The following is a 1153433-nucleotide window of genomic DNA, read 5'->3' on the forward strand; positions in this document are numbered from 1 at the left end:
AGGCACAATGGAGGAAGCTATCTTCTGTCCGAAGAGAGAATGTCTGATGTGGGTGGGGTAGATTACGCTGGCTGCTTTACTGAGACAGTGACAGAGTTAGTGGAGGTGAGTCTGTTTCATGTGATGTACGGAGCTTCGTCCGCAAAGCACTCTAGTTTCTGGAGGAACTCAGCAGGTCAGGCAGCATCTAAAGAGAGGCATAAGCAAAGTTTTGAGCCCAGATACTTTATCAGCACTCTTGATACTTTTCGATAGATGCTGCCTGACGTGCTGAGTTCCTCCAGCATTTGATCTGTTGCTCTGGATTTGCAGCATCTGCAGAATTTCAAACGAGAAAATACATACACACATGATGGAGGAACTCAGCAGGCAGCATCTATGCAAGCGGCACGTTTCGGGCTTCTTCAAGACTGCAGCACCCACAGAATGCTTGAGGAACTCAGCAGGCCAAGCAGCATCAATGGAAAAATGTACAGTTGATGTTCCGAGATGAGGCCCTTCACAGGAATTCTTGTGTTTATCACTCCACTTTATTTTGGTCACGGACAGGACAAATTACATGCATTGTACATCCAGATAGGATGCCTTTTATGGACATTGGTTAAAAATTGGTGAGGCTTTAAGATATTATTACAAACTCCGTATAAAATATTCCTCAGAAGTACCAACTCACATTCTAAGGACAAATTCGATCCCTCATTCTCCTCAGTACAGAACGAGCGGGAATCCAACTCCAGCGCCGATGAGTAACCCCGCCCTAAAACCATGGCAACCTGCAGGCCCACCAATTCGTAGCGGCACATCAATCACTGTGTTCAGCCTCAACAGTATGATTGGTCGGTAAAATACAGGCAAGCAGACTTCTTTGGCGGTTGGTTCACCCGGACATCAATCACTCTCTAAATCCCGCCCTACGGCTTTTCCTCCCCGCCGGACTCGCGAACGCGCGCGATTGGAATTGGATTAATTATTTATTTATCTCCTTCCGCCTGGTGGAAGGTGGGACCCGGATATAAGCCTCGCACTCAGCGGGAAACAAATTAAAAGAAAAAAAGCTAATATATATTGATGTTAAATAAACACTTCTTGATTTCAAAATATCTCGCGCGCGGTAACGGCAAACCGCAGTCGCAAGGGTCTTGCCAACTGTCGCCGTGCACGTGCGTCGCGGCATCCTTCCAAAGGTCCACGCGTTGTGCGCGGGAACGCGGAGTCCCCGGCGCCGGGAGCGCGCGCGGGCCCAGAGTGCACCTGGCATGGCCAAGATGGAGGACTTGATGGTGGAGGTGCGCGGCTCGAACGGAGCGTTTTACAAGGTAGACGCCGCCGCTTCCCACGGGTCCCTTCCACCCACACCTCCCCTCCTCCTGTCGTTATTCGCCCGGCCCTCTCCCCTTTCCCACCGCCCTCCTTCGCCGCGAGTATGTTTTCTGTGGGCGGTCGGGCCCGGGGCCTCTGCTCCTTCTGTTCCCACCCCCCTCCTTTCACCCCTAAACCCACCTCACCAATAATCTGCCCTGGGTGCCAGAGATCACACTCCCCCTCCCATCCATTTTGCTGACAACGCCTGACAGACCGACCCTCCGTCTGGCTCTCGGGCCCTCAATCTCAAGACCCAAGTCCCCTTTGTGTTTACACTCTGTTCCCAGGCGCCTCCTCATTGTGTGTGTGTGTTAGGGAGAAGTTCACCTGAGAGGGAATGAAATAAAACAATGCTGGGAAATGCTTAACATCTTTTCATCAGCGGATAGATTGGGTGCAGGCACAGTGAATTGGTTCTCATGGGACACGTCTGTGTGTAGTTTACACGGCCTGTTTAAAAAAAAACAGCGCTTCATACTTTACATTGTTGAGCGTAGCCTTGCCTTTTTAATCCCGACCAAATATTAAAGGTTGTGTAGATCGGGTAATATTTTACTGACCACACTGAAACTTACTTTTTTTCTGCGCTTTAAGTTCAATAATGAGGAAATATTGGCTAGACAGAATGGAATGTGGGGAGTTTTTTTCACCGTTTGAGAGATTTGGATTGGAACATGGATGGGAGCGATATAAGGGCTATGGTCCTTGGGACTAGGCAGTATAATAGTTTGGCATGGACTAGATGGGCTGAAGGGCCTGTATAATGCGCTCCATGAGTCTATGGAGTTGTTTCTTTTGAACAAATACCTGAGGGGATTTTTAAGTGTATATAATTTATTTAGGAATTAAATATTGTAAATGATGCATTCCTCACCTAACTACCCATCAGAGGAATCAACTTCAAAGAGACTGTTCACTAAGTAATCAATTTTGGAGCACTTTTATTTTGTTTCTACTGCAATTTTAAGTGTCTTTTGTGGATTCTTGTCTGTAAATACATTTTTTTGGAGGGGAGGCAGGAGAGGGCTGTTGCTGTGCAATTTTTAGGGACTAGGGTGGTTTTGTGTTTATGGAGGTTGATTCTCAGAATCAGGTTTAATATCACTGCATATGCTGTGCAATTTGTCATTTTGCAGCAGTAGTACATAATAAAAACCTAAATTACAATAAGTGTGTGTGTGTGTGTGTCTGTATGTATGTTGAATTAATAGTGTAAAAAGAGCGAGGGAATATACTGAGGAAGTGTTCATGGGTTCAATGTCCCTTCTGATGGTGGAGAGGAAGAAGCTGTTCCTGAATCGTTGAGTATGTGGCTTCAGCTCCTTTGCTTGTTAACATTGATTTAGCCTCTGTTCCAGACAGGTTGTTCAAATTGAAGTGCAGTTTATACTTTAATCAGCATACTGTAATAATAGGGCCCAAATGATGTTGGTGGAATTGACTTGCAAGTTTAGTTGGCTCTCCCTAATGACAATGTGGAGTGTCTCAAATCTACTGTAAATGAACATTTGTAAATTCTCTTTACTGTCATTATCTTTTACTCTATTTCCAAAAATAGTTAAAGAAGAGTCTAGTAACACACCATAGCCACAAGCCCTTTGTTCCACCATGTCCTTGCTGAGCACCCATCACCTATTAATATAAATCCGTTGATCAGCACTTGGCCTGTAGCTCTCCTTACCATGGCAATTCCAGGGCTCATCTCTGTACTTCTTAAGCCTATCACCCCTACTTGGCATAGGCCATAGGCCTTAGGCTGTTGTCATCAGCTCACCAGAATCCTCTGTCCTGGGCCAATAATGGCTCCCTCTTTCACCACATGACTTTTATGTGGAAACCCTTCCTTCCCCGGGCATGAGGTCTTTAGTGCTTCTGTTGCCGTTTCTGTAGTTCTGGGCCTCATGACGATCCCTCCTCTGGCAACCAAGCTTAGGCCTATACATAGCAGAGTTAATGTTCTTCTAACTTCCTGAAAACTTTTTTAATTATTTTACAAAGTAGATGGTTGAAAGCAGCCATTGATTCCTAGCTCATTGTGTTAATGAGGGCTCCATTGGTTGTATAGAAATAAAACAGAAAAATTGAAATTGTGCTGTAGTTTGGATTATACTTTCTTGTATATCAGAATTTGAATTGTTCTTTGGCATTATATTCCTTGGCAAATAATATGAATATGAAAGATGGCAGATGTTGGGAATATGTTTCCAAAACTTTCAATGGATCTAAGGAAGTGCTCCTTTGACATCCACTATGTTATCCAATTTCTTGTGAATGTGCACCCTAATGTGTGAGAGTTTAAGCTTTATAAATTAATATTTTTAGTTTCTTCCATGAGCTAATCAATTCCTGTCACTGATTTCCATTCCTACACCCTCTTGATATTTCTGACCTCTAATCCTGGTCAAATTTAATCATTTTATCTTTGTCTTTTTGACTTAAGCTGCAGAGAGTATAAACTCTGGAAGTGAATATTGTTCCTTTTTCTCTGCTTTTCTCTCCAAACTCTTCTTAACCTGTTATTGATCAAACTTTTGATTATCTAGCTTAGGGATTCCCAACCTGGAGTCCACAGATCCCTTGCTCAATGGTATTGGTCCAATGCATAAAAAAGGTTGGGAACCTCTGATCTAGTCAGGCTTTTCTTTGGACCTGCATCAACTTTTGTTATTTTAAGCACCTGTGATCATTTTTGCCTCTGTTATAAATGAAAGTTGTTTTTTGTCAGCAAACTCTAGAGTAGTGTTGATAGTGCCACATTATTGGATATTTTTCTTTTTGCATACAGTGTTGAATCAAAGCCTATCTATCTGTCAGATTGCTGTAAAAGTTTCCATTGCATTGTTTGAAGAACATGGAATTTGGAACGATATTTGGGCCTCAACATGAGCAAAACAGGTTAATGTCTTTGTCTCCCTTACTGTTTGTGAGACCTTGTTGTGTGCAAATTGCTTGCCACGCTTGGCTGCAAAACAGTAGTGGCTAATCTTTGAAGGTAATTTATTGGCTGTGAAGTATTCTGAGATGTCCTAGGACTTTGAAAGACATCATGTTAATACGAGTGCCTTTTAGCTTCCATAAGCTTCCATAAAAGTATTGCATGTGGAAAAGATTGCATGCCCTGCTTCGTAAATTGGAATAGACATAAAATTACTAACAGCAAAAATAAATGAAAGGCATTTTAGAGTTGGGGAAAGTATAGCATACCAATATCATAGGACATGCAAAGTGTTAGAGCATTGCGTGATCAGTTCCAGATTGCTTAATGTCATTTCCTGTACACAAGTGTAAAAGAAAAGAAAGAAATAATTGTTACTTGGGATCCAATGCGGCACAAGACACATAATAAGATGAAGAACAGAATAATAATAAAAACATAGTAAATATAAATACATAAGATAGCTTATATACATAGATTGTATGTCCACAAAGTGACACTACATACAAGAATGTCTCTGTATGGTGACTGACAGGAAATGAAAAAGTAGTGGTGATTGGGGGTGTGTGGGGGTGGGTTAGTAGTTAGAGGTACAGTACAGTATAGATCAGCTTTACTGCTTGGGAAAAGTAACTTTTTTTTGTGTCTGGTGGTCCTGGGATGGATGATACGTAGCCTCTTCGCTGATGGGAGTGGGGATCCTTTATGATGTTACTGGCCCTTTTCCGGCACCTTTCTGTATATATGTCCATAGTGCAGTACTGAATGAAAGGAGATGCTAAAGTAGTTTTAAGAATTTTCACGGAAAAGCAGCTATGAGTTAACAGAACAATGTTCAATAGAATCGGATACTTTGTTGGAACTTTGATAAGAGAAAAATATGCAGTTCAGAATGAAAGAAAACACAAAAGTATTTAGATATTTTAAGTGTTTATTCCCTACAGTATGATCTTTGTTTTCTGTCAATTTGTAACTTCTCATTAGAGGAAATATTTGGAACAAATTTCAGACAAATTTGTATCAGCCATAGAGCAGCAGTCTATGTTATACTGATGAAATTCCTTCTGAGTCACATGACTTTTAAAATAGAAATTGTTACACCGTTTGATTTTGGATGATCATTTGCTTCTGGCCCTGGACAGCATTGCTCAACATTTCAAGGAACCCTGCAGCACATGAGTGTGTTTAATCTATTATGCCTGTGCCAGCTCTCTAGTAGAGCTACCATCCTGCTTAAATTTTACTGCCCTGCAGTTGTTGTCACTCGGCTATTTATCAAATACATTTTGGAAAGTTATGGTAGAATTTGCTTCCATCATACTCTGGGAAACTGCATTCCAGATAACAACAGTCTGCTACGTAGAAGGAAAAATCTACTGATATCACTTGTTCTTTACTCACTGTAAAATGCTCATTTATAATTTGAGGTTCATTTATTGTCCTAGTTCAATTACCTCTTGTAGTATAGTTAAATTTGAGAACCTGCATTGTGGTCAATCAGAAGAATGAGACTGGTAGGTTTAACACCAGATGACACAAGGAATATTTTAGCTTTTCTGCAGTATCTAACTTAATTTTACTGTTGATTTAACTAAAGTTTGAAATAGACTTTAAAGTGTCAGTGAGTGAGGGAAGTGTCTGCCTCTTCAGGAAGACAATTGTAAAAGTCAATATATATTTGGGATCACAGAGACTAAAAAATGCAAGTTGAAAGTTGTGTTAGCCCGCTGTTTTAGTAAAAGATAAGCTATATATTCAGACACATAAGGCTGATCCCAGCAACAGATCTGAATACTGATAAAGGTTAAGAAATATGGACACTCTGCAGAGAAACATTTTTGCAGATTGTAACAAGGTAGGCAAAAGATGTGCAAAAAAATCTGAGATAAAACTAACATTTTTAATAGTTAAAAAGATCAATGCAGACAAAATGCATTTATGAAAATAAATAAACTGTTAACATTTCAGGCTGAGACCCTTCATTGCTGGAAAGGAAGGGGAAAGATGCCAGAATAAAAAGTTAGGGAAGGAAAAGGAGACCAAGCTAGAAGGTAGTAGGTGGGAAAGGTAAAGTGCTAGAGAAGGAGGAATCTGATACAAGAGGGGCGTATGGTGATAGACAGGTGAGAGGAAGTAGTAAAGAGTCCAAGTGGGGAATAGAAGAGGGAAGTGGGAGAGGAAAGGAAATGAGGGGAAAAAATTATAAGAAATCACTGTTAGATAAAATGCTGTCGGATCAAATTAATTAAAAGGGAAAAGAGTAGAAAAATTAACAATAAATGTATCATATTTTCCTGGGTAGAATATGGGGATAAAAATTACAGAGGATACTTGCCAACCAAAATGCACTACCTGAGAAGGTGGCAGAGGCAGGTTCTAGCAACAGCATTTAAAAAAGAATCTGGATGAGCACTTAAATTGCCAAGGCTGGGAAGGTGGTAGATCAGGTTCTGGTAAATGGAATTAGTTTAGATAGATGTTTTATGGTTGGCCAAAGGGCCTATTTCTATGAAAATCTAGCCAGAATTATTTTAAGATTAAAACAATTAGTTTTTTTTTTAAGGAATAGCTTAAGTTTCTTTGTGAATTAAGATTAACCAAATAACTTAGAAGGATTATTCAGCAAACCTGGAAAATGACTTCTCTTTGTTGTTTATTGCAATGTTTTTATTGTCAGAGTTCTACAAGAAACAAAAACTGGCACAGATGTAAAAAAAATATGTTCTAATGACAAACATTTGCTTGTGACTCTGGACAGATGGCTGGCTCTGATGGTTGCATGCAATTACCATTTTCTGCATCTAATGAAGGGCCTTTTCTATAATTTCCCACAATCATTTGCCACATATAGAAAAAATTGATAGTAATATTTTATCCATCCTTCAGTTAACATACAACTGACATTATTAATATCAAAATTCACTAATCAGTGGCCTTGATATTAGATAGATAGATAGATACTTTATTCATCCCCATGGGGAAATTCAACTTTTTTTCCAATGTCCCATACACTTGTTGTAGCATAACTAATTACATACAATACTTAACTCAGTAAAAAAATATTATATGCATCTAAATCACTATCTCAAAAAGGATTAATAATAGCTTTTAAAAAGTTCTTAAGTCCTGGCGGTAGAATTGTAAAGCCTAATGGCATTGGGGAGTATTGACCTCTTCATCCTGTCTGAGGAGCATTGCATCGATAGTAACCTGTCACTGAAACTGCTTCTCTGTCTCTGAATGGTGCTATGTAGAGGATGTTCAGAGTTATCCATAATTGACCGTAGCCTACTCAGCGCCCTTCGCTCAGCTACCGATGTTAAACTCTCCAGTACTTTGCCCACGACAGAGCCCGCCTTCCTTACCAGCTTATTAAGACGTGAGGCGTCCCTCTTCTTAATGCTTCCTCCCCAACATGCCACCACAAAGAAGAGGGCGCTCTCCACAACTGACCTAATCAGATATTGATTAGATATCAGATATAATGATATCAGAAGCTGAGGGGAGATCTGATTGATGTTTAGTTAGAGTAGACAGACTGCAACACACAAAATGCTGGAGGAACTCTGCAGGCCAGGCAGAATCTATGGAAAAGAGTAACCAATTGTCATTTTGGGCTGAGGTCCTTCTCATCAGGACTGATACGTGGCTGTGGTAGTGAGTCAGGGTAAGCACGTGATAGAATAGTTGGAAGGCAGCAAAGGTCACAGAGGAGGAGCAGTGAGAGCAGATCTCACTGAATTCCCATCAAAGGGAAGATTTAAACTTCTTCAGGATAGGCATCCCTAGAAGAGATCACAGTAGAGTAATAGAATCACAAACACAAGAAGATCTGCAGACGCTGGAAATCCAAGCAACATACACAAAATGCTGGAAGAGCTCAGCAGGCCAGGCAGCATCTATGGAAAAGAGTAAACAATTAACATTTCGGGCTAAGACCCTTCATCAGGGCGGATGGTATTTTTTTCCAGAGTTGAAATATCTAATAGCAGGGGAGGTCATCTGAAAGGAGATGTTAGAGACAGGTGTTTTTTCACAGAGTGATGGATGCCAGGCATGCACTGCCTGGGGAGGTAGAGGCAGATACATTAGGGACTTTTAAGACAGGCATATGAATGTGAGAAAAATGGAAGGATATTGACATTATGTAGGCATAAGGGATTAGTTTATTTGGCCATGTGATAGCTAATTTATTTGGTTCTGCATAGCATTGGCCAAAGGGCCTGTTGCAGTACTGTACTATTCTATGTTTTAAAGTTCAATATCTTAAGACCATAAGACATTTGGCTATTGAGTCTGCTCTGCCATTCAGTCACGGCTGATCCTATTTCCCCCCTTTCCCCCCCCCCCCCCCCCCCCCCCCCCCCCGCCTCACTTCTCGGCCTTCTTCCCGTAACCTTCAATGCTGGGTCCAATCAAGAACTTATCAAGCTCTGTCTTAAATAAATTCAATGACCTGGGCCCAACAGCTGCCTGTGGTAATAAATTCCACAAGTTCACCACCCTCTGGCAAAAGAAATTTCTCCACATCTGTTTTATATGGACGTCCTCTATCCTGAGGCTGTGGCCTCTTGTCCTAGACTCCCCACCATGGGAAACATCCTTTCCACATCTACTATATCTAGGCCTTTCAGCATTCAAAAGGTTTCAATGAGATACCTCCTCGTCCTTCTAAATTCTAACGAGCACAGACTCAGAGCTATCAAACATTCCTCGTATGATAACCCTTTCATTCTCAGAATCATCTCTGTGTACCTTCTCTTAACCCTCTCCAATGCCAGTAAATGTTTTCATAGATGAGGAGCCCAAAACTGTTTACAATACTCAGCTGAGGGATCACCAGTGCCTTATAAAGCATCAACATTACATCCCTGCTCTTGCATTCTAGACCTCTTGAAATAAATGCTAACATTGCATTTTCCTTCCTCACCACCAACTACCTGCAAATTGACCTTTAGGTTGTTCTGTGCAAGGATGCCCAAGACCCTTTGGATCTTAGAATTTTGGATTTTTTCCCCCATTTAGAAAATTTATTTCTTCTACTAAAGTGCATGACCATGCATTTTCCTACATGTATTTCATTTGTCACACTCTTGCCCATTCTTCTAATCTATCTAAGTCCTTCTGCAGCCTACCTGTTTCCTCAACACTACCTATCCCTCCACCAATCTTCATATCATCTGCATACTTGGCCATAAAGCCATCAATTCTGTCATCCAAATTATTGACATACAGCATAAAAAGCAGTCCCAATACCGACCCCTATGGAACAACACTCATCACTGGCAGCCAACCAGAAAAGGATCCTTTTATTTCCATTCATTGCCTCCTACCAATCTGCCAATGTTCGAACCATGGCAATAACTGTCCTGTAATACCAGGGGCTCTTAACTTGGCAAGCAGCCTCATGTATGGCACCTTGTCAAAGGCCTTCTGGAAGTCCAAATGGACAACATCCACTGCATTCTCTTTATCCTACTTTTAATCTCAATGAATTCCAACAGGTTCATCAGGCAAGATTTTCCCTTAAGGAAACCATGCTGATTTTATCCTATCTTGTCCTGTGTCACCAAGTACTCCATAACCTCATCCTTACAAATTGATTGCAACATCTTCCCAACCGCTGTGGTCAGGTTAACTGATCTGTAATTTCCTTTCTGCTGCCTTCTTCCTTTCTTAAAGAGTGGAGTGAATCCATTCCTCTGGCACCATGCCAGTCCAATGATTTTAGAAAGATCATTACTAATGCCTCTCTACCGCTACCACTGCCCCTTTCAGAACCCTAGGATGCAGTTCATCTGGCTGATGTGGCTTATGTACCCTTAGGTCTTCCAGCTTTTTGAGCACCTTCTCCTTTGTAATAGTAACTTTACTCACTTCTCTTCTTTCATACCCTAAAACATTTGGCACATTACTAGTGTCTTCCACAGTGAAGATCTCCTGATGTGATACAGCCTGCAATCTCAATTCAAGTAAACCTGATGTAAAATACAAGCATACCACTATCGTGCATCATGAAGTAAGGGTAAGTCCATTTTGTTAACTTTCGATATGGATGTCTGTCCTATCTTAGCGTTTGAATTTTTTTCCCAATCTGATGCAGATCACCAGCTAATCGTCAGGTATATATTCACTTGTATCAGGGCAACCACTGTGTTATGCCAATTCGGGTAATGGAAATTTGTCCTTACAGAATAGACAAATCACTGCACTGATAAAGAAGCTACAGAAGCAAATTTGCACTTAGGGAAGTTATTCAAAGATAGTAAATAACATCCATTTTTTTTAACCTTGGTCTGTTTTCTGGGAATTCCCACAAATTGGGAGTCATCTGTACTGTTAAAACAAGAGTTAAGATACAATTGCTACGATATCAGTGCTTTCGTATGTGTTTATAGGATTTGTGTGTTGGTGGCAGTGCCAGCATTTGTTGGTCTCTCCTCACCACCCCCCCCCCCCCCAACTATGCCCTCCTCACCTATCCCTGGATTGAGAAAGCACTGAAAAGTTAACCACATAGGTAGTTCCAGATTAAATAGTATGCACACTGATAAGGAGAGTAAATTTCTTTCTCTGATAAGTTTTTGCCAATATTTCAGTAGCTTACCTGATTATATTTTGTTTCCATAATTTGTTTTAATTATTTGAATTTAAATTTTGTAGCTGCTGTGATGAGATTTGAACTCAGTATCTTTTGATCAGTGTTCTCGGACTCTAGCTAGTGGCTCAGTGACTCCTATCCTATTATACAGGTATAGGCCCCTCATCTAAGAAAGGTTGTGCTGGCATTGAAGAGAGCCCAGAAGAGGTTCACAAAACTAATCCCAGGAATGAAAGGGTTAATATATGATGGCTCTTGGCCTGTACTTGCTAGAGGAAGAATTGCTTTAGTCAGAGGGTGGTGAATCTTTGGAATTCATTTCCAGAGACAGCCAAGGGGGCCAAGTCGTAGGGTATATTTGAAGTGCAGATTGTTAGGTTCTTGATTAGTCAGAGCGTCAAAGGTTATGGGGAGAAGGATGAAGAATGAGGATGAGAACAATAATTTTCAGCGACGATAGAATGGTGGAGCAGACTCGAGCTGGTTGGCTGAACTCTGCTGCACCTTTGTTTTATGGTATTGGTGGCGGGATAGGGGTATGTTAACTAAAGATGGACAAAAAAGCTGGATGAACTCAGCAGGTCGGGCAGCATCCGTTGAAAGAAGCAGTCAGCGTTTCGGGTCGAGACCCTTCGTCAGGACTAAAGAAGGAGGGGGCAGGGGCCCTATAAAGAAGGTGGGGGGAGGGTGGAAAACCAATCAGAGGAAAGATCAAGGGGTGGGGGAGGGAAGCAGGGAGGGGATAGGCAGGAGAGGTGAAGAAGGAATCTAAGGGGAAAGCACTGTGGGTAGTAGAAGAAGGCAGAGTCATGAGAGAGGTGATAGGCAGCTAGAAGAGGAGACAGAGTGAAGGTGGGATGGGGGAAGGGAGAGGGAGGGAATTACTGGAAGTTGGAGAATTCGATGTTCATACCAAGGGGCTGGAGACTACCCAGACGGTATATGAGATGTTGTTCCTCCAACCGAAGTTTGGCCTCATCATGGCAGTAGAGGAGGCCATGTATGGACATATCCAAATGGGAATGTGAAGGAGAGTTGAGGTGAGTGGCAACCGGGAGGTCCTGTCTGTTGTGGCGGACGGAGCGTAGGTGCTGGACGAAGCGGTCCCCCAATCTGCGTCGGGTCTCACCGATGTAGAGGAGGCCGCACCGGGAGCACCGGATGCAATAAATTACCCCAACAGACTCTCAAGTGAAGTGTTGCCTCACCTGGAAGGACTGTTTGGGGCCCTGAATGGTGGTAAGAGATGAGGAGTAGGGACAGGTGTAGCACTTACGCTTGCAGGGATAAGTGCCAGGTGGGAGATCTATGGGGAGGAACGTGTGGACCAGGCAGTCGCGGAGGGAACGATCCCTGCGAAAAGTAGAGAGGGAAAGATGTCCTTAGTGGTGGGGTCCTGTTGAAGGTGGCGGAAGTTGCGGAGGATAATATGCTGGATCCGGAGGCTGGTGGGGTGATAGGTGAGGACAAGGGGGACACGGTCCCTGTTGTGGTGACGGGAGGATGGGGTGAGGGCTGAAGTGCGGGAAATGGAGGAGATGCAAGTGATGGCATCATTGATGACGGCAGAAGGAAAACCACGATTCTTAAAGAAAGAGGACATTTGGGATGTCCTGGAACGGAAAGCTTCATCCTTGGAGCAGATGCGGCGGAGACGGAGGAACTGGGAATAGGGAGTAGAATTTTTGCATTTGGCAGGGTGGGAAGAGGTATAATCAAGGTAGTTATGGGAGTCAATGGGTTTATAGAAGATGTCTGTGGACAGTCTATCTCCAGACACAGCATCTGCAGTGTACTTTGTGTTAACCAAAGATGTAAGGTGCCCCTTCCCTTTGCTAGCCTACAGGTCACCCTTGAGCAAGGTGTAGCACCTGCTTAGTCCCCCAATCATGTCACATGAAGCCATGGAAGTAGGTGGTAGATGACCGTATGAGCAGCTGGTGCATATCACAAGTCTTGGCTATGTGACCACTGACACCAGGCAGACAATCTCTGTAGTTTACTTTATTGTCACCAAACAATTGATACTAGAGCGTACAGTCATCACAGCGATATTTGATTCTGTGCTTCGCGCTCCCTGAAGTACAAATCGAAGTAAATATAATAAAAATTTAAATTATAAATCATAATTAGAAAATAGAAAAGGGAAAGTAAGGTAGTGCAAGTCAGGTCCAGATAGTTGGAAGGTGCAGCCCAGATCCAGGTCAGGGTCCGTTCAGCAGTCCTATCACAGTTGAAAAGAAGCTGTTCCCAAATCTGGCCATACAAATCTTCAAGCTCCTGAACCTTCTCCCGGAGGGAAGAGGGACAAAAAGTGTGTTGGCTGGGTAGGTCATGTCCTTGATTATCCTGGCAGCACTGCTCCGACAGCGTGCGGTGTAAAGTGAGTCCAAGGATGGAAGATTGGTTTGTGTGATGTGCTGGGCTGTGTTCACGATCTTCTGCAGCTTCTTCCGGTCCTGGACAGGACAACTTCCATACCAAGTTGTGATACATCCTAGAAGAATGCTTTCTACAGTGCATCTGTAAAAAATAGTGAGGTTCAGGGGACAGGCCAAATTTCTTCAGCTTTCTCACGAAGTAAAGGCGCTGGTGGGCCTTCTTGGCAGTGGACTCTGCTTGGTTAGACCAAGTCAGGTAATTTGTGATATTCACCCCGAGGAACTTAAAGCTTTTGACCTGTTCCACATGCGCACCACCGATGTAGATGAGGTTGTGCGGTCCGCTACTCCTTCTGAAGTCAACAACCAATTCCTTCATCTTGCTGATGTTGAGGAATAGGTTATTGTTTTCACACCATGCCACCAGATTCTTAATTTCCTCTCTACTCAGACTCATCATTACCCAAGATATGGCCTACAATTGTGGTGTCATCAGCAAACTTATATATTGAGTTTGATGGAAACTTGGCTACACAATCATGGCTGTACAGAGTACAGTAGGGGGCTGAATACACAGCCTTTTGGGGCACCGGTGGTCAGAGTGATTGTAGAGGAGAGCTTATCCCCTATTTTTACAGCCTGGGTCCTGTCTGTGAGGGAGTTGAAGATCCAGCTGCAGATCTGAGTGCTCAGACCCAGGTTGCAGTACTGGTATATGGTATACCAGTACTTTACACTAATAATGAGGAAGAATAAGTGATGATCATCTTGTTCGACAAGACCTTTCTGAAATCCTTGTTGCAGTTATTGGAAAATATGTTTACATTACAGCTTGGTAATCAACATAATTAGTTTTATCAGTTTCATCTTGATGTAATAATCTACTGAGTATTACATCCTGGCCCAAGTTTGGATTATCAAGCACTTGATTGAGTGTAGGTTGTATAAATCATATTTTCAATTTTTTTGCCAAATATTAAATTTAAAGGGCCGGCTGGTGGCGTAGTGGTATTAGCGCTGGACTTCGGGGCGGGAGGTCCCAAGTTCAAATCCAGCTGGCTCCCATTAAGAGCAGGTGATCCCTTTAAAAAAAAACTCACTTAGCAGAAGGCAATGGCAAACCACTGCTATAACTTGCCTAGTACGCGATTTCCCAATATGTCAGAGTGGCGTGGAAGGAAATCGTCTGCTACCTGGAAATAATTCAGGATGCGACATACCTATTAAATTTAAAGTATTATATTTTTCTTTAGCTTGGCAGTATGAGCTTTAGGGGGATAAATGGATTTTAGAGTATTATCCGTCCAGATTATTCTTACTTTTGGTTCTAACTTGACCTTCTGGTCAAAGCAGATATTTCAAGGTTTGTGTTGCTTCTCCCCCTGCCTTCCATATCAAAGTGAGGAAATTGTACCTTAAAATCCACTTGAGGTTTGAGTATAGCTATTTATCTAATTTCTGATATCTTTGTGCCATATTTTCATTGAATCATAGAATCATCAAAGTATACAGCACAAAAACCTGCCTTTTTTCCCCACTTCAACCTGACTACGATGCCTGTCTATGTTAATCCATTTGCTTATATTAGGCCTCTTCCTCTCCATGTCTTTCATATCCATATACATGTGTAGGCACCTTTTTAACTTTATAGTTCTGTCCATCTCCATGAGTCCCATCATTCCCTGTATGGAAAAATCTGTTCTTCAGATTTCCTTTAAATTTCTCCCCTTTTACTTTAACCCATGCTTTAAATTCTAACTGCCCTTTCCCTGGCAAAAGATTTTGAATATCTATCCTACTTCTGTCCCTCATTTTTCTTAACCTTGATAAATTAATCCCTTAGTGTCGAAGTTACAGTGAAAATAAACACAGTTCATCCAATCTCTCTAAGTGGCAGCCCTCCAATCAAGGCAACATCTTGATGAATCTCTTCTGCATTCAATCTGTTGCTGCCACATCCTTCCTGTAGTGTAGTGATCAGAAATGTATACAAAAATGTGGTCTGACCAAGGGTTTATGTAATTGCAATGTGACATTCCAATTCTTATGCATATCAAATGCCTTTTTCACTATCTTATCCACCTGTGTCATTACTTACAGTCACCCAGTCTCTGTACGTCAATGCTCATAATATTCCTGCCATTTATATACTGTATATCTTACTAGAATTTGATTTTACTTGCATTATTTTCTGGATTAATTTCCATCTACTGACACTCCACCGAATCTTGTAGCCGATGTGTGTTCCTCTCTGTTGTTAGACAAATATCTTTGCTATCTACATCTCTATCAATTTTTGTCATTTGCAGACTTACTTTTTGTTCCATCTACATTTAGATGGAAGCTAAATGACTGCAGTAATACATTTTACGGTTTTGTGTAATATTCACTTACCCTAGAAAAACTAAAATCATAGAAAAGTACAGCACAGAAAGGCCCTTCAGCCCATTTAGTCCATACCAAGCCATTTAAATTACCTATTCCCATCAACCTGCACTGGGACCACAGCCTACCATCTATGTACCAATCCAAACTTCTCTTAAACATTGAAATTGAGCTTGCGTGCACTATTTGCATTGGCATGCTCTCATGACCATTGAGTGAAGAAGTTTCCCCTCGTGTTCTGCTTAAACTTTTCACCTTTTACCCTTCACCTATAACCTCTCATAGGCCCACCCAACCTCAGTGGGAAAAGCTTACTTACAATTACCCTATCTATACCTCGCATAATTTCTTCACTCTCCACTACACCCCCAATCTGTAAATTTGCTGTCCCAGTTAGCCACATTATCATCATTATCACCTGATCATTGATACAGGTGACAAACAACAACAGACCCAGCACCGATCCCTGAGTCAAGCCACTAGTTACAGGCCTTCAGTCAGACAGGCACCCATCTACTACCACTCTCTGGCTTCTCCCACAATGCCAATGTTCAATCTACCTTATCTTGGATGCAGAGGAATATTCTAAAATACTTTATTCTCAAACCTAACTTAGTGTGTCCTTGCTTTTTTGTCTTTTGAAAATTGGGTAGTTTTCCATCACAGTTTTAGATGAGGCACAGTGCTATGTTCAGCATCTTACTTCTGGGGCATGATTTTGTGGTTGAAGGTGATTTTTTTTTTTCATTTTAGATGTGGATCCCGAGATTGTGTGAAGTCAGTTATCTTTGTATGGGTGGTTTGTTTCACATGTTATGCTATTTGCCCATTACAGGTGCTCACTGCCTTCCTGAATGCTGCTGTTCCATTTTGGGTGGTCTTGGATCAGGGATTGCTATAATATGTTGATAAAATTGCATTTTCATTAGGAAAACTTTGGAAGGATCCTTGAAGCAATTTTCCCTGTCCTTCTAAGCTCATGAAGGAGGGGGAAAATGTGCACTTTTCAGTCTATTATCAGGCATGTGGCATGGCCAGCAAAGTTGATTGAGTGTGATCAGAGCTTTGATGCTGGGGTGCTGACATTGGTTTTGAAGGACTTTGCAAAGACGACAGTGCTGATAAAGACCTGGGTTCAATTCTGATGCTCTCTGTAAGGAGCTTGTACACTTTCCCCATAATCATGTGAGATTCCTTGGGGTGTACTGGTTCCCTCCTACGTTCCAAAGATGTACGGGCTAGTAGTATAATTGGTCAAATAGGTGTACGGGCAGACCCCAGGTTACGGATGAGTTCTGTTGAGTCCGTTTTTAAGTCGGATTTGTACATAAATCGGAACAGGTATATCTAGTATTATTTAGCGTCAGTGAAACGTTTGTCTTAGTATGTAGTATATATTTTACCTTTCCATGCATATAAATCAAGAAAAATATGTATTTCAGTAATTAAATCAGTGTGTTGCTTCGTAATAATTGTAGTTTTCATCAGGGCAGGGCCTTTCACATGCTCCACTATTCTCACTTTATCCTTTAAAATTGTTCTAATCGTTGACCAACTGTAGCTTAACGCTTTTCCAATGACTGATGGCATTTCACCTCTTTCCGATTGCTTTATTATTTCCACTTTATTTTCAATTGTGATCGTTTTCCATCAACAGAACAGAAACACTGCAGATTCAGCAACAGCCGTGGGCGGCGGGTCCTGACCTGAGCTCCCCTGGGTCCTAAAGTCCACCCGCATTGAGACAGGTTAAATGGGACAAGTGGGGCAGTGCTGACTGGAAAAATGGGGGTCAGGGTGAATCTTGCTAAGAAAAATTTAAGCCAAATACAAAGTTACACACTCAACACAGTGTTAACGGAAACGACTTAAAATGGCGGACGGCGTCGTGATCCGACTTAAAATGGCGGACAGCGTTCTTCTTCGATCGTAAGTACGAGATGTTCGTGTTGGACGTTCATAACTCGGACTGCCTGTAATTGAATATGCAGGCTCCTTGGAAGGGCCTGTTATCGTGCCGTATCTCTAAATAAATGAAATAGCTCCAATGTTTTGAAACAATCAACTGTGGGTGTTTACATCTCTGATACATGTGAGAGGATTCACTGATGTTCAGTAGAATAACAGCTTGGTCTCTGTAGTCTTGATCTTTGAGCACTCTTTAATTGTACAAAACCTGTGCTGGCGTGCTGGCATGCAGGAAGCAGCCATTAATTTTGTTAATTTGCTTTGGCTGACAGGTGGCTACTATGATAGGGAAAATGATTGATGTTTTCTAGGTTTTTATCATGGTCTTGGCAATATTTTCTAGATATGTAGGTTAATTGAAGAACCATTGTTTCTTGTATGTTTAGTAAAACCCATCTTCTCGTGCTTCAGCAGTAAACTGGGGCTAGTCTTCTGGAGGGTTCGCATACACAAGTACCATCTGCAAGCTGTGATTTAGGTTGGTTGATTTTGGGTCTGCAGTGGAACTAACAAAGTGTCACTTAGCCCAGCTCCAGCTTAATGTTTCTCCAATTGAGTTACAGTATTGCAATGAGGAATATTACGAAGAGGGCTGATGCGTTTATTTAGCGATACTGCATGGAGTAGGCCCTTCCGGCCCTTTGAGCTGCCCCACCAATCTCTGACAAATCTAATTAACCCTGACCTAATCACAGAACAATTTACAATGACCAACTAACCTAACTGGCATGTTTTTGGACTGTGGGAGGAAACTGGAGCACCTGGGGAAATTCCATAGGGTTGATGTACAAACTCTTTACAGACAGTGCCGGAATTCAACTCTGGACTCCGAATGCACCGAGATGTAATATAGTAGTATCACACTAATCACTCTGCTACTGTGGCACCCATCACTGCAGTCTGCACTGAAATTTAGGTCTGTGGTTGAACCAATTAGTTAGTAGTGTGGCTTGCAAATCATCATGTAGAACTGTAACAAATTTCTGATAGCAACCAAATATCAGGGTTCACTGGAGTAATTCTCATAGCCTCTTTGTTTCTCACGGGAATGGAAAGAACACCATTCTAGTATCTACCATTTCTCAGAGCAGCTCATTGTTCTCTCCCTTATTTCAGCTTAAACATTTTTTCCTTCATCACTGTCAATGACTGATATTTGAGACAATTTACAAAAGCCATTTAACCTCTCTCTGGGGTTCAGGAAGCTTGGTAGAAGGGTGGCCTGGGAACTGAAGAAACCCACACAGTCATAGAGGGGACGAGTAAACTCCAGACAGAGAGCGCCTTGAGATCAGGATCAATATGGGACATTGGACCTGTATTATATCTGTTGCATGATTGTGTTGCTTGCTATTTTGATGGTGTCAATTGGATTTTGGTTGGAAGACCCATAGGGGCCCAATGGCTGGTGCCCCATGTCTGCTAATGTGCATCGATACTTGCAGGCTGCCCCAACACATCCCTGGGTGTTTTGTTGTTAATGAAATGACATATTTCACTATGTTTTGATGTACGTGTAATAAATAATTTCTAAACCTGAAATCTGAATTTGGTGTGAAATCAGGTTCGCATATTTGATGAGTGGGGATAAGAAAGTACTCATTACCAGTATGTAAGTTAACGATTCCTTACGGAACAAGACAGACCCTAAACACTCAGCCTTCAACTCAGTAAACCCTTCAAATTACACCTGGCTGCAAAGTTATCTAAACTGAGCACCTGAAGTAGCAGGACAAAACAGACTCTAAACATGTGCACAGTGTGTAAGTGGCAAATACTTAACTAAAGCGTGTGCCCAGGTCCTCTTTATTGCAGCATACCTCCACTGTTTACTGTTTCCATGGCACCCTCAACTACCTGGTCTACAGTGACCCAGAGAGCAAAAGGGGAGGTGGGTTTCCATGTGCTAAATTTGAGCTCTACCAGCACTGTGGCATCATCAGCTAAATGGCAAGAGGGACTGCAATGCTTTTTAGACAAGCCAATCGCTAGCATGGGGAAGCGGCTTATGATGATCAGCCAAGATGGGCGCTTACTGAAACAGAATCAAAGACTCTTGTTGATCAGCAAAAACCATGATATTGATCCCTATAATTTTCTTGGGTTTATCAACAGGCAAGTTTATTTCCTTGACCCTGTTGACAAACAAAATATTCTTCATAACTCCAGGAGGAGGCAAGGGAGGGTGAATTTTGCAATGATATCACTATAACATACTGTAGGACAGTACTTGTGAAATTACAATAGTCAACCTCATAGCTTCAGTGAGCTGAGCTCAAAACTGACCTCCAGTGCCGTCTGTGTGGAGCTTGCATATTCTCTCTGTGGCTGGCTGTGTGAGTTATTTCAGTTTACTCCTATTTCCCAAAGTTGTGTAGATTTGTATTTAACTGGTGGCCACAGTAAATTGTCCTAGTATGTGGAATGGTGGAATCCATGGTTGGTGGGGGGGAGGCGTGCTGTTTGATGGGAATGTAGAAACAATAGGTTATGGAGAAAATGAATTGTAAATGGAATGACTTGGGCAAAAAAAAGTCATGCTGTGTTGTTAAAGTATTGTGGGTTGCAGCATTGCTGGTATTTTCTCCTTCCCAGTTGAGGAAAATTAGACCATGTATTTGTACCTTCAAGATCATTTCATGTCATTTCCAGTACACAAGTGTAAAAGAAAATGAAATAATTGTTACTCCAGCTCCACTGCAGTACAAAAAAAAACAAAAGATAAAGAACACAATAATAATTTTAAACATGCAATAAATATAAATATGTAAGATAGCTTGTATGCATGCATTGATTGTATGTTTATAAAGTAATGCTAGGCACAGGAATGACTCTAAGGTGATGACAAGAAATGATAAAGTAGTGATGGTTGGAGGTGTGGGATGAGTTATTGACTGGTGGTGTTGATTAGCTTTACTGCTTGGGAAAAGTAACTGTTTTTGAGTCTGATGGTCCTGGTGTGGATGCTACGTAGCCTTCTCCCTAATGGGAATGGGACAAACTGTCCATGTGCAGAGTTAATGGGATCCTTCATAATGTTACTGGCCCTTTTCCTGAACCTTTCTGTATACAGGTGTCCCCTGCTTTACGAATGTTCACTTTACGCCACTTCATTTTTACAAAGACCTACATTAGTAACCTGTTTTCGCATTACAAAGAGGATTTTCGCTTTTATGAAATTTTTTCCCATATAAATTAATGGTTCTTTGCTTTACGCTATTTCAGCTTAAGAAAGGTTTCATAGGAACGTTCTACCTTTGTAAAAAAAAAAAGGGGGGGGGGGACACCTGTATATGTCCTTGATGGCTTACGATGATGATGCATTGGGCAGTTTTCCTGTCCACCAGTGCAGTTTTCCTACCAAGCGTTGATATAGTTTATTTGGATGATCACTTTTGTGCATCTGTTGATTGACGTGACTATCAATGTGCTTCGTCTAGCACTCTTTAGACTCCTCAGAAAGCTCATTGCTGAGCTTTCCTGAACTGTTGAGGCAGCAGCTTGCTTTTCCTGAAGGGTGAAGCAGATCTCAAGTAATGATGTCCAAGGTTTCTTCTTCAGGTGCGTTTTTTTAAAAAAAAATAAAGAATGAATGAATGAATAAATAAATAAAACGAAATAAAATAAATAAATGAAACATGCATGCCAGTGGCAGTTTACTAGCAGCTCCCAGACTTTGTTCTGTTGGCCTCATGATGAGGCCTTCTATCTCCTTGCTGATGATTAAGTGCTCTCTTGCTGCTCTGTTCACCTTAGGACTGAACTCTACATCCTCAATTGTGTTATCACTGGCCAATGGTATCCTGAGATGCCATGATCTAGTCGGTAGTTAACCTCAAATGCGGATTGGCAGAATGCTAACTTTACATGAGGGAAGTTCACAAACATGTACAAGTGTGCAGATGGCAACTTTTGAGTATTGTTGGCCATCCAGATTGTAGTTATGTTTGTAGGACCTCCAAAACACTTTAGTGTTTCTTTATATTTGTTTATCTTGCAAGTTTGTAAACTGTATCACTTCCCATTGATGCTTGGTCATGGTTGTGCATTTGTAAAAGCAAGCTAAGAATGAGAACTGGGACCTGGCTCCTGTGGAAGGTCCATAAAGCTATTGATGGTTACTTGTTTCATTAGATGTGATTGCAGAGGTATGCTTTTCCTATTGATTGATGGTTTCATGCATTGGTGGGTTATGCTGATATCCATGTTTATTTTGGCGCTCATTAATATCAACTCACTGTTTAGCTGCAACCTGACATTTGCCATAGTCTTTGTTGGTGCTTGATCACCTAACAATATTTACTAATCCTGGTGATTACTATCACCCCTATTGCTGACTGGCAACTCCTGCAACACCTCTAGTGCCAAACTGTATCGGTCTTGCTTTTCCTTTGGATTCATCAGCTGCTTGGAAAGGGTGAGCCTGCTGCATAGGCAGCAGCTTATTCTCCATATTATACTGCTTTGTCTTCCATATCGACGTATGGACAGCTAGGGTGCAAACTTCAGTGGTAGACTCCAAACAACGGAGGCCACAGACAGATAACTATCACAGACTTCATTGATGTTATAACCTTTTATGCTTCATATTTTTCTTTGATTTCTTCCAGGCGTTTGTGAAGGATGTGCATGAAGAAGCTTTGACTGTGGCTTTCGAGAACAAGTAAGTCCTTGTCTGGCAACACATTTCCTGTGTATTAGGTCTACCTTTAATGGATTGCAAATTCGATTAAATGTAGTAATGAAAACTGCATGATTGCTTCATTTTTATGCTTTGTTCAGATCACACATAAAGGTAAGTTTCAGGATAAAAATGAATGTTTCCTGCATCATTTTTAAAAATGTTTCATTTTTGAAGCATTGCTAATGTGGAATGTCTTATCCAAGTCTCAATCTTCAGTATATAATTAAGATGTTTAGCAATGGTGATTCACTACTGATCCCATTACTAAGCTGATGTCAGCAAATACTTCTACTTCCTGCTATCTATTCAAAGGTTTGTTTTAAGACTGTAAGATCATAGTGTTTAGGAGCAGAATTAGGCCATTTGGCCCATTGAGTGTAGTCTGCCATTTCATCATGGCTGATTCAGTTTTTCTTTCAGCCCCAATCTCCTGCCTTCTCCCTGTATCCCTTCATGTCCTGACCAGTAAAGAATCTATCAGCCTCTGCCTTAAATATACATAGAGTCTTGGCTTTCACACCTGCCTGTGGCAAAGAATTGCACAGATTCAGCACTCTCTGTCTAAAGAAATTCCTGCTCATCTCTGTTCTTAGATTCTCCCACCATATTCATATTCACTCTATCGAGACTTTTCACCATTTCAGATTCAGATTCAATGAGATCACATCTCATTTTTCTGAATTCCAATGAATACAACCGCAGAGCCATCAAACGCACTGCATGTGACAAGCCATTCAATCCTGGAAATCTTTTTCGTGATTCCTCTTGATCCTTCTCCAGTTTCAGCACATCCTTTCTAAGATAAGGGGCTCTAAACTGCTCACAATACTCCAAGTGAGGTCTCACCAATGCTTTATAAAGTCTCAACATTACATCCTCGCTTTTATATTCTGGTCCTCTTGAAATGAATGCTTATATTACATTTACGCTCTGCACCACAGATTGAACCTGCAAATTAACGTCAAGGGAATCCTGCGGTAAGACTTCCAAGTCCCTTTGCGGCACAGTTTTTTAAAAAATTTTCAAAATAGAAAGAAAATATGTAAACCCTTTCATTATACTTCCCGACACCGTATTCCATCTGCCATTTCATTGTCATTCTCCTAATCTGTCTAAGTCCTTCTGTAGCCTCTCTACTTCAAGACTACTTGCCCTCCACCTACCTTCATATCGTCTGCAAACTTTGCAACAAAGTCATCAATTTCATCATCCAAATTATTGACATGTAACGTCAAAAGAATCAGTCCCAACACAGATCCCTGTGGAACACCACTAGTCACTGGCAGCCAACCAGAAAACGCTCCCTTTATTACTCTCTTTGCCCCCTGCCAAATTAGTCACTGTTTTATCCATGCTAGAATTTTTCCAGTAATACCATGGGCTTGTAGCTTGTTAAGCAGCCTCTTGTGTGGCACCTTGTCAAAGGCCTTCTGAAAATCCAAGTACACAACATCAACTGATTCGCCTTTGTCTATCCTGCTTGTTATTTTTTCAAGAGTTCCAGCAGATTTGTCAGGAAAGATTTTCCATTGAGGAAACCATGCTGACTATGGCCTAATTTATCATGTGCCTCCAAGTACCCTGAGATCTCATCCTTAATAATTGACTCCAACATCTTCCCAACCACTGAGGTCACACTAACTAGCCTATAGTTTCCTTTCTTCCTTCTTGAAGTGTGGAATAACATTTGCAATTTTCCAGTCTTCTGGAAGCATTTCAGAATCTAGTGATTTCTTGAAAGATAATTACTAATACCTCCACAACCTCTTTAGTCATCTCTTTAAGAACCTTCTCTCTAGTTATGGTAACTTCATGTATTTCATGACCCCTGACATCTGGAACATCCTTCATACTGCTAGAGTCTTCCATAGCGAACACAGATGCAAAATACATTTCGTTGTCCCCTCCATCGCTACCTCTCCACCACCATTTTCCAGTGGTCCAATATCCACTCTCGCTTCTCTTTTACACTTCATATATCTGAAGAAACTTTTGGTATCCTCTTTGTTATCAAAGTATATATACAGAAAACAATTCTGAGGTTTGTCTTTGCTAGGGTAGCCATAAAACACAAAACCTTGGAAGATGTTGAAAGAAAGACGTCAATTCTTCCCCCCCCCCAAAAAAAAACAAACACACACACATGCACGCAAAATGCAAATACCTCCAACCACTTCCTTGCACAAAAACTAACAGATTACCCAGACCCCCAGCCCACCAGTCAGCATCAAGAATGGGTGAGAACATGAAAAATAACATAAGACTAAAAGAGGCCAATAAGAACTACAGTCCAATCCATTAATGTCAGTTTCAATAACATCTCCATGAACATTGGGACCCAACGTGAACCACTCGCTCTCCTCAGTATTTCCCTCACTCAGTGGCTACTTTATTCCTACCTCCTGTACCTTATAAATTGAGTGAATGGTTGAGGTCTTCTGCCATTGTAGCCCATCTACTTCAAGGTTTGACGTGGAGTCCATTCAGAGATGCTCTTCTGCACACCACAGTTGTAACACATGGTTCTTTGAGTTACTGTCACCGTCCTGCCAGCTTGAACCAGTCTGGTCATTCTTTGAACTCTCTCATTAAGAATGTGTTTTCCCGTACAGCACCACCCACTCACTTGGGCATTTTTTTTTTGTTTTTTGCACCATTCTCTCTAAACGCAAGACTACTGTGTGTGAAAATCCCTGGAGATCAGTAGTTTCTGAGATACTCAAACCACTCTGTCTGACATTAACAATCATTCCACAGTCAAAGTCACTTAGATCACATTTCTTCCCCATTCTGATGTTTGGTCTAAACAACAACTGAACCTCTTGACTATGTTTGCATTTTTTTTATGCACTGAGTTGCTGCCACATGATTGGCTGATTAAGTAGTTGCATTAACGAGTAGGTGTACCTAATAAATTGTCCAGTAAATGGATGTTTTTCTCAAAATATTTTTCAGAGGGCAAGGGCTGGGTTGGTGGGAGAGGGATGTTCGGTGACTAATTATAATCTTGAGAGAACTTGAAATGGAAAAAAAATGTACGAGTTACTTAGCTACTCATAATGTGTCTGGAGAAGCAGTGAATGGTCAGAGATTATCATTAGAAATAAATAGGTATGTGCTTTGATGAAAGGTCATCTTGAAATGTTAATTCCTTTTTCTCCACAGATGCAGTCAGATTATTTCCAGCATTTACTGTTTCTATTTCAGATATCCAATTGTTGCAGTTATTTTGCTTTCAGACTCTGTATGATCAGGAACTTGTTCTGAAGTTTTTTAGTGTCGCAACTGGATCATTCAGAGTCCCATGGAATGCCTTTAAGATGAACCATCTGTAAACTTGGAAGTCCTCTGTTTATCTAAAGCAAGGGTTCCCAATCTTTTCTATGCCATGCACTCCTACAATTTACCAAGGGGTCTGTGTTCATATTCATGAGTACAGATATCTGATTAGCCAATTATGTGGCAGTAGCTCAATGCATAAAATCATGCAGACATAGTTAAGAGGTTGTTGTTCAAACCAATCATCAAAACGGGAGAAATGTGATCTTAGTGACTTTGACTGTGAAATGATTGTTGGTACCAGATAAGGTGGTTTGAGAATCTCAGAAATTGCTGATCTCCTGGGATTTTCATACACAACAGTCTCTGGAGTTTACAGAAAATGGCAAAAAAAATTCCAGTGAGTGGCAGTTCTGTAAATAAAAACACCTTGTTGATGAGAGAGGTCAGCGGTGAATGGCCAGACTGGTTCAAACTGACAAGAAGGCGATAGTAACTCAAATAACCACATATTGCCACAGTGATGTGCAGAAGAGCATCTCTGAATGCACAACATGTCAAAACTTGAAGTGGATGGGCTACAGCAGCAGAAGACCACAAACATACACATAGTGGCCAGTTTATTAGGTATAGGAGGTTACTAATAATGTGGCCATGACTTTCTCTTCAAGTATCTTTTCTGATGCGATATGAGGCTTAACAAAGTACAGTTTCTTTCAAAGAAAAGCCACCAATAAAAATGTTTATTAGTAACCAGATGTGAAGTTAAGGTCATCACCTGATTTAACAAGGAACAGTCTATATGCAGCATGTAATTGTGTTATGGAAGACCAAGTAATAGAGAAGTATAACATAAATATTTTTATCTGATGTTAGGATGTAAATGACAACGACAATAAAGAAAATTATTGCTCTTCTCTAGTTGCATGTCAGCTGAATAGTGTGGAGCTGTAGCATTATACTTAGAGATGTAATTTTCCCCATACAAGCCTCTGTATGCTGTTGCAGCCTTCTCAACTGCCCACGTCAGTTGTCCATCAAGATGGTCAGAATACACCAAGCAATTCCAAATTCATGGCTCCCAATAGGGAAGTCTGGGGTGAACAAATGTTGACTTATCTAATGATCACTGTATTTAGTTTGAATGAAAGCTAAGTAGGATATGAAGGTGCAATATGATGGATGTCAGTTATTGAATTCAGTTTTTCACCCTGTCTTTGCTAGATTATGGTTTCCTAATAATCTCTGAGTCGCTAGAACCATCCTTTGTTGATTTTGGTATTGCTGCCATATTTCTTGTGCAGTCTATCTGCAGCATGAATTTTCTCTGCAAGGGCCAAGGCGATGATACCCAGACCTGATGAGGGTCTCAGCCTGAAATGTCAGCTGTTGATTTCCCTCCAAAATGTTGCCTGACCTGAGTTCCTCCAGCATTTTGGGTGTGTTCATGGAAAGTACTTTTAATTGTTAGGCCTTTTTCTGGTCCTAGTTTGGAAACCAAGAGTTGAAGTGGGACAAATTGAGTAGAGTCTGATTGTTTTGTCGAGCAGTGGTCCCCAACCACCGAGCCGCGAAGCGTGTGCTACCGGGCCGCGAGGAAACGATAAGATTTGGGGATATGAAATGATACGAGTCAGCTGCACCTTTCTTCATTCTCTGTCATGCCCATTGTTGAACTTGAACGCACGCGAGATCATTATGTATACGAAGTCATTACCCACGCGAGGTCATCAGTCGCCTAAACCCAGTGATACCCTAGCGCCAGGGATCACTGGTTAGCCTCAGGTAACCGGCCGCCTCACGTGTCCAGCGAGAAGTGCCGTTGCTACTGGCCTGGAGCGCGGACAGATGGGCGCCACCTCTAAACCTGTTTAGCACACGGAATGTTTGTGGGGAACCCAGTGCTAAAATATTTGCAGATGACCTAATTCGGGCTCATGGTTTCGTAAGTAGCAGAGCAGCTACCTCACTGTGATCTACTGTAAGTCATCCCTTGAGCCAAACTTTTGTTGGCCAATAGATCCTACCTACCTACAAAGGGGGGGGGGGGGGGGCAGGCACACGCCCTGTCGCACTCCTCGGTCGCTCTCTCCAGACTGTGACCACTGTGGCCCCGGTATGGGGACCTCCGGCCCTTACCTTGTCCTCTCATTGGTCTGGTGCAATTATTTTATATGTTCACATGAGAAAAATATGCGCTGTGTTTAAGAACCAAAGGTTACTTAAAATGTTATGATGTATTTACTTATAAGTGAGTTATAACTGACTTATCACTATATTCATGTGAGGAAAATATGTGCTGTGTGTTTAATATTAAATTTGTTAGGTCAACCCTTTTAGAAACGAAATTGAGTGTATTAGCCACTTATAAGTGACTTATAGTTGACTTATCACTTGTAATATATGTCCTATATTCCAATCATGATTGGCACCCCTCTCCTCATCCCCCCCGCCCCCGTTGGCCGGTCCGCAAGAATATTGTCAATATTAAACAGGTCCATGGTGCAGAAAAGATTGGTGACCCCTGTTGTAGAGAAAATATGATACTGAGTTCTGCATCCAATCTTTCAACAAGAAGCCCTTCTACCAAATGATAAAATAGTACAAGACAGCACTTAAGCATTAAGAATTGTGAGCACTATGCAGCTACATCAGTGAGGTTGATGAGTTACGATTAAATACAGGACTTGGAGAAATATTACAGAAAATTTTGGGGGATGGCAGTGTAACATAGTAGTTAACATAACACTATTGCAGCACCAGCGACCCAGGTCTAATTACACCGCTATCTGTAAGGAGTTTGTACATTCTTCCCTGACCCATGTGTGTTTTCTCTGGGTGTTTCGATTTCCTCTCACATTCCACAGACGTAAGGTTTAATTGGTCACATGGGTGGAATTGGGCAGCGCCATCGTTGGAGCAGAAGGTCCTGTTACCATGCTGAAATCTGAAAGCCTATATGAGACCTTTTGTATAAGTAGCAGTACGTTAATGTGCATTTCAAAATCAAGCAGCAGAGTTCAAAATCTGGTTCTGCCGTGAGGAAAGCATGTTCAAGCAAGAAGCTCACTTGCTTTTATGGATGAGCTTAGATGGAGATACAGGTCTGTTCCCCTACCATGTTTCTGCAGTTCATGATGCCAATCTAACTGATGCCATGTCGCTGCTTGTTCATGTGTCTTGACTAAATGTCTTGCAGATGTTGATAGGTTCTTGATTAGTCAGTGTCAAAGGTTATGGAAGAAGGCAGGAGAATGGAGTTGAGAGGGATAATAAATCAGTCATGCAATGGTAGAGTGGACTCAATGGGTTGAATCGACAAATCATGCTCATACTTCTTATGATCTTGTGTATTTGCTTCTACCATCTCCACTGGCAGCACATTCCAGGCATCTACAACTGTGTAAAAATAAAAACTTGAGTTGTACATTTTGCTTAAATTAGACCTTTCCATCTTGAGAAGAAGACTATTTACTGGACACTTTCCTCTTGCATTTGACCTCTCAAAATGCAGAACCTTGGAGTTAGACTCATAATTCCATCTGCTGTTCTTGATTCAAGTTTCCAACTCTTCTGTATCCTGCACTATCATTTCAAAACCGTTCTTCACTATCCAGTATCTGTATCGTCTGCAGACTTGTTAATCAAACTACTTAGATTTTCCTCTCAATCACACAACAGAGATCTCGGCACTGATCACAGACTTCTGTCAGAACAACTCTACGATCTGGCCAATTTTCTATCCAACTTGTCACCTCACTATGGATCCATGATGATTTAATCTTCTGGACTAGCCTACCACTAGGCCAAGTTATTTACTAATGCCCATGTATACAACATACTCTGCCCTATCCTTGTCAATTATCTCAAAGCATTTAAACAAATTTATGAGGCAAAACCCCACATAAATATGAGTGCTGACATTCCCTAATATGTCCATGTTATGTTTTTTTCCAAATGCAGGCAAATTATATCTAAGGATCTTCTGTAATTTCTGAACCACTGTTGTAAGGCTCACCAGCCTATAATTTATTAGTTTGTCCTTGTCATTCTTAAAGGGTAGCATATTGCTTTTATTAATGTTTAATTCTTTAAATCAACTCTTTCAAATTCTGTTTTCAGCTGGCAGCCTGAAAGACAGATTCCTTTCCATGATGTACGATTTCCACCACCAGCAGATTATCATAAAGATATTAACGAAGGTGATGATGTTGAGGTATGTGATTACCTGTGAAAGTAGTGTGTGATATAGTGTTCTAACTACTGTAAGGTGAATTCACTGAAGTACTTCATTCTAATGAAAGGTGATTGACCTGAAAAGTTACCTGTTTCTTTGTGCAGATACTGACTGACCTAAATATGTCTGGCAATTTCTGTATTTAGTTCACATTTCCAGTTTACACATTTTTAGATGAAGTGTAGTTAATGGATATGAAATCTAATCAAGCACTTCAGACTAAATTAGTTCACATTTTTATTTAAAAACTGCATTTTAATTAATTTTGGGATACTCTTATCAGAGTCAGAGCCACACAATATGGAAGCAGTTCCTTTAGCCCAATTGGTCAGTGCCGACCAAAATGCTACATCTAAGCTCAAACATGAAGAAATCTGCAGATGCTGGAAGTTCAAACAACAACACACACAAAATGCTGGTGGAACACAGCAGGCCAGGCAGCATCTATAGGGAGAAGCGCTGTTGACGTTTCGGGCCGAGACCTAAACTCATCCCATTTGCCAGCACTTGGTCTATATCCTTCTAAAAGGCTAGATTCTAGCTGTCCTGACGAAGGGTCTCAGCCCGAAACGTCGACAGTGTTTCTCCCTTATAGATGCTGCCTGGTCTGCTGTGTTCCACCAACATTTTGTGTGTATTGTTTGAATTTCCAGCATCTGCAGATTTCCTCGTGTTTGTAGATTCTAGTTGTTTCCTTGTAACTGCCCAACTGTCCTTTAAAGGTTGTTATTGTACCGCTCTCTCTGCCACTTAGTCTGGCAGCTCCTTCCACGTACATACCTCCCTAAAAGAAAGTTTCCCCTAAAGTTCCAATTAAATCTTTCCCCTCTCACTTATTGAGCAAAGGCAAAAGATTTACATCAGCAAGGATTAGAAGATTATAGCCAAAACTTCTATTTCAGCATTCTGGTTTGCTGACTCAGAATAAAGAAGATAGCATTTATTCCAGAAGCTGCCATTTCAAACTTGTACTTCATGACAAACATATTGGTATTAAGTTGATCTCTTAAAGAAAAAAATCAGTTTCTTAAAAAATTGCAATAACCTGCATTACATGCTCAATCTGCCTTGCCAAAATTGCATCATATGACGTGGGATGATAGTGATTTGGTTTGTACCTATGTTTTAATGACTGCAAGTGAGAATATTTGTTGCAATACTATTTCCCTTCTCTATGCCCTTTATTCCATTTTTTAAAATGTATCCTTCTCCGCCTCAGTACCCACTTAGCTGAAAGCAGGTTTTAATGGTCTCCATGCACGATGAGAGAAAAAAAATCCTTTGCACTTCTCTTGCAGTTAATCTAAAGTCAAAGCTTCACTGTTAATTAACAAACTTTTCTCACAGTTTTGCAGGGTAGGTGGTGTGGAAATTGTTGAAACTCTTAACAGTTGTATGATTTTTTTTCAATCTTTGCATGATTGTAAAGTTTTTGTGCTTGGAACTCCATCAGAATGATTCTAATTTAGGCACTCCTGAATGGAAGGGCAGCCAGAGATGTTTTATTCCTCTAGTAGCAGAGCTTCTCTGCCTTAAATCAACTCCAAAAAGAATTACCTTTTCTCTCAATATTCCTACCCTCATATTGAACAGTGTGATTAAGGAAAAGTGATTGGGAACAAAAAAAATCAGGAGGTTCAATATAAAAGTTCAGAATGGGGAATAATAGAAGAATGGGTGGAGAAGAGAAAAATGAGGATAAAAGTGAAATATTACAAAATGTACAGTAATTTTGTTTAGTATCTATTAGCACATTAATAGCCTTTTTATGCCATGTGGGAACAGAAAACTTTAATTAAAATCAGCTTTAGTGTTGGCAAAAAAAATTGAAACAAACATTTGAGAAATGCATTTTGTGTTTCTGTCATTTAATTAACTTTTTATTTCTAGTTATTTTTTTTACTTTTTACTGAAACATATTTTCCCCATTTCCCACATTTGATATATTTTGCCCCTGTTTATTTATATACAGTGCCTATAAAAAATAATCACTCCCTTCACCCCCCGCCCCAGAAGTTTTCATGTTTCATTGTTTTACAACATTGAATCGCAGTGGATTTAATTTGACCTTTTTGACGCTGATCAACAGTAAAGACTATTCATGTCAAAGTGAAAACAAATTTCTACACATTGGTCTAAATTTATTATAATTATTAACACAAAATAATTGCATTATTACTCACCCCCTTCAAGTCAGTATTTAGTAGATGCACCTTTAGCAGCAATTACAGCCTTGAGTCTGTGGATAGGTCTGTATCAGCTTTGCACATCTGGACACTTCAATTTTTCCCCATTCTTCTTTACAAACTTGCTCAAACTCTGTCAACTTGTTTGGGGATTGTGAGTGAACAGCCCTTTTCAAGTCCGCGCACAAATTCTCAATTGGATTGAGGTCTGGACTCTTGACTTGGCCATTCCAGGACATTAACTTGGTTTTTAAGCCATTCCTTTGTAACTTTGGCTTTATGCTTGGGGTTCAGTGTCTTGCTGGAAAAGAAATCTCTCAAGTCGCAGTTCTCTTGCAAACTGGATCAGGATTTCCACAAGGACATTCCCATATTTTGCTGTATTCATTCTACCCTCTACCTTCACAAGCCTTCCAGGGCCTGCTGTAGTGAAGCATCCTCACAGCTTGATGAAGCCACCACTATGCTTTATGGTGGGGATGGTGTGTTTTTGATGATGTGCAATGTTTGGTTTACGCTAAACGTAGAGTTTAGTCTGATGGCCAAAAACACAGGACAATTTACAATGACCAATTAATCTACTAACCAATATGTCTTTGGACTCTGGGAAGAAACCAGAGTCCCCAGAGGAAACCCATGTGACTCATAGGAAAGATATACAAACTTACTTACAGATGACGTCGGATTGAACTCTGAACTCAGACACTTGTTGTAATTGTTGTAATAGCAGTGTGCTGAATGCTACATTACTGTTGCTAGAGTTTTACTATATTAAAAAATCTTGACCATCCCAAAGAAGCCTAAATATTGAGTCTTTTCCCTGAATTAATTTCCAGGATTTGTTGGATGTAATTTTCATATGATTGATTAAAAAAAGCAGAGGCAAGAGACTTGAAAGGGATATAATTGACTGATCTCATTCAAATTTTTGCAGTTTAATTTTAATTATGCAGGGTGCAAATGATATCTGAATATCTCCCCCTTCAACTTATCACAATGTGTGATTGATAATTTTAACATTTTTGTTGTTTACATAACCTTTGGAAGTTTTCCTTTCAAATGGATCCAAAGTTGGTTTACTTCTAGTAGCTAACTACAAACCCCCTAATTCTAAGTCAAACCATATCTAAATCTTTGGACAACTGGAATAAAGGTTTTTTTAAAATTTTTCTGGCTAACATCAGCCATTTTATTTATGCATGAAGATATTCTGAGTCACTGGTATTACAGCTCGGAGTTCAATTCCCGCATTCTCAGTAAGAAAGTTTGTACATATGTCTCGTGTGTGTTGGTTTCCTTTGGGTACTCCAGTTTCCTCCCACAGTCCAAAGATGTTCACATTTGTAGATTAATTGCTCATTGTAAGTTGTCCTGTGATTAGGCCAGGGTTAACCAGGTGGGTTGCTGGGTGATCTGGCTCGTTGGGCTTCCACGCTTATTCTCTAAATGAAATAAATAAAATACCTTGCTGCAGTTTTGAAGGGCTGCATGGTGTAAAATTTTTATTAGGGAGATGAACCAGTGTATCATCTAAGGAAGAAAGCAGTAGAATTTCTACTACACAAAAAAGTCTGCAGATGCTGGAAAGCCAAAGTAACACACACACAACACTGGAGGAACTCCGCAGGTCAGACAGCATCAACAGAAAGAGTAAACAGCTAACATTTCGGGCCAAGAGCCTTCTTCAGGATCTTTTACAAATACTGGATAAGATTGTTTGTTTTCTTTGGTAAGGACTTTATATTCAGTATCTTCAGTTTGCAGGTTGGTCTAGGGATAAAGCTCTTGCTATGTGGACAAATGTCTTAACTTCCATAGAATTGCTACCATACCATTGAAAATTTGTTCTACATCAGCTCTATTTGTGATTGTGGAAAACTAGTCCAGTATATCACTTATGGCACATTCTCTTTCTTTGAAGAACTTAGTTAAATCTGTTGAGTTTGTAAAAGAACAAAATAGCTTGTGTTGACATTTTCCCATTGCTAATTCATGGAGTCAGTCAGCACAGAAGGAGATCAGTTGACACATTGTACCTTTTTCAGCTTAGTCTCACCAATCAGTTGTTTTCCCATAGCCGTGTAAATCTTTCTTTTAAAACTACTTGATTTGTAGCTTTTTTTTTAGCTATGTTACACACCTTTGAATTTTAATTTGCAGCTGTTGAGTTACTATTTCAGTACCTAAATTATGCTACCCTGGGTACCTGGATTGCATCCAAATGAATATTTAAACATTCCAGAATCATCTAACAAACTGAAAAATAGATGTGTGCTTAATTACATTAAACTGGTAACTGTAATCATGTAACATTTTATCAGTATTTAAGACTACTTACATGCTTGTAAAAGTCTAATGGTTATATATTTATGGTGTTGGTAGTAAATACCCATTGAATATGCAGAATGTAGATCTATGCAAATGAATAGGGCAGTTGAACTATATTTAAAGAAAGGCATCCATCTGCAGAATGTTTTATTTCCATTCACTACAAAACTGCAAAATAAAATAAATAAATCATACACTCAGTGGTCACTATTCAGTATTTTCTATACCTCATAAATTGACCACTGAGTGTATGTTTGTGATCATTCACTTCAAGATTTGCCATGCTGTGCATTCAGAGTAGCTGTTCTGCACATCACTATTGTAATGCATGGTTATTTTAATTGCTGTCGCCTTTCTATCAGTTCGAACTAGTCTGGCCATTTTCCTCTAACTTCATTTTTGCCCACAGAAGTACCACACTCTGGATGGTTTTTTTTCCCGCACCATTCTCAGTAAACTCCAGAGATCCCAGAAGACTTCTGAGATACTCAAACCATCAACAATTATTCCATGATCAAAGTCACTTAGATTGCATTTCTCCCAATTTTGATGATTGGTCTGAACAACAACAGAACCTCTTGACCATGTCTGCATGCTTTTCTGCATTGAGTTAATGCCTCATAATTGGCTGATTAGGTATTTGCATTCATGAACAGGTGTATCTAATAAAGTGGCCAGTGAGTGTATTTTTTACATTTGTTTGTGTTTTGCTGAACTTTTCTATCTAAAAGTAGTATTTTTTAAATTTTCCTAGGTCTATTCTCGAGCAAATGAGAAAGAACCTTGTGGCTGGTGGTTGGCCAAAGTTAGAATGATGAAGGGTGAGGTAAGCTATTTTGCATATAAAATTCCAAGTTCCATTTTGATGGATAATACATTAATGTTACTGGTCAGTGTTGAGTTTTTTTTTACAGATTGCAGCATTATTTGATGATACTGCATCATAAATTATCTGCAGATTTGCATATTCTAAGTTACTTATTCCTATTTTAAATAAACCTGTTCTCATCCTACACATTTGGCATAGTATCATGTAATGAAATCAAGTGTACAGAATCAGAATCGGGTTTATTATCACTGATATAAGTTGATTCAAATTTGTTTTGTGGCAGCAGTACACTAAATACATAAAGTTACTGTAATTTACATTAAGAAATAGAAAGTTCAATAGTGCAGAAAGAGAGCAAAATAATGGTGGTAATTGTCATGGATTCAAGGACCGTTCAGAAAACTGATGGCAGAGAAGCTGGTCCTAAAATGTTCAGTGTGCATCTTCAAGTTCCCGTACCTCATCTCTGATGATTGTAATAAGAGTGTGGGGGGTTCTTGTGATGGATGCCCCCTTCTTGAGGCCTGGCCTTTTGAAGATATTTTCAATGATGGAGAGATTAGTGCCTGTCATAGAACTGTCTGAATTTACAACACACTCATCTTTTTCCTATTCTATGCAATGGAGCCTCAGTACCAAGCAGCATAAGAAGATGGCACCAGCTGTGATGTTGCAGACAGCTCACAAAACTACTAGATACGCTTCTGCTTCTAGATATGTTTTTTCAGAACTGATTGATTGCAGCCTATAATTTCCCTTTTAAGAGTGGACCTATGAGTTGACTAAATAATCTGGTACTTTTGCAATCTCCTGGTGGATTCAGCAAACTACACTCTCAAGACCAGATATGGTGGGTGAGGTCATTGCTGGGGCTGTATGCTGCGTTGATGCTGGATGGCGGAACACGAACTAATGATCAGCTCTATTTCTCCGCAGCAGTTAAAGCGCAAACAAGATTAAAATCAAAGATGGGAGCGGAGAACAAACAGGTGTCCCTCCTAATCTGCATTCTAAATGGATGTCCCTGTATTTTGAGGCTGCGTTCTCTGGTCTTAGACTCCCCCACCTTCGGAAACATCCTCTCCAAATCTACTCTCGAGGCCTTTCAACATTCAATAGGTTTCTATGTGATTCCCCCCCTTATTCTCTGAATTCCAGTTAGTACAGGCCCAGAGCCATCAAACACTCCTGGTATGATAAGCCTTTCGATCTCAGAATCATTCTCATGAACCTTCTTTGAACCCTCTCCCAATGTCAGCACATCCATCTTAGATAAGAGGCTCAAAACTGCTCACAATACTCCAAATGAAACCTCACCAGTGCTTTATGATGCCTTAACAATACCTGAAAAATACATCCTTGCTTTTATATTCTAATCCTCTTGAGATGAATGCTAAGATTGCATTTGCCGTCCTCAGGACAGACTCAACCTGCAAATTAACCTTTTGTAGCGGCGGGCTACGCGCAGCGCTGAAATTACGACACGGAGTCGGTAAACTGCAACCACGGAATAAGTTTATTTCACAAACACAGTCTTGCTTAAAAGCCTGTCTCCCCCCACTCGATACTTGGAGAGAAACTCCCTGAGGCTATGTATCTTTGTCTCTGGCTCTGGCTAATTGTCAGCCGGTTCGAGTGTGCTAGTAATTGGGTCGCCACATAACCCCCCCCCAGAACCGGCGGTACACCCCCCAATGTCCACAGTCTGGGCCGGGACCTGTTTGGGAGGTCGGCCTCCGCGCCGCGGTGCCGGAAACTCGACCGGTTGCGCCGTCCACGTGGGCCGGTTTGAGTCGGTCCACCGTGAAAACCTCCTCTCTCCCCCCAACGTCCAGCACGAACGTGGACCCGTCGTTTCTGATCACCGTAAACGGCCCCTCGTAGGGCCGTTGCAGCGGTGGCCGATGCCCGCCCCGGCGTACAAACACAAACTTACAGTTCTGCAGATCTTTGGGTACGCAGGTCGGGTGCTGCCCATGCTGCGAAGTGGGCATGGGGGCCAGGGCACCGAGTCTCTCGCGTAGTCTGCCCAGGACCGCTGCGGGTTCTTCCTCTCGCCCCCTTGGGGCTGGTATGAACTCCCCGGGAACGACCAGGGGCGCGCCGTACACCAACTCGGCCGACGAAGCGTGCAGATCGTCTTTGGGCGCCGTGCGGACGCCGAGCAGGACCCAGGGAAGCTCGGCCGCCCAGTTAGCTCCTCGCAGGCGGGCCATGAGAGCCGACTTCAGGTGGCGGTGGAAACGCTCCACCAGTCCGTTCGACTGTGGGTGGTAGGCAGTGGTGTGGTGCAGCTGAGTCCCCAACAGGTTGGCCATCGCTGACCAGAGGCTGGAGGTGAACTGGGCGCCTCTGTCGGAGGTAATGTGGGCCGGGACACCAAAGCGGGACACCCAGGTGGCGATCAGCGCCCGGGCGCAAGATTCGGAGGTGGTGTCGATGAGCGGGACCGCCTCTGGCCATCTTGTGAACCTGTCCACGATAGTCAGGAGGTGCCGCGCCCCGCGTGACACAGGCAGGGGGCCCACGATATCCACATGAATGTGGTCGAAACGCCGGTGGGTGGGGTGGAACCGCTGCGGCGGGGCCTTGGTGTGTCGCTGCACCTTGGCCGTCTGGCAGTGCAGGCACGTTCTGGCCCAGTCACGGACCTGCTTGCGGAGTCCGTGCCAAACGAACCTGCTGGAGACCATCCGGACGGTAGTGCGGATGGAGGGGTGGGCCAAGTTATGAATGGAGTCGAACACGCGTCGTCGCCAAGGTTCCGGGACGACGGGACGGGGCTGGCCGGTGGCGACGTCACAGAGTAGGGTCCTCTCACCTGGGCCTACGGGGAGGTCCTGGAGCTGCAAACCGGAGACTGCGGTTCTGTAACACGGGATCTCCTCATCTGCCAACTGTGCCTCAGCCAGTGCCTCAAAGTCTACCCCTTGGGAAAGGGCGTGAATGTTAGGGCGAGAGAGCGCATCCGCCACGACATTGTCCTTACCCGAGACGTGCCGGACGTCCGTCGTGTATTCAGAGATGTAGGACAGATGGCGCTGCTGGCGGGACGACCAGGGATCGGACACCTTTGTGAATGTAAAGGTAAGCGGTTTGTGGTCCGTGAATGCGGTGAAGGGCCTACCTTCTAAGAAGTACCTGAAATGCCGGATTGCCAGGTATAGCGCCAACAGCTCCTGGTCGAAAGCACTGTACTTGAGCTCGGGTGGCCGCAGGTGTTTGCTGAAAAACGCCAGGGGTTGCCAGCGGCCCGCGATGAGCTGCTCCAGTACCCCACCGACTGCCGTGTTAGAGGCGTCCACCGTGAGGGCGGTAGGGACGTCCATTCTGGGGTGCACTAGCATCGTGGCATTCGCCAAGGCATCCTTCGTTTGAATGAAAGTGGCGGTGGACACCTCGTCCCAGGTAATGTCCTTGCCCGGACCGGACAGCAAGGCGAACAGGGGGCGCATGATCCGGGCAGCTGAAGGGAGGAAGCGGTGGTAGAAATTGACCATACCTACGAATTCCTGGAGGCCTTTGACCGTGGTGGGTCGGGGGAAATGACGGACCGCATCTACCTTAGCGGGCAGAGGGGTTGCCCCGTCTTTAGTAATCCTGTGGCCCAGGAAGTCAATGGTGTCGAGCCCGAACTGGCATTTGGCCAGGTTGATCGTTAGACCGTAGTCACTCAGCCGGGCAAAGAGCTGTCGGAGGTGGGACAGATGCTCCTGACGACTGCTGCTGGCTATGAGGATGTCGTCCAAATAGATGAATGCGAAGTCCAGGTCGCGTCCCACCGCGTCCATCAACCGCTGGAACGTCTGTGCGGCATTCTTCAGGCCGAACGGCATGCGGAGGAACTCGAAAAGGCCGAACGGGGTGATGAGAGCCGTTTTGGGGATGTCGTCTGGATGCATCGGGATTTGATGGTATCCGCGGATTAGGTCTACCTTGGAGAAGATCTGCGCGCCGTGCAGGTTGGCTGCAAAGTCCTGAATGTGCGGCACAGGGTAGCGGTCCGGTGTTGTAGCCTCGTTCAGCCTGCGGTAGTTGCCGCATGGTCTCCAGCCCCCTGTCGCCTTGGGCACCATGTGCAGGGGGGAGGCCCATGGGCTGTCGGACCGCCGAATTATCCCCAATTCCTCCATCCGCGTAAACTCCTCCTTCGCCAGTCGGAGCTTGTCCGGGGGAAGCCGCCGAGCGCGGGCATGGAGGGGTGGTCCCTGGGTCAGGATGTGGTGCTGTACACCGTGTCGGGGCATGACTGCCGTGAACTGTGGTGCCAGAACCGATGGGAAATCTGCCAGGACCCTGGTGAAGTCGTTGCCGGACAGCGTGATGGAACCGAGGTGAGGGGCTGGCAACTGGGCTGCACCCAGGGGGAATGTCTGAAAGGTCTCGGCGTGAACCAGTCTCTTCCTGGGCAGGTCGACCAGTAGGCTGTGAGCCCGCAAGAAATCCGCACCCAGAAGCGGTTGGGCTACGGCGGCCAGTGTGAAGTCCCACGTAAACTTGCTGGAGTCGAGCCGTAGCTGCACCGGACGGGTGCCATAAGTCCTTATGGTGCTGCCGTTCGCGGCCCGTAGGGGGGGACCCGGCGCCCTGCTGCGGGTGTCGTAACTCGTCGGAGGTAAGACGCTGATCTCGGCACCGGTGTCGACCAAAAACTGGCGTCCCGACTGTTTGTCCCAGACATACAGGAGGCTATCCCGAAGGCCAGCCGTCGTAGCCATCAGCGACGGCTGACCCTGGCGTTTCCCGTGGAACTGGCAGGGCGGGCGACAGCGGCGGGCATCTGCGCCCCACCGCTGGTGGTAGAAACACCAGTGTTCGTTTGGCTCCACACCCCGGCCTCTGGGTTTAGCGGGCTCTGCGGCCGGGCCTGGACTGGTTTGCTGCTGGGAGCATGGCCGGGTGATCTGTGCGATGGACGCCCCACTCACCTTCTTGGCGTTCCACAGCGCGTCCGCCCGGGCTGCCACCTTCCGGGGGTCGCTGAAATCCGCTTCGGACAGCAGCAGGCGTATGTCCTCGGGCAGCTGCTCCAGGAATGCCTGCTCAAACATGAGACAGGGTGTGTGTCCGTCGGCCAGAGACAACATCTCATTCATCAAAGCCGATGGAGGCCTGTCTCCCAAGCCATCCAGGTGCAGTAAGCGGGCAGCTTGCTCGCGGCGGGAGAGCCTGAAAGTCCTTATGAGCAGGGCTTTGAATTCTGTGTACTTGCCGTCTGCCGGGGGAGACTGTACGAACTCTGCGACCTGGGCCGTTGTGTCCTGGTCGAGGGAGCTCACCACGTAGTAGTAACGGGTGTCCTCTGAGGTTATTTGCCGAACATGGAATTGGGCTTCTGCTTGCTGAAACCATAGGTGAGGTTGTAGCGTCCAGAAGCTTGGCAGCTTCAAGGAAACCGCGTTAACAAACGCAGCGTCTGCCATCTCCGGTCCAAAAAAACGGTTGGACCGTCGGGGTCACCAATGTAGCGGCGGGCTACGCGCAGCGCTGAAATTACGACACGGAGTCGGTAAACTGCAACCACGGAATAAGTTTATTTCACAAACACAGTCTTGCTTAAAAGCCTGTCTCCCCCCCACTCGATACTTGGAGAGAAACTCCCTGAGGCTATGTATCCTTGTCTCTGGCTCTGGCTAATTGTCAGCCGGTTCGAGTGTGCTAGTAATTGGGTCGCCACACTTTGAGAAATCCTGTGTGAAGACTTACAAGTCCCTTTGCACCTCAGGTTTTTGAATTTTTTCTCCATTCAGAAAATATTCAATGTTTTTATTTTCTCTACCAAAGTGCATGACTGTATACTTACTGACACTGTATTTCATCTGCTACTTCTTTGCCCATTCTCCTAATCTGTCTAAGTCCTTCTGTGGGCTCTCCACTTCCTCAAAACTACCTGGCCCTCCACTTATGTTCATATCACCTGCAAATTTATTGATTCACAAAGCTATCAATTCCTTCATCCAAATCATTGAAGTATAATATATCAAGAAGTGGCCTTTCGCCATTCAATGGGTTTCAATGAGATCACCCCTCATACATCTGAATTTTAATGAATACAGGCCCAGAGCCATCAAACGCTCTTCATATGACAAGCCATTCAATGGCTTTATCATTTTCTGGAATTTCCTTTGAATCCTCTCCAGATTCAGTACAGGTGTCCCCCACTTTACAAGACTTCCGCCTTTACGAAAAATTTTCCCATATAAATTAATGGTTCTTCGCTTTACGCCATTTTTGGCTTAAGAAAGATTTCATAGGAACGCTCTACCTTTGTAAAGGTGGGGGTACATCCTTTCTAAGATAAGGGTCCCAAAACTGCTCACAATACTCGCAATTGAGGCCTCACCTCACAACTTTATAAAGTTTCAACATTGCATCCTTGCTTTTATATTCTAGTCATCTTGAAGTGAATGCTAATGTTGCTTTTACCTTCCTCACCACAGATTCAAACCTGCAATTTATTTTTTAGGGAATCCTGCAAAAGGACTCCCAAGTACCTTTGCATGTCAGTTTTTTAATTAAATTTTCTCTCCATTTAGAAAATTGTTCAGCCTTTCTTTTCTTCTACCAAAGTGTATGATACACTTCCTGACATTGTTTTCCATCTGCCATTTCTTTGCCCATTCTTGGAATCTGTCAAAGTCCTTCTGTAGCCTACTTCCTCAAAACTACCTACCCCTCCACTTTTCTTCATATCACCTGGAAACCTTTCAACAAAGCTATCAATTCCATCATCCAAGTCATTCACGTATAATGTAAAAAATATAATATAGTTATATAAAAATATGATATAGTTGGGATTACAAAGACATGGCTCCAGGGTGACCAAGGAAGGGAGCTCAACATCCAGGGATATTCAATATTCAGGAGGGATAGACAGGAAAGAAAAGGAGGTGGGGTAGCATTGCTGGTTAGAGAGGAGATTAACACAATAGAAAGGAAGGACATTAGCCTGGAGGATGTGGAATAGATATGGGTAGAGCTGCATAAACACTAAGGGGCAGAAAACGCTGGTGGGAGTTGTGTGCAGGCCACCTAACAGTAGTAGTGAGGTTGGGGATGGCATTAAACAGGAAATTAGAAATGCTTGCAATAAAGGAACAGTAGTTATAATGGGTGACTTTATAGATATGTGAAAAGAAAAAGATTGGTCAAGACAAATGTAGGTCCCTTACAGTCAGAAACAGGTGAATTGATCATACTGAACAAAGACATGGCAGATGAATAACTACTTTGGTTCTGTCTTCACTAAGGGGGACATAAATAATCTTCCGGAAGTAGTAAGGGACCGAGGATCTAGTGAGATGGAGGAACTGAGGGAAATGCATGTTAGTAGGGAAGTGGTGTTAGATAAATTGAAGGGATTAAAGGCAGATAAATCCCCAGGGCCAGATGGTCTGCATCCCAGAGTGCTTAAGGAAGTAGCCCAAGAAATAGTGGATGCATTAGTGATAATTTTTCAAAACTCCTTAGATTCTGGATTAGTTCCTGAGGATTGGAGGGTGGCTAATGTAACCCCACTTTTAAAAAAAAAAAGGAGGGAGAGGAAAAACCGGGGAATTATAGACCGGTGAGTCTGACATCGGTGGTGGGGAAAATGCTAGAGTCGGTTATCAAAGATGTGATAACAGCACATTTGGAAAGAGGTGAAATCATCGGACAAAGTCAGCATGGATTTGAGAAAGGAAAATCATGTCTGACGAATCTTATAGAATTTTTTGAAGATGTAACTAGTAGAGTGGATAGGGGAGAGCCAGTGGATGTGGTATATTTAGATTTTCAAAAGGCTTTTGACAAGGTCCCACACAGAAGATCAGTGTACAAACTTAAAGCACATGGTACTGGGGGTATGGTATTGATGTGGATAGAGAATTGGTTGGCAGACAGGAAGCAAAGAGTGGGAGTAAACGGGACCTTTTCAGAATGGCAGGCAGTGACTAGTGGGGTACCGCAAGGCTCAGTGCTGGGACCCCAGTTGTTTACAATATATATTAATTATTTAGACGAGGGAATTAAATGCAGCGTCTCCAAGTTTGCAGATGACACGAAGCTGGGCGGCGGTGTTAGCTGTGAGGAGGATGCTAAGAGGATGCAGGGTGACTTGGATAGGTTAGATGAGTGAGCAAATTCATGGCAGATGCAATTTAATGTGGATAAATGTGAGGTTATCCACTTTGGTTGCAAGAACAGGAAAACAGATTATTATCTGAATGGTAGCCGATTAGGAAAAGGGGAGATGCAACGAGACCTGGGTATCATTGTACACCAGTCATTGAAGGTGGGCATGCAGGTACAGTAGGCGGTGAAAAAGGCAAATAGTATGTTGGCATTCATAGCAAAAGGATTTGAGTATAGGAGCAGGGAGGTTCTACTGCAGTTGTACAAGGCCTTGGTGAGACTGCACCTAGAATATTGTGTGCAGTTTTGGTCCCCTAATCTGAGGAAAGACATTCTTGCCATAGAGGGAGTACAAAAAAGGTTCACCAGATTGATTCCTGGGATGGCAGGACTTTCATATGAAGAAAGACTGGATCGACTAGGCTTATACTCACTAGAATTTAGAAGATTGAGGGGGGATCTTATTGAATCGTATAAAATTCTAAAGGGATTGGACAGGCTAGATGCAGGAAGATTGTTTCCGATGTGGGAGAAGTCCAGAACGAGGGGTCACAGTTTAAGGATAAAGGGGAAGCCTTTTAGGACCGAGATGAGGAAAAACTTCTTCATACAGAGAGTGGTGAATCTGTGGAATTCTCTGCTCAGGAAACAGTTGAGGCTGGTTCATTGGCTATATTTAAGAGGAAGTTAGACATGGCCCTTGTGGCTAAAGGGATCAGGGGATATGGAGAGAAAGCAGGTACAGGGTTCTGAATTGGATGATCAGCCATGATCATACTGAATGGCGGTGCAGGCTCGAAGGGCCGAATGGCCTACTCCTGCTCCTATTTTCTATGTTTCTATGTAAAAAGTACTGGTCCCAACACAGACCCCTGTGGAACACCACTAGTCACTGGTAACCAACCAGAAAAGGCTCCTTTTATTTCACTCTTTGCCTCCTGCCAATCAGCCAATGCTCTCCATGCTAGTATCTTTCCTGTAATACCATGGGCTCGTAGCTTGTTAAGCAGTTTCATGTCTGGCATCTTGTCAAAAACCTTCTAAAAATCCAAGTACACAACATCCACCAATTCTCCTTTGTCTATCCTACTTGCTTTTTCTTCAAAAATTCCAACAGATATGTTAGGCAAGATTTTCCCTTAAGGAAAGTTTGCTGACTGGCCTATTATCATGTGCCTCCAAATACCCTAAAACAACATTTTTAATAATCGACTTCTAACAGCTTCCCAACCACTGAGGTCGGACTTATTGGCTTGTAATTTACTTCCTTCTGCCCCTTTCTGTTCATGCCACCAGAATTTAATGATTCTTGAAAGATCATTACTAATGCCCCAATAATCTCTTCAGCCACCTCATTCAGAACCCTGGAGTGTAGACCAGGTGACTTATCTATCTTTAGACTGTTCGGTGTCTCAACACCTTCTCTCTAGTAATGGCAACTTCACTCACTCCTCCCCCCGCCCCAGATACTCTTGAACCTTCGGCATACTGCAGTGTCTTCTTCCACAGTGAAGACTGATGCAAAATATTTAGTCAGTTTGTCTGCCGTTTCCTTGTCCCTGATTACTACCTCTCCAGCATTATTTTGCCCTGTCTCGCCACCCCCCTTCTAATTACTTTGGGAGGTGCAGGAGTCTTGGACCCCACACCAGCCGGTTTGGGAGAAGTTGTTGCCCTGCAACCATAAGGCTTTACTCACCTCATCGCTGATTGGGCTCTGCATCTGTGAATTGTTTCATAATTTGTTCTTTTTTTCCCACACATTGGGTGTTTGACAATTTTTGTTGTGTGGGTTTCTTTAAAAAGGGTTCTATTGTGTTTCCTTGTTTTGTGGCTGTCTGCAAGAAGGCGAATCTCAAGGTTGTATATAGTATATATTGACAATAAATGTACTTTGAACATTTGAACTTTGATGCAACCAATCAGAATGCTGTCCATGGAACATCTATGAAAATTTGCTGGCCTTTGATATAGCAAATCACCTCAAGCTCCTAATGAAGTATAACCGCTTCCATGCCTTCTCTATGAGAGAGAAAGAAAAGTGACCCCCTGCATTACTTTGCTGTCTTATGATCTTTTTGCAGGAAACATCTTCCTTTAAAATGTCTCAGTTTTCACCAACATACAATCACAGAAACTACTATGCAAGTGGACATATTAGTGATTGTGGCTAATTAGTAATGGCAATTCACTGGAAATTAATTTACAAGCCTGCTGCTTTCCACGTTTGCTAAGGGGACACAGTTAGAAACTGATGTCCAACTTGATCTAATTTTTAATTAGAATTTGGATCAGTTAATTATAATATCTAAAATTTGCTTCTTGAAGAAAGCATGAATGAAATATCCACATTGTTCCAAATTAATTCATATCGAGCATTTTATGAACTGTGAACTGTGGGCATCTGGGTTGGGTGATAAACATCCTAAGTGCATTGAAAGCATAAAATAGTGGTCTTTGCTTAGCACTAAAGAGCTTCCCATTGCAATTGCAGTATTAATGAGAAATTTTGTTTGTAAAATGTGATATTGGTACTTGGTGTAAGCAAAGTGCAAATTTTAAAGATCTCTTTCCTTACAAAAAACATTTTTTCAGTTTTATGTTATAGAGTATGCTGTTTGTGATGCAACGTTCAATGAAATAGTCACTGTGGAACGACTGCGACCTATCAACCCCAATAAGCCTGCAACAAAAAGCACATTTCACAAAATAAAACTTGATGTTCCTGATGACCTGAGGCGTGCGTAAGTAAAAGTAAATTTATCACAAGCTAAACAAGAATTTCATGACTATTCTATTAAATGTTTTCTGTTGCATTGGTTAGAAAATCATTGAAGCATTCTGTAGTCCTTCAGCATTTCTAATTGTGTATTTCTAGATGTGCCAACGAATCTGCACATAAGGATTTTAAAAAAGCTATTGGTGCTTACTGCGTGTACTTTGATTCAGAAAGCAATCAACTAGTTGTTTTGGTATGTGTGTCACTTTCCCTGTTGGTGCTTTTATAATATACTAAATGTTAAGTTTTGTTGTAGCAACCTGATCCTAACACAGCATTCTTTGCAAAACCCCAGTCCACCAATGAAATGACGGCGAAGCGAGCGAGCATGCTGAGTGATATGCATTTCAGAAGTATTCGGACAAAGTTGACTCTGATGTTGAGGAATGAAGAAGCAAGCAAGCAGCTGGAGGTATGTTCAAATGGTTCGGCTTCTCCAAGTGCAACTTTCTTTGGCAATCCAATATGGGAGGGAAATCTTACTGTGAAACATAGCTACATAAGAAACAAAAACTATGCTGTGAATTGGATGGTTTGATTGGTTCATTATTGTGACATGTACTGAGATATTGCAAAAAGTTTGTCTTGCATACTATTTATACAGATCAAATCATTGCACTAGTTAATTGAGGTAGAATAATTTATATCAATAACAAAATGCAGAATGAAGTGTTGTAGCAGCTATAGAGGAAGTGCAGTCCAGGTAAGCAATTAGGTGCAAGATCATAAGGAAGACTGTGAGGTCGAAAGTACATCTTATCATGTGAGGGACCCATTTAATACTTTTACTAGAACAGAGTAGAAGCTGTCCTGGAGTCTGGTGTTACATACTTTCAGTCTTCTGTATCTTCTGCCGATGGAAGAAGGCAAAAGAGAGAACATCCAGGTTGTGTGGGGTTTTAGATTATGTTGGCTGCTTTACTGAGGCAGGTAGATGTGTTGACAGTGTCCATTGAAGGGAGGCTTGTTTCTGTGATGTGCTGAGTTGTGCCTACAAATCTCTGCAGTTTTTCATAAACTACCTATTAGTAAATCGCTTTTGGACAATAGTGTTCTTCAGCCTCGTATTTCAAAACTGTACCAGGCACACACTCGCAGTTCTCAATATTAGGACGTTTGAATGATGAATCTAGAGCTGAGAAAGGAAATCGAGCAAAATGAGTTTTTAATTGCATTATAAATAATGGTGCTGACAGTCCATCGAAATCCAGCACAGGTGTCAATAAAATGACCTTTTTATTATAGTGACCAAAGGAAATGGGTAGATTTCAACTTGTTCTGGTAAGGACATTTTTAAGCTTTTTTAATGTTCACATTAGAAGCAGTTTATATTTCAAGGTATGTTATTTCAGCAACAACTTGTGCTTTTTTAAATCACTTTTCTATTATTTTCTTTTTTTGTATTCAAAATGCCTGTGCATGAAACTGCTTTTTATGTATTCTCTGCAGCTGGTGGAATATTATAGAATCTCACACATAATGTTACCATAAGACAAAGGAGCAGAATTATACCATTCAACCCATCAAATCTGCTCTGTCATTCTTTCATGGCTGATTTATTATCCCTTTCAACCCCATTCACCAGTCTTCTCTCCATAATTGTCTTGACGAAGGGTCTCGGCCCAAAACGTCGACAGTGCTTCTCCTTATAGATGCTGCCTGGCCTGCTGTGTTCCACCAGCATTTTTTGTGTGTGTTGCTCCATAATCTTTGATGGCTTTACGATCAGCATCCACTTTAAATAGACTAAATGACTTGGCCTCTGCAGCCATCCCTGGCAATGAATTCCACTGATTCACCACACTCTGGCTAAAGAAATTCCTTCTCATCTCTTCTAAAGAGACGTCCTACTACTCCAAGGTTGTACCCTCTGGTCCTAAACTCCTCTTGACATCTGATCTATCTAGGATTTTCAATATTTGATCATTTCCAATGAGATCTCTTCTCCCCGCCCCCCCACTTCCTTCTAAACTGCAGCAAATACAGGCCCAGAATCATCAAATGCTCCTCATCCTCTCATCCTTTCATTCTGGACCCTCTCCAATGCCAGCATATCCTTTCTTAGATAAGGTGCCCAAAACTGCTCATACTACTTCTAGTTCCATTTGACCAATTCCTCGTAAACCCTCAGCAATACATCCTTGTGACATAAGCTCTCAACAATACTTAGGTCAACTCCATCTTTTTCTGGATTGTATGATACTGTTTTCTGTGTTCTGCATTAGCAATTATGTGCATATGTGATTTTTCACATAATGCATAGCTCTTTCATTTAGAGCATCAATACTATCAGTTTCATTTTCAAACAATTGAATGGAAGTAGGGCATCTCTCATATTTAGTTGAAGACACACCTAAGTGCTGAAATTTTTTTTTAAATCCAGCTTAAGATAAACCACAGATCTGTTTCCCACACAGAACGCTAGGGGAACTCAGCAGGTCAGGCGGCATCTATGCAGGGGAATAAACAGTTGATGTTTAGGGCCAAGATGTTCCATCAGGACCCAATTCATTCTCCTCCATGGGTGCTGTTCGACTTACTGATTTCCTCTAACATTCTGTGCGTTGCCCTGGATTTCTAGCATCTATAAAATCTCTCGTATCTACTTTCCATATTTTATTTAGATGTGTAAGTCAAGTTAAGTCAAGTCACTTTTATTGTCATTTCAACCATAACTGCTGGTACAGTACATAGTAAAAATGAGACAACGTTTTTCAGGACCATGGTGTTACATGACACAGTACAAAAACTGGACTGAACTACGTAAAAAAACAACACAGAGAAAAAAAACACACAACAGTTACACTAGACTACAGACCTACCCAGGACTGCATAAAGTGCACAAAACAGTGCAGGCATTACAATAAATAATAAACAGGACAATAGGGCAAGATGTCAGTCCAGACTCTGGGTATTGAGGAGTCTGATAGCTTGGGGGAAGAAACTGTTACATAGTTTGGTTGTGAGAGCCAGAATGCTTAGGTGCCTTTTCCCAGACGACAGGAGGGAAAAGAGATTGTATGAGGGGTGCATGGGGTCCTTCATAATGCTGTTTGCTTTGCGGATGCAGCGTGTAGTGTAAATGTCCGTGATGGTGGGAAGAGAGACCCTAACATAATCCTATGGTGTAGTGATGTAAGCTTTCTCAGTGACCCACCTACTTTAGGTATTATAGTATTAAAATTTAGAGAAACAGTATGTGCAGATAGTTTTTTTTAATGAGTTAAATTTAGTTTTAAAAATGTACTAAACTTTGTTTCATTTCAATTTTCTGCTATGCAAAGTGATACTTGGAAGTTGAAAACAGATCATTTGGCAGTCCTGAATCAATAGAATTGTTTGCATAGGTTAAAACAAGTTCCAGTAACATCAAATTTTTGATCTTGACTTTGCTTGCTGTGCTATTGCACTTGAGAAACCTTGCATACCAATAATATCGGGAAAATAATTCCCCTCGTATTATTCTTTCTCAGACAGTCTCGGAGTATCTGGAACTACAGTACAGTACAAAAGTCTTAGGCACCTTAGCTATATATATGTGTTTAAGACTTTTGCACTGTACTATTTGTCAACATAGTGTGGAGAGCGAGTATGTTAATCTGGTGGGGAAAGGGATGTTGGGAATGGCGAGGGTGGGGCGCAGCGGAAGGGGTATGGGACAAGTGGCAGAGTGAGTGCCAAGAGACGAGGGGTGTTACTTGATTCCAAACAATTGGTTTATTGATCATTCCAGAATCTCACCCCCTCACCCCTCCCTTCCACTTTTCCCAACCATGATTACCCTCTCCTGTTCTCCTTCACTACAATAGAGACCCATATCAGAATAATGTTATCAACACTCAATTTTTTTTCTTTTATTGCAGCAGCAGTAAAGTGCAATACGTATATGAGTGTACGTATGACTGCAGACTGTTGCAACAGTCATGGACTTAGGGACTTGGACTAGTTTTTTGTGTGACTGTATTTTACTGCTGTCTTATATATGTTATCTTACCTTGTGCTTTGTAAAACTGTTGGTACTATGGCTCAAGATTCACACTGTTTTGTTTGGCTGTATTCATATAAGGTTGAATGACAATTGAACTTGAGAGTAAGTGAATGAAAGCATTAAATAATAAAAGAAGATTTTTAATCCACTTAAAGCATAACTTTCCAGTATTTGGACTGGCTCCCTGTTGGCTTTCCTCAGAGTCATTGCTGAGAATTCAGAAATGTTGCAGAACTAAACAGTGTTTCTCTTGCGCTTGTCCTGTGAAAATTAACTTGACTCTTTAAGATGATGTGGCGGACAATAAGGAATTTTTATTATGGAGCCTCAGTGCTGATCCAATATCTTGTTACAGAAGCAAACCTAAGTAGCATTGTATTTGTGACACTTCAGTTGAACTGTCAAGTTATATATCAAGCACTACAGCTGGGTTGCTTGCCTCATCAGCAGCTATATTCAAAACACCAATTCACTGTTACTCTGTCTTTAAAGGATGAAAGTATTCAGAAATGAATGGATTGGACGCATTTTCATGTAGCCTTTAACACAACTCTATTACAGTTTCAGTGACCTGGGTTCAATTCTGCTGCAGTCTGTATGGACTTTATGCCCTTGACTTTGTGCGTTTCCTCCTGGTACTGTAGTTTCCTCTCTCATTCCAAAGAAAGCATTAGTAGGTTAATTGGTCACATGAGTGTAATTCAGCGGTGCAGCCTCGTTGTGCCAGAAGAGCAAGTTTATTGTAGTGGGCAAACTTTGTAACTACTTCTGGTTCATTCTTTAAGGCATAGAACAGTATATGGCGGTGCCCTTTTGACTAATACTTCTAGTACTTACCTTCAATATAGCCACATTATGTCTTTGATTCTAATACTGGTCCTCTAAGGTGCCCTATGTAGGCCATATTGTTAACTTATTTGACTGCGCTAAAAAAAGTGCTTAACCTTAGTGTGAAAACTCACTTCTTTTACAACTTTATATCCCTGTACGTCTTCCCGAGCAGTAGAGTTTGTATCCTGTATAAAAGTAAATGATGTACAATACAAGTCTGTTTTGTTAACGGCAGTTCCTTGTGCCTACTTCTGGTGTCATGGATCTTTCCACTGACTGGTGCACTGCAAACAGTAACATCCACTGTGTAGAGAAAGAGAAAAAAAACCCAAATCATTTAAACAATAAAAGCAAGCACAACATTTTGAACCATATTGAGTCCTTAGATCTGAATCCCCAGAGTAGACCCAAAGCCCGGGTGTCAGTTCATCATATTAGCGGAGCAAATCACTGTGAAGCTTGCAGACATGAAGCACAGCTGCTGGGGCAGTTTCACAGCCTCCACTTCATGGAGGGATGAGTGAACATTGCAGGAGAGTGAGTGAAATTGACCCAACTCTTGCCTCCGGACTCGAGAAAGAGTTGCTACCAAAAAGCCATTCCTCCAAAGCGGAAACAAAGCCAAGAGATTCACCTATACACAAGAACACAAGGACTGGTGTGCTGAACAATGTCAGCAAGTGCTGTAGACTGACGAGTCAAAATTTGAACCTTTGGCTCAAACTGCATGTAGTTTGTTTGTAGAAAAGCTGGAGAACTGTACATAAATGAGTGTCTCTAGCCAACAGTGAAGCACTGCGGAGGTTTCCTGCAGGTTTGGGGCTGCATTTCTGCAAATGGATTTGGTGATTTGGTCAGAATTAATGGAATCCCCATTGCTGAGAAGTACAAGCAAATTCTCATCCATTATGCAATACAATCAGGGAGGTGTCTGATAAGTCTTAACTTCATTCTGCAGCGAGACAATGACCCCAAACACCCGGCCATGGTCATAAAGAACTACCTTCAATGAAAAGAAGTACAAGGAGTTCTGCAGCAGATGGTATGGTCTCCTCAGAGCCCTGATCTCAAATCGTCGAAGCTGTCTAGGATTACTGGGAGAGACAGAAACAAGTGAAGCAGTCAGAAGTCTGCAGGAGAACTGTTTACTGCTCTTTATAGTTTTTTTTTGATGCATAGAGATTACTCATTTCATTGTTTTTGAAAGCATCTTCATTTACAGAATTTTTATATGTGCCTAAGACTTTGTACAGTAATATTCCTCACTGTAACCATATTAATTACTGTAGCATAACCATATTCCACAATGTCACATCTTGAAACATTGGATGTCTGGTAATATCTACTGTATATGTAATTTCCATTGTCCTTGGCTGCTTACAGAATAAGAGAAGACTCGATAAAGGCCTACAAACCGATAAGAGGCATAGGTAGAGCTTAAGATTAGCTTTATATAAATGGAAGCCTGCATGGAAAGCCTTGTATCTTCAGTCCTGAAAGTCCCTGACTCAGACTTTTGCACAATACTGTAGTAATTTTATGTATTACACTGTACTGCTGCAAAAAAAAACCACCACCATCCCACAAACCACACCATTCACACCATCCTTTGCTTCTGCCAGATTTACAAACTCACTCTCTGCTACACATTGACAAATACTGTACTGTGCAAAAGTTTTAAGCACCCTAAATATATATACTGTATATATGTGCCTATGACTTGTACACAGTACTGTACATGGAAACCTGCTGTGAAATGCGCCATTTTCATTAACAAACATCACACTTATGGATGTGGGGGGGTGGCCTGCAAGTGTCGCCACACATTCCAATGCCAGCGTAGTGTGCCACAGTGAATCTCGCCAGTATGTTATACTCCACAATAAGCTTTTGTTTTCTGCACCAAGCTTTGATGCAGCACTCTATCAAATATCTTCTGAAAATAGGACATCCATTGGTTCCCACTTTAGCCAAAATTCTTATAAGAACTCTACAAATATGATGAGCATGGTTTCCTTTATATAAAGCATTGTTGATTTTGTATGTGGCCCTGATGAAGAGTCTCGGCCGGAAACGTCCACTGTACTCTCTTCCATAGATGCTGCCTGGCCTGCTGAGTTCCTCCAGCATTTTGTGTGTGTTGTTTGATTTTGTACAGTTACCTTGATTTTTTTTATGAGTCCGAATACATTGCTACATAATTGCTTCTGATCTTTTCCCTCTGAACAGATGTTTAACTATCTAATCCTGTTGTGTCTTGTTTTCTACGTCCTTCTGAATGAAGGGATTTGATGTCCAAATTTCAGTCCAATAAAATATTCCGCAAGTGTAAGGAATTCTGAAAAACTAATATCAGTGCATCATGTACCTCACTATTCTCTTTTGATATCCTAACATGAAGTCCATCAGGAACCAGAGGCTCTCCAGCCGATAGTTCCAATAATTTGCTTACTCTCACTGTCCAGAGGAATGTAATTTTCCTGAGTCCCATCCTCTTTTTCAGTTCCTCATTTCCATCTCCTTAAGTTGTTAGTTGTATCCTCTATAGTGAAGATGATGTTAAATGCCTTTTCAATCCCTCTGTCATCTCTCTGTTTTTATTAATAATTCCCCAGACACACTTTATTAATAAAATTTCTTCAATTACTTTAAGTTTTACTATCTGCTTTTCTATTTTTGGCTGGCTTTATTCTTCTTTTTCTTCTTTATTAATCTTGCTTCCTGACCCACTGAATGTTTCACTAAGAGTGTTACTGATTAATAGAATGTGTGTAATATGTAAAGTGAGTTTGTAGGTGAAAAGCGATTTGTCTTGCAATACCTTCTTTGCCAATAAATGTATTCAAAAGGCAAATTATTATTTCTCCTTTCCATTGTTTCAGTTAAAAAGTTGTGTCCTTTTTTAACTTGCCAAGATGAAGGTCATTAGATAACATGATTGTTGTCTCCATTGGTACTACATCTGCTATGCTTTAATTCTTTTAGAGTTCTCGGCAGCTTGCCTCACGCTTCCACGAGCAGTTCATAGTACGAGAAGATCTCATGGGCCTCGCCATTGGTACGCATGGAGCCAACATTCAACAGGCAAGGAAAGTGCCTGGCGTTACTGCCATTGAGCTGGATGAAGAGACGTGCACTTTCCACATCTACGGTGAGGTGGGTTCTTTTAGAATACATCTCTGAATAAGCATATTTATTGTTAACTGTTAAAGCTTGAATGTTGTGCAGCTGCGTCTAAGCATTTTAGCTTCAATTGAAGAATAATGCCAGTCTTCTTTGATACAAATATATTTTAGTTTTTATGGACTTTGCTGGATTCACATTGTCCAGAGTTCAAACTACTGAAGGGTGATAAAATTCTAAGGGGGCTTAATAAGATAGAAGCTAAAAAGCAGCCTTTTCTGGCTAATCAGTGTAAGCAAGGGGGTCTTAGTTTAAGATTAAGAATTTGGCCCCATAGAACAGAGATGAGTTTTTCTCCAAAGATTATATACTTTAGAATTCTTTGCTGCTTTGAAAGTTCTGGTACTTAGTCACTCAGCTGTGAGACTTGTGAAGTTTTTTGGAATAATTTATCTAAGTCTGACTCTGCCAAGAAGATGTCTCTTATACAACTGACATTTTCAGATGCTTCTCCATTTCACTGTTCTAGACATTAGAGCAGAGTTAGGCCATTCAACTCATTGAGTCTGCTCTGCCATTTTATCGTGGCTGATATATTTCTCTCCCAACCTTTACTCCTGCATTGTCTCCGAAACATTTCAAGCACTGACTAATCAAGACGTTAAATACACCCAATGACATGGCCTCCACAGTCGCCAAATAATGAGCCCAAAACTGCTCACAATACTCCAAGTGAGGCCTCACCAGTGTGTTATAAAGCCTCAGCATTACATCCTTGTTTTTATATTCCAGTAGTCCTCTCGAAGTGAATGTTGACATAGCATTTGACTTCCTCACCAGCAACTCAACTGCAAGTTAATCTTTAGAGAATACTGCATGAGGACTCCAAAGTCTCTTTGCACCTCAAATTTTAGAATTTTCTCTCCATTTAGAAAATAGTCTCCTATGTTTTTATTTTGTTCTACCAAGGTGCATGACCATTCACTTCTAGACACTATATTCCATCTACCACTTATTTGCTCATTCTACTAATCAGTCCACATCCTTCTGCAGCCTCCCTGCCCCTCCACCTATCTTCATATCATCCACAAACTTGGCCACAAAGCCATCAATTCTGTCATCCAAGTTATTGACATACAACATAAAAAGAAGTGGTCCCAGCACCAATCCCTGTGGACCACCACTAGACGCTATTCAGGAAAGGCTTCTGTTATTTCCACTTTGCCTCCTGCCAATCAGCCAATGCTCTATCCATGCCAATATCTTTCCTGTCATACCATGTGCTCTTAACTTGTTTAACAGCTTCATGTGTGGCACCTTGTCAATGGCCTTCTGAAAATCCAAGTAAATAACAGCCACTGATTCTGATTTGTCTTTCCTACTTGTTATTTCTTCAAATAATTCAAACAGATTTGTCTGGTAAGATTTTCCTTTAAGGAAACCATGCTGACTTTGGTCTATTTTATCATTTGCCTCCAACTACCCGAAAGCTTCATCCTTAACATTCGACCCATCATCTTCCCAACCACTGAGGTCAGGCTAACTAGACTATAATTTCCTTTCATCTGCTACCCTCCCTTCTTAAAGAGTGAAGTGGTATTTGTAATTTTACAGTTATAGAACCCTGCCAAAATCTAATGGTTCTTGAAAGATCATTACTAATGCCTCACAATCTCTTCAGCTGCCCAAGCAATTTCACCCTAGTAGTAGCAACTGCAGTCACTTCTCTCCCCTGACACAATTGTTCTACAGTAAAGGCTGGTACCATTTCCTTGTCTCCCATTACTACCTGTCCAGCAACATTTCCAGTGGTCCAATAGCTACTCTTGCCTCCTTTTTACTCTTTATATCTGGAAAATATTTTGAAATTCTCTTTGATATTGTTGTCTAACTTCCCACCAATTATTGCTCTGTTATCAAGTCAAGTCAAATCAAGTTTATTGTCATTTTGACCATAAACTGCTGGTACAGTACATAGTAAAGATAAAACAATGTTCCTCCAGGACCCTGGTGCTACATAAAACAACACAAAACTACACTAGACTACGTGAGACAGCACAAGGCTATGCTAGACTACGCAAAACAGCATAAAAACTGCACTAGACCGCAGACCTGCACAGGAATGCATAAAGTGCACAAAACAGTGCAGGGCAGTACAATAATTAATAAACAAGACAATAGGCACAGTAGAGGACAGATTACAATATAATAATAAATGATGTAGATGTCAGTCTAGACTCCGGGTATTGAGGAGTCTGACTTGGGGGAAGAAACTGTTGCACAGTCTGGTTGTGAGAGGCCGAATCGGTACTTTTTGCCACATGGCAGGAGGGAGAAGAGTTTGTGTAAGGGGTGCGTTGAGTCCTTCACAATACTGTTAGCTTTGCGGGTGCAGCGTGTGGTGTAAATGTCTTGATTTCCCTTCTTAGCCATGGTTGCATCATCCTACCTTTAGAATACTACATTCTTGGAATGTATCTACCCTGCACCTTCTGAATTGCTCCCAGAAACATCAGCAATAGCTGCTCTGCCGTCATCCCTTTTAGTGCCTCCTGCCAAACAACTTTAGCTACCTCTTCTCTCTCATGTCTCTGTGATTTCCTTTACTCCACTGTGATACTTGTACATCTGATTTTAGCTTCTCCCTCTCAAATTGCAGGATAAATTCTATTATATGTTCACTGTCTCATAAGGGTTCCTTTACCTTTAAGCTCCCTCAGCAAATCTGGTTCATTATAGAACACCCAATCCAAAATAGATAGATAGATACTTTATTCATCCCCATGGAGAAATTCAACATTTTTCCAATGTCCCATACACTTATTGTAGCAAAGCTAGTTACATACAATACTTAACTCAGTATAAATATGCATCTAAAATCACCCTCTCAAAAAGCATTAATAAATAGCTTTTAAAAAGTTCTTAAATAGTTTACTAAGAAATACATTGAATGGTAACTTAAGCTCAGTCCTGACCCCGGCACTTTAACATATCCTACCCCTGGCGTTTGAATTGTAAAGCCGAATGGCATTGGGGAGTAATGATCTCTTCATCCTGTCTGAGGAGCATTGCATCGATAGCAACCTGCCGCTGAAGCTGCTTCTCTGTCTCTGGATGGTGCTATGCAGAGGATGTTCAGGGTTTTCCATGATTGACCGTAGCCTACTCAGCACCCTTTGCTCTGCTACCGATGTCATACTCTCCGGTTCTGTGCCCACGACAGAGCCTGCCTTCCTTACCAGCTTATTAAGACATGAGGCGTCCCTCTTCTTAATGCTGCCTCCCCAACACGCCACCACAAAGAAGAGAGCGCTCTCCACAACTGACCTATAGAACATCTTCAGCATCTCACTACAAACATTGAATGACGCCAACCTTCTAAGGAAGTACAGTCGACTCTGTGCCTTCCTGCACAAGGCATCTGTGTTGGCAATCCAGTCTAGCTTCTCGTCTAACTGCACTCCCAGATACTTGTAGGTCTTAACCTGCTCCACACATTCTCCATTAATGATCACTGGCTCCATATGAGGCCTAGATCTCCTAAAGTCCACCACCATCTCCTTGGTCTTGGTGATATTGAGACGCAGGTAATTTGAGTTGCACCATATTCCCTAGTGTGCTCAACCACAATCTGTTCTAAAAAACCCATCTTGTAGGCATTCTACAAATTCTCTCTCTTGGAATCCATCACTACCCTGTTTTTTGCTAATCTACCTGAATATTGAAATCCCCCATGACTATCGTAACAGTTTCCTTTTGATATGCCTTTTAAATCTCCCATCATAAATTGTAGCCCACATACTGGCTATTGTTTGGAGGCCTGTTTATAACTTCTTACAGGGTCTTTTTATCCTTGCAGTTTCTTAACTCTACCCACAAGGATTCTACATCTTCCAATCCTTTGTCATCTCTTTCTAATGATTTGATTTCTTTTTTACCAACAGAGTCATACGACCCCCTCTGCCTACCTACTTGTCCCTCTGTTCCACTGCAACTCATCACACTGACTAGAATTTTGCCCTATCATCTGCCTGTCCTTCCTCACAGTCTCACTACACACCGCCTCTGCTTGTATGCAAACTGCTGCATCCTCAGCACTATCATTCATGTTCCCATCCCACAGTCAAATTAGTTTAAACCCTCCCCAACAGTTGTAGAAAACCTGCCCATAACTATGTTAGTCACCTGCGGGTTCAGGTGTAACCATCCATTTTGTATAGGTCACACCTCCCCCGGAAGATGTGGCCAGTGAATCTGAAATCCTGACCCCTGCACCAGTTCCTCAGCCATGCATTCACCTGCCAAACCATCCCATTCTTGCCCTCATTGGTGTGTGACACAGGCAGAAATTCTAATTTGGCTTTGCTTATTTTACATTAATTTGGCCAGTTGAACAAACAGAGGGGCAATTTGAAAAGTTTATAGATGGGAAGTTATATGCAAAGGAAGTATAAATAATTATTTCTGTCATTAATTGGTCAAACATTTAACATTCTTGCTTGTGCTGCTAATTTCTATTTTTGGGTTAGCAAGGTTGCTTTGACTGTGGCATATTTCTGTAAGAAGATACTGGTGGTTCAGTTTTGGTTATATTTGTGATTGGGGACTTAAAAGATGTTGAATTTGTGGTACACAAGGGAATGTAAAAAGTATCTCCAAGTCCGTATGATATGTGATTTATCAAGGAGTATGGAATTTTGGGTATGATGGCATTTCTACTTGTTACTGCTTCTCTTAGAAGAATAGACTAGGTTGGAAGAGGCCAATTAAATAACCCAAGGCTCTATAGAGCTCTACAGTACGGGAGCAGGCTGTTCAGCCCATCTAGTGTTGTACTGAACTGTTATTCTGTCTTTTTCCCATTGACCCAAACCTAGACCATAGCCTTCCACACCCCTCCCGTCCATGTACTTACCCTCTCTTAAATCAAACCCACTTCCATCACTTCCTTGGCACCTTGTTCCACTCTCACACTGCCCTCTGAGTGAAGTTGTCCCCCCTCAGGTTCCCCTTAAGTATTTCACTCTTTACCTTAACCTATGATCTCGAATTCTATTCTCACTCAAACTCATAGAAAACGCCTTTTAGCATATATCCCATCTGTACCCTTCATAAATTTTATATCTCTATCAAATCTTCCCTTATTCTCTTACGCTCCAGGGAATAAATTCCTAAGCTATTCAGTCTCTCCCTATAACTCAGGTCCTCAAGTCCCGGTAACATTCTTGTAAAGTTTCTACTTTTTCATCTTACTGATATCTTTCTTGTAGGTAGTTGACCAATACTGCAAACATTGAAGGGTGAGCAGAACTACACACACTCCTCTGTTGGGCAATTGAGTTAAAGAGAATAGATTCTCCAGTTCAATAATGAAAAGCTCTGGGGTGAAGTGGTCGGGTACACTTGTCAGACAGCCTTTCATTTCTGCTCCAACCATCTGACCTTTTGACTGAAAGTGCTAGCAAAAGCAAGCAAATTAATTTGGTAGGATTTCCTTTCCTGCATTGCTGGATGTAACTTTACAGTAATACTTGTGGCTGTAATACCAGAAATTGTTTTTTTGCCATTTGTAAATGAAAGTTGAATGTGGTGAAAATAGACAGATCAATCAACACTTTGGGCTTAGAGACAACCTGAATGCTGTGGGCATAATGGGAAATGAGGCATCATAACAGTTGTTGCTGTTTACTTCAGTTATAACTTATTATTTTCCCAGCTAAACCTCTAGTTGTTGTTCTGTTTCTTCTTTGCACATGTTTATTTATTTAGAGATACAGCATGGTAATGGGCCCTTCCAGCCCAAAAAGCCTATGCCACCCAATTATACCCATGTATAATTAGTATACCAATTAATACTGATTATTAATACTAAGACATACAAATACATACAAATACTAACCCATTTGTATGTCTTTGGAATGTGAGAGGAAACCCACGCAGTCAGGGGAAGAATGTATGAACTCCATACAGCGATATGAATTGAACCCAGGTCGCTGGCACTTTACTAGCATTATGTTATTACACTACCATACCACATGTATCATGGGAATATGAGCCAACTTTGGAAAATTCTTCAAACTTTTATGTCATTAGTGCATTGAGTGAAGTTGCCTTTGAATTTCAAGGTGCTTTGCAATAATACAAGATTCAAGATTATTGCCATTCGTCAGTACAGTGTGAAGGAGAACAAAATGATTGTACTACAAGACAAATGTTATCAGCTGAACTTGTAGCACTTTTGCACCTTAGCCAAGACTCTCAGTAGAACAGGTGGAGTTTCATCATAGGGTGAATGCTTTTGTCTTGCCTGTTTAGACAGTTGCTAAAGATTCCAAAGTACCATTTAAAAACAAAAACACACAAGTAGGTGATACTGATATCTAATGAGTTAATATACAGGCAGTGTCAAAAAATGTCTGTTGCATGGAGTAGGTTCTGAGCCACATTGCCCCAGCAATTCCTGACAAATCTGATTAAACCCTTACCTAATCACAGAACTGTGGGAGGAAACCAGAGCACCCAGGGAGGATGTACATACTCCTTACAGAACAGCAGCAGAATTGAACTCCAAATTCAGGAATGTCCCAAGTTGTAATCTGTGGTGCTAACACCTAGGCAACTGTAGCACCCATTTTAGTGGAGTCCACAATGGTAATTGTATTCTGGAGACAGGAGGGACTGCAAACACTAGAATCTGGAACAAGGAATAAACTGCTGGAGGAAATCAATACCTGAGGCAGATCTTTTGGGGGGGGATGAAGTAGACAGCCAACATTTCAGGTCAAGACATCATCTGCCCATTTCCCTCTACAGGTGCTGCCTGACCCACTGAATTCCTCCATCAATTTGTTTTTTTTTTGTCGGTAATAGTGTTCACTGCATCTATCATATGTTTGAGGGATGGAAGTTTGAACTATAATACTGTTTGCCTTTTGTGTACTCTGCAATTATATTTTTGCTTTAAAATACAACTAGATTGCTTGAAGGATATTTTGCTCAAGGTCAGGAGAAATGTTGTTGGGATGAGAAAAAATAACCTGGGAATAAATGTATTTTAATAACACCCAAAGCAAGCATTAATCTCTACAGTGTTCATATGGTGACATCCTCAAGATCTTGTTCTTGAATGCTTTTGACACAATTTTTCAGAGAGCACTTTTGTAATTGAGCATGCAGCCTTCGGGTTTATGAAATGCACTATTTAAGGTTTATTGCCTTGCAATTGTGTAAATGAACCTTTCTTGAAAACAGTTTAGCACCGTTCTGGTATTCACAGTGACCTTCTAACTTTGTTACATGGGAGAATTTTCAGCTTGTAGCATATATTTGTATCTGCTTGAAAATTTAGAATTTTCCAACAGTTTACTTGGAAAGTCTTGTCATTTCTTTAACTATATACATGTCCCGCTTAATGGAAGCTGGCCCTTTTGCTCATCAGTGGAATTGAAGTCCGAGGAATGGGAAGCATGGTAGCAGAATCAAGTGGGCTTTGGGTCAGGAAATAAGATCATTGAATGGTGTAAAAGGAAGATATGTTCATGTTCTCCAAAGAGCAAATTAAGACCATGATTATTTTTCTGCATACGATAATTTGAACCAGTGCCCACTGGGTGCCATTTCAAAACTATTTATGTGGGGGGAAAATATGAAAACATGATAAGGGATAAGAGTATAGTAGTGACAGAACAAACAATATGAGCAGACTGGTTGGTTTGGGCATAATTTTGATCATTTTGCCCAATTCTAAAGAGGTACAATAATAGGGAGACCTGAGTGTATATACTGTATGTACTGATGTTTGATGACAGTGCTAATTGTGAACCAATTTTTTTAAAAGCCAGATGTAATTATACTTTGGGGCATAAGCCACCAACAGCAGCTCACCAGAGTCCTCTGTCCTGGGCCAGTCTTTCAAGCTCTCCCAGGAATAGCCCATCAAAAATCAATTCTCTCCCAGGAATGAGATACTTCTATACCTACTTCCAGGGCATCTCGAGGCAACTCGTGTAGCAGCAGAACTCTCAATGGATACGATTAAATATTCTCATTTCAGTCTGATTATAGCTAACACAAAGTACACTGCAGATGCTGTGGTCAAATCAAGATGTACAAAAAAGCTGGATGAACTCAGCAGGTTTATAGCTAAAAAACAAAACTGCTTCCAAGGTCAGTACAGTCAACAAAGATGTCTTAATGCATTCAAATGAACTATCACTGCTTAAAACTGACAGAAGCAGTACAGATTGTGGACGGACTCCTCGCCAGATTCCACATAGTAAAAGTGGTTGCAGATCAGGGATACCAGGAGCGTTTAAGGAAACGGGGTTTGAAACTCTCAATACTGACTATCCTGTTGGCAAACGTGCAGTCTGGTGAATAAAATCGATGATCTCAGAGCTGAATCATAGGGACATTAGGGCCAGGTGTCCTTTGTTTCATGGAATCCTGGATAACCCCGTCTGTACTGGATGCAACGATTCAGATCGCCGGGTTTACTATACAGTGTCAGGATAGATCTATAGAGTCTCTCAAAAGCAGAGGTGGAGGAGTGTGCCTCATGATCAACTCTTCTTGATGAACAAATGTGTCAGTGCTGTGTCAATTCTGCTCACCAAACCTGGAATATCTAGCAATTAAGTGCCGTCCTTTTTACCTACCACAGGAAGTTTCCGGGATCATTTTGGTAGCGGTATACATTCCACCTCAGGCCAATGTCAGTCAGGCTTTAGATGATCTGAGCATTAGGATCAACATGCGTGAAACAGCGCACCCTAACACCTTCACCATCATTTTGGGGGATTTTAACCAGGCCAGTCTAAAAAATTCCCTAAGCAATTACCATCAGCAGATCACTTGCAATACCAGAGGAAACAACACACTGGACCATTGTTACACCACCATCAAGAATGCCTACTGTGCTATTCCACACCCTCACTTCGGGAAGTCTGATCACCTGGCTGTACTTCTATTCCCTGAGTATAGGCAGAGACTGAAGACTGCAGCACCAGTAGTGAGGACCAAGAAGGTATGGACAAGGCAAGCACAGGAGTATTTACAGGACTGCTTTGAATCGGTAGATTGGACTGTATTCAGGGATTCATCTTCGAATCTGGATGAGTATGCCTTAGTTGTTACCAACTTCATTAAAACTTGTGTGGATGACTGTGTGCTTACAAAGACTTACTGTATATTCCCAAACCAAAAGCGGTGGATGAACCAGGAGATACGTTGTCTGCTGAAGGTTAGTTCTGTGACATTCAAGTCTGGTGACCCAGGTCCATACCAGAAAACCAGGTATGATTCGCAGAGGGTTATCTTAAGGGCGAAGAGACAATTTCGAACGAGGTTGGAGGCAACATCAGATGTATGACAACTCTGGCAGGGTTTCCAAGACATTACTTCCTACAAAGCGGAACCCAATAACATGAATAGCAGCGATGCTTCACTACCAGATGAACTCAATGTCTTATATGCCTGCTTTGAAAGGGAGAATATAACTACAGCTATGAAGATCCCTGTTGCACCTGTTGACCCAGTGATCTCTGTCTCAGAGGCCGATGTTAAGCTTTTTAAAAAGGGTGAACCCTCGCAAGGCAGAAGGTCCTGATGGAGTATCTCATAAGGCTTGGAAAAGCTGTGCCAATCAACTGGCGGGGGTATTCAAGGATATTTTCATACTCTGACAGCAATGGGTAGAAGTTCCCACTTGCTTCAAAAAGGCAACAGGTATACCACTGCCTAAGAAGAATATGAGTTGCCTTAATGACTATTGCCCAGTAGCACCCACATCTACGGTGATGAAATGCTTTGAGAGGTTGGTCATGACTACACTGAACTCCTGCCTCAGCAAGGACCTGGACCCATTGCAATTTGCTTATTGCCACAGTAGGTGAATGGCAGATGCAATCTCAATGGCTCTTGACACGGCCTTAGACCACCTGGACAACACAAACACCCATGTCAGGATGCTGTTCATCAACTATAGCGCAGCATTCAACACCATCATTCCCACAATCCTGATTGAGAAATTACAAAACTTGGGCCTCTGTACCTCCCTCTGCAATTGGATCCTTGACTTCCTAACTGGAACACCACAGTCGGTGCGGATTGGTGATAACATCTCTTCCTTGCTGACCATCAACACTGGTGCACCTCAGGGGTGTGTGCTTAGCCCACTGCTCTACTCTCTCTATATTCACGATCGCGTGGCTAGCCGTAGCTCAAATACCATCTATGAATTTGCTGATGATACAACCATTGTTAGTAGATTCTCAGATGAAGACGAGAGGGCCTGCGGGAGCGAGATATGCCAACTAGTGGAGTGCCGCAGCAACAAACTGGCATTCAACGTCAGTAAGATGAAAGACCTGGTTGTGGACTTCAGGAAGGGTAAAACGAAGGAACACGTACCAATCCTCAGAGGAATCAGAAGTGGAAAGAGTGAGAGTTTCAAGTTCCTGGGTGTCAAAATCTCTGAGGACCTAACCTGGTCTTTATATGCAGTTCTTGTTATGAAACCAGTAACTGGTTTCACTTACCAGCAAAGATAGATATGTCAGTTGAAGTCCAATGGTACTATTTTCAAAAGTTTTATTAATAAAGGGGCACAAAAATTAAGGTTAATACTAACATTCAGATAACATGCATCAATACTCAATCTAAAACGCAGGTACATTAATAATCACTCAGAAATAAGCTCTTTCGTTGTCTAGGGTATAATACTGAGTCCAATTGGAAATATAAAGAGTCACTCTGAAGTCTGCAGGCTTTTCCCTTTTTGGTTTCACGTGTTGGAGAGAGAGAGAGATAAACGGAAAAACTTGCCCAAAACATCCGTGGAATCAGGGGAGCGATCTTCCCCGTTGTTAGTTAAAAGCGATCTTCCGTTGGTTCTAGCCACAAACCCCGCATTCGGAATTTAACGCACGTGGCTTCCTTCAAAATGGCTTCCCGTTCCCACAGGAAGCGGTATCGTGCTTCTTGGTGTCTCCTTGGTGCGTCTGAGGGTCGTCCTCTTTCAGACCCTTCTTTATACTGCCTCACGGGATCTCAGGTGTCAATCAGGTTGCAGGTGATGCAATCTCTCTCTCAACCAGCCCACTTTGCCCGAGGGCTTTACAATGTCCCTGCGAGTGGGCACGTCTGCAGTTCCCAGGTGTCTCCTGAGAACAATGCCACAGTCGCCAGCTTTTGTCCCAGTGGAATGCGGTATCCAGCACGTCGCTGTCTTTCCATTTCCTGTGTCCATTCGGCCTGTCTCTCTCTCTCTCTCTTGCTCTCTCTCTCGGGTCATTGACCCCCCTTTCACTAGGGCTCTTGCAATTCTCACAAAGGAGGGGGCTGGTATCATAACACCTCCCCTCTTAAAGGTTTTTTACCAGCGGTTAAAAACACAGAGTGGTACAGTCTTACAGAAATTCTGAATCTAACACAATACAGAAGCTTTTCTTTTCACTACAGAGTAATACAGTTATACATTCAAGTCAGCATCTAAACAGGTAACAAGTACAGTGCCCCTTTCCTTTAATACCTTAACCTCACGTGCCATGCTAACGCCTGGCAGCATCAGACTTCAGCTCAATAACCAGCTTATTTATTTGCTTTCTTCAGCAACATAACTAAGGAGGTGTGATCTTAGCTTAGGTGCATCTACAAAAGTTTATGCGAATACTAATCGTTTCGGTCGGTTTACTTCGCCGGCAGGTCTCCAAAGGTCTGTCTTTATTATTCACAGGCTTTGGCGCAACCCGTAAAACCTGCTTTGCTGTTTAAAAAAAAATGGCATCCCCCATTAACCGTCACCTCTTTTCTGGCGAGTCCCCCCGTTGGGACTTTGAGTAATTTGGCGTGGTGAACTCCCGCCCGCCTCGTTCATCGGGGCTATTTTTTTCAACACCATGCCCCAAACTGTCAAGACCCTTCAGGCTATTTGTTTTTAATTCCAACTCCTCTTTCAGGTAGCATTTCGAATGCAACCTCTTCACACCCCACCCTGGCGTAACAATAGAGTGGGGGGCCCCGCTATTTCCCGACTCACTCTGTGAGCGATCTGCCAGGTTTAAAATTTCTTCCTTCGACTTGGGAACTACAGACTTTCCGTTTCTTTCAATAACAATCCTCATTCCCCCCTTAAATTCGGCATTAACCTTGGCCCCACTCTCGAATACAAACACCGTGGAACTCACACTTCCCACGGTTACCAAGGTTAACCCTTTTCCTACTGAACCAACCCTATCTGATCCACAAAGACGGCCGCCCCGTTCCCCTGAATCAAACACCTCAGACTTCCCCTGAGCTCTGTTACCAGGTTCAGCACCACGTGCGCCCCCATCTTGGACACACTCAAATGGGACATTGGCCTCTCCCAGGCTTTCAATACCCGTACCTTTTTCAAATTCTAACGTCCCCCGATCCTTCCAGTTACTCTCTAGGCAGCCCCCCGTTGGGGAAGGCGCAACCCTGCGAGCTGAAACAACCTCCTCGGCCATTTCAGCTGACTTCTCCACAGCAAGGATACCCTTCCTCTCTAAGACTGCCCTCATTTCACTCTCGGGACCATCGAGAACACCTTTAGAACTCTGAACTTCTTCAAACAATTCTGCCAAACCAGACAGATTAACCATGTCCAACTCTGGACATTTTAACAACTTTATCCGTTTCTCAACTTTAGTTCCTACCTCTAGGACCTTGCTCTTCACTAAGGGCAGGGCTATTTCCTCTCCCTTACCCCCTTTTACTTTACTGCTTTCTGTTTTACCACCCTCGGAACCCTCATGGTACAGGGTCGGTAAAAACATCTTGGCCAGATTACTGCTGGCCCGATTTAAACTGCTCACTGCTTTTCTGGACAGGCTGCGTGTGACCGCGCATGCGCGATAGCTTTGGGACTCTAGGGGCGGGGCCACCGCACTCGCCAGTCTGCGGGTCGGCATCATAGCTGCCACCGTTTCAAAAAACAAGAAATAACTATCAACATCCGTCTCTTCGAACGGAGGTACTACTCTCAGCTCCCGACTAACATTAAACCGCTCTCTCCTTAGCTCCTCCCTCTCTCTTTCTCTCCCCGCTGCCGCTCTCTCGGCTGCTGCTAACTCTCTGATCCGAATTTCATGCTGTCTTTGCCTCTCAGCTTGATCCTGCTCGTTTTCCACCTCTAACCCCTTCGCCAAATTTAACAAGTCTGATTTGGTGCTCACCTCTAGCGCCGCCACAGTCGCGTTTTTCATAAATTCACACACGTCCATCTTTGCTGGTTTTTCTGTCTGGCTACCTGCGTACCAGATCCAAATTATTTTTTTTTGACTTACAATCCCGATTGACTGACCTCCCCCTTTTTGGTGTCAAATCCCGAGACGAGAACCCCACTTGTTATGAAACCAGTAACCAGTATTGAAACCAGTAACCAGTATGAAACCAGTATTGACCCCCCTTTCACTAGGGCTCTTGCAATTCTCACAAAGGAGGGGGCTGGTATCATAACAATATGCAGTTATAAAGAAGGCAAGACAGTGACTATACTTCATGGGGAGTTTGAAGAGATCTGGTATGTCAACAAATACGCTCAAAAACTTCTATAGATTTACCATGGAGAGCATTCTGACAGGTTGCATAGACTGGTAGTTGCCCAAGCAGCAAGTCTCCCCTCTCCATGCCACCGATGTTCAAGGGAAGGGCAAGGGCTGTTATAGCTTGGCACCAGTGACGTCACAGGAGTTGCCAGAGCGATGTTGAAGGCAACGTCGGACTACCTTATTTTTTCTTAGGGTTTACTCCCGAAGCCTTTCCCATAAGTAGGTATGGCTGCAAGGCAGCGGAGATTTGAAATCGGAGTTTTCCCTCTCTTAGGTGGACTGCCTTCCCAGCCTGACGAGCTCCATCTACCTGAAGCACTGGTTTTAAGGCGCCAGAACCCGCCTTCACCCCTTCTCCTATCAGTAGAAACATTTCCACCGGGCTTAGAGGCACACAAGAAGGCCAGGAGTTGGACTTGGTTGTCAGAGGCTATTTGAGGCACATGCCGTGAGGAGCACTTTTAGATAGTGGGAACTTGTCATCATTACCACTCCTCAGCTTGACAACCTTGGAACCCATCTTGGGTACTAGCCTGCAAAGTACCCAAGACATCTTCAAGGAGCAGTGTCTCAGAAAAACAGCATTCATTATTAAGGACCCAGCACCCAGGGCATGCCCTTTTCTCACTGTTACCATCAAGTAGGAGGTACAGAAGCCTGAAGCCACACACTCAGCGATTCAGGAACAGCTTCTTCCCCTCTGCCATCTGATTCCTAAATGGACATTGAACACTACCTCACTTTTTTAATGTATATTATTTCTGGTTTTTGCACAATTTTTAATCTATTCAATATTCGTAGTTTTTTTTTCTTCTACATTATGTATCACATTGAACTGCTGCTGCAAAATTAACAAATTTCACAACACATGCTGGAGATAATAAACCTGATTCTGATTCCCTTTGCAGCCAGGTTTGGGGCTGTCCAAGGCACAGTTAGATACAATGATAGGCTTTATAAGTCACAGAGAATGCAATAGGAAGGTAATGTGGAATCTTTACAAGATCGGTTGAACTTGAACTGGAGTATTGGTATTCTGGTAAACATGCTGGAGGAATAACAACAAGATATAGTAAAATGGTTCTGGGCATCAGGTAGTTCAGTTACATGGATTAAATGGAGAAGCTAGATCTATTCCTATAGTGAAAAGGGATAAATGATCATTTGATGAAAGTGTTTCAGAATCAAGGGTCTGGATGACTTGTATAATGAGTGATTTCATTTGGAATAAAGGTTGAAAAAAATCGCAGGGAGGTAGAAATATTCATGTAGTGGCTAATTGCAAAGTGCAATTCACACCCTGTGAGGATGCTAAATGCCAATTCATCTGTTGCCTTCAAGTCACAGTTAGATGTTTAAGGAATGGATAAAAGTAATTTGGGGCAATGGGGAATGAGATTGTTAGATTGCTCTCGAGTGGGAATAAAAGGATCCTTTTCTGGTTAGCTGCCAGTGACTCGTGGTGTTCCATGGGGGACGGTGTTGGGAGTGCTTTTTATGTTGTGTATCAATGATTTAGATGATTGAAAAGATGGCTTTGTTGCAGAGTTTGCAGGTGATACGAAGATTGGTGGAGAGGCAAGAATTGTTGAGGAAATGGGAGGGCTACAGAAGAATTTAGATTAGGAGAATGGCAAGAAAGTGGCAAATGAAATACAATGTTTGAAAATGCATGGTCATGCAATTCAGTAGAAGAAATAAATGTACAGACTATTTTCTAAAGGTGGGGGGGGGGGGATCCAAAAATCTGAGATGCAAAGGGATGTGGAGACCTTGTGCAGTACAACTGTAGTGTTCTCACACAGGTGTAAAAACTCTGAACTAAACATGCAGTATAAACCGGAGTCAATGAGGCGCGATCCCAGTAAGATTAATGGTTTACGGTTTACTGTTCACTCTTCCACATTAACGTATGGTGAAAACTGTTGATAAAACAATACAAAATATATACAGTATTTTATTTCCTTCTTGGCATCACATTTACATCATAAATACTTGCAAAAGTAAAACTACAACAAACTATATTACATTAAAGTACAACATACAGTCAGAATCTACTTACGCCATCAACTGCTTTAAATACACTCCAACACAAACTATCCACAACTCTTTAAATAACAAAGAACATAAACTTTATCAAACATCATTACTTTTCTCTAAACCGGTATTTTCCCACAGGACGCAGCGAAACCGGGTGTGACATCATCACATGCCGCAATATATTACAGACAGCGAATTTACTTTCAACAACCTTAACTTTAACTAGAAAACTATTACAAACGAATTACGAAAGCGAAAATATAATAAACTAAACAAATGCCTTATGGGCAACACACTCCCCGCCTGACCTTCGGTCACTGTGAGCATAATGCAAACTTCAGTCTCTAAATCAGTCCTTAGGTAAAAGTAGAATGACTTCTGCAACTGGCCTTTGGTAAGTTTTCACATGACCTTGGTCAGAAGTTTTCAACTCAACCTTCCTGACATGTCCATCCCTACCAGGGAATGTGGCAGTGATTCTGGCCATTGGCCAGCAGTTGCGGGCAATCTGCTTATCCCTGAGCAGGACTAAATCTCCAACTTAAAGATTCCTGCGAGGTTCTGTCCACTTTTGTCTATTTTGCAACAAAGGTAGATATTCATGTCTCTGAGACCAGAACTGATTTGCAAGAGCCTGAACCTGTCTCCATTGCTTTGTGTACAAATCCTTATCTGAGAAGTCCCCAGGTGGAGGGGGAGCTCCTGTCTTCTGCGTAAGGAGCATTAATGGCGAGAGTATGAAGGGGCTTTCCGGGTCAGAAGAGACAGGTAGGAGTGGTCGTTCATTTATAATGGCTGTGATCTCTGCCATTAGTGTGCACAGTACTTTGTGGGTCAGTCGGGTGCGTTGCTGCAGAAACATTGAATCAAGGATCCTTCTGGCAATACCAATCATCCACTCCCATGAGCCTCCCGTGTGAGAGGCATGTGGTGTGTTGAACTCCCAGTTGCATCCCTGCTCGCTGAGGTACCTTTGCACCATCTTGTCCATCCCGAGCTCCTTGGACGCTCCCAACAAAGTTTGTGCCATAATCAGACCTTAACTGTTTTGCAGGGCCTCTTAGTGCAAAGAAACGCCTGAGAGCATTAATGCAGCTGGATGTATCCAAAGATTCGATGACTTCAATGTGTACCGCTCTCGAACTCATGCAGCTGAACATGATGGCCCACCGTTTGCTCTCTGCTTGTCCTCCTCTTGTGCGTCTAGTGGTGATAGTCCACGGACCAAATACATCGAGCCCCACATACGTAAAAGGAGGGCAGGCTTCAAGGCGTTCTGGTGGGAGGTCCGCCATACGTTGAGCTTCCATCTTCCCTCGCAGTTTCCTGCGTGGGATATGAAGCTGTTTTAGATCTTGAAGTGAATCTCTCCAAGCCTCCCATCTGTTTAGCTTGTCTTCTGGTAGATAGATAGATAGATACTTTATTCATCCCCATGGGGAAATTCAACTTTTTTCCAATGTCCCATACACTTGTTGTAGCAAAACTAATTACATACAATACTTAACTCAGTAAAGAATATGATATGGGGAGTATCCCAGTCGGAGAGCTCAGAGGTAAGTTCCCTGAGAAGGGCTCTTCCTTGGATCGTAACTGGCGCCAGTAGACCCAAGGGATCAAAAACACTGTTGACAGTGGAGAGAACTCCACGGCGGGTGAATGGCTTGATCACGGTCGGCACGGAGAACATGAATGTGTCAGTCGTAATCTCCCAAAGGAGGCCCAAACTCCTTTGTGTGGGTATGGTTTCTCCATCTAGATCTAGGTCTTTGATTGCCGGAGCACAGTCATCGTGTGGAAAGGCCTCCATTACTGCCTGACAGTTTGATGCGAACTTGTGCAAGCGGAGGTTTAACTCAGCGAGTGAGGCTTGTGTAAGTCGGAACAGATCGATTGCTTCGTCTTCTTTCTGTAGCGATATCAAGCCGTCATCGACATAGAAGTGCCTTTCTACAAACTTAACGGTGTCATCGCCATGCTCCTGTGCGCCCTCTCTGATGGCTCTTCGCAGCCCATAGATGGCCACGGCGGGTGATCGACTATTGCCGATAACGTGGACTTTCATCCGGTACTCAATGACTTCCTTGTTAATGTCATTGTCCTTGTGCCATAAGAAACGGAGGAAATTGCGATTGTCTTCCTGTACTAAGAAGCAATGGAACATCTGCTGGATGTCTGCTAAGATTGTGACCTTCTCCTTCCGGAAGCGCAGCAGGACCCCGAGAAGGGTATTGTTGATGTTGGGGCCTGTGAGGAGCACGTCATTAAGGGAGATACCAGTGCACTGAGCACTGGAGTCAAAGACCACCTTGATCTGATTGGGCTCTTGTGGGTGGTAAACCCCAAACGTTGGGAGGTACCAGCACTCCTCACCTTCTCTCAGTTGCGGTGCTACTTCAGCATGTCCATTAGCGAAAATCTTCTCTATGAATGCTACGTATTGTTGCTGCATCTCGGGTTTCCTTTTCAGGGTTTTTTGCAAAGACGTGAACTGCTTGACTGCCTGCTCTTTGTTGTTTGGCAAGCGCTGGCGTGGTTCTCTGAAAGGTAGTGGGGCAACCCAGTTATTTGCTTCATCTCTGAAGACCTTGGTGTCCATTATTTTTAAGAAGATGGCGTCTTGTGCCGATGGAGCAAGTTTATTATCATACTCAGTTTGAGCGAAGACCGACTGTCCCAGTGTCTTGTCAGTTACTTTAGTACGCTTGTTAAAGCCCTGTTATGCTTCCTTGATACACATGTAGCTTGTGCAGGGTTGAAAAATTGAATGGCGGCCACTCTCTAGCACCTTGGTCTTGAGTATGTTAACTGTCGGTTTGTGTACATTGCCAAGGCACACCTCTCCTATCACCACCCAGCCCAGATCCAGGCGTTGGGCAAAGGGGGCGTTGTGTGGTCCATTGACCTGCTGCCTGACCTTGTGCACCTGGAGAACATCTCTTCCTAGTAGCAGAAGTATTTCTGCTTTTGGGTCCAGTTCTGGGATGTGCTTGGCAATGTGGTGGAGATGGGCTGGTGTCGCACAGCGCTTGGCGTCGGGATCTCGGTGCTGTTATTCAAAATTTCATTACACTCTTAAGAGCGGAGGGAGACAGATGACAACTTTACCATCCAGCGACTCAAGCTGGAAGCCTTCTGCCTTCCTCCCATATGTTTCTACGCTGCTTGAGCAAGTTCTAAGGTAGTATGGGAACTGATTACTCTCTACGTTGAACAAATCAAAGAACTCTGGTCTGACTAGTGAGCGATTGCTCTGGTCGTCCAGAATTACATAGGCTTTGATGGCCTTGTCTTTGGCTTCCTTAGGGTACACCTTAGTGAAACAGATCTTTGAACAAGAACGGCTTGACTGACCTTGACCGCAAACTTCTGTGCAGCTTGAGCTGACAACAGTTGTCTTGGAGTGATCCTCTTCCTCCCCGCCGTCCTCTTGTGAGGGTGAAGGAGCTTTGTCAGTTTGCGGTAACGTGCCGGAGTGCACAGCCCCATCGTGATTAGTGCTATTACATTCCGAGCAACTCACGGGGATCGTACACTCTCTAGCAAGGTGAGAGGTAGAGGAACAGCATTTAAAACATTTTTTTCTCTTTGAGAAGGGCCATCCTCTCGTCAAAGGGTTTTTTCCTAATCGTTCTGCATTTTTTGCTAGGGTCATTGTTAGTTGTAGAGACTTCAGTTTTATGCACTGAGACAGGTTTATTGATGTTAAAATTATTCGAAGTGGATTTGACTGGCTTGGTGTGAATTGTACTGCTACCTTGACTCATGAAGCTAGGGTCGTTTCAATTCTTCACTTCCTTGCACACAAACCTAGTGAAATACTCAAAGGGAGGAAATTGACCATCGTTCTTTTCCTTGTACTCTGAGCCAACAGACACCCACCTTTCCTGCAGCCCAAATGGAAGTTCGTCCACGATTGGTCTAATTCCGTATGAAGTAACTAAATATGACAGGCCAGTTAAATATCCATTTTCTTTAGCGCCTTCAATCTCCATGAGTAGATCTCCGAGCTCTCTTAGCTTAGTGTGGTCTTTGGCTGACACCTTGGGAAAATTTTCCAGGCGTCGAAATAGTGCCGTTTCAATAATTTCAGGGGCCGCATAGCACTCCCGAAGTCTCCCCCATGCTTTGCATAAGGCTAGCTTGGGGTTGTTGATGTACACTGAACGTATGCGTCTCACCTGTTCGCATGATTCATTTCCCAGCCATTTCGTCATAAGATTCAACTCTTGGGTTGCTCCGAGCTGGACTCCGTGGATAGCGTTGGCGAATGAGGAGTACCATGCACGGTAATTTTCAGGCTTATCGTCAAACTTGTATAGTCCTGAAGTAACGAGATCTCGTCGTGCTAAATACTGTGCCATGGGTTCAACTGCAAGTGGCATGCTGGCTGGGGGAATATGTCGGTGGGTATATGACTGAGGGTGTACATTTGTTATGGGATTTGCTGTTCTGAATTCAGCCTTTGCCTCTCCTCTCGCCAAATCTGGTAAGTTTGGTGTTGAGAAGTATTTGTCATCAGCCCTTTAATTCTTGAATTCGTCGCAAAGTTGCAAGGGTAAATTATCTTCCTCAGATGGATGTGATGCAATTGGACTTCTCTTTGACTCCTCATGAAATGGGATGTTAGCATATAAGTATGGAGAGGAAGAACGACTCTTCAAGTCCATTTGAGATCGGACGTAGTCGCTTGTGCGTTCCAATCTGGTCCTTTCTGAAGTAGATTTTACGTCATCCAGAACGTGCATTTTCTAATATCTCTGCTTCCACCCTGGCAGCTTCAGTTTCTCGGTGTAGCATCAGCACTTCTAACTCTGCTTCTATCCTTACCCTATCCAACTGGTTTTTGGCTTCTCTGGCAGCCGCTTCCTTATGGTTTTTGGCTTCTCTGGCAACTGCTTCCTGTTCAGCATATGATGCTCGCACCTTAGCGGTTTCTGCTTTAGCTCTTGCGTGGGCAGTCTTATTTGTTGATGCCCTACTACTCCTGGCGCTGAATGGCAACGACTTGACGCTGGATCACGATGCCATCGTAGCACTTGAAACACCTGGTAATGCTGCCTTTTCACTGTAGTGTTCTCACACAGGTGTAAAAACTCTGAACTAAACACGCAGTATAAACCGGAGTCAATGAGGCACGATCCCAGTAAGATTAACCGTTTACTGTTCACTCTTCCACATTAACGTATGGTGAAAACTTGATAAAACAATACAAAATATATACAATATTTGTTTCCTTCTTGGCATCACATTTACATCATAAATACTTGCAAAAATAAAACTACAACAAACTATGTTACATTAAAGTACAACATACAATCAGAATCTATCTACACCATCAACTGCTTTAAATACACTCCCAACACAAACTATCCGCAACTCTTTAAATAACAAAGAACATAAACTTTATCAACCGTCATTACTTTTAACAGAATCAGCGCTAACATTTTTACTTCAACATATCGATTATCTTATGAACTTACGGCATCGCTTCTATGATGTTTCTAGTGCGTAGAAAGAAAACTTCTCGCGCTGATCCTGCACACACAAGCCCCCACCGTCCCATTTCTCCAAACCGGTATTTTCCCACAGGACACAGCGAAACCGGGTGTGACATCATCACATGCCGCGATATATCACAGACAACGAATTTACTTTCAACAACCTTAACTTTAACTAGAAAACGATTACAAACAAATTACTAAAGCGAAAATATAATAAACTAAATGAATGCCTTAAGGGCAACACAACAACCTAAAGGTTAACTTGCAGGTAGAGTCAGTGGAGAGGGAGGCAAATGCAATGTTAGCATTCATTTCAACAGGTTTAGAATATAAAAGCAGGGATGTGATGCTGAGGCTTTATAAAGGCACTGGCAAGGCCTCACTTTGAGTATTGTGAACAGTTTTGGGCTCCTCATCGAAGAAAATATGTGCTGGCATTGGAGAAGGTTCAGAGGAGGTTCACAAGGATGATTCCAGGAATGAAAGGTTTATCATGTGAGGAATGTATGATAGCTCTGGGCCTGTACTTGCTGAACTTTAAAGAGGGGGGAGATCCCATTGAAGCCATTCGAATGTTGGAAGGCCTAGACAGAGTAGATGTCGAAAGGATGTTTCCCATGGTGGGTAAGTCTGGGACAAGAGGGCACATATTGATAGGTTCTTAATTGACTATGACATCAAAGGTTACGGGGAGAAGGTCGGGGAATGGGGCTGAATAGGGAAGAAAAAGATCAACCATGATTGAATGGCAGAGATTCAATAGGCCAAATGGCCTGATTCTGCTCCTATGTCTTGGCCTCTCACAGAGACCAGGCATGTTCTCCACAGCAACACACACAAAATGCTGGTGAAACGCAACAGGCCATGCAGCATCAATAGGAAGAAGTACAGTTGACGTTTCAGGCCGAGACCCTTCGTCAGGACTAACTAGCTCTTCTCTTAGTTAGTCCTGACCAAGGGTCTCGGCTCAAAACATCATCTGTATTTCTTCCTATAGATGCTGCCTGGCCTGCTGCATTCCACCAGCATTTTGTGTGTGTTGCTTTAATTTCCAGCATCTGCAGATTTCCTCGTGTTTATGTTCACCACAGGCTGCCATCCATGGTGTGATCATTTTAAAAATCTTTCAATAGAGAAGGAAGAAAAATGCCAAGTAAATTCAAATCAAGTAGAATTGCAGCTTAACTTTATACAGAAATGGTAACATTAATATCATTAATTTAGTTGAAATTAATGTTCTCTCTAGGCGACATTCTTCCTTTAATATCAATCTGATTTATAGGACCAGGAAGCAGTGAAGCAGGCCAGGAATTATCTCGAGTTTACAGAAGATTCCGTGCAAGTTCCAAGGAGCCTTGTAGGTGAGTCTGTCATTTACAACTTGTAATTTATTAAGTTTGTTACATCTGAGTTTGATTGCTATCAATATCAAGGAATTTTTTGTCTAGGAAAAGTAATAGGCAAAAATGGAAAACTCATACAAGAAATTGTGGACAAATCCGGAGTTGTCCGAGTGAGAATTGAAGGAGATGGTGATAAGAAGATTCCAAGGGAAGAGGTATGTGTAGCAATGCTGCAGCTAGTTTTTGCAAAAACTGTAACAGAAGTATGTAAGTGATTTCAAATACATCATCCTGAATTTGTGACTTCCAGCAACAAGGGAGCAGTTATATTTTCCCCATCCCCTTGTCTTCCATACTTCCCATTGCTCTGATCTACCCCCTTTTGTCCCTCAGCTCCTAATATGGGGCCTCCATTGGACGGGATCGACCATGGATGTTGTGTCCTAGCTATGTCTGCAACCCAGGGCAGTGAAGTATGGAGAGTAAACTGTTGTCATTTCAGCAGGCTTCCCCTCTCCACACAGCTGATGAATCTAAAGGAACAGCAGAGACCGATACAATTTGACACCAACAAGTTGCAGAAGTTGTCAGTCAGTGTTGAATTTAGTGTAGGACCATCTTAGGAACTCCCGCTCTGGATTTTTCCTCTGCGTTTACTCCTGAAGCCTCCTCCGTGAGTGGGTATAGCTACAAGACAGCAGAGGTTTGTGACCAGTATTTTCCTTCTCCTAAATTACTTCCTGCTAAATCCCATGAAGTAAACTAAGTCCCATACTCCACTCCTTGCAATTAACAAATTTTGTTAACACTTTTTGCCTACTATCTAATAAAGATTGTTGAAGCAGGTAGCCATTTCTGTTTCCAACCTTGGGGTCATATTTGATCCTGAGAGAAGCTTCACTCACACCTGTGTCATTACCAAGAATAGATTTTTCCTTATTGCCTATCTGCCTTTGTTCACCTTTGCTAGAAGTCTCATTTTGCAATTTTTTTTTCTCTTCTGACTTCACGTTTCTATGTTAAAAGCAAAGAACTTGCATGTCACCATATTCAACCTTAAGATTTATTTTTGCACAGGCATTCACAGTAAATACAAGAAATACAATTGAGTCAGTGAAAGACCACAGCTAACAGGGTGGACAATGAACTGAGCAAATACAAAAGGAAGGAAGGAAAGAAATAAGAATAAATGCATAAGAAATACATATCAAGAACATGAGATGAGTGCTGGAAAGTGACTCCATAGTTTGTGAGAACAGTTCATTGATGGTGAGAGTGAAGTTGAGGGACGTTATTCCCTCTGGTTCAAAAGAGAATAGTTGAAGGATAATAACTGTTCCTGAACCTGGTGGTGTGGGTAATAAGGTTCCTGTACCACCTTCCTGATAGCAGCAATGAGAAGAGAACATGGCCTGGATGATGGGATTCTTGATGATGGATGTTGCTTTCCTGCGACATGGCTCCTTGTAGATATGCTCAGTGGTGGGAAGGGTTTTACCTGTGATGGACTGGGCCATATGCACTACTTTTTTGTAGGCTTTTCCATTCAAGGGCATTGGTGTTTCCATACCTTTCTGATTGAATTATTGTATGCAAACAACACGCAAAATGCTGAAGGAACTCAGCAGGCCAGGCAGCATCTACAGTAAAGAGTACATTCGACATTTTGGGTCGAGACCCTTCAGCAGGACACTTCTGTGCAAAGTTCATCCAGAAATTTCTTCCCGTTGTGATAAATAATCACAGTCCTGAAATGTTAGCTATTTCTTTTTGCTAACTTCAACATTTTCTGATGTTTCAGATTTACAATTCCTGCAACATTTTCAAAACTCATTTGTACATTTGAAAAGACTGAAAAAAGCAGGAAAGAAAAAAATGGTCCTTCAAAGCTGCTTCATCATTGTGATAGATCTTAACTCATCTAATCTTTAATTACTCTGCTTTGATTTGCTGCACTTTACTGCAAGTTCACCATCACCTTCAACTGCCCTACAATTCATCTTCCACAGCTTTCTGGAGTAGATAATTTCAAAGATTCACAACCCCTCCTCCCCCTTCAAGTAGATAACCCTTTATTGTGAAACTGTCCAAAGATTCTGTGTTCTCAAGAGGGGAAGCATCCTGTCAGCATCTTGCCTGTCAAACCCTTCAGAACCCATGTTTCTCATTCTTCCAACTCCAGTAAGTGTAGACTCACTATTTCCTCAAGGTAGCCAGTCAATTGTAGGAATCAGCTTAGTAAATCTTCTTTGAACTGCCTGTAATGGAAGTATATATCTCTTAAGAAAGAGACCAAAACTGTACACAGTACTTGGGTACGGTCTCACTGATATCCTAAATGGTTCTTTCAAGGCTTCCCACTCTTGTACTCCATCTTCCTTTTAATAATGGCCAAACTCATCCAGTTTGCCCATGATCCTTGTGCTTGCTAACATGCATTAAGTCCTAGTTGAAAAAAACACCTATTTCAGTGTCGTTTACAAACCCGTTCATAGCTCCACTCTTTTACTTTTTGTTATCTCCCCAATCCTATAATTCTCTTATTTTTTAAATTCCTTTTTCAGGATTTCGGCATCTCTTTTATTATCCATTTCAAATTATTTGCCCAACTGAAGAATTTTTACATCTTCAATCTCAGCTTCAATCAAAACTATTTAATTCTACGGATGGCAGTGGGTGGAGATGCATCTCTACCAAAGAAGGTGTAAGGTGTTCCTTCCTTCCACAAGCTTGTAGGTCACCCTTAGGTAAGGTGTAGCACCTGCTTAGTACACCCCCCCCCCCCACCCCCCCCATCAGGATCACATGAAACTTTGGGAGCAGGTGGTGAATATCACAGGTCTTGGTTATGTGACCACTGACACATTGCAGACAAACTCTGAAGAGTATTCATGATGGATGGAGTCATCCATATTGTAAGACACTGTTCAGAAGAAGGCAATGGCAAACCACTTCAGTAGAATTTGCTAAGACCAATCTTGGTCATAGATCATGATTGCCCACATCATACGGCACAACACATGATGATGATGATGAGTGGTATTAGCCATAACTTTGCATAAATGACTTTATCAACATCTTAAGGTGAGCTTAGAGTTTTCTTTCCATTGACTACGAAGGATGAAAATGTCTCAGCTTTAACAATAGATCTTAGCTCTATGGATTAGTCTAACCTTTTAAAATAAAAGTTCTTCCAAACTATCCATCTTTTCTAAAAATAGAATGGGATGCTCAAGGACTACTACCAAAATAGCCCACAGCTAGACTTCCTGAGGACAAAGGTTGATGCATGTTTGGTGGAACAGGATAGAATTCTGCAGAACTTGATGAATCTGACTAAATCTCCAGAAATTTCATAAGATAAAGAACTTAATTTCCTGGCTCACCGAATTCACCATTGTGTTCAGATGTTGCCAATACGTTAACCCGTGTTCTCTATGGATTCTTGGCTTCTTGAATACAATTTATATTTGATCTTACAAAATATAAACCAATTATTAATAGGGTAGCATATTGAAATGTTACAAACTGAGTTGTGCCAATGAAAAAGTTTTAATTTGTGAGATTGTTTATATTAAGGGTGTTAATATTTCAATGATCATTTACAGGGCATGGTTCCTTTTGTGTTTGTTGGAACAAAGGAAAGCATAAGCAATGCTCGTGTTCTATTAGACTACCATCTAAATTACTTAAAGGTAAGAGCTGAACTTCCTCTTGTTATACTAGTTAGCTGCTAGTTATTTTCATTTCCTTGTAACTACTTTATGCCTAAAGGCTTTTCTATTTCTTGTATTGATACTTAATGGAGAATGGACTTTCATGATCATAGTGTCCTGAAATGTGAATAGCTCCTTTCCTTAGACAGCTAGGTTTCATTTCAGGACTTAGCAATTGCTCGAGGACTTTTGTATCTTTTCCTTTTTTAATCCTGGTATGCATATGTTAGAACAAACACAAGGAAATCTGCAGATGCTGGAAATTCAAACAACACACACAAAATGCTGGTGGAACACAGCCTTGGTCCTGACGAAGGGTCTCGGCCCGAAATGTCAACAGTGCTTCTCCTTATAGATGCTGACTGGCCTGCTGTGTTCCACCAGCATTTTGTGTGTGTTGTTATGCATATGTTAGAGTTGAATTTGCTTCCCATTCAATCTTGCAGGTTGTGGTCACCGCTAACGGAGGCAGTATTTACAGAATCAGAATCCGATTTACTCTCACAGAAATTTGTTTTTTACGGCAGCAGTACAGTGAAACACATAAAATATACTATAAATTACAATAAATATATATATTTAAAAACTAAGCCATGCCAAAAGGAGAACAAAAATAGTGGGGTGTTCATGGGTTCATTGTCCATTCAGAAATCTGGCAGAGGGTCATAGAGTCATAAAACACCATAGGTCAGAAACAGGCCTTTCAGCCCATCTAGTTAATGCCAAACAATTAAACTGCCTAAGCCCATGAACTTCCATCCAAATCTTAGCCCTCCATACCCCTCCCATCCATGTACTCATCCAAATTACTCTTAAATATTGAAATCTATCCTGCATCCACCACTTGTGCTGGCAGTTCATTCCACACTTTTGAGTAAAGAAAATACCCGTCATGTTCCCCTCAAACATTTCACCTTTTACCCTGAACCCATAACCAGCTGTGCTAGTCTCACCCAGCCACTGTGGGGGGAAAAGCCTGTTTGCACTTACCCTATCTATACCCCTCATAATTTTGTATACCTCTATTAAATCTCCCTTCAATCTAATAACGTTCTAGGCCTGTCAGTATTCAATAGGTTTCAATGATATATCCCCTCATTCTTCTAAATTCCAGTAGGTGCAGGCTCATAGCCGTCAAACGCTCCTCATATGTTACCTCTTTCATTCCTGGTATCGTTCTGATGAGCCTCTTCTGAATCCTCTCCAATGCCTGCACATCCTTTCTTTGATAATGGGCCCAAAACTGCTCACAATACTCCCAAGTGTGGTGTGAGCACTTCAGCATTAAAACCTCAGCATTATATCCACCAAGCCCATCCCCACCTCAAAGCCAACCTTCTAGTGTCTTACTACTTACTGTCCTCTCACTACTGATGTGTGAGATCCTTGTCCTTCTGTGTTGTACCAATTTTGATTTTGTGATTTTTTAAAAAAATCTTGCTAAAGAATCTTACAATTTTTTATAATAAACTTTGTGCTGCCTAAGGTATGAGAAATATGCTGTTACTCCGGATTTTCTTTACTTTTACCCCCTTTGTGAACTACAACTAGAGAGTGCCATTAGAGTGATGCAAAATTGCAAACGTCTAAAATATAAAACTTCTATGCAACAGTGGTGTAGTAGTAAAAGATTTTGGCCAGTGGTTGGATGGTGGAAAATGTAATCTCACATGGCAGTTTCATCATCAATGACTCATCTGCCATGTGTTATTGATGTTTTTTCCTCATCTACTAAACTGAATTGCCTGAAATTAGAACTTTTTTTGCAGTTAGCTGTTGCTTGAAAAGAAAAGCATCAGTGACAATATAATTTGTGTGTGTTACAAATGTTTCTTAATGACATAAACATGGAAAAAGCTCGGAATATTCAACAAGCTGGGAAGTATCTGTGGAGAAAGATTCAGTAAATGTTTCTGATTTCATTTTGTCAGATTTGGAAATGAATGTAGACAAGTCAAGTTTTCAAGTGCAGAAAAATTGCAGTGTTTGCGATGGGTGAGTGAGGAGAGGACAAAAAGGCTTGAAACTAAATTACCAACCAGGTTTTAATGTACTTAACAAAAGTCCAGAGGACTGAAATGAAAAGAAATCTTTTCACTCAAATGGTTGTAAATCTTCGGGATTCTTTTCCCCAAAGGCCTTTGGGGGCTCAAACCTGAGGTTAATCAATTTCACAATACAAAAGAAATCAAGAGATTTAGGGAATGGTGCACAAAAAAGGTATTTGAGACAGGAGATCAACTAAGAACTTGTTGAAGTAATGGAGCAAAATGGCATACTCTTCGATTTATATATTTGTGTAGGAGCTATAAGTACAGAAATGGCAAAAGGAAAGCTGAAAGGTGAAGTAAAATACTGGAAGTGCTTTTTATCTACAATGCTTGGATGGTATGTTGAGTGTGTTGTCTATAATGTAATCAAACGACCATGGTCAGGTAGATGAAAGGGCAAAAGGGTTTTTTTATTGCTTCTGGTGCCCTTTGTGGTGCTTGCTGCATGCACATCAGCTGAAGGAATTTCATTATCTGTCATCTTGAGGACTGTTTCCATGATTGTCAGTCTTTAGGATAGGATTTGTAATGTTCTCAACATAAGCAGCTGCATTTGATGAATGTTGTGTTTTCAGAGAATGGTAGTAAGCATTTGATCAGAGTAACTGGATGTATTTCTCCTTAATTCATACCCACTCACCAAAACAATATCATATGACTTTAATTTTCTTAACAGCTTCATCCCTACTGGGGCATAGGCTGCCCACAGTAGCTCGCCAGCCCTCTGATTAGGGCCAATCAAATCATCTCCTGGTGTCGTCCATCTATATGTTCGACGCAAAGATTTTTCCTCTCCCAGGGATGAGGTCTTTGAAGTTTCTTTTGGTGTTTCTGTAAGCTCTGGCTTTGTACTGTAAAAGGTTGCTAGCCCCATGCCTAACCCTGCTTTTGCAGAAGTGTTGGGACTGTCCATGGTGGAGTTGTTGTAACTATTAGTTGCATTAAATTTTAGGTAAAGGAAGTTTGCAGACTTTCTGCAGATCCTCTTTTATAAATATTGTGGCGAATCTAGCAATTTTGAAAGTCTTTGTGCTTCTTGTGCACAGGAAGTTGACCAGCTCCGGATGGAACGTTTACAAATAGATGAGCAACTTCGGCAGATGGGTGCAGGTTTGAGGACCCCTGCAAACCGCTCTGATAAAGAAAGAGGCTATTCAGCTGACGAGAGCACAAGTTACTTGCGCGGGGGCAGACCTTATGGAAGTCGAGGGCGTGGCAGGCGAGGCCCAGGATATGCATCAGGTATATTCTTAATTTACCCATACCGAGTTACAGAGAAAAATCGCTTTATTCCAACTCTGTTGAAATATTTGTAATTGAGATTTATTGCAATCAAATTTGCTTTTTCAATTTTTAACAGGTTGATTGGAAGTTTTTGAAGTAATTTTTAAAAATTCTCAGGTAAATGGTAATATCTCTTGAATATTTTGAACTACTATTAATAATATCCCCCTCCTTTACTCTCTGTATACCCATAACTGTGTCACCACCCACAGCTCCAATCTGCTGATTAATTTTGCTGACAGTACTACATGGATTGGCCTTATCTCAAATAATAACAAGGCAGCCTACAGAGAAGAAGTCATCACCCTGACACAATGGTGTCAAGAAAACAACCTCTCCCTCAATGTCGCAAAAACGCAGGAGGAATGGAGACAGGCTAATCCCTATTGACATCAATGGATCTGGGGTTGAGAGGGTGGACAGCTTTAAGTTCCTCGGCATACACATTACTGAGGATCTCACGTGGTCTATACATACCTGCTGTTTGGTGAAAAAGGCAGAACAGTGCCTCCTTCACCTCAGATGGTTGAAGAAGTTTGGTGTGGGGCCCCCAGATCCTAAGAACTTTCTACAGGGGCACATTGATCCTGACTGGCTGCATCACTGCCTGGTATGGGAACTATACTTCCCTCAATCGCAGGACTCTGCAGAGAGTGGTGTGGACAGCCCAGCACATCTATAGATGTGAACTTTCCACTATTCAGGACAGTTACAAAGATAGGTGTGTATAAAAGGCCCGAAGAATCATTGGGGACCTGAGTCACCCCAACCACAAACTGTTCCAACTGCTAGCATCTGGGACTCGGTACCGCACTATAAAAGTCAGAATCAACAGGCTCTAGGACAGCTTCTTCCACCAGGCCATCAGACTGATTAATTTATGCTGATACAATTGTATTTCTATGCTATGTTGACTGTCCTTTTGTACATACTATTTATTACAAATTGCTATAAATTGAACAGTTAGACAGATCTAACATAAAGATTTTTACTCATATATGTGAAGGATGTAAGAAATAAAGTTAATTCAATTTGAACAAGGGTGAACTAGTTATCAAAGTTTGTCATTGACACAAAAACATGGGAGTTCAGTTTGTGATGAGGATATTTGGATTGTGCCATAACTTATAGGTAGGTTGGGTTAGAGGGCAAAAGCCTGGCAATGGACTCCGATGTGAGAAATAGGTGTTGCACTTTGGAAAGAAACTAAAGGTAGACTTTTATCTAAATGGAGAGAAACTGCAGTTCAAGTTCAAGTTTAATTATCATTCAGTCCTATATGAATATCCATGAAACTAAACAGCATTGTCCCAGAGCCAAGGTACAAACACAGTACCAAAACTCATACTCAGCACAAGACACATAAGCACATATAAGATAGCAGTAAACATAGTCACACAAAACATATAGCCTGTTCCTGAGTGTCATGTTCTGTAAATTGATGGCAAATTGGTGTTAACAGCAAGAACAAGCAGTTTGCAGACACAGAGGCGCAATCTAGCTTGTCTTCCACTATTTGAACGCGGCACCAATACGAGAGGCCAACCGCCAACCCACTATGAACATCATGCTAACACTGCCTCCGGTGTCTCCTCTCCTGGACTGCTGCAACAGACAAGCCTTCCAATTTTCAATAGGTTTCAATGAGTTTCTCTATCATTCTTCTAAACTCCAGTAGGTTTCTATGTTCTGTGCTGGCAGGTTGTGATGGAAATCAAGTTCTTTTGGGGAAAAAATAGGTGGGAGGAATTTTAAAATGTGGATATATATTGATGTACGTTTTACAGTGTTACATTTGTTTAGGATAAGCTAGAGCAATGTGGGAAGATCTGCCAGCAAGTACATTAAACAATGCCTATTGGCTTCATTATACTTGTTTCATAAGGTTGAGATGTGGCACTTAAAGCTGAGCAGTGATCTGAATCAAATGCTATTTTAGAAATAAGAGTATTGCTTTTTCAATTGCTTATTTTGTTTTCTGTAATATACCTTTTAAATTCCATTGACTGATTTATATTTTCCCCTTCTCGTTGCTAAGGTAACAACTCCGAAGCCTCTAATGCCTCTGAGACAGAATCTGAGCACAGAGATGAGCTAAGTGACTGGTCACTGGCACCAACAGATGAAGAAAGGGAGTCCTATTCACGTCGAGGGGATGGCCGTAGGCGTGGCAATCCTGGGCGTGGCCGTGGGGGAGGTCGCGGTCGTGGGAGTAACAAAAATCTGTCAGCGGTTTCAGGTAAATGGCTACACATGTGTCATTATCCTTTTTGCCCTCCAAGATTTAGAGGCTTTTTGTAGAACAATACTGTTACAGCTCAGGGTGTCGTGGTTTGGAGTTCAGTTCCACTGCCCTCTAAGAAAGCTTGTACATTCCTGCTGTGAGCATATGGGTTTCTCATACAGTCCAAAGACATACCAGTTAGTACGTTAATGCTTATTGTCCTGTTATTTAGCTGGGGTTAAATAGGTGGGTCACTGGGCTGTTCGGCTCATTAGGCCAGAAAGGCCTGCTTCGTGCTGTATCTGTAAATAATAAATAAATAATTCAATAACCATACTGTTTTGTCGTTTTGTAATTTTGCATTATTTAAAACTACATGGATATTGGCATTTTTATGTGCTGATTGCAATATGTGTCATAGTGTGTATAGATTAACAAGTGCTGTTTTTTGACAACTGAAGAGATGAATCATGTTTGTATTGCTGACTAATACTGTCACAATCTACAGATTGAACAGGTTATTGTAATTTTGCTTGTACAGGTGAATAACAGTAATATGTTGAGAACTGAATATTATGTGTGTCTGTGTTCGTACATGTGTTCTTTCAGGCATTCATGCACTGGTCTGCAGTCCCAGTTTAGGATGACTTCAATTTTTTTCGGCTTTTTTGGTGTTTTAGATGAATTCTTGAGGGCAGACATCCGTAAACGCAATTCGTCAAGAGACTCGAAGACTGGGACGACAGACAGCTCGTTGGAGGTAGCCTTTTGGTTATGGTTTTGGCTTGCATTGTTAAGATTTGTCTACGCTGAGGTCTCAATTCAGGAAGATTGTATTTAGCAATTAAATGGGTTTGAAGCTAAGGTTTATCATATTGCCTGACTTCATATACAAAGAAAAAGCTGCACTTTAGCTGATTTGCTACATTAACATTTGTAAATACTAATTAAAATTCTTATCTGGAGTTAATGCATATAGTTCTGGCCACCCATTATTGGAAGAACATTAAATGTGTGGAAACAGTGCAGTAGAGGTTTACCAGGATACTGCCTGGATTAGAGGACGTGTTGTAATGAGAGGTTGAACAAACTTGGGTTGTTTTCTCTGGAGCGCAGAAGTTGCAGGAAGATTTGATAGAGCTTTTATAAAATTATGAGAGGCATAGAGTACACAGACAATCCTTTTTTTCCCCCCAAGGCTGCAGAATCTAATAACAGAAAGTATGCATTTAAGGTGGGGGGCAGAAGGGTAAGTTTCAAGGTGAAGGGCAAATTTTTTTTACACAGAGTGGTAGGTGACTAGAACGCACTGCCTGGGGTGGTGATACTTTTGGTTAGGTGCATGAATGTGAGGGCAATGGAGAGATCTGGATATTGTGTAGGCATAAGGGATTAATTTAATTGGTCATTTGATTACTAATTTACTTGGTTTGGCACAATGTTGTGGGCCGGAGGACCAGTTCCTGTGATGTACTGTTCTATGAAATTCTAAATAAATCCCAGATTTTGGTATTGTAGATCAAAGTGACATAAAGGTATATATCTTTATTACCTAAAGTATAGGTATATTGTCACAAGACCTATTTATAAATCTTAAGATATTGTAAAAGAGGCATTTGAGTTGTCTGCTGCTGATGGTTTGTATTTTAGAATGTGGAACCACTCAGCTGTGCAAGAATAGTTATCTTACAGCATTGTCCATCTACCTGCTTACCAGAATAGAAATTAATGATCAGATCAAATGCATATATGGCTAGAGAAAGACTGCAAATAAGAAAGCTTTAAATTTATGATACTTTGGAATGTTTCTGTGGTACGTGAAACCTGTACAAGTTATAAACACACTCTCAGGTTGGAGAAACAACAAGCCATCTGTCCCCTTCCCTGTGCTTCAATTCCCCACTCTTGGCCTCATGCTTCTTCTCCTCACCTGCCTATCACCTCCCCCAGTGCCCCTCCTTCCCTTTCTCCCATGATCCACTTTCCTCTCCTATCAGATTCTTTTCCTCCTCCAGTCTTACCTTTTCCACCTACCAGTTTCTTACAAACCCCATTTCCAGAAAAGTTGGGATATTTTCCAAAATGCAATAAAAACAAAAATCTGTGATATGTTGATTCATGTGAACCTTTACTTAACTGACAAAAGTACAAAGAAAAGATTTTCAATAGTTTTACTGACCAACTTAATTGTATTTTGTAAATATACACAAATTTAGAATTTGATGGCTGCAACACACTCAACAAAAGTTGGGACAGAGGCATGTTTACTATTGTGTTACATCGCCTTTCCTTTTAATAACACTTTTTAATAGTTTTGGAACTGAGGATATTAATTGCAAATTTGCAATTGGAAATTTTGTCCATTCTTGTTTGATATAAGACTTCAGATGCTCAACAGACCGTGGTCTCCGTTGTCTGATTCTCCTCTTCATGATGCGCCAATTTTTAATTGAAGATGGATCTGGACTGGCAGCAGACCAGTCAAGCACACGCACTCTGTGTCTACAAAGCCACGCTGTTGTAGCCTGTGCATAATGTGGTCTTGCATTGTCCTGCTGAAATAAGCATGGACGTCCCGGGAAGAGACGTTGCCTTGATGGCAACATATGTCTCTCTAAAATCCTAATATACGCCTCAGAGTCAATGGTATCTTCATATACATGCAACTCACCCATGCCATGGGCACTGATGCACCCCCATCCCATCACAGATGCTGGCTTTTGCACCTTTCACAGATAACAATCAGGATTGTCGTTTTCATCTTTGGCACGGAGAACTCGACGCCCGTTTTTTTCCGAAAACTAACTGAAATGTGAACTCATCTGACCACAGCACACGGTTCCACAGTCTTTCGGTCCATCTGAGATGAGCTCGGGCCCAGAGAACTCGCCGGCGTTTCTGCATAGAGTTGATGTATGGCTTCCTCCTTGCGTAATACATTTTCAAGTTGCAATCCAGTTTCTGGATGCAGCGACGGACTGTGTTAAGTGACAATGGTTTTCCAAAGTACTTCCGAGCCCAGGTGGCTATAATTGTCACAGTAGCATGACGGTTTCTTAGGCAGTGCCGCCTGAGGGCCCGAAGATCACGCGCATCCAACAGTGGTTTCCGACCTTGCCCTTTACACACTGAGATGTCTCCGAATTCTCTGAATCTTTTCACAATATTATGTACTGTAGATGTTGAAAGACCTAAATTCTCTGCAATCTTGTGTTGGGAAATGTTCCTTTCGAACTGACTAACAATTCTCTCACAAATTTTGGCACAAAGGGGTGAGCCACGACCCATCCTTGCTTGCAAAGACTGAGCCTTTGATGGATGCTACTTTTATACCCAGTCATGATACCTTACCTGTTACCAATTAGCCTGCTTAATGTGGAGTCTTCCAAACTGGTGTTACTTGAATATTCTGTGCACTTTTCAATCTTATTTTAACTCTGTCCAAACTTTTGTTGAGTGTGTTGCAGCCATCAAATTCTAAATTTGTGTATATTTACAAAATACAATTAAGTTGGTCAGTAAAACTATTGAAAATCTTTTCTTTGTACTTTTGTCAGTTAAATAAAGGTTCACGTTAATTAACGTATCACAGATTTTTGTTTTTATTGCATTTTGGAAAATATCCCAACTTTTCTGGAAATGGGGTTTGTACTTCAACCCTCCTCCCCCACCCACTCAGCTTCACCTACCACCTTCTGGCTGTACTTCTTCCTTTCCCACAACCACCTTATTCTGTTATCTTCCCCCTTCATTTACAGTACTAATATAGGGTCTCAGCCTGAAATGTCGACTGTTTGTTCTTTGCTCTGGAGGCCTCCTGATCTGCTGAGTTCCTCCAGCATTTTGTGTGTGTTGACCTATACACTGCACAAGCACTTGGACGCCATTATCCTCACTGGAGGTTTGATGGTTTTCAACTATATTGAGAGAATAAGAAATAGGAGCAATATTAGGCCATTTGGCCCATTGAGTTTGCTCCACTATTTCATCATGGCTGATCTTTTTTCCTTCCTTTATTATTTTTATTTGCGCAATTTGACGTCTTTTTTACATTGGTAGTTTGTCAGTCCTTGTGTATGTATAGTTTTTTCATAAATTGTATTTTATTTTCCTATAAATGCCCACAAGAAAATGAATCTCAAGGTAGTTTTGGTAACATATATGTACTTTGATAATAAATTTACTTGGACTTTGACGCTGGTGGAAATCATTTGTTCACTTCCAAATAATAATTGTGATGTAGAGCTTGTATGAGTAAGAAAAATGGCCACTGCCGGTAACTAGTGCTGTTCTGCAGGGGTTAGTGTTGGGATTACTTCTTTTCATGTTATATGTTAACGATTTGGATGGCGGAATTGACGGCTTTGTGGCCAAATTACAGAGATAGGTGGAGGGGCAGATAGTGTTAAAGAAGCAGGGAGTCCTGGAGTAGGACGTAGATAGATTGGGAGGCTGGACAAAGGGAATATCGTTTAGAGAGGTGTATGATGATGCATTTTCTTTGAAGGAATAAAGGCATAGATTATTTTCTATGTACCTAGGCTTGATTCTGGCATCCAATGTCACCTGTGTGTTTACAAGGTGGCTCTGTGGATGTATGCTCCAGTTTCCTTTCACATCCCAAACATGCTGGTAGATTAATTGGGAGCAGTGCATTTCTCCTAGTCTAGGCGGTTTTCAGGTGGAATTGATGGACATACAGGAGAAGTGATTTACAAGGGAATAAGTGAATCTGTAGGACTGACGGGATTGCATTCAGAGCTAGCATCGATGCAACAGGTTTAAATTCCTTTGTTAGGACATATTAGTGAAGAAATGCAACATGAAAAGTTTATGAACTGAAGAATGATAGATTCCAAAGACCTGATAATTAACATCCCAGTGTTTTGAGAAACCCGACAATAGAGAGTGTGTGCTCTATATCATTTTCCTAAATCTGTATATTGTAGTATGTTTCCTGTGGATTGAAGAGTAGCAAATATGACTGTACTTTTTAAGAGTGGGAAAGAAAAGGGAATCGCTGATGTATAAACTTGGCATTGGTAGTGAGGAAATCGCAAGAAATAATAAATGATGTGATATCAGAATATTTATAAAATAGAAAAGTGATTGAGCAGAGTAAGAAAAGGAAATTCTGTGATTAACTCCATGGAGGTCTTTAGGATGAAACCTTTATGACAGGGGTTCCCAATCATTTTTATGCCACGTAGAATTGGGAATAATTATAATAAGTTATTTATAGAGTTAATTTTCAAGTTCATTTTCCTTTGTATGCAGATCTAATTACATGAAATCTCTGCTTGAGTAAATTAAAAGAATTATATAATTAATCCTTGATTCTTAGTCAATGACTAGTTCTGCCACCTCCAACCCTTGTTAAGTGTCATAACTAACATTCGGAGGAGGTGAGCAAGTGCCAGCCCATTTCCTGATAGGGTTTGGCTACAGGATTCTGGTTAGTATTCATGACTCATTTATGGATTTTGACTGCCTATAGGAATACTGGTGCCCTGACTGGAATTTGGGAGTATAGTGTGTTGCTTAACTGTTACTGATTAAGGTGTGATGTAATAGGCTTGCATTCAAGAAAGCATCATCTACAGGCCAAAAGTGCTTGAATATGCTGCCAGAGGAAGTGGTAGAGGTGGGTACAATTGCATTATTTAAAAGGCATTTGGATTGGAAAGTTTTAGAAGGATTAGGATTTTATTTCCTGGAGCATAGGAGACTGAGGGGAGACTTGATAGAAATATACAAAATTATGAGATTGGATAAATACAAGCAAGTGGAAAAACACTGAGGTTATGTGGGACTAGAACTAGAAGTCACAGGTTTTGGGTGAAAGGTGAAATATTTAAGGAGAACCTGAGAGGGGACTACTTCACTCAGAGGGTGGTGAGAGTGTAGAATGAGCTACCCAACAGAAATGATAGATCTGGGTTCTTTGCCTCATTTAAGAGAAATTTGACTGTCTATCTGGATGAGAGGGCTGTGGTCTGGGTACAGGTAGATGGGGCTAGGCCTATGGCCGGAGGGTCTGTTTCTGAGTCTGATGCTCTATGGCCATAAGGGAAACTTGCTCATCCTACAACTTAACATTTCCTCTAGTATTCACAAAAACATCTAATGTTGCCAAACACTTGTTCACAACTGTGCAAGCATTTTCCCTAGCTATTTATATGGTAGTTGGTGGAGAGACCGATGGTTTCAATGTTTGATCTGGTTACATCATTTTGTGACAGTATATGGTAAAGATCCATTCTGGTTATGTAGCTTATTTGTTCTAATCTATGGGGGGGAAATGTTTTGCTCCACCGGTTTTCTATTAAAGCTGGTAGGTAATGGAGGGCTAACAACCATTAACAAAATGAATTTGACTTTCTATTGGTCGAGGTTGAAGATGAATGTTGCATCCTAGCTGTCGGTTGATGTATAAGCCATTACTTTAGCCAGGACAGTTAGATATACAGTGCAAGCTGTTGCCTATGTAGCTGGCTCCCCCTCTCCATGCAGCTGATGAATCCAAAGGAACAGCAGAGTCTGGTACAGTTTGGTACCAGTAGCATCACAGCAATTGCCAGCCAGTGTTGAACTCAAGCCCTAAGGAGCCTTAGAGACTGCTGCTCCTGATTTTTGCTTGAGGTTTATTCCTAAATACTTCCCCATGAATGGGTATAGCCAAAAGCCAGCAGAAATTTGAGATCTAGCACTTTCCTTCTAGATGAGCTACCAACCATGGCTGATGAGCCCCATCTGCCCAAAGCATCTGGGTTAAGGCATCAGTAATCCAACTTTGCCCCTGCTCCTGTCAGTTGAAACAGTTCTGCTAGGCTTAGTTGCTTAGCAACACGTGAATGCTAGGAGCTGGACATCATTGTCAGAGGCTACTTGAGACACTTGCCATTGGGAGCATTCAACCTCCCCTAGCTATAACAACATAAAAACATAGAAAACGTACAGCACAATACAGGCCCTTTGGCCCACAAAGTTGTGCCGACCATGTCCCTACCTTAGAAATTACTAGGGTTACCCGTAGCCCTCTATTTTTCTAAGCTCCATGTACCTATCCAAAAGTCTCTCAAAAGACCCTATCATATCTGCCTCCACCACAGTTGCTGGCAGCCCATTCCACGCACTCACCACTCTGCGTAAAAAAAAAACTAACTAACTTACCCCTGACATCTGCTCTGTACCTACTCCCCAGCACCTTAAACCTGTGTCCTCTTGTGGCAACCATTTTAGCCCTGGGGAAAAAGCCTCTGACTATCCACACGATCATCGCGTCTCATCATCTTATACAACTCTATCAATTCACCTCTCATCCTCTGTTGCTCCAAGGAGAAAACCTGTCTACCTGTCTTCATAATCTTTGTCTTCAAAATCTAGTCAGGCGGAAGAAGACAGCATACATGAGGTTTAGGAAGCAAGGATCAGATGGGTCTATTGAGGAATATAGAGTAGCAAGAAAGGAGCTTAAGAAGGGGCTGAGAAGAGCAAGAAGGGGGGCATGAGAAGGCCTTGGCGAGTATGGTAAAGGAAAACCCCAAGGCATTCTTCAATTATGTGAAGAACAAAAGGATGACAGGAGTGAAGGTAGGACCGATTAGAGATAAAAGTGGGAAGATGTGTGGAGGCTGTGGAAGTGAGCGAGGTCCTCAATGAATACTTCTCTTCGGTATTCACCACTGAGAGAGAACTTGATGACGGTGAGGACAATATGAGTGAGGTTGATGTTCTGGAGCATGTTGATATTAAGGGAGAGGAGGTGTTGGAGTTGTTAAAATACATTAGGACGGATAAGTCCCCGGGGCCTGATGGAATATTCCCCAGGCTGCTCCACGAGGCAAGGGAAGAGATTGCTGAACCTCTGGCTAGGATCTTTATGTCCTCGTTGTCCACGGGAATGGTACCGGAGGATTGGAGGAAGGCGAATGTTGTCCCCTTGTTCAAAAAAGGTAGTAGGGATAGTCCAGGTAATTATAGACCAGTGGGCCTTATGTTTGTGGTGGGAAAGCTGTTGGAAAAGATTCTTAGAGATAGGATCTATAGGCATTTAGAGAATCATGGTCTGATCAGGGACAGTCAGCTTGGCTTTGTGAAGGGCAGATCATGCCTAACAAGCCTGATAGAGTTCTTTGAGGAGATGACCAGGCATATAGATGAGGGTAGTGCAGTGGATGTGATCTACATGGATTTTTGTAACGTATTTGACAAGGTTCCACACAGTAGGCTTATTCAGAAAGTCAGAAGGCATGGGATCCAGGGAAGTTTGGCCAGGTGGATTCAGAATTGGCTTGCCTGCAGAAGGCAGAGGGTCGTGGTGGAGGGAGTACATTCAGATTGGAGGGTTGTGACTAGTGGTGTCCCACAAGGATCTGTTCTGGAACCTCTACTTTTTGTGATTTTTATTAACGACCTGGATGTGGGGGTAGAAGGGTGGGTTGGCAAGTTTGCAGACGACACAAAAGTTGGTGGTGTTGTAGATAGTGTAGAGGATTGTCAAAGATTGCAGAGAGACATTGATAGGATGTAGAAGTGGGCTGAGAAGTGGCAGATGGAGTTCAACCCGGAGAAGTGTGAGGTGGTACACTTTGGAAGGACAAACTCCAAAGCAGAGTATAAAGTAAATGGCAGGATACTTGGTAGTGTGGAGGAGCAGAGGGATCTGGGGGTACATGTCCACAGATCCCTGAAAGTTGCCTCACAGGTAGATAGGGTAATTAAGAAAGCTTATGGGGTGTTAGCTTTCATAAGTCGAGGGATAGAGTTTAAGAGACGTGATGTAATGATGCAGCTCTATAAAACTCTAGTTAGGCCATGCTTGGACTATTGTGTCCAGTTCTGGTCACCTCATTATAGGAAAGATGTGGAAGCATTGGAAAGGGTACAGAGGAAATTTACCAGGATGCTGCCTGGTTTAGAGAGTATGGATTATGATCAGAGATTAAGGGAGCTAGGGCTTTACTCTTTGGAGAGAAGGAGGATGAGAGGAGACATGATAGAGGTGTACAAGATATTAAGAGGAATAGACAGAGTGGACAGCCAGCGCCTCTTCCCCCAGGGCACCACTGCTCAGTACAAGAGGACATGGCTTTAAGGTAAGGGGAGGGAAGTTCAAGGGGGATATTCGAGGAAGGTTTTTCACTCAGAGTGGTTGGTGTGTGGAATGCACTGCCTCAGTCAGTGGTGGAGGTAGATACACTAGTGAAGTTTAAGAGACTACTAGACAGGTATATGGAGGAATTTAAGGTGGGGGGTTATATGGGAGGCAGGGTTTGAGGGTCAGCACAACATTGTGGGCCGAAGGGCCTGTACTGTGCTGTATTATTCTATGTTTTATAAGGCATGCTCCCTAATCCAGGCAACATCCTTGTAAATCTCCTCTGCACCTTTTCTATGGTTTCCATGTCATTTCTGTAGTGAGGCGACCAGAACTCAGTAGAATACTCCAAGTGGGGTCTGACCGGGGTCCTATATAGCTGTAACATTACCTCTCAGCTCCTAAGGAACCTTAAGGAACCATCAAGATCAATATGGTTATACAATATAGATTAATGTCTGAAAGGTTATAAATGGGTATATTTCAAACTGAGAATCCTTTACACCAAATGATTATTTCTTTTTACTATATACTTTTTCTTAAAACATTGATTCATAGGATTTTGGAACACTGCCATTTGATTTGCTTTCAAATAAGTTATTTTATTTATTCAAATGTATTTGGATTATATAACATGCTTTCACTGGGCAATAACACTGGTATTTACTTTTTAAGTATCTTTAATCTTATGTTTAGCTTATGCTTGCGAAGAACATTTGACACTTGTTTGAACTTTATTACTGCACACATTTTAAAACATGTTACCTTTCTCCCTTTTTTAGTATTTTACTGGCCCTACTAAGATTAGGCCACAATATGGGGAATCAGAGGTAGGTCTCAAGTCCAAGATCAACTTTAATTGTCATTCAATTATACATAAATGAAACAGCATTGCTACAGGTCCAAGGTACAAAACTCAATACCTGGAGCCACGCACAGCACAAGGCACATATAAGATAGCCATAAAATATGTAGTCATATATGTTTTTTGTATGCCCATTTCCCTGAGTGTCATGTCCTGTAAACTGAAAGTGCGTGGATGTTGTCGGCAAGAACGAACACACAGCAACCACAGACAAAAGCAGTCCGGCTTGTCTTACACTGAGTGAACACTGGAGGGCAGTGCCGACAGGAGGGGTTAGACCCCAACCCAGCATGGACACCCAAACACTGGAGGGCAGTATCAGCAATGTGCCACGTTCTAGTGCTGCACAAGTGTGCTTTTGTAGCACTTTTTGAAATTATTTTGTCAAGATGAGTCATTGCTAGAACGATTAATACACAGGAGCACAGGTTGGAGGGATGATTAAAGACATGAATTTGTGGAGGTTTGTAAGTCTGAGGAAGTAATAATTAACTGATGTAGGAAGCTCTCTTAAAGGCTTCCCTGCTGTTAATGGAGTGAGTAGGAGGCATACAAGGATCTCCTAAAGCAGGCAGCAATTAGAAAAGTAGATTTTGATGGAGACGGGAGAGGGGCCCTGGTGAAGTTTTTGTATTAGGCTACATGTGACCTCAACAAATATGAGGATCGTGGGTTTTGTCAGGTTTTATTTAAAGCAGGGCTTCTTAACCTAGGGTCCACAGACCTTTCGGGGGGGGGGGGGGGGGGTTCTGTGAACGATGGGAAAATATTTTCATCTTTATTTTCACTAACCTCTAACTGAAATGTAGCATTTCCTTCAACTGAATTTCGACGACAAACCACAATAGTATTAGCAGTACCATCCCACAGTTTAATTAATGTTCTATTCAAATTAACAGAACAGTCGTCACACAGATGTCTTTAAAAAATAAAATTTAGTTTTAACTTGCCTGTATTTTAAATGTTTAGTTATTTAATGTGTTAATAAAAAAGTACGTATATTATATTTATATCACAAATTTATAAACGTATGTTCATTGGCTTCACCAGACTGCTAAAGGGGTCCATGGCATAAAAGAAAAGTTAAGAACCCCTGATTTAAATGATCAGGAGCTTTGAGGGGAAAAGCAGAGAAGTTGCGATGAGCCAAAATGGCAAGGCTTTAATAAAATCTTCAACAGAAAGCAAGAAAATATGAGTGACTGCATCATCAGATTTTTCTCATATATCATTAAGGTTGATCAGTTATGTTAAAGTTATGCAGCTAATTTCATTCAGCATAAATGTTTTACTTACAATGTAAACTCCAGTGATCTGATTTTTGGTGAACATTCTGTGTAATGCTTGCAGTATTTAGTCTTTCAACGCTTGCTGATTTGTTTCAGATCAGAACTGACAGCAATAACGAGAGGGGTATCATGATGAAAGCTTCACACAGCCCGAACGTCTTTGGTGAGAGCACTCGGCAACGCGTAGGCAAGGAGCGCGCTCCAAAGAAAGAGAAGCCAGAGACTTCTGCTGACAACCAACAAGTGATGGTGAATGGAGTATCTTAAAGCGCATACCTGTAGAGTGATGTTCTCTCTTAATTTCCTTTCATTAACCATACAAACCAGATGCTTACATGTCACTTAGAGAACCCTATTAGGCCAAAGACATAAAACTCATTGTGCATAACTGATGCACACAGTCCACTTTTGTCTTTAAGTAGGCAAGTGGAAAAGTTTGTGAAGTAACCATCTTCATTTCACTTAGCAAACTCCTTTTTGAAAAAAAAGTATATTGTTTGATCTGTGCCTTCAATATAACTTGCCAGAAGGGGATAACCTTACTATAGTTGCAGAAATCAGGGAAGCTAAATGAGCAGAAGACAGTAACAATGTAAAATACATGTATGTAGATAAAGTGTGGTTAAATACCGGGGAACCTTTACAGAAGAATGCATGCTTTTCATGATTTTCCTTATATATGCATCTAGCTGAACAGTAAAGGATCGGAAATCCTTGCACTGAAGTTTGTATGGCATTGATTGGTCAGTGTGGGAGGGCACTTTTTTTCTTTACACCTTGGCATTTGATGTACAAGGGTAAATGTAAAGAATTAAATAGTGTATTGTTTGAAAGGCATATAATGCCTGGAGATTGTTGCCAAACGGATGATTTGTAGTTATTTATTTTTGGGTATGTACAGTATTGGGGAGGGGAAAAGCTTTGTTTATGTACCTGTCCACTATGGGCTCTTGTGTTAAACTTAGTATAGATTAACAAAGGTAGATTGACCTTACAGTGTATGATCTGCAACGGGGCAATATTTTTCTCTGTACATAGTAGTGAAAACAATTTGGTTTTATGTTGATATTGTTCGGTTGAAGTGCAATATATTTTGTATGCAAGCAGTTTCAATTAATAAAGTTTGATCTTCCTCTGCTGACTGTAGGTTATGTTACTTCTGTCTGATTTACTACCTGACTTACTGTGATTTACTGATTTTCTGACAGGATACGTTGCTTCTGTCTGATATCCTTTAGTCACAGGTTCAGAGTTGGAGATCAGTTTTAATTTTTTTGATTTAGCTAAATTAATCCAACAAAAAATTTAGCTGGTTAATAGCCTTCTTCGTAGAGTTTCCCTAGTAAAATTAATGAAATATTATGTACTGTTATAAAAATTGACAAGGTATGTCAGTGTGCAGCATAAAAAATTTGCCATGTTTTCTATCCCATTTCTTTCCCCGGTGTCTCTTTAATTAATTGTACATGAATCAGCATATGGTACGAGGAGCCTATACTACTATTGAGGTGAGCTGGGAGGTAAATTGTTGTTTGCAACTGAAAACATCTGACTTAATGAAAAGATAATCAACCAGCAACAAACAATCTGCTAGAACAACTCATCGGGTCGAGCAGCAGGTTGTAGCTACAGATTGTAGCACCTGTACTCTCCTGTGCTTTCTTAGATAATCAACCAGGTTTTGTTGACAAAATGAATGGGGTCTGAACGATGTGCAGAATTGCGAATGCTCAGGTTGGTCAATGCTTGGCAGCAAAGAAGAGGTACCTTATAATTGGAATCAATTTTGTGAAAACGGAAAGCAGGAAAAGGGTAATAAACTGGCATCAAGATCGATGTTACATCATGGGTCAAATGGTAACATAGTGGTTAGCCCAACGTTTTATAGTATCAGTGACTTGATTTCCTTCCCACCACTGTCTTAACGAGCTTGTACATTCTCCCCATGACCACAGAGGTTTCCTCCGGGTGCTCCAGTTTCCTGCCCCATTTCAAAGGTTAGTAGGTTAATTGGTCATTGCAAATTGTCCGGTAATTAAGCTATAGTTAAATTGGGGGTTGCTGGGTAGTGTGACTCAAAAGGGCCGGAAGGGCCTATAACCTGCTGTATCTCAATAAATAAATGCCTTGTCTAATGCTGTTTTGTGTGTAGTATTCCTGTGATTTTCACTGCTTCCTTAGCATGATAACATTCCATTAAATGTGCCACAAAATTGTATGATCTTTTCAAAATGTGCTGCCCCTTAGCAGCATCCAGAAATATTTACATGTCTCCAAATTAAATGCAGCGCTACCTCACAGTCACTGTCAGTTCCTCCATTTTTTTGAAAATTGTAAGCTTTTTGTCCAACATTCAGTGTTTGAATAGCAGCAATTTGCTTCAGTAAATAAGAACATTACTATGCTCAGTGTTTTCAATTCCCGTCACAATCTGCTCCTGGTGGGTCTTCCCATACTCTCTCCCAAACATGCTCTCAATGTCCCCTCTAATTTTTTTTAGCTGCATGGACTAACCATTGATTAGAGCTGGAAATTTTTACACAGCCTAAAAACTGCGCTGCATTTTAATTTCTTTTGTAATGTGCATGAATATTTAGAATGAAAACTCAAAACTTGCATACTTTTCATTTTATTTATTAATTGGAAGGTATAATGAAATACATTACAAAGAAAATACTTAATATTTTGTAAATATTTTCTAGTTGCTTCCAACTCCAGTGCACAGCAATGAAAGCTATGTGTATGGGAATGTTTCACTTACTGTGTGACCGCACTCTCGTGCATTTTAAGGGGAACAGTGCCTCTCTGGCATCTGTCTGAAACAAAATCAGAGATGATGTCTCATCTGTAAGATCATTAAGATTATTTACTTCCACTCCATAGCATTGTCTGTGCCTCAGGCCTGTTGCAGAAATCTCTCATCCACAATTTGGGTAAACATAGGGATAATAATAGCCAGTTTCTCTCTTTTTTCTGTTGTAAATGTAAGGTAATCTGTAAGTGCTACCTGACCATTCCATCCTGAACCCCTTGAAAACATCTCAAAAACATTGTCAACATCTCCTATCAAATTATATTTGAAATTCCAATTCTGCAAGTGGCCATAGTTCATCGCAAATAACTAGGCTGCTTTTAATCATTTCTGTGTGCACACTTAGATTTTATGACCCACTGGGCTTTGACGCAAGATCATCATTTCAACCACCTTGGATTAATGAGGAAGTTAGAAATTGGGGTATCAAAAAATTGTTTTTCAATCCACATTCACTTATTTATGTGTCAACGACCGTGGCTTTGCTCAAGCTTTATTCCTGTCAATTCCAAAAAGAAAACAAATCATTGTTATTATCTGCTGTGTTGTATGACCGTTATTGTTCTTGGCTAATTTTTCTACAGAAGTGGTTTGCTATTGCCTTCTGGGCGGTGCCTTTGCAAGGCTGGTGACCCCAGCCATTATCAATAATCTTCAGAGATTGCATGGTGTCAGTGGTGCATAACCAGGACTAGATATGCACCAGCTACTCCAATGGCTTCACATACCCTGTCCAGGGGTTAAGGTGCTACACCTTGCCCAAGGGTGATCTGCAAGTTAGTGAAGGGAAGGTGTGCCTTACAACTCCTTTCGTAGAGATGAATCTCCATCCTGCCACCCAAAACAAGTGATAGGTACTGTGAAACTAGTGTGTCATTGAAATGGTTCACCACCAGTATCAGATGGCTAAATAGACACTGATAATAAATATGGTCCTTCCAACCCCATGAGTGATTTCTTTTAAATATAAATTAAAATAAATTTATCACTTCTTTGCTGATTGTTCTTGGGAAGCACAGTGGGACATTTAAAAGATGCTAAAAATGCGTATTGATTGTTGACAGGGCAATACGTGTCCTATCTCCTAAACACTACAATGAACAGTTGCTGATTGTAAACAGAATTGTTTTCATTGTATATCTCTTGCCCCTTTCATCCAAACCAAAAATGTAAGCTACTTTGAATTGCTTCTACCATAAAATATCAGACAAACAATCTTCCATTTAATCAAAAGAGAAGCAATGGATACTGAGGAATTAATTTTAATGGTTGATATTTTGGAAATTTTAAATCGGTGGGAACCAAAAATCTCTAAAATTTACTTTGCATTGCTGTTAAGCAGAACTGGAGAAAGTAACTTATTAAAAGTAAATACATTTAGTGGCCATTTCTTTAGGTACCTCCTGCTCATGGTCCTCTGCTGCTGTAACCAATCCACTTCAAGGTTAAATGTGTTGTAGGTTCAGAGATGCTCTCCTGCACACCACTATTATAATGCATGGTTATTTGAGTTACAGTTGCTTACCTGTCAGCTTGAATAATCAGCTGGGATGTTATTTATTTAGAACAAGCCCTTCTGGCCCAACAAGCAGCACTGCCCACCAACCCACCTATTTACAATGACCAAGCAACCTACTAACCAGTAGGTTACATCTTTGGAATGTGGGGGGGGGGGGGGGGATACCCACATGTTCACAGGGAGGATATACAGACTCCTTACAGACAGTGCCGGAATTGAACTCCAAACTCCGACACCTCGAGCTATTCACACACAACCTCCAGTGAGCAGCAGTTCTGTGGCAAAAACACCTTGTTAATGAGAGAGATCACAGAAGAATAGACAGACTGGGTCAAGCTGACTGGAAGGCAACAGTAACTCAAATAGTCATGCATTGAATACAGGAGGTACCTATTAAGTGATCACTGTGTAGAATACTAATAGTTCTAATACAGTATGAAGAATTTGTTTATGAAGCACTTAAAAATATCAAAATTTGATTCATAGAGCATAGAACACAGCACAGAACATGCAACTAATCTAGAAACTGCTTAGAATTTTCCTACCACGTAGCCCTCTATTTTTCTAAGCTCCATGTACCTATCTAAGAGTCCCTTAAAAGACCCTATTGTAACCGCCTCTGGTACCATCACTGGCAGTGCATTCCGCACACCCACATTCTCTGTGTGAAAAACTTATCTCTGGTATCTCCCTTGTACCTACTTCCAAGCACCATAAAACTATGCCTCTCATCATCATATACACCTCTATCAGGTCACCTCTCATCCTTCCTCGCTCCAAGGAGAAATGGCCAAGTTCACTTAACCTTATTCTAATAAGGCCTCTCCAGGCAACATCTTTGAAAATCTCCTTTGCACTCTCTCTATAGCATCCACATCCTTCCTGTAATGAGGTGACCAGAACTGAACACAGTACTCCAAGTGGATTCTAACTAAGGTCTTATAACGCCGTAACATTATCTCACGGCTCTTGAACTCAATCCCACAGTTGATGAAGGCCAACATACCATGCACCTTTTTAACGACACTGTCAGCTGTTTGGGGTTCCAATATTTAACTGTCATTCATTCTTTGGGGCACTCCTCTGTTTTCATTGATGTTTGCAAAGAAAAAGGATGTATACATTTGTCTGACATTAAATGTACCTTTGAAACCTGCGCATCTGCTTTGAGTGTCCTATAGACACAGACCCCAAAATCCTACTGATCCTCTGCACTGCCAAGAGTCTTACCATTAATATTATATTCTGTCTTCAAATTTGACCTACTGAAATGAACCACTTCACACTTATTTGGGTTGAACTCCATCTGCCACTTCTCAGTCCAGCTCTGCATCCTATCAGTGCCCTGCTGTAACCTCTGACTACCCACAACACTCCCGACTGTTGTTTCATCAGCAAACTTAATAATCCACCCTTCTACTTCCTCATCCAGGTCATTTATAAAAATCACAAAGAGGAGGGGTTCCCAGAACAGATCCCTGCAGAACACCATCCTCCATGTAGAATACAAACCATCCACAACCACCCTTTGCCTTCTGTGGTCAACCCATATCTGAATCCACAAAGCAAGGTCTCCCTGAATCCCATACCTCATTACTTTCTGAATGAGCTTCACATGGGGAACCTTATCACATGCCTTACTGAAACCCAGATACACAACATCCACTGCTCTACCTTCATCAAGGTGCTTTGTTACATCCTCAAAGACTTCAATCCATTTCATAAGGCTTGACTTTATCAGATTATCCCTAATCAGATTATTTCTCTCCAAATGCTTATAAATCCTACCCCTCAGGATCTTCTCCAACAACTTGCCCACCACTGAAGTAAGACTCACTGGTATATCATTTCCTGGGTTATTTTTACTCTCTTTCTTGAACAAGGGAACAATGTTTGCAGCCTTCCAATCCTCTGGTACTTCTCTCATCCCTAATGATGATGCAAAGATCATCTCCAGAGGCTCAGCAATCTCCTCCCTCGCTTCCCACAGTAGCCTGGGGTATATCTCGTCTTGTCCCAGTGACTTATCTAACTTAATACCTTTCAAATACTCCAGCACATCCTCTTTCTTAATGTCTATACACTCAAGCATTTTGGTCCGCTTTAAGTCATCCCCACAATTGCCGAGGTCCTAATCACTGGTGAATACTGACGCACAGTATTCATTAAATACCTCTGTTACCTCCTCCAGCTCCACGCACATTTCCACTCTCACTCCTGATTGGTCCTGTTCTCACATGGCTCATCCTCTTCCTCTTCACATACTTGTAGAATGCCTTGGGGGTTTTCCTTAATCCTGCTTGCAAGGACTTTTTGTGGCCCCTTCTAGCTCTCCTAATTTCATTGTTGAGTTCCTTTCTGGCACCCTTGTAATTTTCTGGAGCTCGTACACCATAGTTCTTTTACCCTACCATCCTTTTGCTGCTTCAGTGGAACATACCTATGCAAATATTCCCTGAACATTTGTCACATTTCTACCATGCATCTCCCTGACAGCATCTGCTCCCAATTTATGTTCCCAAATTACTACCTAATAGCATCATATTTCCTCCACCCCAATTAAATGTTTTGCCAAATTTTCTGCTCCTATCCCTCTCCACCACTATGGAAAAGGAGTCAGAGTTGTGATCACTACCTCCAAAATGCTCTCCCACCGAGAGATCTGGTATTGGGTTCATTTCCCAATGCCAGATCATGTACAGCCTCTCCTCTAGTTGGCTTATCTACATATTGTGTCAGGAAACCTTCCTGAATGCACCTAACAAACTCCACCCCATCTAAACCCCTTGCTCTAAGGAGAAACAGAAAAATAAATAATAGTTATAAACCACAGTGTGTTTGAACTACTTACTCACCATCTTCAGATTTTAAAATATAAATAAATGATTTCATGTTTGAATATACTCAAACACAGACCCTTCAAAGGGCAATTTTTAAGATTTGTTGCTCTACAGGAAATGATAAACAATATTAAATGCCAACTCCCATCTGGAGACCTGGAGAAACAAATTGTCTGCACTACTGTCAGGTTATCATATTACCTATCATTCAACTCCAGGAAACTGGAAAAGCCTGATGTTGGAGGAAGCAATCTAATGTATTCTAACACACTTCCTCAGAGACAAGGACTGTTCTGGGACCCCTGATCTTTGGATGAAAAAGTGGAAGGGTGACTTAATAAGTTTGCAGATGACATGAAGAATGGTGGCTTTGAGGAGAGTCTAAAAGGTTGTCATAGTTTACAATGGAATATCAGCTGGACTGAAAAGTGTTACATGATTCAGCTTGGATGGTCAAGGAAAGAAGAGTACAGAGTTAATGACAGAATTCTTAGTGATGTGAGGAACAGAAGGAACTTGAGGTCCATGTCCATAGATTCCTCAAAGCTGCCAAACGAGTTGATAGATTTGTTAAGAAGTATGGTGTGTTGGCTTTCATTAGTCATGAGATTGAGTTCATGAGCTGCTAGGTAATGCTGCAGCTCTATAAAACACTTTTAGACCAAACTTTAAGTATGGTATCAGTTCTTCTTTCCTCATTATAAGCAGGGTGTGCAATGCAGAGGACATTTACCAGGATGCTGCCTGGATTAGAAAGCATGTAGGTTAGGTTGAGGGTGGGTTGAGCAAGGTAGGGCTTTTCTCTTTGAAGCGAAGGAGGAGTGGTGACTGGAGAAATGTATAAGATGATAAGAGACATAGGGTGGTCAATGAGATACATGTTTCCCAGTGCAGAAATAGCTAACACAAGGGAGCATAATTTTAAAATGATTGCAGTAATGTATGGGGGGGGGGGGTGTCAGAAGTCGGTCTTTAACATAAGTGGTGTAAAAGCGACGGGTGCATGGATGGTGGTGGGAGAGGCACTTAAGAGACATTTAGATAAACACATGGATGATAGAACAATGGAGGGCTACGAAAGAGGGAAGGGTTAGTAGGATGTCGTAGCTGTCTACGTATGCTATATAGACTCCACACAGATCACCAGAGGTCGGGATTGAAATTGGATAGAGGCAGCGCCTTACCTCCTGCGCCACTACTACACCTAATTTACAGAGCGAGAATAAAATCGAAATTATTTCAAAGCCTTGTCAACAAAGCCATTCTTTGAAATTATTTCAAAGCCTTTCTGTGGTGAACTAGATATACCTGTCTGACTGCTCCTGTGGCTCCTCCCACAGACCCTGCTGACTGCTCCTGTGGCTCCTCCCACAGACCCCTGTATAAAGGCGACTGTGGTCTGCTGCTCTCCCTCATTTTCCCAGGATGTAGTGTTGTTCTTCAGTCAATAAAGCCGATATCTCACTTCCTAAGTCTCAGCGTGAGTTATTGATGGTGCATCACTTTCTTTGGTCAACAAAAAAAGTTTTAACAAACAACTTAATGGAATCAATTGGGAGGGATAAATGTCTAACATTGGTTGTAGAGAGATTTTAGGCGGATGTAAATGCCAGTGGAAAGTTCAATTTTGTTAGGGTTTGGTGCAACTGACTGGTTTGATCAATTGAATCTGGACCCGCAAGGGAAGGAAGAGCGACGGCATATGCAGGAATCTGGAGCAACGGAACATCCGCTGAAGGAAGGAATTCAGCGAGTCGAGAAACATGATGAGGAAGGGAGGGGAGGGGGCGCGTAAATTGCCCTAACTCTTGCCTCATCCCCCCCCCCCCCCCCCTTGTCTGGCCTCTGCAATAACTCCCCGGAAAGCCCTGGAGTCACGCATGGGGACTGGCCCTTGCCGTCACTTTGGGTTATTGTGAAGTCACTTAGTGACCCGGGACGAGAGACGGAATCGCATCGTAACTGGGAGTCGTCTTTTGTGTCGATAGTTCATTGGCTTTACCTCTGATTCCAAGAATCGGATGCACGGTTCTGATGTTTGGAGACCCCTGTTATTTCAAATACAGAGGGCAAAAATTCAGGTGTGTTCTGGATGCCTGAGAACATTTAAACTCCAACGAAGCTTCCAGTAATGAGGTCGTGGCACCGTCTTTCTAAATTCAATGAAGTCTGCTTTCAATTTTCATTCATTGGTATTTAATGTTTGTAAATTTTTATCCTGTTTAATGACGATCATGAAATGGTTTACAAGGGCAGATAATAGAGCACAACAGCACAGAAATAGGTCCTTCGGCCCATCTAGTCCGTGCGGAACTATTATTCTGCCTAGTCCCATCAACCTGCAGAGTATCTCCCCATTTTTATGCCGTGGACACTTACCATTAACTGAGGGGTCTGTGGACACCAAGTTGGGAATCCATTGCCCTCCATCACCCCTGTCACCCACGTACTCATCCAAAACTTATTTTAAACGCTGAAATCAAACTTGCACCCATCTCTTCTGTGGGCAGTATAATGTACCTATCTTATTTCTGACATTAGTATGATCACACGATCAGAGTATGATCCTCTCCCAATGGGATATTCCCTTAATAGAGAATGTCTGTGTGTTATTGTTTAACGTGGGGAGGCTGCTGCGCGGTTCTTGTCAGATGGGGTCAGGGTCTAGTGGCAGGAATACAAGGTGACTGGGGACTCTTTATTGCTGTTGTGTTGTGCCATCATCTTCCACCAGCTCCACCATCAAGATCTTTGTTCTTTCACGTTTCTTGCTCTGTGGCTCCCTGTAAGCAAACAAATCTCAAGGTTATATAATTTATACATTTTTGATTATAAATGTACTTTGAGAAAAGAACAAAAAGTAAGGTAGTGTTGATGGGTTCACGGTCCATTCAGAAATATAATGATAGAGGGAAGAATAAATACAAGCATTTCTGCATGAGTTGACTTTGAGTGTGCACCTTCAGGTGCCTGCACCTCCTCCCTGATGCTAGTAATAAGAAAAGGGTATGTCCTGGATGGCGAGGCTCCATAATGTTGAGACCACCTTCCTGAACCATTGCCTATCAAAGATGTCCTCAATTGTGGGGTTTAGTGCTGAAGCCAGCTGATCTTTCAATCCCCTGCAGCTTTTTCTGAACCTGCATATTAGTGTGTCCATACCAGATGTGGATGCAACCAAATGGAATGCTATCCAAGGTCCATTTGTAGGAATTTGCTAGAGTCTTTGGTGGCATACCAAATCTTCTCAAACTCCTAATGAGATATAGCTTCTTCATAATTGTATCAATATATTGAGCCCAGGGTTGATCTTCAAAAATGTTGACACCCAGGATCGTGAAGTTGTGTCTGTCTCTCCTTCCACTCTGGGCAGTGCATTTCAGACATCACCACTCTCTGTATAACAAACATACCTCTAACACCTCCCCTGAACGTTTGTCTACTCATCTTAAACAGATGTCCTCTGGTGTAGGTGGACTACAGATCATTGCACTGCTATGCACGTTTGTTTTTGCTGTTCCAACGCTGCAGAAGGAGGATATATTTCCAAAATATTTCATAGGCTTTGAGATATATTCAACACAACAAAGTAATTTAATAAACAAGGGTGGCATGGTAGCGTACTGGTTAGCACAACACTTTACAGCACAGATGACCTGGGTTCAATTCCTGCTGCTGTCTGCAAGGAGTTTGAACACTCTCCCTGTGACCACTTAGATTTTCTCCAGGTGCTCTAGTTTCCTCCCACAGTAGGTTAATTGGTCATTGTAAATTATTCCATGATTAGACGAGGATCGGGGGTTGCTGGGCGGTGTGGCTTCAAAGGCTGGCAGGTCCTATTCTGCCCTGTATCTTAATAAAATATAAAGTATTCTTTGGAAAGTTATAAAGATATGATTAGCTCTAATGCAATATATTGATGCAGTGAGGAAGAAGGCACACCAGCAGCTATACTTTGTTAGGAGTTTGAGGAGATTTGCTACGTCACCAAGGACTCTAGCAAATTTTTACAGATGTACAGTAGAGAGCATTCAGACTGGTTGCATCACAACATGGTATGGAGCCTCCAAAGCACAGGATCGCCGAGGTAATAGACATAGCGGGTTCCATCACAGGCACAAAGCTTCCCACCATCCAGGACCCCTTCAAGAGGCAGCACCTCAAGAAGAAAGCATCCCTCACTAAGGACCTTCTCCATCCAGAACCTGTCCTCTTCGCATTACTACCATCAGGAGGGAGGTATAGAAGCCTGAAACTCACACTCAACATATTAAGAACAGCATCTTGCCATCCACCATCAGATTGCTGAATGATCCATGAGCCCATGAACGTTATTTCATTATTCATCATTTGGGCTGTTTGTTCTTTATAACTTTTAATAATTGTTTTTATGTCGTGTACTTTACTGCCTTGTGTTCACTGTATTTTGCTATAAATATAGAATTAATACACTGGAACAATTAAAAAGAAAAACTTTTCATAAAAGTTATGAACTAAATTATTATCGATATTGGATCAGCCTTCAAAATCAAAGGCAGTAGCCCCATACACTCTGTGGCCACTTTATTAGGTAGAGGAGTGGAAGCTGGTGATTTCAGCTGATCTAGCATATCTACTTCAAATGTTGATGTGTTGCGTATTCGGAGATGTTCCTCTGCTCACCACTGTTGTATTGTGTGGTTATTTGTGTTTGCGTCACCCTCCTGTCAGTTTGAGCCAGTCTGGCCATTCTCTAGTCTCTCTTGTCAAGAAGGTGCTTTTGCCCAAAGAACTGCCGCTCACTGGATGGTTTTTTTTTGTTGTTTTTCGCACCATTCTCTGTAAACTCTAGGGACTGTTGTGCATGAAAATCCCAGGAGATCAGCAGTTTCTGAGATATTCAAACCAATGCATCTGGCACCAACAATCATTCCACAGTCAAAGTCACATACGTCACACTTTTTCTCCATTCTGATGTTTGGTCTGAACAACAGCTGAACCCCTTGTCTGCATGATTTTATGTGTTTGATTTGCTGCTACATGATTGGCTGATTAGATATTTTGCAATAGTCTTCACTGTGGAAAACAAGCTGTATGGTAGAGGTTATCGGTGTCGGGGTTATGAAGTGTGTGTATTTACCATTACGAGAGAGAAGGTTCTTGGGAAACTGAAAGGTCTGGAGGTAGCCATCAGATGGTGGATACACCAGGGTTCTGAAAAAGGTGTTCTGAAGAGATTGTGGATTTTTTTCTTTAGATTTTCTGCAGATTCGATCAGTAAAAAAAGAACAATTCACTACAATGTCTCCATCCCTGGTTTAAGTTTTCTTTTATACTCCTCTTTGTGTGTTTTGCATTGTTTAAGAATTCAGATTCTCTGTTCCTTTATTAGGAATGGAGTTTTAATGGGTCGTATTTTGGAGACTACTTTGGCTTTACTACTGACTGCAACGTATATCACAACGAGTAAGTAGATTGGAGTATTTCTTTTTAATGATCTGAAGTTCTTAAAATCTGCCGTTTTGAAAGTTAACCATTAACAACTAACTGCCTTTCTAGTTAGAGAAGGCTTCATGAAAGCAATGACATGAATGGTCAGGTAACCTTTGCAATGCTGATGTTACCCAGGGAGTGCTGGCTGTTAGATCAGGACCTTGAGAGAACAAATGAAGCAAAGTATACCATCCATGTGCATCAAAGAGCAATATAGAGCAGGAACAAGGGCACAGAGATTCTGGAAATCCGGAGTAACACACACACAAAATGCTGGAGGAACGTACCAGGTCAGGCAGAATCTCTGCAGGGGATTAGCACGATATTTCAGGCCATGATTCTTATTCAGGACTGATGAGGTCTCCCACAAGACTAGAGAGGATGTTTTCTATAGTGGGGGAGTCTAGGGCCAGAGGGACAGTTTCAGAATAGAGGGACGTCCTTTTAGAACAGAGATGGGAAAGATTTTCTTTAGCCAGAGGATGGTGAATCTTTGGAATTCATTACCACAGACAGCTGTGGAGACTAAGTTACGGCATAAGTTTAATCTTAAAATTAAAAATTGTTTCTTGATTCATAAGGGTGTCAAAGGTTACAGGGAGAAAGGAGGAGAATGGGGTTGAGAGGGATAATAAGTCAGTCATGATGGAATGGCAGAGCAGACTCGATGGGCCAAATGGCCTAATTCTGCTCCTATGTCTTATCATCTTATGTTCTTTTAAACTTACTGATTAATTGTACCACCACCCTTCCAGGCAATGAATTTCAAACCATTTCCACCTACTATCTTAAAAAAGTTACATTCCTCATGTAACCTTTGCCTGAAGTGATAAATCATTGTCTATAACCCGAACAGAAAGGGTTTCTCACCCAACTAAACCCATCAGAAGAGGCAAAAGAGACTGGGATCTGCAGCAAAGTGCAACATGCTGGAGGAACTCAGTGTTTTCAGGAAATCAATGTTTTGAATTGAGATCTTTAATCTGGACTGGAGGAAGAGTCTCAACCCAAAATATTATCGGCCATCCGTTTACCTCCACAGATGATGCCTGACTTGCTGAATTCCTCCACCATCTTGTGTGTTAAACCTAACTTGCCATAATCTGCATTCTAGAGAAAATAACTCCATATTCTGCAATTAAACCTTATAAATGAAATGCTTCATCCCTTAGAAACATTCCACTAAACAGTTTTGCTCTCTATCTTGCATTTTCACTTGCTAACTAAATTAGTAAATTTGTTTATCATCATTAGTAGTTAGCATAACACTTTACAGTACCAGTTGCTCCTTTCCGCTTCTTGTGGCACATCAAGAGGCAACCTTGCAGTTTCCTTAGCATTTTTGTCTGTATGATATGAGGCCGAGTTGCTAGTTCGATGCTGAACCCAACACAAACGTGAAGCGTGCAAGGAGCCTGCCAGATTCGAACCAGTGACCACTCTTCTGGAAGTCTGGTGCGGATGCCACTACACCACTGGCTGGCTACAGTGCCAGTGACCCGGGTTCAACTCAGGCCGCTGCTATTTGTACACTCTCCCTGTGACCACGCAGGTTTCCTCCCACATTCCAAAGACATACCAGTTAGTAGATGAGTTGGTTGTTGAAACTTGTCTCATCGTTAGGACAGGGTTAAATCGGGAGCCGCTGGGCAGAGTGACACAAAGGGCCTGTTCCACACTGTATTTCTTAATAAATAAATGAAATTAAAGTTTGTTTTACATGCCATGCATACAACGGTGCATTGAGATAGTACAAGGGAAAGCAATAACAGAATGCAGAATAGAGTGTTACACTTATCTGCAGTGCAGGCAGATAATAAATGCAAAGTCATAAGGAGGTGGATAACGAGGTCAAGAGTCTGTTTTATCATTCAAGGGGACTGTTCAATAGTCTTATAAGAGCACAATAGAAGCCTGGTGGTACATGCTTTCAGGCTTTTGTATCTTTCATCCAATAGGAGGGGGTAAAGAGAGGATGTCCAGGTTGGATTTTGGGGTTTATTTCCTAAAGCTAGGTGACCAGAATAATAGGGAATACTCCATATTCCCTTAGTGCATAGTAGGGGGCCATCTGGACCATTGATTCTATGCTGGGCCTCTTCGAACAATCCCACTCTCCCACTAATCTTCACTGTAACCTGTCCTCCCACTTCTCATGCATCTCAACCTCACCCCCCCCCCCCCACACCCCAAGATTCGACCACTTACAAAGAGGCAATTTACAACAACCAAGGGATTTTTAAATTTTCATTTTGGGATACAGCACGGAACAGACCCTTCCAGCCCAATGAGCTGCACCGGCCAGCAACCCACTGATTTAAACACAGGACAATTTACAATGACCAATTAACCTACTAACCGTTATGTCTTTGGTCTGTGAGAGGAAACCATAGCACCTGATGAAACCCATGTGTTCATGGGAAGTACATACAAATTTCTTAGAGATGGCTCTGGAATTGAACTCTGAACTTTGACCCTCTGAGCTGTAATAGCGTCATGGAAGTACCAGGGGGGAAACCCACATGGTTATGGGAGAACATGTAAGTTCTTCACGAGCCGCAAAGAAGGTCAGGATTGTACCCAGGTCACGTATGCATGACGCAGCTGCGCCAACCTTCTAGTTCTCTCAGACTTTGGACTTTCTTTTCTAATTCTAAAATTGAATCCACAGGTTTTGGTACAGCCAGCAAGCTTTGGCAGTCCAACCAGGAGAAGCAGTCACCAGAAAAGAATACATGGAGTGTCAGCCGGTCTCCGAGGGCTGGGAATTCCTTCAACAACGTATTTTATCCACAAAGTAAATAAACAAGCTTGCATTAGATCATAAGTTCATAAGATATAGGAGTAGAATTACCCTATTTGGCCCATTGAGTCTGTTCCACAATTTCATAATGGCTGATCCATTTTCCTATCTGCCCCATTCTCCTGTCTTCTCCCCATCTACCTCATGCACTGACCAATCAAGAACCTTTGCCTTAAATATCTAAAAAGACTTGTGCTTCACTGCTGCCTGTAGCAATGAATTCTACAGATTCACCATTCCCTGGCTAAAGAAATTCCTCTTCATCTCTATTCTAAACGGACATCCTCCTATTATGAGACTGCGTCCTCCAGCCTTAAACTCCCCCACCATAGGAAACACCTATATCAAGGCCTTTCAACATTTAATAGGTTTCACTGAGATCCCTCATCATTCTTCTGAATTCTAGCGAGTACAGGCTCAGAGCCATCAAACACTCCTCATATAAGTCTTTCAATCCCTGAATCATTTTCGTAAACCTCCTCTGAACCATCTCCAATGTCAAGACATCCCTTCTTAGATAAGGGACCCAAAACTGCTCACAATACCCCAAGTGAGGCCTCACCAGTAGCTTATAAAGCCTCAACATTGTATCCCTTTTTTTTTATATACTAGTCCTCTCAAAATGAATGCTAACATCACACTTGCCTTCCTCACCACCAACTCAACTTGAAAATTAACCTTTAGGGAATCCTGCACAAGGACTCCCCAGTCCCTTTGCACCTCAGATTTTTGAATTTTCTCTCCATTTAGAAAATAATCTTCACTTTTATTTCTTCTACCAAAGTGCATGTTTATGCACTTCCCGACAATGTACTCCATCTGCCACTTCTTTGCTCATTCACCTAATCTGTCCAGTCCACCAACAGCCAACCAGAAAAGACCCCCTTTGTTCCCACTCTTTGCCTCCTGCCAAACAGTCAATGGTCTTCAAATATAAAAACTGAAAATACAAAACCTTCTACCAGACAATCTCTTCCATTTTTATTTTAAGCTTAAACAAGACTTTCCTTTCAGGGTATCTCAGGACGTATAGAATTCTGAAGGGGTACAATTATTACCTTTCAACCATCAAGCTCTTAAATCAGAAGTGATAGCTTCATTCAACTTCACTCACCTCATCACTGAACTGTTCTCAGAACCTGTGGACTCATTTTGAAGGGCTTTTCATCTCACTTTCTCAATGTTTATTGCTTATTAATTTAATACTGTTTTTTTTTCTTTTTGTATTTGCACAGTTTGTTGTCTATTGCACACAGGTTGTTTGTCTTGTGTATGGTTCTTCATGGATTCTATTGTGTTTTTCTGTATTTGCTGTAGATGCCTGCAAGAAAAATAATGCCATCATACTATATGGTGACATATTTGGACTTTGATAATAAATTTACTTGGAGCTTTTGAACTTTAAGCTTTGACTGCACAGAAGTTTTCCCCATATCACAGCCAGATGATAACAGGGAGCATAGGTTTTGGATAAGGGGAAGAGACTTATCCTCATAAGGATATAAGGGGGATCTGAGGGGCTCTTCTTTACCTGAAGGGTGGCAAGCACGTGAAACACGCTGGCTGAGGGATTGAACACAGAACACAGAATACTACCACACAGTCTAGACCTTTTGACCCACAATCTTGTGCCAATCTTTTCACCTACACGAAGATAAATCTAACCTTCCCCTCCTACATAGCCCTCCATGTTTTCTATCATCCATGTGCCTCTCTAAGAGCTTCTTAAGTGCCCCTAATGTATCTGCCTCTAACACCATCTCTGTATAAATAAGACCCAAGTTCAATCCTGACATCTGGTACTGTCTGTGTGGAGTTTGCACGTTCCGCCTGCAACCCTGTGGGCTTTGGTTTCCTCCAACATCCCAAACGTGCACATCAATAGGTGAATTCGCCACTGAAAAGTACCCAAGTGTGTAAATGTTGCAGGTGCTGTGGAAGGAATAAAATAGAATTAGTGGACAAATTGTGGAAATGACTGGTCTTATTTATTTTATTTAGTTTACTGTTTTAGAGATACAGCACAGAACAGGCCTACCTGGCACTTTGAGTTATGCTGCCCAGCAACCCACCTATTTACACTAGCCTAATCACAGGACAATTTACAATGGCCATCTAAACTACTAACCAGTATATCTTTAGACTGTGGGAGGAAACTGGAGCTCCCGATGGAAACCCAAGCACACAGGGGAAGGATGTACAAACATCTTATAGAGGATGCCAGAATTGAACTCTGAGCTCTGATGCTCCCAGCTGTAATAGCATCATTCTATCTGCGATACTACCTAGTGAACCTAAAACCCTGTTTTCATGCCGTGTCATTCTGTGTGATCTTAAGATATTGCTTCCCATCTTGGTCGAGTAGGACACTCATCAGGATACTGGGGAGAGTTCCTAGTCTTTTCTGGAGGTGCTTCTCTGGTCTCCTCTAGGCTCAGTTTGAAATCAAAATGCTCTCCCCTGAGATTTTACCATTCACCTGTTACAATTGTGGAAAGCCAGTGGAGTAAGGAGATTTTGATAACTGTAGCTTGAAAAGTTAGGAAGCCATTATTTTCTAGAACCCATTTGTCTACATTACATTCCAAAGAATGGAAAATGTTTATCTTCTCTCCCTCTCACTCTCTGTCTCTCTCTCTCTTTCTCCCTTTCTCTCTCCCTCTGTCCCTCTCTCCTTCCCTCCCTTACTCTCCACCTCACTTGCTCTCTCCCTCATCCTCTCTCTTCCTTCTCTTACTATCTTTCTCTCTCCCTCTTACACACTCTCTTTTTCTCCCTCTCTCTTACTTTTTATCTCACTGTCTCTTTCTCTTCCCCTTTCACACACACACCCATATTTTCTCCCTCTGTCCCTCTTTCTCACCATCTCTTTCAGTCTTTATGGCTCTCCTCTACTGCCCACTCCCCTCCCCCTCTCCCCCCTCTCTCTCTCTTTGCTCCCCATTCATACCTCTCTCCTCCCTTTAAATCAGAGCATTGTGCAGCCAAAAGTTTGATAACCTTTGTTGGATACCTCACCGGCAATGTACCCAAATCAACGACTCATCACTGCTATTCCTCAGCATTACATGACATCTAATTTAAGCTTTATTTCCCTTGAAGAATGTAATCCCAATGACAAGAATCTGAAAGCTTGTGCTCTGGAAGATGAAATGAACAAGACAGCCTGTCTGATGATCGAATGCTGCTTCAAGGATAGGACTGAAAATTCATGCTTCCACAAAACAATAGATCGTAAGTCATTTCACATATGCTGTCTTATTTTAGGAGTGTTTTCAATTCGTTTGGAATTTTCCCTTTTGTTCTCAGTGGGATTATTTGGGTTCTGTCGGTTGGAACTCCATGCTGTGGCTTGCTAATCCTCAATGCGGTACAGTGGGGCCTGTGATTGATGATGGCACTCCCCACTGTAGTATTGCTGTTGCATTTTGAACAGCAACTACTGCTCCTGAAGACCACCTTTCACACAGTAGAGCATTCCAAGGGGCATCACTGGAAATCGTCGGCAGAAGTGACACTAATTTTGTCAGATTAATTTAAGAGAACTTTTTTTAAGGAGAAAACAGAAATAGAGATGTAGAGAGGATGTTGAAAATCAGGGGCTTCCAATATTCCATATTTCTCTATGATATAGAAGGAGGCCTTTTGGCCCATCAAATTGAGGCTGGCTCACTGACCAATCTTGAATTAATTTCAAGTACAACTTCAAGTTTATTGTCATTCATCTGTACATGTGTACAGACAGACATACTTTATTGATCCCGAGGGAAATTGGGTTTCGTTACAGCCGCAGCAACCAAGAATAGTGAAGAAATATAACAATATAAAACCATAAATAATTAAATAATAATAAGTTAATCATTCCAAGTGGAAATAAAGTCCAGGACCAGCCTATTGGCTCAGGGTGTCTGACATTCCGAGGGAGGAGTTGTAAAGTTTGATGGCCACAGGTAGGAATGACTTCCTACGATGGTCAGTGTTACATCTCGGTGGAATGAGTCTCTGGCCAAATGTACTCCTGTGCCTAACCAATACATTATGGAGTGGATGGGAGACATTGTCCAAGATGGCATGCAACTTGGACAGCATCCTCTTTTCAGATACCACCATCAGAGAGTCCAGTTCCACCCCCACAACATCACTGGCCTTATGAATGAGTTTGTTGATTCTTTTGGTGTCTGCTACACCAACCAGTGTATAGAACTAAACAAAACAACGTTCCTCTGGGACCAAGGTTAAAAGCACTCTACATACAGCACATAAAATAATATTGACACAATAATCTTAACAGATAATAAAAAAAATTCTGTAGATGTACAAGTTGACATGAAGTGCTTATTTGACATGTTGTTACATATACAACAGTATAGTTCTACTAGCACTATTATAAATGATATTGTACTGGGTGGTAGCAGGGGTTCAGTAGTCTCATATCCTGGAGGAAGAAGCTGTTCCCCTGTCTAACAGTCCTTGTTCTTATACTGCGGTTCCCTCTGCCTGATCGTAGGAGGTCAAAGAGATTGGGAGGGATCCCTGACAATCCTGATGGCTCTATCAACACAGTGCTTCCAATATGTGTCATAGATGGTGGGAGAGTTGGGTTTATTATCACTGACGTGTGGAGTGAAATTTGTTGTTTTGTAGCAGCAGTACAAGTGCAATATTTTTTAAAAAACTAGAAGTTCTAAATGAATTATAAAAGAAATAAGTAGTGCAAAAAGTGTGGCAGTGTGTGTGGGTGCATGGGCCATTCAGAAACCTGATGGTGGAGCAGGAGCTGGTCCTAAAGTAAGCTAACCTGTGATGACCCCATGGAATACAAATGATTTATTTTGTTTAATTTATTGAGATATGATACGGAATAGGTTCTTCCAGCCCTTCGAGCTGCGCTGTCCAGCAATCTCCAATTTAACCGTAGTCTAATCACGGGACAACTTACAATGACCGATTAGCCCACCAACCGGTACGTCTTTGGATCATAGGAGGAAACTGGAGCACCTGAAGGAAACCCATGCAGTCACGGGGAAAACATACAAGCTCCTTACAGACAGCGACAGGAATTGAACCCGGATCGCTGGTACTGTAAAGCATTGTGCTAACCTCTATGCTACTGTGCTATCCCAAATTATAAGCAAGTGCAATATAAAAACATTTTCCAGAGAATAAGTTCATATAAAAGTGATTCCTAATGTGATTTTTTTTCTGTTTTTTAGGACCGCTGCAAGTATTGACTATTCTGGGAATTGGGATATTGGCAGTGCTTTGTGTTGCAATTTGCCCATACCTGTGTTGCGTGGTACTACAAAAGACGTGAGTAGGTTTATATATTAAATGGACAGTATTGCAGTACTGGTGACATAAAGACACTACAAAGCATGGCGACCACCTGATCTTTCCATTATCAAAATCTACTCCAGGTTTTCCACTTCTTACCTCGAGTTGTGGCTTGGTATGTTTTCTAACTTCAAAACATTAAATGAATTCAAGGAGGACACAAGAGTCTGAATGCAGGTTTAACTTTGCCTTTACTTTAAGCAAGGTGTGCATGTAATGACCTATGCAAATAATGTACTTTTACTTATAACTCATAATTATTTATTTAAACAAACAAAAGTGCTTAATCAACCAATATATATCTACGGGATTACTCAAGTATTATTGAAATATTAAATACACAACATTGCTCATCTGTAGTTTATCTGTAGCTTACTTGGTATTTATTTATCTATCTGTCTATCTATTAATTTGTTTAACACACACAAAACGCTGGTGGAACGCAGCAGGCCAGGCAGCATCCATAGGAAGAAGCACTGTCAACGTTTTGGGCCGAGACCTTTCATCAGGATCCTAACCCTGACGAAGGGTCTTGGCCCAAAACGTCGACAGTACTTCTCCCTATAGATGCTGCCTGGCCTGCTGCGTTCCACCAGCATTTTGTGTGTGTTGCTTGAATTTCCAGTATCTGCAGATTTCCTCGTGTTTGCTTTATTTATTCGTTTGTTTGGATATTTATTTATTTATTTGTTTGTTTGTTTATTTATTGGGATACAACATGGAAAAGGCCCTTCCAAACCTTCGAGTCACACCACCCAGCAACTCCCAATTTAATGCTAGCTTAATCACAGGACAATTCACATTGAACCAATTGACCTGCCAACATCTTTGGACTGGGAGAGGAAACTGGAGCATCCGGAGGAAACCCATGTGGTTACAGACAGAATCTACAACCACCTTACGAGCAACGGCGGGAATTGAACACATAGTGTCACCTGTGCTCTAAAGTGTTGTGCTAACCACTACGCTACTGTGCCGCCCCATCTTTATTACCTGATCATCTGTAGTTTGTCCCTAGCTTACCGGATCTTTGTTCAGGTTTACAATATTCCAGTCTGGACAACATCGGTGTAAGTTTCTTTTGCCCTCCCTGGTTCCTATGAATGGACCCAGATGAGAGGTGAGGGGATTCCCGTTGCCTGGGAGCTTTGGAATTCTTGTATAAATTTACCTGTCTTTCTTGAATTTAGCTAATTTCTAATATATTACTTTCTCAAAGCAAACTACCCTGTATGTATCTGAATAAATCAGTATGAACAGTTTCCAGCCCCTCACTACTCCCTCAGAGTGAAATCTTGGATCCTGAAACATAGAAAACCTACAGCACAGTAAAGGCCCTTCGGCCCACAATGCTGTGCCAAACGTCCTTACTTTAGAAATTACTAGGCTTACCCATAGCCCTTTACTTTTCTATCCAAGGGTCTCTTAAAAGACCCTATCATATCCGCCTCCACCACCATCGCCAGCAGCTCATTCCACGCACTCACCACTCTCTATGTAAAAAACTTACCCCTGACATCTCCTTTGTACCTACTTCCAAGCACCTTAAAACTGTGCATACTCGTATTAGCCACTTCAGCCCTGGGAAAAAGCCTCTGACTATCCACACGATCTTGCAGATGACACCAAGATTGGGGTGTAGTGGACAGTGAATAAGAGAATTGGACCAGCTGGAAAAATGGGTTGAAAGATGGCAGATGGAAATTAATGCAGACGAATGCGAGGTGCTGCACTTTTGGAGGACCACCATGAATGGCAGGGCACTGAGCAGTGTGGCAGAACAGAGAGATCTGTGAATACAGATCCATAATTCCTTGAAAATTGTATCTCAGATAGATAGGGTCATAAAGAAAGCTATTGGTGCATTGTCCTTCATAAATCAAAGTCCTGAGGACCGTAGGTGGAGTATTATGTTGAAGTTATGGCCTCATTTGGAGTATTGTGTACATTTTTGATCACCTATCCACAGAAAGACATCGATAAGATTGAAAGAATACAGAGAAAATATGCAAGGATATTGCCGGGACTAGGGGACCTGAAGTTGAATACATTATGATTTTATTCCCTGAAGCGTAGGAGAATGAGCGGAGATTTGACAGAGGTACACAAAATTAGGAGGGGTATAGATAGGGTGAATAGAGTAGACCTTTTCTACTGAGGTTGAATGAGTCAAGAACTAGAAGTAACTTTTTAACTTCCTGACTTTTTGTGCGAGGACGAACATTTTACTTTGTTGGATATCCGATAAGGCCCCTGGACTTTTTGGTTGGCGTAAATTAATCATGGAATACATTACTTTGGACATTTTGACATGTATGGTACACTCAAAAACAAATAGGTTCCATAAAACATGGCAACCTTTTCTGCAGTATATAGATGTAAACCTGTCTGCTATACTAATAAGGGCTTTTGTATAGGATGTTGTGGTGATGTCTATATTTTGATGGAAGTGTTCTGACAGCTGATAACTGTGAGGGGAAGAAATGTAAATGTATCTGGAATTTGAAAGTTTAGTTATGCTGAGCAAAACAAAAATCTTAAAAAGTAAATATTTAAGGAGAACCTGAGAGGAAATTTCTTCACTCAGAGGGTGGGATGAGTGTTAAAAGAATTGCCAGTGGAAGAAGTTTTGTGGGTTCAGTTGCAGCATTTAAGAGAGGTTCGGATGGGAGGGGTACGGTGGGCTATGGTCCAGGTGCAGATCAATAAGACCAGGCAGAATAACAGGTGCAGATCAATAGGACTAGGCAGCACAGATTAGATGGGCCAAAGGGCCTGTTTCTCTGCTGTAGCTCTCTATGACTCTATGACTTGTGGTGTTCTCTTCTGACAGAAAAGTTAACTCGTTGCTACGCAAAAACAAAGACGTTGAAGATGCTAAACTGAAGGATATGAAAGTTGGGGGTTATGTCTTTTCTTTACTCAAGAAACAGAAGGAAAGACAAAAGCTGACAAAAGGTATTGTACCAGCATATATATCTATAGATTATATAGATGACCAGTTGTGGAGGGTGTGTGTTTCAGAATACTGATATCAATGTTAAAGTCAAAGTCAAGTACAGGAATGACAGGTCCAATGATAATCTTACTTGCTACAGCATCACAGACATATTGAAGTATGAAGTTCAAAGTAAATTTATTATCCAGTACTGTACAGAGGCATATGTCACCATATACTACCCTGAGATGTATGTTCTAGCAGACATTCACAGTAAATACAAAGAAACACCATGGAATCATTGGAAACAGTAGATACAACAGAGTCTTTTATGAGACTCTTAGATAGGTACATGGAACTTAGAAAAATAGAGGGCTATGTGGTAGGGAAATTTTACGCAGTTTTTAGAATAGATTACATGGTCAGCACAACATTGTGGGCGGAAGGGACTGTAATATGCTGTGTTCTATGTTCTATGCTCTTAAAACCTTCACACTACAAAGAGAGACAACCAGTGTGCAAAAGACAAAAAATCGCACAAGTGAATAATTAATTAATTATAGATAGATAAAGGACTGAATGAATAAGCAATAATTATCGCAGACGTGTGTCCTTAAATGTGAGTCCATAGATTGTGGAATCAGTTCAGTGCTGGATTGATGTTATCCTGTCTGGTTCAAGAGTCTGATGGTTGAGAGGTTCTAATTGTTTCTGAACATGGTGTGGTGGTCCTGAGGCTCCTGTACCTCTCTCCTGGTGGCAACAGTGAGAAGAGAGCATGATCTGGATGGTGGGGTCCTTGATAATAGATCTCCTTGTAAATGTGATAGGGAGGGCTTTACCCGTAATGGACTGGGCGGTATCCATTACTTTGTGTGAGCTTTCCATTCAAGGGCTTTGATGTTTCCATACCAAGCTATGATGCAACTAGGCAATACACTCTCCCCCGCATGTCTATAGAAGTTGGTCAGTTTTAGATGACATGTTGAATCTGCACAAATGTCCAAGAAAGCAGAGGCGCTGCTGTGCCGTCTTTGTAATGGCAGTTACATGCTGTTCTAGGACAAACCCTCTGAAATGATGACACCAAGGAATTTAAAGTTGCTAACTCTCTTCACCTCTGATCCCCTGATGAGCACTGACTCATCGCACCATATAAGCAGTATCTACAAAAAAATATATAAGTTATACATAAATACTGCACAATTTTTACAGGAAAACATAATTCAAACAAACAATAATATCCATTTTAGTGCAAAATGGTCAAAGTGGACATAGTATTGCCAAACTGTTTTGATTAGTGTTTTGCCATTTGGTTCATGGACTGAATGGTTGACAGGAAGTAGCTGTTCCTGAGCCTAGTGTTGTGGGTCTTCATGCTTCTGTACTTCCTGCTCAACGGAATCGAGAAGTTAATAAATCATCAGTTAGTAACTCATCAGGGGTGATTGATAAGTTTGTGGCCTAAGTAGAAGGAGATGAGTTATTAACTTCAAACTTTCTGCATAATCACTCAAGGAGTTGACTTGCATGTGCATGTAACGAAAGCTGTATAACTCATCTCCTTCTACCTTAGGCCACGAACTTATCAAGCACCGATCTGTGGACATTTTCTGGAGGTCCAAGATCCGTATGCTCCACGACCGCTGGACTAAGTGTGTAAATGTAGGAGGGGACTATGCTGGAAAATAAATGTGCTAGGATTTCTAAAATTGACTCATTCTATTTTAGGCCACGAACTTATCAATCACTCCTTGTATTATCTTTAGAGAATGTCTCTCTGGTGCTTCCCACTCTCTCCCCTCTTCCCAATCATGATTCCCCTTTTCCTGCCCCCTTCCCACCCTTAGTCCGTAATAGAGACCCATATCAGAATCAGATTTATCATCACTCACATATGTCATTGTGTGTGTGTGTGTGTGTGTGTGTGTGTGTGTGTGTGTGTGTGTGTGTGTGTGGTATTTATGTGGAATGGGTTGCCATAGGAAGTTGTTAGGTCAAAGGGATTGTTTCTATGCTGAATCATTTTGTAATCTGTATTAATAACCTCATAGAATGCACTGAAATCTGACTTTTATATCTAATATTTAAATGCCTGTTTGAAACTAATATTACTATTGTTTATTATCCCTAGGCAAAAAATAATCTTCCTACACTGAAGATCCATAAGCAGATTTTTGTATGGAATGTCCTTTTCCTAAATTGTGGGAAAACTTTTAAATAATTGATAAAATAAGATCAATTGCCATTCTGTTACTGGAAATAGATATTTGTGGGGGAAGATGGGTGAGGGGTATTTGAAAATAAATTAATTCAAGTTTTTGAAGAATATAATTTACCTTGTGAAGATATTGCGAGAATAGGCCATGTGACCCTGAAGGTTTTGTGAAATCAGACTGTCTCGCACATGCTTTCCATGTTACTTTGAATTTCTTGGTGCTGAATAAACGTCAGCCTTTGTCATGAAGTGTCTCTCAAGATCTAGAACATTTACCACATGTTCCAGGGAATCACGCCACTTTTTATTAAACAAGTTAAGTCAAGTCAAGTCAAATCAAGTCACTTTTTATTGTCATTTCAACCATAACTGCTGGTACAGTACACAGTAAAAATGAAACAACGTTTTTTAGGACCATGGTGCTACATGAAACAGTACAAAAACTACACTGAACTATGTGAAAAACAACACAGAAAAAAAACTACACTAGACTACAGACCTACCCAGAACTGCATAAAGTGCACAAAACAGTGCAGGCATTACAATAAATAATAAACAAGACAATTGGCACAGTAGAGGGCAGTAAGTTGGTGTCAGTCCAGGCTCTGGGTATTGAGGAGTCTGATAGCTTGGGGGAAGAAACTGTTACACAGTCCGGTCATGAGAGCCCAAATGCTCCGGTGCCTTTTCCCAGACGGCAGGAGGGAGAAGAGTTTGTATGAGGGGTGCGTGGGGTCCTTCATAATGCTGTTTGCCTTGCAGATGCAGCGTGTAGTGTAAATGTCCGTAAATGTCTGTAATGGCGGGAAGAGAGACCCCGATGATCTTCTCAGCTGATCTCACTATCCGCTGCAGGGTCTTGCGATCTGAGATGATGCAATCTCTGAACCAGACAGTGATGCAGCTGTTCAGGATGCTCTCAATACAGCTCCTGTATAATGTGATGAGGATGGGGGGTGGGAGATGGACTTTCCTCAGCCTTCGCAGAAAGTAGAGACGCTGCTGGGCTTTCTTTGCTATGGAGCTGGTGTTGAGGGACCAGGTGAGATCCTCCACCAGGTGAACACCAAGAAATTTGGTGTTCTGTACCGAGGAGACGTCGATGTTCAGCAGGGAGTGGTTGCTCCATGCCCTCCTGAAGTCAACAACCATCTCTTTTGTTTTGTTCACATTCAGAGACAGGCTGTTGACTCTACACCAGTCCGTTAGCCGCTGCACCTCCTCTCTGTAAGCTGACTCGTTGTTCTTGCTGATGAGACCCACCACGGTTGTGTCATCGGCGAACTTGATGACGTGGTTCGAGCTGTGTGTTGCCGCACAGTCATAGGTCAGCAGAGTGAACAGCAGTGGACTGAGCACGCAGCCCTGGGGGGCCCCCATGCTCAGTGAGATGGCGTTGGAGATACTGCCTCCGATCCGGACTGACTGAGGTCTCCCAGTCAGGAAGTCTAGGATCCAGTTGCAGAGGGAGGTGTTCAGGCCCAGTAGGCTCAGCTTTCCAATCAGTTTCTGAGGGATGCTGAGATATGTTGAACGCTGAAACAGAAAAGAGTGCAGAAAAACAATATAAAGTTGTTGCCAGAGCTCAAGGGACAGTAACAGGGAGCGATTGGTCAGCTGGAGCTTTATTCCATGGAGCTGAAGAGATGGAGGAGTGATCCTCTCAGAGAGAGATCCTGTTCCATCCCCTCAGAGAGAGATCCTGTCCGATCCTCTCAGAGAGAGATCCTGTTCCATCCCCTCAGAGAGAGATCCTGTCCGATCCCCTCAGAGAGAGATCCTCTTCCATCCCCTCAGAGAGAGATCCTGTCCGATCCCCTCAGAGAGAGATCCTGTTCCATCCCCTCAGAGAGAGATCCTGTCCGATCCTCTCAGAGAGAGATCCTGTTCCATCCCCTCAGAGAGAGATCCTGTCCGATCCCCTCAAAGTGAGATCCTGTTCCAGCCCCTCAGAGAGAGATCCTGTCCGATCCCCTCAGAGAGAGATCCTGTTCTATCCCCTCAGAGAGAGATCCTGTTCCATCCCCTCAGAGAGAGATCCTGTCCGATCCCATCAGAGAGAGAGATCCTGTCCGATCCCCTCAGAGAGAGATCCTGTTCCATCCCCTCAGAGAGAGATCCTGTCCAATCCCCTCAGAGAGAGATCCTCTTCCATCCCCTCAGAGAGAGATCCTGTCCGATCCCCTCAGAGAGAGATCCTCTTCCATCCCCTCAGAGAGAGATCCTGTCCGATCCCCTCAGAGAGAGATCCTGTTCTATCCCCTCAGAGAGAGATCCTGTTCCATCCCCTCAGAGAGAGATCCTGTCCGATCCCATCAGAGAGAGAGATCCTGTCCGATCCCCTCAGAGAGAGATCCTGTTCCATCCCCTCAGAGAGAGATCCTGTCCAATCCCCTCAGAGAGAGATCCTCTTCCATCCCCTCAGAGAGAGATCCTGTCCGATCCCCTCAGAGAGAGATCCTCTTCCATCCCCTCAGAGAGAGATCCTGTCCGATCCTCTCAGAGAGAGATCCTGTTCCATCCCCTCAGAGAGAGATCCTGTCCGATCCTCTCAGAGAGAGATCCTGTTCCATCCCCTCAGAGAGAGATCCTGTTCCATCCCCTCAGAGAGAGATCCTGTTCCATCCCCTCAGAGAGAGATCCTGTCCGATCCCCTCAGAGAGAGATCCTGTTCCATCCCCTCAGAGAGAGATCCTGTTCCATCCCCTCAGAGAGAGATCCTGTCCGATCCCTTCAGAGAGAGATCCTGTCCGATCCCCTCAGAGAGAGATCCTGTTCCATCCCCTCAGAGAGAGATCCTGTCTGATCCCCTCAGAGAGAGATCCTGTTCCATCCCCTCAGAGAGAGATCCTGTTCCATCCCCTCAGAGAGAGATCCTGTCCGATCCTCTCAGAGAGAGATCCTGTTCCATCCCCTCAGAGAGAGATCCTGTCCGATCCCCTCAGAGTGAGATCCTGTTCCAGCCCCTCAGAGAGAGATCCTGTTCTATCCCCTCAGAGAGAGATCCTGTTCCATCCCCTCAGAGAGATCCTGTCCGATCCCATCAGAGAGAGAGATCCTGTCCGATCCCCTCAGAGAGATCCTGTTCCATCCCCTCAGAGAGAGATCCTGTCCAATCCCCTCAGAGAGAGATCCTCTTCCATCCCCTCAGAGAGAGATCCTGTCCGATCCCCTCAGAGAGAGATCCTCTTCCATCCCCTCAGAGAGAGATCCTGTCCGATCCTCTCAGAGAGAGATCCTGTTCCATCCCCTCAGAGAGAGATCCTGTCCGATCCTCTCAGAGAGAGATCCTGTTCCATCCCCTCAGAGAGAGATCCTGTTCCATCCCCTCAGAGAGAGATCCTGTTCCATCCCCTCAGAGAGAGATCCTGTCCGATCCCCTCAGAGAGAGATCCTGTTCCATCCTCTCAGAGAGAGATCCTGTTCCATCCCCTCAGAGAGAGATCCTGTTCCATCCCCTCAGAGAGAGATCCTGTCCGATCCCCTCAGAGTGAGATCCTGTTCCAGCCCCTCAGAGAGAGATCCTGTTCCATCCCCTCAGAGAGAGATCCTGTTCCATCCCCTCAGAGAGAGATCCTGTCCGATCCCTTCAGAGAGAGATCCTGTTCCATCCCCTCAGAGAGAGATCCTGTCTGATCCCCTCAGAGAGAGATCCTGTTCCATCCCCTCAGAGAGAGATCCTGTCCGATCCCCTCAGAGAGAGATCCTGTTCCATCCCCTCAGAGAGAGATCCTGTCCGATCCCCTCAGAGAGAGATCCTGTTCCATCCCCTCAGAGAGAGATCCTGTTCCATCCCCTCAGAGAGAGATCCTGTCCGATCCCCTCTCAGAGAGAGATCCTGTTCCATCCCCTCAGAGAGAGATCCTGTCCGATCCCCTCAGAGAGAGATCCTGTTCCATCCCCTCAGAGAGAGATCCTGTCCGATCCTCTCAGAGAGAGATCCTGTTCCATCCCCTCAGAGAGAGATCCTGTCCGATCCCCTCAGAGAGAGATCCTGTCCGATCTCCTCAATGAGAGATCGTGTCCGCTCCCCTCAGAGAGATCTTGTCCAATCTCCTCATTGAGAGATCCTGTCAGATCCCCTCAGAGAGAGATCCTGTCCGATCGCCTCAGAGAGAGATCCTGTCTGATCTCCTCAGAGAATGATCTTGTCCAATCCCCTCAATGAGAGATCGTGTTCAATCTTCTCAGAGATGTATAACATCTTACTGGGCAGAGTTAGGATGAATGCACTCAGTCTTTCTCCTAAAGCTGGGGAATTCAGAGCTTGAGGGTACAGGTTTAAGGTGAGAGGGGAGAGAGTAAATAGGACCTTGAGGGGCAATGTTTTTACACAAAAGGTGGTATGGATGTGGAGTCAGCTACCAGAGGAAGTGGTTAAAGGTGGGACAAAAACAATTTCTAAAAGACAGTGGGGCAGCTACATGGATTACCAAGGTTTAGAAAGTTATGAGGCAAGTTCTCTCGAATGGGACTAGTTTGGATGGGGTATCATGGGCCAGTTGTACTGAAGGGCCTGTTTCCATACTATATGTCTCTATAATCTCTACGACACTGAATATTTACTGCTGAAGGCAGCAACACAACAGTTTGGATTGAGGGCATTAGATGAATAAAACCACAGCTGTTTGGAACTCAGACCCTGAACATGTCAAGACCCAAGCAACATCTACATGCAGAAGTTGGAGTCACTTTAGTTCTGGTCACTATATGTTGAACCCTGTCCGGTTAGTTCTGATGATTGGATCCACTCCCTTGGGGAACAAGACAGATACAGCATGTTATCCAACCTTCAATGTACCAGCACAACCACTGGCCAATTGAAGAAAATGGTTTTTGAAGTTCAAGGCCTTGGTCCTGGCATGACATCCATTTTCCTCAGGCTGTAGTCATCCCTTGCCTACAGAAAGGCATCTGAAAGCACTGGAAAATTACCACTAATGTTCTCCCCTTTAAATCTTCCAATCTCACTGAAAGGAAGGAAATCCCATTGAGATGTCCTGGGGTACCAAAAGTTTTGGATAGAGTGGATGTAGAGACAATGTTTTCATTAAAGATGAAGAGAAATAAAAGATTAGCTTTATTTGGCAAACATGAAGTAGTGTGCAAAAACCTTAGGCACGTATACATATATAGCCAGAGTGCCTAAGACTTTTGCACAGTACTGTACATTATTTCTTTCCAGTTACCAAGTAACACTTAATACTACCGAGCTAATGCAAAGCTAAGTATTCTCATTTGTTTCCCAACCACCCTCCTATTCTAACCAATATATTGTACTTTGCTGCATTATACGAGGGGTGATTGATAAGTTCGTGGCCTAAGGTAGAAGGAGTCGATTTTAGAAAACCTAGCAAATTTATTTTTCAACATAGTCCCCTCCTCCATTTACACATTTAGTCCAGCGGTCGTGGAGCATACGGATCTTGGACCACCAGAAAGTATCCACAGCAGGGGTGATTGATAAGTTCGTGGCCTAAGGTAGAAGGAGATGAGTTATACAGCTCTTGTTACATGTACATGCAGTTCAACTCTCTATGTGATTATGCAGAAAGTTTGAAGTTAATACCTCATCAGGGGTGATTGATACGTTCATGGCCTAAGGTAGAAGATGAGTTATTAGCTTCAAACTTTCTGCATAATCACTCAAAGAGTTGACCTGCATGTCCATGTAATGAGAGCTGTATAACTCATCTCCTTCTACCTTAGGCCACGAACTTATCAATCACCCATCTGTGGACACTTTCTGGATGTCCAAGATCCGTATACTCCACGACTGCTGGACTAAGTGTGTAAATGTAGGAGGGGACTATGTTGGAAAATAAATGTGCTAGGTTTTCTAAAATTGACTCCTTCTACCTTTAGGCCATGAACTTATCAATTACCCCTCGTATATATGGTACCTAATACTTTTGCACACTACTGTATCTCTGCATAGCACTGAGCAGAGAGCAAGTTTGTAAATCTGACGGGAGCAAAGGATGTTGGGTAATGGTGAGCGAGGGGTGCCACGGGAGGGGTGTGGGACAGATGGCAGAGGAGTGCCAGGAGTGGGGAGGCGCGCAGGTGCAGACACACCCAGCCCTGAAACACCAGGTAAGGTCATTTGATTCCAAACAATTGGTTTATTGACCAATACAGAAATTCTCTCTGGTACTTTCTGCTCCCTCCTCTCTCCCTTTATGTTTTCCCAACAGGGATCCATATCAGAAGCAGGTTTATCATCACTCACATATGTTAGGAAATTTTTTTGCAGTAGTATAGTGCAATACATAAAATTACTACAGTACTGTGAAAAGTACTATGTATATGTGCTGAAGACTTCTGCACTGTACTGTACATCGAATCTTCAAAACAAACAGTGAAATGCGCTGTTTCCATTAACCACCAACACAGTCCTCCAGTGCTGCCATACATCCGGTGCCAACATAGCATGCCCACAATTTACTGACCCTAACATATGTCTTTGGGATGCTGGAGGAAACTGGAGCACCTGGAGGAAACCCACAAGGTCACAGAGAAAAACATACAAACTCCTTGCAGACAGCTGCGGGAATTGAACCTGGATTGCAATAACTGCTGCCGTGCCATCCTGCTGAGGCTGCAGTGATGTCACGCCTTTCATGTCAATGTTTTAGAGAAGTCGAGGAGATCTCCCCAGTTCCCTGACCAACAATTATCTCTCGACAATGTCTCCTTAATAAAATGACAGCCCATTTATCATCCTGCTGCTGTTTGTGAAAGCTAACTACACACTAAGTGGGTGCATTTCAAAAGTGATCCTTTAAAAAAGGATTTTATTGGCTGAAGAACACTTTTGGAATTTTATTTCAGTATTTTTAAATATTTGTTTGTTTCTCCACAATCCTATTAATAATTGGGGCTGGAATTACCGTGGCTGCTGCCAGCCAATTCCCAAAATCCGACCACAAACTTTTTAACTGCAGCAACTTTTGTATATGCTAAGGGTGGCACAGTAGCATAATGGTTAGCACACCACTTTACGGCACTGGTGACTCGGGTTCAAATCCTGCCGCTGCCTGTGTGTCCTCATGGGTTTCCTCCAGGTGCTCAGGTTTCCTCCCACAGTCCAATTATGTATCAGTTGTTAGGTTAATCGGTTATTGTCAAAATTGTCACATGATTAGGCAAGGATTAAAAACAGGGTATTTGCTGGGTAGTGTAGCTCGAAGGGCCTAATCCATGCTGCAGCTCAATAAATAAATAAATATTAGTTTAGAACATAGAACATTACAGCATGGGACCAGACCTTTGACCCACTATGTGTGTGCAGACACTAGAAGAGTACAGCAAGATCACAAGACCACATGAATGTGATAATGCTGAAAATACAACATTACAGCACAATAGAGACTCTTTGGCCCTGACCTATAGACCTGTTCGAAGATCAGTCTAACCCTTCCCTCCTACACAGACCTCCATTTTTTATCATCCCTGTGCCCATCCGATAGTCTGTTAAATATCCATAATGCATTTGCCTCTACCACCACCCTTGGCAAAGTGTTCGATGGTCCCACCACTCTCTGTGTAAAAATCTACCCTGACATCCCCCAATCACCTTATAATTATGCCACCTTGTTTAAAAATAGTTTATTGTTAATCGAGCTTAATTTCTATTTTCAACAAAGACATTTAAAAACTATTAGAATCCTTCCCTTTTCTATGTGTGTGAGAGAGGGAGAGGAAAAGTGTGAGTGAGGGGGAGAGAGTGAGAGAGAGAGACTGAGAGAAAGAGTGAGAGGAAGAGTGTGAAGGAGAGGGAGAGAGGGGGTTAGAGAGAGAGAGAGAGGAAGAGAGTGAATGTGAGAGATAGAGAGGGAAAGAGAGTGAGGGAGAGGAAGAGTGAGAGAGTGCAAGAGACAGGGATCACCAGTAGGGTGTAGTCAGAGACTGTACAATGTATTTGCAGTGTTTCATGTAATGCTTCGATGTTCACTGGCCTAGGCAACCCAGAATCACTGCAGTAAACACATTTTTATCTACTTAATCACTTCCCTTTCAAAACTAGGAGATATCCAGCTATTTCACACCTTCACATTTCAGGATACATAAAACTATCTCCTATTTTGCTATCTGTTGCTGGAATAATTATCTGAAACTGATGTCCTCAGTTCCTGATCAGCTTCGTAGTGAAGACCCTGACAGAAGTTTAAATTATAGAATGGTTCTTTTGCACCACTCAATATAAATGCTGGAACTCTCTGCCCAAAAGAACGGAGGAGGTTCCTTTATCACACAGGTCGCACACTGGTTCAATAATGTGATTCACCATCACCTGCTCAAGGGCAACAAGGAAGGGCAAGGAACACTATCACAGCCAGTGGTGCTTTCATTCTGTGAATGAACAAGTAAAGCAAGGAAAACAGGAACCAATGAAGGTGAACAAGGTTAAACAGAGAAATAGGAATGGAGAAGACAGCATACAAACAGGCCCTTTGGCCCATGTGTTCCTTACTAGCTGTACTAGAAATTTCATAGTTCAATGCTGTGCATGTCTGTATATAGTAGTTGTAATATGTAATATACTGTGTATATAGTTGAGCTGTATTCTCTGTTGAGTTGGCGTTTATAGCTAAGCATGGAAGAGTGTTGTGTATTTAATATTTCAGTAATATTTGAGTAATCTTGTGTATATATTGGTTGATTAAACATTCTTGTTTAAATAATTCATTACAGGTTATATGTATAAATACGTGAATTGAGTACATCATCACACGGCCACGTGATACGTGCACACCTCGCTTAAAGTAAACTTGAAGTTAGACCTGCACTTCAGAGTCCTGTGTCTTCCTCGGAATTATTTTAATGTTTTGAAGTTACAAAACATAACACTAACCATTTACACGAATCCTCCATTTTGTTTTCATCACTTTCCCATCTTATCTCTCCGGCTGTTACAGTCAAGCTATAGTAGGGTAAATTTACACAATTCAGTTGACCTATATCTCTGAGATATGGGGAGAAAGTGGGGAAATCCAAGCAGTCACAGGGAGAATGAGAAAAGTCACGCAGAGAGCACCGGAGTTCAGGATTCAACATGGATCATTGGAACTATGAAACAACATCTCTGCTAGCTACGTCACTACCCCATGCTCTTGGAAGAAAGAGCAGAATATCTCTAAGACAGGCACTCGGGGAAAGAAAAAACAGTAAATTAATCAATATCTTCAAAATAAAATGTTACAAATGCTCTGATGAAGTGGTCACTTCCCAGACACAAGGACAGCTTCTATTTTGCCATTTAATGATGAATGGATTGTACGTTTGTAGAATAAAATTAAACTTCCCCTAGGTTTTCTTGATAAGGAGGAGTAGTGGGGTAAGTTCCCACTACCCACTAAATATTCCCAATGACGTGTCTTCAAATTGCCTCTGATAACAAAGTCCAGCTCCCTACCTTCATGTGTGGCTGAGCTACTAAGCCTGGTGGAATCACTTCTATTGACAGGAAAAGGGGAAAGGCAGGTTATTTGGTACCTTAAAACCAGTCTCCTTGAGCAGATGGTGTTCATCTTCTGTGATTGGTCAGAGAGGGAAAACTCTGATCACAAACCTCCACAGCCTTGCAGCTAGACCCACTCATGGGGAAGATTTCGGGAGTAAACCCGGAGGGAAAAATCTGAAGCTGGATTCCCTTAGGCAGTCCTATATTGAGTTCAGAATCAGAACCAGAATCAGGTTTAATTTCACCGGCAGAAGTTCAGACGGACAGACAGACAGACATACTTTATTGATCCTGAGGGAAATTGGGTTTTGTTACAGCCGCACCAACCAAGAATAGTGAAAAAATATAGCAATATAAAACCATAAATAATTAAATAATGAGTTAATCATGCCAAGTGGAAATAAGTCCAGGACCAGCCTATTGGCTCAGGGTGTCTGACACTCCGAGGGATGAGTTGTAAAGTTTGATGGCCACAGGTAGGAATGACTTCCTATGACGCTCAGTGTTACATCTTGGTCGAATGAATCTCTGGCTGAATGTATTCCTGTGCCTAACCAGTACATTATGGAATGGATGGGAGTCATTGTCCAAGATGGCATGCAACCATCTTCACAAAGTTGTGAAATTTGTTAATTTAGCAGCAGCAGTACAATGCAATACATGATAAATATAGAAAAAAAGGAAAATCAATTACAGTAAGTATATATATGTATATTAAATAGTTAAGTTAAAATATAGTACAAAAACAGAAATAATAAATATGAGGTAGTGTTCATGGGTTCAATATCCATTTAGGAATCGGATGGCAGAGTGAAAGCAACTGTTCCTGAATCACTGAGTGTGTGCCTTTAGGCTTCTGTACCTCGTTTCTGACATTAACAATGAGAACAGGGCATATTCTGGGTGATGGGGGTCCTTAATAATGGATGCCATATTTTTGAGGCAGCCCTCCTTGAAGATGTCTTGGATACTACAGAGGCTAGTACCCAAGATGAAGCTGACTAATTTTACAACTTTCTGAAGCTTCTTTCGATCCTGTGCAGTAGCCCCACCACACCCACCCCACCCCTTTACCAGACAGTGATGCAGTCTGTCAGAATGCTCTCCATGGTACATCTGTAGAAGTTTTCGAGTGTTTTAGGTGAAAACCAAATCTCCTCAAACTCCTAATGAAATATAGGCACTGTCTTGACTTCTTTATAGCTGCATTGATATATTGGGACCAGGTTAGGTCCTCAGTTATTGACACCCAGGAACTTGAAATTGCCCACTCTCTCCACTTCTGATCCCTCTATGAGGATTCCCTCATCTTATCATTCCTGAAGTCCACGATCAGCTCTTTGGTCTTACTGACATCGAGTGAAAGGTTGTTGCTACAACACCACTCAACTAGCTGTTATATCTCGTTCCTGTACAGTCTCTCATCTCCATCTGTGATTCTGCCAACAACGATTGTATCATCAGCAAGTTTATGGATAGGATTTGAGATATGCCTAGCTACACAGTCATGAGTATAGAAGGAGCAGAGCAGTGGGCTAAGCACACTCCTCAAAGCTGACTGATAACTCCTGCAATGCCACTGGTGCCAAACTGTATCAGCCTCTGCCATTCCTTTGTATTCATCAGCTGTGTGGAGTATGGGAGCCTACTACATGGGCAACAACTTGCTCTCCATATTGTACTGCCCTAGCTTGCATAGACAGCTAGGACACAATATTCTTGGTCAACTCCAGTCAATACCTTCTAACTGATTACAGGCCTTTACTTTTCTTCTCCTTCTTACTCAATCCCACTGATCTTAATCGTTTCTCCCATCAACTGAAACAGTGGCTGTTTCTCCCTCCAGAGACACTGCCCAACTTGCTGAGTATCTCCAGTGTTTTCCATATTGATTTCAGATTTTCAGCATCTGCAGTATCTGTTTTGTATATGGTGTTTGTTGCAATTTACCCTCCAGTGTTTGCTCGATGGAAGAACAAGCTGGACCAGGACAACATCCTATGCACCATCAGTCTACAGGCCATGACAGCCAAGGACTTGGGCTATATTTTCTTTTGGCACTAAAAGACAGAGTAACAAATGAGGAAGTGTTGTCAACAAGAAAAGAGCTGATAAGGAAACAGCAGATTGAATTTTTGGGATATGTTCTGAGGAAAGAGAAGTTCAAACATGTTGCAGTGACGGGAAAAATTGATGGAAGTAGAAGTCATGGTGGACAGCACATGACGTTCATGAGTTACATCACGGGATGGACAGGCCAAAGTTTTGAAGAGCTTATTGGAACTTCTCAGATTAAAGACAGATAGAAGACCATGAACGCCCACATTATAAGACACAGCACATAATGAAGATGATGATTTTTGCTGCTATCGTTTTTTTATGTTCTGTTGGTACTGTGCTTTGCACCTTGGCCCCAGAGGAATGCTGTTTCATTTTGTTGTATTGATGTGTATGGTTTAATGGCAATTGAACTTGAACTTGATTAAAGATGAACTTAACAAAGCTGTTGCCCCTGTTCAGTAACTTCCCGTTCCAAGCTGACAGAGACACAGTACTTTTCCGATGCAGTGTGAAAAATGTTACAGTTGGGATTCTCCAATATGTTTTTAATGTGTTTTGCATCTGTCAGAATTGCACAATTCTTTCACATTCTGTCGCAAGCTATCCTATTATGATATCAGCAATAACAAGCTAATTAAGAATGTAAGAAATAGAAACATTATTAGGCAATAATACTCCCTTGGGGTTGCTAAACCATTCAGTGTTGTGCAACTATCTTGACTTCATTTTCCTACCCAATCACCTTGTCTCTGTGGCCTCAGGAGATCAAACCAATATTCTGTTTAGTCTTGAATACCTTCAGCAAATAGGTGCCCACAGCATTTGATTCAAAGCATGTTTGAAAGGATGAGTAAGCTTGGGCTTTTCTCTTTGAAATGAAGGAAGATGAGAGAAGGGTAAAGGTAGGGTAAAGGCAAACAGGCTTGTTACCACTGAGGTTGGGTGAGACTGGAACTAGAGGTCATGGGTTAAGGTTGGAAGGTGAAATGCTTAAGGGGAACATGAGGAAGAACTTTTTCACTCAGAGGGTGAGAGTGTGGAATGATCTGCCAGCAGAAGGGGTGGATGCAGGTTCAATGTCAACAATTAAGAGAAATTTGGGTGTGTACATGCATGGGAGGGGTATGGCCTTCTATGTTCCAGATGCAGGTCAATGGGACTAAGCAAAATTATAGTTTGGCATGGATTAGATGGGCTGAAGGCCCTGTATCTGCGCTGTAGTACCTTATGATTCTACGACTATGAGCTTTGATAGGGGTGTACAAGACAGTAAAGGGCATTGAAGGAATGGAGAGCAAGCATTTATTTCCCAGGGCAGAACTTGCTGATATGAGAGCATAATTTTAAGGTGATTGGAGGAAAGTATAGAAGAGATGTCAGAGCTAGTTCTTTTGCACAGTACTGTAGTAATGTTATGTACTACCTACTGCTGCTGCTGCAAAAAGAACAAATTCCATGACATATCTCAGTGATGATAAATCTAATTCTGATATGGGTCACTATCGTGGACTGAGAGTGGGAAGGGGGCAGAGAGAGGGGAGAGAGCAGGAAACATCAGAGCAGCATTCTGTACTGTTCAATAAATTAGTTTCTCGTAATCAAGTGATCTTGCCTGGTGTCTCAGGGCTGGGTGTGTCTGCACCTGCGCCACTCTCCACCCCTGGCACTCCTCTGCCACCTGCTCCACACCCGTCCTGTGGCACTCCACCCTCACCATTCCCAACATCCTTTGTTCCTGCCATATTTACAAACTCACTCACTGCTCCACATTGACAAATACAGTACTGTGCAAATGACTTAGGCACCCTAGACGTTTGCACAGTACTGTACACAGGGAGTGGTGAGTGTGTGGAATGAACGGCCAATGGTGGTGGTAGCGACAGATACATTAGGGACTTCTCAGAAACTCTTGGAAACATGGATGATAGAAAATTGGAGGACTATGTATGAGAGTAGGGTTTGATTTCTCTTAGAGTAAATTAAAAAGTCAATGCAACGTCATGGGCTGAAGGGCCTGTTATGTACTTTGTATATTCTACGTATGTTCAATCGGTCACACTGTTTGACTAATTATAAGTGCACATTCTGGTCTGGTCACTTGCAATAATTTGGTCATTTTCACAAACACTGTGCTGCACAAACATTTCACCTTCTGCCCATGCCTTCCCCCCATCTGTTAAACACCCACTTTCACTGTTTTAGGAACGGCTGTTTATTTTTTTCACCATTTTTTGAGATACAGCATGGAATAGGCCCTTCAATCACCCGATTTAACCCTAGCCTAATCATGGCTCAATTTACAATAACTAGATAACCTACCAACCAGTACAACTTTGGACTGTGGGAGGAAACCGGAGCACTCGGAGGAAACCCAGGCGGTCAAGCAGAGAATGTACAAACTCCTTACAGGCAGCTGTGGGAATTGAACCTGGGTCATTGGTATTATAAAGCATTGTGCTAACCACTACACTACCATGCCACCCCATCACCACTACACGATTCCCTCTGCCATTAGATTTCTGAACAGACAATGAACTCATGTACACTACCACGATATTTTCTTCTCTCTCTCTCTCTCTCTCTCTCTCTCTCTCTCTCTCTCTGCACTCATTATTTAATTGTCTCTTCAGAGAATAATTCCTAAAATTATCCTTGGTGAATCTATCTTCCACAGGCTAACAAGGATTTCATATTGTGTGGTATTGAATGCTGCCCACCTGCTGAGTTCCTCCAGTACTGCCTCCTTCCTTTCCAGCCTGATGAAGGGTGTGGGCCCAAAACATCGACTGCTTATTTCCCTCCATAGATTCTGCCTGACCTGCTGAGTTCCCCCAGTATTTTGTGTGTGATTCTCATATTGCGTAGATAAGGGATATCTCATGGCACACAACTCACTCAAGGACAACCATAATATCAGGAGATACACAAGAACATTGATACACAGAGGAACAGAAACTGGAGTAGGCTACTCAACTGTGCCTTACCATTCAATGGTCCATTTGTCCATGTGGATGGTAGAACCTGGGGTGAGTTATGGGAACAAGGGGAGAATGAAAAACGATTAATGTACACTTAATCTAAATGTGTGGATGATGGTCAGAACAGGCATGTTGTGCAGAAGGGTTTATTTCTTTAGCAGAGGGTGGTAAATCTGTGGAATTCATTGCCACAAGTAGCTATGGAGATCGGCTCATTGGGTATATTTAAAGCGGAAGTTGTTAGGTTCTTGATTAGTCAGGGTGTGAAAGGTTATGGCGAGGAGGCAGGAGAATGGGGTTGAGATGGAAATTGATCAGCTATGATGAAATGGCAGAGCAGACTCAATGGGCTGAATGGCCTGATTCTGTTCCTCTGTCTTATGGTCTAATGGTCTTTCTATGTTGCACATCAATACCAATATTGATCCACCTCTGTTTCAACGGATTCTTCCCTAATTCTTCCAGTTATTGTGTGGGAAGCACATGTGCATTAACTTTGCACATGGCAAAAGTTCAGCACCCCAAACCAAGGTGAAATCTAAATTCTGGGCATAAAATTCCCCCAAGTTCTCCATTCAGATGAATTAAGAACATAGAACATCATACATTACAGCACAGTCCAGAACCTATAGCCCACAAATTTGTACCAACCTTTTAAATGGCTTCATTTAATATTACAGAATGCATACAGTATACAACCTGAGCTGTAGCTGTATTTCACATACTCCGACAGAACCCTATTGTAAAAAACCTACTCTAAAATCAATCTAACCCTTCCCTCCTACATAGCCCTCCATTTTTCTACCATCCATGTACCTATCTAAGGATTTCTTAAATGCCCATAATCAACACCCTTGGTAAGGCATTCTTCACACCCACCACTCCCTGTGTAAAAAAAATACTTACCTCTGACATCCTCCTATTCTTACCTCCAATCACTTTAAAATTATGCCTCCTCCCACCCACTGGTATTTCCGCCATGAGAAAAAGTTACTGGCTATCCATTCGATCTATACCTCTTATCATCTTGTACAGCTCTATCGAGTCGCCTCTCATCCTCCTTCACCTCAAATGGAAAAGCCTTAGAATAAGGTTGAAAGAATACAGAGAAAATTTCCTAAGATGTTGTCTTTATTACCTGGAGCATAGGAGAAGGGAAATTTGATAGAGGTACACTAAGGTATGAGGGGTATTGATAAGGTAAATGCAAGCAGGTTTTTTCCACTGTTAGGTGAGACTAGAATTAGAGGGCATAGGTTAAGGGTGAAAGGTGAAATGTTGAAAGGGAACCTGAGGGGAAACTCAGAGGGTGGTGAGAGTGGAAGAAGCTGCCAGCAGAAGTAATGGATTGGGGTTTGATTGCAATATTTAAGAGAAGTTCAGATAGGTACATGGAGGGGACAGATATGGTCCAGGTGCAGGTCGATAGGGTGAGGCAGAATAACGGTTTGGCACAGACTAGATGGGCCGAAGAGCCTTTTTCTGTGCTGTAGTGCTCTATGACTATATCTATACATCTTAGTTGGGAACAGCTCATGTATGCTGATGGATTTTTCTCACATCACCATCTTCGAGCTGCTAATAGATCGATAATGCAGTCTCCTGCGGGGAGGAAGCATTGTGAAGACTACTCCAATAACATTTAAGCTGTATTTTCTGCGGGAATGCGGTGATCACCCACATTGCTCCATGAATATGAAAATTAATACCGCCACTGCCAAACTGCTGGAAGTGAGTGAATGAGCCCTTGTTTATAGTGTGCATCTTATTAGAATATGTTTTTGGCTCATTCTTGGTTATTCTGTTGCAAGGCTGTCCTGAATTCCTATTAACTCTCAGCTGAGCTTTTAAGCCATTATTTTTCCATTCTCAATCTAATTCATTGGCAGAAATCAGAATTTAGATCACAAGACTATAAAACCATAATACACAGGTGCAGAATCAGGCGATGTGGCCCATCGAGTCTGCTGCATCATTCTATCGTGGTAGATTTATTTTCCCTATCAACCCCATTCTCTTCACTTCTCCCTATAACTTTTGACCCTTGACTAATCAAGAATTTATCAACCTCCACTTCAAATATATCCAATGACTTGGCTTCTAAAGCCATTTGTGGCAATAAATTCCACAGATTCACCACCCTCTGGCTAAGACTGAAGATTGAAGATTCAAGATTGAAGCCTGTTTATTGCTGTTCTTCAGTATGTGAGTGCAAAGGAGAATGAAGCGATTGTTACTCCGGATCTGATGTAATAGAAAAATATAATACAATAAGGAATACAATAAATAACACAATAAAAAACACACACGCACAATAAGTAACATGATTGAAGTCTCCTGTAATTATGAAGAGACCGTTCAGAAGCTTCTTTTGTAGAAAGCTGATGATATTGCAAAGCTCTCCCATTGCGTCCTTGGCGTTCGTGCTCAGGGGGAGGGGGAATGTAGACAGTAGTGATGAACACAGCAGTAAATTCCCTGAACCAACAATGTGGCCAGCATTCAAGTTATTATCGTCTGGCTGTGTGTACATACAACAAAATGAAACAACACCCCTTTGGACCATGGTGCACCCACAAAGCATGTACGTCTCACACACTGCACATAAAACAAAATATTACCACAAATATCTTAATAACATATCATTCAAGTTGCATGTAGCATGCAGCACAGGTAAACAGTAAAGAGTAAAGAGTAAACAGCTCGCTGTCCCAGTGACAAGACCTCGGTGGTGGCAGGGTATTCATTAGTCTCACAGTCTGAAGGAAGAAGCTGTTACCCAGTCTGGCAGTCCTAGTCCTGATGCTTCTGTACCTCCTTCCTGATGATAGTGGGTCAAAGAGATTGTGGGATGGGTGGTAGGGGTGCTCAACAAAGCTTCAGACCCTTGACCTTCAATGCTCCTGGCGAATGTCACAAATAGAGGGGAAGGGAGACAACGGTGGTCCTCTCGGTGGATTTTACTGTAAGTTTCATGATCAAATGCATGATGTTCAATTGTCACAGAATAGTGGCTGCCCACTACAGAAGAATCCGTGCACCAACCCTTGTCGATGTACAGTACACACAGAGTCCTATTGAGCTAGTAACCCCTGTTCTAGCAACCCTCAGCTTTTAATATTCTCATTGCTTTCAGATCCCACCATGACTTGATCTTTCCCCATCATCATTAACTCACTGGCCTCACTTCCCTCTGAGACCGCAGTAATCCTCCGGCTGTGGATTTCTGTCTCTATCTCCCACTACCAGGGACCTGATAGACCGTAAGACATAGGACCACAATTGGGCCCATTGAGCCAGATCCACCATTCCATCGTGCCTGATTTATTATCGCTCTTAACCCTATTCTATAAGACCATAAGAGATAGGAGCAGAATAGGCTATTTGGCCCACCAAGTCTGATCCTTCACTTGAACAGGGTCTGAAATCTGGAGCTAAGTCACTAAATCACCACTTCTTTCTACTCATTAAACACAACTTGAAGCCAACCTCTTCATACGAAGTGATGCAGCAGTTAACACTGCAACCTGTCAGCTCCAGAGTCATGGAAACATAGAAAACCTATAGCACAATACAGGCCCTTCGGCCTACAAAGCTGTGCCGAACATGACCCTACCTTAGAAATTACTAGGGTTGCCCATAGCCCTCTATTTTTCTAATCTCCATGTACCTATCCAGGAGTCTCTTAAAAGACCCTATCATATCCGCCTCCACCACCATTGCTGGCAGCCCATTCCACGCACACACCACTCTCTGCGTAAAATACTTACCCCTGACATCTCCTCTGTATCTACTTTGAAGCACCTTAAAACTGTCTCCTCTCGTGCTCGCCATTTCAGCCCTGGGAAAAAGCCTCTGACTATCAATCCTGACCCCTGCTGCTTTCTGTGTTGAGTTTGCACATTCACAGGGTGAGTTTCTTCCAGAGCTCGGGTTCCTCCTATACCCTCCATTAAACCAGAGTTAGACCATACTCAGAATACTGTGCTTAGTTATGACCGCCTCATTATAGGAAGGATGTAGAAGCTTTAGGAAGGTGCAGAGGAGATTTGCCAGGATGCTTCCTGGATTATAGAGTGTATCCTGTGAGGATAGGTTGAGCAAGCTAGGGCTTTTCTCTTCGGAGTGAAACAGAATGGGTGGTGACTTCTCAGAGGTGTTGTCACCGTCGTCATTATGTTCTGTGTCATATGACGTAGGTGATCATGGTCCCCACGATTGTTCTTGGTAGGTTTTTCTATGTAAGTGCTTTCCCACTGCCTTTTTCTGGGAAGCATCTTTCCAAGAAGGGTGACCCCAGCCATTATCAATACTCTTCAGATTCGCCACTGACTACTCGTCAGTGGTCGCACAACCAGGACTTGTGATCCATCGCCTGCTCCCATGACTTCACACAACTCTGTTTGGGGGGTGGGGGGTGGTAAGCAGGTGCCACACCTTGCCCAAGGGTAACCTGCAGGCTGGTGGAGGGAAGGAGCGCTTTACACCACCTTTGGTACAGACGTATCTCCACCCTGCCACACAGACAGTGGCATAAATCACATAGAGAGCCAGATCCTTTATCCCAGGGTGGAAATGGCTAACGCAAGGGGGTATAGTTTTAAGGTAATTGGAGGAAAGTTTAAGGAGAGAAGTCAAAGTTAAGTTTTTTTTATACAGAGCATGGTGTATGTGTGGAACACACTGCTAGGTATGGCAGTAGAGGCAGATACATTGTAGACATTTAAGAGACTCTTAGGTAGGCACATGGATGATAGAAAAATGAGGGATTATTTAAGAGGGGAGGGTTAGATAGATCCTAGAGTAGATTAAAAGTTCAGCGCAACATCACCCTGTGCTGTAGTGTTCAATGATGGGGTGGTGGTAAAGGCAGATGCATCAGGGATTTTCAAAGTTCAAAGTAAATTTATTATCAAAGTACACATATCATATATGTCACCATTTACAACCCTGAGATTCATTTTCTTGTGGGCATACTCAATAAATTCGTAATCGAATTAAAACTAAAATAGGAACAATGAACAACCACACTAACTGAGTGTTCAACCAGTGTGCAAAAGACAACAAATTGTGTAAATACAAAAGGAAAGAAATAATAATAATAAATAAATAAATATGCAGAAAATATCAAGAACATGAGATGAAGAGACCTTGAAAGTGAGTCCATATTGTTGTGTTCTTTATACATACCATGGGTTACTCAAAAGACACATATTCTGGAAGAACATATCTAGAACTTTTACTTTAACAGCAAACAGCAACCACGTTTTAACCATACAAGCTTCTAGATTATTCTGTCAGTTCTGCACATGCTCATAGCTCCATCCAATCATGTTCTTACACATGACACGTGATATCACCAAATCTTCCTTTCCTTAAAAAGAAAAACAATTAGCAACATTAATCAAAACAAATGCATAATTTAACATGTCTCTATCAGTCTCTCTGGGTGTTTACGAACACGAGTAGACCTTCACACAGTTCACACAGTTCTTGTGTTTCGTTGTTACTTTCATGTTTTGTCCAGTCTGCATCAGTTAATAGAAACTCTGAAGTTGGCTCTTTCTTGAGGTCTTTGAGAAGAAATCACAATTCATTCATTAACTGTGTGATCTCTTTTTTATGCTGAGACTTCATCATTTCAATAAAATTTCTCAATTCCTTCTCTTGTGCTTTCACTTCTTCAATTGGATCCTGATTCTTGTCGCTCTTTGGTTTCAGATCAGTATTGTACTGTACCAGCAAATTTGGTTTTGGTGGCAATGCTTTGTCAGATGCTGGTAACAAAGGGATGGGTCTGGGAGCTTTCTTTATGACTCCTTTTACTTTTGCTGCGTTGGAATCATATTCTGTTATCTCTCTCTCTTTCATCAAATCGCTGTATTCTGAATCTGTGTCACTGCCCAGGACTAAGACTCTTTTCACCAAATTCAGTCTCTCACAGGCAGATAAACCCAATATTGCCTGTACATTCTTAGGCACGACCACAAATGAAAGTGTGTGCACAATATTTTTGTGTGACACTTTTGCCACACATGTTCCTTTAACTGAAATGTCTGCACCTGAACACCCAGTCACTTTTATATTTGTCTGATGTAACTTTGGTCTTGGCTTTAATTCATTAAACTCAGATTCTGCAAGAACATTTACTTGTGCTCCAGTATCCAGTTTAAACAGAATATTGTTTTGGTTCACTTGCAATGGCATGGTCCAGTCATTCTTACTTTGTTTATTTTCACAAAGCACATCAATATAATATCACGTTCATTTTCAAGAACTGCATTTACATGTTTTATTTCCTTTCTACTTCTGTAACAGCACGAAAAATGATTACTCTTACCACAGTGATTGCACATTTTTCTATATGCTGGACACTTTTTGGTCGATGTTGGTGCCCACAGTGATCACAAATTTTTTTTCTTTCAGACGACATCTTGCTCTCTGTCAATTCCATTGCTGTTTTATTGTTTTTTAAATATATTTGCGTTCTTCCACAGCATGTACACAATCGTTCACAATGAAAAACTTTCTAGCCTGTGACATCACGGATTCCAAAACTTTGCAGAGAATTAAAGCTTTTTCCAAATTTATGTCTGGATCTCTCAGGAGTCTTTCTCTCAGAGCATTATCCAGAATGCCGCAAACAATTCTGTCTTTAATGAGAGAGTCTGTCAGCTCTGCAAACTCTCATGCTTTACTGCAGTTTCTCAATTCTGTAACAAAGTGATCAATCATTTGACCAGCTCTCTGCTGACAGGTAAAGAAATTGTACCTCTCATACATCACATTGCGTTTCGGTGTTCAAAATGCTTCAAATTTTCCCGTTATTGCTTTTAGATCCAAATTATCTCCATCTTCAAAAGTAAAATGGGTATATACCTCAACTGTATCATCCCCTATCACGTGGAGTAGGATCGCAGCTTTTGATTTTTCTGTTTCATTTTCTGCTCTGATCGCTGATAAATAAATTTCAAAACACTAACCATATAACCATATAACAATTACAGCACGGAAACAGGCCATCTCAGCCCTTCTAGTCCATGCCGAACACTTACTCTCACCTAGTCCCATCTACCTGCACTCAACCCATAACGGTCCATTCCTTTCCTGTCCATATACCTATCCAATTTTTTTTAAACGACTGCTTAAACTTTTTCCAGTTTTCAGCTACATTTCCAGTCAGCTGAAGTGTCAGTGAGGGTTGCAAAGCTTCCATTCTTAAAGCTGTTAGCAAACAAAAAAAAGTTTGTGCTTTTTTTTCAATTATCTTCGCTTCTCCGTTGTTAGCAAAACAAATTATTCTTCCAGACCAACTTCTGACACCATGTTGTGTTCCTTATACGTACCGTGGTTTACTCATAAAGACACATATTCTGGAAGAACATAACTAGAACTTTTATTTAACAGCAAACAGCAACCACGTTTTAACCATACAAGCCCCTCGATCATTCTGTCAGTTCTGCGCATGCTCATAGCTCCGCCCAATCACGTTCTTACACGTGACATGTGATAACACCACACATACTTTGTGGGAAAATTTCAATGATGGGTTAAGTGAAGTTGAGTGAAGATATCCCCTTTTGTTCAAGTGTTTGATGGCTGAGAGGTAGTAACTGTTCCTGAACCTGATGGTGTAAGTCCTGAGGCTCCTGTACCTTTTTCCAGATGGCAGTAGTGAGAAGAGAGCATGGGCTGAGTGATGGGAGTCACTGATGGCAGATGCTGCTGTTCTGTGACAACACTTTGTGTAGATATTCTCAATGGTGGAGAGGACTTGACCCGAGATGGACCGAGTTATATCCATTATTTTTTGTAGGATTTTCCATTCAAGGCCATTAGTGTTTCCATACCAGGCTGTGATGCAGCCAGTCAATATATTCTCTACTATACGGCTATCGAAGTTTGTCAAAGTTTCAGATATCGTGCTGAAGCTTCACAAACTCCTAAGAAGTGATAGCGTTGCTGTGCTTTCTTCAAAATTGCACTTACAAAGAGAGATGTTTTATAGGCACATGAATGAGGAAACTGGAATGATATGGACATTGTGTAGGCAGAAGAGATTGGTGTAGTTGGCCATTTGGTTACTAAATTAATTGGTTTAGCACAACATTGTGAGCTGAAGGGTCTGTTCCTGTGCTCTACTGTTCTATGTTCTATATGCTGGTAGGTTTATTAGGAATAACAAATGCCTTTAAGTTAGGTAAATATTAAAAGAGTAGAAGAGGGGGTTAATGGATATGTGAGAGGGAATGTATTGCAGGGAAATGATGTCGCTCTGCTGGGATCCAACATCAACCCCATGGGCAGAGTGGCTTCCTTCTGTGCCAAGTAGTCTTAATCTTTTTGTCTCCTATTCTAAAACGGCCCATTATAGCTTAATATCAGCATTCCTTTGACACACCCGCTGATGTTCCATTGTGCTAAAAGTGAAACAGAAATGGTAATGGATGAATTTTAAAATTGTGAACTTTAAGAGGGTTACTGTGTGAAAAAAATGATACTGCATTTGAATCTGTTAAAGCTTACCTTAACATGCCCTCTCATTTAAAAGCAATATAACACTTATACAAAGACTAACCCTTTATCATTCAGTCCATTCAGCTAAATCATGCTGTGATGTATTGATGACTTTTCCATCTGCATTACGAAGAGCTTCCAATGTGACTTTCTGATTCCTCAGTCAAGTTGTTAAATATGGAGGCATAGTCTTGACTCTGGGTGGTGATGTCGGTTAAGGAAGTTCAGATCAACCAGTCACTGTACAAGTCTGAGGCACGAGAACAACTATAGAGGTGTACAAGATGATAAAGGTCATAGATTGAGTGGACAGTCAGAGACTTTTTCCCAGGGCAAAATGACTAAAACAAGGGGGTATTGTTTTAAGATGTTTGGAGGAGTGTCAGAGATAAGATTTTTACACAAAGTATGGGTGCATGAAACGCCCTGCCAGAGGTAGTGGTAGAGGCAGATACAGTACTGTGCATAAGTCTTAGACCTACATATATATAGCTAGCGTGCCTAAGACTTTTGCACAGTACTGTAACTTCAATTTACTGTTTGCAATTTACAACTTACTTTAGGAACTGAAGACGGGTTCTTGCTTGAATTATTATCTGCTGTGTTTACATAATTCCAGAATACTCCCTAACAACAACTATAAATGTATCGAGCTCATCAGGGAGCGAACCTCATTGATATTTACAGTAGAGGAAAAAGTCTTAGGCACTCAAGCTATATACACTATATATGTATCTAAGACTTTTGCACAGTACTGTACATTAGGGGCATTTAAGGAGCTCTTAGATAGGCACATGCATGATAGAAAAATGTAAGACTATGTAGGAGGGAAGTATTCGATTAATCTTTGAATAAGTTTAAAGGTCAGCGTATCATTATGGGGCAAAAGAACTGTACTCTACTGCTTTATGAGCCATGTTCTATATTTTATAATGATGCAATTAGAAAGAATGTATGCCAGGGTTAAAGAGCATGCCTTATCAGTAAAGGTTGAGTGAGCTAGGGTTTTCCTCTTTGTAGAGAAGGAGAATGAGAGGTGACGGTAGAGGTGTACAAGATGATAACATGCATAGTTCAAGAAGACAACCAGAGGCTAGTGAATCTGTGGAATTCATTGCCACAGACAGTTGTGGAGGCCAAGTTATTGGGTACATTTAAAGCAGAGGTTGCTACGTTCTTGATTAGCCAGGGCATCAAAAGTTACAGGGAGAAGGCTGGAGAATGGGATTGAGAGAGAAAATAAATCTGCTATGATCAAATGGTGGAGCAGGTTAAATGGGCCTACTGGTCTAATTTTGCTCCGACGTCTTATGGTTTTATGGCATATTGAATAGAGCTTCATTCAATCATGACCTCTGGCTTTGCTTGTGTGGAGTTTTCATGTTCTCCCTGCGACCTCTTGGCTTTCTCCCAGGTTCTCCCATTCCCTCCCACATCCCACATTTATACAGATTGGGAGGTTAATTCATTTGTCCGTTATGTGCCGTGCTGTTTGACGTAGGTGATCATGGTCATCCCATGACCTTGATTGTTCTTGGCAAATTTTTCTACAGAAGTGAAGTGGTTTGCAATTACATTCTTCTTCTGGACAGTGTCTTTACAAGCCGTGTGACCCCAGCCATTATCAGAGATTGTCTGCTTGGCATCAGTGGTTGCATCACCAGGGCTTGTGATACGCACCAGCTGCTCATATGGCCTTCCACCACCTGCTCCCATGGTTTCACTTGACCCTGATCAGCGTGACCTGCAGGGTAGCAGAGGGAAGAGATGCCTTACACCTTCTTCGATAGAGACAGATCTCCACCCCAGTACCTATGGAGATGAATTGGCTGCTGTAAATTGCCTTTCAGTGTGCGGATGAGTGGTAGAATCTAGTTGGGGTTGATGAGGATAGCAGTGGATTAAAATGGGTTGGATAGAATTTAAATAAAAAGTTGGTGGGTGCTTTGGGTCTGTACAGAACAGGCTGAAGGGCCTGTTCCATGCTGGATCTCTCTTTGATCATGATTCTGTCAACAACTAACAGCAAAACAATGAAAAACAAATACTCAAGTGAGAAACAGCACATAACAGAGCATTATTTAAGCGGCTTTCAGACATTCTGGGAGAACCCTAAAGCAATGGACCTAAAAAAAAAGGCTATCATTAATTTACGTCCTGCAGATGGGCTAAAGTCAGAGAAGGAAAAACAAAATAAAATTCTGTAACACAAGAGTTTCTGCAGATTCTGAAAATCCAGAGTAACACCTACTGGAGCGTCCTGATAAAAGGTCTCGGTCTGAAACATCGACGGCTTATTGCTTTGCACAGATGCAGCCTGACCTGTTGAGTTCCTCCAGCATTTTGCGTGTTATATAAAATTCAGTTTCTAGAGGTCAACAACTGGAAATATCCCATAGGCCCGGCTTTTTTAAATTCAGTGCACATGAGCTGGCAATGTTACCGTTTTGCCTCTCATGATCAGAACCACAGCTACGCAGCATCTGCTAACTGCTGTACTGAGATGTGACTTCTGAATGAGAACTCAAGAACAATTGTGCTTGTAGATAGTTGTTAGGGTCGACAACCAAGCCAAGTGTGATCTTGCACTACATACCAAATAGATTAAAGGTTTGACCAAAGAGGTGGGTCTGAGGTGAAGTTTGAAGGAAATTCACCATGTCTCTGATGACCCTCACCAATCCTTATAGATACACCATGTGAAGTATTCTATCTTGATGCATCGTGGCTTGGTACGGCCACTACTTTGCCCGTGCTCACAAGAAACTGCAGAGACTTGTCGACACAGCTCATTCCACACTCGCCACCGATGAATGTAGAATATGTTGTTGTGGTTACAGAGAAAGCGCAGTGTAGGCAGACGAGTAATGTGCAAAGGCCCTGTCTAAGTAGATTGAGAGGTCAAGAGTCCATCTTTGTCATACAAGATGTCGGTTCAAGAGTGATAACAATGGGGTAGAAGCTGTCCTGCAGCCTGATGGTAGGTGTGTTCGAGCTTTTGTAACTGCTTCTTGATGGGGGAGGCGAGAGAATGTGTGGGGAGGGTGGGGCCTTTGATTATGCCAGCTGTCATACTGAGGTACTGAGAAGGTAGAGAGAGTCCATGGAAGTGAGACTGGTTTCCATGATGTGCTGAGCCGAATGCACAATACTCTGTAGTTCTCACGATCTGCGGCAGAGCCGTTGTCATACCAACCTTGAAGCATCTGGATAGGATGCCTTCTCAAATTTCAAAATTCAAAGTAAATCTATTATCAAAGTACATGTAAGTCATGGTATACAACCCTGAAATTTATTTCCTTTTGGGCATACTCAATAAATCTATAGAATAATTACCATAACGGAAACAATGAAAGACTACCTGACTTGGGCATTCAACCAGCGTGCAGAAGACAACAAACTACGCAAATACAAGAAGAAAGAAATAACAATAATAAATAAGTAAGCAATAAATATTGAGAACACGAGATGAAGAGTCCTTGAAAGTGAGACAATAGAGTGTTTCAATGATTGGGGCAAGTTAAGTTGAGTGAAGTTATCCCCTTTAGTTCAAGATTCTGATAGTTGAGGGTAAATAACTGTTCCTGAATGTGGTGAAGCGAGTCCTGAGGTTCCTCTGCGTTCTTTCTGGTGGCAGCAGTGAGAAGAGAGCATTTCCTGAGTGGAGGGGGTATTGCCTACAGCCCACAGAACCTCACCTGAGGAGCTCTGATTAAAATTGTTGAGGATCAAACACACCAATTTCTTCAGCATCCTGAAAAAGTAGAGATGCCAGCACATTTTCTTGATGTGGCTGAACCGGGACAACCTAATAGTGAAGTTCACTCGTGGGAACGTGAAGCTGTCAATCATCTCGACTGATGCAGAATCAGAATCGGGTTTATTATCACCAGCATGTGTCATGAAATTTGTTAACTTAGCAGCAGCAGTTCAAGGAAAGTTTTAAGGGTGGCCTAGTTCTGTAATAGTTTAGTCAGTATGGCATGGTGGTCTTACCAGCAATCAGTGATACTGGAACATGAGTTCAAAGAGCCAAGATAACCTTAAGTAAATCCCATAGTGAATCCTTATCTTATTACCCAAAGAAGCTATCACTGTGAAAGTGATTGACATGACACAACGATCAGGAAGGATGATGAAGGGACGAGGACTAGTAAGTTAAGGTGATGGTGTGAGGCGATAGCTCACATGAATGAGTGGTCAGGATGGTCTATATACTTAGAAAATAGAATACTGCAGAACAGGAAGAGGCCCTTCAGCTGATGATATTGTGCCAAACCAATTAAATGAATAAAATGTAACCTAATATCTTCCGCCTGCACAATATCCTTTGCCTTCCATTTCTCCCACATTCATGTGCCTATCTAAACAGCTCTTAAAAATCTCTGACGTATCTGCCTCCACCATCACTCTGGGCAGTGCATTTCAGGCACCCACCACTCTCTGTGTAAAAAAACTTGCCCCTCACTTATCCTTTGAAGTCACCCCCTTTCACTTCCACTATCTGGTATTAGCTACTGTATGCCTACTCTCTCTAAGCCTCTCATAATCTTGTAATCAAATCAAATCAAGTTTAATTATCATTCAAACCATATATAGGTACAGCTGAATGAGACAGTGTTCCTCTGGGGTCGAGGTTCAGAAATAGTGAGTAATATAATTCAAAATATCAAGGAAAGAAGCATATTTTCTTGAAAAAAAGTACATAATCCAAGATCCTGAGCAACATGCCCAGCAATCAATGGTACTGTCTTCGGGCAATGTACAGACATATGCAATCTAGCCCTTCATTCCACTGCTTGAACACAGGAGGGCAGCACCAATGGGTGAGGCAAGGCCCAAGCCAAGCTCAAACATACTGCAGTGCTTTCGCATCTCTCACTTGGTCTGCAGCAGCAGACAAGCCCGAGGCTTGAGGCCTAGCTCTCACTACAACTGAGTTCCCATGTCCACTGTCCCTCCACAAGAAAAGGGTAAAAGGTCTGAGGCAACTTACATAAATAGATAGATAGTTTATTGATTCCAAAGGAAATTACAGTGTCACAAATTACAAGTGCACAGATACAAATATATAAATATTAGACGAGTAAGAAAGAATAAAAAGTAAGTTACCTCGAACAGTCTAACCGGAGGGGGTCATCACTTCCCTGGCTATAGGTTAATTCATTATAAGTTGACCCTGGCTAATGGTTGAGGGTAAGAATGACCTCATAGAACACTCTTTGGAACAGTGCTCCTCTGTTCAGCCATAGTGGCATGCAAAGGGTGAGAAACATTGTCCAGAATTGCCGGGATTTTCCTTAGGGTCCTTTGTTCTACCACAGCCTCCAGTGCATCCAGTTTCACTCTTTTTACAGAGTCAGCTTTTCCAATCAGTTTATTGAGCCTTTTGGCATCACCTGTGTGAATGCCATTGCCCCAGCACACCATCACATAGAAGATTGTATGGGTGACGACAGACTAGTAGAACATGTGAAGGAGAGGCCCGCATACTCCAAAGGACCTCAGATTCCTCAGGAAGTAGAGATGACTCTGGCCCTTCTTGTACACAGCCTGCTGTGCTGGTGCTCTACTCAAAACTGTCATCCAGGTGCATCCCAGGTACTTGTAGATCCTCACCACATCCACGTCTTCACCATCAATAGTAACAGGAAGCTGTGCCAGCTTAGTCTTCCTAAGGTCATCACCATCTCCTTTGTTTTACCGATGTTGAGCTGTAGATGATTCAGTTTGCACCATTTGACAAAGTCCTCTACCAGGGTCACATATTCATCCTCCCATCCTCCCTTTATACACCCAACTATTGTTGAGTCATCAGAGAATTTCTGCAGATGACATGACTCAGTGTTGTATCTAAAGTCCGAGGTATACAGAGTAAACAGGAAGGAGCCAATACAGTCCCCTGTGGGGCCCCAGTTCTGTATATTGTCATGTCTGACACAGAGTTCTGAAGCTGCACAAACTGAGGTCTACCAGTCAGGTAGTCCATTAACCAGGATACAATGGAAGAGCCAACCTGTATTGAATGGAGCTTTCCCCCAGCAATGAGGGCTGTATGGCATTGAAGGCACTTGAGAAATCAAAAGTTTGATCCTCACAGTGCTGCCTTGCTTATCCAGATGGGAGTAGGCTCCATTCAGCGGGTAGATGACAGCATTGTCAACTCCAATGTGGTCCTGGTAGGTAAACTGCAGGGGATCTAGGGCTGATCTGACCAGGGATCGGACATAAGCCAAGACCAGCTTCTCTCAAGTCTTCATTATGTGTGAGGACAGGACCACTGGACGGTAATCATTCAAGATTCTCAGTTGGCCTTTCTTGGGTGCTGGAACCACACATGATGTTTTCCACACAGTCAGGACCCTTTCCAGGCTACGACTCCGACTGAAAGTGCACTGGAGAACAGCTGCTCGGTACATTCCATCAGGAGCTTGGGTTTAACACCATCTAGTCCCAATGCATTACCCCTGTCCAACAGAGTCTTGCGTTCGCAAATGAAACGTCCAACACTGTCTCCTATGGTCATACTGCACCAACTCCAGTGCTTCCGAATAGCAGGCAGCAACATGGTCTGCAGCCAGGTCAGCTCCCCCGCACCCAAACCGGCTCCTCGGATATCACAACCAGCTCCTCGGATATCACAACCGGCTCCTCGGATATCACAACCGGCTCCTCAGATATCACAACCAGCTCCTCAGATATCACAACCAGCTCCTCGGATATCACAACCGGCTCCTCGGATATCACAACCAGCTCCTCGGATATCACAACCAGCTCCTCGGATATCACAACCAACTCCTCGGATATCACTACCAGCTCCTCGGATATCACAACCGGCTCCTCGGATATCACAACCGGCTCCTCAGATATCACAACCAGCTCCTCGGATATCACAACCAGCTCCTCGGATATCACAACCAGCTCCTTCAACAATTCGGCCAACCCCTTTGATGCCTCGGCTGGCTCCACCGCTGACACAAGTTCAGCCACTCCAATCAACGAGCAGCTCACTGGTAGAGTAGACCTGCAATAGCTGATGTTTTTGAATTGTCTTTGGGTCATAAAAATCAAATTTTATAGAGAAAGAAAACCTCCATCAGATCTCCCTGTCAACACTACTTCTTGGAGTACTGTGCACCATTGGCCATTCTGTCACAGAAAGGATGTGGTTAAACTGAAAAGGGTGCTGAAAAGTTTTACGAGGATGTTGGCTGGACTGGCGGGCCTGAGTTATGTGGAGAGGTTGACGAAGCTAGGTCTCTTTTCCTTGGATTGTAAGAAAATAGGGCTGATCTTATAGAAGTGTTTAAAATTATGAGAGGTGGAGAGAACGTGGTTGGTAACTATCTTTTCCCCAGGGTAGTGGAGTCCAAAACCCGAGGGCATAGGTTTAGGAGAGAGAGAGAGGAAAGTTTGAAAAGGGATCTTTAGGATAACTTTTTCCAGGCAGAGAGTGGTGGGTAAATGGAATGAACTGACAGAGGAAGTGGTTGATCCTGGTACAATATTATTTCAGAAGCACTTGAGCAGGTACGTGGAAGGGTGGAACTTAGAGAGATATGGGTGAACACAGGAAATTGGGATTACTGGGTGGACACTGAGTTTTGCATGGACCAGAAGGGCCAAAGGGCCTGTACCTGTGCTGCATTGCTCTATAACTATTACTCTCTCAAGTGCAAGTACTTCGGGATTCAACCTGAAACGTCAACTGTCTAATTCCCTCATAAACACTAATATGAAGAGTCCTGATGAAGGGTCTCAGGCTGAAACGTCAACTGTTTATTCTCCTCCATAGATGCTGCCTGACCTGCTGAGTTCTTCCAATATTTTGTGTGTTTCTCCCTCTATGTATAATACTCGAAGTTCTGAGTTCTTCCAGAAGTTTAGTTTTCACTTCAGGTTCCCGCATGTGCGGTCTCTCCTGTCTCTACACTCAGTAGCCAGTTTACTAGGTACCTCCTGTACCTAATCAAGTGGCTGCTGAGTGTACACTCAGTTCATAACATCTGCTGCTGTAGCCCATCCACTTAAAAGTTTGACATGTTGTCTGTTCAGAGAAGCTCTTCTGCATGCCACTGTTGTATTTATGGTTATTTGAATTACAGTCACCTTCCTGTTGTGAACCCAGTCAATTCCGTCATGGGCGGTAGCCCCCGTAGCATCCAGGACATCTTCAAGGAGCCTCAAAAAAGTGACTTCCATCATTAAGGATCCCCATCACTCAGGACATGCTCTCTTCTCATTGCTACCACCAGGAAGGAGGTACGGGAGTCTGAAAGCACACACTCAATCATTCAGGAGCAGCTTCTTCTCCTTCTCCATCAGAATTTTGAATCGCCATTGAACCCATAAACACTACCTCACTACTTTTCTTTTGCACTACTCGTTTTCATGACAAATGCCGGTGATATTAAACCTGATTCTGATTCTGACAGCTTGAACTAGTCTGATCATAGACATACCTGTTAGCTGGTTTATTGGTCAATGTAAACGGGCCTGTAGTGAGGGTATAGAGTTAAATCGGTGGGGTGTTAGGCCGGAAGGGTCTGCTTCAGGCTAAATAAATAAAAGATAAATTAAGTGACCACTGACTGTATATTTGACTTGCTTCTGAACACTGCCTCGTATTTTATATTGTCATTGTATTTCCTATGAAGGTGATAGATACGGGCTCCATCAGCTGATGTACCCATCAGCATCAGGCAGCCGGGCTGATATTACTGCAGAAGGCAGCTGTACAGTGGGACAACTGTAACTGGCAGAAACGTAATGTTCTTGCCGTGAGCTCAGTGAAGGCTTCGTACCTCCTTCTCTCTTTCTCTCCCTCTCTTTGCTGCCAGTCAGGTATTTCACAATGCTAATGATTTTGTCTGAGGTATGGGGCTGTTCGCACAGGTAGAATAAAGCGCTGCTCTTCAAGTGGAAGACATCTATTGATGAATTGCAAGTACATGGACCACTGACAATGGGATACAGCTGCACGGTTTCAAAGGCACACTGGATGTTTTCCATTGAACAGGCATGGCAGTGCTATTTTTGTTCCCAAGTATTCCTTGTCTCAGCCTATTTCAGTTCCTGTCAATCATCCAGCGTCCTGTTTAATTCATTACAGCAACAATTCCAAACTGCTGAAAATCCCAGTACTGTCTCCCATGGGCTACCAAGGGCAGTACAGCACAGGAACAGGCCATTCAGCCCACAATGTTGTGCTGACCAGCAAAAAGCAAATCAAAAACACCCAAACACTAATTCCACTTATCTTCACAATGTTCATATCCCTCCACTTTCCTTACAGCCATGTGCCAATGCAAATGTCTCTTAAAAGCCTCTAAAGTATTTGCCTCAACCACCACACTAGGCAGTGCATTCCAGACATCCCTCTTAAACTTACCTCCTCTCATCTTCAATGTATGCCCTCTGGTATTAGACATTACAACCCTGGGAAACAGATACGGTCTGTCTACTCTGTCTATGCCTCTCATTAATCTGCTAAACCTCAATCAGATCTCCCCTCAGCCTCCGGCGCTCCAGAGAAAACAGCCCAAGTTTATCCAGCCTCTGATGATAGCACATGCCCTCTTTACCAGGCAGCATCCTGGTAAATGTCTTCTGTACCCTCTCCAAAGCCCCAACATCATTCCTGTAGTGGGACGACCAGATTGGTGTGCAATATCCCATATATGGTCTAACCAGAGTTTTATAAGGTTGCAATATAATCTCTTGATTTTTCAGTCAGTGACTTAACTAATAAAAGCAAGCATTCTATTAGCCTTCTTAACCACCTTCTCGACCTGTGCAGCCACTTTCAGGAGGCAATTGGCTCTGCATCGGGCCCATACTCACTGGAGTTTAGAAGAATGAGGGGGACATCTCATTGAAATCTATCAAATATTGAAAGGTCTAGATAGCGTGGACATGGAGAAGATGTTTCCTATAGTAGGGGAGTCTAGTACCAGAGGGCACGGCCTCTGAATAGAAGGACATCCCTTTACAGCAGAGATCACTGGATCATCATAAAGTGGAGGTTGATAGGTTCTTGATTAGGAAGGGAGTCAAAGGTTCCAGGGAGAAGCCAGGAGAATGGGGGTTGAGAGGGACATTAAATCAACTGAGTGTCAGTACCTTCAGTTGAACTCTGTCTTTTTGTGTGTTTCCCCTTAGCTGTCAGTCTGCGGTTTTGTATTGCCATGTGCTCGTTTGTTTTCATGCCCCATGTGCTCCTGTCCCCACTCCTGCTCTACTCCGGCCCTGTATTACTGAGTACTCCATTTCTCACCTGTTTCTCATCACTACCTGTTTTGCTGCCACTTCTGTCTCATTGTGCCCCACCTATCATCTGCCTCTGTTTGTTGCTCAGTGTATTTCAGTCCTGTGTTTTCATCTGTTTGTTGCCAGATTGTGCCAGTGAGTTTTCCTGAGCCTTTCCAGCATGTCTGGCTGTCTGAATAGCGACTCTGCCTGATTCTGTGTTTTGGATTTCTCTGGAATTTTTGATCTCTGCCTGAACTTTGACACTGGCTTTGTTGCCCCTCTGGATTTGCTACTCAGTAAATATCACAGTGTGCACAGTACTTGGTCTGTGATTGGCTGCCTGCTTCACTGCCCTGACACTATGATGGAATAGTGTAGCAGATTTGATGGACTGAATGGCCTAGTTCTGCCCATATGTCTTATAGTCTTATGGCTGGTTGGCAATCTTTGTATGTCCACCGATGGTTTATATCTGGTAATGTTATTGACCTACCTTTAGGCAAGCCACCCTCTTTCAAAAGATCCTACCCATCCTGAGGTAAATTCTGATGTCCTACAGTAGACTATAAGATCACAGATGTAGGAGCACAATTAGGCCTTTCTGCCTATCGAGTCTATTTATCAGTTCCTCTCCATAGATGCTGCCTGACCTGCTGAGTCCCTTCAGCAATTTTTATGTGTTACTCCCCCACCCTGTGTTTTGCTTTTCCCTCTCATTCCCACTTACTCTGCTCATCACTGGTCACCAAGGTTAAGCCCCAGCTTTTAACCCTCTGCCCTCAAACAGTGTACATGGTGAGCTGAAGTGGCTTGGACAAGTCTAACCAGAAGTTTGAAAAGGCAGAGTGTGGTGAGGAGACCAGACTGCTCTATGTCACTGCCTGTGAGGAGTGGGGCCTTGACTGCAAGAATATATACAGCTTCACGGTCTTCATCTGAGCTGCAATGACATAATTCATCATATTGCTGTTGACCTACTTTCGAGGTTAGAAGCGATGCCTGAGTTATAATCCTCCCCCGTCCTTCTGACTGTGTGGATCAAATTATAATATGGAACTTTAAATAGATTCCCATAAATCACGACCAAAAATATGATATGTGCGCCACTGCAACTAAGCCAGCTTCCGGTCTTGTCCCCATTGTATCTCATTTAAAATCTATTTCCATCCTCTGCTGTATTTACATACACGTTTACATCCGTCAGTCCTTGTCAACGAATAGTTATAGCACAGACAAAGTTCACTCTGTCTATTGTGTCTGTGCCAGCTCCCCATCAGAGTAAATTTCCAGTTTCATTCCCCAACCCTTTCCCTGGAGACCTGCAAGGTCACCTTATCAGGTATTTCCTGTAACTAATAAAGTGGCCATTGAGTGTGTGTTCATGGTCTGCTGCTGTAGCCCGTCCAGTTCAAGGTTCAATGTGTTGTGCATTCAGAGATGGTCTTCAGCACACCACTGATGTAGTGTGTGGTAATTTGTGTTATAGTCACCTTCCTGTCAACCTGAACCAGTCTGGCCATTCTCCTCCGATCTCTCTCATTAACCAGGGACGTTTACCCACTGCACTGCCTATCACTGGATGTCTTTTTCTGTTTTCTCGCCATTCTCTGTAAACTCTCTTGTATGTGAAAATCCCAGAAGATCAGCAGTTTCTGAGGTACACAAACCACCCTGCCTGATGTCAACAATCATTCCGGTCAAGGGAAGACTACAGTATGGGGTTCTTCAGCTACTGGACAGGAAGGGCCCAGGTTGCGCAAGGATTATTGTAGCAGCAAACCACCTGGGGGGGGGGGGTGCTACCTGAGTGTAAATAATGCTATTTGGTTATTTATTCATTGATTGAGATGCAGAGTGCAATCGGTCCTACCGGCACTTTAAGCCATGCCATCCTCTGATTCCCCAGTTTAATCCTAGCCTAATTCCGGGGCAATTTACAATGACCAATTAACCTGCTAACCAGTAGACTATGGAAGGAAACTGGACGACCCAGGTGAAAACCATATGGTCATGGGGAGAATGTACAAACTCATTGTAGACAGCGGTGGGAATTGAACCCCGAGTCACTGGACTATAAAGCGTTGTGCTAACTACTACCTGACTGTGCCACTCGAAGAGCCCCCTCCACACCCCCTTTTGGGTGATGTGGGGATAGGAAGAGGGACAGAAGCACAAATGATTAAAATCAGGTTGCTAATTTCAAGAAACACAAAATGGTTGACTTGCCAACACCTCTACTCCCCCACCCATCCCCCAGACTCTCTAAGGATTCTGTATCACACTTCACGCCTGGAATTCTCTGATAATTGTATGGATCTATGGTAGAAAATTGCCTTAAGATAAGAGAGCCAGTGCAGAGAAAAATCTTCCAGATATCAAAAATGCTGTACAATATACTGAATAATTAATATTTTTATCACCCTACTCTGATTAGAATCCTCATTACTGAACAGAGAGTCTGAGAAATTCGTATTTTTTCCTTCTTGTATTACAAAATTTAAGATGTAGCCTTCAAAGATCAACACACAACTTTTTGTCTGCAAACCTTCAGATAAACAGGTGGAAAATTCTAGGTTCATTGAATCCAGCACATGAAAAAAAAAGGATTTTTTTCTCCGTGCCTTCAGGGAGAATCAAATCAAAGATTGCTCAGAACTCTGAAATATTTTATAATTTGGTGTGTTGAAGCAGAGTGCATGAAGCCTGTAGCTGCATGCAATTCCCTGCCCAGAGCACCTCATCAAAAACTGGGTAAACCTCATAAAAACCTTTTAAGCTGGAAGAGATATACAAAAGCTAGTTTTTTTTTGTGCGTGCGGACTGATTTTGCTTTAGGCTGTGGAAGTTACAGTTTGTAGATAATATAAGGTGAGTATGTGTTATCAAACAAGGAATGGTTTCGTAATGATATCCACGTTCAATCAGGGATCCACAAAATCATTTATTAGAAATCAAAGTGTACAGAATAAAACATAATAAAAATAAAATTATATGAAACACACAGCACATCAAGCAGCATTTCTGAACAAAGAAGCAAAGGTGATGTTTAAGGATGAGAACCAGCCGTATTGCTAGTGAAAGATCACCAACTTTCCCATTGGAGGGGGGGAGCAGCAGCAGTGTTGTGATTGGCATAACCATAAGACCTTAAGATATAGGAGCAGAATTAGGACATTTGGTCCATCAAGAATGCTCCACCATTCAATCATGGCTGATTTATTATCTCTCTCAACCCCATTTTCCTGCCTTTTCCCCATAACATTTGACACCCTGACTCACTTCACTATATATTTTACTCTCTTTTTGCACTACTTCTTTAGTCTTTTATATAAAGCAACACACAAAATGCTGGAGGAACTCAGCAGGTCAGGCAGTGTCTATGGAAATGAATTAGTAGTCTATGTTTCAGGCTGAGCCCCTTCTTCAGAACTGAGAAGGTGAGAAGGAAGGGGGAGGTTGCCAGAATAAAAAGATAGGGATGAAGGGAAGGAGGATAGCTAAAAGGTGATGGGTGAAGCCAGGCAAGTGGGAAAGGTAAAGGGCTGGAGAGGAAGTAATCTGAGAGGAGAGGAAAGTGGACCATGGGAGAAAGGGAAGGAGGAAAGGACCAAGAGTGAAGTGATAGGCAGATGAGAAAAGGTAAGAGGCCAGAGTGGAGAATAGCAGAAGAGGTGAGGAGTGGAGAAATTTCTTTTAATCCAAAGGAGAAATCAATATTCATGACATTAGGCTGGAGGCTACCCAAACAGAATATAAGGTTTTGCTTCTCCACCCTGAAGGTGGCCTCATCTTAGCACAAGAGGAGGCTATGGGCTGACATTTCGGAATGGGATGGGAATCAAAATTAAAATGTTTGGCCACCGGGAAGTTCTTCTTATGGCAGATGGATCAGATGTTTCCGACTGAGACCCTTCATCAGGACTGGAAGATTTCCAGTATCTGCAGAACCTCATATGTTGAATTCTCCAATTTCCGGTAATTCCCTCCCCCTCCCCTCCCCCATCCTAGATCCCTCTCTGCCTCTCTCCCCTTTCAACTTTCTGCTCCTTTATCTCTACAGTTCTTTCATGCTTATCCCCTCCCCCCTTTATCTTTCCTCTGATTGGTTCTCCACCTGGCACCCCTAGCCCTTCTCCCTCCCCTATCTCTATTACTGGGCTTCGGCCCTCTCTTCCCCCCCATTTCTGATGAAGGGTCTCGGCCCGAAACGTTGGCTACTCTTTTCTCACAGATGCTGCCTGACCTGCTGAGTTCTTCCAGCGTCGTGTACGTATTCTTTGATCCACAGCATCTGCAGTTGTATTTTTGTGTTTAAATTCTGCTGATGCTGGGAATTTGAGCAACACACACAAAATATTGGAGGAAGTCAGCAGGTCCAGCAGTATATACAGAGGAAAACAAACATTCCTTGTGCCTTTAAAAGGGAATTATATAACTCCGCTCTGTGGCCTCTTTCTTAAGTACACCTGCTTATACAAATATTTAATCTGCCATTCATGTGACAGCAACTCAATGCATAAAAGCATGTAGACATGGTCAAGAGTTTCAGTTGTTGATCAGACCAAACATCAGAATGGGGAAAATATTCTGCAGATGCTGGAAATCCAGAGCAACCCACATGAAATGCTGGAGAAACTCGGCAGGTAAGGCAGCATCTATGGAAATGAATAAACAGGCAATGCTTTGAGCTGAGACCCTTAATCAAAACTGAAAGGAAGGGGGATGATGCCAGAATAAAAATATGGGGGGGGGGAGAGGAAGGAGGGCAACTAGAAGTTGACAGGTGAAGTCAGGTGGGTAGGAAGGTTAAAGGGCTGGAGAGGAAGGAATCTGATAGGAGAGTAGAGTGGACCTTTGGAGAAAAGGAAGGAGGAAGGGACCAGGGAAAGGTGATTGCCAGGTGAAAAGAAGTAAGAGGCCATAGTGTTTTCTCTGGAGCAGTGGGACTAAGGGGAGATCTGATGGAGGTTTATAAGATTATGAGCTATAGATAGAATAGACAGACAGTATCTTTTTCCTGGGATTGAAATGACTAATAACAGAGGGCAAGTATTTAAGGTGAGATGGGGTAATTTTAAAGGAGATATGAGAGGCAAGTTTTTTAACACAGAGAGTGGTGGGTGTCTGGAATGTGCTGTCGGGGTGGTGGTGCAGACAGACACATTAGGACTTATAAGAGACATTTAGTTAGGCACATGAATGCAAGGAAAATGAAGGAATATGGTCCTTGTGTAGGCAGAACGGATTAGTTTAATTGGCCATTTGATTGCTAATTTAATGGGTTCAGCACAATATTGAAGGTGAAAGGGCCTATTCCCGTGCTGTACTGTTCTATGTTCTATATTCTAAACACTCAGCGGCCACTTAATTAGGTATCTCCTGTGACCATTTTCCCTCAGAATATCACAAGCTGAGGGCTGACCCTATTGACGTTTATAGAATCTTGAGGGGCCTAGATGGAAGGAATCACACAGCTCTTTCCCCAGGGTAGGGGAGTCCAGAACAAGGGGGCATGGGTTGAAGGTGAGGGGAAAAAGGTTTAAGTGAACCCATGAATACTATCTCGCTATTTTGCTCTCTTACAGAACATATTACAGACCATAGGACCAAAAGACAAAGGAGCCAAATTAGGCCATTTGGCCCATCCAGCCTGCCCTGCCTGGAATTCCACAATTACTATATGGATCCTTGGTAGAAACCTGCCTTAAGATGAGAGAACCAGGGCTGAGGGAAATCTTCTAGATATAGATAGATAGATAGATAGATAGATAGATAGATAGATAGATAGATACTTTATTCATCCCCATGGGGAAATTCAACTTTTTTCCAATGTCCCATACACTTGTTGTAGCAAAACTAATTACATACAATACTTAACTCAGTAAAAAATATGATATGCATCTAAATCACTATCTCAAAAAGCATTAATAATAGCTTTTAAAAAGTTCTTAAGTCCTGGCGGTAGAATTGTAAAGCCTAATGGCATTGGGGAGTATTGACCTCTTCATCCTGTCTGAGGAGCATTGCATCGATAGTAACCTGTCGCTGAAACTGCTTCTCTGTCTCTGGATGGTGCTATGTAGAGGATGTTCAGAGTTATCCATAATTGACCGTAACCTACTCAGCGCCCTTCGCTCAGCTACCGATGTTAAACCCTCCAGTACTTTGCCCACGACAGAGCCCGCCTTCCTTACCAGCTTATTAAGACGTGAGGCGTCCCTCTTCTTAATACTTCCTCCCCAACACGCCACCACAAGGAAGAGGGCGCTCTCCACAACTGACCTATAGAACATCTTCAGCATCTCACTACAGACATTGAATGACGCCAACCTTCTTAGGAAGTACAGTCGACTCTGTGCCTTCCTGCACAAGGCATCTGTGTTGGCAGTCCAGTCTAGATATCAAATATGCTGTACAATGTACTGAATAATTAATATTTTATCACAATATGACTTTTATATTTATTTAATTCATATTTCTTATTATAACCTACCATTACTTTTATGTATTGCTCTGTACTGGTGTCGCAAAGCAACAAACTTTTCGATATATCCAAGTTCAAAGTAAATATACTGTCAAAGTACTTATATGTTACCATAGGTTTGCGGGCATTTACTGTAAGTACAAGAAACAACAGAATCAATGAAAGACCGCCCCTAACAGGACAGACAAACAATCAAAGTAAACAAAGTATACAAATACAAAAAGAAGCAGATAATGATAATAATAAATAAATAAACAATAAATAACAAGCACAGGAGATAAAAAGTCCTTGAAAGTGAGTCTGTAGCTTTGGGAACAGTTCAGTGATGGGGTAAGTAAAGTTGTCCGCTCTGGTTCAAAAATATGATGATTGAGGGTAATAACTGATCCCGAGCCTGGTGGTGTGGGTGCTGAGGCTCCTGTACCTTCTCCCTGATGGCAGCAGGGAGAAGAGAGCATGGCCTGGATGATGGTATTCCCTGATGATGGATGCTGCTTGTATGACATGTCAGCGATAACAAACTGATTCTGATAGGCAACATTTTCACACAGAGGGTGGTGGATATATGGGAGGAGCTGCCAGAAGCAAGGGCTTGGTGGGGAAGGACCACCGAATGGGGTTCTTCTGCTACTGGACAGGGAGGGGCTGGTTAGATGTGGAAGCCCCTCAATTATTGTAGTATCACCCCAGGAGGACATATGGGTGGCAATAGTGCAATTGATTTTAATTTAACACTAAACACATTGTCCACAAATGGAAGAATGTAAAAGTGTTGCATGGTTTATTCTGTAATTATTTTCTATTACAAATAAAACTTATTTTGGTTAATAATAAAATAGTTGAAGCAGATACAATTGCAATACTGAAAAGACATTTGGACAGGTACATGGATAGGAAATGATTAGAGGGATATGGGCTAATCACAGGCAAATGGAATTTGTCCATTTAGGCAACTTGGTTAGCATGGAGGAGTTGGGCCAAATGGCCTATTTCCATGTTGTCTGACCTATGACTCTATGACACGACCTGCAGCTCACTGAGTAGTTCTGTTGGTTTGCGATAGAACAAGATACCAGAATGAACAGCAGACCAAAGCACCAGTGCAGCACTGACAGCTACCACCCTAATGAAGGTTGTGCCGTTATACTGAATCGAATAGTAAGGTGTTGGGGTGTGTTGAAAACACACATAGTCACGACAGGCTGACAATGCCAAAGCTTTATCCATGAAAAGGGATCCCAATGCACGAAGAGACAGAACATGAAAGATACAACTTGGTCACTGGGCCGTTTGCTGACTGCAGAGGAGCCGAGCCAAGTCCAAGGGGAACCTTGATGGAGTGAGGAAAGAAAGCTACTTTGAGTACATTATGTTCTGGAATCCCTAACCACAGATTTCCATGGAGATGAGGGCATTTTGGTTTCTTTACACAGTAGGTTTTCATGATCAGGAATGTGTTGCTCAATAGGTTAAGTGAGAGAAAATTCAACAGGACCTTGCATCGAAAATTGGATACGGGCTATCACATGAAGTGCTCTGGCTCTGTACTTGTGGGAGTTTAGAAGAATGAGGGGAGATCTCATTAAACTTACAGAATATTGAAAGGCTGAGATAGAGTGAATGCCGCGAGGATACCTCCTATAGTGGAGGAGTCTAGGACTAGAGGGCATTGCCTCAGATTAGAGGGGTGTCCATTTAGAATTTGAGATGAGGGTGAATTTCTTTAGACAGAGGATAGTAAATCTGCTGAATTTATTGACATAGATCGCTGTGCAGGCCAAGTCATTGTTGTGCAGACCAAAGCAGAGGTTGATAGGTTCCTGATTAGTCGGGGCATCAAAGGTTATAGGGAGAAGGCAGGAAAATGGGGCTGAGAGGAATCATAAATCAACCATGATTGAATCATGGATCAGACTTGATGAGCCGAATGGCTTAATTCTTCTCCTATGTTTTGTGGTCTTGTGCTCTATTGGGAAGTATTTATGAGTGAAAAGGTCAGGAGACATAACGCCTTAACAAAATGTAACGAGAAAAAAAATAGGTTGAATTGCCTGCGATGAATCTGATACAATACCCTGAACCCAAGTTGTACCCTTTTGGAAATTTGCATTCGTAAATAATTTTAAACTCTATTTGAACTATGAGATTCTTTTTGTAATTGCTGCAGAAAACAAATAACTAAAGCTGTGCAGGATCTGTGATAAATAAGTAAATGATGCTAGAACGATAAACAAGTACAAATGAATCACATTGAACTGGAAATCATGTGTGCCAGGGACATGAGGTTAACTGGAAATCATGTGTGTCCCAGACATGACTGTAACTGGAAACTCTTGTACGTCATTGTCTTCTGCTGCTGTAGTCCATCCACTTCAAGGTTCGATGAGTTGTGCATTCAGAGATGCTCTTCTATACACAATTGTTGTAAATCGTGATTATTTGTGTTATGTATTTAATATTTCAGGAGTATCTGAGTATGGTTGTAAATATATTGTTTGATTAAGCATGCTTTGTTTGTTGTTTACATATGCATTGTAGGTTATTTGTAAAAGTATGTAAGTAGCATAGGTCATCATGTCGCCATGTGATACATGTGTACCTCGCGAAAAGTAAGCATGGACTCTCATTTCAGACTCCTTTTCCTTTCTATTAGTTTACTGCCTTGGAGTTCCAATACATAACAGTGGCGATAACATTTTTAAAGCAAACCTGAGGTGACTACCTATTTGTTGAAGTGCAGTGAGATAGTCGAGTATAACAAAAAGCATGGCGGGAAATGGTCAAGTTTAAAAAAGTGCAGCAACTTTTTTTTTTGGAGTAGCACCTCTACTTCACAAAAGGAAAGACCATCAAATTTAAAAAAGAAGACAGAAAACAGAAGTATTCACAGGATCATAAAGTGAGTACCAGGTGATAATAATCATAAATAAAAAAAGGAGCAGAAATGGCTGACTACATCAGAAGGATTGACATGTTTGATTACATCACAGATAACTGGATATTGTATACGGAATGAATTGAGCAATACTTTAAAGCAAATGAAATAGCAGTTGAGAAGCAAGTTCCAATTTTGCTGAGTGCTTTGGATTTAAAGACATACAGTCTACTTAGAAGTTTGATTCCTCCAACCAAACCAGCTGAAATGACCTTTGCTAATAACATGAAAATAATGCAGGAGCATTTAGAATTGCAATTTACCTATTGCCACAATAGATCAACGGCAGACACAATCTCAATGGCTCTTCACACGGCTTTAGACGACCTGGATATCAAAAACATCTATAATCAGGATGCTGTTCATTGACTATAGCTCAGCATTTAATACCATCATACCCACAATCCTGATTGAGAATTTGCAGAACCTGGGCCTCTGTATCTCCCTCTGCAATTGGATCCTCGACTTATTAACTGGAGACCGCAATCTGTGTGGATTGATGATAACATTGATGCCTTGCTGACGATCAACACTGGTGCACCTCAGGGGTGTGTGCTTAGCCCACTGCTCTAATCTGTCTATACCCATGACTGTGTGGCTAGACATAGCTCAAATATCATCTATAAATTTGCTGATGATACAACCATTGTTGGTAGAATATCAGATGGGGATGAGAGGGCATACAGGAGCGAGATATGCCAACTAGTGGAGTGGTGTCGCAGCAACAACCTGGTACTCAACGTCAGTAAGACGAAAGAGCTGATTGTGGACTTCAGGAAGGGTAAGATGAAGGAACTCATACCAATCCTCATAGAGGAATCAGAAGTGGAGAGAGTGAGCAGTTTCAAATTCCTGGGTGTCAAGATCTCTGAGGACCTAAACTGGTCCCAACACATTGATGCAGTTATAAAGAAGGCAAGACAGCGACTATACTTCATTAGGAGTTTGAAGAGATTTGGTATGTCAACAGATACACTCAAAAACTTCTATAGATGTACTATGGAAAGCATTCTTATAGGCTGTATCACTGTCTGGTATGTGAGGGGTGCTACTGCGCATGACCGAAAGAAGCTGCAGAGGGTTGCAAATTTAGTTGGCTCCATCTTGGGTACTAGACTACAGAGTACCCAGGACATCTTCAGGGAACCGTATGTCAGAAAGGCAGCGTCCATTATTAAGGACTTCCAGCACCCAGGGCATGCCCTTTTCTCACTGTTCTTCCCCTCTGTCATCCAATTCCTAAATGGACATTGAATGTTTGGCCAGTACCCCACTTTTTTAAAATATACAGTATTTCTGATTTTTGCACGTTTTTAATCTTTTCAATATACATATACTATAATTGATTTACTTTTTTTTTCCTCTTCTATATTATGTATTGCATTGAGCCGCTGCTGCTAAGTTAACAAATTTCACATCACATGCCGATGATGATAAACAGGATTCAGATTCTGATTCTGAATTGAAATCATTGTTGATTGCAGAATGATTTAGTTTTCATAAGCAGAATCAAAAGGAAGAGGGAGTCCATTTCAGCGTACATGACCAAGTTGTCTGGGCACTGTCAGTTTGATAATGGGCTTAGTGATGCACTGAGAGTTCATTTAGTTGTGGAATCTTACAAGAAAGCATTCAAAAATGGCTCCTAATTGAAGCACAGTTTACATTTAAAAGAGCAATTGAAAGAGTTGTATCAATGGAAAGAGTAGACTGAGACACAACTAAGTTGCAGTTAGGAATGAAAGTGAGCATGAACAAAATTGCCACATCTAAACAGTAACTGGACTGGCTGAACAAATTGTGTTACTGTTCTGGCAGGGGCTCATGTAGATCAGACCAATGCAGTTTTAAAGGTGAAACTTGCAGAAAATGTCATAAAGTAGGATGCATTCAAAGAGCATGTTGGGCAGACACGAATAAATGGAGTGCACAGGGAAAAGATGAAAATAAAAAGTCAAGCTGCAGTTCCAGAAAGAGCCCTAACTTGTATGCTGTTGATCAAAAATCTGATAATGGTGACAGTGACATAGCACTGAGTAGCCTTGAGGTTTATAATGTGAAAACTAACAATAGACAAGGAAGATAGCTTACACTAGAATTGAAAAACAAATTAATTAAAATGAAATGCGACACTGGCCTAGCTGTTTCAGTCATTCCACAAAATAAGTTTGAATGATATTTCAAAGATACTAAACTGAAGCCTGAAGATATCCAACTAAGACCTTGCACTGGAGAAAAGGTAACTCCTGTGGGAATGGCATTCGCAACAGTGAGAAACAACAGCCAACAAGCAACACTGGGCTTGTATGTGGTAAAAACAGGAGGGCCAACATTATGGGGTCATAACGGGCTGAGACAGCTTCAACCTGATTGGAGATCTATACACCATTTGCATGCCACATCCCCTGCAATAGAGTCAACTGAAAGCGAATTAAGAAAGTTATTGGATGATGTCAGCAGTGTTTAAGGACGGCATTGGAAAACTCAAACATATCAAAGGTAAAATTGTGGTAAAAGAAAATGCCACACCCAAGTTTTGCAAGGCCCACCCAGTCCCTTAGACCATCTGCAATAAATTAGCCCGTAACATACACAAAATGCTGAAGGAACTCAGCAGGCCAGGCAGCATCTATGGGGTAAAGTACAGTCTTACAAACAAGGGAAAATCTGCAGATGCTGGAAATCTGACTGTACTTTTTCCCGTAGATGCCGCCTGGCCTACTGAGTTCCTTTAGCATTTTGTGTGTGTTGCTCAGATTTCCAGCATCTGCAGATTTTCTCTTTGTAAATTAGCCAGTAAACTAGATTGCATAGAAACTAAAGGAATTCTTTCCAAGGTTGAGTGGAACCCACGAGCAGCAATGGTGCAAGTAGCCAAGAAGAATTGGTCTGTCAGGATCCGTGGTGAACTTAAGGCCACCAACGACCCAATACTGAAAGTAGATCAATATCCTCTGCCAATGATACAGGATATCTTTGCAAACCTTTCTGGAGGTTTCTTCAGTAAAGTGAACTTACTTGAGGGCTACCTACAGAAGGAGATGGAAGAAGAGTCCAAAGTGTTTCTTACCATAGACACTCGCAAAAAGCTTTATGACTATGATAGGCTTATTTTTGGAGTAGTATCTGCACCCTATTTTTACCCATGCTGGAATGAACTTGCCTTTGATGGAGATTGTCTTATATGGGGATTTAGAGTTGTTGTACCATCCAAGCTGAGAGCTCAAATGTTGGAAGAGTTACATCTGGTCACCTAGGCATAGTCACGATGCAAGTGTTGGCTTGAAGTTTTGTCCAGTGTCCTGGGGTAGATCAGCAGATCAAGCAGCTTGCCATGTACTGTCTGTGATGCGAACGTGTCCAGAAGATGGCCTCTCCATCCCTGAGAATGGCCTACGTTGCCCTGGCACAGGATTCATGTGGATTCTGTTGAAACATGCATGGGCACAAATTTATTAGTAGTAGTGGGTGCAGCTACAAGGTGGCCAGAAATGTTCCCAATAGCCTCCACTACAGCCTCGCATTCTGTTGATGTGTTGAGAAGATTCTTCTCAAGGACAGGTGTTCCAGAATACTTAGTGACAATGGACTACAGTTTGTAGCAGAACAGTGTCAGTCATTCCAGAAAATGAATGGAATAAGACATATCGCTTCTGCACCATACCACCCAGCTACAAATGGCTTGCCGGAGAGATTTGTCCAGAGTCTAAAGAATACCCTGCAAGCAATGTCAGCATAACACTCTACACTAACACTGAATCAGAAGATATCATCTCGTAATGCAGCACACTTTGATCTCCTCAAACCCAATGTCAGAGGGCGTATGCAAGACAAGCAGCTAAAACAAACTGAAGGCTCCTCAGACAAGGAGGTTTGAAGTTCCACTCCTGGACAAACAGTCCTGGTCAGGGACTACAGAGGTGATCAAAAGTGGGCATTCGGAAAGATTAAGGACAGATCTGGACCACTCTACTACACAGTGAAGATTGCATCTGATGTCACCTGGGGATGACACATTAATCAGTTGAGGAGAGCAGAGTCAATTGTTAGAGAAGAAAGGTGGCCAGAGCTGTCAGAACCACTTCCTGCAGTGCCACAGCCAACTCCTACAACCACTCTGGATACAGACGAGGCCCCAGAACCTGAGATTGTTTCACAGCTACAAGTCTCACCTGCCAAGCAGATGGATCCCCCTTGTCAGGAAATATGTTATCACACAAGAGTAAGAAATTCTCCACAGCAATTATATCTTTATGCTTGAATGGGACAATTTAAAATTTATTTTGCTGTGGATGTCTGTGCAGTATTTGTGCTATATAGCATATTGTGCATATAGCTGAGAAGCATTTACATATTTATATGGAGTTTATGGCTAAGTAGGGTGGAGTGTTGTATATTTAATATTTCAATAATATTTGAGTAATATTGTAAATATATTGTTTGATTTAGCATTCTTTGTTGTGTACATAATGAATTGCAGGATAACTGTAGAAGTACATAAATGGCATACATTATGTCATCATGCCACCACGTGATATATGTACGCACAAAGTTAGACTCACACTTCAGACTCCTGTCTTTTCCTTTCAATTAGCTGAATGCTTCGGAGTTACAAAACATACCTATTTAAGTAACAGACACAAAATGCTGGGGGAGCTCAGAAGGCCAAGCTGTAGTTACTGTTTAACAACTTAAGTTACCGCAACACGCACAAAATGCTGGGGGAGCTCATGGAAAAGAGTACAGTCAGTGTTTCAGGCTGAAACGTCAAAATGTACTTTTTTCCATAGATGTTGCCTGGCCTGTTGACTTCCTCCGGCATTTTGTGTGTGTTACCTGGATTTCCAGCATCTGCAGATTTTCTCTTGTTTGTGATTGAATTTAGGTTACTGTACTCTTAATAACATATAACCATATAACAATTACAGCATGGAAACAGGCCATCTCGGCCCTTCTAGTCCTCCTCTCAACTTGAACCAGTCTGGCTATTCACTGCTGACCTCTCTCATTAACGCAGCATTTTCACCCACGGAACTGCCTCTCAGTGGATGTAGTTTTTGTTTTTCGCACCATTTTCTGTAAACTCTAGAGAGTAGTGTGAGTGAAAAATCACAGATCAGAAGTTTCTGAGATAGTCAAACCGCCCTGTCTGGCACCAACAATTATTCCACAGTCAAGGTCACTTAGATCACATTTCTTCCCCATTTGGATGTTTGGTTTGAACAACTGAACCTCTTGACCATATCTGCATCCTTTTATGCATTCAGTTGCTGCCACATGACTGGCTGATTACACACTGGCATTAACAAGCAGGTGTGCAGGCATAACTAAGGAAGTGGCCACTCATTGCGTTTGTTACCAATACTTAGTGGTCCGTTTTTTGAATGCATTTACAGTAGGATGGTAAGATTTTGAAAAAAACACATAAAGAAGGACTGATAAACAAGCAGTCTTGTGCAAAAGAAGGCAGATTGCAATTAAATAAATGAATAAAACTGAGAACATGAGTTGTAGAGTCTTGAAAGTGCAGGCTAGCAACCCCATCCCATAAATGCCTAGAGCTGCAGAAACATGAACAGAAGCTCCAAATCCCTCACCTAGAACACGTATGAAATTATGTGATGAAAGCGGAAGCCATGGGGTCGATCGATCTTTGGCCCAGGACGGAGGACTCGAGAGAGCTGCTGTAGGTGGCCTACGTGCCAGCAGTGGTGATGGGCTTGAGAAGGACGAGAAGAATAGCTTCTGTGTCACAAGCATTTGTAAGTGAGTTCTTTTCCTTGAAAGTAATTCAGCTCTGTCTGAAAGAAATCAAGGAGGATTATTGCATGAAATTATTTAGGTCTGGAAATCGAACCTTTCGCCTCCATTGCAGGAACATGAACTGGACATGACAGGAGAGCAATTCTTGTCAGGGAGGAGCGTAAGCATCTCACCATCTATCAGAACAGTAAATTACCCGACAGGATATCAGAAACACAAGTGCATCCATTACTCAATCTCACTTGAAGACTCACTGCAGTAAGCGATTAAATGACTCAAAAATATGACTGGCTTGATTCCACTCTTAAACAGTATGGGTTTTCCTCATGAATTATGGCAGGACAACCATCTGCATTTGAAAATAAAATTGCATTGTTAAGCTGTCAAGATAAAAAATATCCAAGAGATCAAGGTCTAAACCTTGTTGATGGGCAGTTCTGTTAAGCACAGTGCTCCATTGTTCTGTTTAACACTCTAGTTTCACTGACCCTGCAGTTACAAACCTTCACCCAAACTGTTACCATAGGACCAAAATATATAGGAGCAGAATTAGACCACTCGAACCATTGAAATTAATCCGCCATTCCATCATGCCTGATCTATTTTCCCTCCCCGACCCCATTCGCCTATCTTCTCCCTGTAACCTTTGATGCCCTGCCTAATCAAGAACCTATCACCCTCCACTTTAACTCAATGACTTGTCCTCCACAGCTAGCTGTGGCAATGAATTCCACAGATTCATTAACCTTTGACTAAAGAAATTCCTCCTCACCGCTGTTCTAAAGGGATGTTCTGAGGGTGTGCCTTCTGGTCCTTGTCTTTCCCACTATCAGAAACATCCTCTCTAAGTTCACTTTATCTGTGCTTTTCAGTATTTGATAGGTTTCAATGAGATCCCTCTCATTCTTCTAAATTCTAGCAAGTACAGGCCCAGAGCCATCAAAAACTCCTCAATATGTTAATCCTTTTATTCCTAAAATCATTCTTGTGAATCTCTCTGGATCCTTTCCAATGTTAGCCCATCCTTGCTTAGATAAGGGGCCCAAAACTGCTCCAAAGACTCTACCAAAGTTCTCTCATTATTTCTATTGTTCCCACTGCATCCAACCAGAGTCATTCCTTGTAGCCCACTGATTTATTTTACTGTTCTACTTTATTTAGAGATACAGCACGGTAACAGGCCCTCCCAGTCCACAAGTCTGTGCCACCAATTTTCACCCATGTGACCAATAAACTTATTAACCGGCACTCTTTGGATTGTGGGAGGAAACTGGAGCACCTAGAGGAGACACATGTAGTCATAGAGAGAACATGCAAATTCCTTACAGATAGAGATGGAATTGAACCCAGATCTTTGGTGCTGTAACCGTGTTACCCACCACCCAGGCCATGCTCTCCTCTTGTTGCTGCAGTCAGGAAGGAGGTACAGGAGCCTTGGGATTCACACAATCAAGTTCAGGAACAGATGTTAGCCCTCGACCATCAAGCCCTTGAATTAGTGGGGATAACTTCACTCAGTTTCACTGAGTTGTTCCCACAACCTACAGACTTAGTTTCTAGGACTCTTCATCTCATGTGCTCGATATTTTTTGCTTATTTATTATTATTATTATTATTATTATTTCTTTTTTGTTTCTTTTGCATTTATACATTTTGATGCCTTTTGCACATTGGTCGTTTGTCCATCCTGTTAGATGCAGTCTTGCACTGATTCTATCATGTCTCTTAGATTTGCTGTATATTCCTGCAAGAAAACCAATCTTAGGTTTGTATATGGTGACATATACAGCACTGTGCAAAAGTCTTTGGCACATGTAAAAAAATTCTGTAAAGCAAAGATGCTTTCAAAAATGAATTGAAACATTTCTAAATATCAAAACATACTATAAAGAGCAATAAACAGTACAAAAACTATATCAAATCAATACTTGGTGTGACCACCATTTGCTTTTAAAACTACATAAATTCTCTTAGGCACACTGTCGTGCAGTTTTATAAGAAACTCAGCTGGTAGCTTGTTCCAGGCATCTTGGAGAGCTTTCCACAGTTCATCTGCAGACTTTGGCTGTCTCACTTGCTTCTGTCTCTCCAGGTAATCCTAAAGAGCCTTGATGATCTTGAGGTCAGTGCTCTGTGTAGGCCGAACTTTGAAACCATATAAAAATGTGGGGTGCTTAAGACTTTTGCACAGTGCAGTATGTACTTTGATAATAAATTTACTTTGAACTTGGGACATTAGCCGCCATGCTATCCTGCCATCTTGCTTCCATTTACTTATGGAGGAGTTCGCTGCAGAAGACATGGAGTTGTTAGGGAAGAAGCGGAAGACTGGAATATCCTCAGGCCTTCCCACAAAAACACACAACAGAGCAAAGGCTCTGGAATATTGGAACCATAGCAGCCCATCTGAACACAGCAAGATCCCATAAACAAATACATTAATACTAAAGCAAAATAACACAGACATTCAAAACCAGCTTAGAACATAGAATGGCACAGAATGGACCTTTCAGCCTACAATGTTGTGCCAACCTTTAAACCTATTTGCACGATTTGTTTAAAGTTCAAAATAAATTTGTACATGTCACCACATGCTAAATTGAAATTCATGTTCTTACAGGCATTCACAGTAGAAAAAAGATACACTAGAATCAATGAAAAACTACATCCAATCAAAGATGGGCAAGGAACCAATGTGCAAAAGAAGATAAATTGTGCAAATACTAAACAACAAGTAATAATAATACTACTGCTCTCACTGGCAGCTGGACAATCAGCCAAACTCCTTTCAAAAACGACATGAGATTCAGGATTTAGCCACTAGGCTCCTTGGGTTTATGGCAGACTCAGTGGCATGGCATAGTGAACCAGGAATGAAACTGAATACCAACAAACTATAGCGCAGTTACCGCATTGTTCATTCTCACAAGTAAATATACACAGGTAAGTAAAAATTAGTTAAGTTTCCTGTAGGTAAATATTATAAAATTCTGGTGAGTAAAAACTACAGGTAAATAGTATGTGTAAGCCATTAGCATCTAGGTTTGTGTCTAATAAACTCAAAAATAACATTCTATTTCAGCAAAATCTTATTGATACCTTTGGATTAAATTATAAAAAATGTAGCATCAACTTACAAGCAATGCTCCTGCTGGGAAATGTAGCAGCCTGGCTTTAGATGGAAACTGCTTGAGCTCCTAACATAAACCTCTGGCCTTCTGCCAGCCAATGTGCTTTTCTGCTTATTATTTCCTGACTGCATAGAAAGTGACCTAATACAGATTTGAAACTGCTCATTTCAAAATAATGGCTGAATGTGCTTAATCACATAGAAAAAAACAAACATTCATCAATTGCCTGAAGGGCAGAACAATAGTAATAAATAATTAATTCTGAGAACATGAGTTAAAGAGACGCTGAAAGTAAGTCCATAAATTGTGTTTAGATGAGTGAAGTTATCCACACTGGTTCAGGAGTCAGAAGGTTGTAGAGTAATAACTGTTCCTGAACATTGTGGTGTAGAAGTTAAGGCTCCTATACCTTCATCACGACAGTAGCAGCGAGAAGAGAGCAAGGCCTGGATGGTGGGGGTCCTTGCATAAATTACTTACATGGTTTGTCCTCTTTTTTACATTAGATATTTGTTAGTCTCTGATGTGTATAGTTGGATTCCTTTGTTTTTCTGTGGATGCCTGCAAGAAAATAATCTCAAGGTAGTATATGCTGACAAATATATACATTGATAATAAATTTACTTTGAACTTTGAACTAACTCCAAGATCAGTTTAACGCTTCCCTCCTATACAGTCCGATAACCTTTCATTTTATTTTCATCCATATGTCTAACTTAGAGTCTCTTAAATGTCCCTAATGTATCTGGCTCTACTGCCAACCAACTAAAAAAACTGTTAAAATGTGTCTAATGGCACAATGTACATGAGGGACTTTTCTGCACCGTTTCCCCAGGTCAAAAATAGGTAATACATGGGGCATAATTTTAAGGTGATTGGAAGAAGTTATGGTGGGGGGGAATGTCAGAGGTAGATTATTTAATTATTTATAGTGCGTAGAATGTTCTGTCGGGGGGTGTTAGTAAAGGCAAATACAGTATGGGATTTTTTTTTAAAAACTCTTAGATAGCTACATGAATGATAGAAAAATGGAGGGCTATGTTAGAGGGAGGGTTAGAAGGATCTTAGAGTAAGTTAAAAGGTTAGGACAACATCATGGGGCAAAAGGCCTGTACTGTGCTGTGGTGTTCTGTACTCTATGTTCTATGTATGAAATATTGGTTTATATTGCACTGAGCATTTAGTATTTGAAGAAAATCTTGTTGGCTCAAGCTTCATTATATTTGGCATTCAAGGAGTTAACTTTCTTCAGTGGCTGGGCCATTAATCCAGAAGAATTTGAAACATTTCCCTTGTTTACTCGGTACTTTTTTATTTGAATCTGATCCTCTGATGTTCTGTTGGATATAAATCTCTCTGACAACAAGCTTTTAATTCTCAGCGTCTGCTTTCAGTCCTGTTGCAAAATCAATCATTTTTTCTTTGCTACAGAGAATCTCTGAATAATTTTGTAAATAGAATCTAAAAGGGTTTATTTTCATCACTGATCTCCACCAGCAGAGAGGATATCTTTGGGCTGATGGGTCACATAGCCCAGTTCTGCTCCTAAGTGTTATGGTCTTATGATATATATATCTCCCTTAAGGTGTCTGTGCACACATGCACCTGTATTACTTGGAACCGGTCTTCTCATAGAACTGTGTACAGTATCTGTGATGCAGGAGTGGGTCAGTTGCCACGAACTGGTACTTATGCTCCCACAATCCACACCCCATCATTACTTACCTAATTCTATCAATAGTTATTACCACTGTTGGTTAATAGAATCTCAGATGGTGACAAGGAGGCTTACAGAAGTGTGGAAGATTGGCTGGTTGAGTGGTGCCACAATAACAAGCTCACACTCAACATCAACAATACCTAGGAATTGATCATGGACTTCAGGAAGGGGAAATTGGAAGTCCTCATTGAAGGATCAGCAGTGGTAGGGGTGAACAGGGTCAAGATCCTTGGCATCAGCTTCTCAGAGGATCTGTTCTGGGCCCAACTCATTGATGCAAACACAGAGAAGGCATGACAGTAGCTCTCTTTCAATCAGAGTTCAAGAGAGTTGATATGTCATCAAAAAATCTTGCACAATTCCATGCATGTAGGCTGCAGAGCATTCTAAACAAGAGAAATTCTGCTGATGGTGGAAATCCAAACCAAACACACAAATTGCTGGAAGAACTCAGCATGTCAGGCAGCATCTATGGAAATGAATTATCAGATGACATTTAGGCCCAAGACCCTTCATCTGGAGGAAGACACCAGAAGAAAAAGGTCGGGGGAATGTGATGATAGCTAGAAGGGGAGAAGTGAAGCCGGGTGGGCAGGAAAAGGACGGCTGGAGAGGAAGGAAACTGATAGGAGAGGAGAGTGGACCATCGGAGAAAAGGAAGGAGGAGGGGACCCGGGGAGGCAATAGGCAGGTGAGAAGAGATAAGAGGCTAGACAGGGGAATAGAAGAAGAAGGGAGGGAGGGGAAATTTTTACCAGAAAGAGAAATCAACATTCATGCCATGGGGTTGGAAGCTATCCAGATGGAATATAAGGTGTCGCTCCTCAGTCCTGAAGGTGGCCTCATCTTGACACAAGAGGAGGACATGGATTGATATGTTGGAACAGGAATGGGAATCAGAATTAAGATGTTTGGCCATTAGGAGGTTCTGGCCCAAGACTCTTTATCTCTATTGGTAGGTGGAGTGGAGGTGCTCAGCGATGTGGTCCCTCAATTTATCATAGGTCTCACCAATGGTAGGGGAGTCGCATCAGCAGCTTCAGACACAATAGAGGACCCCAGCAGATTTACAGGTGAGGTGTTGCCTCACTGGGAAGGACTGGATGGAGGTGAGTAGGAGGTAGATGGACAGGTGAATACAAAGCATTCTGTCCATTTGCATCAGAACCTGGTATGGATGCCGAACACACAGGATTGAAAGGAGCTGCAGAGGGTTGTAGACTCAGCCATTGCCATCGTGGGCACAACTGTGAGGGGGAACAGGAGCCTGAAGACCCACACTCAATGACTCAGGAACAGCTTCCTCCCCTCTGGCAACAGATTTCTGAACAGTTCATGAACCCATGAACACTACCTCATTACTCCTCTTTTGCATGATTTATTTATTTATAGTAATTAATAGCAATTTTTATGACTTTCACTGTACTGCTGCCATAAATCTAATTTCACATTATATCACAGTGATAATAAATCTGATTCTGACTCTGAATCTAACTGCCTGTTCCTTGAGTATATATTCAGCTTTCTCTTAAGTGTATCAGTTGTTCGTCCCCGTCCTGTCTTAGTAGAACTGAGCTCTATATTGTTCAATTCTTTTCTCTTTTGCTCCTTGTTAGATTTATTAATGACTGGCTTATTATATTCTTTGACACTAGATGTGAATTCTTTATTTTGAAGCTATTTTTCCTGAATCCCTTGTGTTCATGAGGCAATTTATGTTTTATCTCAATGGTCATAACATGCTCACATTATGTCAATCTAACTTGATGTTTCCTTATCAGAATCAGGTTTAATATTACTGGCATATATTGTGAAATTTGTTAACTTTATGGCAGCAGTACAATGTACTACATAATAGACAAAAACTGTGAATTACAGTATGTATACAAATATTAAATGGTTAAATTAAATATGTAGTACAAAAACAGAAATAAAAGAAGTAGTGAGTTAATGTTCATGGGTTTAGTGTCCATTCATAAATCGGATGGCAGAGGGGAAGAAGCTGTTCCTGAATCATTGAGTTTGTGCCTTCAGGCTTCTGTACCTTCTTGATGGTAGCAATGAGAACAAAGCATGACCTGAGTGATGGGAATCGTTAATGACGGATGCTGCCTTTTGAGGCATTACTCCTTGAAGATGTCTTGGATACTATGGAGGCTAGTACCCATAATGGAGCTGATTAAGTTTACATCTCTCTGCACCTTTTTTCAATCCTGTGCAGTCACCATTCCTCCCAAACCACCCCCACCCCACCCCCGCATACCAGACAGTGATGCAGCCAAGCAGAATGCTCTCCACAGTACAACTATAGAAATCTGAGTGTTTTTGGTGACATACCAAATCTCTTTAAACTTCTAATGAAATATAGCTGTAAAATTTATTCTGGAAGCATTGAGCTCATTGCCTCATTTAATTGAGTGCACTTTTTCAATTTATATTTAAAAAAATCTGCTAACACCAGGGCATCAGCTGAAATGTGGAACATTAATTGAAAAATAAAGTTAAATGACATTCCAAGTGTTCCTAAATTGTTTAGGGCTCTGTCGCTCTGTAAAAATACAAACACTGAAATGGTACCATATATAACAATAACTGTCAGTGATAATTAGCAGATATTGTAAATAAAAATGGCACATTTTGTGCATTTGGCAAGATGATAAGGACACAAAGTGCGATTTAATTATTTTTCACAGTGCAATCTTAGATTTTATTCACAATGTGTGGCATGGTGTATTATGAGCTACGGTTATGCACACTATTAATAGTTTGAATATTTTTTAAAGCAGCAAATTTGTTATTTTTCAATTCCAAAGGAAATTTAGAACCATTGGATCTAAGAGGACATTTCTTCCCTTCAACTTGTTCTGACATGTAGCCCCAAATGATTTTGCTTAATAATCTTAAACACAACAAATTACCTGGCAACAACTGCAATCTGTGAAGAGCAAGTATCAATTAACCTCAACTTGCTTCCTCGTTTCCCAGATCATATCGGAACAGATTCAGACTTATCGTATGTGCATCCTGAATGGAAAACATTCCATGCACATATCACATGTACATCGAAGCGTACAGTGAAATCCACATCAGTAGCGTTAACAAGAAGGCCTTTGACAAGGTGCCACACATGAGGCTGCTTAGCAAGATAAGAGCCCATGGAATTACAGGGAAGTTATTAGCGTGGGTGGAGCATTGGCTGATTGGCAGAAAACAGAGAGTGGGAATAAAGGGATCCTTTTCTGGCTGCTTGGCTGCTGGTTACCAATGGAGTTCCACAGAGGTTGGTGTTGGGACTGTTACTTTTTACAATGTATGGTATGTCAATGATTTGGACTACAATATTAAGGGATTTGTGGCTAAATTTGCCGATGATACAAAGATAGGTGGAGGAGCGGGTAGTGTTGAGGAAACAGAGCCTGCAGAGAGATTTAGATAGTTTAGGGGAATAGACAAAGTGGTGGCAAATGAAATACAATGTTGGAAAGTGTACGGTCATGCACTTTGGTGGAAGAAATAAATGGGCAGACTATTATTTAGATGGGGAGAGAATTCAAAATGTAGAGATGCAAAGGGACTTGGCAGTCCTTGAGCAAGATACCCTAAAGGTTAACCTGCAGGTTGAGCTGGTTGTGAAGAAGGCGAATGCAATGTTGCCATTCATTTCTAGAAGTACAAGATATATAAGAGCCGGGATGTGATGTTAAGGCTCTATCAGGCACTCGTGAGACCACACTTGGAGTATTGTGTGCAGTTTTGGGCTCCTTATTTTAGAAAGGATATACTGAAATTGGAGAGAGTTCAGAGAAGATTCACAAGAATGATTCCAGGAATGAAAGGATAATCGTATGAGGAACGTCTGGCAGCTCTTGGGCTGTATTTCCTGGAGTCCAGGAGAATGAGGTGGGATCTCATAGGAACATTCCAAATGTTAAAAGGCCTGAACAGATTAGATATGGCAAAGTTATTTCCCATGGCAGCGGATTCTAGGACAAGAGGGCATGACCAGTATTGAAGGACATCCTTTTAGAACTGGGATGTAGAGAAATTACTTTAACCAGAAGGTGGTAAATCTGTGGAATTTATTGCCACGAGCAGCTGTGGAGGCCAAGTCATTGGGTGTAATTAAGGCAGAGATAGATAGATTCTTGATTAGCCAGGGCATCAAAGGATATGGGGTGAAAGCGGGAGTGGGGATGAATGGATGAAGTGGATCAGCCTATGATTGAATGGTGGAGCAGACTTGATGGGCTGAATGGTCTACTTCTGCTCCTGAATCTTATGGTCTAACAACCAACACAACTTAAGGATGTGCTGTGGCAGCCCGCAAGCGCCACACATTCCAGCGCCTACTGAACATGCCTATCTTGTTCAGCAGAACATCACAAGCAGCAACAACAATAAAGCAGAAGACAATAACAGTAAAACTAGCCCCTTTCCCACTTCCACACATACACTTAGAAAGTCCTCCAAAACAAGTCCTTGCCCACACACCTACTCGTACACATAGAAAGGCCTCAAACACCCAAACACACCACGTGCTGCCTTCAGTCCTTCACCTTAGACTTACAGAATCACAGACATTGGGCCTCTATTCTCCTGACCAGCCAATCCAGGGACTTTGACCTTTAGGCCTCAATCTCCTGACTCGCTGACTTCAGTCTTTGACCATTGGGTCTCTAAGCAGTGGCCCCTCCATATCAGATGGTGATGTAACCAGTTAAAATACTTTCCATGGTACATCTGTAGAAATTTGCTGGAGTCTTTGGTGACAGACCAAATCTTTTCAAACTCTTAATGAAATATAGCTGCTGGCATGCCTTCTTCTGTAGGTTCCCATGTGTTATACTGCAACCTGACGTGGAAAGAAGGTAAGAGAGTTCCGTTGAGACAGATAATAAATTAGCCATGATAGAATGGACTAATTCTGCCTCTATGTCTTATGGTCTTACGGTCTTAAGCTGCAAATAGTTGTGGAATCAGCCGAATACATCACAAACACAACCCTCCCCACCATTGGCCATTGGTAGTATCTATAGGAGGCACTTCCTCAAGAAGGAAACATCCACCATCCAAGATCTCCACCATCTGGACCATGCCACATTCTCACTGCTACCATCAAGCAGAAGATACAGAAGTCCTACATCACCAGGTTCTTGAACCAACCTGCACAACAGCACTGGCAACCCTGGTTCAATTCCTGCTGCTGCCTGTAAGAAGTCTGTATGTTCTCCATGTGACCACATGATTTTCCTCCGGGTGCTCTGGTTTCCACCCATAGTCCAAAGACATACTGATTGATAGGTTAATTGGGGGTCATTGTAAATTGTCCCCTTATTAGACTTGGTTTAGATCATGGGATTGCTGGAGCAGTACAACATAAAGGACCAGAAGGGTCTATTCTGTGCTGTATCTCAATAAAATAAAATAAAGTAAATGCTAATCACTATCTCAGTATCGGAGGTAGTGAATATTGGTAGCTCAGGTTGAGGTGTTTGATGTCAAGGTGACATCCTCAGAGTGCTGTTGTTCCTGTTTCTCTCTGGGAGCACTTGCATTTATATAGGCCCCCATTCGTTTGCCTCAGTCCTGATTGGCCATCCCTTCAGTTGATCTTTGAATTCTATTGGCTCATGTTTCTTTGGCTCTTAGGGGTCCGTAGATGGCATCTACTTTGATATGTTTGTTTATGGAGTTATCAGAAGAGAACCATGCTACTAAAATTTCTTGTGCCTGATTTGTGTTTGCCTACACGAGAAACCCTGTGGTGTCCTAGTTAAAGTGGTGTCCTTCTCAGTCTTTACATACTGGGATCAGCGACAATGGATCATGTCTCCATACTGCCAGCTTTTCTCAACATGTTTACAGAAACACAAACGGGCAGTAAGCATCGAAGGAGATTGAAGATCTATAATCCAGGTGTGGGTCGATGAAACTCGTTAAATACCACACAGAGCAAACACGAGGAAATCTGCAGATGCTGGAAATTCAAACAACAACACACACAAAATGCTGGTGGAACACAGCAGGCCAGGCAGCATCTATAAGGAGAAGCACTGTTGACATTTCGGGCCAAGACCCTTCGTCAGGACTAACCGAAAGGAAAGATAGTAAGAGATTTGAAAGTAGTGGGGGGAGGGGGAAATGCAAAATGATAGGAGAAGACCGGAGGGGGTGGGATGAAGCTAAGAGCTGGAAAGGTGATTGGCGAAAGTGATACAGAGCTGGAGAAGGGAAAGGATCATGGGACAGGAGGCCTCGGGAGAAAGAAAGGAGGTGGGGGGGGGGGGGGGAGAAGCACCAGAGGGAGATGGAGAACAGGCAAAAAACTAAATATGTCAGGGATGGGGTAAGAAGGGGAGGAGGGGCATTAACGGAAGTTAGTGAAGTCAATGTTCATGCCATCAGGTTGGAGGCTACCCAGCCGGTATATAAGGTGCATGCCATCAGGTTGGCATACAGCCCTCATTGCTGAGGAAAAGCTGTATTCAATGCAGATTGGCACTTCCATTGTGCCCTGGATAATAGACAACCTGACTGGCAGACCAGAGTTTGTGCAGCTTCAGAACTGCATGTCAGACATGGATATAAGCAGCACTGGGGCCCCATACAGGACTGTATTGGCTCCCTTTCTATCTACCCTGTATACCTCAAACATCAGATACAACACCAAGTCATGTCATCTGCAGAAATTCTCTGATGACTCAGAAATAGTTGGGTGTATAAAGGGAGGACAGGAGGATGAACATTGGCCATGGTGGAGGACTTTGTCAAATGCTGCAAACTGAATCATCTGCAGCACAACATTAGTAAGACAAAGGAGATGGTGATAGACCTTAGGAAGACTCAGCCTGCATTGCTCCCTGTTACTTTTGATGGTGAGCACATGATGTGATGAGGACCTACAATTACCTGGGAGTGTACCTGGATAACAGACTTGAGTGGAGCTAGTCAACACACCAACACAAAGGCTGTGTACAAGAGGGCCAGAGTCGCCTCTACTTCCTGAGAAGACTGAGGTCCTTGGAAAATGCAGGTCTCTCCTTCATATGTCTACCAGTCTGTTGTCACCAGTATGATCTTCTATGCAATGATATGCTGGGGCAATGGCATCAACATGGGTGATGCCAACAGGCTCAATAAACTGATTAGAAAGGCTGGCTCTGTTACAGGAGTTAAACTGGGCACACTGGAGGCTGCAGTTTAAAAAAAGGACTCAACTGAAAATCCTGGCAATTCTGGACAATGTTTCTTACCCTCTGCATGCCACCTTGGCTGAACAGAGGAGCACTTTTCGTATAGACTAAGACAACTGCGCTGCTCCAAAGAGCGCTGTATGAGGTCACTCTTACCCTTGGCCAATAGGTTCTATAATGAGTCAATGAGACATAGGAGCAGAATTAGGCCATCCTAATGCTGTCATCCCATCATGGCTACTCCCAGACCCCAATTAACCCCATACACCAGCCTTCTCACCATATCCTTTGATGCCCTGACTAATCAGGAATCAATCAATTTCCAACTTAAATATATGCATGGGCTTGGCCTCCACCACAGTCTGTGACAGAGCATTCCACAGATTTACTACACTCTGGCTAAAAAAAAAAATCCTCCTTACCTCTGTTCTAAAAGGTTGTCACTCAATTTTGAGGCTGTGCCTCTAGTTCTGGATTCCCCCACCATAGGAAACATCCTCTCCACATCCACCCTATCTAGTCCTTTCAACATTCGGTAGGTTTCAATGAGATCCCCTTGCATTCTTCTAAATCCCAGTGAGTACAGGCCCAAAGCTGCCAAACACTCCTCATGTGATCAATCACAAACAAGAGAAAATCTTCAGATGCTGGAAATCCGAGCAACCCACACAAAATGCTGGAGGAGTCCAGCAGGCCAAGCAGCATCAAGGAAAAGAGTACGGTCGATGTTTCGGGCCGAAAGTCTACTGTACTCTTTTCCTAGATGCTGCTTGGCCTGCTGAGTTCCTCCAGCATTTTGTGTGTGTTGCTCTTCATATATTAACCCCTTCATTCCCAGACTCATCCTCGTGAACCTCCTCTGGACTCTCTCCAATGACAACTTATACTTTCTGAGTAATGGGGCCTAAAACTGCTGACAGTACTCTTAAGAGCAGCCTGACTAGTGTCTTATAAAGGCTCAGCATTATCTCCTTGCTTTTTTATATCCTTTCTTATATCTAGTAAATCTGTGGAATGCTCTGTCACAGACGGTGGTGGAGGCCGAGTCCATACATATATTTAAGGCGGAAGTTGATAGTTTCCTGATTAGTCAGGGCATCAAAGGATACGGGCAGGAGTCCGTGTCAGGAAAAAAGCAAGCCCTAGCCGGCCGGCTCTCCCGTTCATTCTGCTCTCCAATGGACATTAAATTGGACTACATCTGTGGCAACAAAATACTCGGCGGGAGTACAGAAACGGACGGTATCCTGGGCGCCGCCAGTCAGCTGTTTATTTATGTAACAGATTTTCCCCCAAGCCATCAGACTACCAACCTACTGACCTCTGCTGTGCCTATTATCTTGTTTATTATTTATTGTAATGCCTGCACTGTTCTGGGTACTTTATGCAGTCCTGGGTAGGTCTGTAGTCTAGTGTTGTTTTTGTGTTGGTTTACGTAGTTCAGTGTAGTTTTTGTATTGTTCATGTAACACCATGGTCCTGAAAAACATTGTCTCATTTTTACTGTACCAGCAGTTATGGTTGAAATGACAATAAAAGGTGACTTGACTTGACTTATTCCAGTCCCCTTGAAATAAATGCCAACATTGCATTTGCCTTATTTACCACAGACTCAACCTATAAATTAACCTTCTGGGAGTCTTGTACAAGGACTTTGAAGCCCCTCTGCACCTCTGATGTTTGAAACTTCTCCCCATTTAGATAATAGTCTGCACTATTGTTTCTTTAACCAAAATGCATTATCTGTATTCCATCTGCCACTTTTTTGCCCACTCTTCCAATTTGTTAAGTCCTGCTGCAATTGCATTGCTTCCTCAGCAATACCTACCCCTCCACCTACCTTCGTATCATCTGCAAACTTTGCCACAAAGCCACAAATTCCATTATCCAAATCACTGACAAACAATGTGAACAGCAATGGTCCCAATACTGACCCCTGAGGAACACCACCAGTCACTGGCAGCCAAACAGAAACGGCCCCTGTTATTCCCACTCGCTGCCTCCTGCCTGTCAGCCATTCCATTATGCATGCTAGTATCTTTCCTGTAATGCCATAGGATTTTATCTTATTAAGCGGCCTCATGTGTGACACTTTATCAAATGTCTTCTGAAAAACGTATACCTGGAAAGTGATAACCTCCTCCAGTCAAACTGTTTATGGTAACTTAAGTTTATGGTTTATGGTATGGGACATTGGAAAAAAGTTGAATTTCCCCATGGGGATGAATAAAGTATCTATCTATCTATCTATCTATCTATCTATCTATCTATCTATCTATCTATCTATCTATCTATCTTATATTTTATTCTTTTTACTTCTCTTCTAATATTTATACCTGTGCACTCGTAATGCTACTGTGACACTGTAATTTCATGGAAACATAAAAACATAGAAAACCTACAGAACAATACAGGCCCTACGGCCCACAAAGCTGTGCCAAACACGTCCTTACCTTAGAAATTACCTAGCGTTACCCATAGCCCTCTATTTTTCTAAGCTCCATGTACCTATCCAGGGGTCTCGTAAAAGACCCTATTGTATCTGCCTCCACCACTGTCGCCAGCAGCCCATTCCACGCACTCACCACTCTCTGCATAAAAAACTTACCCCTGACATCTCCCTTGTACCTACTTCCAAACATCTTAAAACTGTGCCCTCTTGTGCTAGCCATTTCAGCCCTAGGAAAAGGCCTCTGACTATCCACACAATCAATGCCTCTCATCATCTCATTTCCTTTGGGATCAATCAAGTATCTATCTATCTATCTATCTATCTATCTATCTATCTATCTATCTATCTATCTATCTATCTATCTATCTATCTAAAATGTCTCCAAGCAACAGATTCTTGTAGATCCTCATGTAACCTCCATTAATCCAAGTTAGAGCTCCTCCTGTGACCTCTGCAGTTTGGCATGGCTAGATAGGCTGAAGGGCCTGTTTGTGTGCTGCTGTACTCTGTGACTCTCTGACTCTATTTTTGCTTTGCATTGTGAAATCACATAGTAAAGTGCACTCCTACAGCTTGAGCTGGCACACATGGAAGTCAGAAGACTAATGCCCAAATGCATTGGTTTCCACAATGCATCAATGTTAGGGGCACATTACAAATGTCAGAAGAATGTGCTGATGAGATACAAATGCAAACGGAAGCATCACAAATGAAAGCAGATGGCCTATTGAAGGGAAACTGATGAGTTGCATGCTGACTGGAAGATAAAAACAAATAGGTTTTAAACCGGTTCTGACCGGTTTTAACCAGTTTAAACCAGTTTAAACCGGTTCTGACAGGTTTTAACCAGTTTAAAACCGGTTCAGGTTTTAACCAGTTTAAACCGGTTCTGACTGGTTTTAACCAGTTTAAACCAGTTTAAACCGGTTTTGACCAGTTCTGACAGGTTTTAACCAGTTTAAACCGGTTCTGACAGGTTTTAACCAGTTTAAACCAGTTTTGACCGGTTCTGACCGGTTTTAACCAGTTTAAATCAGTTTAAAACCGGTTCTGACAGGTTTTAACCAGTTTAAACCAGTTTTGACCGGTTCCGACCGGTTTTTTAACCAGTTTTAAACCAGTTTTGACCGGTTTTAACCAGTTTAAACCGGTTTTGACCGGTTTCTGACCGGTTTTAACCAGTTTAAAAACCAGTTTGAACCGGTTCTGACCGGTTTTAACCAGTTTTAAACCGGTTCTGACAGGTTTTAACCAGTTTAAACCGGTTCTGACCGGTTTTAACGTTTAAACTGTTTCTGACAGGTTTTAACCAGTTTAAACCAGTTTAAACCGGTTCTGACAGGTTTTAACCAGTTTAAACCAGTTTAAACCGGTTCTGACCGGTTTTAACGTTTAAACTGTTTCTGACAGGTTTTAACCAGTTTAAACCAGTTTAAACCGGTTCTGACAGGTTTTAACCAGTTTAAACCAGTTTTGACCGGTTTTAACCAGTTTTAAACCGGTTTAAAACCGGTTCTGACCGGTTTTTAACCAGTTTAAACCGGTTCTGACAGGTTTTTAACCAGTTTAAACCGGTTCTGACGCGTTTTAACCAGTTTAAACCAGTTTAAACCGGTTCTGACAGGTTTTAAACCGGTTTTGACCGGTTTTAACCAGTTTAAAAACCAGTTTGAACCGGTTCTGACCGGTTTTAACCAGTTTAAAACCGGTTCTGACAGGTTTTAACCAGTTTTAAACCAGTTTAAACCGGTTCTGACCGGTTTTAACGTTTAAACTCTGACAGGATTTAACCAGTTTAAAACCAGTTTAAACCGGTTCTGACAGGTTTTAACCAGTTTAAAACCAGTTTTGACCGGTTTCAACCAGTGTAAACCGGTTTAAACCGGTTCTGACAGGTTTTAACCGGTTTTGACCGGTTTTAACCAGTTTAAACCGGTTCTGACCGGTTTTAACCAGTTTTAAACCAGTTTAAACCGGTTCTGACAGGTTTTAAACCGGTTTTTGACCGGTTTTTAACCAGTTTAAACCAGTTTGAACCGGTTCTGACCGGTTTTAACCAGTTTAAACCGGTTCTGACAGGTTTTTACCCAGTAAACCGGTTCTGACCGGTTTTAACGTTTAAACTGGTTCTGACAGGTTTTAACCAGTTTAAACCAGTTTTAAACCGGTTCTGACAGGTTTTAACCGGTTTTGACCGGTTTTAACCAGTTTTAAACCAGTTTTGACCGGTTCTGAGGTTTTAACCAGTTTAAACCATTTTAAACCGGTTTCTGACAGGTTTTAACCAGTTTAAACCGGTTCTGACCGGTTTTAACGTTTAAACTGGTTCTGACAGGTTTTAACCATAAACCAGTTTTAAACCGGTTCTGACAGGTTTTAACCGGTTTTGACCGGTTTTAACCAGTTTAAAACCAGTTTTGACCGGTTCTGAGGTTTTTAACCAGTTTAAACCAGTTTAAAACCGGTTCTGACAGGTTTTAACCGGTTTTGACCGGTTTTAACCAGTTTAAACCAGTTTGAACCGGTTCTGACCGGTTTTAACCAGTTTAAACTGGTTCTGACAGGTTTTAACCCAGTTTAAACCAGTTTTGACCGGTTTTTAACCAGTTTAAACCGGTTTAAAACCGGTTCTGACCGGTTTTAACGTTTAAACTGGTTCTGACAGGTTTTAACCAGGTGAGAGTGGAAAATGTTGCATGTGATGAAGAGGGAAAGGCTAGAAGGCCAGGAAACAGGAGAAGCTGTTAGTTCAAACTCAGATCAGAGTGGGAAGATGTGAGGTAAGTTTTCAACATTAAGGATCTGTTCCTTAAACCTATGGAGATTGCACAAGGAGCTGTATCATGGACCTGTGGAGGACACTCAAAGATATGTTCCTTGGAACTACGGAGGTCACAAAAGATTCATCTCGGACCCATGAAAGTCACATGAGGACCTAACCCTTAAATCAATGGAAGTCATATAGAGAGCAGTTCCTTGGACTTGTGGAAGTCATTCAAGGATCTGTTCCTTGGACCTATGGAGGTCACATGAGGATCTGTTCCTTGAAGTCACAGGGACAGCTCAGATCTATGTTTCTACTGCACGCTTTGATCTCAAGTCTCCAGTGTCAAAACTATGGAGATTTATTACTAATGATCCACTGAGAAAACCACACTATCAATGGCCCATGAAACCACTGAAACTAGATTTCAAAGAGAGCAACTGGTCTATGGAATAGAATATACAGAGATAATGCTCGTGTTAGTAATCTGTATTGATGTCCACTGACACATGAGTGACCTCCAGATTCAGATGTTCCAACTAAACATTTCAGCAACTCCTTCTATCCCCTTTTCTCTCATGAACTCAGCAGATTTCCTTCAGAGAGCACTACCTCCACAGTTCCTGTGATGGTGCATTCCACGCTTTGGCTACTTTCCGATTCAGATTCAGATTTACAGGTGTCCCCCGCTTTACGAACGTTCGCTTTATGCCACTTGGCTTTACAAAAGACCTACATTAGTAACCTGTTTTCACATTACAAAGAGGAGTTTTGCTTTTATGAAATTTTTCCTGTATAAATTAATGGTTCTTCACTTTACGCCATTTCGACTTAAGAAAGGTTTCATACGAACACTCTATCTTTGTAAAGGGGGGGGGGAACACCTGCATTTCTCACACATACAGTACTGTGTGTAAGTCTTAGGCACATATCGGTATATAGCTACAGTTCCTAAGTCTGCACCATATGGTATATTGGTTAACCTAGGAAGGTGATTGGGAAGCAGATATAAGACTACTGAATTTTGCATTAGCTTAGTAGTATTAAGGATTACTTGATAAATTAAAAGACATAATATACAGTACTGGGTAAAACATATTGATGTAGTTATAAAGAAGGCACGATGGCAGGAATGAATGGCAGCTCTTGCGGACTGCACTTAGGACATCCTTGGAGTGTGTTGGTTGTTAACACGTATATGTTACATGTATATTTTGATGTACATGTGATAATTAAATTTGAAACAAAACCTGAACTTGTAATGCTTCAAGTCAGAATGTCATGTGACCCAGAGGGGAACCTGGTCGTGTTCTCTTTTATTTCAGACAACAAGTCGTAAAATCTCATATTCTGCTGCTCGACCTACTCATCACCTGAAAGCGGAGCCAAACAGATGATGGAAATCTGAAACATAGACGGAAAGATACAAAGGATTAAGTTGCATCTCTGGAGAGAGGAACAGTGTGAAAAATTCAGGTGAGAGACCTTTATGTAGTCATGCATTTAGCAGCAGTCAGTAGTGAGGTGGAAGAATTAATCCTGTAGTGTTAGGGCAATGATACTTACTGTAATTCACTGTTTCTTTCTCTATTATCATGTATTGCATTGTACTGCTGCCGCAAAGTTAACAAATTTCACAACATATGCCGATGATATTAAACCTGATTCTGATTCTCACCCCGTGGGTTTTCTCTGGGTGTTCCGATTTCCTCCAACATTTTGAATGCAGACGGTTAGGGTTACTGAGTTGTGGGCATGCTGTGTTGTCATTGGAAGCCAGGCGACACTTGCAGGCTGCCTAACACAATCCTCTATGGTTTGATTTGATGCAAGCAATGCATTTCATTGTACATTACAATGTACACATGACAAATAAAGTTAATTTTTAAAAAAATCTTTAAAATAAAGAATAGGATGCAGGTAAGGAAGATTTTAAGCTTTTACTGCTTTTTCAGTTTTCCAACTGTTGTAATCAGTTAGATCTGGTACCTTCTCAAGTAATGTTTAGCACTTTAGCAAGCAAATGCGAAACATAAGTGCAAAGAGAGCAGTGCTGCTGGGCTTCCTGAGGGAGATCAGCGTGGTCCTGAGACACCATTGTGTTGGTTGCAGATTAGACATCATGACCTCACTGAGAATTACATCAGTCGAAATATACCTGGGAAATATCCACCAATAAATACAATCAATTCTACAGGCCAACATTCCAGTGGGAATGGCAAGAGAGGAGAACCAGCAATCCCCAGTTTTAATTTCACCTTGTGTTGACATATCCTGGAAGAAGAGAATCAGAAGTTCCTTTGGGTGGATTAGTGGCAAATACTTGTATTTTGTAGAATAATGGTGACATTTTTACACAAATGGGAGTTTTATTTTAGATTGAAACAATAAGATCAACCTTAATTAATAACCTCCAGAGGGAAATGCTTGCCACCAGAAAATTTAGAGGCCTCTATTCCTACAATATTTACATGGTTAAGTTGAGAGATCTCAGCAGGCCAGGTAGTATCTATGGAAAAGAGTATTGTTGATTTTCAGGCCAAGACCCTTCATCAGGACTGGGAAAAAAGATGAGGAATCAGAGTTTAGATGTGGGGGGGAGGGAAGGAACGAGCACAAGGTGATAGGTGAAACCAGGAGGTGGGGAAGGGGTGAAGTAACAAGCTGGGAAACTGATTAGTGAAAGAGAAGGGGAATCTGATAGAAGAGGACAGAAGGCCATGGAAGAATGAAAAGAAGGAGGAGCATCAGAGGTAGGTAATGGGCAGCTAAGGAGAGAAGGTGAGAAAGGGAAAAGGGGATGGGGGAAGTTCGAGAAATCGATGTTTATGCCATCAGTTTGGAGGCTACCCAGATGGAATAGGTGGTTTTGCTCCTCCAACCTGAGTGTGGCCTTATCGCAAGAGTAGAGGAGGCCACAAACTGACATGATGGAATGGGAATGGAAATGGAATTCAAATGGGCAGCAACTGGGAGATCCCGCTTTTACTGGCAGATGGAGCATAGTTGCTCGGCGAAATAGACTACTAATCTACATCAGGTCTCACAAATAATCAGGTGGCCACACCAGGATACTGTATATGACCTCAACAGACTCACAGGTGAAGTGTTGCCTCACCTGGAAGGACTATTTGGAGAGGTGAATGGCAGTGAGGGAGGAGGTGTAGGGGCTGATGTCGCACTGTTCTGCTTGCAAGACAAGTGCCAGGAGGGAGATCAGTGGGGAGGGACGAATGGACAAGAGAGCCACATAGGAAGCGATCCCTGCGGAAAGCAGAAAGTGGCGGGAGGTGGGGGGAGAAGGGAAAGATGTACTTGATTGTGGGAGCTTGTTGGAGATGGCAGAAGTTATGGAGAATTCTGTGCTGGACGCGGAGGCTGATGTGGTTGTGGGTGAGAACAAGAGGAAGCCCATCACTTGTGGGGTGGCAGGAGGATGGAATAAGTCAGATATGCACAAAATAAATGAGATGTGGTTGAGGGCAGCATTGATGATGGAGGAAGGGAAATCCCTTTCTATGAAGAAGGAGGACACTTCTTTCATTCTGGAAAGAAAAGCCTCATCCTGAGAACTGATGCAGTGGAAAAGGAGGAATTGAAAGAAGGGGAACCCGCCTCATCTTTCCTTCCCCCTTACTTTCTGCTATCTGCAGGGATCGCTCCCCTTGCGTCCATTCATCCCTCCCCACTGATCTCACTCCTGGCACTTAACCTTGCAAGCAGAACAAATGCTACACCTGCCCCTACACCTCCTCACTCCCTACCATTCAGTCCTTCCAGGTGAGGCAACATTTCACCTGTGAATCTGTTGGGTACCATCTCTGGTGCGGCCTCCTGTATATCGGTGAGACCCGACATAGATTGGGAGACCGCTTCGCTGTGCACCCACCCTCCATCCACCAGTAAAAGCGGGATCTCCCAGTGGTCACTCATTTTAATTCCACTTCCCATTCCCATTCCAACATGTTAGTCCATGGTCCTACTGTTGCGATGAGGCCACACTCAGGTTAGAGGAAGAATACCTTATGTTCCATCTGGATAGTATTCAACCTGATGGTATGGAGGATCCACTGCACAGGATCAGAAAAATTTGGAGAAAGATCCAAACTCAGCCAGCTCAATCATGGGTACTAGCCTCCTCAGCATCGAGGACATCTTCACAAATGCCTCAAAAAGGTGGCATCCATCATTATGGACCCCTGTCATCCAGGACATGCCCTCTTCTCATTGCTATCATCAGGGAGGAGGTACAGGAGCCTGGAGGCACACAGTTAATGTTTTAGGAACAGCTTCTTCCTCTCCACCATCAGATTTCTGAATGGACAATGAAACCATGTACGTTACCTCACTATTTACTTCTTTGCTCTTTTTGCACTACTTATTTAATTTAATTGTAAAATATGTTTCTTATTGTAATTTATAGCTTTTAAAATTATTATGTGTTGTAATGTATTGCTGCCGCAAAACAAATTTCTTTAAGTTATGTCAGTGACATTAAGCTCAATTCCGATTCCGAAATGTGTCATTTGCATCAATGACCAACACCGTCTGAAGATGTGCTGGGGTCAGCCTGCGAGAGTCACCAGCGTAGCATGCCCACAACTCATCAACCCTGACTAACACACACAAAATGCTGGAGGAACTCAGCAGGTCAGGCGGCATCCATGGAAAAAAAATACAGTCAAAGTTTCGGGCTGGAGTAAAAAGAGCAGAGGAATAGATTTGAAAGGTGGGGGGAGGGAAGAGAGAAACAATAGGTAATGGTTGAAACTTGGTGAGGAGGGAAGAAGCAGAGAGCTAGGAAGTTGGTTGGTGAAAGAGACAGAAGGCCATCAAAGAAAGAAATATGGGGGGGGGGGGGGGCGTGGGAGCGGTATGTGGAGGAGCACCAGATGGAGGCGATGGGCAGGCAAGGAGATAACATGAGAGAGGGGCAAGGGTATGGGAAATGTCAAAGGGGAGGGGTGAGATATTACTAGAAGTTTGAGAAATGTGATGTTCATGCCATCAGGTTGGAGGCTACCCAAATGGAATATGAGGCGTTGTTCTTCCAGCCTAAGTGTGGCCTTATCCCGACAGTTGAGGAGGTCATGGGTGGACATATTGGAATGGGAATGGGAAGTGGAGTTAAAATGGGTGGCCACTGGGAGATCCCACTTGTTCTGGCGGATGGAGCATAGTAGTCTCGGCGAAGTGGTCTCCCAATCTACGTCGGATTTCACCGATATACAAGAGGCCACGCCGGGAGCATCAAACACAGTAAATGAGCCCAACAGACTCACAAGTGAAGGGTCGCCTCACCTGGAAGGACTGAATGGTAGTGAGGGAGGAGGTGTAGAGGCAGGTGCAGCACGTGTTCCACTTGCAAGGATAAGTGCCGGGAGGGAGATCAGTGAGGAAGGACGAATGGACAAGGGAGATGCTTAGGGAGTGATCCCTGTGGAAAGCAGAAAGTGGGGGGTAGGGAAAAATACGTGGTGGGATCCAGTTGGAGGTGGTGGAAGTTTCAGAGAATTATGTGCTGGATGTGGAGGCTGGTGGGGTGGTAGTTGAGGACAAGAAGAACACTATCCCTGGTAGCGTGGTGGGAGGATGGGGTAAGAGCAGACATGAGTGTAATGGAAGAGATGCAGTTGAGGGCAGCATTGATGGTGGAGGAAGGGAAGCCCTGACTGTACACTATGTATTTGGATCATGGGAGGAAGTCCACATGATCATGGGGAGAATGTACAAACTCCTTAAAGACAGCAATGTACATTGAACCCTGATCAGTGATCGCTGGCAATAATATGGTTGCACTAACCACGATGATACCACGCCACCCTTCTATGTTACACTGTGCTTCCGCATCAAATGATAGATGACCTGGGCATGCAAATGTGGGCACCAGAATGGCACAGGCATGGAACACAAACTATTGGTTAGGTCGATGTCTCAAAACTCATTGAAGCCCCAGCATTTGGTGGAGGTTGCAGAATAAGGTGGGGGGGGGGGTGTAAGTATGGAAGTGTGAAACAGTCATTTGGGATTCTGTTGGGAAAGTAGACCAATATTTGTGGAAAGGACTGGGAGGCGCACAGTAGTTTGGGAGAGGACTAGGGAGACCAGCTCTAAGAACATTGAAGGATTGGGTTTGAAAGGGAGAGCAAATATGGTAGCAGAAGGGCAAATAGGTCAGCTTAGTCATTGAAAGATTGAAAGAGTGCAGGGAAACTTTACAAGGATGTTGTTTGGATTTGAGGACCTGAGCTTTGGCGGTTGTGAATCTGTGAAATCTGTTGCCACAGAGGGTTGTGGAGGCCACGACATTGGGTAGATTGAAATCGGAGGCTGGTAGTTTTTTGATTAGTAGGAGTGTCAAAGTTACGGAAGAAGGCAGGAGAATGACGATGAGAGAGAAATCAAACCAGTAATGATCGAATGGTGGAGCAGAATCGATGGGCCAAATGGCCTAATTCTGCTCCTATGTCTCATGATCTTGCTGTCTTATAGGGAAAATTTGAATAGATAGTTAGAAATTATGGCGGTATATATAAGGTAAATGCAAGTAGGAGAAGGCTTTTCCACTGAGGTTTGATGAGATTGGGTTTATAGATTAAGGCAGAAAGTGAAATATCAAAGGAGAATGTCTGCACTCAGAGAGTTGTGAGAGGTGTGGAACAAGCTGCCAGTGGAAGTGCTGGATTGGGGTTTGATTGCAACATTTGTTTGTATATGTATATGGATGGGGAGGAATGGAGGGCAACGGTCCAAATGTGGGCTGATGGGATGAGGCAAGATAGCATTTCAGCATAGGGTAGGTGAGCTGAAGGGCCTGTTTTTGTGCTGTAGCACCCTTTGACACTCTATGTGTTTGGGCAGTTCAAATGAGGGGCGGCCATTGATTGATTACACGACTGTGCACCAAACCGAAGGTAAACAATTCACTTACACACCCCTTACTTATTGCAACTGTTGTAAAATGAGGTTGCCCTGGGATGATAATGGGCGTTACCATGACAACATATTCACAGTTCCCCTGAAGAGTTCCAATAGTGTTATTCCACGAGGAATGACATCATCTTGTGTGCCCCACATCACAACACAGAGCTGCAGATTAAAACATAACCATGGGATGTTATAGAAACATAGAAAACTTACAGAACATTACAGGCCATTTGACCCACAATGCTGTGCTGAACAGGTACTTACTTTAGAAATTACCTAGGGTTACCCATAACCCTCTATTTTTCTAAGCTTCATGTACCTATCCAAGAGTCTCTTAAAAGACCCTATTGCATCTGCCTCCACCACCATCACCACAGCCCATTCCACGCACTCACCACACTCTGTATAAAAAACTTACCCCTGACATTTCCTCTGCACACTTTCAATAGTTTCCGTATCCTTCCTGTAGTGAGATGACCAGAACTGAGCACAGTACTCCAAGTGGGGTCTGACCAGGGTTCTATACAGCTGTAACATTACTTCTCGGCTCTTGAACTCAGTCCCGTGGTTGATGAAGGCCAATACACCGTATATCTTCTTAGCTACACAGTCTACCTGCGCAGCAGCTTTGAGTGTCCTATGGACTCAGACCCCAAGATCCCTCTGATCCTCCACACTGCCAAGAGTCTTACCATTAATACTATAGTCTGCCATCATATTTGACCTACCAAAATGAACCACATCACACTTATCTGGGTTGAACTCCATTTGCCTCTTCTCAGCGCAGTTTTGCATCCCATCAATGTCCCACTGTAACCTCTGACAGCCCTCCACACTATCAAATTTGAGTAAGCTTGTAGAGCTGCCTCACACTTCTAGTAACCTGATTTATGTTGAAGTTGTATACTTTGAGATTCCGTAATGTTTTTTGAAAAATAGAATTTTCTGTTTTTAAATCTCTTATTGCAGCTAATTTTTATTAATGTGGTTGGCAGAGTTTGAAAGCTCGATTTTCCAGGTAAAAATTCCAAATTTCAAAATAAACTCTTGGCAGAAGCATTTTCTTTACTAAACGTCTGGTGAACGATGACATGAAATTCCTCCTCACAAGCCCATGTCAGCACCATTAATCTCTGCCATTTTAATGGAATAGATAGCCTCCCCAACATTGAACAGGTCCACTCCACCACACAGCCCAAGGAGAGAAGATTTTTAAAGATGAGACATCATTTACTGCTTCTCTTTCTGGTAACTTGAGTTTTCAAAGCCCAGCATGGAAGTGCATTCTACCAGTGACTAGATAGGGTCATAAAGAGAGCTTTTGGCATACTGGCCTTCATAAATCAAAATACTGAGTACAGGAGTTGAAATGTTATGTTGAACATAGGCTACAGAACAGTACAGCACAGGAACAGGCCCTTCTGCCCACAATGTTGTGCTGTACCAATTAAATTAGTGATCAAGTGGCCAACTAAACTAATCCCTTCTGCCTACACAATGTCCATATCCTTCCATTTTTCTCACATTTATACGTCTACCTAAACATCTCTTATAAGTCTCTAATGGGTCTGCCTCTACCACCACAGAGGCAATGCATTCCAGACTCCCACCACTTACTGTGTAAAAAAACTTGCCCCTCAATCTCCTTTGAAGTTACCTCTTGTAGTTTAATAAGGCATTGCCAAGGCTGAACTTAGAGTATTGTGTGCAGTTCCAGTCACCTGCCTACAGGAAAGATATCAATAAGCTTGAATGAGTGTAGAGAAATTTTTCAAGGATGTTACAAGACTGAGTTAAAGGAAAAAGTTGAATAGGTTAGGACTTTATTTCCTGGAGCATAGAAGAATGAAGGGCGATTTAATTGAGATATACAAAAGTAGCATAGATAAGGAGAACAGAAAGAAATTTTCTTTGACCAAAGGGCTCAGAGACAGGGAATGGGACTTCTGGCTTGAAAGAATGGAGTCAATAGAAATGTCAAATGGATGACCAAGGCTGTAGAACAGAATCCGAGAAGTGGAATTAAAACACAAAAAATTCACATATTTTGGAAATCCAGAGTCCTGATGAAGGGTCTTGGCCCAAAACGTCAATTCTTTATTCATCTCCATAGATGCTGCCCAACCTGCTAGTTCCCTCCAGTGTTTTGTGTGTGGCATTAGGTTGGGTTGCATTTTCCCAGCCAGAAAAAACTTGACAGGCTGAATGGTTTCCTTTCTATGGTGTTCTTTATTTCAAATGAGGGATTTTACTGAAATAATGTGGACTGCAATGACCCTCCTCATCATTACAATATTGCAAACCACTTCACTCCCAATAAATGGCTTATGAACTTGTTGTCTATGGACAGCAGTCCAAATTTAGAAAAATAAGGTACTTCACAGAATACTGAGATCATCAAAATGCTCTGGGGTGTAAATGTTGGCTGTAGCATAGGTAAAATTCCACCTCAGGGGTGTATACTGTGACATATACATACTTTGATAATAAATTTATTTTGAACTTTGAATCTGCTTCCGGGGAACCTGATGTCTGTGTGTCTTCAAGTTGGGTACCTCATGTCTATGAACCTGTGAGTCCAAGCCAGGGTCTGGAGTTTGGAAGCCCAGAAGTGGGAGGTCATGGGTTGGAGACCTGTCTGATGGTGTGAGTGGAAGAGTGGGAGTTAGAAAAGGGAAACACGAGGAAAACTGTAGATGCTGGAAATTCAAACAACAACACACAAAATGCTGGTGGAACACAGCAGGCCAGGCAGCATCTATAGGGAGAAGCACTGTTGATGTTTTGGGCCGAGACCCTTCGTCCTGACAGTGCTTCTTCCTATAGATGCTGCCTGGCCTGCTGTGTTCCACCGGAGTTAGAAAGGGGGCTTGTTTTGCTGTTGTTATTCTGTTTTGTTGTGTTGTTCTACTGAAGACTGTGGACATGCTATGTTGGCACCAGAATGTGTGGTGACACTTGTGGGTTGCCCACAGAACACCCTTGGGTGTGTTGATTATTAATGCAAATGACACATTTCACTTTGATAAGTAAACAACTCTGAATCTGAACCAATGCTAATGCTAGGCTGACTCTCTGCAAGGTTCCAGCTACATCAACAATAACTTCCTACTGCACAGGTAGTGAGATCACTTGAGTCAAGTCTAATGTTCTCCTAAGGGGTTGTCTATTGATGGATTCTCATGTGACTGCTGTGTCCAATCTAGAATCGATACATTCTGGTGCAGATTAGGGTGGACCTGCTTTATGGAGAACACCTGTGTGTGACTTTGTGTAATGTGGGGAGGCTGATGCACGAGCATCCACCACATGATCCTTCACAGATTGGGGTCAGGGTCCAGTGATATGGAATGCAAGACAACTGGGGATCCTTCACAACCATTGCGATGTGTCATCATATTCAGCCAGCTCCACTGATGAGGTCTGGTTGGATTGTTCTATGTCTGGAATCTCTCCCTTGACCTTACACCATGGATTACCCTACCAGGAGCTAAGCACTAGATAAGACCATAAGATATAGGAATAGACAGGCTGTTTTGCCCATCAAATTTGCTCTGCCAATTCATCATAGCTGACCCATTTCCCACTCAGCCCAAATCTCCTGCCTTCTGAGATGGCATCACTCTCAGGATCTCAGGAGCTCACAAGCCTCTTCACCATGACAAGGGTGATGTTCCACAGAGAAGACCATAATGGAATCTCAGGTTGGTATGGTGTTCAAGTTGTGACAAGGCTCTCAGACCTTTACTAAGAGAATACAGTTACAAAACAGGGTAATAGACTCACAAGAGAAGGCTCCTACATGAGCTGCAGCATGATCTCACAAAAGCCTTTGTAGTTTTTTCTCAGGATAGATTCATGACAGAAATGTTGAAGGGTGTTTGGTTATCACGTTGATTCAAGCAGTGAATTGAGGAAGTTGGTCAAGTGCCAGCAAATTTGAAGACCTTTATTTTCAGCTTGGCTGGGGAAGGAAACAACCAGGAGGCAGGAAATAAGCAATGCCCTAAAGTACTTAACGGAAGGGCGTATTAGACATATGATTAACCCTATAAAGAATGCATTTATTCCTGGTTTTGGAAGGTCCTCAAAGAAAGCCAGATGCCTCTCTCCAACAGTTGGGGGAAATCCTTCTCAACTTCACACTTGCAGGCTCAGCTGGCTGATCTTCGCATTTCATTAAAATGTTGGAAGATGATTTGTCATCCAGAACCTTGCAGGAAGCTAAGGACGTGGGAATATTTTCCATGATGTTATTATCTCAAACTTTCGTGGGATTTTAACCCCTCAGCTGCACAAGAAACAATTACAAGGTCACTGGAAACCTATCAGAGGTGTGTGTGTGTGTGGTGTGTGTGTGTGTGTGTGTGTGTGTGTGTGTGTGTGTGTGTGTGTGTGTGTGTGTGTGTGTGTGTGTGTGTGTGTGTGTGTGTGTGTGTGTGTGTGTGTGTGTATGTGTGTGTGTGTGTGTGTGTGTGTGTGTGTGTGTGTGTGTGTGTGTGTAGATAGATTTATCCATTTTCATTGTGAAGCAGTCCAAAGATCTTCAGCTCATGGGTCACCTTGCTTACCTTCAGGTTGGCAAATGACTCCACTGTAGTGAGCTGAATCTCTAATGATGATGAGTTAGAGTAAAGGAAGGAGGCAGAAAAGCTGGTGGCAAGGTGCATGACAACAACCTTTCCCCCAACACGAACAAAGCAAAAGACATATCACTGCATTCAGGAAATGAGGTGGAGGGAGTGGAAGCAGTGCAAACCATTCATTGAGATGTTGTCACAACAACCGTGCACTGAATGTTGTTAAGACCAAGGAATTGATTGTGGACTTCAGGAAAGGGAAGTTAAGGGAAGACACACCACTCCTCATTGAAGGAGCAGCAGTGGAAAGGGTGAGCAGTTTCCAGTTCCTGGATGTCAACATCTCTGAAGATCTGTTCTGGGCCCAACATACTGATGTAATTACAAAGAAGGCATGACAGTGGCTATATTTCATTTGAAGTTTGAGGAGAATTGGTATGTCACTAAATTCTCTAGCAAATTTCTCCCGATGTACTATGGAGAGTATTCTAACTAGTTGCATCACCATCTAGTATGGAGGGGCTACTGCAAGGATTGGAAAAAGCAGCAGAGGAGTGTAAACTCAGCCAGCTCCATCAGGGGTACTAGCCTCCCCAGCATTCAGGACACCTTCAATAGGCGATGCCTCAAAAAAATGGCATCCATCATTAAGGACGCCCATCACCCAGAACATACCCTCTTCTCATTCCTACCATCAAGAAGAAATAGCTACTTCCCCTCCACCATCAGATACCTGAATGGACAATGAACCCATGGACACTACCTCAGCATTTTTTCTCTCTTTTTGCACTACTTATTCAATTTAATTTCCTTTTTTATTTTAGCTTCTTACTGTAATTTAAAGCTTGCAATGTACTATATATATATAAAATAGCTAAATAAGTAGTGAAAAAATTGGAAGTAATAAAGTAGTGAGGTAGTGTTCATGGGTTCAATATCCATTCAGAAATTGAGTGGCAGAGGGGAAAAGCTGTTCCTGAATCATTGAGTGTGTGCTTCTGTACCTACTTCCTGATGGTAGTAATGAGAACAAGGCGTGACCTGGGTGATTGGAGTCCTTAATGATGAACGTTGCTTCTTTGAGGCATTGTTCCTTGAAGATATCCTGGATACTATGGAGGCTAGTAGTCAGAATGGAGCTGACTACGTTTATAACTGTGCAGCTACTTCAATCCTGTGCAGTAACCTCTCCATACCAGACAACAGTGCAGTCAGTCAGAATGCTCTTCACGGTACATTCTTCACTAACTCCTCATGAAAAATGGCTGCTGTCATACTTCTTTGTTACTGCACTGATATGCTGGGTCCAGGTTAGATTCTCAGAGATGTTGACACCCAGGCTGCCAAACAACACATTTCTCGACATATGCCAGTGATATTACACCTGATTCTGATTCTGAACTCGTGGCACTTCTCACTCCATCTACAAGTTTGCAAATGAGTGAGCTGAATCACCCATGACTTTGAATCAGAGTACAGTGGAGAAATGAGAAGCCTTCTTCTGAGTATGAATATGAATCAGAGTACAGTGAGGAGACGGTAAGCCCTCTCTTGGCTATGGTGATGATCCAGAGAACAGTGAGGGGACAGAAAGACTATGATAGAATTGCGGAGCAGATGGTGTGTAGAAGATCACCTCTGAACACACACCACATTGAACCTTGAAGTGGAAGGGCTACAGCAGCAGAAGACCAAGAACATACACTCAGAGACCACTTTGAGGTACAGGAGGTACCAAAACAAGTGGTCACTGAGTGTATGTTGTATGGATCATCAAATCAGCCACTGGGTTGGAGGGTGTCAAGTCTCTATGACTCATCACAACCAGTCCATTGTACAGCATGCAAACTGAACTAACCTTCTGGTAAAAACTGAGCAAATTCTCCAGTAAGTCAGTGGGTGGCAGAAAGTTCCATGCAAATTGTATGCAAAATCACTCATCTCCTGCAGTACGGTCATTATGCTCGTCTGTCTAAGGAAATGGCGGAGCAGACTCGATGGGCCGAATGGCCGACTTTTGCTCCTTTGTCTTATGGTCTTATGGAAACACCTGGTCACCTACCTTCAGGAAAGATAGCAATAAGATTGAAAGAATGCAGAGAAAATTTACAAGGACAGCATATAACAAATGAATGATACAGAATTATGAGGGATATAGATCTTGTAAATGCATGCAAGCTTTTCCCACTAAGTTTGGGTGAGATTAGAACTAATGGTATGGGTTACGAGTGAAAGGTGAAAAGTTGAAGGGGAACAGAACATGAGCACGAACTGCTTCACTCAGAAGGTGGTGAGAGTGTGGAATGAGCTGCCAGTGGAAGTGATGGATGTGGGTGCAATTTCAACATTTAAGAGGAATTGAGATAGGTGCATGGATGGAAGGGGTACAGAGGGCTATGGTCTGGGTGCAGGTCAACGGGACTAGGCAGCATAACAGTTTGGCATGGAGTAGATGGGCTGAAGGTCCTGTTTCTGTGCTGTAGTGCTCCATCATTACTTTGACTGAATATAAACGTTCTCACATCATGCAGCCTTGAAGGTATGACAAGAACGTTCTGAGCAGACCCAACACTCAGAGGGAAGAGATGACAGCAGTGGTGCTAATTGTTGCCAGTTCTTAATAGTTTAATTATTTATGCAGGTGTACGTGATTGCCTTATAACATGTGAAAAGCCCAGATGTTTGCTTAATAATGCAGTAAAAATTGTGCCTGAAACAGTGGGGAAGGTAGATTGATGTAGCATCCAGGGAAACTAGCAGGTAGTGGTGAATTCTCCCTGCAGCTCTGTGGAAACATTACTTTCCTGACAGTTCTCTTTATTAATTGATCGAGCAATCAACAGTACATCTGGGAATTTGGGGGGCTACAGTACATTAGCTTTCATGATAATTCCACGGCAGGTGAGGTACTTATAAATAGAAATAATGTCCAGGGCAGATGATGTCAGAGAAACACGTGAAGTAAAGCACAGCATATAATATGGTTTAGGCTGGTATGAACTGCATGCTACCTATCTGGGTGGCACGGTAGCACAGTATGTAGCACAAGGGTAATAAATGCTCCTGAACCTGGTTTGGTGGGATCTAAGACTCCTTTACCCTCTGCCCAATGGTAGTCTATAGATGTGTGATGGAAAGTATCTTGACTGGCTATATCACGGCCTGGTATGGAAACACCAATGCCCTTGAGCAGTAAGTCCGACAAAAGGTAACGGATTCAGCCCAGTACATCATGGGTAAAGCCCTCCCGACCATTGAACACATCGATGTGAAATGCTGTCGAAGGAAGACAGAATCCATCATAGTCATAGAGAAGTACAGCACAGAAACAAGCACATCGGCTTAAGCTGCCTACTCCCATTGACCTGCACTGAGACCATAGCTCTCCATACTGCTACTATCCATGTACCTATCCAAATTCCTTTTAAACATTGAAATCCAGCTCACATGCACCACTTGTGCTGGCAGCTCATTCCATTCATGATCCTCTGAAGTTTCCCCTCATGTTCCCCGTAAACATCTCACCTTTCACCCTTATACCGTATCTATACCCCTCATAATTTTGAATACTTCTGTGGGGATCCCCACCACCCAGGCCATGCTCTTTTCTCACTGCTGTCATCAGGTAGGAGGTACAAGAATCTCAAGACTCACGCCAGCAGGCTGAAGAAGAGTTTCTACCCCACAGCCATCAGGCTCTTGAACAAAGGGGATAATTATACTCGCTTGCCTATCCATTGAGATGTTCCCACAACCAATTATCTCTCTTTAAGACTCTTTATCTTGTTATTTCATGTTCTCATTACTTATTGCTATATTTTTATATTTGTATTTGTGCAGTTCATTGTCTTCCGCACTCTGGTTGACCTTTTATTCATCCTGTTATAGTTACTATCCTACAGATTTTCTGAATATGCCCACAGGAAAATGAATCTCAAGGTTGTATATGGTGACATATATGTACTTTGATAATAAAAATTACTTTGAAAGTTGAACCTTAGTTGCCAGAAGAGAGTGTGGCCTGGGTGGTGATAATGGAGGCTGCTTTCTTGTGGTAGCTCTCTTTGTCAATATACTTAATGATGGGCTAGTATCCAAATTTCAAAGTAAATTTATTATCAAAGTACATATTTGTTATCATGTACAATGCTGAGATTCATTTTCTTGCAGGCATATTCAATAAATCAGTAGTATATTAAGCATTACAGGATCAATGAAAGACAGCACCAACTTGGGCATTCAACCAGCATGCAAAAGACAACATACTGTGCAAATATAAAAGGAAAGAAATAATAATCATAAATAAATAAACAATAAATATCAAGAGATGGAGAGTTGTTGAAAGTGGGTCAATACATTGTGGGAACATTTCGATGATGGGGCAAGTGAAGCTGAGTGAATTTATCCCATTTGTTCGAAGTTCATAGTACATTTATTGTCAAAGTATGTATACATTATATAAACTTGAGATTCATCTCCTCACAGGCAGCCAGAAAGCAAAGAAACCCAAAAGAACCCATAAAATAAAGAAGACCATCAAACACCCAATGTGCAAAGAGAAAAAAAAATGAATTGTGGAAATAATAAAAGTAAGCAAGTAGCATTCAGAACGAAAATGAGTCCATGGACATGAAGCGTGGAGCAGTCCAAGTTGCTCTTAGCCTCAGCGTCAGTTTAGTGTGGAGCCGAGTAAACATCACCCAGAGCGGCCAGTTCAAAAGCTGATTGAAGGTAACAACTGCTTCTGAACCTGCTGGTGCAAGTCCTGAGTCTCCTGTACCTTCTCCTGATGGCAGCACGAGAAGAGAGAATACCCTGTGTGAGGGGGGTCCCTGATGCCTGAGACAGCATTTCATGTCGAAGTGCTCAATGGTGGGGAGGGCGTTACTTGTGGTGGACTGGGCCATATCCATAACTTTTCATAGGACTTTCTGTTCAAGGATATTTGTGTTTCCATACCAGGCGGTGATGCAGCCAGTCAGTATACTCTCCACTACACATCTATAGAGGTTTGTCAAAGTTTTATATGTCATGTCAAATCTTTGTAAACTCCTAAGGAAGGAGAGGTACTACATGCTTTCTTCGTAACTGCACTTACCTGCTGGGCCCAGAACAGGCCCTCTGAAATAATAGCAGCAAGGAATTTAAAGTTGCTGACCCTCTCTACTTCTTATCCTCCATTGAAGACTGCCTGAATGCCCTCTGGTTTCCTTCTCCTACAACTTTCTGTAGACCATTCCTGCTACTGGTGTTTCAACACCAAGCACTTGAGATATGGCATGATGTTTTCTACAAACAAGAAACAGCCCATCCCGAAGCATTTCAAATCATAGTCTGGGATTTCAACCAGGCTTGTTCGAAGACAATCCTGCCCAATTACCATCAATATATAACCTGTAGCACCAGAGGTCCCAACACACTAGACCACAGTTATACTAAGATAAGGAATACCTACCATTCCATGCCCAGACCACATTTCAGTAAATCTAATCACTTGGCCGTCCTTCTCCTACTTGCATACAGGCAGAGGCTAAAGCTCCAGAGATTAGGACAACAAAGAGGTGGTTGTGGGAGGCAGAGGACCGACTATGGGATTGCTTCAAGTCAGTAGACTGGGTTGTGTTCAAGGACTCATCTGTGGATGTGAGTGAATACACCATGGTTGTTACGGACTTTATTAAAACAGTTGTAGATGAGTGTGCTTCTGCAAAGTCATTTAGAGTCTTCCCCAACTAGAAGCTCTGGATGAACCATGAGTTCTGCAATCTGCTGAGGGCCGGATCAGACCAAAGGCGTCCAAGTCTGGTGACCAAGAAAGTTACAAGAGGTCCAGGTGCAATCTCCAGAAATCTATCTCAAAGATAAAGTGGCAATTCTGGACCAAACTTGAATAAATGAAAGATGCTGAACAATTCTGACAGGGCTTGAGTTCTATCACCACTTATAACATTAAATCAAGCAACTCAGGTGGCAAGAGGGCTTCACTTCCAGATGAGCTCAATGCCTGCCTTCAATGTTTGCTTTGACTGTCAAAACATGGAGGAACCATCTCAAGCTCCCACAGCCCCCGATGATTCTGTGATTTCAGTCCTTGAGGCCAATGTGCGAGCAGCCTTCAGGAAGGTGCACCCATGGAGAGCATCTGGAGCACACGGGATACTGGGCCAAGTACCAAAAACCTGTGCTATCAACTGGCTGCAATGTTCACTGAGATCTTTAACCTCTCACTTTACCAGTCTAAAGTACCCACCTGCTTCAATCGGGCTTCAATAATACCAGAAAAACATATTAACCTGCCCCAATGACTATCATACAGTAGCACTTACATCTTCAGTGATGAAGTATTTTGAGAGGTTGTGGTGATGCATATCAACTCCTACCTGAGAAGCAACTTGGATCCACTCCAATTTGTCTACTGGAACAACAAGCCCACAGTAGAAAGAAACATAGAAACGTAGAAAACCTACAGCACAATCCAGGCACTTGGGCCCACAAAGCTGTGCCAAACATGTCCTTACCTTAGAAATTACCTAGGGTTACCCATAGCCCTCTATTTTTCTGAGCTCCATGTAGCTGTCCAGGAGTCTCTTAAAAGACCCTATCGTATCTGTCTCCACCACCGTTGCAAACAGTCCATTCCACGCACTCACCACTCTCTGAGTAAAAAAACTTACCCCTAACATCTCCTCTGTACCTACTTCCAAGCACCTTAAAACTGTGCCCTCTCATGCTAGCCATTTCAGCCATGGGAAAAAGCCTCTGACTATCCACATGATCAATGCCTCTCATCATCTTATACGCCTCTATCAGGTCACCTCTCATCCTCTGTCGCTCCAAGGAGAAAAGGCCGAGTTCACTCAACCTATTCTCATAAGGCATGCTCCCCAATCCAGGCAACATCCTTGTAAATCTCCTCTGTACCCTTTCTATGGCTTCCACATCCTTCCTGTGGTGAGGCGACCGGAAATGAGTACGGTACTCCAAGTGGGGTCTGACCAGGGTCCTATATAGCTGCAACATTGCCTCTTGGCTCCTAAACTCAATCCCATGGTTGATGAAGGCCTCTGTGCCTTCTTAACCACAGAGTCAACCTACGCAGCAGCTTTGAGTGTCCTATGGACTCAGACCCCAAGATCCCTCTGATCCTCCACACTGCCAAGAGTCTTAACATTAATACTATATTCTGCCATTATATTTGACCTACCAGAATGAACTACCTCAAACTTAACAGGGTTGAACTCCATCTGCCACTTCTCAGCCCAGTTTTGCATCCTATCAATGTCCAGCTGTACTCTCTGACAGCCCTCCATACTATCCACAACATCTCCAACCTTGGTGTCATCAGCAAACTTACTAACCCATCCATCCTCTTCCTCATCCAGGTCATTTATAAAAATCACAAAGAGTAGGGGTCCCAGAACAGATCCCTAAGGCAAACCACTGCTGACCAACCTCTATGCAGAATATGACCCATCTACAACCACTCTTTGCCTTCTGTGGGCAAGCAAGACCTGGATCCACAAGCAATGTCCCTTTGGATCCCATGTCACCTTACTCTCTCAATAAACCTTGCATGGGGTACCTTATCAAGTGCCTTGCTGAAATCCATATACACTACATCGATGGCTCTTCCTTCATCAATGTGTTTAGTCACATTCTCAAAAAATTCAATTTGGCTCCTCAGGCATGGCCTACCTTTCACAAAACCATGCTAATTATTCCTAACCATATTATGCCTCTCCAAATGTTCATAAATCGGGGCATGACTGTCTCAGACAGTGAGAACAGTGAGAAGAGTTTAAAAGCGAGAGGAGTTTAAAGAGTCGGTTATTTCTTCAGCAGTTTGATTGGGGCATGACTGCGCAAGCGCGTGGACATCAGCCAGTGAGAACAGCGAGAAGAGTTTAAAAGGAGACAGCTTTATAGTGTGGGCATCGGAGGAGTAGGCGATGGAGTAGAGGGAAACAGAGTAGGAAGGCTTTGTCTCAATGGGGCTTAGGCAATAACAGGTTGCGAGGTAGGTTATCTGTGTAGACTACAGAGAGGAAGTTTGTGTGTGAGGCCGGTGTTCTGTGCTCGGTATCAGATGTGGGAAATCCAATAGACTCACAGCCTCCTGGACGGCCACATCTGTGCCAGGTGCATTGAGCTACAGTTCCTTAAGGACCGCGCTAGGGAACTGCAGATGCAGCTCGATGACCTTTGTCTGGTCAGGGAGAGTGAAGAGGTGATACAGAGCTATAGGCTGGTAGTCAGACTGGGGCTTGGGGAGACAGATAAGTGGGTAACAGTCAGGAGAGAGAAGGGCAGGAGTCAGAGGCTAGAGAGCACCCCTGTTGCTGTACCCCTTGACAATAAGTGCTCCTGCTTGAGTGCTGTTGAAGGGGATGGCCTACATGGAGGAAGCAACAGTGGTACAGAGTCCAGCCCTGTGGCTCAGAAGGGTAGGGAAAGGAAGAGGATGGCAGCAGTAATAGGGGACTCCATAGTTCAGGGGTCAGACAGGTGATTCTGTGGATGCAGGAAAGAAACTAGGATGGTAGTTTGCCTCCAGGGTGCCAGGGTCTGGGATGTTTCTGATTGCGTCCACGATATCCTGAAGCGGGAAGGAGAACAGCCAGAGGTCGTGGTACATATTGGTACCAATGACATAGGCAGGAAATGGAAGGAGGTCCTGAAAGCAGACTACAGGGAGTTAGGAAGGAAGTTGAGAAGCAGAACCTCAAAGGTAGTAATCTTGGGATTACTGCCTGTGCCACGTGACAGTGAGTATAGGAATAGAGTGAGGTGGAGAATGAACGTGTGGCTGAGAGATTGGAGCGGGGGCAGGGATTCAGATTTCTGGTTGATTGGGACCTCTATTGGGGCAGGAGTGACCTGTACAAAAAGGATGGGTTGCACCTGAATCCCAGTGGGACCAATATTCTGGCGGAAAGGTTTGCTAAAGCTATTGGGGAGAGTTTAAACTAGGATTGCTGGGGGGGGGGGGGGGTGGGAACCAAACTGAAGAGACGGAACAAGAGGCAGTTGGTTCGCAAATAGAGAAAGGTTGGAGACAGTGCGAAAGGGAGGATAGGCAGGTGATAGAAAAGGGACATGCTCAGACCGATGGATTGAGATGTGTCTATTTTAATGCAAAGAGTATTATGAACAAAGCAGATGAGCTTAGAGCATGGATCAGTACTTAGAGATATGATGTTGTGGCCATTACAGAGACTTGGATGGCTCAGGGGCAGGAATGGTTACTTGGAGTACCAGGCTATAGATGTTTCAGAAAGGACAAGGGGGGAGGCAAAAGAGGTGGAGCGTGGCACTACTGATCAGAGATAGTGATCAGGCTGCAGAAAAGGAGGAAGTCATGGAGGGTTTGTCTACTGTGGAAGTTAGAAACAAGAAGAAGCCAATAACTCTACTGGGTGTTTTTTATAGACCACCCAATAGTAACAGGGACATTGAGGAGCAGATAGGGAGACAAGATTCCGGAAAGGTGTAATAATAACAGGGTTGTCATGGTGGGAGATTTTAATTTCCCAAATATTGATTAGCATCTCCCTGGAGCAATGTGTTTAGATGGGGTGAAGTTTGTTAGGTATGTTCAGGAAGGTTTCCTGACACAATATCTAGATAAGCCTACAAAAGAAGAGGCTGTACTTGATCTGATATTGGGAAATGAACCTGGTCAGGTGTCAGATCTATCAGTGGGAGAGCATTTTGGAGTTAATGATCACAATTCTATCTCCTTTACCATGGAATTGGAGAGGAATAGGAACAGACAAGTTAGGAAAGTGTTTAATTGGAGTAAGCAGAAATATGAGGCTATCAGGTAGGAAATTGGCAGCATAAATTGGGAACAGATGTTCTCAGGGAAATGTATGGAAGAAATCTGGCAGAAGGTCAGGGGATATTTGTGTGGAGTTCTGCATAGGTACATTCCAATGAGACAGGGAAATGATGGTAGGATACAGGAACCGTGGTGTACAAAGTCTGTTTTAAATCTAGTCAAGAAGAAAAGAAGAGCTTACAAAAGCTTCAAAAAACTAGGTTACGATAGAGATCTAGAAGATTATAAGGCTAGCAGTAAGGAGCTTAAGAAAGAAATTACAAGAGCCTGAAGGGGCCATAAGAAGGCCTTGGCGGACAGGATTAAGGAAAACTCCAAGGCATTCTACAAGTACGTGAAGAGCAAGAGGATAAGACGTGAAAGAACATGACCAATCAAGTGTGACAGTGGAAAAATGTGTATGGATCCGAAGGAGATAGCAGAGGTACTTAATGAATACTTTGCTGCATTATTCACTATGGAAAAGGATCTTGGTGATTGTAGAGATGACATACAGTGGACTGAAAGGCTTGAGCATGTAGATATTAAGAAAGAGGATGTGCTGGAGCTTTTGGAAAGCATCAAGTTGGATAAATCACCGGGACCAAATGAGATGTACCCCAGGCTACTGTGGGAGGTGAGAGAGGAGATTGCTGCGCCTCTGGCAATTATCTTTGCATCATTAATGGGGACGGGAGAGGTTCTGGAGGATTGGAGGGTTGCCGATGTTGTTCTATTATTCAAGAAAGGGAGTAGAGATAGCCCAGGAAATTATAGACCAGTGAGTCTTACTTCAGTGGTTGGTACGTTGATGGAGAAGATCCTGAGAGGATCCAGGTGCTATCTCATTGGCTCTTCGCTCAACCCTAGAGCAAAGATGCACATATCTGGATTTTCTTTATCGATTACAGCTCAGCATTCAATGCCATTATCCCCTCAAAACTAATCAATAAGCTCCAAGAGCTTGCCCTCAATATTTCCTTGTGCAAGTGGATCCTGGAGTTCCTCACTTGCAGACCCCAGTCTGTTCAAATTGGCAACAACATTCCTCCACAATCAGCCCAGGTACACAACAAGGCTGTGTGCTTAGCCCCCTTATTTATTATTAATAATAAATAAATAAGCAATAAATATTGAGAAGATGCAATGAAGAGCCCTTGAAATTGAGTCTATAGGTTGTAGCAACATTTCAGTGATGGAGCAAGTGAAGTTATCCACACTGGTTCAGGAGCCAGATGGTTGAGAGCTATTAACTGTACCTGAATCTGGTGGTAGGTCCTGAGACTCTTCTACCTTCTTCCTGATGGCAGCAGTGAGAAAAGAGCATGACCTGGGTGGTGGGGATCCTTGATGATGGATGCTGCTTTCCTGCAACAGTGCTCCGTGCAGATGCTCTTCAAGATCAATTAACGCTTTGGTCACCAGATGCTGCTGGGACATCCCTCAGGGCTGAAGAGTACCATTCAAATGAAAGTTCTGGACTCCTGTCCGGTTACAATTGGTTGATGGAGCTGAGGGTATGAGGTGAGTGATTGGAATCTGTCTGTCGCAGTGCAGTAAGGCAAGAATCGATAAATATAGCAAGAGTTATCAATTATAAATCATAGTCAGCCAGATTGAAAAATGAAGCCTATTTTGATGTATGCCCCTGTTAAGAAAAAAATATAGCTCCATACGTTTTAATGGGTTTGCAATCTGCGTCAGGTTTGATGATCATAAATGTCACTCGGAATATTCCGCCAGAACATTGGCAGCTCTGCTGTCCAATTTATCGAAGATTCATCACGATGCTGACAGTTATTACCTGAACGGCTGGGCATTAATAAGCCTGCTGCATAATCTAATGAAACATATTACCTGTATCCACTAAAGAGAGTACGATTCACCTGCTGCAGAATTGGATGCTGCAGTTTTAATGTCTGACCTTAAGGCTGAGAGCAGAGGTTCACAGACTTTATGATAGCCTTCATTCCAGATATTCCAGTTACTCTGACTCTCTACCAGAATGTTTCAAACTTTAACCTCTTCAGTGCCAGTGTTTTTTACAGTCTAGTTGCTTCCTCAAACCTAGTAGCTACTGCTTGTCCAACGCCTCCAACCATCTGTCACCCACCCCCCATCATCTACCAGAAAACCTCCACTGGGGTTGACCATGGATGTTGGGTCCCAGCTGTACAGTATGGAGAACAAGCCAGTGCAGTACAGTATGGAGAGCAAGCTCTTGCACATACTGTAGGCTTGCACTCTCCATGCAGCTGATTAATACAAAGGAATGACAGAGACTGAAACAGTTTGGGACCAATGGCGTCACGAGAGTTGTTTGGCAGTGTTGAACTCAACATAGGACTGACTTAGGGACTGCAGCTCTGGGTTTCTCCTTGCGTTTTATTCCCAAAGCCTCCCTCATGAGTGAGTATAGCCACAATGCGGTGGCGGTTTGAGATCAGAGATTACCTTCTTCTAGATGAGCTGCCAACCACAGCTGACAAGCCCATTCTGCCCAAAACAACAAGTTTTAATGCACCAGTAATTCACTTTTGCCTCTTTTCCTGTCAGTAGAAATGATTCCGCTGGGCTTAGTTGCTAAGCCACATGTGAAGGCCAGGAGCTGGACTTGGTCGTCAGAGGCTATCTGAGTTGTATGCCAATGGGAGCACTTAATAGGTACTGGGAGCGTATCCTCAATCCTCTCCAAACCTTAGGGACTTTCATCTACCATCCTCCCATTATCCCTAACTCAACCATTTGCCCAGCTCTCATGCACCCCAAGATCCACTCTATACCATTGTAATCCTGAATCCTACTATCTGACCATCTGCTCAAAGCTTCTGGTAGAGCTGTAGAGTCGTATACCACAGAAACAGGCCTTTCATCCATTGAGTGTGTATTGACAAATCCAGAATCACAATCAGGTTTGCTATTACTGGCATATTTCATGGACTTGATTGTTTTGTGGCATCAGTACAGCACAAGACATAATAATAAAAAAACTACTAATTAATGTATACCTATTACAATTGAATTTAATAAGTAGTGGAAAAAGAGAGCAAAGAAGAAAAAAATGAAGTAGTTTTCGTGGGTTCATGGACTGTTCAAAAATCTGATGACAGAGGGGAAGAAGCTGTTCCTAAGAGTGTGTGTCTTCAGGCTCCTGTACCTCCTCGTTGATGGTAGCAGTGAGAGGAGGGCATGTCCTCCCTATGGTTCTCCCTAGAGAATCATTTCCCTCCAGATTCTCGCACTCACATACACCATGGGCAATTTATGATTGGCAGCTAACCAGCTGACCACACACGAACATAGAACATGGAACATAGAACGCTCCAGCACAGTACAGGCCCTTGGGCCCTATATACTGTGCCAATCTTTCAGCCTACTCCAAGGGATTTGTCATGTGCACTGAGGTACTTCTTTGGAAGATGGGAGGGAACTGGAGTAGCCTGCATAGTCAAAGGGTGAACATCCATACCCAACACAAGCAGAACCAGAGGCCCAGATCTAATTCATGTCAGTTGTAGTTGTGAGACAGTAGCTCTACTAACTGTACCACAGAAATGCTCTTTTTCTGAAGCCTCCATAATAAACTGTCACAACCTTACAGCCCCCTGCCATAATAAACTGTCACAATCTTACTGCTCAAACACTTGTTCCTCACTACAGACCACATGTACACTCCCAGGTCCTACAACTCCAGAACCTTTCGTTATAGAATCTCAATTTGAATGTATGTAAAGTAACTCTGTTGAGCACACAAAATTATGTGTGGTATTGAGGATGGTAAATACAAGCAAGCTTTTCCCTCTATTGGGTGGGGCTGGAACTACAGGTCATGGGTTAAGGGTGTAAGGTGAAATATTTAAAATGAGGGGCAACCTGTTCACTCAGAGGGTGAGAGTGTGCAACGAGCTGCCAGCAGAAGTGGTAGACACAGATTTGATTTCAACTTTTAAGAGAAGTTTGGATAGGTACATGAATAGGAGGGGTATAGAGGAGTAGGGTCTGGGTGCATGTTGATGGGATGAGGCAGATTAATAGTTTGGCATGGACTAGATGGGCTGTTTCTGTGCTGTAGTGTTCTTTGACTCTACAAAATCTAATTTTAATTTGCATGTCCAGTGCTCAGTACAAAATTGGATATTTTTTCTTTCTGTCCCATCCCCTTTCCGGCAGAATGGAACTAGAAGCACAACACGGTAGCATAGTGAGCAGTGAATTGCCTTACCACACCAGTGATCAGAAGATCAGGGATTACTGTCTGCAAAGCATTTGTATGTTCTCCCCATAAACATGTGGGTTTTATCTGGGTGCTCCAGATTCCCCCCACGTTCCAAAGACATACGGGTTAGATTGGAATTAAGTCCGCAGCTAACATGGCACAGATAAGGATTTCAGTAGAGGATTTATCTCTTTTTGTTCCTCAGGATAGAGATGTCAAATACCAGAAGGTGTAGCTTTAAAGTGAGAAGGGGTAAGTTTAAAGGGGCAGGGGCAGGGGCAGATTTTTTGCACAGAGAGTTATCGGTGCCTGGAACAGGCTACCAGAGGCGGTGGTGTGATGATATTGGGTTTGTAGAACGTGAAGTTTTAAACCTAATCAAAGATCTTAAGCTCTACTGGAGATAAATAGCCATGAGTACCTTCATTAAAGGGAGGTTTTACTGTAACTGCCCAATCTTCAAAGACTAATTTACTTCCTTGTTTATTCTCCACAGTGAGTTTAGCTGCCAATATCCACAATTTGAGTGGTGGGTCACTTCTCCCTACCAAGGAGAAGGTACTTCTAGTTAACACATTAGTTTAGACACTGTTGTGTATTTACTACTTCAGTAATGTTTGAATAATATAGTAAATATATTGTTTAATTGCATATTCTTTATCATTTACATAAATGCACTGAGTTATCTGTAAAAGTACATAAATGACATATGTCACCATGTTACCACGTCATACGTGTGCATCTCGTTTAAATTAAAAATGAAATTACAACTTGCATCTCTTAGCTCCCTTTTTTCCTTTCAATTAGTTTAAAGTTTTGCAGTTACAAAACGTAACAGACACAGTTCATTCCTGACGAAGGGTCTCGGCCCGAAACGTTGACTGCTCATTTCAACGGATGCTGCCCGACCTGCTGAGTTCATCCAGCTTGTTTGTACGTGTTGATTTGACCACAGCAACTGCAGTGTACTTTATGTAGACACTGTTCATTTATTTTTGGTGATGCACATTTAAATCCAAACAACATTCTTAAAACCCATTTAAGACTCACAGAGGATTTTGATCTTAAAAAATTCCAAATCACACACCTTTTCTAAAACACAAGGGATTTCCAAAGTACAAGTACAGTTCCTATAAATGAAAAAATATACCAACAATGCAGAAAAACAAATGACCCGTCAGAGAAATTGAAGCCAGCAGAATGGATTCTAGTTCACCCCATGTTTTTTCCATGCTTCTTGATGTTCCCTATCCCATTGCTAATAAACCTGAACTGCTCTCTACATTTATGCAGTTTCTTTATCACTTGGGTAACTTCACATGCATATGAAATTTTCTCAAATACCTTTTTTACAGAAACAGTCTAAAAGCCTCTTGGATACACAGTTCCCAGCTGCCCACTATTAATGCTCTGAAGCTAACTTCCTTGAGTACATAAAAATCATTAAACTTAATAATAACTCAGTTATTGATACGCTAAATGTTTGTTTCCATCTGTTCTGTGAGCTTCCTTGAATTAAACAACTTAGCCAGTGTTGTCTGTTTTGAAACAAGCCAACTTAAATAATCTGATGTCTGATACTGTACCTCTTCAGCATTAAACCAGAAGCAGTGACCAACACTCTACTTTCTGCAGACAATGCATCTGCTATACCCAGAACTTGTTTGCAAAGCTACTCTATAAACAGTGCTTTGTTTTAACTTCAAACTGATTACTGCTTGCCAAGTACATTTTATGAACTGAAGACTGGTCCCCGTTCATGACCAGAAGCTAAAGTAAAGATATACAGTATTCTGCAAAAGTCTTATATAGTTTGTAAATCTGGCAGGAACAAAGGATGTTGGGAATTATAAGGGTGCAGCACCATGGGAGGGGTGTGGGACAGGTTCTATAGAAGGAGTGCCGGGGCAAGGGTTGGCACGTTGTACAGACACACCCAACCTTGAAATACCAGACAAGATCATTTGATTACAAGAAATTGGTTTATTGATCATTACAGAATATCTCTCTGGTGCTTCCCGCTCCCTCCCCTCTCCCTTCCCATTTTTCCCAGATATGATTCCCCTCTCCCTGCCTGCCTCTCACTCTCAGTCCTCAATAGAGACCCATATCAGAATCAGGTTTATCATCACCCAGATATGTCATGATTTTTTTTTGTGTAGCAGCAGTACAGTACCACATGAAATTACTCCAGTGTTGTGCAAAAGTCTTTGACATCCTAGCTATATATATATGTGCCTAAGACTTTTACACAGTACTGTAGATGGAAGATACTCTTTGATCTCACCAGTGGCAGTTGCTCTGATCAGAATGCTGAGCTTGGCAAATGTAAGGCCCTTTAGCCCAGGAAGTGAATATCTGTCACAGTGGTGGGAAATTATACCATAGTGGTATTGAGGAGACTTGTGGATAGGCTAATGAGTATGCAGGAAATGGAGGGATATGGATCATGTGCAGGCAGAAGAGATTAGTTTAATTTGACATGGTTAGAGCAAACTTGGAATATTGTGTTTAGTTCTGGTTGCCTCACTATGGGAAGGAATGTGGAAGCTTCAGAGAGGGTGCAGAGGAGATTTATAGGATGCTGCCTGGATTAGACAGCATGTCTTATGAAGAAAGCTTGAGTGAGCCCGGGCTTTTCTCTTTGGAGTGAAGGAGGAGAGGTAAACTGATAGAAGTGTAAAGTGATAAGGGATATAAATCGAGTGGACAGCCAGAGACTTTTTCCCAGGGCAGAAATGGCTGAGACAAGGGAGCATCATTTTAAACTGATTAAATGGAAGTATAGAGGGATATCAGAGGTAGTTTTATTGTACACAGAGAGTGTTGGGTGCCTCCATCATCAACCCTACCAACACACTGCCAGAGGCAGATACATGAGGGGCATTTAAGGAACTCTTAGATAGGCAAATGGATGAGAGAAAATGCAGGGCTATGTAGGAGGGAAAGATTAGATTGATCTTAGAGTAAGTTAAAAAGGTTGGAACAACATCATGGACTGATGGGCTGTACTGTCCTGTTCTATGACACCATACTCAACACAGACACGATGGGTTGAAGGGCTGTTCCTGTACTGTACTATTCACTGTTCTAGTTGCATGTGACTGCCATGTTTTAATTGGTGGTTTTATGAACTAGATGGTGCCCTCAGTCTAATGGAAAACAGTGTCTTCAACAGCACTAGAGATCCATGGGATGGTGGCAATCCTTGAACAACTTCAGCCAGAACCAGAATACAATTTATTACCACTGTTTTATTTTGAAAAAGAGTTGCTTAGTTTTTCTAATTAATTTCAATTTATTTTATTGTTATTTTCTTTAGAAGTACAGGACGGTATCAGGCCCTTCCTGCCCAGTGAGTTGCACCACCCAGATACACCTATACTAATCCGTAAACCTTTGGAATCTGGGAGGAAATTGGAGCACGCCATCACGGCGAGAACATACAAACTCCTTTCAGAGAGCAGTGGGAATTGAACCCCAGTTGCTGACTCTGTAACAGCATTATGCTAACAACTTCACTATTGTGGCATCCCAAATGCATGATACTATGTGATATGAAATTTCTTGCAGCAGCTGTACAGTGCAAAATATTAAATTATTGAAAATTACAAATTAATAGTGCAAAAGAAAGGATTAAGGAGGTAGAGTTCATGGGTTCAGAATCATTGAGTGTGTGTCTTCAGGCTCCTGTATCTCCTCCCTAACAGCAATATTGAGAATAGGGCATGTCCCAGATGGTGAGAGTCCTTTGTGATGGATGCTATGCTGTTCAACCTGCAGCATTTTGGAAGCAGCCTGATCTAATTCTGTATGCTGGTGTTCCTCCTGCAGGCTTTATTCTCCCACACACACAGCATTTGTTTCTCTTTACTATTCTTGTTTTGTGGAGCTGTGTCGTGCTTAAGGTTCCTCTAACTCTGAGGCTGGGCAGTTGCTACCCACTCCTTCAAGCTGATGTTCATCGCCTTAGGGCCTCTGTTACCAAAGCGCTTGAAATACCAGAGTGGGTGTTCAATTCTTCTCCTTCCCTGAGGCTAGTTCTCTGTGGAATATGTCTTTGGGAATTCTCCTACTGTTCATTCACTGAAAATGTCCACATCACGAAATGTACTGCTGGCTGACAAAAGTGAACACTCAGTGGCTATTTTATTAGGTACCTCCTATGTTCATGATCTTCTGCAGTTGTAGCCCATCCACTTCAACATTTGATGTGTTGTGCACACAGAGATGCTCTTCTCTACACCACTGCTGTAACATGTGCTTACCTGAGTTACTGTCGCCTTCCTGTCAGCTTGAACCTGTCTGGCCATTCTCCTCTGACCTCCCTCATCAACAAGATGTTTGTATCCACAGAACTGCTGCTCACTGGATTTTTTTTTTTTGTTTTGTACCATGAGACCGCTGTGTGTGAAAATCCTAGTCGATCAACAGTTTCTGAGATAATCAACCATCCGTCTAGCACCAGCAATCATTCCACAGTCAAGGTCACTTAGATCACATTTGGTCCCCATTCTGATGATTGGTCTGAACAACAACTGAACCTCTTGACCATGCCTGTATGCTTTTATGCCTTGAGTTGCTGCCACATGATTGACTGATCGGATATTTGCATTAACGAGCAGGCGTACAGGTGTACCTAATAAAGTGGCCATTGAGTGCACATCTTGGGAAAAGCCTTTCTGTTCTGCAGAAAAGTGAGTGCTAGATTAACAAACAGACTGAGAATAGAAATAAAAAGTGCACACAAAGATTATGTTGTCAACTCATTTATGAAACCTGGACTTTATACTCCTTGCAACAGAAAGGATTAAACAACGTCAGCATGCACAGTCTTCAAATGCAGACCTTTGATGGAAAGAGCAACATATTCTAGCATCGTCAATTTTACACTCATCTCCCGCATGCACATGTAACACTATGGGGACGCCACAGTAGAGTAGTGGGTAGTGCAATTGATATTGTGCATTTGAGCTGGTAAAAACGATGCATCCCACAATGTAGTTACAATCATATTACAAAATAAACAGAAATATTTACCTTAAAAACAGTATACAAACACTATATACACATTTACACATCCTCATTAATAAAAGCATGGAATATTCCACTGTGTGTAGTGGGAATATACTGGGGGAAGACATTGAAGTTCGCACACTCAGCACAACAGCAGAACAACAAGGCTATGTTTGTACGTATGTGTGTGTGTGCAATGTGCACGTGTACAGAATGCGTTTACCAAGCTCTCTCCATCATGGCCACCTAATGTATTCAGCCTGCACATTGTTCCCATCGCTCCAGTCTCAGCACATTCAAAGCAACACACACAAAGAGCTGGATGAACTCAGCAAGTCAGGCAGCATCTGTGCAGGTGAATAAACGATCAACACCCTGTCCCAAAAATTCAACTGTTTGTACCTTTCCATTGATGTTGCCTGACCTGCTGAGTTCCTCCAGCATTTTGTGTATGTTCTTTAAGATTTCTAGCATCTAAAGAATTCTCGTGTTTATGCTCAACACATTCATGTGTCTATCTAAGCCGATGAAATGTCTCTGCTGTAACTGTCTCCACAGTGTCCCTGGCACTGCATTCCAGGCACCAGCCACTCTGTGTAAAAATACTTATTCTGCACTTCTCCTTTGAACTTCCCCCTCTCAATCTTAAATTAATTTCCTCTAGTACTAGATATCTCATTTCTGGCAAAATAAAGATATTGGCTACTTTATCTATGCCTCTCATAATCTTTTAAACCTCTATCAGGTCTCTGCTCAGCTCCCAACCACCCAGGCATTCCTTCTTTACCCCACTCCCATATGGCAGAAGATACAAAGGTCTGAAAGCACATCCCACCAGTCTCAAGGACAGATTTTATACAACTATTGAATGATTCTTTTGTACAATAAGATGGACCCTTGACTTCAAAATCTAACTCGTTATGACATTATAAGCTATTGCCTACTTTCTCTGTAACTGTAACACTTTGCCCGTGGTTATTGTTTTACTTTGTACTACCTCTGTGCACTGTTGTATTGAATTGATCTTTATGAACACTATGCAAGACAAGTGTTTAACAGTACCTTGGCACATGTGTGAAAAATAAGCCAATTTACCTATTCATCTTCAACTGATGAATTGATACTTCTCAATATTGAATAACACGTGGAAGAAACATTGAAAGTAGCAAATCAGAATCACTGGCATATGTCATGAAATTTGTTATTATGCTCCAGCAGTACATTGCAATACATAGTAATAAAATTGTAAATTACAGTAATAAGTACAGTATATATATGTGTGTATTTAAAATGTTAAATTAAATAAGTCATCCAAAAAGAGAAAAAAAAGAAAAAGTAGTGAGGTAGTGTTCATGGGTTCAATGTCCATTCAGAAATCAGATGACAAAGGGAAAGAAGCTGTTCCTGAATTGTTGAGTGTGTGCCTTCAGGCTCCTGTACCTCCTCCTTGATGTTAGCAATGAGAAGAGGGCATGTCCTGGGTGATGGCATCCTTAGTGATAGATGAAGTTTTTTTGAGTCATTGCTCCTTGATGAGGTCTTGGATGTTGGAGAGTCTAGTGCGCATGATGAAGCTGACTGAATTTACAATTTTCTGCTGCTTATTTTGATCTTATGCAGTAGCAACCCCTCCACCCACGTATTAAATGGTGGTGTAGCCAGTTATGCTATCCACAGTACCTCTGAAGAAATTTGCGTGTCTTTGGTGACATACCAAATCTCCTCAAATTCCAAAGGCGCAGAATGCACTCCAAAGTGTTGGGTTTGAATGCCCATTACCTGGCATGGCCAAATTCTGAAGGACATGAATGCTGGACAGAGCCTGTGGCCAGTAGTGAATGAATGAAGGTCTGGGATCATCTATCCTGACCTCATTCTCAACAATTTCTTCAACTTCTCCAACTTTTTCTTCAACTTACAACTTCTCCTATAACTTCTAATAATTTTTCCCCTACCCCTTTCCTCTTCCTCAATTCCCCACTCTTGCCTTTATGTCTTCTTCCTACCTGCCTATCAACTCCCCCTCCACCCCGCTCCCTTCTCCCATGGTCCACTCTTCTCTCCTATCAGACACCTTCTTCTCCAAGCCTTTACCTTTTCCACCCATCACCTCCCAGCTTCTTACTTCATCCCCACTCCCCAATCCACCTGTTCCACCTATCATCTAGTTTATACTCCTTCCCCTTACCCCACCTTCCTATTCTGACATCTTCACCCTTTCTTTCCAGTCCTGATGAAGGGACTTGGTGTGAAACATTGACTGTTTATTCATTTCCACAAATGCTGCTTAATCTGCTGAGATCCTCCAGAATTTTGTGTGTGTTGTTCATCCTCACTAATCTACCTTTTGACAGGTATAGAACATAGAACATAGAATAGTACAGCACATTACAGGCCCTTCAGCCCACAATGTTGTGCCGACCCTCAAACCCTGCCTCCCATATAACCCCCCCCCCCACCTTAAATTCCTCCATATACCTGTCTAGTAGTCTCTTAAATTTCACTAGAGTACCTGCCTCCACCACTGACTCAGGCAGTGCATTCCATGCACCAACCACTCTCTGAGTGAAAAACCTTCCTCTAATATCCCCTTTGAACTTCCCTCCCCTTACCTTAAAGCCATGTCCTCTTGTACTGAGCAGTGGTGCCCTGGGGAAGAGGTGCTGGCTGTCCACTCTGTCTATTCCTCTTAATATCTTGTATACCTCTGTCATGTCTCCTCTCATCTTCCTTCTCTCCAAAGAGTAAAGCCCTAGCTCCCTTAATTCCTGATCATAATCCATACTCTCTAAACCAGGCAGCATCCTGATAAATCTCCTCTGTACCCTTTCCAATGCTTCCACATCCTTCCTATAGTGAGGCGACCAGAACTGGACACAGTACTCCAAGTGTGACCTAACTAGAGTTTTATAGAGCTGCATCATTAATGTATACCTGTGCAGAATCACAATGGAATAGAAATGACCAGAGCACAGTTCTGCTAGAGACAAAGTGCTGTTTTCACACTGGCAACATTCGTCACCACATTATGTGATGCTTCTAAATTGGATAAAACTGATCTGGCAGCTCAAAACTAGGCATCCATTTGGCCCCATGGAATACCAACAGCAATAGAAATGTGCACCAGTGCAATCTGTAACCTCTTGGCCCAAAAGATCCCTCCCACTGCTAGCACTCTCAAATTTGAGGATCAACTCTAGCTCTTAGAGAATTGCAGAACAGCATCTGGGAGGTGCACAAGATACCTCAAAATAAAGCACTAACTGGTGAAATCAAAGTTTGAAGTTCACAGTACATTCAATATCAAAGTTGGTATAACACCATGCAACCTTGAAACTTGTCTTCTTACAGGCTGCCGCAAAACAAAGAAACCCAAAAGGACCTGTTGTAAAAAGAAGACAGTCAAAGATCCAATGTGCAGAGGGCAAAAAAACACAAATTGGCCAACTAATAAAAGTAAGCAAATAGCATTCAGAGCTGTGTGAGTCCACAGACTTGAAGCCAGGCATCACAGCAGCCAGAGCAGGCCACAGCCACGGGTATATGGAGGAATTTAAGGTGGAGGGTTATATGGGGGGCAGGGTTTAAGGGTCGGCACAACATTGTGGGCCAAATGGCCTGTACTGTGCTGTATTGTTCTTTGTTCTTTGTTCAATTCAGTGCAGAGCCGAGTAAACGTTGCAGAGCAGTGAGTGGAATTGGCCCTTCCCTTGCCCGTGGTCCAAACAGCCTGACATTTTCAATCTGGTTCACCACTTAAATTGTCCAAACATCGGGTCATTCCTTGCTCTGGGGTGTGGATCCCAGTGCCACGATTCAGCTCGAACCTGACCTTTCCAATTTAGCTCATGGCTTAAATCAACCAAATCTTTCCTCGCTCTCAGAGCCTCTCCCCTGCTCACCTCGGATCTTCACAAAACTCAGTTTCTGGGACTCTGCAGCTCATGTGCTATTATATGTTTTGTTTTACTATTTGCACAATTTGTCCTCTTCTGCACATTAGATGTTTGCCAGTCTTTGTTGTGTGGGGATTTCCAAGAATTCTATTGTGTTTCCTTGTTTTATGGATGCCTGCAAGAAGATGAATCTCAAGGTTGTATATGCTATACTGTACAAATTTTTATAATAATCAGAATCAGTTTTATTATCACTGGCATGTGATGTGAAATTTGTTAACTTAGCAGCAGCAGTTCAATGCAATACATAAACTAGCAGAGAGAGAGAAAAAAATAATAATAAATAAAATAAAACATAATAAATAAACAAGTAAATCAATTACGTATATCGAATAGATTTTTAAAAATGAGCAAAAACAGAAATACTGTATATATTAAGAAAGTGAGATCGTGTCCAAAGCTTCAAAGTCCATTTAGGAATTGGATGGCAGAGGGATAGAAGCTGTTCCTGAATCACTGAGTGTGTGTCTTCCGGCTTCTGTACCTCCTACCTGATGGTAACAGTGAGAAAAGGGCATGTCCTGGGTGCTGGAGGTCCTTAATAATGGACACTGCCTTTCTGAGACACCACTCTCTGAAGATGTCCTGGGTACATTTATAGGCAAATGTATTTTGAAATTTAAACTTAGAAAACAAGAGTTTATACATGCGAAACAACAGCAGTGAACAGTAGACTGAGCTAAGGAATTCAATAATAAATAGATAAGACTTTGTTTAATCTCGGGAAAGCAGCCAACATAATCAAAGAGCCGTCTCACCCTGATGATTCTCTCTTCCCCCACCTGCCATCAGGAAGAAGATGCAAACGTTTGAGGACATGCATCACAAGGCTCAAGGAAGGGTTGATAGGGAAAGTTGAAGACCATAAGATGTAGCAATAGAACAACGCCATTCAGCCCATTCTGCCATCCCATCATGCTGACTTACTATCCCTCTCAACCCCATTCTCCTGCCTTCTCCCTGGAACCTTTGATGCTCTGTCAAATCAAGAACCGATCAAACCCTGCTCTAAATATTACCTAACGACCTGGCCTCTACAGTCACTTGCGGCAATGAGTTCCACAGATTCACTAGCCTCTGGCTAAATCAATTCCTTCTCATCACCATTCTAAATGGGCATCCCTCTATCCTGAGACTGAGGTCCTAGACTCCCCCACTACAGGAAGCATCCTCTCCTTACCCACTTTATTTAGGCCTTTCAATATTTAATAGATTTCAATGAGATTCCCCCGCCCTCCCCCATTCATATCAAAGATCGAAGGTCAAAGATCCAGAGTCCAGAGGTCGAGTCCCAAAAGTTGAATCCCCTGACTAAGTGTGTCCAGAAGTTGGAGATTCAATGTCTGTTAGTATGTGACTGAGAGACTGGGCTCAATACCTGTAAGTCTGAGAGTCCAGTGCCAAGGACTAGAGGCGGCCTGTCCTGGGATAGGAGGCCTGTCTGGGTGTGTGGATGGAAAGGTGGTTTGCTTTACTGTTGTATAGTTTTGCTGTTTGTGTTGTTGTACTGAACACTATGCCTGCTATGTTGCTGCTGGAATGCGGAGCGAAACGTGAACTTTTATCCGCCATATATTATATGTCTTAAGGATCTGCTGTGATGTGTTGGCACAATATGCAACAAAAAAAAGTTCAAATGAGACAGGGAAATGATGGTAGGGTATAGGAACCATGGTGTACAAAGACTGTTGAAAATCTAATCCAGAAGAAATGAAAAGCTTATGAAAGATTCAAAAAACTAGATAATGATAGAGATCTAGAAAATTATAAGGTTAGTAGGAAGGAGCTTAAGAATGAAATTAGGAGAGCCAGAAGGGGACATGAGAAGGTCTTCGCGAGCAGAATTAAAGAAAACCCCAAGGCATTCTACAAGTATGTGTAGAGCAAGAGGATAAGACGTGAGAGAGTAGGACCAATCAAATGTGACAGTAGAAAAGTGTGTATGAAACTGGAGGAGACAGCGGAAGTACTTAATGAATACTTTGCTTCAGTATTCACTCTGGAAAAGGACCTTGGCAATTGTACGGATGACTTAGAGTGGACTAAAAAGCTTGGCCACATAGACATTAAGAAAGAGGATGTGCTGGAGCTTTTGGAAAGCATCAAGTTGGATAAATCACCGGGACCGGATAAGTTGTACTCCAGGATACTATGGGAGGCAAGTGAGGAGATTGCTGAGCCTCTGGCAATGATCTTTGCATCATCGATGGATCAGGAGAGGTTCTGGAGGATTGGAGGTTTGCAGATGTTGTTTCCTTATTCAAGAAAGGGAGTAGAGATAGCCCAGGAAATTATAGGCCAGTGAGTCTTACTTCAGTGGTTGGTAAGTTGATGGAGAAGATCCTGAGAGGCAAGATTTATGAACATTTGGAGAGGCATAATATGATTAGGAATAGTCAGCATGGCTTTTCCAAAGGCAAGTTGTGCCTTATGAGCCTAACTGAATTTTTTTGAGGATGTGATTAAACACATTGGTGAAGGTAGAGCAGTAGATATGGTGTATATGGATTTCAACAAGGCATTGTATAAGGTACCCCATGCAAGACTTATTGAGAAAGTAAGGCGGCATGGCATCCAAGGGGACCTTGCTTTGTGGATCCGGAATTGGCTTGCCCATCGAAGGCAAAGAGTGGTCGTAGATGGGTCATATTCTGGATGGAGGTTGATGACCAATGGTGTGCCTCAGGGATCTGTTTTGGGACCCCTTCTCCTTGTGATTTTTATAAATGACCTGGATGGGGAAGTGGAGGAATGGGTTAGTAAATTTGCTGATGACCTGGTGGTTGGGGGTGTTGTGGATAGTGTGGAGGGCTGTCAGAATTTACAGCGGGACATTGATAGGAAGCAAAACTGGGCTGAGAAGTGGCAGATGGAGTTCAACCCAGATAAGTGTGAGGTGGTTCATTTTGGTAGGTCAAATATGATAGGTCAAATATTAATGGTAAGACTCTTGGCAGTGTGGAGGATCAGAGGGATCTTGGGGTCCAAGTCCATAGGACACTCAAAGCTGCTGCGCAGGTAGACTGTGTAGCTAAGAAGGTATACGGTGCATTGGCCTTCATCAACCGTGGGATTAAGTTCAAGAGCCAAGAAGTAATGTTACAGCTGTATAAAACCCTGGTCAGACCCCACTTAGAGTACTGTGCTCAGTTCTGGTCACCTCACCATAGGAAAGATGTGGAAACTATAGGAAGGGTGCAGAGGAGATTTACGAGGATGCTGCCTGGATTGGGGAGCATGCCTTATGAGAATAGGCTGAGTGAACTTGGCCTTTTCCCCTTGGAGCAACGGAGAATGGGAGGTGACCTGATAGAGGTGTATAAGATAATGAGAGGCATTGATTGTGTGGATAGTCAGAGGCTTTTTCTCAGGGCTGAAATGGCTAACACGAGAGGGCACAGTTTTAAGGTGCTTGGAAGTAGGTACAGAGGAGATTTCAGTGGTAAGTTTTTTACACAGAGAGTTGTGAGTGTGTGGAATGGGCTGCCGGTGATGGTGGTGGAGTTGGATACTATAAGGTCTTTTAAGAGACTCCTGGATAGGTAGATGGAGCTTAGAAAAATAGAGGGCTATGGGTAACCCTAGGTAGTTTCTAAAGTAAGTACATGTTCGGCACAGCACTGTGGGCCGAAGGGCCTGTATTGTGCTGTAGGTTTTTTATGTTTCTATATTTCTATGTTCCAAAGTTCAAAGTTTATAGTAAATTTTTAATCAATGTTTGTATGGTTGGTGCAGCGCTATTACAACTCGAGGTGCCAGAGCACATGGTTCAATCCGGGTTCCAGAAATCTGAGGCACAAAGAGATTGGGGAGTCCTTGTGCAGAAGTCCCTAAAGTTTAATTTGCAGGTTGAATCTGTGGTGAGGAAGGTAAATGCAATGTTAGCACTCATTTCGAGAGGACTATAATATAAAAGCAAGGATGTAATATTGAGACATTAAAAAGCACTGGAAAGTCCTCAAATAGGGTATTGTGAGCAGTTTTAGGCCTTAGAATCTTAGAAAGGATGTTCTGAAACTGGAGATGCTTCAAAGAAAATTCATGAAAATGATTCCAGGATTGAATGATTTGAAGACGACTTGAAGGCTCTGTACCAGTATTCACTTGAATTCAGAAGAATGAAGGGTGACCTCATTAAATCTATCAAATGGTGAAGAGCCTTGATATAGTGGCTGTGGAGAGGATGTTTCCTATGGCATCTAAGACCAGAGGACACAGCCTCAGAATAATGGGGAGGAATTTCTTTCGCCAGAGAGTAGTGAATTTGAGGAATTTATTGCCATAGGCAGCTGTGGAGGCCAAGTCTTTATGTATATTTAAGGCAGAGGCTGGTAGATTTGTGGTTGGTCAGGGCATGAAGGGATACGAGGGGAAGGCTGGAGGTTAGGGATCAGAGGAAAAATGGATCAGCATGATGAAATAGCAGAGCAGACTCAATGGGCTAAATGACTTGATTCTGCTCCTTTATTTTATAGTCGTATGGTCCTCTGTAAGCAGTTTGTACGTCCTCCCCGTGGAATGCATGGGTTTTCTCCGGATGCTCCAGTTTCCTCCTGAAGTCCAAAGACATGCCAGTTAGTAGGTTAACTGATCATTGAAAATTGTCCTGTGACTAGACTAGCATTAAATTGGGTGTTGCAGGTCAGTGTGGCCCGAAGTGCTGGAATACCCTATTCTGCGCGGTTTCGATAAATAAATAAATACCGCCTTGAGATTCATTTTCTTGTAGGCATTTACAATGGAAGAAATAGTTACAATAGGATCAATAAAAACTACAACAATTCAACAATTAAAAAGAATAAGGGATTATTGTATATAAGAAAATAAAGTTAGAGGTTAATGTAAAGGTATGAAATAAATGTGCATAAATACATCAATACCAGTGTATATTTACAATGTAAACAGTATTATAAAAAGTGGTAGAAAATGTTGTCAGTGCAATGCAGTGTCCGGGTTAAGAAATAGAGGGAGGTGGTTGGCTAACTGGAATGGTTGATTAGACTTGCAGACTGCCTTCTGCAATCCTTAGGCTGTGTTGGCTGTAAATGCAATCGATATATTTTACTGTGTTTTACTATACTTGTGATAAATAAATGAATATGTATCTGAAAACAAAGTTTTACAAGCTATGATGGTACATATAACAGTATGTCCCATCCCCGTTACCATTGATCGAGTCCAACATATAAGCGCTCAAGTCTGAACTACTTACAACCCCGTTCAGTTACGTGGACCAAGTGAATAATCTTTCTTGGCTTCCCACTAGATCCCCAATATCACAGCAGACAGTTTTCAGTCCATTCATCTGATTCACCCTCACTTGAAGTGAAAGATGAAAGCTTTTGAGAGAATGGAGAGGATTTTCACCAGGATGCTGTCTAGATTAGAGAGCAGGTCATATGAGGATAGATTGAGTGAGCTGGGGCTTTGCTCTTTGGAGCAGGTCTGTAAGGATAGGTTGAGTGAGCTACAGTTATTCTCTTTGGAGTGAAGGTGCCTGATAGAGGTGTACAAGGCAATAACAGGCATACAGTGAATGGATAGCCAGAGAGCTTGTTTTCTGGCATGGAAATGGCTAATACGAGGGAACATAATTCTGAGGGGATCAGAGGACAGTTTAGGGAGGGTAGTTCTTTACACAGAGAGTGGAGGCTGCATGGAATGTACTGCCAGGGGTGTTGGTAGAGGCAGATATATTATAGGCATTTAAGAATCTCTTAGAAAGGCATATGGATGAAAGGAAAATGCAAGCTTATCAAGCAGGAAAGGCTTCAGGGCAGATACAGTGCTGAAATGTTCTATTTTCATAGGTAAGAAAAGGAGGAGGTCCTGAAGAGGGAATTTAGGGAGTCAGGTAGAAAGCTGAAAAGCAGGACCTCCAGGGTAGTAATCTCTGGATTGCTGCCTGTGCCGCATGCCACTGAGGATAGGAATAGAATGACTTGGATCTGCTATTCTGCACTGGGTGTTGTATAATGAACTGGATTTGCTTAGGGAGCTTAAGGTAAAGGAAACCATAGGAGGTGCGATCATAATATGATACACCATGCTGTAATTTTAGAGGGAGAAGCTAATGTCAGATGTATCAGAATTACAGTGGAGTAAAGGGAACAGCTTCTTTTAACATTACATATCAATGGATGATAGAATTGATGGCTTTGTGGCTAAGTCTATGGCCGATACAAATATAGATGGAGGGGCAGGTAATGTTGAGGAAGCAGAGAGGCTGCCGAAGAACTTAAACATATTAGTAAATGACCCAAAAATGTGTCAGGAAGTGTATGGTCATGCACCTTGGTAGAAGAAACAAAAGCATAGGCTATTTTCTAAATGTGCAGGAAATTCAAAAATCTAGGTGCAAAGGGACTTGGAAGTCCCCATTCAGGTGCAGGAATTTAAAGAGATTTGGTATGTCAACAAATACACTCAAAAACTTCTATAGATGTAAATGGAGAGTGTTCTGACAGGCTGCATCACTGTCTGGTATGGGGGGGGGGGGGGGGTGGCTACTGCACAGGACCGAAAGAAGCTGCAGAGGGTTGTAAATTTAATCAGCTCCATCTTGGGTACTAGTCTACAAAGTACCCAGGACACCTTTAGGGAGCAGTATCTCAGAAAGGCAGTGTCCATTATTAAGGACCTCCAGTACTCAGGGTATGCCCTTTTCTCACAGTTACCATCAGGCTGGAGGTACAGAAGCCTGAAGGCACACACTCAGAGATTCAAGAACAGCTTCTTCCCCTCTGTCATCTGTGGCTAAATGGACATTGAACCCGTGAACACTACCTCACATTTTTAATACGTATATATTACTTCTGTTTTTTTGCACGATTTTTAATCTATTCAATATGCATATACTGTAATTGATTTGATTATTTATTTATTTATTTAATTATTATTATTTTATTGTTTCTTCTTCTTCTACATTATGTATTGCATTGAACTGCTGCTGCTAAGTTAACAAATTTCACAACACATTCTGATTCTGATTCTGATTCCCTAACTGTTATTGCAAGCTGAGCTGTAGGTGGAGGAGGCCAATGCAATGTTAGTATTCATTTTGAGAGGACGAGAGCATAAAAGAAACATGAGACCTCAGTTGGAGTAGTTAAGAGGAGGTTCACAGGAATGCTTTCAGGAACAGTAGGGTTATCATATATGGAGCATTTGTTGGCTCTGGACCTGTACTGTCTGGAGTTTAGAAGAATGAACAGGGATCTCGTTGAAACCTATTAAATGCTGAAAGGCCCAGTTAAGTGGATGTGAAGAGGATGTTTTCTATATTCAGGGAGTCTAGGACCAGAGGGCACAGACCCAGAATAGAGGGGTGTCCATTTAGAACAGAGATGAGGAGGAACTTCTTTAGCGAGAGGGTGGTGAATCTGTGGAATTCATTGCTACAGACAGCTGTGGAGGCCAAGTCATTGGGTATATTTAAGGTGGAGCTTGATAGGTCCTTCATTAGTCAGGGTGTGAAAGGTTATGGGGAAAAAGCAGGAGAATGGGGTTGAGAGGGAAAATGGATCAGCCATGATGAAATGGGGGAGCAGGCTCGATGGGCAAAATGCCCTAATTCTACTTCTATCTCTTATGGTCTTGAGTCCTATGATACTCAACAGGAGAGAGAATGAGAGTGAATATTTTATTTCAATTGCTTATGAAATTACTGTGACCTCAGGCCATGTATCTTGTTACATGGAGAAAGATTTAATACAGAAAATGACACTGGTTGTAAGAATTACTCATTATCATCAATCACTTTATCTACTCTGGAAACAACTATATCTGCTATTGCCCTATTCTACCTACCCTTGTTATCTTCGTTCATAAAACCTCTGTATTCTTTAATTTTCTTTCTAAAAAGTTGTCTAGTTTTCCCAAATAAGTTCTACTTTATTGGTGTAATACTTTACAGTCTGTAAGGAGTTTGTACATTCTCCCCATGACTGGATGGGTTTTCTGTGGGTGCTCCAGTTTCCTCCCACATTATAAAGATATTCGTATTGGTCACATGGATTCTATTGGGTGTCGTGGGCTCGTGGAGCCAGAAAGACTTGTTTCTGTGATGTATCAGTGGCTTAAAAATTAAATGAAATGTACAAGCTCCTTAGAAACAGAGACAGAAATGAGCCCAAGTTGTTGGCGCTGCTATAGCATTACACTAACAGTTACATTACCATGCCACCCAATGGGTGGACAAACATACAAAATTGCAAATCCAGAAGATGAGCAGGGGGAGCTCACTCGGCCTCTCAAGCCTGCTCCTGTATTTGGCTGCGATGCTGACACCTTGACTTTGTACTTCCTCGTTGCTTTTCCTCTTTGCTTATCCAGAATCTGCCTACCTCTGCCTTAAAAATATTAAATGACACTGCATTCACTGCCTTTTCTAAATATACACAGCTTTCTTAAGGGGACAAAAACTCACCTGCCTCAGTCTCAGTTTCAGTATCCTCTAGTTCTAACTTGCACAGGAGGAAGCATTCTCTCCAACCTTCCTATCAAAACCTGGTGTTATCATTTCAGTGGATCTGTCCTGCCACGTAGGTCCATTATGAAGAAAGCGCAACAGCACCTCTACTTTCTTACAAATTTGTGGAGATGTGCCATGTCATCGAAAACTTTGACAAACTTCTATAGATGTGTGGTGGAGAGTATATTGACTGTCTGCATCATGGCCTGGAATGGGAACACCTATGCTCTCCAATGCAAAAGACTACAAAAAGTAGTGGAAACAGCCCAGTCCATCATGGGTAAAACCCTCCCAACCACTGAGTGCCTCTACATGAAGTGCTGTTGCAGGATCCCTCGCCACACAGGCCATCTTCTCTTCTTGCTGCTGCCATCATGAAGGAGGTACAAGAGCATTAGTTCCCACATCACCAGGTTCAGGAATAGTCATTACCCTCAACCATCAGGCTCTTGAACCAACGTGAATGACTTTTCTCAACTGCATTTACCCCATCACTGAACTGTTCTCACAAGCTATGGACTCATTTTCAAGGATTCTTCATCTCATCTTCTCGAGATTTATTGCCTAATCTTTTTTTTTTGTCTTTTTGTATTTGCACAGTTTGTTGTCTTTTGCATATTCTTCGCTTGTTCATTCTGTTGGATGCAGTCTTTCATTGATTTGATTGTACTTCTTAAATTTACTGAGAATGCCCACTAGAAAATGTATCTTGGGATTGTATATGGTAACATACATGTACTTTGAATAATAAATTTACTTTGAACTTTTACGCCTACAAGGCCTTATACGTTTCAGTCAGATTCAGGTTCCGACTCAGATGTACATCGAAACAAACAGTGAAATGCATTGTTTGCGGTAACAACCAACACCTCCTAAGGATGTGGTGGGGACAGTTCACAAGTGTTACCATGCATTCTGGCACCAAAATAGCATGTCTACCAAGCTTGGCAGAACAATACAGAACACAACAAGCAACAAAATAACAACAGCTATACAAGCTCTGTTTCTCCATTCCATGCGCATGCACTGCCCTCCATCCCCAGAACGGGCTGGATTTGTAGACACTTAACCTTGACTTTCCCAGGAGACTCAAACAGACTCACAACTTCAGCAGACTTCTCTTCTTCTGATCGACCTTTGGGCTTCAGTCTTTGGTATCGACCCCAGGACTCGCCAAATATGATGAATTTGGACCTTGGATGAAGACACCTGACATGGGTCCTCCAACTTCGGTCTCACTGATTCATGTATCTCAGGCCCTTAAGTGACGTTTTGTAGCTTCAAAGCATTAAGCTGATTCAAATTAAGTCACAGAAATCCATAATGCAGGTCTAACTTCAAATTTACTTTAAGCGAGGCGTGCACATATCACGTGGTAGTGTGATGACTTATGCAATTCCCATATTTATACATATAACTTCTAATGAATTATTAAAATGAACAAGAATGCTGAATCAAACAATATATACATAAAAGATTACTCAAATATTACTTAAATATTAAATACACAACACCTCGTGCATTCTGCCTGCACAGAACTCTGATACCAAAATCGGTCTTCAATCATTCATCAATTCTCACTCTCCTATGCTCAACCAGACTCAACCCCAGCTTCTCCAACCCCACCTTTCCAGAAATTAATCCAGGAACATTTCTTGGAACTGAATCCGGTGTTTAGCAGCTTCCTGGCTTAGATACCCTGTGCTGTGATGGGAGGAAAGCTGAGTGCAGATCTGACTATGGGAGGCATAGATAAGGTAAGACAGACAATATATTTTTCCAAAGGTTGAAACATCTAACACCAGAGGACAAGCATTTAAGGTTAGAGGGAGTAATTTCGAAGGAGCTGTGAAGGGCAAATTTTTTACATGGGGAGTGGCAGGTGCCTGGAATGCACTGCCGGGGTGGTGGTGGAGGTTCAGTAGGGACATTTAAGAGACTTTTAAATAGGCACATGAGGGTCTATTATATGGGCACCTATAGACATAAGAGATTTAATAGCCATTTGGTGACTAATCTAAGTGATTTCCCTCAACATTGTGGGGTAAAGGGCCTGTTCTTGTCCTGAACTGTTCTGTGTGCTACATTCTAAGGAGACTAATACTTAGTAGATCTCAAGATAGGGTCTCGCCACTGCCCCATAATTGAGTTCAATCCAGTTCATTGAAGATAACTGCATTAATCTGTCCTGGCACCCATCCCTACGGCACTTGTTAACTGCATTAATCTGTGGTCCAAGCACCGATCCCTATAGCACTCTACTCATAACATCTTTCTGACCAAAAAAAACTTACTTATTCTTTTTTCTGTTTCCTGTTAGTAAGCCAATCTTCTCCCAATATATTACCTCCTACGCCATGAATTTTTATTTATGTAATAATCTTTGATGCACTATCTTATCAAATGCCTTCAGGAAATCAAAGTACTGTAATCCACTGTTGCTTTGTTATCTTCAATTAACTCCAATACATTTGTCAAATTTGATTTTGCTTTCACAGAACCATGTTGACTTTGCCTATTTGTCTTGATTTATTCTTAGTATTTTGCTTTATTATACTGAATAACAGCTTCTAATATTTTCTCTGTGACACGTTAACTTGCCAATGCTTTCCTTCCTCCTATATCCCTTGTTTTTTGAATAAAAGAGTTTCAAGTCTAATTGAATCACCCTCTTATCTAGGGAGATTTGGAAAATTGAAAATCAACTCTTCAGTGACCTTAATAACTGGTTCTTTTAGGTTGTAAGGTTGAAGTCAATCAGGACCTGACTAATTTGCTAAGTTTCACTTCTAAGGTGAATATAATTTTCTTGTTCCTTCATTCTTTCTGATTCCCAATATGCGGCTATTTCTGGAATATTCCTTCCAGGAATATGTGGTATCAGCAAACACAAAGTTCAGAAGACTTATCTACGGCTTCCTGTTCTCTGTTTAAAAACAAAAGCACTAGACTAATAATAAAGTCATTTCTACTAATGATCGAGAGCAGAATTAACAAGAGGCACCTTCACTCATAACCTTGTAAGCATCCATTGCACACATTATTTCCTTAATCTAACATCAATATATGCATCAAAACATAAATATCTAGATAGATAGATAGATAGATAGATAGATAGATACTTTATTCATCCCCATGGGGAAATTCAACTTTTTTTCCAATGTCCCATACACTTGTTGTAGCAAAACTAATTACATACAATACTTAACTCAGTAAAAAATATGATATGCATCTAAATCACTATCTCAAAAAGCATTAATAATAGCTTTTAAAAAGTTCTTAAGTCCTGGCGGTTGAATTGTAAAGCCTAATGGCATTGGGGAGTATTGACCTCTTCATCCTGTCTGAGGAGCATTGCATCGATAGTAACCTGTCGCTGAAACTGCTTCTCTGTCTCTGGATGGTGCTATGCAATCCCTTAAATAGGGTTGTGTAAGCAGCAGCATCTGTAAGTGTCCTTTCTGGATCTGTAGCTATCAAGATCAGAAACAGGATCAGAAACAGAATCAGCATCAGAATCAGAATCAGAATCAAGATCAGAATCAGAATCAAGATCAGAATCAGGATCAGAATCAGAATCAAGATCAGAATCAGGATCAGGATTAGGATCAGAATCAGAATTAAAATCAAAACCAAAATCTGAATCTGAACCAGTTTTAATATCACTGACATGTGCTGTGAAATTTGTTGATTTGCAGCAGCAGTACAGTGCAGTACATACGAGGGGTGATTGATAAGTTCGTGGCCTAAGGTAGAAACAGTCAATTTTAGAAAACCTAGCACATTTATTTTTCAACACAGTCCCCTCCTACATTTACACACTTAGTCCAGCAGTCGTGGAGCATACGGATCTTGGACCTCCAGAAAGTGAAAATAGCAGGGGTGATTGATAAGTTTGTGGTCTAAGGTAGAAGGAGATGAGTTATTAACTTTAAACTTTCTGCATTATCACTCAAAGAGTTGAACAGCATGTCCATGTAACGAGAGCTGTATAAGTCATCTCCTTCTACCTTAGGCTACGAACTTATCAATCACCCATCAGTGGACACTTTCTGGAGGTCCAAGATCAGTATGCTCCACAACCGCTGGACTAAGTGTGTAAATGTAGGAGGGGACTATGTTGAAAAATAAATGTGCTTGGTTTTCTAAAATTGACTCCCTTTACCTTAGGTCACAAACTTATCAATCACCCCTCGTAGTAATAAAAACTATAAGTTACAATAAGAATATAAAATAAGTAGATGCTGCAAAAAGAGAGCAAATAGTAAGAGGAAGAAGCTGTTCTTAGAACATTGACTGTGTGTCTTCAGGCTCCTGTATCTCATCCTTGATAGTAGCAATGCGAAGGGGGTGTGCTGGGTGATGATAGATGTCACCTTTTTTGAGGCATTGCTCTTTGAAGATGTCCTCAATGGTGGGGAGACTACTGCCCATGATGGAGATGGCTGAGTCTGCAACCCTCTTACAGTTTTTCTGATCCTGAGCATTGGCCCCTCCATACCAGACAATGATGCAACCAGTCAAAATGTTCGCCACGATATATCTGTAGAAATTTGCTGGTGTCTTTGATAACATACCAAATCTCCTTAAACTCCAAATGAAATATAGCCACTGGCATGTATTTGTCTTCATTCTCTAAAACTGTTGGCAGAATTTGTTCTGTTTAATATCCATACATATGTAAGCAATAGAAAGCAAAAAGATTAGAAAGTTCTTCCTCTCCAACCAGCCCATGATAATTTCTGACATGAAAACTTGAATTCAACAAGTCATAAAATTATTCTTTTGTGACTAACATGTGTGGTGGTATTTATTCTGAATTGTCTTGCATATTTAGAATATAAAATCTGTATTTTAGTTCATGAGGAGTATTACTTTTGTACATGCACAATTATTAGCACTTGAAGGCAGAGAAGTCATCCAATGCCTCTGGAAAAAAAACACATTCATGTCACATTTTCTATAATCCTTTCATGCAAGCAAGCTATTGTGGTCTAAATTCTGTTGATATGATTCCTATAGCATCTGCATTCATAAGTCTGAAGTAAACCTGTGAATTTAGTCAAATTCAATGTGACAGGCAATGTCTGCGAGCTTTAGAGTAGATAGCTGGAAAATGATCATAATTATTTGCTTATGTAATGTGTGTCTTTAGTAGATCTGTCATTCTGAAAGACTCAGGGAGCTGAAGTGACATCCATCAACCTTAGCAAGAATTATCTCCTTTCATGTCTCAGAATTATTTCCGTTCAGTGGTCTTCTGTCCCATAACAATGCAGAAAAATTAATGTGACTGAAAATAAATCAGTATTTGATCTGATTCTTGACCAAATAGCGGGGTCAAGGGATATGGGGAGAGGGCAGGAACGGGGTACTGATTGTGTATGATCAGCAATGATCACAGTGAGTGGCGGTGCTGGCTAGAAGGGCCAAATGGCCTACGCCTGCACCTATTGTCTATTGTCAAATAACCAGATGAAAGCTAACTGTAAGAGTGCAAGTAAGAGTCACGAGTTGGAACACACTAACAGTAACTTCCATTGTTTTACATGAGTGTAATCAGATTCAGATCTAATTATCACATGTACATTGAAACATACAATGAAATGTATGTTGGTCCATGGCCTCTTGTGCCAAAATGAGGACACCCACTGGGATTAGGAACAAAACCTTATATCTTGTCTAAGTAGCCTCCAACCTGATGGCATGAATATCGATTTCGCCATCCAGTAAATAAAAATTCCCTCTCCCTAGCCTTTTCTTCTATTCTCCACTCTGACCTTTTACCTCTTCTCCCCTCTCTAGCACTTCCCCCGGGTCCCCCTCCTCTTTCCCACTCTCCTCTCCTTCTTCTCTGGCCTTTTACCACCTACCTTCACCTGTCACCTTTGAACTATCCTCCTGCACATGTGTTACGTGCAGTAGATGTGGTGTATATGGATTTCAGCAAGGCATTTGATAAGGTACCCCATGCATGGCTTATTGAGAAAGTAAGGAGGCATGGGATCCAAGGAGACATTGCTTTGTGGATCCACAACTGGCTTGCCCACAGAAGGCAAAGAGTGGTGGCAGATGGGTCATATTCTGCACGGAGGTTGGTCACCAGGGGAGTGCCTCAGGGATCTGTTCTGAGACCCTTACTCTTCGTGATTTTTATAAATGACCTGGATGAGGAAATGGAGGGATGGGTTAGTAAGTTTGCTGATGACACAAGGGTTGGGGGTGTTGTGGATAGTGTGGAGGGCTGTCAGAGGTTACAGCGGGATATTGATAGGATGCAAAACTGGGCTAAGAAGTAGCAGATGGAGTTCAACCCAGATAAGTGTGAAGTGGTTCATTTTGGTAGGTCAAACATGATGGCAGAATATATTATTAATGGTAAGACTCTTGGCAGTGTGGAGGGTCAGAGGGATCTTGGGGTCTGAGTCCATAGGACACTCAAAGCAGCTGCGCAGGTTGACTCTGTGGTTAAGAAAGCATATGGTGTATTGGCCTTCATCAATTGTGGAATTGAATTTAGGAACCAAGAGGTAATGTTGCAGTTTTATAAGACTCTGGTCAGACCCCACTTGGAGTACTGTGCTCAGTTCTGGTCGCCTCACTACAGGAAGGATGTAGAAGCCATAGAAAGGGTGCAGAGGAGGTTTACAAGGATATTACCTGGATTGGGGAGCATGCCTTATGAAAATACATTGAGTGAACTCGGCCTTTTCTCCTTGGAGCGACAGAAGATGAGAGATGACCTGATGGATGTGTATAGGATGATGAGAGGCATTGATCGTGTGGATAGTCAGAGGCTTTTTCCCAGGGCTAAAATGGTTGCCACAAGAGGACGCAGGTTTTTTTTAACTGCTCGGAGAAAAGAGGCTAGACTGCACATGCGCGTGGCATAGTGTGCCAAAGGTTTAAAAAAAGACCCCCACATACAGCGGCCATCGTTGGAATGGACTGAGTCAGAGTGGCACGGCTTTGGCTCAACAGGCTTTGGCGTGAACAGGCAGAGGCAAGGGTAGGTTCCGGTAAGTTTTGCTTTGTTTAGTGTAGAGAGAATGCCAGGCAGGATGTTGGAATGCTCCTCTTGCAGGATGTGGGAAGTCAGGGAGACCTCCGGTGTCCCTGACAATGACATCTGCGAGAAGTGCATCCAGCTACTGTTCCTAACAAACCGTGTTAGGGAACTGGAGCAGGAGCTTGTTGACCTCGGGATCATTCAGGAGACTGAGGAATTTATAGATAGTAGTTTCAGGGAGGTAGTTATGCCAAAGGAGCAGCACACAGGTAATTGGGTTACCGTCAAGTGAGAGAAGGGGAAAGGGCAGGCAGAGCAGGATTCCCCTGTGGCCATTCCCCTCAACAACAGGTATACCGATTTGGATACTGTTGAGGGAGATGACTTACCTGGGACAAGCTGTGGCAGCCGGATCTCTGGCACTGAGTCTGGTTCTGCAGTGCAGAAGGGAGTGTGGAAGAAGAGGAGAGTGGTAGTGATAGGGGACTCGATAGTTAGAGGTACAGACAGGAGGTTCTTTGGTCATGACAGAGGCTCCGGGTGCCAGGGTCAGGGATGTCTCTGATCGCATGCACAACATTCTGAAATGGGAGGGTGAGCAGCCAGATGTCATGGTACACATTGGTACCAATGACGTAGGAAGAAAGAGTGAGGAGGTCCTGAGGAGTGAATATAGAGAGCTTGGTAGGAAGTTATAAAGCAGGACCTCAAGGGTGGTAATCTCACAATTGCTACCTGTGCCACGTACCAGTGAGGGTAAGAATAGGATGCTCTGGAGGATCAACACGTGGCTGAGGAACTGGTATGTGGCAGAGTTTCAGATTTCAGAATCATTGGGACCTCTTCTGGGGCAGGTGGGACCTGTACAAGAGAGACGGGTTACACCTGAACTACAAGGGGACCAATATCCTTGCAGGGAGGTTTGTTAGTGCTATTGGGGTGGGGGGGGGGGGGGGGTTAAACTAGATTTGCTGGGGGATGGGAACCAGAGTGCCAGAGCAGATAGTGGAGCAGGGGTAAAAATAAATGATGTTAACAGTTCATACAAAGTCACAAATAGAAGGGTTGTGTGCGGTGGTAATAATCTTCTGAGGTGTGTCTTTTTCAATGCGAGGAGTATTGTGGGGAAGGCTGACGAGCTGAGGGCATAGATTGACACATGGAATTATGACATTGTTGCCATTACTGAAACTTGGCTACAGGAGGGGCAGGACTGGCAGCTGAATGTTCCAGGGTTCTGATGTTTCAGACGTGATAGAGGCAGAGGAATGAAGGGTGGGGTGATGGGGGGTGTGGTGGCATTGCCAGTCAGGGAAAATGTTACAGCAGTGCTTTGGCAGGACAGATTAGAGAGCTTGTCTACCGAGGCCACATGAGTGGAGCTGAGAAACAGGAAAGGTATGACCACGTTAATGGGGTTGTATTATAGACACCCAATAGTCAGTGAGAATTGGAGGAGCAAATTTGCAGAGAGATAGCAGACAAGTGCAGGAAACGTAAAGTTGTGATAGTAGGGGATTTTAATTTTCCACATATTGGTTGGGACTCCCAAAATGTTAAAGGTCTAGCTCAGGCAGTTGGAGATTGGGTTGAGTTGTTTTCCAATCTTGGCCGTGCACTTGCAACTGAATTGCCGAGACTGGAGAACAACTCAACCCAATTAATAATAAATTGAAATGATAAGTAGTTGTAATGTAACTTCCTGTGCAACTTGATGACTCTGTACAGAAATTACTCATTGTGTTATAGGTCTAGATGGGTTAGAGTTTGTAAAATGTGTTCAGGAAAGTTTTCTAAATCAATATATAGAGGTACCGACTAGAGAGGATGCAATATTAGATCTCCTATTAGGAAACAAGTTAGGACAAGTGATGGAAGTGTGTGTAGGGGAACACTTTTAGTTCTAGTGATCATAACGTTATTAGTTTCAACTTGATCATGGGTAAAGATAGATCTAGTCCTCGGTTGAGGTTCTAAACTGGAAAAAGGCCAAATTTGAAGAAATGAGAAAGGATCTAAAAAGCATGGATTGGGACAGGTTGTTCTCTGGCAAGGATGTCATTGGTAAGTGGGAGGCCTTCAAAGGAGAAATTTTGAGAGTGCAGAGTTTGTATGTTCCTGTCAGGATTAAAGGCAAAGTGAATTAGAATAAGGAACCTTGGTTCTCTAGGGATATTGGAACTCTGATAAAGAAGAAGAGAGAGATGCATAACATGTAAAGGAAACAGGGAGCAAATAAGGTGCTTGAGGAGTATAAAAAGTGCAAAAAAATACTGAAGAAAGAAATCATAAGGGCTAAAAGAAGACATGAGGTAGTTTTGGCAGTCAAGGTGAAGGATAATCCAGAGAGCTTGTACAGGTATAATAAGAGCAAAAGGATAGTAAGGGATAAAATTGGTCCTCTTGAAGATCAGAGTGGTCGGCTATGTATGGAACCAAAAGAAATGGGGGAGATCGTACTCTGTATTTACTAAGGAAACTGGCATGGAGTCAATGGAAATAAGGCAAACAAGTAGTTAAGTCATGGAACTTATACAGATTGAAGAGGAGGAGGTGCTTGCTATCTTGAGGCAAATCAGAGTAGATAAATCCCCAGAACCTGACAGGGTATTCCCTCAGACCTTGAAGGAGACTAGTGTTGAAATTGCAGGAGCCCTAGCAGATATATTTAAAATGTTGGTATCTACAGGTGAGGTGCCGGAGGATTGGAGGATAGCTCATGTAGTTCTGTTGTTTAAAAAAGGCTCTAAAAGTAATCAGGGAAATTATAGGCTGGTAAGTTTGACGTCGGTAGTAGGTAAATTATTGCAAGGAGTACTAAGAGATAGGATCTACAAGTATTTAGATAGACAGGGACTTATTAAGGAGAGTCAACACGGCTTTGTGCATGGTAGGTCATGTTTAACAAATCTATTAAATTTTTTCGAGGAGGTTACTAGGAAAGTGGATGACGGGAAGGCAGTGGATGTTGTCTACATGGACTTCAGTAAGGCCTTTGACAGGGTCCCGCATGGGAGGTTAGTTAGGAAGATTCAGTTGCTAGGTATACATGGAGAGGTAGTAAATTGGATTAGACATTTGCTCAATGGGAGAAGCCAGTGAGTTGTAGTGGAGGATTGCTTCTCTGAGTGGAGGCCTGTGACTAGTGGTGTGCCACAGGGATCAGTGCTGGGTCCATTGTTATTTGTCATCTACATCAATGATCTGGATGATAATGTGGTAAATTGGATCAGCAAATTTGCTGATGATACAAAGATTGGAGGTGTAGTGGACAGTGAGGAAGGTTTTCAAAGCTTGCAGAGGGATTTGGACCAGCTGGAAAAATGGGCTGAAAAATAGCAGATGGAGTTTAATACAGACAAGTGTGAGGTATTGCACTTTAGAAGGAAAAACCAAGGTAGAACATACAAGGTAAATGGTAGGGCACTGAGGAGTGCAGTAGAACAGAGGGATCTGGGAATACAGAAACAAAATTCCCTAAGAGTGGCGTCACAGGTAGATAGGGTAGTAAAGAGAGCTTTTGGTACATTGGCCTTTATAAATCAAAGCATTGAGTATAAAAGTTGGAATGAGTTATGGTGAGGTTGTATAAGACATTGGTGAGGCCGAGCTTGGAGTATTGTGTGCAGTTTTGGTCACCGAATTACAGGAAGGATATTAATAAGGTTGAAAGAGTGCAGAGAAGGTTTACAAGGATGTTGCCTGGACTTGAGAAACTGAGTTACAGAGAAAGGTTGAATAGGTTAGGACTTTATTCCCTGGAGCATAGAAGAATGAGGGGAGATTTGATAGAGGTGTATACAATTATGATGGGTATAGATAGAGTGAATGCAAGCAGGCTTTTTCCACTGAGGCTAGGGGAGAAAAAAACCAGAGGACATGGGTTAAGGGTGAAGGGGGAAAGTTTAAAGGGAACATGGGGGGGGGGCTTCTTCACACAGAGAGTAGTGGGAGTGTGGAATGAGCTGCCAGATGAAGTGGTAAATGCGGGCTCACTTTTAACATTTAAGAAAAGCTTGGACAGGTACATGGATGAGAGGTGTATGGAGGGATATGGTCCAGGTGCAGGTCAGTGGGACTAGGCAGAAAAATGGTTTGGCACAGCCACGAAGGGCCAAAAGGCCTGTTTCTGTGCTGTCATGTTCTATGGTTCTATGGTTTAAGGTGCTGGGATGTAGGTACAGAAGAGATATCGGGGAAAGTTTTGTACTCAGAGAGTAGTGAGTGTGTGGAATGGGCTGCCGGCAACAATGGTGGAGGCAGATATGATAGGGTCTTTTAAGATACATTTGGATAGGTACATAGAGCTTAGAAAAATAGAGTACTATCGATAAGCCTAGTAATTTCTAAGATAGGGATATGTTTGGCACAACTTTGTGGGCCGAAGGGCCTGTATTGTGCTGTAGGTTTTCTATGTTTTCTAAGTTTTTTCTATGCTTAACAATCAACATACCAGAGGATGGATGCAGGCTCATCCAGACCTGCGACACCAGACAAGGCCATTTGATTCCAAACAATTGATCAATACAGGATAGCTCTCTGGTGTCTCCCGCTCCCTTCCCTCTCCCTTTCCACAACCACAATTCCCCTCCTCTGCCTCATCCCTTTCTCAATCCACAACTGAGACCCATATCAGAATCAGATTTATCATCAGGTTATGAAATTTGTTTTTTTTTGTGGCAGCAGTACAGTGCAGTACATAAAATTATTGCAATACAGTGCAAAAATCTTAGGTACCCTAGCTATATACATATATACTGTATATATACCTAAGACTTTCGTACATTACTGTATATACAGAAAGGTGCCAGAAAAAGGCCAGCAATTTTTGAAGGATTCCCCCCCCAACCCTGCTTATGGACAATTTCTCTAACTTCCATCAGGAGAAAGGCTACACAGCATCCACACCAGGGCCACCAGACACAAAAATCATTGCTTCCTTCGAGCTTGATCAACTCCTCTTTCCACTAACCCACCCCACCACCTTCTACCATCGTACATACACATCACCCAATGTCACCTTATGTGCATAGAATCAGTCTATGTGTATAACAGTTACTTGTACACTGTGTTTCATGAGATTACTTTTATAATTTATATTTATTGTGTTTTATGCTTATTGTGTTTTTATAGGCTGCATTGGATTGAGAGTAGCTATGATATCATTCGTCTTTACACTCATATAATGAAAAATAACAATAGGCTATCTTGATTGTTCAATATTGAATCCTGGTTTGCCGGGAACAGCCCACAAGTCTCCAGTCCAAGTCTCTAGTCTCCGGTCTGTCACCAGTCTACAGTACCCAATCTGCCTCTCGACTTATGCCCACCATCTCCACTCTCCAGTCCCTTATCTTCAGTCTCCAGTCTCCACTCTCCAGACCCAGTCTATAAATTTCAAACATACAGTCTCCAGTCTTCAATCTCCAGTCTCCAGTCTTCATTTCCCAGTCTCCAGTCTCAAATGTCTAGTCTTCGGCCTCCAGTCTCCAGTTTTCTGTCTCCAGTCTACATTGCCAGTCTCCAGTCATCAGTGCCTAGTCTACCGTCTCCACTTCCCTGTCTCCAGTCCCTGGTCCCAGTCTGAATCCAGTCTCCTGCTCCCCGTCTCCAGTCTCCGGTCTTAGGTCTCCTATCTGCAATTCATTTCCCATATTCCAGTCTCTAGTTTCGTCTCAAGCTTCCAGCCCTAGTCCCCAGTCAGTCCCCAGTCTCCAGTCTTCAGGCCACAGCCTCCACTTGACAATCTCTTGTATCCACACTTTATTGACGAGTCTCCAATCTTCTCTCTCCTGTCTCTAGTCTCCAAACTCCCCTCTCCAGTCCTCAGATTCCAATCTAGTCTCCAGACTCCACTCCCCATCGTCCAGTCTCTAGCTGTCTCCTGTCTCCAATCCCTGACACCAATCTTCAGTCTCCATTGTCCTGTCTCCAATGTCCAGTCTCCCCTCTTCTGACTCCAGTCCCCAGATTCTAGTCACCAGTCTCCATTGTCCAATCGCCAATCTCTTCTCTCCTGTCTCCAGTCCCCAGTCTCCAGTTTGTCTCCACTCCCAGTGGCAGTCTCTCTCCTATCTTCAGTCTTCAGTTTCCCTTCTCCAATCTCCAGTCTTCAGTCTACAGTCTCCAGATGTAACTCCCCGTCATCCAGTCTCTAGCTGTCTCCTGTCTCCAGTCCCTGACACCAATCTTCAGTCTCCATTGTCCTGTCTTCAATCTCCAGTCTCCCTTCTTCTGTCTCCAGTCCCCAGATTCCAGTTAACAGTCACCAGTCTCCATTGTCCAATCTTTAGCTCCCACTGCAGTCTCTAGTCTGCAGTCCCCAGTCATGAGTCTCCAGTCCATAGTCTTCAATCTCAATATCCATATTCCAGTCTCTATTTCCCAGTCTCAGGTCTCCAGCCTCCAGTCTTCAGTCTTGGGTCTCCTGTCTCTAGACTCAGTCTGTCTCCAGTCACTGGTCTCCTGTCAGTGGATTCCAATCTCCATCCGGTCTCCAGTATCCAGTTTCCAGTCTCAGTCTCCAGTCCGTTCCCAGTCTCCAGTCTCTATTCTCCAGACTCCAGTCTCCATTCTCAAATATTTCCTCTTCAGTACCCAGTGTCCAATTTTCTGTCTCCAGTGCCCAGTCTACCATCTCCAATCCACTATCTTCAGTCTCCGTTATCCATCTTCAGTCTCCTGTCCCTAATCTCCAGTATCCAGTCTCAGTTCTCCATTCTCCAGTGCCAGACTCCAGACTCCAGTCTCTGGTCTACAGTCTCCATTCAGCTGTCACCAGTTTACAATCTCCAATCTCCAGTCCCCAGTCTCCAATATCCAATCTCCAGTCTCCAAACTCAGATCTCTAATCTCCACTCTCCAGTCCCCAGTCTCCAATATCCAATCTCCAATCACCAGTCTGGTTCCAGGCCCCAGGCTCCAGCTGTCTCCAGTCTCCATCGCCCATTCTCCAGTCCCATTTCCTCAGTCCCCAGTATCCAGTATCCTGTGTCTTCAGTCTCCAGTCTTCAATTTCCAGTCTTCATTCTCCACTCTCCACTCTCCAGACTCCAGTCTCAAATCTCTATTCCCCAGTTCCAATTGTTCAGGCTCCTGTCTCCAGTCTCCATTTTCCAGTCCTCAGTACCCAGACTCAGTCTTCTGTCTCTTATTTCTAGTCCTCAGTCTCCAGTCTCGATTCTCCAATCTCCAGTCTCCATTGTCCAGTCCCCAATCTCCAATCTCCAATCTCCACTCCCCAGTCTCCATTCTCCAGTTTGCACTTCTCATTTTCCAGTCTTCAGTTGTCAGTGTCCATTCTCCAATCCCGAGTACCCAGGCTTCAGTCTCCTGTCTTCAGTTTCCAGCCTCTAGTCCATCCCCAGCCTCCGGTTTCCAGTCTTCTGTCTCCATCACCCATTCTCCAGTCCCAGGTCCCTAGCCCACAGTATACAGTCTCCAGTATCTTCAGTCTCCAGTCTCCATTCTCCAACCTCGAGTCTCCAGTCTCAAGTCACCAGCCTCTAGCCTCCACTCTCCTGTCCCAGTATCCAGGTCTCTAGTTCCCTGACTCCCACTTCCAGTCTCTAGTCTCCAGTTGCCAGTCCCCAGTCTTTAGTCTCCAGTGACACACACACAATGCTGGAGGAACTTAGCACACCAGGCAGCATCTATGGAAAAAAGTACAGTGAGGGAAGGGGGAAATGAAGTAAAGAGCTGAGAAGTTGATTGGTGAGATGAGGTGAGAGAGGGAAAAGGGGATGGGAAATGGAAAAGGCGGTTGGGGGGGTTGTTCAGGTCATTACTGGAAGTTTGAGAAATCGATGTTTATCAAGTCAAGTCAAGTCACTTTTATTATCATTTGGACCATAACTGTTGGTACCATGCATAGTAAAAATGAGACAACATTTTTCAGGACCATGGTGTTACATGACACAGTACAAAAACTAGACTGAACTAAGTAAAAAAAAAAAGACACAGAGAAAGCTACACTAGACTACAGACCTACACAGGACTGCATAAAGTGCATAAAAACACTGCAGGCATTACAATAAATAATAAACAGGACAATAGGGCAAGGTGTCAGTCCAGGCTTCGGGTATTGAGGAGTCTGATAGCTTGGGGGAAGAAACTGTTACATAGTCTAGTCGTGAGAGCCCAAATGCTTCAGAGCCTTTTCCCAGACGGCAGGAGGGAGAAGAGATTGTATGAAGGGTGCGTGGGGTCCTTCATAATGCTGTTTCCTTTGCGGATGCAGCGTGTATTGTAAACGTCTGTGATGGCGGGAAGAGAGACCCCGATGATCTTCTCAGCTGACCTCACTATCTGCTGCAGGATCTTGCGATCCGAGATGGTTCAATTTCCAAACCAGGCAGTGATGCAGCTGCTCAGGATGCTCTCAGGATGTCATCAGGTTGAAGGCTACCAAATGGAATATAAGATGTTGTTCCTCCAACCTAAGTGTTGTTTCATCACGACAGTGGATGAGGCCATGGATAGACATTTTGGAATGGGAAAAGGAAGTGGAATTAAAATCAGTGGCCACTGGGAGATCCCACTTGTTCTGGTAGATGAAGCCTAGTTGCTCGGTGAACCAGTCTCCCAATCTACATCAGGTCTCACTGATGTACCAGAGGCCGCACCGCTCTGAACACAGTAAATGACCCCAACAGACTCACCCGAAAGGACTGTTTAGGGCCCTGGATGGCAGTGAGGGAGGAAGTGTAGGGGTAGGTGCAGCACTTGTTTCACTTGCAAGGATAAGTGCCAGGAGGAAGATCAGTGGGGAGGGATGAAGGGATAAGGGAGATGTGTAGGGAGCGATCCCTGTGGGGGGGGGGGGGAGGGAAAGATGTGCTTGGTGATGGGATCCTGTTGGAGGTGGCAGAAGTTTTGGAGAATTCTGTGCTGCACACGGAGGTTGGTGGCGTGGTAGGTGAGGACAAGGGGAACCCTATCCCTGGTAGGGTGGCAGGAAGATGGGGTAAATGCAGACGTGTGTGAAATGGAAGAGATGCAGTTGAGGGCAGCATTGATGGTGGAGGAAAGGAAGCCCCTTTCTTTGAAAAAGGAGGACATCTAGTTTGTTCTGGAATGCAAAGCCTCATCCTGAGAGCAGATATGATGAAGATGGAGAAATTGAGAAAAGGGGATGGCATTTTACAAATAGTAGGGTGGAACGAGGTGTAGTCTATGTAGCTTTGAGAGTCTGTGGATTTGTAATGGACATCAGTAGATAAGCTGTCTCCAGAGACCGAGACAGAGAGATCGAGAAAGGGAAGGGAGGTGTCGGAAATGGACCAGATGCCTTTGAGGGCAGGGTGGAAGTTGGAGGCAAAGTGGATGAGGTCGACTAGTTCAGCATGCGTGCAGTCATTGATGTAGCGTAGGAAAAGTGTGGGATGATCACCAATGTAGGCTTGGAGTATAGACTGTTCTGCGTAGACTAGTCTCAGTCTCCAGTCTCCAGTTTCCAATCTCAAATCTCCAATCTGCAGTCTCAGTCTTCAGTTCCCTATGTCCAGTCTGTCCCCTGTCTCGAGTCCTCTGTCTTCAATCTCCAGTCCTCTACCTCACTTCTCCATTACCCAGTCTCCAGTTGCCAGTCTCCTGTCATCAGTTTCCAGTCGCTAGTCTTCTGTCTTCAGTGTCCCATCTCTATCGTTGTTTTCAGTCTCCAGTCTGTCTCCAGACTCCAGGTCTGTCTCCAGTGTCAGTCCCAATCTCTCTCCTTTCTCCAGTCCCCAGCCTCTAGACTCCAGACTCCATTCTCCAGTCTCCAGTCTCTAGTATCCAGTCTTCAGTTTCCAGTCCCTGACTCCAGTCCCCAATCTCTATTCTCCACTTTTCCTTCAGTCCCCAGGCTCCAGCTCCCATCTGTCTTCAATCTCCATTGCCCATTCTTCAGTCCCAAGTCCTAAATCCCCAGTATTCAGTCACATGTGTCTTCAGTCTTCAGTCTCGATTCTCCAATCCCCAGTCTTCAAACTCCAGTCTCCATTCTCCAGTCTGCATTCACCAGACTACAGTCTCTAGTCTCCAGTTCCCAGTCCCATTGTCTAGGCTCCTGTCTCCAGTCTTCATTTTTCAGTCCTCGGTACCCAGACTCAGTCTCCTATCTCCAGTTTCCAGTCTCCATTCTGCCCTCAGCTTCCGGTCCCCAGGCTCCTGTTTGTCTCGAGTCTCCAGTCTCTATCACTCATTCTCCATTCCCAAGTCCCCAGACCTCAGTGTCCAGTCTCCAGTGTCTTCAGTCTCCAGTCTCCACTCCCCAGTCTCCAGTCTCCATCATCCAGTCTCCATTCTCCAGTCTCCATTCTCCAGTCTCCATTTTCCACTCTCCAGACTCCACTTTTCAGTCTCCCATCTCCAGTCTTCATTCTCCATTTCCAGTCCACAGTCCCCAGACTCCAGTCTCCAGTCTGTCTCTTCTCTCCAGCCCCCAGACCCCAGACTCCAGCATCCAGTCTCCAGTCTCCAGACTCTCATCTCTCATCTGCAGTCTGTCTCCAGTTTCCTGTCTCTTCTGCTCTCTCTCCTGTCTCCAGTCTCCATCATCCAGTCTCCATTCTCTTGTCACCAGTCTGCCTGTGGTCTGCAGTCTCCATTGTCCATTCCCCAGTCTCCAGTCTCCAGGTTCCTCTCCCCAATCCCCAGTCCCCAGTCATCAGTCTTCAGTCTCCAGGCTTCAGCAGTGGGGCTTTGACTTCTGCTCATCCATTCAAGTTTTGGCTTCAATCTTCTGTATCAATCCCGAGACTAGTCAATGAGGGGATCCCCAAACTCCAGGCTCAAACTGCCTGCATGCCTTCATGGATCCTTGTTCCTCCTGGGAGCCATCTGACATCCATGGATGCCCTTCATCTCCCAACTACATCATGGGTCTTTGAGCATAAGCATTGATGCCAAGGTCAATAAGTATTCAGATAACTTAATCAAAGTCTTTAGTTATCACAGTGGATGTAATGCTACTGGACAATATTCAGTGAAGCAGTTTACCACTTCTTCGGCACTGGCATAACTGAAGCCTTTTTGAAGCAGTTAGGTACCTCAGATTGCCAAAACCAGAGTTCAAAGATTTGGCGAGCGTTTCTGCCAGTTAATCAGCACAGGTCTTTAGTACTAGGTGAGGTACCCCACCTGGCCTGCATATTTTCTGTGGTTCACCCTCCTCAAGGATGCTCTCAGCTTCAGAAGCTTCAATCACTTGGCCACTTGGGGCTGTGGGAGTTCGTGAAGCTTCCTTCATGTTTTGACAGCCAAAGTGATCATCGAAGGCTTTGAGTACACCTGGGAGCGAAGCGTTGTTGTCACCTCTGCTGTTTGGTTTCACTTTGTAAGAGGTGATAGCTTCCAAGCCCTGCTACAGCTTTCAAGCATTCTTTAGTGATTCACATTGACAACTTTTCACCTGAGGTATTAAACTGAAGCACTTCAAATCCACAGAAAAAGAACTCAGGGTCAGAATTCAAAATTCAAAATAAATTCTTTATCAAAGTACCATGTACTGCCCTGAGATTAATTTTCTTGCAGGCATTCAGAGTTGAGTTGAGAAATACAATAGAATCAATGAGAATATGCACACAAAGACTGACAAGCAATCTTCCTGTAAAAGAAGTCAATCTGTGCAAACACAAAAAAGTAATTATAAATAAATAATATTGAGAACATGAGCTGTAGAGTCCTTCAGTCAGAGTTGAGGAGAGTGAAGTTATCTATACTGGCTCCAGAGTCTGATGATTGAAGGGTAATAACAATTTCTGAACCTGGTGGTGCAGGACCTTGGGCTTCAGTATCTCCTTCCTAATGGTAGAAGCGAGAAGAGAGCCTGGCCAGAATAGTGGGGATTCCCAATAATGGATGCGATTTCTGATGGCAGTGCTCAAAGGTGGCGAGGACGTGATGGACTGGGCTGTATGCAACACTTCCTGTAGACTTTTCTGTTCTTGGACATTGGTATTTTTCTACCGGGGCAGTGATGCAACCAGTCAATATACTCTCCACTGAAGCGCGTCAAAGTTTTAGATGACATTCCAAATCGGCGCAAACTTCTAAGAAATTGGGGATGCCGTTGTGCCTTCTTTGTATGGCACTTACATGCTCATCCCAGGACAGATCCTCTGGTATGATGATGGCAAGATATTTAAAGTTACTCACCCTCCCCATCCATCAAGTTGCTTATCACTGCCATGAGTCATTAAATTTGTTGATTTTGTGACAGCAGGACAGCGCAGCGCAGGAAAAAAGATCTGTAAATTACTATATAACATAAATAAATAAATGGTGCAACTGAAGAATAGTGAGGTAGTGTTCGTGGGCTGTTCAGAAATCTGATGGTGAAGGGGAGAAAGCTGTTCATCTTAAACAGTATGGTTTTCCTCATGAATTATGACAGGATAACCATCTGCATTTGAAAATAAATTGCATTGTTAAGCCGTCAAGATAAAAAATATCCAAGCGATCTGGGTCTGAACCTTGTTGATGGGTAGCTCCATTAACCCAGAATAAACGCACTGCTTCATTTCTCACATTAACTCTGTCGTTTCACTGGCTCTGCAGTTATAAACTCTCCACCAAACTGTTATCATAAGACCATAAGACATAGGAACAGAATTAGGCATTTCAACATTCAATAGGTTCCAATGTGATCCCTCATTCTTCTAAACTCCAGTGTGTACTGGCCCAGAACCATCAGGAGCTCCTCATATGTTTACCCTTTCATTTCCAGGATCATTCTCGTGAGCCTCTTCTTGACCCTCTCCACTGCCTGACAGGAGGTGGGCAAAACTGTTCACAAAATCCTGCTAAAGTCCACTCCACATTTGTATTGCCCCTATTGTGTCCAGCTGGAATCAGCCCTTGTATCCCACTTATTTTACTTATTTATTTGTTTGTTTATTTATTTATTAGAGATACAGTAATAGGTTGTTCCGGCCCACAACCAGTGGTGCCCAATTACACCATGTGACCAATTAACCTTGTAAACCGTACACCTTTGGAATGTGGGAGGGAACTAAAGCGCCCGAAGCTGACTTGCGCAGTCACGAGAGAACGTACAAAACTCCCTAGAATCAGTGCCAGAATTGAACCTGGGTCACTGCCACTGTAATAACTTTACGCTAACTGCTGGACTTCCATGCTGCCCCATTCATGTTCCCCAACGAATTGCTCTGTGAGCCAGCGTAGATCAGTGAGATGAAATGCCTTCCGTCAGTGTTGCAACATAGTATGAATGAAACCCTTTGCAACATCCTGAAAGAGAGAGTGGGAGGTATGACAGATATTTCAAGTCTTCCTTGGTTAAGTTTACAGAATTTCCAACACCAGAGGGCACTCTGGCTCCCCTACAGGTCACTTCTTTGTATTGCTGGTAAATTTGGGCAATTCATTTTTAAGCTCTTTGAAACTTTGATGTTTGAAATACAAGTTTAAGACTTCACAGGGCACAGTTTGATTATTTTCCAATTGCATATAAGCATTCCATAACTTAATGTTTCATTTTAAGTTATATACCCATCTTATCAATTCCCTATTCAGTATTACCTCTTTACTAAAGTTGGGAACTGCTTGATACAATGAATGAAGTCCTGTACATTCTGTTGACTTCCAGAGGTCAAAAGGATGTCAAAGGGTCTCAATCATTGAGGAGTACAAGTAGGGTAAATACATGGAGCTCTTTCCCCTGAGGTTGAGTGAGTCTAGAACTAGAGGTCATGTCCAGGTGAAATATTTAAGTGGAACCTGAGGGGGTAACTTCTTCACTCAGAGGATGGTGCAATTGTGGGATGAGCTGCCAATGGAAGTGGTGGAAATGGATTCAATTACAATACTTAAGCGAAATTCGGATAGGTACATGGGTGGGAAAGGGATGGAGGGATATGGTCTGGGCAGAATAACAGGTTGGCCCAGATTAGATGGGCTGAAGATTCTGTTTCTGTGCTATAGTTCTCTATGACTCTTTCTTCCTGCTTTTTACATCAGGAATCCCAGTCCAGTGAAAAGAAACTTTTGGAACGGATCTGGTCAGAGAAGGATCTCATAGGAAGATTCCTCAGTGCATCACTGAGGGATTTCGGGTGGTTTTGATTTGATGCATTGTCCAGGGATGGATTGGAGTGACAGGTCTCTTGAAATGAACCATGGAGAGCATCCTAACTGGTTGCATCATTGGTATGGAGGAGCCACTGCACAGGATCGGGAAAAAGCTGCAGAGGGTTGCAAACTCAACCAGCTCCATCATGGGCTCTCGCCTCCCCAGCATCGAGGACACCCTTAAAAGGTGATGCCTCAAAAATGGTGGCATCCAATGTTAAGGACCCCCATCACCCAGGACACATACTCTTCTTTGTGCAGCCATCAGGATGAGGTACAGGAGCCTAAAGACAAACAGTCACCGCTTTAGGAACTGTTCTTCTCCTTCATCATCAGATTTCTGAGCGTAAAACGAACCAACTGATGAACCCTCATCATCACTATGTGCTGTGTCATACGGCATAGGTGAACATTGTCTCATGACCATGATTGCTCTGCTCTTGGCAAATTTTTCTACAGAAGTGGTTTGTCATTGCCTTTTTCTGGGCAGTGACTTTACAAGGCAGGTGACCACAGCCATTATCAATAGTCTTTAGAGATTGCCTGGTGGCATCAGTGGTCCCATAGCCAAGACTTGTGATACGCACCAGCTGCTCATACGACCATCCACTGCCTGCTCCCATGGTTTCATGTGACTCCGATCAGGGAGCTAAGTGGGTGCTACACCTTGCCCAAGGGCGACCTGCAGGCTAGCGGATGGAGGGAGCACCTTACGCCACCTTTGGTAGAGACATATCTCCACCCAGCCACCTACTTCATTATTTTTCATTCTTTTTTTGGCAGAATTAATTTAATTTAATTTACACATGTATTAATATTGTATCAATTACAATAAGAAATATATATAATATACATATTTCTTATTCTAGTTTATAGTGTTTATATATACCACACTGTACTGTTGCTGCACAACAACACTTTTCATGACATACAATATGTCAGTGATATTAAACCTGACACTTTTAAAGTTATGGCAGACCCATATAACTGCAGCACTTGACTGAAAGTGGGCGTGACACTTGAAACCATTTGTTGCAACTCACTTGATTCAGGTCTGTATATCCGCGTTAGAGGATCTCAAAAATCCCAACAAATACAACCAAAGCAAAACAGCGGATTTTTTCCAGTGCACTGGCCAGATTTTAAACATCTTTTATAAAATTTTAGTTAGGCCACATCTGGAGTACTGCATACAGTTCTGGTTGCCCCTCTATAGGAAGGATGTTGAGACTTTGGAGGAGGTGTAGAAGAGGTTTACCAGGATGCTGCCTGGTTTAGAGGGTATGTTTTATCACGAGAGGATGGATAAACTTGGATTGTTTTCTCTGAAGTGCTGCAGGCTGAGGGATGATCTGATAGAGGTTTACAAGATTATGAGAGGCAAAAATAAAGAAGACAGGGTGTATCTGTTTCCAAGGGTTGAAATGTCTAATTCCAGAGGACATGCATTGAATGTGAGAGGGGGTAGGTTCAAGAGGGATGTGAGGGGTAAGTTTTTTACTTAGAGAGTGGTGGGTGCCTGGAATGCACTGCCTGGTATGGTGGTGGAGGCAAATACATTCGAGGCTTTTAAGAGATGTTTGGATAGGCACATAGGATGAAGGAGGGATATGGACATGGTGTAGGTAAGAGGGATTAGTGTTTGGGTGTTTTTGATTTGCGTTCTAGCTGGCTGGGAACAACATTGTGGGCTGAATGGCCTGTTCCTGTGCTGTACTGTACTTTGTTTTATCATCTAACAATATTAATTCTCTCCAGTGTATCAACATGTGGAACCTTATTGTTCCCAGATTAGCTGCTGTACTTTTGAAATTCCAAACAGTGGCTGCACATCAAAAGGAAAGTGTTTCATGGGTATTGAAGTGCTGAAAGACAGTGCAGAAATTCATAACTACACGAACAAGATACCAAAGATTTAATTCTCGCTAAAGTGTTATGCACAGGATTTGCAACAGCTGTAGGCAAATTCTCACAACTTTTATGTGTGTACTTAATGACTGATCTCATTGCAAAAAGAGGAAATGTCATTGCTAGCTAAAGACAGCTCCTTAATGTTTAGCAGTAATCGAGGGTTATTGACTTCTACCTGCTAGGGGTAATGGAGGATTAGAAGATGTCAAAATCTCTGTGCGTACAGATTTTTTCATAAATGACGAATTTCTGGGACTCTCAGGATGGCACTAATTTACAACACTGCGTTTTTTGTTTATGCATAGCTTTTCATAAATTCTATTGTATTTCTTTATTTTCCTGCAAATGCCTGTAAGAGGATGAATCTTGCATTAGAATATGTTGACATACACGTACTTTGATAATAAATTTACTTTGACTTTGATTTGGCTCCCTTAGGCCCCTGCAGCAGTACTTGCCAGCAATTTTAGGCAGTTTGAGAAGAGAAGATTTTCTTTACAGAATTTATTTATTTAATTTGGAGATACAGGGCGGTAGGAAGCCCTTCTGGCCCAATGATCCAGCGCCACCCAATTACACCAATTAACCTACTAACTTGTGCGACTGTGGAATGTGGGAGGAGATCGGAGCATCATCATCATTATGTGCCGCGTCATATGATGTGAGCGATCAGAGTCAACATTTCACGTTGGAAGATTAATGATTAAAGATTAGCTTTACCAGAATCAGGTTTAATATCACTGATAAGTGTCACGAAATTTGTTGTTTTGTGGCAGTAGTACATTGCAATACATAAAGATTAAAAAACTATAAATTACAATGAGAAATATATATAGTATATTTCATTCACTATGTGCTCTATCATATGATGTAGGCGATCATGGTCTTTCCATGACCATGATTGTTCTTATCAAGTTTTTCAACAAAAGTGGTTTGACATTGGCTTCTTCTGGTTAGTATTTTTACAAGACGGGTGACCCCAGCCATTATCAATACTCTTCAGAGATTGTCTGTCTGGCGTCAGTGGTTGCATAACCAGGACTTGTGATATGCAGCAATTGCTCATGCAGCCGTCCACCACCTGCTCCCATGGCTTCACTTTTCTGATCGGGGTGGGAGCAGCCTAAGCAGATGCTACACCTTGCCCAAGGGTGACCTGCAGGCCAGCGGCCTTTGGTAGAGACAGATCTCCACCCCGCCACCCAGAAAACCACACAGTCATGGGGAGGTAGCAAAAACTCCTTACAGACAGTGGGAGGAATGGAACCTGGGGCACTGGTGCTGTAAAGCATTACTCTGTCTGCTACGCTACTGTGTTGTCCCAGGTGAACAATGTAGAGAAACCCAAAGTATGGCATCACTGTAGCATAGCGGTTAGCGTGATGCTATTAAAGCTCAGGGTGTCAGAGTTCAGTTCCTATGTTCTTTGTAAAATGTTTGTACGTCCTTCGCATGATACCATGCTGCCCGGAAGGGTCTTGACTCAATACGTTGACTGTTTATACATTTCCATAGATGCTGTCTGAGTTCCCCCAGCATTGTGTGTGTTGATATGGATTTCCAGCATCTGCAGAACCTCTTGTGTTCACCTATCACCTCCCAGCTTGTATCTTCCTTCCTTTCCCCACACCTTCTCATTCTGGCTTCTTCCCCCATTTTTCCCAGACCTCAGGAAGAGTCTAGGCCTAAAACATTGACAGTCTGTTAATTTCCATAGTTGCTGCCTGACATGCTGAGTTCCTCCAGCATTTTGTGTGTGTCCCTGTGAGTTTCACTGTCTTAGCAACTGAGGTTCTTCAAGCTAAAATGCTGACTCTGGTCTCTTCCCACAGATGCTGCCTGACCTATTGAGTATTTGAAGCACTTTCAGTTTTTGTTTTAGATTTCCAGTATCTGCAGTTTCTTTTAAATTTTCCTCTGGAACGTGAACTGGGTTGATACACTAACAAACTCACTACAATGTAAAGATAAAAGATTTAGGGAATATCAAGGTCTTGTTTCAGTGCAGTAAACTGTAAGAAGAAGGAAATAACAAGCTTCATTTTTACTTTATTTTATTTAGAGGTACAACATGGTAACTGGTCCTTTTTATAAAAACAAGGATGTAATGTTGAGGCTTTATAAAGCACTGGCGAGGCCTCACTTGGAGTATTGTGAGCAGTTCTGGGTCCCTTTATCTTTGAAAGGATGTGCTGAAACCGGAGAGAGTTCAAAAGAGGTTCACAAAAATGATTCCAGGATTGAATGGTTTGTGATATGAAGAGCTTTTGATGGCTCTGGACCTGTATTCACTAGAATTCAGAAAAATGAGAGGAGACCTCATTGAAACCTATTGAATGATTAAAGGCCTTGATAGAGTGGATGTGGAAAGGATGCTTCCTATGATGGGAGAGTCTAAGAACAGAGGACACAGCTGCAGAACGGAGGGGTGTCCTTTAAGAAGGGTGATGAGGAGGAATCTGTTCAGCTACGGAGTGGTGAATTCTTTGCCATAGGTGGCTCTGGAGGCCAAATCTTTATGTATATTTAAGGCAGAGGTTGATAGATTTTTGATTGGTCAGGGCATGATGGGATATGGGGAGAAGGCAGTGGGAATGAGAGGAAAAATGGATCAGCCATGATGAAATGGTGGAGCAGACTCATGGGCAAGATGGCTTAATTCTGCTCCTATATCTTATGGTCTTTTAAATTATTTATTCAGATATACAGCATGGTAACAGGTCTTTCTGGCTGGAGTCAGCACCACCCATTAGACCATAAGATATAGGGACAGAAGTAGGTAATTCGGCCCATTGAGCCTCCTCTGCCATCCAATCATGGCTGATCCAATTCTTCCATTCATCCCCACTGCCTTCTCCCCATACCCTTTGATGCCTTGGCTAATCAAAATCCTATCTATGTCTGCCTTAAATGCACCCATTGATTTGGCCCTCACAGCCACTCATGGCAACAAATTCCACAGATTTACCACCCTCCAACTAAAGTAATTCTCCACACCTCTGCTCTAAATGGATGTCCTTCAATCTTGAAGTCGTGCCCTGACCGCCTGACCTATTCACTTGTTAACCCTTTGGAACATGGGAGGGTACTGGGGCACCTGGAGGAAAACCTCACCCTCACGGGGAAGAACATACAAACTCCTTACAGACAACAGCAGGAATTGGACTTGGGTCGTTGGCACTGTAGTAGTGTTACACTACCTGCTACAAGCCTATACCACTCCCAAATTCTGGAAATCTGAAAAAATCAAAATGAAAGAGAATGATGGAACACTCAAGAGATCAGTCAGCATCTGTGGAAAGAGAAATCAGGGTTCACGGTTCAAATCCAAGGCCCTTTGTCCAGACAGGGAATTGGTATTGGAACTTGTTTATTATTGTTACATGCACTGAGGTTAAGTGAAAAACCTGTCTTGCATGCTGTTCATACAGATCAAATCATTACAATGGTTCATTAAGGAAATTCAAGGGGAAATTAGAACAGAATGTAGAATAAAGTTTTACAATTACTGAGAAACTGGAGTGCAGGTAGACCATAAAATGCAAAGTTATAACAAATTAGATTATGAGGTCAAGACTCCATCTTATCCGACTAAAGAAACATTCAATAGTCTCATAATGATGGGATAGAAACTGTCCTAGAGCCTGGTGGAACATGCTTTCAGGCTTTTGTGTGTTCTACCTGATGGGAGAAGGAAGAAGAGAGAACGTGCATGTGAGCATGGTCTTTGATTATGTTGGCTTATTTACCAAGGCAGTGAGAAGAGTAGACAGTGTCCATGAAGGGAAGGCTGGTTTCTATGATGTGTTGAACTATGCCCGCAAATTTCTACAGGTTTTTGTAGTCACAAGAAGAGCAGGCCATGATGCATCCAAATGGGATGCTCTGCATGGTAGATCTACAAAAAACTGAAAAAAAGGAACAAGGTAATTTTCAGTAGCAAAAACAAAAACAGCTTGTTTTCTCTCTCAGTTCTGACAAAGGGTCTTGACAGGGAATGTTCAAAGTTTAAAGTAAATTTATAATCAAAGTACATATATGTCTCCATATACAACCCTGAAACTCATTTACTTGTGGGCATTCTCAATAAATCCATAATAGAATTATAACCATAATAGATTCACTGAAAGATCGACCAACTTGGATGTTCAACCATTGTGCAAAATACCATAAACTGTGCAAATACAAAAAGAAAGAAATAATAATAATAAATAAATCAGCAACAAATATGGGGAGCATGAGAAGAAGAGTCCTTGAAAGTGAGCAGTGGGTTGTGGGAACAGTTCAGTGATGGAGCAAGTGTGGTTGAGTGAAGTTATCCCCACTAGTTCAAGAGCCTGATGGTTGAGGAGTATTGGATGTTCCTGAACCTGGTGGTGTGAGCCCTGAGGCTCCTTGTACCTTCTTCCTGATGGCAGTAGTGAGAAAAGAGCATGACCTGGGTGGTATGAGACCCTGATGATAGATACTGCTTTCCTGTGACACGCTTTAATTCTGTTTTTCTCTCCACAGGTGCTGCCTAATCTGCTTAGTGCTTTCCAGTATTTCCATTATAATGGGACTAATGGGATTGCTCTACTGGGAGTCAACATGGATCAAGAGAGAAGGAGGTTTATTCTAATAGAGTGAATGATCAACATTCTTATCCGAGAAGCCACCTTTCTCCCATCTCGGGTTGCATCATGGCCTGATGTGGCACATCCAATGTGCAGGAACAGCAGAAGCTGCAGAAGCAGTTGACTCAGCCCGATATATCACAAGCTCATCCCTCCTCATCATCTCAGCTGTCTACGTACGCTGCCTCAAGAAGCTCAAAGAAAACTTATTATCAAAATACATATATCTCACTGCAAACAGCCCTGAGATTCATTTTTTGCAGACTTATTCAAGAAATAAAAAACCATAACAGAATCAGTGAAAGACCTCCCCCCCCCTCCGCCCCCAGAAACCAGGGTTTTCAACCAGAGTGCAAAACACAACAAACTGTGAAAATACAAAAAATAATAAATAAATAATAACAATAAAAAATAAAGAAGCAATGAATATTGAGATCTTGAGATGAAGAGTCCTTGAAAGAGAGTCCATTGGTTGCAGGAATAATTCAATGATGGGGCAAATGAAGTTCAGTGAAGTTATCCCCCTATTTCAAGAGCCTGATGATTGAGGGGTAGTAACATTCCTAAACTTGGTGGTGTGTGTCCTGATTCTCACATACCTTCTTCCTGATGGCAGCAGCAAGAAGAGAGCATGGCCTGAATGGTGGGAGTCTTTGATGATGGATGCTGATTTCCTGTGATAATGCTCCGCATAGATGCGCTCAATGGTTGGGAAGGCTTTACCCGTGATGGACTGAGCCATCTCCACTACTCTTCCATTGAAGGGTATTGGTGTTTCCTTACCAGGCTGTGATGCAGCCAGACTATAAACCTTCCACAACATATCTATAGTTGTTTGTCTAAGTTTTAGATGCCATGCCAAATCTCCGCAGACTCCTAAGACAGCATCCATCAACAAAGAACCCTGCAACCACAGCATCCCATCTTTTCGCATTACCATCAGGGTACAGAAGTCCGAAGTCCCACCCCATCAGTCTCGAGAATAGTTCCTTCCCTTCAACTATTTAATTGCAGAAACAACCAGCAGAACCCTAATCACTACAGTTCAGCAACACTCTGATCATTTTGAACACTTTGCATTAACTTAGTTACTTGGTCTCTTCGCTCCCAGGGGAGCAAAGGTCATCGATGACCTTCTGTCTCTATTGCTCTCTGAAAACAATGGCATGGTTGGAGATTATCAATGTTTCTGCAATCCATTGTATCCACAGCTTTACCAGAGCCCTGTCGGCCAGTCTTACCCATTCCCACCTCTCACAACGGAGATCTAGGGTTGGACTTAGAAAAGCACTAATCATTAAATTAAACTTTTGTTGTTCTAATTGTATAATTTATGTTTCTCTTGTGCTTGTCTGCTCTGTGCCAGTGATGCTGTTGTAATAGGTTTTTCATTGCACTGTGCAGACATTTACTTGTGCAGATGACAATAAATCCAACTTCCACTTTGCTGTAGTTTGGTATTTAAATTCTACACTTGATTCAGGTTCAGGAATAGTTATTGCTCCTCAACCATCAGGCTCTTGAACGAGTGGGGATAACTTCACTCAACTTCACTCACCCCAGCACTGACCTGTTCCCATAACCTATGGACTCACTTTCAAGAATTCTTCATCTCATGTTCTCGATATTTATTGCTTATTTATTATTATTATTATTATTTTGTTTGTTTTACTTTTTGAATTTGCAGTCTTTTGTCTTTTGCACATCAGTTGCTTGTTTGTCTTGTTGGGTGTAGTTTTACATTGATTCTACTGTGTTTCTTTGTATTTACTGTGAATGCCCACAAGAAAATGAACCTCAGGGTTGTACAGGTGACATACATACACTTGGATAAGAAATTTACATTGAACTTTGTTTATCTTGTAGCTTCAGCGCGTCATTATTCTGCATTCCAATCTCCATTCTGTCTTTTCCTAGCCTGTACTTTATCGTCTGCCTGCACTGCACTTTCTCTGGAGCTGTCGACATTTATTCTGCATTCTGTTATTGAATTTTTCAATCCACTGTTCAAATGAAATAATCTGTATGGATGGTATGCAAGATATATTTTTCACAGTGACAATTAAAATAAGCCAGCCAATTCAAGTCCACTTTTGGCCAGAAATTTGACAGCTCCTCTCCCGCGGCAGGTACTGCTTGACTTGCCGAGCTCCTCCAGCTGAGTTTTTCCTCCAGAATCCAGCATCTTCAGTCTCTTGTGCCTCCCCACGTGCCCGTGTTTGGCCCTAAGCCTAAGTTTTAGCGTGCGCATCCAGAAGTGATGGAGTAAAGGGTTACTGCTGTAGCCAGCAAGTCAGTGCAGAAATGACTAATACCAGGGGCATCATTTTAAGATGATAAGAGGAAGGTATAGGAGAAACTCAAAGGTGGGATTTTAACACAGAGAGTGGTGAGTGCATGGAACGCAGGAGATGCTGGTAGAGGCAGATACATTAGGAGCATTTAAGAAACTCTTAGATAGGCACATGAATGATAGTAAAATAGAGAGTTTTGTAAGAGGGAAGGATTAGATTGATTGAGTAGGTTAAAAGATTGCCAGAACATCAGGGGCCGAAGTGCCAAAGGCCCTGACTGTGCTGTAGTGTATGTCTTATGGTCTTGCGGCTCTATTTTCTGTGAAGGGAGGCCTTTATGCTAATGTGCTAATGTTTTTTTTGACAATGAAAAATTCCAAAATACTGATGTTCACAGCTGGTCGTGGAAGACCCAGAGAGTTCCTTCGATAATTTAGGAGAGTGCAGGGAAACATTGCCCCAACGGGACGCAGATAAAAATAAAATTCTTTTCAAAGGGATTCCCCTCTTTAGGATGTTGTTATGTGCTGCTCTTTGTTTGGAGCAGGAATCGAATGAGCCTCCAGGAGGCTCCCTATCCCTCTGTAACCCTCGCTCTATCACCTCAGCATTCTGCAGTTCATCCACCCGTCCACTTGTGGCAGGACCTCCCACAAGCCCGGAGATGTCAAGCATCTCGTTTTACAATCGCGGAAAATCGTAAATGAACTGCCAAAAAAGCCCATTAAACATTAATAATATATAAAAATACATTTAATGTATTACACACAGTCTGGCACATGACATCATAAATATTAAACATATGTAGATTCCTTTATAACTGAGAATGCTGTTACATGATTGCTACAACACTGTTACAGCCTATGTCACTTGTAAATGACATGAAGCATCAAATGCTTCTGTGGAACTTTCCACTTAAACCTTCCTGATGATCGTATTTTGTTTTTTGCTTTGAAAGCCTCCTGCAGGAAAGCCTGTTTAGCCCTTCCTTATACTTCCGCACTCCCTAGCCCTTTCTCACGGCAAATGATGCTCCTTAAGTGCCCCTGGATTATTTTATTTATTTATTTTTATTTATTGAGCTTACGCGTGGAGTAGGCCCTTCCAGCCCTTCTAGTGACAGCCCAGCGAGCCGTGCCTAATCACAGGACAATTTACAATGAACAATTAGTCTATCAATTGGTACACCTTTGGAGGGAAACTCATGCAGTCACAGGGAGAAGGTACAAACTCCCTATAGGCAGCAGTGGGAATTGAACCCGGGTCGTCTTTACTGTAAAGCGTTGCGTTAACCACTACGCTACCGTGCAACCACATTCATCATCAAATCTCGGAATTGCAATGGTGCAGAAGAATGCCTTTTGGCCCATTGACCATGTGTCAGCTCTTTGTGGTGCAGTCTACTTTATTATGTACCTCTGTACATAAGTGGCCACTCAGTGTATGTTTGTGGTCTTCTGCTGCTGGAGCCTGTCCATTTCAAGATTTGACGCGCTGTGCTTTCGGAGATACTCTTCTGCACACCACTGCTGTAACACGGGGTTGTTTGAGTTACTGTCAGCTTGAACCAGTGTGACCATTCTCCTCAGACTTCGCTCATTAACAAGGCATTTTCACACACAGAACTGCTGCTCACTGGATGCTTTTTTGTTTCTCGCACCATTCTCTGAAAAATATAGAACTGTGTTTCCTAACCTTTTCATGGCTTGGATCCCTACCACTAACTGAGATGTCTATGGACCTCAGACTGGGAACTCCTGCTCTGGACTCTGTTATTCATGAAAATATCAGAAGATCAGTAGCTTCTGAGATAATCAAACCACCTCGTCTGGCACCAGCAATCATTCCAGTCCCAAAGTCACTCCGATCACATTTCTTCCCCATTCTGATGTTTGGTCTGAACAACAACTGAACCTCTCGACCGTGTATCCATGCTTGTAACATTGAGCTGCTGCCACATGACTGGCTGATTAGATATTTGCATTAACAAGCCCGTATACAGGTAATAAATTGGCTACTGGGTGTATTTCTTTATGTGATTCAGCACTAAATATTTCCGCAATATCCTGCCTTGGGACTATATACTTAAACATGCATTACAAATACAAATTATTACTGAAGTTGGTGTATAATTTTTTGATTTGTTCACTGACATGTGGCTACTGTTGTTAACTGACTAATAATAAATGTTTCCACATTATATTTATCAACACTCATTAGTTGAAGTGTAGCACCTGGCAACAGAACAGTTTATATTTTTTCTCTCACCATAGAGTAAGTTTTCTTTTTATTGCTGTGGCCGGTTGCTTTTTGTATGATCATATTCCAGATTATTGAGGCAATCCTGTTATTTTAATAACATATTCCATTGCTTTAAGAATCAGGAATATATTAGCCAGCCATTTGCTGTTATGGGACATTTTTAGTCACTGCAATCTGTATCATGAGGAATTAACAGGAAGTATTACAGACAGCTGATCATCTCAATTTCCAACAAAGGGATGGCATGATAGTGTAGCAGTTAGCATAACATATTACTGCACCAGAGCAACACACACAAAATGCTGGAAGAACTCAGCAGGGCGAGCAGCATCGATAGAGTGGAATAAAGAGCTGTCATTTCTGGCTGAGACCCTTCATCAGAACTGGAATGGGCCAGTGAAGTGGGTTCAATTCCCACCATTCTCTATGTGACCATGTAGATTTCCTCCAGGTGCTCTGGTTTCCTCCTATATTCCAAAGATGTATGTTTTAACAGGGTAATGGGTCAAATGGGTGTTATTGGATTACTATAAACTACACTTCTATAGCACAAACTTAGGCAATGAGCTGTGGCCATTGTTGCTTTGTGAGAAGCACTCGAGTCGATTTGTACACAGAATGGTCCTACAACCACCAAAAGAGTTAAATGACCAAATTATTGATTTTTGATGCTCATAGAGTGATTCATATTGACAAGGAGCTGGGGAGAACTACCAGTATTCTATAAAGTAATGCCTTGAGATCTGTTATCTCCTCTCTAGAGCTGATGAGATCTCATTTGCTGCTGTTGTTTTTTGCTTGTGCTGCTCTGCTGAACATTGTGGGCATGCTATTCTGGTGCCGGAAAGTGTGGCAAACATTATGAGCAGCACCCCCTGCACGTCCTTAGGTAGTGTTGGTTGTTAATGCAAATTATGCACTTCGCTGTATGTTTCGATGTAGATGTGATAAGTAAGTCTGAATATGAATCTGAATCTGGATCTGGACCGCAATAATAAAATACTGGGACCTCAGCCGAAGTTTCATACTCAAGTTTATTGAGTGGGATTTGAACCTATGACCTTCAGATGCAATGGCAAGGAAGCTACCATCTGGGCATCCTAGGATTGTGCCTGTGTATAACTCTGTTGGAGGAGGCTGGGAGCACCAAATAACCAAACAGTTCTGACCGAGAGTGGTGGAACCCCGGAAAGTTGTGAAGACTGGATCACTGGGGCTACTTGAAGAGGATGTAGAACTGAGGGCTCAGAGGAACTCAAAATCAAAGTGAAAGTAAATTTATTATCAAAATACGTAGAGCATACATCACTATATACTATCTTGAGATTCATTTTCTTGCAATCATTTACAGGAAAATAGAGACATGCAATTAAATTAAATTTATGAAAAACTATACATAAATTAATTCAGACAATGACAAATGTGCAAAAGAAGACAAATTTTGCAAATAATAAAAAAGAAACAAATAATACTGAGAACATGAGTCGTAGAGACTTTGAAAGTGAGTCAGCAGGTAGTGGCGGTAATTCCCTGTTGAGGTGCGTGAAGTTGTCCACACTGGTTCAGGAACTTTATGGTTGTAGGGTAATAACTATTCCTGAAACTGGTGGTGTGGTACCTCCTGCCCAATGGTAGCAATGAGAAGAGAGCATAACCTCAATGCTGTGATGATGGATGCCGCTTTCTTGTGGCAGTGCTTCTTGTAAATGTGCCCATTGTTGGGGATGGCTTTGTCTAGACATTTTCTGGACTTGTCCATTCCACGATATTGGTGTTTCCATACCAGGCTGTGATGTGCAGTAAAGGGGATTAGGATATTTGAATGGTGAGATAGGCTTTGGGCCAGAATGTTCTACTACTGCTTGCATTTCCTAATGGACTTACGACCCTGCAACGTGAGTGCCAGTGATGAGTATCACCCTCAATGCCTCCATACACGTACTCTATTTATACCATGGATGATTTGCCACATATAGTTATCAAGCAAAATATCAAGACAGGAATTCAGAGCTTAGCACCTTGCTGGGTGATGAGAATGCAGAATGGAATTTCCTACATACACGTGTTCACAGGTACTGCCACTGTGCATTGGGAATTAATTTCACAGGTTGGTTGCTTTTGGATGCTGACAGTCCTGGCAAACAAGGGAAAACAAGTGGAGGATAGGCCTGGGCATTCCCGCTGTTGGCAAAATAAATCTTATTTTCCGCCTCAGTACAACTAGCAGCTCGGAGTTCATAAGCTGCAGCCATGGTCCATATTGGAATGGCTCGGATCCATTTACAAGTACATTTTGGATTAAAAGTCTCTTTACTGTCAAGCAAGGACAGCAGGAGGCAAAATTTGCAAATTGCCAACTATCACTGGGGACCAATACATAGGCAAAAAGAGAGAGAACCTGAAATTTCTACAACCCTCATGACCACAGGACACCCCAATCAATTTTGTGCTTGATGGAGTGCTTTCTGCAGGTAAGGTGATCGGTGTTTTGGGCACAAAAAGATCCCACAAGGGCACAAAGAAAAGGATATCTTCCCTTTTTTGGCCAACGGGGGCAGGGGGATAAATATCAGTTCCGATTCTCTTCAATGTAATGGGACCACTTACACCTCTCTGGAAGAACAGGTATAGCCTAGATTTCATCACCTTTTTGTGGTGGAAGGGCTTGTCACTTCCTGAGACCCCGACAGCTATGCTGCCTGCAGCTTAGCTCCTGGTACGGGTCACCCATGGTGGCTAGGTCAAGGGGGAAGGCTCCAGACAAAGAGCAATCCAACCAAGAGCTCATGAGTAGAGCTGATGGACGTTGATGTCACATCACAAAGGCAGTGAAGACGGAGGAATCTGCATCAGTGAAGGATCCCCAGTCATCTTGCATTCCATGCCACCGTACCCTGACCCCGATTGGTCAAGGACCTGTGTATCAGCCTCCCCACATTAAACAAAGTCACTCCCAGGCACTCTCAGGAGAACATCATAGCTGATTTGAGTGATTGCACTACTATTGCCTTTTGCCTAGACTCAGTGTACAGTCTCACTGGGCAGGATACCACTCTCTCTGAAATAAACTGGGATGCTCAGCCTGAATTTACCGCCACAGGCACCCGGAGCAAGGAGCAGAGCAAATTCAGGGCCGCTCTGTTGACCCTCTAATTATTTCCTGTGTCTTCGTAGATTATTTACTCTTCATTCTACAGTAAATTTGGCCTGCACCAGAATTTAATGCAGCCCTGCCCAAAGAAACTGCTGCAAGTGGACAGTGAGTGCTGGAAATCCTTGCAGCCTGACATGCTAAGCACTCACAGCGTTGGTTAACATTTCAGATCATCAGAACTTCCTATCGAACAAATTGTGCCGTACGTTGTGCATTTGTTTAGGGCAGCTCTGTACCATGACGGTTAGGGAAAACACTGTTACCACGGCAGTGACCCGGGTTCAATTACACTGCTGCCTGTAAGGAGTTTGCACGTTCTCTCCGGGACTGCGTGGGTTTCCTCTGACTGTTCCGGTTTCCTCTCACATTCCAAAGACATGTGGGTAAGTAGGTAAATTGGTCACATGGGTGGAATTGGGCAGCATGGGCTCATTGGGCTAGAAGGGCTTGTTACTGTGCTGTAACTCTAAATTAAAATTAAATACCCTTGATCTCCTAATTTATCTTATCACAGCCCTTGCACTTTATTTGTCTACCTGCACTTCACTTTCTTGCAACAGTTACACTCTATTCTGCATTGTGATTTTCTTTCTACTTCCTTAATGTACTAATATATGGAATGATCTGTCTGTATGGCCTGGAAGCAAAGGCCTTTCACTGTAAATTTTGGTACATTTGAGAATAATTATCTAGTTTCAGAAGACTTGGGGGTAGGTGTGAGGTGAGAAGGGAACTATTACAGGGACATATGTGAGGGAATGACATTAATGGAATGTTCTGAGCTAGAATTGACCTAAGGTCCAAATGCTATCCTATTATGTTGCAAGAACAAATGAGAAATATGAGGTTGTCCATCCCTCTTATTTGCCTCCCTGTCTTGATAACAGTCTGCTTGTGATATACAAGAGATTCTGCAGATGCTGGAAGTTCAGAGCAACACACACACAAAATGATGGAGGAGCTCAGCAGCTCAGGCGGCATCTGTAGAGGGAATAGAGTCAACGTTTTGTGTTGGAGCCCTTCATCAGGACTACCAGTTGTGCTGCTGTGCCTTCCGTACTGATGGAACCCTCTCCGGTTAGCAGAGCTTTGATTTACAAACAGAAGAGATTGTGCAGACGGTGGAAGTCCAGAGTGACACACACAAAATGCTGGAGGAACGCAGAGCTCAGGCAGCACCTATAAACAAGAGAGATTCTGCAGATGCTGGAAATCCAGAGCAAAACGCACAAAATTCTGGAGGAACTCAGCAGACCGAGATCCCTTTTCCTGACAAAAGATCTCGAGCTAAAACATTGACTGTTTATTTCCCTCTATAGAGTCAAAGACCTACAGCACAGAAACAGGCCCTTCGGCCCATCTGGTCTGTGCTGAATTATTACCCTGCCTCATCCCATGGACCTGCACCTGGACCATAGCCCTCCATACCCCTCACATCCATATTCCTATCCAAATGTCTCTTAAGTATTGAAACCAAACCCACGTCCACCGCTTGCGTTGGCAGCTGGCTCCACACTCTCACCACCCTCTAATTGAAGAAGTTCCCCCTCATGTTCTCCTTAAACATTTCATCTTTCAATCTTAACATATGACCTCTAGTTCCAGTCTCACCCAACTTCAGTGGAAAAAAACCTACTTGCATTTACCCTATCTATATCCCTCAGATGCCGCCTGGCCTGCTGAATCTGCTCACGATACCCGATTTCTCCAATGCCCCTTTGAACTGTAGGAGGACGGGAACAGGGGTCCTCTGACAGTTGTGGTCTGCGGTATAACAGGCGGACCACAAGGTGGCTTGCCCTTTCCCAAACCTCGGAAAGGAAAACGTTCCAGCCAGAGCCAAGTTGGAGGAGGTGGCAGCAGACTGGGAGCCCAGGGACCCTGGACACCATCTCAACTGCAGAAATGAAATGAGTTTCAACTGAGTTCCCCGCTTGGGGAGGCAGAGTGAGGGACGAACGAGGGGCGGGGGGGGGGGGAGGTGGTGTTTGGATCGCAAAGGCTGGGAGATGCGGAGTGTTGTTGATGGTCCAGACGTGGAGTGAGGGTATGCACTTGGGGTCTGGCGTCCGCTCCACCCTGCTGTTCATGCCAAAGGTTCAGCCGAATCTGTCAGATCCACAGCAGATAGCGTTTTTTTTTGCAAGCTCCATGTCATGGCTTCTTACTGACTGAAGCTCCACCTCCCTGTGTGTGTGTGTGTGTGAGAGAGAGAGAGAGAGCGAGAGAGAGAGAGAGATGTTGATTCTGCCTCGCACAGCCAAGACAGCCAACATTCTCCCACTGCGAGAGGCAGCCAGCGCGTACAGTACGGTTACAGTTAGCGAACAATCGCCGTATGCAGAACCGGGCCACTCCTGCCAAGGACACTAGTCCCTTAGAGCTTAACGCACTGCTATGGACCTTTTCGAGTTCGACTTCTTCAGAGACTGGGAACTGGAACAATCGTGGTAGGTCTCTCTCTCTTTTGTTTTGAATAAAGCTCCTTCATGCGTTAGTTCAAGCGTTTATCGTCTCCACTGCCCCTGGCGCCTGTTTCGGCGTTGTTCCTGTAAAACGCAGATATATTGCACCCTTTTCTGTGAGCTGTGTAGTGGCCTCTAGGACGGCTGAATTTTGCCACACTGATTCAGCTGGAAAGGTTTCTTTGTGTTGTATTTTATTTTTTTTTTTGCAAAGCTTTGCGTATATAACGCACCAGAGACACCTAGTGACATTCAACACTGACTTAAGTTTTCATCTGAATAACCCTGACTGGTGTTTCTAATTAACAAGAGGGTTACTGCTGGCTTTTTGAGGTCACTACTCTCTCAGACATATGTTTCTTTTTAATACGAGGCAAATTCTAGGTGGCTTAGAGCTGCAACGTATTGTAAATTGTACATCATGATTCAGTATGGGTGTTTGAATGATTATAGTTTGGAGATGCTTGCAAACTTTGAGTTGACAGACAATTTCTTGCTCTCACCTCAAAAATGACACCCTTGCAACTTTGTGATGACCAGACTTGCCTGGATGACTTCTTGGAAGGGCATTTGTTTCTTTTTTTTATAATGCTGTCTGACATGCTCCCAGTGGTAAAGTCCACCAAAGGAAAGTCTGGTGTCTCTAGGAGAACCTCATTGTGAGGGTTCCAAGTAGAGGGTGTGTGGAATGGCCCGCCAAGGGTGGTAGAGGCCGATAGGTTAGAGACATCTAAGAAACTCCGAAATAGATGCATGGATGATAGAAAAGTGAAGGGTTGTGCAGGAGAGAAGGTTGACCTTAGAGTAGGTGAGAAGATTGGCAAAACGTTTTGGGGCCGAACGGCTTGTACTGTGCTGTAGTGTTCAATGCTCAATGTTTTATGTAAAGGTATTGCCCAGTTACTGAGGTGGGTGTGGGCTGGAATCATTGTACAACAATACAGTGGTCTTCGAGGGGTTAACTGAGACATGTGTTTGTTGTTAGTGTTATAGAGTAATGCAGCACTGTAATGGGCCCTTTGGCCTAACTGTTTCATGTCCACTGTCCACCACAGCATCCTCCCGACTTGTCCCAGATCCTCCTGTTTGGCCCATTACCCTCCAAGCCCTTCCCCTCCATGTATCTGTCAAAAAGCCTCTTCAGTGTTTCAATTGTCACTGCCTCAAACAACCTCACCTGGCAGCTCATTCCAGGTACTCATTACCCTCTGGCCAATAAAGTTACCTCTCAGGTAAATCTCTCCCCTCTTGTATCTGTGGGTGTCAGTTGGACTGAGAAATCCTTACAGGATCCACGTGGACCCACTCTGGACTTGTTAAGAAAGTTCTTGTCTTGACCAGATTTGCCGTTGAATTGGCCTTTGGAAAGAATGGCAGTATTGATTGAGCTCATTATGATCTTGCACTTTATCCTTCACCTGAACTGTACTTTCTCAGTAGCTTTATTCTTTATTGTTAAGTGTTTTTTTACCTTATTCTGCCTCAGTGTAATGTCTTGATCTGTATGAACAGTATACAAGCTTTTCACTGTATTTTGGTATTTTTGACCAATACAAATACCAATTATAAATAAAGGAAAACTGTGACTATTAAAAAAAAGTACAATAGAGAGTTTTAAATTCCTTCCTCCAAATTTGAATTATCATTCATAAGTGATAATGTATGAGGAGTGTCTGATGGTCTGGGCCTGTCCTGACCGGAGTTTAGAAGAATGATGGGGGGGATCTCATTGAAACCTATCGAATATTGAAAGGCCTAGGTAGACAAGATGTGGAGAGGATGTTTCCCACAGTGGGGAGTCTGTGACCAGAGTGTACAGCCTCAGAACAGAAGGATGTCCATTTAGAACAGAAATGAGGATGGAATTATTTAGCCAGATGGTGGTGTCTACCAGTGCTATTCTGGCCATTCTCCACCACCTCAGACAGGGATGAAGCATTTATGCCACATTGCCTCACTAGAGCCGAATAGTCCACAGCTGCCTGCCAGAATTTGATGTACAAGTGTATTTCTGCTGCAATATCAGCAAGGTAGCATGGTGGCACAGTTGGCAGAGATGCTGCCTCACAGCCCAGAGACTCGGGTTTGGTCCTGAACTTGGACGCTGCTTGTATTGAGTTTGCATGTTCTTGCTGTGGTTTTGTGGGTTTCTAGGTGTTCCAGATCCCAAAGATGTGTAGTTGGTGGGATTTACACTCAGTGGGCTTTTTATTGGGCATAGGAGTGAAACCTAGTATGATCTTCTCCTTCAAGGTTTAAGGTTCGACGTGTTGTGCATTAGGGGATGCTCTTCTGCACTTTTCTATTGGAATGCATGGTTATTTCAGTTACAGTCACCTTCCTGTCAGCTTGAATCAATCTGGCCGTTCTCCTCTGACCTCTCTCATTAACAACCATTTTTCGCCCACAGAACTGCTGCTCACTTGATGTTTTTTTTTTGCATCTTTCTCTGTAAATTCTAGCGACTGCTGTGTGTTAAAATTCCAGGAAATCTGCAGTTTCTGAGATATTTAAACCACCCCATCTGACACTAACAGTCGTTCCACCATCAAAGTCACTTAGGTCACATTTCTTCCCCATTCTGATGTTTGGTCTGAACAACAACTGAACCTCTTGACCGTGTCTGCATGTTTTTAGGCATTGAGTTGCTGCCACATGATTGGCTGATTAGATATTTGCATTAACAAACAGATATAGAGGTGTGCCTAATAAAGTGGCCCCCAAGGCTGTTAGTGAGTGGCAGGATCTGTGTAGAGTTGACAAGAAAGTCGGGAGAATATACGGAGCAGGATTAATGTCAGTGAGTGCTTAGTGGTCAGCATGCACTAGATGGGCAGAAGGTTGTGTTTCTCTGCTGTTTCTCCTTTTATCTGTGACTCTCTGACTTTTTGTCAGCATTGGTTCAATGCTAATTGTTCTGCTAATGCCCTTAACTTATTATTCACTGGCTTTGCTTTGGTTGGTGGAATCTCTTTAAGGTTGAGAAATGTTATAATTGGCATGTGCCCGTTATCATTGATGTCCCAGCTGTCAAGTGGAGGTCACACGCTCTCCATCAGGAAGATAATGGACATTTCTCTGATCTCTGCTTGTCTCGCAGCAGTATATCAGACTCACTAGATGCTGGAAATCTTGAACAACACGCACAAAACGCCAGAGGAACTCAGCAGGCCAGGATGGGTGATGAAGGGTGTCCTGATGAAGGGCTTGGCCTGATACCACTATTGTTTACTTCCACAACACATAGGAGCAAAATTAGGCCATTCAGCCCATCGACTCTACTCCTCCATTCCATCATGGCTGATATATTATCCCTTTCAAATGCATTCTTCTGTCTTCTCCCCATAACCTCCGATACCCTGACTAATAAAGAATCTATTAACCACTTTAAATACACCCAATAACTTGTCCTCCACAGCCCCATGTGGCAACAAATCCCACAGGTTCACCACCCTCTGGCTAAAGAAATCCCTCCTCATTTCTGTTCTAAATGAATGTCCCTCTTTTCTGAGGCAGTGCCCTTTGGTCCTTGACTTCCCCACTCTATGAAACATGCTCTCCACAGCCATGCTACCTAGGCCTTTCAATATTCAATAAGTTTCAGTGAGAACCCCCCTCATTCTATTAAACTCCAGTCAGTACAAACCAAGAGCCATCATACACTCCTCATGTGTTAACCCTTTCATTCACAGAATCATTCTCGTGAACCTCCTCTGGACCCTCTCCAGTGCCAGCACATCTTTTCTTAGATCAGAATCAGAATCAGGTTTAATATCTCCAGCATATGTCATAAAATCTGTTGTTTTTGCAGCAGATGTCCATTGCAGTACATAATAATAACAACTGTAAATTACAATAAGACATTAAGTATATATAAGTTAAATTAAATAAAAAAGTACAAAAAATTTGTGAGGTAGTGTTCAACGTCCATTCAGAAATATGATAGAAGAGGAGAAGAAGTTGTTCCTGAATCATTGAGTGTGTGCCTTCGGGCTGTGGTGCCTCCTCCCTCATGGTAGCAATGAGAAGAGGGCATGCCCTGAGTGATAATGGGCCCAAAACTGCTCACAATGCTCCAAGTGTGGTCAGAACAATGCCTTATATAGCCTTGTATTTCCCTCCATTGATGCTGCCTGTCCTGCTAAGCTCCTCCAGCACTTCGTGTATGACAGCAGTATATGTTCTGTCCTGGTTGGTATGTTGCGAATGTGTGCTTCTAGAAGCCTACAATGAAGTGTATTAGGGTTGTGTTTTGGCTCTGTGATGACACATTCCATCTCCTGTTGTCTGTTGACTGTGCATCTGATTCTGGCTGGTGCAATGATGGTAAATGTTTGTAGACGTATGTAGCTAATCTCTTTGTTTCCTTTTTAGTTCTGCTTGTCCTCTGCTTGTTGGCCTTGTCTCAGTATCTCTGAACCTTGTTTACCTTACTGTGATGCAGATAAATTTTTGTGTTATAGTGGTAATAAATATCTAATCCTGATAGTATTAGGTATCTAGCCCATGCGGATCTGTCGTATATACTTGATTCTTTCTCAGGTGGGAATAGAATGAGTTTGGGATGAAGCTATCACCAGTATCAATAGGTATGCAATGGGTCTTCTGGGGTGGGGAATGTGTAGCTATGGGTAAACATGGGCTTAATTTTATGTTGGTATAAAATTTACATAATGAGAACTTCAGGGTTCATTTAAGCCTTTGTGCATTCCCAATAATTCGTGTAGCTGAGATTCTGTAGATGCTGCTGGAAGTCTTGAGCAGGGTCACCTAGAAATGCTGGAGGAACGCAGCAGGTCAGAGGTCAGGCAGCATCTACAGCGGGATTTCTCAACCTGAGGTCCACGAATCCCTTGGTAATGGTAGGGGTCCATGGCATAAAAATGGTTGGGAAGCCCTGATATATGGAGAGGAATAATGAGTCAATATTTTAGGTCAAGACCTTTCATTGTTTCCCTCTTACACCTGCAGAGAAATTGTGGGCAGCAGGGTAACGCCTTACAGTGCCAGCGATCAGAGTCCAGTTCCCGCAGCAAACACAAAATACCGGTATAGTTCAGCAGGTCAGGCAGCGGCGTCTGTGGTGAGGAATGAACAGTCAACTTTTTGGGCTGAGACATCAGGTCCTGATGAGGAGTCTCGGCCCGCAACGTCAACTGTTTATTCCTCTGCACAGATGCTGCTACCTGACCTGCTGAGTTCCGCCAGCATTTTGCGTGCTTTGCTCGTGCATCTGAGACCATTTGTCCTTTGGGCAAGATGATTAACAACTATGTATGCAACTGGGCACACATTAGACCAACCCAACATCAGATGAGAAAGCTTTGCATGAGACGGTATTATACGGTTGGGACAACATTCTCTTTGCAACCTGATGATTCACAGAGGACCAGTGTTTTAAACAAAATCAATAACCTTTGACCTGGCACACACGTGATCACTTAATGGTTACCTTATTCTTAAAACAAAATAAAATTTGTTGGAATGTTGCTCAGTTACGCCCTACAGAAATTCACAGCCCTTCAGTGCATCTTGTGAAGATTTTTATAACTGACCAGTGTGGTGTGTGCCTCAGGTTTAATATAAATCCCTTTTTGGCAAATTAGTGTTAAGAGGAAAGATTTACAGAGCTAATAGGCAACTTTAATAAGATTGTATCTGGTACAGCTGTTGCTTCTGAGTTTAGTGCCTGACCTGAAACAATTCGCCATTGTTTTGAATATACGATCCCCTCCAGAATGTCAAATTGTGTTGAAAACTCATTTGATCTGATGTTGTGGCGTGCAGTTAACGCTCAAGAAAAAAGTACAGTGTGGGGTTTTTTTTTGGTACTCTCATGGAGAAGGAACCCTGGCTCAGATGAGACCTGCTCACACTCATTGGCTCCTGCAAGCACAGACCTTTAGAGCTGTCTATTTTTAAAGTGCTCTGGAGTCTTTGACATTTCTTTACAGGGGTGTCTGAGCTGTTCTCGAGCCTTTCTGACGACTGAAGTCGGGCAACGAAACACAAAGCTCAGCAGCGACAACCAGTTTACTACATCATGCCAAGGGATTGTGTTAATGTTCAACTGCACAGATTACTTATGAGATCAATTATTAATCATTGGGTTAATTTCAATGTGCATGTTGCTCCTCATTGCTAACGCTTCTGCTCTCTGTATGCTTAAGTCTAGTATTTTGCTCCATTGATCTTTTTTTCAGTGACATCTGACAGGCAACTCAAATCCACAGCTTGGCATTGGTTCTGTAAACTGCACCAATGTCTTGTGAGTTTCAGTACACTCGGTAGTCACTTTATTAGATACACCTGTCCATTGATGCAAATATCTAATCAGCCACCCACGTGGCAGCAACTCAATGCTTAAAAGCGTACAGACATGGTTAAGAGGTTCAGTTGTTATTCTGATCAGACATCAGAATGGGGAAGAAATGTGATCTCAGTGACTTTGACCCTGAAATGATTGTTGGTGCCAGATGGGGTGGTTTGAGTATCTCAGAAACTGCTGATCTCCCGGGATTTTCCCACACAACAGTCTCTAGAGTTTATAGAGAATGGTGTGAAAAATCAAATAAAAAAACGTTCGGCCTAATTCTGCTCACAAACAAGAGAAAATCTGCAGATGCTGGAAATCTGAGTAACACACATAAAATGCTGGAGGAACTCAGCAGGCCAGGCAGCATCTATGGGGAAAAAGTAAACAGTCAGCGTTCCAGGCTCACTTACATACATACATGCACCTGCACATGTATAAAATCAGTTGCTTTGCCTATTCTTCACTCATTTTAAAATGACAATTTACATTCAGTGGAACTTTATTAGGTACAGGAGGTACCTAAAAGCAGAGGCTACTGAGTGTGACTAGACTGCTGCATCCGAGCACCACAAAAAGATTATCGTGAAATACGGACCTTTTGACTTTTCTGATTTGTTATCCATCTTAACCCCATTTTCCTGCCTTCTCACTATAACCTTTGACAGCCTTACTCATCAAGAACCCATCAACCTCCACTTGAAATATACCCATTGAACTGGCCTCCACAGGAATCTGTGGAATTCCCACAGATTCACCACCTTCTGACTAAAGAAATTCCTCCTCATCTCTGTTCTAAAGGGATATTGTATTGATATTGTATGGACAAACATCGGATGCCATAGGCGCCGGAGTTCAGAGTTAAATTCCATCACTATCTGTAAAGAGGTTATCCATTCTCCCTGGGACCATGTAAGATTCCTCCAGGTGTTCTGGTTTCTTCCCACAGTCCAAGACATACAGGTTAGTAGGTTAAATGTTCACGGTAAATTGTGCTGTGATTAGCGAGTGTTAAAAAGGTGGGTTGCTGGGCATTGCAGCATGCAGTTATCTCTAAATAAAAAATACATAATAAGCATAAACACAGTGAAATTTCCTGGGTTTGATGCACTACCTTGCTATTTCTTTTTTCCTGCACTGTTTGTTTTTTATGTAATAATATTGTTTTTGTATAACTTTGTCTTTGCACTGTACTGCCACCCCACCAAAAAAGAAATTTCATGTCATAAAAGTCAGCGATAATAAATCAAACTCTGATACTGCCTGAATTATATCAGGCCAAGCTTATCCACCTGATGCAAAGTAAACAGGGTGTTTATTTAGAAGTGACTCTGGCTTTTAGCATTTGGGATGTTGAGTCTTTTACTCACTGTAGAGCGTTGTTGTGTTTCTGTGGTCCTTCTGTTTTATGCGATCCCAAGTGTTTCTTCCGAGTGGTACACTTAAACCCGAGTGATGGGGCTATATTGCTTCGGCAATGTGCCACTGGCTGCCTCTTGGAAACAATTTTTAAGACACAAGACAGGAAATGCCTACTGGGGTGGATTTCCCTTAATGGAGAAAGCCTGTGTGTGACCTTGTTTAATGTGGGCAGCCATCGAACGGTCCTTGACAGATTGGATCAGGGTCCAGTGACACAGAGTGCAAGACAACTGGGGATCCTTCACTGCCATTGGGATGTGCTTGGGGCATCATGGTGGCGTAGTGGTTAGCCCGAAGCTGTTGCAGCTCAGGGCATCAGAGTTTGGAGTTCAATCCCGGTGTCCCCTGTAAGGACTCTGTATGTTTCCCCGGTGGAATGCGTGCGTTTTCTCTGGGTTCTCCAGTTTCCACTCAGGAGTCCAAAGACATACTAGTTAGAAGGGTAATCGGTCATGTAAATTCTCTTGGGATTAGGTTAGGGTTAATCAGAGTTTGTCAGGGGTTGCTGGGTGACACAGCTCCGAGGGCCAGAAGGGTGTTTTCCACGCTATATCTTTATAAATAAACAAACAAACAAACAAATAAATAAATAAATACATCTCCCGCCAGCTCTACCTTTGAAGCCTTGGTTGGACCGCTCTTTGGAACCTCCCACTTGACCTTACCGCCATCGCTGACCCTACCAGGAGCTGTAGATGGATTCGCTCTCAGGATTGCAGAAAGTCGCAAGCTTCTCCACCGCGACAAAGTTACAGTCCTCGGAGAAGAAGAACGCCTAGTCGACCCCTTTAAGACAAAGCTCTTTTAAGGAGCATATGTAGATGTGAAGCATTTGAGAACCGGTTTTATTTTGCCAATCGTGCTCTGATTTGTTGATAGTAATTTTAAGATATTGCATTGTATTGTTGCTGCAAAACAAATTTCACGACGTAAGTCAGTGATAATAAACCTGATTCTGATTCTGATATTTAGTGGTTTTACAGTTGGAAAAAAAATGCTCTGCCTTGACAGATCCAAGCACTTCTTTTATTTCTGCTCTTGATGTAGCATGGTAGAAATTATTAATACAGTTGATGTCACCTTCCTTCTCCCTCTGATGTGTGCCTGCACGCCATTGATCATGAGTAGATGTGCTACAATGTGCCTGCCTGTGACGATGATTCATAACTGAACTGTCACTAGCCAGCTTTGGTTCTGTTCGTGTTGCTACACAGGGATTGACAGGGATAACTGCGGCATGAGACTTCTAAAATAACAAAATAACCTAAATTGCATTTCTGAGCAGAGTAATCCCTCAAAATTAGACAACGGTTAATGAACATTTTTTTTAAAAAGCTACAGATGTTGCAAAACTGAAATAAAAGTGGAAAATGCTGGGAACACCTAACATCTGGGGGGGGGGGGTGGTCGGCAAATAGTAAACTCAGTGAGTTACTTCATAGGTACAGCTCTCCCCACCATTTACGATATCTATAAGAGACCACCTCTTAGGACAGTGACATCCGTCATCAGAGTTGCCCACAATTTGGTCGATGTCTTCTTCTCGACGTTGTCATCAGGCAGGATGTATAGGAGCTTGAAGACCCATACCTCACGGTTCAGCAACAGCTTCTTCTCCATCTCCATCAAGTTTTTGAACACACCTGGAAAAACTTGGTCTACCTCAAACTACTCTTTCCCCTTCTCTCTCACAGAATTGGAAAAATCTGCAGAGGGTTGTAGGCTCAGCCAGCTCCATCATGGGCCCAACCCTTCCTACCATCAAGGACAATCTTCAATAGGCAGTGACCAAGAAGGTGGCTTCCATTATTAAGGATGTTCGCCAACCAGAACATGTCCTCTTTTCATTACAACCAAAAGGGAGGAAGTATAGGAGCCTGAAGAGGCAGGCACACTCAATATTCTAGGAACAGATTCTTCCTCTCCACCATCAGATTTCTGAATGGACCGTGAAGCCGTGAACACTGCCTCACAATATTGCTCTCTTTTTGCAGGAGCGGGAGAGCAAGTTTGTAATCTGGTGTGAGTAAAGGATGGTGGGAATGGTGAGGGTGGAGCTCCATGGGAGGGGTGGCAGAGAAGGAGTGCTAGGGTCACAGGTAAGTGCCGGTGCAGACACACCCAGCCCTGAGATACCAGGCAAGGTAATTTAATTCCAAACAATTGGTTAATTTTAGAATATCTCAGGTATTTCACGCTCCCTCCCCTCTCCCTTCCCCTTTTCCCATCCATAATTCCCCTGCCCCCTTCCCACTCTCAGTCCACAACAGAGACCCATATCGGAATCTGGTTTATCATCGCTCACAAATGTCATGAGATTATTTTTTCTTTACAGCAACAGCACAGTGCAAAATTCTTAGGCGCTCTAGCCAAACAGCTGGCCAGTGGTGCAGTGGCATCAGCACCAGACCTCGAAGCAAATGGTCCTGAGTTCAGTTCTCGTCAGTTCCTTGCATGCTTTCCATCTGTGCTGGGCCAAGCGCTAAGCGAGCAATTCGCCTCATAAAAAATCAGTCAAAAATGGCAAAAATGCTTCCCAATCTGCTACAAGATGTGAAAAGGAACAGTTCTAGCTATATATATGTGCTTAAGACTTCTGCCCAGTACTGTTTTTTATATATATATGTTTGTGTATATATATATATATATGTATGTATTTTGTGGCAGCAGTACAATGCAATGCATAATACAGAAAACATAATTTACAATAAAAACTTATATTGAATCTTATTATACGTAATTTATTGTATGCACTGTACAGCTGCTGCAAAACAACAAATTTCATGACACATGTCAGTGGTTATTATGGATAAGACCATGATCGCCCACGTCAATATGACACGGCACACGATGATGATGAGTAAACATGATTCTGATTCTCTCTCAATCTTGCACTAATGTTGTTATGTTTATTTTGGTGTTTATTTTGTGCATGTGAAGATTGGGTATAATTTAGGTTAATTTATGTCAACTTATGTTTGTAACGTACTGTGCTGCTGCAAAAAGCTGGTTTTCATAGTATTTATACCATGAGAATACACGTGTGTATGAAAGCTGTAAACTTGAAGTAAGATCATAAGATATAGGAGCAGAATTAGGCCATTCAGTCTGTCAACTTTGCTCCTCTATTTGATCATGGCTGACTTATTATCCCTCTCCATGCCGTTCTGCTGCCTTCTCCCAGTAACCTTTGATGCCCTGACTAATCAAGAACCTATCAACCTCTGCTTTAAGTATACCCATTCATTTGGCCTCCACAGCCATCTATGGTAATGAATTCCACAGAATCACCACTCTCTGGCTAAAGAAATTCCACATCTCTGAAACATCCTCTCTACATCCACCCTATCTAGGCCTTTCAATATTCAATAGGTTTCAAAGGGATTCTCCCGTCAGTCTTCTGAAATTCAGTGAGTACAGGCCCAGAGTCATCAAACAATTCGCATACGTTAACTCTTTTATTCCCAGGTTCATTACTTGCGACCCTCCCCTGGACCCAGCACATCCTTTCTTAAATATTGTGGCCCAAAGTATGTATGGCCTATGCACCTTTGGTTTTCTTTTCTTGTCCTCTGGAAATGAACGCTAATGTTGCATTTGCCTTCCTTACCACCGGCTCATCCTGCAGGTTACCGTCTCGGGATGAGGGGTTAGGGGGTGGTGCATGCAATTAATTCCTGCTGATTGTAGCCGCGGGAACAAGGAATTTCAGCTGGTGCTGGAAAGCTTGCCTGACATATGCAGACTGGGAAAAAACATGTAGTTGAGGGAAAGGTACAGTAAGAGTGAAACCAAATCTACAGCCGGGAGTGATTCTGTCTCTGTGGAAATGTTGCTGCAATTTATCTTTTGAGCAAAAATTCAGTCTGATGTGTCAGTAAGTGGTGTGGATGGAAGCACTATATTTCATTCCCACTCCATGCCATTACATCACTGATTCAGTTAATACCTGTGCTGTTCTAAATTGGTGGCTTCATGTCTATCTTCGGGCTTGGATCTGGTCTACTGTCTATTTATAAGCTTGACACACTTGTTATTAATACCGCCACTGATGTTAAGCTGCTAAATTCAAGGCGACCAAGACAGGCATTTTCAAAGAGTGTGTGCTGAAGGATTGGTGCATTAACACACCATTAGAAATAAAACTGTTGTACGATGGATATCTCAGGGGTGGAGAGCTGGAGATACGCCTTGCCTTCAGTGCCTTTCAGGGAAACAGCTGAGTGTCTCCTTCATAAACACAAGAGGTTCTCACACACACACACACACACACACACACACACACACACACACACACACACACACACACACACACACACACACACACACACACACACACACACACACACACACACACACACACACACGTACGTGGAGGAACTCAGTGAGTCAGGCAGTATCTATAGAAATGCATAAACAATTGACTTTTCGGGCCAAGACCTGTCATCAGAATCAGGTTTTATATCACCGGCATATATCGTAAAATTTGTTAACTTGACAGCCGCAGTGCACTGCAATACTTGATAAAATGTATAAAAACTTAATTACAGTAAGTATGTATATAAAAAATATAGTATATTAGAAAGTAGTGAGGTAATGTTTATGGGTTCAATGCTCATTCAGAAATCCGATTGCTGAGGGGAAGACACTGTTCCTCAATCACTGAGTGTGTACCTTCAGGCTTCTGTACCTCCGACCTGATGGTAACAGTGAGATCAGGGCATGCCCTGGGTGATGGGGTCCTTAATGATGGACACCGCCTTTTTGAGGCACCGCTCCTTGAAGATGTATTGCGTACGATGAAGGCTAGTGCCCATGATGGAGCTGAGTAATTTTACAACTTACTTTGATCCCGTGCAGTAGCCACTACCTCCTACAACCCCCCCACCCCCATACCAGACGGTGATGCAGCCAATTATAATGCTCTCCACAGTACATCTGTAGAAATTTGTGAGTGTTATATGTGACATAACAAATCCCCTGAAACTCCTAACGAAATATAGCCTCTGTCTTGCCTCCTTTATAGCTGCACTAGAAAGGAAGAGGGCAAAATCCAGAATTGGTAGGTGGAGGGGTGGGGGGGAGTGCTGGAGGTACAACCTTGCAGGTGATACGTGAGAACGGGAAGGTCACCCATTTTGAACTCTTAAACTTAAAACGGTTCTCTTCACCTCCCCGCCTGCGTAACCTCCCGATCATCTCTGTCTGGCTCCTCTCCTCTTTCCCTTTTTGCTACGGTACAGTGAGCTCCCTGTCTTCTTCAGTCCTTTACCTTTTCCACCCTTCACCTCCCAGCCTCTCACTTCATACCCCCCCACCCTCCCTCCCCGTCAGCTGGTCTCACCTATCACCTTCCAGCTTGTACTCCTTCCCATCCCCCCATCTTCTTCTACCCTCTTCCTTTCCAGCGTCTCATCCGAAAATGTTGAGTGCTTCTTCCCCTCTCTAGATGCTGTCTGACCTACTGAGTTTCTCCAGCATTTTGAGCATCTTCCACAGGTAGTGTAATTAGAGCTCTCAGAACATGAATACTTCCCTTGCAGCAACAAGAAGGGATAAAGAGATTGTATCTGCAAAGCTCCTTGCCTTGGATTTCAGTGCCCAGAAAAACATTTGAAGTGCTCTCAATCTCACTGTTGTGGATTGCCATTGAACTCTCCAGCGGGTGTTCGCCCCCCTCAGCCAGCACTCCCAAATGTGTTTCTGGCATCCTTGAACACTGTCCAGCTCCCAAGCCACAACAAGGGGTTCATCCCATGTGGAATCGCAGAGGAGTTTACATCGCCTTGCGGAAACTGGCTGTCAGAACAGGAACAGGCCATTCAGCTAACCCAAGATTCAGCCTGAAACAATCACTTACAGATCAGAGCAAACACAAGGAAATCTGCAGATGCTGGAAATTCAAACAACAACACACACAAAATGCTGGTTGAACACAGCAGGCCAGGCAGCATTGATAGGAAGAAGCACTGTCGACGTTTCGGGCCGAGACCCTTCGTCAGGACTAACCGAAAGGAAAGATAGTAAGAGATTTGAAAGTAGTGGGGGGAGGGGGAAATGTGAAATGATAGGAGAAGACCGGAGTGGGTGGGATGAAGCTAAGAGCTGGAAAGGTGTTTGGCGAAAGTGATACAGAGCTGGAGAAGGGAAAGGATCATGGGACGGGAGGCCTCAGGAGGAAGAAAGGAGGTGGGGGGAAGCACCAGAGGGAGATGGAGAACAGGCAAACAACTAAATATGTCAGGGATGGTGTAAGAAGGGGAGGAGGGGCATTAATGGAAGTTAGAGAAGTCAATGTTCATGCCATCAGGTTGGAGGCTACCCAGCCGGTATATAAGGTGTTCAACCTGAGTTTGGATTCATTTTTACAATAGAGGAGGCCATGGATAGACATGTCAGAATGGGAATGGGACATGGAATTAAAATGTGTAGCCACTGGGAGATCCTGCTTTTTCTGGCGGACCGAGCGTAGGTGTTCAGCGAAACGGTCTCCCAGTCTGCGTTGGGTCTCACCAATATATAAAAGGCCACACCGGGAGCACCGGACGCAGTATACCACACCAGCTGACTCACAGGTGAAGTGTCGCCTCACCTGGAAGGACTGTCTGGGGCCCTGAATGGTGGTGAGGGAGGAAGTGTAAGGGCAGGTGTAGCACTTGTTCCATTTACAAGGATAAGTGCCAGGAGGGAGATTGGTGGGAAGGGATGGGGGGGACGAGTGGACAAGGAAGTCACGTAGGGAGCGATCCCTGCGAAAAGCAGAAAGAGGGGGAGAGGGAAAAATGTGTTTGGTAGTGGGATCCCGTTGGAGGTGGCGCAAGTTACAGAGAATTATACGTTGGACCTGGAGGCTGGTGGGGTGGTAGGTAAGGACAAGGGGAACTCTATCCCGAGTGGGGTGGCGGGTGGATGGGGTGAGGGCAGATGTGCGGGAAATGTGAGAGATGCGTTTGAGAGCAGAGTTGATGGTGGACGAAGGGAAGCCCCTTTGTTTAAAAAAGGAAGACATCTCCTTCGTCCTGGAATGAAAAGCCTCATCCTGAGAGCAGATGCGGCGGAGACGGAGGAATTGTGAGAAGGGGATAGCCTTTTTGCAAGAAACAGGGTAGGAAGAGGAATAGTCCAGGTAGCTGTGAGAGCCTGTAGGCTTATAGTAGATATCAGTAGATAGGCCGTCTCCAGAGATGGAGACAGAAAGATCAAGAAAGGGGAGGGAGGTGTCGGAAATGGACCAGGTAAATTTGAGGGCAGGGTGAAAGTTGGAGGCAAAGTTAATGAAGTCAATGAGCTCAGCATGCGTGCAAGAGGCAGTGCCAATGCAGTCGTCGATGTAGCGAAGGAAAAGAGGGTGATGGAAACCGGTATAGACTTGGAACATGGACTGTTCCACAGAGCCAACAAAAAGGCAGGCATAACTGGGACCCATACGGGTGCCCATGGCTACACCCTTGGTTTGGAGGAAGTGGGAGGAGCCAAAGGAGAAATTATTGAGAGTAAGAACTAATTCCGCTAGACGGAGGAGAGTGGTGGTAGAGGGGAATTGGTTAGGTCTGGAATCCAAAAAGAAAGCGAAGAGCTTCGAGACCATCTCGGTGGGGGATGGAGGTATATAGGGACTGGATGTCCATGGTGAAAATAAGACAGTGGGGCCAGGGAACTTAAAATCATTGAAAAAATTCAAAGCATGAGATGTGTCACGAACATAGGTGGGAAGAGATTGAACAAGGGGGGTTAAGACAGTGTCAAGGTATGCAGAAATGAGTTCAGTGGGGCAGGAGCAAGCTGAGACAATAGGTCTACCTGGACAGGCAGGTTTGTGGATCTTGGGTAGGAGGTAGAAACGGGAAGTGCGGGGTGTGGGAACTATGAGGTTGGTGGCAGTGGATGGGAGATCCCCAGAGCTGATAAGGTTGGTGATGGTATAGGAGACAATGGCCTGGTGCTCCTTAGTGGGGTTATGATCAAGGGGTAAATAGGAGGAGGTATCAGAGAGTTGTCACTGTGCCTTGGCGAGGTAGAGGTCTGTACGCCAGACAACCACAGCTCCCCCTTTATCAGCAGGTTTTATAGTGAGGTTGGGATTGGTGCGGAGGGAGCGGAGAGCAGAGCGTTCGGAAGGAGTGAGGTTGGAATTGGAACAGGGTGTGGTGAAGTCAAGACGGTTGATGTTCCGTCGGTAATTAGCAATAAAGAGATCCAGAGCAGGCAGAAGACCAGAGCGGGGTGTCCATGAAGAGGAGGAGGGTTGAAGACGGGAGAAGGGGTCATCGGTGGGGGTAGGAGAGTCCTTGTCAAAGAATTAAGCTCAGAGACGGAGCCGGCGGAAGAAGAGTTCAGCGTCATGGCGTACGCGGAATTCACTGAGGTGTGGGCGAAGGGGGACAAAGGTGAGGCCCTTAATGAGGACAGAGCGCTCTGCCTCAGAGAGTTGAAGGTCAGAGGGAATGGTAAAGACCCAGCACGGATGACAGATGGGATCAGAGGGGGGAGGGAGGCTGGTAGTGTCAGTGGAGAGGGAAGGGTTGGGGTGAGAGTAAGATGGAGCCTCTGAGGGCCCAGGAACTTACAGATCAGACAATGTTGTTAATTTAATCTATACCCCTCTGCCTGCACGGGCTGTATATATTACTATTCCATGCCTGTTTATTGAACATAGAACACGGAACACAGGACCACACACTTGGTGCCATTAAGCCCACAGTGTTGGGTTGAACTCTTATTTGTAATTTAGAAATAAGGCGTGAAACAGGCCCTTCCAGCCCTTCAAACTACATACCCAGCAGTCCAGCCTAGTCACAGGACAATTTACAATGACCAATTAACCCCCACACACACGGAGGTAGAAACATATAAACTTGCTTACGGAGGACGCCGAACTCCAACGCCCCGAGCTGTAATTGCATCATGCTAAGGTGGTGGCCCATTCTACTCCAGGTAACCTATTCCATGATCAACTGAACCTTTCCCTCCTACATTCAAGATTGTTTATTGTCATTCTTCAATACCCGAGTCTCCTATTATATGTATATATATATATATATATATATATATATAAAAACACACACACATACATACTGCAATTCTGTTTTTTCTTCTTCTATTAAGTATTGCAATGTACTGCTGTTGCAAAATCAATGAATTTCACAACATATGATGGTGCTATTAAACCTGATTCTGACTCTAGTGTAAAGGAGAATGAAATAATTGTTACTCTGGATCCAATGCAGCACAAAAAGACACAGTAATCATAAATAACACAATAAAAAATGAAAAAAATAACGTGATTGAAGTCTCCGGCAATTTTGAAGAGATTGTCCAGATGCTTGCTCCGTAGAGGGCTGATGTTACTGTGAAGCTCCCCCAGTGTGTCCTTGGCATTAGCACTTGGGGTGGGGGGAGGTGGCGGTGATGTAGACCGCGGTGATGAACATGGCAGTAATTCATTGGGTAAGCAATGTGGCCGGCGTTTGAGTTTGCTGTATGATGTTTAATTTTCACAGAGCGTGAACTGCCCTCTGCTGAAGAGTCCATTATTCAGAGCTCTCCGTTTTCCATTTATCGAAGAGTCTCCTGAATGGCCCTACTGTATCTACCCCCGGCAGTGTGTTCTATGCATCTACCATTCCCTGGGTAAAAAAAATCTACCTCTGACACCCTGCAATAGAGAGCATTCCAACAAGCTACTCGCTGCTTGGTATGGGAACTACATTGTAGCAGACAGGAGGGCATCACTGGCACCAGCATACCTGCCATCAAGGACATGTATATAGAAGTGTGCTGGAAAAGGGCCAGTAACATTGAGAAGGATCCTGCCCACTCTGCTCATCGACTGTTTGTTCCACTCCCTTCAGGGAGGAAGCTAGGTAGCATCCATGCCAGGATGCCAGACTCAAAAACAGTTACTTTCCCCAAGCAGTGAGGCTGATCAACAACCACTAGCCCACCCCTCCACACCCTCAACCATCACTACGTTATCATTTCCTGTCAGTCACCTTATGTACAGACCCTCCTGGGCCTGGTGTCATGTTATGGACATACAATCAATCTATGAGTATAAACTATCTTCTGTATTTATATTTTTAGTGCTTTTTATATTATTATTGTGTTCTTTATCTTATTGTGTTTCTTTTTGTGCTGCATCATAGCTGGAGTAACAATTATTTTGTTCTTCCTTACATTAGTGTACTGGAAATGACATTAAACAATCTTGACTCTTGAAACTTGAATGTTGATTCAAACATCTCTCTGTTTAGACAGACATTTATGTGTCTAAATGCTTCTTAAGTGTTGCTATTGTGTTTAATTGTACCACCTCCCCTGGCAGCACATTTCAGCCACCTACCACTCTCTGTGTAAAGTCTTAGCCCACACATTCCCTTCAAACATTCCCCCCTCACCTTAAAGTTATGTCTGCTGGTACTTGATATTTCTGCCCTGGGGAAAAGACACTATCTATCCTCTTAATGAAGTCCTACATTGGTCAGGGTCAAACATGGTTATTGCATCCTAGCTCTCTATGCGATATGCAAGCAAGCACAGGATGATATGGGGAGCAAGCTGTTGCCAAGTAAAGGGTTCCCTTCACCATGTAGCTAATGAATCCAAAGGAACAGCAGAGACTAATACAGTGGCACCTGTGGCATCACTGGAGTTGCCAGTCAGCGTTGAACTCAACACTGGATCGACTTAAGGATTCCAGCTCCAGATTTTTCTCTTGAGGTTTACTCCTAAAACTTTCCCCATGAGTGGGTACAGCAGAGATCAGAGTGTTCCTTCTCCTAGATTAGCTGCCAACCATGGCTGACAAACCCCATCTACCGGAAGTGACTGATTTTAAGGCACCCATAATGCACCTTTGTATTTCCTCCTGTCAGTAGAAACGGTTCCACCGAGCTTAGTAGTAAGCTACACGTGAAGGGCACGAGCTGCCCTTGGTTATCAGAGGCTACTTGAGACACATGGCATTGGGAGGAATTAAAAGAGCTTATCCCCACTCCCTCCCTTGGCTATGACAATCTTAAGAAATCATATCCTCGCTATACTTCTAATAATTTTATAAACTTCCAACAGTCCAGAAAAAGAGTTGGAGTACTGTTGTATCTCCCTACCTCTCTCTGCAGGTATTAGTCCAGTGTATCAGTAACGTCCTTTCACACTATCTGGCTTCCCAAGGGTTGCTATAGCAACCCTCACACATCAACTTATAGAGAGTTTACAGCACAGAAACTGGCCGATCATCCCAATGGTCTCTGCCAATTAATGCTCTCATCAACCCATCTTCAACTCTATTAGTATGTTCTTCTGCTTTTCTCTCTCTGAGTATTCACCTTACCCTTGGCCTCCACCCTAAACACTCCCAGCAGGCGTGGGATCCATATTCTCACCTTTCACTGCGTGAAAGCCATTCACCTCAATTCCTTATCGGACTAGTGGAAGGTGAATCTTCCAGTGTCTCTCAGGTGAAGACATTTCTGTCGAAGACCATTATAGAATTAAAGACCCAGGCAACTTTGAGAACATATTCTTAAGGCAGTGTCTCAAGAAGGTGGCATCAGTGATGAGGAACCCTCGCCATCTGGGACATGCCCACTTCTCAATATTACCACCAGGGAGGAGGCACAGGCGCCTGAAGACATGCGCTCAACATTTTAGGAATGGTTTCTTCCCCTCCACAATTAGATTTCTGAACAGTCCATGAACTCTTGAACACTACCTCACTATTCCTCTTTTGGACTATTAATCTATTTATTTATTTATTGTAACTTACACTAATTACTTTGTCTGCTCTGAACTGCTGCTACAATGATTTAATGGCAGTGTCAATAAATCTGATTCCAATTTTTATATCAAAGGTTCAATGTAAGAAAGGGTTAATTGGGTTTGACTCATAGATATACCCTCCCACAAAGGGTCAGTGGCATACTGGTTAGCATACGCTATTACAATGCCAAAGACCCCAGTTCAATTCCACGGCTGTCTGTGAGGACTTTGTAAGTTTCTCCATGACTATGTGTGTTTCCTCCGCGTGCTCCAGTTTCCTCCCATATGCCAAAGGTGTCTGTGTGAGTAGGCTAATTGGGCTCATAGGTGTACAGTACTGTACAAAGGTGTTTGGCACATATATATACATAGCTAGTGTGTCTAAGATTTATGCATAGTACTGTATTTGTCATCATGGAGCAGAGAGCGCGTTTGTAAATCTATTGGGAGTAAAGGATGTTGGGAGTGGTGAGGGTGGAGTACCATGGGATGGGTGTGGGGCAGGTGGCAGAGAAGGAGTGGCAGGGGTGGGTGAAAGGCAACTGAGAGACACCCGGCAAGAATCATTTGATTCCAAACAATTGATTTATTGATCATTACAGAATGTCTCTCGGGTGCTTTCTGCTCCCTCCCCTCTCCCTTCCCCTTTTCCCAACCATGATTCCTCTCACCCTGCCCCCTCCACACCCCCAGTCCACAATAGAGACCCACATCAGAATCAGGTTTATCATCGCTCACATATGTCATATTTTTTGCTGTGGCAGAAGTACAGTGCAGTACATAAAATTACTACGGCACTGTGCAAAAGTCTTACGCACCCTAGCTGTATGTGGGCTCAATGGACTGAAATGGCTAAGTAAAATTAACTTGCATCTGGTCAAGCTTTCAGATTATTTTCCTTGCTCTATAGAAAGTGCATTGCAGATCTAAAACAACATAGGCTTTCCCAATGTGTGTACTAAAGTTCTAAGTTCAAGGTAAATTTTATTTTCAAAGTACATATATGTCACCTTGTGATTCATTTTGTTGTGGGCATACTTAATAAATCTATAGAATAAGCACCATACCAGAATCAATGAAAGACAGCCCACCTAGGGCATTCAACCAGAGTGCAGAAGATGACAAAGTGTGCAAGTACAAAACAAAGAAATAATAATAAATAAATAAGCAATAAATGTTGAGATCATGAGGTTAAGAGCCCTTGAAAGTGAGTCCATTGGTTGTTTCAATGATGGGGTGAGTGAAGTTGGTTCAAGAGCCTGATGTTTTAGGGGTTGTAACTGTTCCTGAACCTGGTGGTCTGAGTCCTGAGACTCTTGTACCTTCTTCATGATGACAGCGGTGAGAAGAAAGGTGGTGGGGTTCCCGATGATTGGTGCTGCTTTCCTGCAACAGTCCTCCATGTAGATGTGCTCAGTGGTGGGGAGGGCATTTCCTGTGATGGACTGGGCCGTAATCACTATTTTTTGATAGGATTTTCTATTCAAGGGCATTTATAGGCAAGCAAACATATTTGAGGGCAGTTTCTTGCAGTTCTTGGATATTGCTGTCTTCCCCTTTGGAAATCTGTGGCCAATAATCCTTGTGGTTCCGTGCCTTGTGAATTATTTTCCCAGTGAATCACAGATTGATTCAGTAGAAGGCAATGTGTTCTCATGCCTACGTTGTCCCTTTGCCCCTGTAAAAGACAAATGTGGTCCCATCTTGTGTGGAGTGTGAGCGAGTATTCATCGTCGTGTAGTGTACACAGAGAATGTAGCCACTCACAAATCTGCCTGCCGACTCCGTTTCTGGTTTATTTATCACATCGACATCAAAGCATGCAGTGCAATTGGATGTGTTACAACCAACACACCCAAGAGTAGGCCGGGGGCAGCCCGCAAGTGTTGCCACACATCCCTGTGCCAACAGGGCATGCCCGCAGTGTTCAGCAGAACAACACAGAACTCAACAAGCTTAAGGTGGTAAGATTCTGATTCAGATCAGATTCAGAATTATTTATCACACGTACATCGAAACATGCAGTGAAATGCACCGCTTGCATTAACAACCAACACACCCTAAAGAGGCGCTTGGAGCAGCCCACACACTCCGGCGCCAACATAGCAAGCCACGGCATTCAGCAGAACAATGGAAGCAACAACGACAAAACAAAATCAGGACAACAGCAGCGAAACAAACCCCTTTCCCACCCTCTCAGGTGGACAGGCCTCCAACCCTAGGACGGACTGCCTCTGGGCCTGTCAGACACTTACACTGCACACGTGCACCCTTCATGTCCACACATCATGTGGATAATCTCATGTCGTCTCTCTCTGTGATTGAAGTTGTCCGAATGCTCAATCGCTGTGCTGATCTGACATCTGCTGTTACAATGGGACATTTCATAAATCCCGTCACCTTTGATTGAAGTGTCAAGGAAGTTTATCTGGATCTGCTTTGCGCTGACTTGTTGAGACGAGGTGCTGCCACGTTAATGAATGCCAGCACTGATTGCTTCTTGTCACTTTATTCATTTAGATAATTCCTGCTATTAACCCTGTGAGCCCTTCCTCCCAGAGCAAACGCAGAGTTGTCCCTCAGTGAAAGCTTGCCTGTGTACGCTTGACACGGTAAGAACAGCTAACTGTTGACACTGTGTAAACTCTTATCTACGATAAACTCTTATCTACTCTTAATTACAGCAGTAGGTCTGGTATTTATCATCTGATTTACAGTACTGTGCTGAAGTCTTAGGCACATACACATATATAGTTTGGATGCCTAAGACTTTTTCTCCGTTCTGTATTTGTCTATGTGGAGTGGAGAGCAAGTTTGTAAGTTTGGTGGGACAGAGGATTTTGGGAATGCGCCAGTGGCGGTTGGAGGGGGGTGTGGAGGTGGTGTGGGTATATACACACCCAGCCCTGAGACGCTAGGCAAGGCCATTTGATTTATTGATCATTACAGAATGTCTCTCTCGTGCTTCCTGCTTCCTTCCCTCTCTCTTCTCCTTTTCCCAATCATGATTCCCCTCTCCCTGCCCCATTCCCACTCTCAGTCCACAGTAGAGCCCCGTATCAGAATCAGGTTTATCATCACTCACAGGTGTCATGAAATTTGCTTTTTTTAGTGGGAGAAGTACAGTGTAATACATAAAATTGCTACAGTACTGTGCAAAAGTCTTAGGCACACTTGCAATATATATGAGCCTAAGACTTTTGCGCAGTACGTAACACTGTGAGTTATAGCCTGAGCTGGGAGATACTAACCAGATTGATATTTGCTGTGACCTGCCTCATAACTCACTTGCTTTCATCTCCCATCAGCCTCGCTTCAGTGAACATAAAACATACAGCACAGTGTTGCTTTTTGGTCCATGATATCGTGCCGACCTATTACTCTACTCTAAGATCAATCCAATCCTTCCCTCCGACACAGCCCTCCATTTTTCTATCATCCATGTGCCTATCGAAGAGTCTCTTAAATATTTGTAATGTATCAGCTGCTACCACCAACCCTGGCAGCTTGTTCTTTGTAAAGAGCATCTCTGCCATCCTCCAATCACCTTGAAATTATGGCCCCCTTTGTATTAGGCATTTCATCCCTGGGAAAAAGTCTTTGGCTAGTCACTCGATCTACGTACATCTTGAACACTTTACCCCTCTTCCTCCTTTGATCCGAAGAGCTAAGTTCAGCTCGGTCAATTCATTCTCAGGGGACCTTGGCAATAAAATGGTTGGGAAGTACTGCTCTAAGGAGATAAGCCTTGGCTCACTCAGTCTAGCCTTATAATACATGTCCTCTAGTTCAGATAGCATCCTAATACACCTCCTCTGCGCCCTCTCTAAAGCCTCTACATCCCTCCTATAATGAGGTGACCAGAACTGAACACCGTATTCTAAATGTGGTCTAGCCAGGGTTTTATAGAGCTGCAACCATAGTGTAGTGGTTAGCACAACACATTACAGTAAGAGGCGACCCGGGTTCAGTACCTGCTGCTGCCTGTACAGAGTTTGTACGTTCTCCCTGTGACCGTGCGGGTTTCCTCCGGGTGCTCTGGTTTCCTCCCACAGTCCAAAGGCGTACTGGTTAGCAGGTAAATTTGTCATTGTAAATTGTCTCGTGATTAGGCTAGGATTAAATTGGAAGGTAGCTGGGCGGTGCAGCTTGAAGGGCTGGAAGGCCCGTTCTGCACTGTATCTCAATAAATATCAATAAACGAAATAACCTTGCAGCAAGCTGTATACTTTTGCCATGGATAGTATGAAGTCCCAGCCTCCAGAGCATGGTGTAGATTTTCTGAGGCTCAGTGTAACGGGAGTTCATCTGGGATAGCTCCGTACCGGTTTACTGCCACTCATCAGGCCTTACATCTGGTTTCAGTTCCAGCTGTGATCCCAGGCATCTTTACTTTATGGTAAACTCCAAAAAAAGTGTAACCTCACTATTTACATATGCACCTGTAGCAGCAGCCATTATAAATGTGAAAGGATACTCCCCACCTGCCTCGGTGAGTGCATCACCAGCTGTGCTAGTGTCAGAGAGTCATAGAGCACTACTGCTCAGAAAAAGGCCCTTCAGCCCATCTTATCCATGCTGAACTATTATTCTATCTTGTCCCACCTGGGCCCGAGCTGTCCATATCCATTCCGTCCTGTACTTATCCAAACTTCTCTTAAATACTGAAATTGAACCCTCATCCTTCACTTCTGCTGGCAGCTCGTTCCACACTCTCACCACCCTCTGAGTGAAGAAGTTCCCCCTCATGATCCCCTTAAACATTTAACCTTTAATCCTTAACCCTAGTTCCAATCACACCCAACTTAAGTGGATAAAAGCTGATGGCATTAACCCTATCTATCCATCTATTCAAGAAACTTGTGAAAGTGCCAGACAAAGTGTTCCTCTAATTATTGCCCCATTTACAGTCCCACAGAGAATAGTGGACCAGCTTAGCACATCATGGAAACCAGTCTCCTCTCCACTGCCTCAGTAAAGCAGCCAGGACCCCAAACACCCCAGACAGTATCTCCTCCAGCCCCATGTCCAACCACAATGAGGCCATGCTAAGAAATCTCAGAAACACCTCCACTTCCTCAAGAAATTAAATGAATTTGACATATCTCCTTTGACCATCACCAATCATCACAGAAAGCATCCTATCCAGATGTAGCATGGCTCAGCATGGTAGCTGTTCTGCTCATGACTACAGTAAACTGCAGAGAGTTGCAGACACAGCTGAGGACGTCATGGAACGAGCCTCCTCTCCGTGGACTCTGTCTACACTTCTTACTGCCTCAGTAAAGCAGAGACCCCCATCCACCTCTTCCCCCTTCTCCCATCAGGTAGAAAATACAAAACCTTGGAAAACATATAACACCAAGTTCAAGGGCAGCTTCTGGCCTGCAGTTATTAAGCTATTGAATGGTTCCCTAGTATTAAAACAGGCACTCTTGATATCTCAATCTACCTCATTATCGCCTTATACCTTATTGCCTATTTGGACTGCACTTTCCTTGTAACTGTATAACTTCATTCTCAGAATAAGTATAACTTCTCAGAATCGGAAATTTGTTGTCTTTGCAGTAGCAGTACAATGCAATACATAATAATAGAAAAACTGTGACTTACAGTGGGTGTGTATATATTAAGTAGGTAAATTAAATAAGTAGTGCAACAACAGAAAGAAAAAAGTAGTGAGGTAGTGTTCATGGGTTCAATGTCCATTCAGAAATCTGATGTCAGAGGGGAAGAAGCTGTTCCTGAATCATTGAATGTATGTCTTAAGGTTTTTGTTTGGATAGTATTGTTTTATCTTGTACTGCCTCAATGTGGTTAATATTTTGCAATGATCAGTATGATTGACATTCAAAGCTTAATTTGTCATTGGATTGAATAGATTATTGATTAGTCAGGTCTTCAAAGGTTATGGAGAGCAAGCAGGAGAATGGGGTTGAGAGGGAATTGGATCAACCATGATGAAATGGTGGAGCAGGTTCATTGGGCTGAATGGCCTATTTCTGCTCCTATGTCTTATGGTATTATGGTCGAATACTGAATATTTCACTGTATCTCAGTATAAGCGATAATAATAAACCAATTCTATTTCCAATTACAACAAGCGTTCATGGAATCAAGCGGCACAGAAACAGGCCCTTTGGCCCAAGAGGCCCATGCTGACTAAGGAGCTCGTCCAAGCTTGTCCCATTTGCCTGATTGCTTGCAAGAAAATAAATCTCAGGATAGTATATGGCAACATATATTGTATGTACTTTGATAATAAAATACATATTACTTTGATAATAAATTTATTTTGAATGTTGATTCAGATGTAGATTCAGAATCAAATTGGGATTAATTTATTCATTGAAACATACAGTGAAACGTGTCGTTTGCATGAGTAACCAACACAACCTACGGTGTGCCTGGGACAACCCGCAAGTGTTGCCATGCATTCCTGTGCCAACCTACAATATCCACAATGTTCAGCAGAACAGTAACAGCAAAACAAGGCCCTTTCCCCCCCTTGCCACCCACTAACATAGACAGTTCTGCAACTCCAGGACAGGGCACCCCAAGGCCTCCAGCCTCCAGTGGATTTGCAGACTTCAACTTCCCCAGTTCTGAGGTTTCAACCTTCGGGCTTCCACCTCCAGTATCAACCCCAGAACTCATCAATGCTGGGCCCTTGAATTCCAGTCCTCCAATTCTGGACTCACAGACCCACATATTTAAGGGTCATTGGCATGAATTTGGCCATGTCTGTGTAACCCAGGGGTTCTCAACCTTTTTATGCCATGGAACCCGACAACTAACTGAGTAGTGTGTGGAGCCCCAGTCTAAATCTCTCCTATTCACCATTGCTGCCCATTGGCAGCGGACTCTGTGTCCATAAATTGCACTGTAATTAGTACTGAGGACTACATCAATGAGATTTATGGCCTTGACCGATAAGAAGGAGGCAGGTAAAGGGAAATGCAGCTGCCTGTAGATTCTACCACATCTAACACCCACAACCCCATCAAGATTTGGAAATATATTCATCATTATCTGCTGTGTCGTATGACATGTGCGATCATGGTCTACATGACCATGATTATTCTTAGCAGTTCTTTCTAGAGATGTGGTTTGCCTTTCCCTTCTTCTGGGCAGTGTCTTTACAAGATGGATAACCCCAGCTATTATCAATAATCTTCAGAGATTGTCTGCCTGGCATCAGTGGTTGCGTAACCAGGACCTGTGATATGCACCAGCTGCTCATACGACCATCCACCACCAGCTCCCTTGGCTTCATGTGACTCTGATCGGGCAGCTAAGCATGTGCTACACCTTGCCCGGGTGACCTGCAGGCTGGCAGAGTGAAGAAGCATCTTACACCTGCTTTGGTAGAGACATGTCTCCACTATGCCACCCAATAAATATATTACTGATCCAATATTGTCTCTAGATTTAAATCATGGAACTTCCTCCCTGAGTCCATCTTGACACACCCCTCCAAGAGAATCAACATGCAGTGCTTTCTCAAGAAAGCAACATCCATCATCGAAGATCTCCACCATCCAGGTCATGAGATCTTTTTGCAGCTACCATGAGGCAGGAGGTACAGGAGTCTGAAGTCCCACACCAGCAGGTTCAGGAACAGCTACTTCCCTACAACCATCAGGTTCTTGAATTGAATTTCAAATTCTCTTTCTTGTCTCCAAGGCTGTCAATGGTCTGTGACCTGAGTACATCGCAGAATCACTTTTGGTTTATAATCCTGCTTAAGCTCTCATGTCTTCTTCCTCTGGTCTCTTAAATTTAAATAATCTTCCTCAAAAGAAAATAGGTAGGCCAGTTTTTTTTTTAACTACGCTCCTAAACTGTGGAACTCAATACTTAAAATTATAGGGGATGCAGACTCGTTTGGTACTTTTAAATGACAACTCAAAATGACAACTTCTTTTTATTTACCACTGTTTCGTCTAAGCTGTGCGGGTGCGCGGCCATGCAGTAACTGAAATGCTCCTGTGCACGTTGCCTTTGCGGCTGCGCAGCTGGGACTTTCTTTCTGTATGATGCGCCGCGCATTTTTCAGGCCGTGTAAAAATTTCCTGTTCAGAGCAATGTTTGGTCCATGCAGCTATATTAAAAAAATCAGAGGGAATGTTGCTCTTAACTAACCTAATTTTGTCTTTTATTTTTATGCTTGCTCTTTATCCCATTGATGTACACCATCTCTATGAAAAATGCCCTACAAATAAGTTGTTATTATTATTATTATTATTATTGTATTTTTATTTTTTTCTACATTCAAGCTGGTAAAGCCCGAGGTACAGGCATAGCTAAACACACTCATTTCTTAATTGCTAGGAACTTCGGGACTATTCCAGTAGTGTTTAGCATTGTGACTTTCTGGAGATTTAGATAGATATTACTGTGTTGGCCTAATTATTTAATGCTGTTGTGTAGTGACTTTGGGATGAGGTCAGTTGTAGATATTATCATTGGAACACTGTATATCCTGTTTATGTTCCATAGTCTTTCAATTTCCTCCTTTAATTCAGCATATTTCTGGTGTTTTTCACTCATTGATTTCTGTATGTTATGTGTGTTTGGAATGGCAATATAAGTTGATTTTCCTTGTTTATTCTGAAATATTATATATAGATGGTTATTGATTTTCCTATCTGAAATAATGGATTGGTCGTAATATAATTTGTAGGAATCTGACTCTAAAACTGGATCAGGCTTGTATTTATAGTAAGAAACGGTGTTTTTTTAATGAGTTTGTATTTTAAACTGCTGCAGGATCTTGTAATGTGTTGGATTGTTTCTGGCTTCTGTTTGCATTTTCTATATTTATCATTTTGAATTTGTTGGTCTTTTATTATGTATTTTTGATTTTTTTTTGTGTTAACCACCTGGTCCGGTATTGCCAGAAGTAACCCTTATTATTACTATTATTATTCTTCATCCAATCTGCACCTCAGACCCCACCTCAGCATGGATCCCTAGGGACCTCTTGCACCACCATGGATTGTGTTTTGCTCTGCACTAATGACAGAATCAGAAGCAGGTTTATTTTCACTGGTACTTGTCATGAAACTTGCTGTTTTGTGACAGCAGTGCAGTGGAAAACTCGGAATAATGAGGTAGTGTTTGCGGGTTCGTGGGCCGTTCAGAAATTTGGTGAAGAGAAAGATACTGTTTTGAGTGTGTGTCTTTTTGGCTCCTGTACTTCCTCCTTGATAGTAGTAATGAGAAGGGAGCATGTCCCAGACGGTGAGGGTCCTTAATGATGGATACCACATTCTTGAGGCTCCGCCTCTTGAAAATGGCCTCAATCGTTTTGCACAGACTTTTTTCATTCATTGGCTTGGATAATTTATGTACAACTCGCGTGGCCATCTGAATATTCCTCCTGTGACACTCTTATAAGCAACTTTTTCAGTGTAACTGTCCCTCACAATACTTGTGCAACTGACAATATACTCAAATTATCTTGACAGCATTGTAGAACAATCACACGAAGGAATACAGAGGTTCAAAGAGGGAATATTTTTACCCTAAGGGCAATTAGACATGGTTAGTGAATAACACCCACTCAGTAACTCCATTCAGTATTGTTACTGTTTTACCTTATTCTACCTCAGTGCACTGTGTAATGATCTGATCTGTATGAACAGTATACAAGATAAGCTTTTCACTATATCTCGGTACATGTGACAATAATAAACCCATTCCAACACCAATCATAAGCAAAGAAAAAATATGACGATAAAAAAGTACAATAGAGAATTTCAAATTCCTCCCTCCAAACAGGGTTTATCATAAGGCTTTAATGCATGAGGAACGTTTGATGGTTCTGTGCCTGTCCTTGCTGGAGTTCAGAAGAATGAGGTGGGATCTCACTGAAACATATCAAATATTGGAAAACGTAGATAGAAGGGTTGTGGAGAGGATGTTTCTTATAATGGGGAGTGTTGGACCAGAGGGCACAGCCTCATAATAGAAGGTTGTCCATTTGGAATAGAGGTGAGGAGGAATTGCCTTAGCCACAGGGTGTTGAATTTGTGGAAATCATTGCCACAGATGACTGAGGAGCTCAAATCATTGGGTATTTTAAAGTGGAGTTTGATAGGTTTTTGATTATTAACATTATTGGAAGCAAGCAGGAGAATGGGGTTGAGAGGGGTAATAAATCAGCCATGATGGAATGGTGGAGCAGACTTGATGGGTTGAGTAGCTTAATTCTGCTCCTAGGACTTGTGGTCTAACATTGTGGGAGACCCTTCACCAGAAGGACTGCAATGGTTCAAAAAGGAAATATTTTTATCCTAGGGGCAATTAGACATGGACAGTGAACAACACCGCTCAGTAGTTTTTACACTTTAATCTGCATTGTTATTGTTTCACCTTGTTTTACCTCAATGCACTGAGTAATGGTTTGATCTGTATGAATGGTACACAAGACAAGCTTCACACTGTATTTTTTCCATGTGACATAAATAAGTCAATACTAGTAATAAACAAAGAAAATATGTGACTATAGAAAAGCTCAATAGTGTTAATTTCCTTTTTCCCTAAACCCTATTTCTTCCTAATTCAAAGGATATTTCTTCTTAATGAGATCCTCTGTTGGTTGGTTGACCATGGATTTTGTGTCAATGTGATATGGAAACCAGGACAACAAAATACGGAGAGCAAGCTGTTGCCAATGCAGCAAGCACTCCTTCAGCAAACAGTGAGGAGTCCAAAGGAACAGCAGAGACTGATACGATTTGGCACCAATGGCGTCACAGGATTGAACTCAATGTAGGACTGCCTTAGGGGCTCCAGCTCTGGATTTTTCCTTGGGGTTCACTCCCGAAACTTTCCTCGTGTGGAAAGGCAGCAGTGGTTTGAGATCAGAGTTTTCCTTCTCCTCGATGAGCTGCTGGTGAGTCGCATCTGCCTGAAGCAGCTGGTTTTAAGGAACCAGTAACCCACCTTTGCTCCTTCTCCTGTAAGTAGAAATGATTCCGTTGGGCTTAGTAGCTAAACTACACCTGAAGGTCAAAAGCTAGACTTAGACGCAAGCCACTGGGAGCATTTAATAGTAGTGGGAGCTTATCCCCATTACCAACCCCGACAGTAACAACCTCAAGGAACCTAATACAAAGGCAGAACCATTAGGGACTGTTTAGAGAGGCACATGAAGAAAATGGAAAGATGAGGGCATTGTGTAGGCAGAAGAGATTAGTTTAGTTAGCCATGTGATTATTAATTTAATTAGTCTGTTACAACATTGTGGGCCAAAGGGCCTGTTCCAGTGCTTTCTGTGCTGTTATGAATGTTCTATGATGTTATACTGTTGTGGTTAAGTTACTGGAATAGAAGCCTGAATATTAGACCATTGATGCAGAGATATGAGTTAAAATTCCACCACAGCAGCAGGGGAATTTAAATTCTATTAACTAAATAAATCTGGAATTTGTTAAAAAGATTTGGTCTCAGGGATGCTGACCACAAAACAGCTGGATTGACGTTAAAACCCATCTGCTCCGGCAATATTCTTCAGGGAATGAAATGTCCTTATGGGATTTGGCCTATACATGCCACGAGAGCCTTTATTGTGGTTGATCTTTAACCACTTGTGGGCCGCTAGGATGGACGAGTACTGTCATTTCCTCTGATGTTCAGTACCATGAGCAAGGAAACGAAAGAGTTAACAAAACAAGCTGGACTTTCATCACATTCTGTCAGGAGTTTTTGAAGTCCATTTGTAGGGTGTGGGTAACGTAACATCAATTGCTTCTGCCTTCTGTGGAGGTGGTGACGTTGTCCTTAAGCCACAGTAATCTGTAGGGTGATAAACACTCAGTGTTGTGTCCGTTGTTCACATTCTTGACCTTGTAAGATGGAAGAACTGTCAGTACGTTAGTTCGTGACTTGCCTTTGTTTTCCTGACCTTGTGCTCTTCTTTAAACAAAGAATCTGCTGGAGGAACTCAATAGGTCAAGCAGCATCTATGTGAGGAAAGGAATTGACATTTATTTATTATTTTGAGATACAACACGGTAACAGATCCTCTCTGGCTCAACAAGCTGCACGGGCCAATTACACCCATGTGACCAATTAACCTACTACTTGTAGGACTCTGGAATGTGGGAGTAAACCGGAGCACCCAGAGGAAAACTATATGGTCAAGGGGAGTATGTACAAACTCTTTACAAAGAGCAGCAGGATTTGAACCTAGCCCATTAGTGCCCTAAAGCGTTATGCTAATTGCTACACTAGAGTGCCATTTTGGGTTGAAAACTTGCATCAGGATCTTTTCCACTTCCTTTCCAGATTGTTTCTCCAGACTCCAGCATCTGCAGTTTTGTGTCTTCATCTTGTGGCTTTTAGCAGGTTATTATAATAGGACATAGATAGCAGTTGAAATCCAAGTACAATTTCCTGTTGAATGTGCTGATGCCAATCTGTATGGCACCTCTTTCCCCACAATGGAGGACTTCCGAGGTTATGTGCATTGGACACTGTGATTGGTTTTTGTCCACTTGAGCTTCTGAACAAGATCAGGGAAGCTTGCTTCCATAGATAGAGAGATAATGGGATAGAGGTGGAGAACTGTTGGCAAAGTCAAATCCTCAGTCAAATCCAATCATGACAGGTCTAACAGGAAATTCATCAACGGGCAGTGAGAATGGGGAGCTCTTTACTATAATTACCTACAGAGTGAAACAATACAGCAACAAATATTTCAGCCCACTGAGTCCACAGTATCATTAAGCGTCCGTTCACGTGAATCCAAGACTCCTTCCATTTTATTCACCCACAATTCTCCTCAACTCCCCCTGGTCTAAAACAGAAGTTGAAAGGTTCTTGATTCGTCAGGGCATCAAAGATTAAAGGGAGAAGGTAGGAGAATGGTATTGAGAAGGATAATAAATCGACCATAATTGAATGCAGGGACAGATTTGAAGGCCAAATGGCCTCATTCTGCACCTATATCATACTGTCTTATTTTATCACCTACATGCTAGGGGTGACTTTGAGTGGCCAATTAAATAATCAGTCCAGGAAGTGGAAGGAAATAGCACCCTGTGGAAACATATATAATATAATTAAACAAATAAACACACACACACACACACACACACACACACACACACACACACACACACACACACACACACACACACACACACACACACACACACACACACACACACACACACACACACACACACACACACACACACACACAGTCACTCACTCACTCACTCATATTTAAGAGCCGAGAGGTGATGTTGCAGCTATATAGGACCCTGGTCAGACCCCACTTGGAGTACTGTGCTTAGTTCTGGTTGCCTCACTACAGGAAGGATGTGGAAGCCATAGAAAAAGTGCAGAGGAGATTTACAATGATGTTGCCTGGATTGGGGAGCATGCCGTATGAGAATAGGTTGAGTGAACTTGGCCTTTTCTCCTTGAAGCAAAGGAGGATGAGAGGTGACCTGATAGAGGTGTACAAGATAATGAGAGGCATTGATCGTGTGGATAGTCAGAGGCTTTTCCCCAGGGCTGAAATGGCTAGCATGAGAGGGCATAGTTTTAAGGTGCTTGGAAGTAGGTGCGGAGGAGATGTCAGGGGTAAGTTTTTTACTCAGAGTGTGGTGAGTGTGTGGAATGGGCTGCCAGTGGTGGTGGTGGAGGCGGAAACGATAGGGTCTTTTAAGAGACTCCTGGATGGCTACATGGAGCTTAGTAAAATAGAGGGCTGTGGGTAAAGCCTAGGTAGTTTTAAGGTAGGGACATGTTTGGCACAGCTTTGTGGGCCAAAGGGCCTGTATTGTGCTGTAGGTCTTCCATGTTTCTATGTCTGTGTGTGTATGTATATATGCAAACGTGTATATATATATAAAATAAATAAGCAGTGCAAAAAGGGAGCAAAAAATGAAGAAAGGTGTGTGGTAGCATGCATGGGTTCATTGTCCATTCAGAAATCTGACAGAGGAGGGGATGAAGCCATTCCTGAAATGCTGAGCGTGTGCCTTCAGGCTCCTGTAGCTCTTCCTGGATGGTAGCAATGAGAAGAGGGCATGTCCTGGGTGATGGGAGTCCTTAATGGTGGATGCCACCTTTTGGAGGCATCACCTTTTGAAGGTGTTCTCGCTGCTGTGGAGGCTAGTGCCCATGGTGGAGTTGGCTGTGCTTACAACTTTCTGCAGCTTTTCCTGATCACGGAGTGCGCTCGAACTGCATGAATCATTGTCTGGGATTGAGGAGCCTCTGCATGGGATCGGAAAAAGCTGCAGCAAGTTGCAAACTCAGCAGGCTCCATCATGGGCACTGTGGAGGGAAATGGACAGTTGACGTTTCCAGTTTGAGATCCTTCACCTGGACTGCAAGGGCAGGGCAAGTGTGGGGCAAGAGCTCGCAGGTGATAGGTGGATCCAAGTGAGGATGCTCGGTAGGCAGGTGGAGGAGGGGAGAGTGCAAATGTCTTAATGGAGCTAGAAGACAGAAGTGGAGAGAGTTCCAAGGAAGGGCACAGGGCTATGGTAGAGAGTCTGGGCGAGAGGGTTTGAAGAACAGAGGACTAGTAGAGATCACAGAAGGGGAGCAGTGAAAGGGGATCTCACAGAACCCACATTAAAGAGGGTCTTGAAAGAAAGGAGAAAGAAAAATGGAAAGAAAGAAGGAAGGAGGAAAGAAAGAAGAATAGAAGGAAGAAAATGAAGGAAGGAGAAAAGGAAGAAGGAAAGAAAAAATAAAAAAAAGAAGGAAAGGAATAATCAGTGTGAAAGGGGAATGGCAAGGTAGTGTTTATAGGTTGATGGCCATTAAGAAATCCGATGGCAGTGGGAAAGAATCTGTAGATGTCAAAGAAGATGGGGTTGGTGGCCATAAACCCTAACATGGATCAGTCAGGCTGAATGGCCTGTTTCCTTTGTAAATTATGTTAATTAAATGTAAAAATTACACACTGCTTTGCTGCCCTTTCATTCAACTGCTCTATTCTGAGAGGAGGGTTCAGTGCTCTTCAAAATTGCACACTCAGTTGTTTGGAGAACATTTGCGTCGAATTAAGTGTTGTTTACTGCTGTGTAATTGCTCTGAATGTCCTAGATTACTTGAGTTTAGGGAGATTTACTTTGTTAATCTGGCGATATTAAGCCTCACTGCCCCAGTTCTTTTTTTCAACCGCAAAGTAACACATGATGGTTCTAAATAATATAATAACTCATTTTCTATCTCTGTTTTACTTAATAAACCCTTTCCTCCTAGCATAAAATACTGGGGATAATTTTCATCTCATTGGTTGGACTCAAAGATCCTCCTGGAATACAGAATACTGCAGAATGAACATTGTTAGAATCAAATTGATTTTGCTGCTGCGACATCAATTATTGTTCAATCCATGGATACCCATCTTGAAGAAGTTCTGTTCCACTCTCCGATGTGTGGCACAGTAGTGGAACGGTTTACAGTGTCAACGATAGCAATTGAGGTTAAATTCCCACCACTATCTGTAAGGAGTTTGTACATTCTCTCTGTGACAGTGCGGGTATCATCCAGGTGCTCTAGATTCCTCCCACAGTCTAAAGACATACCAGTTGGTAGGTTAATGGGTCATTGCAAATTTTCCTGTGGTTAGGCTAGGGTTAAATCAGGGGTTTTGGGCAGTGTAGGTCAAAGGCAGGAAGGGCCTACTCCACCTTGTGTCTCAATAAAATAAAATAAAAAGGAATATTCCAAAGACAAGAAGGTTAAGGTTAGTAAATTATGGGCATGCTATGTTGGCACAGGTAGCATGGCGACACTGTGGGCTGCTCCCAGCACATCCCTGGACTGCATTGGTCATTGATGCAAATGATGCATTTCGCTGTCACATGTCCATGTGACCAATGAAGTTAATATACCTTGCTCATTCTTTGTCGTTTCCATTTCCCTTTCTAATGAGGCACTGGCCAAGGTTGGCTCTTGTAGTCACACCTCTTTCCCTATCTCCAGCTCCAAGTCACTCCACATGGATCCCACCTTTTGCAGCTCAAGGTCTCTCATGATCCTTCATTTATCAGTTTCAGATTGTTTTATTGCATGTACGTCAAAACACACAGTGAATTTTGTCATGTGTTAGCAATCAACACAACCTAATGATATGATGAGGGCAGCCCATAAGCATCACCACACATTCCAGCGCCAAAACAGCATGCCCACAATGCTTGGCAGAACAACACAGTAGAACTAAACAAAAAGCAACAAAATAAAACAGCAGCAAAATAATGTTTCTCCATCCTACCCACATATGCACAAAGTTCCCCAGTCTCAGGATGGACTGACTCCACCCTCCGTAGATTCACAGACATTGTATCTGTGACTTCCTCAGGCTTCTACAGATGTCTGGACTTCTGTTCGATTTTTGAGCTTTGATCTTGGGTATCAACCCCAGAACTCACTGATGAGGCTCAGTGAGGACCCAGGATGAGGACCTGAACTCCAGACTTTGAACTCTGTGCTTGGCAGTGGTGGGACCCTGAATACTAAGCCTTGACCTCTGTATTTGCCAATGACAGGGCCCCAAACACCAGGCCTTGAACTTTGTACTTGGCAATGACAGGGCCCCAAACTCTAGGTCTTGAACTCTATACTTGGCAATGATGGGACCCTGAATACTAGGGATCAAACTCTGTACCTGACAATAACAGGAATCCAAACGCCAGGCCTCGAAATCTGTACTTGGCAATGATGGGACCCCAAATACCAGCATATCCAAGATGTGTTGATTATTAATGCAAGTGACACATTTCACTGTATATTTTGATGTACATGTGATAAATGAATCTGAACCTGAAATTCCAACATCTTCAGCCCTTTATCATTTCTACTTCTCACCTGCTTGCTTCTGACATCATTCCCATTCGCCCACCTGTCTGCCTAGCACAGACATCCCACCTCTCCCGGAAGTTCTGGGAGTCTCCTGCATATTGATAGCAGCTCCCTGAAGCCCACATATTGTACACAATATCCCAGAAATCGATTTTTTTGAGAGGGAGAGGAAGAGGAAATGCAAGAGTGAGAGGGAGCATCTTGATTGGTCTCTCTTCATGCTAAGTAGACCTATCAGTTTTCTCTGTGGGCGGGCTTTACAGTCAACCTCAAAAATAATGACAGTGTTGTTCGCTGCACTATTTGCAACAGTGACTTTTCTATTGCCCGTGGTGGGTTAAAATGTAAAAGACATGTTGAGGTGAGTTTAACAGGTGTCATTCATTCATTAGCATAGCTAACGTTATTTAAACTAGCTGGCTAGCTGCTAAGGAGCTACTCTATTGATGTCCAACTTGATGAGTCCAAACTTCCTGTAGACTTGCTTAAAGTTGTAATAGAATAAAAAAATGACTCCATGATAAAATAAGTACCGGTACATATTTTAATGTAACATTTTCTGCATATACCCAACTTGGTTTACAGATTAGACAAAATAACTAAACAAAGTATTATATACACCTTTGGAGGTCGACCGGGGGAAGGGGATATGGAGTTTTGGGGGGACGGGGATGCTACCTCCCTGAAAGGAGTTTTTGCAGGGTGGGATGTCTGCTATCACCCCCTCACTTGGATCCACCTATCACCCTCCAGCTCTTTTTCTACCTTTTCCCTTCATCCCTTTCTATTGGCTATCTGTCCTCCATATTTAAGCCTGCATGAAGAATTCGATCCAAAGTGTTGACTGTCTATTTCCTTCCATAAACGCTGCCTGACTGGGCAAGTTTTTCCAGTACTTTATGTGATCATCCTTTCTCTCTCATTCTTCCCACCCCACCCCCCGCACACAAATTTGTGGTCAACTAGTATTGGGCTGAAGCCTTTGGAAACAGCTGTGCTCAAAATTCAAAATAAATTTCTAAGAAGGTGATCTTTAAATGAAAGGGATTTTGATCTGTGTAAGGAGGAGAATTTCCTGGGCAGTGAGGACAGAGCAGTGAAGAGAATTGTTCCAGCTGGTCTTCGAGGAATCAGCTCTTCATGGGCTGAATAAACTTGGTAAAAGATTTTTGTGTATTTCCTTCTGAAAAGTATTACATTTCCACATTAAAAATTTTCCTTCATTTTTGGGATACCACAACTCTGTAAGCTGAGGTGCCTTGTTTATTTTGACCCTAGATGTACAAAGTCATGAGTGGCACAGACAGAACAAGTGTTGCCTGAGGGGCTGATGGAGTCAGTAATCTCACAAGTTAGTTGTGAGTCTTGCACATCCTGCAAAGGAAGTTCAGGTTCAAGTTTAATTATCATTCAACCATATATGAATGCAGCCAAACGAAACAGTGTTACATGCATTTTCCCATAGCTCAGCACCGGAACAGTAGTACATCTGGTGGAGTTGCTGTCTGACAACGCCAGAGAACTGGGTTTTGTTCTGAGCTCGGGTGGTTGTCTGTGGGGAGTTTGCATGTTCTCCCTGTGACCACATGGGTTTCCTCCTGGTGCAATTGTTTTCTTCTCACATCCCAATAATATAGCTTGACAGATCAAATGGGCCCTGTAAGCTACCCCTTGGGTGATGGTTAGTGTTAGATTTTGAGAGGAATTGATTGAGATTTTAACTTTAATTTTATTTATTAAGATACAGCGAAGAGTAGGCTCTTCTGGCCTTCTAAGCCACACCGCCCAACAATCCCATGATTCAATCCTGGCCTAATCACAGGACGATTACAATGACCAATTAACTTACCAACCGGTACGTCTTTGGATCGTGGGAGCATGCACAGACATGGGGAGAACGTACAAACTCCTTACAGATAGCAATGGGAATTGAACTTGGGTCACCTGTACTATAAATCATTGTGCTAACCTCTATGTTACTGTGCTGCCCCAATGTGGGTGAATAAAATGGGTCTTAGGGTAGGGTAAATTGGTACTTGGAAGTCTAAAGGACCTGGTTCTCTGGTGTATGATTCTTAGGAAGTATACAGATGTGCATAGAACTACTGAGCCCTAGAAGACTACAGACCAAGTATTACTAACTGGGGTTAGCCCAGAAGGGTATGGCAGGTCAGTGTAGATATGGAGACATTGCGCACAGCAACAACACAGAAACAGGCCTTTAGCCCATCCAGTGCACGCCAAGCTATTATTCCGCCTAGTCCCATCAACCTGCACGTGGACCATAGCTCTCCACACCCCTCCCATCCATGTACCTATCCAAACTTCCCTTAAGTGTTGAAATCGAAACCACATCCACCACTTCTGATGGCAGCTCAGTCCACACTTGCACCAATAAGCTGAGTGCAGAAGTTCCCTTTACATATTTTGCCTTTCACCCTTAACCAATGACCTCTAGTTCTCAATGGTAGGCTGAATGACCTGTTTGTGTGCTGTAGGACTCTATGATTCAGAGACAAATTTGTCCGTTATTGTTGTGTAACCAGCATTTTGTCAGACTGATGAGTTTGAGGGTATTTCTCTCTGTGTTGGTAAAGGGTGATAAGGAGTTTAGACTCATCATCACTCGCAGTAGCAAAGGTCTATCAGGGCGTGTGCAATGACAGAAACTAACATATCTCTGGTTCCATCAGTCACTGTTTCAGAAGGACAGGAAGACATTTTGTGATATAAGTAAACCCCAAGCTCCGATCTAGATAGAGTGCCTAAGACAGAAGTGCACTTTCCACCACTTCAAGATGCTTCAGAGTGTTTGGAGGCTTATGAAATACTTTTGATGTCAGGTCTCTCTTATGGTCTATGTTTCACACAGCAGAACTACACTCAGATCAACTTGTTACCGACCGAGCAATCACTTCGTATTTGTTGGTTGAGAAATGTATGACACCAGGTCTAATTTCTTTGATCTTTGCAATTGCAACAATGGAATCCTTTAAATCCACCTCAGAGGGTGAAGTGTTTGGTCTTCCATCAGAAAGATAACACTTCATATAACTTAGCAATGCTTCAGTAGAACATGAAATGTTACAGCACAGTACAGGGCCTTTAGCCCACACTACCTATCCCAAGATCAATCTAACTCTTCCCTCCTACATTACATAGCCCTGCAATCTTCTATCATCCACATGCCTATTGAAATGTTTCCTAAATATCTCCAAAGCATCTGCTTCTACCATCACCCCAGGCAGGGAGTTCCACATGTCCATCACTCTCTTTCTAAAAAGGAAACCTACCTCTGACATCCTCCCTACATGTTCCTCCAAGCACAGCTCAAACTTATGCCATCTTGTATTTGCTATTTCTGCCCTGGAAAAAAGTTTCTGGCTATCCACTCTATCTCTGCCTCTTGTCATCTTACATGTCTCTGGCAAGTCTCCTCTCATCCTTTTTTGTTCCAAAGAGAGAAGCCCTAGCTTGCTCAACCTATCTGCATAAAACCTGCTCTCTATCGGGGAGCATCCTGATAAACTTCCTCTGCAACACCTTCTAAAGCGTACATACCCTTCCCATTATGCTGCGACCTGAACTGAACACAATACTCTAAATGTGGTCTAACCAGTACTTTTTAGAGCTGCAACATCACTTCTGGCTCTTGAACTCAATCTCTTAACTAATGAAACTAACACACCATATGCCTTCTTAAGGAGCTTATCAACTTGTGCTGCAATTTTGACTTGAACCCCAAGATCCCTTTATTACTTCACATTTTTAAGAATCCTGACATTAACTCTGTATATTGCCTTCAAGTTCAACCTTCCAAAGATAACCATTTCCTACTTTTCTGAATTGGAGACACAAGAGACTACAGTTGCCGGAATCTGGAACAACAAACCATCTGCTGACGGAACTCAGCAGACTGAGGAGCACCTGTGGGAGGAAAGCAGTTGTCAGTGTCACATGTTCAAGTGTTCAGAGGTTCATTTATTATCAAAGTATGTTTCCAAATACAACTCTGAAATTTGTCGTCTCCAGATAGCCACGAAACAAAGAAAGAACATGAAAGTCATTCAGAGAGAAACTTCAAACTCAACCCCAACAAAAAGAACTACACCACAATTATTAAATCCCCAAAACCCTCTCCCCACCATACAAAATGGAACAGTAATGTTCACCGCTAAAAAACAACTCCTCTCCGCACAAAAAAACCGAATAGAACATCAACCTTCAAACAACTTCTCTCAGTTTGCAGGCTTTAACTGTCCCAGAAACACATGTAAGGTGAAAAACAGACATAAAAGAAGTAAAAAAACATACGTACTTATTGTTTGCTATCTGGAAGATTTTGACTGAGGGAGCATTGTATGCTGGTGCAATCTTGACTAGAAGTGTTGAAACCCCTCTCACGTTGAATGCATGCCCTCTGGTATTAGACATTTTATCTGTGTCTAAAATGGGGAAGAAGATATTAGATATTTATTCCATCTGTGCATCTCATATCTTCTATTACCCATCTCAGTACATGAAAACCAAGAAGGATTCAAGTTAGTCTGGGGAAATCCTGTCAGAAGCACAGAATAAAAAAAATCAAGGGAATTCTCAGAAGCTTGGAGGCAATGGAAGACTCTATTAACAGGTATATTGAACGGGACGCAGTTTGTGAACCTATGCACTGCAGGATCGAGGCTGAGGGGTGAGCTGCAGTCTCCCGAGGAACCAACGCTCCGAATGACCGATAACCATGGATACAGAGATCACTCATCTACCCAGTTGCTTGGACTCAGCGGGGACTAGAGGCCAGCGTGACAGCCAACCAATCAGAATAATGGGTCAGACCAGTATAAACACGAGCACTTGGCAGAAACAACACTCAATTGAGCACTGATGATGTCACCTCGACTGGTGATGAAATGTTTGTGACCTCACCTCTAGGCTCGGTGAACAGCCCTCCAAACGAGCAGCCAACCCGAGCAACCAATTTTCTCTTCCGTTTCAAATGCTCCTCATAATCATATAAACTTGTCAGGTCTCCTCTCAGCCTTTACTGCCCCAGAGAAATTGGAAAATTGATTTATTATTTTCATATGTAGTGAGGTACAGTGAAAAACTTTGTGTTACATGCCATCTATACAGATCATTTCATTGCAACAGTATACTGAGGTAGTAGAAGGTCAAATAATAACAAAATGCACAATGGCGTACTGCAGTTACAGGCGGGCAGTCAATAGATAGATAGATAGATAGATAGATAGATACTTTATTCATCCCCATGGGGAAATTCAACTTTTTTTCCAATGTCCCATAAGGCCCAATAAAGCGCAAGGCCTTAACAAGATAGATTTTGAAGCTAAGAGTCCATTATATCATACTAGGGGACAACTTAGTAGCTTCAGAAGAATGAGATAGATGCTGTCTTTGAGCCTAGTGGTATGTGCTTCCAGGCTTTTATATCTTCTACCCAATAAGAAAGGGAAGAAGAGAGAATGTCTAGGGTGGGCGTTGTCTTTGATTATGTTGGCTGCTTCAGCCAGGCATCGAGAAATGTACACAGAGTGCATAGAGGGTATGCTGGTTTGTATGCTGAGCTGCTCTCTGCAGTTTCTTGTGGTCATGGGTAGAGCATTTGCCATCCCAAGCCATGCTGCACCTTGAAAGGATGGCTTCTGTTGTGCATCGATAAAATTGGTGAGTTACCGAGTATGTGCCAAATTTCTTGAGCCTCCCGAGGAAGCAGAAGCATTGGTAAGCTTTCTTATCAATCATATCTATGTGGTTGCACCAGGACAAACTCTTGGTGATGTTCACACCTAGGAACTTGAAGCTTGCGAACTTCTTGACCTCAGAACCATTATAAACAGTGACGTTTGCAAAGCCCTCCCTTCCTGTAGTCAGCGACCAACTCGTTTGCTTTGCTGACCTTGAGGGAAGAGTTGTTGTCATGACACCATGTCACAAGGACCTCTATTGCCTACCTGTACTCCAACTCATCATTATTTGAAATTTGGCCCACTAGGGTGCTATCATCGGCAAACTTGTAGATGAAGTTAAGGTAGAATCTGGCCACACAGTGTAAAAAGTAGAGAAGAGGGCTGAGGATTCAGTCTTCTGAGGCACCAGTGTTGAGGATTTATTTTAAAATAGAGCACAGAAACAGGCCCTTTGGCCCATCTAGTCCATACTGAGCCATTTAAACTGCCTACTCACATTGACCTGCTCCAGGACCATAGCCTCCATACCCCTCCCGTCCATGTACCTAACCAAACTTCTCTTAAACATTGAAATCAAGCTCACAATTACCACTTATACTGGCAGTTTGTGTGATTGAAACATATAAGATTATTAAGGGATTGGACACGCTAGAGGCAGGAAACATGTTCCCGATGTTGGGGGAATCCAGAACCAGAGGCCACAGTTTAAGAATAAGGGGTAGGCCATTTAGTACAGAGATGAGGAAAAACTTTTTCACCCAGAGAGTTGTGGATCTATGGAATGCTCTGCCTCAGAAGGCAGCAGAGGCCAATTCTCTGGATGCTTGCAAGAAAGAGTTAGATAGAGCTGTTAAAGATAGCGGAGTCAAGGGATATGGGGAGAAGGTAGGAATGGGGTACTGATTGTGGATGATCAGCCATGATCACAGTGAATGGCGGTGCTGGCTTGAAGGGCTGAATGGCCTACTCCTGCACCTATTGTCTATTGTCAGTTCATTCCACACTCTCACGACCCTCTAAGTGAAGAAGTTTCCCCTCCTGTTCCCCTTTAACCTTTCACCTTTTATGCTTAACCCATGACCTCTGGTTGTAGTCCCACCCAACCTCAGTGGAAAAAGCCTGCATGTGCATTTACCCTATCAGTACCACTCAAAATTTACCTCTATCAAATTTCCTCTCAACCTTTTACGTTACAAGGAATAAAGTCCTAAGCTGTTCAATATTTCCAGACCAGCAACATCCTTGTAAATTTTTGCTGTACTGTTTCAACCTTATTTACATCTTTCCTGTAGGAGGTGACCAACACTGCACACAATACTCCAAATTAGGCCTCACCAATGTGTTAAACAACTTCAATGTAATATCCCATCTCCTGTACTCAGTACTTTGATTTATGAAGGCCAACGTGCCAAAAGCTTACTTTATGACCCAATCAACTTGTGATGCCACATTCAATGAATTATGGACCTGCACTCCCAGATCCATTTGTTCTGCTGCATTCCTCAATGCCCTACCATTCACTGTGTCAGACTCAACCTGGTTGGTGCTATCAAAGTGCATCACCTTGCACTCATCTGCATTAACTTCCATCAGCCATTTTTCAGCTCATTTTTCCAGCTGGACCAGATCCCACTGCAAACCATGATAGTGTTCATGGCAGAGGTGATGCTAACCTCCTTACTGATTACAATTTGTCAGTCAGGAAGCCAAAGGTCTAGGTGTAAAGGCAAGTGTTGTGTCTTAGGTCTGGGAATTTGGAGATGAATTTGCTTGGAATTTTATTACTGAAGGTGGAGCTATAGTCAGCAAACATTAGCAACCTTAGATTGTCCAACCTCTCCTTATAGATCCTGCCCTCTAAATCCAGGTAACATCCTGGTAAAGCATCTATGGAGAGAAGTGAACAGTTCCCATTTTGCGTCAAGACCCTTATTAAAGAGATTAAAAACTTGTTACATGTACATTGAAAGATTGAATGGAAAGTGTCATTTGTATCAAATCAAATCAGCAAGATTGCGCTGGGCAGCATTGCAACTGTCAGCAAGCTTCTGGCATCAACATAGCATGCCCCAACACTCTAACCCTGTCTCTGGAATGTGAGATGAAACTGGACACCCAAAATAAACTGTGCAGTCAGGGAAGAATATATAGTCTCCTTCCAGACTGCAGTGGGAATTGAACCCTGATCTTACAGCTGGCACTGTAAAACATTATGCTAACCACTACACTACTTTCAATTCCACTGAAGTCCTGCAGAGTTCCTCCAGCACTTTGATTGTTGCTCAGGGTTCCCAGTATTTGCATGTTCCTGTGCTAGCGTTGTGGTGGACCTACTGTGCAGCCTCCCAGAATCTCTACACCTCTCCAATAAAGGGGCGACCAGAATTAAATTCAGTACTTCAGGTGCAGCCTAACCAGAGTTTTATAAAGTTCCCACGTAACTTTCAAAGTCAAACTAAATTTATTATCAAAGAATGTATACTGTATGTTACCATATACTATCTTGAGATTCATTTTCTTGCAAGTATTTTTTCCAAGAAAATAAAGAAATGCAATAGAATTTATAAAAATCTATACATAAACAAAGACTGACAAATAGCCAATGTGCAAAAGAAGATGAACTGTGTGAAAAAAATGACTGAGAACATGAATTTTACAGTCCTTGAAAGTGAGTCTATAGGTTGTGGAGTCAGTTCAGAGATGAGGTGAGTGAAGTTATCCACAGTGGTTCAGGACCCTGATGTTTCTAGGGTAGTAACTGTTCCTCAACCTGGTGGTGTGGGACCTAAAGCTCCTGTACCTCCTTCCTAATGGCAACAGCAAGAAGAGAGCATGACCCAGATGGTAGGGGTCCTTGACGATGCTTTCTTGTGTTAGCACCCTTGTAAATATGCTCAAAGGTGGAGATGGCTTTGCCTGTTATGGACTGGGCTGTATCCAATACTACTTGTGTCTTTTTCCATTCCTGGGCATTGGTCTTTCTATACCAGGGGATACAACCAGTTGGAATACCATCCACTGTGCATCCACAGAATTTTATTAAAGTTTTTGATGACATGCCGAATCTACGCAAACTTCAAAGAAAGTGGAGGCCCGTGAACTTTGTCTAATAAAGTTCATATACCACATGCCTTTTTTTACCACCCTGTCGACCTGTGCAGTCAGTCAATCAGGTAACTGAGGAGCACCAGAGTTTTTAACCCTTGGCTCAACAGTTTGCAAAGTGCTGAACATTTATCTTGTCCAGTGTGTTTTGATTGTAGTATATCAGGTAATGAATTCCTAGTGGATTCACCCTCTATCAAAAGGCAGCAACTTCAGAGAATTTGTCCAGGTACAGCAAACAATTAGAGAAGATACGAATCATTTATGTTTTCTGTAAGCTCCTGATTACTCTGTGTTATCTTATCGTGCAAACTCTGCGTGCATTTCCATTGTCTGGTGTTTCAATGGTCTTATTAACCCATTTATTTTAAAATACTGTTTCAACAGATCGCAGAGTGTTGTAGGAAGAGCTCATTAAGAGTCTTCCAAAGAACACTGCCAGCAGTAAAGTTAAGGTTTCATCATTGAAGCATGCGGCCCAAGTAATTTCTTGGCTTAGTCCCATCGAAAGGCTCGGAGGTACTGAGAACATTTACAAACAGAGTACTACAGGGATGTTTCTGAATTTTAATTTTATGTATTTAGAGATTACAGTGTGGAACAGGCCCTTCTGGCCCACTGAGCAGGATCATCCAGCAACCATCTGTTTAACCCTAGCCTAAACACAGGGCAAACTACAATGACTAATTAACCTACTAACTGGCATGTCCTTGGATGATGGGAGGAAACCAGAGCACCTGGGAGGAAACCCATGCGCTTATAGGAAGAGCGTACAAACTTCTTAGAGATGTCATTGGAAAATTCAACTCCAAATTCTGATACCCTGAGCTGTAATAGTGTGCTAACTGCTATGCTATCATGGCAACCCGATGTGGAATTGGAATCAGGTCTATAATCACTGAGAAATTTCATAAAATTTGTTGTTTTATGGCAACAGTGCAGTGCAAGACGTAAAAAGTTACAATACGAAATGAAATAAATAAATAAGTATTGTAGAGGAGGAGTAGCAAGGTTGTGAGCCATTTAGACATTTGATAGCAGAGGGGAAGAAGTTTCTGAATCATTGAGTGTGGGTCTTTAAGCTCCTGTACCTCCTCTCTGGTGGTAGTTATGAAAAGAGGGCATGTCCTGGGTGGTGAGGCTCCTTCATGATGGATACTGCCTTCTTGAGTTCTCGAGTACGTTTCTCGGATTGGGTTGTTGAGCTCAGACAGACCACCTGATTGGCACGCATGAGTTGAGCTGAAGCACCTATTTTCCCCCAGCATGAACTTCTGACTCACTTGATACCATCCCAATCATTAAGGGGACCTGCTCTCTCCTTTGGGTGGCGAGGTGGAGATATGTCTCTACCTAAGGAGGTGTAAGAAGCTCCTTCCTTCTGGTAGCCTGCAGGTCACCCTGGGGCAAGGAGTAGCAGCTGCTTAGCCCCTCCCCTCCCCTGATAAGGGTCACATGAAGCCATGGGGAAAGATGATGGATGGCTTTATGAACAGCTGGTACATATCACCAAATTCTGATTATGTGAGTACCGACACCAGGCAGACAATCTCTAAAGAATATTGACAATGGTGAAGGTCAACTGTCTTGTGAAGACACTGGCCAGAAGAAAATAGCAAACCACTTTTGTAGAAAAAATTGCTAAGAACAGTCATGGTCGAGAGTATGATCGCCCACGTGATACAACAAGGCACATGATGATGACGATGACTCCCTCCTTAGTTACCCTTTAGCTATTAATGTGGCTATAGAATTCTCCTTCATCTGGTTCTGCAGCAGATATTTCATGCCCCCCTTTTTGCTCTCCTAGTTTCCTTCTGGAGTGCATATTACATCCTATGGGGTGGTATGGTAGCATAGTGATTAGTGTAATGCTCCACAGTGCCAGAAACCTGGGTTCAATTCCTCCGCTGTCTATAAGCAGTTTGTATGGTCCCCTCAGCACATGGGTTTCCTCTGGGTGCTCCGATTTCCTCCCACATTCTGAAGACTTACTGGTTAGTAAGTTAATTGGTTACATGGGTGTAATTGGGATTTGATTAAGTTAACTGGGTGGCACAGGTTCTATGAACTGGAAAGGCGTGTTATCGTGCTGTATTTTTAAACAAAAAAATACAAATGAATATCCCACCAGATGTGCAATGGAAGAGTTTTCCTGAGGTCTTATAGCACCACCTGAAGCAAGCAGATAACCGAGAGGGTTGTAAACTCAACGAACTCCCACACAGGGGACTAACCTCTTCACCATCGAGGACATCTTAAAAGGGCAATGCCTCAGAAAGTTGGCATCAATCACTGACAACCTCCATCACCCTGGCCATGCTCTCTTCCTAATACTACCATCAGGGAGGAGGCACAGGAGCCTGAAGACAAATGTTCAACATTTTAGCAACAGCTTCTTCCCCACTGCCATCAGATGTGTGAATGGACAATGAATCCATGAACACTACCTCAGTATTTTTATTCTCCTTTTGCACTATATATTTCTCATTATAATTTATAGCATATTATGAATTGCACTTTGCTGCTGCCACAGAACAGCAAATTTCCCAGCATGTGTCAGTGACAATATACCTGATTCAGGTTCTGTTCTGATTCTGCGTTTGAGGCCTACTTTGTGAAGCACTCCTGTGACATCTGTCTGAGCCTAATTTTGCAGAAACAGCGCTCACTACGTACTGCGCTTCGCATAGTGGCAGCAGAGCTGCTGCAGGAAATGGAAAATTTCACAACCCTGAAAGTGTGAGTGTCTTTCTAAGATTAGCCTTTCAGCCACAGAGGTCTTTCTGTGTAGCCTCTGCCCTGTGGTCTGAAGGGCAATGACTTGCCGTATACTTTCCGAAGCAACTGAATGGCTCAATAACCGACGCAGAGATCACTACAGGCAGAAGCTAAGTGCGTTATTTATTTATCTATTTGTTTATTTAAAGATACAACATGGAATAAGCCCTTCCGGCCCTTCAAACTGTGCCGCCCAGCAACCCCTGATTTAGCCCTAAATTCCATACATTTCATGAGGGGGACCTGCAAACCCCCCACAGAGATGGCCAGGTTGAACTGCGAACTCTGATTCCCTGAGCTGTAATAGCATTGCACTAGCCACAGTGCTGCCGGGGCACCTGTGCTGTAGGTAATAGTTGCTTTACGCAAACTTCAATGCAGATATTGGTCAGTCCAATGGGAAGGAAAATAATTTTTTTGATCACGCTCAGGATTGGGGGCAGCACTGTTATGCGGTAAGTGGTGCGGCATGGTTCCAGAGACCCTGGCTCGATCTCAAGTTTGAGTTCTGTCTGTATGGACTTTGTAAGCTTGCAAGTCCCACCCCCACCCCTTCCCCTGGGTACTCTCGTTTCCTCCTGCATCCCAAAGATGTGAGAGTAGATTAACTGCTAGCTGTAAGTTGTCCCTAGGGTGGGTGAGATCAGGAGACTTAGGGACGTAAACACAAGAAATTCTGCAGATGCTGAAAATCCAGAGCAACACTCACTCAAAATGCTGGAAGAACTCAGCAGGTCGGGCAGTATATATGGAGGGGAATGAACAGTTGACATTTCAGGCCAAGACCCTGCATTGGGACATATAGGAGGCAGGGTGGTAAAGAGGACAGTTGGCACTCTTGCCTTTGTCGATTAGAGCATTGAGTTGGCACATCATGTTACAGCTGTAACAGCTCGTTGGACCACTTTGGAGTATTTCTGGTTGCCCAACTATACAACGCATGTCATTCAGCTGGAAGGGGGTTCAGAAAGATGCATGTGGATGGTAAAAGGAGAACTGGAAGAGACTAGAAATCTCGCAGAAGCATTTCTCCGAGACTTTCCAATTCTCCTTCTCATATGTCCTCAGGTTCCATAGAAGAACAAAAGACAGGAACAGAATTGGTCATTTGACTCATCGAATCTGCTCCCCCATTCTATCGTGGCTGATTCATTATCCCTCTCAACCCCGTTCTCCCCGTAACATTTGATGCCCTTACTAAAGGATAGAGGCAGCAGAAAATAAATCATAGGCCAGTTAGCCTGACCTCGGTGGTTGGGAAAATGTTGGAGTCAATGTTTAGGCATGAGGTTATGGAGTACTTGGTGACACAAGATAGGACAAAGTCAACATGGTTTCATTAAAGGAAAATCGTTCCAAACAATCTGTTGGAATTCTTTGAGGAGATTACAAGTGGGATAGATAAAGGGGATGCAGTGGATGTTGTATACTTGGATTTTCAGAAGGCCTTTGATAAGGTGCCACATATGAGGCTGCTTACCAAGTTAAGGGCCCATGGTATTACAGGAAACCCTTTACCTGAGGAATTTACGTAATGAACATTTTCCCATTGTACATTATTGGTAAAAATCTTAATTTTATTTAGACCATGGTTACCAGACCTTCTGGCCCAACAAGCCCACATGTGTCCAATTACCCTACTGGATGTCTTTGGAATTTGGGAGGAAACCAGAGCAACTGGAGGAAACCCACATGGTCATGGGGAGAATGTACAGACTCCTTACAGAGAGTGGTGGGAATTAAACCCGGGTAGCTGGTGGTGTAATCGTAATATGTTAATCACTGCACACTATGTCACCTTCTTTAAACATCAGAGCAGAGCTCCATCTGTGGTCTCACTGATGCCATGTAACATTGTATCAACGTATGCATTCATTAGGTAAATTCCTCAGGTAAAGGGGTTGACTTATGTAGAATGCAGGGAACAATAATCATTGCAGTTTAGGTGATGCAGAAGGGATCTCATTGAAGCAGATAAGATTCTGAGGAGGATTGGCCAGGATGATGTTTCTGGTATGAGGTGGGAAGGGACCGAAAGAAGCTGCAGAGGGTCGTAAATTTAGTCAGCTCCATCTTGGATGATAGCCTACAAAGTACCCAGGACTTCTTCAAGGAGCAGTGTCTCAGAAAGGCAGCATCCATTATTAAGGACCTCCAGCACCCAGGGTATGCCCTTTTCTTACTGTTACCATCAGGTAGGAGGTACAGAAGCCTGAAGGCACACACTCAGCGATTCAGGAACAGCTTCTTCCCCCCTGCCATCTGATTTCTAAATGGACATTGAACCCATGAACACTACCTGACTTTTTTAATATGTATTATTTCTGTTTTTTGCATGATCTTTAATCTATTCAATATACGTACACTGTAATTTATATATTTATTTATGTTACATATTGCATTGAACTGCTGCTGAGTTAACAAATTCAATGACACATTCTAGTGATAATAACCCTGATTCTGATGTAGGGTGGAGGTTCATGCAGAAGATGGGAGGGGTGAGTCCTAGATTCATGAAGTCATAGAGCCATAGTATTACAGTACATGGAAACAAGCCATTCAGCCCATCTAATCCAAGCTGACCAAGATGCCTCACACAAGGTCGTCCAAATTGCCTGTGTTTTGTTCATTTCCCTCTAAACCATTTCTATCCATATTATTGTCCAACTATCCTTTGAAAATACTTTTTGTACCCATCCCTAACACTTTCATTTGAGTAGAGAGTCATAAAGTCATAAAACAATACAGCACAGAAATAGGCCCTTCAGTCCATCTAGTCTGTGCCAAAATATTAATCCACAGAGAAAATTTACAAGGATGTTGCTGGGACTGGAGGAATTAAGTTATAAGAAAAGATTGAATAGGTTGGGTCTTTATTCCTTGGAATGTGGAAGATTGAGAAGAGATTCGTTAGAGGTATACAAAATTATGAAGGGTACAGATAGGGTAAGTGCAAGCAGGCTCTTTGCACTGAGGTTGGGTGAGACTAGAACCAGAGGTCATGGGTTTAGGGTGAAAGGTGAAGTGCTTAAGGGGAACATGAGGGAAAACTTCTGTACTCAGAGGATTGTGAGAATGTGAAATGAACAAGTGGTGGATTTCAACATTTAAGAGAAATTTGGATAGGTGCGTGGACGGAAGGACTATCGTCCGGGTGCAGTTGATGGGACCAGGCATTTTAATTGTTTTGGCACATACTGGATGGATCGAATGGCCTGTTTCTGTGCTGCAGCTTTCTTTGACTCTGAATCTATAGTCCCATCAATCTGCACCTGGACTATCGCCCTTTATTTCCCATCCATCCCCCTTCCATCCATGTACCTCTCATTTTTATCTCATCCAACCTCAGTAGAAAAAGCCGGTGTGTATTTACCCTGTCCATACCCTCTAAATATTGTGTACATCGACCAGATCTCACCTCAATCTCGCGAATGAAGTTCTAACTTACTCAACCTTTCCCTGTGACTCAGGACCTCAGGTCCATGTGAATTTTCTCAGTGCCCTTTCAATCTTATTGATACATCTCTTGTAGGTAAGCGACCAAAATTGCACAGAATACTCCAAATCAGGCCTCAGCAACACTGTGTACAATTTCAATATATTTATATGTTATGTATTGATTGAGATGCACTGCTGAATAGGCCCTACCAGCCCTTTGAGCCACACCGGCCAGCAACCCTTGATTTAACCCTATCCTAATCATAGGACACCATCGCAGTCACAGGGAGAACGTAGAAACTTGTTACAGACTGCAGCAGGAATTGAACCTGGGTCGCTGGCACTGTAAGGTGTTGTGTTAACCACTATGCTGCCGGGCTGCCCTCTGTACCAGCCTCTGGCTGTAAAATAGTTACTCTTCAAGTTGATATTAAATCTTACCCCCGTCACCTTAAACCTATGACCTCTCGTTCTTGATTCCCCAACCCTGGGAAAAAGACTGTGTGGATTCCACCCAATCCTTGCCCTCAAGACTTTGTACAAAATGGTTTGGATGGCATGTTTCTGTGCTTTATGGCTCAGTACACCTCTATTACCTCACCCCTCAGTCTCCGATGCCCTAAGGAATAATTTATGTATTTATTGAGATACAAAGCGGAGTCAGTCCTGGCTTTTCACCACCCAGCCATCCCCTGATTTAATCCTAGTCTCATCACGAGACAATCTACAATGAACAATTCACCTACGATTTAGTACATCTTTGTACCGTGGGAGGAAACCATAGCACCAAGGGGAAACCCATGTGGTCACGGGAAAGTCCAGCCTGTCCAAACTCTCTCTGTAACTCAGTCCCTCAAGTCCTGGCAGCATCTTGTAAATCTTGTGAAAGCCCGGATAAATTTAATAATGATGTAAGTGTGGGCATTGTTATCAAGGAAACTCTGTGGTTGAAATTATAATTTGACGAACGAGGGTAACACAGCTAGAACCGGACTTTTCTGGTTATATTTCTTCGTGAGTACTTCACTTCATGGAATTTCTTTATGTTTACATGTGGAAATCAATAATGATTTCTTCCACTCGTTAATAAACGGTGTTTGTAATCACTTGAAGTATTCATCCATCCTTGGTTGCAAAGTGATCTCCCTGTTTTTTATGGCCTGCAATTTTTCCTTGTCAAATGTGCAGGCATGTCTCTTGGGAGGCACTTTCAATAAAATCTGACTTCATTACCATTGCAAATTTGATCAAATGCTGGCCTATTTTTTTTCTGTAGCCATGAATTTGCCTGCTTTTCAGATTAAAGGCCTTAATGCGTGTTGTCAGTGCTGACCGTCACTCTGGGTTAGTTGCATCTATCAAATGCCATGTGCTGTTCCACACGTTGAGAATTTGCATGCCGAGTCTAGTTTGCAGCTCTGCAGTCCTGCTGGCCTCTCAAGTGCACGTTGACGTATTAGCGTTCCTTCTTGTACCTGGATGTGAGAAAATCAGTGGAGAACTTGTGGGTAGGTTCCCTCGAAGCTACGCCAGTGTGTGGCTGCACAGTAAGTGGAAGTTTACGAAACACGAAAGATTTTCTTTGTTGTGCTGTATTTAATTACACCTTCCAATTAATAAATAAAATCAAAAGTGTGTGACTTTTTGATTTTCATTCTAAATATTCATAATATTCATGTTACGAAAAAAAAATTACCATGCAGTTTTCAGGACTTGTAAAAATTCCCTGCTTAGAACTGCACAGCTGTGGAAAAAAAGTTAGAGAGAATGTTGTTTACAGTGCTGGTGATCAGAGTTTAATTTCTGCCATGCTCTGTAAGAGTAACAGTCACAAAATGCTGGAGGAACTCAGCAGATCGGGCAGCGTCAATGGAGAGGAATGAACAGTTGATGCTTTGAACCAAGACTTTTCATCAGAACATATAGTCTTGGCCCAAAACATCAACTCTTCTTTCCTGTCCATTGGGGCTCCCTGACCTGCTGAGTTCATCCAGAATTTAGTGTGGTTCTCTGGTTTTCCAGCATCTGCAGAATCGCTTGTGCTACTGTGCCTAAAGAGTTCGTACATTTTCCCTGTGACTGTGTGGGCTTTCTCCTGATGCTCCAGTTTCTTCCCGCATTCCAGAGCTGTATGGGATCGGGTTAGTAGGTTGTAGACGTGCTATGTTTGCACCGGAAGCATGGCGACACTTGCGGGCTGCCCCCACACAAGCTCTGTGATGGACTTGGTCATTAACGGCGCATTTCACTGTATGTTTCAATGTACATGTGACAAATAAAGCTAATTTTGTTTGGAATTTATTTGTTATTGAAGTTCATCATGAAACAAACATTTCCATAAGATGTATTTCAGATACTGTACATATATACCATATATTCATATTTGCCACAAATCTCCACATAGTATTTATCTGAGGTATACACTTATAGAAAAGAGAGGAAAGAAAGAACATAAGGAAAGACAAAGAAATACATTGGGCTCACTGAGTCCAACTGACTATTAAACATTCGTTTAGACGAATTCTGAGTACCACACACAAAATGCTTAAGGAACTTAGTAGGTCATTCATCAGGGTCTTGGCTTGAAATGTCAGCTTTTTATTCCTCTCCATAGATGCCACCTGACCTTCTGGGTACCTCCAGCAGTTTGTGTGCTTTACTCTGGATTTCCAGCATCGGCAGAATCTCTCTTCTTTACACTTAGAACGTGTGCCAGTGACATTAAACTTGATGCTGTGGAACATAGAACAATACAGCATGATACAGGCCCTTCAGCCCAAAATGTTGAGCCAATGTTTAACCTACTTTAAAATCAATCCAACCCTTTCATTCTACATAGCTCTCCACTTTTTTATCATCCATGGTGCCTTTCTAAGAGTCTCTAAGATGTCCCTAATGTATCTGCCTCTACCATCACCCCTAGTAGTTGTTCCACACACTCTCTGATATGCCCCCTATACTTTCCTACAATTACCTTAAAATTATGCTCTCCACCCCATTTTATTCTCCACAAATTTCCCTCTACTTTTCATCCACCCTCTCTTACTGATTCCACCGTCCACCTAGACAAGGGGTTAATTTATAGATGTCAACCAACCTCCCATCCTGCCCGTCTTTGAGAAACTGGAGGAAATTAGAAGAACAGTCAAGTAACAGACACAAAATTCTGGAGAAACTCAGTAGTCAGGCAGCATCTATGGAAAAGAGTAAACAGTCACTGTTTCGGGCCGAGACCTTCATCAGGACTGGGAAAAAAGATAAGAAGTCAGGGTAAGAATGTGGGAGGAGGGGAGGAAGCAGTGGTAGGTGATAGGTGATAAGTGAAACCGAGAGAGGGGGATGAGTGAAATAAAGAGCTGGGAAGCTGATTAGTGAAGGAGATGAAGGGCTGGAGGAGGGATAATCTGTTCGGAGAGGAAAGAAGACCATGGAGGAAAGAGAAAGAGGAGGAGCACCTGAGGGGGTGGTGGGCAGGTAAGGAGATAAGGTGAGAGGTGGAAATGGGGATTGGTGAAGGGGAAGGGGGGGGGGTGCAATTACCTGAAGTTGGAGAAATTGATGCTTGGATTTCCAGCATCTGCAGATTTTCTTGTATTTGTAACAGTGGAGTAACTGTTTTCCCTACAGAAATTAGTAGATATGGCCCAGACCATCACGAGTTAAACCCACCCCACCACTGAGTACATCTACACGGAACGTTGTCGCGGAAGGCAGCATCCATCTTCAGAGAACCCCACCATCTACGCCATGCTCTCTTCACACTGCTGCCACCAGGAAGAAAGTATGGGAGGCTCAGGACTCACACCACCAGGCTCAGAAACAGTTATTACACCTCAGCCATCAGGTTCTTGAACCAAAAGGGGGTAGCTTAACACAGTTTCACTTGATTTATCACTGAACTGTTCTCACAACCGGTGGACTCACTTTCAAGGACTCTTCATTTCATGTTCTCAATAGTTATTGCTTATTTACTGTATTTGCTATTAATATTTTTTCTTTTTGTATTTGCACAGTTGTCTTTTGCACATGGGTTGTCTCCCTTGCTGTATGTAGTTTTTCATTGATTCTGTTGTGTTTCATGTAATAGCTGTGAATACCTGCAAGGAAATGAATCACAGGGTGACATATATGTACCTTGATAATAAATTAACTTTGAACTTTAGCTGGAGGAAAGCCGTACCTACAAGAGATGTTGCCTTACGAAGGCAGCATCCATTATCAAAGATCCCCACCTGCCGGGCCACGCCATCTTCTCACACCTACCTTTGGGTAGGAGACACGGTAGCAGAAAGTCCCACGCTTCCATGATTCAAGTACTATGTTCTGTGTTCCATTTTCTACATTGTATGCTCTATGTTGTGATGGTGCTCACTGGGTTTTAACTGACTCTTGGTACTGTGGTCAATGAATTTGACGTCAGGATGATCTAAACAGGCCATAACTGTCCAGTATCTGTTGTAACGGAGACATGATGGTAGAGTTTATAAGATAAGATTAGCTTTATTTGTCGCATGTACATTGAAACATACAGTGAAATGCGTCGTTTGTACCGAATCAATTTAAATCAGTGAGGATTGTGCTGGGCAGTCTGCAAATGTTACTACACTTCTGGCACAAAATGTCATGTGCAGAATTTAGTAATCCTAACCCATACGTCTTTGGAATGTGGGATGAAACTGAGGCATCTGGAGGAAACACACACGGTTGCGGGGAGAATGTACAGACTGCAGTGGGAATTGAATCTTGCATCTGCTACTGTAAAGCTTTGTACTAAACTCTGCACTACTGTACCATCCATTTATCTCTGGACTTTAGCATTTTTCTTCTGTATGAGAATTACCTGGAGGTCCAGGGTCTCAGGACTACACGGAACCAAATCCAGGGTAAGTTCATGTGACAGACAACTGTCACTCTTGGTTTCATATACCACCAAGTGCCCAAAGACAAGATCTATTAGCCTCACAGCATTAGTTGCCCAGTGGAGGGAGAGGAGGAGGTTTGCACCAATTTATGTCAAATGGTCTGATTTTGGTCTCAGTTGAATCAGAAATATTGGGAGGAACAACAATGAAATAGTTGGATGCAACCTTTTTGAAATCACTCAAGTCAAGTATGATGGTCTCCTAAGGGGTATCTATTGCTAGATCCTCAAGTGGTTGGAGAGGCTGATCAGAGATCCACGTATTCTGGTGCAGTATGGACAAGAGTTGCTGTGTTAGTGGTTGGGTTTTTCCTTTCGCAGCTGCTGTTTGTTCTCTGCGGCACATAGGAGGTTTTCCTCATGTAGCACAGCTCCCTCTTGAACAGATTTCCTCCAGGTGTATCTATTGAGTGGAATGTCTTCCCAGTTTTTAGACGCAACGCTGAATTTCTTCAGGCTGATTTTGATGTTACTTTTGAAGTGTTCCTTTTGTTCACCCAGGGTTCGCTGACCATACTCCTTCTTCTTAAACCCATCACCCCTACTGGGTCATAGGCTGCCGACAGCAACTCACCAGGGTCTTCTGTCCTGGGCCGAAAGTCGATCATTCCTGTGGCTTCTACTTTCCCTCTACTTCGAGGCAAAGATCCTTCCTTTCCTAGGGATTGAGGATTTCAGAGCTTCTGCTGGTATTTCTGTAGCTCTGGGTTTTTGCGGGTTGAGGTAGCTAGCCCAACCCTCCTCCTTTTGTAGATGAGTTTGGGACTGTTGATGGCAGAGTTGACCTTCCTTCATCTGGAAGTAAAGGATCTGTTTGGGGAAACGTGAGTGAGGCATGATATGACCTATCCATCGGAGTTGGTGTTGCTTTATTGCGTTGGAGATGCTGTTGATGTTGGCCTTCTCCAATGCACTAGTGTTAGTGCGATTGCCCTTCCAACTAATCCTCAAAATCCTTTGCAAGGATCTTTGGTGGTATTGTTTTAGGACGTTCAGGCGCGACCTGGGAAGGTCAAGCTGAGTTCTCGAAATGGGCACAGCAGCAACACGAGATGGTACCCCTGTGTCTGGAGAAACCCTTTGAACTCATGACCCCCTGTCTCGGAGTCGAGAGAGGGTTATCCACAGTGGTACTGCCGAGAGTGCTTACTACAGCAGTTGTGAATTTTGTTGGGTGTATTCACTTGATAAGGGCAGACTGTACCAACTGCAAGCTTGGGTTTTATGCTTTAATCAGATTTCTTGCAGTTTTGATATATGCTGTAAACCTCAGGCTTCCTGTAATCTTACCCTTCCTACAGGGCTTCTAATGACAATGTTCCACCTCGCCTCTCATATATGAAGTGCAGTTTGAAATTAATATGATAGAATCATCACAGTTTTAAAATCAAAAGAAACCATGAAATTCTATTTGTGTTATACCACATAAAAATATAATCAATCAGCAGTCTGTAGTCTTTTCCAGTGACATCAGTATGCTTTTTCCTGAAATACTGTGGATTAGAAATTATTGAGCGTGGAGTAATATAATTATGCAAATCATCTCGAAATTAAATATTCAGTGTTGATGTAAGAAAGGAAAAAGTGGCTGAATCACCAGAATATTTATCTTTGTATCGTGTATAATGCTATAGTGTAGCGACCTTTATAAGTCTGTGCAGAATATTTCAGAGGAAATATTACTTTGCGATAATTTTCCATTTCCAAATTAATTGCTGTTTTATCTGTCCTATTTGATCAACTAATGCAGTTCCAAAGAGTATTATTTTATTTCACGAATTAATCTTGACTTTCTCCTCCTCTGCTGTGATGTTATGGATTGCTGGGATTAGGATGTACATCACCTGCAGCCAGATGCTCCCTGGCGAGTAAGCTTTAGGTTTACAGTAGCAGCTGGCTGGAGTTCGCTCTGGAGTTTTGCCTCGAAACTCCCACTTTTCTGGATTGTCGTGTGTGCATGCATTCATCCTTTTCACCATGCCCAGTCATGATTAAGCCTCAATGAGACGTCTGGCAATGGACTTGCTTTTCCTAACTTGTATGAACATTGGGAATCCATAATAAGTGTCAGCTATTGTAAAGGAGGCTTGACCTGAAAGCAGGGAAGGGAAGACAATTCAGTGTAAATGATAACTTTAATAATAGGTTACAAAATAACAAGCCAAGAGGGGCCACCAAACAAGAGAGAACAGAAAATGAAGACAAAAGGCCACAAGGTAAACTTTAGTCTGGGAGAGTGAAAGTGAAGAGAACTGGTTGAGGCTGGCTGGATTGATGATTGAACGATAATATGCATGAAAACTGGGGCTAAAGAGGCTGCGGGTGATGAGCCTGGAATGAGCGAGAGGTGAATCCTATTAGCTAGGAGGTGCCTGACAATAAGGTGACAGGATCTTAAAATTAGAACCATTCCATTCACGGCAGCAGTCTGTGAGCATAACTTCACACCAAATATGGTTCGAATGTACTGTATAATGCAGATACCAATCATTGTGTCATAGAACGTAGAACATGGAACATTATCGTACAGTACAGGCCCTTCAGCCCATAATGTTCTGCTGACCTTTTAACCTGCTGTAAGATCAATCTAACCCTTCCCTCATAATTAGCCCTCTATTTTTCTATCATCCATCTGCCTAAGAGTTTCTTAAATGTCCCTTGTATATCTGCCTCTACACCACACCTGGCAGGACATTCCATGCACCACCACTCTGCGTGTAAAGCACTTCCCTCTGACATCTCCTTCTATATTTTCCTTCAATCACCTTAAAATTATGCCCCCTGGTATCAGCCATTTTTGTCTTTGAAAAAGTCTCTGGCTGTCCTTGTATACCTCTGTCAAGTTACCTCTCATCTTCTTTGTTCCAGAGAGAAAAGCCCCAACTCACTCAACCTATCCTCGTTTTGAAACTGTTGGTGAGGGTTAAATTGTACTAAATATTACAGCATTAAAGAGTTACTGATTATATCCAGTGTGGTGCAGTCTCTTGGTGGAACATGTCTGTGGAGATGAATGGTCCCCTTCTGTTCCTATGTTCCCACCTTTTGGTCCATCTGGATTCAGCAATAAAAGCAGGGAAATTTTGGAAACGTTCCAAAAATTAGGCAGCATTGGTGAAGAGGAACAGAATGAAAGATTCAGATCAACACACACAAGAAACGATGGAGAAACACAGCAGGTCAGGCAGCACCTGTGGAGAAGAGTAAAGAGTCGACATTTTGGGCTGAGGCCCTCCATCAGGACTGGAAAAGAAAGGGGAAGAATCAATAAAACAAGATGGAGGTGGGGGGAAGGAGTGCAAGCTGGCAGGTGATAGGTGAAGCCAAGTAAGGGGGAAGGTGGGTGGGGGAGGGAGGATGGAATGAGAAGCTGGGAGGGGATAGGTGGAAAAGGTAAAGGGCTAAAGAAGAAGAAATTTGATAGGAGAGGAAAGTGGGGCATGGGAGAAAGGGAAGGAGGAGGAGAAACAGGAGGAGGGGATGGGTAGTTGAGAAGAGAAGGGGTAAGAAGGGAATTAGATGGGAGGAGGAAGAATTATTTGATGGGAGAGCCCTTGATCTCCTTCACCTAACCCTTCCTACTTCATCCCACCTCTTTCACCACCCTCCTTCCTCCTCACCTGGTCTCACCTTTCTCCTGACAAGTGAAACAAGAGAAAATCTGCAGATGTAGGAGATTCAAACAACACACTCACCCAGAGTGTTGGGTGAACATAGCAGGCCAGGCAGCATCTATGGAAAACAGTATAGTCGACGTTTTGGGCCGAGACCCTGAGGGTTCCCTGGGTGCTGAGTTCTTCCAGCATTGTGTGTGTGTTCCCCATTTTCTTAACCTGTCTCCTGCCCCCTTCCTTTCTCATCCTGATGAAGGGTCTTGGGCACATTGGCCAGGATGCAATGTTCCCTCAAATGTTTTTTTTTACAGCTGCGTGAACTAACCATTGCTCTGAACAGGAAATTTTACATGGCCTGAAATCTACGCAACATTTTAATGTAACATTATATAGAAGAAGAGGTCCTGCTTGGGAGGCTGGACAAGAAAGTTCAGTCGCTCGGCATTCAGGATGAGATAGTAAATTGTATTAGAGGGCCTAAGTTATAAGGAAAGATTGAATAAGTTAAGACTGTATTCTTTAGAAAGTAGATGACTGAGAGGAAATTTGATAGAGGTATAAAAATTATGAGGGGTATAATTTGTGTAAATGCAAGCAGGCTTTTTCCACTGAGGTTGGGAGGGACTATAACCAGAGGTCAAAGGTGAGAAGTTTAAGGGAAAGATAAGGAGAAACTTCTTCACTCAGAGGGTTGTGAGAGTGTGGAATGAGCTGCCAGCACAAATGGTGCTTGCAAGCTAAATTTCAATGTTTATGCGAAATTTGGATAGGTACGTGGATGGCGGGGGTATGGTGGGCTACGGTCCTGGTGCAGCTGGTTGGAAGTAGGGAGTTTAAATGTTTTTCAACATGGACTAGATGGGCCAAAGGACCTGTTTCTGGGCTGCACCTCTATTTCCTCTAATGTATTTGTGATCTTGTGATGTCAGCAAATAGGGAATCATTTCTGAAATTTGTTTCCATTGACTTTGTCAAGAACGCACAGCAGCAAGTTCTTTCCCCTGGAACATATCATCAGAATCAGAATGAGGTTTAATATCATCGGCACACATTATGAAATTAGTTAACTTTGTGGCAGCAGTACAATGCAATAAATGTTATTATAGAAAAAGAATCTATGAAATAGAGTAAGTGTTTATATACAGGTATATATTTAATATGTACTGTTAAATCAAATAAGTAGTGCAAAACAGAAATATATAAAAAATAGAGAGTAATGTTCATGCATTCAATGTCCATTTAGAAATAGGATGGCAGAGGGGAAGAACCAGTTCCTCAATTGCTGAGTGTGTGTCTTCGGGCTTCTGTACCTCCTTCCTGATGTTAACAATGAGAAGAGGGCATGGCCTGGGTGATGGAGGTCATTAATGATGGACGCTGCCTTTTTGAGGCACCACTCCTTGAAGATCGCTTGGATACTACTACCGAGGCTAGGGTCCGTGATGGAGCTGACTAATCCTACCACTCTCTGCAGCTTACTTTGATCCAGTGCAGTTGCCCCTTCCCCCCCCCCCCCGACCATACGAGACGGTGATGCAGCCAGTCAGAGTTTTCTCCACAGTACGGCTGTTGAAATTTGCATGTGTTTTAGGTGAGACACCAAATCTTCTCAAACTCCTAATGAAATATAGCCGATGTCTTGCCTTTGTTGTAGCTGCATCGATATTTATTTATTGACATGGCGTGGAATAGGCCTTCCGGCTATTGGAGCTGCACCACCCAGCAATTTCCCCAATTTAACCTTGGCCTATTCACAGAACAATTTACAATGACCAATGAATCTACCAGCTGGTACCTCTTTAGAATGTGGAGGAAACTGGAGCATCGAGAGGAAACCCATGTGGTCACGGGGAGATCGTGCAAACTCTTTGCAGACAGCAGACAGAATTGAACCTGGGATGCTGTACTGTAAAGCATTGTGCTAACCATTACACTACTGTCCAGCCAGGACCAGGTTAGGTCCAGAGAGACATTAACACCCAGGAACGTGAAATTGCCAGCAGCATGAAATGGGGGCGGTGTTTTGCCTTTTGTTTAATTATCTTGTAATTTATGGATTGAAGAGAGCTCCTCTCCGTTAAATGCAGTACATCAGCAAGTTGTAAACACCAAACATTAGGATGGATGTAAACATGGCTGCAAGCACTGATTTATTCTTGCTATTCTGCCACCAGTGGCTCGGAAGTCATCAGATATCTTTATTAGTTCAGTGATGAACACTAATGCTTGACAGATAATTTTTTGCAATGTGGGCTACATAAAATTGGGCAGTTGAAGTGGCAATATATCGTTCTCAATTCAATTGATAACTACGTGCAGTATATCTCAGACCTGCTTATATAAAACAATTATGTTCCCAAAGGTGATGTCATGCAGAAAGCTGAAATATGAAGCACAATAATTCCCTATCGTGTTTGCAGCCATCAAAACAAAGATCTTTATTAAAAGAGACTTAGACAGTCCCCATCTGAATGATATTTACACTGGGTAAAGCAGAAAATTATGATTTAGTGTCATATTATTTTACCTAATGGTATGCGGAGTGAGTACATGGGGCCAAGTTGTCTTTAACCAATTTTCATGCTGATGTGACAGAGATGGATGGGACGTTGTCTTCGATTACGCACTAGAGAGTGAATGTATTAATAAGGTCATTACCTCAGCCCAGGCAAGTGGAGAGAAAGAGGAAATTGCCGCTAGACAGAGTCCCAACTTAGGCATATTCAGATACTTGGCTTCCGTGAGCCAATCAGGTGATGGGGCTTCGTCACTCCGCAGTGATCCTATCGTAGACCAAAAGACCGTAGACCATGAGCCACAACAGCGTAGCAGTTAGCGCGGCGATATTACAGCTTAGGGCATCAGAGTTCAGAATTCAGTTTCTACTTCATCTTTAAGGAGTCTCCATGCGTTCTCCCTGTAAAATGCCTGGGTTTTCTCTGGGTCCTCCCTCAGGCCAAAGATGTACTGTTTGGTAGGTTGACTGGTGATTGTAAATTATCTTGTGATTAGGCTGGGGTAAAGTTGGGGGTTTCTGGGCAGTGTGCCTCGAAGAGCAGGCAGGTAGGGATACATCCACGATATATATCTCTAAATGAATTACAAAATTAAAAGAGATAGGGGCAGAATTAGATCATTCTGCCCATCCAGTCTGCTGAGCCATTTGATCGTGATTGATCTTTTATTTCTCTCAATCCCATTCTCCTGCCTTCTCCCTGTAAGCTTTCAGGCTTTAAATGTCTTCCCCTCCACAGCCACAAGGAACAATGTATTTCAGAAGGTTGACACCCTCTGGCTAAAGAAGTTCCTCCTCATCTCTGCTCTGATGTGATATCCTTATTTTCTGAGGCCGTGCCCTCTGGGTCTGGACTCCCCCACTACTGGAAACATCCTCTCCATGTCCACTCTATCCAGGCCTTCCAATATTCAATAGGTTTCAATGGATCCCTCTCACTTTTTCTAAACTCTAGTAAATACTGGCCCAGAGCCATCAAACACTCCCCCTACATTAACCCTTTCTTTCCTGGGTTCATTCTCATGAACCTCCTCTGCAACCTGCTCAATGCCAGCTCATCTTTTCTTAGATAAAGTGTCATTAACATCAAACTCCTCTGATTGGATGTTTACTGAGTGGAATCATTAGTATTAAAAAATACTAACTGCCTGTCCCAGTGCCCTTCTGAGACAGTGCTCCCTGAAGATGTCCTGGGTACTTTGTAGACTGGTACCCACGATGGAGCGGACTAAATTTACAACCGTATGCAGCTTCTTTCAGTCTTGTGCAGTAACCCACCCCCATTCCAGGCAGTGATGCAGCTGTCAGAGTGCTCTCCACAGTACATCTATAGAGGTTTTTGAGTGTATTTGTTGATATACAAAATCTCTTTGGACTCCTAATGAAGTGTAGTCGCTGTCTTGCCTTCTGTATAGCTGCATCGATATGTTGGGACCAGGTTAGTTCCTTAGCAGTCTTGACACCCAGGAACTTGAAGCTGCTCACTCTCTCCACTTCTGATCCCTCCATGAGGATTGGTATGTGTTCCTTCGTCTTACCCTTCCTGAAGTCCACAATCAGCTCTTTCATCTTACTGACGTTGAGTGCAAGATTGTAGCTGCTGATTTTGTATCAAGAGATATGAAATCAAATTAATCAAATCAAATATGTAATAAAATTAAGTAAGTAATGCAAAAAGAGAGCAAACTTAGTGAAGTAGTGTTCAATGGTTCACTTTCCATTCTGAAATCTGATGGTGAAAGGGAAGAAGCCATTCCTAGTGTCTTCAGGCTCCAGTGCCTCCCCGCTGATGATAGTAATGACAAGAGGACATGTCCTGGGTGGTGGGGATCCTTAGTCATGAATGCTGCCTTTTGGAGGCATCACCTTTTGAAAACGTCCTCGATGGTGGGGAGGTTAGTGCCCATGATGGAACTGGTTGAGTTTACAACTTTTGCAGCTTTTTCCGATCATGCGCAGTGTTTAGAAGTTTGCAAGAGTGAAAATAATTATATGGGATAATAGGAATGAACATCGTGGTATGATATTGCTTTAAGCACCATCCAATTACTTATTGGCTAGAAGTTAGACATGTCGCTGGTTTGTTGATCTGTTTTTGCAGACAGGATATGGTGGCTTTGAATTCTGTCTGGAGAATTATAGAATTGGCAAATTGTGGGTTAGAAAAGGAAAAACTTTCTTTAAGAAATATTGTTGGATTTTTGTGAAATGTAAGCTGTTTGGTTAAGAGAATAAAAGAGATTAAGTTTATTTGTCACATGTACATTGAATCATCAAAACACACAGTGAAATTTGTTACTTGAGCCAACATCCAACACGGTCTGAGGATGTGCTGGGACCAGCCCTCAAGTGTCACCATGCTTCTGGCTCCAACACAACATGCCTACAAATTTGTTAGCCTCACCCTTGTGTCTTTGGAATGTGAGAGGAAACCGGAGCACTTGGAGGAAATCTACATAATTACAGGGAGAATGTAAGAAGTCCTTGCAGACAGCAGCGGGAATTGAACCCCGATTGCGATAGCAAAATTGCTGGTGCTGTAAAGTGTTATGCTAACCACTCTGCTATTGTGCTACCCTCACTGTTGTTTAGAAAGGTTCTATTTGGAAACCCAACTGTTCTGGCTTTACCCAGAATTCTGTGGTTCACACTTAAAGGTGTCAGAGTGACAGGGAACAACAGATTGCTGGAGATTTGTCATTAAGCATAGGTATGCTGTCTTCCATTTCCTGTCGGATTCAGGAATTGCAAAGCATCTGACCACAAGTCCCTACAAAGGATTGTGAGAACTGCTGAGAAGATCAATAGGGTCTCTCTTCCACGCATCAGACATATTTATCAATTGCGCTGTGTACGCAGGGCCCTCAGGGTCAATGATCCTTCCCATTTGTCCAGTAATCTTTTTGACCCCCCCTCCCCCCACCACCATCAGGCAGGAGGTACTGTAGCATTAGGACAAGGACTGTTAGGATGGGAAAACAGCATCTCCCCACCAGGCCGTAGGACTACTGAACTCCCTGCCACTACCCATGTCCCACCATACATGATGGTAGGGTGATGCTGTTTACTTTTGTGTTGTAAATGCACCTTATTATTTGTTAATTTACTACTGGTAATATTACTTTACGTGTTGTGTGTGTGTGAGTTATATGTACTGTGTTTTGCACCTTGGTCCAGAGGAAAGTTGCTTCTTTTGGCAGTATATATGCGGACGGTTGAATGACAATAAATGGAATTTGAATTTAGTGTCTGTCATTGTGAGTCACTTTAGCATCTCGAGAAGGCAGCTTACCACCAACATCTCATAGTTGATTATAGAGTGACTGCACTACAGCACAGAAACAGCCCCTTTGGCCCATCTAATCTGTGCTGCCCAGGTTTTCTGTGTAGTCCCACCTGACGACGCCTAGGCCTTCCATGCCTCTCTCATCCAAGTATCTATCCAAACTTCTCTTAAACGTTACACTTGAACCTGCATCTACCTCTTCCACAGGCAGCATATTTCACACTTGCACCACCATCTGGGTGTAGAAGTTCACCCTCTGATTTCCCGTAAGTCTTTCACCTTTTACCCTTAACATGTGACCTCTTGTTCTAGTCTCACCCACCCTGCACAGAAAAAGCCTGCAAGCACTCCTATCTCTACCCCTCATAAGTTTGTATAACTCTATGTTGTCCCCTCATTCTCCTGTGCTCTAATGAATCAGGTCCCTACCTATTTAACTTTCCTTATAACTTAGGTCCTCAATTCCTGAGTTGAGGCTGAACAAGTTAGGTCTTTATTCTTCGGAGCGTAGGAGGTTGAGGGGGGGACTTGATAGAGGTATTTAAAATTATGAGGGGGATAGATAGAGTTGATGTGGATAGGCTTTTTCCATTGAGAGTAGGGGAGATTCAAACAAGAGGACATGAGTTGAAATTTAAAGGACAAAAGTTTAGGGGTAACATGAGGGGGAACTTCTTTACTCAGAAGGTGGTAGCTGTGTGGAACGAGCTTCCAGTAGAAGTGGTAGAGGCAGGTTCAGTATTGTCATTTAAAGTAAAACTGGATAGGTATATGGACAGGAAAGGAATGGAGAGTTATGGGCTGAGTGTGGGTCAGTGGGACTAGGTGAGCGTCAGCATTCGGCACGGACTGGAAGGGCCAAGATGGCCTGTTTCCGTGCTGTAATTGTTATATGGTTATAAGTCCCAGCAACATCTATGTACATTTTTTCTTTACTCTTTGAATCTTATTGATGGCTTCCCTGTGGGTAGGTCACCAGAACTGCACACAATATTCCTAATTCAGCCTTATCAATGTTATATAGAATTTCAGCATAGCATCTACTTTCAAGGAACTATACATCTATATTCCCAGCATTTTTTTTAACCACACAGGCTTTGATGGCCTTCCTTACTTTCCATTACACCCCCAGTCTTGATGTCATCTGCTAATTTGCTGATCCTGTTCACCACATCTTCATGTAAATCATTAATAAAGATGATAAACAGAGAGGGGTCGAGCACCAATCCCTCCGGGCTTACACTAGTCACAGGCTGAGAGAGTTGGGGAGGGGGAGGTGTGTGAGAGAGAGAGGGATGAGAGAGCAAGAGGGTGGGTGAGAGAGAGGAGGGGAAGAAAAAGGTAGAGAGAGAAAGGGTGAGTGGGGAGAAGGTGAGAGCAAAAGGGAGAGAGAGAGGGAGCGGAGTGGGGAGGTAGAGAAAAAGGGTGAAAGAGAGGGAAGAGAGAGAGATGGAATTCTTAGGGTCTGACGTGATGTATGGAGTGAAGCAGAGGGAAGGGGAGGCAGTTTCTGAGTACAGTCCATGACGTCGATGACTGTGATTAATGGAAAGAGGTTGAAGCCATTTTCATCTTGATAATTCAAATGGTTGGGCTGTTGACACATGTGAACTACGGCATTCGCTGTTGCTGACTGTGTGTGATTGACAGGACATTATGGAAGCTGATAATGAATTAGTCTGACTGATGACAGGATGTGACTGGGCACTGGGGCAGGTAGTAAGATCACCACTCTTGAAAACCACTAAAATGAAAGTAAGTTAAGTAAGTTTGAATTGCACATTATTAAAGGAAGGCAGGAATTTAACACATTTTTCTTCTTTCTGCATTGTTAGAAGATTGAATGGAATGTGTGATAAAAAAGCACAAAGGTGCACATTTTGACTGAAGCGATGGCTGTACTGTGTACACCTTACCCACACTGAGCTTTCTGGGTCACTGATGAGTCCACACAATCTTCACCTCGATTGTTTTCCTTCAACCTGCCTCACAAAATGATGCTCTCCCCCCCCCCCCCCCCCACCTGCTCTCTTAAGTAAGGTTAAACTGCGGTAGATAGATAACCTTAAATAAACCTGGATGAGAGGAGCCCTAAGCTGGTTAAGGCTCCAGTGCGGATCTGCTTCAGTACTGTAAATTCCTCACTCCACTTTGTAATAATAAGAATATTAATAATTTGATTACCTACACAGGCACAGTTAAGTGACAAACGTCATTCCCCACAACCTTGCCTTAAAATACAAACTCATTAAAAGACACATACCTTACTATAAATACAAGCCTGATCCAGCTTTAGAGTCAGAGTCTCACAAATTATATTATGACCGATTTGTTATTACAGGTATGACAATCCATCATAATTGCCTGGATATAATATTACAGGCAAGAACAACTTACTTAGTAGATATCGCCATTCTAAACACACAACATACAGAAATCAAGAAGTGAAAACTGCCAGAAATATGCTAACTTAAAAAAGGAAGTTGAGAGGCTATGGAACATGAGCCGAGTATATATTGTCCCAATAGTAATATCTACTACTGGTATCATCCCCAAGTTATTATACAATAGCATTAACCAATTAGGCCAACACAGCATTATTAATGTAAACCTCCAGAAAGCCACAACACTAAACACTACTAGAATACAGTAGTCTGAAAGTTTCTACCGAATGAGAAATGAGTGTGCTTGGTGCTGCCTGTACCTCAGGTTTTACCAGCTTGAGCTGAGAAAAAAATATAGATATAACAATAATAATAACAACTTATTTATAGAGCCCTTTTCATACAAGTGTTAGTAATTCAAAGTGCTTTACAATGCGGTAAAGTGCAAACATGCAAATAAAAGACACAAAGATGATAGTTAAAAGGTTTTGCGCTGGTGTTTAAAAGTATCAGTTGAGTCTGCATCCCTTTTCGTTTTAGGTATTGAATTCCACAGTTTAAGAGCTTAGTTCAAAAAAGCTGACCTGCCAATTATCCTTTGGGAGAGGTTGTTTAAGTTTAAATCTTCGTATTATCTGCAAACTTTGCAACAAAGCCATCAATTGCATCATCCAGATCATTGACATATAACGTAAAAAGAATCGGTCCCAACACAGACCGGCGGAAGAAGACCTGAGAGTTTGAGCAGGATTATAAAACGAAAGAGATTCTGTGATGGAATCAGGCCCCAGACCATTGAGAGTTTTAAAAACAAGTAAGAGAATTTTAGAATCAATTCTAAAAGATACAGGAAGCCAATGCAGAGTAAATAGGACAGGAGTGATGTTCTTCATCCTGGGTTTAGTTCAAAGTTCAGCAGCAGTATTCTGAATGAGTTGAAGTTTGTTAATAGATTGTTTTATAAGGCTAGTAAAAAGTGCATTATAGTAATATAATCTATTTGTTATAAAGATGTGAATTAGTTTTTTTAGTCCCCTGTGTGCTGCACAACCTTATTCCTGAAACCAGTATTAAATATAAGATTGTGACAACATTGTGTTTTCTGTAGTCTTTCACCGAAGTGATATCAGACAGGTTTTGAAACCGAAAGGAGGTAGTGGCCCTGCCAACAGAGAATAGTGAATCCGGGGCCCAAAACGTTGATGTGATCATAAAGAAGGCACAGCAGAGGCTCTACTTCATTTGGAGTTTGAGGAGATTCGGTATGTTACTAAAGGCTCTGACAATTTTCTGTATTTATATGTTGTATAGAAGATGTGTCAGGAGACATGTTTTTCACACAGAGAGTGGTGGGTGCATAGAACACCCTGCTAGGGGTGGTGATAGAGTCTATAGGAACATTTAAGAAACCTTTAGATGAAAGAAACATTGAGGGCCATGGAAAAAAGAAGGGTTGAATTGATATTAGAGTAGGTTAAAAGATTGACACAACATTGTGTGCTGAGGGGTCCGTACTGTGCTGCAATGTTCTTTGTTCTGTGTTCTGTAGTCTATGTTGGTGTGGTTGTCTAAATATCTCTTATGGTCTTGTCACATTGCACGCACCAAGAGATAATGAAAACTCAATTCTGCAGTTTCCAAATTTTTAATTAGAGAAGACAACAGTGGAATTTCCTAGTGTGTGGTGGACAAAGAAACGGAAGTTAAGTTAGTTATTGAAAAGATCTGAAGCAAAAAGAACAAGGGAAATCTGTAGATCTAAAATATGTAGATCAGTCTGATTGCCTTGCCTTAGTCTCACTGTCAGGCTATTGGGAAACTTATAAAATGTTACTTATTTTTTGTTTTTACTTAGAGAGACAGCACAGAACAGATCCCTCTGGTCCTTCTAGCCATACTGCCAGCAACCCACTGATGTAACCTTAGCCTCATCATGGGACAGTTTGCAATCAGCAATTAACCTACTAACCGGTACGACTTTGGACTGTGGGAGGAAACCCGCACTTACACGGGAAGGAACATACAAACTGGCTTACAGAGGACGGCAGAATTGAACTCCCAACTCTGATGCCCTGAGCTGTAATAGTGTGGTGCTAATCACGGCCCTACTGTGTGATTCTTTTTAATTCCTCCTACCAATGAGATGGAGGGTCTTCGTTTACATGCGCAAAATCTAACCCCATTTGTACGGAGTTTGTACGTTCTGCCCATGACCACGATGGTTTTCCCCCTGGCTGCTCCTGTTTTGCCCCGAGTTCCAAAGAAGTACAGGTTACACAGGCAGTTAGTCACATGGACGTAACTGGTTGGTGTGGGCTCATTGGGCCAGAAGAGCCTGTTACTGTGCTGTATCTCCAAATAATAACAATAATTACAGCTATTTATAGATGAAAAATGAATGCAAATACAGATGCTGAAAATCTGAAATAAAAACTGAAAATTGTGGAAGCACGCAGCAGACCTGACAGCATCTGAGGAGAGAGAAGCAGAGTTAACATTTTTGGTCAAAGATCGTTCGTCAGAGACGAAGCTATAATTGGATGGAAGTGCATCAAGGGCAAAGGGTTAAGTGTTGAAAATGGAGGCAGTGAGGTAAGGTTAAGGGATGAATTTATACAGATACTCAGGCAAAAAGTATATTGCTGTCGGGACTAGTGGGTGGGGGGGGGGGGGGGGGGGGAGCACGGAAAGAGCTGGAGAAGAAGAATCGTCTTTGCAAGGGCCTGAGCAAACTCGATGAGCCTGATAGAGACTCGAGACTGCAGATGCTGGAATTTGGAGCAACTCATCAGATGCTGGAGGAAATCAGAGGGTCAGGAAAAATTGGTAAACTGCTTGATTGCATACTGCAAGACAGAGAAAAACTTTGTTTTGCACGCTGTTCGCGCAGATCAATATAACATTGGTGTATTGAGGTAGTACAAGGTAAAACAATAACCAAGTGCAGAATGAAGTGTTTCAGCTATAGAAAAAGTGTGGCGCAGGCTGATAATAAGGTGCAAGGCCAAGACAAGGTTGATTGAGAAATCAAAAGCCCATCTTATGGTATTAGGGGACTGTTCAGTCAGCTGATAACAGCAGCATAGAAGCTGGCCTTGAGCCTGGTAGTACATTGCTCCTTCCCGATGGGTGGGGTTAGAAGGTGGATGCTTGGATTGAGGTCGTTCAAGGGGCAGAGAGATATGAAAGGCAATGGTGTAGATGTTGGAGCCCGTGTTCAATCTCCCCCACAGTCCTGATGAAGTTTCTTGGCTGAAACATCGACTGTTTATTTCCCTCAGTAGATGCTGCCTGACGCCGAGTTCCTCCAGCATTTTGTGCGTGTTGCTCAAGGTTTTCAGCGTCTATAGAGTTTCTCGTGTCAACCCCCACAGCTAGAAGCCAAGAGCTTTCTGTCTCAGAATATGTGAAGTTTTGTCCTCTGTTGTCTCCGGATCCTGTCACCACATTATGGAAACGCTGGCATCGTTCTCTCAAGATCATCTTCCTCTTTTGTGATCTAATTACTGGGCTAAACAAGGTGCCTGTTGTACAAGTTGAAGAATGAGACATGCCTTTATCCTGCTTATAACGTTGCTTAAGTCGTGCTGAAGGAAGAGACGAAGGGGAATTATTTTACAGAGTTACCTATAAAACATTAGTGCCATTATTTTGACACAGCTGATTTCACAATTGATAGAATGTCCTGTGCCTTAAGGCTGGTTACATGATAAGGGAGCTAATTACACTGTGCTTATATTCCTACCCACTGCCTGCTGGTTTGATTTAGAATAGGCTCAAGCAATTTAGAGGCATTGAAATTAAGAAAAAAAATATCTTTCAGTTACCTAGGCAGAAAGAATGTTTTTTTCACTATCGGGAAATCATAACTTCAACAAACTTCTATAGGTGAACAGTGGGGAGTATCCTGACTGGTTAATTGGTTATTGTAAATTGTCCCATGATTAGGCTAGGGTTAAATTAGGGGTTGCTGGGTGGCAGGAAGGGCCTAATCTGGGCTCTATCTCAATAACTAAATAATAAGATGAATCTCAGAGTACATATATGGTGACATGTACATACATTGATAATAGATTTACTTTGAATTTGAACTTTGATAATGCTTTTTTTGGTTGCACTGTGAACTACAACACTAGAATACTACAGCATAGTACAGGCCCTTTGGCCCTCGATGTTGTGCTGACCGATATGTTCCTTAAGAAAGAAGTACTAAACCCACACTACGCCGTAATCCTCTATTTTTCTTTCATCCATGTGCCTGTCCAAGAAGCTCTTAAATACCCCTAATGTTTTAGCCTCCACCACCATCCCTGGCAAGTCATTACAGGCACCCACAACCCTCTGTGTAAAAAAACTTGCTCCTGATCTCTCCCCTAAACTTCCCTCCCTTAACTTTGTACATATGCCCTCTGGTGTTTGCTATTGGTGCCCTGGGAAACAGGTACTGACTATCCACCCTATCTATGCCTCTCACTATGCCCACACATTACCTCACAGCCCCTCTGACTAAAATTGAAGCCTGACCTTTGGAGCTGTCTATGTGGAGTTTGTACGCTCTCCCTGTGGCCACTGGAATTTCCCCTGAGTGCTCCAGTTTCCTCCTATAATCAGTCATACAGGCAGACACATGAGGGACATTTAAGAAACTCTTAGACAGGCACATGAATGATAGCAAAATGAAGGACCATGTAGAAGGGAAGAATTCGATTGATCTTAGAGCAGGTTAAAAGGTCAGCACAACATCATGGGCTGAAGGGCCTGTACTGTGCTGTAATGTTCTATGTTCTACGTTCTAATCCAAGATTTGCAGGCAGTTGGGTGAACTGATTGCCGTAAATTGATTCTCACATGTGACGAATGGCAGAATATGGGGGGAGATGATGGCAATATGGAGAGGATAAAATGGATTTGATTAGGATTAGGCGTTTGCTGGTTATTACAGGCCTAATGGGTGGAAGAGCTTGTTTCTCTATTGTATCTCTCTGTGACTCTATAGCTTTCTGATATTGTGTGGTTCAGATCAGATACATTTTGAAGGCCCTCTTTTGGTAGGGTTCACTATGGATGTTGCGTCCTAGCTGTATAAATTTGCAGAAGCCAGTGCAGTTTGGGCATGGTAGCGTAGTGGTTAACACAACGCGTTACAGAGCAGGCTACACAGGTTCAATTCCCACCACAGTACTTACTACTGTCAGTAGTTTGTACACTCTGCCTGTGGGTTTACTCCAAGTGCTCTGGATGCATATTGTAAATTTGTCCATTAATTATTAGGATTAAATTGGGGGGCCTTTCCTTGAAGGACTGGAACAGTCTATTCCATGCTGTAAATCAATAAATGAATGAATAGATATGGAGAGTAAGCTATTTGAGACACATGGCACATGGCAATAGTTAGTGGGAGCTATCACCACTATCACCACCCCTTAATGAACCTTAGGTCCACTTAAGCAAAATCTATATAAACCTAGACAGAAGGCAGAAAAGGAATGATATGTTGATTGTCTGAAATGAAGAAGGGTAGGATTTATAACTCCTGCATTGACCAGTTAGGCTGAATGGTCTTCTTCTGTAGCAAGTTATATAAGAAATACTAATACTTTCTTGTAGTATTTGAAATCCAAATCATTGTAATATAGTTTAATTACACTTACTGGTTGCACTTAACTGTGAAGATCATTTTGTGGGGTCCACATGGGTCACAGAACATACAGTACAGAAACTGGCCATTTGGCCCATCTGGTCCATGACAGCCTGGTCTTCCACCTTGTCTCTTGTGCCTAGTCCCATCTTCCTGTAGCCCATCCTTCTTTAATCCTTGTGCTGTTCTGCTGAGCATATAGGCATACTGTGTTGGGTGGATGGAGTCTTTGGTTATGCCAGCTGCTTTACCATCTTACATTTTTATTTTCAGGACGCAGCTGAGCTGATATTTTTTCATCCAATAGAAAGTGAGTAGGGGTGGTAGTACAGGCAGGTACATCAGAGCCATTTTTGAGATTCTTTGATAGGCACATGGATGATAGAAAAATGAGGACCATGTGGGAGGGAAGGGTTAGGTTGATCTTGGAGTAGGTTAAAAAGTGGACACAACATTGTTGACTGAAGGTTCTGTACAGTGCTGTAGTATTCAGTCTTCTATGATGCTGCTATAGCCTTTCCTTGATTTGCAAAAGAGATGTTTTCCTGGATAATTCTACATTGAGCAAAATTTTGTGAAGCAGAGAGGTTTAGGTGAAATGTATAATGGGTGTTCTGGTACTGTGTAACCCAGAGGGAGGGATGCACCACTTATTCCAATGAAAAAAAAATTCTTAAATCAAAGACAAACACCTCAGAGAGTTAGTGGTGTTGTTGTGAAAAGTCATGAAATTACCTTTTGTAAATCAACCAATATTCTAGGTCAAGAGGCCTGCTTCTGTGCTGGACCGCTCTGTGACTTGTTGACTCTACCTTTGTTCCGACGATTTATACCTTCCTTTTCATTGAAGGGATTGTGCTGTTTTTGCATAAATCTATTGTGACCACAACCCTCTACCTGCATCCACTCATGCCAAGTTAAGCTGCGGCTTTGTAAAGCTCTAGTTAAGCTGCATCTGGAGTTGCGTACGGTTCTAGTTGCCCATTAAAGGAAAGATGTTGAGGCTTTGGAGAGGTTAACAGGATACTGCCTGGATTAGATGACATGTGCTATAACAAGAGGCTGGACAAACTTAGGTTGTTATGTCTGGAGTGGCAGAGGATGAGGCGATATCTGATAGGGCTTTATAAGATTATGAGAGGCATAGATAGAGTAGACAGGCAATGTCTTTTTTTCCCCAGGGCTGAAATGTTTGATAACAGAGGGCATGCATTTAAGGTGAGGGGGGTAATTTCAAAGGAGAGGTGAGGTTCAGGTGAGTGGTGGGTGCCTGGAATGTTCTGATATCGCAAATACATTACGGACTTTAGAAGACGTTTAGAGAGGCACATGAATGTAAGAAAAATGGAAGGATATTGACATTGTGCAGGTGGAAGAGATTAGTATATTTGGTCATTTAATAACTAATTTAATTGCTTTGGCATATTGTGGGCCAAAAGGCCCGTTCTTGTGCTTGTACTGTTCTATGTTCTACGTACGTCCTATTCCATGGTTAAACTATCTACTCCTTGTTTTTATGCTTCTCCTTAAATCACACATCTTTTGTTGAGGATATATCAGTTCCTTCTTTGCCGTGAGGTATTGTGATGATGTGAGGCCTCCACCACTCCGCAGTCTGCTCTGCCTAACCTCCTGTTGACCCGCCAGAAGTTCCCAACTAAAAAAAAGCCTCTTCATTGTCTTTTTATGAACTTGGAAAGATCAGATCTTCAAGATCATAAAAATGTTGCCTCCCAGATAATTTACCCCCTCCAGTGAAAGCAGAATGGATACTGTGAATGGATGCAGGGATCCTTAATGGTTTGAAGCCCACAGGATGTTTAGGAACAAAATCACAGGGGCAGAAGACTCAGTCCTCCGTTTACCCAATGTCTACTAAACTCAAATTTGAAATTTTCAATTGATCTTCAGAATCAGAATCAGGTTTAATCTAAATAGAATATGTCATGGAATTTGTTGGTTAGCAGCAGTAGTACAGAGCCATACATAATTAAAAAAAACTATAAATTACATTAAGTAAGTAGTGCCAAAAGTGAGGTAGTGTATAAATCTGCTGGCAGAGGGGAAGAAGCTGTTCCTGAATCATTGAGTGTGTGTCTTCATGCTCCTGTACCTCCTCCTTGATGTTAGCAATGAGAAGAGGGCATGTCCTAAGAGGTAGGGGTCCTTAAAGATAGATGTTGTCTTGTTTATGCATTGCCTTCCATGAAAAGAATAAACAGTCGGATGTTTTGGGCTGAGATTCTTCAACTGTTCCTGATATAGGCCAGAAACATCAAATCCTGATGAAGTGACCTGCTGAGTTCCTTTAGCATTTGATATGAATTACTCTGGATTTCCAGCAACTGCAGAATATTTTGTGTTTAAAATGTCATGACATATGTCAGTGATATTAAACCAGTCTCTGATTCTGATTCATCTGGATGGAGTTTCAAAGCCAGTGGCTGTTTATCTGAGGTGGAAATGAGGAAAGGTTTCTTATCTCAGAGGGTTGTGTACCTTTGGGATTCTCCACACCCACGTGTATGGAGGATGACTCACTGAATAGATTCAAGGTCGAGATACGGTTTATTAACAGGACATATAACATTCTCCATCGGAAAGGGGCCATTCTATGATGGTAAGGAAAAAGCTGCTTAGTTTCTCCTCAGTGACAAACAGAATGTTGGAGAGTATCAGCTGGTCAGGCAGCATCTGTAGAGAGGAATAACCAGCTGCAGCACTATCTGGTATAGGGGAGGGGGCTTCTTCACAGAATCGAGTTAAACTGCAGTGAGCTATAAACTTTAGCAGCTTTATCATGGCATTGTATCCAGGACATCTTCAAGGAGTGATGCCTCAAAAAGGTGGCATCCTTCATTAAGGACCTTGGTCACCCAGGTTATGCCTTGTTCTCATTGCTACCGTCAAGGAGGAGGTACAGATCCTGAAGGCACACACTAAGGGATTCAGGAACAGCTTTTTTCCCTCTGCCATCTGATTTTTGAATCGACATTGAACCCATGAACACTGCCTCATCACTTTTTTATTTCTATATTTGCATTTCTTATAGTTATATATTAACTATTTAATATATACAGTATATAACACCATAAGATATAGGAGCAGAATTAGGCCACTTGGCCCATCGAGTCTGCTCTGCCCTTTCATCCTGGCTGATCCAATTTTTCTCTCAGCCCCAATCTCTTACCTTCTCTCTGTATCCCTTCATACCAATCAAGACCAATCAAGAACGTATTAATTTGTGCCTTAACTATACATAGATTTGGCTCCACTGCTGCCTTTGGCAAAGAATTCCACTGATTCACCACTCTCTGGCTAAAGAAATTCATCGTCATCTCCGTTCTAAAAGGACACCCTTCTGTTCTGAGGCTGTGTCCTCTGCTCTTAGACTCTCCCATCAGAGGAAACATCCTCTCCACATCCACTCTATCAAGGCCTTTTACCACTCGATAGGTTTCAATGAGGTGACCACTTATTCCTCTGAATTCCAGTGAATACAGGCCAAGAGCCATCAAACGCTCTTTATATGACAAGCCATTTATTCCTGAAATCATTTTCATGAACCTCCTTTGAACCCTCTCCAGTTTCAGCATATCGCTTCTCAGATAATGGTCTCACAGAACTCCAAATGATGCTTCAGCAGCACTTTATAAAGTCTTAATATTACATCCTCGCTTATATAATCTAGTCTTGAAACTAATGTTCACATTGCATTTGCCTTCCTCACCCACAGACTCAACCTGCAAATTAACCCTTATGGAATCCTGCACAAGGACTCCCTCATCCCTTTGCACCTGTTTTGTTGTATTTTCTCTCCTTTTAGAAAATAGTCAACCCTTTTATTTCTTTTACCAAAGTGATTACCATTCACTTCCCGGCACTGTATTCCATCTGCCATTTCATGGCCCATTCTCCTAACCTGCCTGTCTGTCTGTCTGTATCCTCTCTACTTCCTCAAAACTACAGTACCTGCAAACAAACTTTGCAACAAAGCCATCAATTCCTTCATCTAAATCATTGACATATAAAGCAAAAAGAATCGGTCTCAACACAGACCCCTGCAGAACACCACTAGTCTCCAGCAGCCAACCAGAAAAGGCTCCCTTTATCTCTCTCTTTGCCTTCTGCCAATCGGCCAGTGCTTTATCCATGCTAGAATCTTTCTTGTAATACCATGGGATTGTAGTTTGTTAAGCAGCCTCATATGTGGTTCCTTGTCAAAGGCCTAATGAAAATCCAAGTACACAACATCAACTGATTCTCCTTTAGCTATCCTGCTTGTTATTTCTTCAAAGGATTCCTGCAGATTTGTCCAGCAAGACTTTCCCTTGAGGAAACCATGCTGACTACAGCCTGTTTTATCATGTGCCTCCAAGTACCCTGAGACTTCATCCTTAGTCCTTAGAGACTTCCAATATAACTCGGAGTCCTGCCATGTGCAGAAGTTCGCTGATGACACGGCCATAGTGGGGTGTGTCAGGAATGGACAGGAGGAGGAGTATAGGAAACTGATACAGGACTTTGTGATATGGTGCAACTCAAACTACCTGCGTCTCAATATCACCAAGACCAAGGAGATGGTGGTGGACTTTAGGAGATCTAGGCCTCATATGGAGCCAGTGATCATTAATGGAGAATGTGTGGAGCAGGTTAAGACCTACAAGTATCTGGGAGTACAGTTAGACGAGAAGCTAGACTGGACTGCCAACACAGATGCCTTGTGCAGGAAGGCACAGAGTCGACTGTACTTCCTAAGAAGGTTGGCGTCATTCAATGTCTGTAGTGAGATGCTGAAGATGTTCTATAGGTCAGTTGTGGAGAGCGCCCTCTTCTTTGTGGTGGCGTGTTGGGGAGGAAGCATTAAGAAGAGGGACGCCTCACGTCTTAATAAGCTGGTAAAGAAGGCGGGCTCTGTCGTGGGCAAAGTACTGGAGAGTTTAACATCGGTAGCTGAGCGAAGGGCGCTGAGTAGGCTACGGTCAATTATGGATAACTCTGAACATCCTCTACATAGCACCATCCAGAGACAGAGAAGCAGTTTCAGCGACAGGTTACTATCGATGCAATGCTCCTCAGACAGGATGAAGAGGTCAATACTCCCCAATGCCATTAGGCTTTACAATTCTACCGCCAGGACTTAAGAACTTTTTAAAAGCTATTATTAATGCTTTTTGAGATAGTGATTTAGATGCATATCATATTTTTTACTGAGTTAAGTATTGTATGTAATTAGTTTTGCTACAACAAGTGTATGGGACATTGGAAAAAAAGTTGAATTTCCCCATGGGGATGAATAAAGTATCTATCTATCTATCTATCTATCTATCTAGTAATCGACTCCAACATCTTTCCAACTACTGAGGTCAGACTAATTGGCCTATAATTTCCCTTTTTCTTCCTCTCTCCCTTCTTGAAGAATTGAGTGACATTTGCAGTTTCCCGGTCGTCCGGAATCATTCTTCGGAAAGATCAAAGGTTCGAATGTATAATTCAATGTCAGAGAAATGTATACAATATTCATCCGAAATGCTCTTTCTTTGCAACTATCCACAAAAACAGAGTAGTGCCCCAAAGAATGAATGACAGTTAAGTGTTAGAACCCCAAAGTGCGCTCGCAGTTCTCCCCTCCCGTGCGTTAGCGGCAGTGAGCACCAATCCCCTCTCCCCCGTCGGTTAAAAAAAAAGCATTGGCATAGCCACTGAGCACTCAGGTGTGAGCTGTGAGGAAAGCAATAGCAAAGACACGGCGTTTCACCTGGCATTCGACATACCGCAGGTTCTCACTCTCCCTAGTAAGGGAGAAAGCGTTGTCTCCATTTTCCCAGTGCGCGGGGAGACATAACAAACATAAACCAGACATAAATCGCTGGTTTATGATGTTAAAATTCTGTTACATCGCTTGTTTCGAGCTCTGTGTCTGAAGATCGCAAAGATCCCTGGTCTCCAGGCACACGACCGTAGATATTTCATCTCCCCCGACAACACAAGGGACTCCTGTCGGGACACCGACCCTCGATCCACCCATCTCCAGAGCCCTGAGATCCTAGGCTTCCGAATCCGAGCCATACTCTTAGGCCGAGCCTTTGGTGTGCTGAACAACGGCCAGTAAGGAACCCAAGAGCGGGTCCCATTCCCGCAAAGAATCATAGAGCATTACCAATGCCTTCACAAGCGGCTCTAAAAAGTCATCTCATCGGCACAGTAGGAATTCTCCCTCCTGGAATCCAGCACCAACCTGATTTTCCCAGTCTACCTGCACATTGAAATCCCCCACGACTATTGTAACATTGCCCTTTTGGCATGTATTTTCGATCGCCCGTTGTAATTTGTAGACCACATCCTTACTAATGTTTGGGGGTCTGTATAAAACTCCCATAAGGGTCTTTATAGTTTTGCACTTCATTACTTAAACTTACTGTAATTCACAGTTTTTTTCTATTATTATGGATTGGATTGTACTGCTGCCGCAAAGACAACTATTTTCATGACGTATGCCGGTGATATCAAACCTGATTCTGATTCATCAACCCCTCACTTTGCAGTGCTGGACCTGGGATCTTTAGGTTTGTGGCTATTCCAGGTCATGCCCATCTGGGACTTGCCTTCTTCTCATTCCTTCCATTGGAGAGGAGATAGAGGAGCCTGAAGACCTGCACTCAACAATTGAGGAATGGCTTCTTCCCCTCTGCCTCAAATTTTGAACTGTCCATGAAACCATGAACACCACCTTGTCCCTTTTCTTGCTCTATTTATTTATTTTGAAATTTATAACAATTTGGTGTCTTTGCACAGCCCTCCCGCCACAAAACAACCAACTTCACTTCTTGTACACGCAGTGGCCACTTTAGTAAGTATCTCCGGTACCTAAGGAAATTTGCCACAGAATTTGTGGTCTTCTGCTTCTGTAGCCTATCTACTTCAAGGTTTGATATGGTGTGTGTGTTCAGAGATTCTCTTCTGCACACTGCTGCTTTGAACGCTTGGTTACGTGAGTTACTGTTGCCTTAATGTCAGCTTGAACCAGTCTGGCCATTCTTCTTTCTCACTAACAAGGTGCTTTCACCCACAGAACTGCTGCTCACAGGAATTTTTTTTTTGTTTTACGCACCATTCTCTGTAAGCACTGGAGCAGGTTTTATTTTGTGCCATAGACTCCTACCATTAACCCCAGGCTGGGAGGCCCTGCTCTGGAGACTGCTGGGCATGAAAATCCCCAGAGATCAGCAGTTAAGATATCCAAACAACCCGGCCTGACACCAATAATTATCCCACGGTCAAAGTCACATTTCTTTTCCATTCTGATATTTGGTCTGAACAACAACTGAACCTCTTGACCGTGTCTGCATGCTTTTATGCATTGAGTTGCTGCCGCGTGATTGGCTGATTCGATATCTGTGTTAGCGAGAGGGTATATCGATGTACCTAATAAAGTGGCCACTGAGTGTGTGTAAGTGATCATAAACCTGATTCTGATTAAATGTGATAAGGGTTTCTATTTACAATATCCTTACAGGGAGAGAGTTCCAGACCCCTATTACTTTCTAAGTGAAAGTATTTTTTACCTCATGTTCCACTTAGTCCTTATGCTGGTTAATTTAATTCCACGCCTGCTGTTTTTATTTAACCCCCTGCTGAGGGAAGTAACTCTTTCCTATTTGATCCACTTGATTTTATACAGCTCAATTTAGTTTCACCTCAGCGCCTTTTTTTGCAAAGAAAACAACCCCCAGTCCAGGATTTTCTCATGGCTCCAGTTTTCCCATCCTGCGTAATCCTTGTTGATTACCTCGGAATCCTCTCCAATGCAGCCACCTCTTTCCTGTACACCACGCCCAACTGTAGCACATATTGTCTTCGCTTCTTGCGAGACCTACAGTACTGTGCAAAAGTCTTAGGTGACAAGTTCGTCCATCTGGGAGGAGCAAAGGATGCTGGGAATGATGAGTGCGGAGCACTGCAGGAAGGGTGTGGGACAGGTGGCAGAGGAGTGTCAGGAGCAGGAGGTGGTGCATGTGCAGACACACCCAGCCCTGACACACCACCCTTGGGCATTTGATTCCAAACAATTGATTTATTGATCATTACAGAATTTCTCTGGTGCTTCCTGTTCCCGTGTCTCTCCCTTCCCCTTTTCCCAACCATGATTCCCCTCTCCCTGTCTCCTTCCCACTCTAAGTCCACAATAGAGACCCATATCAGAATCAGGTTTATCATCACTCACAAGTCATGAAATTTGTTTTTTTTTTGTGGCAGCAAATTACATAAAATTACTACAGTACTGTGCAAAATCTCAGGCACCCTAGCTAAAACACGTGCCTAGGATTTTGCACAGTTTTATACCTGCTCTTATATCATTGCTGTCGAAATCGTACAACGCACACAAAACGCTGAAGGAACTCTGCGGTTCAGGTGGCATCTGTGGAGGGAATGATGAAGGACCTCGACTTGGAATGTCAGCTGCTCATTTCCCTCCAGAGATGCTGCCTGAACCTTTAGCATTTTGTGTGTGTCACTCATGATTTTTAAGACAATAGGGGTGGCATGGTAGTGTATCAGTTACCGCAATGCTATTTTAGCACCAGTGACCTGGGTTTAATTCTACTGCTCTCTGTCATTCTTTGCATGACCACATGGGCATCCTCTATGTGCTACAGTTCCCTTCCTCCGTCTAAAGACATGCAGGTTAGTATAGTAGGCTAATTGGTCACATAGTGTTCAATGAGCATGTTGGGCCGGGAGGGCCTGTTACCATGCTGTACCTCCAGTTAAAAACTAGATGAAATTAAATATATCAGAGCAGGGATCAGCTCAAAGTGAAGATACCATCGAGTTAGGCCACAACTTTGTGTTTCTGTGGGCAATTCTGGTCACCACATTTCAGGAAAGATGTGATTGTATTGGAGAGGGTGCAGAAGAGCTTACTGAATGAGAATCAGGAACAGGTTTAATATCACGGGCATTCTGTATATCATGAAATGAGTTGTTTCGTGGCAGCAGTATACTGTCATTCATAATAAAACCGGATATTACAATAAAGAAGATATATATCATCATTATTTGCTGTGACATATGACGTGGGCAATCATAGTCTCAGGACCATGATTGTTCTTGGCAAAATTTTTCTACAGAAGTGAGTTGCCATTCATTGTCTTCTGGGCAGTGTCTGTATAAGACGGGTCGCCCCAGCCATTATCAATACTCTTCAGTGATTGTCTGCCTGGCGTCAGTGGTTGCCTGACCAGGACTTGTGATATGTACCAGCTGCTCATACAACCATCCACCACCTGCCCCCTTGGCTTCATGTGACCCCGATCAGGGAACTAAACAGATGCCACACCTTGCCCGAGGTTGACCTGCAGGCTAGTGGAGGGAAGGAGCACCTTACACATCCTTTGGTGAAGACCTATCTCCAGCCCATCGCCCCGTCACTTAATGTATGTACATACATACACAAACGCACGCATATTACACACGCTGTATTTATGTACCTGGGTTTATCATCTGTTCAGAAAATGATGGCTAAGGGAAAGAAGCTGTTCCTAAGTTGTTGAATGTGTGTCTTCAGGCTTCTGTACCTCCTCTTTGATGGTAGCAATGAGAAGATGGCATGATCTGGGTGATGTGAGTCCTGATTGATGGATGCTGCCTTTTTGAGATATTGCAACTTGAAGATGTCCTTGATTGTGAGGAGGGTAGTGCTACTGTATCTCCTCCTTGACGAGGAGGAGCAAGGAGACAGTAGAATGGTTTTGCATGTGTTGCTTCAGATTTCCAGCATCCGCAGTCTCTCCTGTATCTTGCAAATCTTACAGCTACTGATGTTGGTTAGAGATGCAAACAAGCAGATAAATTGTAGAGTTTATCATTTTATATGTTTTGATTAGAAAAAGAAAGATTTGCAGTATTGCACCTGGAACATTATGAGAGAAATGCCCCAAAGATTAGTAGCAAGGGAACTGATCTCTGCTCCTGTTGCAAAACTTGTTCTTGTTTGTGTCATTGAGATGAACAGAAATTTGATCCATTATTGATCTGTAGACCAGTATGTAATATATTAGATTGTGTGGGATCACAGCTGAGTTAAACTTATTAAAATGTCACTGACAATAACTTGCATGGATCTAGCAGTATCAACATAGAAAAGCACTCCAATCAAAATTCAGAATTCAGAATCAGGTTTAATATCACTGGCATATGGCTTGAAATTTTAAACTCCAGAGATTCTGCAGATGCTGGAAATCCAGAGCAACACACACAAGATGCTGGAAGAACCCAGCAGATCAGACAGCATCAATGGAAATGAATAAATAGTTGATGTTTATCTAATATGTATTATATATAAATTAAATAAGTGTATGGGACATTGGAAAAAAAGTTGAATTTCCCCATGGGGATGAATAAAGTATCTATCTATCTATCTATATAAAAAGAGAGCAAACAAAATGGTGAGGAATTGTTCACAGGTTGGTTCATTGTCCTATCAGAAATCTGATGGTGGTGGGGAAGAAGCTGTTCCCAAAATAATGAGTGCTTGCCTTCAGGCTCCTGTGCCTCCTCCCTGATAGTAAAAATGAGAAGAGGGCATGTCTAGGTGATGGGGATCCTTAATGATGGACGTTGCCATTTTGAGACACCATTTTATGAAGGTCAAGTCGAGTCAAGCCAAGTTTATTTATATAGTACATTTAAACACAACCTACGTTGACCAAAGTGCTGTACAGATCAGAGCAGATAGCTAAAATCACAAATACAAGAAAAATAGACATAGCCAACAAGGCAAACAGCTTATAGGCACAAAAGAAACAACACAAGGGCCTAGGCACAAGCCAAAAATCAGCCACATCAGCAGGATTCAAACACTAGTGAATAAAAGTAAGTTTTGAGCCTGGATTTAAAAGAGTCAATGGAGGGGGCAGATCTGATAGGGAGGGGAATGCTGTTCCACAGTCTAGGGGCTACAATAGCAAAGGCATGGTCACCCCTGAGCTTAAGTTTAGGTCGCTGGACAGCCAGGACCTTGATGCCGGGGAGGTTCGTGCCCATGCTAGAACTAGCTGAATTTGCAACCTTCTGCAGCTTTTTCCGATGTCCTGCAGTGACCCCAGTCAAAAACACGGAGATTCTGCAAATGCTGGAAATCAGATCAACGCACACAAAATGCTGGAGGAGTTCAGCGGGTCAGGAACATCTATTGAAAGCAATAAGTAGTCAACATTTCGGGCAGAGACCTTTCATCAGAATCCCAAGGCCCAGCAGTTAAAAACAATATTCAGAGTGGGAACTAATTGCTTGGAGACAACAGGGCTTTAAAATATTTTCAAACAAATGATCCAATAATCTTTTACTAGTTCTTGGCCCGAAACATCAACTGTACTTTTTTCCGTAGATGCTGCCTAGTCTGCTGAGTTCCTCCAGCATTTTGAGTGTGTTGCATCTTGTACAAGAATCTTGAGGATCTGAGTTATGGGGAAATATTGAATAGAAAGGGACTTTATTCCCTGAAACATAGGAGAATGAGCGGAGATTAGATAGAATATCCAAAATTATGAGGGTATTGATAGGGTTAATGCAGGCAGGCTTTTTCCACTGAGGTTGGGTAGGACTACAACCAGAGGTCATGGGTTAAGAGTGAAACGTGAAATGTTTAAAGGGAACTTGAGCGGAATATTCTTCACTCAGAGGGTGGTGAGAATGTGGAACAAGCTGCCAGTGGAAGTGGTGGATGTGGGTTTGATTTCAACATCTAAGGGAAATTTGGATAGTTACATAGATGGGAGGAGTTTGGAGGGCTACAGTTTGGGTGCAGGTTGATGGGACCAGGCAGATTAATAGTTTGGCATGGATTTGATGCTCCAAGGACAGCTGTAGCATTGTATGACTCTGAGAAGAACACAAGAAAATAGGAACAGGTAGAAACCATTCAGCCCCTCTATACTTCCCCACCATGGGGCTGATTTATGCTGCCTGAACTCTTCTTCCGTGTCAGTTCACCATTCCTCAATCTTTCGAATTCTCATCTACCTCCACCTTAGATATATACCATATTCTGGCCTTAGCATGGTTAAGAAGGCAAATGGCATGCTTGCCTTTATTAGCTGAGCCATTGAGTTCAATAGTCAGGAAGCTCTATAAAACTCTAGTTAGTCTGCATCTGGAGTACTGCATACTGTTCTGGTTGTTCCTTTGTAGGAAGGATGTCGAGGCTTTGGAGCGGGTTCGGAAGATGTTTATCGGGATGCTGCCTGAATTAGAGGGTGCGTGCTGTAACAAGAGTTTGGGCAAACCTGGGCTGTTTTCTCTAAAGCTGGGGGGAGATCTGAGAGAGGGTTATAAGATTATGAGAGGCATAGATGGAGTAACAGAAGGTATCTTTTTCCCAGGGTCAAAATGTTTAATACCAGAGGACATTCATTTAAGGTGGTGGTGGGCGGGGGTGGGGGTTTAATTTCAACGGAGATGTGAAAGGTTAAGTTTTTTTACGCAGAGAGTGGTGGGTGCCTGGAATGTGCTGCCTGGGGTGGTTGTAGAGACAGATACATTAGGGGCTTTTAAGAGACATTTAGAGAGGCACATGAATATGAGGAAAATGGAAGGATATAGACATCGTGTAGGCTGAAGAGGTTAGTTGAGTTGGAAATTTGATTACTAATTTTATTGGTCTAGCACAACAGTGTGGGCCGAAGGGTCTGTTCCTGTGCTGTACTGTTCTATGTTCTATGTTTTCTACTAACTTTAGGGGCAGAGAATTCCAGAGTACCACCATGTTTGTGAGAACAGATTTCTATGCACCTCAGTTTCAAGTGACCGGCCTCTGTATTTATACCTGTGCTCTCTTTTTTGTGACTCTCACTGATGTAAACACCTCCACATCTACCATGTCAAGCTCCCTTAAGATCCTGCGTGTCTGAATAAGGTCACCTCTCATCCTTCTAAATTCCAAGGAATACTGACCCAAAATGTCTAGCCTCTGTTGGCATGGCTACTCTGTCATCCCTGGAACCTGTCTGCAGTCCTGCTGAGTTCCTCCAGCATTTTGTGTGTGTTGTTGAATCTCCTCGAAGGAAAAGCAAGAGCTGTTGAGGCAGAGTGGTTTGAGGAGTTTCCAAATATGAACATTTAAAGCAGGCCTTGTGTTAAGCCACACAGACTTTGGAGCCTGCTCTATCCATTCATTAACTATAAACTCTGAAGTAAATTTATTGTCAAAGTACATATATGTCATCATATACTACCTTGAGATTGATTTTCTGCAAAGTTTAAAGTTCAAAGTAAAGTTATTTTCAAAGTACATACAGTATATCCCATTATCTACAAGCTTGAGATTCATTTTCTTGTGGGCATTCTTAGTAAATACTAAGAAACAGAATAGAATCAGTGGAAGACTGCATCCAACAAAACAGTGAAACACCAATGTGCAAAAGGCAACACACTGTGCAAATACACAAAGATAAATAATAATAAACAGGAAGATTAAAGATCATTAGATGAAGAGTCTTTGAAAGTGAGTTCATAGATTGTGGGAATATTTTAGTGATTGGGTGAGTGACGTTACCCCCTCTGGTTGAAGACCCTGTTGGTTGACAGGTGATAACTGTTCTTGAACCTGGTGGTATGGGTCTTGAGGCTCCTGTATCTCCTTCTTGATGGCAGCAGAGAGAAAAGAGGCATTTACAGAAAAATAGAATTTACAAAAAGATAATTTGTTTTATGAAAAACTATACCTAAATAAAGACTGACAAACAGCCTCATGTATACCACAGGGAGCACCTGGGCTGGTGGGATGTTTCATTGATACGATGTAGACTCTCAAGATCTTTTCTCAGAACTCACAACCTTTTGACTCGAAGCCAGAGTGCAATCTACTGAACTGCAGGTGACACTGGGACCCAGCTGCAGCATTCTCTGTCATAAGCTCTGGAAACTCCTGCGTAACCGAGAGTTTTTCTGTAACCAAATAAACGGGGTTTCAAAATGACAGCCGGACTTTGTAGTTGAAGTGTTGTGCAAAGATTGCTTGCAGAAGGCTGGCTTTGATTGATTACTTATAGTAACTGTGGAAGTATTTACCTGACAAATAAATGGTATAGCTGAGAGGGCTGTGTAAACAGTGAGAGGATATCCAACTTTCTGCTTACAGCTCTCTCAAATGCTCTGCAAACATGGTTCCTCTCTTTTGTGAATGAACAAGGTATGGCGTTCAGCGTGTACGCTGTTTACAGGCATCAGTCTTCTCAAGGGACCTCTTATAGTGCAGTTTACTCCATTACAACATTTGCTTCATTGTCGGTGAGGTTTTTCTTCCTTCTTACTGGTCGTTTGTCTCTAATTTTAGATAGATATTTCAGAGGAATGCATATTTCCTGAAGTTGCGAATATGCTGTCCAATCTGCTGTACATCTTTAACTTCATTTTTATTTAATTCTTCATTCTTCACAATTGTTGAGTGTTATTGTGTTTGCCTTTAACATTTGCATGTCTTACACAACAGCAAATTTCTCTACATGTAAATGTACACTCTGTGGCGATTTAAGTAGGTACCTTCTGTACCTAATAAAGTGGCTGTTGAGTGTACGTTCATGATACTTTGCTGCTGTAGCCCATCTGCTTCAAGGTTTGACACATTGTGGGTGCAGAGATGCTTTTCTACACACCACTGTTGTAGTACATGGTAATTTGATTTACTGTCACCTTCCTGTCGACTTGAACCAGTCTGGCCAGTCTCCACTGATATCTCTCATAAACAAGGCAATTTGCCCACATAAATGCCACTCGTTGGATTTTTTTTTTGTCTTCACACCATTCAATGTAAACTCTTAGAGACCGTTGTGCATGAAAATCCCAGGAGATCAGCAGTTTCTGAGACACTCAACCACCCCATCTGGCACCAACAGTCGTTCCATGGTCAAAGTTGGAGTACATTTCTTCCCCATCCTGACGTTTGGTCTGAATAACAACTGAAGCTCTTGACCATGCCTGCTTGTTTTTATGCATTCAGTTGCTGCCACATGATTAACTGCTTAGAGATTTGCATTAACAGTAGGTGCACAGATATGCCTAAAAAAGTGGCCATATGATGAATAAAGTTGATCCTTGATCGGGATACTTGGCGTATGCTCCTCTTGAATTTCTTCAGCAGGCTAGATTTTAGATTGTGCAATTAACTTTGTTTTGAATTGACTCTGTTAAGTTACAAGGCAAAGTACATTATTTTGGCTTCATCCCTCCTTTCTTTCCAGTACTGATGAAGGGTCTTGACCCAAGGTCGAAGTCAAATTCAAAAATGAAGCTTGTTTTCCTGTTGTTGTTTTGCTGCTTGTTGTGTTCTGTGTTGTTCTGCTGAGCATTGCGAGCATGCGATGTTGGCGCCAGAACGTGTGACATGATTTGCTGTCTGTTTCGATACACGTGATAAATGAATCTGAATCTTTCAGATTAAAGACTCCTCTAACAAAGGTCTGTTTTTATCATTCATTTTAGCTGTAAATGTGATCTGAAGTTATTGCAGTTCATTAAAAAACTCTCTCTTGACAGAAGAGCATTGTGGGCAAGATCAGTTTTGATTACCAATGCCTGATTTTAACCCTTGCATTTTACCCGATATTCAAAGTTCAAAGGAAGGTACAAAGTTCAATGTAAACTTTATTATCAAAGTACAAATATGTCACCACATAAACCCTGAGACTCATTTTCTTGTAGGCATACTCAATAAACCAACAGCAAAATAACCATCACAGAATTAATGAAAGACCACTCTTCAAGGAGAGAGAAAGGCTATACGAAGTCTGTCCTCAGTGGCGGGGAAGATGTTGGAGTCGATTATTAAGGATGAGGTCTCAACGTACTTGCAGACACATGATAAATAGGCCGCAGTCAGCATGGTTTCCTGAAGGGAAAATCTTGTCTAACAAAACTGTTGGAATTCTTTGAAGAAACAACAAGCAGGATAGATAAAGGAGAATCGGTTGATGTGTACCTGGACTTTCAGAAGGCCTTTGACAAGGTGCCACACGAGGCTGCTTAATAAGCTATAAGCCCATGGTATTAGAAACATAGAAAACATACAGCAAATACAGGCCCTTCAGCTCACAAAGCTGTGCCAAACACGTCTCTACTTTAGAACTACCTAGCTTTACCCATAGCCGTCTATTTTTCTAAGCTCCATGTAGCCATCCAGGAGTCTCTTAAAAGACCCTATCTTTCCCGCCTCCACTGCCGCTGCCAGCAGCCCATTCCATGCATTCACCTCTCTCTGCATAAAAAAACTTACCCCTGACATCTTCTCTGTCCTCTCTTCTCTTTCCTTACAGGAAAGATTCTAGCATGGATAAAGCAGTGGCTGATTGGCAGGAGGCAAAGAGTGGGAGTAAAGGAAACCTTTACTGACTGGCTGCCAGTGACTACTGGTGTTCCACAGGAGTCTGTGTTAGGTTCAATTCTCTTTATGTTATATGTCATATATGTCAAACTCAAGGCCCGCGGGCCAAATCCGGCCCGTGAGATAATATCTAATTACTATTAAAGCTGGCCCCAGTAATCGAAGCGCCTATGGCGTATGATATGGCTAATGCTGAGTTTATTCAGGTACCAGGTTTTCAGGGTTTTTAGTGTTTATTCGGCAGTCTTGCTCGGCAGTCTTCTTCATAAGAAACGGAATTTGTAAAGTGAAACACTTTGTAGTTATAGCAGAGACTGAGACACATGAGAGCAGGCTGAAAAAACGGAGGCAACGAAAGCTGCGTTCGCACGCGTCCGACTGATCCGGCCCGCATGAAGCTGCATTTTGCTCAATCCGGCCCGTGACCTAAAATGAGTTTGACACCCCTGTAATATATGTCAATGATTTGGATGATGGAATTGATGGCTTTGTTGCAAAGTTTGCAGACAATATAAAGATAGGTGGAAAGGCAGGTAGTTTAGAGGAAGTAGAGAGGCTACAGAAGGACTTAGACAGATTAGGAGAATGGGCCATGAAATGGCAGGTGGAATACAGTGTTGGGAAGGTTATGGTCATTCACTTTAATAGAGGAAATGAAAGGGTTGACTATTTTCTAAATATATAAAACTGAGTTACAAAGAGAACTTGGAAGTCCTTAAATTCCCTAGAGTTTAATTTGCAGGTTGAGTCTGTGGTGAGGAAGGCAAATGCAATGTTAATAATCATTTCAAGAGGACTAGAATATAAAAGCAAGGATGTAATGTTGGAACACTGATGAGGCTTCACTTGGAGTATTGTGAGCAGATTTGGGTACCTTATCTTAGAAACAATGTGCTGAAACTAGAGAGAGTTCAAAGGAGGTTCACAAAAATGATTCCAGGATGAATGAGGGGTGACCTCATTGAAACCTATCAAATGGTGAAAGGCCGTAATAGAGTGGATGCGGAGAGGATGTTTCCTATGGTAGGAGCCTCAGAACAGAGAGGCATCTTTTTAGAATGGAACTGAGGAGGGATTTCTTTAGCTATAGAGTGATGAATCTGTGGAATTATTTGCCACAGGCAGCTGTGGAGGCCAAGTCTTTATGTATAGTTAATGCAGAGATTGATAGGTTTTTGATTGGTCAGGGCTGAAGGGATATGGGAGAAGGAGGAAATTGGGGCTGAGAGGAAAATTGGCTCAGCCATGATGAAATTACAGAGCTGACTCAATGGGCCAATTGGCTTAATTCTGCTCTTATATCTTATGGGCTTATGGTCTAAGAGTCTGATGGTTGAGGGATAATAACAGCTCCTCTACCTTCTTCATGAAGAGAGCATGTCCTGGGTCATAGGAGTCCCTGATGATAGAAGCTGCTTTCCTATGACAGTGTTTCTTGTAAATGCGCTCAGTGGTTGGGAGGGCTTTATCCATGATGGACTGGACCATATCTACTGCATTTTGTAGGATTTTCCATTCAAGGGCATTGCTGTTTCCATATTAGGCTGTGATGTAGTTAATCAATATACTCTCCACTGTAGAAATTTTGTCAAAATTTTAGATGTCATGCCAAATCAGAATCAGAATCAGGTTTATTATCACCGGCAAGTGATGTGAAATTTGTTAACTTATCAGCAGAAGTTCAATGCAATACATAATACATCTCCGCAAACTCCTAATGAAGTCACTTAAAGAGACGTAATTACAGTTATGTGCTTGGCCCAGGGCGGGTCCTCTGAAATATTAGCCCCTAGGAATTTAAAGTTACGAACCCTCTCCACCTCTGATCCTCCAATGAGACTGGCCCATGGACCTCTGGTTTCCCTCTCCTGAAGTCTATAAACACTCCTTTGTCTTGCTGACATTGAAGAAAAGGTTGCTGTTATGACACCATTCAGTCAGATTTTCAATCTCCCTTCTATATGTCACCACCTTTGATTCAGCCTACAACAGTGGTGTCATCAGAGAACTTAAATATGGCATTGGAGCTGTGCTTGGCCACAGTTATAAGTGTAAAGCCAGTAGAGCAGGGGTGTACTTGTGCCGATGGAGATCGTGAAGGGGATGTTGTTGCTGATCTGAACTGACTGAGATCTGCAGTGAGGAAATCCAGGATCCAAATGCTCAAGGAGGTATTGAGGCCAAAGTCTTGGAGCTTATTGATTAGTTCAGTTCTTGTTCAATATTACTGAAATAGGTCCTGATGAAAGGTCTCAGCCTGAAACGTTGACTGCTCGTTTCCACAGATGCTGCTCCACCTGCTGAGTTCCTCCAGCTTGTTGTATGTGTTGCTTTGACCCCAGCATCTGCAGTGTATTTTGTGTTTACTGAAATAGGTTGTTGCCTCTTTATTAAAGTGATGACTTTGAGAGCTTGCTATAACACTGCAGTTCTTGCATTAATTGAAGTACTTCATTGTAATGTGATTATATTGGGTTTGCTGATCTTAGAGTTTTGAACTCAGATGAAGACCTTAAGCGCTAGGGGATATAGATAGATATGGGTACCCTCACTAAAGGGAGGTAATACTGTAACTATCCAATCTTCGAAGGCTCGTTCACTTCCTGTTCATCCTTCATGGCGAGTTTAGCTGCCAATACCAATTATATGAGCAGTGGGTCCCGTCTCCCTACAAAGGAGATAGTTTATAACACAATTAATTTATTTTCAGTGATACACATGTAAATTCCAACAACATTCTTAAGATGCATTTAAAAGTCACAGAGGATTTCGAACTTAAACATTTCCAAATTATAAACCATTTCTAAAACACAAAGGGTTTGCAAAACTCAGGTATAATTTCCATAAGCTAATAAGGCAAAAGAACCAATCATTGTCCCTCACAGAAACTGAAGCCAGAGGGTTGGACGCTAATTCACCCTGTTTTCCTGCCATTCTTCCTGATGTTTATTAACCATTCCTATGAAGCCTGGACTGCTCTCTACATTTATACTGTTTCTTTGCCACTGAGGTGACTTCACACACGCGATATTTTCTCAGACACCTTTTTAGTACAAGCAGTCTAAAAGCTTCTGGAGGCAGAGATTCGCAGCAACCCACAATCGATGCTGTGGAGCTGACTCCCTGAGTACACAAACCTTCCAACTGCTAACAGATCAGCTATTTGATGTGTTAAGTGATAATATCAATGTGCAGGCTTCTTTGAACTAATTAATTTAGCCAGCATTGTCTAGTATGAAACAAGTCAAATTACCGTAACCGCATTTAAACGCCGAATCTCTTGAGCCATAAGCCCAGGTGTTGTGGCACAGCGCATGTTTGCAAAACTGTCCTTTAAACTTTGAACTGATTACTGCTTGTAAATTACATTAAGAACTGAATTCTGGCTCCTTATATATGATAAGAAGCTAAACAAAGAAAATGAGTTGGAAGTTTATATTACTCAAAAACAACTCTTTGATCTTTAGAAGTTTCAGCTGCATGTGTTTAATGTTTAGTGAACTTGACAAAAAAGAGAATCTCCCAGCCATGGTCGGTGAATATCCATCACAGTAAAGCATGTCAGCATCTTGTAAAAGGAAAAGGCAAACACTCTTTAAAATGTTCATGAGTAGTAAAAATAATTCTTTTCATGTGATTCCTCCCTGGATTTTGACATCATGTAGATTAACCCTTAATTGATGGAAATGCCAACAAAATTCAGACTTAGATTCATTTAGTTATCACATATATCTTGAAACATATAGTGAAATGGGTCATTTGCCTTAACGACCAACACAAGCTAAGGATGTGCTGGGGGCAGCCCACAAATGTCAGCACACATCCTTGTACCAGTAGAGCAAGCTTACCATGCATAGTCCAACATAATCAAAAATAACAGCAACAGCAAAACACACACACACACACACACACACACACACACACACACACACACACACACACACACACACACACACACACACACACACACACACACACACACACACACACACACACACACACCTCCCCCCCCCCACCCCCCCCGGGCTCCAGACTTTTCAGATTCAGAACCATTTTTAAATGTAATTGCTGTTTTGTCAATGGAAAATTACTAAGTTGTGCCTCATGCAAACCTGAAACTTACTTGCATGTGGTGATCATTTTGTGGCCAGTGGCTGGAATTTAAATCCCTAAAATATAAGGATATTTGGTTGACCCCTGCTGGTGATTCCCCCATTTCCTGCTTTACAGAAACTCATGAAATCCTTGAAAAACTGCTAAAATTCCTCAGCATTTAATATTGGAAAATCTACTCAATGAAACTGTTGGGGCATGTGGGGAGAGAGAGAAAAAGACAGACAGACAGACATTACTTTATTGGTCCCGAGGGAAATTGGGTTTCGTTACAGTTGCACCAACCAAGAATAGTGCAGACAATATAGCAATATAAAACCATAAATAATTAAATAATAATAAGTATATAATGCCAAGTGGAAATTAGTCCAGGACCAGCCCATTGGCACAGGGTGTCTGACACTCTGAGGGAGGAGTTGTAAAATTTGATGGCCACAGGCAGGAATGACTTCCTAAGATGCTCAGTTTTGCATCTCAGTGGAATGAGTCTCTGAAAGAAAGAGAGATAGATAGAGAGAGAGAGGGAGAGAGGAAGAGAGACAGACAGAAAGAAAAAGAGAGAAAGGGAGAGATACAGACAGAGAGGGAGAGACAGACAGAGAGAAAAAGAAAGGGAGATATTGACAGAGAAAGAGAGGGAAACAGAAAGATGGAGAGAGAGAGAGAGAGAGAGAGAGAAAGAAAGAGAAAGAGACCGACACAAAGTGAGAGAGAAAAAGAGAAAAGGGCAGAGAGTACAAAATGAAACAGAGTGGTGAAGTTTAAAATGAAAGTGATGGAGAAAGGCAAAATTTAAAATAATTTACCCCGTTTGGTTGAGTTTAATATTTTCAGCTGTTTTACAAACTATGAACTCACTTTCAAGGACTCTTCAGCTCATGCTCTTGATAGTTTTGGTTTATTTATTACTATTATTTCTCTCAGCTCAAGCTGGTAAAATGAGGTACGAGCATAGCCAAGCCCACTTCACTTGTCAATTGCTAGGGACTCTCAGCCTATTCTCATGGTGTTTAGTGTTATGGCTTTCTGAAGATTCATATAGATATCACTGTGTAGGCCTAATTGTTTAATGCTATTGTGCAGTGCCTTTGGGATGATACCAGTTGTAGATATTCCTGTTGGGACAATGACTTTCAATTTTAATTCAGCATATTTCTGGTATTTTTCACTTCTTAATTTTTGTAAGTTATGTGTATTTGGAATGGCGATATCTATTCAATAAGTTTATTATTATTATTACTGATCTCTTGTATTTGTACAGTTTGTTGACTTTTGCTCATTGGTGCTTGACTGTCTAGTTAGGTGAAGTTTTACATTGATTCGATTATAGTTATTATTCTATTATGGATTTCTTGAGTATGCCCACAGAAAATGAATATTGTATATGGTGAGATGATCTTTGAGCTTTGAACTTTGAGTGTGTCTTGCAGGGGTGACAAATCTTTCTCAACAGGTTTGTGTGTGGGCTCAAATAGTGTGTGGGGTCCAGCCCAGGGGTTCCCAACCTGGGGTCCACAGACCCCTCCATTAACGGTAGGGTCCACGGCATGATTACGGTTGGGAACCCCTGGTCTACCTCATCAATATATCACAAAACTCTCAGGTGGTCCATGTATTGCATTTGCCAAATCAACTGAATCAGATTCATTATCACTGAGACATATGAAATTTGCTGTTTTGTGACAGTAGTACAGGGCAAGACAAACAAATGACTTGAACTTACAAAGTAAATAAACCGTACAATAGATGAATAATAAGCCAGAGTTCATGAGTTCATTGTTGGTTCTGAAATCTCATGGTCAAAGGTAAGAAGCTGTTCCTAAAACATTACGTATGGGTTTTCATGCTTCTCTGACAAAAAAAAGGCATGTCCTAGATTTTGAGGGAACCCATGGAAACGTCCCACCCATTGGGAATTGTTTCCTGATAATCACTTTCCTGAACAGTTTAAAGTTTTGTGTTCTTTTTTCTATTCACTCCCATAAGAGGAAGAGTGCTTCTCTTCTGTCTGCCCACCCAATTCATTCACCTGAACACCTTGGTCATAGAGTCATACCCAACACTACGGCACAGAACAAGATCCTTCGGCCCATCTAGTCCCTGGTGAGCTGGTATTCTGCCAAATCCCATCTACCCACACTCAGACCTTAGCCCTCCATGTTCATCCCATTGATGTACCTATCCAAGTTTCTCTTAAATGTTGAAGTCGACCCAGGATCCACCACTTACACTGGCAGCCCTTTCTGCAAATGCACTACCCTTTGAGTGAATTAGAATCAGAAATAGGTTTAATATCACTGACAAATGTCATGAAATTTGTTGTCATATGGAAGCAGTACAATACAATACATAATAATAAAAACTATAGACATCGTCCGGTGAGTAAAGTTCCCCCTCAGTTTCCCCTTAAACATTTCACCTTTCACCCTAAACCTTGGACCCCTAATTCTAGTCTTACCCAACCTCAGTAAGCTTGCATTTACCCCTCTAAACCCCTCATAATTTTGTATACCTATATCAAATCTCTCGTCATTCTCCTATGCTCCAGGGAATAAAGTCCTAACCTATTTAAACTTTCCTGCTAACGTTACTCATCAAGTTACAACAACATCCTTCTTAAATTTTTCTGTACTTTCATCAGAATCAGATTTATTATTACCGACATACTTTGTGGCAGCAGAACAGTGCAAAGGCATAAAAATCTAATAATTACTCTACCTTTCACCTTTAAGCCTTAGCCTATGACCTCTAGTTCTACGCTCATTCAACCTCAGAGGCAAAAGCCTGCTTGCCGCTATACCTCTAGTGCTATACCTCGATAAAGCCTGCTATACCTCTTTCAAATTGTCAAATCTCCCTTCATTTTATACACACACACACACACTCACACACACACACACACACACACACACACACACACACACACACACACACACACACACACACACACACACACACACACACACACACACACACACACACACACACACACACACACACAGTTAATTGGGGCTGCCACTTATTTGGACCAACCCTTAAAGAATAAAAATAAAAAATAATCAAAAAAACAGGATTCCTTTTGTTTATTTGGGACACTAGGAGACTGTTATTGAACAGTTTTTAAATAGCTTCAATTGCATAACTCGATGACCAATGTTTGTGTTCAAAAAGCAATTATTTTTGTCACTGATAGTTGGCAGGAAATAAGCAGAAACTCAGTTCACTGTGTTTTCAAGCACTCATGTCTGGAGTTATGAGAAATGACCGGGAGTGAAAATGAAATGATTTCACTACTTCTACAAATTAGGAACTATGAAGAATTTAAAAGGCATCCACAATCATCTCGAATATTACAATGAAAATGAAGGTTTGGAGGATGCATTCCTTGAAAGGATGGAAGGCAGTCCATAATCTGCACTAGGTGTCTGATTTTGTTCATTTACAGTAATGGACAGCCTACATACATTTCTTTTGATGATTGCATCCTCCAAATCATCATTGGTTGTCTTTTAAAAGAACACAGCAATGTACACTGGATTAATTCCTCTGTCAATAACTATTAGGACATAATACACAGTTTTATTGTACTTTAGTAGTATTGATCATGTTCTAAGTCGTTCTGTTTTTCATTTTAATACATAATTTATTACTCAGTTAAGTGAAAGTTCGGCATTTTTTATACATTTTGAACTATTTCCATGAAACATCAGTTAATTGTGGCAGCCACTTAATTGGGCCAAAGTGTACTGGTTGCCATGTGTTCCAACTAACTGGAATCCATTATAGACAGTGGCTATAAAAAGTATTTACTTCCCATTAGAAGTTTTCATGTTTTATTGTTTTACAACAATGAATCACAGTATTTTTAATTCGGCTTTTGTGACACTGATTAACAGAAAAAAGCTCTTTTGTGTCAAAGTGAAAACAGATCGCTACAAAATGATCTAAATCAATTACAAATATAAAGCAAAATAATTGATTGCATAAGTACTCACCCCCTTTAATATGACACACCAAATCATCCCTGGTGCAGCCAATTTGTTTCAGAAGTCACATAATTAATTAAATGGAGATCTGTTTTTGGAGACCTGTGTGCAGTCATGGTGTTTCCATTGATCGTAGTAAAAATACACCTGTATCTGGAAGGTCCAGGTGCTGGTGAGTCAGTATCCTGGCAAAAACTACACCATGAAGACAAAAGAACACTCCAAGCAACAAAGGTTATTGAAAAACACAACAGTTAAGTCAGTCATCAAGAAATAGAAAGAACATGGCACAGCTGTAAATCTGCCTAGAGCAGGCCGTCGTCAAAAACTGAGTGACCGTTCAAGAAGGGGCTAATCAGGGAGGCCACCAAGAGACTGATAACAACTCAGGAGGAGTTACAAAGTTCAGAGGCTGAGACTATCTCAGCTTATGGAAGAGTGGCAAAGAGAACACCACTGTTGAGAAAAGCTCACATGAAATCTCGGCTAGAGTTTGCCAGAAGTCATGTAGGAGACCTTGACGCCAGCTGGAAGATGTTTCGATGGTCTGATGGAACCAAAATTGAGCCTTTGAAACCAAATGCTATGTTTGGCACCACACATCATCAAAAAACACACCGTCCCTTCTGTAACGCGTGGCGGTGGCTGCATCATGCTGTGGGGATGCTTCGCTGCAGCAGGCCCTGGAAGGCTTGTGAAGGTAGAGGTCAAATACTGGGAAATCCTGGACAAAAACCTGACACAGGAGAACTGAGAATTGGGAGAAGATTTGTTTTCCAGCAAGACAATGACCCCAAGCATAAAGCCAGAGCTACACAGGAATGGCTTAAAAACAACAAAGTTACTGTCTTGGAATGACCGAGTCAGAGTCTGGACCTCAATCCAGTTGAGAATTTGTGGCTGGACTTGAAAACAGCTGTTCACTCAAGATCCTCATGCAATCTGACAGAGCTTGAGCAGTTTTGTGAGGAGGAATGGGGAAAAGTTACAGTATCCAGATGTGCAAAGCAGATAGAGACCTATCCACACAGCCTAAAGGCTGCAAATGTTGCCAAAGGTGCATCTACTGAATTCTGACAACACACACAAAATGCTGGTGGAACGCAGGCCAGGCAGCATCTATAGGAACAACACGCTGGAGGAACTCAGCAGGTTGGGCAGCATCCATGGAAGTGAGCAGTCAACGTTTCAGGCCGAGACCCTTCGTTATGACTCACTGAAAGAAAAGATAGTAAGAGATTTGAAAGTGGGAGGGGAAGGGGAAAATCCGAAATGATAGGAGAAGACCGGAGGGGGAGGGGTGAAGCTGAGAGCTGGAAAGATGATTGGCAAAAGGGATACAGAGCTAGAGAAGGGAAAGGATCATGGGACGGGAGGCCTAAGGAGAAGAAGCGGGAGGGGAGCACCAGAGGGAGATGGAGAACAGGTAGAGTGATTGTGAGAGGGGCAGAGAGATAAAAAAAAGGAGGGGGAATAAATAAATAAGGGGTGGAGTAGGAAGGGGAGGAGGGGCATTAACGGAAGTTAGAGAAATCAATGTTCATGCCATCAGGTTGGAGGCTACCCAGACGGAATATAAGGTGTTGTTCCTCCAACCTGAGTGTGGCTTCATCTTGACAGTAGAGGAGGCCATGGATAGACATATCAGAATGGGAATGGGAGGTGGAATTAAAATATGTGGCCACTGGGAGATCCTGCTATCTCTGGTGGACAGAGCTTTGGTGTTCAGCAAAATGGTCTCTCAGTCTGCGTCAGGTCTCACCAATATATAAAAGGCCACACCGGGAGCACCGGACGCAGTATACCACACCAGCCGACTCACAGGTGAAGTGTCGCCTCACCTGGAAGGACTGTCTGGGGCCCTGAATGGTGGTGAGGGAGGAAGTGTAAGGGCAGGTGTAGCACTTGTTCCATTTACAAGGATAAATGCCAGGAGGGAGATCAATGGGAAGGGATGGGGGGGGAATGAATGGACAAGGGAGTCGTGTAGGGAGCGATCCCTGTGGAAAGCAGAAAGAGGGGGGGAGGGAAAGATGTGCTTGGTAGTGGAATCCCGTTGGAGGTGGCGGAATTAACGGAGGATTATATGTTGGACCCAGAAGCTGGTGGAACCCTATCCCGAGTGGGGTGGTGGGCGGATGGGGTGAGGGCAGACGTACGGGAAATGGGAGAGATGTGTTTGAGAGCAGAGTTGATGGTGGAGGAAGGGAAGCCCCTTTGTTTAAAAAAGGAAGACATCTCCTTCATCCTGGAATGAAAAGCCTCATCCTGAGAGTAGATGCGGCGGAGGTGGAGGAATTGTGAGAAGGGGATGGCATTTTTGCAAGAGACAGGGTAGGAAGAGGAATAGTCCAGGTAGCTGTGAGAGTCTGTAGGCTTAAAGTAGATATCAGTAGATAGGCCGTCTCCAGAGATGGAGACAGAAAGATCAAGAAAGGGGAGGGAGATGTTGGAAATGGACCAGGTAGATTTGAGTCTGGGTGAAAGTTGGAGGCAAAGTTAATGAAGTCGAAGAGCTTAGCATGCGTGCAGGAGGCAGCGCCAATGCAGTCGTCGATGTAGCGAAGGAAAAGAGGAGGACGAATAGCCGTACAGGCTTGGAACATGGACTGTTCCACAAAGCCAACAAAAAGGCAGGCATAGCTGGGACCCATGCGGGTGCCCATGGCCACACCTTTGGTTTGGAGGAAGTGACAAGAGCCAAAGGAAAAATTATTGAGAGTAAGAACTAATTCCACTAGACAGAGGAGAGTGGTGGTAGAGGGGAATTGGTTAGGTCTGGAATCCAAAAAGAAGCTGAGAGCTTTGAGATCTTCCTGGTGGGGGATGGAGGTATATAGGACTGGACGTCCATGGTGAAAATAAGGCGGTGGGAGTCAGGGAACTTAAAATCATTGAAAAAATTCTGACTTGACTTTGTAGAGATCTGCTTTCGCTTTGACATGAAAGAGTCTTTTCCTGTTGATCAGTGTCAAAATAAGCCAAATTATACCCACTGTGATTCAAAATAATAGAACATGAAAACTTCTGGGTGGGGGTTGAATACTTTTTATAAGCACTGTACATATACATAAGTCTTAGGCATACACACACACACACACACACACACACACACACACACACACACACACACACACACACACACACACACACACACACACACACACACACACACACACACACACACACACACACACACACACACACACACATATATATATATATGACTGCTCCTTTCAATGGATGCTGCCCGACTTGCTGAGTTCAACCAGCTTGTTTGTACGTGTAGATTTACAAACTCGCTCTCCACTTCACGCTGATAAATATAGTGTGTATACACACACACACACACACACACACGCGCGTACATATATATATATATATATATAAATACACTTTTATATCAATAAAAATTAAATAATGTAAAAAAGAATGATGAGGTAATTGTGAAGGGTTTGTGGATCACTTTGGAATCTGATGTCAGAGGGAAAACAATGTACGAATGGGTTTAAATGAGGAAATGTTGACCGTGTGCCATTTTGCCAATCTGGTGTAGGGCCCAGCAGAGCTGAGGGCAATGTGCTGCCTGTTTGATAGGAAGTGCTAAAAACTTGCCTCCAAAGCTGTGAATTCCCAGTAAAAGTGAACTCACAGTTGGAGATGGTGCAGAGTTGTTGATGCCAAAAATGTCGACGGAAGCAATTGAAAGAAGTGCGGAGATAACTGCTCTGCTCAAAGACAGATTGCAATTCTCTTATCACTGTTCTTCATCTCGTGTTGTGTGGCATGAATGCTGCTTCCATTTGTTTTAAAGTTTCATATCAGAGGAGAAGGTTTAATGCAGCATAATTTACTTATGAAACTGATAATCTCTCAATGCAAATTGTTTTATGGTGCCGGTATACAACGAGGAAATCAGATGGAGAGGAAGTAGAGGTAAACGTCAGTAAGCAAGCGAAGTGTGTGAAGCTAGACTTAACAGGACATGAAGGATCAGTGCACACGTGTGACTGGGGGATGTGTGTATATTTGAGGGTCTGCCTTCCAATACTACAGCTCAATAATTAGACCATAAGACATAGAAGCAGAATTAAGCCATTTGCCGTTCCATCATGTCTGATTTATTATCCCTTACAAACGCATTCTCCTGCCTTCGCCCCGTAACTTTTGATGTCCTTAAGATCGAGAACTGATCAACCTCTGATTGAAATAAACCCCAAAAAAGTAACTTGGCTTCCACTGCTATCTGTGATAATGAATTTCACAGACTCACCACTTTCTGGCTAAAGAAATTCCTCATCATCTCTGTTGAAAAGGGATATCTTTGTATTCTGAGGTTGTGCCCTCTGCTCCTAGACTCATCCTCTAGAGGAAACATTATAATTTATAATCAACTTTAATTTTCTCTCATATCAGTTTGAGTAAATGTAAAAAAGAGCCATTCAATAAGTGGCAAATGTAATTGCTCTGCCCTTCTCGACTGGCAGTGTTGACTTTCAGTGACGATAAAACGTGGTTTGATTTTTATCTTGCACTGTACTTATCACCTTTTTGTAAATCTTCGTGGGTGTAAGTCATTCTGAACTTCCCATTTCCATTCTGATTCTGACGTGTTGTTTTGTGGCCTCCTCTACTGCCATGATGAGGCCTCTCTCAGTTTGGGGGAGTAACACCTCACGTTCTGACTGGGAAGTCTCCAATGTGATGGTGTGAACATTGATTTGTCCAAAATGATCATTTCTCCCCCCCTTTCTCCTTCTCTCTTTTTCCACTTCTCTTTATGTCTGCTCTCTTACCCTTTCTCCTCGTTACCTGCCCATCACCTCCCTCTGGTGTGTCCCCTCCTTCCTTTTCTCCCATTGTCCACCGTCATTTCCTATCTGATTCCTTCTTCTTCAGCCCTTTACCTCCTCCACCTATCCCCTCCCAGCTTCTTATTTTATACCGCCTCTCTCTCCCACCCACCTTCCCTCATGCGTGGTTTCACCTGTCACCTGCCAGCTGTTGCTCCTTTCCCTCCCTTACCTTCTTATTCTGCCACTTTCCCCCTTCCTTTCCTGTCCTGATGTGGCATCTCGGCCTGAAATTCAAATGTTCATCTCCATAGGTGCAACCTGTTCCACTAAGCCCAGTGACAATTTCTGTCATATTGTAATTAGACTAGGAAGTTAAGATGAACTCTTGACCTCATAATCTACTGCTTTATGGCCTTTCACCTTCCTATCTGTCTGTACTGCACTTTCTCAGTAACTCTAAGACTCTATTATGCACTCTATTATTTTTTCCTTGTACTATCTGAATGCACTGTTGTAATGAGATTTATAGATCCTGTCTGGATGACATTCAAAACAAAGTTTTTACCTCAGTAAATATCAGGATAATAAACTTCTTACTTGGAAATGATCTCCAATCCAGCAGGTTATCTGAACCATTGTTGTGTCTTCTTTAACACATTGATCAAGCCAAGCACTTCGAGCTCAAAAAATGGAGAACAAAGTGTTTTCACAAAATGGCAGCCTCCATCCCCAAGCATGCAGCAGGAACAAAGGCAATTAGTCAGTCTGCTTCCACTGTCCTTGATTCATTCAAATTGATTGATTTGTAGACTGTCGTTCTTTTTGGCCAACAAAACCAATTTACTTGTTTAACAATTGACATCATTCATAGTCTGGCTCTGTGATTGATGTTGTTCCCTTTTGTTCTAAACTCCCTCACCAGGGAAGAAGTTTCTCTTCAGTTTCACATTTTATGTTCTTCGTGTTACTGCATGGGATTTCTCCCGGTGCTGTGGTTTCCTCCTACATGGGTTAGTATGTTGTGGGATGCTATGTAGGCACCATTGTCCATCAGTTCAGTTTAGTGTCCTGCAGCGCCATGGCAGAGTGTTCCAAAAAAAGAAAATAGCAAACGTACTTCACCCCAGACTACACTAAAGTGTACCCCTGCCTAATAGGGGTCAAAAATAATGACAGTGTTGCTCGCTGCACTGTTTACAACAGTGACTTTTCTATTGCCCATGGTGGGTTAAATGACTGTAAAAGACATGTTCAGGTGAGTTTAACAGGTGTCATTCGTTCATTAGCATAGCTAACCTTTTTTAAACTAGCTGTCTAGCTGTTCAGGAGCTACTCTATTGATGTCCTGCATGATGAGGCCAAACTCACTGTAGACTTGCTTAAAGTTGTAATAGAATAAAAAAAAGACTCCATGATAACACAAAATAAGTACATATTTTAATGTCACATTTTCTGCATATACCCAACTTGGTTTACAGATTAGAAAAAATTGTTGTGTTCTTCCATAATCAAAGGTCCTGTATACATACACCCTTGGAGGTCAACTGGTGGGGGGGGGATATGGGTTTGTGGGGGGCGGGGGTGGTGATGCTACCTCCCTGAAATGAGTTTTTGCAGGGTGGGAAAGGCATTGATAAGTGGATGTGGAGAGGATGCTTCCTGTGGTGGGGGAAGTCTACGACCAGTGGACTCAGCCTCAGAAGAGTGATGTCCGTTTAGAACAGAGATGAAGAGGAATTTCTTTTGCCAGAGAGTGGTGAATCTGTGGAATTCGTTGCCACAGGCAGCAGAGGAAGCCAAGTTATGTGGGATAGTTAAGGCAGAAAGATTCTTGATTAGTCAGGGCATGAAGAGATATGGGGACATGGCAGGTAATTGGGGCTGAAGGGAAATGGAAGTAGCCATGAAGAAATGGCAGGGCAGACTCAATGGGCCAAATGGCCTCATTCTGCTCCAATATTTTATGGTCTTATATATAGTTAGGATGCCTAAGACTTTTGCATAGTACTGACACTGCTTAAAAACTGTTCAACAACTGTCTCCTGGTCCAATTAACTGGCATAGTGTCCCACATAAACAAAAGGAATTCTATTTTCTTGAGTAATTTTTGTTCATTAAATGTTGGCCTATATTACTGGCTGCCCGATTAACCAAAATCCACTCTGTATAATATAGTTCTGTGCAAAAGGTTTGAAATCAGAGTTTTCCTTCCAGGTGAGCTGCCAACCATAGTTGAAGAGTCCCATCTGCCCAAAGTCATGATGATAACAGAATTGACACAGAGATCAATTTAAGAACATGGTAAAATCACCATGAGAGAGGTCATTGGTTCAGAATCTGTCCACAAGTCAAATAACGCTCAGGAGACGTAACACCACCCAAGTCAAAGCAACCCATTTGATTGGCTCTCCATCCACCAGCCTGAGGATTTATTTCCTCCATCGCCATGACATTGTGGCTGCTGTGTGTACCGCCTAAAAAAGGCATTGCGGAAATGCGCCTGGGCTTCCCGAAGAGCACCCGTCAGTCCATTATTCAGAAGGACCTGGGTCGCAGGTGCACAATTACACCAGGAGACGCAAGAGAAAGCAGATGCTTTAATCTGTAGCAAAAATCGAGTTGCTGGAGGAACTCAGTGGGTCAGGCAGCATCTATGGAGGGAAATGGACAGCTGATATTCTTTGTGGGGGTGGCAATTGGCGTAACGTTTTTTAGCGCCAGCGATCCGGATTCCATTACTGTCGCCACCTGCGAGAAGTTTCTAAGTACTCGCCATGACCTTACCTGTTACCGTGCCACATCTCTAAAACAAATATATCTACCATTCTCTGTGTGAAAATGTTGGACCTCATATCTCATATCATGGAGTTTGTACATTCTCCCTGTGAAAGCGTGGGTTTCCTCTGGGTGCTCCAGTTTGCTCCCACATTCCAAAAATGTACAGGTTAGTAGGTTAATTTGTCACATGGGTGTAATCGGGCAATATGGGCTCGTTGGGCCAGAAGGGCTTGTTATATCTCTAATATAAATCTATTTCTTTCCCCTCTCATCTTAAACTTATGCCCTCTAGATTTAGACCCCCCTACCCCGGGAAAAAGAAATTCATAGCTTTATAAACTTCTGTAATGCCATGCCTCACCCTCCAACACACCAGGGAACAAAGCAGCAGCCTATTCAGTCTCTGATAACTCAAGCCCCTTGGACCCAGCAACATCCCTGTGAATTGTAGACTTCGCATGGTATAAATCCTGAAATTCCTAACCATCACCTCACAGACTATGATGATTCATATTGTTAGCTCACAGCTAAAAGGGAAGATGGTTAGGGCATTAAAATTCATTACTTGTCTGCAGATCTATCTAATATCATCTCTCTGTTACACACTTCCAAACGATCAAAAGCTATCATTTCTTTTAGACTGTCACTAACCACCATTAAGCATGCATATAATCGATTCATCAGATATCATCGGGCACCATGATAGAGTAGCAGTTAGCATGACGCTATTACATCTCGGGGCGTTGGAGTTCAAGAGTTAAATTGTGGCGTACTCTGTAAGCAAGTTTGTGCGTTCCTTCCTGTGTGTGGGTGGGTTTCCTCTGGGTGCTCCGGTTTCCTCCCACAGTTCAAAGAACTACTGATAAGCAGGCTAATTGGTCATTATAAATTGTCCTGTGATTAAGTTAGGGTTAAATCTGTGGATTGCTGAGTGGTGTTAAAAAGAAAAGAAAAATAAATATGTTAAAAACTATTGTGATACCCCAGGCAGTTGGCAACTCTGGATTACAAGAAACATGGGTTGAATATTGAAAATAGTTTTTATAGATGTGTGCATTTAACATGGTTGCAAAACAAGGAAATTATGTTGTTATTACCAGAAATCTTTTTAAAAATGTTAGTGTTGCCATTTTTCACAAGAGTATTGCATTGACACACAAGTTTTTCCAAAACAGACACAGAAGAGCCTGAAACGGTTTAGTCTGAGTGGGTGTTTAGTTTACCTCATACTGCACGGTTCTCTAGGTTCTTCAGTGTTTGAAGGTTACATCAGTTTCCAATTCAAGTGACACATGCAAATCTCCGTACCCAGTTTCCTATCAAACAGCTTACAAACGTAAACACTATTTAGTTAGCAGGAACAGAAAGACTCAGCTGGTTTTGTGGGTGCTGCAGTAGCATAGCGGTTAACACGATGCTATTACAGTTCAGGGCTTCAGAGTTCAGAGTTCAATTCCAATGTCATCTGTATGTCCTCCCCGTAGAATGTGTGGATTTCCTCCAGGAGTTCTGGTTTCCTTCACAGTTCAAAGATGCACCAGTTAGTAGGTTAATGGTCAATGTATATTGTCCTGCTATTAGGCTAGGATTAAGTCGGAAGTTGCTATCAACCTTGACTTTAAATATACCCAGTGACTTGACCTCCACACCCACCTGTGGCAATAAATTACAGATTCACCGCCCTCTATCTAAAGAAATTCCTCCTCATGTCTGTTCTAAAGGGATGTCCTTCTATTCTGAGACTGTGTGCTGTCTAGTCCTAGACTCCCCCACTATATACAGGAAACATTCTCTCCAACTCCACTCTATCTAGACCTTTCCGTATTTGATAGGTTTCAATGAGATTTCCTCCCCCTCCCCACCTCGTTCTTATAAACTCCAGCAAGTACAGGCCCAGAAGCATCAAAAGTTCCTCATGCATTAACCCTTTCATTCCTGGGATCATTCTCGTGAACCTCATCTGGACTCTCGCCAATGCCTGCTCATCTTATCTTATATGAGAGGGCCCACAACTGCTCCCTATATTCCAGGTGCAGTCTGGCCAATGTGTTACAAAGCTTCAGCATTTCATCCTTGCTCCATTATCACATCTTGAGGTGCTGTTGGACAGCGGGTTCTAACATGCCCACTCCACGATAAGGGAGTATATCTCCAAACTCGTGACAAGGTAAGTGTGTGTATGATTCAGAAGGGAAGATGGTGTTGAGATAGGTTCCCTAGCACCTACTGTGTTCATCTAAATAATTGGCTGATGTTTGTCTGGGAAAATAAAAAATGGCGCACTGGCATTTAGTTGCGCTTCTGTGATTTTCTTAATTTGCCGCTGCCACTGTTAATTCTACCAGGGTTAATTACAAGAAATTAAGGAGCTGCCATGAACAGGCTGCACCTATCGCACTCCAATAAAGCCCGAGTTGTTCTGCGAGAGCGTTTGTTCATTAATTTGGATTCCCCCAAGGGCTGCAAAGCAGCCTGCCTTCCGAATATGAATCATGAAGTACCCCTACAGGAAGCAGCAGAGATGGGAGATTGACTGCTTCAGCTTTATTGCTCTTGGTAGGTGATGAACAGGCAGACTGTCGGTCAGGAAATAACCCTGCTCACCGTAGAATTTTCTTTTAATAATTTGTGCGCTTGACTCACAGACTTCCGAATATTAAAATATAATGGGCACTCGTGAGAGAAGCGTGGTTGAGGGGTACCTTAAACTGCTGATACAGTGGGAATTGGAGACCCTTTGTATCTTCAATACTGAGTAACACAAAAAAATATGCTGGAGGAATTCAGCAGGTCAGGCAGCATAGTCATAGAGTCTTAGAACACTACAGCACTGAAACAGGCCCTTTGGCCCATCTAGTCCATGCCAAACTATTATTATGAACCTGCATCCAGATCATAGCGCTCCATACCCCTCCTATCCAAATTTCTCTTAAATGTTGAAATTGAACCTGCATCTACCACTTCTGCTGGCCGCTCGTTCCACACTCACTCACTCTCTGGGTGACGAAGTTCCCCCTCACGTTCTCCTGAGGTATTTCACCTTTCACCTTCAACCCACAACCTCTAGCTCTGTTTTATTTTATTATTTTATTTTATTGAGATAAAGCACAAAATAGGCCCTTTTGGCCGTTCGAGCCGTGTTGCCCAGCAACCCCCGAATTAATCCAAGTCTAATTACAGAACAATTTACAATGACTAATTAACCTACCAACTGGTATGTCTTTGGACAGGGAGGAAACGAGGGCACCCAGAGGAAACTGACACAGTCACGAAGAGAACATGCAAATTTCATACAAGCAGCAGGCAGGAAATGAACTCAAGTCGCTGGTACTCTAAGAGTTGTGCTAACCACGAGGCAACTCTGCCACTCCAAGTTCTAGTCTTACCCAGCCTCAGTGGAAGAAACCTGTTTGCATTGACCCTATACATACCCCTCATAATTTTGTATACCTCAATCTCCCCTCATTGTCCTATGCTCTGGGAGAAAAGCAAAGAACGCAGGTAGAAAATCTTAAAGGCAGAAGCTCAAAATAACTTGGTCTCTGTGTTTCATGTGTTCAATGTACTAGACCACGAATAATAATTGGTATTGGCTTATGATTGGGAAATGCATCAAGATAACAGTGAAAAACTTCATCTTACACGCCATCCGTAAGGATCATTTCAAAACTCGTCTACTTTGAAATGGTGCAAGTGAAAATCAATAACAGAATGCAGAATATGGTGCTACAGAGAAAGTGCAGTGTACGTGGAGAATAAGGTGCAGGGAACATGATAAGGCCGATAAGATGGGGTAGGAGCTAAGGCTCCTGTAATTCTCTCCCGATGGCAATGAAATGCTGCTCTGTAGCAAGCAGCAGCACGGTCTACACTAAATCCAGCTCCTCCACCACTTGTCAGCTTGTTTTACATTACAGTATGTCAATGGTTAAGCTACTGGAGTCAATACCATAGGGCAGGTTTATTGGATTGGAGTCATGAATTAGTGTGTACACTGTATACCCAGTGTTCAGGGTAATACATCCCACTGCAGAGTATTCTTTACGAATGCAGAACAATGCAAGTACTCTTAGTGGTCACTTGATTACCTCCTGTATCTAATAAAGTGGCCACTGAGTGTATGTTTGTGGTCTGCTGATCCTTCGAAGTTTGACGTGTTGTATGTTCAGAGATGCTCTTCTATACACCTCTTCTGGAGCGTGTGGTTATTTAAGTTACTGTTGCCTTCCTGTCAGCTTGAACCAGTCTGGCCATTCTCCTCTGACCTCTCTCATTAACGAGGTGTTTTCATCCGCAGTACTGTCGCTCACTATGTTTTTTTTTGTTTCTTCACACCATTCTCTGTTATCTCTAGAGACTGCTGTGCGTGAAAATCCCAGGAGATCAGCGGTTTGTGAGATACTCAAAACACCCCATCTGGCACCAACAATCATTTCACAGTCAAAGTCATATTTCGTCCCCATTCTAATGCTTGGTCTGTACAACAACTGAAACTCTTGATCATGTCTGCATGCTTTTATGCATTGAGTTGCTGCCACACCATTGGCTGATTAGATATTTGCATTAATGAGCGGGGGTACAGGTGTACCTAATAAAGTGGCCACTGAGTGTATGATCAGTGTGTCATGTGATAAGTCATACTTATTTTCATATAGTACACCGCTGCCCCCTTTTCAGAAGTGGAACCAGTTAAGGGGATATAGCAATTTGATTGCGTTTTGGATTCTCTCTGAAGTGTAATGTCTGCACTGGTGATGTTTGTGTTGATCGTGATGTTGTTGATATAGCAGCCCCCTCTGAACTCACTGAGTCAGAGAGTCACAGAGTTATAGAACATGGAAACAGGCCCTCCAGCCCAACTCATCCATTCTGACCCATATGCCTATTAAAGCTAGACCCATTGGCTGGTGTTTGGCCCCTATCCCTCTAATCTGTGGTTTCCCAATCTTTTTTTATGTCATGGACCAATTTAATTAAACAAGGGGTGCGTGGACCCCAGGTTGGGATCCCCAGATGTATACCTTCTGTTATCCATAGACTTGTCCAAGTGTCTTTTAAACATTATAGTTATACCTGCCTCGATCACTCTTTCTGACAGCTTGATCCATTTAACAAATGTCAAGTCCCATTTAAATACTTACCCATCTGCCAACTACCCTCTGCCTGAAAAACTTGATCCATCTACCAACCCCATTTACACGTTTCTATTTTTAACCTGTCCCGGGGAGGCCGTGTGGAGATACATTTCTATCAAAGGAAGTGTAAGGCTCTGCTTCCCTTCGCCAGCCTGCAGGTCACCCTTTGGTGTCAGGGTCACGTGAAGCCATGGGAGCAGCTGGTGCATATCACAAGCCCCGGTTATGCGACCACTGATGCCAGGCAGACAATCTCTGAGGGGTATTGATAATGGCTGGGGTCATTTGTCTAGTAAGGACACTGCCCAGAAGAAGGCAAATGGCAAGCCACTTCTGTAGAAAAATTTGCCAAGAGCAGTCACAGTCATGGATAAGACTACGATCGCCCATGTTGTATGACACGGCACATAACAATGACGATGATGATCCTGGGGCCATTTATCGATCTATGGCCCTCATGATTTAATAAACCATTATGAAATCACCCCTCAGCCTCCTTTGTTCATATGAAATCAGTCACAACCTAGACAATCTTTCCTTATAACTCAAGCTCTCCAGTCCCGGTAACATCCTTGTGAATCTTCTTAGCACCCGGTTCTCTCCGAATCACATGGTTATGTTCAAGTTGAAGTTTCATCGTCATTCAACCAGACATGAATACCCATGAATAGAAACAAACGAAACAGCGTTACTCCAGTGGCCAAGGTGCAAAACGCAGCACCAGCAGTCATCCACCGCATAAGGCGCATATAGCACATGTAAGATAGAAATAAGCATACAGTCGCACAAAAAAATAATAATACAGCCCAAGTTCCTGAGTCCATGGATGTCAGGAAGGACAAGCCTGCAGCGGTCTGCAGACCAACACAATCCAGCTTGTTTTCCACAAAGTGAACACTGGAGGGCAGCACCGAGGCCAGCATGGATGCTGTGCCACAGAGTCTCCAGGGTCTCCTCTCCTCAGCAGTGCGACAGGCGACAGCACGGCATGAGACGAGTCCACACTACAGCTGAGGCCGTTCAGCTGCCCCTACCGTCAGTCCTGCCAATAAATCAGTGAATCGGACTTGCAGCGTTCCACATTACCAATTTCCAACAGGCTCTTGCGATTGTAAGAAAAACGGCTGAGACGATCACTCGCTGTTAGACTGTGCACACCTTCACATAGCCACTCCGACACCTCTCTGCAGCAAGCAGCAACACAGTCCGCACCAAGCCCAGCTCCTCCACCGACGAGTTGATGGGGTAGACCTACTGTATCTTAATGACCAGCAGTGTCTTGTGATTGTAAAAAAGACAATAACAGCTTTGGTCAGCCCTGGAGAGGCCACTGCGTCTGAGAGCACCACCATCTTACTGGAAGTTTTGACAAGGCCGTGGGAGCAGGTGGTGGATGGTTGTATGATCATCTAGTGTACGGGGGACGATTGATAAGTTTGTGGCCTAAGGTAGAATGAGTCAATTTTAGAAAACCTAGCACATTTATTTTTCAACATAGACCCCTCCTACATTTGCACACTTAGTCCAGCGGGCGTGGAGCATACGGATCTTGGACCACCAGAAAGTGTCCACAGTGGGGTGATTGATAAGTTCATGGCCTAACATAGAAGGAGATGAGTTATACAGCTCTCATCACATGCACATGCAGTTCAACTCTTTGTGATTATGTGGAAAGTTTGAAGCTAATAACTCATCAGTTAATAACTCATCAGGGAAGATTGATAAGTTCGTGGCCTAAGGTAGAAGGAGATGAGTTATTAACTTGAAACTTTCTGCGCAATCACTCAAAGAGTTGACCTGCATGTACATGTAACGAGAGCTGTATAACTCATCTCCTTCTACCTAAGGCCACAAACTTATCAATCACCCATCTGTGGACACTTTCTGGACGTCCAAGATCCGTATGCTCCAGGACCGCTGGACTAAGTGTGTAAATGTAGGAAAGAGACTATGTTGAAAAATAAATGTGCTAGGTTTTCTGAAATTGATTCCTTCTACCTTAGGCCACAAACTTATCAATCACCCCTCGTATATCACAAGTCCTGGTTATGAGACCACTGAAACCAGGCAGACAATCTCCAAAGAGTATTGATAATGGCCGGGGTCACCCATTTGTAAGGACACTGCCCAGAAGAAGGCAATGGCAAACCACTTCTGTAGAAAAATGTGCCAAGAACAATCAGGGTCATGGATAGACCACAATCACCTACGTCATACGACACGGCACATAATGAATGAACGAATGATTATGAAGGAATTTTTAAAAAAACCAGGGAAATGTATTGTTTATGTTGAATGACCAACTCAGTTTCAGGATTGTGCTACGGCAGACCAGAAGTATCGCCGTGCTTTTGGCGCCAATGCAGTATGCCGACATTTCACTAGCCCTAACCAGCATTGTGAGCATGTTAGATTAACGCCTGAATATGTGGCAACACTTGCGGGCTGCCCTATCACATCGTTAAATTGCATTGGCTGTTAACGCAAATGACGCATTTCACTCTATGTACACGTGGTAAATTAAAAGAATCAGAATCAGGTTTAATATCACTGGCATATGTCATGAAATTTTTGTTTTGCAGTAGCAGTATATTTCATTAGATAATAATAATACAAAAATCTATAACTTTTAATGAGAAGTGTATTTAAAAATTAAGTTAAATAAGTAGTACAGAAAGAGAGCCAAAAAATCTAGTGAGGTGGTGTTCATGGGTTCATTGTCCATTCAGAAATCTGATGGCGGAGGGTAAGAAGCTTTTCCTCAAACATTGAATGAATTTTGAATCACCAATGTCCCATTTTTGCTTCTCAAACCTGTCTGAAAATCTCAACAGATGAAGTTTATACGATCTGAAATTCTTCCCTTCATAACAGGCGCTGTGAAATTTGCTTTCCTGCTGACTTCCCTTCCAGATTGAACTGAACCAGATTCCAGAATGTTCTGTGCATGAGCATCTCTGTAAGGAGTGCTGTGGAGTGTAGGGACCATCTGTGAGTCAGGAGGAAGTCTGTGAGTCGATGCGTCACAGTGGGACCCAGTCTTCCCTGCGCGCCTTTCCATTACAGAGCCTCTCGCTGCTCCCACTGCTCTCTCAGCTTCTCCATCTGGGGCTGGATGGTAGGAAGATGTAAATGGATACTTCTCCCCATTTTGTTTCACAAGCTGTTCAAGCTGATGCTTTGGACCAATATCCGATGCAGTCTCCTCAGGAAATAACATGTTGTGGGAATTGATTAGAGTTTAACTGGGGTGTGTTCAGTGATGGTCGACTTGATACAGATCCACATGGAATGACATAAGACAATAGAACTATAAGACCCTAAGAAACCGGGGCACAATTAGTCCATTCAGCCCCATAGAACCTGCTGTGCCATTCAATCCTGGCTGATTTACTATCCCTCTCAACCCCATTCTCCTGCCTTCACCCCATAATCTTTGACATCCTTACTAATTATGAACCTATCAACCTCCACTCTATGACTTTTTCTCCATAGCAGTCTGTGACAATGAATTTCACAGATTCATCATCCTCTGGCTAAAGAAATTCCTCCTCTTCTCTGTTCTAAAGGGATGCCCTTGTATTCTGAGGCTGTGCCCTCTGGCCCTATATTCCCCCACTATTGTGTTTGTAGCAAAGTTAATATTCTTTTGACTACCTAATCAGTTTTGCATCCCTTTGACATCTTGTCCACAAGGATTGAAATTTTGGCTGACAGCTTCACACTTAAAGGCAGTTAGTTTTCTCCGATTCAGATTTACATTCATTCATGTATTGCGTACACATTGAAATGTATGGTGAAATCTGTTGTTTCCATTAACAACCAACAAAACCTAAGGAAGCCCACAAATGTCGCCACACATTCCAACACCAAAAGAGTTTGCCCATAATGTTCATCAGAACGACACAAGCAACAGCATCATGACTACAAAATAAAATAACAACACAAGACTAGTGCTTTCCTACCCTCTCACCCACACTCACACACACACAGACAGGCCTCCAACCCCAGGGCAGGCCGCCTCTGTTCACAGTAATACACACCCTTTCAGAAGGACTACATAGATAATAGCAGTGTTGTCCATCCTCTCATTTCTCTGATGTATCTGCAAATCTTGAGTTTAAATTTAGTTACCTGAGTTTAAATTCTTAAGTTTCCTCATCTCAGAGCACTCAGATTTGTTGGGACCTGCAGGCAAATTGTAGACGCAGGCAAATTAATGTCAATGTTGAGTTCGGCTTTTCACATGGTACCTGACACTATTATGTAGTGGGGGAAACAGTGGGCTCATGAATCGGAAGTGTTGAACAAAATGTTAAATGATAGAAGGACTTGCTTTTATACAGCATCTCAGTGCAATCTGAAGGGCTTACAGCTAAATAAGCATTTTGGAAGTGATGGACTAGTCATGCAGGAAACATGACGGTCACTTACTGCAAAGTGGGTTCCCTGACCTGCTGAGTTTCTCCAGCATTTTTGTGTATGTTGCCCTTTCAATATTAGATAGGTTTCAATGAGATCCCCCCTCATTCTTCTAAATTCTCTCGAGTACAGGCCCACTCCTTTCATTCCCGGGTTGATTCTCATAAACCTCCTCTGGAGCCTCTCCAATGCCAGCACATCTCTTCTTAGATAAGGGGTCCAAAATTGCTCATAATACTCCAAGTGCAGTCTGACCAATGACTTATAAATCCTCAGCATTCCCTATGCTTCTCTCTTTTACCTTGTTCTTACATTTTTCTTTCTTTTCAATATATCCATTCTTAGTTTTAAACATTGCAGCTCTGAAGAAAACTTTGGCCACACTTGGTGTTTTGCAATCAGTTGTGGTCACCCTGTCGTTGGGGGTGTTTGGAGGCTTTGAAAGGGTTTAGAAGAGTTTTACCAGGATGCTGCCTGGGTTAGAGAGTGTGACTTACAAGAAGAGGTTTGACAAACTTGGCTTGTTTTGTTGGATCAGTGAAGGCTAAGGAAGGTTATTTTTCATTCTTACTGAAGTAGAGCTTGTTCATAATAAGAGAAGAGTATATACAAAGGAAAAAAAACTAATATTTTTACGTTCATGGTCATTAGATTCAGTATTGATAACTTATTTTTCAAAACCATCCTTTGATAGAGATTTATGACATTATGAGAGGTATAGATTGAGTAAACTGCTTATATCTCTCTCTCAGGTTTGAAATGTCTCATGCTACATACGTGCTTTAAGGAGAGAGTGGTAAGTTCAAAGGAGATGTGTGGGATAAGAGAGTGGCAGGTGTAGGGAATGCACTGCGAGGTGGTGATGGTGGCTGATACTATTGACCAGGGGTTCCCAACCTGGGGTCCACAGACCCCTCGGTTAATGGTAAGGGTCCATGGCATAATAAAAGTTAGGAACACCAGCAATAGAGGGTCATGAAGGTATGCATAGAGGGATATAGACCAAGTGCAGGTGGAAAGTTCTTGTGCAATTAGGCATCATTGGATTAATTAATTCAGTACAATATGGGCTGAAGGGCCTGTTACTGTGCTGAAAGTGTTCTACACTCAGTTTACTTAATAAAGTGGCCACTGAATATATGTTCATGATCTGCTGATGTAGCCCATCCACTTCAAGGTTCAAAGTGTTGTGTGTTCAGAAATGCGGTTCTGCACATCACAGATGTAACGCCTGATTATTTGAGTTACTGTCACCTTTCTGTCAGCCTGAATCAGTCTGGCCATTCTCCTCTGATCTCGCTCATTGACAGGGCATTTTCGCCCACAGATCTGCTGCTCACTTTATGTTGTTTCTTGCACCACCCTTTGTAAACTCTGGAGACTGTTATGCATGAAAATCCCAGGAGATCGGCAGCTTCTGAGAAACTCAAAACTCCCTGTCTGGCACCAACTACCATTCCACAATGAAAGTCATTTAGATCGCATATCTTCCCCATTCTGATGTTTGGTCTGAACAGCAGCTGGACCTCTTGACCATGCCTGCAGGCTTTTATGCTTTGAGTGGCTGCCACATGATTGGCTGATTAAATGTTTGCATCAAAGTGCAGGTGTACCTAATAAAGTGGCCACTGAGTAAGTGTTACGATTGAATCTGAATCTACCATCCAATCAAATAATATACAATATAGAAGAACAAAATAAGCATAATGAAAAATAACCTTCCTCAGTTCTCCCTGGTTCTATTGCCTATTATCTTAGTTTTCATCTTCTGGTTATTGACCCTTTTGCCAGCAGTGAAGATTTTTCCTCATTATAAGTGAAAAAAGACCTGCTAGAATTGTCCTCTCTGTGATCCACTGATGTTGCTGTGGTTTCTTGCCACCGATTAACATCTAATGTAATAAATTATGCCCAAAGGTTCCACGTCTACAATGGCAGTTCTGTAGTTGGCACATTGTGAAGTGAAGTGCTAATTCTGGCCTGAGCAGTTCAATGTCTCACAAACTGCTTTATCTCATTGATTATGTTAACTTTCAGGCTCTTAAACTGTCTGTGAATTTACCAATGTGCTTTGACTGTAAACTGCTTTGGGACTGCACACACTGAGGGGAGATTCGATAGAGGTATGGATAGATTGGGTGAGATTAGAACTAGAGGTCATAGGTTAAGGGTGAAAGGTGAAATGTAAGGGGAACTTCTTCAAGCAGAGGGTGGTCAGAGTGTGTAACGAGCTGTGGGTGAAGTGGTGGCTGCGGGTTTGGTTTTAATATTTAAGAAAAATTTGGATAGGTACCTGGATGGGAGGGGCATGGAGAGCCATGGTCTGGGTGCAGGTTGATAGGACTAGGCAACTGAATGGTTCAGCACAGACTAACGGGCCGAAGGGCCTGTTTTGTGCTGTGTTCTGTGTTCTATCTACTGAATCTGGTCTCGATGCAGATTCCTCACTGGTGTGACACGATGTAGCTTGGGAACAGTATTGTTCAGCACCTTTGCTCCATTAACAGCAACCAGGGTTTCTCAGTGGCCAACCATTTTAATTCCAATCCCCAGCCCCATTCTGACATGTCGGTCCTCTACTGCTATGTTGAGGCCACCCTCAGGTCTAGGGAGTAACGCTTCATAGTCCTTCAGTGTACCCTCCAACCTGATGGCATAAACATTGATTTTTCTAAATTATGGGCATTTTCCCCTTCCTCCTTCCCTCCCCTTCCCTTCCCCATTCTGGCTTCCCTCTAGTCTCTTCTCTTCACATGCCTATCACTCGCCCTGGTGACCCTCCTCGCTCCCTTTATCCCATGGTCCACTCTCCCGTCCTATTAGATTTCTTCTCATTCAGCCCTTTACCTTTTTGACCTATCTCCTCCCAGCTTCTTACTTCATCCCCTCGCACCCAACCACCTACCTTCCTCATGACCAGAGTTCAAATATCACCTTCTACTGTAGCTTGTACTCCTTCCTCTCTCCGCCCCTCCCCACCTTCTTATTCTTCACCTTCCTTCCCAGTCCTGATGAAGCTTGTCGGCCTGAAGCATCGACCGTTCATTCCTTTCCATAGATGCTGTCTGACCTGCTGGGTTCCAGCAGCATTTTGCATGTGTTACTCCGTTTTTGTGTTGTAGTATTCATAGCCTTGCACATAATAGTAAATGAAAATAACACAGACAGATATTCTGAATGAAAGCTGTGTGAGAACTACACTGTCATAGGTAATTCAGCCTTGCACATTCTACATCTTCTCCCTTTCAACTCGGGATTTCCTGCCTTTGATGGTGCTCGTGAATGTAGCCATATTTTCCTCTAGCTCAGACGCAGCTTGTATCAGTTTTATATTGGCATGTGGAACCACTTTCCTTAGCCAGGGGTTAGGATTTAGTAGGTCCTTGTAAAAGCTTTGTTTGATCTTTAAATGGTAGTTATCTGTCAGATCAAACGAGGAGTTATTCGGGGGGTTGTTGGGGGTGGGGAGGGAAATTACTTTTCTAAGTGCACATTTGCTGCTGTCCTAGATTGTGCCTTGCATATCAAGGAGCAAAAATGCACAAGTTTGGAAAATTAATAGTTTACTGATGCAAAAAAGTCTGTGTTCGTAGAATAACAGCAGAACGCACAGAATGCTATTATATTAGATTGGAAAAAGCTGAAGAGGGTTGTAAACTCAGCCAGCTGAACCATGGGCACCAGCCTCCCCAGCACTGAGGACATCTCCAAAAGGCGGCATCTGTCATTATGGCCCCCCATCACCTGGGACATGCCGTCTCCTCATTGCTGGCATCAGGGAGGAGGTACGGGATCCTGAAGACTCATACTCAACTTTCCATGATCGGTTTCTGTGCCATCAGATTTCTGAACGGACAGTGAGCACCGCCTCCCTGTATTTGCTCTCTTTTTGCACATTTATATACAGTGGATTCCAGTAAATTGGTACACATTGGACCAATACATTTTGACCCAATTAAGCGGCTGCCCCAGTTAGCAGAAGTTTCATAGAACTAGTTTTTTTAAAATATTTTAAAAATGACAAACTACCATTTAACAGAGTAGCATATTATGTACTTAAATGAACTATAGAACACCACCAATGTTCTTAAACAGTACCTTAAAATAGTTTATTAGATCCAAATAGTCATTGATGGAGGAATTCACCCAGTGTCCACTAGAACTATGGGTTCTAGATTCGGGGAGACTTAGAACAGAGATGAGGAAAATCTGTTTTTACCAGAGAGTGTTGAATCTGTGGAATTCTCTGCCCAGGGAAGCAGTTGAGGCTTCTTCACTAAATATATTTTAAAAACAGTTAGATGGGTTTTTACATAGTAAGGGAATGAAGGGTTATGGGGAAAAGGCAAGTAGATGGAGCTGAGTTTACAGACAGATCAGCCATGATCTCATTGAATGGCGGGGCAGACTCGATGGGCCGGATGGCCTACTCCTGCTCCTATTTCTTATGTTCTTATGCCATGTTCTTTCGATCAACTGTAAATGAACAAAATCAATGTAGACATCTAGTGCAAATAATGGACAGCCTCCATTCAATTCTTTCAATGATTGCATTCTTCTAAATCTTCATTTCCATTGTAACGTTCAAGATGATTGTCCATACCTTCAAATTTTTCATATTTCCCAATGCTGAAGTCATGAAATCATTGCATTTTCACTCATGGCTGTTTCTGGCATCTCCAAGTCTAAATGGTTGAAACCACAGTGAGAAAAACAGTTTTGAATTGCCTTACTGCTTATTTCTCGCCAACTATCAGTGACAAAAATCATTGCATTTTGAACACAAACACTGATGCTATTGATGCTATGTTAGAACTATTTGCTCAAAGCATGGTGTAGTGTCTGACGGCCACACAATGTACATGTGACTGACACTGGTTAGAAACTCTTCGGCAACAATCTCCTGTCCTAATTAGGCGGCATAGTAGCCCACATAGCCCAAAAGGTATCACGGCATTTTATCGCAATTAGTTTCTGTTCTTTAAGATTTGTCCCAAATAAGCGGCCACCCTTATTAACCAATGGCCCAATTAACTGGAGTTGTCCGTAAATATATATTCCTTATTGTAGTTTATGGCAGATTGTATGTCTTTGCACTGGACTGCTGCCACTAAAGAGCAAATTTCACAACGTATGTCAGTGATAATAAACCAGATTCTGATGCTGATTCTGATTCAATGCACCCAGTTGCAAACAATTTATTCAGAAACATTTGATTGATTTTGATTCAGAATTAGATTTTTTTACTCTTTTTTTATGCTTAATACTTTCCAGAACTACTTTTTTAATGCAGATTGCTGGATAATGATATTTTGCTCCATCGACTGATATTCCAGCCTTAAATAGCCTATCCAATGTGAAAAGATCCTGTGACACGATCATAACAACAGTGATAATGAGGTGCTTTAAATTAGACTATCAAATTAGGGATGATTTCTCTAGTGGTGGAGGCTAAGGGTAGACCTGATGGTAGTTATTCTTATTATTATCAGAATAAACTTTATTCATTATAAAATATTACAAGAATAAATTGTGCAATCTCCCTATTCTTACATTCATACTCAATACTTTGAGTATTGTTCTATTGTAGACCAATAGGACGACTGCCTTTCATGTGGCTCCCTTGGGTGGTACACTACTACAATAATTTAGGGGTTTTCTCACCCAACCCAGCCCCTCCCTCTCCAGTAGCAGAAGAACCCTCCACTGTGGTCCTTCCCCACCGAGCTCTGGTGGTGGCTGCACCAAGATTCAGCACGACCCTCAGCACCTACTCGAGCAGCCTGGGATGTGCCAGTCGACAGCATTCCTCTTCGGACATCTCGATGTGCTGGCAGACCCACGGGTTTCAGGCAGACCGAAGGATGTCTTTCATCGATCGGAGGATCTGCCAGCAGCACTCGTTGTCCGTCTCCCTGTGCGTCCCTGACGGATGATTATAGAATTATAAAAGCCGGTGTCTTTTTTACAGGGTTGAAATGTCTAATATTAGAGGACATGTATTAAAGGTAAGAGCGGGAAAGCTGAGAAGAGATATGTGGTGCAAGTCTTTTACACAGAGAGCGGTGGGTGGCTGGGATGCACTGTCACAGCTGGTGCAGGAAGTGGATGCGATGGAGAGGTTTAAGAAACTCTTAGATAGGCATGCCATTATGCAGTGAGTGGAGGGGGTATGGATCATGTGCAGGCAGAGATAATTTGGGTGTGATTAGCTTAATTAGTTCAGCACAGCATCGAGGGTCAAATACTTGTTTCCGTGCTGTATCAATCTGTGCTCTAAGAGCAGAGCATAAAGGTGGTTGGGTCAGAATTTCCATCGCTCACCCACATGCACAAAGAACTATGACCGCAAAGGAAGTAGTAATATCAGCTGCATAGATTGTGTACAACGTATAATACTACAAACAAGATATCTGCAACAAGGACTGCGATTTCTAAACCATTGTTGAGTTTTTAACCGAAGGATTGTGCTCAGCGCCGGACAACATAAATCTGGAAGAATACCTAACCTGATGTTATAAGACTACTAAATACTCTAACTCATATGTTTTGGTCATGTGTAAGCTTAAACAATTTTTGGAGGGATGTGTTTGGAGTATTATCTAAAGTTATAGATGTGGATGTTCAACCCAATTCACATACAGCAATTTTTGGGATTATTCCAGAGGAAGCAAGCAAAGTGTCTGCTTCCGCTCAACATGTGATAGCCTTTTCAACTTTACTGGCTAGGAGAGCTATCTTGCTATACAGGAAAGAATCTAACCCGCCTACTGTGTTCTATTGGCTCTCCTCCATTATGTCATGTCTAAGCTTGGAGAAAATTAGAAGCCGGACATTTGATACATCCTTTAATTTTGAACAAGTCTGGCGACCATTTATTCAGTATTTTCACATGATTTAATTTATTTTAATTTATTTATTTTTCTTTATTCTCTTTTGGGAAAATCCTTATCCGTGAAGGTTCAGAGATGACTGGAAAGATGTTTTTTTTTCTCTTTCTCTTTTTGTAAATTTTATCCTCAATTGGACTGCCCAATGTTTCTTAATCTTTCTTATTCTTTCTTTTTTCTTTCTCTTTTTTTTGTTTTAGTTTAGTTAGTGGGACAATTTCCAATCTTTTTTTTATGATTGCTATGAGGAGTTGTAGTTTTTTTTGACTATATTGTATATATACGCGTAACATTTTACCTATCTGATTTTGACATTATGTACTTTCTGTTTTTTTATTGCTGTTTATATGTCTTTTGTATTATCTGTTTGCTAAACTCCTCCTCTGATTTGTATATTCTTTATTTGAAAATCAATAAAAAGATTGAAAAATGAAATGTAGACTACTAAATACCACTACTACTTTATCGTTTCCTGTCAGTCACCTTATGTACAGACACTCTTCTGCCTAGTGTCACTTTATGGACATATATTCAGTCTATGTACAGTACTGTGCAAAAGCCTTAGGCATATACATATAGCTAGCTTGCCTAAGACTTTTGCACAGTACTGTAGCAATTTTATCTATTGCATTGTACTGCTACCACAAAATAAAACAAGTTTCATGACATATGTGAGTGATGATAAACCTGATTGTGATATGGGTCTCTATTGTGGACTGAGAGTGGGAAGGGGGCAGGGAAATGGGAATCATGGTTGAGAAAAGGGGAAAGGTGAAGGGAGGGAATGGGAAGCACCAGAGAAACATTCTGTTGTAATGATCAACAAACGTATTGTTTGGAATCAAATGTCCTTGCCTGGTGTCCCAGGGCTGTGTGTATCCCCGGTACTCTTTCTTTGCCACCTGTCCCACACACCTCTCATGATGCTCTAACCTCGCCATTCCCAACATCCTTTGCTCCTGCCAGATTTACAAACTTGCTCTCTGCTCGACTTTGAAAATATAGTTCTGTGTAAAAGTCTTAGGTACCATATAAAATAAACTTGAATCTTGAAATACAATAGTTCCTATGGACCCTTGACCTCACAATCTATCTTGTTATGGCCTTGCACATTATTATTTGCCTGTATTGCATGTTCTGTGTAACTCTTGACATGTTATTCTACATTCTGTTATTGTCTTCCCTTTTACAATTTTAATACAATGATGTAATGAAATAATCTGTATAGATGAATTGCAAACCAAAACATGTACAACAAGGCTTAAGGACAGCTTCTACTCCGGTGTTGTAAGGCGGGGGAGTCGTTGTGAAGACCAGGCCTCGCAACCACACAGGGGAGGAGACACTAGAGGCGGTGTGGGAGAATGCAGAGATGCGGGGGGCACATTGGGGTCCGTGCTGGGTTGGAGGCTGGCCACCCTCCCATGGGTGCTGCCCTCCAGTGTTCAGTCAGTACAAGACAGGCTGGATTGCATTTCTCTGCATTTGCACTAAAACGAGATAAGGAACTGCTGTCTGCTTGTTCTTGCAGAAACATGGCTGAAGGAAAACTCCCCATGCACCATGAATTGACAGACCCGGACACTCAGGGATTTGGGCTAATATTATTATTATTTCAATTTTATGCCTGTATGTGCTAGCTTATATATATAGTTCATATCTGTATGCACCTTGACCTCAGAGGAATGCTGTTTCGTTTACCATGTGTATGGTTGAATGACTATTCACTTGAACTTGAAGACTATTAAATAGTTCCCTAGTACGATAAATTGGATTCTTGACCTCATAATCTACCATGTTATGATCTTGTTGCTTACTGCACTGCACTTTCATCTGCATTGTTGTTTGACTTTGTTCTACCTCATCAGTGTGTAAAGATGTGTGCTAAATGAACAGTTACTTCCTGCTACACTGTTAGCATTAATAACAGCAATGAAGGTTCTCCATCTCTGTCTGTCCTTGGCATCCAGGTGTGCTCCAGGGTCCTCATTTTCCCCAATGACATGCATCTCAAGTAGCATCTGACACCCAAGTTCATCTCCTGGACTTCACGTGTGGTTTAGCTGCTGAGCCCGGCAGAACTGTTTCTCCTGGGGCAAAGGCCAGTTATGGGCACCTTAAAACCAGTCCCTTCAGGCAGATGAGGCTCATCAGCCATTGTTGGCAGCTTATCTAAGAGAAGGAAAACTCTGATCTCAAACCTCTACCTCTTGCGGCTCTACCCATTGATGGGGAAGGCTTTGGGAGTGAATCCTGAGGAAAAATCTGGAGCTGGGGTCCCTAAGGCAGTCTTAAATTGAGTTCAATGCTGAATGGCAACTCCTGCAATGGTGCAGGTGCCAATCTGTATTGGTCTCTGTCGTCCCTTTGGATTAATCAGCTGTGTGCAGAGGGGAGCTTGTTCTCCATTTCATAAGATCATAAGGTATTGGAGCAGAATTAGGCCATTTGGCCAGTTGAGTCTGCTTCATTTCACCATGGCTGATTCAATTTTCCTCACAGCCCCAATCTCCTACCTTACCCCCACATCCCTTCATTCCCTGATCAATCAAGAATCTAACAACCTCTGCCTTAAGTGTATATAAAGACTTGGACTCCACAGCTGCCTGTGGGAAAGAATTCCACAGAATTCCGCCCTCTAGTTGAAGAAATTTCTCCTCATCTCCATTCTAAAGGATTGTGTCCTGTGGTCTTAGAACCTCCCATCATGGGAAACACCCACTCTATCAAGGTCTTTCACCATTTGATAGGTTTTAATGAGGTCATCCCTCACACTTCTGAATTCTAGTGAGTACAGGCCCAGAGGCATCAAATGGTCTTCACAAGCCATTCAATCCTGTGCTCAGTTTTGCGAACGTTCTTGGAACCTCTCAGTTTCAGCATACCCTTTCTAAGAGAAGGGGCCTTAAACCACTCACAATACTCCAAGTGAGGCCTCACCAGTGCTTTATAAAGTTTCAACATTACATCCTTGCTTTTATATTCTAGTCCTCTTGAACTGAATGCTAAGATCGCATTTGCCTTTCCCACCACAGACTCAGCCTGCAAACTAATCTTTAGGGAACCTTGCGCAAGGACTCCCAAGACCCTTTGTACCTCAGTTTTTTTTGTATTTTCTCTCCATTTAGAAAATAGCCAACCATTTCATTTCTTCTATCAAAGTGCATCACTGTACACTTCCCAACACTGTATTCCATTTGCTATTTCTTTGCCCATTCTCCTAATCTGTCTGTCCTTTTGTAGCCTCTCTACTTCCTCAAAACCACCGACCCTTCCAGCTATCCTTGTGTCATCTGCAAACTTTGCAACAAAACCATCGATTCCATCTTCCAAATCATTGACATATAATGTAAAAAGAATCTGTCCCAACACAGACCCCTGTGGAACACCACTAGTCACCTGCAGCAAGACAGAAAAAGCTCCCTTTATTCCCACTCTTTTCCTCCTGTCAATCAGCCATTGCTTTATTTGTTCTAGAGTCTTTCCTGTAATACCATGGGTTCGTAGCTTGTTAAGCAGCCTCGTGTGTGGCACCCTGTCAAAGGCCTTCTGAAAATCCAAGTACACAACATTAATTGATTCCCCTTTGTTTATCCTGCTTGTTATTTCTTCAAAGAATTGAAAAAAAATATCATACTGCCCTGGCTTGTGTATGATTTGGACAGCTGGGATGCAATAGCCATGGTCAACCCCAACCACCAGAGGGCGTCATAGAGAAGATGAGTATCTGGAATGTGCTGCCAGGATGGTGTTGGAGGCAGATACCATAAGAGCATATGACATGGGAACAGAATTAGGATGTTCGGCCCATTGATAGTGAGGGGTCTTCCAGAGAGGGGACCCTTGTGTGACTAAGTTGTCAAAGATTCAAAGTATAGTTATTATCAAAGTATTCATACAGAATACAACTCTGAGGTTTGTTCTCCCATAAGCAGCTACAAAACAAAGGACCACAATGGAACCCTTCAATAAAATATCCTGACTTTAGTGGAAGTGAATGGACAGTTGTCATTTTGGGTCGAGGCCCTTGACCTGGACTGAAAGATAGTTTAAAGTTAATGTAAATTTATTATCAAAGTCCATATATGTCTCTATATAGAACCCTGAGATTCATTTTATATCAGACATTCACAGAAGAACAAAGAAATATAATACAACCAATCAAAAACTACATACAAAGGGAAACAGCAAAAATGCAAAGTAAGACAAACTGTGCAAATACAAAAAAACTAATAAATAAATAATACTGAGAACATGAGTTGTAGAATCCTTGAAAGTGAGTCTGTAGATTGTGGAATTTGTTCATTGTTGGGGTGAGTGAAGTTATCCATTCTGGTCAAAGTGTCTGATGGTTATAGGGTAACAACTGTTCCTGAACTGGTTGGTTTGGGACCTTAGTCTCCCAATACCTCCTTCCTGTTGAGTATTGAGAATCGAGCATGGCCTGGATGGTGGGATCTTTGATAATGGGTCCTGCTTTCTCCAGGCCACACTCCTTGTAAAGTGTATTGAAGCAACAGAGCCTGGGTTCTAGAACGAGGAATCACCCAATGTTTGGATAATTTAAACACCAAAATTTAAACTCTGATTTTTGGAGCAATTTAAAGAGAAGCGAGAGTGAGGCCAGTTCTGCTCACTGCTCTGCGAAGCTTCTCTGTTGTGTACTGAACTGTGGCTGAGGCCATGGCCTGATTCGGCTGCTCTGGGCTTCGTGTCTGAGGACTCACTTCCGTTCTAAATGCTATTTGCTTACTTTTATTGTCTTCACAATTTTTTTTCCCTGCAAATTGGGCGTATGTCGTTTCTTATTAGTTCTTTTGGGTTTGTTGCTTTGAGAGTGCCTGTACGGAGATGAAACTCAAGTTTGGATAATGTACACATATTTTGATAGTAAATGTACTTTGAACGGTTGTACTTTGAACTGTTGAACTTTGAACTTTGTTCAAAGGTGGCGAAGGCTTTCCCTGTGATAGACGGGGCTGTATGAACTACTTTTTCAGGCTTTTTCATTTCTGGGCATCAGTGTTTCCATATCAGACAGGCAGGGATAGCCAGCTTCTTAATATTGCATTCACGGGCATTTTGATATACAGTCTTTTGTCTGTTACAATTAACTTTCTGATGCTGTTTGGCTACACAATTAAACTCTGCAAACTTATCTTTGCATGAAATTTAGCAACACAACAGGTCTTTATAGATAACCCAACATGGTATCAATTTTAAATATGTTTGACAACTAATCTTTCGCGCATGCTGAGCAGAAAGACTTAGCAAGACAGATGGTAAGACTGGCTGCAAAAAAGAGGATCAGCTTGGAACTGCTACTTTGCCCAGGTTAAGTCTCCAGTGCTACTGGTGATTACACAGTGACTTGACTTCAGTGCAGTGATGACCACCATCTGGAAGGATGAACAGGAGCTTTAGTCCCATGCCACCAGGTTCAGGAACAGTTATTATTCTTCAACCATCAGACTCCTGAACCATCATGGATAACGTCATTGACCTCAACACTGAACTGATTTCACAACGCATGGACTCACTTTTCACGGTCCTACAATCCATGTTCTTAGCATGAATGAATGAATAGAAAATAGAACAAAAAATTAATAATGAATGAATGAATTTATTCATGAATTATTAATTTTTTTGTTCAATTTGCACAGATTGTCTTCTTTTGCACATTGGTTGTTTGCCAGTCTTTGTGTGTAATCTTCATTGATTCTGTTGTATTTCTCTGTCCTGCTCTGAATGCCTTGCAAGAAAATAAACCTCAGGAGAGCATATAGTGGCATATATGTACTTTGATAATAATTTTTTCAGAATTAGGTTTAATATCACTGGCATATGTTGTGACATTTGTTATTTTGTGCCAGCAGTAACATAATAATAAAACTATAAACTAGAATAAGAAGAGTGTCTATATATATATATGTGTGTGTGTGTGTGTATGCCTCCATTAGTCTCGATAGACCATGGATTTGCACCTTGGAAAGTTTCCAGGGCGCAAACCTGGACAAGGTTTTTTTTTATGGCAGACCGGCAGTTGTCCAAGCTACAAGTCTCCCCTCTCCACTCCACCAATGTTGTCCAAGGGAAGGGCATTAGGACCCATACAGCTTGGCACCAGTGTCGTCGCAGAGCAATGTGTAGTTAAGTGCCTTGCTCAAGGACACAAACACGCTGCCTCAGCTGAGGCTCGAACTAGCGACCTTCAGATCACTAGAGGAATGCCTTAACCACTTGGCCCCACACACACACACACACACACACACACACACACACACACACACACACACACACACACACACACACACACACACACACACACACACACACACACACACAATATTGCAAAAAGAGAGGGAAAACATAGTGCAGTAGTGTTTATGGGTTCGTGGTCCATTCAGAAATATGATGCCAATGGTGAATAAGCTGTTCCTTATCACTGAATGTGTCTTTCAGGCTCCTGTATCTCCTACTTGATGGTAACAATGAGAAGAGGGCAAGTCCTGGGATGCTGGGGGCCCTTAATGATGGATGCAGCCCTTTTGAGGCATTGTCTTTTGAAGGTGTCTTTGATACTGGGGAAGTTAGTGCCCACGATGGAAATGGCTGGGCTTACAACTTACTGTACAGTGGCCCACCCATACCAGATGGTGATGCAACCAGCCAGAATGCTCTCCATGGTACATCTGTAGAAATTTGTGAGTGTCTTTGGTGACATTCCAATTCTCCTCAAACTCCTAATTAACTCTAGCCTCTATTGTGCCTTCTTTGTAACTGTGTGGATCCTTAGAAATACTGACAACTAGGAACTCGAAACTACTCATCCTTTCCACTTCTGATCCCTCTAAGAGGACTGGTGTGTGTTCCCTAGACTTGCCCTTTCTGAAGCCCACAATCAATTCTTTGGTCTTGCGCATATTTGCTGCAAGGTCGTTGCTGCCACACCACGCAACCAGCTGATCTGTTTCGCTCCTGTATGCCTTTTCGTCACCATCTGAAATTCTTCCAACATTTGTTGCGTTGCCGATAAATTTATAGATTACATTTGAGCTGCGCATAGCTATGCAGACATGGGTGTAGAGAGAGTAGGCAGTAGGCTAAGCTAAGCATGCACCCTTGAGTTGAGCCACTGTTGATTGTCAGTGAGGAGGAGATGTTATTTTCGATCCACGTAGACTGTGGTCTCCCCGTGAGGAAGTCAAGGATCCAGTGCAGACGAAGATATGGAGGCCCAGGGTTTGGAGCTTTCTTATGAGAGCTGAGGGTATGATTGTTTTGAATGCAATAAATGACAGCCTGATGTAAGTATTATCAGGACAACCAGCCAGTAGTGGAAATACAGACCCATTTTGTTCAAACTTTAGCACTTATATAGAAATGGAACTGTTTCAGTTGACAAGAGAAGGGGCAAAAATGGGTTACTGGTACCTTAAAACCAGTCGCTTCAGGCAGATGGGGATCATCAGCTGTGGTTGGCATTCATCTAAAATAAGAAAAACTCTGATCTCGAACCTCTGCTGTCTTGTGGCTATATCCACTCATGAGGAAGGCTTTAAGGAAACCATCTGGAGCTAGAGCCCCTAAGGCAGTCCTACATTGAGTTCTATGTTGACTGGCAACTCCTGCGACGCTGTTGGTGCAAAACTGTATCAGCCTCTGCCGTTCCTTTGGACTCATCACCTGCATGGATGGGGGGAGCCTGAAGCATGGGCAACAGATTGTTCTCTATATCTTACTTCCCAGGCTTGTTTATTTCATAGATACCAAGGACACACATCCATTCTCAACCCCAACCAACAGAGGGCCTCCACAACAGGTTGTATACACTGAAACATTATCCAACGAAGGGTCGATTAGTCTCAAGTGCTGAGCTGGTTATTAATGCCCTCCTGGATTATTTAGATCTGAATATAGCTGCCTGCATCTCACGGGAAATTGGATATCTTGTTGGTATAGATAAATCAAAGTCAAAACAATTAAAATCAAGTTTATTGTCATATGCGCAAGTGATATGAAAAACTTCTTTGCATCACAGGCACATAGCATCATATAAGTGTCACTCAGAAGAAAAATAGAAATTATATGCAATTTGTGGAAGAAAGAACACAAAAACAAAACAAAAGCCCATTGAAGTGCAAATTGACATAGTGTTACTAAACTATAGGCATTAGTAGATAGATAGATAGATAGATAGATAGATAGATAGATAGATAGATACTTTTGGTTCAAGAACCGAATGGTTGAAGGGAAGTTGGTGTTCTGGAACCTAGTGGTGCTGGATTTAAAGCTTCTGTACCTCCTATCCAATGGTAGCTGTGAGAAGATGGCATGGCCCAGATAATTCTGACCATTGATGATGGATGTTGCTTTCTTGAGACAGGGCCTCCTGTAGGAATGACACTACTGCAATTATTGAATCTTTACGGAATGGAGCCAAGTTGGAAAAGAAGACCAAAAGATATAGGAGCAAATTAGGCCATTCAGCCCATCGAGTCTCTCCACCATCGTATCATGGCTAATCCATTTCCCTCTCAACTCCATTCTCCTGCCTTGTCCCTGTAACCTTTAATACTCTTACTAAATAAGAACATAACAGCCTCTGCTTTGAATATACTCAATGAATTGGCCTCCTTAACCAATGGTGACAATGAATTCCAGAGATTCACCACCCTCTGGTTAAATCTTCTACCTGAGAGAAAGGAGTTTAGGACATTTGATCAAGAGAGAAGGTCAATGCCTCACCATGGCTACAGAGTCCAAATAAAGAAATATAAGCTAGTAACAGTAATAACAAGGCAACTGAAAATGCAGCTAGAGTTATAGTGTCTTACAGAATGGAAACCAAGCTGTCAGCTTTATAAGCAACCTCATGTGTGGCACCTTGTCAAAGGCTTTCTGAAAATCCAAGTGCACAAGATCAACTGATTGTCCTCTGTCTATCCTGTTTGTTACTTCTTCAAATAATTCCAACAGATTTGTCAGGCAAGATTTTCCCTTGAGGAAACTATACTGACCATGGCCAATTTTATCATGTGCCTCCAAGCACCCTGAGATCTCATCCTTAATAATTAACTCCAACATCTTCCCAGCCACTGAGGTCAGACTAACTGACCTGTACCTTCATGAAGAGAGAAGTGACATTTGCAATTTTCCAATCTACCAGAATCCAGTGATTCTTGAAAGATCATTACTAATGCCTCCTGTTCACAGAATAACTTACAATGTCCAATTAACCTACTAACCAGTATGTCTTTGGACTATGGTAAGAAACCAGAGCACCCAGAGGAAACCCACGTGGTCGTGGAGAGAATGTACAAACTGCTTTCAGATGGCACTGGAATTGAACTCTGACCTCCGGAACGCATCAAGCTGTAATAGTGACATGTTGACTGCTATACTACTGCTATGTACACCAGTCACCTCCGGACCCACAGTCACAAACCCTCCACCTGACAGAAGTCGTGGTTGTCTTTGACTCCGAAGAACGAACAACACTACTGTATTCCCAAGAGTAGTCACTAAACTTTATAATTTCTTACCTTCACACCCAATCTATATTCAGGCAACTTCAGTGTGCCAAGTAATGTTTTTATCCATTACTACTGCTTTTATTATTTATTTATTTATGTAGCGATACAGTGCAGAGTAGGCTGTAACCCCCAGCAATCCGGATTAGCCCTAACCGAATCACAGGAGAGTTTACAATGACCAATTAACTTACCTGGTATGTCTTTAGACGTAAGGATGGAAACTGGAAGACCCCAGAGAAAAGCCGTGCATTCCACGGGGAGGATGTACAGACATTCCTTATAGAATACCACTGGAGTTGAACTCCGAGCTCCTCAATGCCCTTGGTACGCTGCCGTGGTTTTGAGACTGGGATTTTGACAACATATTGGAATGGTTCATCGAGCACATCTCTATCTGTGTCAGTGTGTGCAGGGAATAGGCTCTAATGGTTCTCCATCGTATGGAAATTTTTCCCTTGTATCAGAGCTATTATCTGATTGTTTGCTGTCTTTATATAATAATAGACTTAATCAGCCATGGCTGTAAGTGGCAGATAAACCTGTAAAGGCAGCAGGAACCCAAAGACAAGGAGTATATTAAATTGAATATCAAAGTCTGCTCAACATCGGAGCTTAACTAAACAGGCCAAGCCTGACAAGGGTCCTGACTGTACCATTGGGTTTAGGTCAGATCACATTTAAGAAAGTAGAAGGTCTAGGAGCAAAAGTTTTTTTGTTCCATGTCACGCTCTGATCAACACACCACAGCATATTCCTAATACATGTAAAGGTATATGGTGAATAAAGATGATCATTGAACCTTATTTAGAGATACAGTATGATAACATACCCAATTATACTCATGTGACCAATTAACCTACTAACTCATACGTCCTTGGTACATGGTAGGAAACTGGAACACCTGATGGAAGCCCACGTGCGTCACAGGGAGAATGTATGAATTCCTTACGGACAGCGCTGAGTTGCTGGCGCTGTAATAGTGTTATGCTAACTGCTACACTGAGCTGGCTGCTATCAACCCTTTCTAAATTAGTGGGTGAAGGAAATCCCAGATGTTTCCTTGTTCTAAAGCAAAGTTAGGAAGCTGAATGAAGTGTTGCATTTTATCGGCACGTGCTGCTCTGCTCAATGTCAAAGGCTGAGTAGAATAGAAAGGAACTTTACTGGCATTGCTCAAGACAATGAGATTGCTGTGCTAGTCCAGACCATGCAAAACAGGTATTTACAATGATTGCGATAGTTTAATTTTTAAAATTAAAATTAAAAAAATTAAAAATTCACCTATTTACATGCAATAAGTGACTTTGATAGTACAAAACTCATGAGGGCCTTTGGCAAGCCAAGGTGTAGACTTACTGAGCTGCACAACAGCCCTCAGTAAGAAGCTGTTTTTCAGTCTTACTGTCTTGACGAAGATATTTCTGTATCTCCAACCAGATGGCAGGAGATTGAACAGACAGTGTCCAGGATGGGATGGGTCTTTAATGATGTTATGAGCGTGCCGTAGGCATTGAGATTTGTAGATTGTCTCCAGGTCTGGTAGTTGAGTCCCAATGATGTGCTGAGCCATCCAAATCACCCACTTTGTGATCTGTCTTGCTGCAGATAGAGTCTCACACTGTCATTCGGTATGTCAGGATGCTCTCTGTCGCACATCAATAAACGTTGTCCAACATATTTTGGGGCAGCAGAGCTCTCCTTAAGCACCTCAGGTATTATAGTCACTGTTGTGCCTTCCTGACTGTCGAGGTTGAGTTGACAAACCAGAAGAGCTCTTCGGTGACATTTGTCCACAAAATTTTAAAACTGGAGACCTTTTCCACTGTCTCACCACTTATGAATAGTCGGGCTTTTTCAGGACCTCTTTCGTTCCTGAAGTCAATTATCATTTCTTTTGTCTTCTTGATCTTGCGTGATAGGTTGTGGTTCCTGCACCAATCGGACAGTTCCAGCACCTCCTCTCTACGTGCAGATTCGTTATTATTTGTGATTAGGTCAGAGTCTATGTATTATCAAAGTCCAGATATGTCACCATATACAGCCTTGAGAAACTTTTTCTTGCAGGCATTTACAGGAAAATAAAGGAATACAACATCATTTACTAAAAAACCTATAGATAAGCAAAGATTAAGAAATAACCAGTGTGTAAAAGAAGACAAAAAATGCAAATTTAAAAAAATACTGAGAACGTGAAATGTCTGGTTAACTGGTTCATTGGTGTTACTGATGGCGGAGAAGTTGCGTTGTCTCAGTCCCTCCTCACAAGGTTGCTGCTCTCCGGTGTTCACTCAGTGCTCGTCTCTGGTGTTCATTCAGTGCTGCTCTCCAGTGTTTGCTCAGTGGAAGAACAAGTTGGATTAGAATAAGTTACTCTCGTGGCACTCAGGGCTTGAGCTATATTATTTTCTTTCTTTGTGACAGTATGTTTATCTGAAATTGAAACCATTTGTGCTATTTATGCTGTGTGAAGTGTGCGATTGGCTAAGCATTTTGCGCCTTGGTCCTGGAAGAACCCTTTTACTATATTGATAGCCAAACTTAAACTTAATTAATTAAACTGAGGTGCAAGGTCATAATGAGGTAGTCTGTGAGGTCACAATCTATCTTACTGCACAACTAGTCTGCTCAGTGTTTCTTGACCAGCAGAATAGAAGCATTTCTTTCACCAGGTGGCACTTGCTTTCAGATTTTTGTATCAAATATTCAAAGATTCAAGGTACAATTATTACCAATGTACGTATACAGTATACCGCCATGAGATTCATCTTCCTGCAGGCAGCCACAAAACAGAGAAACACCATGGAACCTGTTCAAAGAAAACATTGGAACACCCAAAGCATAAAAAGCAGACAAATCACACGTACAGCAAAAAAAATGAGTGAGAAACACAAAATATAAAACATCAAACTGCAGAGTCCTTGAAAGAGTCTAGGGATGTTCAGTTGAGTTCAGTTCTGTTCAATCCAGTGCTCTGTCACTCATTGACTGCAGGCTGCAGGGCCAGTCAAAATGGCACGAAGTAGCAATGAGAAAAGGAATAATTGGAAACTAGAAACAACATAACGGGAACTGCAGAGTTCTCTATAAATGAGTCCAATCCACAAATTGCAGTGATCAAACTTTAGCGAAGACCCAAGACTCCTGCACATTCCTCTGGCAGCAACGAGCAAGAGGGAGGGAGAGTTCAGTCAAATGCAAGCAGTCACTTCTGCCTGATGGGAGAAAAGAGAATGGTCAGGGTGGGTGAGGTCTTTGATTATGTTGGCTGCTTTTCCAGGGCAGTGAGAAGTGTAGACAGGGTCCATGGAGGGGAGGCTGATTTTCCTAATGTGCTGAGAAGTGTCCACAACTCTCTGCAGCCTCTTGGGCAGAGCAGTTGTCCAGATGTGCATAAACTTGAGGGCTTTGTGTGGGCACCAGGCTGAAGGGATACAGAAGTCCAGCAGGACTGGGCTGATGAGTGTGTGTAAGGCCAGGACAGGAGTATTGCAATGGTTAGGAGGTACAGGTCGACCTTCTATAATCCGGCACTATTGGGACCTGAGGAGTGCCGGATTAGTGGAAATGCTGAATTACAGAAGGATCACATTAAGCAATAGCTAACCGCCTCATCATACCTTTAAAATATCATGTAAATCAAGTTATTATCAAGTTAGATAATAATAAAACAGAAATATTAAATGAGTCGTAAGTGAAATCTTAATAAAATAATATACTGTACAGGCACAGATAAAATAAAAGGTACAGGTAAATGTACAGGAATTAACTTGTACAGAACAGTTGAGCACTTCCGCTTCTAAAGTGAGACGTTTAATATACCTTCAGGCAAAGTTACATGTTTGCAATTGTGGGGTTGTCAGGATCATCGACATCTTCATCTTGAGATATGTGTGAAGCATCAAGAACTGGTGCTGAAACTGGCACAACAGTTTCTTCAAAAACTGTTGATGATAGTGGCAGCACATCTGGGTGAGCAGAAGCAGAAGTTGGAGAAAGGAGGTCTTCTATACAGCACATTTCACGCAACTGCCAGGGGGCCGGGGATTCAGCGCTGGGCTCTTCCCTCTTCACTCGCAGTCACTGAGGGAATCCTTGTTAGCTTTTTTTCCTCTGCTTAGTAATGTGCTTAAATTCAGTGGGTTGTCACACCTGATCTAAAGTCATAGGCAGAAGAGAACGGAGCGCTGGCTGGGCGATGCCGGAGGCAGTGCTCGACTGCCGGCAGTCAGGCGAGGAGGCAGACCGACTCAGTACGCGCCAGCTCCCCGGCCGCTGGTTGATGAGATGGGCGGGTGCCAGATGGCCGCACCTCACGCAAATGATATTAATAAATGCAGGAAAACAAGCAGGAATCGCCTGTTTGTGCTTACAAGAGTGCGCCAAAACGTGAACAGATCTAGCGCAACCAAAACAATGCACAGCAGATTGGTACAGTGGCCCGGGAAATTTGAAATTACAGTTGTGTGGAAAATTTGAAAGCAGTGCCAGATTATTGAAGGAACCGGATTACAGCTAGTCAGATTAGTGAAGGTCGACCTGTAATAAGTAACCATGGTCCCTTGTGTTCAGTTTGGTATCTGATAGGCTGTTGGCAGGTTGGTTTGACACGTCATATTCCATTGGGTTGTCTCCAACCTCATGGAATGAACATCAATTTCTCTAACTTGAGGATATTTCTCACCTATCTTCCTTCTCACTTTTTCCATTCCACATTCTAGCACTTCTCTTTCTGTTTCTCATCTGTCCATCATCTCCATCTCCCTCTGGCAACCCTCCTCCCCTTTCTTTCAATTGAATATTCCCCTCCTATCAGATTCCTTCTTCTTCAGCCCTTTACCACGTCCACCTATCACCTCCCTGCTTCTCACATCATTCCTTTCCTCACCCTCCCACCCTCTGTACCCTTCACTTGGTCTCAAGTATCAACTCAACACAAACACACAAAATGCTAGAGGAACTCAGCAGGGCAGGCAGCATCAATGGAAAAGAGTAAATTGTTGCCGTTTCTGATGAAGGTAACATTTTTAATCTCATCAGAATGGCAGTCCTGATGTTGACTATTTATTCCTCACCATAGATGCTGCCTGACCAGCTGAGTTCCTCCAGCAATTTCTGTGTGTTCATCAAGATCTGCAGAATCTCTAGTGGTCATAGGTTGGGTTGAGGACGGGATTTAACTTAGCACCTAACCACGGTGGCAGGAAGTATGGGTTTTATGATGACTATAGCAACATGGGTGGGGGAAAAGTAGGTAAAGAGACGTCTCTACCAAACAAGGTGTAAGGGACTCCTTTCCTTCGCTAGCCTACAGGTCACCCTTTGGCAAGGTGTAGCACCCCGATTAGGGTCCCGTGAAGCCATGGGAAGTCGTATGAGCAGCTGGTGCATATCACAAGTCCTGGTTATGCAAACACTGATACCAGGCAGACAATCTCTGAAGAGTATTGATAATGGCTGAGGTCACTCATGTTGTAAGGACACTGCCCAGAAGAAGGCAATGGCAAATATTGAAGTAGTAAAATTTGCCAAGAACAACATGGTCATGGGACCACGTCATATGACACAGCACGTAATGATATCGGCTGTAGCAACTTAGCTGTTTCAAGTTTCAAATTTATTCATTGTCATCGTTGTTACTGTCAGGAAGGTGATACAGAAGCCTGAAGGCATTGACGCAGCGATTCAGGAACAGCTTATTCCCCTCTGCCATCCAATTCCTAAATGGACATTGAACCAATGAATACTATCTTATTTTTAAAAATATATATATATTATTTTGGTTTCTGCACTATTTTTAGTCTATTTAATATACATGTATATATGTATTTATGTACACTAACTGTAATTGATTTATTGATTTACTTTTTCTTGTATATCATGATGTTTTGCATTGAACTGTAGCTGCTAAGTTAACAAACTTCATGACAAATGCCGGTGATAATAAACCTGATTCTGATTCTGATATTGTCATGGGCATACAAAGCCAGAGAATCAATACCATGAAAATTCACTTCTTTTTTGCAGCCACAGGACAATACATTACAAGTATGACGACTTAAATTACATCATCATCATCACCATCATTCTGTGCCATGTCGTATGACGTGGGTGATCATGGTCTCCGTGATCATGACTGTTCTTGGCAAATACTTCTATAGAAGTGTTTTGCCACTGCCACCTTCTTCTGAGCAGTGTCTTTACAAGACGCGTGATCAAAGCCATTATTAATACTCTTCAGAAATTGTCTGCCTGGTGTCAGTGGTCACAAAACCAGGACTTGTGAACCAGCTGCTTGTGAATTACAGAAAGTTCAAGTAACACTAAAAATATAAGATGCAAGATTAAAATTACCATTCTTCAGTACACAAGTGTAAGTGAGAACAAAATGATATCTATTCTGGATCTGATGCAGCTTAAAAACATAATAAGCATAAAGAACAGAATAAAAATGCAATAAATGTAAATATTAAAGCTATCCTATTAAACACTATGTACAAGTAACAGACACAAAATGCCTGAGCAAGTCAAGCAGGATCTATGGAAGTGAATAAACAGTCGACATTTCAGGGCGAGACCCTTCTTCAGCACTGGGAAGAAATGGGGAAGATGGCAGAATGAAAAGGTGGGGGAGGGGAAGAAGGAATAGTGAGGTGATGAGAAGATTTAAACTTCTTCAGGGTAGGCATCCCTTGAAGAGACTTTGCAGTCAAACAGCAGATCATAAACATGAGATTCTGCAGATTCTGGAAAGGTATCAGAAACAGTTATATACATAGACAGATTGTATGTACATAAAGTGATGCTATGTGATGTGTATGCTGTTTCGTTCAGCTCTATTCATGTATGATAAAATAGTAATTAAACTTGAACATGAACGTGAATGTAGTGGTGGTGGGAGGTGGAGATACTGATCAACCCTACTACTTGGGGAAAGTCAACTGTTTTGAGTCTGGTGGTCCTGGTGCGGATGCTGCGTAGCCACGTCCTTGATTGGAGTGGGACAAACAATCCATTAGCAAAGTGACTGGGATCCTTTATGACGTGGCTGGCATTTTTCGGGCAGTTTTCTTCATATATGTTATCAGTGGCAGTTAGGCTGGGGCGAGTGATGCATTGGGTAGAGTTAATCCCCTATTACAGAGCCCTCCTGTCATGCAGTGATGCAGTATGCAGGACCCTTCCCACTGTGCATCTGTAGAAGGTCATGAGTACAGGCACGCGTAGTCCAGCTCTCGTCAGCCTGCTGTGAAAGTAGAGGCGTTGGTGAGCATCTTTGACTGTGGAGGATGTGTTCTGGGACCAGGAGAGTACATATGTAAATATGCCATTTGTACAGCTGCAGCTGTAAAAATATTTCACATTTCACAGACTGTAGAATGTGTTGTGAGGGGTGATTTGAGGCAATAATACTAGTAGGGCAGCAAAGTTCTCAAGTACAAGTTTAAATTAAATGTCATTAAACTATACTCATGTACACAGCTAAATGAAGCATCATTCCTCTGGGGCCAAGGCACAAAACACAATACATATAGTCAAACACAGCACATGTATTTATGATCCACCATATACTGTCACAAAATAATGCTAGCACTAGTCCCTGAGTAGCATGGCCTGAAGATTGACAGGCTGACATAAAGTGTGATGTTTATGTAAGACAGTATCTTGTTACTGACACTACTGTAATAAAACAAGCAGTTGTGCAAATATGTGACACGGCAGCAATAAAAGATGAAAAGTGAGCAGAGCAGGGTGAGAGTGTGTCTGTGAGTTGGGGGTGGGGGAAGGGGGTGACAGGGTGTACATGTTGGGGGTGGCAGCAGGGTGTTAATAAGTCCAACAGCCTGGAGGAAGAAACTGTTAACCAGCCTGAGTAAGCTAGTTCTTATTAAAACATTAGGATCGTATAAGTTCATTAATTCAATGTTGCTTGGCAGTTTCTTTGAATTTTAAGAGATCCTCATAAGAGATACTGTATGCAAGTGGGCATTCATCATTTTTACAAGAATCAGGAAGGTGTGAAGGTGTGATAATATTTGGCCTATTTCCATCGCTGTCTGAGCACAGCTCTGCAGTCACTGTACACATCTAGAGTAACAGATCAAGTTGTGAATTTCTGGATGATATTGCATTGATTAATAATGAAAAACTTTCCAGTTCTGTTTACGTTTGATCTATTACAGGTGATCAGGTGAACTTTAATGAGAACCTCCAGACAAATGACCAGGTTTTTGCATCTCAGTTGTAGCACAGGCATTTCTGCATGTCAGTCATTAGGTTGGCTGCTGTGATTGGATGTTTCCATGGAGCTTTCATCACATGACCTATTGTCTTAAATCGCCCCGCCCCTATACAGTTGCCATTGCTCCATCCACCAATTGGAAAGTAAACAGATTCATTGCTTTAATTCCCACAGTCTTTCAAACATTTTCTTTCCCTTCATGTTCAATATTTTTAAAAGGAATGGAAGAAAATTGTCCAAGAAAATGAAGAAATCAAGGTCAACATTCCCAGTGAGTTCTGTTAATCAGATTTGCCTTTATTAGCTGGGGTATGGAGTATAAGCGCACAGAGATTTTGGAACATCTTTAGAAAACGTTAATTAGTTGACAACTGAGTATTGTATGATATTCCATCTGCTAACCCTCGGGAAGGATGTAATTGCACTGGGCAGAGTGCAGAGAAGATTCAGTAGGACGTTATTGAGAATGGGGCAGAGTGGACAGGCTAAGTTTTAAAGATTAAAGTTCAATGTAAATTTATTATCAAGGCCTATATATGCGACTCTGAAATTCATTTTTGCAGGCATTCACAGTAGCAAAGAAATACAACAGAATCTTTGAAAAACTACACACAAACAGCTCATGCAAAATAAGACATATGATGCAAATAAAAAGTCTAATTAAAATAAATACATACTTACAAACAAAGAGCATGAGTTGTAGAATCCTTGAAAGTCAGTGCATAGATTGTGGGATCAGCTCACTGTTGAGGTAAGTGAAGTTATGCATGCTGGTTTAGGAACCCGATGATTGTTCCTGAAACTGGTGGTGGTCAGGCTCCCATAGCAGCAATGAGAGGAGAGCATGGCCTGGATGGTGGTGGTGGTTATTGAAGATGGATGTTGCCTTTTATGGCAGTGCTCCTGGATGTGCTCAATGGTATTCCTTAGGACGGAAGAGGCTGAGGTGGACATTACAGAGACGTACAATTTTATGACTGCTGTAAGAGAGGTAGATGGTAGGGGACCTTTCTCTGTAGCAGAAGTATTTAAAATTAGTGTGCTTAGACCTAGTACAAAGGGAATCAGAGTGAGCACATTTTTAACCAAATATTGGTTGAAATTAGGAATGCTTTGCCTGAATGGCTAAGGAAGCCGGGTTCCCTCAAAAGATTTAAGAAGCACTTGAAATCAGAACTTGATTTGCAATCAGTAGAAGTCTACAGACCAGATGTTTGCCTGGTGTCAGATTGGGCATGGGTGCTGAAGGGCCTGTGTCTATGCTGTGCGAGCCTCCGACTCTGAAGTTCAGTGCCTGTGATATCATGTCAGTGTGTTGTGCTCTGGAAGTCAGTGTTGAGCTTGTTGTCATATGCACAGGTGCAGTGAAATACTTCCAGCAGCATCACAGGCACATTGCGTCAGAGAAGCAACATTCACAAGGAAAGCATAAATTATGCACAACCTTTAAAAGAAAGAGCAAGTTTAAAAGAAAAAGGAATTCAAAATCTATTTTACCTCAATTGATCAAGGTGGTCATAGTGTTGCTATACTGATGCAGTGATTAGGTTAAAGAACTGTATGGTTGATGGGAGGTGGCTGTTACTGAACCTGTCGAGGTGGGACTTTGGGCTTCCATGCCTCCTGGCCGATGGTGTCCATGAGAAGGTGATGTGGTCCGGATGGGTGGGGATCTTCGTTGATGGACACTGCCTTCCTGAGGCAGCGTCTCCTGTAGATACTACTGATAGTGGGGAGGGGTGCGCCTGTGATGTACTGCATTGAGTCCACTACTCACTGCGTCTTCTTGCATTCAGATTGGCCTACCAGACCATGATGTAGCCAGTCAGGAAGATCTCAAGAATACCTCTGTAGCAGTCTGTTAGAGGGTTTGGTGACGAGCCATGCCAGAGTGAGGCCCTCCTTTGGTCAGGGTGGACCGTAGACATTGCGTCCTAGCTGTCTACGTGATATGCAAACCAGTACACAAGTCAGGGCAGCACCATATGGAGAGTAAGCTGTTGCCCATGCATCAGGCTTGCTCTCTCCACGCAACTGATGAACAGCAGAGACCGATGCAGTTTGGCACCAGCGATGTTGCAGGAGTTGCCACTCAGCCAGTGTTGAACTAAATGTAGGACTGCTTTAGGGACTCCAGCTTTGCATTTTTCCTCAGGGGTTTACTTGCAAAGCCTTCCCCAAGAGTAGGTACAGTCAGAAGATGCCAAAGGTTTAAGATAAGAATTTTCCTTCTCCTTGATGAGCTGCCAACCATTGCTGATGAGCCCCATCTACCCAAGCACAACATATAAGATGGGTATTATGCAAATACAAAACAAGAAAAAAAAGCAATAAATATCAGGAAAGCGGGTTAAGCCTTGAAGTGAGTCTATAGATTGTGGTAGCTTTTCAATGATGGGCAAGTGAGGTTATCCACTCCGGTTGAAGAGCCTGATCGTTGAAGGGTGATAACTGTTCCTGAACCTGGTGGCTCCTGTACCTTCTTCCAGAAAGCAGCGATGAGAAAAAAAATGACTATTTGAGCTTACACTCTTACATAGAAACATAGAAAACCTACAGCACAATACAGGCCCTTTAGCCCACAATGTTGTCCCGAACATGTACTTACTTTAGGAATTACCTAGGGTTACCCATAGCCCTCTATTCTTCTAAGCTCCATGCACTTATCCAGGTGTCTCTTAAAAGACCCTATCGTATCCGCTTCTACCACCATCGCCGGCAGCCCATTCCACGCACTCACCACTCTCTGCATAAAAAACTTACCCCTGACATCTCCTCTATACCGTCTTCCAAGCATCTTAAAACAGTGCCCTCTTGTGCTATTTCAACCCTGGGAAAAGCCTTTGACTATCCACATGATTAATGCCCCTCATCGTCCTAGACACCTCTATCAGGTCACCTCTCATCCTCTGTCTCTCCAAGGAGAAAAGGCCAAGTTCACTCAACCCATTCTTGTAAGGCATGCTTGCCAATCCAGGCAACATCCTTGTAAATCTTCTCTGCACCCTTTCTGTGGTTTCCACATCCTTCCTGTTGTGAGGTGACCAGAACTGAGCACCGTACTCCAAGTGGGGTCTGACCAGGGTCCTATGTAGCTGTAACATTACCTCTCGGCTCTTAAACTCAATCCCACAGTTGATGAAGGCCAATGCACCATATGCCTTTTTAACCACAGAGTCAATCTGCATAGTAGCTTTGAGTGTCCTATGGACCCAAGTGTGATCCTGACTTTCACCATTAATACTATATTCTGCCATCATATTTGATCTACCAAACTGAACCACCTCAAACTTATCTGGGTTGAACTCCATCTGCCACTTCTCAGCCCAGTTTTGCATTCTATCAATGTCTCGCTGTAACCTCTGACAGCCCTCCACACTATCCAGAACACCCCCAACCTTTGTGTCATCAGCAAATTTACTAATCCATCCCTCCACTTCCTTATCCAGGCCATTTATAAAAATCACAAAGAGTAGGCATCCCAGAACAGATCCCTGAGGCACAGCACTGATCACCGTCTTCCATGCAGAATATGACCCAACTACAACCACTCTTTGCCTTGTGTGGGCAAGCCAATTCTGAATCCACAAAGCAATGTCTCCTTGGATCCCATGCCTCCTTACTTTCTCAGAGCCTTGCATGGGGTTCCTTACCAAATACCTTGCTAAAGTCCATATGCACTACATCTACTGCTCTACCTGCATCAACATGTTTAGTCACATCTTCAAAACATTCAATTAGGCTCATAAGGCATGACCTGCCTTTGACAAAGCCATGCTGACTATTCCTGATCATATTATGCCTCTCCAAATGTTCATAAATCCTGCCTCTCAGGATCTTTGCCATCAGCTTACCAACCACTGATGTAAGACTCACTGGTCTATAAGTTACTGGGCTATATCTACTCCCTTTCTTGAATAAGGGAACAATATCTGCAACCCTCCAATCCTCCGGAACCTTCCCTGTTTGCATTGATGATGTGAAGATCATTGCCAGAGGCTCAGCAATCTCCTTCCTTGCCTCCCACAAATAGCTTAGGTTACATCTCATCCAGTCCTGGAGACTTATCCAACTTGTTGCTTTTCAAAAACTCATGCACATCCTCTTTCTTAAGGTCTATAAGCTCAAGCTTTTCAGTCCACTGTAAGTCATCCCTACAATCACCAAGGTCCTTTTCCGTAGTGAATACTGAAGCAAAGTATTCATTAAGTACCTCTGCTATCTCCTCCAGTTCCATACATACTTTTCCACTGTCACACTTGATTGGTGCTATTCTCTCTCGTCTTATCCTCTGGCTCTTCACATACTTGTAAAATGCCTTGGGGTTTTCTTTAATCCTGTTCGCCAAGGCCTTATCATGGCCCCTTCTGGCTCTCCTAATTTCATTCTTAAGCTCCTTCCTGCTAGCCTTAAAATCTTCTAGATCTCTATTATTACCTAGTTTTTTGAACTTTTCGTAAGCATTTCTTCTTGACTGGATTTTCAACAGCCTTTGTACACCACGGTTCCTGTACCCTACCATCCTTTCCCTGTCTCATTGGAACAGATCTATGCAGAACCCCATGCAAATATCCCCTGAATATTTGCCACATTTCTTCCGTACATTTCCCTGAGAACATCTGTTCCCAATTCATGTTTCCAAGTTCCTGCCTCATAGCTTCATATTTCCCCTTACTCCAGTTAAAAACTTTTGTAACTTGTCTGTTCCTATCCCTCTCCAATGCTATGGTAAAGGAGATAAAATTGTGATCACCATCTCTAAAATGCTCTCCTCCTGAGAAACCTGACACCTAAATCAGGTTCATTTCTCACACTTCACCCTTGTGAAGTACTTTGCAATATTGGTGATTAGGTGCAATTTACTATTATTACTTTCACTAGACACAGGATATCCTGCAAATGCTAGAAATACAGAGCGACATACAAAATGCAGCAGGTCAGGCAGCATCTATGAACTAAACCCACCAGGTTCAGGAGCAGTTATTATCCTTCAACCATCAGGCTCTTGAACTAGAGTGGATAACTTCACTTGACCCATCACTGAACTGTTCCCACAACCTATGGACTCTCTTTCAAGGACTCTTCATCTCATGTTCTTGGTATTTATTGCTTATTTGTTCATTTATTATTATTATGATTTTTTTTGTTTGTATTTGCACATTTCTGCCTTTTGCACACTGGCTGCCCACCCTGTTGGTGCAGCCTTTCATTGATTTTAATATCATTATTGATTATGCTTGAAAGAAAGTGATTCTCACGGTTGTATATGGTGACATGTATGTATCTTGATGAGAACTGTATTTTGAAATTTGAAATGAGGGAACAGTCAACATTTCAGGTTGTGACCCTTCATCGGGACTGGAAAGGAAAAGGGACAGTGCCAGAATAAAAAGCTTGGGGAGAGGAAGCAGGGCAAAGTAGAAGATGATATGTGAAGCTAAGTGGGTGGAGGTGAAGTATGAAGCTGGAAGGTGATAGTGGAAGAAGCAAATGGTTGGAGCAGAAGGAATCTGATAAGACAGGGGTTCCCGATCCTATATGCCATGGACCAATACCATTAAGCAAGGTTGGGAACCCCTGTGATAGGAGATGAGACCATGGGAGAAAGAGAAGCAGGAGTGGCCATTTCACTACTATTTCCCCATAAAATATGGGAAAATGTTCCACACATGATAACAGTAATCGTTCATAACTAAACATTAACTTGACTCTGCCTCTCTTGGTTTATTAGTGGGGTGCTCCAGAGAATTGCTGGAACAATGAGTGGGTTGTCCAGTGGCACCGTTCCATTAGGATGTGATTGAATGGTGATTGGCACAGTAGTTACCCACTCTGATCTAGATTTTCATGCTCCCCTGGCCTACTTCACTGAGCCAAAGCTATGTATAAAAGCCTTATTGTGCAACACTGCAGACAGATCTTCCATCCAAGGGGCACAGACCTTTCGAAGTAAGATGCAGTGCCTTGTTTAGTATGCACTGCCAAACAAGGGTGATCTGTTGATACTGTATGTGGTATCTGGACCCAAGCAGAATCTTAATTGGATATCTCCAAAAATGTATGTCTTTGAAACATTAATAATTAAAGTGCATGTATGTACAAAATGCATTTTTAAAAAACAATTTCAGAACATTTTGAAGCTTTGAACGGCATCAGATTGCGTTTACACAATGCCTATAACCGAGTGAAATATCCCAAGGCAATTCACAGCAGGGTGGATCAGACAGCAGCTGGAATCAAGCCACTGAAAAGAAAAACTAGCAAGAGAAGTGATCAAAAACACTGCTGTGATCTGGAACACACATTCGGAAAGGGTGGGCAAACTCCAAATATCTAAAAGAAAAACAATTGGATATGTTCTTAAAAAGAAGTACTTATAAATCGGAATCAGGTCTGTTATCACTGACATATGTCATGAAGTTTGTTATTTTCTGGCAGCAGTGCAATATATAAAATATACTATAAACTACAGTACATCTGCTCTCTTAAACGTATACATTCATATATATATATATATATATATATGTGTGTGTGTGTGTGTGTGTGTGTGTGTGTGTGTGTGTGTGTGTGTTTTGGGCCAAGACCTTCAGGAAGAAGGGTTTTGGCCTGGAATGTTGACTGTTTATTCATTTCCATTGTTGCTGCCTTATATATATATAATGGTGCAATAATGGTGAGGTGGTTGTTACGTATTTAATATTTCAGTAATATTTTAGTAATCTTGTACATGTATTGCTTGATGAAGCACTATTGTTCATTTAAACAATTAATTACGTGTTGTATTTAAAATATGTTAATTGCATACATCATCATGCTACCACATGAGCACCTCACTTAAAATAAACTTAAGCTACCCATATCCATGGACTTCTATGTCTTCTTTGAATTAATTTAATGTTAGTGCTCATGTGTTCATTGTCCTTTTGGAAATGTGATGGCAGGATCTTGATGAGAGATTAGGGGATGTGGGATTAATTGGCTAGCTCTTCTTAAACTCTAGCAGATGAACGTTGGGCCAAATGACTGGAACTTGTTTCTCGTAGATTATACTACATTGTTCTAAAAAGTGCATGGTGTACAAATCACTTGATTCCAAGCAAGAATGTGGAAGAATTTGAAACTCCATAGTGCAGTTAGAATTCTTGATTCATCCATAAATAAATGCATTGTCAAAGCATCAGAGACTAGGGTTTAATCCCTCTGTGTGGATGGGGTTGCAGACAGGAAAACTAGGTGAAGGGTGAACTGAAAACTTGAACTTGAGTCACCTATGAGTGGATTTTAGTCTTTATCATTTCAAGTTTCATTCCAAAGACTTGAACACACAAAATTTAAACTGATCCTCTGGCACAGATATGCGGGATTGCATTTTTGTTCTTCATCTATTCCATTGCAGTATGTTGGAGATGAGCAGGGAAATAATCAGAATCTGAATGAGGTTTATTATCACTGTGATTTTGTTTTTGTTTTGAAGTGATGGTACAGTGCAATACATAAAATGTACTATAAATTGTAACAGAAACAATATGCTTAGAAAAGATAAATAAGTGCAAAAAGAGAGCAAAAATAGTGAGGTCATAAACATCAGAGATTCTGCAGATGTTAGAAATCCAGAATCAAAGTCAAATTCAAAGTACATTTATTATCAAAGCATGTATGCTTCATACAACATTGAGATTTGTCTCCTTACAGGCAGCTATAAAATAAAGAAACCCAATAAAACCTGTTAAAACAAAAGAAAACCATCAAACAGCCAACGTGCAGAGAAAAACAGAAAGAGAAAAAGACTGTGCAAACAATAAAAGTAAGCAAATAGCATTCAGTAGTGAAGTTCACAAAAGTGAGTTCACACTGTGACAGTCACAGATAGAGCAACGCACACAATATGTGGAGGAACTCAGCAGGCCAGGCAGCATCTATGGAAAAGAATAAATAATGAATGTTTTGGGTAGTGTTCATGGGTTCATTGTCTGTTCAGAAATCTAGTGGCGGAGGGAAAGAATGCTGTTTCTAAGATTTTGAGTGTGTGTCTTCAGGCTGCTGTCCTTTTTGGTGGTAAAGGGAAGAGGGCATGTCCTGGGTAGTTGGATAAATACTGCCTTTTGAAGATGTTCTTGATAGTGGTGAGGCTCGTCCCCATGATGGAGCAGGTATACTGATAATCCCTGGTAAGACAAGTAATATTGAGACACTGAACAATACCACCGAGCATTTATCTGGTTGTTAGCACGTTGCTCCGGATATGAGCTTGCTGTGTGTGAACTGGCCACCACATTCTCTCACTCTACATGCTCACTCGAAAATTACTTCGTCGGGTGGAACAGAAGAGATTTTGCAGATGCTGGAAATTCAGAGTAACGCACACAAAATGCTGGAGGAGCTCAGCAGGCCAGGCAGCATCTATGGAGAGGAAACTCATCCATCCTGATAAAGGGTCTCAGCCCAAAACATAGATGCTAACTAGCCTCATGAGCGTGCGTGCGTGCGTGCGTGCGTGCGTGCGTGCGTGCGTGTGTGTGTGTGTGTGTGTGTGTGTGTGTGGGTGTGTTACTCATAGGGTGGAAAGCTCTTTAGGTGAAATTGAGGTAAAGTAGAAGTATTTCACATTTTTCGCCAACGGTACTATTTTAAATTAAGCACGTTGATGTAATTTATCTTTCATTGATGTCTCCAACTAAAGTAATCAAACAGAAGATTACAGCACAGTACAGGCCCTTCACCCCACGATGTTGTGCCAAAATCTTAAAGTACTCTAAGATCAATCTAACCCTTCCCTTCCTGATAGCCCAACGTTTTCTATCGTTAATGTGCATATCATAATGTCCCTGATGTACCTGCCTCCACCACCACCTTTGACAGAGCATTGCACCCACCCATCACTCTCAGTGTAAAAAAAACACCTCTCTCTGACATCCTTCCTATACTTCAATCCAATCACCTCAAAGTTATGCTTCCTCACATTAGCCATTTTTACTCTGGGAAATAGTCCCTGGCTGTCCACTCAATCCATTCCTTTTACATCTTGTATACTTCTGTCAAGTCACCTCGCACCCTTCTTTGCTCCAAGCAGAAGAGCTCCAGCCCCTTAATTCACCTCAAGAAGAGTGTAGCCACAATATATCCCAGGTAAACCATTGAAACCTATCAAATATTGAAAGACCTAGACAAAGTGGATATAGCGAGGATATTTCCTATAGTGGGTGAGTCTTGGACCTGAGAGCATGGCCTCAAAATAGAGGAATGTCCATTTAGAACAGAGATGTAGAGAAATTTCTTTAGCCAGAGGGTGATGAATTTGTGGAATTCATTGCCACTGATGTCTATGGAGGCCAAGTCATTGGGTACATTTAAAGCTGTGGTTTATAGGTTCTTGATTCATCAAGTGAAAGGAGAAGGCTGGAGAACAGGGTTTGGAAGGATAATATATCAGCCATGATGGAATGGTGGAGCAGACTCAATGGGCCAAATGGACTAATTCTGCTCCTATGTCAAATGGTCTTATGGGACAAAGCTTCATCGAAATATAATTGAGAATTGGTTGGGTTTACTGTTGTTTCCTCAGGGAAATTTAGTAACTGATTTGATTTGACAATAGAACAGCAAGAAGGACATAGTCCAAATCCTGGGTGTGGTGTTGTGGCTCACAGACTCTGTTTCACATGAGGCTCCTCATCCAGTTCACATTTGTTTGCTTTGCGAAAATTAATTGCCTGTCCAGTCAGCAGGTTCAAATGAGGGCCTTTGAACTCTTGTGTTTTCATGACTTCATGGGACATTTCAAACTTTACAAATAGCTGGGAAGCAGAGAGAAGAAAACAGAACATATAAAGTAAGTGAAAAGGGAGAGATCTGGGTGGCAACAGACAATCTGCAGAAGGAATTTAGAGGGTCAATCAACATTCTGTAAGTACAGGAATTACCAATATTTCAGGTTGAAACTCTGCAGCATGTTGGAATGAGGCTGGGCACAAAGAGAGGAATGAATTCATGTCAAGAATTTAAGTTATAAAGTGTAAATCCAATATTAATTTCAAAAGGACTAGAATATATACACAAGAATGTAATGCTGAGGCTTTATAAGGCATTGGTCAGGCCCCAGTTGGAGTTTTGTCAGCAATTTTGGACCCTTTAATGAAGGAAGGATGCGCTCACACTGGACAGGTTGCTGAGGAGGGTCACGAGAATAATTTTGTTTTGAAAGAGTTAACGTATGAGGAGAGTTTGATGACTCTTGGGCGTGTCCTTGCTGGAGTTCAGAAGGAGAGGGGATCTCATTGAAACTTACCAAATATTGAAAGGCCTAGATACAGTAGACATGGAGAAGATGTTTCCTCGAGAGAGGAGTGTAGGACCAGAGGGCACAGTATCAGAATAGAAGGAAGTCCCTTTGGAGTAGAGATGAGGAAGACAGACAAAGACAGCTGATATGTTCATACAAAGGGTCTCGATTGAAAACATAGACTATTCTTCTCTAGAGATGCTACCTGACCTGCTGAGTTCCTCCAGCATTTTGTGTGTGTTATTCAAGGACACCTTCTACCCTACTGTTAAAAGACTGTTGAACAGGCTCCCAGTATGATAAAAGTCTTTTGACCTCACAATCTATCTCATTGTGATCCTGCACCTTATTGTCTATCTGTGCTGCACTTCCTCTCTAACTGTAACACATAATTCTACATTCTGTTGTTGTTTTACCTTGTTCTACCTTGTATGTGGATCATACAAATCCACTGCAATGATTTGATTTGTATGAACAGCATGATAGACAAACGTTTCACTCTATCTTGGTACACATGACAATAATAAACCAATTCCAATTCCATTGCTACTATTAGGGAGGAGGTACAGAAGCCCAAAGAACCAATTTCAAATCCTTTACCAACTGACTGAAAATTTTAAAAAAATCTTCAAATGTTGGAAACACTCAATGTAACAGGCAACGTCTGAAGAGTGAGAAACAGAAGGTTGTTCAGGCCCAAGATTCTTCAGAAGTGCCTGAAACATTAATGCTGCTTTCTATACCCAAAGACCTCCAAAACTGCTGAGCATTTTTTAAAATAATTTTATGCCTTTAAAGTCAATTTATTATCAAAATTTGTGTACTCAGTGGCCACGTTATTATATATACCTGCACATCTATTCATTAATGCAAATATCTAATCAGCCAATCACATGGCAGCAACTTAGTGAATAAAAGCATGCAAACATGGTGCAACCATGTACCATAAAAGCATGCAAAATGCAAAGAAGCTGCAGAGGGTTGTTAATGTAGTCGTTTCCTTCTTGGGTAATAGCCCTCAAAGTGCCCAGGATATCTTTAGGGAGCAGTGTCTCAGAAAGGCAGCGTCCAGTATTAAGGACCTCTCAGGGCATGCTCTTTTCTCATTGTTAAAATCAAGGAGGAGATACAGAAGCCAGAAGGCACACACTCAGCGATTCAGGAACAGCTTCTTCCCCATTGCCATCCAATTCCCAAATGGACATTGAACCCTTGGACCCTACCTAATTTTTTTAAAAATAAATATTATTTATGCTTTTGCATGATTTTTGACAAATTCAATATACGTATACTGTAATTGATTTACTTATTTAATTATTATTATTATTTTTTTTCTTCTATATTATGTATTGCATTGAACTGCTGCTGCTAAGTTAACAAATTTCATGACACATGCTGGTGATAATAAATCCGATTCTGATTCTGACATGGTCATGAACTTCAGTTGTTGTTTAGCCAAAATATCAGAATTGGCAAGAAATATGATCTAAGTTCAAAGGAGATGTGAGGGGCAAGTTTTTTTACACAGAGTGGTGGGTGCTAGGAAGTGCTGCGTGGGGTGGTGGTAAAGGCAGAAATGTTTGGGACTTCTAAGATGTTTAGATAAGCACATGAATCTGAAGAAAATGGAAATATATGGACATTCTGTTGGCAGAAGGTATTGTGTGCAGTTTTGGTCTTACCTACAGGGAAAATGTATATATGGTTGAAAGAGTACAGAGAAAATTTACAAGGATGTTGCTGGGTTTGGAGGAGAGTTATATGGAAAGATTGAATAGGTTAGGACTTTTTTCCTTAGAGTGTAGACGATTGAGGAGATTTGATAGAGGTGTACAAAATTATGAGGGGTATAGGTAGGGTAAATGCAAGCAGGTTTTTTCCTCTTCAGTTGGCTGGGACTACAACCAGGGATCATGGATTAAGGGTGAAGGGTGAAAAGTTTTAAGAGGAACATGAGGGGAAACTTCTTCACCCAGAGGGTCATGAGAGTGTGGAATGAGCTTTCAGCACAAGTGGGGCATGCGAGCTTGACTTCAATGATAAAAAGAAGCTTGGATAGGTACCTGGATGACAGTGGTATGGAGGACTATGGTCCCAGTGCAGGTCAAAGGGAGGTGGCAGTTTAAATGGTTTTGGCATGGATTAGATGGGCCAAAGGGCTTGTTTCTGTGCTGTACCTCTACAACTATGACACAATGAGAAGGGAATAGTTTAGTTGGCCATTGGGTTACTAATTCAATTGGTTTAGCACAACATTGTGGGCTGAAGGGCCTGTTCCTGTGCTGTACTGTTCTATGCTTGATGCTTACAGCTACAGAACTGGTTTTTACTTTTCTGCTTTCTGTTAGCTTTGCTTTTACTGCCAATGTTTTTGGCACACATTTATGGATCCATTTTTATTTCCCATTCTCTGGGACGCCATTATTAATGTTCTGCACACCACACACCTGCAGATTTTTTTCTCTTTTGCACTATAAACAATGGATGCTGTTATAATTCAGCATCTTCCTCCAGCTCCCCCAGAAGTGACTGCTTGTCCAAATGAATCCCACAAGCTAACTCTGTGAGAGAAAAGATCTACAGCGGCAATGAGTTTTATTTATTTAATGCTTTTAACATTCAAAAATAGCCCTTTACTCTTCACATCAGTGTTATCAGATGAAGAGGGGTCCTGACATGGTAAGATATGGTAGGGAATTTTCCTCTTCTGGGAGAAGTTGAAACTGGAGGAAACAGAGTAATCAAGTTCAAGTGTATTGTCATTCAACTCTACGCATGTATACCAACTAACGAGAAAACCTTCCTGTGGACCTAGGTACACGACACATAAAGTATTATTACCGCACACAACACATAAAGTGATATTACCACAAATAATAAGGTGCGTTTACGACCCAAATGAAAAAGTAAACAGTATAACGCTACTGGCACTTCATATGAGATGAGTCTTGGCTGATGGCAGGGAGTTCAATAGTCTTACGGCCTGTGGGAAGAAGCTGTTTCCCAGCATAACAGACCTTGTCCTAACGCTGCATTATTTTCTGCTTGTTGGTAAGGGGTCAAAGAGATTGTGGATGGATGCGAGGGGTCATTGACAATTGTAAGGGCCCTACATACGCAATGCTCCTGATAAATGTCTAACAAGTGGAAGAGAGACCCTAATGATCCTCTCAACAGTCCTCACAATCCTTTGTAGGGTCTTGTTGTCAGATGCCTTGCAATTCCCAAACCAGATGGTGATCAAGCTGGTTGAGCCACTGTCAGTGGTGCTCCTGTACAAATTGGTTATAAAAGGGCGGGGTGAGCCTCGCTGGCCTCAGTCTCCTCAGGAAGGGGAGACAGTGCTGTGTGGGTGGAGTGGGAGGTGGTCATGACATAGAAATGAGCGGATGTTGATTTTAAAATGGAGATAAGGTTAGTGCTGTGAATGTTTCTCCAAAGTGTGGTGCCAAAAAGCTTTGAGGGTTCTTGAGGGAGCCGTAGATAAACCATTGCCGACCAAATCATGAGCACAAGATTCTGCAGACGCTCAAAATCCAAAGTGACATACAGAAAATGCTGGAGAAACTCAACAGGTCAGGCATCATCTCTAGAAATGAATGAACAGTGGACAATTCTGGCTGACAGCCTTCTTTAGGATCATTGATGAGCAAAATTGTACAGGGGTTAGGGGGAGTTGGGCTGGTTGGCTGGAAGTGCAGAGGTGAAGTTTCAGTCAGATCTTGTACACCGTTCATACAGATCAAATCATTGCAGATAGCATTGAGTTAGAACAAGGTGAAACAATAACAACGCAGGATAATGTGTACCAACATCATCACCAGATATACTCTATCTTGGCCTTTCAGTATTTGATAGGTTTCAATAAGATCCCCCCCCCTCATTCTTCTTCTAAACTCCAGCAAGTACAGGCCTAGAGCATCAAACAGCACTACGGTGGCATCATATGCAAGTTTAGAGCAGAAACAGGCCACTCCATCATCAAAAGGGGACCAAGGATGCTACCTCACACATTATGGCCTTGTGACTTATTGTCTGTAACACTTTATTATGCACTCTGATCTCGTTTTCCCTTGCACTACCTCAGTACACTTTTGCAATGAGATGATCTGTGTCGACAGCATGCTTTTCACTCTACCTCGATTTAGGTGACAATGGGATTGGGAGCAGGGAAAAGAGCAGGCTGGCAGATGTTTAGACAGCAGGAACAAGCTAAGCGGGCTGAATAGCCTCCTTCCACACTTCGTACTTGCCAGGAGTGATCTTCTCCATCTGCCAGTATTGAAATCTGTGTCCATTAGCCACAGGCAGCAGAGTAACATATTCTGTAACCTCTGCTCTATAAACGTACTCATGGAAGGAAAAGACGGAGATGCCGGAGGCCTGAAGCAAAGTGTTGGAATTCACGCAAAATGTCTGTGGAGGGGAGTAAACAGTCGAGCATTCAGTCCAAGATTATAGATACTTCCTGGCTTGTTGAGTTTCTTCAGCTTTTTATGTGTGTGTGTGGCTCAAGATTTCTAGCATTAGCTGAATCTCTTGTGTATAGGAAGTGCTGAAGTTACTCAGCAGGTCAAACAGCACCTGGTGTGGTAGAAATAAAGCCAATGTTTCAAATGCGTGTGTGCTATCTCAGAAGGCTTGCAATGCATTTCGAATAGGTTTATTGCCTGGTTCACATGCCTTAGACCTTTTGTATATGGGACTCGGTGGTTATTTTTAAACACTGAAGCTCCTGAAAGCTGTTAAGAGCGTGTTCTTCTGTGGTTCCTGCAGTAGGCGACAGTGACGGTGCTCTTCCCACCCACAGTCGAGCTACCTCTGCCGTTGTGTGACCGAGGTCAACATCTGTGCAGGAGCAGCTGCTGATGTTCAGCCCACTGCACAGTTATTAGCAAAAGAAGTAAGTCTAAGTTGAAAAGATGTTTTGAAGTCTGTTTTCGAGGCTGCTGTGCCTACACACTCTGCTGGTACTCTGCGACACAGTAATAAATGTGGTTGTTTGTGGCATTGACAAAGAAGCAATCCAACCCCTCTTCTCCCCAAGTTATAAGAGTGAGGAAATCTCTCAATGGATTAGAGGAGATCCAACTTTCAGATAGTTTAATGTAATTTCCAGTTCGTTGGCTATGTGCCGTGTTGTATGATGTGGGCTATCATGGCCATTCCACGCCCATGATTGTTCTTGGCAAATTTTGCTACAGAAGTGGTTTGCCATTGCTTTCTTCTGGACAGTGTCTTTACAAGGTGGGTGACGCCAGCCATTATCAATCCTCTTCAGAGATTGTCTGGTGTCAGTAGTCACATAACCAGGACTTGTGATATGCATCAGCTGCTTATAGGACCACGCACCACCTGCTCCCATGGCTTCATGTCACCCTGATCGAGGGGGCTAAGCAAGTGCTGCACCTTGCCCAGGGGTGACTTGTAGGACAGAGGAGGGTAGGAGCGCCTTACACCTCCTTTGGTGGAGATGTATTTTCATCCTGCCACCCATCATTTCTGGTACACAAGTGTAAAGGAGAAATAAATAATTGTTACTGCAGATGCGATGCGCTACAAAAAAAATCACAAGAGAAAGAACACAATGATAATAAACACAATAAATATAAATACTTTAGATATGGTAGCTTCTATACATTGATTATATGTTCATAAAGTGACGCTAGGCACTGGAGTTCCGAGTGACTAACAGGAAATGATAAAGTAGTGGTGGTTGGGGTGTGGAGGGGTGGGCTAGTGGCTGAGGTGTTGACCAGCCTTACTGCTTGAGCAAAGTAACTGTTTTTGAATCCATTGGTCCCAGTGTGGATGCCACAGAGCCTCCTCCCTGATGGGAATAGGACAAATAGTCCATGAGCAGGGCGGGTGGGATCCTTCGTGATGTTTCTGGCACCTTTCTGTATATATGCCCTTGCCGGCGGGTAGCTGGATGCCGGAGAAGCGTTGGGCAGTTTTGGCTACCTGTTGGAGAGCCTCCCTGTCATTCTTCACTACACAAGTCTGAAGGAGAAGAAAATGATTGTTACTCCAGATCTGATGCAGCATCAAAAACACAATAAGCATAAACAAGACAGTAAATATAAATATAAAAGCAGTCCTATAAAACACAGGTGCAGGAGTAACTGTACATAAGGTGACTGACAGGAACTGATAAAGTGACAAAATGGCTCTTGGCAAGAGCAACTCCTCTCGGTGGCAGAAGGGCATATGGAATCACAGTAGGGCAGTGTCTGTCAGTGTGGGTATTCATACACAAAATGGACTCATAAATGATTGGGAAAGCAACGTGTTTCGACAGGGCTGATTTGAACTCCCTCGTGGACAGCCTCTGGGTCTATGCATAGACACACATCTTCACCATCTCAAGATAACCCAAAGCTTTTAGAACATGGAACATTGAACAGTACAGCACACTAGCAGCTCTTTGGCCCATGTTGTGGTACCAACCTTTTAACCTACCACAAAATTGATCTAATACTTCCCAGAAGCAGAATTAAGTTTAACATCACTGGCACACGTCATGAAATTTGTTGTTATGTGGCGGCAGTATATAGTGTGTATACTGTGTGTATTTGTTGGATATTTAATATTTTAATTGATATGTATATATATTTATATAGCAACTCAAATATTAAATATACAACTATATATGTATATTTTTTTTGAACTACACTAGTATTTTCAGACTCCCTTGTGTTTATTCAAATTAGTTTAATGTTTTGAAGTTACAAGACATATCACATTGCAATACATAATAAAAACAGTAAATTACAGTAAGAAATATGTATGTGTATATATAATAAATACATATGTAGAGAGAGAGAGATAAAAAAGGGGAAAATGTAGTGAGGTAGTGTTCATAGGTTCTTTGTCTTTTCAGAAATCTGATGGCAGAGGGGAAGAAGCTGTTCCTGAATCATTGAGTGTGTATTTACAGGCTCCTGTACCTTCACTCTGATAGTGTCAAGGAGAAGAGGGCATGACTTGGGTGATAATACCTTTAATGATGGGATGCTGCCTTTTTGAGACTCGCTCCTCGAAGATGTCCTGGTGCTGGGAAGGCTAGTGCCCAGCTGACTGAATTCACAACGTTCTGCAGCTTATTTCAATCCTATGCAATTCCTCCCACCATACCAGATGATGATGATGATGCAGCCGGTTAGAATGCTGTCCGTGGTGCATCTGTAGAAATCTGCATGCGTTTTTGGTGATATATGAAATCTCCTCAAGCTCCTAATGAAAAATAGCCACCACATAGACCTCTATTTTTCTATCATCCATGTACCTATCCAAGAATTTCTTAAATTCCCATAATGTACCTACCTCTATCACCACTCTTGCCAGTGCATTCCATGCACCCACCACTCTGTGTAAACAGCATAGCTTTGACATCCTCCACTCTATACTTTATTCCAATCACCTTAAAATGATGTCACCTAGTAGAAGCCATTTCTGTCTACAGAAAAAGACCCTGGCTGTCCACTCAGTCTATACCTCTGATCATCTTGTATACCTCCATTAAGTCACCTTTCATCCTCCTTCTCTCCAAAGAGAAATGTCCTAGCTCACTCAATCTATCCTCATAAGACATGTTCTCTAGTCTAGACAGCATCCTGGTAAATCTCCTTTGCATCCTCTCTAATGCTTTTATGTCCTTCTAATCATGAGGTGAACAGAACTGAACACAATATTCCATGTGTGATTAGCCAGGGTTTTATATATTTGCAATGTTACCTTGTGGCTATTTAATTCATTCCTCTGATGAATCGAGGCCAATATACCATTTGCTTCCTTACCCACCCTGTCGCTTATGCAGTAACTTTGAGGAATCCATGGATGTGAACCCCAAGATCCAATGAGCTGATGTTAGCATTTGAAAAGCGAAAAAACATGTAGATAAAATTGGAAAGTGCTGGGGATAATCTGCAGGCAAGTCAGCAGCTGTGGAGAGATAATGCTTCAAGTCAATAACCTTACAAAGTCAGCATTTTCTATTTTCATTACCCTTAGAGGCTTTGTCACTGTTTCAGTATTGGGAACTCTCACATAAAGCATCCAAGTTGCTAAATCAGTGAAAACTACAATACAAGATCATAAGACATAAGAGCAGAATTAGGCCATTTGGCCCTTCAAGTCTGCTCTGCTATTCCATCATGGCTGATTTATTTATCCCTCTCAACTCCATCCTCATGCCTTCTCCCCATAACATTTGACATCCTGACTAATCAAGAACCTATCCATCTCCTTTTTAAATATAACCAATAACTTGGCCTCCACAGGCATTTGGGGTAATGAATTCCACAAATCCACCACGCTCTGATAAAAGAAATTCTTTCTTATCTCTGTTCTAGATGGCCATCCCTCTATTCTGAGGCTTTGCCCCCCAGTCCTAGACTTGCCCACTGTAGGACATGTCATCTCCACATATACTCCTGGGCCTCAAGATCTCTGAGGATCTAACCTTGTCCCAACAACATCGATGCAACTATAAAAAAGGCAATACAGTGACTATATTTCATTTGGAGTTTGAAGAGATTTGTTTTGTCATCTAAGACACTCAAAACCTGATGCAGACGACCCATCTAGAGCATTCTGAAAGGCTGCGTCACTGTCTGGTATGTGTTGGGGGTGGGGGCTACTGCACAGGACCGAAAGAAGCTACAAAAAGTTGTAAAATTAGTCAGCTCCACTTTGTGTACTAGCCTCCGTAGAACTAAAGACATCTTCAAGGAGCGGTGCCTCAGAAAGGCGGCGTCCATTATTAAGCACCCCCGTCACCCAGGTCATACCTTTGTTCTCATCATTACCGCCAGGAAGGAGGCACAGAAACCTGAAGGCACACACTCAGCGATTCAGGAACAGCTTCTTTCCCTCTTGCCATCAGATCCTAAATGGACACTGTACCCATGAACACTGCCTCACTTTTTAAAATATATATTATTTCTGTTTTTGCACTATTTTAATCTATTTAATATATATATATTTACTGTAATTATTTTTTTCATTCTATATCATCATGCATTGTGTTGTACTGCTGCTACAAGTTAACAAATCTTACGACACATGCCGGTGATAATAAACCTGATTCTGATTCTCTATTCAGGCCTTTCAATATTCAATAGGTTTCAATGAGATCCCCCTTCATTCTTCTAAACTCCAGTGAGTACAGGCCCAAAGCCATCAGACACACCTTCAGTAATCCTTTTAGTCTAGGGTCATTCTTGTGAACTTCCTCTGGAGTTCCTGCACTGCTAGATCATCTTTACCTAGATAAGGGGCCTCAAACTGCTCACGATGCTCCAAGTTCATTCTGGCAAATGCTTTATATAACCTTAGCAATACCTCTTTGCTTTTATATTTGAATGGAATGAATGCTAAGATTGCATTTGCCTTTCTTACCACTTATTCAACCTGCAAGTTAACCTTCAGGGAATATACTACCACATTCCTCAATAACGCTCTGTAGTAGCATTTTGTAACTTGTGTGGGTGATTGTGGCAATGTTTAAGTAAGAGAATGAAAGACGTTAAGTATTCTTTAGCAGGAGCTCTCATTTGTTGTTGGCTGGTTGTCAAGTATTCAATGACCTGTAGAGATGAGTCTTATCCAATCCAGGACCACTGTTTTTTTGACAGCTTGTTTGAGTTTGTGCATTTTCTGATGGGGATTATTATGCTTATCAGTTAAACCCTGATTTGTGGCATTGTTCTGTGCCACATTTCATCAGGGAATTCACTTCAACTGCAGAGTGCATGGGATATGATGCAAGCTTGGTTGCATTTTTAAAAGAGCCAAGGGAACGGCTTTGGGCAGGGTCCATAATGTCAGTGCTTTAGGTAGGAGAGAGATTACTCGCCGAACTCATTCAGAGTCAGCAAAGACAAGATGGTCACCTGCTGTTCTGAATGGCTCTATCATTTTCATGCAGGCAGGTCTGCTTTTCTATCTGTTTTCTCAAGCAGCCTCTCAATCATGAGAGCTAGAAGTCCAACTGCGAAAGAAATGCACAGTTGCCCTGGTTGCTGCCACGGTGTTTAATGAACTGGCAAATGAGATCCAAGGCTCGTCCGTGGTACTGACTGTACTGTACATTGCACGGCGAAATGTACAGTGTCTGCCTGCTTTTGTGTGCTCGGTACTGTGTGCGATTCCTTTCTGTTGACTGTGTTTCCCTGTGGTTGCATCTTCAGGAGGCAATGCCTCGTGAAGATGGCATCCATTATTATGGACACCCACCACCGGGGACATGCCCTCTTCTCATCACCACCATTAGGGAGGAGGTACAAGAGCCTGAAGAGGCACACTCAATGATTCAGAAATAGCTTCTTCCCCTCTACCACCGGATTTTTGAATGGACAATGAACCATGAACACTTCCTCACTATTTGCTCTCTTTATGACTGACTTATTTTACTTTGTATTGTAATTTATAGTACTTTCATCTGTTGCACTGCACTGCTACCTGAAAGCAACCTATTTCATGACATGTCAGTGACGATAAACCTGATTTTGATTCTGATTTTTCAAAGCTTGAATTTACTTCTCGTAAAACCATAAGAGGGGTATGGGGCTGGGTGGTGGCCCAGGCTTGCTCTGCAACCTCCTACTTGTGCTCGGTGAAAGAAAAGAATGTTTTTCATTGCCTGGTGCATGGGAGCCACACACCGGCGGAACCTCATGGTGAATGAAAATTGCTTCCATCTCCCTCAAGATGTTCCTAACTTTGCAGTTGTAAGCAAAATTGGAAGTAAAGTGTTTTGCCACCATCAAGGCACAGTTCTGAAGTGTGATGGATGTGACACTCTCCACTTGCCTGGACAAGTGCAGCTTCAAGAGCTCTCAACGGTGGCTCAACGCCATCTGGGATGAAACAGCTTGGCACATTCCCTCTAACACTGTCGCACGATGCTGACAGCATGTGCTATCAACTGAAAATGCTAGGGCAACTCACCAAGCCTTTGTTGACTGCCCCTCTCAAGCATGTGGGCTTCACTATAATGTGGCAATGTCACCATCTCCCAGTTCCTTCCAAATCAAATCCATCATCTTGGTCTCGTGTACATTAGGAGTTCATTTATTAGATTGAAACCTTAGATCTCCAGCTCCAGCAGCATAATAAGGACACTCAAGAGATTGTAGATACTAAGAGCTGCAGCAGCAAACAATCTGCTGGAGCAAGTCATTGGGTTGAGTAGCAGGGTTAGGTTTAGCATCACTGACATCTTGCCCTTCAACCTTCTGGCTCCTGAACCAGCATGAATAATTTCAACTTTGAACTGATTCCACAAACTATAGACTCATTTTCAAAGACTCTACAATTCATGTTCTCAGTAATATGTATGTGTGCATGCAGTTATATGCAGGCAGTCCCCGGGTTACGAATGAGTTCCGTTCCAGAGTCTGTCTTTAAGTCGGATTTGTACGTAAGTCGGAACAGGTGCATCCGGTATTATTTAGCGTTAGTTAGTCAAACGTTTGTCTTAGTATATAGTAAGCGTTGCTTAGTAATAATAGATAGATAGATACTTTATTCATCCCCATGGGGAAATTCAACTTTTTTTTCCAATGTCCCATACACTTGTTGTATCAAAACTAATTACATACAATACTTAACTCAGTAAAAAATATGATATGCATCTAAATCACTATCTCAAAAAGCATTAATAATAGCTTTTAAAAAGTTCTTAAGTCCTGGCGGTTGAATTGTAAAGCCTAATGGCATTGGGGAGTATTGACCTCTTCATCCTGTCTGAGGAGCATTGCATCGATAGTAACCTGTCACTGAAACTGCTTCTCTATCTCTGTTTTCATCTTTCATCGTTGTAGGGCCTTTCAGATGCTCCATTGTTCTCACTTTATCCTTTACCTGTATCCTTTAAAGTTGTTCCAATCATTAACCGATTGTAGCCTAAAGCTTTTCCAATGACCGATGGTGTTTCACCTCTTTCCAATTGCTTTATTATTTCCACTTTATTTTCAATTGCGATAGTTTTCTGTCAACGGAACAGAAAACTGCGGTTTTTATGTTCTATCACTGAGCAGCAGTGAACCGTCTGATTGGTCTATCAGAGTTCTCTTTAGGAGATAATTGACTTGATCAGCATTTCTGTTCTGGCTATTGTTCACAATCGCACTTAATAAAAAAAAGTACAGCAGCAGCCGCTAGTATCTTGTGCTGCTCCGGGTCCTAAAATCCACCTGCACTGAGAAAGGTTAAATGGGACAAGTGGGGACGGTGCTGACTGGAAAAGATGGGGTCAGGGTATATCTTGCTAAGAAGTATTTAAGCCAAATACAAAGTTACACACTCAACACAGTGTTAACGGCAGCAACTTAAAATGACAGACGGAGCTCTCCTCCCTCCATTCGTAAGTACGAGTTGTCCGTAAGTCGGATGTTCGTAACTCGGAGCCTGTCTGTATTTACTTATTTATTGCATTTGCACAGTTTGTCTTCTTTTGCACATTGGTTGTTTGTCAGATTTTGTGTGTAGTTCTTCATTGATTATATTATATTTCTCAGTTCTACTGTAAATGCCTTCAGGAAAATCAGTCTTAGGGTAGTATATACAAACGTACATACTAGTGACATATATGTTCTTTAATAATAAATTTGTAATGTATGGATCTATTTCTTTGGAGTCAAGGGATATGGGGAGAGGGCAGGAACGGGGTACTGTTGTGGATGATTAGCCATGATGACATTGAATGGCGGTGCTGGTTCGAAGGGCTGAATGGCCTACTCCTGTACCTACTGTCTATTGTCTATTTTAGAGCAATGGCTCCCCCCTAGTACTGCATGTTGATCTGTTCTCTGCGTATGCACTGTAGTCTAAGCATACGCATTTCTCTCTCTCTCTCTCTCTCTCTCTCTCTCTCTTTCTCTCTCTCTCTCTCTCTCTCTCTCTCTCTATCTATCTATCTATCTATCTAATCTTTCTGAAATATGAATACACCGGTTAAAGCCATCTCCCGCGTACCTGCTTTTATTTAATCAATATGCAGTTGTGCATAGACACAATTTGGTACGAAGCTAAATGTCAGAAAATATCACAGACTGCAGTGACGAAATAGCAAGAGTTATACAGCATGAGAAAGCCGAAGAACCTGTGGGTAACAGTGAATAATGCGCTGAATTTAAAGCTGATAGCTTCAGTCAGGAAAGTTGAAGAATTTGATAGCACTAATGAAGGCTGGGGGTTGTATATCGTGAGGGTTTCACTGTTTTGTAACACAAACAACGTAGAGGAGCAAAAGACAGCTTAATGGCTTATTAGCTTCATGGGTGCAAGGATGACCAGTCTCCAATGCAACCTAGTAACCTCTGAAAAGCCCGTAAGCAATACTTTTGACAAAATTGTTAGAATATTTCAAAATCACTTGAGCCTTAAACCACTGGCAATAGCTGAGAGATTTTACAAAAGGAGCCAGTCAAAAGATGAAAACATTTCTGAATACAGTGCAGAACTGCACAAACTTTCCCAGTACTATGACTTTACAGATGGACTTTGTGAGGCGTTAAGTAACAGGCTTGTATGTGGCATGCACAGTCAGAACACTCAAGTGAGATTACTGTCCGAAAGAGACCTAACCTGAGAACGGGCATTGACCATTGCAATGTCATTAGAAACCGCAGCAAAGGATGCAACAGGACTGCAGAAAAGGAGGTAAGAGTGTGAAGTGCACCTGAATGGTGCAAAAAGCCAAAGATGTTATCAATGTGGCAAATCTTCCCATGATGCAAATGACCGCTGTTTCAATGACAAAGTGTGCAGGAAGTGTCACAGATAAGGTCACATAGAGAGAGTGTGCAAGTCAGACAAAAAGCACAGCCAACTGAAAAATCTCAAAAACAAAACTAAGCAAATGCATAAAGTTACTGAATGTAAAACAGAATCAGACAACATAGGGCCTGACAATTGTGAACTGTCATGTCTAGAACTACATAGTATAACTGAAGCAGATCACAAATCATCTGGACCACAATAGATGCATCTGGTGTAAAACTGAAAATGGAGCTGGATACAGGGTCAGCTTTGTCCATAATTCTAGAGGCTGACTACAACAGTCTTTTTCCTTAGATACCATTAGAAAATACCTCAGTGATGCTAAAGACCTACACAGGTGAAAAAGTGTCTCCCAAAGGCAAACTGAAAGTGAATGTGATGTGTGGAGGCCAAACACAACAGTTAGAGCTTTATGGATTGAAAAGAGAAGGGCCAGCACCTTTCAGATATGAGTGATTGAGAAAAATCCAACTAGATTGTCACTCAGTCAAAGCTCTCTGTGGCAATGGTGGCACAAGTGGTAGCACTAACCAGAGACTGGCACAGTTGCTTAATGCTAGTGAGAAGGTGTTTGAAAAGGGCATTGGTAAACCAAAGACATGAAGGTTGGAATTGAACTCGATGTAACAACAACACCAAGATTCCGTAAAGTGCGTCCAGTGCCTTACGCATTACATCCTAAAGTGGATGCTGAACTGCAGAGCTTGGATGCATCTGGAATTCTCTCCAAGGTTGAGTGGAGCAATTGGGCCACACCCATTGTCCCGGTGATCAAGAAACGGAAGGACAGAGACATTCACAAGCTGAACATCAACCCAGTGCTGTGTACTGTGTTTCATTCCCTGCCATGAATAGAAGACATTTTTGCACCTTTGGCAGGCGGGGAGAGCGTTTCAAAGATTGACTTATCACAAGCCTATCCGCAAATGGAGATTGAGGAGCCAAGCAGGAAGTTCCTCACTATCAACACTGACTCGACTGTTCGATTATAATAGTCTCGTCTTTGGCGTCGCATCAGCTCCAGCAAATTGGCAAAGAGCAATGGACAAGTACTTCAAGATATCCCAGGAATGCAATGTTATCCTGATGACATTATTGTGACTGGCAAGAATGATGGATAGCCCCTCCAGAACCTTGGTAAGATGCTTACCAGTCTGAGTGAATATAGTCTGTGCACAAAGAAACAGAAGTTTTTTAAGGACAAAATCTCATACTGTGGACATGTCATTGACAAGCGTGGCTTACATAAGTCACAAGAGAAGAATGAAGCAGTGCTACAGGCACTCAAACTGGAAAATGTGTCACATCTCAGGTCATACTTGGGCTTTGTAAATACTACCACTGGTTTCTCCCAAACATTAATACAGTGCTGCAACCATTGAATGCACTGTTATAAACAGGAGCTAGGTGGGAACGGTCAGAAAGATGCGAAAGAGCATTTAAGGAAACAAAGGGACTAATAACATCCAATGAACTGCTCAACCATTATGACCCATCCCTGACTGTCATACTGGCATTGGAGTTATTTTGTCACACATTGTGAAAGCTGGACCTGAACATCCATTTGTGTTTGCTTCAAGATCACTGACGAACGCAGAATGCAACTGTGCACAGGTCGGCCAAGAGGCCCTTAGTCTAGTATGGGGAATAAAGACGTTCCACCATTACCTGAACAGACAAGGATTTACGCTAGTGACAGATCATCAGCCCCTTGTGCCCATTTTCAATCCCTGGAAGGGAATTCCGGTGATGTCTGCTACCCGGTTACAACATTGGGCACTGTTCCTAGGAGCCCACTCTCATGACATAGAGTTCAAGGGTACCAAACAACACAGCAACACTGATGGCTTGTCATGTCCTCCAACACTGGCAATCAAAGAAGAAAAATCTTTGTACTGTGACCCAACAGAAGTGTTCTACACCAGATTGGTGGACCAGTTGCTGGTAACTAATTCCAAAATACAAAGGGAAACAAGGAATGACCTGATATTGTCAGAAGTCTATGAAATCACCATGCAAGGATGGCCAGCTCATGGTAACCCTGCTTCCAGAATTCTCAGTGAGACGAGACCAACTGTCGGTATGTCAAAGAATGCTGATATATGGATCTCGTGTTGTGATTCCTTCTAAACTGTGCAACAGAGTGTTAGAAATTCTGCATGAAGGACATCTGGGTATAGTCAAGAGAAGAGTCTTGCCCGGAGCTACATGTGGTGGCCCGGAATAGATAAACAGATTGAAATCTTGGCCAAAAGCTGTTCAAGATGCCAAAAAAGTTCAAAATGTACCCTTACAGGCACCATGGAAGTGTCCGTCTTCACCATGGCAAAGAGTACATATTGATTTTGCTGGGCCATTCATTAACTCCATGTTCCTGATTGTTGTGGATACGCATTCAAAGTGGGTGGAGGTCATACTAATGAAGTCAACCACCTCAGCAAAGACTGTTTCTGCCCTGAGGGCTATCTTCACCAGGAACAGCTATCCAGAACAAATGGTGAGTGACAACAGGCCACAATACACATCAGAGGAATTCAGACTGTTCATGAAGAAAACCATGCAGCTATGAATGGGTTAGCTGGAAGGTTTATCCAAACGTTCATGGAGTCCTTTAAACCGATGGACAAGGAGGACATTTCTCTACAGCACAAGGTAGACAACTTCCTTTTTGTGTATTCAAACTCTGTTCATGTGCTGACAAATCGAACACCTGCAATGCAGTTCATGAACAGGAATCTGAGATCTTGCATGAGCTCCTGAAACCAGACCTCCGGAGGGAAGTGCAGAATAAACAGTTCAGTCAGTTGCCAAGTGAAACAGCAAGGAGCTTTGAGATTGGACAGGAAGTCCTAGCATGTGATTATCAAGAAGGTAAGTGGACACCCAGTAGGATAGCTACATGAACTGGACCACTGTTTTGCACAGTGGATGCTGGAGATCAGACATGGAGACATCATGTGGACCAGACACTGGACGCTCAACCGAAGAACACACCTGAGTCGATTGCATCCAACAAGATGGACACCACTACAGTCACTGGACTTACTGCTCAGATATGATCATGTCACTGACAGCAACGTGATATCTGCTAAACCTGATACCATTCCACAGGTCCAGAGGTACTATCCTGAAAGAAACAGAGTGCCACCCAAAAGAATGTTTTGTACCGTTTTACGTTGTATTAATGTAAAGGGGGGAGGAAGTGTAATATATGGATCTATTTAGTTTATAGCAATGATACCCCCTCCTTAGCATTATGTACTGATCTGTTGTCTGTGCATTGTTCTCTCTCTCTCTCTCTCTTATTGCAATGTAAATACACCAGATCAAACTATCTCCCGTGTGTGTGCTTTTATTTACTTGATATGTAGTTGTGCACAGACAGAACAAAATTGACTTTGAATATATAATAAAATCTGGGTTTTTTTTCGCAGCAGTACAGTGCAATATGTAAGTTACTAAAAGTTACAATAAAATAGATAAATAGTGCAAAATGTGACCAAAATGGTGAGGTGTTTGGGTTGATGGTCCATTGAGATATTTGATGGTAGAAGGGAAGAAACTCTTCCTGAAACAGTGAGTGTGCTTGCTCAGGTTACTGTGCCTCTTGCCTGATGAGAAGATGGTAAGGGTCCATGGTGGACGTCATCTTCTTGAGCCTTCACCTATTAAAGATCCAAAGCAACACAGAAATTGCTGGAGGAACTCAGCAGGTCAGGCAGCATTTATGGAAGCGAATGAACAGTTGATGCTTTGGGCTGAGACCCTTCTTCAGGACCAGAAAGGAAGGGGGAAGATGCCAAAATAAAAAAGTGGGGAGAAGGGAAGGAGGATAGCAGGAAGGCGATGGGTAAAGCCAGATGGGTAGGAAAGGTAAAGGGCTGGAGAGGAAGGAATCTGATAGGAGAGGTGAATGGACCATTGCGGAAAGGGAAGGAGGAGGCTCAACAGGGGGAGGTGATATGCAGGGGAGAAGAGCTAAGTGGCAAGAGTGGGGGATAGAAGAAGAGATGAGGGGGAAGGATTATTTTTACTGGAAGGAGAAATCGATACTCAAGCCATCGGGTTTGAGGCCACCTAGATGTTAGGTGTTACCCTGAGGGTGGCCTCGTCATGACACATGAGTAGATTCTGAGTCCCTCTCTGTGAATACAAGGCTCCGTTGTAGAGAGAGTTAAGTGGACCAAGTTCCTGAGAGTTCACATCATGGATGACCTCACCTGGTCCTTTAATATCACCTCCCTGAACAAGGAGGCACAGCAGCGCCTCCACATCCTAAGAAGCTTGAGGCAAGCAAAGCTCCCACCCCACCAGCCCTCCATCTTAACTGTGTTTCACAGGAGCACCACTGGGAGCATCCTCACAAGTTGCATCTCCATCTGGTGTGGGAGCAATCGAGCACTGGATTGGAAGTCCCTACAAAGGACTGTGAAGACAGCTGAGAGGATCATAGAGGTCTCCCTACCATCCACTGGGGACATTTATCAGGAGTGTTGTGTGCGCAGGACCCTTTGTATTATTAAGGAACCCACCCATCCATCTAGCATCCTCTTTGACTTTCTACCAACAGGCAAGAGACTAAGATGCATTAAAATAAGACCGGTCAGATGAGTGACAGTTTCTTCTCCCAGGCCATTAGGCTTCTGAACTCCCGGCCGCATTGTATTCAGAGCCCCGCTGGTTAATCTGTTCTGTACCTTAATGTTTAATATTAATGCACTTTAATTTGTTACTTATGTTTGATCCATCTAGAGATTTTACCTTTGTAAGTTATCATGTGTTATGTACTACTGGGCTTTACACCCTGGTGCACAGAAACATTGTCTCATTTCTATATACATTATATGGTTATATATGTTATATACATGTGTATAGTTAAATGACAGTAAACCGGACTTGAATGAGAACACGAACTAAAATGTTTGGCCACAGGGAAGTTCTGCTTTTGGTGAATGTATCAGAGGTGCTTAACAGTGATCCCCCAATTTACGATCGGTCACACTCACCCATTAAAGTTGCCCTGAATGATGCCCTGTATGGCGAAATAAATTATTGATGCTTTGGGTTGAAACCCTGCATCAGGACTGAGAGGGGAGAGGGGAGAACGCAGGTGTGAAGAGGAGAAAGGGTGAGGGAATTGTGGGGATGCATTCACCACACGGATTGTACTTCAGAAGAAAGCCCAGGGTAATCAGGAAGGATGGGTGGTGGGGTGGTGATACTTCTCTATCAAAGGAGGTGTAAGGCATTTCTTCTCTCCGCTAGCCTGCAGGTCACCCTTGGGCAAGATGAGGCACCTGCGTAGCCCCCAATCAGGGTCACATGAAGGCATAGGAGAAGGTGGTGGATGGTCACATGAGCAACTGGTACATTTCACTTTGGCCAGACAATCTCTGAAGAGTATTGATAATGGCTGGGGTTACCCGTCTTGTAGAGACACTGTCCAGAGGAATGGCAAACCTCTTCTGCAGAAAAATTTGCCAAGAACAATCATGATCGCCAAGGTCAGATGACACAGCACATAATGATGATGATGATGAATTACCACGGGGAAGTAAAAGCTGACCTTCTCAGTTATTCCCACAAACTCTGATTGATTAGTGAAGTACATCAGGAACTCCTTGGGTGTACTGGCTCTTAACACAAAGGAAGCATTTCACTGTATAAAGGTTCTAGTGCTTTCCTGGCATATACGATGAATAAACTCTTCTTGGGCTTCCAGCCAGGTCCAGCAGTCAATTTGAAACTGTTGTTTTGATGACAAACTCTGCCATCTTCATGAGGGATGATGCCTGGGTATGTCTAGTCCAGGGGTATTTATACCCCTGTCATCCGTCCTTCCTGATTGGTTAGTCCTCATCCAATCAGGTTTCCACTCTCCCACCTTGTTTACAGTTGAATTCCAGTTCTTACTTGGAGTGAGACATTTGTCTTTGTTAAAATTCTTTTCCTCTCATTTTATTTCAGTGGCTTCCTTCACCAAGTGGTCTGAAACGTGACACAGTAATTTTGAGTCATTGAAGTCAATCCTATGGCCATTGCAAATGCAGTGTTCTGCTCCTTGATGAGGATTTCCAGTGTGCATCCCGTCTGGCCAATATACGCTGCTCTGCATTCACAGGGAATCCTGTGAACGCCAGTTGTCCTGAGTCCCAGGTCGGTTTTGACCTGCATAAGCTGTGATTTAATCTTCCTTTCGGGTTTGTGGATGGTATAAATCTGGTGTTTCTTCAGGATCGTGGTGATCCTTCCTGAAACCGTTGAAGTATAGGGCAGATGAGTGGTAGCAGCAGATTCCTCCTTGTTGTTAGGTTTCCTGCTTTTTCCATCAGCCCTTTTAAAGGCCCAATTTATCTCTTTTTGGGTTACCCATGCCAGTGCTTTTGAGACTGCCTGGTGATGAAAGCTATTGAAGCAAAATTAGAGGAAAAAAAAATTAACCAAGATGAAGGTCTCGCCCTGAGTAAGAACTAGAATATAAGTGTAAACCAGGGACAGTGGAAACCTGATTGGATGAGGACCAACCAATCAGGAGGGACAGATGACAGGGGTATAAATACCTCTGGACTAGACATGCCCAGGCAGCATCCCTGGTGAAGATGGCAGAGTTTGTCATCAAAACATTGGTTAAAATCAATATCTGTACACGGCAGGAAGCCTGAGAAGAATTTATTCATTTCACTGTATGTTTTGACATACACCTGAAAACTAAATCTGAATCTGAGGTAACATTGGATGGTGAGAGACTGACAAGCGAACCCTTTCTGTGTGTACTTAAGTTGAACATTCTTTCTTTAATCCCACATTGAGCTATTGACATTGTTACAGAAGCAATAGTCCAATGGGAGCAGATCAAAGCCCAAGACCTTCCCCGATGCAGGAATGAGTGTATATTGGTTCCCTCTAACCATAACTTTAATGCATGAAATGCGGCCGGTAAATGAGCCAGAACTCGCATTACTGAACCTGCTGTTAGGTTTCTTTTCAGCAGTTCTACCCCAGCTTACTGCTAATTCTTTAGATCAGTGAAGTGAGCATGAACTGTTTTGTACATTCATGGATGATCCTGAGTTCAGGTTAAATTAGGCCCGACTTGCATACGTTAATGTTGGTTGTGTGCTTTAATGTTTGCCATTTTGTATGTGGTCTGATACATTAACAATCCTTAAACATTTCAGTGTTTGTGTTACATGACTGCTTCTGCTTGGATTTATTTATTTATTGAGATGATGTATGGAACAGGCCCTTCTGGCCCAATGAGCCACGCCACCCAGCAACCTACCTACTTAACACTAGCCTTATCACAGGACAATTTACAATGATCAATTATCCTACTAACCAGTACGTCTTGGGTCTATGGGAGGAAACTGGAGCTCCTGGAAGAAATCCACACGTTCATGGGGACGGCTCCAGAATTGAACTCTGAACTCTGGAAAACCCTAACAAGTACTAACATTGCCATAACTGCCAGGCTATCATGGCACCTTTCATTGCTATGTTCACCCCCCCCCCCCCCCCCCACCCCCACCTCTGTGCTCGTTCTTCTGCAAACTCCAGTTCATTTCAGTTTGGGCTCAACCTCTCTCATTGAATCAGAATCAGGTTTAACATCAAAAAGGAAAAATTGTGAAGTATTATACATGGGTTCATTGTCCATTCAGAAATCTGATTGTGGAGGAGAAGAAGCTGTTCCTCAAATGTTGACTGTACGTCCTCCTTGATGGTAGCAAAGACAAGAGGGCATGCCCTGGATGGGGGCATAGCCTCAGGATAAGGCGCCCTTTCAAAACAGAAATGCGGAGAAATTTCTTTAGCCAAAGGGTGGTGAATTTGTGGAATTTGTTGCCTCAAGCAACTGTGGAGGCAGGTCGTTGGGTGTATTTAAGGCAGAGATTGATAGGTTCTTGTTTGGACTTGGCATCAAAGGTTACGGGGTGAGGGCCGGGAACTGGGGTTGAGGAGGAGATAGAAAGAAAGAATCAGCCATGATTGAATGGCGGTGCAGACTCGATGGGCCAGATAGCCTAATTCTAATCTTATGAGTTATGGTCATATGGTCTTAATGATGGAGCCTGCCTTTCTGCTTTTGAAGATGTTCTCGATGCTGAGGAGGCTAGTGTCCATGATGGAGCTGTGTGAGTTTTCAACTTTGTGCAGCTTTTTCTAATCCTGTGCAGTGGCCCCTCCATATCAGATGGTGATGCAAGCAATTGGAATTCTCTCCAAGGTACATCAGCTTTCTTATTGGTCAATCAATGACAGATTCTGTGGTTAATGTCATGCTAACTTTCCCGTTTACACCGAAGTTCATGTAAACCCAAACAAGTACTACTTTATTGCAGAGTTCTTTGTCTGTTTAGGGACTCATCTGACGTAAAACAGAATTGTAGGAGTCAATTGTTTTCTGACTTGGTTCGTTATTCACTAGAGGCATGGAAAACTTGGCAGCAACTGGTTGTTTCCAAATAAATGTCGGGAATTTGGAGATCAGACAAAGGGAGCCAAGGCCTGTCTGGGTCTGTCTACAATGTGACCCATGTCTTGCTGGAGGTTAGACAGAGCCTCAGTTTTCCCAAAATAAAACATGTTTGTCATCAAATCCCATACTTCCACTAAATCCTTTTCCTGCCAAATATTTTCCCCTTTTACTTCTCACTGTACATGATTACTGACAGCTAAACAATTACCTGATGTCCCTCAACAACAGCCCACAATTGAACATTATTCCAGACCTCCCCAGAGGGCTGCTAATGCTTTTCTCCGAGGATCGTCGCTTGTCGAGGTGGGAAGACTTGTGAGTTCCTGAAATCCCAAGAGCAATGCCGCTGGAGTTAAGTCATCCGGCACCAAGTTCATCTATGGCACAAAGGTCATGGGTGAGGTTCCAGACAGAGATCCAACCAAGGCCTCAATGGTGGAGCTGGCAGAAGGTGATGACACATCACAATGGCAGTGAAGGTACTGGAAAGCTACAGGACTGAAGGGTCCCCAGTTGTCTTCCTCTCCACGCCAGTAGACTATGATCCCAATCTGTCAAGAACCGTGAGGTGGCTACCTGTGCGTCAGCCTCCTCATATTAAACAAAAATACACAGGCATTCTCTATTAACGATATTTACCCTAACATCCCGCATATGTGAATACCAGATTCCCTCTAGAGTCACCTGAAGGCCTATCAATAGAAAACCTCTCAGAACAGGAGTTCCCAACTTTTTTTTATGCCATAGACATTTAACATGAACCAAGGGGTCCTTAGACCCCAAGCTGAGAACCCCTGCCTTAAGAGAACATAATTCTCGACTCAAGTGATCACACTAACTTGGTTTGGAATCATGTCTAATGATAGATTTAAAGATTAGCTTTATTTGCTAATTACTTAATAATTTATAAAAATTACTAATTTATTTAATAACTTATTTAATATGTAAATAATAAATATTCAGTATTTGGTTTAATTTATGTTTAGTGTGTTTCTTATTGTAATATATAGTATTTTAATGTCTTCCACTGTACTGCTGCCATGAAACAACTGATTTTATGCCATGTGTTAGTGATTTGGATTCTGCTCACATGTCCATTTGTGAGAGAGTCCAGGACCAGAATGCACAACCTCAGAATACAGGGACATCCCTTTAGATCAGAGATGAAGAGGAATTGCTTTAGTCAGAGGGTGGTGAATCTGTGAAGTTTGTTGCCATAGACAGCTGTGGAGGCCAAGACATTAGGTATAGTTAAAGCGGAGGTTAGTAGGTTCTCAATTAGTAACAGCATCAAAGGCTACGGGGAGAAGGCAGGAGAACGAGGTTGAGAGAGATAATAAATCATCAATGATGGAATGGTGGAGTAGACTTGATGGGCTGAATGGCCTATTTCTGCTCCCATGTTTTATGTTCTTATGTTCTGCTAAATGCCACTATTGTGTGTCTTTTCTTGAACATCAGTAGTTAACCTATGGCATATTTCAAAGAGCCCAAAATTTCATGATTACTATCCCAATATTGTTTTTTTTAATTGTAAATTCATTTGATTAATGGAATTTAAATCCCCCCCAGCTGTTACAGTGGAATCTGGAGATTATTCAGATTAGTCATGTGCAGTTCACTAGGTTAAACAATTCAATATCGTAGCCAGTTTCAAGGACTTTCAAGTGCTTGCTGTACTTGTGTTCAAGGATTCTACAACTCGTTCTCAATATTATTTATTATTTGTTGATTTGTTATTATTATTATTATCTATTTTGTCTTTTTATATTTGCACAGTTGGTCATCTTTTGCACATTGATCATTTGTCAATCTTTGTGTGTAGTGATTCAAGATTCAAGATTGCTTAATATAATTACCAGTAAGTGTAAAGAAGAACAAAATAATTGTTACTCCGGATCTGCTATAGGGCAAAAAAGCACATTAAAATAAAGAACGCTGTAATAAAAACACCAGTTAATACAAATACAAATACAAAAGGTAGCTTATATATATTGTATTATGTATTGATTGCATGTCTGTAAATTGACGCTAGGCACAGGAGTGTCTGTATATCAGGTGACTGACAGGAAATGATGAAGTATTGGTGGTAGGGAGCTGTGGAGGGGTGGGTTAGTGGGTGGAGGTGTAGATCAGCCTCACTGCATGGGGAAAATAATTGTTTTTGAGTCTGATGGTCCTAGTATGGATTCTACATAGCCTCCTTCCTGATGGGAGTTAGACCGACAGTCCGTGAGCAGAGTGGGTGGAATCTTTCATGATGTCACTGGCCTTTTGCTGGCAATTTTATGTATATTGATTATATTCATTGTGTTCTTGATGAGGGCTAGGCTGGTGCCAGAGATGAGTTGGGCAGTTTTGACGACCTGTTGTAAAGACGTCCTGTCCGCTGCAGTCCAGTTGCCGTACCATGCAGTGATGCAGTTTGTTAGGGTGCTCTCCACTGTGCATCTGTAGAAGGTTTTGAGTACTGACATGGATAGTCCAGCTCACTTCAGCCTCCTCTGAAAGTAGAGGTGTTAGTGAGCCTTTTTGACTGTGCAGAATGTGTTCTGGGACCATGAGAAGTTGTGTGAGATATGCACTCCCAGGAGTATGAAACTGCTCACAGTTTACATTACTGTGCCACTGATGTAAGAAATGTGTGAGTGTGCCTCATTGATCCTATTGTTTTCTTTGTATCTGCTGCAAATGCCCACAGGAAAATGAATCTCAGGATAGTATGACATGTACATCCCTTGATAATAAATGTTCTTTGAGCTTTGAAATGAAGGCATGTAAGTGAAAAGTTAGGCTGCTTTTTTAGACTATCGCATAAACATGCTTCATGGATATCGATTAGTTCATTCAGCTTTGTTTATGAAAAGGGTGATGTGATTTAGCTCCTGGTTTCCTTTCTCCTGTTTGCCTTTCCCACATTGGGAAAAGGGGAATTTCACTTGTGCATGACCTGGACTCCTGCATCACACCTCAACATTTGCTGAGTGGCCACTTTATTAGGTACATACAGTATTGCAAAGATCCTGTTCATATGTGGAAGAAGGTCTTGTGGTCAGATGAGACTAAAGAAGAACTTATTAGCCTCAACACTAAGTAGTAAATGTGGTGTAAATCAGGCAGGTAATGCCATCCTTACTGTAAAGTATAGTGGAGGTGGCTTCTTGCTATAGGGGTGCTTTTCAGCAGTTGGGATTGGGAAATGTGGTCAGGATCAATGGGAAGATGGATGCTGTTAAACACAGAGTGATCCTGGATAAAAACCTGCTAGTCTCTGACAGAAAGCTTAAACTGCGGGGGAAGTTCACCTTTCAGCAGGACAACACAAAGCACACTGCCAGAACCATGGAGAGGCTTCAACTGAAGAAAATTGATGTTCGTGTGCGGCGCAGTCACAGTCCTGACATTAACCTGATCAAACTTCTCTGGCAAGTCCTCAAGATTGCTGTCCACCGCTGCTTCCACATCTTACCAACCCTAACCTGTACGTCTTTGGAACGTGGGAGGAAACTGGAGCACCCAAAGGAAATGCACACAGTCACAGGAAGAATATAATATACAGACAGCAGTAGGAATGGGAAAACAGTTGCTGGTGCTGTAAAGCATTACGCCACAGTGCTACCCTTGAGTTACACAGTGGAAAATGTAAGGGTTGCTAGATTAATTGACCATTGTAAATTGTCTCTGGTGCACACACTCAGTGGCAACATTGTTAGGCATCTCCTGTACCTAATGTACCTGCGAAAGTGACCACTGAATGTGTGTTTGTTGTCTTCTCCTGCTGTAGCCCATCCACTTGGACGTTCAACATGTGTGAGACGCTCATCTGCACACCGGTGCTGTAATGTGTGATCATTTGAGTTACTGTCACCTTCCTGTCAGCTTGAACCAGTCTGGCCATTCTCCTCTGACCTCTTGCATTAAAAAGGCATTTTCACCCACAGAACTACTGTTCATTGTATTGTTGCACCTGTAGAAGGCTGTAGGTATTGACGCACATAGCCCAGCTCTCTTCAGCCTCCTCTCTAAAACTTTGTGTGAAAATCACCAGGAGATCAGCAGTGTTTGAGATACTGAATCCACCCTGTAGGGTACTGACAATCATTTCATCGTTAAGATAGATAGATAGATAGATAGATAGATACTTTATTCATCCCCATGGGGAAATTCAACATTTTTTTCCAATGTCCCATACACTTGTTGTAGCAAAAACTCATTACATACAATACTTAACTCAGTAATAATATGATATGCATCTAAATCACTAACTCAAAAAGCATTAATAATAGCTTTAAAAAAAAGTTCTTAAGTCCTGGCAGTTGAATTGTAAAGCCTAATGGCATTGGGGAGTATTGACCTCTTCATCCTGTCTGAGGAGCATTGCATCGACAGTAACCTGTCGCTGAAACTGCTTCTCTGTCTCTGGATGGTGCTATGTAGAGGATGTTCAGGGTTTTCCATAATTGACCGTAGCCTACTCAGCGCCCTTCGCTCAGCTACCGATGTTAAACTCTCCAGTACTTTGCCCACGACAGAGCCCGCCTTCCTTATCAGCTTATTAAGTCACTTAGATCACATTTCTTCCCCAATCTGATGTTTGGTCTGAACAACAACTGAAACTCTTAACCGTGTCTGCATGCTTTTATGCATTGAGTTGCTGCCACATGACTGGCTGATTAAATATTTGCAGAAGCAAGAGTGTGAGGTGTATCTAAGAAAGTGGAAATTCACTGAATACGTGACCTGAACTTTTGTATCACATTATTATATCTCAACATATTACACGCAGTATCCTATTGTGTGTTGACTACAAGTGGTGCTGTGGGCTCTTTCAAATGTAGTCCCCTTACACGGTGATCTACTACATTATAAATGTCTTTGAAAAATCTCCGTCCAAACCAAATTTTCAAAAACAAAACAAAATGTTCCAAATTAGCAAGATTTTTATCGTTTCAGAAGGCACACTTTGTTAAATATCACTTGGATGCTTGATCAGTCTAAGTTAATTACTTTGTCTTGAGAATGTTTATGTCCTTTTGAAAACAGACTTGCAAGCCAAGCTGGAATATATTGGTGGCAAGTCGTTTGGAGAGTTGTAGGTCAGTAGGAGTCAAAAGGCTAATGGAAGTTCAATGAGTATTTTGAGGCGGCATCTCCAAATGGCTGGTGAAAATTGGACCATAATACCTTGAAAGATGATGTGTTAGGTGAAATAACGGGATTGCAACACACTAAATACATAATGAAATCTCTGTGTGTCAGTGTCCAAATCAGTGAGAATGAATTTAATATTGGTGACATTAATTGCTGGAATGTGTTTGGGCTTGGGCTTGGGCTGTTATTAACTGAAGTATTGCAGATTGTATGTTTTCAGTTTTATGTGCAATTGGATTTGTGACAAATTCTGGCTACGTTAGTCTTTCACCCTAACTAAAATAATTTTGGCTTATTGCAAAGCTTTTCTGCGACACATACATTTCCTAAAAGGTGGTGATAGGTGTTCATTGGTGCTTCATTGTGATAATGTCTCTGATCCCAACCAGTTGGATTTCTTTAAGGCCACTAAATTATTCTCTGACACTCAAAGCACTTTATTAAATTGAAAATACAGTGAGATCATTCAGAGGGAAATTGTGATTTCTTGTGGTTAGAAAGGGGTAGCTTGAAATGATATTTTGCGCTTTAGGTGATTTAGTACGATACTTGGGGTACTGGCAACATCTAACCACAATACTATCTTCAGGATGCTATATGAGCTTCTAAATATGAATGTGTATTAAATTCTGGTCTAATAGCAAGTTGCAGTGTTCATTTCATTCTCCCTTTCATTTGTGTACTGAAGAATGATAAAAAAAACCAATCTTAAATCTTGAGCCTGGTGTGGAAACACCAATGCTCTTGAATGAAAAATCCTACAAAAAGTTGTGTATATGGCTCAGTCCATCAGAGGTAAAGCTCTCCCGACCATTGAACTAATCTACATGGAATTTTGTTACAGGAAAGCAGCATCCATTATCAGGGACCCCCACCACCCATGACATTCACTCTTCTCACTGCTTCATCAGGAAGAAGGACCTCACCTGGTCCTTCAAAACCAGCTCCATAGCAAAGAAAGCCCAGCAGCATCTCTACTTTCTGCGAAGGCTGAGAAAAGGCCATCTCCCACCCCACCCCCCATCCTCACCACATTCTACAGAGGATGTATCGAGAGCATCCTGAGCAACTGCATCACTGCCTGTTTCAGGAATTGCACTGTCTCGGATCGCAAGACCCTGCAGCGGATAGTGAGGTCAGCTGAGAAGATCATCGGGGTTTATCTTCCCGCTATTGCAGACATTTACACAACACGCTGCACACGCAAAGCTAGCAGCATTGTGAAGGACCCCACACATCGCTCATACAAACTCTTCTCCCTCTTGCCATCTGGCAAAAGGTACGGAAGCATTTGGGCTCTCACGACCAGACTGTGCAACAGTTTCTTCCCCCAGGCCATCAGACTCCTCAATACCCGGAGTCTAGACTGACATCTACATCATTTATTATTATATTGTAATTTGTCCTCTACTGTGCCTATTGTCTTGTTTATTAATAATGGTACTGCCCTGCACTGTTTTGTGCACTTTATGTAGTCCTGTGCAGGTCTGTAGTCTTGTGCAGTTTTTATGTTGTTTTACATAGTCCAGTGTAGCCTTGTGTTGTCTCGCATAGTCTAGTGTAGTTTTGTGTTGTTTCATGTAGCACCAGGGTCCTGGAGGAACGTTGTTTCGTTTTTACTGTGTACTGTACCAGCAGTTTATGGTCGAAATGACAATAAACTTGACTTGACTTGGCTTGACTGGGTATGCCAGCTAATCAGAATCGTGCTACATTATATAATCAGAAATATTCAGTGAAGCTGAAGGGAAATTTTGACCCCTGAGTTCTGCACAGAACATAGAGATGTTAAAGAAATTTACTGCCTGTTACGTCACTGGCATTTAGGGCAGCATTGAAGGTCCTTCATCTCTGGTGGTGTTCAGGGCTTCCTTCATCATCTCAGTTTTTACTACTGTTACAGCAAATCCCTGGTGAAGACTCGGGAGTACTATCACACTCAGATGTACAAGAATTCTTCATTGTTGTTCCTGTAACAATTTTGTATTACCAGTCAGGGTTGCTAGCGCTGGGCTGAACCCGCAAGCCTGGAGGACCGGTGGACCACTCTTCGTTTGTCCTCTACTCTTTGACCTGTTTGACATGGATGACGTAATCAAGAGCCAAAGCATAAAGCCCTGACTCTAACCAAAGAACTCTCTGGGTCATGAAAGCCTCCAAACTACAAGAAGGTTGTGGTTTTCTTGAGGATTTTAAAGAGAAGTTTACAGTTAATTGTTACATGTACATCGAAACATCCAGTGAAACGTGCCACTTTGAGTCAACAAGCAACACAGTCCGAGAATTGTGCTGGGGGCAGCACACAAATGTGTCGTCACATTTTGGGCACCAACAAAGCATACGCATAACTCACTAACCCTAAAATGTACATCTTTGGATGGTGGGATGGAAACCCATGCGTATTGGGGAAAATGTACCATCTCCCTACTGACATTGGCGTGAATTGAACCCGGATTGGTGACATTTGGCGCTGTAAAGCAACTGCACAGGTTATGCTATAGTGTTGCCTCCACGGTCCAGAACCACATCATTAAATCGTTCTGAGTGGAGTCAAACAACATCGAAACAGGCCCTTCGGCCCAACCCATCCATGCCAACCAAGCTCCACATATAAGTCATTTCCATGTGCCTGCATTTATTTATGGATATGACCTCTATGTAATATATCTGCAATATAGAACATAGAATGATGAAGTAAATTTTACATTGCACCTGTGCAGGCACATACTTATGCGTATGATGCTGAACTCGATTTCATCTTTGATCTTGGCTGCACTGACACAATGGTGACCTGCAAAAGTATCAAAATAATTGAAATTATTACAAATAGATTAATGTTAACATAGTAGAGCAGACTTAAAAACAATTGCACACTTAAACTTGTTACCTTCTGATGAGTTGTTATACCATGTTACCATCTGCTGTGCCAAGTGGATGTGAAAGACCCCAAGGCACTGTTTTAGTGAGTATTTTCACCATTGTTTATTTGACAATCTGATTGAAAAAAATCTGCAAATGGGCTGTTGAATTTCCTAACTACACCAGTGATTGTGCTTAAGAAGTAACTTGGTGACTGTAAAGTGCTTTGGCGCACCCCGAGATGACGGAAGATCAATCCGGATCACAGCAGCCTCCTTACTCTTTTTCCCCGTCTCTGCTAAGTTGGGTGAAAGGTTCTCTTTGGAAAGCACCACGCTGGACAACCATTGCATGTGCTCGGAAATAATATCAAACACAGTGTGACACCATGGAGACTGAGATTTAACTGGAGTGAAGATTAGAATTTAATGCCGGATTGTTTTAATTCTAGTATTTCTCGCTTTAGCTGCCAATTTACAGATAATTAAAAAAGCAAACATATGCTTATGTGCTCATTACTAGAAGGAAACATTAATCAAGCAACAAATATATTTTAAAATATATATTTCAAACTAGTCAAACTAGGTAAATCACAAAGACAGCAACACATCAGAAAAGTGCCAAATTAATGAATGCACCAGTATCAAGCACTTGACTCTGTTACATGCCCAATCTAATCCTCAGCAATAATATTTACTAATTATTGCAATGCAGGCTTGTTGTTGCTTTAAATCTGGTTTCGCTAATTTAGGAAATATCCCAAATGAGTGGACTACTTTTCTTAGAAGATCCAATTGTTAAAATTACCATTAAGTTAGATAAACTCCAAGAGCAGTTTCCTTGCAGACCATTGTAGCTGGGTGTTAACCCATTCAAAATAAAGGAGCTATTGTTCATGTTACAATAGTAGACAGAAGAACATCATGGGAATATGTGAAGTACTTATTTGCATTTAGTCAGCCAAGAGTATTTTTTGGTAGAATGCAGCAGGCCAGGCAGCATCTATAGGATGAAACACTGTCGACATTTCGGGCCGAGACCCTTTGTCAGGACTAACCAACTTTCCTTTCAGTTATTTCAGTTTAAGTTTCCTTTCACTTTGTGGTGGCGTGTTGGGGAGGAAGCATTAAGAAGAGGGACGCCTCACGTCTTAATAAGCTGGTAAGGAAGGCGGGCTCTGTCGTGGGCAAAGTACTGGAGAGTTTAACATCGGTAGCTGAGCGAAGGGCGCTGAGTAGGCTACGGTCAATTATGGATAACTCTGAACATCCTCTACATAGCACCATCCAGAGACAGAGAAGCAGTTTCAGCGACGGGTTACTATCGATGCAATGCTCCTCAGACAGGATGAAGAGGTCAATACTCCCCAATGCCATTAGGCTTTACAATTCTACCGCCAGGACTTAAGAACTTTTTAAAAGCTATTATTAATGCTTTTTGAGATAGTGATTTAGATGCATATCATATTTTTTTTACTGAGTTAAGTATTGTATGTAATTAGTTTTGCTACAACAAGTGTATGGGACATTGGAAAAAAAGTTGAATTTCCCCATGGGGATGAATAAAGTATCTATCTATCTATCTATCTATCTATCATCTATCTATTCCTGACGAAGGGTCTCGGCCCGAAACATCGACAGTGCTTCTTCCTATAGATGCTGCCTGGCCTTCTGCGTTCCACCAGTGTGTTGCTTGAATATCCAGCATCTGCAGATTTCCTCGTGAAGAGTATTTTTTGCTTCTTTCTGTTTCCAATGTATTACACATAAAAGATAGGAGCAGAATTAGGCCATTTGGCCCATCGAGTCTGCTGCACAATTTCATCATGCTTGATCCATTTTCCTTCTCAGACCCAGTCGCCTGCCTTCTCCCCATATATCTCATTCCCTGACTAGTCAAGAATCTATCAACCTCTGTTTTAACATTGTTCTATTGTAAACACAGGTAATTCTGCAGATCAGAACCAGAATTGGGTGTATTGTCACTGACAAATGTCATGAAAATTGTGGCAACAATACATACAAAAATTACTATAAATGACAATAAGGTTCAAAATTCAAAGTACATTTATTATCATAGTATATATACATTATACAGTCTTGAGATTTGTCTCCTTACCAGCAGCCACAAAACAAAGAAACCCAAAAGAGCCCATTTAAAAAATGAGACCATCAGACACCCAATGTGCAGAGAGAGGAAAGATCAGCAAATTGTGCAAAGTTAAGCAAATAGTATTGAACTATTTGAGTTGAGTGAACTTGGCCTTTTCTCCTTAGATCAACAGAGGATGAGAGGTGACCTGATAGAGGTCTATAAGATGATGAGAGGCATTGATCATGTGGATAGACAGAGGCTTTTTCCCAGGGCTGAAATGGTTGCCACAAGAGGACACAGGTTTAAGGTGCTGGGGAGTAGGTACAGAGGAGATGTCAGGGGTAAGTTTTTTACTCAGAGAGTGGTGAGTGCGTGGAATGGGCTGCCGGCAACGGTGGTGGAGGCAGATACGATAGAGTCTTTTAAGAGACTTTTGGATAGGTACATGGAGCTTAGAAAAATACAGGGCTATGGGTAAGCCTAGTAATTTCTACAGTAGGGAGATGTTCGGCACAACTTTGTGGGCCGAAGGGTCTGTATTGTGCTGTAGGTTTTCTATGTTTCTCTGTATTCAGAACAAAAGCAGGTCCAGAGTCATGAAGTCAAGAGCAGCCGGAGCAAGCCACAGCCATGGCCTTAGTTCAGTGCAGTACCGGGTAAATATCGTGGAGCCCTCAGACATGGAACTTGGAGCAGCCAAAATAAGAAATATAGATAAAATATAAAAAAGTAATGCAAGAAGAGAACCAAAAGATGGAGTTGTGTTCACGGATCTTTCAGAAATCTGATGGCAAAGGGAAGAAGCTGTTCCTAAAATGTTGAGTTTATGTCTTTAGGCTCCCATATCTCCTCCCTGATGATAGCGATGAGAAGAGGGCATGCCTTTGGTGGTGGAGGAGTTCTTAATTTTTTTTTGCATCATCTTTTGAAGATTTCCCTGATGGTGGGGAGGCTAGGGCCCATGATAAAGCTGGCTGAGCTTACAAAACTTGGCAGCTTTTTCAAAGCACTAGCCCCTCCATACCAGAGAGTGATACAACCAGTTACAATGCTGTCTACAGAACATCCTCAGAAATTTGCTGCAGAAATTTGCTAACTGCTGGAAATCCCGAGTAACACAGAACCGCTGGAGAAAAACTCAGTAGGTCAGGGAGAGGAATAAACAGTCAATTTTTAGGACTCTTTTTACAAGTACAGGGGGAGAAGGTTGGAATATCTGGACCTCAATGAATAGCACATCTTCACTCTCAGTATTGTAAAACAATAACTTCTTTAATTTGAAGGGGTAAGTGCCCCTTGGTGGGGTGGAGATATGTCTTTACCAAAGGAAGTGTAAAGTGCTCCTTTCCTCCACTAGCATGCAGATCACCCTTGGGCAAGGTGTAGCACCTGCTTAGCCCCCTCCCCATCACCCCTCCCAGTGACCAGGGTCAAGTGAAGCATTGGGAGCATGTGGTGGATGGTCATCTTGAGCAGCTGGTGCACATCACAAGTCCTAGTTATGTGACCATTGACACCACTGAAGAGTATTGATAATAGTAGGGGCTACCTGTCTTGTAAAAACACTCCCCAGAAGAAGGAAACGGCAAATCACTCCTGCAGAAATGTCTGAGATTCAATTTCTTGTGGGCATACAATAAATCCATAATAAAATAAATGAAAGGCTACAATAACCCATTGGCTCCCTTTCAAGGACTGTAACTTGTATTCTCAGTATTATTTATTTACTATTTATTTATTAATTATTATTTTTTTTGTATTTGATCTGTTTGGCTTGTTTTGCATATTGGTTGTCTAGCAATCTTTCTTTTTGTGTAGTTTTTCATTGATTCTATTGCATTTCCTTGTTCTATGGTAAATACCTGCAAGAAAATTAATCTCAGGGTAATATATGTTGACACATATGTTCTTAGATAATAAATTTGAACTTTGATCTTTGGCAGGGTGCTCCAGATACTTATCACTCGCTGTGTAAAGAACTTAACCCCCAAACTATACTTTCATCCAATCACTTTAAACCTATGTCCCCCTGTATTAGCCATTTCTGCCCTTGGGAAAAAGTAACTGGCTTTTCACTCATTCTATTCCTGTTACCTTGTACACCTCTATCAAGTTACCTCTCATCCTCCTTTGCTCCAAAGAGAAAAACTCTAGCTCACTTAACCTATCCTCATGAGGGACGAGGAGGACTTCATCTCTATGCAGTCTGGCGTAGGCTTAACCCCAATCCCCCAGAATAGAGGTAGTGACCAAAGACACTTTTTAACAAAGTGTCATACAGGGCACAGCTCCTGACACAGTAGATGGGCATTCAGTGAAGTTTAACATCCCAAATCAAGGGTTAATTTGCGATTGGCAAGCTTCTTGAAATTTGGTGCCTGGTTAGTGCCTTAATGGCAAAGTGGGTTAATAATATTATTGTTTCAGCAGGGGAGCTACAGCAGTGTAGTGGTTAGTGCAACACTCAGGGTGTCAGAGTTCAGAGTTCAATTCTAGTGTCCTAGATTGTCCATTCCTTCCTGAGTGCACGTGGGTTTCCTCTGGGGGCTCCGGTTTCCTCCCACATTCCAAAGACATAGCAGTTAGTAGATGAATTGGTCATTGTAAATTGTTCTGTGATTAGGCTAGGGTTAAATAGGTGGGTTGGAATAGTCTGTTTGCTGAATCTCTAAATAAATAAATAAGATCAAACCGTTGCTTACAGTTTGTAGTGAGAAGGGCAAATAGATGCAGGGAAGCAAACAGAAACACATTCCCTTTGATAACTCTGAACGGCTGATTACAGTTAACATGCTTACACCAGTGTAAACATTACAGCATCTCATAGAACAAAGAGGATAAATGATCAACCACAAGTTTAATTAGCTGCTGTTTCAAATTAATAATTAACATTTTAATGTTGAAAGAGGGACTGCTGTAGTATTTAATCCTTGGAGCAGTGTGGTTCATTCTTTCTTACACCTCATCGTGTGAGAGCTTCTGTAAATCAATTCACAACGCCAGAAAATTGGTTAGAACACCTTCTCCAACACTGATTTATTTATTGATTTCTTGAGATACAGCTCAGATTAGGCCCTTCCATCCCTTCAAGCTGCGCCGCCTAGTCTAATTAGACAATTTACAGTCACCGATTAACCGAGCAACCGGTACATCTTTGGACTGTGGGAGGAAACTGGAGCACCCCAAGCAAACCACACGGCCTCGGGGAGAACATACAACTCCTTCCAGGCAGTGGCAGGAATCGAACCCGGGTGCCCCGTACTGTGAAGCGTCGTGCTAACCACTATGCTGCTGTGCCACTCCCCTGATTCTACAGCTTGTGAATTCATCTTCAAAGACTCTGCAACTTATGTTTGCAATATTTGTTACTAATTATTATTATTTTATTTACTTCTCTTTGTATTCGTGCAATTTGACTTCATTTGCACACTGGTTGTCCGTCTTTGTTCTCTGCAGTTTTCCATTGATTCTGTTGTTCCTTTATATTTACTGTGAATGCCCACAAGAAAATGAATCTCAGGGTTGTATATGGTGACTTATAAGTACTTTGATAATAAATTTGCTTTGATTTCTCAACTTTAGCTGGAGTGTTTCACCTTTGCGTCGGATGTATTGGTTATTCAAGCTGCGCAGAAGGTGGCAGATGTTGGGCCTTTTTTCTTACTGCAGATAACATCGGAGTGTGCAATCTACTATTTAAATTGTCATCTCAAATTTGTACACTAATTAACTGCCAACGAGTGCAGCCAGAGACTCATAACAAATCAACGCAGGCTGATCGCACAGAAGTGTCCCCTGCCACACGCCTCCCGAGGATTGCCCCTGCAAGTTGGAACCTGCCACCTCTTTTGTTTTCATATTTTCCGACACGGTTTGAACCGGCTCAAAGCCTCGCCCCTTTCCGACTCCCCTCCCTTCTTCCCTGTTTGCCCTCCCTCACTCTCTCGAGTTGAGTCACGCTGCGTTGTGAGGGTCCTCGGGGCCTGGCTTGCGGGAGGTGAAGGTTGATACGTTATCGGTACAGAGGTGCTGCCGGCTCTCCGGTTAACCACCGGTGAGCGTTCCTGCCTTTAAATGTCCTCTCCCCTCATGTCTATTGCAGCCACTACGAGCAAGATCGGAATGCGCTGAGGAGGAAGGAATGGGAAAGACGGAGCCAGGAAGTCCATCAAGATGAAGATCTGTTTGCCTCAAGTTTTAATCTGTTCAGTGAACCTTACAAGGTAGCCTGATGCAAACGCGGTATTTCAGCTGAACTGTGGTATCATTTCTAGAGGTGGTTGACTCTGCATTACTTCAGCTTGTTTGCACCTTTAGAACTGAAAAACCTCAGTGATTGAATCTTAAAATTCTGTTACGCCCAGTGTCACACCATTAATTAGTCTGCATGCAGTGATTATCTCTAAATGTGGGTATTGGTGTTGGTTTATCATTGTCCCAAGTTCCGAGATACACTGACAAGCTTTGGTTTGTAGGCAGATCATTCTCTCTGTAAGTGCATTGAGATATTTACTCATTTAGAGATACAGCACAGAATAGGTCCTTCCAGCCCTTTGAGCATGCCACCTAGCAATCGCTGACAACCCCAATTTAAACCTAACCCAATTATCGGACAATTTACCAATTTCTCCCTAAGGTTCCCTCTCCACTTCCTTCCCTTTATCCCATGGTCCATTGTCCTCTCCTGCATGAGTCAATCTTTCTCGGCTTTCCCTTGTCACTTCCACTTTTCACCTCTCAGCTTCCCACCTCAATCCCACTCTCCTGGCCTTACCTCCTATCACCCTCTTCCCCCCCCCCCCACCTAGATCTTCTCTTCACCTACCAGCTCTTATCCACCCCATCTTCTTATCCTTTCCAGTCCTGATGAAGAGTCTCAGCTTGAAATGTTGACTGTCTATTTCACTCCATAGATTTGTAATGACCAGTGAACCCACCTGGTAAGTCTTTGGGCTGTGGGAGGAAACCAGAGCATCTGGAGAAAACCCACACATTCCAAGGAGGATGTATAGCGTGGTCTTCTGCTGTTTTGGTCCATCCACTTTAAGGTTCGATGTGTTGCACTTTCAGAAATGCTTTGTGCACACTACTGTAGTAATACATGGTATTTGAGTTCTGTCACCTTCATATCAGGTTGAGAACTTCTGGCCATTCTCCTCTGACCTCTCTCATTAACAAGGTATCTCTTGTCCACTGAACTGCTATTCACTGGATTTTTTTTTTTGTTTTTTGCACCATTCTCTGTAAACTCTGGAGACTGCTGTGCATTAAAACCCCAGGAGATCAGCATTTTCTGAGGTACTCAAACTCTCCCCCTGTCTGACACTACAATTATTCCACAATCAAGGTCACTTAGATCATATTTCTTCCCCATTCTGATGTTTGGTCTGAACAACAACTGAACCTCTTGACCATGTCTGCATGCTTTTATGCACTGAGCTGCTACCATATGATTGGCTGATTAGATATTTGCATTAAAGCGACTATTGAGTTTATATTCTTCTGAGCTTTCACAGAGGTTAAAAGATTGTTTTAAAGGAGGCAACAACTGATTAAAAGCTTCACTCATAGAACGTAGAACAGTACAACACAGGAACAGGCCCTACGGCCCACAGTGTTGTGCTGAATAAATTAAATGAGTAATCATTTATTGATGAGAGAATGAGCTACATGTAAAAATTAAGCTGCGTGCCCTCCCCATATTGTTACCTCAAGAACTACTGATGAATCCTGACATTGATCAATATCCGAAGTTGAGTTATATTTTGCTTGCTAAATCTATGCCCTTGTCGGTCAAATGGAATGGACGGGAGAAAGAGCAGGGGAACATTGGAAAGAAAGTTTAGGATAGAAAAGTAAAAAATTAATACTGGGACCAGTCGATATTCAAATTTATACAGTCGCTGTGAGACTGGCTTCTCAATATCACCCAGGAACTAAACCTTGTACATAAGTTCTCTTGCAATGAACCAGCATATTTTTCCCACCTGCTTCCAATTCCAATTTTATTGTCAAAGTACGTATATGTTTGCGTGTAGTTTTTCACTCATTCTATAATTTCTTTGTTCTGCTATGAATACCTGCAAGAAAGTGAACCTCATGTGGTATAAGATGACATATACACATTAAATTTCGATACTAAATTTACTTTGAACCTTGAATGTCATATATGTTACCTTGAGATTCATTTTCTGCAGGTATTTACAGGAAAATGAAGAAATACAAGAGAATTTATGAAAAGCTACCTATACACAAAGACTGACAAGCAGCCAATGTTTAAAAGGATGAATCATGAAAATAAAAAAATGAATAATATTGAGAACATGAGTTGTTGAGCCATAGAGCACTACAGCACAGAGTCCTTGAAAGTGAGTCTGTAGGGTTTGGAATCAGTTCAGAGTTGAGGTTGCACCTCCCTTCTAAACCTGAGAGTAACTTATTAGTATTAATAAGAATAATGATAATTGTTCCTTCCCTTTTGGTAACCCTGTTTGTTTTCAGTAAGGTGGTTAATATTTTATACTTAATTCCATAAGAGATAAATGCAAATTAGGCCATTTGGCCCATCACATCTGTTCTGCTATTCCAGCATGCCTGATTTATTATCCTTTTCAATCCCATTCTCCTGTCTTCTCCTCATAATCTTTGACACTTTCACCAATGAAGAACCAATCAACCTCCACTTTAAATATACCCATTGACTTGACCTCCATAGCTGTCTGTGGCAATGAATTCCATAGATTCACCCACTCTGTTCTAAAGAGTGGCTGTGTCCTCTGGTCCAAGATGCCCTCATTATTGGAAACATCTTCTCAACGTCCACTTTATCTCAGCCTTTCAATATTTGATAAGTTTCAGTGAAATCTCCAATTCTTCAAAGCATCCAAGGTGTATGTGTAGCGTGTGTGGACAGTGATATCTTACCTGTCGACAGGAATGTGCTTAACTGCTGAATGATCTGCAGTTCCTTATTTATTATTTCAACATTTGACCTAGTCCTCCCCCTTAGCCATATCTGAGATGTTGCCACCCTCCTAAACTCCTTTCCTCCCCCTCCCCACCTTTGTATTGTTGTGTCTTCCCCCTTCCTGTCCAATGCTGGGGAAAGGTCTTGGCCCGAAACCTTGACTGTTTATTCATTTCCATAGATTCTGCCTGACCTACTGAGTTTCTCCAAAATGTTGTGTGTAAGTGTTTAAGTGATGGTATTGCCACACTCTTTGCGGAAGGCATCAGGGCTATTTGCAGCAAATATCTCCTGAGCTCTGGATGAGGAAGAAGCGGCATCTTATTGATTGCAGTATGACAGGAATATCACATGTCCCAGAGTCGATATATACACATTTACACATTCGTTTTAAGTTGTTTCTTCATGACTGATACAATTTATATAGCCGAGTGTCTAATGTTTTGCCCCCAAACTCCTTGTGCTTCATGTACTTTTCCCATACTTAAAAGAAGTAGAGAGAGAAAAAAAAATCAAAGGCTTTTTCAAAGGGTGTTGTGTTCTGCTGTCTTTTAGCACACACACTCTTCAAAGGAAATTGTGCCTTTGGCAACTGTCCAGAGGGCTAAATGAATGACCTTCCAAGGATTAAGTTGACATATTCTGGCATTATTAGTGACTTGGTGGATCTGGGGCGGCAACCTCGCGTACATCTGTTTCGGAGAGTTTGCCAATCCTAAATTAACCCTTTAATCTTATCTCTTATCTTAGCTAGGCTTCACTGACTGCCCATCCATAGTGTCAGGAACTCTGTCCTATGTGATGCTTTGTGAAAGAGTTTATTTCTTTTGGCCACTATCTTCACTCTGGAGAATTAGTAACTAGCTGACAGCTGAATGGGTGGAAGTCAAGTCCTCCCCTTTCTTAATAAGGATAGGCTGAGCAGGCTGGGGCCTTAATTCTTGGAGTGAAGGAGGATGGGAGGTGATTTGATAGTGGTTAACAAGATAATAAAAGGCATTGATCAAGTGGACAGCCAGAGACTTTTTTCCCCAGAGCAGCATTTTAAGGTGATTGGAGGAAAGGATAGGGGGAATGTCAGAGGTATGTTTTTTTTCACACAGAGAGTGGTGAATGTGTGGAACGCTCTGCCAGAGGTGGTGGTAAAGATAGATACATTAGAAACATTTAGGAGACTCTGGTAGGCACATGGATGATAGGAAAATGGAGAGCTATGTGGGAGGGAAGGTTTAGATTGAATTTAGTATAGGTTACAAGGTTGCCACAACATTGTGAGCCAAAGGGCCTGTACTGTGCTGTAATGTTCTATGTTCCATATTCCATATTCCCATTGCTGGTCCAGTTGATTCACTAGGCCAGACTCATTCTAACAACTAATCAGATTTAAACAGACATAAACATCAAGTTCTCTAACTTCTGTTCATCAGACTTCTCTATTTCCCCACCCAGCCATCTTTCTATCCCTTGTCCTATCAACACTATCATCCCTTCTGTTACCCCTCCCCTCCCCTGTCATTCTGCCCCTCACACACACTTTTTCTCCCTCTTGTTTCCCTCTTCACCTCCTTCCCTTTATTCCATGGTCCACTGTCCTCTCCTGTTCGATTCCATCTCCCTTAGCCCTTTGTTGCTTCCACCATTCCCTCCCAGCTTCTCACCTCAGTCGAACTCTCCTGCCCTTACCTACCCTCTCCCTCCCCCCACCTAGACCTGCCCCTCACCCAGCAGCTCTTATCCACTCCATCTTTCTAGTCCTGATAAAGAATCTCAACCTGAAATGTTGACTGTCCATTTCCCTCCGTAGATGCTGCCTGGCCCATTGAGTTCAATGCTTTGCAGTCAGGTTTATTAATTTTTATCTGATATTTTAAGAACTTTTATCAAACTCTCTTGATTAGAACTAGAGGTCATGGTTTAAGGGTGAAAGGTAAAATGTTTAAGGGGAACATGAGGGGGAACTTCTTCTGTCAGAGGGTGGTGAGTGTGTGGAACGAGCTGCCAGCAGAAGTGGTGAAGTGGGTTCGATTTCAACATTTGAAAGAAATATGGATAGGTACATGGATATGGACAGTTTGGAATGCTATGGTCAAGATGCAGGTTGATGGGACTAGGCAGGGTAATAGTTTGGCATGGACTAGATGGGTCGAAGGGCCTGTTTTTATGAGGTGCTGTTCTATGACTCCATTTGATTATGCAATGTGCAAATGATTCCTGTTCAGAATAGCTGAAACAGGATTCACTGTAATGCAAGGATTTGCCTTTGTGCTTTTAAAATAATTATTGTCCAGTTTTGTATGCCATCTGATATCTTTCAGACCAGCAAAGGCGATGCCCTGTCCAGCCGGGTGCAGAACACGTTAGGGAACTACGACGAAATGAAGGACCTGTTAACGAACCGCTCCAACCAGAGCCACCTCGTGGGCATTCCCAAGTCGTTGATCCCACAGACGCCCGTGGACAAAATGGAGCAGACCTTCTTCAATGAGCCCAGAGCCAAAATGGCGCCCTCCCACCAAAGCAGCAATCACTCTTCTGCCTGCATGCCTCCTCCCTCCTCTTGCCTGTCGCTGAGTTCCTCGCTGCTACATGGGCACCCAAGTAAGAAGTCGCGGGTAGAGTGGTCCCGGAGCGGACATGGTTCAGCCAGTGGGCATGGGGGGCAGTCCAACAGCCAGCCCACTGCTCAGCAGGTCAGGGAGAAGCACTCTGGCACACATGAGCAAGTCCAAGACAGGTACGGCGATCTGTACAGCGGTCAGAGCGAGCTGCACAAAAGTGACTTGCAGGCCAGCCTGGATGATGGTATGAAATTGCAGTCATCCAGTCCCAGCAACACCTCACGCTCCAAAAGGCACAGCCACTCCAAGTCAACTGCTGGAGACCATTCGTACAAAGATGGCTGCCACATGAAGTCTCCCATTGACAGTGACTCTGGTTCTTATTCTTGTGGATCCCCTGTGCCGTCCACGTCCCTGATCCCCGGCAGCAGTGCTCTCTGCACCCAGAACTTCCCTCCGGGACTTCACTCCAAGTCCAGTGTTCTACAGCAGAAGCCTACGGCCTATGTCAGGCCAATGGATGGGCAGGAGCAAGCCCCCATGGAGTCTCCCGAGCTGAAGCCGCTAATGGAAATTGAGGACGCTTTCAGCAGTCAGGCGTTTGGCAGCCTCCTGGACGCCAAGCCCAGCACAGCAAGCAACAAGTGCAAGTTACCAAAGCTGACGATACCTCAGCCAGGCGAGGTAGGTGGACACATCGATCTTTTCAAGTCTAGAAAAATAACGGGTTCCATCTTGTGCTTCCTTTTCAATCGGTATATTCTGCCTTGATGTTTTAAGGACTTGGTTGTGTGTTGTCATGCATGGAAACCTGTTTGATGTCAAAAATCAATCATGCTACATCAGAAACAGATGCACTGAAGGATTACAATGCTTCCAAGTGTGGAGTTGTGCTTAATGGACCCAAAACTGATTTGAATCTCTGGAGCTTGCTTGAAAGCTCAGAGCCTAATAGTATCCCAGGTTAGAATTGTCGAACGATTGCTTCTTCTATAACTCTTGCTCTTTCGCACATAACAGAGGATTGTTAGAACAGGCATTGAGCAGCTCAGCCCCTCATTTTCATCTCTCAGGTTCTGTCTCCCATCTATACGCCTCAATACACATGGCAAACTAAAAAAAATAGAAATTACTTCACAGATACTTGGGTCTGCTACTTGCACTGAATATACAGTGTGGCAATCTGTGCACATCCCACTCTGTGTGTGAGATTACTTCAATTATTCTCATGGTATGACATTTTGGAACAGGGTTCATTACGTGAACATTATTTCTTTGCATGTTCAGCACTTGCAGTAGAAGCCAAACTTCTGCCCCACTTAAACTGAGCACAATTAATATAATGTATTGACTCCAGGAAGAGTGTTGGCCTTATACAGGGTTTTCTGTTATTTCATGGGCTTCTGTTGCGACCATAGAGAAATGCTACATGTAGCTTTGGATACTTGACAAAATGAGAATTATTTAAATAATGTTTTTAATCGTAATAATAATTTAAAAACTAGAGCTTTCCTCTTTGGAGTTGAGGAGAATGAGAAGTCAACAAAGCCATAATCAATTTTGTTATAGTGTGGTTGCAAGTAGGGCTGAGTTGCTCTCCGATTTTGGCAATTTACTTTGCAAAATTGCCAAGATTGGAGAACAACTCAGCCCAACCAATACTGGTATATTTCACATGCTGGCAATAAAATGATTTATTTTTTTATCTTTTTAAGTGCAATCGTGAACAATAGCCTGATCAGAAATGCTGATCAAGTCAACTAGTTCCCAAAGAGAACTCTGATAGGCCAATCAGACGGTTCACTGCTGCTCAGCGATGGAACACAAAAAAAAATCATATGTACAATTAAGAAACATTAAAAAAATAGTAGAAATACTGGAGTCATAATGATCATGATGAGATCTGCGGGAGAGAGACATTTATACACACGCTGTCCTCGATAATTCAAAGAGATTGAAGGATATGGTTGCAGGGTGACAAAATGTGGCAGGAGCACTTGGAACTAAAAACTAATCCCTACTGGGAGAAAACAGCATCTGTTCTTTCGGCACTGTTCTCCAGCAGTTCTGATCCTGATTGAGAGAGGTGTATAAGATGATAAGAGGTATAAATGGAGTTGATAGCCAGAGACTTCTTCCCAGGGCTGAAATGGCGAATATGAGGGGGCATAATTTTAAGGTGATTGGAGGAGTACAGGGGGAATGTCAGAAGTATGCCATCTTCTGTGTGTGTGGAATGCTTTGCTAGAAATGGTGGTAGAGCAGGGGTTTCCAACCTGGGGTCCATAGTGTAAAAAAAGCTTAGGAGCCCCTGTGGTGGAGGCATAATGTAATATGTAAATGATGAAGGATATGGTAGCTTGGGTTTGTTGCAAAGTTGTTTCAGTATGTTGATTTGTGGGTTAAAGTGGGGTGCCAGAGAAGGACCTGTATCAATCACTAGATACTGTAGGATGGTCAGCATTTGACTGCCCATTACCCCACTGGCATTTTAGGACAGCAATGAAAGTCCTCTATCTGGCGGTGTTCAGGGTTTCTTTATCTTGTCAGTAGCTTCCTCTCAGTTTTCACTACTGTCATTCATCCAAGTCCCAAGTGGACCCTCAGGAATACCTTCATACTCGGCTCTAGAAGGATTCTTCGTAACTGTTTCCATAACAGTTTTGCCTTACAGTCAGGTTGTTAGCCCTGAGCTGATCCCCAAACCTGGAGGACTGGTGGACCACTCTTAGTCTGTCCTGTACCCTGACTACAGCCAACACAGCTCTCCGGGTCATTGAGGCACACATACCTCGAAACCATGACAAGGTCGTGGTCCTCTTGGAGGAGCACTTTAACCAAAGTACAGCATTTACAACATCAGCTGAGCAGAGCAGCCGTCCCTACTTTGGCTTTCCTCACGACGACAGACTTCCTGCCAAATTCTGCACTAAACAGCGGTTGACTGCATTAGACAGCTCTTAAAGTGGTACCAGCTTCTGCTACACACTGTGTACTGCAGAATGAGAGGCAGCCACTTTAAAACATCTGTTTCTATGAGGGTTAAACAGAGTCGGCTTTGTGCATGGTAAAATGTGTCCAACCAGTCTTATACAGAATGAAGAATAAAGTACAACAGCTATAGAGAAAATGCAGTGCAGGTAGACAATAAGGTGCAAGATCTTAACGAGGTGGGTTGTGAGGTTAAGAGTCATAGAAAAGTACAGCACAGAAACAAGCCCCTTGGCCCACTTAGTCTGTACTGAACCATTTTAACTGCCTACTCCCATCAACCTGCTCCAGGACCAGAGCCCTCCATAACCCTATCCTCTATTTACCTCTCCAAACTTCCCTTAAACGTTGGAATCGAGCTTGCATGCACCACTTGTGCTGGCAGCTCATTGCACACTGTCACCGCACTCTAGGTGAAGAAGTTTCACCTCACGTTCCCCTTAAGAGTCTAAGTTATAGTACTAGGGAACGATTAAATAGTGTTATAACAAAAGGGTAGAAGCAATTTTTGAGTCAGGCTGTATGTGCTTCAGGAGATTTAAACTCAGTTAAAGAAAAAAATCCATTTTAGAATGAGATAAGGGCTGTGATTCTTCGCAATTCTTTAACTGAGAGCATTTTGGCTGTTCTGTCACTGGGCATATTTCATGCTGTTGGATGGGTTTTGTGACAACAGGGACATGGGGAGTGGGCAGGAGAATGGATCTGAGTGAGAGGATTTACTGTGATCTGTTGGATGGTTAAACAGACTCGAGGGTTCGAAATACCAATCCTTTTTTTGTTTTCATGCACTTGGGGAAGTGCTTAAGTTGTGAAAGGCAAGTTCTTTTTTTCCACTGATTGTTTTCCAACCTCTGAGCCAAAGCCACAGGCAACAATATTGGAACAGCCAACACATCTGAGCGTGTTCAACACTTAATTTTGTCACTTGCATTTTTAGGATTTTTTTGCGTATCTAGAACATGGAACATAGAACACTACAGCACAGTACAGGCCCTTCAGCCCACAAGGTTGTGCCAGCCTTATAACCTACTCTCCATCTTTCTATTATCCATGTGGTTATCTACGGGTTTCTATCGTATTTGCCTCTGCCACCACCCTCTGCTGGGTGTTCCATGCACCCACCACTCTGTGTAAAAAAAAAAACAAACACCTCTAACACCCCCCTTAAGTTTTCCTCCAATCACCTCAAAATTATGCCCTCACATATGAGCCATTTCCACTCTGGGAAAAAGGCTCTGGCTGTCCACTCGATCTATGCCTCTCATCATCTTGTACACTTTGGTCAAATCACCTCTCATTCTCCTTTGCCCCAAAAAGAGCTTTTAATAATCAAACATTGCAGCCAACTGTTAGGCTCCAAGCAGCAATAAATTGGAAGCATATTGAAAGAAAATGAAAATATGTGAAATTCTGTAACATTTTTCAAGATGTCCCAACACACTTTACAGCCAATCTAGCACTTGTGAAGTGTTGGCACCGTGGGAGTGTAAGAAATACAACTTGTTAATTTGTACTCTGTGTTCTCCCACAAATGGGAAGATAATCGTCCAATGATCTGTCATTTTTTTTTGTGTTACTGAATGAGTGAAAAGTAAATCCCCTGCACGTCTTCAACAATAGTGAGGAAATTTATTTTTGCCCTTCTGAGAGGGCAAGGCAAGTCTCTGTTTCACATCTCATCAGCAAAACAGTTTCTCTGACAGTGAGACGCTCATACTCTTTGACCCAAGCTTCAGTCTAAGGTCTGTCCACAGGCGCCTAGGCAGGTAAGCACCCACATCTGGCACTATAACGGGCTACTCTGAGGCTCTGTCTCAATGTGTGCACTTTGTTCAACTTTTTTGAAACTTCCTGATGATTGCAGTTGGGGAACTATCAAAAATTGTTAGCACAAATTTTACAGATGGACCACACTGTGCAGGTGAAGAAATGGGCAGAGATAAATCAGCTCTCCCTGTCAAATTGTCTGCTGTAATAAGCACAAGATATTCTGTAGATACTGAAAATGCAGAGCAGCACACATAAAGAGCTGGAGGAACTCTATGGTAAGGAGCAAAAAGGTCAATGTTTCAGGCCAAGGCCTTCATTAGGACTGGAAAGGAAAAGGGAAGAAGACAAAATGGGAAGATGGGGGAAGGAGTACAAGCTAGGCGGTTATAGGTGAAGCCAGGTGGATGGGGAGCTAGGAGGTTTGGGGAGAGGAAATGAAGATAGAAACTGGGAGCTGAAAGTTGGACATGGTAAAGTCCTAAAGAAGAAGGAATCTGATGGGAGAGGATTGTGGATTATGGGATCAAGGGAAGGAGGAGAGGACCCAGACGGATGTGATAGGCTGGTGAAGGAGAAGAGAAGGAATAAGAGACGAGCCAGTATATGGAATTGAAAAATAGAGGAGGGGGAAGGGAGAGAAATCACCAAAAGGTTGCTATAATGTTTTCAAATCCAGTTGCATTCAGTAAAAATGAAAATGAAAAACCCAGTCTAAAATGAAAATTCATGAATATGTCTTCTAATTCATTGGTGTTAGCTTTGCAATTGAAAGTCCCACTTAGGTAAAATGATGTGGATTAACACGAGAGATGGTAAATAATCTTGTATTAATTAGCAATGAGAAACGTGTTACAGAGCATATATGTGCTTCCTCGAAATGCTTCAGTTATCTGGATCCATCAAAATCTTGTTCGGCATAGACAGTACATTCAGTTTTCCCCTCAGAAACGGAGCAGCAAGGAACAGAGGGCATTGCTTTATGGTGAGAGGGGAGAGATTTAAGGGGAACTCAAGGGGAAACCTTTTGAGACAAATGGTGGTATCTATGTGGCATATCGAAGGAAGAAGTTGAGGCAGATGCAATAACTTCTAAAAGACAGTTGGACAGGTGAATAGGTGGATTGAAGGTTATGGACCAAATGCTGGCAAATGGGACATCTTGGTCAGCATTAAGCAGATTGGCCAAGTGGCTTGTTTCTGTGTTGTGTGACTCTATGAATCTACACTCCATGAGACCTGGTGGTAAATCCACTGTTTCGAGCCGTGTGGTAGAAGGTTCAGGAGCCTCACTACCAGGTTCTAGAACAGCTCCTACCCCTCAACAATCAGGATCTTGAATAAAAGGCGATAACTGCATTCAACCACTTGCCCCATCATTGAAATGTTCGCACAACCAGTGGACTCACTTTCAAGGGCTCTTTGTCTCATTATCTTATGCTCTTGTTATTTATTTCTATTTATTTATATTTGCATTTTTCACAGATTGGTGTCTTCTGCATTCCAGTTGATCTTTCATTGATGCTGTAATAGTTACTACTCTATAGATTTGCTGAGTATGTCCACAGGAAAATGAATCTCAGGGTTGTATATGATAACATATATGTACTCTGATAATAAACTTTGAACTAAATGGTGCTGAATCTTGTGGTTTATGTTATTTGAGTGATCTTTTGACTGAGGAATCACTGTCCATTGTTAAGTCCTGGCTTTTCTCCTTGCTTTACTAGCAGCCAGTAAAGATAGCCCCAGAAACCTTTGGTAATTTGGTTTGTTATTGTCACATGTACTGTGAAAATCTTGTCCTGTATGCCATTCATGCAGATCAAATCATTAAAATAGCGCATTGCGGTTTTACGAGATAAAACAATAACAGAATGCAGAATCAAGTGTTGCAGTCACAGAGAAGGTGCAGTGCAGTCAAACAATAAGGCACAAAGTCATAATAAGTTAGAAAGCAAGGTGAAGAGTCAATTCTTACTGTACTAGAGAACCGTTCCATAGCTTGGTGAGATGTTGCTTCCAGTCTGGTACTTTGAATTGTTGGAGTTGACGTGACAGGGTTCATATCTGCTTCTCCTGCATTGTAAATATCAGCAGGTCCATAGTAAACAGAAACACAAGATAAGATATAGTGCTGTTTCTTAGAATCTAAGTCAAAATTGAGTTAATTGTCATATGCACAGGTATAAGTATGCACAGACGCAATGAAAAACTTATTTGCTGCAGCAGCACAGGCGCAGAGCATCATGTAAGCAGCAGTCACAAGACAAAAGCATAAATTATGTACTATAGAAGTACTTTATGTAACTTTATGTACTTTATGTAATAAAGGAATATGGCACATAGAGAAATACCCATTTTACCGTAGTTCAAAGTGGTCAGAGTGTTGCTAAACTGTTGTGATTAGTGTTCTGCAGGTTGGTTCAAGAACTGAATGGTTAGAGGGAAATAGCTGTTCTTGAACCTGGTGGTGTGGGACTTCATGCCTCCTGCCCAGTTGCAGCTGTGAGAAGATGGCATGGTCCTTTTGGTGAGGATCTTTGATGATGGATGTGCCTGTGATGCATTGGACTGAGTCCACTGCTCTCCTTCTATGCTGTATTCATTCCAACAGTCCTTTTCTTTCCTGTCGTCTGTTCTGTAAATGGCAATGGGGTTTTGAATTCAATAACTTATCATTATTTTAGACATTCATTACAGGAAGATTTATTGGTACATGACTGTTGTTAATTGGTTCAAAACAAACCAACAATAATTTAGCAATAAAACCTCACATATTTATTTTTTATGTTGTTGCCAAAGGTGATGAATAGTTGATTGGTGTTTAGACATTTCTACTGGTACTGCATGGTAGATAGATAGATCTCTGACTAAACCAGAGTCCCTTACAGCTAATAGAATTCTTTGCAGTCATGATGTTAGTATAATGAGAGCAGTATGGATATTCAAAATTGTCACAAACAGTAATGACAAAACTGAGCAGATAAAATTTAAATAGTAAATTAAAAAATTGAATAAATTGGTTTATTATTGTCACATGTACTGAAGTACAGTATAAGGCTTGTCTTCTGTACTGTTCATACTGATGAATTTAGTATTTATTTATATTTTGTGATACAGCGTAGAACAGGCCCTTCTGGCCCTTCGAGCTGTGCCCCCCAGCAATCCTCTGATTTAATCCTAGCCTAATCACGGGGCAATTTTACAATGGCCAATTAACCTACCAACTGATCTATCTTTGGACTATGGGAGGAAAACGTGGCCTTGGGGAAAGCATACAAACTCCTCATAGGCAGCTGCGGGAATTGAACCCGGGTTGCTGGTACTGTAAAGCGTTGTGCTAACCACTACGCTACCACGCTACACAGTGCATTGAGCTAGTACAAGATAAATGAATAACAAAATGGAGAATAAAGTGTAACAGTTACAGAGAAAGTACAGTGCAGGTAGACGTTGGGGTGCAAGATTTCAATGAGCTGGGTTGTGAGGTCAGAGTCCTTCTTACTGGGGACTGTTTAGTAGTTTTATAACAGCAGAGTAGAAGCTGTCTTTGAGCTGCTGGTACATGATTTCCAGTTTTTTGAGGGCAGTTGCCCTGCAGCACCAGAGCACCAGAGACCCAGGTTCAACCACAGAGTTCTTCAGCCTATTTTGTCCATCAAGTCCTCTCCATTTTAATCCCATTTAGTAAGTTACTTCGAGCTGCAGCATGATAACTGTCCCTTCTGGGATTACAGCCAATTACAGCCATGTGACCTGCTAACCCGTAAGCCTTTGGACTGTGGGAGAAAACCGGAGCACCTGGAGGAAACCCATGCAGTCATTGGGAGAACGTACAAACTCCGTGCAGACACAGGTCTCTGGCACTGCATTAGCGTTACGCCACAGGGAAAGCTGTCATCCTGCCCCACTTGCTTACTTGGAGATCAGGTGCTCAATTTAATTCCACCATCATCTGCTCTGGCGGCTGCCAATATGCACACAACTCAATCCCACGAATGGCACTGTAATAACCGTCAAATAATCAGGTTTGGTTACATGATTGAGGGGTGTTCAGAGGCCAGTACACCTGTCAAATAGCAGCACAACGTATTTTGTGTTTACAACAGAGGTTAAACTTGCTCCTATGAAATCTTAGACAACAAATCCTCCAAAATGCACTGCCCTGGAATATTGTTTGAGGGTTTTGTCCCCAGTTTTAAAGGCAAAGTAGATTTATTATGAAGGAATGTATATGTCACCATGTACTATCCTGAGATACATTTTCTTGCAGGCATTTACAGGAAAATAAAGAAATAAAATGGAATTTATGAAAACAATGTATAAAGAAAGACTGACAAATAACCAATGTGCAGAAGACAATAAACTTGGCAAATAAATGCACAAATAAATAAATAAATAATACTGAGAACATGACTTGTAGAGTCCATGAAAGTGAGTCCGTAGGTTGTGGAATCAGTTCAGTGTTGAGGTGAGAGAGGTTATCTATGTCCGTTCAGGAGCCTGATGGCTGAGGGGTAATAACTGTTCCTGAACCGGGTGGTGTGGGACCTGTGGCTCCTGCCGGATGGTAGCAATGAGAATAGAGCATGGCCTGGATGGTGGGATCTTTGACGACGAGAGCTGTTTTCCTGTGGCAGCACTCTATATGGGTGTGCTCAATGGTGAGGAGGGCTTTGCGTGTGATGAACTGGGCTATGTCCACCATTTTCTGTAAACTACTTTTTATTCCCGGACACTGAATATTAGAGCTTGGACTCGCAACTCTTTGAAGACTAAGGCAGTGATTCTCTTCACCATAGCATTTTCTGCAGCAGTGGCTGACGGTGATTTTGTCTCACGTTGCACCCAGTCACATTTTGGAGAAAAATCTGCTACAGATCCGATCAAAACTCTGTCAAAGTTGGGCTGAAGTGTTGGCTGTTCTTTTGCTAATATTTTTACACATTTATGCAATGTTGTTGTCAGTTTAAAAGTTGTGAGACTTTTTTTAAATAGACTCTGCCGAGTGTTGTTTGCTGCTGCAATAAACTCTACTGAGTGAGTGTAACTGAGACGCTTCTCGGCAAATCCCTTCAATGGTCCTATCTCACCTCCCGTCTCGGTGGCTCTCACAGAGGTGTTGATGGGCACATTTTATTTATTTTATTTGGAGATACAGTGTAGAATTGGCCCTTCCTGCCATATGAGCCACACTTCACAGCTATCCACCTGTTTAACCCTAGCCTAATCACAGGATTAGGTCTGGCAGGCGGTGTAGTGACATCAGCAATGGATTTAGAGGTGGATGGTCCTAAGTTCAAATCCGGCCAGGTCCCAACCTAAGCAGCAGCGGTGTCTGTGAGGAAGAAAGGCCTTATCACAAAAACTTTATGGACAACTACACTATCTACATGGTAGACGATGACTCAACAGCTCTGAACAACAGTACTAATCAGTACAGCTTTGGACTGTGGGAGGAAACTAGAGCACCCAGAGGAGACCCTCGTGGTTCACGGAGACTACATATAAACTCCTTCCAGACAGTGCTGGCATTGAACACCAAAATCCAGAATAACCTGAGCTGTAATAGAGTCATGTGACCTGCTGTGCTGTTGTGGCGCCCAGTTGTGTCATTTTGTGATACATTCAGCCACAATATGAAGTTTTGAGAACAATAAACAACATCAGTCCCACACTCTACCCCATCCTCAATAATACTTACTTCTCTTGCTGCGGAAAGTAAACTTCAAATTTAAGTGCTTTTCTAAGTATACCTTCACCCTAGTGACAGGGTCAGGGCAAGTGTAAAGATTGGCTTTATTTGTCACAAGTACATTGAAACATACAATTAAGTGCATTGTTTACATCAAGAATGTGCTGGTGGCAGCCCGTACGTGACGCCATGATTCCACTACCAACACAGCATCTTTGGGATGTGGAGGGGAAACATTTTGGGCTGAGACCCTTCATCGGGTCTCATAATGAAAGGTCTCAGTCTGAAACATTAACCGTTTACTCCCCTCCATAACGCTGCCTGACTTGCTGAGTTTCTCTAGCACAAAGGTTCCAAACCTGGGGCCCATGGACCCCTTGTTTAATGGCAGGGGACCACGGCATAAATAAAAGATTGGAAAGCCTTGCTCTAGCATTTTGTGTTGGTTGCTATTGTGTTACTTGTGGTCGCTTGCTGCCTGCTGTTTATCTACGCTCATGGTCACTTTGTCAGGTACCTCCTGTACCTAATGAGGTGGCCACTGAGTGTATGTTTGTGACCTTTCACTGCTGAAGTTAATGCACTTCAAGGTTTGTCATGTTGTGCGTTCAGAGATGCAGTTCTGCACATCACTGTTGTAACTGTCACCTTCCTGTCAGCTTGAACCAGTCTTGGCCATTCTCCTTTTACCTCTCTTATTAACAAGGTGTTTTCGCCCACAGAACTGCTGCTCATTGGATGTTTTATTTTATTTTTTGCACCATTCTCTGTAAACTCTAGAGACTGTTGTGTATGAAAATCCCGGGAGATCAGCAGTTTCTGAGATATTCAAGCCACCCCACCTGACACCAAAAATCATTCCGCGGTCAAAGTCACTGAGATCACATTTCTTCCCCGTTCTGATGTTTGATCTGAACAACAACTGAACCTCTTGACTATGCCTGCATGCTTCTATGCATTGAATATGCTGAAATACATTAGCTCAAAAGTAACACATCAATGCGAATTCCCTTTTATAAAACATTTTGTTTTATTGACATTAAGGAAGAAAATCACTGTTTTGCAATCAGCAGTTCAGAGAATGGTATTGGTATTTATAACTTTAGAAAGGGAGAGGGTAATTTTTAGTAAGTTATTTTCCACTGTTGATCAAAATAACTTACAGATTAGTCAATAACATCATAAGACATAGGAGCAGAATTAAGCCATTCAGCTAATTGAATTTGCTCTACCATTCCATCATGGCTGATTTATTATCCCTCTCAACCCCATTCTCCCGCCTTCTCATGTAATCTTTGATACCCTTATTAATCAAGAACCTATCAATGTCTGCTTTAACTATACCCAATGACTTAGCCTCCACCAGCTGTCTGTGGTAATGAATTCCTCAGATTCACCACTCTCTGGCTAAAGAAGTTCCACCACGTCTTTTTAAAGACGCATCCTTGTATTCTGAGACTGTGCCCTCTGGACCTAGACTTCCCCACTATAGAAAACATCCTCTCCACATCCACTCTATCTAGGCCTTTCAATAATCAATAACTTTAAATGAGATTTCCCCTCATTCTTCCAAACTCTAGTGAGTGCAGGTCTAGTATCTAGGTCTTTCAACATTTGATAAGTTTCAATGAGATTTCCCCATTTTCGCCTAAACTCTGGTGAATATAGGCCTAGTATCTAGGCCTTTCAATATTCATTGGAGTTCCTCTCATTCTTCTATCTAGGCCTTTCAATATTCAATAGGTTTTTATGAGATCCCCCACTCATTCTTGTTACATTGATCAAAATAACATACAAATTATTCCATGAAACAAGACTGGTTTATTGGTAGATTAATATCTGCAATCTGTACAAAGTGCTTTTAAAAATACATAACAGTTTAGGAAGTGAAGGGAAACAATGTGCAGTTATTAGTCTCTGAGGAATCACTTGCTGAGCAATCGTGCTAATAGGGTGTAAGATATGCAAATGATCCTACAGTCATGCCCATAACTGCAAGGGAAAAGAGCACTTACAGAGATGCTGGTGCATTCTGTGTGTGGCATCTGAGGAAATGGTACAAAGAACTATTTATATCCACCAAAGGCTTGCACTTGATTGCAGATGGTGTTTTGTTAGAAGGGGAAAAAAGGTTTATTATTATATATGCCGTTTGGTAGTTTGCTCTGCAGATGCTGCTGTTTATTTTTACTCCGGGACAAAATATGCAGTCGAACATTTTTGACGCCTGGCTGCATTTTGTCAACATTAATTCTTGAATTACAAATAAACACCAGGAAAATGAAAGCTAGACTGCACACTGACAAAGGAAGCTGGAAGGAAATTTTGGTACATTCTGGGTACTTTGTGTATATTTGTGTTTGTAAATCAAGGGAACGGCGAGGCAATCACAACTGGCAGTGTTTAATTTGGTGATTCCCATTTAAAAAAAAGTGATATATAAAGCTGATTCAGAGGTTCCTAGCTGGAACTGAAAACACACTCACTTATTGAAGGAAATGGAGGGGGTGTGCGCTTTATTTCAGTGTCCCAGCAAGAGAGACGATCAGAAAACCAGCTCAAAATAAACGTTGTGTCCTGTGCTCCCGCTGCAACCTCCTCATCGTAATTTGGAGACCGTTTCGTCCAGCACCTCCGCACCATCCATCGCAAGTGGCCAAACATTTTAATTCCAATTTCTGTTTCTGTTCTGACATGTTGATCCATGGCATCCTCCTGTGGCAAGATGACACCATTCCCACCCCCTCCTCTATTCCCCACTCTGACCTTTTAATTCTTCTCACCTGCCTATTACTTTCCCCCTGGGTCCCCTACTCCTTCCCTTTCTCCTTTGGTCCAGTCTCCTCTCTTGTCAGATTCTTTCTTCTCCAGCCTTTGACCTTTCCCACCCTACAAGCTTCACCTATGACCTGTGACCTTCTAGCTAGCTTCTTTTCCCTTCCATCACCTTTTTATTCAAGCATTTTACCCCTTCCTTCTCAGTTCTGAGGAAATGTTGACTTTTCCACAGATGCTGCCTGACCTGCTCAGTTCTTCCAGCATTTTGCATGTGCTGCTTGGAAAATAAGCCAGTGGCAGCAATGCAGAGAGAGGAAAAAGAGATCACTGATTATTAGATGGTGCAGAATATATTGGATTCAGAATAATTAATGACAAGAGTATTATGTCAATTTTTATTATCAATTGTATTATAGCAAGATAAAAATTATCTCATCATTTGAATGGAATTGGTTTATTATTGTCATATGTGTTGAGGTGCACTAAAAATCTCATTTTGCACACTGCTTATAGAGATCAATTCACTGCACGGTGCATGGAAGTAGTTTAGGGCAGTGGTTAGCACAGCACTATTAGAGCACCAGCGACCTGGGTTCAATTCTGCTACTGTCTGGAAGGAGTTTGTACGTTCTCCCTGTGACCGCGTTTCCTCCAGTTGCTCCAGTTTCCCTCACATTCCAAAGACATGCCGGTTAATAGGTTAGTTACTCATGTGGGTGTATGTGAACAGCACAGGCCCATTGGGCTGGAAGGGTCTCTTACGGTGCTGTACATCGAAGTAAAATACAGTGGGTGCCACACATTGGGAACTGTACATTTTAACCCAATTTAGCTGTTCCCTAAATCAGCAGAAAAAAAGACAAAGTACCACTTAACTGAGTAACAACTTCTGTATTTAAATGAAAAACATAACAAATTAGAACACTATCAATGCTACTGTAGTACTATAAAACTGTGTATCAATTCCTGATAGTCAATCAAAAGAATGTTCCCATGTTCTTTTGATTGACTGTAAATGAACAAATCAGCGCAGACACCTAGAGTAGATAATGGACTGTCTTCGTACAATTCTTTCTACAACTGCATCTTCAAAATCTTCATTTTCATTATAGCATCAGATCATTGTTGATCCCTTCAAATTCTTTGTAGTTCCTAACTTGTTGTAGTGAAATTGCTTCAATTCCACTCCTGGCTGTTGCTGGCATCTCCAAGCCCGAATGCTTGAAACCACAGTGAGCTAAACAGTTCCGAATTGTCCTGCTTATTTCTCACTATCAGCGACAAAAATCACAGCTTTGGGCACAAACACATGCAACTGATGCTATTTAAAAGCTGTTCACTCTAAGCACGGTGCAGTATCCCAAATAAATGAATGGAATCCTGACTATTTTCTCGATTAGTGTTTATTCTGTAAGAGTTGTCCCAAATAAATGGCGGACCTGATTAACCGATGGCCAAATTAACTGGAATCCACTGCAATACAAGGTAAAATAAAAACAGAATACAGAATAAAGTATAACAGCTAAATACAGTGTACGTAGACAATAAAGTGAAAGATCATAATTCTTAGAGACATAGAATTCAGATTTAGAAGAGTAGAATGAGTATAATTGAACTAATGAATGGGCTGTGCAGAGCAGCTTACAATGAGTCAATAACATTTGAAAAATATTTGCACCCTTCCCAGCACAATCCTTGCTGATTTGATTTGAGTTGATGCAAACGATACATTTTACAAGAGACAATCTTGCTGTCCTATGTGGGAACTTGCTGCGTGTAAATTAGCTCCTGCATTTCCTATACACAATATTGTCCACTCTTTGAAAGTTCGCCATTGGCTGCAGAGTGCCCTGCACTTTCCTGACATTGTGTATGGTACATTCCATTGCTTTTGCTTTCACTGCTGCTGGTGTTCTCCAGGGCACTATTCTCCAACCCGGAGATGCGATCTGCTGAGAACAAAACCTTTTGTTACGTTTTGGTTTTTTGAGCCACTTGGTTTTGACAACCCCACCATCTAGTGTTCATTCACAGAGTGTGGCCCTGACTGGGCCAAGTGCCAGTGTTGACCTTGCTGGTTGGATGTGTTTTTCCCCACACTAAAGTGAGAAATGATGGCCCTCAAAGACAAACTGAAGAAAAGTTGATGTGAGGTGGGGAATGAGCAAGAAAGATATAAGGCCCTGAATAAACCCATGTGACCTTACATCAATGGTGACTATTCTATATCCCATAAAGGAAGTTAAATACTACATCAATAGTGTTGAAGTTGTGCATGTTTAGAGCTTCAGGTTCCAAGGTGTGAGCATCACCAATAGCCTGTCCTAGTCCAACCACATTGATGTCATGGACAAGCAAGTTCACCAAAGCCTCAAATTCCTCTGGAGTCTAAAGCAATTTGGCATGTCCCCGTTGAATTTAACCAATTTTTATTGCATCTGGAGGTATAACGGAGTGTGATAGCTGCTCTGCACGTGACCATGAGTAGCTACAGAGTTGTGGGCACAGGTCAGCATGTCTTGAAACCAGCATCCCCTCTATGGACTCTGTCTGTACTTGTTGTTGCCTCAGTAAAGCAGCCACCATAATCAAAGATTCCAGCCAGACCAGTCATTCTCTCTTCTCACTTCTCTCCCCTCTCATCGGGCAGAAGGTACATAAGCATGTGCAACCAGGCTCAAGGACAGCTTCTATCCCACTGTTATCAGGCTCTTAAATGAACCTCTTGTACAGTGAGATGGACTCTTGGCCTCACAATCTACCTCATTATGACCTGGCACTTTATTGTTTACCTGCACTGCGCTTTTGATAGCTTTTGTACTTTATTCTGCATTGCCATTGTTTTACCTTACTGTATCTCAATGCAATGTGTAGTAGCAAAAGGATTTGAGTACAGGAGCAGGGAGGTTCTACTGCAGTTGTACAAGGCCTTGGTGAGACCACACCTAGAATATTGTGTGCAGTTTTGGTCCCCTAATCTGAGGAAAGACATTCTTGCCATAGAGGGAGTGCAGAGAAGGTTCACCAGATTGATTCCTGGGATGGCAGGACTTTCATATGAAGAAAGACTGGATCGACTAGGCTTATACTCACTGGAATTTAGAAGATTGAGGGGGGGATCTTATTGAAACATATAAAATTCTAAAGGGACTGGACAGGCTAGATGCAGAAAGATTGTTTCAGATGTTGGGGAAGTCCAGAACGAGGGGTCACAGTTTAAGGATAAAGGGGAAGCCTTTTAGGACCGAGATGAGGAAAAACTTCTTCACACAGAGAGTGGTGAGTCTGTGGAATTCTCTGCCACAGGAAACAGTTGAGGCCGGTTCATTGGCTATATTTAAGAGGAAGTTAGATATGGCCCTTGTGGCTAAAGGGATCAGGGGGCATGGAGAGAAAGCAGGTACAGGGTTCTGAGTTGGATGATCAGCCATGATCATACTGAATGGTGGTGCAGGCTTGAAGGGCCGAATGGCCTACTCCTGCAACTATTTTCTATGTTTCTATGTAATGTACGAACAGTGTCCAATTCAAGTTTTCCACTGTATCTTGGTACATGTGACAATAATAAACCAGTTCTGATTCCAATGTCAAAATATGTTCACAGATAGTCCAGCACTGTGACAATGCTACAGGGGGTAGAGCTGCTGCTTCATAGTGCCAGAGACACGGGTTCAATCCTGCTGTTTGTGTGTAGTTTGCATGTTCACCTTGTGACCGTGTGGGTTTCCTCCTGGTGCTTTGGTTTCTTCCGCATCCCAAAAGTATATGTAGACAGATCACTGTCAATCATACGACTAGGAGAGCTATGGAATCTGAGGGGAAATGTTAGGAAAGTAGGAGGATGAAATAGGTTAGGGTTGGATTAGTGCAAACCCGTTTACTACTACAATGCCAGTGGCTATGTTTCCTCAGGAGTTGAGGAGATTTGAGATGTCTCCAAAGACTTGCAAATTCACGACAGATGTACTGTGGAGAGCATTCTAACTTATTATATTACTGTTATCGAAGTGCCAATGCACAGAATCAGAAAAGGTGTAGACTGAGAGTTGTAACCTCAGCCAGTTCCATCCGTGGGCCCTAGTCTCCCTGTCATCTAGACATCTCCAAAAGTTGATGCCTCAAAAAGGTAGCGTCCATTCATATGAGAAATTCCCTTTTCTCATTGCTGGCATCAGGGAAGAGAGACAGGAACTTGAAGGTGGACACTCAAAAGTTTCAGGAACAGCTACTTCCCCTCCATCATCAGATTTTTGAATGGACATTGAACCCATGAACACTAGCTCACTATTTTACTTTCCTTTGGCACTACATTTCTTGTTTGAACTTGTAGTAACGTTTTTGAGTCTTGCACTGTGATGCTGCCACAAAACAACTATTGTCATGACATTTTGTCAGTGACAATAAACCTGATTCTGAATCTGCGAATGGGTTTAGCCCAGGATCTGGTCTATGATTGTTAGGCAGTACTTTCGGTGACAAAAACAATTGCAAAGGTTGGAGCACGCCCAGCAAAAGCTGTCTAAGTCAGTGTTATTGAGCTATTGACATGAACATTCTTACTTGGAACTGAGTCACACTGGCGATCTTACAAGTTAAGAACGTAGCTGCCAAATAATATACAGTGTAGGTACAGAGTGTGCTGTTCCAAAAATTTGTGCTGGTAGTGAGTGCAGTCCAGGACTCCGTGAAATAAGATATGTCCTGTTTACGTAAAGTGTCACACCGCTTTACATTGAGTGATGCGGATCTCCGTTACAGACAGGCTGAAGTAGTGGAAATCAAATTGACCGTGCATTAACCAGTATGACATAATGAGCAGAGAACTACTGGTATGCTGAAAGCCACGTGGATTTAATTGGTGATCTGAAATCATCTATAGAAAACCCAGAAATATTTCAAATATTCCAGCACCCTTCTTGACATTGACCAAAGGCATTCCATTAAACAGTAAGTGACTTTTTCAACTAGTGCTTCGTTTTTAACGGATTCTTTATAAAGTTTCAGTTCATTTTTAAACAGGTACTTTATATTGCTTGTGTTTTCCTTCTCTCTGGTTTCTTTTCCCTGCCTGACGTTCACTTCACACAGAGCACGAGACGTCCTCTGACAGCACGAGAAGAGGAGATGGGGTGTGGGGAAGAGATTGGTAGGAAGGGCTGTTGTGGGGAGGGGGTTGAGCAAGGGAGAGATTTTCAGAGCTGAAGGTCCAGGCGGATCAAGGCAGGGCAGCCAGTAATTGAGCAAAGGAGGGTAAACTGTTTTTTTGGGTACTGGAGGGAGTTGGGAGGATAGGGAGGGGAAGAGGTTGAGGAGCGATTTATAAAAGAGGACTTTAAACCTGAGTTATTGAGCAAGAGAGAGCCAATGCATGTCACCATACACAGGAGTGCTGGAAGAAAGGGTGTGGCAAAATTAAGGTGCCAGAAGATGCCAATTCTCCAGGGCGGCCTTGACATACTTGAAGTGCACAGCAGTTAACATGTTTCCAGACAGTACTTGGATCTGGTGAATCTGCCCTTAGGAGTGATCCTGGTTTGCTTTACATCCATGGAATTCCCTTTATAGATTTAACCAGACAGAGGGGCTTCAGTTTTGTTTGTCACGGGGACATGATAAAACAAAATAGTTTTGTCTGTTTCTCAGACACTCTGGACTTCAAACCATAGACCATAAGACATAAGAACAGAATTAAACATTTGGCCTATCGAGTTGGCTCCACCTTTCTATCCTGACTGATTTATTAACCCTCTCAAGTCCATTCTACTGTGTTGTCCCAATTCAACAAATTCAGTTGTTTATGCTTGATCACATCTCAGTTAGGATTCTCCCCTAACCTAACCATTTGTCAACTAACTCGTGCCTTCCAAAGGATATTGAGTAAGCAGTTGAGAGAAGTAACTCCTGGAGTAGGGTGAAAAGGAGGGAAGCAAGGCTAAAGATCTTTCTACCAGCAGAATAAATTGAACTAATGGCCCACTTCTAGATTGTAACAGCTCTTTACCAAAAATGATATAGAGCTGTAGAGTACAGTCGGTTTTGGTCCTCTGGCCCAACCATTCCACGCTAACGTGTTACTCACCCAGCTTGTCTCAATTTCCTGTATTCGACCCATATCACTCTGAGCCCCTCCCCTCCATATACCTATCCAAGTGCTTCTTAAATGATGCTGTTGTACTTACCTTAACCATGCCCTCTATATATAGATAGATAGATAGATAGATACTTTATTCATTCCCATGGGGAAATTCAACTTTTTTTCCAATGTCCCATACACTTGTTGTAGCAAAACTAATTACATACAATACTTAACTCAGTAAAAAAAAATATGATATGCATCTAAATCACCATCTCAAAAAACATTAATAATAGCTTTAAAAAGTTCTTAATCTTTCCCATCTTCCCATATTTCCCATCTTCTGCATTTGGAAGATCTCCCTTGGGTCCCTTTTATATCCTTCCCTCTGATCCTAAATCTATGCACCCTAATTTTGGACAACCTACCCTGTTCAAGTTGAAATTTCCAAGAAAATTTATTATCAAAGTACACATATGTCACCAGATACAAACCTGAGATTCATTTTCTTGCTGGTATTCTCAGTAAATCCAAGAAACACAATAGAATCAATGAAAGACCCCACCCAAGAGGATGGACAAACAACCAGTGTGCAAAAGATGACAAATTCTGCAAATACAAAAAAAGAAATAATAAATAAGCAATCAATATTGAAACCATAAGATGAGGAATCCTTCAAAGTGAGACCATAGGTTGTGGAAAAGTTCAGTGATGGGGCAAATGAAGTTGAGTGACATTAACTCTTCTGGTTCAAGAACCTGACGGTTGAAGGGTAATAACTGCTTCTGAACCTGTTGGGACCCGAGATTCTTGTACATTCTTTGTGATGTCAGTAGTGGGAAGAGAAATGATCTGAGTTGTGAGGGTCCTTGATGATGGATGATGCTTTCCTACGACAGTGCTCCATGTAGATGTGCTCACTGGTGGTAAGGGTTTTACCCATGATGGACTGGGCCATATCCACTACTTTGTCTAGGATTTTCCATCCAAGGGTATTGGTGTTTCCATACTAGACCATGGTACATCCAGTCAATATGCTCTCCATTACACATCTGTAGAAGTTTTAATGTCATACTGAATCTTCACAGACTTCTAAAGTGGAAGCGATGCTGTGCTTTTTTCATAATGGCACTGATAATGGAAATGATAACTGATTTTAGCATCTAACTTAGCTATACCTCTCATAATGTTAAGCATTTCTATTGTGTCACCCCTCTCAATCTCCTGTTTCAAGGACTTCTAGCCTGGCTAATCTCTGGCTATAACTCTGTATGTATCTCATCTAATCATGGGATGCTGCTGTGCACACTGGGTGAGATAATGAAGGATTCAACAAGCAAATCTGTGCATTGAAGGTGGAAAGTTATGGGTTGTATGGTAAAGGTATTACTCGTAGACAATGCTTACAACAGTGTACAAATGAATTCATTGAGGTTCGTAGCTGGGACTGTGACCTTTTTAATCAATTGGCCTGCTAACGTAGTGATTAGCAATCCGAGTTCGATTCTCACCACTTCCTGTAAGGAGTTTGTATGTTCTTCCTGAGAGCGTATGAGTTTCCTCCAGGCCCTCTCGTTTCCTCCCCCTTTCCAAAGACAGTAAGTTGTAAGCATGCTCTGCTGGTGCCAGAAGCAGGGCGACACTTTCGGGCTGCTCCCAGCACATCCTTGGACAGTGTTGATCGTTGACGCAAATGGCCTCTTTCACTGTATGTTTTGATGTACACGTGAGAAAGAAAGCTGATCTCTAAATCACCAGATTAAATACTGGATGACGTTGTCAAGACACTGCAGAGCTAATTGCCTTTTGTACCAAGCAGTTTATGAAACTGTTTCAGTGGCACCATAGTTTAGAAACACAAAGGGGCTGGATATCAGTGAAGATGTTGGGTTTCAATAACAACCTGACGTCAAATTAAAGGTCAAAGTAAATTTACTATCAAAGTCCATATGTGTCAGCATATACTACATTGAGGTTCATTTTGTGAAGGCATTTAAGAAAAATAAAGAAATACGATTTACGAGAAACTATACTGAAACAAAGACTGACAGTTAACCAATGTGCAAAAGAAGACAAACTGAGCAAATGAAAAATAGATAACACTGTGAACATGAGTTGTATAATTCTTGAAAGTGAGTCTGCAGGTTATGAAATCAATTCAGAATTGTGGTGAGTGAAGCTATCCACACTGATGGGAGAAAGGTAGTAACTGTTCCTGAACCTGGTGGTGTGGGACCTAAGGCTCTTGTACCTCCTTCCTGAAGGTAGCAGAGAGAAGTGAGCATGGCCTGGGTGGTGGCAGAGGGGAGAGGGGGTCCTTGATGATGGATGCTGCTTTCTTGCGGCAGAACTCCATGTAAGTGTGCTCTGTGCTGGGGAGGACTTCTCGTCTGATGGACTGTGCTGTATCCACCACAATCTCTTCCTTGGTTTCCATTGCAGACCGAGATGCAATCAGTCAGGATACTCTCCACTGTGCGCCTATCAAAGTGTGTCAAAGTTTTAGGTGACATGCTGAATCTATGCAAACTTTTAAGAAGGTGGAGGCACTTTCATGCCTTCTTTGTGATGGCATTTACTGGCTCCAGGACAGATCCTTTGATTTGATAATGCCGAGGAATTTAAAGTTATTGACCCTCTACACCTCCGATCCCCTAATGAGGACTGGCTCATGGACCTCTGGTTTCTTCCTCCTGTAGTCAATAATCAGCTCATTGTATTAAACTAAGTATTTCATGATCACCATTGCTGATAGTAGGGTTTTAAATTGAATTTACATTTCCCGCTGCCCCAATGGGATTCTAATTTACATCTCTGGATCATTAGCTAAGGCCTCTGGATTTTGAGTCAGGCAGCATAACCAACACACTCTCAGACCAGCAACTCCTTCTCTATATTCCCAAGAAAACTGCCACCAGAGCAAGCTAATTAAATAGTTGCATGCTGCGTTTATCCGGGAGCGAAGGACGGTAATCTCATCCTGCCATGTGATGTGCTGTATGTGTGGTGTGTCAGTCTGTTGGTTGCATTAGCAGCTGCAATTGTTGGGCCATTCAGGCTAGGAATCAGAATTAGAAGCTGGTTCATTATCACTGACATGTCATAAAATTTGTTCTGTGGCAGCAGTATAGTGCAATATATTAACATACACTGTCAATTATAGTAAGAAACGTATACAGTTCTGTGTAAAAGTTTTAGGCACATGGGCACCCTTGCTGTGTATAAGACTTTTGCAAAGTACTGTAGTAATTTTATGTATTTCACTGTACTCTTGCTGTAAAAAAAGCAAATTTCTTAACATACGTGAGTGATGATAAACCTAATTCTGATCTGGGTCTCTCTTGTGGACTGAGAGTGGGAAGGGGATAGGGAGAGGGGAATTATGCTTGGGAAAAGGGGAAGGGAGAGAGGAGACAGCAGGAAGCACCAGCCACACATTCTGTAATGATCAATAAACCTATTCTTTGGAATCCAATTACTTTGCTTGGTGTCTCAGGGCTGGGTGGGTCTGCACCTGCTCCAACCCCTGCCCCTGGCACTTTCTCCTCTGCCACCTGTACCACACCCCTCCGGCACTCCGCCCTTGCCATTCTCAACACACTTTGCTCCCGCCAGATTTACAAACTCATTCTCCGCTCCACATTGACTAATACAGTACTGTGCAGAAGTCTTAGGCACCTAGCTACAGTATATAAATGTGCCTAAGACATTTGTCCTGTACTGTATATTAAAAAAATAGTGAGGTAATGTTCATGGATTAACACTGAGCTGTAATCTGTAACAGCAGACTGATGGAGGTATTGCTATTGACCAGGTGATCCAAGTGAAGAGTCAGTGAGATTGTATCTGCTGTAGACCTTTTGTGGCTGTAGTCAGACTGCGGTGTGTCTTAAGTCCTTGCTTGGGCAGGAGTTGATTCTGGCCATGATCAACCTCTCAAAGCACTTCATCACAATAGATGTGAAGTCAACTGGGCAAAAGTCGTTGAGCCAGCTCATCCTGCTCTTGGGCACTGGAGTGACTGGGAACTGTGGAGTTTAAATTCGTCCTGTTCTTCTTTAGAAGAACATCTTCTTGCGTGTCTTGCATTTGCCCTAACAAGAATGCATCTAACTTTAGTAGGAAGATCACCATGTGTATTAAAATTCTCAAACAGTACCTCTGGCTGCATGGCTGATTGCAGATGTTCCAAACATCTGCATTGGAATATGTAATTATGCAGAGATAAGAGAATGTCCCATCTTTGCATTCTCAATATCTGCATTATTGGCATTGTTTAGGATGGACAATTAATAACACAGGCTTGTGATCTGTGAACTTTAAATTGCTCAGTGTTATTATTTACAGGGACCTGTCCTGGCCCCAGTATGCAAGTGTAATTATGAAGAGAGCACGCTGTGCCTCGACTTGTTTAGCAGTTTGTGAAGACATCTAAAGCTTTGACAAATTTTTATAGCTGTGTAGTGGAGAGTATATTGCCTGGCATCACAGACAGATATGGAAACTGCAATGCCCTTGAATGGAAAATCCTACAAAATATAATGGATATGGCCCAGCACATATAAACAGAGCATTGTCGCAGGAAAGCAGCATTCATCATCAGGAGCCACCACCACCCAAGACATGCTCTCTTCTCGCAGGAGCCTTAGGACTCACACCACCAGGTTCAGGAACAGTTATTACCCCTCAAACATTAGACTCTTGAACCACAGGGAACAACCACTCATTTTCATTTGCCCCATCATTGAAAAGTTCTCATAACCAATGGACTTGCTTTTAACAACTCTTCTTCTCATGCTCTTGATATTTATTGCTTATTTTTTGTTATTATTATCCCTTTCCTTTTGTATTTTCAAAGTTTGTTGTCATAGAACATAGAACATAGAATAGCACAGCACATTACAGGCCCTTCGACCTACAATGTTGTGCTGACCCTCAAATCCTGCCTCACATATAACCCCCCACCTTAAACTCTTCCATATACCTGTCTAGTAGTCTCTTAAACTTCACTAGTGTATCTGCCTCCACCACTGACTCAGGCAGTGCATTCCACGCACCAGCCACTCTCTGAGTGAAAAACCTTCCTCTAATATCCCCCTTGAACTTCCCTCCCCTTAACTTAAAGCCATGTCCTCTTGTACTGAGCAGTGGTGCCCTGGGGAAGAGGCGCTGGCTGTCCACTCTGTCTATTCCTCTTAATATCTTGTACACCCCTATCATGTCTCCTCTCATCCTCCTTCTCTCCAAAGAGTAAAGCCCTAGCTCCCTTAATTCCTGATCATAATCCATACTCTCTAAACCAGGCAGCATCCTGGTAAATCTCCTCTGTACCCGTCTCGATCGCTGAGCGTAAGGTCAGATCAGCTTTTTCCAGCAGCCGCTGGTGCACATACACTGACCTGATTCCGGTCACAAAGGCGTCTCGGACCAAGAGCTCCGCATGCTGTTCCGCTGTGAGTGTTTTGCAGTCACAAGTCCGCTCGAGTGCCTGTAGAGCTTGTAGAAATTCAGCAGTCGACTCCGTAGGCCGCTGTTTTCGTGTTGCCAAGCGATGTCTGGCGTAGACGGCGTTCACTGGCCGCAGGTACTGTCTTTTGAGGGCGTCAAGCGCCCCTTTGTAGGTCGAGAGGTCCCTGATGAATGAATAAACTTTTGGGGCGACTCTCGAGAGGAGAAGTCTGTGCCTAACAGGGGGTCAGTTGCACGAACCTCCTCCAAGTATGATTGGAAGCATGCAAGCCAGAGTTCAAAGGCAAGAGCTGCTTCAGGGTCTTGGGGGTCCAAATCCAATCGTTCCGGGCGTAAAATGGTTTCCATGCTTTAACTTCCAGTCAATAAAATTGATGCACCATCAATAACTCACGCTGAGACGCAGGAAGCGAGGTATCGGCTTTTATTGACTGGAAGACTGAACAACACTACATCCTGGGGAATGAGGCAGGGCAACAGGCCTCAGTCGCCTTTATACAGGGGTCTGTGGGAGGAGCCACAGGAGCAGTCAGCAGGGGTCTGTGGGAGGAGCCACAGGAGCAGTCCAGACAGGTGTATGTAGTTCACCACACTTGGAGTTTGTCCTTCCAAAGTGTACCACCTCACACTTCTCCGGGTTGAAATCCATCTGCTACTGCTCAGCCCACTTCTGGATCCTATCAATGTCTCTCTGCAATCTTCGACAATCCTCTACACTAGGATTGTCCTTTGCATACTGGTTAAATGCTCAAGTTGGTGCGTCTTTCAATGACCTCTTATGGTTATTTTTCTATGCATTTATTGAGTATGCCTGCAAGAAAATTAATCTCAGGATTAATGATCCTGGATACATGGATGGGAGAGGTCTGGAGGGTTACGGACTGGGGGTCAATGGGACTAGTAGAATAAAGTTTCGGCACAGACTAGAAGGGCCGAATGGCCTTTTTGAGGTTCTATGATTGTATATGATAATGTATATATACTTTGATAATAATTTACTTTGAAACAAAATCTGTTCAATAGGAATTTATAAATGACTGGGCTGGACAGCTCGCAAGTTCCAGCACCAATTTAGCATACCCACACTATCCTCTCCTGTCCTTCTGTTCTGAGGCTCTACACTCTGGTCCCAGATTCCCCCACTATAGGAAACATCTTCTCCATGTCCACTCTATTTAGGCCTTCCAGTATTCAGTTGGTTTCAATGAAATTCTCCCCTCATTCTTCTAAACTCCAGTGAGTATAGTCTGGAGCCATCAAACACTCCTTTAACCCTGTTGTCCTGGGATCATGATCCCCGAACTCATAAGAAGCTGTTACAGCTTTAACTTTTGAGTTATAAATTCCCTGAACTCCCACAACGAGCTTGAGAACTCCATCCTAAGGTATCTGGAAGTAGAAACCAAAGAGGAGTTAAGGAGAATTTGTTTATGCAGAAAGTTGTTTTGATCTGGAATGCTCAATTGAATCAAGATGGTAACTGAATCCACTTTAGCAATCATGAGAGGACTGGACAAATACATGAAAGGGAAAATCTTTTCAGGGCAATGAGGAAAGATGCCAAGAATTTCCAGAGGTGTTGGAGTTCTGGAACAAGGAGACATCTTGTGCAATGGAGATTAATCTGTTGATTTCCTTCACGTGAGGGTTGGAATAGTTTATGGTTCACTATATGTAGTGCCTTAGAGTTTTGCACAGTTCAGTCGGCCCTCCTTATCCGTGAGGGATTGGCTCCAGGACCTCTTGCGGATAGCAAAATCCACGGATGCTCAAGTCCCTTATTCAACCTGTCTCAATGCGGTGGATCTTAGGACCCAGCAGACCCCCAGACCTTATTTAACCTGTCTCAGTGTGGTGGATGTTAGGACCCGGCGACAGAACTCTAAATCTGCAGTGTCTCTGTTCATGAAAATAATCACGATCACGATTGAAAATAAAGTGGAAATAATAAAGCGCTTGGAAAGAGTTGAAACGCCATCGGAAAATGGAAAAGCGTTAGGCTACAGTCAGTCAATGATCGGACAATTTTAAAGGATAAAGTGAGAAAGGCTCTGCCCTGATGAAAGCTACAATTATTACTCAGCAACACAGTGGTTTAATTCTTGGGTTTTGGGGTTTTGGGTTTTTGATCCTTCACATCAACCCGGCACGGTGGAGAGCGTACTCGATATCGGTCTGTCACTGGATCGAATTCGGGAACTTCCATTCCTGAGCCCAGCGCTGAAACATACATTCTTAAGTGTTTTATATGCATAAAAAGATAAAATATATACTATATACTAAGACAAACATTTGACTAACTGACGCTAAATATTACCGGATGTACCTGTTCTGACTTACTTAGTTAGAGAACTTCCAATTTTTTCGATCCTGATCCACGATAACCCACGCATGTCCTTCCATATACTTTAAATCATCTCTAGATTACTTATCATACCTAATACAATGTAAATGCTATGTAAAATAGTTGTTATACTGCATTGTTGAGGGAATAATGACAAGAAAAAAAAGTCTGTACATGCTCGAACAACAAGTGCTGGAAGAGCACTTCTGGGTTTTCGCGATCCGCGGTTGGTTGAATTCGCGCATGCGGAATTCGCGGATAAGGAGGGCCGACTGTACTGTATTCGTCAAAGTGGAGCGGAGAGCAAATTTGTAAATCTGGTGGGAACAAAGGATGTTGGGAATGGTGAGGATGAGGCAGTGAGGGAGAGGTGTGGAAATGGTTTGTCAGAGTAAGAGTGCCAGGGTTGGGAGGTGGTGCGGTTGTAGTGACCCAGGCAAGGTCATTTCATTTCAAACAATTGATTTATTGATCATTACAGAATGTCTCTGTGGTGCTTCCCATTCCCTCTCTTCAAACTTCCCCTTTTCTCAACCACGATTTCCCTCTCCCTGACCACTTCCCACTCTCAGTTCACAATAGAGACCCATATCAGAATCAGGTTTATCATCACTCACATGCAAAAGTCTTAGGTACCCTAGCTATATATGTGTGTGGCTCAAACTTTTGCATAGTACTGTAGCCTTGAACTAGTTCTGATTAATTGCATGAAAGTGTCAGGGTAGAACTGTCTTGATCATTTTTTTTCCTAGGAGACTTCAGAATTAATCTGGTTTCTTCTCTATCCAAATCAGAATCAGTATGAGATTTCTTATCACTGATGTGTCATGAAATTATTGTTTATTGCAGAAGTGCAGTATTTGAAACAATTGCCATAATTTACAGTAAGAAATTTATTTTAAAAAAGTAAGCCGTGAAAAAAGAGATCAAAGTAGTGAGGTAGTGTTCGTGGACCGTTCTAAAATCTGATGGTAGATATGGAGAAGCTGTTTCTAAAACATTGAGTGTGTATCTTCATGCTCCTGTTCCAGCTCCCTGATGGTTCTAATGAGAAAGAGGACATGTCCTAGGTGGTGGGGGACCTTAATGTTAGATGTTTCTTTTTTGAGGCCTATCCCAAGGGTCCAAATTTTTTTCCTTGCATCAGTGGAAATAGTGTGATGCATGTGGCATTGCGGTTATGTGGGTGTGGTGAACTACATATACCTGTCTGGACACGCCCCCTGCTGACTGCTCCTGTGGCCCCTCCCATTGACCCCGGTATAAAGGTCTGAGCCCGGCCTCTCTGTCTCCAGGATGTAGTATGGTGGTCAACCACTGCTTGTTCCTTCTTCCAGTCAATAAAAGCCGATATCTCGCCTTTACGTCTCAGAGAGAGTTATTGATGGTGCATCAGTGGGACAGCTTGAACGCACCATAATATCTTTACCAATCCATAATTGCTTTTATAGTTGTGTAGTTGTATTGTTGTGGGCATGGGGGACTAATTGAATAGTTCCTTTAAAGAGCTGGTGAATGTACTATGGATTGAATGAATCGCCTGTGTTTTAAGGCACAGGGTTCGATTTTATGAATTTCAATTTAACAGAGCATGTTCAGTCATCTCAGGCAATGTAGCATCCATGTAGAGGCAGAACCAAATGTTTGAGATCAAGACATAACAATTATATTCATACATCGTGCTTGGTCCTTTGGAAGTCATAACAAGGTAGCAAAGAGATCACATTGCACTCAAATTGAAGCATTATTATATCAAATGATAAATACTTCCATAATCCAAAAGAGCAGGCATTGACTATAGCTTCATATTTTATTACCGTGAAACCTAGAAAAATTGCTGAATGAGATTTGTATTAAATGTGTTTATAATTTTTTTTCTGGAGCGAATGGGTCAAGGTGAAGTCCTCCCATTCTGTCATGAGGATAGGTTGAACAAGCTAGAGGTTTTCTCTTTGGAACAAAGGAGGAGGAGAGGTGATGTGTCAGGGGTATAAAAGATAGTAAGAGGCACAGATCGAGTGGACAGCCTGGGTCAGAGCGGAAATGGCTGATACAAGGTGCTATCATTTTAAGTTGATTTGAGGAAAGTATAGCGGGGGATGTCTGAGGTACATTTTTTTTTACACAGCATGGTGGGTGCATAGAACATTCGGGGAGGCCTGGCGTTAGAGGCAGATCTATTAGGGACATTTTAGAGACTTCTAGGTAGTCAGATGGATGATAGAAAATGGAGGGCTATGCAGGAGGGAGATGAGTGGAGTTGGATGAATGGGCAAAGGAATCACTGAGGGAGCATTCCCTTCAGAAAACAGAGAGGAGAAGAGGTTTGAAGATGGTGGAAGTTGCAGAGACTCATGGGGGTAGGTATGGACGAGGGAAGCTCTACTTCAGTGGATGTGTTGGGAAGATGGGATGAGGATGGTTTTCCGGGAAATGCAAAAAATTAATTTCAACGTATTATATAGAAACATATATGTACTGTGGTAATAAATTTACTTTGACCTTTGAATGAGTGCTGTTTGTAATCACTGTCGGTGACATGGTCTATCACCTGCTGATGGCAGAGGAACTGAAACTGGATGGTAACTATGGAGAGAGGATATTTTTGCTTTTTTTGAACAGAACACACACATGGGCAATGTTCCACATTTCTGGGTAGATGCCAGAGTTGTAACTGTACTGGAGCACCTTGGCCACTGGGGTGGCTGGTCCTGAAGGGCACGTCTTCAGTACCCAATGAAGGGAAATTTCATAAATCCACGTGAGAAAATAAACCCATTTTAGCCTTGATACCTTATCTGAAAGGCTGCACTTCTAACTTGTCAGCTTGGAATTTCTGCACTAAAGTTACACTCACGTTTTGGCAGGAGCAATGCCAATGGTTGTCGCCATTTGACGATCAGATCCAAAACCCAGAATCAAGTTTATTATCACTAACAATCACATAAATCAACCTGTCTGTTTAAGCTATCTCATGTATTTATATTTATTGTGTTTTTTAATTATTCCCATCTTCTGTATCTTATTATGTTTGTTTTTTCTGCTGCATCGGATTTGGCGTAACAATTATTTTGTTCTCCTTTACACTTGTGTGCTGGAAATGAATTAAAGAATCTATAATCTTGAAATTGATCCGTTTGTAGCAGTAGTACAGTGTAATATATTAAAATACTATTACGTAGTTACCATGCAAAGTATACAAATAAGTTGATAAATAATACAAAATGGGAACAAAATAGTGAAGCAATGACATGGACCACTCAGACATCTGCTGGCAGATGGAAACAATTTGTTCTTAAAACACTGAGTGTGTGTCTTCCGCCTCCTGTACCTTCTCTCAGATGGCAGTGATGATGTTACTTCATCTCCCGGCTGATGTTTCGACCGATGGTCTTAGGTCCTTCATAACGCTTATACACGGTAAACAGTATAAGAATATGAAGCTTTGGTTGGACTGCTGTGAAGTATTGCACGCAGCTCTGGCCGCTCCACTCCAGGGAGGATTTGTTGTCTTTGGAAATGGTACAGGAGAGGTTTGCCACAATGCTGCCTGGATCGGAGAGTATGAGCTTTATGCAGAGGTTGGACAAACCTTTTTCCGGTGTGTCAGCAGCAGAGGAGAGGCCTGAAAGAAGGTATAAAATTATGAATTTTGTGGCTAGGTTAAACAGCTAGAATCTTTTCCTCAGGTAGAAATTCAGATTTGACAGTTCACGCATTTAAGGTGAAAAGGGGAAAGTTTCAAGGAGACGGGAAGGGAAGTATTTTTTTACACTGTAAGTGGTGCGTGCCTGGAATGGGGTGCTAGGGGTGGTGATGGAAACAAATGCAATGATGTTTGTCCATCGTGTCCGATGATTATAGGAAAGCTGTGTTGGGGAGTTTTTAAAGTGGGAAAGCCATTGCACCGGGGCAGTTCCACACTCTTGACCTCGGAAGCCCAGGTCCAGTGGTACAAACAAGCATCACAAACTGGGGTCTTCCTTGTTTGCAGTGGATGACCATGAGGTCTTCTGTGCCTTGTCATGCTCTTCGCTCTCCGCAGAGCGTTTCAGTACCACCTTTCCAACTGCTTGGGTCTCACTGTAGATCTCGTCCGCCCTGTCTGTCGGAGCTGGCTTCACGTGCTAGGACAGGTATGTCCCTATCTCACAAGGGCATGAGGCCGTTGGCGGTGTGCTGGGCTGTGGCTACTGTCACAAGCAAGCAGATACTTGGAGCTGCAGGTGAGAGCGGAGTATCCAATGGGGGACCAAAGGTGAGTGAGATGCCCTGGAATGGACATGACAAGCCTCTTCACCAGAGGTGCTTCCCCTCTCCGGACACCCCATACACTCCAATCGTGGCACTTGAGGCATATACAGTATACTGTGTGGTACATCGGGCACCAATCTTGCCGTTTAATTCTCATTTTTTAATGAGGCTGAGTTGCTAGCTCGATGCTCAGCCCAGCGCTGATGGAAAGTGTGCAAGGAGCTGGCCAGATTTTGGGTCCCCTCACCTCGAAGTCCAGTGTGAATGCCACTACACCACCAGCTGGCTCCATGTACATGAATACGCAGAGAATAGGGGGATCTGGTTGATGTGTAGGCAGAAGAGATATAAGCAGTTTAGTTTGGCATCATGTTCAGGTCAGCACTGACACTGTGGTCTAAAGAGCCTGTTTCTACGCTGCACTCTTCTGTCCTCACTTGAGGCACTGCAGTGAGATTAGTAATTGCCCAGTGGAGTGTCACAGAGTTATAGTTACGTGGCCCAAGGCTTAGAAAGAACACAGATTGTCAGCATGGAAATTGGCTGATGTCCCTCGGGTCGGACTGAGTCATGACTCCTGTGACTCAGCCTTTCCGATAAGTCTCAGCTGACAACCAAAGCAAAACATGATGCCTACCTGTAGCCTTCGACAGCACTGACAGCTAAGCCTACGCACGTTGGACACAGACCACAGATCTGATTCAGTATAAAGGCTGAAAATACTAAAAATGCTCAGCAGGTCAGACAGGGTGTGTGGGGAGAGAAATGGGCAGTGGTTCAGGTCAGAGACCCTTTGTCAGAACTGGGAAGTGGATAAATGAAGTTCAGTTAGCTGCAAGGAGGGAGATGAGGGGGAGGCCGGGATTTCTCTGATAGGGTGAAGCCGGGGTGACCATGGTGATAAACTATAATCAAGGTGAACGGGTCAATAAGTAAATGGGAGCAGTCAGAGAGAGAGAAGGCATACCAGTCAGAAGGTTAATTGGCCATTGTAAATGTAGGTTGGCATGGTACTGTAGTGGTTAGCACGACGCTTTACAACCGGGGTTCAATTCCTGCTGCTGCCTCTGAGGAGTTTGTACGCTCTCCTCGTGACTATGTGGGTTTCCTCTGGGTACTCCAGTTTCTTCACGTAGTTCAAAGATGTCCCAGATGGTAGGTTAATTGGTAAATTCTCATGTGATTAGGCTAGGATTAAATCGGTGGATTGCTGGGCAGCACAGCTCAAAGGGCCCACTCCGCACTGTATTTCTAAATAAATAAATAACAAGGGACAGAGAGTGTGGGAATTGCAGAAAGATGTGCCTGGCAGGCCGGGGTCTGTACACCCTCCACTTTCATAGGAGTAAGCTCAGAAAGAAAGGGAAAAAAGTAAACAACAGTCAAGATAAACAAATATAAGCTTAATCTTTTTTCCAAGATGAATAACTAATACAGACTAAAAGAAAATCTATTTACCTCAAGGTCTTTCTTCAACTCTGATTCTCTCTCTACTGTAAGGGCATGAAAGGTTATAGGGAGAAGGCAAGGGAATGTGGTTGAGAGGGATAATAAATCAGCCATGATGGAATGGTGGAGCAAACTCAACGGGCCCAAATGGCTAATTGTGCTCTTATGTGTTTTTGCAGAATTTCTTGTGTTTAAGATCTGTAACCTCTTGTGTCTTCTTATTGAAAACCCATATTTTTGTTTTCACATTGTTCTTCTTTCTCTAGCTCTGCGATCCATTGAAAAGACTTTTCCCAACTCTGGCCTCTGATGCTTGTCAAACTATTTTGCCCCGTCATTAGGCTTCGGTCATCAAAGCAATGTCATCAGTTCCCTGCCCAGACTGCTCTCTCTCCTTACTTCCACCACGAGAGTACTGCATCCAATCCAGGACACCACACAATGGAAAGAGGTGTTTGCACTAGAAAGGATGGGGCCAAGGCTGGGAGTTGGCCAGGGCGTCTGTCTTGGCTGCAGTTGTTTGGAGCAGGGAATAGTCACATTGTAGAGGAGGTCTCCTGGGCTTGCCAGTGCCACATTGACATTATATTGATCCCTGGAGACACAAGAGAATTGCAGATGATGGAATCTAGATCAACCAAGTGCTGGAGGAACTCAGCAGGTTAGGCAGCATCGATGGAGAGAAATGGAGCAGTTGATGCTTTAGGTTGAGACCCTTCATCTGTATTAATTCCCATTTGATACCCAACCACTCCTTCGAAGTTCTGCCCCATATTATCTACTCAAGTCCAATTAACATACCAACCTGCCAATCCTTAGGCTGTGCAGTGAAACCGGAATGTTCCAGGAAAACACATGAGGTCACAGAGACAAGGTGTGAATTTTATTAGGGGCCAGGATTGAACTTGAGACACCAGGTTGAAAGATTGCATTTTGACTGGCTGAGAGTCAGTGGAGGTTTATAACAATAAGGAAGGCTGTGAAAGGCGAAACAACATATACCTATTTTCCACCACGGAGAGGTCAGAGGCTCGCGGCTGTAGATTTAAATTAGTTGGCTAAAGGGTTAAAAGGGAGCTGCTAGAAAGGAATTGGTCTGCAACTGGTGAAGATCCGGAATTCACTGCCTGAATGAACGGTGATACCACATTCCCCCACCAGCTTTATTAAAAAATTTTTTTTATTGAGTTTTCAAATGATTACAGAAAGAAAGAAAAAAAAATTATCAACCCTTCCCCCCTCCCCTTAACCCCTCCCCCCTAACATATCCCTATAGAAAGAAAGAAAAAGAAAGAAGAAGAAAGAAAGAATGCCTGGATATCAGAAGATCCCCACATGCTCCACGGAGTTCATAATAGCTTTAGTATATATGTTTATTTCTTTCCCCAAATAACCAATAATTTTATCTTCGGAGCACCTCCCCCACCACCTTTGAGTAAATTGTGGATGAGCACTTGAAATATTGCAAACTACAAAACAGAAAGTTAGACTAACAGATAATCCATTTTTATAGAATACTATTGTAACAGAACAGCACTTTACAGCTGTAGGATCAGGGTTTGGTACCTATAGCTGTCTGTAATGAGTGTGTATGATCTTCCCATGACTGCAGGAGTTTCCTCTGGGTGCTTCAGTGTCCTCCCACATTCCAAAAATGTACCTGTTAGCATTACAGAGTTATGTTATGTTGGCAATAGAAGCCCAACAGTACAACCCTTGCTGATTTGATTTGAAACAAGTAATGCATTTTACTCTATATATCAAATAAAGCAAATCCTTGTTTTTTCTCCAGTATACAGTGCAAAAATGTTAGGCACATCCTATATATATATATAAATATATATATATTTTTTAGGGGGTGCCTAAGACTTTTGTACAGTCAACATGGAGCAGAGAGTGAGTTTGTAAAGCAGCCGGGAACAAAGAATGTTGGGAATGGTGAGGGTGGAGCGCTACAGGGCGGGTAGGGGGCAGATGGCAGAGAAATAGTGCCGGGGCAGGGGTGACGTGGGTGCAGACACACCCAGCCCAAAGACACCAGGCAAGGTCATTTGATTCCAACCAGTTAGTTTATTGATCATTGCAGTATGTCTCCCTGGTGCTTCCCTCCCTCTTCCCCTTCTCCCAACAATGATTCCCCTCTCCCTGTCCCCTTCCCACTCTCAGTCCACAGTAGAGACCCACATCAGAATCAGGTTTATCGTTATTCACATCTGTCATGAAATTTGTTTTTCTTTGCAGCAGGCAGTACAGTGCAATACATAAAATTACTTCAGTACTGTGTAAAAGTCAGGCACATATTAAACAGCTGGGGTACCTGAGATTTTTGCACAACACTGTAGTAATTTTATGTATACGTATATGTTATAGTGAGTGTCCTCTTTCTGAGCAATAGATTTAGTTGATTATATCCCGTCAAACGAACAACATGGAGAGCTGCAGCATAGGAACAGGCCCTTTAGACCATGCTGACTTCCAGAAGAAAGAAAAAAAGTCATCAGTTTACTCATTATGCTCGTCTGCCTTCTCATGTCAAGGAAATTGCCATGGTTCTGCGTGAGAATCTGACCTCAGCCGCATGCTAAACCATAGTCAGAGGTTCTTGGACTTTCACAGAACCTAATGTAGAGTATTGTGTGCAGTTTTGGTCATCGACCCACAGGAAAGATGTAAGTAAGGTTGAAAGAGTACGGAGAAAATTTAGAAGGATGTTGCTGGGACTGGAGGACCTGGGTTATGAGGAAAGATTGAATACGTTAGGACTGAATCCCTTGGACTGTAGAAAATGAGGGGGAGACTTGATAGGGACATACAAAATTATGAGGGATATAGATAGGGTAAATGCAAGTAGGCTTTTTCCACTGAGGTCGGGTGGGACTGCAACTAGAGGTCATAGGCTAAGGGTGAAAGGTGAGAATTTTAAGGGGAACAGTGAGGTGAAACTTCTTTACTGAGAGAATCATTAGAATGTGGAATGTGCTGCCAGCTCAAGAGGTACATGAGAGCTCGATTTCAATACTTAAGAGAAGTTTGGATGTTTACATGTATAATAGGTGTATGGAAGGCTGTGGTCCTACTGCAGGTCGATGGGCATAGGCAGTTTAAATGGTTTGGCATGGACTAGATGGGCTGAAGGGCCTGTTTCATGTGCTGTACTTTTCTATGAGTCCATGGATTGCTTGTACGTCCATAAAGTGACAGTAGACACAGGGGTGTCTACTTAAGGTTACTCTGACAAGAAATGATGATGTGGTGGAGGTAGTGGAGTGGTGGGTTAGTAAGAGGAGGTTTTGATCAGCCTTGCTGTTTTGTTTTTGAGTCTGGTGGGCCTGGCATGGATTTAACATAGCCTTCTCCTTCTTGGGAGTGGGACAAACAGTCCATGAGCAAGGTGGATGGGATCCTTCATGTTACCAGCCCTTTTCTGCCGGCTTCATGTATATAATGTAACAACAGGGTTGAACCACAATGAGGAGTCTTGACTGAAAACATCCACTGTCCACTTCCCTCCACAGATACCTCTTGGCCCATTGAGTTCCTTCGGCATTTTGTGTGCAGTTTGAATGAATGGGCCACCTGCAATCTTATTTATCCCAATGTCAGAACTTCAAGTCAATGGACACAAATCCCATATAGGAAACAGACTACACCATTCGGAGCATCCGCAATGCTCCAAAGCAAAAACTACAGCAAGCCATCCAAGGATAAGTTATTGTATCATAGCATAACATGCAAAGGATATTTACAGCACGGCATACATTGTAACTTGCAAGCACAATAACCCCAGTCAGAATTGGCGACATGGTGTAATATCCTTATTTTAGAAACAATTACACAGCATGGGGTCCTAAAAGATCAGTTGGCTGCCCTTACCGGTGCCAGTTAATCTCTGTCTTTCAAAGAAAATCTGGCTTTGTAAATGCGCCCGGATGCTTTGGGCTTTTGTTTGCTTCTTGGCAAGGGATCGTTTCAGCCGCTTAACACTCCGGTCTCTTTTGCCAGCAAGCGACAATCAAATGTCTACCGTGTGGAGCAGATTTTAATGCAGCTCGTCCTGGCGAGGGCTTCCTGGCTGGGCCTGATGCACATGGTGGGCAAGTTTTTGTTCTGGTGGATATCTGAACTGACACCATATCCCAGGCAGGGTGATTTGAAGCTTGAGAGATCACACCAGGGACACTCATTTGTGCTATTTCATCCTGCCAATCAATGCCAGGAGCGATCAAGCTGATGTAATTTAATGTCACATTTTTAATATGCATATTGAAAATATTATTTTGATTATAAAATATTCAGAATTAGAATTAGCTTAATTATCACTGACATATGTCATAAAATTTGTTGTTTTGCAGCAACAGTACAAAGCAATATGTAAAATATTACTGTAAGTTACAATAAAAATACATTAAAATAAAATAAATAAAGAGAACAAAATATTGAGGTAGTGTTCATGGGTTCATGGAACTGTTCAGAAATCTGGTGGTGGAGGGGAAGAAGCTGTTCCTAAAAACGTTGACTATTTGTCTTGTGGCTCCTGTACCTCCTCCCTGATGATAGCAATGACAAGAAGTCATGTCCTGGATGTGGGGATCTTTCATAGTGAATGGCATCACGGAGACATTGTCTTTTGAAGATGTTCCTGAAGATGGGAAAGTTTCAATTGCTTCAAAAATAATGGCACTGAAGAGCGAGCTAAGTGGAGGAGAGTAGTGTCTGACCTTAAGTCCCTTTGCACCTTGGATTTTTGTATTTTCTGCCCATTTAGAAAATAGTGTATCCCTTTATGCCTTTTTCCAAAGTGCAGAACCATACACTTCCCAATACTATGTTTCATCTGTCCATTCTCCTAATCTGACCAAGTCCTTCTGCACCTCCCTGCTTCCTCACCATTACCTGCCCCTCCACCTATCTTCATATCTGCAAACATAGCCACACAACCATAAATTCCGTCATCCAGATCATTGACATACAACATAAAAAGAAGTGGTTTCACCACCAAACCCTGCAGGACACAACTAGTCATGAGTAACCAATCAGAAAAGACTCCCTTTATCCCCAATTTTTGTCTCCTGCCAATCAGCCAATGCTCTATCCATGCAAATATCTTTCTTGTAATACCATGGACTCTTATCTTGCTAAGCAGGCACATGTGTGGCACCTTGTCAAAGGCCTTCTGAAAATCCAAGTACACCACATCCACCGGTTCTCCTTTGTCAATCATGCTTGTTATTTCCTCAAAGAATTTTAATAGATTTGTCATGCAAGATTTTCCCTTAAGGAAACCATACTGACTTTGGTCTATTTTACCATGTGCCTCCAAATACCCTGAAACCTCATCCTTAACAATCGACTCCAACATTTTCCCAACCACTGAAATCAGGCTAACTGGCCTATAATTTGCTTTCTTCTTCTCCAACTCTTCTTGAAGAGTATAGTGACATTTGCAATTTTCCAGTCCTCCATGCCAGAATCTATTCATTCTTAAAAGATCATTACTAATGGCTCCAAAATCTCTTCAGCTTCCTCTTTCAGAACCCTAAGGTGTAGTCCATCCGGTCAAGTTGACTTATTTACTTTCAAACTTCTTAGCTTCCCAATCACCTTCTCCCCAATAATACCTACTGCACTCACTTTCACTCCCAAAACCAAGGAGGTCAAGGATCAAGGCCCAAGGGGCGAATTGGAAGTCCATTGAGGCCCATTGGCCAGAGCTGAGTCTGTGAATCTCTGCCCATCCACAGGGGCAGGAGGAAGCCTGGTGTCTGTAGGCGTGAGGCCATGTTGCTGGAGAGACTGGTGGCTACAGGCCTTGTCCTGGGGTTAAAAGACTGTGTATGCCGTGGGTAGGAAGAAGTAATGGGGCCTGTTTTGTTGTTTTTACTTTGTTGCTTGTTGTTTGTAGTGTTGTTCTGTTGAACATTGTGGGCATGCTATGGTGGTGCCAGAATGGGTGGTGACCCAGCACACCCTCAGGTGGCCACTTTATTAGGAACACCTGTGCTCCTGCTCGTTAATGCAAATATCAGCCAATCACATGGCAGCAACTCAATGCATAAAAGCATGCAGACATGGTCAAGAGATTCAGTTGTTGTTCAGACCAAACATCAGAATGGGGAAGAAGTGACTTTGACTGTAGAATGATTGGTGGTGTCTCATGGGGTGGTTTGAATATCTCAGAAACTGCTGATCTCCTAGAATTTTCACACACAACAGTGTCTAGAGTTTACAGAGAAAGGTATGAAAGTCAAAAATATCAAGTGAGCAGCAGTTCTGTAGGCAAAAACAACTTGTTTAATTAGAGAGGTCAGAGAAGAATGGCCAGACTGATTCATGCTGACAGGAATCTGACAGTAATTCAGCTAACCATGCATTACAACCGTGGTGTGCAGAAGAGCATCTCTGAATGCACAACACGTTGAACCTTGAAGTGGAAGGGCTACAAGAGCAGAAGATCACGAGCACACACTCAGAGGCCACTTTTTTTTAGCTACCTCCTGTACCTAATGAAGTGGCCACTGAGTGTAAATGTGAGTCTTGAATCTTGAAACCATTGCACACAGTTAATCTAAGTACATTGAATTACGGCCAATGCTTTGCAGATGTGAATTGTCATTTAACTGACTGTGGCTTAATCATTCTAAACTGGCTGTGATTACGATGCTGAAGCAACAATCCAATCCTTAGAAGTACAGAGAGCAATCAGAATCTTGTTGGAATCACTGACCACCAGCTGGTGATTACATGAGACATAAATATATTGATTGTTATAAGGGCAGACTGAGCACATCAAAGCTAGGTTAAAATAGTTAACTCGAGGTCAGACCAGGATATAGTTGGTGTCACTAACTCTGGTTAGACAAGCTGCATTGGAATTAAGTTTATTATCACAGTCTTCTGTGTCATGAAATTTGTTGAATTGCAGCAGCAGTACAGAGCAGAGACACCAATTACTAAGTAATACACACAAAATGCTGGAAGAACTCAGCAAGTCAGGCAGCATGCAGGCCAAGGTCCTTCTTCAGGACTGGAAAGGAAGGGGAAAGACGGCAGAATAAGAAGGTGGGGGGGGGGGGGGAGAGGACAGACTGGCAGGTGATAGGTGAGACCAGGTGAGCTGGAAGGTGGATGTGTAGGGAAGGGGGTGATGAAGTTGGGAGGTTATCTATAAAATAGGTAAAGGGCTGAAGAAGGGGCAACACACACAAAATGCTGGAGGAACTCAGCAGGCCAAACAGCATCTGTGGTTAAAAAGAAAAGCACAGTCGACGTTTTGGGTTGAAACCCGAAACTTTTATCCATAGACGCTGCCTGGCCTACAGAGTTCCTCCAGCATTTGTGTGTGTTGCGTGGATTTTCAGTATCTGCAGATTTTCTCTTGTTTGTGGGTTGAAGAAGGTATCTGATAAGAGAGAACTGTGGACCATGAGAGAAGGGAAAAGAGGAGGGGCAGGAGAGGGAAGTGGTTACACAAAATACTATAAATTGCAATTCTAGAAAATAGTCCGCACATTTATTTCTACTATCAAAGTGCACAACCATGCATTTTCCAACATTGTATTTCACTTGCCTCTTTCTTGTCCATTCTCCTAATCTGTTAAGTCCTTCTGCATCCTACCTGTTTCCTCAGATCTACCTGCCCCTCCACCAATCTTCATATTATTTGCAAACTTGGCAGCAAAGCCATCTATTCCATCATCTAAATCATTTATGTACAGCATAAAAAGAAGTGGTCGCAATTATGACCCATGTGGAACACTTTAGTCATTGGCAGCTAACCAGCAAAGGATCCTTTTATTCCCACTCGCTGCCTCCTATCAATTAGCCAATGCTCTAACCATGTTAGTAACTTTCCTGTAATACCATCGGCTCTTAACTTGGTAAGCAGCCTCATGTGACACCTTGTCAAAGGCCTTCTAAAAGTCCAAATATACAAAACCTGCTGCATCCCGTTTATCTATCCTACTTGTTATCTCCTCAAAGAATTCCAACAGGTTTGTCAGACAGGATTTTCCCTGAAGGAGACCATACTGACCCTGTACTATCTTGTTCTCTGTCACCAAGTACTCCATCACCTCATCCTTAACAATTGGCTCTAACATCTTCCCAACCACTGAGGTCAGGCTAACTGGTCTGTAATTTCCTTTCTGCTGCCTTCCTCCTTTCTTAAAGAATGGAGTGACATTTGCAATTTTCCAGTCCTCTGGCACCATGCCAGAGTCCAATGATTTTTGAAAGATCATTTCGAATGCCAGCACAATCTGTACTGCTACCTCTTTCAGAAACCTAAGGCGCAGTTCATCTGGTCCGGGTGACTTTTGTACCTTTAGGTCTTTCAGCTTTTTGAGCATCTTCTCTCTTGTAATAGTAACTGCACCCACTTCTCTTCCTTCACACACTTCACACTGGTATATGTCATGAAATTTGTTGCTTTGCAGTAGTAGTACAGTGCAATATATAGCAAAAAATAATATATTACAGTAAGAAGTAATAAATTTAAAAAATTGTGCAAAAAAGAGAGTTGAAAATACTTAGGAAGTGTTCATGGTTTAATTGCCCATTCAGAAATCTGATAGTGGAGGCAGAGAAGCTGTTCCTGAGACGTTGAGTGTGTATCCTCAGGCTCCTGTACCACCTCCTTGACAGTAGCAATGAAAAGAGAACACATCACTGGTGACTGGGGTCCTTAAAGATGGATACTGCCTTTTTGAGTCATCAGTGAGACCAGATGGAGATTGAAGATCCCTTTCACTGAGTGCCTTCACTCTGTCTACAGTGCCAGCCGGGATCTCCCAGTGGCTACCATTTCAATTCTATTCCTCATTCCCACAATTGCCTTGTCAGTATTCAGCCTCCACCACTGTCAGGCCGAGACTAAATGTTAATAAGAACAAATCCACATGTTCTTCTGGGGTATGCTCCATCCTAGAACATCGAATTTTCAAACATCTGATAACCTTGATCACTTTTCCCATATTCTGCTTTCTCATTCCTCCTTGTCAAACTGACCTCCATTACTCTATATCATAAAATGGGCACTTGGCCTCACCGTCTCTTTCATTATGCCGTGTGCTTATTGTTCACCTTCACTGTACTGAATTGATCTGTATGAACTGCATGCAATTCAAGCTTTTCATTCTATCTTGGTACATGTGACAATAATAAACCCATTCCAATACTAATCTTTCCTCTGAAGATGCGCACTCAAGGATTCAGGAACAGCTTCTTCCTCTCTGAATAGTCCATGAACTCATGAACACTATCATATAATTGATTGTTTGTACTGCGTTAGATACGTGGGTTTTGACCAAAGAAAAAATGGCTGGAGTTGTGTAGCACTTTACTGTAAGGGTATTTATTAGGTGAGTCGAAAATCAAACTCACTAACAAAAATTAGTGAAAATGGTGAAAAGAAAAATACCAATATTTGCAAAATGAAGTGCAATAACGGGAAACATAAAAATAGCCCCATACTCGTTCTTGTCGAGTGTGAGCTTCTGATCTCTCTGTCTCTCCCCTCCCTCTCTCCCTCTCCTCCCCCTCTCTCTCTCTCTCTCACTCGCTCACGCACTCACTCACGCAATCACTCACTCACTCACTCACTTTCACTCTCACGGCATTAAGCTCCTTTTATTCGACACTAGGACATGCCATCTTTAACTACCCACAAAGTTAACTTAAGACTACCCGTGAATCAGAATATGATGCATCCCACAATGTAGCTGCAATCATATTACATAATAAGCAGAAATATCGACTTTAAATACAGTATACAAACACCATATGCACGTTTACACATTCCCTTTACTAACGAAATGGAATATTGTGCTATGTATGGCGGGAAACACACCATAAAGCCAAACTGAATGTATCATCTTGGTTTAGGACCCATTATGTGATATACTGGGAAGACATTAAAGTGCGTACACACTCAATACAGTGACAGCAGAATCACAAGAGTGTGTGTGTGTGTGTGTGTGTGTGTGTGTGTGTGTGTGTGTGTGTGTGTGTGTGTGTGTGTGTGTGTGTGTGTGTGTGTGTGTGTGTGTGTGTGTGTGTGGAGTACATTTACCAAGTGCTCTCTGTCACACACTGTTTACTTCTTTTTGCAACTTACAGTAATTTTTATGTCTTTGCACTGGACTGCTGCCACAAAAGGGCAAATTTCACAACATATGTCAGTGATAATAAACCTGATTCTCACGGATCAATGGTCATATTGTAAGTCAACTGTAGCTGTATGCAAACACGTGAAGTGTACTGTATATTTAAGCAAATGTCTCTTGCATGTGTCCATAATTTAAGTTTTATGGAGACTTGGCTACATTAATCTGTGAAGATTGATTGAACCTGAGGACCTTCAGTGAATAAACAGTGGAGCGGTTAATAAGAAGTTTCTACAAACCCAGTATTTCAATACCAAAGTCAAATTTTTTGTTAATGTGCAGGTACATGTCTGCACACATATCATTAAAAACTTACTCGCAGCAGTAGCACCAGCAAAACACATCGTATAAGCTGTAAACCATGAATTAAACATAAATTAATCATAAATACAATGAGGGCAAAACTTGACAAAGCCCTTTCGTTTTTTTTAAAAGAAACTGTTGCCTTTAGATTTGGTCCTGACTTGACCTTTGCCTCATTCAGACGTTGCATGTTGTCGTCAGTGTTAAGTTAAAATCAATAGTGGTACTGCAAGACAACCGAGGCTGTATGTAAACATGTGTAATGTATATCTGTAAATGTCTTTTGCACATTATGATTTAAGTTTTATGGAGAATTTGCTGTGATAATAGTTGACGGTTGATTGAACCCAAGAACTTTCAATGAGCAAACTGTGACATGCTTAATGATGAGTTTCTGCAAAACCAGGAGAACGTGATCCCTTCTGTATTTGAGAATCAAAGTCGGGTTTGTTGTCATATGCACAAGTGCATGCATGCACAGGTGCAATGAAAAACTTTAACTGCAGCAAAATTACAGGCAAATCATGTTCGTAGTTCAAAATAAATTTATCATCAAAACATATATGTCATCATATACAACCCTGAGATTCATTTTCTTGTGGGCATATTCAACAAATCTAATAACCATAATAGAATCAATGAAAGACCACCCCAACTTGGGGATTCAATCAGTGTGCAAAAAACTATGTAAATGCCAAAAGAAAGAAATAATAATAATAAATAAATAATCAATAAACATCGAGAACATGAGATGAGGAGACCTTGAAAGTGAGTCCATTAGTTGTGGGAACATTTCAATGATGGGACAAGTGAGGTTGAGTGAAATTATCACCTTTGGTTCAAGAGTCTGAAGCTTGACGGGTAATAACTATTGCTGAACCTGGTGGTGAGAGTCCTGATGCTCCTGTACCTTCTTTCTGATGGCAGGAGTGAGAAGAGAGCATGACCTAGGTGCTGGTGGTCCCTGATGATGGATGCTCCTTTCCTGTGACAACATTTCGTGTAGATGCGGTTATTGATGGGAAGGACTTTATCTGTGATAGACTGGGCTGTATCCACTACTTTTTGTGTGACTTTCCATTTAAGGGTATTGGTGTTTCCATACCAGGCTGTGATGCAGCAATATGTATGCAGCATTCACAACCAAGTTAAACATTAACAATTTTTACAAGAAAGAATATACAAACGAACAAAAATGTTCCTTCATAAATCCTGCCCTAATCTGAGTTACCTTCATTGTTTCAAAGAAGATAGAACAGTACAGCACAAGAAAAGGCCCTTCGGCCCAGTTAAATTAGTCATCAAATGGCTAACTCAGCTAATCTCTTGTCTACACAATGTCCGTATCCTTCCACTTTCCTCGCATTTATGAACCTATCTAAACATCTTATAAAACTCTGTAATGTATCTGCCTCTGCCAACACTGCAGGCAGCTCATTCCAGGCACTCTCTGTGTACAAAAAAACTTGCCTTACACCTTCAATGCATGCCCTCTGGTTTTAGACATTTCAACCCCGAGAGAAAACGGCCAGCTATCTATGACTTCGTAACTTTATAAACTCCTATCAGATCTCTCCTCAGCTTCTGCCATTCCAGAGAAAACAACTCAAGTTTGTCCAATCTTTAGTTGTAGCACATACCCTCTAATCCAGGCTGTATCCTGGTAAACACCTTCTGCAGGTTCTCTGAAGCCTCAACATCCTTCCTACAAAGGGGTGACTGGAACTGTATGCAGTACTCCAGGTTGTGCCTGAGTGTCTTTCGAGAGGGAGCATGTGCTCACTGTGAACACACTGGGGGAGTTCCAGTTTGGTGCCCCTCCACAGGGAATTAAGTGTTTCATAAATGATGGTAACCACGTTTCTATTTGTAATTGTGAATCTCTGACGTATTTCTTGAGTGAATGAACTTTTGTGGTTTTGGGGGAAAAAGGAGAAATACTACCCAGAGTGTGCCTCAGCAGATCCTTACGACACAACCTGAGGCAAACTGTGTCCAAAGGAGCAGGTGGTAATGACTGAGTCTGTCACCATGAAGTGCCAGTGGACTCGGGAGCAGCACTTACGGGCTTTGTGCAGGAGGCGTTGGAGCAGTGAGCGATCCACATTGAATGCAAATGAAGTCAGGGCAGCCGGTGGAGAAGATCAGAATAGTAATTGACTTATTTCATCAGAGGGAGGTAGAGATGTGATGGGGGTAGGGGAAAACAGGAGTTGTATGTCTGTGTAACGCACCATCGGCAGTGTCAGAAAACAATCATTGATTAGCCGTTGGGTCAAGCCACCTCGACCTGCTTCACTGACCCTCGAATTATTTGTGCACTCGACGCTGGTGTTTAAAAGACTTTTCGGGTTTTAATTGGTGTTTATCATGTTTCAGGACTTGCACACTAGGGCAGTCACTAGCAAAATTGAAATGCAGCACATCTCCTTGTATTTCTCACCATTATGAACAAAAAGATCTTATTCTATCTGTCATTTAATGCATGGCTCAGTTTTACCCAGGCTGCATCTTTCAATGGACACAACCATGTCACTGTTCAGGTTACTGTCGGTAAAGCTATTTAATGTGGATTGATATACTTTGCATTTCATGACAAAAGGCATAGGTCGAGTGGACAGCCAGAGTGTTTTTTTCCCAGCGAGGAATTGACTAATATGTGGGGGCACAATTTGAGGATGATTGGAGGGAGGTATAAGGGGATGTCAGAGATGAGTTCTTTGCACTGAGAATGGAGGGTGGGTAGAATGCCCTGTCAGGGCTGGTGGTAGAGGTGGCTACATTAGGGACGTTTAAGAGAGGCACATAGATGATAGAAAGATAGAGGGCTGTGCAGGAGGGAAGGGTTAGATTGATCTTAGGGTAGATTAAAAGGTCAGCACAACACAATGGGCCGAAGGGCCTGTAATGTGCTGTCATATTCTATGTTCAACCCTTGATTATGGATTGGTAATCCAAAATCCCTGCTTAGGTTCACTTTCACAGCTTGCCCTGGTTCATTTGGGAACTTGGAAGCTGTACGCCGATAACCCTACACTAACATCTTATGAAGAAAGGTTGAGTGAGCTAGGGCTTTTTTCTTTGGAGTGATGGAGGATGAGAGGTGATTTACTGGAGGGCATAGATAGAGTGGATAGCCTACACCATTATCCCAGGACTGACATGCCTGATACGAGGAGGCATTATTTTAAGATGATTGGAGGAAAATGTAAGGTGAAAAGCAGAGGTTGACTTTTTTACACAGACTGGTGGGTAACTGGAATGCACCGATTGAGGTGATGATAGAGGCAAATGCATTAGGGACATTTAAGAAACTCTTAGACGATAGAAAAATGGAGGGCTGGGTAGGAGAGAAGGGTTAGATTGATCTTAGAATAGATTAAAAGGTCGCCACACACTATGGGCTGAAGGGCCTATACTATGTTGTTATGTTTTATGATATGAGAAATATTTCTTGAAAGCAATGAAGTTCAAGGTTGACTTGTTAGGAGTGTTTAAAAGTTAAGAAGGAGTGGAATGGAGTCGATTGGAAGGGGGTGACCAGCTTTGACGTGGTTGTGTGCCTCTATTCAGATTTAGGATTATATCCCTGGGTCACCAGCCCAGAATTCTGCAATCCTAACCCAACAGTGAACTCTCTTTCAATGAATGTCGGCGATATCGGAGGATTGTATCGCGGGCCTGTGTTTATGGACTGGACTGTGGATATTTCAGGCCTGTGGTTTGTTTTTTATTCTGTATCTTTTATTGTTTGTACCTTTTCCGTTTTGTTGTGCATGGGGAGCACATTTGGGGCTTGATGTTCTGTTCTGTTCTATTTGTTGTTTTTTGTGCGGGAGTGGGGTTTTTTTTTGGGGGGGGTCGATGTTTCTGTTTTGTTTTGTGCAGGAAGAGGGGGGTTTTGGGGGTGGATGATACTTTTTTGTCCGGGGGGTGTTGACGTTTCTCTCTGAATGACTTCCATGTTATTTCTTTGTTTCGTACCGATCTGGAGTAGATGAATTTCGGAGTTGTATTTGGATACGCGTTTTGATAATAAATGAACCTTTGAACCACTTAGCTTTCAAGCCTCTTTTTAACACATCTGCTTCTGTGGCTGTATGTAACAATTTGTCACCGTGGGTCAAGTTCAAGTTTATTGTCATACATACAACAAAATGACACAGTGTTCCTCCACAATCCATATAGCACAAACAGCACATAACCAAAATATTACCATAAATAAGTTCATAAATATAATTCAAAATGTATGTAAACAGGGAACAGCTCACTGTCCTAGTGATGAGATCTCAGTAGTGACAGGGTATTCATTAGTTTCACAGCTTGTGGGAAGAAGCTGTTACCCAGTCTGGCAGTCCTAGTCCTGATGCTTCTGATGCTAGAGGGTCAAAGAGATTGTGGGATGGGTGGTAGAGATACTCAATAATGCTTCGGGTCCTTTGTCTACACATGGAGTTGAGGTAAATCCCGGTAATCCCGGAGTAACCTGCTCCTAGAAACAGGACAGAGTCTGCCTTCATACTCCTTGCTCTAATGCCAGCATTACCGTCAGTAACTACCAAACTAAAAAAAAAATCTAGTAATCAAAGTTCAAATTAAATGTATTATCAAGGAAACATATGTGACCTTATGCTATTTTGGATTCATTTTTACAGGCATTTACTGGAAAATAAAGAAATACAATAGAATTTATAAATGAAAAATTTTACGTAGAACTGTCAACTAGTGTATGAAAGAAGACAAATCATACAAATGATAAAAGGAAGTAGAGAAATAATACTGAGAACGTGAGTTGTAGAGACGTTGAAGGTGAGTTTGTAGTTTGTGGAATCAGTTCAGTGTTGAGTTGAGTGAAGGTATCCACACTGGTTCAGGAGCCTGATGACCCCCATCCTGATTCCTTAATATTTCCTCATATTTTGACCTACGATTGATATCCATGGGCAGTGACAGGAACTCTAATATTTCTCTAAGTTTCTCCCATTGAGGAATTTTAGCACATAGAAAACCCTGAATTTATGTAGCACATTTAGTGTAAATTTTCAGTGGGGGGGGGGCTTATCAGAAATAATTGGGACAATTGTGTCATGGAGTCACAGAAGCAGATATTGTGATAAGAGATTTGAAAGGAAAGTGATAAATAGTTGGATTAGTATTGCAGAATGCTGGGCTAATGCAGTGGTGCAAACACTCGAGTTGAGTGATACAGACAGACAGACAGACAGACAGACAGACAGACATACTTTATTGATCCCGAGGGAAACTGGGTTTCGTTACAGCCGCACCAACCAAGAATAGTGAAGAAATATAGCAATATAAAACCATAAATAATTAAATAATAATAATAAGTTAATCAGTCCAGGGCCAGCCTATTGGCTCAGGGTGTCTGACACTCCGAGGGAGGAGTTGTAAAGTTTGTTGGCCACAGGTAGGAATGACTTCCTATGACGTTCAGTGTTGCATCTCGGTGGAATGAGTCTCTGGCTGAATGTACTCCTGTGCCTAACCAGTACATTATGGAGTGGATAGGAGTCATTGTCCAAGATGGCATGCAACTTGGACAGCATCCTGATGTTCTCCGAAGGAGATGTCTATTGGTGGGTCCTCAAGTGGCCGTAAAAAACCGATCCGGGATCCACGTGTTCTGCTGCAGTGTGGGCAAGAACGGCTTTGGTTATTGGTTTGGTCTTTAGGTTGTGCAGTCTCTCCTTTCATAGCTGCCGCTTCTTTTCTGCGGCACAGCGGAGGTCACTCTCATGTAGCACGGCTCCCTCTTGAATAGATTTCCTCCACGTGTATCTATTGAGTGCAATGTCTTCCCAGTTTTTAGATGTAATGTTACATTTCTTCAGGCTAATTTTGATGTTATGTTTGAAATGTTTCCTTTGGCCATCAGCCGCTCATTCACTGGCAGTAAAGGGCCTGGGCCAAGGGTTCACAGCTTTTTTTGTGCCAATGAGCCTTACCCGAGGGGTCTGTGGACCCCAGGATGGGAACCCCTGGCCCTGGTCTGATGATCAGGGATATGATATCTGCCAGAAATATAAATTCAGTTAATTTAAAAGAAATGTAAATTAAAATTCGATTATCGGCAATGGTGATCTTGTTAACTATCAGTTTTTATAACCAGCTGGTTCACTGAAGTCTGTCAGGAAAGCATGTCAGTACACCTAACCCGTTGTGGCCTGTGTGGGGTATCAGGCCTAAGAACGAGGTGACTGACACTTAATTACCTACTGAAATGACTTAGTAAGGCACTTGGTTCAGAGACACATTTAAAGATGAGCAATTAAAGCAGGCCTTGCCTTCCCGAAAATGAATGCAAAGGCCAAATTCAAATTGAGTTTATTGTCTGTCGTATATGCAAGTGCATGTACAGCATGCAGAGGTGCATGAAAAACTTACTTGCAGCAGCATCAGAGGTATTCTTTCTCTTTTGCCTGTTATGCCACTGATATTTAGAGCAGCAATGAAGGCTCTCCCTTTCTGGTGGTGTTCAGGCTTTCCTTCATCATATCTGTAGCTTCCTGTTGGCTTTCACTACTGTCAGACAAGCAAGTCCAGCGTGAGACTCAGGAATACTGTCACACTCAGATGTAGAAGGATATTTCATTGCTGTTTCCGTAACAGAATTGTTAGTCCTGAACTGAATTCCTGAACCTGGCGGACAAGTGGTCCACTCTTAGTCTGGCCTCTACCTGTATGGCATGGGTGACCCTAACCAAGAGCTAAAGCATAAAACCCTGATGCCAGTCAACGTAGCTGCCCCGGTCATTGAGGCACGCAAGCCTCCAACCACGACAGTTTGTCCTCTGGATATTGATTGTTTTAGTGTGTCTTTTTCATAATTTTCTATTATCTTTCTTTGTTTTACTATGAATGTCTGCAAGAAAATAAATGCAAGGTATTTGGTGACAAATATATACTTTGATTATAAATTGATATCATATAAGCAGCATTCACAAGAAAAAAATACTTATTAAGCATCAATGTCACACAATTTTTGCAAGAACTCAACTTGAACAAAAACTCAGTTTTAGGGCAATGTGATCAACGTGGTCATAGTTTTTCCAGACTGTAGTGAGTAGGCTTATGCTGGATGGTTCAAGAACCGAATGGTTGAATGGAGCTAGCTGTTCTTGAACTTGCAGGTGTGGAACTTCTGGCTTCCGTACTTCCTGCCAAGTTTTCTGGAGCTTCTTGGTGGAGAGAGGTTAAGAGAGATTGAGAGATGATGAAACTGTCAAAAGAAAGTTTCTGACTAAGCAACAGCTGTCTAAAATGGAAGGATTTTGCAGGTTATAATGGACTGGGTTGATGAGACCCAAATGACCAAATCAATCTGAATGTCCAGGAGATGTGGTAATAAATGTGCAAGCCTTAAGCCTAATTTATTATAAAACAGAAAGCACAAATAAACCACACTAAACACTATATAGTATGTGACAAAGGTTTCAGGACTTAGAATTCTCAGCCACCACTTGATTGTCGTCATTGTCGGGGAACTCCGAATTCCAACTTGTGAAATCACTTTGAGCCCATCCTAGGCACTTATAGATCAGAATCCATAGTCCAGATGAAGTCCCAAGAACCGAGTGAATGGTGCCTCAAAAAAATAGGGGTTCAATCCACAAACATTGAGAGATACACAGAGACAGATAGGTTCTTTGGTCATTTGTTTCTATTCCACTGGTGCCTAAGGTTAAGAAAGCATCCAGAGGCTATGAGAAAATACTTAACAAACCTATGGGTTAGGAATAAAAACAAGAGAAAGTCTGAAGATGCTGAAAATCCAAGCAACACATGGAGGAACTCAGAAGGCCAGGCAGCATCTATGGAAAAGAGTACAGTTGCCGTTTTGGGCTGAGACCCTAAGAATACAATCACTATTAACAAACATTTAATAAACCTACAGCATTTAACTTGTACAAACACCTTACATGCTGTGAGCTCACAGAGACCTAAAGTGTTACTTGGAATTGTTCAGTCTTTCATCTAATATATTTACAAAATTTAATACACCATAAGTTGGAAAGGAGGTCAAATCGGAGGAATGCAGAAGGGTTATGGGGTTGAGGGGATTCTAGTGTCAAGAGGGTGCAAGTGACCAGGTTCAAATACGAGTGTGCTTTTAAAATAATTTGTCAATTCAACTTGCATTAATCCTTTTAAAACTGAGGCTTTATAAGGCATTGGTCAGACCACATTTGGAGTACTCTGAACATTTCTGGGACTATCTAAGAGAGAATGTGCTGGCATTGGAAAGAGTTCAGAGGAGGTTGACGAGAATGATCCCGGAATTGAAAGTATTAACATGAGCAATGTTGATGGCTCATGTCTGGACCTACTGACGCTCAGAAGAATGAGGGAGGATCTCATTGAAATCTACTGAATATTGAAAGAACTTGGTAGAGAGGATATTGAGAGGAGGTTTCTAATAGTGGGTTAGTCTAAAACCAGAGGTTGCAGTCTTAGAAGAGAATGGCATTCCTTTAGAACAGTGATGAGGAATGCTTTTAGCCAAAGTAGTGATTCTGTTGAATTCACTTTCACAGATGGCCGTAACTCAGTTACTGGGTATATTTAGAGCAGAGGTTGATAGGTTCTTGATTAGTCATGGTGTCGGTTATGTGGAGAAGGTAGGAGAATGGGGTTGAGACAGATGGAATCAGCCATGATGGAATGGTGAAGTAGACTTGATGGGATGACTGGCTTAATTCTGCTCCTGTGTGTTATGGTCTTATAACCATGGGACATAGGAGCAGAATGCTGAGCACTGGAGCCCCCGGGGTTGTGTGCTCAGTTCGCTGTTGTTCACGCTGCTGACTCATGACTTCACTGCCAGAGTTAGCTCAAACCGCATCATCAAGTCCTCTGATGATACTGCAGCGGTAGGCCTAATCGGCAACAATAATGAGTCAGCATACAGGGAGGATGTAGAGAGGCTTTTCAAATGGTGTGAGAACAACAATCTAAGTGTCAACATTAACAAGGCAAAAGAGGACTTCAGGAAGGCACAGGTTAACCGCTCTCCACTGCACATCAGTGGCTCAGCTGTGGAGAGAGTGAAGAGCACAGACGATCTAATCTGGACCTACAGCAGTTCATTAGTCAAGAAGGCACAGCAGCATCTACACTTTCTGAGGAGGTTGAGGTGTGCAAGGCTCCCCACCGCCATTCTAACAACTTTCCACAGGAGCACCATCGAGAGTGTCTGGTCTGGCTGCATCAATATATGATACAGAATCTGCAAGACATTGCACCGCAAGAACCTACAGAGGACAGTAAAAACTGCCGGGAGAATCACGGGGTTTTTCTCCCTACCCCTCCCATTTGTGACCTTTACCAAAAATGTTGCAGATGAAGGGCCCAAAACATTGTTGAGGATCCCTACCACCCATCCCATAGGCTCTTTGACCCATTACCATCAGGAAGGGGTTACAGAAGCATCAGGACTAGGACTGCCAGACTGGGTAACAGCTTCTTCCCTCAATCTGTGAGACTAATGAATACCCTGCCATTGCAGAGGTCTCAACACTAGGTTAGCGAGCTGTTTATTATTTACTTGTGCTGTGTTTTATTACATGCATTTTGAATTATATTTTATTAACTTATTTATAGTGTAATAGTTTATGTACTGTGTGTGATATATTTTTTGCAGGTGCACTTTGGTCTGGAGGAATGTAGTTTCATTTAGTTGTATATATGTACAGTCAGATGACAATAAACTTGACATTGAACTTGTATGATCTAAAAAGGCCTCAATCGCTCTGAGCTGCATGGGTGAAGAGAATCTGTAGCCATTACTCAAATGTTCGGACCTAGGGATAGCAGATGACCAAGTGCTTCAGATGAGATTTATTCTGTTGACTGAAAAAGTATCATAGCTTAGAGCAGTGGAAAGTAATGTGTAGAGTGGCACCCTGTTAGGTCAAGCCACTTTAATTTATATCTGATTCCATGTGTAGTTTTGTAGTATCTTGGGCGGATTGGAATAATATGACCACTGTGTGACTCTGTATGTGTGATTAAAGACAAGAGAATGACCCAGCATGCAAAAATGATCTAGAAGTGTCAAGGATACATTCACCATGCTCCATGTCTGGGTGTCTTTGCAAGGCTCTCAATGAATAGATCATACTCAAACACTGTGACCTGGATTGAAAACCATCAGAGAATTCTGCTTCCACACAGAGAGAAGGGGTATCCCTCCTGAAGCATCCGCACTACAAGCAGAAATTTAATTACGTGGATTTTAAAATAAATAAATTCACAGTGAGCGCCACAAATAATTTCTTGTGATTATGGTTGCATTATGCAAAAGGAGCTTAACCTGGGTGATTAATAATGTGTGCAACTTAAATAAGCTCCAGCACAGTAAACACTTTTTTTTTGTTAATTAATTATGCCGGATCATTAATTTGTGGATGAATCCTGCTTTAAGTAGCCCTCCTACACACATAGATTGCCTTTTGAATTCCAGACCACAATTCAAGATCTCCTGTCAATGCTGGGCAAGACACTGGACAGTTATTGAAAGGGGAAACCTGTTCTCTGTGGCCTTTATGGAGAGAGCAGGGGCAAAAGCCAAACTAATAAATCCTTTAAGGAGCTAGAAAGATGCACTGAATGGCCTCTATCTTTCTGGCTGCATTCTCCCTTGAAATGTAACAACACTTTTTGTTACACATTTGCTCAAGAAAGGGAATAGAGATAACATTGGTAATTATAGACCAGTGAGTCTTACTTCAGTGTTGGGAAAATTATTACTGCTGGAAAATTATAGCTAGAAGCATAATATCCAAGGATGCACATTGTATTGAAAGGATAAGCAGGAAGTTAGTGAGAGTGGCATTGCTTTGTTGGTAAGAATGAAATCAAGTCATTAGAAAGAGGTGACATGGGGTCAGGAAGTACTCAATCATTATAGATAGAGCTAAGGAACAGCAAGGGTAAAAGAAAACCCTGACGGGAGTTGTATACAGATTCCTAAACAGTAGTAAGGATTTGGTCTACGAATTACAACAGGCGATAGAAAATGCATACCAAAGGGGCAATGTTACAAAAGTCATGGTAGATTTCAATATGCAGGTAGATTGGGATAATCAAGTTGGTGCTGGATTAGAGGAGGGAGAATTTTGAGAGTGCCTACAAAATGGCTTTTTAGGGCAGCTTGTGGTTAAGCCCACTAGAGGATCAGCTATTCTGGATTAGTTTAGGGTAGCGTGGTGCAATGAACCAGAATCAATTAGAAAACTTAGGGTCAAAGAACCCTCAAGTGAAAATGATCGTAATAGATCAAATTCATGCTAAAATTTGAGAAAGAGAAGCTAAAGTCAGAAGTATCAGTATTAGAGTGGAATAAAAGGAACTACAGAGGCATGAGAGAGGGGTTGGCCAGAATTGATTGGATAAGAACACTGGTACGGATGATGGCAGAGCAGCAATGGCTGGAATTTCTGGAAGCAATTCAGAAGGCATAGGATATACACATCCCAAAGAGGAAGAATATTATAAAGGAAAGATGACACAACCGTGGCGAACAAGAGAAATCAAGGCCAACATAAAAGCCAAAGAGAAAATAAATAATGGAACAAATATTCGTGGAAAGTTAGAGGATTGGGGAACTTTTAAAAGCCAACAGAGGCAATTAAAAAGTCATTAAGAAGGTAAAGATGGAATATGAAAGTAGGCTAGCAAATAATATTAAAGAAGATACCAAAAGTCTCTTCAAATACAGAAAGTTTAAAAGAAAGGTGAGAGTGGATATCAGAACACAGGAAAATGATGCTGGAGATGTAGCGATGGCGGACAAGGAAATGGTGGACGAACCGAATAAGTATTTTGCATCTGTCTTCAATGTGGAAGACACTGGCAGTATGGTGGAAGTTCCAGGTGTCAGGGGTCATGAGATGTGCAAAGTTACCATAACTAGAGAGAGGGTTCTTCAGAAACTGAAAGGTCTGAAGGTAGATAAGTCACCTAGACCAGACGGGACACACTCCAGAGTTCTTAAAGAGGTGGCTGAAAAGGTCATGGAGGTAATAGTGATGGAATATTGTGTTGAGTTCTGGTCATCTCTTAGGAAGGGTGTGGAAGCTATAGAGAGAGTATAGAGAAGATTTACTAGGATGCTGCCTGGAATAGAGAGTATGTCTTATGGGGATGGGTTGTCAAAGTTTTAGATGACATGCCATATATGCATAAACTTTGAAGAAATTAGAGGCGCTGCTGTACCTTTTCAGTAATGTCACTTATATTCTGTTCCTAGGTCAGATCCTCTGAAATGATGCCATCAAGAAATTTAAAGTTACTAAATATCCCTATTGATTCTGTTACTGTCTGAGAGTTGCGTCTCAAACAAGATTATATTTAGTTTTACAATAAAACATCACATTTGCAATATTTTCCATGTGCATATACAGAACCAGTTCACATGACTACAAAGCAGGGAAAATCCGCAGATGCTGGAAATCTGAGCAACACACACAAAATGCTGGAGGAATTCAGCAGGCCAGTCAGCATCTATGGAAAAAAGTACAGTTGACATTTTGGGCTGGCTACATGTACTATTTACTAAGTACATGTACTGTACTTCCTTAGAAGGTTGGCGTCATTCAATGTCTGTAGTGAGATGCTGAAGATGTTCTATAGGTCAGTTGTGGAGAGCGCCCTCTTCTTTGTGGTGGCGTGTTGGAGAGGAAGCATTAAGAAGAGGGACGCCTCACGTCTTAATAAGCTGGTAAGGAAGGCAGGCTCTGTCGTGGGCAAAGTACTGGAGAGTTTAACATCGGTAGCTGAGCGAAGGGCGCTGAGTAGGCTACGGTCAATTATGGAAAACTCTGAACATCCTCTACATAGCACCATCCAGAGACAGAGAAGCAGTTTCAGCGACAGGTTACTATCGATGCAATGCTCCTCAGACAGGATGAAGAGGTCAATACTCCCCAATGCCATTAGGCTTTACAATTCAACCGCCAGGACTTAAGAACCTTTTAAAAGCTATTATTAATGCTTTTTGAGATAGTGATTTAGATGCATATCATATTTTTTACTGAGTTAAGTATTGTATGTAATTAGTTTTGCTACAACAAGTGTATGGGACATTGGAAAAAAAGTTGAATTTCCCCATGGGGATGAATAAAGTATCTATCTATCTATCTATTTTTTAAAAAAGCGATACCGCACTTTAAATCGCCATTAACATACTTGCAGTTATCATTCTGCTCCTGTCTTATGGTCGAATATAATGTATTCTGGTGAATATCAAGTCTCTTTTATTGCCCTCATTTTTAAGACTTTTAATGTATTCACTCAATAAATGTGTCACATAAAGGATTTCCTTGGCGATCATTTTTAATACCGAGAGAAGAGTGTTTTAAGTTGACGAGTTGCAAGGCTAAGTACAGCTCCAATTGCGTAATTAAGTTTGTTGATTGTTGGCTGAATCAAAGGTGGTGACGACAGAGCATAAAGGAGAGAGATTGAAAATCATGCTGAATAGTGCTACACCAGTAGCCTTTCAATGTCAGCAAAAAATAAGGACGGATTGTTGACTACACGAGGAGGAAACCAGAGGTCCATGAGCCAGTCCTCATCGGAGGATCAGAGCTGGAGAGGGGCAGCAACTTTAAATTTCTTGGTGTTATAATTTGAGAGGAACTGTCCTGGGTCCAGCATATAGGTACCATTATAAAGAAGGCATACCAGTGTCTCTACTTTGTTAGAAATTTGCCAAGATTTGGCATGTCACCTAAAACTTTGACAAACTTCTGTAGATGTGTAGTGGAGAGTATATTGACTGGTAGCATTATGGCTGATATGGAGTCGCCAATTCCCTTGAACAGAAAGTCCTACAAAAGGTAGTGTAAATGAGATGGGAACATGTGTTACTTTACCTTGTTCTACCCAAATGTGCTGTTGTAATGAATCTATCTGTATAAATAGTATGCAAAGCCAGTTTTTCACTGTACTTTGGTACAGTTCTAAAGGTTCAGTCTTTTGGGTGGAGCTCTGTTTCTTTCAGGATAGCATATCTGGACATGTGGAGTGGGATCAGGTTTGGTAGGTGTCTTGTCTAAGACAACGATCTTGGGTTTCCAGTGTCACGTTGCTGTGAGTGACATCATCACTGAGAGGCAAGTCTGGTTACTGTAATGTGTCCGTCTTGTTGGATTCATTCGACTCAGGTGTGTTCTTCAGTTGAGCATCCAGTATCTGGTCCACATGATGTCTCCATGTCTGATCTTCAACATCCATTGTGTACATCAGTAATCCAGTTCTTGTACCAATCCTACTGGGTATCTTGTCTTCTAGGACATCCTGTCCAATCTTGAAGCTCCTTGCTGCTTCACGTGGCAATTGACCAAGCTTTATTCTGTATTTCCCTCTGTAGGTCTGGATTCAGGAGGTCTATGCGAGACGTCAGATTCCTGCTCATGAACAGCATTACAGGTGTTTGATTTGTCATTGTATGAACAGAGTTCTGATACACAAAAAGGAAGTTGTCCACCTTGTGCTGCAGAGAAATGTCCTCTTTGTCCATCGCTTTAATGGACTTCTCGAAGGTTTAGATAAACCTTTAAGCTAGCCCATTCATTGTTGGGTGGTGAGGAGCCGACTTGAAATGACTGATGCCATTTTTCTTCATAAACAGTCAGAATTCTTCTGACATGTATTGTATTCCGTTGTCACTCACAATTTGTACAAGTAAGCCTTTTCTGGTGAAGATAGTCCTCAGGACAGAGACAGTCTTTGCTGAGGTGATTGATTTTATTGCTATAACCTCCGGCTACTTCAAATGAGCATCAACAACAATCAGAAACGTGGAGGCCCTGAATGACCCTGTGAGGTCACTATGTACTCTTTGCCATGGTGAAGATGGTCACTTCCATCAGTGTAACAGTGCCTGTGGGGGTGCATTTTGAACTTTTTGGCATCCCGAACAGCTTTTGGCCAAGTCTTCAATCCATTTATCTATCCCCTTCTCAAACATCTTCTGATAAGCATTAAACAGCTGTGACAGCCTCTGTTTAGTGCTACCATTTGGGCTGCAGTTACCTGTTTATGGCATACTGAGAGCTTTGATTGAGTGCCAGTCTAGTTCGATTTTTCTCAAAGATTCACATCCAAAAAGTGCTGGCCCTCCACATAAAGCTCTATCTGCTCTTTTCGCTTCTATATGTCACATTTACTTTCAGTTTGCCTTCAGGAGACAATTTTTCCCGTGTAGGTCTTTTGCATCACTGTGATGTTCTCTAATAGTATCTTAGAAAACTGTCCGTTGTAGTCAGCCTCTGAAACTATAGACAAAGCTGACCCTGTATCCAGCTCCATTTCAGTCTTACACCATTCACGTCTATTGTGATCCAGATGGTTTCGTGATCTGCTTCAGTTAAACAATGCAGTTCTAGGCATGACAGTTCATCTTTTGTCAGACTCTACATTGTCTGGTTCTGTTTTACATTCGGTAACTTTATGCATTTGCTTAGTTTTGTGTTTGAGACTTTTCACTCGGTTGTGTTTTTCGTCTGTCTTGCACATTCTCTCTGTGACACTTTCTGCACTCTTTTTCTTGAACCAGCAGTCATTTAGATCATTGAAAGATTTGCCCATTGATAACATTTTTGGTTTTTTGCACCATTCAGGGACATTATGTACATTTCACATTCTATTCTCCTTTTCTGTAGTTCTGCTGCATCCTTTGCTATAGTCTCTAATGATATTGTAATGGTCAATACCTGTTCTAAAGTTAGGTTTCTTTCTGCCAGTAGTCTCATTTGAGTGCTTTGACTATGTATACCACATACAAGCCTGTCCCTTAATACATCAGAAAGTCCATCTCTAAAATCACAATACTGGGAAAATTTGCATAATTCTGCAATGTCTTCAGAACTGCTTCCTTTTGTAAAATCTATATCACTCAGCCATTGCCAGTGGTTTAGGGCTCAAGTGATTTTGTAAAATTGAAACACGTTGTTTGCTGGCTTTGCAGAGCTTACGAAGTTATACATGAGACTGCATGTCCTTGCTCCCATTAAGCTGAGAGGTGTAAGGGCTTTCTTTTGCTCCTCCATGTTGTTTGTGTTACAATACAGTTCAACCCTCTCAACATATGGTGGTTATTGCTCTAAAAGCAATAGATCCATACCTTACAATCTCTTTAGAACAAAGAGGAGGGGGTATTTCTTTAGCCAGAAGTGGTGAATCTGTGGATTTCATTGCCACAGACGGCTGTGGAGGCCAAGTCATTGGGTATATTTAAAGAAGAGGTTGGTTGGTTTTTAATTAGTCAGGACATCGAAGGTTATGGGGAGAAAGCAGGAGAATAGTGGAGCAACCTCTACAGGCCGTATAGCCTAATTTTGTTGCTATGTCTTATGAATTTATGGTCTTAGGATTGGGATGCAGATATAACGGGGAAAGGGCAGCAGATAGTAAATGGAATGTGAAGTGGCAAATGGATCCAGGTGAGTAGTGATGATAGGCAAATGGAGGTAGGGAGAGGTGAAATAGCACCAGAAGCTGGGATGTGATAGGTAGGCAACAAACAACTGAAAGAAGGTGACGAAGTCTTGTGTGTGTCTCAAATAAATGGAATGCGTACACTAAATCATTGGTTCTCAGCAACTTGCAGTCTTCAAAGGTTCAATAATTTGAACCCTTGAAGCCAATGGGTGGCACAATAGTGTCATGGTTAGCATAACTTATTTCAAAGATTCAAAGCATAACTGTTATCAGAGTATGTATACAGAATACAACTCTGAAGTTTGTACTTCTGCAGGCAGCCACAGAACAAAGAACAACGTGGAATCCATTCCAGAAAACATCAAACACCCAAAGTGCAAATAGAGAAATTCAGCAAATGGCAAGAAGTGAGAGAATAACACATAGAGTGTCAAACATCAAGCCGGGAGTCGAGTAGTATTCATTTTAGTTCGGTTTAACGCCACCAATCACCAATTCACACTGCTGCCTGTGAGGAGTTTGTGCATTCTCTCTATGACCGCATGGGTATGCTTCAGGTGCTCTGGTTTCCTCCCAAATTCCGAAGACATATGGTTCGGGTTAATGGGTTGTTGACATGCTATACTGGCACCAGAAGTTTCGTGCTTTGATTTAATACAACTGATGCATTTCCCTGTACGTTTCGATGTGTGAATGCACATATGACAAGTAAAGCTGATTCTTCATTTTGAGATAATTTAGTTGGGGAAAAAAAGGCAAAATGCTGGAGGAACTGAGCAGGTTAAGTAGCTCCTATGGAGAGAAATAAACATTTGCTGTTTTGAGCTGAGACCTTTCATCACATCTGGGGAGCCTCTTGTGTTTATAAAATAGATTAAGATACTTAGTACAATAGATACCTCAGCTGTAATAATGCTAGCTTCCAGGAAACCCCAGGACTCAAAAAGAGTGGCAATTATGTCAACAGTCATATAGTATTGTACAAAAGTCTTGGGCACACACACACACATACATGTATATAGCCAGGGTACCTAAGACTTTTGCACAGTACTGTCGTAATTGTATGTATTGCACTGTACTGCTGCAGCAAAAAAAAAGACAAATTTTATGGCATATGTGAGTGATGATAAACCTGATTCTGATACAGGTCTCTATTGTGGTCTGACAGAGGGAAGGGAGCAGAGAGAGGAATCATGGTTGGAAAAAGGGGAAGGGAGAGGGGAGGGAGCAGGAGGCACCAGAGAAACATTCTGTAATGATCAATAACCCAGCTGTCTGGAGTCAAATGACTTTGCCTGATAACTCAGGGTTGGGTGTGTCTGCACCTACAACAACCCCACCCCTGTCCCTCCTCTGCCACCTGACCCACACCCCTGCCACCGCACTCCACCCTTGCCGTTCCCAACATCCTTTGCTCCTGTGAGATTTACCAACTCGCTCTCTGTTCCAAGTTGAAGATACAGTACTCACTAGCTATATTTAGGAGTTTTGCCTAGGAGTTTTGCGCAGCACTGTATATGGTCCCTCTTATCTTGAGTATGAAGGGAAGGCACTTTGATTTAAAAGACACCAATGTAATGATCTCCGAAAGAGCAATTAGTTTCTTCAGAATTTGGAGAAGTGTTGAAATTACACCTGCTGGCTTTGTAATATTACTGACATCTGGTCATCTAGTTTTGGAATAACACACTTAGAGAGTGAATTTGTAAAAACTGGCATGGAATGGTAGGTGGCTGAGTACAATTACAATGTTTAATAGACATTTTGACAGTTATTTACATGGATGGAGAAGGCCTAGAGGAAGAGGGCCAAACACAGTCAGATGGGACTAGGTCTGGCAGCCATCTTGGCTGGCATGGGCAAGTCAGACCGAAGGGCCTATTTCTATGCTCCATCACAGTAGGATTGCATAATTAGAGGGCACAGGTTTAAGGCCAGAGGGGAGAGATTTAAACAAAACCCAAGAAGCAACTTCTCACCCAGAGCCACGTACATTATCATCATTTAGAAGGCCTTTGGAGTGGGCTATGATGTCAACAATCCTATGCTATATATTTTATAGTGTGAAGGGCTGGGACTTTGATTGGAAAAAAAGGTAGAAAACCACTAATCTAAAGATCTCCGAAAGAGCAATTAGTCTCTTCATAACCTGGGGAAGTGTTGGAATTATACCCGCTGGCATTGTAATGTTGCCAACATCTGGACTGTAGCTCTGGTGTAGAGTCAATTTACAATACTGGCGCAGGTTGGTATTTGGCAGGAGTACTGACAGACAGACTGTGCTTAGAAAGGATGAGGGGAAGAGCTTCCAAATAAGGTTCTGAGCACTCCTTTTGAGTGTGAGTGAGCCGGCTACAAATCTAAAAGGTTTTAGGGATTTTAGGGACCTGTTTGTGCTCCGGTTTCCTCCCACATTCCAAAGACGTACAATACTGTGCAAAAGTGTTCAGCATGTATATATAGTTAGGGTGTCTAAGAGTTTTGCACAGTGTGGAGCGGAGAGCGAGCCTGTATATGTGGCTGGAGCAAATGATGTTGAGAATGATGAGGGTGGAGCACCGAGGGAGGGGTGTGGGACAGGTGGCAGAGAAGGAGTGCCAGATTTGGGATTTGGTGTGGGTGCAGACACACCTAGCCCTGAGACTCCAGGCTAGGTCATTTGATTCCAAACAATTGTTTTATTGATTATTACAGAATGTCTCTCTAATGCTCTGCCCCCCTCTCCCTTCCCCCTTTCCCAACCATGATACCTCTCTCCCTGCTCCCTTCACGCTTTCAATCCACAATAGAGACCCATATCAGAATCCGGTTTATCATTACTCAGGTATGTCATGAAATATGATATTTGTGACTGCAGTACAGTACAATATGTAAAATTACTGTGGTACTGGGCAAAAGCCTGAGGCACCCTAGCTATATACATATGCCTAAAGCTTTTGCACAGTAATGTACGGCTTAGTGAAGGTTAGTGAATTATAGACATGCTATATTGGTGCTGGGAGCAATTACAATGTTTAAAGACATTTTGCCAGGCACATGGATGGAAATGCTTGGAGCAATAGGGCTAAACACAGACAAATGGGATTTGGGCAGGTCGACATCTTGGGCAAATTGGGCCAAAGAGCCTATTTCCATGCTGTATGGCAGTGTGACTCCAGAATTAGAGGGTTCAGGTTTAAGGTGAGAGGGGAGAGAGTTAAGTGAAACCTGAGGAACAACTTTTCACTCAGAGTGTAGTCCATAAATGGATTGAGCTGCCAGAAGAAGTGGTTCAGCCAGGTTCATTATCATCATTTAGAAGATCTTTGGACGTGTGCATGGACAGGAAAGATAGTCTGATTATTTATTTGTTTACAGATACAACATAGAAACCGACCATTCTACCATTAAGCACCCGCACTGCCCAATTACATCTATGTGACCAATTAACCTACTAACCCGCATGTCTTTGGAATGCGAGAGGGGAAACTTGATAACCCAGAGGAAACCCGTGTGGTCACAGGTGGAACATACAAACTCTTTACAGACAATGCGGAATTGAATCCAGGTTGCTAGCACTCTCTTGGGTCTTGGGAAAGGTTTAAGTGGCACAGTCTGTGGATTGGACTCTACAGTTCATGTAATGTATTTTTGGTCTGTGGTTTCTCCTTTTTTTATTGTTATTTTGCGTGATTTTGATTGGGGCAGACAGGCTCTGAGGCCTGCAGTCAGTGAGTGACACAGCACTAAATTGAACTGAACATTCTGTTTCAATTACTTTGTGGTCTGATGCCTTATATTCTGCGTTTGTTTTGCTCGCTCGTTTAGCCATTTGTGCGATTTTTAAAATTGTTTTGTACATTGGGTGTCCGATGTTTTCTTTGAACGGAATCCATGGTTTTCTTTGTTTCTTGGCTGTCTATGGGAAGACGAATCTCATGGTTGTATACTGCATGCAAACTTTGATAATGAATGTATGGCGAACCTTTGAAACTTTAATAGTGTTACACTCACCGCTATGCTACCTTACACCTCCAGGGTGTTTAGATGGATATGGGCCAAGCACAAGCAAATTGGACTAGCTTAGATGAATATCTTGGTTGGCATGGGACAGGAGGGCTGAAGGGCCGATTTCCTTGCTGCAGGACTCTTGGGATCGAGCAATAATCCTATCCTCCTCTTTCAGTTCTTCATATTTTTCTTAAAGTGTGGTGTCCAGGTTTGGAAACAATGGACCAGTTGTGTATGAACCTGCTTTTCACAATTGGTAAGAATGCAAATGCGCTTCTCCACAACTACCATAATATTGTACAAAGTAGAAGGCATGACTCATGTTACCAAAGTCAAAGATCAAAGCAGATTTGTTATCAAAGTACTTGCATGTCACCACATACTACCTTGAGATTCATTCTTTTGCAGATATTTACAGGAAAATAAAGAAATACAATAGAATTTATGAACAACTATACATAACTGCCCTGCCAGAGGTGGTGGCAGAGGTAGATACTGTATATTAGGGTCATTTAAGAAACTCTAGATTGACACGTGGATGATTATAGATAAGTGGAGGGTTATGTAGGAGAGAACGGTTGGATTAGCCAACGTGCCAAAGAAAACAAAATGTGCAAATGCGGGTGCCCCCCCCACCGTTTTTCAAACGTTCGCTTTACGACAGCTCGCTGTTACAAAAGACCTACGTCAGTATCTGTTTTCGCTAAGCAAAGAGGATTTTCGCTTTTACAAAAAAAAGACACCCACTTTATACGTGTGTTTACACCCGAGAAAGACTGCTATGACCGTGAAGCCCTGTGTGGGCAGTTGTGTGCACATGTGCGTACATGCGTATGCGTGTACGTGCATAGGCGTGTATGTGCACATGTGTGTACGTGTCGATTTTTTTTCCTCCAAATCGATTTTGGCTCACTGCCTTCCTGATTCTAATAAGTGAAGCTACACCGTACATGCAATATTTCTACTTTATATAGGCTGTATATTTATCATATCATTCCTGCTTTTACTATATATTTGAGTTATTTTAGGTTTTATGTGTTATTTGGTATGATTTGGTAGGTTTTTTTTGGGTCTGGGAATGCTCAAAAATTTTTCCCATATGAATTAAAGGTAATTGCTTCTCCACTTTACGACATTTTGGCTTACAAACGGTTTCATAGGAATGCAAACACGAGAAAATCTGCAGATGCTGGAAATTCAAACAACACACACAAAATGCTGGTGGAACACAGCAGGCCAGGCAGCATTTATAGGGAGAAGCACTGTTGATGTTTCGGGCCGAGACGTCGACAGTGCTGCTCCCTATAGATGCTGCCTGGCCTGCTGTGTTCCACCAGCATTTTGTGTGTGTTGTTCATAGGAACGCTCTAGCTTTGGATAGCGGGGAAAACCTGTAATAAAAAAAAAATCAGAGAACATGAGTTGTAGAGTCTGATCAACATTGAAGTTCAACTTCACTCTCTTCTCCTATTAGATTCCTTCCTCTCTAGCCCTTTACCTTTTCCACCCACCTGGCTTCACCTATCACCTATTAGCTAGCCTCTTCCTCCCCACCCCCCCCCCCCCCCCCCCCCAGCCTTCATACTCTGACATCTTCCCTCTTCCATATCAGTCATGAAGACGGGTCTCAGCCAGTAAAGTTGACTGTTTATTCATTTCCGTAGCTGGTGCCTGACCTGCAGAGTTCCTCCAGCATTTTGGATGTGTTGAGGTCATCCGCTGCTTGCTTTCCATTCTGTCAGCTCATACCTTCCATTAAGGAGCCCAGGTGCTCCCCCCTACCCCAGAGATGGTCTGAAGGCGTATCACTTAATTAATTTGCTGGGTTGCCTCACCTACAACAGCAGTGCAGCCACACAAACAGCGAATCCTCACTCACAGCTCGAGCAGCTGGTAATTATGCATGTTACAGTGGTAAGGAAGGGTATAAATATAACTTGCTATGAGAATGAAACGTGTAAAATGAAACTGGATGATAACCAGAAAAAGTCTTTGATTGGCCAGCTGCGTCTAATTTGCACATCTTTAGTTCGCACCAGATCGTAACACTGATTTTAATGCATATTTCTATTTAATTTTACGCACTTCATTTTTTGGGTGGGGGGGGGAATTCTGTGCCTTTCGTGCTGCAGCCATGTGTGTGTTGCTCTCTCTATTTGCAAATTGCAATATCGTTACTGGCCAGGAAAATGCACGACAATGGCTTGGGTGGACAGCGCAACAGTTAGGTTATTATTGGTATGGAAGTGTTTGTAGAGTGGTTGATGATCATGGGTTGGTGCACACAGCTTTAACAATGGCAGGTGTTCTTTCATTAAGCCTGAAATGGGCATGTTCACTTTATAAAGAGTCCTGATGAAGGATCTCGGCCTGACACTCCGATTGTCTATTCCCATCCATCGATGCTGCCTGACCTGCTGAGCTCCAGCACGTTGTATGTATTGCTCTAGATTTCCAGCATCTGTAGCACCTCTTGGGTCTTAGCTTTTTGAGAGATGACTTGATAGAGGTGTACAGGATGATAAGAGGCATAATGTGACACTTCCCCAGGGCAGAAATAGCTATTGCAAGGGGGCATACTTTCATTGCGATTGGGGGAAAATATAGGAGGGATGTCAGAGATAAGAGTTTTACGCTAAGAGTGATGGGTGTGTGGCCCACCCCTGTGTGTCAAAGAGGTGGAAATCCAAAGCAGTACACACCAAATGCTGGAGGAACTCAGCAGGTCAGGCAGCGTCTATGGACAAGAATAAATAGTCGACGTTTTAGGCTGAGATCCTTTATCAGGACTCATTGTGGGTCAGACAGCCTGTACTGTTCTGTAATATCCTTTGTTCTATGAAAAGGAACTAAAACTGAAGGGGTAGGCATGAAAGAAGAATCAATTTTTTCATGGTAGTACTTGTACGCTTTCTCCTCCCTCCCACCTTGTTACTCTGGCTCCTGCCCCCTTCCTTTGCTGTCCTGTTGAACGGACTCAGCCAGAAACAACTGTTTATTCCTCTCCATTGCTGCTGCTTGATTTGTAAGTTTCTCCAGCATTTGGTGTATGTATTTCTCAAAATCTGGACGGACTACTTCTAATGTGAGAAGGGAAAGATTTAAAAAGGGCCAGAGAGGCAACTTTTTTCACCCGGGTTGGGGTGTGGGGTGTGGGTGAGGACACCCCAATGAGCTGTTATAGTAAGTGGTTGTGGTGAACTACATATACCTGTCTGGACTGCTCCTGTGGCTCCTCCCACAGACCCCTGTATAAAGGCGATTGAGGCCTGTTGCCCAGCCTCATTCCCCAGGATGTAGTGTTGTTCATTCTTCCAGTCAATAAAAGCCGATACCTCGCTTCTTACGTCTCAGAGTGAGTTTTTGATGGTGCATCAGTGGTTGAGGCAGCAACAATGATGGCCTTTTGTACAAGTGTGTGGATGGGAAAGGTTTAGAGGGATTTGGCTGAACCAGACCAGCTTATTTGGGCACCTTGTTTGGTATGAAATAGTTGGGCTGCGGGGCCTGTTTCAGTGCTGTATAGTAACTCCATGACCTTATTTAGTTACAAGTCCATATGACATTAAGACAGAGGAGCAGAATTAGGCCATTCAGCCCATCAAGTCTGCTTTGCCATTCTATCATGGCTAGTTTATTTTCACTCTCAACTCCATTCTCCTTCCTTCTCCCCATAATCTTTGACACCCTGACTGATCAAAAACCTATCAACCTCTGCTTTAAATACACACAGTGATTTGGCCTCCACAATTGCCTGTGGCAGTGAAATCCCACAGATTGACCATTCTCTAGAGAAAGAAGTTCCTCATCATCCATTGATTTGCCAGTTGATTTAAGGAGGTGGATGTGCTGACAGATCTCAGCCAACCTTCAAGTTACAGCTGCTTTGGAGGGAAAAAGATAATGGATTAAAACCTGCAAAGAACTCTTTGCTCTTTGATTTTGTTGAAAGTGGACGTTTGAAAGCTTTGGGATAGGTCCTTCATTCACCTCGAGGCTTCTGACCGCCTGCCTTTAAACCTGGCTGTTTCCTGCAGTGTGACCAAGGGAAGTTATCAGTTATGTGCCAAGAACCCAGAGTTCACATCTACACAGTCCAAGGCTTCTTCTAGTGCCAATGGTTGGCCGCTCTCACAGAAAGGTTTTGGCAGCCGGTGCAATCCTACCCCCACCCCAACCTTCCCCAGTTAAATGGCTGTCTGAACTGTCTGAGGAAAGTAAATTTATCATCTGTCACTATATACTGCCCTGCGATTCATTTTATTGTGGACATTTGCACGATCAAAAAATAAAATAGAGTTTATAACTCTTAACTATTGTGGACTGACTTTCAATCTCACGTTCTTGATATTTATCGCTTATTTATTGTTAATACTATTTCTTTCTTCTTGCATTTGAACAGTTCATTGTCTTTTGCACACTGGTTGAACATCCAAGTTGGTGTGGTTATTACTCTATCATGGATTTATTGAGTATGCCCACAAAAAAATGAATCTCTGGGCTGTATAAAATCGGTGACATATATGGACTTTGATAATAAATTTACTTTTCAACTTTGAAAAACTATAAGTAGCAAAACTGACAAACAGCCAATATGAAAAGAAGACAAATTGTGGAAAAAAATAAAAAGTAAATAATACTGAGAACATTAGTTGTAGAGCCCTTGAAAAAGAATCCACAGGTTGTATGAAATGTTTACAGGAACTTGGAAGTTACTGAGCAACAAAGTAAGATAATTTAAAAGTAATTGAATTATAAAATTGAAGCAAAAATAGTCACACACATTTAAAACTATAAAATGCACATAAATATACTGATAAATTAAATTCTAAAAATATTACTGTGGCTATTGCCCACAGCTGATTGTCCCAATAGTGTTGAAGCGCTAGGCAACATGGTGGTGTAGCAGTTAGCGTAACACTATTGCAACACGAGTGACCCGGGTTCAACTCCAGCTGCTTTCTGTAAAGAGTTTGTACATACTGTACTCTCCGTCACAGTATTTCCTCCGGGTGCTCCAGTTTCCTCCCACATTCCAAAGATGTACGGATTAGGGTTAGTAAACTGTGAGCATTCCATGCAAGCATGTGGGCTGCCCCCAGGATATATTCAGACTATCTTGGTCATTGACACAAAATGACGCATTTCACATGATTGGATGTGCTTGTGACAAATAAAGCTAATTTTTAAAATAAATTTAAATCTTAAAGAAATATTTAAGAAATTCCAGGGGTGAATTGTTCCATTGTCCCTTTGGGAGTCTACTGGCTCAGGGCTGGTGCTCAGTCAAGTGAAGACAAAGCTGTGTAAAAAGTATTATTTTTATTATTTTTCTGTCTGACTGTATATTTACTACTATCATAATTGTATGTGCTATGGGCCTTGTGCTGTGTATAACTGTTGGTACTGTGGTTTGTGCTTTGGTTCCGGAGGAACACTGTTTCATTTGGTGGTATTTGTGGTTATTGCTGCTGGGTGCTGCTTTCCTGCGACAGTGTTTCATGTATATGTGTTCAGTGGTTGGTAGGGCTTTACCTATGATGGACTAGACTTTGTCCACTACTTTTTGTAGGACTTTCCGTTCAAAGGCCAGTCAATATACTAGCCATTACACATCTAGAGAAGTTTGTTAAAGTTTTAGAAGTCATGCCAAGTCTCCACAAACTCCCAAGTAGAAACATAGAAAAACTACAGCACAATACAGGCCCTTCGGCCCACAATGCTGTGCCGAACAAGTACCTAGGGTTACCCATAGCCCTTTATTTTTCTAAGCTCCATGTACCCATCCAGGAGTCTCTTAAAAGACCCTATTGTATCCGCCTGCACCATCGTCGCTGGGAGCCTATCCCACACACTCACCACTCTGCGTAAAAAAATGTAACCCTGACGTCTGCTCTATACCTGCTTCCAAGCACCTTAAAACTGTGCCCTCTCATCTTAGCCATTTCAGCCCTGGGAAAAAGCCTCTGACTATCCACACGACCAATGCCTGTCATCCTCTTACACACTAAGTAGAGGTGCTGCTGTGCTGTCTTTGCAATTGCACTTGCGTGCTGGACACAGGATAGGCCCTCCAAAGTGATAATGCCGAGGAATTTAACGCTGCTGGCCCTCTTCATTTCTGATCCTCTGCTGAGGACTGGCTCATGGACCTCTTGTTTTCTTCTTCCTCAATAATCAAATCCTTGCTCTTGCTGTTATTGAGTAAGAGGTTGTTGTTTTGACGGCACTCAGCCAGATTTTCAATCTCCCTCCTATACTTTGATTCAATTTAAAAATGTTCAATGCTTTGGATTAACCAGATGTTACAGAAATGCCGTGCCATGACACCCCCTCCCCCTTTAACTTTATCGCCATCTACATTTACGTGTATTAGGAATTTGCTGTGGTTTGTTTGTTTACTTGGAGATAAAGTGAGGAACAGGCCCCTTCACCCTACCGAGCCATGCGTTCAGCAGCCCAACGATTTAGCCCTAGCCTAATCACAGAACAATTTACAATAACCAATTAATCTACTAACTGTTACATGATTCGACAGTGCGAAGAAACCAGGGTGCCTGGTGGAAACCCATGCACACATGGTAAGGAATGTACAAACTTACTTACTTACAGAGGAGGCTGGATTTGAACTTGAACTCCGATGCCCTGAGTGGTAATAGTATTGTGCTAACCACTGCGCCCCCTGTTGGTCAGGGCACAAAGTGCAACAAAAAAACAATATTCAACAATTATAAACATGAGAAAGTCTGCAGATGCTGGAAATCCAAAGCAACACACACAAAATGCTGGAGGAACTCAGCAGGTCAGGCAGCATCTATGGAAATAAATAGATGTCGACTCTTTGGGCTGAGAACCTTCTTCAGGACCGAGATGCCAGAATAAAGGGGGAAGGAGGCTAGCTGGAAGGTAATAAGTGAAGCCAGGTGGATGGGAAAGGTCAAGGACTGAAGGAGGTGGAATCTGATAGGAGAGAAGAGTGGACTATAGGAGAAAGAGAAGGAACGATTATACAACATAAAAATTATACCAAAAATAAAATTAGAAGTTAACATACAGATAAATACATTAATAACCATATGTATTTACAATGTAAACATCATTATATAAAGTGGATTAAAATGTTTACAGTACAGAGCAGTTTCAGGGTAGATTGAACCCCACAACCTCTATATTAAGAAGTGAAAATCTAGGCCAGAGAGCTGGTATCACCAAGAAGTGGTGAAGAACATAGGGAGGCAAAGCTTGGAACTTTAGCCTCCTTTTGGAGATGAAGTGGTGTTTAATAGTGTTATTCCTACGCCACCCAGTTAGTCACTCCCACGTGGGAGACTGTACATGCAGAGTTATCAGTAAGTATCCTGTGAGGCTAGCATACGGTGTTTCTCTCTGCACTATCCCTCAATAACAAACACAACAGGAGGGTCACATGACAGAAAGCCAAAGTCTGGGAATGTTTTTCTCCTCTCTGCTTGGGAATGCTGTTCTCTTTCATTGGAATTCTCCCTGCAGTGGGCTATGTCAGAAAACAAGAAAAACAGAAAGTAGTAAATGTGGTCATCTACATTAAAAGAGATGCCCCCGATTCTGGACTGGCGCTTAACTGAGTTATCCCATTGCCAGCTAATCAGTTGAGGTGAGCTTTGTTAGGAATTGTGAACGCTCTTACAGGAAAGATGTAATTCCAGAATACAGCCTTAAGCTCTGACATCTACAGATGGTGCTAATTACCGTCAAGAGAGACTCTCCTTTCCACAGATCTGTGCAGAACCTCAGACTGCAACATGCCAACAATACCTAACAAAATCGAGAGGTTGGCAAGCAGCACACTGAGACAAACACCTGCTCTGTGAAAGCCCATGTTTGATGTAAGATCACTTCAAGATCCAGGCACTTGAACTGATCCAAATGAAGACATTTCTTCCATATTTTAGTTGGCATGCTTTTGAAAGCAGATAAGAGGCATTTTATTGTGTGTGTGTGTGTGTGTGTGTGTGTGTGTGTGTGTGTGTGTGTGTGTGTGTGTGTGTGTGTGTGTGTGTGTGTGTGTGTGTGTGTGTCTCTCTCTCTCTCTCTCTCTCTCTCTCTGTGGGTATATGCAAATGTGTTTTGTGTTTGTGATCCTACATAAATGTGCTTGAATATATTTATATGTGTTTATACGTGTATATACGTGTTTGTATGTGTGGTCTGTGTGGGTATGTACAAACATTTCTTGTATTCATGTTCACGTGTGTGTATGGTGTGTGCATGTGTGCGCACTTGTGCTGTTAAATCATTTTAATACATGTAGATATTCTGTTTAAATTTCAAATTTCCAAGTAAATTTATTAACAAGGTACATATATGTTCATCATATGCTACCGTGAGATTTATTTCTTTGCGTGTGTGTGTATGTATATTTAATACACAAAATGGGATTTTAATGTCATTACAATAATAATATATTAGGTGTTAAGACATCTCTACTTTCTGATTATGTCTGTAGTCAGGAATGGTATCCCTAAAAGTCAAAGATAACAACTATGTACAATTACGGAGTGAATGCAGAGTAAGAATATTTCAATTCTGTTAACCAGGAATGGCCAGTCAATTGATGATCACTTCCCCACTGACTCCTCTAGTCTCCTTTCATAATAACATCAGTCACTTCTTTTTAAATAATAGCTTGCACAACCAACACCGAGGTTCATTCGAAAGGGCAACACAAAAATCCAGCCCATTTTATCTGTGATAATGATCTGTTCTGCTGCAGTCTGTAACAGGGCTGGTGTAGTGTCACGGTAAAGACGGAATGGTTCATAGACATCAGCTCAACCCCTCGATTACATCAAAAGTGTGGCCTCTCCTCAGCTTAGCTGCTCTCTCGCTTCCCTATACATGCTATTTATGTACTTTTCAGGCCTTGTGATTATAGACCAGACAAGTAGACAAATATCTGCAGAGGCTGAAGATAACAGTGAGTATTTATAAAACATCTTTCACAAGAGCAAAAGGACTTAAAGGACATTACATCTAACAAAGGGCTTTTGAAGAACTGTTGTAAAAAAGACAACTCAGCTGACAACATGTGTACAGTAAGGTCTCATAACTCACAACGTTAGAAACTATATGAGCCGCTCTTTGATATTGAGTGGTGTTAGTTATATTTGCAGTTACTGTAGCTATGTTATTTAATGATGAATATATATGGTTGTTCTATTATGTTTCTTTTTTTTATTATTACTTTAGTTCGAATTAGTAATTGGTGTATTATTGTCACATGTACCGACATACTGTGAAAAGCTGTTGTTTGCGTGACGTCCAAACTGATTATTCCGTACTTACCCCTCTGCCATCAGATTTCAACGTTCAAAGTAAATTTATTATCGAAGTACATATGTGTCACCTGAGATTCATTTTCTTGCAGGGATTCACAGTAAATACAAAGAAATAACAATAAATAAATAAGCAATAAATTCTGTGAACATGAGGTGATGAGCCCTTGAAAGTGAGTCCATAGTTTGTGGGAACAGTTCAGTGTTGGGGTGAGTGAAGTTATTGCCTCTGGTTCAGAAACCTGATGGTTCAGGGTTAGTAACTGTTCCTGAACCTGTGGTGTGAGTCCTGAGGTTCCTGTCCCACCTCCTTGATGGCAGCAGTGAGAAGAGAGCATGACCTGGGTGGTGGGGGTCCTTGATAATGGATATTGATTTTCAGCAGCAGTGCAGGAAATGAACGCTTGGACCCTACTTCACTACTTTTGCTCTCTTTTTGTACCACTTATTTAAACTTCTCAATTATTTCATGTTTTAAAAATATGTATTTTATGTATTACACTGAAGTGTTGCACAAAACAAAAAAATTCACAACATATGCCAGTGATAATAAACCTGTTTTTGTTACATAAGTTCTGAAGTCATAGAACATACAGCGTAGACACTTGCCCTTCAGCCCGTCTAGTCCATACTGAAATATTAATCTGCCTAGCTTCATTGACCTGCACCCAGACCGGAGTCCTCCCATTCATGTAACTACCTAAATTTCACCTAAGTGTTGAAATCAAACCAGCATTCACCACTTCCACGGGCAGCTCATTCCACACTTTCTCCACCCACTGAGTGAAGAAATTCCCCTTAACTGTTTCCTTTTTGTAGAGCTGTTGCGTATCTGGAGGCAGAACAAGAAAAGAATGCAAATGGAGCAAGGCAAATAAAATACAAAGGTAGATAGCGAGTTCAAGAATTCTTCGTTCCTCAAGAGGATGACCTGCGTCTCCCTCCCCCTGATTTGTTACATGGTTAATGGGACCGAAGCATTGGTGAGGATCCCTACCAATCACCACACAATCTGTTTGACCCTTTACCATTAGGCAGGAGGTACAGGAGCATCAGAACTAGGATTGCCAGACTGGGTAACAGCTTCTTCCCGCAGACTGTGAGACCCTGCCACTACTGGTCTCATAACTAGATCAACAAGCTGTGTGCTGTTTACCTGTCCTGTGGAATTATATTTTTATCAATTTCTTTATGGTCATATTTTTTTTATGTGCTGTGAGTGATATATGTATTGCAGAAGCACTGTGATTCAGAGGAACATTGTTTCATTAGATTACATACACATACAGTCCAATGATAATAAACTTGAAATGGAACTTGATATAAGAGCTCTGTTCAAGAGTCTTATGATAATGGGATAGAAGCTGTGGTTTAGAATCACAGACTCAGAAAACAGGGAAAGGTCTTCTTTGACCTGCTAATTTCACCCTGAACCACCAAGCAATCATTTACACTAACCCTACACACACGAGTCTTATTTTATCTTACTTATTCATGCATAACCCAACCCTTAAACATAGAGACACACACTGGAGATTTACGTTCTCAGTATTTTAGAGAGCATTACACCGTCCAGACCTTCTGGCAGTTCACAAAATATTGAAGCTCTTTAGAATATCAGTAATTGGAAATCCAATTGTTCGATGGCATCTCATGATTTAGCCTCCTCCGCTAAGCACAGATTTAGACCCATAAATTCAGCTTGTCCAATAAACTAATTATGGGATTCTTGCAACTCTCTACATTGGAATGATGTCATAGCCTCCTTTAACGTGTTAAATGTGTACATATACCCTGACAGACAATGTAATACTGGGCTGTTTATAGCCCTGTGTTGCATTGTCTCTCTTTAATTGGTAAGTTGGTTTATTATTGTAGGTATGAGTCGCTAGTCAGGAAGGCAAATGCAATCTTATCATTCATTTGAAGAGGACTAGAATATAAAAGCAAGGATGTAAAGCTGAGGCTTTAAGGCATTAGTCAGATCACATTTGGAGTATTGTGAGCAATTTTGGGCTCCATATCTAAGAAAGGATGTACTGCTGGCTTTGAAGAGGTGGTTTACAAGAATGCTCACAGGAATTAGAGGGTTAACATATGAGGAGCGTTTCATGGCTCCGGGTCGGTACTTGCTGTAGTTTAAAAGAATGAGGAGGGGTCTCATTGAAACCTACCGAATTTTGAAAGAGCTAGGTAGAGCGGACATGCAGAGCATGTTACCAATAGTGGGAGAGTTCAGGCCCCGGAACAGAAATGTGGGCCTTTAGACCCGAGATGAGGAGGAATTTCTTTAGCCAAAGGGTGGACTCTATGTCATTGGAAATTTTTAAAGCAGAGGTTGATAGGTACTTAATTAGTACGGGCATCAAAGGTTACAGGGAAAAGGCAGCAGAATGGGGTCGAGAGGGATAATAAACCAGCCATGATGGAATGGGGTAGCAGACTCAATGGGCTGAATGGTTTAATTCTGTTCCGATGTTATACGTTCTTATTGTCACGTGTACCAAGGTACAGTGAAAATCATTATTTTGCATGGCATCTCGACAGATCATTTCATCGCAACAATATATTGAGGTAGTTCATGGGAGAGCAGTACAAGTATCCAGGAGAGAGTGTTACAGTTACAAAGAAAGTGCAGTGCAGACATTCAGTCAAGTCCAAGGGCTAAACAAAGTGAATTGTGAGATCAAGAGTCTACCGTGCAGTGAGACTAGTCAGTGGTGGGAGAGAAACTGTCTTTGAGCCTGGAGGTACAGGCTTTCAAGCTTTTTGTATATTTTGCCCGATGGGAGAGGGGCAGAAAAGAGAAAATCCAGGGTGGGTGTGGTCTTTAATTATGCTGGCAGCTTTACTGAGAGAGACAGAGAGAGAAAGAAGTGTATACTGAGGGGAGGCTGGTTTCCCACATATGCTGAGCATTTTTATTTAGTTCAGGAACAATTATCACCCCTCAACCATCGGGCTCTTGAACCAGAGGGGATAACTTCAGTCACCTCAACACTGAACTGTTCCCACAAACTATGGACTCATTTTCAAGGACTCTTCATAATATGTTCTTGATATTTATTGCTGATAGATTTATTATTATCATTTTGTTTCTATTTTCTTTTTGTGTTTACACAGTTTATTGTCTTTTGCACATTGGCTGTTTATTCATCTTGTTGTGTACGGGTTTTCATTATTTCCGTTGTGTTTTCTTGTATTTACTGCAAGTGTCTGCAAGAAATTGAATTACTTTGAACTTTGTTGATTGTGGGCCAAGAATAATCTGCTCCTTGCGGGAAATTCCCAGCAACCTTCCATAAAATAAAGCCTGGGCTAGTCTACATTCACATCTCAACTGAAGGGCAGAGTCTGGGTTTGAGTGGCAGAATTGGGACATGATCCCACAAACACCAGGCTCAAGTGGTCAAAGAACTATCACTGCACTAATTGAATGCTAGCGCAAAAGTTCCCAACCGACGCAACTAGAATTTCCACCTCTGCTATCTGCTGGACCAATATCAAGAGAAAGCTCCCACTCTAATGTGTGAGTCATAAAGTGTAATCCTGAGGTTGTGAAACATTTTGGATATTTGTGCTGAAGGAACGAAGGTTAGTGGAATGACATAGAAACATAGAAATCCTACAGAACAATACAGGCCCTTGGGCCCACAAAGTTGTGCCAAACTTGTCCCTACATTAGAAATTACTAGGCTTACCTATAGCTCTCTATTTTTCTAAGCTCTATGTACCTATCCAAAAGTCACTTGAAAGTCCCTATCATATCAGCCTCCAGCACCGTTGTCAGCAGCCCATTCCACGCACTCACCACTCTCTGAGTAAAAGAAACTTACAAATGTTGTACACTTAGAGTCAACTGATCCATGGGATGGTGGAGCCTTTAGTCTGATCGTTTGAGTACTAGCATTATTAACTTTATTTTTATTTAGAGATACAGTGTGGAACAGGCCCTTCTGGCCCAACGAGCTGTGCGCCCAGCAATCCGCTGATTTAACCCTAGCGTAATGCCAGGGCAACATACAATGCCCAGTTGACCTACTAACTTTGGACTGTGTGAGAAAACCAGAGCACCCAGAGGAAACCTATGCACACACCTGAAGAATGTTGTAAACTTGCTTACAGAGGAGGCTGGAATAGAACTCCAAACTCTGACGCCCCACACTGCAATAGTGTCAAGCTAAGCGCAATGCTACCATGGTGACGCACGGTGATTTCTACTGTGCTAACTTGTTTACACCCACTCCACTAACTAGTATCACGCCAATCCCCTCCAGGTAACTAAACAAATGTTTTCGCTTCTTCAGTGCTGCCTGGCCTGCTGAGTTCCTCCAGCAGTTTGTGGATTTCCACCATCAGCAGATTTTCACATTCCTCCTTGACTTTCATTAGACTTCTGTTGTCCCATCAGACACATTCCATGGAGCTGGTATGAATCTGAAACCAGCAATATCTTCTGCAGGTCAGTAATAGAGCAGTAAAGTAGGATAACACTTTGTAGAACCAGTGATTGGGGTTTAATTCCTGCTGCTGTCTAAGTTCAAAGTTCAAGTAAATTTATTATCAAAGTACATATGTGTCACATACTGAGATTCTTTTTGTTGTGTGTGGGCAATCATAGTAAATACAAGAAAATCAATGAAAAGCTGCACCCAACAAGATGGACAACAACCAGTGTGCAAGAGAGAAAGCAAAAAGAAATAATAATAATAATAATAAATAAATAAGCAATAAATATTGAGAATATGAGGTGACAGGTCCTTGAAAGTGAGTCCGTAGGAACAGTTCAGTGCTGGGGTGAGTGAAGTTATTCCCTCTGGTTCAAGAACCTGATGGTTGAGGGGTGATAACTTTCTGAACCTGGTGGTATGAGTTCTGAGGATCCTGTATCTCTTTCGGGTGGCAGCAGTGAGAAAAGAGCCTGGCCTGGATGGTGGGGGCCCTGGATAGGAGATAAGGAGCTTCTCTCCATGACCGTGTGGGTTTCCTCTGGGTGCTTATCTTATCTTATAATAATCAGAAAATTAATAAGAAATGGTGTTGACTTAATGGTGTTGAGTTACAGCCTAGAAGAATGTTTCTATGTGTGGCTGTCACCCCCAGAACTGGAGGACCGATGAATCATTTTTAGTTTGGCCTGTGCCGTTTGATCTGTTTGGCATGGGTGGCCCTACCAAAAACAAAAGCATAAAACCCTGACTCCAGCCAACATAGCTCTCTGGGTCATTGAGGCACGCACGCCTCCAAACCACTACAAGGTTGTGGTTCTTTTGGAGGAATTTATGTGCATTTCTCCAGATTTCTAGCATCGGCAGACTCTGTCATGTCTCATTATTATTCAAAGCCTGGTCTAAACCTCACCTTCTGCAGATATGTTTCAAGCTGAAATTAAGTTCAAGTTCAAGTCCATTGTCTTTCAACTGCACACATGTCTATCACCAAATGAAACAATGTTCCTCCGGACCAAGGTGCACAACTCAGTACATATAACTCATACACAACAGATAAAGTAACATTACTGCAAATAACTTAACAAATAATGAAATATATTCCAGAAGATTAGCATAAGATGCATTTACAACACAAGTTAAAAAGTCTTTGGTAAAATGACACCCTGAGATCAATGAACCTGCAGTGCCAACTTGATACTCACTGATCCCAAGAGCTAGCTGTGAAGTGATGGTAAACAGGGTGTCTTCAGACACCATGGTGCGATTTCAGCAGCCTCTCCAAATGTGTACGTCACAGATTAGCTTAATGTAACGGTGATTCATATTCCAGTGTAATTATATGGTCCACTGAAATTGATTACATCTCTGCCGACTGAAGAATTCTGGCCTGACGATGGTTTGATAATTTACAACCCTGGCATAATAGACCAGTCTTGTGGAAAGAAAAGAACGAAGATAGATGATACTGGCAGAGTTTCATAGATTTATTAAATTTCTATCAAACAGAAAAAGTCTGCTGCACTTGGAAATTGTCTGAATTTTTTTTAATCAAAATTCATGAGCTCAGAGTTTGGTTCAGCAGGTTAGGGAATGGTTTGACTCAGAAAGTGGTGAAAAAAAAATAAAAAGCCTATTTGAAGTAATTTTTCAACGACAGGTTTTAATTGGATGTTAAATCAAATGCTTATCTGCCTTCCTACAGATATCACATTATATAAAATGCAATTAGTGTTACCAGCCCTGTAACCATGGGCGCCACGGTAGTGAAGCGGTTAGCGTTATGCTACTACAGTTCAGAGTGTCGGAGTTCCGAGTTCAATCCTGATGTCCTCTGTGTGGAATCTCTGTACGTCCTCTCTGCAGGATGCATGGGTTTTCACCGGGCCCTCCGAATTCCTCCCACAGTCCAAAGACATACTGGGTAGGTTAATTGGTCATTGTAATTTCTCCTGGGATTAGGTTACGGTTAAATCAGGGGTATCGGGGTTTGCTGGGCAGTATTGATCGAAGGACCAGAAGTGCCTATTCCACCCGGTGTTACTAAATAATTAAAATAACCAATGTGCTGAATTATAAGTTACTGGTATGTGACAAACTAACAACTCTGGTCATCTGTGGAAACATCAAACATCCAGTACTCACATCAGCAAACTGTAAACGAACTGGGCAATATCTCTTTTGTAAGCAATCCTTTCCAATTCAGATTTATTTATCACTGATATACTGAACCGTACGGTGAAAATGACCAATGCACCCAAGGATGTGCTGAGGGCAGCCCGCAAGTGTCACCACCACGTTCACAGGACAGCAGCAAAAAAACAAGGCCTTTCCCTCCATTCCATCCATCCACCCATTCTCTCTCGCGCGTGCGCTCTCTCTCTTCCTCTCTCCCTCTCTCCCCCTCTCTCCCTCTGCCGCTCTCCCGCTCTCCCCCTCTCCCCTTCTCTCTCTCCCCCTCTCCCCCCCAACCCCAGCACACTGCCTACAGCCTCCAGCGCTCGCAGGCAGCGGTCTCTGACTTCCCTAGTCACTACTGGGCTTCACCTTCTGGAATTCCAATCAACAGACTTGGTGGGACAAATGACCTAATTCTGCTCCTGTATCTAATGGTCTTATGGTCCATCGTTCGGACTTCTGTCTTCAGTATCTGCTGCAGCTCTCACCAATGATGGGACCCAGAGTCAGACCTCAATCTCTGGACTCACAGAGGATAGGACCCTGAACTCCAGTCTTACCGACTTGCCTAACTAAGTGGTCATCAGACATCGTACCTACTGCCTGCATGGACCTCCAATTACCACTGACAAGGGTGGGTGGCAGAATTCCTGTTCTGCAGCTCCAGAGGCGTTGGTGATGATTCCAGTGTAACGTCTGTAAGCTCCTCTACAGACAGAGTATATGATGGGATGATTGGGTGGATGGTTAGGGAGGTGATGCACTCCAGAGCTTCCAGTGATTTAGCTGGAGATTCCCTGTGTCATTCCAAATCCGTTTTGGAACAATCATGGAGTGGGGATTAGTAATTGGTGTGGTCACATCTACTGAGACACAATGAAAAGCTTGGTTTTTTTCTTGCCATCCAAACAGATAATCACATGCATACATTCAGTGGCCATTTTACCTCCTGTACCTAATAAAGTGGCCACTTCATGGTAGCCGGTCCGCTTCAAGGTTCAATGTGTTGTGTAGTCAGAGATGTTGTTCTGCACACCATTATTTTAACACATGGTTCTTTAGAGTTATGGTCACCTTCCTGTCAGCTTGAAACAGTCTGGCCATTCTCCTCTTATCTAGCTCATTAACAAGGCATTTTCTCTGCTGCTCACTGGATTTGTTTTTGGTTATCGTGCCATTTTCTATAAACTCTAAGAGACTATTGGTTGACAAAATCCCGGGAAATGAGCAGCTTCTGAGATACTCAAACTACCCCATCTGACACCAGCAATTATTCCACAGACAGCAGCACTTAGATTACATTTCTTCCCCATTCTGATGTTTGATCTGAACCTCTCTACCGTGACTGCATGCTTTCTGCTTTGAGTTGTTGCTGCATGATCAGCAACTGAGATACTTACATCAACAAGCCAGCATTTCACTGTACCTAATAAAGTGACCACTGACTGTAGGTATGCTGAGGAACAATCACAACAGGATGAAGATTATAGTATTCCTGTTACACACTTCAGTGCAGGCAGACAATAAGGTGCAAGGTCATAACAAAGTAGATTGTGAGGTCAAGCCCATAAGACATAGGAGCAAAATTAGGCCATTCAGCCCACAGAGTCTATCATGGCTGATTTATTATCCCTATCAACCTCATCTTCCTGCCTTCTCTCCGTAACTTTTGATGCTGTTACAAATCAAGAAGCTGTTAACCTCCACTTTAAATATAGACAATAGACAATAGGTGCAGGAGTAGGCCCTTCGGCCCTTCTAGCCAGCACCGCCATTCACTGTGATCATGGCTGATCATCCACAATCAGTACCCCGTTCCTGCCTTCTTCCCATATCCCTTGACTCCGCTATCTTTAAGAGCTCTATCTAACTCTTTCTTGAAAGCATTCAGAGAACTGGCCTCCACTGCCTTCTGAGGCAGAGCATTCCAGAGATCCACAACTCTCTGGGTGTAAAAGTTTTTCCTCAACTCCGTTCTAAATGGCCTACCCCTTATTTTTAAACTGTGGACTCTGGTTCTGGACTCCCCCAACATCAGGAACATGTTTCCTGCCTCTAGCGTGTCCAATCCCTTAATAATATATGTTTCAATCAGATCCCCTCTCATCCTTCTAAATTCCAGTGTATACAAGCCCAGTCGCTCCAATCTTTCAAGATATGACAGTCCCGCCGTCCCGGGAATTAACCTCATGAACCTACGCTGCACTCCCTCAATAGCAAGAATGTCCTTCCTCAAATTTGGAGACCAAATTTGCCAATATAGGCAAATGTATTGGAGACCAATATAGCCAATGTCTTGGTCTCCATGGCTGTCTGTGGCAAAGAATTCCACAGATTTACCACCCTCTGGCTAAAGGGTAGTCCTTCTATTCTGAGTCTGTGCCCTCTGGTCCTAGACTCCTCCACTATAGGAAACATCCTCTGGAAATATCCACTCTATCTAGGCCTTTACAATAGGCTCGTATGAGATCCCCCTTCATTCTTCCAAACACCAGCAAGTACACGTCCTGAGCAATTAAACACTGCATAGATGTTAACCCTTTAACTGCTGATCATTCTTGTAACTTCCTCTGGACCCTCTCCATTGCCAACACATCCTTTCTTAGATAAGGGGCACAAAATTGCTCATAATACTGAAAGTGCAGCCTGACCAATGCTGTATAGAGTCTCTGCATTACACTTTTGGTCAAGAGTCCATTGTGCAAGGGGACTGTTCAATATTTTTGTATCAGTCTGATAGAAGCCGTTCTTGAACCTGGCGTTACATGCTTTCAGGCTTTTGTAACTTCTGCCCAGTGGGAGGGGTGACAAATGTGGACTTTGGTGTTAAACTTACAAAGTGTGGTGCAGGCAGACAGTAAGGTGCAAGGGGCCATGACAAGGTAGATTGAGACATCAAAAGATCACCTTTATGGTATAAGCGTCTTGGCCATGATCTCCATCCCATCGAGTAGTAGTGGGATAGAAGCTGCTCTTGAGCCAGATGGTTTGTATTCTCATGGCTCTCTAGCTTCTGCTTGATGGATGGGGGGGAGAATGATAGTGATGCACTGAGGTCTAAATACTATCTACACCAGGACCACCAGACTCAACAATGGTTACTTTCCTCAAGCAGTATGGCTGTTCAACACCTCCACCCACTAACCCACCCCTCCACAACCCCCAACCACCACTACTTTATCATTTCCTGTCAGGCACCTTATATACAGACACTCCTGTGTCTAGCTGAACACTTTCTGAACATATAATCAATCTCCATATATACCATATATTATGTGTATATTTATTGTTTTTTTAATTATTCTGTTCTTTTTTGTGCTGCATCGAATCTGAAGTAACAATTATTTCATTCTCCTTTACATTTGTGTACTGGAAATGACATTGAACTGTCTTGAATCTTTGATTCAGGCTGCTGTACTGAGGCAGTGAGAAGTGTCATGGCGTCAGTGGAAGGGAGGCTGGTTTCTGAGATGCCCTGACTTGCATCCGTAGCTGCTTGTAGTTTCTTGCAGTTGCAGGCAGAGCTGTTGCTGTACCAAGCTGTGATCACCCGGGTAGGATGCTTTCTAGATGCACTTGTAGTTGTGACCCTGATGTTGAATTGATATGTCCAGGTTTTGGAGAGCTGGGAGCATTGCAAGAGAAGGGCAGCAGCTCTCCATCTCTTGAAAAAGGAGATGGTGACCAAGTGAAGAGTCTTTTTATAACAAACAAACACTAGATGCTGGAAATTTGAAGTAAAAATGGAAAATGTTGCAAACACTCGTCAGGTCAGGCAGCTACTATGGAGAGAGAAACTGCCCAATGCATCACTGGTATCAGCCTACCTGCCATTAAGGAAATGTATGACCTAATGGATGAACTGCTGGGAATAATTCAACATTAATGTTTCTAATTCTCTCCAGTGATGTGTGCCTCTTTGCTGTTCTGTCTGTGCTGGCTGGAGTGGCAGTGTTGCCGTGATGCGATGGCTTTGTGTTGAAGAAGCCATGCTGGAACGTCGAGGCTGCAGAATTACTGCCTTCTATTCATGTGATGCAAATTACCTTCTCTGTTCATGTCAGTTCAATTTGCTCATCATGACTCATTTTCTGTGTAGTAAAAAGGAAAACAAATTGAGCATTAATGTAAATTACATCAACATTTAACTCCCAAGAAAATGAAAAATGATTTTCAAAGATTCCTTACGGAGCAGTCTGTGAGTGCATTGAGGATGGTCACTTGGGCTTTTGAAGTATAGTTGTGGTCAGGTAAATGAGTTCAAAATGTGGGTCAATTATAAAAGCTGTCTGTCTGCGTAGAAGTCAGCTTATAACCTCCGACTTGCAATATACGTGCTCTGAAATAGCAATTGATCTCTATATTTGTGGCACATTGTGAAGGTGTTGTGGATATTAAATCTTTGTATTAACGTCTGTGGAAAGTGGTTCAAAAATGCTGATTAGTAGGCTGGAACGGATTTCTCCCTGGCTGGTTCTGTAGAGGACCTTTAGTAATGGACATCCCGTCAGGGCTTTCTTCTACTTCCTGTGTCTGTACGTAGACCTCAGGGAGGAGGTAAAGGATCAGTACTTGGGCAGCTCGGTAGTGGTAGCAGTTAGTGTAATAGTTTCTGTAAGGAGTTTATACATTCTCCCTCTGGGTTTCCTTCAGGCGCCCCAGTGTCGTCCTCCTTTCCAAAGGTGTACAGGTTAGGGTTAGTAGGTTTTGAACGTGCCATATTTTGGCGCCGGAGGTGTAGCAACACTTGCTGGCTGCCCCCAGCACATCCTCGGATGACGTAGGTCATTGACGCAAACGACGCATTCCACTACATCTTTTGATGTTTCAATTAAGTTGAGAGAAATAAAACAAATCTGTGTTTTGCAGTGGATCTCCTGACCTTCCATTCCATTCAGGATTCAGATCTCGACTCAGCAGTTGATTGCCAGTGTGCTGGGGAGATCAGCACTCACCTTGTACCTGGCCCCCTCAGCTCTTTGCAGCTGGTGTGATGGCCTCCTTCATTTTAAAGAGGACAGTGACATTAAACAAAAAAAACCAATTCCAGATAATTAATTATTTTATCTCAATATTCTTAATTGATTTCCCATTCTATAACGTGTATAAATTAAACAGTACTTCTTCAAGCAGTTTTCATTTCCAGAGATGGGAGAGATTTAAAAGGGATGTGAGGGGTAACTTCCTCCCCCAGAAGGTGGTGTATGGATCCAGCTGCTAGAGGAAGAGCTTGAGACAGATATAATAATGGCATTTCAAAGACGCTTGGACAGGTACAGGGATAGGAAAGGTTTAGAGCAGGGGTTCCCAAACTGGTGTCTGCAGACCCCTTGGCTAATAGTAGGGTCCCATGGCATAATAATGGTTGGGAACCCCTGGTTTAGAGGGATTTAGGTCAAATGCAGGCAAATGGGACTAGCTTAGCTGGGCAGAAGGGCATAGTTTTCTGCACTGTGTTACTTCCTGGCTCTAAGATAAACTAAATGGTATAATTTGTAAAATGGTGAAGAGACAGCGAGTCCAATGAAGACTGAATGAAAAATTGATGGAATCATGAGTTATGCAAAGAACCGTAGGGAGTACAAAAGAAAAGACGTTCATCTGAAGCATTAAAAATCCCTGTGAGACCTTAGTTGGAGCATGAACCTCAGCTTGTGGCAACACTTGTACAGGAGGAAGCTCCTAGCACTGGCAGAGGGTTTCTGGTCTGAGAGATATCTAGATGGATCACGTACATAGATGCACAGTGGAAAGTATCCTGACTGGTCATCGAGGCCTGGCATGATAAAAAAACACGTCCAAGAATGGAAATGTCTACAGCAAATGGAGGACATAGCCCAGCCCACACAGTCAAAACCCTCCTCACCACTGAGCTAATTTACAGTTAGCACTCTCAGAAGGCAGGAGCATCCATTGTCAGGAACCTCAACCATCTAGGCCATGCTCTCTTCCCGCTGCCATCTTTGGGAAGGAATTAGAGGAGCCTTAAGTCCCACACCATCAGGTTCAGGAACAGTTATTAGAAACCAGGCTTCTGGACCATTGGGGATAACTTTATTCCCCTCAACTCTGAAATGATCCCACAACTTATGGATGCACTTTCAAGGCCTCTACAACTCATGTTCTCAGTATTATTTTTTATTTGCTTACTTATTATGTGTATTTGCCCATTTTGTCTTTTTGTACACTACAGGTCTGTTTGTGTGTAGACTTTTTAGCAATTTTATTTCTTTGTCCTACTGTCAATGCCTGCAAGAAAATCAATCTCAGGGTGAAAAGCTTGTCTTGCATACTGTTCATACAGATCACATCTTTACACAGTGCAGTGAGAAAGAATAAGCTAAAACAATAAAAATGCTGAATAAACTGTGAAAGCTACTGGAAAAGTACAGTGCAAGATCATAACGAGGTTGATAGTGCGATGTAGTTATGGTGACCGGTACAGTACTTTACAAAAGTCTTAGCACAGATATATATAATTTAGATGCCGAAGACTTTTGCACAGTACATCTTCTCAGTACATCTTCTCAGTTACCAAATAACACTTAATACTACTGTTTCCCAACCACCTCCAATTGTAATCAATATACAGTACTATGAAACAGTCTTAGGCACACTAACCGTATTCTGTATGTGTGCCGAAGACTTTTGCACAGTGCTGTATGTGCTTAGATAATAAATTTACTTTGAACTTAGGTTGGAGCAGCAGTCACAGTGGGTCGAATGGCGTGTTGTTACTGTGAGATCCTGTGTGGGAGAGCTCTTCGCTGCAAGTTTTATTGTTTAAATGATATTGTGGTCATGGGCACAGCCGGAGCTCTGTCCAAAGTGGAACCAGACTGCACCATGTATCAAATTGCAATTGGGGGTTGTGGAAGCCAAATGAACAGGGAGTTATATTACTCCAAACCTTGGACCCCTTCTAAGCACAGCTGTGCAGACCTCCAGAGAGCCATCAGAGGACCATCAACCACCATGCCCCATCGCCTGGTGGTTCAGCCAAACATAGTAAAGGTGAGATTTGTCATAGAGGCCTCTCCTCCATGTACTCTATCTACACCTCACTGCCTCAGTTGGGCATTAGGCATAATCAAATATTATGAGTTTAAGAGCCAAGAGCTAATGTTGCAGCTAGATGGGACTGTGGTCCGACCCCACTTGGGGTACTGTGCTCAGTTCTGGTTGCCTCACTACAGGAAGGACACAGAAGCCATAGAAAGGGTGCAGAGGAGATTTACAATGATGTTGCCTGGATTGGGGAGCATGCCTTATGAGAATAGGTTGAGTGAACTTGGCCTTTTCTCCTTGGAGCGACAGAGGATGAGAGGTGACCTGATAGAGGTGTATAAGATAATGAGAGGCATTGATCGTGTGGATAGTCAGAGGCTTCTTCCCAGGGCTGAAATGGCTAGCATGAGAGGGCATAGTTTTAAGGTGCTTGGAAGAAGGTATAGAGGAGATGTCAGGGGTAATTTTTTTATGCAGAGTGGTGAGTGCGTGGAATGGGCTGCCAGCAGCAGTGGTGGAGGCGGAAACGATAGGGTCTTTTAAGAGACTTTTAGAGAGGTACATGGAGCTTAGAAAAATAGAGGGCTATGTGTAAGCCTAGGTAGTTCTAAGGTAAGGACATCTTTGGCACATTATTGTGGACTGAAGGGTCCGTATTGTGCTGTAGGCTTTCTATGTGTCTATGTTCTATGTTTCTACTGCACCTATCCCAGACATTCTCTCATCTCCTCACTCCCATCATGCAGAGGATACCAAAGTCTGAATGCACAAACTACAGACCCAGACACTTTCTACCGCACACAGAATACTGGAGGAAGCTACCCTCTGTGGTCAGATGCTTGATGGACCTCTTTTACAATAACATGGACTCTTGCCTCACAACCTATCTCATTATGGCCGTGCACCTTATCGTTTTCCTGCTCTGTACTTTCTCAGTACCTGTCACACTTTATTCTGCATTGTTACTGTTTCACCTTATTCTGCCTCAATGCTCTGTGTAATGATTTGACCTGTACGAAAAGTATGCAAGACAAGCTTTTCACTGTATCTTGGTACATGTGACAAAATAAGTATATTATTGTGATATGTAACAAGATGCTGTGTGTGCTAGTATATGGTGACATACATGTACTTTGATAATAAATTTACTTTGAATTTTGAACAATAATAAACCAATACCAATATGGCAAGAATTTGTGAATGCCTTTTCCTCTGATTTAATCTAATGAGTCGGCGGGGAGGGGTGAAGGATGGGGTTTGCTAAGAGGACAACCCCAACCCCTCACTACCCCTCACCACATCCCACACAAGACAACCATCTGTGCTCAGACACATCAGGAACCTTGGTAGAAAGAATATGGAAAGATGATTCACGAAGAGGCTCAACCTGAGATCCACAAGCTTTAATAGTGGTTTTCATTTCTTGACTGGAGCCAAAACATTAGAGTCAGGGAGAACTACAGCAGAGAAACAGGCCTTTCGGCTCAACTCATCCATGCCCACCGAGGTCCCCACTTAAGCTAGTCCCATCTGCCCACATCTGGCCAGTACCTCAAAGTCAAAGTAAAATTTATTACCGAAGTACTCATATGTTACCACATACTACCTTGACATTCATTTTCTTGCAGGCATTTGCAAGAAAATAAATACATTAGAATTTATTAAAAGTTAAACATAAACTGACCCTGACAACAGCCAGTGTGCAAAAGACAAATTGTGTAAATAAAAAAAAATAAAACTGGGAACATTGGTTGTAAAGAGTCCTTGAAGGTGAGTTTGTAGGGTGTAGAATTAGTTCAGAGTTGTGGTGAGTGAAGTTATCTGTGCTGGTTCAGGAGTGAGATGGTTGGAGGGTAATTACTGTTCCTGAACCTGGTTCAAAGTTCAAAATAAATTTATTATTAAAATACATATACATCACCATATATAACCCTGAGATTCAATTTTTTGTGGGTATACTCAATAAATCTATAGAATAAATAGCTATAACAGAATCAATGAAAGACCACCCAACTAGGGCATTAAACCAGAGTGCAGAGGACAACGAACTGTGCAAATGCAAAAAGAAGAACCAATAATAATGAAGAAATAAGCAATAACTATCAAGCACATGAGAGGCCTGTGTTCGATGGTTCTATGGAGAGTCCTTGGAAGTAAGTCTATAGGTTGCGGGAACATTTCAATGATGGGGGCAAGTGAAGTTATCCCCACTAGTTCAAGAGCTTGATAGTTGAGGGGTAGAAATTATTCCTGGACCTGGTGGTGTGGGTCCTGAGGCTCCTGTACCTTCTTCCTGATGGCTACAGTGAAAGAAAGCATGTCCTGGATGGTGAGGTCCCTGATGATGGATGCTGCTTTCCTGTGACAGCATTTCATGAAGACGTGCTCAATGGTTTGGAGAGCTTTTGTCTGTGACGAACTGGGCCTTATCCATTCTTTTTGTATGATTTTGTGGTGGGGGACCTAAGGCTCCTGATCAATAGGCTTTCCCATTCATGTGCTTTTTAAATGCCTTTTGCCTGCTTTCTCTGCCGTCTCATTCCATGCGCACACCAGCCTCTGAATGAAGAAGCTGTCCTTCAGGTCCTTTTAAAATCTTTTCCGTCTCACGTTAAACCCATGCCCACTTGCTTTGATTCCCCAGCCCTAGGGAACAAAATCTGTGTTTATTCACTGTGTTTTATATTCCTCTATCTGGTTCTTGGTGCATCGGTTCATAACTCTGTGTAAGAGTCACGGCATCAACCTGACCTGTTGTGGTGCTGGTGTCCGTTCTTGTGTCTGCGTCAACCTGGTGGATGGACGGACAAAGTCAGGACATCTGTTGCTGATGTTTCAAGATCAAGTTTATTGTCATTCAACTGTACACTTGTATATCACCGAACAAAACAACATTCCTCTGGACCAAGGTGCACTACACAGTACTTATAACTTACACACAACACAGTAGGTAATATTACCACAAATAAATTAACAAATAATAAGCCAAATATACCGTATATTCCGTTTATATTCTGCCTCTTAATCAGAATTGAGCTACACACTGGTGGTGTACAGATCAGTATTCAACGAAGCCCGAAAACATTGGAAATCACTTCAACATTCAATTTCTTCAGCAGGAACATGCCACCAGAATGCTAATATTCAAGAAGCTGACCAGCAAGTTAAAAGCTGCTGCCACAGAGGAAACAATACATGCTTTGAACCCAGAGACGGTTATTGAAATTTTGGGCCAGTGTGTTCAGCGACTTTCTCCGATGGGCCAGTCGCTGTTAATCTCCTCCCAGCTTCATTTACACTCTTGTCAGCTTTTGAAAGGGGGAGGAATATATAAAGCCAATAGAGTTGTACAGCACAGAAAGAGGCCCATCGTCCTGCTGTGTTTTGATCATCTACACTAACCCCATTTCTCTGCCAAGGATATTTATTCTTCTATACCTTCCCTATTTAAGTAACTTTCTAAATGCCTCTTAAGCACGGACATACCTGATTTCCCAAGCTCCTCTGGCAGAGCTTTCCAGGTATCAATCACTCTGTATTCCCCTTTGAAACGTGATCATCTCACCTTAAACCTCTGTTCTTTTTAGATTTAGATTTAGACTTAGATTTATTTATCACCTGTTCAAGATTCAAGATTGTTTAATGCCATTTCCTGTACACAAGTGTAAAAGAGAACATAATGATTGTTATTCTGGATACAAAAAAATGTAGTAGGATAAAGAACACAATAATAAAAATACAATACATATGCATGGCAGTGGACGGGTTAGGCCAAATCTTAATAGTACCAATGACCTAGTTTCGATTCCGGCCGCTGTCTGGAAGGAGGTAGTAAGTTCTCCCCATGACTGCATGGGTTTCCTCCGGGTGCTCTGGTGTCCTCCCACAGTCCAAAGATGTACTAGTTGGTAGGTTAATTGGTCATTGTAAATTGTCTTCTGAGTAGGCTAGGCAGTTGCTGGGCGCTGTGGTTTGAAGGGCTGGAAGGGCTTATTCTGTGCTGTATCTCAATAAATAAATAAAAGATTTTCTGGCCATAAAATGACACTACACACAGGAGTGTCTGTACAAAAAGTGACTGACGGGAAATGATAAAGTCATGGTGGTGGGTGTGTAGGATGCTGTGTTAATAGGTGGAGGTGTTGATCAGCCTCACTGCTTGGGGAAAGTAACTGTTCATCGAAACTAACAGTGAAATGCATAGATGTGGAGAGTCCAGGACCAGTGGGCACAGCCTCCAAATAGAGGGATGTCCATTTAGAATGGAGATGAGGAAATATTTCTTTAGGTAGAGGGTAGTGAATCTGGAATTCATTGCTACGGGTGACTGTGGAGGCCAGGTCACTGGGTGTACTTAAGGCAGAGACTGATAGTTTTTTTGATTTATCAGGGTGTCAAGGTGACAGGGAGAAGGCAGGAGAATGGGGTTGAGAGGGAAAATGGATCAGCCACGATGAAATGGGGGAGCAGACTGCTCCTATATCTTACTGTTTTATGGTTTTAAATGTGTAGTTTGTGTTAAAACCAACACAACCAGGGATGTGCTGTGAGCAGCCCAGAAGTGTTGCCACACATTCTGGCACTAGCACACCATATCCACCGCGTTCAGCAGAAACCACAAGCAGTAACAACAACAACAACAGCAAAACTACACCCTTTCCCACCCCCACCCATTCACACACACAGACAGTCCTCTATCCGCAGGACAGGGCACCTCCCGGCCTCCAGTCCTTGGCCCTGCTCTCTCAGGCTTGTGATTCCCATGCAGGTATTTATAGTTTGGCTGTGAAGTATCTGGGATCCAGTGTAATATCTGTAGTCTCTCACACAACTGTGTCTAACTCTTCCTTGAGGTGACAAAAGACGCTAGAATCAAAGAATGTGGTCCTGGAGGAGCTCAGTGGGTTGGGGAGTATTTATATTAGGAAATGGACAGTCAGTGTTCCTAATCTCAGCCATTTCCCTCCACTGAAACACTGAGTTCCTTCAGCAGCCCATTTTCTTGCTCTCTTCTTCGAGGAATGTTTGATGGCCCTCACATTCTGAGGAGTGGCTGTTATTTATTTACTTAGCAATACAGTGCAGAGTAGGCCCTCCTGGCCCTTCGACCCACACAGCCCCAGCAACCCCTGATAAACCCAATTAAGCCTAATCAAATCACCGGACAACCTACAGTGACCAATTCATCTACTAACTATTACATCTTTAGACTGTGGGAGGAGACCTGAGCACCCAGAGAGAAGCCACACATTCCTCTGGGAGGATGTAGAGAGACTCCTTACAGATGTTACCAGAATTGGACTGCAAACTCTGGAGCACCTCGAGCTGTAAGTGTGTCACGCTAACCATAATGGTGCCCAAATTCTGAAAGCACTTGAAATCTACTGAATAATGTAACAACACTGTGTCCTGTCGAGGACAGTCTGATTGGAGAGCTTTGTATGATCTAAGCAGATGTTAAATCCATAAAAAGGGAAAAAGACACCCTTTAGTTGTACTTTCTTTGGCAGGAAGGCTGATTCGCCCACACAGAAGCACCTGAGTAAAGAAAAAATGAATTAAGCCTTTCTAGGTTGTTCATTGAGTAACTCACACCAGGTTCTGTTCAGGCCTGTGCTCTTTGGCCTACCCTGGCTCCTGCTTTATCCTAACTATGGTTCTGAAATTCCTGTACTTGTCCATTTCTCAAAAGGCCTGAGCCTTCTCCCTATAATCTCTACCAGATATCTCCTGAGCTCTCTATTCTGGCTTCATGCCCATCCTGATTTTCATTGCTATGTCTCCAGCTGCTGGACTCTTTCACTGGAAATTCCCAACTCTCTCATTCCCTCCCTCTCTTTCTCTCCCTCCCTCCCCCTCTCCCTATCTTTCTCTCTCTCTCCCGCTCTCTCTGTTTCTCTCTCTCTCTGTCTCTATCTCTGTCTCTCTCTCCTGCTATCTCTTGTCTGTCTCTTCCTCTTTTTTCTCCCCCCTCTTTCCCTCCTCTTATTGTCTCTGTTTCTCGTTTGATCTTTGTCTCTCACTTGATTTTTTTCTGTCTCTCTGCCATTGTCTCTGTCTCTCTGTCTCTCTCACTCTGTCTGTCTGTCTCTTTCCTCTTTCAAATGACTCCTTTTAACATTGACAAACATTTTGGCTGCTAATTGGTTATTTCTCTCTGTCACTTGGTATTGAATTTTATCTGACGGCATTCTTTAGGACGCTTTATTCTGTTCCGGATGCTATACAAATGTAGGTTGGTGCAGTACTAATGCCTGATGTAAGGAATTCACAATACTGATCATTCTCTGCCATGGAAGCTCTTCGACTTTGAGAGACAATTGAATCAATCTCTTTAATATGTTGAGACATCGGCAGTGAATTGACGTAGTTCAGGGTTTATTTTACATGGCGAGATCCCAATGTCCTTGCTTTGTTATGGAAACTTTGTTTTAAAAGAACTACAAAGTAAAATCTCTAGACACATCTGCTTTCAATCCATTCTCTCCCGTTCAGGATTAAGATTAATGTCGTCAGGATCGGAAAGGTTTAATGGGAAAGCTGAGGACTTTTTAAAAGTTGCTGTGAATTCAGTATTTGCACTTCGCAGAAGAGATGCTCAGGCTGTATAGAAGGGTAGTGTTTTCCCCATGGTCTCCTCCATGGTTTCCTTCCGCAGTCCAAAGACGTACGGGTTAGTAGGTTAACTGGTCATTGTAAATTGTCCTGTGATTAGGCTAGGGTTAAATGGGTGGGTTGCTGGAATGGCCTGTTCCATGCTGTATCTCTAAATAAAATAACATGCTCGTGGCTCTGTGAACATGCGTGTCCGATAGAATGAACAAGCACATTCAAAACTGATTTACTCTGTTTGCCATTCTACCAACTTCTTCAGACTTAATATTGCTGGAAATTACATGCTGGGCCCAGCACAGTAAATGTAATTGCAAAAAAAGCACAATAGCTCATCTGCAGAGTTTCAGCATGACCTCAAAAACATTGACCAAACTTCGATAGATGTGTAACGGAGAATATACATTGCAGCCTGGGATGGAAGCACCAATGCCTTTTTAATGGAAAATCCTACAAAAGATAGTGGGTTTGGCCCAGTACATCACAGGTAAAGCCCTCCCAACCACTGAGCACATCTACATGAAACGCTGTCATATAGAAAAGCAGCACCCATCATTAGAGATCCTCACCACCCAGGACATGCTCTATTCTCACTGCTGCCATCTGGTGGAAGGTACAAGAGCCTCAGCACTCACACCACCAAGTTCAAGAACAGTTACCACCCCTCAACCATCAGGGTCTCGAACAAAAGAGGATAACAACACTTACCTGTCCATTCATTGAGGTGTTCCCACAACCAATGATCTCACCTTAAGGACCCTCTATCTTGTTATTTCATGTTCTCCTTATTTATTGCTATTTATTTATATTTTAATTTGCACACTTTGTTGTCTTCTGCACTCTGGTTGATCTTTTATTGAATTTTGTTATAGTTGCTATTCTATAGATTTGCTGAGTATGCCCGCAGGAAAAGAATCTTTGGGTTGTATGTGCTGACATATATGTACTCTGATAGTACAATTTACTTTGGACTTTGAAATACAGTCCTTCATGAGAGACCGTGGATGACTGCAAGGGAGCAGATATGTCTTCAGATGGACTTCCTGAACCTGAAATCTTTTAGCCACTCAACATGCCTCTCTATTGCCTAATTACTGTTAACAATTTTGATAGCACAGCTTTTGATAGAATGGAGATTTGAATTATACAATTGCTGTCAGGACCCTTAACAGTGTTGAATGAGCAGAGGGATCTTGGTGTCCAGGTTCATAGCTTCCTGAAAGTGGCTAGTGACATGGGTTGATAGGGTGGTTAAGAAGGCATATTGCATGCTTGCCTTTATTAGTCGAGGCAATGAGATCAAAAGTCAGGAAGTTAAGTTGCATCTTTATAAAACTCCAGTTAGGCTGCATTTGGAGTATTGCGTTCAGTTCTAGTCACCTCATTATAGGAAGAATGTCAAGGTTCTGGAGAGGGTGCCATAAAGGTTCAGTAGGATTCTGCCTGGATTAGAGGGTATGTGCAATAACGAGAGGTTGAACAAGCTTGGGTTGATTTCTCGGGAGCAGCGGAGGCCGAGGGGAGACCTGATAGAGGTTTATAAGATTATGAGAGACATTGAAGGAGTAGACAGACAGTATCTTTTTGAAATGTCTAATACCAGAGGGCATGCATTAAGGTGAAAGGGGCTAATTTCAAATGAGATGTGGGGGTAAGTTTTTGTACACAGTGAGTGTGGGCGCCTGGAATGTGCTGTCCGTGGTGGAGGTAAAGGCAGACACATTAGAGACTTTTAGGAGATGTTCAGATACACACATGAATGTGAGGAAAATGGAGAGATATGGACATTGTGTAGCAGAAGGGATTAGTGTAGTTGGTCACTTGTTTACTGATTTAATTGGTACAGCACAATATTGTGGGCAGAATGGCCTGTTCCTGTGCTGTACTGTTCTATGTTCTATGCAAATGGGAGAGAAATGTGCCAGGAGACCATAAAGAAGGTAAATGAACTGCAAGCTTTTTTGTAGTCGAGAGGTTAATTGAGGAAACATTGGCCTGTGATCCAAGCGTTGTCTCATTATGTTACACTTGCAAATTGAAGCTAAAAACAGCTGAACAATAACTGCTAAACCAGTGAAGGAGTCGGCTTTGTTTCAAATTCAGTATAATCTGGCCTGGCATTCTGCAGATCATTCAGTGCAATTAATCAGAATTTCAGTGAGCACTGCGAAATTCAGGGATAAATCTCTCTCGGAAGTTTGTAATATCATTTGGCACAAAGCAACGACGAAGCAAAAGATTTGGAAAAAGATTAGGGAATAATTAGAGACAATTACAATAGGTTAAATGAAAGCAGGCTTTTTTTCCCACTGAGGTTGGTGAAACTAGAACTAGAGTTCATGGGTTAAAGGTGAAAGATGGAAGCTGCAGGAGAACCTCTTTGCTCAGTGGGTGAATGAGCTACCAGCAGAAGTGGTGGGGATGCAAATTTGATTTCGACATTTAAGAGAAGTTTGGATAAGTACGCAGACAGGAGGACTATGGAGGGCTAAGGCCAAGTGTAGGTTGATGGGACACAGCAGAGTAAGAGTTCAACACAGACAGATAGGCCAAAGGGCCTGTTTCTGTGCTGTAGTGCACTATGATTCTACGACAATGACAGAAACCCTCAATAAACGATCAGATGTTAGGAACAGGAGAGCAAAAGTGGGATGTTGGAGAGCCTGGGTAAATAGATCAAGGTGCAATTACAATGAGCAGGGAGTATATGCTGGAGGTGTGTTAAAGGCCAGTTAGACCACAGAGTTATTGTGAGTGGATCTGATCAGATACAGGAAGAAAGAAAGATTAACTTTATTTGTCACATGTACATTGGAACATCAAAACATACAGAGAACTGTGTCATTTTGCATCAGTGACAAACACAGTCCGAGGATGATGTGTCACCATGCTTCCAGAATAGCATTCCCACAAATTACTAACCCTAACCCGTATGTCATAGGAATGTGGGGAGAAACAGGACCATCTGGAGGAAATGCATGTGGTCATGGATAGAACGTGCAACATGCTTACAGACAGCTGAAGAATCGAACCCCAATGGCTGTCGCAGTAAAGCAGTGCACTAACTGCTATTGTACTGTACTGCGCTAGAGGGATAGAATAGCACTGGATAGAGCGCAGAAGAAGCTTACAAAGACCGGACAATTATAGTTAAGAGGAGAACCTATCCAGGCTAAGATTGTTTCTGTTGGAATAGGTGAGACCAAGTGGAGCTTTCATTAATAGGTATAAAATCGTAAGGAGCTCACTTTGTTTAAACAAAAAGGAGCTACTTCTCTTGACAGAACCGAGAAATGCAGATTCATTTGCTTGAAGCAGGGGTTCCAACCTGTTATATGCTATAGATGCCCACCATTAACCGAGGGGTCAATGGACCCCAGTTTGGGAACCCGTGGGTCAGAGTCTTAGAGTCATAGAGCACTGAAGCAGGCCCTTTGGCCCAACTGATCTGTGCTAGCCAAGACACCCATCTCAGCAAGTCTTATTTGCCCCTATTTCTCTAAACTATTCCTATCCATGTACCTGTCCAAGTGTGTTTTAAAAGTTGTTAATGTTCCTGCCTCAACCACTTCATCTGGAAGCTCAGACCACCCTCTGGGTGAAATTTAATTTAATTAGCTGAAAGATTAGAGGGGAGACAGAGAAAATTTATTTCACTGAATAAGTAATTGGGTCTGGAATTCACTGCCTGTAAGGGTGGTTAAGAGAGAAATTGTTTTCACATTTTCAAGCAGACAAGCACTTGAAGAATTGTACCTACCCGGCGTACTAAACCTTCAAAGTAAATTTTATTATCAAAGTATCCATAGGTCATCTCCTGCTATCTTGAGGTTCAGTTTCAACCTCAATGGAGGAGGCCCCAGAACCTGAGAGTGTTTTCACAGCCCAAAGTCTCACCTGCCAAACAGAATGAACTCCCTTGTCAGGAAAGTCATTATCCTAAAAGAGTAAGAAATACTCCACAGTGATTCAATCTTTAGGCCTGAATGGAACAATTTAAAATTTACTATGCTGTGGATGTCTGTATAGTGGTTGTATTATACAGTGTACTGTGTATATAGTTGAGATACATTCTACATTGAGTTAGACTTTATAACTAAGCAGGGAGGAGTGTTGTGAATTTAATAATTCAGTAATATTTGAGTAATATTGTAAATTTGTTGATTAAGCTTTCTTGTTTAAATAATTCATTATGGGTTATAAGTGTAAGTACATGAATTGCATACGTCATGATGCTACAACCTGATACGTGAGCAGCTTTCGTAAAATAAACACGAACTAAGACCCACATCTCCTGGCTCTCCTGCCATCTGGAAGGTGGCATCCGTCATTAACGACCCCCATCACCTAGGACATGCCCTCTTCTCATTGCTCCTATGAAGGAGAAGGTACAGGAGCCTAAACACACACACTCAATGTTTCAGGAACAGCTTCTTCCCCTCCGTCATCAGATTTCTGAATGGACATTGAACCTATCAACACTTCCTCAGCATTTTCCCTCTCTTTTTGTAGTACTTACTTAATTTAATTTTTTTAACGTATGATGTAGGTACTCCATATCATCATTTATAGTTCTTATTTTTATGTATTGCAATGTCTTACTGCCGCAAAACAACAAATTTCATGACATATGCCAGTGATATTAAACCTGATTTTGATTGTGACAGAGATGTCAATTGTTAGTGGGGGTAACTCACCAATCCCATATCAGGGACATTAATGCGCAGGAAATCAGTGCTCACTTCTCCTTAAGCCGATGTTCTAAGCACAGATAAAGAATATCATCCTCTCTGATATTCCAGACCATCCTACCTCTGGTGTTAACTTCTGCATATCAGAAAGCTTCAATCCAAACACAAGACATCGAAGAGCAAATCCATCAAAACTGACACATATTGGAGCACTATTGGAAGGCATCTTCAACTGCATGCAGATGCATTGATGCTCTCACCTTGTGTTGTACCTGCAAAACATTTTACAACTACAGGAAGCTGAATTGCTCAGAATAATTCCAAAATGTAAAGTGGACCGTATAAATCTCACTCAGCGACCACCCATGGTGCTTTGCTGAGAAAATTGGTCCTTGCTTAATTAAGTGATGCTATCATTAAGGACATCTTCAAGAGTCAATGCCTCAGGAAGGCAGCATCCATCACTATTGTCTGTGGTATATATTTCATTGGAAGGCTGAGGAGATTTCTATGTCACCAAAGACTCTAGCAAATTTTTACAGCTGTACCGTGGAGAGCGTTCTGACTGGTTGCATCATCATCTGGTACAGAGGCTTCAATGCAAAGGATTGCAGTAGGGTTATTGACACAGCCAGCTCCATCATAGGCCCAAGCCTCCCACCATCAATGAGATCTTCAAAAGGCAGTGCCTCAAGAAAGCAACATCCATTAGTGTGAAGCTGAAGGCCCACATTCAACAACTCAGAAACGTATTCTTACCCTCTGCCATCAAATTGCTGAACAGTCCACGAACTCATGAACACTACCTCGTTGTTCCTTTTTTTTAAATAACTACTTACTTATTTTTGTAACTTATACTAATTTTATTCATCTGGGCCTGTACTCAGTGGAGTTTGGAACGATGGGAGTGATCACTTTGAAATCTATTGAATACTGAAAGGCCTAGATAAAGTGGAGAGGATGTTTCCTATAGTGGGGAGACTAGGACCAGAGGGCACATCCCTTTAGAAAAGAGATGAGAATGAGTTTCTTTAGCCAGAGGGTGGTGAATCTATGGGATGAATTGCCAGAGAGAGCTGTGCAGGTCAAGTCATTGGGTATCTTTAAAGCGGAGGATGATCCGTTCTTGATTAGTCCAGGCATCAAAAGTTACAGAGAGAAGGCGGGAGAATGTCATTGAGAGGGATAATAGAACAGCCATGATGGGATGGTAGAGTAGACTCAATGGGCTGAATGGCCTGATCATACTCATCTGTCATACGGTGGTCTTTATGTTTGCACTATATTGCTGCCGCATAACAGCACATTACCTATCATCTGAGTCAGTGACAATAAATCTGACGAAGAATTCAGTTATAACTAAGCAGAAAATAATGAGCCCTGTCACCACAGTGTGGAGAAGATTCACACAATCTAAGGGCAACAGTCAGACTTCAACACATGCACGTCTCCACTGGGCAGAATTTCAGACAATCGGGATCCTGATTTTCTGAATTTGTTTGCATGTTATCATGGCAACTCTTGTTTGCAAAACACAAGCTGCTTCAACTGTGCTATTGAGTTACTGGCTTCTGGATCTCTGGCGCAGAGAGTAATCAGTTTTGGGAGAGCGTTATGGTACATTTGAAACAGCTTCTGAATATCGCCATTTTAAGCTTGCTTCAGGAAGATAGCAAGAAGGAAATAAATTATGAAACACCAGGATGGATTGATCTCGCAGTGGCTTACAAGCCACAGATTTAAAAGTAATGCCATACTTTAAAAGGCAGTATGCAATCCCAAATGACTTGTTCAAGGGTGTGTTTTGATAATATCAGTGGTTAGGCCATTATATTATTCTATAGTATATTTAATAATTCTGTAATATAATATTGTAAATATTAGCATTTGATTAAGTTTTCTTTGTTTACGTAATTCATTATGAGTTGCTGGTAAGAAGTACATGAATGGCATACGTCATGGTGGTGTAGTGGTTAGTACAACGCTTTACAGTATCTGTAAAAGGGGTTCAGTTCCCACCATTCCCTGTAAGCAGTTTGTATGTTCTCCCCGTGACCACATAGATTTCCTCCGGGTACTCCGATTTCCTTCCACAACCGAAAGAAATACTAGTTAGCAGGGTAAATTGGTTATTGTAAATTGTCCTGTGATTTGGTTAGGGTTAAATCGGGGACTACGAAACAACGCGGATCGAAGGGCTGGAAGTGCCTACTCTGTGCTGTATCTCAATAAACAAGAATAAAAATAAAGAATTACGCTACCGCGTCAAATGTGAGCACTTCACTAAAGAAAGTAAAGGGAAAACACAAGAGCCAGGATATTTCTCTTCAGACAAATATCTCTGCTCTTGTGTTTTTCTTTTGATTAGTGTCTGGAGTTGCAGCTCATACCTCCAGGGTGAATCTGTTATAACCATCGAACATTCTGCTCTCCACGGCCTTTGCTCATCATGCATGCTGCTAACTCGGTGGCTCATTCCTATCCCAGTGCAAGGTAAGGGTCACGTTAGTTTCTTGACTGGAATCATCCATTTTGTTCTCTCGTGTTTTGGCTCCTAGAATAACAATGAAGCTGTTTCCTCTCTCACTATGGGAAAAACAAATTTGATTATTATCAATAGAGCCATTGAAAATGGGGACATTCATATAAGAAATAGGAACCAGAGGTTTTTTGTACTTTTGGACCTGTTTCGGCTTCCGTTGAAGATCTACTTCAGTGACATTTCCATGTACTGTCCCCATTATCATAAAGTCACGGAACACTACAGCACAGAAGCTGGCCTTCAGCCCACCTAGTCCATGCTGACCTGATCTTCTGGCTAGTCCAAACTATTGGCACCCAGAGCATATCCCTCCAACGCCCTGGCATCTACGTACTTATTCAAACTTCCCTTCAATATTGAACCCACTTCCACTGACAGCTCATTCCACACTCACAGCATCCTCCGAATGAAGACGTTCCCCTTAGATATGTATTTCATCTCTCTTCCCAAACCTATGACCTCTAATTGTATTCTCACCCAACCTGAGGGGCAGAAGCCTACATGCATTCACTCTGATTTTGTATACCTCATTCTCCTGCACTCCAGGGAATAAAGTCCTAACATATTCAACCTTTCTCTTTAACTCGGTTTCACAAGTCCCAGCAACATCCTTGTAAATTTACTTATTGGATTCTGTTGGGTCCATCATGTTGAGAAGGGTGCAGTTGGCCTTGCCACACTTAGCTGTTGGTCCATGGTTATGGTTCATTCCATCTCCATTTGGTACTATTACACATGATGAGAGTGTCTGTCTCTCCATCCAACATCTTCCCTTTTGTCTTTCAGCTCAATCTGTAATAAAAAAAACATAACTTTGGGGATACTCAGAAGGTCAGACAGCATCCGTGCAGAGAATCGGAATCACGTTTTTTATAGCTGACAGGTGTTGTTTTGTGACAGTGCTACATGAAAAGTGCTATAGCAATGAACAGATAGTTCAAATGAGAAATAGTGGGGAAGCATTCATGGGTTCATGGACCACTCAGAAATCTAATAGTGGAGGGGAAGAAGCTGTTCCTAAAATGTTGAGTGTTTGTCTTCAAGCCCCTATACCTCCTCCCTGATGATAGTAATGGGAAGAGTGTATGACCTCAATGGTGAGGTCCCTTAATGATGAATGCTGCCTTCTTGAGAAACCTTTTGAAGATGTCCTGGATGGTAGGGAGTTTGTGCCCATGATGCAGCTGGTTGAGTTTGTAATCCTCTGCAGCCTATTCCAATTGGTTCCTCCGTAGTAGGCAGCGATGCAACAAGTCATGATGTTCTCCACAATGTATCTGTGGAAATTTCCCTGAGTCTTTGGTGACATATCAACTCTCCTCAACCTTCCAATGAAGTACGTCTTGATTACTTCATTAGGAGGTAATAAATGAAGTATTTTTAGTTTATTTAAGTAAAATGAAGGTGTTTATTAAGTACACCTTAGCTTGTAAAGGAATTGTCTAATCAGCTAATCATGTGGCAGCAACAATGCATAAAAGCATTTAGTCATTGTGAAGAGGTTCGTTTGTTACCCAGAACAAACATCAGAATGGGGAAGAAATGTGATCTAAGGACTTTGATTCTGGAATTATTATTGGTGCGAGGCAGAGTGGTTTGAGTATCATAGAAAGTGCTGATCTCCTGTGATTTTCATACACAATGGTCTCTAGAGTTTACAGAGAGTGGTGCAAAAAACAAAAAAATCGAGTAGCAATTTTGTGGGCAAAGATGCCTTATTAATGAAAGAGGTCGAAGGAGAATGGCCAGACTGGTTCAAGCTGATAGGAAGACAACAGTAACTCAAATAACCACAGGTTACAACAGTGGTGGGCAGAGGAGCATCTCTGAAAGTTAAATCTTGAAGTGGATGGGTCACAGCAGCAGAAAACCATCAACATACACTCAATGGCCACTTTAGTAGGTACCTAATAATGTGGCCACTGTGTGCATAGAGTCAACAGCCCATCATTTATTTTCTCTTTGGCTGAAATCTGCACCCAGCTGGCTGTGAATGTTTTACTGAGGAAATTTGTCCACTTACCATTCAATCCTGGCCTTGTAGAATTTTTGACACCTCCGTTATGTCTGCCAATTTCTCACTTTCAAAGAAAATAACTGCAGGCTAGACAATCTTTCCTCATAACTAAAATTCTTCAGTCCTGGCAATATCAAACTTAAATATTTTTCTATATAGATTTTGTTTTATTTGACAAATACATAGTTCATGTAAACAGCAGTAACCTTTTACATATTTGCAGTCAATAGCTTTACCTTGGCAATCTTTTGCTGGCAACATCTTTGTAAGTATCTCCTTCCAGGTCTTGAATAGCGAGAAGATCAGAGCCATGTCGAGTACTGAGTCCTCTCCACATGCCCATCTGATTACTCATCAGAGACAAGGAGACTAGACTCTTCGACTCTGGCATGCATTGATCAAAGTTCAAAGCAAATTTATTATCAAAATCATATATGTGACCTTGAGATTAATTTTCTTGTGGGCATTCACAGTAAATACAAAGAAACACAATTGTATCACTGAAAGACCACACACAACAATACAGATAAACAACCAATGTGCAAAAGACAATAAACTCTGCAAATACAAAATAATAAAACAATTAATAATCATCAATAAAAAGCAATTAATATTGCAAATATGAGTTGAAGTGTCCTTGAAAGTGAGTCCAGAAGTTGTGGGAACAGTTCAGTGTCGGGATGAATGAAGTTATACCCTTTGGTTCAGGAGCCTGATGATTGAGGGGTAATAACTCTTCCTGAACCTGATGGTATGGGTCCTGAGGCTCTTGGCCCTTCTTCCTGATGGCAGCAGTGAGAAGAGAGCATGACCTGAGTGCTGGTGGTACTTGATGATGGAAGCCGCTTTCCTCTGACAGTGCTCCGTGTAGATGTGCTCGATGGTGGGGAGGGCTTTGGCCGTGATGGACTGGGCTCTTTACTACTGTTGAGAGAAGTTTCTGTTTAACTTGATGAATAGAGCAGATCAGAACACTGGAGAAGAAGTGTACGTAAAAATAATCCCCTCGAAATTGGTTTAAAATATTCACAATTTGCCCATATTAGGGCTATAATCCTTCACTGCCTTGGAATCAGATGCAGTTACTGCGTTCCAGAGGCATTTGGCCAGACATTTGAGCAGGCAAGGCAGTGAAGGATTATAGCCCTAATGTGGGCAAATGGGGTTCATTCAGAGGGGCACCAGCAACAATGAAACAACTAAAGGTGTAGCAGTAGAGTGCACCAGGTTTAATTCCCGCTGCCACCTGTAAGGAGTTTACATGTTTCCCCACAACCATATGGGTTCTCTCATATGAGGATGATTGATAAGTTCGTGGCCTAAGGTAGACGGAGATGAGTTATACAGCTCTTGTTACATGCACATGCAGGTCAACTCTGAGTGATTATGCAGAAAGTTTCAAGTTAATAACTCATCTCCTTCTATCTTAGGCCACAAACTTATCAATCACCCATCTGTGGACACTTTCTGGAGGTCCAAGATCCGTATGCTCCATGACTGCTGGACTAAGTGTGTAAATGTAGGAGTGGACTATGTTGGAAAATAAATGTGCTAGGTTTTCTAAAATTGACTCCTTCTACCTTAGGCCACAAGCTTATCAAACACCCCTCATATATACAATCTGAAGGAATTACATTTTCCTTGGTTTGTAGAAACTCAATATTAAGCACTCTACAGTTTGCTCATTGAAGGTTCTTGGGATCAATCAACCATCAACCATTAACACCACAAAGTACCCATAAAACTTAAATTATGAACATGCAAGAGGCACTTACTTAAATATACATTGCATATGTTTACATTTAGCTACAGTTGTCTTGCAATACTACTATTGATTTTAACATCACTGAAGATCGCGGGCGAGCTCTCTTCCATGCAGATGCCGGGTTGACCTTTAGTGATGCAAAGATCGAACTTAAATGCTGCAAATCCGAAATAAAACCAGGAAAAGTGAGCTACAAGCACTCTGCAGGTCAGGCAGCATCTGTGGATAATGAAACAAGCAACACATGCTGCTGTTGACATGTTTTCCGTGTTTCACACACAAACACTAGAGGAACTCAGCAGGTCAAGCCACGTCTGTGGAAAAGAGCAGTCGACGTTTCGGGCTGAGACCCTTCTTTCCATCTGCAGGCTTTTTCATGTTTGTGTTTCTAGTATTTTGTGTTTTCGTTCCAGGTTGAAGGATTACATTCAAATGCTAGAGGGCATGCATTTAAAGTGAGAGGGGGATATAAGTAAGTAACAGGCAGTTTTTTTTATACAAGAATGGTAGGAGCCCAGACAGGCTGCCAGGAGTGGTAGTAGAAGCGGACAGAATAGAGGTATTTAAGAAGCTTACTGGCAGAGATGTGAGCATGCAGGAAGCGGTGAGATATGGATAATGTAGAGCTTATTTATTTATTGAGATACAGTGCAGAATAGGCCCTTACGGCCCTTCAAGCCATGCCGCCCAGCAATCCCCGATGCAACCCTAGTCTAATCACAGGACAATTTACAATTATCAATGAACCAATCAACCAGTAAGTCTCTGGACTGTGGGAGGAAACCGGAGCACCCAATGGAAACCCACGCGGGCGCTGGGAGAACGTACAAACTCCTTACATGCAGCAGCAGAGATTTAGTTTAATTTAGCCACATGCTCAAAGAGTCATAGGACAATACTGCACAGAAACAGGCCCTGTGGTCCATCTGTTCCACGACAAACTATTAATCTGCCTAGTCCCATCAACCTGCACCCAGACCTTAGCTCTCTATACCAATCCCATCCAAGTACCTATTCAAATTTCTCAAGTGTTGAAATCAAATCTGCATCCATCACTTCCACTCTCTCATTCCACAATCTCACAATCTTCTGAATGAAGAAGTTTCCCCTTATGTTCCCCTTAAATATTTCACCCTTAACCCATGACCTAATCACACCTAAACTCTGGAAAAATACCTGCTTGCATTTACCCTATATATACCCCTCATGATTTTGTACACATCTATAAAATCTCCCCTTATTTTTCCACAATCCAGGGAATAAAGTCCTAACATATTCAAACTTGCTTTTAACTCAGGTACAGACATTGTTTTTGTAGAAGGCATTACCACATGCTCACACACATTTTTGAACCTAGACTGCGATTGTTTAAAAGGAGTACTCAGTATTGTTGAGAAGAAATACAATTGTTTGTGTGTTATTAGTGTAGGCAGATTGTATTTATCAATTATTGTGACTTAGTTGAAGATCAGACCACATTTTGTGAATAGTTAATGCAGGTAATTGCAAAGGGTTCACAAACTTTTTTACAAACTTAGGGTGCTTAAGAACTTTGTACAGTACTGTATGTCAATGAACCGGATTCTGATATGTTTAAATGATGAACTTCACCATCTTTAAACTAATCACCTATCCTCATAAGAACATCAGTAAAAGGAACAAATGCAAGAAAGTCCTCAGGTTCTGGAAATCCAAAGGAACACACATAGGACAGTGGAGGAACTCTCCAGGTCAGGCAGTATCTATGGACGTTTTGGGCCAAGACCCTTCAGGACTGAGAAGGAAGAGAAAAGATGCTGGAATAAAAAGGTGAGGGGAGGGGAATGAGGATAGCTGGAAGGTGATAGGTGAAGCTAGGGGTGTGGGAAAGGTCAAGGGCTGGAGTAAAAGAGGTGCAGGTGGCCATGAAGTGGACAATGGGAAGATAAGGGGTGCCACATTAGCGTAGCAATTCGCACGATGCTGTTACAACTCAGAGTTCAGAGTTTAATTCTGGTTTGTACGTTCTACCTACGTGCATGTGGGTCTCCTCCAGATGCTCTGGTTTCCTCCCACAATCCAAAGATATATCGGTTAGTATGCTAATTGCTCAATGTAATTCGTCCTGTCATTTGGCTAATGTTAGTGGGTTGCTGGGCAGTGTGGCTCGAAGGGTGGCAAGGGTCTGTTCCACACTGTATCTCTAAATTAATTAATAGCAGGTAACACCTACCAGCACTTTGAATAAAACTCCCGTAACATTGGGCAGTGTGTTGAGTCCATCCATGTTGTGAGAGGACGGTTGCTTCACCGTGTGGCGTGGCTTGTCTTGACAACTGCACTTGGCTGAGTGTGGCCAGAAAGCCTGATGGTCACCTGTTCCCTGCAGAACCCGAGCCTAATTAGCCCATTGTTGTTAGCCACCTTTCGATCCACATTCTCAGCAGCCTCTGCTGCAAGGAAACTTCTCCTGAACTCCTCTAAGGATTTTTCAGTGACATTCTTTCCTTGACTGCCACTGGGCTTACACTCTCCCACCAGTTGGAATTAGGCGCCCTGTGTCAACCCTGTTGCACACTGCTGTGATTGTGGTAAATAGCAATGGGCCAAATTGGCCTGGGTTCTGTAGGGAGCATAACTGGTGGAATTTCTGTCCACGCGAGCTGAATCAGGTTCTGCAGTAAATGAACTCTCAGCCCACTGATGGACCCTGCACACAGCTCTGTGAAACCGTGGGAGTGTGGTGTACTGCAGATTGAGGTAAGGCCTGCAGCAAGCCAAGACTACGCTCATTTAAACAGTCTCCTACCTGACAGGAGAGCTTAAAGTTTAAAGTAAATTTGTAGTCAAAATACATAAATATTACCTTTACTGAATGGCGACCCCAAACTGAAACTGGAAATCCCCTTTCCTAATCATAAACAAGAGAAAATCTGCAGACGCTGGAAATCCGAGCAGCACATACAGAATGCTGGAGGAACTCAGCAGGCCAGGCAGCATCTATGGAAAAAAGTACAGTCGACGTTTCGGTCCCTGTGATTAGGCTAGGGTTAAATAGGTGGGTTGATGGATGGTGCAGCTCATTGGACCAGAAGGGCCTGCTCCGCACTGTTTCTTGAAATAAATAAATTGTGACAAATACAAGATTTGCAAGTTTGACCATTTAAGTAAAATAAAGCGCAACACACAAAAAAGCACTATCATTCAACTACCGTAATCATTCCACTAATAACTGCTATGACATTCTGGGCTCACTGCTCAATTTAAGAATACAGGACTCGCGCCCTTTAATACTATTTTCATATTATGATCCAGTAGAGTCAGAACCAACAGCTTCAGAGGCATGTTGAATATTTTTCTCATAATAGGTTTCTCAGTAATCATGACATTCACTACAATTCAAATATTCTGGTATTTCACATTGGTTAGATGTTTAGCCATATGTAAGACAATATGATCATGGCTGATTTATTACCCCTTTCAACCCCATTCTCCTGCCTTCTCCCTGTAGCTTTTGATGCTCTTACTAAATGAGAAACAATCAACCTCCGCTTTAAGTATGCCCAATGACTTGACCTCCACAGCCATCTGTAGCATGAATTCCACAGGTTCACCTTCCTCTGGTAATGAATTCCTTCTCATCTCCGTTCAAAAGGGGCATCCTTCTATTCTGAGGTTGTGCCCTCTGATCCTAGACTCCCCCACTATTGGAAATGTCCTGCCCATGACCACTCAATTGAGGCCTTTCAGTGTTCAATAGATGTCAATGAGATCCCGCCTCAGTCTTCTAAACTCCAGCAAATACTGGCCTAGAGACATCAAACACTCCTAGTACAGAATCATTTTTGTTAAACGGCCAACACAGTAAGGCATATGAGAGTGAGAAACACTAAATCTAGATTTAGAGGGACATCCAAAGAAAATTTACAGATATGTTACTATATACTACCTTGAGATTAATTTTCTTTCAGTCACTTACAGGAAAACGTTACCATGTGTCAGGCAAGTTGAGCAGTGTAGTCACTGAACAGTTCTGCCACATTTAATTAGACTGTACTCAGTTTAGATCAAATTACTTCTCAACCGAAATATACATTTACGTTTGCGTAGCTGGCTACAAACTCATTGCCTGAACAGAAACAGATAATTAACTCAAGTGGCGAGACTTATTCTGCCAATATGCGGCCAAATTACAGTTCTTGGGAATAGTTGCAACTGAGATGAATGAGAAGAATGGGTTGCACCAAGTCAAATCCAATGAATTCTCAGCAAAAATAAACATGATTAAAATTATTTTGAATCAGAATCAGGTTTAATATCACTGGCATATGTTGGGAAATTTGTTAACTTTGTGGCAGCGATAATGGAGAAAACTGAATACGGTAAATAAAATTAAATAAGTACTGCAAAAGTAGAAATAAAAAAATGAAGTAGTATCTATAGGTTCAATGTCCATTCAGAAATCGGATGGTAGAGGGGAAGAAGCTGTTTCTGAATTGTTGAGTGTGTGCCTTCAGGCTCCTGTACCTCCTCCCTGATGATAACAATGAGAAGAGGGCATGGCCTGGTTGATGGGAGTCCTTAATGATGGATGCCGCCTCTTTGAGGCAACTTGAAGATGTCTTGGATACTACAGAGCTGGTGCCCGTGATGGAGCTGACTGAGTTTACAACTCTCTGCAGCTTACTTTGATCCTGTGAGTGCCCCCACCCTCCCACTTATACCAGACCGTGATGTAGCCAGTCAGGATGGTCTCTGATATAATGTTTAATGGTAAATTCCTGAGAATTGTTCAGTCATTGAAAAATTTCATAGGACCTGCCTACCAAGATGCAGGCATTTATATCCGCATGATGTCTCTGAAACATGACTGCCTTTCTTCGATTGACTCTATTTGAACTCACAGGGCAAACATAGTCAAGAACTCCTCCCAATGCAATCACTCCCTCTTCTTCTCTCTCACATCAAGCAGATCGTGCCAAAGTATGTACCACTAAGTTCAAGTACAGCTTATCAGATTCTTGAACGGAAGTTTCGTGCACTAAATTTTTGATCTCCCAGTCCACTTCATTATAGATCCTTGTATTTTGTTAGACTACCTACATTGCCCTTTCTGTGTAAAACTGCAATACTGTATTCTTTGTAACTGTCTTGATGAAGTTATATACACAGTCCAATGGTGAGCCAGTTAGTAAGTTAAATGGTCATTGTAAATTGTCCTGTGATTAGGCTAGTGTTGTAGTATGGTAGCGTCGTGGCTAGTACAACGCTGCACAGTACAGGTTACCCAGGTTCAATTCCCGCCACTGCCTGTAAGGAATTTGTACATTCTCCCCATGCCCACGCAAGTTTCCTCAGGGTGCTTTGATTTCCTCCTACAGCTAGTAGATAATTTTTGGTCATTGTAAATTGTCCTGTGAGTAGGCTAGGATTAAATCGGTGGGGGGTGGGAGGGGAAGGGTTGCTGAGCAGTGTGACTTGAAGGGTGGAAGGGCCTGTTTGTTCTGTGCTGCATCACAATAAATAAACAAATAAATAGATAAATAAATAGATAAATTGCTGGGTTGCTGGGCAGCACAACTTGTTGGGCTGAAGGGCCTGTTCCGTGTTCTGTCTCTAAATAAATAAAAAAGGAGTGATCTGCTTGGATGGTGCATGAACAAAGCTTCCTGCTCTATCTCTGTAATAATACTGACCCACTGACCCAGAGACTAGATGTTGCAGGCCCAATGTCTGGGAGTCTGGCCCAGAGAGTTCAGGCTGGAGGCCTAATGCCTGCGAGTTGGAAACCTGGAGGAGGCCTGTTTGTGTGTGAGAGTGAGGAAGGGGTTTGCTTTGCTGTCGTTGTCTTAGTTTGTTCTATAGTTGTTGCTTGTGTTCTGCTTGGTGTTGTTCTGCAATGTGTGGCAACACTTGCCGGCTGTCCCCAGCACATCCTCGGGTGTGTTGGTTGTTAATACAAGCAACAGATTCACTGTATGTTTCAACGTATTGTACATTTGATAAATAAATCAGATTCTGAATTTGAACCTGATGCTGCTTGACCTGCTGAATTCCTCTAGTAGTTTATTTTTGGCAACCAGAACTACATATGATGCTCACAGCTCCATCTAACCGGTGTAGTGTGAAGTTGAATCAAAATCCAAATCAGAATGAGGTTTGTTATCACTAATATATAAATTTGGTGTTTTCTAGCCATAGTACGGTGCTGACATAAAGAATTACGATAGATGGATACATAGACACAGTACTGTGTAAAAGTCTTTGACACATACATGCGTCTCGGGTGCCCAAGTCTTTTGCACCATAATGTATTTGTCAACAGAAAGCTGTGAGCGAGCTTGCAAATCTGACGGGAGCAAAAGATGTTGGGAATGGTGAAGGTGGAGTACTGCGGGCGGGGTGTGGGACACGTGGCAAAGAAGGAGTGCTAGGGATGGGGGTGGGTGGGGGTGATTGTGGTGGTCAGGGTTCAGATACACCCTGCTTGAGACACCAGGCAAGGTCATTTGATTCCAAACAATTGTTTTATTGATCAGTGCAGAATGTCTCTCTGGTGCTTCCGGTTCTCTATCTTCTCTCTTCCCCTTTGCTGAACCTTTGTTCCCCTCTCCCTGCCAACTCGCCACTCTCAGTCTACAACAGAGACACATATCAGAATCAAGTTTACTATCACTCACCTTTGTCGTGAAATTTGTCGTTTTTTTTTGCTTATGGCAACAGTACAGGACAAAACATAAAATTATTACAGTACTGTGTAAAAGTCTTTGGCACCCTAGCTCTATGTATGTGCCTAAGAATTTAGCACAATACTGTAGGTAGATACACAGGTGTGTGTGTGTGTGTGTGTGTGTGTGTGTGTGTGTGTGTGTGTGTGTGTGTGTGTGTGTGTGTGTGTGTGTGTGTGTGTGTGTGTGTGTGTGTGTGTGTGTGTGTGTGTGCCCTTAACTCCTGGTGGAATCGTCGGAGTGCCATCATGACAAGCTTTTTGCACTGATCTTTTTGGCGATTGCTCATCATACGGTGTGTCTTGGGCATCAGAAACCTGGTGGAGCCCATCCCTCTCCAGGTTTTTGGGGCTGGCCGGATTCGAACTCTGGAGCCTTTGCTCTGAAGTCCGGCGCTGATGCCACTATGCCATCAGTTGGCCTATATATCTATAGATATATAGATAGAAAAATGCACAGTACTGTGCAAAAGTCTTATATATATAGTTAGGGTGCCTCAGGCATTTGTACAGTACTTTATATTATGTCTTTCCAGTTACCAGATAACATTTAATACTACTGAATAAATCGAATGCTAAGCACTCTTATTTCTGTTTCCCTTCCACCTGCGTATTTTTTTTGTAATTTATTTTTTGTTGAAGTTCAACATCAAACAAACATTTCCATAAGGTGTAATTTTAACCAATATATGATTCTGTGCAAAAGTCTTAGGCACTGTAGCTATAAATATGTGCCTAAGACTCTTAGACGATACTGTATAGGCAGATAGATAATGTATATAGATAGGCAGATTGATATCCAGATAGACAGATAGATACTGTATAAACAAGAGAAAATCTGCAGATGCTGGAAGTCCAAACAACACTGGAGGAGCTCGGTAGGCCAGGCAGTGTCTATGGAAAAGAGTACAGTTGATGTTTTGGGCCGAGACCCTTCAGCAGGTATACTGTATATAGATAGATAGACAGATTGATAGATAGTGCAAAAGAGATTGTGCTCATGGATTCCTGGGCCATTCAGGAAATCTGATGGCAGAGGGTTGCTTCAATGGAGGGACCAGGGTGAACAGGTTGTTGATCATTTGTCAGAACTGTGGAAGTTCAGAATAAACAGGTTTTAAATGCGGATAAAGCAGGGTGAGGAGGAGAGGACATAAGGGAGAGTCTGACACACAGAAAGGATTTAGACTAGTGAAGGGCTGATAATCCAAAGGTCACGAAAACCTAGAAGTGGTGAAAAATGCAGTAAACCTGCTGGAAATCTGGAGTAAAAGTGTGAACACAAAGATAACTTAAACAGATGAGTCTTTGGGTGTTGTGATTTATTCAAAGCAAGGCCGTGTGTTCATGTGGAGCAGACAAATCAAAGATCATCCATGTCAGAAAGCAGTGAGGATGCTCAGAGTGCGTGCGTAACAGGTTTGGCATTGAGAATGCTTATCTACATTCCACATGATTTCTTTTGGCAACAGTCACGGAGATTTAGGAAAACACGACTGGCACTGAGTCATCATCTTCTGCTGACGCCTTTGACTAAACAGCTCACTGGTCTAGTTCAGGAATCTTGGTTGTGAATGAGCCTAGGAGTTTGTTAAGAAGTTTGTCCATGTTGTTTTGCGTGTTTGTAGTTGTGCGTTGGTCATCTTATTTTCTTCAAGTACACACCAAAGTCCCTCTCAGGAGAGCTCACAGACAATATCTGACATTGATTCATAGAAGTACAGAGTACAAAAACAGGCCCTTTGGCCCATTGGGCCAATTCCCATCTAAGTTATCTATGTTTTTTATTTATTGTGAGATGACCTTAAGACATAGGAACAGAATTAGAGTATTTGACCCATCAAGTCTTTTCTGCCATTCTATCATGGCTGATTTATTATCCCTCTCAACCCAAGTTCTCCGGCCTTCTCACTGTAACTTTTGACCCCTATTACTAATCAAGAACCCATTGACCTCCACTTTAAATATACCCAATGACTTGGTCTCCACAGCTGTCTGTGGTAATAAATTCCACAGATTCACCATCTTCTGGCCAAAGTAATTCCTTTTCATCTATGTTCTAAATGGATGTCCCTCTGGCTGTGTCCTCTAGTCCTAGACTCCACTACAGGAAGCATCCTCCCACCATCCATTCTGTCTTGGCCTTTCTGTATTTAATAGGTTTCAATGAGGTCCCTTCTCGTTCTTCTAAACTCCAGTGAGTACAGACCCAGAGCCATCAAATGCCCCTCAATGTTAACCCTTTCATTCCTAGAATCATTCTTGTGAACCTCCCCTGGACCCTCTCCAATGCCAGCATGGTAACAGGCTCTCCTGGCCCAACAAGCCTATGCTACTTAAATGCAGCCATGTGAACAATTGACCTACTAGCCTTTAGAATGTGGGAGGAATCCGGACCACCTGCATGGTCAGAGGGAAAAAGTTAAACTCCTTACAGACGGTGGCGGGAATTGAACCCAGGTCGCTGGTGTTGTAGTGTCATTACTATAATGGCTAAGCTCCCATGTTGCCCCAACCTTCCCTATCCACAGGCAGTACCTTTAAACTATTTTTAATGTACTTGCTTCAACCACTTCGTTTGGCAGCTTGTTCCGTATGCAGACCATCATCTGGATGAAAGTGTTGCCCCTCTGGTTCCTATTAAACCTATCCCCTCTCAACTTAAACTGGTGCTGTCTACTTGTGGACTTCCCCAACAAGGTTGTGCACACTGACCTTAATTACACCCTCATTATTTTTTTATCCCCTGTAAGACCACCCTCAGGGCTCAGGACTCCTCGGGCAGGATCTTCACCAAAACCCTCGACACCCATTGATGTGGCTGATCTTCTGAGCTCCTCCAGCAGATTGCTCGTTGATTACAACTGTGCTGTTTGCCCTTGAACCCAACAGTCTCCACTACATCAAGATGTCTGTGGGCAAAGATTTAAGATTGAAGATTTGAGTTAGAGATACAGTGCGGAACAGGCTCTCCCAACCCAAAGAACTGCTCTGCCCAGCAACCCACCTATTTAACATTAGCCTACTCAGGGGGCAATTTACGAGCAATTAACCAAATTGCTGGTAAGTCTTTGACCTGTGGGGTGAATCTGGAGGAAGCCCAATGGGTCACGAGGAGAACGGAAATACAAAGTCCTTACCAACGTCCCTGGAATTGAACTCCAAACTCCGACAGCCCGAGCCGTAAGAGTGGATCACTCACCGATGTGCTACCGTGCTGACAACGCAGATTGTTTGTTGTCATTCTTCAGTTCATGAGTGCAAAGGAGAACAAAATGATTGTTCCTCCGCATTGGATGCTGCATAAAAAAGACATAATAAGCATAAAGAATTATGGTTGATGGTCCAGGTGCAGGTTGATGGGAGTAAGCAGTTTAAATGGGAGGACATGGAATAGATGGGCTGAAGGAGCTATTTCTGTGCAGTGTTTTTCTATGTCTGTATGACTCCAACACAATAAAAACTAAAAAAGGACAAATAGATAGAAACATAAAAGCACATTGTACAAGTAACTGTTATTACACAGATTGATTGTATAGTGGTGGTAGGGGTAGGTGGGGTGGGTTAGTGGCTGGAGGCATTGATCAGCCTTATGGCTTGGAGGGAAGTAACTGTTTTTGAGTCTGGTGGTCCTGGTCTGAATGCTGCGAGTCTCTTCCTTGATGGGAGCCTTAGACCTTCAAGTTAGGTACTGGCAGTGCTTTCATGACTCCAGTGAAAGGCAGCATCATTTTTATTGTCATATTCAATCTTTCAAAGAGCAAAACACTGCACCTTCCTTCTGCTTACATTAATATCTGTCCAACCTTAGGAAAGGATTCCAATATTGATCCAATGCCAATCTTTACGCTGCACAGTGCTGAAACGATTAAAATCCTCTGTTCATTCCAGTGTGCTGCTGTCAAGCTGTTTCACTTATCGTATGATTACTGAGGCAGGCTGCAATATATTCATTAGCAAATTGTTCAGGTACTTCTGTAGGGATTATTGTAAAGTCATAATATAGAATTATAGGCACTGGTTATACTAGTTATTGGTAATGTCCCTATGGAACTTGACTTAATTTGTTTTCTTCCTTTAACTCAGTGTAGTCAATGCATATTCTTTTAATTATTTCATAAATAAATATTTAATGGGGACAATCACAAAGCCGATGATAGTGAGTTAGTGAGGTCGGGGCAGAACAAGTCACATCCAGTGGGATCTGTGTCTTTTCTCAGTAGCTGTGAAAGAATTCCACAGACGGCTATGGAGGCCAGGTCATCGATTAGTCAGGAGAATGGTGTTATCTCGTTACTGGAAAGGTATACTATACAGTACTGTACAAAAGTCTATGGCACTCTGGATATATATATATATATATATATATATATATATGTATGCCTAAGACTTCTGCACAGTACCATACATCTGTAGAAATTTGCAACAATCTTATGAACTTATTAAATATTGTGTGATTCTCTGCTTGTACCACTTCTTCAGGCGATGTGTTCCAGATTTAAACCAAAGGATCTGCCTCGAATCCCTCTAAGATATAGTTCAGGTGTTTCCATTCTGGGATCCGTGGACCCCTTGGTTAATGGTAGGAGCCCATTGCATAAAAAAGGTTGGGAACCCCTGATACAGATTAAGTCAAAGTACCCTGCCTTCAAATCTGAATTTGTGGACACTCTTTAGAATGGTGACTCATAACACCACTTCACTCAACTCAAACGCTTAAGTCTTAATTAAAGCATTAAGGCTGATTGCAGAAACAGTTCTGCACCTTTCGGTTGTGCTGTTCAACTGAGGGTTCACTTTCTTGGGAGAGCACAGTCCCAAAAGTGCTCTGTGAAGGAGAGTGAGGGGTGCTCTGAACAGTGTCCTGGCTAAACTTCCCCTCAGAATCAGAACCAGAAACAGATTTATTATCATTAACCATTAAAACATAGGAGCAGAATTAGGCCATTTGGCCCATCAGGTCTGCTGCACCATTCCTTCATGGCTGATTTATCCTCCCACTCAACCGTATTCCCCTGCCTTCTCAACTCCATTCTCCCTGCCTTTGACATCCTGACTAATCAAGAACATTTCAACTCTGCTTTAATTATACACAATGACTTGGCTTCCACAGCAATCTGTGGCAATGAATTCCATAGATTCAACACCCTCTGGCTAATGGAATTCCTCCTCATCTCTGTTCTAAAAGGAAATATGATGTGAAATTTGTTGTTTTGTGGCAGCAGCAGAGTGTAAAGATATAAAAATTACCATCAATTACAAAATAAATAAATATGCTAAGCAAAAAGGAACAACAGGGTAGTCCTCATGAGTTCATGGATCATTCAGAAATCTGCTGATTGAGGGGAAGAAACTGTACTTAAATCGTTGAATGGGGATCTTCGGGCTCTTTTGTCTTCTCCCTGATGGAACCTGAAGGTGCTGTTCCTTTCCACCACTGACCTCTCAATGAGGACTGGTATGGGTTTGGAATCAGAATTGTGTTCAATATCATCGACATATGTCATGAAAACATTGCAATACACGATAATAGCAAAAAAAGTGAATTGCAGTAAATATATATACTTACTGTAATTCTGTATCTTACTGTAATTCTTACTGTATATATAAGTAGTGCGAAAATAGAAATAAAAAAGTAGTGAGCTGATGTTTATGGGTTCAATGTCCATTCAGAATTTGGATGGCAGAGAGGAAGAAGCTGTTCCTGAATCACTGAGTGTGTCCCTCCTCCCTGAAGGTAGCAATGAGAGCAAGGCATGGCCTGAGTGATGGAGGTTGTTAATGATGGATGATGCCTTTTTGGGGCATCGCTCCTTGAAGATGTCCTGGATGCCACGGAGGCCAGTGCCCATGAAGGAGCTGACTAAGTGTACAACTCTCTGCAGCTTATTTTGGTTCTATGCGGTAGCCCTCGCCCCCCATACCAGATGGTGATGCAGCCAGTCAGAATGCCCTCCACGATGCATCTGTAGAAATTACGAGTGATTTTTAGTGACATACCAAATCTCCTCAAGCTCCCTAGGAAATATAGCCGCTGTCGTGCCCTCTTTGTACGTAGTTGCGTCGAAATGTTGAATGCAGGATAGATCCTCAGAGATATATACACCCCGGAACTTGAAATTGCCTACTCTCTACAGATTCCCTTTCCTGCAGTCCACAATCAATCTGCTCGATGCGCCAGTCTGTTGACCGTCACTCTGCTATTTGTGGAGTTTGCTGTTCAGATTGTCCCGCTTGGCGGCGCAATAATATCAGCTCTGGACTCCGGAGCGAAGGTTCCCGACTTCAAATCCAAGTCGGGTCGAGCGTTGAGCTAGCAACTCGGCCTCGTAATAACAAGAATAGCTTGCTAAGGAAACACCGTCAAAAGACGGTGCCCCGATAACCCCACTGCCGAGTTAAGGGCTATTCTTCTTCTTGCTCAGGTTACCGCTGTGATTTCTTCGTGATTTCTTACTCAGTGACTTCCAACCAAAGTCTCTACATTAAGGTTAAAAAAGCATTTGGGTTGTTTGTAGGCATTTGTGAAGGACGGCGTACAAATACAGACTGGTTGTTTCTGTCTCCTTTCTCTGGACCAATGCCAATTCTTTTTTTTCTTTATTAATAAATTACAACTGGGCCACGAGGGTAAATGAGCTCTGGGTTGTATTGAGTTACGCACATCAGAGGAAGGTCTCCAGATCTAATCCCGGCTCTGGGCTGCGTTAGTTCAATCACAGCCAGATGTGCGCAGGGAGCACAGCCACAGCTGGGCTCAGCGACTCCAGATTAAGTGTGAGGAGAAATTTGTCCTGGGATTCCCCTGCTGGCTATGTTTGCATATTCCCCGTTGCAAAGCATTGGCAGGGTGGTTGTGATGCAGCTCAGGGCCGAGTATCTCCCGGACCATCACCGTGCACATGAGGGATATTTGCCTGGGTGAGGAGTGCGGTAGTGCTGGACACCTTGGTAGAACGGAGACTCAGGTGAGACGGGGACAGTCTGAATGTGATTACCAAAGGTTTCTAGATAACAGGAATGCTGCATATGGCAAATCCGGTGTTCCCTCTGCAGAGTTTAGAACCAGGGTACTTTGAAAGGATTAGGTGAGAAATCACTTGTGCCAGAGGTAAATGTTAGGCCTGGAGAGCACAGATCGAGGGTAGTTCTTCCCAAAAAGGGGATATTTTAATAAGGGTGGCACGGTTAACGAAACACTTACAGCATCAGCGATCGGCGGGAGATTGGGATTCTCTTCCTGGCACTGTCTGTAAGGAGTTTGTGCCTTCTCTGTGTGACTGCATGGGTTTCTTTTGGGCGCTCCAGTTTCCTCACACATTCCAAATATATACACGTAGAAAGTTGAGGGCATGCTTTGTTGAGACCAGAATATGGCAACACTTGTGGGCACAGAGGTATTGAGGTATTTGAAGATCAAATAGGAAAATGGGGCTTCGCATGGAAGATCAATAGTGGTGGGAGACTGATAGATAAGTACAGCACAGAAACAGGCCCTTCAGCCTATCTAGTCCATGCTGAAAAGCATTTAAACTGCCTACTCTCATCATCCTACGCTGGGACCTTATCTCTCCATACTCCTACTATCTACGTACATATTCAAACTTCTCTTAAACGTTGCAATCAAGCTTGCATGCACCACTTGTGAGTCTGGGACCAAGGGTACACCGTCAGAGTAGAAGGACATCCCTTTAGGACAGAGATGAGGAGGAATTTCTTTAGCTGGAGCGTGTGAATCCGTGGAATTCATTGCTACTGGTCCATGGATACATGGGTTTTTCCCAGGTACTTTGGCTTCCTCCCACAGTCCAAAGATGTACCAGGCAGGTTAATTGTAAGTTGTCCCATGGATAGGTTAGTTTTAATTAGTTTTGTTGAAGGTTGCTGGGGCAGTGCAGCATAGGCTAGTCTGCACTGTATTGCTAAATAAATAAATAACAGTGAAAAGTTTGGCTTGCTTGCTGTTCATACAGATCATTTCATAGCACATTGCATTGAGATAGTGCAAGTTAAAACAATTAGATAATGTAGAATAAAGTGTAACAGCTACAGAGAAAGTAACTTGTGGCTTCAGGCTTCCTGTATCTCCATGTGGTTTCTGTTTAAAATGACCCTAATTCTCTGGGGCTGAAGGTTCTGACTGGAGCTGCAGTCTTGCTACAGCTGAATCTTCAGCTGGTCTCGGGTCTCCACACTTAGATTGGCTCTGTCACTGGGCTCCATTATTGAATTGTCCTTGGAGACCACCTGCAGATCTGTCTTAGTGGGATTTAGCAGTCAAAGTATTGAGTTCACAGGTCAGGAAGTTAAGTTGCTGCTTTATAAATCCCTGGTTAAGCCACATCTGGAGAATTGTATTCAGTTCTGGTTGCCCCGTTATACAGTACTGTGTAAAAGTCTTAGCCATATTTATAACTAGGAAGTGGAGAGCGAGTTTGTAAATCTGAATGGAGCAAAGGATGTTGGGAATGGTGAGGGGGGGCATCGTGGGAGGGGTGGGTGGGAGCGGTGGGGACAGGTGGCAGAGAAAGAGTGCTAGAGCAGGAGGTGGCATGGGTTCAGACACACCCAGCCCTGAGACATCAGGTAAGGTCATTTGATTCCAAACAAATGGTTTATCAACTATTTCAGAATGTCTCTCTGGCGCTTCCTTCTCCCTTCCCCTTTTCCCAACCATAACTCCCCTCTCCCTACCCTCTTCCCACTCTCAGACCACAATAGAGGCCAATATCAGAATTAGGTTTATCATCACTCACATAAGTCATTTTTTTTTGTGGCAGAAGTACAGTGCAATACATAAAATTACTACAGTACTGTGCAAAAGTCTTAGGCACCCTAGCTGTCTATCACCTGTGTGCCTAAGACTTTTACGCAGTACTGTAGGAAGGATGGGGAGACTCTGGAGAGGGTGCAGAAGAGGTTTACCAGGATAACGTCTGGATTAGTGGGCATATTCTGTGTTGAGGTTGGTCAGACTTGGGATGTTTCTCTGGAATGGCAGAGGCTGAGGGAAGAAATTAAGAAGTTTATAATATTATGAAGGCTGAGGGAAGAAATTAAGAAGCTTATAATATTATGATTGGGACAGGCAGAGTGGTATCTTTTTCTCAGGGTCCCTTAAACCTAAGGCATCCCCCCCCCCCTCCACCCCCTCCACACCGCCAAGTCTGCCATTGTAAAATATCTTGCACTTAACTTTCTAATCCATTGGCTTCAAAATTAGTGGGTTGAGTAAGATTTTAAAAATTTATCTACTTTAATGTCTCTAATAATTTTCAAGTATTTTTGAAAGTTTGTCAAAAATCTCTGCTTCAGCCACTGGTCCATGACCTCCTTTTCTTCCATGATGATGAGGCCATTGTCAGGGTGGTGAAGCAATACCTTGTATTCCATCTAGGTAGCCTCCAACCTGCTGGCATGATCGCCACTTTCTCCTTCCAGTAAGATTTTTTTCTCGTTTTTTTTCTTTTCCCCTGCCTTCCCTCTCTGGTTGTCCACTCTGGCCTCTTCCCACTTCGCCTCACCTGCATATTGCCTACCTGTGGTGCCCCTCCTCTTTCCCTTTCTCCCATGGTCCACTCTCCTCTCCCTTCAGGTTCCTTCTTCTCCAGTCCTTTACCTTTCCCATCCACCTGGCTTCACTTATCACCTTCTAGCTATCCTGCTTCTCTTCCCCCCCACCATTTTATTCTGCCATCTTTCCCCCTCCCTTTCCAGTCCTGATGAAAGGTCTCAGCCTGACACCAAGCGTTTGTTCATTTTCTTAGATGCTGCCCGACCTCCCGAGTTCCTCCAGCATTTTGTGGGTATTCCTCTGAATTTCGAGTATCTGCAGATTCTCTAGCTTTAAATTAACATTCCTTTTTAGAAACATGTTTAGTAGCTGTTTAATCTGGAAGTTAATTTACAAGAAGGCAGAACTCCAGGACTTTCCAGGTTGGGGCCTCAATGTTAGACCCCCACATACCTGATCATCGCAGTGATTTTCTCACCTAACTCCAGGGTCCAGAGGTGCAGTAGAAATTGGTCTTCGCTTCAGTTCTGATAGAAAAGAGTTGGTAGTGATGACACTGTGCGACAGCTGGATCCAGCAAGATCGGACTCACTGTTTACAGAATCAGAATCAGGTTTAATATCACCAGCATATTTGTGAAATTTGATGTTTTGTGGCAACAGTACATTGCAAGCAAGAATAATAAAAATTGGATTGAAGAAGTCACTCTTTGCAGGAGGATAATGGAGGCACCCCGTGTAGGTTTTACACAATGCCTGAAACCACTATATTGCATGTTAACCTAGATCAGTACAAATAACATCACCAGGATGTTGCCTGGATTAGAGAGCAGGTCTTATGAGGATAGGTTGAGTGAGCTGGGACTTTTCTCTTTGGAGTGAAGGAAAATGAGAAGTGACTTGATAGAGGTGTACAAGTTAATAAAGGGCATCGATCAAGTGGATAGATAGAGAATTTTTCCCAGGGTGGGAATGGCTTATACAAGGGGGCATAATTTTAATGTGGTCAGAGAAAAGTATGGGTAGGGATATCTGTTTTTATACACAGAAAGTAGTGGGTGCGTGGAATGCTCAGCCAGGGCTGGTGGTAGAGGCAGATGCATTAGGGGCATTTAGGAAACTCTTTGAAAGGCACATGGATGATAGAAAATTGGAGGGCTATGTAGGAAGGAAGGATTAGGTTGGTCTTGTTGTTCCTCTCCGTGCATTGTGGTGCATCAGACATCAATTTTACCACAATGAGTTGCAATTCAGCCCAGTGAAACCATGCTGACTCCCATCAGAGTAATCTCACACACCTGCATCCCCACCCACCCCTCACCTGGCAACTTGTGTACAAAAGGCCACTCCCTTTGTACTCCGGTTTCCCCTCCTCCTGCCTTTCCAGCTCCCGAAATGTCAACCGTTGATTCCCTTCCACAGATGCTGCCTGACCTGCAGAGTTCCTCCAGCGTTTTGTGTGAGTTAATTCAATTTCTCTTCATCTGGTCTAGGGCCAGAGGGCACAGCTCAGAAGACAAGGGTGTCTCTTCAGAACAGAGATTTAGGAGAAACTTCTTAAGCGAGAAAGTTGTGAATCTGTCCACAGATGACTGTGGAGGCCAAGTCTTTGGGTATATTTAAGGCGGAGGTTGATAGGTTCTTGTTTAGTAAGGGTGTTAAAGGTTATTGGGAGAAGGCAGGAAATGGGGTTGAAATGGAAAATACCATAAATCAGATCAGAATAGGTTGGATGGTCAGAAAGGCCTAATTCTGCTCCTATTTCTTGGTCTTATTTCCCTACAGACCTGCAACTTGTCTGGCAATTTGCTTTTTTTTAAGCATCACACATAGAGTGCTGGAGGAACTCAGCAGGTCAGGCAGCATTTATTGAAGTGAACGTTTGGAATCGAGAGCCAATGTAGACTCTCTATTTCCATCCACAGGTGCTGCTTTGCCAGCTGAGTTGTATGTATATTTAAAGATACAGCACAATAAAAGGCCCTACGGACCCAGCAAGGCCGCGCCACCCTCTTACACCCTTGCGAACGATTACCCTATTAACCCACACATCTTTGGAATGTGGGAGGAAACCGGAGCACCTGGAGGAAACTGATGAGGTCACAGGGAGAATGTGACAGCGGTGACTGGGTCGCTGGCGTTGTAAAGTTGTTATGCTAACCGTGCCGCTCCAATTCCTCCCGCAGTTCGTGTGCGTTGCTCAAGATTTCCAGCATCTGCAGAATCTCTTGTGTTCCTTTTTTAAAAAGTCTTATGCCACACGGGGGACAAGATGGTAACCTATATTTAACTGCTGGCAAGGTAAATGTAGTTGCAGTTGAAGTTATTCACGACCCACAGCGGGATTCCGTTGCAGGATTAGAGTCTGAGGTAAAAAAAAAACTAGAGTGGATAATTTTTGACAGTGATTAGTTTGGCCGAGAGCCCCGGTTTAATGTTACAGCTTCCCTGTATGTGAAAGAATCTCCTGTGGTGCACAAACATTGGGGGAGAACTAGAGCATTCCTGTGATGTACACTTTCGGCAGTTCAGCGTCTGTCTTTGTCTAACTTTTAACATCGATGACTGAGGCAGTGATTGGCCTTTAGTAAAAAAGAGTTTTATTTTTATTTTATTTAGAAATTCAGCGCGGAATAGGCCCTTCCGGCCCAGCAACCCACTTATTTAATCCTAGCCGAATCACAGGACAATTTACAATGACCAATTACCCTCCCAACCAGTACGTCTTTTGGACTGGAGGAGGAAACCAGAGCACCTGGAGGAAACTCATGTGCTCATGAGAAGGATAGACAAACTTCTTACAGACAGCGACGGAACTGAATTCCACACTCCAATGCTCTGAGCTGTAATAGCGCCATGTTAACCGCCATGGTCCTATGGCGCCCAATTGCGTAATATGAGAAAGGAAGTCTTATTGCAGATGTATGCAGCCACATCTGGAGTACCATGTGCACTTTTGATCAAAAGAGTTTTGCTCATCATAAATGGAGTGAAGCAAAAATTTACCAGACTTACTAGATTTAGCGGACTGGTTCTAGAATAATAGGTTTGCTGTGTGAAAAGAATTTGAATAGGTTGCATCATGGCCTGCTATGGAAACACCAATGTTTACGAGTAGAAATTTCTACAGAAGTTGCTGGGTACAGTCCAATCCATCACAGGCAAAGCCCTCTCACCATTGAACACTTCTGCAAGGAGCACTGTCGCAGGAAAGCAGTAACCATCATCAATGACCCCCACCATCCAGGCCATGCTCTCTTCTCACTGCTGCCATTGGGAAGGAAGTATAGGAGCCTCAGGTCCTATACTAACAGGTTCAGGAACAGTTACAACTCATGTTCTCAGTATTTGTACAAGACATTGGTGAGGCCTAATTTGGAGTATTGTATGCAATTTTGGTCACCTATCTACAGGAAAGATGTAATTAAGGTTGAAAGAGTACAGAGAACATTTACAAGGATGTTGCTGGATCTGGAGGACCTGAGTTATAAGGAATATTGAATAGGTTTGAACTGTAGTTTATAGAATGTTGAAGATTAAGAGAAATTTAATACAGGACTACAAAATTCTGAGGGGTATAGATAGGGTAAATGCAAGCAGGCTTTTTCCACTGAGGTTGAGTGGGACTACAATCAGAGGCCACGGGTTAAGAGTGAAAGGTGAGAAGGTTAAGGGGAACAGGAGGGGAAATTTCTTCACTCAGACGGTCGTGAGAATGTGGAATGAGCTGCCAGCACAAGTGGTGCATGCAAACTTGATTTCAACACTTAAGAGAACTGTGGACAGGTACATGGTAGGAGGTATGGGGAGCTATGGTCCCGATGCAGTTCAATGGGAGTCAGCTGTTTAACTGTCTCAGCATGGATTAGATGGGCCAAAGGGCCTGTTTTCGTGGTGTACTTCTCTTTGACTATTTTTCATTATTTGCATTATTTGTCTTCTTTTGTACTTTGGTGGTTTGTTAGTCTTTGTTACTTATAGTTTTTCGTAAATTCTATTTTATTTATTTTTCTGTAAATACCTGCAAGGAGAGAAATCTTAAGATATATAGTGACATAAATGCACTTGGATAATGAATTTTCTTTGAACTTTGAACATCTGGAGGACTGTGTACACTTTTGATCTCCTTACTCAAGAAGGGCTGTACTTTTCATCAATGGAGCGAAGCGAAGATTTGCTGGACTGGTTCTAGAGTTATGAACTTTCTGTGCAAAAAGAACTTGAGTTAACTGGGGCTCTACAGTGTAGAGCAGGGGTTCCCAAAGCTGCGGTCCATGGATTCCTTGGTTAATGGTAGGGCTCCATTGCATAATAAAGTTGGGAACCCATGCTCTGGAGTTTAGAAGGATGAGATCTTGCAGAGACTTAAAACACAGAGAGCACGGTTGTGCGTGTGGCTTGCACGATAGCATGGAGGGTGACGGACATCGCATTACAGTGGTGAGACTTGACTTAGAGGTATTTATTTTTCTGTAAAGCACTTGAGGAATTCCCAAAGTTGTGAAAGGCGTTAGTTGAATGTATTTCTCTCCTCGTGACCTGAGTAGAATTGCAGGTTAGGATTTACTACAACTGAGAGGTTAGAAACCTCAGGAAAGATTAAGGAGTCAAGGTAACTCCTTCTAAGATTCAGGTTTATTTATCATGTGTGCATACGTCGAAAAAAAAAAACAGTGAAATGTGTTGTTTGGATTAACAACCCTGCATCCAAGTATGTCCTGGAGGCAGCCTGTAGGTGATGCTGAAATCTTGAGCACCACAAATTTTTCCCCCTTCTTCCCCTATTCCTCACTTTGACCTTTTACCTCTTCTCCCCTGCCTATCACTTCTGCCTGGGTCCCCTCCTGCTTCCCTTTCTCCTCTGGTCCACTCTCCTGCCCTATCAGATTCCTTCTTCACCAGCCCTTGACCTTTCCAACCCATCACTTCCCAGCTGGCCTCCTTCCCCTCACCCACCTTTTCATTCTTCCCCTTTACTTCTCAGTCCTGAAAAGGGGGTCTTGGTCAGAAACATCGACCGGTTATTCATTTCCACAGATGCTGCCGGACCTGCTGAGTTCTTCCAGCATTGTGTGTGTGTGTTGCTGTAGAGGAACTTTGCAGGTCAGGCAGCATCTATGGAAGGAAATAGCAAGACAAAGTTTTAAGCTGACACCCTTCATCATGACCGGAATGGAATTCTGTCGTCTTTCCCTTTCCAGTCCTGATGAAGCGTCTCGGCCCTAAAAGTCGATTTCCCTCCGTATAGAGGCTGTTGCATCAAAATAACCATCACTGACCTGTCATGAAAATCGTTGTTTCACTGCAAGAAAAATACTATTAGATACAATGCCGTATGATATATATAAAAAAGTACTGACAAAATAGAGGCAGATAGTGAGGTAATGTTCATGGGTTCATGGAGCCTTCAGAAATCTGATGGCAGAGGGGAAGAAACAGTTCCTAAAATGTTGAGTGTGTGTCATCAGGACCTCCTCCCTGATGGTAGTATGAGAAGAGAGCATGTCCTGGAAATTACATTATGAAATATATGTAAAAATATCTTACCAGCACAGTAGCTTTGTGGTTGGCGTAATGCTGTTACAGTGGCAGTTTGCTGAGTGTGTCGAGTTCATATATTCTCAGTTTTCCCTGGATGCTCTGTTTTCCTCCCACGTTCCAAAGCTGTACAGGTCAGTACGGCAATTGGGCAATTCGGTAGCGCGTGCTTGTTGGACCGCAAAGGCCTGTTACTATGCTGTATTTCTAACTTATAAATAAATAATAAAATAATTAAATTAAGTAAGGGAGGAAAACAAAAGTGAGGTAGCGTTCATGGGTTCATTGTCCAATCAGGAATCTGATGGCGGAGGGGAAGAAGCTGTCCCTGAAAAATTGAGTGTACGTCTTTAGGCTCATTTACCTCCTCCTTAATGGAGGCAATGAGGTCATGTCCTGGATGGGGAAGATCTTTAATAATGGAAACCCCCTTCTTGAGGCATTGTATTTTGCAGATGTCCTTGATAGTGGGGAGACCAGTGCCCATGTTGGAGATGGCTAAGTCTCTCTGCAGCTCTTTCTGATGCCATGCATTGGAGCCTCCGTACCAGACGGTGATGCAACTGCTCAGAGTGCCTTCCGTGCTGCATCTGTAGAAATCTTCAGAGTACTGAGTTCAGTGCAAGACATAAAAATTACAATAATTTACAAAAATAATTCAAAGTACACACGAGGAATAATGAGGCAGTGTTCATTGGTTCATGGACCATTTGGGCTCTGATGGCAGAGGGGAAGTAGTACAAGACGGTATTTGAACTGGGCCTAGCCACACAGTCACAGTGTATGAGAGAGTAGAGCAGTGGGCTAAGCACATAATAGCGTAATGCTTTACAGTGGCTGAAATTGGTTTAGTTCCTGCTGCTGTATGGAAGGAGTTTGTACGTTCTCCCCATGACCCTGTGAGTGCTCCATGTCCTCCCACATTCCAGAGGCATATGGGTTAGGGGAGGTAGGATGTGGACATGTTATGTTGGCACCAGAAGCATGGCAACACTTGCGGGCTGCCCCCGGCACGTCCTCAGACTGTGTTGATAGCTGACTCAATCGATGTATTTGATCGTATGTTTCCGTTTTTCTATAGATATGTGACAAATAAAGCCAATCTTATTAGATCTTCTAATCTTGAGGTGACTGTCAGTGAGGAGGAGATGTGTACGTATTGTCTTTCAAATAAATACTGTACCTGGATTTATCTGCCTGCGGAGACAGATATAAATGATGCCTTGGCATGAATAACAGAGTAGGGTAGAATTCCTCAGTGACTTGCCCAATGTAGACCTCTCAAAACAAAAGCTCCATTAAAATCAGATTTACATTTCATTATCTTGTTTTATGTATGAACCCATCATGTATGCACACATGCAGGCATCACATTACAGAGGTGAGACTTGATTTCAATGTATTTAGTTTTCAGGTAAAACACGAGGAAATCCCAGGGCTGTGATTGGTGCTAGATATGAACCTTTCTGTAGATCGAGTGGATAACCAGAGGCATTTTCCCTAGAACCGGAATCAGAATCAGGTTTAATATCACCAGCATATGTTGTGAAATTTGTTAACTTTGCAGGAGCAGAACAATGCAATACGTGATGATCATAGAGGGAGAAAAATACTGTGAATTACTTTATATATATATATATATCTATATATATATATATATATATCTATATATATATATATATATATACGTGTGTGTGTGTGTGTGTGTGTGTAACTAGTTAAATTACATAAGTAGTGTTCAAAGTTCAGAAGATCTAAGTAAAATTTGTTATCAGAGTACGTACATGTCACCACATACAATCCTGAGATTCTATCTTCTGGCGGGATTACTCAGCAAATCTATAGAACAGTAAAAACAGGATCAATAAACAACAAACTGTGCATATACAGATATAAATAAATGGCAATAAATAATGAAAGCATGAAATAGCAAAATAAAGAGTCCTTAAAGTAAAGTCATCGATTGTGTGAGCACCAGAATGAGAGTAGTTATCTCCTTTTGTTCAAGAGCCTGATGGTTGAGGGGTAGTAACTGTTCTTGAATCTGGTGGTGCAAGTCCTGAGGCCCTTGTACCTCCTATCTGATGGCAACAGTGAGAAAAGAACATGGTCTGGGTGGTGAGGATCTTTGATGATGGATGCAACATTTCATGTAGATGTGCTCAATGTTTGGGAGGGTTTACCCATGATGCACTGGGCTACATCCACTACCTTTTGTAGGATTTTCCCCTCAAAGGCATTGGTGTTTCCTTACTAGGCCATAATGCAGGCAGTCAATACACTTTCCACCACACATCTATAGAAGTTTGTCATGATTTTTTTTATCACATACCGAATCAGCAGATTTCTAAGGAAGTAGAGGCGCGTTATATTTCCTTTGTAACTACATTTATATGATGTGCACAGGACAAGTCCTCTAAGATAGTGACACTTAGGAATTTAAAGTTACTGTCCCTCTACATCTCTGATTCTCTGATGATTACTGGCTCTTGGACCTCTGGTTTTCCTCTCGTGAAGCCTACAATCAGTTCCTTGGTCTTACTGACATTGAGTGAGAGCTTGTTATTACACCACTCAGCCAAATTTTCAATCTCCCTCCTGTGTACCGATTCATCACCACCTTTGATATGGCCCACAACGGTGGTTATATCAGCAAACCTGAATATGGTGTTGGAGTTGTGCTTAGCCACATGGTCATAGGTGTAAAGTGAGTAGAGCAGGGTGCTAAGCACACATCTCTGTGGGCACCCATGCTGATGGAAATTGTGGAGGAAATGACTGTCCAATCCGAACTGACTGGCGTCTGCAAGTGAGGAAATCCAGGACTCAGTTGCACAGGGGGTATTGAGGACCAGGTCTTGAAGTTAACTGATTAGCTTTGAGGGACGGATAGTATTAAATACTGAGTTGCAATCAATAAAGAGCATCCTGATGGATGCACCTTTGCTGTCCAGATGTTCCAGGGTTGTGTGAAGAGCCGATCAGGTGGCATCTGCTGTGGACCTGTTGCTTCGGTGGTGTGAAAAAATAGAGATAAAAAAAGCAGTGAGGCTGTGTTCAATGCCCGTTCAGAAATTGGACGGCGGGGGAAGAAGCTGTTCTTGAATCGTTAAGTGTGTGCTGAAATGGCTAGTACCAAGGAGCACGATTTAAAAATGATAGCGTAGGGTGGATGTCAGAGGTTGGTATTTATACACAGCAAGTAGTGATAGTGGTGGAATGCATTGCCTGTGTTGATGATGGAGACAGATGCATTAGGGGTATTTAGGAAACTCTTAGGTAGGTACATTGTTGATAGAAAATTGGAGGACTGTGTAGGTGGGAAGGGTTAGATTGATCTTAGAGTAGGTTAACAGGTCAGCACAACATCGTGGGCTGAAATGCAAATCCGTGTACAACAGAGACAAACTGTGCAAATACCAAAACAATAAATAGTACTGAGCACGAGTTAGAGTCCTTGAAAGTGAGTCTGTAGGTTGTGGAATCAGTTCATTGTTGTGGTGAATGAAGTTATCCACTCTAGTTTAAGAGCCTGATGGTTGACGGTTAATAACTGTCCCTGAACTTACAATGAAGTACACATTGTCCATCAGTCCATTGGGAGGAGGAGGATGGAATTGATGCACACTTCCAAATCACAGCACCAACGGTGATCAATAAACTGGATAGGGTGCAACAGGAGATTATTGATCCATGCTGCAGAATTGCAGCTTCCTTTGTATGTTGAGTGTCTCCTGACGTAAATAGTGCACTGTTTGTCAGCTGAGAGAGGGCATGAAAGAGGCAATATTTTATTTCCATATAATGCACACCAAAGGCCAGCCGGCACTCAATGGTTGAAGTAAACATGTGTAATACATTACGTCGCAACGTGCAGAAGATGCTGACAAAACCATTATATCGGTGTGATTACGTTCTCTCTGATGTGCTTGATGAGATGCTGTGATGTATGTTCACAATTATCCACTGTATTTTATTCCATCACCAGGAATGTATGAGAGTACTGCAACACTATAACTCAGATTAAATGGCTATCCTTACATTCTTACCTGATTTCTCTTCCAGTCTGTGTAAATATCATGCATTGTCACCACTGCGATAATCAATTTATTTTGAACTCCGAACGCTGGGCCACGAAACCAGCTTAGTAGAGCAACACTGCGTCTGGTGGACGAACTCGGTGGGTCCAGAGACGGTGGGAGGAAAAGAAACCGTTGAGGTTTTCAGCCGAAACCCTGTGTCAGGGCCAACCTGAATGCGTGTTTTACAGCAGTCTCTGAATTCATCCAGCAGATTGTCTGCTGTTCCAGATTCCAGCATCTGCAATCTCTTGTGCCTCCATCAGATCAGAATCAGGTTTAATATCACCACCATATGTCATGAAATTTGTTGTTATGTGGCAGCAATACAATGCAATACACAATAGTAGAGAAAAAATCTAAATTGCAGTAGGTATGTGTGTGTGTATTTTTATATCTATATATATATATATATATATAAAATAGTGAAATAAGTAGTGCAAAAATTTAAAAAAATGTAGTGAGGTAGTGTTCTTGCGTTCAATGTCCATTACAAAATTGGATAACTGAGGGGTGAAGCTGGTCATGAATATTTGAACGAGTTCTTCAGGCTTCTGTACCTGCTTAATGATGGATGCCACCTTTTTGAGACATCACTCCTTGAAGATGGCCTGATACTATGGAAGCTGGTGCCCATGATGGAGCTGACTAAGTTTATAAGTCTCTGCAGCTTATTTTGATCCTGTGCAGTAGCTCCCCTCCCATACTACCAGACGGTGATGCTGACAGAATACTCTCTGCAGTACACCTGTAGAAATTTGCAAGTGTCTTTGGTGACGTATCAAATCTCCTCATACTCCTAAAGAAATATAGCTGCTGTCTCGCCTTTATAGCTGTATCAATATGTTGAGCCAGGATAAATCATCAGAGTTGTTGGCACCCAGGAACTTGAAATTACTCACTCTTTCCACTTCTGATCCTTCTATAAGGACGGGTATGTGCTCCCATGTCTTACCCTTTCTAAAGTCCACAATCAGTTCTTTAGTCTTACTGACATTGAATGCAAGGTTGTTGCTGTAACACCACTCAACCAGCTGGTATATCTCGCCCCTGGAGGCCCTTACGTCTCCATCTGAGATTCTGCCAAAAATTGATGTGTCATCTTCAAATTTAGAGATGGCATTTGAGCTGTGCCTGGCCACACAGTCATGGGTGTAGAGAGAGCAAAGCAATGGGCTAAGCACATCCCTGGCGTGTGCCAGTGTTGGTTGTCAGCAAAATGGGGATGGCCTTTCTGATCCACTCAGATTGTGATCTTCCAGTGAGAAAGTTGCAGAGGAAGTACAGAGGTTCTGGCACAGTCCAGATTATAGAAGGTGTAAGGTCCACTTGTGAGAGTGATTTTAGGAGAATGATTTGTATTAGTGATACGTAATCAGAGCAAAAATCTTGCTGTGACACCTTATTTGTTGTTTAAGCTATCTGCACAATTTTAGCACACTTTTCGTTATTTCCAGTTTCTTTAAATGGATGTTCCTTATTTTCATTGGCAGTAGTTATTTAACTGGAATGTATAGTCAGGAAGGGCAATGCAATGTCAGAAGTTGGTAAATTGATTTATAATCTGCGGGAGATTGTCTCGGGCATTTCACTTGAGATTGCAAGACTCCGTTGGATAGTGATAATGTAACTTGTTACAGGCCTGTTACCCTTGTCTGGTGAAGGGGCAGTCGACGTGGGAGCTGTGTAGCCTCAGTTGTTGTGAGAATTAGGCCTCAAGCCTTGGGCTTGACTGCTGCTGCAGACTAGGTGAGAGACGAGAGGTGTTCCAGTGTTGTTGAGCTCGGCTGGGGCCTGGCCTTGCCGGTCAGTGCTGCCCTCCTGTGTTTGAGCGGTGGAATGACAGGCTGGATTGCGTGCATCTGTACACTCACTGCTGGGAGACTGTACCATCAATTGCTGGACGTTGTCGCTCAGGGTCTTGGACTATAAATGTTTCTTTTTTTGAATGAATATGCTTCTTTGCTCAATATTTCAAATTATGTTATTCGCTACTTTTGAAAGTTGCCTGCTCTTTTGAGTGTTTTGCACCTTGGCTCCAGAGGAACGCTGTCTCATTCAGCTATACCTCTGTGTGGTTTGAATGATAATTAAACCCGATTTGATTTGATTTGATTATTTTCATATGTACCATAGCACAATGGAAAAACTGGTTGTGCATGACATCCATACAGTTCATTTCATCACAACAGTGCATTGAGTTAGAACAAAGATAAGCACTAACAGGATATATAATAAAATGTTACTCTGAAAGAGAAAGTGCAGTGCAGGTTGACAATAAGGTACAAGGACATGATGTGGTAGAATATGAAATCCATTTTATTGTTCCAGGGGGACATTTCATAATAATAATAAACAGTGGGAAGAGACTAAGTGGTCTGAATGGGCTAATTCTGCTCCTGTGTCTTCTGGACACATGTAATAGCATTAAGTGGAAGAACTTTGTTTTGCATAAACTTAAGAAAGTCTGCAGATGCTGGAAATCCAGAGCAACACACACAAAATGCTGGAGAAACTCATTATGTCGGGCAGCATCTATGGAGATCAATAAGCAGTTGACACATTTCTGGCCGAGACCCTTCTTCAGGATTTTGTTTTGCATGTCATCCAGGCAGATTATTTCATTGCAGCAGGACATTGATGCAGTACAAGGGAAAACAATAACCAAATTAATAATTAAGTGTAAAATGCTCCAAATGTGGAGGAACTCAGCAGGTCATACAGCTGAGTTAGGATCTGATGAAGGGTCTCGGCCCAAAATGTTGACTGTTTATTCTCTCCGTAGATGCTGCCTGACCTGCTGAGTTTCTCCCGCATTTTGTGTGTGGTACTCTGGATTTCCAACGTCTGCAGAATCTCTTGGCCTTCGTGCTTTACAGAATAGATTTACAGAGAAAGTGCAGTGCAGGCAGACAATAACGTGCAGGGCCTTGACAAGGTAGATTGTTGGGGCAAGGATCCATCTTATCGTATAAAAGAACTCTTCAATATCTTGGTAATAGAGGAGTAGAAGCTATGCTTTCTGAAAGATAGTCGTTCATGCAAGATTATCAACTGAGACACCTTATCACACTCTTAAGGAATCACAAAGATCCACTGGTAATTTGTCAAAGAATAAGGGAGATCTGTCTTGCCACTTGGACAAAACCTGTCCTCCAACTAGTATAACAAAACATGTCAGTCATTGGTCAGTCTTTTAGTTTACTCCTGAGCTTAAATATTAGCTTTAGTTTTGACAGGTACTCCAAAACATACAGTGAAATGTGCTGTTTGCCTCATTAACCAACGCAGTTCGAGGACAGGGCATGCCCATAACTTATTAACCCTCACTTCAGAATCAGAATCAGGTTTATTATCGCCGGCATGTGATGTGTAATTTATTAACTTAGCAGCAGCAGTTCAATGCAATACGTAATCTAGCAGAGATTAAAAAAATAATATTAATAATAATAAATAAACAAGTAAATCAATTACGTATATTGAATAGATTAAAAATTGTGCAAGAACAGAAATACTGTATATTTTTTTAAAAAAGTGAGGTAGTGTCCAAAGATTCAATGTCCATTTAGGAATCGGATGGCAGAGGGGAAGAAGCTGTTCCTGAATCACTGAGCGTGTGCCTTCAGACTTCTGTACCTCCTACCCGATGGTAACAGTGAGAAAAGGGCATGCCCTGGGTGCTGGAGGTCCTTAATAATGGACGCTGCCTTTCTGAGACACAGCTCCCTAAAGATGTCCTGAGTACTTTGTAGGCTAGTACCCAAGATGGAGCTGACTAGATTTACAACCCTCTGCAGCTTCTTCTGCATGTCCTGTGCAGTAGCCCCTCCCCCATACCAAACAGTGATGCGGCCTGTCAGAAAGCTGTCCACGGTACAACTATAGACATTTTTGAGTGTATTTGTTGACGTGCCAAATCTCTTCAAACTCCTAATAAAGCATAGCCACTGTCTTGCCTTCTTTATGACTACATCAGTATGTTGGGACCAGGTTAGAGATTTTGACACCCAGGAACTTGATGCTGCTCACTCTCTCCTTTTTTTTAATGGAGGAAAATGTAATGCATTACATATTCTGTATTGTGTCACTCTCTCCACTTCTGATCCCTCTATGAGGATTGGTGTGTGTTCCTTTGTCTTACCCTTCCTGAAGTCCACAGTCAGCTCTTTTGTCTTACTGACGTTGAGTGCCAGGTTGTTGCTGTGGCACCTCTCCACCAGTTGGCATACCTCACTCCTGTATGCCCTCTTGTCACCACCTGAGATTCTACCAACAATGGTTGTATCGTCAGCAAATTTATAGATTATGCCTAACTACACAGTCATGGGTATATAGAGAGTAGAGCAGTGGGCTAAGCACACACCCCTGAGGTGTACCAGTGTTGATCGTCAGCGAGAAGGATATGTCATCACCAATCCGTACAGATTGTGGTCTTCCGGTTAGGAAGTCGAGGATCCAATTGCAGAGGGAGGTACAGAGGCCCAGGTTCTGCAACTTCTCAATCAGGATTGTGGGAATGATGGTATTAAATGCTGAGCTATAGTCGATGAATAGCATCCAGAAGTAGGTGTTTGTGTTGTCCAGGTGGTCTAAAACTGTGTGGAGAGCCATTGAGATTGCATCTGCTGTTGACCTATTGTAGCGATAGGCAAATTGCAGTGGGTCCAGGTCCTTGCTGAGGCAGGAGTTCAGTCTAGTCATGACCAACCTCTCAAAGCATTTCATCACTGTCGATGTGTGTGCTACCGGGCGATAGTCGTTAAGGCAGCTCACATGATCCTTCTTAGGCACTGGTATAATTGTTGCCTTTTGAAGCAAGTGAGAACTTCTGCCCATTGCACTGAGAAGTTGAAAATGTCCTTGAATACTCCCGGTAGTTGGTTGGCACAGGTTTTCAGAGCCTTACCAGGTACTCCATCGGGACCTTCCGCCTTGCGTGGGTTCAGTCTCTTTAAAGACAGACTAACATCGGCCTCTGAGATGGATGTCACAGGGTCCCCAGGTGCAGCAGGGATCTTCACAGCTGTAGTTGTGTTCTCCCTTTCAAAGCGGGCATAGAAGGCGTTGAGTTCACCTGGTAGTGAAGCATCGCTGTTATTCATGCTATTGGGTTTCACTTTGTAGGAAGTAATGTCTTGCAGACACTGCCAGAGTTGCCTTGCATCTGATTTTGCCTCCAACCTCATTTGAAATTGTCTCTTCGCCCTTAAAATAGCCCTCTGCAAATCATACCTGGTTTTCTGGTACAGTCCTGGGTTGCCAGACTTTAATGCCAGAGATCTAGCCTTCAGCAGATGACGTACCTCCTGGTTCATCCACAGATTTTTGTTTGGGAATGTGCAGTAAGTCTTTGTGGGCACACACTCATCCACACAGGTTTTAATGAAGTCGATAACAACTGCAGCATAGTCATCCAGGGTCAAAGATGAATCCTTGAATACAGTCCTGTCCACCGATTCAAAGCAGTCCTGTAAGTACTTCTGTGATTCCCTTGTCCATACCTTCTTGGTCCTCACTGCTGGTGCTGCAGTCTTCAGTCTCTGCCTATACTCAGGGAATAGAAGTACAGCCAGGTGATCAGACTTCCCGAAGTGAGGGTGTGGAATAGCACGGTAGGCATTCTTGATGGTGGTGTAACAATGGTCCAGTGTGTTGTTTCCTCTGATATTGCAAGTGATCTGTTGATGGTAATTGCTTAATGATTTTTTCAGAATGGTCTGGTTAAAATCTCTGAAAACGATGATGAAGGTGTTAGGATGCGCTGTTTCATGCATGTTGATCCCATTACTCAGATCATCTAAAGCCTGTTTGACATTGGCCTGAGGTGGAATGTAAACAGCTACTAGAATGACCCCAGAGAACTCCCATGATAGGTAAAAAGGATGACACTCTACTGCTGGATATTCCAGGTCTGGTGAGCAGAATTGGGACAGCACTGATATATTTGTGCACCAGGAAGAGTTGATCATGAGGCATACTCCTCCACCTCTGCTTCTGAGAGACTCTATAGATCTGTCCTGACGGTGTATAGTAAACCTGTTGATCTGGATCGCTGCATCCGGTACAGAGGGGGTTAACCAGGATTCCATGAAACAAAGGGCACTCGTGGTCCTAATGTCCTTCTGATTCAGCATCCCAGCTCTGGGATCATCGATTTTATTCACCAGAGACTGTACGTTCGCCAGCAAGGTCGTCGGTATAGGGAGTTTAAAACCCTGTTTCCTTAAACGCACCTGTAACCCAGACCTACAGCCGCGCTTGCTCCGAGGTATCCTCCGTGGACACTTTCAACCACAGTCAGTGTTGCTTCCGTCGGTTTTAAGCAGCGATATTTTCTGTCAGTTTTATGCAGCCTAGGCACCCGGTACGTCTTTGGAATGTGAGAGGTAGCTGGGGCACCTGGAGGAAAACCAAACGGTCATGGGGGGAACGTACAATTCATTACAGTGAGTGGCGGGAATTGAAGCCTGATCTTACATCAGGTATTGTGAAGCGCTAGACTAGCTGGCACGCAATTGTTGAGAAAGCTTAACATTGATTATCCATTTATAAGACCTCCTGAGCTAAATAAATTGGCAAGCCACTTCAGAGCCAGCCGCATTATTCACTGTGGTGTCAAAGTGTTCCAGGACTAGATAAAAATTGAAGAGAGGGATTACATTAATGTGCGTAATGTGTAAGAATCTACATATTTCTCAGAAACCTTTTTAGAAACCAAAATCAAGATCAGAATCAGAGTCAAGTTTAATATCTCTGGCAGGTGTTGTGAAATGTGTTTTATTGTGGCATCAGTACATTGCGATATATAATAAAAAAGCTGTTGATTACAATAAGAAATAAATATGTAAAAGATAAAAATGTAGCACAAACAAAGGAGAGAAAAAATAGTGAGGTCGTGTACATGGGTTCATTTTCCATTCAGAAATCTGGTGGTGGAGAGGAAGAAGTTGTTCCTGAATAGTTGAGTGTGTGTCTTCAGGCTGTTGTACCTCCTCCTTGATGGTAGCAATGAGAAGAGGGCATGTCCTGGGTGATGAGTGTACTTAATGATGGATGCCACCTTTTTGAGTCATCATATTTTGAAAATGTCCTTGCTGCTGGGGAGGCAAATAGTCTGTCTGGATGGCACACAAGCAAAAGATTTTCATTGTATTTTGCTATGTGTGACAATAATCAAACAATAATAATAATAAATACTTACATGAATTTGAATTTTACAACTATGATAATGGGATTTCAAATCACATCTTCAAATCAATGATGTGCATCCTTGGTTACAAACCTATTACCTTAACTACAGTGGCGCATTGCATTTGTAAATTAGCTAAAATGCTGCTGATGTGACATAAGTGACCACAATTCAAAGATGCTTCACTGGTTTTAAAATATTGTGGGACATCCTGAGTTTATGAACTGCAATATAGAAATGCATTTCCTGCTTTCACTCTTCATGACCAACCACTGAGAAATTGATGAAGGAGGTGTGATGTTTGAAATGGAGTTGAATCACAATCAGAATCAGGGTCATTATCACCGACATATGTCATTATATTTGTTGTCTTGTGGCAGCAGTACAGTGCAATACATAAAAATTGCTATTAAGTTACAGTCAGAAAAAAGTAGTGCAAAATTGAGCGTTCCTCTCTCCCCCTTTCTCTCCTTTTTCATTCCCCACTCTGGTTCCCCTCTTACCACTCCTCGTCACATCTGCCTGTCACCTGCCTCTGGTGACCCCCTCACCACCCAACTTCCCTTTCTTCCATGGTCACTCTCCTCTCCTATCAGGTTCCTTCTTCTTCAGACCTTTAATTTTTCCACCTATTGCCTCACAGCTTTTCACTTCATCTCCTTCCCCACCCACCTATCTTCCACATCGCCTGGCTTTACCTGTCATCTTTCAGGTTGTATTCCTTCCCCTCCCTTACACCTTTTTATTCTGGCTTCTTCACCCCTTTTTTTTGCAGCCCTGATGAAGGGTCTCAGTCCGGAATGTTGACTCTTTATTCCTGTCCATGTTTGCTGTCTGACGTGCTGAGTCCCTCTAGCATTTTGTTCCGTTGCAAGATAGTGACGTGTGTTCATAGGTTAGATCATTGTATGTTCGGAAATCTGACGGTGGAGGGGAAGCAGCTGTTCCTAAAGTGTTGAATGTACGCCCTCAGGCTCCTGTACCACCTCCTTGATGGTAGTGATGGGAAGATGAGAGTCCTTTATGATGGATGGCACCTTCTTGAGGCTCTACCCAAAATATCAACTGTCCACTTCTCTCCACGAGTGCTGCCTGATCCGTCAGATCATAAGATATAGGAGCAGAATTTGGCCATTGACTCTGCTCCACTATTCCACCTTAGCTGATTATACTATCCCTCTCAACCACATTCTCCTGCCTTCTCCCTTTAACCTTTGATGCCCTGACTAATAAAGAACCTATCAACCTCTGCTTTCAATAATCCCAATGACATGGCCTCCGTAGACATTTGTGGCAATGAGTTCCACAAACTCACCTCCCTCTGGCTAAGGAAATTCCTCCTCTGTACTAACTAGGAATTCTTCTATTCTAAGGCTATGCCCTCTGGCCTAGACCACCCAACAGGAAACATCCTCTCCACATCCATTCCATCTAGGTCCTTCAATATTTGATAGGTTTCGGTGAGTTCCTCCTCCTTCATCCGTCTAAACTCCAATGAGTACAGACCCAAAGCCATCAAATGCTCCTCCGGCATTAACCCTTTCATTCCTGGAATGATTCTCATGAATCTCCTCTGGACCCTCTTCAATGCTGTTGAAGTCCTCCAGCACCTTATTTTTTGCACCGTTTCAATTTATTTGATTCACTGGGAAAAGTTATTATAATACTGCGTATCTTCTAAAAGATGTGAATTAAAACTGGTTCAGGATTATAATAGGGATTATCATCCTATAATCTGGATGGCAGAGTGGAGATAAATCTCTGCTAAAGTGGGTGTAAAGCGTTCCTTCCCTCCGCAGGCCTACAGGTCACCCTTGGGCAAGGTGTAGCACCTGCTTAGTCACCTGAAGCCATGGGAGCAGGTGGTGGTGACTGAATGAGCAGCTGGTGTATATCACAAGTCCTGGCTATGCGCCCGCTGTGGCAGGCAGACAATCCCTGAGGAGCATTAACAATGGCTGAGGTCACCCATCTGATAAAGACACTGCCCACAAGAAACATTTCTGTAGAAAAAATTGCCAAGAACAATCACGGTTCGCCAGAAGAACCCGGATCTCTCAGTGGCCACCCATTTTAATTCCACTTCCCATTCCCATTCTGATATGTTAATCCATGGCCTCCTCTGCTGTCGCAATGAGGCCTCACTCAGGTTGGAGGAATAACACCTTATATTTCGTCTGGGTTGCCTCCAACCTGATGGCATGAACATCGATTTCTTGAACTTACAGAAATGGGCCCCCAAACCACTTCTTCACCAACCCTCATCCCCTTTCCCCTCCCTCACCTTATCTTTTTGCCTGCCCATCATTTCCCTCTGGTGCTTCCCTCCTTTTCTTTCTTCCATGGTTTATCTTTCTATCTTCACCTATCAGACTCCCCCTTCTCCAGCCCTGTATCTCGTTCACCAATCAACTTCCCAGCTATTTACTTCATCCATGCCCTTCCCAGTTTCATCTATCACCTTGTGTTCTCTCTCCCCTCCCCCACCTTTTTAAGTCTACTGCTCCAATCCTGCAGAACGATCTCGGCCTGAAATGTTGACTACTTTTTTTCCATAGATGCTGCCTGGCCTGCTGAGTTTCTCCAGCATTTTGCGTGTGTTGCTCGGATTTCCAACATCTGCAGATTTTCTCTTGTTTGATGATCAAGACCATGATCGCCCACATCATACAACATGGCACATAATGATGATGATGATGATAATGAAACTGGAAAATCTCCCATTCTGTCACCACTAACAGTCCAAGCATTGCAGAATATTTGTGCTTTACTGTAGTAAGGAAGACATAATAAACTGGTGGCTAACTTTGCATGGTTAAAACTCAAGTGTGATGGGAGTTGATTATATCCCATTGACTGAAGTGGGTAAAAGTCAATAACTTGTTGGCCTGGATTTTATGTGGGGAGGTTAACGCTACACACCGTTATTAAGGAGGAAATTGGATGACAATTTTTACCATCTGAACATATTCAGAAAAGCAGGAGGTAACTGACTAACTTCCCTATTGTTCATCTAGGGTTGCTTCATCAACACCTGCAGTGATTGCAGCATTCAAACAATTAAACAGCCGTTAGGTTGCTATTTCCCAAGAAAAATACACAAGGCTTCTCTGATGATCATAGGGGAAGTGCAGCGGATAGATTGTCTGGTGTGGTGATTCAAAGACCTGAAATAATCTGGAGAACCAAGTTCAAATTCCAAGTTCAATGGAATTTGGTATTATTTAATTATTTGGTATGATCAAGTTTGGAAATCTAACAATCTAACAAGCATTAATATCTCATTGCAAAAGCTTCTATGTTTTTCTAAATACACACCTGGTTGCTAATGTCCTTCAGGGTGGCATGGTAACGTAGTGGTTTGCACAACCCTTTACTGTGCCAACAATTAGGGTTTATTACCTGCTACTGTCTGTAAGGAGTTTGCACGTTGTCTCCGTGAGTGAATGGGTTTCCTCCCATGTTTCAGCGATGTACAAGTCAGAGTTAGCGAGTTTATGGGCATGTTTTTCTGGCACCAGAAGCATGGCGCGCTTTGTTTGCTGCCCCCAGCATATCCTCAGACTGTGTTGGTTGTTGACACAAATGATGCATTTCACTGTAAGTTCTGGTCTTTCGGTGTACAAGTGACACGTAAAGCTAATCTAATCAAATCTAATTGGGCGGCTTATCGGGCCAGAAGAATAAAAATAAATATATGTGTGCGGATAACTGCCTCAGATGACCCTTGGATTAAAGGTTAAAGATTACTATCCTGTGGTATGTGCATGGGCAGGCTGTCCCCAAGAGCACTCTCGGGTGTGTTAACACAAACAATGCTTTTTACTGCAGTGTAATGGTTAGCACAACACGTTACACCATCGGCAACCCTAATTCAATTCCCGCCACTGTCAGTAAGGAGCTTGTATGTTCTCCCTTTGACCACGTGGGTTTCCTCCGGGTGCTCCCACAGTCCACAGACATACTGGTTGATAGGCTAAATGGTCATTGTAAATTGTCCCATGATTAGGCAAGGATTAAATTAAGGGGTTGCTGGACAGCACGGTTTGAAATGCCGGAAGTGCCTATTCTGCACTGTATCTCAATAAATAAATTCCACTGTATGTTTCAGTGTAGACGTGGACAATAAATCTGAATCTTGGATTCATACAGGAAAAAGTCCAGCCTCCACTTGGTTGACCTACTAGGATGCAGTCAGGACACTTAGGACAGATTGTGCAGAGAGTCGAGGCATTAACTTCACAGTGCAAGTCTGGCATCACTGGGAGTTCTGTCTCTGTACTCCTGAGTGCTAAGCCAAAGCAGCTGTTCACTAATTTTTTCTGTAGTGCTAAGAGATTGGGAAAGGGTTCTTGCTGTCTGAACTACCATCACTCTCTATTGTCTTTCACAGATAACCATCCAATTCACAGCACGTCGCACATGTACTGCATCTTACTTGAACTGATGTGACTCACAAGAAAATTAGTTTGCTGAATTCTTGTTGCCCAGTTCCAACAAATTGTAACATAAATCCTCTGTGGCTCCTTCATAATGGATTTTAGCCTTGCTCCTGGCTTGCGTTCATTTTATTTTCCATTGAACTTGCTCTGTGGCTGGCAAACGATGATGTCATTTTCAAAACATTACCTTGTTTCAACTTCTGGAAAGGTTTCAGAATAAATATTGTTACCCAGAAAGTGCATGAGGCTCACACACTGCGGGAGGTTTCAGTGAATTTACATCTTCTTCTAATAAATTAAATGCTTCAAGATTTTGTCCCTGTATTTCTACAGTGACTTGCACTGGCATTGGTCAAACTGCACTTGGAATATTGTGAGAGAAGGTGCAGAGGGGATTCACCAGGACATTGCCTGGACTGGAGAACATGTCTTACAAGGCAAGGCTGAACAAGTTCGGGCTTTGCTCTTTGGAGCGAAAGAGGATGAGAGGTGATTTGGTAGAGGTGTGCAAGCTGATTGAGTGGATCGCCAGAAACTGTTTTCCCAGGGCAGAAACGGCTGATATGAGGGGCATAATTTTGACATGATTAGAGAAAAGTTTAGGGGTGATGTCAGAGGTATTTTTTTCACAGGGAGTGGTGGGTACATGAAACGCCCTGGCGGGAGGGGTGGTAAAGGCAGATACTTTAGGGACATTTTAGGAAATCTTAGATAGGCACTTGAATGATAGAAAAATGGAAGGCTCTCTGGAAGGGAAGGGTTAGATTGATGTTAGGATAGGTCAAAATGTCAGCACAACACTGCGGGCCAAAGAGTTTGTATTGTCCTGACATGTTCGATGTACAGTACTGTGCAAAAGTCTTAGGCTCATGTATACAGCTATATAACTAAGATCTTTGCACAGTATTGAAGTAATTTTATGCTCCACTTGAGTTTCCTCTCTCCTTATTTAAACCCCCTCCTGTCTACATCACTGTAATTTTCCATTCCTCCATATCTCCGCCATTTACCAATCTGTCCCTTGACAACATAGGAAAGAGTTCTATGTCCTTACCCCAGTCAGAATACTCCAGAACTGGAATGAGGACATGGGATGTTCCTAAACCTTGACTGGCGCCCACCGATTACTGGTGAATTGGTCATAGCTTTACATTTGGTACCGATTCCTTCCTTGTATAAAATGCAATTTTCAAAATATTTATAGACTCCCCTAACAGAACACTCTAGAATTACCAGTATATTTTTTCAATTATTTTTTTGAGGATAGGTAAACTGGAAAATTCATAGCTACAGGCCACATCTGGACCGCTGACTCCATCTGAGCTGAAGTCCAATGATTATCGAAGTGATTTTTTTCCTTTATAGTAATGATTTCCTTTGAGGAAAACTGAGATGAGTTTTCTTCCAGCGTGAGACAGGCAGAGTCACAGATGCAGGCTGTTCGTCCACTGTCAGTGTCTGAGCAATGTCTCCCTGTCCTCGAGTGGGAATCTCCTCGATGGAGACTGTACAGAGGCTCAGCCATTTTGTAATGACCAGATGGGAGAGAATAATGAAAATTTAACCAAAATTGCAGAAGGTGGAAATTTGAAATGAAGACACAAAAGACTGGCAACACTTAACCAGTCAGGCAGCATCTGAGCAGAGAGAAATAGTGTTAACGTTTGAGAATGTGTGTCAGAATGGTTCTGATTTGTTATTATTTATTTTTCATTTAGAGATACAACACAGTAATAGGCCCTTCCAGCCCATTGAGCCAATGGCGCCCACTTACACCCATGTGGCCAATTGTCCTGCTACCTTGCATGTCTTTGGAATGTGGGAGGGAACTGGAGCATTTGGAGGTCTCTCCAAACCCTTGTGGTCGTGGAGAGAATGTACAGTACAGTCCAAAAGTCTCGGGCACATATACAACCTATAGCTGGGGTACCTAAGACATTTCCACAGTACAGTACTGTTAACATGCAGCAGAGAGCGAGTTTGTCAATCTGGCGGGAGCAAAGCATGTTGGGAATGACGAGTGTGGTTTAAGTGGCAGGGAAGGAATGCCAGGTGGGAGGTTGTGCAGGTGAAGGCACACCCAGCCCTCAGACACCAGACCAGGTCATTCGATTCCAAACAATTGGTTTATTGATCATTACAGAATGTCTCACAGGTACTTCCCGCTCTCTCCCCTCTCCCTTCCCCTTTTCCCAATCGTGATTCCCCTCTCCCTACTCCTTCCCACTTTCAGTCCACAATAGAGACCTATATCAGAATCAGGTTGATCATCATCACTCATATATGTCACGAAACTTGTTTGTTTTTTGAAGCAGCAGCAGTACATTGCAATACATATAATTACCATAGTACTGTGCAAAAGTCTGAGACACACTTTCTATATATATGTATATGGTGTGGAGAACTTCACCCCTGATGGACTGGACGATATCCACTACTTTTTGTGAGATTTTTCATTCAAGGACATTGATGTTTCCATACCAGGCTGTGATGCAACTAGTCAATATACTCTCCTCTACACATCCATAGAAGTTTGTCAAAGTTTTAGATGTCATGCTGAATCTTCGCAAATTTCTAAGGAAGTACAGTTTTCTTCATAATTGCACTTATCTGGAAGGCCCAGGACAGATCCTCTGAAATGGTAACACCGAGGAATTTAAAGTTGCTGACCCTCTCCACCTCTGATCCCCCGATGAGGACTTGTTCACGGACTTCCGGTTCCTTCCCCCTGAGCTCAACAATCAGCTCCCTGGTCTTACTGACTCTGGGTGAGAGGTTGGTGCAACTGCATCTTGGTATCCCACTTTCATACTCGGTGTCGGCAAGCATGCCAAGGACCACCTTCTCACTCTGTCTGTCTGTGACCCTGACCTCAGGGAACCATTTACCTGTTCTCCCAGGTCACTCTGTTCTCCAGGTCTGACCACTCACTCGGAAGTGCCCCCTAAATAAACTAACAAAAACTGAGAATGTGAGCTGTAGAGTGCTTGAAAATGAGTCCATATGTTGTGGAATCAGTTCAGGGTTGAGGTGAATGAATTATCCATGTCCTTATGCATCTGGAGGAAGAATGCTTATGTGAGAATGGTGTTTTTGGACTACAGTTCAGCATTCAACACCATAGTTCCATCCAGGCTCGACAAGAAGCTCAGAGACCTTGGGCTTGACCCTGCTTTGTGCAGCTGGATCCTGGACTTCCTGTCAGATCGCCGGCAGGTGGTAAGAGTGGGCTCCCTCACCTCCACCCCACTGACACTCAATACAGGAGCCCCTCGGGGCTGTGTACTAAAGTCCCCCCCCTTTACTCCCTGTATAACCATGACTGTGTCGTCACTCACAGCTCTACCTTGCTAATTAAATTTGCCGATGACACTACATTGATTGGCCTTATCTCAAACAGTAATGAGGTGGCCTACAGGGAAGAAGTCATCTCTCTGACACTGTGGTGTCAAGAAAACAACCTCTCCCTCAATGTCGCAAAAACAAAGGATCTGGTTGTGGATTACAGGAGGAATGGAGATGGGCTAACCCCTATTGACATCAATGGATCTGAGGTTAAGAGGTTAAACAGCTTTAAATTCCTCGGCATCCACATCACCAAGGACCCCACGTGGTCTGTACACAGCAGCTGTGTGGTGAAAAAGGCACAACAGCGCTCTTTCACCTCAGACAGTTGAGGAAGTTTGATATGGGCGCCCAAATCCTCAGAACTTTCTACAGGGGCACAATTAGGACCATTCTAACTGGCTGCATCACTGCCTGGTATGGGAAGTGCACTTTTCTCAATTGCAGGACTCTGCAGAGAATGGTGCGGACAGCCCAGCACATCTGTAGTTGTGAACTTCCCATGGTTCAGGACATTTACAAAGACAGGTGTGTGAAAAGGACCCTTAGGATCTTTGGGAACTCGAGTCACCCCAACCACAATCTAATCCAGCTGCTACCATCCGGGAAACGGTACCGCAGCATAAGAGCCAAGACCAACAGGCTCCGGGACAGCGTCTTCCACCAGGCCATCAGACTGATGAACTCACGCTGATTTGAGTGTATTCTATGTTACATTGACTGTTCTATTTATTGCAAATTACTATGATTGCACATTGCACATTTAGACAGAGACATAACGTAAAGATTTTTACTCCTCATGTATGTGAAGGATGTAAGAAATAAAGTCAATTTAATTCAGGAGCCAGATGGTTGAGGAGTAATAAATGTTCCTGAACCTGGTGATGTGTGACCTAAGGCTCCTGTAACTCCTGCCTGGGCAGCAGTGAGGATAGAGCATGCCCTGGATGGTAGGGGTCCTTGATGATGAATGCTACTATTTCTCTCAGCTCTAAGTGGGGAGGCAGTTGTCTCAGAACGCCCAGCATGCACCATTGCACTGAAGGCCAGAGTCATCAGAGCCTCAAGATTGTGCTGAAGTTTCCAGCAATTGAAGTTGAACTTCCACACAGGCCCATGAGAAGCGATATATGGGAGTGAAAGAGAAAAGACTGTGTCTTTGTGCCTTTGATTACAATTTCTTTTTGAATAGGTTTGTCCAAAGGCGGTTGCAATGATTGGTGTGGCTAGATGAAGGTTGCTTTGATGGCTCTGGGCCTGTACTCACTGAAGTTCAGAAGAATGAGTGTGGATCTCATTGAAACATTTCAGATATTGAAAGGCCAAGATATAGTGGATGTGGAGGGAATGTTTCCTATTATGGGGAAGTCTAGGACCAAAGGGCACAGCCTCAGAATAGGGGGACATCCCTTTCAAACTCAAAGTAATATTTATTATCAGAGTACATACATGTCACTACATATAGCCCTGAAATTTTTTTTCTGTGTGCATACTTTGCAACTCTGTAGAACAGTAACTGTAAATAGGATCTGTTAACTCTAAGCATCAAGAACTGTAATACTTCGGGCTCCTGGACCAACATGGAAGGCTTCAGTCAATTCAGCCTGTCGACTCACTTTCAGGAACACTGCTGCTCATGTTCTCAATATTATCTGTTATTATTTGCCAGATTTGTCCTCTTTGCATATTGGATGTTTGTTGGTATGTACTTTTCATGATTCTGTTATGTTTCTTTCTTGTCCATCAGTGCCTGCAGAACAATAAATCATCGGTGATGTATATTGATTACATACTTTGATCATAAATTAGACATTATGGGCGTAGTGATTAATGAAATGCTGTTTCAACTCAGGCCATCGGAATTCAGTCCCAGAGTCATCTGTAAGGAATCTGTATGTCCTCCCCATGGAATACGTGGGTGGTTCCCAGTGACTCCGGCCTCCCTCTCCCACAGTCCGAAGTAGGTTAACTGGTCGTTGTAAATTGTCCCATGCTTAGGTTTGAGTTAAATCAGGGTTGTCGGCGGTTACTAGGGCGGTGCTGTTCGAAGGGCTGGAAGGACCCACTCTGGGCCAAAATAAACAAATAAATTTACTTTGAACTTTGAAGGAAAAGTCTGTCTTGCATACTGCACACGCAGACCAAGTCATTACGGTCAAACAATAACAATGCAGAATAATATGTAACCGCTACAGGAATAGTACAGAGCAGGTAAGCGATAAAGTGCAAGATTACAACGAGGTAGATTATGAGGTCAAGGGAATACATCAAGAGGTGCATTCAAGAGTCTGATAACAATGGGATGGAATCTGCCTTCAGCCTGGTGGTACGTGCTTTCAGGCCTTGCTATCTTCTGCCCGATGGGAGAAGAGGGAATTTCTGGGGTGGGGGTCTTTGATTATGTTGACTGCTGTATTGAGACAGTGAGAAGTAGAGAGGAGGCTGGTTTCTATAGTGTGTGGTCAGCAGTTACTGCATATCCCCAGTTGCCTTTGAGGAGGTGATGATGGGATATCCATGTGAATCAATATGGTCCGCCAGATGAAAATGCTTCTTAAGTGTTCCTGGGAAAGACATTCCAAGATTGAGACCCAATGTTGGTGTAGGTTTATTATCCTCACATATTCCAAGATACAGTGAAGTGTTATTGTTTTGCATGCGATGTAGACAGGTTATGCTGTAAATCTTTACACTGAGATCATATGAAGAAAACAGAATATAGTTAAACTATATAGTTAAATTGCAGTTACAGAGAAATTGCAGTACAGGCAAATAAAGTGCAAGGGCCACAGTGAGGTAATTTAGGTGATCAGGAGTTGATTTTTTAATGAATAACAGGTCCATTCAAAAGTGTGATAACAGTGTGGTAGATTTATTATCAAACTATGTATAAATCATACAACTATGAGATTTGCTTGCTCACAGGTAGCCACAAAACAAGAAACCCAAAAGAATTCAAGAGAAATAAAAACACAAATCATGTAAACAATTGAAATGCACACACACGCACGCGCGCATACACACATGCACACGCACACACACACACACATATACATATACTTACTGTAATTTTTTAATTTATAGTATATGCTGGTGATATTAAACCTGATTCTGATTCTGCTGACACAAAAAAAGTGGAAAGCTCCTGTTTTAAAACTTGGTTTTCTGCCTGATGGAGGGAGAGCAGAGGGAGTATCTGGGATGGGTGGACTCTCTGATTATACTGGCTGTTTTACTGAGAGAGTGATGTGTAGACAGAATCCACAGAACAGTTAGATAGAAGCTATCCTTGAGTATGGTGGTATGTGACTTCATGTGTTGTCTGTCTGTGGAACAACAGAGGAGAGGCCAGAGAATAACTGGGATGGGAGATGTCCTGGAAATGTTGGCTGCTGTCTTGAGGTAGCGGGGAGTGTAGACAGAGTCAATGGAGGAGAGGCTGATGTGCTGAGCCGTGTCCACAACTCTCTTTAAGTCTCTTAACGGCAGTACTTTTGCCATTCAAGCTGTGATATGCCTGAATGGAATGCTTTCTGTGGTGCATTTGTAAAAATCAGTGAGGGTCATTGGAGACACGCTGACTTTCCTGCGACTTCCAAGGAAGTCGAGGCGCCAGTGTGCTTCCTTGACTGTCAGACTACACTTGGAATATTGTGTTCAGTCTGGTCACCTTATAAAAGGAAGGAGGTGGAGGCTTTAGAAAGGGTGCAGAGGAGATTCACCAGGATGCTGTCTGGATTAGAGAGCATGTCTTGTGAGGATAGGTGAGCAGCTAGGGCTTTTCTCTTTGGAGACAGGAGGATGAATGGTGACTTGATAGAGGTGTATGGATGATAAGAGGCAAAGATCGAGTGCACAGCCATGACTTTTTCTCAAGGCAGAATTGCCTAATACAAGGGGCATAATTTTAAGGTGATCGGAGGAAGGATGTCAGAGGTAATTTTTTTTAGGCTGTGTTGTGGATGAATGGAACACCCTGCCAGGGATGGTGGTAGAGGCAGATACACTAGGGACATCTAATGGAATTTTAGATAGCCACAAGGCTGATAGGAAAGTAGAGGGCTCTGTAGGAGGGAAGTGTTAGATTGATCTTAGAGTAAGTTGTAAGTCCGGCACAACATTGTGGTCCGAAGAGCCTGTATTGTGTTGTAATGTTCTATATTCTATCCACAAGTCTGGACCTGGATTATTGATAATACTTGGGGAGGGGGGGGGGTGTATAGGAATATGAAGTTTGCAATTAGTTCAGCCAAGGTCCTACTAAAAGGCAGGCCAGGTTTGTACTTTGTATGTTTGTGCGTAAGTTAGCAGTGCTCAGAACAGCTTGAATATCACTATCACAGGCCCTTGCAGAGCATGATCTGTTCTGCTGGGGTGTCTGCTAGGAACAGAGACCTCTGTTATGGTTAGAAGTCTGTGGCTGGGCACTCTGATGTTGTAAAGGTATGTCACAGTAAACACGTTACTCTCCCGAACAGAAACAGACAAGATTATGAGGGGTATAGATTAAATATGAGCAGGCTTTTCCCACTGAGGGTGGGTGAGAACTGGAACTAGAGGTCATAGGTTAAAGCTGAAAGGTGAAATGCTTAAGAAGAACCTGAGGATGAACTTCTTCACTCAGAGGGTGGTGGGAGTGTGAAACAAGCTGCTAGTGGAAGTGGTGGATGTGGGTTGGATTTCAACATTTAGAAACATAGAAAACCTACAGCACAACACAGGCCCTTCGGCCCACAAAGCTGTGCCGAACATGTCCTTACCTTAGAAATTACCTAGGGTTACTCATAGCCCTCTATTTTTCTAAGCTCCATGTACCTATCCAGGAGACTCTTAAAAGACTCTATTGTATCTGCCTCCACCACCGTTGCCGGCAGCCCATTCCACACACTCACGATTCTCTGCGTAAAAAACTTACCCTTGACATCTCTCCTGTACCTAAATTTAAGAGAAATCGAGATAGGTGCATAGATGGGAGGGGTATGGAGGACCATGGCCCGGGTGCAGATCGCTGGGAATAGGCAGAATAATAATTCAACATGGACTAGATGGGCCGAAAGGCATGTTTCTGTGTTGTTGTGTTTTGACTCTGTATGACATCAGCTATCCACAGCATGGGTCAGACATTTATTCATTATGAGGCGATGTGCATAATATTAGAAGCAACATTTGAAAGTACATGACAATACATTGCCTGGGGCACTTGTGAAAAGATAAGACTAAATAACCAGAGGAGCATCTTTCTCTTTGCATTTCCAGCTTATTGACAAAATTATTGATCTCCATTACTGCTGTGTATACAGAAGTTGTTTTACTGGGGGAATCAGACAACAGGGATAACCTAATCTCTTATAAAGCTCCGGCTTTAAAGACACTGGCCCGCAGTGTGCACATGCCTTCATTGACTGATCTTACAAGTTTAATTAGGGTTTATGCTTAATACAAAGATTGAGAAAACAATGAGGAGTTTAGGTGGAGTAAACAAGGAAAAGCTGATTACAGTGGCTGGAGGATTAGGATCCAGAGGACACACTTTTTGAAAGCAGTTGCTGCAGGAATAACAGGGTAGAGGAGAAGAACTCCCTCTTTATTCAATTAAGTTTATTTTATTTAGAGATACAGCATGGAATAGGCTGTTCTGGCCCTTTGAACCACACCACCCAGCAACCCACCGATTTAACCCTAGCCTAATCACAGAACAAATTACAATGACCAATTAACCCACTAACTGGTACGTCTTTAGACTGTGGGAGGAAACCAGAGCACCCGGAGGAAACCCACGTGGTCATGGGGAGAACATACAGACTCTTTACAGACAATAGCAAGAATTGAACCTGGGTGGCTGGTCCTGGAAAGCATTGTGCTAACTACTTTAATAGCAAGGAAACTCGAGGCTCTTGTGTCTCCTTGTTATGGGGTAGTTACTTCCTCTGACTGGCAAGGTGCAGGGTTGCTGTAGCTTCATTCATTTGCGGGGCCTCAGACAGGCAGTGAGGCTTCAATTTAATCAGAATCAAAATCAGGTTTATCATCACTGGCAGATGTAATGAAATCTGTTGTTTTGTGGCAGCAGTGCAATGCATAATAATAAAAGAAACTACAAATTAAAATAAGAAAATATACATGAAAATACATTAAGGAGTGTAAAAAGAGAGGGAAAAAAAGAAAAAAATAGTGAGGTAGTGTCCATGAGTTCATAGTCCATTCAGAAATCTGATGATGGAGGGAAGAAGCTGTTCCTAAAACATTGAGTGTGGGTCTTCAGGCTCCTGTACCTCCTTCCTGATGGTGGCCATGAGAATAGGGCATGTTCAATAAATTATAAATAATTGAATAGATAAGAAGGTGTCAGTAATGCGAACCATTATTGCCATCTGTTTGTTTTCTCAGTATGGTTCACGAGATGTCTTTCAGACAGGGAAATCTGCTGTCCTTTCTGTTTTGGCCATGCATGTGACTGCATTCCCATCAATGTCAAGGAATCATGGAGTTAAACAGCATGGAAACAGGTCTACCTCCTCACTATCTACTAAATGTGGATCATTAAGAACCCATTTTACTCTGAAATTATTTTATCCCTCACAGCATTCCACAAGACAATAAGACAGCGGGACAAATTAGGCCATTCAGCCCATCAATTTTGCTCCACCATTTCATCATGTCTAATTTATTATCCTACTCAACCCCATTGTCCTGCCTTCTCTTCATAACCTTTGATGCTCCTACTAATCAAGAACATGTCAACCTCCACTTTAAATGTACCCAATGACTCGGTCTCCACAGCTGACCATAAGTCCATCATTAACCAATTTCCCAATTTACCATGAATTAACCCATTCAGTCTATCTGGTCTGTTCTGCATTCAATATAGTTGATTTTGCTTTTCTTTTCTCAACACTATTCTCTCACCTTCTCTCTGTGACCCTTAACCCCATATCAAGAACCTACCAATCTCTGCCTTAAGTACACCCAACAATTTGGCCAGCACCATCCTCTGGCAATGAATTCCACAAATTCACCACCCTCTGGTTGAAGAACATATGTTGAATATTACAGCACAGTGTAGGCCCTTCAGCCTATTATGTTGTGTTGACCCTTTAAGCTACTCCAAGACCAATCCAATGTTTTCCCCAACATAGCCCTCTATTTTTCAATCATTCATCTGCCTATCTAAGAGTGTCTTACCAGTCTCTAATCTACCTGCCTCAACCATCATCCTTGGCAGGGTATTCCATGCACCAACCACTCTCTATGTAAAGATCTTACCTCTGACATTCCCCCTAGATTTTCCTCCCAACACATTATGCATCCTTGTATTAGCCATCCTGAAACAAGATATTGCTCCTCATCTCAGTTTTAAAGGGGTGCCCGTTTACTCTGAGGCAGTCCCTTGGATCCTAAGCTCTCCTACTCACAGAATCATCCTCTCCATCTCCACTCTATTTAGGCCTTTCAATATCCTGTAGGTTTCAAAGACATCCCCCTTGTTTCTGCCATTTGCCTATACACTAGAGTCAATCTCCAGTGAGCAATTCACATACTAATCCAAATTCCTTTGGGAAACGGGATGGCAGAAAGAAAACCCACAAGATCATAGGAAGAATGTTCAAACGCCCTTAATTAGTAAGGGTGTCAAAAGTTAACAGAGAGAAAGCAGGAAGTGGGGTTGAGAGGGATAATAAATCAGCCATGATGCAATTGGTAGCAGACTTTATGCACTGAATGGCCTAATTCTGCTCATATGTCTTGTGGGCTTATTGTCGAACTCTGCACCCACACAGACAGCGGCTGAAGCCAGGATTGAACTCAGATCCCAGCAGCCGTGAGGCATGAGCTTCACTTGTTGCCCTGTAAGTTGGTCGACTCTTAAGTGCCTTCTGAAACAGCCCAACAAGCCATTCAGTTCAAGGAGCCAATTAGGATTAGGCAAGTCATATAGCTTTATATTTCCAAATTACGTTTTATTTTATTCATAAATATTGTATATTGTTGAAGCCAACAGGTTTAGCACAATCAGAGTTGCTAACAAATATCATGAAATTTGTGGCAGCAGTGCATTGCAATACATAAAGCAAACTATACATTACATAAATATATATACAGTATATAAATTAAATAAGTTTGGGTGCCCTGGTAATGTGACTGTATTACAATTCCGAGTGTTTCAGAGTTTGGAATGTGTATGGAGTTTGCACATTTTCGCCATGAAGAGCATAGCTTTCCTCTGGATGATCTGGTTGCCTCCTGTATTTCAAATATGTACCAGTTAGTAGGTGAATTGATCAATGTAAGTTGTCCTGACATTAGGCTAGGGTTAAATTGGGGGTTGCTGGGCAGTACAGCTCATTAGACTGAGAAGGCTAGTTCTGTGCTCTAAATAAATGAATATAGTAAATAGAGTGTAAAAATTGTGAGGTAATGTTCATGAGTTGGTTAACTGCCTGTTCAGAAATCTGATGGTGGAGGGGAAGAAGATGTCTTATGTTGCATTATTCACTGAACTTGGCAGTTAGCTTGCAGGTGTTTCCTCAACAGTCGAGTTGACATCCTCAGTGCGCAGTTCTTGGTGTTTCTCTCTGGGAGCGCAGAAGATGTTCCTAAAAATTATTATGTATGTACAACCCTTGAGTGAGTAGTTTGTGGGTTCTTAACACAGATTCCAGTCAGCTATTGTGCAATATTAGGTGTCCCATGAAGTGAGACCTTTGCACGTAGAGCCTTTGAAATTAAAGACACAAGAGGCTGCAAATTCTGGAGTCAGAATAAGTTGGACAGTTTGCCCTTCTTCTATACATTGGCTGAAGATCACCCTTAAAAACTTCAGTCCAGATGGAGTGTCCCAACACAAATCATCAACTGTCCATTTACTTCCATTGATGTCAGAGGGCAGAGCCTCAGATTAGAAGGTTATCTTTTTAGAACAGAGAGGAGGAGGAATTTTTTCAGCCAGGGGCTAGTGAATCTGTGAAATTCATTGCCACAGATAGGTGTGCTCAAGTGATTGGGTATATTTGGAGCAGAGCTTGATTAATAAGAGTGTCAAAGTTACAGGGAGAAAGCAGGAGAATGCAGTTGGGAAGGAAAATAAATCAGCCATGAGCAGGTTCATGAGTCATATGGACTAATTCTGCTCCTGTGTCTTATGGTTTTAGATATTATGCCTAACCTCCAGAGTTCCTCCAGCAATTTGTATGTTACTTTGAAATTAAAGCTGGCCTTGCCCAATGACATCCATATCCTACAAATGGTTAACTAAAAAAAGGAATGTTTGCTTTTGGTTACGACTGTAACTCTCCTCCTAAATGCTGCCTCGACAGTGCAGGACTCAAGAGTCAGATTCATTTATTTATCACACGTACATCGAAACTTACTGTGAAATGAGCCATTTGCATTAAGAAGGATTTGCTGGGGGGGGGGGGCAGCCCTAAGTGTCGCCACACATGCTGGCATCAATATAGCCAAGCAGCAGCAGCAACAACAAAAAAAACGCCAAACCCCTTTCCCATCCCTCTCCCACTCACACACCTAGACAGGGCTCCAAGTCGGGCGACAGTTCGCTTCCTGTCCTCCAGGGCTTCTGTCCTTATCCCCAGATTCTCAGTCCTGCAGACATCTCAGTTGTACTCTGGGAGTACCAGTCTTGGGTGAGGTTCTCAAGTCTCTGAGATGGGGTGTGGACCCCCCCCCAACCTCCTGACCGCTACTGAGCAAACACCGATTCAGACTCAAAGGCTGCCATTGAGTGAACGTGCACAGAGTGCAACTTGTGATCTCAGTCCCAAGCTGAGTTCCTGAATAACCACAAATAAGCCAATCGCCTCGAGCAGCATCACCTCAAAATAGACCGACTCAAGCACGGATGCAACATGCACATTTTATGGCGTGGCCTCTCCCTGCTCACACAGACTAGAAGGAGCTTACTTTTCTCACCTATTTGACTGAAATTTGTCCTCCTCTCTCTAACTGCGAGAACCGGTTTTCTCCATATGATTTGAAGAAGAGGCGCTACAATAATGAAATGGTTAGCACAATGCTGTTACAGCTGGGAGTGTCGGAGTTCAGGGTTCAGTCTCCTCTGTAAAGTATCTCTGTGCATCTTCCACATGCAATGTGTGGGTTTTCTCTGGCTCCTCTAGATTCCTCCTACAATCCAAAGACGTAGTGGGTAGGCTAGAAGGACTGATTCCACGCTGTATCTCTAAATCAAAATTAAATAAGTAAATGGGCTGTAACTACAAACACACATCTTTCAACATTAATAAAAGTAGGGATTTCCACACTATCAGCCAGTCCACGGGAAACTTTCCTGCGTTTGAATAGTTTGAATTCTGTGGAGCAAGGATATAAGGGAAGTTTTGAAAGATTTGGAAAATATGACCTGCTGATGGTTTCCATCCACTGACGTTGGAATGACTCAGCTCCAAGGAGACACTAAATCTCTCTGATATTTTGTCAACACTGCTGGTGAAGTAAGTCACAGATGTTTAAGGATGCTCCCTTCCCACCTCAAAAGCAGGAGTGAGTGAGTTATTAGTTAAGTCTCACTTACAACTCTGGGGTATGCCAAGTTTAGTCCTGAAATTCCTGGTAGCTGTCAAGGAAACTGGATACTTCACCCTGACCTGGAGGCCAGCCCTTGTCAAACCCAGGCCCTCTGGGGGTGAGCCATGGGCTCCATCGCAATCTGAATGTCCAAGGTATGTCCATTCCATAAACAAAGAGCTGAGGATAATGCTTCCACACTGTAATGGCGATTGCTGAGTTGCGTTAGATACAGGTCTGAGTCGCATTTTCAGAGACCATAACACCATAAGACATGGGAACAGAATTCAGCCATTTGACACACCAAATCTGCTCCACCATTCTGTCATGTCTGATTTAATATCCTTATCAATCCCATTCTCCTGCCTTCTTCCGTAACCTTTGATAACCTTTCTAATCAACAACTTACGAACCTCTGCTTTAAAAAGAGCGAATGACTTGGCCTCCACAGCTCTCTGTGGCAATTAATTCCATAGATTTAACACTCTCTGGCTAAAGAAATTCATCCTCATCTCTATACTTGACTAGATCCTCCTGACATCTTCTCCTCCTCCTACTTCTTTTTCTCCTCCTCCTCCCCTCTTCCTCAATTTCCTCTGCCTCTTCCTCCTTCTTTTCCTCCTCCTCCTCCTCTTCTTCACCTCCTCCTCTTTCTTCTCCTTCTGATGCTTCTCCTCCTCCTCTGCCACTCCTAGTGCCAGCCTCACCTTAGGCTGTTCCTCCTTCCATTTTGCTTCAATGTGTCATGTTGTGGTGAGTGAGACTAACATAGGAACCAATTACCAACCGCTTTTCCAATCTGTGTTGTAATTTAAACTGTGTATCGTTATGAGTGACAATAATAAACCAGTAATTGTCTTTCAATAGTTTTTTTTACATACTAGCCAACAATGAAACTAGTTAGTCTCATTGACCCTGTCAACAGCCCTACATGGTAATGTTCCTCAAGTGTTTTTACAGTGTGAGTTGAAATCTGTAGCTGCTACTTTTTTAGACAAAGTTCCAGAGGCCACTGTTTATTGAGTGCATTTTGTGTCAATGCCCTTCTAAACCTCCCTCAATGAATTGAAATCTGTGCTATAACTAAAATCCTTCCTTGGGGCAAGACATTCACCCTTCCTGTCACAACTGTATATCACTCAATCAAAAGCATTGACATGTACACCACTTCATGGAAACCAGCCAATGAAAATTCTGAAATAGAAATGTTCTAGGCGCCAGTGAGGATTTTATCAGGGAAAACATCTACACGTTGCAGCGTGTGTGTGAATGAGTAAAGGAAGTTCAGGGTGAGGAATTCGTCTTTGATTACCTGCGCTGTGTAAACTACGTGGCAATGGGTATGGGATGTACGCTGCTTTGGCAACCCAGCATGCTCGCGTAGTGGTCAGAGCAATGCTTAACAGCACCTGCTGGAGTATCGGGGTTTGATTCCCGCTACTGTCTGGAAGGAGCTTGCACGTTCTACCCATGACCGTGTGGGTTTTTTCCCAGTGCTCCGGTTTCCTCTTCCCTGATGACATTACTACCAAAATCTTGAGTGTGTGTCTTCAGGCTCCCTTGCCTCCTCCCTCATGGTAGTAATCCCATGAGAAAAGAGGTATACCATCAGTGAAGCCACATACTCACTGATCCTAACATCAGATTTCTGACTTGTCCATCAACACTATTTTGCTCTCTTTTTTCACTCATTATATATATATATTTCTTATAGTAACTTATTATGTATTGCATTATAGCTCTGTTGCAAAACAACACATTTAATAATATATGAAATGTGACCGTGCTCTCAAAGGGAGAGCATGCAAACTCCACACAGACATTAGCAGTCACTAGTTTGGTCTGTTTTTGCACTGCTTATTTTTATATACATTCCTTATTGTAACATATAGGATATCTGATGTATTGCACTGCACTGCTGCCACAAACAGTGCAATACATAAAATATACTATATGTTACAATAAAAAATTTACAGATTTACAGCACCAGTGACCCGGGTTTCAATTACTGTCACTAACTGTAAGGAGTTTGTACATTCTCCCTGTTACCACTTGGGTTTCCTCCGGGTGCGCTGGTATCCTCCCACAGTCCAACTACGTACCAGTTGGTAGATTAATTGGTCATTGTAATGTGCTGTGATTACGCTAGGGTTAAATCGGGGGTTGCTGGGCAGTGTGGCTCGAAGGGCTGGTAAGGCCTATTCTGCACTGTATCTCAATAAATAAATCAAATTTTAAAACACATTAAATTTCACGGCGCATGTTATTGATAATAAACTTGATTCTGATTCACGTTCCAAAGATGTGTGGTTTAAGGTTTGTGAGTTATGGACATGCTATGTTGGTGCTGGAAGTGTGGTGACACATGTAAGCAGCCCCCAGCACGTTCCTCATTGATTTGATTTGACACCAACGACACATTTCACTGGACGTTTTGATGTACATGTGGCAATTAAAGCTAATCTTTAATATGAAGTCATTTGAGCAGAAGTTTGAAGAAGAGTGTAATCTGGAACCGATGCTGGGGCCAGTTTCAGCACAGAGTATGTGACAAGTATGTGTTCACTGAGGGATGGGCATGGGTCGGGAAACAACCTCTGCTCTGTGGAGTGGACTTTATTCCCTGGAGCATAGGAGAATGAGGGTAGACTAGAAATGTAGAAAACCTACAGCATAATATACAGGCCCTTTGGCCCACAAAGTTGTGCTAAACATGTACTTACTTTAGAAATTACCTCGGGTTACCCGTAGCCCTCTGTTTTTCTAAGCTCCATGTACCTATCCAAGAACCTCTTAAAAGATTGTAATGTATTCACAAATTTGATAGAGGTATACAAAATTTGCAATTTTGATAGAAGTATACAAAATTATGAGGGGTGTACATAAAGTAAAATTCATTAGGAGTGTACAAGCAGGCTTTTTCCTTTGAGGTTGGCTGAGACTAGAACTAGAGGTCATGGGTTAAGTGTGAAAGGTGGAATGTTGAAGGCCGGGGGCAAAGTCTCAGAATAGAGGGACATCCAATTAGAATCTGTGGAATTCGTTGCCACAGGTGACTGTGGAGGTCAAATCTTTGGGTACATTGAAGGCAAAGGTTGCTAGGTTCTTGATCAGTCAGAGCATGAAGGATTATGTGGAAAAGGCTGGAGATTGGGGCCTAGAGGGAAATGGATCAGCCATGATGAAGTAGCGGAGCAGAAAGAATGGGGCAAATGAGCTAAATCTGTTCCTATATCTTTTGTTTTTATGAGTGGGAACTTCTCTCAGAGAGCAGTGAGAGAGTGGAACAAGGCTTCATCAGAAGTGGTGGATGCAGGTTTGATTTCACCATTTAAGAGAAGTTTGGATAAGTACATAGATGGGAGGATGTATGGGGGGCGGCTATGGTCCAGGTGTAGGTCAATAGCACTAGACAGAATAATAGTTTGGTAGTCTTGGTGGGCTGAAGGGCCTGTTTGTGTGCTGTAGTGTTCTGTGACTCTTTTAAGAATGCACACATGCATGCTATTGAATTGGATATGAACCGCGTGACAATTTTCAGACATTTAACTGCACTCAATTTCCATTCATCATCCTCTTTGACTTTCCACCACCAGGGTGGAGTCTCCAATGCATAAAAATAAGAACGGTCAGGATGGGAAACAGTTTCTTCCCTCAGGCCATCAGGCTTCTGAGCTCCCTGTCGCATCATATTCAAAGCGTCACTGGTTAATCTGTTCTGTACCTCACCATATTTAATTACAGAATCAGAATCAGGTCATATTATCACCGGCATGTGTTGTGAAATTTCTTAACTTAGCAGCAGTAGTTCAATGCAATATCTGATAATATAGAGAGAAAGAAAAATAAATGAGTAAATCAATTACAATAAGTATATAAAAAAGTACAAAAACAGAAATAATATATAAAATAAAAGAGAGGTAGTGTTAATAGATACAATGTCCATTTAGGAATCTAATGGCAGGGGGAGAAGAAGCTGTTCCTGAATCAATGAGTGTGTGTCTTCAGGCTTCTGTACCTCCTTCTCGACGATAACAATGAGAAGAGGGCATGTTCTGAGTGATGGGGGTCCTTAATAATAGACCCCATCTTTCTGAGGCACGGCTCCTTGAAGATGTCTTGGACACTAGGGAAGCCAGTACCCAAGATGGAGCTGATAAATTTTACAATTTGTCAGTCTGTAGCTTCATTCAGTTCTGTACGGTAGCCAACCAGACAGTGATGCAGCCTGTCTGAATGCTCTCCACCGTATATTTGTAGAAATTTTTTGGTGTTTTAGTTGACAAGCCAAATCTCTTCAAACTCCTAATGAAATATAGCCACTGTCTTGCCTTCTTTATAGCTGCATCGATATGTTGGGACCAGGCTAGGTCCTCAGAGATCTTGACAGCCCAAGAACTTGAAATTGGTTATTCTCTACTCTTCTGATCCTTCTATTAGGATCAGTTCATGTTCCCTCATCTTACCCTCCCTGAAGTCCACAATTAGCTCTTTCATCTTACCGACATTGAGTGTAAGGTTGTTGCTGTGACACCACTCCACTAGTTGGTATATCTCGCTCCTGCATGCCCTCATGTCACCATCTGTGATTCTACCGACAATGGTTGTATCATCACAAATTTATAGATAGTATTTGAGCTATGCCTAGCCACACGGTCATGGGTATAGAGAAAGTAGGGCTAAGCAGACACCCCTGAGGTACACCAGTGTTGATCATAAGCAAGGAGGAAATATTATCACCAATATTCACAGATTGTGGGCTTCCAGTTAGGAAATTGAGGATCCAATTGCAGAAGGAGGTACAGAGGCCCAGGTTCAGTAACTTCGTGATCAGGAGTGTGGGAATGATGGTGTTAAATGCTGAGCTATAGTCATCAAACAACATTCTGATGTAGGTGTTTGTATTGTCCAGGTGATCTAAAGCCATGTGAAGAGTCATTGAGTTTGCATCTGCCGTAGATCTATTGTGGCGATAGGCAAATTGCAATGGATCCAGGTGAGGCAGGTGTTCTTTCCAGCCATGACTAACCTCTCAAAGCATTTCATCACTGTCAGTGAGAGTGCTACTGGGTGATAGTCATTAAGGCAGCTCACACTACTCTTCTTAGGCACTGGTATAATTGTTGCCTTTTTGAAGCAGGCGGGATCTTCTGACCATAGCAGTGAGAGGTTGAAAATGTCTTTGAATACTCCCATCAGTCGGTTGGTACAATTTAGTTTGTTTGTTTATTTATTTATAATCCATCTGTAGATTTCATCCTCACTTTCATAAGTTATTGTGTGTTATGCATACTACAAGTGCTTTACACCCTGGTTTGTTGAAATGTCTTGACTGACAGTATCCATGTATATAGTTAAATGACGATAAACTTGATACACCCAAAATGGTGGAGAAACTCATCAGGCCAGGCAGCATCTGTAGAAAAGAGTAAACGATTGATGTTTCGGGTGGAGACTCTTCACTGGGGCAGGCCAGGCAGCATTTATGGAAAAGAGTAAATTGAAGAGCCTTGGCCGAAACCTCGACTGTTTACTCTTTTGCACAGATGCTGCCTGGCCTGCTGAGTTTCTCCAGCATTTTGTGGATATTACTTTGATTTCCAGCATCAGCAGATTTTGTGACAATAAACTTGACTTGACTCAATTGCAAGCCTGTTTAGTGATTCATAGTGTTAGAGCTGTTAATCTGTTAAGTACTTGGTCATATATCAGCCTTGTTGTAAGACAAATCCTGATTCACACGTGGTTAATTGTGGCAGTGAGAGGAGAAGCTCCAATGTGTTGAGTTTGTGGCCATGCCGTTTGTACCTTTGTTCTCCTGATGTTTGCACTATTGAATCTCAAAGCCTTAGTGAGATGGCAGTGAATGAGTACTGCCTCTCAATAGTGCTAATAAGTCGCTTACTGACATTAAAGGACTGTGTAATATAGTGAAGAGCTACAAGTGCAAATCTTCACGGTGAATGCAAAGCTGTCATTAATTATGTAAAAAGGTGCTGTAAAAATTAAGGGAATATATTGTTATATATTCTCAATAAATTTCTGAAAGGATTGGAGTTTTTTACCCCATGAAATTTGCCTTAATTACTTTCTACACAATTAACTCAAAAGCTCCATAAATTATTTCTGATCCAGTTTATAAATGAAAATTAAATTAATTTTAATGTTCATGCTGTGGTAACAATGTCCTTTAGAATGCATAAATGAACAGCAAATGTCTAACTGTCCTTGAATAATTCCTGACACTGAACTCCATTGAGACAGACCTTCCAACTGCCGCTCTCTCTTTCACTGTGGTTTGATCATTAAAATGATTATTGTAGAAAAGTGTGCATTTTGATTTTGAGGTGGGGTGGGTGAAGAGCCATTGAGGGCAGTAACCAGTTCACTTATATTTAAATCTGGCCGATTTGAACACATGCTACACTGAATAATGGAGGGGGGGCTGGGTGGGCACAATAATGTAGTGCTTAGCACAGCACTTAACAGTATAGGGAACACAGGTTCAATTCCTGCCACTACGAGTTTGTACATCCTCCCTGTGTCTGTGTGGGTTTCCTCTGGGTGCTCTGGTATCCGCCCACAGTCGATAGATTAATTGGTCATTGTAAATTGACCCTCTGGTAGGCTAGGGTCAAGTCAGGGGATTGCTGTACGGCACAGCTCAAAAGACTGGAAGGGTCCCTCGAAATTAATAAATGATAAATGCGGAAGATTCTGCAGAAGCTGGAAATTCAGAGTAACATACACAAAATGCTGGAGGAACTCAGCAGGTCAGGCAACATCTATTAAAAGTAATAAACAGTCGACGTATCAGACCGAGACCTTTAATCAGATCTCATAAAGTTCCTGCTGAGTTCCTCCAGCTATAAAATGAGAAATGGTCATTCATGCATCTGAACACACTAATGTATATTGAGACCCCATCGAAGTTTATAATATTATGAGAGGCATAGATAGAGTAGACAGCTGCTATCTCTTTCCCAGACTCAAACAGCTGTTTGGCCCGGAATGTGAGGTGACGCTAGCGGGCTGCTCCTGCACATCATTGGGTGTGTTTGTTGTTAACAGAAACAGTTATCTCACTGTGTGTTTCAATGTACATATGATAAATAAACTTTAATCTTGAATCTTGAATTTGAAATTTAATACTTAATGGAATGCTTTTAAGTTGAGAGGGGGTAAGTTCAAAGGAGATGCGCGGGACGAGTATTTTTTGAAAACAGAGCGGTGGGTGCTTGGAATATGCTGCCCGGTGTGACTGTGGAGGCAGAGATGATAGAGGCATTGAAGAGGCTCGTAGGTAGGCATGTAAGCATGTAGACAATGGAGAGATATGAACCTTGTGCAGGCAGAAGGGATTAGGTATTGAGGCTTAACTGGTCCGGCACATACATTGGGTACCGAAGGGCGTGTTCCTGTATTGTCCTGTACTACGTCTGTATTCTAATATCAACAGTCAAGCGCTCTTTAGAAATGGTCGCAGTTGTATTGTTGGAAAATGGCAGTCAATTTGCATACATAAAGCTGTTTCAAACTGTCTTTAGACAGATAGCTGGTCAATTTGTGTAAGTGCAATGGGATTCGTCACACCCTTTAAAAAAATTTATTTCAAAGTACATTTATTATTAAAGTAGGTATACATTATACAACCTTGAGATTCATCTCCTTACAGGCAGCCACAAAAGAAAGAAACCCAAGAGAACCCATTTATAAAAAAAATTCATCAAACACCCAATGCGCGGAGAGAAAAAGAACAAGTTGTGCAAACAACAACAGTAAGCAAATAGCATTCAGAACTGTTTCTGAGTTTTATGAAAAACACGGAGGCAGACATCACTGCAACGGCTACAGTTCTTGGCAGAGCAGAGTAAACGTCGTGAGATCATGGACGCGAAGCCGGGCGTCACTGCATGCTGACACAGCAGTCTACTGTTCACTGGAAATGGATATTGCGGACCATGGCAGCCTTCATCGTACATCCCTAATTTCCCCTGAAATGAGAGATCATTGAGAGGCAACCACAATGGTGCGTTTAGAGTCACATACAGGCTACATCCACACTAGACCAGTTAATTTTGAAAACGCCGGTTTCACGTAAAAACGATAGGCGTCCACACTATGCGTTTTTAAAAGTATCTCTGTCTACATCGAAATGGAGATTTTGGCGAATCTCCTACTGTGCATGCACAGGACACATCTACCGAAACCAAGTGACATGTTTGGTGTCGAATCTCGCCGTGAAAGTGCGCGTTTGTTCAGTTACAGTCTAGAAAAACTTAAAACAATGGACAGCTGTTGGCTCTCGCGCAGGGGAACTTAAAAGTAAAAAAAAACAAATACTGGAGCATATGGAGGCAACCTACCAGGAGTTCACGGACAGTATGAACCGGCTGACGACGAACATTGAAAAGCTGACTAACTCTGTTGCATTAATAAAGCACCTTGTTAAATGTATAAAACATGTCTGCATCAGTGTTATATTGTATTTCTATACAATGTTACATTAGGCTGTTACACATCTATTGTCAGAGCAGTACTTGCATAAATAGGTAAACCACCTTCATACAAGCAAGGACAGAAAACAGAGCAAAGTGATACTCATTTATTCAGTAAATTATGGGTCAAAGTATTTGGTGAGTACATTTCTAATTCTTCTGGCGTCAGTTTCGTTGACGTCTGTTCTGAAATTGTTAGGTTGCATTCAAGAAAACAATGAAATAGCACGCTGCCGTCTGATAGTGTTTTCAGAAGTCTCTAGTTACCCTGTCCACACTGATCTGCCCGAGCAGCGTTTTCAAAAATACCCTCCCCCCTCCCACCCCCCGGAAAGCATTTCTGTAAAGCTCTGATTTCAGGGGACGAAAACACCGTTTTAGTGTGGACGGAGGGTAAAAACGAAGAGAAAAAACTTTGGTTACAGACTTATCCGGCGTAGTGTGGACGTAGCCACAGACTAGCGCAGGTAAAGTCGACAGATTTCCTTCCCCAAAGGACGTTAGTGAACGGGACTGTTTTGTGGTTACCATCACTCAGACTAGATTTACTGGCATTAAAATTCTCCACATTCAGACTCCAGAGACTAGATCAATAGGATGGCCAGGTAAACTATCCTTATAGCAACCTCATCATCAAAAGAGGAGAGAAAGGGTCATAGATTGGGACAGTATGGAAACCGGCCCTTCAGCCCAGCTCTTCCATGTTTTCCACTGTGCTGGTCCTATTTGCCCGTGTTTGGCCCACATTGCTCTAACCTAGGGGTTCCCAACCTTTTTTTTATGCCATTGACCTCTACCATTAACACAGCCTCAGAATGGAGGGGCATCCGTTTAGAACAGCGATGAGGAGGAGTTTCTTTAGCCAGAGAGTGGTAAATCTGTGGAATTTCTTGCCACAGTCAGCTGTGGAGGCCAAGTCACTGGGTATATTTAAGGCAGAGGACAATAGATTCTTGATTAGTCAGGGCATGAAGGGATACTGGGAGAAGGCAGGAGATTAGGGCTGAGAGGGAAAATGGATCAGCCATGATGAATTGATGGAGCAGACTTGATGGGCCAAATGGCCTAATTCTGCTTATATATCCTATGGTCTTATTAACCAAGGTCCATGGACCCCAGGTTGAGAGCCCCTGCAACTTTTCCTCTCCATATACTTATGATGCAAACAATAAAAGTGAGCAAATAGCAAATAAAAGTGGACTATTTCTGAGTTTTGTGAAAGACACGAAGCCATGCATCACTGCAACAGCCACAGTTCATCGCAAAGCTGAGAAAATGTTCGCAGTCACAGATGCGAAACCAGGCATCAGATCAAGGTGTCTAAAAAAAAATACAGGAGAGAGCTGGCGAACAAGCTTGGGCAGAGCAGCACACGGGAGATGTGTAGAGGCATGAAGAACATCACTGGCTTCAATCAGCCCAGCTGTAGCGCCTCGGAATGCGGCTCTGAATGGGCTAATGAGTTAAACCAATTCTTCAACACGTCTGACAATTGCTCTCCGGTTCACACTCCCTCAGCACACCAGTCCGAGTGCCAGACACCAGATGCTCCCTCGGCACCAACAACTCCCCTCCTTCCTCCTCCCCCCCTCCAGTTCAACACGTGGGTGAACAACACAGGCTACGACAGTCTACACCTCCTCTTTGCCCTTCATCTACCATCCACACTTCCACATACCAACTGCTATCGTACTGAAATTCACCTCCCTCAGCTCCACCTTCCACCAACTCCCCAGTCATTATGGACTCTCCTTCACTACTGAGCAGGTGAGTAGGGCTCTGGGGAAACTCAGACACGGCAAAGCATCGGGACCGGATGGTGTGAATGTACCCCGTAGTCCTGAAGGAGTGTGCTGAGCAGCTGTATGGAGTTCTCCAGAGCATTTTTAATCTGAGTCTCGGGCCGGAAAGGGTCCCGACTATGGGGAAAGCATCATACGTGGTTCCAGTACCCAAGAACAGCCAAATGAAAGTCTTGAATGATTACTGGCCTGTGGTCCTGTCCTCAGACATTATGAAGAACCTAGAGAGAATGGTCATGGTTCACCTCCAACCCCTGGTCATATTAGCCCTCAGTCCTCTGCAGTTTGCCTACAAGGAGCACATTGGAATTGACGATGCTGTCATCTACCTGTTGAACAGAGCCTACTCCCATTTGGATAAGCAGGCCAGCACTGTGACAGTCTTTAATACTATATAGCCCTCATTGCTGGTGGGGTGGGGGGAGTGAATATGTTCACCGGAGAGAGAAATCGATAGTCATTCCATCAGAGCAAAATTATACAGTGAAAATCAAAGCATAAGTTAAAAAGAACACATCCATGGTTACATAAGAGGTTAGGATTGTGTTCCGTTGCTGAGGTAGGGTTAAGATTGTGCAGTTCTGTTCCGGGACTTGATGGCTTCAGGAACATAGGTGTTCCCTAATATGGTGGTAGTGAGACTTCATGTTTTCGTACTTCCTGCCCAACAGTAGCAGTGGGAAAAGAGCATATCCTGGAGAGTCGTAATCCTTGAAGCTAGATGCTACTTCTTGAGGCAGCACCTCCAACAGAGGCTTTCAATGCCAAGTAATACTGTAATTTTATTTTTCTTCAGTATTTTATCAAAGAATAAGAACTTTCAGCCATGGTTTCCAGGGCAGGTGACTGAGTACCATTCTGGACATTGTCATTGAAACCATTTGTGACACTGGTCAATCAGAATCAGGTTGATTGTCACTGACAGATGTCATAAAGTTTGTTATCTGTGGCAACAATATGGTGAAAAATGTAGAACTACTATAAGTTACAACAATAAATAAATACTGAGTTCATGAGTTCTTGGTCCTTTCAGAAACCTGATAGCGGAGGGAAAGATTGTTTTCTGAAAATGTTGAGTGTGGGACTTCATGGCAGGACACATAACTTGATCAGGTGTGTCACTGGGGTGGCATGGTAGCGCAGTGGTTAGCTCAATGCTACACAGTACCAGCGACGCTCTGCTGTCTGTATGGAGTTTATACATTCACCCCATGATCAGGTGGGTTTCTGCCCACAGTCCCAAGACTGGTTTAATTGTCATTGTAATTTGCCCTGTGGTTAGGCTAGGGTTAAGTCAGGGGTAGCTGGGCAGAGTGGCTCGAAGGGCCAGAAGGGCCTGTTCTGTGCTGTATCTCTAAATAAGTAAAAAATAAAAGGTCAGGACCCACACTGTGCATTGAAATGAAGCTGAAGACACTGGACACTACAGATAATGGAATGTACAGCATCACACAAAACGATGAAGGATCTCAACACGTCAGGCAGCATCTATGGAGGAAATAGAACCATAGAACATTACAGCACAGAAACAGGCCTTTTGGCCCTTCTTGGCTGTGCCGAACCATTTTACTGCCTGGTCCCACTGACCTGCACCTGGACCATATCCCTCCATACACCTCTCATCCATGTACCTGTCTAAATTTTTCTTAAATGTTAAAAGTGAGCCCGCATTCACCACTTCAACTGGCAGCTCATTCCACACTCCCGCTACTCTCTGTGTGGAGAAGCTCCCCCTAAATGGACAGACAACATTTGAAATCTGGACCCTTCATCTGTTTTTAATCCAAAACATCAATTACCTATTTCCCTCCATCGATAGCAACATACACGAGATGCTGAAAGATCTCAACAAGTCAGTCAGCATCTATGGAAATGAATAAACAGTTTATGTTTTGGGCAGATACCCTTCTTCAGGACTAGAAGGAGGGGGGATGACGCCAGAATAAAAAGGTGGGGAGAGCAGAAATAGGATAGGTAGAAGGAGACAGGTCAGGCCAGGTGAGTGGGAAAGATAAAGGACTGGAGCTGAAGGAATTTGATAGGAGGGGAAAGTGGACCATAGGAGAAAGGGGAAGAAGAGGGGACCCAGGGGAGGGGAAAGGCAGGTGAGAAGAGATGAGGTCAGAGGGGAGGGGGAGGGAAAATTCTTTGGATTGGAAGGAGAAATCAATATTCATACCATCAGGTTGGAGGTTACCCAGACGGAATATAAGGTGTTGCTCATCCACCCTGAGGGTGACCTCATAGTGTGTCAAGAGAAGGCCATGGACCGAAATGTCAGAACGGGAATGGGAATTGGAATTAAAATGCTTGGCCACTGGGAAGTTCCACTTTTGGCAGATAGAGCGGAGGTGCTCGACTTTGATTTTGATATTGCTTGGCCTGATGAGGTCCTCCAGGTTTTAGTGCGTTCCAGCTGAAATGAAGATGCTGACTGATTTGGCCTGCTTATGAGTGCTGGTGATGATGTATCACTGTCTGATGTGATGTACCCTGCAGAGGGCCCTAGAGTGGGAGAATAGAGGGTTAAAACTTCATTGTGATGAATTATCAGAAGCTAATTTACAGCTTTATTTGAGAGTCAATGTACTGCTACAATGTAAGCAGTAAAAGACATTATAGGCCTTCACAAAAAGAAACAGATTATCCATAAAAGAAATCCTATTGCTTCTTTTCACTGATTTGTGCTGATTTACCCTCAGTGCCCACTTTACTATTTATCTCTTCTACCTAAAAAGTGACCATTGTGTGTCTTCTGCTGCTGAAGCCCATCTACTTCAAGGTTTGTTTTGTTGTGTGTTCAGAGATGCTCTACTGCACACCACTGTTGTAACATGTGGTTATTTGAGTTACTGTTGCCTTCCTGTCAGCTTGAACCAGTCTGGCCATTCTCCTCTGACCTCTCTCACTAACAAGGTATTTTCTGCCACAGAACTACCTCTCACTGGATGCTTTTTGTTATTCACTATAAACACTAGAGACCATTTGTGTGAAGATCCCAGGATGTCAGCAGTTTCTGAGATACTCTAAACACCAACCATAATTCCAGGGTCAACCTCAGTTAGATCACATTTCTTCCCTAGTCTGATGTTTGGTCTGAATAACAACCGAACCTCTTGACAATGCCTGCATGCTTTTATGCACCGAGTTGCTGGTGGTTTTCATTAACGAGCAGGTGTACCTAATAAAGTGAGCAATAAGTTTAACTTTTGTGTGACACAATATCTAGCTCTTATCACCTTGCTGTAGTACTGCACTGAAGGACTGGATAGCATCACCCACCATCCTCAAGCATCAAGCACAGGGAACTGAATTCGGAGGAGAGAAATGCATATTTATATTTCACGTTTCTTGGCGTGAGGACATCCCAAAACACTTTACAGCCCATGAGTTGCCTGACAAAGTGTAATTACTGCTGCAGTATCAGAACACGGCAGCCAATTTGTGCACAGCAAGCTCCCACAGTTAGCAAGCTACAACGTGATAATGACCAGACCATCTGTTTTCAGTATTGGCTTGGCACCAGGGAGAATCTCACTGTTCTTCCTGACAGTAATGCGATTCACCACTGCCTGAGAGGGCAGTGCAAAAGCTGCAGCGATATCCTTTCCCTAAATCAGTCCGTTAGACCATAAAACATAGGAACAGAATTAGGCCATTGTGCCCATTGAATCAACTCAGCCATTCCATCATGGCTGATTTATTATTCCTCCTCTCTGCCTTCTCTCTGTAAACGTTGACCCCCTGACTAATCAAGAATCTGTCATCCTTTAAATATACCCAATCAGTTGGGAAGAAAACACAGGGTATGAGATGAATAAGATGGGACCAGTCCAGCTCTCAACACCACCCCCCTTTTCATCAGACTTTATTAACAATGCCGGGTAAGTACTTTTCCACAAACCTGCGCCTTGTCGTTTGACCACCACTCTCTTTCCAGTTTTCTGTGTTGACAGGGATGACACAGTGATGCTGCAGGTAGAGCTGCTGACAACTCCAGCCACCCAGGAACAATCCTGAACTCCGGCACTATTATTGACCTACCGTACATACATAGGGTATTAAGTGTCATCTTCCTGAGGCACCATTTCTTGAAAATATCTTTGATAGTGGAGACTGTCATGCCCTTGATGGCATTGGCTAAGTCTACGGCACTGTACAGCCTGTGCACTGCAGCATCTGTACCAGACTGTGATGCAACCAGTCAGAATGGTTCCCACTGTCCATCTATAGTCATTTGTAAGAGCTTTTGGTGACGATCTAAATCTGAAGCTTCTAACAAAGCAGGACCACTTGTGTGCTACCTTTGACATTGCATCCATGTGTTGGGTCCAGGATAAATCCTCCACGGTGTTGACATCCAGGAGCTTGAAGCTGCTCATCCCTCGAACTACTGACCCCCTCAGTGAGGACTGGTGTGTGTTCCTCTGACTTCCCTTCCTGAAGATCACATTCAGTTCCTTGGTCTTGTTAACAATGAGTGGGAGGTTATTGTTCTAATAATCTGCTGCTTTACTTCAGGAATTGAGCTCTCCATCGTTGAAGAGGAAAGAGGGATTAATTGAAGAGGCCTCTTCAGCTTCAAAGATGTTATCTCCGTAGCATGTGCCTCCTGTGCCAATGCAATCCCACCAGCGCCACTCCCTGTGTGCCAGCCCCACTGGCATTGTAGGGGTTGGCAATATTCTGCGAGTGTCCACCTCAGAGCCCAAACCAAGCCCCTCCCTCACGTGTTGCCTGCCTTATAGCAAGTGTTACTCAAAATGTTTGCGAGTGGGGTTTTGTAAGGTATTGGTCAGACTGCCCTTGGAGTATTGTGAGTTGTTTTGGGCCCCTTATCTAAGAAAGAATGTGTTGACATTGAAGAGTGTCCAGAGGAGGTTCACGACAATGATCCCAGAAATGAAAGGGTAAACATGTGGAGTGTTTGATGGCCCTGGGTCTGCACTCTCTGGAGTTTAGAAGAATGAGGGAGATCTCATTGAAACCTATCAAATATTGGAAGGCCCTATTGGAGAGGATGTTTCCTATAGTGTGGGTGTCTAAGACCAGAGGGTACAGGCTTAGAATGGAAGGATATCACTTTCTAATAGAGATGAGGAGGTATTTCTTTAGCAGGCCTAGGAGTTCCCAGCCATGGGTCCACAGACCCCTCAGTTAATGGTAGGGATCCATGGTGTAAAAAGGTTGGGAACCCCTAAACAAGAGAGTGGTAAATCTGTGGAATTAGTTTCCACCGATGGCTGTGGAGCCAAAATCATTGGGTATATTTAAAACGGAGTTTGAGATTCTTGATTGGTAAGGATCCAAAAGGTTACAGGGAGAAGGCAAGAGAATAGGGTTGAGAGGATTAATGAATCAGCCATGTTTGAATGGCAGAGCAGGCTCAATGTGTCAAGTGGCCTAATTTTTGTTCATATGTTACACGGTCTTAAGAAGATGCCTGTCCGTAATCTAAACTGCATTCCATCAGAAATCATTTGTGTTTTAAAAAGACGTGAGAAGAAAGGATGCAGAAACTAGGCAGGTAATGAGACAATGTGCACTGATTTCCAGGTGCAGATCATTAATGTTGTGGCTGGAGTTATTTGGTCCACTGGCACAAGGAATGTACGAACCCTTGGGAATATTGCAATTTCCTCTCAGCTGCCTTCTCGTATATTAAAGTTTATTAAACACACCAGGCCATATTGTGATTGTCACTGTTAAGCATTTCACTAGAAAGGAAAGCACCTCACATTCTCTCGGGAAAACCTCGTCAGATGTGTTGAAATGCCAAACAGAACCCCTTCCCAATGGTGCTTTTACTGAGGTGAGAATTGCTCGGGCTGACCTTGAGATCGTAGTCTGGAAAATCGATTATTTTGTTTTTGGATTGGGTGGTGGGTTCTCCAATCCAATTGCCAAGAATTAACCACGTAGAGAATTCATAAGGAGGGTCAACGGTACATCCCACACTTGTTGAAGCTGTCAGAGGATTTAAGCAAAGCTTACTGCTGAAGAGTGAACAGAATCAAGGCTCTCTTTTTATCATTAAACAGCAGAGTTTATGGGACATCAAAGTGGGAACTCAATTGCCAGAAACAAAGTTTGCCCCAAGAAAAGGATGTGTTGTCATTGGAGAGAATCCAGAGGAGATTCATGAGGATGGTTCTGGGAATGGAGGGGTTAACATATGAGGAGCGTTTGGTAGCTTTGGGTCTGTACTCACTGGAATTTAGAACAAAGTGGGGGGATCTCATGGAAACCTACTGTATGTTGAAAGGACTAGATAGGGTCGATGTGGAGAGGATGTTTCCTGTGGTGGGGATACCCAGAACTAGAAGACACAACCTCAAAATGAAGGGGTGACCCTTTAGAACTGAGGTAAAGAGGAATTTTTTTTTGCTAGAGAGTAGTGAATCTGTGGAATGCTGTGCCACAAACTGTGGTGGAGGCCAAGTCCCTGGGTATACTTAAGGCAGAAGTTGATCGTTTCCTGATCAGTCAAGGCATCAAAGGATATGGTGAGAATGCCGGTGTATAGGGTTGAGTGGGATCCGGGATCAGCCATGATGGAATAGTGGAGCAGGCTCGATGGGCTGAATTCTGCTCCTATGCCTTATGGTGTTATGGACGGGCTTCCATCTGATGTCATGAAGGGTAACGGGTGGGGGTTGTGGGGTTGATGGGAAGAAATAAATAAGAACTATTTCTGCATATTTTGGATTCTAGGACATGTGTCTGTCACCTGATTGGAGCTGATCTGTCAGGTGAGGACATGAGAGACTGCCAATGTTAAAATCCGTAGGAACACATAAGAGATGCTGGAGGAACTCAGTGGGTCAAGCAGCATTTGTGGAGGAGAATAGACCATCGAAGTTTGAGGTCGAGACCCTTTATTTGAACTGAATCATAGAGGGGAGATTGCCAGTGTAAAGAGGGAAAGATAGACAGGTGATAGGTTGATCCAGGTGATGACGGGTGTTAGAACATAGAACATATAGCATCAAACATAGAGCACTCCAATGCAGTACAGGCCCTTCAGTCTATGATGTTGTGCAATCTTTTAACCTACTCCAAAATCAATCTAACACTTCCCTCCTATGTAGCCCTCCATTTTCCATCATCCATTTGCCCATCTGAGTTTCTTGAATGCCCTAATATATCCGCTTCTACCACCACCCTTGGCAGTGCATTCCATGCATTCACCAATTTCTGTGTTAGAAAATCTCTCTGGCATCCCCTCTATATTTCCTCCAATCACCTTAAAATTATGCCCCCTGTATGAGTCATTTTGCCCTGAGAAAAAGTCTCTGGCTATCCACTCAATCTATACCTTTTAAGAAAATAGACAGTCGAGGTTTCGAATCAGCACCCTTCACCTGGACTGAAAGATAGAGGGGAGATTATCAGTAGGAAGAGGGAAAGGCTGGCTAGTGGTACATGGACCAGGTGAGGAATGATGTCTTAGGCAGATAGTTGGAAGGACAATGTAGGAAAATCTAGAGCTTTGAGCCTTGGAGTCTGAGACATGGCTGCTCTCAGTGAAGTGATTAAAATTCTGGGTGATCAGGCTGGAACCAGAGGAATGCAGTGTATAGTATTAGTAGTAGGTAGAGGTTGCCAGAGTGAAGTTGTAAACAACATCAAACTGCCTTAGGGACCCCAGCTCCAGATTTCTTCCTCAGGGTTTCCTCCCGAAGCCTTTCCCATGGGGGGTATGGCCACAAGACGGCGTAGGTTTCCTTCTCCTAGGCAGGCTGACAAGCCCTACCTGCCTAAAGCAACTGGTTTTGAGGCACCAGTGGTCTGTCTTTGCCCCTTCTCTTGTCAGTAGGAACAGTTCCACCAGGCCTAGTAGCTAAGCCAGATGTGAAGGCCAAGAGTTAGATTTGGTTGTCAGAGGCTGTTAGAGGCTCACGCCATTTGGAGCACGTTATAGGTAGTGGGGGCTTATCCCCACTACCACCCTGGCCATGACAACCTTAGGAACCATAGTATTAGTGGGATCACATGATTAGCATTTGACCAGTTCAGTAAATACTCAGTGGTGAGGTCGGTGGGGGGGGGGGGGGGGGTGAGGGGGGAGGTGCGGGGTAGGTTTCCAACCTGGGGTCCACAGGCCCCTCGGTTAGTGGTACGGGTCCATGGCATATTGAAGGTTGGGAACCCCTGGGTCAGACTTTCCTTGATGGTTGTCCTTCAGTGAACTGAGTGGAGCCACCTCCAGATGAATTGGTGAAATATAAAAAAATACTGCAGATGCAGGAGATCTGAGATGAAAATGGGAAATACTGGGAACACTCAGGAGGTTGGGATTTATTTGAAGAGAGAAACAAAGTTAACACTGACACCGATGAGATTTGCCTCAGTTTTTTTTCTTTAGCGTGATTAAGGGTTAAAAGCATTTCCTCCTATCCCCATCATTCTTGGCTTCTTGATCACAGTGCCTGGTAGTTTAATTGATTAGTCAAAGAGAGGCTTAGACTGGTAAAGTGGTGATGAGACTTTGAATCTCATTGGTGCAGTTCTGCAGGCTACCAGAGCTGCATGCAGTCGAACTAGAGTTTTATAAAGCTGCAACATAACTTCCCGAATGCCTCGACTAATAAATGCAAGCACACCATATGCCTTCTTACCGATTTATGTAGTCACTTTCATGGAGCTATGAATTTGGACCCCAAGATCCCTCTGCTTATCAACACTGTTCAGGATCTTTCCTTTAACAGTGTACTCTCTCTTTGCATTTGACCCACCTAGGCGCAACACTTCACATTTGGGCAGGTTAAGCTCCATCTGTCATTTCTCTGCTCATACCTGCAACTGATCTATCTCCTGTTGTATTTTTTACCAGTCTTCTACATTATCCACAGCATCATCAATCTTAATATAATCTGCAAATTTATTAACCTACCCATCTACATTTTCATCCAGGTCATATCCAGACAGCAGAGGTCTCATTATAGATCCTGCAAAACACCTCTAATGACATACCTCCAGCTGGAATAAGTCCCTTTGATCACTACTCTGTCTTCTATGGGCAGGCCAGTTCAGAACCCATTTTTTTACAGTTGCTGAGGCGATAATGGGAATTCCCTTATGGGAGATCAATATGGCAATGCTGTCATTTCCTATTTAATGGAAGCATCCAATGCCATTTCAAAAAACAGTCATGTAGGGTCCAGGTCGGATAAACCCTCAGAATATTGTTTCCTTAGGATACTATGCCTTTATTCCAACTCTTTTGATTATTCTGAACAATGGTCATGGTGAGGTGATAGTGTGGTGTAACAGGATCGGATTAGGTTGGGAATGCTGGGGTTGAATCAAACAGTTTACAGGAGCTAGAAAAGGGCATGATGGATTTACAGAGACAGGGACTCTTCCAATTAGAACTTTGAACAGTGTAACACAGTACAGGCCCTTCTGCCCACGATGTTCTGCTAACCTATTATGGCCCCCCCCCCCCCCCCCGGGCTGTGTGCTCAGTCTACTGCTGTTCACTCTGCTGACCTATGACTGTGCTGCAACACACAGCTTGAACCACGTCATCAAGTTCGCCGATGACACGACCGTGGTGGGTCTCATCAGCAAGAACGACGAGTCAGCTTACAGAGAGGAGGTGCAGCGGCTAACAGACTGGTGCAGAGCCAACAACCTGTCTCTGAATGTGATCAAAACAAAGGAGATGGTTGTTGACTTCAGGAGGGCATGGAGCAACCACTCCCCGCTGAACATCGACGGTTCATCGGTAGAGATCATTAAGAGCATCAAGTTTCTTGGTGTTCACCTGGTGGAGAATCTCACCTGGTCTCTCAACACCAGCTCCATAGCAAAGAAAGCCCAGCAGCGTCTCTACTTTCTGCGAAGGCTGAGGAAAGTCCATCTCCCACCCCCCATCCTCATCACATTCTACGGAGGTTGTATTGAGAGCATCCTGAGCAGCTGCATCACTGCCTGGTTTGGAAATTGCACCACCTTGGATCACAAGACCCTGCAGCGGATAGTGAGGTCAGCTGAGAAGATCATCGGGGTCTCTCTTCCAGCCATCACGGACATTTACACTACACACTGCATCCGCAAAGGAAACAGCATTACGAAGGACCCCACACACCCCTCATACAAACTCTTCTCCCTCCTGCCGTCTGGGAAAAGGCTTCGAAGCATTCGGGCTCTCACAACCAGACTATGTAACAGTTTCTTCCCCCAAGCTATCAGACTCCTCAATACCCAGAGCCTGGACTGACATCAACTTACTGCCCTCTACTGTGCCTATTGTCTTGTTTATTATTTATTGTAATGCCTGCACTGTTTTTGTGCACTTTATGCAGTCCTGGATAGGTCTGTAGTCTAGTGTAGTTTTCTTTTCTGTGTTTTTTTTTAAGTAGTTCAGTCTAGTTTTTGTACGGTGTCATGTAACACCATGGTCCTGAAAAACGTTTTCTCATTTTTACTGTGTACTGTACACAGCAGTAATAAAAGTGACGACTTGACTTGACTATTCCATGATCAACTTAAACCATCCCTCCCACATAGCCCTCCATTTTTCGATGGAGGATTTTTGAGGGACTAAGGCCAGAGATATAAAATATTGAACAGAAGGCGCAAGATGATGAAGGGCCTGTACTATGCTGTACTGTTCTATGTACTGAGTTGAATTTATTTTGCTCAAATTAGAACCTGGAATTCTCTGCCTGTTGTGGAGGTTGAACCAGATCCAAGAATGTAATGCTGAGGCCACGACTGCACTGATCAGACTGCACTTAGGGTATTGTGACAGGTTTTGGACCCTTTGTCAAAGTAAGGAAGTATTGGCATTGGAGAAGGTTCAGAGCAGGTTCACATGAATGATCCTGGGAATGAAAGGGTTAACCTCTGATGAGTGCTTGATGGCTCTGGGCTTGTACTCATTGGAGTTCAGAAGAATGGGGGGGTGGGGGGAATCTCATTGAAACCTATTGACTGTTGAAAGGCCTTGACAGAGAAAACTTGGAGAGGATGTTTCCAATAGCGGGTAAGTCTCGGACCAGAGGGCACGGTCACAGAATACAAAGATGTCCCTTTAGAACCAAGATGAGGAGGAATTTCTCTAGCCAGAGGATGGTGAATCTGTGCAATTAATTGCCGTAGATGGCTGTGGAGGCCAAGTCATTGTGTATATTTAAAATGGTGGTTGATAGGTTCTTGGTTAGTCAGGGCATCAAAGGTTGCAGGGCGAAGGCAGGGGAATGTGGTTTAGAGGCATGATAAATCAGCCATGTTGAATGGTAGAGCAGATGTGATGGGCTGAATGGACTAATTCTGCTCCTACACCTTATGGTCTTTGCAAGGATGCTGGGAAAGAGTGGGTAACTAACACATTTATTAGAGTAGCGGCCATCATTGAGACTGGACTCAGAGATCTCCTTATGTCACACAGTATTTTGTGATTCAATGAACGTCTAGTTTTAGAGCTGGTTTGGTACATTAGAAAATGGCTCATCGGTTCCAACAAGAGCAATTCAGTTTTCAGACAGATGCTCTGGATTTGATTTCACTGCTGCGTCCTCTCATTTTGATATGATGTGATAAGTGCCTAGGCTTGGTTAGATTATCACCTTACCCTTGACACTTGTCCTGTAATACAAGTCTTGGAATTCATTCCAGCCCAATAAAAATGCAATTTCTTGAACATTATATCTATTTTGTTGAACAGCATACACTAAAATAAATAAACTTTTGACAAATACAATCACTTTTTCCTTTAACTTTATGAGTTCCGTGAATTAGAGGTTTCATTTAATCAATGCTAAATGTAGTGACTCAATTTTTTAAGCGTAATCCTTGACTGTTCAGATTAAGTGGTGATTTTTAAAAAATATTTTGATGACCCCTCACAGATGCTGGCTTTTACATAGCCAGTGCTTCTGAAGCAGGCCATTTTCCATGTGATAATTAACTTTCTTAATTAACTCTCTGTATATGTCTGCTAATTTCTCATTCGCTAATGATACAGATTCTAACTATTGCTAGGTAGTTCTGTAATTTGCTAGGTGCAAAGGCCAAGATAGTGTGCCTGCATATGCCTGTTGTCAACCGTGTCTCAATGTTCAAAGTGAGTTTATTATCAGAGTATGTATACGTCACCGTATACTACCTTGAGATTAATTTTCTTGTGGACATTTGCAGGCATACCAAAGAGTTTATGAACAATGATAAATAACAAAAACTGGCAACCAACCAATGTGCAAAAGAAGGCAAATTGTGCAAATAATAAAAAGTAAATAATTTATTCTAAGTTGTGGAGTCCTTGAAAGTGAATCCATAGGTTGTGGAGTTAGTTTAGTTTTGAGGTGAGTGAAGTAAATAGATAGATTATGTAGATATATAAATAAATAATACTGACAACATGAGTTGGAGAGTCTTTGAAAGTGCGTCCATTTGTTGGGCTCAGTGATCGGTTCAGTGTTGTGGTGAGTGAAGTTATCTGTGCTGGTTCAGGAGCCTGATGGTTGAGGGGTAGTAACTGTTCCTGTACCTGGTGGTGCGGAACCTGAGGCTCCTGTACCTCCTGCCTGATGGCAATGGTGAGAAGGGAGCATGGGCTGGGTGGTGGGGGTCTTTGATGATGGATGCTGCTTTCTTGTGGCAGTGCTCTTTGTAAATATGCTCAATAATGGGGAGGGCTTTGCCTTTGAAATGCCCTCTCACCTCTGAGGTGGGACCTAATGAGTTTAAATCTCATTCTGAGACTCAAAGTGCAAAATCTAGACCAATGCTTCTGACACAATAGTGAGGAGGTGCCATTTTGTCACAGATGCCATATGTAGGTTGACATATTGTACAAGACATTGGTGAAATGAATTTAGAATTTTGTATGCATTTCTGGTCACCTATCTACAGGAAAGAGATCAATAAGCTCAGAGAGTATTTAAAAGGATATCTCCGGGACATGAGGACCTGAGATAAAGGGAAAGATTGAACAGGTTTGGATTTTATTTTCTGGAGCATAGAAGAATGAGGGGAGATCTTATAAAGGTATTCAGAATTACATGGGGTATAATTATGGTAAATACATGCAGGATTTTCTCCTCAGTTTGGGGGAGACTAGAAGAAGAGGGTAAATGTTTGGAGTGAAAAGTGAAATATTTAACAGGAACCTAAGGAGAAAAGTTATTTACACAGAGTGTGGACAAGCTGCTAGTGTAAGTGGTAGATATGGATTCAAAAGTTTGGAAAGGCATATGAATGGGAGGGGTTTGGAGGGATAAGGTCCAATTTAAGGTAGATGGGACTCGGTAGATCTGGTCGGCATAGACTGAATGGATTAAAGGGCTTGTTTCTGTGCTATAGTATCTTGTGATTCTATGTTAGCTGAGGTCTTGTCTGCCCTCACAGATTAAAGTATAAGATTAAAAAGAAATATGATTAATTGGAAAATCAGGAGCTATTTTGTCTCGTGGCCCAGATCAATAATTATTCCTCAGTTGGCATCACAGAAAACAACCATCACGCTACTATCTGTGGGATCTTGCTCTACCTGCTCTCAGCAGAAAGGCCCCTCACCTCTGAGGTGGGATGTAGTGAATTAAATCTCTCTCGAGAGCCTCAGAGCATGAAATATAGACTAGTGCTCCCAGTGTGGCGTCACCAACACAACTTGCTCTTCTGCAAGTGCAACATTGGCTTTTAAAAATAGTGTCCAGGGCCTAGGGGATTGTTTCTCCAAGCTCAGCTTTTCAACACAGCAGTTGGCTCATCCAGGGGTCATAGAGTTGTTTCTGAATATGTTAAACTCTCAACCAATATTCCTTGTTCAGCTTCTTGTCATAAACAAGAACCTGTCTTCAGTTCTTTATGTAAATTGCAAGCAATAATCAATTTGAAGTGAAAAGGATAGCTTTGCAAACAAACAGCACAGACGGCTGGCCCACAGTTCAGGGCTTGTTGCTCAATAGAGGTAGTGTAAGACAATGGGGTTATGTAAATTGGGCCTGAATTGAACTAGACAACACTGGCTGAGTTATTTAGTTCAAGGAATCTTGCAGACCAGACTGAAACCTCCACTTACCACATCAAATAGCTGATCTATCTATAGTTGGGAGATTTGTGTACTCAGAGAGCATTAATGTTGATTGTCTGGGATTTCTATTCCTAGAAATGTTTAAAGTCACCAAGGAGCAAAAAAAATGAAACAGTACAAATATAAGAGCGGTATCAGGCTTATTAGGAATGGTCAAGGAACAAAAGAATGACAGAGACAAGGTGACTAGAATCCATTTCCCTGCCTTTGATTTCTGTGATGGAGAACTCGTTAATCCGAAACTTATTGGTATGTCTTTTTAACTTTCTTAACTTATAGGAATAGTACCTGTGCTCTGGAAATCTTTTCTGTTTTAGAAATTGTTTGTAATTTGGAAATGTTTGATAACTTAGAAATCCTCTGTGAGTTTTGAATATGCTTTAAGGGCCTTATCTAAAGTTAAATGCATATCACTAAAAATAAATGAACTGTGCTTAAGCTACTTCGTTAGCTGGAAGTGTCTCTTCCTTGGTAAGGAGAGGGGTCCCACCACTCAAATTGTGGGCATTGTCAGCTAAACTCACCATGGAGGATAAACAAGGAAGTGAACTAGCCTTTGACGAGAAGCTGGCTATAGTGCAAACTCCCTTTAGTGAGAGTGGCCATAGCTATCTATATCAGATAGGGTTTAAGACCCTTCATGGACAGCAAACCCAATACTGCCATGATAGCTAGATAGAAAGAAAGATAGATAGATGGGTAGATAGATAAATGGATAAATGAATGAACAAACCAGAGGGAGAACAGGAAGTCCATTGTAAAAAAAGAACACAAGTTGCCATTATTTGAAATGTGGCATCCAAAGTATGAGAGGAAGCCCATTTGATACAAGGGAATTGGCTAAATATGGAAAGGGGAGACAATTGCAGGACTACCAGGAAGGAGCAGAGGTGTTGGGACTAATCTATTGCTGTTCCAAGGAGCCAGCTCCAGCACCAGGGGATGAATAGCCTCATTCTGTGCTGCAAGGCTCTTTAATTGAGCAATCCATCCTGCAAAATAATATTTGTGGAAAATGAAATCATTGATTTGTATTTTGAAAGGAGTGGCAAGGAAGTAAAAAGACAGACGGACAAGCACAGCAGGAATGAAAATGACAAGATTTTATAATGGAGAAAATAGTATGCATTGTTGAACTTTAGGAAGAGCATACTCATCGTTAACTCTGAATAACACCCATTCATTCAACTATTCACTAAGACTGGCCTCCCACATTGACACTCATTCTGTTAGTCTTTTCAATAAGAAACACTCTTAAAATTAGTATCATTGATCTGAGAGACCTATAAGATATCCTGGACTGTTGACTACACATTGCCTTGCTTTATTTACCTTGAACTTTTGCTTAGAAATCCTGTTTACTTAAGCATGTATCCAGAATAAGCAGAGGGAGGGCAGACTGCCAAGGTTTTAAGCATGGACGTCCGTCAGGAATGTCCCTGCTCCCTTAATCTATCAACGTCTCCTCTGGGCTGCATCCGATGGGGGAAACAATGGGTTATCTCCTGAAACAGATTCATATTCAGATTTATTTGTTAATCACATGAACACTGAAACACACAGTGGAATCTGCCATTTGGTTTAACAACCAACAGAACATAAGGATGTGCTGGGGAAGGGCAGCCTGTATGTGTCGCTACACATTCCAGTGCCAACATAGCATGCCCACCATCAGCAGAACAGCAGCAACAAATCAATATCGGCAAGACACCCTCTGTTATCCAGCCACCCGCACACCGAGACAGTCGTCCAACCCCAGGACTGGCTGCCTCTGGCTGAGCTCATGCACTTGTAGACATCGGACATCCAATCCACAAAAATACAACTGCAGATGCTGTGGATCAAAGAATACGTACACAACGCTGGAAGAACTCAGCAGGTCAGGCAGCATCCGTGAGAAAAGAGTAGCCAACGTTTCGGGCCGAGACCTTTCATCAGGAATGGGGGGGGGAAGAGAGGGCCGAAGCCCAGTAATAGAGATAGGGGAGGGAGAAGGGCCTACAGGCGCCAGGTGGAGAACCAATCAGAGGAAAGATAAAAGGGGGAGAGGATAAGCATGAAAGAACTGTAGTGGTAAAGGAACAGAAAGTTGAAAGGGGAGAGAGGCAGAGAGGAACCTGCGATAGGGGGAGGAGGAGGGAATTACCGAAAATTGGAGAATTCAATGTTCATACCACCAGGCTGGAGGCTACCCAGACGGTAGATGAGGTGTTGCTTCTCCAACCTGAGTTTGGCCTCATCATGGCAGTAGAGGAGGCCATGTATGGACATATCTAGATGGGAATGAGAGGCAGAGTTGAAGTGGGTGGCAACCGGGAGATCCTGTCTGTTGTTGCGGACGGAGCGGAGGTGCTCGACAAAGCAGTCCCCCAATCTGCGTCGGGTCTCACCGATGTAGAGGAGGCCGCACCGGGAGCACCGGATGCAATAGACGACTCCAGCAGACTCGCAGGTGAAGTGTTGCCTCACCTGGAAGGACTGTCTGGGGCCCGGAATGGTGGTAAGGGGGAGGTGTGGGGACAGGTGTAGCATTTGCGCTTGCAGGGATAAGTGCCGGGTGGGAGCTCTGTGGGGAGGGACGTGTGGACCAAGTAGTCACGGAGGGAACGATCCCTACGAAAGCTGAGAGGGGTAGGGAGGGAAAGATGTGCTTGGTGGACATCCAATCCGACTGCCAGAGTGGGCTCGTGGATTTCCACCGCCAGGGCTTCTGCCTTTGGCAAAGTAAATTGTCCTCTGTGTGTTTTGGATGTAGAGGGGGAGCGATGGTTAAGAGGGGAAGGATCGAAGAAGTCCGACTGGGAATATATTGAGCTAAGCATTTGTGCGAAATGCAATAAAACCATCATTATCCCATCAAGTCCTTTTTCTTTAATAACAATCATGCTTGTTATTAACAGATTTCCATGTAAATGACTTAAGGTGGCACTTGCCTGGAAATTGATTGTTTGGGAAATCCTTTACTCTGCCCCATACTAAAGGTTTATGAGATGTTGCAGGGTGTTCTGATTGGAAGGGGATGCTTAACGATTGCTTACCTAACTTGCAATTGAGGTCATGCAAGTATATGCAGCTATCTTGCCACTTCTGTCCCTAACTTCTTTAGATGTGTAGTGGAGAGTATATTGATTGCCTGCATCACGGCATGCCCTTGAATGGAAAATCCTACAAACAAGTCGTGGATACGGCCCAGTCCATCGTGAGCAAAGCCCTCTCCACCTTTGAGCACACTTACACAGAGCGCTGCCGCAGGAAAGCAGCATCCATCGTCAGGGACACACACCACCCTGGACATGCTCTCTTCTCACAGCTGCCGTCAGGAAGAAGGAACAGAAGTCTCAGGACTCACACCTCCAGGTTCAGGAACAGTTATTACCCTTCAATCATCAAGCTCTTGAACCAGAGAGGGTAACTTCACTTAACTTCACTCACCCCATCACTGAGCTATTCCCACAACCTATGGACTCACTTTCAAGGTCTTTTCATCTCACGTTCTTGGTAGTTATTGTTTGTTTATTTATTTATTTACTTTTAATTTGTACAGTCTGTTGTCTTTTGCACTCTGCTTAAATGCCCAAGTTAGGTGGTCTTTCATTCATTTTGTTATGGTTATTATTCTATGAATTTACTGAGTATGCCTGCAAGAAAATAAATCTCAGGTTGCATATGGTGACATCTATCTGTTTTATAATGAATTTACTTTTAGCTTTGAACTTCGAATCTCCAGCCTTTTTTTTACATGATTTAGGGTCGATACTGCTTTTAGGCAATAGTGCAGATAATTAACAATAGGGAGAAAGCCAGCTGTATGTTTCTCCTTTGTCAATGGACATAAGTCATAAGTGTGAAACAAAAAGGCAATTTGATGAAGCCTGTATATTACTGGATTACAATTGGTATGTTACCTAAGGCTCCTGCAAATTTCAATAGATGTTTGGTGGAGCGCATTCTGACTGGTTGCATCTCAGCCTGGTACGGAGGCTCCAATACACAAGAGGCTGCCAAGTTTTGTAGACTCAATCAATTACCTCACTGACACAAGCAGCTCCACCACTGAGGAAATCTTCAAAAGGCGGTGCCTCAAGAAAGCAGCAACCATCATTAAAGATCCTCACTATCTGGGACATGCCCTCTTCTCACTATTACCACCAGGGAGGAGGTACAGGAGCCTCAAGATCCACACTCTGATTTAGGAACTGCTTCTTCCCCTTCACTATCAGATTTCGGAATGACCTATGAACTCATGAAAACTATCTGGCAGGAAAATGGAGCTGAGGCCAAGGTCCAGTTAGCCATGATATTACTGAATGCCAGTACAGATTTAAGGAGAAAACATACTGACTCCCACTCCTATGCTGTATAGAATAAAGAACAGTATAATGCAGAAACAGGCACTTTGCCCCACCATATCTGTGCTGAGAATGGTGATATGGATGTGTATTGCCTGCACATGGTCCATTTCTCTCCATCGGTGTGTGTCTTAATAGTCTCTTAAATATAATATTTTAATTTTCAAAGTAGCATTTAATATCAAAGTATGTAACCATATATCACCGTATACTACCTTGAAAGTCATTTTCTTGAAACCATTTTACAAGAAATTACAAAAGTACAATAGAATTCCAAAGAAACTGTGCATAAATAAAGATTGATGGTCAATGTGTAAAAGGAGACAAATAGTGCAAATAAGTAACAAAACTGAAAAAAAAAACACAAACTCTGAGTTGCAAACAGTCTTTGAAAGTGAGTCTGTAGGTTGTAGAATCAGTTTAGTGTTGTGGTAGGTGAAGCTATCCACACCCATGGCTGTAGGGTGCAGGGTAATAGTTGTTCTGGAACCCATTGGTGTGGGACCTAAGGCTCCTGTAGCTGCTGCCTAATGGTAGTAGCAAAAACCAACATAGCCTTGGCACTAGGCATCTTTGATGATGGGTGCTACTTTCTTCTGGTAGTGCTCCATGGAAATGTACTGAATGGTTGGGGTGGGGTGTTCTTTCTGTAGATTTTACTGTTCCTGGGTATTGGTGTTTCCATACCAGGCCATGGTGCAACCAGTTATGATGCTCTCCACTGGGCACCTATAGAAGTTTGCCAAAGTATTTTTGGTGCAGCTTCTAAGGAAGTAAGGCACTGGAGTGCCTTCTTTGTGATGACACTTGTACTGGTCCCAGGACAGGCCCTATGATATTATAACGCTAATGAATTTAAAGTTACTGACCCTCTCCACCTCCGATCCCCAAAAGAAGACTGGTTCATAGACTGCTAATTTCTCTCTCCTGTAATCAATAATTAGCTCTTTGGCTTCGCTGATGTTGAGTGAGAGGTTGTTGTTGTGGCACCAGTCAACCAGATTTTCAATCTCCTGCCTATATGTCAATTCATTACTACTTCTGATGCAGCCAACAACAGCAAATTTAAATACAGCACTGGAGCTGTACTTAGCCCCACACAATCATAGTTATAAAGTGAGTAATTCCCACCTTCTTGGAGATAGTATCATGGAGTGTTCAATATCCTCTTTAGAGAAAAGTTGGGAATTCATTGTAATGTCTCTTCTGGAGGACTACCAGGGTGTCCTGAAAGTCATCCATCCATCCAGCGTTCTCTTTGACTTTCTACCATCAGGCAGGAGACTCTGATATATAGGAACAAGAACGGTCAGGATGGGAAACAGTTTCTTCCCTCCCGGCCATCAGACTTTGGAACTTAACTGCCACATCACATTTGAAGTATCACTTGTTAACGTGTTGTGTACCTTTCAATATTTAATTTATGTCATTTTGTTTGTTTATTTATGTGTAATCCATCTGTAAGATTTCATCCTTACTTTCATAAGTTACTATGTGTCATGTGTGTTATGTGTACTATAGTGCTTTACACACTGGTTCGGGAAAACATCTTGTTTGTCAGTATAAGTGTGTGTAATTAAACATGAAACATCAAAACATGAATCAGAATGAGATTTATCATTACTTACATGGCATGAAATTTGTTGTTTTGTGGCAGCAGTACAGTGCAATGCATAAAAAAGTCTATAAATTACCAAAATAAGTAAATAGTCCAAATAAAGGAATATTGTTAATGTTAGTGTTCGTGGGTGCATGGACCAGTCCGAAATCTGATAATGGTGGGGCAGAAGTTGATGTTAAAACTTTGAGCGTAGGTCTTCAGGCTCATGTACCTCCTCTCTGATGGTATTAATGAGCAGAGGGTGTGTCCCAGAAGGTGAGGTTCCCTCGTGCTGTCTTCTCGAGTCACTGCCTTTTGAAGCAGTCCTTGATGGAGTGAAAGGTTGTGCCCATGATGGAGCTGGCTGAGTCTACAACCCTCAGAAGCCTTTTGCAGCCACTGTGCATTAGAGGCTTCATACCAGGTGATGATGCAGCCAGTCAGAATGTTCTCCACATCTCCTGAAACTTGTAACAAAAATAATTCACGGAAATCAAGAGTTGGGAATCATGAAGGAGCGCCCAGTAAAAATGCTATGTGATTTGCCAAGGTACTGCATAACATAAAAGAATTTATTAGTTCTAACACCACCACTTGCTGGGGTTATTGTGAATTGTATTTCTAAAACCTTTCTCAGGAGGCCCCTCAGCACAGAGCTGGAAATCCAGCCTGAGATGAGGTAAACGAGCGACAATTAATTTGGTCAATTTATAGTTCAAATGAAAACACAGCCTTGTGTTTATACTAAGGGTTCAAGAGAAGGAGTTCCTAAGGTACACCATAGTGAGCAGACCTGGACCCCAGTGATGATCTGCTTGATTTACTCTCTCGCGTTTTTCCATTATGGGCGAGGTGTCCTCTGTGGATTTGCCGGCTGGTGTTCATTGCTAAATAATTGCCCGTAAAGGAGCACAGTTGGCTGGCGATGGTTTTCTCATCTTTATCATTAATATACCCTTCTCTCTTCTTAAAATCTGCAAGGCCCGTTTCCATGGAGACAAGACATTCGGCTGAGTCCCTCAAGCAAACAGGAAGTCTACAGGATTTCAAAGCCTTGTCTGTGATGAGTGTTTATGAAGTCCCTATGTTGTCAGTCTATCTAAAGCTGGCAGTAATTATCTGCTTCCCTGGGCAGCTAACAACTAATAACCTTGTTGACTAACATAAGCACGGGTCTTGAACATAAGGGAGTCTTGCCTAAAACCATATTTACTCAAGAATGCCTTCATTTTAATTTCATGGGAGTCAGGGTTACTTCTAAACTGAACTGCACATGATGAAAAAGTGTCTGAGTTTAAACATAATCCACATATAATAATCCATTTTTTCCCCTTAGTTGGGACTGAGCTCTAGGCTTTGTTTATGATTTAACTGTGCAAACGGAAGCCAGGTTGCGTGATCTACAGGCTGCTATAGCCCTGACTGCTCAGCGGGACTTGGCATTGTTTATCTCTGTGCAACTGTATGTGCACTGCCTCCCATTGGGAGGTCGTAGCAAGGGAGAAATAAACTGCTTCAGAATCAGAGACTGGGTGGTGTCCAAGCCAAGTTATGGACAAAAGTGCTGAATCCTTTCTACAACCTCTAACCGCTGACATTTATGCTTATAAATTCACTTGTAAATGGAAACTGGGTTGAGGAATATGGAGAGAAAAATGAAAAAAAAATCATTTATGTATACCACCTAGTGGCCACAGACTGAATTTACAGCGTGACTGTTGACATGGTAAAACACAATAGACTGTCTCAACATAGAAATTTGGAAAGAGATTAGCTACCTAAAAATCAGAAGGAGACATACCTATTGATTTGCAGAGGCATGCAAATGAAAATGTTGGAATAAAGGCAAAAAAGGCTAAAATATTCAGCTTGTCAAGCAGCATCTATGGAGAGAGAAGCCTTTAGTCAATGATAATTTTGAGTAGTCTGGAATCTACTGCGGATGTTCAGAATTTCTGCTTTTACTTAAGATTTCCAGCATCCCTACTTACCTTGGTGTATTGGCTTATTATTGTCACATGTACCAAGATGCAGGGAGTTAACAAGGTCAAAGATGAGTTTATGCACAATGCTGCACTTGTCAACGTGGAGAGGAGAGTGAGCCTGAAAGTCTGCTGGGAGCAGAGAATGTTGGAAATGGTGAGTGTGGAGCCCCGCGGGAGGGACATGGGACTGGTGGCAGAGAGGAATGCCAGGGTCAGGGGGGTGGCGTGGGTGCAGACACACCCAGCCCTGAGACACCAGACAAGGTCATTTGATTCCAAACAATTGGTTTATTGATCGTTACAAAATGTCTCTCTGGTGCTTCCTGCTCCCTTCCCCTTTTCCCAACAAAGATCCCCCTCTCCCTGTCCCCTTTCCACTCTCAATCCACAACAGAGAGCCATATCAGAATCAGGTTTATCATCACTCACATATGTCATGAAATTAGTTTTTTTTTGCGGTAGCAGTACAGTGCAAAACATAATATTACTACAGGACTGTGCAGAAGGGTTGAGCTCACTAGCTATACACTGTATATGAACCTAAGACTTTTGCACAGTACAGTTCATGAATGCACAGGGGCAATGAAAAACTTACTTGCAGCAGCATCACAGGAAATAGCATTAGTGACGCAATATTTACAGAACACCATAAACATTGATTATACAAAATTGTATGAGGAAGTACAAAACAATTGTAGGGCAATGTAGTCAAAGTAGTGGTACTGCTACTATATTGAGGGAGGATGAGGGTTGTGCTTCAAGAACTGAACCTGATGATGTGGATCCTCAGGCATCTGTACCTCCTGCTTCATGGTGGTAGTGAGAAGAATACATGGCTTGGATGCTGGGGATCTTTGCTGCTAGACTTTGCTTCCTAGGGAATGCCTCATCAAAGAGTTCCCTTCCTCCATTCAGGCTATGCCCTCCTCTTGTTATAAGAAGCACAGAAACCATTAAGACCCACACCACTAGGTTCAGGAACAGTTACTACCGTACAGACATCTGGGTCCTGAACTGGTGTGAATAACTTTACCAACCTCAACACTGAACTGATTCTATGAGCTACGGACTCTTTACAGCCCGTTCTCAGTTTATTTCTTTTTTGTACAGTTTGTCTTTATTTACGTTTTAGTGTTTGCCACACTTTCTTTACATACAGCTTTTTCATAAAATTCTCATGTATTTTTGCTTGCTGTGAATGCCTGCAAGAAAATGAATCTCAAGGTAGTATACGGTAAAATATGCGTACTTCAATAATAAATTTACTGTTACTTTGACCTCCAGTAGATGCTTTTGTTGGGGAGGGAAGTTCCTGTGATGTATTGGGCTGAGTCCTCTATTCTCTGCGTGTTCTTACATTCCTGGACATTCAAATTTCATATCATGTTATAACTAGTCCGGATACTTTTGTCAGTACCATGGGAATGGGATTTGAGAGACAGGATATGTTAGTTTGTTGTCCTGACTAATGAAGACCCCATGGGAATGATTTTTCCACACTGCAGAGAGCGAGCTCCAGCAGTGTAAGGTGAAACGTTATCATTTTGACAAGATTATTACTTTGACTCTTCACAATTAGTGTCTTCAACTTTTTAAATGTACAGTTTGTCTTCTTTTCCACATTGGCTATTTGTCAGTGTTTGTTTATGTATTGCTTTTCTTACATTCTGTTGTAGTTTATTGAGATACAGCATGCATTAGGCCCTTGCAGCCCTTAGAGTCACACTGCTCAACAACCCACGATTTAACCTGAGTCTAATCATGGGACAATTAACCTACCAACTGCTACGTCTTTGGGCTGTGGGAGGAAACCGGAGCACTTGGAGGAAACCATGCAATCATGGAGAATGTACAAACTCCTTACAGACAGTGGCAGGAATTCAGGTTGCCTGAACAGTAAAGTGTTATGCTAACCACTATGCTACTGTGCCACCCTCTTCCTTTATTTACCTGTGAATCGTCATCATTGTGACGTGCTGGGTCGCATGATGTGGGCGATCATGGTCTTTGACCATGACGGTTCTTGGCAATTTCTTCTATAGAAGTGGTTTGCCATTGCCTTCTTCTGTGCACTAACTTTACAAGACGGGTTACCTCAGCCATTATGAATACACTTCAGAGATTGTCTGCCTGACGTCAGTGGTCGCATAACCAGGACTTGTGATATGCACCAGCTGCTCATATGAACATACATCACCTGCTCCCATGGCTTCACATGACTCTGATCAGGTGTCTAAGCAGGTTCTAACTTTGCCCAAAGGTGACCTGCAGGCGAGCAGAGGGAAGGAGAGCTTCACACCTCCTTTGGTAGAGACATATCTCCACCCCACCACCCAGATTAATGCCTGCCAGAAAATGAATCTCAAGGTAGTATAAGGTACTGTACCGCATACATACTTTGATAACAAATTTTATTTCTAAAGATAAAGTTTGACTTTATTTGTCACATGTACATTGAAACATGCAGCGGAATGTGTTGTTTTATGTAAAATCAAGTCAGCAGGAATTATGCTGGGGGCAACCCACAAGCGCCACCATGCTCCCGGCACCAGCGTAGTGTGCCGAAAACTCACTAACCCTAACTGTTCACCTTTGAGATCTGGGAAAGAACCAGAGCACCCGAAGTTAAACCACATACAAACTTCTTACAGACAGTGATGGGAGTTGAACCCAGACTCTGGTACTGTAAAGCGTTGGGCTAACCGGTACACTACCATGCTGCCCTTCTGAAATGCTGAAAGGGGATGGGAATCTGTCATTGGCAGTGGCCTCCGTAAAATTTTTTTGGCTGCTTCTGCATAGCAGGGAGGATCCTAGATTGGAAGCTACATGGTCGAACTTCAGTGCAAGATCTCAAGATCTATCGTATCATATCAGAGGAACCTACTGAATGTTGAAAGGCATAAAAAAAGAGTGGGCATGGAAAGGATGTTTCCAATAATGGGAAGTCTAGGATTAGAAGACCCTCCCTCAGAATAAAAGCCTGTTGCTTTAGAACAAGGATGAGGAGGAATTTATTTAGCCAGAGGGTGGTGAATTTGTGGAATTCATTGTCAGAGACGGTTGTGGAGGCAAAGTTATTGGGCATACCTAAGGTGGCATTTCATAAGACCGTGAGACGTAGGAGCAGAATGAGGCCATTCGGTCCATCGAGCATGCTCCACCATTCTATCATAGCAGATTTATTTTCCCTCTCAACCCCATACTCCTTCTTCCCATAACCTTTGACACCCGAATTAATCAAGAACCTTTCAACCTCTACCTTAAATATATCCAATGACTTGGCCTCCACAGCCATGTGTGGCAACGAATTCCACTGGTTCACAACCCTCTTGCTAATGGAATGTTTCCTCATCTCTGTTCTAAATGGATGTCCCTCTATTCGGAGGCCGTGCCCGCGCTCCTGGATTAGCAAGGGTGGGTGTCAAAGGTTACAGGGAGAAAGCCAATGCAACCCGATATGATGACAGAAAGCTCTGAGCCAAGTCAAATGCTGAGTTAGCTTCAGTGGCATACTGTCCAAAAAAAATAGCCCAGGTGCTCACTTCTGAATTCCCTAACTTGGTGTGTGAAAGTCAAAAGATCAATTCAGAAGTATTAACCTCTAACTTAGCACAGTAAATGAGATTTCTCACAGTGGCCTCTCCCACCTTGCAGTATACAACAGCATTGAGGATGGGAGGGAGAACATCTGTTCAGTAACCCACGTTCGAAGGGTCTGTAGGAGGTAATCAAGATGCACAGGCTTCCTACTCTGACTATGGACTGTAAATTAAACAACAGAAAATGGTTCATCTCTCTGAGCTGGGAAAAGTTATTATGTGTACTTATAAGGAAACTATCATGAAAAGGTGATAAGACACAGGAACAGAATTAGGCCATTCGTCCCATTGAGTCTCCTCTCCGCCATTCCATCATGGCTGATTTATTATCCCTCTCAACCCCATTCTTCTTCTGCCTTCTTCTGGTAGCTTTTGACTCCCTGAGTAATCAAAAACCTATCAAACTCCACTTTAAATACACCCAGTGACTTGGTCTGTACAGTGGTCAGTGGCAATATTTTGGATATTGGGACCTTGATATGCATTAGACTATAAATTCTCTTTCAGGTCTAGAATTAGCTGGACTGGGGTAGGTTGCTGCTCAGGCTGGAGGAGCAACACCTCATAATCTGTTGAGCTAGCTTCCAACCTGATGGCATTAACATCAATATTTCTAGCTTCCAGTAATTTCCCTCTCCTCCCCTTCTCTCTTTTTTCACTCCCATCCTGACTTCCCTCTTACCCCCATCCCTCCTCCTTCCTGACTTATTACCTCCCACTGAACTTTTTATTCCTCCCACCTTTTCATTCTGGCATCTTCCTCTTTTCTTTCCAGTCCTGAAGAAAGTTCTCAACCTGAAATATCAACTTTATTCATTTCCATAGATGCTGCCTAACCTGCAGAGTTCTTCCAGCACTTTGTGTCTGTTGCTTTGGACTTCTAGTAGCTGCACAATCTCTTGTGTTTATAGGTTGTTGCTGCTCGGTACTTAAGAACTCTGATGGACTGATAGACTATTTTAGCCTGTTTCCTGAACTGAACAGGGTAAATCTGGAAAAGACGAATAAGTTAGGACCTTATTCCCTGCATAGGAGATTAAGAGGAGATTTGATAGAGGTATACAAAACTATGGGGGGTGGGGGGGAATATAGATAGGGTAAATGCAAGCAGGCTTTACCTCTCAGGTTGGGTGAGATTAGAATTACAGGTGATAGGTTAAGGCAAAATATTTAAGGGGAATATAAGGGGAAACTTCTTGACTCCAAAGATGGAGAGAGTGTGGAACGAGCTGCCAGTAGCGGGGTTGATTGGGGTTTGACTGCAGTGTTTAAGACAAGTTTAGCTAAGTACATGGATTCAATGTATGCATCAGTTTTTTTTCTTTGAATGTAACCAATTTTCTAGACCTGTATGAGAATTTCTTGTTTAATGCATAACAAAGTCACAAAATCCACAATATTGCCACTGAGAGCTGTGCAGGCTAAGTCATTAGGTGTATTTCAAGCAGAGGTTGATAGGTTCTGGATTACTAAGGGCATCAAAGGCTATGGGGCGAAGACAGGAGAATAGGGTTGAGAGGGATAATTAATCAGCTATGATGGAATTGTGGAGCAGACTCAATGGGCTGCATGCCCTAATTCTGCTCTTGTGTTTTACATTCTTATATCAATCATTTCATGATATTTCTTACAGGCACATGTAATAACTTCTAAAGCTCTCATCAAAAGCACACCAATAGGATTATTTCCCTATGTTATGCACCAGTGATTATTTGGAAATGTTTTATGTTCTTGGTTTACAACCTGAAAATTCAGTCAATAAACTTTTAGGGAAAGTATATTCAGCTCGACAATCATAAATGCTGATCACAGCTTCATATTGACAGGAATTGACCCGGATTTGTGGATCACAGTCAGTTGTCTGGTAACATAACAAAGGAACCTCGATTGTTTACCTCCAGCATCCATAGAGGGAATTTAAGTCAGGAAGGGAAATAAACCAAAACTAGAAAGTAGGAGGTGAGGGGGGAGGAGTAAAAGGTGGCAGGTGATAATTGAGACCAGGTGAAGGTGAAGATGGTGTGTAGAATGTATTGGAAGTTGGAGAAACCTATGTTCATCCCATCAGGATGACACAGCCCAAATTCTGTCTGTTTATTAATTTCTTCCCACCCTTGCCCCTTCTCTCTTTTTCCATCACTTCCCTTTGGTTCCAATTCCCATTCTTCTATCCTCCATTGTCCTCTAGTAGATTCCTTCTTTTTCAGCTCATTATCTCTTTCACCTATCACCCATCAGCCCCTTTCGTCCCACCTCTGCTACCCAGCCAACTTCCCCCTCATCTGCTTTCACCTGCCCCCTGCTGGCTTGTACTCCTTCCCCTCCCCCTCAACTTCTTATTCTAGCCTCTTCACACTTCCTTTCCTATCCTGATGAAGGGTCTCGGCCCAAAACATGGACTGCTTATTCCCTTCCATGGATGCTACCTGACCTACTGAGTTCTGCCAGCATTTTGTGTGTGTTGCTCTGGATTTCCAGCATCTGCAGAATGTTTTGTGGTTGGGAATGTAATCTGAGGCACACCTGCTGTTTACTAGTAAACAGGAATCAATCAGAAGATGTATGGAGTGATCCGATATTGTATTAGAGTGGCATTATGTGTGAGAAGGTATCTACACTGGGGCCCAGACATACCAATCTCATCTTAGTCAGTGACAATGTTGTAGATGAATCAGAAATTGGAATTGGTACTTGTTTATTATTGTTACATGTACCAAGTTAGAGTGAAAAAATTGTCTTGCCTACTGTTCGTAAAAAGCAAATCATTACACAGTGCATTGAGGACTGTCATGCTATTTCCATTTAAGGCAGCAATGAAGCTTCTCTGGTGGTGTTCAGGGCTTCCTTCATCCTGTCAGAAGCTTCCTCTTGATTTTCACTGCCATCAGCCATGAAAGTCCTGGGTGGAGATTCAGGAATACAGCCACACTTTGGTGTAGAAGGAACCTTTATTGCTGTTTCCATGACATTTTTGTTTGACCGGTCAGGGTTGTTAGCCCTGAGCTGAACCTCCAAGCCTAAGAGGACCAGTGGACACTCTTAGTCTGGGCTTTACCCTTTGACCCATTTTGCATGGGTGACCCGCCCAAGAGCCAAGGCTTAAAACCCTCCTTCCTGCAGGTCCTGCTGAAGGGTCTCGGCCTGAAATGTCGACTGTACTTTTTCCATAGATGCTGCCTGGCCTACTGTGCCTCCAACATTTTGTGTGTATTGCTAAAGAAGACAATCTATGGAAATACAAAATAATAATAATGATGTTGATGATTATTGCTATAAATAAATAATCAGAACATGAGTTGTAGAGTGCCTGAAAGTGTGTCCTTAGGTTGTGGAATCAGTATATTGTTGAGATGAGTGAAGATGCCCGCGCTGGTTTGGAGTCTGATAGTTGAACAGTAATAACTATTCCTGAACCTCATGGAGTGGAACCTAAGGCTCAAGGTTCAAGTTTCTTTATCATGAGTGCATGAAAACATACAGTGAAATGTGTTGTTTGTGTTAGCAGCCATAATCTAATCAGCTCCATCTTGGATACTAGCCTACAAAGTACCAGGACATCTTTAAGGAGCGGTGTCTCAGAAAGGCAGCATCCATTATTAAGGACCTCCAGCACCTGGGGCATGCTCTTTTCTCTCTGTTACCATCTGGTAGGAGGTACAGAAGCCTGAAGGCACACACTCAGCGATTCAGGAACAGCTTCTACCCCTCTGCCATCCGATTCCTAAATGGACTTTGAATCTTTGGACTCTACCTCACTTTTTTTAATATTCAGTATTTCTGTTTTTGTACTTTTAAAAATCTATTCAATGTATGTAATTGATTTGCTTATGTATTTATTATTATTATGTTTTATTTTATTTATTATTATAATTTTTCTCTCTCTGCTAGATTATGTATTGCATTGAACTGCTGCTGCTAAGTTAACAAATTTCACGACACATGCCGGTGATAATAAACCTGATTCTGATTCTGACTTCAGTTGGTTCCTGGATTAGATGGTTGGTGGGAGAATCAGAGGGTGTTCGTGGGCATGTGATTGAGAATACATTACGGGGAAATAATGGGAAAGGGGATTGATGGGATTTCTCTGAGAGCTGGCCTAGATGAGATGGGCTGAATGGGCTCCTTCTACATTGAGTGACATATCAGTATCTCTTTAAACAGCAGTAGCCAGTTTCTTTCTTAAGCTACTGGTTTGAAACCTTGTTCTAACTCCTGAGGTGATTGGATCACTGGTGCACAAACAATACTTCTATGACTATAGGACAGTCTTGTGTAAGGGGCTCCATTGTTTAAAGCAGGATTGCGTAATGTCATGTTTTTTTTTTCCTCCCCCTGCTTCCTGATTTCATTTCAATGTAAAGCAAACATTGTGGGAAGCTGGGAACTTAACTGGGCTGATCGTAGAGGCTGGGAATTTCCTTCCCAATCTTCTTCCTGTGCCTGTGACACGCAAGTCCGCAGAGAAGCCGAGAGCGATAGAGTGAGGTCCACCAGGTTCAAAGTAGTTCAAAACTAACTTTATTATCACCATTCGTATATATCACCATATACTATCCTGCTGCTACCTGTCAGGAGTTTGTACGTTCTCCCGTGACCGCGTGCCTTTCCTCCGGGTACTCCAGTTTTCTCCCTCAGTACAAAGACGTGGTTCTTTGTATATAGTCCTGTGATTAGGCTAGGGTTAAGTCTGGGGATTGCTGGGCAATGCGCCTGAAGGTCGGGAACGCCTTATTCCATGGTGTATCTCAATAAATTGAAGTTTGTAACCTTGCAAATATTTCAAACGTTCAAATGTCACATTTAATGTCAGAGAAGTGTATACAATATACAAACGTTTGTAATTCTGAAATGCTTTTACTTCACAACATCCTACAAAAACAGAGAAGTGCCCTAAAGAATTATCGACAGTTAAACGTGCGAACCCCAAAGCTCCCCCTGCCAGCTCCCCCCTCCTATGCTTAAGCGGCAGCGAGCAACAATCAGCCTCCCCCCACCGGCAAAACAAAAGGAGCACTCGCTACCGAGCACAAACGTGAGCTAAGCGATAGCAAAGACACAGACCAAAGCTACCCCAAAGGCTTCGCATTTCATCCGACATTCAACAAACCCCAGGTTCTCTCTCTTCCTGGCAAGGGAGAGTCCCCCATTTTTACATTTACAGGAAAATAAAGAAATACAATAGAATTTATGAAGAACTATACATAACAGATTGACAAACAACCAATTTTCAAATGAAGATGTATCATGTAAATAATTTTTAAGAAAGTGTGGGGAGAAATTATTAGGATGGATATGAGGGTCAGCACCTTCATGCAGAGGACGGTGTGTAATTGAAACAAGCTGACAGAGAACATGTAAATGACACTTGGATAAGTGCATTGATCGGAAAGGTTTAGAGCAGGGGTTCCCAATCTGGGGTCCACAGACACCTTGGTTAAGTTGGGGGTCTATGGCATAACAAAGGATGTGAACTCCTGGATTAGAGGGATTTGGGCCAAATATTTGTTTTATGAGGATGAGCAAGTTCAGGCTTTTCTCTTTGGAGTGAAGGAGGAGGAGAGGTGATTGATATGAATCTCCAAGTTCCTTCCTGGATTACAAAAAAAAGGTCTCATTAACCCCAAGTTCTTGAATTGAGCATCGCCTCACAGTTGTCAGGGCAAGTCTACCTGATTTTCACCATTTGTGTGAAGAATTGATTCCCGACACTTTCGTGGTCATTTAAGAGCCTCTTTGACAGGCACATTCAGTACTTGCAAGGAAATGGAGGCTTATGGGCTATGTGGGAGAGAAGGGTCGGATTGATATTGGAGTAGGTTATCACAATATTATGGGCTGAAAGATCTGTATTGCACTGCAGTGCTCAAAGTACGTTGGCTCCTTTTCAAAGTGGAGACAAGATTATGTCTCTTTTTTGTTACTATCAAGAGGCTGTATTTATGCAAAGCTTAGGTTTTTGGTTTTAACTGATAAAAGCTGAAAAAACATTGCAAAAGGCCAATTTGGGAATTTTTTTTTCCTGACTGATGAAATAGCAGCCTGAGTAATTGATGCCAACCATATGGAATTTGCATGGGAATTCACCTTGCATCTTGAGCATGGTTTTCAAGATGTGCAATCTCAGGAAATGGGTTGGTCAGTGATGAGATGGTCAGGACATGGAAAATGATGGTTAAAATATGATGGTACTATTAAGTGTACATGGTGCTAGGACAACTTCTGATTTACTTGGGCTATATGGAGATGCAAAGTTAACACAGTTCAGTGATGGCACAAGTGCAGAGGGAGAGACACTGAAGCAGAATAAACAGCTCACTGAGTTTTCATAAGAACAAAGGGAAAGTAATAAATACTAGGCTAATGGGCCTACTAACTAAAACAATTAAACTAAAATTGAATGCCATCACTGCGGCTCTGAAGCAGTAACTTAATATGAAATTAACTCCAGTCCTTTACACCGTCAGTCTAAATTGTAACATTCTTTCCCGGAACGGGGACTAAGTTAAGCAGGGAACATCACCATCGCTGCTTGTTGGTCAAAACTGGACAAGACTGAAACAAAAGGAAGAAAGTTAAATACAACCACAAAGCAATCCTGATTGGCTGGAACGTGCATTCTCACAAGCAAGATTGCTGTCCTTCAACAAAGGCACGCATACTCTACAGCAGAGTCCGTGGTTGTGACAGATGCACTTCGTGATTGAAGTTTAAATCTAAAAATACGCATTTGAGAAGTGCAAATAAAAATCATAATCAGATAATCCTCACATTGACCCCAGAATCTGAACCACATAGTTTCAAGTCCTACATATGTGAAAGCATACAGCTTTATTTATTGTCTAGAGTAAACTTGGTCACAGGCAGGGTAAATACAAGCAGACTTTTTCCACTGAGGTTGGGTGAGACTGGAACCAGATAGAGGTCATGGGTTATGGGTGAAGGGTGGAATGTTTAAGGGGAACGTGAGGAAACTTCTCTCAGGGAGTGGTGCGAGTAGAATGAGCTGCTAGCGAAACTAGTAGATGCGGGGTTGATTTCAACACAGGAGAAATTTGGATAAGGTACCTGGATGAGTGGGCTATGGAGAGCTATTATCTAGGTACAAATTGCTGGGACAAGGCAGCAATAATAGCTTATTGTTGACTAGATGGGCTGAAGGGCCTGTTTCTCTGCTGTAATGTTCTATAACTCTTTGGTCAACTGTAATCCAATTATTCTCACTCTACTGAATTGTGAGACCTGACATATTTGACTTTCTCACAGCAGTTGTACTCCTTTGTGACTTGAAAGGAACCTGATCTCAAAACCTCTAGTAAATCTTGAATTCCACTGATTTTATGAAGCCAGAAGCCCCTCACCTATGTGTTCCACAAGCTCAGAGAAAGTTGCATGTCTGATCCCCAGAGCCAGCACTGACATTTTCAACCGCATCCCCATATATTTGTCTTTGCCCTCATTGCATCCATTTATCTTTGTTATTTACAGCACAGTGAAGTTCTCTTAAAGGACAGACAGATTACTCATAATTTGCTTTATGTGGATGTCAGGAGGTTGCAACGAAAGGAAATGGCATCAAGTGAATGAGTATTGACTGCAGTGTTCTTCCTAAAATGAATGTCATTATCCTGCAGACAGGCCTATGCGTGCAGGAGTATTGAGCCATGGGGAATTTAATCTTGTCATCTATTTCATTGGATAGTTTTGGAAAACTGTTGCAAAATCTCCTGAATGGTGGCAACTTGTTCACAAGAATGTAAATGGAGCCCAGTATGAGGTATATGGTGGTCATGGTATTGGGGGCATCGGAGTTCAGATTTCAGTTGTACGTTCTCCCCGTGAAAATTGTAGGTTTCTTCTAGATGCTCTGGTATCCTCCCACAGTCTAATTGATTGTGCTAAGTTAAAATAAGTGGGTTGCTGGGCAGTGGTTCATTGGGCCAGAAGAGCTTTTTGAGTGCTGAATCACTAAATAATAAAAAAAATCTAAATATGGCTACATTCATTCACTGTTCACTGTGGCAATTCCTTCTCCAATTTTCATTTAAAACCTGATGATGCTTGTTCCTTAATAATTTTGTCCATTAAAGGAACATACTTCATGGATCATCTGGAAGTAGAAAGGTTTCCAAATGGTTCTCCTTCTTAGCACAGTTCATAGCCAATAGCCCTTGTCTGCCCATTGTTAGAACATAGTACAGTGCAGAACAGGCTCTTCGGCCCACAATGTTGTGCCGAACCAACTAATCAAAAGGCTAACTAAACTAATTCCTTCTGCCTACACACTGTCCATATCCCTCCATTTTCCTCAAATCCACATGTCTATTTATACATCTGTTAAAGTCCTGAATGTAACTGTTTCTACTACCACCTCAGATTGCACATCCCAGGCACCCACCACTCTGAGTAAAAAACTTGCCACTCACGTCTTCTTTGAACTTACCCCCCCCCCCACCTTAAATACGTACCATTAGGTATTAGACATTTCAAGCCTGAGAAAAAGATACTATCTGTCCACTCTATCTCTGCCTTTCATAATATTATAAACCTCTGTCAGATCTCCCCTCTGCCTCCGCTGCTCCCGAGGGAACAACCCGGGAACAGTCGAACAGTACAGCACAGCAACGGGCCTTGCAACCCACGATACCTGTACTAAGGATGTTGCCAAATAAATCCACTCCTTCTGCCTCTATATGATTCCACATCCCTCTACTTCGCATATCCACATGCCTATCTAAAAGCTTCTTGAACGTCTGCTTCAACGAACACCCCTGGCGGCACGTTGCCGGCAATGACCTCTTTGCACATCTTAAGCATTCTCTGGTTAGAAGCATAGAAACATAGAAAACCTACAGCACAATACAGGCCCTTCGACCCACAGAGTTGTGCCGAACATGTCTCTACCTTAGAAATTACTAGGTTTACCTGTAGCCTTTTATTTTTCTAATCTCCATCTTCTTATACACCTCTATCAGGTCACCTCTCATCCTTCTTCGCTCCAAGGAGAAAAGGCCGAGTTCACTCAACCTATTCTCATAAGGCATGCTCCCCAATCCAGGCAACATCCTTGTAAATCTCCTCTGCACCCTTTCTATGGCTTCCACATCCTTCCTGTAGTGAGGCAACCAGAACTGAGCACAGTACTCCAAGTGGGGTCCTATATAGCTGCAACATTAACTCTCAGCTCCTAAATTCAATTCCATGATTGATGAAGGCCAATACACTGTACGCCTTCTTAACCACTGAGTCAACCTGCGCAGCTGCTTTGAGTGTCCTGTGGACTCGGACCCCAAGATCCCTCTATTCCTCCACACTGCCAAGAGTCTTACCATTAATACTATATTCTGCCATCATATTTGACCTATCAAAATGAACCACTTCACACTTATCTGGGTTGAACTCCATCTGCCACTTCTCAGCCCAGTTTTGCATCCAATCAATGTCCCGCTGTAACCTCTGACAGCCCTCCACACTATCCACAACACCTCCACCTTTGTGTCATTTATAAAAATCATGAAGAGAAGGGGTCCCAGAACAGATCCCTGTGGCACTCCACTGGTAACCGACCTCCGTGCAGAATATGACCCATCTACAACCACTCTTTGCCTTCTGTGGGCAAGCTAGTTCTGGATCCACAAAGCAATGTCCCCTTGGGTCCCATGCCTCCTTACTTTCTCAATAAGCCTTGCATGGGGTACCTTATCAAGTGCCTTGCTGAAATCCATATACACTACTCATGGGGTTAGAACTTTGATCAGTTCCTTTTACAGGGCCTATAGAAACTATTCACTCCTCCTCCCCACCCCGGAAGTTTTCATGTTTTATTATTTTTTAACATTGAATCACAGTGGATTTAATTTGGTTTTTTTACAAAGTGATCTAAATTAATTACAAATACAAAACACAAAATAATTGCTTGCATAAATATTCACTCCCCTTTAATATGTCACACCAAATTATCACTGGTGCAGCCAATTGGCTTTAGAGTTACATGATTAATTAAATGGAGGTCTGTTTCTGGAGATTTATGTGCAGTCAAGGTGTTTCAATTTACTGTAGTAAAAATACACCTGTATCTAGAATCTTCTTGTGAGTCAGTATCCTGGCAAAAACTTCACATGAGGACAAAAGAACTCTCTAAGCAACTCCGTGAAAAGGTTATTGAGAAGCACAAGTCAGGAGATGGAAACAGGAAAATTTCCAAGTCACTGAATATCCTTTGGAGTACAGTTAAGTCAATCATCAAGAAATGGAAAGAATATGGCGCAGCTGTAAATCTGCCTAGAGCAGGTTGTCCTCAAAAACTGAGTGACTGTGCAAGAGGAGGACGAGTGAGGGAGGCCACCCAGAGACCTATGACAACTATGGAGGAGTTACAAGCTTCAGTGGCTGAGATGGGAGAGACTGCACATACAACAACTGTTGCCGTGTGCTTCAACAGTCACAGCTTTATGAGAGAATGGCAAAGAGACAGTCACTGTTGAAAAAACTCACATGAAATCTTGGCTAGAGTTTGCCAGAAGTATGTGGGAGTCAGCTGGAAGAACGTTCTATGGTCTGATAAAATCAAAATTGAGCTTTTTAGCCATCAGACTAAACGTTGTGCATGTCATCAAAAAGCATGAAGTGGAGATACTTCACTGCAGCAGGGCCTGGAAGGTTTGTGAAGGCAGAGGGTAAAATGAATGCGGCAAAATTCAGGGAAATCTTCAAGGAAAACCTAATGCATTCTGCAAGAGAACTGAGACTTTGAAGAAGATTTGTTTTCCAGCAAGACAATGACCCTGAGAATAAAGCCAAAGCTACACAGGAATGGCTTAAAAAGATCAAAGTTAATGTCCTGGAATGGCCGAGTCAGAGTCCAGACCTCAATCCAATTGAGAATTTGTGAGTGGACTTGAAAAGGGCCGTTCACTCATGATCCCCATGCAATCTGACAGAGCTTGAGCAGTTTTGTAAAGAAGAATGGGGGAAAATTGTAGTGACTGAATGTGAAACCTTTCTACACAGATTAAGGTTGTATTTGCTGCCAAAGGTACTAAATACTGACTTGAAAGCTACTAAATACTGACTTGAAGGGGGTGAATACTTATGCAATCAATTATTTTGTGTTTTATATTTGTAATTAATTGAGATCACTTTATAGAGATCTGTTTTCACTTTGGTACGAAGGAAGAGCCTTTTTCTGTTGATAAGTGTCAAAACAGCCAAATTAAATCCACTGTGATTCAATGTTGTTAAACAGTAAAACATGAAAACTACCAAGGGGGTGAATACTTTTTATAGGCAGAGTAGCTTTTAGAAGTTTGGTGATAGGGAACCTGGGAGTTTATTCCTCTTTGTGGTAATTTTGTTCCAAAGTTGTTTGGCTGAGAACAATCATTGATTTTCCTGATGAAATTTCTACATTCTTTTCCATAAGGAGATTCTCAATATTCCATGACATTAAGTCAAGATTTTCTGAGTTCCTTCAAGGGATCTTAGAACTGTTAGTTCTCTCTACCAACAACAATGTTTGCAGAAAAGTATGGGATGTTACAAATCCCGTGGGCAAAACCCAACCCTCTCTAAAGGGGGAATATCTGATTATTCTTTGTTGCAGCTTGTTTTAGGTAAATTGGCCTGGGAGATTCCAGAGAAGAAAAGAGAAAGGGGAGGGGGAAGAATTACTAGAAGTTTGAGAAATCAATGTTCATGCCATCAGGTTGGATGCTACCCAGATGAAATATGAGGTGTTGCTCCTCCAACCTGATATCAAGAACATGAGATAAAGAGTCCTTGAAAGAGCGCCCATAGGTTGTGGGAACATTTCATTGATGAAGTGAAGTTGAATGAAGTTATCCCCTAATGGCTGAGGGGCAATAACTATTCTTGAACTTAGTGGTGTAAGTCCTGAGGCTCCTGTACCTTCTTCCTGATGGTAACAGTGAGGTGAGCATGCATGTCCTGGGTGGTAGGGATCCTTGATTATGGTGGTTTTCCTGTGGCAATGTTTCATATAGATGTGGTCAATGGTGGGCAGGGTTTTACCCGTGATGAACTGAGCCATATCCAGTACTTTATGTGGGTTTGTCCTGTAAATGCCTACAAGAAAATGAATCTCAAGGCAGTACGTGGTAACATATATCTAATTTGACCCTTGCAGTACAGCCTCAGTTTTCTACTTGCACAGTTAATTTTTTGTGATGTGTAGAAATTACCTGGATGAAAAAGTAGATGGATGGGTTAGTAAGTTTGGATATTTAGATTGGTGTTCTTGTGGATAGTGTAAAAGACCAATAAGTTTACACAGTGGGATATGGATCAGTTGTAAATATGGGCAAAGAAATGGAAGGTGCTGTATAACTCACGCAGAAGTAATCTGTTGCAGTTTAAATTTCAAAGGTAAAGAGACAGTACTCTGTGGCAAGACCTTTCACAGTGTTGGTGAACAGAGGAATCTTGAGGCCCAATTTTCAGGCTGTCTGAAAGTGGATACACAGTTTGATCAGGTGGTTAAGAAGTCATATATCATGCTTGCCTTTATTAGTTGAGGCATTGAGTTTGGAAGTCAGAAAGTTATGTTGCAGCTCTATAAAACCTAGACAATTGCATTCTGCTCTGATCACTCTTTTATAGGAAGATAGTGGAGACTTTGGATAGGGTGCAGAAGAGGTTTATCTGTACACTGCCTGGATTAGACAGCATGTGCTAAGCTGGACAAACTTGCAGTGTTTTCACTGGAATGGCGGAGGCTGAGGGAAGACCTGAGCAAAGTTTATAAGATCATGAAAGGCACAGATAGGCAGCTAGCATCTTCTTCTTCAGGTTGAAATGTCCTGTGCTGTATGTTCTGTGTTCTATTCTGGGGTGGTATGGTAGCATAGCATTTAGCACAATTGCTCTACAGCACCAGGGATCACTGAATGGAGATCATTTCACACCATGGTCTGCAAGGAATTTGTACGTTCTCCCTGTGACAGTGTGGGTTTCCTCCAGGCTCTCTGGTTTCCTCCCAAATTCCAAAGATGTCATTTGGCATTCAAGATGAGGTAGTAAATTGGATTTGAGATTGGCTTCATCGGAGTAGCCAGATAGTGGTAGTAGATGGTTGCCTCTCTGACTGGAGGCCTGAGACTAGTGGTGTGCTGCAGGAATTGGGGCTGGGTTCCTTGGTGTTTGCCATCTATATCAAATATATTTCATAGAGGAGCACAAAATTATGAGGGGTGTAGATAGGGTAAATGTAAGCAGGCTTTCTCTGCTGAGTTTGGGTGAGAATAGTAGAACTAGAGGTCATGGATTAAAGGTAACAGGTGAAATAAGGGAAACAAGAGGAGGAATTTCTTCACTCAATGGCTGGTGAGGGTGGAATAAGCTGCCATTGGACATTGATTTCAACATTAAAGAAAAATTTGGATAGTTACATGAATGTGAGGGGTATGATCTCGGTTCTGGTCAATGTTACTAGACAGATCAATGGTTTAGCATTTACTAGATGGGCCAAAGGGTCTTTTACAGTGCTGTAGTGTACTATGACTTTCTGACTACGTATGTACGGATAGGTTTAGGTTGAGTAAGCTGTGGGCATGCTATGTTGACATGGAAACATAGTGACACTTGCAGGTTGATCCCAGCACAATCTTCACCGACTTGATTTGTTGCAGCTGGCACATTTCACTGTATGTATCGATGTTTTGATGTACATGTGACAAGTAAAGATAATCTTTAATCTTTCCATGTACTACCTCACAGGTCCAAATTTGGCCATTTTGTTTCCATTATTTCCACTCTAAATCTTTGGAAAATGTGAAGGCTGATTTAGATCGCATGTTTATAAGCACATAAACATCCCAAGTTAGGTGCCTCCGTGTGGTACTTGCAACTTTTTCCTAGCCTGAGAAGTTTCCATTTGTAGTCCCTGTTTCAATATTGCAGGAGATTTTTAATAGGGAACATTGTTTATCCACTTCATCACCATCAATCTCAAATAGGGAAACCCTTTTCTCAGCAAAAAAAAACTTATTTTGAAATGCAAGTATACAAAATACCATTTGCCTTTTTTCTCATTTCAATAATAAATTTCAAATATACAAAATAGCCCATTTCCTCCTGGCATTCTTGAAAGCGAGCCTGACCGATTAGGAAATCCCATTGTTGGCCTTCTGATGGTGATAGTTTAGTTGATTCTTCTGTGTGTTTGATTTTGTGTCTGTCTGTGTGGATTATGTGGATGTGTGGGTTTATGTGTACAATGTGTATGCACAATGTGTGTTTACGTGTGCGTATGCATACATGCACACACATGGTATGCATTTTTACATGTGTGCATGTATGAGTGTACATGCATGACATGTATTTGTCTGTACATGTGAAAGTATGTATATTTGCATGTGTGCATGCTTGTTATATATGTATTCTATGTGTTTATGAAACCTCACATTAGTAATATGTAAGTTCATATCTCAGAGCAAACCTTTGAACTGTATTTGCAATTTGTATTTAGCTGACCAATGCGAGCAGAACTTGAGGCTTTGAGGTATGGAGCGAGAATGAGCTGGTTGGCTTTGTTTTTTCAGTGGAAATACAGTAGAATGAGGGGTGATCTTATGAGGATGTATAAAATCACGAGGGGAATAGGTGAGGTGAATGCGCACAGTCTCTTCCCCAGGGCTGGATAGTCAAGAGTTAGAGAGCATAGGTTTAAGGTGAGGGGGAGAGATTTAAAAGGGAGTTGAATGGCAACTTTTTCCACTCAGTGGGTGGTCATTATATGGAACAAGCTGCCAGAGGAAGTGGTTGAGGAAGGTACATAAACAACATTTAAAATCTACTTGGACATGTACATGTACGAGAAAGGTTTAAAGGGATACAGGCAAAACATGGATAAGTTGAACAAGATTAGGTGGGAATCTTGATTGGCATGGACCAGTTAGGCTGATGGGCCTATTTCTATGCTGTATGATTCCATGACTCTGACTCCTATGTTTATTTTTCAAAACACTTGAAGCTCCACCTGATTGGTACTAATAAAATATTTTTAAATTTAAATGGTCCAATCAAAACCCAGTAATCGCAAGGACTGTGCATGTCCTTTGAGGTGTCACAATTGCAGATTCAAATAGAACCCATAGTCTCTGAATGCATTCAAGAGAGAGTTAGATAGAGCTCTTATAGATAGCAGAGTCAAGGGATATGGGGAGAGGGCAGGAACGGGGTACTGATTGTGTATGATCAGCCATGATCACAGTGAATGGCGGTGCTGGCTCGAAGGGCCGAATGGCCTACTCCTGCACCTACTGTCTTTTGTCTATTGTCATTCTTCAGCCAATCACAACTGGAATGTTAAGATCAAAAGCAGGGAGTGTTGGCAGCACTGGTGTTTGGGACAGCTGACATATTGGCTCAGGATGTCATGGCTAACTCACCACCACTTGCCTGGACAGAAGTGGAGAAGAAACTTCTTGCCATTTCTGTCATGAATGTTTTGAGATTGGGGCCCTGAGTTTAAACAGCCCACCAGTGTAAACACAAACCCTGTGTTTACCTTGTCAAGATCTATAGGAATGTGGCGACCCACTTTTTGAGCAGGCGAACCGGCTCACAAATAGCCAGCGCGCGGGGAGAGACTTTGGTAATGCACTTCCGACGTCATTTCCGCCCGGAGAGGGCGGGCGCTAGGGATTAAATGCCAGCGCCGCGAAGTTTGAATGAACTAGTCTCGAAACGACTTACCGACTGTGTGTCGTCTCTAGCTCTGTATGTAGTACATCGCTACAGGAATATATATTTTTTTAATGATTCAGTGAAATTAATTCTCATTCTACTAAACTCAAGGGAGTACAAGCCCAGTCTGCCTACTTTCCATAATTTCTCCATCCCAGGCATTAATCTGGAAAACTGCTGTAGAATTTCCTTCATCATTAGTATTCCTTCCTTAATCAGCATAAATAGACCTGTAAATACTAATCCAGAGACATAAGGCAAGGTGCCTCTGTGGAAGCACTGTCTATATCTCCTCTTTACCCTGCAATCACCATCCACACCTCCACATACCAACTGCTTTTATCCTGACCTACGTCCACCCCAGCCCCCACCTTTCACCAACTCCCCAGTCATCATGGACTCACTTTCACTACTGAACAGGTGAGAAAGGCCCTGTGGGAAAATCAGACACGGCAAAGCACTAGGACCAGATGGTGTGAACCCTGACGTCCTGAAGGAGTAAAAACAACATGTGTGGTCTTGGTACCCATGAAGGGCCGATCGAAAAGCTTCAATTACTACCGTCCAGTGGCCCTGACTTCAAACATCATGAAGACGCTGGGGAGGTTGGCCTAGCTCATCTCCGACCCCTGGTCAGATCAGCCCTCAATCCCCTGCAATCTGTCTACCAGGATGGCATTGATTCAAGATTCAAAAACTTTATTGTCATTCCAACCATACATCAGCTCTGCAGGGCAGAATGAGACAGCGTTTCCTAGGGGCAAGTGCAATCATAACATAACAAACACAACAATAAATAGTAAAACACAACAGCCACATGTCGGTTAAAATCAAGTTATAAGTGCCCAGTGCAAGTTAAAAGTGTCCAAAACAGAGTCAGGTAGAGCAGCTATTTAGCAGTCTGACTGCCTGTGGGGGGAAGCTGTTTAGTAGCCTTGTGATTTTTGTTTTGATGCTCCTGTAACGTTTGCCTGATGGCAGAAGAACAAACAGTTTATGGAGAGGGTGTGAGGAGTCTTTAATGACGTACCGTGTCTTCTGGAGGCATCGACTCTGAAAGAGGTCTTGGACAGAAGGTGGGGAGACCCCATTAACCTTCTCTGCTCCCCTAACCACCTTCTGCAAGGCTTTTTTGTCGGCAGCACTGTAGCTGGAGTACCAGGTTATGAGGCACACCATGCCTCTGTAGAATGTAGTTAAGATGTTAGTGGGGAGTGATGCTTGTTTAAGTTTCCTCAGAAAGTGCAATTTCTGCTGGGCCCGTTTCACAATCCCAGTGGTGTTCCTGGACCAGGTGAGATTGTCCGAGATCTGCACCCCAAGGAACTTGATGTTTTCCACTCTGTCCACTGTGGAGCCACTGATGCTGAGGGGTGTGTGCTCAGGCTGAGACCGTCTGAAATCGACGATCATCTCCTTGGTTTTGGTGACATTAAGAATCAAGTTGTTGTCACTGCACCAGCTCTCTAGGTGTTTGACTTCCTCCCTGTACATTGTTTCATCATTTTTGCTGATGAGCCCCACCACTGTGGTATCATCAGCAAATTTAATGATCAGGTTTCCCTTGAATCTGGCTGCACAGTCATATGTTAGCAGTGTAAACAGCAATGGGCTGAGCACACAGCCTTGTGGGGATCCAGTGCTCAGTGTGATGGAGTCAGAGATGTTCCTGCCAACACGGACTGACTGTGGTCTCTCTGTCAAGAAATCCAGAATCCAGCGACACATGGCAGTGTTAAGGCCAAGCAGCGACAGCTTCTCCACTAGTCTCTGCGGGATGATGGTATTGAAAGCTGAACTGAAATCAATGTACAGGATTCTGGCATAAGTGTCTTTATTATTATTGGAGTCAACAATGCTGTCATCTACCTGTTGAACAGAGTTTACTCCCATCTGGATAAGCAGGCCAGCACTGTGAGGATCATGATTTTTGATTTCTCAAGTGCCTTCAATACCATACAGCCCTCATTGCTGGGGGAAAGCTCCGTTCAATGCAGGTTGGTACTTCCATTGTGTCCTGGATAATGGACTACCTGTCTGGCAGACCACAGTTTGTGCAGCTTCAGAGCTGTGTGTCAGACATGGTAAAGAGCAGCACTGGGGCTCCACAGGGGACTGTATTGGCTCCTTCCTGTTTACTCTGTATACCTTGGACTTTAGATACAACATTGAGCAAATTACCTGCAGAATTTTCTGATGACTAGGCAATAGTTGGGTGTACAAAGGGAGGATGGGAGGATGACTATAGGGCCCTGGTGGCAGACTTTGTCAAATGGTGCAAGCTGAGTCATCTGCAGCTCAACGTTAACAAGATAAAGCAAACAGTGATGGACTTCAGGAAGACTAAGCCTGCACTGTTCCCTGTTACTATTGATGGTGAGGACGTGGATGTGGTGAGGACCTACAAGTGCCTGGAGGTGCAGCTGGATGACAGACTTGAGTGAAGCATCAACACAGAGGTTGTGTATAGAAGGGCCTGAGTCACCTTTACTTCCTTGGACAGAGGTCCTTTGGAGTATGCTGGCCTCTCCTTCACATGTTCTACCAGTCTGTTGTAGCGAGTACAATCTTCTATGCAATGGTGTGCTGGGGCAAAGGCATCAATATGGGTGACACCAACAGGCTCAATAGACTGATTAGAATGACTGACTGTCATGACTGAATGACTGTCAAACTGGACACACTGGGGGCCGTGGTAGAACAAAGGACCCATCTGAAAATCATGGCAATTCTGGACAATGTTTCTCAGCCTCTGCATGCCACCTTGGCTGAATAGAGGAGCACTTTCAGTAATAGACTAAGACAACTGCACTGCTCCAAAGAGAGCATTCTTATTGTCAGCTGTAAGGCTCAAATATGAGACAACCTGTAGCCAGGGAAGTGATGACTGTTTAAGGTAACTTATGTTTTTTTAATTCTTCTTACTTGTCTTCTAATACTGTATATCTGTGAACTTGTAATGCCACTGTGACACTGTAAATGGGATCAATAAAGTTTATATCTATCTACAGTCGATGTTTTCGGTGAAAACATTGCATCAGGATTGAGAATGGAGAAGGCAGATATCCATTCTGATGAGGTGAGGGGGAGGACTGAGGCTGATACTGGCAGGTGATTGGTGGATTCAGGTAAGGAGAGTTTGATTGGCAGATGGGGTCAGGAGGGGCAGGTCAGGTGGTGGAGATAACAGCAGAGGTGAAGGTATTGTTTAAGTAGGCCAATGTGAATTCCATTCTTTCTCTTTGATTAAATCATGGGTTTATGAGAACCACATTGTCCTCTCGGTTACGACAAGTTTAACTTGGTCAAAAACAACTCTTTGACCTTCGGAAAGGTGATGCTGCTGTGCTAGAAAGCTGAGGTTAGCCTTGTAGGCACTGGAACGTGAGTATTCATCACAAAGTGTGGAAACATTATGGGAGGGAGAGGGACAGGAGACCCAGTGGGTTGACAATGTGGGTGACAATATTACACATGTGGTCTCAACAGATAGTAACGTGACATCTCAAATTCTGAAGATATGCAAGCTACAGGCTCACTTTCAAGGACTCTTTACAACTCGAAATCTCAGTACTTTTTTAAACATCTGCATATTTTGTCTTCTTAAGCACATTGGTTGTCAGTCTTTTTAATATGTTTTTTTTCATAAATTCTTGAAAATTTCTTTATTTTCCTGTAAATGCATCTTGAAGAAAAGAAAATGAATCTTGAGGTACTTTGATTTAAAAAATCGCTTTTAAATTTGAACTTCACATTTATTTTTGCCTTCTTAATTGTTTGCTGATATGTGCATTAGGCGTCTTCCTGAGGAAAGACTAAAGTTAATATTTCTGTTTGGTAGCATTATAGCTGCATGCCAAAGCACAGGGGTTCAGCTAAAATCATTGAATTGGTTTATCATTGTCACATTTACTGAAGTACGTAAAGTGAAAAACTTGTCGTGTATGTCATACATAGAGATCAATTCATTGCAACAATGCTTTGAGATAGAAAAAGGTCAAAACAATAACAGAATGTTACAGATGCAGAAAAAGTGCAGTGCAGTCAGACAATGAGGTGCAAGGCCATAACTAGATAGGTTGGGAGGTCAGAATCCATCTTCTACATTGGAGGCTGTCCAATATTCTTCTATCAATGGGATCGAAGCTGTCCTTGATCCTGGTGGTATGTGTATTCAGGCTTTTGTATCTTCTTCCTGATAGATTCAACTTCAGATTCATTTATTTATCACATGCACATCAAAACATACTGTGAAACCTGTTGTGTGCGTTACCAACCAACACAAACTGAGAATATGCTGGGAAGGGGATGAAGAGGGAATGTTTGCAAGTGTTGACCCATTTCAGTTGAACTTCCCATTCCTATTCTGAGATGATGGCACAGTCATGGTGAGGCCACCCTCAGTTTGGAGGTGCAACCTGAGTTGATTATAGTGGCTGTTTACCAAGGCAGTGAGGAGTGTAGATAGATAAATACTGGTGATGACACATCCAGGGAATACATAATTTCCAAACCACTGGAGCAAGGTAAAAGTCCCACAAAACAGGAAAATGACTGGAATGAAACGGGAGAGGAGGAAAGTGCTTTTTATTAAACAAAAAGGACAGAGGACAAGAATTCTCATTGAAGATCATCTCTATTTTATAACTAACACAATCACAGGAAAGTCTAAGTCTAAGAACTTAATGATAACATCATAACAAGCCAGAAAAAATTGAACTCAATACTCCTGAATCCTCAAATAAAACACTTTGAATACTGTGGAACTCACACAAAATGCTGGAGAAACTCAGCAGGTCAGGCAGCATCTCTGAAAGAAATAAATAATCAACATTTTGGCCTGAGTCCCTTCATCAGGACTGGAAAGGAAGAGAGAAGAAGGTAAGGGGGAGGGAAAGGAGTACAAGCTGGCTGGTGATTGGTGAACCCAGGTGAGAGTGGGAAGGAGGGTTGGTGGGAGAGCGAGATGATGTAATGAGAAGCTGGGAGGTGATAGGTGGAAGAGATAATGTGCTGAAAAAAATTAATTTAATAGGAGAGGGAGATGATAGGCAGGTGAAGAGAACGGGTGAGAGGAGAGCAAGAATGGGGAACGGAAAACGAGAGAAGGGGGTCAAGGAGGGAGGGTGAAATTATTGGAAGCTAAAGAAATTGATGTTCATGCCATCAGATTGCAGGTATATATATGAGGTGTTGCTCCTTTACTCGATTGAGAGCGGCTTCATCATGGCAGTAGAGGAGGCCATGGACTGACCTATCAGAATGGGAATAAGAAGTCAAGTCAAGTCACTTTTATTGTCATTTCAACCATAACTGCTGGTACAGTACACAGCAAAACGAAACAACGTTCCTCCAGGACCCTGGTGCTACATGAAACAACACAAAACTACACTAGACTTTAGACCTACATGGGACTACATAAAGTGCACAGAACAGTGCAAGACATTGTCAATAATTAATAAACAAGACAATAGGCACAGTAAAGGGCAAATTACAATATAATAATAAATGATGTAAATGTAAACAATGTTTTAACAGGAATTGAGAAAGAAATGAACAAAAATTGCAAAGGGAGTGAAGTGATGTGGTGTTCAGGTGTGTGTGTGTGTGTGTGTGTGTGTGTGTGTGTGTGTGTGTGTGTGTGTGTGTGTGTGTGTGTGTGTGTGTGTGTGTGTGTGTGTGTGTGTGTGTGTGTGTGTGTGTGTGTGTGTGTGTGTGTGTGTGTGTGTGTGTGTGTGTGTGTGTGTGAGAGAGAGAGAGAGAGACACACTAAGCTCTGGGAATTGAGGAGTCTAATGGCTTTGGGGAAGAAAATTTAGCCAAGTTTGCCCTTTCTGATAGATGGGTCTGAAATGTGGAATCTATGATCACATTTAAAGTCAGGCCCATGATGTCATTAATATCTTACTTTAATTCTTCTTAGGATAGGGGATGACATTTAGATTGTATTCTGCAAATAAGTGTTCTGCTTGTGCCCTTTGGACATCTGAGTAAAAATTTTTCTTTCTCTTTTTCTCCTTCATAGGTCAGTCTTTCCAACGAGACCAGCTGTGTGGAAGAAATACTACGGGTTGGTCTTTGTATTTCTTTTAATTTTAATTGTGTGGCGGGGACTTTTGGGAGATGTGGAGGAGTTCTCCAAACATAGCACAGCCCAAATACTGCAAAAGGTTCGCAGAGGCTGTGTTCTGGACGGGGTGGGACTGCTGTCTGTAAGGAGTGTGTATGCTCCACCCGTAACCACGTGTATTTTAAACATGACAGTGAAAGATGTGGGTCAGCAGCATAATGCTATTACAGGGTTCAATTCCAGCCACTATCTGTAAGGACTTAGTATGCTCTCCCCGTGACTATGTGGATTTCCACTGGGTGCCTCGGTTTCCTCGCACATTACAAAAGTATATGAGTTAGTAGGTTAATTGGCCACGTGGGTGTAATTTTGCTGCACAGGTGTGTTGGGTCTGCAATTGTGCCATATCTAAATAATGTTAAAAGATAGCAGTACTCCACCTTACCTCTCAAGCCCTCTCTGCCAGTCAAAAAATCATATGTGATCTATACTACTCCTCCTCTATGCTAGTTCCCCTTCACCCTCAATTTCAAGATTACACCTCAAAAAGCATGCACCTCCAGTGATCCACTGCCCACAATCCTCTGGGGTAGAGAAGTCCAGTGATTCATCACTTCGTGGTTTTAATTTGAAGGTTAAGCACAATAACCATGAGGTAAATTTGCAGCTTTATAAAATTCTGGTTAGACCACATTTGGAGTGTTGTGTTCAGTTCTGTTCCCTCATTATAGGAAGGATGCGGGATCTTTAGAGAAGGAGCAGAGGAGATTTACCAGGATGCTGCCTGGATTAGTGAGCATGTTTTCTGAGGATAGGCTGAGCAAGCTGGGTTTTTCTCTTAGGATGGAAGGAAGTGGCTTGATGAAGGTTTACAAGATGATAAGAGGTATACTGTAAATCTAGCAGATAACCATAGACTATTTCCCAGGGCAGAAGTGGTTAAGACGGGGGGGCATAATTTTAACGAGATTGGAGGAAAGTATAGGGGAGATGTCAGAGGTAGTTATTTTACGTATTGCAATGTACTGCTGCTGTATAACAATAAATTTTATGAAATGCAGTATACCAGTAATATTAAACTTGGTTTTGATCCTGATTTTACAGAGAGGGTGGTGGGTGCATGAAACACTCAGCCAGGGTGGTAGTGGAGGCAGATACATGAGGGACATTTAAGAGACTCTTAGAGAGTCACATGGATGATAGAAAAAATGGAGGGCTATGTGGACTGGAAGGGTGAGATTAATCTTAGATTTCACACAACATCGTGAGCTGAAAGGCCTATACTGTGCTGTTCTATGTTCTAAATGTCCGGCTCCTTTATCTTGCACTAAACACTTCTCATCTGAGAATCTTACACTAATGGGAACACCTCCGCATGTCCAGTGCATTTCAGGGAACCGTTCTCTTCCACTGAAGATACTCATCTAGAATGGTTGGTCAGCCTGACAGAAGAATGAAAGCTGACAGTGATCCGAAAATGAAATGTGTGGAGTTTCCACATAATGAGGCAGGATTAATTTAGCTTTGAAAATACAACATGTAACTATCTCCCCAGTACATGAGGCCATGATATTGATGGTGATTGTTAGGCCTGACATACTAATAGGATAATAGCCTCAATTTCTAAAGACTTCAATATTATTATGTAGAGGATATGAAACATGGGTAAAGGTTCAGGTTCTGAACTCTAATGAGTAAAGCTATTAATATTGTGTTAATAGCATCTAACGTATCAGTGTCTTAAAGGTAGAGAAACAGACCCCTGAGACGATTAAAGCATTCAGAGAGATGGTGGCAGCTTACACTCAGTGGCCACTTTATTAGGGACACCTGTACACCTACTTGTTAAAACTAATATCTAATCAGCCAATCATGTGGCAGCAACTCAATGCATAAAAGCATGCAGGCACGGTCAAGAGGTTCAGTTGTTGTTCAAACCAAACATCAGAGTGGGGAAATAAAGTGGTCTCAGTGACATTGACCATGGAAAGATTGTTGCTTCCAGATGGGGGAGGGGGGAGGGTGTGAGAATCCCAGAAACTGCTGATCTCCTGGGATTTTCACGCACAAAAATATTTTTTTATGCCGTGGGCCAATGCTGTTCAGCAAGGCCCTCAGGTTGGGAACCCCTGCTCTGGGGTTTTCAGAGAATGGTGCGAGAAAAAACAAAAAAAATTCGATGAGCAGCAGATGTGTGGGTGAAAATCCTGTGTTAATGAGTAAGGTCAGGGGAGAATAGCCAGACTGGTGCAAGCTGACAGGAGGCAACAGTAACACATATAACCACACATTACACCAGTGGTGTGCAGAAGAGCATCCCTGAATGCACAACACATCAAACCTTGAAGTGAACGATCTACAGCAGCAGAAGACCACAATATATTCAGTGACCACTTTATGACAGATAGGGGGTACTGAGTAAAGTGGCCACTAAGTGTACTTTCTACCCATAATGCCTCTGGCTAACAAAAATCCAGCAACCTCTGAAATGAAAATTGACTCAACACTGTCAGCTGTTTATGGGAGGGAGTTCTAAACTTCTTTCAGATTCTGCTTATTTCTGAACTTCAGTACAGGAAGGCTGGCACTAATCTGTGACTGGTCTAAGACTTCTTATCCAGTGGGAATAATTGTACTCTATCTCCCTATCAGTTCCACTTAATGTCTTGGAAACTTTGATCGAATCAGCCTTTAAGCTTCTAAATAATAAAGCATGCAACTTTAATTTGTGCCACGTCACCTCACAATTTAACCCTTGGGTTCCAGGTATCACTGTTTTAATTCAGCACTCTTTTCAACAGTGGGGATAGATTCATCAGCCTATGCTGTTTGGAACTATTCTAATCTGGGCTTTGTATAAAGGAATATAGCCTTTCGGCCCAACCAGTCCATGCTGACCGTGCTAATCCCAATTTCCTGCGCTCGGCCCACATCTCTCCAAGACACTCCCCTCTAAGTACCTGCCCAACTGCTTCTTAAATGAAACTCTTGTATGTGCTTGATGCGCCATCAATAACTCTCGAAGTTGTGAGTCGAGGTAGCCTTTTATTAGCTGGAAGAAAGCATCGTCAGCAGCAAGAGACCATCACACAACATCCTGGAGACTGAGGGAGGAGCAGTGCCTCCAATCGCCTTTATACAGGGGTCTGTGGGAGGAGCCACAGGAGCAGTCAGCAGGGGGCGGGGGGCGTGTCCAGACAGGTATATGCAGTTCACCACAGTGCTTTAACCAGTTCCTCCAGCCATTCGTTTCATGCACTCAAAAGTTGCCCCTCAGAGCCCAGGACATGCCCTCTTCTCATTGCTACCATCAGGAAGGAGGTACAGGAGCCTGAAAGCACACACTCAGTGGTTCAGGAACAACTTCTTCCCGTTACCACCCAACTTCTGAATGGACATTGACCCCATGAGCACCACCTCGTTACTTTTTTCTTTCTTTCTTGCAGTATTTATTTAATTTAACCATTTAATATATGCTGTATATATTCATAATGTGGTTCACAGTTTTTTCCTATTATCATGTATTGCATTTTACTACTGCTGCAAAATTAACAAATTTCCCAACACATGCCAGTGAAATGAAACGTGAATCTCATTCTGATTCTGATTTTAAACCTTCCCTCTCTCACACTAAGCCTATGCTCCCTTCTTTTGGACTCACCCACCACGGAGAAAGGACTGTTACCATCCACCATATCAATGCCTCTCCTAACATTAAACACTTCTATAGGGTCACCCCTCATTAGTTATTAGAGCACCATTGCACAGAAATTGGCCCTTCAGCCTATCTAGTCCATGCTAATCTATTATTCCACCAACATACCGAGGAATAAAGACCCAGCCCGGCCAACCTCTCTCTGTAACTCAGGCCCTCTAAACCTGGCCATATCCTCATAAATCTTTTCTGCAATCTCTCCAGTTCAAACACATTTTTTTGTATAACAGGATGACCAAAGCTGTAAATAGTGCTCCAAGTACAGCCTCACCGACTGCATCATAATGTCGCAACTCCTGCACTCAACGCCTAGACGTCATTCCTTTCCTGATTTTGCATACTTCAAATATAAAATGCAGCACTCCATTAACTCCCTGATTGTTCTTAATACTCACCCGTGACAGTTTAATGATTTATTTATATGTACAGAGTCTCTAAGTATCTTTGACCTCAAATGCTTTTAACGTTTAACCATTTACAAATTAATCTGGACTATCATTTTATGGTCAAGTATTGATGACCTCACATTGAAGTCCTTTTGCCACAGCTTTGCCCGTTCACTTAATCTATTAATATCATTTTATGCTTCCATTTATACAATGCTCTCCTGCTCTCTGTGTGCTACCAACAAACTTCAATACGTGGCTCTCCATCCATCATAGAAGTCATTAATACATTCAGTGAATGCATGAAGCACCAGCACAGATCCCTGTGGAACGTCCTCTAGTCACATCCTGCTGATCAGAGTACTGACCCATTGTCCTGAGTCTGTTCCCTGCCCCTCAGATACTTCTCCCATCGGGTCAGTAGCTTGTCCTCACAACTATAAAGCTACATTTTGAGTTAACAGACTTGTTATATGATTCAAGATTCAAGATTGTTTAATGTCATTTCCAGTACACAAGTGTACTCCGGATCTGATGCAGCACAAAAAGAAACACGATAAGGGACACAGTAATTTAAAAAAAAAACACAAAAAAAATACAGTATAAAGTTTGGCACAGTAGCGTAGTGGTTAGCCACACACTTTACAGTACCAATGACTCCCGCTACTGCCCATAATGAGTTTGTATGTTCCCCCCTGACTGTGTGGGTGCTCCGGTTTCCTCCCACAGTCCAAAGGCAGACTGGTTGATAGGTTAATTGGTCAATGTAAAGTGTCCTGTGATTTGGCTAGGATTAAATCGGGGTGGCTCGGCTCTTTTTTGTGTGTGAGGGGGTGGTTGATGTCTTTTCTTTCAACAAGCACCATGGTTTTTCTTTGTTTCGTGGTTATCTGGACAAGACGGATCTCAGAGTTGTATTCTGCATGCATCACTAATAAAATGAACCTTTTAACCATTGACTGTACATCTGTAAAGTGATAGTAGGTACAGAGTCTATACATAAGGTGACTGACAGAAAATGATAAAGTAGTGATGATGGGGGTGTGGAGGGGTGGGCTAGTGGCTGGAAGTGTTGATCAGCCTTAATGCTTGGGAAAAGTAACTTTTTTGAGTCTGGTGGTTTGGTGTAGCCTCCACCCTGTTGGGAGTGGGATAAACAGTCCAAAGGTTACGGGGAGAAGGCCGGAGAATGGGGTGGAGAGGGATAATAAATCACCATGATTTAATGCCAGAGCAGACTCAATGGACCGAAAGGCCTAATTCTGCTTCGATGTCTTATGGTGTTATTAGCTATTTTTACCGTAGGCTATTTATTTCTAAAGTAATGACTCTTTGTGAAGCTGTTAAAATAGAATCACAGACTTATTAAGGCAAATTATGAATGACGAACTGTAAATTAATCTTATCCAATAATTTGCATTGTGCTGCAGTTAATATTTGCCTCTCAAGATGACATTAAGAGGAACTGTAAACTTCATCTCATTCAGTCCAGTGTTGCAGATTCTGGTTTTAAATTGCTTTAGGTATTCATAGTCCCCAAGTATCCTCAGTACTTGTGTTTTAATAAGCAAACCAATTCCCAACAAACATCATTTGGTTGCTGTCAAGCTAGAATGGAATAAGCCATTAGTTCCAGCGAGTATTTCACCAATGGATATTTTTAGGCCTATGCTATTGTGGACGGACAGGAGACCGTGTGAACAGCTGGACGATTATACTCTGCCTCTGCAGAGAGAAATTATTGAAACTGGTGAGCGATGGTGCAAGAGATGAAAAATGGGGATGTTGCGATCTCAGAGGACAACCAGTCACCTTGATTTCAATACAAGAGATTCTGCAGATGCTGGTAATCCAGAGTAACAGATACAAAATTCTGGAGGAACTCAGTGGGCCAGGCAGTATCTATGGAGAAGAATAAAAAGACAGTGTTTCAGGTTGCAACCCTTCATTAGAACTCTCCATAGATGCTGCCTGACCTGCTGCATTCCTCCAGCATTTTGTGTGTTCAATCTTAAACTTGGCTACTTAATATTAATTGGAACAGTTACTGTGAAAGGCAAAATGGAACAGGGCCAATGTTCCCTCTAAATTTGTAATGACCACTGTGTGCAAAATGTTGTGCTGTGCAATTTTTATGCCCAGTGACAACAACATGTGCACACAGAATAATTTCTTCAATAAAAGCAACAAAAGTAAGCCAGTTCTAAAATGTGCAGACAAATCATTGCAAACTCCATGTTGTTGGCACCGTCCGCATCAGAAACCGGAGAAGAAAATGTGATTGTATACGATTGTGAAGTATACTTAACATGCCAATGAGGGTATCAACCTTTTGTGTGCAATTTAAAGTCCTTTGAGTGCCAGTAGCAGCAGGTGTGTGTACACGTACATGAGTACACCCGAGAGAGAACGTTGAACAGGGCTGCCAGTTCTGGAAAGGGTTTGAGGAAAGTGAGGGGTTTGGAGAAAGGTGGTTGGCAGAAGTTTTTCCTTTACTTCATCATGGAGTTTGATTGGGTAAACAGGTGAGAAAGTAAAAAAAGAAAGTGGGGATCATATGTAATGGACGATCAGAGAAAATTGAAGGGGGAGTTTGGGATAGATGTCTTTACCCAGAGAGAGAGAGATGAATCTCACTCCTGCTGAGAGCCGTCAAGGCAGATAGATCTCAGAAACTCAGGACTCACTTTATTTGGTACATGAGTGGAGCCAGATGTGGTCTTCTGTTGCTGTAGCCAATCCACTTCAATGTATGATGTGTTGTGCATGTAGAGATGTTCTTCTGCATACCACAGTTGTAACACATGGTAATTTAAACTACAGCTGCCTTCCTCTCCGCTTGAACCAGTCTCATCACTCTCCTCTGACCTCTACTGAAGGTCATCTACTGAACTGCTGCTCACTGTATTTCTTTGTTTTGTTTTTTATACAACATTCTCTGTGCATTCTAGAGACTGCTGTCCGTGAAAATCTCAGGGCATCAGCAGTTTCTGAGATACTCAAACCACCCCATCTGGCACCAACAATCATTCCATATCAAAGTCACTTGGATCACATGTCTTCCCCTTTCTGATGTTTAGTGTGAACAACTGAGCCTCTTGACCATGTCAGTGTGCTTTTATGCATTGAGTTGCTGCCACAAAATTGGTTGATTAGATATTTGCATTAAAGAGCAGGTGTACAGGTGTATCTAATAAAGTGGCCACTGAGTGTTTATTTAAAGGGAGTTGTGCACTGGCTGGAGAAAAATGAATGGGAGGAAGTGATAATAGAATAATAATGGCTGGGGTGACAACAGGCTCTTGTGGAACATCAGAACTGGCCTCAAGTAGGCAGCTTGGCAGCTAGGTTCAGTGCTGGGAGATCCTATGTGATCGCTCACCATTGGTTCGAACCATTAAATTTCTTTTTGATTAACAAAACACACAACTGTACACAGGCAGGCACAGATTGCTGGATGTGGAATCTTGCTGTGCACAAACTGGATGTCACAATCTCCGTATCTGGAGACTAAGTACAATTTAAAAGTGCTTCATGAACTGTACACTGCTTTGAAAAGTCCTAAAGGGAATATGGTGGTCCAATGGAAAGGTAACACTTCCTTCTGTCCCTCCTACACTCTGTCCTCCTTCCTTCACCTTCTGTCCCTTCACTCCTTCTCTCCCTCCTTCCTTCTCCCTCCCTCCCTTCACACCTTCTCTGCCTTCACCCTCCTTCACCTCTCCTCCTTCCTTACTGCACCTTCTCTCCTTACTTCCTTTCTTTCATTCTACCTTCTTCCTTCCTTCCATTTTCCTTCACTTGTTCCTTCCATCTTTCTGGCACCTTTACTCTCTCCTTCATTCCCTCCCTCCTTCCTTCACATTCCTTCCTTCACCTTCCCTCCTTTCATCTTTCTTTTTCTCCTTCCCTCTTTCCTTCACCTTTCTTCCCTTCACTCCTTAACTTCCCACCTTTCCCTCCTTCCCTATTGCCTTCACCTTCCCTCCTTTCTTCTTCTGCATCTCCTTCCTCTTTGTTTCTGTTTGATTTGCTTCGGTGTTTTGCTCTCACGTTTTGTGTGATAATCTCTTGTCTGGATCTCTTTGGGGTGGTACTGAAGAAAGGTGCTTTGTAAGTGTACGTTGTTGTTGCTCTTGTTCAGCGGGTATGGTGTTCATGTATTCCACACAAAGTAACCTCAGCTTTTGATGTACTGGCCCGTGACAGGCAGACTACACGTAGGTTGCTGAAGTAGGTGGGAAAGAGCAGTGAAACAGATCGGCTGCTTTGATCATAGGCTACGTGGCACTTCTCAGCTGGTGGTGCTGTGTCAAGATGCCCTCTCACAGCAGAGCCAGTGTTTTGTGTGTGTGTGTGTGTGTGTGTGTGTGTGTGTCGGGGGGAGGGCGATGTTTACTTTACTTCCCTTTTAGGTAAGTGCAAACAATATTTGCAATAGCATTCACAATGTCCCTAGGCATTGGAGTACATATTGTAATGGTGAGGCTTTTTTAGACATTGGTCTGACTGCATTTTGAGTATTATGAGCAGTTTTAGGCACCACATCTCAGAAAAGTTGTGCTGGCATTGCAGAGGGTCCAGAGGAGGCTTATGAGAATGATCTTGGGAATGAAAGGGTTAATGTCTGTGGTGTATTTGATGGCTCTGGGTCTGAACGCAGTGGAGTTCAGAAGAATGAGGGTGTACCTCTCTGAAACATATCGAATATTGAGAGGCCTAGACAGTAGGGGTCATGGGGTGGATGTTTCCAATAGTGGGGTATCCAGGACCAGAGGACACAGCCTCAAAATACAAGATTGTCCCTCTGGAGCAGAAATGAGGAGGAATGTCTTTAGCCAGAGACTGGTGTGTCTGTGGACCCCAGGTTACTACCTGTATTTAAAATGCAGATTCATAGGTTCTTGATTAGGAAGGGCATCAAGGATTACAAGGGGAAGGCAGGAGAATGGGGTTGAGAGGGATGATAATTCAGCCATAATGAAATGTTGGAGAAGACCTATTGAGCAAGTGACCAAACTCTGCTCCTGTGTTTATAGTCTTACTTTTATTGAAGTGCAGCTACCACTCCAAGGTAATAAATGGAGTAGTCACAGAGCCAGGGTGAGAAGGAGATGGTAGTGATACTGGGTGGGAGATAAATATTGATCAGAATAGCTCAAATTTTCCCGCATTTTCATTGAAACGGTGCCATCTTCGTGACAGAGTAGATGCGTCTTGGTCAAAGATCTCCAGGCTGAATCTCCAACCATCTGGTATTTGATGGTTTTGTTTATGTGCCAGAATTTAATTAATGATTTGAACTTAAACTTCTCCACAGTACCTACTGGGAATTAAAGTCAGATCTCTGGATTAGTACTAATCCAATAATTTCACTATAGCTCTACCTTTAGTGTTCTCAAGCCAATGGTCAGTTTGACATGTCTCCTTTGGGTGCAGACATTCTGTTCTCGTCTTTCAGGTCACAAATTTTGATAGATGTATGGTGGAGAACATTCTGACTGGTTGCAACAGATTCAGAATCAGAATCAGGTTTAATATCACTGGCAAATGTAGCAGTACAGTGCAATACATAATAATAGAGGGAAGAAACTGAAATACAGTAAATGTACAAAATAGTTAAATTAAGTATCAGTAGTGCAAAAAATTTTTTTAAAAAGTAGTGAGGTAGTGTTTATGGGTTCAATGTCTGTTCAGAAATCGGATGGAAGAGAGGAGGAAGCTATTCCTGAATTATTGAGTTTGTGCCTTCAGGCTTCTGTACTTCCTTCCTGATGGAAGCAGTGAGAAGAGGGCATGTCCTGAGTGTTGGGGGTCCTTAATGATGGAAGCCACCTTATAGAGGCATCGCTCCTTGCAGACGTCCTGGACACTATAGAGGATAGTACCCAGGTTAGAATGCTCTCCACAGTACATCTGTAGAAATCTGCGCGTATCTTTGGTGGCATACCAAATCTTCTCAAACTCCTAATGAAATATAGCCACTGTTGTGCCTTCTTTGTAGCCACATCGATTTGTTGGGCCTAGGATAGATCATCAGAGATGTAGACATCCAGGAACTTGACATTTCTTACTCTTTACACTTCGGATCCCTCTGTGAAGACTGGTGTGTGTTCATTCTACTCACCCTTTAACATGTACTTCAAAACATATAGCGAGATGTGTCATTTGTGTTAACAACCAACACAACTTAAGAATGTCACACATTCCAGCGCCTAAGTAGTATGTCCACAAAGCTCAGAGGAACAACAACAAAATAACAACAGCAATAAAGTCCCTTCGCTCCCTCCCACCTACCCATTTACACACAGTCTTTTAACCCATGACAAGCCATCCCTGGGACTCCAGCCTCCATTGGACTCGTGGACTTATAGACATCAGACTTCCCCACAGAACTCACAACCTCCAATGTGCAGGATCACAAGAACTGGAGAGGATTGTAGATTCAGTCAATTCCATCATGGATACAACACTGTCCACCATCGAGGACATTTTTAAGAGATGGTGGAGGTTAAGAGATTTTGCAGATGCTCGAAGTCTTAAGTAACACACACAAAGAACTGGAGGAACTCAGCAGAACAGGAATAAACAGTTAATAAAAACACAAAATGCTGGCAGAACTCAGCAGGCCAGACAGCATCTATAGTGACGACGTTTCGGGCCAAAACCCTTCATCAGGAGGAATAAACAGTTGATGTTTTGGGCCGAGACCATCAGGACTGGAGAGAAAAGGGGACAAAACCAGAATGAGAAGGTAGGGAGAGGGGATGGATTACAAGGTTGAGGCCAGGGGAGGGAGAACATAGGTGGGTGAGGGAGTATGGATGAAGTAAGAACTTAGGAGTGGGAAGGTGGAAGAGGTGAAGACTGAAGAAGAAGGGATCTGATAGGAGAGAAGAGTGGACCATGGAAGAAAGGGAAGCAGTAAAGGGGTGTCAGAAGGAGATGATGGGTCGGTGAGGAGAAGGAGTGAGAGGAGAGGCAGAATGGGGAGTGGAAAAAGAGGGAAGGGGAGGGAGTAGAAATTACCAGACGTTAGAGAAACTGGTGTTCATGTTTTATATTAAAGACAGGACTTGTGTTGCAAATGTGTTGCATGTAGATCAGATGTGTTACCACAAAACACGTTCAGAAGGAATATCACAAATCTGTTCCCCATAAGGCTTTCACAGGCCTTAATAACTGCAACAACCCATCTGCATTTCAAAACAGACAAGCCAGTCTTCACCGATCGCTCTTCATGACTCAGCTCACGCTGAACGTCGCAGCAAAACCAGGTTGAAAATATCTCAGGTGGAGATTGCTTTTTAGCACGGAGCTCGCATTAGCTGCACGCGGGGTGCATGTTGTGCATTTAAATGACTGCACAGACGTCATTAGAAGCTGGGTAACGTGTCCATTGGCAGAGTCAATCACACGGCACTGACAGCTGTGGGAAGAGGTGATGAAAAATAGCTGTATCCAAGCAACACAGCCTTTAGTCATCAAGGCTGATGAACAGTACATCCTGAATAGTTGAGTAAATGATTGAATCCTATATATAGAGAGATCCAAGATGTATATACTGTATATAGATATATCTATACAGTGTGTGTGTGTGTATGTATGTTTGTGTGTGTATATATTATATATACACACACACATACATATATAATATATAATACACACACACATATATATAACCTATATATATTTATTTATTTGTGTATATAATTACATATGTTTTTATATATAAAATTATATAAATAACCTATCTATATAGCTGGAATATTTTATGAACTAATGCTTTTTTTAGTTAGAGCTATTACAGTGGAGAGGGAGAAGATGCTCATGGCTTTAGGAACATGTCACAATTATATTAATTAGCCTTCATTTCCTGCTGCGTTGATTTTTGTTTTTTGTAAGCCAGATAACATTAGTTGTTGCATACCCTTCAGAAATTCCTGACAGGATTCGAGTCTCTTTCATGGAATTTCATACTTGTTACCGTGTTTCCTGCTCGGTGGGTCTGTCTGGTGGTAGAGCAGACTCGCAGGAGCCAGCTGGAGTGAACGCGAGGACATCAGTGAGGGTAGCAGATTGTTTTCCCTAGCAGTGAACAGCATGTTCTTGTCGTGACAACTTCTGGGCTGAAGACCGATAAAAAAGCAGGACTTTGAAAGCACAACACAGCAGATGCGTTCATTGCTCCAGCTGTTAGCTTTTGAAGTCTGTAGCCACTGGGAGTAGTCTCATCTCTAATACCTTGTTTTAAAAAGAAATCAGCATTGAATTGTATCAGATATACGTGCAGGTTGCCTGAGATTTGTATCTCTCCGTACCACCACCTCCCCCAACACACCCCACTCCGTCCCTGTTTAATGCAGCGTAAGGTTCCTGCAGCCCCGCTGGAAGGCAGCCAAGCTGACGCTAGTGAGAAATGCAGACTGAACTTGTTGCCAGGTCTTTAACAAAACAGTTGAGAATGGTGTAGTAAGGTTACCAAAACCTGGGGTCTCATGGCTTGCCCAGTCGCCTCTTCCACAGCTGACATTAAAAGCCACCTGCTGCATTGACAAGGTGAGTTTAGTCGAGGTCCCCAGTGGCAGGGTGGGGGGGAAGGCGGATGTGGAGAACTGGTGCATCCAACTGTGTGCCAGGTTGGGTGGGGGTTTGCTGTAGCGAAACTTGTGGATGGACCGGCGGAGAGGCGTTTGAGGGGCTGCCCAATGGAAGAAGGTAGGTCCTAGGCTCTAGTTGAAGGTGTTCTGACCTTTAAGCCTCTGATCCTTGAACCTTGTGCATTGGTGACCTGATAGCATAAGGGCAAGATTGGTGGATGTTTCTTCATCACCTACACCTTGAAGCAAATTAGTTGACAAGTTATCACGCTGAAGATTGTGGATTCTTGGTGGCTGCAACATCCTCTGCCTTCTTGCAAAGGAAACTTGGTAAATCCAGAAGGTGTAAGAAGGTGTAGCTTGATATTTCCTTGGTGTTTTGGTTCCTGCAGTTTCTTACAGAAAGGCGCGGGAATTGAATTGAAGGAGTTTGTACGTTCTCCCTGTGACCATGCGGGCTTCCTCATTCCTGTGTTACCTGTAAGGAGTTGTGTATCTTCCCCATGGAACACGTTGGTTTCCTCTGGGTGCTCTGGTTTCCTCCCCTCCGTCCTAAGACATGTTGGCTGGTAGGTTGATTAGTCATTGTAAATTTTCCTATGATTGGTCGAGAGTAAAATCAGGGGTAGCTGGGCGGTGCAGCTCGAAGGGCCAGACCAGCCTGTTCCACGCTGTGTCTCAATCAATCAATTAAACAATCAATAACTTAATATAAAAATGGGATATTTCCACATTAAATTGAATAAGTAGCATAAAAAGAGAGCAAAAATACAGTGAAGGTCGTGTACATGGGTTCATTTTCCATTCAGAAGTCTGACAGCAGAAGGGAAGAAGTTGTTCTTACATGTTGAAATTCTGCCAGTCAATACAGGACACTCAGTTCTGTTCTATTTTTCTTTTCTTTCATTATTTCATTATAGAAGGGAGCCATTTGACCCCTCATTAGTCCATAAGACCATTAGATATAGGAGCAGAATAAAGCCATTTGGCCCATTGGGGCTTTTCTGCTATTCCAGCATGGCTGCTTTATTATCCCATTTTCTTGCCTTCTCATTGCATCCTTTGATACCTTTACTGATTTAAATATCCCCAATGACTTGGCCTCCACTGCCATCTCTGGCAACAAATTTCACAGATTCACCACCTTCTGGCTAAAGAAATTCCTCCTCATTTCTAATCTAAAAGGATGTATCTTTGTTCTGAGGCTGTGCCTTCCGGCCCTAGACTCTCCTACTACTGAGAACACTCTCTCATGGCCACTCTTTCCAGTTCCTGTAGGACAATCCCATCAGTCCCCACCCCCTTCCCCCTTCCCAGTGGAAACCCACAGTTATGAGGAGAATGTACAGAATCTACATGAGATTAGATTAGATTTATTTGTCACATGTACATCAAAATCATCGAAACGTGCAGTGAAATGCGCCGTTTTACATAAAACGAAATCAGCGAAAGTTGTGCTGCAAGCAGCCAGTAACTATTGCCACACTTCCAGTACCCGCACTGTACTAACCCTAACCTTAACTTTGGAACGTGCGAGGAAATCGGTGCATCTGGAGGAAACCCACGCAGTCACGGGGAGAACATACAAAATCCTTATAGACAGCAGTGGAATTGAACCACAATCTTTGACACAGTACATCGACAGCAGGGGAGGTCAACACAAAACTATTGCATCATCAGGCTACCCAATTGGGATCAAGGCTACTCCTTTGCCTATCACTAACCGATGATGGATCTTGACCCGAAGCGACTACTGTTCATTCCCCTCCATAAATGCTGCTTCACGTGCTAAGCTCTTCCAGCATTTTGTGAGTGTTGCACCAGCTGAACATCTGTAGAACTGCTTCTGTTTGTCCAGAAAATCCCTTCATTGGCATCTACCTCTATTGATGTGTTATATGGAATCACACAGAGGAGAGTCCTAACTTCCGCTGGGGGATGTCTAGTACTGGAGGGCACATCCTCAGAGTAGAGGGTCGTCACTTTCGAATGGAGACGAGGAGGAATTTCTTTAGCCAATGTGGTGAATCTATGGAATTCATTGCCGCAGGTGGCTGTGGAGGCCAGGTTATTGGATATATTTAAGGCAGAGGTTGAAATGTTCTTAATGCTTCAGGGTGTCAAAGGTTAGGAGGAAAGGCAGGCAAAAGGAGTTGAGAGGAAAATGGATCAACCACGTTGAAATGACAGAGCAGACTCGATGGACAGAATGGCCTAGTTCTGCTCCTATACCTTATGGTCTTATTGTCTTCCCATCACTCTCTGTAGGTTGAAGTTTCAGATTTCAGTGTTGAAGGTCGTGCTTTCATGTTTGTTTTTTGACTCCGCCCCCTTGTCCCACTCTCCCCAACCAATGGAAAACATTCTCTCCATTCACCTGACTTTTTCAGCCCAATGACAGAACCTTGTTTGATGCTGGTTGTCACTCGAATCGGCTGTGTTACACAACTGTTGAGCAGGATCGGGGTTACACAAAACAAACATGAGCTAAGAATGAATTTCTAAGGGAAACTAAATTTGAGGACTGTGCTTGATTGATTAGAAGGCCCAACATTGTGGGCTGAAGGGCTGTAATGTAAATGTGCTGTAATGTTCTATGTTCTATGCTCCGTAGTACTTCCTCTTCCGTGAGATTAAAGTAGATCAAAGTAGATCGGTAGCCGCTACAGGTCAAAGCCAATATCAAAGTCGTGTTTATTGTCACATGCACAAATGCATGGGGGCTCAAATGCAATGAAAAACTCACTTGTACCAGCATTACATGCATAAAGCAGCACTCACAAGAAAACCATAAATTATACAATTTTTTTTTACAAGTAAAAGCACTATTATCTTCCACAATCAAGATGTATAAGATGATAAGAAACATTGCTAGAGAGGACAGCTGGAGACTTTTCCCAGGACTAAATGGCTAATATGAAGAGGCAAAATTTTAAGGTGACCGGAGGAAAGTATAGTGGGGACGTCAGAGGCAGGTTGACAGAGAGTGGTGGATGCATAGAACCATAAGGAATTTGTACTTTATCCTTGTGACCACGTGGGTTTCCTTTTGGTGCTCTGGTTTCCTCCCACATTCCAAAGACGTTCGGGCTAGTAAGTGTCGGCATGCTATAAGGTTGCTGGAAGCGTAGCAACACTTGCGGAATGCCCTCAACACAGAATGCACTAGCATCTCACCTGGAAGCACATTCCACGTGTTCACCACAATCTGTGTGAAAGGTGGCACCACAGATCTTTCCCCTCTCACCCTAAAATCTATACTTGCCCGTTTTTAGATTCGGGGTTGGAAAGAAAGTGACTATTACCATATTCATGCCTCTCGTGATTTTATTCACTGGTCTGAGGTCACCCCTCAGACTCCTAGGCTCCTGGAGAAAGACTCAACAAGCAAGGCAAGTACTTCCAGAAGAAGCATTGATTACCCACTGCACTGAGACTATTGTGGGTTAGAGTAGTATTTATCTTATTTTAGTTTATTTAGAGATACAGCGCAGAACAGGCTGTTACAGCCCAACAAGCTACACTGCCCAGCAACTCATCTTTTTAACCCTAGTCTAACCACAGGAAAATTTACAATGATCAACTAACCTACTAACCTGTCCTTAGAGCAAACACGAGGAAATCAGCAGATGCTGGAAATTCAAACAACAACACACACAAAATGCTGATAGAACACAGCAGGCTAGGCAGCATCTATAGGGAGAAGTGCTGTCGACGTTTCGGGCCGAGACCCTTTGTCAGGCCCTTCCTGACGAAGGGTCTTGGCCCGAAACGTCGACAGCACTTCTCCCTATAGATGCTGCCTAGCCTGCTGTATTCTACCAGCATTTTGTGTGTGTAACCTGTCCTTAGAAAGGGTCTTGGCACAAAACATCGACTGCTCATTTCCATAGATGCTGCCTGACCAACTAAGATCCTGCATCATCTTGTGTGTTTTGCTCTGGATTTCCAACTTCTGTAGAATCTCTCCTGTTTAGGATTTACTACTAACTGGTAGATCTTTGGACTGTGAGAGGAAACCTGAGCACCTGGAAGAAATCCACTCAATCATGGAGAGGATGTACAAACTCCTAACAGAGGATGCTGATATTCAGAGATTATAAGTTCAAAACAAATTTATTATCAAAGTACTTATATGTCACCATGCAATCCTGAGATTCATTTTCTTATTGGCATTCAGAGCAAAAACAATAGGATCAATGAAAGAATGCGCACAACATGACAGACAAACAACTAATGTGCAAAAGGCATCAAACTATGCAAATACAAAAAGAAAAAATAAATACTGTAAATAACCAATGTATTTTTGAGACCATGAGATGAGGAGTCCTTGAAATTGAGTCCATAGTTTGTGAGAAGTTCAGTAATGAGCTGAGTGAAGTTGAGTGATCTTATCTCCTCTGTTTCAAGAGCCTGATAGTTGAGAAGTATTAACTATTCCTGAACCAGGCTGTGTAGGTCCTGAGGCTCCTGTGCCTCTTTCCTTATGGCCGCAGCAAGGAGGAGTATGGCCTGGATGGTGGATAGCTCTTTTACGACAGTGTTCCTTGTAGATGTGCTCAGTGATGGAAATGTAAAGATACTCAATTAGGTTTTTTCTCCAGATGAGATAACTCCTTCACTGATTTACATTCCAAACAGCACACATACCTCTTAGGGAATTCTTAAAAATAACGGGAGTCAGGGCTGCTTGAGACTCATGAACTGTAAGCACATCGTCGAAATCTCACTGGGTGGTCCCTTGCCTGCCTTGTATGTGAACCTTGATAAACTACTATAAATAAACGATTTGTGTTTTTCCTCTTGGTCTGTGGGAAAGAATAAACTATGGTATTGATAGAGTGGACTCCCAGTACCCTTTTCCCAGGGCAGCATGGCCAATTCCTGAGGAAATAGTGAATTTAGGGGAGATGTTAGAGGTAGGTTTTTGCAGAGACTGGTATGTGTCTAGGTGACGGTAGAGGCTGATAGATTAGGGACATACACTATTGAATGTTGCGTGAATGAAATCGCCGGTGAGAGTTACTGGTAGATACAAAGCAGCTTCTTTATTGGACAAAACAAAGTACAGCAGGCATCATGTGGAGACGCTTTCAGTGGAAAGGTGTGCTGGCCCAACGTGGGGCTCGATATTTATTTGGTAAACACCAAGAACAATTCCATATTTACAAAGTATAGACAATGCTTTCTTTTGAAACTCCATACAAACTTCACAGCTTCTGATTCGCATCCATCCCACAGATGCCAGCAGCGTCTGGACTGGGATCTACAGCTTTTAGGAATGCATTGTCCCAGACTGAATCCACTGTACATTATCGAGGAACAGAAGACAGGTAGCCAAAGCCATTTGCTAAATGTAAATGACGTAAAGACAAAAATCGCTCTAACATACACCAGATTTTTCAGTAGGCTCATGGCTCATGAAAAATGGAAAATTATGGGCTTCATAAGGAAGGAAGGGTTGGATTGTAAATGTAACTGGAATTGGTTTATTATCAGCACAGGTAACAGGATACAGTGTGTGCATACTGTTCATTCAGATCACATCAATGCACAATGTGTTGAGGTAGAACAAGGTAAAACAAAAACTGAGGGCAGAATAAAATGCAACAGGTGCATATGTAGATAGACAATACAATGTTGATTGACAGTAGATAGATAATAGATAGGAAATACAATGTAGACAGATAATGTAACATAGCTAGACAGTGTAATGTAGATAGAGAATAGAGGAACAGTGCAATGTAGATGGACAATAGATAGTGCAATATAGATGGGCAATAGATAGACAGCGCAATGTGGATGAACAATAGATAGTGTACTATAAATGGATGATAGCTAGCCAGAGCAATATAGATAGAGAATAGACAGGCAGTGCAACGTAGATGGACAATAGACAGTGAAATGTAGATGGACAATAGACAGTGTAATGTAGATGGACAAAGCTAGACAGTGCAATGTAGATAGACAATAGACAGTGCAATGTAGATGGATGATAGCTAGACAGTGCAATGTAGATGGACAATAGACAGTGAAATGTAGATGGACAATAGACAATGCAATGTGGATAAACAATCATGCAAGATCATAATGAGGTAGATTGTGAGGTGAAGTGTCCATCTCACTGTACTAGGAGGACCGTTCAATAGTCTTGTAACAGTGGGTTTGAGCTCTCCTTGAGCCTGGTGGTGTGTACTTTCAAGCATTTGCATCTTCTGCCCATAGGGAGAGGGGAGCTAAGAGAATGTCAGTGGTGAGTGGGGTCTTTGACTATGCTGGTTGCTTTACTGAGGCAATGAGATTATACGCTGAGGTTTGATGAGACAGTACACACTGTAAAGATCAAAGAAAATGGCCCATAGGGTGATGTAGCTCACCCTTCCTTCTTTCCTTAATGTCAGGTGATAGATCAGAAGCAGCTGTGTTCTCCAGTAACAGCGATGTCAGTAAGTTGGCTGAGCAGCACAAGACCTTGACCAGTTCTCAAAGCAACCTACAAGAAAGAAACATCACAGGTTATATTGCAACGATTTAAAGCTTACACATGAGACTGAGAGAAAAGATGATTTTTCAGAAATAATCTTTCAAAAATAGAACTAATTGTAATGATGTTTATTTTAAAGTCCAGAGTAACACATACAAAATACTGGAGAAACTCGACAGGTCAGGGAGCACCTATGGAAAGGAATAGACAGTGAACGTTTTAGGCCAAGACCCTTCATCAGGACAACTTCACCACCATCTAGCTAAAGAAATTCCTCTTCACCTCTGTTCTAAATGGACATCCTTATATTCTGAGACTGTTCCCTTTTATTAGTGAAACTAACAAATAAACAGTCTTATTAATTAGACTAGTAATTACACACCCAGCTAAACTGATAAACTCTGCCTGCACATGGTCCATATCCCTACATTCTCTGTTCATTCATTTGGCTATCTGAGATCCTCAAGTGCCTCAAGAATCAGGTTTAATATCACTGGTATATGTGATGTAGACTCAGTGGCCACTTATTAGATATATCTGAACACCTGCTCGTTAATGCAAATATCTAATCAGCCCATCATGTGGCAGTGACTCAGTGCAAAAAAGCATGCATCAGATATGGTCAAGCTGTTCAGTTGTTGTTCAGATCAATCAGCAGAATGGAGAAGAAATTAGTTCTAAGTGACTTTGAATGTGGAATGGTTGTTGGTGCCAGACGGGGTGGTTTGAGTATCTGCTGTTCTCCCGGGATTTTCATGCACATGCAGTCTCTAGAGTTTACAGAGACTGGTGTGAGAGAGAAAAAAAACATCCAGTGAGAGGCAGTTGGATGAATGAAAACACCTTGTTAATGAGAGAGTTTAGAGGAGAATGGCCAGTGTGTTCAAGCTGACAGGAAGGCGACAGTAACTTAGGTAATTATGTGTTACAACAGTGGTGTGCAGAAGAACGTTCCTGAACACACAACACATCAGACTTAAATGAATGTGCTGCAAGAGCAGAGGACCACGCCGAGTTCCACTCCAGTGGCCACTTTATTAGGCAAAGAGTCCACTAAGTGTTTGTGAAGCTTTGGAATGATAAAGTGGTGTATGCTTTAAATTGCATTAGATTAGAGGGAGGGGGTGTTCAAGTGAAGAAGTTTACTGGGCTGTTTTACAGTGCAGTCCATCCAAGTCACAGGCACGTGAGTTTCTCTGTACGTTGGTTTGAATTATATTTCACTGCAGGTACATCAGGTAGTCAAAACTTCCCAATGCATCACCGATACCAATGTGCCCACCATCAATGACGTATATCCAGAAAGGTATTGGAAAAGGGCCAGTAATATTATGCAGGACCCCACCCACCTCTTTGCCCCACTCCAATCAGGGAGGAGGCAACATAGCATCCATGCCAGGACCACCAGACTCAAAAACAGGTACCTTCCCCAAGCAGTAAGATTGATAAACACTTCCACCCTCTAATTCCTCTGCTATTTTATTATTTCCTGTCTGTCACCTTATGTGCAGCCTAGCATCACCTTATGGTTGTACAATCAATTTATGTATATAGAAAGAAGAAGAAAGCCCTTAACTCCGGGTGGAGTCATCGGGACGCCGTCGTGACGGCGTTTTTTTAGCAGGCTTTCTTATTTTTACGAGGCCGAGTTGCTAGCTCGACACTCAACCCAGCGCGGATGGAAAGCCGGCTGGATTCGAACTCAGGAGCCTTCGCTCCGAAGTCTGGTGCTGATAACACTATGCCACCAGCTGGTTATCTATGTATATAAGCAATCTTAATTATTTACTCTTCCTGACGGCCCAATGGAATTGCCAGAGGAGGTTCCACACGGGTAGGGCGTGAGTGATTTGAAGAGGAGCAGTCACGGGCCTTGGGCTTTTTCCAGCAGCCCAATCATGTCATGGTTCATTAGCAAGGGCAACTAAAGATAAGGTAAAGACAAGCAGAGCAGCCATTGTTTGAGTGGACCAGTGTTAAGAGTGGGGAGGCTTTAGTACAACAGGCTTGGGCAAGGTAAGTTTATTCTTCATTCTTCATCTGTTGGTGCATAGTTAGTGCTATGAGAATGGTTTCAGGGGCTGCTATGCTGTGTTCTTTGTGTGAGATGTGAGGATTTAAGGAGACCTTCAGCATCTTGCTGTTGGTGCACAGAGCTGCAGCTTCTCGGTAGACGTGTTAAAGAACTGGAGCTGCAGCTCAATAACCTTTGGCAAATATGGAAAACTGGGGAGGTGATAGGTAGGAGCTACAGGGAGGTAGTCACCCATAAGCTGCAGGAGGTGTGTACCTGAGTAACTTCAGAAAAGGAAAAGGAAATGGCCAGACAGTAGAGACAAACACAAGGAAATCTGCAGATGCTGGGAATTCAAGCAACACACGCAAAATGCTGGTGGAACGCAGCAGGCCAGGCAGCATCTATAGGGAGAAGCGCTGTCGACGTTTCGGGCCGAGACCCTTCGTCAGGACTAACTGAAAGGAAAGATAGTAAGAGATTTGAAAGTAGGAGGGGGAGGGGAAAATGCGAAATGATAGGAAAAGACCGGAGGGGGTGGGGTGCAGCTGAGGGCCAGACAGGTGATTGGCAAAAGGGATACAGAGCTAGAGAAGGGAAAGGATCATGGGACGGGAGGCTTAGGGAGAAAGAAAGGGGGAGGGGAGCACCAGAGGGAGATGGAGAACAGGTAGAGTGATGGGCAGAGAGAGAGAGAAAGAAACTAAATATATCAGGGATGGGGTAAGAAGGGGAGGGGTATTAACAGAAGTTAGAGAAGTCAACGTTCATGCCATCATGTTGGAGGTTATCCAGCCTGTATATAAGGTGTTGTTCCTCCAACCTGAGTGTGGCTTCATCTTGACAGTAGAGGAGGCCATGGATAGACATATCAGAATGGGAATGGGACATGGAATTAAAATGTGTAGCCACTGGGAAATCCTGCTTTCTGTGGTGGACAAGCGTAGGTGTTCAGCGAAACGGTCTCCCAGTCTTTTTTTGTTGTTCCCCCCCCCCCCCCTTTCTTTTCTTTCTCTCTCTGCCCATCACTCTGCCTGTTCTCCATCTCCTTCTGGTGCTCCCCTCCCCCTTTCTTTCTCCCTAGGCCTCCCGTCCCATGATCCTTTCCCTTCTCTAGCTCTGTATCCCTTTTGCCAATCACCTTTCCAGCTCTCAGCTTCACCCTAACCCCTCCAGTCTTCTCCTATCATTTTGCATTTTCCCCTCCCCCTCCTACTTTCAAATCTCTTACTATTTTTCCTTTCAGTTAGTCCTGACGAAGGGTCTCGGCCCAAAACGTCGACAGCGCTTCTCCCTATAGATGCTGCCTGGCCAGCTGCGTTCCACCAGCATTTTGTGTGTGTTGCTTGAATTTCCAGCGTCTGCAGATTTCCTCATGTTTACCCAGACAGTATGTTGCCACCCAGGTGCCAGGAACAGTGGTGTCATGGACTGGGTCCACAGCATTCTAAAGGGGGAGGGGAGCAGCCAGAAGTCTTGGCACATATTCACGCCAATGACATAGGTAGGAAAAGGGAGGAAGTCCTGAAGAGAGATTTTAGGGAGTAATAGAAAGCTGAAAAGTGAGACTAGGGTAGTAATCTCTGAATTGCTGTCTGTGCCATGTGCCAGTGAGGGTAAGAATAGGATGATTTGTCAGATGAATGCATAGCTGAGGAACTGGTGCAGGGGGCAGTGCTTCAGTTTTCTGGATCACTGTGATCTCTTCTGCAGAGGGTATGACCTTTACAAAAGGGACGGGTTCCACCTGAACACAACGGATCCAATATCCTTGTAGGCAAGTTTGCTAGAGCTGTCAGGGAGGGATTAGTCTAATTTGGCAGGGGAATAGGAACCAATGATAGGGCTGAGGATGGGGCAGTTGGTGTACAAGTAAATGCAGTGTGTAGTGAGACTGTGTGGAAGGACAGGCAGATGATAGGGATAAATTGCAATCTAGGATGAGTTGCTGTGTAACATGGTGATAAGATCAAACAAAGTGACGGATACAGGACTGAATGTGTTATATTTGAATGCACGCAGTATACGGAATAAGATGGATGATCTTGTAGTGCAGTTAAAGATTGGCAGGTATAATGTTATGGGGATCACTGAGACATACTGTAGCTAAAAGATGATTATAGTTGGGAACTTAACATCCGAGGACACACATTATATTGAAAAGACAACAGGTAGGTAGAGGGGCTGGCATGGTTCTATTGGTAAAAATGAAATCAAATCCTTAGAAAGAGGTGACATAGGATTGGAAGATGTAGGATTCTTGTAGGTAGAGTTAAGAAACTGCAAGGGTAAAAATACCATAATAAGAGTTATATATATGCCCCTGAAAAGTAGCCAGGATGTGGATTATATATTACATTGGAAGACAGAAAGGCATGTAAAAAGGGCAATGTTATGATAGTTGTGAGGGATTTCAATATGCAGGTGGATTGGGAAAATCAGGTTGGTGCTGGATCCCAAGAGAGAAAATTTGTAGAATGTCTATGAGATGGCTTTTTAGAGCAGCCTGTGGTTGAGCCCGCTAGGGGAAGAATATTCTGGATTGTGTGTTGCGTAATGAACCAGATTTGGTTAGGGAGCTTAAAGTAAAGAAACTCTTAGAAGGCAGTGATCACAATATGATAGATAGAATTCACCTTGAACTTTGAGAGGGAGAAGATAAAGTCAGATGTATCAGTATTACAGTGGAGTACTCCTCAATACCCGAAGCCTGGACTGACACCTTGCCCTATTGCCCTGTTTATTATTTATTGTAATGCCTGCACTGTTTTTGTGCACTTTATGCAGTCCTGTGTAAGTCTGTAGTCTAGTGTAGCTTTCTCTGTGTTGTTTTTTTTACGTAGTTCAGTCTAGTTTTTGAACTGTGTCATGTAACACCATGGTCCTGAAAAACGTTGTCTCATTTTTACTATGTACTGTACACAGCAGTTATGGTCGAAATGACAATAAATGTGACTTGACTTGACTAAAAGGAATCATAGAGGCATGAGAGAGGAGCTGGCCAAAGTCAATTGGAAAGAGACACTAGCAGCAGTGATGGCAGAATAGCAATGGCAGGAGTTTCTGGGAGCAATTGGGAAGTCACAGAATAGATACATCCCAAAGATGAAGTATTCTGATGGCAAACATGGCCGACAAGAGAAGTCAAAGATCGCATAAAAGCAAAAGAGAGGGAGCAAAAATTAGCAGGAAGGTTTTAAAAACCAATAGAAGGCAACAAAAAACATAAAATGGAAAAGATGGAATATGAAGGTGCTTTAGCCGATAATATCTATGAGGATAGCAGAAGTTCTTTCAATATATAAAGTGTAAAAGAGAGGTGAGAGTAGATATTGAATTGCTGGAAAATGATGCTGGAGTGGTAGTAATGGGGAAACAAAGAAATGGCGGGCAAACTGAATAAGTATTTTGCATAATTTTTCACTGTGGAAGACAATAGTAGAACACTAGAAATGCAAGAGTGTCAGTGGGCAGAATTGAGTCTAGATGCTATTACTAGGAAGAAGTTGCTTGGGAAACCAAATGGTCTGAAGGTAGGCAATTGATCTGGACCATACCCCAGTGTTTTGAAAGAGGTAGCTGAAGAGATTGTGGAGGCATTAGTAATGATCTGCTAAGAATCAATAGATTCCAGCCTGGTTCCAGATGACTGGAAAATTGCAAATGTTGCTCCACCCTTCAAGGAGAGGGGGAAGCAGAAGAAAGAAAATTATAGGCCAGTTAGCCTGACTTCGGTGGCTGGGAAGATGTTGGAGTCAATTGTTAAGGATGAAGTCTCAGGGTACTTGGAGGCACATGATAAAATAGGCCGTAGACAGCATGGTTTCCTCAAGGGAAAATCTTGCCTGACAAACCTGTTGGAATTCTTTGAGGAAATAACAAGTAGGATAAACAAAGGAGAATCGGTGGATGTTGTGTACTTGGATTTTCAGAGGGCCAAGGAGTCATACATGAGACTGCCTAACAAGGTAAGAGCCCATGGTATTACAGGATAGTTACTAGCATGGGTAGATGATTGGCTGATTGGTAGGAGGCAAAGACAAGGAATAAAGGAAATCTTTTCTGGTTGGCTGTTGGTGAATTGTAGTGTTCCACGGAGGTCAGTGCTGGGTTCATTTCTTTTTATATTGTATGTCAACGATTTGGATGACAGAATTGATGGTTTTGTGGCCAAGTTTGCAGATGATATGAAGATAGATGGAGGGTCAGGTAGAGCTGAGGAAGTAGAGAGGTTACATAAGGACTCAGACAGATGAGAAAAATGGGCGAAGAAGTGGGAAATGGAATATAGTGTAAGGAATTGTATGGTAATGCACTTTGGTAGAAGGAATAAAAGCATAGACGGATTTTATAAACACAGAGAAGATTCAAAAATGCAAGATGCCAAGGGATTTAGGAGTTCTGCAGGATTCCCTAAATGTTAACCTGCAGGTTGAGTCGGTGCTGGGGAAGGCAAATGCAAAATCAGTATTTATTTTGAGAGGACTGGAATATAAAAGCAAAGATGTAATGCCGAGGTTTTATATTATATTATAAGGCACTGCTGAGACCTCACTTGGAGCACTGTTTGCAGATTTGGGCCCCTTATCTAACAAGGTATGTGCTGACATTGGAGAGAGCTGTGGAGGCCATGTCATTGGGTGTACTTAAGGTGGAGGTTGATAGGTTCTTGATAGTTCAGGGCATGAAAAATTATGGGGAGACGGCGGAAGAACGGGGGTGAGAGGGAAAATGGATCACCCCAGATAAAATGGTGTTAAATTGGAATTTTGCTCTTCTGTCTTATGGTCTGATAGTTTTATATTTATTGTGCTTCTTTAAAATTATTATTGTGCTCTTTATCTTTTGTCGGTTTTTTTGTGTTGCATCAGCTCTGGAGTACCAATTATTTCATTCTCCTTTACACTTGAGTACAGGAAGTGACATTAAACAGTCTTGGATAAAGATGATGGGTAACCCCCTCATGGAGGTAAATGGTGGGGCAACCTCAGAAATAAAACATGGCACTAGGTTAATGTTTCTACTCGGGTGGTTTCAAGCTTGCTGGCTGTGATGTGGTCTGCAGAGCTTGCAAAAGGGAAAGTTGAAATTAGGTTCCAGTGGGCCAATGTGACCTTCAGTGATACACAGTTCGCTGACTGTTTTCACTGACATGTGTCTGCAGCAGTGGAAGATGGATCGTAGCTGCCCGATTTGGCCAGTGCCTTTGTTTGTTCAGTGCTGGGATTTTATCCAAGACTGCTTCCCTTCAGTTACAAAGATTTTGTTTAACCCTTTCACGGCAATGTCATGATTTATGCCAATACTTGAAGGCAGATTTGAAGTCAGTCTGGTTTAAAACTCCAAAAGAGGCAGTAATGAATGAGTGGGTTTGTGCTTTTTGTAAATTTTAGACCACCAGGGAACATCTTGGTATGGCAATAAAGAAAAATTCCTCAGCTACTTAAAAGTAGGCAAGGGTATATCTTTGAGCTGGCTATTTTCACAAACCCGTCAGTTTGCATAAAACTGTTCAGTTTTTTAATTGGATTTTTAAATTTGCTGACTCCCTGAGATTGTGCACAATTTTACTAGCTCTGGTTTTTGTAGGTGCAGAACTGAACAAAGCGACAAGGTTGCCTTCTCCCTTGAACCTGGGTGACAAAACTCTCATCCTCTCACAATATACAAAAACTATAGCCAACATCAGGCGAGCACAAAGAGTCATCGTCTGCAGTCTTCTGTCACTGTAGGACTTGTATGTGTCCAGGACAAAGAATTGGGCTGGAAATACATTGTGGACACTACCCCCCTGCAAACTGTCGTTTCAAAAATCTCCCTTCTGGAAAATGCTGTAGGGCTATTAAAACAAAAACTTCACACCATCTTAAAAGTTTCTTTCCCCAGATAGTCAAGCTGATGAGCCATTCTAGTTATCCCCCCACCCCCTCTATCTGTTACCCCCATCAGTGCAGTGCACTGTACATGTTTTAAACCACTTTTTTATAATCCTGCTTACATTGTAAATACTGCTGATATTTATGTGCTTATGCACATTTTATTCCATATCTGTACTTTAATCTTTATCTGTATTTTAATAATTATTTATTCCTTGTAATTGTATTTTTTTTGTTGCATGTCACGCCAACACACTGCAGCAAACTCCTAATACATGTAAATGTATATGGCAAATTAAATCAATCCTTGACCCTTAAACCGTGATAACAGGGCAGTCTCCCCATGATGGGATTGATTCTATTGTGTTTCTCTGTAGTCACTGAGAATACCCGCAGGAAAACAAATCTCAAGAGTTGTATATGATGACATATATGTACATTGATAATAAATTTGCTTTGAACCTTGAAGGTGGAGTCAGGTAGACACATTGAGGCCCTTTCTCCTTCATCATAACAAACAACAACAAAAAGAATTGGGTTACATTCCTACTGAGCATAAAAGGAAGGATTATTATTTAGCACCTTCTAAATGTCCCCCAAATGGTTTGCAACGAACAAGTGACAGTTATGTATTACTCTCTCTTAGTAACAGTGCCTCTCAGTAACGGTGTCACTGAAACCATTTTGATGGTATTGGCTGAGAGATAAATTTTAGACAGAGAATTATTCTTCTCATTTTCACGTTACTCCAAGGGATCCTCTCAGTTGTGTAAGCAGGAAACAGACCTGCTACTCCTCCCTTGATCTGAAAAACAGGACTTCCATCATAGCTTGCTGCTTCACAGGAGTGTTAGCCTAGGCCGTGAGCTCCTTAAAGATTTTACTTGTGAATAAAACATCAAAAAATACAGCAAAGTGCATTCTTTGGTCAGCAGCCAACACAGTTCGATAATGTGCTTGGGGTCGCTTGCAAATGTCGCCATGCTTCTGGTGCCATCATTGTTTGCCCATAACTGACTAACTCCAACCTTTGGAATGTGGGAGGAAACTGCGGCACCCAGAGGAAACCCACATGGTCACAGGGAGAACATATACACTCCTTACTCTTAGCTGCTCAAAAGCAGGTCCGCGCAGTAACTGAAATGCTCCCACGCACATAGCCTTTGTTGCTGTGCTGCTGAAATTTTCTTTTATACAATGTTAATATAATTTTGAAATTATGTTCATATAATTTAGAAATCTATGCTAATTGTGAAATACCCTGTGATTAATTACGTGATAATGAATATATCTGTAAGGTTTCTAAATAATAAATGTACCACAACCTTTACTTTGAAACATTTTATAGCTTCAAAATATTTACATTGTCAGTGTTTCATGATACAACACTGTTACACATTGTAACAATAAACACAGAATGGAAGTCGGAAGCTCATCTTTAATAAACCATCACTTGCTGAATACCAAAGCGTGTTACAAACAGCAACATTTAAAGTGCCGCACACTTTTCAGGTCCTATAAAAACTTCCCGCTCAGAGCAATGATCGATCTGTGCATCTGTGTTTAAAAAAAACAGAGGGAATTGAACCTAGGTCAAACCGGTGTGCTAACCACTACACTGCCTTGACACTCTTGTCCCAGAATGGACCATGAACCTATGAAAGCTGCCGAAGGGAACTGAGGTCAATTGATTTGAACGCAACCAACAAGTCTCATCTCTGGTCCAATGTCTCAGAGTTAAGCAACGTTATCACAACCAACAGGCAGAGGACCAAAAGTGATGACTAAGTGAATGGGAATCAGAATTGGAATTGATTTGGTAAACAAAAGTACATTGTCATATGTACTGAGGTACAGTGAAAAGCTTATCTTGCATGCTGTTCATACGGATTAATTCATTTCAACAGTGTGTTGAGTTAGTACCATAAAACACAGGAACAGAATTAGACCATTCAGCCCATCGAGTCTGCTCCACTATTCAATCATGGCTGATTTATTATCTCTCTTAACCCCACTCTCCTGCCTTCTCCCTGTAACATTTGACACCCCTAATGCTCAAGAACCTATTAACCTTCATTTTAAATGTCCCCAATGACTTGGCTTCCACAGCCATCCATGGCAGTGAATTCCACAGATTCATCACCATCTGGCTAAAGAAATTCCTCCTCATCTCTGTCGTAAGGGAAGTCCTTGTTTATTGAGGCTGTGCCCTCTGATGATAGACTATAGGAAACATCCTCTGCATGTCCACTCTTTTTCCAGCCTTTCAGTATTAAATAGGGTTTGACAAGATTCCCCCTCATCCTTCTAAACTCCCTCAAGCACAGGCCCAGAGACAACAAATGCTCCTCAAAAGTTAAGCTTTTGATTCCTGGGATCAATCTTGTAAACTTTCTCTGGACTCTGTCCAATGCCAGTGCAACCTTCCTCTGATAAAGGACCCAAAACTGCTCACGATTCTTCAGCTGCAGTCATTACATCCTTGCCTTTATGTTCTCGTCCTCTCAAAATAAATGCTGCAAGGGAAAGCAATAAACTAGTGTAGAATAAAGTGTTCTAGTTTCAGAGTGCAGTCAGGCAATAAGGTGCCAAGATCATAACGAGGTGAGGTCAAGGGTCCAAAGGTAAGACATTCCAGTGCATTTACACTGACTGTGTCCTCCCTTAATGCCATTTTATAACACAGATGTATGTGTGTTTTGCCACCCCAATAAAGGAACTTACATTTCAGGCATTTGAACTTGTGGACTGTGTATTTAAAACTGGAAGCAGAAAGAAATGGTAAAGCCCGAGAGGAACACCAGTAGTATACGTTCATCTCTCGTTCTCTACTTATCTTCACACTGTTGAATTTGATATTATAGTGCAGCAATCACCTTTATAGTTTCAGTGCTGTACCTGACAAGTCCTTAAGCCTTTCCAATACCGAGCTTAGCACAGGAAAGCAGTGCCTTTAAGCCAGGCTTCCTTAGGTGTTAGGTGAGTTGATCAAATAGTTGAGAAACATGTTTAATAACACTGAAGAAACGCTGTGACTGAGCTCGGGAAAAAAAACTGGCTCCTCAGAACAAAGCGATTTTGGTTTTTCGAGACCGCATCTCATTAGCCTCCAGCTACACACAGCAGAGAACTGTGTGCGTTTCGCCCACACATCTAATGGAGCATTGAGTACAGAGTTATCTCATTAATGCAAAATGCCTGTGACAGCTTAGTGTCCCATATCATCAGCACATTTCTAAGAAATAGGATATAGCTTTTAGTTAAATCTTTCTTTTTTTTAATTGCTTTAGTGATTATGTTGTCTTCTTGAAGTATAGGAGTTAAGACTGTAACTCATTGCATGTACAAAATGAACTCAAAAATGTAACGGTAAGATATAGTTTTCCATTTCAATTCATGTCCTCACACTAATATTATGAGGGGTGCTTACAGCAGTGAGATGTTTACTGGAGACTGTTGTAATGGTCGCAGCTTGACACGCTGTGAAATGGGTCACAAATCGATTTGTGAAATTGTTTTCTTTCTGCTGCAGGAGATGACACATTCGTGGCCTCCCCCCTTAACTGCGATACACACACCTGGCAAAGCCGAGACCACCAAGTTCCCGATCCCAAGCAAGGTAGGGGCCTGCCACGGGACAGCTCTTGTCAGGGGTGGGGTTCAATTTAAAAGGAAACTTTTTTTTTGATAAAGTCTGGCTGTTTGAAGCTCAAAATAAAAATCTACCACAGCAATAAGGAGGTTTGATTAAAAAAACCAGCATTTGCCAGAGAGTATCATACAATGTGCTGCTTAAGGATTCATAGCCGTTAGGAGTACAAAGTTTAGAAAATTAGGAGTGGATCTTATTACAATGCATAAAATTGTGATTGGTAAACAAGTACATTTAAATCAGTAAATTGGTTTATTATTGTCATATACAGAGGAACAGGGAGAAACTGTTATATATACTGAGGAACAGTGCAGATCAATTCATTACAACAGTGTATTGAGAAAATTCAAGGTAAAACAATATCAGAATGCAGAATGAAGTGTTACAGCCACGGAGAAAGTGCAGTGCAGGTAGACAATAAGGTGCAAGGCTGTAGTAAGGCAGATTGTGAGGTCAAGTCTGTCTTATCATATTAGGGAACTGGTCAATAACAGTGGTATAGAAACTGTCTTTGAGCCTGGTGGTACATACTTTTAGGCATTTTTATGTTTGAACTGGAATCAGGATCAGTGCAATCAGTACTGAGGTACAGTGAAATGCTTGTCTTGCATATTGTCTGTGCAGATTTGTTCATTCATTCATTGAGATACAGCACGGAATTGGCCCTTCCAGCCCTTTGAGCTGTGCCGCCCAGCATTCCCCCGATTTAATCCCAGCCTAATCACGGGACAATTTACTACGACCAATTCACCTACCGACAGGTACGTCTTTGGATTGTGGGAGGAAACCGGAGCACCCGGAGGAAACCCACGGAGTCACAGAGAGAACGTACAAACTCCTTACGGGCAGCAGCAGGCATTGAACCTGGGTCACCTGTACTGTAAGGCATTGTGCTAACCACTACGCTACCATGCTACCTATTAGTTCATTAGATAAAGCTCATAGATTAGTTCAGTACAGATAAAGATTTTAAAGATTAGCTTTGTCACATGCACATCGAAACACACAGTGAAACGGATCATTTGCGTCAATGACTAATGCAGTACAAGGATTTGCTGTGGGCAGCCTGCAAGTGTTGCCATGCTTCCAGTGACAACATAGTATGCCCACAACTTACTACTATGTACATCTTTGGAAGGTAGGAAGAAACCACAGCACCAAGAGGAAACCCACACAATTATGGGGAGAAGTTACAAAAACTCCTTACAGATAGCGGTGGGAATTGATAGCCCCAATTGCTGGCCCTGTAAAGCATTACTCTAACTGCCATTGAGGTAGATAGAACAAGATAAAGCAAATAGCAATGCTGAATAAAGCGTGCAACAGTTACGGTGTGCAAGGTAATTTGTAAAAACACAGAATTAAGATTTAAAAGAGTAGAACCATTACAGTAGCCTCCAACTAGCATGAATATCGATTTCTAATTCCAGTGAACAATTTTTCTCCATACCTTCCTCTGTTCCCCACTCTGACCTTTTACCTCTTCCCACCTAGCTATTACTTCCCCCTGGGTCCCCTCCTCTTTTCCTTCCTCCTATGATCCACTCTCTTCTGCTATCAGATCCCTTCTTTTCCAGCCCTTGAACTTTCCCATCTACCTGGCTTCACCTATCACCTTCCCCTCTCCCCATCTTTTTATTCTGGCCTCTTCCCCTTTCTTTCTCACTCCTGAAGAACAGTTTTGTCCTGAAACATCGATTACCTATTCATTTCCATAGATGCTGCCTGACCTGCTGAGTTCCTCCAGCATTTTGTGTGTGTTTCTCTGTATCAGCAGTGAAAACATCTCGTTCAATCCCAGCTAAGGCAGACTGGGCAGAAATTGCCCCTCGTTTATGAGTATTGAGCAGGTGGTGTGTCTGCCCTGCCCGGTTTCAGTAATCAGTAGAACTGGAAGAGAGGAGCTCAGCAGGTCAGGCAGCATCTATGGAAAAGAGTGCAGTCAACATTTCAGGCCGAGACCCTTCAACAGGGCCTACATTAAATTGGTCATTGTAAATTGTACTGTGAGTAGGCTAGGGTGAAATAAGTGGGTTGCTGGCCAGCATGGCTCATTGGGTAGGAAGGGCTCATTCTGCACTGTATCTCTAAATAAAATTTAAAAAGTACAATAATCTCATTCAAATAGAGGAATATAGTTGAAGAAGCTTCACCCCCAGCGCAGCAGCTAAAATAAGACTTTACAGCACCAGTGACTGAGAATGAATTCCTGACACTGTCTGTAAGGAGATTGTACATTCTCCCTGTGACAGCATGGATTTTCTCCAGGTACACAGTTTCCTCCCACAGTCCTAAGACATACACAGTGTCCACTTTATTAGCTACACCAACTTTTTAATGCAAATATCTAAACAGCCAATCATGTGGCAGCAACTCAATGCATAAAAGCATGCAGACGTGGTCAAAAGGTTCAATTGTTGTGCAGACCAAACATCAGAATGGGGAAGAAATATGATCTAAGTGACTTTGATCATGAAATGGTTGTTCATGCCACATTAGGTGGTTTGAGTATCTCAGAAACTGTTGATTTGCTGGGATTTTCATGCACAACAGTCTCTAGAGTTTACAGAGAATGATGCAAAAAAACAAAAAAAAACATTCATTGAGAGGCAGTTCTGTGGGCAAAAATGCCCTGTTAATGAGAGAAGTCAGAGAAGAATGGCTAGCATGGTTCAAGCTGACAGGAAGGCAACAGTAGCTCAAATGACCTCACGTTACAATATTGGTGTGCAGAAGAGCGTCTCTGACTGCACAATATGTTGAACCTTGAAATGGATGGAGTACGTCAGCTGAAGGCCACACACATATACTCAGTGGCCACTTTATTAGTTGTATGTGTCATTAAGGATTAGCTTTTGTGGTCATGTTGTGTTGGTGCTGGGAGAATTAGGTAGAGCAGACAGTCTGTATCTTTCTCCCAGAGGGAATGTGTGAGGATTTTTTTCATTACACAGGACAGGTAGATGGAACACACAGCTAGGGTGGTACTGGGTGGAGATATGTGTCCCCAACACATTTCACTGTCTGTTTTATGGCCTCCTCTACTACCGTGATAAGCCCATTCTGGTTGGAGGAGCAATACCTCATATTCCGCCTGGATAGCCTTCAGCTTGATGGCATGAACATCATTTTCTCTAAATTCTGGTAATGTTTCCCCCTCCCTTTCCTTCTTCCATTCCCCACTCTTACTCCATACTTACCCCTTCTCCTTACCTGCTATCACCTCCCCATGGTGTCCCTCCCCTTTCCCCTTCTTTCGTAGTCCACTCTCTTCTCCTATCAGATTCGTTCTTCAGTAGCCCTTTACTTTTTCCACTAATCACCTCCCAGCTTCTTACTTCATCCACCCTCCTCCACCCACCTGGCTTCACCTATCACCTTCTAGCTTGTACTCGTTCCCCTCCCACCATCTTCTTACTCTGTCTTCTTCTCCCATCCTTTCCAGCTCTCATGAAGGGTCTTGGCCTGAAACATCGACCGTTTAATAGATGCTGGCTGACCGACTGAGTTCCTCCAGCATTTTGAATGCATTACTCACTGTATGCTTTTGATATACATGCGACAGATAAAGCTAATCTTCAATCTTTAAAATGATGTTGGTTCCTTTGTCAAGTGGAGTAATGAAGGCAGAAGAAGATAGACTTTTTGTTCTTGTTGGGTGTACTGTATGTAGAAACGAAAATGCGGCAAAGGTAGGAAATTGGAATTCTGGTCCAGAGCACTGAGACCTCACAGATGCACGGAGCACGCTGGAGAGTTGGCTGTCATCCACATTGCATCTTCTGTAGTTGCGCTGTGGCTGGTAATTTAACTGCACAGTCACGGCACCCCAGGTAACTCGTTGTATCTGTAATGCTTTGAGATTGAAAGAAAGAGTTGCATTAATAACTCATTTCATAACCCCATGCTGCCCTGGAGCAACTTTACAGTCAATAAACCACCTCTTAAAGTGCAGTGGCTGATGTAATGTGGGAAATTTGGCAGCCATTTTTCCCCATAGCATCCTCCAGAAACAGCAATCAGACGAGGCATCAGTACAATCTACTTCCACTGATATTGTTTGAGGAGTAAATATTGGTCAGGTCACGACAAAGAGTGCCCTTGCCCTTTATAATGGGTTTGTTTATATCCACTTGATGGCAGATACAGGACCTTATGTTGACGTCCTTCTGAATCATAGCAGCTCCATTCACTTGGTGCTGTACAGATGTACCAAATACAGCACATTACCCATTTAGCCACGGTGAGTGTCTCTTGGCTTGGCTAAGATTTGATATAAACATATCTTTGTACGTTATGAAATGATGAATTTTCCTCCAGCGTTTTCTCCTTTGCCAAACCCCTTGGTGTTTTATCATCAAGCAGGAACATTGGAAGATAAAGAAAGATTAGCTTTATTTGTCACACAAACATCAAACCAGATAGTGAAATGCATTGTTTGCATCAGTGACTCACACAGTTCAGGGATCTGCTGGGGCCAGCCTGCAAGTGTCACCATGCTTCGGTGCCCAGAACGTACCAGGACAGCACCTCTTTGGAATGTGGGAGGAAACCAGAGCACCTGGAGGAAACCTACGTTTTCATGGGGAAAGCATACAAACTTTTGACAGACAGTGATGGGAACTCAACCCCAATCAGAGATGCTGTAAAGCTTTGTGCAAGCTGTTACTCTGCCATGCCCTGGCATAGGTATTCAATCATCTGATGAGGCCTACTATGTGTCAACTTTCCCTCCTGGGCAGTTTCATGGGTCATGTCTTTCCATTCTTTGAACAGTATCAAGGAACAAGGATCAACTTTATTCACCACATATATTTATGCATATTAGGAATTTGCTGTGGTGTGTTGACAGGACATGCAACCAGAAACAATGTTCAACCATTGTAAATAATAAATAATTATATAAAGTAAGTTAGAGATTAAAGTATGGATATTGAATATAATGTGCATAAATACGTGAATAAATGTCAGCACGTATTTCCATTGTAAACAGCATTATAGAAAATGGCTAAGGTGTTTCCAGTGCATTAATAAGGTGGTAGAGGGGGTTGTGGTGGCTAAATAGAAGGGTTGATCAGATTAACTGCCTGGGGGAAGAAACTTTTAAAATTACATGAAGTATTTTACGCAGCGGTAAGTTTTCTACGCAGAGAGTGGTGAGTGCGTGGATTGGGCTGACGTCGGCGGTGGTGAAGGCAGAAACGATAGGGTCTTTAAGAGACTTCTGGATGGCTACGTGGAGCTTAGAAGAATAGAGGGCTATAGATAAAGCCTAGGTAGTGTAAGGTAGGGACGTGTTCGGCACAGCTTTGTGGGCTGAAGGGCTTGTATTGTGCTGTATGTTTTCTGTGTTTCTATTTTTAATAGCCCTAAGGAAGCTTTTGGAAAAGGCAGTTTGCTGGGTGGGTATGGTTCACTTTTCCTGTCCACTTTCTTGTCTTGGATACGTGCAATTCATTTAGTGATGGTAAACGATAGCCAGTGGCCTTTTCAGCTGTCTGGACAGCATCGCACTGAGATCGATGTGTTTGAGTACTTCAGAAGAGCATCCACAGCTTACTGCAGATGGTACAGTTCACACAGTGAATGGTCAGGCACAGAGGAGTGCGATGGAACAAAAGGATCTGTAAATGCAGGTCCATAATTCATTGAAAGTGGCGTCACAGGTAGATGGGGTCATAAAGAAAGCTCTTGGCATGTTGGCCTTCATAAATCAAAGACATGAGTACAGAAGATGAGATGTGATGTTGAAGTTGTATAAGACATTGGTGAGGCCTAATTTGGAGTATTGTGTGTAGTCTTGATCACTTTCCTACAGGAAAGGTATAAATAAGCTTAAAAGAGTACAGAGAAAATTGACGACGACGTTTAATAGAAATTTTGATAGGTTTATGGATGGTAGGGGTATTGAGGGCTGTGGTCCTGGTGCATGTTGATAGGAGTAGGTAGTTTAAATGGTTTAGCACGGACTAGATGGGCTAAAGAGCCTTTTTCTGTGTTGTAATTTTCCATGTCTCTAATGAATATGAAAGGGTATCAAGTGTATGGGATATTTGGTTGCATCTCTCCCAGCGGAATTCCTGCTCATTTCTGAATTGGTATGAGCAACAATTCTGCCCGTGAACTCTCTCCCTGATTTAAGCCAACACTTAATTGCTAAATCCAGGTAAATAGTGTCAGCCCAAAACACTGACTATTTAGTCCTCTCCATAGATGCTGCCTAACCTCCAGCTTTGTGTGTGTGTTGCTTCATTTCTGAGTCTAATTTGGCCCCTTCTTTCATTTAATTTGGATTTTTGACCAGGATATATGAGACTTCCATTTGTCACCATACAAACAGGACTATGGAATTCCTTTGGATAACGCACAAGACAGCCTGCCCTTTGTAGTGATAGGCACTGCATTAAATACTACAGAGAGACATTGTTAGGAAGACATAAAATGTGATTCTTTCATCAGCAATATTTTATCAACCTGATCTTTTTCCCATTCTGTTCAAATTGTGTGTTTAGTTCTAACTCGTCCAGCTAATTATCCAACACAAACACTCCAACACAATGCCATTGTATTCTGCTTAATTGCTTTTGTATTATCAGTCATTAATTTCTGCAATTTCAATGTATTGAATCTAAGTGAATACATTCTTCTTGGCTTGCACTGTAGTGGTTAGGGAGCATGCTCTAATGTACCTCCTGTTCTTTATTTTATAGGATTCTCAGCATCTAACCTCTGGGTACAATGGACAAAGTAGGTCACCCTTTACTGTCATTTTTCCTTTGAAAGCCATTTAATGTTTTGCCTGTAATTAAACTTAACGTTGGAATGTTAATTGCATGGTGCTGGTTTTCTGATGATGGAAGGATCATTTGCCTATGATGAGGAATTATCTGTCACAGCATGTTAACAGTAGAATTTCAAGGGCTGTAACAACAGCTGTAGACAGGTTCTGGGTAAAACAACTACAGACCTGACACTCTTTACGTTTGGTCCTTTACAGAGCGGTGTGATGTTCAAGGGAAACCTCCAACCAAGTCAGCGCCACAAAAATCGTGAGTACCACTGGGCTGGTTCTTTTAAATTAAAAAATCTCACTCGTTTTGTCTGTAATCTAAGCTGGGTGAAATGTGTTGAAGGCTCTCAAGACTTCAGTGATTGACTTTGGCTTGTGATCCTGACCCAAGAATTCTTTTTTTTCCCTTTCAAGTTTAGAACTGTGCCAAACATGTACTTACTTTAGAAATTAACTCGGGTTACCCATAGCCCTCTATTTTTCTGAGCTCCATGTACCTATCCAGGAGTCTGTTAAAAGACCCTATTGTATCTGCCTCCACCACAGTCGCCGGCAGCCCATTCCACACACTCACCACTCTCTGCGTAAAAAACTTACCCCTGACATCTCCTCTGTACCTACTTCCAAGCACCTTAAAATTGTGTCTTCTTGTGTTTACAGAAGAATATTGGCTGAACTCTGGTGTTTGGGTACCTGACATACAGGCCAAAGCTCAAAGTATGACAAGCAGTTTTCACAAGGTGTTCATACTAACCCTACCCCCGTCTTCTTCCTCTTACCTTTCAACCACAATAATCCTTCCAGTCCCCCCACACCAGTGGTTTCTAACCTTTTTTATGCCATGTAACAATATCCTGGTCCCTCAACACCAGCTCCATAGCAAAGAAAGCCCAGCGGCTCTACTTTCTGCGAAGGCTGAGGAAAGTCCATCTCCCACCCCCCATCCTCATCACATTCTACAGGGGTTGTATTGAGAGCATCCTGAGCAGCTGCATCACTGCCTGGTTTAGAAATTGCACCATCTCGGATCGCAAGACCCTGCAGCAGATAGTGAGGTCAGCTGAGAAGATCATCGGGGTCATTACGGACCCCACACACCCCTCATACAAACTCTTCTCCCTCCTGCCGTCTGGGAAAAGGTACCGAAGCATTCAGGCTCTCACGAGCAGACTATGTAACAGTTTCTTCCCCCAAGCTATCAGACTCCTCAATACCCAGAACCTGGACTGACGCCAACTTACTGCCCTCTACTGTGCCAATTGGCTTGTTTATTATTTATTGTAATGCCTGCATTGTTTTGTGCACTTTGCAGTCCTGGGTAGGTCTGTAGTCTAGTGTAGTTTTTTTTCTGTGTTGTTTTTTACGTAGTTCAGTCTAGTTTTTGTACCATGTCATGTAACACCATGGTCCTGAAAAACGTTGTCTCATTTTTACTATGTACTCTACCAGCAGTTATGGTCAAAATGACAATAAAAGTGACTTGACTTGATTTGATTAAGCAAGGGGTCCATGGACCCCAGGTTGGCCACTTCTGCCTTAGACGTATTCTTCTTTCCCTCAACTAGATACAGGGGTGATTCTACATTCTCACTATTCTCTTGGAGAAAAGGATGTTTCTCCTAAGTTCTGACTGGATTTATGAATGACTATTTTGCTTAAGTGGAAGATGTTGCTCTGCATTTCTCCACTGATCCTCTTGAGAAGTTTAAGAACCACTTCAGACACTGCTCTAGTTTAATAATGTCAAGTGATCTCAATCCCCACACCATGCCCCACCCCTCCCCACGCACACATGCAGCCACCCGTAAGGACTTACAACCACAGTTCACACACCAATACACCACAAAGCAATCCAAACTCTCCCTCTCTCTCTCTCACACTCACTCTCTTTCTCTCTCTCTCTCACACACACACACACACACACACACACACACACACACACACACACACACACACACACACACACACACACACACACACACACACACACTTACACCCACACTATACCTTGGTTAAGTATAACTTGCAGACTAGCGAAGGGAAGGAGCATCTTATACATCTTTTGGTGGAAACATATCTCCATCCTCCACCCACAAAATAATACCAGTGGTAATTCTATTTAAAACATAGTGAAACTCGTTTTCAGGATTACGTTGCATTGAAGCAGTGGAAAACTTGAGTTCAGCAATCAAATGAAATCTGTCTGGGTTGGTGTTAAGTTTTTTTAAGACTTCTTGAATCCAGGCGATATCTGATGCCAGTTCTTGCCTCCTGCCAATGTTCCTTCTAATATTCTTTTGCATCTGCACAGACCAAGCATTGCTTTACATAGAAACACAGGAACATAGAAAACCTACAGCACAATACAGGCCCTTCAGCCCACAAAGTTGTGCCGAACATGACCTTACCTTAGAAATTACTAGACTTACCCATAGCCTTCTATTTTACTAAGCTCCATGTACCTATCCAAAAGTCTCTTAAAAGACCCTATTTTATCCGCCTCCACCCCGTTGCCGGCAGCCCATTCCATGCACTCACCACTCTCTGTGTAAAAAAACTTATCCCTGACATCTCCTCTGTACCTACTCCCCAGATCCTTAAACCTGTGTCCTCTTATGGAAACATTTTAGCCCTGGGAAAAAGCCTCTGACTATCCACATGACCAATGCCTCTCATTATCCACTGTGCAATGCGTTGTGCATCATCCAGTTTTTTGAGCAAGAAATTTTTACCTGGCCTGAAAACTGCACAGTACTCTAAAAAAGAATTCTGTAATATGCATACTATAACTATTGAGAATGAAAACTGAAAAATCACATAGTTCTGATTGTATTTATTAATTGAAGGATATCATGAAAGACAATACCACAAAGAAAATCTTACATGTTGCATAAACTTTAAAACTTAGACAACAACAGCATTCAGCAGACTGGCGGTTTACTAACCTCCATTCTGTGTATACTGTTACGATTTGTCTAAATGGTGTAACATGAAGCACTACCAATGTAAATATGTTGAAGCTCTAAAATGTTTCAAAGTAAAGGTTTGGTATGTTTATTATTTAGAAAATTTATGGATTATATTCATTAATACATAATTACAGAGTATTTCTCAATTACTCTATATTAACATAGATTTCATAATTGTATTAATGTAACTTCAAAATTATATTAACAATATATAAAATAAAGATTCCAGCTGCACAGCAACAAAGGCTTTCTGCATGGGAGCGTTTCAGTTACGAGAGGGAACAGTGCCTCCTTCATACCTCCTATTTTGATGCTACACTACTGTCATAGAAAAACAGAAAACCTACAGCAAAAAACGTACACCTTCAGCACACAAAGTGTGCCGAACATTTCCTTACCTTAGAAGCTACCCAAGGATACCCATAGCCCTCTATTTTTCTAAGCTCAATGTATCTATCCAGCTGTAACATTACGGCTTGGCTCTTAAATTTAGTATGACAAATGATGAAGGCCAATGCACCATATACCGTCTTAACCACAGGGTCAACCTGTGCAGCAGCTTTGAGTGTCCTATGAGCTTGGACCCCAAGATCCCTCTGATCCTTCACACTGCCAAGAGTCTTACCATTAATACTATATTCTGCCATCATATTTGACCTACCAAAATGAACCACTTCACACTTATCTGGGTTGAACTCCATCTGCCACTTCTCAGCCCAGTTTTGCATCTTATCAGTGCCCCACTGTAACCTCTGACAGCACTCCACACTATCCACAACACCCCCAATCTTTGTTTATTAACCCATCCCTCCACTTCCTTATCCAGGTCATTTATAATAATCATAAAGAGTAGGGATCCCAGAACAGATCCCTGAGGCATACCACTGGTCACCAGCCTCCATGCAGAATGTGACTAATCTACAACCACTCTTTGCCTTTTGTGGGCAAGTCAGTTCTGGATCCACAAAGCAATGTCCCCCTGGATCCCATGCCTCCTTACTTTCTCAATAAGCCTTTCATGGGGTACTTTATCAAATGCCTTGCTGAAATCCATAACACTACATCTACTGCTCTACCTTCATCAATGTGTTTAGTCACATCCTCAAAAAATTCAATCTGGCTCATAAGGCATAGCCTGCCTTTGACAAAGACATGCTGACTATTCCTAATCATATTATGTCTCACCAAATGTTCATAAATCCTGCCTCTCAGGATCTTCTCCATCAACTTACCAACCACTGAAGTAAGTCTATAATTTCCTGGGTTATCTCTACTCCCTTTCTTGAATAAGGGAACAACATCCGCAACCTTCCAATCCTCCGGAACCTCTCTCGTCCCTTTTGATGATGCAAAGATCATCGCCAGAGGCTCAGCAATCTCCTCCCTCACCTCCCACAGTAGCCTGTGGTACATCTCATCTGGTCCTGGTGACTTATCCAACTTGATGCTTTCCAAAAGCTCCAGCACATCCTCTTTCTTAATTATCTACTTGCTCACTCTTTTTAGTACGCTGTAAGTCATCCCTACAATTGCCAAGATCCTTTTCCAAGGTGAATACTGAAGCAAAGTATTCTTTAAGTACCTCTGTTATCTCCTCAGGTTCCATGCACACTTTTCCACTGTCACACTTGATATTCTCTCCATCTTGCTTGCAGCTGCCAAGATCTTAACCTCTGGAATTTTCTTCGTAAACCTCTCTGTCTTTCCACAACTCAAACCAATTTTAAGAAGCTCCTCAAAGTCTTCTTTCATCAGGTTATTTGGTCACCTTTCCTAATTATCTCTTTATGTGGAATAGTTTCAAATGTTGTCTGGATTGAGGTTATTGGTGTTACATAATTGTGGTTTGTAACCTGAGTAATTGCACCCTCGCAAACTCCATGGTATGAGTTTCTGACAGATGGCCTATTTTCCTTCTACATCTCCAAAAGGTGATGGTAGATTGATAATTTATCTGTGAGTTTAAATTCATGGCAGAAGAACCAAGGGGAACTTGATGGATAGCCAAGAGAGAATGACCTGTAAGGCCGACAAGAGAAAAGAGAAAAAGATTAATAAGATACACAAGGGGGCACTTTAAGATCAAAAGACATAGGGGGATGAGGCCATTTGGCCTATTACATCTGTTCTACCATTCCATCATGGCTGATGTATTATCACTCTCAACACCATTCACCTGCTTTCTCACCATAACCTTTGACACCCTTACTAATCAAGAACCTATTAACTTCCACTTTAAATATATCCAGTGATTTAGCCTCCAAAGCCCTCTTGACAATGAATTCCACAGATTCACAACCCAGATACAGAACTGCAGTCTTAAACACAAACAACACACACAAAATGCTGGTAGAACACAGCAGGCTAGGCAGCATCTATAGGGAGAAGCGATGTCGATGTTTCGGGCCGAGACCCTTCGTCAGGACTAACCGAAAGGAAAGATAGTAAGAGATTTGAAAGTAGAGGGGGGAGGGGGAACTGCGAAATGATAGGAGTAGACCGGAGGGGGTGGGATGAAGCTAAGAGCTGGAAAGGTGATTGGCGAAAGTGAAAAGTTGAAGGGCCGAAGGAATTATAGATGGGGAGCAGCGAGAGACGGTTTCACTGAACTCCCGTCAAAGAGAAGATTTAAACTTCTTCAGTGTAGGCATCACTGGCAGAGGCTTCGCAGTGGTGAATTTAAAGAGCAAACATGAGGAAATCTGCAGATGCTGGAAATTCAAACAACACACACGATATTCTGCAGATGCTGAAAACCCAGAACAGCAACCACAATATATGGGAGGAACTCAGCACCTATGGGGAGGAATAAACAGTTGATGTTTTGGACTGAGAGGCTTCAACAGAGTAAATCTGGAATTTCTTGTGTCTTCAACTGAGTGGCTATCCTCTGTACCCTCTATAATATACCTCTCCTAAGCTCAAGATAACTGTGTGATACAGCCAGCCCTTCTAAAATCCAAAGAATGAGGGCAGATCTTATTGATACATATCGAATGTTGAAATGCCTTGACAGTCGATTTCAAGAAGGTGATTCCCATGGTGGGGGGAGTCTGTGACTGGTGGACACAGCATCAGAATTGAGGCACATCATTTTGGAACGGAGATGGGGAGGAACTTCTTCAGTCGGTTGGATAGACAGGGTCAGCAAGATGGCGGCACGACGCAGTTTGCAGTGGCCTCTCCGGAGCTGATATCTGTTATTTGTCAAGCGGGGTGCCGTGCACAATCCTAATCTGATGAAAAATGGACATGGGAGCACGGAGGAAAATCTGGAAATCTCCAGGAAGGCCTTCTGCTTTGCTTCTGCTGTTGTGAGGTCTGGGTCTCTGCTGAGAAGAATAGGCCCCCTCGGGGTCTATTCCTCGGGGTCGCATTGCTGGTGGCCATTGGCGGGAGCGTCACAGTGTGCTGGGCAGAGGATGATGCTCAGAGAGGCTGTGCCGATGGGGATGGTCAGAGATTTGACTGACTTGGAGTCCGCTGCGGTCGGGGCGCTTTCACTGTGTGCTGCGTCTGCGAGGCTGAGTCCAGCGGCGCCGTGGAAGTCCATAGTGGGGGTATTCCCTTCTGCCGCCTGCATGGGATAACGAGTCTATCAGGACCCTGAGGACTTGTGGAAACTGTGTGGTGGTTTCTTTCGAACTTATAGTCTTTTAACATCTTTGGACTATTTTTACTGCGACCATGGTCTGTTTTTTTTTATCAATTATGGTATTGTCTGCACTGTTGTAACTATATGTTAACTATATATGTAACTACGTGGTTTTACGTAGGTCTTGCAGCTTTAGTTTTTGGTTTGTTGGGTGGTAGAGTTGGTCTCCTGACTTGGTGTGGCTGGGTAGTCTTGATTTGTCTGGTGGGTTTGGAGCTCCTTTCCGGGGAACGCGCTAAGTTGGTAGCGCGATATTAATACGCAGCAGCCTCTCTGGACTGGAATTTGAGGAGAATGGTCCTGGTATGAAGTCCGGCTGACTCCTTGCACACTTTCCATCTGGGTCAAGCGTTGAGCCAGCAACCCGGCCTCGGGAAAAACAGACAAATGCTAAAGAAACGTCAAGATTTCCGTCAAGGCGTGAAGACGAACACCAACCTTACAGTCTTATGGTCTTAATATCTCCTCCTTTGGCATCGCAGGTGTGAGATGCATGAGATGCCATTGAGAGACACTCAGAGATACACTCTTCAATACAATAGAGCTGCACTTGCTTCAATCAAACAGTACATCAAGCCTCTGCACAAAAACCAGACCATAATCAGTAATTTCTTTTTTCCAAACAGAATTACTATACACATGATTACTTGTCTTTTTTATAAAGCAAACTGCACCCAGAATAGCTTTGATGACAGCGAACAAAGCAAGAAAAGCCATAACAATAAACTTTGATTTGAACGGCTTTGAAAATGAGAATTTTTTTATGAAGATCTATATTGGCTGTTGAGCTCATTCAAACAAAGGTTATAAAAATTCCAGGCAGACTTATTCCATCTGTCACCACCATTGTTATTTTAATTAGACTGGGACCTGATTGTGCCAGGACTGTTACGAGCAATCTCCTGGTTTTGCGTGGTAATACAATGACTCCCAGGCAGAGTGGAAATGAATCACATTCAGTGATCACTCTTCTGTATTTGCTGGATCTAATCTTATGCACAGAATTTATATTTTATAATTTAATTCTGTGCACCTTATTCCACTGGGAAAGTAATCCTGCTTTTGTCAGTAGAAGTTGCTGCTGCTTTTGGTATGAGTTTTTCTGTATGTAATTCATGGAGAGCTCGACTGTGCACACCTATCGAATCATAGAGAACCACAGCACAGAAACAGGCCCTTCAGTTCATCTAATCCATACTGAAACCATTTAAACTGCCTATTCTCATCAACTTGCACCAGGACCATAGCCCTCCATACCTCTACCATCCATGTACCTGTCCAAACTGCCCTTAAGTATTGAAATCGAGCTTGCATGCACCACTTGCGCTGGTAGCCTCGTTCCACACTCTCATGAGCCTCTAGTGAAGAAGTTTCGCCTCAAGTTTCCCTTAAACTTTTCACCTTTCATCCTTAACCCATCTCCTCTGGTTGTAGTCCTACCCATCCTCAATGGAAAAAGTTTGCTTGCATTTACCCAGTCTATATCCCTCATCATTTTGTCTATCTCTATCAAATCTCCTCTCAATCTTCTACATTCTAAGGAATAGAGTCCTGACCTATTGAATCTTCCCTTATAACTCACGTCCTCCAGACCCAGCGGCCTCTTTGTAAATTTTGTCTGTACTCTTTCAACTTTATGTACATCTTTCCTGTATACTCACATCACTCTACAAATGTGCATAGAGAAAATCCTAACGTGCTACGTGACTGCACGGTACAGAAGCTGATCTGTGGCAGACATGCAGGCTTTACCACAGGTACTCAAAACTGCCCAAAGCATCACTGGCACCAACCTACCCACCATCAAGGATGTATATACAGAAAGGTGTCAGAAAAACCCCACCAATATCATGAGGAATCCCATGCACCCCGCTCATGGACTGGTTGTCCCACACCCATCAGGGAGGAGGCTACATAGCATCCATGCCAGAACCATCAAACTCAATATGTTACTTTCCTCAAGCAGCAAGGCTGATCAACTCTCCGCACCTCCAACCGCCACGTCTTTATCATTTGCTATCAGAGTCACCTTATTGACAGACATGTCACTTTATTAACATGCAATCAATCTGTGTACATTTATCTAATGTATCTATATTTATCGTGATTTATTATTGTTGTGTTCTTCATGGAATGTTTGATGGCTCTGGGACAGCACTTGCTGGAGTTTAGAAGAATGAGTAGGGCCTTATTGAAACCTATTGAATGTTGAATGATAGAGTGGATGTGGAGATGTTTTCTATAGTGGGGGATTCTAGGACCAGAGGGTATAGCCTCACAATAGGATGTCCATTTAGAATGGAGAGAAGGAGGAATTTCTTTAGCCAGAAGATTGTGAATCTGTGAAATTCATTGTGGAGATCAAGTCATTGGGTATATTTAAAGCAGGGGTTAATAGGTTCTTGATTAGTATGGGTGTCAAAGATTACAGGGAAAAGGCAGGAGAATGGGATTGAGAGGGATAATAAATCAGCCATGATAGAAACAGACCAGACTTGATGGGCTGAATGGCTTAACTCTGCTCCTATGTCTTCCAGTCTTATGGTTTTGCTGAAGATATCCAGCATTTGCAGAATATCTTGTGTCTGTGAGCAACAAACGGTCTACTGGAGAAACTCAGTGAGTCAAGAAGCAGCTGTTGTGGGAAAGGAATTGTCAACCCAAAACGTCCACAATTCCTCCCCCACAGATACTGCTTGATGCAATGAGTTCCTCCAGTTAAATAAAAACCAGAAACTTTATTTTTATTCTTATTTAGAGATACATAACAGAACAGGCCTTTCTGGCCCAATGAGCTGTGCTACCCAGCAACCCACCTATTTAACACTAACTAATCACAGGCAGTTTACAATGACCAAGTAGCCTACTAACCAGTATGTCTTTGGACTGTGGGAGGGAAGTAGAGCACCCGGAGGAACACATATAGTCACAGACTCTTGTACAGATGGTGACAGAATTGAACTCTGAACTCCAAAGCTCCTAGCTGTAATAGCATCGTGATATTTGCTACATTAACGTGGCCCCCTATCTGTGACATGTTGTGAAATATCTTGTTTTGCAGCAGCAGTACACTGCAATTCATTAAAAATTCTATAAGTTTCCATAAATAAAAATAAATAGATATATAGATAGATAGACACACGGACAGACAGGCAGACCATGCAAAAAGAGATCAAGCTAGTGAGGTTCATGGACCATTCAGAAATCTGATGGCAGGGAGTAAGAAGATGTTCCTAAAATTTTGAGTGTGTGTCTTCAAGCTCCTGTACCTCCTTCTTGACGGTAATACTGCGAAGAGGGAGATCTGATTTTTTTGTAGCATATTTCTACAGACGTACTCTGGAGAGCACTTGGACTGATTGTATCACTGTCTGGTATGGAGGGACCACTGCATAGGATCGATGAAAGCTGCAGAAAGTTGTAAACTCAGCCAGCTCCACCGTGGGCACGAGCCTCCCCAGCATCCAGGGCACCTTCAAAAAGTAAAGATTCAAAAATAGTGGCATCCATCATTATCACCCAGGAAATGCCCTCTTCTCAATGCTACCATCAAAGAAGAGGTACAGGACTCTCAACGTTTTAGGAACTTCTTTTTTCCCTCTGCTATCAGATTTCTGAACAATCATTGAACTCATGAATACAACCTCATTGCTTTGTTCTCTTTTCACAGCTATTTATTTTTATATATTTCTTATTGTAATCTCTAGTAATTTTTATCTCTTGCACTGTACTGCTGCTGTAAAACAACAAATTTCACGACATTTGTCAGTGATAATAAACATGATTCTGATTCTGATTCCAGCCTCTACTGTTGTACCTTGATTTCATGTGAGCCCTGCCATGGTTTTTTCACTCGTCCAGTACATTAGTTTGACACTGGGCTGTCAATGAACATCACAGTATCTTGTTAGACAGAAAGCCGCTTTTCCATTGTGTTATGTGTCTGGTGAATGTAGTACCTCGCCACCTCCTTCACATTTTGGTTATGTAACTATGAATTCCATGACCCTGTTACAAATAGCTCAATAATATTAACTCAACTCTTCAGAAATAGAACTTTTACTAATACCAGACCTGAATTAGGTATCTGTCTGTTCATCTACCCAAGGAACAAACACACACAGAAATGCATAAATACACTCAGCCTCCAACCTGATGGCATGAATATTGATTTCTCCTTCTGGTTAAAAAATAGTTCCCCCTTCCCCTCTTCCCCTATTGCCCACTCTGACCTTTTACCTCTTCTCGCCTGTCTATCATTTTTCCCTGGCTCCCCTCCTCCTTCCCTTCTCCCATGGTCCACTCTCCTCTCCGATCAGATTCCTTCTTCTCTAGCCCTTGGCTTTCCTGATCAGCCTGGCTTCACCTATCACCTTATAGCTAGCCTGCTTCCCCTGCCCCCACCTTTTTATTCTGCTGTCTTCCCCCTTCCTTCTCAGTCCTGAAGAATTTGAATTGGATTGAATTCAATTTCAGTTTATTGTCATTTAGAAACCACAAATGCAATGCAATTAAAAAATGAGACAACGTTCCTCCAGAATGATATCGTAAAAGCGCATGACAAAACAGACTACAACAGAAAATCCACATAACGCTTGGTAATCCCCAAATCCAGAGTCCGGAGAGGCTGCTGTGTATTAATATCGCGCTACTGTCTTAGCGCGTTCCCCGGAAAGGAGCTCCAAACCCACCAGACAAAACAAGACTACCCAGACACACCAAGTCAGGAGACCAACTCTACCACCCAACAAACCAAAAACTAAAGCTACAAGACCTGCACAAAACCACATAGTTAACAACATATAGTTACAACAGTGCAAACAATAGCATAATTGATAAAAAACAGAGCCACAGTAAAAAATTGCCCAAAGAAATGAAAAGACTATAAGTTCGAAAGAAACCACCACACAGTTTCCACAAGTCCTCAGGGTCCCGATAGACTCGCCATCCCACGCCGGCGGCAGAAGGGAATACCCTCGCTATGGACTTCCAAGGCGCCGCCAGACTCAGCCTCGCAGACACAGCGCACAGTGAAAGTGCACCAACCGCATCGGACTCCGAGTCCATCGAACCGCCGAGCCTCCGACCATCCTCTCTTGCACAGCCTCTCTGAGCACCATCCTCTGCCGAGCGCACTACGACGCCTCCGCCAATGGCCACTGGCAACACGACCCTGAGGACTGGGGGCCTGTTCTTCTCAGCAGAGACCCGGACCTCACAACAGCAGCAGCAACGAAGAAGGCCTTCCTGGAGACTTTCAGATGTCCCTCCGTGCTCCCATGTCCGTTTTTCATCAGATTAGGATTGTGCACGGCACCCCCGCTTAACGTAACAGATATCAGCTCCGGAGAGGCCACTGCAACCTGAGTCGCACCGCCAGAAGTGTCTCAGTCTGAAACGTCAACTGTTTATTCATTCCGTAGATGCAGCCTGACCTGCTGAGTTCATCCGGCATTTTGTGCATGTTGCTCTGGATTTCCTGCATCTGCAGACTTCCTCATGTTTATAATATACTCAGTGGCCATTATATTTGATACCTCCTGTACCTAATAAAATGGCCATTGAGTGTGTGTTCATGATCTTCTGCTGCTGTAGCCCATCCACTTCAAGGTTCAACCTGTTGTGCATTCAGAGATGTTCTGCAAAGCACTGTTGTAAAGTGTAGTTATTTCTGTTACTGTCACCTTCCTGTCAGCTTGAACCAGTCTGGCCATTCTCCTCTGACCTCTCTCATTAACAAAGTGTTTTCACTCACAGAACTGCCACTCACTGGATTTTTTTGTGTAAACTCTAGAGACTGTTGTGTATTAAAGATGATGTATTTCACTTTATTTTCTATGCTTCAACGTACATCATCATTATTTTGTGCCATGTTGTACAACATGGGCGATCATGGTCTTCCAGCTGCCTTTAATCTCAGAAATCTTCAAAACATTTGCCTGTCCATCCCTTGTTGTAACTCATGAATGTCATGCTCTGTTTCTTACATCAACTTTTCCTATCGCTGCAGGTTTTTGGAGCTTCTCTTTCCTCAGTATATATCCCAGAACTTTCAGCCGTCATTTCCTGATTGACTGTATCAGTTCTTCTCTTATTCGGCTTTTCACAACACTTCCTCATTTGTTAGTCTGTCCTTCCGCGATAATTTCATCAATCAATTATTTTGATAATTCTTCAATTTTTGATGTACACTTGCAAATAAATCTAATCTTTTCTCCTTTGATACTACTTCCTCCCAAGAATAACCAAATCATTACCCCATACAATTAGATGGACCCTTGACCTTGCAGTCTACCTTGCTGTCTACCTACGCTGCAATTTCTCTATTTCTGCTACATTTTATTCTCTATTGTTTAACCTCGTACAACCTGAGTGCACCGTTACAATGAATTGATCTGTAATGATAGTCTGCAAAACTAGTCTTTCGTTGTACCTCGGCACGGTAGTGTAGTGATTAGCACAACGCTTTACAGTATCAGCGACCCAGGTTCAATTCCAGTCACTGTCTGTAAGTAATTTGTACATTTTCCCCGTGACCACGACGCTTTCTCCAGGGGCTCCAGTTTTCTCCCACAATCTAAAGACATATGAATTAGTTGTAAATTGTCCTGTGATTAGGCTAGGGTTAAATAGGTGGGTGGCACAGCTTGAAGAGCTGGAAATGTCTACTCAGTGCTATATCTCAATAAATAAATAAATAACATTAATGACAGTGATAAACCAATTTACCAACCTCTCCCCTCAGTTGGTTTCACCTATCACCTACCATAGTGTACTCCTTCCCCTCACACTACCTTCTTATTCTAGATTCTTCCCCCTTTCTTTCCAGCCTATTCAGAGTCATTAGGCTCTCTGTCTCCTTCCCGTACTCCGACTCATCGTTATTAGAGATTAAGCCCATTATGATGGTGTCATCTGCAAACTTGTAGATTGAGTTAGAGTAGACTCTAGCCACCCATCCATGAGTGGGAAGTCAAAGAGTAAAGGTGTCAAAGATCAGGGGGAAGGCAGGACAATGGGGTTGAGAGAGATAGTAAATCAGCCCTGACAGAATGGTGGAGCAGGATTGATGGGCTGAATAGGCTAATTCTGCTCCTAATTATTGTCTTAGTACTGTCTAAGTAGATTAGGGGCTGAAGATGCAGCCTTGTGGGGCACCAGTGTTCAGGATGATCATAGCGGTTGTGTCACTGCCTATCCTTACTGATGGTATGCACTATCTGCTTTGACTGATGCCTGGCAAAAGATATTCATTCCCACTGATGTCAATTAGTGCCCAGCTCTCAATTATATTGAACAAAAATACTTCTCCCTTTATGACAGAAGAAAATTGCATTAATTATATCCGCTGTAGATTCCAAAACTGTAGGAAATCAAATAAAATTAACAATGTGCCCTCAGACATAATCCTGTACTGCATTAAGGCTTCCAATTCTTTCATCTCCCTCTTTATGTTCACAGTCATTTCTCTGGCTTACTGAAGTGGAGTGTTCGTGTCCCATTGCACTTTGCATAATTAATTACTTTCATCTCTTATTTCATCTGTGGTATTTTGTGTTACCTTTGTTGTTGCAGAGAACATCTGATTGCTCCAGTTTATTTTAGGGTATTTTTACACAGAGGACCAAAAGTCTTTTATACTTGATCCAAGAGCTAATGGCCGTTTGGTACTGAGGCTGACTGTGTAAATAATTGCACAGGTCATTTATCCTGAATGTCAAAGACATCCACAAACAATCGTTCTTATTTTTATTTATTTAGAAATTCAGCACAGTAACAGTTGCTTCTGGCCCAACAAATCTGTACTGCCCAATTACACCCATTTGATCAACTAACCTACTAACCCGTATGTCTCAGGAATGTGAGAGGAAACAGGAGCACCCGGAGGAAACCCATGTGTTCATGGGGAGAACGTACAAACTCCTTCCAGACAGCAGCAGAATCAAACCCAATTGCTGGTGCTGTAAAAGTGTTATACTATCATGCCCCCTCCCACATAAATCAAAATTTTAACAGAAACTTGTGCATGTTGGAAATCTAAAATAACAACGGAAACTGTGGGAAATACTCAGCAGGACAAGCCAGACGTGGAAAAAGAAACAGACCTAACTTCTCAAGTCAAGCACTGTTCGTCAGATCAGGGAAAGAGAAGCTGGTAAGGCTGCAGGGAGGTGGGGTGATGTTTCTGATATGGAAGAACTGGAGTGACCATGGGGAACAAGCTGTAACACACACAAAATTCTGGAGGAACTCAGCAGGCTAGGCAACATCTATAGAAAAAAGTACAGTCTACGTTTCAGGCTGAAACCCTTCGGCAAAAGTACAGTCTTGCCAGAGGGTCTCGGCCCGAAACATTGACTGTACTTTTTTCTATAGATGCTGCCTTGCCTGCTGAGTTCCTCCAGCATTTTGTGTGTGTTACTTGGATTTCCAGCATCTCTTGTCTGCGATGGGATCAGCTGTAAACAAGCTTAACTGGACAAGGAGTGAATTGGTATGGTTAGAGAGAGAGAACATGAAGAAACAAATGTGGGAGTTGTGAAATGCTGAGCAGGAGGATGTGCCCAGCAGCGCTCCACCCCCAGAGGAGAAAAAGAAATAAAAAGTACAAAAAGTAAACCTGCTTAGTCAATCTCAAGGACTTAAGGGTGTGATTTCATGACAGGCAATTTGCTGCAGAAAGTCAGCAGGTCAGACAGCATCTGTGGAGGGAAGTAGACAGACAAAGTTTTGGATTAAGATGTATTGGCTGAACACCCATCCAGATGCAAAGTCTTGAAATTGAAACTGTCCACTTCCCTCCACAGATGCAGAGTGACCCACTGAGTTCTTAGAGCAGGCTTTTGTTTTGCTCCCAATGTCAGTATTTAAAGTATCTTGTATCTTCAGAGAAAGTTACCTGAAGTTGTAGAATTCAATATTGTGCTTCAGTCATTGAGCCTCAGTCATACTGACACTTTGATAGTCATTGTTGACGCTGCTTATTTGTTTATGGGGTGGGGGGGTGTCAGGATTTGGGTACTGTTGGCAAATACAGATTTATTGACCATCACTAATGGCCCTTGAGAAAATGGTGGTGATCCAACTTTTTTTCTGCTGAAGTTTTCTTCTCCCATCACTCCCTCTGGCTTCCAACTTCCTTCCCTTTATTCTATGTCATCTCCTATCAGATTCCTTCTTCTTAAGCCCTTTACCTCTTCCACCTCTCATCCCTTAAATCATCCTCCTACCTAACTTCTTTGGGCCTGTTCCTCCTTTTTTTCCAGCCCCAATGAAGGATCTCAGCTCGAAACATTGACTGTTTATTTCGTTCTGTAGATGCTGCCTGACTTGCCGAGTTCCTCCAGCATTTCCGGCATCTGCAGAATCTCTTGTGTTTCTGCTGAAGTTGCTGTAAAGAGGGAGTCCCACAGATAAGACTGAGTAATATACGCTGACCAGCACAGCCATTGCGTGGGTGCGGTCAGCTGCCTGTACTCAGAATATCCCCCACACTAAGCTGAACCTTGCCACAGTGCTGGAAACTGGTATCACATTCAACACCTTCAACCAGCCCAAAGGTGAAACACCAAAAAGCTGATGAGTCCAGAGGTAGAGACCCAAAGTGTCAGGCCTGATCCAGCTGACACCTCCCAGCTTGCTCATGCAGGCACCTCACAGTCTCCACCCAGCTAATAGAATTCACCTGCACTCATTCCAGACTCATCACCTGCAGCCTATTTAACCCAGTTCTCATCCACAGTCCTTGTTCACTCGTCAAACCAGCCGGTCTCAACCAGTTACTCCTAGCCTTCACTTCCCTGTGTAAAGTTTACTGATTTGCCTGGTGGGTTTTGTTTCCATTCTCAGTGGTTTTGTGACCCCTTGTGGCTTGTTATTTTGCCATCTATTATTAGTTATTGTTCACCGCTGAATCATCTCCACTGCTCTAGAACATAGAACAATACAGCTCAGTACAGGCCCTTCGACCCACAATGTTGTGCCGACCCTTAAGCCCTGCCTCCCATAAAACCCCTGCCTTAAATTCCTTCATATACCTGTCTAGTAGTCTCTTAAATTTCACTAGTGTATCTGCCTCCACCACTGACTCAGGCAGTGCATTCCACACACCAACCACTCTCTGAGTAAAAAACCTTCCTGTAATATCCCCCTTGAACTTTCCACCCCTTACCTTAAAGCCATGTCCTCTTGTACTGAGCAGTGCTGCCCTGGGGAAGAGGCGCTGGCTGTCCACTCTATCTGTTCCTCTTAATTCAAGCCTCCTCTACATTTTCTGACACAAAGTTTGAAGCCCCTTGTTCAGCTTGTCCTGAGGTTAGATGGCGAATGTCTGCAAATCTGTGAGTCCAAATGAGGGACTGGAGATTAGAGGTCCAGTATCTGGGAGTCTTAATCATCTGGGATCAAGGACTGGAGGTCAGAGTTGGCCTGCCCTGGGACTGGAGGACTGTCTATGGTGTAAGTGGGTGAGAGGGTGGAGGGTGGGAAAGGGAGTTGTTACCCTGTTGTTGTTTTGTTTTGTTGCTGCTTGTGCTGTTCTGCTGAATGGGCATGTTATGTTGGCACAGGAATATGTGACAACACTTGCGGGCTGCCCACTACATCCTTGGATGTATTGATTGTTAATGCAAATTACTCATTTTACTGCATGTTTCAATGTACTTAACAACTAACAAATCTGAATCTGAGCATGATATTGCTGTTATTCAAACCGAACTATAGGTATGGCAAAGACTCAAGAGACTGCAGACACTGCAAAATAGAGCCACAAATAATCAGCTCCAGTAGGTCAAGTTGCATCCGTGGGGAGTTGGGCAAAGGAATTGTCAACGTTTTGAGTCTGACTCTGATAATCCATAAGACATGGGAGCAGAATTAGGCCATTCAGTCCATTGAATCTGCTTTGCCAACATGTACAAATGCTGGATGAACTCAGCAGGTCGGGCAGCATCCGTTGAACGTGTTTGTACGTGTTGATTTGACCACAGCATCTGCAGTGCATTTTGTGAATCTGCTTTGCCGTTTGATCACAGCTGATTTATTATCCCTCTCAACACCATTCTCCTTCTTTCTCCCCATAACCTTTGAAGTCTTTACAAATCAAATAGCTATCAACCACTGTTTTAAATATATCCAATGACTTGGCCTCCACAGCCATTTGTGGCAATGAATTCCACAGATTCACTACACTCTTAACTATTAAAGTTTCTCCTCTTCTCGGTTCTAAAGGGCCATCCTTATATTCTGAGGCTGTGCCCTCTGGTCCTAGACTCCCCCACTATAGGAAACATCTTCTCCACATCCACTATATCTAGGCATTTCACACCATGATTCTGCACTCAGCTCAACTTACTTAACCAAAAGGAAATTTTATCCTCCTCAGTGGTTAGTCTCACAGTGCCAATTGAGTGCTTGACATACATTGGAACTAATTTCCTCATCGGCTTGTTTACGTGGAACCAAGCTGAAGGCCCAGGCTGACCTTTGGCACTGAATTAAAATCTGCCATTGTTTCCATGGTAATGGTATCCAGAAAATTAGGCCTTTGAAGGTGCAGGAAGAAACTTAAAACTCGAGGAGTTGGAGTGAACTCTACAAGAGAGGTTCTCTCAATTGGCAATGACATTTCCCTAATTGAAATAATCTGGTTCTTTGCTTGAGAGAGAACGATTTCTTTTCTGACTGTGATGGGTTTTCTTCTAAAAAAAACAAAGTAACTGATCGCCCTTGCTAAGAAGTAAGGCACAGTGTTGCCATGAATTTTAAATCAGCCTAGACACGCAGCCTGCAGGACTGATATAGGAGCTGATATATGAGGTGGCGCTGAGCCAAGCCAAGCATTTGAGACTGTATTCTAGCCACTGGTGCCCTGGGCAAGAATGAACAATCACATTGGTACCCAGGTCCAAATGGTGGCTGGCTTTAAATCACAGACTACCCATTGCAAGCCGTGTAGGAGAGTGTGCAAGGGTTTTCTTTGGAAGGCACAGTCCTGACCCCCAAGGGTATGTTGCTGTGATTGAATCAGAAGCTAGTAAATGTGAAAAGATAAAGTAACATGTGTCTTTTATAAGGAACCAGCACAGAGTCTCTTTTAACTTTGGCAAGTTTGAAATGGTGCTCTGCATGTAGTCTGGATTGTTATGTTTCTATTGAACCAACCAAAGCTAACATGTTTCAGTTTTATACTCTTGTATGTGACCTTCTTCGAATTATACTTGTGAATCTTAAGCATTGTGGTACATTGGAACTTAATATATCTCAGTAACATTCTGATTCTGATTCATTTGCCTATTTCTCATATGTACATCGAAACACAAAGTGAAATGCATCATTCGCATTAACATCCAACGCAACTTAAGGATGCGCTGGGGACAGCCCACAGGTGTTGCCACACCTCTGGTGCCAACATAGCATGCCCATATTGTTCAACAGAACAACACAAACAACAACAACAACAACAACAGCAAACAAACCCCTTTCGATTTCAACACTGAAGTTTGGATAAGTACATGGATGGGAGGTGTGTGGAGGGCTATGATCCAGGAGTATTGTGGACAGTTTTGAGACCTATATGTAAGAAAGGATGTGCTGGCTTTGGAGAATCCAGAGGAGATTCATGAGAATGATCCTGGGATTGAAAGGGTTAACATATGAGGACTGTTTGATTGCTCTGGGCATGTACTCGCTGGAGTTTAGGAGAATGAGAGGTGAAAGGCCTAGATAGAATGGACGTGGCGATGATGTTTCCTACAGTGGGAGAGTCTAAGACCAGAGGAAATAGCCTCAGAAAAGATGAACAGCCTTTTAGAACAGAGATGAGAAGGAATTTTTTAGTCAGAGGGTGGTAAATCTGTGCTGCAGACAGCTGTGGAGCTCAAGTCATTGGGTATATTTAAAGCAGAGGTTGATAAGTTCTTGATTAGTAATGGTGTCAAAAGTTACAGGAAAAGACTGGAGAATGGGGTTGAGAAGGATAATTCAGCAGCCCTGACCTCTTGTGTCTCGAGGTCCTAAATGTGTGGCCTTTGACAATGAAAGGTGCTATGGAAATCAACCCCTTGATCTTTATCTTCCCCTGTCCTGCCTGTGCGGTCGTCTGAGTGAATGTTACACAACCAAGTATCTTTCTGTCTGCACCTGTCCTATTCAACTCTCTACACTCTGGTCCCCACCTTGCCCACAGCACAATAACCCCTGTGTCTCTGGATTACGTAATGACTTCGCTCTCTTCCTGTGACTGACTTTCGACCTGACAAAAAGAGTTGTCCTGCATTATTGCATTAGTACCGGTGAAGTTCATTGAAAGTGAGCAAATTCAATTAATGTGTTTTAGTCCTAAATACAGTGAAGAAAATCTGCTTAACTCAATAGGATGTGTCATTGAAGCCATGCACTGTGTCTTTTAGCAGTAATCTGCTTGTAGATTTAATGAATTTGCTACCACCTGGAGTAGTTTTGGCTTGTCAGTGAGTCGCTTATCAAAATATCTTTAATCTAAAATCAGTACAAGCAGCTTAAAGTCAGGCAGACTACAGAGCAAACATGCCGATAAAGTGTCAGCATTAGGAAAGGTTGAGCGAGCTGGGGCTTTTCTCTTTGGAACGAAGGAGGATGAGAGGTGTCTTGATAGAGGGTTACAAGATGATAAGAGGCATTGATAGAATAGATAGCCAGCACTTCTTTCCCAGGGCTGAAATGGCTAATACCAGAGAGCACAAATTTTAAGGTGATTGTAACAAAATGTAAGGGGCCGATGTCAGAGGTGGGTGTTTGTTTTTTACACAGAGTGGCGGGTGTGTTGAATGCACGCCCAGGGAGGTGGGAGAGGCAGACAGACTAGGAACATTACAAGAGTCTAGATAGGCACAGGGATATATAAAAATGGAGGGCTGTATAGAAGGCAAATGTTAGATTGGTGCTGGAGTAGGCTGCAAGATCAAGACAACAAGTTATGCTGAAGGGCCTGTACTGTGTTGTAGTGTTCTGTGTTCCCAATCAACTATAACTGAAGAAGGGGCTCAGACTGAAACATCGACTGTTTACTACCCTCTGTAGATGCTGCCTGACCCGCTGATTTCCTCCAGGATTTTGTGTGTGTTGCTACAGATTTGCAGCATCTCCTGTGTCTGTATAATTAGAAGTCTACAGGTATCTGGGAGTGAAATAGTGTTGGAGGAGCTTCCAAAAATGTGAAGGCCATGAAAGGATGAAAATTTTGAACATAAGGACGAGAATTTTAAAATTCCATTGAGCACATCTACACAGAGTGCTATCGCAAGAAAGCAGCATCCATCATCAATGATCCCACACCACAGGCCATGCTGTCTTCTCGCTGCTACCATCAGGAAGAAGGTACAGGAGACTCAGTAGCTGCATCACTAGGTTTAGCAATAGTTATTATCCCTCAACCATCAAGCTCTTGAACCAGAGAGGTTAACTTTACTCACCTTGTCACTGAATTGTCCCCACAATATATGAGACTCTTCATCTCATGTTTGCAATGTTGATTGCTTATTGTTTTTGTTTGCATTTGCACAGCTTGTTGCCTTTTGCATATATGGCTTGTTTGTCTCTCCTGTGGGTGCAATCTTTCATTGGTTCTATGGCGTTTCTTGAACTTACCGTGAATGCATGCAAGAAAATGAGTTTTTTGTATATATAGTGACAGATATGTAGTTTGAACTTTTGAACTGTTCCAGATCCAACAGTTAAGTTCCATTATGAAGAAAGCATGCAAGCGCCTCATCTGCTTCAGACATTTAGGCAGGTCCTCTAAAACTTTGACAAACTTCTATAGATAGTGGAGAGTATATTGACTGGCTGCATTATAGACTTGTATACAAAAAACCAATGCCCTTGTATGGAGAAGCCTATGCCCTGTATGGAGAAGCCTATAATATGCAGAGAATATGTCTCAGCCTATCACGTCCTCCCAGCATTGAGCACATCTACAAGGAGTGCTGTTGTAGGAAAACAGCGTCCATCATCAATGACGTCCACCATCCACGCCATGCTCTATTCTCACTACTACCGTCAGGAAGACAGTACAGGAATCTCAGGACCTACATCACCAGATATAGGAACAGTTGTTACCCCTCAACCATCAGGCTCTTGAACCAGAGGGCATAACGTCATTTGTCCCAATGCTGAAATGTTCCCACTGAGTTGGACTCATTTTCAAGAATTCTTCATCTCATGTTCTTGATATTTATTGCTTATTTATTATTATTATTTATTTTTCCTCTTTTTGTATTTGCACAATCTGTTGGTCTTTTTTGCACGTTGTTTGTGGTCTTTCATTGATTCTATTGTGTTTCTTTTTTTTTGTGATACAGTGCAGAATAGGCTCCTCTAACTCTTTGAGACTGACACTGTGATTGCCCACAAGAAAATATAGGTAGTTTGATAATAAATTTACCTTGAACTTTGAAATTTAGGGTGCTGCAATAACAAGAAGGTAAATTGGATCTGCAATCTCAGTGAGGAAGGTTTAACTGGATTTGCTATGAGTTAACGTGTGCACAGCAGTTTTAATTGACACCCTCTTCCAATTGACTTTCTATTCCCCACTGCCATGATGAGGTCAAATACAGGTTGGAGGAGCAATACATTAGTATGTCAACTTAGTAGACTCCAACCTGATGGAATAAACATCAATTTCTCTAACTTCCAGTAACCACTCCTCTCAGTTCACTCCCCCCCCCCCCCCACCCACCAAACTTTTTTGCTTATCCCTAGTGAAGTGGTCCTCTCTCTCCTTTTCTCTCCCCTAATCTTATGACTTGCCCATCACCTCCTTCTAGTTTCCACCTCCTTCTAGTTCCCGCCTCCTTACCTTTTTCCCCATGGTCCACTCTCCTCTCCAATCAGATTCCTTCTTTCTCAGCCCTTTACCTCTTCAACCTATCACCTCCCAGCTCTAAATATCATTTACCCCCTTCCCTTCCCCACCCACCTTCCTCCTCACCTGGTCCCACCTATTACCTTTCAGCTTATACTCCTTCCCTGGCATCCAACTTCTTACTCTGCCTCCTTTGCCCTTTCTTTCCAGTTCTGATGAAGTGGCATCAGCCTGTTTATTCCCCTCCATAGACGCTGTCTGAATTGCTGAGTTCCTCTAGCACTTAGCATTAAGTGTGTGTGTGCTCTGGATTTCCAACAACTGCAGAATCTCCTGAGTCTGTAATTGTCATCAAGTTTACTAGTGAGGACAAACAGGAGAGATGTGAAATAATCAAATCCAGAGATAACAAAAGAGCTGATGACAGCTTTATTAAGGCTGAGATCAGGCAGACTATATTACAAGCTGAAATAGTCCTTGCTTCAAGTGAAGCTTTAGTTATGTTTGCAATTAAAGCAACAACCCTTTTAACTTAGTTTTATTGGTTTATAATTGTCACATGTACCAAGGTACAGTGGAAAACGTGCCTTGCATACTTTTCTTACAGATCGGTCAATTACATCAGTCCATTGAGATAGTATAAATTAAAGAGTGCAGAATGAAGTGTCACAGTTACAGAGAAAGTGCAATGAAAGAATGACCATCAGGAAGGAGGGTGAGAAGCCTTAGGTCCCACACCAGCAGGCCCAGAGCTTTTATTACTGTGCAACCATTAGGCTCCTGAACCAGCATGGATAACTTCATGCACCTCAATGCTGAACTATCTCCACAACCGAGAGCCTCGCTTTCAAAGACTCTACAACACAGTATTATTCATTTACCTTTTTTTTATTATTTGCACAATTTGACTTTTTTCGTACATTTATTGTTTTTCAGTTTTTTAAAAATTTATAGTTTTCATAATTTCTATCGTATTTCATTAATTTCCTGTAAACCCCTGCAAGAAAATGAATTTCAAAGTAGTATATGGTGACATAAACGTACTTTGATAATAAATTTTGGGTGGCAGAGTGGAGATAAGTCTCTACTAAAGGAGGTGTAGCTGGCCGGTAGAGTACTGGCATCCACACTGGATTTCAGGCTGGTGGTGCTAAGTTCGAATCCGGCCAGCTCCTTGCACGCTTTCCATCTGTGCTGGCTTGAGCTTCGAGCTAGCAACTCGGCCTCATAAAAAACAAACAAAATGCTCAAGTAATGGTAAGGTGTACTACAAGGCACGGAAAGGAACAACAGCAACAATGGAGGTGTAAGGCATTCCTTTCCTTCACCAACCTGCAGGTCACCCTTGGACAAGGTGTAGCACCTGCTCAGCGCCCCCTACCCCAGTCAAGGTCTACTGAAGCCATGGGAGCAGGTGGTGGATGGTTGTACTGATGCATATCACAGTCTTGGTTTTGTGACCTCGGACGCCAGCCAGTCAGCCTCTGAAGAGTATTGATAACGGCTGGGGTCACCCACCTTATAAAGCCACTGTCTAGAACAGTGGTTCCCAACATGGGGCGTATGCCCCACAGGGGGGTAATTTGATTTTTAAGGGGGGCAATTCGAGAATGAGTTATTAACAGTGAATTTTTTCTAGTAAGTCTGTGTGAGTATGAGTGTGTGTGCGAGTTAATACATATGTGTATATACAGTATGCATACATAAAAATACTTGTGTGTATGTACATGTGTAATTGTGTATGTACTGTATATATAGTGTATCACCATCATTACAACCATCAAATGGCTTTCATAATTAAATTAATGAATTGACTGATGTAGGAAGGAACGAATGAACAAGTCCAAACGCGTAAGAAACTCGTACGAGGTCGCGCCAATGCTGCTTTTTGCAGTAGCTTTCGGTTCTTGGTGGTGTGAAGGTGTGTACATTGCGTCATCTCTTTTAAACGGTGTATCTGTCTTTGTATGCTGTAGAAACGAATCGGCATTGTTTTATTTATTTATTATTATTATTATTTTAATATCACTTAATGTTCTTTTTAGTAATTTCTTCCTCAGAACTTTAACAGTCCTTTGGTTCTTTTATTTTTCTCTTTCATGAATGCCATGTTCTTTGGAAGCTTGTTTAAACCAAGTTAATGGTCTTTTAGGCTTCCTCCAGGTGAATAGGAGTTCACTTTTTGAATAATAAGAATTATATATCACCACAGGGGGCATCAGGATTTTAGAGGTGATTAGGTGGGGCATGGCCAAAAAAAGGTTGGGAACCACTGGTCTAGAAGAAGGCAATGGCAAACCACTTACGTGGAAAAATTGCACAAGAACAATTATGATCATGAGACCATGATCGTCTGTGTCATACCACACAGTACATTATGACTTTGGGCTTTGAACTGAAATATTGAAACAATCAGGTCTGAATACAACAGTGTAACAAAGTGAATAATGGTACGATATATAATACTGATTGATACCACTTTAAGGATGGTTGCATACAATTAGCATTGTTTGTATTGTTGCTGTTTGGTTAGTGTGGAACTTGATACTGCATCTGATACTGACTCTTTGAAGTCAACAAACAACAGAAATGCTATTTTGACCGTAAGTTATTTTTATAAATGAAGTACTCTATTATTTTAGTGAACACACAGTGTTCCTGTACCTTACTACCAGGACCACGTCATCTCCAAAGCTTCTTTCCTGTAGCTTCTCAACAAAACTTACTCAGGTGTAATACCCTAACTGTCCCAGCACAACATACATTAAATGATCTTTCCTGCTCTCCTTATTCTGTTGATAATTATTTAGTTGGTTCATATGTTCACATTTATTTAAGTTTGTTTTAATTGTTGACTGATCATGATTGTTTGCACTATTGTTCTGTAAGTTGTTGGTTGCTATGTCTGCAATGGTATTGTCCTGGGTTTTATGCTTGGCACTGAACCACAATCAATTCTGGTATGTTTCACATACTGGCAATAAAGTGGTTCTGATACTGATTCAAAAATGAAGTCAGGAGGATATGAAGGCACTCAGTAGAATGGGACAGAGAACTAGTTAGTTCCAAATACTATATGCATACGTGAGTTGGGATGGGAGATTAGTGATGTTTGTTACATTAGTGAAGGGCAAGGAATCCTCCCCATACATTCTTCCCATTAATGGTGGTGGGACCCAATATGTTCACGTTAGTCCCTCCACCCAATGTGAACATATTCAGTGAAAGTCAAAACTGCAGATGCTGGAAATGGAACACAGAACACTTCAGCACAGTATAGGCCCTTCAGACTGTTATGTTGTGCCAACCCCTTAACATATTCCTAGATCAATCAAACACTTCCTGCTCACATAGCTCTTTAGTTTTCTTTCTTACATGTGACCAGCTAAGAGTTTCTTAAATGTACCTGTCTCTACCACCACCCCTGGCAGGGTGTTCCACTCACTCCAATGACTACAGACTGGTGGCATTGACCTCCCACATCATGAAGACCCTGGAGAGACTTGTTCTAGAGCAGCTCCGGCCTATGGTTAGGCCACACTTAGACCCCCTCCAGTTCGCCTATCAGCCCTGACTAGGAGTTGAGGATGCCATCGTCTACCTGCTGAACTGTGTCTACGCCCACCTGGACAAGCCAGCGAGCACTCTGAGGGTCATGTTTTTTGACTTCTCCAGTGCGTTCAACACCATCCGCCCTGCTCTGCTGGGTGAGAAGCTGACAGTGATGCAGGTGGATGCTTCCCTGGTGTCATGGATTATTGATCACCTGACTGGCAGACCACAGTACGTGCACTTGCAACACTGTGTGTCAGACAGAGTGGTCAGCAGCACTGGGGCTCCACAGCGGACTGTCCTGTCTCCCTTTCTCTTCACCATCTACACCTCGGACTTCAACTACAACACAGAGTCTTGCCATCTTCAGAAGTTTTCTGATGACTCTGCCATAGTTGGATGCATCAGCAAGGCAGATGAGGCTGAGTACAGGGTGACGGTGGGAAACTTTGTCACATGGTGCGAGCAGAATCATCTGCAGCTTAATGTGAAAAAGACTAAGGAGCTGGTGGTGGACCTGAGGAGGGCTAAGGCACCGGTGACCCTTGTTTCCATCCAAGGGGTCAGTGTGGACATGGTGGAGGATTACAAATACCTGGGGATACGAATGGACAATAAACTGGACTGGTCAAAGAACACTGAGGTTGTCTACAAGAAGGGTCAGAGCCGTCTCTATTTCCTGAGGAGACTGAGGTCCTTTAACATCTGCCGGACGATGCTGAGGATGTTCTACAAGGCTGTGGTGGCCAGTGCTATCATGTTTGCTGTTGTGTGCTGGGGCAGTAGGCTGAGGGTAGCAGACACCAACAGAATCAGTAAACTTATTCAAAAGCCCAGTGTTGTTGTGGGAATGGAACTGGACTCTCTGACGGTGGTGTCTGAAAAGAGGATGCTGTCCAAGTTGCATGCCATCTTGGACAATGACTCCCATCCACTCCATAATGTACTGGTTAGGCACAGGAGTACATTCAGCCAGAGACTCATTCCACTGAGATGTAACACTGAGCGTCATAGGAAGTCATTCCTACCTGTGGCCATCAAACTTTACAACTTCTCCCTCGGAGTGTCAGACACCCTGAGCCAATAGGCTGATCCTGCACTTATTTCCACTTGGCATGATTAACTTATTATTTAATTATTTATTGTTTTATATTGCTATATTTCTACACTATTCTTGGTTGGTGCGGCTGTAACGAAACCCAATTTCCCTCAGGATCAATAAAGTATGTCTGTCTGTCTGTCTCCATATAAAAATCATACCTCTCTTATACTTTCCTCCAAACACCTCAAAATGATGCTCTGTTGTATTAGCCATTTCCACGCTGGGAAAGTAGTGTTGGCTATCCACTTGATCTACACCTCTTATCATCTTGTACAACTCTGTCAAGTCACTTTTTAACCTCCTTCGCTTCAAACAAAAAACCCTTAGCTCCCGCAACCTATTATTATAAGCCATGCTCTCCAATCCAGGTAGAATCCTATTAAATCTATGCTGCATCTTCACTAAAGCTTCCACATCTTCCTACAATAGGCAACTAGAACTGAACACAATACTCCAAGAGCAAACACGAGGAAATCTGCAGATGTTAGAAATTAAAACAACAACACACACAAAATGCTGGTAGAACACAGCAGGCTAGGCAGCATCAATAGGGAGAAGTGATGTCGACGTTTCGGGCTGAGACGAAGGGTCTCGGCCCGAAACGTCGACAACAATACTCCAAGTCTGTTCTGGCCAGGGTTTTGTAGAGCTGCAACATGACCTCATCGTTCTTGAACTCAATCCCCTAACTAATGAAGGTCCCACACACCACAGACTTCCTTAACCACCCTATCAACTTGAGGTGTGAGCTCAAAAACAAAAACAGAGTATTGTGGAGATGCAGGTCAAGCAGTATCTGTGATGGGAGAAGTAGAGTTAATGATTTAGGTTGAAGACCCTTCATTAGAACTGGGATGGATACAAAAGAAGTTTGTTAAGCAACAGGAAAGGTTGCAGGGTAGAACATGGATTTCCAGGGGGATATGCTATAATAAACAAAAGAGGTTCTGCATATTCTGGAAATCTAGAGCAGCACACACACACACACACACTCAATGCTTGCGGAGTTCAGGCGGTCAGGCATCATTTATAGAGGTGATTAAAGAGTCAATGTTTTGGGTTGAGACCCTTCATCTACCGCTGACTTGATGAAGGGTCTCAGCCGAAAACATTGACTCTTTTTCAAAGATTCAGAAGTTTATTTATTAGCAAAGCATGTATCCATATACAACTCTGAAATTTGTCTTCTCTAGATAGCCATGAAACAAAAAAAAGATTGTGAAAGTTGTTTAGAGAGAAACATCAAAGCCACCCCCCTGTACAAAAAAAAAACAGCATCCTGATCATCAACCACCCCCTGCACAAAATGGAAAAGGAGCATCAACCCCCAAGAAACAGCCTCTCCCTCGCACAAAAAACTGACAGAACACCAATCCCCAAATGCCCTCCCCGGCACAACAAAATGGAAAAGGGACAGGCAGTAAAAAACACAGAAAATCAAAACCATAAGTCTGTTTAAAAAAAAAAGTCCAGTCCAATCCATAAATGCAGAATCGTGATACCATCCTACGATATCACTGACATTTATTGAAAGAGATGGACACCACACGAGGCAGAGAGGCCTACCCACCTTGCACAGCGAGCCACACAGTGATAGGCCGCTCACAGCTTCCTTCTCGAGCAGCGATCAAAAGGCAGGCAGTTGGCACTGAAACTTCTGCATTCGCCTCGACTTCTCAATCTCCAATGCTTTAATCGGCAATGAATGGACACTCTAAATAGCAAAATGAAGTCAAACATTGGCTCATGCCCCGTCTCAAAGTTTCTTCGCATCAAGACCGTCCGAGTACGTGCTGGAGGCAGCAAAGTGCTGGATCACTCTCCAAACTGTAAATCGCAGGCTCTAACAGTCCCAGAGACTCGTTTAAGGTGAAAAATAGATATTTTACATTTGCTATCTGGAAGAGGTTGGCTGAGGGAGTGTTGAATGCTGGTGCCACCTTGATTTCTTCCTCTCCATAGATGCTGCCTGACCTCCTGAATTCCTCCAGTGTTTTGTACGGGAAAGGGAATAAAGAAGCTTGTGTGGTGAATGAGTGAATCAGAGCAGTCAGAGTGAGAACGTGGACAAAAGACGTAGATTCAGGTTCAAGTAGGTAGAGGTGGTGTAGATCATGGCTTAAAATTAACACCATACATCTTTATAGCACCTTACACAATCTCAAGATGCCACAGAGCCTTCGTACCACTTTAACAGCTGCCAGGTAGAGGCGGTTAATGTAAGTCACCCAGAAATCCAACAAGGAACTCAAAGCAAAAGCTGTCGTCAAACAGTGGTGCGAATGTGGAATTGGCTGCCGTAAAGAAAATGCAGTTCAGGTAATCAATAAAGGGCAAGATCAAAATGAGGTCAAGAGTCCAGTTTATCATTCAAGTGAGCTATTCAACAGTCTTATAGACTGCACTGTACTTTACAAATCAATTTAAACCTTTCTCCACTGTGCTTATTCATCTTCTGAAACATTGGTGCGCTTTGCTCTTTGTAGGTGTGGTGTCAGAAACCCATCAACATTGTGGTAGGAATACTTCATTACGTACACCCGTACGCTTGCTCTTTAATATCTAATCAGCCAACGATGTGGCAGAAACTCAGTGCGTAAAAGCATACAGACATGGACAAGAGGTTCAGTTGTTGTTCAGACCAAGCATCAGAACAGGGAAGAATGTGATCTCAGTGATTTTGACCGTGGAATTATTGTTGGTGACAGACAGGGTGGTTTGAGTATCTCAGAAACTGCTGATCTCCTGGGATTTTCATGCACAACAATCTCTAGAGTTTACAGAGAATGGTGCAACAAACAGAAAAATTCCAGTGAGTGGCTGTTCTGTTCAAAAATGCTTTGTTTATGAAAGAAGCCAGAAAAGAATGGTCCAATTGGTTTAAGTTGGAAAGTGGATTTGTTAGTTAGGGGAAGGGAGAGGAGGTTCAGTGGGTCAGGGTCATCTCAGATTGAGTCCATAGGATTCTTAAATGGGAGGGTAGGTCACCAGAGGCCATGGTCCATGTCAGTGCCAGCAACATAGGTAGGAAGAGGGACAAGGTTTTGCAAAGTGAATTAAGGACGTTAGGTGCTAACTTATAAGACACGATCTCTATGGTTGTGATCTAAGGATTGCTACCCATACATTGTGTTAGTGAGGTCAGAACTAGGAAGATTGTACACTTCTTTAATACATGGCTAAGGAGTTCTTGTAGGAGGGAGGGCATCAGATTTTTGGATCATTGGGCTCTCTTCCAGGGAAGGTGTGACCTGTACAGAGGGGACGGTTTGCACCTGAACTGGAGGTGGAGGTGGACTAATATCCTAGTAGGAAGGTTTGTTAGTGCTGTATGGTGGGGGGGGGGGGGGGGGGAAGAGGGGTTAAGCTAGCATTGGATGGGAACCAGAGTGCAAAAACAGACAGTGGAGTGGTTGCAGAGAAAGGTCTAGTTACGCCTACATACAAAGTCAGAAATCTAAAGGTTAAGAATAGTGAGACTAATGTTCTGAGCTGCCTATATTTCAATGCAAGGAGTATTGTAGGAAAGGCAGATGAGCTTAGGGCATGGATGATCACTTGGAATTATGATATTGTAGCCATCAGTGCGACTTGGATGCAGGAGGGGCAGGACTGACAGCGCAACGTTCTGGAGTTAGGTTGTTTTGACATGTCAGAATGGGGGGGGGGGGGAAGTAAAGGAGGAGTTGGGGGGCATTACCAGTCAATGAAAATGGCACGGTAGTACTACATCAGGACAGACTGGAGAGCTCATCTAGTGAGGCATTATGGGTGGAACTGAGGAATAAGAAAGGTATGACCACATTAATGGGGCTACATTACAGGCAACCCCACATGCTGTGGGGTTTAGAGGAACACATTTGTAAAGAGATCATGGAGTGTTCCAACAAACATAGGGTTGTTAGAGTAAGTGATTTTAACTTTCCACATATAGTATTAACTGGGATTCCCATACTGTGAAGTGACAAGATGGGATAGAGTTTGTCAAATGTGTTAAGGGAAGTTTCCTTAATCAGTACATAGAAGTCCCAGAGAGAGAGCATGCGATGCCTGATCTGCTGTTAGGAAATGAGACAGGGCAGGCGACAGAAGTTTGTGTAGTGGAACACTTTGCTTCCAGTGATCACGATGCCAGTGCTTCCAAAGTGAATATGCAGAAAGTAGGTCTGGTCCGCAGGTTGAGATTCTAAACTGGAGAAAGGCCAATTTTGATCGTATCTGAAAGGATCTGGCAATTGTGGATTGGGATGGGTTGTTTTCTGACAAAGGTGTACTTGGTAAGTAGAAGGCCTTCAAAAGTGAAATTTTGAGAATACAGAGTATGTATGTTCATGTCAGAATAAAAGGCAAGGATAAGCGATTTATGGAACCTTGGTTTTTGAGAGATATTGAGAATCTTGTTAACAAAAAGGAGGTGCATAGCAGGTGTAGGCAGGAACAAATGAGATATTGAGGACTATAAGACATGCAAGAGAACTTAAGAAGGAAATCAGGATATCTAAAAGAAGACATGAAATTGCTCTAGCAGACATGGTGAAGAAGAATCCTAAGGGCTGCTACAGAAATATTAAGAGCAAAAGAATAGCAAAGTACAAAATTGATGTTCTGGAAGATCAGACTGGTAATTTATCTATAAAGCAGAAAGAGATGGGGGAGATAATAAATAGATTTTTTTTTACATTTGTATTTACTTTGGAGATGGACATAGAGTCTAACAACAGTGAAGTATTGGATCCTTTTCAGATTACAAAGGAGGAGGTGTTTGCTGTCTTTAGGCAAATTAGAATGGATAAATCCCCAGGGCCTGACAAGTCTTTCCTTGACCCTACGGGAGACTAGTGCAGAATTTGCAGGGGCCCTCGCAAAGATATTTAAAACATCCTTAGCCACTGGTGAGGTGTTGGAGGATTGGAGGATAGCTGCTGTCAGTCATTCCATTGTTCAAGAAAGGCCCTAAGAATAAACCGGGAAATTATTGGCCGGTGAGCCTGATATCACTAGGGACAAAGTTATTGGAAGATATTCACAGGGACTGATTAGGGATAGTCAACGTTGCTTTGTGCATGGTAGCTCATGGTTAACCGATCTTATAGAGCTTTTATAGACAATAGACAATAGGTGCAGAAGTAGACCATTCAGCCCTTCGAGCCTGCACCGCAATTTTTAGATCATGGCTGATCAATTGCTATCAATACCCGGTTCCTGCCTTGTCCCCATATCCCTTGATTCCCCTATCCATAAGATACCTATCTAGCTCCTTCTTGAAAGCATCCAGAGAATTGGCCTCCACTACCTTTCGAGGCAGTGCATTCCAGACCCCCACAACTCTCTGGGAGAAGAAGTTTTTCCTTAACTCTGTCCTAAGTGACCTACCCCTTATTCTCAAACCATGCCCTCTGGTACTGGATTCTCCCAGCATCTGGAACATATTTCCTGCCTCTATCTTGTCCAATCCCTTAATAATCTTATATGATGCAATCAGATCCCCTCTCAATCTCCTTAATTCCAGCGTGTACAAGCCCAATCTCTCTAACCTCTCTGCGTAAGACAGTCCGGACATCCCAGAAATTAACCTCGTGAATCTACGCTGCACTTCCTCTACAGCCAGGATGTCCTTCCTTAACCCTGGAGACCAAAACTGTACACAATACTCCAGGTGTGGTCTCACCAGGGCTCTGTACAAATGCAAGAGGATTTCCTTGCTCTTGTACTCAATTCCCTTTGTAATAAAGGCCAACATTCCATTAGCCTTCTTCACTGCCTGCTGCACTTGCTCATTCACCTTCAGTGACTGATGAACAAGGACTCCGAGATCTCTTTGTATTTCTCCCTTACCCAACTCTACACAGTTCAGATAATAATCTGCCTTCCTGTTCTTACTTCCAAAGTGGATAACCTCACACTTATTCACATTAAACGCCATCTGCCAAGTATCTGCCCACTCACCCAGCCTATCCAAGTCACCCTGAATTCTCCTAACATCCTCATCACATGTCACACTGCCACCCAGCTTAGTATCATCAGCAAATTTGCTGATGTTATTTTCTATGTCTTCATCCAAATCGTTAACGTAAATGGTAAACAGCTGTGGTCCGAATACCGAGCCCTGTGGCACCCCACTAGTCACCACCTGCCATTCCGAGAAACACCCATTCACCGCTACTCTTTGCTTTCTATCTGCCAACCAGTTTTCTATCCATGTCAATGTCTTCCCCCCGGTGCCCTGAGCTTTGATTTTACCCACCAATCTTCTATGTGGGACCTTATCAAATGCCTTCTGAAAATCGAGGTACACTACATCCACTGGATCTCCCCCGTCTAACTTCCTGGTTACATCCTCGAAAAACTCCAACAGATTAGTCAAGCATGATTTACCCTTGGTAAATCCATGCTGGCTTGGCCCAATCCTATCACTGCTATCTAGATATGCCACTATTTCATCCTTAATAATGGACTCTAGCATCTTTCCCACCACCGATGTCAGGCTGACAGGTCGATAGTTCTCTGTGTTCTCCCTCCCTCCTTTCTTAAAAAGTGGGATAACATTAGCCATTCTCCAATCCTCAGGAACTGATCCTGAATCTAAGGAGCATTGGAAAATGATTACCGATGCATCCGCAATTTCCAGGGCCACCTCCTTTAGAACCCTAAGGTGCAGACCATCTGGACCTGGGGATTTGTCAGCCTTCAGTCCCATCAGTCTTCTCATCACCGTTTCCTTCCAAATGTCAATCTGTTTCATTTCCTCTGTTACCCTATGTCCTTGGCCCATCCATACATCTGGGAGATTGCTTGTGTCTTCCTTAGTGAAAACAGATCTAAAGTACTCATTAAATTCTTCTGCCATTTCTCTGTTTCCCATAAGAATTTCACCCAATTCATTCTTCAAGGGCCCAACATTGTTCTTAACTATCTTCTTTCTCTTCACATACCTAAAAAAGCTTTTGCTATCTTCCTTTATATTCCTGGCTAGCTTGCGTTCGTACCTCATTTTTTCTCCCCGTATTGTCTTTTTAGTTAAGTTCTGTTGTTCCTTAAAAACTTCCCAATCATCTGTCCTCCCACTCACCTTAGCTCTGTCATATTTCCTTTTTTTTAATGCTATGCAATCTCTGACTTCCTTTGAAGGCCCCTGTGGCCCCTTTCCCCCCTTTGAATCCTTCCTTCTCTGGGGGATGAACTGATTTTGCACCTTGTGCATTATTCCCAAGAATACCTGCCATTGCTGTTCCACTGTCTTCTCTGCTAGGCTATCCATCCAGTCAACTTTGGCCAGCTCCTCCCTCATGGCTCCATAGTTTCCCCTGTTCATCTGCAACACTGACACCTCCGACCTGCCCTTATCCTTCTCAAATTGCAGATAAAAGCTTATCATATTGTGATCACTACCTCCTAATGGCACCTTTACTGCGAGATCGCTTATCAAATCCTGTTCATTACATAACACTAAATCCAGAATAGTCTTGTCCCTGGTCGGCTCTCGTACAAGCTGTTCCAAGAATGCATCCCGTAGGTACTCTACAAACTCCCTATCCTGTGGTCCAGCACCAACCTGATTCTCCCAGTTCACCTGCATCTTGAAATCCCCCATAACTACTGTGACATTACCTTTGCCACATGCCAATGTTAACTCCCTATTCAACTTGCACCCAATATCCATGCTACTGTTTGGTGGCCTGTAGACAACACCCATTTGGGTCCTTTTGCCCTTACTGTTCCTCAGTTCTATCCACACAGACTCTACTTCTCCTGATCCTATGTCCCCCCTTGCAAAGGACTGAATCTCATTCCTCACCAACAGGGCCACCCCACCCCCTCTGCCCACATTTCTGTCCCTACGATAGCACGTATACCCTTGTACATTCATTTCCCAGGTCTGATCTCCCTGCAGCCATGTCTCCGTTATCCCAACAACATCATAGTTACCCATTCGCACCTGGGCTTCAAGCTCATCCGCCTTATTTCTGACACTTCGTGCATTCAGATATAGAATTTTTAGCCCACTTCTCCTCTCTCTGTTTGAATCGCTGCCTATTGTGCTTAACCCAGCTCCCTGAACTCCCATCGGGCTATACGCCCCTAGATCTTTGTTGTCCTTCCTAAATTTACTTATTCTTTCAACACATTTAACTCCATGTTCCATCAGATCATCCCTCTGTACATGAGTCCTCCTTATCACTTGTTCCGCCCCACCTTCCTCTACTACATACTTAATATTCCGGAACCGTGTAATCCCCACCTGTCCTTTATTCTTCCTCTCGCTATCCTCTCTCTCATTCTGGATCCCCGCCCCCTGCAAATTTAGTTTAAACCCCCCCCCAAGAAGCACTAGCAAACTTCCCTGCAAGAATGTTAGTACCACTCCAGTTCAGGTGTAAACCGTCCCTTCGGAACAGATCCCACCTTCCCTGGAACAAAGCCCAATTATCTACAAACCTGAAGCCCTCCCTCCTGCACCATCCTCTCAGCCACGTATTAATCTTTATAATCCTCCTGTTCCTTGCCTCACTCGCACGTGGCACAGGTAGCAATCCTGAGATTGTTACCCTGGAGGTCCTGCTCTTCAGCTTTGCACCTAACTCCCTGAACTCCCTACGCAGGACCCCCTCACTCATCCTACCCACGTCATTGGTCCCTACATGGACCACAACATCTGGATTCTTGCCCTCCCTCTCGAGAATAACCTGCACCCGATCTGAGATATCTCAAACCCCGGCACCAGGGAAGCAACGTACCATCCGAGACTCCCGATCTTCCCCACAAAATCTCCTATCCGCCCCCCTGACTATAGCTTTTCAAGGAAGTTACTGTGAAAGTTGATGAACGCAAGGCAGTGGATGTTGCCTGCATGGACTTTATCAAGGCCTTTAACAAGGTCCTGCATGGGAGGTTGATCAAGAAGGTTTAGTTGCTTAGCATTCAAGATGGGGTGGTAAATTGGATTAGACAGTGGCTTCGCAGGAGAAGATGTTTGCCTCTCATGAGGCCTGTGAGAATTGGCGTGCTGCAGGGATCAGTGCTGGGCCCATTGCTTTTTGTCATCTATATCAATGACCTGGATGATCATGTGATGAGCATTATCACTTTGGGAGGATCAACAAGGGTAATTCTTACATGGTGAGCAATAGGGTTTGGAGGAGTGCAGTTGAACAGAGAGATCTGGGAATACAGAGCTAGAATTTCTTGAAAGTGGCGTCATGGGTAGCTAGGGTTGTAAATAAAGCTTTTACTATATTGGCCTTCATAAATCAATGTGTTGGGTACAGGTTGTTATGTTGAATTTGTCTAAGATGTTAATGAGGCCTAATTTGGAGTATTGTGTGCAGATTTGGTCACCTACCTACAGGAAAGATATAAATAAGGTTGAAAGAGTACAGGGAAAATTGACTTGGTTGTTGCTGGGACTTGAGGACCTATAGGGCAATGTTGAATATGGTAGGACTTTATTCCCTTGAACGTAGAAGATTGAGAGGTGTTTTGATAGAGGTATACAAAATTATGAGAGGTATAGACAGGGTAAATACAAGCAGACTTTTTCCACTGGGGTTGGATGAGGTTGGAACAAGAGGTCATGAGTTAAGGATGAAAGGTGGAAAGTTTAAGAGGAACATGAGGTGGAACTTTTTCACTCAGAGGCTGATGCGAGTGTGGAATGTGTTGCCAGCGGAACTAGTGGATGTGGGGTTGGTTTCAACATTTAAGAGAAATTTGGATGGGTACATGAGTGGGAGGGGCATGAAGGGCTATGGTCCAAGGTGCAGGTCGATGGGACTAGGCAGACTAATGGTTTGGCATGGAGTAGATGGGCCAAGGGGCCTGGTTCTGTGTCGTGGTGTTCTATGACTCTATCAACAGCATGTCAGATAATAAATTGACTTAATTCACAGCTGGTTAAAATTCACAGCTAATCACAGATTATGTTCAACAACATTAAAAGATACATTAAATAAAAGGAAGAGTGTCTGAAAGGACTGGTAGAAGAGGCATGTTTTTAGTTTGGTATTATAGGTAATTACAGGGGATGCGATGCTTAGATTTTTTTAAACAGAAGATTTTGATTATGAATTCACGAGCCTTTATAATTGTTATTATAAGAGTGGAAAATAGTAATCTAGGTATTTCCACATTTCAAACAATGTTATGTATTCCTCCTGCGTTCACTGCAACAAGTTATTTCAAATGGCACTGTGGATATCAAGCATTTGGTATGACAAATAAAATTGGCTGGCTAATTGGCCACTTGTATCGGGGAGAAGATACAAAAAGCTTGAAAGTGTGTATCCCCAGGCTCAACTACAGCTTCTATCTCTCTCGTACCGAACATTAAAGGTGAACTCCTGATCTCGCAGTCTAGCTTGTCCTTCATTTCTCTGCTTGTGCTGCACTTCCTCTGTAAATGTAACACTCTACTGGGCCGCCGCAGTAGCAAACCGGTTAGACTGGCACTTTTGCAGCTCGGGGCATCAGAATTTAGAGTTCAATTCTGGCATCCTCTGTAAGAACGTTTCTGCATTCTTCTGTGTGCACATGATTGTGCTCCGGTTTTCTCCCACAGTCCAAAGACATACCGGTTAGTAGGTTAATTGATGATTGTAAATTGTCCTGTGTTTATGCTAGTGTTAAATAGGTGAATTGCTGGTCATCATGGCTCAATCGGCCAGAAGGGCCATTTCTGTACTGTAGATTTCTGTTTTTCTTTCCAGTCCCTGGAATACACTTATACTAAGTAGAGAGTGATCTGGCTGGATGGGACTCAAACAGAAGCTTTTCACTGTATCTCAGTGCACGTAACAATAGTAAATCAATTACCAATTACAAAGCACAAGAATCTCAGTATATTGTGTATACTCACATGTAAAGCTTTATTTTTAGATTTGTAGAGAAGTACAGCACAGAAACAGGGCCTTTCGGCCCATCTAGTCCATGCCGAACCATTTAAACTGCCTACTCCCATCAACCTGCACTGGGACCATAGCCCTCCACACCCCTACTACCCAAGTACCTATCCAAACTTCTCTTAAAAGTTATAATAGAGCTCACATGCACCACTTCCACTGGCAGCTTGTTCCACATTCTAACAACCCTCTGAATGAAGAAGTTCCCCCTCGTTCTCCTTAAACATTTCACCTTTCACCCTTAACCCATGATCTCTGGTTGTAGTCTCACTTAACTTCAGTAGAAAAATCCTGCCTGCATTTACCCAATCTATACCCCTCATAATTTTGTATACCTCCATTAAATCTCCTCTCAGTCTTCTACATGACAAGGAATAAAGTCCTAATTTATGTGTGGGCTAATCTGTTATGAGATATTTCAACCCTGGGAAAAAGAATTGCCTGTCTATTCTATTTATGCCTCTCATAATCTTATAAACCTCCATCAAATTTCCCTTCAGCCTCTGCCGCTCCAGAGAGATCAACTCAAGTCTTTCCAGCCTCTTGTTACAGCTAACACACCCTCTAATCTGGGCAGCATCCTGGTAAAACTCTTTAACGCCTTTTCCAAAAGCTTCCTATAGTTGGGGGGCGGGGGGTGTGGAGGGGATCTAGCAGAACAGTATGCAGTCATCAAGATGAAGCCTAACTAGAGTTTTATAAAGCTGCAACGTATGGACATATCTATATATATGTGTGTGTGTGTGTGTGTGTGTGTGTGTGTGTGTGTGTGTGTGTGTGTGTATATATATATATATATACATATATATATATATGTTACAGGGAAAGGCTGAACAAGTTAGGTCTTTATTCTTTGGAGCGTAGAAGGTTGAGGGGGGACTTGATAGAGGTATTTAAAATAATGAGGGGGATAGATCGAGATGGTGTGGATAGGCTTTTTCCATTGAGAGTAGGGCAGATTCAAACAAGACGACATGATTTGAGAGTTAGGGGGCAAAAGTTTAAGGGTAACACGAGGGGGAATTTCTTTACTCAGAGAGTGGTAGCTGTGTGGAATGAGCTTCCAGTAGAAGTGGTAGAGGCAGGTTCGGTATTGTCATTTTAAGTAAAATTGGATAGGTATATGGACAGGAAATTGAATGGGGGGTTATGGGCTGAGAGCGGGCCAGTGGGACTAGGTGAGTGTAAGCGTTGGCACAGACTAGAAGGGCCGAGATGGCCTGTTTCAGTGCTGTAATTGTTATATGGTTATATGGTCCAGCTTTATGTTGTCAAGTAAGCTGGCTATTGAATATCTGCTGGCAGGTAGAGCAAAGCTTGTCAAAATCAAAGTGATCATCAAAATATGTACATGTCATCATATAATTCCTTGAGCTTCATTTTCTTGCAGGCATTTACAGGAAAGCAAAGAAGTACTATAAAAATTATGAAAAGCTATACATAAACTAAGACTGACAAACAACCCATGCAAAATGCTGGTGGAACTCAGCAGGTCAGGCAGCATCTATGGAGTACTGTGTTCAGTTCTAGTCACCTCACTACAGAAAGGATGGGGATACTATAGCATAGTATGACGCCAACCCGTCAATCGTGATCAACTGGTCGATCTTTGAGACTTTCCCAGTAGATCCCGAAAAAAAAAAAGAAAAATAAATACACAAATACTGTTGAGAGATTGTTTCCGCGTTGCGGCATTTTAGTTCCATTCTTTCTGCCCAGTGCGCATGCGTGTAGCTCCCCCGCCACGCACTACACAGTGTACTTCAGTGGTCCCCAACCACCGGCCCGCGAGGAAACAATATGAGTCAGCTGCATCTCTCCTCATTCCCTGTCATGCCCACTGTTGAACTTGAACCCACACAAGGTCATCAGTTTCCTAACTGCAGTGATACCCTCGCGTGGCCAGTGGGAAGAGCCGTTGCTACCGGCCCGGAGTGCGGACAGATGGGTGCCGCCTCTAAACCTGTTTACCACACCGAATGTTCGTGGGGAACCCGGTGCTAAAATATTCACAGATGACCTAATTCCCGCTCAGGGTTTCGTAAGTATCAGAGCAGCTACCGCGCTGTGATCTACTGAAACAAACTTTTGTTGGCTGATAGATCCTACAAGGGGGGCAGGGGCAGGCAGGGGCCTGTCGTTCTCCTTGCTCGGTCAGTCGTTCTCTCCGGACTGCGACCACCGCGGCCCCAGCATGGGGACCTCCGGCCCTGACCTTGTCCTCTCACCCCACCCACGACCAGCCATACCTGGCCAAGGCGTCTGGCAGCGGGCAGGTGGAGTCTGGAGTTCAGGCCCGGAGGCTGTCTAATGAGGCAATGAAGCCCTCAAAACTGCTTTGGTACCTCGAGTCCAAGCACCCTGCACTTAAAGACAAACCCACTGAGATTTTTCAGCGGAAAAAACATGAGCAGTGCGGGACAGCAGCTAAGTGCCGAGAGCTGCGAAAACTAAATTGTGGAATAGACTGGACATAAGGAACCCCCTTCGAGTATCGCTGTATTCCGGTCGTGTTTATCACGCCCCCCCCCCCTGGTTGGCTGGTCTGCAAGAATATTATCAATATTAAGCCGGTCCGCGGTGCAAAAAAAGGGCGAGTACCCCTGGTGTTTATACATTATTTCTACTTCCGGGTTGCGGGGTTTTACTTCCGGTCTTTTCTGCCCCGGTGCGCATGCATGTAACTAATCGATCTGGGGTCGATCTCGCCTTTCACTAAGGCCGAGGTAGGGGATCTTGGACTTAAAAAGGTTGGTGACCACTACTGTAGAGAGAGTGCAGAGGAGATCTACTAGGATGTTGCCTGGATTGGAGGGTGTACCTTATGATAATAGGTTGAGTGTACTTGGCCTTTTCTCCTTGGAGCGATGGAGGATGAGAAGTGACCTGATAGAGGTGTGTAAGATGATGAGATGCAATGAGCGTGTGGATAGCCAGAGGCTTTTTCCCAGGGCTGAAATGGCTAACATGAGGGGGCATAGTTTTATGGTGCTAGGAAATAGATACCGAGGGGATGTCAGGGGTAAGTTTTTCACACAGGGAGTGGTGAGTGTGTGGATTGTACTGCCAGCCACGGTGGTGGAAGCAGATACAATAGTGTCTTTTAAGGTTCTCTTAGATAGGTACATGGAGATTAGAAAAATAGAGGGCTATGCAGTAGGGGAATTCTAGGCAGTTTCTAGAGTAGGTTACATGGTTTGCACAACATTGTGGGCTGAAGAGCCTGTAATGTGCTGTAAATTACTATGTTCTATGTTACCCAGATGGAATAAGAAGTGTTGCTCCCCCAACCTGAGAGTGGCTCTTCATGGCAGAAGAGGATGCCATGAACCAACGTGTTGGAATGGGAATGGGGATTGGAATGAAGATGGTTGGCCATCAGGAAATCTAGCTTTTTGCAGATAGAGTAAAGGTGCTTAACAAAGCAGTCCTCCAATCTACGTCGGGTCTTACCAACGTGGAGGAAGCTGCATCAGTAGACAACCCCACCAGATTTGCAGATGAAGTGATGCCTCACTGGAAGAACTGTTTGGGGCTTTGAATGGAGGTGAGGGAGGAGGTTAATGGGAGGTGTATAACTTCTACTGCTCAGGGATTAGTCCCTGGAGGATGATTAGTGGGGAGGGATGAATGGGCAAGAGAATCACAGAGCAAGCGATCCCTGCAGAAAGCAAGGAGAGTGGAGTGGGGGTAAAGATCATAGGGTCCCATTGAAGATGGAGGAAGTTGTAGAGAATGATGTGCTGGACCCAGAGTCTACAGAACCACTGCCAAACAAGCAATTACAAAAGAAGACAGTTAGCGAAAATAATTTCAAAAAAAGTGAATGAATAATTTTCTTTGTGGCTTAACAATTAATTACTTACTGGTATTTTATATAAATACTTATATACGTGTTTAGTATGCTTCCTGGTGGTCACGGTATGTATATATAGTTATTCAATGTGTCCCCTACTAGTTACAGTTCTTTGTGTCATTCTGGAAAGCTCTGGAAGCCTCTCGTGTCATTACATAATGTGAATAGGGGTTATCTGATTAATTGATGCTTATCTGCAAATTTGAATTGAATATGTCATCTATGTGAGCATCATATGAAAATGTGAGTTGTAGAGTCCTTGAAGATGAACCTACAGGTCTCTTGTTACCCAGAAAACTACAAAACCATTCTCCTCTTCCCTCAGCTTCCACTAGGAAGTGACCATCTAATCCATGCCAAGCTATTAATCTGCCTAGTCTTATCGACCCACTTCCAGACTGTAGCCCTCCAAACCCCTGCCATCCATATCCCTATCCAAATTCCTCTGGTTGCGAATAAACTTGCATCTACCAACCACTTCCTCTGGGCAGCTCTTTCCACACTCTCACCACCCTCTTAGTAAAGAAGCCCCCTCAAGTTCCTGTTAAATGTGCCACCTCCTTTAACCTATGACCTCTGCTTCTAATCTCACCCAACCTCAGTGGGAAAAAAAGTCTGCTTGCATTTACCCCTCTAATTTTGTATCAAATCTCTCTCAAGTTCCTACGCTCCAGGGAATATAGACATAATCAATTTAACCTTTTCCTATAACTCAGGTCCTCAAGTCCCAACAGCATCCTTGTAAATTTTCTCTGAACTCTTTCACTTGTATTGACGTCTACATTTTCCCTGCATCGGTGCCAAGGCCTAATCTTAATATTATTGTTGAGTATTTGTAAGTGGAGGACCTGAATTGATGCTGGACAACACGATACCATTGCTGTTGAACAAACAAAACCAGGTAAACATTTATAAATATCTCTATAACAGCTAACAGCACCATTTAAAAACGGAGAATATAAAAGAATTATTTCAAATGGTGCAGAAAAATAGTTATTGCTTTAGTGTAGGAGGCGCAGCAGGTTCCCATAACTCTATCCCGATGTTCACCAAGAAATCTGCTTTTTCTAGTAAAGACAATTGTAATGGTTGCTGGAAAACAAACTAAAGCTGCCGAGAGACTGAGTACAGGAGTTGGCACTGTATGATGCACTTCCAAAATAACTGTCAAAAGAAGTATGTTTGATCGTTTAATATGAAACCAGTACACGATCTTATAGCAATGTTAGAAATAAGTGAAATAATGAAATAAGCAAAATAAGTGTGATTAAGCAGTGAACCAAAAAAAAAGATCCCCAGTATCCCCTAACTCTCAACAAGACTAAACTGAACTAACTAAAACACAGTGTGAATATGTAACTATACTCATTCATTTCTACCACACCCCAACACATGTAACGGATTACCCATAATAAATGTGCAATACAGACAGACAGAAAGTAGATTCATGGCTCCTACGATAGTTGCTCAGCAAACCTTGGGATGCGGGTGCCTTGGGGCCTTTTATAGATGGTGGACTGGTATATATATATTGAAATACAGTGAACAGTGGTGCTCTTGTGTAAAAAACCAACACAGTCTGAGGATTGTGCCCTATAAGTGTTCAAAATTCAAGATTCCAGTTTGTTTAATATCATTTCCAGTACACAAGTGTAGAGAAGAACAAAATAATTGTTATTCCGGCTCAGATACAGTCCAAATAGAGAAAACAATAAAAATAAAAGCACTAAGTACAAATACATAAGGTAACTTGAATACATTGATTGTATGTACATAAAATGATACTAGGCACAGGACTGTCTGTACATAAGGTGACTCTGACAGGAAATGATAAAGTAGTGGTGGTGGGGGTTGTGGAGGTATGGGTTAGTGGGTGGAAGTGTAGATCAGCCTTCCTGCTTGGGGAAAGTAGCTGCTTTTTTGAGTCTGTTGCTCCTAGCGAGGATGCTATGTAGCCTGTTCCATGATGGGAGTGGGAGAAACAGTTCATGAACAGGGTGGGTGAGAATCTTCATGATATTGTCACACACAGCATGCCCGCAAATTACTAACTCTAACAGTCTGACTTTGGAATGTGGGAGAAACTGGAGCAACCAGAGGAAAGCCACGCAGTCAGGAGGAGGACGTACCAGCTCCTGACAGACAGTGCTGGGAACTGAACCCAGATCAGTGATTGCTGGCACTGTAAAGCGATTGTGCTAACCACCACGCTACCGTGGCACCCAGTGCTTGAAAGGAAGTGCAGTTGACAATACAACAGCACCTCAGTACTTCACCAGAAGTTGTACTTTTGCCACCCGAGAGTATTTCATAGTAAAGATCATGTAGACCACTATGTCACAGGAACAGGCCCTTTGGCCTACAATGTCTGTGCTCAACACAATGTTGAATTAAACTGAATCTCTTCTGCCTGAACATGATCAATTTCCCTTCATTCATGCAGCCTTCTAAATGTCACTACTGTACCTCCAATCCTCCAGCAGTCTGCTCCGGGCGTCCAGTACTTTCTGTATAAAATAACATAACCCAAACATCTCCTTTCAGCTTTCCCAGTCTCGCCTTAAATGCATGTCCTCTAGTATTTAATATTTCTCCCTGGAGCAAAGAGTCTGACTCTCTATCTATGTTTTTCGTACTCTTATAGACTTCTATCAGATCTCCCCTCTGTTTCTGCTGCTCCAGAGAAAACAGCCCAAGTTTGTCCAACCTCTCGTTATAGCACGTCCTCTAATCCAGGCAGCATCCTGGTAAACCTCCTCTGCATCTTTTCTAAAGGCTCCACATCCTTCCTGTGATGTGGTGACCAGAATTGCCCAATATTCCTTATTGTATGGTCTGTGTAAAGCAGTGTGGCATATGTAATGTAGTGCAGTCTGTGTAATGTGGTGTGTATGTAACGTAGTACGGACTGTGTATTGTGCTGGTGTGTGTAATGTACTGCAGTCTGTGTAATGCAGTGTAGATTGGTAATGTAATGCGGACTGTGTATTGTGCTATGGTGTGTGTAATTTAGTGCAGTCTGTGTAATGAGTGTGTAACGTAGTGCAGACTGTGTATGTAATGAAGTGCAGTCTGTGTAATGTGGTGTGTATGTAACGTAGTGCGGACGGTGTATTGTGCTATGGTATTTGTAATGTAGTGAAGTCTGTGTATTGTGGTGTGATGTGTATAATATGGTGTTTTGTGCATAATTTGGTGCGGTCTGTGTATTGTGGTGTGGCGTATGTAATATTGTATGGTCTATGGTAACGTGGTGTTGCCTAAACTACCAGCCTAGACATGCAGATGAAAGCAAAAGCTTGAGAGGGATGTCAGGCAAAAGTGGTCATTCCCTGGCAAACTGGTATGGAGGACCCACCACACAGGACCAGAAAAAGCTGCAGGAACTTATCAACTCAACCAGCCCCACCACTGTCCCCAGCATCGAGGACTCCTTCAAAAGCTGATGCCTCAAAAGGCAACGTCCATCATTAAGGCCCCGTATCACCCAGGACATGATCTTTTCTCATTGCTACTATTGCAGAGGAGGTACAGGAGCCTGAAGGCACACACTCAGCATTTTAGGAACAGCTTCTTCCCCTCTGCCATCAGATTTCTGAATGGACACTGAACCCGTATGCAATACCTCGCTTCTGTTCTCTTTTTTACTCTCTTTTTGATCTATTCACTTAATTTAATTATCTATCAATCTATATATAATAGCTCTTACTGTAATTTATAGTTTTTATTATTACATATTGCAATGTAGTGCATGAGATTTCATGATATCTGATGGTGATATTAAACCTGATTCTGAATTCAGATGCTGATTCTGACAAAGAGTGAGGTATATGAACTTGGAGAATCAGCTGTTGCATCCTACAGGCTGAGACGTACCAGAGAGAAGCTCTTCAGGCTTGCGTTGTGTCTGGTTGCAGCAGTGCTACACCAGGACTTATTCCCTGCAGCGTAGGAGAATGAGAGGGGACATGGTAGAGCTATACAAAATTGAGAGGTATAGGGAGATCGGGTAAATGCAAGCTGGCTTTTTCCACTGAGGTTGGGCGAGACTAGACCTAAAGGTCATGGATTAAGGGTAAAAAGTGATGTGTTTAAGGGAACCATTGGCGAATGCAAGCTTGATTTCAACTTCTTGGAAAAATTTGGATAGGTGCATTGATGGGAAGGGAATAGAGGGTTATGCCCCTGATGCGGGTCAATGGGACTAGGCAGATTAATAGTTTGGCAGGGACTAGATGGGCTGAAGGGCACGTTTCAGTGTTTTAGTGCTCTGTGACTCGAGGATTCTGTGACTGGAGTTCAGCTAAGGAAACGCTGCCACCTGGCAAGTCCAGGCTGTAAGAATACGTGTTGAGGGACACACTGAGGCTCAGGGCAGCCAGTACTGAACTTATTTGTGCCTTAAACTGTGGGGGAGAACCACAGCCTAGGCCTCTTCTGCTACTGCACACAGAGGATGGTTGCTGGGTGGGGAAACCCGTCAAACAGTGAAAGGGTTATCACCTCCGGGGACCGTGTCATGGCAACAGTTTGCATTGTTTTTCTCTCTTTAAAGTTTATACCACATAATGTACTGACAATGAATGTAATATGTGGTTCTGTTTAGAACATAGAACATTACAACACAGTAATCTTTGGCCCAACATGTTGTAGCAACCTTATAACCTATTCTAAGATCAATCTAACCCTTCGCTCCCACATAGCCCTTCATTTTTCTGTCATCTATGTGCCTATTGAAGAGTTTCTTAATTGAACATAGAACATATAAGTACTTTTATAAAGAAAATTGTATACATAATATTGTATAATTTGCAATGGTTCTTTTACAGATGTATATACAAAATTAAGTATTATAAACAAAATAGTTATTTTCTATCATGAATAAAATTTATTTTTGAAATTTAAAAAGTAATAGCATCAAACTGCATTTATTTATTTATTGAGATACAATGGGCCCTTCGGCCACACAACCCAGTGGCCCCAATTTTCGTTGTTCCTCTCCGCGCCTTGTGGTGCATTGAGCGGCAAGCTTCGGCATTTCCACAGCGTTTGTCTGTTTATTACGAGGCCAAGTTGCCGGCTCGACACTCCCCAGATGGAAAGCGTACAAGTGGCCGGCCGGATTTGAACCCAGGACCACTTGCCTCGAAGTCCGGCACATAGGTCACTGCACTGCTGGCCAGCTTAACCCCTGATTTAACCCTAGCATAATCATGGGACAATTTACAATGACCAATTAACCTACCAGCTGCTATGTCGTTGGAATGTGGGAGGGAACTGGAGCAGCTGGAGGTAACCCAAGTGGCCACAGGGAGAAGATACAAACCTTCTACAGACCAGCAGCGAGAAATGAACCCAGGGCACTGGTACTATAAAGCTTTATGCTAATCACTATGCTACCGTACTGCCTTTGCATGGTGGAGAAGGGCAAGGTCGCAGAAGTGACCTTCACGGTGGACATGACTGTTCCTGCTTATCTGGGGATCCATAGTGTCTCCTGAATGACACATCGGTTGGGACCTGAACCTGGGAATCAGAGTCAGGTTTATTATTACTAACAGTGCAGTATGTTGAGAAATTTGTTGTTTAGCAGCAGGAATACAGTGCTAAAATATAACGCAAAATGGAGCTCTTGGGTTCTTTGTCCTATCTGAAATCTGACAGCAGAGGGAAAGAAGCCATTCTTAAAATAGTGAGTGTGTGTTTTCAGGTTATTTTAATTCTTCCCTGGTGGTCGCAATGAGAAGAGGACATGTCCTAGGTGGTGGGGGACCTTAATGATGGATGCTGGCTTTATCAGGCATCACCTTCTGATAATGTCCTTGATGGTGGGGAAACTAGGGCCTGTGATGGCTATGGCTGAGTTTACAACCCTACAGCAACTTTCTCCAATCCTGTGCAGTGTCCCCTCCATACTAGATGATGATGCAACCAATTAGAATGCTTTGAACTTTGTATCGTGTAGAAATTTCAAAGTAAGTTTATTATCAAAATACGTACATGTCACCATATACTACCCCGAGATTTGTTTTCGTGCTGGAATTCACAGTAATTACAAGGAAACACAATAGAGTCAATGAAAACTACACACAAACAAAGACAGACAAACAACCAATGTGCAAAAATGACAAACTGTGCAAATACAAAAAGTAAAACAAAGAATAAATAATAAATAAGTAATAAATAATATAGAGAACACATTGTAGAGTCATTGAAAGTAAGCCCGTAGACTATGTAATCCAGCATGGAGGTGCGTGAAGTTCGCTAGAAGCTTTGATGACATACCAGCCTAAGCTGTCAGAGTCCACTGCCACTTTCAGTTGTTCCACGCTCCTCACTCCCTTCTTCCCTCAGCGTGTTTCCTTGGAATTTCCAAGACTGCATGGAGCCTCACATAATTTGTCCTGCTCTCATTTTCCTTTTTAATGAAAGAATTGCCTGATTATTTGAACAGAAGAAGAATAATATACCTTATGACATTTGAGAAGTAAATTGCGGCAACAAAATTTGTGCTTTCTGCATTTCATTTTCCCACAACACTTGTGGCCAGCTAACATAAAACAGGAGTCGTACAAAAAAAAACAGGTGCGTGACACTTTTTATTGAATCCTTGTGACTGACAGTCATGATTAGCGATCTCACGTGAGTTCAGCTCCGCTTAAGTAAGAGGCAATCAAGTGCCGGACTTTGGGTTTATTTAATATCCCGTCTTTGGGAAAGGAAACAGTTTGCAGACACTGCTGTGGGGCTTTTTTTTTTGATGCCTTAACGGATCATAAGGGCTTCAAAATCAGAATCAGGTTTAAAATAACTGGCATATGTCATGAAATTTGTTGATTTGTGGCAGCAGTACATTGCAATACATAAATTATTGAATATAATTTTTATATATGATATGTAAACACTAAATTAATTACAATAAAAATACAAAGTATAATTGTAATTTTTAGTTTTATACATATATAAATTCATAAAAACTATAAATGTAATTTTTAGTTTTATATCTGAGGGAGAGAGGCCTATATCGGTCAGAATTGACCATGGATATTTTATCCTACACGCACAGCATGCTGGAGGAACTCAACAGGTCGGGCAGCATCCGTGGAAACAAACAGTCAGGGCCCTATAAAGAAGGTGGGGGGAGGGTGGGAAGGAGAAGGCTGGTAGGTGCTAGGTGAAAAACCAGTGAGGGGAAAGATCAAGGGGTGGGGGAGAGGGGATAGGCAGGAAAGGTGCAGAAGGCATGTAAGGGGAAAGCACTATGGGCGCTTACTGGTTTTTCACCTGGCACCTACCAGCCTTCTCCTTCCCACCCTCCCCCCACCTTCTTTATAGGGCTCCTGCCCCCTCCTTCTTCAGTCCTGATGAAGGGTCTCGGCCCGAAATATTGACTGTTCGTTTCCACAGATGTTGCCTGACCTGCTGAGTTCCTCCAGCGTGTTGTGCGTGTTGCTTTGACCCCAGCATCTGCAGAGTGTTTTGTGTTTTTGATATTGTATCCTAGCTGTCTAGATACGCAAGCCTGGGCAGTATAATATGGAGAGCGAGCTGTCGCCCATGTAGCAAGCTCCCGCTCTCCACGCATCTGATGAGACTGATGCAGTTTGGTACCAGCAGCGTCACAAGAGTTGTCAGTCAGCATTGAGCTTCAATGTGGGATTGCCTTAGGGACTCCAGCTCTGGATTTTCCCCTCTGGGTTTGCCCTCGAAGCCTTCCCCATGAGGGGGTATAACAGTGGAGGTTTGAGATCAGAATTTTCCTCCTCCTGGACGAGCCGGCATCCGGTGCAGAAAGAGAGCAAGAAAGGAATAAATAGTGAGGGATGAATTGGTTTATTGTCCATTCAGAAATCTGATGGCAGAGGGGAAATAGTTGCTGAGTCGTTGAGTGTATGTGCTTCCTCTCTGATGGCAGCAATGAGAAAAAGGCATAACCTGGATAGTGAGTGACCTTAATAAAATACTGAGGCTTCACCTTTTGAAGATGCCTTCAGTGCAGGGGAGGAGAGTGCCCATGATGCAGCTGGCTGAGTTTGCAGACCTCTGCAGCTTTTCCTCCCCTCCTCCCACCTCAATGCAGCCACAGTACTTTTAACTTGAGAAGTCTTTGCGGGAGATCCTTGCACGCAGGTTCCTCGCACATTCTTGCCCGGTAAATGACTGGGGGCTGATTGAGACAGGAGCAGGGCAATTGTGAAGCTGTCAAACCCAGGGCACCTTCAATAGGCTTAGGCACCAGCATTCAACAGCCGTCTCTAGCTGAGGACAGTCAAAAGGCACTTTGGCCCTGGTGGGTGGTCAGTTGAAAACACGAGTAAAGAATGAGGATTAAACAGACCGAGCAATTCTGCTTCTCTTGACTAAACTTGCAGAATCTGGGCCCTTTGTATAGAGTTGACAGGAATTGCTTGGGCGTGACCTTTACAAGTGGAGGGAATAGAACTGATTCTGCATGTCAATACAGTGAAAGAAGGAACTCCTGGGAAGTTCCAAGTGGCTGCATTTTACCTCACTGCATTAACACTGGCAGGCTCCAAAACAAAAGGCTCCTCCTTATCGCTGTTCAAAACCCTCACTAAATTTCTTCACTCAGCCCTCCGCCCTCCTATCTTGGGTTTATTGCACAGCAGGGTGGGGAGGTGAGGGAGCTGTAGGCTGCCCCTTGAGTCAGAGTCAGTAAGCAGGCATTTGCAACGAAAGGATAGACAGGTGGGAGATCTAATACAATGAGCTTCTCCACTTCAGTGTGTTCAATGTCCCCATCGATTGTCGGCTCATTCTAATCCAGTTTAATGATTTGGCAGGCGCAAGGATGTGTCTGTGCTGTGATTTAGAAATGATCATTGAGATTCCAGTGGTAAAATAAAGTGGGATATGGCAAAAAAATGTCATTGATGTTCCAAAGGTTTAATAACGGTGAGTAAGTTGTGAGCAAGCATAGCGACACTTGTGGGCTGCCCCCAGCACATCCTCTGTGTTGGTTGTTGACACAAACGATGCATTTCACTGTATGTTTCGATATTTTGTTAGAGTTAAAGGGTGTAGCAAAGTACGGCACAGAAGCAGGCCCTTTGGCCCATCTAGTCCATGCCAAACCACCTAAACTGCCTCATCCCATTGTCCTGCCTCAGAATCAGAGCCCGCCCTACTCCTACAAACCATGAACCTATCCAAACATCTTAAATATTGAAATCAAGCTGGCATGCACCACTTTTGCTGGCAGCTCATTCCACACTCTCTCAACCCGCTGAGTGAAGAAGTTTCCCCTCATATTCCCCTTAAGCTTTTCACCTTTCACCCATAACCCATGACCTTTTGTTCTAGTCCCACCCAACCTCAGTGGAAAAAGCCTGCTTGTATTTACCCTATCTGTACCCCTCCTAATTTTGTATACCTCCATCAAATCTCCTTAGCTTTGTTTTTCGTAAAAATACATGTCAACAGTGAAGCTAGTCTTTGAAATCTAAAGCAAATCTTCTCTAAAAGACTATTTGTTAGTGCTCGCCAGAAGTTTGGGGACCTGATTACATTGTGTTATCTATGTGAAAGGGAGGAAGAAATAGGAATACAAGATGCATCCATAAAACATTTTCAATATCATAAGTTCAACAACAGTCTCTCGCAGAGGATGGTCAAAAGGCGCATTGGCCTTGATGGATGGTTAGTTGAAAACACATATAAAGATTGAGAGGCAAGCAGAACAAACAAGTCTGCCCCTCTTCACTGAACATGTAGAATCTGGGCCCTTTGAAGGAGATTACGTGGACACACCAGTTATTGGAGGAGCTCAGCAGATCAGGCAGCATTTGTGAATGGAATTGGACAGCTGACATTTTAGCCTGAAACGTTGGCTGTCCATTTCCCTCCAGAGCTGATTTTCTCACCTGCATCTCGCTGAAGGGGTAATGGGTCTAGGTGGATTATGACACGGGGAGAAGAGTGCTGGATGTTTCATTGAGCGTAGAATGAGCAAGGTAATTCAGGAGCAGAATGATTCAAGTAGAAAAGGAAGACACAGTGGATAAACCCTCACAGATTAATTGTTCCAACGACATTTTCCTGTGCTCTGCCAGTGGAGGTGTTTAAGTTCAAGTATAATTTTATTGCCATTTAACCATATACATGTATACAGCTAAAGAAAATGTTGTTCCTCTGGGGCTAGGGTGCAAAACACAGTACATTCGGTATAGTCGCACACAACACATACATTGTAATCCAGCACAAACACTCAAAGATTCAAAGTACATTTATTATCAAAGTATTTATACAGAATACAACTCTGAGATTCATCCTCCCGCAGGCAGCCACTGAACAAAGACCATGGAACCCGTTCAAGAAAACATCAAATACTGAAAAAGGAACAAATTGCGGAAACAGCAAAAAAGCAAGCAAACAACACATTGAATATCAAACATCACAAAATAATATTAGCATGAGTCCCTGAGTGACATGGCCTGAAGATTTACTGGTTGACATGAAGTGTGAGATGAATGTTTATGTAAGACAGTATAATGTCACTGTCACTATCATAATAAAACAAGAAGTTGTATAAATATGTGAAACAGCAGCAATAAAAGATGAAAAGTGACCAGTGCGTCAGTGAGTTGGAGAGTGGGGGTTGCGAGGCATGCAGATAGGGTGTACATGTGTACTGGGTGGGGGTGGGATGCTGTGTGTGACTGCACTGACATAGAGCAGGGAGGAATGATTATCCTCATCCCTTCCTGAACCTCCTTCATCGCACTGGCTCCCACCCTGCCCAGTGAGAGCCACAGCCAGCCGACAATCTGAACTGAAGGTGCTTCAGTCAAATTGCCTTAGCCTTAATCGTTGATTGTTACTTTAATTGCTAATTGTTTCTTAATGAGAGGCACTTCAACCTCAATCCTACTTTGTGTAATTGAAGTGGAAATCTGCCTCCTTAATCTGATCCATTTCCTGGCCCTGTAAAGCCTGGACAAAGACCAGATTTGTTTACAAACAAATCTATGTTTCTTTGCTACTTTTCAGCAGATTCATAGTAAAATCAGTGTAACATATTCTCAGTAATATAAATAGCAATTAATTTGCATGTTTGGCTCATAAAGATTCAAGAATGTTTATTGTAATTCTTCAGTACATTCATGTAAAGGGAATGAAATGATAATTACTCTGGATCTGATGCAGCATAAAAACTGCAATAAGCATAAAAACACAATAAGTATATAATATTAGTATAATTGGTATAAAATTCTTGTCACTGTCTGTAAGGAGTTTGTACTTTCTCCCTGTGACCACGTGAGTTTCCTCCAGACACTCCTGTTTCCTCTCACAGTCCAGAGACATGCATGTTAACAGATTAATTGACCATTGTAAATTGTCCTGAGATCAGGCTAGGATTAAATCCAGGAGATTGCTGGGCGGCAGAGCTCGAAGTGCCAAAAGGGCCTATTTCACTCTCTAGCTCAATAAATCAATTAAAAAGATCACAACGTGTAAGTAACTCACGCAAAATGCACAAGAAACTCAGAATTTATGGAGGTGAATAAGCAAATGTTGTTTCAGGCTGAGACCGTTTATCAGGTCATTAGGGTCTAAGATCGAACCGTCAACTGTTTATTAATTTCCATAGATACTGCCTGACCTGCTGAGTCCCTCCAGGGTTTTGTATCTGTTACTCTGGATTTCCAGTATCTGCAAACCTCTTGTGTTTATGTACAAGTGAATGCTGAGTGTGGCATGTATTCACAAGGTTACCTTATGTGCATAGACAAAATGACAACCTGCCAGAGTCTACCGGAGAGAGAAAAACAAGTGAGAAACACAAGAGATTCTTCACATCCAAAATACTGGAGGAAGTCAACAAGTCAGGCAGCATCTATGGAGGTGAATAAGAAGTTGAACCAAAACCCTTCATCAGGACACAAAAACACTGACAGTTTATTCCTCTCCATAGCTGTCTCCTGTTCTGCTGAGTTGCTCTAGCATGTTGTGTGTGTTGCTAAAGGGCCTTTCATTCTTTTTGGATGTCTCTGACAATCGCAAACATTTCGGAATGGAGGAAATGCATATAAAGCATTCAAAACCTGGACTTAAAGTTAAACTTAATAATAATAATACATTGACTTAAGACACTCCTGTTAATCAATTGAAGATTGCTATTAATTAATAAAAATAAAATAAATGAACTATTACAATTTAACAAACAATGGTCGATGCATTCAACTGAATGAGTCCACATTAAGTATGCTCATCATGGCCACTGTAAAATTGATGGGGCCAGACACAATGTACACTGGAGCCAGTACATTACAGAATGGCTCTGGATTCAGGGATCAGCTGGGAGTTCAGGCAAGCACATCTGGAACATTTTGACACACGTGCTGCACAGCTGGCAAAGTGTCAGCTCCAACCAGCCCTCTCTCTCATCGGGAAGCAGAGCAGACCATTCTGAACGCTGCTAACCCCCTCAGAGGAAGGCATTGTCACGTCAAAGAATTTGTCCTGGGACCAGCATGTGAGTGCCACAACAACACCTCTGCTCTGTCAGAAATTTGCACAGATTTGGCACGTCATCTAAAATTGTGACAGACTTCTATAGATGCACGATGGAGAGAATCCTGACTGGTTACATCATGGACAGGTATGGAAACACCAATACCCAAGAATGGAGAAGCCTACAAAAAATGATGGATATAGCCCTGTCCATCACAGACAAAGCCCTCCCATTACTGAGCACATTTCCAAAGAGCGCTGCCACAAGAAAGCACCATCCATGCTCAAGGACCCCCACCATCCAGAACATGCACTCCTCTTGCTCCTTTTATTTACTTGTTTGTTTATTTATTGTTTATGTATTTTGCACATTGGTTGTTTGTCATTCTTTGTATGTGGTTTTTCATTGATTCTGTTGTATTTCTTTGTTCTGCTGTGAATGCCTACAAGAAAATAAATCTCAAGGTAGTATATCGTGACATACATACTGTATATGCAAATTGATGGTAAATTTACTTTGAACTTTGAACCTTTAACTCTGAAATCAATTGTTGCAAATGATGGAAATCTGAGCTATAAGCAGACACTGTCAGAAATGCTCAGCAGGTCGGGTAGTGTGTGAGTTTCAGCTCCTTTCTTCAAAAATGGGAGAAGATGTAAATAAAACAAGTTGAAGAGAAGTTGGGGGGGGGGAGTGGAGACTGAAACAAAGGATGGGGGGGCACAAGAGAGGATAGGAAGAGCATTTGATTGGTGCTGACTGATGAGGCATGGTGAAGACTGGTGCAGAAAGAAGAGTGTGTCCGAGTAGCTTTCCAGGGAGAGAGGCGGGCAGTGTCTCTTTACTGTTTCTTTCTTCATGAGCGGTGTTATTCAAACTCTCTTGATCGCTTCTCAATCACCATGTCCTTCCCATTGCTGGGTCCACCTCTTCCACCCAGCTATGCCCAGTTCTAGTGTAAGAAAGATATTAAAATTAAATATTAACTTTATTTGTCACATGTAGATTACATAAAAACATTGAACCATACCGTGAAATGCGTTGTTTGCATCAATGGCCAACATAATCTGAAGGTGTGCTTGCAGTTGTCACCACACTTCCATCACCAACATTGCAAGCCCACAACTTACTAACTTGGACATATACGCCTTTGGGATGTGGGAGGAATCTGAAGTGTCTGGAGGAAACCCGTGTAGTAACAGGGAGAATGTACAAACTTCTTACAGACAACGGCGGGAGCTGAATCAATGATCATTGGAGCTGTGAACATTACCCGAACTGCGGCACTACTATGCCGGCCCAGGCCCAGAATGTTAACACTGTGGAATCTCTTGTGTTCATGACTTTCCTGCCTCTATCTTGACAATCCATTTCATTATTTTATAAGAACCATTCTCATTCTTCTAAATTCCAGCACTTATATCTCACCTCATGGACTAACCCCTTCATGTCCAGAATCAGCTAAGTGAGCTTCCTCTGAGTCGCCTCCAAAGCCAGTAATCTTTCCTCAATATACTGCATCTATGTTAGCACATCCTTAGCTGATACTTCGCCCATTTGGTTCATTCATCTAATCATTAATGCTCAAAGATTCTTGCACTGACTCATCAACCATGCTATAGCCCTCTGGGATTCTGATCTCCAGCTTACTGGGTCACGGTGGTCTGATTAAGCCAGTTACCAGCTCCTTCAGCTGCTGCTCAATTAAAGTGGCAACTGATCAGAAATAAATGACCTGTCTGCATCTGTGTTGGTGGAGCATGATCTGCTTTCCTCTGATCTCACCTCTGGTAACCAAAGGGCATTGAAAGGACGCAATTGGTAAAGGAATTAGGGAGGGAGGAAAGGATGCTGTATTTTTCTAGAACATAAGGATGTTGCCTGCATTGGAGAGCATGTACTGGATGATTTAAATGCCAGCCCAGATGGACAGAAGAGGCAATGTCGGGCCATTTCTGCTGCCTCTACTGTGACGTTTACTCCTCTCTCTGCAGCGCTGCTCTAGCTGCTGTACGCTTCATGTCTGCAAGCTTCCAGGTGATTTGTTCCTCTGTGTGATGAAGGCTATGGTCTACTCTGGTCGCTCCAGGGTCTGGGTCAATGGAATCAATTTGGTTCGGAATGTTGTTGCTTGCTTTTATTGTTTGCATGGTCTGTGTTTTTTTCCCTCTCTCTCCATGCGCTGGGTGTTGGTCTTTATTTTAATTCGGTCCTTTGGGTTTCTTGCTTTGTGACTGCCTATAAGCAGACGAATCTCAAGGTTGTGTAATTTATACATTCTTTAATAAAAATGTACTTTGAATCCTTAAAAGAAAACTGAAAGGTCTGAAGGTAGATAAGTCACCTGGACCAGATGGGGTACACCCCAGAGTTCTGAAAGCGGTGGATGAAAAGTTTGTGGAAGCATTAGTAATGATCGTTCAAAAATCACTAGGTTCTGAAATGGTTCCAGAAGACTGGAAAATTGCAAATGTCACTCCACTCTTCAAGAAGGGAGAGAGGCAGAAGAAAGGAAACTACAGGCCAGTTAACCTGACCACAGTGAGGTGTTAGAATTGATTATTAAGGATGAGGCCTCAGTGTACTTGGAGGCACATGATAAAATACACCATTGTCAGCATGGTTTCCTCAGGGGAAAATCTTGCCTGACAAATCTGTTGAACTTTTTGAAGAAATAACAAGCAGGATAGACAAAGGAGAATCAGTTGATGTTGTGTACTTGGATTTTCAGAAGTCTGTTGACAAGATGCCTCACAAGAGGCTGTTTAACAAGCTGCAAGCCCATGGTATTATAGGAAAGATCGGATGGATCATGATAAAGCAGTGGCTGATTGGCAAGAGGCAAATAGTGGCAATGAAGTGAGCCTTTTCTGGCTAGTTGCTGGTGACTAGTGGTGTTCCACAGGGGTCTGTGTTAGGACCAATTCTTTTTACATTATATGTCAATGATTTTGACGATGGAATTGATGGCTTTGTTGCAAAGTTTGCAGACGATATGAAGATAGGTGGAGGGGCAGGTAGTTTTGAGGAAGTAGGGAGGGTACAGAAGGACTTGGATTAGGAGAATGGGCAAAGAAGTGGCAGATGGAATACAGTGTCAGGAAGTGTATGGTCATACAGTTTGGTAATGAATCAGTTGTCTATTTTCTAAATGGAAAGAAAATACAGAAATCTGAGGCACAAGGGGATTTGGGAGTCCTTGTGCAGGATTTCCTAAAGGTTAATTTGCAGATTGAGTCAGTGATGAGGAAGGCAAATGCAATGTTAGCATACATTTCAAGAGGACTAGAATATAGAAGCAAGGATGTAACGTTGAGACTTTATAAAGCACTGGTGAGGCCTCACTTGCAGTATTGTGAGCGTGTTTGGGCCCCTTATCTTAGAAAGAACGTGCTGAATCTAGAGAGGGTTCAAAGGAGATTCACAAAAATGATTCCAAATTGTCCTATGAAGAGCTATGATGTCCTAAGATGCTCTGGGCTTATATTCACTGGAATTCAGAAAAATGAGGGTGGCCTTATTGAAACCTATCAAATTGTGAAAGGCCTTAATAGATGCTGGAAGGATGTTTCCAATGGTGGGAGAGTCTTAAGACCAGAGGATACAATCTCAGAATAGAGGGGTGTGCTTTTATAGCAGAGATGATAAACTTCTTCAGGTACAGAGTGGTGAATCTGTGGAATTCTTTGCTACAGGCAGTTGTGGAGGCCAAGTCTTTATGCATATTTAAGGCAGAGGTTGATAGATTATTGATTGATCAGGGCACGAAGGGATACAGGGAGAAGGCAGGAGATTGGGGCTGAGAGGAAAATTGATGAAATGGCAGAGCAAGTGCAATGGGCCAAATGGCCTAATTCTGCTCCTATATCTTCTGGTCTATGAATCCTTGAGGAAGGGTTGAGTGTCCAGTTATGCTGAGGTAATTTTACCTTGAAGAACAGAATGCTACAATCCCATTATAGTTTGTTGACAATTGCAATATCATGCTTTGGGCCAATGCCTCATTACTATATGTTAGAGTTGTTAGAAAACACTTACAAGGATAGGTTGAGTGACCAAGGTCTTTTCTCTCTGGAGTGAAGGGAGTAGAGAGGTCACTTGGTACAGGTATAAAAATGCTAAAGGCATAGTTCAAGTGGATAGACAGGGACTTTTTCCCAAGATGGAAATGGCTAATACGAGGTGACATAATTTTGAAGTGATTGGAGGAAAGTGTAGGGGGGATGTCAGAGGTACGATTTCTTACACAGAAAATGGTGGGTGTGTGGAACCTGCTGCCAGGGATGATGGTAGAGACAGATATATTAAGGGCATTTATGAAGCTCTCAGAGAGGCATATGGTTGATCGTAAAATGGAGGGAAGGGTTGGATTGATCAAAGAAAAGGTTAAAAACTCGGTGCAACATCATGGGCTGAATGGCCTGTACTGAGATATAATGCTGTATGTTCTGTATTCTCTGTCTGAGCGGTGTGGAATCAAATTGATTAAATGTTTTGATAAGGGGATCATTAAACGGCCCTTAACATAGGATATTGAAGGTTCAGTAGTCACACAGCAGCAACTTCCCACTTTGTGTCAGCAAGACCATAGAATTGATTTTGGGCTTCAGGAAGTGGAAGTCTGGGGGTCAGTCCTCATTGAGGGATCAGTGATAAAAAGGGAAAGCAGCTTCAAAGTGCTGGGTCCTTCTTGTCCTTAAAGGTCTCTCTAGTTTGTACTCCTTCCCCTCACCCCACCTTCTTATTCTGGCTTCTTCCCTCTTCCTTCCCAGTCCTGATGAAGGGCCTTAGCCCGAAATGTCGACTGTTTATTCATTTCCATAGATGCTGCGTGACCTGCTGGGTTCCTTTAGCATTATTTATGTGTCCTGAGTGTTAATATTTTATCAAATCCATCCTGGTCAATCATTGATGCAATCATGAAGAAGGCTTGCCATTGGCTTCACTGCACTAGGATTTTGAGAAGATTTAGTACATCACCAAAGATTCTTGCAAATTATTATAGATGTATGGTGGAGAACATTGTGACTGGTTGCAGTACAGCTTGGTATGGACTCCAATGTACAGGACTGCAAGAGGCTGCCAAACAATATAGTCTCAGCCATTTCTTGCACGGACTAACCACCCAGGACATCTTCAAGAGGGTGTCATCCATTACAAAGGACCCCCACCATCCAGGACATGCCCTTTTCTCAGTACTACCATCGGGAGGAGGCACAGGAGCCTGAAGACTCATCACACTCTGTGATTCTCCTCTGCTATCAGATTTCTGAACGGTCCATGAAGCCATGATCACTACCTTGGCATTCCTTTTTTGCACTAGTTATTAAATTTTGCAATCTGTAGTAACTTTATATCTCTGCTGCCACAAAACAACACAGTTCATGATATATAGCCATGCTTAAGGACAGCTTATATCCCACTGTTATCAGACTCTTGAACAGACCTGTTGTACAATAAAATATGCTCTTCACCTTGCAATCCACCTCGTTATGATCTTACACCTTATTGTTTACCAGCACTGCACTCTCTCTGTAGCTGCTACACTTAATTCTGCATTCTGTTATTGTTTTACCTTGTTGTACCTTAATACACTATCTAATGAATTGATCTGTATGAATAGTGTGCAAGACAAGATTTTCACTGTACCTTGGTACATGTGACAATAATACACCAATTTCAATCTAATTCTGATTCTAAGTAGAAGATTCTTCAATGAGGCAACCGAACCATAGTAGTTCTCTATTATTACATGGTGATGAAAGTGCATAAATATACATTCATGAAGAAAGCTGGAATAGATTGGGCTAATTGGAATCTGAAAGAAGGATTCTGAGGGGGACTGACAGGTTAAATGCTGAGAAAATGTTTTCCCTAATGGGAGTATCTAGAAGTTGGGACCAGAGTTAGAGAATAATGGATTACTAACTTCAGTAAAGATTGAGAGGAATTTTTTAAAAGATTGTAAAGATTAGCTTTATTTGTCTCTTGTACATCGAAACAGACAGTGAAAAGTGATGCTTGCATTGTGGATGTGTTGGTGGCAGCCCGTGAGTGTTTCCATACTTCTGGGCCAATATAACGTGCCCATAACTTCTAACCCTTGCCTGTACATAGTTGGAATGTGGGTGGAAACCAGAGCATCAGGGGAAACCCATGTATCCATGGGTAGTATGTATGAACTCCTTATCGGCAGTGGTGGGACTTGAACCCCAATCGTATAGCTAACGTATATGCAACCATATAGCTTAATTTCTTCTGAGCATGTGGTTAAAAATTTGGAGTTCTCTACCTGAGACAGGTGTGAATGCACAACCACAGTTGGACAGATATTAGGACCACAGTGGAATCAAAGGGTACAGAGAGGCAGCTGGGGAAATGATGTTGAGGCATACATTGGATCAGCCATGACGTGACTGAATGGTGGCCACACTCAAGGGGCTGATAGTCTGTTCTTGCTCATGTTTCTTAAGTTCTCATGACTGTAACATCTCAAAGGGGGTGGTGCGATAGCATAGTGGTTATCGTAACGCTTTACAGTGCCAGTGACTCAGGTTCAATTCCCAATGCTGCCTATAAGAAACTTAGTAATTTCTCCCTGTGACTATGTGTCTTTTCTCTGGGTGCTCCAGTTTCCTCTCAAAATCCAAAGACGTAAGGGTTAGTAGGTTAATTCATCACATGGGTCTAGATGGGGCTGTGTGGGCTCACTGAGCCAGAAGGACCTGTTACCGTATGTATTAGTGAGGCCTCACTTTGGACCATTGTGAGCAGCTTTGGGCTCCTTATCTACAAAAAGATGTGCTGACATTGGAGAGGGTTCAAAGGAGGTTCACGAAAATGAACTCCTTTTTTGTAGGAGTTGAAAAAGGATTCAACTCCTTTTTCCAATCCAATTCAAGGATTGAAAGGTTTATCATATGAGGAGTGTTTGATGGCTCTGGGCCTGTACTCACCGGAATTCTCACTGGAATGAGGGGGATCTATTGAATGTTGAAAAGCCTCAATAGAGTAGAACGGAGAGGATGTTTCCTGTGATGAGGGAATATAAGACCAGAGGAAACCGCCTCAGAATAGAGGACCATCCATTTAGAATGGAAATGGAGGGAGTTTCTTTAGCCAGACAGGTGAATCTGTGGAATTCGTTACGACAGGCAGCTGTGGAGGCCAAGTCATTGGATATATTTAAGACAGAGGTTGATGGATTCTTGATTAGTCAGGGCTTGAAGGGATATGTGGAGAAGGCTGGGTATACAAAACTATGAGGGGTTTAGATAGGGTAAAGCAGGTTTTTTCCTCTGAGGTTGGGTTGGACTACAACCAGAGGTCATGGATTAAGGGTGAAAGGTGAAAAGTTCAAGGGGAACATGAGGAGAAACCTCTTTACTCAGAGGATTGTGAGAGTGTGGAATGAGCTGCCAGCACAAGTGGTGAGTTCAAGCTGGATTTCAGTAGCTCAGAGAAGTTTGGATGCATGCATGGGGGATGGTAGGGGTGTGGAGGACGATGGCCCTGGTGCAGGTTGATGGGAGTAGGCAGTTTAAGTGGTTTGACACTGACAGGCCTGTTACTGAGCTGTGCTTTTCTGTGACTCTATCACTCTGTTGGGGCGGTGAGGGAAATGGATCAGCCATGTTGAAATGGTGAAGCAGACTCGATGGGCCAGGTGGCCTAGTTCCGCTCCTGCATCTTATTGTCTACCTTGCTGTATTTCTAAATGATTAAAAATGTAACAAAAAGATTTTGTGAGTGACGGTTTTAATGGATGGTGACTTGTTTGTTCTTGCAGGATGCTGGAGGACGATCTGAAGCTCAGCAGCGACGAGGATGAAAGTGAACAGGTAAAAACTGTAACAACTGCCTTGAATCTCGACGTGACTGAAATTATCCCCAGGGCAAAAATCGGGGAAAAAAATTATACTGAATCACAAAGCAAAATGTTTGAATCCTTCGATGACAAAGGGATGTGTCAGAGAGGTACAAAGGCAGAGAGGGAGAATTCCGGAGATTCCGATCCAAGAAGCTGAAGATGAAGGTTTCAGTGGTATTTCAATGGAATTTGGAGATGTGCATGGTCAATATGAGGTCTAAAGCTCTTCTGCCTGTACATGAACCATATCCCTCCATTCCCTGCAAATTCATGTCTCTATCTAACCACCTCTCAAATGCCACTACAGTATCTGCTCCCACCACCATCCCTGGCAATACCTTCCAGGCACCTGCTACTATCTCCAAAAAAAATCTGCCCCATACATCTCCTTTAATCTTCCCCCACTCCTTACCTTAAATGCATGCATTCTATTCTTTATCATTTACATCCTGGGAAAAAAAAATATTATCTGTGCCTTTTATACTTTTATACATTTCTATCAGGTCTTCCCTCAGCCTCCAAAGCTCCAAAGAAAACAATCCAATTTTGCTCAAACGCACCATATAGTTCCTACTCACTAATTCAAGCTTCATCCAAGAAAAAGTCTCCTGTTTGCTTTCCACAACTTCCACATCCTTACTGTCATGAAGCGACCAGAATCACACACAGTGCCTCAGTATAAAACACCGAAGTTTTATACAACTGCAATATGTCTTCTTGCTCTTATACTCAATGCCCAAACCAATGGAAGTATCTACATTGTTTGAATGGATTTGAAAATGCATCAGTCACCTCTTTCCCTCATAAATGTCATGACCTGATGCATGCACTGTTTGTTCCCACCCGAACTCGTAGGATCCTCTGGGAGGAATGGATATTGAATACAATCTGAGCCAGTTAGACTGAGGTTTCACTTTGCATTCTCTTACCTACCAAACCAGTCCGGGGACTTGCTTGGTTCTCAGTTATTTAGTGACCTATCTCTTGTATCACATTGACTCAAACACAGTCAAGAAACAAGCCCAGTTCTTAAAGAAATTTCACAGATCTTGTGAAGTAGTGGCCCATGCATGAAGGAAACAGGCTGTTCCAGATATCGTAGCGTTCCCTGAATGTGGACTCACAACATTTATACATGCCCGTTAATGCTGCAAGATAGTCCGATGCTTCTTGCTGGAATGTTATCAAAAATATGATTGCTGAACCATTAAAGAGGGAAAATCTTTGTCAAAGGTTTTAACTAGTGTTGTAATGGCAGGGAGGGAGGCATTAGGGAAAGTATTCCAGAACTTTAACCACTTCCTGATCTGGCTTTGGTTCAGTACCATGATTATGATCTTCTTTGAATTGTACATTAATGCAGGAAGCAGTGTTCCAGGAAACTTCTGATCACCCAGTTAACAAAGATATCTGGTGATAATACCTAATTGGCCGCTGTTAAATCTTAGAAAAATAAATACACTTAACCTTCACTTGAGAGGAGTTTATGAAATTATGAGAGCTGTAGAGAGATTAAACAGTCAGTATCTTTCTCTTTGAGAGGCAGGGTGGAAGTATGTCTCTGCTAAAGGGGGTGTAAGAGGCTCCTTCCCTCCACCAGCCTTCAGGTCACCCTTGGGCAAGGTGTAGCACCTGCTCAGCCCCACAATCAGGGTCACGTGAAGCCATGGGGGCAGGTGGTGGATGACCATATGAGCAGCCCGTGCATATCATTAATCCTGGTTATGTGACCACTGAGGCCAGGCAAACAATCTCTGAAGAGTATTGATATGGTTGGGGTCACCAGCCTTGTAAAACACAGCCCGGAAGAAGGCAATGGAAAACCACATCTGCAGAAAAAATTGCCAAGAACAATCATGGTCATGGAAAGACCATGATCATCCATGTCATATGACACGACACATAATGATGATGATTATGATCTTTCTCAAAGAGTTGAAATATCTAAGACTAGAAAACACAGTTTGAAGGTGAAAGGGAGATGTGTAGGGTAAGGTTTTTCACAGAGGGTGGGGGGGGGGGGGGTGGTGGTGCCTGGAATGTGCTGCCAAGGGTAGTGGTAAAGTCAAATATGATTGAATTGTTTTAAGACTCTCTTAGAGAGACACATGATCAGGTCTATTCGAGAGGACTAGAATATAAAAGCAAGGATGTGATGCTGAGGCTTTATAAGGCTTTGGTCATACCACACTTGGAGTATTGTGAACAGTTTTGGGCCAGTATCTAAGAATGTGTTGGCATTGTAGAGTGTTCAGAGGAGGTTCATGAAACTGCTTTCAGGAATGTAAGGGTTAATATGTGTTAGTGCTTGATGGCTCTGGGCCCGTACTCGCTGGAGTTTAGAAGAATGAGGGAGGTATCTCTTTGAAACTATAGAATATTGAAAAGACTAGATATGTAGAATGTTGTTTCCTATAGTGGGGGAGTCTTGGACCAGAGGGCATAACCTCAAAATAGAGGGATGTCTATTTGCAACAGAGATGAAGAGGAATTACTTTAGCCAGAGGGTGGTGAACATGTGGAGGCCACACCATTGGGTTTATGACTTTGTGCAAGAGGATTAAATAGAATGGACAGTCAGATACATTTTCGCAAGGCAGAAATAGCTAATACAAGGGGGCATAACTGTAGGGAGTTCGGATAAAAATACAGGGGGATGTCAGAAATAGTTTTTTTTACACAAAGAGTGGTGGATGCATGGCACACACTGGCAGGGGTGGTGGTAGGAATATTTAAGAGACTCTTGAGATACGCACATGGATGAAAGCAAAATGGAGGGCTGTTTGGGAAAGGAAAGGGTTAATTTGAGCTTAAGGTAAGTTAAAGGTTCGGCACAACTTTGTGGTCCACAGGGCCTGTACTGTGCCATGCTGTTCTATACATAATTAAAAAGAGCAGTTTATGCTTTGGGTATCTATAGGCAATCCACAATGGTGTATTTCATTATGTATGGTATTTACAATGGCCGCAGGATCCCTATAAAATGATATTCCTGTTTTATGTATTTGTAAGTTAATATAGCACCACATATGACAGGAAATCAAAGGACGGGTCTGGAACTTATTTTTTATATATAAGTGCTTTTCAATCTTGCTTGTTTGTAACAGTTTTGTGGACACAGACCTTTGGCCTGTGACATTAATACAAATAAACACATAGGCCAATGGCCTTGTTCATCACGATCGACTCACAGGGCATCAAATTCAGATTCATATTCATTTATTTATTGCATTTACATTCAAACATACATCAAAATGCATCATCTCATCATCCCAATATAATGTACAATAAATATCAATTGAACACACACTTGAGGGTTGTATGTATTTCATTTGGAGGACCTGTGATACTTTGGAGTTTCGAAAAGGATGCTGTACCCGAAGTAAATTGGAGCTGACTGTCAGCTTTGAAGATCTAAGGAAGACATAAATCAATTTAATTACAGTCAACATCTGTTCTTACAGCTTTACTGTAACTTGGCTTACTCTGGCAGGCTTTCTCTCACTTTAATGAGTGCGGCAACCGAAGACCTTAAAGCGGTGCCCATTAGCCCAGCAGAGAAAGGCTGTGGGCACAGATCATTTGTGAAGAGAAGCATGGGACTGACACCCCCAGCCATTCTCCCAACGAGCAGATGATTGAACTTGACATTGATGTTAAATTTCTGCAGAAGGGACAAATCAGAGTTTCAGTCACCATTTAATGACCAGTGTGCTGCATTATATTTTTTCCCGTGTTTAAACAACTTACACTAAGGGGAGGTGTGATCACTCGATTCAAGTATGATGTCCTCCTAAGGGGTTACCTGTTGGTGGATCCTCAGGTGGTTGTAGAGCATGGTCAAGTATCCACATAGTCTGGTGCAGTGTGGCCAAGAGGAAGTGGTGGCTGTGATTAGTGGTTGGGCCTTCTGGTCTGTCAGTCTCTCTTTTCACAGCTGCATAGTAGAGGCCACTTACGTAACCCAGCTCCCTCTTGAACAGATTTACTCCAGGTGTATTTATTGAGTGGAATGCCTTCCCAGTTTTTAGATGTAATGTTGAATTTCTTTTGGATGATTGCAATGTTATCTTGGAAGTGTTTCCTTTCCCACCAGGGGCTTACTGACTTTCCTTCAGCTTCGGGTAAAGGATCTGTTTGGGGCAAGGTGAGTTAGGCATCCAGAGGACACAACCTATCCATGGGAGTTGGTGTTGCTTTATCATAGTGGAGCTGCTGTTCCATGTTGGCCTCCTCCTGCATGCTGGTGTTATTGTGTCTGTCCTCCCAGCTGATCTTTGGTGGTATAGTTCCAGGGCTTGAGGGGTAAGAGAGGCCGGACAGCTGTGGCTCAGTTGATAGACTCCTGTCTTCAAGACAGGGGTGTATGGGCTTCATTCCCCCCTCTGGGGATTTGACCATGTGAGTCTCAGCTGCCACATCTGTGTAACACCGCCACAGTGCCAGTTTTCATCATCCCTTTTTACTTGAGGCCTGCCTGCTCTTCCATGAAATATTAAAGGGGTTAGCTTTATCTGTTCCATGTACGTCGAAACATCCAGTGAAATACGTCATCTGTGTCAAATTAAATCAGTGACGATTGTGCTGGGGGCAGCCACGCTTCCAGCACCAACATAGCATGCCCACAACTCACTGACCCTGACCTGTACATCTTCGGACTGTGTGAGGAATCCGGAGCCCCCACGCTGTCATGGGGAGGACATATAAACTCCTTACAGGCAGCAGCAGAAATTGCACCCTAATCGGTGATTGCACTTCCCACCATATTACCATGTCATCCCATGAATCTGAATGTTCAAGATTCAAAGTACCGGTAAATTTATTACCAAAGTAGGTATCTGTCGCAATATGTTACCCTGTGATTCATTTTCTTGCAGGAATTTATAGGAGAATAAAGAAATGCAATAGAATTTATGTAAAACTACACATAACAAAGACCAGCAAACAACCAATGTGCAAAAGAAGAAAACTTGTGCCAATAATAGAAAAAAGATAAATAATGCTGAGAACATGAGTTGTAGAGTCCTTGAAAGTGAGTCCACAGGTTGTGGAATCAGTTCAGCGTTGAGGTGAGTGAGATTGATCCACACTGGTTATAGAGCAATAACGCTTCCTGAACCTGGAGCTGTAGGACCTAAGGCTCCTGTACCTCCTTCTGGATAGCAGCAGTGAGAAGAGAGCACGTATCTATATCTGTGACCATCGTGTATCTGTAATAATGGAATGATGGAACATAGTTGTTGAGTTGAGTTGAGGCACAAGTCGGTCAGTGTCAATCATGGATGTTGCATCCCATCTATCTGGATATGCAAGCCAGGGCAGTACAATGTGGAGAGCGATCTGTTGCCCATATAACAAGCTCCCCTTCTCCACACATCTGATAAACCCAAAGGAGCGGCAGCAACCAATACAGTTTGGCATCAGCAGTGTTGCAGGAGTTGCCAATCAGGGTTGAACTCAACTTAGGACTACCAAATGGACTCCATCACCAGATTTTTCCTCAGGGTTCACTCCCGAAGCCTTCCCTGTGAGTGGGTAGAGCTACAAGGGAACAGACATTTGAGATCAGAGTTTTCCTTCTCCTAAATCAGCTGCCAACCATGGTTGATGAGCCCCATCTGCTCAGAGTGACTAGTTTAAAGGCACCAGTAATCTGCCTTTGCCTCTTCTCCTGTCAGTAGAAGCATTTCTTCTGGGCTTAGTAGCTAAGCTGCATGTGAAGGCCTGGAGCCGGACTTTGTTGTCAGGGACTATTTGAGCTGCACACCATTAGGAGCATTTAATAGGTAGTTGGAGCTTGTACCCTTACCTTCCCTGGCTATGATAACATTATGGATTATAATCAGGGGTTTATCACCTGTGACTGGTAAATAGTTCCTGCTAATCAATAGTTTTAGTATAGATTGTCACCAGGTTACTGGTTATGGGGACCTGCTGTGCTCAAAGGTTGCCATATTTACTACACTACATTAACAACCACCAAAAATATTTCATTGGCATTTTTGGACATTAAAGGATCAGTGCAATCTCAAAGTTATTCATAAGCTTTCAGAATTTTCTGGCTGCCATTGGCATAGTTGGCAGTTTAATCCAAATGTAAATGGTGTCACAGTAGTGTAGCCTTTAACGCAACACTTTTACTCTTGAGGGCCTTCCAGAGTTTGGAGTTCAGTTCCAGTGCTGTCTCTGGGTGCTCCAGCTTCCTCCCACAGTCCAAAGACGTACCGGGTAGATTATTTGGTCATTGTAAGTTGACCCGTGATTAGGTTGGGGTGAAATAGTTGGGTGGTGAGGTTGCTGAGGTGGCCTGGCTTGAATGTCCAGATGGGCCTACTTTGCGCCATATCTCTAAATAAATAAATAAATAAATGGATAGATAAATAGATAGATAGATCAATAAAGTGCTTGATTGTGTTTCTGGGAGTAGATAATGGGTCTGGTTCAACAAGATACATAATCATAGAGTGATACAGCAGGAAGCAAGCCCTTTGGCCTAACGGGATCATGCCAACCAAGATACCCATCCAAGCTAGTCTCATTTGCCCACGTTATGCCCCACATCATTATGGACCTTTCCTTTCCATGCACCTGTCCTACTGTCTTTTAAAAATGGTTTTATTTTTACCTGCCTCAACCACTTTCCCTGGTCCCTCATTCCATATACACATGTGTGAAGATGTTGCCCCTTAGGTTCCTGTTAAATCTCTCCCTCTCACCTTAAGCATCTTCCCTAAAGCAGGGCGACCAAAACTGACCACAATTCTTCCAAGTAGAACTTCACCAGCATCTTGTACGTGGGATTTCGAGGGATTTTCAGGAAATTCCTTCTGCCAATATATCTGACAGATAAAATGATTCTCATTATGTTTTTCATTTCTGATGTATCAAATGCAGTGTCTTTTGTCTGTCATTAATCACCACTTCATTCAAGCTAACTCCTCGTTATCATTCTCTGCCACTATATCATATCCATTCAATAATCTCATTATGAGCTGATCTATTATCTGCCTTCTTTATAGGGTCAGTGGTGAAGAAGTTAAGTTATGTGCTTAATCACATCTTCAAATTCAGGATTAGATTTATTATCACAGGCATATGTTGTGAAATTTGTTGTTTTCTGGCAGTAGTAGAGTGCTGTACATAATATACCCTCAAAGGCCACTTTATGAGCTACCTCCTGTACCTAATAAACTGGCCGTTGAGTGCGTGTTCATGGTCCATCGCCTTTTGAAGATTTCCTTCATGATGGAGCTGGTTAAGTTGACTGAATTTTCCAATCCTGTGCAGTGCCTCCTCCCTACCAGACAATGATGCAACCAGTTCGAATGCTCTTCACTGTCCACCTGGGGAAATTTGCTTTGAGGGGATTTGGTGACATAGTAAACCTCCTCAAATAGCCCCTTCCCAGTGGCGCTGCCACATTCTCGGAATCTTAACTCTACCTCTCCAGTAATTGGCACTTTCATCATCATTATGTGCCGTGTCATACGACATCGGCGATCTATGACCATGATAGTTCTTGGCAAATTCTACAGAAGGGGTTTGTCATTGCCTTTTTCTGGGCAGTGCCTTTACAAGAGGAGTGACCCCAGCCATTATCAATACCCTTCAGAGATTGTCTATCTGAAGTCGGTGGTCACATTATCAGGACTTGTGATATGCACCAGCTGCTCATAGGACCATCCAACACCTATTGGCACTTTGACATTCTTTATGAATTACGTTAGACCACAGTGTATTCTTAGCACCATCCTGAGTGCAATATACACAAAGTGCTCCAGGAGCTCAGCACGTTTGGCAGCTTCTATGGAGAGGAATAAGCTGTCAATGATTCGGGGTGAGACCCTTCTTCAAGATTTTGCACCATCCTTTCATTTTGTGCTCACTGTTCAGATTAATATTAGTTTATTGTCATTTGCACTGAGGTTTAATGATGATCCTTGCTCCTTTGAAGTTCAGAGTGAACGGTGTCCACAGTAGTAATAAATACAGTGATGAGCGTAAACAATAGAATGCTGCAAGGTATAGTAGTGCAAACTGAATTAGTGGAAAAATGTATTAGACCATAAGGCACAGGAGAAGAATTAGGCCATTCAGCCCATCAATTCTGCTCTGTGTGGTTGATTTATTATCCCTCTCAACCCTAGTCTTCTGCCTTCACCCCATAACCTTTGACACCCTTATTAATCAAGAACCCATCAACCTCTGCTTTAAATATATCCAGTGACTTGGCCTGTACAGACATCCATGGCAATTAGTTCCACAGTTTCACTGGCTAAAGAAATTCCTCCTTATCTTTGTTCTAGAGGGAATTCCTTCTATTCTGAAGCCATGTCCTCTGGTCCTCGACTCGCTAGCTATTGGAAGTATCCTCTCCATGTCGATTCTATCCAGGCCTTTCAATATTCAAAAAGTTTCAGTGAGATCCCCCGCATACTTCTAAACTCCAGTCAGTACAGTTCGGGTGCCACGGAAGCATAGCAGTTAGTGTGATGCAATTACAGTTTGGAGTGTTCCTGAATTTGGAGTTCAATTCCTGCACTGTCTATAAGTCCCGCATGTTCTCCCCATGAGCTATGTTGGTTTTTTTCAATGGTACAAAGACGTATCAGTTAGTATGTAACTTGTTCATTGTAAATTGTCCTGTGATTAGGCTAGGGTTAGACAGGTAGATTGCTGGGCAGTGCGGTCCGTTGGGACTGAAGGTCCTGTTTCGTGCTGTATCACTAAATAAATAAATACAGGGCCCGAGCTTGTGCGTATTGTATTTGTTATCACCATGTACTCTGTACACTCTGTGTGCCTCGTCTGAGCAAGGAATTTCATTACACACTTCCCACCTGTGTTGGAGTTGAGCAGCGAGCTGGCAACTCAACCTTGTAAAACAGGCAAATGCTAAACAAACGGCAGGGTTGCCACCTGATGTGCCTGAGGGCGTGGGGAGGAACTGGTATATATAACAATAAACCAATCTGAAATATGACATTTTTCCAAAGTGTCCATCTGTGCATTTTTTGCTTCTCCCTTTCTTCAGACATGCACTGGAATCATTGGAACTGGGCAGAATAATAGTTTGTCATGGACTAGATGGGCCAAAGGGCCTGTTACTGTGCTGTAGTGCTCCTGGACTCCATGGGTGCATGCTCTCGCTTGCCGCAAGTCACTTGAAGCATTTGTAGCACTTTGCTGTATCAATGATCCCGGAAAGAGAGGCAGATGACGAATGGTCAGCTGCTCTCAATAAATTGTTCACCACAGCAAGCAAATTAAGAAACGACTGTACTTGATTAATTAATGCATGGGTTGAGTGTTAATCAGCAGAGTGTCCAAGATTGCACAGTTTCCACCAAGCATGTTTAGCAAATGGGTCCACCACATGACTTTCGTTGGTGATACAAGATGAGGGTTGCATGATAACATAGCAGTTCACATTACATTGTAACAGCACCAGCAACCTGGCTTCTGCCGCTGTCCGCAAGGAAGTTGTACATTCTTCCTGTGACCATGCAAGTTTTCCCCTGGTGCTCTGGTTTCCACCAACAATCCAAAGATGTAAGGGTTAGTAGATTTTAGAGTCATAGAGCACTACATTAGAGAAGCAGTCCCTTCAGCCCATTTAATATCTGCTAAACTTTTAATCTGTCTAGTCCCATCAACCGCCATCTGGACCACAGCCCTCCATACCCCTCCCATCAATGTAACTATCTAAATTTCTCTTAAATATCGAAATCAAACAGACATCCACACTTACGCTGGCAGCTCGTGCCACACTCTCATCCCTCTCTGAGTGAAGAAGTTTTTCCTCATGTTCCCCCTAACCATTTCTCCTTGCATCCTTAACCCATGGCCTCTAATTGTAGTCTCACCCAAACTCAATGGAAAAAGCCTGCTTGCATTTCCCTATCTATATCCCTCATAACTGTGTATTCCTCTATCAAATCACCCCTCATTCTCCAATGCTCCAGGAAATAAAGTCCTAACCTATTTAATTTTTTCCTATAACTCAGGTCCTCAAGTCCTGGCAACATTGCCAGTTGACAATTACTGAATTCAGGTTGACTGTTTTTCTGCACTTGGTATTTATTTGTGCTCTGAGGCATGTAAGAAGAGCACTTTACAATAAAAAATACTGAAGAAAGCAGCAAGCTAAGATCTTGCAGCACGTCCAAGTGGCTGCAATGATTGTATTCAAATGTACGAGTTCCTGCAAATTAACCACTCAACCCCCCTTTAACCTTGGACAATTGTTCTGAATTTGCACACTTTGCTTAGAGTAGGAAGGTTGGATCTCTTGGTTATAATCATGCAGTTTGGATATAATTGTGGTGCATCACACACAACATGTTGGAGGAACTCAGCAGGTCAGGCAGCATCTGTGTAAGAGAAATAAAGAGTCAATGTTTCAGCTGTTTATTTCTCTCCATAGATGCTGCCTAACCTGCTGAGTTCCTCCAGCATTTTGTATTTTGCTCTGGATTTCCATCATTTGCAGATTCCTGGTTCCTGTTGTCTAATTCACCACAAATACATAACACAGATCCATAATTACTTGAAAGTAGCATTCTGTGGGGAAAGGGTCATAGAGATGAGGTTTTGTACATTGGCCTTCATAAATTGAATGCAGCAGTTGGGATGTTCTTTTGAAGTATAAGACATTGGTGAGGCCTAATTTGGAGTATTGTGTGCAATATTGGTCACCTACCTACAGGAATGAGGTCAATAATACTGAAAGAGAGTAGAGATAATTTACAAGGATGTTGCTAGGACTTGAGGACCTGAGTTATGGGGAAAAGTTGATAGATGAAGACTTTTTCTCCTGGAACATAGGAGAATGAGGGGTAATTTAATAGAGATATATAAAATCAGAGGTATACAAAATAATGAGGGGTATTGATAGGGTAAGCAGACTTTTTTCACTGAGGCTGGGTGTGTCTAGAGGAAGAGATCATGGGTTAAGGGTGAAAGGTAAAGTATTTAAGGGGAATATGAGGGGGATTTTCTTTACTCGGAGGACGTTGAGAGTGTGGAACGAGCTGCCAGCAGAAGTGGTGGATGTGGGTTTGATTTCAGCATTTAAGAGAAACTTGGATAGGGACATGGACAGGAGGAGTATAGAGGGCTATAGTGTGTGTGCATATTGATGGGTATAGGCAGATTAATAATTCAACATGGACTAGATGGGCCAAAAGTTCTGTTACTGTTCTGTAGTGTTCTTTGACTCTGTGACATTAGACCTAGAGCCCATGGACCCCTAGCTTAACTGTATTTGTCCATGGCAAAACAAAGGGTTGAGAACCCCTGCTCCAGACTCAAACTCAATATCCTTCAGAATTTACACCCTGCTGTGTCTCCTCCAGCTTCAATTTCATTGTATCCTGCAGCCCAGTAAAAATACAGTAAGTGCTCTTCAGCTGTCGTTTGACTATAAATGGAAAGGAAAGGTCAACTGATCAAAGCTTCTTCCATGTAACATGGCTCCGAATAGAACAGGATACAAGGAGGCTTTGATTGACTTTTCCGTTTTGCTCATAACTTGCTCCAGAAAAAAAGCCTGATGTAATGGATTACAACAGTGACTTTAGACCCTGCAAAGATTTGGCAGCGAGAAATCATGGCCAGCACAAGAAAATGCACAGAAGTTTTTTTGATAAGCAATAAATGAGATCTTCATGGTACACATGGGCCTTGATTGAAGATTTGACTTAGGCTGGTAATGGTGAGGATGATTGTAGAGTTTTTTTTCAATTGATGGATTAGATTTAGTGATCAAAGGATAATCGTTACAGAGCATAACTGAGTGAAGATTGAATAAAGGCGATGGTTAAGCAACCTTGAACTGCATTTAGCAGAAGGATGTCTTGTGGTATTATTCTTCCAAAAAAAAGTCTAAAATGTGACAGGTTAATTGAACCTAGGTAAACTACTGTCTGAAATCTATCCAGTACAATGGCAGTTTCATGAAATAAACAGTGCTTTCTGAATTGCAGTGAGATAGCAGACTGTTAAAATGATTTGATAGACTGCATTTTTAGAAGCATTGAGCCAGCATGCCTCCTGGCCGTGTTGCTTAGCAACATTTTAATTCAAGAAGGATCAAAAAGACAAAATCCCTATGGAGTTGAAAACAGAAATGAGACTGCAGTTGACAGATGATATGAGTTGTTTCATATAATATACTGTGAAGATCACTGAGTTCTTTCATGAATGATAAATGGTCTGTACACAGATCAATGGGTTCTGCAATAAACTGGAACCATGGTCCATATCTGAGGTAGCAAAGGTTGCATAATCGGGAAGAGACCAGAAGATTTGGTTATTGAAACAATTCCCTGTTTGTTTTTGCTGGTGCACAGCGTGAATGGAAAACCTGCCAAAACCTGGAAGTCTCAGATTGCTGTTTTACTAGCATCATAGCAACATAGCATCAGCAGCGCATAGCATAACATTATTACGGTGCTAGTAATCCGGGTTCATTTCTGCCACCGCCAGTAAAGAGTCATGCAGTGATTAGGTTAGAGTTAGGCCATTCAGCCCGTCAAAACTGCTTTGCCATTCCATCATGGCTGACTTATTTTCCATCTCAACCCCATTCTCCTGCCCTTGCCACCCATACTGATCAAAGGCCTAATAATTTCCACTTTAATACCCAGTGACTTGGCCTTCACAGCCACCTGTTACAATCAATTTTGCAGATTCGCCACCCTCTGATTAAATAAATTCCTCCTCATCTTTCTGAGGGTGTGCCCTTGTCCCCGACTCTGCCGTAATTGGAGATATCTTCTCCACGTCCACTCTACCTAGGCCTTTCAATATTCAATAGATTTCAATGAGATCCCCCCCTCATTCTTATACACTCCAGCCAGCACAGTTCTGTCGCCACGGTAGCATAGCAGTTAATGCGAGTATTCCGGAGCACAATTCCGGTGCTGCCTATAAGGAGTTTGTATGTTCTCCCCATGTGCTCTGGGTTCCTCCCGGGTGGATGTAATTAGGTGGCATGAGCTCATTGGGTCGGAAAGGCTATATCTTTGAATAAAAATAAATAAATAAAACTGTACCAACCTATCCAGTTTGAAACACTGCCAGAGCCCTCACTGTGAGATTATGATAGTTAAGTAATTGTGCTTCTCCCTGTGTGTCATACCTTCAAGCCACAGCAAAAGTAGTGGTACGGATTCAATTTCAACATTTAAGAGAAATTCAGGTAAGTACAAAGGTACATGGATGAGAGAACTGTGAGTCCTGGTGTAGGACCATGGGACCTGGCAGATTAGTAGTTCAACACAAACTATGTGGGCCAAAGGGCCTGATAATGCGCTGTAAAGTTCTATGTCTTTATGACTTCAGGACAAAATCACTTGTAAGTATGTCATCCGTGGACAAAGAGGATTGTTCTGACTTCCTGGATGTAGATATTTGTCTGTTTGCAGTAAGCTGTAGTTCGATTTCCAATTAATAACTTTTTTAAACCATAGATAAACCACTAACTAGTTGTCTTTATCACTGCCTTCAATATGAATGGAATTGGATATTATTTAGGCTTTGCCCCCATTGCACGCAGGGTATAAATGTTTTGTACATGATCATTTACCTAGAAGTGGTCAACAATACGACAGTGTACAGGGTCTTGCACGGGTGAATGAAAGAATCCGCTGACATTCTTCCCAAGCTCATGAAGTAAAAGAGTAGCAGGCAGGGAGAAAAGTTCAAATTAGCTTCAAATTTGAGACCAAGTCAAAGTTGAGTTTATTGTCATTTGCACAAGTACATGCGTGGACAGGTGAAATGGAAAACCTGCAGCAACATCACAGGCACAGAGCATCATAAAAACCGCACTTACAAGAAAAATGTAAATTAAGCATAAATTATGCACAGTTTTTGCAAGAAAGAACATACACATTTTAGTACAAAGTGATCAAAGTTGTCATAGTGTTGCTAAACTGTACTGATTAGAGATTCTTTAAGGTTGGTTCAAGATTACAATGATCACACACATCATCAAGTCTTGTATTTCTTTCCCATTGAAGATTATACTTCAGAAGATAAAATGCAGGGAACATCAAACTAGGGGATGAAGTAATTGTATTGAGGAGGAGAACTGAGATAAAACACATAAAGACCCATGGAACTGGTAGACAATTCAAGTCAAAGTTGCCATATGAACATGTACGTGTATGTAAGGCTGCAATGAAAAACCTGCCTGCAGCAGCATCATAGGCACATGGCATTAAAGACAATATTCAGAAAAAAAACATCCATTTTACAAACTTATACAAGAAACAACACAATTTGAACAAACTAAAAAGATGATTGCAGTACAGAGTGGTCATAGTCTTCCTGCCATAAGAAAATATTGCCAGTTGGTTGAAGAACTGAATAGCTGAGAGGAAGTAACTGTTCTTGAACCTGGTGGTGTACGACTTAAGGTTTCTGCATCTCCCGCCGAATGGTAGCTGCCAGAAGATGGCATGGCCTGGAAGGTGGGAATCTTTGATGATAGACGTTGCCTTCCCCAGGCATCTTCTGGAGATACTACCTGACGTGATGTGTTGGGGGAAAAAACAATACTCTCTGCAGCTTCTTACATTCCTGAGCATTTGAATTGTTGTACTGGACCAGTCAAGATACTTTCAACCACACTTCTAAAGAAGTTTGTTCGAGTGTTTGGTGGCAGAGGAATAAAGGGGAAGAAAGAAAGGGAAGACTAAAAGAGATAAAACACAAATTAAGGAAAAGTAAACCGATCTTTGCAATTTGGGAAAAAGAATTGGAACAATTTATTGCCTCAAGACTGACACTAAACCCAGTTTTAATCAGTTTTGTTTATCAAGTCTAGATTATTAATTAGTACGATTGGCAGGGCCTTTCCAACATGAATTACAAGCCCTAAGTGGTTGCAGTGATTCTACTGAGGGTATAAATCTAGCTGTCTAAAGACGTTTGGTGAAGTTTCAATTTTTTTCTGTTTGGTCTGAGTTATTGGCAGTGTATTGCAATTTGTGCGCCGTTTGTGGAGAATAGGAACTCAAGCTTTCTGTCTCCCTCATCACAGATTGCTGTTTTCTTTAAAAAAAACAAAATAATATTGGCAAATGACTTGAACACAGTTATTTTTACAGCAATCTCTGGGCTGTTAAAGTAATCTTATTCATATTTTGTACTAGGCAAAGCCAGACCTCTTGCCTTGCATTAGAACTGAAAGAGCCAAAGTCCCAGGTTATATTCACGAGAACGTCAAAGTCAATCACTGACAGATGTGCCCAAACAGAGCAAAGAGCTTCTGACTCACTGAGGTTTTGCTTGCAAATCTTCCAAAGAAATTCAAGATCGTCTTGAGGCAACAATTGGTTTGCGTCAAGGATTCCAGAAATATTCTAATTGGGCACCACAGTAGCGTAGTGGTAAGTGTGACGCTATTACAGCTTGATGCATTACGGAGTTCAGAGTTCAGTACTGTCGCTGTTCTGTAAGGAGTCTCTGTTCATTCTTCCTGCGAAATGCAAAACTTTTCAATAGGTGCTTCTGTTTCCTCCCACGGTCAGAATCAGAATCAGGTTTATTATCACCAGCATGTGTCGTGAAATTTGTTAACTTAGCAGCAGCAGTTCAATGCAATACATAATGTAGAAGAAAAAAAGTAAAGATAAATAAATAACTAAATTGGTGTATATTGAATAGATTAAGAATCATCCAAAGATGGACCGGGTTAGTAGTTTAATTGGTCATTGTAAATTGTCCTGTGATTAGGTTAGGGTTAATCAGGTATATCGGGGTTGCTGGGGCAGCATGGCTCGAAGGGCTGGAAGGGCTGTGTTGCTAAACAAACAAACAAACAAATTATAAACAAATGGCCTTGTTACTTGGTCCTGCCATTCAGAATTGTCACCCGTCTTTCATTGGCATAGAAAGGGGGCGATTTTGCTCAACAGTTCTCAATGGAGCAACTTCATTAGTACCACAGACCATGCAAGCTCCACACAGACAAGAGAAGATTGGATCTGGATCTCTGAAGCTCAATCAGGATCAGAATCCAAATCAGGTGTATTATCATTGACATAAATCATGAAATTTTGCTGTTTTGCGGCATCTGTACAATGCACTACATAAATATACTATAAATTATAATAAGAATGTATGCAATATAGAACCCTGAGATTCATCTTCCCGTAGACAGTCATGAAACACAGAAACACCATGGAACTCGTTTAAAGGAAACATCAAACACCCCAAGCACAAAAAAAATAGAACGAATCACATAAATGGCAAAAAAAAACCAAGTGAATAACATACAGGAGATTAAATAAGTTATGCAAAAAGCGAGCAAAAAATAGTGAGGTAATATTCATGGGTTTATTGTCCATTCAGAAATATGATGGTGGTGGGAAAGAAGCTGTTCCAAAATCATTGAGTGTGTGTCTTCAGACTCCGGTACTGCCTCCCTGATGGTAGCAATGAGATGAGGACATTTCCTAGGTGATGGGGTTCTTAATGATGGATAACACCTTCTTGAGGTATCATCTTTTGATTATGTCCTTGTCTGTATTATCTTGCCACTCCATTGTCTTCCAAATGAAGATAGAGAAGGAGCATCCAATTATATACGCTTCTGGACCTGGAACATCTCTGGATCTGAAACTAATGCAAACTACCCTACAGTTCACTGAGATAAACTGTTGTTACATTAACCCCTAGAGTCAGGTTTAGCATCACACATATGTCATTAAATTTGTTGTTTTGTGGTAGCAGTACACTGCAATACATAATAAAAACTATAAATTACAATAACGTATGTATCTGGGTGACAATCGAATGCTATTCAGTATCGTTAAAAGTGTACTTAGGCATTCATTCAGGTAATGCTAGAATAGGTGTCTGTGCCTTTAAGTGGAGATGGTGATGTCATTACGCACGCGCGGGACAGTGGGGAGACTATTTTGCTTTTGGCCACCAAAGCTGTTGGGGCTTTGGAATCAAGTTCCCCCAGAGGCATGGTGAGGAAAGATTTTCACGAGTAAGGAACTCGACGTTGGATAGAGTGGCTTGCAAAGTTCCTTACCAGCCAAGCAGAATTGCCACTACCGTATTAGTACCATATTAATACTGTATTAGTTTTGTGTGATTTTCTTTGTATTTTTATACTGCATATGCAATTATTGGACACACAGGTGTGTGGATCGAATGTTAAACAGAGATTGTAAAGGCAGGACCTGCTTGTAAAGTTCATTTGTTTTGTTTTAAGACCCTCTTCTGGCACTTAAACATCTAAAACAAATAAAGGAATTAAAACCTGAAAAAGTAGTTGTTGTCCTGAGTGTGTACTTTTCCCCCAGGATACAACACATATGTAAATAATTAGTGCAAAAACTGTAAAAAGTTGAGATAGTGTACATGGGTTCATTATCCATTCAGAGAAGAAGCTGTCCCAAAAACATTGATGTGTGGGTCTTCAGGCTCCTGTACCTCCTCCTTGACGGTAGCAATGAGAAGAGACAACCTTCATGATGGATGTCACCTTTCTGAGGCATCACCTTTTGAAGATGTTCTCGATGCTGAGGAGGCTGGTGTCCATGATGGAGCTGGCTGAGTTTACAACTTTCTGCAGCTTTTCCCAATCCTGTCGGTGACCCCTCCATACCAGACGGCGATGCATCCAGTGAGAGTGCTCTCCATAGTACCTCAGCAGAAATTTGCAAGGGTCTTGGTGACATTCTAAGTCTCTTCAAACACCTAATGAAATCTAGCTGCTGTCGTGCCTTCTTTGTAGTTGCATCAATAAGATCACTTGCAAAGCAATGCCCGTCAACAAAGCCTGTTCTCAGTTCTGCCAGCCAACAGTAAAAATCATGTCATACAATTGTTTGACATTCAATAAACATGAAAATTATTAGCGAATATAATCAAGGATCCGTCCCACCTGAGTCGTTCTCTCTACCCCACCCTGGCCCTTTGGTCAAAAGATACAGAAGCTTGAGAACATGTACTCCAGACTCAGGAACAGCTTCCATCCTATAGTTATGAAACCCTTGACAGGGACCTCTTAAAGATAAAGATGAATTCGTGATCTCTCAATCTGCCTCATCCAGTTTAAGATGCCGCTTGTGAATCTCATTGACTTTTCTGGCTGGTAGCTAACGAAACAAGGGAAAGTACTTCGTTAATCATCCTTTTTCTGGCAAACGATCATCACAAGTAATAATCTGACCTGCTGAAGGGTTTCGGCCCAAATGTCAACTGCACTCTTTTCCATAGATGCTGCCTGGCCTGCTGAGTTCCTCCAGCATTTTGTGTGTGCTGCTCAGATTTCCAACATCTGCATATTTTCTCTTGCAAGTAATAGTCTGTCACTTCCCTTCGGACTTGGAGACAATCCAATGTGGCAGAACCGAGGCTAGGCGAGACGGCGGGAAAAACCCAAGATTCGATCGATTTAAGCGCCATGCTGAATTGGAAAGTTTGGGTACAAGCCAAATCAAGGCGGCGGGGTCGAGGCCCCAGAGCATAGCAAAGCAAACCAACTGATTCCTGGACCTGATCAAAAATGTCAGGCGGTCGGGCCCAAGGCGAGGGATGAGCCGGTTCAGATCACTGCTCCATTAATTTTACTCAGCTCTGTGCTGAACTAAGGGTCCTTGGACAAGGTTGTATAATGTATATCTGGATTTTAAAAATGTTCTTTTAAAAATTACTTTGGATCTTGATGTGTTAGATTGGGGTTTATTTGTCTTCCCACACTGAGCTTTCTCTATAACTGTAACACTATATTCCACATTCTGTCTTCCCTTTGTTTTGCCTCAGAGTACTTATGCATTAAATGACATGTCTGGATAGTACATGAACTAACGCTTTTCACAGTACAGTGAAGGGACAGGCCCTTCAGCCCACAATATTGTAGTAAACCAATTAAATTAGTAACAAAATGGTAAACTAAACCAATCTCTCCTACCTACACTATATCCATATCCTTCCATTTCCCTCACATTCATGTGCCTATTTATACTTCTCTTAAAAGTCCCTAATAATATCTGCCTCTACCACGCCAGACGTCATAAGTGACAATAATTAACCCATTATCAATTAGTAGCTATCCACAACTCGATAATCCCAATTGAAAAGAAAGGGGGGGTCTCAATTCCTGTAACAAGTCCAGCCTGGCCCATGACCCAAGAGCTGGTACCGTACACGCTAACAAGACAAGCAACTCACCTCCATGTGTCCAGTAACAGAAGATCTGGAGGATCTGGCATTGTGAATTTGTCAGTGTGTCCCAGATCTCTGCTTTTGACTATAATCCTGTACAAGTCCTTGACTTAATGGTGTTGGCAAAGACAAATGTTCCATTTGTAACCAACAAAGTTGTCAACAAAGCAGAGGCCAATACAATTAATTACCTGTTTTTCATTTATTTATATTGGATAATTAGTCACCGAAGGTCATACCAAGGAACAGTAGTAACGGGGTAGTAACAAACTCAGAAGGGATTTCAGAAAAAATCTCTTCACCCAGAGAGTGAGGTGAGTGTGGAACTCACTCCTCCCCGTGAGCTGCTGTAGGGGGTGCTTCGGTAGTGTAGCAGTTAGCATGACCCTATTGCAACTTGGAGCGTTGGACTTTGGATTTTATTTCTGGCATCCTCTGCAAGTGAGTCCCCATTCTTCCTGTGTGTGCATGGGTTTTGACTCAATGCTCCAGTTTTCTCCCACAATATACCAAAGAGGCACCAGTTAGTAAGTTAATTAGCCATTGTAATTGTCCCATGATTAGGCTAGGGTTAAATTGGTGGTTTGCTGAGTTGCATGTCTCGAGGGGTCAGAAGGGCCTGTTCCACGCCGTATGTCTAAACAAGTAAATAAATAAATAAACAACAGGGACTCTGTCAAAGGATTAGTTCAACCCTTCTCCAATCATGTGACACCCCCAAAATGCTGGAGGAGCTCAGCAGGTCAGTCAACTTCCATGTAAATGAACAATCGACGTTTCAGACTGAGACCCTTCTTCAGGACTGGAAAGGAAGGGGGAAAATGCCAGAATGGAAAGGTGGGGGGAGAGGAAGGATGATAACTCGAAGGTGATAGGTGAAGCGAGGTGGGTAGGAAGGGTAAGGGACAGGAGAGGAAGGGATCTGTTAGGAGAGGAGTGTAGACCATTGGAGAAAGGGAAGGAAAAGGAGCATTAGGGGTTGGACAAGCAGGTCAGAAGAGATGAGAGGCCAGGATGCGGAATAGAAGAATAGGGAAGGGAAGGGAATTTTCTTTTTTACCGGAAGAAGAAATCGATATTCATGCCATCTGGTTGGAGGTTACGCAGATGGAATGTAAGGTGTTGCTTCTCCACCCTGAGGGCTGCCTCATCTTAACACAAGAGGAGGCCATGGATCGATATGTCGGAATGGGAATGGGATTTGGAATTAAAATGTTTGACCATCAGGAAGTTCCATTTTTGACGGATGGAGCTGAAATGTTCGATGAAGCAGTCCCGCGATTTGCGATGGGTCTCACCAGTGCAGGGGAGGCTGCACTGGGAGCACTGGATACAACAGATGGCCCCTGCAGATCCGTAGATGAAGTGTTGCCTTGCCTAGAAGTGCTGTTTGGGGCCCTGAATGGAGGCAAGAGACGAGATGAATGGGCAGGTGTAGCACTTTAGCCGCTGGCTGGGAGGGGATTAATGGGAGGGCCAAATGGACAAGGGAACCAACCATGGAGGGCGAGATCCCCGCAGAAAGCGGAGATTTGGGGGTGGTGGTGAAGATGTGTTTGGTGGTAGTATCCCTTTGGAGATGGCAGGAGTTGCAGAGAATGATGTGTTGGATGTGCTGTCTCTTGGGATGGTAGGTAGGGACAAGTGCACAGTCGGAAAGAATGAAAGGGTTAACATATGAGGAGCATTTGATAGCTCTGGTCCTGTCCTTGCTGGACTTTAGAAGAATGGGGGGGGGGGGAAATCAAAGCAAAATCTATTGAATAGTTAAAGACCTAGATAGAGTGGATATGGACAGGATGTTTCCTATGGTGGGGCAGTCTAAGACCAGAGGACACAGCCTCAGAATTGAAGAATGGCCCTTTAGAAAAGAGATGAGGAGGAATTTCTTTCATCAGATGGTGGTGAATCTGTGGAATTGATTGCCACAGGCAGCTGTGGAGGCCAAGTCATTGGGTATGTTTAAAGAGGAGGTTGATAGGTTCTTGAATAGTAAGGACTTCAAAAGCTACAGGAAGAAGGCAGGGCAATAGAGTTGAGTGGGATAATAAATCAGCCATGATGGAATGGCAGAACAGATTTGATGGGCCAAATGGCCTATTTCTGATCCTGTGTCTTGTGGTCTTTTGGAAAGAAAAAGAATTGTATTTGTATCACTTTCTTCCTGATTCCGAATATCCAAAAGTACTTTGCCGTCAAATCAGTGTCTCTTGAAATGTTCAAGGTTCAAAGTAAATTTATTATCAAAATACATACAGTATATATTACCATCTACTATCTTGAGATTCATTTTCTTGCATGTATTTACAGGAAATACAATAAAATCTATGAAAAACCATGCATAAACAAAGACTGACAAGCAAGCAATGTGCTAAAGGAGACAAACTGTGCAAATAACAATGTGATACTGTGGACATGATTTGTGGAGTAGACTCAGGGGGGCCAAGTAGCTATGGCTCTTATGTCTTATGGTCTAAGATAATACTGAGAACATAAGTTGCTGAAAGCATGAGAAGATGTGGGAAGAGCAGTAAACAATTTGTGCAAAGCAAGATTCCACAGTTGGTAACATGATAATGGCTCACTGGATAACCTGCTTCATCAGCAATGGAGTGAAGGTGGAATAGGGGTCAGGACTTTGGGAATAACTCCCTGCCTTTCTTTGAAATGGAGACATGGATCTATCACACTCTTGTGGTCACACCCTCATTTAGCATCCAGAAGGTAGAACCCATATTTTGCAGCACAGCCTTAGCACAGCATCCTGGACTTTTGAGTCTGAGCTGGGCCAGTAACAGGGATATTCTTTGGATAAATGATGGCCTTTCATCATCACCATTATCATTATGTTCTGTGTCATATTACATTGTCTTGACCATGAAAGTTCTTGGCAACCAGAAGTGGTTTGCCTTTACCACCTCCTGGGCAGCGTCTTTACAAGATGGGTGACCCCAGCCATTATCAATACTCTTCAAAGATTGTCTGCCTGGTGTCTGTTGATGCACAACCAGGACTTGTGATATGCACCAGCTGCTCTTACGATTATCCATCACCTGCCCCCATTACTTCATGTGATCTGATTGGAGTGGGCGGGTGGGGTGCTAAGCAGGTACTACACCTTTTCCAAAGTGACCTGCAGGCTAGCAGAGGGAAGGAGCACCTTACACTTCCTTTGGTAGAAACATATTTCCACCTGCCACCCTAGATTATGTAAAATGTCATGCATTTTCAAACAATCTTGTGCTCAAGATCATATAGGTTTTAGGATAGTTAAGAAGGTCCATAGAACCATAGAACACTACAGCACAGTACAGGCCCTTCAGCCCTCCATGTTGTGCCGACCCATATAATCCTTAAAAAAAAGTACTAAACCCACACTGCCCCATAACCCTCTATTTTTTATTTTTCTTTCATCCATGTGCCTGTGCAAGAGGCTCTTAAATACCCCTAATGTTTTAGCCTCCACCACCATCCCTGGCAAGTCATTCCAGGCACTCACAACCCTCTGTATAAAAAACTTACCCCAGATGTCTCCCCTAAACTTCCCTCCCTTAACTTTGTACATACGCCCTCTGGTGTTTGCTATTGGTGCCCTGGGAAACAGGTACTGACTATCCACCCTATCTATGCCTCTCATAATCTTGTAGATGTCTATCAAGTCCGTTGAATGTTGGCCTTCATTAGTCGGGGATTCATTTCAAAAGGCCTGAGGTAATGTTGCAGCTCTGTAATATCCTGGTTAAACCACTCTTGGAGAATTGTGTTCAGTTCTGGTCCCCTCATTAGAGGAAGGGTGTGGAAGCTTTAGAGAGGGTGCAGGAGAGATTTACTAGGGTGCTGCCTGATCTAGAGCCCATATATTATGAAGATAGTTTGAATGACATAGGGCTTTTCTCTTTGGATGAAAGAGGATGAGAGCTGTTTTGATTGAGATTTACAGGGTGGCATAGGCACCCAGAGTCTTTTTCCCTGGATGGAAACGGCTATCACAGGGGCACAATTTTGAGGTGATTGGAAGAAGGTATATGGGGATGCAGGAGGTATGTTTTTTATTACACAGAGAGTAGTGGGTATGTGGAGCACCTTGGCATGGGTGATGGTAGAGCAAATACATGAGGGGCATTTAGGAAATGTAGGCACGTGGATGACAGAAAAATGGAGGGTTATGTAGGAGGGAGAGGTTAGATTGATCTTAGAGGAAGTTAAAATCTCGGCACAATATCCTGGGATGAAGGGCTGTAATGTTCTATGTTCCAACCTGTCAGTCCCAAGTATCAAGCACACATTTTTATTCTAACAATTCTATTCTCCCATCAACTCCTCCCAACTCTACCACTCACTTGTACACCAGGGGCAATTTACAGCAGCAAATTAATCAATCAACCTTGGAGTATTTATTTTGGGAAGTGGGAAGAAACAGGAACAATCAGAGGAAAACCACAGAGTCACAGAGAGAGCATGCAAACTCCACACAGGCAGCCATAGACATCAGGATAGAGCATGGGCCACTGGATCTGTGAGGCAGCGACTCCACTAGCTGTGCCACTGTGATATTTAAAAAAAGGATTTTATTAGGATCATGTTTCCAAACATTAAGTATGCCTTTGAACTGTGACCCTGACACACTACATCAAAGGGTTGGAATTTGACCTGCTGTCACGCCAGTATTTACCTTTATTTCCTGTGATGTGTTGTACCATTGCATGTTTTACATTTTAAGTCAGTCGGCCTCTAAATACTGAAGCTCTAAAATTATTGAAAAAGTTGCAACAAATGTTTGTATTTCTTGTATTCCCTTCTCATGGACTGTTTGTCCCACTCCCGTCAGGGAGGAAGCCATGTAGCATCCATGCCAGGACCACCAGACTCAAAAAGTTACCTTCCCTAAACAGTGGGGCTGATTAACACATTTTAGTATTACTTTATGGACATACAATCAAACTATGTATTTATACTTATTGTGTTTTTCTTATTATTGTGTTCCTTAACTTATTGTGTTTTTTGTGCTGCATCGGATCCAGAGTAATAATTATTTCGTTCTCCTTTACACTTGTGTATTGGAAATGACATTAAACGATCTAGAATCTTGAATCTTCTCTAGCTAATGTTTTTGTTTGTACTTGCAGGCAGAAAAAGCCAAGATTCGACCCATTCCTGTGAAGTAAGTTTGCTTTTATATGGCTGTATTCCTTATTGGTGATCAATAAATGAAATAGTTGTTGTGTTGGTGGGAAGGAGGAGGAGAATATTTATGTTTCTTAAGCTACTCAGGTAAGGGATTATACCAGCATGACTTTGCAATCTTCCCATTACTGCCCAGAGGGCAAATGTTTCATGCTAATCATAAATTAGTCAATTCAATTCAGTGCAATTTGTGCTATGTTTCATGTCAAACTGTATCAGCACATTTACCTACTTCAACCTGGTTCTGTTGCTCTCCTTAAATGAGCTGTAATGAATATAAACATAATCATCTTCCAGGTCCCCATAAATAAACACACAAGTAGTTCAGCTGATACATGGGCACAGCACTAATGCGACAAGACATTACATATCCTGGAGATTGATCCAGTCCTTTTGGCAGTGATAGCCTAACGCTTACTTAATCTTGTTGTAGGACACTATCTCCTGTATTGTGATAAGAGCAGGATTGTTGCTTCTATTTATATATTATATTTATTACCTAAGGCATAGTGGTGCGAGCACTCGAGTCGAGTGTGATATTCTCCTTAGGTGGGTCCTCAAGTGGATATAGAGGCTGATCTGGGATCACCATACTCCAGTGCAGTGTACACACAAGTATTCGGAGAATAATGCTCCTTAATGGAGAATGCCTGTCATTGACTTTGTTTAACTTGGGGAGGCTGATGCATGGGCAGCCACCACATGGCCCTTGACAGATCAAGGTTAGGTCCAGTGGCATGGAGTGCAAGATGACTGGGGACGCTTCACTGCGGTAATGATCATCTTCCGCCACGTCCGCCACTGAGGTCTAGGTCAGACTGCTCTCTGATTGGAACCTCCCCACTGACCTTGCCGCCATGGATGACCTTACCAGGAGCTAAGCTCCAGATGGATAATCTCCACCTGTCGTTGATCTCAGGAACTCACAAACCTTCCCACCGCAACAAAGTGGCGATCCTCAGAGAAGATGGCATAGAAGGAGGCGAGTCAGCCCATTTTCTGTAGTAGCTCTCAGAACCATTTCCCAATGCTTTCTGCAGATGCTCACTATCCAGAGCAACACGCACAAGGTGCTGGAGGAATTCCGCAATGATCTGTTTTCTCTCACCTGTTCACGAACTCTAACAGATTGCCCATACACCCACCTCCATAAGAGTTAATTTACACTGGCCAGTGGCCAGTCGTTAGTTTATCAGCACGGCTTTGGGGTGTGGGAGAAAACGACAGCACGTGGGGAGTTGTAGGTTGGAGGTACAAACACCACTCAGATTATGCTCAACCAGCAGCACTAACCGCTGCACCGCCATAGATGGCTGAGATACAGATCGAAGCCAAACGCCGATCGAAGTTCGGAGGTCCGCTTCGAAGCCAGGAATTCGTTTGCAGGTCTGATCCAAATCCTCAAAGTCCATCGGAGATCTGGATCGAAGTCTGAAAGTCTATTGAAGATCTGAATCAAAGCCCAAAAGGTATTTAAAGGACCGGATCAAAACCGAAAGTCAGTTGGAGATCTGAATCGAAGCCCGAAGGTCATTTTGAGGTCCAGATTGAAGCCTGAAGGTTGATAAGAAGTCCAGTCAAATCCTGACAGCCAGAGCCTGAACCTGCAAATCTCTTAATCTGCTGATGAAGTTGGAACCAGTGTGTGCGAATCTACGAGTCCCCTGGAGGCTGGAGGCCTAAGGTGGCCTGTTAATATGCATTGATTGGGGGAGAAGAGGAACCTAGTTTGTCTTGCTGTAGCCGCTTTTTTGCTTGGTATCTTCTGTTTTGTTGTGTTCAGTGTTGTTCCGCCAACCATTGTGGGCATGCTGTGTTGGCTATGGAATGAATCAGAATCAGATTTAATGTCACCAGCTTATGTTGTACTGTGGCAATGTATAATTAGAAAACTATAAATTACAATTAGAAATATATGTACTAAAATTAAATAAGTAGTGCAAAAAGAAGAAACCAAAAAAAAGAGATAAAGATAGTGAGATAATGTACATGGGATCATTGTCCATTCAGAAATCTGATGGGGCGAAGCGGAAGGGAAGCAATAGTGAGTGTGTGGCTTCTGGCTCCTGCAACTCCTCCTTGATGGTAGCAATGCGAAGAGAGTGTCTCTTGTGGGCTGCCCCCAGCACATCCTTAGGGGTGTTGTTTTTTTAACACAAACAACACATTTCCATGTAAATTTCGATGGACATGTGATAAAAGAACCTGAATGAAGGTAAAAATATTTATTGTCAGTAGTTACCATTGAACTTGTGCAAGGACACTGACCTTCTGTAATTCTTGCTTTCAAACGTGCAACTGTACTGAACGGAGTCTGGGAACAAACAATGCCCAAGGGGGCTTGAAAAATTCAACTCAGAGAAGTTGCTTCCCCAGATGGGCAACCTGGAATTAAGGCGCACTATTTCAGAATAATTTAGGGTGGAGATGTTTAGGAACTTCTTTTCTCAGAAGGTCCTTGAAATCAGAATCAGGTTTAATATCATTAGCATATGTCATGAAATTTGTTGTTATGTGGTAGAAATATATAGCAATGCATAATGATAAAAAACTGTAAATTACAGTAAGTATATATACTGTATATTTAAAAAGTTATATTAAATAAGTAGTGCAAAAAGAGAAAAAAATGTAGTGAGGTAATGTTCATGGGTGCGATGTCCATTCAAAAAATCTGATTGCGGAAGGGAAGAAGCTACTCCTGAATCGTTGAATGTACAGTACATCGTCAGGCCCCTGTACTTCCTCCCTGATGGTAGTAATGAGAAGAAGGATTATCCTGGGTGATGGGGGTCCTTAATGATGGATGCCACCTTTTTGAGGCATCACTCCTTCATGATGTCCTGGTTGCTAATGTCCTTTAGAGGATGTTGCAGGGGTTTGAGGACCTGAGTTAAAGGGGAAAGTTGAATAGGTTAGGACTTTATTTATTGGAGCATAGGAGAATGAGGGGAGATTTGTTAAAGACATACAAAATTAAGAGGGATATAGATAGAGTTAATGCAAGCAAACTTTTTCCAGTGATGCTGGATGAAACTAGAACTAGATTCAAGATTCAAGATTCAAAAACTTTATTGTCATTCCAACCATACATCAGCTCTGCAGGGCAGAATGAGACAGCGTTTCCCAGGGGCAAGTGCAATCATAACATAACAAACACAACAAATAGTAAACACAACAATAAATAGTAAAACACAACAACCACATGTCGGTTAAAATCAAGTTAAAAGTGTCCAAAACAGAGTCAGGTTGAGCAGCTATTTAGCAGTCTGACTGCCTGTGGGGGGAAGCTGTTTAGTAGCCTTGTGGTTTTTGTTTTGATGCTCCTGTAACGTTTACCTGATGGCAGAAGAACAAACAGTTTATGGAGAGGGTGTGAGGGGTCTTTAATGATGTACCGTGTCTTCTGGAGGCATCGACTCTGAAAGAGGTCTTGGACAGAAGGTAGGGAAACCCCAATAACCTTCTCTGCTCCCCAAACCACCCTCTGCAAGGCTTTTTTTGTCAGTAGCACTGCAGCTGGAGTACCAGGTTCTGATGCAAAAGGTGAGCACACTCTCAACCACGCCTCTGTAGAATGTAGTTAAGATGTTAGTGGGGAGTGATGCTTGTTTAAGTTTCCTCAGAAAGTGCAATCTCTGCTGGGCCCATTTCATAATTCCAGTGGTGTTCCTGGACCAGGTGAGATTGTCCGAGATCTGCACCCCAAGGAACTTGATGTTTTCCACTCGCTGCACTGTGGAGCCGCTGATGCTGAGGGGTGTGTGCTCAGGCTGAGACCTTCTGAAATCGACGATCATCTCCTTGGCTTTGGTGACATTAAGCATCAAGTTATTGTCTCTGCACCAGCTCTCTAGGTGTTTGACCTCCTCCCTGTACATTGTTTCATCATTTTTGCTGATGAGCCCCACCACTGTGGTATCATCAGCAAATTTAATGATCAGGTTCCCTTTGAATCTGTCTGCACAGTCATGTGTTAGCAGTGTAAACAGCAGTGGGCTGAGCACACAGCCTTGTGGGGATCCAGTGCTCAGTGTGATGGAGTCAGAGATGTTCCTGCCAACACGGACTGATTGTGGTCTCTCTGTCAAGAAATCCAGAAAACAGCGACACATGGCAGTGTTAAGGCCAAGCAGTGACAGTTTCTCCACTGGACTCTGCGGGATGACGGTATTGAATGCTGAACTGAAATCAATGTACAGGATTCTGGCATAAGTGTCTTTGTTGTCCAAGTGAGAGAGAACTGTGTGCAGTGTGGTGGATATTGTGTCCTCTGTTGAGCGGTTAGGACGATAAGCAAACTGTAGAGGATCCAGCGATGAGGGGAGGCTGGCTGTGATATGAGGCTTGACAAGCCATTCAGAACATTTCATCACTAGAGGGAAAAATGTTAAGGCTGAAGGATAAAATATTTAAGTGGAACCTGAAGGGGAATTTCTTCACTCAGAGGTTGGTATGAGTGTGGAACAAGCTGCCGTGAAAGTGGTGGATGCAGGTTTGATTTCTGTATTTAAGAGGAATTTAGATAAGTTCACAGATGGAAGGAGTATGAAGGGCTACAGTCCAGGTGCAGGTTGATGGGACTAGCCAAGTTTGGCACAGACTAGATGGGCTGAAGGGCTATGTGACCAATTAACTGTGGGAGGAAACCAGAGCACTTTTGGTTTTTGCATCTTTTGGGGACATTTTGTGCATTTCACATTCTAACCTCCTTTTCTGTAGTTCTGCTGAGTTCTCAAATGATATTGCAATGGGCAATGCCCATTCTTACGTCAGGTCTCTTTCTGCCAGTAGCCTTGTTTGAGTGATTTGACTATACATGCCACATACAAGCCTGTCCCTTAGTGCATCAGAAAGTCTATCTCTAAAGTCACAGTGTTGGGAAAGTTTACGCTGTTCTTCAGTGTATTCAGAAAGGTTTTCATCTTTTGACCAGTTCCTTTTGTAAAATCTAAATCTCTCTACAAATACCAGTAGTTTAGGGCTCAAGTGATTTTGTAAACTTGTAACAATTTTGTCAAATGTCTTGCTTGTTGGCTTTGCAGGGGTTATTAGGTTGTGTAAGAGACTGTACGTTCTTAGGCCCATTAAGCTATGCAGTACAGAGGCATCCTTTTGCTCCTCCACGTTGTTCACGTTACAGTACAGTTCAATCCTCTTGATATACGACTTCCTGCCTTCATTACCACCATTTATTTTGTCAACTTTCCCGACTGAAGCCATCGCCATGTTATTTTCACTTTAAATTCATCGCGTCTTTCACTGTTACTCAGGGGTACTTCAGCTTTCTTGTGCTGTTTAAGTCTCGCTGTTTTGTCCAACAACTGTCGGTGCAGTTTGTGATATTCTCCGACATTCAGTTTCATACTTCATACTGTTGCCAATGCACAACTACATATCGATTAAATAAAAGCACAGATGCTGGAGATGGCTTTAACTGGTGTTTAGCCTTGTAGCCAGAGAGAGAGAGGACAATGTGCATGCGTGGACAACAGATCAATACATAGTGTTAAGTCGAGGTGGGGGGAGGGTGTCATTGCTCTAAAATAAATAGATCCATACATTACAGGTTTCAGTGAGATTCCCCCTCCCTCTTATTCTTCTGAATTCCAGTGAGTACAGGCCCAGAGCCATCAAATGCTCCTCATATGATTAGCTTTTCAATCCTAGAATCATTTTTATTTATCTCCTTTGTGCCCTCTCCAATGTCAGTACGTCTTTTCTTAGATAAGGGGCCCAAAACTTATCTAAGTAATACTCCAAATGAGGCCTCACCAATGTCTTATAAAGTCTCAGCATTACATCTTTGCTTTCATATTCAAGTGCTCTCAAAGTGAATGCAAACATTGCATTTGCCTTAGAATGGATGACCAGAGAGGTGGCAAATGGAGTTTGATGGGGAGAACCATGAAGCAAGGCATCCTGGGAGCATACTGTCATTGGAAGGGCAGTAAAATGTAGAGTTGGACAGAGAGACGTCAGGAATATAATCCAGCAGTTGTAGAAGAATAGGTTAATGATTGGTGATTTTGTAATGATACATCTGTAGAGAATATTGCCCAGGTTACAGTTAAGACATTAATGAGCTATTTGTAGCAAGCCACATTGTCTAACGTGATGCATATCTCATCATTATAAAGAGGAATTTGCGATTCTATGGCGATATAACAGAATAGATACAGAAGAACAGTGGAAGAAAAGTAGTGAGGTAGTCTTCATGGGTTCAATGTCCATTCAAAAATTGGTGACAGAGGGAAAGAAGCTTTCTTGAAATGCTGAGTGTGTGCCTTCAGGCTTCTGTACCTTCTTCCTGATGGTAGCAATGGGAAAAGGGCACGTCCTGGGTGATGGTGGTCCTTAATGATGGATGCTGCCTTTTTGAATATGTCCACAACTTTCTGTTTTTACTTAAAACAGAAGGTTGTGCAAATTAGCAAGAGTTTTTATAATATAGCAAAACCTCTGTCATCCAGTAATGCAGTGAGTACACTGGGGACATCAGTTCAACCATCATGAGGAAAAAAGAGCTTAGTTAGGAGCAACTTCTGTAGACCATGTTCGGAGAATGGAATGTTTCAAAGTACATTTATTATCAAAGAATACATAAAAGATACAACCTTGAGGTTTGTTTGCTTACAGGGAACCACAAAGCAAGAAACCCAAAAGAACCCAACTTACAATAAAATAAAGTCCAGCACCTGATGCACAGAGAAAGGGGGAGAGACACAAATAATGAAAACAATAGAAGCAAGCAACAACATTCCAAACCAAAATCAGTCCTTAGATCTGAACCCCGGAGCAGCCTGGACTAGGCCCAAGCCTTGGTATCAGTCCATCATATTAGTGGGCCTGGAGGGCAGCAGCTGGGACAGTCTTCATAGCTTCAGTGCCATGGAGAGAGCAGTCACCATTGCGGGAGAGTGAGGGAAATGGGCTCTTGCCTCTGATCCCACTGCCCTGTCTTTTCAGTATATCATTTAAATTGTCCAAACAGCTTATTGTACCTCGCACTAGAACCCAGGCACTGCCGCAGTGAAAGGCTCTGGGCCTAGTACATGCTGCCCAATGATTCGCTACACAGATTTCACTACGCAGCCCAAAGCCGATCTCAATTTCTCCAAATCAGCTTGGCACCCAATGCCATCCAACCTCATAACTTGGCCAGTTCTATGGGCACTGGAACTCCTCTATCTTGACTGCTCCGCCCTGAATGGCTCACTCCAGCTGTGTCGATTCTGCAACCTACCAGCACGGTTCATCCTTGCAATTTGCTTGCTCTGATTCAAATGTTGTTCCACATTGAGAAATTGTGGGATACTTTAAGGAGCACCGTGGGTGCAGGCCAATGGGGAAGGACTAGAACAGTGTGAATAGCTTGACAAGGCATAACGTACAGACATATTGCACTGACTAGTCTGATTCTATTCCACAAATGTTCCTTTAAACCATCCGTGTGATTCCTGAGTTAGCCAATCAGTGTGGAATCAGTTTAGCTGAGAGGCAAAAACTCTTATGAAATGCAACTAGGGCTATAATTCCAGCATTATGAAATGTAAATCTAATATTACTGATTTAAGTACATATAGAGTTAATAAAATTTTCCAATAAAGCTTGACTTGTTCCCAAGGTCAAAGGGTAATTCCTGGGTTATTTAAAACGTTAGGTCCTCATGCAGTTTAAAGCAAATTGATAGTTGACAAGTTACAGAAGAGATGCATTCGACCTCTGAGGCAGGTTCTGTAGAGCCTTAGTGTTTGGGACCGGCTTATTCCCAATTGGCTGCTATTGGCAGGCTAGCAAACCAATGGAATAGTTCCAGTTGACATCTTTAAGCCACACATGAGAGAGAACAAGAAAGCCAATTTATCAAGCTATTGTTTCGTACACTCATCAGAAATTTCAATGTTTCTGGATTAGGAAATCCACTCAAAGAATAAACTTCTGGTTTGCACAGAATTGTTTGGTTCATCAGACATAAATAATTTGTATCTTAAAAATCCTTTCACAAAATCTACACTCGGTGGTCACTTTATTAGAAGCCTCCACTATGCGTATGTTCATGGTCTTCTACTCTGTAGCCCATCCACTTCAAGGTTTAACATGTGCATTCAGAGATGCTGTTCTGCACATTGCTGTTGCAACACATGGCTATTTGAGTTACTGTCACCTTTCAACTTCAGCCAGTCTGGTCATTCTCCTCTGACCTCTCTGATTAACAAGGCATTTTCGCCCACAGAACTACCTCTCATTGGATGTTTTTTTATTGTTTTTTGCACCATTCTCTGTTAGCTCTAGAGACTGTGCATTAAAATCCCAGGAAGTCAGCCGTTTCTGAGATACTCAAATCACCCCATCTGGCACCACAGTCAAAGTCACATATATTACATTTCTTCCCCATTCTGATATTTGCTGTGAACAACGACAACTTCTTGACCAAGTCTACGTGCTTTTATCCATTGAGTTGCTCCTACATGATTGGCTGATTCAATTTTTGGATTAATGAGCAGGTATATAGATGCACCTAATAAAGTGGCCACTGTATAAAGACGTTTCAGATTCATATTCAGATCTTGGAGACTTCAGGTTTTGTCTTCAATATTTGGAAACTTTCCAGATTTGGATTCAAATCTGACTCTGGAAAATTTCCAAAACACTTTACTGCCAATAATTTTTTTTTTCTTTTGTGTATTCACTCTTCCAATGCCAGTTGCAGAGCATCTGATTGATCCATATCAGGGTCCCATAATTACCAATGAAATATATGTCCAGATGGATCAGCAATTGGATCTTAGTTGCTAGGCAGCAGTGGCTGTACTTTGGAAATTCATTTCTGCCGACTTCACTTTCAGAAGTTGTGTACAACCCTCAGTTGCTACAGCATATTCATGTCAACAGTAGATTTCCATTTTCAGTGTTGTGGGTGCTGTATGGGATGAATAATTCAAATACAATTTCAAGTTTATTGTCATTCAACCACCGACATGTATACCACCAAATGAAAAAACTTTCCTTTCGACCAAGGTGCACATTACAGTACATTTAACTCTCATACACACAACACTTAAAGTAATAGTATCACAAATAAACTAGCAAATCATGAAATATATCCCAGTGAGGACTGATTGCTTGTCTCGTATCGATGATTACAGTAAACATGAGGGCTGTTAACCAGTGAGTAATGATGTAGATTGTGCTAATGTAACATGGAACGACAAACGAAGCCTAGCAATAGAGACATGGAATGCAGTGGTGATGGGCACCGAGTTTCAGAAACTTCATTAATTATGTTACAATGCGCACCCATTCTTGTAATGGAAAATGGGATTGACTGTTATCTAAATCAGACTTGTGGATAATTATTTTACTCTGCTATCAAAACCAGTTTTATTGTTAACCCAGTTTCTGTGTAAGCTCATCAGCTCAGAATGTAAAAGCTGTAGCAACTTCGCGCTCAGGTAGATCAGCTTTGACGGCCCTCCTAATCCGCACCAGCTTTAATAAATCACCCATTATTTCAAACTACAACACCATGTGGCCTTTCCTTTTGTTCCTACATGAGAAGCGTTGGAGAATTTTCTTCAGTAACAGGCCCTTCCAGCCCAATGAGCAAATTACACCCATGTGACCAATTAACCTACTAACCTGTATCCCTTTGGGGTGTGGGAAGAAATCAGAGTACTCCAAGGATACCCATGTGGTCACGGGGAGAACATACAAACTCCTTACAGGCAGCAGCGGAATTGAGTGGGTACAAAATACCTGAAAATACCTTGTTAATGAGAGAGGTCAGAGGAAAATGGCCTGACTGATTCAAGCTGATAAGAAGGCAACAATAACTTAAATATCAACACTTTACAACAATGCTGTGCAGAAGAGCATCTCTGAATGCACAACACGTCGAACCTTGAAGTGGATGGACTACAGCAGCAGAAGACCATGAACATAAACTCAGTGGCCATTTTATTAGGTATAGGAAGTACCTAATAAAGTGGCTACTGAGTGTATGTCAGTGATAATAAACCTGATTCTGATTCTGATCCTATCATTTGTAGGAAGCTGAGAGTCCAGTGTCTTGCCGTGGGGATGTTTAATGATGGCTTGTGGTGGGGAGCTGATTGAACAAGGGACTGAAAATCCATCAAACTGCCGAGGAGAGTAATGGAATAAAGAAAAATGTAATTGTATTAGAGATGTTAAAATGACTAATTCTAATTTCACACTGTCAAATTCCTTGCATGTGTCAAGTAATACATACACTTCTGTTTATTGCTGCAGAAATATGATTAAATATTCCATTAATGGTTATTCTAACAAGGTATGAAACTAAATCATGCAGTCACTGATTGGAGGAATATATTGTTCTGGGGTCATCCCTGTGTGCAGTCATGTTGTACTTGTCTGCCAGAAAATGTGAGCTCTCAAAATATTGGTGCATTTGAATAAAGGCTGGAAGTCCAGGAAACACAGTGCTCCCTTAACGTTTCTGGGCAGAGAAAATGGGTGAACACTTCAGGACAGGTGACTCTTCGTCAAGCCGGGATTGATCCAAAACTTGAAATGTAAACAAATTACTCTCCTTGCAGATGCTGCCTGACCTGAATGTGGCATCACAGGTAGATAGGGTCGTAAAGAAAGCTTTAAGCACATTGGCCTTCCTAAGTCAAAGTACTGAGTACAGGAGTTAGGATGTTACGTTGAAGCTGCATAAGTCATTCAGGAGCCTTAATCTGGAGTATTGCGTGCAGTTCTAGTTACCTACCTAGAGGGAAAATATCAGTTTGATTGAAAGAGTGCAGAGAAAATTTACAAAGATGTTGCTTGTAAATTTAGAAGACTGTTGCTAGGACCTGAGGATCTGAGTTTGGTACTTTGGGATCTGAATAGGGTTGGTACTTATTTCCTGGAGTGCAGGAGAATGATGGAAGATTTAATAGAGGAGTATACAATTTTGAGTGGTATAGATTGGGTAAATGCCATTAGGTTTTTCCCACTGAGGTTGGTTGAGCCTACAACAGGAGGTCATGGGTTAAGGGTAAAAGGTGAAATACTAAAGGGGGAACTTCTTCACTCAGAGGGTGGTGAGTGTGTGGAGCAAGCTACCAGTGATACGGGTTTGACTTCAGCATTTAAGAGAAGTTTGGATAAGTACATGGATCGGAGGGGTATGGAGGAATTTGGTCCAAGTACAGATTGATGAGACTAGGTAGAATAATGGTTTGGCCCACACTAGATGGGCCAAAGGGCCTGCTTCTGTGCTGCAGTGTTCTATGACGCCATGCTGCCTGACCTGCTGAGGATTCACCTATTTTGTTCCTGATTTCCAGTCGTGCCACAGCTCTCATCTACTCTGCTGGGCTGTGCCATTGCCTATCCATCAAAGTAATAACTAAATAAGCCATAGGAGTTTCCTTGTCTGTTGTGAGGAGATGTGCACCAGACTCACTTTGAATCATAACACAGCGACTCTATTCCAGATAAGAGTGGGAATGTTTAAAGATGTGCTGGGTTAGTTTTTATTGCACAGACATAGAGAATGAGTCATGGAGCTTTAGAGCTCAGATACAGGACCTTTGGCTAAATGCATCTATGACCACAATGCCCACCTTCCTGCCTTTGGCCCATCTCCCTCTGAGCCCCACCCCTCCACATACCTATTCAAGCGCTTCTTAAATGACGCTATTGTCTCTGCTTCACCCACGTCCTCTGGCTGTTCGTTCCACAAATTAGTTACTTCATCTTCTGGGTGAAAAATTTGCTCTTCAGGTCCTTTAAATCTCTTCCTTAAACGACTGCCCCCCCCCCCCAACTAGTTTTGGACTCCCCTACCCTGTGGAAATGATTGACACCACTGGCCAGGTCTATGCCCCTCAGAGTGGTGGGTGCCTGGAATGCCTGTAGGGAGTGGTTATTGAAGCAGATATCATAGTGACATTTAAGAGGCCTATTGACGTGGAGAACCACATAGACATTTATGGTCATAGGAACAAATATGTGTACACACAGATGCAATGAGAAGCTTACTTACTGCAGCATCACAGGCACAGAGCATCAGCCACTCAACAGTCACAAGAAATACATAAACATAACCTTTACAAGAAAGAACACAATTAGAACAAAAAAGAAGTCTATTGTAGTGCAAAGTGACCAAAGTGGACACAGTGTTGCTAAACTGTAGTGATTGGGTGTGGTTGTGGCTTCAAGAACTGAGTAGCTGAAGGGAAGAAGCTGATGGTGTGGGACTTCAGGATTCTGTACCTCCTGCCTGGTGCTAGCAGCAAGATGGTGGCATGGCCCAGATGCTAGTAGTAATGCAAACACTCAAGTTGAGTATGATAAAAAAAACACAGAATGCTGGCAGAACTCAGCAGGCCATTATTTATTTCCAGCATCTGCAGATTCACTCAAGTTGAGTATGATGTTGTTCTAATGCATCGGGTCCCAATTTTTTTTTATACCATGGACCAATACCTTTAAGCAAGGGGTCTATGGAACCAAGGTTGGGAACCCCTGGTCAAAAAGGTTATTTCCTTACTGGACGAATGCCTGTGTGTGATTCTGTTTAATGTGCAGATGCTGCTACACAGGTAGCCAGCATTTGTCTTTGACAAATCAGGCTCAGAGTCCACTGGTATGGAGTGCAAGATGAATAGGGTCCCTTCACAGCTGCAAACCTCCTCCGCCTTCATTGTGATGTGTCATCACCTTCCACCGGCTCTACTGTTGAGGTTTTTGTTGGATCGCTCTTCGTCTAGAACCTCCTTCTTGAACTTACTGCCAATGGGTGACCCTACCAGGAACTAAGCACCAGATGGCAAAGCTCTTGAGATCTCTGGAACTGACAAGCCTCTCTGCCACAACAAGTTGACAATCGTAGCACAGAAATAGGCCCTTTGGCTCATTTAATCCATGCCAAACCATTAATCTGCCTACTCCTGTCGACCTGCACCTGGACCACTCCCATTCATGCACCCATCCAAATTTCTCTTTAATGTTGAAATTGAACCCACATCCACCACTTCTGCAGGCAGCTTGTTCCACACTCTCACCACCCCCTGAGTGAATATGTTTACCCTCATGTTACCCTTAAACATTTCACCTTTCATCCTTTAACCCGTGACCTCTAGTTCTCGTCTTACCTAACCTCCATGGAAAAAGCTTGCTTGCATTTACTCTATCGATACCCTTCATAATCTTGTATAATCACCTGTCTCTACAGGTCCAACAAATGGTGCAAGGGTGTGTCTTAAACATTTTTTACACGATTGCAAGACCCTGTTGGACATTGATAAAATAAAAAGGTGTAAACTGGTTCATTGGCTAATCCGATGGCAGGGGAGCTGCACGGGCTCGGTTATGTGTGGACCAGGCCCTCAGTCCGTGGCATCGCCTGTTGCAGCCCTGCAGGGAGGAAGCACTGGAGGCAGTGTTGGAGAGAAAAGCAGTGTGGTGGGGGCTGGAGCCTCCTGTTGGTATTACTCTCCAGTGTTCGATCCCTGGAAGTCAAGTTGGATTATATGCGTGAGTCAAGCCAATTTGACTTTGTCTACTGAACCAGTGCAAGATGAGGAACTGCTGAGTGCTTCTTCTTGCAGAATCGTGGCTGCAGGATAACGTCCCATGTGCCATCACTCTTCAGGACAGGACACTCAGGGGCTTGTGCTAATATTACTTTTGTGTCTGTATATGTTATCATACTGTAACTATATGTGCTGTGCAAAATGCTGGAGAAACGCATCCAGTGAGACAGCATCCATGGAAATAGACGAATAGTCAATGTTTCATCAAACAGAAACCCTCCATCAGGATTGGAAAGGAAGGGAGAAGACACCAGAATATAAAAGTGGGGGTAGGGGAAGGAGGCAAGTGAAGCCAGGTGGGTGGGTATGGCAAAGGGCTGGAGAGGAAGGAGTCTGATAGGAGTAGACCAAAGGAGGACGGGAAGGAGGAGGGGACCCAAGAGGTGGTGATAGGCAGGCAAGGAGATGTAAGAGGCCAGAGTGGAGAATAGAAGAAGAGAGAAGGGGAGAGAATGTTTGTTTCTGGAAGGATAAATTGATATTCATGCCATCAGGGCTGGAGGCTATCCAGATGGAACATAAGCTGTGGCTACTCCACCCAGAGGTGGCCTCATTGTGGTACAAGAGGAGGCCATGGACCGACATGTCAGAACAGGAATGGGAATCAGAATTAAAATGTTGGACCCCCAGGAAATTCCACTTTTGATAGATGAAGTGGAGGTACTTGACAAAATGGTTCCCTAATTTATGACTTTGAATGTTTGGTCATTTCCATAGATACTGCCTGACCGGCTGAGTTCCTCCAGCTTTTTGTGTGTGTTGCTTTGAATTTCCAGCACCTGCAGAATTTCTTGTGTTTAGAAATGGTGTGTGTGAACTGTATGTAATATATATTTTCACCTTGGTCCTGGAACAACACTGTTTCATTTAACTGTATATGTGTGCGTGGCTGAATGGCAATTAATCTTGAACTTGAATTTGAGATGCTGAAAACCTGAAATAAAAACAGAAAATGCTGGAAGCACTCAGCAGGCCAGCCAGCATCAGTGGAGAGAGAAACAGATTTCATGTTTCAGGCTTCCTGACCAGGACTCAGGTCTTAAATCTGAAGTTGAAGTTCAAGTCGAAGATTAATTCTTGTGCTAGCGGTCATATAACCAGGGCATTATATTCACCAGCTGCTCATCTGACCATCCACCACCTTCTCCCATGACTTCCTGTGACTTTGTTCAAGGGTGACCTGGAGCCTATCAGAGGGAAGGAGTGCCTTACACCTCCTTTGGTAGAGATAAATCTCAACCCCCGCCACCGGAACAAGGAATGTAACACGCATAAGATTACGATATCAAGAAACCATACAATCATCAAAAAGTATGTAGCTTAAGTCCCTGAGTGTCATGGCCTGTAGATTGATGGTGGATCGGATGTTGTCCTGGAGCCATGTTTCTACAAGAGCAAGCACAAAGCAGTTTCTCATCATGTGTCAGTGCAGCCATAAACAAATGCAATCTAGCTTGTCTTCCACTGAACGAATACTAGAGAGCGGCACCGAAGGGAGGGGCCAGCCTAGACTTCCTGGGCATCTGCTGTGTCTCTGCTCTCTCTCCCATGAAATATAGGCACCCTGTAGGATCTAGATTAAGTAGATTCCAAGGACTGTGATGATAACGATTCAGTCAATAGAGCTATGAACAGTTGTTTTCTCAGCACGATCCCAGAGCTAGTTGAGAACGACCTCCATTCACCGTTCATTATCTGCCATGTTATCTTATGCCGTCTTCAGTTTATCCGCCACAGTCCATGAAAAATTCAGGTTAATCTGAAAGGAATAACAGAAAAAATATTATTAGCAATAAAAGCTACAGTGAAAACTGACCTGCTACTTGAGAAGTATTAAACATGCTTCAGAGTTTGTGATAAGTAACTGTATCTGTAATCTTCCACACATAATAATGAAGAAAAATTGTTATTAGGTGTGTGTGATATGAAAGTTTTATAAATGTAATTCGGCCATAAATACAAATAAAAATTCATTGAAAAGTATTGCACTTCTAACATTTGCTGGAACCAAGTAAATAGGAACTTTTAAACAAAAGAGATTCTGCAGATGCTGGAAATCCAAGGCAAAACACACAAAATGCTGGAGGAACTCAGCAGGTCAGGCAGCACTTATAGAAATGAATAAACAGTCACCATTTTAGGCCAAGACCCTTCTTCAGGATGGGGGAAGACGCCAGAATGAGAAGTTGGGGGTAGGGAAAGGAGGACAGCTAGAAGCTGATAGGTGAAGCCAGGTCAGTTAGAAAGATAAAGGGGTGGGGAGGAGGGAATCTGGTAGCAGAAGAGAGTAGACCGCAGGAGAAAAGGAAGGTGGAGGGGACCCAGGGAGAGGTGATGGGCAGGTAAGAAGAGGTAAGTGACCATAGTGGGGAACAGAAGAAGAAGAGAGAGGGCAATAAAGATTTTTTTTACCGGAAGAAAAAGTCAATATTCATGCCATCAGGTTGGAAGCTACCAAAACAGGTTATAAGGTGTTGCTCCTCCACCCTGAGGGTGGCTCATCTTGGCATAAGAGAAGGCCATGGACAAACATGTTGGAACAGGAATGGGAATCAGAATTAAAATAGTTACTTCTGTTGCTTTGAAATCAGTCTGACGCAGTAAGACATTATGAGAAAGGAAGTCATGAAAATGGCATTGCCAGTAGATAGGGTCGTAAAGAGAGCTTTTAGCATAATGGGCTTCATAAATCAGGACACTGAGTACGTTATGTTGAAGATGTGTAAGATATTGATGAGACAGAATTTGGAGTATTGTGTGTCATTCTGGTCACCTGCCTACAGGAAAGATATCAATAAGCTGAAAGAGTCCAGAGAAAATTTACAAGTGTATTGATGGGACTTGAGGACTGAGTTGTAGAGAAAGATTCATAGGTTAGGACTTTATCCTGTGGATGTGTAGGGGAATGATGGGAGTTTCAACAATCAGCGCAGTCTGAGCATTTGCTGGGCAAGTGTTGCCATGCTTCCAGCGCCAACTTAACATTCCCACAGCTTACTAACCCTAACCTGTATGTCTTTGGAATGGAGAGGAACTGGGAGCACCCAGAGGAGACCCACACAGTCAAAGGGAGAACATACAAAATCACTACATACAGCAAAGCTATTGAACCCAGGTCGTTGACATTGCAAAGTACACTACCATTCTAAATACTGTTAGTTTTTTAGGTAATTAGCTTCCTAAATCAAGTCAGACATCAACGTGTACCTTGGTCTAGATCAACTTTTACCATGGTCTACTCCTCCAGGGCTATCATTGTGTTTGCCAACATTACTTTCTCTGTTCCTTCTCCCTTCTCTTTAGCCCTCTGAAACCTTCATGATCCTTTAAGTCTGAAATCTTGCACATCCTCTAGTTTTACTGCCCCACTCTTTGATGACTGTACCTTTAGCTGTGTTGGCAATCGTTCTGGAATTCTTCCCTAAGCTTGTCTCTCCTGCTGCTAGAACTGATACGATTGGCTGAATGGTTTCTTCGGTCCACAGCTAGTTCAGCCATGATTTTACTGAATGGCTGAGTGGATTCGACAGGCCAGATGCCATCCTCCTGCTGTTATGATGGCACTTGGCTTATTGTTTCGAGCCCTGTGTTCTCTATACATTGTTAAGAATGAAATCAATCTGCTGAATGATGTAATGTCCATGTTATTTGGACCTTGTCTAATCAGATGGAAGTGACAGGTCCACTGTCAGAACGTATGTAATGTGTAAGTATTAGGAAAATACCTTTGGCTACTAAATTACATCACTCTCCCTGTATGCATCTGGCAATAATACAGAGATGGCAAAAATAATTTATGAAATTACCTCTATTGAACAAATGGCATTAAAAGTTAATGCACTAAATGGGCTTGTCTACGATCTAAGCTGTAAATTTGAAAAGTGAAGCCATAACCTTTAACTAGCTACAGATTTTCATAGCTTGATAAATCTTATTGTAAATCATTCAGCAGATACTTTGACAATGTGTCAAAGTCAAAGTTCAATATATCGTCATGTGCACAAGTGTATGTATGCATAGGTGCAATGAAAAACTTACTTTTAATGTTTCAAAGTGCATTTATTCTCAAAGTAAGTATACAGTATGCAACCCTGAGTTTCATCTTCCTGCAGGATGCCATGAAACAAACACCACTGAACCCATCTAAAGAAAAACCGTACACAACAAAGACCATCAAACACCCAACACACGAGAAAAGAACAAATCCCGCAAACAACAGATAACACACAGAATATAAATCATCATCTAACTGCAAAGTACTGCAGAGTCCCCGAAAATGGCTGCACTGAATTGCCTCCATCAAATCACGCAAATCTATCAATGCCTTTCAATATTCTAGTTTTCAATCAGATCCCCCCCCCCCCCATTCCTCTGAACTCCAGTGAGTACAGGCTCAGAGCCATCAAATATTCCTCATATGTTAACCCTTTCATTCACGGAGTAATTCTTGTTAAACTCCTCTGGACCCTCTCCAAAGCCAACACTTCTTTTCTTCGATAGGGGTTCTCAAACTGCTCACTTATTCCAAGCACGGTCTGACCAATGACTTATAAACCCTCAACATTGCATCCTTTTATATTCTAGTCCTCTTGAAATGAATGCTAGCATTGAATTTGCCTTCTTTACTACTGGCAAGGGTCAGCACAACATTGTGGGCTGAAGGCTCTGTACTGTATTGTACTGTTCTAATTTCAATGATCTATTCAATGTCAGATCAGGCTTGAAAGGCCTGGTGACGTACTCCTGTTGCTTTTCTCTATACTCTGGTGTTCTGGAATTATCCCGACTGGAGTTGTAAAACTATTGACTTGAAGGACTGAGGTATTGGGAAAGGTTGGACAGGCGAGGACTTTATTCCTTGGTATACAGGGGATTGGGAGTTGGTCTAATAGAGAAGAATAAAATCATGAAAGGTATAGATAGGATGAATGGGTGAATGCATATAGATGTATAGTTGATCCTTAATCTTTGGATTCTATCTTTTTCATTGTGTTTGGGATTCTAGAACTGGAGGGCAAAGGTTTCTGGTAAGGGGCGAGGGGGTGGGATATTTAATATGAAATAGGGGCACCATTTATACACAAAAGGTAGGGGAAATGACTGAGGCAGGTACAGTAACAGCTTTTAAAAGATGGCTGGACAGGTGTGTGCATTGGAAAGATTATGGAAAAACACTGGCAAATATCACCAACTTGGCTGGATCACCTTGATCAGCATGGACGGGTCAGGCTAAAGAGCCTGTTTCTATGCTGTGTGAACTTGATGAACACAATTGGATAAACTGGTTGGTCCATCAGAAACACCAGATATTTGCACTTGAAACTACACTTTTCAAATCAGCTATGCTGTTTTTTTCCAATATCAAAAGCACCAGCATACTTTGTATTGAAAAACATCAGAAGGAAAATATTAAACCATCTTCCTTGAGTAGAACCAGAACAGGTGAATTCTGCCGCTCAACCTCAGCACTGATGGTGGAAAAATCAGGGGCAAATAAATATATACCCAGTATCCACTTTATCAGGTACGTGTGTATACCTGCTCATTAATGCAAATATCTAATCAGCCGATCATGTGGCAGCAACTCAATGCATAAAAGCATGCCGACATGGTCACGAGGTTTAGATGTTGCTTGGACCAAAAATCAGAATGGGGAAGAAATGTGATCTAAGTGATTTTGACTGTGGAATGATTGTTGGTGCCAGATGGGGTGGTCTGAGTAACTGCGGATCACCTGGGATTTTCACATACAGCAGTCTCTTGAATTTACAGGAAATGGTGTAAAAAACAAAAAAAAACCTAGTGAGCAACAGTTCTGTAGCCAAAAATGGCTTGTTAATGAAAGATGTCAGAGGAGATGAAGTGGAATGGTTCAAGCTGACGGGAAGATGACAATAACTCAATGTTTAAATTTCAAAGAACATATATGTCGCCATACTGAGATTTGTTTTCTTGCAAGCATACTCACTAAATCTAAAAAAAATTATAGAATCAATGAAAGACGCACCTAACAGGACAAGCAACCAATGTGCAAAAGACAACAAACTACACAAATATGAAAGAAGGAAAGAAATAATAATAATAAATTTAAAAGCAATAAATATCTGGATCATGTGATGAAAGGAGTGAGTGAAGCTGAGGGAAGTTGTCTCTACTGGTTTAACAGCCTGATGGTTGAGGTGCAATAACTATTCCTGAATCTGATAATTTGGTTTCGAGGCAGCAGCGAGAAGAGAGCATGGCCTGGGCGGTAGGGGTCCTTGATGACGCATGCTGCTTTCCTGCGACAACTCTTCATAAAGATGTGCTCAATTGTGAAGGTAGTTAAGTCACCTGGACCAGATGGTGTATGCCACAGGGTTCTGAAAGAGGTGGATGAAGAGACTGTGGAAGCATTAGAAATGATCTTTCAAAAATCACTAGATTCTGAAATGGTTCCGGAAGACTGGAAAATTGCAAATGTTCAAGATGGGAGAGAAGCAGAAGAAAGGAAACTATAGGCCAGTTAGTCTGACCTCCGTGGTTGGTAAGATGTTGGAGTTGATTATTAAGGATGAGCTCTCGGGGTACTTGGAGGCACATGATAAAATAGGCTGTAGTCAGCATGGTTTCCTCAAGGGAAAATCTTGCCTGAAAAATCTGTATGAAGAAGTAACAAGCAGGATAAAAAAAGGAGAATTGGTTGATGTTGTGTACTTAGATTTTCAAAAGGCCTTTGACAAAGTGCCACACATGAGGCTGCTTAACAAGCTACAAGCACATGGTATTATGGAAAAGATTCTAGAATGGATAAAGTAGTGGCTGATTGGCAGAGGGCAAAGAGTGGAAAGGGAGCCTTTTTTGACTGGCTACCAGTGACTTGTAGTGCTCCGCAGGGCTTTGTGTTGGGCCAATTCTTTTTACGTTATATGTCAATGATTTGGATATGGAATTGATGAATTTATTGCAAAGTTTGCAGACAATATGAAGATAGGGGAGGTGCAGGCAGTTTTGAGAAAGTAGAGAGGATACAAAAAGACTTAGATTAGGAGAATGGGCAAAGAAATGGCACATGGAATACAGTATTAGGAAGTTAATGGTCATGCAATTTGGTAGGAGAAATGAAAGGGCTGTCTGTTTTCTAAATGGTGAGAAAATACATAAAACAGAGATGCAAAGGGACTTGGGAGTCCTTGTGCAGGATTCCCTAAAGGTTAATTTACAGGTTGAGGCTGTGGTGAGGAGGGCAAATGCAACGTTAGCATTCATTTCAAGAGGACTAGAATATAAAAGCAAGGATGTAATATTGAGACTTTATAAAGCACTGGTGAGGACCCACTTGAAGTATTGTGAGCAAGTGTGGGCACCTTATCTGAGAAAGGATGTGTTGAAACTGGAGAGGATTCAAAGGAAGTTCAGAAAAATGATTCCAGGATTGAATGGCTTGTCATATGAAGAGTATTTGATGACTCTGGGCCTGTATTCACTAGAATTCTGAAGAATGAGGAGTGACCTCATTGAAACCTATTGAATATTGAAAGGCCTTGATAGAGTGGATGAGGAGAGGATGTTTCCGATGGTGGGAGAGTCTGCCAAAGGACACAGCCTCAGAATAGAGCAGTGTCCTTTTAGAATGGAGATGAGGAGGAATTTCTTTAGCCAAAGAGTAATGATCCTGTGGAATTCTTTGCCACAGACAGCTGTGGAGGCCAAGTCTTTATGCATATTTAAGCAGCGGTTGGTAGATTCTTGATTGCTCAGGGCACGAAGGGATATGGGGAGAAGGCAGGAGATTGGGGCTGAGAGGAAAATTGGAACAGTCATAATGAAATGATGGAGCAAACTCGAAGTGCCAAATGGCCTAAGTCTGCTCCTAGATCTTATGGTCTCATGGTCTTATATCCACTACTTTTTACAAATGACCACATGCTGCAACAGTGGTGTGTAAAAGAGCTGTTTTGAATGCACAGCACATCAAACCTTGAATTGGATGGGCTACAGCAGCAGAAGACCATGAACCTGCACCCAGTGGCCATTTTATTAGGTACAAGAGGAACCTGTAAACTGGTTTAATGCTTTTCACTGAAAAGTTAATGTTGAGGGTTATTCGTAACAAACACAAAGATACATCCAGGTGTTCAGCACTCAACAAAGATTACATCAGTCCTGATGGAGCAGGAGCTGTGCTGTCTCTGCAGAGAACACAAAATTATTCATTCTGCGATTTCCTCCGGCAGATATCTTGATTTAGATATATGCATGTTATTAGAGGCCCACAACATTGTGGTGTCAATTACTGTTGTTCTGTCAGCTGAACTTGGGATGTAGTTAATTTATTAACAAGTGGAGATGTCAGATATCCTCCCACAGAATAAATTAATTTTCACTTTTATTCCTGTGCGCTCTTTGTTGTAACATGTTTTGCTCTGCGATTAAGTGAAGGTGGATTTGTCCCTGAAAGTGCATTGTAAATGATGGCTTGTTACTTGATGTGTTTAAGTAAAAAACAAATATTTGCAGATCCTGCCGTTCAAATATGCCACCGCCTATACACAGACTGTGCTTTAGTGTTGGCAGATTTTGTAGAACTTGATTCAGAATGGGTAAGGGCAGATGCAGTATATTAGGGACTTTTAAGAAATTCTTAGATCAGCACATGGATGATAGAAAAATGGAGGGCTATGTAGGAGGGAAGGGTTAAATTGATCTTATAGTAGGTTAAAAAGCCAGCACAATATTGTGGGCCAGAGGGTCTGTACTGTGTTGTAATGTTCTATAACTTATTGTGCATTGTTATTGCTTTTCTTTTTTCTGCCTCAACTGCACAGAAAAATTAATTGATCTGTGTGAACAGTATACAAGACAAACTTTTTACTGTATCTTAGTACATGTGACAATAATAAACCAATTCCAGTATTAATACCAATATCTCTGTCCCCTCTCACCTAAAACCATGCCTCTTAGTTCTGGACTACCTGGGGAAGAAAAGCTGTTACTAATCATCTTATCTATGCTCTTCTAACTACACACTGATATAAATTATTCTACTATGTTCCAAGGAGTAAAGCCTGAGCCTGGCCAACCTCTCCCTATAACACAAACCCTTGAGTACCAGCAAAATTCTCATAAATCTTCTGTGCACTATTTCCAGTTTAACCAAATCTTGCCAATAACAGGGTGCCAAAAACCATACATAATACTCCAATTTTGGCCTTATCCGACTGGAATGAATTTTCAATGCCCAGACTGAAGAAGGCCAGCATTCTAAACACCTTTTCCATTGGGAAGAAATGTGTTCTAAGTGACTTTGACTGTGAATGATTGTTGGTGCCAGAATGGGTGGTTTGAGTGTTTCAGAAACTGATGATCTCCTGGGATTTTCACGCACAATTTTAGAGTTTACAGAAAATAGTGCAAAAAAAACAAAAAAAAACACCATCTGGTAGCTGCAGCTCTGTGGGCAAAAATGTCTTGTTAACGACAGATTAGAGGAAAATGGCCAGACTGGCTTAAGCTAACGGGAGGGCGACACTAACTCAAATAACCATACAGTCGGCCCTCCTTATCGGCGAATTCCGCATGCACGAATTCAACCAACCGCGAATCGCAAAAACCCAGAATTGCTCTTCCAGCACTTGTTGTTCAAGCATGTACAGACTTTTTATCATGTCATTATTCCCTAAACAATGCAGTATAACAACCATTTTACATAGCATTTACATTGTATTAGGTATTATAAGTAATCTAGAGATGATTTAAAGTATACGGGAGGATGTGCGTGGGTTATCGTGGATCGGGATCGAAAAAAATCGGAAGTTCTCTTACTCAGTAAGTCAGAACAGGTGCATCCGGTATTATTTAGCGTCAGTTAGCCAAACGCTTGTCTTAGTATATAGTATATATTTTACCTTTCTATGCATACAAAACACTTAAGAACGTATGTTTCAGTGCTGGGCTCGGGAACTTCTTCCCGAGTTCGATCCAGTGACAGACTGATATCGAGTGCGCTCTCCACCATGCCGGGTTGATGTGAGGATCAAAGACCCAAAGCCCAATAATTAAACCACTGCCTTGCTTAGTAATAATTGCAGCTTTCATCGGTGCACAGCGTTTCTCACTTTATCCAATAAAATTGTTCCGATTGTTGACCGACTGTAGCCTAACGCTTTTCCAATGACCGAGGGCATTTCACCTCTTTCCGATCGCTTTATTATTTCCACTTTATTTTCAATCGCGATCATGATTATTTTCGTGAACAGAAACACTGCGGATTCAGATCTCTGCCACTGGGTCCTAATGTCCACCGCACTGAGACAGGTTGAACAAGGGACTTGAGCATCCGCGAATTTTGGTATCTGCGAGAGGTCCCGGAACCAATCCCTCGTGGATAAGGAGGGGCGACTGTACTTTACATTTGCGGTGTGCAGAAGAGCATCTCTGAACACACAACTTGTTGAACCTTGAAGTGATCTACAGCAGCAGAAGGTCTTGAACGTACACTCAGGTGACCACTATTAGGTACAAGAGGTATATAATGGGTCCATTCCTGTACCTAATAAAATGGCCACTGAGTGTATCTAATAAATTTACTTTCAACCGTTTTTAGAGTTGTGATGGAGCGGATGTGAATCAAATGACATTTTCAAATAGAGGACGTTAAAGATGCAATTAGCATCAGTGGTGATTACTGCAAACTGAATTATCATTTGATGGTTTGGTCATGCACATTTTTGTTTGGCATGTTACAGGTGGTATAGAGTCATCACTAGAATATTAATTAGTTTAGGCTTTCACAGGGCAAATTGTGGGCTGTGATCTTGCAACAGTACCTCACAGTCACTGCATGATCATTTTGTTAGACGCCTACTGAAATGGGTTTTGAGGAGATTTCCTTCTGATACGCCAAGCACATAATTGGCAGGTTTTCTTATTTGCATTTAGCACTGATGTGTAGGTGTGAGATTTTAACACAGGTTACATCTATAATAGCGGATTACAACTCTTGATATGATATTTAATAAACAGATTCATTGACTTGGAGCCGAAGTATAAGCTAATATTTCCCTCTGCATCTTGGCTTGTGGAGTGATATCACACACAGTCCCTGATGCACAGTTAATGCTTCTCCACTGCACAACTGTGCCAGATAACAAGATTGTAATGGGAAGCCCTTACAACAGGCAGACATAAGAACAAAATCTTTTATAAATTCAGGTTGAAAATCAGTGGGTCCAAATACATGAAGAAGAATCTAAAAACTTTTATGTTTGAACAATGCACATTGAATCATTTGGTCTTCTTCACCGGGCATTTAGCTCTAGTCTTGCACATTTTCTTTTATAACAGTAATAATATTAATAATAACTTAGTTTTTTCCCTTTACAATGAGATAGAGTCTTCTTCTTAATCCTGTCACCCCCGTTGGGCGTAGGCCGCTGACAGGAGCTCGCCAGCGACCATAAGACATAGGAACAGAATTAGGCCATTCAGCCCATTGAGTCTGCTCTGCTATTCCATCATGGCTGATCTTGGATCCTACTCAATCCTATATACCTGCCCCCTTGCTTTATCCTTTGTTGCCCTGACCAATCAGGGAACGATCAACTTCTGCCTTAAATATACCCACAGACTTGTCCACCACAGTCTGTGGCAGAGAATTCCACAGATTCACTACTCTCTGGCTAAAAAAAAAATCCTCCTTACCTCTGTTTTGAGGCTGTGTCCTCTGGTTCTGGATACCTCCATCATAGGAAACATCCTCTCCACATCCATACTATCTAGCCCTTTCAACATTCGGTAGGTTTCAAAGACTCCCCCCCCCACCCCCCCCCACCGCATCTTTTTAAATTCCAGTGAGTACAGGCCTGAGTCCTGGGCCAGTCTTGCAAATTCTCCTTAGGTGTAAGCCATCTATACATCTTCTAGGTCAAAATCATTCCTCTCACAGGGATGAAGTCTTTGGGGCTTCTGTTGGCAATTTAGTTCTGGATTTTTATGGGATAGGGTTGCAGACCCTATGCGCAACCCTCCTCCCTTTACATCCGGGGCTGGGACCGTCCATGGCAGAGCTAATGGGACAAAGTGCAAACATAAAAATATTTCTAAGTCCCCTTTTGGAAGTTACCAGTGATTCTGCTTCTACTGTCCCTTACAGTCCAAATCAATTCGCAGTATTTACTTGAATGACAGGCAAGTTACGGAAGGAACTCAATGAATCAGTGAGCATCTGCGGAGGGAAATGAATAGTTAATGTTCCGGCTTCTGACCCTCACCCTCAGAGGAAGAGGATCGACCAGAAGCGTTGAGAGTCCATTTCCCTTCACTGATGCTGCCTGAGCTGAGCTCTTCTGATACCTTGCTCCAGACTCCTGCAAATGCAATCTGTTGTCTCCAGCCTGTATTTACTTGGGAAATATCTATCCTTCATTCAGCATTATAAAAACCAATTACTTGCTGTGATTACCTTGCAATTTGTGAAACATCTCTATTGCAAATTGACTGCAACATGTTTCTTTTTATCAAGTAATTTTACCGAATCAGAATCACTGATGCCTGCCGTGAAATTTGTTGTTTTGTGGCAGTGGTACAGTGCAAGTGATAAACAAGGTTCAAGGTGCATTTATTTTCAAAGTTTGTCTGCAGTATACAACTCTGAGATTTGTCTTCTCCAGATAGGCACGAAACAAGGAAATCCATGGAAACCATTCAAAGGAGAACAACATCCCCATGGACAAAACAATATTGCAAAAACAGTACCAAGGACATCAAACCCATGGCCCCCCCTGCCAATTTGCAATAAGCAAATTGTGCAGACACAGCAAGCACATCAAATGCCAAGCCCTCTCCAAGTGCAAAGAAACAAACAAAACATGCAAACAGCACCAAGAACATCAACCCCCCACCCGCTATTACCAAACATTACTATAATTTGCAATAAAATAAACAGATAGGTAAATAAATAAAGAAACAATAGATAGATAGATAGATCAGGCCCTCCATTGTTCAGTGTCAACCATGAACGTTGTGTCCCAGCTGCCTACATGATATGCAAGCCAGGGCAGTCCAGTATGGAGAACAAGCTGTTGCCCAGGCTTCAGGCTGCCCCTCTCCATGCAGCTGATGAATCCAAAGGAACGACAGACATCGATGTAGTTTGGTACCAGTGACGTCGCAGGAGTTGCCAGTAAGCATTAACTCTAGCTCTGGATTGCTCTCAGGGCTTACTCCTGAAATATTCCCATGCCTTGGTTTTGCCGCAAGGCCGCGGGGGTTTGAAATCAGAGTTTCCCTTCTCCTAGATGAGCTGCCAACCATGGCTGATGTACCCCATCTGCCCAATGCAACTGGTTTTAAGGCACCAGTGATCCTTCTCCTGTCAGTGGAAATGGTTTCGCCAGGTTAAAGTAGCTGAGCCACATGTGAAGGTCACAATCGACTTGATTATCGGAGGCGTTTTGAGACGCACACCATTGGGAGCATTTAATAGGTAGTGGGAGCTTACCCCTTTACCCCCCCCCCCCCAACTGCTATGACGCACATACATAGAGCAAAAGAGGAACAGTGAGGTCATGTTCATGAGTTCATGAACTGTTCACAATTCTGATGGTCGAGAGGAAGAAGCTGTTCCTGAATCATTAGTGTGCATCTTCAGGCTGTTACCTCATTCCTGCTGATTCTAGCTATCACTTGCCTGGCCAGCACTTATGTGGGGGTGGGGGGAAAGGTTAAACTATGAGAAAAGTAACCATTTTACACTTTAATCCAACAAGTGCTGATTGGTAAAGTGTAAGCTGGTTAATACAGTAATCAGAAGCTCGTCTGTTGTACATCAATGACTGGCAGCCATTTCATTAGGCTGATGATTACTGCTGATTTACCAAGTTAACAAATCGATTCGGTTTTTACAAATGCCCTTGTTGATTTTATCTATACGTCGGAAAGCACACATTCTGGTCACCATCCCTCCACAGTTTTGTCATGAATGGAATTGAAAGCACTTAAGACTGACAGAAAATTACTAAGAGACAGTGGGGAAACTAGCTCTACTGTACACAGGAACAAATTTACATGTATATCAGACTCCACTATGTGCTGAGCAGTGGGCCTGCACCAGCTACTCCAGCCTTCCTGCCTGTGGCCTAACTTTCATCCTAAATGCTATTTCCTTACTTTTATTGCTTGCACATTTTTTTCCTCGCTGCACAATGTGTGTTTGTTTTCTTTTTTTAATGGGTTCTTTTGGATTTCTTTGTTTTGTGGCTGCTTGTAAGGAGATGAATCTCAAGGTTGTAATGTATATATACTTTGATAATAAATGTACTTTGAACTTGGAACTTCTGAATTTAATAATATTATGGGAGCTGATTTGTATTAGGATGTCCACTCCAGGCAATTAATACAGTCTGCTAATGTGATTGATTAACAATTGGTATATTTTAACTTCTCCACAATACTTTGTTCTTGATGATTTTTATTCTGTTCTTCTCTTTGAGTTATAGATTCAGACAGCAGAAAAACATGACATTTTGCTGACCATGTCCATGCTGATCATTGCTAGTCCCTTGCTCATTGCCTTCCTCTTTACCATGGTCCTCATTGGCCCGTTTGCTCTTGTAACACATTCCACTACACCCAGTGGCCACTTTATTAGGTACACCTCTATATCCACTTGTCAATGCAAATATCTAATCAGCCAATAATGTGACAGCAACTCAATGCAGACATGGTCGAGATTCAGATGTTGTTCAGACAAAACATCAGAATGTGGAAGAAGGGTATAGGAGGTACCTAATACGGTGGCTACTGAGTGTATCTTACTGCAGTTTACACAGGTAGGCCTGCTGCCCCAGCTCTTAGTTTGTTAATGGCAATGAGATGCCCACAAGTTTGAAGAAGGCAAGTAGAAGAATGAGGGGAGATTTGATGGAGGTATATAAAATTATGATGGGTATAGATACAGTGAATGTAAGCAGGTTTTTTCCACTGAGGCTAGGGGAGAAAAAAAAACAAGAGGACATGGGTTAAGGGTGAAGGGGGAAAAATTTAAAGGGAACATTGGGGGGGGGCTTCTTCTCACGGAGAGTGGTGGGAGTGTAGAATGAGCTGCCAGATGAAGTGGTAAATGCGGGCTCACTTTTAACATTTAAGAAAAACTTGGACAGGTACGTGGATGAGAGGTGTATGGAGGGATATGGTCCAGGTGCAGGTCGGTGGGACTAGGCAGAAAAATGGTTTGGCACAGCCAAGAAGGGCCAAAAGGCCTGTTTCTGTGCTGTAATGTTCTATGGTTCTATGAAACAGACTCCAAAATTAGCTAATGCGGCTACAAAGAAGGCACAACAGCGGCTATATTTCATTAGGAATTTGAGGCGATTTGGTATGCTTCTTAAAGACACTCACAGATCTCTACAGATGTACCATGAAGAGCATTCTAACTGGCTGCATCACGATCTGGTATGAGTTGGGGGGTGGGAAGTGATACTGCACAGGATGGAAGTAAGCTGCAGAGAGTTGTGAACTTAGTCAGCTCCACCATGAGCACTAGTCTGCACAGTATCCAGGACATCTTCAAGGAGCAATGTCTCAAAAAGGTGGCGTCCATCATTAAGGACGCCCGTCACCCAGGTCATGCTTTGTTCTCATTGGTACTATCAGGAGGGAGGTACAGGAGCCTGAAGGCACACATTCAGCAATCCAGGAACAGCTTCTTCCCCTCTGCCATCAGATTTCTGAATGGACACTGAACTCATGAACACCAACTCACTACTTTTTTACTTATATATTTTGCAGTACTTATTTAACTATTTAGTACATATATACTTCCTTTATAGTTATTTTTCAATTATTATTGTACTGCTGCCGCAAAGTCAACAAATTTCATAAGATATCCTGGTGATAATAAACCTGATTCGGAGTCTGAAGTTTTCAATAAAAAGTGTCTCTGTTTCAAGGAAATTGTGTTTTATCTATTTATCTCATTATTTCCAATGTCTTGTTTTGTATTCATCTAATTTTTGCTATGTATTGAATTAATGGAATATATCAAGTGTTATAACTTAATGATAATTATAACTTAATAATAATAACCTCATAGAATTGAATATTTAACCTTTATAGTTGTAATATACTTATTGTTCTGTATATCAATTAATCATGATTTTATTGATTTTATATATAATTAATCATTGCATCTTATTGTCATTCTATTAATTAATTCAGTTCACAGACTATTCAGTCAAATTAGCACAACAGTTCATCATTCATTATCTATGACTAATCATTACAGACTATAAAATGCTGTATTATTTAATATTAATGTCAAATTTTTGATGCATGGAGTCACTGAGACAACCAATGGGCCTCCATGGTATTAACTGAAGCAAAGTTGTTTATCATTAACTTATTTAGAGATATCGTGTGGACAGTCCCCTCCAGCCCACTGAGTTGCACTGCCCAGCTACCCACCAGCATAACCCTAGTCTAATCGCAAGAAACATGGAGATGTTGTAATGAATGAACATGTGGTCTCAGTTTGAGAAAGTAGGGTGAGGTCATTGGTGTCATGCTTTGCAAATCCAAAAACATAACAACTAATTGAAAGGAAGCACGGAGCCAGGAATAACGCGTATAACTTTCTTTTACTTTAAGCAAGGCATGCACTTGTGACAGAGAGTCATGGCATGTGTAATTCACTTATTTTTACACAGAGCCCATAATGAATTATTTAAATGAACAAAAATGCTTAATCAAGCAACATTGCTCAAATACTACTGAAATGTTAAATACACAACAATTGGTTGCACATCTGTATTTATTTTGTGGGTATCTCATTTGTTACGTTGAAGGGGCAGATAGCAATTGTTGTCATTCTGAATATTGTACAGGAAATCAATAAATGTAATGAATTGTGCTTTAAATACATCACTGGTGCTTTAGGGCAGCAGTGAAGATCCTCCATCGCTGATGATGTTCAGGGCTTCCTTCATCATGTCCGTTGGTTTTCATTGTTGTCAGTCATGCGAATCCCGGCAGGAATACTGTTACACACAGATGCAGAAGGATTCTTCCTTGCTGTTTCTGTAACAGTTTTGTTTCACCAGTCACGGTTGTTAGCCCTGATCTGAATTCTTGAACCTGGAGGACCAGAAGGCCACTATTAGTCTGGCTCTAACCTTTGACCTATTTGGCATGGGCCGCCTTTCCAGGAGCTAAAGGATAAAGCCCTGACTCATGCCAACATGGCTCTCCTGGTCATTGAGGCATGCAAGCCTCCAAACCATGACAGGATTGTGGCCTTCTTAGAGGGAATTGTGAAATAGATATCAAAAATACCAACTCTTATTTTTTTAACTGCTCGCTCTGAAATGTTGTCTGAGCATGCTTCAGTAACTTTTCCCAGTTACTCATTTTGGGACTGGTGTTCAGATTGGTTTAAATAGCAACTGGTGAATGACGGTATTAGATACATTCATGTGTGCTTTTTTTTTCAGAAAACAAATACTTAAGCTCTGATGTTGATTAAGGCACGCATATGGTTCCTGGTTGAAACACAAGTTTCAACAGAAAAACCTGTCCCTCAGCATAACAAGGGCCTATCTAAAGCTTTGTGGTGCCCTCTCGGCGGGATATGATCCAGCCCTGGGAAAGCTTCGCCCATGGATAGTCGATGTATGGTGGAGAGTATTCTGAGTGGCTGCATCACCTCCTGGTGTGGAGGTTCCAATGCATGGGATTGGAAAACTGCTGCAGGGAGTTGCAAGCTCAGCCAGCTCCATTATAGCCACTAGCCTCCCCACTGTCGCGGACACCTTCAAAAAAGCGGTGCCTCAAGAATACAGTGTTATTCTTAATGACCCTTACCATCCTTTTGACATGTCCTTTTCTCATTACTACCACTGGGGAGGGAGTACAGGAGCCTGAAGACACACGTTCAATGTTTTAATGTATATTTATTATCAAAGCACATATATGTCACCAGATACGACCCTGAGATTCATTTTCTTGTAGGCATACTCAACAAATCCATAGAATAATAATCATAACAGAATCAATGAAAGAATGCCTAACTTGGGCATTTACCCAGTGTGCAGAAGACAACGAACTGTGCAAATACAAAAAGGAAGAATAATAGTCATAATATTAATAATAATAAAAAATAAACAATAAATATAGAGAACATGAGATGAAAAGTCCTTGAAAGTGTGTCTATTGGTTGTGGGAACATTTCATTGATGGGGTAAGTGATGTTGAGTGAAGTTATCCCCTCTGGTTCAAGAGCCTGATGGTTGAGGTGTAGTAACTGTTTCTGAACCTGGTGTTGTGAGTCTTGAGGAACAGATTCTTCTCCTCCAACGTCAGATTTTTGAATGATCCATGAATCCGTGAACACTCCCTTGCCGTTTTGCTCTCTTTTTGTACTATTAATTATTTTTATATTTCTTTTGTAATCTACAATCATTTATATTATTGTAGTGTACCACTGTTGCCAAATAACAAATCTCATGACATATGTCAGTGATAATAAACCTGATTCTGATGTACGTTAACTAACTCAATGTTTCCAGCTTCTGATCAGCTCCAGTTTCATGTGACTGGCAGGATTAAATCCAGAACTTGGAAGCTAACACAACAATAGATGTCTGTGCTTTGATGCTAATTCCAGATTTTGCTCAGCTGGCAAGCAGGTGATAGCAGAAGTTTCAAAAACAGCCACACCTCTAGTCAGTGGGATTAAATAGAGTTCGTTCACTCACACTGAGGATTCTGGGTAAGCCAGAACACCATGTCATTTCTTTGTCCAAATTTCCCCTACTGGCCAATGATGTACACTCAATGGCCACTTATTTGGTACCCAAAATAGTCAATGAGCATATGTTTATGGTCTTCTGCTGCTGCAGACTATCCACTTCAAGTTTGAATGTATTGTATGCGTTGAGATGCTCATCTGTACATCAATGTTGTAAGGCATTGTTATTTGAGTTCCTGTCAGCTTGAACCAGTCTGGCCATTCTCCTTTGACCCCTCTCATTAACAAGGTGTTTTCACCCACAGAATTGCTGCTCACTGGATACACTTTCTTACACCATCTTTTGTAAACTCCAGAGACCATTGTGCGTAAAAGTACCAGGAGATCAGCAGTTTCTGAGATACTCAAGCCATCCCACCTGGCACCATCATTCCATGGTCAAAGTCACTTAGATCAAATTTCTTCCTCATTCTGATGTTTGGTCTGAACAACAACTGAGTCTCTTGACCATCTCTGCATACTTTTATGAATTCAGTTGTTGCCACATGATTGGCTGATTAGATATTTGAATTAACAAGCAGATTAACATGGCCACTGAGTGTATGCTCATATCAAAACATCCAAAATGCATAAAGCATAGCCTCTTCAATTAAGTAAAAAATCCACTTAACAAACTGTTTTCCTATTACACGACTTCTATAGAGCAAAGAATGGGTATTGGGTTGATAAGTTCATTATTAATAAGAATGTCAAAGGTTATGAAGAGAAGGCATGAGAATGCGACTGAGAGAGTTAATAAATCAGTCATGATGGAATGGTGGAACAGATTCAAAGGTGTTGGACTCTTCTGTAATACACGCTGCATGTGACATGGAGTTTTTGATCACTTTTAACTATCAGAGTGTCTTCAAGGAACAGAGATGAGGAGAAATTTGGTCACAGATTCAAATTGGCCTCCATCTCTGTCATAAGGATAAATAGAAATATATGTCACAAGGTCAACTAAAGGCATTGGTGATGGAAGGCAAGTAACACTGAGCAGCTGCTAATGCTGAGAAAAATAGGACTGCTGAGAGAACTTAAACGCGTCAAGCCGCATCAATGGAAAGAGAAACCAGTCAGTGTAAATCAGGGATCCTTCCTCAGAAGTTGGGGAGGGTGGAGGGGTTAGTCTTCAAAGCAGAGCTGGGGGTGGGGTGGGGTGAAGGGCGATAGGTTGGGTTCTTGTCAAAGTGGGAGGACCCAGATTGGTAGAATGACTCAGTGCATCGATACAGAAATATTGCAAGCTTCACATGGTTAATCAAAGGAAACGTGACAGTAAAAAAGCAAACTTTTCAGAATGTCTCATCTTAACAGGCAGTTGGTAATTGGTTTATTATTGTGACGTGCACCAAGATACTGTAATAATAATAAATACTATAATAATACTTAATATTATTTATTTTTTCTCAGCTCAAGCTGGTAAAATCTGAGATACAGGCATAGCCAAGCACATTCATTTGTCAATTGCTAGGAATATTTAGACTACTCCAATGGTGCTTTGTATTGTGGCTTTCTGGAAATTTACTTAAGTATTGCTGGGTAGGCATAATTGCTTAATACTGTTGTGTCATGCCATTGGGATGGTGCCGGTTGTAGATGTTACCGTCCGGACAATGTATACCTTGTTCATATCCCAAAATCTTTCAGTTTCCTCTTTTAATTCAGCATATTCTGGTGTTTATCACTTATTGATTTCTGTAAATTATGTGTGTTAGGAATGGCTATTTCTATTAAATAAGTTGTTCTTACTTGTTTATCCTGTGTTATTATATCTGGACGGGTATTATGGATTGTTCCATCTCTAATAATGGATCGGTTGTAATATAATTTGTGGGACTCTGACTCTAAAATTGGATTAGGTTTGTATTTATAGTAAGGTATGATTTCTTTTCTGAGTTTGTATTGATGTTATAACCTTCTGGATAAAAAAACAAGAACAACTTACTTAATAGGTTTAGCCATTCCAAACACACAGAACATACAGAAATCAGCAAGGGAAAAGCATCAGAAATATGTTGAATTAAAAGAGGAACTTGAAAGACTTTGGAACATGAACGGGGATACCTTGTCCCGATAGCAATATCTACAACTGGTATCATCCCAAAGTCACTACACAATAGCACTAAACAATCAGGCCTGCACAGCATTATTTATGTCAATCTCCAGAAACCCACAATACAAACCCTACTAGAATAGTCTAAAAGTTCCCAGCAATTAAGCAATTGGCTTTGCCCGTACCTCAGGTTTCAACAGCTTGAGCCAAGAAATAATAAAAGATAATAATAATTATTTATTGAGCATTTTTTCATGCCGATGATATAGTTCAAAGTGCTTTACAATGGGATGCAGTGTAAAATCTGTATTGTATGCCATTTATACAGATCATTTATAAACTTAAATACACAGACAGTAAGTGTTGAAGGCTTCCTTGTATTCTGCTGCTGAATTTAATTTAACAGACAAGGTGATACACCTGAATTGTTCACTGAAACTGGGAACAAGATTAACCCGCTCTGGGTCAGGAATCCTGTTGCCCAGCTGCTTTGGCCTGTTAACTGCAGAGAGAAAACTTCATTGCACACTGAGGAGTCTTTGGCACTGCAGAGTTGTCTGTGGTGATCAATGAGATCGGCAGAGTCCCAAGGTTCCAAGGACTTACTTCACAGACATCAAAACTGCCAGTGCAACATGTGGACAGAGGAATTTGAGAAGAAAGAGCAGGAGAAACCATTTGCCTCCCGAGATACACTGAAACAATCTTGGCCCCAATTCCACTTTCCTGCCAGCTCTCTTAATTTCCAAATAGAGCAAAATCTCTCACTGCGTTCGGTGACAGCCTCCACTGTTCTCTAGAGTAGAGAATGCCAGTAATTCATGAACCTTCTCAGGAAGAGCCCCTCTCAGTCTTTGTCTTAATTAATGAACAGTTATTACACTTCAACCATCCGACTCCTGAACCAGAGGTTAATGTCACTCACCTCAACAGTTCCACAAAACATATACTTTTAACAATAACACACACAAAATGCTGGTGGAACACAGCAAGCCAGGCAGCATCTATAGGGAGAAGCGCTGTCGATGTTTCGGGCTGAGACCTTTCGTCAGGACTAACCGAAAGGAAAGTGTGTTCCACCAGCATTTTGTGTGTGTTGTTGTTTGAATTTCCAGCATCTGCAGATTTCCTCGTGTTTACTTTTAACAATATTCAACACATATTTGTGCAAGCACAAAACATCACACACAGCACATAAAACAAAATTTTACCACAAATAAGTTAATAAATATAATTCAAATGCATGTGGTGTGCAGTGCAGGTAGACAGTAACCATCACCGTAAACAAGTCATTGTCACTGTTAAGCAACACACACAAAATGCTGGTGGAACGCAGCAGGCCAGGCAGCATCTATAGGAAGAAGTACTGTCGATGTTTTGGGCCGAGACCCTTCGTCAGGACTAATTGACTGCTTTCCTTTCAGAGAATTGTGAACAATCAGCTCCCTTACAGCATAGATCTCCACTCCATTGAGGACATCTTCAAAGGGCAATGCCTCCAAAGGTTGGCATCCAACTTAAGGACCCCCACCACCCAGAACATGCCCTCTTCTCATAGCTACCATCAGGAAGGAGGTACAGAAGCCTAATGATGCATACTTAATGGCTTAGGATCAGCTTTTTCCCCTCCACCTTCAGATTTCTAAACAGTCCATGAACCCTCGAACACTACCTCACTGTTCTTCTTTTGCACTATTTTGTAACTTAGAGTGAATTTTGTGTGCCTTGCACTGCGAGGGCCTGCATTGGTCAGGTTGCCCATGAATATTGCGTCATAGCTGTGATACGCAAGCCAGTGTAAGACAATATGGAGAGCAAGCTGCTGCCCATGTAGCAGGCTCCCCCTCTCCACGCAGCTGATGACTCCAAAGGAATGGCAGAGACCAATACAGCTTGTTTGGCACCACTGCTATCGCAGGAGTTGCCATTCAGTGTTGAACTCAATGTAGGACCACCTTAGGGACTCCAGCTCCAGGTTTTTCCTCAGAATCATCTTGACTGCACTACTGCCACAATACAACAAGTACCACTACATATACCAGCGATAATAAACCTGATTTTGAACTCTGAAAGTGATCGCTGTTGCACCGCTTCTGCTTTGAGAGACACCATCTCGGGGGCGGAGTCTCTGGAGCCCATTTGCCCCTGAGCTGAGGAACCGTTTCTTCACTTGGAGCCTTGTAAATCATTGGAATTCTCTGCCCTGGAAGAACTAGAAATTTCCTTAATTTGTTGTTTTATGGGATTTATAGATGTTGCTGGCAATGATCCATTTCTACTTGTCTGTAGATAGAGGACTGATAATGCAAAGGGCAGGTTTATAGTCACATATAACCTGGACTGCTTAAGGACAGTGCATTTCCCTTCCTCAAGGACATTAGGGAACCAGATGAATTTTTACAACAATTGAATTGTTTCATAAACACAATTACTGACAATAGCCATCCTCGTAATTCCAGATTTATTAACTTCCCCAGTTTCAGTGTTAGGATTTGAACTCGTGCCCCTGAATCAGTGCTCCAGACTCTGGTGTTGAGTGCTTGCGAGCATTTTTGCACAACAGACACTGGATCCCAGGGTTCAGCAGGAAAGATGAAGCTCAGATACAGGATAAGCCGTGTTTTCATTGACTGAAGGTGCCGGTTCGAGCAGCTGAGTGCTGTCTTTTACACTGAGGTTGTAACACAAAACATCATGTCAATAACTTGTACGCCTGACTTTGGCTAAGATATTCCAATGGCATCTCCCTAACTTATGACCTCCCCATCAAGAAGGACAGGCTCTTCAGGATCATGCTCCTGATGCTCCCTCTCACAGGATCTAAAGAAACACCAGGTGCTTGTAGACTTGGCCTGCTCCATCATGGGCACAACCCTCCACACTGTCAAGGACATCTTCAAAAGGTGATGCCTCATGATGGACCCTCATCACCTAGGACCTGCCCTCTGCTCATTATTACCACTAGGGTGGAGTTACAGAATCTTGAAGAACCACACTCAATGTTTTAGAAACAGCTTCTCTTCTGCTATCTGAATGGTCCATGATCGCTACCTCACTATTTCTCGTTTACACTATTTTTTAATTGTAATTCTTTATGTATTCCACTGTACGACTGTCACAAAATAACTAACTTCATGACTTTGAAAATGATAATAAACCTGATTCTGTGTTTAGATGGTACTAATGAATGTGTACGACAGCTTTCTGGTAGATTAAATGCTAAGAAATCTGACTAAAATCACGACTAAAAATACCTTTTCTGAGGTAAATTGTATTAAATTATTGCCGCAAAATGTGAAGGGGCGAGCAATGGCGAAGCGAGTTCGGGGGAGATAAAATGAGATAGAGAGTTGCAGATGGAGTTCCAATGCCTGCACAACTGACCCAGGTGCAAGTCTGGATTGCTCTGGGTGCTGAGGTGATTTGAAGAGATTGAGAGCAGCTTTGGGCTGGCCAATGAAATTTGGGCCCAGAGAAAGTTGCTGGGCAGTGTGGTCTAGGCCTGGAGCCTTTCACTACAGTGGCGCCCAGGTCCTAGTGCGAGGTATGATTCGCTGTTTAGACAATTTTGACGCTGGCCAGAGCAGAGGTGAGAGCTGATTTCACTTGCTCTCTGCAATGCTCTCTCCTTTGTCCAGGGCACCAGAACTTTTCACTGTTTGTTGTTTGGTCAATTTAAATGCTGACCCAGATAGCCTGAAAAGGCAGGGTGTCGAAAGCTATGAAGACTGCCTTGGCTGGTGTGCCCACTAAAATGAAGAACTGATAAGCAAGTCTTTGAACCTACTACATGCTGCTCTATGGTTCAGATCTGAGGACTCAATTTTTGGTTCAGAATGTTGTTGTTTGCTTCAATTGTTTGCATGATTTGTGTTTTTTCTTTCTTTTGTGCATCGGGTGTTGGTCTTTTATTTTTATTCTCTATCCAGGCCTTTCAATATTTGACAGTTTTCAATACAGCCTGACCTGCTGAGTCGCTGCAGCAATTCTGTGTTTGTTCTTCTGGATTTTCAGTATTTGTAGAATTGTCTTCAATGAGATCCTCCCCCCCCCCCCCATTCTTTTATTTCCTTCATCGCTATCTCACTCATTTCCCTCCATAATTGATGCCTGACCTGCTGAGTTCCTCCAGCAGTTTGTGTGTGAGGCTGGCAATGAAGGCAGAACTGTGTGATTCATGTTGGGGAATTTAGGATGCACTGTGGTCTCTTGTGTGCAGGGAGCACTTTTAAGATATATAAAGCCTGTAAGATGCGCTGAGCACCCTAAGGTGCAGTGAGATTAATGCAAGGCTGCTACTTGTACTGAGATTTATAAACAACAGGGAGAGTATGTCATTCTCCTCCTGCTTAATTTGTTGCTGCCACCACACTGTAACCCCAGACCTACTGAAAAGGTGGAACTGAATGCCAGGTTCAGAATCAGGATTAATATCACCGGTATATATCATGGAATTAGGTGACTTTGCAGCAGCGGTACATTGCAAAACAATAACGGAAAAGAACTTGAATTATAGTAAATATTAGTTCTATAAAATAAGCAGTGCAGAAATGGAAAGAAGAAATTAATGAGATAGTGTTCATGGGTTCCATGTCCATTCAGCAATCGGTCGGCAGAGGGGAAGATGCTGTCCCTGAAATGTTGAGTGTGTGCCTTCAGGCTTCTGTACCTCCGTCCTGATGGTAACAATGAGAACAAGGCATGACCTGGGTGATGGGGGTCCTTAAAATGATGGACACAGCTTTTTTGTGGCAATGGTCCTGGAAGATTTTGGGGAGATTATGAGTGTTAGAAGCTGAAAGGTGAAGATATCATTACAGTTAGTAAATGTTTCCAACTTACGATTTTCTAATTAGAGAGGCAATGTGATGCTCTCCAAATTGAATATAGCAATCTGACCCTCTTTTTAGTAGAACTAATGAACAATGATTTACAGTATTTGTGCAAATACAGATAACCTCACATTACAAATGACCCATTTTATCGCTGGTAAAATAACTACCATTTCAAGTGTGATTACAGAGTTAGCAACAACAAAAAATGAGATTGATGCTTTGGCATTCTCTGCTCAGTTTAGTCAATGAAGAGAAACTGAAAGTATATTTACATTTGCGAAGGGAGCAATCCTCCCACTAAGAACATCTAATTGGATTGACTGCCTTTCAGAGGGTTTATTGAAAGCTGTTTGAAGCTCGTTGCTAAAACAGATTGTGCTGTGCATTGAATATTTCAATTGATTGTGGTGTATTAGTGAGTGCCACACTGGCTGGTTTCTCATATGTGTTCATAATTTGTCAAATGGAAGCAACACTTACTGCAATCTATTCCAATTTTTCAACTTCATGTCCCCCTCACATGGATTTACCTATCATCTGGCAGCAACTCACATTCCCCTTCCCTACCCACCCACCTTCCCCCTCACCTGGATTTACCTATCACCTGGCAGTATCACACATTCCCCCTCCCCTACCCACCCACCTTTCCCCTCACCTATCATCTGGCAGTATCACACCTTCCCCCTCCCCTACCCACCCACCTTTCCCCTCACCTATCACCTGGCAGTATCACACATTCCCCCTCCCCTACCCACCCACCTTTCCCCTCACCTATCACCTGGCAGTATTACACATTCCCTCTCCCCTACCCACCCACCTTTCCCCTCACCTATCATCTGGCAGTATTACACATTCCCCCTCCCCTACCCACCCACCTTTCCCCTCACCTGGCCACACCTATCACCTGGCAGTTTTTTCTCCTTCTGCTCCCCCCCCCCCCCACCTTTTATTCTGGTTTCCTTTCCAGTCCGGATGAAGGGTCTCGGCCTGAAATGTTGACTGTTTATTCGCTTCCATAGATGCTGCCTGACCTGCTGGATTCCTCCAGCATTTCGTGTGTGTTTCTTCTGATGGTGCTTCAGCAGTAATGTCGTACTGTTGTAGATCTGATAGAGTCAGGCTGTTGCTTCTCTATGGGAGGATAACTCACTTGGGTTGGAAAGGGGCATGAAACAAGCAAATCAAATCACTGTGTCCAACCCTATTCTTCCACGATGGCCCTAAGCTACAGTTTCAGCAGCACAAACAATTGATTCTGAGGTTTTTTTTCAGGTTTAGAGTGATGGCTTTGTGGACACAGAGGGGAGTTCTGGATCAGGTCAGGACTTAGGGACAGGGATATGGGGAATTAGAGGACAGACCAGAATCTAAGCCTCTGCTCTGTGTTCAGTGACAGAGATGTGGTCAGATGTTGGGCCAACAGACCAGTGAGGAATAAGGCCCAGTAACTCCCTAGATACGCAAATTGAGAGACTGGAGTTCAAGGCCTGGCATTTGGGTCCCATTATTGGAAAGTCTGAAGCTCAAGACCTGGAGTTTGGGGCATGATTCATGGTCCTCATTCATCGTCATCAGTGAATCCTGGGTTTATACTGAATATTGAAGCCCAAAGGTCAATCAGACGTCAAGGCCTGATGGCCAGAGCCCTGAGTCTGCGAAGCCCTGCGAGTCCGCTGGGGAAGTCAAAGGCCTAATAACTGTGAATTCATGAGTCTACTGGAGGATAGAGGCCAACACGGCCTATCCTGGGGTTAGAGGGCTGCATTGTGAGGGGGGAGGGGAGGAGCAGAGCTTGCTTTTGCTGCTGTTGTTTTGTTGCTTGTTGTGCTCTGCGTTGTTCTGCTGAGCATTGTGGGTATGCTGTGTTTGCGCAGGAATGTGCGGTGACTCTTGCGAGCTGCCCTCAGCACATTCTCGGGTGTGTTGATTGTTTATGCAAAACATCGTTTTTCACTGTGTGTTTCCATGTACACTTGATAAATAAATCTGAATTAAGACCAGAGGGCTGAATTTGATTAACTACAGGGGCCAACCCTCATTTGGGTTCCAGAAGCAACTTTCACATAACCCCAAAAATATAAAACAAAGAGCAGAATTAGGCCATTCAGCCCATTGCTTTGGTTCTGCCATTTGATCATAGCTGATTTATTATCTCACTCAACCCCATTCTCCTCTCTTCTTCCCGTAACCTTTGACACCATTACTAATTAAGAACCTATCCACCTCCACTTTAAATATACCCAATGACTTGGCCTCCACAGCCACTTGTGGCAATGAATTACACAGGTTCACCGCACGCTGACTAAATAAATTCTTCTTCATCTCTGTTCTAAAGGGACGTCCTTGTATTCTTAGGCCATGCCCTCTGGTACTAGACTCCCTCACCATAGGAAACATCCTCTCCACATCCACTCTATCTGGACCTTTCAACATTCGATAGGTTTCAGTGAGCTCCACTATCATTCTTTTAAACTCCAGCAAGTAAAGGTCCGGAGCCATCAAATGCTCGTCATACATTAACCCTTTCATGCCCAGGATCATTCTCATGAACCTCCTCTGGACCCTGTCCAATGCCAGTACATTCTTTGATATGGGTCCCAAAACTGCTCATATTCCTCCAAGTGTAGTCTAGCCTTCAATGCATCAAAGTGATTGGTACCCAATGAGTGAAGTGTATTCAGTACAGTAATATGGCAATCGGCCAGTGGTGTAGTGGCATCCACACCGGACTTCGATGCATGTGGTCCCAGGTTCGAATCCGGCTGTCTCCTTGCATGCTTTCCATCCGCTCTGGCAATTTGGCATCATAGGCAAGTGAAACGGCAAATTGCTGCCCCATGCACCACAAGCCATGGAATAGAACCACAAGAATATGACAGTGATTTGGCAGCCAATTTACCCCCAGGAGGCTCTGGGAAACAACTTGGTGATAATAACCAGGTCAGTCATTTGAGGAGTGTTGCTCTTGTGATAAGTACTTGGCCTCTTGACTAAATAGCTCGTGGCATTGGTTAATTCGGTTGCTTGGAAGGTTTAAGGTGCAACATCAATGTACATGGTTGTTGTTCAGAGGAAAGAAATGATCATGTGATGTGAAGCTTATCTTGCAGAACTAACACACCAAGGCAGTAATATGACAGCAATTAATTCCCTCATGAGTTATGCTGACTGGAGCTATTATTCATATCTCACTGCCAAATACCTCACTTTCAAATGATATATTTTAAAATTAATTGTTGATTTTGTTATATTAAGATTTGATTCCTCCTAAGACTGTACTGTATGTGTATACTTTTAACAATGGAGCAGGGAAGGATTGCATCCATAAATATTCTTTTTGCCTTTAAACATTCTTGGCTGATCTTGTCCAAACCTGAATTGTGTTCTCAGGGGAGAGTCAGGATCCATAGATATCACTGCTCTGTCAAAATTATAAGCATTTAACATCCCTGATCAGCTTTCCTGACAAAACCTGATAGAACCTGGTCAAATTTGATTAACAGTTGTAAGCATATCGTTTTACCTTATTTCCAAATTCTGTGTGTTTCCAAGGTGGTTTGACACTGTGTGTGTGTGTGTGTGTGTGTGTGTGTGTGTGTGTGTGTGTGTGTGTGTGTGTGTGTGTGTGTGTGTGTGTGTGTGTGTGTGTGTGTGTGTGTGTGTGTGTGTAATTTGCTCTTACGTTTCACTTAAGTACTACTGCTTCTCGGCACTGCTCTTTGGTAACGGATTTGCAAGCCATACAATCAATTCCAAATGATTTTTTTTTAAAGCAATAAATTTTTTTGTACTAAAAAGCCCAGAGTCAGAGATCCGACCACAGAAACTTTATTTATTTAATCTGAGAAAAGATCATTCTGGGAAATGATCTAAGAGGAGACCAAAGGGAGATTTACTCAAGGGTGAACAGGAATAACCTATTTCCCTTGGCAGAGATGTTTGATGACTCTGGGCTATAGACAGGCGGATGGATTGGAAAGGAAGGGAAATAACACCGTGCAGTAGTGTAGCGGCTAGTGTAAAGTTGTTACTGCGGTAGCAACCTGGGCCCAATTGTCATCGGGATTTATCTGTTTATCATGGGACTCCACTGGTTTCCTCCAGGTGCTGTAGATTCCTCCCACATTCCAAAGGTGTACGGATTAGGAGTTTAATTTTTCACATGGGTGGTATGGGCTCGTTGGGCCAGAAGGGTGTGTTATTGTGCTGTATCTCTAAAAGAAAATAAATATCACCTGTAGCATGCAGGGCTATAGAAATCACTGCCTGATGGGTTGTTTGAGGAAAGAAACTCCACATTGCAGTTTCAAAGGTTCTTGGAGGAGCTACAAAGTCCAAAGAACACGAGAACGCGATAAATGAATCAAATTTCCCAAACAGCTTTTACTTTCAGGACGCCTCGGAGACTGACAGCCAGTGGAGTGAAATGTATCCACCAGTCTGCAATGATGGTGATTTGGCATCCGGTTTACCCACAGCAAGATCTGGGAGGGAAACACTTGCTGGGGGTAACTTGGCTGCCAAAAGTGGGAATGAAAACCAGAATGAAATCAGTCATTCTGGCCAACAGTGACGTGATGAACGAAATGTTGTCCTTCGTGCCATACCCACACAGATTCCGTGAAGTGTGGAGAGGCCAGTACACAGGATCAGAAAATAAAAAGCTGCAGAGTGTTGAAAACTCAGCCAGCTCCATTCTGGGTGCTAGCCTCCCCTCCATCGAGGACATCTTCAAAAGGCAATGTGTCATGAAGGTGGTATCCTTCCTTAAGGACCCTCGTCATCCAGGACATGCCCTGTTCTCATTGCTACCGTCAGGAAGGAGGTACAGGATCCTGAAGACCCACACACAAGGTTTTAGGAACAGCATCTTCCCTTCCAACATCAGAATTGGTCTCTTTTTGCACTATGGAGGTGCTTGGTCGAGCACCTCTGCTCTATCTGCCAAAAGTGGAACTTCCCGGTGGCCAAACATTTTAAGTCCTATTCCCGTTCCCGTTCCAATGTGTCGGTCTAGGGCCTCTTGTGTCACTGTCCAGGTGGAGGAGCAACACCCATATTCCGTCAGGGGAGCCTCCAACCTGATGGCATGAATATTGATTTCTCCTTCCAGTGAAAAAAAAATCCCTCCCCCTGTCCTCTTCATCTTTTCCCCACTCTAGCCTCTTACTTCTTCTCGCTTGCCTCTCACCTCCCCCTTGGTCCCCTCTTCCTCCCCTTCCTCCTATGGTCCACTCTCCTCTCCTGTCAGATTTCTTCCTCTCCAGCCCTTTACCTCTTCACCCACATGGCTTCACCTATCACTTTCTAGCTATCCTCCTACCCCTCCCTCCATCTTTTTATTCTGGCATGTTCGCCCTTCCTTTCTAGTCCTGATGAAGGGTCTTGACCTGAACATTGACTATCTGTTCCTTTCAAGAGATGTTGCCCGATCTGCTGAGTTCCTCCAACATTTTGTGTGTGTTGTTTTGGGTCTCCAGCATCTGCAGGTTATTTCCTTTTTATTCATTTTTTATATTTCTTCCACGAGTTTCCTCTGGATGCTCTGGTTTTGTCCCACAGTCCAAAGACATACCAGTTGATAGGTTAATTGCTCATTGTATGTTGTCCCTTGATTAAGCCAGGATTAAAATCAGGGGATTGCTGGACAGTGCGACTGGAAGGACCAAAAAGACCGATTCTGTGCTGCATGTCATCAGTCAGCCAGTAAATAAATAGATAGATAGATAGATTGTAACTTGAAGTATATTTTATGTATTGTACTGTAATGCAGCCGGATGAGCTAAATATCCGAATGTTTAAATATGTAGACAGCTGAGTCAAAGAAACTTTCTTCCATAATTATTAAAGAGAAAGCAGATTGATTGATCTTCTATTCTCTTGCTCTAAGGTTCTATCGAGAGCAGTTGTTGCATCTCAGAAAGATTCCTTGATTAGATAGTACCTTCCAGGGATTGAGGTAACCTGATGAGATTTTCTTCACTCCACTATTAGTATCTTTGCTTTGTTCTTCGTATTTTAATGAGCTTTAAAATTCACTCCCTTAAACTCTGCCTCTCCGTCCCTAACCTCTCTTTCAAAGAATTTGCTTTAAACTACTTCTGTTTGTTCTTGCTTGTATCTCCTTACATGTAGGATTTTCCCTAAAGAATTGCCTTCGAACATTTATCATGTAAAAGTACCAGATATTATTGTTATCTCTGTTTCAAAAGGCAGGATCGATAGATGTGCAATATCTAACTGGGGACATGTATACACACTGTAAAGCTACATTCAAAAGCATCACCCAGGCAAGCATGAACTATATTAGACATACAGTACTGTGCAAAAGTCTTAGCCACCTATATATAGCTAGCATACCTAAGAGTTTTGCACAGTACTGTAGTAATTTTATGTCATTTTCTATACTGCTAAAAAATAAGAACAAATTTTGTGGCATGTGTGAGTGATGACAAAGTTGATTCTGATATGGATCTCTTTTGTGGACTGAGAGTGGGAAGGGGGCATTGAGAGGGAAATCATGGTTGGAAAAGGGGGAAAAGAGAGAAAAGGGAGTAGGAAGCCATTCTGTAATGATCAATAAACCAATTGTTTGGCATCTGATGACCTTGCCTGGTGTCTCAGGGCTGGGTGTGTCTGTAAACGTGCCGCTCCACGCCCTGGCACTCCTTCTTTGCCCGATACCCTTCTGCAGCGCTCTACCCAACATCCCTTGCTCCCACCAGAGTTACAAACCCATTCTCCGCTCCATGTTGAAAAATACAGTACTGTTCAAAAATCTTGGGCATCCTAGCTATATACACACATATATAAACATATTAAAAACTTATCACCCTTATGTATTTTTTCCTCAATCTCGTCCTCTACCGGAAGCCTGGGAGTTTGAGGGTTCAGCACAGTACACTTGCTGTTCTTAGTAGTGTGCTCTTCTGGACCAAGATCTTAGATGTTCTTTCTAGAATTTGTTGGAACCATTCTCCCTGTTCTGGTGTCACAGTTCCAAGTGCTCCTATCTCTGCTGGGATTACTCTGGCTTTAACCTTCCATATCCTTCCTATCTGCTTGTTCAAGCCCTGGTATTTCTCCAGCTTCTCATACTCTTTCTTCCTGATGTTACTGTCATTCAGGATTGCAATATATATCACCACTGCTTTCTTCTGTCCCTTGTCCAGTATCACTATGTCTGGTTGGTTGGCCAGTATCTGCCTATCAGTCTGTATATGGAGTCTCGCAGGAGCTTTGCTCTGTTGGTCTCCACTACCGTTTCGGGTGTTTCCCATTTGGACTAGGGAGTGTCCAGTCCATACTCTGAGCAGATGTTCCTGTACACTACTCCTGCAACTTGGTTGTGCTATTCGGTGTCTGCTGTCCCTGCCTGCATCTTGCACCCTGCTGGATAACGTCAGCCGATTTCGTGCACAGTCTGCATTTGGGTCTTGTCTGGTGTGACAGACCCCTGCTTCTCTTGCTCTACTCTTTTATATATGCCAAAACTTCTGCAGAGTACTATATAGTGTCAGAGTTTAGCCTCCTGTTGTGCCTGCTTTGAAGCTGTTTATATTTGCAGAGGAACTTCATTGTGTAAGTATTACTATGGAAAATACTAATCACGACACAGAGATAAAAATGGATGTTGACTTCAGTCTGTTGTCTTATGGTGTACCTGCATTAAAAATGTACACCTACTCATGACCTTTTTTATATACAATGTTAAGATGCTTCTCAGTAAGCATAACATCCATAGGGCAGTCTTTTTCAAGTGTAAATTACGATTTAGATAAGATAGAATACCCAGATAACTCTGAAACTATTTCAAATCCTGCGGTGCTTTCCACTGCTTTCTACCTGTAAAATCTTTGGAAATTTGAGGAATAATTCCAAACTAAAGGACATGATATCAGTATTTAAGGTGCTGTTAGATGCATGATTGTACAGGGAATGGAAAGATGTGGATTGTGTGCAGGCAGAAGAGATTTAGTTTAATTCAGCGTCATACTCAGTGCCGACTTTGTGAGGCGAAGAGCCTGTTCTTGAGCTGTACTGCTCTACGTTCTATGTATAGCAGTGCCAATCCCACTAACACAAGTCAGGCAATGATTGCTATGGCAACTGCGGAGAGTTGTGGACGCAGTGCAGGACATCATGGAAACTAGCTACTCCTCCGAGGACCCTGTTTATATTTTTTGCTGCCTTGATAAGGCAGCCAAATAATCTCAACCACCCTGGACATACTCTCTTCTCCCCCTTCCGACTGGGGAGATGATATAAAGCCTGTAAGTATGCACCACCAGGCTCAACCAGTCCCATTGTTATAAGACTATTGAACAGCCTCCAGTATGACAAGATAGACTCTTGACCTCACAATCTACCTTGTTTGGCCTTACACATTATTATCTGTCTGCACTGCACTTTCTCTGCAACTGTAACACTTAATTCTACATTCTGGTATTGTTTTCTCTTATAGTACCTCAATTCACTGCATAAAGATTTAATCTGTATGAACAGTATCAACAAGCTTTTCACTATGTAGATCTTGATTGCTGAGGTCTTCTTTGGTCAGAGTTGACCATGAATATTGCATTCCAGCTCTCTAGATACACAAGCCTGGGCAGTACAATATGGAGAGCAGTCTCCCCCTCTCCAAGCACCTGATGAAACCAAAGGAACATCAGAGACGATACAGTTTGGTACCAGTAGGGCCACAGGAGTCGCCTGACACTATTGAACTCAATGGAGGATTGCCTTAGGAACTCCAGTTCTGGATTTTTCCCTTGGGGTTCAGTCCCAAAGCCTTCCCTATGAGTGGGTGTAGTGGCAAGGAGGTGGAGGTTTCAGTTCAGAGTTTCCCTTCTTCAAGATGAACCCCAGCGACCTGAAATGACTGGTTTTAAGGTGCCAGTAACCCACCTTTGCCCTTTCTTCTGTCAATAGAAACGGTTTTGCCGGGCTTAGTGGCTAAGCCATACATGAAGGCCAGGAGCCAGGAGAGGTTCACTCAGGTGCACACCATTGAGAACATTTAATAGGTAGTGGGAGCTTGTCCCTATTACCACCCCCAACTATAACAACCTTATGGAACTATAGAAACATAGAAAACATACGGCACAATACAGGCCCTTCAGCCCACAAAGCTGTGCCGAACATGTCCTTATCTTACAACTACCTAGGCTTACCCATGGCCCTCTATTTTTCTAAGCTCCATGTACCTATCCAGGAGTCTCTTAAAAGACCCTATCGTATTCGCCTCCATCACTGCCGCTGGCAGCCCATTCCATGCACTCACCACTCTCTGCATAAAAAACTTGCCCCTGACATCTCCTCTGTACCTACTTACAAGCACCTTAAAACTATGCCCTCTTGTGCTAAGCATTTTAGCCCTGGGGAAAAAGCCTCTGACTATCCACACGATCAATGCCTGTCATCATCTTATACACCTCTATTAGGTCACCTCTCATCCTCCGACGCTCCAAGGAGAAAAGGCCAAGTTCACTCAACCTATTCTCATAAGGCATGCTCCCCAATTCAGGCAGCATCCTTGTAAATCTCCTTTTCACCCTTTCTATGGTTTCCACGTCCTTCCTGTAGTGAGGTGACCAGAACTGAGCAGAGTACTCTAAGTGGGGTCTGACCAGGGTCCTATATAGCTGCAACATTACCTCTCGGCTCTTAAACTCAGTCTCATGGTTGATGAAAGCCAATGCACCGTATGTCTTCTTAACCACAGAGTCAATCTGTGTAGCAGCTTTGAGTGTCCTATGGACTCAGGCCCTAAGATCCCTCTGATCCTCCACACTGCCAAGAGTCTTACCATTAATACTATATTCTGCCATCATATTTGACCTACCATAATGAACCACTTCACACTTAACTGGGTTGAACTCCATCTGCCACTTCTCATCCCAGTATTGCATCCTATCAATGTTCCGCTGTAACCTCTGACAGCCCTCCACACTATCCACAACACCTCCAACCTTTGTGTCATCAGCAAACTTACTAACCCATCCCTTCACTTCCTCATCCAGGTCATTTATAAAAATCACAAAGAGTTAGGGTCCCAGAACAGATCATTGAGGCACCCCACTGGTGACCGACCTCCATGCAGAATATGACTCGTCTACAACCACTCTTTGCCTTCTGTGGGCAAGCCAGTTCTGGATCCACAAAGCAGTTTGCCCTTGGACCCCATGCCTCCTTACTTTCTCAATAAGCCTTGCATGGGGTACCTTATCAAATACCTTGCTGAAATCCATATACATACATCTATGGTTATACCTTCATAATGTGTTTAGTGACATCCTCAAAAAATTCAATCAAGCTCATAAGGCACGACCTGCCTTTGACAAAGGCATGCTGACTATTCCAAATCATATTATGCCTCTCCAAATGTTCATAAATCCTGCCTCTCAGGATCTTCTCCATCAACTTCCCAACCACTGAAGTAAGACTCACTGGTCTATAATTCCCTGAGCTATCCCTAGTCCCTTTCTTGAATAAGGGAACAACATCCGCAACCCTCCAATCCTCCGGAACCTCTCCCATCCTCATTGACAATGCAAGGATCATTGCCAGAGGCTCAGCAATCTCCTCCCTCACTTCCCACATCGAAAACATACAATGACATGTGTCATTTTGCGTCAAATGAAATCAGTGACTATTGTACTGGGCATCCCACAAGAGTCACCACACTTCCAGTGCCCTCTCACACCTTACTAGCCCTAAGCATGTATTTTTCGAATGTGGGAGAAAACTGGAGCATCTGGAGGAAAACTGTGAGGTCATGGGGAGAAACTCATTATAGACAGCAGTGGGAATTGGATCCTGGTCTTTATCTTGGTACATGTGATCTTGGTCTACATTATATCTTAGTACGGTGACAACAATAAACAAATTCTAATTCCGCCACGGGGGGGGGGGGGGGGTGTGAGAGAGAGAGAGTTTATTCACCTACCAGAGGGAGCACACTGTGGCTGGTGTAATAGGAAAGTATATCTTTCATGTCGTCATCAGCTTGAATGAGCAGGAAATTAGTTTTCTCTTTCTTAACACTTTACCTTGTTTCATACCATCTTTATCCTCAATTAATTAATTCTGATTTACAGAGTTGAATAAGTCTTTTAAGGAGCTTGTTTCAAAAGGTTAAAAAATGTTAGCTTTATTTGTCACATGTACGTACATGGAAAACATACAATGATATGTGTCATTTTAATCAAATCAAATTGGTGAAGATAGTACTGGGCGTCCCACATGTATCACCACACTTCCGGTGCCCTCGTAGGATGCCCACAACTTACAAGCCCTAAGCGTATATTCTTGGAATGTGGGAGGAAACTGGAACATCCGGAGGAAATCCACGAGGTCATGGGGTTTTATTATAGTTATATATAGTTATATATACTCATTATAGACAGCAATGGGAATCGGATCTTGGTTTTAACAGCTGACCGTGGTAACACATTTGCACAAACTGCTATATTACTATGCCATCTCATTTATCATTCTTCATCTAACCAAAGGAATCAACTAAAACTGAGCACATTTTTACTTTTCCACTAAGTCCTCATTATTCTCAGAGTGATATAAGCTTTTTACTAATAACAAAAGCCATGGTTGCCACAAATTCTGCTAACAATGGGACTAAAACTAAAATGGCGAACAGGTCCCAGTGCAAGGTTTCAACACAAAATTTGTTCCTCCCCCACAGATGCTGCTTAACTCGCTGAGTTCCTCTAGTTACCCTAGTTTCTGGCATTTGCAGACTCTTATGCCTCACATAGATGCCTGACTGGGTCAAGATAGCAGATTTCATTTCTTGAAGTGTATTAAAGATTGCTTCATGTTTAATGTAGTTTTAAGTTTTCACTCTCATGTTGGTTAGAAAATGGTTTATGTTTAGATTTGTAAGGCCGTTCCACTCCATGGAAGTGAATTTGTTAACTTAGCAACACAAGCATGCTTCACTCGAGGGCGTTAATGAACCAGATACTATAAAAATTCTGTAATTTCATGGTCATAGTTGCTGACACTGGCTATTCACTCTGGATTATTTCATTTACAAATAGAAGCAGAGAGGGTTAAGAAAGGACGTCCAGTTTCTGAATTCTGAACTTGGAGGGTAGGTAATGTGCTGGACATTCCCAACATATTACCTGTGGTGGCTTTACTTGAAGAAGCATATTGGCCTGAAACATCGACTCTTGTTCCTTTCCACAGATTCCTGCCTGATCTGCTGAGTAGATCTAGCATTTTGTGTGTGTTCCTCTGGATTTCCAGTATCTGCAGAACCTCATGCTTCTAGTTTTAACTGCTCCCCATTTCCTTGATGCACTGGTGAATAGTTTGTTCACATGGACTTCTTATCTTAAATGAGAGAATGGAAAATCATGGAATTCTGTACACTCATGCCCCGGACATTCCCTCTCCTCTTTCCCATTGGGCAGGAAATGCCAAAGTCTGAAGGGACGTACTACCAGGCTCAAGGACAGCTTCTGTCGCGCTGTTATAAGATGAGTAAACAATCTCCCCGACTAAAGATTTTTCACCTATGAATTGAAACATGCAATGAAAAGTGTCATTTGTGTCAGTGACCAGAAGACTTTGAGGTTGTGCTGGGGAAAGCCCATGGGTATCACCACCCAACTGGTGCCAACATAAATTGCCCACAACTTGATAACCTGTATGTCTTTGGAATACGGGTGGAAACATAAACGTTCAGAGGCAACCCACGTGGCCATACACAGAACATACAGTGAAAACTCCCGACAGACAGCAGTGGGAGTCGAACCCCGATCGCTGGCGCAGTAAAGTGTTAACGCTAGCCGCTATGTTGCCACGCCCAGTATTGTAAAGTGGAATCTTGACTTTACAATCTAGCTCATCTTGACCTTGCACTTTGCTGACTGCCTGCACTACACGTTCTCTGTAACTCTAACACTATAGTCTGCATTCTGTTTTCGCTTTTCCCTTCTACTACCTCAATGTAGAGATGTCACAAATTGATCATTACGAATAGCACAATGTTTTCCATTATACCTTGGTACGTGTGACAACAAAGAGCTAATTACCTCTTGCATTTCCCTATTTTTTGACCTCTGCTAGACTGCAGGTCACTCTTGGGCAAGGCGCAGCACCTGCTCAGTCCCCTCCCACCCCCCCCCCCCCCCCCAAATCAGCATCACATGAAGCCATGGGAGCAATGGTGGATGGCCATATGAGCAGCTGGTGCATATCACAAGTCCTGGTTATGTGACCGCTGATAGCAGGCAGACAATCTCTGAAGAGGATTGGTAATGGCTGGAGTCACCTGTCTTGTAAAGACACTGCCCAGAAGAAAAAGGCAACGGCAGAGCACTTTTGTAGAAAAAAAATTGCTAGGAACCATCGTAGTCATGAGACTATGGCACATACAACATGGCACACAATGCTGATGATGAAGTTCTTGACCCAATATGTTTCTTATCCAAGGGCAATGAGCATCTCTGGTTAGTCAGGTGTTGATTAGCCCTGAACTGGTTGCTCGGCTACTTCATAGGCCAGTTAAAAATCTTTTGGACTGGAGTCACACATGGACTAGAGGTGGCACGTAGTAAAGTTGGCAGATTTCTTTCCCCTGTTGTAACATAAACAAAGTCACCAGAGAGGCACTGAAGCTAGTGGATACAAAAGTGTTTTATTCAACTAAAACATGCAGCAGGCACCATATTGACACACTCTTGGAGGAATAGGCCTGTTCAGCCCAGTATTTCATGATATTTTATATGCTAAAGATCAAAGGTCAAATCTATAGTTACAATATATCTGCAATGCTTCCTTTGAATTACATATAGTTTCAAACTTCTGTCTTCGCACCCACAATACAGACACCCAAAATGAATGTTAATCAGCTTTTAAAGAGCAAACACGAGGAAATCTGCAGATGCCTGACGAAGGGCCTTGGCCCGAAATGTGGACAGCGCTTCTCCCTATAGATGCTGCCTGGCCTGCTGTGTTCCACCAGGATTTTTTGTGTGTTGTTGTTAATCAGCTTTGTCTGGTTTTCAATCAAGTCGTGTCCACAGGTCAGAAAAACTATAGTTCAGGGCTGCATTTTAAATTTAATTTATGGTCCACATTCATGTTTGAAAAATGGTTGCTGTTGAACTTAATATTTGTTATATACCCTAACTCCAGAATAAGCCCTAGCACTCCGAAGGGTATTGGTAGTCAAAGGAGCTTTTTCAATGATGTAGTGGTTGGCTCATTACCATTGCTGAGATTCTAGACTTCAGAATCAGTGTTATTATCACAGCTATACTGTATGACATGAAATCTCTTCTTATGGGTCAGCAGTACAGAGCAAGACGTAAAATTAGCATGAATTACAGAAACAAATAAATAATGCAAATTAAAACAGAATAACGAGATAGTGCTCATAGTTTCATGAACTGTTCAGAAATCTGATGGCAAAGGGGAAGAAGCTGTTTCTGAATCACTGAGTGTGTGTCTTTAAGCTCTTCTACCTTCTTTCTGATGGTAGTGATGAGAAAAGTGATTGTTCTTAATGATGTTGGTCTTTAGTGATGGATGCTGCTTTCATTAGGAGTTTGGGAAGATTTGTTATGTCACCAAAAACACTCAAATGTTTTTACAGATGTGCTGTGGCGAGCATGCTACCTTTCTAACTGGCTGCATCACCGTTTGGTGTGGGCGGGGTGGGTGTTGGCTACTGCACAGGATCAAAATGTTGTAAATGCAGAGAGTTGTAAACTTAGTCAGCTCCATCGTGAACAATGGCCTCTAAAATATCGAGGCCATCTTCGAGGAAGGATGCCTAAAAAAGCACGTCCGTCTTTAAGGACCCCCATCACCCAGGTCATGCCTTGTTCTCATTGCTACCATCAGGGAGGAGGTACAAAAGCCGAAAGGCACACACTCAATGAACCAGGAACGGCTTTTTCTCCTTTGCCATTCGATTTCTGAATGAACACGACCTCACCTTTTTTATCTCTAATTTTGTACTACTTATTTAACTCTTACTTATTGTAATTCACAGTTGTTCTCTATTACTATGTATTGCATTGTACTGCTGCCGCAAAGTCAACAAATTTCGCGACATATGCTGGTGATATTAAACCTGATTCTGATTCAACTGAGGCATCTCCTCTTGAAGATGTTCTCAATGGTGGATTTATTTAATTACATGAAATTATTTCCCATCTGAACTATAATTTTCAGTTGCCAGTTTTACAGTTAAGTATGGATAGGTTTATGTTATGATTTATACAAAACTGTTTGGCTTTTTCAACATGAAATTGTTAATTCAGAAGCTTAAAAATGCTTTATTCTTTTTCCCAGGGAAAGCCAATTAGTGTGTGTGTGTAAAAATCTGTGCGTGTGTGGAACAGACATCTGGTATTCCTCTGTCCTCCCACTTTATTACAGACAGTATGCTGGTTGTTTTGAATAGTAGTAAATTTGTAACCAAAAGGATGTCATGCAAACACAATGAACTAAGCAGCTCAACTGTAATTTTCATCCATTTTTAGGAAATTTCTCCCCCACAGCCTTTATTATTTCCTTTTCAAAATGTCAGCCCGTGAACTGTGCACTCCAGATCTGTGTGTGGGCTTAAGGGAGTGAATTACCTCGAGTTTACAACACTGCAACAGGCCCCTAAATAGGCCTTGTCAGCAGTTATACTCTGCGGTTCCCTCTTAATCTTCTTCCAGCTGCTTGTCTTTCTGTTTGTGTCTCCTGAATATTCATCCGATGCTTTCCATCTACAAAGCCATTTGCCTGAGTTCACATTCTAGCCATTCTCTTGTTAAAGAAGTTTCAAAGCTTCAAGTAAATTTATTATCAAAATATGTATATGTCACCATATGCTACCCTGAGATTCAAAGTAAAACAAAGACACACAATAGAACCAATGAAAACCTCCACAAGAAAGACTGACAAACAGCCAATGTGTAAAAGAAGACAAACCGTGTAAATAAACAAACAAACAAACAAATAATAACACACACAAAATGCTGGTGGAACGCAGCAGGCCAGGCAACATCTATAGGAAGAAGCACTGTCGACATTTCGGGTCTCGGCCTGGCCTGCTGCATTCCACCAGTATTTTGTGTGTATTGTTTGAATTTCCAGCATCTGCAGATTTCCTCGTGTTTGCTCTAAACAAATAATAAATAAATTGAGAATGTGAGTTGCGGATTCCTTGAAAGTGAGTCTGTAGCTTGTGGAATGAGTTCATTGTTGAGGTGAGTTAAGTTATTCAAGTGAATGAAGTTATTGTGTGTGTTGCAAAGTTCTTCAAGAGCCTGATGGTGGAATGGTAATAACTGGTCCCCTTAGGAGTCTGTGGTGATTCTGCATGACATCAAAACCTTGACAAACTTCTGTAGATGTGCAGTGCAAAGTGTATTGACTGGCTGTACTATGGCCTTGTATGGGAACACCAATGCCTTTGAACGGAAAATCCGACAAAAGCTAATGGAATCAGCTCAGTACATCATGGATGAAACCCTCCTAACCACTGACCACATCTACAGGAAAAGCTGTCATATGAAAGCTGCATCCATCATCAAAGATCCTTACCACCTAGTCCATGATCTTTTTTCATTGCTGCCATCAAGTAGAAGGTAAAAGTGCATCAGGACTCGCAACACCAGATTCAAGAACAGGCTCTTGAACAAAATAGGATTAACTACACTCATCTATTGAGATGTTCCCACAAACAATGACCTCACTTTAAGGACTCTTTATCTTGTTACTTTGTGCTCTCGTTATGTATTGCCACTGATTTATATTTGCATTGCACAGTTTGGTGTCTTCTTTGCTCTTGCTCTTTCACTGATCCTATTTACAGTTACTATCCTACTGATGTGCTGAGTATGCCCACAGGAAAAAGAATCTCAGGGTTGTATGTGGGAACATGTATGTACTTTGATAGTAAATTTTAATTTGACCCTTGAACTTAGAAATGTTCCTGAACCCAGTGGTGTGGGACCTCCTTCCTGAAGGTGGCAATGAGAAGAGAGCATGGCCTGGATGGTGGGGGTTCTTGATAATGGATGCTGCTTTCTGTTCAGTTCCCAAAGCTGAGTTGATTGCATGTATCTACAGGTACAGTGAAAAAACGAGCTTGCAGCCGCATTGCATGGATTACAGCAAAACATGCAATATGCTGGAAGAACTCTGCAGGTCAGGCGGCATGTATAGAGAGGAATAAATTTTCAATGTGTTGTTTAGATAGATAGCATTCATAATATAAACCATAACTCAAGCATAAGTTACACAAACCTTGTATAATTACAACTGGATATAATCTCTTGGGCAAAGAAATTTTCTGGGATGAAATTTGCAGACAGTGCATGTTACACAGGGTATCTTGTGACTGAGTGTCGCCTAGATATCCTCTATTGTCCTGGTTGACCCACAGGTATTCTCGACACGATGAAGCATCAACGTAGCTCCTCTTGCACTGAGGTCATGAAGCAGGTCGGGGGACCTGAGTGTATTTGAGTATCAAAGTTGGGACATCATATCTCAGCTTTGGTCACCCTGCAACATGAAATATACCATTAAGCTGGAAAGCGTGCACAGAAAATTTACAAGGATGGTGTCGGGACATAAAGGTCAGAGTTATGGAGAGAGGTTGATCAAGTTGGGACTGTTTTCACTGGAGTTTAGGAGAATGAGGAGTAATTTTAAGGAGACGTATACACATAGTCTTTTATCCCAGGAACTAGAAAGCATAGGCTTAAGGTAAGAGGGGAAAGATTTAACAAGAATGTGAAGGAGCAACTTTTCCACCAAGAGGGTAGTCTATACTGGATCAAGCTGCTGAAGGAAGTGATTGAATGCGGAATAAATATACGGAGCAGGGGTTCCCAACCTGAGGTCCAAGGACCCCTTGCTTATTGGTATTGGTCTATGGCCTAATAGAAGTTGGGAACCGCTGGTTTAGAGGGATATGGGTCAAGCACTGGGACCAGCTTAGATGGGCGCCTTAGTCAGCATGGACCAGATGGGCTGAAGGGTGTGTTTCCACACTCTATTACTCTATTACTCTGAGAGGTTAACTTCCCGAGAGGATATTGAAGGACCAGCTGGCAAACCGGCAGCTGTGTCTTTGTATCTGATGCCAATATTCAGAGCCCATATGAGCAGAATTCTGTCCTTCACACAGCAGAGACGGGGCTTGAGCGAGCAAAACATAAATTCAGCCGGAGACTGCAGCAGCACGGGACGCAGTGCTGACAGGCAATTGGACCTGTCACCCTAATGCCCTAGCAAACAGCAGCCCGGACAGGTACAGACTGGCAACCTTTATCACCATGCGTGCAAATCTTCAGAATAAAATGAAGTGGATTCTTTCATGGTTAAAGTACGTGGTATTGTTCAGACTTGGCGGAATAAGAATCAGTTTTATTATCTCAGACATATGTTGTGAAATTTGTTGTTTTACAGCAGCAGTATAGTTGAATACATAATATATACTCCTAAGTTACAATAATAAATATTTATATAATATACAGTACTTATATACATTTTCCATATATATAGTATATACACTCAGTGGGCACTTCATTAGCTACGTCCTGTATCTATACAGAGGCCACAGAATGTATGTTCATGGTCTTCTGCTACTGTAGCCTATCCACTTCAAGGTTTGATGTGTTTTGCATTCAGGGATGCTCTTCTGCACACTGCTGTTGAAATTATTTGAGTTACTGTTGCCTTCCTGTCAGCTTGAACCAGTCTGGCCATTCTCCCCCGACCTCTCTCCTTAACAAGGCGTGTTCCCCCACAGAACTCCAGATCACTGGTTGTTTTTGCTTCTTGTGCCATTCTCTGTAAACTCTAGAGACTAACTTGTGTGAAAGTCCCAGAGAATCTGAGATACTCAAACCACCCTGTCTGGCACCAATAATTATTCCACAGTCAAAGTCAACTAGATCACATTTCTTCCACATTCTGATGTTTAGTCTGAGCAACAACTGAACCTCTTGACCATGCTTTTATGCATTGAGTTGCTGGCATATGATTGGCCAATTAGATATTTGGATTAACAAGCAGGTATACAGATGTACCTAATAAAATGGCCATTGACTGTGTTTTATAATTACAGAGTGCAGTAATCTTTATTTTGTCAGTTCATATCTGGGAGAGGTTTGCAATGCTTACCAAGCAGCAACAGTTTTCAGATGAACACCGCATTAAATTAAAAACTGGCGGATTTTTATTAATGGCAAGTATTAGGGAACACGGGAAAAGGTGAGTTGATGGAGAGAGAACAGAACAGTCTCAAGGGGCTGAATGGCCTTCTTCTTTTCCTGTGTGCACTAAATTGCAGACACGATCACCTGGACTTGATTGAAAGTAGCTGAGCACAAGCGACAGAACCCGAGGTACCTCAGTGACACAGGGACTAAAAGCCTCCTTCCCACCACCAATCACCATCATTCCAAGTGACTTAATGACTTGAGTTCCAATTAACTCTGTGGTCCACAAACATCCCTGATGCTCTTGCAGTCTGTCACATATTCCCAGTGGGAGGAAGACAGCACAAACATAACTTGATAAGGTAACCAGCTTAATAGATGAGAACAAAAATTCAATCTATTGCCAACAGAAGCAGCTTTTAACTCCTTGTTCACCACATCCATGTTAACAAAGCAAAATCTTTAAAGCTAAGACCAATTTTGGTGAGATGTTACCAATGAAGTTGGTAGAGTGCTGTTTTTTTCAGGTGATGTCATAAACCCACCTTATGCTGCCTTCAATAAGATCTCTCTTTTCCCTACCACACACCAAAGATAAAAGTTCAAAGCAAATTTATTATCAAAGTACATATTTGTGACCACCTACTTCCCTGAAATACATTTTCCTGTGGGCATTCACAGTAGAACTAAGAAATACAATAGAATCAACTCACACACAAAGATTCTCAGATGACCACTGTGCAAAGGAAGACAAACTGTGCAAATACAAAAAAACACAAATAATAAATAATACTGAGAACATGGGTGGGAGGGTGGAGATATGACTTGACCAATGGAGCTGTAAGGTGCTCTTTCCCTTCTCTAGCTTGTAGGCCACCCTTGGGCAAGGTGTAGCACCTGCTTAGCCTCCTGATCAGAGTCACATGAAGCAATGAGATCAGGTGGTGGATGGTCGTATGATCAGCAGGTGCAGATCACTGATTATGTGACTACTGACGCCAGGTAGACAATCTCTGAAGAGTAATGATAATGGCTGGGGTCACCCGTCTTGTAAAGACACTGCCCAGAAGAAGGTAATGGCATACTACTTCTGCAAAAAAATTTGCCAAGAACTATCATGGTCATGGAAAGATCACGATCGCCCATGTCATATGAAATGGTACATAATGAACCAATACTGAGGACGTGAGTTGGAGAGTCCTTGAAGAGCAGTCAGCTTGATGTTGAGGTGAGTGAAGTTATCCACCCTGGTATCAGTCTTCTGACATTACCCTCAGTGGTGGTTGAAGAGAGTCTCTATGAATTCAGCTATTGACAGTCACACACTCAGATGAATTTCCCTACACCAGAAACCAAGGATGAACTCAGTCAGGTTTTGATAATGACGAGTTCCTGTGATGGAAGGATCACCAAACGTCATCCAGTGATCTGGGAGCAGCAGATCCTGCTGGGGATTTAGGGTCACCATACCTGAAGTAAAGCTCCTGTAATGATTCTGCACTCAAGCTGAGTTTCAGAAATTCCACACAACAGTTTGTGGCATTCAGTTCCGACCCTGCGCTCCACACTTGTGTTCAATTCCCAGCTCTGCTCATTACAGTCGCAGACTTGTCAATCAACTGAACAGAAGCTCTTGATGCTCTTGTCAGTCTCCCAAGACATCGCCCCATCACTATTCCCTGTATGCGGGGAGAATGAGTCAAAAACATTATCTCTTTCCAAGCCTGATAAGATAAGCCCTGTTACTGAGCTTGCCTCTGTTCTGACAAAGCACTAATAGATCTTTAGTGCTATGTGGAAAGGATTCTTTTTCTCTGTGTTAATCTTCTTTTCAAACTGTTTACACGAGGATATAGCTTAATGCAATTACACGCCTCAGTCCAAAAGGCAGCATTGGAAACCAGCTGTTCCTTGACAGAATACATATGTTCTGTGTAGGAAGCAATGAAGTTTTTCTTTCATAACTCACATGCCTGATGGTTCATTCAAGTTCTCCTTGATGTCAATTTAGCACCTGTGCTGTGGTCCTATTTTCAGTCTTGACATTTGTGCTGTTTGATATGTGCCTTGTTGTATGAAGTGGGCGATCATGGTCTTTCCATGATCATAATTGTTTTTGGCAAATTATTCTACAGATGTGGTTTGCCATTGCCTTCTTCTGGGCAGTGTCCTTACAAAATGGGTGACCCTAGTCATTATCAATAGTCTTCAGAGATTGTCTGCCTAGCGTCAGTGGTGGCACAGCCAGAACTTGTGATATGCACCAGCTGCTCATATGACCATTCACCACCTGCTCCCATGGCTTCATGTGACTATGATCAGAGGGGTTAAGGAGCTGCTATATCTTGCCCAGGGATGACCTGCAGGTTAGCAGAGGGAGCAAGTGCTTTACACCTACTTTGGTAGAGACGTATCTCCACACCGCCACCCTGTTTTTGCTGTGGACTCACGTTTAACTTAGTAGGGCAGCATGGTTGCATAGTGGTTAGCACAACCCTGTAAGATCAGGACTCGATTCCCACCATTATCTGTAAGGAGTCTCTACATTCTTCCCGTGGATGCTTGGGTTTCCTCCCGCATTTCAAAGATGTGCGGTGAGAGTGAGTTATGGGCACACCATGTTGCTACTGGAAGCATGGTGACATTTGGGGCTACCTCGCTGATTTGATTTGAAGCAAAATGCACATTTCGCTGAACATTTCGCACATGTGACAAATAAAGCTAATATTTACCTCTTCTTTTAAGTTTGACATTCACTCATGTTCAGTATTTAATTCTTTCATGAGCCATGGGCTTCATTGGCTTCATTCAAGTTTAACATTTATTGTCCAACTGGAACTGACATTGAGAACTGCTGTTGTGCTTACTGCGACATGTTTCCTAAAACTTGGGCAAACTTCAATGGATGTACAGTGGAGACTATCCTGACTGGCTGCATCACAGCCTGGTGTGGAAACACCAAAGCCCAAGAAAGGAATAGTTTACCAAAAGTGGTGGATAACAGCCCACTCCGTCACAGGAAAAGTCATCCCTACCATTGAGTGCACGATAAGGAGCACTGCTACAAGAAAACAGCATCAACCATCGAGGACCCACCATCCAGGCCATGCTCTCAATTACCTTTGGACAGAAGGCACAGGAACATTAGGTGCCACAGCACCCAGCACATCCTCGGACTGGGTTAGTCATTAACTCCAATCACATATTCACCGTATGTTTTGATGTCCATGTGACTAATAAATCTCCTCTTGAATCCTGAAACTGTACAGCTTGACTTGATAGAGACGTACAAGATGCCAAGAGGCACTTTTGGAGTGGACAGCCAGAGACTTTTTCCCAGGACACAAATGGCTAAAAGAGAGACGGGATTGGAGGAAAGAATAGGGAGATGTCAGAGGTCAGATTTTTTACACAGAGAGTAGTGGGTGTGTGGACTGCACTACCACGAGTTCTGGTAGAGGCAGAGACATTTAAAAGTTTCTTAAATAAGCTTGTGGAGGGATAAAAATGAAGAGCTATGTAGGAGGAAGTGGGAGATTTATTCCTTGTGTAGTATTAATGGTCTGCACAACATCATGGGCTGAAAAGCACAACTGCTTGTGGGAAAAAATTCCACAGATTCACCACTCTCTGACTAAAGAAATTCCTCCTTTATCTCTGTTCTATTCTGAGGCTGTGTCCTCTGGTCTTTGAACTCTCACACCAAAGGAAACATCCTCTCCACATCCACTCTTTCGAGGCCTTTCACCATTTGACAGGTTTCAGTGACTCATTTTTCTGAATTCCAGTGAATACAGGCGCAGAGCCATCAAATGCTCTTCATATGACAAGCCATTCAATCCTGGAATCATTTTCATGAACTCCCTTTGAACTGTCCCCAGTTTCAGCACATCCTTTCTAAGATAAGTGGCCCAAAACTACTCACTATACTCCAAGTGAGGCCTTAGCAGTGCTTTATAAATTCTCAATGTCACATGCTTGCTTTTATATTCTAGTCCTCTTGAAATGAATCTAACATTGCATTTCCCTTCCTCATGTAACCTGGAAAGAAAACTGCATTGGTGGTGTTTGCCCCTTGTCCCTCTTGGTGTTAGAAGTGGTGGGTTTGGGAGATGTGATCTAACTAGTCTTAGAGAATAACTATAGTGGATTTTGTCAATGGCGTACCACTGCAGTGATGGAGAGAGTAAATAGTGCACCAATCAATTGTCCTACCTCATCTTTGACATTGAACGCCTGAGTGTTGTTGGATTTGACTAATCCAAGAAGGCATAAACTTAACCATAAAACATGGGAGCAGAATAGGCCATTTGCCCTTCATGTAAGCTTCTCCATTTTACCTTGGCTGATTTACATTTAGTGGCCACTTCATTAGGTACACTTGTAAACTTGCTCGTTAGTACATTTATCTAATCAGCCAATCATGTGGCAGCAACTCAATGCATAAATGCACACAGATATGGTCAAGATTTGTTGCTCAGAACAAACATCAGAATAAGGAAAAAAGTGATCTAGTTGACTTTGACTTTGTGGAATGATTGTTTATGTTACATGGGGTGGTTTGGGTATCTTAGAAACTGCTGATCTCCTGGGTTTTTCATGCGCAGCTTTGTCTAGAATTAACAGAGAATGGTTTGAAAAACAAAGGAAAAGTATCCAGTGGACAAAAGCATCTTGTTAATGAGAGAGGTCTGAGGAGAATGGCCAGACTGGTTCAAGCTGACAGGAACTCAAATAACCATGCATTACAACAGCACTGTACAGAGCATCTGTGAATGTACAGCACATCGACCCTTGAAGTGGATGGGCTCCACTAACATGAACTCAGCGTCCACTTTATTAGTGCAAGAGGTGCCTAATAACATGACCGCTGAGTGTAACTACGGTATATACCTGGTCCAGTTAGCACGCTGTGACCAGAACTGCATTGTTGATGTGTGACTCCACAATAGTAATCTCATTGAGTGTCAAGGAGAAGTGGTGATACTCTTATTGCCTGCCATTTCTGTAGTGTTATTATTTAACAAATAGTACCTGAAGACTGAATTCCTCCAAGAGAGCTACAACCTTGTGGTGGTTTGGAAGTTTGCATGCCTCAATGACCCAGAGAGCCATGTTGGCTGGAGTCAGGGCTTTATGCTATGGCTCTTGGTAGGGTCACCCTTGCCAAACAGGTCAAAGGGTAGAGGCCAGACTGTGAGTGGTCCACCAGTCCTCCAGGTTTGAGGGTTCAGCTCAGGGCGAACAACCCTGTCTGGTCAAACAAAATTAATATAGAAACAGCAATCCAACTTTTGCATGGCCAAGGACAGACAGACGGAGGATCTTCATTGCTGCCCTAAACACCTGCAGGCATAAATGTCTGTAAGTAAGTACCTGATCGTTGTCCCAATCACATGTGGTATAGTTTGTTACATTTTAGAATGTTTGTGACTGCTACACCTTAGATAGCAAGGAGTTAAAAGAATCCAATGCGGATTTTATTACTTAGACGTGATGGGAAATTAGAGGGAAGTAAATCTGGTTATTTCCCCCTTTGGCTTGTCTTATCTAAAATCAGCTCTTTTATCACTTTGAGAAAACCTTCAAATTTGTTACAAACAGAAGTGGTTTTATTGGCAACACTTATAGCAATATCATGTAATCCGAGCTTTGATTGCATGAGTTATCAAAGACGATATCTGGCCGTCTTTGTAGACTCAAGTTTGTAAAATTATAACCTACCTTGTAAAGCAAGTGAAGGACTCTAAATGGCTACTGACTCCTCGCACTCAGGAATGTAATAAATTTTCATTCCTTCAATAGATGAGCATTGGTGTGAGACATGAAATCAAGGCCCTGACTGCCCTCTCAGAGGGGAGTGGGGCTTAAATCTCTCACAGCACTCCTTCAAAGATGACTTAGGGAGTTCCAACTAAAGTTCCCATCATTTTTATGATCTCCAGTTTTCATCATTGGAGACAAATTGTCTGGACTATTTGTGGGAACCCACTGTGCTCAAATTTGCTGCCATATTCCATGCCCTGCAACATTTCAAGAACATTTAATTGGCTATAAGCTGCTTTGGAGAACTCTGAGATCATTTTTATTTTGTTTATTAATGCTCCTGTGGAGTGCCTAGGGATATTATTGATACTTTAAAGGCATTCTATAAATAGTAAGTGTTGTTAGAAGTGTTTACAGAAACTACCTCTGTCGGTTCAGAAAGGATGGAGCTGTGTTATCAAGTTATAGTGCAATACAGCACAAAAACAGCCCTTCTGCTCATCTAGTCTGTGTGGAACTATTATTCTACCTCGTCCCATTGACCGACACCTGGACAATAGCCCTCCATACCGCCCCCCCCCCCCCCATCGACGCGTTTATGATCAAACCCGCAAACACCAGTTCTGCTGGCAGCTCACTCAACATTCAGCATTTGAGATTCAAGATTGTTTAACGTCATTTCTAGTACACAAGTATAAAGGAGAATGAAGTAATTGTTACTCCAGCTCAAAAAATGCACATAAGATAAAGAACACAATAATAAAAAACACAATAAATATAAATACATAACATAGTACATAAAGTGATGCTAGACACAGGAGTGTCCACACTCTGAGTGACAAAGTTCGCCTGTGGTGGGCCAACAAAACTTGCCATTGCTAATTTTGGAGACTCTGCACAAATTTTAGCAATGAATTTCACCTCTCACCTATGAGTTCTAGATTCAGACTCAAGCTTCAGCTTTGGTGAGGTCTGGTGATAATGGGTCCACTTCACCAGCAGGTATGAGGAAGGAGAAAGGTCCTAAGTGAATTAGAATGGTTTTAAAGCAGAGTAATCGATCAAATAAATTCTGACCACTTTAATTGGTTTCACTAAATTTAATTGGTCGTAATTCCGCGATGATACGTTTGATTTAGCTGACGACACTGTCTCTCTGAGGAATATCAAGACATTATAGCACAGCCATAACAGTTGATTTTACACAATTACTGCGCAGGCAAGCAATAATTTAATATATTAAGAAGTTTAATGATTTTTAAGGCAAGTCATTGCACATTATGATCTCTGAAAGTGCTGAAATTATTCTTCAAGGCAATTTATCACAAGATTATAGTAAATGATGTGTTGAAGATCATTTAATAACAGCAGAGTTGTACTGAAGTGGTTGTACAGAAAACACGGACAATATGGATCACTGTCTTTGAGTTTTCTTGAGGTAAACTGATCTTCATGGTGAGAGACACGACTTTGAAAAACACACACAAAATGCTGGAGGAAGTCATCAGGTTAAGCAGCATTAAAGGAAGTGAATAAACAATCGATGATTTGAGTCAAGATCCTTCATCAGGACAGGAAAGGAAGCGGGAAGAAGCCAGAATAAGAAGGTGGGAGAGGGGAAGGAGTACAGGGCGTTAAGTGAGGCCAAGTTGGTGGGAGAAAGCAGGGGGGATGAAATAGGAACCTGGGAGGTGATAGGTAGAATTGGTAATGGACTGGGGAAGAAGGAATCTGATAGGAGAAAAATAAACCTTAGGAGAACGGGAAGGAGGAGGGACACCACGGTAAGAAAGGAGATAAGGGGGAGGGGGGCAGAGTGGGAAATTGAAGAAGAGAGGGAAACATTACCAGAAGTTGGAGAAATCTTGATTCTTGATTGGCCAGGGCATGAAGGGATAGGGGGAGAAGGCAGGAGACTGGAGCTGAGAGGAAAATTGGATTAGCCATGATGAATGGTAGAGCAGACTCGATGGGCTAAATGGCCTAATTCTGCTCCTATCTCTTGTGGTCTTAAATCGATGTTCACACAGTCAACCCAAGAAGTCGACTATTTATTCATTCCATAGATGCTGCCTAACCTGCTGAGTTCCTCCAGCATTTTGTGTGTGTAGCTCTGGATTTCCAGCATCTGCAGAATCTCTTGTGTTTATTACTTAGAGGTATACCTAAGGGTTTGTTAACGGACACCACATGGGATTAAATTACAATAAAATAACAGTAAGAATAAATTTAACAAGGCTCAGGAATTATCAGTGAAGCCAAAAGTGCAAAGCTCAACTTCAGTGTATTCTGGGACTGTGCGCTATATCTCTCAGCCTGCAGTACAGATGAATGACACTCTCGTGACTTACACAGCCAAGCAAAATTCAAAGGCTGACAATGAAGGCAGCAGATGATGTGGTAAAATTAGCATTTCGGGTGCAATTGGGGAAATTGTGCTATAAATGCCCTTCAGATTGCACTGGGCAGCTTGATCTCATCTCTGCAAAAGTGAACATGCTCCAATTTTTGCATTAGTCAGTGCAATCAAGTGGTAGCAAATAAACTGAATTGTTTTTTTTCCCCTTATTGTAGGAAATTCTGGCTTTACGTACACTCAGTAGCCTTTTTATTAGGTACAGCAGGTACTTACTGAAGTGGCACTAAGTGTATTTCTCTATGTTCGTGGTCTTCTGCTGCTGTAGCCCATCCACTTCAACGTTCAACGTGTTGTAACGTGTGGTTATTTCTCCTGTTAGCTTGAACCAGTCTGTCATTCTCCTCTGACCTCCCTCATTAACAAGATGCTTTTCTCCACAGAACTGCCACTCAGTGGGTGTTTATTTTGACTTTTTGCATCATTCTCTGTAAAATCTACAGACTGTTGTGCATGAAAACCCCAGAAAGTCAACAGTTTCTCAGATACCCAAACTACCCTGTCTGGCACTCGCTAACAACCACTCGACCAAGTCACTTAGATCACATTTCCGCCCCATTCTGATGTTTGGTCTGAACAACAACTGAATCTCTTGACCGTGTCTGCATGCTTTTGTGCATTGAGTTGCTGCCACATGATTGGCTGATTAGTTATGTACATTAATGAGTAGGTGAGACTGTCTACTTAATAAAGTGGCCACTGAGTTTATACGTACATAAGATGATAACCCAATGCAAATTTAATATTCCAGTTAAAATTAACATGTTCACCATTTTTAGTATGTGTCACCATTCTACCATCTGAAATTTGAGCGCTGCAGAGGCAGGCCCTTTGGCCCATCTAGTCTGTGCTGACCTGATCTTCTGCCTAGTCCCATCTACTTGTACCCAGACTATAACCCTCCACACCCCTCCTATCCAAGCATTGTATTGCAGTCTACTCCAATCAACCTTCAACTGGACCAGAGCCCTCCATACCCCTCCCATTCATGTATTTATCCAAATTTACCATAAATATTGAAAGTGAACTTCCATCCATCACTTCCGCTGGCAGCTCGTTCCACACTCTCACCACCCTCTGAGTGAAGATGTTACCCCCTCATATTCCCCTCAAATTTTTCACTTTTCACCCTTAACCCATGACCTCTAGCTCTAGTCTCACCCAGCCTCAGTGGGGAACGCCTGTCTGCATTTGTCCGATCTATACCCCTCATAAATTTGCAGTAGTCTCTGCAATCAAGTAGTAGCAAGCAACTTGAACTGATTTATCCTCGGCAGAAGAAATAATGGCTTTATGTACATAAACCCCTGAATATATACGTACATGGATGGTCATTGTCATCATCACAATGTGCCGTGTCGTATGACGTGAATGATCATGGTCTTCCAACCGTCTTCGGTCTGAGAAGTTCCAATCAGCTTTGGGCCTTCGCTCACTTTGCCTGTGGGGAGGCACCTTCCCCACCCCACCCCCACCCCCCCCCCCCCCCCCACCACCTTTCACGCTGCTGTTCTTATTCTTTTCTCTATCCATGGCTGTGATTGCTCTTGCAATTTTTTCTATAGAAGTGGTTTCCCATTGCCTTCTTCTGGGTAAGGCGGGTGATACCAGCCAGTATCAATACTCTTAAGAGATTGTCTGCCTGACGTCAGTGGTCACATAAGCAGGACTTGTCATATCAGCTTTCTGCTCCACAGTGATAAATACAGTACTGTGCTGTGTGTGGCTACATATACTACGTTTCGTACCTTGGCCCTGGTGGAACACCGTTTTGTTTATCTGTATACATGTATGTGTAACTTTAACTTGAACATGGATGAGCTTGTCCTTCAGGCCTGGTTCCATCTTGTATTGCTCTTTGACTCAATAACCCACTTTGCTTTTGGCTGTTGATGCAAGCCTGAGATACTTGATAATGAATACAGTGAACTAAAATTGAAATGGTTCTCAGCGCAACCTTTCACTCTGATTATGGTTGTCGTTGCAAGTTGCTTAAACACACATCGTGATTCTAGCCAGCTTTCTTTGGTTCTACAAAGTGAAAATATGAAGAACACCTGGGAACATGCAGGCAACCGGATTAACTCTCGCCTTTCTCCTACAGCACCGGTGCTTTGCAGAATTCCCACAGCACAGCCTCTGGCCATTCCAGCAGCGGTTGCAGCAGCTCAAGCGAGTCCGGAAGCAGTTCGGAGTCTGACTCGGACAGCGAAAGCAGCTCCAGCGACAGCGAATGCAACGAGGCTTCCCGCAATGCAACGCCGGAGGTATGGAAAGTACAGTCCATGATACCATAAGGCATAGCAGCAGAATTAGGAATGAGTCTGCTCCACCATTCCATCATGGCTGATTTATTATCCCTCTCAAACTCATTCCCCTATCTTCTCCCCGTAAGGTCTAGACACTTGCACGCTGCAAATGTAAAATACCATTTACCAATTACCAGTCTAAATTCAAGCCGAATTTCAACTTTAGCCCTCCATAAGATTGGTACAGCAGGGTCTGATCCAGGGAGAGTTAGATGCATTAATATAGTGTGACCATTATTAATGACCCTCACCATCTTGTTTCTCACATCAGGGAGGAGGTACAGAAACCTGAAGACCCTTACTCAACACTGAGAAACAGCTTTTTCCCCTCCACCATCAGATTTATGAACAGTCATTGATCCCACAAACACGAGAGTCATTGAGTTTCGCAGCGCAGAGAAAGGCCCTTCAGCCCATCTATTCCCTTGTAAACTGTTATACTGCCTAGTATAATTTGGATCATAGCCCTCCATACTCCTTTCGTCTATTTACTTATCCAGGTTTAAATGTTACAATCAGACACTCGTCATCCACTTCTGCTGGCAATTTGTTCCACCCTCGCACCGCCTTCTGAGTGAATCAGAATCAGGTTTAATATCACCGTGAATCGGAATCAGGTTTAATATCACCAGCATATGTCATGAAATTCATTTACTAACGGGCAGCACTACATTGCAATACACAATAAATAAACGTACAGAAAAAACTGAGTTAAATTCAATATACAACACACACAAAATGCTGGTGGAACACAGCAGGCCAGGCAGCATCTATAGGGAGAAGCACTGTCGACGTTTCGGGCCGAGACCCTTCGTCAGGACTAACCGAAAGGAAAGATAGGTTAGTCCTGACGAAGGGTCTCGGCCCGAAACGTCGACAGTGCTTCTCCCTATAGATGCTGCCTGGCCTGCTGTGTTCCACCAGCATTTTGTGTGTGTTGTTGTTTGAATTTCCAGCATCTGCAGATTTCCTCGTGTTTGCTCTTTAAATTCAATATACTCTGTTTATGCCTATTAAGTAGTTAATTCCAGAATCAGGTTTATTATCATTGGCATCTGTCGTGAAATTTGTTAACTGTGCAGCAGCAGTTTAATGCAATGCATAATATTGAAGAAGAAGGAAAAGAAATAATAATCACAAGTAATAATAACAAATAAGTTAAACAATTACAGTGTACATATGTTGAATAGATTAAAATCATGCAAAAAAAGAAATAATATATATGAAAAAAGACCAAGGGTTCAATGTTAATTTAGGAATTGGATGGCAGAGGAGAAGAAGCTGTTCCTGAATCGCTGAGTGTGTGCCTTCAGGCTTCTCTACCTTTTACCTGATGGTAACAGTGGGAAAAGGACATGCCCTGGGTGCTGGAGGTCCTTAACAATGGGCGCTGCCTTTCTGAGATACGGCTCCTTGAAGATGTCCGAGGTACTTGGTAGGCTAGTACCCAAGATGGAGCCGACCAAATTTACAACCCTCTACAGCTTCTTTCAGTCCTGTGCAGTAACCACCCACCCACCCCCCCCCCCCCCCGCCTTAGACTGGATAGTGACGCAACCTGTCAGAATGTTCTCCATGGTACATCTATAGAAGTTTTTGAGTGTATTTGTTGACATACCAAATCTCTTCAAACTCCTCATGAAGTATAACCGCTGTCTTGCCTTCTTTATAACTACATTGATATGTTAGATCCTCAGAGATCTTGACACCCATGAACTTGAAACTGCTCACTCTTTTCACTTCTGATCCCTTTATGAGGACTGAGGTGTGTTCCTTCATCTTACTCTTCCTGAAGTCCACAGTCAGCTCTTTCGTCTTACTGATGTTGAGTGTCAGGTTGTTGCTGCGACACCACTCCACTAGTTGGCTTGCTCCTGTACGCCCTCTCGTCTCCATCTGAGATTCTACCAACAATGGTTGTATCATTAGCAAATTTAAAGATGGTTGGGAAGTTGAGGATCCAATTGCAGAGGGAGGTACGGAGGCCCAGTTTCTGCGACTTGTCAATCAGGATTGTGGAATGATGGTGTTAAATGCTGAGTTGTAGTCAATGAACAGCATCCTGACATAAGTGTTCATAAGTGTGAAGAGCTATTAAGATTGCATCTGCCATTGACCTATTGTTGCAATAAGCAAATTTCTATGGGTTCAGGTCCTTGCTGAGGCAGGAGTTCAGTCTAGCCGTGACCAAACTCAAAACATTTCATCACTGTAATCTGAGTGCTACCGGGCGATAGTCACTAAGACAGCTCACTTTATTTTCCTTAGGCACTGGTATAATTGTTGCCTTTTTGAAGCAAGTGGGAACTAAAATAAGTAGTACAAAAACAAAGAGATAAAGAATGTAGTGAGTAATGGCTTCAATGCCCATTTAGAAAACATATGGCAGAGGGGAAGAGCTGTTCTTGAATCACTGAGTGTGTACCTTAAAGCTCCTGTACCACGTTCCTGATGGCAACAATGAGAAGAGGGCATGTCCTGGGTGATGGGGGTCCTTAATGATGGATGCCACCTTTCTGAGGCACCACTCCTTGAAGATGTCCTGGATACTACAGAGGCTAGTGCCCATGATGGAGCCAACTGATTTTACCACTCTCTGCAGTTTACTTTGATCCTGTGCAGTCGTTCCCCCTCGCCAATACCAGACAGTGATTCAGCCAGTCAGAATGTTCTCCATGATACATCTATAGAAGTCTTTGTGTGTTTTAGGTGTAAACCAAATCTCCTCAAATTCCTAATGACAGATAGCTGCTATCTTTCCTTCTTTATAGCTGCATCAATATGTTGGGACCAGCTTAGATCCTCAGAGATATTAACACCCAGGAATTTGAATTAGCTCAACTATTTCAACTTCTCCACTTCTGATCTCTCTATGAGCATTGGTTTGTGCTTCCTCATCTAACCCTTTCTGAAGTCCACAACCAATTCTTCGGTCTTACTGACTTTGAGTGCAAAGTTGTTGCTGCGATACAACTCAGCTAGCTGATTATCTCACTCCTGTATGCCTTCTTATCACCAACATCCCCCTCTGATTCACCTTAAGTATTGACATTTCATCCTAAACCTATGGACTCTAGTTCAAGTTTCACCCAACCTCAGTGGAAAAAGCCTGCTTGCATTTACCCTGTCTATACTCACTCTTTTGTAAACCTCTATCAAATCTCCCTTCATCCTCATACACTGGCACAAAAACAAACATTTTCACGATACGATTCAAAGTGCATTTATTACTAAAGTATGTAAGCAGTATACAACCTTAAAATTTGTCTTCCCACAGACAGCGATGAAACAAAGAAACACCATGGAACCCACTCAAAGAAACCATCAGGCACCTAAAGTGAAAAAAATAGAAATCTCACAATCAGTGGAAAAAAATCAAAAAGCACAGAGTATAAAATATCAATCCACAGTCATTGTAGGAATGGTCAGTTTAGTTCAGTTCAGTGATAATAAATGTGACTCATGATTTCTCGTTGACAATTTTTTCTCTGTTTCCCCAGCCTGAACCACCGTCCACTAACAAGTGGCAGTTGGACAAATGGCTCAACAAGGTCACCTCCCACAGCAAGACCATCATCAACAACCAGACGGATTGTGAGGTACTGAGCGATTCCCAGTCCCAGAGTAACCAGGAGATTGACGCTCAGATCAAAGGGAAACAGTTTCTTCCATTGCCTCAGCCGGATTCCAAAGATCGGGTTCTACTTGGGCCTGTCAGGGAGAAAGCCAAGCCAAGGTCGACTCCGAAAGTGCCAGAGGGGAAGCTGGTGAAGCAGAAGTCTCCCATCCACAATGAGCCTGCTCCGCCCAAGAGGACCACGAGCAAGTCGCAGCCCAGGAAGGTGGAGCGTACCCCGAGCACAGAGGCTCCCGACGCCTGGCTCCGGCCCAACCATTCCGGCAGCACACCCAAAGACAGGGATGGGCGGGGAAGCTCGTCCGACCAGCCCAAGGCCAAGGCCAAAGCAGCCAGCACCAAGGCCGGACCCCGTAAGGAACCGCGGAGTACCGCGGTGGCCACTGTGGACAAAAAGAAGCACCGCGTGCCTGGTAAGATTGTGCCTAAGTCAAGGGAGTTTGTGGAGACTGACTCATCGGACTCACACACAGACCAAGAGGAGGTCGCGGCTGGGAAAGCGGCAGCACCTCCCACTGCGGCTAGCAGTTCGGTAAAACCCAAAGACTGCATAAGCATCCCAAGTAGCTGTGCCAGTATCTGTATGGACAACACCACCCTGGAGCAAGGGACCGTCGATCTGGATGAACAATCGTTCTCTCCACTCCCGCTCCCGCAGAATGAACTGCTGTCCCCCCTGAGAGACTACGAGGAGATCAAATCTCTTTGGGTGAAATTAGATCTCAGCCTTTTGGCGAGGATCCCTGGACAGGCAGTAGAAGAGAATGTGCCCAACAAGGCAGAGGTCAGACAACCCAACAGCAAACACAACTACCAGCCCCCTTCACCAGTGACGGACAAGAACGCCATTAAAACAAAGCGGAAACACAAGGTGAGACATGTGACAAAGATTAACTCAGTTGAGGATTGAGAATGAAGCAGTGCTTTTGGGATTGGATGTTGGTTTATTATTGACACGTGAGATACAGCACAAAGAGTTTGCCTTGCACTCTACGCATACAGATCCAATCATTATACAGCGCACTGAGCCAGAACAGGGTAAAATAATAACAATGCAGAATAAAGTGTAACAGACACAGAGAAAATGCAGAAAACAATAAGGTGCAAGATCTAATGGGGTAGATAGCGAGGTCCATCTTATTGTACAAGGAGTCCACTCGGGAGTCTTATCAACAATAGATTTATTGTTTGTATGATTTGATTTTTGTCTGCATATTGAGTGTTTGACAGTCTCTTTTTAACTGTGTTCTTTTGGGTTTCTTTGCTCCATGGCTGCCTTTTAGCAGACGAATCGCAAAGTTGTATAATATATACATATTTCGATAATAAGTGTACTTTGAACTTTGGATAGAAGCTGTTCTTGAGCCTGGTGGTACATGCTTTGAGACTTTTGTATCTTCTGCCCAATGGGAGAGTGGTGAAGAAAGAATGTCCATTATGTGCCATGTCGTATGACGTGGGCGATTATGGTCTTAACCATGATTGTTCTTGGTAAATTTTTCTACAGAATTAGTTTGCCATTGCCTCTGGGCAGAGAACTTACAAGACTGGTGACTCCAGCTTTCACCAATACTCCTCAGAGATTGTCGGCCCAGCATCAGTGGTCATATAACCAGGACATGATAAGCACTAGCTGTTCATACGGCCATCTGCCACCTGCTTCCCGGTCCAGGGAGGGGGGGGGGGGGGTGGGGGATAGCTAAACAGGTACTGCCCTTGCCAACAGGTAGCGGAGGGACTTCTGCTCCTGCCAACCCTGGGTGATTATGCTGGCTACTTTACTGAGGCAATGAGTGTAGGCAGAGTCCATGGAGGGAGGTTGTCTCCATACTGTGTTGAGCTGTGTCCACAGCTCTGCCATTTTTACATCTGGTGGTACCTCAGCAGCTATCGTACTTGCAGTGCACAAACATGAAAATTGTGCGTTCTGGTCTCACTTCATTTGCAGATGTATTTTGTCTTTTATGGCGTAAAGGAGCCTAATAAACTCTTCTAGGGCTTCCAGCATGTACAGCTATAGATTTTAACCAACATTTTAATGACAAACTCTGCTGCCATCAAAACATGTTGAAATCAATACCTGTACCCAGCTGGAAGCCCAAGAAAAGTTTTTTTTATTTGTCATATAAGCCGGAAAAGCACTAGATCCTTTTTCATATAGGAGGATATCGGCCCTTGAGTTTATACTGGTTTTTGGAGCTATCCCATTCCATCATTAATACTTACCCCATAATATATTCTCCCTGTGTACCACCAAATTCCCCTGGACATTACAGACAGGCTAGAAGGTAGGACAGCCAATTCACTGACAAAGGTGCAGGAAGCTTGGGTCGTGACCGGCAGAGTGTGCAAGTTCCACACAGCACCAGGCGTCAGGACTGAAACCCGGTCTCTGTGAGGCGGACTCTGTGACTTCAAGTTAATTTTAGAATAAAAACTCAAAAGTCAGTGCTGATTCAAATTCAGTTTACTTTATTAACATATGCACCAGGGTGCAATGAGCTTGATTTGTCACACCTACATCAAAGCACACAGTGAAATGCATCAATTAAGACAGAGATTGATAGACTTTTGATTAGTCGGAGCATGAAGGGATACGGGGAGAAGGCAGGAGTTAGGGGCTCAGAGGGAAATAGATCAGTCTTGATGAAATGTTAGAGCAGATTCAATGGGCCAAATAGCCAAACTCTGCCCCTGCATCTTATGGTCTTACATGTATCAAAGACCATCACAGTCCGATTATGTGCTGGAGACAGACTGCAAGTGTCACCAAGCTTTCAGTACCTACATAGCTTGGTCATAACTTACTAACCCTAACCTGTATGTCTTTGGACTGTGGGAGGAAACCTGACCACTCAGAGGAAACCCATTCAGTTTCGGGGAGAATGTAGAGAGAGCGGCAGAAAATGAACCCTGGTCAGTGATCGCAGACGCTATAAGTCGATGCACTAGCTACAAAGCCAGCCCGAAAACAGTGAAATGCGACTTCTGCGTCAAATCAAATCATCGATCATCATGCTGGGGGCAGCTGGCAAGTGTCGCTGTGCTTCTGGTGCCAACACAACATGCCCACGTCTCACTAACCCTAGCCGTACATCTTTGGAAAGTTCCTTCAAAGTCAATTGAAACTCAAAGTTCATTCACCTTCCCAGTTATTTAGGAATGAACATCTAATGTTTCCTTTGCCATTGATGGATTAAGTAAAAGATAAGAATAGTTTGATTGATGGTATTCAAATAAATCAAATACTTAAGATGAGAAGGAGCTTTGACAGGGTTGATGTGAAGAGCCTCTCCCATGTTAGATGAACAATCAGGGAGAGGAAGCACAAAAGACTGCTGAATAACCTACTAATAATCTAATAACCTACAGAATAAATTAAGACTCCTAATCTACGACATCTACTGGCTAGGACAAAGTTAGCAAGAGCAACGGGAGACACTCAGTGTTTCAGAAAAGATTACTTCCCCTCCACTCCACCTTTAGATTTCCGAATGGAACAGAACATGAAGATAGAACATGGACAGCACACTACAGGCCCTTTGGCTCATAGTGTGCTGATCTTTCAACCTACTCTAAGGTCAATCCAACCCTTCCCTTCCTTGCAGTCCTCCATCTTTCTATCATCCATGTGCTTGTTGAAGAGCTTCTTAAATGTCCCTAATATATCTGCCACTACCACCACCCCTGGCAGCGCATTCCACACATTCACCACTCTCTGTGTAAAAAAAACCTCCTTCTGACGTCCCACTATACTTTCCTCGTATCATTTTATTCATCTCTACCAAGTGGCTTCTCATCCTCCCCTGCTCTAAAGAGAAAAGCCCTAGCTTGCTCAAGCTATCCTCATAAGACACGCTGTCCGGTCCAGGCAGCACACTCTCTGGAGCTTCCACATCCTTCTTGTAATGAGGTGAACCAGAAATGAAAACAATACTCCAGACGTGAGAGTTCTGGGAGGCCAGCAGCCTCCCTGATAGCTGCATCTGCATGAAGTGCATCAAGCTTCGGCTCTTTAAAGAGCAATGGCTGTATGACTTACGGGAGAATGAGGGCATGATAGATAAGTGCTACAGGTTTCCCCCGCTATCCAAAAGTAGAGTGGTCCTGTGAAACCTTATGTAAGCTGAAATGGCATAAACCGAGGAAGCAATTACCATTAATTTATATGGGAAAAATTTTTGAGTGTTCCCAGACCCAAAAAATAACCTACCAAATCATACCAAATAGCACATAAAACCTAAAATAACACAACATATAGTAAAAGCAGGAATGATGTGATAAATACACTGCCTATATAAAGTAAAAAATAATGTATGTACAGTGTAGTTTCACTTACCAGGATCGGGAAGATTTAGCCAAAGCCGACTTGAAGAAAAAAATCGGCACGTACACGTATGCACACACACTTGCCGCGCAAGGCTTCACGGTCATGGTAGTCTTTCTCAGGGTAAACACAAGTTTAAAGCAGGCGCCTTTTATCATAAAAGCAAAAATCCTCTTCAGATTTCTTTCTGTTAGCGAAAACAGGTGCTAATGTAGGTCTTTCATAAAAGCGAAGTGGCGTAAAGTGAACTTTCGTAAAGTGGGGGACACATGTACTGGGAGGTAGTCACCCTAAGTTGCGGGAGGCAGGTAGCTGAGTGCCTGTCAGGAGAGGGAAAGGGAACAGGCAGGCACTGCAGAGAAATACCGCTGCCTTGTTTTATTTGTGTGTACTATTTGTTTGTATACATAATTAGGATGTAACGGTAGTGTAGTGGTTAGCGCAATACTCTACAGTAGCAGTGACCTGGGTTCAATTCCTGCCACTGCCTGTAAGGAGTTTGCATGTTCTCCCCGTGACCACGTGGGTTTCCTCTGAGTGCTCCAGTTTCCTCCCACATTCCAAAGACATGCCAGTTGGCAGGTTAATTGGTCATTGTAGATCGTCCTTCGATTAGGCTAGGATTAAATCGGGGGATTGCTGGGCAGCACGGCTCGAAGGGCCAGAAGGGTCTGTTCCACAATCTATCTCAATAAATAAACTTACAGTAGTTTTACATCATCGCGCAGAACTGCTGCCACAGAGTTACAAATTTCACATCATTTAAGTAAGTGATGCTGAATCTGCTTCTCATTCTGAGCTGGAATTTGCCCTCCAAGCCACACAGCCTCCAAAGGTCAAAATCCCGGAACTCTCTCTGCAACGGCGTCGTGGGTGCACCCACACCTCAAGGTTTGCAGAGGAAGACAGTCTCCATCAGCGTCTCAAGGGTAATTAGAGATGGGCAGTTAAATAATAGTTTTGCCCACAGATCTTGAATTATCAGACAAACCACTGCTGAATTTTAGATCCAGTGATGCACCGAGTTGTGAAAATCTGAAATTCTGTCCCCCAGAAGTCTGTGAGTGCTGAAGAACGATGTGTGGTACAATGGCATAACAAGTAGAGCGGTTGATTCACAGCTCAAGACAAGGGTTCGATCCTGAGCTCTGCCACTATCTGTGTGGAGCTTGCACATTCTCCCTGTAGGAAACTCCGTGTGGGGTGTCCTTCTGGTTTCCTGATTTCCTTCTGCATCTCAAAGATGTGCTGGTTGGTGAGTTAATCTGTGTCGATGAGTGACGGAATGTGAAGAGAGTTGATGGAAACCAGTTGAAAGAATAAAGTGGCGAGTGTCAATAGATGGATTCTGTGGTTTTTCTTTGTTTTGTTGGTGCATGCGAGAAGATAGTCATCAGGGTAGTGTAGTGGTTAATGCCATGCTATTACAGCTCAGGGCTATCAGAGTTCGGTGTTCAGTCCTGGCATCCTCTGTAAGGAGTTTGTTCCTGTGGAATGTGTGGGTTTCCTCCGGGTTCACCAGTTTCCTCCCACAGTCCAATGACATACTGGTTAATAGATTAATTAGTCATTGTATATTGTCCCATGATCAGGCAAGGGTTAAACTGGTGGATTGCTGGTGGCATGTCTCAAACTGCCAGAAGAGCCTTTCCTGCACTGTATCTCTAATAAATAAATAAATAGATGAACCTCAAGGTTTTATGTGGTATACATCGTCGTCTTCTTCTTCTTCTTGGGCCCTTGGCTCATGACGGAGCATAGGCCATCGATGACCTCCTGCGTCCATCATCCTCTGTTCTGAGCCAGTATCTGGAGAGTGGACCAGGAGTGTCCCCATCGTATAATTTTTCACCTCCATGTGTTCTTTAGATGTTCTTTTTTCCTGTTTCTTTGGGGATTCCATTTTAATGCCTGCCTGGTGATGTTGGCTTCCTCAAGGTATGGCCAATCCACCTCCGTTTCCATTTGCATATGGTATGCATTCTTTGATAATAAAATTGAACTTTGGACTTTGTTTGATAGTCAGCAGAGACTCACTGAGTTGAAGGGCCTGTTCTGTTGTTGTATGACTGCATAACAGAATTTCTAATTCCTACTGACAGTTAAAGATCAGCTTTATTTGTCGTGTACGTCAAAACATCGAACCATACTGTGAAGTATGTCATTAGCGTTAAATCAAATCAGTGAACACGAGAAAATCTGCAGATTCTGGAAATCCAAGGCAACACACACAAAATGCTGGAGGAACTCAGCAGGTCCAGCAGAATCTATGGAAAGGAATAAACAGTTGACATTTCAGGTCAAGACCCTTCATCAAGACATCATTTCCATACCATAGATGCTGCCTTAACCTGCTGAGTTCCTCCAGCATTTCTCTGTGTGTTGCCAGCGAAGACTGTGCTAGAGGAAGCACGCAAGTGTCGCCATGTGTCTGGCGCCAGCATAGCATGCCGGCAGCCTACTAACGCTAACCATGCATCTTTGGAATGTGGGAGGAAATTGGAGCCCTTGGAGGAAACCCATGCGGTCACAGAGAGAATGTATAAGTTCCTTGCAGACAGCATTGGCGATTGAACCCTAATTGGTGATAGCTGGTGCTGTAAAGCAATTATACTGACCGCCACACTAGCAACAGATCTGGATTAGTTCAATCTATTGAGGATTTTGTGACAAAGGTGAGGGAATGGAGTTATATTACACTTGGACTATGAGTTACTTAAATAGCTGACCAAGCTCTAGATCTTCCCATTTACAATAATTTGGAAATTACTTACAAAGCCAGTACAGTATTAGTTTCTCATCGTTGATTGCCTGCAAGAAGTTCAAACTAAGTTTTATTATCAAAGTACATATATGGCACCATATACAACCCTGTGATTCATTTTCTTGTGTGTGTACTCAATAGATCTATAAAATAATAACGATAACAGAATCAATGAAAGACTGCCCAACTAGGATGTTCAACCAGAGTGTAGAGGACATCAAACCGTGCATGTGCAAAAAGAAGAAACAATAATAATAAATACATAAGCAATAAATATCAAGCACATGAGATGAAGAGTCCTTAAAAGTGAGTCTGTGGGTTGTGGGAACATTTCAGTGAAGTTGAATGAAGTTATCCCCACTGGTTCAAGAGGCTGATGAATGAGGTGTAGTAACAGGTGTGAGTCCTGCGGCTTTTGTACCCTTTCCCTAATGGCAGCAGTGAGAAGAAAGCATATCCTGGGTAGTGGGGGTCATTGATGGTGGATGCAGCTTTACTGCGACAATGTTTCATGTAGATGTGCACAGTGGTTGGGAGGACTTTACCCACAATGAACTGGACCATATCCACTATTTTTTGTAGGAGTTTCCATTGAACAGCATTGGTGTTTCCATACCAGGCTGTGATGCAGCCAATCAATATACTGTCCGCTACATATCAATAGAGGTTTTCCAAAGTTTTGGATGTCATGCCGATTCTCCGCAAACTCCTAAGGAAGTAGAGGTGCCGCTGTGTTTTCTTCATAATTGCCCCTCGTGCTGGGCAACGAGGACACTGTGCTTACAGGTCCTTGTCTGAGCTGAATCATCTCTTCCAGTCCAATAATAAAAGTGAAAGCAGGGAATGGATGGTGAGCAAGGTGAGATTGCTTGCCCCTCCTGTCAATGGAGATTATCCAGTGCCACAGTTAATTACAGGAATATGGCTGATTTGTGTGGTTCCTATTTCAGAACAGGGAACATACCCCAGAGTGCTTGCGAACAGCTAAGTCTGTAATCAGTGTTCCTCACATTCATGAATAAAGTGGCCACCATATGTTTATTTAGGGAATTTTCCCAAAATTGCCTGGGACAACTGTGTCAACATAACCAAGCTGCAGTGTCTTCAGAATGCAGTAGGCACACAGAGGTAAAGGGATTTATTTCCAAGGTCTATTTATGTAAAAATCTTCAAAGTTCAAAGATTAAAGTTTAATCTATTATCTAAGTACATATATTTAGGGTGGTATTGTAGTGTAGTGGTTAGCACAATGCTTTACGGAACCAGCAACCCGGGTAAAATTCCCTCTGATGCCTGTATGGAGTTTATACCTTCTCCCTGTGATTTCCTCTGGGTGCTCTGAATTCCTCCCACAGTCCAAAGATGTACCGGTTGGTAGGTTAATTGGTCATTGTAAATTGTCCCGTGATTAGGCTAGGGTTAAATCAAGGGATTGCTGGGCTGTGCAGCTTGAAGGGCCAGAAGGGCCTATTCCACACTGTATCTCAATAAATAAGAACTAAACCAATAAATAAATAATTATCTCACCGTATACTATCCTGAAATTCATTTTCTTGTGGGTATACACAGTACATAAAAGAAACACAACAAAATAAATGAAAAACTGTACACAAACAACCAATGTACAAAAACCATTAATTGTGCAAATACAAAAAAACAACAAAAATAATGATAAATACATACATAATAAATATTAAGAACAGAACTTGTAGAGTCCTTGAAAGTGAGTCCATACATTGTGGAATCAGTTCAGTCTTCATGTTACAAACTTTTTACTATTTGAGTATTAAATTGTTGGTGGCAATCTGTGAATCTTTTACATTAGTCAGAGAGGTATGCACACCCAGCATGGGATGCTCTCCGCTCACTGCTGCCATCGGGAAGGAGGTACTGAGCCTTGGGTCCCACATCACCAGGTTCAGGAACAGTTCCAACATGTCAGTCCATGAGGCCACTCTCAGGTTGGAGGAGCAACACCTTATATTCCGTCTGGGTAGCCTCCAAGCTGATGGCATGAGCATCGATTTCTCAAACTTGGTTAATTGTTCCCCCCTCCTCTCCTTCACCTGTCCTCATTCTTGTTTCCTTCTCTCACCTTTTTTCCTTACCAGCCCATCACTCTGATCTGGTGACCCTCCTCCATCCCTTTCCTCAATGATCTTCTACCCTCTTCGATCTGATTCCCCCTCCTCCATCCCTTTATCTGTTTTACCAATCAACTTTCCAGCCCTTTACTTCATCCCTTCCCCTTTCCCGGTTTCATCTATCACCCACCACCTTGTATTCCTTCCTCCCCTCTCCACCCACCTTCTTACTCTGATTTCTCATCCTGTTTTCCAGTCCTGATAAAGGGACTCAGCCCGAAACATTGACTGATTTTTCATTTCCATAGTTGCTGCGTGACCAGTTCAGTTCCTCCAGCATTTTATGTGTGTGTTGGCTCAGGAACAGTATTACCTTACACCATTCATCCTCCTGAGTCAGCATGGATAAATTCACTTATCCCAACACTGAACTGATTCCACAAACTATGGAATTACTTTAAAGGATTCTACAACTCATGTTCCCAGCATTATTTACTTGCTATTCATTATTACTGTTAGTTTTTATTTTGTTTTTGCACAGTGGTCGTTTGTCAGTCGTTTTTTTTGTGTGTAGTTTTTCATTGATTCATTGATCTACTATGAATGTCCACAGGAAAATGAATCTCAGAGTAAGATAGCATCTCAGGGGTGACACAGTAGCATAGCAGTTAGCAAAATGCTTTTACTGTGCCGGCGACCTGGGTTCAGTTCCCACCGCTGTTTGTAAGAAATTTGCATGTTCTCCCCATGACTGCGCGTGTTTCCTCTGGGTGTTCCGGTTTCCTCCCACATCCCAAAGATTTACAGGTTAGTAAGTTAATTGGTCACTTGGGTGCAATTGGACAGCATGGGCCCATATTGTTCTGGAAGACACTGTTAACATGCTGCATCTCTAAAATGTAAATTTAAAAAATATATGGTTGCTTATATCTACTTTGATGATAAATTTGCTTTGAACTTTGGGAATAGAATATACTGTACATACAGATAGAGAGAAAATGTGTTTCATGAGGGCTGATGTATTACAGTTTAAATCCAGATATGCCCACCTAATAAATCTGTTCCTGAATCTGTTATCTGCTGGTTTTGATTACAACAGTTCCAACAATCATTCCCCATCCTCCCCCTTCCCTTTTCCCTCGCCTCAGTGGCTGTAAATTCACAAAGACACAAGAGACTGCAGATACATTTTATGCTTCGATGTACATGTGACAAATAAAGTTAATCTTAAAAGAAATCTTATCTTAAATCAATAGTCTCTAAGGCAAAGCTCCCATTGGACATAATTTAAATGTGTTAAAAGAGGTGCAAAACCTATTTGTGTAGTTTTCCCCAGAAATAAACTTAACTATTAACTGTGGAAATTACCACAATAAATAAAGATTTTTTTTCCAAGGGTAGAAATAGCAAATATGAGGGATAATTTTTAAGGTGGTTGGAGGAAAGTATGGGGGGGGGGGGCTGTCAGAAGTACAGTTTTTACACAGAGAGTGGTAACTGTGTGGAAAGCACTTCCAGGTTTAGTGTTAGAGGCAGATACATTAGGGGCATTTAAGAGACATGGATTAAAAGAAAAATGCAGGGAATGGTTAAATTGATCTTACAGGTTAAAAGGTCAACACAACATCATACTATTGTACAATTCTATGTTCTGTAAACTTATGACCATTTGTTTTCTGTCTGAAATTTAGCTGCAATAATTTGATGTTCATCCCCCAATTTAGGGCCTGAACATTGATCTAATGCAGGGGTTCCCAACCTTTCTTATGCTGTGGACCAATGTCATTAAGCAAGGAGGCCGTGGACCCCAGGTTGGGAGCCCCTGCGCTAATGGAATGCTAGGAAATTGTCAAGGTGCAAAATGGCCTCCTTTATGATGCTGTGTTCCTTTCCACAGATGGAGAACACAGAAGGTCTTTGTGAACTGAAGAAACAGCACACAGAGAAGGAGTCCCCAGCCCCAATGCTACTCCCTGCCAGCTGCTCGTCCACTTCCAGCCACAAGGTCCTTAGCAACAAAGAGTAAGCACTTTCCAAATTTATCATCCATTCCTGCTCACATATTACCTTATCATTTCTGGCTTGTTATTGTCCCGCGAACAGAAACAGGCTGAAAAACATTTTGGGAGTTCTAATAAGCCTCGGCTATGCATTCAGTGGCCACTTCATTAGGTACATTCGTGGTCTTCAGCTGTTGTAGCCCATCCATTTCAAGGTTTGATGTGTGCTAAATTCCAAGATGCTCTTTTGCACACCACTGTTGTAATGCTTGATTATTTGGGTTACTGTCATTTTCCTGTCAGCTTGAACACACCCTCCGATGTCAATTCATCCTTTAAGGTGCCCAAAACTGCTCACAATACTCCAAGTGAGGCCTCACCTGTTTCTTGTACAGCCCGACAACTGCTTTCTTGCCTTTATTGTCCCAGGCAGCATGGTAGCATAGTGGTTAGCACAACACTAAACAGTACCAGCGACCCAGGTTCAATTCCTGCCACTGTCTGTAAGGAGATTGTACACTCCCCCTGTTACTGTGTGGGTTTCTTCTGAGTGCTCCAATTTCCTCCTCCAGTCCAAAGAGGTGGGTCAGTTGCTCATTGTTAATTGTCCCCTGATTAGGCTAGGATTAAATTGGGGGATTGCTGGGTGGCATGCCTTGAAGAGCCAAAAGGGCCAAATCCACACAGTATGTCTATAAATTAATAAAAAATATATACCGAGGTGCATGGAAAAGCATTTTGTTTTATGTGTCCCCAGGCAGACCATGGCATATATAATTACAGTGAAGTAGATAAAAGAAAACAGAATATAGAAAATAGTGTTGAGATGACAGATTCTGACAATCTTACAACTGAGAATTAGTCAAAGTCAATGTTAATTTTATTGTCATCTGTTCAAGTGCCTGTATACACAGGTGCAATGAAAAATTTTCTTGCAGCCACATCATAGGCACAGAGCATCGGGTAAGCAGCAGTGAACAGAAAAATAATATAAATTAAGCATTATTTTTCTATGAAAGAAGACCAGTGATCTATATCAACAATCTGGATGATATTGTGATTGACTGGGTCAGCCTACTTGCGGATAACACTGAGATTGGGGGTGTAGTGGTCAGCGAGGAAGACTATCGGCTTGTAGCGGGATCTGGACCAGCTGAAAAAATGTGATGGAAAATGGCAGATGGAATTTAATGCAGACAAGTGCAAGGTTTTGCACTTTGGTAGGAGCAACCATGGTAGGTCTAACACAGTGCATGGTAGGGCACCGAGGAGTGTGGTAGAACTAGGGGATCTGGGAATACAGATCCATTAAATCATTGAAAGTGGTGTCACAGCAAATAGGGTCATAAAGAAAGCTTTCAACACATTAGCCTTCATAAATTAAAGTATTGAGTACAGAAGATGGGATGATATGTTGAGGTTGTATAAGACACTGGTGAGGCCTAATTTGGAATATTGTGTGCAGTTTGCTGCCCTACCTACAGGAAAGATGTACGTAAGTTTGAAAGAGTACAGAGAAAATTTACAAGGATGTTGCCAGGTCTGGAGGACCTGTGTTATATGGAAAGATTGAATAGGTTAGGACTTTATTCCTTGGGAAGTAGGAGATTGAGAGGAGATTTGACAGAGGTATGCAATATTTTGAGCGGGTTAGAGAGAGTAAATACAAGCAGGTTTCTTCCACTGAGGTTGGGTGAGACTAGAACCCAAGGTCATGGGTTAAAGGTGGAAGGTGAAAAGTTTAAGAGGAACATTAGAGGAAAATTTCTCAGTCCTGGATCATGAGAGTGTGCAATGAGCTGGCAGTGCAAGTGGTGCATGCAAGCTTGATTTCAACGTTTAAGAGAAATTTGGATAGGTACGTGGATGGTAGAGGTATGGAGGGCTATGGTCCCAGAGCAGGTCGATGAGCGAAGGCAGTTTAGGTTTGGCACGGACTAGAAAGCCCAAAGGGCCTGGTTCTGTTCTGTACTTTTCTATGACTCTGTAATCCTGTGCAATGGAAGCTCCATACTTCCATTGACTGTGATGCAACCAGTCAAATTGCTCACCGCAATGCATCCAGGAGAAATCTGCAAGAACCTTTGATAACCTACCAAATCTCCTCAAACTCCTAACCAAATAGGGCACCTGGTTCTTGCGGCCCATTCTCAGGCAATAAATTTCCATGTTAGCCCTATTAAAAGAGATTTTCATTGTCCGACCATCAGAGATTGAATAACATTGAGTAATGATATTAAAAATGTACATTTTTATGGAAAATTAATGGAAGTCATTAAGACTAGATCCAGGAAGTTATTTACGAATGAACTGTGCACTTGGAAAGTGATCAAATAATTAGATTTTGGAATGATTTTAATGCAGCAATTATCCTTGGCAGCAAACGTTGCTGTAACAAGTATTACTCTGGGCCCACACCCACACAGAGAGGGGCAAGATGAATAGGTGAAATGAACACAGTATATAGAGTTCAGGGCATTACTGCTAATGGTTGCCTGTTGGTTAAGTTACTGGCTTATTGTTCTATAAATGATAATCTAAATACCACCACCTGCAAGTGTGAATTCATATTCAAATAATGTTATATATAAATTGATAAAAGGCTGATAACAGGCGTGGTGATTATGGGGTAATGAGTTGCCATGAATCCCCATGTGAACATAGAATATAGGACAGCACAGCACTGTACAGGCCCTTTCGGTCCATAATATCATGCTGACCTTCTAATCTACTTCACCATTAATCTAACCTTCCCATCCCCATAGCCCTCCATTTTTCTTTCATCCGGGCCTACTAAGAGTCTCTTAACTGTCCCTATTACATACAGAAGAAGGCATGTCTTGGATGGGGTTCCTTAGGGATGGATGTCACTTCCTTGAGGCACTGCCCCCTGAAGATGCCCTGGATAGTGGGAGAGTTGTGCTCGTGATGGAGCCGACCACGTCCCCAGCCTCCACAACCCTGTGCATTGACGCCTCCGCACCAATGCACAGCAACCAGTCAGATCCCACTTCACTGAAGCCTGCTGGAGTCCTGTCATCACACCAAACCCTGTCAAACACCCAATGAAGCAGAGTCTCCCAAGAAAACAAACACCCCCCCCCCAGCACCCTTTCAGATACAAGAGACTAGCTGCCCCCCAGACACTGGAAATTCCCAGCAAGCTGGGACTACAGTAGCCCACTAAAAATGTTTAGGGACTCAAATCCACCATCCTAACCCACCAATGGGATGACCAACCAGGGTTTCGAATCAAGATGACTACAGATGGAGAGATAAGGTTTAACTTTATCTGAAAGTTTTTAATCAAAAAATGTTTAGATGCTCCCAATAAATAAATAAATTAAGCAAACAGCCACAGTTGAGCGTGAAAAAATTGGTGGCTTTATGGTGCGACAATAGAGTTGTTGCCACTTCACATTCAAAATGTGCCTCCAAATGACGGCATCCATCATTAAGGACTCTCACCACCCAGGACATGTCCCCTTCTCATTGTTACCATCAAGGAGGAGGTGCAGGAAACAGAAGACACACACTCAGTGTTTTGGTAACAGCTTTTTCACTCCACCTTCAGACTTCTGAATGGACCATGAGCACTACCTCAATTTTTGCTCTCATTTTTGCACTAATTATTTAATTTCAGTTTAATTCAAGTTTAATTGTCATTCAACCATATTTGAATACACATGATTACAGCCAAACAAGACAGGTTTACTACAGAGCCAAGGAGCAAAATTCAGTACCAACTGTCACACACAGCACAAGGCACATACATACAGCACATTCAAGATAGCAAGCACATAAATATATCAGTAAAATACAGCCAAACAAATATATAAGTAGTTTAGACCCAAGGTATGAATGCTGCAGAAACCTGCAGCTTGTCTATATATTTCTTACTGTAACTTAAAGTAATTTATTTGTAAATTATAGTGTCTTTCCTTGACTCCATCAGGCCAGTTTATAATCTTGATATCAGGTGCTGTCTGTGAGAAGTTTGCACATTCTCATGTCCACTGTGAGTTTCCATCAAAACTTCAGGATTAGAATCAGGTTTATTATCACTGACATATGTCATAAAATTTGTTGTTTTACAACAGCATTACAGTGCAATACATAAAAAAAACTTAGCTAAAATGCAGAATGTATAAAAAATATATGAATAGTAGAAAAAGAAAGCAAATTAGTAAGGTCATGTTCATGGACCATTCAGAAATCTGATGGTGGAGGGGAAGAAATTGTTCTTAAAATATTGTCTTACATCTTCAATCTCCTGTACCCCTTCTCTGATGGTAGTAATGAGAAGAGGGCATGTGCAGGATGGTGGGGGACCTTAGTGATGGATTCTGCCTTCTTCAGGAACCAACTTTTGAAGATGTCTTCAGTGCTGGGGAAACTAGTGCCCATGAAGGAGCTGGGTGAGTTTACAACTCTCCGAAGCTATTTTCAATCAACCAGTTAGAATGCTCTTCATGGTGGATCTGTAGCAATTTGCTAAAGTCTTTGGTGACTTGCCAAATCTCCTCAAGCTCCTAATGAAATATTGTGGCTGGTGAGCCTTCTTTGTGATTGCATTGGTATGCTGGGCCCAGCACAGGTCTTCAGAAGTCCAAAGAGGTGCTATGGCTAGACTAAGTAAAAGTGTACAGTACCCCTGTGGGACATGGGAAATGGGAGGGTGAGGGATAGCGTAGCTGTGATGGGCTGTCATGAAGGGATAGAAAGGCTGATTGAAGCGTTTTGTGCTCCTGACCCTCTGGTATGCTATGTCCTGGAGTATTCATTAATTCTTTCTTCTCTTAGGCTAACGAAACAGTTGACGAAAAGGGAGAGGAAGTTCCCGCCACCACTCTCGCCGCTGCCAGATGAACCAGAGCTCAAACGACGGAACGGTGAGAGCAGTTCTCTCGGCCCAGAGAGTGGCGGCGACTCCATACCGACCAGTGCCTCACAGCCCTCCACGCAATACCGACACCGCAAACCTGACAGCAAGCCCCCCTGCCATGCAAAAATCCCCACGGTGAGTCCTTCTTCTTAACTTCTCGTGGACGGGATGGAAATCACGCAACTAGCCCATCTGTAAAAGCAAGAATACACACAAGGCGTTGGAGGAACTCAGCAGGTCATGCTGCATTTATGGAGGGTCGACGGAGGAAAGCTCTCAGCCTGAAATATTGACTGTTCATTTGCCCCCATAGGTTCTACCTGACTTGCTGAGCTCTTCCAACATTTTGTGTGCGTTGGCCTTTAATATGAAGTGCCTGCTCTTCTCACCCCTGTGATCTGTGATCAGGATTACTGGGAGGAATTGAGTTTGGGTGTGTTGCTCAAGATTTTCAACATATACAGAATCTCTTGTGCATCATTCTAAGGCTGGATCTTTGAGAATGCAGCACTGTGTCAGTGCTGCCCTGAGCAGTTAATCCAAGCTGAGAATTCAATTCAGAACTGGCAACTGCACTGTCAGTGATACAACCCAGACCCAGGCATTTTCTGTGTTGGTTAAGGTGAAATTGAGAGCCATATTTTATTTTCACACATTTTAAATCTGAATTCATTTTCTCAAGTTGACAACGTAGAATCTGAACTGAAAGTCTCTGGATTACTGAGAGGCTGCCTGACCTGCTGAGTCCCTCCAGCAGTTTGTGTGCATTGCTCCAGATTTCCAGCTTCTGCCAAATCTGTCATTGCTGTAAAAGGAAGAAGCAGTTTATTTGGATTTCCAAGTCCCAACTATAATTCAGTTGGTTGAACTTTCTCATCTCAGATTCACTGAGAGCAATTAACACCCTAAAAACTTCAACACAACAAAGCTGGAGAAAGAATTGGCCACCAAGCTTCTCAAGTGTGGTCCGCCATTCCATTTGGCAGTAGCTGAAATTTCCCAGACCTCTTCTTTTGTACCATAGCTCAAAGCACGAAGTAAATTTATTATCAAAGTACACATATATCACCATTACTACCCTGAGATTCTTTTTCTTATACAATAAAATAAACGAAGAACTAGACAGAAATAAAGACTGACAATCAACCAATGTGCAAAAGAAGACAAACTGTGCAAATACAGTGATAAATAAACAAACAAACAAATAATACTGAGAACGTGAATTAGTAGGTTATGCAGTCAGTTCAGTGTTGAGGTGAGTGAAGCTATCCACACTGGTTCAGGAGCCTGATGGATAGGCAGCCTGTGCAGATTACCCCTGTGGTCGTTCCCTCAACAACAGGTGTACCACTTTGGATAATGCTGCAGAGCGATGATCTAGCAGAGGAAGCCTTGGCGATGAGACTAGCTCTGTGGCTCAGAGGGGAAGAGGGGAGAAAAGGCAAGCTGTAGTGATGGAGAGCTATTGATTAAAGGAACAGAAAAAAGGTTCTATGGATGAGAACGAGTTTCCCAGATAGCGTGTTGTGTCCCAGATGCCGGAATCAGGGACATCTTGGGTCAAGTCCTCAGCATTCTTAGGTCGAGGAAGAATAGCCCATGTCGGTACCAATGACATGGACAGGAGGGGTGATGAGGTCCTGCAAAGTGAGTTCAGTGATTAGGTGCTAAGTTCAGGGACAGGACCTTCGGGGTTGTGATCTCAGGATTTCTATCTGTGCTATGTGCTAGTGAGGCAAGAAATAGGAAGACCATACATACACAACACATGGCTAAGGAGATGGTGTTGGGTCTGGTGTTGTTTGTTATCTATTTCAACAATCTAGATGATAATGTGGTAAGCTGAATCGGCTAATTTGCAGACGACACTAAAAACGGGGTTGTAGCAAACAGTGAGGAAGCTGGCAGCAAGATCTGAACCAGCTGGAAAAATTGGCTGAAAAATGGTAGATGTAATTTAATGCAGACATGTAAGGTGCTGCACTTTGGAAGGACCAACCAGGGTACTGGAGGTCTTACCGAGGAGAGGTGGGCACTGAGGAGTGCGGTAGAACAGAGGGATTTGTGCAGTCTGGTCACCTACCTACAGGAAAGAAGTAAATAAGGCTGAAAGAGTGCAGAGCAATTTTACAAGGATGTTGCCAGGACTTGAGGACCTGAGTTTTTGGGAATTATTGAACATGTTAGGACTTTAGAAGACTGAGGGAAGATTTGGTAGAGTATACAAATTATGAGGGGTATAGATAGGGTAAATGCAAGCAGGCTTTATTCACTGACTGAGGGTGGAAGAGACTACAGCTAGAGGTCATGGGTTAAGGGTGAAAGGTGAAGTTATAAGGCGAACCTGAGGGGGAACTTCTTCACTCAGAGGGTGATGAGAGTGTGGACTGAGCTGCCAGCACAAGTGATGAATGCAGGGTTGATTTCAACACTTAATAGAAATTTGGATAGGTACATGGATGGGAGGGGTATGGTTCATAGAAAGATAGAGAACATAGAAAATAGGTGCAGGAGTAAGCCATTTGGCCCTTTGAGCCTGCACCGCCATTCAGTATGATCATGGCTGATCATCCAACCTGCTTTCTCTCCATACCCCGATCCCTTTAGCCACAAGGGCCATATCTAACTCCCTCTTAAATATAGCCAATGAACTAGCCTCAACTGTTTCCTGTGGCAGAGAATTCCACAGATTCACCACTCTCTGTGTGAAGAAGTTTTTCCTCATCTCGGTCCTAAAAAGCTTCCCCTTTATCCTTAAACTGTGACCCCTCGTTCTGGACTTCCCCAACATCAGGAACAATCTTCCTGCATCTAGCCTGTCTAATCCCTTTAGAATTTTATACATTTCAATAAGATCCCCCCTCAATCTTCTAAATTCCAGCGAGTATAAGCCTAGTTGATCCAGTCTTTCTTCATATGAAAGTCCTGCCATCCCAGGAATCAATCTGGAGAACCTTCGTTGTACTCCCTCTATGGCAAGAATGTCTTTCCTCAGATTAGGGGAGTAAAACTGCACACAGTACTCCAGGTGTGGTCTCACCAAGGCCTTGTACAACTGCAGTAGAACCTCCCTGCCCCTGTACTCGAATCCTCTTGCTATGAATGCCAGTGTTCATATGCAGGTTGCTGGGGCTAGGCAGGTTAATAGTTCAGCATAGACTAGATGCACAGAAGAGCCTGCATCTGTGCTGTAGTGACTCTTCTGTGGTTGAATGGTGGTAACTGTTCATGAATTTGGTGGTGTGGGACCTAAAGCTCCTGTACCTTGTTCCTGATGTAGTCTGGATGGCAGGGGCCCTTGATGATGGTTGCTGCATTGTTGAGGCTGTGCTCTTTTAGATGTGCTCAGTTGTGAGGAGATAACCATATAACAATTACAGCACGGAAACAGGCCATCTCGGCCTTTCTAGTCTGTGCCGAACGCTTACTCTCACCTAGTCCCACCGACCCGCACTCAGCCCATAACCCTCCATTCCTTTTCTGTCCATATACCTATCCAATTTTTTTCTAAATGCCAAAATCGAACCTGCCTCTACCACTTCTACTGGAAGCTCGTTCCACACAGCTACCACTCTCTGAGTAAAGAAGTTCCCCCTCATGTTACCCCTAAACTCTTGCCCCCTAACTCTCAACTCATGTCCTCTTGTTTGAATCTCCCTTACTGTCAATGGAAAAAGCCTATCCAAGTCAACTCTATCTATCCCCCTCATAATTTTAAATATCTCTATCAAATCCTCCCTCAACCTTCTATGCTCCAAAGAATAAAGACCTAACTTGTTCAACCTTTCTCTGTAACTTGGGTGCTGAAACCCTGATAACATTCTAGTAAATTTTCTCTATACTCTCTCTATTTTAATAATAGTCTCTCCAATCTTCTCTGAGCTTGATCTATGTACCTTATAAGTGCCACAAATGATCCATCATCCAGTGAAGGGATTCTCTACCTTCTACAAGATAGATCCTACTCAAAGATGCAGCCTCAGGGGTGATACATGAGAGATCCTGCAAATGCAGTAGATCTTGAGCAACACGCACAAAGCACTTTTTCTTTCACTCATTCTGCCACAAAAAATGGGGTTTCCTGATGGCTACCCATTTCAATTTGACTTCCTATCCCATTCTGACATGTCCCTTCTCTACTGCCGCGATGAGGCCACTCTCAGGTTGGAGAAGCAACACCTCATATTCTATTTGGGTAGCCTCCAACCTGAAGGTATGAAGATCAATTCCTACAACTGTAATTTCCCTGCCACACTCCCAACTTCACTCTTTTTCCATTCCCCATTCTTGTTCCCCTCTTACCCCTTCTCACCTGCTCATCACTTCTTTTTCTCTTCCATGGTCCACAGTCTTCTCCTATCAGATTCCTTTTTCTTCAGCCCTTTACCTCTTCAACCTATCACCTGCCAGCTTCTTCCTTCAAGCTCTTCCCATCCACTCACCTTTCCCCTCGCCTGATCTCACCTGTCACATGCCAGCTGGAACTTCTTCTCCTCTCCTCAGCTTTTTATTCTGGCTTCTTCCCATTTCCTTTCCACACCTGATGAACGGTCTCAGCCCAAAATGACAACTGTTTATTCCTTTCCATAGATATTGCCTGAATTGCTCAGTTCCCTCCACCCTTTGCGTGTTACTCAAGATGATAGACTGTGTGTCCTCTAACAGTATCTCTGCTAATATCTACCCTTCAGTCCACGCACACAACACACACAAAATGCCAGAGGAACTCAGCAGGTCAGGCAGCATCTATGGAGAGGAATAAACAGTTGATGTTTCGTGCTGAGACCCTTCATCAAGACTAATTGCTAACACATTGCTAATTGTAGAAGCTTTTTTTTGTTCCTCACCATGCCTTGTGGTGCGACAGCAGCAACATTGCTGTTTCTTTTGCAATTATTTATTTTTTTTAATGAGGCTGAGTCGCTAGTTCGACGCACTACCCATCATGGGTGCAAAGCGAGCAAGAAGCTGGACAGATTTTCACCCGCGACCACTTGCCTCAAAGTCTGATGCAGATGCCACTACATCACTGGCTGGCAAATTGTAGGAGCTTGCTCTGCACAAGTTAGCTGGCATGTTTTCTACATCAGGAAAGATGATGATGCCTCAAAGGTACTTCAATGAATGTAAAGAGAATGTGCAAATGCACGTCTTTAATTCATGAAACAGAATCAGATAAAGAATCTACACTAAAAACCCACGTTCCTTTTAGTTTCATTGTGGATACTCTGTATTTCCAAGATTTTTGATCAGTTCTTTGCCAGTAGTTGGCTTTACAGAACCATCCAATTGAAGTAAATGTATTTTTTTTGTTTATGAAGATTTCCTGCTCCAAAATAAAAGAGATGGTGATGATGTTTCACAGAGCAAAAGCCTAGCTTGAAGCAGGCCTGATTTGATTAGGAAAAACCCAGTGGTGTTTTTGATAAATTGTTTGGGCACCTTCATACAGAATTTTTCATATTAAGATTATACCTTTGAACTATTCATACATATCGCTATTAGGAAGACTGCACTAGACTCAATTTCTTCTATCATCTTGAACATAACCTGAATCAATTCTGTTGCTAGGGCAACGGCTCAGTAAAGTCTTGCGATTACCATAATAGCCACAACCTGTTCAGTCTATTCACAAGATGAGATGAAGCTGTATATTTTCAGATTCCATAATGCATTTTGATAAAAAAAGAAATTCTCTGTTTTTTAAACCTCCTTAAGATATATTAATCAGCTGATTTTTATTACTGTAGTAGGCCGAGATTGAAAGCTCTATTTTTCAAGTTTCAAAACAAAGTCTTGGCAGAAGCGTTTTCTTTACTGAAGGGCCTGTTAAAGATAGCATGGAATTCTTCCTCACAGACACAGGTTTGAAGCTTTAATCTCCAGCATTTTAATGGAGTAGATAGCTTCCCCAACATTGAATAAGTCCATGCCACCACTCAATCTGAGGGGAGAGAATTCTTAAAAGATGAGACATCATTTACTGTCTTTCTTTTGGTCTTCAAATCCTAGCGTGGAACTGCATTCTGCCAGTGACTAGGTAGGGTCATAAAGCGAGCTTTTGGCACATTGGACCTCATCAATCAAAATATTAGTACAGGAGTTGGTTGTTACGTTGAAGGTGTTTAAGACATTGGTGAGACCTAATTTGGAGCATTGTATGCAGTTTTGGTCACTTACATAGAGGGAAATATCAATATGATTAAAAAAGTGCAGAGAAAATTTACAAGGATGTTGCTGATAGCTGAGAACTGAGTCATACAGAAACGTTGAATAGGTTATGAGCGTAGGAGATTTGATAGAGGTATACAAAATTATGAGGGATAGAATAAATGCAAGCTTGTACTTTCCACTCAGGTTGGGTGAGAGTAGAACTAGAGGTTGTGGGTTAAGGTTGAAAGGTGAAATGTTTACAGAGAACATGAGGGATGATCTCTTCACTCAGAGTGAGGTGAGAGTGTGGAATGAGCTGCCAGCAGAAGTAGTGGATGTGGGTTCAATTTCAACATTTAAGAGAAATTTGGATAGGTACGTGGATGGGAGGGGCAAGAGGGGCTATGGTCTGGGTGCAGGTTGATGAGACTAGGCAGAATAATAGTTCAGCATGGGCTAGATGGGCCGAAAGGCCTTTTTCTGTGCTGTAGTTGTCTATGATTCAGTGACTACATCATTTCTGCCATCTTACCCTCCTCCTCTGAACTAGTTCTCAACCCACAATATCACCCCTCCTTCGGCATCCTCCAATGCTATTCGATTCACTTGAGTTTTTCTAGCAGTTTGTATTTTGCTCTCGATTACAGTATTTGCAGTCACATGTGTCTTCAAAGAGAAGGCATTTACTGAAAGGCCTAGAATAGGGTTTCCAAACCTTTTTTATGCCAAGGACCAATACCATTAAGCAAGGGGTCTGTGGACCCCAGGTTGGAAACCTCTGGTAGATAGAGTGGGCATTTAGTCTTCATTTAGACCTGAATAGGTTAGTTTGATAGTTAGCCACACATAACACAAAGTTCAAAGTAAATTTACTATCAAAATACGTATCTATCACCCTGAGATTCATTTACTTGCCAACATACTCATATATCCATAGAATAATAACTGTAACAGAATCAATGAAAGACCGCATCAACTTGGGTTATCAACCAGTGGGCAAAAGGCAAAAAATGTGCAAATATAAAAAGAAATAAGGAATATTACATAAGAAATAAGAAATAACTATTCAGAAAATGAGATAAAGTGTGTTTGAAAGTGAATCCATTGGTTGTGGGAACATTTCAGTGATATGACAAGTGAAGTAGGTTGAAGTTATTCTCTTTGGTTCAAGAGCCTGCTGGTTGAGGGATAATAACTGTTCCTGAACCTGGTGGTGTGAGTTCTGAGGCTCCTGTGCCTTCTTCCTAATGGCAGCAGTGAGAGAAGATAGTAAGAGTTCCTGATGTTGGATGCTCTTTCCTGTGACATGTTCAGTGGTGGGGAGAGCTTTACCTGTGATAAATTGGGCCATGTCCACTACTTTTTGTAGGATTTTCCATTTAAGGCCATTGGTGTTTCCATACCAGCCGGTTATGCAGCCAGTTAATACACTCTCACTACACAGCTATAGAAGTTTGTCAAAGTTTTAGATGCCATTCTTAATCTCTGTAAACTCCTATGGAATTCGTGGGCTTCCTTACCCTGCTAGTTTGCTATACGAATTTTAACAGGAATTGACTACACGACCATCGAAGCTGCTGAGCCTTTGAATAAAAATATTATTACTCTGATTGTAAATCCAATTAGATTTGTGCCGACGTGTTGTAATATTGGATACGTTAAAATATTATGGAGTAGTACCATTGCTGTTGCTTGTGTTGTGAACATTGTTCTGTTGGTGCTGGACTGTGTGGCAACACTTGTGGGCTGCCACCAGCACATCGTTAGGTTGTGTTTGTTGATGACACAAATGACACATCTTGCTGATGCTTTGATGTTCATGTGCCAAATAAATGAACCTGAATCTGAAAGCCAGTGATTAGAACATAGAACAATGCAATAAGCACTCAAGGCAAGACAAGTACATACAGTACTGTGCAAAAGTCTGAGGCACATATATATAGCAAGGGTGCCTAAGACTTTTACACAGTAATGTATTTGTCTACGTGAGAGCAAGCTTGTAAATCTGGGGGAGCAAAGGATGTTGGGAATGGTGAGGGTGGAGCACTGTGGGATGGGCGTGGAATAGGTGGCAGAGAAGGAGTGCCAGGGGCAGGGGATGGCACAGGTGCAGACACACCCAGTCCTGAGACATCAGGTTAGGTCATTTTATTCCAAACAATTGGCTTATTGATCATTACAGAATGTCTCTCTGGTGCTTCCCACTCCCTTCCCATTTTCCCAATGAAGATTCCCCTCTCCCTGTCCCCTTCCCACTCTCAGTCCACAATAGAGATCCACATCAGAATCAGGTTTATCATGAAATTGCTTTTTTTGTGGTAGCAGTACAGTAGCGATACATAACATTAATACAGTTCTCTGTAAAAGTCTACATAAATCTGAATCTGAATCCATTAACCTTGCTACCAACAGGAAATGCTACGTTCCTTGCAATGACAACTATCTCTTTTACTGCAGGAGACCGAATCACACCCCAGCTTGTCAAGCAGTAACCATGAAAACAGCCAATCGCAAACAGATCCTTGGACGTTAATATCCAATGGTCATTCAGAACCTAGAAGACCTAAGTTAACATTTGATGACACGTGAGTATTGATTTGCATGTCCTGTTACTGTATATCTGTTAGTCATTAAGGAAAGTGCTTATCTTGTTCTGCTCTCGGAGTCAGTAACCAATGAGTTTAAGCCCCATGTTTACATATTGACAAATTCCCCAGCAGATGAGGCAAGGAAGCCACATGCTAAAACTGTATTATCAAACCTTATGCTTGGGATACCAGAGTAAGTTCTGACTAGCAAAAGGGCATTGGTGGGTCTGAGACATTTTTTAATTTCCTCTGACTGTAGGGGTGTTGTCAGATGTTTGGAAAACAGTATGTTGCTTAAAAAGGGAGAGGGGGCTAAACCAAATAACTACAGAGCTGTTTACTTCAAAGCTAGTAAATCTGGGCGAGCAAAATTCATTTCAGTGCTCAGTGTGGCCAGTTCTGGTCACCTCATTAGAGGAAGGATCTGAAAGCTGGTGGTCGCTGTACACAGAAACAGGCCCTTCAGCCCATCCAGTCTGTACTGAACTGTTATTTTGCCTAGTCCCACTGACATGCACCTGGACCATGACACTCTGCAGCACTCCCATCCACGTACCTATCAACAGAGGTTAATGTGGAAAACACCAAAATTACAAGAGGAAGTCGAAAAACTATGAAACATGAACGGCGTATACAAAGACCTAATAGAAATATCTACACCTGGAATCATCCCTACACAGTTGTATTAAACAATTAGCCCCGCACAGTAATATTCATGTAAATCTCCAGAAAACCATAATAGTAGGCACCATTAGAATAGTAAGAAAGTTCCTAGCAATGAGACATGAGTATCCTTGGTTATGCCCGTACCTCAGGCTTTACCAGCTTGAGCTGAGAAAAAATAAAAATACAATAATAATAAATAAGCAAATCATAATGAGCCATTGCAATGAAGAGCCCTTGAAAGTGAGTCTATAGGGTGTGGGAAAGTGAAGTTGAATCTGTGATGTACCCAGAGAAGAAGCATTCTATGGTGCATCTGCAGAAATTGCTAAGAGTCATCATGGACATGCTGAAATTCCTTAGCCTTCTGAACAAGTTGAGGCATTGGTTGCCTTCTTGGCTGTAGCATGCATGGAAAATATTTACATAATAATAAAGAAACTGCATTACTGTGAGGCAAGGATAAACTTTCTCAGGCTCCGTTCTATCGAACAACAGAAGACCAAGAGGAGACCTGATTGAACTTGTCAAACTTGTTAAAAGGTTTCAACTGCATGGAGACAAACTGTTTTGGTTTGTGTGGAAATGCTAAGCTATCGGCCAGCCCTACAAGACAATCAGCAAGAACATCAGGAGTTAACGAGAAAATTTTAAACACATTTAGTGGGTAGAAAACAGAACTCATTACCACAGGATGTACAGTAGTTGAGGAAAACAGTTTGAGAGAATTGGATAAAGTGTGGGAGGATGGGCAAACTGGCTGGAATTGGTTCCTTTAACTAGCTCATTTATGCTCCCTGATTTCTGTAATTTAATATAAAACAAAATCATCCTTAGATGTCCTATATTTCTAAGACTGCGACTCATCTTGTGAGCAGCACTCAAAGTTTTCATCTTGACGAAGTGTTTTGACCCAAACACCGATTCTTTATTCTCTTCCATAGATGCTGCCTGATCTGCTGAGTTCCCCCAACATCTTGTCCGTTGCTCTGCAGCTCCAGCACCTGCAGAGTGTAAGCGCAAAAGATCCTGCAGATGTTGGAAATCCAGAGTAACACACACTAAGTGCTGGAGGAACTCAGAAGATCAAGCGGTATCCATGGAGGGGAATAAAGAATCACCATTTTGGGCCTGGACCCTTCGTTAGGTCCTGCACAATCTCTTGTGTTTACGTTCTCATGTGTTTCAGCAACCCCAAATGGCCACAGCACTGGTCTCTCTGTGTTCTCAGTAGAATGAGGACAAATCATTTTAACTTGAACTCCACCAATTCAGAGTACATTTTTGTTGTATTTATTAATAATACTGCTGCATAAATGAATAAAATATCTCATATATCAAATGCACTCCATATATAATAATGAGCCAGGCATGTCATTGTAAGGGTGCATTTGATAATGAAAGTGCATACATCAATTATAGTGCCTATATCAATCATATTAATATTATTAGTACCAAGTTAATAATAATCCACATCTATAAATAATGGAGCATATATTAATATTAATATTATAATAATAGTGGTGCATAAATTAATGGTGGTGCTTACATTAATGATAATGATGGTGCATATATAAGCAGTAGTGTTTAAGAATGATATGTTGGATTTGGGTTTATGCATATAACATTATATAAGGGCAGATGAGGAAGAATTTCTTTATTTTAATTTAGAGATTTAGCACAGTAACAGGCCTTTCCAACTCAATAAGCCTTTGTCACCCAATTACACCTGTATGACAAATTCACCTACTGAGTCATATGTCTTTGGAATGTGGGAAGAAACTGGAACGCTTGGAGGAAACCCACATGGCCACAGAAAGAACAAACAAACTTCTTGCATCGGAGAGAAATGAGCTCGGGTCACTGGTGCTGTAATGGTAATCACTATATGCTACCATATTGCCCTTTAGCCAGAGGATGGCAAATCTGTGGAATTCGTTGCCACAGAGGGTTGTGGAGGACAGGTCGTGGAGTATATTTAAAATGGTGGTTAATATATTCTTGATTAGTGAGTACAGGGAGAAGACAGGAGAATGAAGTTCAGTGGGATAATGAATCAGCCATGTTTGAATGGCAGATGATACTTGATGGGCCAAATGGTCTAATTCGGTTCCTAGGTCTTATAGTCCTTTAAATGCTCTAAGTGTACCCACCTCGACAGCTTCTTCTGACAGTATGAAAATTTGCCCCTCAGTCCTTTCTAAATCTTAATCTTTAAAGTATAAGGGTTAAGGCTTAAGGCTTAAAGTGTTGCCCTGAAGTCTCAGGCTCCTACAGCATACCCACCGTGACCATTCAATTCATGGCTGGCTTTCATGATTTTATTTTCAAAGATGAGCTTCATTTGTAATATGATTAGTCAGGGTGGCAGAGGTTAAAGGGAGAAGGCAGGACAATGGGGTTGAGAGGGATAATAAATCAACCATGATAGAATGGCAGAGCAGACCTGATGGGCCAAATGGCCTAATTCTGCTCTTTATTTGCTTTCAAGTGTCAAGTTTCTAAGTTGCTTGAGAACAGAGAAGAGTAGGAATTTCCTTAGCCAGAGGGTGGTGAACCTGTGGAATTCATTGCCACAGACAGCTGCAGAGGCCATGTCATTGAGTATATTTAAAGCAGGCATTGATAGGTTCCTGAGTAGAAAGAGCATCAAGGGTTACAGGGGCAGGTAGATCAGATTCAGCGGGCTGAATGCCCTAATTCTGTACCTGTGGTCTCAGAGTGCCCTGTTCCAGGGTATACTTGCTTCGCTCTGTTCACACACACAGAGAGGCTTGTTGCGGAGACTGTAAGAAAGTGTAAAACAACTAAAAACTGGTGCCAGGCAAAAAGGTGTAATTGTGTTTCTAGTTGGAAGGCCACACAGCTACTTGGTACAGTACATCCAAACAAGGTCACCTGACTTTACAATACATGTCAGAGGCTGTCAATAGACTATCCTCGAGTTCAAAGTAAATTTATTATCAAAGTACTTATACTGAATGTCACCATATATAACCCTGAGATTCATTTTCCTCAGGGCATACTCAATAATTCCAATAACCAGAATAGAATCAGTAAAAGATGTACCAACGTGCGCATTCAACCAGTATGCAAAAGACAACAAAAAAAGAAGAAATAATAATAGTAAATAAATAAGCAACAAATACCAAGAACAGGAGATGAAGAGTCTTTGAAATTGAGTCCATTGGCTTTGGAAACATTTTAGTGATAGGTCGAGTGAAGTAAAATGAAGTTATCCCCTTTGGTTCAAGAGCCTGATGGTTAAGGGATAATAATTGTTCCTGAACATGGTGGTGTGAGTCCTGAGGCTCCTGTACCCTCTTCCTGATGGCAACAGTGAGAAGAGGGTGCGTCCTGGGTGGCTATGGTCCCTGGTGATGGATACAGCTTTCCTGCGACAATGCTCCATATTGATGCACTCAGTGGTGCAGAGGGCTTGACCTGTTATGGACTGGACCGTATTCACTACCGGTTTCTATGATGTCAAAAGAGAAGAGGGGAGCTTTATTTCCCACATGTGCAATGGAAGAGTGAAATGTGGCATCTGCGTCAATTCATCTCAGCGAGGATTGTGCTGGCGTCAGGCCGCAAGTGTCAGCACGTTTTGGCACCAACGTGGCATGCCCAGAACTCACTGACCCTGCCCTCAACCCATACATTTCTGGGATGTGGAGGAAGCTGGAGGAAACCCACACGCTCACAGGGAGAATGTACAAATACCTTACAGGCACCAGCAGGGATTGAATGCCTGGCCCAATGTCGTCATTGGAGTCATTGAGAAAATGATTCTCAGGGTTGTATATGGTGACATACATGAACTTTGAACAGGAGGATAGTTTGTTGACAGCCCCCAGCACGCTGTGCCAACTGTGCCGCTCCTGAGCCTGTACCTGAGACCAGATTGCACTCCTTGGGTGTAACATAGGGTAACTGCACGACTCTCAGCATCACAGACCCCTGGTTTTGACTGACGACTACTGTTTTGCAGGTCTCATAATGCCGATTACTACATGCAAGAGGCCAAGAAGCTGAAACACAGAGCTGACGCACTGGTAATATATTCCTCCTTCTGCTCAACGCGCTCTCCCTTTGCCATTGCTGGCATGTCATAAATCAGTAGTTACAAGTCGGGCCTGTTACTGTGTCACCAGTGAGAAGTGAAACGGCACTGCTTCTTGTTGAGATTCACATCACTAAAGTTCTTTTCTTTTTTAATTTGCAGCTTGATAAGTTTGGGAAAGCAGTTAATTATGCAGATGCTGCGCTATCATTCATTGAATGTGGAAATGCTATGGAGCGTGATCCATTAGAGGCGAAATCCCCATATACCATGTATTCCGAGACCGTGGAGCTCATCAGGTTAATGTCTTTATGAATATAATTTTACTAATCACTTTTAAATGATAATTAATAACCTGCTGTGAGGAAATCAAGATGGGAGATTAAGATCCATATAGAGATGTCATATTTCAAAACTTACTACTCAAATTGACTTTTGTTTGTCTGCTTTTAATTTATATGTTTAAGTAATTTACAATGGTTGGAGGCTTCTCAGTAAATACTTGGGCAAATAAAATGCTCACCTTCCTTGAGGACGTTAACTAGCTGAGGAATGTAGAGCGTCTGGCGATATGGTGAGATGCATGGCGGATGAAATTTAGGACAGATACATGATGTGATGCGCTTGGGAGTGGGAGGAGGCAGCGTGCACATAAATGCTGTGGTTTTAATAGAGTTACAAGGGTGCTCACATCTAAAGCTGGCAGAGCTTATTAATAAACACTGATTTGTAAAACTGTCCACAATCCCACTCTCACTGTAAAACTCACCAGGCGCAGAGCCTTCCAGTTCTCCACACACATCCAATTCTGACTTTTTAATCATCCCTAATTTTCACTGTTCTGTCATTATAATCAGCCTCTGAAGCTCTGAGCCCAGGATTTGCTCTCCAACTCTCCCCCTCACTCTCCTCCTTTGAGGTGTATTTTCTTTCTGTAAACTGGACAACTCAATCAAGTTTTTGAAGATGGTCCTGTGTGACACTGTCAGAATGTACCTGGAATATTATGAGCAGTTTTGGGCCCCATATCTAAGAATGGATATACTGGCATTAGAGAGAGAGTGCAGAGGAGATTCATAAGTAAGATCCCAGGAATGAAAGGGTTAATGTATGAGAAGCATTAAATGGCTCTGAGCCTGGACTTGCTGGATTTTAGAAGAATGAGAGAGGATCTCATTGAAACCTCACAAATATTGAAAGGCCTAGATAGAGTGGATGTGGAGAAGATGTTTCCTATAGTGGGGGAGTCTAGGACCAGAGGACACAGTCTCAGGATAGAAGAACATCCATTTAGAACAGAAATGAGGAGGAATTTCCATAACCAGAGGGTGGTGAACTTGTGGAATTCATTGCCACAAACAGCTGTGGAGGCCAAGCCTTTGGGTATATTTAAAAGGAAGGTTGAAGGATTCTTGATTAGGCATTGCATCAAAGGTTACAGGGAGAAGGCAAGAGAATAGGGTTGAGGGAGATAATAAATCAGCCATGATGGAATGGTGGAGAAGACTCGATGGGCTGAGAGGCCAAATTCTGCTCATGTCTAATGATCCCCTAAAGCAACCCCATCAGTTTAACCCACCCTCCTCTAGTTTCTTATAGCTTTCACTTGCAAGTCTATTGAGTCCACTTCGATTTTTTGCCCTTTACGCTGCTCATGGGTAATTTGCAGTAGGCTAATATATCTACAAGCACATTTTAGGCACATGGGTGGAAACTAGAGCATCCAGCAGATAGAAGAGGGTGGGTTGGACTGATGATGTTACTTTGGTGAAAACACCTGAATTTAAGGCCTACTAAGCCAGCAATCAGAGAGAAGACACAAAAGCCTCATGCAGCCCTAGTGATCCGTTCAAGCCAGGTCACTAGAATGTTGAAATACAAACTGCTGCAGCACTGAGTCATCTACCATGCCAATACCGCCAATGGAAAATAAACAAAGAAAGAGATTTTAAATAACAGTGGGAAAATAAAGAGAAATTCAGTAGGTTTTCCGCAAAGGTAAATAGTTTTATTCATCTGGATTGAATTATCTGAAAGGTGGATGGAAACGCATTTAATTGTGATTGAATAAATATTCCATAAATTTAAAACAAGGCCTCTGGGAAATGGGCCTATTCAGAGAGACATTGCCAAATAACCTCCTGCAGTGTTTAGTTGTGTGAAAACCTAAGGCAATACACAATAACAGTTAGAAACATAGAAAACCTACAGCACAATACAGGCCCTTCAGCCCACAAAGCTGTGCCAAACATGTCCTTACCTTAGAAATTACCTAGGGTTACCTATAGCCCTCGATTTTTTCTGAGCTCCGTCAAGAGATGATAACTTGAATTAATGGAGATTTGAGATTGAGAAGCTATTTCATCTATTGACAGCAATGTCAAACAAGGCCACCACTTGGTGACGAGAGTGTCCAGGAGAGGTGAGGTGAGCTGCCTCACGCAGTGAACACTGGAGCTGAAAATCTTCCTCCTATCAAGGAGGCAGAAGCAGAACAAGATGTCAGTTCTGCATCAGTTCAAAGTTCAAAAGTACTTATTATCACTGTAGAATTGTACACTCAGTGACCACTTTATTAGGTACAGGAACAGAAACTGGTGCGGTCTTCTGCTGCTGTAAGCCTATCCACTTCAAGGTTCAATGTGTTGTGCATTCAGAGACTACCACTGCTGTGATGCATGGTTGTTTGAATTACTGTTGCCTTCCTGTTAGTTTGAACCTGTCTGATCATTCTCCTCCATCATCTCTCATTAAGAAGGCGTTTTTGTTCACAGAATTGCCACTCACCAGATTTTTTTTTGTTTATTGCACAATCTCTGTAAACTCTAGAGACAAAAATCCCAGGAGATCAGCAGTTTCTGAGATACTCAAACTACCCCATCTTACATCAACAATCATTCCATAGTCAATCGATCGCATTACCTCCACATTCTAATCTGTACAACAGAACCTCTTGACAATGTCTGCATGTTTTTATGCATTGGGTTGCTGCCACATGATTGGCTGATTAAATATTTGCATTAATGGACAGGTATACAGGTGGATACCGAATAAAGTGGTCACTGAGTGTTTTTGATGCTCCGGATTCCAGTCTCTGCAGTCTCTTGCGTCTCTAGATTCCTCTGTAACATTCCAGCTATTTGTTTATCATTCAGTCAACACCCCAGTCAGATTTGCTGCATTAATGTGGTCTTTTGCCCTGGGTAGAGGAATCAAGAGCCTAGAACAGATAGGTTTAGGGTGAGAGAAGAGAGATTTCATCTTCGCTCCATTCACAAATAGGAGGATTTCCTGATGGCCTCCTCTACATTGGTGAGACCCAACATAGGCTGGGGTACCGGTATGCTGAGCACCTTGACTCCACTCACAAAAAACAGGATTTCCTGGTTGCCAACCACTCCCATTCCAACATGTCGCTCTATGATGTCCTCCACTGCAATGATGAGGCCACTCTCAGGGTGGAGAAGCAACACCTCATATTCCAACTGGGTAGTCTCCAATCTCCAGCTTGAACATCAGTTTCTCCAACTTCCAGTGATTTTCCCCCTCCCCCTTCCCTCTTCTTCAGTTCCCCACTCTGGTTCCCCTTCTACCTCTTCTCTTCTCCTCACCTGCCTATCACATTCCCCTGGTGCCCCTTCTCCTTCCCTCTCCCACGTGGTCTACTTTCCTCTCCTTTCAAATTCCCTCTTCTTCAGCCTTTTACCTTTTCCTCCTATCAGTTGCAATCTTCTTACTTCGTAACTTCTCTTCCCGGCTGCATGCTTCGCCTATCATCTTCTAGCTAGTCCTCCTTCCCGCCCTCCATCATCTTATTCTGGCTTCTTCCCCCTTCTTATCCAAACCCGGTGAAGGGCCTCGGCCTGAAATGGCGACTATTTACTCATTTCAATAGATACTGCCTGATCTGCTGAATTTCTCCAGAAATTTCATGATTGTTGCTCTGGATTTCCCACATCTGCAGAATCTCTTGTGTTTGCATTGACAGGAATGGTTTAAAGGCATATGAGCCAAACACAGACAAATTGGACTAGCTTAGATTGGAATCTTGCTCAGCATGGACAGGTTGGGCTGAACGGCTTGTTTCCATGATGTACGACTTTAGTTATCAGTGCAATTGTGGGAGCTTGCTGTGTACACATCAGCACAATATGCTCCTTAATTGTTGTCCACAATTACTTGATTGCAAAATAACCAAAATGAGATCATGAAAAACTGCATTAAATCAATCCTTCTCTCTTCACTGCATTCCTGATCCTTATCTTCATAATTTCTCAAGACCTGCCAAAAGTGGTGGGCACTGCCCAGTCCATCACAGGCAATGCATTCCCACCATTGAGCACATTTGCAAGAACCATTACCACAAGAAAGCAGCGTCATTCATCCAGGGTCTTCAACATCCAGGCCTTAGGTCCCACACAATAGTTACTCTACATCCATTCGGCTCCTGAACCAGCATGGATAACTTCACTCACCACAACCTGCAGACTCACTTTCAATGACTCTACAATGCATTGTCTCAGTGTTTTTTTGTTTAATTTGCACAGTTTGTCTTCTTTTGCATATTAGAAACATAGAAAACCTACAGCACAATACAGGCACTTCGACCCACAAAGTTGTGCTGAACATGTCCCTACCTTAGAAATTACTAGGCTTACCTATAGCCTTTTACTTTACTAAGCTCCATGTACCTATCCAAAAGCCTCTTAAAAGACCTTATCGTATCCGCCTCCACCACCGTTGCCGGCAGCCCATTCCACGCACTCACCACTCTGAGTAAAAAACTTACCCTTGACGTCTCCTCTGTACCTACTCCCCAGCACCTTAAACCTGTGTCCTCTTGTGGCAACTATTTCAGCCCTGGGAAAAGCCTCTGACTATCCACATGACCAATGCCTCTTATCATCTTATACACCTTTATCATGTCACCTCTCGTCCTCCGTCGCTCCAACAAGAAAAGGCCGAGTTCACTCAACCTATTCTCATAAGGCATGCTCCCCAATCCAGGCAACATCCTTGTAAATCTCCTCTGCATCCTTTCTATGGCTTCCACATTCTTCCTGTAGTGAGGCAACCAGAACTGAGCACAGTACTTCAAGTGGGGTCTGACCAGGGTCCCATATAGCTGCAACAATACATCTCGGCTCTTAAACTCAATCCCACGATTGATAAATTCCAATACACCTTACGACTTCTTAACCACAGAGTCAACCTGTGCAGCTCCTTTGGGTGCCCTATGGACTCGAACCCCAAGATCCCTCTGATCCTCCACACTATTTCTGTCATCATATTTGACCTACCAAAATGAACCACTTCACACTTATCTGGGTTGAACTCCATCTGCCACTTCTCAGCCCAGTTTTGCATCCTATCAGTGTCCCGCTGTAACCTCTGACAGCCCTCCACACTATCCACAACACCTCCAACCTTTGTGTCATCAGCAAACTTACTAACCCATCCCTCCACTTCCTTATCCAGGCCATTTATAAAAATCTCAAAGAGTTAGGGACCCAGAACAGATCCCTGAGGCACTTCACTGCTGTCCAACCTCTATGCAGAGTATGACCCGTCTACAACCACTCTTTGCCTTCTGTGGGCAAGCCAGTTCTGGATCCACAAACCAATGTCCCCTTGGATCCCATGCCTCCTTACTTTCTCAGTAAGCCTTGCATGTGGGTATTGAGGTCATCTGAGAAGATCATCGGGGTCTCTCTTCCCACCATCACGGAGATTTACACTACACGCTGCATCCGCAAAGCAAACAGCATTATGAAGGACCCCACACACCCCTCATACAATCTCTTCTTCCTCCTGCCGTCTGGGAAAAGGCACCGAAGCATTCGGGCTCTCACGACCAGACTATGTAATAGTTTCTTCCCCCAAGCTATCAGACTTCTCAATACCCAGAGCTTGGACTGACACCTTACTGCCCTATTTCCTGTTTATTATTTATTGTAATCCCTGCACTGATTTGTGTACTTTATGCAGTCCTGGTTAGGTCTGTAGTCTAGTGTAGTAGTTATGTGGGTTTTTTTCTCTGTGTTGTTTTTTACGTAGTTCAGTCTAGTTTCATGTAACACCATGGTCTTGAAAAAAGTTGTGTCATTTTTACTATGTACTGTACCTGCAGTTATAGTCGAAATGACAATAAAAGTGACGGGACTTGACTTGATGGGGTACCTTATCAAATGCCTTGCTGAAATCCATATACACTACATCTACTGCTCTACCTTCATCAATGTGTTTAGTCACATCCTCAAAAAATTCAGTCAGGCTCGTAAGGCACAACCTGCCCTTGACAAAGCCATGCTGACTATTCCTAATCATATTACACGTCTCCAAATGTTCATAAATCCTGCCTCTCAGGATCTTCTCCATCAAACCACTGTGGTAAGACTCACTGGTCTAGAATTGCCTGGGCAATCTCTACTCCCTTTCTTGAATAAAGGAACAACATCGGAAACTCTCCATTCCTCTGGAACCTCTCCCATCCCCATTGATGATGCAAAGATCATCGCCAGAGGCTGAGCAATCTCCTCCTTCGCCTCCCACAGTAGTCTGGGGTTCATCTCATCCGATCCCGGCAACTTATCCAACTTGATGCTTTCCAAAAGCTCCAGCACATCCTCTTCCTTAATATCTACATGCTCAAGCTTTTCAGTCTGTTGCAAGTCATCACAACAATCACCAAGTTCCTTTTCCATTGTGAATACCAAAGGAAAGTATTCATTAAGTACCTCTGCTACTTCCTCTGGTTCCATACACACTTTCCCACTGTCACACTTGATAGGTCCTATTCTTTCATGTCTTATCCTCTTTCTCTTCACATACTTGTAGAATCCCTTGGGGTTTTCCTTAATCCTGCCTGCCAAGGCCTTCTCATGGCCCCTTCTGGCTCTCCTAATTTCCTTCTTAAGCTCCTTCCTGTTAGCCTTACAGTCTTCTAGATCTCTAACATTACCTAGCTCTCTGAACCTTTTGTAAGCTTTTCTTTTCTTCTTGACTAGATTTATTACAGCCTTTGTACACTAGGTTCCTGTACCATACTGTAACTTCCCTGTCTCATTGGAACGTACCTATGCAGAACTCCACACAAATATCCACTGAATATTTGCCACATTTCTTCCGTACCTTTCCCTGAGAACATCTGTTCCCAATTTAAGCTTCCAACTTCCTGCCTGATAGCCTCATAATTCCCCTTACTCCAATTAAATGCTTTCCTAACTTGTCTGTTCCTATCTCTCTCCAATGCTATTGTAAAAGATATAGAATTATGAACACTATCTTCAAAATGCTCTCCCACTGAGAGATCTGACACCTGACCAGGTTCATTTCCCAATACCAGATCAAGTACAGTCTCTCCTCTTGTAGGCCTATCTACATATTGTGTCAAGAAACCTTCCTGAACACACCTAACAAACTCCACCCCATCTAAACCCCTTGCTCTAGGGAGATGCCAGTTGATATTTGGGAAATTAAAATCTCCCATCACAACAACTCTGTTATTATTACACCTTTCCAGGATCTGTTTCCCTATCTGCTCCTCAATATCCCTGTTACTATTGGGTCGCCTATAAAAAACACCCAGTAAAGTTATTGACCCCTTCCTATTCGTAACCTCCACCCACAGAGACTCCATAGACAATCCCTCCATGGCATCCACCTTTTCTGCAGCCGTGACACTATCTCTGATCAACAGTGCCATGTCCCCACCTCTCTTGCCTCCCTCCCTGTCCTTTCTGAAACATCTAAAACCCAGCACTTGAAGTAACCATTCCTGTCCCCGAGCCATCCAAGTCTCTGTAGTGGCCACAACATCATATCACCAAGTACTGATCCATGCTCTAAGCTCATCTGCTTTGTTCACAACACTCCTTGCGCTAAAATAGACACATCTCAAACCTTCGGTCTGAGCGTGTCCCTTCTCTATGACCTGCCTATCCTCCCTCTCACACTGTCTCCAAGCTTTCTCTATTTGTGAGCCAACTGCCTCTTCCCCAGTCTCTTCAGTTCAGTTCCCACCCCCAAACAGATCTTAGTTTAAACTCTCCCCAGTAGCCTTAGCAAACCTCCCCACCAGGATATTGGTCCCCCTGGGATTCAAGTGCAACCCGTCCTTTTTGTACAGGTCACACCTGCCCCAAAAGAGGTCCCAATGATCCAGAAATCTGAATCCCTGCCCCCTGCTCCAATCCCTCAGCCACGCATTCATCCTCCACCTCATTCTATTCCTATTCTCACTGTCACGTGGCACAGGCAGTAATCCTGAGATTACTACCTTTGAGGTCCTACTTCTCAGCTTCCTTCCTAACTCCCTGGAGTCTGTTTTCAGGACCTCTTCCCTTTTCCTACCTATGTCATTGGTACCCATATGTACCACGACCTCTGGCTGTTCTCCCTCCCACTGCACGATATCTTGGATGCGATCTGAAACATCCCGGACCCTGGCACCTGGGAGGCAAACTACCATCCGAGTTTCTTTCCTGCGTCCACAGAATCGCCTGTCTGACCCCCTAACTGTACAGTCCCCTATCACTACTGCCTTCCTCTTCCTTTCCCTACCCTTCCGAGCCACAGGGTTGTTTTGGTTGTTTATATTGGTTGTTTCTCTATTCAATTTCTTTGTTTTCCTGTAAATGCCTACAAGAAAGTGAATCTCAGTGTAGTACGTAGTAAAATCTCTGTGGTAAAATCTATGAATTCTTCTTCCTCTTCTTAGTCCGTCACCCCTACTGGGGCAATGGCTACCAACAGCAGTTCATCGTAGTCTTTCCTCCTGAGCCAGTCGTGCACATTGTCCCCAGCTGTAGCCCACCTTCTTGGTATCTGTCCTTTTCCAGGGATGAGGACTTTGGAGCTTCTGCTGGCATTTCTGCTGGTTTTTATGGGATTGGCGGCTAGCCCCTTGCCCGACCTTCCTCGTTTCACAGCTGGGCTTGGAACTATCCATGGCGAAGTTGATATACTTTATTAATAAAGTTGTTTATGATGTTTAATGCAGACAGGTGCAAGGTATCGCACTTTAGTAGGACCAGCCAGAGTTAGTCTTACACAATGAACGGTAGGGCACTGAGGAGCGTGGAGGAAGAAATAGATCTGGGAATACATGTCCATAATGTGTTGCAAGTGGCGTCACAGGTAGATAGAATCATAAAGAAAGCTTTTGGCATATTGGCCTTCATAAATCAATGTACTGAGTACAGCAGACGGGATTTTATGTTGACATTACATAAGACATTGGTGAAGCTTAATCTGGAGTATTGTGTGTAGTTTTGGTTACCTTCCTGCAGGAAAGATGTAAACAAGGTTGAAACAGTACAGAAAAAATTTACAAGGATGGTGCTGGGACTGGAGAGCCTGAGTTACAAGGAAAGATCGAATAGGTTAGGTCTTTATTCCTTGGAACATAGAAGATTGAGGTGAGATTTGATCGAGTTATGCAAAATTATGAGACGTATAGGGATGGTAAATACAAGCAGGCTTTTTCCAGTGACATTGGGTGAGACTAGAACTAGAGGTCATGGGTTAAGCGTGAGAGGTGAAAATTTTAAGGGAAACGTGAGGAGGAATTTCTTGCATGATCATACAGAATTGTAGTGTGCGTAAAAACAACGGGATTTGCAGTCAAGTTGTACATTAGTTGAGAATGTGACAGGTCACTTCACTACAGTTCAGCTCAGTGTTCATTATCTTCAGGCAGCCCAATTCAAAACTCGCCCAATTGTAGTAACAGAATAAGACCGTAAGATCTTAAAATATTGGTGCAGAATTAGGTCATCTGGCCCATCGAGTGTGCTCCACCATTTCATCGTGGCTGATCCAATTTTCCTCTCAGCCCCAATCTCCTGTCTTATCCCCATATCCCTTCAATCGGGAGTCTATCACCCTCTGCCTTAAATATACAAAAAGACTTGGCCTCCACTGCTGACTGAGACAAAGAATTCCACAGGTTCACCAATGTCTGGCTAAAGAGACTCCTCCTCATCTCCATTCTAAAAGGACACCCCTCTGTTCTGAGGCTGTGCCCTCTGGTCTTAGACTCAAGCAGTGTTTCTTGCTGAGTAACTGGGTAACACGAAACCAGAACTGGGTGATGAGATTTGTTGGCGCAGATGCTTGCATTTCACTTCCTCGAGCTATAGTATGAATTTGAGTCGGGATGTTACAGTGGCTGGGCGTCTGATGACTGCAGTTCCTAAGGCTGTGGAGTGTATGACAAAGTGTCATCTTGCTGTTCACACTTACTGAAAATCAAGCTGAACAACTTAATCCTGCCAAAATGCAGTGCATTCGCTGAGTCCGTACATCTTTCTAAATGATCTCAAAAAAGCAAAAGCTTAGATGTGGGTAGTTAGAAATGTGCACAAGGATTGGTAAAGTAATATTTTCAAAGTTCAAAGTAAATTTATTAACGAAGTACAAACATATCTCCATATCAGCACACACGAAATACTGGAATCACTCTGCAGGTCAGGCTGCTTCTATTGAATGAATAAACAGTTGATGTTTTGGACCGAGACCCTTCATTAGGACTGGAAAGGAAAGAAGACGAAGCCAGAATAAGATGGCGGGGTGGAAGAAGGGCAAGCTGGAAGGTGACAGGTGAAGGGGTAAGGGGGAATGGTAAGAAGCTGGGAGGTGATAAGTGGAAGCGATAAAGGGCTGAAAAAGAAGGAATCTGATAATAGAGGAGAGCAGATCATGAGAGAAAGGGAAGGAGGAGGGACACTATGAAAGGTGATAGGCAGGTGAGGAGAAGAGGAAAGGTGAGAGAGGACCCAGAGTAGGGAATGAAAGAAAAAGGACAGGGGTTACTTATTTCACAATTTTGACAGAAAGTGATGAATACAAACACAAAGTACACTGCAGATGCTGTGGTCAAATCAACACGTACAAACAAGCTGGATGAACTCAGCAGGTCGGGCAGCATCCGTTGAAACGAGCAGTCAACGTTTCAGGCTGAGACCCTTCGTCAGGACTGAAGGAGGAGGGGGCAGGGGCCCTATAAAGAAGGTGGGGGGAGGGGGAAGGTTCAGGTGAAAAACCAATCAGAGGAAAGATCAAGGTGTGGGGGAAGGGAAGCAGGGAGGGGATAGGCCGGAGAGGTGAAGAAGGAATGTAAGGGGAAAGCACTATGGGTAGCAGAAGAAGACAGAATCATGAGAGAGGTGATAGGCAACTAGAAGAGGAGGCAGAGTGAAAGTGGGATGGTGGAAGGAAGAGGGAGGGAATTACCGGAAGTTGGAGAATTCAATGTTCATACCAAGAGGCTGGAGACTACCCAGATGGTATATGAGGTGTTGCTCCTCCAACCTGAGTTTGGCCTCATCATGGCAGTAGAGGAGGCCATGTATGGACATATCCGAATGGGAATGTGAAGAAGAGTTGTTGTGGGTGGCAACCAGGAGATCCTGTCTGTTGTGGCGGACGGAGTGTAGGTGCTCGACGAAGTGGTCCCCCAATCTGCGTCGGGTCTTGTCGATGTAGAGGAGGCTGCACCGGGAGCACCGGATGCAATAGATTACCCCAACAGACTCACAAGTGAAGTGTTGCCTCACCTGGAAGGACTGTTTGGGGCCCTGAATGGTGGTAAGAGATGAGGTGTAGGGACAGGGATAAGTACCAGCTGGGAGATCTGTGGGGAGGGACGTGTGTACCAGGCAGTCGCGGAGGGAATGATCTCTGCGAAAAGCAGAGAGGGGTAGAGAGGGAAAGATGTGCTTAGTGGTGGGGTCCTGTTGAAGGTGGCGGAAGTTGCAGAGGATAATGTGCTGGATCCGGAGGCTAGTGGGGTGGTAAGTGAGGACAAGGAGAACACGGTCCCTGTTGTAGTGACGGGAGGATGGGTTGAGGGCCGAAGTGTGGGAAATGGAGGAGATGCGGGTGAGGGCATCATTGATGATGGCAGAAGGGAAACCACGATTCTTAAAGAAAGAGGATATTTGAGATGTCCTGGAACGGAAAGCCTCATCCTGGGAGCAGATGCGGCGGAGACGGAGGAACTGGGAATAGGGAATACAGCCCAGACCACAGACAAATCCCTCCTGATGATTGAGCACATTAACATATTGCACTGCCACAAGAAAGCTGCACACATCATCAAAGACCCCCACCATCCTGGCCCCCACCACCATCTCCCTTCCTTTACAGTCCCACTGAAGGTTCTCAGCCTGAAACCTTGATAGCTTTTTCCTCTCCATAGATGCTGCCTGATCTGCTGAGATCTTTCAGCACTGTGTGTGTGTGTGTGTGTGTGTGTGTGTGTGTGTGTGTTGCTCTGGATTTCCAGCATCTGCCGAATCTCTTTTGCTCTCAATCTCTCAAACCATTCAAGAACAAAAATTGTGCATCTTCTCCCCTTCCAACTTCCGATAATTGAAACTGCACAGACATTGTTTATTCATTGGGAATGTTAATTGTCACTTGATCCTTTCTCAAGGTACGCCATGAGGTTAAAGAATTTCACTGGTTCCTTGGCAACGATAGCAGATAAGAAACTAGCGGTTCTATGGTGAGTTTTAGCAAGGTTGACATCTGATTACTGATATTATGAATAACTGCATCTTCACTTTATTTGTGTGTATCAAATGAATTAATAAGCAAATGATATTTTATTAACATATATGGTAAGATTTGATTTATGCGCTGTGTGTGTTATGTTTTGTGAGTGCACTGTAGTATATACATACAGTCAGATGACAATGAATTTGAACTTGAGCTTGAGACACTAACATCTGAAGCAAGAAACAAGAAGATGGAGGAAATCCATAGATCAAACAGCAAATGTGGAGGGAAGAGTGAGTTCAAGGCCCTCCGTTTGGACTACCTCTACCTTGCAGAGGCAAGGTGGCAGCTCTTGGGCACCTTATCATAGCTACCCTTGACCATGACTTCTCCAACAGTCATCAGGCCATTCTTTCCCATACCATCACAGATCAAAATAAAAATACAGGGATGTTGCTGGGATTTGAGAACTTCAGTTAAAGGGAAAAGTTGAACAGGTTAAGACATTATTTCCTAGAGGGGAGATTTGATAGAGCTGTACACAATTATGAGGAATATAGATTGGATAAATGGAAGCAGGCTTTTTTTCCCACTCAGGTTGGATGAGACTAGAATTGAAGGTCATGTGTATAGGGTGTAGGGTGAAATCTTTAAAGGGGAAGCCAAGGAGGAACTTCTTCACTCAGAGGGTGGTGAGAGTGTGGAACGAGCTGCCAGCAGAAATGGTGAATGAGGGGTCAATTTCAGCATTTAACAAAAATTTGGATAAATATATGGATGAGAGGAGTATGGGGGGGGGGGGGGCTCTGGTTCAGAATGGAGTTACGGAGGAATTTCCTTAGCCAGAGAATGATGAATCTGTGTAATTTGTTGCCACAGGCAGCTGTGGAGGGCTAGTCTTTATGTATATTTAAGGCAAAGGTCAAAGGTTGATGGTCAAAGTCAGGGAATGAAGGGATACGGGGAGAAGGCAGGAGATTGGGGCTGAGAGGAAATGGCGGAGCAGATTCGAGGGGCCAAATGACCTAATTCTGCCCCTATACCCTATGGTCCTATGGTCTTATGATCATACGACGCAGCACAGGGTGATGATGGTAAAGGTAATGAGAAGACTGGGGTTCTCTAAAATAATTAGCAATGATTGAATGGTGGAGCAGGCTCAATGGGCTGAATAGCCTGATTTTGTTTCTGTATCTTACGGTCTTACATTCTTCACCAATCTAATTTCAAATGCATTGTTGACATAAATTGCATTGTTCGAGTGCTTAGCCTAACGGATTTTCTCTAATTAAATCTAGTTACCGATGCTTGTCACTTCTCTACTTGAGGATGTTCCGACTTAAGAAAGATCACGCCATGAAATATTCCCGATCCTTGATGGAATATTTTAAGGTAATTTCATCTGAGTCAGTTATCACTGTAGGGAGCCTTCGTCATCTGCCTTAACACTGTCGTTCACTCAGATCCAATTAGGGGTAAAAACTGCCAGAGACAGATCCTGCTTTTGTACGGATGAACACTAAGTAAGAAATTGTTTCCTGTAAAGGAGGTTATTATGAAAATATAATCTTGCATTTCTATTGAACCTTTCGCATTTATTTCAGAGCATCTGAAAGCAACCCCAAGCTAATGAAGTACTTTTATCTTTGACAGTAGTGATGGTTGCAGTGTCAGAATCAAAATCAGGTTTATTATCACTGACGCGTCGTAAAATTTGTTTTCTGGCTGCAGACAGTGCAAGGCTTTAGAAGTTACTATGAGTTAAAATTTTAAAAGTTCAACAAGAATTATTAAATCATGAAGCATTCAGAAATCTGATGACTGAGAGGAAAAAGCTGTCCCTAAAATGTTCAGTAGAGATCTTCAGGCTCCTGTACCTCCTCCCAAATGAGGAGGGCCTGTCTTGGATGGTGAGGGTCCTCAATGATGGAAGATACCCTCCTGAGGCACTGTGTTTTGAAGATGTCTTTGATGGTGTGGAGGGTTCAAAATTCAAAGTAAATTTAATATGAAAGTGCATTATTTGTCACCTTAAGATTCATTTTCTTGCAGCACTTACAGGAAAGTACAGAAATACAATAAAATTTATGAAGAACCATACAAAAATCCAATTTTTAAAAGAAGACACCTCATGCAAATAATAACAAAAAGTATTACAGTGAACATGAGTTTGACAGTGAGTTTACAGGTTGGAGGTGTCAGCTCAGCTTTGAGGATTGTGCCAGTGAGGGTGCTGGCCAAGGCTACAGCCCTCTGCAACCTCTTTCGATCCTGTGCATTGGAACCAGTCAGAGTGCTCTCCATTGTACATCTGTAGAATCACAGAGCTCTACAGCACAGAAACAGACCCTTTGGCCCATCTAGCCCATGCCAAACTGTTATTCTGCTTAGTTCCATCGACTGGCACCTAAAGCATACCCCGCTATACCCTTCCCATCCATGGACTGAGCCAAACTTCTCTTCAATGCTGCAGTCAAGCCTCCATCCACCATGTCCACTTGCAGCTCATTCCACACATGCAGATCTGGAGAATACTGTTCCTCATCTGAAGCAACATCTTTGTAGATTTCAGTTGCTAAGTCTGTTTCCAATAGCATCGAGAGCATTAGTGGAGCTTTAGTGCGCGTTGCTTTTTTAAAAATTATGTGTTGCTTTGATAGATCAAAAATGATAAACTGCTCCCTCTGGTCGGTGAGGGGGATGTATCAGTGACAAGAAATGATCAATTTTAAATTTATTTTCGAGAAACCGAACAAAGCACTAGGAAAAGCTTGTTTACATGCAGTCTTACTGAAGCGTTGAATGCTTTGCCACAGGGAAGAGTTGAGACAGATACAGTTGCATCTTTTAAGCGAGAAATGGATGTGTATTTAAAACAAAATACACAATTCAGTGCAGAGAGAGTGGGGTAGTGGTATTAATCTTGAAATAGTAAGTGGTTGCCATAGGCTTAAACTGGAAATCATCCAGAATTCTGTGGCCCAAATCTTAGTTTACACTGTCCTGCTAAAGCATGCTGACTGGAGTTGTCTTCAGCCTGACAAATCCGCTCTTTCAGAAATCACATTATTTTCTGCTCCTTAAGTGAGAGATTCCTCTCCCTATAAGGTTCGGAGAAATCTGCTGATCTCCATTACTGAACATGTAATTAAGTTTGAAAATTCAAGTTGATTTGTTACGCCTTTATCAAAAGATACAGTGAAATGTGTCGCTTGCGTTCACAACCAACACAGCCGAAGGTATACTGGGGGAAGCCCGCAAGTAGCACCACACGTTCCTGTGCCGATGTAGCATGCCCACAGTGCTCAACAGAATAACACAGAGTACAGCAAACAACAAAACAACAATAGCAAAAACAAACACAAGGAAGTCTACAGATGCTGGAAATCCAAAGCAACACTCAGGTTGGCGAAACAATACCTCATATTCCGAATGGCTAGCCTCCAACCTGATGGCATGAGTATAGATTTCTATAACTTCCACCAACCCCCTTCCTTCTTTAATTCCCCACTTTGGCTCCCCTCTTACCTCCTCTCCTCACATGCCTATCACCTCCCCCTGGATCCCCCCTCCTTCCCATTCTCCTATGGTCCACTCTCCTCTCCTATCAGATTCCTTTCTCTCCAGCCCTTGTACTTCCCCATCGACCTGGCTTCACCTATCACTTTTTAGCCTTCTTTCCCTCACCCAAACATTTCCAATCCTGAAGAACGGTCTGGGCCCAAAATGCCGACTGCTTGTTCTTTTCCATAGATGCTGCCCAACCTGCTGGATTTCTCCAGTTTATATTGCTAATAGTAAAAACGGGCCTGTTTCTCCCTCCTACCCAAGCGCATGCTCCAGACAGGCCTTCAGTCTCCATCCTCCAGTGGACATGGACGCAGGCCTACAGACACTGGGCTTCGATCACCCCAGCGCACTGACCGGACTAAACTTCACTTTTAGAAATCATGTCATTTTCCACTCCCGAGGTGAGTGATCGCTCACCCTGTAAAGATCTGCCCAATCTGCTCACCCCCATTATTCCACTGTTGGCAGCGCGCCTTTGGGTGCCTGAGCCTTAAGCTCTGGGAACCCTCCAAAACTTCATAACCTCTCTTCTCCAGCCCTTTGCATTTTCCACTTATCACCTCCCAGCTTCTTTCTTCACCCCTTCCTCCACCCACCTGGCCTCACCTATCACCTTCTAGCTTATACTCCCACCCCTTCCCCCACCATCTTATTCTGACATATTCTCCCTTCCTTTCCAGTCCTAAGCACCTCAGCCTAAATCATTGACTATTCATTTCCATTGATGCTGCCTGACCTGCTGAATTCCTCCAGCATTTTGTGTGTGTGTTTGTGGTGAACTACATATACCTGTCTGGACTGCTCCTGTGGCTCCTCCCACAGACCCCTGCTGACTGCTCCTGTGGCTCCTCCCACAGACCCCTGTATAAAGGCGATTGAGGCCTGATGCCCGGCCTCATTCTCCAGGATGTAGTGTTGTTCATTCTTCCAGTCAATAAAAGCCGATACCTCGCTTCTTACGTCTCAGAGTGAGTTATTGATGGTGCATCAGTGTTGCTCTGTATTTCCAACATCTGCAGAATCTCTTGTGTACATCCCCTCTCTACCCATCTCTATCTTAAACCGATTTTTTTCACCGAGCTTTCTGTCACCCAGTCTAGATGGCTCAGTATGCACTCCTGCCAAGCACCCTGTAACATTTTTAATTACCTGTGTTCTCTGCTGAAAGATTCCTCTCTCTGTAATAAGCCTCTGGGGCTTTGCAATAGTTTAATGTTTCCTTGAATCCATTCTGAAAACTCTGCTCTCTATTGACTTTGGCTTTTCAGGATTTCTTGTCAAACACGACGGCAGAAATGGTTAAAGTGTTCTCAGTATTGTGTTTTGTGATTGTCAGTACATTACACTCCATCTGATGCAAAGATTTCCCAAATGCAGTTGCTCCTTTTGGCTGTTTAATCACCTCCTTATTGTTATGTTTGGAGCAAGTCTCAGAATGAATATTTAAAAAGCTGCAGGCTTTGCCAATTATTCATAACTGTGATCCAAGCAGAATGTTTCATTTTGGATCAGTTCTTCTGCTGTCTAGAACATTAGGAACCACAGTTAGTCATTTGTACCTGAGGAGAGAAGTCAGTTGTTCCTCACCCTTTAGATCGGGGTTCCCAACCTGTGATCCACAGACCACTTGGTTACTGGTAGGTCTCCATGGCCTTAAAAGGGTTAGGAGCCCCTGCTCTAGATAATGATTAGCTTTGTACATCAAAACTAACAGTAAAAAACATAAGTGTCAAGGACCAACATATCCCAGGATTCCTGGGAACAGTCCATAAATGTCTCGATGCTTTCGGCACCAGCATGGCATGCCTATGCGACAACTTACCAACCCTTAACAGTACACCATTGGAACATGGGATAAACCCTTGTACATGGAGGAATTTTCTCTTTGGAGCGAAGAAGGATGAGAGGAAATTTGATAGAGATGGAACACGCACACAAAATGCTGGTGAAGGAATCTAATTTGAGAGGACTGTGGACCATGGAAGAGAGGGAAGGATAGAAATTGTGTGAAGATGCAAGACTGTTTCACCATCAACCTCTCCCCTATCCAAAGGTGAGACAGTTCATTGAATGAATCATCCAATGAGTCCTGTGCTACCTTCTCCTCACAGCCCTTCTCTTTCCCCTTGTACATATCTTTTTGCAGTTCTAACACATATTCAGCTCACTTTGCAGTTCAAGAGTCTCAGCCGGAAACGTCGACAGTACTCTTTCCATAGATGCTGCCTGACCCGCTGAGTTCCTCCAGAATTTTGTGTGTGTTGCTCTGCATTTCCAGCAGCTGCAGATTTTCTCTTGTTTGTGACTGGAAATCTATTTGAGCTTTTTCCACCAGCCGTCCAAGCAGTGCATTCCAGTTTGTAACATTTCATTGCTTTGGAAGAAAAAATGTCTCCATGTTTTGCCTTTGGTTCATTTGAAAATAGTTTGAGATAGGACCTATTAATCAAACCAGGCCTTGAGGTCTGACCTGAAATGCTTCAAAACCAATCAAGCAGATTTCATTTCTTCTTCAGCAATCGGTTAAAAGACTTCCTGTGGTGAAGATTACACTTGTAAAGTTTTAACAAATTCTGGACGTGCCCTCTGGTGACACAGAGGCACAATTTATTTATGTATTGATTGAGAAACAATATGGAATAGGCCCTCCTGGCACTTCAAGCTGCGCTGCCCAGCAATCTCCTAATTTAACCCTAGCCTAACCATGGTTCAATTTACAATTACAAATTACCCTACCAACCAGTATGTCTTCGGACTGTGGGAGGAAACTGGAGCACTTGGGGGAAACCCACACAGTCACAGGGAGAGCATACAAGCTCCTTTTTGGCAGCAGCGAGAATTGAAGATAGGTCGCCGGTACTGTAAAGCGTTGTGCTAACCATTATGCTACCGTACTGTGCAATAGTTCAGTCCTGACCTCAGTCTCTGTTAGCATGGAGTTTGCCTGCTTTCCCTGTGATCACAAGGGGTTCCTCTGCATCCTCCGATTTCTTCCACAAAGCAAAAAATGTAAAGAGATAAATTAGCATTATTTGTCACATGTACATCAAAACTGGGTGGTGGGTGGAGATACATGTCTACTAAGGGAGGTGTAGAGTGCTCGTTCTCCCTACTAGCCTGCAGGTCATCCTTGGGCAAGGTGTAGAACCCGCTTAGCCCCCTGATCAGGGTCCTGTGAAGCCACGGCAGCAGGTAGTGGATGGTCATATGAGCGGCTGGTGCATATCACAAGTCCTGGTTATGCGACCACTGACACCAGGCAGACAATCTCTGAAGAGGATTGACAGTAACTGGAGTCACCTGTCTTGTAAAGTCACTGCCCAGATGAAAGCAATGGCAAACCACTTCTGTAGAAAAATTTGTCAAGAACAGTCATGGTCATGGAAGGATCATGATCATACAACAATGAGCGAATATCAAAACACTGAAACACACAGTGAAATGCATAGTAACACACAAACAGCTGGAGGAACTCAGCAGGTCAGGCAGCATCTTTGGAGAGGAATGAACAGTCAATGTTTGATCAGGATTGGAAAGGGTCGGGAAGAAACCAGAATAAGATGTGAGGGGAGGGGAAGGAGTACAAGGTGATAGGTGAAGCCTGGTGAGGGAGAAGGTAGGTGGGTAGGGGAGCATGTGTTGTTTGTGTCAATGACGGACACAGTCTGATGATCTGCTGTGGGCAGCCCACAAGTGTCATCACACTTCCGGCACAGTGGCATTGTGGTTAGCGTAATGCCTTTGCATCACCAGCAGATTTCAATTACACTGCTGTCTGTAAGGAGTTTGTACATTCTCCCTGTGACGACATGGGTTTCCTTTGGTGCTCTGGTTTCCTCCCATGTTCCAAAGACATATGAGTTAGTTGGTTATCTAGTTACATGAGTGTAATTGGGCAATGCAAACTCAGTGGGCTGGGCCTGTTACTGTGTTGTATCATTAAATCAATAAGATACATAAAAATAAAAATAAAACATACCATGCCCACAACCTACTAATGCTAACTCCTACGCCTTTGGACTGTGGGAGAAAACTGGAGCACCCGGAGGAAACGCACACAGTCGCAGGCAGAACGTACAAACTACTTACAGGCAGCAGTAGAAAATGAAGCATGGTTGCTGGTGCTGTAAAGTGTTATGCTAACCTGTCGCTCTTGTCTTACACAGTGGGAAATGTATGGGTTCGTAGTTTTAAATGGCCATTATAAGTTAGCTCCAGTGTACACACTTGGTGGCCACTTTTTTCAGTACCTCCCGTACCTCATAAAATGGCCACTGAGTGTGTGTTCATGGTCTTCTGCTGCTGTAGCCCTTCCACTTCAAGGTCCTATGCGTTGTGCATTCAGAGATGCTCTTCTGCTTGTTACAGTTGTAACGTGTGGTTATTTGAGTTACTGTCACTTGAACTAGTCTGGCATTCTCCTCTTATCTCTCTTACTGACAAGGCATTTTCACCCATAGGATTTTCACTTGATTTTTTTTATTTTTCACACAATTCTCTGTAAAATCTAGAGAGTGAGTGCGTGAAAATCCCTGGGGATCAGCAATTTCTGAGATACTCAATCCATCCCATCTGACACCAATGACCATTCCATGGTCATAGTCATTTAGATCACATTATTGCCCATTCTGATATCTGTTCTGAAAAACAACTGAACGTGTAGACCATGACTGCATACTTTGATACATTGAATTGCTGCCACATGATTGGCTGATTGGAGATTTGCATTAATGAGCACGAGTACCTAATAAAGTGCCCACTGAGTGTAAATGAATGATAGCATCTGGAGGTAGCTGATTGAACTGTGGTGAGAATTAAACGGATTAGTTTTGGATTATTGTAAATGAGTGCTTGATGGTCAGTTTGCCCTCAATGAATCAAAGAACCTCTATCTGTTCTATATGATTTTATACATCTGTGTTCCTGTTGGAAAATTTGTTCAAGAGGGAGCTGTGCTACATAGGAACGAACTCTGCTGTGACATAGAGAACAAGTGGCAACTACAAATGGAGACGGAAAAACCAAAAGACCCAACCACTGACCATAGCTAACACTTACACTTACCCACACTGTACCAGGACATATGGACCCTGGACCTAGATTCTCTCAAATAAACAACCCCTTAGGAGAACATCATATTCGACTTGAGTGGTCACACAATTTCAAAGGGAGCCCCCCCCCCAATGCTTCTCCAGGCCAATAGAGAGGGGGTAACAATTCCTTCGGTGGTAAACAGCTTGATAACACCAGCTTCTCACATAGCCCTCTCAAAATCCAAGAGAATCTGTCCAGACAACTTGCTTAATGCCTTTAACCTTGAGAGCTTCCATGCAGACTCAAACCCTGCACTCTCCAATCTCTGCCCAAACAGCAAGTACCAAATCTGCCCAAAGTCATCTATTCTAATCTAAATGGTAATGCAACGTAAGTGGTAAAAGAATATTTAATTTTCCTATCTCGGATCCCATCAAAATATGCAGGGTTGTGGCACAATATCAACTGCCCAGGATTTCCTCAGATTATGATCACATTTCCTCAAGATTACATCACTGAGGTAAAAGAGAAATTAGAAGTCTTTAAACAAATAACTTCTGATTTCTGGAATTGCTACTTCACATCTCATAAAGAAAGTGTGCATTCCAGACCAAACTTGAATCAATAAAGGATGCTCAAAAGCTGTGGCGGATATGAACGCAATCACATCTTACAGAGTGAAACCAAGTGACATAGATGACAACAAGGCTCTGCTTCCAGATGAGCTCAATGACTTGGATGCTCAGCAAAACACGGAGGAACCTTCAGGAACTCACACATCCCTAGTGATCCTGTAATTTTAATTCCTAAAGCCAACATTTAGGCCATTCAGCCTATTGAGTCTGCTCCACCATTCAATTATGGGCTGTTCCAATTCTTCCAGTCATCCCCACACCCCTGCTTTCACCCCTATGATGCCCTGGCTAATCAAGAACCTATCTATCTCTGCCTTAAATACACCCAATGACTTGGACTCCACAGCCACTCATGACAACAAATTCCACAGATTTACCACCCTTGAGTAAAGTAATTTCTCCACACCTCTGTTCTAAATGGATGTCCTTCAATCCTGAAGTCATGCCCTCTTGTCCTAGACTCCCCTACCATGGGAAATAACTTTGCCATATCTAATCTGTTCAGGCCTTTTAACATTTGGAATGTTTCTATGAAATTCAGAGGATTTGTCTTGTGTCCAGCACGTAAGTGCAATTATAGTGAAAGCTTGGCAGTGCCTCTACTTCCTTAAGAGTTTGTGAAGATTCGGCATGACATGTAAACCTTTGACAAACTATTATAGTTGTGTGGTGGAGAGTATATTGACTAGTTGCATCTCAGCCTGGTATGGAAACGTCAATTGCCTTATATGGAAAGTCCTACACAAAGTAGTGGATATGGCCCAGTCCATCATGGATAAAGATATTGCCACCAGTGAGCACATCTAAATGAGTGCTGTCACAGGAAAGCAGCATCCAGCATCAAGTACCCTACCACCCGAGCCATGCTGTCGTCTCGCTGCTGCCATCAGGACAAAGGTACAGGATCCTTCGGACCCTCAAGGTACCGGAACAGTTATTACCCCTCAACCATCAGGCTTTCAACCAATGGGGATAACTTCAGTCAGGTTCACTTGCTCCATCGCTGAACTGTTTCCACAACCTATGGAATCATTTTCAAGGACTCTTCATCTCATGTTGTCAATACTTACTGTTTCTTTTGTTTTCTTTTTCACTTTTGTATTTCTGTAGTTTGTTGTCTTTTACGAGTTTGTCCATCTTTTGGGTGAGCTCTTTCATTGATTCCATTGCGTTTCTTGGATTTACTGTGTATGCCTGCAAGAAAAAGAATCTCGGGGTTGTACTTACTGTGCAATAGTCTCAGACACACACACACACACACACACACACACACACACACACACACACACACTTCAAAGGAGGCATTGGGGACAGATTTTTTTTCCCACAGAGTGTTATTGGTGCCTGGAATGCGCTGTCAGGGGTTGTTTTGGAGTTAGATACGACAGAGGCGTTTAAGAGGCTCTTAGACTAATGAATGTACAGAGAATGGAGGGATATGGACATTTTGCAGCAGGAGGTACTAGTTTAGTTGTGCATTTAATTACTAGTTTAAGCTAGCACAATATAATGGGCAGAATGGCACGTTCCTGTGCTTACTGTTCTATATTCTATGCCCTGAAAGCATCTCTGGGTCTTTCAGGAAGGAATAGTTCACACACCACTGCAGAGGTCACTCAGAGACAACCACACAGTTATTTCCCGCAGAGAATGACTAGCCAGTTTGTAAAATAAGTCTCAATTCCAAGTTCAAGTTTATTGCCATCTGATTGTACAACCAAATGAAATGACGTTCCTCTGGACCACAGTGCATCCACTGAACACATATCACACACAGCACATAAACCAAAAAATTAACATAAATAAGTTACTAAATAATTCAAAAGGCATGCAGCACAGGTAAACAGTAAATAATACAGCATACAGTAAACAGCTTGTCCTAGTGACGAGAACTTGGTGGTGGCAAGGTATTCATTAGTCTCACAGCCTGAGGGAAGAAGCTGTTACCCAGTCTGGCAGTCTAACACCTGATGCTTCTGTACCTCCTTCCTGATGGTAGTGGGTTCAAGAGATTGTGGGATGGGTGGTAGGGATCCTCAGCAATGTTTTGTGCCCCTTATCTGTAACACGCCCAACAAGCATCACACATAAGGGGCAGGGATGCCCTGAGGATTATCTCAGTGGTTTTCACGAGCCTCTGTAGGGTCTTGCAATCTGATGGCTTGCATCTTCCATACTACACAATAATGCAGCTAGACAGGACATTCACAATGGTGCACTGTCTCCAGCATTGTTCATTGATATTTTCAGTTGCTTGCCTACATAGTACCAGATTCATTGGTTCCATTGACCAGAGAACCTCTGGTTGATCATCTAAAGCAAAGTACTGTCATTAAAGAAAGAAGTGCTTAAGCGTTTAGACCTCATCACACTTGTCCAACCAATGACAAACTTGTAAATTGTGACCTGTGTTGTATCGTAGGGAATACAAAGGAAATGTCTGCATAGGAAGCTGCCACAAAATAACAGCAGTGTAACAATGACCAGTTCATTTGTTCCATAAACATGAGAGGTTCTGCGACTCACATAAAACGTACACTGAAGGAACTCAGCAGGTCAGGCAACATCAGTGGAGGGGAATAAATAGTCACCTTTCATCAGCTCTAGAAAGGAGAAGGGAGAGAGTTGTTTCTATTGACTGTTTATTTCCCTTGTAGATGATGCCTGACTTGTTCAGTTCTTCTGGCATTTTGTGTATTAATTTATACCAGAAATGTTCAAGTTCGAGTTTATTTTCAGGGTATAAATGTCATGAAAATTAGCTCTCTGCAGTAGCAGCATAGTATATTAGAAACACGACAAACATCAATTGCATAAACTTAAGTTAACATAAATTATACATAACAACATAAACATAACAACATTATTGCAAGTTGAGAGAGAGAGAGAAAACAGCCCACGGTAATGTTCGGGTTTTTCAGCTTGGTTCAAGAAGCTGGTGGTGGCAGAGAATAAGTTGTTATTGAACCTTGCGGTGTGGGCCTTCAGTCTCCCGTGCCTCCTGCCTCCTGCTCCTTTTCAGCGATAATTAATTGTTAGACAGCAGGGATAATCCCCCTGCTCTACTTCAAGAGAGTGCCGTGGGATATTGTTACTTGCAAACAGACAATCTTGGTTTAACATTTCATCCAAAGACTCCAGCCCCTCCTTTTGATATAGCACTGGGGTCTCAGCCTGTACATTTATACTCAAGTGCCTTATTTAGAGGCTAGAATCACGGCAAGCATACGCTTCCCCCGTCTGAAGTGCCAACGTTACAAGTTGCAGGCAAGTTAACCGTGACCTCAGAATTGTGTTTGGTGATGTTGGTGTGTGGAAGATCAAAGTGAAGATGCTTTATTCATTTTATTTAATCTGGCAGTAGAACCCACACCAAGCAGTGCTCTATTGGGTTTTGAACTTTTATCCGGCTGCTGAGCCTCTGCAGATGTTCTCAATGGTGGGGAAGGTTGCACCATTGCACTGGATCATGAGAGGCTGCAGAGAGTTGTAGACTCTGCTAGCTCTATCACGGACAACAAGCTTCCCCACCATTGAGCACATCTTCAACAGCCAGTACCACAAGAAGGCGGCATCCATTGTTAAGGACCCTCACCACCTGGGCCATAGCCTTTTCCCATTCCAACTATCGGTGTGGAGATACAGGAGCTCAGAGCTACACACTTAACAATTTAGAAGCCCTCTGTCATCAGATTTCTGAATGATCGATGAACCCATGAGAACTACCTCATTATTTAATCTTTTGCTCTATTTATTGACATTGTAGCTTTGAGTAAATTTTATGGAAATAATTCAGAAAATGTGTAGCTTGGGTGGTTGATGGTTGTGTCGAGTTTTTTCCAATATCCAATTCGCAATTTGCTAGCAAACGTTTCGTCACCATACGAGGATACATCATCAGTGTGCTGTTGTTGGTTGTGGTGTGGAGGACTCAACCCAACGAGTAATTTTTATGATGAATCGTGAATTTCATAACATACGTTGTGATAATAAACCCCAGTATTACTTTTTGTTTGCTTTATATAATTTACAGTAATTTTATGCCTTTGCACTCTACTACTGCCGCAAGACAAAAAATTTCATGCTATGTAAAAGAGTGATAATAAATCCAATTCTGATTTCTCTAAACAACAAATCTGAACCCCCTCTCAACTTGCTTAGAAAGCTGCCTCAGGCCTCTATTGCATTTTCACTTGTGATTTTCTCTGTTGCAGAGTTCCTCGAAAGCCTCGCAGGTTCCGTCTCCTTGGGGAACAAATGGAAAGTAAGTTTTCCTTATTCATTCCCTGGCTCCGGAGTTTACTAGAGGCAGGTATCGTGCAGTGGGGCTGGCTACTTGCTTGGATGGATTCTTCTCGGGTTTTCTTTAACATTTCTTCCTGGGAGGTTCCTGTGGGCGTACCTACACTTCAGGGGCTGCAGTGGTTCAAAAAGGCAGCTCATCGCCACCTTCTCAAGGGAACTGGGGATGGGCAATAAACGCTGGCTTAACTGGTGACGCTCACATCCAGTAAATGAATGATAAAAAAAAGGTTTGCAATCTGAGAGTGGAGTAGTGAGGTACTATCCATTAAGACCATAAGAAATAGGAGCAGAATTAGGCCATTTGGCACATTGAGTCCGCTCCACCATTCAATCCCTTATTTTTCCCTCTCTCTGCAGGCCAACTACCCGGTCTTCTCCCCATAACCTTTGCTGCCATGGGCAGTCAAGAACCCATCTATCTCCACCTTAATTCTACCAATGACCTGGCCTCCACAACTGCCTGTGGGAACAAATTCCACAAATTCACCACCCTCTGGCTAAAGGAATTTCTCCACATCTCTGTTTTAAATGGACACTCCTTTATCATGAGGCTGTCCAATACTACCCCAACATGGCAAACATCCTTTCCATATCTACTCTGTCTAGCCTCTCAACATTCAAAAGGTTTCAAGGAGATCCCCACCCTCCATCCTTCTAAAATCCAATGAATAGAGGCCCAGAGCCATCAAAAGTTCCTCATATCAGATTCAGATTCAGATTCAGTTTATTGTCATTTAGAAACCACAAATACAATGCTGTTAAAAAAATGAGACAACGTTCCCCCAGAATGATATCACAAAAGCATATGACAAAACAGACTACACCAGAAAATCCACGTAACGTTTGGCAATCCCCAATCCAGAGTCCGGAGAGGCTGCTGCATATTAATATCACGCTACCGTCTAGCACATTCCCCAGAAAGGAGCTCCAAATCCACCAGATAAAAACAAGACCAAAAACTAAAGCTACAAGACCTGCACAAAACCACATAATTACAACATATAGTTACAACAGTGCAAACAATAGCATAATTGATTTAAAAAAAAACAGACTATGGGCACAGTAAAAATAGTCCAAGATGCTAAAGGACTGTAAGTTCAAAAGAAATCACCAGTTTCCACAAGTCCCCAGGGTCCCGACAGACTCGCCATCCCACGCCGGCGGCAGAAGGGAATACCCCCGCTATGGACTTCCAAGGCGCCGCCTGACTCAGCCTCGCAGACGCAGCACACACCAAAAGCAACCTGAGTCCATCAAAAGGACTCCGAGTCCGTCGAACCTCCGAGCCGACGACCATCCCCTCCGGCACAGCTTCTCCGAGCACCATCCTCTGCTGAGCGTATTAAGACGGCCCGGCCAACGGCCATCGGCAATGCGACCCCGAGGACTGGGGGCCTGTTCTTCCCAGCAGAGTCCCGGACCTCACAGCAGCAGCAGCAACGAAGAAGGTCTTCCTGGAATTTTCCGATGTTTCTCCGTGTTTCCACATCCATTTTCAATCGATTATGATTGCGCACGGCACCCCAGTTCACAAATAACAGATAATCAGTTCCGGAGTGGCTGCTGCAAGCTGTGTCGCACCACCATCTTGGATTGATAATCTTTTCATTCTCGGAATCATCTTTGTGAACCTGTTCTGAATCCTCTCCAATGCCAGCACAACTTTCCTTAGACATGGAGCCCAAAACTGTTCACAATATTCAAGTTAGGCCTCACCAGTGCCTTATAAGCCTCAGCATCACATCCCTGCTCTTATATTCGAGAACTCTTGAAATTAATGCTAACATTGCATTTGCCATCCTCCCCACTGACACAACCTGCAAGTTAATCTTTAGAGTGTTCTGCACAAGGACTCCAAAGTCCCTTTGCATCTCAGATTTTTGAATGTTCTCCCCATTTACAAATTATTCTGCATATTTTTTGATTCTACCGAAGTGCATGACCATGCACTGGTCTGGTCACCGAATTATAGGAAAGATGTCAACAAAATAGAGAGAGTACAGAGAAGATTTACTAGAATGTTACCTGGGTTTCAGCACCTAAGTTACAGGGAAAGGTTGCTCAAGTCAAGTCTTTATTCTTTGGAGCGTAGAAGGCTGAGGGGGGACTTGATAGAGGTATTTCAAATTATGAGGGGAATAGATAGAGTTGATGTGGATAGGCTTTTTCCATTGAGAGTAGGGGAGATTCAAACAAGAGGACATGAGTTGAGAGTTAGGGGGCAAAAGTTTAGGGGTAACACAAGGGGGAATTTCTTTACTCAGAGAGTGGTAGCTGTGTGGAACGAGCTTCCAGTAGAAGTGGTAGAGGCAGGTTCGGTATTGTCATTTAAAGTAAAATTGGATAGGTATATGGACAGGAAAAGAATGGAGGGTTGTGGGCTGAGTGCGGGCCAGTGGGACTAGGTGAGAGAAAGCGTTTGGTGCGAACTAGAAGGGCCGAGATAGCCTGTTTCCGTGCTGTAATTGTTATATGGTTATATGCATTTTCCTACATTATATTTCAGTTGCCACTTTCTTGCCCATTCTCCTAATCTGTCTAAATCCTTCTGTAGCCTTCCCATTTCCTTAACACTACTTCTCCCATCCACCAGTCTTCATATCATCTGCACAGTTGGCAATAAAGCCATCTATTCTATCATCTAAATCATTGATATACAGCATAAAAAGAAGCGGTCCCATCTCCGAACCCTGTGGAACACCACTAATCACTGGCAACCATCCAGAATAGGATCCTTTTATTCCCACTCACTCCCTCTTACCAATCAACCAATGCTCTAACCATGCCAGTAACATTCCTGTAATACCACGGGCTCTTAACTTGATAAGCAGCCTCATGTGCGACACCTTGTCAAAAGCCATTCTGAAAATCCGAGTTTACAACATTCACTGCATCCCCTTTTTTTATCCTACTTGTAATCATCTCAAAGAATTCCAACAGGTTTGTCAGGCAAGATTTTCTCTCATGGAAACCACACTGACTTTGTCCTATCTTGTACTGTGTTACCAACCTCATCCTTAACAATTGACTCCGACATCTTCCCAACCACTGAGGTCAGGCTGAGTGGTCTGTAATTTCTTTTCTGCTGCCTTCCTCCTTTCTTAATGAGTGGAGTGACATTTGCAATTTTCCAGTCCTCATAAACAATGCCAGAGTCGAATGATTCTTGAAAGATCATTACTAATGCCTCAACAATCTCTACTGCTACCTCTTTTAGAACACTAGGGTGCAGTTCATCTGATCCTTTCGTACCTTTGGATTTTTCAGCTTTTTCTGCACCTTCTCCCTTTAATTCTAACTGTCCTCACTTATCTTCCCTCACACCCTTTAACACTAGGCACATTGCTAGTGTCTTCCACAGTAAAGGCTGATCAAGATACTCATTTAGTTCATCTACCAGCTCCTTATCCCATGTTATTATTTCTCCAGCCTCATTTTTTTGTGGTTCCATATCAACTCTCATCACTCCTTTAGTTTTTGTATACTTGAAAAACTTTTTCTATCCACCTTGATATTCTTTGCTAGCTTGCTTTCATATTTCATCTTTTCCCTCCTAATGATTCTTTTAGCTGTGTTCTGTAGATTTTAAAAAGCTTTCCAACCCTCTATCTTCCTGCTAATTTTTGCTTTGTTGTCAGCCCTCTCTTTTGCTTTTACATTATCTTTGATTTCACTTGTCAGCCACGTTTGTACTATTTTGCCATTTGAGTATTTGTTTGTTTATGGAATACAACTCTCCTGCATCTTCCTCATTTTCCCCAGAGACTCAAGCCATTGCTACGCTGATGTCATCTCTGCCAGCATCTCCTTCCAATTTACTTTGTCCAACTTCTCTCTCATCCCACTGTAATTTCATTTACCCCACTGAAATACTGATATGTCAGACTTACTCCTTATCAAATTTCTAGTTGAAAATCATATTGTGATCGCTGCCTCCTAAGGGTTTTTTTTACCGTAAACTTCCTAATTGCCTCGGTTCATTGAATAGCACTCAGTCTATTATAGCAGATCCCTTAGTATGGCCTTATGGACAAACTACTCTAAAAAGCCCTCTCGTAGGCATTCAACAAATTCACTCTCCTGAGATCCATTACCAACCTGATTTTCTCAATCTACCTGCATGTCCCATGACTATCACAACATAGCCCTTTTGACACGCCTTTTCTATTTCCCATTGTAATCTGTAGTCCACATCCCGGCTCCCATTTGGAGGCCGGTAGATAACTGCCATCAAGGTCCTTTTACCCTTGCAGGTTCTTAACTCCCACAAGATTTCAATGTTTTCCAATCCTAGGTCGCAGTTTTCTAAAGATTTGATGCCATTCTTTACCAGCAGAGTCAAGCTAACCCCTGTGCCAACCTTACTATCCCTCTGATACAATGCATCACCTTGGGCATTCAGCTCCCAACTGCAACCATCCTTCAGCCATGATTCAGCCATTGTGATGGCGACAACATCATACCCAACATCATATCTGTAAAAGTGCAACAAGATCATCCACCTTATCCCTTATACTCCATGGATTGAGATATAAAACTTATTTGTTACCCTTTTTGATTCTGCATCTCTAATGCACTGATACTCACCCTGCTGGCTGCAATTTTGTCCTATAATCTGCCTGCTCTTCCTGACAGTCTGACTGCAGGCTATCTTTACTTTTTTACCATCCTCCTATCCTGAGTCCCTTCACTCTGGTTCCCACCCCCCAGCCAAATTAGTTTAAACCCTCCCAAACAGCTCTAACAAACCTGTCCCCCAAGAATATTGGTCACCCTTGGGGTCAGGTGCACCCCATCACTTTGGAACAGGTCATACCTCCCTCAGAAGAGATCCCAATGATCGTACAACCTGAAGCCCTGCCCCTTGCACCAGCTTCTCAGCCAGACATTTATCTGCCAGGCCATCCTGTTTTTATCCTCACTGGCGCGTGGTGCAGGCAGCAATCCAGAAATTACTTCCTGGAGGTCTTGCTTCTCAGCTTTCTGCCTAGCTCTCTAAACTCTCTCTTCAGGACCTCATTGCTTTCCCTTCCTATGTCATTGGTACCAATATGTACCAAGACATACAGCTGCTCACCTGTCCTCTCCAAAATGCTATGGATGTGAGCAGAGATGTCCCTGCCGCTGGCCCCTGGGAGGTAACATGCCATCTGGGTGTCCCGTTCACATCCGCAGAATCTCCTGTCTGTTCCTCTGAGTATAGAGTCCCCTATCACTACCGCTCCCCTCTTCTCCCTCTTTCCCTTCTGCATCAAAGGCATGAGCTGTGAAACAAAGAAATAAATAGGTAAAGAAGAGAGAGAGAGAATTGCATAAATCAGAGAATTGAATAAATAGAGAGAATTGTCTTGGATGTTCTCATTGTCATCACAAGACCCTGTTGAACATTGGTAATGTAGAATGTTGCAAGTCCAATTCACTGCTTTATTGGTGAGACCAACAGTTGGAAAGCTGCGTGCCCTCGGTTACAGCACGAACTAGGCCTCATGCCGCGGGCTCGCCTGTTGCAGCCGCCCAGGAGAGGAAAAGTCGGAGGCGCTACGGCGCGGCATTCATGCTGGATTGGGAGCAGGCCCCTCCCATCAGTGCTGCTCTCCAGTGTTCGCTCAGTGTAGGGTAAGGTGAACTGCACATGTGTGTTCATCTGCAGACTGCTGAGGAGATCATCCACGCAGCATCATTCTGCAGGACATGTCGCTCAGGGTCCAGGACTGCATTATATTTTTTGTAGACTGTATTTTTACTTTATCTTGTATGGCTTCAAGTAACCCTGACTGGAGGGCTAAGCAGGTGCTACAGCTTGTCCAAGGGTGACCTACAGGCTAGTGGAGGGAAGGAGTGCCCTGCACCTCCTTTGGTAGAGATGTATCTCCACCCCACCAGTTGGTTGAAAAGGTTAGGACTTTATTTCCTGGAGCATAGAAAAATGAAAGAAAATCTTTTTGAGGTATATAAGATTATGGAGGAGGGATTACAGAGAAGGTGAATTTTGACTTCTTCCCTCATTTTGGGTGGGAGTAGAATGCGAGGTCGTACAGTAGGTTTAAGATGAAGGGTAAAGTATTCAAGGGGAATCTGAGGGGGACCTACTTCACTCAGAGAGTGGTGCAAGTGTGAAATGAGTTGCAAGTGGAAATGGTGGATGCAGGCTTGATTGTAACATTCAAGAGAAATTTGGATAGGTACTTGGATAAGAGGGGTGGGTAATGGTGGGGGAGCTATCAGCCAATTGCAGGTAGATGTGACTAGGCAGAAAACCAGGCTGAAGTGCTTATTTCTGTGCCGTGGAGCTCTATAACTTGATGTACCACTAGCCTGAGGCCCCTGTGTTCTAGAACACTTCCCAAGGCCCTATAATTAACTGGGGCCTGGTTGAACTTATCAAAGTGCAACACCGTGAACCCATTCAAATTAATTTCCATCTTCCATTCTCTGGCCTACTTCATGTTGGTCTAGATCCCACTGTAAACTTAGGTAACCCTCTTTACTGTGAAGTATAACACCAACAGCAGCGAAGATATATTTTGTTATTTAGAGATGCAGGTAATGGGCTCCTCTAGCCCATCGAGCCTGCACTGCCCAATTACACCCATGTGACCAATTAACCTGCTAACCCATACGTCTTTGGAAAAGGCTGACACATTTTAACAGCTAAAATAATTTACTACTTGAGGGAATGATACTCTGGGCAATTGTGGATGATTGGAAGTTATTAATAATGATCAAAGTGTACTATTTGGCTATCAATTAGTATAGCTAAATTCCACTGTCAGCTTGAATGGGTAATCAATATCCAAATTCAACAGCCTCACAAAAATCAATGGAGAAGTTAACAGAAGATCCTATTTTTGCAAATGCCATGGCTCATCCAACATTGCGGCAACAGGAGAAGCCACCATTGGCACGGGCGGGGGGTGGGGTAAGGCTTGAGTTCAGGAGCCAGGAGATAATGTTGCAGTTCTATAAAACCCTGGTTAAACCACACTTGGAATATTGTGCTCAAGTCTGGTCATGTCATTATAGGAAGGATGTAGAAGATTTAGAGAGAGCACGGAGGGGATTTGCCAGGCTGTTACCTGGATTACATTACATGTCTTATGAAGACAGATTGAGTGTGCTAGGGCTATTCTCTTTGGAGTGAAGGAGGATGAGATCCAACTTGGCAGAGGTGTACAGGATAAGAGGCATAGATTAACAGGATCGCCAGATAATTTTATTTTCCCTAGGGGAAAATGGCTAACGCAAATGAGCATAATTTTAAGGTGATTGGAGGAAAATATAGGGAAGATGTCGGAGTTAAGTTTTTTACACAGTGAGCGGTGAATGCATGGAACGCCCTGTTAGGGTTGGTGGTTGAGGCAACAATATTAGGGGCATATAAGGAACTCTTAGATAGGCAAAAGGATGATAGAAAAATGGAGGGTTATGTAGGAGAGAAGGGTTAGATTGATCCCAGAGTAGGTTAAAAAGTTGGCACAACATTGAGGGCCGAAGGGCCTGTAGTGGGCTGTAATGTTTTATGTTCTGTGTTATCATTGCACCAGGCGGGTGGTGTCAGTTTCAGGGGCTGTTATTTCAGCAGGTTGCGAGGTATGAGCTTGACTTCCTATCAACAATCAAGTTGTAAGCACAGAAGTAGTCACTATTGTTTTATATTTAACATACAATCATTTCATTGTGTTCCCTCCTGTCCAGGGACTTCATATAACCTCGCTCTACACAGCCAGCTCCCAATAAAGGCAAATTGTCAACAGTTAAAGTGATTTACTTCCCTCCCATGTTGCCATCTTTCAATTTAATATCGACCTTTAGACTTCAAGTCGCAATGTTTACGTTTACTGAAGGGCTGATGAATATTTCATTGATAGATGTTAAGATCTGGTTTAAAAGCAATCAAAGTCACGGTTGATTGGCAAATAGCAGTCACATTTACAATGCTGGTTGTTTGTGATTATGACAGAGATTTCAGCTGGATTTTATCTGCTTGGAGTGCTTTCCAGTACAACATTTATCCCTGTCTCCTGTCAGAACGAATAAGGAAGGGCTGAGTGTAATTATTATGAATAAAATAACAGAACTCTTGATTGATTTGTGCAATAAAACCGTGCATCACGGTGTTAATCAAACTCCTCTTGAGTGCCTGCAAAGTGTTTGGTGTATTGATTATGAAGGCAGCTCACTGTCATAATGAACACAGGGCCTGCCTACAGGTTCAACATCTGCTTCCTTCTATATTGCTGCTTGTCTCTTAATTACACTGAGAGTTTTCAGGGCGATAAACAAGCTGGATTTGAGCCAGGCATTCAACTTTCTCCAAGTTTTGTATCTTGGCTCTGACCCTGGGATTTACAAGGTCAGCAGTTCAATGCCAGTGACATCACAACATCTGCTCATGCTCAGAACTGCTTAACTAAGCAACTTCTTTCTTTGGACAGATTTGTTTGCCTGTGATATTAATGACAGGGAAACATATGTTGTGTTTCCTGGGACACATTACAGAAGAAAGACTAATATTTCTGTAGCCTTTTTCATGAGCAGAGGCTCCACCAAAGTGCTTTGTAGACAATAAAGTACTTCTCCATTTAATAGTGTAATGTAGAAACCAAAGTGTCCGATTTATGCGTGGTAAGTTCTCTCAGAGAGAAAGGAATCCGTATCCTTATATCTCTGGTGTTAACTGAGCCAAGAATAGAGACCTTCTTTACTGGGAAGAACTCCCACTGCAGGTGATCACCAAAGTGGTCTCGGCCTGAAATGTCAGTTCTTTGTTCCTCTCCATAGCTGCTGTGTTCATCCACCATTTTGAGTGTGTTATTTAAGATGAGAATTTCTTGTCACGTGTACTTCAAAACATTGAAATATACAGCGAAATAGGTCACTGAACAACACAGTCCAAGGGCGTGTTGCAGGCAGGCCACAAGTATCAGCACACTGCTGAGCCACAACTTACTATCCTGGCTCACCTGTACTTCTACACTCAGAGGGTGGTGTGAGTGTGGAATGAGCTGCCAGCCAGAGTGGTGGATGTGGGTTCATTCAAGGAAAGTTTAGATTCGTTGGTACATGGGTAGGAGAGGTTTGGAGTGATATGGTCCACATGCAGGTAGGTAGGATTTGGGTTCGTATGGACTAGATAGGCCAAAGGGCTTGTTTCAATGCTGTAGTGCTCTCTGACTCTTATGACTCTATTCAGGACACAAGAAAAGTTTTTTTTTTCCCCCACAGTGGCCTTTGGTTCTGTTACTGATCACTTTGGGCAGATAGTTTGTTCTAATTCTCCAGCACATGGCAATGGATGGGTCTGACAGATGGTGGGACTGTCCCAGCCGGCCCATCAGACCTCAGAGTTAAATGCTGGGCCACTGCCAGTGTGTCTAACAACCCCATTGTTACCAGACAGTAATTCAGAGGCAGACGAACTCACAATAAACAGTCCACTAAAATCCAGTGGAACGGAAAATTATCCTGTGCTCTTGCACCTCTTCCACTTTGGACTTGACTTCTGAAAGTCAGGAAAGAAGTTGATTGCTGATATACACTTCCATCATATTGTGAGTCCATGTGACCAGGCTTGCTTCTCTCTGTCAGAATCCTCGTGCAGCAAGCAGAGTCAAAGGCAAATTTATTGTCATATGCACAGGTGCATATAAATACAATGAAAAACGTACTTGCATCAGTATCACAGGACCCAGCATTGTTGGATTTTGATGTTTTTGTGATCCAAAGGTTCTCTGGAAGTCAAGAATGAGGCATAGACTGGTTGCTTCTCATCACTTTTATTAAGTATTACAAGAGCAAAGAAAAAAACAGAAGAAGTGTCGAAAAAAGAAAGGAAAAACCAGACTAACAAGTAGTCATGGTCATATCTCACTCTGAGCAGATTTTTCCAATGATAACAGTAAACCTATACAATAGCCAGATTCAAGTTGCATGACACCTGTTATAGAAAACTAAGATTTTTTTTTAGAAAAATACAGAAGCAATTGTCCTGTAATTACTGGAAAATTCAAAGTTCAAGGTAAAAATTCGAAGGACCGTACTGTGCGTAAGTCTTGGACACTCGTGATGTCAGTGCTGATGAAGTGTCTCAGCCCAGAATGTCGACTGTTTATTCCCATTCGTAGATGCTGCCCGACCTGCTGAGCTCCTCCGACATATTGTGTGTATTGCATCTGCAGTATCTCTTGTGTACTTGATTTTTTTAATATGGCTTCATATGGTATGGCCTCCAAAGAGCCCTGATTTTAACATCATTGAGGCTGTCTAGGATTACCTGGCAAGACAGGAGCAAGTGAGACAGCCAAAGTCTGCAGATGAACTGTGGCAAGTTCTCCAAGATGCTTGGAACAAGCTATCAGCTGATTTTTTTTTATAAAACTGCACAACAGAGTACCTAAGAGAATTGAAGCAGTTTTAAAGGCAAAGGGTGGTCAAGCCAAATATTGGTTTGATTTAGTTTTTTTAAATGTTTACTGCTCTTTATAGTATTTTTTTGATATTTAAAAACTTCTCATTTCATTAATTTGAAAACATTGTCACTTTACAGATTTTTATTACATGTGCCAAAGACTTCTGCACAGCTCTGTACCTGTATTATCAAAGTATATACTGTATACCATAAACAACCCTGAGATTTGTCTCGCAAACACGAGGAGATGTGCAGATGCTGGAAATGCTGGTGGAATGCAGCAGGCCAGGTAGCATCTATAGGAAGAAGCACAGTCGACGTTTTGACCCACGAAGGGTTTCGGCCCAAAACGTTGACAGTACTGAGATTTGTCTTCTGGTTATGTAATTCACTGAAAAATTACATCTATACAGGGAATTTTATAAACATACGAGCAAGCATAGGAAAATTAAACTACGAGAAAAATACATGAATAGTAACAATTCTATACCCCAATCCAAAAGTATAAATTAATCAGTATTCACAAGAAAAATAGAAGACCATAAGATATAGGAGCAGAAAAACAGGCCATTGGCCCATCATGTCTGCTCCGCCATTCAATCATGGGCTGATTCAATTCTTCCAGTCATTCCCACTCCCCTGCCTTCTTCCCATACCCTTTGATTACCTGGCTAACCAAGAGCCTATCTATCTCTGCCTTAAATGCACCAATGACTTGGCCTCCACAGCTACTCGTGGCAACAAATTCCACAGATTTACCACCCTCTAACTAAAGTAATTTCTCTGCATCTCAGTTCTAAACGGACATCCTTCAATCCTGAAGTCATGCCCCCTTGTCCTAGATTCCCCTACCATGTGAAATAACTTTGCCATATCTAATCTATTCAGGTCTTTTAACATTCGGAATGTTTCTCTGAGATCCCCCCATTTTCCTGAACTCCAGGGAATACAGCCCAAGAGCTGCCAGACGTTCCTCATGCGGTAACCCTTTCATTCCTGGAATCATTCTCGTGAATCTTCTCTGAACCCTCTCCTTTGCCCATTCCCTAAACTATCTAAGTCTCTCTGCAGGCTCTCTGTTTCCTCAACACTACCCACTCCTCCAGCTATCTTTGTATCATTGGCAAATTTAGCCACAAATCCATTAATACCGTAGTCCAAATCATTGACGAACATCATAAAAGCAGTGGTCCCAACACCGATCCTGTGGAGCTCCACTGGTAACCGGCAGCCAGCCAGAATAGGATCCCTTTACTCCCACTCTCTGTTTTCTGCTGATCAGCTAATGCTCCACTCATGCTAGTAACTCCCCTGTAATTCCATGGGCTCTTATCTTGCTAAGCAGCCTCATGTGCGGCACCTCGTCAAAGGCCTTCTGTAAATCCAAGCACACCACATCTACTGAATCTCTTTTGTCTACCCTACTTGTAACTTCCTCAAAAAAATTGCAGAAAGTTTGTCAGACAGGATTTTCCTTTCAGGAAACCATGCTGGCTTTGGCCTATCTTGTCATGTGCCTCCAGACATTCTGTAATTTCATCCCTAACAATTGATTCCAACAGCTTCCCAACCACTGATGTCAGGCTAACAGGTCTATAGTTTCCTTTCTGCTGCCTCCCACCCTGCTTAAATAGCAGAATAACATTTGCAATTTTCCAGACATCCAGTAAAATGCTAGAATCTATCAATTCTTGAAAGATCATTGTTAATGCCTCTGCAGTCTCTCCAGCTACTTCCTTCAGAACCCGAGGGTGCATTCCGTCAGGTCCAGGAGATTTCTTCACCCTTAGACCATTAAGCTTCCTGATCACCTTCTCAGTCGTAATTTTCACTGCACAAACTTCACTTCCCTGACACTCTTGAATGTCCGGTATACTGCAGGTGTCTTCCACTGTGAAGACTGATGCAAAATACTCATTTGGCTCCTCTGCCATCTTTCCGTCTCTCAGTACAATATCTCCAGCGTCATTTTCTATTGGTCCTATATCTACCCTCAACTCTCTTTTACCCTTTATATACTTAAAAAACTTTTAGTATCTTCTTTGATATTAGTCGCCAGCTGCCTTTCATAATTCATCTTTTACTTACTAATGACCTTCTTAGTTTCCTTCTGCAATTTTTTTAAAAGCTTCCCAATCCTCTATCTTTCCACTAATGTTGACTTCCCTGTATGTCCTCTCTTATGCTTTTACTTTTGGCTCTGACTTCACTTGTCAGCCACTGTACTGTCCTTCTTCCATTCGAAAGTTTCTTCTTATTTGGAATATATCTTGTGCTTCCCTCATTTTTCGCAGAAACTCCAGCCATTGCTGCCCTGCTGTCCTTCCTGTTAGTGTCCCTTTCCAGTCAACCTTGGTCAGTTCCCCTCTCATGCCATTGTAATTTCCTTTATTCCACTGAAATACTGACACATTGGAATTTAGTTTCTCCTTCTCAAGTTTCAAAGTGAACTGGATCATATTGTGATCACTGTTCCCTAATGGTTCCTTAACCTTAAGCTCTCTTATCACCTCCAGATCATTGCACAATACCCAATCCAGCACAGCCGATCCCTTATGGGATCGACAACAAGCTGTTCTAATTAGACATTCTATAAATTCTTTATCTTGAGGTCCAGTACTGGCCTGGTTTTCCCTATCCACTTCACATGTTAAAATCCCCAATAATTATCATGACATTGCCCTTCTGACACGCCTTTTCTATCTCCTGCTGTAACTTGTAATCCACATGCTGGCTGCTATTTGGAAGCCTGTATACAACTGCCATTAGGGTCCTTTTACTCTTGCCATTTCTTAACTCAACCCATAGAGACTCTACATCTTCTGATCCTATGTCATCCCTTTCTAATGATTTAATATTTCTTATACACAGGGCCACACCACCCCCTCTACTCACTAACCTATCTTTCTGATACACCGTATATCCTTGGACGTTCAGCTCCCATTGGCAGCCGTCCTTTAGCCAAGTTTCAGAGAGGCGGCAACATCATACTTGCCAATCTGTAGCTGAATTTCAAGATATGCTGTACATTAAACATAAACTCTGGAAATTTTTCATAAGAAAGAACAAATTAGAATATAAACTGCTTATTTTTTAATAAACGGTTTATTTTTGATAAATCTATTTAATAGAGCAATTGATTCTCTAGATCTATGTAAATATTCTTAAGCAGCAACTGCAAATGTTTATCAAAATCTCAGCAGCTTCTCCTGATAAAAAGCTGAAAGATTTTCTCCTCCCAGCTATCTATATGCAGTAAGTGGAGGAAAGTAAGAATTTCAGAACGCTCGGCAGGTGAGGCTGTATTTGAGGGAAGAGAAGCAGTCTATCAGACATCCTTTGTCTGAATTTTCTCTATCAAGAGTTAGCATTTACTTGAGAGATAGCAATTCTGGTCAACAAAACATATAAGGAATGACTCATTTGTCTCCTTCTGACTTAACCGTATTGGTAACTGAGTGGTTATTGCCATGGTACTGAGGTACATGTTTTGTACACCGTCCATAGAGGTCATCTCAGTACACCAGTACATTATGATGGTACATAAAGAGAAAACCAATAACAGAATGCAGGACAAATTGTTACAGCTACAGACAATAAGGTGCACGCGCATTGACAAGGTAGATTGATTCTGAATCTGCTTGGGAAGTCAAGAGTCTATCTTATACAATAAATCCATTTAAAAGTCTTGTAACAGTGGGATAGAAGTTGTCCTCGAGCCTGGTGATGTGTGTTTTCGAGTTTTCGCATCTTCTGCCTGATTGGGGGGGTGGGCGGTAGGGGGGGAGAAGAGAAGATGTTCTGAGAGGGAGGGGCAGTTGACTATGCTAGTTGCTTTACCGAGGAAGTGCTTAGTGTATCATTGTGTGCGGTAAGACGCGGCTTGTAGTTGATATTGATTTCTTTTTGTCACGTGTATCAAGGTGCGGTGAAAAGCTTGTCTTACATACTGTTCATACAGAACAGATCATTACACAATTCACTGAGGTAGAACAAGGTAAAACAATAACCATGCAGAATGAATTGTGAAAGCTACCAAAAAAAGTTCAGTGCGAATAAACAACAAAGTGCAAAGTTTTGAGATTCTTGGCTTCTCCTGGTGGGTGTTCTAAGCCTAGGGTCTGTTTTTGTGTTTTTCTGCACACAGAACCACAGGAACTGCCTCCCCATTATCACCCAGTCCGTCACCCGTCAGTTCGGTCGGGTCTCACGGGAGCAGCACCAGCACCAGTGGGTCGTCACCGTCAGCAACCATCAGCATACCACAACGGATCCACCACATGGCAGCCAGTCACGTCAACATCACCAACAACATCCTCAGGAGCTACGAGCACTGGGACACTGCTGACAAGCTGGCCAGAGAGAACAAAGGTCAGTACGATTGAAGCCACACATACTTTTTCTGTTGTTATTGTAGAGTATGGACCCCATCCCACCTGAGGAGAGATGGTGAGATAGTGAAGACAGCTTCACTCATGCTTCACACAAAATGGTGGTGAATCTGTGGAATTCACTGCCACAACCATTAAAAGCAGAGTTTGATAGGTTCTCATTAGTCAGAACGTCAAAGGTTACAAGATGAAGGCAGGAGAATGGGGTTGAGAGAGATAATTATTCATCCATGATGGAATGGTGAAGCAGATTCAATATGCCGAATCACCTCATTCTGCTCCAATATCTTATGGTCCTTATGGTCTAAAGTGCTGGAGGGTGATGAGAGGCATAGATCAAGTGGATGGACAGCACCTTTTTCACAGGGTTGAAATGGCGAATATGGGCGGGCATAACATTAAGGTGGTTGGAAGAAAGTGTAAGGGGGATGTCAGAGATAGGTTTTCTACACAAGAGAGTGGTGGGTGTCTGGAGCTTGCTGCCTGGGCTGGTGGTTGAGGCAGATACATTAGGGATATTTAAGAGAGAGACACACATGGATGGAATAGAAATGAAGGGCTATGTGAGGGGGAAGGGTTAGATTGATCTCAGAGAAGGTTAAAAGTTCGGCACAACATTGTGGGTTGAAGGGCCTGTACTGTGCTGTGGTGTTCTGTGTTCTAGGTTCTATACAAGTGTCAGCACATTGTATTGTGTGTCTGAAATTAAATTCCATTGGCTTCATAGATTCACTCAACATGTGCAGAGTGGAACTGTGCTAATCCCAATTTACTTTACCTGCATCCCCCCCCCAAAAAAAACCCCTCAGTTTCACACCCGATGCAATTTATACTGGTCAATTATCACATATTTGGGATGTAGGAGGAAAATGGAGCTTCCTGATGACATGGAGAAGGTTCAGACTCCACACTGACAGCACAGAATGTCATGCATGTCAGGAATGACTCTCACCACTGGAACTGCCAGCCAGAACTGCCTCATCACCAGAACAAGTGTCAGCGGGAGAGCTGTGATAAATTTCCAGCACCAACGAAACAACCCTTCCAAATCCAATATTGTAAAACAAGGAAAAATGCCACCAGCTATCTTTCTTGGGGTATAGGTTCTTAAAAGTCTAGGGGGCACAGGTAGGAGAAAAAGGATAAGGGGCATAATAAATCAACCTTGATCAAACAGTGGACCTGACTCAATGTATGGAATGGCCTAACTTTGCTCCTGTATCTCATGGGCATGGTCTTAGTAGTCTTATCAAAAACTAATATAATTCCCCCCGATAACACACACACACACACACACACACACACACACACACACACACACACACACACACACACACACACACACACACACACACACACACACACACACACACACACACACACACACACACACACACACACACACACACACACACACACACACACAATGCTGGAGGAACTCAGCAGGTCTGGCAAGTGTGGAAAAGAATAAAGAGAGAGGCCTAATGAAGGGTCTCAGTCTGAATTGTCGGCCTGAAATGCTTTCTGACCTGCTGAGTTCCTTCAGCATTCTATGCACCTTACACTCGATTTCAAAAGTCCTTGGTACATATATACAGCTAGGGTGCCTAAGACTTTTGTACAGTGCTGTATTTGTCAACATGGAGTGGAGAGCGAATTTGTGAATCTGACAGGAGCTAAGGATGTTGGGAATAATGAGGGTGGAGCGCTGTGGGAGGGGTGAAGGACAGGTGGGTGAGAAGAAGTGCCAGGGACAGAGGAGGTGCGGGTGCAGACACAACCTGCCCTGAGGTACCAGGCAAGGTAATTTGATTCCAAACAATTGATTTATTGACCATTACAGAATGTCTCCCACTCCCTCCCTTCTCACTTCCCCTTTTCCAAACCATGATTTCCCCTCTCCCTGCCCCTTCACTCTCTCAGTCCACAACAGAGACCCATATCAGAATTAGGTTTATCATCACTCACATATGTCATGAAGAGTATGTGTGTGTGTGTGTGTGTGTGTGTGTGTGTGTGTGTGTGTGTGTGTGTGTGTGTGTGTGTGTGTGTGTGTGTGTGTGTGTGTGTGTGTGTGTGTGTGTGTGCGCACACCTGACTTTCAGACTTTTGCACAATACTGTATAAATGCCTCCCCTTCCCCTGTGTTGAATGGCCTAATTCTGTTCTTATGCCTTATGATCTTATGTTTGTTTAGAACTGGCTATGTGCCGGATAACCTTCCCAGTCACATGTGCTTACAAAAAGTCAAATAAATCCTCTTTCTGGGCATGCTGGAGTCCCAGGCCAGCTAGTGAAATGGATATTAAATCGCAATAAAAAAATTCCCACCAAATTATGCCCAATCATGTAAAGCACTTCAACGCTTGTTTGTGATATTTAATTAAAAGTTTAAGGTTAAGAGGTTTTACATCAAGGCATATTACAGCTGAGTGATGTTGCTTGCACTGTAGTTAAGATGGAAAAATATCCACTTCATGTTTTTTTTGCTTTGAGAATTAACAAGGGATAATATCAACCAAATGTATTTCATTAGATGCAGATAAATTGCAAATTAGCAATAAAGTGCGCCATCAAAGAGAGTCAACGGGATGCAAATAGCCTGTATTAGGATCTTAAAATAGAGTATTTTATGAGGCAATGAAGGTGGGATATAACAACATGACAATGTTTAAAATAATATTGCAATAATGCTACTTAACAGCATCTTGTTGTTTTCAAGCTATTTTGCTAAAACACATTGTGAAGTCTAATTTTTCCTGCTCTCTCTTTTCTTCACTGCAGAATTCTTTCATGAGCTGGACACACTGATGGGACCATTAACGCAGCATAGCACTATGACTTCCCTGGTTCGCTATACCCGGCAGGGACTCCATTGGTTGAGGGTCGAAGCCCATCTATTGTAGTGACTGTGCTGCATGCTGCTCTTCTCTATTTTTCCATTCGGTTTGCATTTTCCATCTCTACCTCTGCCAGGACCATGACTGGCAGATCTCACTGCCAGTTCCAGGTTCCAGATCGAGCCTCCAGCAACACCCCTCCTGCTGCGCTTCAGACTCACGCGATGTTACTCGATCAAATTATGCCTGCCCCCCCCCCACCCCAATCCCCCCATCTGCAGCCACCGGATAACCTGAAGCCAGTATGTTGGGGGAGGAGGAAGTCCAGATGGGAGAGAGGAGCGGTGGAGTGAAACACCAACACCAATACATTTTTCATGCTTTCATCTGAGTTCTTCGACTTTGCTTGTCCTTGAGATGACAGCGGGCTTTTTACCACATTGTACACAGCCTGAAGGCCAAGACAAGGCAAAATCAGTTTAGAAACGGGAAGTCAAAAAGCATCTGAGAAAATATGAAGGAAACAACTTGGCTGAGTTACTTATGGAAACTCCCAACAAGAATTACACCCAAAGAATTCATTGTTACACTTTCTTGTAACTCAGACCAAGCGAGGAACATGATGGACCATTACAGAATAATGAGGTGCAGACTGAGCCCAAGGTTAGAACAGCATCTGACCCTCACACAGGCAAGTCATCAGACTCTTTATTTTATACCCTTTTTAAAGGAAAACACACTCAAGTAGAAATGGAAAAACGCTCATTGAACTAAAGTCCTCTCTACTTGCTTTCTGCAAAGTGGGAATTCACCATCTTCCATGTTGTCAGGTATGCCTTAGAGATTGGTGATCACAAGCACTTTTTTTTGAGAATATTTATTAAGAAAGAATTCCTAACACCTAGGTGATGTGTGAAGGAAAAATCCCACACTCCAGCCCTTGTCATTTATAAGGAAGAGCCTGAAACCTGGGCTGTGTATATTTTTGAAGGTGGTTTTAACCCTTCCAACTGCCATGACAATATCATCAGAGATATTTGGCTTCTATTTTCTGTAACTGAAGATCTTAGCTCCTCTCTTTCATATTCTTCTGATTTTTTAAAATTACTTTATGCAACATCTTACCCCACACCAAATTACAGAACAGAAAACTGCCTCCAACTGTGATGATTTCATCTTTGAACATTTTGAGAACAAATGGCTTGAAGAACTATGTTTTCTCTAAGATGGACAAATGGATTAAAAAGGAACAAAGGCCTGAAGTTTGTTGCACAAGTACTTAACATGCTCCAGTGAAATTTCTCACTGTTTCATCATAGTGGGACATGGTGTTAACCTTTGTCAGATACATGAATTGTCATCTCCCCATTACCAGCTGAGGGCAGAATTTCTGAAAGGAGTGCTCATATGCAGATACCTCACGGCATCTGTCCAGGATCAAGATCTGTGACATCTACAGACTACATCAAATCTACTAAGGATTCTCAATATCAAATTATATCACAATACATCTCAACTTAACTGAAGCAAGCAGCACAAGGGATCCTGTTCACTTGATGACTATCTCAACTGAGTTTATATGTAGCCAGGTGGAAATGATTATAGGTGGTTATTGGTGGAAACATGACATGCAATATAATTTCTTATGAATTAAGTGCCATTTTGTTGTCCTTAAAGCATTCCTAAGCCTGTCTCTGGTAAAAGGTACAATTATCATGAATTCAGTGTCCATTCTTTATCAATATTGGTTGAGCTTCAAAAGGTAAATGCAATGCAGTGAGGTAGTAGAGAAGGATTCATGCTAGGTATTTTAATAGGATACATACCTGACAAACGCAAAGATGGAAAAGATTAGGATAGACAAAGCTGTCTGTGCCTTATTAACTTTTGAAAGCACAGCCAAATACAACAGGAGACAGATAGTTCATGGGCACAGAAACACAACATTGGGGTGTCTGCACACATGGGTAAGTCACAGACTTGAAAACCTTTCATTCCCTGGGCTTGGTTGGTATTTTGAAACATTGCTGTGCTCTGCCTGCAGATTTCCTTGGAATTTCCACTCACTGTCCAATCAGCCATCACCTTTTACTTCCAAAGCTTGCACCTGAACAAGGTGAATTAATTTGATTTTTATTATTACTAGGAAGTGGCCTGTGGGTGTGCAGTACCAAAAGGCATAAAAGAACTGAGTATACCTATTGCCTAAGTATATCGAATGGGTCACAGTGAAAGGCTTTGGCTTCTCCCAGATACTTACAGCAGACTTTTGCTCCATCAACTTTATGGTAGAGTTTTAAGTGAGGAGGACGTATACCTAAAAAAGAAAAAAAACTTGCAGGGTTACAGGGAAAAAGGGACGAATTGGATCGGTCTTTCCAAGAGCCAGCAAAGGCATTTTAGAACAAAAGGAAGTCATATGTATGATGCAAAGCTCAATGATGTAAGGTGTTCTACGCACCACTTCATATACCCTCTTATCTAATAACGGTGGGAACTGAATACACATCAGTATTGTTTCTGTCTGAATAGGAGGTTGTTGTGGGGGTTAGATAAAGGAACAGACAGTGAGGATTTTGGTGATTGACCTTGTACAATAAGGGCCCAAAAATAAATTGCCATTATTAAAAAGAGAATACTGCCAATTCCACCATCACATTCTGTTTGACAACATATCTGCAGAACCATATCGCCTTGTACCAACTGCAAAGGATAAAGCCTTACTTGCAGACTATCTGTTATCCAACGGCAATGAAGGAATCCACAGAATTTGTGGTCACCTCATAATCAACCACAAAGGTGAAGGGGATGAATTTAGCAGGGCATCCAACTGAATCCTCACTGCCATTCCCCGCCTCACCCCTCGTGCACACTCCATCATGTACAACAACCACTCAAGGGTTAGTGGGTTTATTTTGGTGTAGTCATAAAGCACTACAGTACAGAAACAGGCCCTTTGGCCCATCTAGTGTGTGCCAAACTATTATTCTGCCTAGTCCCATCAACATTCACCCGGACCATAGCCCTCCGTACACCTTCCATCCTTGTACTTATCCAAACTTCTCTAAAATATTGAAATCGAAATCACATGCACCATTTCAGCTGACAGCTCATTCCACACTCACACCAGCCTCTGAGTGGAATAGGTCCCTGCTCATGTTCCCTTAAATATTTCATCTTGCTCCTTTAACCCATGAACTCTAGTCTCAGCCAACCTCAGTGGAAAAGCTTTCTTGCATTTATCCTATGTATACACCTCATAACTTTATCTATCTCTGTCAAATCTCCCCTCATTCTTCTACACTTCAGTGATTAAAGTCCTATTAAACCTTTTCCAATAACTCTCGTCCTCAAGTCCCAACAACATCTTCATAAATTTTCTCTATACCCTTTTAATCTTATAAATATCCTTCTTGTAAGAGGGTGACTAGAACTGCACACAATATTCCAAATTAAGCCTCATCATCATCTTGTACAACTTCAACATAACATCCCAGCTTCTATATTCAGTATTTAGATTTTATGAAGGCCAATGTACCAAAAGCTCTCTGGATGACCCTATCGAGCTGTGACTGATACTCCCCAAACCCTCAGCCTTTCCCACCATGGAGCGCAAAACAGCAAGAGTACAGCAACTGCTTCGCCTCCAGCTCATGCACGGTCCTGGTCTGGGAATGTTCCACCATTCCTGCAATGTCACTGGGCTTGAATTCTGAAACTCTCCACTCTGAGGTACCCAGGGAGCACCTACTCCAGAAAGAATTGCATTCCTTCTTCATCAAAATCAAATAAAGATAGGTAATTAATGCTGTCCTTTTCCAGTGACACCCATAGTCTGAATAATAGTTAAATAAGCAGCCCATCTTTGACTAGCAAGCCACTGTGTTTAGCTACACCTTCTGGCTGCAATATCTTACTCTGCAGTCCAAGGACATCTTCCCAAAAATGCCAGTGTAAAAGAGGCCGCACCAATTTGTATAGCCATCTGGACAGAGTGGTAAGCTTTAGAAATAGCATTTTATGATATAATTTCAAGAGACAGGAACAACAGCCACTCAGATGGCAGAGTGAACCCTTTCACTTAAGAGGCAACTGTGGGTTTGAAGTCACATCTGGTCCATATTAAGGTAAATGTGGAGATTTGCTTCATTAAAGGACATTACTGAACCAGATGGGCCTTTATTTTAATGTGTTATCCATTAAGATACAAATATTACAGTGCAAGTACTGATAACTACCACTTCTGATAATGGAATTTTTTAAAAATTACATTTTTATATCATTAAATTAATTTAAATCCTCTTGCTGAATATTAAAATTCAATCCCTGCTCCACCATCCAATAAGATCGGGTTGGCCTGATCTTGGCCAAAGTTCCATATTCCTGCCTGCTCCTCTTGTCCTCATCTCCCCTTCGGTCTCATTGTTGGTCCTCCTTGACTTTTGGCATGCTCAGTGACTCTACCTCCATGGTGCCCTAGGCTGGAGCATCCGGAAGAGTCTCAACCCTCAAAGGGAAAAAATCTCCCTCTTCTCCATGTTAAATGTAGAAACCATGCACCCTAGTTCTAGTTACACAAGGAAGGAGAATCATTCTCTCAGCTGCACACTCCCCCCCCCCCCCCCGAATATTATATTTCCACGAGATCAACCTTCTTCCTGGCCAATCTACTTCAGCCAAGCTCAGTCACTCCATTGAAGACAGCCGAGTGAATTCAGGAATCAACCTATGACCTGGAACTAACCTTGTGAATCTTGTCTGATCTGCTTCAAATACAGATGTATCCCAGCCTGCTTAAGGAGGATGAAATAGTATACTGTTCTGCAGTGGTTGTTTCATCAGGGTCCTGGACTGCTAAAGCAAGATTATTTTATAATCCATCTGCTTTGCAATAAAGGCCATCATCCCATTCCAACGCTCCCTGGTCACTTGTTGAATCTGCCACAGTGGGATTCAAACTCATGCCATTAGGTCCTTCAATCCTATTTGAAAGTCCAGCCACAATGTGACCACGCCATCAGCGTTTGCAGTGCTACGTACATCTCTTTAACCCTTTGTCCAATGAACACAATGGGAGATATAGACATTGACATCGGTTGTGCCCACAAATTGTTTATCTTCAAGATCTGTTTGCTTCCCTTTAGTACATCTTCTAACAAACTTCCTTTCAAATTCATCACACAGTGTATTTCAAATTTACTGCCAAAGCAGTTAAGTAGCATTTCTGGATCATGAAGATACCCTGCTGCTTTGCGAGTAAGTTATCTGAAGCACACTAGTATGATAACTTGAGTATATTCTCCAAAGGAAATGTCACTGGTGGGTCCTCAGATGGCTGTGGAGGCTGATCCAGGATCCACATATTCTGGTGCGGTGTGGGCACGAGTAAGTGGTGGTTGTGGTTAGTGGTTGAGTCTTTTGGTGGTTCAGTCTCTCCTTTCACAGTTGCCGCATGTTCTCTGTGGCAGAGTGGAGGTCACTCTCACGTAGCACAGCTCCCTCTTGAGCAATTTTCCTTCAGGTGAATCTGTTGAATGCAATGCCTTCCCAGATTTTAGATGTAATGTTGAACTTCTTCAAGCTGATTTTGATGTTACCTTTGAAATGTTTTCTTTGCCCACCAGCGGTTCACTGACCTTCCCTCCAGTGAGAGTAAGGATCTGTTTGGGAAGACATGAATTAGACATAGCCTATCCATCGGAGTTGCTCTCTGAAGTAACTCATAGATCTATGAGCAAAGAGTGAGAAGTGGGTAACTTCATTGAGAGGTCCATATGCAGTCAGAACCTGAATGAAGACCCATTGCTTCTTTAGGCCACCAATACTTGCACAGTCTTTGAACTTTGCAGGAGATATAGACATGGACGCAGGTCCTGTCCATTGTTAGCAGAAGAACTAAACCTAAGCCCAAAATTCCTCCATTCCTGCCTTCAGCAATGAGCTAGTGGAGAAATTGAGTGTCCTTTCAGATACTGATCCCCGCCCCAAATACCATATCTAATCTGACACCAACACTGCTTACTTCGCAGTCTGGTGGTTTGATTTTCCTTATCACTGTAATGCCACCTCTCACGTTCACCCCAAAAACACTGTAAATCACTCTTAATAAAGAGCGGGCAGCAGTTCAGGAGGAAGCTCATTCCCATCTTCCCAAGGGTAATAAAAATGGGCAGTAAATGCTGACCTTCCTTGTAACTCCCTTATCTCATGAGCGACTGAATAAATAAATATTTCTACCTGTATTTGCGTTCTACATTCATCTGGGGACAAAATATTCAGTAACATTGACCTGCCGCACTCCCTACCACAATATTTCATAATCCATTTTGACTTTCAAAACCCTCCTTAAAACTTACTGCCTTGATAAGAAGCTTGTTCTTGCTCTTAATGTCCCATCAAATGATGTTTGGATCTGGTCCAGAACAATGATTTCACTGGGGATATTCTCCTATGTTAATAACATTATATAGATACAAGGTATTTAACCTCACTGGAACCTTATATAAAATCGCCACCGTAATCAATCCTACAAAATATATGCACAGAAGTAAATTCATAGATTTTAATTCCATGTTTATCATATGTGGATACAATATTAAATATGAATTTTCATATGTCAACATTGCTTAGGGAGAATAATTCTGCCTTCAAACTCCCGACAAAAAGAAATTCCCTAGAGAGCTAATTGTGGATCAGTTCATCACCCAAGATAGTCATTCAGGAATTGTTGCGCAGCAGAGTAATCAAAGCAATTTGCATTTATATAGCGCTTTTCCTGAAGTAAATCACCCAAGGCACTCCACAGCAGATACAAACTGACACCAAACCACAGAAGGAGTTATTAGAGTTTGTGATCATTAATCTGGTCTGGGTTTCAAGGGAAGGCTCAGCGAAGGACAGAAGAATCAATGGCGAGGTCAATCTCTGGGGCAGAGTCAAGCCATCGAAGGCACTATTGCCATTACTGGAGTGGTTACACTTGAGGGAAATGCAAGAGGTGGGAATAAATGAATGCAGGACCACCACAGGGTTGGGAGGGATTAACTTGGTGACAGGCAATGCAAGGGTTGTGAACAAAAGTATAAGCAGATGACAATTGAGCCATTGGTGGTTCATGAATTGGTGAAGGATGAACGTAACCTATTGTTAAAACTCCCTGGATACCCAACTGAAAAGAAAGACTACACTTGGTTTCTTTTACTGATGAGATGCTTAATCATTCCTGTTTCCAAGAAATGAGAGCAAGATTAAAGATACTTGACATTATTACAATATGTCATAATATTTGGAAGATATGATTAGACATTTTGGTTGGAGAAAAATTGCAGGTGGCATTCTATATTGTGAATGTGACTTCAAAGGGTCTGATTTATCTTGATCACAGCCAGTTGAGTCACCTTTTGTTGTAGATTGGTATTGAGTTGTAAAAAACCCACAGGCACAAATTAGAGTTCAAAAATAATCTTCCAAAAGACTGATTGAAATAGTGTGAATTTATTTATACTAAAAGTAGCATCTTAGTTTTTCAAAGTACCATAAGTTTGAGTAACTATATCGTATAAATTTGGCAAAGGGAACATGAAAAGCAACAGGTGCCTAAAATTGTGATCAACCCGCAGTGACTTACAGTTGATAGTCATATAGTTTAAAGGGTAAACACAAAATGGCTGATCTTTTGGATAGATTCCAGAGGAGAAAAAAAATGAAAAAGGACAGCGTATTGACACTTTAGATTTTTAATAAAAACTCAAAGGGAAAAAACATTTCAGTAAGGAACCAATTGGGTATTTTTTCCAATAAACAAAAGGCAATCTGATTTTTCACCTTTATCTGCAGAACAGTTTGAAAGAGCTTTTCCAATGAAAGGCCAAGCCTATCTTTGGTAGTAAACAAATTATTTTCTTCTTAGACAACCCTTCATGTTCAAGGATGACTTGCTTCTGAACGACTGGGATCAGAGGTGAGGTACACACCAATTCTGCCTCAAAGTGGGACTTATTAGACTTGCTGAGGCTGGCAGGTGGTGGTGCACTATTTCTACTGAATGGTCTTGAGGTTCTTTGTGTCTTCATTTTGATTGGTCAGAAGCAAGGGGAAGTGTCTTGCAATTTTTTAAAGGAAGATTATTCTTGAAACGTTCTATTGGATCTCCTAGAAATCTCTTTAAGCAATTCAGAGCACAGTGCCTGTTTCCAGGACTCACATAATAGGTATAGGGACAAGATACCCTGCTCTTGAAACCTGATTTAAGAGTAATTACAGCCTGAATACTGAGGGTGTTACAAACTGGCCTGGCTCAGAGCAACGGACAGTGAGCTACCAAGATCTCCAAGGAAGTCTCTGTGAGATTTCCACCACACCTCAGATATTCACTGGCATTAATGATGAGAATTCTTGAGTTCACAACAAACAGGATAAAGAAACACCTTCTAAAGCGTGTTTGTAAAATTTTGTCCCATGGAAGGTAGAATTTTCTAGCCAAATGTGTGCAAGTTCTTCGGAGATTTTATCTCATTTTGTAACAGAGTCAAGGGCAATAGTCATTATTGCTATTCCTCCATTGTAGGTGGTTATTTAAAACAAAGCAAAATATGGCACAAATCAATCTTATTGGTATAAAACCTGTTTCCATTCCTTTTGATGCTTGAGGTACATTGAGTCATGACTTATTGTTACATTTTTAAACCAGACTAAAGATGTTTTATATAATAAAGCTCCAATTTGGAAACTTATTTATTAGAGAAATAAAGCAGAATATTGGCTAAGCAGATAATTTTTGACAGTAAGCCATGTTTTGTCAGATTTTGATTCTGTTTGACAAGTGTGAATTATTGAGTCTATTGCTCATGCCATGTTTAAATGATTCCTCTTCTGCGTTGGGTGCAGTCACTTCACATCAAGCACCTACTCAAGACATTGTAAATACCACCCTTCACTTTCCAAGTTTTTTTAAAAATTTTACTAATCAAAATTCCATTGTTGGAAAAAAAATACGCACATCTACTGATTTGTTACTGCCAAAAGTTGACAAGTTCACTGCCTGATCAAAAAGAGTTTTTTTTTTGTTCAAAGACATCTCTCAACGCACCCAATTCTCTCTCAGTCTCACCGCACCACCATGTCTCTCAGAAACTCTTTTGCTGCCTATTAGTTGCTTCACCATTTGCATCCCATTGCAAACTGGTTGGAGACATCCATTGAGTTTCTGCCGTCATACCATTGATTAAAGGAGGGATGTGGTGCACAGATGTAGGTGGAGGGGAGGAACACATCCAGTGTAAAGGTTAAGAGAAACACATTCGACCCCAACATCACAAGTAGACTTCATTTGACAGGCATGCTCTTATCTATCCTTGTAAAAAAATAATAATTTTTTGGTAAGTTATGAATTTTTTGTACAGAGAGCTAAAATGTAATTATGTTAAGCTATTGATTAATCTCTGTAAAGCTGTGGGAGGTTGATTTCTTTGGCTTAAATATGAAATATTATCTGCCTGTTTTGCTTTGTGTTTCAGCTGTGTTGCACAGTTAATGCATTTTTGTCACTTGTGTGTTCATTTGGAAACATTAATACTAAATGTACAAACATTAAACTGTTATTGGTATTTTTTGTTCTTTTTAAATGTAATGTCTCAGTATAAATAATAATTGTATGAACTGGTATGACTGCTTCTCTCAAAGAGGGCTTAATTATATTACCAGTGTGTTGAATAATAACAACCTACAATAAAACCATTTTTTTTCTTAATATGGTCTGTCTGAGCTGTCTGGGTAGCTTGGTGGTTAACCATAGCGTACATTAAGAGTATCCTAGGAACTGAAGTGTTCTAAAATATTATCTGTGTGTAGGAGGTGGGAGTCGCAGCAACCTAGGTTGCTTCACACTTTCCTTCAGTTGGTCTCGATCTTTCCTGCTCTTTTTCCCAGATCCACTCCCATTTTCTGGATGAAGATTTGAGAACAATGTTTAAGTGATGTGTAAGGAAGGATGAAGCCTATAAAGCTCAGCCTTGTTACACCAGGGAACCCATGTATGTTCTCCTGCCAGAGAAGGAGTTAGACCACACTTGGAATATTGTGTTCAGTTCTGGTTGCCTCATTGTAGGAGTGATGTAGAAGCTTTACATAGGGTGCAAATGAGATTTTCCAGAATTCTATCTTGAGTAAAGGGTATGTCTTATGAGGGTTGGTCAAGTATGATAGGGCTTTTCTCTTAATTTGGAGGAGGATGAGAAGTGACGTAATAAAGGTGCACAAGACGATAAGAGGCATAGATCTAGTGGATAGTCAAAGTCTTTTCGCAGGATGGTAATGGCTAATATGAGGGGGCATAATTTTAAGGTGATTGGAGGAAACTGGAGAGGCGATGTTAGAGGTATGTTTTTTACAGAGAGTGGTGGTGCATGGGATGCCCTGCCAGAGATGGTGGCAGAGACAGATACATTAAGGGCATATATGAGACTCTGATGGGCACATGGATGAATGAAAAATGGAGGGAAGGGTTAGATTGATCTTAGAGTAGTTTAAAAGGTCAGTACAACTGAAGGGTCAACTACAGGCTGAATGGTCTGTAATGCATTAGGCTATTGTATGTTCTATGTTCAAGTTTTAAAGCAAGTTCATGTGAGGAGATACGGAAGCCCATTAGGGCTTGGACTGGCTTGTTTTGTGACACTCCCATTGGCCAAATAACAAGGAAGAAAAGAATTTGTACTAGTTCACACTAACTCAGGGCATCATCCTGACTTATTTAAATTACAGTACTTTGATGATGTAGCAGCCAATTTTTTTTTTGCCGTGAATGATTAAGCTGATGTTCTATAGAAGATAGAACGGTACCACACGGGAAAAGGCATTGTGCCAAACTAAATAAGCTAGTAATTAGACAACCAACTCAACTAATCCATATTGCCTACACAATGTCCATCTACTTTCACTTTCTTCACATTTACATGCCTAAGAGCTTCTTATATTGTATATCTTTATTGTATTTACCACCAACACCATCCCTCGCAGCATATTTTGTGAAAAAACTTGCCCCCCACATCTTTGAACTTTCCCCCTCTCACCTTAAATGCATGCATGTTGACACAGAAAGAAAGATACTGGCTGTCTACTCACCTGCCTATCACTTCCCCCTGGGGTCCCTCCTCTTCCCTTTCTCCTACGGTCCATCATCCTCTCCTATCAGGTTCCTTCTTCTCCAGAACTTTACCCTTCCTACCCACCTGGCTTCACTTATCACCTTCCAGCTAGACTCTTTCCCCTCCTCTGCCACTTTTTAATTTGGCATCTTTCCCTTTCCTTGTCAGTCCTGAAGGAGGGTCTCAGCCCGATATGTTGACTGTTTATTCATTTCCATAGATGCTGCCTGACCTGCTGAGTTCCTCCAGCATTTTGTGTGCATTGCTTTGGATTTCCAGCATCTGCAGGTTTTCTTGTGTCTGTTCTGTTTACGCCTCTCATAGTCTTACAAACTTTACTCAACTCTCCCCTCAGCCTCTTGTGGATGTAAAAAAATCCAAAGATATTGTGTTGAAAAGAAGAGGTGGAAATTTATCATCAAGTTCTTTGGGACAATACCTATTCCTCAGCAACATCAAGAATCGGAGTAAAAACATGAAAGTTCAAAATTCAATGTACGTCAATGATCAAAGTATATATATTTTACCATATACAACCCTGAGATTTGTTTTCTTTCCAGAATTTACATGAGAAAAAAAAGAAATACAATGGAATTTTACAAATAGACAAAAATGCTGTAAATATTCCAAAGGTGTGGAGAAAAGAAAAGAACATTTCTGGTGATGGAAAATCATGGATCTCAAAGACAAAGGAGATGGTGATGGACTTCAGGAAGACTAAGCCTGCTTTGCTCCCTGTTACTATTAATGATGAGGACATGGATGCGGTGAGGACCAACAGGTACCTGGAGGTGCACCTGGATGACAGACTTGAGTGGAGCACCAACACAGAGACTGTGTACAAGAAGGGTCAGAGTCACCTTTACTTCCTGAGGAGACTGAGGTCCTTTGGAGAATGCAGGTCTCTCATTCATGTGTTCTACCAGTCTGTTGTCACCAGTACGATCTCTTATGCGGTGCTGTGCTGGGGCAATGCCATCAACACGGGTGATGCCAACAGGCTCAATAAACTGATTAGAAAGGCTGGCTCTGTTATAGGAGTCAAACTGGACACACTGGGGGCTGTGGTAGAACAAAGCACCCTCCAAAAAATCCTGGCAATTCTGGACAATGTTTCTCACCCTCTGCATGCCACTTTGGCTGAACAGAGGAGCACTTTCAGTAATAGACTAAGCAATTGTGCTGCTCCAAAGAGCACTATATGAGGTCAATCTTAGGCTCTATAATGAGTCAACCTATAACCGAGGAAGTGATGACCCCCCCCCCCCCCTCCTGTTAGACTGTTTGTGGTAATTTATATTTTATTGTTTCTACTTTTTTAATATTTGTATCTGTGCACTTGTAATGCTACCGTGGCACTGTAGTTCCCTTTGGGATTAATTAAGTATCTACTTATATATTTCTCTCCCCACAGGTACTACTTGACCTGTTGAGTAATTCCAGTATGCTTTTGCTACAAATTGTCAGGATCTGATGGTTTGTTTTGCATTTAGATTTTCATGAAGAATCTTGTTGTCAATGCTGTTTGTGCCTCGAGAAGGATCATAATCTTGTCATAGGGCTTGGAGGCTTGCATGCCTCAAAGACCCAGAGAACTATGTTGGCTGGAGTCAGGGCTTTATCCTTTAGCTCTTGGTAGGGTCACCATGTCAAACAGGTCAAAGGGTAGATGCCAGACTAAGACAAAATTGTTTTGGAAAAATCAGTGAAGAATCATTCTGCATCTGACATCTGAATGCTACGATACTCCCGAGTCTCTATTTGGGACTTGTGTGACTGACGGTAGCAAAAACTGAGAAGAAGCTATTGACATGATGAAGGAAGCCCTGAACACCACCAGAGATGGAGGATCTTCATTGCTGCCCGAAATGCCAGTGGTGTAACAGTTAGTAAGTATGTAAGCGCTGTTTGCGGGGACTTACTGTGAACAGTAATGTGAAAATGCTTCAAATGCGTGTCATTGATCGTAGTGCAGGTGAGCAGGTTAAATGTACAATAAAATTGAGGGTGAACCATGTAACAGTTAGCACAGTTGCTGCCTCACTGTTGATGTGAAACAGATTTGACAGCAATGTCCAGTGCTGTCTATGTGGAGTTTAAATATTCTTCCTGTTGTTTCTTCCCATATTTAGTTTGAGAAGATTGAGAGGATCTCATTGAAAATTTTGTAGAATATTAGAAGTTCTAGATAGAGTGGATGTTTTCTATAGATGTTTTCTATAGTGAGAGTGTCTCCGACCAGAGGGCTCAGTCTCAGAATAAAAGGGCATCCCTTTAGAACAGAGATGAGAAGGGATTTCTTTAGGTAGAAGGTGATGAATCTATGGAATTTATTGCTGCAGACGGCTGTAGAGGCCAAGTCACTGGGCATATTTAAAATGGGTTTTGATGGGTTCCTGATTAGTAAGGGCATCAAAAGTTACGGGGAGAAGGCAGGAGAATAGGGTTGAGAGGGATAGTAAATCAGCCATGATGGAATGGCAGAGCGGGACGAATAGCCTCATGCTGCTCACATGCCTTATGGTCTATCCCAATAATATGTATGGGGAACTGGAAACTGCTCCTCATGTGCAGGTGAGTGGTCGAATGTGCAATAGTTGCTGGAGCCATGGAGACAAACTAAAGAAAGGAATTCAAAGACCAAAAGTTCAAAGTAAATTTATTATCAAAGTATGTCACCATATACAACTCTGAGATTCATTTTCTTATAGGCATACTCAAGTAATCCTGAGTATAATAATAACATTGAAAATATGAAATGAAGAGTCCTTGAAAGTGAGTCCATTAGTTGTGGAAACTTTTTCATGTTAGGGCAAGTGAAGTTGAATGAAGTTTTCCCCTTTGTTTCAAGAGCCTGGTGGTTAAAGGGTACGAACAGTTCCTGTATCTGTTGGTGAGGGTCCTGAGGCTCCACTACCTTCATCCTGATGGCAGCAGTGAGTAAAAAACATGTCTTGGGGTGTTGTGGGTCTGTGATAATGGATGCTGCTTTCCTGTGACAATGTTTCGTGTAGATGTGTTCAATAGTGGGAGGGGATTTACCAATGAGGGACAGGGCCTTATCCATTACTTTTTGTAGGATCTTTTGTTCAAGGGCATTGGTGTTTCCATGCCAGGCTGTAATCACTAGAGTAAGTATAAATGCTACTTGTTGGTGTGCTTAGACTCTGTAAGGGCAAAAGGTCTTTTTTTGCCCATATTCTTCAAATTGTGCTGGAAAATTCAGCACTGTAATTCAAGTCTCATCACAAACCCTCCTGTGTGGCTGTGGCTTAAGTCAGAAAAAGAGAGGTTGCACATTTAGTTAAGCAACACACAGAAAGATTCTTTCAGCGAATGACATTGCCAAACAGTGGCAATGCCTCTCAATTATACTCCCACAGTAGTTGATCTAATTTGTATATGCAAATTAGCCTTAATTATCAGCAATCATTCATTTGCTCTTCCTAATAACATAACAATAACACCATCCAGGTTTCCCAGAGAAAGATTTATGTTTTGTTTCCTCAGTTATGCTGGAAAATGTACTTGCTAATTAACCTAAGTTAGCATTCCATTCGAATTAGAATATTGCTCCTTTCAAACCTGAAGGGGGAGCATCAGCTTGTGAGCTATCAGGGAAGGTGCAAGAAAAAAGTTAATTATTTCAACAAAATAAACTTTACTCATAAAGGAAAAAAAAATTAATAATATATTTTCAAGAATAAACCGCACAATGCCTTTTCACTCTTTACAATCATAGTGGGGAGAAAGTTACCTCTCCGCCATGAATGTTATCTGCCATCAGGGGCATGTGGTATTTACAGAAAGGCTCAGTAACATTATGAAGGATCTCACTGACCCTGCTCATGGACTGTTTGACCATCTTCCATCTGGGAGGAGGCTACGTATCTACACCAGGAGCACTAGACTTATTTTCCCCAAGCAGCAAGGCTGATCAAGACCTTCATCCACTAACTCTACCACTATATTATTTCACATCAGTCACATTATGTATAACCTAACTTCACTTTATGGATTAAACAATTAATCTGAGTGTATAAGCTACCTTATGTATTTATATATTTTAATTTGTTTAGTTATTGAGACAGAGCGTGGAACAGGCCTTTACAGCCCTTCGAGCCATGCTGCCGGCAAGCCCCCAGTTTAACCCTAGCCTAATCACAGGACAATTTACAATGACCCATTAACCTATCAATCGGTATGTCTTTGGACTGTGGGAGGAAACCAGAGCACCCGGATACCCACGTGATTATGAGGAGAATATACAAACTCGTTTCAAGCAGCGGCAGGAATTTATTGTGTGTCATGTTATTATTGTGTTCTTTACCTTTTGTGTTTCTTTAATGCTGCATCAGATCTGGAGTAACAATTGCTTCATTCTCCTTACACTTGTGTGCAGGAAGTGACATTAAACAATCTTTAATCTTGAATATTGGGAGAGTCTAGGACCAGAAGGCACAGCCTCAGAAAAGACTATGTTCCTTTAGAACAGAAACAAGGAGGAATTTCTTTAGCCAGAGGGTGGGGAATCTGTGGAATTCATTGTCACAGATAATTTTAAAGTGAGGTTGATAGGTTTTGGATTAGTCAGAGTGTCAAAGGTTTTGGGGAGATGGAATGGTGGAGCAGATTTGATGAGCCAAATGGCCTTCTAATTCTGTTCCTATGTGTTACAATCTTATGTTCTTAGTTAATGTTTTCAGTACTGTTCTGTTGCATTCCCACATATTAACAATGCTGCTGATAGTCAGGTGGCCCTCTCAACTACTACTACAATAGTCGAGAAGCTCTCTCACTCAATCTTGCTTCTCCCTCTCCAGTAGCAGAAGAACCGTATACTGTGGTCCTTCCCCACTGAACTCTTGAGGAGGCTGCACCAAGCTTCAGTGCATCCCTCGACATGAAATCATAAAGCCACGGATATTTTGACATGCTGGGAGACCAGCAAATTTCAGGCCGACCAAAGAGCGTCTTTCACTGAACTGATGATTTGCCAGCAGCACTTGACGTTTGTCTCCGAGTGTGAGAACAGCCCTTAGCTCAGATAGTCCTCTGTCATGCAGCTTCTTGGGATGAACCACAACACACAAGTTCATTGACATTGTAGAATTATTATGCAAACCACTACCTACAGTGCTTCAACCATTTGCTTCTTGAACCAACCTGCACAGCCCTCATCACCACCTCAATGTGCATTCTGTGTCCACTTTATTAGGTACACCTGTACACCTGCTCGTTAATGCAAATATCTAATCAGCCAATCATCTGGCAGCAACCAATGCATAAAGGTAGGCAGTCATGATCAAGTGGTTCTGTTGTTGCTCAGACTAAACGTCAGAATGGGGAAGAAACATGATCAATCAGACTTTGACTGTGAAATGATTATTGGTGCCACACATGGTGATTAGAGCATCTCCTGGGATTTTCATGCATAACAGTCTCCAGAGTTTGCTGTGAATGGCGCGAAAAAACAAAAACGAAATCCAATGATTGGCAGTTCTGTGGGTGAAAACATCTTGTTAAGGAAAGAGGTCAGAGAAGAATGATCAGGGTGGTTCAAGCTGACGGGAAGGCAACAGTAACTCAAATAACCTTGAGTTACTACAGTGATGTGCAGAAGAGCATCTATGAACTCACAACACATCGAACCTTGAATTGGATGGGCTGCAGCAGCAGAAGATCACACCAGGTTCCATTCCTGTACCTAATAAAGTGGCCACTGAATGTACCTTAGATATAATGTTGTTCAGTGCCGTGGAATAACTACCAGAGTGACAAAAAGTGCTATCAGTTTATCCCATTCCTCACTAGTGTATGGTGGAATAACATCTTGTGAAGCTGCAACTGAGTTTCATAATGAACATCGACTTCTCCAACTTCTGGTCATTCTTCACCCTCCCTTTCCCTCTTCTTCAATTCCCCACTCTGGCCCCCCTCTTACCTCTCTTCGTCACCTGCCTATCACCTTCCCCTGGCGCTCCTCCTCCTTCCCTTTCTTCCATGATCCACTCTCCCCTCCAATCAAATTCCTTCTTCTTCAGCCTTTTACCATTTCCACCTACCACCTCCCAGCTGCTTACTTCATTCCCCCTCCCACCCTTCTGGCTTCTCTATCACCTTTTAGCGTGTCCTCCTTCCCCTCTCCCCCACCCCACCTTATTATTCTGGCCTCTTCTCCTTCCTTTCCAGTATTGATGAACGGCCTCATCTGAAATGTCAACTGTTTATTCATTTCCTTAGATGCTGCCTGACCTGCTGAGTTCCTCCAGCATTTTGTGTGTGTTGCTCTGGATTTCCAGCATGTGCAGAATCTCTTGCACCCGAGTTTCCTGCCCAGCTCCATATCCTTTTATCTTTTAGATGACTTTACTCATTTGAAGTGTGTCATTCTGGCCATTGCAATATCCAGATCAGAATCAGGTTTATTAACACCGGCGTGTGTCGTGAAATTTGTTAACTTAGCAGCAGCAGTTCATGCAATACATAATCTAGCAGAGAGAGAGAAAAAATAATAATAAATAAAATAAAATAATAATAAATAAACAAGTAAGTAAATTACATATATTGAATAGATTATTTAAATAAGTGCAAAAACAGAAATACTGTATATTGAAAAAGTGAGGTAGTGTCCAAGGGTTCAATGTCCATTTAGGAATCAGATGGCAGAGGGGAAGAAGCTGTTCCTGCATCGCTGAGTGTGTGCTTTTAGGCTTCTTTACCTCCTACCTGATGGTAACAGTGAGAAAAGTGCATGCCCTGGGTGCTGGAGGTCTTTAATAATGGACGCTGCCTTTCTGAGACACTGCTCCCTTAAGATGTCCTGGGTATTTTGTAGGCTAGTGCCTAAGATGGAGCTGACTAGATTTACAACTTTCTGCAGCTTCTTTCGGTCCTGTCCAGTAGCCCCCCTCCCCCTCACCATACCAGACGGTGATGCAGCCTGTCAAAATGCTCTCCACGGTACAACTATAGAAGTTTTTGAGTGTATTTGTTGACATGCCAAATCGCTTCAAACTCCTAATGAAGTATAGCCACTGTCTTGCCTTCATTATGACTACATCGATATGTTGGGACCAGGTTAGACCCTCAGAGATCTTGTTTGAAGCTGCTCACTCTCTCCACTTCTGATCCCTCAATGAGGATTGGTAGGTGTTCCTTCATCTTACCCTTGCCATTATTGCCGTTATTACCTGAGGGAAGGTGCCTTCAACAAGATAAAAACTAAATCAGATCAAAGGCTATTGGATGTTACAAATACAGTGTTTGCATGATTTCTAGTGCCAAATAATATCAGTAATTTGTAACTCTGATGGGCACTTGACAAGTTTATTCAGCTATTGGAAGAGTAAAGTGAAACCTTTGCTCTTGTGCTCTCTCTGGTCTTTATAAACTCTCTTCCTGGCCTGGCTCAAGAAAGATAACTACCTTAAATCCATGGTAGCATAGTGGTTAGCATGATGTTGTTACAGTTCGGGGCACTCCGAAGTTCAGGGTTCAATCCTGGCATCCTCTGTAAGGAGGCTCTCTATGTGGAATGTGTGGATTTTCTCTGGGTGCTCCTGTTTCATCCCACAGTCCAAAGACATACCAGGTAGGCTAATTAGTCATAGTGATTAGGTTAGGTTTAAATCGGGGTTATCAGGGGGTTGCTGGGCAGCACGGCTTGGAGCTGGAAGGGCTTATTCTGTGCTGTCTCTTTAAATAAAAGTAAACCATAAAAATGGCAACACTCTACAAGGAGGCTTTCAAATCTATATTCTGTGGAAATACCGTTTTACCAATCTAGTCTCGTTTTAATGAACACAAATTATCAGCGATTAATTTTCCAAGTCCCTGGAATTTTTACATGAGTTTTATGCACCTGATTGCAAACATTTGTCACACAGTGTGAATTAAAATGCACTGATATGCTTTTATATAATAAACAATAATTGCAGGGCAGGGAGTGAAATGCAATTGATAAATAATTTCCCAAACAAGGTGTCAGAAAAGTGAATTCACAAATTCCATGCATTTAATTTATTCTTGGCTAGAGTTCAAGGTTTCTGACAGCAAGATTTATTGAATTAATTGCCTAGGGTAACCATGCAATAAAATCATCTAAAAGATAAATTTTCATGGCACGCAGCTACATTAGTGTAATTTTTCAAGTGCCGTGGTGATAGTTCTACACGTTCCAGGTAGAAAATTTTCTTTAAAATGGCATGATCATAAATCTGGAATTGAAATGAAAGGGAACAAAGAGCCAATATTTTGGTAGCATCTTCTGCCATTCTAAAGATTCTTGCAGAGTATATCGGGATTGGATCAACGATCAACAGCCAAAGAGGATCAAGGATTAACCTTATTCACCATATACTGTACATTTACATGTATCAGGAATTTGCTGCGGTCTGTTGCCGTGATATGTAACAAAAACAACACCATTCAACAATTATAAAGAATTATATAAAAATGAAGTTAGGGGTTGATGTAGTGTATTTAATATTTGAGTGATCTTGTATATATACTGTATATTGGTTGATTAAGCATTCTTGTTCATTTAAATAATTCATTAAGGGTTACCTGTATAAATACGTGAATTGCATACGTCATTCCGCTACCACGTGATACGTGCACGTCTGGCTTGCAGTAAAACTGAAGTTAGGCTCACACTTTGGATTCCCATTTCATCCTTTGAGTTAGTCAATGTTTAGAAATTACAAAACATAACAGTTAATGTATGGATATGAAATACAAATATGCATAAATCCATCATTATAATTACAATACAAACTACATAAATACCAGCATGTATTTACAGTAGGGAAAGAAATATGATTACCACAAAGGAAGTGATAAATACAAGAGATTCTGCAGATGGTGGAAATCCAGAGCAACACATACAAAATGCTGGAAGAACACGTCAGGTCAGGCAGCCTCTATGGAGTTGGAATGATCCATCGATGTTTTGAGCTGAGAACCTTCAACTGCATGACATCACAGGCATAGATAATGTGGACAACCTATGACTTTTCCCAACTCGAAAATGGCTGATTTGAGGAGACGTAAGTTTAAGGTGATTGGAGGAAAGTATAGTGAGGAGTTAGAGGTAGTTTTTTTTTTAACACAGTGAGTGGTTGGCGCATGTAACACACAGCTGCAGTGGTGGTAGAGGCAGATACATTAGGGACATTTAAGAGACTCTTAGATAGGAACATGAATGATAGAAAAATTGAGGGTTATGTGGGAGGGAATGGTTAGAATGAACTTGGAGTTGGTTAATAGGTCGGCAAAACATTGTGGGCCAAAGGACCTGTATTGTACAGTACTTTTCTATGCCTTACATTCTATACTCAACCTTTGGTCAAGAATTGGCAGTCCAAAAGCCCTGGTCAAATTGTCTTTCACAACTTCAGGAACTTGAAAGCTATAGGCTGGTATCTGTTGGATCTCTGTTTAATTTCTGATCCTCAGTGTTCTTCCAGGAGTCAAGAATGGTGAACAGTCTTAATTCCAAGGTTTCAGTTTATTTTAGAGTACAAACAAACATACAAATACTAAGCAAACTGAATAAAGAGCTGAGAAACGATGCTAAGAGGAGAATTAATACTAAGGGGTGCAAGATGGGGTGGTAAATTGGATTAGTACATATGCAGATGATACTAACGTAGGTGGCATTGTGGATAATGAAGTAGGTTTTCAAAGCTTGCAGAGAAATTTAGGCCAGTTAGAAGAGTGGGCTGAATGATGGCAGATGGAATTTAATGCTGATAAGTGTGAGGTGCTACATTTTGGTAGGAATAATCCAAATAGGACATACATGGTAAATGGTAGGGCATTGAAGAATGCAGTAGAACAGAGTGATCTAGGAATAATGGTGCATAGATCCCTGAAGGTGGAATCTTATGTGGATAGGGTGGTGAAGAAAGCTTTTGGTATGCTGGCCTTTATAAATCAGAGCATTGAGTATAGGAGTTGGGATGTAATGTTAAAATTGTACAAGGCATTGGTAAGGCCGAATTTAGAGTATTGTGTACAGTTCTGGTCACCGAATTATAGGAAAGATGACAACAAAATAGAGAGAGTACAGAGAAGATTTACTAGAATGTTACCTGGGTTTCAGCACCTAAGTTACAGGGAAAGGTTGAACAAGTTAGGTCTTTATTCTTTGGAGCGTAGAGGTTGAGGGAGGACTTGATAGAGGTATTTAAAATTATGAGGTGGATGGATAGAGTTGACGTGGATAGGCTTTTTCCATTGAGAGTAGGGGAGATTCAAACAAGAGGACATGAGTTAAGAGTTAGGGGGCAAATGTTTAAGGGTAACATGAGGGGGCATTTCTTTACTCAGAGAGTGGTAGCTGTGTGGAACGAGCTTCCAGTAGAAGTGGTAGAGGCAGGTTCATTATTGTCATTCAAAGTGAAATTGGATAGGTATATGGACAGGAAAGGAATGGAGAGTTATGGGCGGAGTGCGGGCTAGTGGGATTAGGTGAGAGTAAGCATTCGGCACGGACTAGAAGGGCCAAAATGGCCTGTTTCCGTGCTGTAATTGTTATATGGTTATATGGTTATAAGACAAAGGAATAAAGAGAAATAAAATATGGGACTTCTGAAGAATTTATCACTTTTACAAATAGGATAAAGAAAATTCCATAGATAGTAATAAATTAGTTAATATGCTATTTAATTAAAACAATTATGTCATATGGGTAATGTGCGAATACACAGCCAATGAAAAATTAGAAAGGTGATAAACCGTTAGTTTAGCTGTTATACTGCTTTCTGCCAATGAGTGTGAAAAATAAAGGAGTTTTTTTTTAAAGTACAAATCTTATAAAATGTATTATTTAAAATAAACAGTGGTTTCCAACATAATCCTATTCTAACATTATTTTGCTAAAGCATTTGCCGTTAGTTCTACTTGATCTCTGAGAAACAGTGCCATCATCCTGCCTGGTTTGTATAGTTGCTAACCTGGTCCTGCTTATCTAACCATTGGAAATAATTGGTCCATGCCCTGGTCTAACAAGAGACATGGTATAATAATAGACAAATCAAACTGACACTTCCACTGGGAGGTGTTCATTCTAAACCTTGTGATGTTTTGAATCAGCACTTGCAGTAGCCTGCAGATCCAGTTGACTGAACCCACCAGAGTATCTCCATTTGATATCGGGGCCAGCACTGCAATCTATTATTAGATTCCTCTTCTATCTTGGCAAAATGCTCATATATTAATATTTATTAACTTACATTAAGTTCCTGTGCTGAATTAATGGAGGTGTTAATTCAGTTAAAGTAAACAAGTTTAATATCTTCTTTAAAATATGGGCAGAAACATTTTATGTGAATATGTTAAGCAAAGAAAGAGAGGGAAATCAATTCAATGGTCCAATATATAACCCCTTGTAACGTTGTCTTGAGTGTCCCAGTAAAGAACCTTATAATCACCTGCTAAAGGCAGGAAACAGATGCAAACCAGAAATTCTTGGAAATAGATCAGCCTATAAACAGCCAATCAAAATATCTTTGGAGAGGACATGAAGTCTCCTGTTTGGCTGTTTGACAATTTAAACACAAGCCCACATACACTGGAAAGGCAGGGTATCGGGACAGGAGGCGAGAGTGGGGCCAATTTCACTCACTCACCCACCATGTTCACACCTCCCTCCACAACACTGAGTCTGTGAAACTGCCCCAACTGTTGTGCTTTGTGTCTACAAGCTTCATGGCGATTTGCCCGGCTAATAAGATGATTGAGTCAGAGGCTTGGGCCTGCTCTGGGCTGCTCCAGGGATTTGGATCTAAGGACTCAATTTGATTTGGAGTGCTATGCTTGCCTCTATTGTTTGTATGATTTGTGTATTTTTCTCTCTCCTGCACATTGGGTGTTGGCCTTTCTTTTTTTTTAATTGGCTTCTTTTGGGCTTCTTGCTTTGTGGCTGCCTGTAAGCAGGCAAAACTCAAGTTGTATAATTTACACATTCCTTGGTAATAAAAGTAGTTTGAATCTTTAAATCTAATTTATATTTGTGGATATCTCCCTCTTGAAGTGATGTCTTCAGTACAGTGCTCAATCATTTGCCCACCGTCTCATGACATCATCCCATGCAAATGCAAAGATGCAAATCCTAAACACAAGAGATTCTGCAGATGCTGGAGATCCAGAGTAACACACACAAAATGTTGGAGGAACTTAGCAGATCAGGCAGCATCTGTGGAAAGGAATAAACAGTTAATGTTTCAGGCTGAGAACCTTCATCAGGACCATTCATCTGTATTTACCAGAGTATCTAGATTTGATATGTGGGCCAGCACTGCAATCTATTATTCGATTCCTTATTCCATCTTGGCAAACCCCTCATTTATAAATATTTATTAACTTGCATTAAGTTACTATGTTGTCTTTTGCTCACCTCCCTTCTCACCATCAGTGATCAGCACTGTTCTTTCAAGTGGAGTGGTGATTCATCCGTACCCCCTCCCACTTGGAGTGCAAGTAGTCGGTACTGCCCTCTGCCCTGCGAAGACCAAATGCTGGTTAAAGATGCAAAAGGAAAAGGAAGGAGTGGAGAGGAAGGCCAGAGATATTAATAAGCTGCTATGGAGGCCAGAGATATTAATAAGCTGAAGAAATTTCAGATGTTGTGTAAAACATTGGTGAGGCCTAATTTGGAGAATTGTATGCAGTTTTGATCACTTACCTATAGGAAAGATGTAAATAAGGTTGAAAGAGTACAGAGCAAATTTTCAAGGATGTTGCTGGGACTGGAGGACCTGAGTTAAAGGGAAAGGGTGAACAGGTTTAGACTTTATTTCTTGGAGCATGCCAGGTGGAGGGGAGGTTTGATAGAGGTATACAAAATTATGAGGGGTAGTAGACAGCTGTCGATCCCAGGGGGTCATGGGTTTGTGCCTCTGGTGGACTGTGTCCTCTCCAGGGCGCAAGCCTGGCTGGGAAGTTTTGAAGAACTATCTGTTGCCCCTGCTGTGGGTTCCCCCTCTCCACGTCACTGATGTCGTCCAAGTGAAGGGCGAGTGCAGATACAGCTCAGCACCGTGTCGTTACAGAGGTTGCCAGAGCGAACTTGTAAACAACATCAAATTGCCTTAAAGACCCAGGCTCCAGATTTCCTCCTCATGGTTTACTCCCGAAGCCTTTCCCATGGGTGGGTATGGCCGCAAGGCAGCGGAGGTTTAAAATCAGAGTTTTCCTTCTCCTAGGCGGGCTGCTGTCCAAGGCTGATGAGCCCCACCTGCCCAAAGCAACTGGTTTTGAGGTGCTAGTGATACACCCTTGCCCCTTCTCTTGTCGGTAGATACAGTTCCACCAGGCCTAGTAGTTAAGCCACACGTGAAGGCCAAGAGTTGGAAGGTTGTCAGAGGCTGTTAAAGTTGCATGCCATTTGGAGCACTTTATAGGTAGTAGGAGCTTATCCCCACTAATAACCCTCTGCTATGACAACCTTAGGAACCATAGACAGTGTAAATGCAAGCAGGCTTTTCCCACTGAGGTTGGGTGGCACTACAACTAGAGGTGTGGATTAAAGATGAAAGATGAAATGTTTAAGGGAACATGAGGGGAAACTTCTTCAGTTAGAAGGTGGTAAAATTGTGAACTGAGCTGCCACTGCAAGTGGTGCATGTGAGCTTGATTTCAACAGTTAAGAGAAGTTTGGATAGGTACATGGACAGGATGAGTATGAAGGGCTATTGTCCCAGTGCAGGTTGATGCAAATTGCTAGTTTAAATGGCTTGGTAGTGACCAGATGGGCTGAAGGGCCTGTTTCTATATTGTATTTCTCTTGATATGAAGACCAGAGTGAACGAGAAAGGGAGAAGGTCATTAGTGTATGGTTTGATGCAGCATCCTCTCACAATATACAGAAGCTGTGGTAAAACATCAGGTCAGCAGAAAAGATCATTGGCTGCACTCTATCATCGCTGCTGGACTCAGATCTGTCCAGGATAAAGAAGCAGGCAGGAAAATCATTGCTGACACAACCCGCTCTGCAAACGCCTTTTCCAAAAGTGCTGTTGGGCTATGAAAAGCCTTAAAATGTTCATCCCCAGCCCCGTCTATTATACCCCCTCTCCTGTCTCTGCACTACACTGTAGACACATTAAACCATTTTTTACAATATTGTTTACATTGTAAATACATGCTGGTTTTATGAATTTATTCACATTTTATTCCATATCCATACTTTAACCTCTAACTTTATTTTTATAGAGTTTTATTCTTTCCAGTTGTTGAATGTTGTTGTTTTTGTTGCATGTCATGCCAACATACCACAGCTGTAAATGTATATGGTGAATAAAGTTGATCCTTGATCCTTGAAAGAAACATCAGCTCTGTCTTAAGGAGGTGTATCAGCAGTGATCAGATCATATACTTCAAATTCTGAAGTTATATTACTGTAGTATATTATTAATATGAGTGGTATGGAAGTGTAATGATTAGCGCATGGCTTTACAGTGCCAACGATCACCAATCTGGATTCAATTCCCTCCACTGTTTATAAGGAGTTTGTACGTTCTCGGCTTCCTTTGGCTGCTCCAGGTTCCTCCCACTTTCCAAAGACTTCGGGGTTAGGGTTATTGAGTCATGGGCGTACTAGCTTGGCACCATAAGCACAGCAACATTTGCGTTCTGCCCACTAGAATCCTTGCCGATTTGTCTTAACACAAATGACACATTTCATTTTATGTTTTGATGTACATGCGACAAAAAAATTAAATACTTAGCTGGTGGTAGAATCAATGTTGACCAGTCATATGGCAAGTAATGCCTGTTTCTCATAACCCGTGGAAAACAACTGGAATATCCAAGTGGCAGCCTGTACTGGTGTTGCAGTCCTGTCTATGTGCGTGGGTGGGTGGAATGGTGAGCAAGAGGCTTTTTATTTCTAATGTTGTTTTGTTTGTAGCTGTGGTAGTTGTTGTTGTTGCTTATGTTATCCTGCTAAACATTGTGGGCATGATATGTTGGGACTGGAATGTGTGTTGACACTTGCAGGCTGCCCTCAGTACACCCTTAGGTGTGCTGGTTGTTAGTACATTCCATTGTATGCTTCGATCCACATGTGATAAATTAATTTTGAATCTGAATCACTTTGACTCACTGACCAGTTATGTCTCTTTAGAGAGGATGATAAGAACAGTCCCACTTTAGTTTAGCAATACAGCTTGTTTAAACAAATCTCTTTGCTGTGGAGCATCAACTATATGATGCAAGGTGGGTCTGCCATTTACATCATGTTGTACATAGGCTTCCCCACAGAGGGGCAGGTTTTGCTGACCTTCTGTATTCCCAGATTTCAACAACAAGATCTGAAAGGTAGCAAAGCCTCCAGAGGCACACTGAACATACCCTGTAGCAGAAACTCCACAAAACTCTGTCCCTGCCTTTATCGACTGTTGAAAGTATTGTGATTAAACACAAATGACAAAATTAGAAGGATATAAGATCTGGTGCTTTCCAGCCATATATGACAAATAAACTATTCTCGGGCTTCCAGCTGGGTACAAGTATCAATTATAACCGGTATGTCAATGACAAACTGCCATCTTCATCAGGGATAACGCCTGGGCATATCTAGTTTGGCAGTATTTATAACCCGTGTTGTTCACCCCTCCTGATTGGTTTATCCTCATCCAATCAGGTTTCCGCTCTCCCACGTTATTTTCAATTGAATTCCAGGTCTTACTTAGAGTGAGAACTATGTCTTTGTTAAGATTCTTTTCCTCTAGTTTTATTTCAAAGGTTTGCTTCATCAGGTGGTCCCAAAAGTCATTGGCGTGCATGGTAATTTTGTGCCGTCAAAGTCAATCCTATGGCCATGGAGAATGCAATGTTCTGCTACCGTTGATTTCTGTGGGTAACCCAAATGGATACACTTCCTGTGCTCCTTGATGCGGGTTTCCACTGTGCATCCCGTCCGGCCGATGTACACTGCTCCATGTTCATAGGGAATCCTGGAAACACCAGCTGTCCTTTTTCTAAAGGGAGGATGTTCGCCACAATATTTGTCACTTTGAATTATTGCATAAAAAGAAGGCGAGGCTTTTTTATTCTTTCTTTATTCTTTAGCTTTCCTTCGGTGATGCCAGGACATGGACATCATCCCTAAGTTCGCGAGGTTGTGTTCTGTGGTTGTTTCTCTGGCAGTCAAACGTATTCTATGATGAGCTAGCCGAGCATTGATTAGGGAGCGTATCCGTTACATTAGATCCGCTCTGGACATCAACGTGAACAGACAACTGTCTCTTCACCTGGAATTGTCATCCCTCGTCTCCTGGTGATTGGGAGTACATCGACAGGTCCACCACTGCCCAAGGGGAACTAGTTTCACGAAGGAACACTGCAAGGCAGGTCAGGAAATACAACAAACTATCCCAACAAAGTACAACTATCCCACTATTGGACCCAAAAAGGACTGTCATCAATCAAATAGGGTGAAGTATTGATGAGGCAACAAGATCGGTCCTCACCAAGGAGCTAAACTTCACTCCAGTCCCAGAGCCTCCCTTATCAGGGCAACATTGGCAGAGTAGAGCAAGCAATCCAAAAACTACCACTGGGTACTGTGGAGGAGGTAAGGATAGAGGTCTGCATGGCCCTCATTTTGCCAATAATCAACTTTACAAAAGGAGAGCAACAGGCCCTCCAGGCACTACAGCGAAACCCACCATCGTGATTTTACCAACAAAGGAATTGTGACGGCTCTGAAGTCCTCCGAGGAATACCATAGGAAAGTCCAACAGATTCTGGATGATCCCTGCTACAGAGTTCGACAGCGGGATCCCAAGGATTTGATTGTGAGGATAGCCTCCGATTTACTGCAGAAATCCGGACTGCCAATAGACATATGCAAGACACTTCTGCTTCAGGTGCCGGTAGCTCCAAGACTTTACGGGGTTCTGAACATACTCAAGGAGGATCCCCCACTGCCCCGAGGCGTATCATCAGTGGGATAGCTTCTGCGACTTACTACCTCACTCTGCATTTAATGACCATGCTGCCTCCCTTCGTTGGGTGCTGTGGGCATCACATCACAAGTTCGACCAATTTTGTAAAAATGATAACCAACATCCAGCTATCATAATGGGCAGTTTCGACCTGGTGCCCCTGTTCACAAGAGTTCCCACTGAGGATAGATTGGTCCTCTGGCAGTCAAGGTTTGCTAAGAGTACCATCACCTTTTCTGAACACATCCTTACATTGACATACCTCCTCTACAAGGGGAGCTACTATGAACAAACAGACGGAGTGGTCGTGGGATTGTCCTTGTTGCCAGCTATTGCTAATTCCTACATGAAGGACTTTAAGGAAAGGGCTCTGAGTTCATCGCCTTTATGCCCTAGCTGCTTCTTCAGATACATTGATGACACCTTCATAGTGTGGCCTCATGGGCTCCAGGCACTCCAACAGTTCCATGATCATCTGAGCAGTATACATTCAAATATTCAATTTACCATGAAAATGGAAAAGAATGGTTGCCTCCCGTTCCTGGACATTCCTGGATATTCCAATACAACGGAAACTGGAGAGCAGCCTCGGACATGGCAGCTATCGGACATTCACTCACATGGACTTGTCCCTCAACTAGATAAGCCACCATAACACCTCTCAATGTGAACCATTAAACCATAGAACATTACAGCACAGAAACAGGCCTTTTGGCCCTTCTTGGCTGTACCAAACCATTTTTCTGCCTAGTCCCAATGACCTGCACCTGGACCATATCCCTCCATACACCTCTCATCCATGTGCCTGTCCAAGTATTTCTTTAATATTAAAAGTGAGCCCACATTTACCACTTCATCTGTCAGCTCATTCCACACTCCCACCACTCTCTGTGTGAAGAAGCCCCCTAATGTTCCCTTTAAACTTTTCCCCCTTCACCCTTAACCCATGTCCTCTGGTTTTTTTCTCCCCATACTACTTTCTACTTTGATTAACTGTGTGAAAACTATTTTGGACCCAGAGAGTGTCCATGAGGAAATAAGACGATTTACACATGGCATTACTATAGAATGGCTACAAGGTGAAGGAAATCAATTGGGCCCTCGAAAGGGATGATGGAAAAACCAGGAAACCTACCAACAAGTAGAAATCCATCGCTACCACCTGTCTCCCATATATTTCCATGTTTCTGGAAGGATTAGCCAGGATCCTGAAGAAATACCAGATTAATATAATCCGCAAACCTGTAAGGAAGTTCAAATCACTGTTTGTGCAAGTTAGAGATGGCCGGGTACTCAGGATGGCTGGCATCTCCAGGATTCCCTGTGAATGCGGAGCAGCGTATATTGGCCAGACAGGACGCACGGTGGAAACCCGCATCCGGGAGCACAGGAGGTGTATCCGTTCGGGTTACCCGGAGAAATCAGTGGTAGCAGAACACTGCATTGATAGCACAAAACTACTGTGCCACGCCTATGGCTTCTGGGACTGTCTGGTGAAGGAAGCCATTGAAATAAAACTAGAGGAAAAGAATTTTAACAAAGGCAAAGGTCTCACTCTAAGTAAGACCTGGAACTCCATTATAAATAAGGTGGGAGAGCGGAAACCTGATTGGATGAGGTCTAACTAATCAGGAGAGATGGACGAAGGGGGTACAAACACCACTGTGTTGGACATACCCAGGCAACATCTCTGGTGAAGGTGGCAGAGTTTGCCATCGAATTGTCAATTAAAACCAATTGACAATTGACAATTCGGACATGCAGGAAGCCCGAAAAGAGTTTATTCAAAAATTAGAAGGATTCTAGACTCAGTTTTCCCTACTCGTATTATTCTGCAGCCATACAATCCTCATGGTTGCAGTTTCTAGTACTGATTAGTTAGCTCTGGACTTCTATGTAGGGCCATGTATTCACTGAAGTCCAGGCTGCTACCGTATCTGTGTGTAAATACTGTTAGTGGCTAGTGGAGCGACTACAGCAGAGTCCAAACATTCCCTTCATTCAGTCTTTTTTCAAGGCCTGACTAATAAGTCTGATAATAATGAATGTTTGTATAAACAAAAAAACACGCTGAGATTTTGTGAGCCTGTGAGTAGCTGAATCACTCTAAAATTTCAGTAGATAGTTGCCTAATCCTATCCAATCTAGTTCTATTCAGTCCAATTCAATATAATGCAATAAATCCACTCCTAGAAAGAATATAATGTGTATCCAAAATAAAGTCCACTGGTAACTTACTTTGAAGCCCTCCAGTTGTTGGGGTTGACTGTGGATGTTGCGTCTCAGTTGTTTATGTGATATGCAAGCCAGGACACTACAATATAGAGAACAAGATGTTGCCTATGCTCTAGGCTCCTTCTCTCCATACAGCTGATAAATCCAAAAGAATGGCAGAGGCTGATACAGCCACAAAGGTTGCCAATCAATGTTCAACTCAACATAAGACTGCCTCAGGGACCCCAGCTGCAGATTTTTCTCCTGGGGTTTACTCCTGAAGACTTCCCCATGAGTGGGTACAGCCACAAGGCAGTGGAGGTTTTAGATCAGAGTTTTTCTTCCCCTAGATGATCTACCAACCTTGGCTGACAAGCCCCATCTGCCAGAAGCGCTGGTTTTGAGGTGCCAGTAACCCACCTTTGCCCCTTCTCCTATCAGTAGAAACAGTGCTTAGTAGCTAAAGTCATACATGAGGGCTAGGAGCTGGACTTGGTTGTCCAAGGGTATTTGAGACAAACGCCATTGGGAGCATTTATAAAGTAGCGGAAGCTAATCTACACTACCACCCCCAGCTATAACAACCTTAAGGAACCTGTAACTCATCTATTAATTCAAATATCCATTTTTGAATACTATTTCTCTTATGACAATACTCTTAAGATAGCCTACTCAGAGAAAGGCTATCTTAGATTGAGCATGGTGAAATACCGTGGATCTTTTTAGGAAGCTTAATGTAAAGGAACCCTTAGGAGGCAGTGATCCTAATATGATGAAATTCATACTGCAATTTGAGAGGGAGAAGCATAAGTCACATGTATTAGTATCGCAACAGAATAAAGGGAATTACAGAGGCATGAGAGAGGAGCTTGCCCAGGTGGATTGGAGGTGGATACTGGCAAGGATGACGGCAGAGCAGAGATGGCTGAAGTTTCTGGGGAAGTTCACAAGGCGCAGGATAGATATGTCCCACAGAAGACGAAGTTCTCAAATGGCAGAGTGCGGCAACCATGGCTGACAAGGGAAGTTAGGTTCTGCATAAAAAGCAAGGAAAGGATGCTTAAGGTAGCAAAGTGAGTAGGAAGTTGGATGATTTGGAAGCTTTTAAAATGAGCAAATGGCAGCTAAACAGGTATAAGAAGGGGAAAAAATGATATATGAGGGAAAATTAGAAAATTATATAAAGTTGGATACCAAAAGAGAGGCAGTGGATTTTCAGAAGGCATTTGATAAGGTGCCACACAAGAGACTGCATAATAAGATAAAATCCTATGGTGTTAGAAGAAAAATACTGACATGGATAGAGGAATGGCTGATAGCAGGAGGCAGTGAGTGGGAATAAAAGGGGCCTTTTCTGGTTAGCTACCAGTGACTAGCAATGTTCCTCAGGAGTCAGTATTGGGCTGCTACTTTTCATATTGTTTGTTAATGATTTAGATAGTGGAATTGATGACTTTGTGGCAAAGTTTGAGGATAATACAAAGGTAGGTGGAATAGTAGGTGGTGCTGAGGAACCAATGTGATTGTAGCAAGACATTTACAAATCGGAAGAATGGGATAAAAAATGGCAGCTGGAACACAGTGTTGGGAAATGCATTTTGGTAAAAAGAATGAGAGTACCTAAATGGGGAGAAGGTTCAAACATCAGAGGTGCAGAGCAACTTAGGAGTCCTCATGCATGACTCCCAGAAGGTTAATTTACAGCTTGGGTCTGTGGTAAGGAGGGCAAATGTAATGTCGGCATTTATTTCAAGAGGAATAGAATTTAAAAGCACAAAGATAATGCTGAGGCTTTATAAGACACTAGTCAGGCTGCACTTGGAGTAATGTCAACAGTTTTGGGCCCCATATCTCAGAAATGATCTGTTGTCATTGGACAGAGTCAAGAGGTAGTTCACAAAGGTGATTCTGGGAATGAATGGGTTAATGTATGAGGAATGTTTGGAAGCTTTGGACCTCACTGGAATTTAGAAGAATGCAGGAGGATCCCATTGAAACCTACTGAATGTTGAGAAGACTAGATAGGGTGGATGTGGAGAGGATGTTTCCAATGGTGGGGGCAGAATGAGAGGGTACAGCCTCAAAATTGAAGTGTGACCTTTCACAACAGAGGTAAGAAGGAATTTTTTTAGCCAGAGAGTGGTAAATCTGTAGAATGCTCTGCCACAGATTGTGGTGGAGACCTAGTCCATGGGTTTATTTAAGGCAGAAGTTGATAGTTTCCTGATCAGTCAGGGCATCAAAGAATATGGCGAGGAGGCAGGTGTATGGGGTTGAGTAGTATTTGCCATGACGGAATGGTGGAGCAAACTCGATGGGCTAAATGGTCTAATTCTGCTGTTATGTCTTATGGTAAATTGGCAAATTGGTTTATTATTGTCACATGTATGGAAGTACTGTGAGAAACATTATTTTGCATGCCATCCACACAAATCATCTCAGCACAACAGTAATACAAGGGAAAACAATAACAGAATGCAGAATAAAGTGGAACAATGACAGAGAAAGTGCAGTGCAGGCAGATAATGAAGTGCGAGTTCATGATGAGGGAGATTGTGCGGTCAAGAGTTGATTTGATTGTACTAGTGAATGATTCAATCATTTTATCATCAGAATAGAAGCTGTCCTTGAACCTGGTAAATGCGTTCAGGGTTTTGGTACATTTTGCCTGATGGGAGGGGGCAGAAGAGAGATTGTTCAGGGTGGGAGGTGCCCTTGATTATGTAGGCTGCTTTAACAAGGCAGCAGCAAGTATCTACGGAGGCGGGGCTGGTTTCTGTGTTTTGCTGAGCTGTGTCCATATCACTCTGCAGTTTCCTGGGGTCTCAGGCAGCGTTGTTGTGCGAGTGAAGTCACTGGAGAAAAGTACTGCTCGAAATGAAGCAGCCTCTTTATTCGACAAAACATGAAACAGTAGGCATCACATTGGGACCTTTTCTGGAAAAGGTCTGCTTGGCCTAGCCCTACACAACATTTTATGTGCTAAAGATCAAAGAAACATTTGACTGTGGCCTGTATTGTGCTGTAGGTTTTCTATGTATCTATGTTTCTAACATTGATATTGAAGTTGGCTTGAAGTGGATTAGCAAGTAAATATGAAACGCCATGACTTTAGAGATGTTGAAGTAAACTGAAACCATTAAAATTTTCCAGGGATAAAGTGTCAAAACTTCTTTTTTTCTGACGCTGTTAGAACATTCCTTCAAAGATGTCCATTGAGGAATGCTGCTGTCTGACACATTCCAGGCCGCAGGAGTATATGCCAAGGAACACAGTAAGGCTTGTAGCAGCCACCACAAGGGCTCGGTGGGGAAGGACCACAGGGTAGAGTTCTTCTGCCACTGGAGAGGGAGGGGCCAGTTTGGGGGAGGAAGCCTCAATTATTGTAGTAGTGTACCACACCTGAGTGGTAGCAGTGTATCAGTTTAATACAACAGCACCTAAGGTGTTGGTTATGAATGTAAATAATGGAAAAAATGAATGGTTTCTTCTTGTAAATAATTTACATTATGAATAAAGTTTATTGTATTAAAAAATTCCTTCAAAGATTACTCAGTAGATTAGAAGCTGTAACATTTGGATCATCCAGTATCATTAAAGTAGTAAGTTCTTACCTCTTTTCGATTTACATTCACACTCCCTGAGGTTCTTACTTGAAATATGCCTGCTCGTGAGTCACGTTGTCCAGACTTGATTTTTGTGGAGTGGATACAGAGGAGTAGCTGAGCCTAACAAAGCCATTTACTGTTACTTCCTCTCATGCATCTCTGTCACTGGGAGTAAGCTACTCCTGAGCTGAGAGAGAGAGAGACAGCGAGAGAGACTAGTGTAACATTAACACAGCACCAGCGTCCATTGCATCACTGCCTGTAAAGAGTTGGTATGTTCTCCCACTGACTGCTTGGGTTTCCTTTGGGTGCTCTGGTTTCTTCCCACATTCCAAACACATATGTGTTAGTAAGTTAATTGATCACATGAGTGTATTTGGGCAGTTCAGGCTCGATGGGCCAGAAGGGCCTGTTACTGTGCTGTATCTCTCAATAAAAATAAAATAAAATAAAATAAAATCATGCCTAGTACATCTCATGGTCAAGGACTATGGGAAAGCAGAAGCTATTGACTGATCTCAGAAACACCAGAGGAGAAAGGAATAGAAGAAGCTGCTACAGGTGCATACAGCCCTGACATTTCAAGGATCTTCTCTGAAGATCGGCACCTTCATGTAATAGAACTTTGACCAGCAACCATTCTGGACATCAGAACATTAAGGGGAGGGGATTTCACCCAGGTCCACTGCCCGAGTAGAAAAGAGAGCAGAGGTCATGGCAGTGTATTAGAGCTTTGACCAGCAACCAATCCACAATTCAGATTTTAATTAGCAAGAACAAATTAAAGGAAGACAGGAGCAAGCACAGAGGCCATTGTCTGAGTGGACAGATTCAGATTGGTGATCTTGAGACATTAGCTCTTCGAGGCTTCAGCAAGGAGAAGCTTCATTCAGAGAAAGCCAAGAAAATAAAAGGTCTTGGTTAAGTTTTCTTTTCCAATTCCCTTCTTTATATCTGCTCAGCTAGGACAGCAGAAATTCCAGGGAAGATAGTGAAATGCATCTCTTGTGGGATGTTGGGAGGCAGACCTTCAGTATCCCTATGGCTACTAACAATCCACGTTAAGGAGTTGGATCTAGACCTGGATGAACTCCGGATAACTTCGGAGGCTGAAGGGGTGATAGCTAGGACATATAGAGAGGTAGTTGCACCCAATGTAATACACACAAAATGCCGGAGGAACTCGGCAGGCCTGGCAGCATCGATGGAAAAAACTACAGTCAACATTTCAGGCTGAAACCCTTCAGCAGGATTGGAGAAAAAATACTGAGGAGTAGATTTAAAAGGTCGGGGGGGGGGGTGGGGTGGGAAGAGGCTGATGTTGATAAACTTCAAGTGATAGGTGAAACCTGGAGGGGAGGGATGAAGTAAAGAGCTGGGAAGTTAATTGGTGAAAGAGACAGAAGGCCATGGAAGAAAGAAAAGAGGGGCAGGAGCACCAGAGGGAAGTGATAGGCAGGCAAGGGAATAAGGTGAGAGAGGGAAAAGGGGATGGGGAATCGTGGGGGGGGGGGGGGGAGCAGTACCAGAAGTTCAAGAATCGATGCTCATCCTATCAGGTTGGAGGCTACCCAATGGAATTCAATAAAATAATGTTCATGCTGGTAATACTTCTGGTAATGCCCCTCCACCTTCATCATTCCCTACCTCCTTTTCCCTCTCTCACCTTATCTCCTTGCTTTTTCTCTCCAGTCTTGTTGAAGGGTTTCGACCTGAAACGTCAACTGTACTTTTTTCCATAGACACTGCCTGGCCTGCTGAGTTCCTCCAGCATTTTGTGTGTGTTGCTCAGATTTCTAGCATCTGCAGATTTTCTCTTGTTTGTTATGCCCAATGTGCAGGACACAGGAAACTAAGTGAGAGTCAGGAATGGGAAAGGGGTTAAGGAGCCAGTGCAGCGTACCCCTGTGGCCAACCTCTCAACAGCAGGTATATCACTTTAGACACTGTTGGGGGGAAGAGGTTGACCTAACAGAGAAAAGTCACAGTGGTTGGGTCTCTGGCTCTGATTCTGACTCTGTGACTCAGTACGGATGGGGGAGAAGAAGCACATTATGATGATAGGAGATTTGTTACTTAGGGGAATACACAGGAGGTTCTGTGGGTAAGAATGAGTTTCTCACCTGTCCTGGGTGCCAGGGCCCAGGACATCTCGGATCAAGTCCTCAGCATTCTTAAGTGGGAGGGTGAAAAGCCAGAAGTCGTGGTCCATGTAGGTACCAATGACATGGTAGGACGAGTGAAGAGGTTCTGCATAGGGTGTTCAGGGAGCTAGGTGCTAAGTTAAAGGGCAGGAAATCCAGGGTTGTGATGTCAGGATTGCTACCCATGCCACATGCTAGTGAGGCCAGAACTAGGAAGATTATACAATCTAATACATGGCTAATGAGTTGGTGTAGGAGGGAGGGCATAAGATTTTTGGATCATTGGACTCTCTTCCAGGGAAGGTGGGACCAGTACAGAAGGGACCTGAACTGGATGGGGACAAATATTTTGATGGGAAGGGTTGTTAGTGCTGCATGGCGGGGTTTAAACCAGAGTTGCATGGAACAGTTAGTGGAGAGATTGTGGAGACTGATGTTGATAAGACCTTAGACAAATTTAGGAATCAAAAGGTTGAGCATGGTGTGTCTTGAGCACTGCGCTGCATATATTTCAATGCAAGAAGTATCATAGGAAAGGCAGATGAGCTCAGGGTATGGTTCAACACATGGATTTATGATTTTATAGCCATTAATGAGACCTGGTTGCAGGAGAGGCAGGGCTGGCAGCTCAATATTCCAGGGTTCTGTTGCTTTAGATGTGACAGAGTGGGAAGGATTAAACGAAGAAGGGTAATGTTATTAGGCAAGGAAAATGATGTTTTAATGCTCCGTCAGGGCATACTGGAGAACTTGACTAGTGAGACGTTATGGGTGGAACTGAGAAATAAGAAAGGTATGACCGCATTAAGAGGGCTATTACAGACCACCAAAAAATTTTAGGGATTTAGAGGAACAAATTTCGAAAGAGATCGCAGAATGGTGCAAGAAACATAAGGTTGTTGTATTAGATGATTTTAAGTTTCCACATATTGACGGGGAATGCCATATCGTAAAAGGACTAAATGGGATTGTGGTGAACTACATATACCAGTGTGGTTTGCTCCCAACAGACCCCTGCTGACTGCTCCTGTGGCTCCTCCCACAAACCCCTGTATAAAGGCAAATGAGGCCTGAGGCCAGCCCTCATTCTCCAGGATGTTGTGTTGTTCATTCTTCCAGTCAATAAAATTGATGCACCATCAATAACTCACTCTGAGACGTAAGAAGTGAGATATCGGCTTTTATTGACTGGAAGAATGAACAACACAACATCCTGGAGAATGAGGGCCGGCCTCAGGCCTCATTCGCCTTTATACAGGGGTTTGTGGGAGGAGCCACAGGAGCAGTCAGCAGGGGTCTGTTGGGAGCAAACCACACTGGTATATGTAGTTCACCACATTCACCCCCCCTTTGTTGGAAAAGAGTCCCCAGGTGGCGAAGTTTCTTACAAGTATATTTACAGGTTAAGTCTATGAGGTGGTTGAATCTGTCGCTGCGATCTGCGTAGTTCCGGCTGTGATTGCACAGGTGCCGGAGGTGGTGATTGCATAGATGCCGGAGGTGGAGATTGCTCAGGGGACGGAGGTTGTGCTGGTTCTGGCCTAACTGGAGGTGTCAGTGATCCCTCACGTGTGTGCGAGGCGTCCGGACTATACGCGTACGAGGTGTCTGGTACATGAGTGTCGTGAGGAGTCTGTGCTGGGCACGGTGTGCGCGGTGTCACCTCGGGTACAGGGTTCATAGTTACCGTGGAGTGTTCGGGGTAGTGGTCTGCTGCTCCTGCGGGCGCCAGGTCGCGGACAGAGACCGTGTCCTCCCGCCCATCAGGCAAGACCACGTAGGCATACTGGGGGTTAGCATGCAGAAGGTGAACCCTCTCGACCAGCGGGGAGTATTTATTGCTCCTCACATGTTTTTGGAGCAGCACTGGCCCCGGGGACGTCAGCCAAACTGGTAGGGCGGTCCCAGTGACAGACTTCCTGGGAAAAGAGAATAGGCGTTCGTGAGGGGTGGCATTGGTGGACGTACATAACAGGGAGTGGATAGAGTGGGAGGAGCCACAGGAGCAGTCAGCAGGGGTCTGTTGGGAGCAAACCACACTGGTATATGTAGTTCACCACAGGGATAGAGTTTGTCGAATGTGTTCAGGAAAATTTCCTTCCTCAGTATGTAGAAGTCCCAATGAGAGAACATGTAATTCTAGATCTCTCATTAGGGAATGAGACAGGGCAGGTGACAGAAGTTTGTGTAGGGTAGCACTTTGCATCTAGTGACCAGAGTGCCATTAGTTTCAGAGTAACTATGCAAAGAGATAGGTCTGGTGTGCAGGCTGAGATTCTAAATTGAAGAAAGTCCAGTTTTGATGGTATTAGAAATGATCTGGCAACTGTGGATTGGGAGAGACTGTTTTCTGGCAAAAGTGTACTTGGAAAGTAGGAGGCCTGTAAAAACAAAATTTTGAGAGTACAAAGCTTGTGTGTGTCCGTCAGAATAAAAGGTAAAATTAAAAAGTGTAGGGAACCTTGATTTTGAAGAGATATTGAGGCCCTAGTTAAGAGAAAAAAGAAGCCTCATAGCAGGTATAGGCAAGAAGTAACAAACAAGGTGCTTATGGAGTACAAGAAATGCTAGAGCACACTTAAAGAAATCAGGAAGGCTTAAGAAAAGCATGAAGTTGCCGACAAGGTGAAAGAATCCTAAGAGATTCTACGAATATGTTAAGAGCAAAAGGGTTGCAGGGGACAATATTGGTCGTCTGGAAGACCAGAACGGTAATCCATGTGTGGAGTCAAAACAGATGGGGGAGGTCTTAAATGCATCCTTTGCATCTGCATTTACTCAGGAGATGAATACAGAGTCTATAGAATGAGGTAAAGGGGCATCAACTTCATGGACCCTGTACAGATTACAGAGGAAGTGATGTTTGCTACCCTGGGGCAAATCAGGGTGGATGAATCCCCCCGGGCCTGACAAAGTGTTCCCTTGGACCCTACTGAAGAAAAGTACAGAAATTGCCGGTGCCGTAGCAGAGGTATTTAAAACATCCTTAGTGACAGGAGAGGTATCAGAGGATTGGAGGATAGCCATTGTTGTTCTATTGTTTAAGAAAGGCTCTAAGCAGAAGCCAGGAATTTGTAGGCTGGTGACTCAGACATCAGTTGTGGGAAAGTCATTGGAAGGTATTCTAAGGGACTAAATATATAATTATTTGGATAAATATGGACTGATTAAGGATAGTCAGCATGGCTTCATGCATAGTAAGTCATGTCTAACAAAACTTACAAAGCTCTTCGAGGAACTTCCAGGAAAGTGGATGAAGGCAAGGCAGTGGATCTTGTCCACATGGACCTTAGTAAGGTATTTGACATGGTCCCACATGGGAGGCTGGTAAAGAAAGTTCAGTTGCTTGGCATTCTGGATGAAGTAGTAAATTGGATTAGATATTGGTCTTCATAAATCAATGTATCAAGTACAGAAGATGGGAGGTTATGTTGACGTTGTATAAGATGTTGGTGAGGCCCAATTCGGAGTATTGTGTACAGTTTTGGTCGCCTACCTACGGGAAATATGTAATCAAGGTTAAAAGAGTACAGAGAAAATTTACAAAGATATTGCCTGGTCTGGAGGATCTGAATTACAATAAAAAATTGCATAGATTAGGACTGTATTCTTTTGAATGTAGAAGATTGAGAAGAGATTTGGTAGAAGTATACAAAATTATGAGGTGTATAGATAAGGTAAATGCAAACAGGTTTTTTCCACGAGCTTGGGTGGGATTACAACCAGAGGTCATTGCTTAAGGGTGGAAGGTGAGAAGTTTAAAGGGAACATGAGAAACATTTTGACTCAGAGGGTCATGAATGTGTGGAATGAGCAACCAGCACAAGTGGTCCATGTGAGCTCAATTTCAACATTTATGAGAAGTTTGGATAGGTACATGGATAGTTCGGATATAGAGGGCTTTGGTTCTGGTGCAGGTCTTTAGGAGTAAGCAGTTTAAATGATTTTTGGCATGGGGTAGATGGGCTGAAGGGCCTGGTTCTGTGTTGTATTTCTCTATGACTCTATGACCTTGTCCTAATGGAGAGGACTGTGAATTCCTGCAATACTGAGAGTGATGATTTCTGGAGCTTAGCTCCTGGTAGGGTCACCCATGGTAGTATTGCCAAGAGGGAGATTCCAAACAAGGAACAATCCAACCAAGACCCCAATGGTGGAACTAGCAGAAGTTGATGGTACTTCACAAACGCAATGATGGTGGATTAAGATTGCAGCAGTGAAGGGTCCCTTGACTTCTTGCACTCCAGACAGCTGGACCCTGACCATGATGTGCCAAGGGCTGTGTGGTGGCTACCCGTGCATCAGCCTCCCCATTGTGCACAGATGTTCTCCATTCAGGAAGTAACCCCTTGGAAGAACATCATACTCAACTCGTGATCGCACTGCCGTTACATCAAGGGTGAAATACTGCAGGATGGAAGAAAGATTATATGAATGAAACGGCACTCAGGAAACTCAACTAATATTCTAGAGGCACAAGTCAGAATCCATTCAGCAGTTTTGTAATTTTAGTTTGTACAATTAAATGGAAAATCAATATCAGTAATTAAGATTAAGATTTGCTTTATTTGTCACATGTACATCGAATCATTAAAACATCCAGCTTTATTAGTGTCAACGACCAGTGCAGAGTGAGGATATTCTGGGAGCAGCGTGCATGTGTTGCCAAGCTTCCAGTATCAACATAGCATGCCCACAACGTTCAGCAGAACACACAAACATCAACAACAATAGCAGTAAAACACTTCCTCTCTCTCACCCATCCACTCACACACACACATAGTCCTCCAATCCAAGGAAAAACTGCCGCCAGACTTCCAGCCTGCAGCAAACTTGCAGACGTGGGGCCTTCAACTTCCCCAGTGGACTCAGAGACTGGCAGACCCAAGGCTTCGGCCATCTGGTCTGGATCTCTGAACTTGCCCGTTTTGGTCTTTGACCTTCGGGCTTCATTCTTTTGTATTGAGCCCAATTGAGTATTACTTTTCCACTAATTCAGTTTGCATTACAATAATTCTGCTGTTTTGCACTCATTATTGTATTATTGTAGTATTTCCATGTATACTCCTTACTCCGCGAACTTCACCAGAACAAGGAATTTCATAGCACCCTGGTGTTATCATCCTTATGTGTCATGTTGTATGATGTGGGTGATAATGTTCTTTCCATGACCATGATTGCTCTTGGCAAATTTTTCTACAGAAGTGGTTTGCCATTGCCTTTCTCTTCTGGGCAGTGTCTTTACAAGGCGAGTGACCCACCCATTATCAATACTCTTCAGAGACTCGCCGCCTTGTATCTGTGGTCGCATAACCAGGACTTGTGATATGCACCATCTGCTCAGAGGACCATCCACCACCTGCTCCCATGGTTTTAATCAGGGGGTGGGGGACAGGTGATAAGCAGGTGCTACACTTTGCCCATGGGTGACCTACAGGCTAGCAGAGAGAAGGAGCACCTTACACCTACTTTGGTAGAGACATATGTCCACCCTGTCACCCAGTGGTGTAGATGACAACAAACTAGACTGAATATGAATGCCTTGGGAATGTCCATGATGGAGCACGCTTAGTCTACAGTCAGAATGCTCTCCACTAAAGAACATAGAGCATTACAGCTCTGTACAGGCCCTTCTGCCCAAGATATCGTCCTACATAAGTTGTGCTAGCTGTATATGTATGCCTAAGACTTTTGCACAACACAGCAATACCTATGCAAATCTACAGAAAGCCACAATACTAAACACTAGTAGAAAAGTACGAAAGTTCTTAGCAATTGAGGAATGAGTAAGGTATGCCCGTACCTCATACTTTACAGCTTGAACTGAGAAAATTACTAAGTAATAATAATAATAATAATAATAATAATAATGATAGTAAAAGAAACGAACTTTACTATAAATACAAGTCCGATCCAGTTTGCGAGTCAGGGTCCCACAAATTATATTATGACCGATCTGTTATTATGGACAGGACAATCCATAATATCTGTCTATTGATAATAATACAGGAACAAATTATTTAATAGTTCCAAACACACATAACTTACAGAAATTAATAAGTGAAAAACACCAGAAATATGCTGAATTAAACGAGGAAATTGAAAGACTATGGAACATGAACGGAGTATACATTGTCCAAATAGTAATACTTACAAATGGTATCATCCCAAAGTCACTACACAGCAATATCTATATAAATCTTCAAAAAGCCACAATATTAAACACCACTAGAATATTCCAAAAGTTCCTAGCAATTGACAAATCAGCAGGCCTGGCTATGCCTCTCAGGTTTCATCAGCTTGAGGTGTGAAATTTTTTATAAAAATAATAAAGTAATAAATATTCATTAACATAAGTTATATTAAACCTGATTCTGCTTCTGATAACACTAATCCATTGAACATTTAATGAGCTGATTATATCACTGGAGATTTTAAATACATGTCCTACATATCTTTTTTATTTCCATGAATATCCTACAAAATCCACTGCTAAGATTATCAATATCATTCAAAACTCTTCAGGAACAAATTTCATAGTATGAAATATACAGAAAGAAATGTCATAAAGAGAATAATGAATAAAATGAGAGCAGAATTAATTTCATGTTGTTTACCTAATGCCAAAAGGTATTAATAAACACATAATTTTCATCTGAAGAATGTAATATTAATAGAACAGAGGCAATCAACTCAACAGGGTTCCAAAATGGCATTAATGTATTATATTTACTTGGAATATTTAAACTATTGGACAGAGAGAATAATAGGCAAAGAGGCCACATGCATCGAACATCAACTGTTAGAAAGAAAAACAACTGAAGTGTTTGTGTGCCCTTTGGTAGAAGTGCTTTTCAGTCACAACGTCCCAAGATTTCTCACTAATTCCACTGATGCACAATTGTAACAATTGCTGTAATTGATGGAATTCTCGTTCAGCAGTTATGCTCCCATAGAACCATAGAACATTACAGCACAGAAACAGGCCCTTCTTGGCTATGCCGAACCATTTTTCTGCCTAGTCCCACTGACCTGCACCTGGGCCATATCCCTCCATACACCTCTCATCCATGTACCTGTCCAAGTTGTTCCTAAATGTTAAAAGTGAGCCCGCATATACCACTTCATCTGGCAGCTCATTCCACACTCCCACCACTCTCTGTGTGAAGAAGCCCCCTAATGTTCCCTTTAAACTTTCCCCCCTTCACTCTTAACCCATGTCCTCTTTTTTTTTCCCCTAGCCTCAGTGGAAAAAGCCTGCTTGCATTCACTCTATACCCATCATAATTTTATATACCTCTATCAAATCTCCTCTCATTCTTCTACGCTCCAGGGAATAAAGTTCTAACCTATTCAACCTTTCTCTGTAACTCAGTTTCTCAAGTCCCAGCAACATCCTTGTAAACTTTCTCTGCACTCTTTCAACCTTATTAATATCTTTCCAGTAATTAGGTGACCAAAACTGCTCACAATACTCCAAATTCAGCCTCACCGATGTCTTATACAACCTCACCATAACATTCAAACTCTTATAACCATATAACAATCACAGCACGGAAACAGGCCATTCCGGCCCTCCTAGTCCGTGCTGAACTCTTAATCTCACCTAGTCCCACCTACCCGCACTCAGTCCATAACCCTCCACTCCTTTCCTGTCCACATACCTATCCAATTTTACCTTAAATGACACAACTGAACTGGCCTCTACTACTTCTACAGGAAGCTCATTCCACACAGCTATCACTCTCTGAGTAAAGAAATACCCCCTTGTGTTTCCCTTAAACTTTTGCCCCCTAACTCTCAAATCATGTCCTCTCGTTTGAATCTCCCCTACTCTCAATGGAAAAAGCCTATTCACATCAACTCTATCTATCCCTCTCAACATTTTAAATACCTCAATCAAATCCCCCCTCAACCTTCTACGCTCCAATGAATAGAGACCTAACTTGTTCAACCTTTCTCTGTAACTTAAGTGTTGAAACCCAGGTAAATCGTTTCTGCACTCTCTCTAATTTATTGATATCTTTCCTATAATTCGGTGACCAGAACTGTACACAATATTCCAAATTTGGCCTTACCAATGCCTTGTACAATTTTAACATTACATCCCAACTTCTGTACTCAATGCTCTGATTTATAAAGGCCAGCATTCCAAAAGCCTTCTTCACCACCCTATCTACATGAGACTCCACCTTCAGGGAACTATGCACTGTTATTCCTAGATCTCTCTGTTCCACTGCATTCCTCAATGCCCTACCATTTACCCTGTATGTTCTATTTGGATTATTCCTGCCAAAATGTAGAACCTCACACTTCTCAGCATTAAACTCCATCTGCCAACGTTCAGTCCATTCTTCTAACCGGCATAAATCTTCCTGCAAGCTTTGAAAACCCACCTCATTATCCACAACACCTCCTACCTTAGTATCATCGGCATACTTACTAATCCAATTTACCACCCCATCATCCAGATCATTTATGTATATTACAAACAACATTGGGCCCAAAACAGATCCCTGAGGCACCCCGCTAGTCACCGGCCTCCATCCCGATAAACAATTATCCACCACTACTCTCTGGCATCTCCCATCTAGCCACTGTTGAATCCATTTTATTACTCCAGCATTAATACCTAACCACTGAACCTTCTTAACTAACCTTCCATGTGGAACTTTGTCAAAGGCCTTGCTGAAGTCCATATAGACTACATCCACTGCCTTACCCTCATCAACATTCCTCGTAACTACTTCAAAAAATTCAATAAGGTTTGTCAAACATGACCTTCCACGCACAAATCCATGCTGGCTACTCCTAATCAGATCCTGTCTATCCAGATAATTATAAATACTATCTCTAAGAATACTTTCCATTAATTTATCCACCACTGATGTCAAACTGACAGGGCTATAATTGCCAGGCTTACTTCTAGAACCCTTTTTAAACAATGGAACCACATGAGCAATACGCCAATCCTCCGGCACAATCCCCGTTTCTAATGACATCTGAAAGATCTCCGTCAGAGCTCCTGCCATCTCTACACAAACTTCCCTCAAGGTCCTGGGGAATATCCTGTCAGGATCCGGAGATTTATCCACTTTTAAATTTCTTAAAAGCGCCAGTACTTCCACCTCTTTAATTGTCATAGGTTCCATAACTTCCTTACTTGTTTCCCACACCTTACACCATTCAATATCCTTCTCCTTAGTGAATACCAAAGAGAAGAAATCGTTCAAAATCTCTCCCATCTCCCTCGGCTCCACACATAGTTGACCACCCTGATTCTCTAAGGGACCAATTTTATCCCTCACTATCCTCTTGCTTTTACTATAACTGTAGAAGCCTTTTGGATTTACTTCCACCTTATTTGCCAAACCAAACTCGTAACTTCTTTTAGCTTTTCTAATCTCTTTCTTAAGTTTCCTTTTACATTCTTTATATTCCTCGAGCAATTCCTTTACTCCATGCTGCCTATATCTATTGTAGACATCCCTCTTTTTTCAAGCCAAGTTTCTAATATCCCTTGAAAACCATGGCGCTTTCAAACCTTTAACCTTTCCTTTCAACTGAACAGGAACATAAAGATTCTGTACCCTCGTAATTTCACCCTTAAATGACCTCCATTTCTCTATTACATCCTTCCCATAAAACAACTTGACCCAATCCACTCTCTCTAAATCCCTGCGCATCTCCTCAAAGTTAGCCTTTCTCCAATCAAAAATCTCAACTCTAGGTCCAATCCTGTCCATCTCCATAATTATATTGAAGCTAATGCTATTGTGATCACTGGACCCGAAGTGCTCCCCAACACATACATCTGTCAGCTGACCTATCGCATTCCCTAACAGGAGATCCAACACTGCCCCATCTCTAGTCGGTACTTCTATGTATTGTTGCAAAAAACTATCCTGCACACATTTCACAAACTCTAAACCATCCAGCCCTTTTACAGAATGAGCTTCCCAATCTATGTGTGGAAAATTAAAATCTCCCACAATCACCACCTTGTGTTTACTACAAATATCTGCTATCTCCTTACACATTTGCTCTTCCTACTCACGCTCCCCATTAGGTGGCCTATAATACACTCCTATCAGTGTTACTACACCTTTGCCATTCCTCAATTCCACCCAAATAGCCTCCCTAGAGGAGCTCTCTAATCTATCCTTCCAAAGCACCGCCATAAGATTTTCTCGGACAAGCAATGCAACACCTCCTCCTCTGGCCCCTCCTACTCTATCACACCTGAAGCAACTAAATCCAGGAATATTTAGTTGCCAATCACATCCTTCCTGCAACCATGTTTCACTAATAGCTACAACATCATAATTCCAGGTATCAATCCACGCTTTAAGCTCATCCACCTTTCTTACAATGCTCCTAGCATTAAAATAGATACATTTAAGATACTCTCCACCTCCTCCTCTCTTTTCATCCCTAACAATGCATTCAAATTTATTATCCTTTTCTTTCTTCTCCCCTACATCTTCTGGCTGAGCGCATCCCTTCTCCATCACCTGCCTTTCCTCCTTCACACACTGTCTACTTACTTGCTCTACTGGTGAACTAACCTCCTCTCCCATAGTTTCCTCAAATTGATTTCCGCCCCCCCATCTTACTAGTTTAAAGTCTGCCCTGTAGCCCTAGCAAACCTTCCCGCTAGGATATTGGTCCCCCCAGGATTCAAGTGTAACCCGTCCTTCTTGAACAGGTCACGCCTGCCCCAGAAGAGGTCCCAATGATCCAGAAACTTGAATCCCTGCCCCCTGCTCCAATCCCTCAGCCACGCATTCATCCTCCACCTAATTCCATTCCTACTCTCACTATCGCGTGGCACAGGCAGTAATCCCGAGATTACTACCTTTGCGGTCCTTCTTCTTAATTGCCTTCCTAACTCCCTATACTCTCGTTTCAGGACCTGTTCCCCTTTCCTACCTATGTCATTGGTACCTAAATGTACCACGACCTCTGGCTCCTCACCCTCCCACTTCAGGATATCTTGGACACGATCAGAAACGTCCCGGACCCTGGCACCAGGGAGGCAAACTATCATCTGGGACTCCCGATCACCTCCACAGAACCGCCTGTCTGAACCCCTGACTATCGAGTCCCCTATTACTATGGTCCTCTTTCTTCTATCCCTACCCTTCTGAGCTACAGGGATGTCCTCTGTGCCAGAGGCCCGGCCACTGTCACTTCCTCCAGGTAGGCTGTCCCCCCCAACAATACTCAAACATGAGTACTTATTGTCAAGGGGTACAGCCACTGGGGTACTCTCTAGTACCTGCCCCTTCCCCTTCCTGACCGTGACCCACCTATCTGCCTCCCGTGGCCCCGGAGTGACCACCTGCCTGTAACTCCTCTCTATCACCTCCTCACTCTCCCTGACCAGGCGAAGGTCATCGAGCTACAGCTCCAGTTCCCTAACTCGGTCCCTCAGGAGCTGCAGTTCGGCGCACCTGGCGCAGATGTGGACGTCCGGGAGGCTCGGAGACTCCAGGATCTCCCACATCCGACACCGAGAACAACAAGCTGCCCTCACACGCATACTTCCTGAATAACTGAAAATAACAAGGAGAACTAAAAGATAAGCCTACTGTGCCCTCTTCCGCCTAAGCCCTCTGAGCCCAAGCCCTACACTCTGCTCCCGGCTCACTTCGCTGCCCGCAAACGAAACTGCCCACTGCTTAAGGCTGCGTTCTTTTTATATCTTCCCTCCTTCCCAGGCCTCCTTCACGCGCCTGCGTAGTCCCGCCTCTCAGAACTCCAATCTGAGAAGCAATTTGAAAATGGCCACCGCCGCACTTCTTCTCAAAGCCTCGCTGTCCTCTTCCAAAAGAGCCTTATAGTCAATACTTTGATTTATAAAGGCCAATGTACCAAAAGCTCTGTTTACGACCCTATCTACCTATGATGCCACTTTTAGGGAATTATGTATCTGTATTCCCAGATCCCTCTGTTCTACTGCACTCCTCAGTGTCCTACCATTTACCTTGTATGTTCTACCTTGGTTTGTCCTTCCAAAGTGCAATACCTCACACTTGTCTGTATTAAACTCCATCTGCCATTTTTCAGCCCATTTTTCCAGATGGTCCAAATCCCTCTGCAAGCTTTGAAAACCTTCCTGACTGTTCACTGCACCTCCAATCTTTGTATCATCAGCAAATTTGCTGATCCATTTTACCACATTATCATCCAGATCATTGATATAGATGACAAATAACAATGGACCCAGCACTGATTCCTGTGGCACACCACTAGTCACAGGCCTCCACTCAGAGAAGCAATCCTCCACTACCAGTCTCTGGCTTCTCCCATTGAGCCAATGTCAAATCCAATTTACTACCTCACCATGTATACCTAGCAACTGAATCTTCCTAACTAACCTCCCATGTGGGACCTTGTTGAAGGCCTTACTAAAGTTCATGTAGACAACATCCACTGCCTTCCATTCATCCACTTTCCTGGTAACCTCCTCGAAAAACTCTAGTAGATTGGTTAAACATGACCTACCATGCACCATCTGATGGTTTTGATTCTGAATCCTTTCAGATGTCTTAAAAATATGTAAACATAAAATTGCTGGACTTGGGCCAGTAAAGATCGCCTAAAAAGGCACAAGACACTGCAGATGCTAGAATCTGGAGCAACAATCCATCTGCTAGAAGAACTAAGCAGCATCTGTGGGGTGAAAGGGGGGAGAGTTAAGGATTTGTCAACATTTCAGCAGATTGAAAAAGCATCCGCACTGTGTTGGGACCAATCTTTCTCGAACTTCTGGTAATTGCCCACTCCCCTCCTCTCCTTCACCATTTCTCATCCTTGTTTCCCTCTCTCACCTTCTTTCCTTACTTGCCCATTACTCCCTCTGGAGATCTTCCCCCTTCCCTTTCTTCCAGGGTCTTCTGTCCTCTCATATCAGATTCCCCCTTCTCCTGCACTTCATCTCTTTCACCAATCAACTTCCCAGCTCTTTACTTCACCCTTGCTCATTCTCCCCGTTTTCATCTATCACCTACCAATGTACATCTTCCTCCTTCATCCCTCCTTCGTGCTCCTACTCTTCTCTCCCTTTCCAGTCCTGATGAAGGGTCTCAGAACAAAATGCCAACTCTTTGGTCTTTTCCATAGATGCTGCCTGAGTTTCTCCAGCACTTTGTATGAGTTGCTTTGGATTTAGAGCCTCGGCGGGTTTTCTCATGATTTTGACTGTCATGTCTGTCTCCACCACTATTCAAGCAGACCAATACAGATGTCTAGCACTCAGAATAAACTGACACTTCTACCCTGGCAAAAAGATTCTCACTGTTTCCCTTTCTATGCCATTAACAGATAGTAATACTTGGTATGAAAAGGATATACTTGGTATATTTAGCCTAAGAGAAGCAAATCTGTGGAATTCATTGCCACAGATGACTGTGGAGGTCAAATCATTGGGGATATTTAAAGCGGAGGTTGATAGGTCCTTGATTAGTAAAGGTATCAAAGGATTTGGAGAGAAGGCAGGAGAATGAGGCTGAGAGGGGTAATAAATCGGTCATGATGGAATGGCAAAGCAGACTTGATGGGCTGAATGGCCTAATTCTGTTCCAATGTCTTAAGGTCTCACTACCTCATTTAGTTTGAAATGACCATTTGCTCTGAGCAGCGGACATGAAGAAGTGACAATGCTGCTATTATACTGATTTGCTCTACATTACACAGCAAGGTACAGATCATAATTTGGATTTAGATTTTAGATTTAAATCTAAATTTAGATTTAGTAGTAGATACAGCCCAGTCCATCACGGGTAAAGCCCTCCCCACCATTGAGCATATCGACTTGGAGCATTGTCCCCCTCGAAAGCAGCATCCATGATCAGGGACCCCCACCATTCAGACCACACTCTCTTCTTGCTGAAGCCATCAGGAAGAAGGTGCAGGAGCCTCAGGTCCCGCTTCACCAGGTTCACGAACAGCTATTACCTCTTAACCATCAGGTTCTTGAACCAGAGGGGACAACTTCTTTTGACTTCACTCACTGAAATGTTCCCACAACCTATGGACTCACTTTCAAGGACTCTTCATCTCATGTTCTCAATATTTATCTATCTATCTATCTATCTATCTATCTATCCATCCATTTATTTATTTATTAATTAATGTTTTTATTTTGATCTTTTTTTGTTTCTTTGTATTTACTGTGAGCACTCACAAAAAATGAATCTCAGGGTTGTTTATGATAACTTGTACAGTATGTACTTTGATAATGAAATTACATTCATCTTTAGATTTAGAGATGCAGCACAGTAACTAGCTCTACCAGCTCAATGAACCTACGCTGTGTAATTACACCCACTGATCCAGACATCTTTGGAATATGCGAGGAAACTGGAGGAAGCCCACATAGTCATGAGGAGAACGTACGATCTCCTTACAGATGGCGATGGAATTCAACCCCGGTCACTGGCACTGTGATAGCTTTATGCTAACCGCTACACTACTGTGCCATTCTCAATATCAGTGTGTGTTTGATATTCTGAGATTGTCATGACTGCAAGATGAAACTGAGAGCTGGAATTATGGATGGAGGAGCTTCTCTTTATTGGCAGTCAGCAGGAGACTGCTTGTGGGCCTGACACAATTGGGAAATCTCATCTGTAGAACTTGGCCATTTAATCAGCCAACCCTGATGCATTGTCACTGGCCATGCTCTCAACCACCTGTTCTAACTTGAGTAGGGTAATGAGGCAGCTCCAGAAATGTGTGCCAATTTGCAAAAAATGTTGAACCTCTCAAGAATTCACCCATCTGTTCACAGAAAGGGATGCACTGAAGCCATTGCTTGGACCACTGGAGAGCTCTGTTCATATGACAGATCTCAGAAAATCATTTGGATTCCCCCCCACGAGCGAGCTGAAGCAGACTGGCATTAATGACTGGCATCACCTCCCAGCTGGACAGTTTTAGTCTCAAGTCCTGCTGCAGCGATTTGAGCTCCAAATCATCGGCTGACACTCTGGTGATGAGCTGTTTGTCTGTTGGGAAGGACATGAAGCTGCCTCAACCAGACAAAGAGCTCTAGGGTATTTCTTCAAAGATAAGCAAATTTCGAACACAGAGCACAGAACATTGACAATTATTTATTTATTTGTTTAGTTGATTATTTGTGATTTATTTATGTATGTATGAATGAATTTATTTGTTTGCTTGTTTGCTTGCTTATTAATATTAGGCCAAATGACCAAGTACTGCTCCTATGCTTTATGATCTTATGGTCTTATTTATTTATGTAGAACATAGAGCAGTAGAGCACAGCAAAATGGTAGCATAGCGGTTAGCGCAACGCAATTACAACTCGGTGCATCGGTGTTCAGAGTTCAATTCTGATGGCATCTGTAGGGAGCCTGTACACCTTCCCTGTCGAAGTGAAGATTTAAACTTCAGTGTAGGCATAACTCAAAGAGATACTGCAGATATTGGAAATACAGAGTAACACACACAAAATGCCACAGGAACTCAGCAGGTCAAGCAGCATCTATGGAAATGAATAAACAGTCGAGGTATCTCCCTCGTCCTTCAAAGTTTTCTTATTGATGCCAAACGACAACTCAACATTTTGGAATAGAGAATGATTTAAATTTGGAAGAGAAGCTGAAGTTGCTTGGAAATTCGTAATACAAGAATATTTGCTAAATATCTCAGCAGCTCCTACAGCTGAGAAAGGGGATTGAAACAGCCATCAGAGAACGGTAACATGGAGATCAGCATAACTCTATTTTAATGCCAGTGACCATGGTTCAATTCCTGCCTGTCATTGCCTGAAAGGATTTTGTACATTCTCACCATGACTGTGTGGGTTTCCTCCAGGTGCTCCAGTTTGCTCCCACTTTCCAAAGATGTACAGTTTAGTAGGTTAATCGGTCACATGGGTGTAATCATGTTGTGCAGGCTCAGGGGCCAGAAGACGTTGTCTGTGCTGTATCTCCAAGATAAAATAAAATAATTTTTTTTAAAAAATCAGATTCAGATTCATTTATCACAGCATATTGAACTATAGAATGAAATGCATCACTTGCATTAAGCAGCACAACCTCAGGATGTACTGGGGGCAGCCCACAAATGACGCCTCACATTCTGGCGCCAACGTAGCACATCCACAATGCTCGGCAGAGCAATAACAACAACAGTGTGCAGTAGGCAACAAACTCTGCAAGTACAGAAAGAAAGAAATGATTATAATAAATAAAGAAGCAATAAATATCAAGATCATGAGATGAAGAGACCTTGAAGGTGAATCCATAGGTTGTGAGAACATTTCAATGATGGGGCAAGTGAAGTTGAGTGAAGTTATTCTCTTTGGTTCAAGAGCCTGATGGTTGAGGGGTAATAACTGTTCTTGAACCTGGTGGTGTAGGTCCCGAGGCTCCCGTACCTTCATTATGATGGCAGCAGTGAGAAGAGAGCATGACCTGCGTGGTGAGGACTCTGATGATGGATGCTGTTTTCCTGCGACTTAAGCTTAAGGTTCACACTAAGTTAGACTCACAGTCCAATCCCGTGTCTTTCTTTCAATTAGTTTAATGTTTTGAAGTAACCAAATATAACACTTTGGTTCTATAGAGTTACTCACAATCAGGAGTATCCACTATTTGATTAGCATATGCACACTGATAAATTTAAGGATGGGATAATTGGAACACCACACTCAAAAACTGCTACTTACCCCAAACTGTCAGATTGATCAACACCTCCATCCATTAACCAATCTCCACCACCACTACTTTACTATTTCCTGTCAGAGTCACCTCATGTATAGATACTTCTGTATCTACAGTGTACAGGACATTGTCTCCCTAAACAGATCCTTTACTCCAAGATGAAGAAAGATCAGCGAGTCCCTGGTGGGCAAAGGAAACACTTCAAAGATAACATCAAAATCAGCCTGAGGAAATCCAACATAACATCTAAAACCTGGGAAGACATTGCACTCGATAGATACACCTGGAGGAAATCTGTTCAGAAGAGAGTTGCGCTACATGAGGATGATCTCCACTGTGCCACAGAGAACACTCGGCAGCTGAGAACGGAGAGACTGAACAACCAAAGGACCCAAACGCTAACCACAGCCACCATTTACTCCTTCCCACACTGCACCAGGATATGTGGATCCTGGATCAGCCTCTACAGATACCTAAGGACCCACCAATAAACAACCCCCTAGGAGAACATCATATTTGACTTGAGTGATTGCACCGGTCCTACTACTCCTGTACCTAGCATCACTTTATGTACATATAATCAGTCAATGTATAGAAGCTTATCTTATGTGTTCAGAGAAACACACACAAAATGCTGGAGAAACATAGCAGGTCAGGTAGGTGGAAAGGTATAAGAGTCGACATTTCAGGCTGAGACCCTTCATCAGGCTTATGTATTCATATTGATTGTTTTTGTTCTTTATGCTGATGTTGTTTTTATGCTGCAGCAGACCCATAGTAACAGTCATTTTATATAGAACATAGAAATCTACTGCACATTACAGGTCCTTCGGCCCACAATGTTGTACTGACCATGTAACCTACTCTAGAAACTGTCTAGAATTACCCTACCACATCGCCCTCTATTTTTCTATGCTCCACGCACCTATCTAAGAGTTTCTTAAAATGCCCTACTGTATTCGTCTCTACTACCATCACTTACAGTACATTCAATGCACCCACTAAAACCTACCTCTGTCATCCCCCTTGAACCTACTTCTAAGCACCTTTAAACCATGTCTCCTCATGTTAGCCACTTCAGCCCTAGGAAAAAGCCTCTGACTATTCACACGATCAATGCCTCTTATCATCTTATACACCTCTTTCAGGTCAACTCTCATCCTCCATCACTCAAAGGAGAAAAGATCAAGTTCACTCAACCTAGTCTCATAAGGCATGCTCTCCAATCCAGGCAACATCCTTGTAAATCTCCTCTGCACTCTCTCTATAGCATCCAAATCCTTCCTGTAATGAGGTGACCAGAACTGAACACAGTACTCCAAATGGGGACTAACTAAGGTCTTATATGGCTGTAACATTACCTTACAGCTCTTGAAGTCAATCCCACGGTTGATGAAGGTCATCACACCATAAACATTCTTAACAGCACTGTTAACCTGCACAGAAACTTTGAGTATTCTATGTACACGGACACCAAGATCTTGCTGATCCTTCACACTGCCATGAGCCTTAACATGAAAATTATATTCTGTCTTGAGCCTTGCATGGGCGAACCTTATCAAATGCCTTTCTGAAATGCATATACACTACATCACCTGCTCTACTTTAATCAATGTGTTTTGTTTCATCCTCAGAGAATTCATTCAGTCTCATAAGCATGACCTGCCCTTGACAAAGCCATGCTGACTATCCCTAATCAGATTATGTCTCTCCAAATGCTCATAAATCCTGCATCTCAGGACCTTCTCCAACAGCTAGCTCACCAATGAAGTAAGACTCACTGCTCTATAATATCCTGGGTTATCTGTACTCCCTTTCTTGAACAAGGGACCAATGTTTGCAACCTTCCAATCCTCCGGTACTTCTCCCGTCCCAGCGACTTATCTAACTTAATACCTTTCAAAAGCTTCAGCGCATCCTCTTTCCTAATGTCTATACTTTAAAGCATTTCAGTCCACTGAAAATCATCCCTGCAATAACCAAGGTCTCTTTTAGTGGTGAATACTGAAGCAAAATATTCATTTAGTACCTCTGCTACCTCCTCAGACTCCATCTCACATGGCTCATCCTCCTTCCCCTAACATACTTGTAGAATGCCTTGGAGTTTTCCTTAATCATGCTCGTGAAGGCCTTCTCATGACCCCTTCCTAGCTCTCCTAATTGCATTCTTGAGCTCCTTTCCTTATAATTTTCTAGAGCTCGAACAGCACCTAGTTTCTTGAAAATTTCATAAGCTATTCTTTTCTTCTTAACAAGAATTTCTACATTCTTAGTACATTATGGTTCTTTTATTCTACCATCCTTTCCCTGCCTCAATGGAACATACCTATGCAGAATGTCATGCAAACGTTCCCTGAACATTTGCCACATTTCTGTTGTGCATTTCCCTGAGAACATCTGCTCCCAATTTATATTCCCAAGTTCCTGCCTAATAGCATATTTCTCTCTACCCCAATTAAATGTTTTCCCAAATTGTCTGCTCCTATCCCTCTTCAACGCTATGGTAAAGGAGTTGTGATCACTACCTCCAAAATGCTCTCCTACCGAGGGACCCGACATCTGACCAGTTTCATTTCCCAATACCAGATCAAGTACAGCCTCTCCTCTAGTTGTCTTATCCACATATTGTGTCAGGAAACCTTCCTGAACACGCTTAACTAACTCCACCCCATATAACCCACTGCTCTAATGTGATGCCAGTCAATATTAGGAAAGTTAAAACCACCCATCACAACAACTATTATTATTGCACCAATCCAGAATTTGCCTCCCTATCTGCTCCTTGATGTCCCTGTTATTATTGAGGGTGTCTATAAAAAACCCCAGTAGAATTATTGCCCCCTTCTGTTTCTGACTTCCACCAAAAATGACTCAGTAGACAATCCCTCTATGACTTCCTCCTTTTCTGCAGCCGTGGTACCATCCCTGATTAGCAATGCCACTTCCCCACCTCTTTTCCCTTCCTCTCTCTCCTTTTTGAAACATCTAAAGCCCAGGACACTCAGCAGCCGTTTCTACCCCAGAGACACCCAAGTCTCTGAACAAACTTGTGTGTCTCTGAACAGGTGAACACACTGAACAGGTGAGAAGACAGCTGAAACGTCTCCACCCAAGCAAGGCTGCAGGCCCGAATGGTGTCAGCCCCAGGGTGCTCAAAGCCTGTGCCCCCAGCTATGTGGAGTACTTCACCATGTCTTCAACCTGAGCCTGAGTCTCCAGAGGGTTCCTGAGCTGTGGAAGACGTCCTGCCTTGTCCCTGTACCGAAGACACAGGAGCCCCAGTGGCTCCAATGACTACAGACCGGTGACATTGACCTCCCACATCATGAAGGCCCTGGAGAGGCTTGTTCTGGAGCAGCTCCGGCCTATGGTTAGGCCACACTTAGACCCCCTCCAGTTCGCCTATCAGCTCCGACTAGGAGTTGAGGATGCCATCGTCTACCTGCTGAACCGTGTCTATGCCCACCTGGACAAGCCGGCAAGCACTGTGAGGGTCATGTTTTTTGACTTCTCCAGTGCATTCAATACCATCTGCCCTGCTCTGCCGGGTGAGAAGCTGACAGTGATGCAGGTGGATGCTTCCCTGGTGTCATGGATTATTGATTACCTGACTGGCAGATCACAGTACGTGCGCTTGCAACACTGTGTGTCAGACAGAGTGGTCAGCAGCACTGGGGCTCCACAGGGGACTGTCCTGTCTCCCTCTCTCTTCACCATCTACACCTCAGACTTCAACTACAACACAGAGTCTTGCCATCTTCAGAAGTTTTCTGATGACTCTGCCATAGTTGGATGCATCAGCAAGGGAGATGAGGCTGAGTACAGGGCTATGGTGGGAAACTTTGTCACATGGTGCGAGCAGAATCATCTGCAGCTTAATGTGAAAAAGACTAAGGAGCTGGTGGTGGACCTGAGGAGGGCTAAGGCACAGGTGACCCCTGTTTCCATCCAAGGGGTCAGTGTGGACATGGTGGAGGATTACAAATACCTGGGGATACGCATTGACAATACACTGGACTGGTCAAAGAACACTGAGGCTGTCTACAAGAAGGGTCAGAGCTGTCTCTATTTCCTGAGGAGACTGAGGTCCTTTAACATCTGCCGGACGATGCTGAGGATGTTCTACGAATCTGTGGTGGCCAGTGCTATCATGTTTGCTGTTGTGTGCTGGGGCAGCAGGCTGAGGGTAGCAGACACCAATAGAATCAACAAACTCATTCATAAGGCTAGTGATGTTGTGGGGGCGGAACTGGACTTTCTGATGGTGGTGTCTGAAAAGAGGATGCTGTCCAAGTTGCATGCCATCTTGGACAATGACTCCCATCCACTCCATAATGTACTGGTTAGACACAGGAGTACATTCAGCCAGAGACTCATTCCACCGAGATGCAACACTGAGCGTCATAGGAAGCCATTCCTGCCTGTGGTCATCAAACTTTACAACTCCTCCCTCGGAGTGTCAGACACCCTGAGCCAATAGGCTGGTCCTGGACTTATTTCCACTTGGCATGATTAACATATTATTGTTTAATTATTTATGGTTTTTATATTGCTATATTTCTTCACCATTCTTGGTGCGGCTGTAGTGAAACCCAATTTCCCTCGGGGTCAATAAAGTATGTCTGTCTGTCTGTCTCTGTAATGGCCACAATGTCATATTTCCATGTATTGATCCACTCTCTAAGTTCTAATTTCTCTGTTTACATCTGTTCTCTGTTACACCTGTGTACTGAAACATGGCAATAAACAATCTTGAATCTTTCAAATTGCAAGATGGTTTGTTGTGAGGTATGTTCTAACCATGGAAGGGGTATGAATATGCTTGCCTGTCAGGTGGTTTATCAGTGTAAAGGAGGTAATTGGAAGAACTGGTGCCAAACAGGGATTTTATAGTAATTTATCTTTGTACATTCATACGACCTCTGCTGATATGTAACACATGTAATATTCAATAATGAGTAGGGTAAGAAAACAAAGAGAATAATAAATATGTCACACCAAGTATGTGACTTCTGTGAAATATAAAGGATGCAATATTGAGGCTTTCCAAGGCATTGGAGTACTGTGAGCACTTTTGGGCCCCTTATCTATGAAAGGATGTGCACCCCTTATCTGGAATTCCAAGATCCGAACAACTCTGAAATATCAATTATTTTTCAGTGCGGACATGACGCCACCAGGCAGTCAGAATGTTCCCAGGGTGAGGTGCAGGTCTCTGTGCATCACATATGTAATGAACAGGAGTCAATGAAAAATTTAAAAAATGCATAACTTGAAAAATGAAGATGTCGATTATGTATTGAAAGAGTGGGTTCGTCAATGTCAGAGTGAATGTATGCCGCTTAGTGGTATGCTGATTATGAAACAAGCAAAGATCTATCATGGCGAACTGAAATTGAAGGAAATTGTGAATATTCAGCAGGCTGGTTACAGAAATTTAAGTAAAGGCTTAGTATTACATTTTTAAAGATTTGTAGGATAATGCACCCGCTAATCACAAAGCAGCAGAGAATTTCATTGATGAGTTTACCAAATCATTGCTGATGAAAGTCTAACACACTAAATTGCTGCATCAGTAGATATGTGTTTTGAATAAGTGTGAGACAAAGACTGCTTACCACTAGCACATAAATTCAGACGGGAAATGATGTTGATGCCAAATAGCCACTAACTTTCCACCTGTGCAACCGAAGAAGTGATAACTATTCATAGATTTTGGGTTTCAATATGGGTCCCATCCCAAGGTATCTCAGGCTATGTCCACACTACACTGGATAAATGCGTAACCGAAGCTTTTTCTCTTCGTTTTTACCCTCCGTCCACACTAAGACGGCGTTTTTGTCCCCCGAAACTGGAGATATTCAGAAACGCTCTCCAAAGTGTGTAATTTTGAAAATGCCGGATTGGCTGGAGCAGTGTGGATGGGGTAACCAGAGAAATCTGAAAACACTGTCAGACGGCAGCGTGCTATATCATTGTTTTCTTGAACGCAACCTAACAATTTCAGAACAGACAGCAACAAGACTGACACCAGAAGAGTTAGAAATGTACTGACCAAATACTTTGACCCATAACTTACTGAATAAATCAGTATACTCACTTTGCCCTGTTTTCTGTCCTTGCTCGTATGAAGGTGGTTTTACCTATTTATGCAAGTACTTCTCTGACAATAGATGTGCAACAGCCTAATGTAACACTGTATGGAAATACAAGATAACACTGATGCAGACATGTTTTATACATTTAACAAGGTGCTTTATTAATGCAGCAGAGTTAGTCAGTTTTTCAATGTTCGTCATCAGCCGGGTCAGTTTGTCCCTGAATTCCCTGTCGGTTGCCTCCATACACTTCAGTATTTGTTTTTTTTTACTTTTAAGTTCTCCTGCGTGAGAGCTAACAGCTGTCCGTCGTTTAAGTTTTTCTAATCTGTAACTACACAAACGCGCACTTTCACGGCGAGATTCGACACCAAACATGTCGCTTGTTTTCCGCAGATGTGTCCTGCGCACGTGCAGTAGGAGGAGATTCGTCGAAATCTCCGTTTCAATGTGGACAGAGATATTTTTTAAAATGCATAGTGTGGATGCCTATCGTTTTTACACGAAACCAGCGTTTTCAAAATTATCCGGTCTAGTGTGGACGTTGCCTCATTGTAGAGATGCAAATATTGCAAAACCTGAAAAACCCAAAACTGAATCTCTTCTGGCTCCAAACATTTTGGACAAGGTGTGCTCAACTGTACAGGCATTAGAAAGAGTCCACAGGAGATTCATATGAAAGATCCTGAGAAGAATGTTAGGGTTAAAATATGAGGAGCAATTAATGGCACTGGGCCTGTGCTTGCTGGAGTTTAGAGGAATGAGGCGGAATCTTATTGAAACCTATCGAATATTGAAAGGCCCAGATAGAGTGAACTTGGAGAGGATGTTTACCATAACTGGGGAGTCTATGACCCAAGGGCACAGCCTCAGAATAGAACAGAGAAGAGGAGAAATTTCTTTAACCAAATGGTGGTAAAAATGTGAATTTCATTGCCACAGACATCTGTAGAATGAAAATATATTTAAAATGGAGATCATTAGATGCTTGATTAGTAAGGTCATCAAAGGTTTTGGGAAGAAGGCAGGAGAGAGGGGTTGAGAGAGATTATAAATCAGCTATAACAGAATAACAGAGCAGACTCGATGGACCAAATAGCCTAATTCTGTTCTTATGTCTTGTGGTCTTCTATATGAATGTTATCATTTTTCAAGAAACACACATTACTATGGGACTGCAAATCAAGCACCTTGTTTAAAAATGCATGGACTCTCTTTCCTGAGGTAACATTGTAATAGTTCTCTGCATAATCTGACAGTGTGTAGAATGCCAGTGCAGTTGAAATAAGGCTGTTGGATACATAATGGGTCTGTGTTTTATACCTTGTTATCATAGTTATTGCTTAACATCTGCTTTCAACTGCAGAGCCATTGTCACTAGGTTTAATTGTTAATTGATACTGTCAGCAAGGTCTTGAAGCAGCTTTGTCATGTCTCTGAAAATTCATTAAGATCTCATCAGAAAGGGGCACAATATTGTAAATGGAACATTGAGAATATGCATCAGCAAATGTTGCTGCAGAGACATGCTTAATTTAATGTAATCTTGCAAAAGAATGATTACAGTAGTAGTTACGAAAAGGTTCTGACTTGGAGGGCAGCTCGTGTGATCCTGTCAAATATCAGCTTGGCTTCTGAAGCTAAGCAAGCCACAGAGATGCAAGAAAAGTTTGGGATGATAAATTGAGATGCAAATTGATAAATTAAATTTAAAATGTTTGGAATGGAAACGGGGTCGTTATAGTAGTGTAATGGTTAGTGCAATGCTATTACAGCTCAGGGCATCAGAATTTGGGGTTCAGTTCCAACGCAGCCTGTAAGGTGCTTTATGTTCTCTGTGACTGCATGGGTTTCCTCTGGGTGCTCTGCTTTCCTCTCACAGTCCAAAGACATACGGGTTAGTAGGTTAATTGGTCATTGTAAATTGTCCCGCGATTAGGATAGGCTTAAGTAGATGAGTTGCTGGGCAGGACAGCTCATTGGGCCTGAAGGGCCTGTTCAAAAGTTCAAAGTAAAATTCATTATCAGAGTACATACAGGGCATCACATACAACCCTGAGATTCTTTTTCTGTGGGCATACTTAGCAGATCTATAGAACCGTAACTGTAAACATCAGGAAATGTAAACTATAAACAAACTGTGCAAATGCAGCTATAATTAAATAGCAATAAGTAATGAGCATGAAATAAGCAATATAACAGAGTCTTTAAATAAGTGTATTTATCCCTTTTTGTTCAAGATCCTGATGGGTAAGGGGTAGTAACTGTTCTTGAACCTGGTGCTACATGTCCTGAGGCTCCTGTACCTTCTACTTGATGGCAACAGTGAAAAAAGAACATTACCTGGGTGGTGAGGATCTTTGATGATGGATACTGTAGCAATGAATGACACAGATTCACCACCATCTAACTAAAGAAATTTTCTCCTCATCTCTGTTCTAAAAGTCATCCCTCTATTTTGAAGCTGTGCACTCTAGAAGCCCCCACCAAAGGACATGTCCTCCTCACATCAACTCCATCTAGGCCTTTCAAGGTGTGATTGAATGGCAGAGTATGTTCGAGGGCCTCTTTGGCTTCAGCTGCTCCTATTTATTAAAGTCAGAGTTGAGTTTATTGTACATGTATGCACAGGTGTGATGAAAAGCTTACTGGGATCAGCATCACTGTCGCCTAGCAGCATATTAACAGAATTCATAAGAAAATAAATTAAGCACATAAAACCATAAGACATAAGAGCAGAATTAGAACATTTGGCCCATCGAGTCTGCTCTGCCATTCCATCATGGCTGATTTATTACCCCTCTGAACCCCATTCTCCTGCCTCATCCCCATAACTTTTGACCCCTTGACTAATGAAAAAAAACATAAATTAAACGCAATCTTTACAGGAGCACAGAAGAAAAAAATCCCATTTTAGGCTAAGGTGATCATAGTGTTGCCAACCTGTAGTGATTAAGATTTTGCCAGTTGGTTCAAGATCCGAGTGATCGAAGGAAAGTAGTTGCTCTCGAACCTGTGGTGTGGGTGTTCAGGTTTTATGTTTAATGTTCAAGTGGTACAAGCTGCTGATTTGTTGTGCTGTGGTTTGATGGTTCTATTTTGTTTTATTCTGACTGCAAGTACATCCAAATATTTGAGCTCATTAAAAATTTAATTTCTACAAATGCTTCCTTCTGGGAACATTTCAATGTCATATATGATGGTTTGTATAATTTGACACTTCAACGTGTCTTGGGCTTCAAGCCAGTAAAATTGTGTGGCAGGCCTGCTTACCAACAGATTAGTCAGACTTGGGTGCGCCTGAGTGGATAAGGCCAGTATGTCATGTTAATAGATTTTCAGGTGAGCACATTTCTAAAAAGTTACATTTCTTTACATAATCTCCTCACTACCTCCGTTCTGTCTGGGGAAAAAAAAAGAAGAAATATGTGAAAGTCGCTCCTTAGTAAAGGATTCTTCCTCTTTTCTAAAATGTAATGACCTCATTTGCAGAATTCCAACATCCCAGCCATCATTATTATCAATATCCTGTCGAGCTTTTTATCTAAAGAGAAATTCATTTATTCAACAGACGCCTCTGTGATCTGAATTATTTTTTCTGAAGTTTCTGCCATCCTATCTTCCAGGTGCACTTCTGTTTGCTCAGGATTCCTGATGGTGAGGATCTAAAAATTGGGGAAAATTGCACCTTCTCTGGAATTACTGATCTACACTTGTCTTCGAAGTGGGCAGATAGAAGAGAGGAAGAAAAGAAAGGGGAGAGGGGAAGACGGAGGGAGATCGGAAAGACCAATTTACTTACCTCATGCAACTGAAAATTTGCTGGAGGAACTTAAGAGGGTCAAGCAACATCTGTGGGGGTGGGGGGGAATGTTGAAACCGTGTATTAGGACATCAGCTGACACATCATTTCTAACAGGAAGGTTCAAAGTAGGACAAGCCCAGTGAATGAATGTTAATTATTAGAACATAGAACATTACAGCCCTTTGGAACACGATGTTGTGCTAACCTATTAACCTGCTCTAAGACCAATCTAGCCCTTCCCTCCCACATAGCCCTCTATTTTTCTATCATCCTTGTGCCTATCTAAGAGTATTAAAAATTTATTTATTGAGATACAATGCAGAATAGGCCCTCCTTACAGGCAGTGGCTGCCTCTATCACCACCCCTGACAGGGCATTCCACACACTCACCACTCTCTGTGTAAAAAAAACTTACTTTTGACATTTCTCCTATACTTTCTGCAATCAAGCTTAAAATTATGCCCCCCCCCCACCCTCAATCATATTAGTTATCTCTTCCTTGGGAAAAAATGCACTGGCTGCCCACTCTATCAATGCCTCTTATCATATCTATCAATTTACCTCTCATCCTTGTTTGCTCCCAAAGAGAATAGCCTTAGTTCACTCAACCTATTCTCAGCATCTTGATAATCCAGGCAGCATCCTGGTAAATCTCCTCTGCACCCTCTCTAAGGCTTCTACATCATTCTTATCATGAGGTTACCAGAAATGAACACAATATTCCATGTGTGGTCCAACCACCCGGCCAACTTGTGTGACAGCTTTCAGCATCCATGGAAGTGGACCATAATATAGTGAAGAAGTGCAGATCAGAAATAGTACTTCAATGACCTCGGGGCTTTTTAAGCTCTTCTCACAATATTCTAAAGTAATTTACAGCTAATTTAATATTTTTTCTTGTCATCAACATTTTAGTGCAGGGTATCTGGCAACTACCTTGTGCTCAACTGACAGTGGGATAATGACAAGATTATCAATTTTATTTTAGAAACAATAGTTTTTGTTTGATTGTCAAGAAGCCAAAGAAGAATAAAGAGACCTCATTGATCAAACATGGCCAGTTTCTTCCAGCTTTCTGCTGGAAACAACTTCTTGAATGGAATCAGTTTTCTAGCCTGCCATGGGCCTGATTAATGTGAGTCATTTCTAACAAAATGCCAGTTCTGTTCTGGGGGTGGGGGTGACCTCATTGATACCCGATGTATGTTGATGGGCTTAGATAGCATGGATGTGGACAAGATGTTTCCAGTAGCGGGGGAGTGTAGGACCAGAGATGAGGAGGAATTCCTTTAGTGAGAGAGTGGAGGATCTGCGAAATTTATTGCCATAGATGGTTGGGGAGGCCAAGTCATTTGGTTTCTTTAAAATGGAGGTTGATATGTTTATGATTAGTAAGGGTGTGAAAAGTTACAAGGAGAAGGTGGGAGAATGGAGTTGAGAGGGATAATAAGTCAGCCAGGATGGAATAGTGGAGCAGATTAGGCCGAATGGTCTAATCCCAATTTTTTAACTCAGTGAGAACTGGTTTGCAACTGCGAAATATACAATAAATGGAAGGCTAGTCCCCTCTGGCTGACAGCAGCCTCTGAAATACTGTGGCTTTTCTATGAAGGTCAGTTAATGAAACAAGACAATCAACAACCATCCTGAGATTTTCGATAGGAACTCTCCATGTAGAATAAGATTCTAATTTGAGGAAATGCAGATACACATGGACATGAATCAACTTCCCTTGTGGCAGAATAACAGATCATTCGACCATAAAATATAGATTAGGTTAGATTAGATTCATCTTTATTGTCATTGCGCTGAGTACAGATACAAAGCCAAATGAAATGCAGTTAGCGTCTAACCAGAAATGCAAAGAATAGTGTTATTTACAAAATAACTGCCAATAAAAAGTAAGTGCTACAGCACACAAATATAAAAGTACTGAGACAGTCCAATATGGGTGCAATACTGCTTAGCGCTGTGATGTGAGGTTCAGCAGAGTCACAGCCTCAGGGAAGAAGCTCTTCGTGTGCCTGCTGGTGCGGGAGCGAAGGCCCCTGTAACGCCTACCGGATGGGAGGAGAGTAAAAAGTCCACGGTTAAGGTGAGATGCATCCTTGATAATGCTTTTCGACTTTCCCAGGCAGCGTTTATAGTAGATGCTCTCAATGGTGGGCAATTGGGTGCCAATAATCTGCTGGGCAGTTTTCACCACACACTGGAGTGCTTTGTGGTCTGATATGGGTCAATTACCATACCACACTGAGATGCAGTTAGTGAGTATGCTCTCAATGGTACAACAGTAAAAGTCCGTCAGTATCCTGGGATAGAGGTGAGCTTTCTTGATGATCCACAGGAAATAAAGGCGATATTGTGCCTTTTTGATCAGGATAGAGGAGTTCAGGGACCAGGTGAGATCCTCGGAAATGTGGACACCAAGGAATTTGAAGCTTGATACATGCTCCACTACAGCTCCGTTGATGTAGATAGGGAAGTGAGTGTGGCTCCTGGCATGCCTGAAGTCCACAATGATCTCCTTTGTCTTCTGGGTGTTGAGGGTCAGGTTGTTGTCGGCACACCTTGCGGCCAGGTGCTGGACCTCATCCCTCTAAGCTGTCTTGTCATCCCCTCTGATCAGGCCAACCACCGTGGTGTTGTCTGTAAACTTGATTATGGAGTTAGAACCACATACAGGAACGCAGTCATAGGTGAAAAGGGAGTACAGAAGAGGGCTCAGCACACAGCCTTGAGGCACGCCGGTGTTCAGGGTGAGAGTGGAGGAGGAGAGGTTGTCTAACTTTCCAGATTGGGGTCTGTTTGTCAGAAAGTCCAAGGTCCAATTGCAGAGGGATGAGCTGATACCAAGCTGGCGAAGTTTGGCGATCTGCTTTGGAGGGGATCACAGTACTGAATGCTGAACTAAAGTCAATGAACAGCATTCTGATGTAAGAATTGGGGCTGTCCAGGTGGGTCAGGGCAGAGTGAAGTGCCGTGGAGATGTCATCCTCTGTTGATCTGTTGGTGCGATAGGCAAATTGATGGGGGTCCAGGGTAGTGGGCAGACAAGATTTCAGATGTGATAGAACCAGTCTCTCAAAGCACTTTGCAGTGATGGGGGAGAGTGCAACTGGGCGGAAGTCATTCAGGCCCATGGCAGTGGAATGCTTCAGAACTGGTGATCTTGAAGCTTGTAGGGACAACTGCCTGGGCCAGGGACAGATTGAAAATGTCCATGAAGACCCCGGCCAACTGCCCTGCACAGACTCTGAGCACACGGCCAGGTATTATAGGAGTGGAAGTAGATCATTCAGACCATGACAAATAAAAAAAAACCTTATGTACACTCAAACACACTAATATTAGCACTACAGTGAAAGAATATATCCCTCCTTGGAAGACATCCACACAAGCTGAGCAGACTAGGTGTCGACAAGGAAGCTTCAAACCCTCTTCTCAGAAACAAAGGGTCTCTTGTGACAATACAGGACCAGGAGATTCACACAGAAGAATTATCAAAAATACATAATATAAAACCAACAAATTAAAGACGATAAATGCAGAAATCTTAAACACAAGAAAGTCCACAGATGCTGGAAATCCAAAGCAACTCACACAAAATGTTAGAGGATCTCAGTAGGTCAGTCAGTGTCTATGGAATTAAATAAACAGTCAATGTTTCTGGCTGAGACCCTTCATCAGGACTGGAAAGGAAGGGGGAAGATGCCAGAATAAAAGGATGGGTGGGGGACGCGGGGAAGGAGGATAGCTAGAAGGTGATAGGTGAATCCAGGTGAGTGAGAAAGATGCAAAAAATGTCATCTCTGAATCTTTTTTCTTGTCACTAGTCATTTTCTCAATAAAACTCACTCAGGTGTGATAACCTAACTGTCCCTGCACAACATCTGTTAAATGGTCTTTCCTTATTCTGCTGATAGTTATTAAGTTTGTTCGTATGTTCACATTTATTTATGTTAATTATTAACTTTTGTGGATGTGAGCATTCTGCTAGTTTGCTGTTTGCACTATCATCTTGTAAATTGTTGGGATGTATGGAATGTCAGGGAGGGGTAGCACCTCTGGTGGGGGACCATGTCACGTCTTTTTCAGGTGGTGTGTCCACCTTTGGTCCCCACCTGGTACTCAGCTCTCACCTGTGGCTCCCCATAGCTGTTTGCACGCGACAGCGGCCACACCCCGGGCAACGGCTTCGACAAGCCAACTAAACCAGGTGAGGGTAGCTGACGGGTCTCAAACCCTCAGTGAGATAGGGAGTTGTCTATCCCAGCATGTGAAGACAGACTCTGGTGGATTGAGCGGACGAGGCCAATGGAATGTCCAACGGTCAAGAAGGCGGTCTCTGTGAGCATCATGGAATGTGTAGAGCATGACAAGACACTGAAGATGTCTTGGTCATCCACTGTGCCTTCTCGACTCTTGTCTTGCCACTGGATCCAGATGGGAATTGGGATGAGAGAGTGAGGCTGACGCTGCGCAACTCTCCCTCACTTAAATCCAAATCAAGTGCTAGTCTCCACACCATCATATAGCCGGCTGGTGGCGTAGTGGCATCAGGGCTGGACATAGGGGGGAGAGGTCCCAAGTCCGAATCTGACCGGCTCCCTTGCACGGTCTCCATCTGTGCTGGGTTGAGCGTCGAGCTAGCAACTCAACCTCGTAAAAAGTACTAATGGTGTCGAGGTCTTCATTGATGATCATGGATGAACCTTATTGTAAATTGTTAGTTGCTATTGTGTTGTCTGTTATAGTATTGTCCTGGGTGTTATGCTTGGTACTGAACCACAATCATTTCTAGTAAATTTCACATACTGGCAATAAGGTGATTCTGATTTTGATTTCACTGAAACATACATCATCTTTATTTTCTTAGGACGCTGAGGAGATTTGGCTTATCACAAAGCACTCTAACAAACTTCTACAGCTGCACTGCTGTAAGTATCCTCCTTGGTTGCACCATGGTCTGGTATGGAAATACGAATACGCAGGAATGTTTTCAACTGTAGAGGGTAGTGAATTCTGTCCACAACATCATGAACACATCCGAAGTTCAAAGTTCAAAGTAAATTTATTATCAAAGTACATGTATATCACCATATAGCATCCTGATGTTCATTTTTGTGTGGGCATATCAATAAACTCATAACAGAATAATAACCATAATAGAATCAATGAAAGACCTCACCAATTTGGTTGTTCAACCAATCTGCAAAAGACTACAAACTGTACAAATATAAAAATAAAGAAATAATAGTAATAAATAAATAAACAAAAAAATATTGAGAACATGAGATGAAGTGTCCTTGGAAGTGAGTCTATAGGTTATGGGAACATTTCAGTGATGAGAAGTGTCAGGCTTTGGCTCAAAAGTGGCTTCGGCTGAGAAGAGGTGTTGGCTTGGGGTAAGCTTCTAGAGTCTCCCAGGAAACGACATCTGCATGAAGTGGTATCTGCTGCAGCCCCTTGAACACCATGTTAGGGATCTGGAGCAGCAGCTGGATGACTGCCGTCTTGTACGGGAGAGTGAGGAGATAATTGATCAGAGTTACAGGGAAGTAGTCACCCCGAAGTTGCAAGAGGAGAGTAGCTGGGTGACTGTCCCGGAGGAATGGAAACGTAGATAGGCAGTTGGAGCACAGCACACCTGTGGCCATTCCTCTCAAAAATAAGTATACTGCTTTGGATATTTTTGTGAGGAATGACCTCCTGGGATAATGCCATGGCGACCGGGTTACAGGCACTAAGCATGGGTCTGTGGTGCAGAAAGGAAAGAGAGATAAAAAGGGAGAGGTAGTGATAGGGGATCCAATAGTGAGGGGAACAGACAGGAGATTCTGTGGGTGTGAATGGGACACCCGGATGGTATGTTGCCTCCCAGGTGCCAGAGTCAAGGACGTCCTAGATCACGTCCAGAACATTTTGGAGAGGGAGGGAGAGCAGCCAGATGTCTTGGTACATATTGGTACCAATGACGTTGGAAGGAAAAGCAAAGAGGTCTTGAAAGGAGAATTTAGAGAGGTAGGTAGAAAGCGAAGAAGCAGGAGCTCCAGGGTGGTAATTTCTGGATTGCTCCCTGTGCCACCCACCATTGAGGGTAGAAACAGGATGATCTGACAGATAAATGCATGGCTGAGAAGCTGGTGCAGAGGACAGGGCTTCAGGTTCTTTGATCTTTGGGATCTCTTCTGGGGGAGGTATGACCTGTTCAAAAGTGACAGGTTGCATCTGAACCCGAGGGGGACAATATTCTCGCGGGCAGGTTTGTTAAAGCTGTTGGAGAAGGTTTAAACTAATTTGGCAGGGGGGTGGGAAGTGGAGTGATGGGACTCAGGAAGGGACAGATGGTAAAAAGTAAAGCTAGCGTACTGTCAGGAAGGGCAGGCAGGTGATGGGACATAGTTGCAGCCAAAAGGGTGACTATCAGTGCATTAGGGATACAGAATCAAAAAGGGTAGCCAATATGGTACTCAAGGTGTCGTATCTCAATGCACAGACTGTTATAAGACATAAGGTGGATGATCTTGTTGCACTATTACAGATTGCCAGGTAAGATTTTGTGGCTATCATGGAAACGTGGCTGAAGGATGGTTGTAGTTGGGAGCTGAATGTCCAAGGTTACATGGTGTATCGGAATGATAAGAAGGTAGGCAGAGGGGGTGGTGTAGCTCTATTGGTAAAGAATGGCATCAAATCAGTAGAAAGATGTGACATAGGATCGGAAGATATTGAATCCTTGTGGATTGAGTTAAGAAACTGCAAGGGTAAAAGAACCCTAATGGTGGTTACATACAGGCCTCCCAACAGTAGCTGGGAGGTGGACCACAGATTACAACAGGAAATTAAAAAAAGCATGTCAAAAGGGCAATGTTATGGTAGTCATGGGAGATTTTAACCTGGAGGTCGATTGGGAATATCAGGTTGGTAATGGATCTCAACAGAGTGAGTTTGTTGAATGCCTAAGAGATAGATTTTTAGAGCAGTTTGTCATTGAGCCTACTAGCTAGAGATTCAGCTGTACTGGATTGGGAGTTCTGTAATAAACTGGAGGCGATTAGGGAGCTCAAGGTAAAAGAAGCCTTTGGAATCAATGATTACAACCGGAAATTGGATAGGGAGAAAGTAAAGTCTGATGTAGCAGTATTTCAGTGGAGTAAGGGAAATTACAGTGGGATGAGAGAGGAGTGGGCCAAAGTAAATTTTAAGGAGCTGCTGGCAAAGATATCAGTAGAATAGCAATGGTGTGCATTTCTGGGAAAAATGAGGAAGGTGCAGGACATGAGTATTCCAAAAATGCAGAAATACTCAAATGGCAAAATAATACAACTGTGGCTGACAGGGGACGTTAAAGCTAATACAAAAGAAAAAGAAAGAGCATACAACAAAGCAAAAATTAGTGAGAAGATAGAGGATTGGGAAATTTTTAAAAACCTACAGAGAGTGACTAAAAGAATTATTAGAAAGGAAAAGATGAAAGATGAAATCAAGCGAGCAAATAATATCAAAGTGGATAGTAAAAGCTTTTTCAAGTATGTAAAAAATAAAAGAGAGATGAGAATGGATACAGTACCGCTAGAAAGTGAGGCAGGAGAAATAATAACGGGGGAACAAGGAGAGAGCAGATTATCTAAATGACTATTTTGCATCAGTCTTCACTGCAGAAGACACTTGCAGTGTGCCAGATGTTGTAGAGTGTGAGGGAAGCGAAGTGAGTGCAGTTACTATTACAAGGGAGAAGGTGCTCAAAAAGCTGAAAAACGTAAATGTACATAAATCACCCGGACCAGATGAACTGCACCCTAGGGTTCTGAAAGATGTGCATTAGAGATTGTGGCAGCATTAGCAATGATCTTTCAAAAATCATTGGCATGGTGCCAGAGGACTGGAAAATTGCAAATGTTACTCCACTCTTTAAGAAAGGAGGAAGACAGCAGAAAGGAAATTATAGACCAGTTAGCCTAACCTCAGTGGTTGGGAAGATGTTAGAGTCAATTGTTAAGGATGAGGTGATGGAGTACTTGGTGACACAGGACAAGATAGTACAAAGTCAGCATAGTTTCCTTCAGGGAAAATCTTGCCTGGCAAACCTGTTGGAATTCTTTGAGGAGATTACAAGTAGGATAGATAAAGGGGATGCAGTAGATGTTGTATTTTTGGACTTTCAGAAGGCCTTTGACAAGATGCCACAAGGCTGCTTACTGTGGTATTACAGGAACGATACTAACATGGTTAGAGTATTGGCTGATTGGAAGGAGGCAGCGAGTAGGAATAAAAAGATTCTTGTCTGGTTGACAGAGGTTGGTGTAGGGACCACTTATTTTAAGCTGTATATAAATGATTTAGATGATGGAATTTTTTGCCAAGTTTGCAGATGATACAAAGCTTGTTGGAGACACAGGTAGTGTTGAGGAAACAGGTAGGATGTGGAGGGATTTAGACAGATTAGGAGAATCGGCAGAAAGTGGCAAATGAAATATAATGTTGGAAAATCCATGGTCATGCACTTTGGTAGTAGAAATAAATCTGCAGACTATTTTCTAAACAGAGAGAATATCCAAAAATCTGAGATGCAAAGTGACGTGGGAGTCCTTGTGCAGAACACCCTAAAGGTTAACTTGAGTCAGTGATGAGGAAGGCAAATGCAGTGTTAGCATTCATTTCAAGAGGTCTAGAATACAAGAGGCTTTATAAGGCACTGGTGAGGCCTCACCTTCAGTATTGTGAACAGTTTTGGGCCCCTCATCTTAGCAAAGATGTGCTGGCATTGGAGAGGGTCCAAAGGAGGTTCACAAGGATAATTCCAGGAATGAAAGGGTTATCAAGAGAGGAACATTTGATGGCTCTACATCTGTACTGCTAGAATTTAGAAGGATGAGGGGGGATCTCATTGAAACCTTTTGACTGTTGAAAAGCCTAGTAGATGTGGAAAGGATGTTTCCCATGGTGGGAGAGTCTAGGACAAGAGGGCACACTTTAGGATAGAGGTGCATCCATTCAAAACAGATATGCGGAGAAATTTCCTTAGCCAGAGGGTGGTGAATATGTGGAATTTGTTGCTACATACAGCTCTGGAGGCCAGGTGGTTGGCTGTATTTAAGGCAGAGATTGACAGGTTCTTGATTGGACACAGCATCAAAGGTTATGGGGAGAAGGCTGGGAAATGAGATTGAGGAAGAGAGAGAAAAAAAAAATCAGCCTTGATTGAATGGCGGAGCAGACTCAATGGGCGAAATGGCCTAATTTCTGCTCCTATGTCTTATGGAGGCAAGTGAAGTTGAGGGAGTTATCCACCTTGGTTCAAGGACCTGATGTTTGAGAGATAGTAACTATCCTGAAACTGGTGGTACGTGTCCTGAGGCTTCTGTACCTTCTTCCTGATGGCAGCAGCAAAAGAGTGCATGTCCTGGGTTGTGGTGGTCCCTGATGATTGGTGCTGCTTTCCTGAAACAGTGCTCCATGTAGATGTGCTCAGTGGTGGGGAGGGCTTTACCTGTGATGGACTGGGCCATATCCACTACCGTTTTTAGGAATTGGTGTTTCCATACCAGGCTGTGATGCAGTCAGTCAATATACTCCCTATTACACATCTATGGACGTTTTAGATGTCATGCCAAATCTTCGCAAACTTCTAGGGAAGTAGAGGTGATGCCGTGTTTTCTTCTTAATTGCACTTATGCCCTGCTCCCAGGACTGATCATCCATTCATTTCATTTCATTATGTTAATTTATTTTTTAATCAAAATATACAACTCTGAAATTCTTTATTTCTCCAGGTAGCCATGAAACCATGAAAGAAAAGAAAGGCAGCACGATCATCAAACCCCAAATCCCCCTTCCCCACAAAAAAATGAACAGAAACAGAAGAGGCACATCAACCACCCCAAACCCTTCCCTCTACACACAAAAAATCCCAAACCAGATCAGGCTAAAAACACAGAATATAAAAAAGTATAAGACTGAAAAAAAGAATATAGTTTAAGTCCCCATCAAACCACAGTAAACCTGGACAGCACTCTCCAGGCACAGCAGCAGGCTCTCTGCTCTCTGTAGCAGAGCAATCAGAAGGCAGGCAGCCGGCGATCAACCTCCACACTCGCCTCGATGCTCCAATCTGCCCCGTCGCTTTCATCGCCGCACAGTGGAAGCTTTAATCAGTGAAATGGAGTCGAGCATCGGCTTGCCCTGTCCTGCAGCCTGCTCGCTGCGATGCTTGTGCACTCTGCTTTGTCTCCCAGAATCCTCTCAGAGACTGCTGAGCGCTGGAACACCCAAAAGATTTCCAAACAGCAAATCACATGCTTCAGCAGAGGCAGAATCACATCCAAGATGAAAAACAAACATAAACGAGATAAAAGAGTTGTGTATAAAGTTTCATGATCTTTCTAGGAGATGTCAACCAAAGGAACGCTGTACTTAGGTGCAATCTTGACCGGTAATCCAAAATAATAACACTGAGTAATTTGAAATTCATCCCTCCCCATCGTCTGTACTATCTACAGTAGACACTGCCTCAACAAAGCAACAATCAACATTAAAGAACCCCAGCATCTAGACACTGTCATCTTCTCACAGCTACCAATGGGCTGGAGGTATAGAAGCCTGAAGTCCCAGATTTAAGATCAGCAACTTCACTTCAACCATTTGGCCAAAAGTCAATACCAAGGCAAATTTATTATCGAAGTATATATTATCATATACCATTCTGAGATTCATTCTTTGTAGGCATTTACAGGAAAATAAAGAAATACAATAGCATTTATAAAAAAAAACTCTACTTAAACAAAGACTGACGAACATCCAATGTACAAAAGAAGACAAGTTTAAAAAAAATACTGAAAACAGGGGTTGTAGAATCCCTGAAAGTGAGACTCTAAGTTGTGACATCAATTGAGTGGAGGTGAGTGAAGTTATCCACACCGGTTCAGAAGCCTGATGGCTGTAGGATGATAACTGTCCCTGAACCTGGTGGTGGGGACCTAAGGCCCCTATACCTCCTACCTGATGGCAGCAGCGAGAAGAGAGCATCGTCTGGATAGTGGGGGACTTTGATGATGGATGCCTACTGTATGACAACCAGTGAATCATATCTATGAGTAATATGTGTCTTGTTCATTAGTATGTCCAATTAGAAGTGGATGTTTTCTGATTACTGCCACACGAGTGGTGATAGAACTGTAAATATCTATGAATAGGTTGTCAGTCAGTGAACATCTGTTCTCTTGTTCCATCCCCGGCAGCAGAACAAGGATAATGTGTTCTGAAGGATGAACTGAGCAAACGGGGAGAGTAATTACAAAATGATGTCCCATACTCTGTCAAATATTGTTATCACTTCAGGCAAAATGAATGTTCAGTGATGAGCTATCATGAGCTGTCAGAGTGTCACGGCAAAGTGCGTGCAGTAGTGGTCTGGGAACAGCCATAGGGGCTGAAGTTGTCAACTTCACCCGGACTCACTAACCTGGAAATTATATATATATAAATATATATACACACACAGTATATACAATACTGTGCTAAAGTCTTTGGTACTTGCAATATATATAGCTAGGGTGCCCAAGACTTTTGCAGAGTACTGTATTTGTCAATGTGGGTGGAGAATGAGTTTGTAAATCTGGATCTGGTGGGAACAAATGATGTTGGGAATGGTGAGGGTGGAGTTCCGTGGGACAGGTGGCAGAGAAGGAACGCCGGGGTGGTGGGTGACATGGGTGCAGACACACCCAGCCCTGAGACACCAGACAAGATCAATCGATTCCAAGCAATCATTACATCTTGATGACATCTTCAAGGAATGGAGTCTCAGAAAGGTGGCGTCCATCACTAAGGACCTGCGTCTCCCAGGACATGCCCTCTTCTGAGGAAGGAGGTACAGAAACCTGAAGACACACATTCAGCGATTCAGGAACAGCTTCTTCCCCTCGACCATCTGATCCTAAATGGACATTGAAACTGTGAACACTACCTCACTTTTATTATTTCTGTTTTTGCACTATTTTTAAAAATTTAACTATTTAATACACATATATATATATACTTACTGTGATTTGTTTATTTACTTATTCCCTACATTATCATGTATTGCATTGTACTGCTGCCACTAAGTTAACAAATTTCACGACATATGCCAGTGATACTAAACCTGATTCTGATTCTGATTTATTAATGCCTTATTAATCATTACTGAATGTCCTTCTTCTGGTGCTTCCTGCTCCGTTCCCTCTCCCTTCCCCTTTTCCTAACCACAATTCCCCTCTCCCTGCCCCCTTCCCACAATAATCCACGATGGAGACCCATATCAGAATCAGTTTATCACCACTCACATATGTTATGAAATTTGGTTTTTTTGTAGCAGCAAAACAGTGCAATACACAAAATTACCACAGAACTGTGGAAGTCTCAGGCACCTGAGCTATATATATATATATGTGCCTAAGACTTTTGCACAGTATTGTCTACAGTACTGCAATATATAATCTATATATATATACATGTCCTGGGTGATGGGGATCCTTAATGATGGATGCTGCCTTTTTGAGGCATCACCTTTTGAAAATAGCTTTGATGCTAAGTGAGGCCAATGTTCATCATGGAACTGACTGAGACTGTTAACACCTAGGATTTTGAACTAACTCCTGATTGGGTAAGCTGTTTAACATTTTATCTTTCTCACCCTTCACACATCGTTCTCAAACAGTTATCTTGACCCACAAGTCCATCTGTAGCATTCACCTATCCTACACACACAAAATGCTGGAGAAATTCAACAGGCCAGCTGGCATCTATGGAAATGAGTAAGCCATCAACATTTCAAACCAAGACCTTTCATCAGGACTGGAAATAAAGAGGAGAAATCTGAGTCTTGTGTTTGTAACCAATCCTGTTTCAGTCAATACATTCTGCAATCACCCAGTCTAGTTAGCCCTCCCCACCTACCTCCCTCAATTTATTACCACTATCACTGCACTGCAATGTAAAACTTAAAACTACTTTTTATAATGGTTTCAACATTGTAAATACATGCTGGTATTTGTGCACATTTTATTCCATTTCCATACTTTGACCTTTAACTTTAATTTTATATCATTCTTTATTCTTAAGACTCTTAACAGCACTGATGAGCAGAGGGATCGTGGAGTCCAAGTTCTTAACTTCATGAAAGCAGTGACAGAGGTCAATAGGGTGGCTAAGAAGGCGTATAGCATGCTTACCTTTATTAGTCAAGACACTGAGTTCAAAAGTGTGGTCACTGCAAATGCAAAGTTCTGCTACCTCTGATTTCTCCAGGTAACCCAAACGGATTCGCCTCCTGGGCTGCTTGATGCGGGTTTCTACCGTGCATCCCATCTGGCCGATATACACTGCCCCGCATTCACAGGGAGTCTTCTAAACGCCAGCTCTCTCAAGTCTCAGGTCATCTTTGACCCACATGAGCTGTGACCTGAGCTTCCTTATGGGTTTGTGGATGGTATTAATCCAGTATTTCTTCAGGATCCTGGCAATCCTTCCAAAAACCATGGAAATGTAGGGAAGACAGGCAGTGCTGACGGGTTCCGCCTTGTTGTTAATTTTCATGGTTTCTCTGTTGGCCCTTTTAAGGGCCCGATTGATTTTCTTCACCTTGTAGCCATTCTGTAGGAACGTCATGCGTAATCGTCTTCCTTCCTCGGGGATACTCTCCTGCTCCGAAATAGTTCTTGCACAGTTAATCAAAGTAGAAAGACCTGCTTGATGTTGGGAGGTCTGATATTGGCTGTTATTGTTGAGGTATAGGTCAATGTGAGTGGGTTTCTGATAGACGCCATGTCCCAGACTACTGTCCAGTTTCTGTCTTATTAGAATGTGCAGGATTCTTCACCACCTCCATCGTAAATTGAATGTTTGGATGTATTCTGTTCAGATGGTCATGGAACTGTTGGAGTGTCTGGAGTCCATGAGGACGCACTACAAAGTGTCATCAATGGAAGGTCCCCCTCCCTGAGGTCTATCATTAGTGGGATAGATTCCCTGACTGCATTTAATGACCGTGCTGTCTCCCTTTGTTCAGGGCTGCGATAATCACATCATGAATTTGACAATTCATTAAAATGATAACCAAAATCCAGCTGAACCTGAAGGACATAATGCTCCATTTCATATGGTGTCCCATTAAGTGCAGCTTGGTCCTGCAGAGGTCAAGGTACCATTGACTTTTTGATCACATCCTTACATTGATGTACTTTTTCTATAAAGGGAATTACTATGAACAAACTGATGGAGTGGCCGTGGGATCACCTTTGACGTCGGCTATTGCTGATTTCTGCATGGAGGACTTTGAGGAGAGGGCTCTAAATTCTTCGACCTTACGCCTAAAATGCTTCTTCAGATACGTTGATCTTCTTCATAGTGTGGCCTCATGGACTCCAGGCACTCCAATAGTTCCAGGACCGCCTGAACCGTATACATCCAAATATTCAATTTATGATGGAGATGGACAAGAATGGTCACCTCCTGTTCCTGGACATTCTAAAATGACAGAAATTGGATGGTAGCCTCCGACATGGTTTCTATTGGAAACCCACTCTCACGGTCTTACACCTGAACAATAACAGCCACCATTACTGCTCCCAATGTAGAGCGGTTCTTTCTACTTTAAATAAATGCTGTGCAAGAACTATTTCAGACTTGAAGAATCTTCCTGAGGAAATAAGATGAATAAACACGACGTTCCTACAGAATGGCTACAAGGTGAAGGAAGTCTATCAAGCCCTTAAAAAGAGCAGATGAAAAAAACCAAGAAACCTAACAACCTGTTGCTACCTCCTGTCTTCCCTATACTTCCACTGTTTCTGGGTGGATTGCCAGGATCCTGAAGAAATACCACATTAATTCCATTCACAAACCTATAAAGAAGCTCAAATCACAGCTTATGTGAGTCAAAGATGAACTAGGCCTCAGGTCGGCTGGCCTTCATAGGATTCCCTGTGAATGCGGAGCAGTGTATATCAGCCAGACAGGACGCTTGATGGGAACCTGCATCAAGCAGCTCAGGAGGTGTATCCATTTGGGTTTCCTGGAGAAATTGGCAGTAGCAGTACATTTTATTTGCAATGGCCATAGGAGTGACTTTGTTGGCACTAAACTACTGTGCTGTGTGTAATAGCTTTTGGGACTGGCTGGTGAAGGAAACCGTCGAAATAAAATAAAAGAAAAGAAATTTGACAAAGATGGAAGTCTCACACTAAGTAAGAACTGGAATTCAATTGTAAACAAGGTGGGGAAAGTCCTGATTGGATGAGGACTAACCAATCAGAAGGGATAGACTACAGAGATATAAATGCCACTGAGGTAGACATGTCCAGGCATCATCCCTGATGAAGATGCCAGAGCTGGTCATGGAAACGTTGGTTACAATCAATACCAGTACCTGGCTGGAAGCCAGAGAAGGGTTTTATTTGTCATGTATGCCAGGAAAGCACTAGATCATTTTTCAAATAAAACAAATCTTTAAATATCTTTGTCTTTCTCATAATACTTCAAATGCAACTGAACCAAAGTTTTATACAATTGCAAAATAAAATCATATGCTTTTCCATTATCTTTGCTTCTTTACTTCTGATTTGTAAACTCATTGTCTCTGAACTACTCAATTAAGCCCTGTGGTAGGATTTGGATTTAACTGGAGTGCCCACAGATTGATGGAGCTGCCTCTGAATGTGCTCTATAGAGGGGCATAAGTTTAGCCAGATTTGACTGTGGGTTCCATCTCTGTTGTGATGCCTCTAGTGATCACATAGCCTGGTTGGTGCTCAGATGCCCAGATGAATCTGTGATAATTTGGCACGCAGTATTAGTAGTGGGATCATATGAGTCCAGTATAATCTCATCTCAAGAGGTTATTCCCTTAATGGAGACTGCCTTTGTCTGGCTTTATTTAACATGGGGAGGTTGATGCACAGGGTCAGGGTTCAGTGTCATGGAGTGCAAGAAAAACTTCACTGCTGCAGCCTTCCTCCTCCTTCACTGCCGTTGTGATGTGTCACCAACCTACATCAAGTCCACCATCGAGGTCTTGGTCCGATCGCTCTTTGTCTGGAACCTTCCCCTTGGCCTCACCACCATGCTAAGCTCCAGACAGCATCACTCTTGGGATCTCAGGAACTCACAAGCCTTTCCACCACGTCAAAGTGGTGATCGTCAGAGAAAGAATTGGTAAGCGAGGCACAGTCCATCAGCTTGGACAAGGTAAAAGACTGACCTTCTCCGGGAATGAGGCAATGTATCTTACAATTACTGTCACGGCACACTGCAGGAAAATATATGGGCCTGAATTTCATTTGAATCTGAAAGTTGAGCACTGAGTTGAGACTCAGACCTGCAGTGCTACAGAAACCATGCCGTGACATAAAATATTTCTTTACTGAAGAGTGCACAGGTTATGAGGTGTATCAAGCATATGATTGATTCCCCACCCTCAGTTCTCCGGATCACAAGGGAGCAAGGAGCCGGCCTGGTTGCTATGTGCATCATGAACGCTTTCGTTTCTGCATGTTTGTGATGTTGATGGACTAAACAATAGATCAATCTTTCCCTTGGTGTTAGTGATTTAGTTTCACGCTGTGCACAGCGAAAAATTAATCAAACGTTAGCAATAGAGTTGAGAAAAGCAACTCACTTAATGGAAGCTAGAATTAGACCATGTGTAAACCTTTCAGATTTCTTTGTACTAATTTTTAAAACCACTAAAAACCCTTTAAGCAGAACTTAAAATATAAGTGATATAAAGACACAATGGTTAACAATTCCTTACTTTATTAAAGGGAAACATTCCCAGAAAATATTTTGTTATATGTTTTTTAAAAAAAATTCTTAAAGATACAATGCAGTAACATGCCTTTTTGGCCCAATTACACCCATATGAACAATTAACTTACCAACTACCACCCCCCTTCCTTTTTTCCCCACTCTGACCTTTTACCTCTTTGATGCACCATCAATAACTCACTCTGAGATGTAAGAAGCGAGATATCGGCTTTTATTGACTGGAAGAATGAACAACACTACATCCTGGAGAATGAGGCCGGGCTCAGGCCTCAATCGCCTTTATACAGGGGTCTGTGGGAGGAGCCACAGGAGCAGTCAGCAGGGGTCTGTGGGAGGAGCCACAGGAGCAGTCCAGACAGGTATATGTAGTTCACCACACTCTTCTCATATGCCTATTACTTTCCCCGGGTCCCCTCCTCCTTCCCTTTCTTCTATGGTCCACTCTCCTTTCCTAACAGATTCCTCCTTCTCCAATCCTTGACCTTTTCCACCCACTTGGCTTCACCTATCGTCTTCCAGCTGGACTCTTTCCCCGCCCCTACCACATTTTATTCTGGTATATTCCTTCTTCCTTCTCAGTACTGAAAAGCATCTTGGCTCAAAACGTCAACAATCTATTCCTTTCCAGAGGTGCGGCCTGTTCTGTGAGTTCCTCCAGAATGTTGCGTGTGTTGTGTTGGATATCCCACATCCGCAGACTTCCCTGTGTTTATGACCTATTAACTCATATGTCTCTGGAATAGACAATAGACAATAGGTACAGAAGTAGACCATTCGGCCCTTCGAGCATGCACCGCCATTTTGAGATCATGGCTGATCATCTACTATCAATACCAGGTTCCTGCCTTGTCCCCATATCCCTTGATTTCCCTATCCATAAGATACCTATCTAGCTCCTTCTTGAAAGCATCCAGAGAATTGGCCCCCACTGCCTTCCGAGGCAGTGCATTCCAGACCCCCACAACTCTCTGGGAGAAGAAGTTTTTCCTTAACTCTGTCCTAAATGACCTACCCCTTATTCTCAAACCATGCCCTCTGGTACTGGACTCTCCCAGCATCTGGAGCATATTTCCTGCCTCTATCTTGTCCAATCCCTTAATAATCTTATATGTTGCAATCAGATCCCCTCTCAATCTCCTTAATTCCAACGTGTACAAGCCCAGTCTCTCTAACCTCTCTGCGTAAGACAGTCCTGACATCCCAGGAATTAACCTTGTGAATGTAGGAGGAAACCAGGGTACCTGGATGAAACTCACATGGTAATGGGGAGAATGTACAAACCCCCTTCCTGACAGTGACAGGAATTGAACCTGGGTCACTGGTGCTGTAATAACCACTATGCTACTGTGCCACCCCATTAATTTTCTAATCATATAGCAGTTTCTTGTGGTCGCCTGCAGAAGATTTGTCCGTGATGGGTTATGCTGCATGTGAAGAGGATGCCCTGTGGCATATTTTGCCACAGTAAATCACCACTCTTGTAGGTAGGTGGTAGAATTGCAGCAATGTGAGAGAACGGATTACAAAGAATATTAATAGGGCAATGGGATTTCTCCTTACATTGTAAGGAAAGATGGAATAATGTGAAGTATATGATTTGACCACTGAGTCTTTGTAATTGTTGTTAGATCTGAATCAAGGTTATTATCACTGTCTTATGCGATGTTAAATTTGTTGCTTTGCAGTAGCAGTGTAGTGCAAAGGCATAATATTACCATGTGTCACAAAATAAATGAACAGAGAAAAGTTAAGAAATAAAGTGTAACACAAACAAAATGCAGGGGGAGCTCAGCAGATCAGGCAGCATCTATGGAAATGAACAAACAGTCAACATTTTGGGCCAAGAGTCTTCTCCAGAACTGGAAAGGAAGGGGAAGAAGCCAAAAAGCCATTCTGCTGAGTCCCTCCAGCATTCTGTTGTGTTGCTTCGGATTTCCAGCTTTTACAGAATCTCTTGCATTAAGGAAATAACAACGTAGTGCACATAGCTTCATGGACGGCTCAGAACTCTGACTGTGAAGGGGAAGAACCTATTCCTGAATCATTGATATAGGTTTTCAGGTCCCTGTACTTCCTCCTCAATGGTAGTACGGTAATAAGAAGAGGGCTTATCCTGGGTGGTGGGTGTCCTTAGTGATGGAATGAGAATCAGAATCAGGTTTAATATCATTGGCATATGTTGTGAAGTGTGTTGCGTTGTTTTGTGGCAGCAGTACATTGCAATACATAATAATAAAAAATCTAAAAATTACAATAAGAAACACACACACACACATATATACATGTGTGTATATTTCTTATTGTAATTTATAGTTTTTTATTACTATGTATTGCAATGTATATTTGGGTGGTGGAGTGGAGATACGCCTCAATGAGGTGTTAGACACACCTTCCCTCTGCTAGCCGCCAGGTCACCCTTGAGCAAGGCGTAGGAACTGCTTTGCTTCCCCTGGTCAGGGTCACGTGAAACCATGGGAGCAGGTGCTGGATGGCTGTATGAGCAGCTGATGGATATCACAAGTCATGGTTATGTGGCCATTGACTCCAGGCAGACAATCTCTGAAGAAATTCGATAATGGCTGGGGTCGCCCCTCTTGTAAAGACACTGCCCAGAAGAAAACAATGGTAAGCTACTTCTGAGGAAAAGGAAAGAAGCTATTTGTGAATCGTTGGGTGTGTCTCTTCTTGCTCCTGCACCTCCTGCTTGATGGTAGCAATGAGAAGAGGGCATGTCCTGGGTGATGGGGGTCCTTAGTGATGGATGCCAGCTTTTTGAAGATGTCCTCGATGCTGGGGAGCCGAGTGTCCACGATGAAGCTGGTTGAGTTTGCAACTCCCTGAATCTTGCGCAGTGACTGCTTGATACCAGACGGTGAGGCAACAAGTTAGAATGCTCTCCACGGTACATCTATAGAAATTTGTGAGAGTCTTTGGTGACAGATTGAGTCTCCTCACACTCCTAATGAAATAGAGCCACTGTCGTGCCTTCTTTTTAATGGCATCAATATGTTGGGTCCAGGATAGAAATTCAGAGATGTTGACATCCAGCAACTTGAAATTGTTCACCTTTTCCAGGTCTGATCCCTCAATGAGGACTTGTCTGTCTTCCCTTGACTTCCTCTGCCACCTTCTTAAGGAACCAACTCTTGAAGATGCCCTCGGTGGTGGGGATGGGTGAGGCCACAACCCTCTGCAGGCACCTGCAATTCTGCAGCTTGAAGCCTCCACACTAGCTGATGATGCTGCTAGTCAGAATGCTCTCCATTGTACCTGGATGGAAATCTACATGAGTTTTTATGTGACGTGCCAGATTTCTGTAGATGTACAAAGGAGAGTATTCTGACACATTTAAAGACAGTAATGTGTAATGATGCACTTTAGTCAACCTTTCTATGGATGTAACAACTTCCACAGTATTTTTTCCTCATACAAGCTTTGCAACTTGAGTCTTGGCTGCAAATCTCTCCACATACAGTACTGTGCAAATGCTTTAGGGACGTACATACTGTAGTTATTTCAGGTATTGCATTGTACTGCTGCCGCAAAAACAAAAACAAATTTCATGACCTATGTGAGTGATGATAAACCTGATTCTGATATGTGTCTCCATTGCGGAGTGAAAGTGGGAAGGGGGCAGGTAGAGGAAAATCATGGTTGGGAGAAGGGGAAGGGAGAGGGGAGAGTGCGAGCTTCAGAGAGACATTCCATAATGTTCAATTCACTAATTGTTTGGTTGCCTGGTGTCTCAGGACTGGGTGTGTCTGAACCTGGGTTACCTCCACCCTCCCACTCCCTGCCCCTGGTACTCCTTTTCTGCCACCTGTCCCACATCCCTCCCATGGCACTCCTCCCTCACCATTCTCAACATCCTTTGCTCACAGCAGATTTACAAACTCATTCTCTGCTCCATGTTGACAAATACAGAACTGCTCAAAAGCCTTAGGCACCCTAGCTGTATACTGTAATTGTGCCAAAGACTTTTGCACAGTACTGTACCTGCAACCCAACCTGCCCATCCATTGTTCCTAATCACTCCCAGCTTTGGCTGGACACTGACTACTTATATTCCACTACTTGCTGGAAGAAGCCATCAAATAGAACTCACTAAACCCCAGTGGAGAGGGCTGTGGAGAAAACCATGATACTCTGGAGCCTTTCCTCCTTGCTTCTCAGTGCTGAAGAAGGGTCTCAGCCTGAAATGATGACTTTCCTGATCTGCTGAGTTCCTCCAACATTTTGTGTGTGTTGCTTTGGATTTCCAGCATCTGCAGAACCTCTTGCATTCATGAACATGATATTCAGGATCAGAATCAGGTTTATTATCACCGGCATGTGTCGTGAAATTTGTTAACTTAGCAGTAGCAGTTCAATGCAATACATGATATAGAAGAAGAAAAATATGAAAATAAAATAATAAAAACAAAAAATAAATAAGCAATTACAATATACATATATTGAATAGATTAAAAATTGTGCAAAGAAGAGAAATAATATAATTTAGAAAGTGAGATAGTATTCAAGGATTCAGTGTCCATTTAGGAATCAGATGTCAGAGGGGAAGAAGCTGTTCCTGAGTCGCTGAGTGTGTGCCTTCAGACTTCTGTACCTCCTACCCGATGGTAACAGTGAGAAAAGGGCATGCCCTGGGTGCTGGAGGTCTTTAATAGTGGACGCTGCCTTTCTGAGACACCACTCCTTGAAGATGTCCTGGGTACTTTATAGGCTAGTACCCAAGATGGAGCCGACTAGATTTACAACCTTCTGCAGCTTTTTTCGGTCCTGTGCAGTAGTCCCTCCATACCAGACAGTGAAGTAACCTGTCAGAATGATCTCCACAGTACAACTATAGAAGCTTTTGAGTGTGTTTGTTGACATACCAAATCTCTTCAAACTCCTCATGAAGTATGCCTTCTTTATAACTTAATTGATATGTTGGGACCAGGTTAGATCCTCAGAGATCCTGACACCCAGGAACTTGAAACTGCTCACTCTCTCCACTTCTGATCCCTCTTTGAGGATTGGTATGTGTTCAGCCCCTTTGGGTATATTCGCCCCCAATCTCAAACAAGTGATTTAGTGTGAAGTATTGCTGTCATATCAATTACAACAGCTTTCTAACATATTCCTCATAAATCTTACATTTAAACCCACACCTACCACTTCCGTTAGCAGCTTGTTCCACACGTGCACCTCCCCCTGAGAGATAAAGTTGCCCCTCGGTTTCGCCTTAAATATTTCATCCTTCATCCTAAAACGATGGCTTCTGGATCTAGTCTCTCCCAACCTGAAGGGGTAGAAGCTGTACGCATTCACTCTATTTATATGCCTCATGATTTTGCATACCTCTATAAGATCTCTCTTCATTCTCCTGCACTCTGGAGAATAAACTCCGAACCTATTCAACCTATCCCTGTAACACAGATCCTCAAGTCTGGCAATATCCTAGTAAATTTTCTCTGCATTCTTTCAAGCTTATTGATATCTTTCCTGTAGCTAGATGAACAGAACTGCACAGAATACTCCACATTAGACCTCACAAATGTCTTATACAACTTCAACATAACATCCCAACACCTGAACTCAATACTTTGATTTATGAAGGCCAATGTGTCAAATTTGGCCACACTAACATCTTGCACAATTTCAACAGGACATCCCAACACTACCAAATGTTAGAAGCAGAGTACTTTTTTGAAATAATATTATACCTGAGAAGGGAATAGAATTGGAATAGAATTCACCTCTCCGGCCTATCCCCTCCCTGCTTCCCCTCCCCCACCCCTTGATCTTTCCTCTGATTGTTTTTTCACCTGGCACCTTCCACCCTCCCCCCACCTTCTTTATAGGGCCCCTGCCCCCTCCTTCTTCAGTCTTGATGAAGATTCTCAGCCCGAAACATTGACTGCTCATTTCAACGGATGCTGCCCGACCTGCTGAGTTCATCCAGCTTGTTTGTACGTGTTGAAGAGAATAGAATTTTCACCAGGCACGCCAAGTAATGCAAGTGGAGATCCAGCCTATATTTTGGATGCAATAGTTGAATTGGTATTTTAAAGTCTATAATTTTTCTCTATTCGATTGTCTTGGGCTCATCACCATTATATTTATTATATTTATTGCAATTGTGCACAATATTCACTCTGTAAACTTCATGCAAGCAAGGAATTTCACTTCACCCTGGTGTATGAATAATATAATTAATCTGAATCTGAACAAGTAACTTCCCAATTCAATGCAAAGTTCAAAGTAAATTTATTATTAATTTACATATATGTCACCATAAATGTTACGATAATGTCACCCTGAGATTCATTTTGTTGCAGGCACTCACTGTAGAATGAAGAAATACAATGGAATCAATGAAAAGCCATATACAAAGAGACAATCAACAAATGTGCAAAAGAAGACAAACAGCAAAAACAAACAAAAACACATAAATAAACAAATAAATAAGCAGATAGATAAATAGATAGACAGATAGATACTTTATTTATCCCAAAAGAAATTAAAGTTTTACATTAGCATTACAAATGCACAGATGTTAGATATTAGAAGAGAACTAAGAAAGAAAAAAATAAGTTACTTTAAAAATAAGATGTACAAGATTTACAAAATTTTCAAGTTCACACTGATAAGATGGTAGCGTGAGAATTACTGTAATACTATACGTTCACACGGTCCAGATAAGAAGTTTGCAGTATTGCACAGGGTGTCTGTAACAGAATGGTGTGACAAGCAGAGCTCTGGTAAACAAAGGTTAATAACAGTCTAACAGGAGGGGGTCATCACTTCCCCGGCTAGAGGTTGACTCATCATAGAGTCTAATAGCCGAGGGTAAGCGTGACCTCATATACCGCTCTTTGGAGCAGTGCAGTTGCCTTAGTCAGTTACTGAAAGTGCTCCTCCGTTCAGCCAAGGTGGCATGCAGAGGGTGAGAAACGTTGTCCAGAATTGCCAGGATTTTCCATAGTAGTTTGACTCCTATAACAGAGCTAGCCTTTCTAATCAGTTTATTAAGCCTGTTGGCATCACGCGTGTTAATGCCATATACCACCACATAGAAGATTCTACTGGTGACAACAGACTGGTAGAATGTGTGAAAGAGAGGCCTACATACTCCAAGGGACCTCAGTCTCCACAGGAAGTAGAGGCGACTCTGGCCCTTCTTGTACACAGTTTCTGTGTTGGTGCTGCACTCAAGTGTGTCATCCAGGTGCACCCCCAGGTACTTGTAGGTCCTCACCACATCCACGTCCTCACCATCAATAGTAACAGGGAACTCAGCAGTTTTGGTCTTCCTAAAGTCCATCACCATCTCCTTTGTCCTACTGATGTTCAGCTGCAGATGACAAAGTTCTCCACCAGGGCCCTGTATTCATCCTCCCATCCTCCCTTTATACACCCAACTATTGCTGAGTCATCAGAGAATTTCTGCAGGTGACATGATTCAGTGTTGTATCTAAAGTCTGAGGCATACCAGGTAAACCAGGAGGAAGCCAATACTGTCTCCTGAGGGGTCCAGTGCTGATTATAGCCGTGTCTGGCACACAGCTCTGAAGCCACACATTGTAGTCCATTATCCAGGATACAATGAAAGTGCCAACCTGAATTGAATGGAGCTTTTCCCCCAGCAATGAGGGCACTTAAGAATTCAGAAAACAAGATCCTCACGTTGCTGCTCTGCTTATCTAAATGTAAGTTGGCTCAGTTCAGCAGGTGGATAACATCATCATCTCCAATGTGCTCATTGTAGGCCAACTGCAGGAGATCAAGGGCTGATCTGACCAGGGGTTGGATGTGAGCCAAGATCAGCCTTTCTAGGACCTTCATTATGTGTGAGGTCAGGGCCACTGGACAGTAGTCATTCAAGATTTACGGTCAGGCCCTTCTTGGGTAGTGGGACCACACATGATGTTTTCCACACAGTTGGGAAACTTTTCCAGGCTGAGACTCCGACTGAAAACGTGCTGGAGAATTCCACACACTCCTTCCAGACTTTGGGGTTCATATCATCCAATCCCAGTGTTTTTCCATGCCTGCGTTTCCCCAGAGCCCTCTCTCCTGCTCAGCAGTGAAGACTGAGGAGTTGGCACTGGAGGGTGGTGAAGATTGGCATAATAGTGGGTGGTATGTGGAGGTGTAGATGGTAGATGCAAGGGAAGGAGGGGCTGCAGACAGAGGTAGCCTGTGTTGTTCATCCATGTGTTAACAATAGACAATAGACAGTAGGTGCAGGAGTAGGCCCTTTGGCCCTTCTAGCCAGCACCACCTTTCACTGTAATCATGGCTGATCATCCACAATCAGTACCCTGTTCCTGCCCTCTCCCCATATCCCTTGACCCCGCTATCTATAAGAGCTCTATCTAACTCTCTTTTGAAAGCATCCAGAGACTTGGCCTCCACTGCCTTCTGGGGCAGAGCATTCCACATATCCACCACTCTCAGGGTGAAAAAATTTTTCTGCATCTCTGTTCTAAATGGCCTACCCCTTATTCTTAAACTGTGGCCTCTAGTTCTGGACTCACCCATCAGCGGGAACATGCTTCCTGCCTCCAGCATGTCCAATCCCTTAATAATCTTATATGTTTCAATCAGATCCCCTCTCATTCTTCTAAATTCCAGTGTATACAAGCGCAGTCACTCCAATCTTTCAACATATGATAGTCCTGTCATTCCGGGAATTAACCTTGTGAACCTACGCTACACTCCCTCAATAGCAAGAATGTCCTTCCTCAAATTTGGAGACCAAAACTGCACACAATCCTCCAGGTGAGGTCTCACCAGGGCCCTGTACAGCTGCAGAAGGACCTCTTTACTCCTATATTCAATTCCTCTTGTTATAAAAGCCAGCATGCCATTAGCTTTCTTCACTGCCTGCTGTACCTGCATGCTTGCTTTCATTGACTGATGTACAAGAACACCTAGATCTCGTTGTACTTCCTCTTTTCCTAACTTGACCCCATTTAGATAGTAATCTGCCTTCCTGTTCTTGCCACCAAAGTGGATAACCTCACATTTATCCACATTAAACTGCTTCTGCCATACATTCGCCTACTCATCCAACCTGTCCAAGTCACCCTGCATTCTCATAACATCCTCCTGACATTTCACACTGCCACCCAGCTTTATGTCATCAGCAAATTTGCTAATGTTACTTCTAATCCCTTCATCTAAATCATTAATGTATATTGTAAACAACTACGGTCCCAGCACCGAACCTTGCGGTACCCCACTGGTCACAGCCTGCCATTCCCAAAGGGACCCGTTAATCGCTACTCTTTGTTTCCTGTCAGCCAGCCAATTTTCAATCCATGTCAGTACTCTGCCCCCAATACCATGTGCCCTAATTTTGCCCACTAATCTCCTATGTGGGACTTTATCAAAGGCTTTCTGAAAGTCCGGGTACACTACATCCACTGGCTCTGCCTTGTCCATTTTCATAGTTACATCCTCAAAAAATTCCAGAAGATTAGTCAAGCATGATTTTCCCTTTGTAAATCCATGCTGACTCGGACTGATCCTTCTACTGCTATCCAAATGTGTTGTAATTTCCTCTTTTATAATTGACTCCAGCATCTTTCCCACCACTGACGTCAGGCTAACCAGTCTATAATTCCCTGTTTTCTCTCTCCCTCCTTTCTTGAAAAGTGGGACAACATTAACCACCCTCCAATCCGCAGGAACTGTTCCTGAATCTATAGAACATTGGAAAATGATTACCAATGCGTCTATGATTTCTAGAGCCACTTCCTTAAGTACCTGGGATGCAGACCATCAGGTCCCAGAGACTTATCAGCCTTCAGACTCAACAGTCTATCCAACACCGTTTCTTGCCTAATATAAATTTCCGTCAGTTCATCCATTACCCTAGTTCCTTTGGCCACTATTACATCTGGGAGATCGTTTGTGTCTTCCCTAGTGAAGACAGATCCAAAGTACCTGTTCAACTCATCTGCCATTTCCTTGTTCCCCATAATAAATTCACCCGTTTCTGTCTTCAATGGCCCAATTTTGGTCTTAACTATTTTTTTGCTATTCACATACCTAAAGAAGCTTTTACTATCCTCCTTTATATTCTTGGGTAGTTTACCTCCGTACCTCATTTTTTCTCAGCTTATTGCCTTTTTTGTTATCCTCTGTTGCTCTTTAAAAGCTTCCCAGTCCTCCGGTTTCCCGCTCATCTTTGCTATGTTATACTTCTTCTCTTTTATTTTTATACTGTCTTTTACTTCCCTCGTCAGCCATGGCCGCCCCTTACTCCCCTTAGGATCTTTCTTCCTCTTTGGAATGAACTGATCCTGCACCTTCTGCATTATTCCCAGAAATAGCTGCCATTGTTGTTCCACTGTCTTCCCTGCTAGGGTTTTGTTCCATTGAACTTTGGCCAGTTCCTCCCTCATAGCTCCATAGTTCCCTTTGTTCAACTGTAATACTGACACATCCGATTTTCCCATCTCCTTCTCAAATTGTAGGTTAAAACATATCATATTATGGTCACTACCTCCTAATGGCTCCTTTACCTCGAGGTCCCTGATCAAATCCGGTTCATTGCACAACACTAAATCTAGAATTGCCTTCTCCCTGGTAGGCTCCAGTACAAGCTGTTCTAAGAATCCATCTCAGAGGCACTCCACAAACTCCCTTTCTTGGGGTCCAGTACCATCCTGATTCTCCCAGTCTACCTGCATGTTGAAATCCCCCATGACAACTGTATCATTACCTTTGCGACATGCCAATTTTAACTCTTCATTCAACTTACACCCTACATCCAGACTACTGTTTGGGGACCTGTAGATAACACCCATTTGGGTCTTTCTACCCTTAGAATTTCTCAGTTCTATCCATACTGACTCTTCATCCCCTGATTCTATGTCCCCTGTTGAACCCCTGTTGACTACGGTGTTGAACCGGATGGAGGACGAGAGAGGAGGGGTGGTGTAAGTTCTGAAGGAGCACTGGGTGCCTCTGCACCTGCTCTGGTGTGCTGAGGGTGGTATGAACAGGAGGGCTATTGTCAAACCTACTGAAGAATTTTTTTAACTCATTAGATAGATAGATAGATAGATAGATAGATAGATAGATAGATAGATAGATAGATAGATAGATGGATAGATAGGTCGGGAGGTAGATAGATAGATAGATAACACTGATGACATATGATGTAGAATCCTTGTAAGGAAGTCCATAGATTTAACTCAGAAGTGAAAGCAACACCAGCTGCATTTGCTACATCTGCCAAACCTGTTGAATAAATTAATGTCAGGAAATATACCCATATACCCAGGATTTTCATATACAACCTCTGGTTTAACTGAGTGTTCTCTACCCCTCAGGTTTGTATGTTGGGTCAACTTATCGTAGTCTATACCTGAGACACATCTTTCCCACATGGAGTTGCAATATAAAGATTGTATGGACTCTATATATATATATATATATATATATATACATACATACACACACACACACACACACACACACACACACACACACACACACACACACACACACACACACACACACACACACACACACACACACACACACACACACACACACACAGAGTAAGGTCCTATCTGGCCTCATTGAAATAAAGAATTACCTTAACCTCCGAAATTACCAAACACAAATACCAATATTTCATCTTCTTCCCGTGAGTATTGCAGCAGGTTATCTATCCCTTGTGCAGACTGGGAGGTGGTCAGTGATGTACGAGCCTTCACACTTGTTTTATAAAGCAGACTGTTCTGGATAGGAACAGATTATTTATTTGCTGACACCTCAAGACCCAGTAAATGACCCCTGAAGATCTGTGGGGTGGCGACTTTCACAGGCTTATAAAGTGTAGTACCACAGAATTTCTCGTGCATCTGGAAGATAAATTATAGTTTACAAAAATCCATCCATAGCCCACTAGTAACCTGAAGTTTGATCACTTTATCTGTAGCCTTGAATATATCCTCTTTTATCGTTCAGTTAAGAGAATTTCTTGAGTGGCAATGCAATAGTCCAAAAGGAATAAACTTGTAGCAGAGTGCCATATGTGAGCTGCTGAGTCTTTTATCAAAACATATTTTGCTTCAATATCAATTGATTTGCCAGCGCATTTAAAACCCCAATGAATTTATTTTATTTTGTAGAGACAATTTGAAGAATAAGACTATTTCATTTCTATTACGCCTCCCAGTTACCTGAGTTTTACAGTATTGTTTAGTGTGCTGTCCCAGGTCAGTGAAACCTTCACTGCAAATCTGCTTTATAGTTCTGCAGGAAAGAAATTGGAATTACTTGAAGTCGTTTCCGATTTGAGATCCCTTATTTCACCCCCTGTGGTCGATGAGACAAGATCTGGTCACAATTTGTTGTTAACTAGGTTCTTGCTTTTGGGAGCAAGTAGATGTACAGTCTCTGAAGTGATTTCAATGTGCCTTCCAAATTCAGGGTTCAATATCTGTTGGGATTTCAGATCCAGAATAAATGGTTATTTTCGTCTTGTAGAACATCTTTCAAAGAACATAGAACAGTACAGCACAGGAAAAGACCCTTCAGCCCTTGATACTGTGCTGAAATAATTAAGATAATGATACTTAATCGCTTCTGTCTGAACATGGTCCATACCTCCATTCATGTGTCTATCTTACTTGCTTACTGCCCATTACATAATTGTTGGGGAGGGTTTAAACTAATTTGGCAGGGGGGTAGGAACTGGAATGTAGGGCCTGGAATGATAGGATGGATAGAAAAAAAAGCATGCAATCAGACTGTCAGGAAGGGCAGGGGGATGATAGGACAAAATTGCAGCCAGCAGGGTGAGTGTCAGTGCATTAGGAATACAGAATCAAAAAGGGCAACAAATACAGTACTCAAAGTATGATATCCCAATGCACAAAGTATAAGAAATAAGATGGATGATCTTGTTGCACTTATTACAGATTGTCAAGTATGATTTTGTGGCCATCACTGAATTTTGGGTGATGTATGATTGTCATTGGGAGTTGAATGTCCAAGGTTAAACGTTGTATTGGAGTGATAGGAAGTTAGACAGAGGGGGTGGAGTGGTTCTGCTGGTAACGAAAAGCATCAAATCAGTAGAAAAATGTGACATAGGATCGGAAGATCTTGAACCCTTATGGGTTGAGTTACAAAACTGCAATGGTAAAAGGACCTTGATGGCTCCCCAATAGTAGTTGGAATTTGGACCACAGATTACAATGGGAAATAGAAAAAGTATATCAACAGGGCAATGTCATGGGAGATTTCAACATGCAGGTCAATTGGGGAAACTGGTAATGGATCTTAAGAGAGTGAATTTGTTGAATGCCTATGAGAAGGGTTTTTAGAGCAGTTTGTCATTGAGCCTACTATAGGATCAGCTATAATGGATTGGGTGTTATGTAAATGAACCCTTAGGAGGCTCAAATGAACAATCTGAGTTCAACTTGAAATTTTATAGGGAGAAAGTAAAGATTGACATGGCAGTATTTCAGTGGAATAAAGGAAATTAACAGTGGTATGAGAGAGGAGTTGGCCAAAGTAAGTTGGAAGAAGATGCTGGTAGAGATGACAGTAGAGCAACAATGGGAAAAGTGAGGAAGGTGCAGGACAGATGTATTCCAAAAACAAAGAAATACTCAAATGGTAAAAAAAGTACAACTGTTGCTGACAAGGAAAGTCAAAACTAATGTAAAATCAAAAGAGAAGGCATACAAAAATGTAAAAATTAATGGTAAGACAGAGGATCGGGAAACTTTTAAAGACCTACAGAGAGCAACTAGAAGAATCATTAGCTGGGAACAGATGAAATATGACAGCAAGCTAGTAAATAATATCAGAGTGGATAGTGAAAGCTTTTTCAAGTAACTAAAAAATAGAAAAGAGATAAGAGTGGATATTGGACTGCTAGAAAATGAGGCCGGAGAAATAATAATGGGTTACAAGGATATGGCAGATGAACTAAATGAGTTTTTTGCATCAGTCTTCACTGTGGAAGACACTAGCAGTGCCAGATGTTGAAGAATTTGAGGGAAGAGAAGTGAGTGCAGTTACTATTACAAAGAAGAAGGTGCTCAGAAAGCTGAAAGACCTAAGGGTATATAAGTCACCCAGACAAGAGGAACTGCACCCTAGGATTCTGAAAGAGGTAGCGGTAGAGACAGTGGAGGCATTAGTAATGATCTTTCAAAGTATTCCTGTTGGAATTCTTTGAGGAGATTACAAGTAGGATAAATAAAAGAGATGCAGTGGATGCTTTATATTTGGACTTCCCAAAGGCCTTTGACAAGGTAGCAAACAAGAGGCTGCTTACCAAGTTAAGAGCCCATGGTATTACAGGGATTTCACTGGGAAGGTTAGAGCATTGTCTGAAAGGTAGGAGGCACTGAGTGGTAATAAAAGGATCCTTTTCTGGTTGCCTGCCAGTGACTAGTGGTGTTCCACTGGGTTTGGTGTTAGAATCGCTTCTTTTTATGCTGTGTATCAATGATATAGATGGTGTTGCCAAGTTTACAGATGAATGAAGATTGGTGGAGGGGCAGGTAGTGTTGTGTTGAGGGAACAGGTCGGCTGTAGAAGGATTTAGACAGATTAGGAGGATGGGCAAGAAAGTGGCAAATGAAATTCAATGTCGGAAAATGCATGGTCATGCACTTTGGTAGAATCAGAATCAGGTTTATTATCACCAGCATGTGACGTGAAATTTATTAACTTAGCAGTAGCAGTTCAATGCAATACATAATCTAGCAGAAACAGAAAAAATAAAAGTAATAAAATAAAATAAAACATAATAATAAATAAACAAGTAAAATAATTGCTCTTTCCATATGGAGAATCCTGGAGGACCGGTGGACCGCTAATAGTATATTTGGCGTGGGTGACCCTACCAAGAGCCAAAGCATAAAGCCCTGACTATAGCCAATACAGCTCTTTGGGTCATTGAGGCACACAAGCCTCCAGACCCAACCATAAGAATGTGGTCTTCTTGCAGAAGTAAATATAGTGGAGACAGAATATTAAGCAGAGAGGTTGGAGAAGGCTGGAGATTGTTGGAAACTGTTCAAGGAAGGTTTATTAGACCAGCGCTTTATTAGACAGGAATGGCTGGGTTATCTTGCAAATATCTACAGATGTACAGTGGAGAGAATTCTGTCTGGTTGCATCAAAGTCTCATATGGAAGCTCCAAAGCACAGGAGTCGATAAAGTTACACAGGGTTGTAGATTCAGCCAGCCCCATTATAGGTACAACCCTTCCCACCATTGAGGACATTTTTAAGAGATGTTACTTCAAAAAGCCAACAACCATCAGTAAAGGCACTCATCATTCCATATATGCCTTCTTCTCAGATTCTGGGAATGAAAGGGTTAAACATATGAGGAGTGTTTGATGGCTCTAGACTTGTACTCACTGGAGTTTAGAAGAATGAGGGTGTATCTTTATAGATACGTGAAAAGAAAAAGATTGGTTAAGACCAATGTAGGTCCCTTACAGTCAGAAACAGGTGAATTGATCATGGGGAACAAGGACATGGCAGACTGATTCAATAACTACTTAGGTTCTGTCTTCACTAAGGAGGACATAAATAATCTTCCGGAAATAGTAGGGGACCGAGGGTCTAGTGAGATGGAGGACTGAGGGAAATATATGCTAGTAGGGAAGTGGTGTTAGGTAAATTGAAGGGATTAAAGGCAGATAAATCCCAGGGCCAGATGGTCTGCATCCCAGAGTGCTTAAGGAAGTAGCCCAAGAAATAGTGGATGCATTAGTGATAATTTTTCAAAACTCTTTAGATTCTGGATTAGTTCCTGAGGATTGGAGGATGGCTAATGTAACCCCATTTTTAAAAAAGGAGGGAGAGAGGAACAGGGAATTATAGACCGGTTAGTCTGACATCGGTGGTGGGGAAAATGCTAGAGTCAGTTATCAAAGATGTGATAAGAGCACATTTGGAAAGCGGTGAAATCATTGGACAAAGTCAGCATGGATTTGTGAAAGGAAAATCATGTCTGATGAATCTTATAGAATTTTTTGAGGATATAACTAGTAGAGTGGATAGGGGAGAACCAGTGGATGTGGTATATTTGGATTTTCAAAAGGCTTTTGACAAGGTCCCACACAGGAGATTAGTGTGCAAACATAAAGAACACGGTATTGAGGGTATGGTATTGATGTGGATAGAGAATTGGTTGGCAGGCAGGAAGCAAAGAGTGGGAATAAATGGGACCTTTTCAGAATGGCAGGCAGTGACTAGTGGGGTACTGCAAGGCTCAGTGCAGGGACCCCAGTTGTTTACAATATATATTAATGATTTAGATGAGGGAATTAAATGCAGCATCTCTAAGTTTGCGGATGACATGAAGCTGGGCGGCAGTGTTAGCTGTGAGGAGGATGCTAAGAGGATGCAGAGTGACTTGGATAGGAGAGGTGAGTGGGCAAATTCATGGCAGATGCAATTTAATGTGGATAAATGTGAGATTATCCACTTTGGTGGCAAGAACAGGAAAACAGATTATTATCTGAATGGTGGCCGATTAGGAAAAGGGGAGGTGCAACGAGACCTGGGTGTCATTGTACACCAGTCATTGAAAGTGGGCATGCAGGTACAGCAGGCGGTGAAAAAGGCAAATGGTATGTTGGCATTCATAGCAAGAGAATTCGAGTACCGGAGCAGGGAGGTTCTACTGCAGTTATACAAGGCCTTGGTGAGACCACACCTGGAGTATTGTGTGCAGATTTGGTTCCCTAATCTGAGGAAAGACATTCTTGCCATAGAGGGAGTACAAAGAAGGTTCACCAGATTGATTCCTGGGATGGTAGGACTTTCATATGAAGAAAGACTAGATCGACTAGGCTTATATTCACTGGAATTTAGAAGATTGAGGGGGGGATCTTATTGAAACGTATAAAATTCTAAAGGGATTAGACAAGCTAGATGCAGGAAGATTGATCCCGATGTTGGGGAAGTCCAGAACGAGGGGTCACAGTTTAAGGATAAAGGGGAAACCATTTAGGACCGAGATGAGGAAAAACTTCTTCACACAGAGAGTGGTGAATCTGTGGAATTCTCTGCCACAGGAAACAGTTGAGGCCGGTTCATTGGCTATATTTAAGAGGGATTTAGATATGGCTGTTGTGGCTAAAGGGATCGGTGGTATGGAGAGAAAGCAGGTACAGGGTTCTGAGTTGGATGATCGGCAATGATCATACTGAATGGCGGTGCAGGCTCAAAGGGCTGAATGGCCTACTCCTGCACCTATTTTCTATGTTGCTATGTTTCTATCTTATTGAAACATATTTAATATTGAAAGGACTGGTAACAGTGGACATGGAGATAATGTTTCCAATAATGGGAAAGTCTAGGACTAGAGGGCATAGTCAGAATAATATGATATATAATATAATACTATAATATGGTGTCCCTTTAAAATGGAGATGAGGAAGAATTTCTCCAGCCAGAGAAACTCTTTGCCATGGTTGACTGTAGAGGCCAAGTCACTGGGTATAATTAAAGCAGAGGTTGATAATTTCTTGATTGATATGGGCATCAAATGTTATGGGGAGAAAGCAGGAGAGTGAAGTTGAGTGGGAAAATAAATCATCATAACTGAGTGGTGGAGCAGACTTGATGTGCCAAATGACCTAATTCTGCTCCTATGTTTTATCGGCCTATGGTCTTCCCATTACTGCCAACAGAGAGAACAAGCAGGAGGTGAAGTCCCACATTCAACAACTTAGGCACAGCTTCTTCATCTTTGCTATCAGGTATCTGAATGGTCCATGAATCTGTGAACATTACTTTGTTATTCCATTTATTTGCACCATATAAGACCTTAAGATATAGGAGCAGAATTAGACCACTTGGCCCATCAAGTCTGCACTGCCATTTCATCATGGATGTTTCAACATTCTTCTCTGCTCCAATCTTCAGCCTTCTCCCCATATCCCTTCATGCCCTGACCAATCAAGAATCTATCAACGTCTGCCTTAAATACGCATAAAGACTTGGCCTCTACAGTTGCATGTGGCAAAGAATTCCACAGATTCACCATTATTATTTTATTATTATTTTATAATTACTTCAGACTTTTTATTAATTTTTTGTGTCTTTGCTGCAGACACCATCAAACTTAGTGTCATATAAAAATCTGATGAAGGGTCTCGGCTGAAACATTGACTTCCTTTCCTAGATGCTGCCTGACCTGCTGAGTTCCTCCAACATTTTGTGTGTATTACTGCCTATAACAAACCTGATTCTGATTCTGATTCTGGAACCCCCCATTATTGTACAGTAACTGTACAACTGAGGAGGCGGAGGAAGGGGCGGTTGGCTCACAAGTAGAGAAAGCTTGGAGACAGTGTGGGAAGGAGGATAGGCAGATGAAAGAGAAGGGAGGTGCTCAGACCAATGGTTTGAGATGTGTCTATTTTAAAGCAAGGAGTATCATGAACAAAGTGGATAAGCTGAGAGTGTGGTTCAGTACTTGGAGCTATGTTGTTGAGGCCATTACAGAGACTTGGATGGCTCAGGGCAGGAATGGCTACTTAGAGTGCCAGGCTTTCGAAGTTTCAGAAAGGACATGAAGGGAGGCAAAAGAGGTGGGGGCGTGGCACTGCTGATCAGAGACAGTGTCACGGCTACAGAAAAGGAGGAAGTCATGGAGAGATTGTCTACTCAGTCACTTTGGGTGGAAGTTAGGAACAGGAAGGGGTCAATAGTTCCACTACACGATTTTCATAGACGACCCAATAGTAACAGAGACATCGAGGAGTAGACAGGGAGACAGATTCTGGAAAGGTGTACTAATAACAGGGTTGTCGTGGTGGGAGATTTTAATTTCCTAAATATTGATTGGCATCTCCCTACAGCAAGGAGTTTAGATGGGGTGGAACATGTTTGGTGTGTTCAGGAAGGTTTCTTGATGCAATATGTAGATAAGCCTACAAGAGGAGAGGCTGTACTTGATCTGGTATTAGAAAATGAACCTGGTCTCTCAGTGGGAGAGCATTTTGGAGATAGTGATCATAATTCTATTTCCTTTACAATAGCATTGGAGAGAGATAGGAACAGACAAGTTAGAAAAGCGTTCAATTGGAGTAAGGGGAATTATGAGGCTATCAGGCAGGAAATTGGAGGCTTAAATTGGAAACAGATGTTCTCAGGGAAAAGTACGGAAGAAATGTGGCAAATATTCAGGGGATATTTGTGTAGCGCTCTGTACAGGTAAGTGCCAATGAGACAGGGAAGTTATGGTAGGGTACAGGAACCATGGTATACAAAGGCTGTTGAAAATCTAGTCAAGAAGAAAAGAAAAGCTTACAAAAGGTTCAAAAAACTAGCTAATGATAGTAATCTAGAAGGTTATAAGGCTAGCAGGAAGAAGCTTAAGAATGAAATTAGGAGAGCCAGAAGGGGTCATGAGAAGGCCTTGGCGGACAGGATTAAGGAAAACCCCAAGGCATTCTTCAAGCATGTGAAGAGCAAGAGGTTAAGACGTGAGAGAATAGGACCAATCAAGAATGACAGTGGAAAAGTGTGTATGGAACCAGAGGAGATAGCAGAGGTACTTAATGAATACATTACTTCAGTACTCATGACGGAAAAGAAACTTGGAAATTGTAGGGACGACTTACAGTGGACTGAAAAGCTTGAGCATATAGATATAAAGAAAGAGGATGTGCTGGAGCTTTTGGAAAGCATCAAGTTGGATAAATCACCGGGACCAGATGAGATGTACCACAGGCTACAGTGGGAGGTGAGGGAGGAGTTTGCTGAGCCTCTGTCGATGATGCTTGCATCTTCAATTGGGACAGGAGAGGTTCCAGAGGATTGGAGGGTTGCAGATGCTGTTCCCTTACTCAAGAAAGGGAGTAGAGATAGCCCAGGAAATTATAGGCCGGTGAGTCTTAGTTCAGTGGTTGGTAAGTTGATGGAAAAGATCCTGGGAGGCAGGATTTATGAACATTTGGAGAGGCATAATATGATTAGGAATAATCAGCATGGCTTTGTCAAAGGCAAATTTTCTTGAGGATGTGACTAAACACATTGATGAAGATAGAGCAGTAGATGTAATGTATATGGATTTCAGCAAGGCATTTGATAAGGTACCCCATGAAAGGCTTATTGAGAAAGTAAAGATGCATCGGATCCAAGGGAAATTGCTTTGTGGATCCAGAAATGGCTTGCCCACAGAAGGTAGACTGGCTGTAGACGGGTCATATTCTGCATGGAAGTTGGTGACCAGTGATGTGCCTCAGGGATCTGTTCTCGGACCCCTTCTCTTTGTAATTTTTATAAATGACCTGGATGAGGAAGTGGAGGGATGGGTTAATAAATTGCTGATGACACAAAGGTAGGGGTGTTGTGGATAGTTTGGAAGGCTGTCAGAGGTTACAGCGGGACATTGATAGGATGCAAAACTGGGCTGAGAAGTGGCAGATGGAGTTCAACCCAGACAAGTTTGAGGTGGTTCATTTTGGTAGGTCAAATATGACGGCAGAATATAGTATTAATGATAAGATTCTTGGTAGTGCGGAGGATCAGAGCGATCTTGGAGTCTGAGTCCATAGGACGCTCAAAGCTGCTACGCAGGTTTACTCTGTGGTTAAGAAGTCATACTTGAAGTTGGCCTTCATCAACCATGGGATTGAGTTTAGGGGCTGAGAGGTAATGTTGCAGCTATATGGGTCCCTCGTCAGACCCCAATTGGAGTACTGTGCTCAGTTCTGGTTGCCTCACTACAGGAAGGATGTGGAAACCATAGAAAGGGTGCAAAGGAGATTTACAAGGATGTTGTCGGGATTGGGGAGCATGCCTTATGAAAATAGGTTGAGTGAACTCGGCTTTTTCTCCTTGGAGTGACGGAGGATGAGAGGTGACCTGATAGAGGTGTATAAGATAATGAGAGGCATTGATCATGTGGATAGTCAGAGGCTTTTTCCCAGGGTTGAAATGGCAAAGACAAGAGGGCACAGTTTTAAGGTGCTTGGAAGTAGACACCGAGGAGATGTTAGGGGTAAGTTTTTTAAGCAGAGAGTGGTGAGAGTGTGGAATGGGCTGCCGGCAATGGTGGTGGAAGTGAATACGATAGGGTCTTTTAAGAGACTCCTGGATAGATACACGGAGCTTAGAAAAATAGAGGGCTATGAGTAACCCTAGATAATTTCTAAAGTACATGTTTGGCACAGCATTGTGGGCCGAAGGGCCTTTATTGTTCTGTAGGTTTTCTATTTTCTATTCTATTCTATTTTATCTGCTCTTTAATTGCCAGAAATGAAAGATACTATATAAATGTAGCTTCTTGCTTCTTGCACTTCCAACAAGTACAAATGTTATCAGAAATAATTATGAGAAAAACCTGTTAATTATTTTACAAATTATTAGCTTAATAGTCACTAAACCTGCATTTTACAACAGTGAGTAGCGATTATGACAATGAACAGTAAATTTCACACTGCTAAATTGCTGCAAGTCACAGCCACGTTATTCATTAATAGCAGTTCAGCTGAGGGTAATGTTTGTTATAAAGCATGGGGAGAGGGAGTTATTTCAGCATGTCAGCACAGGTTGGCACATTAGGTGTTTAAGAGCGATATGTAAACTTCATAATGGGTGATCTGCAAATTGCTTGGCAAATCAGAAAAAGTGCAAAAAAACAATTTGTTTTGGATTGATATGGTATTAGAAATTACAAAAGATATTATGTTCATTCAAAAAAAAAGTACCTTAGCCGAAGTGATGTAAATAAATTTCTTATGCAAGGAGAATCTACTTCAATGATTGCATTTAGCTGCTCTCCGGCCCTTCCGTCACGTTCCCACCCAGATGCGCTACCTCAGCCACATGTTCTTCTTGGGAACTTGTCTTTGCCACCATCTTGATATGATTTGCATCCAGCTCTGTTTTCAGAACTCCAAGTTTGGACCACAAGCGGATCCCAGGTACCTGCGTTTGATCTCGACCCAACATGACTGTCGACTGCTTATTTTTCTTCATGGACGCAGCCTGAGCTGCTGAGTTCCTGCAGCATGTTGTGTGTGTGTTGCTCTGGATTTCCAGCACCTGCAGAATCTCTTGTGTTAGCATTTATTTAGCTCCTTTACATTGATAAATTCTCTCCTCTCTGTCCCAGTTCGGTGAAGTTCTCAATTCCCTTGATTTACTCTCGCCTTTTTATATCCCCAATGATCTTCACAACTCCCTGGAATGGAGAATTCCAGCAGTTCACTCTCCCCCCACCCAACTTTCTGTCAAGAAGTTTGAACTCGATTCAAAGTAAATTATTATCAAAATACATATATATCACCATATACTACCTTGAGATTCTTTTTTTTGGGCATTCTCAGTAAATAGATAGAAACACAACAGAATCAATGAAAAATGCACATGACACAGATGGAAAACCAATGTGCAAAATATAACAAACTGTACAATTACTGAAAGAAAAGAAACTAAAAAAATAAAAACATTTATTTTTAAAAGGATGCTGCTTATTAACTATAGCTCAGCATTTAATACCCTCATTCCCACAATCCTGACTGAAAAGTTACAGAACCTGGGCCTCTGTACCTCCTTCTGGAATTGGATCCTCAACTTCCTAACCGGAAGACCACAATCTGTGCAGATTGGTGATAACATCTCCTCCTCGCTGACGATCAACACTGGTGCACCTCAGGAGTGTGTGCTTAACCCACTGCTCTACTCTCTATATACAATGACTGTGTGGCAAGGCAGAACTGAAATACCATCTACAAATTTGCTGATGATACAACCATTGTTGGTAGAATCTCAGGTGGTGACAAGAGGGCGAACAGGAGTGAGATATGCCAACTGGTAGAGTGGTGCCACAGCAACAACCTGGTACTCAATGTCAGTAAGACAAAAGAGCTGATTGTGGGCTTCAGGAAGGGTAAGACGAAGGAACACATACCAATCTTCATAGAGGGATCAGAAGTGGAGAGAGTGAGCAGTTTCAAGTTCCTGGGTGTCAAGATCTCTGATGATCTAACCTGATCTCAACATATTGATGCAGTTATAAAGAAGGCAATACTGCGGCAATACTTCATTAGGAGTTTGAAGAGATTTGGTATGTCAACAAATACACTTAAAAACTTCTATAGACGGACCGTGGAGAGCATTCTGACAGGCTGCATCATTGTCTGGTATGGGGGGGGGGGGGGGGGGGGGGAAACGCTGGCTATTGCACAGGACCGAATGAAGCTGCAGAGGGTTGTAAATCTAGTCAACTCCATCTTGGGTGCTAGCCTATAAAGTACCCAGGACATCTTTAGGGAGCGGTGTCTCTGAAAGGCAGCGTCCATTATTAAGGACCTCCAGCAGCTAGAACATACCCTTTTCTTATTGTGTACCATTGGATAGGAGGTACAGAAGCCTAAAAGCACAGACACAGCGATTCAGGAACAGTTTGTTCCCTTCTGCCATCAGATTCCTAAATGGACATTGAACCCTTGGACATTACCTCACTTTTTAAAAAAAATATATACTATTTCTGATTTTTGCACAATTTTAATCTATTCATTATATGTATACTTTAATTGACTTATTTATTTATTATTATTATTTTTCTTCTATATTACGTATTGCATTGAACTGCTGCTGCTAAGTTAACAAATTTCACATCACATGCCCGTGATAATAAATCTGATTCTGATAATAAATAAATAGATAGATGGACGAATAAACAAGGAAGCAATAAGTATCGAGAATATGAGTTGTAGATTCCTTTAAAATCAGTCCATAGATTGTGGGAACAGTTTAGTGATGGGGTGAGTAAAGTTCATTGAAGTTATTCCCCTTGGTTCAAGAGCCTGATGGTTGAGATGTAACAACTGTTCCTAAACCAGCTGATGTGGAACTTGAGGATCCGTGAATCCTTCATGATTGCAGCATGGTCTGGATGGTGGGGGCCCTTGATGAAGGATGGTGCTTTCTTGTGTTAGTGCTCCTTGCTTGTAGATCTGCTCAATGAGAGCATGTTGTTATTACACTACTATTAATTGTGCACCCACTGATGCATTGATTAGTTTATATATTTGCTTTGAGTCATTGAGTCAATATCCTATTTAGTCCATGCCAAACTGTTATTCTGCCTAGTCACATCAATCTGTAGCCAGACAATGGCCCTCCACACCCCTCCCATCCATGTACCTATCCAAATTACTCTTAAACTTTGAGATCAAACCTGTATCCACATTTTTCATGCTAACAGTTCATTTCACACTGTCCTCACCCTCTGAGTAAAGAAATTTCCCCTCAGTTTCCCCTGAAATATTTCACCTTTCACTCTTAACCCGTCAATCTATTTCTAGTTTCACCCAACATCAGTGGAAAAGCATGCTTGCATTTATCCTGTCTATACCCCTCATAATTTTGTACAACTCTATCAAATCTCTCTTCATTTTCCCATGCTCTAGAGAAAAAAGTCAAAACCAATTTGACCTTTCCCTGTAACTCAGGTACTCAAGTCCCACTGACATCCTTGTAAATTTTCTCTGCACTCTTTCAATCTTATTGCTATCTTTCCTGTACGTTACTAAGTCCATCACCCTAGCTGGACCACAGGCCACCAACAGCAGCTCACCAGAGTCCCTTGTCCTGGGCCAGTTTTACCAGTTATCTGAGCTTAACATTGGAGCTTCTGTTGACATTTCTGTAGCACTGTTATTTTATGGAATGAGGTTGCTAGCCCCATGCCCAACCCTCCTCCTTTTGCAGCCCGGCTTCCAACCTTCCCTGGTGGAGCTTTCTCCTGCATGTAAGTGACCAAAATTGGTTTGAAGACACAAGAGTCACAAGAGTCTGCAGACGCTGAAACCTGGAGCAACGTACGATCTGCTGGAGGAACTCAGCGGATCAAGCAGCATCTGTGGGAGGAAAGGACTTATCGACATTTTGTGCAAAAACCTTGCATTGAGGCTAGTTATACATTATATATTTGTTCTGGATTGACACCGGAAGCCTGATGAATTTGAAAATACAAAAGACATCATGTTCATTCTAGAAAAATTACTTTGGCAAAAGTGATGCAAAAAATCATGACAGAAGGAGAACAACAACAATTGCATTTATTTACCCCCTTGTGTTTTCAGGTTTTCGTATCTTCTGTCTGATGGAAGGGGAAAGAAGAGAGAATGTCTGAGGTAGATTCATTTTGCTGGCTGCTTTACTGAGGCAGTGAGAAATGTAGGCAAATGGAGAGGAGTCTGGTTTCTCTGAAGAGCGAGCTACGGACACAACTCTCTGCAGTTTCTGGTGATGACAGATGGAGCAGTTGCTGTCCCAAGCCATGATGAATCCAGTCCGGATGCTTTCTGTAGTGCTTTAATAAAAATTGATGAGGGTAAACAAGGCCATCCAAATTTCCTGAACCTCCTGAGGACTAGAGACGTTGGTGAACATTCTTGGTCATAGTGTGACCATAAGACCATAAAAGCTATGAGTAAAATTAGGCCATTCCAGCATGGCTGATTTATTGTCCCTCTCAACCCTATTCTCCTGACTTCTCCCTGTAATTTTTGACACCCTTACTAATCAAGAAACTATCAACCTCTTATTTAATTATATCTAATAAATTAGCCTACTCTGTCATTTGTGCCAATAAGTTCCATAGATTCACCATACTCCAGCCAAAGAAATTTCTCCTAATCTCTGTTCTAAAGGGATGTCCTTCTACGCTGATACATCTACACGGAATCTAAAAGCTGATAAGTGTTATCAACAACAGATAGCCTGAGCTTGGGACAGAGTCATACAATACTATGAAGGTGGGCAGAAGCATTCTTTATAATGATACATTAGGTCATTTCTTTTACTTTGGGAACAAAATGGGAGCAGGTGTAGACCACACAAACCGTCAAACCTGCCCTGAGTTCAATAGCAACATGACTGATCTGCCCCATCTGTTCTCCTTGCATAGTCTAATGCACAGGGTGTTAAAAGTAACCTCAAACACTCAAGCAATAAAGCTGATCAACACCTTCATCTGATAACCCACCCTCCACACCCCAAATCACCACTGCTTTATCATTGCCTGTCAGTCACCTTATGTACAAACACTCCTGTGCCTAGAGTCACTTTATAGCCGAACAATCAATCTATGTATAGAAGCTGTCTTGCATTTATATTTATTGTGTTCCATATCTCATTGTGCTTTCTTTTTTGTGCTGCACTGGATCTGAAGTAACAATTATTTTGTTCTCCTTTACATTTGTGTACAAGAAATGACAATAAAGAATGTTGAATTAAACAACCTTAGTCTCTTTTGTGCAAGTTCCTCAAAGCTCTCAATTCCCTAATCAACTTGATATCTTTTTTAATTCTTTGTTAGATTTCTCCATTGATCTGTCCTCCAGAACCCTCGGGGTTAGAGAATTGCAGAGTTTTGCCAATATTTCCAAGAGTAGATTTAAACTTATATATTACATGATTGCAACTTCTGGACCTGCCTATGAACAATTGGCTTCACTGTTCCTGAGATGAAATGTTGGAAGTGATTCATTGGTTGAAAGACACTTTGGGATGTAGCCACATCATGACAACGTCAGTCTTCCTTTCTTCCGTATTCGCATAATATTTTTTATCATGAACTTCCGTGGCCATGGTTTGATGTTAATATTTAGTAATGACAATGCCTAAATAAAGTACATTTCCAGTAGTAATAATTGCTTAATATTGAACTATGCTAGTGCTTTATAAGGTATTGGGTTTAAACTCCACTTACACAAAACATCCCGATAAAAAACTGTTGGACAAAATGGGTCCTAGATATGATATGCTATTTTCTTCCTTCCAAGAGATATTCAAAGGTTCAAGTTATTGTCAAAGTATGCATGTACAATATAATTCTGATACTCGTCTTTTCCCGACAGCCATAGAATACAGAAAAACATTGGAGTTGATGAAAAGGAAAGCCACACCACCAACACGAAAAAGAATAAGAAGCAAAACTCACAAACCCCTAAACTCCAAAACCATCCCTCACACTTCAAAAAACCTAAAACCCCCAATCCCTCCCTCGCAGTGAAAACAGTGACGATAACGTCAAATTCTTAAGCTCCTTCCTCTCAGAAAAGAACAGTGAAAATAGCATCAAAGGTCCCACCCCCTCCTCGCAGAAAAGAGCAGTGACAATAGCATCGGAACCAGCTACCCCCTCTCTCACACACAAAACTAACAGATTCGCCCACTCAGAAAAACACCAACAAACACCAACATTAGACCCCAAATCCTCAACTCCTATCCCAGATAAAAAATAACACATCACCCACCAGCCAATCGGCAACAAGAAAGAAAACACCAAAAACTGATGGAGACCATAGAAAGTACAATCCAATAATCACTTAAATTTCAGAATATTGAAAACATCCTTCTATCAGCATTCAAGGAGAGTGGCCTCACGAACTCAGTCATTCCATGAAGAGTGATCGCTATGCCATGTCCATACACTGCCAACCTGACTACCAACCCAATGGCCTCCATTGAGAGCACCCACTTACTTCATCTGCATTTACAGAATTAGCAGCAGTTACATAGTCATACAGTCAAAGAATTGTACATCATAGGAACAGGCCCTTCAGCCCACAGCTAAATGGTCACAGGGGTGTTATTCAGTAGTGCGGGCTCATAGGGCCCTAAGAGCCTGTTACCATGCTGTATCTCTAAATTAAAATTAAAGAAGTGATACCATTCTATACCTAGTCCATTTAAAAGCTTGTCTATTAAACATATTTATTGCATCTGATCCACTATTTCTATGGACAGCAAATTCCAGTTATCAACCAATCTGTAAAAAACTTTATCCTCAAACCTGGTCTATCAGATCTCTGACCATAACAAAAACTCCAATCCAGACAATGCCCTGGTTAATCCCCTCTGCACTCCTCTACATAGAGCTCTGTCACAGGAAAGCAACATCTATCATTCGGAACCCCTACCACCCAGGCCATGTTCTCTTCTTGCTGCTGCCATCAGGTAAAAGGGCCTCAGGATTCACACCACCAGGTTCATTACTCCTCAACCATCAGGCTCTTGAACCAGTGGGGATAAATTCACTCAACTTCAGATGGTCCAACACTGAACAGTTTCTACAAATTGTAGCAAACACAAGATGCTGGAACTCCAGAGAAACACACAGAAAACGCTAGAGGAACTCAGCAAGTCAGGCAGCATCTAAGGAAAGGAATAAACAATTGACTTTTTGGGGCAAAACCCTTCATCAGGACTCATAGATGCTGCCTGACCAGCTGAGTTCCTCTAGCATTTTACGTGTGTTGCTCCACAACTTACGGATTCACTTTCAAGGACATTTCATCTCATTTTCTCAATTTTTATTGCAAATTTTTTCTTTTCTCTTTGCACAGTTTGTTGTCTTTTGTGCTTTGGTTGTGTGTCAGTCCTGTTTGGAGTGTTTTTCATTGATTCTATTATTGTTCTTGGACTTACTGTGAATGCCCGTGGGAAAATGAATCTCAGGGTTGTATATGATGACACAAATGCATTTTGATAATAAATTTGCTTTGAACTTTGAACTTCCCTGCACAATCATGTTTCCAATATCTTATACAGAAGAGACTGCAGATGATAGAATCTGGAGCAAAAATTCAAGCTGCTGGAATAACTCAAGTTCTGAGGAAGACTTTTAACACAAGGTATTGACTGTCCCTTTGCTGTTGACACTGCTTGATTCATCGAATTCCTCCAGCATTCTTTTTCTCAACCAGAACTACATACATCGCTCTGAGCTCAGTCCAAACAGAGTGATGCAAAGTGGCTTCAAAATCAGAATCAGAATCTGGTTTATTATCACTGCCATATGTCAGGAAATTTGTTGTTTTCTGGCAGCAGTACAGTGCAAGACATAAAATATTAACATAAGTTAGAAATAGATAAAAAACAAATAACTAAGAAAAATCGGGTAATCAATAACGTAATAAGATAATAGGGATAAATAATTAATGAATACTGTCCTGATGAAAGATCTCAGCCCAAAACATTGGCTGTTTATTCATTTCCATAGATGCTGCCTGACCTGCTGTGTACCTCCAGCATTTTGTGTGTGTCGATCTGCATTTCCAAAATCAGCAGAATTTGTTGTGTTTTAAGTAAACAATTAGATAGATGGATAAGTAAATAAGTGTATAGATAAATAGATAAATAAATAAATCATGCAATGGAAGAATAATGAAGTAAGGGTCATGAGTTCATGGGCCGTTCAGAAACCTGAAGGTGGAGGGAACCTAGCTCTTCCTAAAATGTTGAATGTGGGTCTTCAGGTGGGTACTGAGAGGCCTTAATGATGGATGTTGCCTCTCTGAGGGATCTCATTTTGAAGATGTCCTCAATAGTAGGGAGGCTAGTACCCATGTTGGAGCTTGACGAGTTTACAGCCCTCTGTAGCTTTTCCCGATCCTTTACATAGGCACTTCAACCCAGAGAATGACTCAACAAGTCCTAATACTCTCGACGGTACATCTGTAGATATTTGTCAGAGTCTTTGGTGACATAGTAAATCTCTCCAATCTCCTAATGAAATATAGCATTTGCAACATAATTCTCCAAATTTTCATATTTTATGCCCCAAACGAGGTAGGCAAGTATATTGTATACTTTCTTCACTGCCCTATCAACCTGTGTTGCCACTTTCATGGAACTACGAACTTGAGTCCCATGGTCACTCTGTTCATCAATATTCCCTAACATAGTATCATTTATTGTACCGGTCTTACTGGTATTGGACTTCCCAAAATACATCTCTTTGCTTGTGTCTGGATTAAATTCCATCTGCTAATGCTCTGGTCAACATACATCTGATCTCTATCCTGCTATAGCCTGAGATAATTTTCTTTCTTAATTTTATTTAGCGAGACAACACAGAGTAGGTCCTTCCAGTCCTTAGAGCCATGCCACCTCAGCAACCCGACAACGCCAATTAAACCTACCCTTATCACAGGACAATTTGCAACAAATTAACCTACCTAGTATGTCTTTGGAATGAGGAAGGAAACTGGAGGACCCAGAGAAAACCCATGCATTCCACGGGGAAGACATACAGAACCTCCTTAGGGACAGCGCTGGAATTGAACTCTGAACTCCGGAATGCCCCGAGCTGTAATAGCGTTGCGCTATTCGCTAAGGAACCATGGTGCCCTTATTTACTATGCACAAAACATCCAGCCTTCCTGTATCCACAAACTTACTAATCATAATCTGAGACTTGTTGTCCATTACATTGGAATGATATGTTGGAACCAGAGGAAAGTAACCAGGCAGCTTAGGAGTCAACACAACTCAGCAAGATCCACACTGTCCTATTGTCCGGCCCGCGGTGGAATTATCTTTGGCCCGCGAGATAATATCTAATTACTATTAAAGCTGGCCCCAGTAATCGAAGCGCCTATGGCGTATGATATGGCTAATGCTGAGTTTATTCAGGTACCGGGTTTTCAGGGTTTTTAGTGTTTATTCGGCAGTCTTGCTCGGCAGTCTTCTTCATAAGAAACGGAATTTGTAAAGTGAAACACTTTGTAGTTATAGCAGAGACTGAGACACATGAGAGCAGGCTGAAAAAACGGAGGCAACGAAAGCTGCGTTCGCACACGTCCGACTGATCCGGCCCACATGAAGCTGCATTTTGCTCAATCCGGCCCGTGACCTAAAATGAGTTTGACACTCCTGTGCATTGTGCTAACCATTATACAACCATACCACTTGACCCCCTGAGTCTCCCCAGCACCTTAGTGTCTTGTCCCAGATTAGCAGCATCTGCAGTCACTTCTGCCTCCATTTATTAAGGTGTGTCTGATTTTTAAATACATTTTCCAACAATCTTAAATTTGAATTAAGTGGGATTTTTATGTTTCCTTCTGTTACCTAATCTGGGCCGTGCAGGAATCCCGTCGGGAGTTCACCCTTCTATTAAAAACATTTTCAATGCAAGAGAGCAGAAACTCACACAGCAGAGTAATTTATTGCCCTAACATGCTTCACTTGTTCGAAATGGTTGCTTGCCAATGAACATTCTGCAGGGAAAAGTGTTCCAATATGAGCAAGCAGTTATATTCTCTGAATACTTTCTGCCTAATTGGACGCCTGGCAGTTAATGTTGTTAACACCTATAGTCATGCACTAAATAAATCAAGTTGTTCTTCAGTTCTGAGGTTGTTTACACCGTCAGTGCTGGGATTTACATCTGCCTTTTGGCTCGATTGTTGTTAGCATTTACCAGGCTGTCGGTTAAGCCCTGATTCACCATTTGGTTCATCACTGCACCCACAGCTATTGCTGAAACTAAGTAATTTCCCTAGCCTTCATTCTATAGGGTCCTGCTGTACTCATATCCTCTTTTTTTTTTCTCAATTTTGCCATGGAGCTCAAGCATCCGAAGGTGAAATGTTTTGGGATGCCCACAGTACTCATGTAGGCTGCATTGATACTGTTGAAGATTCAGGATTCAAGATTCAAGATCGCTTCTTGTCATTTCCAATACACAGGTGTAAGGAAAATGAAATAATTGTTACTCTGGATCTGATGCAGCACAAAAAACACAGAAGATAAATAGCATAGTTATAATAATGATAATGTAGAAAGGTGTTGCTACAGTTATTCTTTGTTTTGGATACATTTTGTATTTGTTTCTGATGTTTGATTTATTACATTAGATTGGATTGGAAGGAATAGCATTAGGATTGGGTAACTAACTTCTGGAAGTATAGAGGGATTCACCTATGCACACACTCAAGCCTTTTGGTCGACAAAGTTTCTCACTATACCTTGGTACATGTGACAATATAAATGAATTTACCCGTTTCTCGATTCAATCATTCAGAAGCATATTAATTTTCATTATCTGTGATTGGAGTTCCTTTGACATCAAGAGATTCAAGTTCGTTTAATGTCATTTCCAGTACACAAGTGTAAAGGAGAACGAAATAATTATTACTCCGAATCCAGTGTAGCACAAAAAACATAAAAGATAAAGAACACAGTAATAATGATAAAAAGAATACACAATAAATACAAATACATAAGAAAACTTGTATATATTGATTATGTATCCATAACATAATGCTAGGCTGTACATCAGATGACTGATGGAAAATAATAAAGTAGTGATGGAGTTCATGGGTGGAGGTGTTAATCAACTTCACTGTTTTGGGAAAGTAACTGTTTTTGTTGGTCCTGGGATAAATAGTCCTTGAACTTAGATAGAAATCTTGGTTGGCATGGACCAAGATCTAAAGTGTTTGTTTCTATGGGGTGTATCTAAGACTATGTAATTTGTTGCCTGAATGTTGATTAGATTCAAAGATCACAATCTAAAGAGAAGTTTCGATATTCACTCTGCAGAAGACAAGTTGTATTGTGTCTGACTGCTGCAACATTCATGGACTCAGGGTCTTGGACAATATTTTTGTCTGACTGTATTTTGCCACAGTCATATCCGTGCTAAATGTGTGTCATGTACTGTGTATGACTGTTGCTACTGTGCTGCTAAGTTTTGCATCTTGAGCCAGGAGTCAAGTTGTTTCGTTTGGCTGAATTCATGTATGGTTGAATGACAATGAAACTTTTACTTAAACATGAGCATTTCAGAAACTTGATCTCCTGGGATTTTCACACACAAGCTTACAGTCTCTAGAGCCCTAGAGAATGGTGTCAGTGAATGGCAGTTCTGTTAGTGAATTTGCCTTATTAATGAGAGATCAGAGGAGAATGGTCAGACTGGATTCAGCTGACAATAATTAAAATAACCACATGTTACAACAGTGGTGTGCAGATGAGCAACTCTGAATGTGCAATACATTGAACTTGAAGTGGGTGAGCTACAGGAGAAGAAAACCTCAAACACACAGTGCACAAGAGTACTGTGTACACCTTATTATCTGCCTGCACTGCATTTTATCTGTAACTGGAACACTTTATTCTGCAACCTGTTATTATTTTACCTTGTAAATCTTCAAAAGTCTGTGCCTCAAGAAGGCATCATCTATCACTGAGGATATGCTCCATCCAGGACATGCCATCTTCTCATTACTACCATCAGGAGCAAGGTACAGAAGCCTGAAGATGCGCCCTCAGTGTTTTAGGAACAGCATCTTCCCCTCCACCATCAAATTTCTCACCAATTCATGAACCCATGAGCACCATGAGTCCTGCCATGTGCAGAAGTTCGCTGATGACACGGCCATAGTGGGGTGTGTCAGGAATGGACAGGAGGAGGAGTATAGGAAACTGATACAGGACTTTGTGATATGGTGCAACTCAAACTACCTGCGTCTCAATATCACCAAGACCAAGGAGATGGTGGTGGACTTTAGGAGATCTAGGCCTCATATGGAGCCAGTGATCATTAATGGAGAATGTGTGGAGCAGGTTAAGACCTACAAGTATCTGGGAGTACAGTTAGACGAGAAGCTAGACTGGACTGCCAACACAGATGCCTTGTGCAGGAAGGCACAGAGTCGACTGTACTTCCTTAGAAGGTTGGCGTCATTCAATGTCTGTAGTGAGATGCTGAAGATGTTCTATAGGTCAGTTGTGGAGAGCGCCCTCTTCTTCATGGTGGCGTGTTGGGGAGGAAGCATTAAGAAGAGGGACGCCTCACGTCTTAATAAGCTGGTAAGGAAGGCGGGCTCTGTCGTGGGCAAAGTACTGGAGAGTTTAACATCGGTAGCTGAGCGAAGGGCGCTGAGTAGGCTACGGTCAATTATGGAAAACTCTGAACATCCTCTACATAGCACCATCCAGAGACAGAGAAGCAGTTTCAGCGACAGGTTACTATCGATGCAATGCTCCTCAGACAGGATGAAGAGGTCAATACTCCCCAATGCCATTAGGCTTTACAATTCAACCGCCAGGACTTAAGAACCTTTTAAAAGCTATTATTAATGCTTTTTGAGATAGTGATTTAGATGCATATCATATTTTTTACTGAGTTAAGTATTGTATGTAATTAGTTTTGCTACAACAAGTGTATGGGACATTGGAAAAAAAGTTGAATTTCCCCATGGGGATGAATAAAGTATCTATCTATCTATCTATTTTACTATCTCTCTCTTTTTGAAATGTTTACTTTTTATATATACGGTAGATTCTGGTTAATTGGGACATATTGGGACCAGTACTTTTTGGCCCAGTTAAGTGACTGCCCCAATTAGCCAAAGTTTCATGGAAGTAGTTAAGAAGATATTAGAAAGGACAAACTACCATACAACTGATGAGCAAATTATGTATTTAAATGAAATACAGAACAAGTTAGAGCACTACCAATACTACTACAGTACTATAAAACAATGCATTAGTTCCTAATAGTTATTGATGGAGGAATTCATCCGGTGTATACTGTTGTGTTCTTTTGATTGACTGTTAGTTAACAAAATCAGTGCAGTTGCCGAGAACAGATAATGGATAATCTTCATTTTCATTCTAACATTGAAGATGATTGTCGATACGTTCAAATTCTTTGTAGATTCTAACTTGTTGAAGCTGTGAAATGGTTTCATTTTCACTCCTGACTGTTTCTGGCATCTCCATGCCTGAATGCTTGAAACCACAATGAGCAAAGCAGTTTTTAATTGCCTTACTGCTTACTTATCACTAACTATTAATGACAAACTGTACTACCTGTACTGCCTTTTGAACTGGTGTCTGTTGGTCCAAATGGATAACATATGTAACACAACACAAATAGCAACTGTTGCTATTTAAAAGCTGTTCGCTCAAAGCACAGTGTAGTGTATGATGGCCACACAAGCGCATACGACTGACACTAGTTAGAAATTGTTCAGTAACAGTCTCCTGTTCTGATTTAGTAGCAAATTGTCCCAAATAAATAAAGGGAATCTTAAGTAACACACACAAAATACTGGAGGAGCTCGGCAGGTCAAGCAGCATCTATAGAAATAAGTAAAAAGTCGACGTTTCAGGCTGCGACCCTTCATTAGTTCAGAGCACTGAATTAACAAGTCAGTTACAGCAATAATTTCCAATATATCAGTCAACCATTTTAATTCCTATCACTACTCCCGTTCCAACATGTTGGTCCATGGCCTCCATTTTTGTCACGATGAAGCCACTCTCAAGGTGCAGGAGCACCACATCATAATCTGTCTAGGTAGCCTCCAAACTGATGGCATGAACATCAAATTTTCCTTCCGCTAATTTTTTATTTCCTTTCCCTTTCTATCTTCTTCTATTCCCCACATCTGGCCTCTTAGCTCTTCTCCTCAGCTGCCTATTAGAATCAGAATCAGGTTTATTACGACATCGTGAAATTTGTTAACTTAGCAGCAGCAATACAATGCAATGCATAATAATATAGAAAGAAAAATATATAAGTAAATCAATTACAGTAAGTATATGTATGCATATTAAATAGTTAGATTTAAAATAGTGCCAAATAGAAATTATATTTATATATATATATATGTATATATATATATGTATGTATGTATATATATGTATATGTATATATATGTGTGTGTGTGTGTATATATATATATATATATATATGTGTGTGTGTGTGTGTGTATATATATATTTATATATATATATATATATATATATATATATATATATATATATATATATATATATATATATATATATATATATATAAATTGAGGCACTTTTCATGGCTACAATGTCCATTTAGGAACCGAATAGCTGAGGGGAAGAAGCTGTTCCTGAATTGCTGAATGTGATCCTCCTTCCTGATGATAACAATGAGAAGAGGGCATGTCCTAGGTGATAGGGGTCCTTAATGAACGATGCCGCCTTTCTAATGCACGGCTCCTTGAAGATGTTTTCGATACTATGGAGGCTAGTACCCAAGATGGAGCTGACTAATTTTACAACTTTCTGTGGCTTTTTTCGGTCCTTTGCATAGTACACCCCACCCCCCCACTCCCATACCAGACAGTAATGCAGCATGTCAGAATGCTCTCCATGGTACATCTATTAAATTTTTTGAGTGGTTTAGGTGACAAACCAAATCTCTTCAAACTCCTAATGAAATGCAGCTGCTGTCTTGCCTTTTTTATAGATGCATTGATATGTTGGGACCAGGTTAGATCCTCAGAGATCCTGACACTAAGGAACTTGAAACTGCTCACTCTCTCCATTTCTGATCTCTCTATAAGGATTGGTTCATGTTCCTTCATCTTACCCTTCCTGAAGTTCACAAACAGCTATTTCATCTTTCTGACATTGAGTGCAAGGTTGTTGCTGCGACACCACTCAACTAGCTGGCAGATCTTGCTCCTGTAAGCCCTCTCATCTCCATCTGAGAGTCTACCAACAATGCATATATCATCAGCAAATTTACAGATGGCCTTTGAGCTATACCTAACCACATTGTCATGGGTATAGAGGGAACAGAGCAGTGGGCTAAACATACACTGCTGAGATGTGCCAATTTTGATCAGCAAGGAGATATCATCACCAATCCACACAGATAGTAGTCTTCCATGAAGGAAGGTGAGGATCCAGTTGCAAAGGGAGATAATGAGGCCCAGGTTCTGTAGCTTATCGATCAGGACTGTGGAAATGCTGAGCTATAGTCAACAAACAGCATCCTGATATAAGTGTTTGTATTGTCCAGGCGACCAAAGGCCGTGTGAAGAGCCATTGAAACTGCATTTGCCATAGACATATTGTGGCAATAGGCAAATTGCAGTGGGTCCAGGTCTTTGCTGAGACATGACTAACCTCTCAAAGCATTTCATCACTGTGGATGTGAGAGCTACTGGATGATAGTCATTAAGGCAGCTCACACTTCTGAGGTTCTGGTGTAGATTTTTCCTTTTTGGGAACTTCCTCTCATAGCAGTGAGAGGTTGAAAGTGTCCCTGAGTATTCCTGCCAGTTGGTTGGCACAAGTTTCAGAGCTTATCAGTTATTCCATCAGGGCCTTGTGATGGCTCACCCTCCTGTAAGACAGCCTGACATCGGCCTTCAAGAAAGATCACAAGGTCACTGGGTGCAACAGGAACCTTCACAGCTGCAGTTACATTCTCCCTTTCAAAGTGTGCATAGAAGGCGTTGAGTTCATCTGGAAGTGAAGCACCTCTGCCGTTCATGCTACTGTGTTTCACTTTGTAGGAATCAATGTCTTACAAACCCTACCAGAGTTGATGTGCATTGATGTCACCTCCAACCTCACCGGGAATTGTTTCTTCACTCTTGAAATAACCCTCTGCAAGTCATACCTGTTTTTCTTGTACAAACCTGGGTCACCAGACTTAAATGCCACAAATCTAGCCCTCAGAAGACGACAAGCCTCCTGGTTCATCCATGGCTTTTGGTTTGGGAATGTACAGCAAGTTTTTGGAGGTACGCACTCATCCACACATTTTTTAATGACGTTTGTAACAATTGAGGCATACTCATCCAGATTCGAAGATGAATCCCTGAATACAGTCCAATCCACCGACTCAAAGCAGTCCTGTAAACGCTCCTGTGCTTCCCTTGTCCATACCTTCTTAGTCCTCACTACTGGTGCTGCAGTCTTCAGTCTCTGCATATACTCAGGGAGTGGAAGTACAGCCAGGTGATCAGACTTCCCGAAGTGAGGGCATGGAATAGCAGGGTAGGCATTCTTGATCTTACTGTAACAGTGGTCCAGTGTGTTGTTTCCTCTGGTACCGCAAGTGATTTGCCGATGCTAGCCTGGTTAAAATCCCTTAAAATGTTGGTGAAGGCATCAGGGTGTGCTGTTTTGTGCATGTTGATCCCATTGCTCAGATCACCTAGAGCCTGTTTGACATTAGTCTGAGATGGAATGTATACTGCTACCAAATTATTTGCTGAAATCTCAGACAGCAGGTAGAATGGATAGCACTTAATTGTGAGATATTTCAGGTCTAGTGAGTAGAATTAGGACAACACTGACACATTTATGCACCAAGAGGAGTTGATCATGAGGAACACACCTCCACCTCTACTTTTGAGGGACTCGACAGCCACATCTTACCTGCCGCTGAGATAGATATGCAATTCCGTGGAAGGAAAAAAGAAGCACGGGTGGTAGTTTGCCTCCCAGGTGCCAGGGTCGTCGATGTTTCTGAACGCATCCACAATATCCTGAAAAGGGAGGGTGAGCAGCCAGAAGTCGTGGTATATGTTGATACCAATGACGTAGATAGAAAAAGGGAGAAGGTGCTGAAAACAGAATGTGGGGAGTTAGAAAGGAAGCTGAGAAGCAGGACCTCAAGGGCAGTTATCTCAGGATTGTTGCGTATGCCATGTGACCATGAGGATAGGAAAAGAATGAGGTGGCAGATAAAGGCATGGCTGAAGAATTGGAGCAAAGAGCAGGGATTCAGATTTCTGGATCATTGGGACCTCTTCTGGGGCAGGTGTGACCTGCACAAAAGGGATGAATTGCACTTGAATCTGAAAGGGACCAATATTCTTGTAGGCTGGTTTACTAGAGCTGTTGGGAGTGGTTTAAACTAATATGGCAGGGGAATGGGAACCAGTATGATAGAGCTGAGGATGAACCAGCAGGTTTACAAGTAGATGATGGATGTAACATGAACGTAAGGAAGGACGAGGACATGATTCAGTACAAATGCAGACAGATCAAAGAGTTAAATTGTACCATTGTGGCAAAATTCAAAAGGGTGAAGAATGCAAGACTAAAGATGCTGTATTTAAATGTGTGTAGCATTCAGGTTGGTATGACATTGTGGGCATCACTGAGTCGTGGCTGAAACAAGGCCATAGTTGGGAGCTTAACATCACAGGAGATACTTTGTATTGAAAGGACAGGCAGGAAGGTATAAGTGGTGGTGGGCTCTATTGGTAAGTAATGCAATTACATCTTGAGGAAGAGGTGACATAGGGTTAGTGAATCTTGAACTTCTGTGGGTGAGATTAAGAAATAGCATGGATAAAAAAAAATTATGGCAATCATATATAGCCCTCCAAACAGTAGTCATGATATACGGTTGAGATTGCAAAGGGCGCTGGAAAGGGCATGTAATAAGGGTAATGACACAATTGTAATAGGAGACTTCAACATGCGAAGCGATTGGGAAAATCAGGTCGGTGTCAAATCGCAAAAGAAGGAATTTGTTGCATGTCTACAAGATGGCTTTTTAGAGTAGCTTAAGCTTGAGCTTACTTGGGGAGAGGCTATCTTAGACTGGGTGTTGTGCAATAACCCAGATCTTTTCAGGAAGCTTAATATTAAGGAACCCTTAGGAGACAGTGATCATAATATGGTTGAATTCATACTGCAATTTGAGAGGGAGAAGCATAAATCACATGTATCAGTATCACAATGGAATAAAGGGAACTGCAAAAACATGAGAGAGGAGCTTGCCCAGGTGGATTGGAGTATGGATGATGGCAGAGTAGAGATGGCTGAAGTTTCTGAGAATATTTCACAAGACATAGGATAGATATATCCCACAAAAGATGTCCTCAAATGGCAGGGGTAGGCAACTGTGACTGACAAGGGAAATTAAAGACTGCATAAAAGTCAAGTAAATGAAATATTATGTAGCCAAAGTGAGTGAGATGTTGGATGATTGGGAAACTTTTAAAATCCAGCAAAAGGCAACTAAAAAGCAATAAGAAGGGAAAAGATGAACTATGAGGGAAAACTAGCCAATGATATAAAGCAGAATACTAAAAGTCATTTTCAGTTATATAAAGAGTAAAAAGGAGATGAAAGTTGACTTTGGACCACTGGGAAATGACGCTGGTGAGATAGTAATGGGGAACAAAGGAATAGCAGATGAACTTAATGGGTATTTTGCATCAGTCTTCAGTGTGCCAGAGGTCTGTGAGTGCCAGGGAGAAGGAGTGTGTGCCATTGCTAATTCAAAGGAAACAGTGCTAGGCAACTCAAAGATGTTTAGGTTACCTGAACCAGATGGACCACATCCCAGAGTACTAAGGGAGGTTGCTGAAGAGATAACAGATGCTTTGGTCATGATCTTTCAAGAATCACTTGATTCTGACATGGTTCTGGAGGACTGGAAGATTGCAAATGTCACTCCAGCCTTTAAGAAGGGAGGAAGACAAAAGAAAGGAAATTATAGGGCACTTAGCCTAACCTCAGTGGCTGAGGAAGTGTCAGAGTTCTTCAAGGAAGTAACAAGCAGGGTAGAAACGGAAAGGCAGTCCACGTCATTTACTTGGATTTTCAGAAGGCATTTGTTAAGGTGCCACACGTGAGGCTGCTTAACAAGATAAAATCCTATGGCATTACAGGAAAGATACTGGCATGGATAGCGGAATAGCTGACAGGCAGGTGAAGGGATAGATGATACTGAAGAAGCAATGTAATTGCAGCAGGACTTAGGCAAATTGGAAGAATGGCAAAAAAGTGGCAGATGGAATACAGTGTTGGGAAATGTATGATCATGTATTTTGGTAAAAGGAACAATAGTGTGGAGAAGGTTCAAATATTAGAGGTGCAGAGGGACTTAGGAGTCTTTGTGCATGAGTCTCAGAAGGTTAATTTACAGGTTGAGTCTGTAGTAAAGAAGACAAATGCAATGTTGGCATTTATTTCAAGGGGAATAGAATATAAGATGATGAGTATGAATTTAGTGTATAAGATGGTAAGAGGCATTGATCATGTGGATAGCCATAGACTTTTTCCCATGGATGATACGGCTAACTCAAGGGGGCATAGTTTTAAGGTGCTTGGGAGTAGGTACAAGGGGGATATCAGAGGTGTGTGGAATGCACTGCCAGTGAAGGTGGTAGAGGTGGATACCACAGGGTCTTTTAAGAGACTTTTAGATAGGTACGTGGAGCGTAGAAAAATAGAGGGCAATGCGGTAGGGACATTCTAGGAGTTTTCTAGAGTAGGTTACATGATCAGCACAACATTGTTAGCCAAAGGACCTGTAATGTGCTGTAGATTTCTATGTTTCTATAGAAGCAAGGAGATAATGCTGAGGCTCTATAAGACACTAGTCAGGCTGCACTTGAAGTATTATCACAGTTTTGGGCCACAGATCTCAGAAAGAATGTGTTGTCAGTTGGAGAGAGTCCAGAGGAGATTCACAAGGATGATTCAGGGAATGAAGGGGTTAACATATCACAAGGATGATTCAGGGAATGAAGGGGTTAACATACGAGGAGCATTTGGCAGCTTTGGGCCTGTACTCATTGGAATTTAAAAGAATGCAGGGGATCTTATTGAAACATACCGGATGTTGGAAAGACTAGATAGAGTGGATGCTGAGAGGAAGTTTCCTATGGTGGGGGTATCCAGAACTAGAGGGAACAGCCTCAGAATTGAGGGGTGTCATTTTAGAATAGAGGTAAGTAGGAATTTTTGCAGCCAGAGGTAGTGTATCTCTTCAACATGGAACATCCTTCAACCATTTGGACCAATCCACTTGGGATTTGAGCTCATGGATTCATGGAATGCTCTTCCACACACTGCGGTGGAGGCCAAGTTGGTGGGTATATTTAAGGCGGAAGTTGCCTTTTTCCCGATTGGTCAGGGCATCAAAGGGTATGGTGAGAAGGCAGGTGTATGGGGTGAGTGGTATTGAGGATCACCCATAATCGAAAGGCGGAACAGACCTAATCCTGCTCCTGTATCTTATGGTCTTATGGGCAGTCCTATCCTGACAGTTATAGTGAGCCCGTCAATTTGAATTGCTGTGTCCAGTCCGGAAGGGATTAACCAGGATTTCATGAAACAAGGGACTATTCTTGAGGAGTAAAAGTGCAGCCGGGTGATCAGACTTTCCGAAGTGCAGGCATGGAATAGCATGGTATTACTAAAACTAGGGAACATAGCCTCAAGTTTCGGGGGAGTAGATTTAGGATGGAGATGAGGATAAACTGCTTTTCCCAGAGACTGGTGAATCTGTGGAATTATTTGCCCAATGAAGCTGTGGAGGCTACCTCAGTAAATATATTTAAGACAAGTTTGGATAGATTTTTGCAAAGTAAGGGAATTAAGGGTTATGGGGAAAAGGCAGGTGGGTGGAGATGAGTCCATGGCCAGATCAGCCATGATCTTATTGAATGGCGGAGCAGGCTCAATGGGTCTGATGGCCTCCTCCTGCTCCTATTTATTATGTTCCTAAGTTCTTATACCTTATTGATGGTGGTGTAACAGTGGTGGCGTAACCTCCCCCTGGTGCCCCTCCTTCTTTCCTTTCATGGTCCACTCTCCTTTCATATCAGATTCCTTCTTCTCTAGCCCTTTACTTTCACCGACCATCTGACTCCAACTATCACCTTCTAGCTAGCCTCCTTCCCATCCCCCATGTTCTTGTTTTGGCATCCTCCCCCTTCCTTTCCAGTTCTGAAGAAGCCCAAAATGTCAACTGTTTATTCATTTCCGTAGATACTGCCTGACCTGCTGAGTTCCTCCAGCATTTTGTGTATTGTTACAGTTATACTTCATTTTAGATACATTTTGTATTCGTTCTGATGTTTGATTTATTGCATTAGACTGGATTGGACTGAATAGCATTAGGGTTGGGTTACTACCTTCTGGAAGTATGGAGAGATTCACCTATTCAGACAAGCCTTTTGGTCAATGGAGTTTCTCACTGTACCTTGGTAAATGTGACATAATAAAATAATTTATCAATTTCTCAATTCAATAATTCAGAAGGATATCACTTTTCATTATCCATGTTTGGAGTTCTGTTCACATCAGGATATGCAAGATCGTTTAACGTGACTTCCAGAACACAAATGTTAAGGGGAACAAAAGAGTTGTTACTCCAGATCTGATGTGGCACAAAAAATACACAATAAGATAAAGAACACATTAATAATAACAACATAATAAATCCAGAACTGTGCAAGTTTTGGGCACATATACTGTATATAGCTAGGGTGCCTAAGACTTTTGTACAGTATGCTATAAATGCATAAGATTGCTACATACATAGATTGATTGTATATCCATGAAATGATGTGTCCGTACATAAGATGACCTTAACAGGGTATGTGAAAGTAGTGGTGGTCGGGGATGTGGAGGTGAGGGTTAGTGGGTGGAGGTGTTGATCAGCCTCACTGCTTGGGGAAAGTAAATGTTTTTGAGTCTGGTTGTCCAGGTGTGGATGCTACATTCCCTCCTCCCTGGTGGGAAAGGGACATTCAGTCTATGAGCAAGTGGGTGGGGGCCTTCATGATGTTACTGGCCCTTTTCTGGCACCTTTCTGGATATCCTGTATGTCCTTGTTGGAGGGTTGGCTGGTGCCAGTGATATGTTGGGCAGTTTTGACTACCTATCGTAGAGCCTTCCTGTCTGCTGCAGTGTAGTTTCCATACCTTGTAGTGATGCTAAGTTCAGTATCTCAGTTCATGTGACAGTAAAAAACCAGCAGAGTTTATGTACTTGATGGTAGGTAGACTGGTGCCGGTGATGTGTGGGCAGTTTTGACTACCCAACTATAATTGCCATTTCTCTCTCCAATGCGGAACATCCTTTAACCATTTGGACCAATCCGCTTGGGATTTGAGCTCATGGATTCATGTAATTGATAAGGACAGGATATAATGAACTAATTTTCTAGTACCTTATATCTATGCTCGCTGTTCAGCTGAATTATATCCGAATCTCATGAAGGGCAAACCAGCAAATAACGTCTCTGTGAAATGCCAGTGGTGGCTAAGAATGATTAGGCTTGCTATGAACAGTGTCAGCACTTTGGAGGGATTCCAGACGTTCAGGGTGATTATGCAGGAGTATGGTTTTCTTCACACTTAATCACAAATAAATCAAAGCACGGCCAGTGTTCAGAGGTTCTACCTGTTAGTAAACAGAACACAGTGCAGTGGAAGACTTGCTGATTGGTGTTATACCTCCCATGCCATAATTTTTATCTGGATTGATTATGTTTGTGTTAAACAGACAATTCCTTCTTTATCATTGAAAGCTGTTTACAGAAGGAAATATTGAAATGAAATAAAGGGAGAGAACACGGGAAAATGAGAGAAACCAAAATAAGTGAGAGAGAAAGTGGAAAAAGAAAAGGGACCATAAGACATAGGAGCAGAATTAGGCCATTCAGCCCATTGAATGCACTCTGCTGTTCATGCTGATTTATTAATCCTCTCAACCCCATTCTCCTTTGACACCTTTATTAATCAAGAACCTATAAACCTCCCCCTTAAATGTATCCAGTGACTTGGCCTTCACAGCCATTGCAGCAATGACTTCCACAGATTTATCAACCTGTGGCTAAAGAAATTCCTCTTCACCTCTGTTCTACAGCATGTCCATCTATTCTGAGGCTGTCCCCTTTGGTCCTAGACTTACCCACTATTGGAAACATCCTCACCACACATCCACTCTATCCAGGCTTTTCAGTATTTGATAGGTTTCAATGAGATCCCCCCTCATTCTTTGAAACTCCAGTGAGTACAGGCCAAAAGCCATTAAAATGTTCCTCATGCAGTAACCCTTTCATTCCTGGGATCGAGAAAATCCTGTGGACCCTCTCCAATGCCAGCGCATTCTTTCCTAGATAAGGGGCCCAAAACTGGTCACAATACTCCAAGTGTGGTCTGCCCAATGCCTTCTAAAGCTTCAACATTACATTCTATTTATCTTTTATATTCTAGGCCTCTCAAAATGACTGCTAACGTTGCAACTGAAAGAGACAGAATGAAAAGAAGAGAGAGAATAACAAAAAGAAAGAGAGGGAGAATGGTAGAAACAAGAAAGTGTGAAAAGAAATAAGAGAGAAAGGAGAAAAAAGAAAAAAAAATGAGGCATGTTTCCCATTTTACTGAATTAAATTGTATTTGCCTGTTTGTGAAATAAAGCCATTTTTTTTAGCTTGGCTTAATGTTGTACATAGCAATGTCAAAGTTCAAAATTTGAAGTAACTTCATTATCAAAGTACATGTAGTACTATGCACTATAGACCTTACTGCCCTATTGTCTACTTTACTGCTCTACTGTCTTGTTTATTATTTATTGTAATGCCTGCACTGTTTTGTGCACTTTATGCAGTCCTGGGTAGGTCTGTAGTCTAGTGTAGTTTTTTTCTGTGTTGTTTTTTTACGTAGTTCAGTCTAGTTTTTGTACTGTGTCATGTAACACCATGGTCCTGAAAAACCGTCTCATTTTTATGATGTACTGTACCAGCAGTTATGGTCAAAATGACAATAAAAAGTGACTTGATGTGAAGTCTCAGGCACATATATGTAGCTAGGGTGCATCAGACTTTTGTATCGTACTGTATTTGTTAACATGGAGCAGAGAGCAAACTTGTAAATCTAGCAGGAGCAAAGGATGTTGGAAACGACAAGGGTGGAGTGCCGCAGGAGGGGTGTGGGACAGGAGGCAGAGGAGTATGTGGGGCAGACGGTGGCATGAGTGTGGACACAGCAGCCCTGAGACACCAGGCAAGGTCACTTGATTCCAAACAATTAGTTTACTGATCATTGCAGAATGTCTCTCTGGAGCTTCCCGCTTCCTTCCCCCTTTTACAACTGTGATTCTCCTCTCCCTGTCCCCTTCCCACTCTCAGTTCATGATAGAGACCCATATCAGAATCAGGTTTATCATTACTCATATATGTCATGAAATTTGTTTTTATGACAGCAGTACAGAGAAATGGAAAAAATTACAATAGTACTGTGCAAATGTCTTTGGGATTCCAGCTATATGGATGTGCCTGAGACTTTTGCACAGTCTTCATATATAATCCTGAGATGCGTTTTCTTGTGGGCCAAATATTCATTGAAAAGATAGCAATAAGATTGAAGGAGTGTAGAGCGGTCGGCTGGTGGCACCGTGACATCAGCGGTGGAGTCCGGAATGGAGGGTCCCAGGTTCAAATCAAGTCAGGCTGTTCCCGAGTATGCTTTCCATCCGTGCCGGGTTGAGTGTTGAGCTCACAACTTGACCTCGTAAAATGAAGAAAATACTGCGAGATGTCTGTGTGAGGAGTGGCACGCCACACGGTCTTTCGTTCCACGCCTTGTAAGGCATGAAAATGCCTAACGTTGATGTTCTCCAGTGTAGACAAAAATTTTGGACTTGAGGACTTGACAAACAAACCATAGGATAGGGAACACAGAAGAGAGAACACCGCACCGTACAGGCCTTTCAGCCCACAATGTTGTGCTGAATCTTTAACTTACTCCAAGATCAATGTAGTCCTAAAGTTTTCGATAGGAAAAAAGTTGAATATGTTCTGACTTTATTCCCTGGGGCATAGGTGAATGAGGGAAGATTTGATGGAGGTATACAAAAGTATGAGGGGGGATAGATAGGGTGAATGCAAGCATGCATTTCCCACTGAGGTTGGGCGAGACTACAACTACAATAGGTTAAGGGTGAAAGACAAGATATTTAGGGGGAACCTGAGGGGGAACATCTTTGAGTGAGGGTGGTGCGATTGTGGAACGAGCTTCCAGCAGAAGTGGTGGATGCAGGGTCAGCATGGACTAGATGGGCCAAAGTGCTTTTGTCTGCGCTGTAGTTATCTATGACTCTGACACTTTGTCCCTGAGCTCCAGAACACTTTATTTATTGTGATACAGCGCAGAATAGGCCCTTCTGGCCCTTTGAGCCATGTTGCCTAGCAACCTACTAGCCTAATCACAAGACAATTTACAATGAATAATTAACCTACTAACCAGTACCTCTTTGGACTGTGGGAGGAAACCAGAGCACCCGGACAAAACCCACTCAGTCACAGGAAGAACGTACAAAGTACAAACTCCTTGCACACAGCAGTGGGAAATGAACCTAGGTCGCTAGTACTGTAAAGCATTGTGCTAACAGCTACACTACTGTGCCAACAGGACAGCTCTTTACAGTAAAGCTCTCATCAATAACTACCCACAAGACACACTGTTCCCTCTGCTATTCCTTAGTTACATCATACTTGAAAGAATTAAATCATTACAGGAAATTAAACAAGCATGCACTTAAATACTTCATTATGAAAGGTTAAGTTATTGGACAATGTCATGTTAACAAGCTAAGAGCACAATTACACTCAGCAAGATTAAATAAACATTTTACAAACATATTGAATGAAATCTAACCCACCATAGATTTTGTACTCATTGTTAATATTCACACTCTGGTTTAATAATGAAAGTAAATGAAGAAATATTGTGACAGAGACAAAATTGCATTAGTATTTTACTAATCCAACTACCCCACGTATATTGAGATGTATGGAGTGCAAGGCATGCTCTATAAATCTTACTGAAAACCTGATCTCACTAAATATCATTCAGCTTCAGAGTCGTGTTTACTTCTAACATCTATATTGCTGGCCATGGGCTGTGTGACGTGGTGACTCCAGACTCACTGTCCTTGTTGGACACAAAGATTGGTGTTGGCAGAGTTTCAGACGATGACAAGAGACTGTACAGGAGCGAGATATATCAGCTAATTGAGTGATGTCGCAGCAACAACTTTGCACTCAACGTCAGCAAGAGCAAAGAACTGGTTGTGGCCTTCAGAAAGGGTAAAATGAGGGAACACACGCCAGTCCTCATAGAATTGGAGAGTGAGCAATTTCAAATCCCTGGGTGTCAACATCTCCGAGGATGTATCCTGGATCGAACATATCAAAGAGTTGTAAGGTTGTAAATTTTAGAAGTTACAGAAATTCTGTAAAGAATTTACAGAAAGTTGTAAATTTAGTCAGCTCCATCATGGGTACTAGCCTCTGTGGCATCCAGAGCATCTTCATGGAGCGATGCCTCAAAAAGGGGGTGTCGATCATTATGGACCTCCATCACCCAGATCATATCTTGCTGTTATCATTACCATCAGGAAGGAGGCACACACTCAACAATTCAGGAACAGCTTCTTAACCACTGCCATCCAATTTCTAAATGGACATTGAACACATGAACACTACCTCACTACTGTTTTTAGTTTCTATTTTTGCACTGCTTATTTAATTTAACTATATAATATATATATGTACTTACTGTAATGTCATTTTTTTCTCTATCATTATATATTGCATTGTACTGCCGCAGCAAAGTCAACAAATTTCATGACATATGCGGGTGATATGAAGCCTGTTTCTGTTCGCTGTTCCCTCAGCCTGGGAATGTGATTTGCTAATTACAAAAACAACAGCTAGCTGATGTTCGTGTTCAAGTGACTCCCTTGTGACTCATATCTGTATCTATATCAGGAGCATCCAGATCCTAATCCCAATAGGAGATTTAAATTATTGAAAAGGGACATGAGTGCTGCTATTAAAAAAGAAACAGAGTTAAAGTTTCAAAGTCAAAGTAAATTTAATATTAAAGTACATTCACACTTGGTGGCCACTTTATTAGTTACTGCCTGTCACTAATAAAATGGCCACTGAGCATATGTCTGTGGTCTTCTGCAGCTGTGGTCCATTCATTTCAAGGTTTAACTGGTTGTGCATTTGGAGATGCTCTTCTACGCACCACTGTTGTAACATGTGGCTATTTGAGTTGCCTTCACCTTCCTGTCATTCTCCTCTGACCTCGGTCATTAACAAGACACTTTCACTCACAGAACTGCTGCTCGCTGGATGTTTCTTGTTTTTTGCACCATTCTCTGTAAACTCTGGAGTCTGTTGTGCATGAAACTCCCAGGAGATCAGCAGTTTCTGAGATACTCAAACCACCCTGTCTGGCGCCAACAATCATTCCACAGTCAAAGTCACTTAGATCACATTTCTTCCTCATCCTGTTGTTTGGTCTGAACAACAAATGAACCTCTTGACCATGTCTCCATGCCTTTATACATTGAGTTGCTGCCATATGATTGGCTGATTAGATATTTGCATTAACGAGCAGGTGTGCAGGTGTACCTAGTAAAGTGGCCTCTAACTGTATATATCTCGATAATAAATTTACTTTGACTATGAATCTTTAACTCTGTTTGTGTTTTATAGCACCATTTAGGATCCTTTTATAGGAATGATGTGGAAACTTCAGAGAGGGTGTAGAGAAGATTTATCAGGATGTTGCCTGGATTAGAGAGCATGTCTTCTGAAGATAGGTTGAGCAAGCTAGAACTAATCCTTTTGGAGTGAAGGAGGATGAGAGGTGACCTGACAGAGGTGTACAAGATGATAAGAGGCTTAGATAGAGTTCAGGGTCAGAGCCTTTTAATCCCAGGCTAATATGAAGGGTCATAATTTTAAGGTGATTGGAGGAAAGTATAGCAGGCATGTCAGAATTAGGGTTTTTTCACAGGGAAAGGTGAATGGTGAATGACCTATCAGGGGTGGTGGCAGAGGCTGAGACATTAGGGACATTGAAGGAACTCTTAAATAGGAACAAAAAAATGGAGGGCTATATGGGAGGGAAGGTTTAGATTGATCTTAGAGTATTTAAAAGGTTGGGACAACATTGTGGGCTGAAGTGCCATTGCTATGCTGTAATGATTTATGTTCTAAAGGTTTAAGTGTTGGTACATAAGAGCACAAAATATACTGGGAAAAGTAATATTCCATAGTAGACCTTTTAGGGGTAATGCTCTAGGAGAATTCCTGATTTGTGAGCAAAATCTTTGGTCGGTGCTAAGCGATTAATGAATGGTAAGTTCACTTTTGGCTTAAAGCAGAATTAACATTATCCAAAAATCATTTAGCTATGTGCAGAACAGTTTTTCCATGATTAATTTATGATGCCTATTAATTTCAACATGACACATACGTTTTCATTCCAATGTTCAATGATTCTTTCCAGGAACGCATGGAAATTGGCAGTGATGAGAAATGGCCACCTTTAAAGCCATCGCACCACCACTACATACACATCAGCTAGCGTCACTCTATCTACACACAGTCTGTCTATATAACAGTTACTTGTTCATTGTGTTTTATAGGATTGCTTTTATATTTATATTCATTGTTCTTTGTGTTTTATTGTGTTCTTTATGCTTATTGTGCTTTTTTATGCTGCAGCAGATCCGGAGTAACAATCATTTTGTTTTCCCTTGGTTGACAATAACCAATCTTGAATCTTGAATGTTAAAAAATGAATTCCAGATGCAGGGAATGCGGAAAAGCCTTGACAGAGTGGTCATGCAAGGGATGTTTCTCATTAGTAGGCGAATCCAGGATCCAAGGGCACAACCTCGGTGTGAAGCAACGTCCCTTTAAAACTGAGATGGAGGAACTTTTTCCACCAGATGGTGGTGAATCTGTGGAATTCATGGCCACCGAGGGCTGTGGAAGTCAAGTCATTGGGTATATTTCAGGCAGAGACTGATAGGTTCTTGGTTAGTAAAGTGAGTAAATAAAGGCAATAAGGATTTCAGGGATAATAGGGCTGAAAAATATCCATCATGATTGAATGACAGAGTGGACTCAATGAGCTGAATGGCCTGATTTTGCTTCTGAATTTTATAGTGTTATGATCACTCACTGTCTTCTGGTGTTAGGGTCCGGTCCTCTGTGTTCCTGCCTGGGAGGCGGCCCTGCCCAGGAGTTATGCGTCTGCCCCAGGGGGCTCTCTTGCCCTGCCTGAACTCTGGGATCCTCCTGTCTGCCATGAACTCTGGGATCCTCCTGCCTTGCCTGACCTCTGGGATCTAGCCCCACCTGCATTACCCCTTGCATGCCATGGTGTCCCCATCCTGTCCTACCCCTAGTACTTCAGTGCCTGTGTCCTGCATTTGGCTCCTATCCTGTCCCAGTTCCTGACATCCGGTGAGTGCACCCAGGAAGGACAACGTAGTCACCCAGTGAGTTTGTCGTTCAATATGGGCAGCACTGTATTGCAGTGGTTAGCACAATGCATTACAGTACCAGTGACCCAGGTTCAATGCCTGCCACTGCCTGTAAGGAGTTTGGTCATTCTCCCCATGACCATGTGGACTTTGTCCAAGTGCTCTGGTTTCCTCCCACAGTCCAAAGACATACTGGTTGGTTGGTTAACTGGTAGGTAAATTATCCTAGATTTAAATGGGGAGATTGCCGGTCAGTGTGGCCCAAAGGGCTGGAAGGACCCATTCCATGCTATGTCTCCATAAATAAAATAAAAAAAAACACTTGCAGATGAAATGTGAAATGAAACTAGAGAGACAAGAGACTGCAGATGCTGGAATCTGGAGCAACAAACCATCTGCTGGAGGAACTCAGCAGGCCAAGCAGCATCTGCAGAGGGAAAGGAATAATTTTCAATTCAGTTCAAAAGTGTGAAAGTGAAACTCAGCAGCTCAGCCAGCATCTGTGGAGAAGGAAAGTAACTGCCACGATGAGACTGCTCTCAGGTTAGAGGAGCAGCGCCTCATATTCCATCTGGGTAGCCTCCAACCTCATGACATGAACATCAAATTTTCTAACTTCAGGTAATTTCTCACCCCCCCCCTCTGTTTCCATTCATCATTCTGCTTTCCCTCTTACCTCTTCTGTTCTCCTCCACTGCTCATCACCTCTGTCCCTCCTCCTTCCTGTTCTTTCATGGTCCAGTGTCCTCTCCTATCAGATTCATCTTTCTTCAGTCCTTTACCTCTTCTACCTATCACCTCCCAGCTTCTTACTTTATCACCCCACCGACCTTCCCCCTCACCTGGTCTCACCTATCACCTGCATACTTGTACTCCTTCCCCACTTGTCACCTTCTTATTCTGGCTTCTGCCCCCCCCCCCCCCTTTTCCAGACCTGATGAAAGGTCTATGCCCAAAACTTCAACTGTTTACTCCTCCTCCAAGATGATGCCTGACCTGCTGAGTTCTCTGCATTTTGTGTGTGATCTGCCAGAGAATTAAGAGCAGGATGTTTATTTATTATCATGGGTTAAGTATATCTTCAAATACTATACTCTAATGAGATAAGTGAATTGGAATATCAAATCTGAATAACAGTCAATTAAAATTGTACTCACTAGAATTCAGAAGATTGAGGTGGGATCTTATTGAAACCTGTCAATATGTTGAAAGGCCTCAATAGAGTAGATAAGGAGTGAATGTTTTCTATGATGAGGGAGTCGAAGACCAGAGGATACAGACTCAGGATAGAGGACTTCTATTTAGAATGGAGATGAGGTGGAATTTGTTTAGCCAGAGAGTGGTGGAATTCATTATAAGAACACAAGAACATAAGCAATAGGAGCAGGAGTAGGCTACCTGGCCTGTCAAGCCTGCTCTGCTCCAGCATTCAATAAATTCATGGCTGATCTGGCCATAGACTCATCTCCACACCTACCTGCCTTTCAGAACCATAGAACATTACAGCACAGAAACAGGCCTTTTGGCCCTTCTTGGCTGTGCCAAACCATTTTCTGCCTAGTCCCACTGACCTGCACCTGGCCCCTATCCCTCCATACACCTCTCATCCATGTACCTGTCAAAGTTTTTCTTAAATGTTAAAAGTGAGCCCACATTTACCACTTTATATGGCAGCTGATTCCACACTCCCACCACTCTGTGTGAAGAAGCCCCCCCCCCCCATGTTCCCTTTAAACTTTTGCCCCTTCACCCTTAACCCATGTCCTCTGGTTTTTTTTCTCCCCTAGCCTCAGTGGAAAAAGCTTGCTTGCATTCACTCTATCTATACCCATTATAATTTTATATACCTCTATCAAGTCTCCCCTCATTCTTCTACGCTCCAGGGAATAAAGTCCTAACCTATTCAACCTTTCTCTGTAACTCAGTTTCTCAACATCCTTGTAAACCTTCTCTGTACTCTTTCAACCTTATTAATATCCTTCCTGTAATTAGGTGACCAAAACTGCACACAATACTCCAAATTCGGCCTCACCAATGCCTTATTCAACCTCACCATAACATTCCAACTCTTATACTCAATACTTTGATTTATAAAGGCCAATGTACCAAAAGCTCTCTTTACTACCCTATCTACCTGTGACGCCACTTTTCGGGAATTTTGTATCTGTATTCCTATCTGTATCTGTATTTTCACCAATAACCCACAATTTCCCTGCTATGCAAAAATCTATCCAAACTTGTCTTAAATATATTTACCTAAGTTGCCTTCACTGCTTCAGTGGGCAGAGAATTCCACAGATTATGCTAGAGGAAGTTAGCAGGCCAGGCAGCATCTATGGAAAACTGTACAAACTTCTCAGGAATTTTGTGTGTGTTGCTCGGATTCCACATCTCTGGGAAAATCAGTTCCTCCTCATCTCCGTCCTAAAATATCTGCTTCGAATCTTGAGGCTTACTCCCCTGGTTCTAGTGTCATGTGATAGGTATACTTAAGGCAATGGTTGATATATTCTGGATTAGTCAGGGCATGAAGGTTTCCAGGAAGAAGGCAAGAGATTGGGGCTGAGAGGGAAATGGAATAGCCAGATTGAAATTGTGCAGCAGACTCGATGGGGTTTATAGCCTAATTCTGCTCCTATATCTTATGGTCTTAAAATGGAAAATACTTAATAAATGTAATAAGATAAACTTTCTTTTTTTTTGGAATTCAACATTTCCCTCCTTTGATTAGTCTTAAAACTAGAACTAATTTCCACAAAACAAGGGAACGTAGTCTTGTTTGATAAAGGCTGCAGTTTCTTCTGTCTGAGGAGGGAATGTTGAGTAAACCGTACACTGGAAGAAAGGAGACACTTTGTGGGCTGCCCAAGGCACACCCTCGAATTGTGTTGTTCATTGATGCTCACAACAGATTCCACTATGTTTTGATGTTTCAATATACTATATACGTGACATATAAAACTAATCTTTATCTTTATAATAGAGCTGACAAAGTAGATGCTGCCTGACCTGCTGGGTTCCTCTGGCATTTTGTATATTTTTTTTCTGCTTTTATAGCATCTGCAAAATCTCTTGTGTTTTAAATAAGTAGATTGACAGATAGATAGATTGGTAGAAAAGTAGATAGATAGATAGACACACACACACACACACACACACTTCCATTGGTTAATCAGGGTGGATGTTTATGATGACAACTTTTAAAGAACAAAAACAAGTTGAGAAAATAGCCAGGATTCCTGTCATTTATTTGCGACACTATGCTGCCACTTAATTGGGGCAGGAGACAGTTGCTGAACATTCTCCTACTAGCATCAGTTGCACGTGTTTGCCTGCAAATACAGTGATTTTGGTCATTGACAGCTGGTGAGAAATGAGCAGTAAGACAACTCAGACAACACACACAAAATGCTGGTGGAACGCAGCAGGCCAGGCAGCATCTATAGGAAGAAGTACAGTCGACGTTTCGGGCCGGCACCCTTCGTCAGGCCTGTACTACTTCCTATAGATGCTGCCTGGCCTGCTGCGTTCCACCAGCATTTTGTGTGTGTTGCTTGAATTTCCAGCATCTGCAGATTTCCTCGTGTGAGGCAATTCAGAACTGAGTTGCTCACTGTGGTTTCAAGCATTTAGACATGGAAGTGCCAGAAATAGCCAGGAGTGTAAATGAATGCTAGGGTCGATAACGAATTTGAAGGCACCAACAATCATCTTGAATGTTACCTTTAGTCCCAAGTAGCTGCATGTGCCAATGGCCACACACAGGCACACTGCTTCAACAAGCAGGCTAAACCAGGTGAGGGTAGCTGGCAGGTCTCATACCCTGGTGGATAGGGACTTGCCTATCCTAGTATGTGAAGTCAGCTCCAGTGGACTGGAAGGCTAAGATCTACTGTGAGACCCAACGGCCAGAAAGGTAGTTCAAAAACACTATGTGGAGAGCAAATCACATGATGAGGCGCAGAAGTCATGGTCATCCACTGCAACCAGGGAAGACTCCAGTTTTGATGACTACTGGTCCCACTGGACCTGGACCTCTAAAGTCGAGAGAGTGAAACTGCCCCAGTGCAACGGCTTTTCCACTTAATTACTCTGCCCACAGGTTTCTTGTCATTGTTGGATATGATGGCCAACCACCAGTAGTATTGGTAGTGTTTTAATTTATTCTGTATTTCATTCTGAGACATAATTTTTTACTCAGTAAAATAGTAGCTTAGATTTTTTTGTACCTTTAACTATTTTATGAACCTGTGGTTAATTGGGGCAGCCTCTTTATTGGGCCAAAATGGGGGGGGGGTGTATATCTTAGGTATATATTTATAGTTAGAGTGCATAAGTCTTTTGCACTGTACTGTATTTGTCAATGACAAGCAGAGAGTGTGTTTGTAAATCTGGCAGGAGCAAAGGTTCTTTGGAAAGGGAAGGGTGCAGCACCATGGGGCCATTGGGGGGGGGTGGGGTGGTGATGGAGAGTGGCAGGGGGCAGAGAAGTATGCCCAGAATGGGAAAAGGCACAAGCGAATACACATCCAGTTCTGAGATCCAGGCAAGTTCATTTGATCGCATTTCAAACAATTGCTTTATTGATCATTACAGAATGTGTCTCTGGTACTTTCTTCTCCCTTCCACTTTTCCCAACCATGTTACCCCTCTCCCTACCACCTTCCCACTCTCAGTCCACAATAGAGACCCATATCAGAATCACTCACATATATCATCAAATTTGTCTTTTTTTTATGGCAGCAGTACAGTGCAATACATAAAATTACCACAATACTGTGCAAAACTCTTTGGCACACTAGCTATTTATATATACACACAACATCAACTGTTTATTCCCCTCCATATGCTGCCTGACTTGCTGTGTTCCTCTAGTGCTCAAGTTTGTTATGTTTTGTAATATCAAAACATTAAACTAATACAAAGGAGTCCAGGAATGTGGGTCTAACTTTGAGCTTACTTTAAGCGAAGCACGCATGTGTCACGTGGTAGCGTGATGACGTGTGCAATTCTTTATAATTTTACATATAACCTGTAATGAATTTTTTAAAAAGAACAAGAGTGCTTAATCAACCAATATGTATAAGATTACTCAAATATTACTTAAATATTAAACACACAACACTCCTCCTGCTTAGTTATAAACTCCAATAGAGAATGCATCCCAACTATATGCACAGTATAGTATACAATGCAACTACTATATAGAGAGATCCACAGTAATTGTTACTATCACAATTCCTCTGAACAGTTTGGTCCTTCCTTGGTCCAAAATGCTTTCCGATCAGAGGCACAGGGGTCGGCACCAAAAATTGTTTGTCCTCTGTTGGGCAACGGTTCATGGTTTTTGGCATAGAGACAGTTATGGTATCATCCAGTACCTTTCTTAATTCCAGTTGGCTTCATTGCAGGGAATCTAGCATTCAATTGGTAGATGGATCTTTGATCAAGTTGTTGCTGTCTCAGCCAATCACACATCATCCCCCCCCCCCCCAATGCTGGTCCTGCTGTTTTTACCAGATACAAACTCAATGTGGCTTGTTGGTTGTTGTATTTCACTGCCATGAATGTCATTGCCACAGTTATCGCAATTATCTTTTCCCTAGTATAAGCATGGATATCTGCAGGCTTCAGTTTAGTATCCTTGAAATCCTGCTCGAAATTATTTTGTGCAATAACTGAAACAGTTGAGCCAGTGTCTAATTCCATTTTAATTAATTTGCTGTTCACTTCTGACATAAGCCATATTGCTTTGTTGTTAGTTTTTGCTGTAAAACTCAAGGCTACACAGTCCTGTGTCACTCTCACCATTATCAGTTCTTTTATCAACAGCATGGAGATTAATGCTCTGTTTGATAGTTCAACTTGACTTTTTATCTTTTTCTCTTCTCTGTGCAGTCCAGTTATTTTTGTCTGCCCAACATGTTCTTTGTATGTGACATACTTTGTTGCATTTTCTGCAAGTTTCGCTTTTAAACCTGCATTTGTTTGGTGTATGTGAGCCCCTGCCACAATGGTAACACAATTTGTTTGACCAGGCTAGTTCCTGTTTAGATATTGCAATTTTATTCACATTAACTGTCTTTCCAAATTGCAACTCAATTGCATCTTGGTCCGTGGTTTCCATTGAAACAACAATTAAAGCTGCTCTTTTGAATATGAGTTGTGCTTCAATTAGGAGCCGTTTTTGAATCCTTTCTTTTAAATTTCACAAACTAAATGTTTTCTTAATGCATCTTTAAGTCAATTTCTGAAATAACAATGCTCAGACAATCTCTTCAATTCAGTCACATATGCTGAAATGGACTCCCCTTCCTTTTGATTCTACTCATGAAACCTAAACCTAAATGGTGACTAGTGGGGTGCCACGGGGCTCGGTATTGGGACCACAGCTGTTTACGATTTACGTCAACGATTTAGATGAAGGCATTGAGAATAACACCAGCAAATTTGCTGATGATACTAAGCTGGGTGGCAGTGTGACATGTGATGATGTTAGGAAAATTCAGGGTGACTTGGATAGGCTGGGTGAGTGGGCAGATACTTGGCAGATGACGTTTAATGTGAATAAGTGTGAGGTTATCCACTTTGGGAGTAAGAACAGGAAGGCAGATTATTATCTAAATGGTGTAAAGTTAGGTAAGGGTGAAATACAAAGAGATCTAGGAGTCCTTGTTCATCAGTCACTGAAGGTGAATGAGCAAGTGCAGCAGGCAGTGAAGAAGGCTAATGGAATGTTGGCCTTTATTACAAAGGGAATTGAGTACAAGAGCAAGGAAATCCTTTAGCATTTGTACAGAGCCCCGGTGAGACCACACCTGGAGTATTGTGTACAGTTTTGGTCTCCAGGGTTAAGGAAGGACATCCTGGCTGTAGAGGAAGAGCAGCGTAGATTCACGAGGTTAATTCCTGGGATGTCTGGACTGTCTTACGCAGAGAGGTTAGAGAGACTGGGCTTGTACACGCTGGATTAAGGAGATTGAGAGGGGATCTGATTGAAGCATATAAGATTATTACGGGATTGGACAAGATAGAGGCAGGAAATATGTTCCAGATGCTGGGAGAGTCCAGTACCAGAGGGCATGGTTTGAGAATAAGGGGTAAGTCATTTAGGACAGAGTTAAGGAAAACCTTCTTCTCCCAGTGAGTTGTGAGGGTCTGGAATGCACTGCCTCGGAAGGCAGTGGAGGCCAATTCTCTGGATGCTTTCAAGAAGGAGCTAGATAGGTATCTTATGGATAGGGGAATCAAGGGATATGGGGACAAGGCAGGAACGGGATATGGGGACAAGGCAGGAACGGGATATGGGGACAAGGCAGGAACCGGATATTGACAGTAGATGATCAGCCATGATCTCAAAATGGCGGTGCAGGCTTGAAGGGCTGAATGGTCTACTTCTGCACCTATTGTCTATTGTCTATAAATCATTCTGCAATCAACAATAGCTTTGGTTCTAAGTGTTCCAGCGTCACTCTTACAATATCAGTAAAGCTCGTATCTATTGGTTTGGTTGGAGCGATGAAACTTTGAAGCAATCTGTATGCCGTTAAGCCCAATGCAGTCAACAAAATTGATAGTTGTTTCTCATTTGCTATTTCATTTGCTTCAAAATATTGTTGAATTAGCTCAATATGTAAAATCCAATTATCTGTTGTGTAATCAAACGTGTCTATCTTTCAGATGCAGCCAAATATTTCTGCATTTTAAATGATTATTATCACCTGGTATGCACTCTTTACGAACCTGTGAATTCCTCCATTAGCTGCTTTCTTTTAACTTGATCATATCTTCCCTTCTGAAGAACATGTGCTGTGCTGCCTTTAACTTGACCATTCCTCGCTGTGCTGTTTTTTTAGTTCAAATGTATTGCCGTGCTTGAACAGGTTGGTAGCTGTCTTGGGTTCATTTTAAAAATACCTCATCAAAATAAAATGTTTTCTAACTTCAAAACATTATATTAATTCAAAGGAAGACACCAGAGTCCTAGAATGTGGCTCCAATTTTGAGTTTACTTTAAGCGAGACATGAACGTATCACATGGTTGCGTGATGATGTATGCAAATCACATATTTTTACATATGATCATAATTAATTATTTAAAACATGCAAGAATGCTTAATCAACCAATACATATAATCAAGATTACTCAAATATTACCTAAGTATTAAATACATAACAAAGTTTACTGTATCTATGTTTTTAGCAAACTCAGCACGTCAAGCACACACACATAGGAACCATAGTGGACATTTCTGGAACTAATAGATATTTGAGTTAAGATTAGACTTAAATTTATAACATGTACAGTGAAATGTGCCATTTTGAGCAATGATGAACACAGTCCATGATAAAATCAGGAACATTCACAAATTTCAAATGATATCTAGATGAGGTGAGCAAAGGATGGATCATGAATTAGTGGCAGATTCAGGAAGTGAAGGGTCAAATCCAAGCAAATCTGACAAGGAGCCTTCTTTGAGTTAAATGCCAGAATCAAACAGTCTAAAAGTTAGTTCAACACCAAAACCTGTGAGGAAATCAGGAAGCATTCAAAAGCCAGTTGCTGGACTAGATTCATTGACGTTCATTTATAAATAATTCCATGAGATTCATTATACTGCTTTGTGTTCAGAGACAGGACTTTAGTGTAAAGCTGCTTTTATCCTGGCAATGGTGGGGACGAGTAACATCAGTTATCGTGACTAGTGATTCATAAAATCTCGAGCACTTTGTCCCATCTAGTCCATCCCAAAGTGTTTTCATCCCATTCCCATAGAACCTCACTTGGACCATGGTCCTCAAGACCCTCCCCCCAACGAAAGTCTATTAAATGTTGAAATCCACTGGCAGCTCATTCCACACTCGCACTACCTTTTGAGTGATGCAGTTACACTTCAGGTTCCCCTTAAACATTTTGCCTTTCACCCTTAACCTATGACCTCTAGTTCTAGTCTTACCCAACCTCAGTGGAAGAAGCCTGCTTGCATTTACCTTTTAATTGTGTATACCTCTATCAAATCACTCCTCATTCTCCTGCACTCCAGGGGATAAGATTGCACTATACATAGTGACTAAATGTGAAAGAAAGTGAAATTACTGCCTTCGCAGCAAAAGCGACTGCATTTTCCTTTTTTAAGCTCCAATTTCTCCACTCTTTAAATAAACAATTTTCAGAATAATTAACACTAGCTGTGTGCAATCATGAGTGAAGAATAATGTTCTCCATAAGGGGTTATTCCCTTAATGAAGAATGCCTGTGCATGACTTTATTTAACATGGGGAGGTTGATGCACAGGGGGCCACCAAACAGACCTTGACGGATTGGAGCCAGCATCCAATGGCATGGACTGCAAGACAATCAGGGAGTCTCCACTGCTGCAGTCTTCCTTCATCTTGGTTGCTGTATTGATGTGTCACTATCTTCAGCCAGCTCCACTGCTGAGGTCTCGCTTGGATTGCTCTTTGTCTGGAACGTCTCCTTGACCTTACCACCATGGGTGATGCTACCAGGAGATTAGCATGAGATGGCTAAACTCCAGATGGCATTGCTCTCGGAATCTCAGGAACTCACAACCTCTCCACCATGACAAGGCCGTAAGATATATTGTAGGAGTGGAATTAGGCCATTTGATCCATTGAGTCTGCTCCACCATTTCTTCATGACTGATCCAATTTTCCTTTCAGCCCCAATCTCCTGCCACCTTCCCATATCCTATCATGCCCTGACCAATCAAGAATATCAATCTCTCCCTTAAACACACATAAAAACATAACATTCACAGCTGCCTGTGGCAAAGAGTTCCACAGATTCACACTCCCTGCCTAAAGAAATTCCTCCTCATCTCCATTCTAAAAGGACTCCTCTCTATTCTGAGGCTGTGCCTTCTGGTCTTAGACTCTCCCACCATCAGAATCATCCTTTCCACATCCACTCTATCAAGGCTTTTCACCATTCAATAGGTTTCAATGAGATTATCACCTAATTTTTCTGAATTCTAGGACAGCTCCAGAGTCATCAAATACTCTTCATGTGACAAGCCATTCAATCCTAGAATCATTTTTGTGAATCTAGTTTGAACCCTTTTCAGATATAGCCCATCCTTTCTAAGATAAGGGGCCCAAAACTGCTCACAATACTCCAAGTGAGACCTCACCAGTGCTTTATAAATTCTTAGCATTACACACTTGCTTTTACATTCTAGTCCTCTTGCAATGAATGCTAACATTGTATTTGTCCTCCTCACCACAGACTCAATCTGCAAATAAACCTTTAGGGAATCCTGCACAAGGACTCGCAAGTCCATTTGCACCTCATTTTTTTGTATTTTCTCTCTATTTAGAAAATAGTCAACCCTTTCATTTCTTCTACCAAAGTGCATACATGACCATATCCCTCCTGACACTGTATTCCATCTACCACTTCGTTGTCAATTCTCATAGTCATTCTGAGCTGTTTCTACTTGATCAAAACTATCTATATTCACATCATCTGCAACTTTGCAACAAGCCCCTTCACCTATCTTCGCATCATCGGCAACTTTGCAACAAAGTCATAAATGCCATCATCCAAATCATTGACATATAATGTAAATGAATCAATCCCAACACAAATCCCTGCGGAACACCACTAGTCACTGGCGGTGAACCAGAAAAGGTTCCATTTATTCTCACTCTTTGCTTCCTGCCAATCAACTACTGCTTTAGCCATGCTAGAATCTTTCCTGTAATACCATGGACTCATAGCATGTTAAGCAGCCCCATGTGGGCACCTTGTCAAAGGTCTTCTGAAATTCCAAGTACATCAACCAATTCTCCTTTGTCTATCCTAATTCAAAGAATGCCAACATATTTGTCAGGCAAGATTTTTCTTTGAGGAAACCTTGCTGACTATGGCCTATTTTATTATGTGCCTCCAAATACCCTGAGACCTCATCCTTAATAATCGGCTCCAACATCTTCCCATCTACTGAGGTCAGACTAATTGGTCTATAGTTTCCTTTCTTCTGCCTCTCTCCCTTCTTGAAGAGTGGACATTTGCAATTTTCCAATCTTCCAGAAACATTCCCAGACATCCCACCTCTCCCAGAAGTTCCAGGAGTCTCCTACATATTGATAGCAGCTCCCTGACGCCCGCAAATTATATACAATATCCTGGAAATCAATTTTTTTGAGAGCGAGCAAGTGAGAGGGAGGGAGAGAGAGTGCGAGTGACAGACGTAGCGAGAGAGTGACAGAAACAGCATCCTGATTGGTCTCTCTTTGTGCTAAGTAGACCTATTAGTTTTCTCTGTGGGCGGGCTTTACAGTCGACCTCTCTGTGTCTTCTATTGTCCATCAGTTCAGTTTAGTGTCCTGCAGCACCATGGCAGAGTGTTCCAAAAAAAGTTCAAGTTGGATCAGAGTGTAGAAGAGCTCCTGCATGACATAGCAAGCAGATTTATTGAGCCAAACGTATTGAGAGAACAGAATATTCAGGAGATAGATGTGAACAACACTGAAATTCACCACCCAAATGAAGAGCTTTTTATTGGGTATCTGGCAAGCAGGCAGCTGCTAAGCGATAAAGCAGAAAGATCCCCTGTTACAAGACAAAGCAGTTGTTCAAAGATGGCAGAACATTGTATGTCATGTGCTTTCAAATAATCTTGGAGAAGTTCCCAATGAGCGACCAAATCTTGAAAAATCTGTCAGTGGTCATTACAGAGAGTCAAGATGAGGTGAATCCAGAGCAGATTTTGACTTTGGCAGAGAGATTTCCAAATGTGGTCAAGGCAGATGCAAGAGAACAGCTTCACTTGGAAGTACTGGATTATGTCTCAAATAATGTTGAAGGACTGGTGCCAAACTACAAAAGTTTGCCAGTTGATGAGTTCTGGGGGAAGCTGTTCAAAGTAAAATCTGTGAGCACAGGGTAGTTCAGATTCAAAGAGCTCTGCCAGTTGATGAAGCAGCTTTTGGTTAAATTCTAATTGTGATGTAGAAAGGGCATTCAGCCTGGTGTGTCACACTAAGACAGAATTTAGAAGTCAGCTATCTCACAAAACACTTGTGAATCTGATGTCTTGCAGAATTAACAAATTCATTGACACAGACTGCTATGAGGTTGAGACTTCCAGCAAAATGCTCAAATCTGCCAAGCAAGCCACATCACAGTCCAAGGAAAGTTTGCAAAAGAAATAGAAAAGCTATTTGCATTAGCATTTAGCTATTAGCATTGAGACTGCCAACAAAATACTCAACAAGGAATAGATACACACACACACACACACACACACACACACACACACACACACACACACACACACACACACACACACACACACACACACACACACACACACACACACACACACACACACACACACATCTGGGCACCCCTGGTCAAAATTTCTGTTACTGTGAATAGCTAAGTGAGTAAAAGATGACCTGATTTCCAAAAGGCATAAAGTTAAAGATGACACATTTCTTTAATATTTTAAGCAAGATTACTTTTTTATTTCCATCTTTTACAGTTTCAAAATAACAAAAAAGGAAAAGGGCTCGAAGCAAAAGTTTGGGCACCCTGCATTGTCAGTACTTCGTAACACCCCCTTTGGCAAGTATCACAGCTTGTAAATGTTTTTTGTAGCCAGCTAAGTATTTCAATTCTTGTTTGGGGGACTTTCACCCATTCTTCCTTGCAAAAGGCTTCTAGCTCTGTGAGATTCTTGGGCTGTCTTGCATGCACCGCTCTTTTGAGGTCTATCCACAGATTTTCGATGATGTTTAGGTCGGGGTCTGTGAGGGCCCTGGCAAAACCTTCAGCTTGCGCCTCTTGAGGTAGTCCATTGTAGATTTTGAGATGTGTTCTGGATCAATATCCTGTTGTAGATGCCATCCTCTTTTCATCTTCAGCTTTTTTTTACAGACGGTGTGATGTTTGCTTCCAGAATTTGCTGGTATTTAATTGAATTCATTCTTCCCTCCAACAGTGAAATGTTCCCTGTGCCACTGGCTGCAACACAAGCCCAAAGCACGAATGATCCGCCTTCATACTTAACAGTTGGAGAGGTGTTCTTTTCATGAAACGCTGCCCACTTTTTTTCTCCAAGCATACCTTTGTTCATTGTGGCCAAAAAGTTCTATTTTAACTTCATCAGTCCACAGGATTTGTTTCCAAAATACATCAGGCTTGTTTAGATGTTCCTTTGCAAACTTCTGATGCTGAATTTTGTGGTGAGGACGCAGGAAAGGTTTTCTTCTGATGACTCTTCCATGAAGGTCATACTTGTGCAGATGCCACTGCACAGTAGATCAGTGCACCACCACTCCAGAGCCTGCTAAATCTTCCTGAAGGTCTTTTACAGTCAAACGGGAATTTTGATTTGTCTTTTTAGCAATCCTATTAGCAGTTCTCTCAGAAAGTTTTCTTGGTCTTCCAGACCACAACTTGACCTCCACAGTTCTTGTTAACTGCCATTTCTTAACTACATTACGAACTGAGGAAACAGCTACCTGAAAATGCTTTGCTATCTTCTTGCTTTGCCTTCTCCTGCTTTCTGGGCATCATTTATTTTAATTTTCAGAGTGCTGGGCAGCTGCTTAGAGGAGCCCATGGCTGCTGATTGTTGGGACAAGGTTTGAGGGGTCAGGGTATTTATAAAGGTTTGAAATTTTGCATCACCTGGCCTTTTCTAATGATGACTGTGAACAAACTGTAGCCCTAACAAGCTAATTAAGGTCTGAGACCTTGGTAAAAGTTATCTGAGAGCTCTAATCTCTTGGGGTGCCCAAACTTTTGCATGGTGCTCCTTTACTTTTTTCCACTCTAAAATTGTACAAAGCAAAAATAATACACTAATCTTGCTTAAAATGTTGAAAAGAATGTTTCATCTTTAACTTTATGACTTTTAGAGATCAGTTCATCTTCTACTCATTTAACTATTCACAGTAACAGAAATTTTGACCAAACTTTTGCATGCCGTTGTATATATGTGTGTGTGTAAATAGTTTCAATATGTGATCAAATAAATTGTTTTGTTCTTTCATAATCAAATGTCCTGTATACAAACACCCTTGGAGGTCAACACTGGGGGGGGGGGGGGGGATATGGGATTGCGGGGGGCAGGGGTGGTGGTGCTACCTCCCTGAAATGAGTTTTTACAGGGTGTGATGTCTGCATTCCAGAATTGAGTGATCCCTGAAAGATCATGACTAAAGCCTCCACAATCTCTTCAGCCACCTCTTTCAGAACACTGGAGAGTACTCCATCTCGTGCAGATGACTTATCTAACTTCAGTCCTTTCAGTATCCCAAGAATCTTCTCTCTAGTAGTGGGAACCTCACACACTTCATGATCCCTGAGGCTTGGAACTTCTACCATACTGCTAGTGTCTTCCACAGTGAAGACTGATGCAAAATGCTTATTCAGTTCGTCCACCATTTCCTTGTTCTCCCATTACTATCTCTCCAGCTTCGTTTTCCAGTGGTTTGATATTCACTCTCACCTCTCTTTTACACTTCATGTATCTGAAGAATCTTCTGGTATCCTCTTTGATATTATTGGCTAGCTTACTTTCATATTCCATCTTTACCTTCTTAATAAAATTTTAGTTGCCTCCTGTTGGTTTTTAAAAGCTTCCAATTCTCTAACTTCCCAATAATTTTTGCTCAAATATATGCCCTCTCTTTGGCTTTTATGTTGGCTTTGACTTCACTTGTGACCATCCTCTGAGAAGAAAATACCAAGCTATTAGCTGTATAATTACCTATCTTCTATAAATACTATCATAACTCCTGCTCCATCTTCAGCTCACTGGTTAACACACTGTTCTGTCAAGAGTGTCTCTGTCTAATTTCTCATCACTCATTATTTTTGTCAATACAGCATTATACTGAAAAGGGACTTAGGATTCACAGGTTGAGTCTGTGGTAATGAAGGCAAATGCACTGTTGGCATTTATTTCAAGGGGAATAGAATATAAGACAAGAAAATAACCCTGAAGCTTTATAAGATACTAGTCAGGCCACACTTGAAGTATTGTCAACAGTTTTGGCCCCTTATCTCAGAAAGGATGTATTGTCATTGGAGAGTCCAAAGGAGGTTCATGAGGATAACTCAGGGAACGAAAGAGTTAACAAAGCTTTTGGCAGCTTTGGGCCTGTATTCACCAGAATTTAGAAGAATGCATGGGGATGTCATTAAAACCTAGCAAATCTTGAAAAGACTAGATAAGGTGGATGTAGAGAGGATGTTTCCTCTGCTGGAAGTATCCAGAACTAGAGGGTGCAGCGTCAAAATTGAGGGGTGACCTTTTAGAACAGATTAAATATTGAACAGGGAAAACCTCATCTGGGCTTTTTTAGACATAGGCATAGAATATTACACCACAGTACAGGCCTTTCAGCCCACAGTGATGGACTGACCCTTTAACCTACTCCAAGATCAATCTAACCCTTCTCTCCCACATAGCCATCCAGTTTTCTTTCACCCATGTGCCTATCTAAGAGTTTCTTAAAAGCCCCTTAAGTCTCCCCAGTGTACCTGTCTGTTCCAGTACCCTGGTGGTGTATTCTATGACTTTACCATTCTCTGTGTGGAAAAACCTATCCCGGACATCCCCCACCATACTTTCCTCCAATCACCCTAAAAATATGTCCTCTTGGATTTGCCACTTCCATCCTGGGAAACAGTTTCTGGCTGTCCACTTGAACTGTCCCTTATCTTGTACACCTCCATCAAGTCATCTCTCATTCTCCTTCACTCCAAAGAGAAAAGGCAGTGCTCAGTTCTGGTTGCCTCACTACAGGAAGGATGTGGAACCCATAGAAAGGATGCAGAGGATATTTACAAGGATGTTGCCTGGATTGGGGAGAATGCCTTATGAGAATAGGTTGTGTGAACCTGGCCTTTTCTCTTTGGAGCGATGGAGGATGAGAAGTGACCTGACAGAGGTGTATAAGATGATGAGAGGCAGTGATCGTGTGGATAGGCAGACGCTGTTTCCCAGGGCTGAAATAGCTAGCACAAGAGGGCACAGTTTTAAGGTGCTTGGAAGTAGGTACAGAGAATATGTCAGGGATACGTATTTTACACAGAGAGTGGCAAGTGCATGGAATGGGCTGCTGGTGGAGGCGGATACGATAGGGTCTTTTAAGAGACTCCTGGACAGGTACATGGAGCTTAGAAAAATAGAGGGCTATGGGTAACCCTAGGTAATTTCTAAAGTAAGGACCTCTTCGGCACAACATTGTGGGTTGAAGGGCCTGTATTGTCCTGTAGGTTTTCTATGTTTCTAAAAGCCATAGCTCGCTCAGCCTTTCCTCGTAAGACATGCTCTCTATTCCAAGCAGCATCTTGGTAAATCTCCTCTGCACCCGCTCTGAAGCTTCCACATCCTTCCTATAATGAAGCGACCAGACATGAACACGATATTCCAGTATTCCCTTGTGGTTCGGCAATGTGACACTTCATGCCCACTAGAAAGCCAGTGCTGCTCTCCCTGAGACTGACATTAAGTGGTCAAGTTACACTGTAAGTTTGGTTCTCTAAAATGAGCCTCAAACCCACGACCTCCTGAGAGCCATATTGGATTGATTGTCAGAATGTGGCAAGTGCACATGCAGCAGATTGATCTCAAATTGGATTGATTGGGCCTCCTAAACATGGAAGGCCCCTCTCTTACTGCGCAGGCTTTTGTGAGCATGTCTTTTGTCTCTACAGGACTCGGAAGTAAAAATGTTTAATCCTACAACTTCTTATCGATCTTGCTCTGCGCATGTGACTCTAATAGAAAAAGATGCAGAAAGTCTAGATCATGACCACCAGCTCAGAAGTTGGAGTTGACCCATATCAGCCACCTTCACATAGAACCAGAGTGAGGAACACAGCGTGGCAAAGCTGGATTCGTGGAGGTCTGAACTGGAGACAGTCTGTGCATTTTTTAAAACAAAGTTCCTTACACAGAGAGTGGTGGGTGTATGGGTCACCTGCCAGGGGTGGTGGTGGAGGTAGATGTACAAGGGGCATTTAAGAAACTCTTGGATAAGCACATGGATGATAGAAAAATGGTGGACTTTGTGGGAGGGAAGGGTTAGATTTATTTTAAAAGGCCAGCACGACATTGTGGGCTGAAGGGTAGGTACTGTGCTGTAATGTTCACTGTTTTAAGCAGTTGTCCTGAACTGCATACAACTCACTTACCACTTAGAAACTGAGGATCAAGCAATATATATAGTCAAAGGGTGGTAAATCTGTGGAATTTATTGCCACAGATGTCTGTGGAGGCAAGATCATTGGTATATTTAAGACGGAGCTTGATAGGTTCTTGATTAGTAAGGATGTCAAAGGTTATGAGCAGAAGGAGGGGGAATGGGCTTGAGAGCGAAAATAAATCAGCCATGATCGAATGGCAGAGCAGACTTGATGGGGTGAGTGGCGTTAAGTCTGCTCCTGTGTCTTATGGTCAATGACAACAAAAATGCAAGTTAAAGCATTCAATTATTCCGAGTGGAAAGACTTGGGGCTTGCAATTAAATGAGAAATTAAAAGAAAGATTTGAAAGCAATGCAACAATTAGTGTGTTAGGTTGCTGCTCTGACATCTGACAAGGAGAACAACTTGCTCTTTCACTCACAGATGAGATAAGCCTTTCAACTGAGTTGATTTTTCCATAAACTCCCGCTGTTGTTATACAATTTATTGAGTTCAAAAGAAATACACTTTTACATCCACTTAGCACATAATGAAGACCTGCTGTTAGAGATAGGTAATGATTTTGGACCTTGTGCATTTAGAAGACATGTAACTGCCAATTGGGACCAGTGTACACTGTGATATTAATGGTGTTTGCTTAATAGAAACATTGGACAAAGGGAATGGATTCACTGTAGGGGTATTCCCATTAAAATTACTGGTAGGCAAGCTCATTTTGAACAGTTTACAGTTTTGTTCTTCCATGGTCCATCGTCAGATACTCGGACTGTTCACGTTACGTCACTTGGCAGCATGGAATGCATTAAAGAGTAGTTACTTGGCCCATCGTATTGACAAAGGGATTGACAATTAATCACATTTTATGGTTTATGGAGAGGTTGGCATGCAGACACAACAAAGAAAAACTTCCTGCTCCTTCCTCCTCAAAATCAAAAGTCGAAGTACAATTTATTATCTACGTATGTAAATGTTACCATATACTTCCTTGAGATTCATTTTCTTGCAGGCATTTACAGGAAAATAAATAGAATAGAATTTTTTAATACCCATATATAAATAAAGACTGACAAATAAGCAAAGTGCAAAAGAAGTTAAATTGTGTAAATTTTTAAAAAAATACTGAGAATGCATTGTAAAGGTTCATTGAAAATGTGTCTGCAGCTTACAGAACCAAGTAATCCAGACTGGTTTAAGAATCTGATGGTTGTAGGAAAATAACTGTTCCTAAACCTGGTGGTGTGGGACCTAAAGCTTCTGTATGTCCTACATGATGGTGGTAGTGAGATGAGAATATGGCCTGGATGGTGGATGCTGCTTTCTTGTGGCATCACTCTTTGTAGATGTTCTCAGTGGTGGGGAGGGCTTTTCCTGTGATGAGCTGGGCTGTTTTCACCACTTTCTGTAGACTTTTCCACTCCTGGGTATTGGTGTTTCCCTACCAGGCCATGATGCAAATAGTCAGGATACTCACTACTGGCATCTTATAGAAGTTTGTCAAAGTTGTCCTCTTGGTTGAAGGTTTACTTTACAGACGTTAACGGCCAGTTATCACTGAATGTGCTCCAATTCTTGTTCGGCCTGCTCATTCCACTGCATATCTAGTAGCTGCTTTAAAGAAAATTCCATAAGGCATAGGAGAATTAGGCTATTTGCATACTGAGTCTGCTCTGCCATTCCATTATTCCTCTCAATCTCATTCTCCAGTCTTCTCCATGTAACCTTTGATGCCTTAATTAATCAGGAAGCTATCAACCTCTATTGTAAATATACCCAATGACTTGGTCTCCATACCCATCTGTGGCGGTGGATTCCTCAGATTCAGCAAGCTCTGGCTAAAGAAATTCCTCCTCATCACTTTTCTAAAGGGACATGCCTGTATTCTGAGGCTGTGGCCTCTGGTTCTGTACACATCCACTCCACATAGGCCCTTCACTATTTGGTTGGGAAATTTATCTTGCTCCCCTCCAATACTGTTAACAATTTTGTTATTAGTACTACTTGCATATGCTGAAAAGATTAATTATGAAGACAGTTTGTTTGGTACAGAAAGTATCAGAGCCTTGGGGTGCACATCACCTGGTTCAGGAACAGTTATTACCCTTCAGTCTGTGGTGCTTTATGTTTCCATTATTACTGAATTAGATAATGTGATTTTTTTTTGTATTTCAGTAACAGAATGGTGTAAACACATAAAATAACTGTAAATTACAAAAAAGTGCAAAAAATGCACTATTTTATGATAAGGTAGTGTTCATAGCTTAATGGATCAGAGAAGAAGCTGATTTGGAATCATTGTGTGTGATTCTTTTGACTCTTGTACCTCCTCCCCCAACAGTAGTAAGGAAAAGAGTCCACGTTCCAGATGGTGAGGGTCCTCAGTGATGGATGTTGTCTTCCTGAGGCTCTGGCCTCTGAAGAAGTCCTTTATAGTGGGAAAGGTTGTGCCAGTTATGAAGGTAAATGAGTCTACAACTCTCTACAGCCTCTAACGATCCTGTGCACTGGAGCCTTCATACCATGCTGTGAATGCTCTCCACTGTACATAGAGTCATGGAGTACGACAGTATAGAAACAACTCAGCCCAACAAGTCAATGCCAAACTATTATTCTGCCTAGTCTCATAAACCTGCACCCAGACCATAGACCTCCATACCCCTCCCTTCCATGTACCAATCCAAATATCTCTTCAATCTAAAATTAAACCTGCATCCACCACTTCCATTGGCAGATCATTCCATACTCTCACCACATGTGTGAGTGAAGAAATGCCCCCTCATATTTCCCTTAAACATTTCACCTTTCACACTTAACCTATGATCTGGGGCACAGGAGAAGATATAAGAATAAAATCCTAACCTATTCATTCGTTCACTATTATTCAGGTCCTCAAGTCCTAGCAACATCTTTGTAAATGTTCTTTGTACTCAAAGTTCAAAGTAAATTTATTATCATAGTACATATATCTCACAATATACTATACAACACAGATTAATTTCTGATGAACATACTGAACATGGCCCAGTCTACTGACTTGAAGCAATCCTGTAGCCTCTCTGCACCCTCCTATAACCACCTTTTTGTTCTCTTTATAACTGGAGCTTTGATCTTTAACCTCGCCTACATGCAGGTAGGAAGAGAACAGTTAAGTGATTATATTTCCCAAAATGCAGTCTAGACATGGAACGGTAGATATCCCTAATCGTAGTGTAACAGTGGTCGATTGTGTTGGGACCCCTAGTGCTGCAGGTTATATGTTGATGATAATTGGGCAGAGTTTTCTTCAAGCAAGCCTGATTGAAGTCCCGAACAATAATTTGAAAGGCGTCAGAGGAGACTGTTTCTTATCTTTTGACGGTATGTAAACTGTGGTCAGGACCATGGGGCAGAACTCTCTTGGTAAGTAGAATGGTTGGCACTAATCATCAGATGTTTCGGGTTAGGGGAACAAGAGTGTGACAAGACTGCTGCATCCAAGCACTACAAAGAGTTTATCATGATGCACAGAACCCCACCATCCTTGAATCAGCAATCCAATCTTCTGGAGTATCGATAAGCTCTTGAGTCTTTGCAGGTGTATACATTGTGTCTGAAGTGAATCATGTCTACATGAAACACATACCACTGTAAACCCTCACTTCAAAGGTTCAAAGTTTCAAAGGTATGTATAAGGTCAGAGAAATGTATACAAAATACATCCTGAAATTCTTTTTCTTCACAAGCATCCAAGAAAACAGAAGTGCCCCAAAGTCTGAATGACAGTTATATGTTAAAACCCCAAAGCCCCCTCAGCTCGCCCCACCCACGCCCAAGTGGCAGCAGAGCAGTATCCCCTCTCCCACCAGCAAAAAAGCACCGGCCCCCCCCACCCTGCACTCGAGCTTGCAGCAAAGCATCAATAAAGACACAGACTTGCAGTACCCCAAAGGCTACTCATTCACCTGGTAATTCGACATACCACAGGCTCTCTCTCTCTCCCTAATAAGGGAAAAAGTGGTGTCCCTGTTTCACTGCGAGAAAGGGAGACATAACAAGCAACTTGCTAATTTATGATGTTAAGAGTCTGTCGCGGCATTTCTTCCGAGTTCTGTGTCCAAAGAACTCTGGTCTCTGGGCACGCAGCCAGCTCACTGCTTTCGATCTTCCATCTCCCACAACACACCGATTCCCTGCAGTGGCACCGACCTTGAGTGCGCCCACCTCCAGAGCCACGAAATCCCGGAATCCTGAAGGTGCACTTGTCTTCTAGGCTGTGTCCTTGGCATATTGAATAGCGACCGGTTGTGAAACCACGAGAGGGGGTCCCATTCCCACAAAGAACCAAAGTCAGCGTGTATCTCCAGGTCAGGGCCTTCAAAAGAATTCTGAAAGGGAAAAATAGAGATGTTAAAAATAGAAATAGAGCTGTTTCTGAAGATGCAAACAAAGGAGTCACGGTTACAGCACTGAGACGGATTTCTTGCACTTACTTTAGGTCCTCAGTCTTGTTCTCCAGCAACAGTACACTTGTTACTAAGATGCTGGGTAGAGGGAATTTCATGCCTCGGCGTTTCAGCCTGGTTTGGAGTTCTCCCTTCCTCCGTCTCTTCCAGCCATGGTGATGTTTTCCCTCCATCTGCTTAAAGGTGCCGTGCCTGCACGCTTGAGAGTTCACTCCGCCAAGTCCTTCAGAAGATTGAAATCTCTAGTTCATTAAGACGGTTCAATAGTAAATTGCTTAAAGGGAAATTACAGGCTGCAGATTGCAGTGAGATTATTTCAGAAGTATATTTAGAAGTTTTGTAAGCAACTCGCAACGTATGGCCATAATTCACTAGCACCATCTTGGCTGTTTTCTTCTTTCAATCTTATTGATATCTGTTCTGCAGCCAAGTGACTGTAACTGCACAAAGAACACCAAATTAGGCCTCACCAATGTCTTATACAACTTCAATATTACATGTTAACGTCTGTACTCAATACTTATGAAGGCCAATGTGCCATAAGCTCTCTTTACGACATCGGTAGAAATTTGTGAGAGCCCATGATGACATACCAAGTCCCTTCAAGCTCCTAACGAAATAGCACTGCTCATGTACCTTCTTCGTGAATGCATCGATGTGTCGGCCCAGGATAGATCCTTCGCAATTTTGATGCCCAGGAACTTGAAGCTGCTCCCCCTTTCCATCACTGAGCTCTCAATGAGGACTGGTGTGTGTTCTCCCACCTTCCCTTTCCTGAAGCCACAATCTCTTCTTTTGGCCGTACTCCTGCAATACATTTCCATGTTAGCCTCGTTAAAAGAGACTTTCACAGTCCAACCATCAAATATTGAATAACAATGATATTTAAAATGCACATTTTTTATGGAAAATTAATGAAAATCATTAAGACTAGCTCCAGAAAATTATTTACGAATGAACTGTGCACTTGGATCAAATAATTAGATTTTATAATGATTTTAATGCAGCAATTACTCTTGGCAGCAAACATTGCTGTCGCAAGAATTACTCTGAGCCCGTACCCACACAGAGGGACAGGATGAGAAGATGAAATATATGGATCCTCTGAGATGTTATCACCCAGGAACAAATCCTGGCAAACAAAGACAAAAGCCAAGTATATCAGGACAGTAGCAAAGGTAGAAATCTCTTTCTACCATGAAAGCTAACCTTTGCTAAATAATGCATGAAGACTAAATGAACAATGACATGAACCCTTTAAAGAGTAAGATTATATTTTTTTATTAAGAAGTTTGCCATTCAGAGAGCAAACCGCAACAATGAATGAATACAGCACGTCCCTTGGGCCAGCTAATGGGATATATTCTACATAATTCATCAGACATCACCTAAGTGTATTAATACTTCTGCACAGTACCTCAAAATTCATCCACTGTTAAATTTTCTACATAGCAAACAAAAATGCTGAAGCTGAGTTTCTTTTTAAGGCCTATATCTATTTGTTACAGGAATAAAAAAAAAATTATCTTCAACACCTTTGGTTATGAATGAATGAGCCAGTATAATTATTGAAGAGATTGTCCTTTATCTAAATTCTGTCCCCTACTGTTCAACCTGTGGTTGTGCTTATTACTTGGTTAAAATCTGCTTGAAGTCTGCAGCAGTTCTCAACACTGTCATTCAGTGTCACAAGCTGAAAGGGTGTTGGCATCCCTCACACGAGTTATTTTTGGCTTTTCATTTAACTTTGGTGTAATGGTTTGTGGACTTGAGATATTCATTAGCTTCAGTCAAATTTTAGAAGCAGAGTGCAATTTGCAGAACACATTGTTTGTTAGGCAGTAGTAATCACAGATATATTTCTAATCCAATTTTACCAGTGTGGAGGTAAGTGGTTGTTCCTAGCATTGTAGTTACCAAAGCTAGGAACAGTTTCTTCCCCTCTGCCAACCAATCTCTGAATAGATATTGAATTCATGAGCATCACCTCACTACTTTTATATTCCTAATTTTCATTGATTCTAATATGGTTGTTGGATTTACTGAGTAAGCCCGCGAGACAATGACGCCCATTAACCAGGTCATGCCTTGTTCTCGTTGCTACCATAAGGAAGGAGGTAGAGAAGCCTGAAGACACACACTCAACGATCCGGAGTCAGCTTCTTCCACCCGTCATCTGATTTCCGAATAGACATTGAACCCGTGAGCACTACTTCACTACTGTTTTATTTCTATTTTTGCACTATTTATTTAACTTAACTATTTTGTATATATACTTATTGTAATTCAGATTGTTTCCTATTATTATGAATTGCATTGTGCTGCTGCTGCAAAGACAATAAATTTCACAACATAGACTGTTATTGAACCTGATTCTCATTCTGATTCATACAATTGGTAACCACAACTTTCTTAAAAAAACATTTACAGCATTGAGTGGTATGGACTCACTTTCAACGACTCTTCATCTCATGTGCTCAATATTTATTGTTTATTTATTTATCATTAACATTTCTTTTTTCCTCTTTTATTTGCATAGTTTGTTGTCTTTTGCACACTAGTTGTCCACCCTATTGGATGTGGTTTTTTATCGATTTAATATGGTTTTTGAAATTGCAGAGTATGCCCGCAAGAAAATAAATCTCAGGGCTGTGTATGATGACATATATGTACTTCGATAATAAACTTACTTTGAACTTCAACAGACAACTTTTCGACAGACTTTTCTCCCAGCTTCAAAATATCTAATAAAAGAAGACATGGATTTAAGTTGAGAGGAGGTAAGTTCAAAGGAGATAAGTGGGGTATGTTTCATACAAAGAGTGACGGGTGCCTAGAATGTGCTATCAGGGGTACTAGTGGAGGCACTAAAGAGGCTCTTTGATAGGTACAACAGTGAAGCAGTTAGTGCAATTACTTTACAACGCCAGAGACCAGTGATCGAAGTTCCGTTCCTGCTGCTGCCCGTTACGAGTCTGTACATTTCTGTTTTTACCCACATTCCAAAGACATGCAGGTTAGGGTTAGTGAGTTGTGGGCGTGCTATGGTAACACTGGAAGCGTGGTGACACATGTGGGCTGCCCACTACAATCCTCGCTGATTTGATTTAATACAAACGACATATTTCATTCATTGTATGTTTGGATGTCCCATTGAACATCTGACAAATAAAGCTAATTTTTAATCTTTAATCTCAGATGCATTTGCAGAAAATGGAGGGGATATGGACATTGTGTGAGCAGAAGAGATTAGTTTAGTTAGTGTTTTATTACTAGGATTATCAATTTGGCACAGGTTGAAGAGCCAGTTCCTGTGTTGTACTCTTCTATGTTCTTGTTGCAGCCAGATGTTTAGAACTGTATCAGTTTGCACCTCCGCTGCAGTTTTTACACCATCTACAACACCTTGTGCAATATTTACTTCAACAGCTTTGAAATACTTTCAAGTGCCCAAGAATGTGGAAGGTGCTACACAAATTCAAATTCTTTCTTTAACTTCTGATAGTCCTTCAGATGAACTTCTGATCAGTCCCTTATCCAGAGACTGTTACTTGCTCTTTTATCACCCCAAAGTATGTAACTTGTTAATCTACATTTGGTAGCCACTTTGACGGGTACCTCCTGTACCTAATGAACTGGCCACTGAGAGTTTATTCATGATCTTCTGCTGCTGTAGCCCATCCACTTCGAGGTTTGATGCATTGTGCATTCAGAGATGCTCCTCTGCACACCGCTGTTGCTATGTCATCTTCCTATCAGCTTGAACCAGTCTGGCCATTCTCCTCTGATCTTTCACATTAACAAGGCATTTTTACCTACAGAACTGCTCCTCACTGGACATTTTTTTTGTTTTTTTGCACCATATTTTGTAAACTCTAGAGACTGTTGTGCATGAAAATCTCAGGACATCAGCAGTTTCTGAGATACTCAAACCACCTCATCTGGCACCAACAATCATTCCACAATCAAAGTCACTTAGATCACATTTCTTGCCATTTTGATATTTGGTCTGAGCAACAACTGAACCTCTTGACCATGTCTGCATGCTTTTATGCACTGAGTTGCTGCCACATAATCAGCTGATTAGATAACTATATTAATGCGTGAGTTTATAGGTGTACCTAATAAAGTGGCCACTGAGTGCAGTTCAGCATAAATTTAATTTTAACATCACACGGTTTTCCTTCACCTAGAGCAAAAACCTCATAAAGCTGTTGTTTTGAAAATTGTTCCGCTGTAGATTGGTGTTTGGAAAAAACAAGTTAAACATGTTTAAACTGAGGTTAACTGTCGTTTGGCAAAAAAAATGAGATCCAGATTTATCACTAATTCATAAACAAATGTAATTAATTTCTGTCCAATTGCTTAAAGTGGAGGCTGTGTTTTATTCAGCAGAAGACTGCAAGCACTGTAAGCTCTGTTTCATCTGTTGCCTTGGAAACGGTGTATCGCCAGTGTATCCTAATCCCTCGTTGACTGCCATTTTATGAGCTGCTGTTGGTTGACATTACAATAATCTGTTCAAGGTCATGTTTAATTGTTATTTTCAGGCACCTGACCTTATCTATCACAATGTTTAGTGTGTGATTACAATTACTGATTTGTACTGACTTAATGTAAGATTCAAAGGATTGTACTGAGCTATTGTACTACACACGTAGCATCTATAATAGCAAGCAGTAAATTGATTCATTAGCTCATAAATCAGTATCCTCTTTCTACAGCTTAGGTACATTTACAGAGATTCTGCTGTCACTTTTTGTTATTCCTGGTGCATGAAAGGCCATCTATTTATTTATCCATGCCAGGACCACCAGACTCAAAAACAGTTGCTTTATCCAAGCAAAGTTCAGAGTAAATTTTATTATCAGAGTATATGTATGTCACTATATACAACCATGAGATTCTTTTTTCCTGCAGACATACTCAATAAATCCATAGAATAGTAAGTATAACAGGATCAATGAAAGATCAAGTAGAACATAGAAGACAACAAACTGCAAATGCAAATATAAATAAATAATAATAAATGAGACCGTGAAATAAGATACAAGACCTTAAATTGAGATCATTGGTTGTGGATCATCGCAATAGATGAGGGCAGTTATCCTCTTTTGTTCAAAAGTCTGATGGTTGAGGGGTAGTAACTCTAAGGCTGATCAACACCTCTACCCACTAACCCATTCCTCCACACCTCCAATCACCACTGCTTTTGCATTTCCTGTCAATCACTCCTGTGCCTAGTGTCATTTTATGGACAATCAAACTATGTATACAAACCATCATACGCATTTATATTTATTGTGGGGTTTTTTCGTTATTACAGGTTGAGTTACCCTTAACCGAAATTTCAAAATCCAAAAACCTTCAAAATCCAATATCTTTTTGAGTGCTGACATGACGTCACAAATGAAAAATTCCACAAGGCATTGAGAAGGTCCCAGGCCATGTGCGTGTCTCTGTGCACCACAGACAGTTCTGAGAAATGACTTCACATACATGATGAAAACTAGAAAAATGCTGCATAAAGTGAAAAATGAAGATCTCGATGGTGTATTGAAGAGAATATATGCCGCATAACGGTATGCCAATCATGAAATAAGCAAAATCTATCACAACAAACTGAGAAAATGGAAGGTAATTGTGAATATTCAGCAGGCTGGTTGTAGAAATTTAAGAAAAGGCACAGTATTAAACTTTTAGAGATTTGTTGTGATAAAGCTTCTGCTGATCATGAAGCAGCAGAGAAATTCATTGATGAGTTTGCCAAGCTCATCACGGATGAAAATCTAACACACTGAATTGCTGCATCAGCACAGATGTGTGATAAACAAGTGTAAGACAAGAACTGTTTACTGGTAGCACATAAATTCAGAGTCAGAAATGATGGCGATCCCAGGCCATCTCATTATACCTTCCAAAATCCAAACACTTCCAGCCCCAAACATTTTGAATAAAGGGTATTCAACCTGTACTGTGTTCTTTATCTTATTGTATATTTTTGAGCTGCATTGGATCCAGAGTAATAATTATTTTGTTCTTCTTTACACTTGTGTAATTGAAATGACATTAAACATCATACAGTCTTGAAAAATAATCACTGCTGTCATCTTGGCTCAGTTCAGTAGCCACCAGGCATCTGGGCCCCTCTTTGTCCATCAAGTGTTTCACGGTGATATTATCTGCTGATATTATGCCAGCCATCACTTGTGTGCTTAAGACAGCCCTCTCGATCTCTTCCCTGTCTTTGCTAAGCTTACTGGTGACCACTCTTGGACAGAGTATGCTGTTCTCCCAGCTGGACATCAGATAAAAATATCCACTTGCTTCTTAAAGTGGAAACATGTCCATTTTAGAGATTCAATTGCCCCAAAATTAGATGAAATGTATTTAAGAAGTGGATTCCATTCAGCGACATGCAGAGGGCAATTTTCTGTCTCAGTCTCGTTGTCATTTGGAATTGGAATTGGAATTGATTTATTATCGTCAGATGCTATTTACTGCAGTTTCAGTCCTCACTCTACCAGTACTTCCCCTTCCTCTGAAAACCTAGCTCTCCTGTTAGATGTCCAGGTGAGCTTTAGAATTCTTATCCATTAAGTCAGGAGAGATATATCCACCACTTTATCATTTATTTTTTGTTTTGGTGTAGAAATATGGTACAGTAACAGGTCCTTTCAACCCAGCAACCCTGACCTACCCATTACACACAAGTAGCCAATTAACCTACCAACTTGTAGGTCTTTGAAATGAGGGAGGAAAATGAAGCATCTGTAGGAAACCCATCCATTGATACGTTCCCTTTACCAATCATCTCACTTTAAGGATTCTTTATCACATTATCTCATGTTCTTGTTTTTTATTGCTATTTATTCATATTTGCATTTGCACAGTTTGTTGTCTTCTGCACTCTAGTTGATCTTTCATTGATCCTGTTATAGTTACCATTCTATAGATTTGCTCAGAATACCTGCAAGAAAATGATTCTCAGGGTTGTATATGGTAACATGTATGTACCTTGATAGTAAAAGTTATTTTACTTTGAAACCCACATGGTCACGGGGAGAACATACAAATTTCTTATAGGCAGTAGCGGGAATTGAACCTGGATCGCTGTTGGGTTGCTTTGCAAGAACTGCAATTACACAAGCACTTTGCTACATTGATCTCGAGCACACTCCATGTTCTAGCCACCACTGCCTGGAACCCGTTTTGAAAGCACTACCATTCTGCCTGGCAGTTATAATGTATAGAGTCATCTCCCTTCCCAATGTAGGTCACTTTACCAATCAATCACGAGACAAGTACACATTCATTGCTCTGGTTTCATGTGCACACCAAGAAGATGATAGTGAAATACCTTTTCAAATTCATGATCACCCACACATATGAAAAGAAATTGTATCTTTCGATTTATTTCCTTACAGAAGGCTGCAAATGCAGATGTGCTGTCATAAATGTGCTGAATTCAGGGCTTTTACTGCAATGGTAATGTACTCTGAGGTGCTGCCGAGACTGAAGCAGCTTTGTCTTGTTTTGTACTGCATCTGATAACCAACTTGAAGAGAGATTCTTTTCAATTATAATTGCGCCTCGAAATAGAATCTCACCAGGGAGGGAGGGTGGTTTATGGGTAGACATCTCCGTTAGCCAGACAGAATACATAAGATCCCTTTTTCTCTGTACAGTTTTGAGTTTCTGTCACATTATTGGGCATGGTATTGTAAGGATAATGTTAAGAAATCTATGATGCTGAAATACTGGAATAGTGTTTGTTGAAACGGCTAGTACAGGGTGTTTTATGTGGGTTTTGCTAATGGTGCACTAATTATAAAATGCCAAATTTAATGGTGGTATTGAAGAGCGACTTTTTATACAATGTCCCTTCACCACGATGGAATCTGACGATACTTGCTGCCTCAGTAAAGCACCAACATATTTAAAGGTCATACCCAACCCAGACATTCTACCTTCTCCCCTCTGCCATGGGGTAGTAGATACAGAAGCCTGAAAACACATACTACTGTGTTCAAGGACAACTTTTACCCCATTGTTATAAGACTATTAAATGGTTCCCTCGTATGATAAAATAGATTCTTAACCTTATAATCTACCTCGTTATGATCTTGCACCTACTGTCTGCTTGCACTGTGCTTTCTCTGTAACTGTTACCCTTTATTCTGCATTCTACGATTGTTTTATTTTGTTCTACCTCAATGAACTGTTGTAATGAATTGATCTGTATGAAGCTTTTCACTGTTCTTTGGTGCATTCATTCATTATGTGTCGTGTCGTATGGCATGGGCGATCATGGTTTTTCCGTAACCATGATTGTTCTTGGCAGACTTTTCTACAGGAAGTGTCTTTCCAAGCCGGGCTCCAGCCATTATCAACACTTTTCAGAGATGGTCTGCCTGACATCAGTGGTTGCATAATCAGGACTTGTGATGCGTCCCAGTTGCTCATACACCACCCAGCACCTCATGCCATGGCCTCATGTAACCCTGACTGGGAGCTCTTGAAGCTGTTGCACCATGCTCAAGGGTGACCTGCAGGCAAGCGGAGAGAAAGAACGCCATACACCTCCATTCCGCCACACTTTGGTACACATGGCAATAATAAACCAATTCCAATCCTAATTCCTCGTCTTTCCTATTCTCACTTCCCTCGTCATTTCTGCCATCCCCCACTCCAATCTCGCCCCCAAACTTCCAGTTATCATAACACTCCCAACTGTTGGATTTTGAGCCAAGCCCAGCCCTCGGCTTCAGTTTTGGGTTCCACCCTCAAGCCTCACTCAGGCTGGAATGCCTTCTCATTCAGTCACAATCGCCTGCATCCCATGGTGGACCATCCCAAACCTTCAGGAAAACCCCATTGTCCTGGTCAATATCACCTTGTTGAGCAATCATGTCAGCTTGGTGCACTTTATTCAGGAAGCAGAATCCGGTAGGTGTTCCTGCCTAATGGAGACAGACTGCCATTCTCTGCATCTCAACTAGTTCCATTGAAACAGACTGCAGCATTGGATTGTACACAGGTCATAGATCCCTATGGGTTGGAAGCAGGCTTCCATGGCAGAAGGAAAAGAATTGGAATAAAGGGGGCCTCTTCTGGTTGGCTGCAGGTGACTGGCGGTGTTCCGCGGGGGTTAGTATTGGCAACACTTTTTATGTTATAGGTCAAAGATTTGGACAATGGGACAATGGAAGTGATGGCTTTGTGGCCAAGTTTGCAGACAATATGAGGATAGGTGGGGGAAGCAGGTCGTGCTGAGGAAGCAGGGAGTCTGCTAAAGGATTTGAACAGATTGGGAGAAGAGGCAAAGAAGTGGCAGGTGAAATATAGTGTAGGGAAGTGTATGGTCATGCACTTTGGTAGAAGGATTAAAGGGATAGACTATTTTCTAAACAGAGAAAATTGAAAAAATCAGAGGTTCACAGGGACTTGGGTGCTCTTGTGCAGAATTCCCTAAAGGTTAACTTGCAGGTTAAGTTGGTGGTAGGGAAATCAAACGTGATGTTAGCATTCATTTCAAGAGGATTAGAATATAAAGGCAAAGATTTTAAGGCTTTATAACGCACTGGAGAGACCTCACGGAGTACTGTGAGTAGTTTTAGGCCCCTTATCTACGACAAGATGTGCTGGCATTGGAGAGAGTCCAAAGAAAGTTCACGAGAATGATTCTGAGAATGAAAGAGTTAACATATGAGCAGCATTTGACGGCTCAGGGCCTGTACGCTCTGGAGTTTAGATGAATGAGAGGATGTCTCATTGAAACTTATTGAAAATTGAATCCTAAGTTGTAGAGTCTTTGAAAGTGAGTCCATAGGTTGTGGAGCCAATTCAATAGGTTCTGTGCTGTAAATATCACTAATAATTTATTCTAGTCAGCTACATGGATGGTACAGGCAGTGTGCAGTCTAACAGCGAGTGGCTGTCTTAGTCAGTTTTCTTGTGATCACAAGACCCTGTTGGACATTGGTGATGCAAGTCTGATTCTCCGAGTTGTTGATGAACGGCTGGGGATCTGCGCGACCTCAGGTATAACAAGGTCTAAGCCTTAAGTTGCGGTATCAGCTGTTTACAGCTGCCCTGGAGGGAGGCATTAGAGTTGATGCCCTCCACCAGAGGTGGTGTGGCATTGTATGCAAGCTGGAGTTGGTGCTGCCCCCCAGTGTTCACTCTGCAGAAGACAAGTTGCATTGTGTCTGACTGCTGCAATATTCATGGACTCAGGGTCCTGGACAATATTTCTTGAGTGTGACTCTGTTACTGATATCTTATATATCAGTGCTACGTGTGCCTTATACTGTGTGTGATGTTTGGTTTTGCACCTTGGCCCTGGAGTAACACTGTTTCATTTGGCTGTATTCATGGGTATTCATGTATGTTTGAATGACAATTAAACTTGAGCTTGAGCAGACTCGATGGGCTCAATGGCCTAATTCTGCTACAATATATTATGGTCCCATGGTCTTATGTCCCAATCTACCTCAACATGTTCCTTGCACGTTCTCTGTAGCTGCAACGCCATGTTCTGCACTCTGCTTTCCTTTCTGCTACCTCAGTGGAAGGAATGATAGCATGCAAGATCAAAGCTTTTCACTGCATCTCAATACACATGACAACAATAAACCAATACAAAAACCATGTTCATAGTGCTAAGCAACAACTTGGAGCACTGCTGTTCAGTGCAAGTATATGATCAGGATGCATTACCTGCAACATTTAAGTTGCATACAGCTCTTAATGTATTTTACTTACCAGCTACTGCTCCAATAATCACAATTGTAATTCAGAATCAGATTTAATATCATCGGTATATGTCGTGAAATTTGTTAACTTTCCAGCAGCAGTACAGTGAAATACATGATAAATAAATATAGAGAAAAAAGTGATTTATAATAAGTATATATACAAAATATATATACAAAGTATAAATAAATAAGTAGTGAGGTAGTGTTCATGGGTTCAATGTCCTTTTAGGAATCAGATGGCAGAGGGGAAGAAGTTGTTCCTGAATCGCTGAGTTGTGCCTTTAGGCTTCTGTACCTCCATCCTGACAGTGACAGTGTGAAGAGGGCATGCCCTGGGTGGTGGGGATCCTTAATGATAGATTCCACCTTCTTAAGGTAGCACTGCTTGAAGATGTCTTGGACGCTATGAAGGCTAGTTCCAATGATGGAGCTGACTAATCTTACAAGTTTCTACAGTTTACTTCAATCCTGTGCAGTAGCTCCCCTATACCAGACAGCCAGAATGCTCTCCACGGTACATTTGTAGAAGTTTTTGAGTGTTTTAGTTGACAAACCAAATTTATTCAGACTCTTAATGAAATGTAGCTGCTGACTTGCTTTCTTTATTAACCAAGACGCACCAATCCCATAGTCAGATTTCAGGCAGCCATCCTGCACTTCACCAACATGTCAATTGCTATGCCTAGTGTTTTGTTGAAGTAAACAGTCTGCCTTTGCCACAGCCTATTTAGTTAATGTTTTATTTAAAGTTTTTATGACTAAATTAAGCATGTAAAATTATTTTAAAGCATAAATTGAATAATAAAGTGATTAATAATATATTATCACACTTTCTCTCTGAAAATGAACACGAAGGAAAATGTGATGTTAATTCTGATTTCATAAATTATTTACTTAACAAACATAAACCAAAATTTCTGAAAAAGGTTTCTCTAGTATTTTTTATTATTAATCTCAAAAAAGTGAACTTAGAATTGTAAAATATGTCAGGGCATAGATTATTAATTTGAGCCAGAAGTAACAATCAGGTTTACACTAATCTAGCACCTTGTGAAATAGATTTAACAAAAGGTGTAATAGGGGTTCATGAGGGTTCTGGGATCCTATCAAGTTCAAGTTCACATTTATTGTCATTTCAACTTATACATGTATACTACCAAACAAAACAATTTTTCTCTGGATGAAGGTGCACAACACAGTACATGTAACTCACACAGCATACAAAGATCATAAGACATAGGTGAAGAATTAGGCCATTTGGTCTATTAAGTCTACTTTGAATTGAATTGACTTTTTTACTTACGTCCTTCAAATACACGAGGAGTAAAAATCTTTACGTTACATTTCTGTTCAAATGTGCAATTTGCAATTATAGTAATTGATAATAGATATTATGTGAAACAGGATAGTCAATATAACATAGAAATACAGTAGTGTCAGCATGAGTTAAGCGGTCTGATGGCCTGGTGGAAGAAGCTGTCCCGGAGCATGTTGATCCTGGCTTTTGTGCTGTGGTACCGTTTCCCGGATGGTAGCAACTGGAACAGTTTGTGGTTGGGGTGACTTGGGTTTCCAATGATCCTTCAGACCCTTTTTACACACCTGTCTTTGTAAATGTCCTGAATAGTGGGGAGTTCACATCTACAGATGTGCTGGGCTGTCCGCACCACTCTCTGCAGAGTCCTGCGATCGGGGAAAGTACAGTTCCCTTAGCAGGCCATTTTATCATGGCTGATCCATTTCCCTCTCAGTCCCAGTTTCCTGCCTTGAACCCTTTGTCTCCCTGATTAATCAAGAATTTATGAACCTCTGCCTGTGACCTGGCATCCCCAGCCACAGATGAATTCCACAGTTTCACCACTCTCCAGCTAAAGAAATTCCTCCTTGTCTCTATTCTACAAGACGATAGTCCAGTCCATCGACCAGGTGATACTTCTGGGTTTCAGCTATGTTACCATTGATAGAGCACTCACCTGTGAGAAGTGTTTGGGTTCTGGGTTTGTTCTCCAAAGACCTCAGCATCAAACCACAGCTAGTACTCCAGTACAATACTGAGTGAGTGGTGGCAACAACTTTCTAATGACATGGGGAAGCAAACTGGGAAATCCTTCTTAGTGTTTTTCTCCCAGCGTCATACGGAGTTAATGCAATGCCATTACAGCTTGGGGTATCGGACTTCAAAGTTCAATTCTCGCATCCTCTGTAAGCAAGTTTGTACGTCCCTCCTCATGACTGTGAGGTTTCCTCCCACAGTCTATAGATGTAGTGGTCAGTAGGTTAATTAGACATTGTAAATTGTCCCATGATTAGGCCAGAGCTAAATCAATGGCTTGCTGGGCGGCACAGCTTGAAAGGCCAGAAGGGCCTGTTTTGCGCTGTATCTCTAAATAAATAAATACAATTTAAAATATTGCTATGCAGAAACTTGCAGCTGTGTTCATCACACTTAATTCTCTTCAGAAGGCATTGAAAGGTTCCACATATATAAACCCAATGAATTAATCCCTTTATTGTTCATATGAACAAGTACTGATTGGAATTAGAAGCCGCAGATCAGAAACAGATGTGGAATCAGAATCGCGTTTAATAACATAGACATATATCTTGTGGCGGTAAGACCATAAGGCTTAGAGGTTGAATTAGGCCATTCAGCCCATCACATCTGTTCCACCATTCCATCATGGCTGATTTATTGCATTCACTGCTGCAGTGCAGTGTAAAACATTTTAAAAATTACTAAAATTTACAAAGATGATAAAGAGTTTAAAATATGAATAATGAGGTAATGTTCAAGGGCTCATGGACAGAAATGTGATGGGGGGGGGGCGGTGGAAGATATTCCTAAAACATTGAGTGTTGGTCTTCAGCCCCCTATTCCTCCTCCCTAAAATGAAGAAAGCTTGGAAAAGAAATGTTCAAATTCATATTTATTTATTGGTTACATGTACATGGAAACATACAGTGAAATAACGTCATTTGTGATAACAGCCAGCACAACCTAACGATGTGCCAGGGCAGTCTGCAAATGTCACCACACTTGTTCCAGCACCAACGTAGCATGCCCACAATGTTCAGCGCAGGTGCCCAACTTAGTCCAGATGTGGCCCTGTAATGATCTCTCTTTAGGTCAAGGCTTTGAGCTTGTCTTTATGTTGGTTTAATATAGAATGTCTGGGGAGATTTTACCTAGTTCAGGGGTTCCCAACCTGGGAACCATGGTTAATGGTAGGAGTCTATGGCATAGACGAAGTTGGGAACCCCTAATCTACTTATTAATGTTGATGAGCTTCCTAATTATGAAATGGGAATTAAACTCTGTCAGTGGTTCAGAAAAGCACCCAGAACCTGTGAATTATTTATTCACACATACAAGGATTTAACCAACAAGATGTCTGTTATTAAAAAGGAAAAAAATACTGTAAGCTGGTCAGTTCTGATAAAAGGTATTTGACCTGAATTGTTGACTCTGTATGTCTTCCCACAGAAGCAGCTTGACCTGCTCAGCATTAATAGCGTGTTCTGTTTCTATTTTAGACCTCCAGCATAGATACTTTGTCTTTGATTTTCACATGACACATTTTCTATACCTTCAGTAGCCTCCAGCACCTAATAAAATGGCCACTGAGTGTGTGCTTGTGGTCTTCTGCTGCTGTAGCCCATTCACGTCAAGATTCGGTGATGCTCTTTGCGCACTTCTGTTGTAAGTGTGGTTATTTGAGTTACTGTTGCCTTCTTGCCATCTTGAATCAGTCTGACCATTCTCCTCTGACCCCTCTCATTTACAGGGATTTTTGCCCTCAGAACTGCTACTCTCTGGACTTTTTTGTTTTTTGTATCATCCTCTATAAACTCTAGAAACTGTTGAGTATGAAAATCAGCAGTTTCTCACACCATCCCGCCTGGCATCGACAATCATTCCACAAAGTCACTAATATTATATTTCTTCCCCATTCTGATGTTTGATCTGAATGACAGCTGAACCTCTTGACCATGCCTGCATGCTTTTATGCACTGAGTTGCTGCAGCATGATTGACTGATTAGATATTTGCATTAATGATCAGGTGTACAGGTATACCTAATAAAGAGGCCAGTTGGTGTGTGTAGAAGATTCTAATCTGAATTCCAAATTTATATGCATGAGAAAAGGAGGTAAAAAGCATTAATTTTAGTATTTTATCACTTGCTTTAAAGGAACAATAAAAGCTATATAATCATATAATCTTGGAGAATATATTAAATCAATGTTTTAATTTAATTATGAATTTTATCAACATCATCAGTGCAATTCTTGAATACTGAGAATTTATGCATTATCAGCGTTGGATTATGTCCCACTAGCATAATATCAGAGTTGTAAATCATATATTATCCGTGAATTATAGTTATGAAATCACGGCAGTAAGTGTAAATTATAAACATCTGTTTATTATCAAATTCACTCTTGTTAAATGAAGCTTTGAATAATGCAGCAGACAAAAACAATCAAAGCTTTCTTTAGTTTGTCAGATCCTGTGAGCTACCAGAAATAAAATTGATTAGTACGCTGTGTTTAATGAACTCCACCTTTTTTGTAAGGAAGACTTAAATGTGGAAAATGTTACTTGATGCAAATTTCCCTGCATCCAAAGGGTGTCATTTGTGCCACACCACTGACTCTATTGCTTTATTATCAGGCAAGAGGGTCAGGAAGGCCTGAAGAAAATGTATTTTTTATCCAGAGAACTGCAAAGTCAGACTCACAGGAGAATGTAGAAGATTCAAGATTGTTTAATGTCATTTCTAATACACAAGTTCAAATAGTGCAAATAGTTCAAATGGTTCAGTTTAATATCAGAGTGTATATAGTATACAACTTGAAATTTTTACTCTTCACAGATATCCACAAAACAAGAAACTCTAATGAATAATAGTTACATCAGAACCCCAAAGCCCCCCGCTCCCATTACACAAGGAGCAGTAGAAGCATCGACCTTTCACCTCCTGCTCCCCCTACTTACACCAGCAGAAATACTGAACCCCTACCCCCCCAATAGCAAAATCCCCCAAAGAGAATTTGATCTAGAGTCCATGAAAAACTACAGTTCATAACCCAGCACTTCAGTGTCTCATTCAGGCTGTCTCTCACCATTGAGGGAGAAAGAGATTGCTCCTGCAACAACGAGAGCAGAGACCAACGGCTCACTGTACTGATGTTACAGTCTTCTGTGTCACTTCTCTGAGCCCTCACCCCCCGAACTCGAGGCTGGACAGGCTCTCACTCACCATCAAAAGCGAGAGAGAGAGAGGGATCACTCAAGTACAGGGGCCCTCTTCCAACAGCAGTGCACACCGCCTGCCATCCCAGGGTTTCAGCCTCGCACGACGCTTCAGCCGGAGAAATCAGCGAGGAACTGGTTTAACTACGGGGCCACTTGCTGAAGACGCACTTCTTCCAGGCGTGGAGATAGCGAAGCAACAGGCCGCCTAGCCGGTCCGAAGACCCACCACTTGCAAAATGAAATAATTACTACTCCAGATCCAAAGCAGCACAAAAAACCAATAAGATGAAGAACACAAAAATAATAAGAAACACAATAAATATAGAAGATTATATACCTACACATAGATTGATTGCATGTCCATGAAGTCATGTTAGGTACAGGAGAGTCTGTATATAAGGAGACTGATAGGAAATAATAAAGTAATGGTGGTTGGTGATGTGGGGCGGTGGGTTAGTGGCTGGAAGTGTTGATCAGCCTTCCTGCCTGGGGAAAGTAACCATTGTTGAGTCTAGTGGTCTTGGTGTGGATGCCGCGTAGCCTGCTCCCTGATGGGAATAGGACAAACAGTGTGGGTGGAATCTTTTATGATGTTACTGGCCCTTTTCCAGCTCCTTTCTGTATGTATGTCCTTAACGGCGGGTAGGCTGGTGCCGGCGATGAGCTGGGCAGTTTTCACTACCTGTTGTCGAGCCTTCCTGTCAGCCGCAGTGCAGTTCCTGCACCGTGCAGTGATGCAGCTTCAAAGGATGCTCTCTACTGCACGTCTGCACAGCTGCAATAGGGAGCAACAAACGATCTTCTGCAGAAGGTCAGCTGGAAGTCACTACCTGAAAATGTAGTCAGAATGGAAAACCATATCATGCACACACTATGGAAGGTGGGGATAGGAGTGAGTTAGGCCGGATATTTTTCATATAACTGAAAAATGAGACCAAATGGCCTCTCTCTGGGATGAGCATTGCTTTGATTCAGCGATTAATACAAAGACTTACAAAATCAGAAACAGCTAATTTATCATCATGCTGATGAACCTTATAAATCAAGGCACATTAAACTGATTTCATGGTGATTTCATGGTGGATTAGAAACCCAGCCCCACACTTACATTATTGTTCTGCTAGTCTCAATTAACTGGAACGCAACCAAACCCAAAGTTCAAACTAAATTTTATTATCAAAGTATATGCATGTCACCATATGCTACCTTAATATTCATTTTCTTACAGGCATTTAGAGGAAAATTAAAAAATTCAATAGATTTTATGAAAAGCTGTAAATAACAAAGACTGGCAAACTCTCAATCATATTCCTATCTAAACATCTCTAAAAATCCTTAATGTATCTGCCTCTTCCACTGCCCCGGGCAGCACATTCCAGGCACCTACCACCCTCTGTGTAAAAAACACTTGCCCCTCACAACTCCTTTGAAATTACCACCACCCCTTCACCTTAAATGCATGCCCTCTGATATTAGACCCTGGGAAAAAAGATATTGTCTGCCTACTCTATCTATAGCTGTCATAATTTTATAGATCTCTGCTGCTCCAGAGAAAACAATTGAAGTTTGTCCAGCCTTTTGTTAGAGCACATGGCCTTTAATCCAGGCACAGCGTCCTGGTAGACCTCTTCTGCGGCCTCTCCAAGCCACTGGAGCACAGCGGGTAGCATGATGCTATTACAGCTCGGGCATTGGAGTTTGGGGTTCTATTCCCACGTCATCTGTAAGGAGTCTGTACGCAACACCCCTCCCCCCCACCGTGGAATGCTGAGTTTTTTCCAGGTTCTCTGGTTTCCTCCCACAGTCCAAAGACGTACCACATCATAGTAAGCTACCTGGTGATTGGATCTGGGTTAAATTGCGGGTGGCTGGGTGGTACAGCTCCGCCCTGTATCTCTAAATAAATATAGGTGCATAAAGCATCGACATCTTCCCTATAATGGGGATGACAGACTGTACGTAACACTCCAAATGCGTTTTAACTAGAGTTTTATAAACCTGACTTTTGATCTCAATGACTCGACTCTGTGGTGGCGTGTTGGAGAGGAAGCATTAAGAAGAGGGACGCCTCACGACCAAGGAGATGGTGGTGGACTTTAGGAGATCTAGGCCTCATATGGAGCCAGTGATCATTAATGGAGAATGTGTGGAGCAGGTTAAGACCTACAAGTATCTGGGAGTACAGTTAGATGAGAAGCTTGACTGGACTGCCAACACAGATGCCTTGTGCAGGAAGGCACAGAGTCGAATGTACTTCCTAAGAAGGTTGGCGTCATTCAAGGCCTGTAGTGAGATGCTGAAGATGTTCTATAGGTCAGTTGTGGAGAGCGCCCTCTTCTTTGTGGTGGCGTGTTGGGGAGGAAGCATTAAGAAGAGGGACGCCTCATGTCTTAATAAGCTGGTAAGGAAGGCGGGCTCTGTCGTGGGCAAAGTACTGGAGAGTTTAACATCGGTAGCTGAGCGAAGGGCGCTGAGTAGGCTACGGTCAATTATGGATAACTCTGAACATCCTCTACATAGCACCATCCAGAGACAGAGAAGCAGTTTCAGCGACAGGTTACTACCGATGCAATGCTCCTCAGACAGGATGAAGAGGTCAATACTCCCCAATGCCATTAGGCTTTACAATTCTACCGCCAGGACTTAAGAACTTTTTAAAAGCTATTATTAATGCTTTTTGAGATAGTGATTTAGATGCATATCATATTTTTTACTGAGTTAAGTATTGTATGTAATTAGTTTTGCTACAACAAGTGTATGGGACATTGGAAAAAAGTTGAATTTCCCCATGGGGATGAATAAAGTATCTATCTATCTATCTAATGCAAGCATGCCATAATCCTTCTTAACCACCCTGTCAGCCTATGTAGTCTCTTTCAGGGAGCTATGAAGTTGTACCTTAAGAACCCTCTGGGCGTCAACACTGTTAAGGGTCTTGTTTTTAACAGTCACTTTACATTTGACCTCCCAAGGTACAACACTTCAAATTTGTCCAGTTATTCTTGTAAATTTAATAATTGCTAGTGTTTAAAGTATATCTCATAGAAAGTCATGAAGTCTGGTGGGACTGGGCTCAATTTAGGAAAAATATTTTTGATGGTGGGATGTCCAGAACTGGAGGTCTAAGTGTACCTGGTAGGCCAAAAAGGGAGATTTATAAAGAGCTGGAAACTCTCTCTCTCTCTCCGACTTGTTTTAGGGCGGTTGGCACCCAGCTTAATGGTGCATTACCGCCACCTTCTGCTCCGGAGTGTGCGATAGACTCACATTTTAAATCCCTTCACCCAATCTCACACACACACATACCCTAACCTACACTTTATCCTCCCATCTTTGGCCATCTTAGTACCCTATTCCTGTTTATCCATCATATCCTATAAAAAAAAACCCTGTACCCCTTAAGATAGCTAAAAATACCCTAACCTGTGCTTTCTCACCCATGCCCAGCAACCTTTTTAATGTGAATTCCTGCACCCCCAATTCTCTTAGATTAATTCTCATCATCTCTCTCTGTATCCCATACTTCCTGCAACTCAGAACTACATGTTCTACTGACTCCTCTTCCTGACATTCCTCACACAGTCCTGTCTGGTGTTTCCCTATCATTCCCAATGTTTTGTTTGAGCTGGGAAGCTGTGGTCCTCTCTGCCACAGAGGTAGATGAGGACAAATTGTTAAATGTAGTCAAGACCAAAGAGATCAGTGTCTTATGAGGTCTGGTTAAGTGAGCTAGGGCTTTTCTCTCTGGAGCAAAGGAGGATGAGGGTTGACCTGATAGGGGTGTACAAGATGACAAGATCAAGTGGATGGCCAGAGACTTCTTCCCGTGAAAGAGAAGGCTCATAAAAGAGGGCATTGGAGGAAAGTATAAGAAGGAAGTCAGAGGTCGGTTGTTTACACAGACAGTGGTGCACGCATGCAAGTGGTGGAATATGTTGCCAGGCAGTGGTGTTAAGAGTTTCTTAAATGAAAGCCATTTAAGAAACTTTTTTTTTAATTACAAAATCCTTTATTACAAATATCGGTGCTATACAATATATACAGAACAGCGGCAAACACAATTACTAAACTAGAAATAGACAATAGACATTGCACCAAAATGTTGCCATCTCTATCCACAATGGCATTTACACCCCGCGGAGCCCAATGGTCTCGAAACTCCTCTAAGGTCGCCGTGGACTGCGCGTGTTCTTTTTCAATATTTACCTGGGCACGAACATGCCCTCTAAACATTGCCGGGCGAGATCCTCCCGCCACCCGTTTCCAAGACCCTCAGATGGCGGATTTCGCCAGCCCCAGGAGCAAGTTGACTAGGACATCCTCATCCCTCCGTGCCCCCTTCCTTACTGGATGACCATATACAAATAGGGTGGGGCTAAAATGCAGCCAGAAGGCGAGAAGCCGCCCACGCAAATACGCAAAAAGAGGCTGCAGCCTCGCACAGTGGTACACGGTCTCCTCCAGCCCGCAGAAGTGGCATGCGGGTGGGAGATCCATGTACAAACTAAAAAACTTATTGCAGGGCACCGCTCTATGCAGCACCCTCCAGCCGAGATCCCCCAGGTGCATGGGAAGAACCCCCTTGTAAAGGGACTTCCAGTGGGGATTCTCCTCACCTCCGGGTGGAAAGACCGACCGCCATGGCGTGTCGGGACGATGAACAAGGGCAAGGAAGTGGAGGATGTGGAGCAGCAGCCCATACAAATACCTCCTACTTGCATCCCTGAATGGGACTGTGGGTATCGATGAGAGACGGCTCAAGTTGTGTGGACACGGCTCCCGGAGAAGATTGCGGGGTCTGGGCCCAACAAGCAGCTCAGCCTGAGTCGGTCCACACACCTGAGCCGCACCGACATCCACTGAGGTAGGGCAAGGGTCGGCCAGGACCCCGCCCTCCGCCTGAGGAGGGGATTCCCGGCCTGAGGCGACCATGTTCCAGACTCTCAGTAGGTCCTGATAGAAGCCGGGCAGACTCCGCAAAGCAGTACGTCTGACGCCCGCCGGTGGTAGCCGCATGTCTTCGTGAGGACAGCAGCCCCTCCGGAGGAAGAAAGTCGCCAATACGTGCCACCTGGGAGGGTGCTCGGCGTCCAGGAATCTCTGCAAAGTCCTGAGGCGGAAATCCGCCATTTAAGAAACTCTTAGGAGCATGGATGACAGAAAAATGAAGGGCCACGTGGGAGGGAAGGTTTAGATTGTTCTTAGAGAAGGGTATAAGGTTGGCAGAATATTTTGGGCCTGTTCTATGTTCTAAATAAAGCCAATCTTTCTTCTTTGTTGCCTCCTGACTTTTGTAATCAAAGCCTCCATTCCAAAGGCCCAGGATTGCATAGCATTTTTAAACTTGTCTTTCAGTATTTCTGAGATATTTATCCAGATGCTGGCTGCTGCTGTGTGCAGTGTAGTATTACACCATTGAGTTCAGTAGAACACAGAGCAGTACAGTACAGGAACAGGCCCTTCAGCCCACACTGCTGTGCTGAGCCAATGAAACAAATGTCCAACTGAATTAATCCCTTCTGCCTGCACAATGTGCATAGACCTTCCACTTTCCTCACTTCCATGTACATAGCTAAACGTCTCTTAACATTCGGCTATGGTTCTGCCTTGACCACCACCCCAGGCAACACTTCCCAGTCACCCAGCACACTCTGTAAAAGCTTGTCCCTCACATCTCCTTTGAAATTTTACCCCTCTCACCTTAAGTGCATGCCTTCTGATATTAGCCATTTCAACAACTGAGTTATGTTGCCACTCCTCAAGCTTCCTCCTAAAATAAGGTATGTCACGGGATTGAGTTTACTCTGCATTAAGAGGTCCTCGTCCCACTGACACGTACCATTTTCTTTTGGAAATAAAGGCCTTCGTCTTTTTGAATGAATGCAAAATCTGTAATCAAGTACAGAATTGTTAACATGTTTGTGAAACCGGTTCAAAATTATAAATATTTTATTATGAATTGCTTGAAATGAAAAATGCTACATTTAGGTCATATATTGGTGCAGATGCCTTTATGTGCAATTAATTGTAACACAGATAGTGGTGCCAAATATAATGAGCTAGGCAAAGCATTAAGAAGCAGAAGGTGCCAGAAATTCCCACCGTACACTGTGAATTAATTGGGCTGGATGCAGTGCAAGCTCATATGTGCAAAGCTGAAGAATACAGCTGAAACAATGCTGCACACACTTTAATTTGTTAAATCCATTTTCATCGTGCTTATTTGATTTAGCTCTGCTCACTGGGTGAACGCTCTGTAAATCTCTCTCTGTGAAACGAAGGCTTCTGCATTTATCTTTTCGCTCTTTCTCATTGCAAATGCAATCTGGTGCGCTGGGGAAGTTGTTGGTATGCAGCGTGACATAACAGCTAGCTCGGCACCTCGGAGAGGATAACCGGGACTAATGCTCCACGCTGGTCCAACACATCTCGGGAAGGGAAACATTTCTTTTCCTGGTCTCATTAAACAGTCCGAATAAGTTTACAATCCCCCTACAAATATGCCATGCAAAACTTTGAATTCCAGCAGGTGTTACGCAAAGTGTTTTTTTTTCCTGCAAACAATTAGCATGTACAATGAAATATTGATCTTCAGAATGATTGCACTGGTTGTGTAAAGCAGGAGACAAGTATTCAGTGAAAGAGCCCTGTGCTTTGTAGCACAAGAAGCGAAGCTGCACACCCAATAAATATTTAATAAGAAATCCCTTCTGGAGGGATTTGTACTCTCATCGCATCTCATTACTGCGTCTGGGAATAGCATCCTCATTGTCAATTGCTTAATTACTTGCAGAAAGAGTAGGAATAGGAATATGAGGTTGTTTGGAACAGAAAGTGATTAAATGATCTGCCAGAATTTAGTGTCCCCTCATCATGATTCTCAGTTAGCACATCCTAATGCATTCTCAGCTTTACTACTCTGGGTTTGCTTCTTTTTGTTTTTGTCTTTGCCTTCCATTTCCACAAACGCGCAAGTTAGCCATGTGCAATTAATTGCTAATGAAAGGTGTCTGTCAGCCCTGTGTTCTCTGCGCGCTGCCAGGGTGATTGGCGCTGTCAGCGGCTTGGCGCGGGAGAGCGCTGTAATGTGACAGATTGTGTTCCACCAAAATGCTAAATGAGAAGTGAGGATTTGTGATTTCCAGCGCCTTTAGTTATGCCGCTGACAGTTCTGATGTTTGGTGCATTAAAGACGGTACAGAGGATCTCAGCAGCCTCTGCTGGAGAGCAGGAACCATTAACAGCACAGGCATTCAATTCATCTGCAAGTTTGAACAGCACTTTTCATTCCAGGCTTGAACATAGACGACATTATTAGGTTTGACCGCAGTGACACAGTGGCTTCACGGTCACATTTCTCTATCATATCATTTTTAAGCTGTGAATTGTTTAAGCAGTGAAATCAAAGTCCATGTTCCTCAGGTTTGTCCTCAGTCACATTTTATCTGTCCACGTGGCTCTTAACTGGCTGTCTTAAGCGCTGTTTTTAGACACTCACAGAGCAACAATATGGCAAGAATCTTTCTGGACATTTCGCAGAATGAATCAGATTCAGATTAATTTATTTATCATATGTACATCGAAATATACAATGAAATACATCATTTACATTAACTATCAATGGACCCAAGGATGTGTTGGGGGCACCCCGCAAGTTTTGCCCCACCTTCCGGCATCAACATTGCATTCTCTCCATGCTTGGAGAACAAATAAACTCTTCTCAGGCTTCCAGATGGGTCCAGGTATCCATTTTAACCAATGCTTCAAAGACAAACTCTGCCAGAGCTTATAGTTGAAACGTCAGTTAAAATTGATACCTGTACCTGGTTGGAAGCCCGACAAGAATTCATTCAATATATATGCCGGAAAAGTACCGGACCCTTTTTAACACAGGACATACCAAGCGCCAAAGCAACAATATTGAAATAACAAACACAATTAAGTCTGAAGATGCTGGAAATCCAAAGCAACACACACAAAACACTGGAGGAGCTCAGCAGGCCAAGCAGCATCTATGGAAAAGAGCAACAGTCAGAGTTTTGAGCCAAGACCCTTCATTAGGACACAACATCCGGTACTGATGAAGGGCCTCGGCCTGAAACATTGACTGTTTACTCCTTTCCATAGATTCTGCTTGGTCAACAGTGAAACTAGGCCCCTCCACACACCTACCCTCATACACATCTCCAGGACAGAACTTTGTAATCTGGAGGAATCTGCCATCTCCTATGCCCTTACTTTCATTTGTTTGATGTTCATATCAACTAACCCTGGTGCAAGGCATATATAAATTTTATAATATCCCACAGTGTGACATAATGTTTTAAATAACCCCACCAATATTAAAGCAACACTTAAACTGCACAATAATATACACCCATTGGCCACTTCATTAGATATCTCCTGCATCTAATAAAGAGGTCACTGAGTGTATATTCATGGTCTTCTGCTGCTGTAGCCCATCCACTTCAAGGTTTGATGTGTTGTGCATTCAGAGATGCTGTTTTACACACCACTACTGTAACACATTGTTATTTGAGTTACTGTTGCCTTCCTGCCAGCTTGAACCAGTCTGGCCATTCTCCTCTGACCTCTCTCAATAACAGGAGCTTTTATCTACAGAACTGCAGCTCACAGAATGTATTTTTTGTTTTTTTTTCTGCACCATTCTCTGTAAATTCTAGAGACTGTTGTGTGTGAAAATCTCAGGAGCTCAGCAGTTTCTGAGATTCTCAAATCACTGTGTCTGGCACCAACAATCATTCCAGGGTTGAAGTCATTTAGATCACATTTCTTCCCCATTCTGATGTTTGGTCTGAACAGCAGCTGAACCTCCTGACCATGTCTGCATGCTTTTATGCATTGAGTTGCTGCCTTGTGATTGACTGATCAGATATTTGAGTTAACGAGCAGGTGTAGAGGTGCACCTGATAAAGTGGCCATGGAGAGTAAGTACATACACAACAAAGCACATTATTGCTGGTCCAAATCTGTACACAACTCACACCAGGTAAGAACAGTAGGATTTCATTCCCAAGAGAATGAATGAAAGAAGCAGGATTTTATAATAATCCAAGAATTACATCATTATTATTAAGGAGAGTATTATTCTTGATTTGTTTAATTAATTAACTGAATTTAATTTCCCCAGCTGCCAACTCTCTAAATTAGCAGCGTATTAGTGCAGGCCACTGAAATAGTAGTTAATAAACAAAACTACAATTCTGCAAGTTGGCATGGTAACATATTACTTAGTGCAATATTTTATAGTGCCAGCCAATACGATTCAATTCTTGCGGCTGTCCATGAGGAGTTAGAACTTTTGGCCCTGACACCGCATGAGTTTCCTTCAGCTGCTCTGGTTTCCTCTCACTTACTGCAGATGTATACGTTAGCAAATCGTAAACTCAAGAGATTCTGTGGATGCCAGATATCTAGAGCAACACACACAAAATGCTGAAGGATCGCAACAGGTCAGGTAGCATCAATGGAAATGAACAAACTATCAACTTTTTGAGCCGAGTCCATTTATCAGGGCCCCTCGGCGAGTTAAGTTTAGTTAAGCGGTGGGCGTGCTTTGTTGTTGCAGGAGGCATGACAACACTTGCGGGCTGCCACCAGCTCATTCTCAGACTGTGTTGCCCGTTGATGCAAAAGACACATTTTAAAGTTTTTGATGTTTCAGTGTACGTGCGACAACTAAAGCAATTGTTTATCTTTTTTCGTTTGCAAGGTAGAGAAGGCTGCTCCATGCGCCTGCAACTCCTGTAGCTACAGTGGTTGAAGTCCCAGATTTTGGAGAGGTTCTCCTGTAAGTAGAACACTGTAGAGCCATGGTGCACTGGTAGTGGACAATATGAAGGTTAAGTTCGTGTAAAGATACCATTGGAACTCATTGCTTTAGCCAGGGTGGTGTTGAGTTTGTCAGGTTTCATAGGTGCTTGGAGATAGGTTTCATCACACTTCTGTGCTTAATTGCTTGCTTGATTGATTGATTAATTAATTGATGAGATACAGTGAAAAATTGGTTATTACGGCTCTTTGAGCAGTGCAACCCAGCGACCCCCAATAAAACCCTAGACTATTCACTGGACAATTTACAATAACCAATTAATCCCCTAATCAGTATGTCTTTAGACTGTGGAAGGAAACCAGAGTACCAGGTAGAAACCCACACGGTCATGGGGAGAAGGTACCAACTCCTATTGGAGTCTGTTATTAAGGATGAGGTTTCGAGGTACTTGGAGGCATGTGATAAAACAGATTAAAGTCAGTAAGGCTTCCTCAAGGGAAAACCTTGCCCGACCAATCTGTTGGAATTCTTTGAAAGAATAACAAGCAAGATAATCAAAGGAGAATCAGCAGATGTTGTTTACTTGGATATTCAGAAGGCCTTTGACAAGCTGCTGCACATGATGCTACTTATCAAGATGAAAGCCCATGGTTTTACAGGACAGGTATGAGCATGGACTGAAGTTTGGCTGGCAGAAGGCAGAGATCACGAATAAAGGGAGCCTTTTCTGGTTGGCTGCTATTGATTGGTCATATTCCACAGGGTTCTGCATTAGGACTGACTTTTGTTACGTTATATCTCAATGATCTGGATGATGAAATGGATTACTTTGTGGCAAGTTTTGTGGACAAAACAAAGGGGCAGGTAATGCTGAGTAAGCAGGAAGTCTGCAGAAGGACTTGAACAGATTGGGAGAATGGGCCAAGAAGAAGCAGATGGAATACAGTGTAGGGAAATGTATGGTCATATACTTTGGTAGAGAGAAAAAAGGCATGGCTATTTTCTAAATAGGGACACAGTTTCAGAAATCAGAGGTTCATAGGGTCATGGGAGTCCTAGTGTGCGATTCCCTAAAGGTTAACCTGCAGTTTGAGGTAGTAAGGAAGACAAATGCAATGTTAGCTTTAATTTCAAGAGAACTAGAATATAAAGGGATGTAATACTAATGCCTTTTTAAGGCATTGATCTGACCACACATGGAGTATAGTGAGTTGTCTGGGACCTCATTTCAAAGAAAGGATGAGCTGGCAGTGAAGAGGATGCAATGGGTGTTATGTTTGCTCTTAACAAAGACAATCTTGCATAGGTAAAAATCCTAGAACTATCTTATTTACAGATTTACAGAATGGGTTCAGCTCGATCACATTTTGAGAGAGAGAGAGAGAGAGAGAGGGAGGGAGAGAGAGAGGGAGAGGGAGAGAGAGAGGGAGAGGGAGAGAGAGGGAGAGAGAGAGAGAGAGAGAGAGAGAGAGAGAGAGAGAGTGAGAGAGAGAGAGAGAGAGAGAGAGAGACTAAGAAGTAACATAGAGAGCATTATAACTGGTTGCATCGCCAGGACTTCGTCAGGTCCTGACGAAGGGTCTCGGCCCGAAACATTGACAGTGCTTCTCCTTATAGATGCTGCCTGGCCTGCTGTGTTCCACCAGCATTTTGAATGAAGCTCTGAAATCTATCTCAGTATTTTTAGCTCTTTTTTGCACTACTCATTTATTCTTTATATTTATATATATACATTTCTTACTGTAATTTATAGTTTTTATTATTATGTATTACAATGTACTTCTGCCACAGAAAAAAAAAATCACGACATATGGCAGTGATGTTAAACCTGATTCTGATTCACCATCATCTGTGAAGTCATTGGGTGTACTTATTCTTATTTGACTCATACATTTCCACATTGTTCCCCATATGGTATTTTTGCCTTCTCATTTATCCTACCTACATCCTTTTACAGATCTTGTGTCATCTGTGGTTACTCTTCTTGTACCATCACCAAACTTTGTCTCTTCATCTACAGTATGTCCTTTGTAAACAGCTGAAGCCCCACTACTGATTCCAGGAAGTTCCAATTTAACGGCACACTATTTTTCCCAGGCACATGGATAAGAAAGGATAAATTGATCTTGGAGTAGGTTAAAAGGTCGGCACAATATTGTGGGCTGAAAGGCCTCCACTGTGTTGTATTGTGCTATATGCTATGTTTTAGAGCAGGGGTTCTCAACATGGCGTCTACAGACATTTCAGTTAATGATAGGGGCCCATGGCATAAAAATGGGTTCAAGGTTCAAGGTACATATAATATCAAAGTTTGTATGCAGTATACAACTCTGAGATTTGTCTTCTCCAGACAGCCACGAAACAAAGAAAATCACAGAAGCTATTCACTAAAAAATATCAACCCCCCCCCACAAAAAAAGCACAATCAGCAGCAAGAACATCAAGCCCCAAAACACCCATCCCCACGCAAAAACAAAGAAATTGCTCAAATGGCGAAAAGAACATAAAACTCAACACCACCACACAAAAAATAAAACAAATCACGCAAACAGCAACAAGAAGAAATGGACCAAAACACAGAATATAAAACACAGAAGTGAAAGTGTCGAAGAGAACTAAAGTTGGGAACCCCTGGTTAAGAGGACAGGGGCCAAATTTGGGCAAGTAAGCCTTGTTGAGATGGGGATCTGCAATGACATGGACGAGTGGGCCCAAAGAGCCTGTAACTTGCTGTATGACATCATTGTGACTCTGTGACTTGAGTTACTAATTCCTCATAATCCATCCCATAGGGCAGCACAGTTGCTTACTGGTAAGCATAATGCTTTACAGCACCGTCTGTAAGATCAGGGCTCAATTCTTGCCACTGCCTGTAAGGAGTTTGTACATTTCCTCTGCGACCACATGGGTTTCCTTCACATGGTCCAAATTCCTCCCACATCCCAAAGATGAGCGAGTTAGAGTTGGGAAGTTGTGAACATGCTATGTTGGTCCCAGAAGTGTGGCAACTCTTCTGAACTGTCCCTAGCATATATTGGACTCTGTTGGTCCTTGACACAAATGATATATTTCACTTTATGTTTCAATACTTCATTGACTTGTGACAAATAAAGCAAATTTTTAAAAAAATCTCAATATTATTCTTTACATCCTCTAAAAACTCGAATAAATTTGTCAAACATGATTTCTTTTTCCTAAAACAAATTTTATTTTGCTTGAATGCATTATCATTTTCTAAATGATCCCTATTCTTTCCTGGTAACAGATTCTAGTGTTTACCTAAGGCAGATGTCAAGCTAATAAGACTATCAATTCTTGTACTTTACCACCCTCCTTTCAAAGTTTAAAGTACATTTATTATTGAAGTATGTATATATTATACAATCTTGAGATATGTCTCCTCACAGGCAGCCAGAAAAAAAAACCATTAAAAAAACAGAAGAGCGTCAAACACCCGACGTGCAGAGAGAAAAAAAAAACAAATTTTGATAACAATAAAAGTAAGCAAATAGTGTTCAGAACTGAAGTTTATGAAAGCGAATCTGACCACAGAGAGAGGCACAGCCTCAGTTCAGCAGCAAGTTGACCCGGAGTGTCCCTTGTATACTAACATATATATGTAACACTCATGAGGAAATCTACAGATGCTGGAAATTCAAACAACACACACAAAATGCTGGTGGAACGCAGCAGGCCAGGCAGCATCTATAAGGAGAAGCACTGTCGACGTTTCAGTCCGAGACCCTTCGTCAGGACAAGCTGAAAGGAAAGATACTAAGAGATTTGAAAGTAGTGGGGGGAGGGGGAAAGGCGAAATGATAGGAGAAGACCGGAGGGAGTGGGGTGAAGCTAAGTGCTGGAAAGGTGATTGGCGAAAGTGATACAGAGCTGGAGAAGGGAAAGGATCATGGGATGGGAGGCATCGGGAGAAAGAAAGGGGGAGAGGGGAGCACCAAAGGGAGATGGAGAACAGGCAGAGTGATGGGCAGAGAGAGAGAAAAAAAAACAAACAACTAAATATTGTCAGGGATGGGGTAAGAAGGGGAGGAGGGGCATTAACGGAAGTTAGAGAAGTCAATGTTCATGCCATCGGGTTGGAGGCTACCCAGCCGGTATATAAGGTGTTGTTCCTCCAACCTGAGTGTGGCTTCATCTTGACAGTAGAGGAGGCCAGGGATAGACATATCAGAATGGGAATGGGACGTGGAATTAAAATGTTTGGCCACTGGGAGATCCTGCTTTCTCTGGCGGACCGAGTGTATGTGTTCAGCGAAACAGTCTCCCAGTCTGTGTCGGGTCTCACCAATATATAAAAAGCTACACCGGGAGCACCGGACACAGTATACCACACCAGCTGACTCACAGGTGAACTGTCGCCTCACCTGGAAGGACTGTCAGGAGCCCTGAATGGTGGTGAGGGAGGAAGTGTAAGGGCAGGTGTAGCACTTGTTCCGCTTACAAGGATAAGTGCCAGGAGGGAGATCGGTGGGAAGGGATGGGGGGGGGGGGGGGGCGAGTGGACAAGGGAGTTGCGTAGGGAGCGATCCCTGCGGAAAGCAGAAAGAAGGGGGGAGGGAAAGTTGTGCTTGGTGGTGGGATCCCGTTGTAACACTTATGTAACACTCGCTTTGCCTGGCGGCTTAATATAGGGGGTGATAACTCCCTGCTCGGCCAAACTTAAGAAATCTCATTTGGGTGGATGCTGCATGATGTGTCCCCTGTTACAAATCAGTACCCCAAAATAACAAACAGTACACAATATGCAATTAAACGATTAAGCTTTATAACACTTACTTTGACTATATGGTTAATACAGAAACAAAATATAAAAGAAAAAGGGCCCAAATCCTAGTAAACAGTCATGTGCACACAAAGTTGGAGCTCACGCAGTTCAGAAGTTCTTCTTCCACCATTGCTGCTCCGAGTGTCGCCGACCTTAGGACCCCCACTCCGAGTCCACCCTGTCCAGCGGTCTACCAAGTTTCTCCATTCGCGTCTTCTCTCTTCATTTCTCTCTCCCTCTTGCAAAAGCCCGTGAAAACATCTGCTTCCAGAATCACAAGACACAGCAACAATCTCTTATTGGCTAGCCACTGAATTCCAAAGTCCCGTTATCTCTGGTCATAACCCAAACATTGCTGCTACAGAGAAACCATTACCTCAGCAGTGGAACATTACACAGAAGCCATTACATTAGCCTTAGCAGTGAAACCTTACAGTGTGTTACATATAGTAATATGTTAGTAAGATATATTAGTGTATATAATTTTGGGATTTTGGAAGATCACAACCAATACATTCACTATCTCTTCAACCTGGGGTTGGAGGACTGCATGTGTAGGGAGGAAGGAACAGGAGCTTGCTTTGCTGGTGTTGTTTTATTGCTTGTTGTGTTCTGTGTTCTTGTGCCGAGTATTGTAAGCATGCTACGTGGGCACCGGGATGTGTGGCGACACTGGCGGGCTGCCCGTGAGTACACCCTTGGGTGTGTTGGTGGTCAATGCATGTTTTGATGTGATAAATAAACTTGAATCTTGATCTTGATCTTAGAATCTTGGATGTTGGTGATCAGATCCACAGGTCCTTTTGGCCTTGCTCCCAGAAGCTTGTCTGTACTTTTTCTCCAGTGATAATAATTGTTTTCAGTTATTTCTTTCCTTTTATAGACAATAAACAATAGGTACAGGAGTAGGCCATTCGGCCCTTTGAACCAGCACCGCCATTCAATGTGATCATGGCTGATCATCCACAGTCAGTGCCCCATTCCTACCTTCTCCCCATATCCCTTGACTCCGCTATCTTTAAGAGCTCTATCTAACTCTTTCTTGAAGGCATTCAGAGAATTGGCCTCCACTACCTTCTGAGGCAGAGCATTCCATAGATCCACATCTCTCTGGGTGAAAAAGTTTTTCCTGAACTCCATTCTAAATGCCTTTATTCTTAAACTGTGGCCTCTGGTTCTGGACTCCCCCAACATCGGGAACATGTTTCCTGCCTCTAGCGTGTTCAGTCCCTTAATAATCTTATATGTTTCAATCAGATCCCCTCTCATCCTTCTAAATTCCAGTGTATACTTTTGCCCCTGGAGTTTTTACTATTATTGGATTCTTTTAGAATTAAGGCAAAAAAAAAGGTTAAAATTCTTAGCCTTACCCTTATTCCCCTCTGAGGAACCGAGAGTTACATTCACTGCTAGATTTTGTACATTTGTAGATTTTTTTTATCTACTTACTCTTCTTATGAGCTTATGCTAATAATATATTTTCTAACGCTTTGTTAATTTTTAAGTCAGCCTTTTCTGCTTTCTGAAATCTTTCCAACTTCTGTGCTACTAATAATCTTTTTAATAATGTTTCTCTTCTCTTTCAGTACTTATATTATTCTTCTATTTCACTCTATTTCCCTTTTATCTTTGTTGGGAAATGTGACATGTTTCCTTAAATACCTGGCTCTACTTATCTGCTACTTTTCCTTTCAATCTATTTGCCCAATCCACTTTAGGAAACTCAAGTGTCATACTGACAAGAGTTCAGTGATGGCCCAAGTGCAGAGGGAGAGACACAGACACAGATTGAATGTTTCACTGTACAGAACAAAGGAAAATAATGAACACTATGCCAACAGATCCACTAACTAAAAACTCTCAAACTAACGCTATTACTACGCTCGGAGATCTGTAACCTAGACCTAAATTAATACCATTCCATTAACAGCGTCTATCTAAATCACTAATCTTCTTTGCCAGAACGTGGATCAAGGTTAGCAGGGAATGTTGGTGTCACTATGTTTTGATCAAGACTTGGGAAGCCTGAAACAAAAGAAAAAGAGTTAAATACAATTACAAAGGAATCCTAATCGGCTGGAAAGTGTGCATTCTCTTGTGTGTGTGATTGCTGTCTTTTTCAGCTGTCCACCTGCAAGAGTGCCCAGACTCTACAGTAATGTCAGTGGTTGTGACCCAAATGTATGCTTGTTTAAGAGCTAAGTTTCCCAGGTGTAAACAGAATACAAAATCCTGTAATGTTATGATCAATCTTTCCCAGAGGATCAGTTACCATGAGCCTGCTCCTTACTGTGGGGCTGCCCGGTAGCGTAACGCAATTACAGTAGCAGTGACCTGGTTTCAATTGCCCCCGCTGTCTATTAGTAGTTTGTACGTTCTCCCCATGACCACATGGGTTTCCTCCAAGTGCTCTGGTCTCCTCCCACATTCCAAAGACATACCAGTTAGTAGGTTAATTGGTCATAATGGTGTAATGGGGAGCACTTGCTCGTTGGGCCGGATGAGCCAATTACTATGCGGTATCTCCAAGTAAAATAAATAAACTTCTATCATGTATAACTGGATCTAAAATAGTTAATTCACCAAGTTAGTTACACAACCTAATGTAGTTAGAAACTCTGCCAAGCACATCTTATGAATGTGTCTCCAAATCTACCTTAGCCAATTGGCCACCGGGCAATCATGCCTTTTGTGGTGGACGGAGTGAAGGCTTTCGACAAAGCAGTCCTCTAGTCTACATCAGGAATCAGCAGTGTTGTGGAAGCTGCACCAGGAACACCTGGAAGATTAGATAATCACCAAATAAAATCTAAAAACCTGAGAGGCAGAAATAGAACGGATAGACGGAGCCTATTTCCCAGTGGGAGGAATGTATAAATCTAAAAGGTCTAGATTTAAGGTAAAAGGGGAAATATTTAAAGGGGATAGGAAGGGTAAAAGTTTCACAGAAACATTAGATTCAATTTGGAATGATCTGCCTGAGGTGGTTGCACAGACAGGAATAGTAACATTTAAAAGTCAATTGAATAGGTACTTGAATGAGAAAAGGCATTCAGGGGTATGGAATTAATGCAGTGGAGTGGATTAATACTGATAGGTGTGATAGCCAAAGACAACTTTGAAGTTGTGCAAAGTCATTGCACAACTTCATGACTTTGTAACTTCTAAAAGGCCATCTACACCACCGTTGTGCTTCTGACCGTAGATATTCCCAAACAATGTATTCCACACAAAATGCTGGACGATCTCAAAGTTCAAGCTTCAAAGTAAATTTATTATCAAAGTACACACAGTATTTGTCACCATATACAACTGTGAGATTCATTTTCTTGTGGGCATACTCAATAAATTGGAATAATAACTATAACAGAATCAATGAAAGACCGCACTATCTTGGGCATCCAACCGGTGTGCAAAAGACGGAAACTATGCAAATACAAAAAGAAAGTAGTAGTAATAATAATAATACTACTACTAATAATAATAAATAGGTGATGAATATCGAGGACATGGGACGAACAGTCCTTGAAAGTGAGTCCATAGGTTGTGGGAACATTTCAATGATGGCAAGTGTGGTTATCCCCTTTGGTTCAAGAGCCTGATGGTCGAGGAACCAGATCAGACAGCATCCACGTAGAGGAGTAAACAGCCAGCACTTCAGGTCAAGGCCCTTCATCAAGGGAGGGGGAAGAATCCAAATTAAGAGGTAAGGGGATGGTAGGGAAAGGAGCACAAACTGCAAAGAGATAGGTGAAACCAGGTGAGGGAGAAGGTAGGTGGAGGTGGTAGCAGTGACGGATGAAATGAGAAGCTGAGAGGTGATAGGTGGATAAAGTAAAGGGCTGAAGAAGGAACCTGAGAGAAGAGAGTGGACTTTGGGAGAAAGGGGAGGAAGAAGGGCACCAGAGAGAAGTGGTGGGCAGGTGAGAAGAGAAGGAGTAAGAAAGGGAATGGAAAAATAGAGAACGGGGAGGAGAGAATTTACCAGAAGTTGGAGAAATCGATGTTCATGACATCATGTTGGAGGCTACCCTAACAAAATCTGAGGTCTTGCTCCTCCAATCTGAAAATGGCCTCAATGTGGCAGCAGAGGAGGACATGGACTGACCAATGTGTTCTTATGTTAACTTCTCTATAAAAATCCAACTATTCTGGCACTTCAGTTCTGGTCGCCTCTCTACAGGAAGGATGTGGAAGCCATAGAAAGGGTGCAGAGGAGATTTACAAGGATGTTCCCGGATTGGGGAGCATGCCTTATGAGAATAGGTTGAGTGAACTCGGCCTTTTCTCCTTTGAGCGACGGAGAATGAGAAGTGAAATGATAGAGGTGTATAAGATGATGAGAGGCATTGATCGTGTGGATAGTCAGAGGCTTTTTCCCAGGGCTGAAATGGCTAGCACGAGGGGGCACAGTTTTAAAGTGCTGGGGAGTAGGTACAGAGGAGATGTCAGGGGTAAGTTTTTTACACAGAGAGTGGTGAGTGCATGGAATGCTGACGACGGTGGTGGAGGTGGATATGATAGGGTCTTTTAAGAGACTCCTGGACAGGTATATTGTGCTCAGAAAAATAGAGGGCTATGGGTAACCCTAGGTAATTTCTCAGGTAAGGACATGTTCAGCACAGCTTTGTGGGCCGAAGGACCTGTATTGTGCCGTAGGTTTTCTATGTTTCTATGTTTCTATCTGTGATTAATTTTTCAGACTTACTTGAGAACTTGTCATGAATAACAGGTAATCTTTTTATCACCACACCCATGATACTGAGCATGTCAGAGGCATGACTTGTCTTAAAGAGAAAATGTGCACAGGTTATCCAGAGGCAAATGTAACAGCACAGTATAATATAACAACACAAAATTCACCTTAAACCACATTAGTAAACTTATGATGAACTCTTGCATAGATACAGTGTTTTGGAATTGAACTTGGGCTGTCATCTCTGACTAATACATTTGATTATGACATTAAAATGTTGTGGGTTGAAGTTCTCTCCAGACACCTGTGTAGCTATTACTACGCAGTACTGAGAGAGTACTGCTTTCCTGTCAGAGACAGTCATCGCAACCTTCATTAGTCAGGTCATGGAGTATTGAAGTTCGGAAGTTAAACTGCATTTGCTCAAGATTTTGGTGAGGCTGCATTTGGAATGCTGTGTTCAGTTTTGGTCACCCTTTGAGAGGGAAGATGGATTAAGCTGGATAAAGTGTAGAGGAGATTTACAAGGATGCTGCTATAACTTGGTGAACTGAGTTATAAGGGAGGTTGAGCAGGTTGGGACATCTTATCAGTGGAGAGTAAGAGAATAATAACGCTATTACCATATAGTGATGTACAAAGTCAATTATTATTTATTTATTGAGATCCAGCGTGGCCCTTCGAGCTGTGCTGCCCAGCAATCCCCTCATTTAATCCTAGCCTAATCACGGTCCAATTTAGGACCAGGGCTAAATTGTAAAATTAAAGTACCCTCACCATCCTGGACCTGCCCTCTTCTCCTGTATTCAATTCAAGCTGTTGCCTGTAAGGAGTTTGTACTTTCTCCCCGTGACTGCGTGGGTTTCCTCCAGGTGCTCCAGTTTGCTCCCACAATCTAAAGACGTACTGGTCAGTAGGCTAACTTAGGCTTACAGGCAACAGCTTGAATTGAATACAGGTGGTAGCTGTAAAGTGTTTTTCTAACCACCACACTACTATGCTGTCCCTGTTTCTGAATCATTAAGTGTGAGCATTCAGGGTCCTATACTTCCTACTCAATGGCAGCAATGAGAAGAGGGCAGGTCCAGGATGGTGAGGGTACTTTTTGATGGTATCATCTCTAGAAGGTGTCATTAATGGTGGGGAGGGTTAGGATACCATGCCACCCTAAATCATGAGGGGCTGAGATAAGGGTCAATGTGAGCAGTCTTTTACTAAGGGTTGCAGAGTCAAAAATTCGAGGGCTCAAGTTTAAGGTCAGATGGAAGAGATTTAATAAGAACCTGATGGCTACCTCAGAGGGTGGGACGAGCTGCCAGATGAGTTGGTTGAGCAGATGTATCAACAACATTTAAAAGTTGCTCGATGGGCCGCTGGATTGGAAAGGTTTAATGTGATCAAATGCTCAAATGACATCTATAAACAATGGCTCAAAACCCATCTATAAATTTGCTGACGATACAACCAGAATCTCAGATGGTAACGAGAGGGCATACAGTAGTGAAATACACCAGCTGGTTGAGTGGTGTCACAGCAATAACCTTGCAATCAACATCAGTAAAACCGAAGAGCTGATTGTGGACTTCAGGAAGGGTAAGACAAAGAAACACAAACCAGTCCTCATAGAGGGATCAGAAGTGGAAAGAGTGAGCAATTTCAAGTACCTGAGTGTCAACATCGCTGAGGATCTAACTTGAAACCAACATATCAATGCAGCTACAAGGAAGACACAACAGTGGCTATATTTCATTAGGAGTTTGAGGAGGTTTGGTTTGTCACCTAAAACACTCGCAAATTTCTACTAGATGTACCATGGAGAGCATTCTAACTGGCTTCATCGCCATCTGGCATGGGGGTGTGTGGCTACTGCACAGAGCAGTAAACTTAGTCAATTAAATCATGTCCTCTGTAGTACGCAGGACATCTTCAGGGAGTGATGCTTTGGAAAGGTGGCGTCCATCCTTAAGGACCCCACCACTTAAGGCATGGCCTCTTCTCATTGCAACCATCAGGAAAGAGGTACAAAAGCCTGAAGGCACACACTCCGCCACCCGATTTATGAACGGACATTGAATCCATGAACACTATGTCATTAATTTTTTGTTACTATTATTATTATATATTGCATTGTATTGCTGTCACATAACACAAATTTCATGACGTTTGCCAGGGACATTGAATCTGATTCTGATTCTGATATGGGGCAAGTGCAAGCAAATGGAGCCAGCTACAATGTGAATCTTGGTCGGCACGAACAAATTAGGCCGAAGAGTTTCTCTGCTACATGACTTTATCATTTGATACAATATTAAACCCTTGTCCTGTCCACTCGAGGAGATGAACTTAGAGTTCTTGTGAAATGCATAGACTAGCACCATGACTTCAAGTTTCAATGTATGGATCAGCCATTCTACTGCTGCCCGTGCTCTGAGAAATGGAGCTTGTTTTGGACAAATTCAGATTTACGGCTAATTTATTGATACAAATTGTATTTGCTTGCAGTAGATATCCCATTCTTAGGCTCTGTCCAGACTAAAATCACGACTTCTTCCACATTAATTGGTGTCCGTACAGAGTGTATAACTCTTCCAAGTGAAGTGAATTAAAATTCCCTATTATAGTCACCTCTGGATTATGTAGCCATGTCCTGGGGTTCAACACACCACATTCTGCCATTAGCACTGTCTTCACTTCATTAAGTCTGTGGTTACACATATTATATAAAATACATACATGCAGCATGTTAAACAGTGCTGTTTAATTGAAAGGTATGAATCACCTCCATAAATTACTAGAGTTTGGCTTTCAAGATCAGCACCCTATTGTTAAATTGTACCCTTTACTCACCCCCAGCTGCTCATAATTCTGCATGTGAAACATTATAAGGAGCAGATTTTCAATTGTGCATGAACCTAAGCTTATTCAATTAAATACACTCTCTACACATTGCTCAAAAGCAAGGCTTAACTACTGAACTGTTATGCGCTACCCGAACTGAAATAAAATGTCCTGCCTGTGTTTATCGTCCAGGGGTTGGCTTAATAATCTATGTTGGCACTCCATTCAGTGTTGCTGAATGCTACATTGTCCAAAATACAACACCCCTCGGACAATTGTGTGCCTCAGTTTCATAAACCACCTCTTAAATAATAAGACCTTAAGGCCATAAAACATTGGAGTCATAGGACTCACCCATTGAGTCTGCTCTGCCATTCCATTATGGCTGATTTATTATCCCTCTCAACCCTTTTCTGCTGCCTTCTCCCCATAACCTTACCAATCAAGAACCTATCAATCTCCACTTTAAGTATACCCGATGACTTGGTCTTCACATCCATCTGTGCAATGAATTCCACAGATTTGCCATCTCAGGCTAAAGAAATGTCTCAATTTATTGATTTTTAATTTATTGAACTATAGCCCAGAATAGACCTTTTGAGCTGCGCTGCCCGGCAATCCCCCAGCTCAATTCTAGCCCAATCACAGGATAATTTAAAATGATCAATTAACCTACCAACCTGCACGTCTTTGGACTGTGGGGGGAAACCAGACCACCCAGAGGACAGCCACATTGTCACAGGGAGAACGTACAAGCTCCTTTACAGGTAGTTGTGGGAATTGAATCTGGGTCACCTGTACTTTAAAGCAGTGTGCTAACCACTGTGCTACCATGCTAGATAGAGAATCTGAGAAACACTAGTGTCCAATGATAGGATTTGACCAACGGGTTCTCTAGACCGTCATTGTGTTTAGTATTAATGCATACTGTGTCTCTTACAAAGTATTATTAAAGAGCTCACAAGCACTCTGTAATAGATAATCAAATTGGTATTGGTATTGGTTTATTATTGTGAAGATACAGTGAAAATAATAGATATTATTTCTGTTTTTTGCATGATTTTTAATCTATTCAATGTACGTACACTCCAATTGATTTACTTACTTATGTATTGTTATTATTTTTTTTCTTCTTCTATATTATGTACTACATTGAACTGCTGCCACTAAGTTAACAAATTCCACGACACGTGCTAGTGATAATAAACCTGATTCTGTTTCTGATTCTGAAATTACCAAGATACAGTGAAAAGCTTGTCCTGCATACTGTTCATACAGATCAAATCATTACACAGTGCACTGAGGTAGAATAAGGGGAAAAAAAACAATGCAGAATAAAGTTTAAAAGCTACTGAAAGAATGTGGTACAAGTAAAATGTAAAATCATAATGTGGTAGATTGTAAGGCCATGAGTCCACCTTAACATGCAAGAGGTCCATTCAAGACTCCGATAACAGTGGGATACAAGCTGTCCTTGAGCGTGCTTTCAGGCTTTTATGTCTTCTGCCTGTTGGAAGAGAGGAGAAGAGAGAATGTCTGGGATTGGTGGGGTCTTTGGTTCCAGCAGCTGCTTTACTGAGACGTCAATAAGTACGGACAGAGTCCATGGAGCGGAGGCTGACTCCTGTGAGGTGCTGAGCTGTGTCCACAACTCTCTGCAGTTTCTTGGTGCTATGTGCCACACCAAGCTCTTATGCATCCTCTTTAGCCTCTTGAGGAAGTAAAGCTCTCTGGGCCATGACATCAATGGTTGGACCAGGACAGGCTATTGGTGACGTTCACACCTACAAGCTTTGAAGGTCTCAACTCTCTCAATGTCAACATCATTGATGTAGACAAGAACATGTGCACCGACCCGTTTCTGAAGTCAATGACCAGCTCTTTTGTTTTGAGAGAAGGGTTGCCATGGCACCATGTCACTCAGCTCTCTATCTCCTTCCTGTACTCTGACTCATCATTACTTGAAATGGGATCTAAAGAAGGGAACACTTGACTCTGGGCTACACCACATCACAATAGGTTGATGGGCTTAAGTAAGTATGTTCTGTGAAGGTCAAGCAACATCTATGGAGGAAAATAAACAGTTGATGTTTAGGTCTGATGAAGGATCTCAGCCCAAAATACTTACTGCGCATTATGCATGCTGGAGATCAGGACAGCAATGAAGGTCCTCCATCCATGTCTTTCAGAAACCATATTTGGTTTTTGTTTTGACAGTGTTCTGGCCTTCCTTCATCATGCCAGTAGCTTCCTCTTCATTTTCACTACTCTCAGTCATGCAAGTTTTGGGTGGAGAGTCAGGAATACCATCACGCACGGACGTCAAAGAATTCTTCCTTCCTGTTTCCATAACATTTTTGCTTGACCAGTCAGGGTCGTTAACCCTGAGGTGAAAACCCCAAACCTGGAAGATGGGCTGACCACTCTTAGCCTGGCCTCTGCCCTTTGACCTGTTTGGCAGGATGACCCTACCAAGAGCCAAAGCATGAGGCCCTGACTCCAGCTAACATAGCTCTCCAGGTCATTGAGGCACGTAAACCTCCAAACCACGACAAGGTTTTGATTCTCTTGGAGGTCAGCCCGAAATATCAACTGTTCATTCCACTCCACCGATGCTGCCTGACCTGTTGATATCCTCCCTTTTGTCTGTGTTGCTCAAGATACAATTAATAACAGCATTTTATTTTCATACACTTTAAAAAAGAATTAATTTCTTTTTCTGAAGTTGATGAGGTAGGATTTGAACCAAAGATCTCCGGATTACTAGTTCAATAACAAAGCCATTAAACAAACAAAAGTTTGACAATCAGGCACTAAAAATAAACTATTGTCCATATCCTTAAGAGCAGGCATTCTCTGAACCTTTGATGTGTTAACATACATCTTTGTATGCATTCAGAGAGCAATGTCTTCTGCAACCCATCCATGTCTGAAATTGATGCTGCTTGTTTTTCTTTTGAAAACTAACCCAGCCTGGTCTTTTGTGGAGAGAAAATGATTGACAGAAACATGCCTCAGATATCATTTCTTGAAACTATGCACATCAATCAACACTTTCCAGGGACGCCATTTCCTCAGTGACGAGCTCCCCTGCCCTGATAGAGTGCTGCGTTGTCAGAAATACTGACCCCGCATGAGACATTAAACTGAGGCTTCGCTTTCCCGTTCCAACAATCCATCTGAATGCTAAAGTTTCTTATTGTATATCCAGGCAAGAACAAGTGGCTCCTGGATCCTGTTGCTCCTTCAGGTAACATTACTACAAATGCATCAGTCATGTCACTGCTGTCCATGCATTTCCATTTACAAATAATGCAATGTTTATAATAGTTATTGTTCTGAAAATGTACAGAGGAAAACTTATTATCAAAGTGCATATATGTCTCCATATGCAAACTACACTGAGATTCATTTTCTTGTGGGCATTCACAGTAAGTAAGAAGATACACGATAGAATCAATGAAAAACTACACATAATCAATGGCGGACAAACAACTGATGTGTAAAAGAAGATCAAATGTACAAATAGATTAGTATCATTCATATGACTATTGTCCATGCATTTCCATTTGCAAACAGTCTAATGTTAAAAACAGTCATTGTTCTGAAGAGCATGTGAATAAACTATTCCAGGTTTATAATATCTCTGAAATTTCTTTACAACAATCCTCTAGTTTTCACCCAGATGTCCTCTGCTTCATTTTCCACAGCTGTCTTTAATTGTCTCATTTCAGGCTCCAGACTTCCTTCCTGAAACCTTCTCATCTACCTACCTCTCCTCATTTTAAGGCAGCCATTATGACCAACTTCTTGATCAGGAATTTGGTACTGGACAAATATTCCTTCATTTAAGGAGAGTTATTTTGTAGTTTTTAATTGGATTTCAAATTTCCAGCATCCGCCCTGATTTGCAGAAATGCTTAGGTTTTCATTTCTCCTCTGGCTAGCCCGTAGAAGGCAGAGGGCAGTTGTAGGTGGAGAATATTCTGCCTGGAGGTTGGTGACCAGTGCTATTCTGCAGGGATCTGTTCTGGGATGATAAACACAAGAGATTTTGCAGATACTAGGTATCCAGTGCAACACACACAAAATGCTGGAGGAACTCAGCAGGTCAGGCGGCATCAATGGAGAGGAATAAAGAGTTGACACTTCGAGCTGAGACCCTAATCAAACATGCTGATCTTGACTCCGAAACTGAAAACTAATTGCAAAAAAGAATCCCAGAGCCGGGGAGTACATGAGCACTCTAATTTTGTTTAACTGTAGTGAGCCTTGTACTTATGGCATGGTAGAATCATGGACATGGCATTCACCTATTGTTACATATAACCTGTAATGAATTATGTAAACAAAGTATGTTTAATCAAACAATATTTTTACAGTATTACTCAAATACTACTGATATATTAATTACACAACACTCTTCCCTGCTTAGCCAACTCAATACAGAATGCATATCAACTGTATGCACACACCCACATATACACAGTGTATATATGTGTGTGTGTGTGTGTGTGTGTGTATATATATATATATATATATATATATATATATATACATACACACACACACACATATATAGATAGATAGATAGGTACAGTATACTATAAAATACAACCACTATAGTAATACATCCACAGCATAGTAAATTTTAAATCGTTCTATTCAGGCCTAAAGATATAATCGCTGTGGAGCATTTCTTACTCTTGTGGGATAACTTCTTTCCTGACAAGGGGTAGTGGTCACAGGTGTGACATGGATGCAAAACAATCTCAAGTTCTGGGGCTCCCTCCATGGTGGTTGTAGGAGTTGACCCTGGAACTGCAGGAAATGTTTAACACTGATCTGAGTACATTTCTCCGGGACGTGTTTCACCCAGAACAGTGCTTGGCAAGTTGCTCCATCAGCTGATCTATCGGAAGCTACCAGACAAAGCTTCGAGCCATCACTTTAATTTTGACCATGCCTAGATGATCACCATGTAGATCATCCAACAACTTAGCTCTCAACTTGGATGGTACAATAACTCTCAATCCCCACATAAGGCAACCCCTATCGAGGACAAGTTCATCCCAGCGCTGATAAAAATTAGGAAACTGGAATTTCTGCTGTACGTTCCAGCCACTTTGGGTAGCCATGTAGAACTGAGACAGTGTGGGGTCATTTCTGGTTTTCCCTTTGATCACCTGTGCTGTAATAGGGAGAATTGATAGGGAGAATATGTCAAGAGGAGTTCCCCTTTTGTGAATTTTTCAGTTATTTCCTTTTCCAAGGGTAAAGGGATAACCCATCAGAGTTTCCATGATAAATCATTCTCTTGAATTTGAACTTGTAATTGTGTCCTCTAAGAAACAGAGCCCATCTCTGCATTCATGCTGCTGCTCTTAGTGGAACATCCTTCTGTGGATTGCAAATGGATGCTAGTGATTGAAGATCAGTAATGAAAGTAAACAAGCTCCCATGCAAGTACCATTTGAAACGTTTTTCGCCCCAAACCAGACTCAAGGCCTCTCTATCAATCTGTGCATAATTTTTCTCTGCAACAATCAGGGAACATGATGCAAAGGCTGTGGGACATTCACTTCCATCACTCAATTTCTTGATCCAAGATGGCGGCGCGACGCAGCTTGCAGCGGCCACTCCGGAACTGATTATCTGTTATTTGTGAAGTGGGGTGCCGTGTGCAATCATAATCGATTGAAAACGGACGTGGAAGCACGGAGAAACATCGGGAAATTCCAGGAAGACCTTCTTCGTTGCCACTGCTGCTGTGAGGTCTGGGACTCTGCTGGGAAGAACAGGCCCCCAGTCCTCGGGGTTGCATTGCCGATGGCCGTTGGCGGGGCCGTCTTAATACACTTGATATGTTTGAGCTTTGTAAATGCCATCCTTGAACTCTGCCGTGGCATCATCCGGTAGCTTTCTAAATTTGATTTCAGTTGACTCTTTCACGAGGATGTGGCATTCAAATGGTGGATGGATCTCCAATCAAATTGTGGTTGTCTCAGCCAATCATGACCCCACAATGTTGCCCCTCTTTTTTTATATCACATACAAGCTCTGTCTGGCTTGTTGGTTGTTGTATTTCACTGTTATTAATGTCATTCCCAAAGGAGTTATTTTTTCTCCAGTATAAGTTCTCCATTGGATATCTGCAGGATATCATCGGTATGACAACCATGAGAGAATCTGTAGATGCTGGAGACCCAAGCATCTGATGAAGTCCTAATGAAGGATCTCAGCCCAAAACATCAGCTGTTTACCCTTTCCATAGATGCTGTCTGACCTGCTGAATTCCTCCAGCATCTTGTGTGTGTTGTTAAGTGCATTATGATGTGTTGGCCATTAATACTCAGGAGAGTGAGTGCAAGAGGTAATGTGTATAAAACCTTGGACAGACCACACTTGGAATATTGTTTTCTGGTTGTCTCATTATGGGAAGGATGTGGAGGCTTTCCAGAGGGTGCAGAGGAGACTTACCAGGACGCTGCCTGGATTGACTTATGAGAATGGGTTGAGAGAGCTAGGGCTTTTCTCTCTGAAATGAAGGAAGATGAGAGGTGACTTGACAGAGGTGTACAAGATGATAAGGGACGTAGATAGAGTGGGCAGTCAGAGACTTTTTCCCAGGAGGGTGGTGCAAAGGCAACTATGAGGGGGCATAATATTACGGTGATTGGAGGAAAGTATAGGGGGATGTCAGAGGTAAGGTTTTACACAGACAGTGCCTGGGGTGGTGTTAGAGACAGCTACAATAGGGGCATTTAATATATTCTTAGATAGGCAGATAGATGATAGAAATATAGAGGGCCATGTAGGAGAGAAGGGTTAGATTGATCTTAGAGTGGCTTAAAAAGTTGGCACAACTTTTTGGACTGAAGGGCCTGTGCCTATAATGTTCTATGTTCTATTTGTCCTTTTCTCTTTGCACTGCCACTCCTTTTTGTGATTTACTCTCTCCTGACTTCCTCCCTTTTGTTTTCTTCTCCACCTTCTTTAAAACCTGTTTCTTTATAACTTTATCTACTTCTGTTGAAGTGTTACCTCAATTTTCTTTTCAACGGATGCTCTCTGACCTGCTGAATATTTGCTTCCATTTCCACTTCGATTTCAGAATTCCAGCATCTGCTGTGTTTTACTTACTTGCTGGCTTTAGGACAGCGACGAAGCCCCTCCATCTCTGGTGATGTTCAGGGCATTTTTCCGTCCTGTCAGTAGCTTCCTCTCGGTTTTCACTACTGTCAGTCATGCTGGTCTTAGATGGGAACTCAGGAATACCGTAACACTCAGATGTATAGGATTCTGTTTCTGTAACAGTTTTGTTTGACCAGTTAGGGTTGTTGGTCCTGAGCTGAACCCCCTGAAGCCGGAAGACTGGTGGACACTCCTAGTCCGGCCTCTACTCCTTGACCCCTTTGGCATGAGTGACCCTACCAAGAGCCAAAGCATAAAACCATGCCTCCAGTCAACATAGCTCTCTGGGTCATTAAGGCACCCAAGCCTCCAAACCATGGTCTTTTAGGAGATGTGGTGTCTTAACTTCTCATGTACTCTTACATGGTTCAGGTTTAGTGTGATAACACCCCCGTGTGTCACTCAATGCATTTAGTTACATCAAAGCTGCTGTATGAATGTACAGTAATCAAGGTCCATTCATCAACATTTCTGAATACTTTCTTTCAATGTTGTCACAGAAATCAGGCAGACAGAATAAGGTCTTATTTCAATAATGCCCATTAAGCAGCCCATAGGTTTGCACTAGACATTGCAATCAAGATTCCAAACCTTATCTTCAACAAAACAACTCAAATATAACCATCTCTGGAGTCAAAATAGAGAGATACAGCTCAGAAATATGAGTTTGTCCAATGGAGTCCACGTAAACCATCACTCACCCATTCAATTGATCCTACTGTTATGATATTTTTTATTCTACCGACATTCCGATCAACTAACTGTCAGCATGGCAGCATAGGAGTTAGCGCAATGCCTTACAGTGCCAGGGATTATTAATCAGGAGTTCAATACCCACCACTGTCTGGAAGGAGTTTGGACGTTCTCCCCCATGACTTCATAGTTTTCTCTGCGTGCTCCAGCTTCCTCCCACGTTCCAAAGACGTATTGTTGGGATTAGCATGTGTGGAAATACTATGATGGTAGTGGAAGCATGACAACACTTGTGGACTGCCCCCAACACAATCCTTGGACTGTGTTGGCTGTTGACACCAATAACATATTTCACTGTGTTTTTGATATTTCGATAGACATGTGACAAATAAAGACAATCTTTAATTTTTAACTATCCCCATATTTTACCACTCACTGGGGGTAATATACAGTAGGCAATTCATTCTGCATCCCTCTCTTCTTTGGGAATGGAGAGATCCCTGGGCAAGCTCACTCTCGGAGAGAAAGAGCAGACGCCACACAGACGGGGTTCAGGATTGAACCAGTGCCATTAATGTTGCAACTCAGAGGCTTCACTAGATCACCACTCTTCTGCCCCGGAATGATGATAGAAACGCCATGCAGGCAGCAACAGATGAACTGGGGACTCAGGCACCGTCAGGCAGCAGCTCTACTAACTGCACCACTGTGCCAGCGTCTGTACTCATAACTTTTTTTGCTTACTTTACACAAAATGCTGGAGGCTGTTCACAAGCTTCGGTCCGTTCCCCTCCGGTGAGGTCTGCATGGAGCTTAAACACGCTCCCTGTGATGGACTAGATTTCCTCCAGCCACTTCAGTCTCCACCCACATCCCAAAGACTTGAAAGTTGGACCAGACGATTAAGAGCATATGACATTAAGTCATAGTATCAGAAATGGGCCAGTCAGTCCACTGAGTCTACTCTGAGATTCCATCATTGCTGATTTCTTATCTTTCTCAACCATTCTGAAACTGATGCTCTTACTAATTAAGAATGGAAATCCTACAAGAGGTAGTAGATTCAGCCTAGTACATCGCAGGTAAAGCCCACCCAGCCATTGAGCACATCTACATGAAACACTATCATAGGAAAGAAGCTTCCATCATCAGAGATCCTCACCACCCAGGCCATGCTCTTTTCTCACTGCTGCCATCAATTAGAAGCTACAAGTACCTCATAAGTAGGTTCAAGAACAGTTACTACCCTACAACCATCAGGCTCTTGAAAAAAGGAGTTAACTACACTCATTTGCCCACCCATTGAGCTGTTCCCACAACCAATAACAAACAAGAGAAAATCTGCAGATGCTGGAAATCCAAAGCAACACACACAAAATGCTGGAGGAACTCAGCAGGCTAGGCAGCATCTATGGAAAAGAGTGCAGTCAACGTTTTGGGCCAAGACCTTTCATCAGGACTGGGGAAAAAAAGATGAGGAGTCAGAGTAAGAAAGTAGGGGCAGGGACCATCTCTCTATTTGTTGAGTATGCCCGTGGGAAAATTAATCTCAGGGTTGTATATGGTGACATTTAGAGTACTGTATGTGCTTTGATAATAAAATTTACTTGAACTTTTTGAACTTTGAATCTATCATTTTCTGCTTTAAATATACCCAATGACAGTCTTCCCAGCAATATATGGCAATAAATTCCACAGTTTCACACACTTTGGCTAAAGAAATACCTCGTTATCTTTGTCCTAAAGGGGCATTCTTGTACTCTGTGGCTGTTCCCTCACTATGGAAAGCATCCCTTCCACGTCCACTCTAACCACTGACCTCCTCCGGCAATTGGAACGTGAAACATAGAACATAGACCAGTACAGCACATATGGGCTCTTCAGCCCACAAAGCTACATGGCTCACCAGTTTCCATATGCCTATCTAACTCTCTTAAATGTTTTTAATCAATCTGCCTCTACCAACTCCCTGGCAGCATGTTCCATTCTCTCAGTGTAAAAAGCCTATCTCTAATATCCTCCCGATATTTTCCTCCAATTACCTTAAGGTTATATCATCATATGTTAGTCAGTTTTCCCCTGGGGAAAAAAGGCATTGGCTGTCTACTCATTCAATGTGTCTCATACACCTCTATCAAGTTACTTCATGTCTCCTTCACTCTAAAGGGAAAAAACGTTGGCTCACACAATCTTTCCTCGTAAGATATTCTTGTAATCCAGGCAACATCCTGGTAAATCTCCTCTGCACCCTCTCTAAAGCTTCAACATCCTTTCTATAATGAGGCGACCAGAACTGAGCACAATATTCCAAGTTTGGTCCAATCTGAAGTTTATAGGGCTGCAACATTACCTTGTGGCTCTTGAACTCAGTCCCCGTCTAATGAAAGCCAATCCACCATACGCCTTCTTAACCACCCTATCAAATTGCACAATAACTTCGAGGAATCTCTGGATGTGGATCCCAACATCCCTCTGTCGCTCCACATGGCAAAGAATCCTGTACTCCACCTTCAGCTTCAACCTTTCAAAGGCCATCTCTTTACACTTTGATGGTTTGAACTCCATATGCCACTTCTCAGCCTGGTTCTGCACCCTATCAATGTCCCATTGTAATCTACAAGAATCTTCTAAACTAGATTGTAGCCCTAGAATATCATTCCTTTTGGATTTGCACCAAACTAACACCTGCCTTCGTTGCACAACACAGCTTTAGCACACATCTTAACATGTATTAGGATTAAAGACTTCCATTGCCAATGCTCCACTACAACATTCCCTAGTGCAGCCAAGGTAACATCCTCGAAGTCCTGTCCTGCCCTGAATAGAACTTAGAAACTTGTGACTTGAAAGCAAATAAGGCCGTAAGACATAGGAGTAGAATTAGCCCATTCAGCCCAATGAGTCTGCTCTGCCATTTCAATTTATTATCCCTCTAAATCCTGTTTTCCTACCTTCTCCCCATAATCTTTCACACCCTGACTAATTAAGAACCTATCAACCTCTGCCTTAAACACACTCAATGACTTGGCTTCCGCCTCTTCGCTTTCTACTATCTTTTCTCTTCACCATACACACACTTTCTTCCATAACTCTGTCCTGCTCTACCAAACCCACCCCATTCTGCCGCCCCAGACAATGGCAATTGAACCATAGCTGACAACAAACATTGTATTACAACTTATCATGTTACTAAAGACCATTCATGTGTATTTATTCTTCACTGGACCATTCTTTCTCACAGTTTTCATTTCTTAACTACACACGTATACACCCGTTGGCCAGTTTATTCAGTACACCTGTTTGTCAATCAAAATATCTAATCAGCCAATCATGCGGTGGCAACACAGTGTATAAAAGCATGCAGGCATGGTCAAGAGGTTCAGTTGTTGTTCAGACCAAACATCAGAATGGGGAAGAAATGTGAGCTCAGTGACTTTGACTGTGGATTGCTCGATGGTGCCAGAGGGGGTGGTTTGAGTATCGCAGAAACTGCAGATCTCCTGGGATTTTCACCCATAACAGTCTCTAGAGATTACAGAGAATGGTGCGAGAAACAAAAAAAACATCCAGTGAGCTGCAGTTCTATGGGCAAAAACACCTTGTTAATGAGAGAGGTCAGAAGAGAATGGCCAGACCGATTCAAGCTGTCTGAAAGGTGACTGTAACTCAAATAACCACATTACAAGACTAGTGCGCAGAACAGCATCTCGAACACACAACACGTTGAACTTTGCATGGGCTACAGCAGCAGAAGACCATAAACATACACCTAGTGGCCACTTTATTAAGTAAAGGAGGAATCTAATAAAGTGGCAGCAGAGTGTGGAACACATTGAACATCACTCATTCTATGGGCCATCTGTTATGAAACCAGTAACTGGTTTCACTTACCAGCAAAGATAGATATGTCAGTTGAAGTCCAATGGTACTATTTTCAAAAGTTTTATTAATAAAGGGGCACAAAAATTAAGGTTAAGACAAACATTCAGATAACATGCGTCAATACTCAATCTAAAACGCAGGTACATTAATAATCACTCAGAAATAAGCTCTTTCGTTGTCTAGGGTATAATACTGAGTCCAATTGGAAATATAAAGAGTCACTCTGAAGTCTGCAGGCTTTTCTCTTTTGGTTTCACGTGTTGGAGAGAGAGAGAGATAAAACGGAAAAACTTGCCCAAAACATCCGTGGAATCAGGGGAGCGATCTTCCCCGTTGTTAGTTAAAAAGCGATCTTCCGTTGGTTCCAGCCACAAACCCCGCATTCGGAATTTAACGCACGTGGCTTATTTCAAAATGGCTTCCCGTTCCCACGGGAAGCGTTATCGTGCTTCTTGGTGTCTCCTTGGTGCGTCTGAGGGTCGTCCTCTTTCAGACCCTTCTTTATACTGCCTCACGGGATCTCAGGTGTCAATCAGGTTGCAGGTGATGCAATCTCTCTCTCAACCAGCCCACTTTGCCCGAGGGCTTTACAATGTCCCTGCGAGTTGGCACGTCTGCAGTTCCCAGGTGTCTCCTGAGAACAATGCCACAGTCGCCAGCTTTTGTCCCAGTGGAATGTGGTATCCAGCACGTCGCTGTCTTTCCATTTCCTGTGTCCATTCAGCCTGTCTCTCTCTCTCTCTTGCTCTCTCTCTCGGGTCATTGACCCCCCTTTCACTAGGGCTCTTGCAATTCTCACAAAGGAGGGGGCTGGTATCATAACACATCTTCCTACAGCAATTTTATTCATTGCAGAATTATTCTGTAATGATTGATTCTGTCATTATCCCAGAGGAATAACTCCCTGCCCTGGCTCCCTGAGCCCTCCCTTCTACTTTCCCAAGAGTTGGAACAGGTCTCAATGAAGCAAGTTAAAACCAAACAGTGATACAATTGAGTCATTGTTCAGAATGTTCATACATTTAAACAGGCGTTGGTATTAATGTAGGAGGTTTCCAATTCTCAAACAATGATCTGTACAATTTGGACTGTCTGCCCTTTCTACATCATGCATTAAAATCATTCTTGCAGTTGCAAAATAATTTTAAAATGTTCTGAAATTTAGTTTCCTCTTTCTGGCAATGCACCAATTCCATAGTGTCTACAAATTCTTAATTGATCCGTCAATCAAAGTTAGACTTTTCATCTGAAACATGATCCTTAAATGAGCCCACCATTCATCTCAAGAATGCGTAGCAAATACACTATCTTGCCTCGAAGGGAACAGGCTACACTCTATTTCACATGGTGTAATGTTCTGTCTTTATAAAGCAGTACATGCTTCAATGTAGCATGGCATCATCCACCTACGCACAGCCACTAGCTAATGTCCTGTGGCATTGTGTTGGTGCTGCAACAGCCCACGAACAAACAAGTACAACAAAACGTTTAACAAAAAGACAACTTAACAACAGAATGATTGCATGAAGCTATTAAACTATTCCCGTGTTTTAACAACTTTGGCAGAACCGCTGGAGGTTGAGACTTATTGAACAATGTAACTTCACTCACCCCATCACTAAAATGTTCCCACAGCCTATGAACTCTCAAGGATTCTTCGCCTCGTTTGCTTGATACTTATTGTTTATTTATTAATTATTATTATTTTGTATTTGCACAGTTTGTCATCTTTTGCACATTGTTTTTTTGTCCATCCTGTTGTGTGTGGTCTTTCATTGATCCTATAGTGTGAATGCCCACAATAAAATGAATCTCAGAGTAGTACATGGTGACCTATATGTACTTTGATAAGAAATTTACTTTGAACTTTGCCTCCTGCAATTTTAGAAAGCTGGGAGATCATACTTAGAATTGCAGAGGTCTGCAGAAACAGGCCTTTTGGCCCATCCAGTCCTTGCCAACCCCATCTTCTGCCTAGTCCCATCTACCTGCACTGATCAAACCCCTCCAAACCCATCTCATTCATGTAGCTATCAAACTTCTTTTAAGTGTTACAATTGGACCTACATCTACTACTTGTTCCACCCTCACGCTATCCTCTGAGTGAAGAGGTTTTCCTACAGATTCCCCTTAAATATTTCACCTTTCACCCGAAACCTAAGACCTCTAGTTCTAATCTAACCCAACGTGAGGCGAGTTATCCATTTGAAATGATAAGTCCTCAGTGGCGAAGTGTAAACATGGGAATAAGAGTTCTTGCTTCTTAATCCACTATTTGATGAGATTCGGGTCTAACCTTTGTCCCCATGTCCCCCATATTCCAAACTAGTGATCAAGGAATTTGAACAAAAAGTTCAGAGACCTTGGATACAAATCCTTTGAATTCAGCTATAGGTTTTAATTTGATTTAATATTATTCCAGCCACCATCAAATGGAGGTACAGAGCCTGAAGTCCCACACTACCAGGTTCATAACAGTTTCTTCCCTCCAGCCTTTCAGTTCTTGAACCAACGTGCCTCATGTTAGTGTCATGGTTAGCGCAATGCTGTAACAGTTCAGGATGTCGAGGTTCGGAGTTTAATTCTGATGCCCCTGTTAGAAATTTGTTCATCCTTCCCATGTGCGCGTGGGATTCCTCCTGGTACTCTGGTTTCCTCTCAATGTCCAAAAGCGCACTGATTATTAGGTTAATTGATCATTATAAATTGTCTTGGGATTCAGCTAGGGTTAAATAGGTGGGTTGCTGGGCAGTGTGTCTCGTCGGATTGGAAAGGCCATTTCAACATTGTATCTCTAAATATATAAATTAAGATAAAATCCCTAATCAATACTTCATTACAGCAGCACTGTGACCACTTTGATTTATTTTGCTCTACAATGGACATTTTTGTTCAAATTGTGTTTTTCTTGTGAAAATTTATGTTTAGTTTATGATTGTCTTGTGAACACTACTTATACTGTATGATACAATGTGCCTGTGATGAGGCATCCGCGTACTTATGCATATCACATTGAACTTGACTTAGACCATAACACAACAAAGCAGCATTAGGCCATTCGGCCCATCAAGCTTGCTCTGTCATTCCATCATGGCTGATTTATTATCCCTCTCAACCTGATTTTCCTGCCTTCTCCTCCTCGTATCCTTTGATGTACTTACTAATCAATAACCTATCACACTCCACTTTAAATACATCCAATGACCTGGTCTCCGCAGCTGTCTGTGGCAATGAATTCCACAGATTCACCACCCTCTGGCTAGAGAAATTCCTCCTCATCTCCATTCATCCCACTATACCAAGGTTGTGCCCTCTGGTCTTAGACTCCCCCACTATAGGGAGTCAACATTTCAGGGACTTTTTGGATCTGACTTTAATTTGACATTTTTCTGAAAAATCTTTGAAATTTATCTGAGCAAAACTATTAGTTTACCAAAAAAAACCTATCAGATTTACTCATATTCATTGAAGAGGACATCTGCTCTGTCCAGGATGTAACTTTAAGCCCACCATTACAGTTGACTCATAGACTGTCTATAAAGGAAGTTATGGATTGGCGAATCAGTGGCAGCCATGTACTTTGAAAAGAAAATTTAAATAATAAAATGTAATTTCAGATTCAGATTTATTTATCACATGTCCATACAGTGAAATGCGCTAACAACCAACGCACCTAAAGATGAGCTGGGGCGGCCCACAAGAGTCACCACACAACATGGCACCAAAGTAGCACATCTACAATGCTTGGCAGAATAACACAGAACACAACAAACAACAGAACAAGACTCTTTCTTCCCTCCCACCCAACCACACACAGGGACAGTCCTCCAACTCCTGGATAGGCCTCTGGCCTCTACTCTCCGGTCTTCAGCCATTGGACTTTGGGTTCCAGACTTCCAATCGAACTTTGGGCTCTGATTGTTGGTATTGATCCCCGGAGTAGCCGATGGCAGGGCCCCAAAATTCAGGCCTGCTGACTGACCAGTCTTTGTGCTTCCTCATGCCTTCTGCTTGCAAAGGACATCCAATCCTGGTTATTTTACAAGATCTTTATTTCAAGATATTTATTTCTAAAAATCAATCAATCAATCAATCAGATTTAAATCAATTGAAGTCGAATTAAATTGTAACTTCCAAATGACAGCTCCAAATTCCTGCCTCCCCTGAACAAGCAGAGCTCAACAACTATTTTTCCAGACCTTAAGCTCAAATCCGGCATACAAACCTGGTGTGACTGATGTGACTGTTTCTGTTTAAATTAGATTTTCTCCAGCCCTGGTATTTCAGTTTCAAGTTGGAGTCAAGATACAGATCATCTGTGGTCTTCGCGATTGGTGGAGAAATTTAAGGATCTGAATGTCTTTCATCTGTCTCTGTATTGTGCTCTGAAGCCATACATCCTGTTCTTATTTACCTATTTCAATAGCGAGACGGTGTAATTGCTGTGTCAGAGGTTTAAATAGGCAACTTCCATTATATATGTGGAGATAGAGAATTTATTATGAAAACATTAATAAGAAGTGTTTGCAGATGTAAGATCTTTTACAACTACAGATTTATTTGAATATTTTGAGTGGAAAGCGTATGATCTGTTGCACTTCAATGATTGCAATTTGTTGCAGCGACATTTTTCAAAGAGTACGAGAATGCTAATCAATTCTCTCAGAGTTACTGGCCTAGCAGAGAAGAAAAAGATTTGCAACCATCAATCATGAGCTACAGGTAATAAAATCATGATGATCTTGACCCCCCCTTTCCGCTTTGATCCCTCCATTCCGTGTTTTTATTTATTTATTTTTATTTAGAGGTACAGCGTGGAACAGGCCCTTCTGCCCCAACAAGCCAAACTGCCCAGCACCCACCTTTTTATTCATTTTTAAATGTTATTTAGAGAATCTGCACAAAACAGGCACTTCTGCCCCATCAAGCTGTTCTGCCCAGCAACTCTCCTGTTTAATATTTTTATATTTTATTTAGAGATACTGAGTGGAACAGGTCCTCCTGGCCCAACAAGCCATATGGCACAGGACTCCCCCAATTTAATCCTAACCTAATCGCAGTACCATTTACAATGACCAATTAACCTACCAATAGACAATAGACAATAGGTGCAGAAGTAGACCATTCGGCCCTTCGAGCATGCACTGCCATTCTGAGATCATGGCTGATCATCTACTATCAATACCCGGGTTCCTGCCTTGTCCCCATATCCCTTGATTCCCCTATCCATAAGATACCTATCTAGCTCCTTCTTGAAAGCATCCAGAGAATTGGCCTCCACTACCTTCCGAGGCAGTGCATTCCAGACCCCCACAACTCTCTGGGAGAAGAAGTTTTTCCTTAACTCTGTCCTAAATGACCTACCCCTTATTCTCAAACCATGCCCTCTGGTACTGGACTCTCCCAGCATCTGGAACATATTTCCTGCCTCTATCTTGTCCAATCCCGTAATAATCTTATATGCTTCAATCAGATCCCCTCTCAATCTCCTTAATCCAGCGTGTACAAGCCCAGTCTCTCTAACCTCTCTGCGTAAGACAGTCCGGACATCCCAGGAATTAACCTGGTGAATCTACGCTGCACTTCCTCTACAGCCAGGATGTCCTTCCTTAACCCTGGAGACCAAAACTGTACACAATACTCCAGGTGTGGTCTCACCAGGGCCCTGTACAAATGCTAAAGGATTTCCTTGCTCTTGTACTCAATTCCCTTTGTAATAAAGGCCAACATTCCATTAGCCTTCTTCACTGACTGCTGCACTTGCTCATTCACCTTCAGTGACTGATGAACAAGGACTCCTAGATCTCTTTGTATTACTCCCTTACTTAACTCTACACCGTTCAGATAATAATCTGCCTTCCTGTTCTTACTCCCAAAGTGGATAACCTCACACTTATTCACATTAAATGTCATCTGCCAAGTATCTGCCCACTCACTCAGCCTATCCAAGTCACCCTGAATTCTCCTAACATCCTCATCACATGTCACACTGCCACCCAGTTTAGTATCATCAGCAAATTTGCTGATGTTATTTTCAATGCCTTCATCTAAATCATTGATGTAAATCGTAAACAGCTGTGGTCCCAATACTGAGCCCTGTGGCACCCCACTAGTCACCACCTGCCATTCCGAGAAACACCGCCAGTTTTCTATCCATGTCAATGTCTTCCCCCCGATGCCATGAGCTCTGATTTTACCCACCAATCTTCTATGTGGGACCTTATCAAATGCCTTCTGAAAATCAAGGTACACTACATCCACTGGATCTCCCTTGTCTAACTTCCTGCTTACATCCTCGAAAAACTCCAATAGATTAGTCAAGCATGATTTGCCCTTGGTAAATCCATGCTGGCTTGGCCCAATCCTATCCAACTGGTAAGTTGTTGGAATGTGGGAGGAAACCAGAGCACTTGGAGGAAACCCATGCGTTCAAGGGGGGAAACGCACAAACTCCATACAGACAGCACTGGAATTAAACTCTGAACTCTGGAACGCTCTGAGCTGTAATAGCGTTGCACTAACCTCTACGCTATCGTAGTGTCCTAATTTGCCTAGTCCATGTAAAATCAGACTATTGCTTCCTTGACAAAGCATCTACAAATCACTAGGATTAGGAATTTCAAACACTCTGACAGAAGAAATTCCACTTCTCAATCCATAATTAGTTTGGGAAGTATCCAAGAGTTTAAACCTCTCATACTGGAGTAAACACTCGCCAAAAACAATATAACCTTTGCCTTGATCTTCAGTTTAGGCTTATTACATTCTGATGGGGAACTCATGGCCACAATGAATATGTGAATAGCATTGCTGTATTTGTGGAGAAGTATGATAAGAGTTTAACACACTAAGCACCATTTTTACAAGCATTCAAGTGGATTGGCTACAGCAGCAGACGACCACGAGCATACACTCGGTGGCCACATTATTTAGCTAATAAAGTGGTCACTGAGTGTAAA

General features: G+C 42.4%; 3 protein-coding genes across 11 annotated transcripts; all 3 read left to right on the forward strand.

Annotated features, from left to right (window-relative positions):
- The first annotated feature begins 1222 nt into the window (after positions 1-1222).
- On the forward strand, positions 1223-98139 carry fmr1 (fragile X messenger ribonucleoprotein 1). 5 transcript variants are annotated; one of them, XM_073057779.1, is made up of 17 exons: positions 1265-1316; positions 4148-4257; positions 22243-22295; positions 29718-29811; positions 35101-35172; positions 45886-46034; positions 46169-46262; positions 46365-46481; positions 53874-54044; positions 76409-76487; positions 76575-76684; positions 80078-80164; positions 83283-83478; positions 85559-85759; positions 86425-86504; positions 95627-95674; positions 97095-98139. In XM_073057779.1, exons 5-17 carry the CDS (start codon positions 35158-35160, stop codon positions 97263-97265), a joined length of 1518 nt encoding a protein of 505 aa, XP_072913880.1. In that variant the 5' UTR covers positions 1265-1316; positions 4148-4257; positions 22243-22295; positions 29718-29811; positions 35101-35157; the 3' UTR covers positions 97266-98139. The 5 variants fall into 5 exon arrangements, with proteins under 5 accessions (XP_072913876.1, XP_072913878.1, XP_072913877.1 ...); XM_073057775.1 differs by lacking the exon at positions 4148-4257 and having other exon boundaries at positions 1223-1316; XM_073057777.1 differs by lacking the exon at positions 4148-4257 and having other exon boundaries at positions 1223-1316; positions 97100-97232.
- Positions 98140-106203: 8064 nt separating this feature from the next.
- LOC140734047 (uncharacterized) lies at positions 106204-123160 on the forward strand. The gene is made up of 7 exons (XM_073057632.1): positions 106204-106250; positions 109541-109614; positions 112313-112438; positions 115547-115678; positions 117658-117754; positions 120612-120736; positions 122851-123160. Exons 1-7 carry the CDS (start codon positions 106204-106206, stop codon positions 122859-122861), a joined length of 612 nt encoding a protein of 203 aa, XP_072913733.1. The 3' UTR covers positions 122862-123160.
- Positions 123161-268966: 145806 nt separating this feature from the next.
- On the forward strand, positions 268967-954565 carry aff2 (AF4/FMR2 family, member 2). Of its 5 annotated transcripts, none has more exons than XM_073057781.1 (21): positions 268967-269406; positions 456171-456291; positions 461324-462277; positions 674879-674923; positions 705531-705617; positions 712361-712397; positions 712648-712699; positions 774578-774629; positions 798982-799016; positions 867762-867924; positions 871467-872474; positions 882676-882800; positions 887582-887798; positions 896274-896401; positions 901059-901122; positions 901293-901429; positions 913570-913641; positions 914933-915026; positions 927088-927137; positions 941734-941957; positions 944762-954565. In XM_073057781.1, exons 1-21 carry the CDS (start codon positions 269354-269356, stop codon positions 944881-944883), a joined length of 3840 nt encoding a protein of 1279 aa, XP_072913882.1. In that variant the 5' UTR covers positions 268967-269353; the 3' UTR covers positions 944884-954565. The 5 variants fall into 5 exon arrangements, with proteins under 5 accessions (XP_072913882.1, XP_072913883.1, XP_072913884.1 ...); XM_073057782.1 differs by having other exon boundaries at positions 461351-462277; XM_073057784.1 differs by lacking the exon at positions 268967-269406 and adding an exon at positions 317349-317463.
- Positions 954566-1153433: the final 198868 nt, after the last annotated feature.

The sequence above is a fragment of the Hemitrygon akajei genome, chromosome 10 (assembly GCF_048418815.1).
Source record: "Hemitrygon akajei chromosome 10, sHemAka1.3, whole genome shotgun sequence".
Classification (NCBI taxonomy): domain Eukaryota; kingdom Metazoa; phylum Chordata; class Chondrichthyes; order Myliobatiformes; family Dasyatidae; genus Hemitrygon; species Hemitrygon akajei.

What these genes read in the sequence shown, in the direction of transcription:
- fmr1 (XM_073057775.1), top strand. Translation starts at nt 1,257, where the DNA reads ATGGCCAAGATGGAGGACTTGATGGTGGAGGTGCGCGGCTCGAACGGA. An exon ending in AGTTCCAAGGAGCCTTGTAG is followed by an intron (nt 76,488 to 76,574) that starts GTGAGTCTGTCA and finishes TTTTTTGTCTAG; the next exon opens with GAAAAGTAATAGGCAAAAAT. An exon ending in CGACAGACAGCTCGTTGGAG is followed by an intron (nt 86,505 to 95,626) that starts GTAGCCTTTTGG and finishes TCCCTTTTTTAG; the next exon opens with TATTTTACTGGCCCTACTAA.
- LOC140734047 (XM_073057632.1), top strand. Translation starts at nt 106,204, where the DNA reads ATGTTTGGAGACCCCTGTTATTTCAAATACAGAGGGCAAAAATTCAG. An exon ending in CTTCCACAAAACAATAGATC is followed by an intron (nt 115,679 to 117,657) that starts GTAAGTCATTTC and finishes TCTGTTTTTTAG; the next exon opens with GACCGCTGCAAGTATTGACT. An exon ending in TGCGTGGTACTACAAAAGAC is followed by an intron (nt 117,755 to 120,611) that starts GTGAGTAGGTTT and finishes CTCTTCTGACAG; the next exon opens with AAAAGTTAACTCGTTGCTAC.
- aff2 (XM_073057781.1), top strand. Translation starts at nt 269,354, where the DNA reads ATGGACCTTTTCGAGTTCGACTTCTTCAGAGACTGGGAACTGGAACAA. An exon ending in CGATACCTCAGCCAGGCGAG is followed by an intron (nt 462,278 to 674,878) that starts GTAGGTGGACAC and finishes TCTCCTTCATAG; the next exon opens with GTCAGTCTTTCCAACGAGAC. An exon ending in ATTCGACCCATTCCTGTGAA is followed by an intron (nt 799,017 to 867,761) that starts GTAAGTTTGCTT and finishes TTTCTCCTACAG; the next exon opens with CACCGGTGCTTTGCAGAATT.